Source organism: Scyliorhinus canicula, chromosome 4 (genome assembly GCF_902713615.1).
Source record: "Scyliorhinus canicula chromosome 4, sScyCan1.1, whole genome shotgun sequence".
NCBI lineage: Eukaryota > Metazoa > Chordata > Chondrichthyes > Carcharhiniformes > Scyliorhinidae > Scyliorhinus > Scyliorhinus canicula.
This window is the reverse complement of record NC_052149.1, coordinates 178,107,992-179,097,324: the sequence shown is the minus strand read 5'-3', so window position 1 is coordinate 179,097,324 and position 989,333 is coordinate 178,107,992. Positions and strand designations below refer to the sequence as shown.

The 989,333-nt window shown below is 47.6% G+C and overlaps 5 protein-coding genes across 14 annotated transcripts; 3 read left to right on the top strand and 2 right to left on the bottom strand.

Annotated features, from left to right (window-relative positions):
* The first annotated feature begins 277,504 nt into the window (after window positions 1-277,504).
* LOC119965199 lies at window positions 277,505-285,679 on the top strand. Of its 3 annotated transcripts, none has more exons than XM_038795626.1 (2): window positions 277,505-277,572; window positions 280,516-285,679. In XM_038795626.1, exon 2 carries the CDS (start codon window positions 280,640-280,642, stop codon window positions 281,897-281,899), a length of 1,260 nt encoding a protein of 419 aa, XP_038651554.1. In that variant the 5' UTR covers window positions 277,505-277,572; window positions 280,516-280,639; the 3' UTR covers window positions 281,900-285,679. The 3 variants fall into 3 exon arrangements, with proteins under 3 accessions (XP_038651554.1, XP_038651553.1, XP_038651555.1); XM_038795625.1 differs by lacking the exon at window positions 277,505-277,572 and adding an exon at window positions 277,912-278,477; XM_038795627.1 differs by lacking the exon at window positions 277,505-277,572 and adding an exon at window positions 280,045-280,269.
* A 20,332-nt stretch (window positions 285,680-306,011) lies between these two features.
* cdhr2 (cadherin related family member 2) lies at window positions 306,012-703,803 on the bottom strand. 2 transcript variants are annotated; one of them, XM_038795617.1, is made up of 33 exons: window positions 703,619-703,803; window positions 680,550-680,765; window positions 500,985-501,045; window positions 499,921-499,992; window positions 485,681-485,820; window positions 480,181-480,240; window positions 465,821-465,901; window positions 460,475-460,564; window positions 452,497-452,613; window positions 452,030-452,173; window positions 433,919-433,994; window positions 432,586-432,704; window positions 429,983-430,216; window positions 428,430-428,585; window positions 419,967-420,131; window positions 415,361-415,422; window positions 412,801-413,050; window positions 411,538-411,777; window positions 385,952-386,021; window positions 382,621-383,241; window positions 379,643-379,714; window positions 376,562-376,611; window positions 374,012-374,166; window positions 369,705-369,807; window positions 362,271-362,359; window positions 361,216-361,299; window positions 360,779-360,856; window positions 352,760-352,820; window positions 344,877-344,998; window positions 330,764-330,877; window positions 323,158-323,235; window positions 309,648-309,717; window positions 306,012-307,566 (listed from the first exon to the last, which is right to left on the bottom strand). In XM_038795617.1, exons 3-33 carry the CDS (start codon window positions 501,040-501,042, stop codon window positions 307,411-307,413), a joined length of 3,987 nt encoding a protein of 1,328 aa, XP_038651545.1. In that variant the 5' UTR covers window positions 501,043-501,045; window positions 680,550-680,765; window positions 703,619-703,803; the 3' UTR covers window positions 306,012-307,410. The 2 variants fall into 2 exon arrangements, with proteins under 2 accessions (XP_038651545.1, XP_038651546.1); XM_038795618.1 differs by lacking the exons at window positions 680,550-680,765; window positions 703,619-703,803 and adding an exon at window positions 561,738-561,819.
* Window positions 702,688-884,544, top strand: rnf44 (ring finger protein 44). Of its 6 annotated transcripts, none has more exons than XM_038795620.1 (12): window positions 702,693-703,459; window positions 724,178-724,251; window positions 816,838-817,031; window positions 831,970-832,216; window positions 833,456-833,623; window positions 836,575-836,745; window positions 839,437-839,598; window positions 841,627-841,733; window positions 855,434-855,518; window positions 859,088-859,209; window positions 860,277-860,376; window positions 883,142-884,544. In XM_038795620.1, exons 1-12 carry the CDS (start codon window positions 703,135-703,137, stop codon window positions 883,202-883,204), a joined length of 1,818 nt encoding a protein of 605 aa, XP_038651548.1. In that variant the 5' UTR covers window positions 702,693-703,134; the 3' UTR covers window positions 883,205-884,544. The 6 variants fall into 6 exon arrangements, 5 of the variants coding, with proteins under 5 accessions (XP_038651550.1, XP_038651548.1, XP_038651547.1 ...); XM_038795619.1 differs by having other exon boundaries at window positions 724,175-724,251; XM_038795621.1 differs by having other exon boundaries at window positions 702,694-703,459; window positions 724,175-724,251; window positions 832,006-832,216.
* A 24,021-nt stretch (window positions 884,545-908,565) lies between these two features.
* Window positions 908,566-926,017, bottom strand: faf2 (Fas associated factor family member 2). Its single transcript, XM_038795616.1, has 11 exons — window positions 925,573-926,017; window positions 923,651-923,719; window positions 922,984-923,118; window positions 922,051-922,127; window positions 921,835-921,973; window positions 920,270-920,355; window positions 918,783-918,874; window positions 915,830-916,007; window positions 914,379-914,550; window positions 913,123-913,266; window positions 908,566-911,848 (listed from the first exon to the last, which is right to left on the bottom strand). Exons 1-11 carry the CDS (start codon window positions 925,738-925,740, stop codon window positions 911,666-911,668), a joined length of 1,443 nt encoding a protein of 480 aa, XP_038651544.1. The 5' UTR covers window positions 925,741-926,017; the 3' UTR covers window positions 908,566-911,665.
* Window positions 926,018-958,696: 32,679 nt separating this feature from the next.
* On the top strand, window positions 958,697-980,907 carry LOC119965194 (clathrin light chain A-like). 2 transcript variants are annotated; one of them, XM_038795614.1, is made up of 6 exons: window positions 958,697-958,949; window positions 965,785-965,831; window positions 966,930-967,047; window positions 974,443-974,554; window positions 976,635-976,688; window positions 980,343-980,907. In XM_038795614.1, exons 1-6 carry the CDS (start codon window positions 958,760-958,762, stop codon window positions 980,512-980,514), a joined length of 693 nt encoding a protein of 230 aa, XP_038651542.1. In that variant the 5' UTR covers window positions 958,697-958,759; the 3' UTR covers window positions 980,515-980,907. The 2 variants fall into 2 exon arrangements, with proteins under 2 accessions (XP_038651542.1, XP_038651543.1); XM_038795615.1 differs by lacking the exon at window positions 976,635-976,688 and having other exon boundaries at window positions 958,698-958,949.
* Window positions 980,908-989,333: the final 8,426 nt, after the last annotated feature.

Below are 989,333 nucleotides of genomic sequence, written 5' to 3'. Positions count from 1 at the left end.
GCCCGCCCACTATTTAAGGCCACACTCTCGCAGCCACACTGAATCAGGCAGGGAGAACAGTCGCCTTTTTCTCCCGAACCCTCTCCGCTTCGGAATTTCGACACTCCTCGGTCGAAAAGGAAGCACAAGCCATTGTGGAGGCTATACAACACTGGAGACACTACCTCGCAGGTAGAAGGCTCACCCTCATCACCGACCAAAGATCGGTTGCCTTCATGTTTGACAACTCTCAAAGGGGCAAAATTAAAAATGATAAAATCCTGAGGTGGAGGATCGAACTCTCCACCTACAAATACGATATTATGTATCAACCGGGGAAGCTCAACGAGCCTCCAGATGCCCTGTCCCGCGGTACGTGCGCCAGCGCGCAAAACGACCGCCTGAAAGCCATCCACAATGACCTCTGCCACCCGGTGGTCACCCGGCTCGCCCACTACGTCAAAGCCCAAAGTCTGCCTTTCTCCACTGAGGAGGTAAAAGCCGTCACCAGGGATTGCCCGATCTGTGCGGAGTGCAAACCGCACTTCTATAGACCAGACAGGGCGGGGGGGCGAGGTGGAGGTGGGGGAAGGGGGGGAAGGGGGTGGAGTTGGGGTCTGGGGGGGCGGCACTATTGGGAATGGGGTATTGTACAGCAGATTAAACACCTTTGTGTATAACCATTAAGGTGCCTCTGTCACTTTCTTCCACAATGAGGGCTGATACCCAGATCTTTGCCCATCTCCCCCCCTGCCCCACGCGCCCCCATCCCACCCCCATGGCACACACCCACCCAACGACCGTGGACATGTCTCCTGGGTGTTCGGATGTTGGCTGCTGCGTGTGTGGTGTTACCTCCCGCAGTGTTCAAGCACAGTGTCCAGGCATCAAGGTGTGATTGGAAACTAGGCAATGACTCCCACATGCTACATGGCCCACCCACGGGAATCCACTTGGCATTTGTCAAGTGCTCACTTAGCCATGATTGCCAATCCCTATTAGTGATAGCCTTCAGCCACGCAGCCAGTGTCCTCAGCAGTCAGAGGGCATTATAGGTGATCAGTGGGGCACACGGGCAGGAACAAGGGTTGTCCCTGGAATGGGGATGGGATCCTGGGGTTGGCATAGTGGTGCCGTGAGCGATTGCCCCCTCAGTGCCTCCCCCCAACCTCCCATGGCGGCCCACTCTTGCAGAGGGTCCAGCCACCCCCAGCCAAGGGTCCCCCATCCCCGGCCAAGCACCGGGGCGGCAAGCCCAGCACTCCCTAAAAAACCCAGCACAAATTAATTTTGACATTTTGGGGGAGAATTGGGCCCTACAGATTATCAGAAGCCACTTGGGGCCATAATGGAAGGACTGAATATATCACAAATTACATTGTATTTTTTTTGCATTCATGGAAAATGAGAGTCGCTAGCTTGACCAGCATATACTGCCCATCCCTAATTGCCCTTCAACTGATTGGCTTGCTAGACCTTTCAGAGGTATTTAAGAGTCAACCACATTGCTGTCGGTCTGGAGTCACGCGTACACTAGATCAGGAAAGGACGGCAGATTTATTTCCGTAAAGGACTCTAATGAACCAGCTGGGTTTTTATGACAATCGACAATATTTTCATTAGACTCTTAATTAGATTGAGATTGATCAGATTAGTTTAGGTAAATCAGATTTTCATCGAATTCAAATTTCACCAATTGCCATGGTGGAATCCGAACCCAAATGCCCAGAGCATTACCGTAAATCGCTGGATTACTAGCCTAGTGAATATACCATTACACTACTGCCTTGCAACTGAGCTTGCAAAGTATGTCCTTGGCCCTGTCCAGCACATCCAAGCATCTGGCCAAAGCTATGTCATAGCAATTGGTCATGTTTGGATGGGGGGGGGGGGGGGGAAGCGTTGGTGGGGGACCTTGATTCACACCCACACTGGGCATCATATCAGGGGACAGCACTTTCCGACACGGGAAGAAAACCCTCAAACCCACATTCACTGACGGCTCATTAACAGGAGGACGTTTGGAGACTAATGCTCATACTTGTCTGTTTCTCAGTGATGCTGCAGAAAGGAGACTATCAGGAAGATGGATCCTGGTATTCTTCTGCCTACATTTTTGCTTACAGGCAGGAGAGAAGAAGAAAAAGATTGCAAAGGATGTACCTGGATCACCAAAGGGAGGAGCAAAAAACTCTCTAGCCCCTCACCAGTACCGGAATCAGTGTGGGCTTCGTGCCGATATTCCTGTCGTGAAACTCCCGCGGATTCTCCGTTCAAGCCGGCACTTAGCTTCAGGAACAGAGAATCCAGCCCATCATTTTAGATGGCCTAAAGCCCCAGGGTCTGGAAAACCCGCCTCCATATCTGTAGATGAGCGAGAACCATGTTCAAAGATGGTGACTCACATTTGATGCACTTTCCAGGTGTTGGCACCAAGCGGCTTGGGAGGGCATCCATTGCCAGTGGTTGTGAAAGTAAAGGCTGTTCTGAATCTCTATGTCAGTGGCTCCTTGCGTGGCCCACTGAGGACCTCTGTAGCCTCTCAAGCATCCATGCACAAATGCTTTCATGAGGACACATGCCCTTTTACCAAGGCCCAAAATTATGTCAATGTCAGCAGAGATCAACCAAACCGTATGCCAGAGCATTGAGGTTTTCGAGATTGCCAGATTCCCACAAGCGTAGGGTGCCATCCACTACACTCACGTGGCTACAAATCTCCATGGCAACAGGCACAGCAATATATAAACAGGAAAGGCTACCACTCACTCAATGTACCATCACTGGCCTGCGACCATAAGAAACATTTCATGCAGATTTGCACCAGATGCCTTGGAAACATCCACAACTCATACACCTTGAGTAGATCGCAGATCCCGGACATCATCGCGGGACCAATCAGGATTCAGAGCTGGCTCCTCAGCGACAAAGGGTCCTGCAAAGGGCCTGGCTAATGTTGCCCGTCTGGCAGCTTCATTCTCCTGCAGAGAGAAGATACAATGAGACTCATGCTGCTATCTGAACATCGGAGCTGTCCTCAGCCTGAACTGAGGGCCTGGCTGTTTAGGATCTTAGGCGTTCTGCCAATGACTGAAAATAGAGATAGTTAGTATATAGCACGCGAGAAAAATCCATGACAGTGCACTCACAGTAGCACTGATTGAGGGATGGGCTGGTGTAAGATCTTCACGTGGGTGTTGGCCGGCAACCACACTATCGCTGCAGGCATAGTCTGCGGCCTCTCCACTGAGTTCTGTCGTGTGATTGACAAAAGAGTGAGCTCCACATCTCCAACCCCCCCCCCCCCCCCCCCCACCCCCCCACCCCCCCCCCCCCCCAAATGTCTGGGACTTCCCCCTTTTATTGTGTGCGAGCTTGTCCTGCATAAAGACAGCTGGAAAGGGTGAGCAAGACACATGCCAGGGCAGATGATGAGGATGCCTGGCATCTTTGGGTGGTGAGGTGTTATGGGAGCGGTGTTTTCAAAACCCCAAAATATATCATGGAGTGCTTTTGAAGCACACGGCTTGTTCCCCAGGTGTGGTATGACAATTATGGACACGTGGGTTTTTAAACACAAAACAATGTTTATTCCATGAATTCAACTTAACCTTCTTAAATAAACATTGGATCCCTTAACAGCCCTTCAAAGATAACCCCGAAAATAATACAACATTAAATAATCCCTCAAAATGTTCCTTCAAACCTCCAAAAGACTTAACACCTTTAAACAGAAGCACATCAGGTTAAAGGGGCAGCACGGTAGCATGGTGGTTAGCATCAATGCTTCACAGCTCCAGGGTCCCAGGTTCGATTCCCGGCTGGGTCACTGTCTGTGTGGAGTCTGCACGTCCTCCCCGTGTGTGCGTGGGTTTCCTCCGGGTGCTCCGGTTTCCTCCCACAGTCCAAAGATGTGCGGGTTAGGTGGATTGGCCAGGCTAAATTGCCCTTAGTGTCCTAAAAAATAAAGTTAATGGGGGTTGTTGGGTTACTGGCATAGGGTGGATACGTGGGCTTGAGTAGGGTGATCATTGCTCGGCACAACATCGAGGGCCGAAGGGCCTGTTCTGTGCTGTACTGTTCTAATTCTAATTCTAATTCTAAAGACATTACTATTATGAGTTTAAATCGCCCAAATGATTCAGAGGTAGTCTTTCATGGCAGAGATCACAGCAAACCCAGCTCCCTGCAAAACACAGACACACCCAAGCTCTTTTCTCAAAACTGGTTTTCCTTTCAAAACAGCTCACAGCAAACCAGCCAGGCACTTTTCAGCTGCTCTCTCTCAAAACTGAAAATAAATACTCCAAAATGGCTGAGCTAAAAAACCCAGCTCCACCCATACTCTGACATCACTTCATTAATATGAGCTGCTCCATTTGTTAAAGGTACATTGCTTAAACATCCATTTCTTAAAGGTACTCTCACATGACAGAGGGGTGCCATGGATGGGATGAAGATGTAATTTTCGGAAAGCGTGAGACCAGATGCAGATGTCAGGGTGCATGAGAGTGAGTGGTGATGTCCTGTGAACTAACAGCGAGTGAAGGCCCTAGGATTGTGTAATAGGCTGGTGAATGTGTGAGTTGAGACTGATAAGATGGTTGACTTACCCTGGTGGCGTGGATGAAATTATTCATCCTCCTTTTGCACTGGGTGGCTGACCTATTAATTAGTTCAGTAAGAGTTGCACGGTCAGTGAGAGGAGATTTTGGCCTGAGTAAGGCAGAGACTGAGTGAGTATATGTGTCAATTTGGTTCAGTGTGAATTCAGTGTATTGGGGAAAGAGGTGCTTTAGATAAGGTTTACTGCCGGAAGTGCTGAGAGTTGATAATTTTTTTCATAGAATTTACTGTGCAGAAGGAGGCCATTCGGCCCATCAAGTCTGCACCGGCTCTTGGAAAGAGCACCCTATCCAAGGTCAACACCTCCACCCTATCACCATAACCCAGTAACCCCACCCAACACTAAGGGCAATTTTGGACACTAAGGGCAATTTACCACGGCCAATCCACCTAACCTGCACATCTTTGGATTGCGGGAGGAAACCGGAGCACCCGTAGCAAACCCACGCAGTTTCTACGGCGTAGCAGACTCCGCACAGACAGTGACCCAAGCCGGAATCGAACCTGGGACCCTGGAGCTGTGAAGCAATTGTGCAATCCACAATGCTACCGTGCTGGGGAATAAGGGGAAGGAAGGGAAAGAGGTGCTCCTTTGCTTCCTGTTTTCAAACTTTCTCAGCCTTCAGGAAGTGGTCGTATTCTGCTACAGGAGAAGAAACTAGTTAGTTGGAGAGAGATTTCAGAGCTCTTGAGATGCTGAGGGATCTGGGTGCCCGAGAGCGTGAATCACAAAAGGTTAGTATGCAGGTACAGCAAGGAATTGGGAAAGCTAATAGAATGTTATTGCGAGAGGCCTTGAATACAAAAATAAGAAGATTATAGCGGGATTCTCCAAAAATGGGGCTCTGTCCCCACGCCGGCGTAAAAACCTGCACCAACCACTCCAGCGTCAACGGCCCCCGAAAGTGAGGAATTCTCCCCTTTCTAGGGGGCCAGTTTGATGCCACAGTGGTTCCCGCAGCTCCAGCCGGCGCCGAAGGGCAGGCGTGAGTTCACGCATGCGCGGAATGGCCGGTGTATTTCCACACATGTACAGAACGGCCGACGTATTTCTGCGCATGCGCGGGGGTTCCCTTCTCCGCACCGGTCCCCGGACAATATGGTGGAGCCCTACAGGGGCCTGGCGGGGAGCAATGAAAGTCCCCATGGAGCCAGCCCACCTGCCGATCTGTAAGCCCTGATCGTGGGCCAGGCCACCGTCCCCCCACCCCCCCCCTCCCCCCGGCCGGGGTCGGATCCCCCGCACCCCCCGCCCCAGGACAGCCCCCGCACAGTTACCTGCCAGGTCCTGCCATGTGTGAGGTGAGTAATCCACGCCAGCCGGACTGGGCAAAACTTGTCGGCCGATCGGGGCCTGGAGGATCGCCGGTGGGGGGGGGGGGGGGGGGGGCATTGCGACCGGCCTGGCGGGAATCCCGCCGGCGCCCGAAAAATGGCGCTGCAGAATAGGGAAGCCGGCGTCGGGGCGGCAGGGTGAGATTCGTGCCTCCCCTCAGGGATTTTCCGACCCGGCACAGGGTTGGAGAATCCCGGCCTATGAGTCAGTTGTACAGGGATCTAGTGAGACCACATTTGGAGCACTGTGTGCACTGTTGGTCACCTTGGAGGAAGGATGTAAATGCATCGGAAGCAGTTCAGAGAAGGTTTGCCAGATTAATACCTTGAATGGTTGTATTTTGAGGGTAAATTGGACAGGCTAGGCTTCTATCTGCTGAAGTTTAGAAGAGTAAGAAGTGACTTAATTGAAATATATAAGATTCTGAGGGGTCTTGACAGGGTGGATGTGGAAAGGATGTTTCCTCTTGTGAAAGAATCTAGAACTAGGGGGAATCACCCATTTAAAATGGAGATGAGGGGAATTGTTTTCTCTCAGAGGGTTATGAATTTTTGGAACTCTATTCCTGAAAACTAGTGTCTTTGAATATTTGTTAAGGTCGAGGTGGATAGATTCTTGGCAGGCAAGGGGTTTAGAGCTTATCGGGAATAGGTGGGATGCAGATTTGAGGTTACTGTGATATTATTAAATAGTAGCGCAGGCTTGAAGAGCTGAATGGCCTACTCCTGCTTCTTATTTGTATGTCTGTATGCTCCTATGACCACCACTGTCATTGCTTCTCAAGCCGAAGTGGTGAGATTACTGGGCCTCCTGTGGCCAGAGCGGGGACACGGGACACCATATTGACCTCCATGGCATTTGTTTCGACATCCTGGGCAAGTGTGCTGTCAATTTCAGCCCACTTGTCCCGGAGTCAAGTGAATTAACCAATAATTCTTAGAAAAATACCTGAAGCCTTTGGCCCTTGTCTGCCCAATAATTGCAGTCACCAGGTTTATAACTTTAAACACAATTACTATTTATTTCGAACAAGAACTGTAGTAAATACAACTGGTTAACAATTAACTAATTCCTAACTTCACATTTTAACTTTCCCCTCACACTCTATACACACACACATGACAGACACACAGAGAGGGGTGGAAAGGGGTGAAAAAATAATAAGCAAAAGAAAAAAAGAGACTTTGGACGCGATTACCGGCCCTGTTACGCTCTCGCTCAAGCGAAACTAGGCCGGTGAATAGCGAGAGATGCCAAAAGCGAGAACCGCGCCAGGTGCCAAACAGTTTGCAATGCAACTGTTCCACTCCCATAGATGAAATCGGGACCTTGCCATAGCGTGCCGGGAAACCAATTAACACCACTTAAGCCCTATTTTCATATAATTAACGAGGGCCACCCCTTATCCACCACCCTCCGGTCATTCAGTGGCCTCCCCAGCAAGTGGCCACTCTGGCGCCGATTTGTATTCACTTTTTAAAAAGTGAACCTGGCGGAAGGGTTTTGTGGGGAGCCGAGCGGGTAATAGGCAAAGTGCCCGGTGGTGCTGGGGTTGCCACCCCAGTGCTCGGCAGGGCATGGGTGACACTAGGCTGGGTGGGGTGGGGGGAGACAGCCCCAGCTGTGGTGGACCTCCATGGGAAGGGTGATAGGTGCTGGGAGGGCAACCGCTCTCAACAACACCACTATGCCAACTCCTGGATCATGTTTACCCATTCCGGGAGCTCTCCTGTCTCTGCCCGTCTGTCCCACCAACAACCCATTACTCCCACTGACTGTCGAGGCTTCTGACTGTGCAGCTGAATGCTATTGTGAATAGGGAGCTGATAATCGTGGTTAAGTGAGCACTTCACACAACCCAAATGGATTCTTGTGGGTGTGTGGGCCATGTGGGAGTCATTGCCGAGCATCCCAAACAAACTGTGATGCCTGGACACTGTGCCTGAATGCTGCGGGAGGCAACACCACACATACAGCAGCCAATATCCGAACACTCAGGGGATGGGACACAGCTCCGGGGACATGTCCAGGGTCGGAGGGTGAGTGAGTGCTATACAGAGGGGACCAGTGCCCAGTCCAGCTGACGTTATGAGCGGGTGTCCGGGTACAGGGTCTGGGGTTCGGTGACAGGGGTCTGCCACAGCTGAGAGTGCGTGGGCAGGGCATTCCGTGTGGGTGGGTGGAGGAGGTGGATTAATGAGGGAATGGAAGGTCCCGGGGTGGGAACCACCAATCTTTGTCGGGGTAACATCCTCCCCAATTCCTTACAGATATTAAATGCTGTGGCAGGAATGTTGAACCCAGAACTTGCCCCAAGTGGTGCTGCTGGTAGGCCGGGCGACCAGACGCCGGAGACGGCGGCAGCGTGTGCAGATGCTTGAAATGGCAGCCCATGTGCCACGGTGAGACCGTGTCCCACACCCTGAGGACCCGGCCACCCAGCAAGCCAGGGAGGGGGCCCAGAGGGAGAGTCCCGCAGCGGCCCAGAGTGTACAGGCGTCGCTGTTCATTTGAGTAGATGACGGACAGCGCACAGCACAGGAGGCTCCACCTCAACAAAGGGACAGTGCAGCACCTGTGCCATGTCCTCGTGGACTTGGCACCACAAGGAATAGAAGGACACCCGCTCTCAATGGCTGTCAAGGTTACCGCAGCCTTGAATTTTTACTCCTCGGGACCATTCCAGGACTCCAGCAGGGAACTCTGTGGTATCTCACGTACCACAGCCCACAGGTGAATCCAGCAGGTCATGGATGCCTTGTATGCCCGGATGGAAAACTACATCATCTTTGACAACAGGTTTCTCTGCCATCACCAGGATGCCTCAGGTCCAAGGGTAATAGATGCAATGCATATCGCCCTGCATCATGGGGCCATCTGGGGATGTCCTATGTGAACCAAAAGGGGTTCCACACCATCAACATACAGCTCATGTGTGACCACGAGATGCAGATAATGCACATGTGTGCATTCCTCCCAGGAAGTGTCCACGAAAGGTACCTCCCGGGGCAGTCGGTTATCCCCGGCCTCTTCAAGGAGCGCCCCAGGATGGGTGGTTGGCTCTTGGGGATAATCGGTACCTACTGAGAGCCTGGCTAATGACGTCAGTATAGAGGTCGGAGACCAAAGCGGTGGCCCAGTACAATGAGGCCCATGCAGCCTGACCACTAGATGTGATACCCATTTTCCAAATTGGGACCAATGCAGTGAATTTACTTGTCAAACATCAAGGATAAATGGACAGGAAAGGTTATTTTTAATAATTTTTACTACTGCTAAATTTTTGGAAGTAATCTTTTTCACAGGATAGGGACATCATTGGCTAGGCAAGTATTTGTTATCCATCCTTCAGGTGGGGGAGCTTTTGAGTCGTTGCATCTACTTCCAACCACATTAATTATACACACACAGGACAATTCCAAAGCTACTTCCAAAACACACAGGGAGAGGGCAGGTAAGCAGGTTTCTCAACATGCTGTGCTGAAGAGACCATAATGGAATGGGCCGGCCATGCACGAGAGGTTGCACTATATCAGCAGGGCCAGCGAGCACGGGACACATTAGTGGACACATGTTTCACCAACTGGGGGTGGGGGGGGGGGGGGGGGGTTGCTCGGCAGGGGCACAGACACCACAATACCACGCCACCTCACCACCAACCTCCCTCATCTCCCACACCACCGACCACTCTCACCTCCCACACCACCGAACCACTCGCATGCATACCCCCCTCAATATATATACCTGTGGCACAACAAACTGGGGGCACTGGGTTGACAGTGACATCGGGTCTGCCCCATGGTATGGAGGATGATGAGAGCCCGCTCTGCGATGAGCTCCGCTCCACATTGTTAGATAATGTTTGACTCATGCCCACTGTAACACCTCCCACCTAGGTGAGCACTGCATGCAGGCTGGCCTGTCCATCACATGGCCCTGTCAAATAGCTGAGGACGGGGTGATGGGGACGGTTGTGTGCGGGGGGGGGGGGGGGGGGGGGGTCTGCGCGGCCCACCCACTGGGCCTCACTCGTCCACCACCCCTCACCCACAGTGGCCATCACTGAATGCCCCACCCCCACACCCGTCAGACAGAGCACAGACGCGGCGTTCAACGGTGAGAATATGTCTTAATGTGAAGAGATATATTCAGTCTGTGCCCGAGCCCCTATAACAAACTGTTCCCTGCACCCGTGCCAACTCAGCTGGTGTCTAGTTTTCTGGCCTTACGCACCCTAACACTGCGCCTAGGTGGTTTGTTGCTCGTTATGCTTTCCTTAATTTGTTCTGTTTTAATTCCCTTTGCTCAAGAGTCGCTAGGTATCTTTCTAGCGAAGGTTCAAAACCGAATACTGATCAATGACTCGATACACCAGTTAGTAACTTTGAAATCAATGCACATTTATTTACACAAACAGTCAATTATTACTCATGCACAAACTCTATTCGGTAAACTACAACTACTACTAAAAGCCTATACTTAGCTTCGGGCGCTCACTCAGTCAGAGGAACAATGGCCGTTGTCTGGTTCTGATACTGCTGGCTTCGAATTGGTATAGAATAGTAGCTAGGAGCGCCTATCTCGTAGCGTGCATTGACCTTAGAATAACTTGGCTGGTGCTTGGCGGGCCTCTCGTCGCTGAGAGCCAAATGCCAAGGTGAAGGTGAAGAAGGAGAGAGCGATCTGTCTTTGGAGACTCCTCTTTATACCCCAAAGGGTTTCATGCCCTACAGGGTGGTACCTGAACTTGGCCCCAATTAACTGGACCATGTCCCAATCGTTTGTATTGATTCTCTCCAATAAAGGGGTCGTTCCTTGATCACTGGGCGGGCCCTAGGTGGCCGTTGGCCTGCGTTTGTTTTAGTCTCCACTGGCGCCGGGGAGTCTGCCCTGGTACCGATTGCTTAAATGTTTCTCTTTTGTCCCTGGAGATAGCTCATTACTATGATAATGGCTTGCCGTATCAGTTCAGTCTGGGAGCTGCCGGTTCCAGGCAAACCTTGCACCTGCTTGTTTTCCTAGCACTGTCCATTTTTCCCTGTACTCTTTTCAAATGTCCATTTTGAAATCGGGACGTGGCCACCCCAGGTGGCTACAGGTTCTCCAGACAGTACAGCAGGAGTGGAGGTAAACTGCTGTGACCCCTGCCCTGCGACTAGGGTCCCCGTTTCCTGGGGAGGCCCGGCCTGGATGGGGCTGGCTGCTCCTTGGATGTCCTGGGTGGCGTGGTGCTGATATGTTCTGCCCGCTGCCCACCAGATGCACCAGGGGTGTGGGGGAGGGGGTGGGAGGGGGAATCCGAGGTGCTGTGCTGTTCCGGCACCTCTCCTGCAGACGTCACCGGCACGGGTCCCAACATCCTCCCCTCCCTCGGGGTGCCCAATGGCCTCCCGGGCTTCTCCATGGGTTGGCGGTGCGAGCGGAGCCAAACCCTGAGGTCCCCGACATCAGGCGCTGCCAGTCCTGGATGCCCACTCTGGTATCGACCAAGATCTGTAAGTTTGCGGCCCATGAGCACAGGAAGTGGGTCATCCCTGACTGGGACTGCACCATCTCCCTCTGGGACCGTGCGCCACCTGCCACCGCCTGGGCAATGGCACCGATGCTCTCAGCCATGGCCTGCTGGGACTGGGAGCCCCACTGCAATCTCCAGCTGGCTCTGGCACATGGCTGCCTGTGAGTGGGCAGCCCTTTCCAGTGCCACGGCCCCCGCCTGCACAGAATTCCCCAGGCCTTGCAAAACCTGACCCATGTCCGACACCAATGCCTCCAACGCGGACACCACCTGTGCGGTTTCGGCCTGGGTGGCACGCATGACTGGCACCACCCCCTGCTTCTGCAGGTGGTTGGACCCCTCCTCCTGCATCTGCAGGTGCTGGAAGCCGGCCATAATCCCCTTCGCTAGTCCCTGCGTCTCTACCTGCACATGAACTGTAGGTGGGAATGGATCTTCCAGGGGCCCACGACCCATCTGGGCGGCAGCTGGTTGCTGGGGCCGGGGTGCTCTCCTACCGTCTGGCCCCTCAGCTGCTCCTACCTCCACCTGTTGTACCGGTACAGCTGTGTGATGGGCACCAGTATCTGTAGCCTCTCCACTAAATTGCCCAACCGAGGTGATAGTCTCTGAGATGGTGGAGGGTGCAGGAGACAGCAGTGACGGAAATTCAATGTCCTCATACAACCCTAAGTCCGGGATCTCCTAGGTCGTGCTGTGCTGTGTGTCAGTCTCCTGTGACTCCGTCCCCTGGGTTGTGGTGTGCTGTGTGTTTGTCTCCTGGGTCGTGGTGTGCTGTGTGACTGTCCCCTGTGTCTCCGTCCCTTTGGTCGTGGTGTCCTCTGTCTTTGTCCCCTGGATCGTAGTGTGCTGTGTGTTTGTCCCCTGGATCGTGGTGTGCTGTGTGTTTGTCCCCTGGATCGTGGTGTGCTGTGTGTTTGTCCCCTGGATCGTGGTGTGCTGTGTGTCTGTCCCCAGCATTTCTGTCCCCTGGGTCGTGGTGTCCTGGGTAGTCTCGGCCAGAGAGATGGTGTTCCGGCTGCTCTCGCCGTCCGTGCTTGAGTCCCTGGGGGGCACCGGATCTGGCACTGGCTGGGGGCGGGGGGCCCAGGATGGGCCGGGCCCCATCATCGGCTGGTCCTGTAAGACACAAGACAGCATGTATAGTTACGCAGGCGGACGGAGGTGAGGCGTGGGGTGGTGGTGGCTATTGGTGTGTGGAGTGAGGGGTGGAGGGGCAAGAGCTGGAGGGGCGAGAGCTGTTGGTGTCTGTCTGGGGTGGAGGGGTGAGTGCTGTTGGTGTGTGGGGTGGAGGGTTGAGGGATGAGTGCTGTTGGTGTGTAGGGTGGAGGGTTAAGGGATGAGTGCTGTTGGTGTGTGGGGTGGAGGGTTGAGGGATGAGTGCTGTTGGTGTGTGGGGTGGCGGTATGAGGGGTGGAGAGGTGAGTGCTGTTGGTGTGTGGGGTGGAGGGTTGAGGGATGAATGCTGTTGGTGTGTGGGGTGGAGGGTTGAGGGATGAGTGCTGTTGGTGTGTGGGGTGGTGGGTTGAGGGGTGGAGAGGTGAGTGCTGTTGGTGTGTGGGGTGGAGGGTTGAGGGGTGGAGGGGTGGTGGGGTGAGAGGTGATGGGGTGATGGGTGGGCACACATGTGTCATGAAGAGCCGCAACCAGGCAGGAGGTCTCACTTGGTGGCATGCCTCCGACATCTGCTCGGTGAGGGGACGCAGGACTTCCAGTCCCCCTCCGATCTTCTCCCGCTCCCGGCGGTTATGAGCAGACTTCTCCAGGTTGGGGGGGATTCCAAACAGCAACAGTGTGAGAAGGCCCGGCGCATGCAGCCCAGGGATTGGGTCTCTGATGGTACTGGTCCACAGGGCACCCGGCCATTGCGGCTGGCTTGGGTGAGTGCAGCCATTTGGGTCAGGGTGAGGGTGGGACCATCCCGGGGGTAGGAGGGTTGGTGCCAGGGGCATAGGGCTGGACACTCACCCTAGCTGCCCTGAGGAGATTGTGCAGATTATTTTCGGCATTGGTCAGCTGTCGGGGCCATCGCCCCAGTGGCGCTGCCGGCCCCGGCCACCTCCATCCACGCACGGCAAACAATGGCGCCTGCTGTCCTGCGGACCGGCCCAGGGTATAACACCAGCCTCCTCTCCTCCACGGTGTCCATGAGAATCTCTAGCTCCCCGACCCTAAATCGCCTGCGACATTGTGGGTGTGTGGGGGGGGGGGGGGGGGGGGGGGGGGGGGAATTCTTAACTGGCGCCACCTCAATGACGGAACCGGCGAATCAGCAGCCAGTCTGTCACGACCCGCCCTTGCTAGCCCCTTGTGTGCCGTTGAATGGCTCCACCTGGGGGAACCAATGACACCATTGTGAAACTCCGCGATCTTCACAACGACGTCAACACTTAGCCCCGTTTTGGGGGAATCCAGCCCCAGGACTTCTATTTTGCTGGAGAATTAGACAGGAATGCTCTCACTTAATGACACCACAAACATACTCGCCCAGTACGTCATTGAGCTAATACTAATTATTACAGTAGTGATATATTTGTACTTGGTTAATGATAGTTTCTATTTATTCCCAAAGTATCTAAAGAACCATTACATCTACTTGCTAATTTCAACTGTTATTCCATGGAACATTGAAAAAACTAAGTGCTGCGAAAAATAAAATGTAAAATATATTGTGGGTCAGAAATGGGCAAAGAAAACAATGTTCAGAAGGTTTTACAGGTCTAGCAGAAAATTCTGGGGAAATCACCCTGCCAAGTAGAATTAAAATGATCACTTTGCAGACCTACTCACAAGTAGTTGGAAAGAGAATTGCATCACACAAATAAACTGCTTTAAAATTGACTGATAATTATATGGTATCATCAGATTGTAAAACCGGGTTATAACTATAAAAATAGTTAATTGATGATGTGAGGTGTCATGATATGCAAACATGCAACCAATGAACACTCAGAAAAGGACACAATCAATGGGCAGTCAGGACACTCAGAGGTGGCATCACCACAAGGGGGCATGACATAAACACTATAAAAGGGATGAGGCACTCACACCCTGCCTCTTTCCACAGACAGACATCGAGAGAGTTAGACAGGGTTGATCAGCAGCATCACACCCCAGCACGTGGCTTAGAGCAAGCTGGTACAGTTAGACTGAGTTACTACAGTTAGATTAGCAGAGAGTCGAACTCATTTGACAACTGTGTTAATAGTTCAATAAACGCATTTAACTCATTTCAGAGTCTGGAGCATTAGTAAAGACTGCATCAAGTAGCAGCCTGTGTTATCCGAAGCAGCATAACACAACATGATACCAGGAGTGTTCAATCTATTTAGTGCAACTCAGCAAGATCCGTGACAACCAGCTACTGCATACAGGCACAATGGACAAGATTCAGGCTCCTCATCAGCTCAGGACCACCGGCAATCTTAGTGCCAACTGGCGATCATTCAAGCAGAAATTTCAACTATACATGGAAGCATCGACCTCAATGGCGCGACCGATGCACAGAAGATAGCTCTTCTATTCACCACTGCGGGATCTTCAACTCCTTTCACTTTTCCGAAGGGCAGGACAAACCAAAGTACCAAACCATCCTGGACAAATTCGACAGCCACTGCGAGGTGGACACCAACAAAATCTTTGAGCGCTACATCTTCAAGCAGAGGATGCAAGGTAAAGACAAATCCTTCACCTCCCATCTAACTAACCTTAGACTGCTAGCGCAATCCTGCAACTTCGGTGATGTCACTGATTCCATGATCAGAGACCAAATCATTTTTGGAGACCACTCTGATCCTCTGTTAGAGCACTTGTTGAAAATCAAGCACATGACCCTGCCAGTCGCGATTGAAATGTGTACTGTGCATGAGCACTCTAAAAATCACTATTCACAGTACAAAACGGCAGAAAGTGAAAAACAAGCCTCCCACGAGGTGGAGAGTGTTCAGGCCATCTCCCGGATGCAGCGCCTCCACATTGACAAAAGCGGCCATTTCGCGCGCTCTTCCCGGGGCCCGACGCATGCGCAATGTGATCGGGAACACAAAACGGCCGAAAACTGCACTGCGCAGATGCAGACGTGCGAGAACCGCACCACGCATGCACAACAACGCACTGAGCGTCATGACGCCGATGTACTGATGTGTGCGAACTGCGGTACCAGCTTCATTTTCTAAAAAACTGCCCTGCAAGAAGCAAATGCTGTTTAAACTGTGGGAAACCAAACCACTATGCAGCCCTGTGCAGATCTGCACCACCAGTCAGGAGCCAGCGCTCCCAATTCCAACAGCGGCACATCAGAAGTGTGCAACACCGAATGCATGACTCTGATCCAGGCAGTGCTACGGATCCAGATGATGAATACCTGGACAACACTTACCGAGCGGGCATTATGACCAAGTGCAAAAATGCTACACCGGATACATCGCAAGTCCAGTCAATCCTGGCCGTGGATTCCGAGGACGAACGGCATGCAGTGTTGAAGGTCAATCACTGCCCCATCCAGTTCAAACTGGACACAGGTGCCTCCGCCAACCTGATTTTCAGGTGGACTTTAAGATAATCAAGAAGCCCCCCCACAATCCTTCCAGCTGCCTGAAAACTCCTGGATTACAATGGAAACGCAATCAAGGCACCTGCCATCAGCAGGTGTCCAGCCGGGGTGGGGGGGGGGGGGGGGGAGGTGTGTATGTGTGTGTGTGTGGGGGGGGGGGTGGAGGGAGGGTGTGTGTGTGGGGGTAGTTGTGTGTGGGGGATGTGTGTGAAGGGGGGGTGTGTGAGGATGGGTGTGAGGGGTGTGTGTGAGGGGGTGGAGGTGGGGTGGAGGGGGTGGTGGAGGGGAGAGAGGGCAAGAGCCGGACAGTGGGGGAGGGCGAGTGCCGGGGAGGGGGAGGGCAAGTGTCGGGGAGAGGTGGAGAGGGCGAGTGCCGGGGAGGGGGCAAGTGCCGGTGAGGAGGGAGGGGGCATGTGACGGGGAGGGGGGAGAAGGCGAGTGCCGGGGAGAGGGTGAGTGCCAGGGAGGGGGCGGAGTGCCGGGGAGAGGGGCTTCGGCGAGTGCCGGGGAGATGGTGTGTGCCAGGGAGAGAGGGTGGGTGGCCAGGGTGAGGGGGGCGAGCAGCCGGGGAGAAGGGTCGAATGCGGGGAGGGGGGAGAGAGGACAAGTGCCGGGGAGGGGGGAGAGGACAAGTGCCGGGGAGGGGGGCAGAGGGCACATGCCGGGGGAGGGGGCGAAGGTGCTGGAGTGAGAGTCCGCGGGGGGTGGGGGGGGGGGGGGGGGGGGTAGGGGGGGGGGGGGGATGTGGGCGAGTGCCGGGGGGTGAGGGGGATTGGGCGGAGTGCAGGGGAGAAGGCGTGTGCCGGGGAGGGGGCGAGTGCCGGGATGAGGTTGAGGGGAGGGCGAGGTGCCGGGGTGAGGGGGGGAAGGTGACGCCTGCCGGGGAGGGGAGCCGAGTGCTTGGAGGTGAGGGGGTGAGAGCCGGGGAGGGGGAAGACAGCGAGTGCCAGGGAGGGGGAAGAGGGCAAATGACTGGGTGAGGGGGCGAGTGCCGGGGACGGGGTGGGAGGGCGAGTGCGGGGGTGAGGGGGCGAGTGCCAGGGTGGGGGGGAGGGCGAGTGCCGGGGAGGGGGGAGAGGGCGAGTGCCGGGGAGGGGGTTGAGGGGGTGAGTGCCGGGAAGGGAGAGGGAGGGCGAGTGCCGGGGAGGGGGAGTGCCGGGGAGGGGGGTGAGGGCGAGTGCCGGGGAGGGGGGTGAGGGGGTGAGTGCGGGGAGGGGGAGGGAAGGTGAGTGCCGGGGAGGAGGGGGGGGGAGGCCGAATGCTGGGGGGGAGAAGGGAGGAGGGCAAGGGAGGTTGGCCAACTGGCCGTGTGCCAGCTTCCAACAGACGCGACCATGCAGCCCATGGCGCCTGGCTGCAGGGGGGTGGGGGTGGGGTTACGGACAATACTGACATGTTGTCGATCCCCCCCCCCCCACCCCCCCCCCCACCCACTGCAGGCTGTTATGTTTGGAGATCAGCCAGCGATGTTGGCCGCCGTGTTGGCCGCGAGTGCCAGGGAGGGGGGAGAGAGGGCAAATGACGGGGTGAGGGGGGCGAGTGCCGGGGAGGATGGGGGGGAGGGCGAGCACCGGGGGGGAGGGGGAAGAGGGCAAGGGAGGTTGGCCAACTGGCCGGGTGCCAGCTTCCAACAGACGCGACCATGCAGCCCATGGCGCCTGGCTGCAGGGGGGTGGGGTGGGATTACGGGCAATGCTGACATGTTGTCGATCCCCCCCCCCCCCCCCCCCCCCCCCCCCCCCCCCACCACTGCAGGCTGTTATGTTTGGTGATCAGCCAGCAATGTTGGCCGCCGTGGCGGAAGCCACACTTCTGCATGTTGCCCTGGGGGAGCAGGAGGAGGAGCGTGGCAGGCGGCAGCCGCCCAGGCAGGAGGGCCGCCCGCCCGACAGGACGAGGAGGAGGAGGAGCAGGAGGAGCACGAAGAGGAGGAGGAGCACGAGAAGGAGGAGGAGCACGAAGATGAGGAGGAGGGGGAGGATTAGGAGGAGGGGGAGAGGGGGAGGAGGAGGAGGAGGAGGGGGAGGTGGAGGAGCACGAGGATGAGGAGGAGGGGGAGGAGGATGAGGAGGAGGGGAGGAGGAGGAGGGAGGGGGAGGTGGAGGGGGAGGTGGAGGAGCATGAAGAGGAGCACGAGGATGAGGAGGAGGGGGAGGAGGAGGAGGAGGGGAGGTGGAGGAGGAGGAGCACGAGGAGGAGGAGGAGCACGAGGATGAGGAGGGGGAGGAGGAGGAGGAGGGGGAGGTGGAGGTCGTGGCGCCACGGCGCATGGAGGCCCCATGTGTATCGGCCCCACTCGTCATACGAGGACCTCACAGACCGGGCATGTAGGAGGAGACTCCGGATGAGCCGGGAAACCGTGGCACACCTGGCACCGCGTGGCACTGGGGGAGGACACTCTCCCAGTGTCTGTTAAGGTTACTGTGGCCCTGAACTTTTATGCCACGGGGTCATTCCAGGCGCCGAGGGGGAACCTGTCCGGCATCTCGCAGACATCGGTGCACCGGTGCATCTGGGCAGTGACAGGCGCCCTATATGCCATTGCAGACCGCTACATCCAGTTCCCTGTGGACCAGGCCAGCCAGGATGCCCGTGCAGTGCTTCGCTGCCGTGTCCGGGTTTCCCATGGTCCAGGGCACGATCGATGGGATGCACGTCGCCGTGCGGCCATCTGCAGATAACAGAGCCGTATTCACCAATATGAAGGGGACCTATTCCATGAACATTCAGGTGGTCTGCGACCACCGCATGATGATCCTGCACATCTGCGCCCGGTACCCGGGCAGTGTACATGACGCGGTCTTACAGCCCTGGCATGTTCGAGGGATGCCCCCCTGGCTGAGGGGCTGGTTGCTGGGCGACAGGGGTTACCCGTTGCTGTCATGGCTGATGACGCCTATACAGAGGCCTCAGACTGACGCGGAGAACGGCTACAACGATGCCCATGCAGCGACCAGGGGTGTGATAGAGAGGTCTTTGGGCTGCTAAAAATGTGTTTCAATTGCTTGGACCGCTCTGGAGGGGCCCTTCAGTACCCGCCAGATAGGGTCGGCCGCATCGTTGTGACCTCTGCGTCGTTGATAGCCGCCAGGTTCACTGACAAGGGGGGGGCATGGGAATCGCCGAGCATGGGCACAGACTGCACACCACGGCACCAGCCGACCACCCTCACCCCCCCTCCCACACCCACCCACCACCAACCACCCCACCCCACCGCATGCACACTACCCCTCCATTGCATATCCACCTGGGGCACAATGGGCCGGGCTCGCACGGTCGCCGGTGGAAGCGTGTCTATTGTAGGCTATGGAGGATGATGACGACCCGCTCTGCGATGAGCTCATGGCTCTACATCGTTGGACAATGTCTGACCCATGGCCACAGGACCACCATCCACCCGGACCATCCCTGCATGCGGCCGTGACACTGCAGCAGGCGGTCCCGTCCTCTGCCCGGGGGGATGGAGAGGGCGGCCCAAGGGGAAGGGGGGGGCACACTCACCTGGGGCCAACGTAAGACCACCCCTCACACACACATTGGCGCTAACCACACACCACCCCCCCCCCCCCCCGCACGCTTAGAACAGAGCACAAAGGCAGCTTCTGTAGGTGTGAAAGTGATTTTAATAACAGACAGTCCATACACGTGCCCTAGCCCCTATAACCCGTCTGTGCCCTGCACCCGTGCCAACTTACTCAGTGTCTAATCTTTTGGCCTTACGGGCCCTTTGACTACACCTAGGCGGTTCCCCAGATGGTACAGCAGAACTGGAGGTGGACTCCTGTGATTTCAGCCCTGTGACTTGGGATCCCTTTGGCGGCCGTTTCCTGAAGCGGCCCGGCCTAGATGGGCCAGGCTGCGGCTCGGGCAACTGGGATGGCGAGCTGCCAGCCTGTCGTACCCGCTGCCCACCAGATGCACCTGGGACGGAGGGGGGGGGGGGGGGGGGTGTCCAAGGTGCTGCAGTGTTCCGGGACCTCCCCTACAGGGGGACCCGGGACGGGCACCAGCACCTCCTCCTCCCTCGGGGTGCCCGATGGCCCCCGGGCCTCTACATGGGTCGGGGGTGCGAAGGGACCGGCCATCCGATGCCCCCCCGAGACCTAGCGCTGCCAGTCCGGTGAGGCCCGCCCTGGTACGACAAGGGTCTGCAAGTTTGCAGCCATGGAGCTCAGGGAGTTGGTCATCCCTGTCTGTGTCTGGGCGACGCAGGCCAGCACCTGGGCAGTGGGGCCGATGCCCTCAGCCATGGACTGCATGGACTAGGCCATGGCCTGCAGAGACTGGGCCATGGTGTTGAGCGCCTCTGCCATAGAACATAGAACATAGAACATAGAACGATTCAGCGCAGTACAGGCCCTTCGGCCCACGATGTTGCACCGACATGGGAAGTCAAAAACTAAAGGCCATCTAACCTACACTATGCCCTTATCATCCATATGCTTATCCAATAAACTTTTAAATGCCTCAATGTTGGCGAGGTCACTACTGTTGCAGGTAGGGCATTCCACGGCCTCACCACTCTTTGCGTAAAAAACCTACCTCTGACCTCTGTCCTATATCTATTACTCCTCAATTTAAGGCTATGTCCCCTCATGCTAGCCACCTCCATCCGCGGGAGAAGGCTCTCACTGTCCACCCTATCTAACCCTCTGATCATTTTGTATGCCTCTATTAAGTCACCTCTTAACCTTCTTCTCTCTAACGAGAACAACCTCAAGTCCATCAGCCTTTCCTCATAAGATTTTCCCTCCATACCAGGCAACATCCTGGTAAATCTCCTCTGCACCCGTTCCAAAGCTTCCATATCCTTCCTATAATGAGGCGACCAGAACTGTACGCAATACTCAAAATGCAGCCGTACCAGAGTTTTGTACAGCTGCAACATGACCTCATGGCTCCGGAACTCAATCCCTCGACCAATAAAGGCCAACGCACCATAGGCCTTCTTCACAACCCTACCAACCTGGGTGGCAACTTTCAGGGATCTATGTACATGGACACCGAGATCCCTCTGCTCATCCACACTGTCAAGAATTTTACCATTAGCCAAATATTCCGCATTCCTGTTTTTCTTTCCAAAGTGAATCACCTCACACTTCTCTACATTAAACTCCATTTGCCACCTCTCAGCCCAGCTCTGCAGCTTATCTATGTCCCTCTGTAACCTGCAACATCCTTCCACACTTTCTACAACTCCACCGACTTTAGTGTCGTCTGCAAATTTACTCACCCAACCTTCTGTGCCCTCCTCTAGGTCATTTATAAAAATGACAAACAGCAACGGCCCCAGAACAGATCCTTGTGGTACGCCACTCGTAACTGAACTCCATTCTGAACATTTCCCATCAACCACCACCCTCTGTCTTCTTTCAACTAGCCAATTTCTGATCCACATCTCTAAATCACCCTCAATCCCCAGCCTCCGTATTTTCTGCAATAGCCGACCGTGGGGAACCTTATCAAACGCTTTACTGAAATCCATATACACCACATCAACTGCTCTACCCTCGTCTACCTGTTCAGTCACCTTCTCAAAGAACTCGATAAGGTTTGTGAGGCATGACCTACCCTTCACAAAACCATGCTGACTATCCTTAATCATATTATTCCTATCTAGATGATTATAAATCGTATCTTTTATAATCCTCTCCAAGACTTTACCCACAACAGACGTGAGGCTCACCGGCCTATAGTTACCGGGGTTATCTCTACTCCCCTTCTTGAACAAAGGGACCACATTTGCTACCCTCCAGTCCTCTGGCACTATTCCTGTAGCCAATGATGACATAAAAATCAAAGCCAAAGGCTCAGCAATCTCTTCCCTGGCGCTGGCTCTGGCTCATGGCTTCCTGTGAGACGGCAGCCATGTCCTGGGCTACAGACGCTGCCTGCACGGAAAGCCCCAGGCGTTGCATACTGCTCCCCATGTCTGACACCATCACCCCCATTGCCTCCACCGCGGACGCCACTCGTGCGGTTTTGGCCTGGGTGGCACGCATGACCGGCACTACTCCCAGCTCCTGGACGTGGGTGGACTCCTAAAAAATGCGTCTGCAACCGCCGCAAGCTGGCCGTCACCCCCTTCGATTGTCCCTGGTTCGGTGACTGCATCGGGTCTATGGGTGGCCGTGGTAACTCCAGGAACCCGGGACCCATCTGGGAGGCAGATGGTTGCTTGCGCTGGGCTGCACTCTGACCTCCCGGCCCCTCTGCTGCTCCTACCTCCACCCACTGTACCGGTACGGCTGTGTTGTGCGCACCAGTGAGTGTACCAGACACCTCATCACTAAAGTGCCCAACCGAGGTGAGTGTCTCTGCGATGGTGGAGGGTGTTGGAGATAGCAGTGGTGTTGTGTCGTGATCATCGTCCGATTCAGAGTCCATGGTCCCCTGGGGTGGCGGTTCCTGTCATCCGACCCCTGTGTGTCAGTGTCATGTTTGTCGGTGTCCCGGTTAGGGGTGTCCTGGATAGTGGTGTCCTGGGTAGGGGTGTCCTGCATAGGGCTGCCCTGGGTAGGGGTGTCCTGGCTCGGCTGCAACGCGGGTCTGTGGCTGCCTCCCTCGTTGCTGGGTATCGCACGCCTGCATCGCTGCACTCGCGCGAGACGGGGGCGTCGTCTATCTGTTGCTCCGGATCTCTCCCTGTCTCGTGGCCGCCCTGGGGCGTCCTGGGGGCTGTCGGCATCCACGAGGACGGGTGCCTCAATGTTTGGTCCTGCAATACACAATACAGCATGCATGGTTAGACATGCGGGCGGTGATCAGGGGATATGGGGGAGGGGTTATGGAGGAGGGGAGATATGGGGGAAGGGGGGATATGGGGGACATGGGAGAGGGGGGGATATGGGGGAAGGGGGACAGGCCATGGGGGGTCTTGGTAGTGCGCCCCCGAACTCTGCATCGGCAACCTCCCGGTCCTCGGGTCCACCTACCAGTTCCAGGGCCCTCTCCTCATGAGCGGTGAGTCACATCAGTTGGGCCCCCTCCGGTCCTCTCAAGCTCCTTGTTGTGTGCGCGCTTCTCCTGTGGGGGGCAGGGATAAAGGGCAACAGTGTTAGGTCGGGATATACATGCAGCAGTTGTGCGTTTATTGGCAGAGGTGCGCAGCACATTTGGGTTAGGGCTAGGGTTAGGGTTAGGGGTAGGGTTTGTTGCACCTGGGGGGTGTGCCACACAAGGGGGTGGTTAGGGTTAGGGTTAGGGCTAGGGTTAGGACTAGGGTTAGGGTTAGTTGCTCCTGGGGGTTTGCCGCACATCGGGGGGGGGGGGGGTTGTTAGGGTTAGGGTTAGGTTTAGGGCTAGGGCTAGGGTTAGGGTTAGTTGCATCTGGGGGTGTGCTGCCAGCGAGGTGGGGGGAGGTGCTCCTGGAACCTCAGAGCTGCGCGGCGGGTGGCCATTTTGTCGGCTCTCCGGGGGGGGGGGGGGGGGGGCAGCGTCTTTTGTTTGTGACGCCGCGCACCCGCGGCGGGTGATGCCATCGCGAATGGCGTCACGTTGCTACTAGCCTATTCCGGGCCGGAGACTTTGTGCCGTTTGGGGGGTGCCTGACGCCGGAGTGATCCACGCCGTTTTTGGCGGCGGGTTCTGGCGATCGCACCGATTATGGGAGAATCCCGCCAATGATTTCAATTTGGTGTACACACCTGGCAAGGAGCTCATCATCGCCGATGCATTGTCCTGCTCCGTCAACTCACGCAGTGAATCACTGGAGATCATCTCGCACATTGAATTGCAGGTACAACTGTGCGCAAGCACTCTCCTGGCAACAAATGAGAAGGTCGTTCTCATCCGAGAAGAGATGGCCAAAGACCCCCTGTTGCAGCGAGTCATCCACAACCTCAGCAATGGCTGGCAGAAAGGGCAATTCCCTCAATTCTACAACATCAAGGATGACCTGACGCTGATTGATGGCATCCTGCTGAGGAGATATCCAGCTCCGTCTCAAGAGCATGGTGCTGCGGCTGATTCATGAGTGACACCTGGGCATAGAAAAGTGCAGATGCAGGGCCCCGGCAAGCTGTCCACTGGCCCGGCATCAATCAGGACATCACGGTCCTGAATTGAGAAACCTGTCAGAGGTTCCAACCAGTGCACAGCAAGGAGACACTCCAACCACAAGACCTAGAGACCTCTCCGTGGTTCAAGGTTGGCATTGACCTATTCCACGCGAATGGTCGCGACTATATCTTAACCATCGATTACTTTTAGAACTATCCTGAGGTGCTGAAACTGCCAGATCTCACCTCACGGACCGTTATCAAAGCGTGTAAAGAGGCATTCTCATGGCATGGCATCCCGAACACCATCATGAGCGACAATGACCCGTGCTTCCACAGTCGGGAATGGCGCACGTTTCCCAAGGGCTACAATTTCAGGCATGTCACCTCTAGTCCGCACCATCCACAGTCCAAAAAGGGGTGCACATCGTTAAGCAGCTCATCTGCAAGTCCTTGGACTCCGCTTCTGACATACACCTTGCACTACTTGTGTACCGGGTGACTCCCTTGTCCACTGGCATGTCACCAGCTCAATTTCCGATGAACAGGAACCTGCGGACGATGCTTCCAGCCATACACCTGCTCAACCTTGATCACCTCCCGGTGCTACAGAAGATGCAGCAGCTTCACGACACCCAGAAGCAGGGCTATGATGCACATGCCACCGATCTGGACATGCTATCCCCGGCAGACACGGTCAGGATCAAGATACCGGATGGTGGGTGGTCTGCTCCGGCTGTCTTTGTTCAACAGGCCGCGCCCAGATCCTATGTCATACGTATGGTTGATGGCTCCATTGTGCGAAGGAACCGAAGGGCACTGCAAAACGTTGCTTGCCAACAACCACTTTCCCCTCCATTTCCATAAGTTGAATTGCCACCTCCAGGCACCTCGAACCATGAGGCCACGAGTGCCTCCCACTCGCCTGTCAAGACACCGTCATCCCCTCCACCACCTCTCTAGCAGTCGACGAGGATCAGACGCAAGCCTCAGAGACTGGACTTAAGAGCATTTGTTTTGTTTGTTCTGTATTCCTCAGTCAGTCACATTAGACAGACATATTCACTTGTATATACATCTAAAAAACAAAAAAGTGGGGAGAAGTCATGATATGCAAACATGCAACCAATTAACCACTCAGAACAGGACACAACCAATGGGCAGTCAGGACACTCAGAGGTGGCATCACCACAAGGGGGCATGACATAAACATTATAAAAGGGATGAGGCACTCACACCCTGCCTCTTTCCACAGACAAACATCTAGAGAGTTAAACAGGGTTGATCAGCAGCATCAAACCCCAGCACTTGGCTTAGAGCAAGCTGGTACAGTTAGACTGAGTTACTACAGTTAGATTAGCAGAGAGTCGAACTCATTTGAGAACTATGTTCATAATTCAATAACACGTTGAACTCATTTCAGAGTCTGGGGCATCCTTTAGTTAAGACTGCATCAAGTAGCAGCCTGTGTTATCCGAAGCAGCCTAACACAACATGAGGAAGTGAAGATATGCTACATATGGCTCTGGCAGTATTACACCACAGCAGTAACAGTTCTGGTGTAAATGTCTGCCACTCACTGTCATCACAAAGACAGTCAGCTGAAAATCCCCCACATGTCTCTTAATAAGTCAAGACTAAATGGTGGTACCAATTAATTTCATTTTTGTTGAATATTAGTGTCAATAAGTCAAAAATGGTGACACAAATTAGTTTCTAAACAAGTTAAAGGCTTTAACTTTAAAAACTCTCTGATTAGCTTTTTAAAGGAGGTCAAATTCAGTAGCCAAATTGTGTGATATCTTTGGGATCACCAGCTCAATCACAAAAGATTGGCTGCGATGACACCAACCTCATAGGTGTGTACATGAATATCTTTAAACAGATGCGAGTGAAGAAGCAAAAGCAAAACATTACATTTGGTTATCAGCAGGTCTAATATAATTCAGTCCAGAGGATTTGATGAGGATTACTGCCTGACAAAATTCTACGCCCTACAACATCAGAGTAGTGTGACTAACCCATCAAATCGCTATTATAACATGACAGGACAGGCACCACAAAAGCTGCATTTCCAGAATCAGTTTCCCCTGTTTATGCCAGGAATGCAAGAGCTGCCTGCAGCTGCAGCTCCACATTTTCTGTCAATCCACAAAAATACACAAACAATACCAGAGGTAAAGTGCTGTTCCTGCCTATGAAAATATCTTCAGGACACTCTGACCTTCCTGCGTAGGAGTTGCGAGAGGAATTTTCTGATATTTTTGCAAAATGATGCAGCGGCTTGGAAGTCGCCAGTTCCAAAGAAGACTTCCTCCGCTGTATTTTGAAACTATTAGTAAAAGGAAAGTAAAGGGGCAGGTCCCACGACATCACACTGGCGGGAGAGGGGGAAGGCTTTGATTGAGCCCGCCCTGCCAGCAACTTCAGATTTTGAAAGACTTTTAAAGGGTGCCCCGATTTTTAAAAAAAAGGAAAAATAGAAACCCCCCAATCTCTTCATGGGATCCACCCCTCAAGAAACCCCCCTCCCCCCCCCCCCCCCCCCACCCCCACGAAATGACTCCCCCCCCCCCCCCCAAAACCCCCATTGTGAAACATCTACCCACAAAACATCCCTCCCATGGAACAACACCCGGCTCTGTCCCCTGACACTGCCTGGGCATGACCCTCTCCCCCTTGGAGCTGTATTCCCCCTCCAGTGAGCATGACCCTCTCCCCCTTGGAGCTGTATTCCCCCCCCAGTGGGCATGACCCTCTCCCCCTTGGTGCTGTATTCCCCCTCCAGTGAGCATTACCCTCTCCCCCTTGGAGCTGTATTCCCTCCCAGTGGGCATGACCCTCTCCCCCTTGGTGCTGTATTCCCTCCCAGTGGGCATGACCCTCTCCCCCTTGGAGCTGTATTCATCTCCAGTGGGCATGACCCTCTCCCCCTTGGTGCTGTATTCCCCCCCAGTGGGCATGACCCTTTCCCCCTTGGAGCTGTATTCATCTCCAGTCGGCATGACCCTCTCCCCCTTGGAGCTGTATTCCCCCCCCCCCCCCAGTGGGCATGACCCTCTCCCCCTTGGAGCTGTATTCCCCCCCAGTGGGCATGACCCTCTCCCCCTTGGAGCTGTATTCCCCCCCCCCCCCCAGTGGGCATGACCCTCTCCCCCTTGGAGCTGTATTCCCCCCCAGTGGGCATGACCCTCTCCCCCTTGGAGCTGTATTCCCCCCCAGTGGGCATGACCCTCTCCCCCTTGGAGCTGTATTCCCCGAGTGGGCATGACCCTCTCCCCCTTGGAGCTGTATTCCCCGAGTGGGCATGACCCTCTCCCCCTTGGAGCTGTATTCGCCTCCAGTGAATTCTACTCACCGGCTGCACGTCATGGGGGATCTTCATTAGTCACGCCGTTGTTCCCTCATGCTGACTTGAATGAACAATTTAATGGGAAAGGGGGAACTATCAGGTGTAAAGTCTGGATAATGATATGTAAATATATTCAAATGGGGATCTTGATGTACCTGTTAAGTCATTGCAGGAGGTGGGGACAATCGCCCAATGGGAAATCCTGTTGGCATAAAATGCCATTTGGGACTCCTGTGGGATTTCTCACCCCCTCCGCCAAATCTGCCCCCTCAAAAAAGAGGAGCAGAAAATTCCCCCATTATTGCAGCACAAAAACCAGGGCTGTAGTAGCATCCACCAATTCCAATTGTCCAATTTGAGCTCCAGTACAACTTCTCCATCTTCCCAAAAATTAAATCGAAATTACGGGCAGGATTTACCAGTCTCATCGTGCCCGACTTGGTGACGTGATGAGGCCAGATTCGCGACACTCAAGATGTCTTGCGACATTCATCCAAACGTCGAAAGATGTCATGATTTGGATCTCGCTTGCACTGGGCAAGATCCAGACCAATAGATTTAATGAGCAATTAGGCTCATTTAAATATGCCTCTGCCGATTCTCCTGGGGCCCGGGGACTAACGGCCTCCCCACCGAGGCCTCGTCTGGGCTCCATTGAGCACTGGTCCACAGAAATGTGGACCAGTCATAACTGCACCTGGGGGAGTTACCCCGGCCATTGAAGACCCCTTGGTAGTTGGCTGTAGGCAGGGTGGTACTCTGGCACTCCCACTGGCAGCCAGGCACCTTGTCACTGCCAGCCTGGCATCTTGGCTCTGCCCCGAGGGAGCTTTGTCCTTAAGAAGTAGTGTGAGGGGTGGTTCGAGGACTCCGGAAGAGGTAAGTTGGGTGAAGTGATGGGTCCACAGGACATGGGGACATGGTGGGGATGCTGGAGTGGGGGGGGGTTGAAATATCAGAGCTGCATTCAAAAATAGTGTCCCACTCCACGAGTACTCTTCCTGTGCTGACGGGTCGAGGCCAAAAACCTCCAGCAAAGTGAAGTTGAATAGTGGGATGTTTCTCATTGCTGCAGACATCGAGAAACTCCGCTGAATGTGCCCAAAAGCAGACTCGTTTTTTTCCCGTTGAATCGCGCTCTACATTTTCCATGGTACTCCTCATGTTCAGTAAAATGTCAAAAAGTGTTGTATGTTATGGGCATCAAACAAAGGTTGCCGAGCATTGAGGGACGAAGGTAAAATGGTCTCTCCAAACCAGTCCTCTTCAAGTCAAACAGAAGGTTTTTAAAGAATAATTTTGAAAGCATGGAGGGAAATGGCAAGGTTGAGGTAACTGGGCAGGAAATTCCAGAGTGATGAGAATAGAGTGACTAAAGGAGCAGTTAGCAAAGGTTTTGTAGCAGACAAATATCGGCAAGACTGACCAACGTACAATCCTCCACCACACTTTGGAGAATATGCCAAAGCAGCACCACACATATCTAAAAATGGGTATGCCAACCTGGTGAAGCTACAATACAGGCCATACATGCTGTTAAACAGCAGAACCAGCATGTTATAGACAGAGATAAGCAAACCCACTGTCACCAGATCTGATCAAAGATTTACAGACTTGCCCCATCCAATTGTGACAATTGAGCGTCCCCATCCTCAATGATGGTGAAACCCAGCTCATGAATGGAAAAGAGAAAATAATTTTCAAACATCTTCAGCCAGAAGTGCCAGGTTGATCCATCTTGGCCTCCTCCTGACATTCCCGCTATCATAGATGCCAGTCTACAGCCAATTCAACTCACTGCGCATGACATCAAGAAACAGCTGAGTGCACTGGATACAGCTTTAGTCCAAAAGGCGTGTGCTCCAGAACCAACTGCACCACTAGCCAAGCTGTTCTTGTATGGCAACAACACTGACATCTACCCTAAAAAACCTATTGCCCAGGTCTACCTGGTCCAAAAAAAAGGCCAAATCCAATCTGGCAAATTAACATCCAATCAGTCTACTTTCATTCATCAACAAAGTGACAAAATGCGTTGCTGACCGTGCCATTATGCAACGTGCATACATCAATTACCTCTTATCAATGCTCAGTTTTGGTTCTGTCAGGACCAGAGCTAAATTCCAACGGTGAGATGAGAGTGACTGCACTTGATGTCAAGGCAGCTTTTGAACAAGTTTGGCATCAAGGAGCACCAGTAAAACTGAAGTCAGTGGGAAAGCTCTCCACTCAGTGGAGTCATACTTAAAACAAAGAAAGGTGATTGTGTTTGATGGAGGCCAATCATCTCAGTCCCAGGACATAACTGCAGGAGTTCCTCAGAGCAGTGTTCTAGGCCCAACCATCTTCAGCTGCTTCCTCAATATCTTCCATCAATAAGTCATGAAAGTGGATGTTCATGGATGGCTGCACAGTGTTCAGTCCCATTTGTGACTCCTCAGATATTGAAGCAATTCATGCTGACATGCAGGAAAACCTGAGCAACATGGAGGCTTGGACTGATAAGTGTCATAAGTAACATTCATGCCACACAAATGGCAGTTGATTACCATCTCCAAAAGGACAGAATCACTTTGACATTCAACAGCATTACAATCAATGAATCCCCCATCATCAACGTTCCAGGGTCAACATTGACTGGCAACTTAAGAACATAAGAACTAGGAGCAGGAGTAGGCCACCTGGCCCCTGGAGCCTACTCCGCCATTCAATGAGATCACGGCTGATCTTTTTTGGACTCAGCTCCACTTTCTGGCCCAAACACCATAACCCTTAATCCCTTTATTCTTCAAAAAACTATCTATCTTTATCTTAAAAACATTTAATGAAGGAGCCTCAACTGCTTCACTGGGCAAGTAATTCCATAGATTCACAACCCTTTGGGTGAAGAAGTTCCTCCTAAACTCAGTCCTAAATCTACTTCTCCTTATTTTGAGGCTATGCTCCCTAGTTCTGCTTTCACCCGCCAGTGGAAACAACCTGCCCACATCCATCCTATCTATTCCCTTCATAATTTTATACGTTTCTATAAGATCCCCCCACATCCTTCTAAATTCCGAGTACAGTCCCAATCTACTCAACCTCTCCTCATAATCCAACCCCTTCAGATCTGGGATTAACCTCGTGAATCTCCTCTGCACACCCTCCAGCTCCAGCACATCATTTCTCAGGTAAGGAGACCAAAACTGAACACAATACTCCAGGTGTGCCCTCACTAACACCTAAAATGAAAAATGAAAAAATGAACATCGCTTATTGTCACGAGTAGGCTTCAATGAAGTTACTGCGAAAAGCCCCTAGTCGCCACATTCCGGCGCCTGTCCGGGGAGGCTGGTACGGGAATCGAACCGTGCTGCTGGCCTGCTTTAAAAGCCAGTGATTTAGCCGAGTGAGCTGAACCAGCCTCACCTTATACAATTGCAGCATAACCTCCCTAATCTTAAACTCCATCCCTCTAGTAATGAAGGACAAAACTCCATTTGCCTTCTTAATCACCTGTTGCACCTGCAAACCAACGTTTTGTGACTCATGCACTCGCACACCCAGGTCTCTCTGCACAGCGGCATGTTTTAATATTTTATCATTTAAATAATAATAATCCCTTTTGCTATTATTCCTACCAAAATGGATAACCTCACATTTGTAAGAAGTCTTACAACACCAGGTTAAAGTCCAACAGGTTTGTTTCAAACACGAGCTTTCGGAACACGGCTCCTTCTTCAGGTCTGAAGAAGGAGCCGTGCTCCGAAAGCTCGTGTTTGAAACAAACCTGTTGGACTTTAACCTGGTGTTGTAAGACTTCTTACTGTGCTCACCCCAGTCCAACGCCGGCATCTCCACATCATGGCTCACATTTGTCAACATTGTATTCCATCTGCCAGACCCTAGCCTATTCACTTAACCTATCCAAATCCCTCTGCAGACTTCCGGTATCCTCTGCACTTTTTGCTTTACCACTCATCTTAGTGTCGTCTGCAAACTTGGACACATTGCACTTGGTCCCCAACTCCAAATCATCTAGATAAATTGTGAACAAGGTTTTGTGAACAACTTAGACACTGATTGTGTCTATAAAAGCAGATCAGAGGTTGGGAATTCTGTGACTCATTTTGTGACGCTCCAATGCATTTTCACCATCCAAAAGGCATAATTCAAGAATGTGATGTAATATTCTTCGCTTGCCTGGATGGCTGCAGCTCCAATAGCTCTCAGGAAGCTCGACACTATCCAGGTCAAAGCAGTCTGTTTTATTGGCACACTGTCTACCAATTTAAACATTCACTCCCTATACCACCATCAGACCATGACTACATTCTGTAGCATTGGAAAGATGTATTACAGTAACTTACCAAGGCTTCTTTGACAGCATCCTCCAAACCTGCAACCTGTACCACCCAGAAAGACGGGAAACAGGTGGATGGGACCTCCACCACCAGAAAGTACCCCTCCAACTCACATCTGATGCTGAGTTGAGAATATATCATTCCCCCCCCCCCTCACCATCATTGAGTCAAAACTCTGGGGCTCCCTATCTAACAGCACAGTAGATGTACCTATACTACATGGGCTGTACCAATTCCAGAAGGCTGCAAATTACTACCTTCTTAAGGACAATTAGAAATGGACAATAATCTCGCCAAAAATTGCCTCATCCTATAAACGAACACAAGAGAAACAAGGAGGAATATGATTTTACCAGAGCACAGGGTCACAGGGCAAATTAATTCACTTAGGTAGAATGAACTATAGCGATGGAGAGATCTGAAAACTAGGAGAGAAATGTTGAATCCCATTTCCTGGCATACTTAGAGCCAATAACATTTGGGAAGGATATGGTGATGCAAGGGCAGGAACTATTGCGGTCAGCATAAGTTGAAAGTGCACCTGCATCAGTGACCCAAGGAGTTCGACGGAAGGCGAGCATCCAGCAGAGGGCAGCAGAGCAGAGCTTCTGATTGGCTGTTCTGGGGAGATTTGCATACGTGCAGTGCGGTCAGCGTACGTTGAAGGTGGTTTGTGAAGGGGCTGTTCTCGAGTGACAGCTTTACCCGAAACACTACTTACGTAGTGTCTCCCACCCATCCTCCTCCTCTAACCAAAAAAAAAGTTCTGTCCGTTGGATTGCTAAACTAACAAGTTTTTTATTTTTATTTTTCAGTAGTTGGGAAGTTAGTTCAGTGGGAATGGAGGCTAGGGCAGTTGAATGTTCCTCTTGCAGAATGTGGGAGGAAAGGGTCACCTCTAGTGTCCCTTCTGACTACATCTGCGGGAAGTGCACCCAACTCCAGCTCCTCGAGAGCCGCGTTAGGGACCTGGAGCTGGAGCTGGATGAACTTCGGATCATTCGGGAGGCGGAGGAGGTTATTGAGAGGAGTTATAGGGAGGTAGTCACACCTCAGGTAAAAGAAGAAGGTAGATGGGTTACCGTCAGGGGAGGGAGAGGGAACCGGCAGGCAGTGCAGGGATCCCCTGTGGTCGTTCCCCTCTATAACAAGTATACCGTTTTGGATACTGTTGCGGGGGACGACTTACCAGGGGTAAGCAATAGGGCGCAGGTCTCTGGCACAGAGTCTGTCCCTGTTGCTCAGAAGGGAAGGGAGAAGAGGAACAGAGCACTTGTCATTGGGGACTCCATAGTTAGAGGAACAGACAGGAGGTTCTGTGGGAACGAAAGAGACTCACGGTTGGTGTGTTGCCTCCCAGGTGCCAGGGTTCGTGATGTCTCTGATCGTGTTTTTGGGATCCTTAAGGGGGGAGGGGGAGCAGCCCCAAGTCGTGGTCCACATAGGTACCAACGACATAGGTAGGAAGAGAGATGGGGATTTGAGACAGAAATTCAGGGAGCTAGGGTGGAAGCTGAGAGCTAGAACAAACAGAGTTGTTATCTCTGGGTTGTTACCCGTGCCACGTGCTAGCGAAGTGAGAAATAAGGAGAGAGAGGAGTTGAACACGTGGCTACAGGGATGGTGCAGGAGGGAGGGTTTTGGTTTCCTGGATAATTGGGGCTCATTCTGGGGTAGGTGGGACCTCTACAAACAGGATGGTCTTCACCTGAACCAGAGGGGTACCAATATCCTGGGGGGGAGATTTGCTAGTGCTCTTCGGGGGGGGGGGGTTTAAACTAATTCAGCAGGGGGATGGGAACCTAGATTGTAGTCCCAGTGTACAGGATGTTGAGAGTAGTTCAGGGATAGGGTTAAAAGTTCGAAAGAGGGCACCAGCAAGCAGGACGCTGGTTTGAAGTGTGTCTACTTCAACGCCAGGAGCATCCGGAATAAGGTGGGTGAGCTTGCAGCATGGGTTGGTACCTGGGATCTCGATGTTGTGGCGATTTCAGAGACATGGGTAGAGCAGGGACAGGAATGGTTGTTGCAGGTTCCAGGATTTAGATGTTTCTGTAAGAACAGAGAAGATGGTAAAAGAGGAGGGGGTGTGGCATTGTTAATCAAGGAAATTATTACGGCGGTAGAAAGGACGCTTGAGGACTCGTCTACTGAGGCAGTATGGGCCGAGGTTAGGAACAGTAGAGGAGAGGTCACCCTGTTGGGAGTTGTCTATAGACCTCCAAATAGTTCCAGAGATGTAGAGGAAAGGATTGCAAAGATGATTCTTGACAGGAGCGAGAGTAACAGGGTAGTTGTTATGGGGGACTTTAACTTTCCAAATATTGACTGGAAATACTATAGTTCGAGTACTATAGATGGGTCAGTTTTTGTGCAGTGTGTGCAGGAGGGTTTTCTGACACAGTATGTAGACAGGCCAACAAGGGGCGAGGCCACATTGGATATGGTACTCGGTAATGAACCCGGCCAGGTGTTAGATTTATATGTAGGTGAGCACTTTGGTGATAGTGATCACAATTCGGTTATGTTTACTTTAGCAATGGGCAGGGATACGTATATACCTCAAGGCAAGAATTATAGCTGGGGGAAAGGCAATTATGATGCTATTCGGCAAGATTTAGGATGTATAGGATGGGGAAGGAAACTGCAGGGGATGGGTACAATCGAAATGTGGAGCTTTTTCAAGGAACAGCTACTGCGTGTCCTTGATAAGTATGTACCTGTCAGGCAGGGAGGAAGTTGTCGAGCAAGGGAACCGTGGTTTACTAAGGAAGTTGAAGCACTTGTCAAGAGAAAGAAGAAGGCTTATGTTAGGATGAGACATGAAGGCTCAGTTAGGGCACTTGAGAGTTACAAGTTAGCCAGGAAGGACCTAAAGGGAGAGTTAAGAAGAGCGAGGAGAGGACACGAAAAGTCGTTGGCGGATAGGATCAAGGAAAACCCTAAGGCTTTCTATAGGTATATCAGGAACAAAAGAATGACTAGAGTAAGATTAGGGCCAATCAAGGATAGTAGTGGAAAGTTGTGTGTGGAATCAGAAGAGATAGGGGAAGCATTAAATGGATATTTCTCATCAGTGTTTACACTGGAGAAAGACAATGTTGTCGAGGAGAACACTCAGGTTCAGTCGACCAAGCTAGATGGAATTGAGGTTCAAAAGGAGGAGGTGTTAGCAATTTTAGAAAATGTCAAAATAGATAAGTCCCCTGGGCCAGATGGGATTTATCCTAGGATTCTCTGGGAAGCCAGGGAGGAGATTGCAGAGCCTTTGTCCTTGATCTTTATGTCGTCTTTGTCGACAGGAATAGTGCCGGAAGACTGGAGGATAGCAAATGTTGTCCCCTTGTTCAAGAAGGGGAGTAGAGACAACCCTGGTAATTATAGACCTGTGAGCCTTACTTCGGTTGTGGGTAAAATGTTGGAAAAGGTTATAAGAGATAGGGTTTATAATCATCTTGAAAAGAACAAGTTGATTAGCGATACTCAACACGGTTTTGTGAAGGGTAGGTCATGTCTCACAAACCTTATTGAGTTTTTTGAGAAGGTAACCAAACAGGTGGATGAGGGTAAAGCTGTTGATGTGGTGTATATGGATTTCAGTAAGGCGTTTGATAAGGTTCCCCATACAAGGCTATTGCAGAAAATAAGGAAGTATGGAATTGAAGGTGATTTAGCGGTTTGGATCAGTAATTGGCTAGCTGAAAGAAGACAGAGGGTGGTGGTTGATGGCAAATGTTCATCCTGGAGTTCAGTTACTAGTGGTGTACCGCAAGGATCTGTTTTGGGGCCACTGCTGTTTGTCATTTTTATAAATGACCTGGAAGAGGGTGTAGAAGGATGGGTTAGTAAATTTGCAGATGACACAAAGGTCGGTGGAGTTGTGGATAGTGCTGAAGGATGTTATAGGATACAGAGGGACATAGATAAGCTGCAGAGCTGGGCTGAGAGGTGGCAGATGGAGTTTAATGCGGAAAAGTGTGAGGTGGTTCACTTTGGAAGGAATAACAGGAATGCAGAGTACTGGGCTAATGGCAAGATTCTTGGTAGTGTAGATGAACAGAGAGATCTCGGCATCCAGGTACATAAATCCCTGAAAGTTGCCACCCAGGTTAATAGGGCTGTTAAGAAGGCATCTGGTGTGCTAGCCTTTATAAGCAGGGGGATTGAGTTTCGGAACCACAAGGTCATGCTGCAGCTGTACATAACTCTGGTGCGGCCACACCTGGAGTACTGCGTGCAGTTCTGGTCACCACATTATAGGAAGGATGTGGAAGCTTTGGAAAGGGTTCAGAGGAGATTTACTAGGATGTTGCCTGGTATGGAGGGAAGATCTTACGAGGAAAGGCTCAGGGAATTGAGGTTGTTTTCGTTAGAGAGGAGAAGGCTGAGAGGTGACTTAATAGAGACATATAAGATAGTCAGAGGGTTAGATAGGGTGGACAGTGAGAGTCTTTTTCCTCGGATGGTGATGACCAACACGAGGGGACATAGCTTTAAATTGAGGGGTGATAGATATAGGACAGATATCAGAGGCAGTTTCTTTACTCAGAGAGTAGTAGGGGTGTGGAACGCCCTGCCTGCAACAGTAGTAGACTCGCCAACTTTAAGGGCATTTAAGTGGTCACTGGATAGACATATGGATGAAAATGGAATAGTGTAGGTCAGATAGGCTTCAGATGGTTTCACAGGTCGGCGCAACATCGAGGGCCGAAGGGCCCGTACTGCGCTGTAGTGTTCTATGTTCTAAGTGTACATGTGAGCTGCAGCATTTAGGTAAATTAAGCTTTTTGAGACAGGAAGCTGCAATGTGAACTAAGTCAAACCTTGAGGTGACCATTACGGACTTGAGGGGAGTTAATTTAAACAGCTCCATTTCTCCTCTCATCATCTGTCTTTTTAATTTTAAAGTACCCAATTATTTTCTTACAATTAAGGGGCAATTTAGCGTGGTCAATCCACCTACCCCGCATATCTTTGGATTGTGGGGGTGAGACCCACACAGACACGGGGAGGATATACAAACTCCACATGGGCAGTGACCCGGAGCTAGGATCAAACTTGGGTCCTCGGCGCATGAGGCAGCAATGCTAACCACTGCGCTACCGTGCCATCCCACCTGTCTGTAAATAGAAAGATGTTTTGATTCATTTCACTCTTTATAAGCAGTAGCCTATTTCCCAAACCCTCAGTTTTGGTGCAATCCAATTTTCTATTAATAACCCCACAACAAACCTGAGATAGGATGAACTTAAAGGGTTAGTTTATTTGCGCACACAGTCCAAAATTGAAAGGAGGGTCACAACATCGCCTTCGCACTCAGACAGTAAAGAGGGAGATAAAGAACATTTTACCGTGCAGAGACCCCAGGGAAAATAAGTATTGGTTCACTTGAGTTCCAGCCTCCAGAATCAAAGTCCAATGATGTATTCCTTCACAGAGGTTGGTGCCAGACAACCAATGCAGTGTAATTCACTTGGCTGGTGTTGTTAACTTCACATGCTGAGATAGGCATGCAGAGATGAATCAGCCTCATAGGTGATGGTACAGAATTTCTAGCAGGGGCAGTGTAGATGGGGCCAGGTATCCAATCTAGGCCAAGCTCCTTGGCCTGCAATGTGGCTAGCTAGTTAGCTGGTAAACAGCAGACTGAAAAATGCAATTCAGCAGGGCAATAGTATCCATAGAATCAAACAGTGCAGAAAGGGGTAATTCAGTCCAATGAGTCTACACCGACCCTCTGAAGGGAACCTCCCTAGGCTCACACCTCGCCCTATCCCCATAACCACACCTAATCGCACATCTTTGGACAATTTAGTATGGCCAATCCACCTCACCTGCACATCTTTGGACACTAAGTGGCAATTTAGCATTGTGAGAGGGAACCGCTGCACCCAGAGAAAACCTACATTGACATGGGGAGAAAATGCAAACTCCACACTGACAATTACTCAAGGCCGGAATCGAACCCAAGTCCCTGGCACTGTGAGGCAGCAGTGCTAACCACTGTGCCACCGTGTCGCCCTTGCTCCACAACCCAGAGGCCCATGTCACACGACTCCCACATCTCCAACCAGTCTTTGACAAATGATGTGTAGGCATTGTCTGGTTTCCAAGGTCTGCTAAATGTCTCAGCTATTAGTAATTGGAAGGAAGTTTGCAGGGCCTTAGCTTGCCTGTTGGCAAGCCTGGGTTATTAAATACAGATGGCTGTTGCCTAGCTCTCTTTGAATTTGGACAGTGCAGTCCATAGGTGGTCATTAGTGCCTCCTCAGAGATAATGAGGTGCACGTTTTCCCAAAACTGCTAAGTACCTTCTTTTGTCGTGGGGTCATCACACAGATATAGGTTCAGTTGTTTTGAAGGTTTTTGTTCAGTTTTTAAATTTTAGAAATAGCAATGAGCAGATCTATATATTTTGTAAAAAAAAAACGTATGCAGTGCGAGGTCTTATTCCCTTGCATGGTGAAGACACTACGTCAAGGCTTAGCAGCAGAGAAGAGTAAGGAGTGGTGGGAGGTAAGCAATATTGTAGAGGTTAGAGATTTGCTTTTGGTAACAAACCAAATATGAAACTGAGCTCATTTTACTAAAAAGAGACAGGTTCGACACATTCCAGCTCAGCTTGAAGGGTCAGCAGCAGGCAGCAGGGCAGCTCCTTTCTCTATGGTGGAACACTCAGCAATGCAGTTAGAAAGTGATCACACACAGCAGATGGCCTGACTGCAAAATCTGAGCACCAGCAGCCAGTGAGAAAACATGAACCGATGAAAGAAAGGAATGGAAAGGGAACAATTTTGCTGCTATGTTAAAAAGCCACCCAATACTCTAAGTATCCCAGAATAAAAGCCTACATCAATATGTAATTTCTAATCCTGCATAGAGATATCCTCTATAAAGAAACCAAAACCATAAACCTGTGTTGCTTTTTTCGAATAGGCTGAGCAATTAGTGCAATTCACAACTAGCCTATCCCATATTGTACTCACTGTTACTGAGCTAGTGTGAACAGCTCGACAAGATCCAGCAATTGCAGCAGCTGTCATTTTCAAACGGAGCCATTTAGGATTTAAATTATGCCACGTTCATTCACAACGAGCTGCAGAGCATGAGCTCAAAGTCCACTGTAAAATGCAAAATCAGCAACTCCATTTAAAAATGCATTCGCTTGCAATTGGTGATAAACAAAACACACGCTAAGCTGCCTTCACTGAAAACCCCATTAATCTCATCCTTTTCAAAGAGAATTGCACCACTAATCATGGTTCGTGTAGCCTTGTCAAATTTTTTGCCTTGGGGCATTCACAGCAAAACTATTAAACCCCTTGCACCCGAACAGATTCGCCATGTCTAGTTGCTGCTGGTTCATTTACTGGAATAGAGCAGGGGAGAGCTGAATAGTATGGCATCGATGAAAAAATCACTTGAAGAGCTGAAGAACTCAACGCAGACGGCTGCAAAGGGGATGGCAGGCACAACAGGTTAGTAACTTGACAGACAAAATGGAGGGGGCTTCACGTTGAACCTCAGAAGAGTATAATCATGTTACTTCTTTTTAAAGTTAAACTTTTTCCTCACCTTTTAGTGCAGGCAGCTCAAGAGGCAGTTCAACAAGTGGCCGAATCATCCAAGGAAACTACTAAAACAGGTATCTCAGTGAACTTAGCTCTCCACTGCTTCACAACTCAATCTTTCACAACTATTGAAAAGCAGCAATGCAGGTTAAAATGTTCTTTGAAATAGTCTGCTTCTATGAAAGGAATCGAATGACAGAAAAGTGGTCAGAAACACTACAACACTGTAAAATTCTAAAACATATAATAATCTTTATTGTCACAAGTAGGCTTACATTAACACTGCAATGAAGTTACTGTGAAAAGGCCCTAGTAACCACATTCTGGTGCTAGTTCATGTACACATAGGGAGAATTCATAATGTCCAAATTACCTAACAGCACGTCTTTCAGGACTAGTGGGAGGAAACCGGAGCACGCGGAGGTAATCCACGCAGACACAGGGAGAATATGCAGACTTCGCACAGGCAATGACCCAAGCTGGGAATTGAACCTTGGACCCTGAGCTGTGAAGTAACAGTGCTAACCACTGTGCTACCGTGGCGCCCACTGTTCTCCTTATAAGGGAAGGTAGAATCATAGAATCATAGCATTTACCATAGAATACCTACAGTGCAGAGGGAGGCCATTCGACCCATTGAGTCTGACCGACCCACCAAAGGAGCACCCTACCTAAGTATACTCTCCCACACTATCCCCATAACTCCACCTCACCTTTGAACACTAAAGCGCAAATTAGCATGGCCAATCCGATTAACCTAAACATCTATGGACTGTTGGAGGAAAACAGAGCACCCAGAGGAAGCTCATGCAGACACAGGGCGAACATGCAGACTCCACACAGGAGGTCACTGGGATCCCTGGCGCTGTGAGGCGTCAACCACTGTTAATTACTATTGTGAAACATGATTTTCTATTGCAATATATAGAACATGAATATTTTAATGTTATAGCCAGAATTTAAAAAAGAAAATGCTGGAAATACACAACAGGTCAGGTAACATCTTTGAATCGATTCAGGTCAATGGTGGATGCTGCCTGACCTGCTTAGTATTTTCTGCTTTTATTTCAAAATTCCAGCATTCAAAATATTTTGCTTTTACATCATATTGAATTATTTAGTTTATTGGAAGTTATTAATGAATGTTGCGAACAACGATTTAGCGCTTAATTTTTTTTGTCTGCTCTGCTAACCGTCAGAATTCAGTCGCCATGAAGAATCCTGTTGTTTCTGGCTTCTAATTCAGAGATCTGAATAAATTTTTATTCTCTGAATATAGAACAGTAATGTGATAACTTTAATGAGAGGGAGAACGGGGGAGAGATGTGCTCCTAAAATCAACCTGCGATTTAAATTTTGGGAATATTATTTAATTGAAGTTAAACGAAAGCAGAAAGTGCTAGAAAATCTCAGCAGGTCTAACAGCATCTGTGGAGAAAGAACTGAGCTAATATTTTGAGTCTGGATGACTCTTCATCAGAGCTTCATCCAGAGTCGAAACGTTAGCTCTATTCTCTCTCCACAGATGCTGTCAGAAGTGCTGAGATTTTCCAGCATTTTCTGCTTTTGTTACTGATTCTAGCATCCGCAGTAATTTTCTTTTATCGTAGTGTTTAATTTAAGTTGTTATGTTCCGAATCACGATGTACATCTATACTTTTCAGGCAATATTCTTAAAATATGTTGCTCTTTCAAATAAAAATAGAAAGCATTGTGTAACAGGCAAAACAGCATCTGAAAGAAAGAGTGACATAAATATAAACACTTAAATCATTAACTTATGAACACATTTTCTGACCATATTTTTATATTGGCTTCTTCAATGTGTTTTCATGTTTAAATGAAATGAAAAATGAAAATTGCTTATTGTCACGAGTAGGCTTCAATGAAGTTACTGTGAAAAGCCCCTAGTCGCCACATTCCGGCGCCTGTCCGGGGAGGCTAGTACGGGTGCCATTAGAGTTTCTACGAACCCATGCTGATTCCTAATGTGAAGCTTTTGGATTATTAGTTGCATCTAACAAATTTGTAGTTACTGACAGAAAAAAATAAAACTATTAAAATTAAAATTAATATCACTGTAAATGATCTATCAACTTCCAAACCTGGACTAAATAATACCGTAGTCTACACAACCGGGCAGATTGTGACCTCTCCCAATATCATATTCACTTTCATTAATAATCACTGGATTGTTAATTATCCTCAGTTTAAATCATCACCAGGCAGCTCTCCCTCTCAAAGGGGAAAGCAACCTATGGTCATCTGGGACTATGGCAACTTCACTTACTTACTTATTAGCTATGGAAAACCTGATTAATTTACTTGTGTAATTCAGTAGCCTTTTGGCAAACTATTGCACTGCTGCTGCCATTCTGGCTGTGGTCACTAATTTAGCATATACCATGGAATAAACCTGGGAATTTTCTAGACTCCTGGGCTCAGCTACTGACTCAGCTATCAAGGAAGCCCTAACATAACTATGTTGATAGTTTCAGCCGATATAGGAGGACAGTGGCTTACAGTGAGTATGTAGATGAATTGGATGCTACTCACCTATTTTTGTTTTCATGTATGTCCATAGCTACTGAAGAAGCTTCAAAACAAACACAAACTGCTATCAACTCTGTTGCTTCCAAAGCACAGGAGAGCATCAAGGGTTTCGGGCAGAAGCTTGTGCAGAAATGAACTTTTGCTTGCATTGTGCAAATCTGAGAATTTTTATACATATTGCAGTGTAAGTCTGAACAATGAATTATATCAGATATAATATTTAGAATTTCAAAACAGAATACAATTTCTAATGAAGCCGTAGTTCAGGATTCACATGGGCCTGGACAGTTAGACGATCAATACTGCTTTGCCTTCCATTTTATTCGGGATCATTACTGGCACAAGTTATTTTATGTCATAAGATAATGCAATATTTTTAGAGATATACTATATTTGATATTCAGCAGAATAAAACAAGCTCGCAAGTTAAGTTTTATGGCAAAACTTTGTATATGAAACCAAGGAAAACTATAAAATAGTCAAATGTCTGATAGGAGCTGTAATGTGAAACATAAGCAGATAAAAACAGTATAACATTAGAATTTAAAATGTGAATTCAATTTATGGATGAACAGGAAACTTTCTTAATTACATGATCCCTTGCAGTTGAATGCATAATTCTCCAACATGCTGGACAGGAACCGTCACAAAAAAATAAGTGAATACAAAAAAAAACATTTTACGCTAATGAAGACCACAATAGACGTTCAATAGTAGACCAGAACATAGCACGATAATTAAGATTTAAAGTGAGAAGCATTTAATCATTTTTGCATGTGATTTACTTTGTACGGATATGGAAAAAGATTATTTTAGAAAAATATGCGCGGAAAAATACTTTTTCTTTTGAAATTAAAGCCTTCAACGGCTTTTAGCCTTTTCCACCTTTAGGGAATTTTGAACAGTGCACTTTTGCTGATCAAAATAAGGAGTAAAAGTGTTGGGAAATGGAACAATGCTTTACTCATAACGTTAACTGATCTCACTGTAGGAACAGAAGGAAAAGTGGAATGGGAAAAGGCCATTCAGTTATCGAGACTGGAGAGAATCACATTTTGTTTGTAAATAAGAACTGTTATACATGCTATCACTTACTACACCAACAAACATCAGTATGTTGAGAAGAAGATTAAATTCTACACTTGACAGTGAACCAAATTAGATTCTGTAAAGCTAAGATCTCTCTCTCTATTAAAAAGCAATGTACATGTGCACAGGAATACCCTGAAATTGCATGATGTCAATAATCCACCATCCTAGCATTCATGGATAAAGACTGCATTGAGAGTTGCTAATTTCACTATTACTTTATCTCTATAGTTGCAATTGCACAAGCTATTATCTCTGGGATAATCCCCAACTTTCTAAAGTGAAATATTTTACAATTAAAACCTGTAAAATGAAACAAGGTCTGCTGATGAACTGTTTGCCAAAATTATTATTAAAGTTCACCAGTTAGGATAGTTAGGATTTTTATCATAGTGTTTCACTCATGTTTATTCTTAGTTTTCCAACAGCTATTTCCTTGGATCTTTGATGAACAGTTTCCTCATTCTCATCAATAATTGTTAAATAATAACTTAAACTAATAATTTATCATTGATATTTCATATTTTTGTCTCTTGCTCATAATACAGTTTAATACTGAGATGACATAAATAGACTTGTAAATTACTGATCTGTGTATTACTATTTGTAATAAATTTAAGATCAGAACCCTTTCACTGGGTGTGACATCATTTGAATCCTAATGGATACATATTAGAGGGAATCGCATACTTATTGCTACATTTAAAGCTGTTCTAAAACATTTAGGATTAACAGAAACAGCATTTTATCTTTTCTGCATTTTTTCATATATTTCTTATAAACACTGAGTTCCATTAATACTATTTGTGGATTTGATGGGAAAGGGTGGTGGTGGGGAGCTGTGAGAGGAAAGCTTAGGTGTATGTTAACATACTATTACTAATGGTGTTAAAAATCAGTCACGGATGCATCTTCTTCAGAACATCCATCTGTTCCAGACAAGAAACAGGGAAAGCTGGAAAGCAACACAAAAACCTGAAATGGAATGCAAAAATGGCACTGAGCTGACAAAAATTTTAAATCTGCTAACCGTGATTTTCAGTACTGTACAATATATTTTGGTTCTGTGATAAGGATGATTTGAGTTTTATTTTGTTTCCAAGGTGGATTTTAACAATAGGGTGAACTTACCATTGAGTCTGGTGTAAATGCTACAAGTCAAAAAGACTAAGGGTGAGATTCTCCGCACTCCCGACGGTGCGGAGAATAGCGTGGCTCGTAAAATTTTACGGCCACGTTGTTTCGACGCCCTCCCGCTATTCCCCCCCCCCCCCCCCCCCACGCCCGACTCCCGATACGAATTGCTGCCGCCGTTTTTTTACGGCCGGCAGCGATTCTCAGCTGATCGATGGGCCGAGTTCCCAGCCCTTTACGGCTGTTTTTACGAACGGCAAACACACCTGGTCTAGCCGTTCGTAAAAACGGCCGTAAACTCTCGATTTTTAAAACCATGGCACCGATTGGCACGGCAGTACCACGGCCGTGCCAAGGGTGCCATGGGCCCGCGATCGGTGGGCACCGATCGCGGGCAGCGGGCCCGATGCCCGCGCACTCTTTGTCCCTCCGCCGCCCCGCTGTATCACTTCGCGGGGCGGCTGAGGGGCATCCCGGCCCGCGCATGCGCGGGTTTCGCGCAAATGCACGATGACGTCATCCGCGTATGCGTGGGTTGGAGTCTTCCAATCCGCGCATGCACTGCTGACGTCATATGACGCGTCAGCCGGCGCTAACTCTGGCAAGTGGGCTTAATTCCTTAAGCCCGCGATGCCGGAGTTTACGGCGTCGGCATGCTAGCCCCGACCGGGGACCAGAATCGGTTCCCGGTCTGGAAGGGGGGGCTGGCGTCAAACCTGCCCGGATTTGACGCCAGCCTTACGATTTCTCCCCATATGGGAGAATCGCGCTCTAAACTCTTGGGTGCAAGGCTGACATAATACTTCTAATTATTAAATCATAATGTGGTCGCTATTATACTGAAAACATCCAATATAATTCAAAATTCATTTGACTTCTGTGCATTTAAAAATTATATACTTAAAAAATGAAGCTTCTGTGTATCAGTACTTCATTGACTGTTGGTGAGAGAAAATTAAACCATTTTAATATATCACATTTAATTGTCTGAAAGCACATTTTATCCATGTTGACAACAGCCAATTATGAGTGGTTCACAGAATTGGCACACAACATTAGAAATTCTGTTAGTGGAAAATAATCTATTGAAACGTACATTGCAGGTGTCGGTTAGCTCAATTGGCTGGACGAGTGGTTTATGACGCCAATAGCGCAGGTTCAATTCCCTTACCATCTGAGGTTATTCATGAAGGCATGGCCTTCTCAACTTTGCCCCTCGCCTGAGGCTTGGTGACCCTTAGGTTAAATCACCACCAGTCAGCTCTCTTTCTTAAAGAAGAGGCATTCATCGCTCCTCTGGGACAGTGGCGACATTTCAGTTCATGTGACCATTCATTTGGAAAAAGAACAGTATAATAATGTTTGTAAATATTATAGGAGCAAAGGTACTGAAAATTTGCAAAGCAACATTTGAAAGTATAGAAGGAATAGTTGTTAAAAACCTCCCATTGAAACTAGCACTTCGAATTACATGAAATATACAACATAGACAAAGACCATTTAGTCCAGCAACGAATCCACATTGGCGTTGACACTTTGGGCAGGATATTCCAGTCCCACTGAAAGCGACATTCGCTGTGGGGTAGGCGAACCATAAAACAAAACGCACGATCCCTCTGCTGGCAATTAGTGAACTGCCAGAAAACATGCCACGGGAGTGCCAAATAATCCCGCCTTCATTCAATCCTCCTCCTGTCTTTCTCTAACCAACATGATCAGAATAACATTCTATTCCCTTCTCCCTCATATGTTTATCTAGCCTCCCTTAAGTTTCAGTGCAGTCTACCAGCTGTGTTGCATCCAAATGGGGTCGCCACGTGGCTGGTAGATGCTCGCAAAATATGCCAGATGGTGTGAGATGTTGCAATCTGGAACCCGCCCACAATGGGCAAGATCCAGTCTCACAAAGTGCAGTCAGATTTGGAGCTGACTTACCTCTGCCTTCGCCGGATCGAATGGCACCCAGCAACTACCGGCCTTGCCAGGGAGACCCCAGGCAATTCCCATTCAGTACTGGTCCCCAGAAATGGGACCTGGTGGACAGTACCTGAGAGGGTCTCCCAACCGATCGGAGGCCCCAGGGTGATTGACCAGGCAGGGTGGTGCCCTGGCACTGCTGGTGCCACCTGAGCACGTTTGGCACTGCCAGCCTGGCACCCTGGCTGCCCATGTGTGGTGGGATGTGGGGGCCCGAGGACATCCTGACAGGTCAGTTGGGGTATTGGAGAGGTTGGAGAACTGTGCAAGGGGGTCATAAAATCAGGCCTGCACTGACGATCTCCGCATGAAAAACAAGACAGAGTGCCGACAGATAGCGGGGTCTTTCACAGCACTACAAGTGCTGGGAACATCATCACTAATTCTGCCCAGAATGGCACTCTGTTTTATTTTGGTTAGATCGTGCCCTATATCCATACTGTTCACCTTAACTGCTCCCTGTGCTATCGAGTTCCACATTCTCATCACTTTCTGGGTAACAAATTCCCTAATTGATTTCTTGGGATTATTTTGTATTGACTGTCTCTAGCTTTGCTCTTTCCCACATGTAAAATAAACTCTCTCTGTAACTGCTCTTTCAAAATCTCTTTACATTTTAAACATCTGTATCATGTCACCATTCAGCTTATTTTATTCAAGATAAAAGAGACCCAGGATCTTCATCCATTTCAAATACCTGAAAATTTCTGATACTATCCTTGTAACATTTTACACCTCACCAGTGCCTCTATGTCCTTTTTAATAACAAGAATTACAGACAGAACTCCAAGTGTGATCTAATCAAGATTCAATACAAGTTTAACATAACTTCCCTACTTTTCAATTCTACCTGGCCATGGTGTGCCACCAGCGGAAGATCCTGCGGAAAATTCACGCCTCCTGCTAAATTCTCCCCCAACCCCGACTGCCATTGAACCTGCCAGCAGGAGCATAGAAGAATTCCACCCAATGAGTTCATATAACTGGTCACTTGCCCTTATCAAGCAGAAATCGATTACTGTAATTTTACTCACTCCTTTTACTCAGGACAAACATGGACTGAATTCTTCCAAACCCCCTGCACCAGGTTTGGTGGCAGGCAGGCAGGCGCGGTAGTGAAACGAGGTAGTTCTAAAAATTTTGTGCCACATCATTCTTACGCAAGGCCTTTCCATAGTAAAAATGGCGGGAATTTCTGGCACCGTGGGACCAAGAACACTGAGCGGTGGGACTCATTTATTGAAAGATTCAATAATTTTATCCAAGCAAATAAATTGTGGCAGATATATGCGGGCAGCATAATCAAAGACCCCTCCCACCAGCCTTACTCACTCTTCCAACTTCTCCCATCAGGCAGGAGATACAAAAGTCTGAGAACATGCACGAGCCGACTTAAAAACAGCTTCTTCCCCGTTGTTACCAGACTCCTAAACGACCCTCTTATGGACTGACCTGATTAACACTACACCCCTGTATGCTTCACCTGATGCCGATGTTTATGTAGTTATATTGTGTACCTTGTGTTGCCCTGTTATGTATTTTCTTTTATTTCCTTTCTTTTCATGTACTTAATGATCTGATGAGCTGCTTGCAGAAAAATACTTTTCACTGTACCTTGGTACAGGTGACAATAAACAAATCCAATCCAATCCACTCTGAAGTCCCATGACCGGCTTACCTAAGGCTATTCACAATCTCTTTTAATTATCTGCATCCCAAGAAACCATCTAAAATACACAATATTCCATTGATGCTATATTGGTAAACAAGTACATGGTTGGAATGAATAATATTCTCACTTTTATGATACTTTAAATACAGCACTAGCAGACACATGTGTGCCTGTTTGGGTAGGGTGGGAAGGAGAGGGGAGGGGAGGGGAAAGGCGAAGGGGAAGGGAAGGAGGATTTCAGCCCCTCTGCTATTTAATTTAGCCCTCCAAGTATTGTATGCATAGGTGGATTTTTTCTTAAGTTGCTGTATCACAAGAAAACAGGAAATACGGGTATGATCGAATTGAGCATTTTCCACCACTCATTTATGATCATGGTCATCAACTCCATTTACTCACCCACTCCCAACAACCCTTAATTCCCTGAGACCCCAAATATTGGTCTAATGTAGCTTTAAATGTATTCAGTGATGGAGCACATAAAATCAGTGGTAGACAATTCCAAGGTGAAACTTTTCCAAATATCAGCAAAGGCAATTAATTGTTGTTCTATTGATGAGTGCACAAGCTGAATGGTGCACTAAACCAATGAATATTAGGGTTAATTTTCTCCCACCTGTCAAAATACCATTCCTTAAAACATACATTTGCTTAAAACACCCAATATCATCAATACCTTTTTCCAAATTGTTCCACAAATAATTAAGTTATTGAAAACTAAGAAAATTATTTGAACAATTGTCATATTTGCCTAATGCCACCTTTAAAAGAAAAGCTCTGAGCCCTAAATTCTGGGATTGTGGTGAAGGTCTCCACATTTTAAATCAACTACATCAACAGGGAGGGTGGAAATCATGGATGCGCTCGGAACTGGCCATCAGACGCTGGTTCCTGACTTTCAAAATGAGCTAATCATAACTTTCCTCATCATTCGATTGGGCATAAGGCCTGATAAATTAACTCAGTTGATTTACGTAAATGCACAAACTGGATTTCATACACTTAATGCTCTGTTTGCTGTATCGAATGAAACAAACTCAGATTTCCCCTCACACACCTTCTGTTCCAATGTGTATAAGTGGGCTTGAATCACCTAAATCTGGAAGCTTTGACCCTGCAGCTTCACTGATCTCAGTTGGAGCGTCGGTGCGTAAACAATTGTCCTCACAAATCCTGGGTTCAGAAGTGGAATAGTATGCTTAACAATTTCCACTCCAAAATAGGATTGTGCATGGCTTTCATGTCTTCCCTGGTCAAAATACCACATTCAACGCAACAATAATGGCCATTGGAACAAGGTGCCAGAATGTTGCCTGAGACATAGAATCAAGTATCAAAAGATAAGCTGATGGAAAAAAAGGGTAGACTCTAATGGAAATAAAAATCAGGTGAAAAATAGAATGTTTTGCTGGTATTCTGCCATCCATTTTATGCTTTTTCACCAAGTGAAAATGATCCCCCCATGTGTGATTATTCACAATACATTGGATAAAACATAACAGCATGTAAGTAATGCTAATTTTTTGTTGTATTCAGTACACAATAAATAGATGTTTTTTCGGTTTTACTTGGATATTTCCCATGCGCTCAATTCCAAAGGCTCAGAAGCCACATGTACTTTCCCTCGGTCTTTTGCAGATATAGGATTCACTGCCTCATGTCTGCTGTACATGTCAGAAGATAAGCTTTTTATCCTGTCACTATTAATTCACTAAATTCTTTGCTACTTTACTAAAAATAAGCATTAATTTTTACTTACCAACTTAATCCTGTGTATTCAGGCCTTCGTTTGTTCATACACCATAAATCAAAGGCAGAAGCAATCTCCTGATGCTCTGCTGCCAGGGAACTGAATTAAAATGGAAACGCATTTTGATTATTTACATGATATTAAACATTTTGGCCTGAAGCTTTATCCAGCCATACAACAGGTTCACTGCTGGTGGAATAATACATTTGAATATGGAAACATTGTTGTGGCACTATCAAAGACGGCTTCCCTAACAATGTAAGGCATCAAGGAGTCAGTGGCAACACCAAGAACATCTGGGACGGGATTCTCCGATCCCAAGCCGGGTCGGAGAATCGCCGGGGAGGTGCGCGAATCCCGCCACACCCCTCCGATGCCGAGCTGCCAATTCTTCAGCGACTGGACAATCGCCGCCAATCGCGCCGACTCGGTCACCGGTTGGGGCCTTCGAAAGCGGCCCCCCGGCTATTCTACATGCTCGACGGGCCAAGTGCCCGCCAAGTCCCGCCGGCGTAGTTTACGTATGGTCCTATACGGTGGGTCCTTGCCGTTCTGGCTGTGGGGGCCGTCCTGGTGGGGTGGCAGGGGGAGCCGACTCCGGGGGGGGGGGGGGGGGGGGGGGGGGGGGTGTCTCCACAGTGGCCAGGCCCGCGATGGGCAACCAATCGGCAGCTGGGCTCATTCCAGGGAGGCCTATGTTCCTCCGTGCCAGGGTCCTGTAGGGCTCCGCCATGTTGCCCCCGGGCCGACGCGGAGACGGCCGTGGCATGCATGTGTGAACACGCGCTGACCATGGCACGCATGCGCAAACCCGTGTCGGCCGTGGCATGCTGGCTTTCGGCGCCAGAGCAACAGACTGCACTTCGGGGCCGTTCCAGCCCCCTAGGAAGGGGTGAATGCCTGGGCCTGGAGGCTAGTTGACGTCTGAGATAAATCCAGTTTGTGCATTTACGTAAATCAGTTCTCCGCACTTCAGGGGGCTAGGTGGACACCGGAGGGGTTGGCACCACTCCAACTAGCACCGATGGGACTGTGTGAGTTATCGCATGCGCCAAAGGGCCGGTGTGATCTTGTGCATGCACAGAACCGCTGGCGTAGTTCCGTGCATGCGCAGACCAGCTGGTGTATTCTGGTGCATGAGCAGGGGGTTGTCTTCTCCGTGCCAGCCATGGTAGAGCCTACAGGGGCCGGTGCGGAAGGAAGGAGTGCCTCCACGGCACAGGCCTGCCCGCAGATCGGTGGGCCCCGATCGCCGGCCAGGCCACCGTGGGGACCCTGCCCCGGGGTCGGATGACCCCCGAGGACCGCACCAGCCAACTTACCTGCCAGGTCCTACCGTGTCGGACCATGTCTAATCCACGTCGACAGGACTGGCCAAAAACGGACGGCCATTCAGCCCATCGGGACCCAGGGAATTGCTGACTGGCGTGGTGTGAACCCCTCCCCCACCCGAAAACCGGCGCCGGAGAATACGGCACCCAGCGGCGGAGCGGGATTCGCGCTGCCCCAGGGGATTCTTCGATCCGGCGGGGGGTCGGAGAATTCCGCTAATAATTAAATGATCAGGATTATGTACAGAGCAGATATAAATCACAACAGACAATAAAGGCTACATAAAGGTATAAAGATAGGAGTACGATTTCCAAATAAAGGCCGCCGAGAAAGACATGATTACACTACGTGACTGGCTTTGTATAAGGGGCCTCAGCGGAGAAAGCACATAACCCCGTTTTGTACACTGGGGAGCTCCGCTCGCGGAACTCTCAGTGTATCGAGAGATTGTGACGCCATCCCGATCTTCAAGGCCCCCGAAGCAACCCCAACCCGCCCCCCCCCTCCCTGGCCCAATCGCATGCATGCACAAAATGCCAGCTTGACACCCTGGCAGTCTCAATGCCAGCTGGAAATGCCACCTGGGCACATTAGCAGTGCCAGGCTGTCATCCCAGTGGCACTGCCAGGGTGCCAGGTTAGCACTGCCAAGGTACCATCATCACAATGCTCAGGTGGCACCAGCAATGCCAAGGCATCCCCAGCTGGAGATTTCCAATCGCTTGGGAGACGTCCATGAGTGCCATTCCACCTGGTCCCCATTTGTGGAGACCAGTGCCGGTGACTGACACTTGCCCAAGATCTCCAAAGCAAAGTGGATGAATCCCAAAATGTCAGGTACCTCAGGAATCTGCACATTAGAGTGAGACTAACTGTCTCGCTCTAATATGCAGATTTGTCAAAAAGCGATCCCGGCCACATCGCAACATTCTCGTGAGGCGTGGTGAGCTGGATAGAGCCCGGGAGCGATGTGTCCTGGCTTTTATCGTCCATGCTATGCCACGCGAGCTGCTTTTCAGGCGCAGTGCGGCCATTGGATCGTGCCCCATATCACTGAACCACAGAATTGTTACAGCGCAGAAGGAGGCCTTTTACCATTGTGCCTGCACCAACTCTTTGATTGAGCATTTCACCTGCTGCCATTCTCCTGCAATCTCCCCATAACCCTGCAGATTGTTTCTTTTCACATAATTATCTAATTTTGTCTTGAATGCCTCGGTTAAACCTGCCTCCACAACACTCTCAGGTAGGTCAGAACCACTGGCTGGGTGAAAATCTTTTTTCTCATATTGCTTTAACCTCTTTTGCCAATCACTTTATAAAACTGGACTTTCTTGTTCTCGATCCTTCCATGAGTGGGAGCAGATCCCCCCCCATGTACTCGCCCAGACCCCTTGTAATTTTGAACATCTCTATCAAATATCCTCTCACCCTCCTTCTCTCCAAGGGTAGGTAAGTGTCCCAACCTCTCTCCTATCAATCCTCATAACTAAAGTTTTTCATCCCTGGAACGATTCTTGTAAACCTCTTCTGCACTTTCTACAATGCCTTCACCTCCTTCCTATAGTGTGGCCCCAGAATACTGGGGCAGCAGGGTAGCATAGTGGTTAGCATAAATGCTTCACAGCTCCAGGGTCCCAGGTTCGATTCCCGGCTGGGTCACTGTCTGTGTGGAGTCTGCACGTCCTCCCCCTGTGTGCGTGGGTTTCCTCCGGGTGCTCTGGTTTCCTCCCACAGTCCAAAGATGTGCGGGTTAGGTGGATTGGCCATGCTAAATTGCCCGTAGTGTCCTAATAAAAGTAAGGTTAAGGGGGGGGTTGTTGGGTTACAGGTATAGGGTGGATACGTGGGTTTGAGTAGGGTGATCATGGCTCAGCACAACATTGAGGGCCGAAGGGCCTGTTCTGTGCTGTACTGTTCTATGTTCTTCTACACAATATTCCAGCTGAGGTCTAACTACTGTTTTATACAAGTTCTATATAATCTCCTTGCTTGTTTTTCCTGCCAACCTTTGGCTTCAGTCTATCCAGTCCTGTTCCGTTGTTGCCCCCATTTAAGTCGGCTCTCTCACAGTTAATTATTTTTACTCTGGATTGCTTATTGTCCTTTTCCAGTATCGTCCTAAACCTTATGATATAATGATCATTGTTTCCTCAATTTTCCCCCACTGACACTTGATGGACTTGGGCCACATCTTTTCCAAGAACCACATCCAGCAGTGCTTCCTTTCTTATTGGACTGGTCACCTCCGGCTGTAAAAAGAAACTTGCCTGAACATAATCTAGGAACGTTTGCCCCTCGTTACCACAGTCTCAGAGTACATTCGGGTAATTCAAGTCCCCCATTATAACTATTCTATAATGTTTGCATCTCTCTGTAATGTCCCTGCAGATTTGTTCTTCTACAACTTTCCCACTAGTTAGTGGCCCATGGACTACTCCAAGCAATGTAATTCATCTAGGGGAAGTTGCTAAAACCAGATGTTAGTGTCATATCTTAAAAATCTTGTGCTCTTCAAGAGTTTAATCAGGCTTTCATCCACCAAAATCAATTGGGTGTATTTCCCTGGCTATGGCGTTACTGAACCCTGTCAAGTGAATGCAAATACGGATTAACCTGTTTCTTTTGGATCTGGGACCATCCGAAAACATCGAAGACCCGATTATCCAGAAAAGTTTTTAAGTGTGGCCGAGAGTGTGAACTGCTGCGATCTTCTTGGCACTCAGCCCAGCAAGGCCAGAAACTCTATTCAACATTAACTGGTCCACTTTTTTTATCTTTCTAAATTTAGAGTACCCAATTCATTTTCCAATTAAGGGGCAATTTAGTGTGGCCAATCTGCCTAACCTGCGTATCTTTGGGTTGTGGGGGAGAAACCCTATCAAACACGGGGAGAATGTGCAAACTCCACATGGACAGTGGCCCAGAGCTGGGATCGAACCTGGGACCTCGGCGCCGTGAGGCAGCAGGGCTAACCCACTGCACCACCATGCTGCCCTTTAACTGGTCCACTTAACGTGGCCCCACGGGCTTCTCACTGTAAATGAAGGTTCGGCAGCTGATTCGCCGGCACCGCGCTCGCCAGCCCCCCACTAACAAGGTCGAGCAGACTTAAGCTGCACTTGCTCAGCCAACCCCAGCCAGCTCACAATAATGGAACCCGGGAGACCGGCCCCAAGATTCGGGGATGCAGACTTGAGGAGGATGCTAGACGCAGATGAGGCCAGGAGCAACGTCCTGTTCTCCCTAGGGTCCCGGAGGGTCAGCCATAGGGCAGCCAGTGCTGCCTGGGATGAGGTGGTGGTAGCTGTGAGCGCCGGGAGTGTGACCATAGAACATAGAACATAGAACAGTACAGCACAGAACAGGCCCTTCGGCCCTCGATGTTGTGCCGAGCCATGATCACCCTACTCAAACCCACGTATCCACCCTATACCCGTAACCCAACAACCCCCCCCCCCCCCAACCTTACTTTTTAGGACACTACGGGCAATTTAGCATGGCCAATCCACCTAACCCGCACATCTTTGGACTGTGGGAGGAAACCAGAGCACCCGGAGGAATCCCACGCACACACGGGGAGGACGTGCAGACTCCACACAGACAGTGACCCAGCCGGGAATCGAACCTGGGACCCTGGAGCTGTGAAGCATTTATGCTAACCACCATGCTACCGTGCTCCCCCAGACCAGGAGGACTGGACCCCAGTGCAGGAAAAAGGTCAATGACCTACAATGGGCAGCACAAGTGAGTAGACACCAATGGTTCCCCCCCCACCTAGACTTTTTCTCCCCCACACAAGTATCCACTTCAACTCCCCATGTAACCCTTAACTCTTCACCCCCTCACCCTTCAACTACCCCAACCCTTCCTTCACAGCCCCCACCCCACCACTAATGTGAACCATGCATATGTCTAATGATGCCCTCTCTGTGTCTCCCCAGGAAAAGCTCTCCCACAGACGCCGAGAGAAGGGCCAGACTGGCGGTGGAGTGCCGGACATAAGAAACCTCCCCACCTTCAAGGAGCCTTGGAGGTGACTGCTGTGGCTAAGGACAGGGCAGTCACCATGCGGAGGCTGGCGGACGCCACATATGTAGGAACGACCGGAGGACCTGTCAATCAGGAGCCTTACTGGCTGACCCGCCCTCCTATTGACCACATGTCCATTCCCCTGCAGGTCCTCCTGCTGACGGTGCCAGCCCACCCCGGGTAGCCCCCTCTCCAACCTCCCATGAGACCACCATGGAGGAGAGTTCCGAGGATGCCACCAAAATAGAGCATCACGGCTGTCATCCCCACCCTCCACCAGCGCAGATGCACGCACCTCGGTGAAAAATGTTAGTGGTCGGGCTTCTGGGGCACAATCTGATGAGCACCACACAGTTGATGATCCACATCAGGTGGAGGCAGAAACCCCCAGGCAAGTCATCAGTCATACGTCTGTTGGATCCCAGGACCCAGCTGGGTCCCAGGCTGATGTCCAGCCTGTGAAAGAGGCCATCCGGGAGCATATGGAAATGTTAGGGTGTGGCCGGGACATTCAGCGGGAGATGTCAGCGTTAGATACTTAGCTGCTTGTAGGAGACTCAGAGGTTACAGGCACAGGAGATGTCGCCGGCAATGTGTGGCACCTAGGCAAACACTGCAAGGGTGGTGACCGCAGCAGAGAGCCTGGTGCACAATGCCAGCACTATTACTGAAGGTATCCAAGGCATCACGCAGTCGATGGCGGCCATGGTTGAGGATCTCAGCAGAATGTCCAAATCGTTGGGGGATGTCACCCAGGACCAGGCTGCCTTTGATGAGATGCAGCAGGACATGTCCTTCTCTCAGAAGAGAATGGCCAAGATGCTACAGAGCTAGTCCCAGCCGTAGGTGGGCATTGCCGAGGTGCTGCAGAGCATGTCTCAGTCACTGAGGAGCATCGCCGACGGCATTGACACAACGGCGCAAACCATGGGAAATCGCCACGGCTCGCAGAGTCAGATAATGCAGGAGCCAGGTGCCAACCCGGACCCATCCCATGGAGTGGCGACAGTGGACTCCAGCTCCCCCAAGTTCCACCCCTCTGATGAGGCCGCGTCTCAGTCTCATAGCCAGCACACGGGACAGGATGACAAGGCTGTGCACGTGCTGCCAACAAGTGCGCTGGGGCACTCCAGTGCCAAGGCCCCAGAGGATACCCATTGGGCGCATCAAAGGCCAAGGGACGTGGTGAGCAGCTGGCTGCCTCCACCTCTGATGTGCATCCTGGGGAAACACCTAAGCAAAGTGATAGAGCTAGGAGGGCAAAGCACATCGAGGATCACTGAGGGCAGGGGGAGGGGGAGGGGGAGTGGCACCATCGGGAGAGTGGGGAAATGTTACACACAATAAACACCTTTGTGCACAACTGGTACGATGCCTCTGTCACTTTCTTCCGCAATGCATGCCGACCATGAACCCTTGAACTCTTCCCCCCCCCCCCCCCCCCCCCCCCCCCTCGTGTTGCACTCACCAGCCATGGACATGTCCTCGGAGCTGTGTCCAATCCCCTGGGTGTTCGGATGTTGACTGCTGCGTGTGTGGTGTTACCTGCACAGTGTTCAGACAACGTGTCCAGGCATTGCAGTCTGATTAGGATGCTAGGCAATGACTCCCACATGCTACGTGGCCTGCCCAACCACAGGAATCCCCTTGGGTTGTTTGAAGTGCTCACTTAACCACGATTGCCAATTCCCTTTTAGCAATAGCCTTCAAACACGCAGTCAAAGGCCTCAGCAGTGGGTGGGGATTATGGGTAGTCAATGGGGCAGAAAGGTAGTGTCAAGGGTTGTCCTCGGAACAGGTACACATGATGCAGTGGTTGGCACGCTGGTGCCGTGCACTGTTTCCCCCTGCTTGACCCACCAGTGCCCCCCCCCCCCACAGTCCCATGGCAGCCCATGCCTGTGGAAGATCCCCCAACCCCAGCTAAGGGTCCCCCTCCCCTCTCCAAACACTGGGGTGGCAAGCCCAGCACTCCCGGGCTCTTTGCCTGTGAGCAAAGATGGCTGCGCATCTACTCGGCACCCCACAGAAGCACTTCCACCAGGTTCACATTTTTCAAAAGGAGTACTAATTGGCGCCAGCATCACTACTTGCTAGGGAGGCCATTGGATAAGGGGTGGCTCTTGTTACCCGGATGGAAACTAGGGCCACAGTGCAGCGAGATCCTGACTTCACCTACGGGAGCAGGCCAGTTGGATCGCAAACTGTTTGGCGCCTGACATGGTTCTCGTATTTTGCCTCTCCCACTATTCACCAACCTCATTTCACTCGAGTGAGAGCCCATGCTGTTGGTTGTGTGCCTGGCCAGATGGCCCCCCTGTTTGTCATCTCGTCCAGCTGCAGCTGCTATTGCTTCATGAGTGGGTGGGGAATATTTTGTGGAGTGAACAGGTACACAGGTTTAGCATTCCCCCTCAGTGTGATCTTGTACGTGTTCTTCAGTTGTCCCAAACCTGTTAAGAACTTCAGGAGCTCTTTTTATAATTGTCGCAAAACCCTTGTTGGTTGGCCTCATCAATTTTTTGTAAAAGGTTAAGGGCAACACAGGCTTTTCAACTGAGCAGTCTTGGCTGTGGACCATGAACAGAATGTCTCGGATTCTTTTGTCTTTGTGCCTGAGTGTCAACTGTAGAGTAACTTCCACCAGGAGCTTGATGCCTCCTGCTACTTACAGGTTCACTGTGGGTGGCATCAACCAATGTGTCACCATCCATGGTTCTCCATCTGATAGGACCATAACACTGGCTCCCATGTCTAATTTAAAGTTTGTGAGATGGCCATTAACTAAGATGTCTGCATTCCAGAACACATGTCCAGGATCATTGACCTCATCCAAGAAGCATGATTGTGAACCCTCTTGGTGTGCTGTCCCGCCCTCATGAATACTCATGGAATCTTCCATGCATTTTGATGTTATGGCTTTACACAGGTTCCCAAAGTGTCCTATTGTTTATATTGAAAGCAGTGGGCTGCTTTTGGGGGTGCTTTGCTCCACAGTGCTGGCATGGCCCCTCTAGTGGTCAGTTCTGGTATTGCTTCCCTCAGCTTGGATTGTCCCTGTTTCTGTTCACTCGTTGGGCAGTGGAGTTTACTTTGAGCTATGGTTTGCTTTTCTCTCAATATAGATCAACACTGCAAATGGTAGTCTGACAATCTGAATGGTTTTCTCAAGGGTTAGATAATAATAATAATAGCTTATTGTCACAGGTAGGCTTTAATGAAGTTACTGTGAAAAGCCCCTAGTCGCCACATTCCGGCGCCTGTTCGGGGAGGCTGGTACGGGAATTGAACCCGCGCTGCTGCCTTGTTCTGCATTACAAGCCAGCTATTTAGGCCATTGTGATAAACCAGCCCCTCTGAAATATGTCTGAAAGTGCATGATCCGCCACTCTCACAATTATTCTATCCCTGATTTGCTCAGAATTCCGGTCACTGTAATCACAGTCTGCAGCCATTCTGTACATTTCATTAATGAAAGGGTCGACAGATTACTCCTGTCTGCTGGAGATATTTATTAAATTTAGCCCTTTCAAGTTTTGTTTACTTCTGAGATTAAAGTAAGCATTGAATGATTTTGCAGGTGATGCATCCATTCCTTATCTAGCTATTATATTGTCGGCTATCAGACCTACCAAATAAAGCAGTTAATTTGTTCAGCTTCTGTCTTTTAACCAGACCTAAAGCAACCATGTATCTAAGGAATCTCATTCTCCAAAGGCCCCAATTTTGTGATTTATGCAAGGGTCTGTGCCTTGCATAAGTCCAAATTGATCTGGAAGAGTGAATTTCCAATCCATAATAATAATCTTTTATTGTCACAATATGAAGTTACTCTGAAAAGCCCCTAGTAGCCACATTCCGCCAATCCATAGTTAAAATGTTTAATTTGCAGCTTTAACTTTAAGAGGTTTCCCAAAATCCAAGATGGCTCCGCCGTACTCTTCTTCACAAACAGTTTTCCCATGCTTGCTAATTTTGGCAGGGTCCTGCAGTAATGCCATTAATTGTCTCAATGTTTACATTGTTTCTACAATGACTGTCTGAATCAACTGGTTAGTGTCTTCCCCACTTTAGTGCAATATTCTCTGGTTTTGGAATCATTGAATCTTGGCTTTTTGGAGACTTCCATGGGATTCCTGGTGTCTTCCGCCACAGCGAGGAATTTAAGTTCTGCCTTCCTCTTCCAAGCCTTTCTTTCGAGCTTTCCTCTGGTGATCTCTTTCCGCACCTTCGCTTCTTGAACTTTTCTTCAGGTCAGAATGCTTCTTTAATTTTTGTTTCCTTGAGTTTTCCAGGATTTTAACTTTCTTCTGCAGTCTCTGCAAGGTTTTGAATTGTTCCATTTACTGCATCATGTTGTAATGTGTTAGGCGTAGTTTGGTAGGTCTTATTAAGACATTCATAGTTTTAGGTAGTTCAACGGTATCTGTCGTTATGGGTCAGAGTTTTGAGAACCCCAAAGTGTATCATGGAGTTCACATGACCCAACTACATACATAGGTATAGTAAAGATCCAAGTTTGCTTGCTTCAACAGCCAGCTCTGGCCTCTAGGTGCAGGTCATGTGTTCTCTCTCATCACTGTGCAGGCAGAAATATACTCAATCCCATATTAACCCTTTCTGTTTCCAAACCCTTATACTACATAGGGAAGACTGAATAATTAGGGCCACCTCCTCTGCAATTTCCACTCTCCCTTCCCTCTGTACCTCTGGGTTCATTTCATCAGGTCTCAGTGCCTTGAGCACTTTACGTACAGATAGACTATCCAGCACACCCTCCTTATCAATTGCACACCCATTTTAGTGATTGAATTTCTTCCTCCTTCACCATGAGCTGGGCAGCATCTTCTCCGTTGGTAAAGACAGATGCAAAGCATTCATTTAATATCTCAGGCATGCATATTTCTTGTGGGTTTATAAATCTTTATTGCAGCCCATCCTTGGTCTATGTTAATAAACCAGCTGTCCACCCACAAGCCCCAATGGGTTAGCAGGTTCACTATTGTCATGACACCGCAAAATGTAATTAGTACTCTGAAGATTAATCCAGATTCTCATTAGAATTGTTTTGTCAATTACTCTGCTTCATTTGCATATCACCAATGGGGCAAAAACTTTCATTTCAGCATACAGAAATCAGCGGTAGAACAAATGTGTTGGCAAAAAAAAAGGATAAAGCAGATTTTGTTTAATTACAAAAATCTGGCTGATTCCCAAAATCCGAGTCTAACCTCCCATAATAATATATAGCATCTGGCGGAGAGACATTCTTTAAACTCACGTTATTTTGCCAAGACTACAATGAGAGATCTTTCCCTTGATTAAATGTCATGCTTCAAATTCTTATGACAGGTCAAGTATTAAGCTATGCAGCAGCATTCAAGTCATTTGCAAATCTCCACTAAATGTACATCTTTCTTATCTCTAATTCTTCAGGTTCATAAGCTTATCATCCCAAGGGTGAAATGAATAAAAAGCAAAATCTTGTACTTTAATACCTAACATTTTCCCAATAACTAGATGGCAATTGAGATTTTGATATTGTCCTGTAACTATTTGGATATTTTCTTGGAATTCAGTTCTCAAGCAAATTACAATTTGAATGGAAGTTCACACAGTTGCCAAACAAGGTCAGACTTCTGCCATCATGCCTGCAAAGGAAATTTGCAGGGTGTCACAGTACTCCAGCAATCTGCGGTGCAGCAGATCACCAGGGTTACTGAGGCACCACTCTAAGGACGTAGCAGTGGCTTTATGGAGCACAAACCTGCTGTCTTCTTTCAGGGTGACAGCATTATCCTCTGCCGCTACCACTCAGCCAAGGCACTGTCAGCCAACCAACCCAGATTGCTTCTGCCCATGCAAAGGTGGTGCAATTTGCAACCAGCCTGTAGGCCCAGAGTTGTTTGACATTCTCCTGCAAGGCCATCTGCAGACTCCCCCAATTGAAAGTCAGTCACATTGTGTGTCACTCAGGTAACACTACATTGGAGCACCAGGACTAGCAAAGGCAGAAGGGAAGACACACAGAGAATTCATGAGGATGATTGTTATTTGTTTTGACTATTGATATTGATTTAACAGATAAAATGCTTTTTTGAATATTGTTCTGTTGCCACTGTCCAAACACAAAATGGAAGATTGCAAGGAATGCAGGGAAAATGGACATGTTGTAAAAAGCAAGCAGCTCGCAGAGTGCTTGTATATTTGGACTGCTGCAGAAACCAGTTTTGGCTGTTGCAGAAACCAGACAACGCTATGAAAAGAAACAGTTAGCATATTAATGAGGCGATACCGGGCGATCCCCAGGCACAAAAGAAACAAGTTAACACTAATCGATACATTAAATGGAAGGCCAGACTTTTCGGCGCCAAAGAAGCCCAAAACAACGAGTCCCAAGAACCGCCCCAGTGATCGAGATACTGTCCCAATCGATTACGAGAGTATAGAGGGTCCGCCCAGGTGGGCGCAAGACCCTGAGAGGAGTATAAAACAGAGACCCCGACCCCAGCTTGCTCTCTCTGTCAGCCTCTCCTTGACCAGCTAGCCCTCAAGATCTTTGAGTTGTGGGAGTCTGCATGGTGTTGGAATTCTTCAACTTTCCTTTCCCACTATCTGTCTTACATCAAACACAGCTCTCTATGAACTTTGCTCTTCAGGTGTCAACTGTTTTGGAGGTAGAGGCTGGATCATTCTGCCACTCGATATATGCTCTATATTTGGTCTGCTGGATTTGAGAGATGTCTTGGTCATTTTCATCAAACCAATCCTGATGCACTCACTTCTTTGGCCCTGTTTCAGTGACAATGTCTTTAAATTTTCTCCATTTCTGGACGCAGTCCCCAACAAGGGTTATGATCGCCTAGGGTTTTTGATCAAGTGCGTTCTGAAACTGGTTGGAGCAAGTGCAATAACCTGCATGGGACTTATGGAGTGGGGATGACTGTTTTCCCCAATGCTACCCGAGGCGTATGAGCTCCCCCGCTAGGAGCAGAACTGCTACCCCTATTAGTATAAAAAGTCATCCAGCATGGAACCAACCGATGGGAGAGAGAGAGAGGACCTGGTGAGGTATAATCCTCCTTAAGTAAATACTTGTTTAATAAATATCTTCTATTTTACTCGTTGGACTCCCCACGCCTTTACTAAACAAGTGAATTTTTAAATAAATTACAGGATATGAGCATGGTTGGTTCGGCCAGCGTTTATTGCCCATCCAATAGCTGGGTTACAGTCAGGGGAAAGAATATGAACGGGCCGACAATGCAGGGATCTCTCGCGGCCGTTCCCCTTCAAAACAAGTATACCGTTTTGGATGCCGTTTGGGGGGGATGACCTACTGGGGGAAGTCCCTGGCGGCCAGGTCTCTCGCACTGAGTCTGGCTCTGGGGCTCAGAAGTGAAGGGGGAAAATAGAAAAGCAATAGTGATAGTAGACTCAATGGTAAGGGGAATAGATAGGAGATTCTGTGGTCGCGAACGAGACTCCCGGAAGGTATGTTGCCTCCTGGTGCCAGGGCCAGGGATGTCTTTGATCATGTCCTCAGGATCCTTATGGGGAGGGTGAGCAGCCAGAAGTCGTGGTACACATTGGTATCAACGGCGCAGGTTGGAAAAGGAGTGTGGATGTAATAAGCGAGTTTAGGGAGTTAGGCTGGAAGTTAAAAGCCAGGACGGACAGATTTGTCATCTCTGGTTTGTTACTGGTGCCACGTGATAGCGAGGCTAGGAATAGGGAGAGAGTGCAGTTGAACACGTAGCTGCAGGAATAGTGTAGGAGGGAGGGCTTCAGGTATTTGGATAATTGGAGCACATTCTGGGGAAGGTGGGACCTGTACAAGCAGGAAAGGTTGCATCCGAACCAGAGGGGCACAAATATCCTGGGAGGGAGGTTTTCTAGTACTCTTCCGGAGGGTTTAAACTAATTTGGCAGGGGAATGGGAATTGGATTTGTCGTCCAGCAACTAAGGTAGCCGATGTTCAGGACATTAAAGCATGTAGTGAGGCAGTGGGAAAGGTAACACTGACAAAGGAGAGTACTTGCAGGCATGGAGATGGGTTGAAGTGTATATACTTCAACGCAAGAAGTATCAGGAATCAGGTGGGTGAACTTAAGGCATGGATTGATACTTGGGACTATGATGTGGTGGCCATCACGGAAACTTGATTAGGGAGGGTGGTAAAAGAGGTGGGGAGGTTGCATTGTTAATTAGAGATAGTATAACAGCTGCAGAAGGGCAGTTCGAGGAGAATCTGCTTACTGAGGTAGTATGGGTTGAAGTCAGAAATAGGAAAGGATCAGTCACCTTGTTGGGAGTTTTCTATAGGCCCCCCAATAGCAGCAGAGATGTGGAGGAACAGATTTTGGAAAGGTGCAGAAGTCATGGGTGACTTCAATTTCCCAAATATTGAGTGGAAACGCTTTAGTACAAATAGTTTGGATGGGGTGTGTTGCTCATTCTGGTGAGTGTGCTTTACACTCTGTTTTATTCCTTAGCTCTAGATATCTTTAGCCAGGTATCCTTATGATACCGCCACGAGGTTCAAGTTCAAGTTCAGATCAATGACTCAATACACCAGTTAGTAAGGTTCAATCAAACACATTTATTATTACACAGTAAATCGATACTCATGCAACTAATACTAACGGACTAAACTATTCCTACCACTATAAGCCAATACTTATCTTCTATAAGGGAACACACTGGATCAGGGAACAATGGCCTCTTGTTCTGTCCTGAGACTGCAGGCTTCCCAGTTGGTACGGGCTAAGGGGTCAGGAGTGTCTATTCTCCTAGCGTGCGTTGGTTGGACACTTACTTGTCGGTGTAGCTGTTGGTCAGGCCTCTCCTTCTCACGGTCAAGTTCTTAGAGAGCTGCTGCAAAGGTGTTCTGCTGGGAGGGCCGGCTAAGAGAGCGAGCTGGACTTGGGACCTGACTTTTATAGGTCCCAGGGGCTTCGCGCCCATCTGGGCAGACCGTATACCTGCTTGCAATTGATTGGACCTCATACCAATCCATTGGTTTGAATTCCCCAATACTGGGGCTGTTTCCCGATCGCTGTGCGGTTCTTGGGGCTGTTTGTAACTTATTGTCCAGGACTCCTGCTGGCGCCGAAAAGTCTGGCTTGACCTTTGTTATTCTGGATTGTGTCCATTGTGCCCGGGAATCACCGGGAATTTGTTCCACCTGAGTGCCAGACAATGACCATCTCCTACAAGAGAGGATCTAACCATCACCCCTTGACATTCAATGGCATTATCAACTCTGAATCCCCCAAAATCAACATCCTGGGTGTTGCTATTGATTAGAAACTGAACTGAGCCATTTTAATACCGTGCCTACAAATCAAGTCAAAGGCTAGGAATCTTACTGTGAGTAACTCACCTCTGGACCCCCTCAAAGCCTGTCCACCATCTACAATGCACAAGTCAAGAGTTTAATAAGAACTAGGAGCAGGAGTAGGCCATCTGGCCCCTCGAGCCTGCTCCGCCATTCAATGAGATCATGGCTGATCTTTTGTGGACTCAGCTCCACTTTCTGGCCCGAACACCATAACCCTTAATCCCTCTCCATTTGCCTGGATGAGTGCAGGTCCAACAACGCTCATGAAGCTCGACACTATCCAGGACAAAGCAGCTCACTTGATTGCTACCCCTTCTGCAAACATTCAAACCCTCCATCACTGATGAACAGTGGCAGCCTTGTGTACCATCTGCAAGAAACACTGCAGGAACTCGCCAAAGCTCCTTAGGCAGCATCTTCCAAATCCACAACCACTACAATCTAGAAGGACAAGAGCAGCAGATATCTGGAAACCTCACCACCTGGAGGTTCCTCTCCAAGTCACTCACCACCCCGATTTGGAAATATATCGCCATTCCTTCACTGTCGCTGGGGCAAAATCCTGGAATCCCCTGCCTAACAGAACAGTAGGTGTACCTACACTTCAGAAACTGCAGCGGTTCGACAAGGCAGCTCACCACCACCTTCTGATGGTCACTAGGGATGAGCAATAAATGCTAGCCTAACCAGCGATGGTCACATCCTGTAAATGAATAAAAGAACGTTTAAACAATTTTTAGACTATGCCCCTTAGTTCTAGAATCTCCAACCAGTGGAAACAGTATATCTTTATCTACCCTGTCTATTCCTGTTAATATCTTGAAGACTTCTATCAGATCACCCCTTAACCTTTTAAACTCCAGAGATAACAGGCCACATTTGTATAATCTGTCCCCATAACTAAACCCTGAATTCCAGGTATCATTCTTGTAAATCTACATTACACTCCCTCCAAGGCCAAAATATCCTTCCAGAGGCATTGTGCCCAGATCTGTTCACGGCACTCCAAATGGCATCTAACCAGAGTTTTTTTTAAACTGCAGCATAACTTCTGAGTCCTTCCACTCCAGTCCTCGAGCTATAAAGGCCAATATTCCATTAGCCTTCTTGATTGCTTTCTACACTTACTCATGGCATTTTGAAGTTGGATGCAGCTGAACCCCCAGATTTCTTTTGACATCCACTGAATTTATCTTCATTCCATCTAGAAAGTACCCTGATCTATCCTTTGTTGGTCTAAAATTGATAACCTCACACTTGCTTACATTGAAATCCATTTACCAGTTTTGCTCATTCACCTAGTCTATCGGTATTTCTTTCCAATTTTATTCTTTCATCTACACTGTCCAAAATGCCACCCAACTTTGTGAATTCAGCAAATTTGGATATATGAATTTCTATGCCATTATGCAAGTCATTCATGAATAATGCACACATTTGAGACCCAAACACAGATCCCTGTGAGTCACCACAAGTCACACCCTGCCAATTTGAGTACCTACCCATTATTCCTACTTTCTGCCGCCTGCCACTCAACCAATTTCCTATCTATGTCAGTAATTTGCTATCAATTCCATGGGCTTCTATCTTAGTTAACAGTCTCTTATGTAGCACTTTATCAAATGTTTTCTGGAAGTCCATATAAATAACATCCACAGACACTCCCCTGTCCATTTCGCTAGTCAACTCTTCAAAACTTCAGTGAGGTTTGTCATGCATGACCTACCTGTTATGAATCAATGCTGGCTCTCCCTGATTAACTTAATATTTTAGAATTGTTCAGTTACCCTATCCTTGATTATAGACTCCAACAAGTTCCCCACCATGGATGTCAGGCTAACTGGCCTGCAATTCCCTGGTTTCCCCCTTTCACCCTTTTTTAAAAATGGAGTGGCATGAGCAAATTTCCAATCCAAAGGGACGACTCCTGAATTTAGAAAACTCTGAAACATAATGGGCGAGATTCTCCGGACTCACGACGGGTCGGAGAATAGCGGGCGTCGGAAATTTTTACGGCGACGCTGTTCCGACGCCCTCCCGCTATTCTCCGAACCCCGCAAATTGTCGGAGTCGCGTTTCCCGACAAACGCCTCCTTCCCGCCCCTGACACGACCAGAATCGCCACTGAGAGCCCCCCCGCTATTCACCGGCCCGGATGGGCCGAAGTCCCGACGTCATGGCGCCCTGTTTGGACGTCGTGAAACACACCTGCTTTTTAAATTCGTCAACCAGTCGGCCTGGCTGACGACTGCTTGGAGGAGGTCAGGGCACCACTCTGCGCACCGCTCAGCGCACCGCTCAGCGCACCGCTCGAGTCTGGCCACAACGGGGAAGGCATCCCTGGGACCGGGAGGGGGTCCAGAACGGGGGCGGTGGGGGAGACGGAGGGGGCAGTGGGGGAGACGGAGGGGGCAGTGGGGGAGACGGAGGGGGCAGTGGGGGAGACGGAGGGGGCAGTGGGGGAGACGGAGGATGCAGTGGGGGAGATGGAGGGGGCAGTGGGGGAGACGGAGGAGGCAGTGGGGGAGATGGAGGGGGCAGTGGGGGAGACGGAGGAGGCAGTGGGGGAGATGGAGGGGGCAGTGGGGGAGACGGAGGAGGCAGTGGGGGAGATGGAGGGGGCAGTGGGGGAGACGGAGGGGGCAGTGGGGGAGACGGAGGAGGCAGTGGGGGAGATGGAGGGGGCAGTGGGGGAGACGGGGGAGGCAGTGGGGGGCGACGGAGGGGGGGGGGGTTTAGGTAGAGAGTGAGCCGTCCAACCCCGTAACAAAATGTCTGCCACCATGCCATGGTGTGCAGGTGACGAGGACACGGCCGCTGGTTCCCCTGTGGCTTCCGGCCACAGGCCACTGACGCACCCGTGAGGAGGACATAGTTTACTGGCCGTTGGATGCAGGAAGTGACCAGGGGTTAGGCTGACCGCGTGTCAGCAGCGCGACCAGGCCACCGGGACACACTGGTATCCCATGGCTGGCGGCTGCCGAGGTGTCGACTAACGTCCGTCTAACATGTCCCGTTTCTCCGCCCCCCACCACCCTTCTGTAGGTTAGCACGATGCATGGGAACAGAACGGCTATGTTCTGCGCAGTGGTTGGGGCAGCTCTACTGGATTTGGAGATGCAGCAGCATCCACACCCACAACCCGCAGTGGCTGCAGGGCCAGCTGCAGCAGCAGAGGGAAGGGCCGAGGAGTTGCCAGTCGTCGAGCAGCATGGGGGGGGGGAGGAGGAGGAGGAGGAGGAGGAAGAGGAAGAGGAGAGAGTGAGGGTGCAGCCACGGCGTCAGAGGCGACGACCAAAGCCGAGGGTGTACCGTGTCCGGGTCTCTTTCCTAACAATGCCGGACATCACCTGCAGGAGAAGACTCCGGCTGAGTAGGCAGACGGTGATACATATCTGCGAACTCCTGTCGCACCTCGCCCCACGTGGAACGGGGGGAGGACACGCGATCCCGGTAGCCATCAAGGTGACGGTCGCTCTGAACTTCTATGCTACCGGCTCCTTCCAGTCTCCGAGCGGGGACGTCTCTGGGATCTCCCAGTCATCGGTGCACAGGTGCATCCGGGATGTGACCGACGCCCTCTATGCCATCGCCGATCGCTACATCACCTTTCCCGAGGACCGAGCAAGTCAAGACTCACGAGCCCGTGGATTTGCCAGTGTGGCCGGGATACCGAGGGTTCAGGGGTCAATCGACTGTGTTCACGTCCCCATGCGCCCGCCTGCTGTGGACAGGGACGTGTTCACAAACAGGAGGGGGACATACTCCATTAATGTCCAGGTGGTATGCGACCCCCACATGAGGTTCTTGAACGTCTGTGCAAGGTTCCCAGGGAGTGTGCATGACTCCTACATACTAGCGCAGTCGTTCATCCCTGCGATGTTTGAGGGACGTCCCCCCCGGCTGAGGGGCTGGTTGCTAGGTGACAGGGGTTATCCGCTGAGGTCTTGGCTGATGACGCCGATACGGAGGCCTCAGACCAATGCGGAAACACGATACAACGAGGCCCATGCAGCAACCAGGGGTGTGGTGGAGCGCTGCCTTGGCCTCCTGAAGATGAGATTCAGGTGCCTGGACCGCTCCGGAGGGGCCCTGCAGTACCAGGCCGACAGGGTCGCTCGCATTGTAGTGGTCTGCTGTGCGCTGCACAACATCGCGATGCAGAGGGGAGATGACCTGTTGCAGGAGGCGGAGGGAGAAGCTAGTGGCAGTGGTGCCAGCACAGAGGAGGAGGTGGAGGGGGAGGAGGAGGAGGAGGAGGAGGCGGAGGACGCTGGTGGAGTGGCGGGCGCAGCACGCAGACACGACCCAGGTGCTGGTGATGTCCAGGAGGCGGCACGACGGACCCGGCAAGGACGGCGGGCACGCGACGCCATGGTGGCAGCACGGTTCACGCATCGCATGTGACGTCCCCGATGAACACCAAACCACCACCTGCATCGCTAGTCATGCAGAGGGTCACCACACAACTGCCACCACCAAACCCCCCCCCCTCAGTGTACACTGCTCCACTTCGACATGACGCTTATCACTGGGTCCAGACGGAATGGCACAACATTGATGGCTGTGTCAGCGGGTGTGATCAGTGCCATGTGGAATGATGACAGCCCGCTCTGCGAAGAGCTGTGAGCTCAGAATCGTTAGAGAGAGTCTGACCCATGGCAATAGCTGAACCATCCACCTTGGTGGCCGCTGAGTTCGTCACTGACACTCCATCACGTGCCTGCGTGGGCTAGCTGTGGGAGGGGGGTAGGGGCAGGGACTGCACACCCGGCACCGAGGTTTCACCACCCGCCACCCCCAGCGACACTCGGTCACCATCACGATTCCTGTGGCTGTGGAACAATCACACGGTATTACAAGTAAGGTGGAACAGTGTGTTTAATATTAACAATTATTTACAGGTGCCCTACCCCTACAACTAAACTGTGCCCTTCACCCGTGCCAACTTACTCAGTGTCTATCTTAGTTGCCTTACGGGCCCTACCACTACGTCTAAGTGAATCCCCAGATGATACAGCAGGAGTGGAGGAGGATTGCTGCGAATCGCCCCCCTCGACTCGTTTCTCCTTGGCCAAGCGTTTCCTGGGGCGACCCGGCCTTGATGGGCCAGGCTGCTCTGCGGGCGTCTCGGGTGACATTGTGCCACCCTGCTCTGCCTGCTGCCCACCCGATGCACCAGGGATGGGACGGGGGGAGGCCGAGAATTCCGGGACGTCCCGTGATGGAGTTAATGGGACGGGCCCCGAAACCTCCTCCTCCCTCGGGGAGCCCGGTGGCCCCCGGGCCTCACTTTGGGACAGAGGTGCGAGCGGGGAGGTTCCCCGTCGCACCACCGACACCTGGCGCTGCCAGTCCTGGAGGCCTGCAACGGTATCCACCAGGATCCGAAGGTTTGCAGAGACGGAGTCCAGGGAGTTAGACATTCCCGCCAGGGACTGTGCGATCTCAACCTGATTGTGCACGACGCCATCCAGCACATGTGTCAGGCGGTTGATGCTCTCGGCGACTGACTGCTGCGACTGGCCAATGACCTGCTGAGACTCGGCCATGGCCCGCAGGGCGCCGGCAATGTCGGTTTGGCTCTGGCACATTGCTGCCTGTGAGAGGGCAACCCTGTCCAGGGCCGAGGATGACGCGTGCACATTAATCCCAACGTCTTGCATAACCTGACCCATTGCCTCCACCGCGGATGCCACCCGTGCGGTGTCGGACTGGGTCTCTGCCATGAGCGGCACCACTCCCTGCTCTTGGACGCGGATCGACTCCTCTAACAGCGTCTGCAGAGTCTGGAAGGAAGCCCTCATCCCGTCATTGTTTCCCTGGGTTTCCTGAGGCATCGGCTGTGCGGGTGGGTTGAGAAACTCCAGGAACTCCGAAAACGTCTGGGAGCCAGCTGCATCCTGGGCCTGGTCTGGCCTCCGCGAGTCCGGGCCCTCTGTTGCTCCGACCTCCACCTGCTGTACCTGCTCATCTGTGATGTGACAACCAGACTGTGCCCCAGGAGACTCATCACTAAATAGGCCCGCCGGGGTGTGTATCTCTGGGATGATGGAAGTGGTGGGAGAAAGCAGTGCCGCAAGCCCGACGCTCTCAATGGTTAGGTCCTCGTCCAGGGTGTGGGGCCGCTCAGCGACAGGAGGGTTGTCCCTGGCCATTTCTGGTGGTGGTGGTGGACCTCGAACCCTCTGTGCGTCCTGGTCCGCAGATTGGGTTGGGGCAGATAGGGCTGCCCGCTGATCGGGCACCCTCTGTTGTGAGGCCCCGGGTGAGGTGGCGGCAGATTCGTGTCTCCGTCTGCAGCCAGACGGCCCTGGTCGTTCGGCATCACGTCCTAGGGAAGAGAATGAGACGGGTTATTTCGATTTGCTCGGCAGGCCGCTGGACGGTCCCAGTGGGCAGGGTGTGTGAAGGGACAGAGGATGGGGAAGTGTCCCAGTGGGCAGGGTGTGTGAAGGGACAGAGGATGGGGAAGTGTCCCAGTGGGCAGGGTGTGTGAAGGGACAGAGGATGGGGAAGTGTCCCAGTGGGCAGGGTGTGTGAAGGGACAGAGGATGGGGGGGGGGGAGGGGGTTTGTCAGGGAGGGTTGTCTCACTTGCTGCAGTTCCGCCAACCTCGCATTGCGCGATATCGCGGGTGGCAGACCCCCCAACAAGGTCCAGTGCCCTCTGTTCAAAGGTGCTGAGGGGGTGCATGTTGGGCGAACCCCCTCCAGTCTTGTGCCGCTCACGGTGGTTATGACCGGCCTTGGCCTGTTGGGGGAGGAAACATAGGTAGATCATTACAAAACGGTAGGTCTCAGAAGTCCGTTCTGATACTGGCACAGTTTGGGGGGGGGGGCAAGTTGTCATCAGATGATTGCATCTCTCCTCGGGGCCAGAGCGCTGGGTCTGTGACAACTTTGTGAACCACCCTCAAATAACTCTGCCCCAATCCCTCTCCCCCCCCCCCCGGGCAGTTAAGGGGGAGGGATGGTTGTGACTAGGGGGCACCCTCATGGCACTTACCCTGGCAGACCTGGTGAGGTCATGTAGCTTCTTTCGGCACTGCTCTGCTGAGCGAGGGGTCTGCCCCACAGCACTGACGGCAGCAGCCACGTCACGCCAGGCCTGGCGTACCGTGCTGGCAGGTTGGCGATGCCCTCTCCGCGGGCGGATGATGCCCCTCCTCTGCTCCACGGCATCGAGCAGCGCCTCGACGTCTGCATCAATAAAGCGAGGTGCAGCTCGCCTAGGCTCCGACATCCTGCCCGACAGATTCTGTGGTCGCCCGCGCCTTTTTACGGCGTCGGGCGGCGTCACATGGGCGGGTTCGTGTCGTCGTCGCGTTCCGTCGTCATCACGCACGTAATTGACGCGGCCGCGCTGCTAGCCCATTTCCAGGAAGTGAATCGGTCGGGAAATGAAGCCTTCGCGACCGTCGTAAAACGGTCCCGATTTTTACGACCGTTTGCCGACTTTCCGCGGGTGCGGAGAATTTCGCCCTATATTTTGGGCTTCTACAAGCTGCTCCTCACTCCCTTTAACACCCTTAGATGGAAACCACAGGTCCTGAGGATTTGTCACTCTTTAGTTCCATTAATTTCCTCATTATCGATCTTGTACTTACGTTCATTTTATTTCATCCCTGCCCTCAATCCACTATTTATGTCCTTGGTTCTTCTAGCAAGTTATCCTCCTTTTCTACTGTAAATACTGAGGCAAAATAATTATTCAACATGTTTGCCATTTCCCCATAGTCATTGACAATATCCCCAATTTCAGTCGTTAGCAGGCAAACATTGCTCCTGACCACCTGCTTTCCCTTTATGTAACTATAAATCGTCTCGTTGATTTTGATGTGTCTTACAAGTTGATTTTCATAATCCCTTTTAGTAGCTCTTATAAGCTGCTTTGTAGCCCTTTGTGGTCTTTGTATCTTTTCTATTTGATAGGATCTGTGCTGTTTTTTGTATTTTTGTCAGCCCTTAGTTTTATGCTGTCCCTGATCTCTTTAGTTTCCATGGCTGTTTTTCTATGAAATGGAGCTTTTCCCGCTGGTATAATCTGGTTCTATGTTGCATTAAATGTTTCCTTAAACAACTTCCACCAGTTGTTTTACCCATTAGCAGAGTTTTCCAGTTTACTGGGGAAAGTCTCATCTCATTAATGTCGGCCTTTCTAAATCTAACATTCTATTAGTTGATTTATGCTTTTTACTTTCAAACGTTTCAAAATGAACTTGATCATATTATGATCACTATTTGATAAATGTTCACGCACAATTGGGTTAACAATTAAATCTGGCTCATTACTCCCTACTAAGTCCAATAGTGCTTGTCCTCTTGTTACATCCATTGCTGTAGGAAATTATCCCTGACACATCCCAAAAATTCATTACTTTTCTGACAGGTATTTGACTGCTTCTCCCAATCTATATTAAAGTTAAAATTGCCCATTAATACTGCTTTGTTTTGGGACACATTTGCCTAATTTCTGCATTCATACAATCTAGCACCTCCAAGGTGCTCCCAGGGCATCTATACGCAAAACCTATTTCAGTTACAGATCCTTCATTGTTCCTCAGTTCCACCCGTATGGTCTTCACTGGATGCTTTCTCCTCGTTATATCCTCTCTCACCAATGAATTGATTCTGTTTCTTATCAGTAAAGTTACTCTCCACTTCCCTCTACCATTTTCCCTATCTGACCTAAGGTAGTGATCTCAGGATTATTACCAGTGCCACTGGTAATAATCTGCTAGTCAGAGTAGAAATAGCAGGATATATCGGATGAATACATGACTGAGGAGATGGTGTGAGGGAGTGGGTTTCAGGTTTCTGGGATATTAGGACCATTCTGGGAGGTGGGTGGGACCAGTAAAAATTAGACAAGTTATACCTGAGCAGGGCCAGGACTGATGTGTTTGGGGGAGTATTTGTGATAGTAGTTGGGCAGAGTTTAAACTAAAATGACAGGGGAATAGGAACCTATGCAAGGAGTTAGAGGAGGGGGATCACGGACAAGAACAAAAGACAGTTAGGGGAATAAGAAAAGTGATTGGCTTTTCAAAGATATCAAAGGCCAGAATCTAACAGGGCCACTGAAAAATAGGGGGAACGGCCAATTAATGTTAAAAAGATAAGGGTTAAGCCTTTGTGCCTTAATGCGTGGAGCATTCACAATAAAGTGGATGAATTAACCACACAAATAGATGTAAATGGATATGATATAGTCGGGATTACGGAGACATGGAAGTATTCTGAGTTAAAGAGACAATCGCAATAGCTAGATTTAAAGTGGGACAGCAGACTTCAATGGTAGTTGAAATGTTTGATGTCATTCAACACAGTCTAAGAATTGACAGCTAAATCAATTGTGAGCAGTTTGCACAGAGGTCAAGGGGCTGGTTTAGCACAGTGGGCTAAACAGCCAGCTTGTAATGCAGAACAAGACAGCAGCGCGGGTTCAATTCCCGTACCGGCCTCCCGAACAGGCGCCGGAATGTGGCGACTAGGGGCTTTTTGCAGTAACTTCATTGAAGCCTACTTTATGCTGGTTTAGCACATGGCTAAATTGCTGGCTTTGAAAGCAGACTAAGGCAGGCCAGCAGCACGGTTCAATTCCCGTACCAGCCTTCCCGAACAGGCGCCAGTATGTGGCAACTAGGGGCTTTTCACAGTAACTTCATTTGAAGACTACTTGTGACAATAAGCAATTTTCTTTTCTTTCTTTCAAGACCAAGAAATCCTAAGGGGTTGGTATGAAATCCTGGACTGGATTCGCTGTTAAAAGTGGAGTGGAAGCTTTATTTGAATGTGTCATTTGTAAAACCTCGACTAGAATTCAGAATGCTAACCATCAAGGAAACATTTTATGAGAGAAGATTTTAAAGTGTGTTTTTGGGAGTGAAATTTGGAAACTCTCATATGCCAATCATCTAGGGTGTTTCTGAGGAGAAAACCACAGACACTAACTTGAGTTCAGAGCGGAGTGTGTAATAGACCACAGTCATCTTGTGTGCTTAAAAGGGACTTTTTGTGTAAATTAGACCATTGTAGCCTAAGATGTACATTGCAATTCATGTTAATCTTTAATCTAGTGTGTATTTGTTCAGCTAAGAGGGGAGTAAAGGAATATGAAATGAAATATTGTATTATAATCAATTTTTTTCATCCTTCATAGTAGCAACATTCTGTGGTTGTCTTTTCATTTGGACAAATTCAAATTCAAATTTTCCTTGTTGTTAAAACTAACTACCGGTCCTGTGACACTATTCCTCCAAGTTAAAAAAGTAATAAAGTTACGGGACTGGATTCTCCGATTTACAGATTAAGTGCTAACACCGGCGTGGGAACAGTAGTAGTTTACACCAGAAAAAACGGCATAATGCTGCACCAATACTCCGTCCGGTGGGAGGCTGGCAGCTGTGCAGCATAAAGCCCCCGGCTTTACCTGCGGATATGATATGCGGTGAATGGCCGGGTCCGTGGCCACGCCTGCACACGGCGGAGGCCTGTGGCAGCCGCACTGTGCAATATGGCACAGCCGCGCGCGGACCCGGCCTACCAAATAATGTCCCCCAGTAACCCCCCTCGCCTCCCCCGTACCACCTCCCACCCTCACCGAAGTCCCCCACCCCCGGCCAGTGGCACGGCTATTCACGCCCCACCCGACTCTGGCAGAGCTGGATACAGTCCACAGCCACCCCGAGGGGTCCACGAAAAAAATGATCATTAGTGTTTCGTGTGGTGAAGGTGGTTCACACTATATATAGTTGCCAATATCACTCCATGTATATATGTTCGTTATCTACCCATTGTAAGTGCAGTTGCACTATCCGACCACCAGCAGGAGTCGCTTTGGGAGTACACAAGAGTTTGTACTGGGCTCCTCCCTTGGCTCCGCCCAGGACTCCTCCCCCGGGACCGATGTATAAAGATCAGTGCCTTAGAGCCAGCCTGCCACTTCACCTGAAGTTCAACGATGAATAGGCTGGCTCTATTGTAAGTGTATTAAAGCCTCTGTTCAGATCCAACTACACGTGTTCGCTGAATTGATGGTTCCATCAATTTAATACACTTAAGAAGCTGCCGAAGTAAAGCATGGAATCCGCTCAAAACCAGGACGTCTAGAACTCGATCCGCAGGATGCAGAGTCGAAAGAAACCTGCCACTGGCTGAAATGTTTTAAGGCCTACCTGGCCGAAATCAGCACCGCTGAAACTACGGAGGAACAAAAGCTCAGCCTACTGCACGCGAGGGTAAGCCACAGCATTTCTACACAATTAAATCCAGCCGGTTCCTACACCGCTGCGCTGGCGATTTTGGACAAAATATTAGGCCCATGAACGAGGTCTTTGCCCGCCATGTGTTCACGACTCGCCGACAATGGGCTACTGACACCTTAGCTGAATTTGCACGCGAGTTGAACAATCTCTCAAATGACTGCAATTACCAGGCCGTAACCGCGGCCGAACATAGGGAGCTTGCTGTGCGGGATGTTTTTGTAGCGGGCCTTCGATCTAGCTATGTACACCAGAGACTATTAGAAAATGGGGCCCAGGGCTTAGAGACTACCGTAGAGGCTGCTATCACGATGGAAGTTTCCTTCCGCAGCCTCAACTCGTTTCCCGCGGACCCCGCTAACCCCGCATGGGCCCCCGACCAGAGGACCCCCCAAGCCTGTGCCGCAAGGCCCCCCCAGCTATCGCGCTGCCACAGCCGGTCCTACTGTCCCAGTCAATTACTCAAACTATCCAGCTGCTCCAGCTAATTACTAAGCTCCCCCAGCCAGCTATTCAGCTCGCCAAACCAGTTATTCAACTGCTCCAGCCTGCCACTATTCAGCTCCCCAAACCAGTTATTCAACTGCTCCAGCCTGCCACTTCTGTGGACAAAGCCAGCACCCGCGGCAGCACTGCTTAGCCCGATCCGTGACCTGCAGCAGCTGCGGGAAGAAAGGCCACTATGCTAAAGTGTGCCTCGGCAGAAGGGCCCCAGCCCTCAACACTCCAACAGTCCAAAAACATCACCCCCAGCACCAGCAGGCTCGCGGGGCCCGAAATGCTGCGGCCTACGCTCAGGCTCCGCCCCCTCCCGCCACATGCGATCCATGGGGCGGCCATCTTGGCAAACCTCCACCATGCGGCCGGCCACATGCGATTCATGGGGGCCTCCATCTTGGATGCCATCTTCATCACCACCCTCCACGTGCGATCCACGGGCCCTAGCTGCATCCCCAGACTCAAACAGCTCATCGGAGGAGTACGACCTCCCCGGGCAGTCACCACATGGCCCACAACTCAGCGCAGTGTTCCTGCATCAAGCTCGCCAGAACGCAGCGGCATCTACTCGACAGGATGCCCGATCGGAAGAATTTGAGTCCCCCGGGCACCCACCACGCGGCCCGCAACTCAACACGGTCACCCTCGACCAATCTTGCCCCAAGCATCTGAGAAATTCGATGACGGAGGTCCATATCAACGTGTACAACACGTCGTGCCTCTTCGACTCCGGGAGCACAGAGAGCTTCATACACCCAGAGCTGGTAAGACGCTGTTCCCTCCCTATTTATCCTGTCAACCAAACTATCGCCCCAATCCAAGGCCGCACTGCAGCAATGCTAACGATTCGAGACGCTAGCTATTCCAAATTTAAACTGTATTTCTTGCCCGACCTCTGCGCGCCACTCCTCTTAGGCTTGGATTTCCAATGTAATCTCAAGAGTCTCACGCTCAGCTTCGGCGGGCCCCTGCCCCCATTCACTATTTGCAGCCTCGCCACGCTGCGCATCGCCCCCCCCTCCTCTCTTCGCCCACCTCACCCCGGATTGCAAACCGGTAGCCACCCGCAGCAGGCGGTACAGCCTGCAGGATAGGGTATTTATCAGAACGGATGTCCGAAGGCTGCGCAGTGAGGAGGTTATAGAGGCCAGTAACAGTCCCCGGAGAGCTCAGGTGGTGGTCGTCAAGACCGGGGAAAAATTCCACATGGTCGTCGATTATAGCCAGACCATCAATCGCTTTATGCTCCTAGACGCGTATCCCCTCCCCAGAATCGCAGACATGGTAAACCAGATCGCCCAATATCGGGTATTTTCCACGGTGGATCTGAAGTCTGCCTCAGAGCCAGCCTGCCAGTTCACCTGAAGTTCAACGACGAATAGGCTGGCTCTATTGTAAGTGTATTAAAGCCTCTGTTCAGATCCAACTACACGTGTTCGCTGAATTGATGGTTCCATCATTCCGCGCCTTCAGGACCTCGGCCCATCGGGGGCGAAGCATCGGGGGAGGGCCTCAGGTGACGTCCTGAGGCTGTCCATACGACGTATGGCGTACTCCCTGAGTATGCCATTTTTGAGGGGGCGGAGCATTGCAAAAGCGGCATGCCCCCGATTTTGGTGCAAACAGGAATTCTCTGGCTGATTGCCAAACGCAATTTCGCCGTTTGCGACCCAAGAATTCCGCCCATGGTCTTTTGATCCAGGATTCCATTCTGAGATCCTCCTGTCCAGTTATAAAATTATTTGAGATCATAATGATAGAGGATAGAGCAGATGAATGCATGGCTGTAGAGGTGGCGTAGGAGGCTTTAGTTACCTGGATCACTAGTCCATTTCTGGAGAAGGTGGGACCTGTGAAAGTCAGATGGGTTGGACCTGAACTGGAATGGGACTAACATGCTTATGGGCAGGATTGCTAGTGTTGCTGAGCTGGGTTTAAACTAATTCGGCAGGGGTTGAGTTACCTAATGGAGGTGTAGAAGGGGGAGATACACAGCTAAATATATAAGAAAAACAAGTAAGTCTGGAAGCAGAGCAAAGATAGACATTGTATGGCACAAGGGAATATGGCAAGACTGGATGGCATTTATTTTAATGCCAGGAGTCGTATGGGTAAGGCAGATGAGCTGAGGGTATTCATTAACACATGGGAGTATGATTATATTACTATCAGAGACATGGTTGAAGGAGGGACATGATTGGTGGTTCAATATTCTGGGATATAGATTCTTCAGGCAAGACGGTTGGGGGAAGGTGTAAAAAAGGTGGTGTAGCAATATTCATTAAGGAGTCAATTACTTCAGTGAGGAGGGATGCTATCTCAGAAGGCTCCTCAACTGAGGGCATATTGGTGAAGTTAAAAACAAAAAAGAGGAAATCAGGTTGCTGGGAGTGTATTTCACAGTAACTTCATTGCAGTGTTAATGTAAGCCTACTTATGACAATAATAAAGATTATTATTATAGGCCCCCAAATGGTGAGGGAGAGATAGAAGATCAGATTTGTAAGTAAATCTTAGGAAGTGTAAAAGTAATAGGATAATAATAGTACGGCATTTCAGATTCCCCAATATTAATTGGGGCAGGCAAATTATGAAAGGCTTAAAGGAAACGGAATTCTTACAGTGCTTTCTGAGTCAGCACGTAGTAAATCCTATAGAGAGGGGCAATACTGGACCTAAGTTTAGGGGATGAATCTGGCCAAATGGCAGAAATGTTATTGGGGGAGCATTTTGGTGATAGTGACCCTAACTCGGTAAGATTTAAGGTAGCTATGTAATAGGACAAAAATGGATGCGAAATAAAAGCTCCAAATTAGGGAAAGGTCAATTTAAATAGTACAGCATGGGATCTGGTCAAAGAGGACTGGGAGCAGCTACTTGTAGGAAAATCCACATTAGAGCAATGGGAGTCATACAAAAAGCCAACATGTCTTGGAAAGGTAAAGGGTGAGACCTAAACGTCCAGAGAACCCTAGATGTCAAGGGAAATGGAGCAGAAAAGGAAGTCTTCCGGCAGATACTGGGGACTGTAAACAGTGGATGCCCTGGAGGAGTATAGAAAGTGCAGGTGGATACTTAAAAAAGAAATTAAGAGAAGAGTGAAGAGGGGACATGAAAAAACACTGGTGGGCAAAAGAAAGGAAAATCCCAAGCTGTTTTATAAGGATATTAAGAGCAAGAGGGTAACCAAGTAAAGAGTAGGGCCCATTAGAGACCAAAGTGGCAACCTATGTGTGAGGCCAAAAGATGTAGGTGAGATAGTTTAACGACGACAGACGGGTCCAAGGAGAGTGGACAAGAGAAATGAGTTTTCTTATGAATTAATGCTTTGTACAATACTCTCCAGATCCCAGCCGGGTCTGAGGTGTCAGTTCCAAACCTGGCTGTCCTTTATAATACAATCATTAGAGTCCCATCGGCTTCCCAGTCCTCAGCAGGAAAGCTCATACTCAATGAGGCCCACGGAGAGGCTAATTGCTTCCACCCTGTAGGTCTCCTGCGGATTACAACAGGTACTAAATGAATATGTGTGTTCGCTATGGAGAAAGATGGTGTCGGTTTTGAATGCGGGGGGGGGGGGGGGGGGGGTCCTGTGATATAATTGAACAGATTAACATTGTGAGGGAGATGGTGTTTGTGGTTTTAGCTGAATTAAAAGTAGATACAACCCCAGGCCCAGATGAGATGTATCCTGGGCTGCCTTGTGAGGAAAGAGAGGTGATTGCAGGGACTCTGACATAAATTTTTAAAAATCCTATCTGGCCACAGAAAGGGTTCAGAGGAGATTTGCTAGGGTATTGCTTGGTCTGCAGTGTTTCAGCTATGAAGATAGGCTAGTTAGGCTGGGGTTATTCTCCTAACAGCAGAGAAGGCTGAGGAAGGGCCTGATTGAGGTGTACAAAATTATGAAAGATATAGGTAGGGTAGATAGGAAGAATCTTTTCCTCTTAGTAGAGGGGTCAATATCCAGGGGGCATGGATTTAAAGTAATGAGCAGGGGATTTAGAGGGGATATGAGAAAAAAAACCTCTTTACCTAGAGGGTGGTGGGAATCTGCAACTCACTGTCTGAAAGGGTGGTAGAGGGTGGAACTTTCACAACATTTAAGGAGCACTTCATAGCATTCAAGGCTATGCACCAAGTGCTGGAAAATTGGATTAGAATAGATAGGTACTTGATTGTGGAGCAGAAATGATGGGCCAAAGGCTCTCTTTCTATGATGTATGACTTTATGACACTTAACCAATCCACATCCCTTTGCAGTCTCTCTGGGTTCTCCTCACAAATTTATTTCCAACCTATCTTTGTACCTCAGCAAATGTGACGACAACACTCTTAGTCCCTTCATCCAAATCAATAATATAGACAGTAAATAGTTGAGGTAACAACACTGATCCCTGTGGCACCCCACTAGTTACAGTTTGCCAACCTGACATATACACAGTTATCCCAACTCCTGTTTATTTCCTGTTTATTAGCCAATCCTCTATCCATGCTAACATATTATCCACAACTTCTGCAGTAACTTTATCAAATGTTTTTTAGAAATCCAAATGTACTGCATCTACTGGTTCCCCATACGAACTCTGCTTCTTACATCCTTAAATAACTCTGATAAATTAAACATGATTTTCCTTTCACCCAACCATGTTAACTCTGCTTGATTGTATTATGATTTTCTAAATGTCCTGCTACTACCTGCTTCCTGCTTTCTATTACCCTCCCTTCTTGAATACAGGAGTTATATTGTGCTTTTCAAATCTCCTGGGACCAGAATCGAGGGATTTTTGGAAGATCACAACTAATGAATCGAGAATCTCCGCAGCCACTTCCTTTAAAACCACAGGATGGTGGGCATCAGGCCCAGGGACTTGTCATCCTTAAATCCCATTAGTTTTCGTAGTTCTTTTTCTCTACTGATACTGATTGTTCAACCATATCTTTTAACCCTTTTTTTTCTACCATTATTCTTGGGATCTTTTTATGTCTGTGAAGATAGGTACAAAATATTTTTCAAAGCCGCTTCAATTTCCTTGTTTTCCATTCTTAAATCTCCAAACTCTATCCCTACGGGATTGATGTTTAGTTTAGTTAGTCTCTTCCTTGTCATATATTACTAGAAACTCTCACTGTCTGATTTATTTTTCTTCCTAGCATACTCTCATATTCTAATTTCTCCCTCTTTATTTTTGTTTAGACATTCTAACATTTTCCCAATCCTCCGGCCAACTATCAATGTTTTGTAGCATTGCATGCCTTTTCTTGCAATTTGATACCATCTCTATGTAAGGTAAGGAAATTTGGCATAGTCTCCCTATTAGAGAGAGAGACAAATAGCTAGATAGCTTGAGTGGCCCCACTCCACATTAAGCATAGGGAAAGCAGACAGGTCTCCATGAATTACCACAGCTGGTATGGGGATTGATTCCACGTCGTTGGTGTCGTTCTGCACCCCACTCTAGCCATTGGTCGAACTAGCTACCCAACCCCCATGCCATCATTAACTTCCTTAGTTAGCTATGGATGGTGCATCCCTGATAGTGTCTTTCTTCCTCAATGGAATATATCTTTGTTGAGAATTCTGAAATATCTCCTTAAATGTTTGTTTCTTCTTACCTACCATCTTACCTTTAAATCCATTTCCAGTCCAGTGTAGTCAACCCTGTCTTCATACCTTTGTAATTGCCTTGATTTGAGTTAACACACTAGTTTCAGATACATGTTTCTCACTCTCAAACTGAATGTGAAATTCCATCATGTTATGATCACTCTTGCCTCGAAGATCCTTTACTACAAAATAATTAATTAATACTGTCTAATTACACATTTCCAGGTCTAAAATAACCTGTTTTGTTCTTGTTCTTGAATCTATTTTTCTCAGAAAATATCCCAAATATATTCTATGAACTTATTTTCAAAGCTACCTTTGTATATTTGATTCATTCAATCTATATGAAGATTAAAATTGCTCAAGGTTATTGCAGTTCCTTTTTTACAAGCCCCCCATCATTATTATATGTAGATTCTGTCCATGTTGTAGCTAATTTTTGGGGGCTGATAAACTACTCCTAAAATTACTTCTTTCTCTTTGCTATTTCTTATCTCCATCCAAATTGATTCTACAATTTAATCCTTCAAACCAAGATAATTTCTCACTACTTTACTGATCTCGTCCTTTGTTATCAGAGCCACCCCCCTCCCCCACCTTTTCCTTTCCTCCTGTTCTTCTGAAATACTAATTACATTTCAATATTTGGATCACAGCCTTTGTCACTTGGATATCATTTATTTCTATTTGTGCTATCAATTCATCCATTTTGCTATGAATTCTGTGTGTATTCAGATAAATAAATAGCTCCGTATTTTTAGTATTTTTCCCTAATCTGACCGTATTTGCACCCTTATGTTTATAGACTTTGTTCCTTTTGTCACACTCTGGTTATCATTAACCACATCTGTACCGTGCACTCTTTCCTTGTCCTTTCTCTTTAACTTAGAGCAGCACGGTAGCATTGTGGTTAGCACAATTGCTTCACAGCTCCAGGGTCCCAGGTTCAATTCCGGCTTGGGTCACTGTCTGTGCGGAGTCTGCACATCCTCCCCGTGTGTGCGTTGGGTTTCCTCTGGGTGCTCCGGTTTCCTCTCACAGTCCAAAGATGTGCAGGTTAGGTGGATTGGCCATACTAAATTGCCCTTAGTGTCCAAAGTTGCCCTTAGTGTTGGGTGGGGTTACTGGGTTCTGGGGATAGGGTGGAGGTGTTGACCTTGGGTAGGGCGCTCTTTCCAAGAGCCGGTGCAGACTCGATTGGCCGAATTCTATAAATTCTATAAATTCTAACTTACCAAATAATAATCACTTATTGTCACAAGTATGCTTCAATTAAGTTACTGTGAAAAGCCACTAGTCGCCACATTCCGGCACTTGTTCAGGGAGGTCGGTACGGGAATTGAACCCATGCTGCAGGCATTGTTTTGCATTACAAGCCAGCTGTTTAGCTCACTGTGCTAAACCAGCCTCCTTTACATGAACTCCCCCACTATTTAGTTTAAAGGCCTCTCTCCAGCCCTATTTCTATGATTTGCCAGTACACTGGTCTCAGCATGGTTCAGGTGAAGGTCATACCAATAGTACAATTCCCTCTTTATGCAGTATTGGTGCCAGTGCCCCATGAATCAAAACCCAATTCTACCGCACCAATCTCTGAGTTACGCATTTAACCCTCTGATTTTATTTACACTATGCCAATGCTCAGATAGAAATCCAGAGACGATGACTTTTGATATTCTTCTTTTTAAATTTGTCCCTTAGCTGCTCATACTCCCTCAGCAGAACCTCTTTCTTAGTTCTGCTTATGTCAATGGTAACCATTTTGGCCACGACAACTGGAGCCCTCCAACTCTGTGTTCTTCTCCAGAGTTTGTGGTTATACTATGTGGTTTAACTAGTTAATTGCTATATTTAATAAAGCACTAATATCTACCTGGTACTAATTTAAACCATGGCCATTGGAGAGGACATTAGCTGGAGCGTTGAGGTGAAAATGCTACAGTCGGGGCGGCACGTGGCGCAGTGGTTAGCACTGATACTGCGGCGCTGAGGACCCGGGTTTAAATCCCGGCCCTGGGTCACTGTCCGTGTAGAGTTTGCACATTCTCCCCGTGTCTGCATGGGTTTCACCCCCACAACCCAAAGACGTGCAGGTTAGGTGGATTGGCCACGCTAAATTGCCCCTTAATTGGGAAAAAAAAATTGGATACTCTAAAAAAAATTTTAAATGCTGCTGTCAAATCAGTATTGCAAACCAACTAAAATCGTGATCTGTCTTCTCTGCATTCAATGGAAACATGTTCCAAGAGACAGTGCCAATGACCTACCCATAATGTCGTGCAACATGGCCAAAACCAGAAGTGTTCACATGTGGTAAATTTGTAATTTAGACCTAAAAAGCACCCACAGCACTAAATATACTGGTACTATAAAACTAAATTTGCGGTCAAGAATTCTCGACCTCCATTTAATCCTTACTTATAGCGTAGTCTCCAAAAAATAAAAAGTGACTATACCCAATATGCCCACTGTTCCAGGTTGTCAAAAGGAAATACATACCTTTGTCATCAAATAGCGCGGCACAGTGGTTAACACTGCTGTCTCACAGCGCCAGGGACCTGGGTTTCATACCAGCCTTGGGTCACTGTCTGTGTGGAATTTGCATTTTCTCCCCGTTCCGGATGCTCCGGTTTCCTCCCACAGATGTGCAGGCAACGTGGATTGGCCATGCTAAAATGCCTCTTAGTATCCAAAAAAGATATGTAGGCTACGTAAGAGGTTATGGGGTGGGGCGGTGGAGTGCTCTTTCAGAGGGTTGGTGCAGACTCAATGGGCTGAATGACCTCCTTCTGCACTGAAGGGATTCTATGATTCTACTACATTTAATACATCTCGAACAGGGAGCCAGACACAAAACCTGAACCTGTAAAATACTGGCCCCTGGTGGAAAAGAATTATGGTTTCACCAGGCAACAGCACACAACATAGATTCATTCATGCTAATCACAGATTAGACCTTCCTTCATCCTGACAGCTACAGTACCAGAAAATGTCTTTGAATGTGGATTTTGCCTAGATCAGGATACTGACAGACTAAATGCAGAAAATAACCACTTTGAGCATTTGGTTGTTTCCTTAGAATATACAAGAACGCTTTAATGTTAAACTGGTTGGTGTTATTAGGAGCAGCCTGTTGATTAATTCACAAAGATAAGCACAGATGTAACAGACAGATGAGAAGTTCTTTACATTACTTGTCCAACCTTCTGAAATAATGTTTCACGTTCTACCCAAAAAGTTAATGTTGCCGATAACAGAAAAACTGTCAGTTGATGCAATCAGTAAATGGTGCATGATCAGTGAGGGAGACTTCAGCCTGAATGAGACATGGACCGAGCGAGTATTTGGATCAAAGTGGGAAATTGAAATGAAATGAAAATGAAAATCGCTTATTGTCACGAGTAGGCTTCAATGAATCAGAATGTTCAAGGACTATCAATTTGGCAAGAGCTAAGGAACTAAAAGGGTGTAATTCCATTGCTCGGTGTAGTCTATAGACTGCCAACTAGTGAGAAGGATGTAGAAGAACTGTGATGACCTAGTGGGCCTAATTTTGAGCCCGATTAAATTGGATATCCTAAATTAAAGAATTGAACATTTTAAATTAAATTACGGTCAGCTCCAGAAATGGCCTGGTTGGAATTCAGACTTGGCCAAGCTCGAATTTCCAAATTCAGACAGGCTGACTGAGTATGTCTGGATCGCTGCTGTCAATCGCCCATCAAGAGATCATCGCACTCTATTGATATGCACTGGTCTATTGTCCGCAGCTAGATTGAGCCAGACTTCTGGGCACCCCGAGTTCCCGCCATTACCTTATTTGGCAAGGGATAAGTGCAGGCCGCACTATTGAAAATGGAGACATGGAATGGGTCCTGTCAACAGGTTATCAATCGTACCATTGGGTGCTGGGACACCCTCCAAAGGCTTCATTGGCAGCAGGCCAAGGAAAATAGCAAAAGGGCGGAAAGGAAAATGTGATAAAAATAGACACTTGGGGCATATCGATAGCAAAGCCTCGATGTGGGAGGTGACCTTGACCATCCATAGACTGACCAGAGAAGGAAGGAGGAAGAAGTTGCCAGAGAGACCAACCTTCATGGCGACAGACCAGAAGGACTCAGGAATCGGACCTACTTTTCAACCAGACCATCTTTGCGGGTAGCAAAACCGAATCTTTGGTGTTTCTTGTATTTATATGTGGGTTAATTTACGGTTAACTTTATTTAATAAAGATTGTTGAACTTGCATTTGTGTTTGTCCTTTGTTCTCCACGCTAATAAAAGACACCTAGCTAAAACCTTTGAGTACGTGAACTGGTCGAAAGTATCTGAATTGGACAGATACAACAGATCAAACCTGCAGGGAAATTACAGAGAGATGCAAATATTATTGAGTACATATAATGGGGGACTGTAATTAGCCAAATGAAGACTGGGTCAGCGGCAGAGAGGAGCATAAGCTCCAAGATTGCGTCAATGGAATTTTCGACTGCAGTATTTGTCCATCCAACAAGAAAGGAGGCACTGCTACAGCTGGCTCTTGGAAGTGAGGTGAACCAAGTCGATCAAGTGACAGTGGAGGAACATTTAGGAGACAATGATCATTGTATCCCAAGGTTCAAGATGGTGGTAGAAAAGGGACAATAGGCAATTCAAGAGTAAAAATAATTAACTGGGGGAAAACCAACTTCAATGGGACAAGAACAGAGCTGGGTGAGGTAGTCTGGAACAAAAGGCTGGTGGGAAAAACTATAGCTGGAGAACTGGCTATCGTCTACCCCTTACCCAACCCCACCCTTTCCAACACGCAAACATAGACAACCTAGAGGGAAAGGGTGATGGAGAGAGAAGAAAAAATGAAGATCTATGATGCACTATGATGGTTTTCAGTTTAAGTCTTTCATGAGTTCAAGCTTTTGCTTTGATGCTTCTTCCTCCCAAACTTGAGATGGTTTTCTGGTTTGCTCCAGAAAGGTTGTCTACTTTCTTTGTCGATTAAAGGTCATTTCAATTATTTTGTAAAGGTGTGCCAGGCACGCACTGGTTTTAGAACAATAAAGGAGTCCTTTGCTTCAGCAGAGAGAGAAGAAGCATCTCACAGGAACCAACCACTGGCTGTTGTCAGGCGACCACTGCCCCTGGCCAGCCCACAGATTGCAACCCAGTCAATAGAACTGAATAGAGAGAGAAGAAGCATCTCACAGGAACCAACCACTGGCTGTTGTCAGGAGACCACTGTCCCTGGCCAGCTCACAGATTGCAACCCAGTCAATAGAACTGATTCCTCAAAAGATGATTCTTAATATTCCCTTGGTGCTGATGAGTCCATATTCTTGCCTCCAGAAAACAAATCCTGACCAGCGGACTGCCTTAGCCTAGGTCCACTGCTTAAAGATGCATTCCAATTATGAGTCTATCGACCAAAAGAAATACAACAAAACAAAAGAAATGGGAACAAACAGAAATCAAAAGGAAGGCCTCAAACACTGGACAGGCTCAAAATTGATCAATCGGAAGTGTTGAATAGACTGTCAATACTGAAAGTTGACACTTGTAGCCACCGAAGCTGGCCACTTCCCGACATAAAATGGAACATTGAGTTGCATGCAGGGAAAATTGGACAATGACAGAGAGGCAAGCAGGTTGCAGAACCTCTCTGTGGATTCTGTCTGTGAAGAAACCAGACAGCATAGAAATTAACAAGCTGTGCATATTAATCAAGCGATTCCCGGTGATTCCCAGGCACAATGGACACAATTAAGAATAACGAAGGCCAAGCTAGACTCTTCGGCGCCAGCAGGAGTCCCGGACAATAAGATACTAACAGCCCCAAGAACCGCCCAGTGATCGAGGAACAGCCCCGTTATTGGGGAAATTCAAATCAATCGTTTGGGAAGAGGCCCAATCGATTGCAAGTTTATAGAGGGTCCGCCCAGATGGGCGCGAAACCCAAAACAGTATAAGACAGAGACCCCAACCCCAGCTCTCTCTCTTAGCCAGGCTCTCTTAGCCAGCCCTCCTCGCTCTTAGCCGGCCCTCCCAGCAGAACACCTTTGCAGCAGCTCTCCAGGAACTTGGACGTGAGAAGGAGAGGCCTGGCCAATTGCTACACCGACATGTAAGTGTCATACAACGCACACTATGAGAGTAGACACTCCTGACCCCTTTAGTCCACACCAACTGGAAGCCTGCGGATCCAGGACAAAGCAAGAGGCCATCGTTCCCTGATCCGGCAGTTCCCTTATTCCAGGTAAGTATTGGCCTAGTAGTGGTAGGAACAGTTTAGTCTTAGTATTATGTGCATGAGTAGTAAATAACTGTAATAATAAACGTGTCTTGTTTGAACTTACTAACTGGTGTTAGTAAGTCATTGATCTGAACTTGAACTTGAATCTTGTGGCGGTATCATAAGGATACCTGGCGACTCTAGAGCTAAGGAGTAAAACAGAGCCAATTGAGTGTAAAGCACTCTCATCCAGAACGAGCAACACACTGCACCAGGACCAGGTGGGATGCATTCAAGTATATTGAATAGAGTGACTGTAAGATCATAAGACCATAAGACATAGGAGCATAAGTAGGCCATTCAGCCCATCAAGTTTGCACCGCCATTCAATGAGATCATGACTAATCTGACATGATAGCCCTGATTTCCACTTACCCGCCATATCCTCATAAACTTGATATTTTTTACTGATTAAAAATCTGTCTGTCTCAGCCCTGATCATAACTCATACTCCACGCTCTCTGCAGTGAAGAATTCCACAGATACACAGGTACATTACCTTCTGAGAGAAGAAAGTCCTCCTCATGTCTGTCATAAATGAGTGATGTTTACTCCGAGATCATTCCCTCGACTCTCTCATAAGGGGGAGCAACCTCCCAGCGTCTACCCTGTCAAGCCTCCTGAGAAACCTACATGTTTCAATAAGGTCTCCTTTCATTCTTCTAAGCTCCAATAAGTACAGGCCCAACCTACTTAACCTCTTTTCATAAGAAAATCCTTCATATCCACGATCAACTTAGTGGATACAAAGGGCTGGATTTTCCGTTTGGGAGACTATGTGGTCCCACTGGAACTGAATAATTTCTAGTTTGTGTTGGTGCTAGGAGTGGTGGCCAGAAACGATTCCCTCTCCCTTGCCATGCAAATTTATGCATGGCGAGGAGCAAAAGGGAGTCCGTTCCAAATCATGCTATCATGTCACCATTTTTAATGGGCATCCTGCGCACCTCACCCCTGCTGACAAGTAGGGGGATCCTATCCCATCAGGGAGATTTGTGGGAACCCTCCCCCCCCCCACAGAATGCATGTATGAGGATGACCCAACAGCCCCAACACCCTCCATCAGACCCCCATCAGAGACCCCTATCAGACCCTCCCATCAGACTCCCCCACCAGAGACCTCCGCACAAGACCTCTCCATCTGAGACTCCACCAGAGGCCCCAAACAGACTACCATACCAGACCCCCAACAGAGATGCCCATCAGAGATCTCCCCACCATAGAGTCCCATCAGAGGTCCCATCAGACCCACCCCCCACCAGATATCCCTATCTGAGACACCCATTAGACTCCCATATCAAAGACTCCCCATCAAAGACCCCATAACAGAGACTCCCATATGAGACACCCCCCCCCCCTCCCCCCCATCAGAGACCCCATATCAGAGACCACCAATCAGAGACCTTCCCCCGTCAGTCCCCCCTGCCTGGAAGCTGAAGAGTTGTCCAGGCAGAAAGAGTGAAAAATGACTGCTTTTGCACTCACCTATTCCTTACATGCTGCCTTAGACAGAGGTGTGGAAAGCAGCAACTGCTACTACATAGAAACCTAAAACCACATCACAAGGCTTTAAACCCCCTCAAATCCTTTGACCTGAAGGTTTCTATGCAGTTTCAAAGAGAAAAACAATAGCTTCCAAACTGCCAAGCATTTAGATTGTTTATTTTCATTTCCCTTCATGCTTGAATGCACCCTACTTTGAATCTAAGCACAATGTTTAGAAACATCTAGCTATGATTGACAGCTGCTGACTACATCAAAACTAGTGAAGTGCTTTCTGCTAAGAAAAAGAGGAAGTGAAAGCAATTAATTCCCGTCATTGTGGTATGTTCAAAGCAGGATATTTGAGATACATTCAAGTGTGAAGGGGAATGAAAATAAACAATCCAGACACCTTCTGTCAGAGGCAGCAGGTGTAAGAGACAGGCAAGTGAAAACATGATACTTCACCATTTTTGTTTGGACTGCCCTTTAGCTTCCAGGTGGGATGACTGATCAGTTCACTGATATCAATGGGCCTCCCATGGTTGATCTTAGGTATATGGGTAGTCTCTGATGTGGGGTTTATGATATGGAAGTCTTTGATATGGAGGTCTTTGATGGGGGCCTCTGGTGGGGATCTGCTGTGGGAGTCTGGTGGGGTCTCTGGGGTTCCCTGAAGGGGAGTCACTGATACGGGTTCTGGTGGAGTCTCTGATGGAGGGTCTGAAGGGGGGGGGATTCTGGTGGAGGTGGGCAGGATTTAGGTTGTGGGGGAGGGGTCTACCCAATAGATTTTGGGGCACCTACATTAAATACCTAGCCCCTCGGCCCAAGATGCGATCCATTGCATCAGGGACTGGCAAATACTTGCAGCAATCCATGCCCACGAGTATCACTGAAGCATGGAGAATCTGGTGTTCAGCCACTTTATATGATACAAATGGGTTCAAATGACCCATTTGCATCCTCCCGCTGAAGCCGGGGCACTCGATGCTGCCGCCAGCGGGACACCGGAACATGGCAACGTGATCAGTGATCCCATTTTTTACCCAAACTCGGCTACCGGCGGCAGGCAAAGGAGAATGACTCCCAAAATTTACTGAATAATATAGGAGTAACGCTCAATTCATATTTTGGGGTCTGAAGAGAAGTTTATAGTGGCCCCAGGGGTCGGTATTGAGACTCTTACTTTTCCGGATATTTATTAATGACCTTGATCTTGGATTGCAGGGGACAGTTTTGAAGTTTACGAATGATACAAAGTTTAGAAGTATCGTAGCAAGTGTAGAACTTCAAAAGACATAGACAAATTGGTGAAGTGAGCAGATGGGTGACAGATACTATTCAATACGGAGAAGTATGAGATGATTTTGGTAGGAAGAACATGGAGAAACAATATCAAATAAGGGGTAAAATTCTTGGTGCAGGCTTAGAGGAACCTGGGTGTATATGTACATAGATCATCGAAGGGGACAGCACAAGTGGAAAGAGCAGTTAATAAAAAATACAGTATTCTGGGCTTTATTAATCATGGCAAACAGTACAAGAGCAACGAGCATATGCTGAATTTATACAAGAGACTGGTTAGACTTCAGTTGGAATACTGTGTGCAGTTCTGGACGCCACACTATAGGAAGGATGTGAATGCATTGGAGAGAATGCAGAAGAGATTTACAAGAATGGTTCCAGGGATGAGAAACTTCAGTTATGAGGATAGATTAGAGAGGTTGGGACTGTTCTTCTTGGAGAGAAGGAAGTTAAGAAGGGACTTGATGGAGATGTTCAAAATCATGAGGGGGCTAGACAGAGTGGATAGGGAGAAACTGTTGCTACTCATAAAGGTATCAAGAACAAGAGGACAAGAGATTTAAAGTGATTTGCAAAAGAAACAAACGTGATGTGAGAAAAACTTTTTCACCCAACGAGCGGTGCGGGTCTGCTATGCACTGCCTGGGAGTCTGATGGAGGCAGGTTCAATCGAGGCATTCAATAGGGCGTTAGACAATTACTTGAACGGAAGCAATGGGCTGGATTCTTCCACCCCACCCGCCACAAGATCGCCATGGGCAGGATGCGGACCATGTAAAGGTCCATTGATCTCGGGGAATCCTGCCCAATGAGCAGGGTTACAGGGAGAAGCCTGGGAAATAGCACTGAGCCACGATGCTCATTTGGAGAGCCGGTGCAGAAACAAGGGGCCAAATGGCCTCCTCATGTACCATAATAATTCTATGGTTCTGTGAAAGATGTGACACCCAAACAAGCTTGACAGCAAAACCTTGTATAGGATTTGCAAATCATTTTGTTGTTTATGTATTGCCCTCATAAAGGTGCTGGTTTATGCTGGTGCATATTTCCATGGCGTTTCCTGTGAGAAATTTAGCAGGCTATATGATCTTGAAAGCATCAAATTAAAGTCTACTTCATCCTCATCTACACTCCTGAAGGGTTAATCAATAAATTGAGGATGGGAACCCAGACAGATATGTTCCTAAAACTGCTGTAACACATTGATTGCCATCCCATCTGACACCAGTTTACTCAGCAAAGTTCAGTGATAGAAACTTGAATGTGTGGTGATCACAAGTTAACCAGATGCAACACAACTGAGCGGCCACTAGAGGGAGCACGGGAGAGCCATATAAATAGATCAGGACAGGAAGTGAGGACACACTCTTCACAGCAGGGGGGCTGGTAAGCAGGACACAGCAAGCAAAGCTGGTAGTTAGCACTGGAAGGTAGTTCTAGGTCGAGCTCTGGAAACTGAACGAACCCACAATAAAGCATCTTCTCCACATTTGAGACTGCGAGCTTTATTAAGACACGAGGAACAACACATGGTACCCAGGAGTGATTTCAGACGCTTATGACAGGACAACTCAGCTGCAGATACAGAAAACAAAAAAAAAAAATGGCATGGAAATCTCAACCAAGAATGGCATGGAGATCTCCTGCTGGACATTCGACTTGGGAAGACATTGCTGATGAGAGGATGTGCCTTGGATACCCACTTCACCTGGACACGACTGGAAAAGTAAGAAGTGTCTGGGAAAGGTTTAAACAAATGTTCGATTTCGGTATCATAGCATATGATGCAGCAGCAGCATCAGACGAAATTAAAATAGCAATCCTCATCGAAGGACATGAAGCTAGGAAAGTTTATAATGGATTTAAATACTCAAAAGGTGAAGACAGAAACAGCTTACAAACGTTACTAAACAAATTTGAAGAGTACTGTGAGAAATTTGAACAGCAAGACATACTCAGAGTCCAAACTGCACAGAGACTGAGTGATGCAAAACTTAAAAAATCACGAAAAGAGCAAGAAATCGCGAATGAAAAGTACAGATCAAAAAGAAGAAATAAAAAGAATTTCTCACAAAGCCAAAACGCTGAAATCCAGTCCAGATCGGAAAGAAAAGGTAACTTACAACTTTTAGAAAGAAAAAACGCTGAAATCCGCGATAAAATGGCGTCGGAGCACATTTTGCAGTCTCTGGTAAGCAAAGAACTACAAATCGCGTCTGCGCATGCGCCGGAACCGGAAGTCGCGCATGCGCCGGAACCGGAAGTCGCGCATGCGCAGTTTACAAAAGATCGTGGCGCCGATCGTTATGCGCATGCGCAAGCCGCGCATGCGCAATCAAAAAAAGTCTTCGTCGCGGACCGTCATGCGCATGCGCAAGCCGCGCATGCGCGATGGACACCGAACCGCACAAGGCAAGAAAGCCGATTTGCGCATGCGCAAGTCATGCCAACGCGTGACGTCATGACGTCTGATAATCCTGACCACGCCCACTTAAAAGGGAAATGCCCGAAAATTGAAAACAAGACACTTAAAGTGGTAAAACCAAATTTTCTTGCCTCAGAACACAGAAAAACGCCTGAACTTAAACCAACAGTGAAAAACAACTTGCACAAAACCTTGGAAAAAGCTGCCTTCACCACACACAGTGAAGCGAACAAAAAGAATTCCGAAACAACAAAAGATGATTTGTTTTTTGACGATTACCTCTCAGACCTGACTGAGTCAGTCGGATATGCTTATCACAGCATCAGCGACACGGTCGCAAAGCACAACACGAACCAACTCGTGGTAGATGAATCCAACCAAGATGATTTGGTTTTCAAAGAATACTACTCAGACATGGCTGAGTCAGTCGGATATGCTTATCACAGCATCAGCGACACGGTCGCAAAGTTCAACACGAATCAACTCGTGGTAGAAGAATCCAACCAGGATGATTTGGTTTTCGGAGAATACTACTCAGACACAGCTGAGTCAGTCGGATATGCTTATCACAGCATCAGCGACACGGTCGCAAAGTTCAACACGAATCAACTCGTGGTAGAAGAAGCCAACGAAGATGAAATGGGTTTCAAAGAATACTACTCAGACATGGAGGAGTTATTTGGATATGCTGATCACAGCATCAGCGACACCGTTGCAAAGCTCAACACGACTCTACTCATGGTGGATGAATCCAACACCATGGTGCCATGGCAGCTCGTCGATACATTGGATGACAGCAATACCCAAGACGAAGACGACACCACACAGAGAGCACAGGAAGACTCCACGGAGCGAGCGATGACAGGCTCCACAGTGCGAGTGATGAAAGACGCCAACAGGGATGCAAGCAAACACTCCCGGGCGGACACCAAGCATGAACAAGACCATGAAGGTAAACCCGCTGTACCTGAGCAACCGCAAGCAGACTATGAAAGTCTACCAAGCTCACAGGAACAAGAAGAAAGAGCGGACTATGAAAGTCCAACACGCTCACAGGAACAAGAAAAAAAAGCAGACTATGAAAGTCCAACACGCTCACAGGAACAAGAAGAAAGAGCGGACTATGAAAGTCCAACACGCTCACAGGAACAAGAAGAAGACAATGCACCTCTGCCCACTGCATGCGAAGACAGTGACAAGGTGATCACACTCGACGTACAGGATCACAGTGAGACTGACAGTTCTCAGCTTGTCTGTACCGAAGCACAGAGCGAAAACAGTGACAAGGTGCTCGCACTCGACGTACGGGATCACAGTGAGACTGACAGTTCTCAGCTTGTCTGTACAGAAGCACAGAGTCGGGCCACCCAACAGTCCAGAGAGACGATGCCGAAAGAAAACATGCAGATTTTGACTCCAGAAGAGGAGCACCTGGAGTCCACAGAGACAATGCCGAAAGAAACCATGCAGATTCTGACTCCAGAAGAGGAGCACCTGGAGTCCAGAGACATCAAACAAAAAGAAACCATGCAAATTTTGACTCCAGAAGAGGAGCACCTGGAGTCCAGTGAGACAACATCAACAGAAATCATGAAGATTTTAACTCCAGAAGCGGAGCACCAAGAGTCTAGAGAAACCACCTCAACTGAAATCATGCAGATTTGGACTCCAGAAGAGGAGCGCCGAGAGTCCACAGACACCGCGTCAAATGTAATCAAGAAGACTTTGACTCCGGAAGACAAGCACCAAGAAAGCAAAGATGCGGAATCCAATTCTCCACAACTGATTGATGTCACCTGCACCGACGCAACATCAGATCATTCGCACCACTCGCAAGACGGAATGCTCAATGACTCAAATTATCCACTCGGGACACTCACAGAGTATAACAAGAAAAACAAAAGTCAAAAGAAGCACAGCAGAAACGAGAACGACAACAGCAAGAAGAAAAGCAACATGAAGCGCGACAAGACAAACAACAATAGCAAGAAGCACAGCAGAAACGAGAACGACAACAGCAAGAAGAAAAGCAACATGAAGCGCGACAAGACAAACAACGATAGCAAGAAGCACAGCAGAAACGAGAACGACAACAGCAAGAATAAAAGCAACATGAAGCGCAACAAGACAAACAACAACGTCAGGAACAAAGATAGCGACAACACCAAAGACAGAAACGACAAAAACAGCACCAAGACCGGCAACGAGAACAACAAAGTCAGGAACAACGACAGTGCCAACACCAAAGACGGAAACGACAAAAACAGCGACAAGTACGGCAACGAAAACAACAAAAACAAGAACGACAGAAACAACAGCAATGAAACAACGACTTGTACACAATGGAACTACTTGGCACATGACGGACAATGCCACAGCGCATGGCAAAACGATGACAAGACTACAAACATGTCATGGGATGACGACGAATCGCATAAACACACGTCTGCTCCAGAACGAGCAAGCACACCAGCATCCAAGGCGGATGAGACAATAAATCAACACCACAAGCACAGAAAAAAAAAAGTCCATGCCAGTCAACATCAGTGATGTGACCATGCAGACACCTCGGGATGACGCATTGGGTACTTAAGATAACAAGGAACACCAACAACATTCACAGCGGACTTGCAATATCAATATCACCACGTCATCAACAACAAAAAGAAAAAAAAAAAGCTCTGAACAAATTCATCAAGTTTGGACTCATAAATGTTTTTATTAAGATTGGACATATAAATACATTGGCTTTGTTAACTAAGGCAATAGCATCATCACTTGTATAGATACGCATATCATAAGTTACTGTTTTGTATAAAATTTCTTTAATGATGTACAGAAACTATGTAATGAGAAAAAGGGGGATGTGGTGATCGTAGATTGACCAGATACAAAACAACAGAGCAAACACGAGCGGGAGAGCTAAAAATACACTGGGACAGGATGTACAATTTTCTTTAACGATGTTCAGAAAATATGTTAAGAGAAAAAGGGGGATGTGGTGATCACAAGTTAACCAGATGCAACACAACTGAGCGGCCACTAGAGGGAGCACGGGAGAGCCATATAAATAGATCAGGACAGGAAGTGAGGACACACTCTTCACAGCAGGGGGGCTGGTAAGCAGGACACAGCAAGCAAAGCTGGTAGTTAGCACTGGAAGGTAGTTCTAGGTCAAGCTCTGGAAACTGAACGAACCCACAATAAAGCATCTTCTCCACATTTGAGACTGCGAGCTTTATTAAGACACGAGGAACAACACAGAATGTTTCTGGTTTATGCGGCTCACTGTCACATTGGAATGTGCATTGAACTGCTAATTAGAATCAAATTAACAGGAGGTAACTTTGGGTGGCACGGTAGCACAGTGGTTAGCAGTGTTGCTTCACAGCACCAGGGTCCCGGTTTGATTCCTGGCTTGAGTCACTGTCTGTGCGGAGTCTGCACATTCTCCCCATGTCTGCATGGGTTTGCTCTGGTATCCTCTGACATAACCTGAAACATGTGCTTGTCAGGTGAATTGGACATTCTGAATTCTCCCTCAGTGTAATCGAACAGGCGCCGGAGTGTGGCAACTAGGGGATTTTCACAGTAACTTCATTGCAGTATTAATTTATGCCTACTTAGGACTTCCGGTAGCAGCCATGTCCGACTAGGTCGCGCACACGGCAGCTCCCGCCGGGATCGGACATTTGGGCCCTTCAACGGAGCGGGAGCGGCACTTTGGCGGTGATGCCCGGCGTGGCAAGAGACGCTGGAGAGGTTCCCCTCACTGCTGCATGGAGGGAACCAGGAGTGGGGCCGTCAAGAGAGCAATTGCGGGGTTGCGAGCTGAACGGGTTCGGGAAGACAAAATGGCGGCCGGCGTGGACCAACAAGCGTGGACCCAGTGGTTGAGAGAGCAGCAAGAGTTCCTGAGGAGCTGCTTCGCAGAGCTGCAGACAGAGATGCTGGCCCCTATGAAGGCTTCCAAGGAAAGGATGGTGGAGGCTCAGAAGGTACAGGTGCAGGCGATCAAAGAGGTGGAGAGAAAGGTATCTAACAATGAAGATGAGATCCTGGGCCTGGCGGTCAGGGTGGAGGTGCATGAGGCCCTGCACAAGAGATGGCAGGGAGACTGGGTGACCTTGAGTATACGTCTAGGAGTCAAAACCTGCGTATTCTGGGCCTGCCTGAAGGTGCGGAGGGGGCGGATGTGAGCACGTATGTGACTACAATGCTGGTGACGCTGATAGAGCGGGGGCCTTCCCGCGGCACCTGGAACTGGACGGGACGCACAGAGTCCTTGCGAGGAAGCCTAGGGTGAACGAACCACCGAGGGCGATGGTGATAAGGTTCCACCGCTTCACAGACAGGGAGCTTGTCTTGCGTTGGGCAAAGAAGGAGCGGAGCAATAAGTGGGAGAACTGCGAGATTCGGATATACCAGGACCTGGGAGCTGAATTGGCTTAGAGGCGTGCGGGATTCAACCGGACTAAGGCGTCCTCCACAACGAAGGGGTGAAGTTCGGGCTGCTGCATCCGGTGAGCCTTTGGGTAACGTACCAAGACAGGCACCCAGGCGTGGACATTTATTAAGGATTAAAAGCTGGACTCGAAATAACAGGAAAGCTGCACGTGGGTGAAACGCCCTGGGGTGGGGGGGGGGGGGGGGGGGTGGGGGGGGGGGGGGGGGGGGGTGGATGTATAACCGGGTGTTGGCCTGATGTAAGATTGGTAGTAGAATTTAAGCTGTCCGCTTATCTTCTTTTGGTTCTTTTTCAGGGGGCGGGGTAGTGCCCGGGTTGTGTTTCTCGTTTTATGGGAAGAATGTGGATGGCGCTTGCTCTCTTACCCTGTGGGGGAAGGGAGGTTGGGGGCCCTAAGGAGAAGACTACAGTAAGATTGGGGATAGAGGCGGGAGAGGCCGGGGTCAGCATGGATCAGCTGACGTACGGAAGCGTAATGGGGGAAATCAGTGTTAAGCGGATGCTTGGCAGGGGGATTGGGGAGCTGCTTTGCTGACTGAAGGGGAGGCAACTTTTGGGTACGGATGGAGAGTCGGGTTGGGGGGCCTCCGGCGGGAGGGCTGGAGCGAGCTGGGGGCGTGGGTACGTGGCTGGCAGAAAAAGGGAGATGGCTAGTCGGCAGGGAGCGGGGGCGTCCAACCCCCCGTCCAGGCTGATCACATGGAATGTGAGGGGTCTGAACGGGCTGGTCAAGAGAGCCCGCGTGTTCTCGCACTTAAAGGGATTAAAGGCAGATGTGGCCATGCTACAGGAGACGCACTTAAAGCTTGCTGACCAAACAAGGATAAGGAGGGGATGGGTGGGCCAGGTGTTCCAGTCAGGGCTAGACTCTAAGGCCAGAGGGGTGGCAATTCTGGTTAGCAAACCGATGGCATTCGAGGCAGGGAGTATTGTGGCGGACAAGGGGGGCAGGTACATTATGGTGAGTGGCAAGCTTCAGGGGGCCCGGGTGGTGTTAGTGAACGTCTATGCCCAGAACTGGGATGACGTGGAATTCATGAGGCGCTGGCTGGGTAAAATCCCAGACTTGGAGTCAAGTAATTTGATTATGGGTGGGGGGTGGGGGGAGGAGAACTTAAACACAGTCCTGGATCCGGCATTGGACCGGTCTAAATCCAGGTCGGGAAAGAGACCGGCGGCAGCCAGGGCCCTGTGGGAGTTCATGGATCAGATGGAGGGGGGGCATGGACCCATGGAGATTCACGCGGCCAAGGGCGAAGGAGTTCTGCTTTTCCTCCCATGTTCGCAAAGTGTACTCTCGGATTGACTTTTTTGTGTTGAGCAGGGCGTTAATCCCAAGGGTGGAGGGGGTCGAGTATTCGGCCATTGCGGTCTCAGACAATGCCCCGCACTGGGTGGACCTGCGACTGGGGGCGGAGCGAGGGCAGCGCCCTCTCTGGAGACTGGATGTGGGACTGCTAGCGGATGAAGAGGCGTGTGGGCGGATAAGGAGGAGCATCCAAAACTATGTGACAACAAACGACACAGGGGAGGTAACGGCAACAACGGTCTGGGAGGTTATGAAGGCAGTTATTAGAGGGGAGTTGATTTCTATTAGGTCTCATAGAGAGAAGAGGGAGAGGGCGGAGAGGGAGAGGCTGGTGGGAGAGATACTCAGAGTTGTCAGGAAGTATGCGGAGACCCCCGAGGGGGCTGCTAAAGGAGCGCCGGAGACTGCAGGCGGAGTTCGATCTGCTGACCACTGGGAAGGCGGAGGTGCAGCTGAGAAAGGTGAAAGGGACAGTCTACAAGTATGGAGAGAAAGCAAGTAGGATGCTGGCGCACCAACTTCGCAGGAGGTAGGCGGCCAGGGAGATCGGGGAAGTTAGGGATAAGGCAGGTAACACGGTCTTGGGCCCAGAGAAGATCAACAAAGTCTTCAAGGAGTTTGATTGTAAACTGTACAAGTCAGAGCCCCGGTGGGAGGGGAAGGGATTGATGGAACCATCAATTCAGCGAACACGTGTAGTTGGATCTGAACAGAGGCTTTAATACACTTACAATAGAGCCAGCCTATTCGTCGTTGAACTTCAGGTGAAGTGGCAGGCTGGCTCTAAGGCGCTGATCTTTATACATCGGTCCCAGGGGGAGGAGTCCTGGGCAGAGCCAAGGGAGGAGCCCAGTACAAAATCTCGCGTACTCCCAGAGCGACTCCCCCTGGTTGTCGGATAGTGCAACTGCACTTACAATGGGTAGATAACGAACATATATACATGGAGTTATATTGGCAACTACATATAGTGTGAATCACATTCACCACTGGGATGAAGCAATTTATGGACCAATTGAGGTTTCCAAGGGTGGACGAAGAGCTGGTGGAGGAACTGGGGGCCCCAATTGAGTTGGAGGAGATAGTTAAGGGCCTAGAAAGTATGCAGCCGGGCAAGGCCCCGGGTCCAGGCGGCTACAAGAAATTCTTGGAGCTGCTGAGCCCACTCCTGCTAAGAACCTTTATCGAGGCAAAGGAGAGAGGAACCCCCCCCCCCCCCCCCCCACCCCGATGATGTCGTAGGCTTTTATCTTGCTCATTTTGAAGAGGGAGAAGGATCCGCTTCAATGTGTGTCCTACAGGCCGATATCGCTGCTGAACGTGGATGCCAAACTGCTGGCGAAAGGTTTGGTTCCCAGTATAGAGGACTGTGTCCCGGGAGTGATTGATGAGGATCAGACTGGTTTTGTCAAGGGCAGGCAATTGAACACAAATGTGAGGAGGCTCCTAAACATTATCATGATGCCCTCAGAAGGAGGGGACGCAGAAGTAGTGGCTACAATGGATTTAGAGAAAGCCTTTGACCGGGTTGAATGGGAGTACCTATAGGAAGCGTTAGGTAGGTTTGGATTTGGTGAGGGATTCATAGGGTGGGTCAAGCTACTGTATCAGGCCCCTGTAGCAAGTGTATCCATGTACTGGCTGAGGTTGGAGTATTTTAGGCTGCACTGAGGGATGAGGCAGCGGTGCCCCCTACCCCCACTACTATTCGTCCTGGCAAATTAGCCGTTGGCCATAGCGCTGAGGACTTCAAGAAACTGGAGGGGACTGGTCCGGGGGTTGGGGGGGGGGGAGGAGCACCAGGTTTCGCTCTACGCAGACGACCTGCTATTGTATATTTCGGACCCGTTAGAGAGGATGGGGGAGGTCATGAGGTCCTTTCTGGGATTCTCCCGGCGGTGGCAACCGTTCCTTGACTTTTTAGGAGAGCGTTAAAAGGTCAGCAGCAGCAGCAATCCGGGGGGAGGGGGGGGGGGGGGTTTAGGTGGGGTACTGTTCATTTAATGTATATTCTGTTTGTATAATGATAACAGCCACCTAGTTTTATTAAATATTTTCATTTTATTTTTCTGTTATTGGTTACGACTTTCTCAAAAACAGGTGGGACATTTCCATTGCTACCCCCTCGTAGAATACAGGACAGGGTGGTGTCTGACGTCTGAGTAGGAGAGGGGACGGTGTCAGACATCTACCAAGAACTGCAGGAGACGGAGGAAGCCCCAGTGGAGGAACTGAAGGGCAAGTGGGAGGAGGAGCTGGGTGTGGTGCTAGATGAGGTAAATTCCTCCTCATCGTGTGCCAGGCTCAGCTTAATTCAGTTTAAGATGGTACATCGGGCACACATGACGACGGCGAGGATGAGCAAGTTCTTTGGGGTGGAGGACAGCTGTGCGAGATGTTCAGGGAGTCCAGCGAACCATGTCCATTTGTTCAGGGCATACCCGGCGCTTAAAGAATTCTGGCAGGGCTTTGTGAGGGCTATGTCCAGGATTCTAGGTACGTGGGTGAAGCCGAGTCCAACAATAGCGATCTTTGGGGTGTCAGAGGATCCGGGAGTGCAGGAAGCAAAAGAGGCTGATGTTTTGGCCTTTGCCTCCCTGGTAGCCCGGAGACGGATCTTGTTAATGTGGAGAGACTCGAAACCGCCGAGGGTGGAGACCTGGGTTAGTGACATGGCTGAGTTCCTCAGCCTGGGCCGAATAAAGTTTGCCTTGAAGAGGGTCCTTGCTGGGGTTCTCCCGGCGGTGTCAACCGTTCCTTGTCTTTTTAGGAGAGCGTTAAAATGTCAGCAGCAGCAGCAATCCGGGGTGGGGGGGGGGGGGGGGGGGGGGTTTAGGTGGGGTACTGTTCATTTAATGTATATTCTGTTTGTATAATGATAACAGCCACCTAGTTTTGTTAAATATTTTCATTTTATTTTTCTGTTATTGGTTATGTAAAAATTCTGTTTGAAAAAAGCTTTGATAAAAACAAATTTTTTTTTAAAAAGTGTGCCTCTTTAGAACATACAGTACAGAAGGAGGCCATTCAGCCCATCGAGTCTGCACCGACCCACTTAAGCCCTCACTTCCACCCTATCCCCCTAACCCAATAACCCCTCCTAACATTTTGGACACTAAGGCAATTTAGCATGGCCAATCCACATAACCTGCACGTCTTTGGACTGTGGGAGGAAACCGGAGCACCTGGAGGAAACCCATGCAGACACGGGGAGAACATGCAAACTCCACACAGACAGTGACCCAAGCCGGGAATCGAACCTGGGACCCTGGCGCTGTGACGCCACAGTGCTATCCACTTGTGCTACCGTGCTGCCCTAATTGTTACAATGATAAAGATTATTGTTATTAATAAGAAACAAGTTGCAGTAGGCCCTTCAGTATTTTTGCGCTTTCAATAAATAAATTAATATTCAACTAGATGGAACGGGATGAGGTAAACCTCTCAGAGCTCAGTGTCAAGTTGTGGGAGATGATAAATACACAGGAAATGGCTACTCAGTATCCATCGTAAAATATTGGAATGCCCACCATTTCTCTATCCTACCTTCTGAAATCAGGAAATTCTGCAAACAGGTACAGATCTCTTCTCAAAGCTTTCTCTCTAATACATTTAAGATCAACCAATTTTTAATCAACTCATCTGTTATCAAGTTATGAGCTAAAGGTAATCAGAATATGCATCCGTGAGAAACCTCAGGAAGCCCCAGTGCTGGATATCAGACTGTAAATATGCGCCATTTTAGTTTAACTATTCCACAGAAGAATAAAGAGTGGGATTCTCCGACCTCTCAGACGCAAGTTTCTCGACGGTGGGAAGCGGCGGTGCGTTCACAGGCAGCGGGATTGTTTGCTCCCACCGCTATCAATGGGAATTCCCATTGAAACCACCCCACACCATTGGGAAACCCACGAGTGGGAGTGTGCTCCTGCAGGACCAGGGAATCCGGCTGGCAGCAACCAGCCAGAGAATTCCGGCCAATGTGAACTATCTGGAATGACAATGTAAATAAAAGCAATTTAGCTCTGTACATCTGTGAAGTAGACAGTTAGGAGTTGCCATTAGGGACGTAATTAGCCAGCAAGGCATTATACAACATGGCAAATTGTGACAGATGCCTCTCGCAACATCGGGAGACAGTTGGTAGCAACAGAGAATTGATCAATTGTGGGATTAAGTGGAATGTAATTTGACTTTGATGGTATTATTAATTAAGTAATAAATGAACATGGAGCCAATAACAAGCATTTCCATATGCAGGCAAAGTAAGTATTTCAATGCATTTTGTTACGAACCCCGCTCAGTGTGAGGGTATCCCAAAATCCAGAAGGGTAACTTAGAACACTGCTTCTTAGTAGTACATATTTCCAATGTGGTAGAATGTGAGAAAAGGTATGCAAATCAGGAAGGAACAGTCCAGTCTTGGAGTGATTAATTAACAAAGAATAATTATTATCTTAATTAACATGACAAGAAGGACTATACAGTTCACTTGACTACATTGATGACTATACATTTGCAGAATCTCACCAAGTTACCCCTATCCCAACTAGTTAGGTGTCCTGACCTCTGAATTGCCCCTTTTTTCGCAAACCATATCCAATACAGTATTATAGAATTTTATTGGTTAAATCCAGCATATAATTACTATCCCCACATATTATTTTCCAGTTTGGGGAAAGCAGTCTGCAACGTTCAGCATAGAGATTCTTCTCTGTTTGGGTTTTGATTTGAAGCAGCAGCCTTTCAACAACAGCTTGGTGTTGGGAGAGCCTGCTTTCTGCAGCTGGGTGTGGCTATGACAGGCTGATTCTCTACCCCTTTTCTTCAGTTATCTTGCTATGGATATATAATTTTTTTTCTTTGATGTCACCGTATTAACAGGAACTCCAGGCGACCATCAGTGGATAACAGCAACAGACAGTTTATGTAGAGACAAAGAACTATTTATTGAAAGTATAAAGGAACATTACAGTACCAGCCAGCGACTCCAACTCTTGTCCCAGACTGGATTTGTTTTGCAGGTTTTAAAAGCCCCCAGCCTGCTGGAATCACGTACGCTTTGCCCTGATAGGTCGGGACATCATTTGGCCTCTGAGGTTTGCAGAAGCCTCGGTCAGGGAGGTCAAGTGACCCCCCAATGTTCCCTGCAACATCCTTCCCCCCTCAGGTCCACTAGTACCTCCCCCAGGTAGTGAAGGTGTTGGTCTCAATAGCCCAGTATATTGGGGGCCTCCGTTCACATTGGGAACAATGATGTGATGCTGGTTGGGGTACTCTCTCTCTCTCGAGAATTTTCTTGCTTGGGTCAATCTCTCCAATTTCTTCTGTCGGCACTGGTAACTCCTTGGCTGCGCTCCTTCTTGCCCAGTGACCATAGGTTCAGGGCTTGTAATGGTCTGTTCAGCCACTTCAAGGCCCGGATCGGTAATAACCATGGGTAGGTTGGATGTTGAACAGGCTACCTACCGCCTCTAGTGAAGGCTCTTTACTCCTTAAATGATCCAAATGTTTCTGCAGGATCCTATTGTGCATCTGCACCTCATATGACACTGGGCCAGTCTTGGCCACCACAAACCCCAGGCCCAGCTAGGTCTTTTGAAGTTCCTTATGAAACCCGGGTCATTTATTTCAAATGCTCCCGTGGCTCTCGATGAGTCACGGTTCCTTTTTTAGAGATCTTGCCTTGACTCTACCCTCCCTGTCAAATTCGGAAAGATCAGGCTCAGACTGTTCTAAAACAATCGCCCATCAGTAGCTCATCTGGGGCAACTCCCCTCGTGGAATGTGGGGTAATCCTAGGCAACAACAAAATCTGTGAAAACGAGGTATCCAAGGAGGTTGGCAACTGTTTCCTCATTCCAGCTTTGAAGATCTGCACAGCACGCTCCGCTAACCCATTCAACAACAAATGTTATGGTGCTGATTTTATGTGCCTGATCCCATTAAGACATAAACCACTAGAATTCCATACCGGTAAACATCATACCATTGTCTAAAATGAGGATCTGGGGTACACTGTGAACACAAAAGCACTGGCACAACAGCTCGATGGTTACGAAAGATGGAGTGGACTTCATCTGGTACACAGCCATCCATTTTGAGTTGGTGTCTAGCAACAAAAAAGGACATGGTCCCCATGAAAGGGCCCACAAATTCAACGTTTCATTCCCAGGATTCAGGGGGCCGGGAGTGGTCATGTTTCGCTGTTCTTGACACCGGTTGCAATGCTCTACCATGCTAGTGATGTTGGCGTCAATGCCGGGCCACCACACATAGATCCATGCCAACATCTTCATTTCAGATATGCCCTAGTGGGCATTATGCAATTCCTCCAATAACAGCTATCTACCGAAATCCTCATCATACACGTCTGCGCCCGATACCCAGGCAGTGTGTGTGATGCCTTTATCCTGGAACACTCAATAATTGCTGACATGTTTGAGACAACCCTCCAGTGGGGGGCCACAGACTGACGCCGAGACTTGCGACAACGGCGCCCATGCTATTCCCTGAGGTTTCCCCGCCATTTGGCTCTGCCAGTCCTGGAGGCCCACTCTGCTCTCGACCAGGGTCTGTGTGCTCGCCGTCATGGAGCACAGGGTGTGGACCATTGCTGTCTGAGACTGCGCCACATCACGCTGTGACTGTATGACTGTGCCACCACCTTCCAGGTCTGTGTCACATCAGCCAGTGACTGCGCCATATCCCTTTGGGATTAGGCCTCCTCCCTCTGTGTCTACGCTATGCTGGCCAACACCTGGGCAATGCCACCGCGTTCCCAGCCATGGCCTGCTCACCTCAGGTGCACCGCTGAAATATCCAGGTAGCTGTGGTACATGGCGGCCTATGAGACAGCAGCCCTGTCCTTGCCTTGGCCAGTGCCTGCACAGAAGTCCCCAGATCTTGGACATGCTGATACATAGCAGCAACCCTCGCCCCCAAAGCCTCCACAGCGGACGCCACCCTGCGGTGTTGGCCCGGCTGGCACGCATGGTCGGCACCACTGCCTGCACCTGCACACGGTTGGACTCATCCAACTGCAGGTGCTGGATGCTCGCCGACAACCGCTCATGTAGTCCCTGACTCTGCAACTGCATCTCCACTATAGATGGGACTGTCCATTCCAGAAGATCAAAACACATCTGGAATGCAGCTAGTTCCTGGGGTCAGCCCGCCCTCCGACCGTCCGGTATCTCTGGGGTTCCTGCCTCCACTTGATGTACAGGAGAAGCTGTGTGGTGTGCACCAGAGGGTGTCCCAGGAGCCTTTTCACTAAAGTGCCCAACCGAGTTGAGTGTCACTGGGATGTTGGAGACAGCAGGGACAGGAAATCTGTGTCATCCCGGACTCGATCTCCAGGACGCCTGGGTTCTCGTGCAAGGGCTACCATCCGTGCTCCTGTCATCATTGCTGACTACTCACCCTGGATGCCCTGAGGAGGTTGTGCAGACTCTTCCTGCACTGCAGGCCGGTCTGAACTGTGTTGCTGATGGCATGGATGGCCACTGCACCTGCATGAACGGCGGCGAATGGCAGCCTCCTTTCCAGGCCAGGATATACAAAGAACAATACTGCACAGGAAGAGGCCCTTCAGCCCTACAAGCCTGCGCCAATCACGTGTCCTAGCTAGGCCAGCCACCTGTATCCTTCTATACCCTGTCTGTTCATGTGCCTATCCAAATAAGTCTTAACGGTCGTTAACGTATCTGTCTCAACGACCTCACTGGGCAGTGCATCACACACCACCACCACACTCTGTGTAAAACCTTACCCCGCACATCTCTGCTGAACCTTTCCCTCCTCTCCTTGAATTTGTACCCCCTTGAAATTGTCATTTTCACCCTGGGAAAAAGCCTCCAACTGTTCACCCTATCTATGCCCCTAATAATTTTACAAACTTCTATCAGGTCGCCCCTCAGCCTCCATCTCTCGAGGCTGAATAATCCCAGTTTATTAAATCTCTCCTCATAGCTAATACCCTTCATAGCAGGCACCATCCTGGTAAACCTTTTCTGTACTCTCTCCAAAGCCTCCATGTCCTTCTGGTAGTGCGGTGACCTGAATCGGACACAGTATTCCAAATGTGGCCTCACCACGTAACTGTAACATAATCTTTGAGCTTTTACACTCGATACCCCTTCCTATGAAGGCAAGCATGCCATATGCTTTCTTTACCACCATTTCCACCTGTTCTGCCACTTTTAAGGATCTGTCGACCTGCACGCCCAGATCTCTCTGTGTCTTTGTGCTCCTGATGGTTGTGCCATTTATTTTATAGCTCCCACAAGAATTGCACCTACCAAAATGCATCACCTCGCATTTGTCCGGGTTAAACTCTATGTGCCATTTCTCTGCCCAATTTTGCCGCCTATCTATATCCTGTTGTATTCTCTGACAATCTTCATCATTATCCACAACTCCTACAATCTTGGTATCATCTGCAAACTTGCTAATCAGACCCGCTACGTTTTCTTCCAAGTAATTTATATATATTACAAAGAGCAGATGTCCCTGCGGAACACCACTCGTTACAGACCTCCATTCAGAAAAACACCCTTCCACTGCTACCCTGTGTTATATGGCCAAGCCAGTTCTGCATTCATCCATCTAGTTCACCGCTGACCCCATGGGATTTAATCTTTCGCACCAGCCTGCCATGGGGGACCTTATCAAATGATTTACTAAAAGTCCATGTAGGCAGCTTCCACAGCCCTTCCCCCGGCTGTGCCCCTCCTCAAAAAATTCAATGAAATTAGGGAAACATAATGGGCGCGATTCTCCGCACTCCCAACGGTGCGGAGAATAGCGTGGCTCGTAAAATTTTACGGCCACGCTGTTCCGACGCCCTCCCGCTATTCTCCCCCCCCCCCCCCCCACGCCCGACTCCCGATACGAATCGCTGCCGCCGTTTTTTTACGGCCGGCAGCGATTCTCAGCTGATCGATGGGCCGAGTTCCCAGCCCTTTACGGCTGTTTTTACGAACGGCAAACACACCTGGTCTGGCCGTTCATAAAAACGGCCGTAAACTCTCGATCTTTAAAACCATGGCACCGATTGGCACGGCGGTACCACGGCCGTGCCAAGGGTGCCATGGGCCCGCGATCGGTGGGCACTAATCGCAGGCAGCGGGCCCGATGCCCGCGCACTCTTTGTCCCTCCGCCGCCCCGCTGTATCACTTCGCGGGGCGGCTGAGGGGCATCCCGGCCCGCGCATGCGCGGGTTTCGCGCAAATGCGCGATGACGTCATCCGCGTATGCGCGGGTTGGAGTCTTCCAATCCGCGCGTGCGCGGCTGACGTCATATGATGCGTCAGCCGGCGCTAACTCTGGCAAGCGGGCTTAACGGAATTCGTTAAGCCCGCGATGCCGGAGTTTACGGCGTCGGCATGCTAGCCCCGACCGGGGACCAGAATCGGTTCCCGGTCGGGAAGGGGGGGGCTGGCGTCAAACCCGCCCGGATTTGACGCCAGCCTTACGATTTCTCCCCATATGGGAGAATCGCGCCCATTCTCCCTCATACAAAACCATGCTGTCTGTCGCTAACATGACCATTCACTGCCAAATGTGTATAGATCCTGGGCGATCATGCCGGTCAGGAGCCATTGGCTGCACCCCCCCCCCCCCCTCCCCCCCGACAATTCCCCGGGCCCCGATGGGCAGAGCGTCCACCAGTTTTCGGCCAGTCCCGCCAGGGTGAAATAGACATGGTTCATTCAGATGGGACCTTACTTGGAGGGCGGCTTGTGGAGTCCTCGGGGGGGGGGGGGGGGGAGCACAGGGGGATCCAGCCCAGAGCGGGGGGCCACGGTGGCCGGCAATCAGGACCCTCCGATCTGCGGGCAGCCTGCGCCCTGGGGGTACCCTTTCCCTCTGCACGGCCTCTGTAAGGCTCCGCCATGACCGGCATGGAGAAGAAATGCCCTACGCATGTGCAGAAAACACGCCGGCTGTTCTGCACAGGCGCCAGAACACGCTGCCAGTCCTGCATGTGCGTCAACTCGCGCCGGCCCTTCAGCACCGGTTGGCGTGGCGCCAACCCCTCCAGTGCCAGCCTAGCTCCCGGAAGTGCAGAGGATTTCGCAACTTCCGGGTGGCCCAACGCCGGAGTGGTTCGCCCCGCTCTTGGCGCCAATATGAGCCACCCCGCCAATTGCGGGAGAATCCCGCTCCCTATCTCTGAGAATTTTTTCTGACAATTTCACTATCACTGACGTCAAGCTTCTGATATTATATTGCTACTCCTGGTGGCATGTTATATTACTGGGTTTAAGCAATATATGTCGTTACTAACTGTAGATGATGTTGAAGAACACTTGAGTCTTCGAAGTCAACTGAAAGAATCTATTATGTAACGATAAAACTAATTAATGAGTTCGACACTCCACTGAACTAACTGCAGCAATAAAGTAAGGATAACTAACCATATAAACTCTATCTAAGCTACATGTGGTGTCCAGGCTGAGATCCTCTCTGCTACACTGCTGCTATCTGGTAACTCCTGCATGGAAAGAGAGCTGAAAGAGAGCTAGAGCTTCAGGGAACTCAGTTATATAGTGGATCTAGTAATGCCCTCTAGTGGTAGCGTTACAGCTCGGTGTTGTGATTAACCATTTAGTTACATGCCTGTCTACATATCATTACAAAGTTCACTGGCCTATAATTACCTGGATTATCCTTGCAACCCTTCTTAAATAACGGTACAACATTGGCTATCCTCTAATCCTCTGGTATTTCACCTGTGGCCAACAAGGACACAAAGATTTTGGTCAGAATTTCACCAAGAATCTCTTTGCGTCCAAGACCGTTGTCTTGCGGACACCGGTAGCGTCTCCAACAATAGAGAATTAAAAAATCTTCTCTGGACATTTCATTACCATTGCTGAATCCACACTATCAACATCCTGGGGCTTACCATTGACCACAAACTGAATTGAACCAGCCAATAGTGGCTACAACAGTAGGTCGGAGACCAAGAATTCTGTGGATAGCAAATCACCTCCTGACTGCCTAAAGTCTTTCCACCATCTCCAAGGCAGAAGTCAGGAGTGCGATGGAGTACATTCTACTTGTCTGAATGAATGCATCTCCAACAGTGCTCAAGGAGCTTGACACAGTCCAAGAAAAAACATCCCAATTAAATGCTGTCTCATCCTACAATTTAAACATTCATTCCCTCCCCCACCAATGTAACTTGCATTGCAGCAATCACCAAGAATCATTCAATAGCACCTTCTGTCATAATATACACACAAGTATATGATGGTGCACAGACAGGCATTGATTGACACACAGGATGACCAATGAACACACAGAACACAGCAGCCAATCACCAGACAGGACAAGGCCACTATAAAGCCAGAGGGCACTAGTTTTCCCGCTCTCTTGGGATGCAGCCTCTGAGACAGTCAGAGCCCATGAGCAACAACTAGAATATACACCATGTGGTAGTAAGATAGTCTGGTCAGGTTAGCCCCAGGTCTCCAGTCAAGTCAGCATAGTGTCAACCCACAGTTTAAGTATGTATGATAGTTAAGAGTTCAATAAAATAGAGTTGCATTTCTTCAAGTGTTGGAAGCCTGTCTCTCTCACTGCTGCAGTAAACGCAGTCCTCGCAGACCCAGCTTACCCAACACATCACCTTCCAAACCCGTGATCCCTACCACCTGGAAGGTCAAGGACAGCAGCTGCATGCGAACACCACCACCTTCAACCTGACGTGGAACAACATCACTGTTCTTTCACTATCACTGGGTCAAAACCCTGGAACTCCCTTCCTAACAGCACTGTGAATGCACCTGCACTCAAAGGGCTGCAGCATTCAAAAAGATAACTTACAGCCATCTTCTCAAGGGTAATTAGGAATGGGTAAGAAATGCAGGCCTAGCCAGCGATGCCATATCCTGTGAAAGAAAAAAACACGAGGAATGTAATGAGAGATGCACAAGTCATTATTTTAAAAAGCTGAAACAACAACAGAAAATGCTGACTACTGTCAGTCAAAATCTGAACATAGCACGAGTTAATGATTTGGGGTCGGCAGAGACACACTCTCCTCATAGCTCCATGTTCAGTTATGTACTTTAGAACACATTTCTCTTCATGGTGGGAGACTGGAGCGATCCCCTTGAGGGTGATCACAAATAGAACTGGATTCCCAAATGTAGGTGCTGATGCCGCAGGACAAGCCAATATTGCTCATAAAGTGTGTCAGCTGCCTTAGCTGCATTTGTAATAGGACCATGGCCTATACCAGGCGTAGGCTGTGGATCTGTAACTTATTTGTTGCTCTCACCAATATAGTAGGACAGGCAATTCCAACATAAAGTTTTGTGCACCATTTGACTGCCATGCTGGAGACTTAAGAGTCCTTTAAACATCCAAAAACTGGGTGCAGCACTCTCCAATTTCAGGGCCTCTTGCTCTTTCTCAAACAAGACTTTCAACAAGGGTAACTCAACAAAATTTCCTCCTCCTGAACACTCCGTAAACCTGTCCCATGAGTTCCATTTCTCTCCAACATTATCAGTACTTGCATAATTCTACCTAAGTTTGGAACACTTAAGAGAACGATTGCCGAAAGAAAATACACTGGTGATTGGCTTTGGGTGTTAAGCATTGCTAATGTCCGCTGTTCACACACTGTAAACTATAAACTTGCAGTTGAAGAGGTATAAGAATCATGTTAGTTCATCAGATTAATTGTTGGTCTGAAGGGCATAGACTGACTGGAGTTAGTTTGTTACAACAGCCAACACTTACAGTCTGCATCACATTTACTGTGGCACATATGTAATTGTTCTTTCAGTAGATTCTAAAGGTTCTTAATAACCAGCATATTTTAGCCTGTCAATGCCATAGTTGGTTTTGGTTAAATATTGACCACACACTATCAACAGAACCTTTGTAAGTAAGAGACAGCTGAACAATGAAAATACTAGCAGAGACTGGGTAGGGGTGTCAGGAAGATTCCCAGCTCAGCCCGCCCTCTTTGGGACAATGTGCCCACAAGGATAGGGTTTTAATTTTGGGGGTGTGGGGATGCAGGGCTGCATGGGCTGGCACGGGCACAGGTGTGGGCTGAAGTCAGGCAATGAAAATGGTCAGGGGCGGCACAGGTGCTGCCAGGTGTGGAGGCAAGCTGATTAAAGGGAATCCCAGTTAAAATGAAAACAGAATGGCCCTCAATCCCTCACCCCGCACACTCCTCTCTCCCTCATTCCCCCCACACATTGCCCATGTCTCATCCATGCCACTCCTATGGCCTCCCCATGCCCGCATGTCAAGCGATGGCACTTCCGTTCCCATGCAATCACTATAACGGTAGAAAAGAAACGGCCTGTGTAGTGACAGTAGAATGCCTAAGAAAGCTTTTAAAAAGCATTTCATTGGTAACTTTCCACTTCCTTAAACAAATAGCACCTTTTCACCACAACCCGATAAAGGTGCCATCCAGACCCAGGCTCAGGTGTTTCAATAGGTTAATAGATTTTTTTGGGTTCTCAGCGAGCCTCATTATGTATTCTTGGAGGGGGTGATACAGTAATATTGTCACTGGGCTAATAATTCAGGGATGCAGGGTAATACTCTGCGATCCCCTGTTTGACCATGAGACCATTATTGACCATGATAATGTTACTTGTTGGTTCACTAATCTCTTTAAGAAAATCTGCCATCTTGCTCTGGTCTGGCTTAAATGTGACTCCAGATCCAAAGCAATATGTTTGACTCTTAAACACCCCTTGGAATGGCCCAGCAAGCCACTCAGTTAAAAGGCCATTAGGGATGGTCAACAAATGCTGGCCCAGGCAGTGATGCTCATATCCCATGGATGGATGAAAAAAAACACCTGAGTACCAGAGAAAACAAGGCATGATTGACAGTCAGTTTCATAATGTTTATCCACATTAGATGAGGTTTCAATTACTTGCAGTTTCAGCCATTGATACTATAAAGGGCCTGGATAATTGACAATTGTTTTTAAAGAAAGTGAAAGTTATCAACAATCAATAGAGTGCTTTTGTACACATTCGACTGCCATTGGCTTTACACTGTGTAAAGTGGATGAATGGGCATGGACGTGCCATAGCTTGGCATGGAGGTTGTTTGGGGGCATGGCATAGCATGGGGACATTAGGGACCATGGGGAATGTTCGTTGCCACTTATCAAACAATGGAATCTGGAAGGTTGGGGGGTGGCATGAGGAGGGCTTTTTGAACATACCTTTCAAAAGATTCCTCATACAAACTACGATTCACGACACCTCTGAGGTTATGTGAACCACAGAAGACTATGACCTGGCTAGTCCTGCAATAAGGCCGACCAGGTTGGGAGTGTAGGGAGCAGGTTTATGACCCAAACCAGTCTGCACCCTTAAAAAGGCACTTCTAAAAATCAGAACCTCAAGGAATTGTAGCCACCTGGGTTGGCCACTTCCTCACACAAAATGGAAGAACGCAAAGGTTACAGGGAAAAAATGGACAGTTGCAAAGAGACAAGCAGTTTGCAGAATCCCCTGTGTATTCTGGCTACTAAAGAAACCAGACAGCATTGTAACTAACAAGTTTGCATATTAATGAAGCGATTCCCGGTGATTCCCAGGCACAATTGACACAACAGTTAACTGCAATCGCTACATTCTACAGAAGGTCAGACTTCTCGGCGCCAAAGGGAGTCTGAAACAATAAGCCCCAAGGACCGCCCAGTGATCAAGGAACAGCCCCGTTATTGTTGAAATTCAAATCAATCGATTGGGAAGAGACCCAATCGATTGCAAGTTTATAGATGGTCCGCCCAGAAGGGGGCGAAGCCCTTGGGACCTATAAAAGTCAGGTCACAGGAATGATTCTTTCTTCTTGACCAGCCGGCCCTCCCAGCAGAACACTTTTGCAGCAGAAGACCTTGAGAAGGAGAGGCCTGGTCAGCAGCCGCCATCAAGTAAGTGTCATACAACGCATGCTACGAGAGTAGACACTCCTGACCCCTTTAGCCCATACCAACTGGAATCCTGCGGATCCAGGACAAAGCAAGAGGCCATTGTTCCCTAATCCGGCAGTTCCCTTATTCCAGATAAGTATTGGCCTGTTAGTGGTAGGAATAGTTTAGTCTTAGTATTATATGCATGAGTAGTAAATAACTGTGCTATAATAAACGTGTCTTGTTTTGAACTTACTAACTGGTGTATTGAGTCATTGATCTGAACTTGAACTTGAATCTTGTGGCAGTATCATAAGGATACCTGGCGAATCTAGAGCTAAGGAATAAAACAGAGCCAATTGAGTGTAAAGCACACTCACCCAGAACGAGCAACAGAATGGAGATGAGAATCCGATAAGTGGTTCCCAGCTGTCATTATTAAAGGACTCCCAAGTCATCATGACTCAGTGAAAACCCAGCTTGATGGAGAAATACAGAGTAATTTAGTATGGTCTGGGGACCCATGGTAGAAATCCCATAGAACTTACATTTCAACTGACTTTTGTTACAATATTGAGGCTAGCCTCAATATTATATGTTTTAACATGGCTATTTAATTTTAGGTAAAATAAAAAAGAGGATAACATGACCTTTTCTGAATGTTGCTTGATAACAAGTCTACTTTAGTTACTATGGGCACAAGAGGCTCAAGCCAAGGAATCTGCTGGGCAAGGTGCAAAATTCTCACTACTGGGACAAAAAAAGCCAGAGCGGCTGTGCCAGCAGACAACAGGCTTGCCAGCTCCTGTCTTTTTGAGCTGAAAAGAAAATGAAGGGTCTCACAGAAGGCAATGTGCAGTTGCTGTGTGGTCAGCAGAGAGAGGAAGGTATCCTTTCTGTTGACTTCCAAGCAGCTTGCTGGAAAGCTTATGGTCTCTAGTTAGAGTGATGCGTCCCAGGGAAATTTAAGAAATCCAGAAGAACCCTTACTGATTATAATTGGTTCCAGACTTCTGCAAAAACTGAGAACAGCACCTTTTAATGTTCAGTCAAATTTACTGCTTGGCAAAACAGAGAGAGGCAAAGTTATTGGAAGATGGGGGTGATGTTGGACTGGTTCCTGTAAAAACTGTAACGCTGTAGACAGTGGGAGGGAAATCTAACCATGGAGTGGGATTTTCAGTGAATTTAGAAGTTACATGGGGGTTCAGTTCTGTACTTTAAAGAATAAGTTGCCTGCAAAAAGAAAACAGTGTTTAGTCAAGTGTTTTTTGGTCAATTGTTACAGTTTAAAAAAAACTTAAATGTGAAATTTTGTTTTATAATTTCAGCCAGCCGTTAACTGGAAGCTGGAATCTCTTTTCAAAGGTTATCAGTCGCTGTGGAGATTCTAACACCTTTCATTACATAGAGAGAGATTTGTTCACAGCTTAGTCTCCAGATGAAGTGGATGAACAGAAATGTAGGTCAGTTCAGTCTGTAAGTGCAGCTGTGATTGGTCACGTATAGATTGTATTAACCATACTGAAGCAGAGGTCTGTGGTCAAGACCGTTTTTGTGAAAAGCAATCTGTACAGTAGCGAGTGCTGCCTGTGGAGAAACTGAAACTAGACAAATACCAGAGCAGCCTAAAGGATAATCACCTATGTTCACAAACAGGATGAACTATAATGATTACAAAATAAATATTCTGTGTAAAAAGGAGAACTTGTAACTGCAATCATCTAGTGCTTTGGCCACTATTTAGCACATCGCTTTATCTTGTGTAAATGAATATGTTTCAGCCATACCAAAGCCAAGAGGCAATTATAAAAAAAACTCTTGATTCGGCTCTTGAGTGTGAGTACCATCTGCAGTGTTAGCTTTTGATTAGAAAGGCATCGAGGCTTTCAAGAGATTCACCAGGAAACTGCCTGGTGTAAAGAAATACAAATATCCTTCCAATAACGCAGATTACAATGCAATAAGACATCAACATTTTGCTGGTAAAGGACAGGGTAGGTAGAAACAGATTAGTTCCAATAGCTGAATGGCCAAGAATGAAGGATCAAGGTACGAGATTAAATATTAGAGATTTGGAACAGAGGATAAGAGATACATCTTCGTGCTATATGAATTGTGAGGCTGTGACATTTTCAAGGCTTATTGTTGAGGCAGAAGCCATGTCAGTATTCCAAATTGGATTGCGCAGATGGATCAAGAAAAAGGGGTTGAAATAAAAAAGGATGGGCAAATGTGATTAAAACTATTTGTTTGCTTGAAGGACAAACACCACCACGTTTGATTAGGGTAAATGGTCTGTTTCCATGTAGTAACTTTTATGTACTATGTAAAGTAAAGCTGCACGCTGCACATTTTCAAATTGCACTGCTTATTCCTTTCAGTTAATTCATTCATGAGGCAGCACGGTGGCACGGTGATTAGCACTACTGCCTCACAGTGCCATGGATCCAGGTTCAATTCCGGCCTCGGGTAACTGTTCGTGCAGAGTTTGCACTTTCTCCCCGTGTATGCGTGGGTTTCCTCCGGGTGCTCCGGTTTCCTCCCACAGTCCAAAGATGGTTCGCTGTAACCCGAGATCACCAGAATTCTAGAAGGCCAAAAGTTGAACCTAATCTGTTTTCTTTCATTTCAGTCAAGCGCTATCTTCTCTTTCTAAGAATGCCTTGCCTGTTCTTAGATGAGTCATTAACCACAACATTGTGCGAGCAGTGAAGCACTCTATCTCAGAGTGAAGGTGGTTAGTCAGCACGGTGGCACAGCGGTTAGCTCAGCTGCCTCACAGCTCCAGGGACTCGGGTTCAATTCCAGCCTCAGATGACTGTGTGTGGAGTTTGCACTTTCTCCCATGTATGCGTGGGTTTCCTCCAGGGGTACCGGTTTCCTCCCACAGTCCAAAGTTGCGCAGGTTAGGTGGATTGGCCATGATAAATTGCCCATTCGTGTCCAAAAGGTTAGGTAGCATTACCGGGTTTCGGGTGGAGAGATGGGCTTATGTAGGGTGCTCTTTCCAAGAGCCGGTGCAGACTTGATGGGCCAAATGATCTCCTTTTGCATTGTAGGGATTCTAGGATAGCCACCAACCACTGAAGTTCATCTATCATCTGTTATTTACTGCCTGTCATTATCTGCAAAGAAAAAAGTAAGTAATAGAATTGTTTTGAGATGTGTGCCATAGCTGGATTAAAATCATATGAAATGCAGCTGACTGTCGTTCCACTAGGTGGCAAAGCTTTCCTGCTGTCGACAGCCATGCTACTTTGTAAACCTTTCAGTGATGACTAGCATTTTTGGCAATAATTTGCAATATCATTAATTATGGGCCATGAATGGTAATTAATTTAAAACATACATAAACTTTGCATTTCATTTTACAGAATAATATATTAAATAAACTTGGTTAAATGTGTTAAATGTATTTTTGTTCAGAGAATTAATTAGCACCATAGCATCATAGAATTATAGAATCATAGCATTTACAGTGCAGAAAAGAGGCCATTCAGCCAATCGAGCCTGCACCGGCCTTGGAAAGAGCCTACCCTATCCCCGTAACCCAGTAATCCTACCTAACCTTTTTGGACACTAAGGGCAATTTAGCACGGCCAATACACCTAAACTGCACATCTTTGGACTGTGGGAGGAAACCGGAGCACCCGGAGGAAACTCAAGCAGGCACGGGGAGAGTGTGCAGACTCTGCACAGACTGGGACCCAAGCGGGTAATCAAACCCAGGTCCCTGTGAAGTAACAGTGCTAAACACTGTGCTACCATGCCGCCCCACCAAGTTTATAATAAATTATTTGGAACATTTATACATGAAAACAAATGCACCCACATTCTTATTGTTAGACATTAATTTAAATATTTGATGAATAAAATCAAATAATTCCCTTTCTGAAACCTATGTGATGGTGGATAACAAAAATGAGAACAGGACATGGGCCCTTAGTACAATTGCTAATCTACCAAGTGTCTTGTTTCAGTCAGCTTAATATTGGAAGAAGCTACAAAGTTGGGTGATGGGAATATCAATCCAAGGATTTTCTCCCTCAGCCTCAACAAGCAAGTAACAAACTTCAGAGGCAATGATATAAATACTCTTATGTCTGAGCCCAAGTTTGCTGGTAGCTGATTCGGCTTCCAGCGGAGGAAGAGAACGGTCGCGGGTGGAGGAGCTGAGGAGCTCCTGGGGGGAAACAAAGTTGCCTGACATCCCCCCCCCCCCCCCCCCCCCCACACACACACACACACACACACACACACACACACGGCAGCAGAGCGCAGGGCAGGACGAGCAGCGGGCCGGACCAAAGAGGGGACCAAGCCAGCAGGAACGACCGACGACGCCCCCCCCCCCCCCCCCCCCGCCCCATCCCCCACCGCCAGGAGCGCGCAGGGTAAGACGAGCAGCGGCCTGGACTAAGGCGGGGACCAAAGCGGGGACCGAGCCAGAAGCAGGGACCGAACCACCAGAAATGGACAGAGCACACCGGTCACTGCGCCCGAAGGCCAAGGTAGGGGACCACCCGAGAGCAGTTATAGCTAAACTGCACCGGTACCAAGACAGGAAAACAATCCTGCGCTGGGCCAGGAAAAACAGAACCTGCAAATGGGAAGGACAGTTCATTAGAATTTACAAGGACATTGGGGCAGACCTAGCCAGGAGACGGGCTGAATTCAATAGAGCAAAAGCAGCTCTTCACAAGAACGAAGTGCATTTTGGTATGCTGTACCCGGCCAAACTCTGGGTCATATACCAAGGAAGAGAATACTTCTTCACAGCCCCCGCCAAAGCTAACAGGTTTGTCGAGGAACACGGGCTGGAAAACCAACAGCTAGGGTAGAAATAAGGGGCCTCTGGCAAGGGGCAACAACACGCCGATGGGGGGGGGGTTTAATGCAACGCCAGGAGCCCCGCCCACCCACCCCCGCCACGACGAGCGCACCCTGAACAAAAAGAACCGCTTCTGGTGGGAGACCAGGCCCCAGCAGGAGGGAACGATAGTAGCGGAAAAGGGAGAGAAAGTGAGAGGAGTGCCGGGTAGGATGGGGGAAGAGCATATTTGTGGCTGCAATCTGCCATAATGGTATGCATAGAACAGACCTATATTTCCACCAAAATTCATTCACAAAATTGAGGGTGTCATTCTGAACGCTGAATGCACTTATTGACATCAGCACATGGAAGAGTTCAATTAAATATCAAAAACATTAATTGAATGCAAATGGACCAGTTGAATGGTCGCCATCTTTGGATGCTCTATCATAATTTTCGGTGGTCAAATTCATCAGTCTCAGATTGACAACAGAAAACATTCTGTCATGTAGCTAATGATTCCATGTTATTCACAAGTAGGGCAGGCTACAGGAGGCTGCACTGAAAATTTTTGGAACACATTAAACTCAAGCTGTACGGGTTGGAGATGTGGGCGGAATGGGCCCATTTTACAGACATCTCTGCAATTTTCAGGAAATTCCAAAACAAGAAATTATCTTGAGGGAGACATAAAAATGGAGCTAGGGATCTCAATAATCAAATCTTCCCAACAAAATACACTCTTAATTAAAGTAATGAATCTGTGCAACACCACAATGGAACACAACAACCCTTTAAGATTCCAGTATCAGACATCCCCAGCTGCTGTTAGCTCCTGTTTATATTAGCTCTCCAAATCCTTGGGTGAAAATAACAGAATTTTAAAATGATGATGTCATTCTCGAACCCAAACCCACAACACTACTATTCGGGCCCACCTATTTTCTGCTTGAAGGGACAATGTACAGACATATTCATGTAAGATATTAATGATGGATGACAGTTTGCATATTTGGATAGAGCACTTTACTACAGCCAGTTGAATTGACAGAGGGAGAACTGAGGGAGATATCCCAATTTCAGCAAAGTTTGATCCTTCCAGGAAGGCAGCTTGATTGAAAACTGTTGCCTGGCCCCCTAAAGTGCTGTAGGCATTGAACTCCTGTGGCAGCCCTATTCATTCCCCAGGGTAATGAGTTATGAAGTGCAGGTGGGAACAAGACTAAGAGCGTTCTGAGAATATGTATGCTGATGCTGGATAACTTTGGCAGAGATAGAAACCTGGCCTGTTGGGCAGATACTAACCCTAACCCACCCTGTGGTCACCACAAGTTGTGCAATAGGAAATTACACTTTTGTTTTTTCACTGACGGAAAACAAAGCGCAAGTCCCTAACATCCTGAGCGAGAAAGCAAAATGATTAAGGGGTGAAATTGGAGAATTTTTCCAGGTGTCAATCCCTCATCCCTCAGGACAATAATAACTGATTAACAACTGAAACTGTGTTTTTCCAAAGTTACTTTCTGCCCCTTCCTTTGATTATTAACTGCTTCATGAATATTGAACTGAATCTTAAAGGAGGTGGCAATAAATAATTTGGACCAGTTGACTGCATCCTGTTTTCATAGAACTAAATCAGAGGTTTCCAAACTGATGCACGATCAATTGCACAAAGACGAGAGTTGAATACAACTGAGGCTTTATTACACTAAGATGCGTGGCCTCCTACAGCAGCTGCTGAAATGGCTGCTGCACGGGGAGCACACATATTTATACTCCGCCTACTCGGCGGAGCCAGCAGGCAGGGACTACCCCCATACCTGTAGTACAGGGCCTTACCACACCTCTCCTAATATATATACAACAGTGGTGATTACCACATTCACCCCTTTTAAAATTGAGTCCGGCGGGGGTGGCAGAGAACTTTATACAGAACAAGTTTTAATATACAGAGGCAAAAAAACTTTTGGAATCCAGTACAAGCTGCTTTAACAGTCCCAAACCAATTACAGGTTTAGCCGGTCCGGGGCCTTTATCTGACGTTGGGAGTGACGCAGTGGTGGCGGCAATTCCGGTGTCAGTCTGGTCCTCGGTGATTCCGGGAGAGTGCTGAAATCCTCCTCATCCTCGGGCGTGGGCAGGGGGAGGACTGATTGTCCCGGGGGAGTTGCTTCTGGGTGCGCTGGGGGAGGGGAGGGTGGTGCCGGGCCGGAGGGGTGTGTGTGTGGGGAACCTGCTGGTGCCAGGTCCCTGAGGGAGACAGTATCCTGGCGGCCGTCGGGTACGCCATGTAGGCATACTGGGGGTTAGCATGGAGTAACTGCACCCTTTCAACCAACTGGTCCGCCTTATGGAGTCGTACATGCTTACAGAGGAATATGGGTCCTGGAGCTACGAGCCAAGTTGGGATCGACACCCCGGATGTGGACTTCCTGGGGAAGGCAAAGAGGCGTTCATGGGGTGTGTCGTTAGTCGCAGTGCATCTGGGAGGACCTCCTGCCAGCGGGAGGCCGGGAGATTTCTGGACCGTAGGGCCAGCTGGACGGTCCCCCAGACCGTCCCGGTCTCCCTCTCCACCTGCCCGTTTCCCTGGGGGTTATAGCTGGTCATCCTGCTGGTGGCGATACCCCTGCTGAGCAGGAACTGACGCAGCTCATCGCTCATGAATGAGGATCCCCTGTCACTGTGGATGTAGGCGGTGAAGCCGAACAAAGAGAAGATAGTGTTGAGGGCTTTGATGACGGTGGCAGACGTCATGTCGGGACATAGGATGGCAAAGGGGAATCTGGAGTACTCATCAACCACACTGAGGAAATACGTGTTACGGTTGGTGGAGGGGAGGGGCCTTTTGAAATCCACGCTAAGGCATTCAAAGGGGTGGGAGGCCTTCACCAGGCACGCACGGTCCGGCTGCTAGAAGTGCGGTTTGCATTCCGCACACACCCGGCAGTCTCTGGTTATCGATGGAGTAGGGCAGATTGAGGGCCTTGATGAAGTGGTACAACCGTGTGACTCCCGGGTGACAATGGTTGTCGTGCAGAGTCCGGAGACGGTCCACCTGTGCGCTGGCACATGTACCTCGGGATAGGGCATCGGGGGGCTCGTTGAGCTTACCGGGGCGATACAAAATCTCGTAGTTGTAGGTGGAGAGCTCGATCCTCCACCGCAAGATTTTATCGTTTTTGATCTTCCCCGCTGCGTGTTGTTAAACATGAAGGCTACCAACCGTTGGTCAGTGAGGAGAGTGAATCTTCTGCCGGCCAGGTAATGCCTCCAATGCCGCACAGCTTCAACAATGGCCTGGACCTCTTTTTCGACGGAGGAGTGTCGGGTTTCGGACGCATGAAGGGTTCGTGAAAAGAATGCCACAGCCTGCCTGCCTGGTTGAGGGTGGCGGCTAGAGCGACGTTTGATGCGTCGCTCTCCACTTGAAAGGGTAATGTCTCGTCTACTGCATGCATCGCGGCTTTGGCGATGTCGGCTCTAATACGGTTGAAGGCCTGTTGAGCCTTGGCCTTCAGGGGGAAAAGAGTTGACTGAATGAGTGGACGGGCCTTGTCCGCATAGTTTGGGACCCACTGGGCGTAGTAAGAAAAGAACCCCAGGCAGCGTTTGAGGGCCTTGGGGCAGTGGGGAAGGGGGAGTTCCATGAGGGGGCGCATGCGGTCGGGGTCGGGCCCCAGAACTCTGTTCTGGACCACATAGCCGAGGATGGATAAGCAGTTCGTGCTGAATACGCAATTCTCCTTGTTATAGGTGAGGTTTAGGAGAGTGGTGGTGTGGAGAAATTTGGCAAGGTTGGCATCATGGTCCTGCTGATCGTGGCCGCAGATGGTGACGTTGTCTAGGTACGGGAAAGTGGCCCGCAGCCCGTACCGGTCGACCATTCGGTCCATCTCCCTTTGGAAGACCGAGGCGCCGTTGGTGACGCCGAAGAGAACCCTAAGAAAATGGTAGAGGCGGCCATCTGCCTCAAAGGCAGTGTATGGGCGGTCTGCCTTACGGATGGGGAGCTGGTGGTAGGCGGATTTTAGGTCTACAGTTGAGAAGACCCAGTACTCTGCAATCTGATTGACCATATCAGATATGCGTGGGAGGGGGTACGCGTCGAGCTGTGTATACCGATTGATGGTCTGGCCGTAGTCCACGCCCATCCTGTTTTTCTCCCCAGTTTTCACCACTACCACTTGAGCTCTCCAAGGGCTATTGCTGGCCTCGATGCTGCCTTCCCGAAGCAGCCGCTGGACTTCGGAGCTGATGAAGGTCCTGTCCTGGGTGCTGTACCGTCTGCTCTCTGGGATTAGGAATGTGAATAGGGAAGGTGGGCCGACCTTTAGGGTCGTGAGGCCGCTTACAGAAAGGGGTGGTAGAGGTCCGCCTAATTTCAATGTTAGGCTCTGGAGGTTACACTGGAAGTCCAGGCCGAGTAGCAGGGCAGCACAGAGGTTGGGGAGGATGTAGAGGCAGAAGCCGCTGAATTCTACACCCAGGATTGTGAGCGTGGCCCCGGATGGTACGCCCGGATCGCCACAGAGTGGGATCCGGAGGCCAGGGAGATTCTCTGATTGCGGGGTGTACCACGAGGGAACAGCGCTTTACCGTATTGGGATGGAGGAAGCTCCTGGAGTCCAGCAGACAGGAGATCTCGTGCCCATCGATCTTCGCGTTGTCGAGGCGGTGGCTAGATTGTGCAGGCGAGACTGGTCAATCTTGGCCGAAGCGAGTCGCGGCTGGTGTCGGACTATGGGATGCCCGGGGGGCACGGGTCTTGGTACGATGGTGTCACCCATGTGCCGTGGGGGAGACAAGATGGTGGCACTGAAGATCCTGAGGTGGACAAGATGGCGGCGCCCATGGGCCGCATGTGGTCAGAGGAAGGGAAGATGGCGATGCCCACTGGCCGCGCGTGGTCTGAGGAGGGGAAAATGGCGGCGCCCACTGTCCGTATGCGGGGCGGGTCGGGGCAACAATGCCGACTGAGCGGGCCTGGCACACCGCCCCTTCCTGCCGCAGGCCTTGCAAAGGGCGCTGCAGGCCGGGCAGCGTTGGTGGAGGTGTTTTTTCTGCCGACAGAAGTAACATCTGGGGCCCCCAGGGTTGGTTGGCTGGTGCGTGGCACAGGCGTAGGATTGGCTGAGGGGGTCCCTGGTGGGGCGGCCATCTGCAGAGTCCACGATGCTCCGGAGGAGTGGGCCGCACAGCCAGGGGTGTCGGCCTGGATATAGTGCGAGGCGATTGTCATCGGTAGCGCCAGTTTTTTGGTTTCCGCGAGGTCGAGCGTGGCCCCCTCTAAAAGTCGCTGGCGGATGTGGTCTGACCCTATCCCCATGACAAAAGCGTCCCGTATGAGGAGGTTCGAATGTTCCGTGGCCGTGATGGCCTGACAGTCACAGTCTCTGACCAGGGGAATTAAAGCACGCCAGAAATCTTCTACGGACTCACCAGGGAGCTGACTACGAGTAGAGAGTATGTGTCTGGCAAAGAGCTTGTTCGTCCGTTGTGTGTAGTTCTCTTTCAGTAGCGCCATGGCTTCATCGTAGGTCCTGGATAAGCAGAAAAACATTGGAGCTCAGCCGCGAGTAGAGGATCTGGATCTTCTGAGCTTCTGGAATTGGGTCTGGTGCAGACCTGATGTAAGCTTCGAAACAAGCTAGCCAAGGTCCAAATCGTTTTTGGCATTGCTTTGATTGCAGATCCAGCTGCAGGTGATCCGGCTTGATGTGGAGCTCCAGCTTCTGAAAACTTCAGTGTAATAAATTGATGCACGATCAATTGCACAAAGACAAGAGTTGAATACAACTGAGGCTTTATTACACTAAGGTGTGTGGCCTCCTACAGCAGCTGGCGAAATGGCTGCTGTACGGGGAGCACACATGTTTATACTCCGCCGACTGGGTGGAGCCAGCAGGCAGGGACTACCCCTGTACCTGTACTACAGGGCCTTACCACGCCTCTCCTAATATATACAACAGTGGTGATTACCACACAAACTTGTTGGATTCCATGGGACTCCTCCAAGGATTCCATGGTAGATCCGGTCCTTTTAAATTTAAAACAGATTTCCTTCCAACTTGACCAATTGAAAGTGGTTGTTTCATTTTGTTGGCTACTGATAGGTGTATTAGTCAGTCAATCAGTGGCCAATTAACTGAAAAGCTTGCCTCTGATTGAATTGACATACTTCAATTAAAACTGAGGTAAGTGGAGACTTCCGGTGGCAGCTATGGAGTGAGAGGTCGCATATTTGGCAGCTCCCACTCATGGTGGTCTTTACTCCGGTTTGTCACAGGAATTTTGTAAGAAAAAGGTGCAGAAATAAGAGCAGAAGAGAGTGACCCCTAGTTTATGGAGCTGTGGACCAGAAGTACCCAGAAAAAAGCAAACTAATTGGTGGAGGCGGGCGAGAAGCAGACAACGCACGCAGAGATGGCGGATGTGCAGGGTTCAATGGTCGATGGACCAATTGGTGAGCTTCCTGAATGAAAAGTTCACCCAACAGCGGAAGGAAAGTGCAGAGGACCAGGCCCGGGCAGTGGACTCGAACAAGGCGGTGGTTAACCGCATGAAGATGAGACTGAGATGAGAATAAACGGGTGGCATTCGAGGTGGGGAATATAGAAGCGGACCTGGGAGGTAGATACGTTATGGTTAGTGGGAAGCTGGAGGGAATGGCTGTGGTTTTGGTAAATATATATGCCCCGAACTGGACGGACATGGAGTTTGTTAGATGGGTGCAGAGGAAGATTCCAGACCTATGACCATGGGGGGAGATTTCAATACAGTCCTGGAGCCAAGACTGGAACGGTCGTGTTCTAGGTCTGGGAAGGTATCAACTATGGCAAAGGAGCTTCCGGAATTTATGGAGCGCATGGGGGGGGGGGATCGATCCATGGAGATTTGGGAGACCGAGGAATAAGGAGTTTCATTCTATTTCATTCTCATGTGCATAAGATGTATTCCCGGATAGACTTCTTTGTTATGGACAAACAGCTGTTGGCTGACGTAGTAGATGCTGGATATTCAGCAATAGTGATGTCAGACCACGCCCCGCACTGGGTGGACTTGCAGGTTAGCAAAGGAAAGGTCCAGCGCCCCCAAAGGAGGTTGAATGTGGGGCTACTAGTGGAGGAGCAGACATACGAGCAGGTGAGGGAGGCCATTTGGGGATATATAGGGATCAATGACATGGGTGAGGTTTCAGTGAGGGTGGTTTGGGAGGCACTGAAGGCGGTTATTTGGGGGGAATTCATCACAACTCGGGCCCATAGGAGACAGCTGAGCGGGCAGAGTTGGACAGACGATAGGCAAAATCTTACAGGTGGACAAGAAGTACACGGAGTCTCCGGATGATGGGCTTTTAAGACCATAAGACCATAAGACATAGGAGTGGAAGTAAGGCCATTCGGCCCATCGAGTCCACTCCGCCATTCAATCATGGCTGATGGGCATTTCAACTCCACCTACCAGCATTCTCCCCGTAGCCCTTAATTCCTCACGACATCAAGAATTTATCTATCTCTGCCTTGAAGCCATTTAGCGTCCCGGCCTCCACTGCACTCCGCGGCAATGAATTCCACAGGCCCACCACTCTCTGGCTGAAGAAATGTCTCCGCATTTCTGTTCTGAATTTACCCCCTCTAATTCTAAGGCTGTGCCCACGGGTCCTCGTCTCCTCGCCTAACGGAAACAGTTTCTTTGCGTCCACCCTTTCTAAGCCATGTATTATCTTGTAAGTTTCTATTAGATCGCCCCTTAACCTTCTAAACTCCAATGAATACAATCCCAGGATCCTCAGCCGTTCATCATATGTTAGACCCGCCATTCCAGGGATCATCCGTGTGAATCTCCGCTGGACACGCTCCAGTGCCAGTATGTCCTTCCTGAGATGTGGGGCCCAAAACTGGACACAGTACTCCAAATGGGGCCTAACCAGAGCCTTATAAAGGCTCAGTAGCACATCACTGCTTTTATATTCCAACCCTCTTGAGATAAATGACAACATTGCATTCACTTTCTTAATCACAGATTCAACCTGCATGTTTACCTTTAGGGAATCCTCGACTAGCACTCCCAGATCCCTTTGTACTTTGGCATTATGAATTTTCTCACCGTTTAGAAAGTAGTCTATGCTTGGATTCTTTTTTCCAAAGTGCAAGACCTCACATTTTCTCACGTTGAATTGCATCAGCCATTTCCTGCACCACTCTCCCAAACTGTCTAGATTCTTCTGCAGCCTCCCCACTTCCTCAGCACTACCTGCCTGACCACCTAACTTTGTATCATCGGCAAACTTCGCTAGAATGCCCCCAGTCCCTTCATCCAGATCATTAATATATATGGTGAACAACTGCGGCCCCAACACTGAACCCTGTGGGACACCGCTGGTCACCGGCTGCCATTCCGAAAAAGAACCTTTTATCCCAACTCTCTGCCTTCTGTCAGACAGCCAATCCTCAACCCATGCCAGTAGCTCACCTCGAACACCATGGGCCCTCACCTTACTCAGCAGCCTCCTGTGTGGCACCTTATCAAAGGCCTTTTGGAAATCCAGATAGACCACATCCACTGGGTTTCCCTGGTCTAACCTACTTGTCACCTCCTCAAAGAATTCTAACAGGTTCGTCAAGCACGACCTCCCCTTACTGAATCCATGTTGACTTGTTCTAATCCGACCCTGCTCTTCCAAGAATTTAGAAATCTCACCCTTAACGATCGATTCTAGAATTTTACCAACAACCGAGGTTAGGCTAATTGGCCTATAATTTTCCATCTTTTGGCTTGATCCTTTCTTGAACAAGGGGGTTACAACAGCGATCTTCCAATCGTTCGGGACTTTCCCTGACTCCAGTGATTTTTGAAAGATCTCAACCAACGCTTCCGCTATTTCTTCAGCCACCTCCCTCAGAACTCTAGGGTGTAGCCCATCGGGGCCAGGAGATTTGTCAATTTTAAGACCTTTTAGCTTTTTAGCACCATCTCTTTTGTAATGGCAACCATACTCAACTCAGCCCCCTGACCCTCTATAATTTTTGGGATATTACTCATGTCTTCCACTGTGAAGACAGACGCAAAGTACTTATTAAGTTCTCCAGCTATTTCCTTGTCTCCCATCACTAGCCTTCCGGAATCAGTTTGAATTGGCCCAATGTCTACTTTGGCCTGTCGTTTGTTTCTTATGTACTGAAAGAAACTTTTACTATCATTTCTTATATTACTGGCTAGCCTGCCATCATATTTGATCCTCTCCTTCCTTATTTGTCTCTTTGTTAACCTCTGTTTGTTTTTGTAGCCTTCCCAATCTTCTGATTTCCCAGTGCTTTTGGCCACTTGATAGGATCTCTCTTTGTCTTTGATACATTTCCTGACCTCCTTTGTCAGCCATGGCTGTCTAATCCCTCCCCGGATAATCTTTCTTTTCTTGGGGATGAACCTCTGTACAGTGTCCTCAATTATGCATACAAACTCGTGCCATTTTTGCTCTGCTGTCTTCCCCACTAGGGTCTGCTTCCAGTCGATTTTCGCCATGAAGGAGCGTCAGAGACCCAGCTAGAATTTGGGCTCCTGTCCACAGGTAAGGCGGTGGGACAGCCGAGGAGGGTAAAGGAGGCGGTGTATGAATATGGGGGAAAAGCCAGCAGGATACTGGCGCACCAGCTGTGAGAACAGGAGGTGGTGAGAGAGATAGGGAAGGTGAGGGATACAGGGGGAAGGTGGTTCTGGACCCGGCAGGAGTGAATGATGTGTTTCGGGAGTTTTATCATAAATTTATAAATCGGAACCCCCAGCCAGGGAGGAGGGTATGAAGTGATTCCTGTGAGGGCTGGAGTTCCTGAGAATTAATGAGGAGCAGGTGGAGGGTTTGGGAGTCTCAATTGGGCTTGGGAGGTTATAGACGGGTTGGGGGCGATGCAATCGGGTAAAGCCCCGGACCAGACAGACACCCGGTTGAGTTCTCTAAAACGTTTTCCAGGCTGTTGGGGCTGCTCCTGGTATAGGCTTTTAATAAGTCAAAGGATCTGGGAGTGCTCCCTCCAACGTTATTGCAGGCATCGATTTTCCTTATTTTGAAGCGGGATAAGGATCCGGAGAGCTGTGGCCCGTATAGGCCAATTGCCCCGTTAAATGTAGATGCAAAATTGCTGGCATAAATCTTGGCCAGAGAGGATTGTGTCCCGGGGGTAATAGGGAAGGACCAGACGGGTGTGGTGATACAACCACTGTAGATATGTGTGCTTGCAGTAGGGGGATGTATAGCCGTACCCGTAATACAGGTTTCACCGGTAAGCCCCTACTGGCTAGCTCCGCCCACAGGGTGCTTGTGTATAAATATGCGCTAGCTTCACTGAGATACTATTCTCCAGCTGCCGTCGGAGGAATAGCATCTCACAGCAATAAAGCCTCTCTTGTACTTCACTCGAGTCTTTGTCTACAATTGTTAGCGCCACAACGGGATTTGTGAAAGAACGACGCCTGACGTCCAACATTCGGCGGCTCCTAAATGTAATAATGATGCCTGCAGAGGGGCGCGAGGTCGCGATGGTGGTGGCCATGGATGCAGAAAAGGCCTTTGATCATGTGGAGTGGAAGTACCTGAAATAAAAAATGAAAATCGCTTATTGTCACGAGTAGGCTTCAATTAAGTTACTGTGAAAAGCCCCTAGTCGCCACATTCCGGCACCTGTTCGGGAGGCTGTTACGGGAATTGAACCGTGCTGCTGGCCTGCCTTGGTCTGCTTTAAAAGCCAGCAATTTAGCCCAGTGTGCTAAACCAGCCCCTTGGGATGTTCTGGGAAGGTTTGGGTCTTGTTGCTATATCAGGCACCGCTGGCAAATGTAAAGACAAACCGGGTTCGATCAGAATATTTTAGTCAGTGCCGGGGAACAAAACAGGCGTGTCCACTCTCCCCACCACTGTTTGCCCTGGCCAGAGAGCCTTTCACAATGGCGCTAAGAGCATCGAACATTTGGCGGGAGATAGTGAGAGGGGGGGTAGAACATAGGGTTTCGCTGTACGCGGATGATTTACTTTATATAACAGACTCATTGGGGGGAATTGCAGGAATTATGGGGAAACTGGAGGAATTTGGTCGGTTCTCAGGTTACAAACGGAATGTGGGCAAGAGTGAGGTTTTTGCGATCTAGGCAAGGAGGTAGGAGAGGAGATTGAGGGAGATGCCGTTCAAAGTGGTGGGAGAAAGTTGTAGGTACCTGGGGATTCAGGTGGCAAGGGACTGAGGTCAGCTTCATAAACTAAATTTGGGTGGGTTGATTGAGCAAATGAAAGGGAACATCCGTAGGTGGGACGTGCTCCCGCTGTCACTGGTGGGGAGGGTACAGACTGAAAATGACAGGCGTCCCGAGTTTGCTGTTTGCGTTTCAGTGTCTTCCAATCTTCATCCCCAAGACAATTTTTAGGAAGGTGAATGCGGCTATCTCGGGTTTTATATGGGCCGGGAAAGCCCCGAGGGTGAAGAAGGTCCTTTTTGAACGGGAGTATGGGGAGGGGGCCTTGGCCCTCCTGAATTTTATTAATTATTACTGGGCGGCTAATATATCAATGGTTAGGAATTGGGTAGTGGGGGAGAGGTCAGTGTGGGAGCGAGTGGAGGCGTCATCTTGCAAGGGCACGAGTCTGAAGGCTTTGTTAATGGCACCTCTGCCTTTCTCGCCGGCTCGGTATTCCACAAGCCCAGTGGTAGTGGCAGCCCTAAGGGTGTGGGGGCAATGGAGGCAGCACATGAGACTGGAGGGGGTGTCAGTTTGGTCATCGATCTATGATAACTACCGGTTCGCTCCGGATGGGGTGCTGGATGGGGGCTTCAGGAGGGATTGAGAGATTTGGGGACCTCTTCATTGAGGAGGATTTCCTGAGCCTGGAGGAGCTAGAGGAGGAGTTTGAGTTACCGGGTGGAAATGAGTTCCGGTACCTGTAGGTACAGGATTTTGTCCAGAGGCAGGTCCCGAGCTTCCCTCGCCTCTCACTAAGGGGTCTACAGGATAAGGTGTTGTGTAAAACAAGGATGGGGAAGGGGAAGGTCTTGGAAATATACAAGGAACTGATGGAGTGGGAAGGGGTCCCAATTGGGGAGGTGAAGAGGAAGTGGGAGGAAGAGCTGGGAGGGGAGTTGGATGTTGGATTATGGGAGAGGGCCCCGAGGAGAGTTAGTGCATCCTTGTCGTGTGCCAGGCTTAGCCTGATCCAGTTCAAGGTGGTCCACAGGGCTCATAACTGTGGCCCAGAGGAGTCGTTTTTTTGAGGAGATGGAGGTGTGGGCGAAGTGCTGCGAACCGTGTACACATTTTTGGGCGTGTCTGAGGCTGAGGGGATTTTGGCAGGAATTTTTAGATGTCATGTCAGAGGTCCTGGACTTAACACTCGATTTGGCTCTGTTTCGTTACTTAGCTCTGGTCGACAGGTATCGTTAAGATACCGCCACAAGTTTCAAGGTCAAGTTCAAAGCAATAAAACCATACACCAATTAGTAAGTTCAAACAAATGAGTTTATTATAATACAATTATAAACTACTCATGCACACGCTAAGATGACTAAACTATTCCTACCATTAAATAGACCAATACTTATCTTAAAAGGAACTGCCGGATCAGGGGACAAGGCCTCTTGCTCTGCACTGGGTCCGCAGACTTCAGGTTGGTACGGGTTAAAAAGGGGTTAGGAGTGTCTATATCTGGTAGCGATCGTTGTGAGACACTTACTTGCTGGTGGCTGCTGTCCAAACCTCTCCTCTCTCTCGGTCAAGGTCTTCTTTGGTAAAGGCTGGTCGAGAGGGCTGGTCAAGAGAGGAGAGCTGGTCAAGAAGAACGATCTAAGTTTGGGACCTATCTTTTATAGGTCCCAGGGCTTCGCGCCCTTTTGGGCGGAACCCTCTATCTGCTGGGGATCGATTGGGTCTCATCCCAATCGATTTGTTTGAATCCCCCCAATACTGAGGCTGTCCCTCTCGGCTTCTGGGCGGGCCTTCAGGTGCTTTGTCTTCGAACCCCGCTGGTGCCGGGGTGTCTGGTATCCTATACAATGTTGCAATCACTTCCCTATTTGTGTCCATTGTCCCTGGGATCGTTCCATTACTATGTTAACTATCCCGGAGATTGCCTCATTAGTATGCGGAATGTTCGTTTCGGTGCTGTCTGCTCTCTTAGCAGACAGGATACACAGTGGCTTGTTGCAGCCTGCTTGTGCTCCAAACTTTGTCCATTTTACCCTCCAAGCTTTGCATTCCTCCATTTTGTATTGAGGGAATGGCCAACTTCGGTGGCTACAGGAGGGTCTTGGAAATATACAAGGAACTGATGGAGTGGGAAGAGGTCCCAATTGGGGAGGTGAAGAGGAAGTGGGAGGAAGAGCTGGGAGGGAAGTTGGATGTTGGATTATGGGAGAGGGCCCCGAGGGGAGTTAGTGCATCCTCGTCGTGTGCCAGGCTTAGCCTGATCCAGTTCAAGGTGGTCCACAGGGCTCATAACTGTGGCCCGGAGGAGTCGGTTTTTTTGAGGAGATGGAGGTGTGGGCGAAGTGCTGCGAACCAAGTACACATGTTTTGGGCGTGTCCGAGGCTGAGGGGATTTTGGCAGGGATTCTCAGATGTCATGTCAGAGGTCCTGGAAGGGAGGGTGACTCCGAGCCCTGAGCTGAGGATATTTGGAGTGTTGGATGATCCAGGAGCTGGGGAAGAGAGAGGCTGACATTTTGGCCTTTGCCTCCCTGGTGTCCCGGAGACGGATTATACTGGGATGGAGGGACTCAGAGCCTCCAAAGTCGGTGGTCTGGGTCAGTGATATGGCAGGGTTTCTTAGGCTAGAGAAAATTAAGTTCCCCATAAGGGGTTCAGTACAGGGGTTCGCTCGGAGGTGGCAGCCGTTCATCGACTTTTTCAAAGAAAATTGACCGTCAGCAGAGGCAAGGGGCCGGGGGGGGGGGGGGGGGGGGGGGGGGGGATTGAAGTTTCGAATAAGGGCAGAGTATCTAATGTATGGGTGGTTAGGGTTTAGAGCTGGGGGAGTTAGGTGTGTTATTGTATGTTTTTTGCATGTGTTGGATCTCTCCGTTGTTTAAAATGTATAAACGCCTCAATAAAATGTTTCCTAAAAAAAAACTAAGGTAAGGGCGAGGCCGGAGCCGCCGGGACCAATAGGGCTCAAGAGGGATGAAGCGGATACCAGGGCGAGGCATGGGCTCAGGATGTTCCAGAGAGGCCGGGGCTGTAGTGGCCCGAGAATGATGGGTGAGTGAGTGTGTGTGTGAGAGAGTGGGGTATGTGCGTGTGAGGGAGAGAGAGGGGTGTGTGTGTGTGAGAGAGAGAGAGTTGGATACGTGTGTGTGAGAGAGAGAGAGAGGGATGAGTGTGTTTCTGTGTGTGAGAGAGAGGTGTGTGTGTGTGCGTGAGACAGAAAGGTGTGTGTGTATGAGAGAGAGGGGTCTGTGTATGAGAAAGAGGGGTGTGTGAGAGAGGGGCGTGCATGAGAGAGAGGGGTGAGTCTGAGTGCAGGTGAGAGAGAGGGGTGAGTGTGTGTGAGAGAGAGAGAGGGAATGAGTGTGTTTGTATATGTGTGTATGTATGTGTGTGTGTAAGAGAGAAAGGGGTGTGTGTGTAAGAGAGAGAGGGATGTGTGTGTGAGTATGTGTGTGGGGGGGCGAGTCTGTGTATATGTGTGTGAGGGGAGAGGGGTGAGTCTGTGTGGGTGACAGAGAGAGGGGTGAGTGTGTGTGTGAGCGAGGTGTAAGCGTGTCTTTGTGTGTGAGAGGGGTGAGCGTGTGTTTATAGAGAGAGGTGTTAGTGTGTGTTTGTGTGTGAGAGAGGGGTGAGTGTGTGTGAGAGAGAGTGAGTGTGTGTGAGAGAGAGAGAGAGTGTGTGTGTGAGAGAGAGAGGGGGGGTGAGGGTGTGTTTATAGAGAGAGGGGGTAGTGTGTGTGAGAGAGAGGGTGAGTGTGTGTGAGAGAGAGGGTGAGTGTGTGTGAGAGAGTGAGTGTGTGTGAGAGAGAGAGAGGGGGGTGAGGGTGTGTATGAGAGGGGGTGAGCGTGTGTGAGAGAGAGAGGGGGGTGAGGGTGTGTGTGTATTGGAGGGGGTGAGCGTGTGTGAGAGAGAGGGTGAGTGTGTGTGAGAGAGAGGGCGAGTGTGTTTAAAAGAGAGAGAGGGGGGTGAGGGTGTGTGTGTATGAGAGAGGGGGTGAGCGTGTGTGCGCGTGCACGAGAGGGGAGGGGCAGGGGCAGGTATGTATCAGATAAGAATCCAGCTCTTCAACATTTTTAAGTGAATTTATGAGCAAAAGATAAGACTTGGAAGTAAATAACCGAATGTTTTTATTATAATAAATGTACATATATAAGACAGAAAACAAGCTTGTTTCTATATGTTTGTACCTATTATTGTGGTCAAATTCTCCAATACAATAAGAACATTTTTTAGGGGGTCAGTCAGTAATCTTGGGAGTTCAAAAGGGTTCTGTAGCTGAAAATGTTCGGGAAACCCTGAACTAAAATCATTAAAAGAAACAGATTGGCCTTTGAATGAGGTGTTCTGATGTTTCTGACTACTGTTGTTTGAAATCTTAATATAAAGTGCTACCAAAATTAGGTGAATGTCTTTGTTAAAATAGCTGACAACTTGATGGAAATGCAATAAGCATTCAAACGATACTGTCATTTAATCCTGTGTTTTATATGCTAGGATTTAATTTGTGTACATTACATACCAAATTGATCTACATACACGTGCACATCAGGCTTTGTACATTTTTATCTATATTTCAAATAGAATACAATGGATTACTTATCTTTTCCATCAAAAAACAATGAGTCAATTCCTCCCAGAATACTTCAGGCTGTTCCACAGACTGGTTTCTGAAATGCACATCTGCTGTTGGTATTATAGCTCTAACAACAGGCTACAGTTCATCTCTTCAAGGTCAAAAATATAAAAGGATTCAGCTTTCATCTTGCTGATTGGAATGAGCTGGAAAATGGATGTTAGACCAAGAATGAATGGCAATTAAAGGAACCTTACAATCACACTGCTGTGAAAGAGATAAATCTAAGTTTTAAAGATGAGGTTTAGTCATCTTGAAAGCAAGATCTATTGGTTGCATTGCAACTTCCTAAAATGGGTGTGTTGGGGTCCTGTCAGAGGTTAAAATGCAAAAGATTTGAAGCAGGCGCCAGTGTACTTGACGACTTCTGGTTTAAACAGAGGCGGGACAAGGGGCGGGAGTGCCACCTGCTTTTGGGAAGCAGGTCAGTCATTTAAACATTACAATGAGGCTTAATTTTAAAATTGTTCTGTTTTTAATCGCAGGCCACCCAGACCCTGGGAACGTGGCAGCTTAAAGAAGGCAGAAAGGGCTGATCTTGTGAGCTAAATGTCTTTGCAATATTACTTGTGGAACAGGAGGAATGGGTATGTTTCCCCCAGACCAAAATTACAAGGTAAATTACAAGACCATTTGAACTGCCCCCCCCCCCCCCCACCCCCATCCTGCCCTATTACCGGGTCTCCCACCCACAACAATTTAGACCACTACTCTCATCCTTGTGTTGCTGCAGTGTTCCATGGAGCCCAATGCAAACTGGAGAAATAACACTCCCTCTTCCGATTAGGCACTTTACAGCCTTTGGGACTTAACATTGAGTTCAATAACTTCAGACCATGAACTCTCTCCTCCATCTTGACACTTTTTTAAATTCATCTTTTTTTCAACCCGCCCCCCCCCCCTCCTAATTGCAATGCAATTTTCAGGCCTATCGCTTTGTTACCATAATGTGGAGATGCCGGTGTTGGACAGGGGTGAGCACATAAAGAAGTCTTACAACACCAGGTTAAGTCCAACATGTTTGTTTCAAACACTAGCTGTCGGAGCACTGCTCCTTCCTCACTTGTTGGACTTTAACCTGGTGTTGTAAGACTTCTTACTTTGTTACCATATATACCTCGAGGCAATGTTTCAAGAAAGCTACCCCCATCCCTCCCCCCACAGGGTGATCTGTCACATGTTCTTAAGTTCTGCTTTCACAGAGACCTTTGTTCTACTTTTAACACATTCTGCTATCTTACATTTATGCCAATATCAGCACCTTCTTTAGTCTTTAACACTACCATCCCACTAGAAAGGCGGAGGCACAGTGGAGGAAGGCAGAAGGGGCAGTGTACGAACATGGTGAAAAGGCGAGTAGGATGCTGGCTTATCAGCTCCGCAAGCGGGATGCGGCATAGGAAATTGCTGGAGTGAGAGACAAGAGTGGGAATGTGGTGCGGAAAGGGGTAGAGGTGAATGAGGTCTTCAAGGACTTTTACGGGGAATTGTACCGGTCGGAGCCAACGGGGGAGAGGAGGGGAATGAAGAGGTTCCTCGACGGGCTTTCTTTCCCGAAGGTGCAGGAGGAGCAGGTGGAGGGGTTGGGTGCGCCAATTGAGCTGGAGGAGCTAGTTAAGGGGATCGGACAGATGCAGTCAGGGAAGGCACCGGGGCCGGATGGGTTCCCGGTGGAATTTTCTAAAAAGTTTGTGGACCCAGTGGGCCCCTTGCTGGTGCGGACACTTAATGAAGCCTGGGAAGGGGGGACTTTGCCCCCGACGATGTCGTGGGCGCTGATCTCATTAATCTTAAAGAGGGACAAGGACCCCCAGCAGTGTGGTTCATACAGGCCCATATCTCTCCTCAACATAGATGCCAAGGTGCTGGCAAAAATCCTGGCCACCAGGATAGAGGACTGTGTGCCGGGGTTGTACACGAGGACCAGACAGGGTTTGTGAAGGGAAGGCAGCTGAACACAAATGTGCGGAGATTGTTGAATGTCATCATGATGCCGGCGATTGAGGGGGAGGCAGAGATAGTGATGGCGCTGGATGCGGAGAAGGCCTTCGATAGAGTGGAGTAGGGGTACTTATGGGAGGTGTTGGGGAGGTTTGGATTTGGTGAAGGGTTTATTAGATGCGTGAGGCTGCTATACGAGGCCCCGATGGCGTGCGTGGCCACGAATGGGAGGAGGTTGGAGTACTTCCGGCTTTACCGAGGGACCAGGCAGGGTTGCCCCCTGTCCCCCTTGTTGTTTGCATTGGCAATCGAGCCGCTGGCGATGGCGTTGAGGGATTCAGAGAGGTGGAAAGGCTTGGTGCGAGGTGGGGAGGAACATAGGGTGTCGTTGTATGCCGATGACCTGTTACTGTATGTGGCGGACCTGGTGGGAGGGATGCCGGGGGTGATGGAGCTGCTAGCAGAGTTTGGGACCTTTTCAGGTTATAAACTAAATTTAGGCAAGAGTGAGGTGTTTGTGCTGCACCCTGGAGACCAGGAGGAAGGAATTGGTAGGCTCCCGCTTAGGCGGGCAGGGGAGAGTTTTAGGTACCTGGGGGTGCAGGTGGCCAGGGACTGGGGGACTCTTCACAAACATAATTTCACCAGACTTGTAGACCAGATGGAGGAGGAGTTCAAGAGGTGGGACATGCTGCCATTGTCATTGGCGGGGAGGGTGCAGTCCGTCAAAATGACGGTGCTTCCGAGGTTCTTGTTCCTCTTTCAGTGCCTGCCCATCTTTATCCCCAGGGCCTTCTTTAGGAGAGTGACTAGCAGTATCTTGAACTTTGTGTGGGCACATGGGACTCCGAGAGTGAAGAGGGTTTTCCTGGAGCGAGGGAGGGATAGAGGCGGGCTGGCGCTGCCCAACCTTTTGGGGTACTATTGGGCGGCCAATGTGTCAATGGTGCGTAAATGGGTGATGGAGGGGGGGAGGGGTGGCGTGGAAAAGAATGGAGATGGCGTCATGTAGAGGTACGAGCCTGGGTGCCATGGTAACGGCGCTGTTGCCGCTCTCCCCTAATAGGTTTACCACGAGCCCGGTGGTGGTGGCGACCCTAAGAATCTGGGGACAGTGGAGACGGCATAGGGGGGAAACAGGGGGCTCGATGGAGGCTCCATTGGGTGGCAATCATCGGTTCATCCCGGGGAACAAGGATGGGCAATTCAGGGGGTGGCAAAGGGTGGGCATCAGTAAATTGAGGGACCTGTTTATTGGCGGGAGGTTTGCGGGCCTGGGGGAACTGGAAGATAAATTTGGACTTCCCAAGGGAACGTGTTCAGATACTTGCAGGTAAAGGCATTTGCTAGGCGACAGGTAGAGGGATTCCCTTTGCTGCCCTCGCGGGGGACGATGGACAGAGTGCTTTCGGGGGTGTGGGTCAGAGAGGGGAAGGTGTCTGACATCTATAAGGTAATGCAGGAGGTGGAGGAGTCGTCAGTGGAGGAGCTGAAGGCTAAATGGGAGGGAGAACTTGGGGAGCAGATAGAGGATGGGACTTGGGAAGATGCCTTGGAGAGAGTCAACTCTTCCTCTTCATGTGCAAGGCTTAGTCTCATCCAATTTAAGGTGCTGCACCGGGCCCACATGTCCGGGACTAGGATGAATAGGTTCTTTGGGGGTGAGGACAGGTGCACCAGATGTTCGGGGAGTCCAGCGAATCATGCCCACATGTTCTGGGCATGCCCGGCACTGGAAGAATTCTGGAAGGGGGTGGCGGGGACGGTGTCGAGGGTGGTTGGATCCAGGGTTAAACCAGGGTGGGGACTCGCGGTTTTCAGAGTTGCGGTGGAGCCGGGAGTGCAGGAAGCGAAAGAGGCCGGTGTCCTGGCCTTTGCGCCCCTAGTAGCCCGGCGGAGGATCTTGCTGCAGTGGAAGGATGCGAGGCCCTCAAGTGTGGAGACCTGGGTCAATGACATGACGGGATTTATAAAGTTGGAAAGGGTCAAATTTGCCCTGAGAGGATCAGTACAAGGGTTCTATAAACGGTGGCAGCCTTTTCTGGACTTCCTGGCTCAAAGATAGGTACCTTGGTCAATAGCAGCAGCAACCCGGGGGGGGGGGGGGGGGGGGGGGGGGGGCAAGGGGGGTGTTCCTTATTATAGTTTCTATATTTTTTCACTACGGTTATGTAACTTAACATTGTGTTAACTTAAGTTGTTGTTAATATGTTGGGTTGTTCATTGAGGAGGGGCGAAGGTTCATGATTGTTGTCATTACTGTTATCGTTGTAATTTTAGTATGGTTTGATGTTGTATAAATTCAAAATTTTTCAATAAAAATTATTTATTTTTTTTAAAAACACTACCATCAACGCTCCCGTTGTCTCCAGCACATTTCCCACTCTCTTTAGATCTGAAGAAGATCTTGAAACATTAAATCTGTTTCTCTTGCCACAGATGCTGCCAGACCTGTTGTATTTTTCCAGCATTTTCTGTTGTTATTTCAGTATTCACAGTATTTTGCTTTTATTTGAGCACTTCACAGTGTGACCAGCAGTCTGCAGCCATCATGTGCGTATTACTTGTGAATAATGAAGCCCTTGAAACATTGCCGAGGGATATATGGCAATAAAGAGATGGGCCTGAAAATTCCATTGGAAATTTGATGGGAAACTGCAGAGACCAGAAGGTGATTTTTTAAATGGCCATAGATGGAGCGAGCTGAGGTGTCTCACCACCGGCTAGAGTGCCAGTTGCCTGCCAGGGTCCTGCCCCTGGACCAATATCAATCCAAGAATAATATGCAAAATAAAGAGCCTACTAAGGCAAATCTCCACATGCTTACTGGAATTTTTCAGTCAGCATATGGGCATCCCCACTGGATCCTAAAGAGGTTGGGGCAACCTCCTGACAGCAGACCAGGGATGGGCAAGTGGCTGCACTGCATCCTCTCAGCCAACCGCCCCACATCCCCACCTCACAAAGCCACCATAGCCTTTGGGCCACACCTGTGGCAATTTGCTGTCCAGTGGTGAGGATTGCCGACTGCAATGATAGCCTGCCAGCTGTGTCTTGGCTTTTACTATTACATTTTTAATAAATCACTTCAAAGGGTGCCTCCATCTTGAGAGGCTCTCTGTCTCTCTCTCTCCTCGAAAGGTGGGCTGCTGCTCTCTATGTTGGAGGGTTTCCTATGGACCCTCCAACATCAGGAGCATGGCCGCCATCCTTAATTGGCTCCTGGAGGCAGCCACTTAATTCTCCGCCTCCTCAAAAATCACCTGCCGTGCCAGAAATTGAGAGTTCCTGACCTGCCCAGAGGTGTTGTGAAACATCTGGGAGGTCTGTTCTGGCCTCCGAACCTTTTGACAGGCAAGTTTAAGAAGTTTTTAGCATGTCAAAATATAATGTTGTATGATATGTTAAAGTCTGTTCTAATGCAGTGATGGATAGGAGTTTGTTTAGAGAACGTCAATAACAATTCAATTCATCAGCACTGTGAAAGTGAAAGTCTTCAAATACACCTGTGGATAAAGTTCTCTTCTGCGTTGAACATCATTGGTGTTACTGTATTAATTGTACCCCTGTGCTTTGATTTTTTTTCATTCATTGCCAGGTCAGACAATCATTTGAAATGAAATGAAATGAAATGAAAATCGCTTATTGTCTCAAGTAGGCTTCAATGAAGTTACTGTGAAAAGCCCCTAGTCGCCACATTCGGGCGCCTGTTCGGGAAGGCTGTTACGGGAATTTACGGGAATTTAGCCTTTGAAGAAGTGTAACAGGTGCCTGTGTTCTTGATTGATGGGTCAGCTGTTCAGCCTTTGAAGCAATAGACCAGATGACCACTTAAAGCTTAAATGTATTGAGTTATGAGTGCATTTTGCACATGTGAAATGGAATCGCAAATTGACCGAACGGCTGAGCTTCAAATTCCACGAATATAGTGGAATCTTGTTGAGGCATCTGGGCTCTTACCTGCTTCTAGAGAAATGGTGATGTACCTACCCTGCCTCTTCTCCATATGGCCCACTGAACCACATGCCAATCAGACAGTGGCAAGGCCAGCAGGAGGCTTTCTCCAGGAGTCAAGATCCTAGGGGCAGGTGTCTAACCTACTGAGCGCTGCCATTCAATCAGAGACTGATAGCTCTTGAGCAGCTCAGTAATGCCACAGTGGAGATCATTGCTCCTGCCAGAAGGATAGGCACCAGAGTTCAAGGATTGCACAGTGACCCGAAGCACAGGTAAGCCATATGGATGGGCAGGAGCTTCATGAGGTGGGAGTCACAGGGGGAGATGTGCAAGGCAAGATCATGAACAAGGTCGGGAGGGGTGGCTCTCAGCATCTCTCCTCTTCCCGATGTCCACTCCCTCCATTGGGCACTGAGTGTTTTTGATAAAGGGAGTCACCGCTACCCACTCCCCAACAGGTGACAAAACACAAACAACTATTTTTGTAATAATGCTACAAGTAGGCTTACATTAACACTGCAATGAAGTACTGTGAAAATCCCCCAATCGCCACACTACAGGGCCTGTTCGGATACACTGAGGGAGAATTCAGAATGGCTAAATCATCTAACAAGCACGTCTTTCGGGACATGTGGGAGGAAACCGGAGCACCTGGAGGAAAGCCTCGCAGACACAGGGAGAACGTGCAGACTCCGCACAGACAGTAACCCAAGCCGAGAATCAAACCCGCTGTGAAGCAACAGTGCTGACCACTGTGCTACCATCTTTACCTGTCGTGTAGACTGCATGGTGAAAGGTCAGCCTGCAGCTGTGTGGTGGGTTGAGGCTGGTAAGTGGTCATTGATTGTCAACTTAATGTTCTCAATTGGTGGCCGTGTGGGAAGAATCACCATGGGCCATTCTGCCCAGAACTTAATTTAGATCATAGATCATAGAATTTACAGTGCAGAAGGAGGCCATTCGGCCCATCGAGTCTGCACCAGCTCTTGGAAAGAGCACCCCACCCAAGGTCAACACCTCCACCCTATCCCAATAACCCAGTAATCCCACCCAACACTAAGGGCAATTTTGGACACTAAGGGCAATTTATCATGGCCAATCCACCTAACCTGCACATCTTTGAACTGTGGGAGGAAACCAGAGCACCCGAAGGAAACCCACGCACGCACGGGGAGGATGTGCAGACTCCGCACAGACAGTAACCCAGTCCGGAATCGAACCTGGGACCCTGGAGCTGTGAAGCCATTGCGCTATCCACAATGCTACCGTGCTGCCCTAATTTTTAGGCAGAGGTGGGAAGTTGTCAAAGTTTCAGTATGCCATCATTACCTACGTACAAGCCATTCCTACTTCCAAGCTCATCAGCAATGAGAACTGAATATCCCACTCATGGATTCACCTCAGAAGGGATTGTTGAAATAGCTGTTCTGGGGATTGAGAGCTTTCTTTAGATTTACAGTTTTATTATATCTTAATGTTACGATCGCAGTTAATGTTATAACTGGACGGGAAGATCCCAGAATAAAACCCTGGCTCAAAGGACTATGGGCGGGATTCTGTGTTCCCACAGCCGGTCAATGGGATTTCCCATTGTGGCCACCTCACGCCGATCGCAGTTAATGTTATAACTGGACGGGAAGATCCCAGAATAAAACTCTGGCTCAAAGGACTATGGGCAGGATTCTGTGTTCTCACAGCCGGTCAATGGGATTTTCCATTCTGGCCACCTCACGCCGATCGCAGTTAATTTTATAACTGGACGGGAAGATCCCAGAATAAAACCCTGGCCCAAAGGACTATGGGTGGGATTCTGTGTTCCCACAGCCGGTCAATGGGATTTCCTATTGTGGCCACCTCACCCCATTGGGAAGCCCGTGGGCGTGGGTGCGCTGTCGGCGGACCTGATGATCACACCGACAAAGAATTCCGCTGCATTACTTTTGTGTTTTTAGAAAACTTGGAGGAACAGAGTCACAGGATCGCTAATCAGTTTTTTAAAAAGTCTATTTATTAAGATTTTCACTTTTTACAAAGAGTTTGCATCAAGCAACCAAACAGTAGGTGTCAATGTACAACAGGTACAGCACAAAACAACGCTTGTTTACATAGCTGGGAACAAATAAGACTGGATGAATCAGGGGCAGAATCCCCAACATGTTCCTTCCACAGATAAAATGAATTGTCTGCACCAAACAGGATACAGACAACATTCTAGACCTCCATCTCACCCATAGCTACAAAACAAAATGACAGAAGAAGAAAACAACACCGCCAGAACCCCAGTGCTAAGGAGAATCGGCTAACTGTTACAGTGCAATTTAAACTCTTCTCCAGATCCAGACCGAACAGGAAATCATCCTCCACCATCGAGATGGCAAAATGACAATAACAAGAAGAAAGAGAGGACCGAGCTCAACCAAACCTTATTATTCAGCCTAAGCCTAAGAAGAAGTAAACAAAGAAGAAAAAGAGCAAGCACAAGAGCCCAGAGCAAGAATCTGCACTTCCACAATCCCCACTTCCATCCCCCATTCAAAGGACAAAACAGATCACTGAACCAGCAGCACCAATATCGCCATTAATAACAGGATAACCCAAAGGATTATTAACTGATCCCGATCGAAGGACAGGCCAAGACCAACTCCATGATGGGAAGGCCAATAGAGCGAATCCCGAACTGGGATGCGCCATGGAGGGAATGCCAACCCGCACCCACCTTGGAACCGTGAGATTACCCCTTACAACCAAGACCAAATCAAAAGATGAAAGGCCACCCAAAGGCAAACAAAGATTCGTAACAGAATATCCATATCACCCAGGCTCAACATCCAACACCTGCACGGCCAGCCCTCACAGGCACCAGGACTGAGAAAGAAGTAGAAGAAATGCCCCCAGGACCTCTCAAAGTCAGAAGAAGAATGAAGAAGAAGAACAAAAAATTTAGAACTAACCGCTCGGATTCACAAATCACCTCCTAACATTGCTGTGAGACGAGAACCGCCCAACAACTGCCAAGTGGGCCCCATCCAACTCCCCTGATGAAAGGATAATTACTGGACACAGTCTTTGGACCTTCCTCAAATTTAGCCTCTCCGGATGTGGATCTAGCCACTGGACTCCCCCACTACACCCCAAGGGACAAACCCCCGTCCAAGGAGCAACAGGATACTGAAAACAATGCCGAGCCTGGCCTAGACTAGCACCACCACAAAGAAAAAAGAAAGGTTGGAGAATTGGCTCCAATGACCCCCCTTGACACCCATATCCCTGTACCCCTTCAAAGCCAGTTCAGGACCATACAGGATACGACACCTTTCCCATGAGTCATGATTGAATGATAGGGCAGACTCGATGGGCTGATTGGCCTAATTCTTCTCCTATGTCTTGTAGTCCTCCCCCTCAAACCACCAAATGCACATACCAATACCCCACACCCAAACAGATTGAAAAAATAGAAAAAAGAAACTCTTTTGGAAGGGACCACCCCATTAAATACAGCAACTACCTCCAGCTAAAGGATATTCAGTCCTGCCTCACTAACAACAGTTAGAAAAGTCAAAGGGGGAGACTTGTATCAGGAGAAACAACCCACTTCCCCCAAAAGGGAGTCCAACAAACCCCAGTCCTCGACAGGTTAATATATGGTCCACCTGGGCCTGAAGAAGAAAAAGGCACAATTCATCACCACCTCCATAAAGACACCTCGGCACTTTTGAAATTAGGCACTAACATCCTTCACTGCAAAGACGAGGCCATCGGCCAGATCACCTTCGTTGAAATCAGTCATCGTCTATCAATGTGCATCGTATTGCCAGGGCAGGAAACCTCTCAAAGGCAAGGCCCTGCCCCAACTCACTCCAGCCGCCACAAATCAACGAGAATTAAAGCACATTATATTGATTCAAAAGTGCTGAAACATTGGCCAACAACTCTTGATGCATATTAAAACTCACGTAAACTGAAAAAGACATGAAAGAGATGTGCACTAGGATGAACACCAATATTGAAAGATGAGTAAAACTGGAGCTCGTGAAAACGTAACTGCTCCTGCGCTCATATCTGGTGATCCCGCTAATTAGTTTTAACAACAAGACAAAACATTTATTATATATGAAAAAATTGCATGATAATACAATAGTCCTTACTCCCCCTTTAGTTTAACTATTACACACAGGTTCTGGGATTGACACGGATTACAAAGTACATTTCAAACTACATGGTCTCATTAACACAATAATTTAAATAACAGCATCAATCAAATAAAAATAAATATTTATAGCTTGATCAGTTGTACCACATTTCCAATTTTACAGGACTTTGCATACGAAACAATAAAGATTCACTTACTTTCTATATTTTAAGCACACTAGGTGCCTCTGGTGAAATATATTGAACCTAAGTTAGTATCTGTGGATTTATCCTCAGAAACCCTCAGATGATTGTCATGTGAGAGTTGCCAAACTTCATTCCCAAGAACACACTTTAAAATCTTCCCATAATTATCATTTCCCTTAATGGTTTGCATTCTGAAATCCAGACCAGCTTTTCCAATCAACACTTTTAAACAGAGTCCCGATATATTTTTAAAAACAAATCCAGTCCAGAATTTTACACCAAACCCTTTATGATTTATTTTTCTTGACTGCCGTAGAAACAGCTAACAATTGCTTTAACTCTCAGTTCCCAGGCTGTATTAAAATTACATCAAACATTTCATCGACCTCTCAAGACTGCTGTACCACTTTAAATCTGGTTAATGCAATTGTCTCTTTAACTCAGAACACTTTGGGGGCGATTCTCCAAGCCCTGCGCCAGGCCGGAGAATCGCCGCAACCGCACGACGACGCCCCGATGCCGGTGTGCGATTCTCTGAGGTGCAGAGAATCGACGTCATTTGCGGCGAAGAGTTTGGCACTGCGCCGGCTGCGGGTCACTGGAATCGGCGGGGCTGCCGATTCTCCAGTCCGGATGGGCCGAGTTGTGCTGATACGGCAGAGTCCCGCCAGGGTCATTCACCCCTGTTCGCTGTTGGCGGGAACTTTGCGAGAACGGTCGGGGGGCAGCCTGTGGGGGGGGAGGAGGAGGGGCTCCTTCACCGGGGGGGGCCTCCAATGGGGTCTGGCCCGCGATCTGGGCCCACCAATCGGCGGGCTGGCCTCTCCCCTCCTGGGCCTACTTTCTGGCATGGCCGGCCTCTGAACACAGACGCCATGCTGGTCGGGGCCGGTGCGCTAAAGAAGTCCTCGCGCATGCGCAGGTTGGCGCGGCCCAACTGTGCATGCGTGGGTTGGCGCGGCGCCCATTTGGCACTGTGTAAGGAGGCTGGAGCAGCGTGAACCGCTCCAGCGCCATGCTGGCCCCCTGTGGGGGCCAGAATCAGTCGTACCCAGGCCCGGTTCGCGACGGCGTTCACGATGGCGCAAAAACTTGGGCTCCATATTGGAGAATCACCCTCTTTGTTTACTCTTCCTTGAATTCTTCTGAACAATACTTTGGTCTCTGTTCTCATAACTTCAGGCATCATAAACATTCTTTCGCTCCCAATATCCTGGTTATCTGAATTGTATATTGCTCCTTAGGAAGCTTGCATCTTTGTAACTGTTCTGATCCTGTCCAGCTTCTCCTGGCAGAGTTGGGGGAGGTTACCTCCCACTGTCCTGTCTCCAACTGCCCACAAATCCAGCTAAAACCTCTTTACCTATCAAGGTCCTAGTTGCTCAGGAACACCCACATGCTTATATATTTTATTTATTCTTCACACCATAGCCCTCTCTAAGCACAAAGAAACACATTTAGAACTTAACCAAACCCACATATACAACCACCTTTGTCCAGCATGATTCTACCTATAGGTTTTACTCTTCCAGGCACAGAAAGATGAAATTAAACCCACTTGAAATGAAATGAAATGAAATGAAAATCGCTTATTGTCACAAGTAGGCTTCAATGAAGTTACTGTGAAAAGCCCTTAGTCGCCACATTCCGGCGCCTGTTTGGGAGGCTGGTACGGGAATTGAAACATGCTGCTGGCCTGCCTTGGTCTGCTTTAAAAGCCAGTGATTTAGCCCAGTGTGCTAAACCAGCCCACTTAAAATTATACCTTATTTCTAATGTCTACCAATACAAATATAAATCCCTTAAAACTACTTTTCTTTTCCTAACACTCAGAGAATATTTTTGAATTGCATGTGGGGCTGAGGGCTCAGGTGCCTAACATTTATCTACAGATCTGGACTGATGTCCCAGCCGACAGAGGCAGAATTTCTAATCTGCCCCCTCAGCTTCCACCCACCTCTGTTCCCCTCTCAGGCCTGCTTTCAGGATGTGGCATCCATGACTCCAACTTCTGTCCATCACCCCATCATGAAAATAGCATGGCAGGCGCCGCCGGGCAGGAGGCAGGCTCACAACATCAGGAATTCTCCTGACTCACGAGTCCCGCCTCAAAGGAAACAATCTGACCCAATTATATCCTTTGAATGATAAATTATCAAACAAATTGGCAAAAGTGGTTCAAATAAATCAAAACAAGAAACAGCTGATCTCCTGATTCTAATTACCCCATACTTCCTTGAAGACAATGTTTTTTGAATAACAGCATTGATCAATTAAATAAAAAGGAATATATTTATAACTTCGTCAGTTGTACCATATTTCCACCTTTACAGGACGCTGCACCTGAATCACTTACTTTCTATAATTGTGATCTCGTTTCCATTTTGGGGGATAATTTATTCAATATCTTTGTTTGAAATAGTTGCTAAGTTTTGCACTTAACAAGGTGAAGGGATTCACCTTCATTTTGCATTATCTAACGTCAGTATTTCCAGGAAATCAATACTCCAGTATGATACACCCCCAGCTTGTATTAATGTGAGATTTTCCATCGTGAATTGAGATCAATCCTTGGCAGTCAACTATAAAAGTTGGCGCGATTTAATGGAAAGATTTCTAATTGGGCACGACTGGCAGGCTGTTATTTGATGCCGCTTTGGCGAGATCACGGCATGTATTTAACAGCATTTAGTGTCAGAAATGAGCCTCCAAGAGCTTCTCGCCATTGCTGGTTATCTAGCCATCTGGGTCAGCAGAATCAAGCCTCAGAGTCTCGCCGCTAACAAGGGAGAGTTGCTTTTAAATGCTCTCTCACCACTCACTCCCAGTCATCACACAAGCATGATGGGATTTATCCTAGGATTCTCTGGGAAGCCAGGGAAGAGATTGCTGAGCCTTTGGCTTTGATTTTTAGGTCATCATTGGCTACAGGAATAGTGCCAGAGGACTGGAGGATAGCAAATGTGGTCCCTTTGTTCAAGAAGGGGAGTAGAGATAACCCCGGTAACTATAGGCCGGTGAGCCTAACATCTGTGGTGGGTAAAGTCTTGGAGAGGATTATAAAAGATACGATTTATAATCATCTAGATAGGAATAATATGATTAGGGATAGTCAGCATGGTTTTGTGAAGGGTAGGTCATGCCTCACAAATCTTATCGAGTTCTTTGAGAAGGTGACTGAACAGGTGGACGAGGGTAAAGCAGTTGATGTGGTGTATATGGATTTCAGTAAAGCGTTTGATAAGGTTCCCCATGGTCGGCTATTGCAGAAAATACGGAGGCTGGGGATTGAGGGTGATTTAGAGATGTGGATCAGAAATTGGCTAGTTGAAAGAAGACAGAGAGTGGTGGTTGATGGGAAATGTTCAGGATGGAGTTCAGTTACGAGTGGCGTACCACAAGGATCTGTTCTGGGGCCGTTGCTGTTTGTCATTTTTATAAATGACCTAGAGGAGGGAGCAGAAGGATGGGTAAGTAAATTTGCAGACGACACTAAAGTCGGTGGAGTTGTAGACAGTGCGGAAGGATGTTGCAGGTTACAGAGGGACATAGATAAGCTGCAGAGCTGGGCTGAGAGGTGGCAAATGGAGTTTAATGTGGAGAAGTGTGAGGTGATTCACTTTGGAAAGAATAACAGGAATGCGGAATATTTGGCTAATGGTAAAATTCTTGGTAGTGTGGATGAGCAGAGGGATCTCGGTGTCCATGTACATAGATCCCTGAAAGTTGCCACCCAGGTTGATAGGGTTGTGAAGAAGGCCTATGGTGTGATGGCCTTTATTGGTAGAGGGATTGAGTTCCGGAGCCATGAGGTCATGTTGCAGTTGTACAAAACTCTAGTACGGCCGCATTTGGAGTATTGCGTACAGTTCTGGTCGCCCCATTATAGGAAGGACGTAGAAGCTTTGGAACGGGTGCAGAGGAGATTTACCAGGATGTTGCCTGGTATGGAGGGAAAATCTTATGAGGAAAGGCTGATGGACTTGAGGTTGTTTTCGTTAGAGAGAAGAAGGTTAAGAGGTGACCTAATAGAGGCATACAAAATGATCAGAGGGTTAGATAGGGTGGACAGCGAGAGCCTTCTCCCGCGGATGGAGGTGGCTATCACGAGGGGACATAGCCTTAAATTGAAGGGTAATAGATATAGGACAGAGGTCAGAGGTGGGTTTTTTACGCAAAGAGTGGTGAGGCCGTGGAATGCCCTACCTGCAACAGTAGTGAACTCGCCAACATTGAGGGCATTTAAAAGTTTATTGGATAAGCATATGGATGATAAGGGCATAGTGTAGGTTAGATGGCCTTTAGTTTTTTTCCATGTCGGTGCAACATTGAGGGCCGAAGGGCCTGTACTGCGCTGTATCGTTCTATGTTCTATGTTCTATGGCAGTGTGCAGACCTGCTCCTCACTTTCGGGATGCCGACCTGGCCAGGCTTCTTGACACCGTCGATGTGAGACGGGACAGCCAGTTTCCCCGAGGAGGTTGGAGATACTGCCTGGGAGGCAGTGGCAGTGGCTGCCAGTGCAGGCAGCATGACCAGGAGGGCTGGCATCCAATGTCGGAAAATGACCAATGACCTCCACCAAGCTGCAAGGGTAAGTTACCACCTCTTTCCTAGCATTAGTTCCACCTGCCAGCACTCAATTTCCCATCCCAGCACCACATATCATGGGCTGACACCTCGCACCCTTCCCACATACGATCTTCGTGCTTGCTCATCAAAACCCACTAGCAGCCAGAAGCACAATACTTTCTTGCCTAGGTGCTGTGCCCACACATGCCAGCTACGATAGACCTCCCGAGTGTAAAATGCCCTCCCTCTGACCCCGCAGGAGAAGGTAGCTCATATTAAGTGGGAAAGGGCCAAGACGGGTGCGTAATTCCAGAGATTTGAATCCTAGACCCCTATTAGGAACGGGTCCTGGATATCGGGGTGGGGTAAAGTAGTAGTATGGATATAGGATTGGTTAACTAATAGAAAGCAAAGAGTGGGGTTAATGGGTGTTTCTCTGGTTGGCAATCAGTAGCTAGTGGTGTCCCTCAGGGATCAGTGTTGGGCCCACAATTGTTCACAATTTACATAGATGATTTGGAGTTGGGGACCAAGGGCAATGTGTCCAAGTTTGCAGACGACACTAAGATGAGTGGTAAAGCAAAAAGTGCGGAGGATACCGAAAGTCTGCAGAGGGATTTGGATAGCTTAAGTGAATGGGCTAGGGTCTGGCAGATGGAATACAATGTTGACAAATGTGAGGTTATCCATTTTGGTAGGAATAACAGCAAAAAGGATTATTATTTAAATGATAAAATATTAAAACATGGTGCTGTGCAGAGAGACCTGGGTGCGCTAGTGCATGAGTCGCAAAAAGTTGGTTTATAGGTGCAACAGGTGATTAAGAAGGCGAATGGAATTTTGTCCTTCATTGCTGGAGGGATGGAGTTTAAGACTAGGGAGGTTATGCTGCAATTGTATAAGGTGTTAGTGAGGCCACACCTGGAGTATTGTGTTCAGTTTTGGTCTCCTTACCTGAGATAGGACGTACTGGCACTGGAGGATGTGCAGAGGAGATTCACTAGGTTAATCCCAGAGCTGAAGGGGTTGGATTACGAGGAGAGGTTGAGTAGACTGGGACTGTACTCGTTGGAATTTAGAAGGATGAGGGGGGATCTTATAGAAACATATAAAATTATGAAGGGAATAGATAGAATAGATGCCTGCAGGTTGTTTCCACTGGCGGGTGAAAGCAGAACTAGGGGACATAGCCTTAAAATAAGGGGAAGTAGATTTAGGACTGAGTTTAGGAGGAACTTCTTCACCCAAAGGGTTGTGAATCAATGGAATTACTTGCTCAGTGAAGCAGTTGAGGCTCCTTCATTAAATATTTTTAAGATAAAGATAGATAGTTTTTTGAAGAATAAAGGGATTAAGGGTTATGGTGTTCGGGTCAGAAAGTGGAGCTGTGTCAACCAAAGATCAGCCATGATCTCATTGAATGGTGGAGCAGGCTCGAGGAGCCAGATGGCCTACTCCTGCTCCTAGTTCTTATGTTCTTATGAGAGAGCAGTTACTGACAGCATCCCTGGTATGCGCTGCAGTAGTGAGGATCCATTGACCTTCATCAGATGACCTGTCTCAAATGAGTTGTTCATGTCAGACAAAATGATCCTTCCCTCTCACTGACCACATGTCCATTGCCTCGCAGGATTTCCATCTGATGAGGCCGGGCCGTCCGGAGTCATTCCCCTCCCTCCATCCAAGAGACCACCCGTCATCGATTCTCCTCCCATTACCTTTTTGAAAGCCCTACCCCTGTCAGTAGTATATCCACACAGTCCCCCAACAACAACCCCAACTTCCATCCCCCCACTAACCTTCTGCTCCCCCCCACCGCGCTTCCGGGAACTAGCCCGCCCAACTAGCCTGGCAGCTCCCGCCCATGGCGCCCAGCATCCTACCTCCCACTGATTCCCCTCTGCCCCGCTCAATCACCCTGCTAGTGCAAACAAACAAAAACAACACCTCCCCAAGCCCAATCGAAGAGATCAAACCTTCATCATCCAACAAAGAACAAAAAGAAACCTGAAGCCGAACAATGGTCCCAAACACAAACTAAACGCAGCGCCAAAGCATCGCCACTAAAGTTCGAAGTCCACCTTCTCCTGCCAGTCCATTGTCTCTGATAAATTGTATCGCCTCCTCCGACATCCCAAAGTATAGCTCCTGGCCATCATAGGTCACCCACAGACATGCCAGGTAGAACATTCCAAACTACACCCACTTTTTATAGAGGGCCGCGTTGGCCTTATTTAAACTCGCTCTCCTCTTGGCCAGCTCTGCACCCAGGTCCTAGTACACTCGGATTTCACTGCCCTCCCAGGTGCAGCGCCTAGCCCACCTCATGATCCGCTCCTTGTCCAGGAAATGGTGCAATAGCACCACCATCGCCCTCAGCAGCTCGTTCCCCTGGGCCTTCTTCATTCGTGCCCTATGCGCTCGATCCACCTCCAGAGGCCATTCAAATGCTCCCTCTCCAAGCAGCTTCTCCAGCATCCTCCCCACATACACGCCACTATCAGCTCCCTCACCTTCCTCCGGCAAGCCCACAATCCTAATATTCTGCCCGCATGATCAGTTCTCCAGATCCTCAATTTTCTCCTGGAACTGCCTCTGCTGATCCCACATCAGCCCCATCATCGCTGCCATCAAAGCGAACTGCTCCTCCTGTTCCTCTGCCACCTTCTCCATCTTCTGGATTGCCTGACCCTGGCCTTCAGCCTCGTCTCCACGTGGTCGATCACTGCCTTAATCAAATCCACCTCCTGGGCCAGATTCTCCTTGCATTGTTGAGTGAACGTCTCATTCAGGAAGCCCACCAGCTGCTTTGTTGACCACTGAGCCGGCAGGGCCGCTCCCTGATCCTCCGCCATCTCCACGAGCGCCACAGGCGCCGCACCAGATTTTGCAGTCTGTTCCCCTCTTTTGCGACCACTTCTGGCCCTCAGCTCCAGACACCAGTGGGCCAATCTCTTCTACTCATTCTCCTGCACCTTTTCTGCCTTCTCACATCCACCTGATAACCAGAGAAAAGGTCCGAATAAACCGCTGGGAGCAGGAGCCGCCATATGTGCGACCATTCACACCATGGCCACCACCGGAAATCGTGGCGTGCATAACTAACACCGGAAAGTCACACCGATGCACAGCACACCAGAAGAGCGAATGAACTCCCCCTTCCCTTCTCCAGCACTGGCAACTAAACTCAGTTTTCCTTTCATTTGCATTGGATTAATTAGTGGTATAACCTTTCTTGTCTTAAGAGATCTGATAATGCTGTTTTTCGGAACCCTACTATGATTCTATCATGTTCTCCTCGTGTCTGCATGGGTTCCCTCCGGGAGCTCCGGTTTCCTCCTACAAGTCCCGAAGGACGTGCTGGGTGAATTGGACATTCTGAATACTCTTACATCCCCCTTTCCTTGCTCCAGGCCACAACAAAACAGGTGGCAGCAAAAAAGCACACAGTCAACGGTACAATAAAATCACCAGCCACCTGCAAAAGCATTTCTTCCAGGCCGCCATAAAGTTACTCATTCGAATCAATCCATCTCCCTATCTCCCTCCCGCAGTTCCCAGAAGTACACACCTCAACAAGGAAAAAGTCGTACAGATGCAGAACACACCAGAAGGGATAAACCTTCACCTTCTCCAGCACTGACAGGTGGAGAATAGGTTCTGACACCAAAATCGAGGTGGGCACCGATTTGACGCCAAATCGCAATTCTCTGTCGCCCTCACCCTGACAGTCCCCACTGTCGTCACCCCAGAGATCCAATGGTACCATGTGATGGAATGGCCAACTCAAATGCTGGGATCACCCACATGGACAGTAGAAAGTGTTGTGGGCGTGTGGGACATGGGTTTGTGCCAGGGGCTCAGTGTTGTCTTCTCACCCTGGCCACCCTGAGGAGGTCGTGCAGTTTTTTCTGTCACTGCTGCCAGCCCAGACGTTGTTGCCCACGGCGCTGACCGCCTCTGCCACTTGTGCCCAGATGCGGAGAATGGCGGTGGCTGGCAGCCTCATTCCTGAGCCGGGGTACAGGGTCATCCGCCTCCCCTCCACCGTATCTAGGTGGGTCTCCCACTCTTGGAACTCCACGAATCCTATATTGGCGTCAGCACTTGGTCTCAGAAATGGAGAATACAGCCCAGTATGTTTTCAAGAAGCAGTTAGATATGGCACTTTGGGCGAAGGAGTTCAGGGATGTGGGGGGAAAGTGGGATTAGGCTATTGTGTTGGGTGATCAGCCATGATCATAATGAATGGCAGAGCAGGCTCGAGGAGCCAAAGGGCCTCCTCCTGCTCCTATTTTCTATGTTTCAATGTTACTGAAACTCTAATGTACAGAACATTAAATGAAATGTTAGCATCATTTCTTACTGAGAACTAACAGCTGTCACCCTGGTCCAAAATACAATATAAGAAGCATTTGGCAAAATGTAGGCTTGTAGCACAGAAAATAAACAGGAAAAATGTCAAAAGCATATATCAGAAGCAAAAAGAGAGATTAAAAGCTCTGGGAGTATATAAATCAATACAGCATAAAGTCAGCATAAAGGGTAAAAGCAAAGGCTTTTATAAGCACATCAAAAGCTAACAGCTTGTCAAAGAAGAGATAGTGCCGCACAGGGATGAAAAGGCAATCTTATAAAACAGAATAAAAGAATGGCAGCAATGATTAATAAGTAGTTTAGTTAAGAGAGAAAGACCAATGAAGATAACTGGAGTGATAGAAGAGAACATAACTTTGCACATAAATTTTAAAATAATATTAAAAGTGTTAATGCAGTTTGAAGCTGATAAGCCAATACTACAGAATAGATTGGGAGATTAGTGATAAATTCATCGAGATAGTAATCAAAATTTAGTAACATTCCTTGGAAACAAGATTTGTTTCAAAGGACTGCAAGGGTCGAAAGTAAGTTAAAAGGAACTGGAAGATCCCATTATCCATGCTAAGAAGAATACAATCATAACCGACCAATGGGAACACTGAGCATATTGGAAAGTGCGAGGGAATAGATCCAGATGTAGAGAATATGTCCCAGCGCTCGCCAAAACATGCATGAGGGGGCAGAGCGCTACCTTGCAAAAGAATTTTCAGAGCAGGAAGAATTTATCTTCTACTCTATTGTAGTCAATGAGGAGTCTCAAAAAGGTGAGTCAAAAGTAATTTATTTCCTACCCACAGTTAGGAAATACAGCAAATATGTAACAGTCCAAGTCCCAGCCAGGACCATCCTGAGATGCCGGCTCCCTCTTGGGCCGGCTTTTATCTTAGGGAATTAACGAGCCAGCTGTTGGGCCTCCGACCCTCAGTGGGGAGTTCGTACTCCACAGGCTCTATGGGGAGGTCAATCGATCGACCCTGTGGATCTCGTGGGGGTTATAACTGACTCTTGCATTTTACATTAAAATGTATTAATCATAGAATCATGCACTGCAGGAGGCCAGTAGTCACATCACATCTATCCTGGTTCTTTAAAAAATATATACAATTAGTCTCACCCTGCTCTTTCTCCATAGCGTCGAAAAAAAATATTTTTCAAGTATGGATCCAATTCTCTTACTATTGAATCTGCATCCACCTTTCAAGCCGTGTATTCTTCTTTGTAACAACTTCCTACAAAAGAATTATTGGCTGGAATTAGAATTATTGGCTGGAATTCTCGGATGCTGCCTGCAGCGCACCCCCGCCCATGAGTTTCCCGGCGGCAAGGGGTGACTTCAATGGGAAATCCCATTGACAGCAGTGGGAATAAAGAATCAGGCCGCCAGAGAACAGCGCGCCGTCTTCTGCTGCCAAGAAACATGCGGCTGGGGAATTGGAGAATCTAGTAAACATAAAAATATTTTTATTTTGCCAATTACCTTGAATCGGTGTGCTCTGGTTACCTGTCGTGCAGCAAGTGGAAATAATTTCTTCTTTCTTATTTATCAAAATCTTTACTGCTTAAATGCACCAGAACAATATAATGTTGCATTATTGTTCAAAGGTCGCTTTTTGGTACACTAGTCGCCTTTTGATCTTTTTTTAACCAGAGCGTATCATTGCCACCTATCACAGTTATCTTACCATTAATTTGCGTTTTGCTTTCAAAGGATTTATCGATCTGATGCTACACAGCTGTACCTGGTTCTGTAGAAGTGAGGGAAATAAAGCATTTTTCGAATGGACCAGTGAACTTATGAATGACATATGTTTTTGAAAATATGTGCATCTACAATTACTGAAAGCAACTTATTGAGTTGTGTGGACCAATGGAGATGAACTTCCAAAAAGCAACCTGTCAGTCAACTAAAATCTATACTATGAAGTCGTAACATGTGCTCAGGTAATGTTGACCCTCGTGTTGAAGTTAAAGCTGAAATGAAAGCAAATCTTTTGTCAGCTTCTGTTAATAAGTTATCATATTATGGTAACTAGGATACACTCCCAGCAAACAAGTACTCGACATAAGCAGATTTTTTTTTTTGCAAAGTGGAAATGTGTTGTGAATTGAATACCATTTGCTGCACATTATTCCTTGAAGGCATAGAGGATTTGTGATTTAATGAAGAGTATCCTTCGCCAGTTACTGCAAACTCTGTTCACAGCACCATTTTAGATTGTGGAATCTCTTGACTGGGGAGTAATTGGAACGTTATGGCCAGTGAATACCTATTTTGCCAATGTCAATTCACACTGAAGTTTACTGCAGAATTAATTACATTGCGAAGGAGCGTTAAAAGGCAGCATGATATAAGTACAATGGAAACTCCCCCCAGCATTGTACCAATTCATCAAATCTGGGGTTTTTTATTTTAGGAAAGGAAAGTCAGAATTAGTTAGTTCCATACAGGCCTGGTTGAAAATAAATCATGGCCTGAAAACTTTCCGAGATCCTGGCTAAGTATTCCGACTGTTAATTAGAATAAATCTGCAAATAGTAGGAATTGTGAGATGGAAATGACACAGGGCCGTCCACCGGGCATCTGGGATCCAAGTCGACAACTGTGCAACTCCTTACCAAATCACATTGAAGTATTATGAACTGAACAGTGGAAGGTCTGAACAAAGAAGTGTAAGTTGGAGTGGATGTAGTCAATGTCAAATCGGCTACAAAAGGACGAATAAAGAAAGGTTGAATTAATAGAAACAGTGAGAAAGAGACAGAAAGAAAAATTAAAGTAAGAAATTAAAATCTCTAATAACAAGGAATGTGACTCGACACTCACCATACATAATTTTCACCTAAAGGTTGGTTGGCAGAAATTAACACCTTGAGCCATAACATCCTGGCTGGTGAGCATTTGGGGGAACACCAAAGGTGCGGTAGGGAATCCCTCTTGGAAGTTCCCAGGAAAGGGTTTACCCAACAATCATCCAAGGGTCCTAACTTGTACAACACCACGTCCCCGCTACTAATGTTCAAACACCTCCTGCCGATGTCTGGACCCCAACACCCACATCCTATTCCCATACCTTAGAAACGTACCTGCTCCCTTTCAATGGGACCTTTAAACTCACCTGCTTTATGGCAGCTAGTGCCGTATAAAGGGGAAGTGCCCTCCTTCATTCTGCTCCTTTTACACTTCGCCATTGGAGCCAGGGACCTGCTTCACTTCTTCAGTCTCCTGAGTCAGGAAGGTCGGGCGAAACAGACACTTTAGAATTAAAGCTATGGATGGCCACTCCAAGGAAGGCATGTCATTGAAAGGGTATTTGAAATGATGACTTTCTATGGCCAGTTTTCCTCCTACCTACTGTGCAAGTACAGAAATTTCATACCACTCAATGCTTTTAAATGAGACAGAAAAGGCATGCTGTTTTTGTACAGCTGACAGCAGTGTGCCAGAACTGAGACACCAAGGTTTTATTTGATTGTGCACTTGCCCTCACCTGAATTTGCTGTGACATTTGCAGATAAATAGCAGGGAACATTATGAGCCTCACCTTATTTTAAGTGCAATTTTGAGGGCTTTAAAATGCTTCATTGATTATTCATTTAAGTAACTGTTTCACCTGCTTCTCAAATGTATGTTAGAATATATTTGATGATCGATTATAATGTTCGCTTAAGTTTATTGTGACCCATGTGTTTAATGCAATGCAGTTCCTTTCATTTCATGTTGTTTGTTCAACAGTTTGAAATCTGCTCAAATTCCCTCCCCCGAGTAAATATTTTAGCTATTTTACTCGAGTCGGCAATAAAATTGTACAATCACTGAACAGGTTCTCAATTTAACACTTACGATCCTATAAATTGTTCTTTGATTATTATTCTATCTGTTCATTTTAAACTTAATTCCGCAAGTATGGAACAAAGAAGATTTGGACAGCCAAATCCTAGTAACTTGCTGGACTGAGTAACAACAACCTATTGAGAAAGCATTACAATCATTTCTGAAACTAAGCCACAATTAAATCAGATAGGATGATTTTGAAAAGCTCCCAATTCACAATTACAAGAAAATGAATGTGGCTATTGTGAAAGCCGTACACCGTGAAGTAAAGCTTTGCTCATTCTGACAATGGCAACTTAGAAATGTGCAGTGATTTTGAAGTGTTGGCAAGTAATCAAAGCTAGTTGTCAGTGAGGAATATTTTCTTAAGCATTTTCAATTGCTCTACAATGCATAAATTGGAGTGTTTGTGAAATAGAGGAATACAATTCGTTGGCTTAATTGTTTAATTTCTTTCAGGTTGTATCAACAATGTAAGCAAAGGCCTCTGGTATATCAATTGCAACCCAACCAATTGACAGAAAGTGACGACATTTATCTAGAATTCCTGCTGAAGTTAGGCTCTTAAAATATCAATGAAGGGACACCTGATTATCGCAATTTGGCATCTTGCAATTTGGCATCTTGCTCTTTCATGGAGTAATTATTTTATTCAAAGTAATCACTGACCAACAAAAGCAAACACCCAGAAGCTCTGCTGGCATTTATGTCATGGCCACATTCAAATTAAATGCACATGAAACAGGATGCTTTGGTGTGTAAGACCTGAGTACACAAATCAGCCCACTTGAAATCATTTTAAACTTCTCTCCTGTGAATTTATTTCTCAAAACATTTCACAGAATGTTCTTTAAATAGTTTTCGTAATCAGATCTTCTGTGGGAACATCCATCAATTTCACAGTATTTGCCAATCGCTTTCACAAGGATGTAAATCCAGAGGAAGCCTGTACACTGGAAGCTTTGAGACAAATTGTTCTGAAACTGCAGAAATGCAGGAAATTTGAGTTGTACAGTTCTTTTAGATGAGTGACAGGGAATATTGATTAGCAGTGGAGGATCTAGACATACACTTTTATGTAAATTTTAATTAGGATGATTAGTGTCATTAACTTAAAGAGTTTAAAATATCCATTGTAAAGGGCAGAACAAAATACTATACATTATAGGTAGGCTAACTGAAAATTAACAAGTCAAAATAAAATTTTGTCTCAATGTCATTCCAGTGTCCACCCGTAGTTGAAAGCCTCAAGCACACTAGCAGAAGAAGAATAGAATAGAATCTCTACAGTGCAGAAGGAAGCCATTCGGCCCATCAAGTCTGTACCGATCCTCTGAATGAGTATTCCACCCAAGCCCACTCGCTATCCTAGTAACCCATTAATCTAACCTACACAACTTTGGGCACCAAGGGGCAATTTAACATGGCCAATCCACCTAACTGGTACATCTTTGGACTGTGGAAGAAAACCAGAGCACCCAAAGGAAACCCACACAGACACGGGCAGAACCTGCAAAGTCCACACAGACACCCTCTCTTCCCTGACAGGGACACTCAAACATTAACATAGCTGTGGAAGGGAGGTAAGGAGTTGGGCTGAACAATTCACGTGACTTCAAGCTGCCTGAGTCTGTTGATGGCCACCTTGGCCAGTCCAGGAGCAGCTCTAAGAGGAGATCCTCCAAATTGTCTGCCTCCCTCTGCAGTGGGTGGCCAAAGATCAGGAATGAGGGACTGAAGTGCAGGCAGATGTTGAAGAACAACCCCTTCGAGTTGTTGAAGGCGGGGTAACACTGGTTTCAAAGCGGGTTTCAAAGAACCAGAGGCAAAAGATTGAAAAATCCATAAGTGAGGTGAGTCATCAAGGTAATATTTGACATCAAAGAACTCTAGCAAAATTGAAGTCAATTGGAATCAGGGGAAAATCCGCCACTGGTTGGCATGAAAGAAGATGGTTGTGGTTGTTGGAAGCATGGTAGCATAGTGGTTAGCACAATTGCTTCACAGCTCCAGGGTCCCAGGTTCGATTCCGGCTTGGGTCACTGTCTGTGTGGAGTCTGCATATCCTCCCCGTGTGTGCGTGGGTGTCCTCCGGGTGCTCCGGTTTCCTCCCACAGTCCAAAGATGTGCAGGTTAGGTGGATTGGCCATGATAAATTGCCCTTAGTGTACAAAATTGCCTTGAATGTTGGGTGGGGTTACTGGGTTATGAGGATAGGGTGGAGGTGTTGACCTTGGGTAGGGTGCTCTTTCCAAGAGCCGGTGCAGACTCGATGGGCCAAATGGCCTCCTTCTGCACTGTAAAATTCTATGATCTATGAAAAGTCAATCATCTCAGCCTCAAGACATTGCTGCAGGTGTTCCTCAGGGCAGTGTCCTAGACCAAACCATCTTCAGCTGCTTCATCAATGACCTTCCCTCCATTATAAGGTCATAAGTGGAAATTTGTTGATGAATTCATAATGTTCCATACCATTTGGAACTCCTTAGAAACTGAAGCAGTCCATGTCCATATGTAGCAAGACCTGGGCAACATTCTGGCTGACAACATTTGTGCCACACAAGTCCCAGACAATGAATGGTCATCTCCTGTAAGAGGAAATCTAACCACTGCCCTCTTCATGTTCAACAGAATTTCCAGTATGAATCCTACACAATATTAACCTGGGCTTAATATTGACCAGAAATTTAACTGGACCGGCTATATAAATATTGTGGTTACACAGCTGGTCATTGACTGGGAATTTTGAAATGAGTGGCTTATCTTCTGATTGACTGTTCTGCCACCGTCTCACCAACTCCCCCCAACCCCCCCCCGCTGGGATTGCCTCTCGTGCAGTTTATGATACAGGCACCCAAAACTTACAGCAGTGTTCTTAAAAGGAGGTGAAAGCAACATCTACTGACAGCAAGATGAAATGAAGCTCGCCGGTGCAGCAACTTGTATACAGTTGGGGACATAAATGTTCTAATTATCCACCAGCAGGGCGTTTAATTTGGAGGTGGCATGTAATTCTGGCAAGATGCAAATTAATGCAAATGTGGTTCCAACATAGGTCAGTGGGAAAGCCGACCCATCTTGAAGCCGCAATCAAAATCAGGAGAACAAATTTCAAAATTAATTGCCTGCCACCGAGACACTAACTTTTTCCATCACAACAAAGTTAGTGCCCCTGCACACCATTGATTCCCACCACTGACAGGAGCAGGACGTTCCACCCTTAGAGTTTTCTCACAGTATTGCCACCAGCCTTTCTGTAAGTCCAAGGCTATAACTCCCACATATAAGACCAAAAACAACAACAGATTCATTTTTTTGTTCAGGCGACCTTGCTGAAGCACAAATTATTTGTTGTGTTTCTATGTTATAACAAGTGACTACAATTCTGAGGTGATGAAAGGCAGGCATTTTTGCTTTCCACAAGGTGAATAATGTGGAGTGCAGCACAGTGTAACTGTAATCTAACGTGCTACATTGCATTATTTAATGACCTTAACAGCATCCAACAAAATAACAGACTTCTTTTCTACTGTGTTATTTTGCATAAGCTGTGTTTATTCACCAAACAGATGTCAGCTTGAAGTGTGCCATAGTTAGGGAACAACTAAATTAAAATATAATACCTCAGAACTCCTCACTTAATGACAAATTAATGGAATTTAGTTTTTCAAAATACTGTTAATGTTCAATTTTGTAAAAATTATGTGCATGAAATTTGGACTGACAACACCACTGGAGACCAACACTATAGAAGCCAATCGCCCTCCTGGTGGTGTGCACTACACCATGGTTTTGCAAAGTGTAGGTCATGACCCACCAGTGAATGTCAGGTGGATCATGGAACGATCAGTTGCGGCATTCCCACAGTTGTCCCAACCATCGGAGAAGCGCCCAACAGTCGCCACTGGCATATTTATTGAGAATGATGGCAGGTGCCACATATTAAATGAGATAAAATTAGGCCGTGTGCAGTCTTCCAACCAGAAGCAGCAGCAGTGAGCAGGTCACGTGCCCTGTACATACACTTGACATCAAGCACCCTCTATGTATGTGCTTTTGATGGCAAATCATGGAGGAGAGCTTCTTCCATTTTCTAGCTGCTGGCAAGCAAGGCAAGAGTACTGTGAAGATGAATGGTTTTCTTACATTGAGAGACAGCGAGAGACACAAATAGACAGTGTACCTACTGAACAGGATCTGATAACTGATTCTGCTGGAGAGAATTGCTCAGGGCAGGGTACAGCAGTGTATGTGTTAGCTCTGTACAGAGCTCCAGGGCCTCTAGATAACAGGTGAACAGAATACAAAGAAGAAACTTAATTTGGGAACGCAGCAGTATAAGGATGATTTCATGAGTTATGGTTTTGTCAATTGTGCCAATGCAAGTAGGATGCAAAGCCCATATGTGTAATATGCAGGGACGTATTTTCAAATGAGAGGGGATGTTTCAGATTTTGAAATAGAAGTGGTGGGTGAAAAATTCCTTTTGAGGTTGAGACCCCAGGGTCAGTTATTAACTTACATCTGACTCCAAATGAAAAGACTATGCTGCTGTACATGAATTGTGATATCACATTAAAACCACGGCAAAAGCCTACAAGGCTGTAAACATTCTGGAGTTGCATCTCCCAGGAGTATCCAGTGTTGAGTAAAACAAGCATTTTGTTGCTGATGACCTTTACTGTGCGAGGTTGGATTTTCTGTTTTCACAAAGATGAAGACGGCACAAAGGGACTGGCTGAAGTCTGCACCTGATATGTGCAATTCCCTCTCCTCCTGTGAACCTGAATGGAATGAAATTATGAGGACCCTTTCGCATTAAAGGTAAGTGAACATGGCGAATACTGGATGGCGTATATCGGGAAGGTCAGCCGGCCATGGACATGAAGGTCGGCTGGCATGGGTCCAGAAGGTCAGCCAGTTGGCAAAAGTGGATCCTGGGGAATAAAGTTTGAAAAACACGACACCACTGGCCTCGTCCGCACGTGAATCATCTTGAGAAGACGCCTTGCAGAAACCAGGAACAACTGAACTGGTCATATTATTTTGTCACTCAGTCCTAGCCCAGCTGATGTGATGCCCAATTTGGACCATGTACATTCAACGTGTTCACATGTCACTCACCAAAGGTTTATTTATAAGAAAAGCCCAGTGCTAACTTGCAGGCAAGGCCATTTGAGGAACTTCAGAAATTGCAAATAGCCTGTAAGGATTAATTTGTGAGTTACTATATCGTAATTTGGAGGGAAGGTGATTTGGTGACCTGTCCACATATAGGCTATGACAAGTATGGGAGCAGCAGTGGCAGTGCTTCTAGGTCTGCAGCAGAACAGGGAGATAAAACAAATTCTGTGAAGGAGGAGTTCTGTATGGTATCCTCAGCCAACTTGTGGCTGGATTACCCCATGCTTCTTGACAGTGACAAGAGGTTGTCTGGCAAGTCAATCTATACACCCATGATCTTAGTTGTGCTGTGCTGTGCCCACCAGCATTTTATATGCCACCGCATTAAGGTCCTCACCACTACTTCTTTGAGTGAGTTGGCATAAACCAATCATCACTGTGGCCTGGCAGCAGCCCACTCATGCCTGGCAACGCACCACATCCTGATCCCAACTCTATACCAATCTCAAAGGTACATGCAGTGTCAGTATCTGAGCTGGTAGCCTGAAGGTTAGATCAACTGACAACTCTTCATCAATGCTGTTTCTTCTGTTGCTCTCTCTTCTCATCCTTTGGCTGCTGTGGCTGGGCAGATGTCAGTTCTTAGATATCTGAAAGCAGGAAATCAGAGAAGGGAAAGTTGGGGTGAGTAAAAGAGGGTGAGGTGGAAAGCAGAAGGTCTATGGTCACACCATTTACAGCTTGTTCACCATGACAGGTAACATGATGAAGCTGTGCTGGGAGTTGGGAAGGCGCATATGACAAGAACATACCATCATCCTCAATTTTCTCAGTAACACTGAATAATGGGGGGCTGTGTCACCTCTGGCCCTATGATGCTGAATGCTGACTCCTTTGTAGAGCTCAGGGTCTACTCGGTTCTCTTCTATTGTGAATCACTTTGTCCTGCAAGGGAGAGGGGAGATTGTCAATAATTGTGTTGCACTGTGTTTGGTCGATGTGCCTTCCATAGCTGAATATGGGGGACACAGTGGGAGGTGGGTGAGAACATTTAATAATTGGTAGAGGGATGAGTATGAAGTACCAGTATTTTAGCCCTGAGTCCTGAGTGCCAGCAAGTGCTGCTGGGAGAGTGATGGGGATGTGGTGCTTTGAGCTGCTGGAGAAGCTGCTAGAGCCTCTCCTGCTGTTCCTTTTCCTTATTTAGAAATCTGAGAATGGCATTCCGCAATATCCCCTGAAATTCAGTGAGTTTCTCTTTAAAAGGCTTAGACTGTCTTGAAGAATAGAAGACTGAGTACACCATGTATTATTAGTACCTATTGCTCAGTTCCCTGCTGGTCCAGAAGCAGCCAGCAACATGCAGCATGCAGCCAGCAGCCAGCAACATGCAGCATGCAGGATGCTATAATCAGGTGCATGAAGCGGCAGCATCAAATTTGCATGTTTCCATTCTCCAAAGGAAGCGACATGGGTAGGTCATGAATCGGGACACCCCACCAGATTAACAACACAAACCAATTTTTAGCCCTTTATTCTCAGTAAATTCAGGTTTCAAATGGTTTTATGTGAAGAGAATTTTTTAAAAATCCAGTGAGAATATTTGACATGGTTAAGCACATTGTCTGCCCAAACTGCATTTCCCCCGCTATTCAGCACAATGACACAGTCCTTGTTTGGTCCCTTACCTATCTTAGCTAGCTAGTCATAGTCAGCATATTTCCAGCAACATTGAGAAGTTTGAAACCATCACCACCAGGTCCTGTCACAAACCCCCACCTCTGCTTCCATCACTCTCCCTGGCCATTGTCTCAGAATGTTCCCAATTTTGGCATCCCATTCAACTGCAAGCTGAGCTTTGAACGCCACTGGGGTAATTTTAGTCTTCTTACACCGTCCGCAGCTTAAGATGGGATTTTCCACACCCCTCCCCCCCCCCCCCCACCCCGACTTCCTACTCGCATGCTTCCCGGTGGCAGAGGTGATTCACCATTGGCCCGTGATTTCCACGGCCCACGGCATTTTGTGTGGCTCGCCCATCCCGTTGTTGGGGAACCCACCATGGGGGATCACATTCGGAGGGACTGGAATATCCTGCCGGCGGGAAGGACTGGGAAATACTGTTGCCAATCAATAATGATGCTCTTTAGAGTCGCCAGCTATCAAATGATACCACCACAAGGCTATACCGGATATCGATCAAAGGACCACACAACCAGTTAGTCAGTTCAAGTTCAAAGGTGGTTTATTTACACACAAGGATTACTTCGACATGCAACACAAAACACTACAAGTTAAACTACACCTAACAACTACAATAACCTATACTTAACTTTAGGGCAACAGGCTCTATGCAGATGGACAAGGCCTTTGTCCGGATCTTGTGTGGCTGGGTGGAAGAAGTGGCTCTGTTTCTGCTGGGCTCATCCGCCGGGTAGGGATGGTTGGTCTTGAACTTGTCTGTCTGGTCGTTATGCTGCACTTGGGTTGGCATAGGCCGGATCCAAGAAAGACCGAGCACATGGCTGTGTCTCTTCTTATCCCTCTGGAATTTCGCGCTCTTTGGGGCGGTCCTTAACTTGGACCCAATAATTCGACAGGCTTCGATCACTGCCTTCGATTTTGGCCAATAAAGGGGCAGGTGCCTTGATGGCTGAGCGTGTCCTTAGCGGTCATTGACCGTGGCTGTTTGGGCTCCCTGAGTAAAGGGAGTGGTGCCAATTAGTCTGTATCTGTATCGGTTACCTGAGTACAGTTCTTTTGTTCTGGGGAAATGGGCCATTAGAATGCAAACGAGCGGGGGTTTTGATCGCGTCTAGCTATCTGGGTTGCAAATACACACACAAGCTCTGTGTGTGTCTGAGTCCTGGGTTGGCCATAATTCCCATGGTCCTTTGCAGGTGGCCATCCGAGATGGCTACATCACTGCCCATAAACACCAAGACAAAAATGCTAGAAATAAACTTTACTGCTGACTTCCTGCCCTGGGTTGACCCAATTCAATCTTTCAGCAAGAATTATTTAACAGTACAAATTGTGGTCCTATGAAGTGTTTGAAGACCATAATGTCATTTTTATAATCTCCAGAGAGGCATCTGTATCTGTATCGGTTACCTGAGTACAGTTCTTTTGTTCTGGGGAAATGGGCCATTAGAATGCAAACGAGCGGGGGTTTTGATCGCGTGGTAAACTTGTCCACGATGAATAGGCCCAATTATAGTGAGGAGTCAGGTCCAGTGGATGTTAAATGGAGATCAGTGAATATTAATAATTGGTTGATTTAACATTTTTTTTATTTATCGCCATTCTCTTCCCGAAACAACGTTGGAGTGGAGACAACATGTTCTACACAGACCTGTCCCAACACCAACATGCATTGTGGGGCACACAAATGAGGGTCGAGTGAAACTTGGCAGGAGTCCCATCCTCTGGAGCTGCCAGCTAATCGGATTAGCCAGCAGCTCCATCAGCCCGGCGGTGTAAGGAAGATGCCATTGGTCACTGCCGGGACTGCAGAAAGATCAAGGCCCATGGATCTCCGCAGCAGGGAAGTTTTGGGTTGGGAGGTTTTGGGCAGATTAGTGAGAGCAGCAGGATGTGAGGGGTAGCAGGTGGGTTTAAGGAAGGGGACAGGTAGGAAGGAAGGGGGAGGTTCAACATAAGTGAGGATGCAGCATGAGTGGCAAAGAGCAGCCTTCAAAGAGCAACCCACCCCCTTCCTTCACACCCTTTAAACATTTAAGTTAAACAAAAATGTGGGTTTCTCTCTCGCCCTGCTGCCCATGCCAAATGTTTTATGGTGTGGGCAGCATATTGTCCGTGTCAATTAGCTTGATAACAAGCCGAACTGACCCTTAATTATTAATTTAAATATCGTGGGCAGACCATATGCTGATTTCAGCACCTGCCTGCTCCTCTTAATGTGGGGTGAGCTCAGGGATGAGCGTGAAGTTGGCGGAATGGGCATCCATCCTATTTTACCTGCCCCCAGGGGGAACACACTGATCAAGGGCACGAAAAATCCAATGCATTAATTCACTGGATAGGCCAACATTTATTGCCCATTCCTAATTGTCCTTCAAATAATGGTGTTGTGCCACCTTCTTGAACCGCTGCAGTCCATGTGATGCAGGTACATCCACATACGGGGACACGATAGTACGGGGGGTAGCGCTGCTGCCTCACAACTCCAGGGTCCTGGGTTTCAATTCTGGCCTCAGGTGATTGTGTGGAGTTTGCACTTTCTCCCCGTGTCTGCGTGGGTTTCCTCCGGGTGCTCCGGTTTGCTTCCATAGTCCAAAGATGTGCAGGTTAGGTGGATTGGCCACGCTGAATTGCCCCTTAGTGTCCAAAAGGTTAGGTTGGGTTACGGGGATAGGGTGGAAGCCTGGGCTTAAGTAGGGTACTCTTTCCAAGATCCGGTACAGACTCGATGGGCTGAATGGTCTCCTTCTGCACTGTAAATTCTATGATTTTATGATGCTATGTGGAACAGCCTGGGTCCCCCATTGCCAGTGAAAGATTGTGAAGACAACAGCAGACCATGATGATAAGCGACATTTGCTCTGGCTGGCAATTAATGTGCAGACCTGTCTGCATAGAGCGTCAGTTCTCAGCTTGATGCACCAATGGACAGCTAACAGGACCAACCATGCCCCATGAATGAATAAGAAAATGTCCCCTTCTCTTTGCCACCAATAGTAGTTATTTCTTCAGCCACCTAATTGCTACACACTGATATTACTACCCGAGACTACAAAATCTTTCTACTCCTTTAAGACTTCTTTAAGTGTCCACCTCTATGGCCAACCTTTGACTCAGTGTCCAATTCTTTTGTTACATCTTTTGATGCCTTGAAACATTTTTCTATGTCAAAGGGACTGTTGAAGTACATTGTGAACAATGTGCTGTGAAACAAATGATTGTTCAAGATATTGTGTTCCCAGTCTTGATGCACAAAAGGTGGCAAGGGACCAGACAGGTGACATTGGAAAAAGATCACTTCACCCTGGCAATCTACTGGTGGGAAATCCAGTGGCTGCCTAGACTGGGAGGGTGAATAAATTGTCTGCTGATTTATAAAGATGTCTAGACAACAATGTTGCACTTGGAACATATCTTTCTCATCACAAACTAAGAGACATCTGATCAGCAGCAGGTATTGGAAAATGTGTAATGTGCTGCAGCTTCCATTACAAAATGAAAATAGAAAGATGTAGAAAATCTGGATCTGTCTGGGGACTTGAGGTTTTGAATCATTCAAACCTAGCAATTCAAAGAAACATCCTCTTTCAATCTGCATGTTATTTTTCAAATTAGTACAAGTGGCTAAAATTATTTACAGGGAGTGCATTTAGGAACTATCACCTTAAATTCCAATCGGAAATACTGCACAGAAAAAGGTAATTTGGCCCAACAAATCTATGTCAGTGTTTATGTCATTTTCCTCATTGAAATATGCCGTCAAAATCAGTTTTACTCTTCTCCCTGTCGAGCTTGCCCTTGCCCTTAAATGCACTGATACTATTTGCTTCAATCGCTACCAAAGGGACCCCTAGCCTGGTCGGAGAATCGCCGTGGGGGCGGGTGAATCCCGCCCCCACCGGCCGCTGATTCTTCGGCACCGGAGATTCGGCGGGGGCGGGAATCGCGCCATGCGGTCAGCGGCCACTCACAGCGGCGCTCCCCGGTGGTTCTCCGGCCCACAATGGCCCGAAGTCCCACTGGTTCTTTGCCAGCCCCTCCGGCGTAAATTAGACTAGGTCCCTTACCGGCGGGACCTGGCAGCGCGGGCGGGCTCAGGTGTCCTGGGCGATCTGGCCCCAGGGGGTTCAACGCTGACTCTCCCGCGCATGCACGGACCCACGCCGGCCGGCGGAGACCCTTCGGCCCAGGCTGGCGTGGCGCCAAAGGCCTTCCCTGCTGGCTGGCGGGGCGCAAACCACTCCGGCGCCAGCTTAACCCCTGAAGGTGCGGAGGATTCCGCACCTTTGAGGCGGGCTGCGCCGGAGTGGTTTATGCCACTCCGTCCCACCAGGAGCCTCCGCCCCGCTGGGTACAGGAGAATCCCGCCCCATATCTTTACCTCTCTTTGAATAAAGAAGTTTCTTCTGAGTTCCCTATTGTGTTTCTTGGTGACTATCTTATATTGATGGCCTTTCATCACACTGCTGCACAAGAGGAAACGTATTCTCTGTACCCACTCTATCAAAACCCTTCATCATTTGAAAGACCCTAGGTCACTGTTACGATGGCCACGAGGAAATGGGGGATTATCTATAGAGCTTCCCGTGAGCTTCGTGGAATATGAATCCCCCTATTAAGCAGGCAATAACTTGCCAGGAAGAGATGTATGGCAGGAACTTAAAACCTGCTGCTCCAATCCAGACTGGTATCTCCCTAGGTCCCTGGTCAGGATGCACGTGTTGTAAGCCGTGGCAGAAACCTTTTTCATCACTAGAATAAAGAGATTAGTTAATGGAAGATTTGTCTTGGCAAAGTTATTACATTGGCAACGAGGAGGAAAAACAAGTTTTTCTGAGCAGCCTTTGAAGTTGAAAATAAGCGGCTTCTCCGGTCAGAAACAAAATGCCTCACTTCGGTAAGTTTGAACCCTATGACGTTAAGGAGAAGATTGGGCCCAATACACAGAATGCGTTGCTTCTTCTGGTCTAATACCATTGTGGGAGCTGAGAAGCAGAGTAATTCTGCTGACTGCATGCGGGGCCCTGTGTGACAAAAAAACCTGACCTACCCAAATACGACCTACCCTGACTCGAAAACCTTTGACAAGCTTGTCTGTCTAAAGCGAAATTACTATGAATTTAGACACTGATGCCAAAGCCAATTTAATCAGCATCACTAATTTTAAAAATATAAAAATTCAGCCGATTCAAAGAAATCACAAGATATCTCTGAGAGATTACAATGATTCAAACATTAAACATTATGGTGCTTGTAACCTGAGTGTGGTAATGAAGAACACAGTTTATTCTGTCCCATTCTGCATTGTATCCAAGGGCTTCGATTCATTATTAGATGATCAGTCCTGCAAAGAATTTAGGTCAAATGCAGTATAGCATCCACAAAGGATTGGATCAACACTCCAACGATTCTGAGAACATTATTGGCTAATTCAGCGATACATTCACTGATTTTAGTGCACTGCCATTCGCCAAGGAGATACAATTTAAAGAAGATGCATTATCTAAAGCACCGTACAAACTATTAGTGGAGAAATTGCTCAGAACCGGACATGCTACGAGATAGACGCTCCTAGCTACCATTCCGTACCAGCTCGACCCCAGCAGCCTCAGAACCGGACAACGGCCATTGTTCCTCTGACTGAGTGGGCACCCGAAGCTAAGTATAGGCTTTAGTAGTAGTGATAGTTTAGTTGGTAGAGTTTGTGCATGAGTATATTTAACTGTGTGTTCAAATAAATGAGAATTGATTTCAAACTTACAAACTGGTGTCTCGAGTCTTTGATCAGTATTTGGTTTTGAACCTTGTGGCGGTATCGAAAGATACCTTTTTTTTAATTATAAATTTAGATTACCCAATTATTTTTTCCAATTTAAGGGGCAATTTAGCGTGGCCAATCCACCTACTCTGCACATTTTTGTGTTGTGGGGGCGAAACCCACGCAGACACGGGGAGAATGTGCAAACTCCACATGGACAGTGACCCAGAGCCGGGATCGAACCTGGGACCTCAGCGCCGTGAGGCGGTTGTGCTAACCACTAGGCCACCGTGCTGCCCATATCGAAAGATACCTGTCGACTCTTGAGCAAACGTAATTAGGATTAAGGAAAGCGACCATATTAACTGCCATAAACAGAGCCAATTAAAGAGAGAACACAATGAGCAACATTTACTCGCGACTCCGCCGGGAAGCCATTTAGAAGTGGCCTAACCACTCCGAGAGAACCCAAATTTGAATTGAGAATCCAATTAGAAACAGAAAAACCACAAGTGTTTGAACAATACTGATCAAGCCTCCGAGATTCGAAAGTGTGTTAATGCATGCGTACTAACAAGGATATAAGTTAAACTGAGAGATTTTGTTGCGTAAAACTGTCGGGAAAATAGCGTAAGCCGTACCCGTGTTTACATCACCACTTTATCACCCCCGTTCCAAATTCAGTAGAGAACCCAGAGATAGAGAAGATGGCAATGAAGGCAATGGAACACCTTATAAACCCCCAGGAATTCGAGGTTGCAGCGACCAATAGAGTAGGACAGTGTCCCGTATGGGAAGATGAGATCAGAAAATATCTCAAAGGGAAAGGATGACCCCTTTGGAGTGAATTCTGCGCCAATGACAAAACAGGTCCCGGGAGAATAGGACATACTTGGTGGGAGAACCTGTCAGAGATCCACAAGAAGAGCTTAGGGAAAGATCACAAGCTGATGGCAATCGTGTCCTGCTTGGCACAATTGCGAGGCACAGAAGAGGTCATTAGGACACTCCATAGAGAGATTGAGGAGAGAGACAGAAATAGTGAGGTAGATGTGAGCGAAGTTGAGAAGGAGAATAAGGAGTTAAGAAGTTAGCAGCGAGGGACAGAGAGGTCTATGATGCCAAGAGGACACACCAATCTTGTCTTGCGCATTTGAGTAGTTTCCAGACCCAGTATGATAAGGCCTACCAGGACACACAACGTGCGGTCTCGGTAAGACAAGAAACAGAGCAACAGGTAGAGAAATTGCAGAAACAGTGCAATGATTTGAAAGCAGCCCTACTTCCACACTTCCACGACGGACCAAAGGCAGAGATCCGTAGACCACGCAAAGTGCTGGAAGCAAATTGCAGAATTGAAATCTCTGCTTTTTGTTCAAAATAGATTTCAGAGTACATTCGGACCCCAATTAGATCAGGAAAACAGCCCCAGTTGGCAGGAATTGAATGAGATAACCCATAGATAGGTACATGGGACATGTACGCAGGAAAAACCCCAGAAAAGGAGAGCACCCCAACCCCCCACTGAACAGGCAGAACTTACCCCCGTGAACCCTGTAACCACACACCGCAGGGCCACAGCAGAAGGAGACGCATATTTCCTTTATACAACCCCGTTGACCGTAACCCAGTTACGGGACACGTGTGAAGAAATTACACCGTTCCTTCCCACATCAGACCCCCACCAGTTTTTCACTAAAGTTAAACAGCAGGCCGCCACGTACGGCCTGGACGAGCAGGTAAAGTTCACGGTTTTAAACCTCGACCCTTCAGTCGTGGCAGCCCTTCCCGACACACAGGATGTAGGAGGAGGCACACTCCAAGAGGTGCACACAGCGATCCTTGATGCGATCGGCTATAACAGAGGAGACCCGGTAGAAGGCCGAAACAAATGTAGGAAAAAGAAGACAGAGCACCCCACAGCGTTTGCTGGACGCTTGTGGATTCACTTCACCGCAGTTTTTGGAGAGTTAGCCCGCGCCTATTTATCCGCAGATAATATGGCCAAATGGACTCGAATCCCGGTCTCTCATGCAACAGAGGCAGGACAGAGAGCCTGCACAAATTATGACCTCTCAATTAAAAATGGGTATTGAAAAAGTTGTCCCGCACTTGGGAGCAATCAGTCCAAGGCAAAACCGCATCTATCAAACCCGAGGAAGAACAGGCAGACATGCATCCAGTTAAAGCGCACCAGAACTCCTCATAGGTAAATGAGGGCAGGAACAGCCCACCCCGGCCCAAATCCCAAGAGCGTTACAACTGTGGACAGTTAGGACACTTTGCACGAGAGTACAACTCGCCACAAAAGCAGCAACAGACAGGAACCCTAAATAGGAATAGGGCAAAGCCGATTCATAGCGTTAGCGCCCGTTCAGACAATGGAGACATGAACGGCACAGACTGATGGTGTTCGGGTTCCCCAACTTGGGTCTGCGACACCCGTTGGGGCAAGTCCGGTCGACCGGTCGTAGCAGGCAAAGTCCGGGACCCGTAGAATTTCTTTGGGACACAGGGAGGTCCCGCACCACACACAATTCCTCCACGATGTTTCAGAGAGACACGTGGCCCACAACAGGCACTATCACACTCAGCAGCTTTACAAGTCATTTACAACAGGGACACATCACAGCCCCTGTAGCGATACAGATAGGCAACATTACCACCAAGCACCCCGTAGGTTTAGTTGATCTACCCCAGAAAGCTGAACATATCCTCGGGATTGATTTTATGAGCTCCCACAACCTTTCCTTTGATCCAGTCAATAAGTGTGTTTGGAAAATGGCAAAGGCAGCACGAGCCTCCGCCACGCTCACAGTTGGAGAGTATAAGAACAGGATTAGCTCCGCAGGAGACTTCTGGTTCGACCCTCGAGCCATTAGTCCAGACAAACAGATTAGGGCAGTCCTGCAGGAACACAAAGCAGCATTTGCACAGTACAAGCATGACTGTGACAAACTGGCTGGCTCTGTGCATATCACAGGTCCTGACCCCAGATCCCAGAAGCAGTATGGATTTCCCCAGGAAGCAGAGGGAGAAATCCCAAAGGTAATAGAGAGTTTACTTGACCAAGGCATATTGAGGTCAGTAGCCTCCACAAACAGCGCACCCATTTGGCCCGTCAGGAAACCGGATGGATCATGGCGACTGACCATTGATTACCGGGAACTAAACAAAGTAACCCTAGCAGCAGCCCCCACCATAGCCACAAGTCCCGAGACCATGCTCAAACAGGGACTCCAGTCAAAACATTTTTCAGTTTTGGACATTAGCAACGGCTTTTGGTCCATTCCATTGGATAAAGTACGCCAGTACAAATTCGCCTTCACATTCAAAGGACAGCAGTATACATGGACGTGCCTTCCACAAGGCTTCCACAACTCCCCCTCCATTTTCCACCGACAGCTGGCAAATGGATTAGCCAAATTTCCATGCCCCGATTATCTGGTCCAGTATGTGGACGACTTGCTACTACAGACAGACACAAAAGCAGAGGACATTTTGCTTCTCACAGAACTCCTAGGAGTCCTGAAAGAAACTGGTTACAAAGTCAACCCCAAGAAGGCCCAGATTTTTAAAGAACAAGTGATTTACTTGGGTACCGTAATCACTCATGGTAAACGCAAGGTCGAGCAAAAGAGAATTGACTCGATCATCAAATTGCCCCTTCCCCATAATGTCTCACAATGTCCGGTCATTTCTAGGACTGCTTAGCTACTGCCGAAACCATATTGACGGTTTCGCCATTAAAGCAGCGCCCCTATCCGAACGTCTCAAGAAGCAGGCACCTTGGGAATGGCTTCCACAGCATACGGATGCCATGGATGCTTTAAAAAGAGCACTCAGCACAGCCCCCGCACTACAGGTCCCAGATCCACTTTCCCCGTACACTATCGAAGTAGCAAGCACCGACCAAAACCTTTCGGCCGTGCTCCTCCAGGGACGCCATGACCAGTTATGACCCGTGGCATACGCCTCATGCGTTTTAGATCCTGTCGAGCAAGGATTTCCTGCCTGTGAAAGGCACCTGCTCGTAGTTTTTTGGGCAGTACAGTACTTCGCCTACATTACAGGACTCAACCCCATCACCATTCTCACTGAACACATCCCAACACAGCTATTGTTAGACGGCCGACTTAAAGATGGCACAGTCAGCCAAATCCGCGCAGCCCGTTGGACCCTTCTTTTACAGGGACGGGACATTACAGTTAAAAGAACCAAGACCCACACCTTCCTTGCCGATAATTTGCACTACCCAGGCACCCCTCACAAGTGTGAGATCATCACCACACCACACAACACAGGCCCGTTTATACCTAAGACACCTCCCAAGAAAACAGGTAGGACACCCCAGTGACCCCAGCCCACAGACACGCACCCCTGAAGATTTATGTGGATGGCTCCGCCACAGTTTTAAATGGAAAGAGAATCACTGGTTGAGAATTTATGTAGAGGACGCGCAGGGACATGCCCTAGATGAGAAGTCCCTAAAGTTGCCAGGACACTTAGGCTCGCAGGCAGCAGAACTGGCAGCGATCACATATATTGTAGACCACCCCAACTCATTCCCGATACCAGCAGACATCTATTCAGACAGCTTGTATGTCTGCAATAGTTTAACGGAATTCCTACCCCTGGGGGAAACAAGAGGATTTGTTTCCGCAGACAGAAAATCCCAACCCTCAGCCCCACTACTCCAACATATTTTAGAGAAAGCAAAAGACAGGAAATATTAAATTATAAAGGTTCGCAGTCATCACCGTTCTTCCCCCCCCCCCGGTAACGTTAAAGCAGACGCCCTAGTGAAGGCATGTTCCGGGCATGGTTACTTTTGGAATCCCCCCCCCGCCCCCCTCCCAGCACCCCAGTACACGCAGTTCAGGTCTCACAGACCAACATCCAGGATCTAGCCAAGGCCCAGAAGGAAGATGAGAAACTCAGGGAAGTTTTAAAGGGAACCTTCCCAACCCCCTATGATAAGTTTAAAAATGCGCTAACCACACATGACGGTGTGATTTTGAAGGAAGGCATTTATGTAGTTCCCAAGCAGGACAGGAACCTGATCATTTGCCAATTCCATGACAATCATGGACACCAAGGTATTGAACCCACTTTAGCCCACCTCAGACCGCTCTGCTGGTGGCCTAATTTAAAAGCCGATGTAACCCACTATATTGAGAATTGCTTGATCTGTGCCCAGAACAATCCGGACAGATATGCAAAAAAGGCTCAACTTAGCCATACCTGCCCTGTTAATGGCCCTTGGACTAATCTCCAGATAGATTACATAGGATCCCTACCCCCTTGCAGAAATGGATATTAGTATGTGGTGGTGGTCATCGACACCTTCACAAAATGGGTGGAAGCTTTTCCATCATGAACGAATACAGCGAAAACTATGGCAAAAATCGGAACACACCACATCTTAACAAGATGGGGACTCCCCCACAGCAAGAGTCTAATCAAGGCTCCCATTTTACAGGATGCATAATGAAAAACGTCCTCACAATTTTCGGAATAACACAAAAGTTTCATATTGCATACCACCCCCAGTCAAGTGGCATTGTAGAGAGAATGAACAGGACATTAAAAGCCACCCTCAGGAAAATGGTACAGCAGAATGACAGCACCTGGGATTCAGTTCTCCCATTTGCTTTAATGTTTTTACGTAACACGGTATCCACATCCACAGGATACACCCCCACACTCTCATGACCAGACGCCCCATGAAAAGTACAGAGTATTTATTAGGATTGGATTTGGTCAGCCCCGCAGTCACAGCCCTCACACATGAAAAAGCTGTACACCAGCTAATTGAGAACATAAAGGCAGCCCAACTCACAGCAGCTGTGAGACTTGGGACAAGGAGGAAACAGAGCAAGGCTTGTTTCGACAAAACAGTACACGCCACTGAGTTTGCAGTAGGGCAGCAAGTGATTCTTTTCCTATACAACCCCAGTTCATTCCTTTCCCCAAAATTCTATGGACCGTACTCCATTTCGGACAAAGTCAGCCCCTCTGTATACAAGATTACATATCCCAATGGAAAGTCTGCGTGGTTTCACATAAACCAGCTCAAGGCTTATGGCTCACAGAATAACCACACACACCACATCCTGCTCACCGCAGCAGATGATCTCGCCCCGCCCACAAATTACGCATTCCTACCCTCCCCTAGCCAGTCCAGCCCGTCCTCAGACACGACTTCAACTCCACCCCCAGAGGCACGACTCCGCCTCTCCCCGCCCCAACCAGCAGCGACAGTGATAGCGACAGCAATGACGACAGCCACAGCAAACCACGTTATGACTATCCGCCTGTACCAGGCCCCACTCCCAGCGATTCCGAGCATGATTCCAGTGACCCCTTCGAGATCACGTACATGAAAGCCCCTGACCCAGACCTACCGCCCGACGATTACGGTTAAACCCCAATAGCTCCAAACTCGATACACGACTCTGGCACCGAGACAATTCGTTCAGGCTCATCCGGAACAATGAGATGGACCCCAATTCACACGATGCAGCTTTGGCAAAGTTACTCCAGTCAAGAGTATGGCAGCCAGGAGAAGATGATGACATTGAGTCTGACTCCCACCAAACGAATCCCTTTGCGACTCTGTTCGCTACTGAGCAATGAGGTGTCCAGATGATGGTAAAAAGGAACCGATGGAGAGATACGGTGTCCTTTCTGATGGAACCTGCACCATGTTTGTTGTATGTTTGTTCGTTACTGTTATTGTTAAATGTTGTTTTAAATTTGCACGTTTTCACGGCCCCACCCCACCACTCCTTTAACGCCCCCTGGCTGTTAATGGATCAAGTTTGTCCACAGACAACCGTTCAGAGGGACAAGTTTGTTCACAGAAACCTTTCAGAGGTAAAAGTTTGCCCAGACACCAGTTCGTAACTGCTCTTCTGCTTCGAGAGAGAAGAGGCACAACTGCAAACTCCACGATGACCACATTCTTACCCATTCTTGCCGGTTGCCCAGGCAGTGGAGAAACGGTACTGGTCCCCGTCCTGCCTGAGGACCCCCCTCTGGTCAGCTACGCTTGGGTAGAGCACATACGGCACTGATCACTACCCAGGGATTCCATCCATTTCTTACCTGCCGCGGCCAATACGCACCCCATTTTGTCACTTTTCGTTCAAAATTTTTTGTTTGTTTTACGATGACCCTTAGGTTGCTCTCCATATGCTATTTATATTCTCAAACATTGGGATGCTAAATCGCACAGGCTGCGAGACGGCTCGCACTGTGTCAGTATGTTTCTCGGATGTCTTGTCCAGCAATTCGTTTTTTTTTTAAATGAGGGAGTCACAGATGGTGACCAATTATAAAGGGTTATTGGCAATAAAGGACAGACAGACAAACACACGAGATCTTAAGCAAGATAATAACAGGTATTATGCTTGTGTTCACAGGATTCCGGAACCTCAGGAACCACAAGAAGAAAAGAAGAAGAAAGAAAGAAGAAAGATGAAGACGACTTCCATCTTTTTCACCTGGATCTTAGCAGGATCCCTTCAATTGCGCGCGGACGCTAACCCCCTCACCCCTACCCCTACCTGGTGTGATACGTTTAGCACCTGGTATTCACTTTCATACGTAGTAGAAGCCCTCTTTGTACTGGCGATACTTTGCAGTGTCGTACAGACAATTAGAATCAGAAAATGGCGAAGGAGAGCCTACCGCTCTCGCACTCCGGTATACACATTTAGGTCCCCTATTTTCGGACTCCACCAAAACCCCGAACTCCTTGACATGAATTAAAGTGCATCCGTTTTTGTTTGTGTGTGTTTTGTTTGTTTCAATAAAGAAGTGTAAACTCTGTGCTTGACTGCACAGAGTTTTTAATTTTGTATTGCATGCCTGAATGGCATAGCGCCCCGTAGAGTTTTTGATAATGTATGTATTTTAAATGATTTTAGGTAAAAGTGTGTTTCATAGTATAGGGCAGTGTAGCGCCTAGTCATGGGTGCCCCGCTTGGTCAGAGAACGAAGATGACACGGTAATGTGATCCTTCGCGCTTTGCGTTGAGGATCACAAGGATTACAAAATGGACACTTTGCAAAGAATGAAGGGACAAATGGACAATGCTGATAAAGCAAGCAGATGCAAGGTTTGTCTGTTGATTGGAGTTGTAGCTCCCAGACAAAACCGATACTGCAAAGCCATTACCATACTAATGAGCCATCTCCGGGGACAAAAGAGAAACATTTAAGTAAACGATACTAAAGCAGACACCCCGGTGCCAGCGGAGACTAGAACAAAGCAGGCCAACGGCCACCTAGGGCCCGCCCAGCAATCAGGGCAGCCACCCCTTTATTGGAGGAAATCAATGCCAATGATCAGGATATGGTCCAATTAAATGGGACCAAGTTCAAGGACCACCCAAAAGTGCACGAAGCCCCCTTTGGGTATCAGAGGAAGCCCCGAATAGAGAATCGTTCTTCTTGGCCTTGGCTGTCAGCGACGAGAGACCTGCCTAGCAGCTGCACCAGAACAAGTAAGTCCAAAGTCAACGCATGCTACGAGATAGACGCTCCTAGCTACCATTCCGTACCAGCTCGACCCCAGCAGCCTCAGAACCGGACAACGGTCATTGTTCCTCTGACTGAGTGGGCACCCGAAGCTAAGTATAGGCTTTAGTAGTAGTGATAGTTTAGTTGGTAGTTTTGTGCATGAGTATATTTAACTGTGTGTGTAAATAAATGAGCATTGATTTCAAACTTACTAACTGGTGTATCGAGTCTTTGATCAATATTCGGTTTTGAACCTTGTGGCGGTATCGAAAGATACCTGGCGACTCTTGAGCAAACGTAATTAGAATTAAGGAAGGTGACCATATTAACCACCATAAACAGAGCCGATTAAAGAGAGAATACAACGAGCAACAAGTGATACTGCAGGAAATGCAAAACATTCAAGCAAAACAAAAGCAGATGACACTAAGATGAGTGGTAAAGCGAAAAGTGCAGAGGATACTGGAAGTCTGCAGAGGGATTTGGATAGGTTAAGTGAATGGGCTCGGGTCTGGCAGATGGAATACAATGTTGACAAATGTGAGGTTATCCATTTTGGTAGGAATAACAGCAAACGGGATTATTATTTAAACGATAAAATATTAAAGCATGCCGCTGTTCAGAGAGACTTGGGTGTGCTAGTGCATGAGTCACAGAAGGTTGGTTTACAAGTGCAACAGGTGATTAAGAAGGCAAATGGAATTTTGTCCTTCATTGCTAGAGGGATGGAGTTTAAGACTAGGGAGGTTATGTTGCAATTGTATAAGGTGTTAGTGCGGCCACACCTGGAGTATTGTGTTCAGTTTTGGTCTCCTTACTTGAGAAAGGACGTACTGGCGCTGGAGGGTGTGCAGAGGAGATTCACTAGGTTAATCCCAGAGCTGAAGGGGTTGGATTATGAGGAGAGGTTGAGTAGACTGGGACTGTACTCGTCTTTTTTTTTTTTTTTTTCCAATTAAGGGGCAATTTAACATGGCCAATCCACCTACTCTGCACATTTTTGGGTTGTGGGGGCGAAACCCACGCAGACACGGGGAGAATGTGCAAACTCCACACGGACAGTGACCCAGAGCCGGGATCGAACCTGGGACCTCAGCGCCGTGAGGCGGTTGTGCTAACCACTAGGCCACCGTGCTGCCCTCCTGGGACTGTACTCGTTGGAATTTAGAAGGATGAGGGGGGATCTTATAGAAACATTTAAAATTATGAAGGGAATAGATAGGATAGATGCGGGCAGGTTGTTTCCACTGGCGGGTGACAGCAGAACTAGGGGGCATAGCCTCAAAATAAGGGGAAGTAGATTTAGAACTGAGTTTAGGAGGAACTTCTTCACCCAAAGGGTTGTGAATCTATGGAATTCCTTGCCCAGTGAAGCAGTTGAGGCTCCTTCATTACATGTTTTTAAGGTAAAGATAGATAGTTTTTTGAAGAATAAAGGGATTAAGGGTTATGGTGTTCGGGCCGGAAAGTGGAGCTGAGTCCACAAAAGATCAGCCATGATCTCATTGAATGGCGGAGCAGGCTCGAGGGGCCAGATGGCCTACTCCTGCTCCTAGTTCTTATGTTCTTATGTTCTTATGACAGGGTGTCTAGTAGTGATGACATTGTGAAAAAAGAAGATTCAGGCAATTGGTTGAAAAATGTCATTGTACTTGAAGAAGTAGCACCTCGTTCCTACAATGTACAGACAGAGGAAGGGTTGGTTTTAAGAGGAAATCGTTGCCCGCTCTTGAAAATCAGAGAAGACTTTCACACCATGATGGATGATGAATCTTCGTCAAAATCAACATCAGCTGCAGTGTCAGATAGTTCAACAGTTCCTGAGCATGAGGATGTCATGGAGAACATTGAATCGACAAGTTCTGAGCAGCAAGGTCAAATTTTAGGAAGATCAACCAGAGTCAGAAGAATACCTAATCGACTCAATTTGTAGATTTGGACTATTTGTACATACTGTGCTTGATATTTGTTAAACTAGTTTTTAAAAATGTAAAGAAAAAAATGAACACTGTTAGACTCACAGACTAAGACTCACAAGCTAATGATATCACATGTAAATATACTGATGATAATCATAGGATCATAGAATTTACAGTGAAGAAGGAAGCCATTTGGTCCATCGAGTTTGCACTGGCCTTTTGAAAGAGCACTCTACCCAATCCTCTTTGTAACCTCTCCAGTGCCTCTGTTTCCATTGTATAGTATGGGGGGGGGGGGGTGCACAGTAGCACAGTGGTTAGCACAGTTGCTTCACAGCTCCAGAGTCCCAGATTCGATTCCTGGCTTGGGTCACAGTCTGTGCCGAGTTTGCACTTCCTCCCCGTGTCTGCGTGGGTTTCCTCCGGGTGCTCCGGTTTCCCCCCACAGTCCAAAGATGTGCAGGTTAGTTGTGATGTGGAGATGCTGGTGTTGAACTGGGGTGAGCACGGTAAGAAGTCTTACAACACCAGGTTAAAGTCCAACAAATTTGTTTCAAACATTAGCTTTCGGAGCACTGCTCCTTCATCAGGTGAGGAAGGAACAGTGCTCCGCAAGCTAATGTTTGAAACAAACTTGTTGGACTTTAACCTGGTGTTTGTAAGACTTCTTACGAGGTTAGGTGGATTGACCATGCTAAATTGCCCTTAGTGTCCAAAGAAAAAGTTGGCTAGGGTGGGATAACGGGGATAGGGTGGGGGTGTAGGCTTAGGTAGGGTGCTCTTTCCAAGGGCCAGTGCAGACTTGATGGGCCAAATGGCCTCCTTTTGTACCCTAAATTCTATGATTCTATGGTAACTGCGCACAATACTTTAAGGGCAGTCTAGCCAAGGGTCATTGTAGATTTAGTGTAACTTTTTAATTCTATCTGTCTAGAAATAATACCCAGTTTGCTTTTTTATGGCTTCACTAACCTGTGGTGAAATTTTAGTGATTGGTATATTTCCACTGCAAGGTTCCTTTGTTTCTTGATCTCCCAAAGACATACACCTTCGAAGTAATAAGACCCTCCTCATTCTTCCTACGTAAATGCACAAGCTTACTTTTATCAATGTTGAACATCATTTGCTAATTATTTCTCATACTGCAAGCATATTCACGTCCTTCTGTAATTTTTGCTATCTTCCTCAGTATTGACTATCAGCCTATCTCCCCACCCCCACCCCGACTCACCCTTGCTGGGCAAGATCCAGATCTGAATATTTAAATTAGCTTAACAGATACACCCAGCTCCCAGAACCAGAGTGCCAGGATGGCTAGCAGTGCCAGGGGGGGGCCTTGCCACTTGGAGAGTGGTGTAGGGCATTCCTGGGGGCCACCCCAAGGTTGGGGGTTAAGGGGGGATCAAGTGCCAAAGACTTAGGGTAATTTTCTAAGAATTATTGATTAATAGCAAGACCCTTAAAAAATTATAGGCTGGGATTCTCCTACAACCCATTGGGTCAGAGAATCCCCGGGGAAGAGGGGGGGGTGGGGGGGGGGGGGGGGGGGGGTGGGGGGGGGGGGTGGGAATCGCTGCACGTCGCCCCAATGCCGGCTCACCGATTTTCCGGCGCCGATTTTTGGGCACCAGGTGGATTGCCGCCGTGCCAGTCGGGGGCTGTTGAAAGCGGCGCCCCCGACGATTCTCCGGGTCTCGCCGGCCGAGTGCCCCCCGACTTTGGCCGAGTCCCACCGACATGAGTTATGTATGGTCCCACATGCTGGGACCTCGGAGTTCTGTCTGCGGGGGCCATCCAGGTGGGGGGGGGATCCAACCCGGGGGGGGGGGCCTCCATGATGGCCTGGCCCGCGATCGGGACCTACCGATCGGCGGGCAGGCTATTCCCATGGGGCTTATGTTCCACACACCCGTAACGTGATCTCCCCTACCCAGAGGGCGGCCGAACGCCCACCCTGCGCCACATGTTGGCACCAATAGTGGCTGCCATGGCTAGGTGCCCTGCCACTGAGGCCGCCAGCTAGCCACAGACTGCAGCAATGACGGCCTGATGGCCTTAGCCAGGCCAGTCCGATCCCAAGAGGGACACCCCGGGTCCACTGCCCCTGGGTAATATGGCGGAGCCCTACAGAGGCCCGGCGCAGAGACGGGAACCCACGCGCATGCGCAAACTCGCGCCGACCGCAGCGCGCCAGATTTCGGGCGCCGGAGCTGCAGAAACCACTCCAGCGCCATACTAGCCCCCTAGGAAGGGATGGATAGCTGTCAGGTGAGACCCGTTGACACCGGAGTGCCTCGCTCCACTTTTCATGCCGGCGTCAGAACTTGGCTGCAGGATTGGAGAATCCCGCCCATAGTTCCCAGTATTTAAGAAATGTTTTAAAGGCCGGTTTGTGAATGTCACAGCTCACGGTTTATTTGGAACTTCTACAATGAGGGACAACTGCTTCATTCAGGGCCATTAACTAGGTTAGCTCTATTCATTCTGAGAACAGTAGAGATTTTGTTTAAATCTACATCCCCAGGGAGGAAGAGAAGTAGCTGATTTTATTGCCAGATTTACTGGTGTATCATTCAGTGGGAAAGAAGACAGCCAGCATCTGACCAGCTGGGAAGGGCAAAGGGCAAATGGGTAGTCAGTCTGTTTTTTAAACAAGGAACTCCAGGCTTGGGGCTCGTAAAAGGTACAGGGGGCGCGATTCGCCGCACCCCACGCCGGGTGGGAGAATCGTGGGAGGGCCGGGCGAATCACGCAACGCCACGCTGGCACCCCCCGCGATTCTCCCACCCCCCAAAAATGGCGTGTCGCGTTTTTCGACAGGCCGCTCGGAGAATCGCCGCTCGCCGTTTCTCACGGCGACCAGCGATTCTCCGGCCCGGGTGCCGAACCCGACCGGTTCACGCCGGCGCGAACCACACCTGGTCGCTGCCGGCGTGAACAGCGTGCGACAGGTGAGTGTGGGGCCTGTGGGGGGCGGAGGGAGGTTCGAGCACCACGGGCGTACTCAGCAGATGTCTGGCCCGCGATCGTGCCCACCGATCGTCGTGCCGGCATCTGTAAACGACGCACTCTTTTCCCTCCGCCGCCCCGCAAGATCAAGCCGCCATGTCTTGCGGGGCAGCAGAGGGGAAGACGGCAATTGCGCATGCGCGGGTTGGAGCCGGCCAACCTGCGCATGCGCGGCTGACGTCACTTCGGCGGCGCCAGCCGCGTCATTCCCGGCGCACCGCTTTGACGCAAGTGTCAAGACCGGGCGCTCGGGATTCACGCGCCGCCGCTCCTAGCCCCCCGGGGGGGCAGAATAGGGGGCGAGGAGCGGTCTCCGACGCCGGAGTGAAACACTCCGGGTTCACTCCGGCGTCGGCACTCAGTCTCCCGTTGGGAGAATCGCGCCTAAGGTATGTCACTTCATTTTTTCAAAGAACAGAAACAAATCGGATAAGGTTAAATGCAATCTGTCTTGACTGTTCAGGTGAGCAACACATCATTTTAGTGACATCTCACCAACTTAAGAAAAACATTTCAATCTGACTTCAGAGGGGCACCTGCAATATCCCGTCAAATCCCAAGGAGCCGTTACTGTTACAACACTGTACTACCTGGTTATATAATTAGATATTCTTCTTCCTCTTAGGCAGTCTCGAGGAGCTGAAGATGACTTGCATCCACTCCAGTTCAAGGGCCAAGAAATGGTTGATGAGCCCAAAGTGTGATCTGCAGATGCTGTCACATGTGGAGCGGATGGTGCTTGAAGGGTTGGGTAGCTGCGTTGTCTGGGGATTTGTGCACCCCCTCTGATGCCTCGATTTCACCCCTGCATGTTCCTGATGTAATCTCTTGATGTATTTGGTGCCCTCCCAAGCACGACTTCTCCATTTTGGTTGGTCACAAGCCAGGGTCCCCCATGATCTCTTCAGGGCTGCTTTAAGCATATCCCTAAAATATTTCCACTGTCCGCCGAGGAATCTCCTGCTGTGAGAAGCTCCGAGTAGAGCAATCGCTTCAAGTGTCTGGTGTCAGGCATATGAACTACATGTTCCAGTGGAGCTGGGTTTTGAGTAATTAGCACCTTGATGCTGGCCGCGAACCAGCTTGCCATCTAACCAGCCTGCACCAGATGGCAATTTCCGGATCTCACCCAAATATGGCGAGCACATCAAGACCCCCAATTTGCATTAACTTCCATTTGATTCACGAGATTGAAGTCGAATGTAATGGCCTCCCGGGAATGAGCCGGCTCCCCAGTGAGAAATCGTGCGGCGGTCGTTTAGCACTCCTTTTTAAAATCATGAAGCTGCCTCAATGGCTGCTGAAGGGAACTGAGGAGGTGAGAAACCATTTCCATTTCCCATTTCCCAGCAATCAGCTCAAGGGAACTGGAGAAGCTGCCCCAGTACTCGGGATGGTGGGTGACCCTTCGGGGGGTTGGACTTGGTCAGGCGGCTGAAGTGTTTCAGGTTGGGTGTCGCCCCTGGGCTAGGGTGGCAATTGAGGGGCCTTTTGTCTGAGAGGTCTTCAAACCATCTTTAAATATTGGGGATGCCCATAACAGTGGCAACTACAGCTGATGTCAGTCTGTCAGGAAAGAACCCTGTTCTTGGTTATATGCTGAAGGTCACTTTAACTCCATTTAACTGTGAACAGACTCTACCTTCACAGCTGAAGGCTACTGTTAGTAAGGATGTGGCCTTGTTCATTGGGAGAGCACTTCACAGTTGCAGGTTGTGTTTGCTGCTTGCTCCTGCTTGAGGCTGCAGATGCCTCGGGGCTGCTGTTGCTCATTCCTTCCTTTTATGCAGCCAGAAAGAAGGGCAATTGTTTTTAATTTGCCTGGGTCATGGAATACCAGAGAAAAGCAAATTACTGCGGATGCTGGAATCTGAAACGAAAGGGAAAATGCTGGAAAATCTCAGCAAGTCTGGCAGCATCTGTAGGGAGAGAAAAGAGCTAACGTTTCGAGTCCAATGACTCTTTGTCAAAGCTAACAGACAGAGAGAGTGGGAAATATTTATACTGTGGAGTGAGAATGAAAGATGAGTCATAGCCACAGAAACCCAGGGAAACCGGGTGCTAATGGCCACAGAAACCAAGGTGAAAGAGTGCTAATGGCAGTCCCCAGAGAGGACAAAAGGTGTGAAAGGTCAAACAGCAGGGAAACTAACATCAGAGAATAGACTGTAGGTGTGGGGGGAGGGGAAGGGGGAAGCAAAGAGGAAAAAGGTGCAGGAAAGGTGGATAAGATTGGGGGGGGGGGGAATTAAATGTATATTAAGAAAGAAAGAAATGGTAAAAGACAGTTAAAATGAAATGAAAACAATTGGGTCGAGATGGGGCTGATCATCTGAAGTTGTTGAATTCGATGTTCAGGCCGGAAGGCCTAACCGAAAGATGAGATGTTGTTCCTCCAGTTTGCGTTGTGCTTCACTGGAACATTGCAGCAGGCCAAGAACAGACATGTGGGCATGGGAGCAGGATCTTTTGTTAAAATGGCAAGCAACGGGAAGGTCAGGATCCTGAGAGCGAACAGACTGAAGATGCTCAGCAAAGCGATCACCCAGTCTGCATTTGGTCTCTCCGATATAGAGGAGACCACATTGGGAGCAGCGAATGCAATAGACCAAATTGGAAGAGGTGCAAGTGAAACTTGCTTAACCTGGAATGAGTGTTTTGGGCCTGGGATGTTAAGCATGGAAGAGGTAAAGGGGCAGGTGTTACACCTTCTGCGATTGCATGGGAAGGTGCCATGGGTGATGGGAGAGGTGCTGGTTATGGTGGAGGAGTGGACTAGATTGTCTCGGAGGGAACATTCTCTGCAGAATGCTAACAGGGAGTGAATGGAAAATTTGTTTGGTGGTGGTATCACGCTGGAGTTGGCGAAAATGGCGGAGGATTATGCTTTGCATACGGAGGCTGGTGGGATGAAATGTGAGAACGAGGGGGACTCTATCCTTGTTCTGGGAGGGAGTGGAGGGGGCAAGGGTAGTGGCACAGGAGATGGACCACACACTGTTGAGGACCCTGTCCACAACTGTAGGTGGGAAATCACGGTCGAGGAAGAAGGAACACATTTTCGAAGCACCATTTTGGAAAGTGGCATCGTCGGAACAAATGCGACGGAGGCGAAGGAGTTGAGAGAAAGGGATGGAGTCCTTACAGGGTGTAGGGTGTGAAGAACTGTAGTCCAGACAGCTGTGGGAGTCAGTGAGCTTGTAGTGGATATTAGTGGATAGTCTATTGCCGGAAATGGAGACCGACAGATCAAGGAAGGGAAGGGAAGTGTCTGAGATAGAACAGGTGAAAGTGATGGAGGGGTGGAAACTGGAAGCGAAGTTGATGAATTTTTCCAGGTCTGGGCGAGAGTATGAAGCGGCACCAAAATAGTCATCAATGTATCGGTAAAGGAGTTGTGGCAGGGAGTCCGGATAGGCCTGGAACAAGGAATGTTCCACATACCCCATAAAAAGGCAAGCGTAGCTAGGACCCATGCGGGTAGCCATTGCTACACCTTTGATTTGGAGAAAGTGAGATGAGTTAAAGGAGAAGTTGTTGAGAGATAGAACAAGTTCAGCCAGGCGGGGGAGAGTGGTGGTGGATGGGAATTGTCCGGGTCTCTTTTCGAGAAAGAAGCGAAGAGCTCTCAGGCCATCCTGGTGTGGGATGGAGGTGGAGAGGGATTGCACATCCATGGTGAATAGAATGCGGTTAGGGAACACCAGATTCAGGGGACATATAATAATAATAATAATAATCACTTATTGTCACAAATAGGCTTCAATTAAGTTACTGTGAAAAGCCCCTAGTTGCCACATTCCAGCGGCTGTTCGGGGAGGCTGGAATGGGAATTGAACCCATGCTGCTGGTCTTGTTCTGCATTACAAGCCAGCTGTCTTAACCCACTGTGCTAAACCAGACCAACATCCATAAGGCAATCTGGTTTGAAACAAGAAGACTCTGCAGGACCCGGTGCACGACATTGATCCAAATGGGCCACCTGCTAATGCCATTAAACAAATGCTTCATAGAATTGCTGATGCTTTTGCTGCTGGTGTGGTGAGTTCTGCATGTAACTGTCATGTCACTGCACGTTAAACACGTTGGAGGTCAAAGATGTTCAACTGCCCCTTTAGCGCCAGTGGAATATGTGGATGCCAGGATTTGGTTCCGGTGAGATTGGGCCGTTGGGAGGGCGTGCAAAGCCGTGGCTCCTGGACGGTGAATGGCACTGATACGTGGAACAAGTCACACATTGATGGACAGATAGTTTCTGTGACAAAACTCTAGACATGATAACACATTCTCAGGCTTATCCTCAATTTCCATTGAGGAACCTGCGAGGGGTGATATCATGGGCAGGATTCTCCGCCGGCCGGCACCGGAATCATGAAACGCAATTGGGTAGAGAATCGGTAGTGACGGCAAAATCGTGGCGAGCGCCAGGCACATGCCAGAATACCAACCCCCAGTGCCTCGACAGCGGCGTCCATGCATTCTACTCCGCACATACAGTAAACACCGTTGGCATATCATTAGCGGGCCTGACCCGGTATTGTCCGGGGCCTCTGTGATTCTCCGCCTCTGCCGGGGGGATTTCACGATGGCGAGTGTCACTTGCGGTTTGTAAAATTGGGAAACAAGTGCCGTGGCTGATGAGGGAGAGAGGAGGTAGGACATGCTGAGGCGCGACTCTGGGCTACCTGTCCTACCGCTGGCAGAAGGGGTGACCAGGGTATTAGCCATGGGGTTGGGGTGACCCTCCACAGGTCCGGGCGTCCAGGCATGTGCCGCCATTGCCACGGCCTGCCAGGCTGCCATCTTGCTGTGCATCCTGCTGACCGCCCACCATGGCCCCAGGTCGTGCAGAGTGACACCGGCCATATGGGTGCCCCAACCAACACCCCTGCACCCCAACCCCCACTGGTACACCTGGCAGTAGGGACAGTTACCATACCGAAAGGCCCCCACAGTGCCAAGCACCAATGGGGCCATGGGTGTGGCGGACAGGTTGCCAGAGGGAACGGCCGGGTATGGGTTTGGAGATGGGAGGAAGGGTGGGGAAATGCGTGGGCAGGACTGAACTGAAGTCCAGGGCCACAGTGTATCCCAGTGGACCTGGTTGGGCACAGGGTAAACACACCACGTTAACATATCTGACTTTCATTCCCGGCAGACATTGGACTTCGGAATTCAACCAGGAATGGTGGCCTTCATTCTGGCCACCGCAGACCTGGGGGGTGCACTGAGGCTGTATGAACTGGAGCTGCTCGAGGAGGACCCTGCAGCAGCGGGGACTGCCCCAGAAAAACAGGAGGCAGCCGGTGAGGATGGAGAGCCAGCCACCCAACAGGCCGAGGAGGAGGTGGTGCAAGGGAGAGGCCGCATGAGGCCTCATGTGTACCAGCAGCGCCTGTCATTCAAGAACCTGCTGGACTGGGCATGCCATCGAAGACTCCGGATGAGCAGGGGGACAGTGCAACATATCTGCCAGATCATGGTGCACCTGGCATCACGGGGGTATGGGGGAGAACACCCAATCCTGGTGGTCATCCCAGTGACAGTCGCCAGAACTTTTACCCCCCCTCCCATGAACACCTTCCTGCGCAACCCCCACCCCGTGCCACCCCTCCCATCCTTGATTCCTACCTGCCAGACAATAGGGTGCGGGCCCTAGGTTGGCAGAAACTGCGGGTCTGGCCCATGAGATGGAAGATGATGACGACCTGCTCTAGGCTGAGCTTTGTTGTTCCGCATCATTCAACAATGTCTGACTGCTGCCCATAGTAGCACTTTCCAGCTTCCACCTAGGCGATGCCTGTAATGTTGTGAACAGGTGTTTAATGTGAACATATATATCCAGCTTTGTGCCCTAGCTCCTAGTGCTGAACTGTGCACTGCACCCATGCCAACTTAACTTGTGTCTACCTTTCTGGCCTTATTGGCTCCTATGCTATGCCTAGATGGATTCCAGGCGGTACATTGGGAATGGAGGCGGCCTGCTGCATTTCACGCCCTGTGAGCTGGGTCCCCTTTGGCAGCCGTGTTCTGGGGCAATTAGGCCTGGTTGAGCCTGTCCGCTGCTCTGGTATCCCAAGGCATGGTGCTGCCGTGTTCTGCCCGCTGCCCATCGGATGCACCAGGGCAGGAGGGAGGGAGTCCCAGTCACTGTTCCGGCACCTCCCTCCAGGGGTCACCAACACTTCCTCCCACTAAAGATCGGCTGCCATCCTGAAAAAGACCCCTTTATCTCCACTCTCTGCCTTCTGCCAGTCAGTCAATCCTCTATCCATGTGCTGTTATCTGATTTAGCAGCCTCTTGTACGGCACCTTGTCAAAGACCTTCTAGAAATCCAAAGAGATCACAGGCCTGTGTGCTGGAGTACCGTCAAAGGAATCCATTTTCTCGCTCTTTCTCCTACTTTTTCCCAGGACTGATTCCTTTCCTGCATGTCTCCCAATGCCTGTTCCAGCAGCAGTGCAGCTCCCTTTTAGGAGATGCAGGATAGCTTTATATAGTGCAGGCGACCTTTAAGCGAGCTAGGAAGTTACAAGCTTGGATCCCCTGCTAATGTGTGCAGCCGATGAACAGTACAGTTGATGTGGCTGCACACAGAAATCACTCTAATGAGCAGGCAGCACAAAGTTAGGATGCTGCTTGCATTTCAATCAATAGGCGTTGGTTAACTTCACATTGCAATCAGCGTGTCTGTTTTGAGGGCTATCTAATTTAACCCATGATAGTCTCAGTAACCATATCAACTGATCCAACGTTGCAAATAAATTTATCCTTAGAATGGATGTTTACATGCAAGTCCTTTAACTGGATTAGGCGTGCAACGTGTAGCTTTCTTTAAAATGGAAAGCATAACCATAGAAGTCAAAATTAAATCCACCATATGGGGTGGAATCATAACATAGTTTTTCAAAGGGTCATACTCAGACTGAGAGCTGGCATGCAGCCCTCCAACTGCACAGATCTTGAGCCTTTCTGAGACCTGATAGAGGCGGCACCCGACTCCGCAAAGATCGGGCACCATCATTAAAGCATTTTAATGGAATACTCTCCCTCCGCCCTCCACACCCCAAACACCGGACAATCATTGGGAGCTGATTCACTATCAATGACCTCAAAGACGAGAATAGTGGAACAATCGAATCTTTATTGAACAAGATGTTGTGCCTCCTGTAGCTGGAACCAGAATGGCTGCAGCACAGGAGAGCACACACATTTATACTCCACCTACTGGGCGGAGCCAGCAGGCAGGGATTACCCTTGTACCTCTAATATACGGGCAGTGCCATAATACATGTAATATACTACTAGCGGTGACGACCACAGGAGCACAGCTCCCCACCCACCACTGCAGAAGTATCTCCAGCTTTCCCTCCCCTCAGAGACAGCTCCTCCCTGTGCATGCAAGTGCCCCCCCTCACCGCCCACGCTCCCCTCCCCACCCCCCACCATACATAACTGGAAATCCCACCATGGGGCTGCCATCAGGGCCTGCCCCAGCACTGCTTCAGGTTGGTACAGTGCCAACCTGGTAGTGACAATCTGTGCCAGGGAACAGTGCCAGGGCATGGCCCCTCTCCCCCCAGGGACTATACTGACCTCTACGCCCCTGGAAGGAACCCCTCGACTGCCTCACGGCAGGCCAACCCTGCTGTAAATCTGATGTCACGTCAACGGGGTTTCAATCTTCAGTGACGGGAGATCATGTGGCAGGGAGAATGAGTAATTATATTAAAATTTATTCAAATCCATTAAGCCGAGGGTCTCACCCTTTGTGGGCATGAACCTCATGTCACCAGCGAGGGTGGGAAAATCTCTCTCTCTCGAATATGGGCTGGAAATGGACCCCATGATGTCCAATATTGACCTGTACTCAAAACATTAATTGAATGAGATGTTGAAGAGTAAAATCATAAAAGTACTTCATATTCCAAAACATCAAAATCTGCTTGACAATGAGCCTAGTAACTGTGTTCTAAACAAATACGTTTTAAAATAAATAAGCTTTCAAATTGTGATGAATGGTTTGGACCTGCCTCAGTCTCTGATTTTCATTTGTTTCTGACAAAACCTTTAATACCAATGTAATTGGCATCATGGTTCACAAGCTGTAGTGACCTCTTCCTAGGCTATTCAATGAACCACATGCAGCCCTGCAATACAAGATCACCGTAAAAAGAGTGATTGCTGCTTCTATGCAGTACTACAGGAATAACCCTGATGACTTATTTGATTCATTATCCTGTTCATAACGTTTACGTGACATCTTCAGCTTTCCTTCATAACATTCATGACGTTTAGATGACATCTTCCGCTTTTCTTCATGTTAATTGTTTTCTGAAAAATGTGACTATTTCCACTGATTTTGAGTGAAATCATTGTCAACAAAATCATGCCCTTCAAATGAAAACATTAGGGGCAATTTTCACTTTCACCAGTTGGGTAATAAAGTGGTAAATAGATTGTTTGTTCATCAAAGAACTATCACAATTTGCATTTTCATTGTTCTTCAGCCGACAATTTGCTCCACCAACTCACTGCTCATAGAACATAGAACATAGAACGATACAGCGCAGTACAGGCCCTTTGGCCCTCGTTGTTGCACTGACATGGAAAAAAACTAAAGGCCATCTAACCTACACTATGCCCTTATCATCCATATGCTTATCCAATAAACTTTTAAATGCCCACAATGTTGAAATGAAAATCGCTTATTGTCACGAGTAGGCTTCAATGAAGTTACTGTGAAAAGCCCCTAGTCGCCACATTCCGGCGCCTGTCTGGGGAGGCTGGTACGGGAATCGAACCGTGCTGCTGGCCTGCTTGGTCTGCTTTCTAAGCCAGCGATTTAGCCTTGTGAGCTAAACCAGCCCCTGTTGGCGAGTTCACTACTGTTGCAGGTAGGGCATTCCACGGCCTCACCACTCTGCGTAAAAAACCCACCTCTGACCTCTGTCCTATATCTATTACCCCTCAATTTAAGGCTATGTCCCCTCATGCTAGCCACCTCCATCCGCGGGAGAAGGCTCTCGCTGTCCACCCTATCTAACCCTCTGATCATTTTGTATGCCTATATTAAGTCACCTCTTAACCTTCTTCTCTCTAACGAAAACAACCTCAAGTCCATCAGCCTTTCCTCATAAGATTTTCCCTCCATACCAGGCAACATCCTGGTAAATCTCCTCTGCACCCGTTCCAAAGCTTCCACGTCCTTCCTATAATGAGGCGACCAGAACTGTACACAATACTCCAAATGCGGCCGTACTAGAGTTTTGTACAACTGCAACATGACCTCATGGCTCCGGAACTCAATCCCTCTACCAATAAAGGCCAACACACCATAGGCCTTCTTCACAACCCTATCAACCTGGGTGGCAACTTTCAGGGATCTATGTACATGGACACCGAGATCCCTCTGCTCATCCACACTACCAAGAATTTTACCATTAGCCAAATATTCCGCATTCCTGTTATTCTTTCCAAAGTGAATCACCTCACACTTCTCCACATTAAACTCCATTTGCCACCTCTCAGCCCAGCTCTGCAGCTTATCTATGTCCCTCTGTAACCTGCAACATCCTTCCGCACTGTCTACAACTCCACCGACTTTAGTGTCGTCTGCAAATTTACTCACCCATCCTTCTGCGCCCTCCTCTAGGTCATTTATAAAAATGACAAACAGCAACGGCCCCAGAACAGATCCTTGTGGTACGCCACTCGTAACTGAACTCCATTCTGAACATTTCCCATCAACTACCACTCTCTGTCTTCTTTCAACTAGCCAATTTCTGATCCACATCTCTAAATCACCCTCAATCCCCAGCCTCCGTATTTTCTGCAATAGCCGACCGTGGGGAACCTTATCAAACGCTTTACTGAAATCCATATACACCACATCAACTGTTCTACCCTCGTCTACCTGTTCAGTCACCTTCTCAAAGAACTCGATAAGGTTTGTGAGGCATGACCTACCCTTCACAAAACCATGCTGACTATCCCTAATCATATTATTCCTATCTAGATGATTATAAATCGTATCTTTTATAATCCTCTCCAAGACTTTACCCACCACAGACGTTAGGCTCACCGGCCTATAGTTACCGGGGTTATCTCTACTCCCCTTCTTGAACAAAGGGACCACATTTGCTATCCTCCAGTCCTCTGGCACTATTCCTGTAGCCAATGATGACCTAAAAATCAAAGCCAAAGGCTCAACAATCTCTTCCCTGGCTTCCCAGAGAATCCTAGGATAAATCCCATCAGGCCCCGGGGACTTATCTATTTTCACCTTGTCCAGAATTGCCAACACTTCTTCCCTACGCACCTCAATGCCATCTATTCTAATAGCCTGGGTCTCAGCATTCTCCTCCACAATATTATCTTTTTCCTGAGTGAATACTGACGAAAAGTATTCATTTAGTATCTCGCTTATCTCCTCAGCCTCCACACACAACTTCCCACCACTGTCCTTGACTGGCCCTACTCTTACCCTAGTCATTCTTTTATTCCTGACATACCTATAGAAAGCTTTTGGGTTTTCCTTGATCCTACCTGCCAAAGACTTCTCATGTCCCCTCCTTGCTTGTCTTAGCTCTCTCTTTAGATCCTTCCTCGCTTCCTTGTAACTATCAAGCGCCCCAACTGAAACTTCACACCTCATCTTCACATAGGCCTCCTTCTTCCTCTTAACAAGAGATTCCACTTCTTTGGTAAACCACGGTTCCCTCGCTCGACCCCTTCCTCCCTGCCTGACTGGTACGTACTTATCAAGAACATGCAATAGCTGTTCCTTGAACAAGCTTCACATATCCAGTGTGCCCAACCCTTGCAGCCTACTTCTCCAACCTACACCTCCTAAGTCATGTCTAATGGCATCATAATTGCCCTTCCCCCAGCTATAACTCTTGCCCTGCGGGGTATACTTATCCCTTTCCATCACTAACGTAAAGGTTACCGAATTGTGGTCACTGTTTCCAAAGTGCTCACCTACCTCCAGATCTAACACCTGGCCTGGTTCATTACCCAAAACCAAATCCAATGTGGCCTCGCCTCTTGTTGGCCTGTCAACATATTGTGTCAGGAAACCCTCCTGCACACATTGTACAAAGAACGACCCATCTAATGTACTCGAACTCTATCTTTTCCAGTCAATATTTGGAAAGTTAAAGTCTCCCATAACAACTACCCTGTTACTTTCGCTCTTTTCCAGAATCATCTTCGCCATCCTTTCCTCTACATCCCTAGAACTATTAGGTGGCCTATAGAAAACTCCCAACAGGGTGACCTCTCCTTTCCTGTTTCTAACCTCAGCCCATACTACCTCGGAAGAAGAGTCCCCATCTAGCATCCTTTCCGCCACTGTAATACTGTCCTTGACTAGCAGCGCCACACCTCCCCCTCTTTTGCCCCCTTCTCTGAGCTTACTAAAACACCTAAACCCCGGAACCTGCAACAACCATTCCTGTCCCTGCTCTATCCATGTCTCTGAAATGGCCACAAAATCGAAGTCCCAGGTATCAACCCATGCTGCCAGTTCCCCTACCTTATTTCGTATACTCCTGGCATTGAAGTAGACACACTTCAAACCACCTACCTGAACACTGGCACCCTCCTGCGAAGTCAAATCTGTGCTCCTGACCTCTATACTCTCAATCTCCCGTACCCCAAAACTACAATCCAGGTTCCCATGCCCCTGCTGAATTAGTTTAAACCCCCCCAAAGAGCACTAACAAATCTCCCCCCCAGGATATTGGTGCCCCTCAGGTTCAGATGTAGACCATCCTGTCTATAGAGGCCCCACCTTCCCCAGAAAGAGCCCCAGTTATCCAGAAATCTGAATCCCTCCCGCCTGCACCATCCCTGTAGCCACGTGTTTAATTGCTCTCTCTCCCTATTCCTCATCTCACTATCACGTGGCACGGGCAACAACCCAGAGATAACAACTGTTTGTTCTCGCTCTGAGCTTCCATCCTAGCTCCCTAAAGGCCTGCCTGACATCCTTGTCCCCTTTCCTACCTATGTCGTTAATGCCAATGTGGACTACGACTTGGGGCTGCTCCCCCTCCCCCTTAAGGACCCGGAAAACACGATCCGAGACATCACGTACCCTTGCACCTGGGAGGCAACATACCAAACGTGAGTCTCTCTCGCTCCCACAAAATCTCCTATCTGTGCCCCTGACTATTGAGTCCCCAATTACTAATGTTCTACTCCTTTCCCCCCTTCCCTTCTGAGCAACAGGGACAGACTCCTTGCCAGAGGCCCGTACCCCATGGCTTACCCCTGGTAAGTCGTCCCCCCCACAAGTATCCAAACGGTATACTTGTTACTCAGGGGAACGACCGCAGGGGGTCCCTGCACTGACTGCTTCTTCCCAGTCCCTTTTACAGTTACCCATCTATCTCCAGTCTTTGGTGTAACTACTTCCCTGAAGCTCCTATCTATGACCCCCTCTGCCTCACGAATGATCCGAAGTTCATCCAGCTCAAGCTCCAGGTCCCTAACACGGTTTTTGAGGAGCTGGAGTTGGGTGCACTTCCCACAGATGAAATCAGCAGGGACACTGACGGCGTCCCTCACCTCAAACATTCTGCAGGAGGAGCATTGTACTGCCTTCCCTGACATCACCTCTAGATTTAAAAAAAAACAAGAAAAAGAAAAAGAAAGGAATAGCTTACCTGATATTCCCTCAAACCCTGCTGCCACTGAAAGGTAAGCAAATTTAAAGGCACTCACTCACCTTCACGACAGGCCCCTGCTCCCGCTTCCCAACAACCGTGGGGTTTTTTTTGGTTAGAGGAGGAGGTAGGGTGGGAAACACTGACGAAGTGTTTCGGGTTTAACTGTCACTTGACAACAGCCCCTCCACAAACCACCTTCAAATTAGGCTGACTGCATTGCACGTATGCAAATTTCCCCAGAACAGCTGATCAGTAGCTCTGCTCTGCTGCCCTCTGCTGGATCACTGGAGGTGAGCACTTGTATCTTAAGAGAACAGTGGACAACCCATGCAGAATTTCTGTAGAGATATCCTCAGGATCTAGTGCAACAACTCCACTGTTATGGAATTCAGTATTTGTGAAACATTTGTGCAGGATATCTTCTTGCGTGTACCCTTTGTGGCTCAGAGTGCATGAACACTGCCCCGCATGGCATCGAACTGTACACATCAGTTCCTGCATGCAGACCGGACCTTGGCATACTTTGCTGGTCCAAACCATGGAGTAACGTAGGTGTTAAAATTAGTCTGAGGGCCCTTCACTGAAGACAAAACAAAAATCATCCTGAATTCCCTCTTCTAATCACTGTCCAGTGATCAGTGATAGAAACTGGACCCAGTGTAAATGGCTGCTCAAGATAAGACCACAATCAAAAAACCCTAACACCTTCCAACTGGACAATGATATGAAGAATGAACAATTGTGCAAGATATTGGAAGGTTTCTGACGCAAATTGAACTTCTTCACAATCTATCAGGACAGGAGGGGTGGGAGGGGAATTAAACTATTTTGTTTCCTGATGTAATCAACAATAAGAACTCACAGGTCTTGAAGACTAATACTAATGTGTTTAATAGAATCTGGTGAAGCTTTGCATCATAATACATTACAATCAGTATACCAAGTACAATTCTTTTCATATTATAAGAGCCATGTTCAAAGAACTGTGGCACATTTCATAAAAGGGGTAGGGCAGTGTAGAATCCTCCAAAATCGCACACATGAACTAGCAGGTAGAAAACAATAACAAGGTTCATTCGATATACATTAAGTCTCTGCTCCCTGAAGGGTCTCCCTCCTCAATCTGTACCCAGGTCGAGGTTTACATACAAGAGAGGGTGCCCTCATTACCGGGGAAGTCCATATTCCGTGGAAGTTATTGGATTGTCTTTATACTGTGACCTCCATGCGGGTTATAACAGGCAGCAATTTACAATATATGAAGAAACACTACAGGAACAGAAAATAAGAGAGCCAAAAGAATCAATGTTAACCTACCCTCCCTGGTGGCAATGGCTATGGGGTTCCTTAAAATTGATCAATTCACCTTATCACTCCTGTTCTAACTGCAGTCTGTTTTAGATCTGGAGTTGATTTCGGTGACTGAGGCATGCTCAAGAAGCAGCAAATGCAGCAAATCAGGATTATATGGTTTAATTCAGACCCCAATGCAGGAATTCTATTTGTAATCTAACCTTCCTAAAATGTAGGTGTCATAATAGACATCCATGTATATAATGGAGTGCAGGCAGGCAGTGATTGACACACAGGATGACCAGTAAGCACACAGAACACAGCAGCCAATCACCAGACAGGACACGACCACTATAAAGCCAGAGGGCACCAGTTTTCCCGCTCTCTCGGGATCCAGCCTCTAAGACAGTCAGAGTTTGTGAGCAGCAGCCAGTGCAAACACCATGTGGTAGTCAGTTAGTCTGGTCAGGCTAGCCTCAGGTCTCCAGTCAAGTCAGCAGAGTGTCAACCCACAGTTAAGCATGTAATATAGTTAGATGTTCAATAAAATTGTGTTGCATCTCATCAAGTGTTGGAAGCCTGTCTCTCTCTACACTGCATCAAACGCAATCCACATAGACCCAGCTTACCCAACACATCAGTAGGAACATTAATGCTCCAAGACTGAATAACATTGGCTCAGCAATGTTCCCACAGCTATACTGTGCACTGCTTGATTCAATGAGCTGCCAGCTACACTAGCAAATTGTAACGGCATATTTGCAAACAATCAAACTTCCTTATTTTTCATTTCAATTAAAAATGTAGATCAGCCTTAATATGCAAAACTGTAATTTTTCTGCTTTTGTATTAACCTGTCCAACTATGCGTTTACTCCTTTTAGCGAGTGATGTTTCCCCTGTATGAGGTTCAAGCTCCTCATTTAATTATTTACATTATAAAGTAGAGCTAATGATAGTTCAACAATTGAGGCTAAACAGCATTATCTCAACGCACACTTGGTGTGAAACTGTTCCTTGCTGGTGGAGCAAACTGACAGCTGGGTTTACAACCTGCTGCTTCCATTCTCCACTGAAGGTAATGGAAGGAAATGGGGCAGGTTGTAAAGCTAAAAGCTAATTCACAATCACTCATTTCGTAATGCCACTCGTCGAAGTTGACCCCCAAATATGTAAAGACTTCCTAAATAAATTTATTTGGCAATCAGACCTTTCATGCTTATAAAATTTCTGAGGAATTCTTCAGGACACGTTTGAAATATCACAAACGCTGCTATACTCCAGCAATGTACCATTAAATATTTTCTTTTTTCCACACTTGCATTTCCCATTTCCCCGCCACCCACCTCCACCATCTGCTGCTGTGCTCGTGCTGTCACACTTTTCCAAGAAACTCCCACTGTTATGATGTGCTTTCCTCCCAGCTTTTCTCAGATTGGGTTTTCTCTCCTTGCTCTGTGCTGTCATCCAGCTGCTGTTTGCCCCATTCGCCTCTCATTCGTTCTCTCCCACTCTTTTCAAGCCTTCCTCTTCCCGTCTGTCTCAAATTCCTGATAAGCAAAAAGAATCCTTTGAATGAATTAAACAGCCAAACATTCAAGTAAAATAAGTTAACCATCCAATTGGATATTACATTACTGTGTACTATATATATATGTGTGTGTGTATATATGTATGCAAAATTGTGTGGCAACTTAACAGAATTATTATCCATTGCAAGGAAAAAAAATTATATAACTTTGTTACTTAATTTTGGCCACTAGGTGCAACAAAGAAGCTTTCAAAAGCACGACAGATGACATTTTGCCTGAAATTCAGTAGAAGATGGTCAGACAGAATGCACAGACTGGAACTGCAACCGCCAGATATGAAGAACTGGCAAGTCGTTCAGGATTGTGCAGAAGAGCATGACTATGTTTCACTGAGGAATGTTAAGGTGAATACCTGCTAACCTGAACTGATGCACACAAATCCTAGGCACTGGCAATTATATAAGTGATGGTGGCAAGCTAGAAACCTGGCTGGATTACTTTTGTTTGTTAACTGCAATGATGTGTTCTTTTGGACTGAAGCGTTTGACCTTGGGAATAAGGACGTACGAAATAGGTACGGAGGTAGACGATTTGACCCCGCGAGTTGGCTCCACCTTTCAATAAGATCATTACTAATCTGATAGCAGCCTCAGATTTACATGCTGCAGTATGTGGGTAGCTGGCGGCCTCAATGGCCAGAGCACCTGGCCATGGCAGCCACTATGGATCCCAACATGTGGCACAGGGTGGGCATTCGGCCGCCCTCCAGGTAGGGGAGATTGGGTTCCGGGTGTGTGGGATGCGGGTCAATGCCACAGGCCCAGTGCTGCCTACAGACCTGGCTGCCCTGAGGTAGTGCAGTTTTTTACGTCACTGCATGCTGGTCCGGACGGTGTTACCCATGGTGCTCACCACATCGGCCACCCGCGTCCAGGCACGGCAAATGGCGGCGAGTGGCAGTCTCCTTCCCGGGTCGGGAGACAAAGTCACCGACCTCTCCTCCACCGCATCCAGGAACGTCTCCAGCTCGACGTCCATAAATCATGGAGCTGCGCTCCCTGCTGCCACCTTGATTGGCTGGGATGTCTGGAGAGTGGAGTGTGTAAATGCGGCTGCAGCTTGTCAGTCTCCTGAGTGTCAATGGCGAATCCAGTGAATCCAGCACTGTTTCTCATTGGAATCGATTGCGTTCCACGTGACTCCGGTGCGAGCCCCTTAATAGTCGCTGAATCGATCCAGGTGCGGCGCCAATTTTGCTGTTGTGGAACTCCACGAATCCTGTGGCAGCATCAACACCTATGCAAGGTTTGTTCTTAAAAGGTAAATTTGCCAGCATTTTGAAAGTGGAAAAGTACTCTTCTGCATAAAATAGCATTCAGATTCAGATTTCTCTGTCATTTTCCTTCTGTGATTTATTCTTTCAATCGAGTTACAGCTCAGACATTTTGTTACGACACCTGGGCAAGTGCACAGTCATTTCCAGCCTCCAGCCACACTTGCCCTGGAGTCACAACACAAGTGAATTACCCAATAATTCTTATAAAAATATCCAAAGTCTTTGTCCTTGGATGCCCAATAATATCTGTCACCAGGTTTGTAACTTTAAACACAATCACTGTTTATTTATAACAAGAACTATATTGTATTATGTAGCAAATACAGCTGGTTAATTATTAACTAATTCCTAACTCCCCACTTTAACTTGTACACCACCCTCTACACACACAAGACAAACAAACACTGGGGGTGGAAAGGGGTAAAAGAAAATAAGCAGAATGAATATGAGTCTTTCTTTCAGATGATGGTTTTTTTGCACACCTACCTTCACAGCAAGCTTGCAAGTTCTGGTGTTTGTTTTACAGCCTGCAATGTTTTACCTGCAAGTTCAGGAATGCAGCGCTCACAGCAGCTTTCCTGGGGAGGCACCCTTTTTTTTTTCAAACTTTGCTTTCAGTTTGTGGTCTGCATCAAGCCTCTGTGGTTTCAGCAATACAGCACTCACAGTAGGAGTTCTGGAGAGTGATAGCACTCACAGGCTTTCTGGAGAGAGAGAGAACTCACAGCAATCTTTCTTGAAAGAGATTCAGAGGAAAGAGAGTAGCAGGACCTTTCTTTGTGCCACCAGGATCAAACCTGAAACTCCTTGGTCTCTGAAAAGCATTCCACTGGGATATAATCCAATCACCGCATGTTACTAGGCACTGTACGGCCTTTTGGGCCAATTCATTGGCCACTAGCCAATCAATCAAACTGAGCCCCAACCCATCTCTCTCACTGGTGCCGACAAGTGCGTGGCCTCCAGTTCAAACCAGCACAAACTAGCAAAGTAATCTCTCCTGCAACTTCTGGATTCTTATGCTTGAATTAGAGATACAAGCTGCTGGCCTTGAAGAGGCATGTCCATTAATCATCCATAGATCAAAATAAGAATAGCAAAATAAAAGAAAGGGTAAATAAGGGGACAACAGGAAGGACCCTTACCATTTGATCCATTTTTTCGAGCTTAAAAGATGGCTGCATTCTTTTCCAGATATCAAAATATTTAATATATTCAGTTGTTGAAACTTTGCCAATTTTGCTGTGCAATAAAATCCCATGATGAATGCTTGGCTTTGTTTTCCACCCCATATAATATATTCAGGATAAACATGGCGAACATAGGGATATGGAGTGGGTATTGAGGGTATATGGAGAATCAAGGAGGCATGGTGTATGAGGAGGCAAAGGGGTATGAGGAGCAAGGTGTCACTGAGGGGGGTAGGGGTTGAGAGTGGGGATGATATCCCAGTGAATGGAAGTGTGCCTTCTAACCTGGCCATCTTGGTATCTGCCTGCCTCCATTCCTACTTTTACAAGGTCTGGCTCCAGATAGCCTCCAACGCTGAGGGGTAGAATATAGTGGATTGGTACGGCCACTCAGGAGATGGCAACATCGTGTCAGGAAACAATCTGAGTCTCCATTCCTGCTTCAAAATTTGGACTTTTGTGTCCTTCTCACAACTTGCTTTCTAAATATTTTTGTATCATTATCAAATTGTGCTAAAATATACTCAATCCTTTCATTGAAGCCATTAATATAAATTGAAAATATCACAGAATCATAGATTCATAGAATTTACAGTGCAGAAGGAAGCCATTCGGCCCATCAAGTCTGCACCAGCCCTCAGAAAGAGCACCCCACTTCAGCCCACACCTCCAACCTATCCCGTAACCCATCTAACCTTGTCCCGTACCCCACCTAACCTTGTTGGGCATTTAACATGGCCAATCCACCTAACCTGCACATCTTTGGACTGTGGGAGGAAACCGGAGCACCTGGAAGTAACCCACGCAGACACGGGGCGAACGTGCAGAATCCAGACAGTCAGTGACCCAAGCCGGGAATTGAACCTGGGACCCTGGAGCTGTGAAGCAACATGCTAACCACTGTGCTACCCTGCCACCATCATATTTGGCACCCCAACACTAACCCCTGTGGCACTCAACTAGGTATAGTTTGCCAACCTGAAGTAACCCACTTATCCTGATTCTCAGTCAAATCTACTAACCCCCCTCCCACAACCAAATGTACAAGTTCAGAACCACAAGAGAATTACGTTGAGATTTTCTTCCGAATATATCGCCTAAATAATAGTTAATAATTGCCCAGAGTTATCAGTACACCGATTCACTCCACAAAGCCAGTCTGATCTAGCTAACAATTGTGGCAAACATTCCCCCCAATGTCAAGGATACATTCTTTGTCAGATCTTAAGATCAATACCCAGCTATTCTACTTCAGCATGGATAGAGTAGTATTGTGGTTACAGTACAGGGCTAGTAACCCAGAAGCCAGACAAATAATCCAGAGAACATTCATCTAAATCCTAGATTGGCTGGGATGGTGTGTCTGGAGAGTGGAGTGTGTAAATGCGGCTGAGAATCTCAATTCAGTTTCAAGTACCTTAAAATAAAATGCTGGTATCAATGTAAGTGACCAAAAGTCATCGGAATGTTGTAAAACCAATCTATCAGCTGCATGGTTTATGGTCTTTATGGAAGAAAATATGTTGCCTTTGCTCAGAATGGACCATAGAGGCGGAATTTTCCAAACATTTGTCAGAGTGTCAAGTTCTGACTGAAAATCAGCGTGTATCGCTCCAGAAACACAGCCAAGTTTTCAAATCATTTGCTGCCACTTAGTGCACAGATAATCTGGGGTTGTGGTTTGCACAGCCACTCTGGCAGTGTGGAGCCTGATAAAGCTGACAAGGTCGGATCCACAGAGATCGAGGCACCACCTTTTAAAGGCGTTGCGATCTGCATTTTAAATATATTACCCCCCCCCCCCCCCCCAACCAGGACATGATCGTGGGCACTCACCTCCTCACAGCCATTGCACTCCCCCATTTAATATCCATCACCCACTTCACGTCCATCGACCCCCTCTTCACAGCCATCGCCCCCCCACTTCATATCCATTGCAACCTTCACATCTATTGACCCTCTTCACATCCACTGCACCCTCTTCACATCCATCACCTCTCCTTCACAGTCACCGCTCTCCCCCCCTCCCCCTCACAGCCATCACCCCTCTTCACAGGCCTTTCCCTTCACAGGCATCATCCATCCAGTGTTCACAGCAATCCTGTTCATAGCCATCTCCCTCCCCTTCACAGCCGTCTCTCTCCCCACAGCCATCTCTTCCCCTTCACAGCCATCAACCCACCCCCCCCCCCCTTCACAGACATCGCCCAACCCCCCCCAACCAAACATGAGGGGAACCCCCTCCCAAAGGGTCTCCTCAGTGGGCCCACTCCTGGCACTGCCCCCTGGCCATATAGCCTCTGGAGCGGGCAGGGGAGAGGGACGCTTGCACAGGGTGGGACTATCAGGATTGCACTGCCTGGTTGTCCCAGTGCCTGCTATACTTCTGTGGTGTTGGTGCGGGGTTTGATTACTGGTGAAGATTGTTGGGGATGGGGGAGCCCCAAAATCTCCATGATGTGGTCTGGTAGCCCTTAGGCTGCAGCACTGATCAGGATGTTGTTTAAAGATGGTGCCCGATATCTATGGAGCTATTTCCTTGCTCTATGAGGCCATGGGGATGCATGGTGGCACAGTAGTTAGCACTGCTGTCTCACAGATCCAGGCACCCCGGTTCAATTTCGGCCTCGAGTGACTGTGCAGTGTTTTCACTTTCTCCCTGTGTCTGCATGGGTTTCCTCCGGGTGCTCGAGTTTCCTCCCCCAGTCCAAATATATGCAGATTAAGGTGGATTGTCCATGCTAAATTGCCCATTAATGTCCAAAAGGTTAGTTGGAGTTAATGGGTTACAGGGATAGGGTGGAGGTCTGGGCTTAAGTAGGGTGCTCTATCCAAGGGCTGGTGCAGACTCGATGGGCCAAATGATCTCCTTCTGCACTATAAATTCTATGATTCTATGCTCCACCAGAGTAATGATATAAACCAGGGGTGGGCAAACTTTTCCGTGCAAGGGCCACATTCAGAAATTCACAATTTTAAAGGGCCGCATAGTATATTAATTAATAGTCCCGGCTGTAACCAATTAGCGTGCGGCATATACCTCAGCACTTCCCCCGGCGGCATCCTGCCTTTAGCCCTCTTTTTCTCTACTTTTCAAAAATGGCGCTTCACCCGGTTATGATTCTGGGCGCCTCATATAGAACATAGAACAGTACAACACAGAACAGGCCCTTCGGCCCTCGATGTTGTGCCGAGCAATGATCACCCTACTCAAGTCAACATATCCACCCTATACCAGTAACCCAACAGCCCCCCACCCCCAATTAACCTTATTAAAAAAAAAATTTCAAAAAAAATTTTTTTTTTAAATTTTTTTTTAATGACTTGATCTTGGTGGGCCGCATAAAGACCTTTGGCGGGCCGCATGCGGGCCGTAGTTTGCCCACCCCTGATATAAACCATGCTCACTCATTTTTTTCACTCTAAGAGGCTCAATATTTGGTAAAAGAAAATTGGTTTGTGCAACCAGAGATTTGCACGCCAGTTTTCCGTCTAAGCCAGACACTTTGGCCAGGATTCTCCGAGCCTCCGCGCTGCAATTGCGCACGGTGCGGGAGCGGAGAATGGGCGTCAGAACCACAATCGGGTCCAATGCCGCTCCTGCGATTCTCCAGCGACCAGAGAATTGCCGCCAATCGCGTGTGCGCGATCGAGGCGGCGCCGGTCTGGGGCCATTGAAAGAGGCCCCCACAGCGATACTCCGCTGGCAACTGGCTGAGTTCCTGCCGGCGTGGTCTACTCATGGTTCCACCCGGCAGCTACTCGGAGTGGTGGCTGCAGACTCAGTTTGTGGCTACCCTGGTGGGGGGCAGGGGGACCCATCACCGGGGGGGGGGGGGGGCCTACAAGACGGCCAGGCTCGTGATCGGGGGCCACCGATTGGCGGGCGCGGGTGATCTCTGGGGGGCCTATATTGTCGGGGCCGGCCTGCAGTGTGGGTCCACCATGTTGAGCGGGGCCACCGCCACAGGTCGCCACAACACGTATGGGCGGACCCGCGGCCGGAAGTGCAGGGCCCCGTATTGGCAGCTGGAGCTGTGAAGAGCACTCTGTAGCCCTGCTAGCCACCTGCAAAATGAAGAATCAGACTGGACTTGCTCCTGGAATGTCCAGAGTGATTTGCGCCCGTTTTCTCGCGGGCGTGGGGACATAGCCCCATTATCAGAGAATTCCGGCCTATGTCAAATTCTGGGAAGATTCCACCCAGTGTATCCTTAAATGTTATGTGGATAAACATTCATTGTATGACAATGCACACTCTACAAAATGACTAAGTTTGAAAAGGTTATAGATTGATCATATTGGCTACAAAATCTTTAAAATTAAATGGGTGGACAGCGGCATCAGGTGTAGGATTGTTTTAATGCATGTACAAAGAAATGGTTCAGGTTCCTAAGAGGGGGTGTCTTCCAATTATACAGCTTTGCACAGAAAATAGACATATTTTATTTCACTTGAAAATAATTTGGTTGCATATATGTAGCGATCTTAGTGAAGTCTCGCAACACTAAAACTCAGTAGAAATTTGAGTTAAACTTCTCGGATCCAAATAAGAATCTTTTATTGCCTCTACTTGATTACAATTGAGAGAAACTTAAATCTATTCTCAATAAAGTCCCGCTAGCAAAAGGACTTAAAGAGAAGTAACTTATAAATAATTTAACTTTCAAAATAATACAGAAATGGTTTCTTGCTTACAACAAAACAGCTTGCATGAACTTCAACGGTTAGAGTGGAAAAGTGAAAATATGAAAATAGAGATAGCGAATTGTTAGATCAAAGTATAGAGTGATCCCGGAATAAAGATGGCTATGCAGACCGTCATGTTTAAAGAGAATTTTATCAGTCTGAAGCCATTTGTCTACACCTCTACGTCATCCTAATTGGTTTGGGTGAGAATCAAATACATTTAATTCAATGGTTAACTGTCAATCCTCAATGTGTAACATAAGTTCTGTTAAGGGGCTGTTTAGCACAGTGGGCTAAATCGCTGGCTTTGAAAGCAGACCAAGCAGGCCAGCAGCACGGTTCGATTCCCGTAACAGCCTCCCCGAACAGGCGCCGGAATGTGGCGACTATGGGCTTTTCACAGTAACTTCATTAGAACATAGAACAGCACAGAACAGGCCCTTCGGCCCTCGATGTTGTGCCGAGCAACGATCACCCTACTCAAACCCACGTATCCACCCTATACCCGTAACCCAACAACACCCCCCCCCCCCCCCGCCTTAACCTTACTTTTAAGGACACTACGGACAATTTAGCATGGCCAATCCACCTAACCTGCACATCTTTGGACTGTGGGAGGAAACCGGAGCGCCCGGAGGAAACCCACGCACACACGGGGAGGACGTGCAGACTCCGCACAGACAGTGACCCAGCCGGGAACCGAACCTGGGACCCTGGAGCTGTGAAGCATTTATGCTGATCACAATGCTACCATGCTGCCCAGAAATTTAGAACACATTGACGTCTACTCGTGACAATAAGTGATTTTCATTTTCAAGTTCTGAATGTTTCATGTTTGAATATTTGCGTATGCTATGGAATGCGATTTTGTGCTATTATCAAGACTGATTTTTACTGGTTTTCTGCTGACTTTGCTTTATCCATATTCTGGACAATGGTACCTTCATATTGCGTGGTGCTTATTTCGACCTTGATCTTGATTACTGGTACAGTTCAGTTATGTATTTTGTCATGACCCAAGGTTATGAATACTGAAATCCTTATTTTAAAATGGGTATTAAAACAGGGCTTTCATATTTACAGTGAAATGGCCTTTTTACCTATCAGAAAATAGTTGATTACCTTCAATATATAAATACTAATTCTATTTAAATAGATAGAAGAGGTCTGTAAATTGTATAAATAATTGAATATTTAATTGCGTCATGAAACCCGATGATGTTTAATGTGAGGGCATCCCAAAATTCAGGAGGGAAATTTAGAACACAAATTCTTAACTAGTTATTTTTGATATTTGGGGAAAACATGAAAAAAAGAGATGAAACCCGATGAGGAAAAGGATCAGTCTTGTCAGTTATTCAAATAACAAAATGTTTATTGAACTGTCAAACACACAATAAAAGCAACAGTAAAGAACATTTACAATTAAAAATAATGGTTACCCAGAAAGTATACTTGAATTACCCCCCAATCTAAATATATCTACTTTCCTAAACTCAGAGAATACATCTTCCCCAAAACAACATCCCAAAGGTTTTAACACCATGAGCCAAATCCAGCAAAAAAATTACGAATCAAGACCTGTAGCTTTCTGGGCAGCATGGTGGTGCAGTGGGTTAGCATTGCTGATTCATGGCGCCGAGGTCCCAGGTTCGATCCCAGCCCTGGGTCACTGTCCATGTGGAGTTTGCACATTCTCCCCGTGTCTGTGTGGGTCTCACCCTCATAACCCAAAAGACGGGCAGGGTAGGTGGATTGGCCACATTAAATTGACCATTAATTGGAAAAAAAGAATTGTGTACTCTAAAATTTTTTTTAAATAACCTGTAGCTTTCTTTTGAGGAATCTTTCTTCTGGTTTTGCATCGAACTTATGGGGTCTGACACAAACAGAATACGTCTGCTTTCTTGATTCTGTGAGTGAGCTCTGTTTTGCAACTGGGCACAGCTATGATCCAGATCTCTGAACTGCTAGTCTCTACTTTGCTAGTCAAAATATCTGTTTCACCCTGCTAGTAGGCTTATCTGCATCTCGGAAATCCTCAGTGCAGCTAAATCCCAATCAGTTTCTTCTTTATCCAATTCGTTAATTTCATTTTATTCCAACTTCCTTACAATTGTTCACATGATGTGCATTAATTGAGGATTCATAGTGTTCCTAGAAATAGGAACAAAATAAAATTCTGGGTGGAGAGTTGCAAAGTACACGTTTGTAAATGAATGTTTAGAAAAATATGTGAAGATCAGACTTCAGTCCTATCCTTTATTGCCCAGTGTTTTAGAAATCAACACTCTAATCACTGTGATTAAATGTTTCCAACCCCTTTCTAAATACTATTCCTTTGTCTTACTCTTTTAACTTAGACCTGATATATTTGTTAATTTGGAAATAAAATGAACACAGAACTGGAATTCAGTGTTGATACCAATTGGGACCAAATGTTAGTTAATATTACTAGATATTAAAAATGCAGCAAGTTGACGTTGGGAGGATACTGACTGCATCTTGAGCCACGAAGGTTTGTCTGTGCATCATGCATAATACTTCAAAAAGATTTCAGGTAAATTAAATACCTAACATTTCAATGTTAATCATCTGATCTAATCAATGTAAAATCATTTTACATTGAAATATTTGATATTCTTTTCTTTTCAAATACCAAATAAATGTCCAATCAGATTATTTTCACACCTTAAAGGGATTATTTAAAAGTCTTGCTTTGAGCACCTTGCAAATATTAAAGTTATGACATACACCTTCCTTAATTTAATCATAGCATCTAATAATGTATAATTAAGAACTTTTAAGAGAAAAAATGAATTACTAAAAAATCATTAGGCTTTTGCCAAGATTGGCAAACATTGGTTTCAGGACCCTCCAATCAAAAACGCAAAGCTGAAAGCAATCTTTTGACCTATTGTTGTCTGTAATGATAACTTGAATTATATGCCAGTGTGTTCCTTACAATAAAAGATTCAACAAAATATTAAGCAGAATAGCAGAATTGAGGCATTGGTATTTTTTAACATACTGAAATATGAAATCCAGTTATTCTTTAATCGTTTTAAGCAATTTATAATGCAGAATTTTCAGAAGAAACAATAATGATATGTTTTTTAAAAATCATAAAAACATAACTAGAGATGACCGAATCTGCACTTCTCATTATTCAGATAATGTTTCATAATATTTACTGCATAAACCTAGTGAGAATTCACTATGATTCAACTTGTATTCTTATGGACACCCTGCTGTCAACTATAGTTGTACTTTAGATATTGTATTGTCGGATATAAATCACAGAATGTGTAGGACGTGAAGTCACTTCTTTTCAAGCTTGCTTCCCATCCCTAGAAATGTGATTATGGTGTCATTATAAGTTTGCAATGAGCCTCCACACACTATCCACCAAAAGAAAAATATGCAAGTGATGTTCTTCTTTTGATAGCTTCACATTCTACCCTCGGACTATCGTGTGACGTGGTGGAGGGATCCCCCAGCTGATTGTGTGACATGCTGTGAGGCGATGACTCCTTCCATTGCTGTAACAGTGGTTTTACTAGCCACTAGGGTAGCCATTCCGTGTGGTGGAAGCAACTTGTGAGTTTACAAAATCCAAATGCCGAAGTGGGGCTTAACCCTTGCTTCCACCACTCAGGAGTATCCCACTTCGTGTAATACCAGACTTTGGGGTTTGCACTTGCTGGACTGTCTGGAATGGGATTGGGGGCCTCCAGTTTCTATTACAGAGGCAGGAATCTACCACTTAACCAATGCTGCTTTATTCCGAATGAGGATTAAATTTCCAATAAATGCTGATGGATATCTGAAAATATCAGAAATGAGGATGTCTGTAAATGTCAGAAACGCAACAAAACATTTACTTCCCCAAGTAAGAAAATCAGATTTGCATGACTACATTAAAAGATTTTTAATAAATGCTTCATGATATCATTGTTTTTCTTCCTGTTTTTTTAAAAAAGATATTACCATATTTTATTTGCTGTATAACCCTCTTTACCATCTGAAAGACACAGTACTCAGCCAACTCAGTTTGTTGCTAAGCAACTAACTGTACGGTGCATCCTGATTGGATTAGAGGACCATGCATCTAGTGAAAAGCAGAACAATTGGGGCAGATGCTATTGCTGAACTAATCAGTCTGACTCATCTAACGCCAGCATCCTGACATCCATCACAATGAAACATAGAGACAACCTGAATAATTAGATAAACTGGATTCAACATAATATGTTCACTCTCTTCACAATTTTACAGTCTGTTTTCAATGGCATTTCTTATTTTTTCAAGGTTATGTATTGATGCTAAACATATTATTTGAAAGTGACCCATTTATATCCAGGTTAAATTCTGTGGGGAACCAGCTGTGAAGCGTTTGATATAAAGCTGTAAGAAATATGAAAGAGTAAAAAGCTGTGGCAACACAATTAAGAGTGGTTTCTATTAAATTAATATGTCCAGAACTAGGCTATGCATTTACTTCAAATCCTTGCCTGTTCCTATAGAGATGTTAATGCACCCAGACTCAGATTAAGAAATTAAACAAAAATATGACGTGCATGGTTGCACTATTACAGAAGCACAACATGGTCAAAAAAATGCCAGAAATATCTTTAAAAGACAAAAATCCAAATCCATTATGTCATAATAAACCATTTATTTTATTACTTCCATGATTTTCCAGAAAAAATATTGAATATCTTCAAGATATTGTTGATGGTCGTTAATGCTTTGCAATATGGGCCCATAACTTCCTGATTCCCCAACATTCCATTTAGGGGGCACCCCAATGATGCACTGGGGAATCCCTCGACGATCTTCCCATGTAAGTGCTAACTTCCTCTGGGCAATTGCATTGGGCTAGGAATTATCCGACAGAAGCAATTAAAATAGATGCACCCGGCCAAACCCTAGCCCCCCCACCCTGACCAACACTCAGCTCCAACTGATCCAACGCACCCGACCCCTCCGGCCGCAACCCTTCCTGCACCCCAGGTCCAAATCCACCTCACATTGTAACATAGCCCAACGCACCCCACCTCCCAGTGAAACCTAGTCCAACTCACTCCCCACTGGGACAGACATCCGCCCGCCCAGGCTGAAAATCCCCCTTCCGGTCTGAACCACGTACTCCCAGAGTGGCCCCCACCCAGATCCGCAAACACCGTCCTGGACTGACACCCATCCCCCTTTGTTACAACATTCTCTCTCCCAGACTGACCCGTCCTCCAGTCGGAACCCCCCTCTCCCGGACTCACTCCCCACTCTGAACCCCCCTCCTGTACTGATTTCCATTCCCCCCCCCCCCAGCTGGACTGATTCCCCCCCCCCCAAGCTGGACTGACCCCCCCTCCGGTCCGATACCCCACTCCCAGACTGACCACGCCTTCTGCCCTGCGCCCCTCCTTCTCCCCCCCCCCATGCCAGACTAACGTACCCTTCCAGTCCAAACCACCTCCCGTCTCTCGCAAATCCCTGTTTGATGCACGATCATTGCAAGAAAACGAGAGTTGAATACAACTGAAGCTTTATTACACTAAGATGTGTGGCCTCTTACAGCAGCTGGCGAAATGGCTGCTGGTACAGAGAGCACACATATTTATACTCTGTCTACTGGGCGGGGCCAGCAGGCAGGGACTACCCACCGTACCAGTAGTACAGGGTCTTACCACACATCTCCTAATATACACAACAGTGGTGATTACCACATTCACCCCCTGTTAAAATTGAGTCCGGCGGGGGTGGCGGGAAACTATATACAGAGCAAGTTTAATATACAGAGGCAAAAAAAAAAATTTCTAGTCCAGTACAAGCTGCTTTAACAGTCCCGAACCAATTACAGATGTGACGTTGGGAGCGACGCAGTGGTGGCGGCGATTCCGGTGGTGGTCTGATCCTCGGTGACTCCAGGAACGTGCCGAAATCCTCTTCATGCTCGGGGTTGGGCAGGGGAAGGACGGATGGTCCTGAGGGGGTGCTGCTGGGTGCGCGGGGGGAGGAGAGGGTGGCGCCGGGCCGGAGGAGTGTGTGTGTGGAACCTGCTGGTGCTGGATCCCTGAGGGAGACAGTATCCTGGCGGCCGTCGGGTTACGCCACGTAGGTGTACTGGGGGGTAGTGTGGAGTAACTGCACCCTTTCAACCAACGGGTCCGCCTTGTGGAGTCGTACATGCTTACGGAGGAGTACAGGTCCTAGAGCTGCGAGCCAAGTCGGGAACGACACCCCGGATGTGGACTTCCTGAGGAAGGCAAAGAGGCGTTCATGGGGTGTGTCGTTCGTTGCAGTGCATCGGAGTGACCAAATGGAGTGCAGTGCATCGGGAAGGACCTCCTGCCAGCGGGAGGCTGGGAGATTTCTGGACCGTAGGGCCAGCTGGACGGCCTTCCAGACCGTCCTGGTCTCCCGCTCTACCTGCCCGTTTTCTGGGGGTTATAGCTGGTCATCCTGCTGGAGGCGATATCCCTGCTGAGCAGGAACTGACGCAGCTCATCACTCATGAATGAGGATCCCCTGTCACTGTGGATGTAGGTGGGGAAGCCGAACAGAGCAAAGATTATGTTGAGGGCTTTGATGACGGTGGCAGAATTCATGTCGGGGCATGGGATGGCGAAGGGGAATCTGGAGTACTTATCAACCACACTGAGGAAGTACGTGTTACAGTTGATGGAGGGAAGGGGCCCTTTGAAATCCATGCTGAGGCGTTCAAAGGGGCGGGAGGCCTTCACCAGGCGCGCGCGGTCTGGCCGGTAGAAGTGCGGTTTGCACTCCGCACAGACCTGGCAGTCTCTGGTGATTGCCCTGACTTTCTTGACGGAGTAGGGCAGATTTTGGGCCTTTATGAAGTGGTACAACCGTGTGACTCCCGGGTGACAAAGGTTGTCGTGCAGAGTCCGGAGTCGGTCTACTTGTGCGCTGGCACATGTACCTCGGGATAGGGCATCTGGGGGCTCGTTGAGCTTACAGCGATACAAAATCTCGTAGTTGTAGGTGGAGAGCTCGATCCTCCACCTCAAGGTTTTATCGTTCTTGATCTTGCCCCGTTGTGTGTTGTTAAACATAAAGGCTACCAACCGTTAGTCAGTGAGGAGAGTAAATCTCCTGCCGGCCAGGTAATGCCTCCAGTGCCGCATAGCTTCAACGATGGCTTGGGCCTGTTTTTCAACGGCGGAGTGCCGAATTTCAGAGGCATGAAGGGTGCGGGAAAAGAATGCCATGGGCCTGCCTGCCTGATTGAGCATGGCGGTTAGAGCGACGTCTGATGCGTCGCTCTCCACTTGAAAGGGCAACGTCTCGTCGACTGCATGCATCGCGGCCTTGGCGATGTCGGCTCTAATACAGTTGAAGTCCTGTTGAGCCTCGGCCTTCAGGGGAAAAAGGGTGGACTGGATGAGTGGGTGGACCTTGTCCGCATAGTTTGGGACCCACTGGGCGTAGTAAGAAAAGAACCCCAGGCAGCGCTTGAGGGCCTTGGGGCAGTGGGGAAGGGGGAGCTCCATGATGGGATGCAAGCAGTCAGGATCGGGCCCCAGAACTCCATTCTGGACACATAGCCGAGGATGTCTAAGCGGTTCGTGCTAAATACGCACTTCTCCTTGTTATAGGTGAGGTTTAGGAGAGAGGCGGTGTGGAGAAATTTAGCAAGGTTGGCACTGTGGTCCTGCTGGTCGTGGCCGCAGATGGTGACATTATCCGGGTACGGGAAAGTGGCCCGCAGCCCATACCGGTCGACCATTCAGTCCATCTCCCTTTGGAAGACCGAGACCCCGTTGATGGCGCCAACCCTGAGAAAGAGGTAGAGGCGGCCATTTGCTTTGAAGGCAGTGTATGGGCGGTCCGCCTTACGGATGGGGAGCTGGTGTTAGGCGGATTTCAGGTCCACAGTTGAAAAGACCCGGTACTGTGCAATCTGATTGACCATATCGGATATGCGTGGGAGGGGTACGCGTCGAGCTGTGTGTACCGATCGATGGTCTGGCTGTAGACCACGACCATCCTGTGTTTCTCCCCAGTTTTCACCACTACCACTTGGGCTCTCCAGGGGCTGTTGCTGGCCTCGATAATGCCTTCCCAAAGCAGCCGCTGGACTTCAGACCTGGTAAAGGTCCTGTCCTGGGCGCTATACCGTCTGCTCCTGGTGACGATGGATTTGCAATCCGAAGTTAAGTTTGCAAATAGGGAAGGTGGGTCGACCTTTAGGGTCAGGAGGCCGCACACAGTAAGGGGTGACAGGGGCCCGCCGAATTTCAGTGTTAGGCTCTGGAGGTTACACTGGAAGTCTGGAGGCCGAGTAGTAGGGCAGAGATTAGGGAGGACGTAAAGGCGGAAGCCGCTGAATTCTGCGCCTTGGACCGTGAGCGTGGCTATGCAGTACCCCCGGATCACCACGGAGTGGGACCCGGAAGCCAGGGAGATTCTCTGATTGGCGGGGTGTACTGCGAGGGAGCAGCGTCTTACCGTATCTGGATGGATGAAGCTTTTGGTGCTCCCGGAGTCCAGCAGACAAGAGGTCTCGTGCCCATCGACCTTCACGCTTGTCGAGGCGGTGGCTAGATTGTGCCGGCAAGACTGATCAATCATGAATGAGGCGAGTCGCGGCTGGTCATCGCTGGTGTCGAATGATGGGGTGCCGGGGCGCACGGGTCCTAGACCGATGGTGGCGCCCATGTGCCATGGGGGAGACAAGATGGCGGCACCTGATGATCTTGGGGTGGACAAGATGGCGGCGCCTACGGGCTGCACTTGCTGGGGGTTGACAAAGATGGTGGCGTCCATGGGCCGCATGGTGTCCGAGGAGGGGAAGATGGCGGCACCCACTGTCCGTACGTGAGGGGGGCCGGGGCGATAGCGGCGATACGCGGGCCTGGCACACCGCAGCAAAGTGCCCCTTTTTGCCGCAGGCCTTGCAAAGGGCGCTGCGGGCTGAGCAGCATTGGCGGGGGTGTTTCTGTTGCCCGCAGAAGTTACATCGGGGGCCCCCGGGGTTGGCTGGCTGGCGCGTGGCACAGGCATATTGTTGGCTGAGTGGGGTGTCCGGTGGGGTGGCCGATGGTGGAGTACACGATGCGTAGGAGGGGTGGGCTGTAGGCCTGAAGATTGCACGAGGCGACCATTATCGATAGCGCCAGCTTTTTGGTTTCTGCAAGGTCAAGCGTGGCCCCCTCTAAAAGTCACTGGCGTATCAGGTCTGACCCTAGCCCCATAACGAAAGCGTCCCGCATGAGGAGGTTCGAATGTTCCGTGGCCGTGACGGCCTGACAGTCACAGTCTCTGACCAGGGGAATTAAAGCACGCCAGAAATCTTCTACGGACTCACCAGGCAGTTGCCTACGAGTAGAGAGTACGTGTCTGGCGAAGAGCGTGTTCATCCGCTGGGCGTAATTCACTTTCAGTAGCGCCATGGCTTCATCGTAGGTCGGTGCGTCCTGGATAAGAGGAAATATGTTGGAGCTCAGCCGCGAGTAGAGTATCTGTATCTTCTGAGCTTCTGGAATTGGGTCTGGTGCAGACCTGATGTAAGCTTCGAAACAAGCTAGCCAATGTTGAAAGTCCTTTTTGGCGTCGCTTGATTGCGGATCCAGCTGCAGGCGATCCGGCTCGATGTGGAGGTCTATCTTCTGAAAATCTTAGTGTAATAAATTGATGCACAATCAATTACACAAAGACGAGAGTTGAATACAACTGAGGCTTTATTTCTCTAAGATGTGTGGCCTCCTACAGCAGCTGGCGAAATGGCTGCTGTACAGGGAGCACACATATTTATACTCCACCTACTGGGCGGAGCCAGCAGGCAGGGACTACCTCCGTACCTGTAGTACAGTGTCTTACCACACATCTCCTAATATACACAACAGTGGTGATTACCACACTGTTCCAGTCCGACCCAAACCCTCACCATTTTCTGAACCACTTATCTTTTAATTTTCCCTTTAAACACCTCCTTTTTGGCAACTAGTGACGCTAAAAGGGGCATTTCTTACCTCTCTGCATCCCAGTTGCTCCATGTCGATACTGCCAGGGGGGAGCGCTTCGCTATTCCTGCCTCACCCAGCTTGTGTGAGGACGGTTGAGTGAGACAAGGGCTTTGAAATTCCAGCATGGGTAAGTCCGTCGACAGTAGCAATCTGCTAGACATTGTCACTGAGGAAATTACAAACCATTATTGCTGTAGATTGTGTCACAGTTGAAAAGATTGTGCGTGGAACATGTTAGCCTAGCTGAATTTCAGCAAATAAATAGTGTATTCCACACAATATGTCATCACCCTGCAAAAATGTTCCCAAATCCTAGCCAGTTTATATAATGTTTCAAATCTGGCCTACCATACATACACAACTTCTTTCTCCCCACAATTTGAACCATGCTCACAACATACTAAGTTCTAAGCTTCAAACTTCACTGCCACACCAATTCAAATATTGACTGGTTTTTCCTGTTTTAAGATGCATTTTAAAATCCTCCATCTTTGACCAAGGTCACTTGCGCGGCACAGTAACACAGTAGTTAGCACTGTTACTTAACAGCACCAGAGTCCCAGTTTCAATTCCCGACTTGAGATACTGTGCAGAGTCCGCACTTTCCCCCGTGTATGCATGGATTTCCACCGGGTGCTCCGGTTTCCTCCCACAAGTCCCGAGAGATGTGCTTTTCGGCAATTTGGACATTCTGAATTCTCCCTCAGTGTACCCGAACAGGCGCCGGAGTGTGGAGACTAGGGGATTTTCACAATAACTTCAATGTTGTGTTAATGTAAGCCTACTTGTGACAGTAATAAAGATTATTATTATAATTCATTATTGGAACTTGACTTCCGGGCGGCGAGCAAGGAGGTCGCAGGGAGAGGGGCTCCCGCAAGCGGTGGACAACAGGAGGAACAGCCCCCCCCCCGACAGGCCGGACGGCGGAGGAGGAGCGCCGGCGGAGGAGCCGGAGCGGGAGCCGAGGAGCCGGAGCGGAGGAGCCGGGGCGGAGGAGCCGAGGAGCCGGAGCGGAGGAGCCGAGGAGCCGAGGAGCCGGAGCGGAGGAGCCGAGGAGCCGGAGCGGGAGCCGAGGAGCCGGAGCCGAGGAGCCGGAGCCGAGGAGCCGAGGAGCCGGAGCGGGAGCGGAGGAGCCGGAGCGGAGGAGCCGGAGCGGCGACAGGGGGGCCCAACAGCAGCAGGTCCATCCCCTCTCCCTCCCCCCCCCCCCCACGCGGGCCAGGAGCGGTGCGGCGGCGGCCCCTCTTCTCTCCCCCCCCCCACGCGACCCAGGAGCGGTGCGGCGGCGGCGGCCCCTCTTCTCCCCCCCCCCCCCCCCCCCACGCGGGCCAGGAGCGGTGCGGCGGCGGCGGCCCCTCTTCTCTCCCCCCCCCCCCACGCGGGCCAGGAGCGGTGCGGCGGCGGCGGCCCCTCTTCTCTCCCCCCCCCCCCCACGCGGGCCAGGAGCGGTGCGGCGGCCCCTCTTCTCTTCCCCCCCCCCCCCCCAGCCAGCAGCGGGGACCCCCCCCCCCCCCAGCCAGCAGCGGGGACACAACCCCCCCCCCCCCAGCCAGCAGCGGGGACACAACCCCCCCCCCCCCCAGCCAGCAGCGGGGACACAACCCCCCCCCCCCCCCCAGCCAGCAGCGGGGACACAACCCCCCCCCCCCCCCCCAGCCAGCAGCGGGGACACAACCCCCCCCCCCCCCCCAACCAGCAGCGACCACCGGCCCACTCGCCCCTCCCCCCACCCCCCCCCACCAACTGCTGGGACCACCACGTGGCAAAGACAAAGGGACTCTCTCTCCTGGTTGAGTGGGGAAAAAAGAAAAAAGAGACTTGTATTTCTGTTCTTCCCAAAAGAAAACTGGTAAAGAGAAAAGGGGTAGGGGAAATAAATTTAAAAAAAAAAAAAATATATATATATATATATATATATATACATATATAGATATATAATAATAAATAAAATAAAAATAGGGTGCGGAAAAGGGGGAAAAAGAAGAACAAGGAGAGAAGAAAAGATGAAGGGGAAGGGGGAGAAAAAAGTGCCAGAAAGGAGCCAAGAGAAAGGGGGCACCGGAAGTAGACTGGGCAAAGGGAAAGCCAGCTCGGGCGAACGAGTCAACACGCGAAGCGGCGGGAAGGATGCTTCGCCGCATCCAGAAGAGCTGGACGGGCGGGCAACCTCTCCCCTGGGGTTAGAGGGGGGCGTGAATTGGAAGGAAGCCTTTGCCGAGGTGGTGAGGGAGCAGCTGCAGGCATTCAAGGCAGAGTTAAAAGCAGACGCAGAGGCCGCAGCACAGGCAGCAGTGACCAGGGCCATGTCAGGGGTGCAGCAGGTTCTGACCAGATTGGAGAAGAAAGTGGATGCCCAAGGGAAGATACTGGAAGCCCAAGGGAAGATACTGGAAGCCCAGGGGGCAACCATTAAAGAGCTGGAGAAGGCAGCGACTGACGCGAGCGACCGGGTCATATCCCTGGAGAGGGGAATGGTGAAACTGAGTGCAACACAGGGGAGCCTGAAGGGCAGGGTAGACGACCAGGAGATCAGCTCGAGAAGGCAAAATATCAAGATAGTGGGCCTGCCAGAGGGGATAGAGGGTAGAAATCCCACAACATTCGTGGCTGCGATGCTGGGCTCCTTAGTGGGGCGGGAAACTTTTCCCACCCCACCGGAAATGGACAGAGCTCATCGGTCACTGCGCCCGAAGCCCAAGGAAGGGGAAAAACCGAGAGCAGTTATAGCCAGACTGCACCGGTACCGGGATAGGGAGACAATCCTGCGCTGGGCCAAGGAGAATAGAGCCTGCAATTGGGACGGGCACGCCATCCGAATCTACGAGGATTTTGGAGCGGACATAGCTAAGAGACGGGCGGAGTTCAACAGAGCGAAAGCAGCTCTCTATAAGAACAAAGTACGTTTTGGTATGCTGTACCCAGCAAAACTCTGGGTCACATACCAACACAAGGAATATTTCTTTACAGCCCCTGCCGAGGCGAATAGATTCGTCGAGGAGCACGGGCTGGAAAAACGCCATGGGAAGTAGGGACGAGGGGCCCATGGCAAGGAGACACGTCATGCCGACGGGGGGGTGGGGAGGGGGCGAGGCAGAGCCAGCCCCCTCCCCCCTGGCAGAAACACCCAGAACGGAAAACAACCCAATGCCCTAGGGCCCGCTCCAGGTGGGAGGCCAGGCCCCGGCACGAGGGAACGGGAGTACTGGAGAGGGGAGAGGGGAAGCGGGACAGCAACCTCCGAGAGGGGAGCCACCGTGCTAGCAGGAAAGCTAGCGAAGGGGGCGCGCAACAGAGCAGGGCCGCAGCGCACCCCCAACAGGGGGGAAGGCGCCAGGCAGGGGAGGGGGGGGATCACCCATCAAAGGTGGGAGAGCAAATGGGGACAGGAATGGGGGAGAGAGGGGCAATGGAGGGGTACACAGGGGTATCCCCGAAAGGGATGGAGCGGGGGGGGGGGGGGGCACCCGGGGGGCGAGAGACCAGGGAGGGGAAACGCAGGGACGAAGGGACAAAAGAGGCCAGTAAGGGAATAGGGCCACAAAGTGCCACAGACAAGGGCTCGAAACAGGGAACTGCTGCAAGCACCCACCCAGTACGGTCTGTGGGTGAAGGGGCCCCCCGGAGTGCAGGGGACTACCCGCGTGGCGGACACAAAGTGGACGGCCATGGCGGGTGTCCCCGGGACAAGGGGGAACCCCGGAGCGCAGGGACCCGACCGCATGGGGAGAGCAGTGATAGTGGACATCCTGGACGGCCCCCTAACATAGGGAAACCCCAGAGGGCAGGGGCGCGTCCACCGGACAAATATGGTTAACCCCACAGGAGCAAGGGGGCAGAAGCCCCCCACCAGAATAGTCACCTGGAACGTAAGGGGACTTAACGGCCCAGTGAAGAGATCTAGAGTCCTCACCCACCTTAGAAACATGAGGGCCGACATAGTCTTCCTCCAAGAGACGCACTTGAGGGAGCAGGACCAACTGCGGGTAAAAAAGGGCTGGGTGGACAAACCTATCATTCCTGTTATGGGGCAAGGGCCAGGGGGGTGGCGATCCTGATTGGCAAGAGGACAATGTTTAGGGCGACAAAGACGGCTACGGACCCAGGGGGACGGTATGTCATGGTCAGCGGGGCCCTGGATGGGGCGCCGGTAGTTCTAGTTAACGTGTACGCGCCCAACTGGGACGACACGAGCTTCATCCAAAAGACCATGGCAGAAATCCCGGACATAGCGACGCACCGACTAATCATGGGGGGGGACTTCAACTGTGTACAGGACCCAACGACGGACAGATCAAACCCCAGAACGGGGAAAACCTCAAACATGGCAAGGGAACTCAGCCACTATATGGAGCAGATGGGAGCAGTAGACCCCTGGAGATTCGCCCACCCGGGGAGAAAGAATTCTCTTTCTTCTCCCCAGTACACAACGTGTACACCAGAATTGACTTCTTTGTGGTGGGGAAAACGGTGCTTCCAGAGATAGACAAGGTGGAATACTCCGCAATTGTGATATCAGACCACGCTCCACACTACATGGATGTGCGGCTAGAGACGGGAAGGGCCCAGCGCCCCAAATGGAGGTTGGACGGTGCCTTACTAGCTGACAAGGCCTTCAGCGAAAGGATAGCGCAGGCCATAGCGGAGTACACTGAGATCAACCAAAACGGGGAGGTCTCACCCTCCACGTTCTGGGAAGCGCTTAAGGCCGTACTAAGAGGGGAAATCATAGCCTACAAAGCGCAAAGAGATAGGGAGGAAAGGGTGGCTAGGCAGAAGCTGGTCGACTCCATACTGGAGGTAGACCATAAATACTCCGAGGCCCCGACTGTAGAACTCCTGGCGGAGAGAAAAGAATTACAAAGGAACTTTGACCTGCTCTCCACCAGGAAAGCAGTACACCAACTCCGCCAGGCACGCGGGGCCCTATACGAACACGGAGACAAAGCCAGCCGCCTGTTGGCCCACCAGCTGAGAAAGCAGGCAGCCAGCAGAGAAATTGCGCAAATCAGAGATACCAGAGGCACGTTGGAAACAGAACCAGAGAAGATTAACAAAACCTTCAAGGCCTTCTACCAAGAGCTGTACACCTCAGAGCCCCCAACGGGGAAGGCTGGGATGAACCGGTTTCTTGACGGACTGAACATACCAGTTGTGGGAGAGGGCAGAAAACGGGATCTGGAAGCACCACTAGCACTGGGAGAGATCATGGAGAGCATTAGCTCCATGCAGGCGGGGAAGGCGCCGGGACCGGACGGATTCCCGGCGGACTTCTACAAAAAATTTGCGACAGCGCTGGCCCCGCACATGCGGGAGATGTTCACAGACTCGCTAGCTAGGGGCACGTTGCCACCCACGTTAGCACAGGCCTCAATCTCGCTGATACCTAAGAAAGATAAAGACCCAACGGAATGTGGGTCATACAGACCCATATCTCTGCTGAATGCAGACGCCAAAATACTGGCCAAAATCCTAGCCAAAAGGCTAGAAGACTGTGTACCTGAGGTGGTCACAGAGGACCAGACGGGCTTTGTCAAAGGTAGACAGCTGACCGCGAACATCAGGCGCCTGCTGAACGTGATAATGACCCCCTCCGGGGAGAGAACACAAGAGGTGATCGTCTCCCTGGACGCAGAAAAGGCCTTCGACAGAGTCGAATGGATATACCTCATAGAGGTACTGGAGCGGTTCGGGCTTGGAACAGGGTTCACAGCTTGGGTAAAGCTCCTGTACAACGCTCCCATGGCGAGTGTACAGACCAACAATACCAACTCCCAATACTTCCAGCTGCACAGGGGCACCAGACAAGGATGCCCACTGTCCCCGCTGCTGTTCGCACTAGCAATCGAACCGCTAGCAATCGCGCTCAGGGCAGCAAAAAATTGGAGGGGGATCCGAAGGGGAGGTAGAGAGCACAGAGTCTCACTCTATGCGGATGATCTGCTCCTCTATATCTCGGACCCACAAAGCAGCATGGACGGAATCATCGCGCTCCTGAAAGAGTTTGGAGCCTTCTCGGGCTACAAACTCAACATGAGCAAAAGTGAGATCTTCCCATTACACCCGCAAGGGGGGGGGGGGGGGCAGCACTAAAGGGGCTGCCGTTCAAACAAGCCCGACATAAATTCCGCTACCTGGGGATCCAAATAGCCTATGACTGGAAAGGGATCCACAAATGGAACCTCACCAGCCTGACGGAGGAAGTTAAAAGGACCTGCAAAGATGGAACACACTCCCGCTCTCCCTCGCGGGGAGAGTTCAGACGATCAAAATGAACGTACTGCCCAGGTTCCTCTTCCTGTTTAGATCCATTCCGATCTACATCCCCAAGGCCTTTTCAAAGCGCTGGACAAACTCATCATGGCGTTCGTATGGGGGGGTAAAAATGCTAGGATCCCAAAGAAGGTCTTACAAAAAACAAAAACCAGGGGAGGGTTAGCCCTCCCGAATCTACAATTCTACCACTGGGCAGCAACAGCCGAGCGAGTAAGGGGATGGATCCAGGAGCCAGAAGCTGAGTGGGTGCGTGCGGAGGAGGCCTCCTGCATGGGAACCTCCCTCCGGGCCCTCGCCACGGCAGCACTCCCATCCCCACCCAAAAAACACTCCAGCAGCCCAGTGGTGACAGCCACCCTCCAATCCTGGAACCAACTGCGGCAGCAACTTGGCCTGACCAAAATGTCGAACAGGGCTCCCATCTGCAACAACCATAGGTTCAAACCAGCACTGACCGACGCCACCTTCAAAAGGTGGAGGCAGGACGGGGGGACACTGACAGTCAGGGACCTATACACGGACGACAGGATCGCAACACTGGACGAACTGACAGAGAAATTTCAGCTAGCTGGGGGGAACGAGCTACGGTACCTGCAGCTCAAAAACTTCCTACGAAAGGAGACAAGGACGTACCCACAACCGCCACGACAGACACTACTGGAAGACCTACTGGACGCAAGTATCCTAGAGAAAGGGAACTGTAGTGACATGTATGACCGACTGGTAGATAGGGACGACACCGTACTGGACGCAACAAGGAGGAAATGGGAGGACGACCTGGGGATGGAGATCGGGTGGGGACTCTGGAGCGAAGCACTGCATAGGGTCAACTCCACCTCCACGTGCGCAAGGCTCAGCCTGACGCAACTAAAAGTGGTACATAGAGCCCACTTAACAAGAACCCGTATGAGTAGGTTCTTCCCGGAGGTGGAAGACAGATGTGAACGGTGCCAAAGAGGCCCGGCCAACCACGCCCACATGTTCTGGTCCTGCCCCAGACTCGTGGAGTACTGGACAGCCTTCTTCGAGGGTAATGTCCAAAGTGGTGGGAGTGAGGGTGGAGCCATGCCCGATAGTGGCGGTCTTCGGGGTTTCAGAACAGCCAGATCTATTCCTGGGGAGGAGGGCGGATGCCCTTGCCTTTGCCTCCCTGATCGCCCGCCGTAGAATCCTGTTTGGCTGGCGGTCAGCAGCACCGCCCAGAGCTGCGGACTGGCTGTCCGACCTCTCGGAATCTCTCCAAATGGAGAAAATCAAATTTGCCATCCGAGGGTCGGACGACGGCTTCCACAGAACGTGGGAGCCATTCATGCAACTGTTCCGGGACCTATTTGTGGCCAATGTACAAGAGGAAGAATAGTCGGGGGAAGGTAGCGGGAGGGGGGGGGGGGGGCTACAGGTTCGTTACGGGGGTTCGATGGCTAGCTAAGGCCCAAAACCAAGCTAATAAACATGTTGAGGGGGGGGGGGGGGGGGGGGGGGCAGTTACTACTACGAAGATGCTTACCTGTAAATATGTATGTTAATTTTTGCGTGTTTGTTTTTGTTTGTTTTTTTTTTCTCTCTCCTAACAATTTGTAATTTGTTCAATATAAAATACGAAAACTGAATAAAAACATTTATAAAAAAAAAAATTATAATTCATTATTTTTGACAACGGGCATAAAGATGACTCTCGTCCAACATGTTCTCGATTACAATTCCACAGCACGCTGCCACATGAAATTTCAAAAAGTATTTTAATATGAGCCAGAACTGCATCAGTTGTGTCCAAGCATAAATGACTCAACAATTGTGGCTTTGTGCAGGCGAGGACCACATTCTCATTTTTTTGCAAATCAAACCAGAAATTTGGGCTTAGCCAAATTTTTACTTTATAGTAAAATGCATTCATATGAAATATGTAAATATATATAGGGCAGAAATTTCCAGCTCTCCGCGCGCTGTGTTTTCTGGTGGCGGAGGTTGCTCACCATGAGCTGCTGATGGGATCCTCTGGTCTTGCCGACATCTACGCCGTTTTGCGTGGTTTGCTCATCTTGCAATGGGACACCCGCCATGGGAAGTTCAGCTTTGGCGGGAGCAGAGGATCCCGCCAGGGGAAGGGCCAGAAAATGCCACCCATAATTCTACACCAGCAGTGATGAACAGAGCACGGGGAGACATAGTTCCATGTCGTGTCTCGTGTAGCTACTACCTTGTAAATTGTCAGCATAATGTTCAGTCAAAGACTTTGCTAACAATATCACCTGCAGCCGTATCTGTAAGTGCAGGATCATAACTATCATACGCCAGACCAAAGACAACAATAACAGATGGTAGCAATGGTTAAACACAACAAAAGGAGCAATAAGTGACTGGAAGAAGCAACAAGGGGACCGACAGCAGTAAAAGGAAAGCAGGGAAAAATCTTCAACTGTACTTCAGAAGAAGCAACTGTAAAAGGAAGAGATGGAAAGTGCCCTACCTCTACCAGAGCGCTTTGACTATGTGAAAGGCCCAGATCAAGCCAAGAAATGGCAGAACCGGCTTTGCGGGTTTACCAGATACAGAGCGTCATCGGAACCAGCAAAAAGGAAAAGCAAAGCACAGGTCAGTACCTTGCTATGCACCATCGGTTGTAGTGCAGGTGGCATTATGATCAGACAGGGCATAAATGAAGACACAGAATCAGGTGACAAAGTTATAACAGCTTTAGATACTTCAGAAAAATATCATAATAGAGTGAGTTTTATAGCTGCACCCAAAGACAGGGAAAGAACATAGATTTCTTTATGAATGAGCCATATCGATTACCAGAAATATGAGTATGCAGCCCTGAAGGATGAATTAATTAAAGATTGCATCATTGTGTGAGTCTTAGAATAGACCTGCTCCAAATTTTGTAATTGCAGGGACACATGACTCTATCAAAAGCGGTACAGATAGCAAAGCAGGCACAAAAGTGAAAGCAGAACAAAAAAAGTTTTATTTGAGGCAAAAATAAAATCTCCTAAACAAAACAAGCTGACACAGTCTAGTTTAAAGCACAAAAAAGTGCAACACTCCCAACCCCATCTCGAGAAAATGACAAGTGGGTATGGGAGCCTCCATTATTCAGGAAAAGGCTGCATCGGTGCAAAGAATGCCTCACCAAAAATGCAGAGTGCCATTCCTGCAGGAAGAGAGACCATTTTAAATCAAGCTGCTCACAGCCAACTGCTTTTAACTAAACAAATAAAGGGGGAACAAAAACAAGATCATGTTCCATCCAGGAAACTGAAACGGAAAAAGAATCAAAAGTACGATTCTTCGGAGGAGTCACAGGATCAAGTGGAAATTGTTGGAAAGTTGATGTTATTGTCAACGGACATAAAACAAACGTCAAGTTAAACACTGGAGGAAGAGGTTCAATTCTGTCAGACACAGAGAAGGTTGAGATACTCCAGTCATCAACCATAAGACTCCATGGTCCAGGAAGTATTCAGCTCAAAGGCAAGTTGACTGCAGAACTCCAACATATAAAAATCACAGAAACCGAGGCCGGGATTCTCCGACCCGGCGCCGGTTTTGTAGAAATACCCGGGGGGAGAGGGGGAGGGATAATCAGGCACCGATGCTGGCATCCCCATTCTCCTGTGCCCATTCTCATGCGAACGCAGGATTCCCACCATTCCCGGTGTGCTGGTCAGGAGCTGTTGATAGCGCCCCCCCCCCCCCCCCCCCCCCCAAATCCGGAGATTCTTCAGGCCCCGATGGGCCGAGTGGCCGACGAGTTTGGCCGAGTCCTGGCGGCACGGGTCCTGGCGGCGGGACTTGGAAGATGAGTGTGCGGGGGCCATCCTGGAGGGGGGATGGGGGGATACGGCCCAGGGGGTGGCCCCCACGGTGGCCTGGCCCACGATTGGGGCCTACCGATCGGCGGGCAGGCTGGTTCCGTGGGGGCCTTTTTTACTCCACGCCGGGTCCCTGTAGGGCTCCGCCATATTGCCCAGGGGCCTGTGTGGAAATACGCCGGCTGTAGCGCGCATGCGGAACCCGCGGGGGCCATTCCATGCCAGCTGGAGCTGTGGGGATCACTCCGCGCCAATCTAGCCCCCTTGGAAGGGGAGCATTCCCCATTATCGGGGACCGTTGACGCCGGAGTGGTTGGTGCCACGTTTCACGCTGGCGTGGGGACATAACTCCATTATTAGAGAATCCCGCCCCTAGTGTGTGATTCGCAACCAAGATTACTCACTGTTACGCTGGAAAGCTTAAAGTCTCTTTAAATGAGATGAATTGGAAGACCGAGAGGTTTTTCCATGCATGGAACGGTCTGTCTGTACTGTACCCAGAACTTCGGTACACGTGGCAATAAACCCAAATCAAAATCCAAACCAGACAGAAGATTTCCCTGGAACAGCAGGTGAACAGCACACAAATATGTGTACAAGGCAAGTAGATCAACAGCAGATTCATTGCCCCGCAGTTCTGTTGGGAAGCCTGAATAAAGGGCAATAATCTTGTTGAGGAGGTAGAATCGCACAGCTCACTCATAACACAATTCTTACCAGCAAACCGTATGGAAGCTGAACAAAGTACGGCAGCAGAGAAAGCAGACGAGGAACGTGTTAAAATCCAAGAATACTGCACAGATTGATGGCCAGAATATGTTCCTGATAATATCATCCTAAACAATACTTCAGGCAAACACAGAATCTCAATTTTGGGGAAGAATTATTAATCTATGACGAGAGGTTGGTCATTGCAAGAATGCCCAAGCTTGAAATCCTTTAGTGAATACACCAGGACCACCTAGGCATTACAAAGTCTCATGCTCGGGCACAAAATTCAGTTTGATGGGCCAGAATTTCCAAATCACTAGAAGGCATGATTTTGAGCTGCATCACCTATGCAATGCACCATCAAGAGCAGAAGGAAGCTTTAAGGTATCATAGTTCGCATCAAGATCCTGGGAATGTCTTGGAATGGATCTATTGAGCTCAAGGAGAAGACATTCCTCATAGTTGTTGACTATTGCTCCATATGGATTGAAGTTAAACGTCTTCGTGGAACAATTCAGAATTCACAGTAGTAATGTTTTGTCACAGATGGTATCCCAGGTCTTGCCATTTCAGACAATAATCCACAGTTTGCAAATGAAGGGTTCAAGAAATTTACTGAAGGCAATGGATTTGCTCAGACAACTAGTTTGCCCAGGTACCCTTAAGCAGATGGTGAGACCGAGAGTGGAGTAAGGAAAATAATGATGAGCTCAATTTAGCACTGTTGAGCTAGCATTCCACACCACTTCAGAATGGGTTAGCTCCATCGAAATTACTGATGAGAATAAGATTATGCACATAACTTCCTGTTCTTCCACATACACTCATATCCTATCACAAAAGACTAGTGTGCAGGTACAGCAAGTAATTAGGAAAGCTAATAGAATGTTATTATTTATTGCGAGAGGAATTGAATACAGAAGTAGGGGTTATGCTTCAGTTGTACAGGGCACCAGTGAGACCACGTTTGGAGTACTGTGTACAGTATGGTCGCCTTATTTAAGGAAGGATGTAAATGCATTGGAAGCAGTTCAGAGAAGGTTCAACAGACTAATACCTGGAATAGGCAGGTTCTCTTTGCGACGTAATGTTGGACAGGTTAGGCTTGTATCCACTGGAGTTAAGAGTAAGAAGTGACTTGATATAAACTTTTTAGATCCTGAGAGATATTGACAGGGTGGATATGGAGAGAATGTTTCCTCATGTCGAAGAATCTAGAACGAGGGGGTCACTGTTTAAAAACAGAAATGAGACAACGTTTTTTCCTCTCAGAGGGTCAAGAGTATTTGGAACTCTCTTCCCGAAAAAGGTGGTGGAAGCAGAATCTTGGAATATTTTTGATGGATACATTCTTGGTAAGCAAGGGAGTCAAAGATTATCGGGTGTAGGCTGGATGCAAATTGAGGTTACTATCATTAGCCATGACCTTATTAATTGATGGAGCAGGCTCAAGAAACCAAGTGACCTACTCCTGCTCCTTGTTGATATGTTTGTATGTCTAAAACCTCTTACATCGAGATAGGAAAGGAGGAGGATGAGTTTTGTTCAAATCAAACAAAGAATTACTATAAATGTCATAGAGTGCATGAGTTACCAGAACTCTAACAAGGTGAATCAATCTGGATTACAGACCAGGGGCGGCATTCTCCCCTACCTGGCGTGACGGAGGGTCCCGAAGTAGGGGAGTGGCGCCAACCACTCAGGGGTCGCGCCTCTCCATAGGTGGGGAATTCTCCCCACCTTTGGGGGGCAGCTCCGCGCCGGAGCGGTTGCCACCAGAAGACCGGCGCAAAACACCGGCGTCCCCGGCAGTGGGGCTGGCCGAAAGGCTTTCGCCGGTCCGCGCATGCGCCGGCAGTGACGTCAGCGGCAGCTGGCCGCTGACGTCACTGCCGGCGCATGCGCGATGTGGGGTTTTCTTCCGCTTCCGCCATGGCGGAGGCCGTGGCAGACGCGGAAGAAACTAGTGCAGCCAGGGCACTGGCCCGGACTCTGAGGGGGGGCCCCGATCGCGGGCCAGGCCACCGTGGGGGCACCCCCCGGGGTTCGATCGCCCCCCCGCCCCACCAGGACCCCGGGGGCCCTGCTCACGCCGCTGAGCCCGCCGTTCCAGAGGTGGTTTAAACCTCGGAGGCGGGAGAGGCCTCCCAGCGGCGGAACTTCGGCCCATCCGGGCCGGAGAATCGCCGCAGGGGCCTCTCCGATCGGAGTGGCGAGATTCCTGCCCCCGCAACTTCCCGGGTGGCAAAGAATCTCTGCCACGGCGGGGGCGGGATTTTAGGCGCCCCCAGGCGATTCTCCGACCCTGCTGGGGGTCGGAGAATTTCGCCCCAGATTAGAGTAGGCTAAATATTGGAAAGCACACAAATCCATGATTTATTAGGCTGAAATAGAAAAATGGGATAGTGGGATGAAATAAAAGCACCCTCAAGTCAACACTATCATGCAGCACGGTAGCATAGTGGTTAGCACTGTGGCTTCATAGTGCCAGAGTCCAAAGTTCGATTCCTGCTTGGGTCACTGTCTGTGCGGAGTCTGAACGTTCTCTCTGTGTTCTCGTGGGTTTCTTCCGGGTGCTCCGGTTTACTAGAGAGGGTCATGCCTGGGCACTGCCTCTGGCAGATGTTTGGGGGAGTGTGCGCTTGGTGGATAGGAGGGCCGCCTGATCTTCGAGAAACTATGTTGCTGGTGTGGTGGGCTCAATCAGAGTTATGTCGTGAGATCCATCCTTTGAGGCTTTTGAGCCTAAGTCCCGAATGATATGGCAGAGAAAGCCGCCATTGCTGTCAGCGGCTTGAACATCGCTTTTCCCACCTGCTATCACCCTTTTCTGAATTCTGAGAAAATGCCGCCCCATGATCTACATGATCATTGATGTAAGATCAAATGATAATAGAACATGGAGAGAGATAGTTCCATGTTGAGTATCGTGTCGAGGTAACCTTGTAAATAGTTGCCGTAATGTTCAATAAAAGATAGAGTTTGCTAACAGAATGATCGCCAGCCTTACCTGAATTTCCAAGATCAAGACAACCACATGCTGGCCAACAACAACAAGAACAGATACTTGGTAGCTAAAACAGAAAAAAATATAAATTCTAAAACTTCACGTTTGGCCCTGATTTGACCAAAGTTTATTTTCTGAATCTTATTTTAATAGCATTCCTTGCATTGTGCAAAATACGTATTAACACAGCCTTGTTCTCTTTCCTTTTAGGGGCTTCACATAGTGTTTTTTCCCTCAAGCATAGCTCAGTTGCAGCCTTTAACTCATGCAATTAGACATTAATATTTTGGGTTGAAGAAGACTAAGGGCTGATTATCATTTCCCCCATTCTCACCACTGTGCTTTTTGCAAGTGCCTGACTTGACCTAGGCTAAAGCTAGTTCATTTGCTTCAAGTTTTTTTTAGTGTAAAGTGGGTGTATGACCTGAGGGTCATCACTTGCTTCAAAATGAGGTAGAACGTTATGTACCAATCAACCTTGTGCGATGGCTCCTGTTGCTCATAGCAACAGAATTCCCTTCCCGTCCACACAATGAAGCTTTGCTGTAATGAAAAAGAAACTACCTTTCCTGACATCAGGCTAGCAGGTCTGGTTGTGTAATAAAAGTGAAACTGATTTATTCTTCAAAGAAAATCTCTGGGGACAGATTTGTATTGCCCCTCTGTTTGTTAATCCCCCCGTCCTCAGCCATTGACCAACATGTTATGACCATAGATGGGGCAGCGCGGTAGCATGGTGGTTAGCATAAATGCTTCACAGCTCCAGGGTCCCAGGTTCGATCCCGGCTGGGTCACTGTCTGTGCGGAGTCTGCATGTCCTCCCCGTGTGTGCGTGGGTTTCCTCCGGGTGCTCCGGTTTCCTCCCACAGTCCAAAGATGTGCGGGTTAGGTGGATTGGCTATGCTAAATTGCCCGTAGTGTCCTAAAAAGTAAGGTTAAGGGGGGGGGGGGGTGTTCTTGGGTTACGGGTATAGGGTGGATACGTGGGTTTGAGTAGGGTGATCACTGGTCGGCACAACATCGAGGGCCGAAGGGCCTGTTCTGTGCTGTACTGTTCTATGTTCTATGTTCTATGTTGCATTGAGCACATTTAGTTTCGCAGGTTCAGCAAGATTATATTTGAATCAGTGCTTGGTTTTACACAATAGTTTCCATAAACAACAAAATACTATCTGCCATGATTTAGTGAGTCCATTTGCCGCAGGCGCAAATCCCGTAATGGCCACTAAATCACGCAAAAGGCCAAGAACGGGATTTGCACCGGAAAGAACTCCAAACACAATGTTCCCGGGCCCTCTCTGCTGACGTAATCAGGATCATAGCCAGAAAGGATGGGAACCTGATTTAAATGCATTTGAATCCATTTGAATGTAATTAGTAAACTTAACCTCTGATGCTCTGGACTCACTGAATCTTCCCGCCCACCAGTGTGATGTCACATGGGCGCAAATTACTACTGCTTCATAAAACCGTGAACCAGGCATTATGGACTCCAAGCGGGAGAGAGGAGGTCAGCATCGCTCTCCATCTTGGCCAATGGTGCACAAGGGACAGTAATCACTGGACAGCTGTGGAGGCGGGTGTTGTTCATGTATGCTGAGGTGTCTGGCTGGTCGGGTTGGAGGTAAGGGGGAAGGTCAGGGGTCACACCTGGGCAGGGGTCATGGTTGGTCTTTGTTGGTATGAAGTCTGCTGTGTGTCTGTTTTAAAACCCCTTTGCAGTCCAGAGAAATTCTGCAGCCTGTCTGTTTTAAAAGTAGCTCGCAGCCCAGAATGAGTGAAAATCTCTGGGCGGAATTCTTCGGTCCGCCAGCCGCGATTTCCGACATGGTCACCTCACGCCATTGGGAAACGGGCGGGCGTGAGTGCGCTGCCAGCAGACCGGAAGATCCCACCGATGGAGAATTCCGCAACCTTTGTTCACGGAGCACTTCAATGGCCAGAATGAATGAAAAGGCTCTTTGTTTACACAGCTGCTGACTGCCCTCAGAGATTCTAGTGAAAGGTTTTTGTTCTGCAGACTGCCCTCAAGGTGCTGGATTCTCCGCTTCATGACCCTGGAAGCACGAATCACGTTTGAGCGGAAAAGCACACGAAACTGAAAAAATTGAGGTTTGTGCCCAACGTTGATGCCGGTTGTCATGATCTCCACTGGTGGCAAAATCAAAGTTTGCGCCGCACACCGGAAGTTCCATGTAAAACTGTCATTTAAATGGATTTTAATATAATTAGCGGGTTGGACACTTCATGCTCTACCCCTCCATGATGCTCTTAGGTAAAAATCACGAGGGTGTGAATTGGCGCAAGGAGCCACATCACATTGCAGTTAAGCTCCCTAAGCAGACATACACTTCCCTTATTCACACCCATTTGTAGGACCTGCCCACACAAAAGCCTCTAAGCATGTAAGCAATTGATGGCATATGGTGATCTCCTCCACCGCACAGCCAGGTGCCATTCTGCTGAAGGGATAACACACGGCCCACCCAGTGGGGAAACCCATTGTAGACCACTCACTGATGAGGACAGGGACGTAGTGTGGATCACAACCTGGGATACTGAGATGTAGTACAGATGACAACCTATTATAGCGGCCGGGTGAGGGTGGGGGTGGGATGAAGTTGAGGGGGACATGTTTAGGGTGACACAATAGTACAACTGAAGTAACAATGTAACCTGGTGGCTTTAGACTGGGCAGGGGAATGCTCATATTACTAACATTCCTTCTTTTTTACCCGCTTGCAGAGAATTAGTTTTGGAGTACAACAAGGAATGTTCACTATCTACCTGCCCACAGCTGTGCTTTGCGGACACATGGATGCTGGAGCAGCAGGACCAGTTCAGGAAGGACCCTGCAAAAGAGAAGGCTGACCCTGAAGGGCAGAGGCCAGCCGGTGAGGCTCAGGTGCCAGCCGTCCAACAGGCCGAGGATGAGGGACAAAGGAGCCGCTGCACCAGGTCAAGTGTTTACCGTCGGCACCTGCCCTTCAAGGAGCTGCCAGACCGCCTGGTGCTGCTGAAGACTTCGGCTAAGCAGTGAAACTATGCCAGGTGGTGTTGCACCTGGCACCAGGATGGGTTTGGAGGAGGGCCCTTTCCCAGTAGCTGTCAAGATCATGGTCACCCTGAACTTTTATACCTCTGGATCATTCCAGGCTCGAGCGGCGACCTGTGTGAGATTTTGCAAATGTCCTCACACAGGCGAATCCGCAATGTGCCTGATGCCCTATTCACTTGAACCAAACCGGGAATCAAACCCGGGACGCTGACACTGTGAAGCAACAGGGCTAACCGTGTGCTGATATTTCCCACTACCACAGCTCCCACTCCCCCCTCCAAGGTTTCTACCTGCATCATCACAGGGTGTTGGTCCTGGGCAGGCAGTATCAGCAGGTCTTGTCCATGAGATGGAGGATGATGATTGCTTGCTGTAAGATGAGCTCTGTGTTGTATTCTGTGTCCTTGTCTAGCAATTCTACAGAACTGCTGTTGACTTAGCCAGAATTAGGATTTATTAATGTACACCTGGTAAGGTAACAATCAGATACAGACCAAGTTATTACAAAGTTACATTAGACTCTCCTGGAACCACCCTTATGTGCGACAGTCCCCATGTACGCCTTACAACCATTTGCTGGTAGCCTGATGTCACCTGACTTATATCTGATGCCACCTGCTGGTGGGCAGTCACACTGCTGAGTACATGGCCATCTGCTGGTGAGAGGTCACATTGCTGAGTAAATGTAATATCTACAGGCATATCACCACAACCTCCTTCCTTAGGATATATCAATGTTTGTGTACAAGCATGATTACTATCTCTACTTTATACATTTATAATATGCATAAACAGATTTAACTAAGGTGTCCATAAACTTGATATGCTTGGTCAGTGTTTATCCCTTTCACACAGGTTCCTCCCTCACGGGATTGCCCCTGTGATCACGTGGGCTGTTGCCAGCCTTTTCAAAGACTGGTTTGCATGCCCATCTCTTGCTTCGTATCCTTTTAATACTGTGCCTTTTGGAGGGATGCCTCCTTAACGGTCAAAAGTGTTTCACCAGCTTCTTCTTTTTCCATTTCTTCACACAAATCTGTTTCCTGCTTCATTGTATGTTCTCTGTCTCTTCTGACTCTGGCTTGTCAATCATTACATCAACATCTTCTCTTTTGTTGACAGTAGGGTGGGCTAGCTCTCCCACTCTTCTCCTCTTCCTCTTTTTTGTTGTAATGATCCTGACAAATTCTTTTTTTTACAACCCCTCTTTAATGCTGGTCTGCACCCTGTGCATAGAAGTGTGTGGTTTCTCAGTTGGGACCTGTGACACGGCGTGTCTGCAAGGGATTGTGTAACCATGCTCAATTCTGTGCCCTGATCTGGAGGTTGGAGATCCTTGCTCTCTCGTGCCTGGATGGAAGTCACATCTGTAACATCGAGTGTTGACCCTTCTTGGCTTGCTGAAACCACAATTAATGGCTCCTCATCACTGGAAATGACGCTACAAATGCTCTCTGACCCTGACAATCCAGGCGTGGATCATCTTCTTCTTGTTCTAGTGTACATGTGTATCCAACGAGCTACATAGTGATGTGGTCATCAGCTCCTCTAAATCATCCTCCAGTGGAGTAACTTGAACAGCAGGGAGTTGATTGCCTTAGGTGGATTGGCCATGCTAAATGTGCCCTTTGATTGGAAATAAAAGAATTCGGTACTCTAAATTTATACTAAAATTATTTTAAAACCTTGGACATTGCTTTGAAGAAGGTTGTCCAAAACGACAAGTCTTGGTATGCCCAGAAAGGTGTGTGTGGTTCACAGGCCTCCCTAGCACCGTTCACAATTGTCCTCCAACTACGGGAAGAACCTGCTCATTCAGGTTCTGGTTCAGTGCACAGTGCACAACCTTAGCTGCATTAGGCTTAGCCTTGCGCATGTGGAGGTGAGGTTTGCCCTGTTAAGTGCTTCGCTCCTGATTCCCCACTCCATTTCTATCTAAATTCTTCCTCCCATTTTTCCCTTGTCTCATTAGCAAGGAGTATGCCTCCTCTAACACTCTCCCACACAGGCCCCCACCATTCCCTCCCTAAGTTGCCCACGTCCAACAGCTCCCCTACCAGTGAGTGTCCCAGCGTCCATGGATACATCATCATTTCCTTAAGGGGGATGTTTGTGATCTGTATGTGCCATATATGGGACTGGTTTAGCACAGGGCTAAATCTCTGGCTTTGAAAGCAGACCAAGGCAGGCCAGCAGCACGGTTCAATTCCCGTACCAGCCTCCCCGAGCAGGCGCCGGAATGTGGCGACTAGGGGCTTTTCACAGTAACTTCATTTGAAGCCTACTCGTGACAATAAGCGATTTTCATTTCTTTTCATTTCATTCCCTTCAGGCAGTTGAAACCTCTCGGTCAGTTCTTCTAGCATCTCTAGTCTATTGTCGATGTAAAAGTCACTAACTGTCAATGTCCCCCTGTCCTGTCTCCAACGTTTAAAGGTGGCATCCATTGTGGCTGGCGCGAACCTATGATTGTTGCAGTTGGGGGCCATGGTCGACATTTCGGTCAGGCTGAAGTGTTACCTTAGCTGGTTCCATGTCCACTGTGTGCTTGGCTGGCAGGGATGGGAGCGCTGTTGTGGCAAGAATCCCTATGCAGGATCCATCTTTACTCATTCTGCTTCCTGATCCCTTACCCATCCCATCACTCTTTGGGCTGTGGTTTTTAGTTATTGCAGGTTTGAGAGGGCCAGGCCCCCCATGCTCCTTTGATTGCAGGACCTTTTTGGGAATCCTCAGAATTCTTCCCCCCCACACACACAAATGCCATGATCATTTTGTCTACGGTGTTAAAAAAGGCCTTGGGGATGTAGATCGGTATGTATCTGAACAGAAAGAGAAACCTGCACAGGACGTTCATCTGATCATCTGCCCCTCCCTGCCAGGTAGAATGGGAGTGTGTCCCACATCTGCAGTGGTCCTCTTTACTTCCTCCACCAGACTTGTCTGGTTCCATTGTGGATCCGTGACAAGCCGTGAGCAATTGGATCCCCAGGAATTTGTTCCTGGCTTGTTGAATGGCAAGCCCCTCTCCAACTCTGCCCCTCTCCATTGCAGGTTCACCGAGAAGATTTCACTTTTGCTTAAGTTGGGTTTGTAGCCCATGAAGGTTCCAAAATCTTTCAAGAGCATAATAATCCCCTTCATGCTGCTTTGGGAGTCCAAGACATAGAGGAGCAGGTCATCCACATAGAGTGAGACTCTGTGCTCTTTTTCCCTCTCTGGATCCCTTTCCAATTTTTTCATTTTTCTGAGGGCAACCGCCTAGTGGACTCAACTGCCAGGGCGAATAGAAGCAGGTACAGTGGGCATCCTGCCTTGTGCCCCTGTGCAGCTGCAAGTACTTCGAGCTGGTGGTGTTAGCCCGCACACTTGCCACGGCAGTGCTGCACGGAAGTTTCATCCATGCCGGTTAACCCTGCTCCAAACCCAAACCATTCCGTCCCTCTATGAGGTACTTCCCCTCAACTCTGTCAAATGCCTTTTCTGCGTCTGGGAGATGATCACCTCGGGTGCTCTCTCCCTGGATGGGGTCATTAATCACATTCAGTAGGTGCTTGATATTCAATGTTAGGTGCTGCCCTTAACAAAGCCCACCTGGTCTTCTACGACCACCTCTGTACCTAGTTCTCCAGTCACCAGCCCAGATCTTGCCAGTATTTTCACGTCTACATTGAGCAGCGAGATGGTCTGTAAAACCCGCATTCCGTATTTCTTGCTACTTGCTAGTGGTCTATGACATCTCCTGCAGGGTGGGGCGGGCCATTGCTGTCGCAATTCTTTCTAGAGGTCCGCCAGGGATCCATCTGGCCTGGGCGCCTTCCGACCTGACTGCATGGAGTTAATGGTCTCCATGACTTCTGCCAGTTCTAATGGTGCTTTCAGCCCCCAGTTTTCTATCCCTCCCCCATGACTGCATGTCCAGTCCATCGAGGAATTGCTTAATCATCGTGTCCCCTTCGGGGCTTCGGAAGTATACAGCTTCCCGAGAGAAGGCCTTGAATGCTTTGTTGACCTTTTCCGGCTCAGCTACCAATTTGCCATTGTTGTCTCTAATCTGTGCTATTTCCCTCGAGGCTGCCTGCTTTCTCAGCTGGGAGCCAGCAGTTGGCTGCTTTTGTCTCCGTGATTATAAAAGGTCCTCATGCCTGGCATAATTGTGCACTGCCTTCCAATTGAGAGCAGGTCAAAGTCCATTTGTAGTTTTCTCCTCTCTGCCAGGACGCTGCAACGGTCAGACTATCGTCAGTCCACCTGCAGTATGGAGTCTGCCAGTGTTGCCTCGCCAACCCTCTCCTGCCTGTTCTCTGCGCATTTTATAAGCGATAATCTTGCCCCTGACCACAGCCTTCAGCTCCTCCCAGAACGGGGAGGGTGAGACCTCCCCATTCTGGTTACTGGTACTACCTATCTATGGCCTGTGTTACGTTCTCACAAAAATCCTTGTTGGCAAGGAGGGCCATGTCCAGCCTCCAAGGGGTCATTGGGCACAGCCCGTCTCCAAACTCTTGTTCTATATTGTGGAGCGTGGTCGGAGGTTACGATCGAGGTCGGAGATTACGATCGCGGAGTATTCCACTCTTACTATCCCTGGAAGCACCACTTTCCCCGCCTCAAAAACGTCAATGCCTGTGTATGCCTCGTGTATCTAGGAGAAGAAGGTGGACGCCTTCTCCCTTGGGTGTTGTGAACCTCCACCAGTCCACTGCCCCATCTGGTCCATAAACACACTTTGTTCTTTTGCCAAATTTGAGGTCTTCCCCGATTTGGGTTTTGACCAGTCCGTCTGTGGATCGTGCAAACAGTTAAAGTCCACCCGCCCACCCATGATTAGTCAGTGCTTGTCTATGTCAGGGTTTCCGCCATGACCTTCTTATGAACTCCGTGCCGTCCCATTTGGAACGTACACATTAATCAGGACCACTAGTGCCACTTCCAGGACACTATTGACCATGATGTACTGTCCCCCTGGGTCCATAATTGTCCTCGTCGCAGTAAATGCTATCCTCTTATTAAGCAGTATAGCTACCCCCTAGCTCTTGTCCCGTAGCAAGAATGGTATATCTGTCCCACCCAGCCCTTTCTTAAGGAAGTCACGCCACTCTCTGCGCTCTTTATTGAAGTCTCGCCTCTCTCTCCACCCTCTTTATTGAAGTGTCATCTCTCTCTCTCTCTCTCCGCCCTCTTTATTGAAGTCCCGCCTCTCTCTCTCCCACCTCTTTATGTGAAGTGCCATCTCTCTCTCTCCGCACTCTTTATTGAAGTCTCGCCTCCCTCTCTGCCTCTTATTGAAGTGCTGTCTCTCTCTCTCTGCATTCTTTATTGAAGTTTCACCTCTCACTCTGCCCTCTTTATTGAAGTGTTGTCTCTTTCTTTCTCTCTGCCTTCTTTATTGATGTCTCGCCTCTGTCTCTGTGCTCTTTATTGAAGTGCTGTCTCTCTCTCTCTCTCTGCGTTCTTTATTGACGTCTCACCTCTCTTTATTGAAATCTTACCTTATAATAATGATAAATCTTTATTATTGTCACAAGTAGACTTACATTAACACTAAAATGAAGTTACTGTGAAAATCCCCTAGTCACCACATTCCACCGCCTGTTCGGATACACAGAGGGATTATTCAGAATGTCCAATTCACCTAATAAGCATGGCTTTCGGGACCTGTTGGAGAAAACTAGAGCACCCGGAGGAAACCCACGTAGACACAGGGAGAACGTGTAGACTCCGTACAGATAGTGACTGTGGTAGTATGACTAGGGGTATTACGGTACCTGGGAGTGTGAGCTGCCATTGGTGCAGAGGACTCTCTGCCCATTGGCCCAGGTATGTCATGTGCCTCAGCCGATTGGCTGAGAGGAAGGTAGTTCCGCCTACGAGACGGGGTATAAGAACCCGTGTTCCCCGGCAGTCAGCCATTCTTCTGTACGTCTGCTGCCGGGTCCACTTCTTGCATATTAAAGCCTATCGTTCGGACTTTACCTACGTTCCGTGTCCATTGATTTTGCAGCAATTTAATATGCAAGATTTTAAAGGATGGAGCTTCGCATCAAGCCGGAGTGTCTTCAACTCAGCCCGCACGCAGAAAATGCAACAGCAGCATTTAAGCACTGGCTGGCTTGCTTCAATAGCTACCTGAGTACAGCCGGAAACGTCCCGACGAGGGAACAGAAATTGCACGTCCTCCACTCATGCGTCGGCACCGCCGTGTACACGCTCATAGAGGACTACGATGTGGCCATGACTTACTTAAAGGACATTTCATACGGCCGGTGAACCAAGTCTATGCTCGGCACTTACTGGCCACGAGGCAGCAAATACCCGGTGAGTCTCTGGACGAATTTTAACCGTGCCCTCCTCGTGCTGGTGAGGAACTGCGGCTGCCCTCAGGTGTCTGCTGCCGAGCATACTGAGCTTCTGATCAGAGACACCTTCGTTGCGGTATGCAGTCCTCGCAGATCCGCCAAAGACTTTTAGAGAGAGAGACTTTAAGCCTCACGGAGGCACGGGCCCTCGCCTCCTCCCTAGATGTTGCAATCGGAATGCTCGCACGTACGCTCCCCGACCATGTGATGGCCCCTGGGCAGCGTGGAACGCGACCTCCCTCAACCCCCATGGACTCGGACCCCCCCCCCCCCCCCAGGCCTGTACGGCAGGGCGCCCCGATAAACCCACGGGGCCCCGCTGCTATTTCTGCGGCCAGGCAAAGCACCCCCGCCAGCACTGCCCGACCCGCTCCGCAACTTGCAAGGGCTGCGGCAAGAAGGGCCACTTTCTCTCTCCGCAAGGGAGGTTCCTCCTCCCCGCTCTCCTCAGGGGCCCCGTGCGGCCCGCGGACCTCGCTGCCCCCACCCCCCACCGCCACGTGCGATCCCCGGGCGCCACCATTTTGGACCACCGACGCCACGTGCAATCCCCAGGCACCGCCATTTTGGGCCCCCGACTCCACGTGCAGGGAACGGGCCCCACCATGTGTGGCAGACGGGCGCTGCCATCTTGGATCAGCGCCGAGGACCCCGCAGGTGACTACTCTCTGCCTGATGACGACTCGGAGTTTCTGCCACGACTCGCCTCAGTCACATTGGACCAGTCACGGCCTCGCACTCTATCCACAGCAACCACGAACATCCTCCTCAACGGCCACGAGACAAGCTGCCTGCTGGACTCCGGGAGCACAGAGAGTTTCATCCACCCCTCCACGGTAAGACGCTGCGCTCTTCCTGTTTACCCAGTCAAACAAAAATCGCTCTGGCCTCCGGTTCGCACTCAGTACAGATCACGGGGTGCTGCATAGCGGACCTCACCGTCCAGGGGAGGGAGTTTAAAAATTACAGGCTATTCGTCACCTCTACGCGGCAGCACTCCTGGGTTAGATTTCCAGTGCAACCTCCAGAGCTTAACATTCAAATTCGGCGGCCCTATGCCCCCCCCTTACTGTCTGCAGCCTCGCGCCCCTCAAGGTTCGATCCCCCGTCCTTGTTTGCAAACCTCACCCCGGATTGCAACCCGTCGCCACCAGGAGCAGACGGTACAGTGCCCAGGACTGGACCTTCATCAGGTCCGAAGTCCAACAGCTCTGAAGGAAGGGTCATCGAGGCTAGCAACAGCCCCTTGCGAGCACAAGTGCTGGTGGTAAAGACCCGGGAAGAAAAAATCGGATGGTCATAGACTACAGTCAGATCATCAACAGGTTTACGCAGCTGGGCGCGTACCCTCTCCCACGTATCTCCGACCTGGTCAACAGGATCGCGCAGTACATGGTCTCTCTACGGTGGACCTCAAGTCCGCCTACCATCAGCTCCCCATCCGCGCGAGTGACCGAAAGTACACTGCGTTCGAAGCGGATGGGCGACTCTACCACTTTTAAGGGTTCCGTTCGGTGTTACAAACGGGGTCTCAGTCTTCCAACGCGAGATGGACCGAATGGTTGACCAACACGGTTTAAAGGCAACCTTCCCGTATGTCGATAACGTCAACCATCTGCGGCCACAATCAGCAGGACCACGACACCAACCTCCGAAAATTCCTCCGAACCGCAAAACTCCTGAATCTGACCTACAACAATGCAAATGCATGTTTAGCACCGACCGTCCTAGCATCCTCTGCTACGTAGTGCGTAACGGAGTAATAGGCCCCGACCCTGAATGCATGCGCCCCCTGATGGAGCTTCCCCTCACCCCACTCCCTCAAAGCCCTCAAGCGCTGTTTGGGGCTTCTGTTCATATTAGCCCAGTGGGTCCCCAATTACGCCGACAAAGCCTGTCCCCTCATCCAATCACAGCCACTTTCGCCCCGTTGGTGGAGGCCCGCTAGGCCTTTAGCCGCATCAAAGCGGATATCGCAAAGGCCACGATGCACGCTATCGACGAGTCCCTTCCCTTCCAGGTTAAGAGCGACGCGTCCGATGTAGCTTCTGGCAGCCACCCTCAATCAAGCGGGCAGACCCATGGCCTTCTTCTCCCGTACCCTCCACGCTTCCGAAATCCGCCACTCCTTCGGTCGAGAAGGAAGCACAGGCCATAGTTGAAGCTGTGCGACATTGGAGGCACTAGCTGGCTGGCAGGAGGTTCACCCTCCTCACAGACCAATGGTCAGTAGCCTTCATGTTTGCAACGCACAGAGGGGCAAGATACGAACGACAAGATCTGCGGTGGAGGATCGAACTGTCCACCTACAACTACGACATTTTGTGGCGTCCTGGGAAGCTAAACGAGCCCTCCCGATGCCCTGTCCCACAGCACCTGTGCCAACGCACAAGTGGACTGCCTCCGAACCCTCCACGCGGACTTCTGCGACCCGGGGGTCACACCGCTTTTTCCACTTTATAAAGACCCGCAACCTGCCCTACTCCATTGAGGAGGTCAGGACAGTGACTAGGGAATGCCACATCTGCGCGGAATGCAAGCCGCACTTCTACCCGCCCCAAACAAGCGCATCTCATAAAGGCTTCCCGCCCTTTGAACATCTCAGCATGGACTTCAAAGGTCCCCTCCCCTCCAACAACCGCAACACGTACTTCCTCAACGTGATTGACGAGTACTCCCGCTTCCCTTTCGTCATCCACTGCCCTGACATGACCACCACCACCATCATTACAGCCCTACACACCATTTTCTCCCTGTTCGGATTCCCCGCTTACATTCATAGCGATAGGGCAGGGATGGGCAAACTTTTCCGTGCAAGGGCCACATTCAGAAATTCACAATTTTAAAGGGCCGCATAGTATAGATAGAAGAACAGTACAGCACAGAACAGGCCCTTCGGCCCTCAATGTTGTGCCGAGCCATGATCACCCTACTCAAACCCCGTATCCACCCTATACCCGTAACCCAACAACCCCCCCCCCCCCTTAACCTTACTTTTTATTAGGACACTACGGGCAATTTAGCATGGCCAATCCACCTAACCCGCACATCTTTGGACTGTGGGAGGAAACCGGAGCACCCGGAGGAAACCCACGCACACACGGGGAGGACGTGCAGACTCCACACAGACAGTGACCCAGCCGGGAATCGAACCTGGGACCCTGGAGCTGTGAAGCATTTATGCTAACCACCATGCTACCCTGCTGCCCCCGTATATTAATTAATAATCCCGGTTGTAACCAATTAGCGTGCGGCATATACCTCAGCGCTTCCCCCAGCGGCATCCTGCCTTTAGCCCTCTTTTTCTCTACTTTCAAAATGGCGCTTCACCCGGTTATGATTCTGGGCACCTCATATAGAACATAGAACATAGAACAGTACAGCACAGAACAGGCCCTTCGGCCCTCGATGTTGTGCCGAGCAATGATCACCCTACTCAAGTCAACGTATCCACCCTATACCAGTAACCCAACACCCCCCCCCCCCATTAACCTTATAAAAAATATATAAAAAATTTAAAATAAAAAAAAAATTTTTTTTTTTTTAAAAGAAAAATTTTTTTTATGACTTGATCATGGTGGGCCGCATAAAGACCTTTGGCGGGCCGCATGCGGCCCGTGGGCTATAGTTTGCCCACCCCTGCGATAGGGGGTCCTCCTTTATGAGTGACGAGCTGCGTCAACTCCTGCTCAGCAGGGGCATCGCTTCCAGCAGGACGACCAGTTACAACCTCCGGGGTAACGGACAGGTTGAGAGGGAGAATGGTACGGTCTGGAAGGCCGTCCTGCTGGCCCTGCAGTCCAGAAATCTCCCAGTCTCCCACTGGCAAGAGGTCCTCCCAGACGCCCTCCATTCTATCCGGTCACTCCTCTGTACATCCACTAACCAAACGCCTCACGAACGCCTTCTTGTTTTTCCCGGGACCCCGTTCCCGACCTAGCTGGCTACCCCCGGGCCCATCCTGCTCCGGAAAGACATGCGGGTGCACAAGTCGGACCCGTTGGTCGAAAGAGTCCAGCTACTCCACGCAAACCCGCAATACGCATATGTGGAGTATCCCGACGGCCAACAGGACACGGTCTCCCTTCGGGACCTGGCACCCGCCGGATCCAGGCCACCCTCCCCCCCTGGCGCCAGCACCCCCCAACCCCCCCCAACCCCCAACTGCCCCCGGCAGGCGCGCCCCCCCCCCGGCCCCACCACCACCTACACACACGCTGCCTAGTGGACAGGACGACCCTCCCCCGGCCTGGCCCCCGCTAGCTCCGACTAGGGGTACGGACACAAGAACAGGATCATCGCTCCCGGAGTCACGGACGGCCACCACTCCAACGTCGCCGGCACAGCTCCGCAGGTCGCACAGGACATCCAAGGCACCCGATCGGCTGATCGAATCCATGTGAACTGCTGATGGACTCTTGTTTTTGCCTGTTCTCCAGTTTTTTTCTCTCCCCATTTCCCAAACTGGACATAGTTACTGTTCTGTATTTTATAAATAGTTGCGGGCCAGTGGGCAGCCATCAATGAAATGGTACAATCTAACATCTCTAGTCATACTACCAGTCTCTCACATACTCATGGGACACGCACCACCCCCCCACCCCCCCCCCCCCCCACTCATGTCCGCGTTCCTCGTACACACACCACCCCCCAACGGTTCCTTTCTCAACAGGGGGTGAATGTGGTAGTATGACTAGGGGTATTACGGTACCTGGGAGTGTGAGCTGCCATTGGTGCAGAGGACTCGCTGCCCATTGGCCCAGGTATGTCATGTGCCTCTCAGCCGATTGGCTCAGAGGAAGGTAGCTCCGCCTACTTGGCAGGGTATAAGAACCCGTGTTCCCCGGCCCACTTCTTGCGTATTAAAGCCTATCGTTCGGACTTCATCTACGTTTCGTGTCCATTGATTGTGCATCAGTTACCCAAGCGGGAATCGAACCTGGGACCCTGCCGCTGTGAAGCAACATTGCTAACCACTATGCTACTGTGCTGCCCACCTCTCACTCTCTGCGGTCTTTATTGAATTCCCGCCTCTCTTCCTCCTCTCTTTTCATTGAAATTTCAGCTCTACCTCCCCGCAATCGGACTGCAAGGCAAGCTTCCCAGGCTGCTTCATTGTGATGCTGACTGCAGGACTCGCTTCCCATGCTGAGGATCCCTTTAAATACTGCTCCCCTTTGAGTGCAGTGCTCAGCTGACCCCCGGAATGGTCAAATGAGATGCCTGGCCACGCAGGTGTGGCGTGCTTCACGTGAGAGAAAATAAATTTGACCAAGTGTCTGAAGATCGTGATCCGGATCACGCTGCCAATGGTGGCGTGAATCACACTGACTTTCGTGCCTGGAATTGCACCCATAATTTCTACACAAACAGGGGTCTCTGCATTTAGAATTCATTGTAATACTGTCATTGAATGGACAGATGCACTCTACTGAAAAATAATATAGTTTATGATTCGGAATGGGGTTTGATAAGAGTACATAAAGAATTTTGGAAAAACATAAGGTCATCTGATACCTATTGTGTATATATAGTTGACGTTGTTTAAGAAGAAAGGACATAATAGTAGAGTACTTTGGTCAATGTACTGGCTCAGGAATCACAAGATACTGCGCCAGGAGGTTTTATTCTTTCTGACACTAATTACATTGTAGCAATTCCCTTTCCGAGAGAAAGATCTTAGCTGCTCTTGGATTCATCGTTCACTGAAGCACCCGGTGCCCATTAAAGTGCTAATTAAAAAGTCTTATTCATTTTGTGAATGAGCTAATTTACAACAAGTATTCTGATGGACTATAGACATCCCTAATTGTTCATCATGAGAACATGCTTTATGGATTAGATTCTACACTGGTATAGTTAAACAAATTGTACCGTATGGAACAGCAAAGAAATGGAAAGAGTTTTTTTTAAGGAAACCTAATAACAAAACGACTGGGATGGATTATTTTGGCCCTTCCTGCCGGCGAGACCTTCCTGTCCTGGCAGCAGGATGGGTGAACCACGCAAAACGCCATAGACATCGACAGGACTGGAAGACCCTGTCAGCGGCCAATGGCAAGCTTCCTCCGCCGCAAGAAAGCTGACCGTGGTGGAGGCAGAAAATCCTTCCCACTGCCTTTTTGTTCCAAAAGAAAGATTCTGTGACAACCTCCCATCTCATTAAGACAATGGTTTGCACCCTGGTGCTCAAGCATTGCCTGTTGTGGCTCAGTAACCCCACATTCTGGCACGGCAGTCTCTGCTGCATTTGTTACAGAGGGCTGATAAGCTGCACAATTTACTCACCTCTGTTTTCCCTGGGCCCTCTTCTCAGCCAAGTGAGCTTTGTCATTCTGGGTAGCTCTTCCAGTGCCCATCCAAATAGTCGGCCTCCAGATGGTACAGTCATCAGTGAATGTCTCCCAGTTAGCAGTGTCAATATCTGCGATCTTCAGATCTTTCCTAGAGATGTAGTGTACTAATAGTGTCCCCGTAGTGTACTAATAAAAGTAAGGTTAAGGGGGGGTTGTTCGGTTACGGGTATAGGGTGGATACGTGGGTTTGAGTAGGGTGATCATGGCTCGGCACAACATTGAGGGCCGAAGGGCCTGTTCTGTGCTGTACTGTTCTATGTTCTATGTTCTATGTCCTTTTAACGGAAGTATGGACACCCTGGAGATCGTGACCGAGTGGCTAATTCACTGTACAGAAGGTCCTTTACATAATCCATCCACTGAGTCAGTGTAGACATTATTGGTTTGGCAATCAATGTGCACTGAAGGAACGAGCACACTCCAGGACCTAGGTGTTGGTGACCTTGTCCTGCCAATGATACGTCTGAGGCAACAAAGCTGGAAACTGTTCAGCCTTTTTTCCTGCCGAGCATGTGTTGGCCATATCTCACCACTGTAGATGAGTGTGCTGAGCATGCAGGCTTGGCAGGACTTGCTGTTTTGTTTTCTCAGGCACGAAGCTGTTGTTCCACACACTTTTATGCAGCTTGGAAAGAACAATTAACACTTTGTGACGCGTGTGTTGATTTCAGCACAAGGGACGGTTGCTGTTGACAATGGAGCCTAAGCATACGAAGGTATCAATAACCTTTGGTGTCACATTGTAAATGCTAATAGGTGGCGGTATGGCAACATTCTGGTGCAAAGACGTTTTGTCATCCTGATGCTGATCGTTAAACTGAACTCTTTAGAAGTTTAAAAGAATCTGTCCATTTGCCGCCGCAGGTATTCTTCGGTATGGAACGTTTATGAAGCACCAGCAGTTGGAACAATTCTCAGATGAGGATTTGGTGCAACTTTGTAGTAGATTTGAGATGAGCAAGGCCAAACAGCTTTCTGTCAGTACTGGCGTGTAAGTAGACACTCTGTAAATCACCCAAACAGATATGACAGCAGCAAAGAGAAGAAAATGACAAAGAATGTTGACATTAGAACACAACCCTTTTTGACCTGACTGCAGACCTCAAAGGGTTCCGATGTTGCCCTGATGCCCTGAATCTCATTGCCGAGGTTACCCATCATGTTGTCCTGGAAAGAGGAGATCAGACTGAGCAGTATCGGCTGGCAGCCAATTTACTCCAGCAGCTTAAAGAGGCGGCCTGTGCTCACATGGTCTAATTCCCTTGTTAAGATTGATGAAGGCAATATATATTGGTCTCCTTTGTTCACAGCATTTCTCTTTCAGTAGCTGGACTGACGCAAAATCTACAGGCTGACAAGGGTAATAAGGGCCAATACTTTACCCCCAATACTCAGCAAGGGCAAGCCTCTATAGTTGTTGCAATCACTGTGGTCCCCATTGTTCTTGTGCAGGGTCATAATGTTTGCATCCAGCATATCCTAGGGCACTGCCTCCTTCCTCCAGCAGAGACTGAGATATTTGTGTAGAAACTACACAATAATATGATCATGGTACTCAAAGTAACCCATTCGTTTTACAATGAATAACCTTGCAGCTTTTGTACTGCTTATCACTCATTTTGATATTTTAGCAGGGCACATATTCAAGCTGCAATTTGCAGTTGCCACTTTTGGTCTTCTCATAATGCTAAAAAATCAACTGTTTAGGACTCAATTATCCCATTTCAAGAAGCATCCAGAGGGTTAATCATTTTTACAATATGTCTAATTTTTAAAATAGTCTAAGCTTTAGTAATACCCGAGGGTTGAATATTTGAATTGTTCATCCTATTCACCTTCACAGTAGAGGACGTTGGCCAGTTATCCAATTGATTGAACGGTTCAATAGTATAAAGACATATAATGTAGTGACAATTCCAATATGTTTTTCTGTTTGATATATCTGCCATCTGAGACTTGTCCAGTTAGGTAAATTCTCTAACTTGTTAACTATTAAATATATTTTATATGGTTGTGAACTATCAGGTAGTTGGTTCAAGAGATTACCATAATTTTAAATATGCCTATTATTCCCAGAGTAATAGAAGAAAGCTCTTTACGCTTTAACAAATCACTCTCTGTTAACAGTTACAATAATATGAGTAATTACGAAACCCTCAGGATTTTCAAAGTAACTTCATTGCAGTGCTAATGTAAACCTAATTGTGACACTGATAAAGATTATAAACTTTCAATTGTCAGAGAATGGTGATGAAGAAGAATACAGGCCTAGATTTTAGGGGATGGGTGTAATGAAGTGTAGTCAAGGTAACTGTGGGCCATGTGTAGGTGAGGGAAGGGTGGATATTGGAAGCAAAAGTACTCTTTATTCCTGTTGGTAGTGATTCTGCTTTCCTATTTATACGTCCTCTCAGCATATTGTTTTTTTCTTTACATGTCCCATTGCCTCGCTTTTCACCTTGCACTGCCACCCCTTTTGCCATTTAATCTCACCTGCCATTCACCTTCTCACAGATTTTCCAGATTTGTCAATTGCCATGATGAGTGCAAGACAAATGCTTTGACAACATGTGTCCTTTTTTGGCAATACTCAGGTTCTGTACTGCCAACAATCTGTTTCTACTAAAGATTTTGAAGGCTTCTTTAAGAGATACCATTCTGTAACCAAAACGTTCCCCTGCCCAGCTTAAAAACCTACACTTCTTTTCCAGTTCTGACCAAGATCACCAACCTGAAAAATTAACGGTTTCTCTCCGCACAGATGCTGCCTGATCCGTGGAGTTTTTCCAGCATTTCCTGCTTTTGTTTCAGATTTCCAGCATCCAGAGTACTTGTTCTTGACTTCCCTGCTGGCTTAACTTGCAAATAGTCAAAATCCAGGAGACATTACATGGAGTATAATTCCAGTGTAATGTAAAGCTGGGTTTAAAAAGTGCTCAGTTGAGCATTTTGACTCACTTTTAAACATCACAAACTCACTACAACACCTTTTTTGTGTATTCAGAATGTGGACATACCTCTCGTGCTCTCGAAATACTAAGAAAACTACTGACAGCTGAGCACTGTACATGAAGGCAAGTATTCTTATGTAAAGCTCTTTCCTGTGGCAGGGTGCAAATTGCAGCTTGCAGAATAATTCAAAGAAGGATGACTTTGCATTCTGCAGATTTAAGACTAGTTACGCAATTTAATTGTGGCTAAACTGAATTGCAAATCCTTAACTTTATTTTCCTATATATCCTATATCAACCCTGGTTCAATGAAGACAGCTGGAGAGCATGCCAGGAGCAGTACCAGGCATACCCAAAACTGAGTTGCCACTCTGGTGGAGCTGCAACATAGGATTACATAATGCCAAACGACAGAAGCAGCCTGTAATAGGCAGAGCTAAGCAATGCCACAATGAACAGATCAGATCAAAGCTTTGCAGTCCTGCCACATCCAGTCATGAATGGTGGTGGACAATCAAATAACTAACAAGAAGGAGCAGGCTCCATAAATATAACATGAAAGGAGCCTAACACGTCAGTGCAAATGGCAAGGCTGAATCATTTGAAATCACCTTCAGCCAAAAGTACTGAGTGGATGATCCATCTTGATCTTCTGCTGAGATCCCCAATTTTTAACCAATTAATTTCATTCCACATGATATGAGGAAATGGCTCAAGACACTGGATACTGCAACGGCAATGGATCCTGAATATGTAACACTTGTTCTCCAGAACCAACTATGCCCCTAATCAGGCTGTTCCAGGACATCAATAACATTGGCATCTACCCAACAATGTGGAAAATTGGCCAAGTGTGTCCAATCTACAAAAGACAGGAAAAATCTAAACAGACAATTACCACTTCATCAGTCTAGTCTCGATCATCAACAAAATTATGGACGAGGTCATCAATAATGCTACCAAGTGGCACTTACTCAGCAATAAGCTGCTTACTAATGCTCAGTTTGGTTTAGCCAGGCAATTTGGCTCTTGACTTAATTACAGTCTTGGTCCAAACATAGAAAAAATGCCAAACTCAAGATATGAGGTCAGAGTATCTGCATTTGCCATCAAGGCAGAATTTGACTGTGTGTGCCATCAAGGAACTCTCAAGAGGTGAGGATGTCCACAACATTCAGTACTATTCCTGACTCTTTAATTATCGAAGCAGAGCATTCCCACAGGCTACAAGACCTGGACAACAATCAGGCTTGGGCTGATAGTGGGAAGTAACATTCACACCACTCAAGTGTCAAGCAATGACCATCTTCAACAAGAGAGAATCTAACCATCTTCCTTTGACCCTTTGACAGTCAATGTCATTAGCACTGCTGAATCCCCCACAATCAACAGCCTGGGGGGTGACCATTGACCAGAAAGTTAACTGGACTAGCCATATTCATTCTGTGCTGACAAGAGCAGGTCAGAAGTTCGGAATTCTATGGTGAGAATTCTATTCTGACTCCCCAAAGCCTACCCATCACTTACAAAGCACAAGTCAGAAGTATGATGGAATACTCTCTAGGTACAGAATACTTTCACAGTAGCACAGTGGTTAGCACTGTTGCTTCACAGCGCCAGGGTCCCGGGCTCGATTCCCGTCTTGGGTCACTGACTGTGTGGAGTCTCACTTTCTCCCTGCGTCTGCGTGGTTTTCCTCCGGGTGCCTCTGTTTCCTCCCACAAATCCCGAAAGCCATGCTTGTTAGGCAAATTGAACATTCTGAATTTTCCTTCAGTGTACCCGAACAGGCGGAAGAGTGTGGTAACTAGGGGATTTTCCCAGTAACTTCATTACAGTGTTAATGCAGGCCTACTTGTAACACTAATAACGATTATCTTTATTAGTACTATTTGCCTGGACGAGTCCAGCTGCAACATCACTCAAGAATATGACCACCACCCAGGCCAAATCAGCCCATATTGTCACGACACCCTGGGTTAGTGCGCAGTCAATTCTAGCCCCACTTGACCCAGAGTCACAACACAGGTGAAATAATATTTTATTTAAAATATCTGAGATCCTTGCTTGAGCCCAATAAATTGCAGTCAACAGGTTTGTAACTTTAACACAAGTAACCTTTTATTTTGTACAGTATTATAATTAAACAGACAGAAAATGTAACTGACTATCGAATATCCCTTTCCCAAACCCCCTTCCTAATCACTCCCACTCTCTATACACACACACACACACACACAGACAAACAATACAGAGGAGAAAGGGTAGTGGAAAAGGAAAGAAAATATGAATAAAAATAAAAGGATTAAGATCTTTGGTGGACTGGGGTGATTTCTAGTTATTGGCTTTCTGAATTTCAACTTTCGTTTTGATACTTCTTCCTTGGGCAGCGCTGGCCCTAGGGTTGCTGACGCCCCGGGCAAGCTGAACTTCGGCGCCCTTCGGGGGGGGGCGAGGGGGGGGGGGGCGAGGGGGGGCGGGGCTGAGGGGGCGGGGCCGAGGGGGGGGGCCGAGGGAGGGGGCGGGGCCAGGGCCGGGGGGGGGGGGGCGGACAGAGGGGGCCGCCCTGGGGGAGGGCGGCCACCGCGCATGCACTGGTTGGCACCGGCCCAACTGCGCATGCGCGGGACCCGAGTCTCTGGCGCCCCCTAGCACGTGGCGCCCCGGGTGACTGCCCGAGTTGCCGGTACCTTGGGCCGGCCCTGTCCTTGGGATGTGTTTTTCTGGCAAAGTTGTCTATATTCTCTACAGACTCCGCATCATTCCAGATTTACAGCAAAGGATGGGTCGAGAACTCACTGCTTTCAGTACAATAAAGCAGTTCTTTTACTTCAGCAAGCAGGAGAGAGATAATTCCTTTCACGTCCAAGGCCCAAACGCTTCTGCCCAGTTGTCTCAGAAAGCATCACACAGGAACCAATCACTGATCCTTGTCAGGCAGAACACTGTCTCTGGCATGGAGCAGCACGGTGGCACAGTGGTTAGCACTGCTGCCTCACGACGCCAAGGATCCGGCCTCGATCCCAGCCCCAGGTCACTGTCCATGTGGAGTTCGCACATTCTCCCCGTGTCTACGTGGTCTCACCCCACCCCCCCACCCAAAAAAAAAGGTGTGCAGAGTAGTTGGATTGGCTATACTAAATTTCCCCTTAATTGGAGAAAAAAAGAATTGCGTGCTCTAAATTAAAAAAAAACTGTGCTCGATTCTCCGCTGTCCGGATTCTCCGTTGCGCCGGCAGCCCAAGGATCTCCCGACGGCGTGGGGCTACCCACTATGGGAAATACCACTGGCCGCACCAGAAATCTAGTGCAGCGAGACGGAGAGTTCCACCCACGGTCTCTGGCCAACCCACCGGTTGCCAGCCAACCAATCGATCAAACTCCCTGAAAACCTGGTTCCGAAGATCCGCTCGGTACAGAGGTGTCTGACTTCTCCTCTCAAAAAACAGAATCTCGGCACACAGTGTCCTGACAAGCAGGCTGCTTCAACCTTGCGTCTTCTGCTTAAAGGCACATTCCGAATATGAGTCCATGGAACAAAATAATATAAAAGAAATGGGAACAAAGGAAATAAACAGGAAAGACTCTTACAATCTGATCAGCACTCCATCCACCACAAGCTGCACTTCAGCAACTCAGCAAGCCATCTTCAACAGCTCCTTCCAAACTCCTGACCTCTGCTACCTCGAAGGACAAGGGCAGTATGGGAACACTACTACCTTCAAGGACCCCTCCAAGCAAAGTATCAATTTGACTCAAAACTATCTCACTGTTCCTTCACTATCACTGGGTCTAAATCCTGGAACTGTCTTCCTAACAGTATTCTATGTGGTACCCACACCTCAAGGACTGCAGCAGTTCAAAAAGGCAGCTCACTACCACCTTCTCAAGGACAATTAGGGATAAGGAACAACTGCTGGTCAAGCCAGTGATGATGACGTCCCGTGAAAGAATACATGAAAACATTTTAAATCCCATGGGACTGAACGTTTCTGCTCGGTCCAGGAGATGTCAAGTTCTATATTGACCAAATATACAGAAGGGAAATCACAAATATGGCTCAAACCCTATACCTCACGTACTCATCAAAATGTCACATCGAGAATGTGTACTGTGGATTACATTTGTGAATTAAATGAATTGTAAACTAGACTAAAGGGGAAGTGAGTGAGCTTATGCATGCATCTTTTATAATGATGGATGCCGATTCACAATTGGTGTCACTTTCTAGCTCTCTTTGCCAGTGATGACAATTGCTTGAAATAATTGACTTTGTTTTATTAAAACAAGAAAGTAGCCAAATAATGCATACTTTGAAGAAGATTCCACCAATGTATTGGCTTAGCCACCACCAATTTTAATTGGAATAATAATATCAGAAGAACTTGAATGGCTTCTTGTACTTAATCTTTCCGAGACAAATCGGATGATCTGGGAATTTTTGGTCAATTGTGACTGAACAAAAGCACAATACGATTAAACAAGGATTTCACTCCAACGTTTCCATTAGTTTCCACAGACATTCTCAAGGTGTTTTTCTTGTTTGTAGAATAACAGCTACACATGGTGTGAATAGAACATCGCTGGTGTACAAAGTAAAAAACTACTGATTCTATTTATGGCCTGCTCATTGTAACCACAAGAATTTTCATTATGTCCAGGTAATGTATTTCTGTCATCTCTAAAGCAAAAGGTTCTGACTAGTGCAAAGAAATTACTCAATGCCCCATGGTTACCATAGCAATGCCTTTGCCTAATCCTAAAGACAATGTGCAGCATACACTTACCATTTTGTGTTTTTCCATTTTTGTTATTTAAAAATAATTCTTATGCAGCAACTGCAGTAAATAGTTAAAATGTTGGTCAGCACTAACTTAATAGATACTTCTTTATCCACAAAATAAACCAAATTGAAATCCCCATGAAAATAAAGCAAGTCAATGATGTTGCTGAGAAGTACTCTTTCTATGCTTGATTCTATTTCAGTTCGTAATAGACCAAATTAATGTTATTGCTGTGAATAAGCGAGGTCAGGGTCTGCACAGAATTTTGAGAATTCTAATCTGAAAGTGCTCAATTTCACAAATTAATTATTGCTTCAAGCAATATTTGTAAATAGCATGCTAAGTAAAAAGAATAAGTAAATATAATTAAACTGAATAATTGATATTTCTAATTTCTGGGTTGCACAATGAAATAATATTCCGTTCCAAGGAGCTGCAGAGCCTACATGCCTTGTACATTCAACCGACACTGGTTTCCACATGCAGCCAAAGTCATGCATAGGTGTCTCTCTAACCTCGGGTGGAAAGTATGGGCTTCGGAGGCCTGCCATCCCTGTGAGCACCTTTTCTGATAAGTAGCTGCAATGCATGAAACAGTCTGCATCATGATTTCTCAGGAGGACTAACATGGGCTGCCTCAGAGATCCAGATGACTTATGTTGCCATTGTTCTATATTGGTATACCTGCATCACAACTTTTGGTGGAGTTACTGTGCAGAAATTTGTAATTTTGTAACAATATTACATATTTTGTAACAGTTTGTGCATGTCACAATGGAAAAACACAGTGACATGAAAAGACTAAGGCAGATGTTTTACAAACATTCTCATCAGCTAGTAATAATTATTCTTGTGGATTCGGTCATGAGTGGTCGAAAGCATAACTTTCCTGCATTATTAAAATGCATTGTACCACAGTATATTGCCACTCGAATAAGTTATGGAGTGTTAAGCAGTAGCACATTGACTGTCTAGGCACATTGAGAATTTGTGTACTTGAAACCAAATAAATGGAACTGAGCAATATTGGAGCTGAAAAAAATATACATGAAATATGAAAAGAACACTTAATCAACCACAAGGTCAAAAAGGCATGGTTTTGTCAGTTCCACATAATAAAAATTGTATGAGGGCTATTTTAGCTTGAAGACTTAATTGCTTTACAGTGAAAGACATTTTTATAATTTGACCTGGAATAGAACTTAATGTTGAATGTTTTAAACTTCATCTGTCAAGTGTCAATCAAAGCAGAAGCTACCCATTTAGATGCAAAAATGTAAAATAACTTAAATGCAAAATAAAACTACCTTCCAGATGTATTAACAAAAGCAGAATAATTTCCTGTTCCATCAATTTCTTCATCAGTCAAGTAAAATACGTGACAAATTTTACTTATATTCAGCACTTTATAAAAATTTCACAACTGCAACAAATATCATAATCTGAGACACTGCAAACACATATAAAATAATCTAACTGGAAGCGAAATTTCATCATCTTCTGGCCTGGGAGATTTAATATAAAGCAATACTTGCCTATTAGGTCTTGAAAGCAATACTTTGAAGTTTGCTTTAGCTGAACGGAAGGCTCAACCTATTCACAAGATCACTTTGGAAGAGGAACACCATTCTGCCCATTTTAATTCATCGATCTGGAGCCATCCTAATATTGATCTTTATCTCTATTGTCATAAGTAGGCTTACATTAACTTTGCAATGAAGTTACTGTGAAAAGCCCCTAGTCGCCACATTCTTGCGCCTGTTCAGATACACAGAGGGCGAATTCAGAATGTCCAAATTACCTAACAGCACGTCTTTTGGGACCAGTGGGAGGAAACTGGAGCACCCGGAGGAAACCCACGCAGATACGGGGAGAACGTGTAGACTCTGCACAGACAGTGACCCAGCTGGGATTTGAACTTGAGATCTGGCGCTGTAAAGCCAGGGTAATATTGCCAGGCACTGGAGTATCCTAATAGATCTTTAACAATTCCAAGGTTTTTGCCCACAAGCCCTTTTTGGAATTGTATTCCATGCACTGATCAATGTTTGAATAATACTGATTAGTCCTAAAGGTTTCTTTTCATTTACCATACCAATTTGAACCCATGTTCCCTACTTCTAGTTCCACATTATACAGCATAATTTAAAGTAACATTATCAATAATATGTTTCTACACCCTTAGCCAATATACCTCTGTAACATTACTTCTTTTCCAGTGTTGAAAAACTCAAATTTCTTCCATCCTTCCTCATAACTCAGACTCCTGACACAAGCCTAGTCGTCCTTTATTTTTCTGGTTGGCAAGCTGTAACAAGTGGTTTGCCACAGGGTTCGGTCCTTGGACCCCAACTATTTACAATCTAAATGCATGACTTTGATGCAGGGATAGAAGATACTATAGCCAAATTTGTAGACAACGCTAAAATAGGTGAGACAGTAAGTTGCAATGAGGAAATGGATATGGATAGGTTAGGTGAGTGGGCCAAAATCTGGCAGATGGAATTTAACATAGAAAAGTGCGAGGTTATCCATTTTGGTCGGAAGAATAAAAAGGTAACTTATTACCTAAATGGACAGAAATGTCAAAATGATTTGGTGCAGAGGGATCTGGGCGGCCTCATGCATGAATCGCAGAAAGTTAGTATGCAGTGCAGCAGGTAATAAGGAAGGCAAATGGAATTTTGGCATTAATTGTGTATGGAACAGAGTATAAAAGTAGGAAAGTGCTGTTGTAACTCTATAGGACATTGGTGAGACCACATCTGGAGTACTGTGCACATTTTTTGTCCCCTTACTTGAGGAAGGATTTAAATGCATTAGAAGCAGTTCTGAGAAAGTTCACCAGATTGATTCCAGGGATGAAGGACTTGTTTTATGAAGAGAGATTGAGCAATTTAGGCCTGTACTCGCTGGAGTTGAGAAGAATGAGAGATCTAATTAAGGTGTATAAGATGCTAAAATGGATTGACAAGGTTGATGTACAGCGGATGTTTCCAATGTGTATTTAGGATTTTCTATGGACCTTCAACCCAAAATTTTATATGCAATGGATTTGAGATTAATGGTTGTTGTTCAGGATCCAAGCATGCAGATTCCCATTTTCTCTCTGGCTGGAATTCTTATTACACTGTCAAGAAATGACTTCATTAAATGAATGGATACACACCTAGACAGAGCTCTCTTCCATCAGTTTGAAAATGTAAATAATTAGAGTGCAGGGAGGGGAGAATCTAACCACTGATGCTAAGATCATGCATTTTATGAGACAAAAGCCTGACCGCGAACTGAAATTCCACTCTTTGCAAGTGTCTCCTTCAGGAGTCTGACTCTATTTATTTTTATGTGTAGAATTGGATCTGGACTTCAGAATTACACTGCTGATTTAATATTGGTATAAAGTGGAATTTATTTTTCTTCATACAGGTTCAAAGAGGCCACTACTTAATTGGAAAGCCTTTCCTTAAATTGCAGATAAAATGTTATTCTAACCATATACTTTTACTCTCACACTAGAATTGAGTTAGGTGACAAGTCTTTCCATGTTTTTTATAATGCTCAGTTCATCTCATCTTACTTTAAACAATTACTCTTATATGACAGATATACCAACTATGGTCATGAAATTGAGTTTATTGTAGCATTACTGCACCTTAAAGCTAGTTACGACTGTTAAAATGATTCATGCTGTTTGGTGAAGCCAAAAACAAGACACAGAACTTTTCTTTATTGAGAGTGTTTATTAACTTGCTCAGTCTCACAACTCCTCAGTGTCTCTTTTGAGAAAACAAAAATTAATACATTAAACAAAAGATCAAAACTGAGGGGGTGTGGGGGTGGCGGCCCCTGGTGGGGCACTGTGACAATAAATGTTTATTTGAAGTGTTAATGACAATAGAAGAGGATAGTTTCAATCCATCGACTTCTGGGTTATGGGCCCATCATGCTTTGGCTCTGGCACTCTATTCTCTATTCATACTATGTTTACAATTAAGTAAAGATCAATAAGTTAAATACAAAAGAGAGTGGTGACAATATAACTAAAACAAAATGCGGATCCCATATTTATATATGCTCAAAGACACTCATCACCTGTTTCCCTTAATCTTAACAGTATCATTGATATGATATTAACAAATTTTAACAATGTAATTGACAAGACATTAGCAATGACATCCAATCTGAAGTCATATAGCACAAAAAATATGAAATTGTACTTTGTAGAATTTACTATACACTCCGCGTCATTTTATTTTTGAATTATTCGCATAGAAGAAATTCTTTAGACATCTTCCCTGTGTAATAATTGATATAGAATCATAGAAAGAATCATAGAATGCTGACAGAGCAGAAGGAGGCCATTCGGCCCATCGAGTCTGCACCGGCCTTTGGATATGGGCTAAACTGATACAACTCTAATGAAAGAAAGACAAGAAGCCTTTGAAGATATTTTCTATGAACTGAGCATCAGAGTGAGTGCAGACTATTTAGTGATATTTTACTGTAATTGAATCACTTCTTGTCGGACTGTTAGCAAACTGCTCTACAAATTTAAAGTAAAACAGCAAACAGTATAACTAGAGTATGAGCAGAGAGAAATAAATTGATCAATAAATGTGATACTTCTAGCACTATGAAAAAATAAAAGCACTTAACATTATATTACTCTTTTCAAATGTTTGAATTTAATTTATCTCTTCTAACAATGTTTATGTAAATATATTAAACATCCCAATTGGTTCTTACTTAGTCAACACTGACATACACCCTTTTCTTACATTCAGGTTTAATCAGAAGTAACATTTTACTTCATCACACAACTTACCAGTTGTGAATGTACTTGCATCATGGACATGTCTTTAATTATCCTATTATGGAAATGACATCCAATTTATAATTAATCTGAATGAGGTTTAGATCATATTTTTGGCCTTCAAAAGAAAAGGCATTTTGACAATTTTAAATTCTGATATTTAAAATTTTCTGTCAAGCTTGCCATTATGCTTCTGGTAAATTCAAATTGGATAGCTATGACTGTATTACCAGACAGCCCTGAGCTTCAGGCATTCTTACATAATCCAAGACAGAAGCCTGTGGTTAGCTGGCTTTAATATATCTTGCTACGATCCTGCTAGGGACTGCTAACATTTAAAGAGAAATCGGAAAACCTGGATTTAACCAATAGAACTACGCCAGACGTTTTCACTAATTTGAAACAAAACACAAACTTAATTCTACCTGTAAAAGGAGTAAACAAAGCAACCACTATTAGCAATATAGTTTATAACTACATATGTTTTGCAGTCAAGTTTACTTCTTACGTGCCTCAAGAATTCTCTTATGTGACCCCTCAAATTTGAAGTTATTTATATCTGTAGGGGTCACCCATAAGAATGCCACACTACTCTGGAAAGTTTTCCTCAACTCCAGCTATTCTCAGAGGTAACGCTTTCATTTAGCCTCTCCTGACTGTGGGTATACCTCAATCCCTTGTTCTGGTTACTTTCAATATTGCCAAGCTAATCTGCTTGTTGTTTTCTTTGGCACAACACCTGCCTTCCATCACAAGGTCAGAAGTGGGGATGTTTGCGGATGACTGCACAGTGTTCAGCACCATTCGCGACTCCTCAGATAATGAAGCAGTCCGTTCCCAAATGCAGCAAGACCTGGACAATATCCAGGCTTGGGCTGACAAGTGGCAAATTACATTTGTGCCACACACGTGTCAGGCAATGATCATCTCCTACAGGAGAGGATCTAACCATCACCCCTTGACATACAATGACATTACCATCGCAGAACCCCCCATAATCAACATCCTGGGGGTTACTATTGATCAAAAACCGAACTGGACTAGCCACATTAATACTGAGGCTACCAGGGCAGGTCAAAGGTTAGGAATCCTAAGGCGAGTAACTAATCTCCAGACCCCCAAAGCCTGTCAGCCATCTATGAGGCACAGGTGAGGAGTGTAATGGAATATGCCTGGATGAATACAGTTCCAACAACACTCAAGACGCTCGACACTGTCCACGACAAAGCAGCCCGCTTGATTGCTCCTCCTTCCACAAACATCCAAACCCTCCACCACCGACGAACAGTGGCAGCCTTATGTACCATCTAAAAATGCACCGCAGTACCTTACCAGGGTTCCTTAGTCAGCACCTTCCAAACCCAAGACCAGTACAATCGAGAAGGACAAGAGCAGTAAATACCTGGAAACCTCATCACCAGCAGGTTCTCCCCCCAAGTCACTCACCACCCTGACTGGAAATATATTGCCGTTCCTTCGCTGTTGCTGGAACAAAATCCTGGAACACCCTCCCTAACAACACAGTGGATGGTCCTACACCTGAAGGACTGCAGTGGTTCAAGAAGGCTACTCACCACCACCTTCGGAAGGGCAACTAGGGATGGGCAATAAATGCTGGCCTAACCAGCGATGCCCACATCCCATAAATGAATTGTAAAATTAGACTAGTGTCCAATTAGGCAAGCCTCCATCTCCTCTCCCTTGACAAAATTTGAAATGAGATTATGCCTCACCCACATTCCACATGGTTAATGATGAAGTTAGTTTTTTACACTGTGTTACGATCAAGCGAGAAGGGGTGAACTGGCTCACTTCTGTTCAACCTTCTTGGTTGGTCACAACGCAGGTCTAAGTTTCTTTTTCACGAGGATATACCTTTTCCAAATCAGAACGTATTTAGCTATTCTGCAATGCGCCAAATCAAACACGGTTTTCTTGAGTGTAAGGAAGGGCATATTTATACATCACCAAAGATAAGAAAATTTAAAATGTGACATCACATACACATAGGGGGTGATTTTCAGCTCGCGCTTGCCACCAGAGAGAACAGTGACGCAGACGGAAATTCTGGAGAGAATCGGGAAACGTGATTCTCTCCGGAGGGGTCACCTTTCCCAGTTTCACCGCCACCCTCCCCAGTGACCTCACAGGTTTCACACCCACAAAGGACGAGAACCGCAATTTAATGGATTTAGATAAAGTTTGATATGATTAGCCAGCTCCCCCGCCACATGATTCCCCCCTCACAGAATATTCCTACCTCGCTGATGTGATGTCACATCGACGAGGTTTAAAGCAGCTTTATAAAAATGGGATGCAGTTCAGGGGATCTCTTCGGGGTCACAGAGGTGAGTGCAGCCTCCAGGAGGAGAGGGAAATGCCCTGGTAGTGCCCTAGAACTGTGCCCTGGCATTGTCCCTGGCACAAGGTGGCATTGCCAGGTTGGCACTGTGCCAACCTAGCAATGCCAACCTTTGATGGGGCAGTGCTAGGAGTGGGAGCCCCATGGGGGAGGTTTTAATTTATGTGTGATGGGGAGGGAGAGCAGGCATGAGGAGGGAACTTGCAGGCACAGGGGGAGTGGGCACTGAGGGGGGAATGCCAGCGATACTTGCGCGGGAGTAGGGAGGAGACCCTGGTGATTGTTCGGGGGAGCGAGAGCAGCTACCAATGATTGCGTGGGGAGGATGGATTGGGAGAACCCCTGATACCACAGTGGTGAGGGGTGTGGGGGGAAAGAGTTAAACTTCAGTGCTGATCAGGCGCCTTTTAAATATGGTGCCCCGATCTGTATAGAGTCAGGTGTAGGCTCTATTATGTCCCGTCCCGCCAAAGTGACGGTGTAAACTGCAGGCACTTTTTATTTCAGAAAAGCTCACTTTCTGGAGTGGAAACTGGTCTGTGCAGCTGGAGAGCTACACACCAAGGAATTTTGAAAAAATATGGTAAAATTACACCCATGGATATGAACAGGAGCCGGAATGTGGCGACTAGGGGCTTTTCACAGTAACTTCATTGCAGTGTTAATGTAAGCCTACTTGTGACAATAAAGATTATTAATTAAATTGGGAAATTAGAATTTAATTTTAAAAAGTTATACGGGCAACTTGCCTTTTATTTTCCTTGAGGTGTAAATTTTAAACACTGCAGCTGATTTAGGTTAGCTGGTTTCTTGGATGTAGTCAGATGTTGCAATTATTGGGAGATCTCGGTTCACTGGTGTGTTTCTGACAGTTGACCTCTCGAACCGGTTAATCCACTTCTTCCAAAACAAAATAGAAGCAGAGCTTCTATTTCAGTTCTGTTCCTCTACTGGAAACATTCTTGGCATTCCCTCTGTCATTTGCAATCTCCCTGTAGTGGCTGCAGGCTGGTCTGTCATGCACCATTGTGTATTTCCAAGAGATTTTGGGTGGATTTGCCTGTGGCAGCAATTGTTTCAATGTCCATCACTTCTGCATTTTAATACCTCTTTGAACAACGTCGGTTTTTTGATAGATCTTTGAATTATAGGAAATGCACCTCTCTTCACACTCCCTCTGAGGAGGCCTTATTTGTTTTTTAACCTTCACCTTGGGAGGTGTCCTTCAATTTCAATTAGTTTGTTCTGTCTAATTTCAAATTGCACAATTTCCAGTCAGCTGGAAGTAGAAATTTTGTTTCTTAAATGCCGAGCCTCTGGACAAGGTTTTCCTAGAGTTAATGCAGATGACATAACACAGTTGTGACATTCAGGAGGGGATGTCAGCAACATTCCAGTGACTGCATAGCCGATTGGAGAAGTCCCAAAGGCTTTGGGAGCAGGGGATGATGCCAACAATGCATGGCACCAAGGCCAACACTGCTAGGGTGGCAACTGCAGTGGAAAGCCTGGAGCACGACGTCTGGGTCGTGAGTGTGGTCCCCAAGGTTGTCAGTTTGTGACGACCATGGCTAAGGGCCATGGCATCATGTCCAAGTCACTGAAGGACATGTCCCAGATGCAGGTGGACATTGCCGAAGCACTCCAGAGCATGGTCCAGTCACTGAGGAGCATCTTTGAGGGTGTCGACACCAGGATGCAGACAATGGCAGCTGCCAGGACTGGCAGAGCCAGATGACTCAGAGGACTCAGAGCTCACTCCAGCTGCCCCTCTGTCGCATGGAGTCCCCCAGGGCCCTGAGGGCACCGTCAGGGAGGAGGAAGCACTGGAGGCCAATCTGGGGTCTGCCACCAAGGAAACAACAGCGGTCTTCTGTTCTTCCAAATCCCCCTCTCCTGACATTGGGGTATCTCAAGGGTAGCGGGCAGAACAGGTGGCATGGTGATGCCTGTGGCACCAATATGTCAGCCGGATCCCTTCAGCTTCAGGCCCTCCAGGGGACATCGAAGAGGATCCATAGGGTGTGGAAAGCAGCAGGCTGCCTTCACCTCTGATGTGCATCCTAGAAACACTCGTAGACATAGCACTAGACCACAAAGGATCAAGAAGAGTGAGGACTACTGAGTGAACTTACTGCGCTGTAATGTTCTATGTTCTATGTCACAGTAAAATGTTCACTGTAAAAACATGTCTCACCTCATACATGTGAAGCCTCTGTCACATTAATCTTCACAGCCGGCCTATCTGCACCCCCACCCTATGTTGACCACCTGACCCCCCCACCCTCCGCATCCCCCAGGTACAGTAGTCTAAGATCAAAAGCCCCCGATGCAGACCCTGTTCTGTGGATGGGTGTAAGAGTACTGTCAGCAGAAAGACAGGAGTCAGACTTTTGCAGAAACTGAGGAACACCTGAGTTTTCCTAACAGTGGGTTGTCATCACTCTCCTGCCTTGTACATTGACTCTCTGACAGTGCCAACACATGGCCCATCATCCTGGAGTGATGTTACACAGACCTTTGGAGGGTGAAACATGGTGCTCAGGGAGGGAACAGTATGCCAGGTGCTGGGGAGATTGAGGGGAGAGGGGATTGATGGGGAAGGAGAAAAATGGGGGGGAAGGAGGCACCTTCATGACCACCGGGAGCAGGAGTCCTCCTCCTCCATGGGGTGCAACGTCCACAAGGATGTGGCACAGATGCTGCACTGTCTCTCTCCTTAGGCGGAGTCTACAGCGGCACATGCTGTCCATAATTTCATTGAATGACCAACGATGCCTGTATACCTTGGGTCATCGCTGGCCTCCCCTTCTGGGTCCCTCCTCAGCCTGATGACAGACAGGTCTTCTGGGTGTGTGGTGGCCCCCTGTACATGGGGTGCCCACTCCAGCCTGTGTCATCGCTACTGCCTTTTCCAACATCCGGCCATCTCGAATGCCACAGACAATGTGAGTAGAGCTGCTGCGGCCAACTCCAGCAAGCATTTTGGTATTTGTAAGGACTTGGAGAAAGAGATAGACCGGCAATCAGTTAAGGCTTCTATTCCGGGACTCTCAAATCCTCCAAGCCCAGAATGCTATCCAGCGAACCAGATCTGCTGGCAAACCTTGCTCTGCACACTCACCCTCGGCCACATCAGGAGCCCCTAGATCATAGACCTCAGCCGGGAACATTAGGGAAACAATGCTCAGGTGCCGTCACCTGATCCGCACACGCCTTTGGTCGGGTGAGGATCCTCAGTGCTGAAGCCCAGCTCGTGAGTGTTTTATTGTTGGCAGCTGCCTCTATGGTGCTGACCAAGCCCGACCCTCATGAAGGGTCCCTCCCACATGCCCGGGCCAGGTGAATTTCAAACTGGTTCGCACCTGGCACAAATCTTGATTTTGTGTGTGTGTTTGTGTTTGTGTGTGTTTCTGTGAATGCATGCGTGTGTACCTTGTGTGTGTGAATGTATGTGCGCAAAATTTGGAGCGTATTTCATTATTTTACTTAGACCAGGTTAAGTAAAATAAAAGTTATCTTTTTTTGATAAAACCTGCCTAATTGTGTATTTTATGATCACAGCATGTAAATTGATAATCACTCACTGAATTAGCAAATATACACTTTTTCAGTCTGTTCCAGTGAAACGGAAAGTGGGGGAGGGGAGTCATCTAACCCCTCCTCACCTGGTTGTAATACTGGCAAAAAACATGGTAAAAACTAACCCCAATGCAGCATAATTGTGTTCTCCCCATCTTAATCTCTCTCCAGCTATCCAATATTGCATTTATCAGGAAAACTCCCTGTAACTGCCTCACCATTGAAATGCGCAATACACATCACAATTGAAGTTTAGCTAACCTTAGCATAATACAAAATAAACCTCCAGTATCTGTATAAATAAGTATCTCATCATACTTATGCACAGAATGCAACTTCCATACATAATCTTTGAACAATTTACTCCTGCGCTTAACTGTTTTGTAAGAACCTTCATGGTGAATTCTTTTGGTCCTTGCAGTGTGGAGGCAGAACTGAATATAAAGGTCATATTAAAAAGGTACATTTATCTTCCGCCCGGTGTTTCTGGTTGCACAACCAAACTGAATCCTTTATGACACGTGACATGCACAATTTTTATTCTTTAATTAGTTTCAATGGCAAACTGCAAATTCTGCTGCTGATGAGTTAATAAGTTTGAATTAGAGCTGGTCCACATGAACGAATTATAATACATTAGCAAGCTATAATGGCAGATGACAAAATGCAGTTTTTTGATTTTCACTGGTTGGGTATTATTGAATAGACAGCCTCCTGAAGAAAGGTACAATGAATAGTGGTTTAAAAAAGTCTTAAATCAAATGGTGTCTTATTATAATCTGATCGTTTAATTTGGAGGATAATTATATACCTACCTGATGCCTACATACCATTGTAAATGAATTATCCTGCATATTGTATTTAATTTGAGATGCAGAAAACATATTTTACCTATTTTACTGATATTAAAATCGCTTCCCAAAAATAATTATGGCTATCTTTTAAACAAGGGAAAAGATCTACTATTAATTTGCAATATAACACTGTTCCCCTCAACCCCAACTACTATAATTTTACAGAACCCTGTACCTACATTAATTCTCCTGGTTCACAAACATTTTGCTAGAATTAACAGCAGTCATGAAAAAATCTGACAGAATTACTGACAAACTCTTTCATTCTCGAGAGAAAATGAATTCTCAGCAACTATAAATGACTTATACTTTAATAGTAAACTTATTTGTAAATAGACTTGCTAATAATCTAACATACTATTGATGTAATAAATGCATTACTGCATGAATAGCTTCCAACATTGAGGATAGACTTGAGAAGTGATAGTTATCATAGAATATAAAAGCTTTCCATCACTGGAGAGACTACAACATATAATATAAATTCAATGCTTTTGAATTTACACTGGTTCAGGCAGCCAGGCCTAGTTTATTAATTTATTGTTGATATTTTTACGACTGCACTCCCTGTATTTTCCTCATTGGCTACCAGTCTGGCAATAACGATTCAGCCACGTCAGGTGCAACGGGTGAATCCCTCGTAAGCTCCATGCCAAAGAACAAAGAACAAAGAAAATACAGCACAGGAACAGGCCCTTCGGCCCTCCAAGCCTGCATCGACCATGCTGCCCGTCTAAATTAAAATCTTCTACACTTCCGGTGTCCATGTCCCTCTATTCCCATCCTATTCATGTATTTGTCAAGGCGCCCCTAAAACGTCACTATCGTCCCTGCTTCCACCACCTCCTCCGGCAGCGAGTTCCAGGCACCCACTACCCTCTGTGTAAAAAACTTGCCTCGTACATCTCCTCTAAACCTTGGCCCTCGCACTTAAAACTATGCCCCCTAGTAATTGACCCATCTACCCTGGGAAAATGTCTCTGATTATCCACTCTGTCTATGCCCCTCATAATTTTGTAGACCGTGTCGGGTGCAAGCCGACCGCAGTTCACCTGATGCACTCCACCCGACGCAATTTGGATCTCGCCCTCGCTGGGCGTGATCCGGATCTGCATATTTAAATGAGCCACTAGGCTCATTTAAATATCCAGGTGCCATTTTCGCCTGGTGCCCAAGAGTCATTGGCTGTGCCTACGAGAACTCAACAGGGCACTGTTTAGCAGTGGACCAGGCATGATGGCATCTCAGGGGATCATGCAAGCCATTCGAGACCCCCGGAAGACAGGACAGGGCAGGGTGGCACCCTGGCACTTGGGAACTTTGGCACCAGCCTGGCACCCTTGCAGTGCCGCCCGGGTGGAGAGTGAGGTGAATCCTGGCGCTGCAGCCGGCGAGAAAAACCCCACCAAACCCGCCCGAAAGCGGACTTGGAATTATTTCCACTGAATCGAGCTCATTATTTTTCCTTTCAATTAATACTTCTTTTGACTGTGTCTTCTCCCCATATAAACAGGAAGTGTGCTTTTTCTTTCCTACATTAGGATTATAAAAAATTGTGAACTTTATATTAGTACATTTTAAATCTTCAGTCTGCTCCGAATGATAGTTATAAAACTTAACAATGTTTATTTGAAAACTTTTTTTTTCATAGAATTTACAGTGCAGAAGGAGGCCATTCGGCCCATCGAGTCTGCACCAGCTCTTGGAAAGGGCACACTACCCAAGCCCACACCTCCACCCTATCCCCATAACCCAGTAACCCCACCCAACACTAAGTGCAATTTTGGACGCTAAGGGCAATTTATCATGGCCAATCCACCTAACCCACACATCTTTGGACTGTGGGAGGAAACCGGAGCACCCGGAGGAAACCCACGCACACACAGGGAGAATGTGCAGACTCCGCACAGACAGTGACCCAAGTAACTAAACAATTAAATCTGACAACTCAGCAAATGCAATACAACATGGCCTAATAAGAGTTAAATTTCTATTTTCAGTCTCTTCCTTTAATGCTGAGAAGGACTTTGGTCTTCTTTCAACATTCAAATGTACACAGAGCAAATTCAAAAACCTCTTTCACTTTTTGCCAATGTACTGCTTATTTGGTGAACTTTGCCCCAAATAGTTTCTTTTTTTAAGTTTAACTCGTAGACAGTAATTTGTTACAGTAGCCAAAATGTTCAGCCTTCAGGCTCAGATCCTCTTTTCAGAATTGCATGTCAAAGGATGGAATTTTCATATGGTATAATAAAACAATCCATCCTAGGACAACTTTGAGCAAGTCGGAACATTTAAAGGTACTAAATAACTGCAAATTAGCTTTGTAAAATTAATATGCTACTAATAGAACCTCATACCGAACTACAAAATGCTCATATCAAACTTCAGGAGACTTTTATTTTTTTCCTCAGCTGTGGTAACTGACAATTTAACATACCAAGAAATTGCTCTTCCTTCATCTCACACTGGCTTTATTTTCTTAATTAAGTACCTGATTAAAGCAGGAGCTGGAAACACGGAATCGTCTGCCACTTTACAGTGTTTTAAAAAGAGATATATTTTGATTCTAGTTACATCTCAGTTTATAGTATATGTAAACATGGCAGAACATATTTCTGACCACCCCCCCCCCCCCCCCCCTCGCCCCTCCAGTACGGAGCCAGTACTCAGGTTACAAATCCCAGCACCCATTGCAGACTTGCTATAAAAATTAGAATAGGGTTGACCTTATAACATTTTGCAACTGCATTATTAAATTATACATTTACTATCAGGTCAATTGCAATGAATACAATTGTAATTATTTTATATGTTGTTCACACTAATTACTGTAACATCACTGAACCTCAGGTGAAAGCCTGGATGTTACAAAGCATACACAAATACGGATTAACCCACTCTTCAGCAATCAAGTGTACCTGTTTTTCAAATGATCCTGAAGATGTACAGGTCTTAGTCAAAAATCCCTACAAAACCTGTCACGTCATTTTCAAACAGTTATGCAATGGAAATTACATTTCCCTCTCTGAACAGAAGATGTCTGCAATTCAGGGTCAAGATTTACTAGGATTCTGTTCGTGTTAGCATTACCTTCCTACATGTGTTATATGCAAATGATGCAAAAGCAAACAGGATTTACTGCCCATATTTGTACCACAGGGAATTTCTAGGTGTTTTTTCCAAAGACCAGGATATGTAACTTGCATAAATATTTTTCACAGCTTTAATAATAGTTTAAATAATACATTTTTATATTTACTTAATGATCCTGTCAATTATCAATCTGTTCTATACAAATCCAACACACATCACTTAGCCGAAAGCATCTGCAAATTTTTGGGAGGAATCATGCAAACGGTACAATTGTTCAGATACAAAATCACAGGAAAGTGGACAGATAAATTATTGGAGTGCTGCATTATGTATGTAGCCAAATATGAAAACACGTTAGATAAAAGGAAATTGAAATAGCCAGCAAGGAAATAACCTATTAAATGTCTTCCCTTTAATGTAATAGCTTTTAGAATCATAGAATTTACAGTGCAGAAGCAGGCCATTCGGCCCATCGAGTCTGCACCGGCTCTTGGAAAGAGCACCCTACCCAAGGTCCACACCTCCACCGTATCCTAGGTAAAAAAAGGGATTGGGATGTAAGGCAGGAATTCAGGGAGTGTGGTGATCTAACCACTGTATATATGTGTGCTTGCAGTAGGGGGATGTATGGCGTACCTGTATTACAGGTTTCTCTGGTAAGCCCCTGCCGGCTAGCTCCGCCCACAGGGAGCAGTATAAATATTCATAAGTTTCACTGAGATGCCATTCTACAGCTACCACCGGAGGAATAGCATCTCACTGTAATAAAGCCTCTCTTGTACTGCACTCGAGTCTTTGTGTACAATTGTTAGCGCCACAGGGAGCTAGGGTGGAAACTTAGAGTTAGAACAAACAGAGTTATTATCTCTGGGTTGTTACCCGTCGCACGTGCTAGTGAGACGAAGAATAGGGAGGGAGAGCAGTTGAACACGTGGCTACAGGGATGGCGCAGGAGCGAGGGTTTCAGATACCTGGATAATTGGGGCTCATTCTGGGGTAGGTGGGACCTCTACAAACGGGATGGACCAGAGGGGTACCAATATCCTGGGGGGGAAATTTGCTAATGCTCTTCGGGAGGGTTTAAACTAATTCAACACGGGGTTGGGAACCTGAATTGTAGCTCCAGTATACAGGAGGTTGAGAGTAGTGAGGTCATGAGTAAGGTTTCAAGGTTGCAGGAGTGTACCGGCAGGCAGGAAGGTGGTTTAAAGTGTGTCTACTTCAACGCCAGGAGCATCCGGAATAAGGTGGGTGAACTTGCACATGGGTTGGTACCTGGGACTTCGATGTTGTGGTAATTTCGGAGACATGGCTAGAGCAGGGACAGGAATGGTTGTTGCAGGTTTTGGGGTTTAGCTCAGGGAAAGTAGTAAAAGAGGGGGAGGGGTGGCATTGTTAGTCAAGGACAGTATTACAGTGGCAGAAAGGATGTTTGATGAGGACTCGTCTACTGAGGTAGTATGGCTGAGGTTAGAAACAGGAAAGGAGAGGTCACCCTGTTGGGAGTTTTCTATAGGTCTCCGAAAAGTTCCAGAGATGTAGAGGAAAGGATTGCAAAGGTGATTCTGGATAGGAGCGAAAGTAACAGGGTAGTTGTTATGGGGGACTTTAACTTTCCAAATATTGACTGGAAACGCTATAGTTCGAGTACTTTAGATTGGTCCGTTTTTGTCCGATGTATGCAGGAGGGTTTCCCGACACAGTATGCAGATAGGCCAACAAGAGGCGTGGCCTCATTGGATTTGGTACTGGGTAATGAACCAGGACAGGTGTTAGATTTGGATGTAGGTGAGCATTTTGGTGATAGTGACCACAATTCAGTTAAGTTTACTTTAGAGATGGAAAGGGATAGGTATATACCGCAGGGCAAGAGTTACACCTGGGCGAAGGGCAATTATGATGCGATGAGGCAAGACTTAGGATGCATAGGATGGGGAAGAAAACTGCAGGGGATGGGCACAATTGAAATGTGGAGCTTGTTCAAAGAACAACTACTGTGTGTCCTTGATAAGTATGTACCTGTCAGGCAGGGAGGAAGTGGTCGAGCGAGGGAACGTGGTTTACTAAAGTAATTGAATCACTTGTCAAGAGGAAGAAGGAGGCTTATGTAAAGATGAGACGTGAAGGTTCAGTTAGGGCACTCGAGAGTTACAAGTTATCTAGGAAGGACCTAAAGAGAGAGCTAAGAAGAGCCATGAGGGGACATGAGAAGTCTTTGGCAGGTAGAATCAAGGATAACCATAAAGCTTTCTATAGGTATGTCAGGAATAAAAGAATGACGAGGGTAAGAGTAGGGCCAGTCAAGGACAGTAGTGGGAAGTTGTGTGTGGAGTCCGAGGAGATAGGAGAGGTGCTAAATGAATATTTTTCATCAGCATTCACGCAGGAAAAAGATAATGTTGTTGAGGAGAATACTGAGATACAGGCTACTAGACTAGAAGGGCTTGAGGTTCATAAGGAGGAGGTGTTGGCGATTCTGGAAAGTGTGAAAATGGATAAGTCCCCTGGGCCAGATGGGATTTATCCTAGGATTCTCTGGGAAGCTAGGGAGGAGATTGCTGAGCCTTTGGCTTTGATCTTTATGCCGCCATTGTCTACAGGAATAGTGCCAGAAGACTGGAGGATAGCAAATGTTGTCCCCTTGTTCCAGAAGGGGAGTAGTGATAATCCCGGTAACTATAGACGAGTGAGCCTTACTTCTGTTGTGGGCAAAGTCTTTGAAAGGTTTATAAGAGATAGGATTTATAATCATCTAGAAAGGAATAATTTGATTAGGGATAGTCAACACGGGTAGGTTGTGCCTGACAAACCTTATTGAGTTCTTTCAGAAGGTGACCAAACAGGTGGACGAGGGTAAAGCAGTTGATGTGGTGTATATGGATTTCAGTAAAGCGTTTGATAAGGTTCCCCACGGTAGGCTATTGCAGAAAATACGGAGACATGGGATTCAGGGTGATTTAGCAGTTTGGATCAGAAATTGGCTCACTGTAAGAAGACAGAGGGTGATGGTTGATGGGAAACGTTCAGCCTGGAGTTCAGTTACTAGTGGTGGACCACGTGGATCTGTTTTAGGGCCACTGCTGTTTGTCATTTTTATAAATGACCTGGAGGAGGGCGTAGAAGTATGGGTGAGTAAATTTGCAGATGACACGAAAATCGGTGGAGTTATGGACAGTGCGGAAGGATGTTGCAGGTTACAGAGGGACATTGATAAGCTGCAGAACTGGGTTGAGAGGTGACAAATGGAGTTTAATGCAGAAAAGTGTGAGGTGATTTATTTTGGAAGGAGTATCAGGAAGACAGAGTACTGGGCTAATGGTAAGATTCTTGGTCGTGTGGATGAGCAGAGAGATCTCAGTGTCCATGGACATAGATCCCTGAAAGTTGCCACCCAGGTTGATAGGGTTGTTAAAAAGGCCTATGGTGTGTTAGCTTTTATTGGCAGAGGGATTGAGTTTCGGAGCCATGAGGTCATGTTGCAGCTATACAAAACTCTGGTGTGGCCGCATTTGGAGTATTGTGTGCGGTTCTGGTCGCAGCATTATAGGAAGGATGTGGAAGCATTGGAAAGGGTACAGAGGAGATTTACAAGAATGTTGCCTGGTATGGAGGGAAGATCATATGAGGAAAGGCTGAAGGACTTGAGGCTGTTTTCGTTAGAGAGAAGAAGGTTAAGAGGTGACTTAATTGAGGCATACAAGATGATCAGAGGATTAGATAGGGTGGACAGTGAGAGCCATTTTCCTCGGATGGTGATGGCTCGCACGAGGGGGCATAGCTTTAAATTGAGGGGAGATAGATATAGGACAGATGTCAGAGTACATTCTTTACTCAGCGAGTAGTAAGGGCGTGGAATAATCTCCCTGCAACAGTAGTGGACTCGCCAACATTAAGGGCATTTAAATGGTCATTGGATAAGTATATGGCTGATAAGGGAATATTGTAGATGGGCTTTAGAGTGGTTTCACAGGTCAACGCAACATCGTGGGCCGAAGGGCCTGCACTGCGCTGTAATGTTCTATCCCCATAACCCAGTAACCCCACCCAACACTAAGGGCAATTTTGGACATGATGGGCAATTTAGCATGGCCAATCCACCTAACCTGCACATCTTTGGACTGTGGGAGGAAACCTGAGCAAACCAACACGCATACGGGGAGAATGTACAGACTCCGCACAGACAGTGACCAGAGCCGGGAATCGAACCTGGGACCCTGGAGCTGTGAAGCAATTGTGCTATCCACAATGATACCGTGCTTTACGTCTTTATGCCCAAAGCCCTTCATAGCTAGTGAATTGGTTTTGAACTGTACCCACAATTTCTGTAAGTGGCAGTCCCCGAACAACAATTAGATGAATGGCAATTTAATCTGTTTCAAGTTAGCTCAGTTGGAGGAAGAATGTTGCCCAACTTGTTTTGACAATGTTAATTTTAAGACTTTCACATTCTAACTTTTTGCAGCAAGAACATGATCATCATCGATGTATGAAGTCACAATACTGAAGCTGGGACTACAAAAGTAGTTCAATAATTTTAGGTAAGCCATTTTCAGTGCAATTATTTTCATCTTGATCTGTTTTAAATTTAACAATTTGTGTATGGTATTCAGGTTTTTAAATGCACAATGGTGGAGCCAATATTAATATCCATGATTATTTTGCAATGTGGTGGTATTACTTCTAGCTTGATTATGTATTGATTTAGCTCAGTGAGCTGGACAGCTGGCTTGTAAGGCCAGCAGCGCAGGTTCAATTCCCGTACCAGCCTATCCCCAAACAGACATCAGAATGTGGCAACTAGGGACTTTTCACAGTAACTGCATTGCAGTGTTAATGTGAGCCTACTTGTGACAATAAAAAATATTATTATTATTACAAGGCATAAGGTTAATCTCCACAGTATGAATGTGTTAAACTACCCTAATTAATTCAGTTCAGTGATGGCAACAGACTGATGGGTTTTTGCTGGATTAGCTGGGTGACTATTCCCTGGTACATTCAGAAATATTCTTAAGGCCAGCTCAGATCACATATTTATACTTCCATTTCTGTCATTCTTCATTCTCCACGTGTACAACTGCAGTGCCTAACAGAAACTGAGCATTTCACCAAAAAAAGATATCTGTGTTAAAAATGGGTGGCAGTGATCCAGCAAGAAGGTTGTGTGCATTTGTGAGAAATTGCAGAGCTCCGAGGTGCAGAGGGATCTGGGTGTCTGAGTGCATAAATCACAAAAGGCTATTATACAAGTAGAGCAAGTAATGAGGAAAGTTAAGAGAAAATTATCAATTATTATGAGGGAAATTGAATACTAAAGTAGGGACGTCATGCTTCAGTTCTACAGGGCACTAGTGAGACCACATTTGGAGTACTATGTACCTTATTTAAGGAATGTTGTGACTGCATTGGATGCAGTTCTGAAAAGCTTTTCCAGACTAATACCAGGAATGAGTGGGTTGTCTTCTGAGGAAAGGTTGGAGAGATTAGGCATATATCCACTGGAGTTCACAAGAAGAAGCAACTTGATTGAAACATCTGGGGCGGGATTCTCCGATCCCCCGCTGGGTCGGAGAATCCACGGGGGGTGGCGTGAATCCCACCCCGACGCCAGCAGCCGTTTTCTCCGGTGCCATTGGCAGCCCCCCCCCCACAATTCTCCAGGTCCCAATGGGCTGAGCGGCCACCTGTTTTTGGCCAGTCCTGCTGGTGTGGATTGGACATGGTCCCACACGGCTGGACCTGGCAGGTACGTTGGTTGGTGCAGTCCTCGGGGGGGGGGGGAGGGGGGGGGGGGGGGGGGGGGGGGGGCACGGGGGGATCTGACCCCAGGGGGGGCCCCCACGTTGGCCCTGGCCCATGATCAGGGCCCACCGATCTACGGGCGGGCCTATGCCGTGGGGGCACTTCTTCCTTCCGTGCCGGCCCATGTAGGTCACTGCCATGGCCAGTGCAGAGGAGACACCCCTTTCCACATGCGCGGAACCATGCCGGTGGTTCTGCGCATGCGCTAACTCATGCAGTCCCTTCGGCGCCGGCTGGCGCGGTGCAATAGCCTCCGGAAGTGTGGAGAATTCCGCTACTTTTGGTCGGCCCGACCCTGGAGTGGTTTGCGCCATTTTTTACGCTGGCGGCAGGCCATCGCGCCAATTCGGGAGAATCCCACCTATAAGATCCTGAGGAGTCTTGACAGGGTGAATGTGGGGAGGATGTTTCTCCTGTGGGAGAATCTAGAACTAGGGGAGTCACCCAATTAAAATGGAGATGAGGTGAAAGTCATGAGTATTTGCAACTCTCTTCCTGAAAAGGTTGTGAAAAGCAGAGTCTTTGAATATTTTTAAGGCAGAGGTGGATAGGTTCTTGTTAAGCAAAGGGGTGAAAGGTTATCAAGAGGAGTGCAAATTTGAGGTTACAATCAGACCGGTCATGATCTTATTAAATAGAGTCATAGAAGTTTACAGCATGAAAACAGGCCCTTCAGCCCAACTTGTCCACACCGCCCAGTTTTTGCTACTAAGCTAGTCCCAATTGCCCGTATTTGGCCCATATCCTTCTATACCCAGCTTTCCCATATAACCGTTTAAATGCTTTTAAAAAGACAAAATTGTCCCTGCCTCTGCTACTGCCTCTGGCAACTCATTCCAGACATTCACCACACTGTGTGTGAAAAATTGCCCCTCTGGACCCTTTTGTATCTCTCCCCTCTCACTTTAAGTATATGCCCTCTAGTTTTAGACTCCCCTATCTTTGGGAAAAGATGTTGACTATGTGCCTTATCTATGCCATTCATTATTTATAGACCTCTATGACATCACCCCTAAGCCTCCTATGTTCCAGGAACAAAGTCCCAGTCTATCCAGCCTCTCCTTATAACTCCAACCATCACGTCCTAGTAGCATCCTAGTACAGCTTTTCTGTACTCTTTCTAGTTTAATAATATCCTTTGTATAATAGGGTGACCAGAACTGTACACAGTATTCCAAGTGTGGTCTTACCAATGCCTTGTGCAACTTCAGCAAAGCATCTCAACTCCTGTATTCAATGTTCTGACCAATGAAACCAAGCATGCTGAATGCCTTCTTCACCACCCTGTCCACCTGTGTCTCCACTTTCAAGGAGCTATGAACCTGTACTCCTAGATCTCTTAGTTCTATAACTCCCCAACACCCTACCATTAACTGAGTAGGTCCTGCCCCGATTCAATCTACCAAAATGCATCACCTCACATTTAAACTCCATCTGCCATTCATCGGTCCACTGGCCAATTGATCAAGATCCCGTTGCAATCCCAGATAACCTTCTTCACTATGCCACTGATCTTGGTGTCATCTGAAAACTTACTAACCATGCCTCCTAAATTCTCATCCAAATCATTAATATAAATAGCAAATAACAGTGGGCCCAGCACTGATCCCTGAGGCACACCGCTGGTCATAGGCCTCCAGTTTGAAAAACAACTCTCTACAACCACCTTTGTCTTCCGTCATCAAGCCAATTTTGTATCCAAATCGCTACTTCACCCTGGATCCCGTAAGATTTAACCTTATGTAACAACCTACCATGCGGTACCTTGTCAAAGGCCTTTGCTAAAGTCAATGTAGACAACGTCGACCGCACTGCCCTCATCTACCTTCTTGGTTACCCCTTCAAAAAACTCAATCAAATTCCTGAGACGTGATTTTCCACTGACAAAGCCATGCTGACTGTCCTAATCAGTCCTTGCCTCGCTAAATGCTTGTAGATCCTGTCACTCAGAATATCTTCTAACAACCTACCCACCACAGACGTTGGGCTCACCGGTCTGTAGTTCCCAGGCTTTTCACTGTGGCTCTTCTTGAACAAAGGCACAACATTTGCTACCCTCCGGTCTTCAGACATCTCACCTGTGGCTGTCAGTGATTCAAATATCTCTGCTGGGGACCCGCAACCTTCTCCCTAGCCTCTCACAACATCCTGGGATACGTTTAATCAGATCCTGGGGATTTATCTACCTTGATGCGCTTTAAGACTTCCAGCACCTCCTTCTCTGTCATAGGTACACTCCTCAAGATATCACAATGTATTTCATAAAGTTCCCTCACATCCATGCCTTTCTCAACAGTAAATACCAATGAGAAATATTCATTTAGGATCTCACCCATCTCTTGCGGATCTGCATAGATGACCTTGTAGATACTTAAGAGACCCTACTCTCTCCCTTGTTACCCTTTTGTCCCTTTATAGATTTGTAGAAGCCCTTTGCTTTCTCCTTTGCCTTATCTACCAAAGCAATCGCATATTCCCTTTTTGCCCTTCTGATTTATCTCTTAACTCTACTCCAACAACCTAGATACTCTCCAAGTGATCCACTTGATCCCAGCTGCCAATACATGTCATATGCCTCCTTCTTTTTGACCAGGGCCTCGATATCCCGAGTCATCCAGAATTCCCTACTTCTACCAGCCTTGCCCTTCACTCTAAAAGGTGCTTACCCTGAACCCTGGTTAACACACTTTTGAAAGCCTCCCACTTACCAGCATCCCTTTGCCTGACAACAGACTCCCTAATCAACTTTTAAAAGTTCCTGTCTAATACCATCAGAATTGGCCTTGCCCCAATTTAGAATGGCAGAGCAGGCTCGAGGGGCTGAATTGGCCTACTCCTGCTCCTTGTTCCTATGTTTCCAAACGGTGTGACCTCTAAAATTATCCACATAACTGTACATATCGATATATGTATGATCTTTCTCAGCCTCGGATTTATTTGTTGTAAATCTGTCCAGAAAAGCTGAATATATTGAATGTAAAGTGTGGTCTATTGTATCTTAAGGCCACGCAGTGATTCCATGAGCATGTATGTGATTTCTCTCTAATTGCTTCATCCGCCCGATACTCCCTGCACTAAATAATATAACGATTTTATCACTTGATGTGTAACAGTCGCCTGCTGGGCACGACTGCTACATTCCCTCCACTGTGAAAGGCCAGATTCGTGGCAATTGGAGTTGCTAATCCGACGAACAGTCAAGTCAGCCATGAGGTTACTATTTCATTTGCTGCAGCCGATATTTATAACATTTCCAAACCTTCCCAAGGCTGCTCCCAACAAAGGGCCGATAACTTCATATTCATCAAGAATATGCGTGGATGCTGCGCGCACCCAGCATTTTGTGGCAACTAGTTCAAAACGAGGTACTGATTATTGATGGGACTGTTGCAGATCAATGTTTGTCACCTTAACCACCAACCACCCACCCCCGCCCCCGAAACAATTCAGATTGCGTAAAGCAGGTTCCGGTTCTGTACGGAATTAAAACCTTTCAAATTGCCGGTGCTGAATTAAACGCCTTCATTTTTGAACGTCCCATATTTATTCAGCCCTGCATTAGAAGCTTGCGCGACGACCTGTGGCCGCCCGCGGGCTGCTTTGAAAGGCAGAAAGGTATCACTTTATTAATTAAGTTTGTATGGCTGTCATCAGGGAGATTGGCCGGAATTTACAACACTTTGTAGGCACCCTTTGTGACCACCCCCCCCCCCCCCCCCCCCGGCGCCACAACTTTCAATGTTTTAAGTTTAAGAATCTGCCATTCCCAATGAATTGTGAAGACATTATAAAGGCTGCTTGTTATTGGGATAATTGTCTCAATTTTCCCTTTTCCCGCACTGCCGACCTGAACCTCCCCAGCATGTTTGGAAAAAAGGGAAGTTGGCACTTCCCCCAACTCGGGTCAGAACAAAGTCAACCTAAGATCCTGTTAAAGGGGGTGCTGTCGCCCACTAGCACTTGGCATGATACACACACTCACTGCAGTAACAGGCAGGCTCCGCCTGTGCATGGCGGAGATTACAAGCAGCAGTGATTTCAAAACCGCTCCTTGTTTTAAATGTTAAGTGATCCCGGTTCCCAGAACGAATGCGGTCGTGGCCTTTATTTTGGGAGTGGGGCACTGGCCTCGTGCGCCGGTGAAAGGCTGATGAAAGGGTTCAGGTGTCAAGAGGGAAACGCGGCGCAAAAAGAAAAAGGGAGGACGTTTCCAGGGAGACCGATGCCTCCTCCACACTTGCGTGAGAGAGAGAGAAAAAAAAACCTGTCCTTCCATCTGCAGAGCGGGAGGAAGCCAGACCAGCAGCAAGACCGAGCCAAATCCGTGTGGTGTGAGGGGAAGCCCTGATCTTGGGCAGGATTACAGTGCTGTGCGGACTCTGGAACTCGCCCACAGCCTCCCTCCGCCCACAATCTCCCTCCCTCCCCCCCCCCCCCCCCCGCTTCAATCGTTGTCGGAAGGCCGGGGGAGAGCAGCGTTCCCGCCAGCGCGCTGCGAGAGGCGATCCGCGGCCGGGGAGGTGAGTTTCTGCTTCCCGCTTCCCCTTTCCCCGCACTCCGGCACTCCAGCCCGAATATTAATGGCATCAAACAAGAGTTTGGTGTATTTCTGATCCCGGGCCAGGAACAGCGGGAGTCCATCGCGGGAGGAACTATGTATACTTCGCGCGATTTTGATTCGCAATCCATGTAAAATTGCAGACCGTTGTGCTGACAGCGAATGGGAAGCGGGGGGATGTTGCAGTGTATATGTGGTTCAGGGAGATATTACCGTGTATATCTGGTTCAGGAAGAGCAGCGAGATATTACCTATGGTTCAGGAAGAGCCGGGAGATATTACCGTGTATAATGTGGTTCAGGAAGAGCAGGTAGATATTACCGTGTATATATGGTTCAGGAAGAGCCAGAAGAAATTGCCATGTATCTGGTTCAGGATGAGCAGGAATGTATTGCTTTATATTTGTGATTTAGGGAGATATATCACATGTATATGTGGTTCAGGGTGATCTTGCCATGTATATGTGGTACAGGGTGATCTTGCCGTGTATATGTGGTTCCGGGTGATATAGCCGTGTATATGTGGTTCAGGGTGATGTAACCGTGTATATGTGGTTCAGGGTGATGTAGCCCTGTATATGTGGTTCAGGGTGATGTAGCCGTGTATATGTGGTTTAGGGTGATATAGCCGTGTATATGTGGTTTAGGGTGATATAGCCGTGTATATGTGGTTCAGGGTGATATAGCCGTGTATATGTAGTTCAGGGTGATCTTGCCGTGTATATGTGGTTCAGGGTGATCTTGCCGTGTATATGTGGTTCAAGGTGTTCTTGCCGTGTATATGTGGTTCAGGGAGATATAGCAATGTATATGTGGTTTAGGCAGAACAGGATAATGTTGCTGTATATATGTGATTCAAGAAGACCAGGGAGATATTGGCATGTTCAGGAAGATGTTGATATGCATATGTGATTTAAGGCAATATTGCGTTTTTTTTTGTGGCTCAGGTAGAAATTGTCCTGTATATATGGTTCAGGAAGATAGTGCAGTGTACATGTTGCTAGTAAAGAACCAGGGGATGTCGTCCCTGCATATGTGGTTCAGTAAGAGCAGAGAGTTATTGCTGTATATATGTGGTTTAGGGAGATGGTGCCGTGAGTACATGGTTCAGGAAGAGGAGGGAGATGTTGCCGTGTATATGTAGTTCAGGGAGATGTGTACATGTACATGTGGTTCAGGAAGAAATGAATTGAAATGAAAATCGCTTATAGTCACAAGTAGGCTTCAAATGAAGTTACTGTGAAAAGCCCCTAGTTGCCACATTCTGGTGCCCGTTCGGGGAGGCTGATCGGGAATTGAACCTGGCCTGCCTGGGTCTGCTTTAAAAGCCAGCTATTTAGCTCACTGTGCTAAATCAGCCCCAGAAGAACAGGGATATTGGATTGGATTTGTTTATTGTCACATGTACCGAGGTACAGTGAAAAGTATTGTTCTGCATTCAGTTCGGACAGATCATTCCATACATGAAAAGAAAATACATAGGGAAAACATAAAATAAACAATGTAAATACGTAGACACAGATATTGCCATGTATATGTGGTTCATGAAGAGCATGGAGACATTGCCATGTATACGTGGTCCAGCACGAGCAGGGAGATATTGCAGTGTTTATGTAATTCAGGGAAATCTTGTCATGTATATGTAGTTCAGGGAGATCTTGCTGGGTATATGTCATTCAAGGACTGCAAGCCAAGGAATGCTAGACAAGGGGATTGGTGATTTACGGTCATCGGCTGAGCGACCAGAAGGTGAAGGTAATCCTCCAGATTCTTTCATCATGAGAGAGGAATGCTGACCAGAAGCTTCTGTTAGTCCCATTATTCATTATTCCTGTTTTAAATAATCAACATGCATATCGCACTGAACCGGGAATTTTTTAATAATTAAAGCCGGTTGTTCAATTTAAAAATGTTTCTCGTTCTTACCCAAGATAAGATGCCTATAATGTTTCTCACAAATTGCATTTTCATTTTATTAAACATTTCTTTCCCCCCTTACAGACTTGAACGCTTCAGTTTTCAGATGGAAAACTCCAGGGGATGTGAGCATAACACAAAGAGCCCATTGTAAGAACTGAGGGAAGCCAGGCAGCTTGGTGAAATCATCACGTTACCATGAAACAAGATGGGAACCATAAAAGATTTGGATAGCTTGCAGCTCTCCGTATCGGACTCGGTTGAGATGGAGAATAAGTGTTTGCCAGCGGCTGGCATTATCCCTGCCTTTTGTAACAACCAAGAGGAAGATGAGGAAGCTGCGATGCATTCCAACTACCAGGACCTTTGTTCCAGCACTGGTACAGCCAATAACCTGAACAACCTCAGCCAACTGGCGGAGATCAGCATTAATGTGCCTAAAAATGACAACGCAGAAATGGTCAATCACTGTAACACCCCAGGCGAAGATTTAGATCTGAGCAAGGAACAGGGACAGGAAAATCCCAGCGTTACCCTCGGTAACAGCATTGATCACACTGACAGGGCGATAAGCCCCCCAAATATAAAAGAAAGCACAAGGCTGGACAATGACAGCTCAGAGCCCAACCCTGACATCTCCTTCACCGGATGTGATCCAGAGAGCAGGACAATGGGAACATCCAATTGTACTAATCCTCAGAAACCTCTTCACCTAGTGGAGGTAATAAAACCTACAATCGTCGAATCAATCATTCAGTCAGACACTGACATGCTAGAAAACCATCAGCAGAGCCAGAAAGAGAATAAAGACATTGACACCGCTGAATGCATGACACAGATATCCAAGTCTGCCCCAACAAGCCAAGATGCTGAGGTGCAGGTGGCTATCCAAGTACAAAAGATATCTGTTGCCACCAGCCCCTTGGCTCCATTAGATAACTATCCGGTATTTAAAATGCCCGATGTCAGATTACGGGATCAAGTAGTTGAGAAGCCAACAGCATGTCTGCCGACCCCAACATCTGTCACTACAGCGTCGCGAAAGGATGTTGAGATGCAGGTCGATATAACTGTGCAATGTAAATCAGTGGGCACTGGTCCAATGACTCCATTAGAGAAGACTCCACTGGCCACTCTCCCTGAGGTTCATGTGGAGGTGATGGAAGAAGAGCAACCCGAGCCAGTGCATGATGTCCAGTGGGATGAAAAAGGTATGACATGGGAAGTCTATGGAGCATCCGTGGATGCTGAAGTGCTTGGACTCGCTATCCAGAAACATTTGGAAAAGCAAATAGAGGAGCATGGCAAGCAAAACCCTGAAGTGTGCCAAAATGATAAATCCAGTTCGTTGAAAGGATCTTTGAGGAAGGAAGAGAACAAGAGAAGGCAAAGCAATGTTTTTCAAGCAGTTTTTCACAACATTAGAAGTCCACAGTGCTGCATTCGTGGCAATACTGCAGCAGAATAATATAAATTAGATTTGGACCATTGACTAAATGGTCACAAAGTCTGAAAATGTTTGTGTTTCTTTGATACAATTTCTTTCAGTTCTTAACTTTTTCCCCTAGGCAAGTTGATAAATTACCAATTAAGTTGTATCACCGATAAATAAAAGATTATAAATGTGTAAGCAAATGAAATATGGAACACACTTAATGTATTTTACAGTATCTTTTTTGTGAACTGATTTTAAATTGGAACTATTCAACAGTAATCTTCTGCATTGCCTAGTGTTGCAGCATTGTGTGTAACAGTATCATGTGCATAGGTTCGTTGGTTTAACAACAATTAAATTGTATATGTTTTTTTTATCCCCATTGCACCATCTTGCTAGTTGCAGAGTAGCTGCTAGCAATCGGATGTCTGGGAGAATGGATCCATGGCATCTATCATCACTGCTCTGAAAATCCTCCCCAGGGGCTTCATGACATTTCTTCAGGCTTCATGCAGTCTCTCTTATTTCCTTGCAGCCCACATCCAGTCTGAGGGATCACTAGTCTCAAGTTGGTGCCTCCCTACAATGTTTCGTTTGGGCAACTCCGGCTGTGTGGTAACAGAGAGAACCCAGCTTTAAACGGGTGATGCCATTAATTAGTTTGCATTGGGCTGAAACATTGCATCATCCAAATCTGCTTTTGAAAGTAAACTTATTTGGAAATGGGACATTAGGATTTTTAAAATTGTTTTGGTGGTTATTGTTTTATTTTTTAATATGTATGTATCATCAGAAAGAAATATCAACCCTTATTTGAAAAATGCCACTGCAAATTTGCTAAATCCTCTGTGCAGTGACAAAATTCATTTTAATCTACACAAAATAAGGGCTTGCCAAGAAGCATTTTAAAGCTTGAACTGAAAGTAATGATTGGTTGTATGTTGCCTTGTCAACAGAACTGAAATAGTATGAAAACTGAACACTTCAATCAAATTGTTTAATATAGGTATATTAGGGTATTTTGAGATCAGTAACTTGTAGAATCTGAATAGAATCATGTTATTTCTTGGCAATTATGTTTCTATTTTTCTAACTATTTCTAGCTTTCTAGTGCTGCTGTTACTCTAATTGGAATGGGTATAACTTGTCCATTGAACAAATACAAAAAAAACCCAAAATGTATAGTTCCCCCCGTTTAGTTAATGTCTGAAGTCATTTTCCTTATACAATAACCTGCTGGCTGTTGTTGATTGGTATGTGTCGTAGCATAATTGTATATTCAAGGTTTTGTACCTTGTTGTATATTCATGGTTTTGTACCTTGTTACTTTACAATGATATATTGTTATTATTGATCCTTTAGATTCCCACAAGCAAAAGTCTGAAGGAAAGTGGTTGCTGAGTGTAGTAATACATGTTTGAATTAATCCTTTGGGTACTCTTTGTTGGATGAATAGAATTAACTATCCAATATTATAGTTTACTCCATCCTCTATCGGAAAAGGCTGTAAACTTCCTACTATAATTTCTTTTCTATGTGGAAATGCTTCTTTTATTCACTTGATATCTATCTGTGAAATGAAACCTTGCTGTTTTGTGAGCAATCTCAATGCCAGAACTTGCTTCTTAAAAATATGTCAAGGTCAGGTTTATGTTCCATTATTATGCACATTTCATTTTGCGTGGGCTGTTAAAATAATGTAATCTCAAATGTTGTAAAACTGCAAAAAAATTGGACAGATTAAAATATCAGTCAAATTCTTTGGTTAGAGCACATTTTTTGGCTAATAACAGGAATATAGTTACATTGCAGTTGGTTCATTTTTCTCTTTACAACACAATACCCAGCAAAATATGAAAAGGATACCAAAATATGAATTTTTTATGGAACATTTTTACTTCATATCATAATTCCCGGTGCTGAAACTGCAGGTGAGGATTGTTCTTGTATAACAATTTGTCGCATTGTGATGTGTACCACACTATCATTTACACAATGTGTGGTTTATTCTGCAGGAACATCCCTTAGCGTTGCGAGAAGGCATTTTCTAGGGTCATGCTTAAAAGATTCCATCTACTTGGAAACCATATGTACCTGGAAACATAGTGCAGTTTCCATGCTGGCAAATCGGATGTGATCTTCTCTTTATGCTATCTATAAGAGAAGTGCAGGGAACATGGTTTGCTTACATAGATCTCACTAAGGCAATCAACACATTCAGCAGAGCAGGATTCCACAAGATTTTAGGGAAAATGGGTGGTCCACCGCAGCTCATCAGTCTCATCTCCTTTCATGATTGTCCCACTTCCAACAAGTTGAATAGAGTGAAGTAGCGCTGTGTCCTAGCCCACACTCTACCATGCTTCTGACCCTTGCCTTCCCTACAGATATGGAAGGGGTCCACTTGCATTCTAGTTAGACAGCAAGCTCTGCAAATCTATCAAGATTGAAAGCACAACTGGATCATGTCCTGATTAGAGAATCCCTCTTCACTGCTAATGCTGTGCTAGTCACCCACACACAAACTCAGCTACAGAGACTCGTGGATTGTCTCGCCCATGCTTCTAACTTCTCTCTGACTATAAACATCAAGAAAACTATTGTTACAGGACAAGGTATTGCATCTCTGCCTCTGATCCTGTTGGATAACACCCCCATTGAACTGTTTGGCAAATTTTTCCAGCTCAGGTTCACAGTGACAAACAATCTATCACTTGATGCAGAACTTGTTATATGCAGAGGAAAGGCAGCTATCATCTTTGGTCGAGTCATGAAATGTGTATGGAATAAGATCAAGCTGACCCTTTAGGAGCAAGTTGATAGTTTATAAGGCCTGTGTTCTCAGCACCTTGCACTGACTGAAACATGAATGACTTCAAGCCGTAAAGAAAAGAACCTCAACAATTTCCATCATCTGCTGTTAATTATGGGTATATACTGGCAGCACAAAATCAAAATAATATCAAAAGCAGAGGCCCCAAGTTTTAGGTGGCTTTGTTGGTTCAGGCTTGGTTGCAGGAGGGAAGACCGTCACATACCCAAGGGTGTTCCATATGGTGATGTAGCTAAGGCTAGACAACCAGTAGGACACCCAAAGCTCCTTTTAAAGGACACCTGTAAGCGTGTCACTTGCAAGCATGTCGTGAAGGTCCTAGACATTGATTATTGCTCCTAAGGAGCCGCAAGTTGACAACCAAAGAAAATGGTGATGCCGCCTGTGGGCTGGCATGCACCACCATGATGACCAGTGGCTTGGCAATAGATGGCAACACCAAAAACAACTACCCACAATGACACTTGGTAGAGCACTTGTGGCAGAACCTGCCTGTCAATGATTGGCCCCTTCAGTCATCAGCATAGGTGCATCATATGACGAGAAATTGAATTGTTTGCTCCTTGCTCCTTGTCCATCATCTTTCATAGATGGAAAGATGCTGGGACATTTTATATTCCAACAGGAATCATCTTTGGACCTACACTGAAATATTCTCCCTTTTTTTTAAATTCAATTTTTGCTCAAAATTACAATGAAGTAGTATTCCAATTTGTTCCTCATTCTTTCCGCAAGAAAACCATTTCTCCATACCCTAACGTTTGTTTTTTATCTTTCTTCTGCATGACTTTTATAATTCAGATGTATTGATTGAAATTTAGTTTTCTATCCTGTTTCATGGTTTGAAGATAAAAAATATTATCTACTATTCTCAACCATGTACTTCGTAATTATTGAGCAGTTATGGTCTCTACTCAATGTAACTCCTTTATTCTACTCGTATGTTATTTGAAGTTTCAAAATAAACACTACCGTGTCTATCCCTTTTATTTCTTTACTAAGGAAGTAACAAGCTTTGCAGATATCTAATAAAGAAGCCTCAAGATTCCACAGAATTCAATGGGACTGTCACATGGCTGTCCTCGAGTGTATATTGCCAACCATTCCATTTCTGCAAAATTAAATGCAAAAAATGAACATCATTTTAGACTAAAAAGCAAACAATCTTCCTAACAGAATGTACGTAACGATATTGAAGTGTTTCATAAATATAATGACTACCACTACTTAGAAGTTATCTATCTAAAAATAAGCCATATCTTGGCACAGAACTACGTAACTCACCCGACCTTTGAGCTTGTTCTTTATGGCTCGCATCATTCTGTGGTTTATTTTTAAGTAAATAGCCACTTCCTTGTGTGTCACCTGTGTTACTAATGCACTGATGAAAGTCGTCATATTGCTTTGTCCTGCTTGCTTTGTAATAGGTGCACTGAGTATTTTGCCATATGGATATTAACCACTAAGTAACATCACTGTCGATGTACGTCAAACTTGCACATTTTCAAAACAGGCAAATAATAAAAATTAGATTCATTGATATTTACTCAACACAGCTATTAGGAATCACCACAAATTAACTGACCACCTGTACTGAGCCAAATGTTAACATAGCTTTGGATGGTAAACTTTGTTTCAGAGTTTAAAACAGAAACATCCCATGTTGCAATTTCACCCTGTGGACTGTTAAATCAATATGGATATCCTTTGTAATACCTTTTGTTATGTTTCAGACCTTAAAAATGTGTATGCTATCCATTTAAATTAGTCCCTTGTTTCTTTTCTGAACTTAGATTAAATGGGGCATTTATTATCTTTAATATGCTCGGCCTAGTCTGAGTTAGACATTGACGTAGAAGGGGAGGATAAGCATGAATGCCTAGCTCCTACTTGATGTCTCTTTCAGAGGGACAAATATTGCAGAAGTGTTATCTATATTGGTCATTCATCTAATGGGACAACAGCATGATATTGTTTCAAGGTTATTAAGGAAGCAGGTATTATGTTTTTGAATCCGACTGGTTCACAATTCGATTCAATTGTGAGGATACAATACTTAATTTTTGTTTGTCCTAACTTGAACTTCAAAGAGAAACCTGTAATCAATGATAATTCTCTAAATGCTTTTGTGTTTTCTTACTTGCGCTACCATGCTAGAAGATACTCCTGTGGTTTTTCACAGATTTAAAAAATCAACATTGTAACAATCACTGCAGCTTCAGGGCTTTTATAGTTTTAAAATTGCAAAGTGCTGTTATTTCTTTCATTCACACCATCTAGGCAGAAATGATGAGGCCAACATTTATTACCCATTCTTAATTACCCCTGGAAAGCTGCTGGTGGTAGGCGAGCAGTTTTCTCTATCCTCTGCAGTCCATGCTGGGTGCTGATGAGTAGGGAGCTTCAGGTGTTTAACCCAATAACGATGAAGGGACGACAGACCATTTCCAAGTTAGGATGGCGTGATGCTTTGGATGGGGCCTTGCTCAGGGTGGCGTTCCCATGCACCTGCTGATCTCATTATTCCAGGTGGTGGAAGGTTTTGTTCAGGACGTTCAAATTCAGCTTGTTTTAATCTCTTAATTCTTGTTGAAAAAGCTTGATTCCTAACTTTTAGTGGAATAGGGTGTCATAGTTTGTTACTGTTGGACTTGCCGTTAGTCATGGTGATCACTACTATAGTTTAGGAAGATGTATTATATCCAGTGCTTAGATGCCAGTGTACAAATAATAGTACGCTCTGACCTGCTGTAACAAAAATACTTAATACACAAGATCACATTTTCTGTCACAGGGAGGGATTGAGGTGGTATGTGGAAATGCATTTTGCACTGGGCACAAGAATATCTCAAGATTGAACTGTGGTATTGGTATTAATCTAATAAAGTATAATCTGCAGACTAAATCCAAAAGATTGTTACACTGACCAGAGAAGAATTTTACACTTTTTCGACGATGGCTTAAATATTTTATGTGTCTCAGGAAAGTGTGTCGCAGCTTGGTGGAAGAATGGGGTTGATAGTCCAAAGAAGGTTCCACCATGCCAGTATGATACAGACTGTAATAACCAGCTGAACTCCCCAACGGGAATGGCTCCTCGCAGATCGGGGTGCCATTTTGACCGTTAACCCCCATCACTGCCCCCTCCCTCTTTCAGCCCCCCCCCCTCCCCCCCCCCCCCCCCCCCCCCCCCCCCCCCCCCCCCCCCCGCTTTCAGGACCCTCACAACCTTCTCATGGCTCCTGGAACCCACCACACCAATTCGGAAGCGCCTTCCCCCTCCTCCCCCCAGGGCCTGGCCCATGGCACTGCCAGGGTGCCTGGGCCATGCCGGCAGTGCCAGGGTACTGCCACGTTCCTGACCACCCAGGTGTTCTAATGGCCTGTGAGACACCACCACCCCCCCCCCCCCCCCCAGGTGCCATTATGCCTTGTCCAGGTTTGTGGGAACCAGTGCTAAATGAGGTCTCTTAGGCACGGCCATTGCCACCCAGGTGCCAGGTGAATGCGGTATCCGGATATTTAAATGAGCTGCTGATTTGGATTGAGGCCAACGAGGGTGAGTTCCAGATCGGGCCGGGCACGTGACTCGTGAACGGTCTGCCTTTCGGCTCTTAAAGATGCAAAGGGATTTGTATGTGAGTCAGAGTTGAGTTGGCAGAGCTAAAATCTCAAAAGACATTGTGAGTCAAGAGGCGAGATTCAAGGTACTATGAAGCAAAGACCCCAGATCTTTTAAGATTTAGTTTTACGAGCACCAGGCGGAGGAACTCCTATTCCATGAGCCCCATGAAAAGATCAATTGGGTCATCCCCATTGGTCTAGTGAGGGTTATTACAATATCAATGTTGTCCAATAAACCTTATTAGTTTGTATTCAAAATTAGTGATTGTTCTTTTTGCCACTCGGATTATTCCTCAACAAGAATTTTCTGAATCTGTGGTTTAGTACAGAGACCAAACCCATGTAGCATATGCTTAAATGTAATCCCATTTGTCAATGTGTTGTCCATCTAAATTCTTAGATGGCCCCAATAAAGTTCTTGTTTGTTCAGATCTGTGTGACCTCCAAGCCTATCCTTTAAAAATTCAGCAAAGAAACTGCGATACGGTGGATGTTCCTCTTCTGCGTGTAGCAATAAAGTAACTAATACCCTGCAACAATTACTTGAGAACTTGGGCAGTTTTGCTATGCCCCTTGCAACAGGCTGAGCTCCGGGTTACCTTGTTTGAAAGGAAAAAATAGATCCAGCCTCGAAAACCTATGGTGAAATAGTGGAGATATTTGCAAGGCCACTTCTCACCTAACCCCATAGTCATCGCCGAGAGGTTCACAAATTTAACCGGTAAGAAGGTGAATCAATCACACAGTTCATAACTACTTTGAAGAAATTAGCTGAATACTGTGAATTTGGAGATGTCTTGAATGACACCATTAGAGACAGACTTGAGTGTAAGTTAGAGAGCGAGTCTATCCAGAAAAGGCTGTTAACAGAGAGAAACCAGACCTAAAGAAAGGCTTTAGAAGTCACGATCTCTATAGAACTAGCAGCTAGGGAACACAGCAATTAGGGTCGAGCACTGCAATCCATGAAGTGTTGGCTGAGGGCTGACCCAGATTCAAAATTGCCATAGATGTGCAAAAACTAGGCAACTGATTTTTGGAGTAAAGATGCAAAATGTAAGAATTGTGGTAAAAAGGGGAGCATTGAACGTGCTTGTTGGAGGAAGAAACAATAAGTATCAAAAAAGAATTATAAAAACCACGGACCAAATACTTCAAGTGAATAGAGGGAAGATGTGATACGAAAAGGGCGCAAAAAGGGACCAAAGTCACAGATGACGAATTGTCATTGAACATACTGGCTATTGAGGGTGAAATGAACCGTTACAGGATCACTCCTCTATTGGATGGACACCTAGTGAAAATGGAAGTGGACACTGGCACAGTTGTTTCATTGGTCCCAGAAACAGTTTACAAACCAAACCTACAAGTTATCGCCTGAAACCCTCAAAGATAATACTTAAAACCAAAACCGGAGAAGTGGTTCCATTAAGGGTCTGTCTCAAGGTAAATGTGCAGCTAATGGGAAGAACCTGGCCGGAGAGAATCAAGCCAAACTGAAAACTGTCAGTCCAGTCTGGTCGAGCAACCTGTAGGGAAGACACCTTTCCAATAAAGTTCTTGTGTGTTTGTATCTGCATAGTCTGCAAGCCCGTCCTTTAGAAATACTACATTTACGAACCCTCCCATGAACTTTCGAGTGATAGGTATCAGATCGTAAGCCTGTAGATCCTGGTTCTTATTTGTCACTTTTTTTGAAAATAGCAACTGCATGAGGCTTCCAGTCAAAAGGAACTATCCCTGGCTCTATTAAACTATTGAAGGTACTGGCTTTGAAAGAACGAAACTTTCGGATACGAAAAAAGTAATTATGTTGAGACAATGGTATGTACAATCTGTTCTTCCGTAATTACTACTGGGCGGCAAATGTAGCCATGATCAGGAAGTGGGTAGTGGGGGGGGGGGGGGGGGGTCAGTGTGGGAGCGAGTAGAGGCGGCATCATGTAAGGGCATAAGTTTAGGGGCATTGGTAACGACTCCTCGGCCGTTCTAGGCGGCCCGATGCACCACAAGCCCGGTGGTAGTGGCATCCCAGAGAGTCTGGGAGCAGTGCCAGAAGCATATGGGAGTGGAGGGAGCGTCAGTGTGGGCTCCAATTTGTGGTAATCACCGGTTTGGCCCGGGGAGGCTGGATGGGGGTTTCAGGGGTGGCAGAGAGCGGCGATTGAGAGGCTGGGGGATCCAATTATTGATGGGAGCTTCCCATGTTCAGAGGATTTAGAGGAGGAGTTTGAATTGCCGGGAGGGAATGGGTTCAATATCTGCAGATAAGGGATTTTGTGCGAAGGCAGTTTGTGACCCTTCTGCTTCTCCCGCCACAGGGGATACGGACAAGGTAGTTTCTAAAGTGGAGGTGGGGGAAGGGAAGGTTTTTGGATATCTATAAAGAACTCATGAAGTGAGAGGAAACTCTGATAGATGAACTAAAGCATAAATGGGAAGATGAACTGGGAGGGGAGGTAGAGGCAGGTCTGTGGGGGGATGCTCTGAGCAGAGTCAACACGTTTTCATATGACAAGCTCAGCCTGATACAGTTCAAGGTGGTTCACCGGCCCGGATGAGCAAATTTTTGGGGATAGAGGACAAGTGCATGAGCTGTGCGGGAGGGCCAGCAAACCATGTCCACATGTTTTGGGCATTCCTGAAGCTTAGGGGATACTGGCAGGAATTTGCGGATGTCATATCGACGGTACTAAAAACAAGGATGCGCCGAGTCCAAAGGTGGCAATTTTCAGAGTGTTGGAAGATCCGGGTGTCCAGAGGGCGAGAGCGGCTGACGTTTTGGCCTTTGCCTCCGTGGTAGCCCGGAGACGGATATTATTAGCGTGGAGGGACTCAAAGCCCCCAAAACCAGGGGTATGAGTTAGTGATGTGGCTGGGTTTCTCAGAGCTGAGAAAATTAAGTTCACCCTGAGAGGATCAACGTTAGGGTTCGTCCAAAGGTGGCAGCCGGTTACCGACTTCCTCGGAGAAAACTAAACTGTCAGCAGATTCAATAAGAGGGGGTAGTTAGGGGGTAGGGGGGAGTTAGGTTATTTTGTGTTTAGAGGGATGTGGAGGGACGTGTTACACACTGAACTATGTGTACATTTGTATTTGTATTGTTTATTGTTATAAAATCATAAATGCCTTAATAAAATGTTCAAAAAAAAATAAGCAGAAGCAGTGAGGATGTCACGGGCCCTGCACACACACCTGATGTCAAGTGCCCTGTATATATGTGCTTTTGGTGCCAAATCACAGAGGAGAGCATCTTCCATTTTCTAGCTGCTGGCAAGCAAGGCAAGAGGACTGTGAAGATGGACCATTTTGTTAGAAGGAAGAGATGGCCAGAGACACAAATAGGCAGTGTACTCACTGGTCAGAATCTCACATCTGAATCTGCTGGAGAGAGCTGCTATCAGGAGAGTCCAGGGCAGGACAGAACTGCGTTAGTGTTAACTCGATATAGAGCTCCAGTGCCTCTGGCGAACAGCCTACAAAGAAGAAATTTAACTTGGGAACAAAGCAGGATAAATATGATTTCTTGAGATATGGCTTTGTCAATTGTGACAAATAAGGTGCAACGCCCATGTATGTTATAGTCAGGGGAGTATTGGCAAATGAGGGGAAAAGTTTCAATGTAGAAAGAGAAGTGATGGGTGAAACATTCCTTGTGAGGTTGAGACCCCAGAGTCAGTTATAAACTTACAGCTGACTCCAAATGAAAAGATTAAGCTGCTGTACCTGACTTGTGACAGCACATTAAAACATGCCAAAGTCCATAAGGCTGTCAGCAATGTGGGGTAGCATCTCCCAGGAGTATACAGTACTGAGTAAAACAAGCATTTTGCAGCTATTGTCCTTCACGATGACCTATACATGCGAGGTTGGATTTTCCGTTCTCACGAAGATGAGGGTGGCAGACAGGAACTAGCTGAACTCTGCACCTGATATGCACATTGCTCTCTCCTCCTGTGAACCTGATTGGAGTGAGATTGTGCGGACGAAGAAGGTTTCCCTTTCGCATTAAGGGTAAGTGAATGTGGCATGTGTTGCGAAGGCTAGCCGGCGTGGGTCGCGAAGGTCAGCCAGTGTAGGTTGCGAAGGCCGACGGCTTGGTAAAGTGGGTCCTGAGAAATGATTTTTAGAAAACACTGAGTTTAGAAAGTGCATAGCATCATAGGTGCTGACCCACAATGTGCTCACCCCTCACTCTCTTTAAGTTCACTAAGCCAATCCAATAGATAGACTTTTATCCCCCTTGAGCCACCAATTTGTTATGGGCCAGGGTTTAGAGAACCCCAAAGTGTATCATGGAGTTCACCTGACCCACAACTTTTAATAGATTGTGGTATGGGGAGCACATGGCCCACTCTACAGGTGTGGTACAGCAGAAATGGAAAAAGTATTTTTTAAAGCAAAACAATGTTTATTCTATGAACTCAAGTTAACCTTTTTAAAACATACAGTGAACAACTTAGCAACCATTAATTCAAATACAACCCCAAAGAATACAGAACTAAGTAATCCATAAGCAGTCATTTTAACATCCAGAAGACTTTTTTAAAAAACCTTTAAACAGAAGCACATCAGGTTAAAATCACTACTGCAAGCGGTTATTAGTTTTAAATCACCAAAGGATCGATTTACATTCTTTAGTTACAGAGGGAGACTCTAATACACCTTCTGGCTGTGACTGCAGCTATCCAGCTCTGAAAATGGAACTAAAACACACCCTGCAGCAAACAGCCTAAAATGTAAGTAAAAAGCTGACAGAAAGCCCAGCTCCACCCACTCTCTGACATTACTGCAGTAATAAACACCCATTTCTTAAAGGTACTCTCACTACAGATACTTATATACGCACCCATTTATAAACACCCATTTCTTAAAGGTACTCTCACATGACAGTGGATTGTTTATTGATCATTCCGTTCATGCTTGAAAGTTTCTCGATTACCCTGCTTTGATGCTGGCCATACTGTTTATAAACACCTTTGCTATGATTGACAGATCCTCACCACTTTAAATGGAGCTTGTGCATACTTGCACCAAATCACGCCACATGACTCCCAGCTGTGGCGGTTGGAGATTTGGGATTCTAGCCCATTAATCAGATTTAGATACATGCAAATTGTGGATTTGATGTTGCCGCCGGCTTGGGGCAGGCAAGTCACTGAGGACGGTGGTGCGACAGCGGAACTTGTTTTCCAGGGGACACTCCATTTTCTGCCCAGTCAGGAATCCCGATACCAGTGTTGGGCAATGGGGAATCCAGCCCTAATTTTCAAATCCTCTCTTGCTACAGGAGAGACACCAGAGGACTGAAGGACAGCTAAATTATTCAAGAAGAGAACTAGGGAAAAATCAGAAATACAGGCCAATGAGACAAACATCAATCGTTGGTTAATTATTGGAAGGAATTCTGAGGGATAGAATTAATCTCCACTTGGAGAGACAATGATTAATCAAGGATAATCATTATTGCTTTGTCGAGGGCGAGATCATGTCTAACAAAATTGTCTTCATTTTTCAAGGAGGTGACTAGGTGTGGTGATGAAGGCAGTGCAATTAATGTAGTCTGCATGGACTTCAGTAAGCGTTTTGATGAGGTCCCGCATGGGAAACTGATCAAAGAAGGTAAGAGCGCATGGGATCCAGGGCAATTTGGATCCAAAATTGGCTTACTGGCAGCAGGCAGAAGGTGATGTTCTAAGGTTGTTTTTGTGAATGGAAGCCTGGGTCCAGTGGTATACCGCAGGGATCAGTGCTGTCCCCTGTTGTTTGTCGTGGACATTGATGATCTGGACATGAATCTGTGTGGTGTGATCAGTATGTTGACAAATTATACAAAAATCGTGGTGTGGTAAGTAGAAAAGTGGAAAGCCTTATTACAGGTTGGTATATATAGACAGGTTGGTCAGATGGGCATGACATTGGCAAATGGAATTTAATGCTGAAAAGTGTGAGGTGATGCATTTTGAGAGGACTAACAAGGTAAGGGAATACACAATGAATGTTAGGATGCTAGGAAGTACAGAGGATCAGAGGGACCTTGCAGTGCATGCCCTTCATCCATTAAGGCAGCAGGACAGGTATATCAGGTGGTTAAGAAGGCATATGGGATTCTTGCCTTTAAGAGTCGAGCAGATTATAAGAACAGGGAGGTTATGATGGAGTTGTATAAAATGCTTGTTAGGCCACAGATAGAGTGCTGTGTGTAGTTCTCGTCCCCACACTAGAGGAAGGATGTGATTGCACTAGAAAAGGTGCAGAGGAGCTTTACCAGAATGTTGCCGCCCTGGCGTGTTTCAGCTGTGAAGAGAGACTGGCTAGGCTGGGGGTCCTCTCCTTAGAGCAGAGGGCTGAGGGGAAACATGATCAAGCTGTACAAAATTGTGAGGGCCATAAATAGGATTGTTCTATCTGTCTAATTCAACCAGCTCCTTAATTAAAGTTTACCCAGATGTCTTTATTTATGAGGAGAACAAAGTACGGACACGGATATACTGCAACACACTTTATTAAATACAGTTAACCCGTAAATTATCCACGAAACATACAAGAAACACCCAGGATTCAACTATACTACCCGTAAAGGAGGTTTGGTAAGCTGCAGAGCCAATCCCTGAGTCCCTCTGGTTCCTCTTTGCAAAGGTGATTCTCACTAGCTGTTCCTTGCTTGCTTGCTTCCTTCTGGTCTGGTCAGGGTCACCTCACACACCGAGTCTTTGCTTCAAGGCTTTGCTTCTTCTGCTTCTTTTGTTTCTTCTGCACCCTGTGGTCATTTTAAAATCATACTGCAGTCAAACCTCAGGAAGTCTGTTGTTCGTAGCCCAGACCGAACCAGACGTTCTTCTGCCTCTTCTGCTTCTTCTGCCACTGGTGTCTCTGAGATGCCTATTTTTATCCCCCCTCCACTCATTTTTCCTGCAACCTCTCTGGCTTCCGGCTAATGAGGTCTCGGGAGGGGGGTCCCAGCAGCCAATGGTCCAGTTGATGACTGTTTGACAGGCCACCTGAGCCCGCCCTAGGTGTCACATCTACGGTGGTGTGGGCTGCACATGACCTGTTCCCATATAAGACAACAGTAGATACTCTCGGTGATGGAACGTCTGGCTCGATCTGGGCTACAAACAACAGACTTCCTGAGGTTTGACTGCAGTATGATTTTAAAATGACCACAGGGTGCAGAAGAAGAAATCTTTCCCCTTAGTAGAGGGGTCAATAACCAAGAGGTATAGATTTAAGGTAAGGGGCAGGAGATTTAGAGGGCATTTGAGGAAGAACGTTTTCACCCAGAGAGTGGTGGGTATTTGGAACTCACTGTCTGAAAGAGTGGTAGAGGCGGGAACCATCACAACATTTAAGAAGCATTTAGATGAGCACTTGAAAACCATAGTAACAAGGCTACGGAGCCAAATGCTGGAAAATGGTATTAGGATAGGTGGTTGACAGACGGTACAGACGATGGGCCGAAGGGTCATTTTTGTGCTGTGAAACTCTATGGGCATGATTCTCTGTTCCCCCAGCCATGTGTTTCTTGGCAGAGTGCTGTTCGCTGGCAGCGATCATCAATTCCCGTCGCTTGTCAATGGTATTTCCCATTGAAACAACGTCATGCAGCCGGGGAATCCACAAGTGGGGGTGCACTGCCGGAGGTAAAGAGAATCCCGACAGCTGGAGAATGCCAGCCAATATGACTCCTCGAGAAAACACAGCAAATGCAATGAACTGTCAGAAAGCCACCTCCAACCAACTGCTACCTAAACTCCTATCTCCTCACAATGTCACTGCTCTATTCAAATTTTATCCCTGGACTGAGTTTGAATTAAAAACAGGATGGCTACCAGCCTCTGTGGTCCGTGCACTAACCACAAAATCACAGGGGCCACGTAAAATTCAAGGCAACAATCTTTTTTTAATGTACTTGACTGCCCTTTTAATTGTGGGTGTGCTTCCGTCTCCAATGTACATCTGCCGACCATAAGTGTGATGGCATTGGCCTCCTCAGCACGTCTTTTGACATGAGCTCAGCCGCACACTTGCTCCGAGAGTGTAAATTTCTAGCCTATATTTTAAATTACTCATGTATCCAAGAATGGTATTTTCTGAAAATTTACTTTTGTTTGTTTTTTAATTCAGGATTCGTATCAAGCAATCTGAAATTCTGCCTTACAAGAATATATTCTATTCTGTCACTGTGGCATTTCCCCATACCATGCCTCGGGGCAAATTCCCCGCAGGCAGAGACTCCCGCTGCCAATGCCCCCGAGGAACACGCGGCTGGAGGGCGCAGAGGATTCATCCCTTTGTCTTTTAGTAAATTGCAAAGTTTTACAGTATAGATCCACATTCATTTGAAAGTTCAAAAATCAGCAATCCATGTTTCAGTTTAGAGTTTTTCAACAAAAGAAGCATCAATAATAATTTCTGTGCTGTTTTGTTTTTGCACCCAGGTCAAGCAGTGAATACTATTGTGCTAACCCCCCCCCCCCCCCCCCCCACAACATGATCATCGGCTAATGGCAGCAGGAGAATCATATACACTTAGCAGCATACGAAAGGTGAAGACTGCTACACATAGGCCCTGTGCTGTTGCAGCCAGTGCATGGACACTGAATACAGATGCAATCCATTCTGAAATCTCTACTTTTACTCAGCAATAAATACCTTGGCTAATACATAAGGAAGACCAATCCATTTAATGCCTTATAAAGTCCGGATAGCCGAAAAAAATATGCTTGAGTGGTCCATATAGCAGAAAAATCTGCATGAAATAATATCAACATCCTAGAACTGTCATCACACCTGTCTTGTGTACCATGACCATTTTATAGCTACCAAAGATGTGCTGTTTATCAATTCCACTTCATGAGGTAGCCGAAAATAAAGAATATATAACAGGGGTGGGCAAACTACGGCCCGCGGGCCGCATGCGGCCCGCCAAAGGTCTTTATGCGGCCCACCAAGATCAAGTCATTAAAAAAAAACAATTTTTTAAAATTTTTTTTTTTAATTTTAAGGTTAATGGGGGGGGCTGTTGGGTTACTGGTATAGGGTGGATACGTTGACTTGAGTAGGGTGATCATTGCTCGGCACAACATGTGTTTCATGTGAAGTTTCTACTTTAAAATATTAATTAATAAAAATTAATTGCTTTTTTTTCTTTAAAAACCTTTTATTTTGGCTATTTTAAATATTAATTATTTTACTTAATATACTATGCGGCCCTTTAAAATTGTGAATTTCTGAATGTGGCCCTTGCACGGAAAAGTTTGCCCACCCCTGATATATAATATAAAACCAGAATAACTGGTTAATGGCATTCAAGTACCTCAACTCGGACAAACTCACTCTCACAGGCTGGGAAACATTGAAAACCCCGCACACTCCAAAATCCACAGACATAGTTGATTAACCTGCCTTGCTACCTCGAACCCCTTAACAAAATAAACTTCCATACAACCTGTGCCTTTACGTTTCCATTAAGGATGCTCACCATTGTTCAGTATCTGATTATTTTCTTCCCTCTTTGTGAAGCGTTTTTGAATATTTTATTAGATTTAAACTGTTCCATAAGTGCAAGTCATTGTTGATTGAACTTTGCATCTAATATTTCCAGCACAGCAGCCAACCTACTGTGGCGAGCTGCAACCTTTGGATCAAGGGTGGAGGCCGATGACAGCATGGTGAGACTAGAGGGAAAGACTCTGAACCGCTGAGAGCACTGAAACGTGTGAAAGTCAATTTATTAAACAGTCAGAAATGCAAAAGAAAATTGCCACACAGCTGGTGAATGATTGACTCTCTGGTTGAAAAGTTAAAGAGAATCATTAAGGCCACGAAAATAGCACGGTTCATAATAGACTGTCAATCCCCGTGTCTGCGTGGGTTTCACCCCCACAATCCAAAGATCTGTAGGTTAGATGGATTGGCTACACTAAAACATTGCCCCCTAATTGGAAAAACAATAATTGGGTACTCTAAATTTAAAAAAATAAATAAATAAATAATAGACTGTCAGGGTGCTAGTGCATTAGAAGCTTCTAGAATGAGCAGGTCATGATATAAGAACTCTCTAACATTGATTTGATGCATGATCTGTCATTTAAGAACGTACAGGTCCTGTTAACACCCCCTCTTAACCACTTACAACTAAACATGCATATGGGAGGCCATTAGCGCTATTTAAAGTGCCTACCACTCAAGTTCCAGGTGAGATGCCTTGTAATCTTGTGTCAGTGGAAGTATTGTATTTGATTGTTGTCGGAGGATGGTTTCCAAACTTTTTGGATTTGTAAGGAAATGGTATGGGTGAAACTAATGTTCACAAACATCTAGCTGTGATTGACAGCCCATGACCACACAAAAGCAGTTAAGTGCTTTCTGCTGAGAAAAAGAGGAAGTGAAAGCATTTCACTCCTAGATGTTTAGAAACATTGCAATCAGTTTCAAAGCAGGGTACTTGAGATCCATTCAAGCATAGAGGACAATGAAATGCTTCCGCTGCCTGATGCATCAGCTGTAAGGAACAGGTGAGTTTTAAAGCAATGATTTTTTTTCACTGCTTCTATCTTCACTGTTCTTTAGCTTCCAGGCAGGGGTGACGATGGTTGGGTGATTGGGAGGGGGGTCTCTGATATGGGGCTCTCTGTTATGGGGGGTCTCTGTCATGGGGATTTCTCTGATATGGGACTTCTCTGATATGCTGGGGTCTCTATTATGGGTGGTTACTGATACACTCGTTCCAAGTTAGAACATAGACCATAGAACATGCAGTGCAGAAGCGTGCCATTCGGCCAATCGAGTCTGCACCGACTCACTTAAGCCCTCACTTCCACCCTATCCCCCTAACCCAATAACTCTTCCTTACCTTTTTGGACACTAAGGGCAATTTATCATGGTCAATCCACCTAACCTGCATGTCTTTGGACTGTGGGAGGAAACCAGAGCACCCAGAGGAAACCCACTCAGACACGGGGAGAACGTACAGATTCCGCACAGTCAGTGACCCAAACTGGGAATCGAACCTGAGACCCAGGAGCTGTGATGCCACAGTGCTAACCACTATTCTACCGTGCTGCCCCAAAGTTATGGGGGGTTCTCTGATATGCTGGTTCCCTGTTATGGGGAGGTTCTCTGCTTGGGATCTTTGGGGGTGGGTCTTTTGGCAGTCTCTGCTGGAGGTTTTTAATGATAAATATTTTGGGAGTCTCTGGGGAAGTCTCTGGTTTGTGGGGGGGGGGGGGGCTCTGGGGGAGCAGGACTTGTATTGTGTGGGGGGGGGGGCTCTCTGATGGACTTGGGGGCACCAACCTAAATACATACCTCCTTGGCCCACCGTGCAGGGCCACGCTGGAAAATAATTGTACCAATCCACGTCCACCTGAATCCCAGCCCAGAAGAGCGGAGAATCATGCAGTCTTGGAGATGCCCAGCCCATTAAGAGGATGCAAATGGGTCATGTTGACTGATTTGTATCCTCCCGCAGGCACAGGGCGTGAACCATGATATCACCAATAGTGGGGGTCTGGAGTACTGGAAATGAATTGATGACCCCATTTTTCTCCCCATGCCGGCTTCTCCGCTGCATCGGGATCTCCACTACCGGCATTGGGCAGCAGAGAATCCATCCCCATAATTCTCTTTGGCAAAATCCGGTCATGTAAAGCACCAACAAAAAGAAATCCAAATAATCTTTATCCAGCAACAATTGCAATAATTCGTACGAAAATGAACTCTTGCCCTTGTGCAATTCCTTAGAACTTGCCTTGCAGGTGTCTTTATCTGTCCTAGTGCCTCTATGCAATGCTACCCCAGTGGGTGCAGCATGGCTGCTGGAAGGTTGTTGACTTTCACTGTGATAGACTCCAGAGGACTGAGCAGGACAGCTTCAATTTGCTTGAGGTTCTTAGGGTTGGACGACACCTCCTCATTATGGAGTGGCTGCAGTCTAGGCTGGCTGGCTGAAAGGCATGAACGGAATGGCAGTGGTGGAGTGGCAGTGACGGGGGCTTGAACACTATCGTCCTGAGAGAGGTCAGCAAGTCTGTGTCAATCCCACCAGGTAGCCCCTCAGCAATCTTAGTAATCAATTGGAGGACGGCTGTGAAAGTCTGCGAGCCCCATTGAGCACTGAGATCTGCAACTGTGATAGCAGCAATTGGGGTCTGTATGGCAGCAAGCATGGATCTCATGACTCCGCAGCAGCCCTGGGTGCTTTCCATCTGTGCTGCAGTAAAAGCTGAGACATCTGCCACAAGACACTGCATCATTGATGGATCCATAAGTGTTTTCCCAGAGTTGGCCACAGTTTCCACAGTGGAAAGGATGGAGTCCAAGCTCTGTGCCAAGTTGGAGCCAGACTCCGCTATGCTCTTTGACATGACAAGTTGTCTGGCACGTCTGCCAATGTACCATCTTGATGTGCATGGCCATCTACGCGGTTCTGTATACTGCCACAACACAGGCCCCATCTGAGTCCCCTGCAGTAGAACTCATCTATGAGTTGGCACAGAAACTATTCTTTGCCCCTGACCTAGCTGCAGCTCACTCATAACCAGTGTCTCGCCATCTGCACATCCTGACATGTACGTGCTGTGCCAGTAACTCAGCTCATGGCCACAGATGTTTAATGGCCAGGAAGCCAGCGGTAGGAATAACAAAGGATTTATTTAACTTAACAGAAAGTCTTCCCACTATTTACACATCACAGTCCCCATAGGGACGGCCAACATGACAGTCCCTGCTTGGGCCAACTTTTTGTTCGATCCTACGAGCCCCAGCTGAATGGGCCTTCGCTTGCTACCAGGGAAACTCGTATTCCGTGAGCCCCACGGGGAGATCAATTATGGTTTCCTCTCATGGGGGTTGTTACACCCTCCCCCACCCCCATCCCCAACTCCCAGACTAAATATTCCCCTTCTGCCACCATCTGAGCAGGCCTTCTGCGCCGCTTCATATGAGACTGTGCCTCTGTCTGCGGTGAGTCTGGGTCGGGTGGCATGTAACAGTTGCTAGGCCACCTTTTTACACCAGAGAATGCCTCTTCTTGCGGAGTACCCAAGGCCCACTTTGTTTTTTCTGTGAAGTGGTGCCAACAGAGTGGCAAATTTCGGAATGAATTTTCCATAGTCATTTACAAGACCTAAAAATGATCGTAGTTCTGTGGCATCCGTTGGAGCAGGGGCACCTTTTATGGCCAGAACTTTCCACACCACAAGGTGAAAGCCATCTTCATCCAACCTATACCCCAAGCATGTTACAGCTTTTGCTGTAAAAGCGCATTTGTTTCTTTCCAGGCGAGCGCCTACCTGGGAAAATTGCCCGAGAACGTCCTTTAGGTTTCCTATGTGCTCCTTGTCAGTGGTTCCTGTAATGAGCACATCATCCAAATGCTCTGCTACCTTTGGCAGTCCCTGGAGCATGCCTTCCATCATCCCGTGGAAGATTCCAAGAGCTGAAGAGACCCCGAACGGGAGGCGAGTATACTCGAATAATCCCCTGTGGGTGTTTATAGTCGCATACTTTCCAGAGGATGAGTCCCGTTCCAACTGCAGATATGCATGGCTCATATCAAGTTTTGTAAGTTCTGAGCACCTTCCAGCCAGTTTTGCATATATGTTTTGTACCCTGGGCATAGAGTAATGGTCCAGGAGGGACATCCTTTTCACCATTAGTTTGTAGTCCCCACAGAGGTGAACAAACTTGTCCGGTTTCATTACCGGTACAATGGGTGTGGTCCACTCTGCAAATCGCACTGAGCATATGATGCACAGGTCTTCCAGGCACCACAATTCTGCATCTACCTTGGCGAGTAAGTCATAAGGAACCAGGCCATGCCCTAAAAGATCTGGGCTGAGCCTCTGAGTCTACGTAGATATGTTCCCTGTCTTGCCCTGGTCCTCTTGGAATACCTTTATATATTTGCCAAGGACCTCATCCACTTTTCCAGTGTCCATTTGGAAAATCTGCTGCCAATCAAAACGGAGGACTCTTAGCCAATCACACCCCAACAGGGTAGGTACCAGCCCTTGCACCACGACCAAAGGTAACCCACGGGCAACAAGCTGTCAGGCTACCTTCAAAGGTAGCCTGACAGCTTGTTGCCCGTGGGTTACCGGGGTCATGGTGGTTCCTATGATGTTCATTGGTTCACTCGTGTAAGTCGCCAATCTGGCCCTGGTCCTATGCAGGGTTAGTTGCAAGGCTCCTGTGCGGAGTCGGCAAAACATCTGCTGACCAATGATGGAGACAGCAGCAGCTCCTGTGTCCATCTCCATCACCAGGGGGCGTCCATACACCTGCAGTGAGACCTGAATTGGCGCCACCTTTGGGTCATGATGCATTTTTTGCTGCATGCTGTTGCCATTCCCTAACTCGCCGTGACCTCATCGCCTGCTCTCTCCGTTGATTCTGGCGGTCCTGATGACCACGTGTCCTACGCCCACGAATGGCAATGCTGTCAGAATTTCCCTTTGGCCTCGGGGGAGGTGTCCCGCTGGTCTGTAATGGCTCTCGAATACTAAGCCCGATTGCAGTATTGTACCTTTGCATTGTAGCTATGGAGGCGACTTGGTCACTCGGGCACTGCCCTGCGATGTCGCGGAAGTCCAGTACAGAGATCAGTTAATACTGTTGACCCAATTGTCCATGGAACTTTGACCCTGTATTGCTTTCCCTGCATTTTCATCCACTTTAAATCTAATGTGGATTACACAACAACTTCCTTTGCGTTGCCATGTTATTGATTCCCCACACAAACCTCAGAATTTTGGATAGGGATGGCCCAAACTCGCAGAGCTCCACCAGCCACCAGAGGCGGGCCAATAAATCAGTCAGGCTCTTTATAATGCCAAGCTGGTAGGAGGATCACCTTTTGCCAGTCTTTTCCCAAAATACTACTGGCCTGGAAAAAGTACGTCATCTCTCTATGTACTGAGCCCAATCTTTCAGGCCTCTGCCAAAGGCCCCCATTTTACCAAAAAGCGATATTTTTTTAAATCTAGTTCCTCATGCTGCAGCAGAGCAATCTTCTGGAACGGCTGGGGCGTACTGTAGTAAAATCTGGATTTTCCTTTTTCCTTGTTGTGGTGAATTATATACCTAGTAATTCACACTGTATTGTATTACATGTATTGTGTCCTCGTGGGCTCTGTATACGAGCCATTGCGCAGCTCTGCCCATAAGGGGAGATGAGGAGTTTGTACTGTTCTCCACCCTTGGCTCCGCGCCCCTGCATGAGACCAGCTGTGTTTGATACTGTTCTCAGCGGAATTTCTCTTAAATGCTATTAATGAGGGAACATTTCACGTGAATGATTATAATTTCAAAAGTGTAAATCAAGAGGTTTGGGACAGATTAATTGCACTTATGTGGTAAGGCATTAAGGTAGGATATTAATATTTAGAAATAAGAAATGGAACTCAATATTGCTGAAAAAAGAAACATTAGTTGAAGCTTTTCAGCTTGCACTCATCAGGACAATCACAGTAAGAAAATGTACAGTAATTCAATAAATGTGTACTATACAGGAAGGGAATGCTGCATGGCTGGCAAGTAGACTCTGATTGGGAGAGGTCTTGGCATGGAGAATGCACCAGTGCTGGTAACTGACAGTTAACTGCCAAACATTGTTTGAATTTAAACCAGGCAGCTGTCCTCTGATTGGTCAAGGCATTGCCTTGAAGAATGAACCAGCGAGTAGCTGTCACTTAGTTAATTTAGCTGAAACAGGTGTATGAAAATAATATGCTCCTGTATATTAACATATGTAGCTACCAGTATATAGAAATATACCTTACTGCAAGCACAACAGACAATCTTAAATTGGTTGTCAGCATAATTGTTAGCAGTACATAAGCAAAACAAAGTTGTTGAATTCCCTTACATTTTATTCTTGTGATTGTCTTGATGAATTCAGGATGAGAAGCTTCCACAAATGTCTTTTTTTTCAGCAATATTCAAGTTCTGTACTATCAAATGACAAACAGAACCTAATAATTTGCAGTGAAGCAAAATTTATTGCAATGGAGGGTTAAGAACAAAGTAAATAAATAATCCAAAACAGTGAATTGAATGCTTCAATTCATGTACACCACTGAAGGAGAGCCTATAAATATAGAAAAAAAATAGTTGCTATGCAACGAATGCCAGAACAAGTATAAGTAAACCTGGAAGATAATGGAAATCCAAATTTAAAATCAAGTGGACAAGACTGAAGAGAATGTATTTTAGCAAAGAAACAAAATAAAACTGTTTATAGGGCTGTTGACGCTAAAGAGTTTCTGAGATGGTCAAGGTAAGGTCTTGAGTTGCAGTGCCCAGGTAACTTGCCTTTAGGACAAGATGCTAAGGGCAGCACGGTGGCTCAGTCGTTCGCATTGCTGCCTCACAGTGCCAGGGAGCCGGTGTTCGATTCCAACCCTGGCTGACTGTCTGTGGAGTTTGTACATTCTTCCCGTGTCCATAGGTTTCCTCCCACAGTCCAAAGATGTGTAGATTAGGTGGATTGGATATGCTAAATTGTCCCTCAGTGGTTTTACAGGGATAGGGTGGGGAATTGGGCCTGTATTAGGGTGCTCTTTCCGAGGGTTGGTGCAGACTTGATGGGCCAAATGGTCTCCTTCTGGACTGCAGGGATTCTATGATGTCATTTTGGCTAAATAATTTAAGTGCTCACTAAGTGGGTAGCACAGTTGCTTCACAGCTCCAGGGTCCCTGTTTGGGTCACTGTCTGTGCGGAGTCTGCCCGTCCTCCCTGTGTCTGTGTGGATTTCCTCCAGGTACTCTGGTTTCCTCCCGCAAGTCCCGAAAGATGTGTTGTTAGGTGAAGTGGATATTCTGAATTCTCCCTCTCTGTACCTGAACAGGTGCCAGAATGTGGCGACTGGGGGGCTTTTCACAGTAACCTCATTGCAGTGTTAATGTAAGCCTACATGTGACAATAAAGATTATCATTATAGAAATGGTTAGCTGAAGGTTGATTAAGTCACTGATTAAGCCAATTAAATTGGCTCCGATGCTCAGTGAAAAGGATACATGATACTTTCCTGTTGCACACTGCATTTAAAGGCCCCTCATCTACAAGTGCTCACTAGGCTAAATGCTGGCTTTTAAAGCAGACCAAGCAGGCCAGCAGTACGGTTCGATTCCCGTACCAGCCTCCCCGGACAGGCGCCGGAATGTGGCGACTAGGGGCTTTTCACAGTAACTTCATTGAAGCCTACTCGTGACAATAAGCGATTTTAATTTCATTTCATTTTCAATCTGTGTGCCATAGTGTGCAGGGTATTTCCAAGGCAGTTCTGAGCTTCCAATTTGATCATGATATCAGCAAATAAACAATTGCACAAATAATGAATTGGGGTCAGAAGCAACATAAATTCAATATTAACTATTTAGAGTGCTATAGATCTTTATAGGTCTAAACTACAACTGCCATTTCTTATAGTTACTAGACATACATCCATTGGTTGCACTTCATGCCTGCTTGGAACACACTCGGTTCATGTTAAGCATAGGGACCTGCTAATTACTGTGCCCTTTCCAACTGGACTGGTGTACTTCCGATGCACAGCAGCGGTATTAGCACACACATCTTCCCCACCCAAGCATGATCAAGATCATCCCTCATGTCTGGCTCTGGCTCCTGTTCATTTGGCCTATTACAATGAGTTAGAAGCTGAAAATTAAAACCATTGGTCGCAAATAGAAAATTATTTATTGCAGTTGATGAACATTGTAGATAATCGTTTACAAAACATTCAAATTTCCAATTGGCATAATTTACAAACTTAACATGATGTAATTGTTATATTTCCTTCTGGAACAAAATATGCGTTCAATTATATTTACACAATCTTACTTTTAAAAAGCCTTAATGTTAGTTTTGCATTACATCATACCTGATTAAAACTTGTCCTATATTAAATAACTGCACAAATAAAATGACTTGCAAACATATTCCAACGAGTTTTATTTCAATAAAACAACTGAGAATTTCCTCTCTTCTGCAGAAATAAAATAGATTTCCCAAATTTCTGAGAATAGTTTCTTTGCTGTCTGTTTGACTCCAAGATCAACTGTCTATTTACAGAATCCTTCTGACTCTAGCATTAATGTTCTCCCATTCCCAGGATTCTGTTTCATTTATTGAGTTAAGTTACCAATATCCAAGTCAGATATTCTCCTAAAATAATTTGCAAACATAATGAACAACTGTGAATCTCTCATTGTGAAGAAACTGCCTTAGACCTCTGTCTTTTTACTTCTCTCTTTGCCAAAGTATGCTTTTCCAATAGGTAAATCTAGCAAGTTGCCCACCTTCCAGCCACAATCTTGTTCCCCATAGCATATAACTCCTCTCCCAACACTCAGCATGTTCCTCACGATTTCTAATGCCTCAGGTAATAATTCATCTCTCCTCATTGCTGTGCCATTCTTGGAGGTCATCACCTTACAGTGTTTATATAAATCGAACTTCATTGATTCTGCGGAGGAATTTAGACATTGATATTTTTGGAAACTGGTACAATTTTCCACACAATAGGTCCTTATAAAATTAATTTAGGTTGTTTAATCAAAGCATAAAACCTTACCAGGTAAATGGTTAAACAGAATTTACAGCTGGAAATTTGTTTGAAGAATTTTTCTAACTAGAAAAAGGATGGGTGATGAGAACGTTTGCAGTGGCATTTAATTTCCAGGATATAGGTAGTATCATCCTACTTCTAGCCGTGTTGCTACTAACAATTTCCATACATGGAACATTGTTCTTTTACTATTTAAACACAGCTTTCACTAGTGCTGTCAATAGTGCAATAATTAGCATTGAATACAGAAGGTTGGTAAAACATAAACATATGTCATAACATCATTTTGGTCAGCAAACAAAACTGAATTCAAAATATGTATTCATGACAACACAATGCTAGCTGGAATAAATCTTCACCCATGCACAATATGTTGAGAAAGTGCTTACCAGGCAGCAAAGGTACAAGCTAACTATTATCAACAGATTCCACTTTTCTTGTATCAAAGGTTTTAAATGCAAATTTTTAAATTAAAACTGAAGTAAGAATTGAAGGCACCCGTCTAATGCTCAGATATCAGTGCTGTTCAGTGTAGTTTTGTTGTAAAATCCATCCCCAGTCTCCCCTGAGGTTTTCTCTTTATTGTTGTCATGGTCATCCAGTGCAACACTCAGCGGTTTGGTCTTTTCATCAACTGGGTGACTGTTAATTGTTTTCTCGGCCATCTTATGCAAGAAAGAAAATGTAAATATTCAAACCAGGAAGCCAGAGAAGAAAATAATCTTTACTTTTTGAATAGCAGGTTGAGAAAAAGATCCACATGCTCCATCCAGATTATTAGTGAGCCTTTGTGTAAATATTTCTAACTCTACCTTTGTCACAGGTATCATAAGAGTCACAGATTTTCATTTACCACATAATTCACCTTGCTTGTTTTAACTTGTAATCAAGATGCAACCAACACAGGCAAGGCCACATTAATTGTCCATGTCATGTTCAGAAACAGGAGAAATGGGGCGCGGAATGAGAGAAGGGGCACCAGTCCAATTCTTTTTAAAGCCAGGCATGTTCTTTAGGTTCTTGACTACCTTTCTTTCCAGGATGCCTCCAGTGGGACCTGCTGTGCACGTCTAGAGATTAGTATGCCTCATTTCAACAGGCATACTTGCCTCTAGTGATATGGCCAGTTCCCTATAAGTCAGGAAAGTTGGATTTCTCAGAGTCTTCTCCCCTGACTCCACGACCATTCATCATTGCCTGGAGGTTCTACTCCTTACAAGGCCAACCAAGGCATCTCAGAGTCGACAGGGATCTGGTACAACTGAGTCTCTGACATTTTCCAGCAGCTTTCACTAGACTCTCACTGTGGCATTTCAACTGAGCCCTCAAAGTAGTTCAGGGATCAAGTTAGATTGGGATGAAATGAAACTTTATTAAATGTGTAGCATTGTAAAGCAAATATACTTTCACACTCCAGTGCAAAAACAATCATACTCCAAGTATTTTATTACTTTTCATTAATTTTTGTGTTCATCAATGTTAGAAATGTTTGTATTTCAAAATGGAATAGTTTCCAATTTCAGGCACTGTGGGCTGAATGCCCAAGGGGCAGGATGGCAGGTGTAGGAAGAGGATAAAATTGTGTGCCAATTTATCCCCTTCCTACCTGTCACTACCCATTCTGGTAGGTGTTTAGTCATGGAGGTTGAGGTATTGTGCAGATTGTTTGCTCTTTGGCACATTGAGACCTTTAACAGGCCAATTAATGGCCACTTACGGGCCTTCTGCCACTCCTGGGAGTTTTTACCAAATGTCCTAGCAGTAAACATTGGTGGCTAGGTCATGGGGTGGGCAATGTTTGTGATGTCTCTTGTTTGAGGAACTTGTACCCATTGGAGGGACTAACTCCCACCTCAAGGTACTTCAAGTACCTTCTGACGTTCATAGGTGATATAGATAATTTTGTACAAATTAAGGACAATTCTATGATGTGGACCTACACTACCAAGTGTTGAATTGATAAAACCAATTATTCCTCATGCGAGAAAGAAAAACAATCTTTCATTTTTTATACAATGCCTTTCATGACCTCAGGATGCCCAAAAGCAGTTAACAGCAACTTCTGAAGTACATTCATTGCTGTAATGCCAGGCCCTTATAAACAACAGACAGTACAGTATTGTAGATTTGAACCAGGTCCAGCAGTTGTGGGCGGCATGGTAGCACAGTGGTCATCACTGTTGCTTCACAGCACCAGGGTCCCAGGTTCCCAGGTTCGATTCCTAGCTTGGGTTACTGTCTGTACGGAGTCAACATGTTCTCCCGTGTCTGCATGGGTTTCCTCCGGGTGCTCTGGTTTCCTCCCACAAGTCCCAAAAGACATGCTTGTGAGGTGAATTGGACATTCTAAATTCTCCCTCAGCGAACAGGCACTGGAGTGTGACTTTTCACAGTAACTTCATTGCAATGTTAATGTAACCTACTTGCGAAACTAATGAAAGATAAAGATTAAAGTGAAAGGACAGAGCGGAAAAAGTTGTATCACCCAGTCCTTTGACATTCAAAGCATCTGGGTGGGATTTTTGTTTTCTGGCGGATGGATACTGTGTTATGATGACAGTAACACTTCATCAACATAGATCCTTCATGAGATCATTGTTCAAATCTTTATAAAATACATACACATCTCAGAGCAACATTCGTATTGCTATTAAATTAAAAAGTACAGTTGGATTTTTCACTTCCCTAATACAAATATGCACATTTTTGTTAACACATTTTGAGGGATGACATAGTTTTAACTTACTTCCCCATTTGATTTCCTTGTAGGCGTTTCTAGTATTGCATCAACAATATTCACATCCAAAGAATTAATACTGCAAGAAAAGGAACATTAATTCTTACTAGGTAGAAAAATTTAAGCTGGTCTCTCAAGACCTCATAGTTATTTCTGTGAATCAATTATAATTAACCCAGTTTTCTCTCAATTTGTACAGTTCAAATCAAAGTCAGCAACTCCTCTCGTGTGTTCCAGTAAAAATGGTCAAATATTAATACCAAAAATACTGATAATGAAACAGGCTGTTAAGGTTAAGAGTTAAAATCTAGATTCTAAATGTAATGATCCATCACAAGTATTCTTATTGTATCAAAATGTAGATTTGCATGATATGCTATATTTGATTGTCATTTTAAGCTACAGAATATGCGCAAGGAAAATTCTCTGTGGTATAGCATTATAAATCTTGAGAGAGTTAATAAGTTCCTATTCCATTTCTTAACTGCTATATAATAATGCATTACATATATATATTTTTAAATCATTCTACCCCTCTGGAAATCATTTGTGCATTTTGGATTGTTGTTAATGGGAGGCCCGGTCAATTTTGAGGGATGGGCCTCATAATAATACAGACTAAATGCTTCGGGTGGTAAAAAAAGGTGCCTCACAACAGCCTTCCATCATTGGCTGTGGTGAGGCTGACTCAATGAAACTCAACACAGATGCTGGAATTGGGGCAGGTGAGGGGCTGCTTGGGCCAGAAAGTATTCCTGGAATCGGGAAAGCGAGTGAGGTAGAGCCTAAGACTGCCTTTTTCCACCTCCATGACATTGTCCAACTCTGCTCCTGCTTCAGCTCATATACGGAACAGCTCATCAATGTTTTTTTTATATCTAGTCTTGACTTTTCCAATGTACAGCTGACTGGCTTCCCATGTTCTACCCTCCATAAACTTGAGCTCATTCAAATCTCTGCTTCCCAAGTCCTAACTTGCATGAAGTCCTGTCAACACCAACCTAAACTGGTCCCCACTCTAAGTCATACTGATTTTAAAATTTTCACCCATGTTTTTGGATCCATCCATGACTTTGCATAGTACAGGCAGATATTTTAGCTGCCCAGTGGAGGTCCTTTGAAAGTAGACATTGGCCAGATCAGAAGTGGGAACACAGTTGTAAGGTGTGTGCTGCCATTTTCAAGGCACTAATATCCTGACTCCACCCAAAGGCAGCAATGCAAATGTGGGTAGGCGGTGGCGTAGTGGTATTGTTTCTGGACTAGTAAACCAGAGACCCAGAGAAATGCTCTGAGGACCCAGGTTCAATCTCGCCACTGCAGATGGTGAAATTTGAATTTTTAAAAATCTGGAACTAAAAGTCTAATGATGACCATGAAACCATTGTCGGTTGTGATAAAAACCCATCTGGTTCACTAATGCCCTCAAGGGAAGGAAATCTGTCGTCCTTACCTGCTCTGTCCTGCATGTGACTCCAGACCAACCGACAGCAACGGAGTTGCCTCTTAACTGCCCCTTCAACGGCAATTAGGGATGGGCAATAAATGCCGGCACAGTCTGCGACGCCCATGTCCCATGAATGAATTTTTAAAAAAAATCTCCTCCATATCAATATTAACTCTCAATGATTACTTCAGATTTTAAATAGAATTATTTTGATCTTCATATAGCTCTCCTTTCCCCTCTCCAGTGTTATGATTCCAGCTGATGTTACAGATTCCAGGGTGGAACCTGACTTGATAGATTCTCACTTTTATTTTTTGTTTGGAAACGTGGAGGGCAGATACTGAACAGAGGCACAGGAGTCTGCTGATGAACTTTAGAATAAAACATGTATCATACGAGAAAAATATTACGCTATTACGCTACTCATTCACCCCAAATAAACCTTTACATGCATAAGGAAAGCACAAGTTACAACGCCCACCTTATTGTCTAATGTTCACAGTAACACCAGTCAATGTAAACCAATTGGCAATCTGTAGTCAGACACTCCACCCTCTGAAACCAAGTAACAAATGCCATCAACTTCTATGCATTTCTCATCAACACATCCTCTCCCTTGTAGCCATGCTGGCCACGCAAAATGGACACTGAGCCAAACTAAAATGGAAGGCTGCTGGGAAACAGACAGTTCAGCCAGAACAGCAGTCTGCAAAGAGCAGTTTGCATTCTGCAGCAGCAGAAACCAGTTTGGGCTCAGGTGAAAAGACCTTAGTTAGGTGCAAATGGCAAAACGCTTTGCATGCTAATGAGGCCATCAGACTTGAACACCCACACAATAGATACATTTGGTTCTGAATGGACACATTCCAATCAAGACCCAGACATCGAGGCACCAGAAACCTCCGAACAAAAGGACATAAGAAACGCCCCCTCCATCACGGAGACCCCCTCGCATTGGGGAATTAATCCAGTATCGATAAGAAATTGATCCAATAGGTAGAGCCGGGCGGAGAAGAGGGAAGGACAACGGAACCCCTATAAAAGATAGGGACCTCGTGTTGTCCGGTCTGTTAAACCCGTGCTCCGGCTCCGACTGACACCTGGTATCCTGACTCCAGCCGTTGAGCACCAGCCGCCGAAACCGTAAGTTCAACGCTCGCTACGCGATCCAAGCCCGCTAGACTCCCAAGTGCCAGAACGCTTGCTGAAGGCTGCAGACAAAACCAGGACGAAGGCCTCGTTCTCTGACCTTGCCTGTTCCTGTTAGATAAGTATTCTGTTTGCTTATGTTTAGTTGTAGCTTAGTCTCTTAGTGTGTGCATGAGTATTTATTATAACTGTATAATAAATATTGATCGTTTGAACTTGACTAATCGGTGTATCGTCTTTATTACTTTGAATTTGACCTTGGAATACTTGTGACGTTGCCTATACGGCAACTGGCGACTCCAGAGCTAAATAATTACATAGAACAGAGCCTAGCAGTGTTAAGCACACGTCAAACTCGGAGGCGTGTTAATACACTCCAATAAACGCGTTTTACGCCCATAGTAAAACGTGCAACATTTAGTGGCGACATCCGCCGGGACCCTGTTGTAAGTGGAAACACCACAGTGTCCAGGACCCTGAAATTTGAATTAGAACTCCAAATTGCAGAGAAAGAAAGAGATCACAAGTATTCAAGGTGTTCAAAATAATAAGCGAAATTCGGAAGTGTGTTTAGTGTATGCGTACTAACAGGGCTGTAAGGTAAAACTGAAAGCTTTTTGTTGCGACAAACTTTCGGTAGTTTTGTAATCGGAAAATAGCGTAAGCCGTACCCTTTTTTTCGAAACACCACCCCAGCAACCCCCTGTTCCAAATTATAAAAAGAGAGTCAGAGGAAATGGCCATGCAGGCAATGGAACGTCTGATGGATCCAGCAAAGTTTGTGGTCGCAGCGACCAGCAGCAGTAGCAGAGTAGGCCAGTGTCCCACGTGGGAGCTGGAACTCCGCAAATATTTACAAGGAAAGGGATGGCCCCTTTGGAAAGAGTTTTGTGCAAATGAGGAGACAGGTCCCGGGAGTATAGGTCATACTTGGTGGGAGAACCTCTCTCAAATACACAAAAAGAGTTTAGGTAAAGCACGCAAGCCGATGGCGATTGTGTCCTGCTTGGCACAGTTGCGAGGCGCAGAGGAGGTCATCAGGACGCTCCGGGCAGATTTAGAGGAAAGGAACCGAATGAGTAAGGTCGATGTCAGGGACATCGAGAAAGAAAACCTGGAATTAAAAGGGAAGTTGGCAGAGAAGGATAGAGAGGTGGATGATGCCAAGAGGGCTCACCAGTCTTGTCTAGCTCATCTGAGCAGTTCCCAGACCCAGTATGAGAAAGCCTATCAGGACGTGCAACGTGCCGTTCTGATAAGACAGGAATCGGAAAAGCAGGTGGAGGCATTGCAGAGGCAATGTTCCGATCTCAAAGCAGCTTTGAGAGCACTCCACGCTGCAACGACCGAACACAGACAAAGCACAGTTGACCACGCGAAATGCAGAAAACAGATTGCGGAACTGCAATCTCTGCTTTCGGTGCAGAATGGCTTCCAAAGCACCTTTGGAGCTCAGTTAGATGGGGAAAACGCCCCAGATTGGCAGGAATTAAGCGAGACAGCGCAGCGTTATGTTCAGGGAACATGTGCGCCCGCAGCTCAGCAGAAACGACAGGCACCCCAACCCCCCACAGCTCAGATCATAACCGCACCCATGAATCCCGTAACCACACAGAGGAAAGCCGAATCAGAAGGCGCCCCAGACATAACTTACACCACCCCTTTAACAGTAACCCAGCTAAGGGACGCTTGTGAAAAGATCACTCCGTTCCTCCCCACCGCAGACCCCCACCAGTTCTTCGCTAAAGTAAAACAGCAGGCTACCATGTACGGCCTGGATGAGAGAGAGCAGGTTAAGCTCACCGTGTTGAGCTTAGACCAGAGTGTAGTGGCAGCCCTCCCCGACCCACAAAACGTGGCAGGAGGCAGCCTAGAGGAGATGCACACTGCCATTTTAGATGCCATCGGGTACAATAGAGGTGACCCCGTAGAAGGCTTGAATAAGTGCAGGCAGAAGAGATCCGAACACCCCACAGCATTCGCAGGAAGGCTGTGGATTCATTTCAGCGCAGTTTTCGGACAGCTAGATAGAGCACATTTAACCCGCGAAAACATGGTTAAGTGGACGCGCACAATTATCTCACACGCAACAGAAGCAGGACAGAGCGCTTGCAATAGTTACGACCCCTCAGAAGAGGCCCATAACGAAAAATGGGTCCTGAAAAGATTGTCCCGCGCTTGGGAGCAATCGCTTCAGGCAAAAGGAAAGGTTAGATCCCCAGAAGAGGCTCAGGCTGCTGCAGATATCCAAGCAGTCAGAGAGCACCAGAAGCCCGCATGGGTAAATGAAGGCAAGAGCAGCCCTCAACAGAAAGGACAGGAATGCTATAACTGTGGACAGTTAGGGCATTGGGCAAAAGAGTGTAATGCACCCCAGCGATCTCAGAGAGGCCAGCAGACAGGCACTCTGAACCGCAACAAAGCAAAACCCATCCACAAGGTAACAGTACAGTCAGGACCCACCAATGTGGACGCGACGAACTGACGGTGTTCGGGCTCCCCCACTTGGGTCTGTGACACACTATGGGACTCATCAGGGAGGCCCGTAGTCACGGCAAAAGTCAAAGGGAAGCCCATAGAGTTACTGTGGGACACAGGAGGATCCCGCACCACCATTAACTCCACAACCACGGCACACGCAGACACGTGGCCGACCACCTCCACCATCACACTTAGCGGGTTCACCGGACACTCGCAGCAGGGACATATCACAGCACCCGTAGCGATCCAGCTAGGGAACATTAGCACAAGGCACCCCGTAGTTCTAGTAAATCTTCCCCGGACAGCAGAACACATCCTGGGGATCGATTTTACGAACGCTCATAGCTTGTCGTTCGACCCAGTGAACCAGTGTGTCTGGCGAATGGCTAGATCAGACAGAGCCCCAGCCACCCTCACAGTAGGAGACTACGCTAATCGGATTAGCGCAGTGGGAGAGTACTCATTCGACCTGACTACACTCCACACCGACCGACAAATTAAGGCCCTACTAAACAAACACAGGACAGCATTTGCAAGTCACCGTCATGACTGTGGCAGAATGACTGGACAAGTTCATGTTACCGGACAGGACCCCCGACCGCAAAAGCAGTATAGATTTCCCCTTGAAGCAGAGGTGGAAATAGAAAAGGTTATAGGCAGCTTGTTGGACCAAGGTGTACTGAGAACGGTAGCCTCCACCAACAATGCCCCTATTTGGCCAGTGAGGAAGCCCGATGGATCATGGCGTCTGACCATCGATTATCGGGAACTCAACAAAGTAACCCCCGCAGTAGCCCCAACGGTAGCTACTAGTCCCGAGACCATGCTCAAGCAGGGTCTCAACGCCAAGTACTTCACGGTATTGGACATCAGTAATGGATTCTGGTCAATACCATTGGCAAAAGCGTGCCAATACAAATTCGCATTCACTTTCAAAACTCAGCAGTACACGTGGACATGCCTCCCACAAGGATTCCACAATTCACCCTCCATTTTCCACCGACAGCTGGCAAGTGGATTAGAGAAATTTTCCCGACCCGATTGTCTGGTACAGTATGTAGACGACCTACTACTGCAGACAGACACAAAGGCAGAGCACATTTCGCTTCTGGCCGAACTCCTAGAACTCTTAACTGAAATTGGCTGTAAAGTTAACCCGAAAAAGGCCCAAATATTGGAAAGTAAAGTGATGTATTTGGGATCAGTCATCACGCACGGCAAACGCGAGATCGAATTCAAAAGAATTGATTCGATCGTCAAATTGCCCCTTCCCCAGAATGTATCAGCCCTCCGGTCGTTTTTAGGACTGGTTGGCTATTGTCGGAACCACATCGACGGATTCGCGACAAAAGCCGCCCCACTTTCAGACCTCCTTAAGAAAGGAGCCCCCTGGGAATGGCTTCCGCAGCATACAGGCGCTGTGGAAGAGTTGAAACGAGCCCTTAGTGCAGCACCCGCGCTGCTAGTCCCCGACCAACTTTCACCGTACGCAATCGAGGTAGCTAGCACAGATCTAACCCTCTCGGCCGTGTTGCTTCAGGAACGGCACGAGCAGCTAAGACCAGTGGCTTATGCCTCCCGACTGTTAGACCCGGTAGAACAAGGATTTTCAGCCTGTGAGAGGCACCTCCTTGCTGTCTTCTGGGCAGTACAGTATTTCTCATACATCACCGGACTAAACCCCATCACCATTCTAACCGAACATACACCCACACAGCTACTACTAGACGGTCGACTGAAGGACGGTTCAGTTAGCCAGATTAGGGCAGCTAGGTGGACCCTACTTTTACAAGGACGGGACATTACAGTGAAACGGACACGCACCCACACATACTTAGCCGACAACCTCCAATACCCCGGACAGCCCCATGACTGTGAAATTGTAGCTCCCCTGCATAACACAGGACCCTTTTTAGCAAAAACACCCCCCAGGAAGATAGGGAACCCGAAACAAAGCCCCCAGCCCACAGACATGTGTGGACCCTTGAGGATTTATGTAGACGGTTCCTCCACAGTTTTAAATGGTGAGCGTATCACAGGATGCGGCATCTATGTAGAGGACGCGCAGGGGCGCGCTCTCGAAGAGATAGCTCTTAAGTTACCAGGTCACTTAGGCGCGCAGGCAGCAGAGCTAGCAGCCATAGCGTACATAGTGGACCACCCCGATTCTTTCCCCAGCCCAGCAGACATATATTCAGACAGCTTATATGTCTGTAATAGTTTAACCGATTTTCTGCCCCTGTGGAGGACACGAGGCTTTGTCTCCGCAGACGGAAAACCCCTTCCATCAGCCCCCTTACTCCAGCATATCCTAGAGAAAGCGAAGGACAGGACCTTCGGCATAATAAAAGTACGAAGCCACCATAGGTCATCACCCCCTGGGAATGTAAAGGCCGACGCATTGGCTAAGGCAGGTTCCAGGAGAGGACACTTATGGACCCCCCCAGCTAGCGCACCAGCTAGCGCCCCTGTGAGCGCAGTCCAAGTCTCACAGACTGATATTAAAGATCTCGTGGCAGCACAAAAACAGGACGGAGACCTCAGGGAGGTTTTCAAGGGAAACTTTGTGCCTGCTTACGAGCACTTTAAACACGCACTGACCACACATGAGGGTGTGATCATTAAGGACCGACTTTATGTGGTCCCACAGCAGGACAGGAATCAGATGATTGCCTTGTTCCATGACGGACACGGGCATCAGGGAATTGATGCAACAACGAGGCACCTCAGGCAACTCTGTTGGTGGCCTGATCTCAGGAATGATGTAACGCACTACATAGAGAATTGCCTGATTTGTGCTCAGAATAACCCGGAGAGGTATTCTAAGAAAGCACAACTTCGGCATACTCGCCCAGTTAACGGCCCTTGGACAAACCTCCAGATCGACTTTATAGGTCCATTGCCCCCTTGTCGGAATGGCTATAAATACGTTCTGGTGGTGATAGATACCTTTACCAAATGGGTAGAGGCATTTCCCTCGCGAACAAACACAGCTAAGACAGCTGCAAAGATCCTGACCCACCACATCTTCACGAGATGGGGTTTACCCCGAAGTATCGATTCGGACCAGGGATCTCACTTTACAGGACGGGTCATGAGGAACGTCCTGACAATATTCGGAATCAAACAGAACTTCCACATTGCGTACCATCCACAGTCCAGCGGGATTGTGGAGCGCATGAATCGGACCCTAAAAACTACCCTTAGGAAAATGGTTCAAGAGAACAATTCCACATGGGATTCAGTGCTCCCATTTGCACTTATGTTCATAAGGAACACTGTCTCCACATCGACAGGATACACACCACATACACTCATGACCGGACGCCCTATGAAAGGTACAGAATTCCTTTTAGGACTGGACATGACAAGCCCCGAAGTGACGGCCCTCACACATGAAAAGGCAGTTAAAGATCTAGTTGAAACTGTGAGGTCTGCACAGATCGCAGCCGCAGTCCAGCTAGGGAAACGCCGACAGCAACGGACTGCCTGTTTCAATAAGACCGTACACACCACAGAATTCCAGGTTGGGCAACAGGTAATGTTATCTGTTTATAACCCCAGCAGTTTTTTGGCTCCAAAATATTCCGGTCCCTACTCAATTTCGGACAAAATTAGCCCCTCCGTTTACAGGATAAAGTATCCTAATGGGAAGACCGCGTGGTTCCATATAAACCAGTTAAAGGCATATGGAACACAGGCCAACCATGCTCACCATGTCCTGCTGGATGCAGCAGAACACTTCACCCCGCCCACCAGAGACACTTTTCCACCATCCCCCTCACAGACCAGTTCATCAACGGACTCGCCCACGACTCCGCCCACAGACCACTACAGACCACGCCCCGACACGCCCACAAGCTGCCACAGCAGAGACAGTAGGACAGACACTGACTCTGAAGACAGCGACAACACACAGCCATACAGCCCACACTGCACCAACTACGACCCCGACTCCAGTGACCCCATGGAAGTCACTTACCTTAAAAACCCCGAACCACCACCCGACCCCGACTACCCCGACAACACACTCGACGCTACACAATGGCACAGGGACAATTCCTACAGACTTGTCCGCAATGATGAAAGTGACCCCCGGTCACACAATGCCAAAATAGCATGCCTGATCCACACAAGGGTGTGGGATCCGGGAGAGCAGGACGACACGGTGTCTGACTCCCGACACGGCAACCCCTTTGTGACCCTGTTCACAGAGGCAGAATCAAAGTGAGGTGTCCAGATGATGTAAGATAGGAATCGTTTGAGGGAAACGATGTCCTTTCTGATGGAACCTGCACGTATGTTTGTCTTCGTTTTATGTTTGTTTGTTTTCAGGAATGTAAATGTTTCAGTTGGAGGATGGACATCTTCTTTTCAGCTGAAAAGATTGTGACCACCTCACATACACGTTAGCTTGTCTGCCGAAACTTTGAGAACTTCGGTTTGATTGGAGATCTTTTCCAAAGTTGTAAGGCCACACGCCAAATAGTTTATCTGCAGATATCTCTGAGAACTTCAGTGATGTCCTCAGTTGGAGCATCTTGGCTCCCTTGGTTTTTTAGGTGCCCCTCTATTCGGCGAAATAGAGGCTGCAAGTCATGGTAAACACATTCGTACCCGTTTCTTTCTAGGTTACTCAGGCAGTGGACAAACGGCACTGAGGACCCGCCCTGTCTGAGAACCAACCCTTGGTCAGCCAAGCTCGGGTATGGCACAGCACGCCCTACCCGGGGATCCCATCCAACTCATACCCGTAGCGGCCCATACGCAACTCATTCGGATGTTTGTTTCCAAGTTTGTTTTCATTTTAGGTTAGGTAGCCCTTCGGCCACCATCCCACATGCTATTTACATCCGGGAACATTCGGATGGTAAATCAGCAAAGCCTGCGAGACGGCTCGCAGAAGGAAGGATTGTTAGGTGTATGCTGGTCTTTAAATTCGCTTTTTGAAAAAAAATGAGGGGAGTCACAGGGTGTGACTTAGCCAGTCATTTAAAGGGTCAATTGGGATTTGAAAGACAGATGCACTAACAAGTAAAGGTCTTAAACTGTGTATTGACAGATACTGTGCTTGATCCCAAAGGTTTCAAAGGACGAGACAGAGGTCGAAGCCAGGATTGTCAATACCGGAGGAAGAAGGAAGAGAAAGAAGAAGAACAGCAAAATGATGGAAGCCCACTTATTACTATTTAATGTCATATGTATATGTGTGGAAACAAGACACGTTTCCCCCACAACCCCCACCGTAAATGTTAGTACAACAAACCCCCAGTGCTCAGCTCTGATCAGCGAGGTTCAGACCTGGTGTACTAAATTCATGACGTGGTACTCCATGTCCTACATAATCGAATCACTGTTGGTGATCGCGATCCTCATCATCCTAGTGCAGACCCTCAGGTTGAGGAAATGGAAGAGGAGAGCCTCTCGTTCCAGCACCTCACCCATCTATAGAGTGCAATCCCCCATCTTCGGATTCCACCAAACCCCTCAACCCCTCACTGATTACAACACTCTGTAAATAAAATTCAGCCATGTATTATATTGTTCCATACTCGACTGCCGAGTTGGGAAGTGTGATGTTGTGGTGTGAATGGTTAAGGTTTTAGAGTGATTAAATGTTTAAGTTAAGGTTAAGGTTAATAGTGATAGGTAGAGGTTCCCAATTGTAGTAATGCATGTCCCTTTTGACATAGGGCCAAGTAGAAATGTTAGTTAAAATTTTTTTTTCTTCTTCCCATAGTCTAGAACAGAGTAGAACAGGAACTGGCAAGAGGTCAGAACACAAGGAGGCAAAGTACATAGGTGATCCTTCACAATAGTATGATTGTGAGGATCACAAGGAGGGAATGTAGCCATGCTGGCCACGCAAAATGGACACTGAGCCAAACTAAAATGGAAGGCTGCTGGGAAACAGACAGTTCAGCCAGAACAGCAGTCTGCAAAGAGCAGTTTGCATTCTGCAGCAGCAGAAACCAGTTTGGGCTCAGGTGAAAAGACCTTAGTTAGGTGCAAATGGCAAAACGCTTTGCATGCTAATGAGGCCATCAGACTTGAACACCCACACAATAGATACATTTGGTTCTGAATGGACACATTCCAATCAAGACCCAGACATCGAGGCACCAGAAACCTCCGAACAAAAGGACATAAGAAACGCCCCCTCCATCACGGAGACCCCCTCGCATTGGGGAATTAATCCAGTATCGATAAGAAATTGATCCAATAGGTAGAGCCCGCCCGAGAAGAGGGAAGGACAACGGAACCCCTATAAAAGATAGGGACCTCGTGTTGTCCGGTCTGTTAAACCCGTGCTCCGGCTCCGACTGACACCTGGTATCCTGACTCCAGCCGTTGAGCACCAGCCGCCGAAACCGTAAGTTCAACGCTCGCTACGCGATCCAAGCCCGCTAGACTCCCAAGTGCCAGAACGCTTGCTGAAGGCTGCAGACAAAACCAGGACGAAGGCCTCGTTCTCTGACCTTGCCTGTTCCTGTTAGATAAGTATTCTGTTTGCTTATGTTTAGTTGTAGCTTAGTCTCTTAGTGTGTGCATGAGTATTTATTATAACTGTATAATAAATATTGATCGTTTGAACTTGACTAATCGGTGTATCGTCTTTATTACTTTGAATTTGACCTTGGAATACTTGTGACGTTGCCTATACGGCAACTGGCGACTCCAGAGCTAAATAATTACATAGAACAGAGCCTAGCAGTGTTAAGCACACGTCGAACTCGGAGGCGTGTTAATACACTCCAATAAACGCGTTTTACGCCCATAGTAAAACGTGCAACACCCTGGATCACCACCTGCACTTAAGCTTCACCTTCATAGAATTTACAATGCAGAAGGAGGCCATTCGGCCCATCGAGTCTGCACCGGCTCTTGGAAAGAGCACCCTACCCAAGGTCAACACCTCCACCCTATCCCCATAACCCAGTAACCCCACCCAATACTAAGGGAAATTTTGGACACTAAGGGCAATTTATCATGGCCAATCCACCTAACCTGCACATCTTTGGACTGTGGGAGGAAACCGGAACACCTGGAGGAAACCCACGCACACACGGGGAGGATGTGCAGACTCCACACAGACAGTGACCCAAGCCGGAACCGAACCTGGCACCCTGGAGCTGTGAAGCAATTATGCTATCCACAATGCTACCGTGCTGCCCCACCTTCTACGCACACAGTTTGATACTCAGCTATACCAACAGAACACCACTGCATTACAGGCCCATAGTAATATGGCTGTCTCTTCGAATCTTTAGGCCTCTGACAGACCCGTTTTGCCTTGATTCCATTCCCTGTAGCTTTCTCTCTTTCATTTGGAGGGTAGAATTTTCTCATTTTTCAGCAGAGTGGCACAACAGGTAGGAAAATGGTGTGGCCGGTGGCTTTCTCAGCCATATCCTTTGGTTGATAGCTCCAAAAAATTGAAGGGGCAGATCCCACGATGAAACACTGGTGTTGCGGGCTCTGATTGAGCCCATCCCTCCAGCAACTTAGATTTCAATAGATCGGAACACCTTTTAAAAAGAGCGTCCAATACAAAAACTTTAAAATACAACACCCCCAACAGGGACGGTGCCCAGGCATGACCTCCCCACCACTCCCACCTCTGAGAAATGCACTCACCTGAACTCCTTTGGCATGTTTTGTTTGCCAGCTGCACCCTGTGGGAAACCTGTCATTTGACATGTCCTCACGCCGACGTAAATGGATTATGTAATGGGGGGGGGGGGGGGGAGCGGGGGAATTATCAGGCAGATATCCTAGCCTATCAAGCATAAATTCACTGGCCAGCAGTGGGAACAATCGCAACGAGAAATCTTGCTGGCGCGAATCGCGTTTTTGGGCCTCCTCCCAATAATTTGTGCTCCTGTCGCCATTCATTCCTGTTGCGGATGGGAACACAAAATCCTGGATTGAGCCTTTTCCACTGCTCTGCACTTAACTTCACTGAACAGGTGTTAAGATTTTTGTTCTTGTCCCTTATCTTAAGTGTCTTCCTGGGCCTTTCTTTTTTACCCAATTCCTGATTTTTTGGGACCTTCTCCTGTTCTTTTGGGAAATGTGCTTTCTGCAGTTCCCATCCAGGTCATCCTACCACCCCCTTGCTCCCAACTGAACTAAAACTACTTCTCCGTTTCTCTCTCCCAATGGGTCCCCTGTTGCTGGGCGACACCCAGATTTTTTCCTGCTTCTGCATTTTCTCTATTTCCCTTCATGAATCGTAAAACCTCATTAAAAATGTAGGTATACAAACAAACTCACAGGCATGCAGGAATCAGTCTAAAGTGAAACCAAAACTCAGGTTTCACCCTTTCTCAACCCACGAATACAGAAATATAAATTAAACGTAAAGCTGGAACTTGCTCCTCATACCAGGTGCACAGTGGGTTTCTAAAAGTTGCAAAAGCTTTGTTTTTTCAAGTTTACCTTGCACGGTCTGAATTAGCTTCTTCAAAACCAAGATCTGTAGTCACCTCAATATCAGTATTCCATACTGGATTAGCACTAGAAAAACAAGAATAAAAACTGATGCATGGAATTGAAATATGAAATTGGTTTTACTCATATCATTTCTTCCAGAACTTTATTTTACCATTAATAGTCAACATGTTTTCTTAAGTCCTTTCTGTTGGAAAATATATTCACAATGACTACTAAACTAATTACAGTTAATATTTTTATTTGAGCACTCGTTTGAAGACTTTTAGGCATTGCATCACTGGGAGGGTATACTGGATTAGCAGGTGCAGCATAGATTCACTAGATTGTTACCAGACTTTAAGGTTAAACTATGAAGACAGGTGGCATAAAATTGTTCTGTATTCCTTTGAGTATAGGTGATTAAGATGTTAAAACTATTTGACAGGATAAATGCAGACAAGCGATTTCCTCTGGTGAGTGAATCAAAACCAAGAGGCCTCCTGAGAATTAAGGCTAAGGCACATAGGGTGAAATTCTCCGTTTGGGAAAATATGGGCAGGGTTCTACGTTGCCCGACGCCGACATCGTAATCGGCAATCGGACGGAGAATCCCTTTTGACGCTAAAATCGGGGGCAGCGCCTGTTTTCTGATGCTCCACCCCCTCCAAAACGGCGTCAGAGGAGTATGCCTGAAGGCCCTCCCCACAATGCTCCACCCTCGATGGGCCAAGTTCCCATCCGCGCGGTTGACTCATTGGTCTCAGCGGTCGGGAACCCAACGTGGCGGCTGAGGACTTTGTCCAGAGCCGCCACAGTCAGGGGGGAACCATGCTGCTGGCGGGGAGAGTTTCAGCGAGGGCTGGGGAAACTGGTAGGGGGAGGGGTGGCCTGGGAGTGTCCAGGGAGGACACTGTCTGGCAGGTTGGCGGACAATGTGCAGCCGGCACCATGTTGTACTGCACAAGCGCTGCATGTCGTCCTCGTGCGCATGCGCAGCCAAGGACCCGGCAATTCTCCGGCCGTTTATTTCGTGAAGGCCGTAAGTTTTATGTGGCACAGCTGCTAGCTACTCACTGGTCGGAGGGTCGCTGCTGGGGCCTTGCCGGTTTTTGCATCGGAAAATAAGACACTTCCTCCAGACAAAGCCTCAAAATCAGAGAATCCAGCCCTATGTTCGCCCGCCGGAGCTGAATTGGATTTGATTTGTGCTCCCAAATCCCTTGCCATGCAAATCCCTTGCCAGGCTCTCCAGAGGGCATCCGCCAAGGCCATCAAAGGCCAGAGGACACAGAAAGCAGCAGGCTTCCTCCACCTCTGATGTGCACCTGAGAACACACCGAGATATGGTACTAGACCTAGAAGATCAAGAAGAGTGAGGAGCACTGAGTGGGCACTGGTGAGGTCACTATCCGTAGCTCGGGGAAATAGAAATCTGTCTGAGTAAAATGTTCACTATTGAAACATGTCACACTTCATAATTGTGTTAATCTTCACAGCTGACCTGCCTGTACCTTCTCCCTCGGTTTCCTCTCCTCCCCCTCCCCCCCCCCCCCCCCCCCCCCTCCTCCCGCTCTGGGGGGCACAGTGGTGCAGGAACCCAATTTCCGAAGCAGGCCCCTTTCAGAGGATGTTTGTGAGCAAGCTATCAGCAGCCAGACAGGAGTCAGACTTTAGCAGAAACTGAAGAACACCAGAGCTTTCCCCACAGTGAGTGATCATCACTCTCCTGCCTTGTATGGTGACCCGCTGACAGTGCCAACACAGGTCCATCATCCTACAGTGTTGTTACACAGACCCTTCGAGAGGGGGGAACATGGGTGGCAGTGAGAGCCTCATTATAACAGGTCTCCGCCATGACCTCAGAGGGTATCTCTTGTCGCCCACAAGCCAAGCCATCATCCTTGGGTGGTCTTCAAATACACCAGGGATCTCCAAGTGCCCCAGGATGTAGCTGTCAATACTCGCTCCCTGTATAGTGGGCATGCACGTTCATGATTCAGAAGCGGTGATGCACACAATCTGAACATTCAGCGCGTGTAATCCCTTCCTGTTAATATTGGGCACTCCTGATGCTCCAGTGCTCAGAGCGTGACATGCATCTCATCGATAGCCCACTGGACCTGGGCATCCCGGCGATGGCAGCAAATCCTGCAGCCTGGGCATATTGGTGGGCCCAGTCCAACTGGATGTTGATATAGTTGGATGCCCAGCACAAAGAGCATTCATAACCTCCTGAATGCACCAGTGGGCTGTAGATATGCCACACAGGCCCCTGCTCGAGTCCTGAAACGACCCAGTGACATAAAAGTAGAGGGCTGCGGTGACCTTCATGGAGTGCCGCCCAAGCTTGTGTTGGCCTTGCTGCACTCTGACATCTGCCTGCTTTGGGTGCCACAAGCAATGTGAGGGCAGCCTCACCAGACATTGTTATATCTGTAAGGAACTGGAGAAGGAGACAGACCAACAAAGAACAAAGAAAATTACAGCAAGGAACAGGCGCTTCGGCCTCCAAGCCTATGTCGACCATGCTGCCAGTCTAACCTAAAACATCAACGCTTCCAGGGTCTGTATCACTTTATTCCCATCCTATTCATGTATTTGTCAAGATGTCCCTTAAACGTTACTGTCGTCCCTGCTTTCACCACCTCCTCCGGCAGCGAGTTCCAGGCACCCACTACCCTCTGTGTAAAAAAACTTGCCTCGTACATCTCCTCTAAACCTTGCCCCTCACACCTTAAACCTATGACCCCTAGTAATTGTCTCTTCCACCTTGGGAAAAAGTCTCTGACTATCCACTCTGTCTATGCCCCTCATAATTTTGTAGACCTCTATCAGGTAACCCCTCAACCTCCGTTGTTCCAGTGAAAACAAACGAGTTCATCCAACCTCTCCTCATCGCTAATGCCCTTCATACAAGGCAACATCCTGGTAAATCTCTTCTGCACCCTCTCTAAAGCCTCCACATCCTTCTGGTAGTGTGGCAACCAGAATTGTACACTATATTCTAAGTGTGGCCCAACTAAGGTTCTATACAGCTGCAACATGACAAGCCAATTTTTATACTCAGTGCCCCGGCAGACGAAGGCAAGCATGCCGTATGCCTTCTTGACTACCTTCTCTACCTTCTCCACCTGAGTTGCCACTTTCAGTGACCTGTGGACCTGCACACTCTGATCCCTCTGCCTATCAATACTCTAAGGCTTCTGCCATTTACAGTATATTTCCCACCTGTATTAGACCTTCCAAACTACACTACCTCACATTTGTCCGGATTAAACTCCATCTACCACCTCTCCGCCCAAGTCTCCAACCGATCTATATCCTGCTGTATCCTCTGACAGTCCTCATCGCTAACCGCAACTAGCCTTTGTGTTATCCGCAAACTTACTGATCAGACAAGTTCATTTTCCTCCAAATCATTTGTATGTACTACAAATAGCAAAGGTCCCAACACAGATCCCTGTGGCACACCACTAGTCACAGTCCTCCATTCAGAAAACCACCCTTTCACTGCTACCCTATGACCGAGCCAGTTTTGTATCCATCTTGCCAGCTCACCTCTGATCCCATGTGACTTCACCTTTTGTACCAGTCTGCCATGAGGGACCTTGTTAGAGGCCTCACTGAAGTCCAGATCGACAACATCCACTGCCCTACCTGCATCAATCACCTTTGTCACTTCCTCAAAAAGCTATCAAGTTAGTGAGACACAACCTCCCCTTCACAAAACCATGCTGCCTCTCACTAATACGTCCAATTGCTTCCAAATGGGAGGAAATCCTGTCTCAAAGAATCCTCTCCAATAATTTCCCTACCACTGACCTAAGGCTCACCGGCCTGTAATTTCCTGGATTATCCTTGCTACCCATCTTAAACAAAGGAAAAACATTGGCTATTCTCCGATCCTCTAGCACCTCACCTGCAGCCAGTGAGAATAGAAAGGTTTCTTTCAAGGCCCCAGCAATTTCCTCCCGTGCCTCCCTCAGTATCCTGGGGTAGATCCCATCAGGCCCTGGGGACTTATCTACCTTAAAGTTTTTAAAGATGCTCAGCACCTCCTCCTTTTTAATGTCAATGTGACCCAGGCTATCGACATACCCTTCTCCAGACTTATCATCCACCATCTCTTTGGTGAATACTGATGCAAAGGACTCATTTAGTACCTCGCCCATTTCCTCTGACTCCATGCATAGAATCCCTCCTGTGTCCTTGTGTGGGCCAACCCTTTCCCTGGCTACCCTCTTGCTCTTTACATAACGTATGAAAAGCTTGGGATTTTCCTTAATCCTGTTTGCCAATGACTTTTTGTGACCCTTTATAACCCACCTTACACCTTGTTTAAGTTCCTTCCTATTTTCCTTGTATTTCTCACAGGTTTTGTCTGTTTCCAGCCTTCTAGCCCATACAAATGCTTCCTTCTCTTTTGGACTAGGCTCACACTATCCCTCGTTATCCAAGGTTCCCAAAATTTGCCATACTTATCCTTCTTCCTCACAGGGACATGCCGGTCCTAAATTCCTATCAACTGACAATCAGTTAGGATTTCCACCCCAGGATCCTCAACTCCCCCAAGACTGACCCTCCCTTACATGTCCCGACTTCTCTCAGAGTACCATACAGTGCTGGCAAACCTTGCTCTGCATACTCACTGCCGGCCACATCAGGGATCCCTGACCCCAGACCTCCTCCGGGAGCATTTGTGAGTACATGCTCAGCTGCCCTCCACTCAATTACCCTATGGTCACGAGAAGATCAACAGAGCTGAAGCCCAGCTCCTTAGTGTTTGATTGTTGGCAGCTGCCCCTCCGAGAGTTCAAGCACGCTGTTCAGGCTTCAAAGTTTGCTGGACACGCAAGCACTAATCATCCTCTGAGGCATGACAAGTGTGCCCTCGAGGAGGCACTTGAGAGTTGAGGAGTGTGAAGTGCTCTCACAACTAACAAGGTTAGTTCCTCAATTGAAATAGCCTTTAGCTGTGAAGCTAGAGGCTGCTCACAGTCAAAGGGAGTGACATTGGCATTCAGGATAGAAGCAGCAGCAGGGCCCTGTCCTGGAAGCGTTTGGTAACAAAGACAGGCTGCAGCTGTGGTTGCCCCTGTTATTGACTCCACAATATTTAAAGATGACTTGAAGGCCTCGCAGATGCGAAACCCCTCAACCCCTGGCTCAGGGGTGGGTTAATCTCGTTAATGAGATTGTATCGAATGCAAATGTGGGATAATGATATTCTCCCAATTTTTGGTTTTGATCCGGAATTTGCCATCAGGAACGGGCCGAGTGAATCCAAAAATGGTTTGCGCTGGCGCAAATCTCGATTTTGGCCTTTCCCGCTATTCACCCAGTGCGTCCCAATCAACGCCGGACGCAATGCAGTCACTGAATCGCACCGGGTGTCTCCTGTTCCTAATGTCCCAATCTCAGAAATATTTTCAAAAATTGTAATGTTTAGTGTCATAATATCCACTCATGTATATAATGAGATGCAGACAGGCAGTGATTGACACACAGGATGACCAATGAACACACAGAACAACACAGAACAACCAGACAGGATACCACCACTATAAAGCCCACAGGGCATTAAGACTGCCTCTCACTCAGGACCCAGATGCTGAGACAGTCAGAGTGCACAAGTTAGTGAGCACTACTGCCATGTGGTAGCTAGTAAGTTTGGTCAAGCCAGTAAGAGGTCACCAGTAGGATTAGTAGAGTGTCAACCCACAGCTGAACATGTACAGCAGTCCATAGTTAAATAAAACAGTGTTGGATCATCTCCGGTGTCAGACGTTTGTTTCTAGCTTCCCTGCATCCAGTTGCAGTCAACGTCGAACCAACCTGCCTAACACATCAGTTAGTGCAAAGCAGTGTTCTCAACTTTAAACCCACAATCACACTTTCAATAAATTTAGTGACATGATGAATTCTATTCACTGGTTTACTAGTGCATCACTGTTCATGTATTCCATAGTTGTGGATAGGGCACAATTCATTTCACCACAAACTATCAATGTCCAGTTTAAAATGATTGACCTTACTTAATAAATAGTGATCAAGCATCTTACATTTACACATATTACACACTGTTGATTATAACATGTATACAAAAGGCAAATTTGGACAAACAAAACAAATCATTATTAGTACCAGGAATGGGGCAGCATGGTGGTGCAGTGGGTTAGCCCTGTTGCCTCACGGTGCCGAGGTCCTAGGTTCAATCCCAGCTCTGGTCACTGTCCGTGTGGAATTTGTACATTCTTCCCATGTTTGCATGGGTTTCGCCCCCACAACCCAAAGATTTGCAGGCTAGTTGGATTGGCCATGCTAAATTGCCCCTTAATTGGAAAAAATAAATTGGGTACTCTAACTTTAAAAAAAAATAGGGCGCAATTCTCCGCACTCACGACGGTGCGGAGAATAGCGGGGTTCGTAAATTTTTATGGCCACGCTAGTCTGACGCCCTCCCGCTATTCTCCCCCCCCCCCCCCCCCCCACGCCCGACACGAATCGCTGCCGCCGTTTTTTTACGGCCAGCAGCGATTCTCAGCCGGCCGATGGGCCGAAGTCCAAGCCCTTTACGGCTGTTTTTACGAACGGCAAACACACCCGGCCGTAAAGTCCCGATTTTGAAAACCATGGCACCGATTGGCACGGCAGTACCACGGCCGTGCCAAGCGTGCCATGGGCCCGCGATCGGTGCCCACCGATCGCGGGCAGCGGGTCCGATTCCCGCGCACTCTTTGTCCTTCCGCCGCCCCGCTGTATCACTTCGCGGGGCGGCTGAGGGGCATCCCGGCCCGCGCATGCGCGGGTTTCGCGCAAATGCGCGATGACGTCATCCACGCATGCGCGGGTTGGAGTCTTCCAATCCGCGCATGCGCGGCTGACGTCATGTGACGCGTCAGCCGGCGCAAACACGTTAACGAAATTCGTTAAGCCCGCGATGCCGGAGTTCACGGCCGCGGCATACTAGCCAGAACCGGTTCCCGGTCGGGGAGGGGGAGGCTGGCATCAAACCCGCCCGGTTTTGACGCCAGCCTTACGATTTCTCCCTGTCTGGGAGAATCGCGCCCATAGTATCAGGATTAGTGAAAAAGCCACTGAGGCAGATTTTCCACTTGGATCTCCAATCAAGCATTCATTGGGTAATGTATAATGATCATTAGTAAGTGGACAACACCTGATTGTGAGGAGTTAGCTTCATTTTCAAAGTGTGAACAAGTTCTCAGTCCAGAATGAACTATAAAAGATGATTGCTACCATTAAAGGGATAATGGCCACATGAACCTAGGTGGTTCAAAATGGGGATAAAGGCTGGACAAGAAGAGCATTAGACTTGGCAGCAACCCCCCCCCCCCCCCCCCCATTATCTTGTTGCCTGCCATTCATCACCTGAGACTAGGGCCAAGTTCCTAACAACACCAAGCCCCATAGGCCTGAGGCGAGGATGATTGGAGAAAATTAGCCAAAAACAGCATCAACATGCTGCCACAAAGATTTATACACTCCACTGTTAGACCATAAAATGCAGCTTTCTAAATGAACCATATATAAATGCAAATATTTTCTCTTTCTCATGTTAAAGCCATTTTTACGACAGTTTTCCTTCACTTACCCTTCCGAAGTATATTTGTTTGTACCAGGAACAACAGGTCCATTCTGCAGTGCATCAACTGTAATCGTTTTCGCTGTGTTCATTGCAGTTATTGATTTTATTTTTCTTTCGTAACTGTGGAATTAATATTCAGATATCATAGTTTTATATGCATAACAGAGAAGAGATCCAGTGTGTAACAGATACATATTCAATCTCTTCCACAGTATTTTTTAAATTATGTCTTACATGGGTGAAAACAACTTGACAGGAACAGCACAATATTATCTTGAATTATGTTAACAGTTCTATGATCACTGTCGGTTTTTGAGTCCTCAAAGTTATGCAGGGAAGAGCCATGAGCTGGCTTTGAGCTACAAGAGGGGAAACAGTAACATATTAATCCTAAGTGAAAGAAACCTATTGATACAAAATGGTCGGGGAAAAAATAAAATCATAGCAAAGGTTTTCTGCGCCCCCTGCCACAAGTTCCGCGGAGGCAGATCTTCTGGTCCTGCCATTGTCAATTGTAGTAGTCACAACTGATTGTATAATAGAGGTAATACAGTAAGGCTCCTGTACTACAGGTACGGGGGGTAGATATCTGCCTGCTGGCTCCACCCAGTAGGCGGAGTATAAATGTGTGTGCACACCGAGCTGCTCCCATTCTGGTAGCAGCTGCAGGAGGCCACACTTCACACACTGCTTAATAAAGCCTCGATTACTCTCTACTCTCGTCTCGTCGTAATTGATAGTGCATCAACTTATTAAGCAGAGTTATTACAGCGATGGAACTAAGCATCAAGCCAGATCGCCTGCAGCTGCACCCTCAAGGAGACAACGCCACATCGGCCTTCGACTATTGGCTAGCTTGCTTCGAAAGCTACCTCAGATCAGTGACTGAACAGCCCTCGGACGCACAGAAGCTTCAGATCCTGTACTCGCGGGTGAGCCCCGAGATTTTTCCCCTTATCCGGGGTGTGCCCACTTACCCTGAAGCTATGGAGCTTCTGAAAGGACACTATATCCGGCCGATCAACTCTACGCCAGGCACCTCCTATCCACGAGGCATCAACTCCCCGGTGAGTCATTAGACGATTTCTGGCAGGCCCTGCACATCCTGGTGAGGAACTGCGATTGCAGTTTCGGCCGTGGAGCATACAGAACACTTAATCAGGGACGCTTTCATCACGGCATGGAGTTGGCGTACATCCACCAGCACCTATTATAAGACGGTACGCTCAACCTCGCGGCAACCAGGCAACTCGCGAAGACGCTAACGGTAGCCTCCCGTAACGTACAGTGTACGCCCCCGACCACACAGCATACGCCTCCGACTGCACGGCGACCTCATGGACATTGTGAGCCCCACCAGCGGCTGCCCCCAGCCAACCCCATGCCTGCGCCACGCTGCAGCCAGCCAACCCTGGGGAGCCCAAGTGCTATCTCTGCAGGCAGATAAAGCACCCCGCTACAGCGCTGCCCGGCGCGGAGTGCAACCTGCAAGGCCTGCGGAAAGAAGGGACATTGCGCTGCTGTGTGCCAGGCCCAGTCGATCGCTGCTGTACATAAGCCCAGTGTTCCTGCACCCTCCACGTGCGACCCGTGGGCGCCGCCATTTTCGTCCCCACAGACCACGTGTGGCCCGTGGGTGCCACCATCTTCCTCCCAGCAGAACACGTGCGGCCTGCGGGCGCCGCCATCTTCCTCCCAGCAGACCACATGCGACCCATGGGCGCCGCCATCTTTAACGCCGCCCACCGTGGGCGCCGCCATCTTCAGGCCATTTTGGATGGCGCCTCAGGACGCCTGCTTGTCGGGGATTTCATCTGGCCGTTCATCACCACTACCGCCGCCGACCAGCCGCAACTCGCTTCCATCTCGCTTGACCAGTCCCGGCCGCACAACCTCGCAACCGCGACGACAACGGTGAAAGTCAATGGGCACAAGACATCCTGCCTTCCTGACTCCGGGAGCTTGGAAAGCTTCATCTACCCCTCTATGGTAAGGCTCTGCTCCCTCGCGGTACATCCCGTTACCCAGATAATATCCCTTCCCGCCGGATCCCATTTCGTTGAAATCCGGGGGTACTGCATCGTCATCCTCACTGTCCAGGGCGTAGAGTTCAGCAATGTCCTCCCCAACCTCTGCGCTGCCCTGTTACTTGGTCTGGACTTCCAGTGCAACCTTCAAAGACTAACTCTAAAATTTGGCGGACCCCTACCACCCCTCACCATATGCGGCTCACGACCCTTAAGGTCGACCCACCTTCCCTGTTTGCAAACCTCACCACGGATTGAAAACCTGTCGCCACCAGGAGCAGACGGTACAGTGCCCAGGACAGGACCTTCATCAGGTCGAAGGTCCAGCGGCTGCTGCAGGATGGCATTATTGAGGCCAGCAACAGCCCCTGGACAGCCCAAGTGGTAGTGGTAAAGACTGGGGAGAAACAGAGGATGGTCATTGACTACAGTCAGACCATCAATCGGTACACGCAGCTCGACGCGTAACCCCTCCCATGCATATCTGATATGGTCAATTAGATTGCACAGTACCAGATCTTCTCCAGAGTGAACCTGAAATCTGCTTACCACCAGCTCCCCATCCGCAAGTCAGACCGCCGGTACACTGCGTTCAAAGCAGATGGCCGCCTCTATCATTTCCTTATGGTTCCCTTCGGCGTCACTAACGGGGTCTCCGTCTTCCAACGTGAGATGGACCGAATGGTTGACCGGTATGGGCTGCAGGCCACCTTCCCGTACCTAGATAATGTCACCATCCGCGGCCACGACCAGCAGGACCACGACGCTAACCTTCTCAAATTTCTCCAAACCGGCAAACTCCTTAACCTCACATACAATAAGGAGAAGTGTGTGTTCCGCACCAACCGCTTAGCCATCCTTGGCTATGTTGTGGAAAATGGAGTTCTAGGGCCCGACCCCGACTGCATGCGCCCCCTCATGGAACTCCCCCTACCCCACTGCCCCAAGGCCCTGAACCGATGCCTGGGGTTTTTCTCCTATTATGCCCATTAGGTCCCGAACTATGCGTACAAGACCCGCCCATTCATCCACTCCACAATTTTCCCCCTGACGGCTGAGGCACGCCAGGCCTTCAATCGTATCAAGGCAGATATTACCAAGGACACGAGGCACGCGGTTGACGAGACCCTCCCCTTTCAGGTCGAGAGCGATGCTCTCAGGTCGAGATCGGACATCGCTCTGATCGCCACCATCAACTAGGCAGGCAGACCCGTGGCATTCTTTTCCCGCACCCTCCATGCCTCCGAACATCGGCACTCCTCTATCAAAAAGTAGGCCCAAGCGACCGTGGAAGCTGTGTGGCATTGGAGGCATTACCTAGCCGGCAGGAGATTCACTCTCCTCACGGACCAACGGTCGGTTGCCTTCATGTTTAATAATAAACAGCGGGGCAAGATCAAAAACAATAAAATCTTAAGGAGGAGGATCGAGCTCTCCACCTACAATTACGTGATTTTGTATCGCCCCGGGAAGCTCAACGCGCCCCCTGACGCCCAATCCCGAGGGACATGTGCCAGTGCACAAGTGGACTGACTCCAGGCCCTACACGATGGTCTCTGTCACCCATGGGTCACCCGGTTCTTTCACTTCATAAAGGCCCGCAACCTGCCCTACTCCATTGAGGAGGTCAGGACCGTCACCAGGGACTGCCAGGTCTACGTGGAGTGAAGCCGCACTTCTACCGGCCAGGCCGAGCGCACCTGGTGAAGGCCTCCCGCTCCTTTGAACGCCTCAGCATGGACTTCAAAGGGCCCCTCCCCTCCACCGACTGAAACAAGTACTTCCTGAATGTGATCGATGAATACTCACGATTTCCCTTTGCCCTGATATGACTTCTGCCACGGTCATTAAAGCACTCAACAACATCTTCGCCCTGTTCGGTTTCCCGCTTACGTCCACAGCGACCGGGGAATCCTCTTTTATGAGCGATGAGCTGCATCAGTTCCTGTTCAGCAAGGGCATCGCCTCGAGCAGGACGACCAGCTACAACCCCCGGGGAAACGGGCAGGTGGAGAGGGAGAATGGGATGGTCTGGAAGGCCGTCCAGCTGGCCCTGTGGTCCAAGAATCTCCCGGTCTCCCGTTGGCAGGTGGTCCTCCCCGACGCGCTCCACTCCACTCCACTCTGCACTGCAACAAATGAAACAAGTGGGCATCTCCTTGCCTTCCCTCGGAAGTCCACCTCCGGGGTTTCGCTCTCAACGTGGCTGGCAGCTACTGGACCCGTCGTCCTCCGCAAACACGTGCGGATCTACAAGACGGACCCATTGGTCGAAAGGGTACAACTACTGCACACAAACCCACAGGTGTACCCCGACGGGTGCCAGGACACAGTCTCCCTCAGCGACCTGGCACCAGCTGGATCCCCACCCACGGCTCAACACCCGGCACCCTCCCCTCCGATTGCCCCGGCGCCACCCACCCTTCCCCCAGCGCACCTCACTACAGCCCCCGCCCCAGGACGATCCGTCCTCCCACTGGTTCCACCCGGGGATGAAGATGAGGACAGCACGCTCTTGGAGCCACAGGCGACCAAGTCGACGCCCGCATCACCACTGGGACTGAGGTGCTCACAGCGGAAGATCAAGGCACCCAACCGGCTGAATTTGTAAATTTTTACCAGACTGTAAACTTTAAATTTTTACAAACCTGCAAATTCTTTTTCCACCACCCCCGCTGGACTCTATTTTAACAGGGGGTGAATGTGGTAGTCACCACTGATTGTATAATAGAGGTAATACGGTAAGGCTCCTGCACTAGAGGTACTGGGGTAGATCTCTGCCTGCTGGTTCCGCCCAGTAGGCAGAGTATAAATGTGTGTGCACACCGAGCTGCTACCATTCTGGTAGCAGCTGCAGGAGGCAACACATCTCTGCTTAATAAAGCCTCAGTACTCTCTTCTCTTATCTCGTCAGAATTGAAAGTGCATCATCAATGGAATTTCCTGTTGAATGCAACCCCAGCCGCCGAGAAACCTGCAGTGGTGGTGTGCCATTGACGGAACTGGAAGATTCCGGCGGCCTTAACGGCCAGAAACTTCCAGCCATAAAATCAGAACAAACTCAAGATTTTAAAAAGGTTAAAGAAAATTGATTGGATAGTCCAATGGTCAGGGGTAAGAGCAACACAACAAAAACGTGGAAAACCTTCAAATCCATTTCCGATTGTGGGAGGAGCCATGGGCAGAGCCATGGGCGGAGCTAAGGGTGGAGCCCTGTACATGCTCCTCATCTCCCCCTGTGGGCAGAGCCGCGCAACGGCTCACAGATGGAGCCCACAGGGGCACAGTGATGCACAGTGTGAAATATACATATTATAGATTCACCACATTCACCCCCTGTTAAAAAATCAAGTCCGGCGGGGGTGACGGGTCTATAAGTTGAGTTGGGCCGGTGCTCGAATCGTCCGCTGGGATCGGCGGAGCACCGGGGTTGCAGCCGCTTCAGATGGCTGTGTGCTGATATCTGGTGTGAATCTGAGGGTGGACTCCGGGGGTGGTTCGTTCCGAGTTTCATTTCTGACTGGTGTGATGGGTGAAAGGGGGCGCAGGAAACCTGTAGGCGTGGGGGGTCGGGTGGTGTGTGGTGTGAGGGGTACCTCGGCGGTAGTGGTGGTGGTGGATCCTGCAGGTGCCAGGTCCCGGAGGGAAACGGTGTCCTGCCGGCCGTCGGGGTGTTTGATAAAGGCGTAGTGGGGGGTTTGAATGTAGTAGTAGGACCCTCTCTACCAGCGGGTCCGTTTTATGTGTCCGGACGTGCTTCCGGAGGTAAACCGGGCTCGGTGTCCTCAACCAGGATGGAAGCAAGGCCCCCGTGGTAGTGCCCCTAGGGAAAACAAATAATCGCTCGTGTGTAGTCTGATTACTGGCCATACACAGGAGGGACCTAATTGCATGGAACGCGTCGGGGAGGACTTCCTGCCAGTGGGAGGTCGGGAGGTTCCTGGACCGTAGGGTCAGTAGGACGGTCTTCCAGACCGTCGTGTTCTCCCTCTCCACCTGCCCGTTCCCCCTGGGGTTATAGCTGGTAGTCCTGCTCGAGGCGATGCCCTTGTCAAGCAGCTACTGACGCAACTCGTCACTCATGACACTGTGGATGTAGCTGGGGAAACCGAACAGGGTGAAGACACTGTGCAGGGCTCTGATGACTGTATGGGAGGTCATATCGGGGCCCGGGATAGCAAACGGGAAGCAGGAAAACTCGTCTATGATGTTGAGGAAGTACACATTACGGATGGTCGAGGGGAGGGGCCCTTTGAAATCGATGCTCAGTCGTTCAAAGGGCCGGGATGCCTTTATCAGGTGGGCCTTGTCTGGTCTATAGAAGTGCGGTTTACACTCCGTGCAGATCGGGCAATTCCAGGTGACAGCTTTTACCTCCTCGGTGGAGAAAGGCAGATTGCGGGCCTTGATGTAGTGGGCGAGCCAGGTGACCCCAGGGTGGCAGAGGTCATTGTGGATAGCCTGTAATCGGTCATCTTGCGCGCTGGCGCATGTGCAGCGGGACAGGGCATCTGGGGACTCGTTGAGCTTCCCCGGACGGTATACAATATCATAATTATAGGTGGAGAGTTCGATCCTCCACCTCAAGATTTTGTCATTTTTAATTTTGCCCCGTTGCGTGTTGTCGAACATGAAGGCAACCGATCTCTGGTCGGTGATGAGGGTAAACCACCTCCTACCTGCAAGGTAGTGCCTCCAGTGCCGTGCGGCTTCCACAATGGCTTGAGCTTCTTTTTCGACTGAGGAGTGTCGAAGTTCTGAAGCGCAGAGGGTTCGGGAGAAGAAAGCTACTGGCCTCCCTGCCTGGTTCAGAGTGGCGGCGAGAGCGACCTCTGAGGCGTCGCTCTCCACTTGAAAGGGGACGGATTCATCTACCGCCCACATGGTGGCTTTGGCGATGTCCTCCTTAATGCAGTTGAAGGCCTGGCGGGCCTCGGCTGACAGTGGAAAGAGTGTGGTCTTAAATAGTGGGCAGGCTTTGTCCACATACTGGGGGACCCACTGGGTGTAATAGGAGAAGAATCCAAGGCTCTTGAAATGAAATGAAATGAAAATCGCTTATTGTCATGAGTAGGCTTTAATGAAGTTACGGTGAAAAGCCCCTAGTCGCCACATTCCGGCGCCTGTTCGGGGAGGCTCTTACGGGAATCGAAACGTGCTGCTGGCCTGCCTTGGTCTGCTTTCAAAGCCAGCGATTTAGCCCAGTGTGCTAAACAGCCCCTTTAGGGCCCTGGAATAGTGAGGGAGTGGTCAGAGTCAGGCCCTAGGACCCCGTTTTCCACGACATAACCGAGGATGGCTAATCTGGTTGTGCGGAAAACGCATTTCTCCTTATTGTATGTGAGGTTGAGTTTTGGGCGGTTTGGAGAAATCGGTGGTGGTTGGCATCGTGGTCCTGCTGGTCGTGGCCACAGATGGTGACGTTATCCAATTACAGAAACGTGGCCTGCAGCCCGTACTGGTCGACCGTTCGGTCCATTGCTCGTTGGAACACCGAGACCCCATTCGTGACGCCAAAGGGGACCCGGAGGAAATGGAAGAGATGGTCGTCTGCCTCGAACACCGTGTAGTGGCGGTCCTCTGGACGGATTGGGAGCTGGTGGTATGCAGACTTCAGATCCACCGTGGCGATCTGGTTGACCATGTCTGCAATTCTGGGGAGGGGGTACGCATCGAGGTGCGTGAACCGGTTAATGGTCTGGCTGTAATCAACCACCATCCGGAACTTTTCCCCGGTCTTGACGACCACCACCTGAGCTCTCCAGGGGCTATTACTGGCCTCTCTGACTCCCTCACGTAAGAGTCGCTGGACTTCGGCTCTAATAAATACCCTGTCCTGCAGGCTATACCGCCTGCTGCGAGTGGCCACGGGTTTGCAGTTAGCGGTGAGGTTAGCGAAGAGTGGAGCGGGGTCGATTTTTAGAGTCGCTAAGCTGCATATAGTGAGAGGGGGCAGGGGTCTGCCGAAGCTGAATGTTAGGCTTCTAAGATTGCATTGAAAATCGAGTCCGAGTAGGAGAGGGGCGCAGAGGTCTGGGAGGACATACAATTGGAAGTTGGGATAGTTGCCGCCCTGTATCGTTAATGTCGCAACAGTGCGCCCTTGTATCTTGACCGAGTGCAACTCCGAGGCAAGGGAGATAGTTTGCCATGCTGGAAAGCTAGGGAGCGAACAGCGTCTTACCAGGTCTGGATGAACGAAACTCTCGGTGCTCCCGGAGTCAAAGAGTCTTGATCCGTTGACCTGAACGGACATCATGGGGCTTCTGAGGTGCTTTGGCCGCGACTGGTCCAGAGTGACTGCGTTAAGTTGCGGGTAGTCGGTGGCTTGATCAGCGGTGCTGGAGCAGCCCCGTGATGACTGTCCACGGAGGTCGTAGTCGTCGATTTGCATATCGGATGATGGCCAAGATGGCGGCCCCCGTGGGTCGCACGTGGCGGGCAGCGAGGAAGATGGCTTCCAAGATGGTGGCCCCTGTGGATCGCACGTGACGGGCGGCGAGGAAGATGGCGCCCAAGATGGCAGCCCCCATGACTCGCACATGGCCGGCCGCGTGGGGGAGGATTGCCAAGATGGCGGCCCCCATGAGTCGCACATGTATTGCGGAGGCAGAGGCGGCAGACACGCTGCCACATTACAGGGTCTGCGGGCCTGAGAGTTGGAGGGGCAATTGTTCTGGATAGCGTTCGTGTTTGAGGATTTGGTTTTAGCCAGGCATAGCTTTGCAAAGTGTCCTTTCCGTCCGCAGCTACTGCAGGTCACGTTGTGGGCCAGGTAGTGCTGCCGTGGGCGTTGGAGCTGGCTGCAAAAGTGGCATGATGGCGCTCCGTGGTGGGCGGGTAGCCGCACGGCGCAGGCCTGGGGTAGTCTCTGGTCGGGGGTCCACGATAGGGTTGCGTGGTCGGCTGGGAATAAGTTCAAACTTTGAAAAGCGACCTCCAGCGAGGTTGCTAGCGTTACTGTGTCCCCCAGGTTCTGGGCCCCTTTTTCAAGGAGACACTGGCTCACGTAATTAGACCGGACCCCTGCAACATACACATCTCGGACGGCGAGTTCCATGTGCTGGGAGGCAGTCACAGCCTGGAAGTTACATTCCCGTGCTAGAGCTTTTAGGTCACGCAGGTAGTCTTCTAGCGACTCTGCGGGGCGCTGGCGGCGGGTAGTAAAAATATGCCGCGCGTAAACTTCATTTACGGGCCGCACGTACAGACGGGCGAGTATTGCGAGGGCTTCGGTATACGAGTCGGTACTATCGAGTTGAGTAAAAATGCGATGGCTCACCCGTGCGTGTTTCTGCTCTTCAGTAACAGCGGAGGTAGTCAACGCAGCCAGGTAGGCCTTGAAGCACCGAAGCCAATGCAGAAATATTTCCTTCGCTTCTGCGGCCTGTGGATCGAGTTCCAGTCGATCAGGTTTGAGGGTTGATTCCATGGTGGTTTTTTAAGTCGATTAAATTGATGCGACCATCAATTCACTCAAGACTCGAGTAGAAGTAAACTGTGGCTTTAATCGACTTACAACTGAGTCTGCCTGCGACCAGATAAACTGAGGGCAGGCTCGCAAGACCGCAGCACTTTATACTTCCAGTTGTGGGAGGGGCCATGGGCGGAGCCATGGGCGGAGCTAAGGGTGGAGATCTGTACATGCTCCTCATCTCCCCCTGTGGGCAGAGCCGGGCAACGGCTCACAGATGGAGCCCACAGGGGCACAGTGATGCACAGTGTGAATTATGCATATTATACATTCACCACATTGAGGTACACCATACAATCACCTGACAACATAGGGACATTTGAAAATCTTCATATGGCTTCTGGGAAAGCAGATCCTGCCTTATCAATCTGGTTGAACTTTTTGAGGAAGTTATAACATTGGTGGATGTCAGAAATCCATTCAACAATGCATTTCTTGGTTTTCAAAAAGGTTTTCCAAGGTGTAACATAAAAGGTCACTATATACGGGTCAGTCCTGCAGTTACTAATCGCAGTGGTTCTTAGTGGAAACCAATAAGTATTGGAGTCCCACGGGGACTTATTTAATGTAGTTGTCCTTCAGTATTTTTACCAATAATCTGGGTTAAAGTGAACTGTCTTCAGATTTGCATGTGACACAAAGATATGTCAAAGTGTAAGGATCTTAGGTGAGCTACATAATCGCCAACAGATTGAAATGCAATGGGTCCATGTCTGGTGACAGGTCATCTGGGTGAGGGCCGGTGGATACTCACCTCTGCGGCGTAGGCATGATCTCGACGTCGATGACCGATTTGCCCTTGGCCACCTCTGCGACCTCTGGGACTCATTTCTAGTTTGGGGTGAGGACGCTGAAGTCCTGTATCCCGGTGCCTGTCTGGGCCCTTTCCTGACTATTGTGGGTCAACCTCTCCTACAGGAACACAGAGGGGGCATTGTGAGCTGCACACTTCAGGCATCGAGGGTGGGGGTTGGGGTCATGGCGGGGGACATATGAGTGCATGTTCGCGGCCATGGAGCACAGGATGTGGACCATCGCTGCTGGGACTGCACCGCATCACCGATTGACTGTGCCACAACCTTCTGTGTCTGTATCACATGAGGTAGTGACTACGCCAGCTCCCTCTGGGACTGGGCCACCTCCCTGTGTCTGCAGCACATCGGCCAGCACCTGCGCAATGCATCCAACGTTCCCAGCCATGGCCTGCTGTGACTGGGCCATGCTCAGGAGCGCCACTGCAATTTCCAGGTGGTTCTGGCACATGGTTGCCTGTAAGGTGGCAATCCTGTCTTGGCACTCAGCCAAGGCCTTTGCAGAAGGCCCCAGGATAAGCTGATCCATAACCAAAACCGTTGTCCCCAATGCCTCCATCGCAGACGCCACCCGTGTGGTGTTGGCCTGGGTGGCACACATGGTCGGCACTAGCTCCTGTTCCTTCACTCGGTTGGACTCCTCCAACTACACCTGTAGGTACTGGATGCTCGCTGACAACCACTCATGTAGTCCCTGGCTCTGTGACTGATCTCTATGATCGCTGGGATTGGATGTTCCAGAAGTCCAAAACCCACCTGGACGGCAGCTGATCCATTGGGTCAGCCTGCCCTCCGACTGTCCACTCCCTCGGGTGGTCCTTGTGGTAGGCTATATTAGGGGTATCGCGGTACCTAGGTAGGATGTACCTTATACTGTAGTATGAGTGGTGGAACCTGCCTGCTGGTTCCGCCCAGCAGGCGGAGCATAAGAGTCTGTGTTTCACCCACAGCAGTCATTCTGTACCGGAGTTGCTGGGGTAACTACTTGTTCATTGGCACAAACAGAAAGCGACAGTGTTACACAGTCTGCGCATGCAGGCCAGGGGATGAGTAGCTGGTGGCCTCAGTGGTCAGGGCACCGGCCATGGCGGCCGTTATGGGTGCTGGCATGTGGTGCAGGGTGGGGATTCTGCTGCCTCCGGATTCTGGGGGTGGGGGGGCGGAGTCAGATTATGGGTGTGTGAGACGGGGGTTAGTGCCAGAGGCATTACTCACCCTGGCCGCTCTGAGGAGGTCTTGCAGTTTTTTCTGGCACTGCTGGCCGGTCCGGACAGTCTTGTCCACGGCACTGACCGCCTCTGTCACCAGCACCCAGGCATGGTGAATGGCAGTGGTTGGCAGCCTCCTTCCCAGGCCGGGGTACAGGGTCATCCTCCTCTCCTCCACTGCGTCCTGGAGGGTCTCCAGCTCAACATTCGTGAAGCGTAGGGCCACTTGTCTTACTGCCATCTTGTTGGCTAGGATGGTGTGTGTGGGGAGTGCAGTGTGTATATGTGCCTACAGCTTGTCAGCCTCCTGAGTGTCAATCGCAAAACCGGCGAATCCCACACCATTTCTCATTGGAATCGATTGTGTTCCACGTAGCGCCGGTGCTAGCCCCTCAACAGTCGCTGAATCGGTCCAGGTTTGGTGCCAGTTTTGCTGTCTGGAACTGCGCGAATTCTGCGCCGGCGTCAACACTTAGTCACAGAAACGGAGAATCCCACTTGCTACACACTGAGATCGAATTCAGTTAGATTGCAGAGATTCTCCGCCACCCGGGAAGTGGCGGCGGTGGAATCTCGCCACTCCGATCGGAGAGGCCCCTGCGGTGATTCTCCGGCCTGGATGGGCCGAAGTCCCGCCGCTGGGAGGCCTCTCCCGCCGCCGAGGTTTGAACCACCTCTGGAACGGCGGGATCAGCGGTGCGAGCAGGCCCCCGGGGTCCTGGGGGGGCGGGGGGGGCGATCGAACCCCGGGGGGGGTGCCCCCACGGTGGACTGGCCCCCACTCAGACTCCGGGCCAGTGCCCTTGCTGCACTATTTTCCTCCGCGGCCGCCACGGCCTCCGCCATGGCGGAAGCGGAAGAGAACCCCACATCGCGCATGCGCCGGCAGTGACTGCCGTTGACGTCACTGCCGGCGCAAGCACGGACCGGCGAAAGCCTTTCGGCCAGCCCCGCTGCCGGGGGCGCCGGTTTTGTGCACCGGTCTTCTGGTGCCAACCGCTCCGGCGCGGGGCTGGCCCCCAAAGGTGGGGAGAATTCCCCACCTTTGGGGAGGCCCGACCCCTGAGTGGTTGGCGCCACTCCCCTACTCCGGGACCCTCTGTCACGCCGGGTAGGGGAGAATGCCGCCCCGGGGGGGAATATTTCTGTGAGAATCTCTCCAAGCTCCAAAAAAATTATTTTGTGGATGAATTGCGATATGGATCAAGCCCATACACACGGGGATATCACCATGTGATTCCTGCCCAAAATTATACTTAGCAATCTTTTGGGAGAATTTTGCCCAATGTATTTGAATTGACATAATTCTAAAAAGAATTATTTTCTACAGAATTAATTGTTTTTGAAAATGGTCCAGCTGGCCATATTTCGAAAACTTCAGAGTCCACTCCAAGGGCAACTGGGAGAAGTCCTGGAGTCTGAATTGAGAATATTTTCTGTCAAATACACAGATATATGTACTTGCTCCAGTTAGAATACCTTCAGATCACCGAACCACAGTTCTAAGTATTGTCGACAGATTGGTCTGCCTTTTGGGTGATAATATATGAATAATGATTAATCACTGCAAAGTGACACTTTCAGCACAGCACCTGTGTCAGCCTGTACGTGATCAGAAGGCTACAGTCTGGAAGCATATTTTCACAGTAGGAAGTCAGGAAGTTATCACCTACCATTTCCTCTATGATCATTTTTAAAGTAGCATTGTGTAATGTAGATGGCATTGTGATATTCTATTATGTATACAGTGGAACACTGAACACCTTATGTCCTGACTGAAAAATCAAGCATGTAATGAACAGATATGTTAGGGGCAATTATACCCCTGCCTAATATGTGGGAAAGCAGTTCAAAGCAGTTCAAATCATCTGTGCAACTCGCCCACTGACATCTCCAAAAGAGCCTGCTGCATTTGATTTTAACCTCCTCTTCTCAGCAGGCAACAGGGGGGCATAAAAACAGTCTGGGCTCCAATGAAGAATTTTAACATAATACAATTTAGTCAAAGGCCAGCACGCAAAACTGTTCTGGTTTTCCTGCCGAGCCAAACTAGAGGAAAGAAGACACCCAAACAGATTGATTTTTTTTACATTTTGTGGGAGTCAATATTCACGTCCTTTGCTTGGCATTGACATCTCAGTAACTGCCTCAAAATGGTAACCTTACTGTCTGTTAACGGCCAAGAACATTGTCATAGGAGCGTGCCATTGAATGCTGAACGGTCAGCATGTCTCAGATGGTTCTAATATGCAAATTGGGGACATAGCCTGGTTGTAAATTTACGTTAGAAATGGGCAGGACGTGGGCCATGTACACTCATATCAGGTAATGGAGCCAAGAGGAGGATGGAGCGGAGGTAAGTTTGAAATTATTTCTGTGAACCTGGAGGAGCAGAAGTGGGCCAATTGTAGAACTCCTCCCATCATAGCTGACATCAGCAAGTCAGCAAAAACCAGCGATCCAGCCTAAAATCTTCCAATAGCTCATCTGCTCATTGAATAAACTTACTGAACCATTGGGAGGGCTTAAATAAAATCTTTTAAAGGAAATGCACATGCAGGTTTTCCCTGATGGTCTGTGTGATGCTGATGCAAATACCTTTGTCGACTGCAAACCACAATAGTTATCATGATGGCTATCAAAATAATGAAAGCTGCCACTAAACCACCGATTGTAAAAAGAAGCGGTCTGGCTGTATCAATAGGTTCAGCTGGTTCTTTCTGAAAGATACAAAATTCAGTAACATCATGTTAACAGAATTAAATTTTATAGCAAATCATCCAAAAAAGTCATTTGACAAATATAAATGGGATGGAAGGCAATGGGAGATGGACAAAGAGAAATCCTAATAATGATTCCAATAGACCAACCAATTCTCCCACATTTGATTCAAGATCACAGTTTCCTGTCATCCCACCCGAGAATGATTTAGGATAGGTTAGAGGACAGAAAACTGAAAGTAGGAATAAATAGGCCATACTTAGGATGCCAGGGCATAACCAGAAAGCCTTTGGCAAGGTGCCACACAAAAGGTTGCTGCATAAGATAAAGATGCATGGCATTAAGGGTAAAGTAGTAGCATGGATAGAGGATTGGTTAATTAATAGAAAGCAAAGAGTGGGGATAAATGGGTGTTTCTCTGGTTGGCAGTCAGTAGCTAGTGGTGTCCCTCAGGGATCCGTGTTGGGCCCACAATTGTTCACAATTTACATAGATGATTTAGAGTTGGGGACCAAGGGCAATGTGTCCACGTTTGCAGATGACACTAAGGTGAGTGGTAAAGCGAAAAGTGCAGCGGATACTGGAAGTCTGCAGAGGGATTTGGACAGGTTAAGTGAATGGGCTAGGGTCTGGCAGATGGAATACAATGTTGACAAATGTGAGGTTATCCATTTTGGTAGGAATAACAGCAAACTGGATTATTATTTAAACGATAAAATATTAAAGCATGCTGCTGTGCAGAGAGACTTGGGTGTACTAGTGCATGAGTCACAGAAGGTTGGTTTACAGGTGCAACAGGTGATTAAGAAGGCAAATGGAATGTTGTCCTTCATTGCTAGAGGGATGGAGTTTAAGACTAGGGAGGTTATGTTGCAATTGTATAAGGTGTTAGTGAGGCCACACCTGGAGTATTGTGTTCAGTTTTGGTCTCCTTACTTGAGAAAGGACGTACTGGCACTGGAGGGTGTGCAGAGGAGATTCACTAGGTTAATCCCAGATCTGAAGGGGTTGGATTATGAGGAGAGGTTGAGTAGACTAGGACTGTACTCGTTGGAATTTAGAAGGATGAGGGGGGGTCTTATAGAAACATTTGAAATTATGAAGGGAATAGATAGGATAGATGCGGGCAGGTTGTTTCCACTGGCGGGTGAAAGCAGAACTAGGGGACATAGCCTCAAAATAAGGGGAAGTAGATTTAGGACTTTAGTTTAGGAGGAACTTCTTCACCCAAAGGGTTGTGAATCTATGGAATTCCTTGCCCAGTGAAGCAGTTGAGGCTCCTTCAATACATGTTTCTAAGGTAAAGATAGATAGTTTTTTGAAGAATAAAGGGATTAAGGGTTATGGTGTTCGGGCCGGAAAGTGGAGCTGAGTCCACAAAAGATCAGCCATGATCTCATTAAATGGCGGAGCAGGCTCGAGGGGCCAGATGGCCTACTCCTGCTCCTAGTTCTTATGTTCTTATGTTCTTATGGGGTGCCACAATGATCCGTTTTTGGCTTACAGCTACTTAAAATCTAAATCAGTAACTTAGATGAGGGACTGGGTCTAATGCGTTCAAGTTTGCTGATGATGCAAAGTTAGGTGAAGAAGTAAAGGGCGTGATCTACCGGCCTCATCGCGCCCGAACCAAGGATGCGCCAAGGCCGTTAAAGCTCGCAAGATTTACGATTCTCGTTGCAACCTGGATTTCGCCCTCAATGGATGGGATCCAGATTTGCATATTCAAGTAGGTAGTTAGTCTCACTTGAATATGTCTATGTCGGAGTTCCTCAAGGTATAGGATCGAATGGCCTCACCTTGGGGACCCACCATAGCGGCATTAAGCACTGATTTCCACACTTGAGGAAGGGGGGGTGTCTCCCAGGTGATCGGAGGCCCTCTGGTGGTCAGGCTCTGGGCAGGGTGGTACCCTGGCAGTGCCAGGGTGCCCAGGTGGAACTGTCAGGCTGCCATGGGCACTGGCTGGGTACATCAGTGGCACTGCCTGGCAGCAGTGGCTCTGCCAGGCTGACATGGGCACCTCCAGCTGGGGCCAAGGTGTCCATGTGCAGGGACTGGAGGGGGAGTGCAGGGGGAGGGGGGGGGGAGCTAAAGGACCCCCTAATTGGAGCTGAGCTCATCAGTACAGGAAATGAGTCAAAGTTCCTCACCGAGGCCCAGAAAAGAAGCAGTGTCCCATTTAATAGGGGGGTCGTTCTCAGTGATGCAAGCATCGGAAACACCCCGATAAACATGCCCAAACTGGACTTTCTTTTTTATTATAATGCACGCAAAGTATGAGGAGGATGCAAAGATGTTGCAAAGGGATATAAACCAGTTAAAAGATTGGGTAGAAGGTGACTATAATGTGGGGAACTGTGAAATGAACAACCTTTACTTAAAATACCCATGGTGCTTCACAAGAACATTATAAAACAAAATATGACATGAAGCCACATAAGGAGATGTTCGGCTTGATCAAAGAGGTGGGTTTGAAGGAGTGTCTTAAAGATAGAAAGCAAACGAGCTACGGTACCTGCAGCTCAAAAACTTCCTACGAAAGGAGACAAAGACGTACCCACAACCGCCACGACAGACACTACTGGAAGACCTACTGGACGCAAGTATCCTAGAGAAAGGGAACTGTAGCGACATGTATGACCGACTGGTAGAAAGGGACGACACCGTACTGGACGCAACAAGAATGAAATGGGAGGACGACCTGGGGATTGAGATAGGGTGGGGACTCTGGAGCGAAGCACTGCATAGGGTCAACTCCACCTCTACGTGCGCAAGGCTCAGCCTGACGCAACTAAAAGTGGTACATAGAGCCCACTTAACAAGAAACCGTATGAGTAGGTTCTTCCCGGAGGTGGAGGACAGATGTGAACGGTGCCAAAGAGGCCCGGCCAACCACGCCCACATGTTCTGGTCTTGCCCCAGACTTGTGGAGTACTGGACAGCCTTCTTCGAGGCTATGTCCAAAGTGGTGGGGGTGAGGGTGGAGCCATGCCCGATAGTGGCGGTCTTCGGGGTTTCAGACCAGCCAGATCTATTCCTGGGGAGGAGGGCGGATGCCCTTGCCTTTGCCTCCCTGATCGCCCTCCGTAGAATCCTGTTTGGCTGGCGGTCAGCAGCACCGCCCAGAGCTGCAGACTGGCTGTCCGACCTCTCGGAATCTCTCCAAATGGAGAAAATCAAATTCGCCATCCGAGGGTCAGACGACGGCTTCCACAGAACGTGGGAGCCATTCATGCAATTGTTCCGGGACCTGTTTGTGGCGAACGAACAAGAGGAAGAATAGTTGGGTGGCCAAGAATCAGGGGAAAATGGACGGGAATCGGGGGAAGGGGGGAGCTACGGGTTTGTTATGGGGGTTTGATGGCTAGCTAAGGCCCAAAACCAAACTGTAAATAATTTCCTATAAACATGTGCCTCGGCCATATTGGGGGAATGTAAAATATGTATGCCGGCTAAAAGGGGCAGCCACAGTTGTTATTATGAAGATGCTTACCTGTAAATATACATGTTAATTTTTGCCTGTTTTTTTCTCTCTAATAATTTGTAATTTGTTGGATATAAAATATGAAAACTCAATAAAAAACATTTTTTTAAAAAGATAGAAAGCATAGTAAGGAGGCAGAGATGTATACAGCAGGAATTCCAGAGCTTAGGGCCTAGGCTTGCTGATATTGTGAATATATGGTCAGAAGCTCATCTTGGGATCAAGTAGGAAACCAAGATTGCAAACAGGTTGCTTTAGTTTAAGACTGTTTCCATATGGAACCAAAAACAATGGCTACGTTTTGGCAATATTTAATGGAGGAAATTTCTGCTCATCCAGCACTGGATGTCAGATAAACAGTTTAATAATTTAGCAACAGGAGAGGAGTCAAGAGAACTGATAGTGAGGTCGAGCAGAGTGTCATCAGCACACAAGTGAAAACTAGTACTCTGCTTTTGGTTCATGTTCACCAAGGGGCATGTAGATGAGAAATAGGAGGAGACCAAGAATTGATTTTGGGGGACACCAGAGATAATCGTGCATGAGTAGGAAGAGAAGCCATTACAAGTAATACTCTGACTTAAATAGATAATCACATGAAGTTAACACATAGGTAGTCAACAATTTGGAAGGCTGCATCGGCCTTTATTGCAAGATATTTGCAATTGTGTTAATCTGGAATAGCCTGGATTTTAGGCCGATAAAACACTTTAATTTGAAAAATTGAACATTTTGAAATCAAGCCACCGTCAGCTCCAGCAAACAGCTGGATGGGAATTCGAACTTGGCCTGCTGCAATGCTCCAGTGAAGCCCAACGCAAGTTAGAGGAACAGCATTTTATCTTCTAATTACGCACATTACAGCTCTCAGGACTCAACATTGAGTTCAGCAATTTTAGACTTTGACGTTTCTCCTCCGTCTTAAACCCTTTTTTTTCAACATCCTACACCACACTCATGCACCACACTTGGCCAAGTTTGATGACACTGAAACTCAGACAACCTGCCAGGACATGTCTGGACCTACCCTATCAATCACCCATCAAGAGACAATCAGCTCTTGTTTTGAATTGACAAGGTTACATACAAACAATGCACCAAGAAATGGACCACCAATGTTCCGCTGGGTGGCCAATAGTAACTCCAAGGGGTAGTGCCACTCTCACCCTGTGACCTCACCGGCTGGGGGCCAGAGAACATTCTGGAAAGGCATGGGGAGGAGAATAAGAATCAAACTCCCGGACCTTCTAGCAGCGAAGACTCCATGCAGAGGCATCGAGACTTCTGACCAGAGGCGGAAGGAAGCAGCGTGCGAGACACACCTTCACAACGGAGACCCTGAGGAAATCGTGACTCAGAGAACAAGAGACAGATGGTCGTGTGTGTGTGTGTGAGTGAGAGTGTGGTGCGTGAGTATGCGGTGCACGAGTGTGGTGTGTGTGTGGTGTAGGATGTTTTTAAAAAGGGTTTAAGGCAGAGGAGAAATGCCAAAGTTTAAAATTGCTGAACTCATTAGAACATAGAACATAGAACGATACAGCGCAGTACAGGCCCTTCGGCCCACGATGTTGCACCGACATGGGAAGTCAAAAACTAAAGGCCATCTAACCTACATTATGCCATTATCATCCATATGCTTATCCAATAAACTTTTAAATGCCCTCAATGTTGGCGAGTTCACTACTGTTGCAGGTAGGGCATTCCACAGCCTCACCACTCTTTGCGTAAAAAACCTACCTCTGACCTCTGTCCTATATCTATTACCCCTCAATTTAAGGCTATGTCCCCTCCTCATTGTTGAGTCTTGAGGGCTGTAATGAGCGTAAGTCAGAAGATGAAGTGCTGCTCCTCCAGCTTGCGTTGGGCTTCACTGGAGCAATGCAGCAGGCCAAGGTGCTGAGTTAATGCAATTTTTTTGTCTCAATTGAAAAACCCTCCCCCACCCCCACCTCCAGCCCCTGATACACACACACCAAGTCACCTGTCTCTTGTTCTTAAGTTTGCCACATCTTGCCACAATCTCTCCCAGCTACCATATAATATGCAACACATTTTTCTCTTTTAATTCCAATGAAGAGTCAAATGGACTTGGAACGTTAACTTTGTTTTCGCTGCGTACAAATGCTGTCAGATCTGCTGACTTATTCCAACATTCTCTGTTTTTGTAGCAGATCAGGGCTAGCTTCTTCTCCACCCGTGCTGGTAGCGGAATTCCCAATGAGGCAGAGAATCTCGCGTTTAGAGAATCACCTGGCACCAACGGGAGGGTGCAAATGGGTCATTAAGATTCATTTCCATCCTATTGGGTACCCAGCTGTGAAACTAACCAGTCCAATGCTTTTAATGATCTAAGATCTGAGTGGATTTCAATCCAGCTAACTGGTTTTCTTTTTCCAGGAATTGACAAGTTCTGCTTCCTCTGCCTGAGCCAGCAGGGGTATTGCACAGGTGAGTTTTAAAGGAGTACTTTTTTTTCACTACCTCTGTCTGTACTGCTCTGTAACTTCCAGGCAGGGGTCTCTCTTGGGGGTCGGGGGGCGGCGGGGGGGGGGGGGGGGGGGGCTCTGGTGGGGGTCTCTCTAATTAAGGAAATCCTGGTAGGGTTCTCCCTAATTAGAGGGTCTCCGGTGGGAATCTCTCTAAATAGGAGGTCACAGTTGGGGGCTCTGGCCGGAATATCGCTCATGGGGGGGCTCTTGTAGGAGGGGTTGGGTCACCCTCAGAGTGTGAGGGGGAGAAGACTCAGAAAATCTCACGGGGTAGGGCTGAATTACGTTGCGGGGGGCAAGGTGGGACCAGCCACCGGACATCACTAGTTGGTCCCCCGTTCAAAATGGTGGCTCAATAGCAGGAATCCCTAGGGAATCCCTCACAATTCTCACCATGGAAAAATTTGAATGGCTATGAATTGTGACACACTTCCTGATTTCCCAACCCAGTGTGAGTGCAAATCAGATGCAATTCAGCTACGGCGGGCAAACATAGGGTGCGATCTACCCAAATGGGAACTGAGTCCCATAGTGTTTCTCAGCATTCGGAGCGCCCCCATTTGGGTAGATCAAGGCCTCAGTGGGGTAGCACAGCCGCACTTAGTCCCGTTTTCTGCACTGAGGAGCTGTACCCACCGAATGCCTCAGTGTAGGGGGGAGATCGGGACGCCATTTTTCAATGTTTTCCTGATTTCTTAACCCCCTGACACGACCTCTGAACCTGTCCCCCCACCCCCCAAGCCCCAAATCACCTATAAGGAGGTCCTCGGCCTCTTCCCCCCCCCCCCCCCCCCCCCCCTGGGCCCAATACTCATTGTGCAAAAAATGCTAACTTGGAACCTTGGCAGTGTCAGCCTTCCACCCTGGCAGTGCCACTGCAAGCTGGCAGTGCCACCCGGCCACACCACACTGCTTTTCGGACTCAATGGGCGGGATTCTCAGCCCCGGTCGGGGAGAAGAATCACCGGGCCGTCCTTGTGTGGTCTTACCCGGCGGGGCCTCAGCGTGTATCCTTTCGGGGGCAGTCTGGTGGGGGCGGTGATGGGGGGCCGACCCCGGGGGGGGGGCCTCCACTGTGGCCTGGCCCGCGATCAGGGCCTACCGATCTGCGGGCCGGCCTCTCAGGCTGGGGGCCTCTTTTGCTCAGTGCCGGCCCCTGTAGCCCTACGCCATGTTGCGTCGGGGCCGGAGCAAACAAGGAAGCCACCGCGCATGCGCGCAATCACGCCAGTCGCGGTGCACATGTGCGCATTCGTGCCGGTCGTAGCGTGCATTCGCATGGCCGCGGCGCCCGTTTGAGCGGTATGGGTCGCTCCAGTGCCGTGCTGGCCTACTGTAGGGGTCAGAATCGCTGCTCCTGGGGGCCTGTTGACGCCGTCGTAAAACGCGATGGCGTTTACGATGGCGTCAACACTTCGCCTCAGGATCAGAGAATCCCACCCAACACGTCTGGTAGATCTCGCCCATAGTCTTTCAAATGGAGAATTCTGGCCCAGCAACAGCCTGATTTCCACTTCCACTGACTTTGTATAACTGGCAGTCGGCCAGCTCCTGCCAGTATGCTGCCCTCATAAAAATGAAAATAAGCCCAATTGTAACTGACGTAGGTTGCCATTTTTTTTTTAACCAATGTTATTGCCCTTCAGGCAACTGAATAACTCAGATACATAACTCATGACTGGAAATGTCATACTCTCAATATGTCCAATTTTGACACTTCCAATTTCCAGGTTAAAATAAATCCTCTGTGCTCATTTATTTTCCAAACTTATTTCAGTACTTACAATATTCAAAAGACCAAGATCTATCAGTTCCTTCACAGCCTCAGGGTTAAACTGCAGAATGCTGGAAAGGAGAAAATCAAATTCAGAGTGAGCTAAATTTGGAAATTAACTAGATGATACAGAATGGTAATCACAGTCCTGAAGTGATTGGTGACTACTGCAGTGAAAGTCGAACAATACTGACATTGAATGAAGTCTGCCTTCTTGACAACGGGGAGGCTCGTCGGTTATGCACGTGTTAAATAGAGAAATAAAGAGCATGATTTTTGTAATGTCGCTCACATGTTTAATTGAAATTGATTAACTAATTAGTTGAGGCAGAAAATAGGAGACTTTGATGAGGATATTAATTAACCAGGTTAGTAACTTTGTGATAATGCTAAATAGCAATAAAGAAGGAACAAAAGAATATTGAAAAATTTAATGTGAACCCTGGATTAGAAATATCATGGAGCAAAATTACAATCCCAGCAATTACGTTTAACTAATAGCCTTTTGGGCAGCACGGTGGCCTAGTGGTTAGCACAGCTGCCTCACGGCGCTGAGGTCCCAGGTTCGATCCCGGCTCTGGGTCACTGTCCGTGTGGAGTTTGCACATTCTCCCCGTGTCTGCGTGGGTTTTGCCCCCACAACCCAAAAATGAAATGAAATGAAAATGAAAATGAAATGAAAATCGCTTATTGTCACAAGTAGACTTCAATGAAGTTACTGTGAAAAGCCCCTAGTCGCCACATTCCGGCGCCTGTCCGGGGAGGCTGGTACGGGAATGTGCAGAGTAGGTGGATTGGTCACACTAAATTGCCTCTTAATTGGAAAAAAATAATTGGGTACTCTAAAATTAAAATTAAAAAAAACTAATAGCCTTTTTCAGATGACATAAAAAGATGCAATGTCCAGGTTGAAAGAAGAACAAGGGGCGGGAGTTTGCGCGCAGCAACGCTGGAATCGTAAATCCCGATCGGATGGAGAATCGCACGTCAGCGGAAAATCAAGGTCAGCAACGGAACGCCATGTTCTAGTGCCTCGATAGCGGCAGGAATGCGTTCCACACCCCACGCCGGCATACCAATTCCACTGTAACGGCCCTTAGCATATCATTAACGGGCACAACGCGATAGTCTCCACCTACCACGATGCTCCACCTCCATCAGGCGGAAGGGACAACAACGTGGTTCACTTGTGGTGTTTTAAAATGGGAACCGGGTGCTGTGGCATGCTGAGAGTGAGAGAGGAGGGAAGACATGTTTCCAAAGGTGCAACAGTGGGCTACCAGTTATGCCACTGGTTGGGGAGTCCTCTGTCAGGGTCATGGGGCATAGTGGGGGGAGACCAGAAGGTGGGCTGTGGGCCTGGGGTGTCCCCACGGGTCCGGGGTATCCGGGCACATATCGGCATTGCCATGGCTTACAAGGCAGCCATCTGGATGCGCACGTCACTGAGTGCCCATTGTGACCCGTAAATGTGCAGAGCGAAACTGGCCCTATGGGTGCCCTTTGACCCCCCTCCCAGGAACCCTCTGACCCCCCCCTCCCCCCGCTAACACATCAATGGGATGGGCGTGGTCCAAAGCAGACAGTAGCCCACTTGGTGTTGGCACCCCTCAATGCACCCATCCGGGGTGCTGACCCACTGCAGGGTGAGAGGAGGGGTAGGGTGCAGAGCGGAGCCCCTAACAGTGGACCTCATCACCCCCTGGGACACTGCCTCCTCAGGGCGGGTACGCCACCAGTGGCACCATCAGTCAGTCCACCCTGCAGAACCATCAGCCGTCACAAAACCCAGCCTGCCCACTGCTCAACTGCTCCCCTCCAACCCTTCCTTGGACAGGTAAGCACAGCCTGTGCTTTGCACACAGGACACGAGGCACACTACAGCTACGGCACCAACAGGTGCCCACCCTCCCCCGACCAGCCTCGTTCGCAGTCCCTGCCCGCAAGCATGCCACCAGGCATGGTGTGGGTTTCTGGTACGTGGTGCCAACCTGCAACAAGGTGGGACATTCCTGGCATGGTAGCATGTGGCCCACCCAAGGATGGCACCCACAGTAAACCCCACAGGAGAGCGCGGGACAAAGGCCCGAGAACATAATGCTGGCAGGGACGGGTGGCGGGACAGGTGGCCCCCCGGTGACAGGCACGAGCGGGGTCAAGGGCACGGTGTGAAGGGAAGAGTGTCGGGGAAACGCCCGGGGGGGTGGGGCTATGATCAGGAGGGGGACATGCGGGGTCAGGGACTGCAGTGCAGGATAGGGCCACCGTGTAAACTGTTGGATGTGGTTGGGCACAGGAGTATGCACCATGCTAACATGTCTGCCCTTTACCCTTTGCAGAAAATGGTTTTGGTGTACAGCCGGGTGTGGTTGGCACCTGCCTGGCTGCCACAGCGCTGCCAGGTGCAGGGTGAATGAGCAGGAGCTGCTCATGGAGGACACCGCAGAACTGGAGCCTGCCCCAGAGGTTCAGGAGCCAGCTAGTGACGGTGGAGAGCCAGCTGTCCAACAGGCCGAGGAGGAGGTGGGAAGGAGGCATCGCATCAGGCCTCGTGTATACCGGCAGCGCATGTTGTACGAGGACTTGCTAGACCGAACAAGTCGCCAATGCCTGCAGTTGAACAGGAAGGCCCTGCGACATCTGTGCCAGATCATGGAGCATCTGGAAACGCAGGGGTATAAGGGAGGACACCCTTCCCGGTGGCCATCAAGGTGACGGTGGCCCTGAACTTCTATGCCACAGGGTCCTTCCAGGCGCCAAGTGGGGACCTGTCTGGGATTTCCCAGACCTCAGTGCAGAGATGCCATAACGGTGCCCTGTATGCCCTGGCAGCTCAATACATTGCATTCAGCGTGGACTGAGCCCAGGTTACCCTGGCAGCAAGTTTCGCTGCCCCAGCTCCAGGGGGTGATTAATCGGACACATGTTCCCCTATGGGCACCGGAGCATGAAGGGCTGCCCTTCATCAATCGGAAGAGGTTCCACTCCCTCAATGTACAGCTGGTGTGTGACCACCTGCGCTCGGTACCTTTGTCCTAACACACTCAATGGCGTCCGACACCTTTGAGGCGCTCCCCAAAGTAAGGTGCTGGCTCCTGAATGCATGGTAGCACAGTTCGATTCCCGGCTTGGGTCACTGTCTGTTTGGAGTCTGCACATTCTCCCTGTGTGGGTTTCCTCCAGGTGCTCCGGTTTCCTCCCACAAGTCCTGAAAGACGTGTTATTGGGTAATTTGGACATTCTGAATTCACACTCTGTGACCTGAACAGGCAGCAGAATGTGGCGACTAGGGGCTTTTCACAGTAACATCATTGCAGTGTTACGTAAGCCTACTTGTGACAATAAAGATTATTATTAAAGGTTATCTGCTACTGTTGTGGCTGATGACATCAATCTGGAGTTCTCAGGCCGACGCAGAGAACAGGTATAATGATGTTCATGCAGCGACTAGGGGCATCATCGAGCAGTGTATTGGCATGGTGAAGGCACAGTTCAGGTGCCTGGACCGCCAGCAGGTGGGATGCAGTCGCCCTCTGGGAGTTTGGGGGTGAGGGGTGTGTTGGACGGGGGGTGGTGCCGGTGGGAATGCAGGTGGTGGCCCACCATGTCTGGCCTGGAGGGTTGCCAATCATAACCCAGCACTGTCTACCGATCCAGTACATCCCTAGGAGGGTCTCCCCCATCGTGGTGGCCTGTTGAATCCTCCACAACATCACACTGCAGATGGCTGACATGCTGGAGGAGGAGGTGAAGGAATGGCATTTCCTGTCCAACGAGGAACATGTGGAGGAGGGCCAGGATGGGCAGGACATGGGGCCGGGCAAGCATAGGCGGTCGCACAACATTTGCACCAGGCCCACGGCGCATGGGACAACTTGATGGCCTCCAGGTTCGCTAGCTAGTGGCCTGGCCACCGGCAGCTCAACCGTCCCATCCAACCACTACATGGCCCCTCCCCCCAGTGGACAATCTGCACCCCCATCACTGCACCACCACCCTCTGCGAGCTTCCGACAAGCTGCACCACAGGGTGGTGACCCTGAGTCGGAATCATCAGTAGGTCTGCCCCATGGGCGGAGAAAGATGAGGACCTGCTCTGCAATGGGTTCAGGTGCTCCGCAACGTCTGGCAACATCTAACAACATCTGACTCCCGCTCCAGTGCCACATACCACTGTCCATCTGGGTGATCCCTGCATGCTGCTAGCCATTCCATCACACGATGAGCGGTGATGGGTCACGTACCGGGTAGGCCCAACTACACGGCACCTCGCCTCTCTGGCCCCACGCTCCTGCTGCGTACGACGGTGGCTACTGGGGTTATCTCTGACTGCACCCCACATCACCGGGCCCATACAGCCCCCCCCCCCCCCCCCCCACACACACACACACACACACACCTCCCTCACCCCAGCCACAGCACAAGATTTGGCATGTGGTGCAGGGTGGGGTGTAAGGGCGGCTGCCAGCAGGTGGGATGCAGTCGCCCTCTGGGAGTTTGGGGGTGAGGGGTGTGTGGGACGGGGGGTGATGCCGGTGGGAATGCAGGTGGTGACCCACCATGTCTGGCCTGGAGGGTTGCCAATCATAATCCAGCACTGCCTACCGATCTGCCTGGTGGGGGCTGGATGGGGGTGCGGGTGTGTAGGAAGGGGGTGGTGCCAGGATGTGGTGACACACCCAGGCCTCCCTGATGAGGTTCATGCAGCTTTTTCTGGCACTGCTGACCGGTCCTTGTGATGGGGCCCACGATGCTCCCTGCCTCTGCCACCTGCACCCAGGCCTTGTTGATGTCAGCGGGTAGCAGCCGGCTTCCCACCCCGAGGAACAGGGTGCCCTGCCCCTCCTCCATGGCATCCAGCAGTATCACCAGCTCTGTACCTGTGGATCGTGGGCAGTTCTCCGGGGTGGCACCTTATCAGCTGGAATGAGAGTGTGTGGGGAGTGGAGAGCTTATATGCAGCTCCAGCTTGTTAGGCTCGCCAGCGCCAATACCGACGCCAGCGAATCTGACGCCAGCGTGAGTTGGAATTCCACGTGGTAGGAGTGATGACCCATTAGTATGTCCTGAATTTCTCCGAGACCGGTGCCACCAGTCAAAGCCCTGACCAGCATACCTCACTCAAATAACACAACCAAAGAAAGGTTAACTGGTTATTTACTCATTTGCTTTTGATGCTGCAAACAAAATAACTGCTGAATGGATACTTGGTTGTACTGGATATGAAGGCGCTATGCAAACATAGGGGTAGAGTTTCCATATTTCTCTGCTGCTTGTTTTGTCACAATTCACCCAAAATCAACAGAATTTCAAGTGCAATTGATGTGGTGTAAATTGAGTTTCTGCAATTTCCGAACTAGTTTAAGAAAAATTGCGAGCCATTTGACAGCACTCACAAAACTGTACATCTCCCCACAATGAATGAATCACCATTGGGAGTTTTTATGAATTGTTCTAATTTTCTGGCATTCAAGCAGTCTCTCAAAACAAAATTAAACAGTTTATTTGGGCTCCAGGACACGAATAGGCAGGTTTTAAATGCTTTTGAATGTAATTTTCTTTTGTTTTTACTACGAAACTGACCACTATACCCCCAAGCAACTAGCAAATGGTTCTATTTTTCTTATAAAAGGAATTTTTAATGATTAAAATCCATGATGGATCGATATTGTGATTGCAAACCTTTTTGTGATCAAACCACACCCATTGAAACACAACAAGAGGGGTGGGATTCTCTCAGTCCGGGGCCGGGCTGGTGAATCCCCGCGGCCGGTGCGAATCGCGCCACGCCGCCCCAACGGGATTCTCCACAGAGCGGAGAATCGGCACCATTGGCGCCGGCGTGGTTGGTGCGGCGCCGATCAGGGGCCGCTCTACACCGCCCCCCCCTGCTGATTCTCGGCCCGAGATGGGCCGAACGGCCATCATAAAAATGCCGAGTCCCGCCGGCGGCGTCCACACCTGCTCTCAGCGGCGGGGCCTCAGCATGGAAGGGTCGGGGGCGGCCTGTTTGGGGGGGGGGGGGGGGGGGGGGGGGGGGGGGGGGAATGGGGCGATCGACCCCAGGGGGGCCTGCATCGCGATTGGGGCCCACCGGTCGGCGGGCCGGCTTCTCTGGCTGGGGGCCTTGTTTCTTTCGCGCCGGCCCCTGTAATCCTGCGCCATGTTGCGTCGGGGCTGGCGCATTGAAGGAAGCCACTGCGCATGTGCGGATCCCGCGCCGCCCAGTTCGTGCCGGGATCAGCAACTGGAGCGGCGTGAACCGCTCAAGTGCCGTGCTGGCCCCTTTTGCGGGCCAGAATTAGTCATTGGGTCGGCCCGTTTACGACGCTGTGGACACTCTGCCACGGGATTAGAGAATTCCGCCTGGGATTTTTTCTTCTTAAATTTCATGTCAGATTTTGCATGCGGAGGTACGCAGATTATGTTGAACAGACACTCAAGAAATAAAAATTGTTCACAAACTGGACACAATTTTGCCAATTGCACCCAAAGCGGAACCTCGAGCCCCAAATCCTTCTTTCTTTCTGGAGGATGAACATAGAACATAGAACATAGAACAGTACAGCACAGAACAGGCCCTTCGGCCCTCGATGTTGTGCCGAGCAATGATCACCCTACTTAAACCCACGTAACCCGTATACCCGTAACCCAACAATCCCCCCATTAACCTTACACTACGGGCAATTTATCATGGCCAATCCACCTAACCCGCACATCTTTGGACTGTGGGAGGAAACCGGAGCACCCGGGGGAAACCCACGCACACACGGGGAGGACGTGCAGACTCCACACAGACAGTGACCCAGCCGGGAATCGAACCTGGGACCCTGGAGCTGTGAAGCATTGATGCTAACCACCATGCTACCGTGAGGCCCCTAAATGATGAGGAGTCATGTGATGCAGATTTAGGTAAGTCATTACTTGTGTGTCGTGGTAATAACCATGTTAATATTAATTTAAAAGAAAAATATAATTTGTCTCACTCCCTTGCCCTATCCCTGTAACTCCACCTAACCTGCATATCTTTAGACTCTAACGGGCAATTTTATTTAGCGTGGCCAATCGACCTAATCTGCACATTTTTGGATTGTGGGACTGTACTTACTACTCTGCCACCATGCTGCCCTCAAACTTTTAATATTGATAGTAAATGTGAAATATTTTTATTTTGTTTTGGCACATTAATACTTCACATTTGGTAGATTTATAATCCTAATAAGAGAGAACAAGCAACATCCATTCCTGCCTTTATTAAATTATTCCTGTCCCCCTTTCTCTGCCATGCCATTATCGTGCTACCAGTAAGGACTGCTGCCTCACAGCGCCAGGGACCCGGGTTCAGTTATGGCCTTGGGTGACTGTGTGGAGTTTGCTCATTCTCCCCGTGTCTGCATGGGTTTCATCCAGGAGCTCCATTTTCTCCCGTAGTTAAAAGATGCCCAGGTTAGGTGGATTGGCCGTGATAAAATTGTTCTTTAGTGACCAAAGATGTGCAGGTTAAGTAAGTAACAAGGTTAGGGTGAGGGAGTGGGTCTAGGCAGGGAACTCTTGGTCAGGTCGGTGCAGACTCGGTTTCTGCACCTTCGGGATTCAATGAATTTCTGTCTTTCCTCTCCCTCTGCGCTGACATCTGGCCCCCCATTTCCTTCAATGCTACCCATTTCCCTCTTCCCTTCAACCCTGCTCCGATTTCCATGCTGTGAATATTTTGCGGAGCACAGACTTCCGAAAAGAAAGTGCTGAATCAAAGCCACAATCTGACCAGAATTTGCCAGCCATTCTCGGCAGCGGATCTTCCAGTTCCACCGACAGTGAACCCTTGCCGCAGGTTTCCCAACGCCGGGAAATGCATAAAACAGAAAACCCCACTGACAGTGGCAGCATCTTAATGGCAGGCCCCTCCATTGCCATGAAACAGTCCATGGGGGACGCAGAAAATCCCGTGCTCGGTATCTCCCCTTTCATGTGGAATATTTTCCTCACCTTAAGTACACACAAGTGACAAAAGATGCACACGTAACACATACCTATTCATATTTTCAGGAGGAATGGCTGTTCCATTGTTATATACAAAATATACCTCCATAACAGCTTTTGCCGCGTTTCTGTAAGAAAAATTTGATAATCAAAGTTCATCTTCAGCATGTTGAAATTATGAGATGTGTTCAAAACAATTTTTATCACCTTGTTATGAATGTAGTTTTTTGTGACATTTATTTTGAAAATAAATACAAGCTAGGCGTTGCATTATCTGATATCTCAATTATCCTGGAAAAATTATCATAAAATTAATTCTGTGTACATTTAACATATATTTTCAAGTATATATGAAACATGTCAAAGGAAAATTCATCCATCTGACATTTTTTAATAAACATCGTCACTGAGCTCCAATCTCCAATTAATTTGTTGCTACCCTTTAGGTAAATTCTGATGATAGAATATGAGAATATCTACACTATACCTGGCTAATCTTTGTACTTTTTCATTGCTGACAGCATTCACACCTGCTACATATGGATTTGAATGTGTAGCTTCCCGAAGAATCCTATAAACAGAATAAAACACGTATTAAAAGATTTGCAAGGAATTAAATACATTGCACAATTCAGCAACACCGTTGCGGATCCATGTGCAAAGGGGGAATCGTGCGAGAGCCCAAATCGGACTCCATGCCGGGCGCCGAACCAATTTCGAGTCATCGATTCGCTCAACCTGGAGCGATCTGGATCTCGCCCTCGCTGGACAAGATCCAGATCTGGATATTTAAATGAGCCTTATTTGTAACATTTAAACACCCAGACACCAGCACCCGGGACTCAAACAGCCGTACCTGCGAGACCGCGCCAGGGCACGATTTAGTACGGGTCTACACAAATGTGGATCAGGCTTAATGGCACCTCAGGGGGCCCCGCAGTGCATTAGAGACACCTGGTGGTCGGGGACAGGGTAGAGTGGTACCCTGGCATTCTCCCTGGCACTCAGGCGGTCTGTTAGTGTCATCCAATAACTTTGGTATTGCCACCCTGGCACTGCCAGGGTGCCGCTGCCAGGTGCCACAGCCACTGCCAGGTTGGCAGTGCCAGGGTGCTCAGATGCCAGGTTGGCACTGCCAGGGGTTGGTCTCAGGAGGGGATTGCCAATTGGAGGAGGATTCCCAGGGGCCTCAACAAAGTTTTGGGGTGAGGGCTGGCCTGAAAGGGGGGGGGGGGGTAGATTGGGTTGCCGCTCAAAATGGCTCCCCGATCTCCGAACAGCTGCTGCTGCCAGCGAGCTGATCTCGCCAGCAGGAAATCTCTAAGTGCAGTCTCAGTGGAGAGAAACTCACCAAGGCCAAAAGTAAATGTCAAAGTGCCGTTGAATAGCAGAGTATTTCTAGGTGCTGTAGCCGCTGAGAAATGATCCGCTAAGCACGCCTCAAACTGGACTTTAACTTTTGTCTGCTGAATTGCGGCCGCAATGTTTAGTTACACTTAAGTACAACCAGCATCTATTTTGAGAAGAGGCTTGATAACTTACACAATTATTTCATTCATGTTTCGCTGTACTTCATCGGGTGTTATACTGAACTCTAATCGGGTCTTGTAACTCTCATCCACTGTAATTAACTGTAAAGAGGAAAGCACAATTTTTTAAAAAAAATTTGAGTACCCAATTCATTTTTTTCAATTAAGGGGCAATTTAGTGTCGCCAATCCACCTAGCCTGCACATTTTTGGGTTGTGGGGGCGAAACCCATGAAAACACGGGGACAATGTGCAAACTCCACAAGGACAGTGATCCAGAACCAGGATTGAGCCTGGGACCTCGGCGCCGTGAGACAGCAGTGCTAACCACTGCACCACCGTGCTGCCCCAAAAAGCACACTCTTAGTATTACAGTTCCATGTTCACCAACAAAAGACATATGTCCTGGTGCCACAATATCTTAAGGTCAGCGAGCTGTGGGGGCCAATTGTGCAACTCTGTGGAGTTCACTGATGATGACCTGGCAAATTCCCGCCAGCTTTAAGATGGCCGTAGGATTTAGGTAAGACAAAGAGGGGAGGAAGAGACAAGCAGAGGGGGCTACCCTGGGTCAGCAACAACAGTTCACTGTATTAATGTGGCGTCAGGTTTGATCTGCAGCCTCAAGGGCTGCTGGTTAGGCCATTGTAGATCTGGGAAATCTCATCAAAACTTGTGCAATCCATGCTCTGTCTAGAACTTACAAGTATAGGAAACAAGGCCGACAACAAATGCAGGTGTAATAAGTCCACGGAGACAGAAGTGCTTTCACCAGAATTCCTTTTATTAACAAAACCAACAACAGTATGACCATATGCATTCAGCTTGCTGTCTACACGGGGAGTGCAGAGGAACTGACACTCCCTGTTATATACAAAGAAGAGGTTCAGTGATTGGCCCACTAATCAGGGAACCCGTATTCCAATTGGCCAATCTCAAAGGCCTGGTCTAAGTCATTACAGCAGGGTATTCATTTCAAAGGCTAATTTCAAATGACTTACCAGGGCTGCCTAAAACAAAAATTAGCAGCAGTTCAAATTCATGCATGGATTAGTGCCAGCCATTCATTGCACTTCTAAATTTCTCATCATTGCCTTTGTTCCATATCCGTAAAACATTAGTACTAATGCTGCATTTCACCCACGAAAGCCCTTTCAGGTTGACATAAGGACTAGATAGAATGATAGGAACTGGGCAGGTCACATAACAAAGCTTCAGATGGAGCATTGAAGAACTAACTGGCTGATTTTGAAAAGGGCCATTTTTCAATGGCTGCCAGGACCAAATATTAGGGAATACAGTCCCAGAATTAGTGTCTTTGACTTAGCTGATTAAAGGTCCAAAATGCTGACATGAACAGGTTTTACTCTCAAAGTTTGGCCCAAACAAACAAGGCACAATAATCAAAATGGCCTCCCACTTCCGAGCAACTCAAAGTGCCATTTTTAGACTGGTGCACTTTTGAAATGCAACAAAGGAGGTCAGGAAGATAAATGGAGTAATGTATGTCAGTTAGTCATTTAAATGGAATTTGCCATTGGGAGCCAGTGAGGTGGATTTTCCCCAGCCCACCACTGGTAGCGATATTCCCGATCTGGCGGAGAAATGAGCGTCGGGCTAAAAATGGGATCAGCGTCCACCAATGCACCTGTCCCCCGCCTGTGGCTGCAGCGGGTTACATGCCCCGTACTGGAGGGAAGATGCAAATGGGTCATTTGAACACATTTTCATCCGGTTAACAGGCTGGAAGCCTGATTCTCCATGGCCCCGTGATGCTCTGACCCTTCCGGCCAAGGTTCACGCTGTGAAGTATTTTCAAGCTTGACTCTGACATGGACGATCCCTCAGTGGGTCAAGTGGTGAGTATGTAACATAGGCGCCCTCATGCGTGCGTGTTGTCAGAGAGGTGACCATAATTCCCATGGTGGCGGGGGGGGGATGGGGAGGGAGGATGCCGCTACTTGTCAGCGGGGGACGATGGGCAGGAATTGCATTGTGGGGAGGAAGGGGGCCAGCCGCCAAACCTCAGTATCAGGCCGCCTGCTCAAAATGGTGAACAAATAGCAAGATTCCAGCTCCCCTCAGGCTAACATTTGAATTGCAAGGGAGAGTGAATCACTTCTTGGCTGTGGTGAACCACTGTGCACCTGTATCAGGGGATGTACAGTAGGACCTGCACTACAGGTTCGCCGGTAGCCCCTGCTGGCTAGCTCCGCCCACAAGGACCTCCTCCTGATCTGCCATTTCGCCAGCTGCAGTAGGAGGCCACGCATCTGACTCAAATAAAGCCACAGTTGTACCAATCTGAGTCTTTCGTGCAATTGATCGTGCATCAATTTATTACAGTCAGATTTTTCTACATTATGGACGTCAGGATCAAACCAGATTGCCTGCAGCTGGATCCGCACTCGCCAGATGCCAGAAAGGACTTTAATCACTGGCTGGCTTGTTTTGAGGCCTACATCAACGCTGCGACCCCCACGCCGACGGAAGCTCAGAAGATCCAAATTCTATACTCCAGGTTGAGCTCCAGCGTGTTCCCGTTGATCCAGGATGCCCCAAGTTATGCGGAAGCAATGACGCTCCTAAAAGAGAACAATGCTCAGAAGACAAACACACTCTTCGCAAGGCATGTACTCGCCACTCGCGTACAACTACCTGGTGAGTCGATCGAAGACTTCTGGCGGGCTCTTATCCCACTTGTACGGGACTGTGACTGTCAGGCCATCACGGCCTGTGAACATTCCAATCTCCTCATGTGTGACGCATTCGTAACGGGGATTGCGTCGGACCCCATCCGACAACGACTGCTGGAAGGGGCCACGCTCGACCTAACGGAGACAAAAACTTTAGCGCTCTCCATGACGGTCGCACCTCGAAATGTCCAAGCCTACGCCGCTCGCCGCGCGGCCAACCCCTCCTGGACCCCGCAAACGACCCCCCTCCAGCTGGGCCCCTCCTAATCAATATGCCTGCGCCGCCCGCCACGCCACGCACCCTGGGGGTCCCCGCTGCTACTTCTGCGGCCAGCAGAGGCACCCCCGCCAACGCTGTCCAGCCCGCACCACCACTTGCAAATCCTGCGGTAAAAAGGGCCACTTCGCTGCTGTGTGCCAGGCCCGTGCAGTCGCTGCTATCATGCCCGCAATCGCCCCCTCCCCCCAGCCGAACGCACAATGGGCGCCACCATCTTCTCCTCCCGGGGCCACGTGCGACCAGTGGGCACCGTCATCTTCTCCCCCCAGGTCCACGTGTTGCCCGTGGGCGCCGCCATCTTTCCCCACCCCCACAACGTGCGCACCATGGGTGCCGCCATTTTGCCCCACCCCCACAACGTGCGCTGCATGGACACCGCCATCATGTTCCCAACAGGTCCTCCGGACGCCGCCATTTTGTCTCCCCCCACGGGACTGAAATGCTGGATCCGGGTCGCCGACGCTCCCCATCTAAATCCTCGGACGACCACCCGCAGCTCGCCTCGGTGACACTGGACCAGTCCCGTCCTCACAACCTGGCCACCACTTCGACGACAGTGAAAATCAACGGCCATGCGACCTCTTGCCTGCTGGACTCAGGGAGCACTGAAAGCTTCATTCACCCAGACACGGTAAGGCGCTGCTCCCTCGCGGTCCACGCCGCCAACCAACGGATCTCCCTGGCCTCCAGATCCCACTCTGTCTCGATCCAAGGGTTCTGTGTGGTCAATCTCACTGTCTAGGGCATAGAATTCAGTGGTTTCCACCTCTACGTCCTCCCCAACCTCTGCGCTGCACTATTGCTGGGTCTGGATTTTCAGTGTAATCTCCAGAGCCTCATCCTCAAATTCGGCGGGCCCCCACCTCCACTCACCGTTTGCGGCCTCACGACACTCAAGGTTGACCCCCCCTCCTTCTTTTCCAATCTAACTGCGGATTGCAAGCCCGTCGCCACCAGGAGCAGACGGTACAGCACCCAGGACAAGACCTTCATCAGGTCCGTGGTCCAGCGGCTGCTTCGGGAGGGTATTATCGAGGCCAGCAACAGCCCTTGGAGAGCCCAAGTGGTAGTGGTTAAAACTGGGGAGAAGCACAGGATGGTCTTGGATGACAGCCAGACCTTCAATTGGTACACGCAGATCGACGCATACCCCCTCCCACGCATATCTGATATGGTCAATCAGATTGCACAGTACCGGGTCTTCTCTACAATTGACCTAAAATCCGCCTGCCACCAGCTCCCCATCTGTAAATAGGACCGTCTATACACTGCCTTCGAGGCGGAGGGTCGGCTCTATCAATTTCTTAGGGTTCCCTTCGGCGTCACTAATGGGGTCTCGGTCTTCCAAAGGGAGATGGACCGAATGGTCGACCGGTATGGTCTGCGAGCCACGTTTCCGTACCTGGACAACGTCACCATCTGTGGCCATGGCCAGCATGACCACGATGCTAACCTCTCTAAATTTCTCCGCACCGCCACTCTCCTCAATCTTGCATACAACAAGGAGAAGTGTGTGTTCCGCATGACCCGTCCAGCCATCCTCGGGTATGTAGTCCAAAACAGACTCCTGGGGCCTGATCCCGACCGCATGCGCCCCTCATGACCCCCTCCCCCACTGCCCCAAGGCCCTCAAATGCTGCCTTGGGTTCTTCTCCTACTATGCCCAGTGGGTCCCAAACTACGCGGACAAGGCCCGCCCACTCATACAGTCCACCCAATTTCCCCTCACGGCCGAGGCACAACATGCCTTCGCCCGTATTAGAGCAGACATAGCTAAGGCCGGGATGCATGCAGTAGGTGAGACACTGCCCTTTCAAGTAGAAAGCGACTCTTCAGATGTCCCCATCGCCGCCACTCTAAACCAGGCAGGCAGACCCATGGCATTCTTTTCCCGCACCCTTCATGCCTCTGAAATTCGGCACTCATCTGTTGAAAAAGAGGCCCAGGCTATCGTTGAAGCGGTGCGGCATTGGAGGCATTACCGGGCTGGCAGGAGATTCACTCTCCTCACTGACCAATGGTCGGTAGCCTTCATGTTCAACAACACGCAGCGGGGCAAGATCAAAAATGATAAAATCTTGCGGTGGAGAATCGAGCTCTCCACCTATAATTACAGGATTTTGTATCACCCCGGCAAGCTCAACGAGCCCCCACGAGGTACATGTGCCAGCGCACAAGTAGACCAACTCCGTGCCCTGCCCGACAGCCTTTGTGACCCGGGGGTCACTCGATTGTCCCACATCGTCAAAGCCCGCAATCTGCCCTACTCCATCGAGGACGTACGGACAGTCACCAAAGACTGGCAGGTCTGTGCGGAGTGCAAGCCGCACTTCTACCGGCCGGACCGCTGCGCCTGGTGAAAGCGCCCCGCCCCTTTGAACGCCTCAGCGTGGATTTCAAAGGGCCCCTCCCCTCCACCGACCGCAACACATATATCCTCAGTGTGGTCGATGAATTCTCCAGGTTCCCCTTCTCCATCCCATGCCCCGATATGATGTCTGCCATCGTCATCAAGGCCCTCAACACCATCTTCGCACTGTTCATTTTCCCCGACTACATCCACAGTGACAGGGGATCCTCATTCATGAGCGATGAGCTGCGTCAGTTCCTGTTCAGCAGGGGTATCGCCTCAAGCAGGAAGACCAGCTACAACCCCCGGGGAAACGGGCAGGTAGAGAGGGAGAACGGGACGGTTTGGAGGCCGTCCAGCTGGCCATACAGTCCAGAAACCTCCCAGCCTCTCACTGGCAGCAGGTCCTCCCTGATGCACTACACTCCATACGGTCTCTACTGTGCACCGCCACAAATAACACACCCCATGAACGTGTTTTTACCTTCCCCAGGAAGTCCACATCCGGGGTGTCGCTCCCGACTTGGCTTGCAGCTCCAGGACCGGTCCTTCTACGTAGGCATGTCTGACTCCACAAGGCGGACCCCTTGGTGGACAGGGTACACTTGCTCCACGCCAACCCCCAGTATGCTTATGTGGAGTTCCCCAACATCCGCCAGGATACGGTCTCACTCAGGGACCTGGCTCCCTCAGGTTCCACTCCCACACACTTCCCCACCCACGCGCCACCCTCCCCTCCCCCGGCGCTCCCAACAATAGCCCCACCAGGTCCATCCCTCCTTCCCCTGCCCACGCTAGAGGACGAAGAAGATTTTGGCACGCACCCAGAGTCATCCGCCTACTGGCGAGCATCAACACCGCCGCCACCGTTACGTCGCTCCCAGCGGACCGTCAAACAACCGGACCGACTTAACCTCTGACGGGCACCGGACTACCAAAATGGACATATTTTTTTCACCTCCCCACTGTAAATTATTTGTAAATCTGTATATTGTTCCATGCCACCCCCGCCGGCTTCATTTTTACACGGGGTGAATGTGGTGAACCACTGTGCACCTGTATTAGGGGATGTACGGTAGGACCTGCACTACAGGTTCACCAGTAGCCCCTGCCAGCTAGCTCCACCCACAAGGAGCCGTATAAATATGCGTGACCTCCTCCTGATCAGCCATTTTGCCAGCTGCAGTAGGAGGCCACGTATCTGACTGGAATAAAGCCACAGTTGTACCAATCTGAGTCTTTCGTGCAATTGATCGTGCATCAATATAGCAAGATTCCAGCTCCTCCCATGCATACATTTGCATTGCAAGGGAGAGTGAATTACTTCTGGGCACCACTCCTAATGTCTGAAAAGACCAGGAGCAATTCTACTCTGGCAGGTGAACTTAGTCTTCGAACAAAAACCGCACATCACTCAAATTAGTAAGAGAGAGGGAAATTCTGATGGTGCTTTGGACAGGCAAGAAATAGATGCAAGCAGCTTCTGACTTCATCTTCCTTCACTACATGACGCACTCCACTGCAAACCAGAAGGGAAACAGGAGGAGAATCTCAGCTGAAGTGTCAGTGCAATTTGGGAACCAAGCCAAGCCTGCTTTATTTGCAAGAAGTACCAGCAAGATAAAAAGCGGCACGGTGGCACAGTGGTTAGCACTGCTGCCTCACCGCGCCAGGGATCCATGTTCAACTCCAGCCCTGGGTGACTGTGTGGAGTTTGCACTTTCACTCCGTGTCTGCCTGGGTTTCCTCCGGGTGCTCAGGTTTCCTCCCACATTCCAAAGATGTGCAGGTTATGTGGATTGCCACCAAGTGTCCAAAAGGTTAGGTGGAGTTACTGGGTTACGAGGATAAAGTGGGAGTCTGGCCCGAGGGAGAGTGTTCTTTCAGAGTATTGGTACGGACTCAATGGGCCAAATGACGTCCTTCAGCATTATAGTGATTCTATGATTATCTATGAAAAAGACATTTCAAGTTGCTGGAGAGCGGGAAACCATTTTGTTTGCTGTTTTCTTTGCCTGAACCAAAACTGACCAACATTCTATATATTAACTAATTTAACCATTCAATGCAATAAAGGTGACATGAATATCATAGCAAATTGAATAAACTTTATAATACCTACATCTAGGTAACTTGTTGCAGATAAAGTGGGCTTGCCTCCATCTCTTGCTTCGATGGTTACTTTGTATTGTCCTCTTAATGTTTTGTCGAGTGAAGATTTAATCCTGTAAAAACATACCAAAAGACCACTTAAAATCATGAGGCAGGCAAGTTCGAAATCATATTTCAAAGAGTAAATGTGCTGTGAGGTTGTGTGTTACTGCATGTGTCAGGGGAGTGGCAGTAATTCGAAGAACTCGGGCTGGATTCCCTGGTTCCTCAGTCATGTGTTTCTCGGCAGTGCGTGTCATTCACTGGTGGCAGGATTCTATACACCTGCCCTTGTCATTGGGATTTCCCATTGAAGCCACCCCACACCATCATGAAACCCACAGACAGGGGTGCGTTGCCAGCGGGAAAAGAGAATCACAACAGTCGGAGAATTCCAGCCTTCATCACAAGAATGATATTTAGTGAACTGATTGATCAATTAAAATAAAACTTAGTATTATTATGGATTTGTAACTTTGGAAAGAATCCTGAACAGCAATAACCAAAAAAAGATACGGGTCTCTGATCTCCGTGCATTGTTTGCTGATGGCATCATATTGTCGTGCGCGGGTCCCTTTAAGAAATGGGTGTTTATCAAATAGCTGCAGTGATGTCATTGTGTGGGTGGAGCTGGAATGTGATTTTGGCTTTTACTTTCATTTTGAGCTGGAAGCTGCTTTGTGTCTTGGTTTCGTTTGCAATTGGGGAGCTGCATTCAAGCACAAATATGTATTTTAATTTCTCTCTCTGCAGGCTAAAGAATGTCTCCAGACCACTTGATAATTTAAAAGTGATACATGCTTTCTCTTTAAAAAGAATTCAAACCTACTGTCTTTGTTTAAAAGGGTCTTTGACTTATGGATATTGTTAGAAAAGTTATTAAGGGTTGTCTATAGAGTATTGTATCTGTGGGGATTATTTGTGTCGGTAGTTGGTAAACTGTTTACTGTGTGTTTATAAAATGTTAACTGGATTCATAGAATAAACATTGTTTTATTTTTAAAATACTTAAGGTCTCTGTTGCATCACACCTGGAAAGTGGGCCCTTGTGCTCCCCTTAACCAAAATCTATTAAAAGTTGTAGGTCAGGTGAACTCTATGATATACTTTGGTGTTCTCTAAACCCTGGCCCATAACAAATATCAAGGTTGTAACATTAGGGACGGACGGGATAACAACTAAGAAAGTACATAAATTCAAATAATTTTTTGCATCGACTAATGTCCTGCTTATTTGTTATTTCTGAAACAATTGAAGCAAATTCAAAGGAAGGACTCTAACAGAATTGTGTGTCGGTGAATTTTAAAGTGATGAGAACAATTAATGAGAAATATCACAATAAGGTGACAAAATTTCTGCAAATCTTTGGAGTGTTTCAAAGGCACCTCCAGTCATTATCAGCATTTTGACAAGACTGTGCACCCCTGAAAAAAAAAACTGGGAAAAGTTAAGCGAAAAGAAATCCAAGATGCAAGCAAGTGATGGCGCAGCGCAGAGTTTAATGGCTGCTGAAATTGAAATGGCTTTTCATGAGGTTGGCACAAGGACGGTAGTCCTCTATGCTATATCATTATGTTGGCATTGTCGCATCCCTACAAGAAGGACAAGCTAAACTTCAGACCACAGCTGGACAGTACTGTTGTTGCATGTGCCAGCACATGCTGTATGTGACCTTTGTAATAAATAGCAAAACTTCATCTAGTTTTCTGTTGTCTCAAAATCTGAGAAGATAATTCACTGCAGTCACTGACAGACACCTATGCAAGGGGCTACAAAAATGTTTGCCAGCATTTGGACTCAGCCAATTAGGCTATGCTAGCCCTTAATCACAATAACATGCCTTCTTTTGTGCGGTGTCACCTAAAGAATGACACATTGGGCTGGATTCTCCATTCTGGGATGCCCGGATCGCGTTTTCTGATGGGACGGAAAATTGGCCCATCTGCATCCATTTAGTGGGCCCGCCACCCTATGCTCCGGCCCTCTGTGATTCTCCGGTCCCGCGGTCGGGAATCCCATGGGCACCGATCACTTTTGGTCTCACCAGCATGGCCCTAGCATGGTGGGCCTCGCAGTAGGCCAAGGGGGTGCTCCCCCTCCCCTCCCCCACCCCCCACAGGAGTTACCCCCTTGACCCATCATGAGGGCCGCTACACCAGGGCCACACTGGTAGAGACCATTTGAGCCCAACCGAGGGCCACCTCACCCCACAATACACTGCCTGCCCACCCCCTCTCTACCAGAACCCCCCACTCTCCTCACTCCCTCCAGGACCCCTGTAATAGGTAGGTTCCACAGGGAACTCTACGTAAAGGCAACCCCCCACACACAGAGCCCGCTTTACCCCCAAACTCCCCAACCCCCCCCCCCCCCCCCCCGTGAGAAAAGAGACCCCTGTCTGGAAGCTGGAGAGCAGTCCAGACAGGAGCAGTGAGACAAATTACAGCTGAAACACTTATCCATTAACTGCAAGTCATTCATAGCTTTCTAGTAGTGGCCTGTGATTGACAGCTTCTACAAACCATCTGCAGCTTTGATCCATTCATCTCCCAGCATGGATCAGTGGTCTAAGTGGTGAAACCACAATGTTTGTGAACATTGTCCACATCAAAGAGAGGTAAGTACAGTGCAATCACATGCTTGAGTGATTGGAATGCACTTTGTGCTTGAATCTGTGGGAACCAGAGGCAGATCATCACTGTTCTCCTTTGAGGAATGGACAGGTGGAGCTTCAGGTTAAGTGTTACAGCTGTAATTCTTCTCACTGCCCCTGTCTGGACTGGCGTCTAGCTTCGAGACAGGAGTCTCTTTTCTGGGCGGAGGAGGGGCGGGGTGCAGTCTGTGTGTGAGGTTGAGTGGTCTGTGAGGGCAGGGGTCCCTTTAGGCAGGGAATCCTTGTGGTGATCTTCCTATTACAGTGGTCCCTGAAGCGGGTCTCCCTATTACAGGGCTCCCTAGGGGGATCTCCCTATTTCAGAGGTCCCTGTGGGGAGGGGGGAACACACGTAGGGTCCCCCCCATACTTTGAGGTGGGGGGGCGCCCAGGTAATCCTGGGTTGGGGGGCTGTTGTACGGTGCGGGGGACGTGCTTTCGGGGCTGATTGTGGTGCGGGATTGGGCCGGCTGTGGGACCACGTTATCGGGCTGTCTGCTCAAAATGGCAGCCCAATAGCGGGATTCCCTTGGGAATCCCTCATATTTCACGCCATGTATAAATTTGCATGACAAGGAATATGGAATTGCTTGCTCCCAAGGGGATTGTAAACCAGGATGCAATTCACCTTTGGTGGGAGAGCATAGGGTGCGATTCAACTAAAAGGGAACAAAGTCCCATTGCGAACGCGTATAGCCGTGTGATTGCGGGCGCTCGCAGTGCCGAGAAACACATGGCTATAAAACGTCACTCGTGTTAAATAAGGGGCCTAGTCGGAAACACACGGCCGAGGCCTCACATAGCCCCATTTTGCCCACTGAGGAGCTCCACTCGCCGGAACTCCTCTGTGCAACAAGAGGCTCCCAATGCGACCCCAGACCCAACAAAGCCCCAACACACTGGGTTTTCCTTCACATGGGGAGCCTGCCTGCAGGGGCAAGGAGATCAGGAATGGGCTCCTTCCTGATCAGGCACTCTGTGGCCCACAGATGGTCCTTAGCATTGGCAAGGAATATTTCCACGGAAATACAAAACCCCCACCACCCCTCACCAAGTTGATATCTGCATCCTTAAAAGAACAGGAGCCCTGACATTGGGCAATTAATTATTTGATTACCACAGAATGTGCTTGGGGATCCTGGAAAAGGCTAGGACAGGGCTGCCGTCAACACTGCAACCTGCCACCCTGACATAATTCAGCCCTAAGAATGGCTAAGGTGGCAATAACCCTAACATTTGTCCAAACGCAATGACCACTTGTCATCACCTCGTAATGCTGAATTTACATTTATTATTTGTCTACAAAAATGGGCAATCCTGAATAGAGACAGAAAGGAAGTACCCACCTCTTTGAATTTATCACTCCTGTCACAGCTTATCCCACCCCGTAGAATCATATCAGGGCTGAAAATCGGATTATCTCCTCCTGAGTGCATGTTGTATGTCTGTTCAATGGCAGCAGGGCCTTGTACAGAAAATCTAGCATGGATTTTTTTACAATATAAGAACGGCTTATATTGCTACCAATAGTTTCCTGTTATTACAGTCACATTTCTGCAGTTTTGCAATATGCATTGTTGTCTTGCGATCATTCATTATATGAAATAATAAGAAACAGACATTACTTGATAGTTGCTGTGTATTCACCACCAACAAGGGTAGCTCTTGAAGCTTCAAATACATCTGGCAATTTGTTTTCTTGCCCATCCGAAAAAATGAAGAGAACTTTGGTGACAACAAAATTAATTTCTGCATTCTTTCCCGTATCATTGTCACTTGCCTGTCAAGAAAAGCTTTGTGTTAGTTTACATCCTAATTAATACCGACTACAGGCTTACAATTGATTTTAATGGTCTCCTCAGTAGCTACTCTAATAAGGCACTAGCCTTTCAATGCTAAACTGCTAGGGTTCAGGTTCAAATCTCTATATTAGTTACTATTAGGATACTTGATAGGGATTCAAGCAATCAAAGAATATTCATCAGCTAAGGTGAGTAAAAACCAACAGGAAATGCAGCGGACCTTGAAAATTCTTTGCTATAATGAGTTATGTGAATCGGCTGGGGAAGTTGGAGTTATTCCCTTTAGAGAAGCGAAGGCTAAGAGAAGATCTGACAGATCTGTTTAAAATCATGAAGAGTTTTGAGCGAGGAAAATAAAACTGTTTTCACAGACTAAAGGGGCAATTACCAGAGGCCACGGATTTACGTCATTGCCTTAGAACCAGAGGCAACTGGAGGAAAATGCGTTATTTTTTTTGTATCAAGAGGAATGCACTGCTTGATGGAGTGGTGGATACACATTCAATCATAACCTTGACAAGGGAATTTGATTAATACTTGGGATGCGAAACTAACTGAAGCGCTCTTCAAAGAGTTGCATCCTTAGGTTGCATGACCTCCTTCAGTGTTAGGCTGTTCTATGATTTTACAAAATGATATCTTCTTGTTGTCAGCATATGCAGCAGTGATCATTGAATGAAACAGTCTTCATGCAGACCACTGACTCGTCATGGAACCTTATTCTCGGATCTGTTTCATGAACGGACAGCTCTCACTGATCCTACAGAGAACAAGTCAGACTGACAAGTACCACAAACATGGTATGTTGGGGCATACTTCTAACTATGAAAAATACCCTTCAATCTAACAAATCCATCTTTGTTTCATTGATACAAACCCACCAACCTACTGTTTTGTCAGAGGATAATAAGTCAGTGAAGTATACATATGCCTAATGCACACATGCATCACTCTTGTGAATGCTACTTTACACAGGCATTAACCTGTTTAAAAACAAACATTTAAAACAAATAGCATAATGCCTGTACGACAATAGTATATATTTCAAGTGCATTAAACATCTGAGTGTGAACTTTCCCAATTGGGAGTTCTACCCTTCATTAATCGTAATGCTCTCTCTCTCTCTCAAATAATGCCTCAGACATTAGAACCTCTTTATTCAGGTAACTATTTGCCTTCCGTGATTATGAGTAGTTCAACACTATTATCCTTGAAACTAAGTGATGTCAACATTTGCGATTTACATTCTTTATAAACATTTAATACTTTCAGGGGTGGGGACCAGAACTGAATAGTGCCCGTTTAGAGTCTCCTTGGCGAGGGCGGTAGATCTCGGGAGCCGGTTGGGTCTGGCATTGACAGGTTTAAGTGAGTTACTAAACTCTCATTAACTCTGCAAGTCTTGCAAGTCTATCTAGACCGCAATGTCTCGTGACATCTTGTAGATCTCGCAAGGCGCAATGACCGTCGGGGATCCCAGGAGAGGCTCCTTCTCGGATCTACCAGCCAGTAAATCGCACCCTTTATCTCATGATTGGATTGGTTAGCTGTGGTTGTTATCAGGCTCTAGAGTGTCATTTTGAATTGTTATACCACATTATTGTTTCACAAAAGCCAGAAAAATCAAATCAAATCCACAGTCTCAAAACCCTTCAAAAGCAACTTTATATAAATGCTGATGGGATGATCATTTCTTAATGTGGTTAATTTTGTACAGAAACAAGATGGATTCTGGAAATATGAAACAAAGCTGTTCTGAAGAAAGATCCTTGACCTGAAGCACTTACTCTATTTTTCTTTCTCCCCAGCTGCTGCCAGACCTGCTGAGTATTTCCAACATTTTGGGGTTTTTTTCTACTGTCTACAATAGTAGCTGGTGACTGTAACCTATGCCGCCCTCCAATATGAAAAAGACTCTCTTTAAAAGAGGCCACATGCCAAGGGTTCTCTTTACAGCATAGGTTTCATTATAAAGCATTGTTTCCTGTGTCTATCAGAAAACAGCTTTGTACTACAGTATATTAATGCAGTGAAAATGGGCACCGTTCCTTCTGATTTGAATGGTGACAATGTCAGAAATAATCTGTGCGGCTATTTTGCCACAAATTAAGCACTTCTGCTGCAGGTTTCATAGTTGAGCCAGGTTAGTACGAGAGTATGTTTGGTGCTCGTGATGGTTTGGTATTAGAAAGGCTTCAACAAACGTGGGAGGTAAACACTCTGTGAAGACTCAGGGTAGTCATAAATCTGCACCATCTTCAGAATGGTGCTTCAACTGCAAGTGCAGTGCCACTTCTAAACCAACAATGATGTTTATTAGCACTGACAGTACGTTAGAAAAGATGAACAACATTTATCATAATTTTAATGTACCTTAACTGTTGCTACTTCAGCAGAAATTGGTGCTAATTCTGGCACGATAACTGAAATGCAAGATAGTCGATTAGTGACTGCATGTCAAAAACAGTTTTCATGTATCTTAAAAAGGAAACACCTTTTCCTTAGTGGCCATCAGATTGTGCAGTCACCGAGGTCACTTTTGATTACTTTGGGTGACCCAACAGACAGAGTTCACTGGTCCTTCTGCTTATTCCTGCAGCAAAGAGGCTGCCACCGTGGTTAAATTCAGTCGGCATGTTGCAGGGTGTCATGCTCGTTGCGTAACCCAATGCAACGCACCAATTAAGGCCTGAAAGTTGGGCTGCGGCAGCCACTGGGAAGGTAAACTCCAGAGCTGGGGAGGCTCCGAGGGTGGCAGAGGAGCAGATTACATTTGTGTGACATTGAGGATTACTCCTGCTCCTATCACTTGAACCAGATAGTCACTTTGGACACCCAGATATAGGCTCCGTTCAGAACAGAGTTGGACACATTTGAGTATGCTAACGGAATAGCATTGCTGCAAACTTCATTTTGACATTACTCACTGTTGTGATGCCAGCCAGATGAAAATCAGTCCCACATTGTGAAACTTTAGACTCGTAGCAGAAAATTAACTGCGAAAGCTGTTGGATTGTTATAAAAACTGTCTTCAGGGCATCAAAAGGTGGGAAATAAACAGTCTTTCACCTGTATTGTCCACATTCCAGTAGCAAATACAACTAATAATATTACAATGTATACTTAAAAATCACTATACATGCAACACTGAAGGGAAAGGAAATAATTTACACTTGGGTACTCAACAGTGAACATTGGATTGGCTGCCTATACGTCGTGCACAAATTTCCTTTAGATTGATTTCAGGGGAAAGGAAAGTTGGGCAGTGCGGGTACCACCATCTTTCGCCAAGTGAAAATTACTCCCAAGCTTTATCCGCTAGAAGTCAAAAAAGTTAGAAAGCAAACATAGTACAAATTAATATTATCTGATGGTGAATAAGGGGAAGAACCTGTGTTTATGTCATCATCATGTGCCCACGGCATATGGTTGCAATTAACACCTTTTGTCAAATTCAGTAGAGTTATGGGAAATGCAGCAAATTACTGCAGAGATTAGCATTATTTTAAATCAGTCAGCTTGCTTCCAACAGCCTGAGCAATTTGAAGCCCAGTAAGAAGCAGAACTCATTGTTTCAATCATAACTTGAGTGAAACGATCAGACCACTGTGGCTGTGGGCAATGATTGACAACACCAGTTTTGACTGCAGGTCCTTAAAATGATTACAATATCAATAAAATGAATGGGTCGGGACTTCCGGTGACGGCGGGCGGGAGGCAAACGCGCGTTGGAGGGCTCCCGTTCAGAACCGGCACTGTCGGGGGTTAACGCCCAGTCCTAGGGGCAGCGAAGGCAGTAAACGTCAGGAGAAAGGACAGGGAAGGGAAATGTCGTGGATCAGTAAAATAACGGCCGTGAAAAAAGCTGCTGAAAGTCCATCGGGAAGTGGAAAGGTCACCGCGAGGTCGGTGAAGAAAATGGAGGCTGGAGCACCAGGGGAGGCCGCATTGCTTAAGGCTGAAGAAATAACTAAGGTGATGGCTGTGGAATTCGAAAGGAAGTTCACAAAACATATGGAGGCAATGAGGAATCTGATGGGGGTGGTTTCGAAAGTGTTGGTGGAGGAGACGATTACCCCGGTGAGGATGGCAGTGGCGAGCGCAGTGGCGGAGGTGCGGGAGCAAGGCAAGGCACTGAAGGAAGTGGAAGAGATATTATTGTAGCACAGTGAACTACTTACCTCGATGGGGAAGGAGATGCGGACGGTGATAGAGTTCAACAAGAATCTGCGAGGCAAAATGGAAGACCTGGAAAACAGATCCAGGCGACAGAATTTGAGGATTGTGGGACTGCCCGAAGGAGTGGAAAGACCGAGGCCGACTGAGTATTTTGCCATGATGTTGGCGAAACTATTGGGGGAGGGGGAGGATCCCTCCCGATATGAACTGGATCGGGCTCATCGGTCATGGAGGCCTGTACCAAAGGCGAGTGAGCCGCCAAGAGCAGTGACTCTGTGCTTCCGTAGGTACAGTGTGAAGGAGAAGGTCCTGTGCTGGGCTAAGCAGAAGCGGGTGGTGCAGTGGGTGGAGCTGGCGAGGAGGCGGGCTACCTTCAACCGGGTGAAGAGGGCACTGTACATTAGCAAGGTGCTGTGCGGCATTGTATATCCAGCAAAGCTGAGGGTGACCCACAAGTTCAAGAACTTTTATTTTAGGACGGCGGAAGCAGCGGAGGAGTTTGCGAAGGCAGAAGGATTGTGGCAGAATTGAGAAATGGCCATGTACCGATGATGTAGCCTCATGACTGTATTTTTTTCTTTTTTGTTTCACTGCATGCTGGTGTATGGGCTACAGAAGGCAACGTTGTATATATTTGGACAAGGGAAGAAATGGGACTTTCCGTCGTAATGAGGGTACTTTGGGGTGTGGGTGTGTATGCGAGATTTGTGTGCTAAAGGGGACTTCTGGGTTTTCCTGGGGCCGGGCAAGGGGGGTTGGGGGGAGGAGTTTTACAAGAGGAAGTGGAGGGGAGGAGTTGGGGGGGGTTTACAACTCTTGGGTGTCATTTACAGTACTCTTTCGGAGGTTTGATGGCACTGAGTGTCGGGGGCAGGGGGGGGGGGGGGGGGGGGGGGGACTCTACAGGTTAATGGTGACCATGGGCGATTCCGGACTCCTTTTTCTTTTTCTCCTTTGTTTTTTTGTCCACCGTGGGAGGGCATGTTTTAGTTGATGCATATATTGACAGGTGGGCCGTTGGTTGGGATGGTGGGAGGATGGGATCGTTGATGTTAAGGGTATTGACTTTGTATTTGTTGCCGTTTACTGCTTGTTGCGGGGGGGGGGGGGGGGGATTTTGAAGGAAAATGTGAAAATGGAGAATAAAAATATTTTTTAAAAAATAAAATGAATGGGTCAACATCTTTGTTATAAAGCGAAACAAGATTTTAAACAAATAAATTAATTAGCTTTTAGTAATATCGTACAATGTTATTTCAAAATAAGATGACATACCAGATACTCTTTCAAAGGCAAGAAACACAGGTATGTTGTCATTCTCATCCACAATGTTTATTGTAAGTTTGCCTGTTAATGGTTGAAAATGCGAGTGATTAAAATGTAAAGCTTCATATGGGAACTCCAATTCTAATTCATTTATTAAACTAAGCCACTGAAGACTCTTTTTTTCAAGACACAGTAAATATGATAGGATATAGGTTACACCTCACAATTTCCTAATCAATAAATCTTAGCCAGGCTGAAAAATATTAGTGGCAGAGACCCCCAGGATATTGCCCACCTTGCCCAACAGGGGCTGGCAAATGACGAGACGGAAAGGAGGAATTATAAATTATAAATACTTAATGATTAATTTAGCAAAAGCCTGCTTTCAAGCAACATTAACGACAACAATAATATTTACATGGTGCCTTTAATATAGAAAAGGTTTTATTCCAAAGTGGACTTGCTCCCTGTACCAAATGACTGAGTGGACAATTAAAATCTCCTAGAATAAGAAGCATTTAGATGAGCACTTAAAACGCCATTGCATAAAAGGCTACAAACCAAGTGCTGAAAAATGGGTTTAGAATAGTTAGGTGCTTGATGGCCGGCACAGACATGGTGGGTTGAATGGCCTCTTTCTGTGCTGTAAAACCCCACTTGTTATGTTACTCCACAAAATAGCTTTAACTTCCATTTCACTCCCACAATTAGGGGGCCTATTACTAATGCAACAATCCCTTTCTTAGCTTTGCTCTCTAACATGATCATGACTTCTGTCTGTCTCAGGTGATGGATTTCACCCAGGGTGTATGTCACTTCTGGGTTGAGCATCATCTGTTGTGGATATAGAAGCCGATTGGTGAGTGGCAGTCCATTATACAGCTGTCACAGATGAACAGTATGATGATTTTTCCTTCCAGCCATCTCTTTTCTGCCATCTGGTCATTTTTTTTGTCCTATGCATTTCCCACGCCCTTCCTGACTGACTCTGGTTCGCATTGACTCAGATCCTGGTTAAGCTGAGCTCTCACTTACAGATGTCCTTGTATCACAGATGCGTGGGTGACCTTTTGATCTCCTGCCATTCATCATGGAGCATGTCTTTGAGGATGCGGCTGTCATCTATTCAGCTCATGTGACCCAGCCATCGGAATCAGCGCTGAGTCAAGAGGGCAGACAGGCTGGGAATCCCTGCACGCTGGTGTCCTTTCACATGGTCATCAGGAGATGCCCAATACTTGTCTGGGGCAGAGGAGGCAGAAGCTGTTCACTGCTTTTCTTGACTCGAATAAGTTGTCCCTGTCCCACTGTTGTAAGGAAGGGTGCTGACAACATAAGCCTGGTACATATGGAATTTGTATTTTTGGTTACTCTGCTGTTCGTGCACACTCAACTTTGACATGACTGCTGTGGCCTTAGTAATCTCGGTGCAGATTTCAGCATCAAACGGCCGATTGTTGGTAATTGTTGATCCAAGGTATGTGAAGCTGTCAATAACCTCCAGAGTGACGTTGTCAATGTTGATGCAAGTTGGAGTCTCTAACTCATGGCCCATAACTTCCCTGAGGCTGACTGTCAGTTCAAACCCCTTGCAGGCCCAGAAGAACCGATCGGCAAGGTGTTGCAACTGAACTTCGGTATGGGATGCCAGGGTGGCAATATAGCAAACAGGTATACCATACTGAATGTCTTTATATTGATGATATTTGTAATCCCTACATATATAGTCCCTCCTTCACCAGTATAGCTCCTTCCTCTAATAAACCTATTCTCCTAAAATTATGTTATAACCCAAAATATTCATTTTTCGCTTCTCCCCCAGTTTCAGCAAACTTTTATTATTGCTGTTAAATCTATAATTCTAATTTTAATTCTACCTGCCCACCAAGATTGAATGCATTTGCTAAAGAGATTACTGGATTTCCAAGGCATTCATAAAGACAGTATTAATTCAGACATGTGCACTGGCTTCATCATGCAAAGTGGCTAATGTCTGTTTCAGGAATGGGCCCTGCACATCAATGATATTAGTCATTACCAATATGGCTGGCAACGCACTTCCAGCTTGTAATGAGTGTGCACTTCCTGTATGACTTACCAGAACTTCTGGGGGCCACTTAGCACCTGAAAAACAAGCGCTGCACTGCTGGATTTCTAGGCCTGAGATGTTGTGTCGATGTCAGTTGATAGATCGGGATTTTGGGTCTTGGTGGAGTTGACACAGCCAAAGCCAATTTTGGTTCTCAGCTCCTTTACTCAGACTTTTCCACTGTACTTCTTCCACAATGATCATAAATATAGTGCAATTATTCGAAGCATATTAAATTGAATAGAGCTCTCACTTCCTGATATACTGCACATATAAAAGACTCTAGGGTTCCAACTGCTGCTTTGCCATCAGAAGTGGAATGCCGTTACAAGCTGGAAGTGTGCCGCCAGACATATTGGTAAAGATCAAAAACATTGGTGTGCAATGCCCTTTCCTGAAACAGGCATTAGTCCCTTTGCATGGTGAAGGCCCCTGCACCTGACTGAATCATATGGCAGTTTATTAATGCTTTGGAAATCCAGTAATCACTGCAACAAAAGCATCTAATTGTGGTGGACAGGTAGCGTGTGTGGGGGTGGGTGAGAAAAGGGGGTTATATCTTTTAGCACCACTGTGCCCTGTTGTTAACACTGTCCAAATTCGAGTGGCACAGTTATTCACAACGTTGGAGTGGAAATTTTTCACCTTTCAAGATACAACAAAGTAGCTGCTGAAATGAGATGATTGAAATCAAAACAGCATACAACTACTCCGACAGGGAAACTGTGAAGGGCCAAAGAAAAATGTCTCCACAATTCACTTGGGGAACAAAGTGGCTGAGTGAAAAGGTGATCCCTCTGAAAACAACTTTGTCTCAAAGATATTGAAGGGTGTAATGAGTGTACATACATTTTAGGAAAAACATACAATAGACTTGAGCATGAGAAAACTGTCTTACCAGTAGTGGATGGATTATTTTTTTCTGTGTAAAGGTCAGTAACACGAATTGTAATGTCCACCTGATCATACACCTCATAGTCAATAACCGAAGATTCATTCACATAGAGAGATCCATTGTCATAAAGTCCAAACCAGTATAGGCATGGTGCATTTGGTTCAGCATCAATAATTTTAGATTTCAAACAAACCACTGAAACCAGTTGATAAATTAATGAGTGATTCGTATCAATATCACTTGCAGTTATGTCCCTCACTATTCCAAGTTGGGTGTTATTTTCCATAACATCCAAATCCTTCAGTGAATCCGGATCTAGTATAGGAGTCTCATCATTCATGTCCAGTACAGTCACATAAACAGTTGCAGAGGCTGATTTAGATGGAAATCCTGAATCTGAGGCGCTGATTCCTAAAGTGTAAGATTTTGGTCCTTTGTCATAATCCAATGCTATTGTTGGATCGACAGTAATGTTTCCTTGGTACTGTTTCGGATCGATTTTATTGATTAACATTGTTCTTATCAGAAAGGTTCCTGTGCTACCAGTTTCAATACGGTATGTCACCCGGTTGTTGATTTCTGTTACATCATTGTCACTCGCTTTAACCAATGTCACAAAGGCTCCTGTATGAATGGTAAGAATAAATTAAAAAGGTGAGCATATTGCTTGAAGAGATGCTACAATTCATACAGTCAATCAAGGAAAACATTTGTATGTCACATTTCTTTGAACTGCAAATTATTGAAGGCATTACTGCTTTATATTGTAGTCTTTAAATTACAAATAAAATGGTAAAACAAGCTGATGATAATTTACTCAGAACATATACAATTATTCATCTCCAGTGCTATGTAGACAGGATGATTCATTTTGCTGTTAAATGTTTTTATTTGATTGAAGGCTGTGTTCTCCCTAATTTCTGTATGCAATTATCAATCAGATGATAAAATTACAAAATTGCGGAAAGAAAACTTCAGAAGTTTTGATTTCACATGTGGTTACACAGGTGCACTATAATTGTTAAACTTCTCACATTACTGAAAATATAGTTCACTTCCACTTTAATCATGTCCGATGCGTTTTATTTGTCACAGTCCTGTGTGCACTCACCCCCACTCACTAGCTTCTGAGGAACACCTCAGGCTGGTTCTACGCCCCCTGGAATCAAGCATGTGCAGGGAGGCAAAGGTCTTTTAGGGTCCTGGCAGGAATTGTGCAGGAAGTCTTCCATGCATGCTGAGCTGTTGATCTTTGCACTCTCATCTATCCCAATGTCCCAGCATTGTCAGTACTACATGTTGGCGTTTCCCTTTAGTTGTCCAGTTGAGCTGACCTGTATCTCTACCTCCAATGACCCAACTCCCACACAGCATATTGAGATCTCAATCACCAGGCTCTGGACAGTTGTGAGCAGCTATAACATTTCATCTCGAGTCTAATGCATTTTCCCCTCTCCCATCAGCCACACCCTCTCCCTACTCTAATGATAAAGTTTATGGACTAAAAGTAATGCTGGTGGCATTAAAGGGCTGATTACAAACCTACCTGCATCGTGGAAGCAGTCAGGTGGATGGTTAAAATGGCCCATATGGAACTTACCTAAACTGATCCCGCTGCAGGTTCCCTCAGCTTTGATCTTAACATGCTCTTCTGTGCAGACAAGAGCAACACCCACCAGAAGCAGCAGGGTTCTTCAAAATTTCAGACATTGCTTTGTGTACATCATCAGGACATGCTGATAATTTTAATTGGAAGGCTCCCGAGGGAAGATGTAAGTCAAGCAGCGCTAAGCAACCTAGGCTAGTGGGTGGGACGTGTGACTGGCCCTCCTTTATCTCAGTGGGTCACAAGATTGAAATTGGACATGTTTACTCACCATGACCCCATGAATAAAACTGGATACATTTAATACACAGCAAATGTTAATGAGTTACAGAAAATACCTAATCATTCGTACATTAATAGAACTGCCATTAACGTTAAATTGTAAAAACAAAATAAATATTTATGCTTTGATATTTATGCACAGCTCTCACAGTCAATGTCAAGTGCAATCAGCGTGCACCTCACTTCATGTGCCCTTGCTTTTCATGCACATCCCTGCAGTAGTATTGATGGAAAAAAGCCACGTGGATAGAAACCAGTGGAATCTGGAAACCCTGTCTGTGAGCAAAGTCAACAAAATGCTGATGGGCTGCAGGTTGCCCAGCACTGTGTCAGTGCATCAATTGGTAATTCACCTGTTTTTCCCATCAGGTTGCACTGAGGTAGGTATTGTTCCTCAACAATGTCCACTGCTCCCATAAGATTCCTGTCAACCAGTTTTCCTTTGCCTTTGTGAACTGTTATTGCTCATCTGTGACAGCACAGTGGTTAGCACTGCTCCATCACAGCGCCAGGGACCCGGGTTCGATTCTGACTTCAGGTGACTGTCTGTGTGGAGTTTGTACGTTCTACCCATGTCTGCGTGGGTTTCCTCCAGGTGCTCTGGTTTCTGCCCACAGGCCAAAGATGTGCAGGTTAGGTGGATTGACCACTAAATTGTGCTCTTAGCATCGAAAGGTTAGATGGGGTTGCAGGGCTACTGGGATAGGACAGGGAAGTGGGCATAGGTAGTGTACTCTTTCAGTGTCGCTTCAGGTTCAAATGGGCTGAATGGCCTCTGATGTGTTAGGCAGGTTGGTTCAACGTTGACTGCAACTGGATGCAGGGAAGCTACAAACAAACATCTGACACAGGAGATGATCCAACACTGTTTTATTTAACTATGGACTGCTGTACATGTTCAGCTGTGGGTTGACACTCTACTAATCCTACTGATGACCTCTTACTGGCTTGACCAAACTTACTAGCTACCACATGGTAATAGTGCTCACTAACTTGTGCACTCTGACTGTCTCAGTAGCTGGGTCCTGAGAGAGGGAGAGTCTTAATGCCCTGTGGGCTTTATAGTGGTGGTGTCCTGTCTGGTTGTTCTGTGTTGTGTGATCATTGGTCATCCTGTGTGTCAATCACTGCCTGTCTGCATCTCATTATATACATGAGTGGATATTATGACAGCCTCCTTTTGCACTGTAAGAATTCTAGGATTCTGTCAAAGGAAAATCAATCATTGATTGAAATTATGTCTTTAGTGATTGAAACTGCAATCATCCAAAAGAAATATAATTTTCATTCAATGTTTTAGAGTAATTGAGTATATTACCACATTTAGGAAGACACTAATTCAATCTGTTATCAAGCCAATGGGCTCAGGGCCAGAGGGAGGGCAGGAAACCTGTGCTCTAATAAAAATCATCCCCATACAATCGCTATTTCAAAGTCATAACTTACCTAATGTGTGTTCCATTACAGAGGCATTATAGACAGACTTAGTAAACACTGGTGAATGGTCATTTTCATCCTGTTTTAAAGGAAAAGAAGATTTAAACATGTGCAAATTTTCTTCCTTACAGAGAAAGGTATTTTCATCTGACACAAACACCTTGCACTATTCTGAAGTATTTTCTCAGACAAACAAACAGGCTATATTTCACCCCGATCAAACCTGCCCCCAACCTCCAACGAATAAGATGGAAAGCAGTTAGGAAAAGGACAAAGAAAATCGAAAGAGGAATATGCCCAATTGTGTGAGAGCCAAACTTGGTGATTTGAGGAGGGATCCAGCACAGCTCGACTGGAATTAAAGATGAGAGGTAAATGAGGAATGGTAAACATTTAAGGTGAAGATAGTTTGGGTACAAACCAAGCATAATTACATAGGGTTTGGAGGTGGGAGGGCATGTTCTGAAGGTCAGATGGGGAGGAACAAAGGCAGGAGGGTAATATCTGGGCCGGGGGGGGGGGGGGTGTTCCCTGATGCACAAATGGCACCCCCCACCTTTACAATTTTGTTTCATAACCAGCCTGCCTACGACAACTATTTTGTGGCTTGGGCAGCACATTATCTGGATCAAGTGGCTTGTTAACATGCTCAATGGCCATTAACATTTTATTTAAATATTGCAGATGGGCAGCAGATTTAACACCTACCATTTTATGGGGGGACAGCTTGAGAGTGGGCAAAAGGTGGTGGATTGCCACCCTCGTATTTTAACTAGACTCCCCCCTCCCTGCCCCAAACACCCCGGCCCCAGCCTCCCATCCTCCACTAAAAACATCCGGCGGTAATGGCTGTAAAATCTAGCCACACAAGCACAGAGTGCAGGGTGAAATTTAAAAAGGATATAAGACTAGTAAAGTGAGGAAATGGTACGATATATCGCAACTCAAAAATCTCTGATAAACATACAGAAATTAAAAGGATACATGAGGGAATGAAATGAAAAATGAAAAAATTAAATGAAAATCGCTTATCGTCACAAGTAGACCTCAAATGAAGTTACTGTGAAAAGCCCCTAGTCGCCACATTCCAGTGCCTGTTCGGGGAGGCTGGTACGGGAATTGAACCATGCTGCTGGCCTGCCTTGGTCTGCTTTAAAAGCCAGCTCTTTAGCCCTGTGCTAAACCAGGAATGGTAAGGCTAATTAAGAAACATAGATCTTCTTGAGCAGGCAGAAGGCATGACTGAGGAACTGAAGGAGTACTTCATACTTGTCTTCACCAAAGAAGAGGATGAAGTGAATGTCACAGTAGAGAAGGCTGGAGTAAAGATATTGGACAGGCTAAAAATAAATAGGAAGGAGGTGTGATAAAGATAGTTATCACTCAAAGTTAACAAATCATCAAGTGTAGATGGAATGCATTGAAACATAGAAACAGTAATATGCCATTTAGCTCCCCCAAGCCTGCTCTGCTATTCAATGAGGTCATAACTGACCTGGGGCGAAATTCTCAGACCCCCCGCAGGGTCGGAGAATCGTCCGGGACTGGCGAAAATCCTGCCCCCGCCGTGGCCGGAATTCTCCACCACCCGGGAATTGGCGGGGGCGGGAATCACGCCCCGCCGATCGGCGTGCCCTCCACGCCGATCGGCGAGCCCCCTGCGGCAATTCTCTGACCCGCGATGGGCCGACGTCCCACCGCTGACAGGCCTCTCCCGCCGCCATGGTTTGAACCACCTCTGGTGGCGGCGGGGTCGGCGGCGCGAGCGGGCTCATGGAGTCCTGGGAGGGGCGCGGGGCGATCGGACCCCGGGGGTCCCCCCACGGCAGCCAGGCCCGCGATCAGGGCCCACTGATTGGCGGGCGGGCCAGCGCCGTGGGGGCACTCTTTTTCTTCCGCCGCCGCCACGGCCTCCACCATGGCGGAGGCGGTAGAGAACCCTCCTACCGCGCATGCGCCGGTGGTGGTGTCAGCGCCAGCTGACACACCGGCGCATGTGCGAACCGGCGAAGGCCTTTCAGCCAGCCCCGACGCCGGGGGGTGGGCGTCAAAGGCCATTGGCACCGGTTTTGGCGCCAGTCGGCGTGGCGCCAACCGCTGCGGCGCAGGTCTAGCCCCCAAAGGTGCGGAGAATTCCACACCTTTGAGGAGGCCCGACTGCCCCGCCGGGTAGGGGAGAATTCCGGCCCTGAAACCTAACTTCATATCCCTGCTTTTGGTGAGCAAAAATTTGATGAACAAAAATTTATCAAATCTCAGTTTTAAAATGAACAATTGATACTCCATCAAATGCCATTTGTTACAGAGTTTCAGACTTCTACCACTCTCTTTGTGATCTCTTCCTGCACTGGCAAGTGGAGATCGTTAGTGCAGAAAATGGGGCTAAGTATGGCCAGGGCAGAACATTCCTCGCCGAGGCCTGAAAAAGAAGCAGAATCCCATTTAATTACGGGGTTGTTCTCGGTGCTGCCAGCGCCGGGAAACACCCGGCTAAAAGTGCCTGACACGGCACTCTGTTTCATTTCCGTTAAATCGCACTCCTTAACCTTCACTGATCTAAGCAGGGCGATCCTAACTTCTTCAATCTCAATGTATATTTGAAACCTTGCATCTCGGTCATCAACCTGGTAAATCTTCTTTTCACCATCTTTAAAATATCCTTCCTAAAATGTGGTGGCTAGAATTGTACACAATCCTCCATCTGCAACCTAATCAGCAGTTCGTAAAGGTTTAGCATCCTGCTTGTTTTCTCATTCAATATTCCTATGTACAATGTCAGGTAACGCATAAGCTTTCTTAACCACCTTATCAATTTGTTCTGCCACCTTCAGAGACTCGAATATGTACCAACGGGCCCCTCTAATTGTGTGCACCTCTCAAAATTAAGATTATACTGTCTCTCCAGTTTGTTCTTTCCAAAGCGTATCACTTCACATTTATCCAGATTAAATTGTATCTATATCTGACTGCCTATTTCCCCAATCTATCTAGTTCTCCTGAAGTCTGCTAATATCCTTCTTGCTGTCTAGTACATTGCAAATTTTTGCATCATCTTCAAATTTTGAAATTGTGCTCCCAAAATTCAGGAGCAGCTCGTTTATATACAAGGTAAGAAATGATTTTGATATTGATCCCTGGGCGACCCCTACAATTAGAAAAAGCATCCATTCACAGCTACTCTTTAGGACTTTTGGGAGGTGGAAATTGGGGGTCAGTTTTCCCAGCATCATGTACCAAGTTCCTGTTTAACAGTGCCTGTCAATGCTCTTTTACTGGAGTCAGGGGTGGGCTGGAATAGGCCTGCCACCTCAGGCTCAAGTTTGAGGTGGAGGTAGGCTGATGTTAAGATGGCCAGGCTAAAATATCTGCCTCCATTCGCTGAGACATAGCTCCAGTTCTGGGCATGGGTGCGAGGCCCCATAACCCTCACCTCCTCCTCACCCCGACCCCCTGCCTCCATATGCTCCCAACCTACTCACCCATTATCTATTACAAACAAAGCTCATCAGCCCCTGCAATAATGTTGGGATGTCTTTACTAAGTTCATAATTTGGTCAAAACAAACATTGTATGAAATCTACTTAAAAACCATGATTCCCTTAATAGATCATAAATCTATCAAAATGATCAAAGTTTACAATCCCCTTGTCAGAATTCATTCATGGGTTTTGCAGTCAGCCGCGCATTCGCTAAGAGATTCCAATGAATGACTGTATGAACTTTTTTTGAAAAGGGTGTTACATTTCCAGTCCTCCAATCCTCTGGCATTACTCCCATTTTTTGAGGAGGATTGAAAGATTGTGGTTAGCGCTTTTGCCATCCCTATCCTTGTTTCCCTCAAAAATATGGGATGTAATAAATTGCAAATACAATTTCAGCTTTGAGGGTAAGACTTGGTAGCCATTACTGAGACATGGCTCCAACCAAGACCATCAGGACTAAGAATGAAATATGTGAGGTTATGAGGTGTACAGGAAAGTACGCAGAAATGGAAGAGGGAAGGAGTAACCTTCAGTGATGAGGAATGAAATAACTTCAAGGATATGGGAGGATATAATGAGAGGTGAGCAGGTAGTGGAGACTTTATGGATAGAATTAAGATACAGGAAAGGATTTAAGACCATAGTCGGAGTTTTGTGTTGATTCCCTGGTGGCCGCTAAGAAGCTTGTATAAATGCAGAGGTTAGGAAAGCATGCAGGAAAGGCAAAGTGGTTTAATGGGAGATTTTAACTTTCATAGAGATTGCGGTAAAAGGACTGACATATATCAGAAATAGTTTTCTGCAACAATGTATCCTGGAGTTAACTGAGCCAGATTTAGTTACCACCCTAATGATGCATTAAATTCTATCTAATAGCAATCATAATCTGATCAAGTTTAACATAGGGCGGAATTTTAGACTAAGTGTCAAGTCATGCAGGAAGAATGAAGTGTAGCCTGCCAGCTTCACTGCCAGCTTTTCCCGCCAGATATTTTGACACTTAGTTGAAATATATCCTGGAGGACAGGCCCACGATGTCACATTGGCGGGGTAGGCTCTGAATGAACTCGTCCCGCCAGCAACGTCCGCTTTCAAGAGATCGTGATCCAATAATTAAAAAAGGATCCTCCCCATGGAGACAGGGCCCCCTACGCACCTGCACGCACCTCCCCCCCCAACCCTGCCCAGAGCCCGACCACCCAGGGGTCCCGATCACCTGGGAAACCCCCCATTTACTGGTACGCCTGGTCCATGTTGGTGGACACCAGTGCTAAATGGTGCTCGCTCGGGGTCCATAAAACATACAGTGCAGATGGAGGCCATTTGGCCCATCGAGTCTGCACAGGCCTTAGAATGAGCACACCACCCGAGCCCATACCTCCACCCTATCCCCGTAACCCCACCTAACCTTTTCGGACAATAAAGGCAATTTAGTGTGGCCAATCCACCTAGCCCGCACATCTTTGGATTGTGGGAGGAAACCGGAGCACCAGGAGGAAACCCACGCGGACACAGGGAAAGCATGCAGACACCACACAGACAGTGACCCAAGCTGCGAACCAAACCTGGGACCTTGGAGCTGTGAAGCAACAGTGCTAACCACTGCGCTACCATGCTGCCCTGAAGTCTCTGAGGCACAGGCTTTAGATCTCGCGCCTTCGGTAACTGTGGCATGAACATATTCAAGTGAGACTGACTGCATACCTGAATATGCAAATCTAGATCCCGCCCATTTGATGTCTCGTAAAAAGGCCATTAAACCTCGCAAGAGGCCTCTCATTAGATTTAAGGCCCTCGTTGCGTCCTGAGTCAGGCACGACGCGGCCGGCAGATTGCAGCCAAGGAGAAATTTAATCAAAGTATTCAAATCATGATAGGTTTTGATGGAGAAACTATTTCCAGTGATCATACATCATAGAATTTACAGTGCAGAAGGAGGCCATTCGGCCCATCGAGTCTGCACCGGTTCCTGGAAAGAGCACCCTACCCAAGGTTAACACCTCCACCCTATCCCCATAACCCAGTAATCCCACCCAGCACTAAGGGCAATTTTGGACACTAAGGGCAATTTATCATGTCCGATCCACCTAACCAGCACATCTTTGGACTGTGGGAGGAAACCGGAGCACCCGGAGGAAACCCACGCACACACGGGGAGGATGTGCAAACTCCGCACAGACAGTGACCCAAGCCGGAATCGAACCTGGGACCCTGGAGCTGTGAAGCGATTGTGCTATCCACAATGAGTAGGTTGGTAACAAAACGTCATAAATTTAAAATAATTGGCCAAAGAACTTGAGGGAAAATAAAGAATACGTTTTTTGCACACAGAGGACTGTTAAGTTCAAGAACAGACTGTCTGAAGGAGTGCCACAACAAAATTCAAGGCAACTGGACATGTACTTTACAATTACTAATTTGCAAGGGAATGGACAATAAGCGAGGGAGCTATTAGCCAGTTCTTTTAAGGAGCTAGAACAGCCATGTTCTATAACTTTCCCTGATTCTAAGGCCAGGATTTTCCAGGCCACCCATGGCAGGTTTCCTGTAGTGGAAGGGGTGAACCATTGGCTGTCAGCAGGGTCTTCCAGTCCCGCCATCATCTATGGGCTTTTGCATGGCTCGCCCGCCCTGCTACCGGGGAACCCCCCCACGGGGATACAGACATTGGAGTAACTGGAAGATCCCATCAGTATGAGGGGCCAGAAAATCCTACCCTATGTATCTAATATTAAGGGTATACTGATTTTCTTACTGGAAAATGTAGTAATTTCACTAAACACCATCTTAATTCATCTAACTAATTGATACCTATGTTGATTTCTGACTCATACTAGTTTCCTTTAAACATCTTGATTGAACACACATCTTGGTATCATTAGTTAGATTATTTAAAAATACTATCATATTTACAAGTCCCATGATTGAGCTCTGTTATATCCTCGGTCATCACTGTCCACTTGCCATTAATCGGTACGTTATCTTTCCTGTTATTTTACCAGCTCATTATCCAATTTTCATTATCCCACCAGTAATCCACATGTTTCACTTCAACCAATGTTCGCATTTGAGTCATAGGCCTCAAGTTAACTTAATGCTATATTTTTTTTAAAATAAACAATTTTATTGAGGTAGTTTTTGGCTTTATAAACAGTTACAGACATCATCAGAAAGAAAGCACAAAAGGCAAAAATGTGCAAACATCCACGTACTTTCAATACTTCCATCGTAACATATTGCACAAGCCCGCTCCTCTCCCGCCGGTACTACCCGCCATATTTTCCCTCCTACTCTACTCTACCCCCCCCCCCCCCCCACACCCCCCCCCCCCCCCCCCCCCCCCACCCCCACCCCCACCCCCTGCTGACGCTCACTCTCCCGCAAAGAAGTCAATAAATGGTTGCCATCTCCGGGCGAACCCCTGCACAGATCCCCTCAAGGCTAGCCACCACACAGTCTTCGGGGGCTTTGAATCCCTCCACGCCAATAATATTCGTCGCCGGGCTATCAGGGAAGCAAAGGCCAAAACATCGGCCTCTTTCTCCCCCTGGACCCCCGGGTCTTCCGAAACCCCAAAAATTGCCATCCCTGGACTCATCACCGCCCTTGTTGTTAGCACCCGGGACATGACCCCCGCAAATCCCTCCCAGTACCCCCTCAGCTTAGGGCATGCCCAAAACATGTGAACATGGTTCGCTGGTTCTCCCGCGCACCTAGCGCATTTGTCCTCTATCCCGAAGAATTTGCTCATCCGAGCCACCGTCATATGGGCCCGGTGAACGACCTTAAATTGAATCAGCCCGAGCCTAGCACATGTCGCGGTCGAATTTACCCTACTCAGGGCCTCTGCCCACAGCCCATCCTCCATTTCCCCGCCTAGCGCCTCCTCCCATTTAAGTTTCAGTTCCTCTGTCTGGGACCCTTCCTCCCTCATGAGCACCTTATATATACCCAAGACTCTACCCTCCCCTTCTTCCCTCCTAGAGACTATTCTGTCGAGGATCCCCATTGGCGGGAGGCATGGGAAAGATGGGACCTGTCTACGAACAAAGTCCCGCAACTGTAGGTATCTAAAATCATTTCCCCTTACCAACCCAAATTTCTCCTCCAAGCTCCTCAAACTCGCAAAGCTCGCTTCCAGGAACATATCACCCACCCTTCCCGCCCCCGCTCGCCGCCATACTCGGAACCCCCCATCCATACTCCCGGGGACAAACCGATGGTTGTCGCAGATTGGCGCCCAGACAGACGCCCCCATCTCCCCCACATGCCTCCTCCACTGGCTCACCTCAGCGGCTCTCAGCGCAATCGCCAGCGGCTCTATGGCCAGCGCAAACAGCAGCGGGGAGAGCGGGCAGCCTGTCTGGTCCCTCGGTACAACCTAAAGTACTCCGACACTTCTCTGTTGGTCCTGACGCTGGCCCTCGGGGCCTGATATAATAATTTGATCCAATCCCCCAATCCCTCCCCGAACCCAAACCGTCCGAGCACCTCCCATAGATAGTCCCACTCCACCCAGTCAAAGGCCTTCTCGGCGTCCATCGCCACCACTACCTCCACCTCCCTGTCCGCCGGGGGCATCATTATCACATTAAGTAATCTTCTCAGGTTGGCCGCCAGCTGCCTACCTTTCACGAACCCAGTTTGGTCCTCCCCAATCACCTCCGGTACACAGTCCTCCATTCTACCCGCCAGTACCTTTGCCAGGAGCTTGGCGTCTACATTAATCAGGGAGATTGGCCTGTAGGACCCGCACGCCTCCGGGTCTTTACTCCGCTTCAATATCAGTGATATGGTGGCTTGTGACATTGTCGGCGGCAGGGTCCCTCTGTCCCTTGCCTCATTGAAAACCCTCGCCAAGACCGGGCCCACCAGTTCACAGAACTTCCTATAAAACTCTACTGGGTATCCATCCGGCCCCTGGGTCTTCCCCGACTGCATGGCCTTAAGGCCCCCCAATACCTCCTCTACTCTAATCGGGGCCCCCAGCTCTTCCACTCGCCTCCTACCTACTGTTGGGAATGTTAACCCATCCAGAAACCTATTCATCCCCTCCGGTTCTTCCGGCGGCTCCTAAGTATACAGCTTACGATAGAAGTCCCGGAATACCTTATTCAATTCTGCCGGGTCCTCCACTTTGTGCCCCCCCTTCGTCCCTCACTCTACCTATTTCCCTGGCCGCCTCCCTCCTCCTGAGTTGCTGCGCTAACAGTCTGCTAGCCTTTTCCCCATGCTCGTACACCACTCCCCTCGCCTTCCTAAGCTGTTCCACGGCCCTGCTCGTGGATAGTGCCCCCAGTTCCGCCTGTAGTCTCTGCCTCTCCCTGAGTAAAACCTCCCCCGAGGACTCCGCGTGCTCTTCATCTATCCGACCCATTTCCCTGACCAATCTATCCATCTCTGCCCGGTCTGCCTTGGCTCTGTGGCCCCAATTGAAATCAGCTCCCCCTGCACTACTGCCTTTAGTGCCTCCCACAGGGTCGCCGCTGAGACCTCCCCCGTGTCATTCACCTGCAGGTAATTTTGCATACATCTCCGAAGCCTCTCGCAGATCCCCTCCTCCGACAGCAGTCCCACATCTAGCCTCCATTGCGGGCGTTGGTAGCTCGTTCCCCCGAACTGCAGGTCCACCCAATGCGGGGCATGGTCTGAAATGGTAATTGCTGAATATTCCGTGTTCTTTACCTCCCCCATACAGTCCCTGCCAAGTACAAAGAAATCTATCCTAGAATATACTTTATGGCCGTGCGAGTAAAACGAGTAGCCCCTTCCTGTTGGCTGTCTATCTCTCCAGGGGTCCACTGCCCCCATTTGCTCCTTAAACCCTTTCAGCTCCCTTGCCATTGCTGAGAGTCTACCCGTTCTGGGACACGACCGATCCAAAGTCGGGTCAAGGACCATGTTAAAGTCCCCTCCCATTATTAGCCTGCGAGAATCCAGGTCCGGGATCTTCCCCAGCACTCTTTTAATGAAGTCCACGTCATCCCAGTTCGGGGCATATATATTCACCAGCACCACTCTTCTCCCCTCCAGTCTGCCCCGTACCATCAGGTATCTGCCCCCCCTGTCTGCGGATATGCCCTCTGCCTCAAATTGCACGCGCTTGTTGATCATGATTGCCACCCCTCTGGACTTCTAGTCCAAGTCCGAGTGGAAGACCTGGCTAATCCAGCCCTTCCTTAGCCTGGTCTGGTCAGACACTTTCAGATGTGTCTCCTGCAACATAATTACGTCCGCCCTCAGGGCCCGCAAGTGCGCAAACACCCGCGCCCTCTTAACCGGCCCATTCAGTCCCTTGACGTTCCAGGTGATCAGCCTGGTCGGGGGGCACATCCCACCCCCCCCACACCGCCGGTCAGCCATAGTCTTTCTCGGGCCGGCCCCTGGCCCGTGCGTTGCGCCATTCGTGGCCCGCCCTTTGGCTGCCTCCACCTTCGACCTCCTTTCCCGTGCCTATTTCAAGTCCCTCCCCCGTCAGCAGAACAACTCCCCCCCCCCAACCCCATCCCCCGATACCCCCACCCCTGCCATCTACTGGCTGTGACTTCCCCCCCCACCACCTGACTCCCTTGACTAGCCAATCTGCTAGCCCGGTGACTCAACACCCCGGCGCCTTCCTGTCTGATTCCCATTGTTTCCCCGTCCTCCTCCCCACTTCCCGGCGCCCCATCCCCCTCTCCCACCCACTAGGGCAAGCCGGCTCCAGTGTCTTCCGCGAGCTGCACAAAAAGTACAAATCAGCCCAAACAGAAAAAAAAACAGAAAAAAGAGGAAAAGCACAAAAATAAACCCTAAAAAAACAAAAAATAAACCCCCCCATAAGAAACAAAAGTGACCACAAAAAAACCCAAAAAAAACGGAAAAGGGGGGGGTTAACCCCCCAAACCAATGTCCATGAACAAAGGAAAGAGTCCCAAATGTTCCGCTTGGCCCCTTTGGCCCAGGAAACCGTTGAGCAGCAGTCCAGGCACATTCGGCGTTCCTTCCCACAGTAATCCTCGGGCCCTAATTCGCGTCCTTGGCGCCTCCTTTCGGGACCAGCCCCAGGTCCCTCACAAACTCCATTGCTTCTTCGAGCTCGGAGAAGTAGTGATGTTGACCCTAGTGCGTGACCCATAGGTGAGCTGGGAACAGCAGACCAAACTTCACGTGCTTCTTGAAAGCACCTCCTTGACATTCTTAAAGGCTGCTCGCCGCCGAGCCACCTCCTGGCTTAGGTCCTGATAAATGCGGAGAACACTGTTGTTCCACGTGCTGCTCCTGGCGCTTTTTGCCCACTGCAGCACCCGCTCCTTGTCCACGAACCTGTGGAACCTAATCACCATCGGGCGAGGGGGTCCGCCCGGCCGCCCCTGCCTTGCCTGCACTCTGTGTGCTCCCTCCAGCTCCGGCGGTCGCGGAAAGGCTTCGGCCCCAATCAGCTGCTTCAGCAGGTCTGCTACAAACGCTGCAGCATCAGCTCCCTCAGCCCCCTCCGGGAGGCCGACCATCCTCAGATTGTTCCTGCGGACTCTATTCTCCAGCTCCTCCACTCTGTCCAGTAGTCTTCTCTGCCGCTCTTTCAGGCCGTCAACCTCTAGCGCTGCAACCGTCTGCGCATCCGCCTGCTCCTCCACCGCCTCTCCCAGCTCCTTAACTTTAACATCCTGCGCATCCAGCCTCTGGTTCAGCTGATCCACCGCTTTCTGGATTGGGTCCAAGCTGTCCCGCTTCAGCGCTTCAAAACTGGACTTCATTACCTGGAGCATGTTATCCAGCGCCTGCTGGATTGCTAAGTCCGGGGTCCGTGTGTCCGCCATCTTAGGTCCCAGGTAAGTTTCTTCAGGTCCTTGTCTCTGTCCCTTTTTCTCCTTCTTCTTCTGCCTTCTGGACTCTCGCTGTTCCATGTGCCGCAGCACACTCCTCAGCACCTTCGCTGCCGCTTTCCTTCGCCCAGCTCCTTAAATTTTACCTTCTGGGCCTCTGAAGTGGGTCCAAGTTGTCCTGCTTCAGAGACTCCAAAACTTATTTTCTTCTCCTGGAGGAAGGAAGGTCCGTGGGTCCGCCATCTTACGTTTCAGGTCAGTTTCCTCAGCTCCTTGCCTCCGTCTCTCTCTCTCTCTCTCTCTTCCCCTACCTGCTGGCCTCCCACGGTTCCATCGATGTCAGCCCGCTCTCCTGCTCTTTCGTGGCAGCCTTTCCCCCCCCCCCCCCCCCCCCCCCCCCCGTGGTCCCGCTATCGCGGGGAATCAGCTCCAAAGCCCCGCCGGAGTGAGAGCCCGCCGAATGTGCGGCTCACTCGAACATCGCCGCCACCGGAAGTCCTTAATGCTATATTTTGATGGCTAAGTTTAAGCGCAAGTTCCAATTTTAACTGGAGGTTGGGCTGGGTCGAATTTGGGGTCATGTCATAAATTGTCTGTTTAAAACTGAGAGATCCAATACATTTCCATGACTCAGATAAAACAATGTATTAAATTTAAAAATAATACCAATAATTGTTCAGTTATAGCTTGTATTTTGTAAATACGTGCTGGACCCAAATTATGTTCCTTACTACTTTTAAATTCATTATGTGTTACCAATTTAAAAAAAAATTCTGTTAGAAATGTTACCAAAGAGCTATGATTCCCAGTCTTTCTCTGTTTCTCTCCCCCCAGGAGCTGCCAGACCTGCTCAATTATTCCATAATTCCCAGTGTATTTGACTTCCGACTGCAAAATTAGGACGTGAACTATTTTCCCATTTTCTGTTCTTGTCTCTCTATCTGATGACATAAGTTTCTTGTTTGTAAAATTAGATTTCAATGCTGCAAAATATTTGTTCACAGACCAGTAAGTACATACAATTAATTGTATTGTTCTGATCGCGTCCCCTAGGCTGAGAAGAGGAGTGGTGCAATTTTACAGAGGGAAATCCGGGAGAACGGGTTTTTCTCAGATCCTGCTAAATTTAAATGACAGGACCTGATTATCATCTTTCATCTGTTTCCTCGTGGCAGCCAGCCAAGTTGAAAGATCGGTTGGCTGTGGGGTGGGTATAGGCTCTCAGCGCATGCTGCAGCTGGGGACTAAAGACAGAGGGGGGGGGGGGGGGTTGGAATGGCAGGAGGGAGGTGGGAAATAGATTAGAGGCCAGAAGTGTAATGGGAAGCTGGGATCGGAGGAAGATTGGGGTTCAGAACAGAGAGGAAATTGGAGGCTGGGGGTCAGAGGAAGATCAGGGTCTGGAGCAGAAGGACGATCAGAGGCCAGAGGACAGATTAGAAGGGCTAGGAAGAGACCGGAAGATCTGTGCGGTATCAGATCATGACGATGAAGGCCCAGGAAACCTGATCGGTTGAATTTAAAATGGCAGTCATATCTGAGACATGCAGCCTCCTTATAACACTTAAATGAGCGAGCAACCCAGCTCTTGTGGGATGGTTGGGTGACCTCTCCAAAACCAGCACAACCTCCATCCACCGTGTCCCACCTCTGTTAGAACTGGATGTTGGCGGGTTGGAGGGGGATGGGGTAGGTATTCAGATTTTTTTATATTTTTACATCCCACTCAACCTAAACTCATCTATTTTGGGAAATCAAAAATTCCCCTGTGATCTCTCCCAGTCGATCATTATTTTAATTCTTGCCCCAGTTCACTTTTAGCAAAGACCCACTTTTATCATTTCACACACAAAACAAATCGAAGGGATAGTCACTTATTGTCAACCTTTACAAATGCGAGATCTTAAAAGACAATTATATATTGGAATATCTTTTTAATTCAAGGTTCGTGACATAATGAACAAGTGCATGTGGTCTGCTGCTAGTTCTGCTGGCAATGAGTCGTTGTGACCTAGTTACCATGGAGATAGAGGGCCCAGGTTAGATGTACTTGAAATCAGCGTGCTAGGTTTAATGCCTGAAAACAAAGAACAGAGCATCTGGCTTTGCTATGGGTATACTTAACAGACTCTGGGACAGCTGTTCTTGCTTTGTCCAGATTTCCAGACAGTCAGGCAGTCTGAATGAAGAAATCCTGGACAAAGAGCCAGGGGGAGGCACAAATACAACCAGCCATTACAAGCAGCAAGGGAAAAGCTGTTCTCTGCTAGCTACTAGGCTGGATGCCAGTGAAAGCTTGTCGCCTGATTAAATACAAGGAACCAGCAGAGATTCTTAGTCAATGTTCATCTTAGTTTGTTTGTTACAGCAAAAGTCTTAAAACTTGAAATGTCACTTGGTAGCATTGCTAAAAAAAATGACAAGCTGTCAAAGCTTTTTCTCCTGCACTCATCAGGACAGATGCAAGAATGTCAAGTTTGAAAGGGAGCAACAATTTATATTGCATGGGAATAGTGTGCTGATTGGTTTGCAAATAAATTCTGATTGTTTGAGGCTTTGCAATGGAGAATACATCAGGAACTATTGTCCCTTACATGTTCCTTTTGCCTGCAGAGGAAAGGCACCTGCTTATGAATATACACAGCTTCTACCAAGCATAAATAAGCCACACTGAGAGCCTGACTGGTAATCTTAATTTTTTTATTACTCTAATTCTTAGCACACTCAGGATTGTTCAAGAACTGCTGTCCAATCAATGAATTTCACCTAACGATAGACATTTGGCATTATCCTCTGGCCACGCTGCGAGGGAAGAGCAGCTCACGGTGGCGCAGCTAGCCGATGAAAGCTGGGAGACCCCGCTCCCAGGATCTACAATGGGCGGGATCACTTTTTAGGAAATCTGCATATTAGAGTGAGGCAGTAAGCCTTACTCTAATGTGCAGATTCCCGAGGTACCTGAGGCTTTGGGATTCAATCGCCTCAGAGACCTTGGGCAAGTGCCGTTTGGTATTGGTCACCACAAACAAGGCTCATCCCGAGCAGTTCTGTGGCACAGGACTCTGTGCTCTACAGACTGTTTCCAGGGACACACACCAAGACAAACATCAACTGCTGCTGGAAGGTCATCAACTCGGTGAAAGACGCTCTTTGGTCTGCCCGAAACTTGCTGATCTTCCAGTGCAAAGAATTGTCCTCGACCAAGTGTTGCAGACTGGCACATTCCAAGATCCATGACTAAGTGCTGAGGGACGCACTCAAGCTTGGGGCAGCTGCCACCAAGGCGCAATGGGAAAAGACCACTGTGTAAGGTCTCACCAGCAAATGTACACCGAGGGGTGGGTAACAGGGTAAAACCCCTCGGTCCGGGTCTTCAATACTCCAATGTATAAAAGAAACAAGTCAATGTAAATATTTAAGAAAGAACTGTAACATAAAGAAGGATATGTGTGTAATGTCATCCCAATTGAATGGAAGAAAGACAAGTGAATGTGTAACTTTGATGGAAATGTACAGTCAAGACAATTTGAAATGTTCTGTAATGTGTATTAGAGATTTTATGAATAAAGTATATTTTTTGGAAAAAAAATTAGTCACCACAAACAGGACCAGATGGATTGTCACTGGGGGTGACAACGATTGTTAACTCGGACCATGCTCCACATTGGGTGGTGCCCTGGCACTATGGGTGTCTCCTGGGTACCCTAGCAGTGCCAGCCTGACACACTGACAGTGCCACTTGGATGCCAGCCTGGCACTGCCAAGGTGCACAGGTGGCATTGGCAGGGGCACTGCCAAGGTGCCATGCTGGTATTTTTACAAGCAAGTGCGATCGGGCTGGGGTTGCTCGGTGTGGCTGTTGGGGGGCATGAGGGGGATAGGACCAGGGACCCTCTCGTGTTGCATTTGGGCTGGGGAGGGTGGGGGAAGGTCAGGGATTGGGGATGCCATTTAAAAATGGTGTCCTGATCTCTCGCTACAATGAAGCGTTCCAGCAAGCGGAGCTCCCCATTGAAAGGGGCTACGTGCAACCTCGGCCATGCTTACCCAATCAGGCCCCTTATTCAATGCGGGTCGTGTTGAATAGCCATGTGTTTCTCAGCACTGCAAGTGCCAGGAAACACGCGGCTAAATGCACTCGCTCAGAGACTTTGTTCCCTTTTGTGAAGATTGCGCCCATTACGTTCTGAGTTTTGAAAACATGGGTTAGTTGAATATGGTCAATATTCTATCTATTGTGAACTGCTGAAGGAATATGCTGTTTTCTACAATCTGCCAGTCATTGGGACATACGGCCCATGTACCTTGCATCACACCCGCATTGAAATTCAAGTATCATGTTACTCATTTGTATGTTAGGTGGAATGTCTTTTTGACTTGATGGCAGCATCCTGTAAGTGGAAAATACCACATATGTGTGAAATGGCTAGCTTCACCAGTTGCTCAAATGTTTGAGACACTTATACTTGCAGGATAATTTTAGGTAGACTGGGCACCTTTCAGGTCTGAAAGTGACTGCCTTAGGCTCATTCATGTGTATGCGTGATACACAGTAAGCAACAATCTGATCGGAGCAGCCTTATTCCACAGGATAGCTTTGATATGCCCAATTTTGGCATCAAGCTTGCAAGGTGAGCAGATGCCACGGGCTGTATTTATGAGGTTGCTGTAAGGCCAATCCTATAGCGGTCAGGTTTTAGGAATCCCAATGTGTATTTTGAACAGTGAAGATAGTGTTGCAGGAGACATTTGTGCAGAACGCATTAACAAGTTGTTTAATGAGCATATAAAAGAAAGGGAGCTTGTGAGACTGCCCCATTTAACAGGTGAATTTGAGCACAAGGGGAGCACATTAAGGTGTGTGAGGAAATTCTTTCAAGTAGCTGCAGATTCACCCAGAAAACGAATCTGGGGAAAAGGGGGCGAGCAAATGTCCACCGGTGAGTTTGATGGGGAGTTCCGCGGGAGGAAAGTTGGCAAGAGCAGGCTTGCCGAGTGGGGTCACACCCATCATGGTGAATAAGCTGGCCGAGGTGACGGCGGGGGAGTTTGAGCGGCTGTTTTCCAAGCACTTTGACAAGAATTGCAAGGATATTATGACCAGTGGGAGGATGAGACTCTTGCCCTGATGAAGGAGGCTTTGGCAAAGACATCGATGGCAGTGCAGGAGCAAGGAGAGATGTTGAAAGGAGTGGAGGAGGCATTGTCGCAGCACAGCGACCAGTTCACCTCGATGGGTGAGAAGCTGCGGAGGGTGATGGAGAGTAACAAAGGGCTGAGAGCCAAGGTGGAGGACCTGGAGAACAGATCACAAAGGCAGAATCTGAGGATCGTAGGACTGCCTGAGGGGCAGGAGGGCCGATGGAATACTTTGCAGACATGTTCAGCAAGTTGATGGAAAAGGAGGAGGACCCTTCCGTCTATGGCAGGACTGAGCTCACCGGTCGCTCTGGCTGAAAGCAAAGGTGAATGAGTCACCAAGAGACATGATAGCTTCCATAGCTATCAGATGGGTGAAGCTGAACCGAGTGATGAGGTGGGAGGGAGATGGTATGCGTATAGACCAGGATCTCATGATGGAGCTGGCAAGAAATCCTTTGGTCGGGTGAAGACGGCGTTGTACAAAAGTAACATGAGATTCGGGCTGGTCTACCCAGCTTATGCGACCATCAATTCACACGAGACGATTAGCAGAAGTGAATAGTGGTTTTAAGCTAGATCTGTGCCTGCCTGTGACTGCTCTGTACTGAGTGCTGCCTACAGGCTGCAGGTTTATATACCTCCCCTGAGGGGGCGGAGCCACAGGCAGAGCCCACAGGGACACCAATATAATACAGTACAATACAGTGGTGAATTGCAGTAGCAATAAGTTCACCATACCGGCAAAGTTAATGGTTACACATAACTTTAAGGACTTCTACTTTGGGATGGTGGAGGAGTAGGAGGCGTTCGTGAAAGCTGAAAGGACTGGGACTGAAATTAATTTGGATTTTGATTGTCTTAATCTTTTTTCTTTTTTTATCTTCTTTTTTTTTCTTTTTTCTTGGTTTTTTTTTTACCTCTTCTCAAGTTGTGTTTGGGAAAGGATGGCGTGGGGATTGGTTGGGATTTATTTCTCTTGGGTTTGAGGGATTACTGTGTTGGGAGTTCTGAAGGTTTGGGTGTGGGGGGCCTTTGTGTTGGTTTTCTCTATTTGGGGGAGGGGAGTCAGGCAGGGGCCACCTTGCTAGGGAGTATTCATTCTTTTCATCAGTACACAATGTGTATTTGAGAATTGACTTCTTTGTCATGGGAAAGCCACTGTTGGCCAGGGTGAGGAAGGCATAATATTCTGCGATTGTTAACTCGGACCATGCTCCACATTGGGTGGATGTAGTCTCAAAGAAGGGGCCTGTGTGGAGGATGGATGTGGGGTTGTTGACGGATCCAAATTTTTGTACCAAATGGGAATTATGATTGAGGATTATGCAGGATTTAACAGGAACGGGGAGGTTTCTCCATCAGTGGTGTGGTGTGGGAAGTGTTGAAAGCAGTAGTGAGGGGGTGAGGTCATTTTGTTTAATATTCAGGTGGAGAGAGAGGCAAGGGAGAAATGGCAACAGTAGGTAGAGGAAAGTTTGGAGGTGGACGGAAGATATGTGGAGGATCCAACACCGGATCTTCTGGTGAGGGGGAAGGGATTACAGGTGTGCTTTGACCTTCTGTCCACAGGAAAGGCGGTTCGGCAGTTAAGGTGGACGAGGGGGGCCATGTACAAGTATGGGGAGAAGACCAGCCACTTGTTGGCGGGCCAGGTCCGACGGCAGGCAGCGGTGAGAGAGATTATTCGGTTCCGGGATGGGACAGGGGAGTTGGCAATGGCACCAGAGCAGGTGAACAAGGCATTTGAGGAGTTCTATAAGAAGTCAGAGCCTCCGGAGAATGAGTCAGATATGAGGGAGTTTTTGGGATGGTTGGAGTTACCCAAAGTAGGAGAGGAGGAGAGGGCAGAGTTGGAGGAGCTAGTGAGGGTGGAGGAAGTGCGGATGATGATAGGGAAGAGGAAAACGGGTAAAGCTGGATGGTTTCCTGGTGCAGAGTTATAAAATGTTTCTGGATAAGCTGGTGCCGCTGTTGGTGATAATGATTGAGGAGCCGGTGCCTAACGAGGCACTACTGGTGACAATGGGACAGGCATTCATCTCATTGCTGCTTAAAAAGGACAAGGACCTGGTGGAGTGTGGGTCGTATAGGTCAATACCTCTGCTGAATGTGGATGCCAAGATTTTGGTGAAGGTGCTCGTGCTCATTTTGCAGAAGTGCTTCCCGAAGGTGATTGGGGAGGATCAGACGAGGTTCGTTGAGGGAAGGCAGTTGTCGTCAAATGTGGGGCGTCTGTTGAATGTGGTGCTTTCTCTGGCAGAAGGGAGGGAGTCGGAGGTAGTGGTGGAGCTGAATGCAGAGAAGGTGTTTAATTGTGTGGAATGGAGCTATTTGTTTATGGTGTTGGAGAGGTTTGGGATTGGGCCTATGTTTGTGGCCTAGGCAAAACTGTTGTATAAAGATCTGGTGGCCTGTGTGTGCATAAATGAGATGAATTCAGGGTACTTTCCGTTGCATGAATGGGGCAAGGTGCCTGATGTCCACCCTTCTGTTTGCACTGGCATTAGAGCCCTCGGCCATAGCGCGGATGTGCTCGGATAAATGGAGGGAGATAGTGACGGGGGTGAGGGCGGAGCAAAGGGGTCCCTGGATGCAGATAATCTACTGCTGTATATCTCCAAACTGGGTTCTTCAGTGGGGGATATAATGGGACTACTTAAGGGATTTGGGGCTTTTTCAGGCTACAAGTTAAATTCAGAAAAAGTGAGTGTTTTGTGGTATCTTCTCCAGGGGCGGGAGGCGGGAGTCGAGGTGGGGGGTGCTGCCATTTCAGTGGCAACCACTCACTCTAGGTATCTGGGAGTGCAGGTGGCTCGGGACTGTGCTTGGTTCCGTAAGTAGAACTTTATGAGGCTGGTGGGTAGGACAAAGCAGATTGACTGAGGTGGGAGAGCCTTCCCCTATCATTGGCAGGCTGGGTGCAGGCGGTTAAGAAGAATGTTATGAAACAGTTTGTATTTTTATTTCAATGCCTACCGGTCTTATTGCCAAAGTCTTTTTATGGGGGTGGTTAGGTAGATCTCACCGTTCATGCGGGCAGGTAAGGTGACAAGGATTAGGAGGATGGTACTTCAGAGAGTGTGACAGTCGGTCTACCCTGACCCTTGCAAACCTGTTATACTATAATTTGGCGGGGAAACGCTGTGAAGGTACAGTGCTGGCGTAGAGAAACGGAGGCTCTGTGGGTCAGGATGGAGGCAGGCTCTTGCAAGAGGTCTGTGTTGCGGGTGCTGGCAATGGCAACATTCCAGTTTGCCCCAGGAAAGAACTCAGGGAGCCTGGGGGTAGTGGCCACTCTGAAAATATGGAGGCAATTTCAGCAGCCCTTTAGGTTGGGGGCAGGGCCGAAGTTGATGCCGATCTGAGTGAACCATGGTTTTGAGCCAGCAAGGATGGATGCTAGGTTTTGGGGAGGGGAGGAGCGAGGGGTGATCGAAATAAGGACTTTGTTTTAGAAGGGCAGTTTGGGAGTTTCAAGGAGCTGGGCGAGAAGTTTGGGATCCCGCGGACCGAGGTTTTCAGGTAAATGCAGGTGCGGGATTTTGCAAAACAAGGTCTTTCCTACTTTTCTGGTGGTACCGCCCTTCTCGTTGTTGGACGGAATGTTGTCAGTGATGCGGGAGCGGTGGATCATCTCAGCGATCTATGGGAGGATTTTGGGGAGGATATGGCATCTCTGGAGGGGTTTAGGCCCAACTGGGAGGAGGAGTTGGGGACTGGCATTGGAGGAGGGGCTGTGGTGTGAGGTGTTGCAGAGGGTGAATCCCTCTACCTCATGGGCGAGGCAGGGGTTGATGCAGCGAAAGGTAGTGCATAGGGCGCATCAGACGAAGTCGAGGATGAGCCGGCTGTATGAGGGGGTGGAGGATATTTGTGCGCGGTGTGGGAGGGGCCAGCCAATCACCTACGCATGTTCTGGTTCTGCCCGAAGTTGGAGAAAATTTGGAGGTTGTTCTTCGGCACCATGTTGCTGATCTTGCATGTGGATTTAGAACCCAGTTCCCTGGGGGCCACATCCAGGGTGTCGGAGTTGAAGCCAGGTGTGGGGGCAGATGTTTTAGCCTTCACCTCATTGATCCCACACAGGTGGGTCCTGTTGGGGTGGAGGTCAGTTTCTCCACCCTGTTCCTTGATGTGGCTGGGGGATTTAATGGAAAGGCGAAATTTGCTCTGAGGGGGAGTAAGTGAAGTGAATAAGAGATGGGGATTTGTTTATAGTACATTTCAAGGAGCTGGTTACTGTCAGCTTCAGGGTATGGCTGCTGGGGGTGGTGGGGGGTGGTAAGTTTGGAGTTTTGTATTGGTTTTACTTTGTTAAAATGTTAATAATTTTGAACAAAAATACTCTTAAAAAGACCCGAGTAGCTGCAGATTCAAATAGAGCAAATATACTGGGCTGGATTCTCCGTAGCCTAATGCCAAAATCGTGACCGGCGATCAGGCGGAGAATGGATTACAACGGCGGAACCGGGGCAGGCACCGGTGAGACACCGGTCCACCATGCTCCGCCCCCTCCAAACCGTCGTCATCGGGACGCGCGCTCTACGCCATTGCAACGCCGCTGGCAGTTCATCGGCCAGCCCACCCACGATGCTCCGCCCCCGATGGGCCAAGCACCCAACGACACGGGCCACGTGTGGTCCCAGCGGTCGGGAACCCGGCTTGCCAGCTGCAGATAGTGCCGCCACACTCGTCCGGGATCCGTGCCACTGGCCAGGGGGCCTTCTCCAAGGGCTGGTGGAACTGGTAAGGGGTAGCCAGGGGTAGTCTGTGGGGTCGTGGTCGGTGGGTTAGGGTCCAAGCACGGCGGCACCATGTTTTACGGTGCGACTGGTGAAGGTCGTCAGCCTTGCGCAAGCGCGGCCTGCGACACACTGATTCTCCGGCTATTTTCGTCGTGATTCATGGGCTTTTCTCATGGTGCGGATGCTAGTCCCTCACCAGTACCGAAATCGGTTAGGGGTTTGCACTGATTTTCCTGTCATGAAACCCCCACGGATGTTCCGTTCGCGCCGGCACCTAGCCTCAGGGACGGAGAATCCAGCCCATCATCTATTTTTTTTTAAAATTTAGATTACCCGATTATTTTTTCCAATTAAGGGGCAATTTAGCGTGGCCAATCCACCTACTCTGCACATTTTTGGGTTGTGGGGGTGAAACCCACGCAGACACGGGGTGAATGTGCAAACTCCACACGGACAGTGACAGAGAGCAGGGATCGAACCTGGGACCTCAGCGCTGTGAGGCAGCTGTGCTAACCACTAGGCAACCGTGCTGCCCTCAGCCCATCATCTATGGATCAGAAGTATGCAAGGGATATGAGATTAGGGGTCATTTCATCGAATAAGTGATTCTCATGGAAACCAACAAAAATGTCAGTGAGAGCTGGGCCGAGAGGTGATGCCATGGCAACGCCATCTACTTGAGTACACACTGTCATTAAAGCTGAACTCAACAGCGTATATTGCTCAGTCATAATTTCAATGAATACAGATTCAAAAAAAGGCAGCACATGTAGATTACCAGGATATAGCGATGCAGTGTAAATGTCTACAGCTTCCTTGAGTTACACATTAGTGAATAGGCTCACAATGTCAAAGGAGCACATAGACACAGCCCTGCTATCATTATGTAGGTCTTATATAGTCTTTGCAAGGTGAACAGGTTGTAGTAACTTATAACCCACATGGGGCGGGATTCTTCAGCTGCGCCCACGCAGCAACCGGAAATTCCCGCCCGAGGTCAACAGACCTTTACATGGTCCCCGTCCCGTCCATGGCGATTTTGTGGCGGGCGCGGCCGAATAATCCAACCCAGGGTCAATTCATGATATGCAGAACCAGTCATAGATAACATAGGATGTAGTGGGATATCACTTCTGTGTGTCTTGGGGAGCCCATACGTAAGTGGATATGGTGAACCAAGTCGACAAACCCTTTGATAGACATTACAAGACAGCTCATTACACTTATCCAAGTCTACAAACATTTTTGTAACATGCTTCCAAGCAGATTGTGTGGTCAAGTTTGTGGCAGGTCAGGGCAGCACGGTGGCACAGTGGGTTAGCCCTGCTGCCTCACGGCGCCGAGGTCCCAGGTTCGATCCCGGCTCTGGGTCACTGCTGTGTGGAGTTTGCACATTTTCCCCCACAACCCAAAGATGTGCAGGGTAGGTGGATTGAACACGCTAAATTGCCCCTTAATTGGAAAAAAATGAATTGGGTACACTAAATTTTTTTTTTTAAGTTTGTGGCAGGTCTAGAGAATACGAATTTGGATTCATCATTAAGAACAGTGTACATTTTGTCAATATTATCATGTTTGTTAAGAATGACTGTTCAAGTCCCTTTGTCAGGCTTGCAGATATGTATGTCTGGGTTGGCCTTGAGGCCTCACATCATGCTGCTTGTGAAAATTGGACAAGTCATTGGGTATCCCGCAATGTCCATGTGCTAGATCACTCGGTGCACTTTTAAGGGCTCAGCATTTTCACTAGATGCAGGTTTGTGGCAGGACAACTGAGAATAGAGGAGTTCAAACTCCATGAGCACCTCTTCCAGTCTGTTGTGGGACATAAAACTGAAGAGGTACATGAGGATGAACGTCCCACTTTTGGAGAGTAAATGATCAGACAGATTAATTACATGTTTGGCGGTGTTATTAATTACACTGCTGAAATGCCTCCACTTAGTGAATTTGCAGTGTGGGCATGTTTCAAATGGGTCTGCCTTATGGTGAGTCATCTACTGAGGCAACATAGCGGTACACGCAGATCAAATAGAAAAATAATGAAATTTGTGCACTTCAGGTGAGGCTCAACATCCTAACTCTGTGACTTCTTCCAGCCCTCAATCCCAACTTGTATCCTCCACTCTGCTAACTCCTGTACATCTCTTCCTACCCCTCACCCCCTGCATCTTACTGCATCCCTCTACACCACTACTATCAATAGCAGAACTTCTAGCTCTGCATTCTGGATCTCATACTTTCAGCCTTCACCCTGCTATGTCTCTGCTTGTCTTCAAAAACCTGCCTCTTTTATTATAACTTTCAATCACTTCACCCAACTCCTACTAATTGCTGTTCAGTGCCCAATGAGTCAGGTCATTCTTACCAAGAGCTTGGGGCATTCTACAATATTAAACGTGCTGCACAGTCTGCAGTAGATTCTTTCCACCCAGAGTTGATTAAAGCAGCAGAGCCATAAAAATGAAATACTTTGGGCTAGATTCTCCACAGCCCGACGAGGAAATGAGGATCGGCAATCGGGCAGAGAATGGATTCCGATGGCGGAATCAGGGCAGGCGCCAGGTTGATGCCAGTTTGAGATGCTCCACCCCCTCCAAACCGGTGTCATCGGGACATGAACCGCGCGCAGTTGCTGTCATAATATACACCAGTATATCATGGTGCAGACACACACTGATGGACACACACAGGGACCAATCAACATGTACAAACACCGCAGCCAATCACCAGTTAGAATACGCACACTATAAAGGCAGAGGGCACCACAGTTCCCGTTGATTCTGGGTGCTGCCTCTCAGTGTAATAGGAGCTCATCCAGCCCAGCACAGACTCACAACACGTGCTGAGAGAATCAACTGGTTCGGACAAGGCTTAGGTCTCTAGTTTAAGTTGCATCATTAGACCCACAGTCATCGTGTGTTAGTTAGTTAGAAATAGTTAATAAAATCGAGTTGAACCTTCATCAGTGTTGGAAGTGTCTGTTCATCTCTCAAGTCTACACCAGCCAACACTTCAATCGCAAGGCTGTTTGCTTGTCATCGGCTGGCCCATCCGCAATACTCCACCCTCGACGGGCCAAGTTCCCGACGGCGTGAGCCACGTGTGATCCCAGCAGTCTGGAACCCAGAGTGTCAGCTGGGGACTATGTTCTGTGCCACCACACTCATCCGGGATCTGGCCGCTGGCATGGGGCTTCTGCTAGGGCTGGAGGGACTGGTGGGGGTTGGCCAGGTGGTGGGCGTTGGGGTGGGCAGGTTAGGATTTCAGCACGGCCGGCGCCATGTTGCTCTGCCCGACCGGTGCAGGCCTTCAGCCCTGCGCATGTGCGGCCCGGGACCCAATCATTCTCCGTGCAATCCACAGGTGGTTCACGCGCCGCCGTGATAGACCCTCACCGGTACCGGAATCGTTGAGCGGTTCTTGCCAATTTTCCTGTCGTGAACCACCCGTGGATTCTGCATTGGCACCGGCACTTAGCCACTGAAACGAAGAATTCCGCCCCCTGTTTCCTCTTTTTATAAATAGGCGATGCCTGAGGTCAGAGATGAATATGAATGCTGGTCCCATGCCACTCAGTTCTAATCTGAGCATAGTCAGAGGAGAGACTCTAGAGAAACTGTTGCCTGACTAACAGTCATTACATTTTAATAGTAACTGATTGTGCGTAGATTAATAATCCTACAGCCAAATTGTTGCTCCATTTGAAATTTGCCATTCTTGCACCTGACCTGATAACTGCCCGACAAAAAGCTCTGATAGCATGTCCCTTTTTGCAGTGATTCTTGAAATCATGAGTGGCTTCGTCACGTTTGTCACTGGGAATTTTGTTTAAATCTGTTTTTAAAAGTTATCGGCCTCTATGGGGATCATAACACAACCAACTGGTCTGCCATTAATTCTGCCTCTTGTGCACAGTGAATAAAAATGATTTCTCTCAGCAAACCTCAGAAACTAAGCCATAACCAAGCTAAGTAATAAGCTCTCAAGCCATGCTCAACTACATCATATTATGTTACAGGGTTAATTGGAAAAAAACACAAAATTCCTATTTTAGGTGTCAATGCAAAGAATGAAGAAAAGTGTATTCTTTTGAAATTGAAACCACAAGAAGGTATCTTTATCCATGTGCTCCTGGGTACTTAAATTTTTCCAATTAAGGGGCAATTTAGCATGGCCAATCAAACTACCCTGCACATCTTTGGGTTGTGGGAGTGAGACCTACACAGATACGGGGAGAATGGGCATACCCCACACGGAGAGTGACCTAGGGCCGGGATCCAACCCAGGTCCTCAGCGCCGTGAGGCAGCAGTGCTAACCACTGCATCACAGTGCCACCCTCCTGGGTACTTTAATAGTGCAGATATAAACTTCTACATTACAACAAAATATGAAAAAGACACAAAGTTTAAAAGCTTACCTGTACATCGATAGTGACATTGACAGTTGTTGAAAGTTTAGGAATTCCCAAATCATACGCTTTCACAATTAGGATAATTTTTCCATCTAAAGAAGATTTCATATCCTCTCGATCTATAGGGCCAACTGAACGGAGAACACCCGTGATCGGGTCAATAGTAAAATTTTGTTGGTAGTCACCTGCAGCTATAGTGTAGCGAATCTCACTGTTATTGGTGCCTTCCTGATCATTGTCAAAAGCCTTTACCAAAAAAAAGCATTCAAAACAAAATTAGGAGGTGATTTCTGATTTTCTTCTTAAACTTAATTCTTATTTCAAGACTTCCTTTACCAGCTACAATATAGAACAATGTGCCTCTTTATCATGCTGTTAAAGATTTTCTCTCTCTCTGTCTCATCTTAATAATATTTCACTAAATCTTGTGTCCTGATTAGTATTAGTAATATTGGTATACCTGGTCAACCTTCAAGGTTTGGCCAGCAAACAATATTTGCTTTATCAGTTAAAAAGCAGATGCCTCGTGACGTTTTCCGCAATTAGTGGAACACATATATTTTGATTTTGCTCAGATAAGACATCTTGAATCTGTCTCTTAATCTAAAAGAATACTGTCAATGAAATATGTATGTTCTCAGCACAAATTTGTCTCCAAATCGCATTCGACATGGCTCTCGTGAGAAAACAGATAAACGTTACACTGTTGTAATAGAGTTGCTCTTTTTGACGTTGGGAAATAGCACATTTTTGGGGCAAAATTAGAGCAAACTAACACTTTTTTCTATTCATTGGATGTGGGCACCATTGGCTGAGCCAGCATTTATTGCCCATGAACTGAGTAGCTTGCAAGGCCGTTTGAGAGTCAACCTGTGGTTCTGAAGTCACATATAGGCCAGACCAGGTAAGGATGACAGATTTCCTTCCCTAAAGAGCGTCAATGAACCAGAGGGGTTTTACAACAATCAACAACAGCTTCATATTCATCATTAGACTTTTAATTCCAGATTTTTGCTGAATTCAAATTTCATCATCTGTGGCAGTGGCAGTAGAATGCAGGTCACCAGAGTATTAACCTGGGTCTCTAGATTACTAATCCAGTAACAATATGCCACCCCCTCCCATGTGCAATATGTGACCTAATAATATTTGCTGCATCCCTAAAATCAAAATTACCCTGTCTCTAGAACTGGCTTCACTCAATTTGAAGACAAAGTTTGTAAAATTGGAGCAAAAGCATAAATAAAAATGCGTTGGATTTGGACTTACTTCAATTCTAATGTTTAATTCATTGCCTTTGTTTTCCTTGATGAATGCAGTGTAGGAGTCTCTTGCTATCACTGGATGGAAATCATTTATGTCTTCCAGGACAATTTCAAGCGCTGTTGTACCTATGCGGTTTCCACCATCTGTTGCCTGAAGGGTCGCATAATAAACAGGACGTTTCTCTCTGTCCAGTGTTGTGCTGTTCTCAACTATAATTTCACCTGTTGTGCTATTAACGTTAAATTCTTTTCTTCTGTTAAAACAACAATTAAGTGAATCATCAGCAGTCTGGAATTCACATACACATACACATTTGCTAATGGTAAAATTCTTGGTAGTGTGGATGAGCAGAGGGATCTCGGTGTCCATGTACATAGATCCCTGAAAGTTGCCACCCAGGTTGATAGGGTTGTGAAGAAGGCCTATGGTGTGTTGGCCTTTATTGGTAGAGGGATTGAGTTCCGGAGCCATGAGGTCATGATGCAGCTGTACCAAACTCTGGTACGGCCGCATTTGGAGTATTGCGTACAGTTCTGGTCGCCTCATTATAGGAAGGACGTGGAAGCTTTGGAACGGGTGCAGAGGAGATTTACCAGGATGTTGCCTGGTATGGAGGGAAAATCTTATGAGGAAAGGCTGATGGACTTGAGGTTGTTTTCGTTAGAGAGAAGAAGGTTAAGAGGTGACTTAATAGAGGCATACAAAATGATCAGCGGGTTAGATAGGGTGGACAGCGAGAGCCTTCTCCCGCGGATGGAGGTGGCTAGCACGAGGGGACATAGCCTTAAATTGAGGGGTAATAGATATAGGACAGAGGTCAGAGGTGGGTTTTTTACGCAAAGAGTGGTGAGGCCGTGGAATGCCCTACCTGCAACAGTAGTGAACTCGCCAACATTGAGGGCATTTAAAAATTTATTGGATAAGCATATGGATGATAAGGGCATAGTGTAGGTTAGATGGCCTTTAGTTTTTTTTTCCATGTCGGTGCAACATCGAGGGCCGAAGGGCCTGTACTGCGCTGTATCGTTCTATGTTCTATGTTCTATCAGGAAAACATTGTCAAAATTAGATAAGTAATATGCAAGTAATATACCATAGCAAAAATTCCAGTGGTCCATTGTGCATTCCACCTGTTATTCACCCCCCACCTTAACCCCACCCTAAATCCCAGATGTGAAGATATTTACATGTATTTATAGGGGCTGGTTTAGCACAGTGGGCTAAATAGCTGGCTTGTAAAGCAGACCAAGGCCAGCAGCGCAAGTTCATTCCCGTACCAGCCTCCCTGATCAGGCTCTGGAATGTGGCGACTAGGGGCTTTTCACAGTGATTTCATTTGAAGCCTACTTGTGACAATAAGCGATTTTCATTTTCATTTCATTTCAATGGGCACCCACCTCCAAATCACCATTGCAAATGAATTATCCCAATGGGTCTGCCACCATTTTTCAATGCATCTTGTCAATGTAGGGGGTGAGTGCACAGGCTGAAATCGGCAAGAATTCCCAAGGCCATATTTTGATGCCCCTGAATGTGAACACATACTTGCTTGGCAATGACTGCAGTTTTAACAGTGCACAGTGAGTCCCATATGCAACACTCCACAGCAGGTATTTTTGCTTCTTACAAATATACACACTGTGGCTATAACTGAGGCATTCGTATATAATGAGATTAGATCAAGATGATTTGGGGATGCAAAGAGAATAGGTGGAACAACTGCCTATCCAATGTCACATTCCATCTCCTCTCAGTCAGAAATCATCGCAGGGCTGAGCAGGTTGTGATGTCCTAACAGAAACAGAAGCTACTCCCGTCTTCCCACTCTTCAGTTCCTGGGGTGACTGCCTTATGCTTCAAAAGGGAAGCAAAGTTTGAAGCTTTCATTTTTGAGCAAACATTTCTGCGCTTTTTTACCACCTTCCTATTTATATTCTTCCTCTCCTGAAGATACTGAATATTGCACGGCTCATAATTCTGGGGTGTCGATAGCCTCCTTCTCTATTTATATATGATTGGTGCAGGAGGTTACTCAACAATGGAAGCAGTATGGCTAAGATAAAGTCTGTTGCCGTCCGTCACTTTTCATTCAGATTGAAACAGACTATAGATAGAACTGGAGAGTTGTTTTTTTCATTGCTCAGTCTTTCATAAGACAGCTTATGATTTCAGATATGTAACTTTTATCCCAGTTCTTTTGAAGGGTACATACTCAAAATGTCATATTCTGTCTTCATCTCTTGATGATGCTGATGAAATTGCAGTGCATTTCCAGCACATTATAAATGCAAGTTAATATTCAGGGTCCATTTTAACTGTTCCTACTAGACGAGTAATGAGTGGCAGCAGGTTGGTCTTCAATTTTACATCCAATACTCATTTTCTTTTACCAATGGGGACGTTTAAAAATGACCCCTTATTTTCTACAAGTGAAGACCCACCCACCTATGACTTTCATAGCTGAAGAATTTTACAAGTAGATATATTTGATTAATTTATTGTAAAATCTATCAAGGTCAACTAGAATAGCTACTAATTCCAAAGAATCATAAAGAATACATACATGTTCTTTGGTAACAGGCTGTAGGTAATTCTACCAAAACTGCCACTGTCAGGATCAGTTGCCTGTCGAATAAGTTTAAACAATAGCTATTAATGATGACATTAGTACCAATATTCTACACTTTAGCATTAAGCTTTCTTCAAGAGGTTTATCCCAAAGAGTCAAAGGACATTTTTGTTAATCCAAACATGTGTGAAGTCTGCAAGGAAATGTAATTAATTTTAAGGATAAAATTAATCATCAAATTAACTGAAAATACAAATTATTTAATCAGCGGAGATGAATTTAGCCCAACCACAAATAATTACTAATGAGTTTAAGTTATTTGTGAGAACAATACAGATATGATCAAGTAGAAGACGACTAGGTGATTTTGATGCATTTTTAAAAAAACTTTGAAAGCATACGATGTTAATATTTTAGTGGACTTTCTGAAAAGCTCTGTCGAAAGCCAGCATCCAAATCCCACTCTTACTTCCATTTTTGAGCTTCAGATATTTAAATACACAGCATGGCAGCCATTTATGTCTCTCCATTGGGAGGCAAATGTTATTCAGATGCACTGCTAAACGACTTCAGGAATTATTTTGGGAAAATTTCAAGATTTAATAGTGTACATAAAACATTATTGATTAGGAACAATATTCTTGGACAAGTGTACTCCACTGAAGATAAGGGTCTTGACTGTGGAAGTTTGCACTACTACCACTAACATGCCACCAGCCAGCATACATGGAGTTTATTGTCATTTTTAAACAGTGCGGGGGGGGGGGGGGGGGGGGGGGGCAGCGGCCACGTGGGCATGAGTGATTGCGTGCCGGGGTGGGCAGGAAGTGTTCCAATCCACCATCAGGTAGATGCAGTCCAGCTCCAAGTAGGCTAAAAAAGAGCCCGCAGGGCAAGAAGCATGCAGGCTCTGCAGATGGGGAGCAAGTCAATTAGGGGATACAAGATGCCAGTTTGGAAGAATTGTTCCTGGATTTTCCCTCTTTGCGGCTCTAAATCTTCTACCCCCAATATTGACTGTGTCATAGTTATGTACCATCTCCTCAGACTGACCTTGCTGCTACTGGCATTTCAGGTCGGCAAACATTCCCGTGCTCCCCCCCTCTTTTCCTCATGATCCAACAAAGATAACTGTTCACCTCCAATCCAATTGGACCACCTCACTTGGCGCATGCCACCTTTAACCAGTCATAAATCCGATGGCATGAGTTTTCCATTCTCAACTGACATAATGTTGAAGGTCTGACTTAATTTGGAAAACTTGTGATTTAATGGGCAGAATTTTACACTCCCCCCAAGGCGGGTTCTGAGGCAGGATGGGGATGTAAAATTGAATGGATGGGATTCCCTCGGGAACCAGCTGGCCCAAGCCCAGACTCAATTTGACACTTAGACAGGAAACCCACTCATTCACCTATTAGGTCCTTAAGTGGCCACCTAAGGGCCTTATCCTGCCCAGCCTCCATTTTTAGGCTGGCAGAATCAGGTGCAGATAGGATGGGAAATTGGACATTTACATTTTCCCCCATCTCAGACAGGAAGTTGGGAGGGGCAACTCTGAAGGCCCCCTCAGAGTTGCAGCACTGCAGCACTGCACCTCCCCCCCACCCCCGCCAAGGACATTGGAGCTCAGGGGGCCCCCTCTCCTTTGATATTGAGACCATCCCCCCTCCTAGCCACACAGGCATCCCCTACCCTCCTGCCCCTGAGACCCCCGCGACTTACCTTTTCAAAGGCCCCAGGAATTGGTTCCAGGCAAGAACTGCAGGACCTCATCTGGTCACTGCAGCACTGTGCCTGGCTGATTGGCCGACAGCTTACACGGGCAGGACGTCCTTCCTTGGGCAGACGGAAGTCCTGACCACTGCCAATCAGCACTCAAGTGAGTACTAAATGGTAGCGGGAATTTGAGAGTCAGCAGGGTGTGCATAAGGCAACGCCTTTCAGGATGGTGATCTCTGATCACTCACCATCATTAAAATTCTACCCAATGCACATGCTAACGGAGGGAAAAGAGGTTCCTGCCACAGAATGCGGTGAGTCCCAACCTGCCGCTGAAACACTGTCCATTTAATCCCTTAAACTCAACCCACCATCGTGAAGTCACAATTTTGTTTCCTGCCTGGTGAAATCGTCATGGCCACCGTGACATCTGTTTCCTGTGACCCTATTAAATTCCGATGGAGTGCACTGGCTGGTAATGTCCTATCACAATGGCTCAGGTACCCAGGCAAAGAAGTCGCAGGTTCTCAGAGGTGGCACAGGATATTTTGGTGGAAGAATTTCAGCTGAGGAGAGATGTCCATCCCACAAACACACTTTTCAATATCGATACCAACACCAGCATCCACCATCTAACTATACAATGACATTCACACACCCAATACTACTGCATCCTTCACAGGCACTATCACACCTCATGTACATCTCATAGCTCTTCAAGCTAAATGAGGCATCAGATACACAAACACAACTGGCAGTATCATCACCACTCTTTTTCTTTCAAAAACCAACACATGATAGGCACATGAAGAAGAAACAAACAACTCCATTGGATCACTCCCCTTGAGAGACCAGTGCTGGAGGTAATCAAGGAGGCAATGAAAGACCTTATAACACAGGCAGACGAGGAGATATTATCAGCTGGATGTTATGTGGCTATTTCAACTTCCTTACATGTACGTAACTATTCTTGATTCCTAATTCCCCAAACCTATCAATGCTCATAAAGCTCCACATGGTCTCATCAGACATATTATCGTGTGGTGACCTGACACAATGCATCCTAACTCTTCTACCCTTATCACTGCAGGTGGAGCAGGAGGAGAAGAAGGTACTGCATCAATCACCACCACTGACATTGGCACCAGTTCAGAGAATGGCATCACACATAACTTAAAGATGGAACACAGATCTTCCCAGTGGCACACACCAGAGCCAAATATGTGCAGCCATGTTCAGTGGAGCAGATGCTGCAGGATAGTACCAGTGAGCAAGGATGCATAGCAATTCTGTTTTGAGGGGTAAGAAGAGGTTTTTGCAGGGTCAAGTTTCAAAAGAAAACTGATGAGTTTAACAGAGTAAATGCTTGGTGCAATGGTTAAGCTGCCTAAAAACTAATGGGTCTTGGTTATGTGGACAGGGAAATGAATCCCCACTTTGTTCTCTGGCTTGGCCCAGACCCTGGAACCTCATCCTCTTCAGCATGGAAAGGTTAATTAATCCTCGCCCGTAACCTGTGGAGCCTAACATTACAGTGTCTGATAACAAAGGTTACAGGTTCCAATACAGTCTTTTCAGCTTTTATGGAATGGTAAGGTGCAGCTGTCAATGTGGCCCCAAGCTCCACAGTTGAAAGTCATTTGCAGGTGTCTGTAATATCCACAGATTGGCCCTCACCCAGATCACTGAGCAGATTGAATGGTTGGCCCATAATAGGGGCATGCGAATCATGGAGCAGGAACCTATTAATCCCTCTCCATATGCGGCATTCTTGTTTCTTTTTCCACCATTACCTTTACAGTTACATCTCAGTCAGGCAGCCAAGACTGCTCAATCCCATGGTGCAGTGAGCTAGCCACTAAAGGCAAGCACCAGGATGAAATGTTTTATATGTGTAAGCAACGTAGGATCTCACATTCTTTCTTTTTGATGTATACAAAGAGTGATTGTGGCAATTGGATAATGGCAGAATTGGTCTTCTTTTGTAAAATATTTTTTATTCTCCTCCTTCTTCACATTTTCTCCCAAATTTACACCCAACAATAAATAATAATAATAATCACTTATTGTCACAAGTAGGCTTCAATGAAGCTTCTATGAAAAGCCCCTAGTCACCACACTCCGGCGCCTGTTCAGGGAAGCCATGCGGGAATTGAACCCGCGCTGCGGGCCTTGTTCTACATTACAAGGCAGCTGTTTAGCCCAATATGCTAAACCAGCTGAACCAAATTCTCAATGAGAATCGGTCTTTTTAATTGTGATCGTTATGGGGAAGGAATTGAAACTATTGTTGCAGAAGATGGACCCCCTGATAGATTCTGAAGTTGTGGAAACCACATTGGGTGAAAACCAAATACCAGAGTCTGATGGGGGAGTATGTCTCTCAAAAACTGTTCAATAAGATGGTCCCTCACCGGCACAGCCCTTCCACCCGAAAGCCTCTGGTCCCGTTCCCCAACAATCATTCCATCCCCCCCCCCCCCCATCAAATCTCTTCTTCCCCAGCATCTCCCTTTTCCTTTGCTTGCTTGTGGCTCCTGAACTTGATCCTCTGGCATATTCCACAGCTGGTTATGACTGGTTTCTCATGATCAGCATGTAGCAAGTCACCGTGAACCTGAAGCCCATCTCGCCTTCCTGACCCTCCTCTCCCTCTCTCCTCCTGAAGTTGCGTTCCTCTGACTGGCCCCATCTCCTCCTCCATTACAGCGCAAGAGCTATCGTGGCCATTTTGGACACTTGTTGGTGTTTAAAGTACCCGGGAAAAGTCGTCTCTGTTATGTAAATTTGGGCCTGCACATAAATATATTATTTCAGAGATTTAGAATAAAGATGCATTATTTCAGCTATGATTAAATAGAGGTAAAATAAAACTTACTCTAACAGTCCCAATTTCAGTTCCAACGGGTTCATGTTCTTTTACGCTGAGGATATATGTTTGCTCTGGGAATTCTGGACTGTGATCATTAATGTCAACAATGTAGATTATAAGAGTCGCACTGGAACAACATTCGGTTGGATTCGTCGTATCATTTGCAACAACCTAGTAAAAAAAATTTAAATAAATTATTATTCAGCTATCATTCTGCACACTGGATTGATTGTACTCCCAATTGGCAATTGTTAAATGCAGAAGTGGATTAGAGTCACACATTACACCTAGTAGCAGCAGCAAGTGCACGGTGACATAGACCATAGAACATACAGTGCAGAAGGAGGCCATTCAGCCCATCGAGTCTGCGCTGACCCACTTAAGGCCTCACTTCCACCCTATCCCCGTAACCCAATAACCCCTCCTAACCTTTGTTTTTGGACACTAAGGGCAATTTATCATGGCCAATCCACCTAACAGCACGTCTCTGGGCTGTGGGCGGAAATCAAAGCTCCCGGAGGAAACCCACTCAGACACGGGGAGAACGTGCAGACTTCGCACAAACAGTGACCCAGTGGGGAATCAAACCTGGGACCCTGGCGCTGTGAAGCCACAGTGCTAACCACTGTGCTACCGTGCTGGCCTCTGTCCTGTGGATATGGTAATGGACAAAGGCCAGATCCTCACTGCCCAGCTGGTCGGACAGCAGACCCTGCACCGCCGCCCCCGCTGAGCGGAACTTGGTCGCAGTGAAGATAAAGCAGAAAGACAGGACGATGTAAAAGAGACTGAAGGCAGCCTCGGGGGTGACCTTCCTCTAATGGGGAATTTTGGAATACCTGTATAGGTGTAGTTGTGAAAAAAGTGCAGATTTCAGTGCTTTTCAAATTTGGGAATTTCTAATAAGGGGTACTCAACCTGTACATGTCAAATACTTTTCTTGTTTGATTTCACCTCTCTCACATGAATGACCACTTCCAGAGATATTTTAGCTCTCTAATGGGAATTTATTTTGTCATTAAATTGCCCTTTGGCTCCTCTGCCAGATCGATAAATTTCGACATGCTGTTACCAAAGTATAATAATTGAACAACTTGCACAAAGATATTTAATGTTGAAAAACTATCTCAAGGTGCTTCATAAAGGATGGAGAAATGGACCGTACACCAAGAAAAAAGACACACGTTTCACTCTGGGGAGAAACACAGGAAAGGTTTTTAAAAGCAGGGGTGAAGGGGTATGTTTGAAGGAGCTTTTGGAGAAGTGTAAGATGGAAAGATGGAGATCTTTAGGAGGCCATTCCAGGGCATGCACTGTAGATGGCTAATCGCAAAGTGAAGACAGGATCAAAAGAGAGCAAGTCAGAGAGCAGAGAGTTCAGGAAGTTGGGCAGAAGGAGTTACAGAGATTTGGTCAGCCAGGAAGGAAAAACAGATGAACATTTTAAAATTGAGTTGCTTTGGTACTGGAACCCATTGTAAGTCAGTGAGGGCTAAGGTGATGGGCAAGTGGAACTTGATGCAGGTTAGGATAGGGGCAGCAGTTTTGCCGAATGAGCTTATTATAAGGTCCAGAAAGGAGTCCACACCGAGCCAAACAGGTTGAGTCAAAGGAAAAAGGTTTAATGCAACAGAACATGAATACAGAGCAGTTACTCTACTGCAGGAGCTCACTCACAGGTCATGGTTTTACATAGGATATAGAAGGTGGACCCCCGCCCCTCAGTGGGTGAGTGTCTATTTGGGAATATCAATCCCTCCGTCTCATAAGTGAACCATGACCTGCTTAAGGTTTCATTAGTGTCTCATGACCTGCTTAACCCCAGGTTATGACAGAGCTGAAGTTAGGGAAAGTGGACGATGGGGTAAAGGTGTGGAGTAGGGGTGACTAAGAGAGCATTGAAACAGTGAAAAAGGCTTGATGAGGGCTTCAGCAGCAGGACAGGTGAACTGGGGTTGGGGATAGTTGCTATTTTACTGGTGATAGTAGGCAATCCCTATGATGAAAAAGATTTGGGAGGGAACCTCAAGTCAAACTCGCTTTGACAAAGGATCATCTGGACTCGAAACATTCGCTCTTTTCTCTCCCTACAGATGAGATTTTCCAGCCTTTTCTCTTTGTTTTCAGATTCCAGCATCCACGGTAATTTGCTTTTAAACTCGTATATGGTTCAGTTTGAGACACTGGTATATGGCAGGGGATGGAATCAACGTCCAGGATAAGGAGGTTATGATGGAGATTGAAGTTGATGGCTTTGGTTGCTCATGTTTAGCTGGAGGAAATAGTGATTCATTCCAAGCTGGATGTCAGACAAATAGTCTGTTGATGGTGGAGAGGTACAGCTGGATGTCAGCATAAACGTGGAAGCTGATATAATCTCTGCTGATGTTGTTGTCGAGTGGCATCTTGTGTCAGAGGAGAGGATAAGGATCAGCTAAGGGGGCTTCCAGAGATAATCATGCAGGCCAGGAGGGGAAGAAAGTCATTGGTGGAGATACTCTGGCTACGATCAGATAGGTAAGAGTAGGCTCAGTTTGCTGGACAATGGAGGACAAGCATTGGAGGAAGAGGATGTGGTCAGATGTGCCAAAAGCAATGAGAGATCATTGAGGAGGAGGAAGAATAATGATCATGGCCACAGTTACAGAAAATCTTGTTTGTGACTTTGGTTAGGGCTACTTCAGAGCTGTGGCCATGCAGAAACCTGATCGAGGAGATTAAGAGTTGCAGGGAAAATGCGCATGGATTTGGCGTGCAAAGGGAGTTATAAAACTTCCAATGTAAACTGTCTCATCAGCTCCTGAAAGTAATAATAAATTCAGAGCCTTGTGCAGGACCTTGAAGTGTGAGCATTCAAAACACTGTCTTCCTTCACCTCAACAGAGATACAAAACCTGCTCAAGTGCTATTGCAGCTGCATTGAAAGGTGCAGCATGATAATGGTACAAGTTGAGTATCCTTGAGTGTCCAAAATCAGATTTTTTTTTTTCACCTCATTAGCCTTTAGCGCGGGGATGTCCCTCGCCCAAGCCAAAACAACCCAAGCCGACATGAACCTTGCCAACTATATCCAGCCTTTAGCGCAGGAAGTCCAGTTGTTTATCTGCACATTGACACCCTGAACTTTCTCCTACCAGCAAAATTGCAAATAGAGCCACAGGTGGGAATTAATATAGGTATCCTGTATTTATTATTGTGATACATTTTGCTTTTCTAGCCATTATATTTACTTTACACTACAAATAGACTAGGCTTAGGCTATTGTAATGTAAGTAGGCCTACTCCTATATGCACAATCTAATATCCAATGTTATTTGAAATCGGAAACACAATCAGCCCCGGGGATTTCAGATAACAGATCCTCCATCTGTATTAATAAAGAATTTTTTAACTCAAGCTACGTTTGACTAGAAAATGTAAGTGATTAGTTCTGAATAATTTGGAAAAAATCTTTGCCAGAAAAATTCAAATCCGAATTTTAAAAAAATTAATTTAGAGTACCCAATTAATTTTTTATCCAATTGAGGGCCAATTTAGCGTGGCCAATCCACCTAGCCTGCACATCTTTGGGTTGTGGGGGCGAAACCCACGCAAACACGGGCAGAATGTGCAAACTCCTCACGGACAGTGACCCAGAACCGGGATCGAACCTGCGACCTCGGCGCCGTGAGGCATCAGGGCTAACTCAATGTGCCACTGTGCTGCCCAAATCCAAATTTAAAGTGTTGCTTTCCAATACACGCATCTTGTGAAATCCCATTCGAGCTGGGAAGAGTTGTAAAAGCTTGAATTACTGCAAAACCATTGAATGTATAAATATGATAGACAAGGTGTGTCTACACTGACTGCATCCAACAATATGCCAATATAATTATGGATAAAAGGTGAAAGTTTGCAAGTGAATAAATGAATACATTATCCCTCATACTATACAATTCATTATAATCCAGCTCTTCATCACTGCATAGTTCCACCTTCAAAGCATTGCTGAACTTTATCCCTACCTCAGCTCCACCTCTTTTCCCATCTCCAGACATGACTGCTCTAATGCTGTCCGTGCTGCCTGTGATGGCTCGAGACATGCACTGGAGGATTCCAGGTGTTAAAAAAGAGGTTTATTGATGAAAGGAAAAGGCAGTTAAGTAACAGGCACAAAAAACTATACATCAGGTCTGAACTTCAGCTCCCTGGTCCACAATGCCCGGAATCCTGTTCCAGGAGCTGGCACAAACTCCCCAATGGCCAGGGTTCATACGCTCCCGCAAGATTAGCCCTGAGCCAGTCACATGATCCGTGCAGCCCACTCCCTTATAAGGGCTGTGCTATCACACCCCCCCCCCTTTTAGGTCCCTTATAATACACTGTACAAAAACTATATGTGGTAGTTGGTATTAGGGGTATTACGGTACCCAGGTTGATGCTGTAAGACTATTGGTGTGGGAGGTACCTGAGACAGCAAGATCAGTGGTGAAGCCTGCCTGCTGGTTCCGCCCAGTAAGGCGGAGTATAAGAGCCTGTGTCTCCCCAGCTGCTGCATTCTGTACCTGCGCTGCTGGGGGAAACAGCGAGTCCAATAAAGCCTTCAATTGTCATCCAATCTCGCTTCTTGGCGAGACAGAGTTACAAGACTGTTCACTACGTTAGCTGTACTTGTCGACTCCAAGTTGAGGGTCACCACCCGTTGACTCCTCAAGTGGTCGATGGGCTTTCCATGGTCTTCCCATTCACATCGACCACATAAGACATTGGCGCTGACTGAGTCACAACCTGTCCTTTTAACCAAGGTGAACCTGATGCAAAATTACAGACCTAAACCAGGTCTCCCACCCGGAACCACCTGTTGCCTCTCTGCTCTGACTCTTCCGGAAGGCCTGACATGCCTCCACCCTACCCCGCCAAATTTGGAAACACAAGATCCAAATGGATTCTAAACCAGCAGCCCATGAGAAGCTCAGCTGGTGCGGCCTCTGAGATTAAATGAGGAGCTGAGTTGTCCAACAACAAAAAATTAGCCAAACACTGGGGAAGAAGTTTATCGGATTGCTTTTTCATGATATTCTTGAACGCTTGGATGGCCCCCTCATCCAGACTGATCGACACTGGGTGTTTGGGGGCTGTCCAACTGTGTCTCATGCCATTGACTCGTACAAAAACCTGGAAATCATTGCTGGTGAGGGGGATGCCACTGTCCAAAACAATTGACATGGGAAGCCCATGAATGGCAGACACTTGGCGCGAGGCATTAATTGTGGCTGCCGAGGTAGTGGTCCCTATCTCGTGAACTGATAGCAACCAGACCCATAACTCCACGCCATTTTAATCTTTGACTGCCTTGTGTGGGCGCTATGTAGCTCTTGAAGGAGCAGCGCCCTGGCCTGAGGCGGGACGACCACCTGTTATCCCATAGAATCATGCCATCTTCATGTCAAGTTGTCCTAACAAGCGAAATATGGCCTCAGCTGTTCGGACTTCTCATAGCACTAGCCAGACTGCATCATTCATTTACCCTTTGAAAGAATAGGGTGCTAAATTCGCCATTTCAGTGGCTAACTACCGGCTCGAATGGAGAATTCGCGGGAGGTTTACAATGCAAATATCAGAGCTGACCCCTATCCGATTCCAGGACCAGTGAGATGCTAGCAGCGGTGCCGTGCGAAACACTCAGCTCCCGCGCCAAAAACGGCCGAAGAATGGCCGGGTCCCTGGCCGCGCATGCGGTCGCACCGAATAACATGGCACCAGCCGTGATCGGACCCGATCCACCATTTGTGACCACACAGCCCACCGCCTGGCCATTCCCAAACAATCCATGGCCAGCGGCACGGATCCCGGCCGAGTGTGACGGTGCTGGACACAGTCAGCCAGCAGTCACCATACTGAGACCACATGTGTCCCGCGCTGTCGGAACCCGGCCCATCGAGGGAAGAGCATCATGGGAGGGCCTGCCGATGATACGCCAATGCCGTTGCAATGGTGCGCAAAACAATTACGCCATTTCCAAGGAGGCGGAGCATCGCTGATCGACGTCTATGTCCTTCCATGACAACGAAAGTCAGATTGGCCTCCTGCCCTCTGTATGCCACTGGGCTATTGGCTGTTCCCAGGATCTTCCAACGTGTATGTTGAAAACTAGGCAGTAGTACTCTTCAAGCTTAAAGACTGCATTTATGTATGAAGTCTTAGAAAGTCTGCTCACCCACAATGGTCACTGAAGCCCCGATGGTGACCTCCATTTTAAGTTGTCTACCATTTATCCCCAAGACAATTGCAATCTGAGCAGTCTTATTCAATTGGTCTGCATTAAACCGATATGTTGCATGCTCTTCTCAAAGTTCTTCTCCACTTTGTTCAATGCCACTGTGGACTGCTGCTGCTGCTGTTGTTTTTTTTACATTGGCGCACTTTGCCTTGTGCGGAAACGTGCTTGAATGTTCCCCCCTTTGGTTACATCAGAAACACACAAACCCCCAGAAGAGGCAAGTCTCCGGGGGATGGTCCCTCTCCTGCAACAATAGCAGTCCACATCGGATTTGGACACCCGACTCCTTCCCGATCTTTGGGTTCCGGTCCTGTTTCTGGTTCTGCACTGTGCCTGTTGATCCCTAGGTACGGTGCTGTTTCAGAGTGTCAGTGCTGACCTCACGGCATACCGCCATTCCTGGTTAATCTCTCTTTCAGCCATGTTTTGAAGCTTAGTGGCACTTTTTTGCCGCACTCAATGGCCTGAGCTATCTCGATCACCTTTTCCAGTGTAACTGTGGTCTCCGCTAGAAGCTTCTTCTCAATATTAAGGTTATGGATCCCACAAACCAGCCGATCGTGCAACATGTCACTCAGCGGGGTCCCAAACTGACTGCTCAGCAAGCTGGTGAACCCAGTCATGTGCTCTGTAGTGCCAATGCCTTTAAAGGGGCCATGCTACCACACTGTCCTTCCATCCTTCAACCTCCAAATTGTCAAAAATTCAACTGCCCACACCCCATCCGAGACAAAGTTCTATTCATCCAGGAATTCCATTGTTGCTGATTTATACCTGTTTCCTGCTTCACATTTTATTTTTTAAATCCTGAAACTCAGCTATGAATTTCTTCAAGGTCTTGCAAACCTTGGGTGAAATTCTCCCCTACCCGGCGGGCGGGGGTCCTAGTGTAGCGGAGTAGCATCAACCACTCCGGCGTCAGGCCTCCCCAAAGGTGCGGAATTCTCCGCACCTTTAGGGGCTAGGCCCGCGCCAGAGTGGCTCCCGCTCCGCCGACTGCCTTTGGCGCCATGTCGCCCGCAGCGTCAGGGCTGGCCAAAAGGCCTTCACCGGTCGGCGTGAGTCCGCGCATGCGCCGGAGCATCAGTGGCCGCTGATGTCACCACCGGCGCATGCACGGTGTAGGGGGTCTCTTCCGCCTTCGCCATGGTGGAGGCCATGGCGGAAGCGGAAGAAAAAGAGTGCCCCCACGGCACAGGCCCGCCCGCCGATCAGTGGGCCCCGATTGCGGGCCAGGCCACCATGGGGGCACCCCCCCCCCCCCCCCCCTGGGGTCCGATCACCCCGCGTCTCCCCCAGGACCCCGGGGGCCACTTGCGCCGCCTGCTCCCGCTGACACAGAGGTGGTTTAAACCACGTCGGCGGGAGAGGCCTGACAGCAGTGGGACCTCGGCCCATCGCGGGCCGGAGAATCGCCGCGGGGGCCCGCCAATTGGCGGGACGCGATTCCTGCTCCCACCGATTTCCGGATGGCGGAGAATTCTGGCCACGGCGGGGGCGGGATTTACGCCGGCCCCGGGCGATTCCCAGCCCTGCGGAGGGTCGGAGAATTCCGTCCCTTATCAAGGCAATCTCCTGTATCTGTGTCGCTGCTCAAGAACACTACATTCCTCTGGCTCTGGCATTACGGGCATTCCTCCCTTTTCTTTTGCACCACCAATGTTGGAACAGCTTTCAGTTGCCTCAGTCCTACTCCTTTGAACTCCTCAATGTCTCTGTCTCCAGCTTTACCAACCCCCCACACAACATAGTTAAGCTCATCTTTTAATTCGCTCTTGACCGAGCACTCCTTTTCCTTTTGTAGAATACCTTGGTACTTTATATGGTTTATGCTTTATATGGGGTGCATAGAAATTGCTGCTGTACTATCTGCAAGTTAGCCTGAGAAATTTGCACTTTTCTATTTGGCATAAACTCTAATGAGACCCAAGAAAGCTCTAAGGTGCAAAAACTGGTTTTCTGCAGAAGCACAAAATTGGCGCTCATGAATTGGCAGTCTGTTTTACATGCGCCTGATCTGAAAATGGGGTGTGATATAAAATGGCAGCTGATAAAATGGCACTAACACCTGTTTTGCGCTTGGCAGAACATAATTTCATCCCCTTAATTGTTGTTCACTTGAAATAATAACAATATTAATGGTAGGAGAAACCTGCAATGATGCAACTTTTCAGAAAATGATATTTATATTATATGGGGAAAAAAATTACCGTAATGTTTATATCATGCCTCTGTTCGTAATCAATGGCAGATGAGTTTCTCACAATTATCTGTACCATTCCCATATTTTTGATCTCTTGTGGGTAAACAGTAAAAATTGATGCATCTTCTCCATGGAGGGACAAACTGAAGGTTCCATTCATACCCTATAGTAAGAACAATGTTATGTTATGCAGAAACACAGATGAAACAAAATCGCAGCTCAGGTTTGAACAGATTTATAACATAATCACATATTTCTCCATTTGGAACAATATAAATAGCAGAATTCGGTTTTGTACAGAACTGTCCTCCCCATCAACAATCTAACTGAAGTTCCCTTCAGCATAGTTTGTCTCCAATATCCAGAAGCTGTATCTGTTCTGTGCTCTGTTCTCACAGAAGTGCATATCCAAGAATTAGTCAACAATTATGCCCTTAGCTTTAGGAGGTTTACTAACATTGTCTCACATTACTTGCTACAAAAAGACTAGACATTGTGTTACAGCAGTTTACTTTTAACTGGCTAACACGATTAAGTATCAAAAAATTAGCAGATGCTACAGAAGTTTAACTCGAGCTCGCCTGTGGGGACCTGACCAAAAGCAGCTGGCACTGATACTGAGCAATTAGGTCACTGGACGTGGTTAGTGAAGTAGGGGCGGGAGAAGGGAACCAAAGCAAAGGGAAGCAGGATGAGACCAGACCAGCAACAGCCCACAATATTCTTGAACAGCCAGGAGGAGCACTTGTGGCTCTTATGGAAATTAAACTAATGAAATATTTTCTTCACAATTTCATGCAACCTCCCGGGGTCGTTTTAAAAGTTACCAGAAACACATGCAAATCAACTACTTGAATGTTTCAAATATAATCTTGAGGTACATAGGGCGGAATTCTCCGCTCCCACGATAAATCAGGAAGGCCGTCGTGAACTCGGCCGAGTTTCACGATGGCCTCAGAGGCCGCTCCTCTCACCTTATTCACCCCCACCCGGGGGGCTAGGAGCGGCGCTCCGTAACTCTTGGCCGCTGACGGCTCAAACCCGCGCATGCGTAGTTGCCGTCTTCCCCTCCGCTACCCCGCAAGACATGGCGGCTTGATCTTGCGGGGCGGTGGAAGGGAAAGAGTGCGTCGCTTTGAGACGCCGGCTCGACGATCGGTGGGCACCAATCGCGGGCCAGTCCCCTCCCGAGCACGGCCATGGTGCTCACTCCCCTCTCCGCCCCCCACAAGCCTCAAGCCAGAATTTGGCGCCCATGTTCACTACGGCAGCGACCAGGTGTGGTTGCCACTGTCGTGAACCGGTCGGGAACGGCAGGCCGCTCAGCCCATCCGGGCAGGAGAATCACCGGTCGCCGTGAAAAATGGCGAGCGACGATTCTTCCGAGCGGGGGGGCGGGAGAATCGCGGGGGGCGCCAGGGGGGCGTGTTGTGACTCGCCCAGCCCTCCCGCAATTCTCCCACCCGGCGTGGGGAGCAGAGAATTCCGCCCATAGTGTGAGTTTCAAAAGGTTACAAAGTCTAAAAATGTATGAATTCAGGTGACATTAGAATTGTGTACCTGATCAGGATCACGAGCCACCATAGTTAAACTGTCTATTGGCACTCCCGCAGAGATATGCTCAGGAATTGAAGTCTTAAATGAATTTACTTTTGCATCTTCAGTAAAATTACAAAAACCAAGATTGCAGTTATAGAAAGCAGGTGTGTTGTCATTGATATCGGTCACCGTGATGGATACACTCGTAACTGCAGAGGCAACAGCTCCATTGATATCGAGATGTTGCTCCGTGGCCTAGAAAAAAAAAACACATTCATACAGAAATTATCATAATAATAATAACAATATAATCTCATATTGTCACGAGTAGGCTTCAATGAAGTTACTGTGAAAAGCCCCAAGTTGTCACATTCCAGCGCCTGTTCGGGGAGGCTGGTATGGGAATTGAACCCATGTTGCTGGCCTTGTTCTACATTGCAAACCAGCGATTTAGCCCATTGTGCTAAACCAGCCCCATAAATTAGATGCATTTCGAAGCTGGGACTTTGGAGATAAATCCAAAAATAAAGAATTGCTAATGTTTATGCATTCATGGGCTGCTGGTTTGCCATTGCAGTTTAGCTCTCTTCATCAATTTTGCATTCACTTGTAGTTTCCATTCAGAGTTAATCTTCCAGGAATACAAAGTCAGATTTCAAATTCTAGCCTTTGTTGTCACTTGAACTCAGCTGATCTCTATTAGTTCTTAGTTGGGCTGTTCGGTGCCTCGTATTGGTACATGGCTACATTCAGAGAAAGGGTCAGGATGATTTAACATACCCTACTAAGTGCATCTTTTGTTTGATTAAATGAAGCAACACAGACACACCGGTGAAGAAGTCAGTGATTCAATATCATGATGTGCTTCACCTGACAAAAAGATTTACAATGGCTGCAGAGAGAAGGGAGGCTATTACCGCTGGGTCAAGTGCAAGAATGAAAAGAAAAACAAGTGAAAGGCTAAATTGAGGTTCCAAGGCCGAACTGAAAAAGGATAGAGTGAAAAGTGCAGAACGTAATGGCAAATAATTCATCCAGCAAGCTGGTAGTCATGATTAAAATCAAAAATGACAGGGTAGCATGGTGGCACAGTAGTTAGCATTGCTGCCTACGGCGCTGAGGACCCGGGTCCCAATCCCGGCCCTGGGTCACTGCCCGTGTGGAGTTTGCACATTCTCCCTGTGTCTGCGTAGGTTTCGCCCCCACAACCCAAAAGATGTGCAGGATTGATGGATTGGCCACACTAAATCGCCCCTTAATTGAAAAAAAATAATTGAGTACTCGAAAAAAAAAAAATTTTTTTTAAACAAAATCACTTGCAATTGCAAATCAGGATGATAGTAATTTGGGGCGCCATTTAATTTTTTAAAATCAGAATGCGTTCTGGGCAGCATTAGCTGGGGTGTTGTGACGTTCATCATAGTGTAACAACCGCGCTATCGTCGGCACTGTTTTTTTCATGGCCTGGCAGGGAATGCCCCACCGAGGCTGCAATCAGTCACATTTCTTGCACAGAGGAGCTCCCATGAGCGACCCCTGGACCCCGCTAATACCCAAACTCACCTGTTGGGGGGTCCCCGCCCCACCCCACCCCCTCCCCCCCACTTCACCCCGTCACATACTTGCAGGACCCCCCCCCCCGGGCCTAATCCTCAGTGTGGGAAAAACGCCAGGTTGACACCTTGGCACTGCCAGCCTGGATGTGCCACCTGGATATCCTGGTCATGACAGGGTGGTGCAGGTGGCATTGCCAGGGTGCCAGGCTGGCAGTGCCAAGGTGTCTGGGTGGCATCAGCCTGACCAGAGGCCAACCACCTGGGGGCCTCTGATCACCTGAAAGATCCCATTCTACTTTCCAACCTTTTGATAGTGTTGATGATCTCACGAGATGTCGTAAGCTGGATCTTGCTGGGTGAGATCCTGATTTACATAGTCAAGTGAGCCATTAGGCTCATTATATGTTGGCGCCCAATTCACCAAAGGCCTGGGAAGGAAAGTCCACACGAGGACGTCTTCACCATGGCGCCATTTAGCATTGGTCTACACAAATGTGGAGCAGGCATACGCACCTGAGGGAGTCTCCCAGACCCACCCCGCCCCTCCCTCTCCCCCCCCCCCCCCCAGTGTTCGGGCTCTAGGCAGAGTGGTTGCCTGGCACACATGCTCACACCTGGGCACCTTGGCTCTGCCAGCCTGGCACTGAGCACTACGTTGTCCATGCTAGGGATTGGGCCCAGGGATGCCCTGCTCTTCAGATGTGGGATGACGGGAGGCTTGAGGACCCCTCAGGGGTAAGTTGGGAGTTCAGAGTCCTGGCGGGATGTCCAAGGGTGGGGTCAAGAGATTGGGGCGACATTTAAAAATGTGCCCTGATCTCTCAGGAAGTGAGGTAAGTGCGGTGATGGTGGGGCATTCCAACCGAGGCCAGAAAAATGACAAAGTCCTGTTTGATAGCAGGGTCGTTCTGGGTGCTGCAGGCACTGAGAAGGACCCTGCTGTAAGCGCCCAAAACAGGACTCTGTTTTTTGCACGTTAAATTGCTCAAAAGGCTCCTCAATAGTATAAAAAATGGGGCATATTAACTGTGGTGTTAATTATATATTATATATTGTATTTCTACTTACTGTAACCTTTAGTTCCACAACTGTGTTAAAGTCAAGAAGCTCCTCTCTGTTGAGAAAGCCAGATACAAATATATCTCCACTCCGAGTATTAATTTCAAATAAATTTGGAGGTTTTGAACCTGCATACAGAAAGTAACATCTGACATAAACATTGCTAAAAGTTTTACACAAATATAATAATCTTTATTGTCACAAATAGGCTTACATTAACACTGCAATGAAGTAACTGTGAAAATCCCCTAGTCGCCACATTCAGCCACATATTTGGGTACACGGAGGGAGAATTCAGAAGGTCCAATTCACCTAACAAGCACGGCTTTCGGGACTTGTGGGAGGAAACCGGAGCACCCGGAGGAAACCCAGGCAGACACAGAGAGAACGTGAGTCACAGAAAGTTGGTTTACAGGTGCAACAGGTGATTAAGAAGCGAATGGAATTTTGTCCTTCATTGCTAGAGGGATAGAGTTTAAGACTAGGGAGGTTATGCTGCAATTGTATAAGATGTTAGTGAGGCCACACCTGGAGTATTGTGTTCAGTTTTGGTCTCCTTACTTGAGAAAGGACGTACTGGCACTGGAGGGTGTGCAGAGGAGATTCACTAGGTTAATCCCAGAGCTGAAGGGGTTGGATTACAGGTTGAGTAGACTGGGACTGTACTCGGAATTTAGAAGGATGAGGGGGGATCTTATAGAAACATATAAAATTATGAAGGGAATAGATAGGATAGATGCGGGCAGGTTGTTTCTACTGGTGGGTGAAAGCAGAACTAGGGGGCATAGCCTCAAAATAAGGGGAAGTAGATTTAGGACTGAGTTTAGGAGGAACTTCTTCACCCAAAGGATTGTGAATCTATGGAATTCCTTGTCCAGTGAAGCAGTTGAGGCTCCTTCATTAAATGTTTTTAAGGTAAAGATAGATAGTTTTTTGAAGAATAAAGGGATTAAGGGTTATAGTGTTTGGGCCGGAAAGTGGAGCTGAGTCCACAAAAGATCAGCCATGATCTCATTGAATGGTGGAGCAGGCTCGAGGGGCCAGATGGCCTACTCCTGCTCCTAGTTCTTATGTTCTTATGTTCTTAATGTGCAGATTCAACACAGACAGTGACCTGAGTCGGGAATCGAACCTGGGAACCTGGATCTATATAGCAACAGTGCTAAGCATTGTGCTACCGTGCCACCCATAGGGCTACTGTGCCGCCCAAATAACAGTCTTAGATTTTTCATAACAAAACACAAAGGGCAATTTTGATTCTACTGCAAATTGCACAAAATAGTTGACATTTAAAATCTAAATAATTGTAATAATACACTACTAAACTCTTTGTTTGCCTTACTTTGAATAGCATATGTAATTTCATCTTCAATTCCTCGGTCACCATCAATTGCTAAAACCTGAAATACAGTTGTTCCCTGAAAAAGAAATTCAGAAGCAAAATACATTTCTGCAGTTAGTTCAGATCAAAGCATGAATTACAATGATTGACAACATTATGGGACATTGAAGAACTCAATATATTAGTCTTTGCAGTACAGCATTTCTATTTGGGTTAGCTTTCACATTGTTTAATTATACGCTTGAAGATGTTTATTCACATTTTATTGCTCCAGACCTTCTCTGTTACATTATCTAATGTAATCATATATTAGAAGGAGTATTGTTGAAGCACCCAGAACAAACCTATTTTAGAGAGAGGCAGCATCATCAATATTTGTAATCATGTAGAGATATACATAACCTAGTATCTCAGAAATTCTGGGAAGGATAACCAATTACAGTGCAAGGCTATCATGTTTTAAAACTCAATTCATCTTTCACTTGACACTTTGGGGTGGTTTTCACTGGAAATCGGAACAATGCACTGAAGACAGGTGAGGGGCTGGTTTAGCACAGTGGAGGGGCTAGTTTAGCACAGTGGAGGTGCTGCTTCAGCGCAGTGGACTAAACAGCTGGCTTGTAATGCAGAACAAGGCCAGCAGCACGGGTTCAATTCCCGTACCGGCCTTCCCGAATAGGCGCCGGAATGTGGCGACTAGCGGCTTTTCACAGTAACTTCATTGAAGCCTACTTGCGCCAATTAGCGATTATTATTATTATTATTAGGTACTGTTTAAATAAAAGCAGAAAATGCTGGAAAAACTCAGCAGGTCTGGCAGCATCTGTGGAGAGAAAAACAGAGTTAACATTATACAGACTTGATATGGTAACACTGTTTCTCGGTCCACTCATGCAGCCAGACCTGCTGAGACTTTCCAGCATTTACCGTTTTTAATTCCAGATTTCCAGTATCTGCATCATTTTGCTTTTATTTTACGTACTGTTCAATTCGCATTTAATTTAATCTCCATCATAACCTTGTTATGTTTCTTAAAAGAATGCTAGAAGTCGTTCAGCAGTTGAAGGATGGTTTATTGTGCTCCACAATAAATTACTTTGTTAGCTTTTACTTACAGAATGGCACTTGTAAAGATACTGCTTTTCTATGCTCTGCAACTAGGCCTAATCACTTGCAGCCCTGAGCTCAACTTCTGTCCTGCTCCCCTGCTTCTCCAGCTAAAGTGAGCGAGGGTGGGCCTTCGGCGTCACTCTTATATGTCCCCGTGCTGCCCCTTGGTGGTACTTCCATTTCCCATCAGCCCCTTCTGTACACACTCAGGCGAGGATCACTACATCCCCCTTTTTCACTTTTTTTTTAGTTGCAGAGCTGTAACTAAACACAAATTCAAACACAGTTAGGTTTATATACAAAGACAAGGCAGAGCAATGATATTGTCAGTCCATGTTCATAAGTTCAGATGGGTGGGTGCACGTCTGATCCGGGTAGACCTCCTGAGTGGTCATGGAGATCCAGAGTCTTTTACGTCCATTTGGACACCTGCTGCTGGAGTTCCAGGATGTTGCATGACAGCGTCCTGCAAATCTAGTGTTGGAAATACCTCTCGACGAGGTGTAACTTTTAGAAGGTCTCGGCGATTTCGTCGAAACAGTGTTCCATCGTCAGACTGCACAACGTAGGATCGTGGCGATATTTGGCGGAGAACCGTCGCCATTTTAGACCAGCCCCCAGCCAAGTGTCGCAACCTCACCGTATCGTTGATTACCAACGGATGCAGTACTTTTGCCTGCCGGTCATAGTGCTGCTTTTGCACTTGACGTTGGTGACGCATCTTATCCAGGACAGGCGAGTGATCGGGATTGGTGAATTGTAGTGCCGGTAATGTTGTCCGCACATCTCTGTTGAAGAGCATTTGAGCCGGTGATAGTCCAGAGCTCAAAGGTGACGAACGGTATGACAAGAGGGCCAAGTGTATGTCGGACTTTGAGTCCGCAGCCTTTCTGATGAGTTTGTTGATAATGTGGACACCTTTCTCCACCCTGCCATTCGATTGCGGAAAGTGTGGACTCGACGTCACATGCTTGAAGTTGTAGTGCTTGGCGAAGTCCATCCACTCCCAACTAGCAAAGCAAGGACCATTGTCGGACATGACCGTCCGTGGGATGCCATGCCTGGAGAAGGTTTCTTTGCAGGCCTTGATGACTGATGCCGCTGTGAGATCCGGGAGTTTCAGTACTTCCGGAAAGTTGAAGTAGTAATCGATGAGCAGAACATAGTTTCGGCCCATGGTGTGGAACAAGTCAATGCCAACTTTGTCCCACGGTGACGTGGCCATCTCATGCTGCTGAAGTGGCTCCTTGCATTGTGCCGGTCGATGTCTTTGACACGTGTCACATGTGAGCACATGTTCGTTATGTCCTCGTTTATCCCTGGCCAGTAAACGGATTGTCGTGCTCTTCTTTTGCACTTTTCGGCACCAAGGTGCCCCTCGTGAATCCTGCGGAGCATGTCTGCCCGGAGCGCCAGTGGGATGACGATTCTGTCATTCCGCAGTATTATGCCATCCACCACGGACAGTTCAGTCCTGACGTTTTGGAACTGTGAGCACCGCCCATTTGGCCAGCCATGCTGAAGGTTGTGTATGACTTGAAGGAGGGTGGCGTCCTCCTGTGTCGCCTGACGAACTTGCTGCAGCCTCTCGTCCGTTGCTGGGAGTGTCTCCCTGCACCACTGTGCATGAGCTTCCACATCATTGATGGAAGCCAGTGGCGGGTTGTCAGCGTCCATGGCTCGTGATAATGTGTCAGCTATTACAAAGTCCTTTCCAGGGGTGTAGACCAGCGTGAAGTCGTACCTCCGCAACTTCATCATCATGCGTTGTAGGCGCGGTGTCATATCATTTAGATCTTTGTCGATGATGTTTACCAGCGGCCTATGATCAGTTTCCACGAGAAACTTGGGGAGACCGTACACATAATGGTGGAATTTGGTCACGCCTGTGATCAGCCCTAGGCACTCCTTCTCTGTCTGTGCATACCTGCACTCTGTGGCGGTCATCGCTCGCGAAGCGTAAGCCACTGGGACCCAGTCCGACTGGTCATTCTGTTGCAGTAGCACCACACCAATTCCATGTTGACTGGCGTCGGTGGAGATCTTTGTAGGTTTTCCCGGGTCAAAAAATGCGAGCGTTGGAGCTGCCATCAATTGGTGTCTCAGATCATCCCATTCATCTTGGTGATGTTGGGTCCAAGCAAACTCCGTGTCCTTCCTGATCACGTGCCTTAACGCCGTCGTCCATGCTGTTAGGTTCGGTATGAATTTGCCGAGGAAGTTGATGAATCCCAGGAACCTTAGAACCGCTTTCTTGTCATGTGGCCGCTGCATGCTCTGAATTTCTGCGATCTTCTCAGCGTCCGGCTTCACCCCGTGCTCTGATATTGTGTCGCCCAGGAAGGTCAGAGAGGACCGTGCGAAGGTGTACTTGGCCCGGTTGAGCTTCAGTCCAAAGTGGTGGATCCTTTGGAAGACTTGCTTCAACCTCGCAATGTGGTCTTCCTCTGTCGTTGACCATATTATGATGTCATCCACATAGACACGGACGCCTTCAATGCCTTCTATCATCTGCTCCATTATTCTGTGAAATATTTCGGATGCAGATATAATGCCAAAGGGCATCCGATTATAACAGTACCTTCCAAACGGCGTGTTGAAGGTGCACAGCAGGCGGCTGGACTCATCGAGCTGCATTTGCCAGACGCCCTGTGAGGCATCAAGCTTGGTAAATATGCGAGCTTGTGCCATTTCGTTCGTTATCTCCTCTCGCTTGGGGATAGGGTAGTGTTCCCTGCGAATGTTCTTGTTCAAGTCTTTGGGATCTAAACAGATCCTGAGTTCACCAGACGGTTTCTTAACACACACCAGCGAGCTGACCCAGTCAGTCGGCTGTGTGACTCGTGAGATAATGCCTTGAGATTGGAGACGTTGAAGTTCAGCTTTTAGCTTGTCCCGCAATGGAGCCGGCACCCTCCGAGGGGCATGAACGACTGGTATGGCATTCTTTTTGAGCAGGATTTTGTATTTGTAGGGTAGCGTACCCGTGCCAGAGGAGACGTCAGGGTACTCGCTGTGGAGCAGCCGTATGTCATCGGCAATGTGTGATGAGTCAGCCGCGTGCATGAAGATCCTTTGAATTAGCCGCAAATCCTTGCAGGCTTGAGCACCTGGCAGTGAGGATCTTTTGTCATCTACAATTTCAAATCGTAGTCCTGTTGTGACTGTTTTGTTCGCAATTTGTAGGTGGCAGGATCCCTTTGAGGTGATCTGGTTTCCGTTGTAATCAGTTAACTTGCATGCGGCAGGTAACATCTCGTGCGTCCCTGGGACGGATGCAAGATCTTTGCTCGTCATCAAGTTTGCGGATGCTCCCGTGTCCAGCTTGAACGTGATGGGAAGTCATTGACTTGCACCATAGCACTCCATTCACTTGCGGAGTCGATGGCATGCACATGTCGAGGTTTTGTTGTCAGCTCCTGTGGTTCCGCTGTGGCGTTTATAATTCCAATGCCGTACGTGTTCTCCCAGGAGTGGAATTCTTCATGGTCGGAGAAATTGTCTTCGGGTGCCGGAGTGTCCATTACATCAACTGTGCGTACTTTAAAGTTTCCATGCCTTTGCATTGTGGAGTAATATTTGGCTGTGGACTGGCATTGGGAGGCAAAATGGTTCATTTTTGAGCACTTTCTGCACCTTTTTCCTTGTGCAGGACATTGCCCTTTTAAATGGGCGGAGCCACAGTGATGACACGTCATGACATCATGCGTATGTTGCGTTCGCGCATGCGCAGTACGACTTTCAGTCCGGGGCCGGTATTGCGAGAAGTGCGCATGCGCATACCGAGTACTTCCGGGACCGCATCTTTCGGGATGGCGCGCATGCGCAGACGGGCCGGCGACCGGAAGAGAGGGCCCGTGAGGAGAGGTCCCCATTTTCACATCTGCCTCGTGGTGAGTATTTTCCAAGGTCTGTTTGTCAAACAGCTCCAGTAACTGCTGCTTTTTCTGCTCCTGTAGAAAGCATTTATCTATGGTGGTTTTCAGTGTTAAGTCATTTTGCAGCGTTAATGATTTTTTTAGATTTCCGTCAGCAAGACCATAGATTAATTGATCTCTGATGAGTAAGTCTGTTAAATCACCGTAGTTGCAGCCTTGTGCTAGCAAGCGCAGATCTGTTACAAAGTGGGAGATAGTCTCCCCGCTTTTTTGGAATCTGTTACGCAGGTTGAATCTTTCAATGATTTCATTGGATTGTGATTTACAGTGGTCATCAAATTTTGCCACTATCACTTGATACTTGGTTTTATCTTCAGTATCAGCATACGTAAAAGAGTTCTAAATGTCTATCGCCTGCTGGCCTGCCGTTGAGAGTTAAAGTCCAATTTTTCTGTCATCGGTGGCTGCATTTAAGTCCTGAGCTGACATGTATAGCTGAAACTGCTGTTTAAACATTTTCCAGTTATTTAAATTAGTTCTCATCATTCCTGGACGTAGCATCTGATCCATTGCTTCAGAAGGTCGTCTGGAGTCGAGAGGCTGTGAAGTCTTCCACAGTCGGGCGGCCGGCCTGTTGCTTTTGCTGGTTGCGTTGGTTCTTTCTGTTCAAAGAAGCCACTCCTGTACCATGTTATGTTTCTTAAAAGAATGCTAGAAGTCGTTCAGCAGTTGAAGGATGGTTTTTTGTGCTCCACAATACCTGCTGAATGCAGCTAATCTGCTTCCATCCACCTAGCACTATCTGCCACTGAATACCCTACTGACCCTGTCAAACACCTCTCACCGACACCTCTGATCTGCCCTCATTAGCCCTTCCAATTTCGTCGATCCCTCAGAAAACCCCCCACAAACCCTTGACATTCCCCGTCCGATCTCCACTTTCCCATGTCTCCAATATCCACCTTCTGACCCTTCTATTCTGCCACTCCGACCAATGCCTCCAATCTTCCTGCTGCTCCCACTCCCCTTCACTCCGCTTCTCTTTCCCCATCACTTTGCTTTCCCCAATGTTTCCAACCTCCCACAGTCTGACATTGCCAACCTCTTAATGTCTTCGGACCCCCGGGTCACTCCACAGGCCTAAACCTAAGATCCCTTCCTTCCTTCTCTCCATTCCCCACCCATTCCTTAATTATCACGTAATTTTCTCATTCTGATATTAGGCCATTCAGTGCAGGACATCATATCACCAGAATAGGCATTAATACCAAAGGCTAAATTTTCCATTCCCTTGTCAATGGGTTTATAGAGGCAGGTGGGGGAATGTAAAATACCCACCTACCCACCTGCCCTGACATGAATTTTTACAGGAGGCAGCAGGGGAATTTGATAAACACCTCCCCTTAGGTCAATTGAGGCCCTCAATGGAAAATTAATGGTCACATGAGGCCTTATCCCATCTCTGCCACTATTTTACCTGCAGCAGTGGTTGGTATGCACCAAGTAAGTAGTCTGCCAGATTTAGCTACATGTGCTCCTGTGATAACCCTCACAACGACCATGGGGAGTCACTTATTAATTTCCCTACGGGGGTTCGTGGAGTGCAAGGTTCCATGGTAACGGGCAGAGGCCCACCAAGTTGGAACTCATTACCGAGCCCTTTAAATGCAATCCCAGACCCGGACTGGGAGCCCCGTTAGTCCTGGTCTGGGACATTTGCGTTATATATCGAGGGTGCGGCTTTACTTTTGTGGCCAGAATAAATCTGTTTACATCTTCTTCTTCGTGGCTCCTGGATGACTACAGCTGGTATCAGGCAGGTAAAGATAGGACCTTCTTTGCGGGTTTCTAGGGTTTATCAGAACCCCCGCCCCACGATTGCACTTCATTTTTGTTCTCCTCTCTTGGCCTCTCAAACTCACCCTCCTCTCTCCTTAACCCTCCTTCCTCACCAGGGCCTGTCAACCTGACCCAGGCAAAATCCCAATTACCAATCACATTAGTGTCCAGCTCCAGCGACGATCTCCACTGGGGCCTGCTTGTAGTCCCAGCAGTGGCCACCACACCCGCCTGGCACTGCTGGGACTATGAAGCTGCTGGCCATCTGATTGGTTGGCAGCTCTCTGAGGCGGTACTTTGCATCCTTGAGGGCCAGAAACCCCACCTCCAACCTATTGCTGTCAATTTCTGTGTATGGTTTAATCACTGAATTGACGCCAAGTTTCACATTCAGTGCCTCTTGTCATGTTGGCTATCTCTGATATGATCTTGAGGGCTTGATGTTTTTCAATACATTTTAGAAAAATTAGCTTCTGAAATTAATCATGAAAGAGTACTGAAGTTTTAAAAGTTCAATGGCCTTCAATTCCATACATCCTTTAAAATTAAGGACCAGGAATAATGAGTTTCACAAGTCGAAGAATTAGGTTTCACTGAACAGACTAAGAATGGATTGGTACTCCACAGAGAAGTCACTGTTCTCTGTGGAGAATACATTCTATATTCTCTTCAGAGGATGATTTTGCATGCGCTAAGGTGCAGTCTCAAGCATATTTCACTGGAAAAATAATGCGAATTTGTTTTTAATGGAAATTGAGTCATAGGAATTGCTGAACAAAAAACGAAATAAAATCAAACTAGTTGGCCTTTTAACATCCTAATACAACGGGAATGGAGTAATCAATAATAATCAATCTTAATTAGTCTACAACAGACACAAAAATCAAATGAGCAAATCGCCAGCGCAGGAGAACTTTGGGAACTATCAGGCTGAAGTTATTTTTTCTCTCCCAAGCATGCTAGGCCGATGTATAACACGGCTTGTCTCAATCACTTATACACTATATCGCAAATATATTTTCTGACAGGAATGTAGCTGATTTGCATTTGGCTGAAGCAATGTAAACTGCTTCCATTGTCTCCATCAACAGTCTGTTCCATAGACAGGCAACTCGCACACTGCAATTGTAATAAGTTCACAGAGGCAGAAGTCCCTTCACCAGGATTCCTTTTATTTACAAAGCCAAAGCCGAACAACCGGGTGCTTTCAGCTTGCTGTCTCCACTGGGAGTGCAGAGGATCTGACACTCCCTGTTACATACAGAGAAAGGGGTTCCCTGATTGGGCCACTAATCAGGGGACTCTTATTCTAATTGGCTAATCGCAAAGGTCTGGCCTAAATCATTACACCAATATTGAGAGGAATTTTAACCCCTGCAAGAATGGGTGAATTGGGCCTGGAGGGTAGAAAAATAAGTTATTTTTGCATTATGATTACAACACTCCTCCAGTGTGCCTGGGTTTAACTGAGCTGAGCTTGGGGGCTGCATTCTCCGCACCGGGGGGTTTATTTTCTGGGTCCAGCTCCGCGGTCCGGATCCGCCATGGAGCACGGTGTGGCCACTGGAGGCCGCTGCCGTCCGCATGCGCGGCCTCCAATCTGGAAGTGCGGGAACCTGTATCTGCAGCAAAAGCTTCCCCTGCAGGGCTAGGAATTTGTGGCCCTTTCACACCAGTTTTTCTGGCGTAAAACTCCACACTTCTGACGCTGGCGTGGGAACATAGTCTCAATAATGGAGAATGCAATCAGGATCTCAATTAAGTTCACACAAGTGGTACAGTGGTTAGCACTGCTGCCTCACAGTGCCAAGAACCTGGGTTTGATTCTGACATTGGATGACTGTGTGGAGTTTGCACATTTTCCCCGTGTCAGTGTCGGCTTCCTCTGGGTCCTCTGGTTTCCTCCCACAGTCCAAAGATGTGTACGTTAGGTGGATTGGCCATGATAAATTATCTCTTGGTGTCCAGGCTAGGTTACAGGGATAGGGTGGGGTGCGTGGGCGTATGGATCTGGATAGAATGCTCTTTCAGAGGGTCGGTGCAGACTTGGTGGGCTAAATGGCCTTCTTCTGCACAGTAGGGATTCTATGATTCTATGAGCAATGCTGCCCATAACCTGATCTCCAGCAGGTTTGCATTTTCCACCCAAACTTTGAACCAGTTTCTCCTACAGCATTTCATCCACAATCCCCCCTCTACCTTCCACCCACAATCTCCCACTCACCTTCCACCTATATTTTTTGCCATGAACTTGCATCTACTATCTCTCCCATGGTTTTACATCAATGATCTCCCCCATCAGACTTCTATTGACTCTCTATCTCTCTGAACTTCCATTCATGATCGCCACCCTCCATCCCCCCTCCCGCTTCCAACCTTCCACCCATGGACTCTCTGGTACATTTTCCTTCTCCCTGGCTGGTCTGATTTTCCAGCTGAACAGCTTGATGTGTGTTGGGTATGCTGGGTTGGCGAGGACTCTGTTTACCATAGCAGTGAGAAAGACGGCTACCAAAACTTGTAGAAGTACAACTCTATTTTATTTAACTATGAGCTGTTAAACATACTTGCACTGTGGGTCGACACTATGTTAGGTTGACTGGAGACCTGAGGCTAACCTGACCAGACTATACTTTTTTTTTTAATAATTTTTATTGAAATTTTTTGAAAAATATATATCAACAAAACAATACTATAATAACAATAATAATAATAAACACCCCCCCCCCCCCCGGCACCCGTAACAACGCATATAACAAACCCCCCACCCCCCCCAACCCCAATAAACGACAGAATAAATTAACAATAAGCAAATTCACTTAAACACTATCCCCCTAAACCCCCTCTCCCCCCCCCTTTCCCTTTCCCCCCCCCTTTCCCTTTCCCCCCCCCTTTCCCTTCCCCCTCCCCCCCCCGGGTTGCTGCTGCTGCTGACATAGTACCTTATCGTTGAGCCAGAAAGTCGAGCCACCTCCTAAAGAACCCCCTCAGGGCGAATTTGACCCTTCCCAACTTAATGAATCCCACCATGTCATTAATCCAGGTCTCCACATTCGGAGGTCTCGCATCTTTCCACTGTAGCAAGATCCTCCGCAGGGCTACTAGGGATGCAAAGGCCAAGACATCGGCCTCTTTCGCTTCCTGCACTCCCAGCTCCACCCCAACCCCAAATATCGCGAGTCCCCAACCTGGCTTGACCCTGGATCCCACCACCCTCGACACCGTCCCCGCCACCCCCTTCCAGAACTCCTCCAGTGCCGGGCATGCCCAGAACATATTGGCATGGTTCGCTGGACTCCCCGAACACCTGACGCACCTGTCTTCGCCCCAAAGAACCTACTCATCCTAGATCCGGACATGTGGGCCCGGTGCAGCACCTTGAACTGGATGAGACTAAGCCTCGCACATGAAGAGGAGGAGTTCACACTCTCCAGGGCGTCCGCCCATGTCCCCTCCTCAATCTGCTCTCCCAGCTCCACCTCCCACTTAGCCTTCAGCTCCTCTACCGATGCCTCCCCCACCTCCTGCATTACCTGATAGATGTCAGACACCTTCCCATCCCCGACCCACACCCCCGAAAGCACCCTATCCCTTACCCCCCCGCGGGGGCAGCAAAGGGAATCCCTCCACCTGACGCCTAGCAAACGCCTTGACCTGAAGGTACCTGAACATATTCCTCGGGGGGAGCTCAAACCTCTCCAGTTCACCAAGGCTCGCAAAACTCCCGTCAATAAACACGTCTCCCAACTTCCTAATGCCCGCCCTGTGCCACCCCAGGAACCTGGCATCCATGTTCCCTGGGACAAACCGGTGGGTCCCCCGCAGCGGGGTCTCCACCGAGCCCCCCACTTCCCCCCTGTGTCGCCTCCACTGCCCCCAAATTTTGAGGGTGGCCGCCACCACCGGGCTCGTGGTGTACCTCGTTGGAGGGAGCGGCAACGGAGCCGTTACCAGTGCCTTTAGGCTCGTGCCTCCGCAGGACGCCATCTCCATCCTTTTCCATGCGGCTCCCTCCCCCTCCATTACCCACTTGAGTACCATCGAGACATTAGCCGCCCAATAGTACCCAGAGAGTTTCGCAGCGCCAGCCGCCCTCTATCCCTGCCCCGCTCCAAAAAGACCCTCCTTACCCTCGGAGTCCCATGCGCCCAAACAAACTAGGGCAGCACGGTAGCATGGTGGTTAGCATAAATGCTTCACAGCTCCAGGGTCCCAGGTTCGATTCCCGGCTGGGTCACTGTCTGTGTGGAGTCTGCACGTCCTCCCCGTGTGTGCGTGGGTTTCCTCCGGGTGCTCCGGTTTCCTCCCACAGTCCAAAGATGTGTGTGTTAAGTGGATTGGCCATGCTAAAATTGCCCGTAGTGTCCTAAAATATGTAAGGCTAAGGGGGGGGGGTTGTTGGGTTACGGGTATAGGGTGGATACGTGGGTTTGAGTAGGGTGATCATTGCTCGGCACAACATCGAGGGCCGAAGGTCCTGTTCTGTGCAGTACTGTTCTATGTTCTATGTTCTAACCCCAGAATGCTGCTGTTCACCCTACTAAAAAAGGCCCTCGGAGCGAAAATGGGGAGGCACTGAAACAAAAACAAAAACCTCGGGAGCACCGTCATTTTAACAGACTGTACTCTACCCGCCAACGACAGCGGCAGCATGTCCCACCTTTTAAATTCCTCCTCCATCTGCTCCACCAACCTAGTAAAATTGAGCTTGTGCAGAGTCCCCCAGCTCCTAGCCACCTGAACCCCCAGGTACCTAAAACTCCTCACTGCCCTCTTTAGCGGGAGCCTACCAATCCCCTCCTCCTGATCTCCCGGGTGCACGACAAACAGCTTACTCTTGCCCAGGTTCAATTTATATCCCAAGAAACTCCCAAACTCAGCAAGAATCTCGATCACCTCCAGCATTCCCCCCACCGGGTCTGCTACATACAACAGCAAGTCGTCCGCATACAGCGACACTCGGTGCTCCTCCCCCCCTCGTACCAAACCCCTCCACCTCCTCGACTCCCTGAGAGCCATGGCAAGAGGCTCTATTGCCAGCGCAAAAAGCAAGGGGACAGGGGGCACCCCTGCCTTGTCCCGCGGTGGAGCCTGAAGTACTCAGACCTCCTCCCATTTGTCGCTACACTCGCCATCGGGGCCTCGTACAGCAACCTCACCCATTTAATAAACCCCACCCCAAACCCGAACCGTTCCAACACCTGCCACAAGTACCCCCACTCAACCCTGTCAAAGGCCTTCTCCGCATCCAATGCCACCACAATCTCCGCCTCTCCTTCTGCTGCCGGCATCATTATCACATTTAGCAGCCTTCGCACATTAGTGTTCAGTTGCCTCCCCTCACAAAACCCGTCTGATCTTCATGTATCACCCCCGGCACACAGTCCTCTATTCTAGTGGCCAAGATCTTCGCCAGCAACTTGGCGTCTACATTCAGCAGTGAAATCGGCCTGTATGAACCGCACTGCAAGGGGTCCTTATCACGCTTCAGGATCAGGGAGATTAGTGCCCGAGACATCGTCGTGGGCAGAACCATGCCTCGTTAAAGGTCCTGACCAACAGGGGGCCCAGCAGGTCCGCATATTTCTTATAAAATTCAACCGGGAACCCATCCGGTCCCGGCGCCTTCCCCGACTGCATGTGGCCAATCCCACTGACCAGCTCCTCCAACTCGATCGGCGCTCCCAGTCCCTCCACCTGCTCCTCCTGCACCCTTGGAAATCGGAGCCCATCCAAAAAATTCTCCATTCCCCCTCCCACCGCCGGCGGCTCCAACCGGTACAGTTCCCTATAGAAGTCCCTAAAGATCTCATTGACCACTGCCCCCTGCCGCACCACATTCCCATCTCTATCCTTCACTCCACCAATCTCTCTAGCCGTGTCCCGCTTACGCAGCTGGTGCGCCAGCATCCTGCTCGCCTTCTCTCCATACTCATAGACCGCTCCCTGTGCCTTCCTCCACTGTGTCTCCGCCTTTCTGGTGGTCAATAAATCAAACTTGGCCTGCGAGCTACGCCGCTCCCCCAGCAATCCCTCCTCCGGGGCCTCCGCGTACCTCCTATCCACACTCAACAGCTCCTCCACCAGTCTCTCCCTCTCCCTCCTCTCCCCCCTCTCCCTATGGGCTTGGATGGAGATCAGCTCAGAGCCTCCCACACCATCCCCACCTGGACCTCCCCAGTATCATTGACCTCGAGGTACCTCTCGATACATCCCCGAACCCTCCTACGCGGGAATGGGACAGTTCAGCGACGACGTTTCAGCGCCGACGTTTCAGCGCCGCCGTTTCAGCGCCAAATATTTCAGCGCCAGGACGTTTCAGCGCTCATTCATTCAGAAATCATTCTTGAGTATGGTCACAGGTATGACACAGGTATACCAGCTTTTACACTTAGTTATTTGGTCGTTTCATCGTTCTAACTGTCTTTAGATTTTGTTGGAGTTTTATTATGATTACTGTTTAGATAATGTTAGATAAACTTTGTTAACAAGTTTTTATACTTATTTAGTTATTTGGTAAATTTCTTTTGGTAAATTTGGTAAGTTCCATATCCATGGCTGAATCAGTGAAAAGCAAGCGAGGCAGAGAGAAGTTCTGTCATGAAGGTTTTATATATCGTTTTGACAAAGAAAGCAAGAAACAAAAGCAAGTTAAGTTTTGGCGATGCCATGAGGATGGTAGGTGCAAGGCCCGCATTCACACGTTAGAAAGAGAGGTGATCGAAAAGATCAACGAACATACTCATCCCCCATCTGCAGTTGCTATCGAAGTGGAAAAGGTCATAACTGATGCGAGAGACCGGGCTGAAAAGACTTGTGAGCCTCCAAGTACGATTATCAACAAGTGCATTGCAAAAATGTCCGTGGCAGGTGTGGCACAGTTACCAAACAGGCAGGCAATGCGAAAAATTATTCGTAGAAAACGAGACAAAGTTAATCAGGTCCCCGATAATCCAAGATTGATTCAAGAGCTTCAGTTACCTCATGAATACATGATGTATAAACCCACCCCAGAAACCGAGGAAAATTTCTGTTTAAAGGATAGTGGTACGAACAACGAACGGATTATTATATTTGGGAGAGAGAGTTGGTTAGAACACATGGCAACTTCCACGACTTGGTATGCTGACGGAACATTTGCGGTAGCACCACACCTATTTTATCAAGTTTATATCATCATGGTTAGGAAAAATAACGGAGTTCACCCTGTATTGTACGCGCTTTTACAAAACAAACAGTATGCGACCTATATGATGTTGTTTGCGATGGTAAAAGAGATGATTACAAACACAGGACCTGCCATTATCAATTGTGATTTTGAATGCGCTGCTTTTACCGCCATGAAAGACTCCTTCCCCAATATAGAAGTAAGAGGCTGCCTTTTTCATCTGTCTCAAAATATACTTAGGCAGATAAGTGGTTTTGGTCTCATGCGTTTATATAAGAGCAATCCCGATTTTGCATTGCATTCGAAAATGATAACTGCCCTATGTTTTGTGCCAGTTGACGACCTTGACAGTCACGTGGATTCTTTAGCAGGTAATTTACCGGAGGAGTTAATTCCGGTTTTAAACTATTTCGAAGACAATTATATCGGCCGTCCTAATCGCCGAGGAGCAGGCAGACGAAGTCCTTTATTTCCTACCGAGATGTGGAATATGTATCAAAGAACATTAGATGGGGATGACAGAACAAATAACTATGCTGAGGCGGCCAACAGGAGATTGAAAAGTGAACTGTTAATGTCACACCCAACTATCTGGAAGTTCATTGATGTCCTTAAGCATGTTCAAAAGGGAAGAGACGAGCACTTCGAGAAACTTTTAGCTGGCAATGAACCTCAATTAAAATTACTTAAATATAGAAAAGCTGATGAGAGGATATTGAAAATTGTTTCCGAATATGGCAGCAGGAATGAAATTGATTACCTTCGTTCAATAGGGCACAATTTAACAAACTAAATGCGTTTTTTCCAATGAATATCCAATGAATGTCCAATGAACTTTCCTTTTAATGATTGATTTTATGAACTTACAGATTTGTAAATTGTTTTAATGTACTGTTTTTGGATCTTTATAAGTGGATCTTTTACAATAAAAACATTTTGTTAACACTTGAGTTTTATTTCATTTTATGAATTTACAGATTTGTAAATTGCTTAGTGCCAAAAAAAATTCTGTCATAACTATATGACAACATTGGAGAATTTTTTTTTCTGGCGCTGAAATGTCCTGGCGCTGAAAAGTCCTGGCGCTGAAACGGCAGCGCTGAAATGGCGACGCTGAAATGTACCGCACCCCTCCTACGCACCTCCTCATCAGCCAACAACCCCACGTCCAGACGCCGAAGCGGGCGCTGGTCCCGTGCCTCCCCCATCTCCAGATCCACCCAATGCGGAGCATGGTCCGAAATCGCGATAGCCGAATATTCGGCCTCCTCCACCCTCAGGACCAGTCCCCTGCTCAGAACAAAGTAACCAATGCGGGAATAAACCCAGTGCACATGGGAGAAAAAGGAGTACTCCCGAGCCCTCGGCCTCCCGAACCTCCAGGGATCCACTCCTCCCACCTGGTCCATAAACCCCCTCAATACCTTGGCCGCCGCTGGCCTCCTGCCTGTCCTTGAACTAGAACGATCCAGTGGGGGGTCCAGCACCGTATTGAAGTCCCCCCCCCCCATGATCAAGCCCCCACCTCCAGGCCAGGAATGCGGCCCAACATACGCCTCATGAAACCAGCATCATCCCAATTTGGGGCGTACACATTAACCAACACCACCCTCTCCCCCTGCAGCTTACCGCTCACCATCACATATCTGCCGCCACTATCAGCCACAACCTCAGACACCTCAACACCACCCACTTCCCCACCAGGATCGCCACCCCGCGGTTCTTCGAGTCGAGCCCTGAGTGGAAAACCTGCCCCACCCACCCCTTCCTCAGACGGACCTGGTCCGCCACCTTTAGGTGGGTCTCCTGGAGCAGGGCCACGTCCGCCTTCAGCCCCTTCAGATGCGAAAACACCCGGGCCCGCTTAACCGGCCCATTCAACCCCCTGATGTTCCACGTAATCAGCCGGATCAGGGGGCACCCCCCCCCCCCCCACGTAATCAGCCGGATCAGGGGGCACCCCCCCCCCCCCCCCCCCCCGTCAACTAGCCATAACCCATCGACTGCTCGCCCCTGGCCATCACCCATTCGGCCCGTTTCCCACGGCGATAGAACCTCACCCCGACCCCCCCCCGAACTCCTCCCTGGCCAATCCAGCAGCAACCCGGTATTCCCCCCCCCCCCCGCCCTCCCGAGGCTAGGACCCCTCCTAGCCGCGACTCTCCCTCCACTGTACTCCCGTGAGCCAGCTGACTTCTGCTGACCCCGGCAACTCCCGCACTAACTCCGACCCCTCCCGATATGAGGTCCCCCCTCCTCCCGTGCATCAGCTCCTGGGCACTGCTTCAGCGCGGGAAACCTGGTCTAATAGCCACGCCCCTCGCCACCAGCTCCACCCCCTCGTCCCGCAGCACGGGAAACCAGAGAAAAGCCCGCGCTTTCACACTGCCCCACCCCACCAACGTAGCTCCCAAACCGTAGTCCCAACCCAACCACCAACTCCATACAAACAAAGACACAGATCAATCACAAACACCAGTACTCCCCTCAGAACACAAAACCATAACCCATATTGTCCGAAAGCGAGAGAAAAAACAAAAACAAACAGAATAACCTGCTACAGCATAAACAATGATACATGAATAGAATAGAAAAACTCCCACAGCCCCCAATCTTTAGTTCAAGTCCAGCTTTTCAGCCTGCACAAAGGCCCACGCTTCCTCCGGGGACTCAAAGTAGTGATGCCGGTCCTTGTAGGTGACCCACAGGCGCGCAGGCGGCAGCATGCCGAACTTCACCTGCTTTCCATGGAGCACCGCCTTAGTCAAGTTAAACCTGGCTCTCCGCTTGGCCACCTCTGCACTCCAGTCCTGGTAGATACGCACTACCGAATTCACCCACTTACTGCTCCTCACCTTCTTGGCCCATCGGAGAACACACTCCCGGTCACTGAACCGATGGAACCGCACCAGCACCGCCCGCGGGGGTTCATTCGCCTTAGGCCGCCTGGCCAGTACTCTGTGGGCCCCCTCCAGCTCCAGGGGCAGATGGAAGGATCCTGCCCCCACCAGCGAGTTCAACATCACGGCCACATAGGTCCGACCCCTCCAGCCCCTCCTCGAGGCCCAGGATCCGCAGGTTCTTCCTCCGTGACCGAAGCTCCATCTCCTCAAACCGATCTTGCCACTTTTTATGAAGTGCCTCGTGTATCTCCACCTTCCCCACGAGGGCCGAAACCTCCTTCTCGCACTCAGAGGCCTGCTGCTGCAACTCGAGTATCGCTGCATCCTGGGTTGTCTGGGTCCCCAGCAGCTTACTCGTCGTCACCTTCTGACCAGACTGTACTGCGAGCACATGGTGGATGTTCGTGCTACTGATTACGGGCTCTGGCTTTCTCAGAAGCTGCATCCCAAATGAGCGGGAAAACTAGTGCCCTCTGGCTTTATAGTGACCGTGTCCTGTCTGGTGAGTGGCTGCTGTGTTGTGTGTGTTGATTGGTCTTTCAGTGTGTCAGTCAGTGTGTGTCTATGCACCATTATATACTTGTGTGTATATTATGACACAGCTAACTCGACTTTCAATCTGGCTGGCGAGAAAATGAGGTTAAAAAAATATATAACAGGACCCTGCCGTTAAATTAGGCAAGGCCTACCAAATATCCTGATTTGCTGGCCTTTCCTATCACTCCCCAAAGCTACTACTGTCCATCCTTCCTATGAATATTTGGGGCCACTGCTTCCACTGATTTATTTTGCATTTACTCCTCTTCAAATACAAGCTAAAGGTCCTGCGGTGCAGTGGTAGCATCCCTGCCTCTGAACTAGATGCGCCGAGTTCAGACCCACCCCCGGACTTGGTGGCCAATGAAGGTACGTTTATAACGCAGCCAAACCGATTTGAGAATCAACCTGCAAAATCCTTCCAACACACCAATGGCAGGTGGTAAGAGCAGCAGAGACTCCTGATCGGCCATACTTGATGCCGAGTGGTGCCCCTCAAGCTATCAGCTTTAGCGACAGGCTAGCGACCTGTTCCAGAAAGAAAATCACTCATGGGAACAGATGAAAGTCTGCCTTGTGCATCACGAGGTGCGGAACTGAAACAACAACAACAAATAGAAGCTGGACCCTTTGGTTCTACTGATCTGGACAACGTGATTTAGTTTCTCATACATACCACTGAAGAATTCTCAGGGACTGTGGTTTGATAAGGAATGTTCAGAAAAATAGGATTTCGGTCAGGGACATCTTCTACATTAATAAATGCAAATGCAAAGTTTTTTTGAACAACATGTTCTCCATGATACATTCCACCAAAGTCCTATGAAACAAATAATAAATCATTTGTAAGTCAAATAATTAGAAGAAAAAAATAAGACATTGCAATAGAAATAATTCAACGCAGGGTGGCATGTGGCACAGTGGTTAGCACTGGGACTGTGGCGCTGAGGACCCAGGTTCGAATCCCAGCCCTGGGTCACTGTCTATGTGGAGTTTGCACATTCTCCCCGTGTCTGCGTGGGTTTCACCCCCACAACACAAAGGATGTACAGGTTAGGTGGATTGGCCACGCTAAATTGCCCCTTATTTGGAAAGAAAATAATTGGGTACTTATTTTAAAAGAAAGAAATAATTCAATCTTACTGAAGCTTCAATCTTTAACTGATAATATGTGCTTTTCTCTGCGTAATTCAGTGTACCATTCAAAATAACATTTCCATTCTGTTGAATTCCAAAGAGAGAAGGGGTACCTGGCAGGACCTGTAACATGGTAAGAAATTGAGTTTATTCAGCAATTTAGAGCAGATCAAATGATTAATGAATCATTGTTATATGACTCATGCAATGAGTGAGACCAATCATATAACACAACTGCAGCAAGGTCATGAGTCTTCGGTTGACACTGTGTATGGTGTTCTGTTTACACAATGGCTAAAGTACTGGTGTTGAAAATTGCTATACATTATTAACAAAACAAAAAATAATGCTTTTAAGGGACAATAATTACGTAACCAGAGACTCTTACTTAATATTAGCAGTTAAATCACAATGATATTGGAATTGAGTGAGGGGAGTCAGTTGCTAAATAATGTTGTCATGTAGTGTGCATGTTCACCTCTTTGTCCTTTGATTGAGGTGTTTCTTTTGGTCTATTATTAAGTCAGGCGTCAGTTTAAAAAATCAGCTATTTAGTGGTGATTTTTACGATCAACTAAGTGAGTGATGTTCGTGCTGGAATATTTTTCATTCTTCAGGTTATTTTCCACCTTTTTACATATTCCCAATTCAGATATAACACAGCCAGAGGGAGTGTGTAATGTTTATTGATTTAGAATGTTGTCACAAACTCAGTGAAGAAATATCATTGGTGCAATGGGATGGCCCTATTTTTCCCTTCAGCTGCTCTATCACCCTTTTCAAATCAAAAGCCAACCATTTATGTCGATAGCTAATAGGGCAGTACTTCCAAAAATAAAGTTGGATCAGGTCAACTGGCAGTTCACTTAACCGGGCCAGGGAGAGAAATCACGAGCCTGGTGCTTTTCTTGTTTCCTGGGCCCGTTCTCCCCTCCCCTCTGCCCCTTTCCCCTCAATCATGCATGTTTTTATTTACCCTTTCAAGATTCATTCATCAATTGACCAAATAATCACAGAAAGGTCCTCGTAAAATGATAATATTTATTGTTGGCATCTGGTTAAAAATATCTGATATTGCAGCATGGGTTGACAGTAGCAATGAGAGAGTGCAGTGGTGGGTTTTGTGCACCCGATAGATGATCCTACAACGATTATTAAACAAACCAGTGAGTACAAATTTTATTTTAACAGCATCATGCAATATTTTTAGCATGTCAGGAAAACAATCTTATTATTATTTCTAAAACTGTGCAGGTGATAACACTGATCTTGGTGACTGCCTCAGCCCTCATGAATATGCTTTGCATATTACGCCATATCTGTATGGCGACAGCAAATTCATATTTGGAGGAATGATTTAATACTCGCAGCACTGATTGAAAAAACAGGTTTTATTTTATATATTTCAACTGCCAGTGGATATGGACAATACATTTTTGGAGAGTTGTAGAAAGGAAAGAAGGAGGGAGGGGAGGAGGAGAGGGGATAGTCCCATTTCCTCGCAGCTACCTGAACTCTCTTCTACCTCCCCGAACACAGTGACATAGCACTCGCTTCATTCAAGATTTTTTAAAATACATTTTTACAGGATGTGGGCTTCATTGGCTTGGCCAGCATTTGTTGGCCATCCCTAATTTCCCTTGAGAAAGTGAAGGTGAGCTGCCTTCTTGAACCGCTGCAGTACGTGATATAGGTACACCCACTGTGCTGTTAGGGAAGGAGTTCCATGATTTTGACCCAGCGACAATCAAGGAATAGTGCTACATTTCCAAGTCAGGATGGTGAGGGACTTGGAGGGGAAACTTCCAGGTAGTGGTATTCTCAGGTACCTGCTACCCTTGTCCTTCTAGATGGTAGTGGTCATGGGGTTGGGAGGTGCGGTCTAAGCGGCCTTGGTGAGTTTCTGAAGTGCATCTTGTACATGGTATGCAAGGCTGCCAGAGTTTGTCAGTGATGGAGGGTTGAATGTTTGTGGAAGGAGGAGCAATCAAGTGGGCTGCTTTGTCCTGGATGGTGTTAAGCTTTTTGAGTGTTGTTAGAGCTGCACTCATCCAGGCAAGTGGGGAGTATTCCATTACTTCCCTAACTTGTGCCTTGAAAGTGGTGGAGAAGTTTTGAGGATTCAGGAGGTGGGTTACTCGCCACACTTGCGCTTGTAGTTACAGTATTTACATGGTTAGTCCAGTTCAGTTTCTGGTCAATGTTAGCCCCCAGGATATCAATAGTGGGGGATTCAGTGATGGTAATGCCATTGAATGTCAAGACATGATGGTTTGATTCTCCCTTACTGGAGATGATCATTGCCTTGCATATGGCACAAATGTTACTTGCCACTTGTCAACTCATTCCCGGATATTGTTCAGGTTGTGCTGCATGTGCACATAGACTGATTCAGCACCTGAGGAGTCGAGCATTATGCTGAATAGTGTGCAATCATCAGCAAACATCACCACAACTGACCTTATGGCGTGGCGCGATGGTACAGTGGTTAGCACGTTTGCCTGATCAGACCAATAAAACTGTCGACCACTGGCTAGTGACATGAATTGCTGTGGTTTCAAAGCCCTTCCAAGTGCTCTGGACTTTTGAGGAATCCTCTGAGGCAGCAGATATTAGGAAGGGGTAAGTGAAAATTTCCACTGTACTGTCTGGACTGATCTTCAGCTTTCAGGCAGGAGGACATTAATGGGAGGTCTGATGGAGGTCTCTGATGGAGGTCTCTGACGGAGGAGTCTGATGGAGGTCTCTGATGGGGGTGTTTGGGGGGGGCTGTCTGATGGGCGGGTCTAATGTGGGGGTTGGTTTGATTGGGGGGGGGGGGTTGATGGGTTGGTCTGATGGGCGGGCTGGGTGGGTTCCCACATGACCAGAAGCCCTCACAGCATCTGCAGGATACTGTCAACGCTCTCAACAGCCAGGAGCTTCTAAGTTGCAACTAGAGTGTGGGTTTGAATTAATTAATGCAGCAATGGGGGTCTCAGCCATAGCACCACGATCCTGAGGGGGATACCCCGAGTACGCACACTTGCCACCAAGTCATTCCTTGAGGTCCAGGCATATACCTCCCAGCAAGCCCGTAAAGCTTCAAACGTTTGCTTAACTCCTTGCTCCCCCTCAATAGCCATGGCACCTGGGCCCCTCTTGTAAATACTTGCACCAAATCACACCCGCGTGACTCCCAGCAAGAGTGGAGCGCAAGTGGGGGGGGGGGGGGTGGAGTTTCAGGCTTCCAGCTCATTAATCAGTTTTAACCACATGCAAATCACAGGGTCTGGCACTCAATGCATTTCCCGTCTTCGGGCAATCCACCACTCTCCGCCCAATCAGTAATCCCAGCACCGGCATCAAGTAATGGAGTATCTATCCCCTGATGAGCAGATCAGACAGTTCATTGAAGATTCAAGCCCGGAAGTCTTTCCCTTCCTCACATTTGCTCTCTCAACCCTATGCTTTTAAAACTGCTTCTTCTTGATGTGTCAGAGCCAACCTAGAAATCCCTTGAGACCCTTTGAAATGCCTAGCATTCATTCAATTTACCAGTGCAGTCCCTTTCAACTATAGTTTGATTGATAGCTTAATGGTTTAAACACAGCTTAAATGAAAGCACTTAGCTGCTTTGAAGTGGCCAGCGTCTGTCAATCAGAACAAGAATGTTTATAAACATTGCGGGTTGGGATCAATGGAGAGTACTTCAGATGCATTCAAGCATGAAGGGAAAGATAAATTAACGAACCATCTGGCAGCTGTATTCAAACTCCAATGGCTTCCAAGCCCCCCGGCATGGTCATCATGCCTGTTCTCTGTTGGTGGAGACCAGTAGAGATTCCCAACAGCCTCATACTGCAGCAAGGCTAGAGAATCGTAGGAGCTGGGAGACTCTGGCTTCAAATAGGCTGAACATATTGAAATGCTTATTTAAATATGCTAATCTGGTGCCATGGGCCGGGAGCAACGTGCTCCATCGGCACCTGGCATGAATCCCATTTCGGGGTTCTCCCGGTATTCTCTGGAATGTATGCGAGGCACAGTGCAGACGGAGTATGTCCTCCAGAATCTATGATTAATGGAACAACTCTATCTTTCCCGTGCCTTCTGCTCCTCCTATTATTGCTCTGCTATCAGTTCCTGTTCTCAGCAACTGGCCGTTTAACTGACATTCAATTATATTTTTAAATTACCTTACAGTTGCTAGTGGAAAAGGCCAGCAGTCAGCTTTGTGACTAACCAGCCAGACAAAAACATTGCAACTGCCAGTTTCACTGCAATGACGAAACTTCATGAGTAGTTCATTGGCTGCAAAGTGCTTTAGGCTGTCCTGTCATTGTGCAGACTATTTAAATTGTGACCAGGAGGGCAAGTACGTGATAGTGACAGGTGCATTGGAAGGGAAAGTTGGTGGTGCTGGTAAGCGTATGATGATTGATTCAAGTGATCTTGGAGGTGGATGGGAGATATGCGGGGACCCAGGCCCTGGGCTCCTGGCAAAGAAGAAGGAGTTGGAGGTGAGGTTTGACCTATTGTCCACGGGGAAGGCGGTGCGTGAGCTGAGAAGGGCAAGGAGGGCTGTCCCTGAGTATGGGGAGAAGGCAGGTCAGCTCCGTTTGGGAGGCCGCGGTGAGGGAGATAGTTTGGGTGTGGGCCAAGACGGGGGAGCTGGTGGTGGCTCCGGAACAGATTAATAAGGTGTTCGAGAGTTCTATCGGGACTTGTATAAGTCAGAGACACCAGAGGAGGAGTGGGAGATAAGGGAGTTTTTGATGGGCTGGAGTTCCCGAGGTTGGGGGAGGCGGAGAGGGCAAGGTTGGAGGAGTCGGTGGGGGTGGAGGAGGTGAAGGTAGCGGTTGGGAGGTTGTAGGCAGGGAAGGTGGTGGGGCAAGGCGTTTTCCCAGTCGAATTTTATAAACAATTTCAGGATAGGTAGGCGCCATTGATTGTGGTCAGGGGTGTCTTGCCGCAGATGATGGGTTAGGCCTTCATCTTGTTGTTGCGTGAGAAGGACAAGGATCCGGTGGAATGTGGGTCGAATAGGCCCATATCTCTGCTGAATGTAGATGCCAGGATATAGGCAAAGGTGTTGGCGTTAAGGTTGGAGGGGTGCCTTCCAAAGGTGATCGGGGAGGACCAGATGGAGTTTATAAAGGGAAGACAGTGTCCTCGAATGTGAGGAAGCTGTTTAATGTCATGCTTTCTCCGGCAGAGCGAAGGGAGATGGAGGTAATGGTAGCGCTGGATGGGGAGAAGGCATTTGACCAGGGGGAGTGGAATTACTTGATGGTGAAAAAAAAGCTTTGACAAAGAGTCATCGGACTCGAAACGTTAGCTCTTTTCTCTCCCTACAGATGCTGCCAGACTTGCTGAGATTTTTCAGCATTTTCCCTTTTGTACTTGATGGTGATATTGGAGAAATTTGGGATTGGGCCGAAGTTTGTGGCGTGGGTGCAGCTGCTATATAACAAGCCAATGGCGAACATGCACACAAATAGCATCAATTCAGGGTATTTTGCTTGGCACTGAGGTACGAGGCAGGGCTGCCCTATGTCCCCACTTCTGTTTGCACTTGTATTAGAGCCCTTGGCCATTGCGCTGAGGTGCTTGGGGTTGTGGGAGGGGATAGTGGGGGGGGGGGGGGGGGTGCAGTGGAACCTAGGGCGTCCTTATATGCGGATGACATGTTACTGTATATCTCAGAGCCATGCTCTTTGGTGGGGAGCAAAATGGGGTTACGTCAGCGATTTAGGATGTTTTATGGGGTACAAATTGAATTTAGGGAAAAGTGAGTACTTTGTGGTCTCCCCTCCGGGAGTTGGAGCAGGGCTGGGGGGATGGAGGGGAGGGGGGAGCTGCCATTTCATCTGGCGGCATCTTATTTTAGGTATCTGGGGTGCAGATGGCCCGAGATTGGGCAGGACCTCAGAATTTTAATTTTACTCGCTTGGTGGGGAGGGTGAAGGCTGATTTCCGGAGGTGGGACAATCTCCTTCTGTCATTGGTAGGCCGGGTGTAGGCAATAAATATTAATGTTTTGCCGCGATTCTTATTCTTGTTTCAATGCCTGTCAGTCTTTTAGCCCAAGGTGTTTTTTAGGGCGGTGGACAGGCTGATCTAATTTGTTTGGGCGGGGAAGGTAGCTAGGTTTGGCAAGATGATACTGCAGAGGGGGGACGGCAGGTTGGGGGGGGGGGGGGGGGGGGGGGGAGTTAGGCCTCCTAAATTTGAACTATTATTATTGGACAGCAAATGTAGAGAGGATTTGAGGATGGAGCAGGGAGCAGGGGCTTTGAAGGTCATCATGGAGGTGGGCTCTTGCAGGGGGTTGGGGTTACGAGCACTGGCAATGGGGCCGCTCCCAATGGCCCCAGGGAAGTATTCAGTGAGTCTGGTGATGGTGGCCATGTTGAAGATCTGGTGTCAGTTTAGGCACCATCTTAGGTTGGGAGCTGGCTGGGTCGGGGGGATGCTGATTAGAGGGAACCATGGGTTTGAGCATGGGAGGATGGATGCAGGTTCTGGGTATGGGAAGAGAGGGGGATTAAGGATGTATCCGGGAGGGTGATTTACAAGTTTGGAGGAGTTGCGCGAGAGGTTTGGACTGGCGTTTCAGGTGTATGCAGGTGTGGGACTTTGCGCAGAAGCCTTCCTGATAGCGCCTGCCTCCTCATTGCTGGGGGCGGTGCTGCCAGCGGGGGCGGGGTTGGAGAAGGGGGTCATCTCGACCATTTACAGAAGGATTTCGGAGGAGGACAGGGTGTCCATGGAAGGGGTTAAGGTGAAGTGGGAGGAGGAGTTGGGGTGTTGCCAGAGGAGAGCCTGTGGTGTGAGCTGCTGTGGAGGGTAAATGCCTTGACTTTGTGCGCGACGCTGGGGCTGACACAGCTGAAGGTAGTGTACAAGGCACACCTTGCAAAGTCCAGGATGAGTCAGCTGTTTGAAGGGGTGGAGGATGTCTGTGACCGATGTGGGAGGGGCCCCGCAAACCAGCTGGAAAGGTTTTGGAGGACGGTGTTCAGCACCATCTCGGGGGTCTTACATGTGGGTGTGGAGCCCAGTTCCCCAGAAGCCATATTCGGAGTGTGGGACCAGCCGGAGCTGCAGGTGGGTGCGGGAGCAGATGTTTTAGCCTTCACCTCCCTGATAACTCGTGGGTGGGTCTTGTTGGGGTGGAGGTCAGCTTCTTTAACCTGTGCCCCAGCATGACGGGGAGACCTGCTGGAGTTTCTGACCCTGGACAAGGTGAAATTTGCTCTCGGGGGAGCGAGTGATGGTTCGACAGTTGTTGGGGTTTGTTTATCATGCACTTTCGGGAGTTGGTTACCATTGGCTGTTGGGGGTGGGGGGGGGGGGGCGTTGGGGGGCTGGGGGGTTTTACAGGGTTTTTGTGAATTGTAAAATGGTTGAAAATGAATTATTTCATTCAAGGTATGTAACTGTATTCTACTTTATCAGTATTCACACAAAGTAGAAAGATCCCTGAGGAACACAGTTGAATAATGGAACAACATTGGTCCTTAGTGAGAAGCACTGAAACCTTCATGCGTCTCTGTGTGATACAACTTTTAAAAGGCCAAGGGACAAAGATTGACTGGTTCAGAATTGCAACTGTGTTTTCTTGATCAGAAAGTCTGAAGAAGACCCTGCTAATTGTTGCTTCTCACTGCAGTATATTTTTAATATCGACAATGCAATACAACTATATCACAATATTTCAGTACCTCACAAAAACTCATAAAAGCACCAAGATAGAGTTGGATAATATGTAAGTAGACAAATAGGACAAGATTGAAGTCTGGAAAGACTTTTGAAAAATATGTGCAGTATAAAACAGGTTACTGATTGACTATGAGCCCATTATGCAGTATTAACAATTACATCCCATTAGTGGCATCATATACAGAATTACAGCCATGATTACAATACCCTCTGCTCAGGTAATAAAAATTAAATCCGATCAGGTGCAATTTCTCACATTGCATGCAATAATACTTACTTCCACAATCGCGTACTTGATTTTTCCAGCAGCCCCTTGATCCCTATCCACTGCTTTAACAGTAAATAACGTTGCACCTTTAGTTTCATTCTGTCCAACAAAATGATGCAAAATTAATTATGAAATAAAGTAATAATTAACACACTTTTGCCACATTATTGATTTAGTTTATCATTACAAAGAATTCCATTCATTTTCAACGTTTAGGTCACTTGGCTAGACAGCTGGTTTGTGACGCAGAGGTAGGCAAGCAGCACAAGTTCAATTCTTGTACCGGCTGAGGTTATTCATGAAGGCCCTGCTTTCTCAACCTTGCCCCTTATCTGAGGTGTTGTGATCTTCAGGTTAAATCACCACCAGTCAGCTCTCCCCCCTCAAAAGGGAAAGCCAGCCTATGGTCATCTGGGACTATGGCAACTTTACACATTTAATATCTCACGGAGATACTCACGGAATTAGCCCTCATTAGAGCATGCAAGTTAGATTGTCTGCATGGCTGTAAAAGGAACCAACTCGGTGGTGTCTGTGTTATTTACGAGCATACAAAATTGGCAAGCAAGAAAAGACCAGTTGCTCCATCAAGCCTGTCCCACACCTTGAATCATTTGCTCAGTAACCCTACTAAAGGAACTCTCAGATGCAAGTGACAGTGTCATATTTACTTTGTGGCATGATTACACTTCGGTTATCCAGTTTGTGCTTGCCACCCCAAATTCTTCTCCACATACAATGAAATTAGCATTACAATCTGATTATAACCATGCTCAAACTGGAATACACAACTTATTTGATCTGTTTGTTCATTATTAGTGGTGTCCAGTAGTTTGAGGCTGCCAGGCACCAAATAGAAACATAAATGAAATCAGTGCTTTCCTTGATTTACCTCCGAAGCTGGATATTAAGTTGGTGAGATGGAATTTGCTTAAGCAATATTTGATTGGATTGCGTAGGTGGGCAAAGCCTCACCAGCGATGTTATGATTGTACACATTCAATATTCAGCAGAGCTGACAAAGCAATTTGTCTTTTATTATTCCTCTATTTGAAGAGCTACAAGTTAAATATTCTATAACCAAGTGAAATTGACTGAATTGAGTTTAAGCTGCTGTTTAATCTTTAATTTTAACAAACTGCTGATTCATAATTTATAGTCTAACACAGTGATACAAGTGGAGGAGCAGAACCTCACCTTCCGATGATGTGTGTTACAGCCCTCGCGACTCTCAATCATTGAGTCCAATGTTAAACGATGACCTTTCTCCCCCATTATGGCCCTTTTTCTTCATCCCAAACATATTGGCCAGGACTCTCTACCCCGCCACCCCGGTCAGTAGCCCCTGAAAAGTTGGAGAATTCCTCACTTTCGGGGGCTGTTGACGCCAGAGTGGTTGGCGCCGATTTTCCTGCCGGCGTGGGGACAGAGCCCCATTTTCGGAGAATCCCGCCCATTTTGTCCCAACACAACCCCCCCACTGCCCTCCCCACCCCACCGTCACTTTTTCCTTAGTTTTGCTATCACTGAGCTCTGACCTTTGTTCTCCCATCAGCTCTTTCCACCATCTTATCTTGAAGCCGTTATCAGCACCTTGAACATAGAACAATACAGCACAGAACAGGCCCTTCGGCCACGATGTTGTGCCGAACCTTTGTCCTAGATTAATCATAAATTATCATAGAATTTACAGTGCAGAAGGAGGGCATTCGGCCCATCGAGTCTGCACCGGCTCTTGAAAAGAGCACCCTACCCAAGGTCAACACTTCCAGCTATCTCCATAACCCAGTAACCCCACCCAACACTAAGGGCAATTTTGGACACTAAGGGCAATTTATCACGGCCAATACACCTAACCTGCACATCTTTGGACTGTGGGAGGAAACCGGAGTACCCGGAGGAAACCCACACACACATGGCGAGGACGTGCAGACTCCGCACAGACAATGACCCAAGCCGGAATCGAACCTGGGACCCTGGAGCTGTGAAGCAATTGTGCTATCCACAATGCTACCGTGCTGCCCGAACCTTCTCTGGCTCAACATATTGAAATTAGTGTTCCTTCTGTCACGGGCCCTACATATCTTTGTTGCAATCTCTCCGAGCTCCCATCTATCATTGACCTTCACACAGTTCCAAATGCCCTATCCCTCTTGTACAGCATATAATCTACTTTGTTTCTTCCTCTGCTCAGTTTTGAAGGAGCAGAAGATAGACGACTCAAAACATTGGGCATAATTCTCCAAAATCATTTCTAAGTGTGATCTCAAGCGGGAAAAGCAGGACGAATTGCGCTGGGTGAGGCATCGTGATCCTGATCGTAATCCATCCACACTTAGAAATCTTTTTGGAGGGGAGCATGTTTTGCCTGACATTGAGAGGGGCAGGGCCTAAACATGCCGGCAAGACTGGCCTCACAGAAATCAGGGCTTTCATCTTAAAGGGCGCCCAGATCTCAGAATGAGCTTAACAAAAAACCTCTCTCACAGACATCACGCCCTCCTGCAGAAAAAACCTTAACCCTTGCCCATAGAGGGGCAACTTTCCCCAACTACTAAACATTCAGGTTACCCCCTCCCCATACCGAGTAGGCATCAGGATGCACCCCTACCCTGCCTCGGATCGCTGGCATGATTCCACCTCTGCCCCAACAATCGCTGACATCAGCCCCCTTCCCTCATCGCCGTTACCAGCAGCAACCCCCCCCCCCCCCCCCCCATCCCCCCACCCCACCCTCAGATGCGCGACACCGCGCTTTGGAGTCCCCAAATTCCCCGTCCCTGCAGGCCCTCGCTCTTTTAGGCCCCACCCCATTCTGGCCCTCCCACCCTCAGGCTCTGTCCCACAGCAGTGCCCCTAGGCACTGCCCGATAGCAGGTTGGCACTGCCAGGTTGTCATGCTGCCAGGGGCCAGTGATCAGTGCCAGGGCACAGTCCTGCCATGTCCCTGACCACCCGGTGGCTACAATGACCTCTGAACACCTGGCACTGTCATCATGTCCGGTCCCTGTTTGTGGAGACCAGCAGTGATTCACACCAGCTTCATGTTGCACCAGCAGGAGAACGCCAGGAGCCAGGAGAATCCGGTTTCAAACAGTTCCGGCATTTTTAAATGAGGATTTAAATATGTGAGGCTGGTTCACGCCTAGCGATGGCATGAACCAGATTACGTGAGCTGGATCAGGCTCGGTGCAGTGTTTGGCACCAAGCACAAATCCCATTTCGGGCCCCTTCCAGAATTCTCCCAACAGCGGGATTTGCACCAAGCGCAACGCGGCCTGAAAATCTTCCCCATGATCTCCGTTTCTCTCTCCAGAGGTGCTGCCAGACCTGCTGAGGTTTTCCAGCATTTTCCGTTTTTATTTAAAAATCCCAACATGCGCAGTATTTTGCTTTTAGTTAGATAGAATGTTTATTTTTCCAACATTAGGAACAGGAGTAGACCAATCAACCATTTGGTCCGGCTACAACAGTCAATTAGATCATGGTGGATCCGTCCTCAACTCCATTTTCCTGCCTTTGCCCCATATGAACGGCACGGTGGCACAGTGGTTAGCATTGCTGCCTCATAGTGCCAGGGACCAGGATTCAATTCCAGCTTTGGGTGACTGTGTGGAGTTTGCGCTTTCTCCCCCCATGCCTGTGTGGGTTTTCTCCGGATGCTCCGGTTTCCTGCCACAGTCCAAAGATGTGGATTGGTCATGCTAAATTGCCCCTTCATGTCCAAAACATTTGTAGGTTAGATGGGATTACAGGGATATGGGGATAGGGCGAGGGAGTGGGCCTAGGTAAAGTGCTCTTTCAGAGAGTCGGTGCTGACTTGATGGGCCAAATGCACTGTTGGACTTCTATGATTCTATTCTATGATCAATTAACACACTTATCTAACACAAGTCTAATGATCTCCTTCACAGCCCTTTAATATTAAAAGATGAAGATGAGTAAGTTTGGGTCAATTCAGTCAACCAGAGCAACAGATGTTCTCTGGGCAACTCTAACTTGCCAGATATTGTACATAGGGGGCGGGATCCTCTATCGCTCCGCGCCGAAATCGCGCTCAGAGTGGGAGCGGAAAATTATCCAAAATAGGCTCCCACGCCAGCACGCGATTCTAGTGAATTGCCCCCACTCACGCGCACGCGATCGATGCGGCGCCAGTCGGGGGCCACTGAAAGCGGCCCCAGCGCCGATTCTCCCCGCTCGACAGGCCGAGTGCCCGCCGAGTCCTGCCGGCATGGATCACATGTGGTCCCACCCAGTGGGATCTTGGCATCCTGAGTGCGGGGGCCATCCTGATTGGGGGCGGGGGGGGGGGGGGGGGGGGGATGCGACTCCGGGGGGGGGCCTCCACAGTGGCCAGGCCCACGATCGGTGGCAACCGATCGGTGGCCGTGCTCATTCCGGGGGGGCCTATGTTACTCCACGCCGGGCCCTTGCAGGGCGGTGCCATGTTGTGCGGGTACCGGTGCGAAGATGGCCGCTGCGCACATGCGCGGACCCACGGCCGTCCACATGCGCGGCCGCACGGGCGTAATTGCAGGGCCCTGCCAGCAGCCGGAGGTGCAGGACTCACGCCGGGCCCTGCTGTCCCCTTGGAAAATGGAGAATCACCCCGGACTTTCCAGGAAAAAGTCCGGAGTGATTCCTGCCCGTTTTCCGGCGGCCGTGGGGTGGTATGACTAGGAGCGTTACCTGCCATTGGTGCAGAGCACTCGCTGCCCATTGGCTCAGGCCGGTCATGTGCCTCTCGGCTGATTGGTTGAGACTAGTCATGTGACCGCTCACCAATTGGCCGAGAGGCAAGTAGCCCCGCCTACGAGGCGGGGCATAAGAACCCGAAGGACCCGGCGGAGGGCCTTTTCTCTGTAATCGACCACCGGGCTAACATCTAGCTGATTAAAGCCTACATTTGGATCTTCATCGTGTCTCGAGTCCAATTGATGGTACATCAAGTCCCCAGAAGGGAGAATCCTGCCCAGGAAGTTTCATTCCAGTTCATGGAGAGTAAAGGATCACCAAATGGCAGTTGATAACTAATATCAAAGAAATAACTGAGTAAATCCAAAAAATATAACAATGTCTCCCAATGTATGAGTAGGATCTTGTTCCAAACCCATAGTCATCAAGCATGTGGTTTCTTGGACTAAGATTTGCCAATTTATTAACTCTTACTAAAGTGTGCCATAGTATGGCCAGTTTAATGATACTGAAAATCGATTGAAACACCCACATTTATTCCATTGCATCAATTAGTTCTGGATTGAAACCAAGTCACAAAGCTAAAAGAACCGTGTTACTAGCTAATTACATGACATACTACGCAAAATGTTTCCTGAAAAACTGAAAGTGACTCACCTCATAAACAGATACTGTGTAGGTAGCATTTACAAATACGGGTGAATTATCATTGGCATCATTAAGAATGATTATTTGACTCTGGAGGTAAAAAGAAGAAACACTTTTTTTAACTACAAAATAGGCAGCTATTGAAATGAAAAAACACAGCTCCAAATCTAACTCAATCTGTCCATTGGGAAGGGATGTGAAACAGGTGTCGGAGCTGAACCCACACATTCCTGACAGGTACACTTGATTAAAATTGGGGGGATTCAGTCTCCAGAGGGTCGGAAACCATTCATACTCCAGAGGATGTGCTACGTGACTCCTCAGAACTCCCAATGCAAGGATTCCTCGGGAAGTGCCCAGAAACTGTGATCTCCCAATTGGCAATTCACCTGCCTCTGGGACTCTTCGAGAAAGTCTCGAACTCTGAATTAGAGTCAGAGGGTTCAGACTTCCTTACCTGAATAATTACCAGGAAATATTAGACAAGTTAAAAGTATGTCTATCTCCTGGGTATCTATACAACTGACCTCCTCACTCCCCACTGATCCCATCCCCAACTATCCACCAAACCTTCTGATTCCCCGACCCAATCCCAAACCACCCTGACCCTCCGACCCCCATGACTCTCTGATTCCTCATTGATCGTCCTTCAAATGCCCCACAACCCTCTGACTTTCCCTGACCCTCTGACCCCACCCCAACTCTTTGACTCCATCCTGACACTCCAATTCCCACAACCCTCGTATTCGCTCCAGATGCTCTGACTCCCCTTACTCATCCTGTCTCAACCTCACCACTTTACCCACCCTGCCACCTACCACTTTCCACTTAATCCAGTCTGCCACCCTCCCACCTATCAAACTACCTACTTACCCCATTCACATTGATTTACTAGCACGCTGAAAAACTATTTAAATGTCCCAAAGCTTTCCATTATTTTCGTGAACGAAGACTTGCCAATATACGACAGCTAGTGCTATAAAAAAAGGGCAAAGCTCGCCTTCTTCTGATGATCCTGAACTACGAAGAAAGAGTCTGTGAACAAGTATGTTCTGTGTATCTGAAGAGGTCTGGTTACAGAAGTCCGGGACAGAATTGCGGAGTTCCATGTTAATGTAAAAGAATAGGAATGGAGTGGCAATCCAACTATTACCACTCCTTGGAAGATTCATGGTCTATAATTGAAGGCATCAGGATATCTAATTTTAAATCCTACTCCACACCTTTTAATGAAATTTAATCACAGACCCTTTCTGAACCAGTATTGTCAGGGTTTCCAAAGCACACCTCATCTGATTTTAGAGAATTTTCAGGTAAGCTCCTTCCCTGAAGAGTCATAGACCAGCCTCCCCCAAAATATTTGCACCTACCAAATTGAGGTCTCCTAGAAATTGCATGTTGTGGCAAATTTATATTGTGGCTTTGCTATCTTTAAAAGTATGCACAGTTCAGTAGTCAGTGCAATCACAACATCAATTTCATGAAGCAACCTGCTTAACCAGAACGTACATATGAGGAATGCTGATCCACTGTCTAAAACCCTTTTCTCGTGGGTATGAATCATTAGTTTTAGAAACTGAACAAAACAGAGTTTGCTCTGGATTTATCAGCATTAGTCCAGGCAAAATTAACCAAACTAGTACAAAAATCAGCCGGCTTTAAATATAAGTTTCATCAGGCATAGATTGGATTTCTGTGATATTTATGGTTGGTTTAAAAATCACTTCACCTGAAGCCAACCCTCCCACAAAACTGGCCATACTGACTTATTTATCTTGTGTTGGCTAAAAGACAATTTGTAACCTATTAATGTTACAACTTGCTTAATTGCTCATTGTTGATTCTTTATTAAAGTTATACAATTTCAGCCTTTCATGTCACTTTCTTGCGTTGTAGTTTGACCCTACAAAGAAAAAACTGAGGGAGTTTAAACAGCTTGGCGCTAAATTAAGGTGAATTTTTAAAAAATCTTTTATTGGCATTTTCAACATTATGTACATTGACGTTCGTTTTTATTTATTGTACAGTGTAAAAAAGGCTTTTGTCTTATGTTACTTTATTTACAAATTGTTGCCGTCGAGTCCTGCGTGTCCTCCCCTCCCATGCCCCCCACTGCCCCTCCTTTACCTAACCCCTCCTCGTTTCCCCCACCCACCCCCCTCGCTGTCCTCCCTGGTCAATCGGGGGGGTGCTACCCCTTCACCTTGTCCCCCCCCCCCCCCCCCGCCAAATTTCTTTCCTCCCTTTGTTGGCTTCAGCCATGTTATTTTTGTGGATGAGGTAGGGGTTCCCCCACATCCTCCCCCCTCCCCCAGTGTTGTCCCTCTTTGTCCGTCTCAGACTCTCTGCCCTCTTCCCCCTGCCCGCACCCTCCCCCCCCCCCCCCCCCCCCGGCGCACCCCTGGCTCCCCCTGGGTTGTGTGTCCCTGGTGTTCAGCCTTGTCTTTTGTTTTTTCCCTGTTTTCTTTCTGTGGTGATCGTAGATCTGAGTAGATGCAATACAACTGAGCAAGCACTAGAGGGAGCACGGGAGAGCTATATATACACAGGGACAGGAAGTGATGACACACTTCACGGAAGGCAGAACTTGTAGCAGGACACAGACACACAAGCAGGCAGCATTTGAGGTAGCCGTAAGTTAAGCTCTGAAGAGAGAACAAATTCACAATAAAGCATCTTCTCCACATTTGAGACTACCAGCTTTATTAAGACATGAGGAACAACACACTTTCTAATCCTTCCAGTTCCCTCTCTATTGGCTTTTGTTGGCTTTGGAACAGACCGACAAATTGCCCCCATGCAGGAAGGAAGTCTTCCTCCAACCTTCAGATGACAAATTTGATGGAGAAATTCCAAAAGGTCAGCTAGCCAGTCTGAAGCTGTGGGTGGTGCTGCTGATCACCAGCCGAGCAGGATTCTCCGGCGATGCGATTAGGGGAGTGAAAGCAAGGGCATTGGCCCTCTTCCCCACGTATAGCTGTGGCTGCTCTGATACTCCGAAGATTGCCACTATTGGGCAAGGCTTCATCCTCACCCTCACAACCTTGGACATTGCCTCGGAGAAGGCTGTCCAAAACCCAGCAAGTTTGAACACGCCCAGAACATGTGGGTGTGGTTGGCGGGGCCCCTCTGGCACCGTTCACATTTGTCCTCCACTTCCAGGAAGACCCTGTTCATTCGGGTTCTGGTCAGGTGCACTCTGTGCACCAATTTGAACTACATGAGACTGAGCCTTGAGCCGGAGGAGGTGGAGTTGGCCATTCTCAGTGCTTCGCTCCAGAGTCCCCCACCCCACTTCTGTCCCCAGAAGTGGACATCAGGTCCTCTAATAGTGTAGTCTCTTTGCGGAGCAAGTGTTTTATTTGTAAGTGTCTCATTTCCTGTCCTGTTGGTAGTTCCCATTCTTCCGTTAGTTTGTTCAGTGTCGCTAGTCTGTGCCCTACATAGAAGTCTCTAACTGTCAGCGTTCCCCTGTCCTGTTTCCATTTTTTTAATGTTGCATCTAGCATGGCTGGCAAGAATCTGTGGTTACCGCAGTTGGGAGCCATGGGGAACATCTTGGTCAGCCCGAAGTGCTGTCTTAGTTGGCCCCACATTTTCAGTGTGGCCACTACCACTGGACTCGATGTGTATTTTGCCAAGGGGGATGGGAGTGCTGGCGTGGCCAGGGCCCAGAGGGTCATTCCCTTGCAGGAGGCCTCCTCCATCTGTACCCACCCCGAGTTGGGTTCTCGCACCCATCCCCTCACTCTTTCTGCTGTTGCTGCCCAGTGGTAATATTGCAGGTTTGGCAGCGCCAGGTCTCCCTTAATTGTCCTCCTTTGCAATGTTGATTTGTATCTAGGGTCTGGAAGAAGGCCTTAGGGATGAAGAGCGTTATGGACCTAAACAGGAAGAGGAATCTCGGCAGTGATGTGTTGGGTCTGCTGGGTCTGTGAGGACTGTGTTTACGATAGCAGTGATTGAGACAGGCTACCAACACTTGTAGAAGTACAACTCTATTTTATTTAACTATGAGCTGTTAAACATACTTGCACTGTGGGTTGACACTATGTTAAGTTGACTGGAGACCTGAGGCTAACCTGACCAGTCTATACTGCTAGCACATGGTAGATGTTCGTGTTGCTGATCACGGGCTCTGGCTGTCTCAGGGGCTACATCCCAAGAGAGCGTGAAAACTAGTGCCCTCTGGCTTTATAGTGGACATGTCCTGTCTGGTGATTGGCTGCTGTGTCCTGTGTGTTGATTGGTCATTCAGTGTGTCAGTCAGTGTCTGTCTATGCACCATCATATACTTGTGTGTATATTATGACATCTCCCCCTTTTTGAAAAAAGAAATATGTGTACGTGGCAATAAATAGTGTGGTTATGTGAATGTGCCTAACTATATAGAGAGCATGTCAGTATAATTACATGACCATGATCCTGGCTATATATAAAAATCCTAACATATTTACACGGGAAGGTGTTTAGTGCAGATAGAGTGTCTGTAACAAAACATGGGATATAAATAACAGTATGTACAAACGAGCGAGCGAAGAACCAAGGTAACAAAACAATCAGTGCATGAAGTCAGTCAGTTCATAAATTCAGTCAGTTCATAAATTCAGTCTCTGTGGTGGGCGACGAATTCTGGTTGACCGCCTCAAGGGTGGGTCGGGGGCCGCCTGCTCTGGAATGGGCTGGGCTGTGTCAGTCGCAGAGGGTGACAACAGAAGAGGTAGATCTGCGAGCTCTTGGAAGGGCATGTCCTGAGGGCGAGGCCGGGCATTACGGTCTGGCGGCGAGCGTGGAAGCAGCCGCAGTGCCCACCTATTACGGCGTAGAAAAGAGACATCCTGCATACGAACCAGAAACGATCTGGGGGCCACTTGCTTGATTACCACAGCGGTGGCAGACCAGCCACCTTCAGGATGCTGAACACGAACCTGGTCATCAGGAGCGAGAGCAGGGAGATCTGTGGCGCGGGTGTCATACGCTGACTTGTGTTGGGCCCGAGACAGTTGCATTCTGTGCAGGACCGGAAGGTTGTCCAGGTCTGGGATGTGTATTGCAGGCACCATTGTCCGTAATGTGCAGTTCATTAACAATTGTGCTGGGGACAGGCCAGTGGACAAAGGAGTCGACCTGTAGGCTAGTAGTGTGAGGTAAAAGTCGGAACCCGCATTAGCCGCTTTGCACAAGAGTCGTTTGACAATGTGCAGCCCCTTTTCAGCTTTGCCATTCGACTGTGGGTAATGGGGACTTGAGGTGACGTGTGTGAAATTATACCGCCGGGCAAATTTGGTCCACTCCTGACTGGCAAAACACGGGCTATTATCGGCATGACCGTGAGTGGAATGCCATGGTGAGCAAAAGTCTCCTTGCCGCATGGATGACCGCTGCCGATGTGAGGTCATGCAGCCTAACCACCTCTGGGTAGTTAGAGAAGTAATCCACAATGAGGATATAGACCCGGCCTAGTGCTTGGAAGAGATCAACGCCAACCTTGGTCCATGGGAACGACACCAGTTCACGTGGCTGCAAGGTCTCCTTTGGCTGAGCTGGCTGGAATCGCTGGCATATCGAGCAGTTGAGAACGCATGCTTTGAGGAATGACGATCCTGTCCAACTTTAACAGAATTCCATCTACCACTGCCAGATCATCTTTGATGTTGTAGAATTGCGGGCGTTTCCGTCCGTCTGTAAGATGGCGCATGACTCGTTGGAGCAAAGGATCCCTGGCTGTTTCACGACGAATCTGGATGACTCGTTCGTCAGTGGCGGGCAAGTTAAATGTGCAGAACTCAACATGGACATCAATTTGGCACACAAAGCCCGACTGCTCGCATGGCATAGTGACAAAACGGGAGAGTGCATCGGCCATGATGAGCTCCTTGCTCGGGGTGTAGACCAGTTCAAAGTCATACCGCCTGAGTTTAAGGAGGATGCGTTGCAGGCGCGGCGTCATATCGTTAAGGTCCTTCTGTATAATGTTGACCAGTGGCCTGTGGTCCGTTTCCACCGTAAATTTGGCGAGTCCATATATGTAGTCATGGAATTTGACAATTCCGTGAGGAGGCCCAGGCACTCTTTTTCGATTTGAGCATAGCGCTGCTCAGTAGGTGTCATTGCACGCGATGCGTATGCGATGGAGCCCATGAGGAGGAGTCATCGTGTTGGAGGAGCACTGCCTCAATGCCAGACTGGCTCGCATCAGTAGAGATCTTCGTCTCCTTGGCAGGGTCGAGGAATGCCAATACCGGGGCCTTGGTGAGTTTCGCCCTGAGTTCACACCACACTCACTCATGAGGGGGAGCCACTGGTTTTGATGGCTATAGTGAGGGTGAGCTGTTTCACTTTAAGGAGCTGCTGGCGTAGGGGGTCCGAGGGCACTCCGAAGATGATCTGGTCGCGGATCATTGAGTCGGAGGTGGAGCCATAATTGCAGGATTGCGCGAGGATGCGAAGATGGGTTAGGAAAGATTGAAAAGGTTCATCCTTACCCTGCAGACGCTGTTGAAAGATGTAGCGTTCAAAACTTTAGTTGACTTCGATGTCACAGTGGCTGTCGAATTTAAGTAGGACTGTTTTGAACTTGCACTTGTCCTCGCCTTCAGCGAATGTGAGGGTGTTAAAAATGTGGATGGCGTGATCCCAGGCCATGGAGAGAAAGTGAGCAATCTTTCTGGCATCTGAGGCGGCTTCAAGGTCGGTGGCTTTGAGGTAGAGTTGAAACTTCTGCTTAAATATCTTCCAGTTGGCACCGAGGTTGCCGGTGATGCAAAGCGGCAGGGGAGGGTGGACGCTGTCCATACTACCGGATGGCTGATTGCTGGTCAAAGGCAAACTATCTCAGGGTAGGTCCGTCAAACTCTAACATCACGCACTGGTACCATGATGTGTTGGGTATGCTGGGTCTGTGAGGACTGCATTTACCATAGCAATGATTGAGACAGGCTACCAACACTCTATTTTTTTTAACTATGAGCTGTTAAACATACTTGCACTGTGGGTTGACACTATGTTAAGTTGACTGGAGACCTGAGGCTAACCTGACCAGACTATACTGCTAGAACATGGTGGGTGTTCGTGTTGCTGATCACGGGCTCTGACTATCTCAGAGGCTGCATCCCAAGAGAGCGGGAAAACTAGTGCTCTCTGGCTTTATAGTGGCCGTGTGCTGTCTGGTGATTGGCTGCTGTGTCCTGTGCGTTGACAGGTCATTCAGTGTGTGAGTCAGTGTCTGTCTATGCACCATTATATACTTGTGTGTATATTATGACAGGCAGCAAGTTCATTTTGATCGTCTGCATTCTCCCCACCAGGTAGAGTTGGAATGCGTCCCACCTCTGTAGGTCCTTTTTGACTTCCTCCACCAGGCTGGTCAGGTTCCACTTGTGAATCTGTGTCCAGTCTCTGGCGATTTGGATCCCCAGGTGTCGGAATCTATTTTGGGCTATTTTGAACGGGAGTCCCTCCCTGTTTGGGTTCACTGGGAATGCCTCACTTTTGCCCAGGTTGGGTTTGTAACCTGAGAAGGTTCCAAACTCTCTTAAGATCCGCATGATTGCTTTCAGTCCTTCCTGTGGCTTTGAGACATACAGGAGAAGGTCATCTGCATAATGTGCTCTCTGTCTCCTCTTTTGATGCCCTTCCAGTTTTTCACGCCCCGTAAGGCTATCACCAGGGGTTTGATTGCTGATGCAAACAGGAGCGAGGACAATGGGGATCGCTGCCTTGTGCCACTTTGTAGTTGGAAGTATTCAGAGTTGGTGGTGTTGGTTCGAACGCTCGCCTTGGGAGTCTTACCCAGTCAGTGAATCCTGCTCCTAGCCCAAACCGGTCCAGTACCTCGAGGAGGTACTTCCATTCGACTCTGTCAAAGGCCTTTCTGCGCCCAGGGACACGATCACCTCTAGTGTTCTCTCCCCAGGGGGGTCATTATTACGTTCAACAGCCACCTGATGTTTGCAGTGAGTTGCCTTCCCATGACAAAGCCCATTTGGTCTTCAGCGACCACCTCTGGTATAGAGTTCTCCAGACTTTTAGCCAGGACTTTTGCGAGTATTTTCGCACCCACATTCAGTAGCGAAATGGATCTATATGATCCACATTCTGTCGGGTCTTTGTCTTTTTTGGGTATCAGTGAAATAGTTGCCTACGTGAGCGTAGGAGGCAAAGTGCCCCTTGCCAGCGAGTCTGCAAACATGTCCGTTAGATGTGGGGCCAGGGACCCGTCCAGTCCCAGTGCCTTCCCCGCCTGCATGGAGCTGATGCTCTCCATGATTTCTCCCAGATCTTTCGTGCTTCCAGATCCCCCCGCCTGTCCTCCCCCACAACCGGCATATCCAGTCCATCGAGGAATTCTTTCATCCACGAACCCCCAACGTGTACAACACTCGGTAGAAGGTCTCAAATGCTTGATTGACCTCTTGGTTCCGCTACCAGTCTGTCTTTGTTGTCCCTCACTTGCGCTATTTCCCTCATGGCTGCCTGCTTTCTCAACTGGTGAGCCATGTTCTCCATGTTCATAAAAGATCCCCCATGTCTGGCGGAGTTGGTACGTTGCTTTCCTAGTGGATAACAGGTTAACGTCCATTTGTAGCTAGTTTTTCTCCACCAGCAGCTCTACGGTCGGGTCCTCAGAGTACTTTCTGTCCAAGATGGAGTTGATCAGCTGTTGCCTGGCCTCCCTCTCTTCTCTAATCCTACGTGCCTTATAATCTCCCCTCTGATCACAACCTTCAGTGCCTCCCAGAACGAGGAGGGTGAGATCTCCCCATTCCAGTTGTCACTCACAAAGCCTGTGGCCTGTGATGTTTTCTGGCAGAAGGCCTTGTTGGCCAGGAGGTCCATTCCCAGCCTCCATGTGGGGCGCTGGGCACGGCCTGTCTCCAACCACACATCCACGTAATGCGGAGCGTGGTCGGAGACGACTATCGTGGAATATTCCGGTCCTGTAACTCCTGGAAGCACCGATTCCCCCACTGCAAAAACTCTGTATCTTTGCACTGTGCCGTTCAGTGCCCTTACATTCCAGGTTGTCATAATATACACCAGTATATCATGGTGCAGACACATACTGATGGACACACACTAGGACCAATCAACATGCACAAACACCGCAGCCAATCGCCAGTTAGAATTCACACACTGTAAAGGTAGAGGGCACTGCACTCCAGGGTTTCCCTTTGTTAGGGGGCCATCCATAATGGCCGTGGGTCGCCATCCTCATCATGAGATTGGTCCCCTGCACTCCGGGGTTTTCCTTTGTCCAGAGGACACCCAACATGGCTGTCAACTGTGTGTACACCGGGGACGGCACGTGGCACAATGGTTAGCATTGGGACTATGTCTCCCTTTGTTTAGGAACTCTCCAAAGTGGCTGTTTGCGGCGCCTTGACCTGCTCCATGCCTGCTGAGTCCTGTGCCTTTCTCGCTGCCAACCCTTTCCTATCTTTCTGCCCCTTTTCTGTTCTGTCCCTCCCTATTCCCCCTTTCCACGTTTCCCCCTTCCCCTCCCACCCTCCCCCCCCCCCCTGTATTCACCTTCCTTTCTGTCCTCCCCCCCACCCCTTGGCCAGATGCTCCTTCTTCCCCATTATTACTTGTCTTTCCATGCCATCCCTCCTTGCTAGTATGGTGACTCCCCTCCCTGGACTGGTCTCACCCTGTCTCTGTTCTATCTGCCTGTCTCCGTTCCCCTTCCACGCCCCGTCACCTGTTTCCCCTATCCTCATTTCCTTCTCTCTATCTTCCTCCTTTAATCCGAGAACGAGGCAGCATTGTCCCGCGCAAACACAGAGTCTGTACAATGGTTCTTCGTCCTGTTTCACCCTCCGCTTTCCGCTCTTGTCGAGTGCCGATTTTACCTTATTAAATTTGGCCCTTTTTTATTTTGCCAGGTCTGCCCCAATGTCCTGATATACTCTTATTCTGTGTCCTTCCCACAAGCACGACCTTATCTGCCGGGCCCACCTCAGGACCTTTTCCCGGTGCTGGTACCTGTGCAGCTTAGCAATGATCACTCTCGGCTGCTCCCCAGTCTTGGGTTTTGGTAGGAGCGACCTGTGTGCCCTGTCACGTTCTGGGGGATTTGGGAAACTGTCCCTCCCAATCAAGTTGCCCAGCATTTGTAGTTCGATGGGTCCCTTCCCTCCAACCCCTCTGGCAGTCCCGCAATATGGACATTCTGTCATCTGGACCTGTTTTCCTGGTCTTATACCTATCCCCTCAGGTTCCTTTGGGCCACCACCAACCTCTTCCCCTCGGTCTCCAGAGCCACTCTGGCCGGTTGATGCCCTTTCCATGTCCAGGGATTGTCCTTTCCTGGGCTTCCACCTTCTTTCCCAGGCCGTCTATCGTGCGCTGGAGGGCACCCATCACTTCCGTCACCATCTCTCTCATCATCACCTGTAGTTCCAATTTAATCTCCTCCCTCATAGCAGTCAGTTCTTTTTTTTTAGGAATGTCTTCCATCCATCCCGCGGTGTGGTGGGTGGGCGTTGCTGTCTGTTCATGGTCCGCTGTTCGGGTCACCGGTCGCCCACTCTCTTGGTTCGCTGGGGCCTCCGCCTCGCCTCGTGGGTCCGCTGATCTGTCTGCTCATTGCTCCTGCCCCTTACCGCCGCTTCTGCCTTCTCACTGGCCCTTTGCACCACCATTTGCCGGCATCTTCTCTTCTGCCTCTTCGCTGCTATGGTCTTTTGGGTTTCAAGGAGTTTTTGGTGGCTTATTTGAGCTGAGAATCCTAGAAAATTCGCTATTATGGGTCCGACTGGGAGGAGAGCCACATGATATGCGTCTGCTCAGCACATCACCGCCACAGGAAATCAGAAGATAAAATATTAGTGGTAGATCAGAAGATTGAGAACATTTTAGAAACCAGTAAAAGATGACGAAAAAAAGAGAGAAACTGGATGGGGATGCGAGAAACCTAAAAAGAAACATAAAATGGGTAATAAAAGCCTAAAAATTGGTAATAAAAGCTTCAAGTATATAAAAAGAAAAATGTGACAAAAGTGAGTGTTGACCCTGAGAGAATGAGACTGGAAAATTAATAATGGCAAACAAGAAAATAGCAGGGATTTTGAACAAGTATTTTGTGTCTCTCTTCACAGTAGTAAACACAAAAAGCATGGCAAGAATTATAGAAAATCAGAGGGTAAAAAGGAGGGAGAAACTTAAAACAATCCTGATTACAAGGGAAAATGTGCTAGGCAAACTAATACGGCTTCCCTGGACCTGATGGCCTGCATCTTAGGGAATTTTTTTAAAGCAGCTGACAAGATAGTGGATGCATTGGTTGCAATTTTCCAAAATTCCCGAGAGTCTGATAAGGTGTCAGCGGAATAGAAAACCTCAAATGTAGCTCCTCTAATTTGAGGAAGAGAGTTGGGGGAGGGGGAGGGGAGGTGGAGAGTAAAAAGAACACGGGACATTTTCAGCCAGTCAGCCTAACATCTATGATTGGGAAAATGCTAGAATCCATTATTAAGGTTGTAATAGTAGGCGTTTACAAAATCAGAATACAATCAGGCAGATTCAACAATGATTTTGTGAAAGGGAAATTTGACAAATGTATTAGAGTTCTTTGAGGATGTAACAAACAGGGTGGATAAAGGGAAACATAGAGATACAAAGCATTTGGATTTCCAAAAGGCGTTCAGTAAGATGCCACATAAAAGGCACAAGATAAAAGTTGATGATGTTGGGAGAGTGACATATTAGCATTGAGGAGTGGCTAGCTAACACGAAACAGATCATTTCCAGGTTGGCAAACATCAATAAGTCGAATGTCACAGGGATCAGTTCTGGGACTTCAAATATTTAACATCTATCTTAATGACGTGGATGAAGGGACAAACTATACTGTAGGCAAAATATATTGGGTATTCAAAGATAGGTAAGAAAACAAGTTGTGAGGAGGAGACAAAGAATTTGCCAAGGGTAGTGGATAGGTTAAGTGAATGAGCAAAAATTTGATAGATGGAATATAATGCGGGAAAATATGAGGTTGTCCATTTTGGCTAAAAAACAGAATATTATTTAATTAGAGTGAGACTGCGGAAAGCTGTGGTACAGAGAGATCTGGGTGCCCTTATGCATGAATCACAAAAGCGTTTGCATGCCGACACGGCAAGTAATTACCAAGGCACACAAAATGTTGGCCATTATTGCAATGGGGATGAAGTTTGAAAGTGGGAAAGTTCTTGCTACATTTACTGGGCATTAGTGAGACCATACCTAAAGCACTGTGTACAGTCTTGGTCGTATTCCTTAAGGAGGGACTGTTATGGGCCAGGGTTTAGAGAACCCCAAAGTGTATCATGGAGTTCACCTGACCCACAACTTTTAATAGATTGTGGTATGGGGAGCACACAGCCCACTCTACAGGTGTGGTACAGCAGAAATGGAAAAGTATGTTTTAAAGCAAAACAATGTTTATTCGATTAACTCAAGTTAACCTTTTTAAAACATACATATAGCAACCATCAATTCAAATACAACCCCCAAAGAATACAACGCTAAGTAATTCTTACTTTCCTTTTAACATCCATAAGACTTAAAAACACCTTTTAACAGAAAGACATCAGGCTTCACTACTGAGAACAGTTACCACGTTGAAATCAGCAAATGGACACTCATAAGCTTGCAGAGGTTCACACACAACCTGCTGTGATTGCAGTTACTCCAAAACTAAAACCAAACCCACTCTGCAGCAAAAAGCCTAAAGCGAAAGTAAAAAGCTGACAGACAGCCCAGCTCCACCCACTCTCTGACATCACTGCAGTAATAAACACCCATTTCTTAAAGGTACTCTCACATGACAGGACACACTCGCATTGGAAGCAATATAAAGATGGTTTACCGGGAATTCCTGGAATGAAGGAGTTGTTTTATGAAGTCAGGTTTAGTAGCTTGAGACTATGCTAATTTTCTCAGGATAATTGGTGTTTAGAAGAAAGACAGGTGATCTTATTGAAACATACAGGTTGTGATGGCTCAACAGGGTAGATGAGGGATTCCTAAATCATGGGTCACAAGCTCCGGCGTCGCAATGGCAACTCTCAAATGGAGACTCTGGCTGGAACGTGAATTTCTTTCCCAAACTGTACACCAATGGGACAGCTTTTCTCTGCCTTGATTCTTTCAGTGCATTGATTGGTCCCTCAGTTCAGCATTCTAATTTGTCTACTGAGGAGGTTGGTGCGGTTTTTTGCTGTGGCGCGTTGGAACTGTCGATTGATGAGTCGAGCGCCATATCCCATTCTTACGAGGGCGGCTTTCAGCATCTGTAGATGTCTGTTACATTTCTCCTTGTCTGAGCAGACCTTGTGTACACTGAGGTCTTATCCATAGGGGATGGCTTCTTTAATGTATTAGGGTGGATGCTGACCAATGGCACCGACCTCCACAGATGACAAACACAGGACACAATTGACAGAGTACCGTCCGTCGTCCAGTACTTCCCCAGAGAAACTACGATATCTTCTTCGCAGCCTTCAACATGTCATCGATGAAGATGAACATCTTGCCAAGGCCATCCCCTCACCCCCACACACCCACTACTTGCCTTCAAACAACTGTGCAACCTCAAACAACCCATTGTTTGCAGCAAACTACCCAGCCTACAGGAGAACAGCGACCACGACACCACACAACCCTGACATGGCAACATCTACAAGATGTGCCAGATCATCAACATGGATACCACAATTATGCATGAAAACACCACCCACCAGGTATAAAGTACATACTCGTGCGACTCGGCAATGTTGTCTACCTCATATGCTGCAGGAAAGGATGTCCCGAGTCGTGGTACATTGACGAGACCATGCAGATGCTGCGACAACGGATGAACAGACATCACCCGACAATCACCAGGCAGGAATGTCCCCTTCCAGTCGGGGAACAGTCAAGGGCATTCAGCCTGTGATCTTCGGCTAAGCGTTCTCCAAGGTGGCCTTCAGGACTCGCGACAATGCAGAATCATTGCCGAGCAGAAACTGATAGCCAAGTTCAGCATACATGGGTATGGCCTCAACCGGGACCTTGGATTCATGTCTCATTACATTCACCCCCCACCATCTGGCCTGGGCTTGCAAAATCTACCAACTGTCCTGGCTTGAGACAATTCACACCTCTTTAACCTGTGATTATCCCTCTCTCGAGTTGCACCGTCTGGACCTGTAAAGACTTAATTACCTGCAAAGACTCGCATTCAAAGTATGGTCTTGCATCATTGACTCTGTCTATATATGTGTTTGCGAAACCCACCTCTTCACTCATGATCTTATTCTAAAGCTTTCTCCATTTACTCTCTCAGTTCGATTTTCCACAATATTTAAACATTTTTATTATTAAATAAATATCATAAAACTCACCATGGAATCAGAATTTGTTCCGTCACTAACGCCAATAGTAACTTCCAACATATCGTTAGTCTAGTGTTAAATATAGAAGACCACATTTAGCTCTAGTAAAAAATACTTTGAACATATTTTATTCATAAACTTAAAAATGACAAACTGTTGCACCAAATCTCTTATGCTAAGATATGACTAAGCTGACGTTTTTAAAAATATTTTTATTGAAACATGTGCAAAAGTTTTATAACAATAACAAACAAAACAATAATAACATAAGCATCAATATGGTAAACTAGACATTTCCCACCCAACCCCTTCTGTACATCCCTTAACCATATTGCGCCTACCCGCTCCCCCCTCGCCCCCTTCAGACTGTTGCTTCTGCTAACATTTTAATTTTCCCCGAGAAAGTCGACGAACGGCTGCCATCTCCGAGAGAACCCCAGCATTGACCCCCTCAAGGCAAACTTTATTTTCCCCACCTTGAGAAACCTAGCCATGTCACTGACCCAAGTTTCCACACTTTGTGGTTTCGAATCCCTCCACATTAAAAGGATCTCTCTCCGGGCTACCAGGGAGGCAAAGGCCAAAACATCGGCCTCTTTCACTCCCTAAACTCCCGGGTCTTCTAACACTCCAAAGATCGCTATCTCTGGACTCGGCGCCACCTGCATACCTAGCACCCTGGACATTGCCTTGGCAAACCCTTGCCAGAATCCTCCAAGCTTCGGGCATGCCCAGAACATGTGGACATGGTTTGATGGGCTTCCCGCATCTATCTACTACCCCGAAACACTTGTTCATCCTCACCGCCGTCATGTGTGCCCAGTGTACCACCTTAAATTGTATTAGACTGAGCCTATCACATGATGAAGAGGAATTAACCCTGCTTAGGGCGTCCGCCCACAGACCTGCCTCTAACTCCCCAACTAGCTCCTCTTCCCACTTGCCCTTCAGTTCCTCCACCGGTGTCCCCTCTGCCTCCAACAACTCCTGATAGATATCCGACCCTTTCACCTTCCCCACCCAGGCACTGGACACTACTCTGTCCTGTATCCCCCGTGGCGGGATCACCGGGAAAGCCAACACCTGTTTCCTCAGAAAGTCCCGGACTTGTAAATATCTGAAATACCCGGCGGCAGCTTGAACTTGTCCTCCAGCGCCTTCAGACTGGGAAAACTCCCATCTATGAATAGATCTCCCATCCGTCTAATTCGGAATTAGAATTCATCTAATTCCTGCTCTCTGCCAACTTCGGAACCCGCCATCTATCCTGCCCGGCGTGAACCTGTGGTTGTTGCAAACCGGGGTCCAGACTGACACACCCTCCACCTTCTTATACCTCCTCCATTGCCCCCAGATCCTCAATGCCGCCACTACCACCGGGCTAGTAGAGTACTGGGCCGGCGAGAACGGCAGAGGTGCCGTTACCAGTGCTCCCAAACTAGTGCCTTTGCATGACGCTGCCACCATCCGCTCCCATGCCAACCCCTGCCCCATTACCCACTTCCTAATCATCGCTATATTCACCGCCCAGTAGTAGTTGCAGAAGTTCGGCAGCGCCAACCCACCCTCCCCTTGACTGCGCTCCAACAACATTTTCTTCACCCATGGGGCTTTATTCGCCCATACAAAGCCTGAGATAATCTTGTTTACCTGCTTGAAAAAGGCCTTAGGGATGAAGATGGGGAGGCACTGAAAGACAAACAAAAGTCTGGGGAGCACCGTCTGATGTATTGGGTATGCTGGGTCCGCGAGGACTGCGTTTACCACAGCAGTGAGAGAGACAGGCATCCAACACTTGGAGAAATGCAACTCTATTTTATTGAACTATCAACTGTTAAACATACTTGAACTGTGGGTTGACACTATGCTGAGTTGACTGGAGACCTGAGGCTAACCTGACCAGACTATACTGCTAACACATGGTAGATGTTCGTGTTGCTGATCGCGGGCTCTGGCTGTTTCAGAGGCTGCATTCCGAGAGAGCGGGAAAACTAGTGCCCTCTGGTTTTATAGTGGCCGTGTCCCCCCCCGCATGACCAAGCCATGAGACACTAGGTCCGGGATCTTGCCTAACACCCATCTCGTAAATCCCATATCGTCCCAGTTCGGAGCGTATACATTTACAAGCACCACCCTTACATCCTCCAGCTTCCCACTCACCATAATATATCTACTACCCTTATCTGCCACAATTCTTCCAGCCTCAAACGCCACCCGCTTGCTGATCAATATCGCTACGCCCCCGGTCTTTGAGTCCAGCCCAGAGTGGAGCACCTGACTAACCCACCCCTTTCTCAATCTCGTCTGATCAATAATCTTTAGATGTGTCTCCTGAGGCATTGCTACGTCTGCCTTCAGCCCCTTTAAATGCGAGAAAACGCGAGCCCTTTGGACCGGCCCATTCAAACCCCTCACATTCCACGTAATCAACCTGGACGGGGGTCTGCAAACCCCCCCCCCCCCCCCCCCCCCCCACCCCCATCCGACTAGCCATAACCTTTTTTTGGCCAGCCCCGAGCCCACGCCCCCCCCCCCCCCACCACGCTTCCCCGAGCTCCCCCACAAGCAGCCTCCGCCCTCGACCTCCCTTTTATTCCCCGATAATAGTTCCTCCCCTGTCAGCGAAGCAGCCTCCTTCTTCCCCCCCTCTCCCCCCCACAACAGCCCCCGAAACCTAATCTCCCAGATCAAGCGCCACCTTAGCACATGTTCACCCCCCACCACGCGTCCGAGAGTCAGCTGACCCATGCTGACCCCGACAGCCCACGCCCTCAGTGCCAAACAGTTTGGCTCCCTATTGTTCGAACCCCTCTCCCGACATGCATAAACCATTTATAAACATTGCAGTCCCCAGTAAGTAAACAACCTCAAGTAAAAGAAATGAACAAAGACCAATGAAGAAACAATCGCTTGAAACCAGACCCAACCTCCCACAAAATAGCACCAACTTTGGGGTCCCCCTCCCCCCCCTCCGCATCCAATCTCTGCAACAACAAAGCACCCTCAAACCACCACTCCAGGGCAGCACGGTGGCCTAGTGGTTAGCACAGCTGTCTCACGGCGCTGAGGTCCCAGGTTCGATCCCGGCTCTGGGTCACTGTCCGTGTGGAGTTTGCACATTCTCCCCGTGTCTGTGTGGGTTTCGCCCCCAAAACCCAAAAATGTGCAGAGTAGGTGGATTGGCCACACTTAATTGCCCCTTAATTGGAAAAAATAATTGGGTAATGTAAATTTATTTTTTAAAAACACCACTCCAGCCCAATACTTAACCCAGAACCACATACAGTCTTATTTGAACCAATACAAGAATTACAAAAATTACAAACCACCGCCACATAACTCCTTCAAGACTTAAGTATCCTTTAAGATGCTTCCAACTTCTTTTCTTTGATAAAAGACCATACATCGTCCGGTGCCTCAAATTAAAAGTGCCGGTCTTCGTGCGTAACCCAAACCGCGCTGGATACAGCATCCCGAATTTCACCCCCTTCTTGACCAGTTAAACTTAGCACGTCTCTTGGCCAGCTCCGCTCCCAGGTCCTGGTAGATGCGCACCTCGCTGTCCTCCCATCTGCTGCTCCGCTCCTTCTTGGCCCACCGCAAGACAAGTTCTTTGTCCGAAAAACGTTGGAAATGCACCACCATGGCCCTCGGCAGGTCATTCACCTTAGGCTTGCTTGCGTGGGCTCGATGCGCTCCGTCCACTTAAAAGGACTGAGAAAACGCCCCGGGCCCCGTCAGCATCTCCAGAAGGCTCGCCACATATGCTCCCATATTCGACCCCTCAATTCCTTCGGGGAGGCCAACGATCCTTAAGTTCTGCCTCCTGGACCTGTTCTCCAGGTACCTCCAACTTCTCCTGCATTCTCTTGTGGCGCTCATCCAACATCTCCACCTTATGCTCCAGCACGGTTAGATAGTCCTCCTGGCTGGACAACTTCAGCTCAATTTCTTGTATCGCTTTCCCTTGGGCCACCTGATTCAAAACCACTTGATCAATCGCAGCCTTGATCGGGTCCAGCGTTTCCTTTTTCAGCTCAGCTAAATAGTCCTTAAAGAACTTCATCTGCTGCTCCTTAGACTACAGAGCCACCGCTCCCTGGTCCTGACCCTCCGCCATGCTGCGCCGCGATATCAGCTCCGACTGCTTCACTCTATCCGGGCTGAGTCTTTTCACATGGCCACTTCTAGTCCAATTAGCCATACATCGGAGGGGGAATCCTTCTTAATATCATCCACTACACCGATCTATCCCTTAAAGTCCGAGAAAAGTCGGGAAAAAAGGTCCGAAAGTCCATTTCAGGCATCAAATGTGGGACCTATTCCTCCATGGTCACCACCGGAAGCCCTGGCTGATGGGTTTTCTTTTTTTTTTTATAAATTTAGATTACCCAATTATTTTTTCCAATTAAGGGGCAATTTAGCGTGGCCAATCCACCTACTCTGCACATTTTTGGGTTGTGGGGGTGAAACCCACGCAGACACAGAGAGAATGTGCAAACTCCACACGGACAGTGACCCAGAGCCGGGATCGAACCTGGGACCTCAGCGCCGTGAGGCAGCTGTGCTAACCACTAGGCCACCGTGCTGCCCAGCCTGATGGGTTTTTAAGAGCAAGCTGAACCTTATTATTTGAAGCAATGTGCAAATGATATTTATGGTTTTAATCAGACTGTCAAACTAATTAAAGCTTTGGACATATGAAAACGATCTAGCCCTTCACTGGTTCAGACAATTAATATCTTCATTCACATCCTCTCCCAACTGATTCAGAAGGTCACGGCTCCCACAATGTTAGACTTTACTGTAATGGGGTCACACCTCGACAATGAAGAACTATGCAAGTTCTTCCCTGGGTGGTGCTACAGTGGCCCTCGGGAAAGTGGGTGCAGGATGAGAGCCAGCTTCCAAGTCAGTTTAGTGCCAGTTGTAGCGAGTTCCAGGACCTCTGGCTCTGGGAATTACAGATATGCATGGGGACCTAGGGATTATTGAACATGTAGGTGCCAGTCATAGAATCCCTACAGTGCAGAAGGAGGCCAATCGACCCATCGAGTCTACACCAACACTCCAAAGATGCACCCTACCTAGCCCACTTCCCTGTCCTATCCCTGTACCTCCACAACCCCACCCAACAGTTGGACACTAAGGACAATTTCAAATGGCCAATCAACCTAACCTGCACATCTTTGGAGGAAACCAGAGCACCCGGAGGAAACCCATGCAGACAAGGGGGGAACATGGAAACTGCACCCAGTCACCCAGAGTCTGGAATTGAACCCGGGTCCCTGGTGAGAGGCCAACGTACCACTGGTAAATGGCCAGTGGTGAGAGACGGGGACCTTTAATCGGCCACTTAAGTGGCTAAAGTGTCCTCCAGGGTGGGAGGGCCATCTCTGGGTCCATTGACATGTTTTGGAAGATAAATTACACCGAACCGCTATTCAGATCTAGAACCAGAACTCTTGTGCTTTACAATGGCAATCAAACTTAATTTCTACTAGATTACCTCACGGTCCAATTCCCGTGCAACTGTGACAATGCCAGTATTTTTATCCACCTTGAAGAAAACGGAATTTGCTCCAGACATTGAATAGGTCAATGAATCGTGATCTTTGTCAAATGCTAACATCGTATATGCTTCTGCACCTGGAAATGATAAAATGTTAAAATTAATAATTAATTCCATTGTTCAAGTTTGAAAATAGATATTCTTACATTAATCCATATATTGTATCTTGTTTTGAGGCCGCCTCAGCAGAAAACAAGAGCCAGAATTTTACGATGCTCAGTTGAGAGCATGCCTGACACAGAAGTGGGTGTAATTGTACAAGAAGGATTTGGCCGCATGACCCCGACAGTATTGTGCACTCGAGCTGTATTTCAGTGTGCGGGAGCACATGAGACTCGCAAGTGCACCCACCGACAATCAAGCATTTTAGCCCATTAAGGGACAGGCACGTCAGTTTCAATGGATGGTGAGTGAGCCGATTGGCCAGGCGGCCTTTACATTTTAGCTGCAACATCGATCCAGTGCGGGAGGATCAGTCAGGGCTGAAATCGCTTGAACAACTATGTTTCTGGACAGAGGTCCGTGTGTGAGTATACCGCCCAGACACTCACGGCTTAGTTCTAACAACATAGAATCATAGAATCCCTATTATGCAGAAGGAGGCCAATTGGCCCATCGAGTCTGCGCCAACCTTCCAAAAGGTCACCTGCCCGAGGGGGCCCACTCCCCCGCCCTATCCCCGTAACCCCATTTAATGTTTTGAACACTAAGGGATAATTTAGCATGGCCAATCCACCGAGCCTGCACACCTTTGGACTGTGGGGAGAAACTGGAGCACCCAGAGGAAGCCCAAGCAGACACGTGGAGAATGTGCAAACTCCACACAGACATACCCGAGGTCAAAATTGAACCTGGGTACCTGGCACTGTGAGGCAGCAGTGCTAACCACTGTGCCGCCGTGTCGTGGATTGGTAAGGGCCTTGTGTAGCGGCAGGCTTGGGTTGATGTTATCTTCCAGGCGCTTTCTTGGTGCAATCTCCCTCCTTATTTGAGGGGCAGAGTGTTGCTCAGGATTGGTGCATCAGACTCGTCCACGGTACTCTGCAGTCGAGTGGACAATGGCAAGAGCTGAGGACCTTAATGTTTGAGCATCTGCACCCCATAAAGAATCAGCAGATTGCACAGGAAGTTGATTAATAAGGACATGGGGAGTCCACACTGAATAAAGTATAGAACGAAGATTTATTTACAATACGGTACAGGTTGAGCATCCCTTATCCAAAATGCTGGGGCCGAAAATGTCTCTGTTTCCGGAATATTTTGAATTTTAAATACCTGTATAGGTATAGTGAAACATAGCATAGCTAGTGGATCTTGGGTGAACACCATATTATTTTTTTTACAAGAAACATGATTTCGGCACTCAAAAAGTGCGGATTTCAGAGCTTTTTGAATTTCAGAATTTCAAATAAGAGGTGTTCAACCTATATATACACTGTTCGGTAGATCCCTACCGGGTTCCTCTCTGCCAGTTGGCGCCTTACTGGCTGATCTTTTATACAATGGTGAACGGAGTTCCCTCCCTCCAGCAGGGGAGCTCATACTCCGCAAAGATCGCAGGGAAGATAATCATACACACCCTGTAAGTCCCGTGCGGGATGTTACAGGTTGTTTCACATTTTGATCTTTGCTGCGATCCATATGTCGTATTCGGTTAAGGGTAAAACCAAGATAAAGAGGATGTTGTTTGTGATTCAGTCTCTTGCCATTCAAGGAGACGTTGACTTCTCTCTTGGCTCTGGCACTGTGGAGGTGAAATATATTCAAGACTGTTTTGTTGCTTCTGGGTTGAAGACGCTGATGTACCATCAATGACCACGAGATGAGAATGGTGAAACAATCGAGGCTTTATTGCACTAGATGTTATGCCTCCTCCAGCTGGAACCAGAATGGAAGCAGCGTAGGAGAGCATACACTTTTATATAGCACCTGCTGGGAGGAGCAGGCTGGGATTTACTGTGTTAACTGTAGTACAGTGGCAATACCGTAATACACATAGTGTGTTACCAGTGATGTTTACCACTTTCACGCCCTGGTTAAAAAAAAGTCCAGTGGGGGTGAAGAAACAATGTTACATATTGAGTCTGTTGGGAGCTGTGACCTCCGCCACAATCGCCTCAGTCCTGGTTGTGGTGTGGGCGCCGATGTGGGTACATGCGACTCCGGGAGCATGTTTTCCTCTCCTTTTTCACCCAGTAGTGGATCCGGTAAGGGGATGGATGCTGCTGGGGTGGGTGCTTCGGTGAGGGTCACGGGTGGGGGGGTGGGGTGGGGGGATGAATGGTGCAGGGGCAGGGGAGGTAACTGGAGGGGGAGGGGATGGTCCCAGGTCGGGGGTGGTGGTGGTTGTGGGTGGGGACCCAGCGGGTGCCAGGTCCAGGAGGGAGACTGTGTCCTGTCGCCCGTCACGATGTGCCACGTAGGCGTATTGTGGATTCGCATGGAGGAGGTGGACTTTCTCGACCAGGGGATCCGATTTCTGACTCCTCGCATGCTCCCAGAGGAGGATGGGCCCAGGAACTGTCAACCAGGTTGGGAGCGAGACCCCGGAGGTGGACTTCGTAGGGAAGGCAAACACACGTTCGTGAGGGGTCTCATTAGTAGCAGTGGACAGGTGTGATCGGATGGACTGGAGCGCATTGGGGAGGACCTCCTGCCAGCGGGAGACCGGGAGATTCCTAGACCGGAGGGCCAGCAGGACGGCCTTCCAGACCGTCGCATTCTCCCTCTCCACCTGCCCGTTTCCCCAGGGATTGTAGTTGGTTGTCCTGCTCGAGGCGATGCCCTTGCTGAGCAGGAACTGGTGCAGCTCATCACTCATGAACGTGTGTTTGTCTTCCCTAGGAAGTCCGTAATACACGTAGTGTGTCACCAGTGGTGTTTACCACAGACGCTGTGTCTTACAGTAGTTGGCCAGCTTAACAACATTGTCGTTTAGTGTTGCCACTAGTTTAGAAAAAGTCCGAGCTTGAGGGGCACCGCAGATATCGCCAGCATGGATGAACCTCCAAGACAGGATTGGAGGTAAATCATTGGCATGGAGACTGAAACGGGTTGGGGCTAGAACAGATCCCTGGGGAAGCCCGTTGGACTGTTTACTCTAGGCGCTTGTCTCATCACCCACGTGCAGCCTGAACCACCGAGAGCAGAGTATTATTTTGATGGTGTCAGTAAACACAAAGGGAGTTTGACAAGGAGACCAGTGTACCAGGCTGTGTCATATTCTGCAGTGAAATTGAGAAAGACAACACCTATTTTGAGGTTTTTTTTAAAGGCATTTTCAGTGAAGGTGGTTAGGGCAAGGACCTAGTGGTATGTGCTCCGCCCTCACCGAAAGCCAGCTTATTTCCCTTTCACAATTTTCTCCATCCTCAGCCGCAAGATGAGATGTTCTCAAATCATGCCGCACACAGAAAGCAGCGATATTGGTCGATAGCTTGAAGGTAAATTTGGGTCATTGCCCGGTTTTGAGCGGCTGACGATTTTGGACATGCGCCAGCGTTTAGGCCGTATTCCTTCACAGATAGTCCTTGTGAGGAAATGAGCCAAACAAAAGCAGGTAGGTGGGCCAAGGTGTTTGAGGAACTCAGTCAGAATATTGTCATAGCTGGCAGCAGTGATGCCAGTAGTGCCGGGCTTCGTTTTATTTGTAGCACTTTGTCCAACTCCACTGCAATGATAGGTTCAGGGCATGATCAGAAATTGTAATGTCTTCAATAGGTTCTCCGCTAAGTATTTATTTGTTTTTTCACTCCTTTCCCCATGGTGGCTTTCCCATCAGGAGGTGATGGGTCACTACTATATTTGCATTTATAGATGGTCAGCTCAGTGTCCGTCGTTGCTGGGCAGCTACAAGGTGATGTAAGAGCCTTCAGTATTTCTGGCTGGAACGGGTGAAATTCACGTTGCTGGTGGTCTCTTTCAATCCAGCTCAGCAGGCAAAGTCCAAGGATTCCATTAAGTGATCAGCTACATCTGGGTCACCAGTTTCCTCGTAGTGTTAAGGGAGAGAAGCACATTTGTCTTTGAGGCAGGGGGCTGGATTCTCCGATTCTGGGGCTATGTCCCCACGCTGGCATGGGAACGTGACATTTTACGCCAGAAAAGCTGTATGCCAGCTCTCTGGGGATATGGTGGGATGATATCGCTATTGGTGCAAAAACTGAAAATTGGGCTGCACAGAATGACCTCAATCTTTTTTTGAAATGTTTATTGACATTTTTTTAATGATAAACAGAATCATATAGAATAGTTACGTCAAGTTACAATTGAAGTGTTGGCTAGTGTAGACTTGAGAGATGAACAGACACTTCCAACACTGATGAAGGTTCAACTCAATTTTATTAACTAACTTCTAACTAACTAACACACGATGACTGTGGGTCTAAATGAAGCTAACTTAAACTAGAGACCTAAGCCTTGTCCAAACCAGTTGATTCTCTCAGCACGTGGTGTGAGTCTGGATGAGTTCTTGTTACACTGAGAGGCAGCACCCAGAAAGAGCGGGAACCGTGGTGCCCTCTGCCTTTATAGTGTGTGTATTCTAACTGGTGATTGGCTGCGGTGTTTGTGCATGATGATTGGTCCCTGTGTGTGTCCATCAGTATGTGTCTGCACCATGATATACTGGTGTACATTATGACAAAAATGTGAGAAGAACACAATCAATAATCAAGAACACAACTAAACTTTACCCCCCAACATTAAACTAAATCCCTTAACAACTGATGGTAACTAACTCTTTGAAGAAGGAAATTAATGGATGCCATCTTAGGTACAACCCTTATACCGACCCCCTAATGGTGTACTTGACATTCTTCAAATGTAAGAATGACATGAAGTAACCCAACCAGGCTGAGGCACTGGACAGAGTGTGAGATCTCGACCCAAACAGAATTTGTCTCCGGGCTGTTAACGAGGGTGACAGGCTGGCAGTGTCAAAGTGCCCAGGTGGCATCAACAGTGCCAGGGCTCCACCCTAACGCAAGTGTATGCAGCTGTGGGCCTCCAATCCCCTGGGATAATCCCACAAGTGCCATTCCGTTAAGTCCCCATTTGTGGAGACCAGTACTAAACGGTGCTCGACCCAGGTCTCTAAGGAGAAGGGGATGAATCCCAAAGCCTCAGGTACCTCAGGAATCTGCTCATTAGAGAAAATCGTATTTGATGCGGAAATCATGGTGGGTACCATTTTCATGCCAAATCAGAATTCTCCGGAGCCTCGACTGCTGCTTCAATGCATTCCACTCCGCGCGTACAGGCATATCATTAGCTGGCCTGACCTGGTATTCTCTGGAGCCTCCGTGATTCTCCGCCTCAATCAGGGCAAATTCCCAATGGCAAGAGAACCTGTGCTTTTAAAAATCATTAAACAGGTGCCGTGGTTGATGAGGGAGAGAGTGGAGGTAGGACACGAAGAGGGGCGACCATGGGCTATGGTACTGACACGGCTAGGCTGCCTGTGGTTGGGAGGTGGGGCCGGGGTGTCCAGGCACGGACCACCATTTCTGCGGCCTGCACAGCAGCCAACTTGCTTACCCCACTAACCACCCACCCTGATCCCTGGTTCTGCAGAGTGACACCGGCTGTACGGGTGCTCCCATCCCACACCCTCACATTCCACCCCCCACCTCCACCCCAGAACTCCCACACCCTGTCCTCTGCTATACCAGTCCCCCACCCAACCGGCCGGCACCCACCGGCTGGGCATCACGTGGCCTGCCCAAGGGTGGCGCCGATGGGGGCTGCGGAGCGTACCACTGCCAAGAGCAGAGCTAACTGACAGCACCCCTGGCACCTGGGATGACACCCCATGGTGTCGGGCACCAATGGGGCCATGGGTGCGGGGTGACATGCGGGTGCAGGATCCTCAGCACCAACCGGGGTCACCGTGTAGCCGGCGGACCTGGTTGAGCATGTGGGTATGCACCATACTAACATGTCGGCTTTTCACCCCCTGCAGACAATGTATATTGGAATTGAACCAGCAATGGTGGCCTTCCTGCTAGTCGTTGCAGCCCTGGAGGATGCCGTGCGGCTGTGCTAGCGGGTGCTGCTCATGGAGGCAAAAACTGCACCAGCGGAGACTTCCCCAGAGGAACAAGGGGCAGCCACTGTGGATATGGAGAGCTGTCCGCACAACAGGCCACGGAGATGGTACAACGGAGGCGCCACATGAGACCTCGTGTGTACGGACAGCGCCTGTCATTCAATGACCTGCATGACAAGGGCACGCCGTCGAAGACTCCGGCTAAGCAGGGGGACAGTGCGACATATCTGCCAGATCATGGTGCACCTGGCACCGCAGGGGAATGGGGGAGGATACCCGCTCCCAGTGGCCATCAAGGTGACGGTTACCCTGACCTTTTACGCGATGGGGTCCTTCCAGGGTCCTTCCAGGCGCCAAGTGGGAACCTGTCCGGGATCTCACAGACCTTGGTTCACAGGGGCATCTATGCTGTCATGGAAGCCCTATATGTCCAGTCGGCACAATACATCCGTTTCAGTGTGGACCGAGCACACCAGAATTCCCGGGCAGCGGGAATCGCAGCCATCGCCAAAATGTCCTAGGTCCGGGGTGATCAACAGGATGCATGTCGCTCTATAAGGACCTGCAGGTGACAGCCACTCTGCACAAACTGAAAGGGGTTCCACTCGATGAACGTGCAGCTGATATGTGACCATCAGATGCACGTCTGCGCCCGATATCTGGGCAGTGTGCACAACAACTTCATCCTGGCACACTCGACGATTCCCGGCCTCTTCAAGGCACACCTCCAGCTGGCGGATTGGCTCCTGGGGGACAGGGGTTATCCTCTGTGGTCACGGCTGATGACCCCTATCCGGAGGTCACAGTCCAACGTGGAAATCCGCTACAATGACGCCCATGGAGCGATCAGGGGGGTGATCAAGCAGTGCTTCGGCCTCCTGAAGATGAGGTTCAGGTGTCTGGACCGCTCTATAGGGGCCCTCCAGTATGACGCTGAGAGGGTCGCCTGCATCGTGGTGGCCTGCTGCGGCCTGTGCTGGAGGAGGAGGAGGATGAATTCCAGGCCTCGTCTAATGAGGAGGATGCGGGGGAGGGCAAGGATGGACAGGACATGCCGTCCAGGCTGGCACGGGAAGTTACACGACGTGTGCGCCAGGGCAAACATGCACGGGACGCTCTATTCGCCTCCAGGTTCACCGACTGGGATGGGGGGAACTGACCAGGGGCACAGACACCGCATCCCATCCCCACACAAACCTCCGACCCCCCCACTCCCCCATCTGCAACCCCCTCCATGATACCTACGGAGCATTATAGGGTGCGGGCGGTGGGTGACAGTAACAGCGGGTATCATCCATGGGATGGAAGATGATGACAACCTGCTCTGCAATGAGCTCTGGTGCTCCGCATTGTTTGACAACATACGACTCCTGCCCAAGTTAGCACTTCCCACCATCCACCTGGGTGATCCCTATATGCGAGGTAAGCCATTCCGTCACATGAATCCCTAGGGTGGCGGAGGTTGGAACGGTGGTGGAGGGATATCAGAGCTGTGAGCGATGACTGAATTGGGGTCCCCGAACAAAGCCCACCCCCAACGTCTGCCAATGCTACCCCACCCCGCCCTCTCTGCGGCCAGCCTAGACCACCCCACCCCTCACACCCTTCTGACAGAGCACTGATGCAGGCTGTAACATTGTGCACAGATGTTTAATGTGACAACATATATACAAATATGTGCCCTATCCCCTATCGCTAAACTGTGCCCTGCACCCATGCCAACTTAACTGATTCTAATTTTCTGGCTTACTCGGGCTCTAACTCTACGCCTAGGTGGATCCCCAGACGGTGCATCAGGAGTGGAGGCTGCCTGCTGTGATTCCTGCCCTGCAACCTGGGTCCCCTTTTGCGGTCGTCTTCTGGGGCTACTGGGCCTGGATGGGCCCGGCTGCTGGTCGGTTGTCCCAGGTGGCATGGTGCCGCCCTGTTCTGCCTGCTACCCAGCAGATGCGCCAGGGACAGGAGGAAGGGAGTCCGAGGTGCTGCGGTATTCCGGTAACTCACCTGTGGGAGTCACCGGCACGGGTCCTATTACCTCCTCCTCCTTCGGGGTGCCTGATGGCTCCCGGGCTACTCCAAGGGATGCGGGTTCGAGCGTAGCTATACCCTAAGGCATCCCCACCACATGGCACTGCCAGTCCTGGAGGCTCGCTGCCGCTTTGACCAAGGTCTGCATTCTTGCAGCCATGGAGAAGACTTTATTTATTTATTTATGTTAAATAAATTTAGAATATCCAATTCTTTTTTTTCCAATTAAGGGGCAATTTAACGTGGCCAATTAACCTACCCTGCACATCTTTGGGTTGGGGGGGTGAAACCCACGCAAGCACAGGGAGAATATCCAAACTCCACACGGACAGTGACCCAGAGCCGGGAGCGAACCTGGGACCTCGGCGCCATGAGGCAGCAGGGCTAACCCACTGCGCCACCGTGCTGCCCCGGAGCAGACTTTAACCCGGCCTGCTGTCTCTCCAGGTGCTGCAGTGGCATTCCCACTCCGGTACCACTGGCAGGTTCCACGCGCTGCTGGGAATGCCATCAAGGACTCCATCCAGCATGAGCCAGGGATCTAGACTGGCATTGCTTGTAGGATTTCGGGAGCAGAGGGAAACAGCTCGAGGCTGGGTAAAGAAAAATACACCCCTCACGCCTTTAACGCAAAAAATCCGTAGAATGAAAGCAAGGATGGGTTTGTTGGAACATAAACCTCAGAAGCAGATTAATAGTTACCACCAACATAGTCACAATTCTAGTTTGAATGCCTCACCAACCACTGCTTAGAACTTAGAACAGTACAGCACAGAACAGGCCCTTCGGCCCTCAATGTTGTGCCGAGCCATGATCACCCTACTCAAACCCACGTATCCACCCCATCCATACCCGTAACCCAACAACCCCCCCCCCCTAACCTTACTTTTATTAGGACACTACGGGCAATTTAGCATGGCCAATCCACCTAACCCGCACATCTTTGGACTGTGGGAGGAAACCGGAGCACCCGGAGGAAACCCACGCACACAGGGGGAGGACTTGCAGACTCCACACAGACAGTGACCCAGCCGGGAATCGAACCTGGGACCCTGGAGCTGTGAAGCATTTATGCTAACCACCATGCTACCCTGCTGCCCCTTAATCTACACTGCATGTGGCACAGAAGCCTTTTACAATTGACCTGATGGTACATCAGATGCTGCATTGATGGAAATTTACTTGTCCTGCTCCAATCAGAACAGCATAATTTCTGGTGGGGAAAATTAAAGTGCAGTACGTGGACAGCTGAACAGCATCAATACCACAGGTAGTGCAGCACTATCCATGGCAACTCTACACGAATGAAACGTAATGCTTAATTATGACATAGTAGATTTTATGAATTAATAAAGAGTGTATTCATAACTAATGAACCTCAGGGGTTAAGTAGAACATTTAAGGCATTCACTTAGCATTGCAATTCTGTTCGTCAAAATTAACAGCCCTGCAGTGATATTTGATTTGTTTTACCAATGTGAACAAGTGCATCAGCAGGTTATAAAAAAATTCTCTGAAACAGCTATTGAAAGCCCAGCTGAGCGGCAAATATCAGCACTCTGACAAGAAGCATTTTCAGTAGCCCTTCGGCACTTCCCTTGTCTTCCTCATAACAGGGGCAAGGAAGAGAAAATCATTCTGCGTAGCTAGCTCTCTGCTAGATAACAAGAATTACTATGGGAACCTCATTTCCCCTTCATTGCTGAAGTCACATCTTCCAAACACTTGCACAGTTGGTCAGCTACCAGGGCAGAAAAATATTTACTCAAAAGAAAATCCAACAAAGAAACTGCATGAAATCCTAACACCTAAGTAGATATGACCAGCAAATGGCTCTGTGTGAAATAATAATATGAGTCAGTAGATTTCACAAGGGGAAAAAAACCTCCTCCAGACTGGCTGACTAATAGCTTCAAGATGCCGGGGTGTATTGTTCTCCTGTTGATGGGTTGGAGTTGGAGTATGAATTGAGTCTCCCATGTGAATCAACACTTAACCTTCTATCTTTCCTTCCCAGAATCTCATTAGCAATGCAGGGAAAAACTTACAGAAGTGATATTGTGACTAATGGACATCTGCTCCTGAGAAGGGAGAGAAATTCAGTCCTAATGTACCTTTGAAGAGGCTGGATACATTCAAAGGGGCACAGCCATTTTCAAGCATCACAGAATGCCAGATGTTTCAAGGAGAAGCAGCGGCAATTGCTCCCAGATTTTTGGATATATCTGTAGGGGTATTGCTAGTTAAAATCAGAATTAGTAAGAAGAGATTCTTGAGCACCAAGAGCAGGAACAGGGGAGCCCATTAGGAAATTATTCAAGCTGTTTCAAAATAAAGAGTGGAAACAGTGATGGAAATCTTCTCTACCGCAATAAATGCCACATAATGCAAGATGAGATTCAATAATATCTGAAAGATAGATAAGGTAAGTCAAGGTATTCTCGTCTAGGGGCTTTTCACAGTAACTTCATTGAAGCCTACTCGTGACAATAAGCGATTTTAATTTTTCAAATGTTTATTGTGGAAAATTAAAGCTCATGGTGTAAAGGGTAAACATATTTGGGGGCAGCAGGGTAGCAGGGGGCAGCAGGGTAGCATGGTGGTTAGCATAAATGCTTCACAGCTCCAGGGTCCCAGGTTCGATTCCTGGCTGGGTCACTGTCTGTGTGGAGTCTGCACGTCCTCCCCCTGTGTGCGTGGGTTTCCTCCGGGTGCTCCGGTTTCCTCCCACAGTCCAAAGATGTGCGGGTTAGGTGGATTGGCCATGCTAAATTGCCCGTAGTGTCCTAATAAAAGTAAGGTTAAGGGAGGGGGGGGTTGTTGGGTTACGGGTATAGGGTGGGTTTGAGTAGGGTGATCATGGCTCGGCACAACATTGAGGGCCGAAGGGCCTGTTCTGTGCTGTACTGTTCTATGTTCTATGTTCTATATTAGTCTGGATAGAAAATTGGCTGGTTGGCTGGCAGAAAACAGAGAATATGCACAAATAGGTATTTTTTCTGATTGGCAGGACATAATATTAATCTTTATTGTCACAAGTAGGCTTACATTAGCACTGCAATGAAGTTACTGTGAAAAGTCCCTAGTTGCCACATTCCGGCGCCTGTTCAGGTACACAGAGGGAGAATTCAGAATGTCTAAATTACCTAACAGCACGTCTTTCGGGAGGAAACCGGAGCACCCGGAGGAAACCCACACAGATACGAGGAAAACGTGTCGACACCACACAGACAGCGACCCAAGCCGGGAATCAAAACTGGGACCCTGGAGCTGTGAATCTATCTTGCCGCCCAGGTTGTGGCGAATGAAGTCCTGCAAGGACTGGATTCACAACACTTAAAATTTATATCAATGACTTAGATAAGGGGAGTGAGCACGGTAGCACAGTGGCTAGCACTGTGGCTTTACAGTACCAGGATCCCAGGTTCGATTCCCGGCTGGGTCACAGTCTATGTGGAGTCTGCACATTCTCCCCTTGTCTGCGTGGGTTTCCTCCGGGTGCTTCGGTTTCCTCCCACTAGTCCCGAAAGACGTGCTGTTAGGTAATTTGGACATTCTGAATTCTCCCTCTGTGTACCGGAATGTGGCGACTCGGGGCTTTTCATAGTAACTTCATTACAATGTAAGCCTACTTGTGACAATAAAGATTTTTTTAAATTTGCAGATGACATAAAGCTAGCTAGGAAAGTATGTCCTGAAGAAGACATAAGGAGATTGCAGACAGGTATAGATAGATTGAGTGAGTGGACAAAAATCTGGCAGATTGAGCATAATGTGGGAAAATGTGAAGTTGTTACTTTGGCAGGAAGAATAAACAGAGAACAGCTACAGAATTCTGATGTGCAGAGGGACCTAGGTGTTCTAGTGCATGAGTATGTAAGTGTGCTGGAGGCGGTTCAGAGGAGGTTTACGAGATTGATGCCTGGAATGAGCAGGTTGTCTTATAAGGAAATGTTGGACATGATGGTCTTAACAACGTGGACATGGAAAGGCTGTTTCCTCGTGTGGTTGAGTCTAGAATGAGGGCAGGCATACTGTTTTAGAATTAGGGGTTGCCCTCAAAGGACAGAGATGAGGAGATTTTTTTTCTCTCAGAGAGTTGGGCAACTTTGGAACTCTCTGGGCAGGATTCTCCAATTCCCCAACTGCCTGTTACTTGACGGCCTGCCATTTGCTGGTAGTGGGATTCTATTTTCCCGCCACTTGTCAATGGGATTTCCCATTGTAATCACTCAACGCCACCGGGAGCTCAGCGGGCATGGGTGTGCTGCAGATGGGAAAAGTAAATCGCAACAACCAGAGAATTCAGGCCTCTGCCTCAGAAAACAGTCATGATGTGGAGATGCCGGCGTTGGACTGGGGTGAGCACAGTAAGAAGTCTTACAACACCAGGTTAAAGTCCAACAGGTTTGTTTCAAACACGAGCTTTCGGAGCACGGCTCCTTCTTCACCTGAAGAAGGAGCCGTGCTCCGAAAGCTCGTGTTTGAAACAAACCTGTTGGACTTTAACCTGGTGTTGTAAGACTTCTTACTGTGCTCAGAAAACAGTGTAAGTGGAGTCATTGAGTGTTTTTAAGGCGGGGTAGATAGATTCGTGTTAGGCAAGAGAATCAAAAGTTATCGGGGGTTGATTGGAATGCGGAACTTGAAACAAACAGATCAGCAATGATCCTATTGATTGTCAGTAAAGGTTCAAGAGGTTAAATTGTCCACTTCTCTTTCTTTGCATGTTCCTTTTAGTTGCTGCAGTGCATCTTGAAGATGGTAGATTATACTGCCACTGTGTGTCAGTGATGGGGAAAGTAGATATTTAAAGTGATGGATAGAGTGCCAATCAATCAGAGCTGCACTCATCCAGGAATTTGGGGAGTATTTCATCACACTCCTTTACTGTTGCTTTGCGGTTGGTGGAAAGGATTTGGGAAGTAAAGAAGTGAGATCCTCACTACAGTTTACCCAGCCTCTGACATGTTCTTATAACCTTTGCACATGTAGTATTCATCAAGGCATCAATTTAAGCAGTGACACTGACCACTCTAAAGTCACTAATATCCTTTGGATATCTTCCTCCCTACTGCTTTGTCTTGCATGGTGTCCAATCGATTGAGTGTTGTTGGAGTTGCAGTCATCGAGGCCAGTGGAGAGCATTCCGTCATACTCTTGAGCCCTGTAAACCTTTTCAAAGCTGCACCCAGACTAAATTTCCCTGCCTTCTAGTAGCAGTGTGTCTATCAATCATAATGTTACTGCTCTGAATTTGTCCTGCATTGATAATGAGATTTATATGTGAAAAAGGTCGAAGTTTAACCATTAATTTACGTGAGTGGTACAATTCATACACCACACCCAACCTATAAACAGGAGAACAACAGAATCATTGAAGAATCAAAGAATCCTAGAATGGTTATAGCATGGCTCAGTGTGACTGTGCTGGCTCACAGAAAGAGTAATTCACCCAAGATATTGTTCACAGGTCTGTTGCCTGTGTAATTTTATCAAATACCATCCAGGTCCACGTCCACAGCATATACAGCCGTATAGGGGCTGGTTTAGCACACTGGGCTAAATCGCTGGCATTTAAAGCAGACCAAGGCAGGCCAGCAGCACGGTTCAATTCCTGTACCAGCCTTCCCAAACAGGTGCCGGAATGTGGCGACTAGGGGCTTTTCACAGTAACTTCATTTGAAGCCTACTTGTGACAATAAGCGATTTTCATTTCATTTTCATTTCATTTTCACTCTCATCAAGCCTCTTACCTCACCCTAGCACAATGTCCAAAGAAGTCTTCATTTCTGATATGATATCTATTGACACATAACTTTATTTCACACGTATGCATTTGCTAGTCATATCTACTTAGGCATTAGGATTTCACACAGTTTCCTTGTTGACTTTTCTTTCAAGTAAATATTTTGCTGCTCTGGTAACTGGAAATTACTTGGAAGATATGACTTGAGCAATGAAGGAAAATAACTTCCCACTGTAATTCCTGTCATCTCGCAGAGAATTCTCTACTCAGAAGAATGTTTCACCTCTTGCCGCTGTTGTAAAGTGAAACTGGTTTGTATCGATATGAATAGTTGACGATAGTGGAACCTACCTATCTTTGTGTCTTCATCAACATATACAACAGACATATTGGTGGCGAATGTTGGTGGACTTTGGGCTGAAGCTGAAATTTGAAAATAAACATGGGTAACTGCCAGAAATATTACTTCAATGTAAATAAGGCATTTTTACAGTAAGATAAACATACAAACTATCTGCAACAATTCTTGTGGTCAACATGGAACTGGCTTTCACCTGAAGATGAAAATTTTAATCTTGATAATGGAAATTCCATGTAACTGTGGCTGGAAATTCATTTGTGACCATTGTCAGGTTAAAATCAAGTGGTTGCAACATTGACATGTCTGAACTGAGGGCGAGAGGGCCACACAATTTTGGCGTTCTACCATCATCAAGAAGTGCTCATCATGCTCCAAGAGGCAGTTTGACAATTTCAACGAGGAGCTCATCAGCCGGAACACTGGCCAACCCCGGGGGAGGGGGAGGGGGGGGAGAGATGTGGCTCGAGGCAAAGGGCAGGAGCAGACCAGTAAAAGCATGTAATGTTAATGTAGAGCCAAGAGAAACACTCCACTCCTCCTAACTCCACATTCAGCTCGATTTTTAAAAACCTGTCTTACTGTTTATTCTACAATCTTTTTAATGGTTAGATTGTTTCTGAATGTGATCTGTCAAAGCTTATTTAACACAGACTCCAAGAGTTTTTATTTCCCAATACAGCAGAAGGGCGGTGCAACAGGTACAAGGTCCTTCTTTGCACATTTATGTGGGTCAGCACTGCTTTCAAATGGCTAGCAGGAATGCTGGAAGCAGCATGGTCAAATATGGCTACAAGCATGCTTCTTACCTACATCACACGCCAGCTTGTGACATTGAACTTATGAGTGTCCTTTCTTCATTTGAAAAGCATGAGTTGAGCATACAATTTCTAGACCATTTCCATTACAAACTGCGACTTAAATTGTTTCCAAAAACATCAAGGACTACTGTTCTCCCATCTTCTGGCTACACATCACCACTACATTGGTCTGCTGTAATCTACCATAAAGAAACAATTTAATTCTCGAAGTTCTCAATTTTAATTTAATATCATACCTTTCAGAAATAAGGAAAGAACTAAAAGAAGACTGCACATTATTTCATGCGATGACATCTTCTGCAAGAAAATGAATAGCTATATTAATTATTTTTTCATTTCACACATTATAACTCCAAAAATAGTTTAAGATAATGCACAAATGTTAATATGTGTTTTAGGTAAACACTTGGAACAATCAAGCAAATAATTTCATTTTAAACTTATAAATACTCTCTTAGACAATAGAAAATATATTATGAGAAGCACTCTTGTAGAATTTAATGGTGCTCATTCAACAATTCTGGAACACCTATTAAATCTTTAATCAGTATTGTACCTGTTCAAAGCAATATGCTTATGAATTTGTGTTTGCTGTAGAGACTTTCAATAGTCCCCCCAAAAAAGTCTGAGCATTTTGTTTGGAAATTGCATTGCACTAACCAATTTCAACTTGTATGATAACACATTCAAGAGATGTATCAAAAGTAAGCCCTTGAGATCAAAATTGGACATTACTGAAATTGTCATGGGTGATTCTCCAATCTCTTCAAATCAATTTAACATTTGGGGAGACACAATTAATGCAAATTGTAAAGCTATTAATATATCTGTTTTTACCCAATAAGACAAAATAAAGATCTCACTCCATTTCCCATATTTGCAGGTTAGATACTTTGATTTAAAATTATGTCAGATTACTTATTTTCCATTAAACCATATTACAGCCTTTGCTGCATTATTTCCTCAAAAGCCACTTGAATTGCTCTTGCCTCTGTCTCAGGGGAAGAAGTCCAATTGTGGCACAAGGGTGGATTTTGGCTGGTGAACTTTCAAGACTGATCTTCAACAGAAATGCATCTGCTGTCAGATTGGATGGCAGCTATATTTTAAATGCTTAAGGCTGGAATTTGGTGGGGTGTTTGTGGCCCAACAAAGGTGTGGTGAATGTAACTTAGTAATTCACACTGTATTTACCAATACCATTGTAAGCGCAGTAGTGTTATCCGACCACTAGGGGGAGTAGCTCTGGGAATGCTCAGGAGTTTGTACAGGGATCCACCCTTGGCTCCGCCCATGACTCCTCCCCCTGGACTTGATGTATAAATACCCTTGTCCAGAGCCAGCCTGCAGTTCATCGAGAGTTCAACGGGTAACAGGCTGGCTCTGTAGTAAGTAGATTAAAACCACTGTTCATATCTTAAAGCATGTGTCTAGCGAATTGATGGTTCCATCAAAAGGGTCACAAAGCCAGTGACAGCACTGCCTCAGCCATTTTGTATGTCCTGGTCAGAATTCACTGTAATCTTTCAATTTGTGAGCTGCCATCGGGGCTCCTGGCCCTTTATGGGATATGCGTCCACCTCCAAGAGCTGCCAAACAACTTGCCAAAAGCAGTGGTCATTATTGTGTCTGCACCCAGCTGAGGGAACCAGTGACTGACATCAGCCTCACAGCTAGGTAAATGGGGCCAGAAGTTACCAGGGCCAGATGCTGGTGTGGGAGGTTGATTGTTGAAGATGCGGGGCAGCCATTGCTGCCTAGGTTCCTTTCCATGGGCTATAGAGTTCCCTATTAGCAGCGGAGGGAACAGGCCCTTCAATGGGCCAATTAAGTGTCACAATTGGCCTCTGTACATGAGGGCCATTCTCCACATTCCTCAAAGCTGACAGAATGCCATTGAAGCAGGAAAGTGACAGGCACACCCCCCTCTCCCTACATTTGGATCTCCCCACCTCCTATCCCACTCCTGCAGGCCCCATAAAATAATTCCTTAGTCTGCAGTGTGCCCACCTGAAAGAATCATTAGACACCTTGAATATGATATTGGGATCCTTGGGCAGTTTGGGGATCACAATGCACAACTGGCTAATCCAGGCCTTCAGAAGCCGAACCAGCAGTCTGAAAGGGACTATGGAAGGGCCCACTAAAAGATTAGCAATGGTTTTTAAGGCCGGGATTCTCCCCTACCCGGCGGGGCGGGGGGTCTCGGCGTACCGGACTGGCGAGAACCACTCCAGTGTCGGGCCTCCCCAAAGGTATGGAATTCTCCGCACCTTTAGGGACTAGGCCCGCACTGGAGTGACTCCGCTCCGCAACCGGTGCCAACAGCCTTTGGCGCCCTGCCGACCAGCGCCAGGGCCGGCCGAAAGGCCTTCGCCGGTCGGCGTGGGTCCGCGCATGCGCCGGAGCGTCAGCGGCCGTTGACGTCACCCCGGGGCATGCGCGGTGGAGGGGGTCTCTTCCGCCTCCGCCATGGTGCAGGCCGTGGCGACGGCGGAAGAAAAAGAGTGCCTGCACGGTACAGGCCCGCCCGCCGATCGGTGGGCCCCGATCGCGGGCCAGGCCACTGTGGGGGCACCCCCTGGGGTCAGATCGCCCCGCGCCCCCCCCCCAGGACCCTGGGGCCCGCTTGCGCCGCCTGCTCCCGCCGGCACCAGAGGTAGTTTAAACCACGTCGGCGGGAGAGGCCTGACAGCGGCGGGACTTCGGCCCATCGCGGGCCGGAGAATACCCGCGGGGTACCCGCCGACCGGCACGGGGGGCCCGCCGACCGCGCAGTGTGATTCCCACCCCCACCGATTCCCGGGTGGCGGAGAATTCCGGCCATGGCGGGGGGACAGAGAATTCCGCACTAAATCATTTTAAATGTCTTTCTACTGACTCCACAAAATTGTGGGGCCATGGCTGTCTCACGTCGAGCTCCTTCCACTTTGCCCTCCCCAGCATGAAGGAGGCACTGAAGCCAACTGAAGCTGTTTAGGTTCCAACCCACCAGCTTCAGTGGGAATGCCCAATTGGCATCTAAAGTTCAATGGTTTTGTATAAATTAGGCCAAATTTTGAAAGGGGCTGAGGCCAACATCTTTGGCCATGTGTCACATCATTATCATTATTCCAAGTGGGAAACAAAGGAAGTTGAAATTCTCCCTCCAAGGACCACTGTCAGGCCATGTGTAAATCTAATCATCCTGAGTGCTCCGGGCACCGGCTGCCACATGATGAACCAATCTTATAAGAACATAAGAACTAGGAGCAGGAGTAGGCCATCTGGCCCCTCGAGCCTGCTCCGCCATTCAATTAGATCATGGCTGATCTTTTGTGGACTCAGCTCCACTTTCCGGCCCGGACACCATAACCTTTAATCCCTTTATTCTTCAAAAAACTATCTATCTTTACCTTAAAAACATGTAATGAAGGAGCCTCAACTGCTTCACTAGGCAAGGAATTCCATAGATTCACAACCCTTTGGGTGAAGAAGTTCCTCCTAAACTCAGTCCTAAGTCTACTTCCCCTTATTTTGAGGCTATGTCCCCTAGTTCTGCTATCACCCGCCAGTGGAAACAACCTGCCCACATCTATCCTATCTATTCCCTTCATAATTTTAAATGTTTCTATAAGATCCCCCCTCATCGTTCTAAATTCCAACGAGTACAGTCCCAGTCTACTCAACCTCTCCTCATAATCCAACCCCTTCAGCTCTGGGATTAACCTAGTGAATCTCCTCTGCACACCCTCCAGCGCCAGTACGTCCTTTATCAAGTAAGGAGACCAAAACTGAACACAATACTCCAGGTGTGGCCGCACTAACACCTTATACAATTGCAACATAACCTCCCTAGTCTTAAACTCCATCCCTCTAGCAATGAAGGACAAAATTCCATTTACCTTCTTAATCACCTGTTGCACTTGTAAACCAACCTTCTGTGACTCATGCACTAGCACACCCAAGTCTCTCTGAACAGCGGCATGCTTTAATATTTTATCGTTTAAATAATAATCCCGTTTGCTGTTATTCCTACCAAAATGGATAACCTCACATTTGTCAACATTGTATTCCATCTGCCAGACCCTTTCCCATTCACTTAACCTATCCAAATCCCTCTGCAGACTTCCAGTATCCTCTGCACTTTTCGCTTTACCACTCATCTCAGTGTCATCTGCAAACTTGGACACATTGCCCTTGGTCCCCAACTCCAAATCATCTATGTAAATTGTGAACAATTGTGGGCCCAACACGGATCCCTGAGGGATACCACTAGCTACTGATTGCCAACCAGAGAAACACCCATTAATCCCAACTCTTTGCTTTCTATTAATTAACCAATCCTCTATCCATGCTACTACTTTACCCTTAATGCCATGCATCTTTATCTTATGCAGCAACCTTTTGTGTGGCACCTTGTCAAAGGCTTTCTGGAAATCCAGATATACCACATCCATCGGCTCCCCGTTATCTACTACACTGGTAATGTCCTCAAAAAATTCCACTAAATTAGTTAGGCATGGCCTGCCCTTTACGAACACATGCTGCGTCTGCCCAATGGGACAATTTCTATCCAGATGCCTCGCAATTTCTTCCTTGATGATAGATTCCAGCATCTTCCCTACTAACGAAGTTAAGCTCACTGGCCTATAATTTCCTGCTTTCTGCCTACCTCCTTTTTTAAACAGTGGCGTCACGTTTGCTAATTTCCAATCCACCGGGACCACCCCAGAGTCTAGTGAATTTCGGTAAATTATCACTCGTGCATCTGCAATTTCCCTAGCCATCTCTTTTAGCACTCTGGGATGCATTCCATCAGGGCCAGGAGACTTGTCTACCTTTAGCCCCATTAGCTTGCCCATCACTCCCTCCTTTGTGATAACAATCCTCTCAAGGTCCTCACCTGTCATAGCCTCATTTCTATCAATCGCTGGCATGTTATTTGTGTCTTCCACTGTGAAGACCGACCCAAAAAACCTGTTCAGTTCCTCAGCCATTTCCTCATCTCCCATTATTAAAGCTCCCTTCTCATCCTCTAAAGGACCAATATTTACCTTAGCCACTCTTTTTTGTCTTATATATTTGTAAAAAATTTTACTGTCTGTTTTTATATTCTGAGCAAGTTTACTCTCGTACTCTATCTTACTCTTCTTTATAGCTTTTTTAGTAGCTTTCTGTTGCCCCCTAAAGATTTCCCAGTCCTCTAATCTCCCAGCAATCTTTGCCACTTTATATGCTTTTTCCTTCAATTTGATACTCTCCCTTATTTCCTTAGATATCCACGGTCGATTTTCCCTTTCTTCCGTCCTTCCTTTTTTCTTGCAAATGAGAAATGTCAAAAGGTGTTAAAGCTTGTGCCAGGCTTATTACTTTCATGGTGAATAGTGCATTTTCCAGGCCACCGTGAGCTGGTACTCCCTGCACACCATATTAAAGGTACAAGAGGCCACTTCATTCTTGAAAAATAAGAGCTGTGTAGCTGAACCTCTAGGCCCATGAGTCTTGAGAAAGAGGAGGTTTTAGATATAACAGCCAAATGTACAGGAGGACCTGTAGGAAACAGTGATGTGAGAAACAGAGGGGGTGATCTACTGGCTGTTCACACCAGCGGGAGATTCCGGTCCCACATTGGCGCATGGTGTTCCGGCGACGAGGGGTGTGCGGTGATATGCATCACTGTAAATACATAAGGGGATAATGTAAATACATGTAGACTAGCTAGACACTAGAAGGAGCACCAGAGACATGACACACAGACACTCAACCAATAGATCAGTTAGATAGGACACGACCAATGGGGATTCACTATACACACAGAGGTGACAGCACCACAGGAGGGCATTACACCAACCCATATATAAAGGACACAGCACACATGATCTTGCTCTTTCCAGTGGAGACACTCAGTGAGAACAGACACAGGGTTGATTCAATATCACACCCACCACGTGGATTGCAGCAGACTGGTTTGTCAGTCTGAGTAGCTATAGAAGGATTAACAGTAGTGGCGAACCCGAGTAGGAGAATTGTAAATAGTTCAATAAACGTGTTGACGTTATCTCCACGTCTGAACCTTCCTTTGCCAGAGTGCACATCAAGGAAGCAGTTTATGCTAAGCCAAGAGCATAACAAGACAGGGTGCAGTCACCGGCAAATCCCATTGACAACGGCGGGATCAGTAAATCCCACTGGTGGGCCACCTCCTCCGACGAAAAACAAGCGGCGGGTTGGTCAGTAAATCCCGCCCAAAATATCAAGTTAAGGTTAGTAAAGACCAGACAAGGCATGTACTTTCAGTGTCTTCTACTTTCTTCCAGTATTGCACCTGCCATTTCTTCAAGGGCAAACGTCACTGTGGGTTCTGCTAAACAAGCTCAGTAATATTTCAAAGCATAGGAAGTGCCTTGGAGGAAAATGACAGTCATTTCCAGAGCAAAGGTTGCAGCCATGATGTTTCCAATTCTAGCCTGGAATCTCGCGTACACAAGCATAGCCAGTCACAAGGGAGTGAGGCAGATGGGTCATCACTCGGTAAATCACTAAGCGCTAGTGAAAATGAGGGCTTGGGAGTGGAAGAGAGAGAGAGAGTGCGGATCTTTCAGGAAGGAGGAGAAATGACTGCCTTCAGCTGGGGAGCACAGAATCCAGATCGCAGAGGATGAGTTATCGAACGAACAATGAGTTAGAAACACTGCAGGCAGAGGAGATGGTTCCCATGCATCACAGTTGGCTTTGGTATCCTGTCCTTATTTTCCTCAGGGTGCTTGAATCAGTAAGTTCTACACAAAGATAACAATAAGACATACAGTGAACCAAAAGCAGAAAACACTGGACAATCTCAGCAGGTCTGACAGCATCTGTGGAGAGAAAAGGGAGCTAACATTTTGAGCCAGGATGACTCTTTGTCAAAGCTGGAGGGAACTGGAAACGGAGTCAGATATATACTGTAGTGGGGGGAGTGGAGTGGTGAGGCTGGATAGGGGGCCAGCGATAGATGGAGATTGGCAAAGATGTCGAAAACAGAAGACAAAAGGAATGTAAATGAGGGTAATAAAGGCTAAGAAGGGTGCTGATAGTGGCACATAAAAAGATTAGAACGTGTGAATGGCAGAACAAAGGTGAACAGTGTGTCAAAGGGCAACGAGAAACAAATGGCCCAAGTGGAGAAAACAATGGTGAGGGGAAAATAGGTCAATGGAAGAAATGAAAATAAACTGTTAGAAATAAAAATGGGGTGAAGGTGGAGGAGAGAGTTCACAGCCTGAAATTGTTGAACTCAATGTTAAGCCCAGAAAACTGTAATGGGGCTAATCGGAAGATGAGATGCTGTTCTTCCTGTTTGCGCTGGGCTTCACTGGAACATTGTAGCAGGCCAAGGACAGACAGGATGTGAGACCAGGACGGTGAGTTGAAATGGCAAGCGACAGGAAGGTCTTGGTCATGCTTGAGGACAGACCGGAGTTGTTCTACAAAGCGGTCACCCAGTCTGCGTTTATTCCCTCCAATGTAGAGTAGACCGCATTGGGAGCAGCAAATGCAATAGATCAGACTGAAGGAGGTGCACGTGAAGCGCTGCCTCACTTTAAAAGAATGTTTAGGGCCTGCGATGGTGAGCATGGAGGAAGTAAAGGGGCGGGTGACACACCTGTGATTGCGTGGGAAGCTGCTCTGGGAAGAGGGTGAGGTGGTGGGGGTGATGGAGAAGTGGAGCAGGGTATCCCGGGGTGAATGGTACCTGTGAAATGCTGACAGGGAGAGTGGGGGAGATGTTTTTGGTGGTGGAATCATGCTGGAGTTGGCAGAACTGGCAGAGGACGATTCTTTGAATTCGGAGGCTGGTGGGGTGAAAATGAATAATAATAATAATAATAATCGCTTATTGTCACAAGTAGGCTTCAATTAAGTAACTGTGAAAAGCCCCTAGTTGCCACATTCCGGCACCTGTTCGTGGAGGCCGGTACGGGAATTGAAACCATGCTGCTGCCTTGCTCTACATTACAAGCCAGCTATTTAGCTCACTGTGCTAAACCAGCCCCTGGACAAATTGAGGACAAGGGGGCCCTATCCTGGTTCTGGAAGGGAGGAGAGGGAATAAGGGCAGAGGTGCGGGAGATGGGTTGGACATGGTTGTGAGCCTAGTCGGCTACAGTTGGTGGGAAACCAGGATTAGGGAAGAATGAAGACATACAGTGAAGTTATTTGAGAGGGAAGTGAAACAGCAAAGCACAGTTATTCTGATATGAACATAGGAACAGGAGTGAGCTATTCAGTCCATCAAACCTGTCAAACCATTTAATGAGATCATGGCTGATGTATGACCTAACTCCATTTACCCACCTTTGTCCCATATTCCTCAATTGCTTGGGTGAACAAAAATGTAACAATCTCAGATTTTAAATTAACAATTGATCGAACACCAAATGCCACTTGCAGAAGAGAGTTACAAACATCCATTACCCTTTGTGTGTAAAAGAGTTCCTAGTTCCACTCTGGCTTTATATTCTACGCTATATCCTCTGGCCCTAGAATTCTCAACCAGCGGGAATAGGGCTTAAAACATGATAGGGTAAGTTTTCAGGTCTGGAGATTGCAATGAATAATTACACAGCACCCGATCAAGGTACATTCCAACTTTCCAGCTCATCATGATTGCAGTTTGCAGCCCAGCACTAAATAAGCTGCACATTCAGTAAGGGCCCAGGATAGCATGAGTGAAAGCTGAATGCCTTCTGATGACGGGGTTGTGCTGAGCAGTCGCACATCAGGTGGCTCTCCCTCGAAAGGCAGAATAATAGCCACTTTTTGCCGAATTTAGCCCACAAGATCAGACTAAAACATCCCCTCACCCTCAACAACAAGAAGTACAGCAAGGATGCCGAGGAACAGCAGTTCAAGTGGAAACATGGAACAAGATGGCACTGCAAACAGCCACATTGGAAGATCTCTGAATAAAGGGAAACCCCGGAGTGCAGGAACTTACCCACGTGGCGTACACACAGTTGATGGCCGTGTTGGGTGGCCCCTGGATAAAGGGAAACCCAGGAGCAAAGGGGCCCAGCCTCCTGGTGAGTACAGTGGCCACATCCATTTGGATGGCCCCATAACAAAGGGAAAGCCAGGAGTTCAGGAGCACATCCACAAGGTAAGTATAGCTGATCCTGCAGGAGGGGAGGGCGACAAAAACTTCCCATCAGGATAGTCACCTGGAATGTCAGGGAACTCAACGGCCCAGTGAAAAGATCAGGAGTCTTTGCCCACCTGAAAAGTATGAAAGCTGACATAATCTTCCTCCAAGAGACACACCTGAGGAAGAAGGACTGACTGCGGGTAAGGAAGGAATGGGTGGGACAAACCTACCATACATGTAATGGGACGAGAGCTATGTGGGTAGCCATACAGATAAATAAGGGGACGGTATTTACTGTGACGAAAATGTTTACAGATCCAAGGGGACTGTATGTCATGCTCAGTGGTATCCAGGATGGGGCACCGGTGGTCTTGGTGAACGTGTATGCTCCGAACTGGGATGATACGGAATTTGTAAAGAAGACCATGGCGGAATTCCCCAACATAGATACGCACATGGGGTCGGGGGGGGGTGGGAACTTTAACTGTGTACAGAACCCACTGACAGACAGGTCAAACCCCAGAACAGGGAAAATGGCAAGCATGGCAAGAGAACTGGGGACATTTATAGAACAGATACGGGCTGTGGAAACATGGAGGTTCATGCAACCAGGTGAGAAGGAGTTTCCCTTCTTTTCGCAAGTACACAAGGTCTATACCCGTACTGACTTCTCAGGCCACGCTCCGCACTACGTGGATGTGAGGTTGGAGATGGGCCATGCCCAACGTCCTGTGTGGAGGTTGGACATGGCCCTCTTGGTTGACAAGATCTTCTGCCAGAAAACACCACAGGCCATTGACGAGTATATTACTAACAGCCGGAATGGGAAGGGCTTACCCTCTATGTTCTGGGAGGCGCTGAAGGAGGTGATTAGAGGAGACATTATTGCCTGTAAGACGCACAGAGACATGCTAGGCACAACTGATCAACTCCATTCTGGAGGTCGACAGAAGATACTCCGAGGCCCCGACTGTAGAGTTTCTGGCAGAGAGGAAAAAGCTACAAGTGGACCTTAACCTGCTATCCACCAGGAAATCAGTGCATCAACTCCGCCAGACACAGGGGACCTTCAATAAACAAAGAGATAAGACTAGCCGCCTGCTGGCTCACCAGCTAAGAAAGCAAACAGCCAAAAGGGAATTAGAGCAGGTGAAGGATAGCAGAGGCAGACTGGTAGCCGAACTAAAATAGATCAATGAAGCATTTGAGGTCTTCTACCGGGGACTGTACACCTCTGAGCCCCCCGATGGGGATTCGGGGATGAAACGGTTCCTCGATGGACTGGACATGCCAGTCGTTGGGGATGACAGGAGGAGGGGGCTGGAAGCACCACTAGAACTGGGAGAGGCATTTTAATGCTTCTCCTTTTTGTCTCCACTTTCACCACTGTCCGTGCTGCCTCAACTCTCCCGCTCAGATGCCATCACGAGCTTCAGTGAGGCCTTCTGAACGTTGGATGTTGCTGCTCTGATGGTTCTGCCAGTCCCAGAATCCTTTTGAACCAACAGCTCCTTACTTTTGTAATTTCCTCTATCAATTTGTCACACTCGTCTTTTGGAAGCTGATCCTGGAACTTTTCCATTTTGGACTCATGAATAATTCCTTCAGCGTTGTTTACAGCTTCAGGTCAATGGGAGTATCAACTCCATGCAGGCGGAGAAGTCGCTAGGACCCGACGGGTTTCTGGCAGACCTCTACAGAAAATTCACAAAGGCACTGGCCCCGCACTTGCGGGAAATGTTTGCAGACTCGCTAGAATATGGGGCACCCTGCTGACACATTCAATTCAGAATGTCCAATTCACCTAACAAGCACGCCTTTCAGGACTTGTGGGAGAAAACCGGTGCACCCGGAGGAAACCCACGTAGACACGGGGAGAACGTGCAGCCTCCGCACAGAGAGTGACCCAAGCAGGAATTGAACCCGGGACCCTGGCGCTGTGAAGCAACAGTGCTAACCACTGTGCTACCGTGCCGCCCTCATTTATTTTGTGTTTAGTTATTTTATGTTTAATTATAGATTATCAGAATTCAATTTTTTTCACAATTTAAGTTGGGAAAGAGTATGATCAGGAGCAATGTGCATCCCTTGGGCACTAATAGTGGTGGCATAGTTAATGAATATAAGGAAATAATGAACATATTGAATAATGACTATGTGATGTCACTTCGAGTAAAGGAAGTAGATAGCATGGCTGACTCTATCTACACCCCCCGCTGCCTGTGATGCCTTCAGGAGAAGAGCGACCAACAGCATTTACTTTGGGCACGATTTGCACGATCAAAACAAAATTTGATCAAGGCAATGCTGCTTAATCAAATGATCCATTTTAATTGGCAGACAGTATTATTGCATTATTAATTAGTCAGGCAAAGTGATAATGATGCATGAAAAAACAAGCTTGTATCAAATAATAATTATTGCTGAAATAAACAAAATATGCCTGAAATACTCTGTAGGTCTGTCAGGCAGCACCAGACACAAGGCAGGGGGAAGAACAGAAGGAAAAGTCTGTGATAATCAGGAGATTAAATGAGAAAAGGGACTGGTGTGCTCATCAAAAGGTGATGGGAATGGGACAATTAACGAAATTAAAGATGGGGCTAGAGAAAGTGTAAATTGGAATAGCGGAATTATTTTCCTCGCAGCACGGTAGCACAGCAGTTAGCACAGTTGCTTCACAGCACCTAGGTCCCAGGTTCAATTCCCGGCTTGGGTCACTGTCTGTGCGGAGTCTGCACGTTCTCCCTGTGTCTGTGTGGGTTTTCCCTGGGTGCTCCAGTTTCCTCCCACAAGTCCTGAAAGACGTGCTGTTAGGTGAATTGGATATTGTGAATTCTCTCTCTGTGTACCCGAACAGGCACCGGAGTGTGGCGACTAGGGGCTTTTCACAGTAACTTCATTGCAGTATTAATGTAAACCTACTTGTGACAATGAAGAGTATTATTATTATTAAAGCCATTAACTAGTGCTGGGTCCAACTATGCTCAACTCTAGAAACAAGCTCTTAGCATTATTTTTGGTATTCAAAGGTTTCACCATTATTTATTTGGCCGTCTATTTACTCGATTGACCGACTATCGTTCCTTAACAACAATATTTGGGCCGCATAAGGGGATCCCTTTGCTCTTTGCTAGTCGATTACAATGTTGAGCGTTAATCTTGTCGACACTCAATTATGTCATCGGATATCAACAGTCTGACAAGCAAATGAGTGCGGACTGCTGCTGAAAGATCAACAACATCAAAAAGAAAAGCACAAACCTGATGAACACTTCAACTACATATTCTATTTGTCTCATGTGGAAAATATTCCAGTAACATCTTCTCAGGTGTGAATATCTACCGGAACAGATGTTGGGGAAGGTGCTGGACATGATTCAAACAGGCACTCTAACACAAGAGCACAGAAATAATCCAGACCTTAAACCCTATCTCACCAGGCATCTCGAGTTGACAGTACAAAATGGAGTATAGTTGTGGGATATTAGAGTAATTATTCCGCCTTGTCAACGAAGTAGAACCCTGGAACAGCTGCACGAGGGCCAGCCCATTGTAGTTAGAATGAAGGAGTTGGCGAGAAGCTAATTCTGGTGGCCCAGGTTGTATGCCCAAACAGATGAGAAGGTGGGGCTAGGCCAATTCTGCACCATGTTGAGAAATGTACCTCCCCTACAACTTTTGCATCCATGGGAATAGTAAAGAATTCATGTCGATTATGCGGGACCAGTTGAAGGACACATGTTTTTGGTCATGGTTGACGTACATTCAAAGTGGCCAGAGATTGCCATCATGAAATCGACAACTATGCAACAAGCCATAGAAAGGCTTGATGAGGTATTTGCAATTTTCGGGCGGCCAGAACAACTTGTGAATGATAACGGTACTCAGTTCACATTAGCCAAATTCAAGGATTACTAAAGGGGTGTGGCATCCGCCATTTCAAATCTGCCCCATTCCATCCAGCTACCAACGGCTTAGCTGAACGTTTCGTACAATCACTCAAGCGTGCAGTGAAGGTTTAGAAGGATGAAGGCTCTCTACCTAAACTCTCTGCCTAGCTTTCTAATGACATACAGAAACATTGAGCATTCAACAACACAAAGCTCACCGGCCATGCTGATGTTCAAAAGGAAACTACGTACACAGTTCAACCTTTTGACTCCACCGTCAACTTCAGAGATAGTCAGGCACAGCATCAGACACAAGTGGCTAGAAAGGGATCAACATTCCAAAGGCAGAGTCTTTGACCGTGGGGAACGTGTACTTGCAAAAAATTAAACCTCAGGCAAAAAATTGACTCCAGTGATTGCATTAACCAAAACGGGTCTGATTTCAAATACTATACAATCTGACAATGAACAAACTTGGTGTCGGCACGCTAAGCAATTTTTGTCTGCACGTAGTGAGAGTCCAGAATTTGTACCAGGTGTTTTCACCACAGAGAGTATGGACAGTAACACACCTGACTTGAGGATTACAACTGACAAAATGATGGAATCTGTTACGACAGAATCATCCACACAACCAAAGATAGTTCCTGAGTTGGTTTCACCAGATGTAACACCAACCAGTGTCCAGGAAGACACTCCTAGTACCCCTAAGAGTAGGGTTTCTAAACCTCGTGTTCTGCCAAAACAAGACAGATATCCACCTAAGAGGCTGTCTGACTAATGTACATATGCATCCATAACATAACAATGTTAGTTATGGCATAATGTTTTGGATCTGTGTTGAAGTGTTTGATTCAGTAAAAATGGCAGGGACACTTAAGGAGTAAAGAGGGAGGGGTGTTATATATCAGATTAACACCATTAGCTGGTGTAATGTCATGTGTTATTCCATGACATTATCAGAGTGCTTCGTGGGCTTTTGTGAAGTTCACCAATGCACCCTGTTTGAGCAGCATCTTGTAAAATAACCCCTTGCACTATGTTGTATAAAGCCGACATGTATCACCTCTGATTCTTTCTGTTTGCTGCTGCAACAAAGAACATTACACATCGGCTTTCCTGACAGGCTTTCCTGACAGGCTTTTTTGACATATGCCAATCTATGTGAAGGTTAAAATAGCCAACTAAGCCATTCTGCCTCGATGATATGTTGGTTTAATCTGAGCATTTAAACATGTTGCTACTTCACAGCTGCTCAAGGACCTATTTGCCCATTTCCCCCACCTTGAAGTGTGCGTTTTTAATGGTTATTCAGAACATTCAACTGCTTATGTAATGTGGATTTTACACCAACATCCGCACCAATGGAATTCAAATAAGTACACCTAATGAACCATTATATCTTTTTTTCTGGATAGTTGGGATGGCCCCTTTAAGGGGTGAGCCCTTGTGGTCCATGTGACTGGTTCGAGGCCAATCGCGCGGGAGCACAGGAACCCTGACCAATGGAGAGAAAGCACGGGGCCCTGGGAGCAGTGACCCAGGCAGTGAGGACTCCGGAAACAGAGATAAGACTGGGTCATCATTGCATTGTACCTGCACATAGTTATCTTTGCCTTTGTTAATAAACTTCCTTTGCTGTTACTGGAAGTCGCCAGTGTATTATCTCGAGCCACCACATCAGCAATGAGTGTGAACTGGATCGAACATTAGTACTCAGAAGTTCGCGATTTGAGGAAGAAAGGAAGAAGCCTCCAAAAACAAATGAAAAATTGGGAGCCTTGACGGTAGCACCAAAACAGTGAATGAATATGCTGATGATTGGGAAGTTAGACCCCTTCATCCAGGAGGCCGAAAACTGGAACCAGTACAGCGAACTGCTCCACTACATTTTTGCAGCAAATGAAATAGTAGGGCAGGAGGAACAGGAGGTGATGCTATTGAAGGGCTGTGGGCCTCAAACCAACAACAACCTGATAAGAAATCTTGTCCTCGGTGATGCCGATACCAAAACCTTTGACAAGCATTGGACAAGGGGCATTTTAACCCCATGCCCTCGATCATCGTACAGCGGTACAAATTCAACTCTGCTGTAAGGGATCCAAGGGAGTCCATCTCTGCCTTCGTCGCCAGGCTTCGCCAAATGACCGAGTGTTGTGAGTTTGGTGTAGCGCTGGGCGATATACTGCTCGACTGTTTAGTGTACGGAATTAACAGCCTTAGCATCCTGGCTAAAACAAAAATTACATTAGACAAAGTGATCAACATAGCTCAGGTGACTGAGTGCACCGAAAAAGGCACATCTGAGCTCCAAAGAAAGCCAGAAGGGGAAGTTAACAAGTTTTGGGGAAGTATGGCTGTGAGATATATGGCAAAATCGACAAGCACAGAAAGAACCAGCCATGGTTCTCGGGACAGGACCGAAGCCAGGTAACCGGAAAGAAAACGGGTAGTCAGCCGAAGACAGAAGTGGATTTCTACCGATGTGCGGGAGACTACCCATGCAGGAAGCATGCCATTGTTCAGCGTTGGTTTCGTTGCAGTCAAAGAGGTCTAATCCAGCCGCATTACCATGCTAGGCAGAGCGCGCCAATTTAAAAAGAAACAGCAACAGCAAGTTGCAACACCACTGAACTAAGTGGAGAAGAATTCTGATGAGGAGCACAACATGTACCAACTAAATTTAATCAAAATGAACAAGACAGGCCCCAATCAGGATAATCGTACAAATGAATGGAAGACCCTTGAAGATGGAGGTCAATATCGGGGCATCGGTCATGGTTATGGGGGAGCAGATGTTCGACTACACTTGAGAAGGGGTTCAGTCCCTAAATTTGTTCAGTACGACGGCCAGTTTGTTGACCTATTTGGGGAAAACTCTGAAGAATCTGGGAACCAGCAGTACACCAATAGCTTACAAAGAACAACAGGCCCAGCTGCCTTTGATTGTCATAGAGGGGCCTAGACCAAGCCTGATGGGATGGGACAGGCTGCAGTGAATTAAATGAAACAAGGTGGAGATATTTAAGATTTAAAGCAGTATCTTCCAGGACGCCCTGTGTAGATACGAGGATGTGTTGCATAATGAGTTGGGCCGTATAAAGGGAGTAAAGGGTAAAATGTATGTTGATTCAGATTCAACAATAATGTTTTTCAGGGCAAGACCAGTCCCTTACGTCCTGCATCAAATGGTAGAGGCCAAACCCAAATGATTGGAGGAACTGGGACTTATTATACCTGCACAATTTTCCAAGTGGGTAGTCCCTGTACTGAAGCTAGACTGATCAGTGAAGATATGTGGGGACTACAAGTTGACAATCAACCAAGCAGCCCAGGTAGACAAGTATTCAATTCCCAGAATTAAGGATGTCTACACCAAGCTGGTGGGAGGCCTCTCATACTCCAAACTTGACCTCAGCCATGCGTACCTGCAGCTAGAATTAGATGAAGAGTCCCAAAGGTTTACCACGATCAACACATATAAGGGCTTATTCCAATATGCGAGGTTACCTTTCGGCATTTCCTCGGCCTACACTATATTCCAGCGCACAATGGAGAACCTATTTAGGGTATTCCACAAGTAATGGTGTACCTAGATGATGTACTAGTAACTGAAACAACACACAAAGAACATATCAAACTTGGAAGAGGTACTAAAAAGATTCCAAGATCCAAGAGTCAGTCTTAAGCGTGGGAAATGCACCTTCCAGTCTGCAGAAGTTATGTACTTGGGGTTCCGAGTGGATGCCACAGGTCTGCATCCATTCGAAGAAAAGGCTAGAGCCACATAAGAGGTTCCGGCACCCAGTAATGTAGCTGAGTTAAACTCTTTCCTGGGAATGGTTAACTATTATGGTACATTCATTCCCAACCTAGCCATGGTACTATTATTGAGAAAGCACCAACATTGGCACTGGAAGGAGCAAGCAACAAGAGCAAGTCTTCCACCATGTTCTTCCAGTCTTCTAGTTCATTTTGAACTTGGAAAACAAATCATCCTACCTGGGAATACGGGAAGTTCTCTCCCATAAAATGGCAGGCGGATCAGAAAGGCCAATTGCATTTGTCTCCACGACTCTCAGAAGCTAATCAAAAATACTCCCACATTGAAACGGAGGGGTTTGCTGTTATCTATGGCATTACAAAGTTCTACCAATATGACTATGGATGGTGCTTTACATTAATAACTGACCACAAACAATTGTTGGGACCCCTAAGAGAAGATAGGCAGATACCCCAATTGCCTCTGCCAGGATGCAACAATGGGCCTTTCTGCTAGGGCCCAACAACTACACCTAAATCTCCAATGCGGGCACATTGAGTCGACTTCCCTTGCCAAAAAGCCTGATGCCACTGCCCGTACTCCAAGAAATCATCTTGGCATTGAACTTCCTTGACACCTTGCCAGTGCCATCAGGCACAAAAGAAATTGGACCCAGCGAGATCCTGTATGATCCAAGGTGAACCATACGATACTGACAAGCTGGCACCATAAGATGTCTGAACAGTTGAGGCCCTACTTAACCCACAGGGACAAGCTCACCTGCGAAGACAGAGTAATAATCTGGGGGTCTCGATTCTTCATAGCACCCCCAGCGAGAAAACACTATTCACAAGAATTACACAGTGCCACCCAGGCCAAATGAAAATGAAGACGCGAGCTCATAGTTATATTTGGTGACTGGGGATAGATAAGGATGTTGAAAACCAGGTGTGCCAGTGCATCCCCTGTCAGACACAACAGTCGTTGCCTCCTACAGCCAATCTCCACCCCCTGGGAGTGACCGCGTCGTCCATGGGCCAGAGTGCACATAGACTTTGCAGGCTCTTTCTTGGGCAGGATGTTCCTTGTCTTGGTAGACGCTCATTCCAAATGGTTATTCAGACTAGAGGTGGGAGTGATGACTTCGGTGGCCACAGTAGAAGCCTTGCACCAGGCATTTTCTATATACGGCCTCCCAAAAGTCACCGTGTCCAACAATGGCCCTCTTTTCACCAGGGAGGCGTTCCAACACTTCCTTACAAACAGAATTCAACATACCAGAACAGCTCCAAATCCTCCTCCATTAAACGGGTTGGTGGAAAGAGCCATCCAAACTTTTTAAAATGCTATGAAAAATCAGTCAGACCGCTCATTGTGCCATAGGTTGCCCACGCCGGTTGAATTGTTTATGGGCCGTCACCTCCAGACTGGTCTTGATATCCCAAATTTGGCGGAGAGGATGGAGGCATGTCAGACCTCCCAGAGGAACCAACTTATTTCGCAAAAAGGTGACAGGTCATTCCAGATGGGTGACCTAGTTCTTGTTAGAAATTTTTGCCTTGTTGACTTCCGGTTGCGGTGATGCGGAGCTAAGCCGTACGTTCGGTGGCTCCCGCTATTTTCGGACTTTTGGGCTCTTTTAAGGGCCCATAGCTGGTTAGACTTTTCCTGGTATGGGAACACATCTGCTGCGCCTATCTGCCGGTGGATGGACTGGACCAGGAGCGGAGCGGTCAAAAATTCGGCTTTGGAGCAGAGAAAGGTGCAAGGCAGGAAGAACAAGATGGCGGCGGGCGGGGAACCGGCAGCAGTGGGCGCAGGAGCAGCAGGAGCTGCTCCAACGCTGCTTCAGAGAGCTGAAAGCGGAGCTGCTGGAACCTCTAATTCCTCACTGGATAAGCTCATGGCGACCCAGACGACCCAGGGTGCAGAGATCCGCGAGTTGCGGCAAAAGGCCTCGGAGAATGAGGATGAACTCCTGGGCCTGGTAGTGAAGGTGGAGTCACATGAGGCGCTCCACAAGAAGTGGCAAGCGAGGATGGAGCAAATGGAGAACCGCTCGCGGTGGAAGAACTTACGGATCCTGGGCCTCCCGGAGGGGCTGGAGGGATCGGACCTGGGGGCCTATGTGGTCCTGATGCTGAACTCGCTAATGGGAGCAGGGTCCTTCCAAGGGCCCTTGGAGCTGGAGGGTGCCCATCGAGTGTTGCTGAGAAAGCCCAGGCTGAACGAGCCGCCAAGGGCGGTGCTGGTCCGTTTTCACCGCTTCGTCGACAGAGAATGTGTGCTGAGATGGGTTAAAAAGGAGAGGAGCAGCAGGTGGGAGAATGCAGAGGTCTGGATTTATCAGGACTGGAGTGCGGAGGTGGCGAAGAAAAGGGCTGGTTTTAACCAGTCGAAGGTAGTGCTGCACAAGAGAGGGGTGAAGTTCGGCCTGGTACAGCCGGCACGCCACTGGGTCACTTATCAGGATCGCCAGTACTATTTTGACTCCCCGGAAAAGGAATGGGCCTTTGTCTAGGCAGAGAAGCTGGACTCAAACTGAGGATTGAGGGGGGGGTTGGAGGCTGATGTATATTGTCCGGAGGCTCTGTTCTCCCTTGTAATTTTCTGTTTTCTGTTGTTTTTTTCTTGAGTTTTTTAATTTCGGTTCCTTTCTTTCTGGTGGAACGCTGTGGCGATGTTTTGTAGGCCCGTTGGGGCGCGCGCCTTTTTCTTTCCCGCGTTTTGAGTTAGGGGGCGGGGTTTAAGTTGGAAACGTGGGCTTTTTCCCGTGCTGGAGTCGGAATGGGAAGGGTCTGTACCGGTCGGTGGGAGGGGTGGTTGGCTTACGCGGGGGGAGTCATTGGGGTGGCGGGAGCAGCCGGGGTCAGCAGGAGTCGGCTGACTTACGGAAGTACGATGAGAGGGGCAACGCAGCTAGGGGGGCCCTAGCTGGGCGGGGGGGGGAAAGAGTTGGGGGGGGGGGGTACCGGGTTGCTGCTGGAAGGGCCGTAGGGGAACAGATGGTGATAGGGGGGGGGTCGAGATGGGGATCTGCCACCGTGGGGAACGAGCCGTGTGGGTTTTGCGGGCACGTGATTGGCCGAGGGAGAGTTATGGCTGACAGGCAGAGAGAGAGGGGGAATAGCCCCCCGATTCGGCTGGTCACATGGAATGTAAGGGAGCTGAATGGGCCGGTTAAGCGGGCCCGGGTGGTTGCGCATTTGAAGGGGTTGGGGGCAGATGTGGCTATGGTCCAGGAAACGCACCTTAGGGTGGCGGATCAGGTGAGGCTGGGAAGAGGGTGGGTTGGGCAAGTGTTCCATTCGGGGTTAGATGCGAGGAACCGGGGGAGTGGCGATTTTGGTGGGGAAGAGTATGTCGTTTGTGGCGTCGAGTGTGGCAGATACGTTATGGTAAGCGGTAAGCTCCAGGGGGAGCGGGTGGTGCTGGTTAATGTGTACGCCCCAAATTGGGACGATGCAGGCTTTATGCGACGTATGCTGGGCCGGATTCCAGATCTTGAGGCGGGGGGCTTGATAATGGGAGGAAATTTTAATACAGTGCTGGACCCAGCACTGGATCGTTCTAGGTCCAGGACCGGTAAGAGGCCGGTGGCGGCCACAGTGCTGAGGGGGTTCATGGACCAAATGGGGGGGGGGGGGGGGGGGGCCCTTGGAGGTTTATGAGGCTGGGGGGGTAGGGAGTTTTTGTTCTTCTCCCATGTCCATAAGGCCTATTCCTGGATTGACTTTTTTGTCCTCAGCAGGGCGCTGATTCCGAGGGTAGGGGCGGAGAATTCGGCGATAGCCATATCCGACCACGCTCCGCATTGGGTGGACCTGGAGCTGGGGGAGGGGAAGGACCAACGCCCGCTGTGGAGGTTAGAAGTGGGGCTGCTGTCGGACGAGGAGGTATGTGGGCAGGTCCAGAGGTGTGTAGAGGGATATTTGGAAACTAATGACAATGGGGAGGTTCAGGTGAGGGTGGTCTGGGAGGCATTGAAGGCGGTGGTTAGGGGGGAGCTGATTTTTATTAGGGCACACAGGGAGATGGGGGAGAAAGAGGAGAGGGAGAGGTTGGTGGAAGAAATGGTAAGGGTGGACAGGAGGTACGCGGAGGTCCCGGAAGAAGGGCTTTTGAGGAAGCGTTGTAGTCTCCAAGCGGAGTTTGACATATTGACCACCAGGAAAGCGGAGGCGCAGTGGAGGAGAGCGCAAGGGGTGGTATATGAGTACGAGGAGAAGGCGAGTCGGATGCTGGCCCACCAGCTCCGGAAGCGGGAGGCAGCGAGAGAGATAGGGGGAGTTAGGGACGGAGGAGGGAGTCTGGTGCGGAGTGCAAGGGGCATTAACGGAGTGTTCAGGACCTTCTATGAGGAGTTATACCAGTCAGTGCCCCCTGGGGAGGAGGGTGGAATGGACCTCTTTTTGGACAAGCTGGAGTTCCCGAGAGTAGGAGAGGAGCAGACGGAGGGTCTGGGGGCGCCAGTCGAGCTGGAGGAGCTGGCCAATGCTGTGGTGATCCTCGCCTGAGTCACCAGGGGGCAGCGCGGGGACACCCATAAAAGGAACGCCGAAGGCCCGCCTCCGCCACTTGAAACCGGAGGGGTTGGAGTGGCAAGAGGTGCAAGGAACTGAAGGGTGCTAGTCTGTTTGGGGCCTAGTTGCAGAACATTGAAGAGCAGCCTTTTCTCAAGTGTAATCTGTAATTTATTGTGGGACACAATAAATCATCCTTAACCTAAAGACGACTTCGAGCATTCTTTCAAGAAGCATAACATGGTACAGGAGTGGATTCTCTGAACAGAGGGAACCAGCGCTACCAGCAAGACAAAGAAAGAAAAAGACAGCAGACAAAGAAGAAGCACCAGCAACAGGCAGGCCACCAGACTTTGCAGCCTCTCAACTTCAGACGACTTTCTGCAACAATGGAACACACGGTACTTCCAGCGCCAATGAGAGCTACAGGTAATTTAAATTATAATTGGAAAATGTTCAAACAACAATTTGAAATGTACTTGTTAGCTCAGGACTTACACACAGCCACCGATGGAAAGAAAATTGCACTTTTAATCACATCGTGTGGCCAGCAACTGGTAGACACATATAACTCGTTCACATATGCGGATACTGAAGACAAAACTAAGTTTCAAGTGATAATGGCAAAATTGGATGAACACTATAAGTCTCAATCCAATGAAATCATTGAAAGATTCACCCTCCGTCACAGACTCCAAAAACAAGGGGAGACTATCACCCACTTGGTCACAGAGTTACGCTTGCTGGCACAAGGCTGCAACTTTGGTGATTTAACAAACTCACTCATCAGAGATCAGCTAATCTATGGTCTTGCTGACAAAAAACTAAAGAGACTCACTATTACTGCAAAACGATTTAACACTAAAAACTACCATAGAAAAATGCTTGTTACAGGAGCAGAAAATGCAGCAGGTACAGGAGCTATTTGAAAAACATTCCTTACAAAACATCCACCACGAGGACGATATAAAGATGGTGAATTCCCCTCACAGGTCGTCTCTTCCGTTTTCCAGGCCGTCTCTTCCGTTCTCTGGCCCGTCTGCGCATGCGCACCGTCCTGAAAGACGCGATCCCGGAAGTGATCGGTCCGCGCATGCGCACTACTCGCAATACCGGCCCTGGTCTGAAAACCGCAATGCGCATGCGCGAACGCAGCATACGCATGACGTCATGACGTGTCATTACTGCGGCTCCTCCCACTTAAAAGGGCAATGTCCTGCCCAAGGAAAAAGGTGCAGAAAGTGTTCAAAAATGAATCACTTCGCCTCCCAATGTCAATCCACAGCTAAATTTCACTCGTCCACTCAACGGCATGGCAACCTGAAAGTCCGCACAGTTGATGTCACGAACACTCAGGCTCCCGACGACAATTTTTCTGACCATGAAGAATTCAACTCCTGGGAGCACACGTACAGCATTGGCATTATTAATGCCACAGCGGGACCACAGGAGCTGACGACACAACCTCGACACGTGCATGCCATCAACTCTGCAAGTGAATGGACTGCCACGGTGCACGTACAGGACTTCCCCATCACGTTCAAACTGGACACGGGAGCCTCAGCAAACTTGCTAACGAGCAAAGATCTCGCATCGGTCCCAGGGACGCACGAGGTGTTACCTGCAGCATGCAAGCTCACTGACTACAACGGCAACCCGATCATCTCCAAGGGATCCTGCCACCTACAAGTTGCCAACAAAACTGTCGTAACAGGCCTACGCTTTGAGATTGTGGAAGACAACAGGTCCTCGCTGCTCGGCGCTCAAGCCTGCAAGGATTTGCAGCTCATTCAGCGGATTTTCATGCACACGGCTGCATCATCACGCATTTACGAGGACATACAGCTGCTACTCACCGACTACCCCGACGTTTTCTCGGGCATGGGTACACTGCCCTACACGTACAGAATCTTGCTCAAAGAGACAGCCATACCGGTTGTTCATGCCCCACGGAGGGTCCCGGCTCCATTGCGGGACAAGCTAAAAGCCGAACTTCAGCGTCTCCAGACTCAAGGCGTCATCTCAAGAGTCACACAGCCGACTGACTGGGTCAGCTCGCTGGTGTGCGTCAAGAAGCCGTCTGGTGAACTTCGGATCTGTCTAGATCCCAAAGACCTGAATAAGAACATTCGCAGGGAACACTACCCGATCCCCAAGCGCGAGGAAATCACGAGCGAAATGGCAAAAGCTCGCATCTTCACCAAGCTTGATGCCTCACAGGGTTTCTGGCAAATGCAGCTCGATGAGTCCAGCCGCCTGCTATGCACCTTCAACACGCCGTTTGGAAGGTACTGCTATAATCGGATGCCCTTCGGCATTATATCTGCATCCGAAATATTCCACAGAATCATGGAGCAGATGGTAGAAGGCATCGAAGGCATACGTGTCTATGTGGATGACATCATCATATGGTCGGCGACGGAGAAAGACCATATTGCGAGGGTGAAGCAAGTCTTCCAAAGGATACACCACTTTGGACTCAAGCTCAACCGGGCCAAGTGCACTTTCGCACAGTCCTCTCTGACATTCCTGGGCGACACAATCTCAGAGCACGGGGTGAAGCCGGACGCTGAGAAGATCGCTGCAATTCAGAGCATGCAGCGACCACAGGACAAGAAAGCGGTTCTAAGGTTCCTGGGATTCGTCAACTTCCTTGGTAAATTCATACCCAACCTGGCAGCACGGACAAAGGCGTTGAGGAACGTGACAAGGAAGGACACGGAGTTTGCCTGGACCCAGGCTCACCAGGCTGAATGGGATGATCTAAGATACCAGCTGATGGCAGCTCCAACGCTTGCATTTTTTGACCCGGTGAAACCTACCAAGATCTCCACTGACGCCAGTCAACATGGGATTGGTGCTGTGCTACTGCAACAGGATGACCAGTTGGACTGGGTTCCAGTGGCTTACGCTTCACGGGCGATGACCGCCACAGAGTGCAGGTATGCACAGATAGAAAAGGAGTGCCTAGGGCTAATAACAGGAGTGACCAAATTCCACCACTATGTGTACGGTCTCCCCACTTTCATCGTGGAAACGGATCATAGGCCGCTGGTCAATATCATTGACAAGGACCTCAATGATATGACGCCGCGCCTACAGCGCATGATGATGAAGTTGCGCAGGTACGACTTCACGCTGGTCTACACCCCTGGCAAGGACCTTGTGATAGCTGACACGTTATCACGAGCCATGGACGCTGACAACCCGCCACTGGTGTCCATCAATGATGTGGAAGCTCATGCACAGTGGTGCAAGGAGACGCTCCCGGCAACGGACGAGAAGCTGCAGCAAATTCGTCAGGCGACACAGGAGGACGCCACCCTCCTTCAAGTCCTACACAACCTGCAGCATGGCTGGCCAAAGGGGCGGTGCCCACAGTTCCAGAATGTCAAGACTGAACTATCCGTGGTCGATGGCATTATACTGCGGAACGACAGGATCGTCATTCCAATGGCTCTCCGGGCGGACATCCTCCACAGGATTCACGAAGGGCACCTTGGTGCCGAAAAATGCAAAAGGAGAGCGCGCCAATCTGTTTACTGGCCAGGGATTAACGAGGACATCACCAACATGGTGCTCTCCTGTGACACGTGCCAAAGACATCGACCGGCACAATGCAAGGAGCCACTGCAGCAGCATGAGATGGCCACGTCACCATGGGACAAAGTGGGCATTGATTTGTTCCACTCCATGGGCCGCAACTATGTCCTGATCATTGACTACTTCTCCAACTTCCCGGAAGTCCTGCAACTCCCGGATCTCACAGCAGCAGCCGTCATCAAGGCCTGCAAAGAAACTTTCTCCAGGCATGGCATCCCACGGACGGTCATGTCCGACAATTTGGTCCTTGTTTTGCCAGCTGGGAGTGGACGGACTTCGCCAAGATTTACAATTTCCAGCACATAACGTCGAGTCCCCACTTTCCGCAATCGAATGGCAGGGTGGAGAAAGGTGTCCACATAGTCAAGCAACTCATCAGCAAGGCTGCGGACTCAAAATCTGACGTACACTTGGCCCTCCTATCGTACCGTTCGTCACCTTTGAGCTCGGGACTATCACCAGCTCAGATGCTTTTCAACAGGGATGTGCGGACAACTTTACCAGCGCTACACTTCACCAATCCTGATCACTCGCCTGTCCTGGATCAAATGCGTCAACAGCGCCAAGCGCAAAAGCAGCACTATGACAAGCAGGCCAAGGTACTGCCACCGTTGGCCATCGGCGACACAGTGAGGCTGCGAAACCCAGCTGGGGGTTGGTCCAAAATGGCGGTGGTCCTCCGCCTAACATCGCCACGGTCCTACGTCGTGCAGTCGGATGATGGAACAATGGTTCGACGAAATCGGCGAGACCTTCTGAAGGTCACACCTCGTCCACGGGTCCTTCCGACACTCGATCTGCAGGACACACTGGATCCACAGGACACGGTCATACATCTTCCTGACACCCCAGCAGCAGATGTCCGCACGGACACAAACGACCCTGGATCTCCAAGCCCACTCAGGAGGTCTACACGGATCAGACGTGCACCTGACCGTCTGAACCTGTGAACATGGACTGACAAATGCATCGCCCTGCCCTGTTCTGTGTATATATATATATAAACCTAACTCTTTACCTTTGTGTTTTACTACAGCTCTGCAACTACGAAAAAAAAAAAAAGTGAAGAAGGGGGATGTGGTGATCCTCGCCTGAGTCACCAGGGGGCAGCGCGGGGACACCCATAAAAGGAACGCCGAAGGCCCGCCTCCGCCACTTGAAACCGGAGGGGTTGGAGTGGCAAGAGGTGCAAGGAACTGAAGGGTGCTAGTCTGTTTGGGGCCTAGTTGCAGAACATTGAAGAGCAGCCTTTTCTCAAGTGTAATCTGTAATTTATTGTGGGACACAATAAATCATCCTTAACCTAAAGACGACTTCGAGCATTCTTTCAAGAAGCATAACAAATGCGATAGGGAGTACGCAGTCAGGGAAGGCAACGGGGCCTGACGGGTTCCCGGTGGAATTTTATAAGACGTTTTCAGACCTGTTGGGCCCGCTGTTAGTGAGGACCTTGAATGAGGCAAGGGAGAGGGGGGGGGGGGGGGGGGGGGGGGGGGGCCTTGTCCCCAACGATGTCCAGGGCATTAATTTCATTGATTTTGAAGCGGGATAAGGACCCCCTCCAGTGTGGGTCTTACAGGCCGATCTCGCTCCTCAATGTGGACGTGAAACTGCTGGCCAAGATACTGGCCAGGAGTGTGGAGGAGGTGGTCCCGCAGGTTATTCACGAGGACCAAACGGGTTTTGTGAAGGGGAGGCAGTTGAACATCAATGTGCGGCGGCTTCTCAACGTCATAATGATGCTTGCGGTGGACGGAGAGGCGGAGATAGTGGCATCGATGGATGCGGAGAAAGCCTTTGACAGGGTGGAGTGGAGCTACCTGTGGGAGGTATTGAGGAGGTTTGGGTTTGGAGAGGGATTTATTAGGTGGGTGAGGCTGTTGTATAATGCTCTGGTGGCGCGCGTGGTGACGAACGTGAGGAGGTCGGAGGACTTTCGGTTGTACCGGGGGACGAGGCAGGGGTGCCCCTTGTCTCCCCTGCTGTTCGCGTTGGTGATCGAGCCCCTGGCCATGGCGCTGAGGGAATCGAGGAACTGGAGGGGGGTTGTCCAGGCGGGGGGAGGAGCACTGGCTGTCGTTGTACACGGACGATTTATTGTACATTGAGATCCGGCAGGGGGATGCCGAAGGTGATGAGGATTCTCGGGGAGCTTGGAGTCTTCTCTGGCTATAAGCTCAACGTGGGGAAGACTGAGCTGTTCGTGGTGCATATGGGGGACCAGGAGGAAGAAATAGGGGGGCTCTCGCTGAAAAGGGCAGAGAGGAGCTTCAGATACCTGGGGGTCCAGATAGCCAGGAGCTGGGGGGCCCTGCATAGGTTAAAGTTTATGAGGCTGTTGGAGCAGATGGAGGAGGAGAACAGGAGGTGGGATGTGTTGCCACTCTCCCTAGCGGGCAGGGTCCAGTCGGTTAAGATGACGGTGCTCCCGAGGTTTCTGTTCGTCTTCCAATGCTTACCCATCATGATCCCGAAGGCTTTCTTTAGGAAGGTCAGCAGGAGTATTCTGGGGTTTGTGTGGGCGCAGAAGACCCCGAGGGTGAGGAGAGTATTTCTGGAGCGAGGTAGGGAAGTGGGTGGATTGGCGCTGCCCAACCTGTGTGGGTATTACTGGGCTGCGAACGTGGCAATGATTCGGAGGTGGGTGATGGAGGGGAGGGAGTCACATGGAAGAGGATGGAGGTGGCGTCCTGTGTGGGCACGAGCGTAGAGGCACTGGTGACGGCGCCGTTGCCGCTCCCCCCGGCAAGGTACTCTACGAGTCCTGTAGTGGTGGCTACCCTCAAAATCTGGGGGCAGTGGAGGCGGCATAGGGGGGAAGTGAAGGCCTCAGTTTGGTCCCTGATACGGGGGAATCACTGGTTTGTACCAGGGAGGATAGATGGAGGGTTTTTGAGTTGGCACAGGGCAGGTATCAGGCGGATGGGGGACCTATTCCTTGACAGGAAGTTTGCGACCTTAGAGGAGTTGGTGGCCTTCAGGTATATGCAGATTAGGGCGTTTGTTAGGCGGCAGGTGGCGGAGTTTCCACTATTGCCGCCAAGGGGGGTTCAGGATAGGGTGCTCTCGGAGACATGGGTCGGCCAGGGCAGGATCGCGGCAATTTATCAGGTGATGCAGGAGGGGGGGGGAGGCCTCGGTGCAGGAGCTGAAAGCGAAGTGGGAGGAGGAGCTGGGAGAGGAGATTGATGAGGGGACGTGGCCGGACGCCCTGGGGAGGGTGAATTCCTCCTCTTCTTGCGCACGGCTTAGTCTAATCTAACTAAAGGTGCTGCATAGGACGCATATGACGGGGACCAGGCTGAGCCGGTTCTTTGGGAATGAGGACAGGTGTGGCAGGTGTTCGGGGAGCCCAGCGAATCACACCCACATGTTCTGGGCGTGTCCGGCGTTGGAGGATTTCTGGAAGGGGGTGGCGGGGACCTTGTCAAAGGTGGTTGGCTCCAGGGTGGAACCGGGCTGAGGGCTTGCTAATTTTGGGGTAGCATCGGAGCCAGGAGTGCAGGAGGCAAAAGAGGCCGGCATTCTGGCCTTTGCGTCCCTAGTAGCCCGGCGCAGGATTCTTTTACAGTGGAGGGACGCGAAGCCCCCGTGCCCGGAATCCTGGATCAGCGACATGGCCGGGTTCATTAAACTGGAGAGGGTCAAGTTTGCCCTGAAGGGGTCGGTGCAGGGGTTCTTCCGGCGGTGGCAGCCGTTTCTTGATTTCCTGGCGGAGCATTAGAGGGTGGTCAATCTCAGCAGCAACCCGGGGGGGGGGGGGTTATGTGTTTGTTACGGGAGTTCGTTTTCATGGTCCTATGCTTATTTATTTTTCTTGTTAATTTATTGTCTTTGTATTTGTAGGGGGGGGGTTACTGATTTTCTTTGTTGGGATAAAATTTGTTGTTGAAAATTTGAATAAAAATTTTTTTTTTTTAAAAAGAAATTTCGCCTTGTGCCCACTCTGGTTGCCAGGCAGGATCATGTGCAAATCTTCACCCATCTCATACATGGTAAATGTAGATGGCAGGACAGTGAGGAAGCATGTCGGACACGTGAGAAGCCGAGGAGCGACAACCCCATTCCTCAGCAAACGTGTCCAACACGTGCCAGAAGTGCACCCATAGCTGTCCCAGAGCAGGTGGAGCTAAGCAGTTCAGAGTTGACTCAGCCAGCGGCTCTAGTGTAGCTGTGGAATCTCCTGGACTCGCATCAGCAGGCAACAAGGCTGCCCCAGTGGTGGAGCAGACGGTTGGGGAACTGAGGTGGTCCACGAGAACTCGAAGGTCCTCAAACAGACTGACTTTGTGATGAACTGTTGACCTTTTCACATGCATGTAACACTACTATATAGCTTGTTTTGTAAAATGTAATTAAGAGGCTTAAGCGGGAACCGGGGAGATGGATAGTGGAGACAGGAGGTGGAGGAAAATGGGGCTGGTCAAGGTGAGGGATCTATATTTGGAGGAAGGGTTCGCCAGTCTTGAGGAGCTAAGGGAGAGGGTTGAGCTTCCGAGGGGGAGTGAGTTCAGGTATCTACAGGTTAGGGACTTTTCGCAAAAGGTCTGGAAGGGGTTCCCTAGGTTGCCAGGATACACCCTGCTGGAGCAACTGCTGCTTCCGGATGTGGAAGGGGAAGGAAGAAATGGGGATATATACAAGTGGCTGGGGGAGCAGGGAGGCGAGCGGGTGGTGAAGATCACGGAGAAATGGGAAGCGGAGTTGGGAGGTGAGATCAATTGGGGAGTATGGAGTGAGGCATTGCGTAGGGTAAACGGAACCTGCTCTTGTGCAAGGATGAGCCTGATACAGTTTAAGATGGTGCACGGTGCATATGACTCAGGCGAGAATGAGTGGGTTTTTTCAGGGGGTAGAAAATGAGTGTGAGAGGTGTAGGCGGGGGCCAGTGAATCACGCACATCTGTTTTGGGGTTGCAAAAAATTGGGAAGGTTCTGGGCGGGAGTGTTCGCAGTTTTAGCCAGGATAGTGGAGGAAGAGGTGGACACGGACCCTTTGGTGGCGATATCTGGGGTTTCAGAGAAGCCGGAGCTCATGGAGAGGAGGAAGGTCGATGTCGTGGCCTTCGCCTCTTTGATTGCACGGTGGCGAATTTTGCTGGAGTGGCGGCCGGCACTGCCACTGGGCTTAACGGTTTGATTGGGTGACCTGTACGACTTCCTGCGATTAGAGAAGATAAAGTATGAGTTAAGGGGCTCTTCAGTGGGGTTTGAAGAAACGTAGGGGATGTTTATGACCGTGTTTGAGAGGCTGTTCGTCACGGGGAGGATGAAAAAGGGGAAAAATCTGTAGACTGTATAGTTAATTGTTGGGAAGTATGTTTCCCGGGGTGTTTATTCGCTGTAACCTGTTTTGATACATGTTTGTAATAAAATAATTTTTTTTTTAAAGAGACTTAAGCGGGGAGGGATGTAGTAGGTTAGCCCTTGCAGTCCACGTGACTGACTAAGGGCCAATTGCACGGGAGCGTATGAACCGTGACCAATGGAGAGAAAGCACAGGCCTCAGCCAGTGGGGACTCCAGAGCCAGAGAGTTAAGGCCTAGTCATTGTTGCTCTGTGTCTGTACATAGTTATCTCTGACTATTGTTAATAAACCCCCTCTTCATATTACTGGAGGTTTCCAGTGGTTTATCTCGAGCCACCACACTACCAGTGGGGTAATATTTTTAGAAAGGAGCAACACCAGTGTAACTCGCTTCAAGAAAGTTCTAGACCTTCCTTCCTTTTTCTCTCTACTTTAATAATGGTTAAAAACATTAAACTGTGAAATGAGGCATGAATTAGGCACTGATCTCCACACATTGCTACTATAAAAAGCAACGATAAAACAAACACTTTAAAACAGCTACTGACAGTCCTGAAGCATCAAGAGTGCTAATTTACATTGTTCAGAAACACTTTCAATGGATTCAGAGCTTCCAGAGATGTACCATTTCAAGCAGAGTATAACAAGTTTCCACAGCAACCGGCAGGCCTAAATGTTCTGCTGGGTTATTTTTCCAAATGCTTCAACACTTTAGAAGATTTCAGTGAACCATTTTGAATAACAGCTACAAATTACCACTGCACATTTTCTATGTATTATCTGAAACTATTTCTGTGTCTTCCAACATTTATTTTAGAGTATACAGGGTTTCAAAGGGAGTTGGAAAGCTTACTGCACTTTCTTTAGAATGTTTCAATAAAAATGTTTGAACACAGTATATTAAATGCTGAAAACTGGAACTGGGCCTCGGGCCTCCATACAGTGTATCAAAGATCCTATTATAAGGTTGCTCAGTTTAATGTAGCTGCAGTTAAAGCTATAATCTGAATCCTAGTCTCATGTCCAGAAGAGACTGTATTCCCCTTTCATTTGTGCAGCTATTTTCAGCCATGTGAGATGAAATATTGTCTGTGTTCAACAAAAAGCAGTTATTCTGTATGAGTGGTCAAGGTGCAATTAGCAATGTGCGAGTAATATGCAATGAGGAAGAACATGGTAGAGCAGAAGTAACAAGAGTTGTTGACATGTTGGTGCATGGAGTACAGCACAAGCAAGCAGAAATGGAGAAAAATGAAGAATAGAGAGAAACATTCACAGTACCACAATTTGCTTTGAACCTCATTCATTGGTATATATATATATATATATATATAGTTTTACTCATTGTCACTGTGGTAGATGGTAGATTTGAGGAGGTGTCCCTTACAGTGGACATAACTTTCCGATATTGTTTCAAAGTGTCGGTCCCGGCAAGAAATTTGGGGAAAATCCTGCCGGCGCCAACGGTGGGAAAACTTGCCGTATATCCAGCCTCCTTAACAATATATTTTTTTCTTCACATGATTCACGCCACACTCATGGTGGCTTGTCTCTGATTCGCTCGCCCCGGGAAAACATAATCTCTGTAATCAGTGGGGCACTCCTATTAAATGCCTCCCCAGCACATGTGCCTGTGATTGTCTAAACATCCAGCAAGCAAGGTCACCAACCCTGCCTGGGAGGTTGTGACCACGATAGTGAATGCCAGCTCGTTCCCTCAGAGGATGGGGCTACAGGAGCAGAAAAAGATAAATGACCTTCTTTGTGCAGCCAGTGTAAGTCTGCCTCCTCGTGACTCCTGCTGCACCTCTTAACCCACCTGTCACACCTCCATGGGGTTCTCTCTCCCAGCTACTTCACAGGGTCCCACTGTCAGGCTGTCCTCCCCGAACACACACCCACCGCGGCCCATGTCCCCACAGCAGATAATCTGCTCCTCACATCCCCGCTCCCACTCACGTCCCATGCACGCCAGACTTCATTGCCATCTAACCTGGCAGGTGTCACGCCTACACTCTCCCTATCTGTCTCATCGAGTACAGCCTGCCGGAGTCATGCCCGAGCTGAGAACCCTAATGCCCCTTGAGGAGTGAGCCCTTGGGCTCGCCAGCAAGGAGCAGAGGCCGCAGCTGTTCAGAGGATGAAGAGGGCAAGGGGCAAAAGTGAGAAACCTGAACGCATGCAGCCATGGTGCAAGTCTCACATGAGTTAACTGTCTCCCATCAGTCCGCCCTGTGATGCACTAATGACATCTCGCTTCCCTTGCGGGTCAATCACTCAAACAACCATGACCATCCTCCCGCCCTCTGGAGACCACAGATCCGAGCAACTCCGAGTGAGGCATCTCAGAGATAAGCATCGGGGAGGCACCACAGCCGTCACCCGCAGCCTCCACCAGCACAGATACTCACATCTCGGTGGGAATAACTTGTAGGCAGGCTTCTGTGTCAATGACTGATGAGCACCTCTCAGATGATGACCCACAGCAGGCAGAGGAAGGAATGTCCTAGGGACCCAGCACTTGGAGGGATGCCGGAACCCAGGAACCTGCTGAGCTCCTGGGTACTGTCATCCCAGAGCTGCTGGGGTTACAAAGGCAGAGCTGCGAGCATCAGGAAGAGATGACAGCAACCCTCCACACACTGGAAGGCCGACTGGAGGAGTTCCAATGCCGTCTGCATAATGAGGCCTACATTGTCAGGGTAGTGTCCGCACTGGAGGCCTTGGTACAGGGCATGCACTTCATGGTGGGAGATGGCTGCTCCATGGTTCAACTCATGACTTCTATGGCTGAGGGCATGAGCTCCATGGTGCAGGGCTTCAACTGCATGGTGCAGGCACTAGTGGAAATCCACGAGTGTCAGCACCAGGGTACGGTGGGACTTCCGGACCTCACTCCTGCTGCCCCTCTATCCCATGGAGGATCCCCTGGGAATCCAAAGGGAAGAGGTTTAGCATGAGCACAGCCAGGGGTCTTCCACCCAGGAGACCCTGGGGTGTTCAGCCCATCTGACATCCCCCTCCCTGTGAGCGACACATCTACAGCCTTGCACACCAAGGAGGGCAGCACTGTAACACACATGCTGCCCAAAAGCATGCCGGGACCCTCAAGATCCACGCTCCCCAAGGGATGCACCCAAAGATCATCAAAGGCAACAGGGGATAGAAGTCAACTGGCCGCCTCAACCTCAGCTATGAATTCTGGGGAGACTCCTAAACATAGTGGGAGGGTGAGGAAGGCAAGAAACGATTGGCACCTCGTGGGCACGGGTGAAGCTAGGCACTAGTAGAGTTAAGTCACCATTGCAAAAGTGATCCTCAATAATATCATGTTGTAGCCACCGAAGTTGGCCACTTCCCGACCCAAAATGGTGATTTACAAAGGTTGCAGGGAAAACTGGACAATTATAAAGAGACAAGCAGTTTGCAGAAGTTCATGTATATTCTGGCTGCAAAGAAAGCAGACGGCACCGAAACCAGCTGTTTGCATGTTAATGAAGCGATCCCCGGGAACAATGGATACAACGATTAGCTACAATTGGGACATTCTATGGCAGGTCAGACTTCCCGGCGCTAACCGGAGTCTGAAACAATAAATTACAAACAGCCCCAAGAACCGCCCAGCGATCGGGAAACAGTCCCATTATTGGGGAATTCAAACCAATCGATTGGTATGAGGTCAAATCGATTGCAAGCAGGTATAGGGTCCGCCCAGATGGGCGCGAAGCCCCTGTGACCTATAAAAGTAAGGTCCCAAGTACAGTTCGCTCTCTTAGCCAGCCCTCCCAGCAGAACACCTTTGTAGCAGCTCTCTAAGAACTTGACCATGAGAAGGAGAGGCCTGGCCAACAGCTACACTGACAAGTAAGTGTCCAACCAACGCACGCTAGGAGAATAGACACTCCTGACCCCTTAGCCCGTACCAACTGGGAAGCCTGCAGTTTCAGGACAGAACAAGAGGCCATTGTTCCCTGATCCAGTGGGTTCCCTTATCGAAGATAAGTATTGGCTTATAGTGGTAGGAATAGTTTAGTCCGTCCGTATTAGTTGCATGAGTATCGATTTACTATGTAATAATAAATGTGTTTGATTGAACCTTACTAACTGGTGTATTGAGTCATTGATCTGAACTTGAACTTGAACTTTGTGGTGGTATCATAAGGATACCTGACGACTCTAGAGCTAAGGAATAAAACAGAGCCAATTGAGTGTAAAGCACACTCACCAGAACAAGCAACATTTAGTGGCAAACTCTGACGGGACTCGGCTAGAAGTGGCCCCCCACTCCGAGAGAACCCAGCAATTTGAATCAGAAATCCAATTGGGAAAAGGAAAAACCACAAGTGTTCAAGTAGTTCACATCAATCGTCACAATTTGGAAGTATGTTTTTTTGCATGCGTAACTAACGGGGTTATAGGGTAAACCCGAGAGATTTGTTGCGAAAAACTGTCGGGAGTTTATACTTCGGAAATTCGCGAAAGCCGTACCCGTATTTTATAACACCGCCTTAGCATCCCTTGTTCTAAATTTAAGAGAGAGCATTAAAATAGGAGAGATGGCCATGCAGGCAATGGAACGCCTCATGCACCCCCAGGAATTCATGGTCGCAGCGACCAGCAGCAGAGTAGGAATGTGTCCCGTTTGGGAACAAGAGATCAGAAAGTACCTCAAAGGGAAGGGATGGCCCCTTTGGAGCAAATTCTGTTCGAATGAGGAAACAGGTCCCGGGAGTATAGGACATACTTGGTGGGAGAACCTGTGTGAGATTCACAAAAAGAGTTTGAGTAAAGCACGTAAGCCAATGGCAATTGTGTCCTGCTTGGCACAATTGCGAGGCACAGAGGAGGTTGTCAGGACGTTCCGCGCAGATTTAGAGGAGAGAAACAGAATGAGTAAAGTGGATGTCAGTGACATAGAAAGAGAGAATATAGAGTTAAGAAGGAGGCTGGCAGCAAAAGATGTTAAGGTGGATGATGCCAAGAAGGCACACCAGTCTTGTCTGGCGCACTTAAGCAGCTCCCAAACACAATATGAAAAGGCCTATCAGGATATGCAGTGCGCAGTCCTGGTAAAAGAGGAAACCAAGAAGCAGGTAGAGGCTTTGCAAAGGCAATGCAGCGACCTGAAGGCAGCTTTAAGAGCACTCCATGCTGCCACAACTGAGCAAAGACAAAGCTCGGTAGACCATGCAAAGTGTAGAAAGCAGATTGTGGAACTGCAGTCTCTGCAGAGTGCAGAATGGCTTCCAAGATACTTTTTGGAAGCAACTAGATGAGGAAGAAGGCCCAGATTGGCAGGAATTGCAGGAGACAGCCCAGCGATATGTTCAGGGAACATGTGCGCTAGAAACGCAGCAGATAACGAAAGCGCCCCAACCCCCCACAGAACAGATAACACCAGCACCCATGAACCCAGTCACTAACCAAAGGAAAGCAACCGTAAACAGCGCACCCGAGATCACTTATACCACCCCCTTAACCGTGACCCAATTACAGGGCGCGTGCGAGAAAGTCACACCGTTCCTCCCTACTTCAGACCCCCACCATTTCTTTGCGAAGGTAAAACAGCAGGCGACCATGTATGGCCTGGACGAAAGAGAGCATGTTAAGTTCACGGTTTTGTGTTTAGACACGTCCGTGGTAGCAGCCCTTCCCGACCCACAGAACGTTGGAGGAGGAACCCTAGAACAAATGCATACAGCGATACTGGATATCGGGTATAATAGAGGAGACCCCGTTGAAGGCCTGAACCAATGTAGGCAGAAAAAGACCGAGCACCCCACAGCGTTTGCAGGACTGCTGTGGATTCACTTTACTGCCGTTTTCGGAGACTTAGAACATGCTCGTTTGGCCCCAGATAACACGGCCAAATGGACCCGCACCTTATCTCCCACACCACAGAGGCAGGACAGAAAGCCTGCTCTAAGTATGACCCCACAGAAGAGGCCCATAATGAAAAGTGGGTACTTAAGAGATTTTCCCGCGCTTGGGAGCAATCTGTTCATGGCAAAGCAACATTTAAGAAGCCCGCGGAGGCTCAAGCTGATGTAGACATTCAGGCAGTAAGAGCACACCAAAACTCCGCCTGGGTAAATGAGGGACAGAACAGCCCCCCACAGAAGTCGCAGGAATGCTATAACTGTGGACAACTGGGACACTTTGCACGGGAGTGCAATGCCCCACAGAAATCACAGAGAGGCCCACAGACAGGCACTCTGAACCGCAATAGGTCAAGCCTATACAGATCTCCTTAAGAAAGAAGCCCCTTGGGAATGGCTTCCGCAGCGGACAGATGCTGTGGACAATTTTAAAAGACCCCTTAGCACAGCTCCTGCACTCCAAGTTCCAGACCCACTTTCCCCCTATGCAATTGAGGTAGCAAGCACAGATATGAACCTCTCGGCCGTGCTCCTTCAGGAAAGGCACGAGCAGCTACGACCAGTGGCTTATGACTCCAGACTTTTAGACCCAGTTGAGCAAGGATTTTCAGCCTGCGAAAGGCACCTACTCGCAGTATTCTGGGCAGTACAGTACTTTTCGTACATTACTGGACTCAACCCCATAACAATTCTGACCGAAAACACCCCTACACAGGTTCTATTAAACGGACGAACGAAGGACGGTTCAGTTAGTCAAATCAGAGCAGCTAGGTGGACCCTTCTATTGCAAGGACGGGACATCACTGTAAAACGGACAAAGACACACACTTTTTTAGCAGATAACCTCCAATACCCACGAAAACCCCATGAATGTGAGATCATATCCCCACTTCACAATACAGGACCCTTTGTTGCAAAGACGCCCCCCAGGAAGATAGGAAATTCAACCCCAAGCCCCCCGCACACAGACACGTGTGCACCCCTGAGGATTTATGTGGATGGTTCATCCACTGTTTTAAATGGTGAGCGCATTACAGGATGCGGTAGCTTTGTAGAGGACACGCAGGGACGTGCACTAGAGGAGATAGCTTTAAAATTAGCAGGACACTTAGGCGCGCAGGCAGCAGAGCTCGCGGCCATAGCGTACATTGTAGAGCACCCAGATTCCTTCCCCAGCCTGGCAGACATCTATTCCGATAGCCTTTACGTCTGCAACAGTTTGACAGATTTTCTACCCCTGGAAGACAAGAGGCTTTGTTTCCGCAGATGGGAAGCCCCTTCCATCAGCCCCATTGCTCCGCCATATCCTAGAGAAAGCAAAGGATAGGATTTTTGGAATCATTAAAGTTAGGAGTCATCATCGGTCATCCCCCCCCCCCCCCCCCCCCCCCCCCCCCCCCCCCGGGAAATGTGAAAGCCGACGCACTGGCAAAAGCAGGTTCCAGGCACGGACATTTTTGGACACCCCCAGCTAGCGCCCCTGTGAGTTCAGTTCAGGTCTCACAGACCAACATTGAAGATTTAGTACAGGCCCAAAAATAGGACAACAATCTCAGGGAGATTTTGAAAGGAAAGTTTGCGGCCCCGTACGACAGGTTTAAACACGCCCTGACCACGCATGATGGTGTGGTTCTTAAAGATAACCTTTATGTGGTCCCTGAGAAGGACAGGAATCAAATGATTTGCTTATTCTATGACAGTCATGGACACCAAGGTATAGACCCCACCACAGCCCACCTGAGCCAGCTCTGTTGGTGGCCAAATTTAAAAGAAGATGTAACGCATTACATTGAAAATTGTCTAATTTGTGCACAGAATAACCCGGAGAGGTATTCAAAGAAGGCACAACTCAGCCACACTCGCCCAGTTAATGGCTCCTGGACTAACCTCCAGATCGATTTTATAGGTCCATTGCCCCCATGCAGGAATGGCTATAAATACGTTTTGGTAGTCGATGTACCATCAGTTGGATTCAAGACACGATTAGGATCTGAACTGTGGCTTTAATCAGCTAGTTGTTTGCCCGGTGGTCGACTACAGAGTAAGGCCGAACGCCGGGAACTCTGGGTACTTATACCCCGCCTCGGAGGCGGGGTCTACTTGCCTCTCGACCAATTGGTGAACAGTCACATGACTAGTCCCAGCTAATCAGACGAGAGGCACATGACCAGCCAGAGCCAATGGGAAACCCATGCTCTGCACCAATGGCAGTGCTGACATTCATACCAACACATTCACCCCTTGTGGAGAAAGAAGGTGGGGCGGGAGGGTGTAAGTGGAAGAGAGAGGGGGGGAGGGGGTCCGAGGACTGGTGGTATGAGCAGCGAAAATCGAGAAAGGTGGGCTGCCCACTGGCTCGTGGCAAATAAAACCAATACTACTACTTAAGGCGCAACGGAATAACAACAAAGTCCAAAATGTGCAACGGAATAACAACAAAGTCCAAAATGTCCCATGGCCGCATCAGATGGACACGATCAGCCTGTCGGGTGCCCGTGGTGTTCTAGAGGACCGTCGCAGTGGAGCCGGTGACGTCGGGCTGATGGTCGTCCTTGCCTCCGGGGGCGTCAGTCGTAGATGTGTCCCCATACCCCGGGCCGGTGGTGGAGATGCTGTAATCGGGGGATAGGGGGCATGTGCGCTGGGTCGTGGGGGCGCGGGGGGGGGCGCTGGGGGGAATTGGGGTTAGGGGGGAGGTGATGATGCAGGGGGAGAAGGCCACACGTCGGCGGGTGCCAGGTCCCGAAGCGAGACCGTATCCTGCCGACCGTCGGGATACTCCACGTACGCATACTGCGGGTTGGCGTGGAGTAACTGGACTCGCTCAACCAACGGGTCGGACTTGTGCACCCGCACATGCTTCCGGAGCAAGATGGGCCCGGGGGTGGCCAGCCAGGTTGGGAGAGGGGATCCTGAGGACGACTTCCTGGGGAAAACAAGAAGACGTTCATGAGGTGTTTGATTAGTGGTAGTACAGAGGAAAGACCGGATTGAATGCAGGGCATCGGGAATTACTTTTTCCCACAGGGAATAGGGAGATCTCTGGACCGTGGGGCCAGCAGGATGGTCTTCCAAATGGTGCCATTCACCCGCTTGACCTGACCGTTACCCCAGGGGTTATAACTGGTCATCCTGCTAGAGGCTATTCCCCTGCTGAGCAGGAACTGACGCAGTTCGTCACTCATAAAGGAGGACCCCCTGTCGCTGTGGATGTACGCGGGGTAACCGAACAGGGAGAAGATGGATAGGAGAGCCTTTATGACGGTTGTTGTGGTCCCGTCGGAACAGGGAATGGCGAAAGGGAAGCGGGAGTATTCGTCGATAACACGCAAGAAATATGTGTTACGGTTGTTGGAGGGGAGGGGACCCTTGAAGTCTATACTGAGACGTTCAAAAGGGCGGGATGCCTTGGTCAGATGCGCTCGTTCGGGGCGGTAGAAGTGCGGTTTCCACTCGGCGCAGACGTGGCAGTCCCTGGTGACTGTCCTGACTTCCTCAACGGAGTAGGGCAGGTTGCAGGTCTTAATAAAATGGTAGAAACGGGTGACCCCTGGATGGCAGAGGTCCGTGTGGAAGGAGCGGAGGTGGTCAATCTGCGCGCTGGCGCAGGTACCATGGGATAGGGCATCGTGGAGCTTCCCAAGACGATACAAGATATCGTAGTTGTACGTGGACAACTTGATCTGCCACCGCAAGATCTTGTCGTTCTTGATCTTGCCCCTCCGTGCATTGTCGAACATGAAAGCTACTGACCGTTGGTCTGTGAGGAGGGTAAACCTCCTGCCGGCCAGATAGTGCCTCCAATGTCGCACAGCTTCAACTATGGCCTGTGCCTCCTTTTCCACTGAGGAATGGCGGATTTCGGAAGCGTGGAGAGTTCGTGAAAAGAAGGCCACGGGTCTGCCCGCTTGGTTCAGGGTGGCCGCCAGAGCTACGTCAGACGCGTCGCTCTCGACCTGGAATAGGAGGGACTCGTCGATAGCATGCATCGTGGCCTTTGCGATATCCGCTTTGATGCGGCTAAAGGCCTGGCGGGCCTCCATCGACAGGGGAAAGGAGTTGGACTGTATGAGGGGGCGGGCTTTGTCGGCGTAGTTGGGGACCCACTGGGCATAATATGAGAAGAAGCCCAGGCAGCGTTTGAGGGATTTGAGGAAGTTGGGGACGGGAAGTTCCATCAGGGGGCGCATGCGTTCGGGATCGGGGCCTATCACTCCGTTACGCACTACGTAGCCAAGGATGGCTAGACGGTTGGTGCTAAACACAAACTTATCCTTACTGTAAGTTAAATTAAGGAGTTTTGTGGTTCGGAGGAATTTTTGGAGGTTGGTGTCATGGTCCTGCTGGTCGTGGCCGCAGATGGTGACGTTATCGAGATACGGGAAGGTGGCCCGTAAACCGTGCTTGTCAACCATTCGGTCCATCTCCCGTTGGAAGACCGAGACTCCATTTGTGACACCGAATGGAACCCTGAGGAAGTGGTAGAGGCGCCCATCTGCCTCAAACGCGGTGTACAGGCAGTCACTCGTGCGGATGGGGAGCTGGTGGCAGGCGGACTTAAGGTCCACCGTGGAGAAGACTTTGTACTTCACGATCCTGTTAACCAGGTCGGAAATACGGGGGAGAGGATACGCGTCCAGCTGCGTAAACCTGTTGATGGTCTGACTGTAATCGATGACCATCCGGTTTTTCTCCCCAGTCCGAACTACCAGCACTTGGGCTCGCCAGGGACTGTTGCTGGCCTCAATAACTCCTTCCTTAAGGAGCCTCTGGACCTTGGACCCAATGAAGGTCCGGTCCTGGGCACTGTATCGTCTGCTCCTCATGGGAGACAGGTTTACAATCTGGGGTGAGATTAGCAAACAAGGAAGGGGGGTCCACTTTGAGGGACGCGAGGCTGCAAACAGTAAGAGGAGGAATAGGGCCGCCGAATTGAAAGGTCAAGCTCTGCAGGTTGCACTGGAAATCCAGGCCCAAGAGTGCCGGAGCGCATAGACGGGGGAGGATGAGGAGTTTGAAGATTTTGAAGACCCTCCCCTGGACCGTGAGGTCTGCTATGCAGCACCCGGTGATTTGGACGGAGTGCGAACCTGAGGCCAATTTAATTTTATGTTTAACTGGATGGATGGGGAGCGCGCAGCGTCTTACCGTGTCGGGGTGGACAAAACTTTCCGTGCTCCCGGAGTCCAGCAGGCACCTCGTTTTGTGTCCGTTGAACTGAACCGTTGTCGTAGTCTTGGCGAGCGTGCGTGGTCGTGACTGGTCAAGTTTGATGGAAAACAGTTGTGGTGAGAGTTCCAGATCATCCTCAGTGGCAGAGTAATTGCTTGCAGGGCCTTCCGTGTTGGCCCAAGATGGCGGCGCCCAGGACCCGCACGTGGAGTCGGGGTCCCAAGATGGCGGCGCCCATGGCCCGCACATGGCGTCCGGGGCCCAAGATGGTGGTGCCCGTGGGAATCTCGTGGCGGCTGGGGGCCCAAGATGGCTGCGCCCGTGGGAACCTTGTGGCGGCTGGGGGCAGTGTCAGCGGCGTCTGCAGGCCGGTCGGGGCAGCTGGGAGCGAGGGTCAGGAGGACCATGGGGCCGTCAGGCTTGATGCGTAGCTCCATTCCAAAATTCTAGCTGATTAAATTGACGTACCATCAATTGGATTCAAGACACGATTAGGATCCGAACTGTGGCTTTAATCAGCTAGTTGTTACCCCGGTGGTCGACTACAGAGTAAGGCCGACCGCCGGGAACTCTGGGTACTTATACCCAGAGGCGGTCTACTTGCCTCTCGACCAATTGGTGAGCAGTCACATGACTAGTCTCAGCCAATCGGACGAGAGGCACATGACCATCCAGAGCCAATGGGAAACCCATGCTCTGCACCAATGGGAGTGCTCACATTCATACCACCACAGCAGGCAGTGCATGAATCTCCTGTGGCCATTCCCCTCCAAAACAGATATACCTCATTGGATACTGTTGAGTGGAATGACGTCTCAGGGAAAAGCAGCCAAATTCATTGCACCATGGTTGGTTCTGCTGCAGAGGGGAGGAGTAAAAAGTGTGGGAATGCATTAGTTATTGCAAGGGGAATAGATGGGCATTTCTGTGGCCGCATACGAGACTCCAGGGTGGTATGTTGTTTCCCTGGTGCTGAATCAAGGATGTCTCGGAGTGGTTATAGAACATTCTGGAGGGGGAGGGTGAACAACTAGTGGTCGTGGTGCACGTTGGTACCAATGACATAGTTAAAAAAGAGGGATGAAGTCCTGAAAGCAGAATATAGGTAGTTAGGAAGAAAGTTTAGAAGTCGGACCTCAAAGGAGGATTACTACCAGTGCCACTTACTAGTTAGAGTGGAAATAGCAGGATATATTGGACAAATACATGGCTGAAGATAGTGTGAGGGGGACGGTTTCAGGTTCCTGGGATCGGTTCTAGGGGAGGTGGGACCTGTACAAACTGTATGGGTTACATGTGAGCAGAAGCGGGACTGGTGTCCTTGGGAAGGTACTTGCCAGAGAGGTTGGGGTGGGTTTAAACTAATATGGCAGGGGGGGTGGGAACTTATGTAAGGATTCAAAGCAGGGGGAATCACGACCAAGAGAAAAAGACAGAAAGGAGAGTAAGAAAAGTGGTAGGCAGAGAAATCAAGGGCCTGTATCAGATAAAAGCACTGTAAAAAATAGTAGGAACGGGACAAGGTACGTTAAAAGGACTAGCTTTAAGGTTTTGTACCTGAACACGCAGAACATTCAAAATAAAATGGATGATAGATGAAAGGGGATGTGATATAGTTGGATTACGAATATATGGCTCCAAAGTGACCAAGGATGGGAACTAAACTAAGGGCTATTCAGTTTTTAGGAAGGACAGACAGAAAGGAAAATGTGGTGGAGTAACATTGTTGATTAAAGAAGATATTGATGCAATATTGAGGAAAGACATTAGTACAGATGGTATGGAATCTGTCTGGGTCGAATTAAGAAAATCAAGGGCCAAAAAACATTCTTAGGGGTGGTATACAGACCACCAAACTGCAGTGGTAATGTTGGGAAAAGCATTAGACAGGAAATCAGAGATGCATGTGATAAAGGAACATCTGTGATTATGGGTGACTTTAATCTGTATATAGATTGGGTGACTCAAATTAGTCACAGTACAATAGAGGTGGAATTTCTGGAATGTATACGGGGTGGTTTTCTGGGCCAGTATGTTGAGGAACCAACAAGAGAACAGGCCATCTTGGACTGGGTGTTGTGCAATGAGAAAGGGTTAGTTGGCAATCTAGTTGTGAGAACCCTTGGGAATGAGTGACCAAACTATGGTAGAATTCTTAATCAAGGTGAGGTAGGTGGTTCTGAGACCGAGGTCCTGAACCTCAATAAAGGTAACTATGATGGTATGAGGCAGCTGGCTATAATGGACTGAGAAACATTACTGAAAGGAAGGACAGTGAATATCAGCAGGCATTCAAGGAGCGAATAAGTGAACTCCAAAAGTTGTTTATTCCTATTTGGCGCAAGTGTAGAAAGGGAACGAGGCCAAACCATGGCTTTCAAGCTTTCAAGGAAAATTAGAGAGAGTATTAGATTCAAAGAAGAGGCATACAAATTAGCCAGAAAAGGCAATAGATCTGAGGATTGGGAACAGTTTAAAATTCAGCAAAGGTGGACCAAGGGATTGATTAAGAAGGGGAAAATACAATTTTAAAATAAACTGGCGGGGAACATAAAAACTGACTGTAAAAATTTCCATAGGTATGTCAAGAGAAAAATAAAAATTAAACCTAATGTAGGCCCCTTACAGTCAGAAATGGGAGAATTCTTAACAGGGAACAAAGAAATGACTGAGGAACTAAATTTGTACTTTGCTTCTGGCTTGACAAAGGAAGACAGGAATAATATACCAAAAGTTTTGAGAAGCACAAATTTTAGTGAGGAGCTGAAGGAAACTAGTATTAGTAAAGAAATTGTTTGACGGCACGATGGCTCAGTGGTTAGCAGTGCTGCTTACGGCACTGAGGACCTGGGTTCGATCCCGGCCCTTGGTCACTGTCTGTGTGGAGTTTGCACATTCCCCTTGTGTCTGCGTGGGTCCCACCCCACAATCCAAAGATGTGTAGGTTAGGTGGATTGGCCACGCTAAATTAACCCATAATTGGAAAAAACAATTGGGTTCTCTAAATTTATAAAAAATAAAACATTTTTTAAAAAGTAAAGAAATGGATTTGGGAAGATTAATGGGATTGAATGCGGACAAATCTCCAGAGCCTGATAATCGTCATCCCAGAATACTTAAGGGAGTGCCCAAGAAATAGTAGATCCATTGCAGGTCATTTTCCAAAACTCTTTGGACTCTGGATTAGTTCCTACAGATTAGAGGGTAGCAAATGTAACCCCGCTGTTGAAAAAGGGAAGTAGAGAGAAAAAGAGGGAGCTATAGACCAGTGAGTCTAAGTTGGCAGTGAGGGAAGTTGCTGGAGTCTATTATCAAGGATTTCATAGCACAGCATTTGGAAAGCAGTGGTGTAATGAGACAAAGTCAATATGGATTTATGAAAGGGAAATCATGTTGACAAATCTACTGGAATTCTTTGAAGATGCAACTATTGAGTTGACCAGGGAAAACCAGTGGATGTGGTTTATTTAGACTTTCAGAAGGATTTTGGCAAGGTCTCACATAGACGATTAATATGTAAAGTTAAAATACATGGGATTATGGGTAGTGGCTTGAGATGGATAGAAAGCTAGTGAAAAAATGAAAATCGCTTATTGTCACGAGTAGGCTTCAATGAAGTTACTGTGAAAAGCCCCTAGTCGCCACATTCCGGCGCCTGTCCGGGGAGGCTGGTACGGGATTCGAATCGTGCTGCTGGCCTGCTTGGTCTGCTGTAAAAGCCAGCGATTTAGCCCAGTGAGCTAAACCAGCCCCAGGTTAACAGTTAACCAGTTAACAGACAGGAAGCAAAAAGTTGGAATAAATAGGTTTTTTTCTAATTTGCAGGTAGTGGGGTACCAAAGGAATCTGTGCGAGGACCCCAATTGTTCATATTATACATTAATGATTTGGATGAGAGATGCTTCAGCGGGATTTTGACAGGCTGAGTGAGTGGGCAAATGCATGGCAGATGCAATATAATTTGGATAAATGTGAGGTTATCCATTTCGATAGCAAAAATAGGAAGACAGATTATTATTTGAATGGGTGTAAATTGAGAGAGGTGGATACTCAGCGAGACCTTGGTGTCCTCATGCATTAGTCGCTGAAAGTAAGCACGCAGGTACTGCAGGCAGTATAGAAGGCAAATGGTATGTTGGCCTTCATAGTGAGAGGATTTGAGTATAGGAATAGGGATGTTTTACTGCAATTGTCTAGGGAACTGGTGAGGCCACACCTGGAGTATTGTGTGCAGTTTTGGTGTCTTGTGGAAGGGTGTTCTTGCCATGGAGGGAATGCAGTGAAGGTTTCCCAGGCTGATTCCTGGGATGGCAGGGCTGTCATATGAGGATAGACTAAGTCGGTTAGGATTATATTCATTAGAGTTTGGAAGAGTGAGAGGGGATCTCATAGAAATTTACAAACTTCTAACAGAATTAGATAGGGTAGATTCAGAAAGAATGTTCCCAATGGTGGGGGAGTCCAGAACTCGGGGTCATAGTTTGAGGATAAGGGGTAAACCTTTTTGGATTGAGGTGAGGAGAAATCTCTTCACCCAGAGAGTGGTGAATCTGTGGAATACGCTGCCACAGAAAGTAGTTGCAGCCAAACTGTTGTGTAATTTCAAGAAGGAATTAGATATGGCTCTTGGGGCTAAAGGGATCAAGGGATATGGGGGGAAGGCGGGATCAGAGTATTGAACTTGATGATCAGCCATGGAGGAACAGGCTCGAAGGGCCGAATAGCCTCCTCCGAACTTCTATTTTCTATGTTTCTTTGACAATGTCGCGTATGAGTCGTTTTTTTCCCCAGAGGTGGGGGACCGTTGTGGGTAGTGTTTAGGAGAGCCAGCAAATCATATTACATGTTTTGGTCATGCCCGAAATTGGTGGAGTTCTCGGAGTCCTTCTCGAGGACCATGTCAGTGATTTGGGGGAGTTAGGGTGACTACAAGCCAGTAGGTGGCAACATTCGAGATTTCAGCAGATCCAGTAGTGCAGGTGGGGAGTAAAGCTGATGAGTTGGCTTCTGCCTCCCTGATAGCCCGGAGGCGGATCTTGCTGGGGTGACAGGCTCCGACGCCACCCAAAGCGGTGGGGTGACTTGGCGAAATTCATGCATCTGGGGAAGATAAAGTTCGCCATTCGAGGGTCGGAGGAGGGATTCCTCTTTAGATGGAGGTGTTTATCTCCTACTTTAAGGATCTGTGAACGTCAATTGGTGGGGATGGGGGTGGAGGGAGTTGGGTTTTGTCTATCTTGTGTCATAGTTATTACTGTTTTATTGATTAGCTATAAAACAAGGCGTGTAGGGTGTTTAAGGGAGTGGGGTGGTTCGGTTATATGATATTTGTATAAAGGTGGTTGTGCTTTTGTGTTTTGCATTCAAATGAAAATGCCTTGAATACAAATGTTTTTTAATTATTCTTGAATTTGAAGGCAGATTGTAAAATTTTGACTGAAAAGATAATGAAGAACCCAGGGACTGTTTAACAGAATCAAGTAATATGTCGATAATTCAACAGAAAGTCAGCAGACAATCGAAAGTTTCAGGGATTCTGGAAAATCATTGTTGGAGTAGAATACGATTCTTCAGATGTATACTAATCCTTTCACCTGTTACCAACTGGAATCCTGTATCTATGTTCATTATTTAATGGTAACTCAATTGATTACAATACTCAGTGGGATCACTTTTACATGATTTTAGGTTTAGATTGTTTGGCGTCATACTTTTAATGTTGTGGATGAACCTCGACCTTTAGTCCTACTGGAATTAGAAAATATGCCGCTACATTCCTAACCTTTGGACTATTTGTAGGTCACAGCAGATTCACCATAGTCAATTATTTCAAATCACTGCTGGAATTCTTAAATGAGCCATTTTGTTTGAACCTTTGTACCAGTGTTAAACTTCAAGTCCAGAGATAAGATCGTAGTCTGGCCATCAGCAACATTGCGAAAGAACATTTACAGTACAGTATATTGGCAATTTAGAAATAGATAATGGGCTGTATTCACCATTACCCGATGCCAGTATCCAATTTTCCAATCAGGCAGAGAACGGAGTGTCTGCCAAAAAAGTAAGTTGGTGCCAGGCACCAAATCCGTTGCGATGCTCCGAGCCCCCGCCGACGGCAGCAGCAAGCCACACACCCCGCGGGATTGGCATGCATTTCAATATGATTAGCGGACTGGAAGTCCGATTCTCCATCCCTCCATGATGCTCCTGCCCTCGCAGGCGGGTGTCACACTGGCATGATTTGGTACAAGTACATAGAAGCAGGGCACTGTGGCCGTTGAGGGGGAGCAAGGAGGTAAGCAAACTTTTCAAATATTTTGGGCTTGCTGGGGGTTGTATAGCTGGGCCTCAGGGAGTAGTGGGGAACAACTTGGTGGAAAACGTGTGGACTCGGAGTGTCCTCCTCAGGATCCCGGTGCTCTGGCCGAGACCCCCATTGCTGCATAAATTAATTCAAACCCACCCCTTACCTGCAAATTACAGGCTCCTGGCTGTTGAGACAACTGACAGTATCCTGAAAATGCTGTGAGGGCTTCTGGTCATGTGGGAACCCATCCAGCCCATCTATCTGGAAACCCTGATACCCCAGCAGTATCATCAAAGGGGATGACCAATCACCAGCCCACAAGATGTTGACACTCCTCAGTGCACTCCTTAGATGCGCAACCCCACAGCAGAGGAAGCAGGGGAATAGCAGACCTCACCCCAAACAAAGGGTACATGTACCTTTGCCGCTGGAGCCCTCACTGCCATACAGCCCCTCTCAGAGTTAAAGCCTCACCAGTGACACTATCAGCTAACCAACCCCTGAGGGTCACGCCTGTCCACCGCGTCTCTGACCCCACCCATCCCGCCCCCAACCAGCAACCCTGAACAATCCCCGGCTACAACCGTAAAACCTAAGCTCCACATAACACTGCAGCTAAGGTCCCAGCAAACATAAACATCCCTCACTCACCGCCATCTGTAGGACCTTCCCGCACACCTCAGCTTAAAGTCACATGTCTGTTGAGTATGAATATCTCTACCACACAACCAGTTTCCACCCACCTGACGGGAGAGTACAAACCTCACCCAGTGAGTAGGCCAACAGTGTCCAAACTGGAGGAAACAGGACAGAAGCCACAGAGCATATAACTATCATACCTGGTGTGGCAGCCACCAGTACCCTTGTTTGCAGGGATGGGTGTTGAGGATCGAGGTTCCCCACATTACAGGCCAGGTGCCAGTCACTAATGGGGACCAGGGTGCAGTGTGGGCTGCATCATTTCGAAGGGGCCGGAGGAGTGAGGGGTGGGGGGGGGGGGGGGGGGGGGGTACATGTTGAGGGTGGCGCAACAGTACAACCATAAGTGACCATGTAACCTGGTGGCATTGGATGGTCAAGGGGATCCTCATCTTGCTGACATCCCTTTTTTTAATGTATTTTATGCCCAAAATTTCGAAAAGTACAAAACCATGGATCAAAATATAAGCAACACTCCCACAGTTCACAGTTCGTGCAGATTTTTCCCCTTTTTACCCCCTCCATCCACTTACCCCCTACCCCCTCCCCATGGCAAACATTGTCATGAACAGTCCCCACCATGACTCAAAGCCCTCTGCTGATCCCTGTGGTGATTGTGTATCAGTGTAGATGCAATACAACTGAGCAAGCACTAGAGGGAGCACGGGAGAGCTATAAATACAGAGGGACAGGAAGTGAGGACACACTTCACAGAACTGGGAGCAAGACACACAGGCAGGCAGCATTTGAGGTAGCTGTAAGTTAAGCTCTGAAGACAGAACAAATTCACAATAAAGCATCTTCTCCAACTTTGAGACTACGAGCTTTATTAAGACACAAGGAACAACACAATCCCCTCAACTCGAACTTGATCTTTTCCAGCCGGAGGAAATCGTACAGGTCCCTCAGCCAGGTCACCACCCCCGGTGGCGTTGTCAATCGCCAATCCAACAAAATCCTTCACCGGGCAAGAAGAGAGCTGAAGGCCACAACAGCGGCCCTCCTCCCCTTCATCAGCTCCGGCATTTCCAATGTGCCAAAAACTGCCACCATTGGGTCCAGCCAGACATCTACCCCGTACAGTCTTTGATAACATCTTGAATACCGCCTGCCACACTTTTCACACTCATCTGCCACCCTCTGGAAGAACACATTCATCGCGTCCGAGTTAAATGCACCCTATGCGCCACCTTAAATTGAATCAAACTCATCCTCGCACACAATGAGGTCAAATGTGCTGTACGCATCGCCTCACTCCACACTGCCCCCAGCTCTTCCTCACATTTTTATTCTTAACACGCAACTTACGCTCCCCCATGCTCCCCCAGCCACCTTTATATATATCATCAATCCTGCCCTACCCTTCCACATCTGGGAGGAGCAACCACTCTAACAGTGTATACTCCAGCAGCTTGGGAAACCCTCCCCATTTTTCTGTGCAAAGTCCCTCATTTGCATAAACTTGAACTCGCTTCCCTTTGGAAGCTTCACCCGCTCCTGTGCTTCCCGTTACAGCCTCCCCGAACAGGCACCGGAATGTGGCGTGACAATAAGCGATTTTCATTTTTTCACTTCATTTCCTGCAACTCTTCCAGTCCTGTGAACCTCTCCTCTAGGTAAAAAAAACCCTCTCCCTCACCAGCCCCACCTCCCTCCACTTCCAATACATGCCATCCATCTCTCCCAACTAAAACCCATGGTTCCCACACAACGGTGTCAGCACCGACATCCCCTCCATCCTAAAGTGTCTCCTCAATTGGTTCCAGGCCCTAATCTTGGACTGCACCACCGGGCTCACTGTATACCTCCCCGGTGCCAGCAAAAGTGACTCCATTACCATGCCCCTCTGCTGACCCACTACAGGCCTCCTCCTCCATCCTAACCCATTCTAACCCCTCGCCTTCCCACCACCATCTCATCGATTTATTGATATTGTTAGGTATTGATTGAGTGCATAGCTAGAGAATGGAATTATTCAAAAAGCCATGACTGTGAACAGATAGTCATTGTTTCTGATAATGAATAAACAATTGAACTTTAGGGTCATGTCTGCAAAAATTCAGACATTGTTTTAATGAATGTTTCGTATAATGAACAGACTAGTGTATTCCCAGTGCATTCCCAGTGCATTTAGTAATAAGAATATATCAAATAATTAGTTACAGCAAGGTTGATGGCTAGACGTGGGGTGAGAATCCCATTCTCGTCAGGTGGGCACATAGACACTGAGTTATTCCTGATTGACACCAGTCAATCTTAAGTAATGGCCAATGTTTGATTAATAAATCGTGCTCCAGGAAACAGACATCTATTTGAACAAATCAGGAGGTCTCAGCCTGAGAATTAGAAACCAATGTGAGTAAACAAGGGATTAGACCAAAGATAAGGAATCCCTTAAAAGTAAGACCTCATGGTCAAGGACTCATTCCTGAATTCCTGCCTTTTTGAATGCCTGAATCATCTATCCGTTTGTTTGTGTTTAAAGTGATTTCTTTATGCTTTTATGTTAAAAGTGTTTTTTTTTTGCCATGTGCTTGACCCTTGTATGTATTGCTTGATATTTTATTTCTAACTTTTGATTCAGTTCTTATTCAAGTGTATTCAAGTGAATAATTAGCGAAAAAGTTGTATTTTTGATACCTCCAATCAACCAGACTATCGACTCTCATTAGATAAAGTAAGAGATTCTGCAATTTAGTAGCCAGCCAGGAGGGCTAGAAGGAAGAGACCGAACATGATCTAACTCTGCGGGTGACCTCGTATGCACTCCTTCCGAACACATCCAGGTTGAAATTGGCCCAAGTTCTCATAACAGACAGGCAACTGACGATGGTATATGTATTATATGGTGTTATAGCTATATATATTGCGATTCCCCACAACCAGAGAATAGTCTACGACTTGAGGGGTTAAGAAGTACTATTTCGGAGTTGAAATGGTAGCTGGAAATCCTTGGAAGATATTAAACGGATCGGGGGAAAACAATACATATGAAAGACCAATTGAAAGTACTGCGTGAACAGATCCAGACAGGAAAAACACAAGTTTGTATTGTCTAGTCAAGGTCAGGATTATACCTTGCAGTTTGGCAGTGGTCCAATTTCAATTCTTCAAAACAAGTTACAAGTGAAATGTTAATATTTCTTTCAAATTTGGTTAAGTAACTAAATTGAAAAGAGTTTAAAGGAAAAAAATAAAGGATACCGGAAAATAAATTGGAGCAAAGAAGTTAACTATTCCAGCGGGCAATTAATTGATTTTTAAGTTGCCCAGAAACTTATGTGTCTAAATTACTCGATTATAAGGTTTAAGTGTCGATGTTTTCTGTTGAAATTGTAATCTTTGAGCAAACAGCTAACAAATCCTGGAGTCATGTTTTTCTGACCAGAGGATTCCAGGATATTTGTGATCAACATGTGGGAATTTTAATCCGGATACAAACTCACACATGTAAGAGTGAGATCATTTTAATTTAATAGGATTTATTACACGAGATCGGAGTGTAAAGTAGCGATTATTAAAGAAAAGGGGGTCACCTGATCATGTTTTTCTCCTTAGGTCGAAACAAAGAGAGGTGATGACGTAATGACGTCCATTTGAAAACTTTTACTCCGCCCCTTTTTCAAACGAGCAGAGAATTAACCCTTGCCTGTTAACAGCTGAAGATGTATTTATATTTTCACAGGAATTGGGAATTACAAATTGTAAGTTTGAATTGCCAGGTATGTTCTGATTAATTAACCCATTTTACCCCAAGCAGAAAAGATCTTTTGTGTTTTGCTTTACAGGTAGCTGCAGATGGAACATGATTTGCGGTTAGCTGGTGTCAGTGGACAGGACAAAGTCTCTTTTGATGAAAAGATTTCACAGCTTAAGACAGAGTAAAGATGAAATAGACATTAATAAAAACCTGAAAGCCAACAACACTATTGTTTGAATTTGGGACAATTCTGGGGTGTAGAAAGGCAATGTAATTTAGCAAGTTACGTTTTTTTTTAATGTGTTTTAAGACAAAGAACAGGCAATTAAAATGTTACTGCCTGGAATCAAATGGAAATGTTAGATTTCTGTTTAAGCATGACTATATTTTATTGGACTGCAAGATTTCTCCAAGGCTTGTGGTTGGGATTGGATTAAGTAATTGATGGTAGACAATTGAGACAGGAAATCAAAACAGGAAATGGGAATTGGAATATTGGGTGCAATTCAATGGAATACTTCAATCCGGCATTAATATGAAGGGGAAAGTCTAGAGGAAGCTAGTAAATTGACAAATTTTGTCCTTGTCTAAGCTTTTACTTAAGAGAACAAAGTTTGATACTCTGGCCACCACTCAAGGCATCTAGACCATACATGGAGATATAAGCAACAACTTTGAGATATTTTGATAAGATCACAAAAGCTTGAAGAATTTGTGGTATGACATTGGGGGTAGTGCATATGTGTGCAGATGAGTTACGTGTGAAGTAACTAATAGGCAGGAAACCAGTTCACAATAGACCCTTTCAAGGCTTTGAAACTCCTTGCCATTATGCATTGAAAAGCAGGCCCCATGCATGCACAATACTTGACAAATAGCATGGCCAGAAATGGTCAATGGGACCAACAGAGTGCAACAACATCATTAAGTGATCAAGGCACTGATACATATTCCATAGAGAAACTGACTTTAAAATAATTGGGATAGAATCAAACACACTGATACCTGTCGTAATGAGCAAACTTGAAGTGACAGGATAAATTATTTGGATAAGAACAAGTAAAAGCCTGATAGCAAGGAAACCATGGGCGGGATTCTCCCCTACCCGACGGGGTGGGGGGTCCCGGCGTAGCGGAGTGGCGCCAACCACTCCGGCATCGGGCCTCCCCAAAGGTGCGGAATTCTCCGCACCTTTGGGGGCCAAGTCCTCACATTGAGAGGCTAGGCCCGTGCCGGAGCGGTTGGCACCACACCGACTGGCGCCCAAACCGGCTCCAGCGGCCTTTGACGCCCGGCGCCCGGCGTCGGGGCTGGCCGAAAGGCCTTTGCCGGTTCGCGCATGCGCCGGTGCGTCAGCTACCGCTGACGTCACCACCGGCGTATGCGCGCTGGGGGATTCTCTTCCGCCTCCGCCATGGTGGAGGCCATGGCGGTGGCGGAAGAAAAAGAGTGCCCCCACAGCACTGGCCTGCCCCCCCCATTGGTGGGCCCCGATCGCGGGCCTGGCCACAGTGGGGGCACCCTCCGGGGTCTGATTGCCCCGTGCCCCCCCCCCAGGACCCCGGGGGCCCGCTCGCACCGCCGATCCCGCCGCCGCCAGAGGTGGTTCAAACCACGGCGGCGGGAGAGGCCTCCCAGCGGCGGGACTTCGGCCCATCGCGGGCCGGAGAATCGCCGCAGGGGCATCGCCGATCGGTGGGTGGTGTTTCCCGCCCCCGCCAATTCCCGGGTGGCGGGGAATTTCTGCCACGGCGGGGGCGGGAGTTTCAGCGGCCCCGGGCTATTCTCCGACCCTGCGGGGGTCGGAGAATTTCGCCCCTGGTGAGGAATATCCACAAGGTGGATACAGACAATTTGGAGAGCTGGGGAATATTTTAAGTCTTTGCATGATGTTATTTTGAATGATATTTGAGTGAGACGATTTGCAAATGGGGTTGTCAGAAAGAAAGGGTCTCAATCCAATTATGCAGAGATCATATTCAAGTTACAAATAGATTATGGAATAAACTGGAATTTAACACAAGTTATGTGAAAAGAAAATTGGAATTGAAAACAAAAACAAAGAAGTGTATTTTCTCCCTGCACAGATCACCCCACTCAAGGGCGAGAGAAAGAATGTGACCAAGAATAATAATGAGATTAGGGGTGGAAGAGTAAGATCTCACCCTGTGAAAACTGGAGCCATATTATATATTACTCGCAGGTTGAAATGACATTTATTTTAGTTTAGTCAACACATAATCTATGTATGGCAACTCAATATGATTTATAGTCAAATTTGGATCAAAAGCTCATCCCATTCCCCAATCTAAGCATCATAATTGACAAGGGAAAAAGAACATATGGCCTTAAGACAGTGATGTGAGCTGTCAAGGTTGAACAATTACTGATACAAACTATCAGTCCAAAGAAGTAAATGTGCCATTACTGCACATGACAGGTTTTTTGCTTTGTTTGTTCATTTTTATGGAGATGCCAAGGTAGCCAGAGAGTTTAATAAGATGACAGTCATTATAGAAAATGGAGCACTGGGCTAAATCGCTGGCTTTTAAAGCAGACCAAGGCAGGCCAGCAATACGGTTCAATTCCTGTACTAGCCTCCCCGAACAGGTGCCGGAATGTGGCGACTAGGGGCTTTTCACAGTAACTTAATTGAAGCCTACTCGTGACAATAAGCGATTTTCATTTCATTTCATTCATAGCCCTGTTCATGATTTCCGTTTAAATGCTAACTATCCGTACTGTGGCCTTGCAAAATCGAATGGCTCTTGATTATATTCTCAGTGAGAAAGGTAGGACATGTGCCCTGATTGAATCAGAATGTTGTACTTATATTCCAGATAACTCCAGAGAGATTACTGATTTGGCAAAACACATTCAGAAGGAGGTTGGAAAACTCGAGCAACTCGAGTCCAGCACCATTTGGGGTTGGGCTACTAGGTGGCTATGGTCCTTGGGAGCCTCAGTGGTACAAGGTTTGTTCATGTTTTTTGTAGTTATTTTTGCTATGTATTTTATGTTTCTGACAACTAAATGTATCTGTAAAAGAATGTTAAGAAGCCCTAAAACGGTGCCTATGTATTCACTGAGACAAATACTTCTACAGGGTATGAATGGTTCTTACCATGAGCTTAAAATGCTTACAACTCTTTCAGGAATTGCCCATTCCAGTGTTGAAGGCTGTTCCTAAACTAAGGGACCATGAAAGACAACTGTGAATGGGTTTCTTTTCATTTTATTTCTTTATTTAATTTTTCTTTTTGCTTTACTATAATTCATTCATTCTGTTAAGTTTACTATAATCTTTAGGAGATGGGATATGCTCCCGCTGTCACTGGCGAGGAGGATACTGACCGTGAAAATGACGGTCCTCCCCAGATTTCTGTTTGTCTTTCAGTGTCTCCCCATCTTTATCCCAAGGGCCTTTTTTGAACGGGTGAATAAGGTGATTTGGGGCTTTGTGTGGCCGGGTAAAACCAGCGAGTGAAGAAAGTGTAGTTGGAGCGTATTCGGGGGGAGGGTAGGTTTGCGCTGCCAAACTTTTGTACCTACTACTGGGTGGCTAATATAGCCATGATTAGGAAGTGGGTAGTTGGGGGGGCGCGATGTGGGAGCGAGTAGAGGCGGCATTGTGTAAGAACACAAGTTTGGGGGCACCGATAACGGCATCGCTGCCGTTCTCGCCGGCCTGATAGTCCACAAGCCTGGTGGTAGTAGAGGCCTTCTCTGACTTCATCCCCCTTATGCTCTCCATCACCTCTCTCAGCCCTAACAGTTCCTCCAGTGCCTGCCTCCTCTGCTCATCCAGCCTTGGGAATTCCAGCTCATCCAGAAACCGCCCCATATCCCCTTCCTCACCACCCGGCTCTGCTCTATACAACTTCTCCTGATACTCCCTAAATGCCTCATTAACCTTCCCCGGCTCTGACACTCTCCCTTCTCTGCCGCACCCTCAGAATTTCCCTGGATGTGGCCTGCCTCTATAGCTGGTGGACCAGCATGTGGCTCGCCTTCTCTCCATACTCATACTGCACCCCCTTGCCCTCCGTACCTGCCACACTGCCTTCCCCATCATTAGCCTGTCAAACTGCCCCTGTAACCTCTTTCTCTCCGCCAACCCCTCCTTGGTGGGAGCACTCGAATACCTCCTGTCCACCTCGACTATCTTGTTCAAGAACCGTCCATACTTCTCCCTCCTCCTCCTGTGCCTGGACTCCTTGAATGAGATAACCTTCCCTCGAACCACCACCTTTGATGCCTCCCAAAGCATGGCCACCAACACCTCCCCATTCAACTCCACATAATCCCTGAGCACTGACCCCCTCACAGAACCCCTTGTCTGCCAAAAGTCCCAAATCCAACCTCCATCTCGGCCCCTGCTCCTGCCTTGAGCTTAGTCTAACCTCCAACCAGTGCAGAGCATGATTTGATATCACGATTCCCATGTACTCCGCCCTGATCACCCCCACCAACCCAGCAGGATTCACCACAAAAAAAGTCAATGATGTGTGCCCAAGTCCGGAATTGTTCCCAGCAACCCCTTCACAAACCCCATGTCATCCCAGCACCAACGGCATGCCCTCCAACACCCCGCTCACCATCACGTATCTCCCCCCTGGATCCCACACTTCCTTGGCCCCCACAAACCATGTCATTTTGCTTAGCAAAATGGCTACCCCCCCCCCCCCACGACTTTGAATGAAACCCCCTATGGAATACCTGACCCTCCCATTCCTTCCTCAACCTGACCTGATCCTTCACCCAGAGATGCATCTCCTACAGAAGGACCACCCCCACCTTCGAACTCCTCAAATGCACGAAGATCAGACCTCTTCACCAGCCCGTTCAGCCCCAGTACATTCCATGTTATGAACCTTACCAGTGCCTCCACTCCCTCTACCATCCACCGTCATCCCCTTTTGTTCTACCTCCTTTAATTAGCCCTGAACTGGGCCCATCAAAGTTGGGCCCCTTCTCTGCCCATGACCATGCTCATTCTCCAATACTGTCATGTCGCATCCCCCCTCCAGCCCAGACCCCTTCCCCACCCCCACTTGTCCAAGCCTCGCAGCCACTTCTGCCTGAAGGCTCCTCTTCCCTCTCTTGTCAAACGGCTCCCCGTGGACCCCACCCTCCCCCACACAAAAACAACTCCAAAGCTATAGGTCACCCCCTCCAAAAAGAAAAACACCACAGATGGCGGGGAGGGGGTGCAGTTGTCCCCTTACAAACTTATTGCCCCTACCAAACAACAACAAAGACAAAATCACCCAACCCGAAAAAAGCCCCCCACCCTCATGCCCCCACAACCTTCTGATCTCTGCTGTTCTAGATCCTCTGTCTCCCATCAACATTCAGTTTTCCTCCATTTTATGGTCTCTGATGAAGTCGTTGGTCTCCTCTGGGGTTTCAAAATAGTACTCCCAGGCATCAAAAGTCACCCGCTGCTTTGCCGGGTACAATACCCCAAACAAAATTTGCCTTTGGTATAACACCACTTTGGCCTTGTTAAAACCAGCACACCTCTTTGCCAGCTCCGCTCCAATATCTTGATAAATTCAGACCCAGTTCCCCTCCCATTCACAGTTCTGCTTCTCCCTGTCCCATCGCAGGATCTTTTCCTTCTCCACAATCTTTTGGAGCTGCACAATCACCGCCTGCAGCAGTTCCCCCGCTCTTGGCTTTTGCCTTAGGGACCTGTGCGCTCTGTCCACCTCTGGGGCCTTGTTCAGGACCCCCTCTGCTACCAGCCCCGCCAGCATCCTTGAAACGTATCCCGTGGCACATGTACTTTCCACAACCTCAGGCAGGCCAACAGTATGCAGATTCTACCTTCTGGATCTGTTCTCCTACTCCTCTACCTTTGCCCTGAGCGACTTGCAAAGGTCCCCCAGGAGCTCCTCCTCCACCTCCAATGCCACCACCCAATCATTATGGTTGGACAGCATCTTCTCCATCTCCTGAATCTGCATCTCCTATGCCTCCACACATTTCTCAACTCACTCCATCGATCCTTTCAAAGGTATTACCACTCCCTTTATGGCCTTGATGTATCTCCTTTCGCTGCTGGTGGAACTTTTCTCTAATAAACACCATCAACTTCTCCATCTGGGGCTTTCCAACTTGCGATGACCCTTACCCTTCGCCACCTTCACATTTGCTACTACACCACAGGTCTCCTCCAGTTCCTTGGCCAGGTCCTGAACCTTTCTCTGCTGGGTCTGGTAACCAACAGACATGCCACTCACAGGGGGAACATCTCTTCCATACCTTCAGCTACACTTTCCTGTCGCATTTACGCTACTTTTGGGTAAAAAAAAAAGCTCAAACCAACACCTTCGAGCCGGAGCTGCCATGTATGCGACCACTCACTGCATGGCCGCAACCGAAAGTCCATCTTGCTGATATTCTCTGTCTCCCGCCCCTCCTCTTGCAGATACATGGATTTTGGACTACAGCTCGATATGCTCGCTATCTACTTGGCCGCTGCAGCCATTACAGATACACGGTGAAGAGAGCAGCAGGGTCAACCCAGGGAGGGCTCTGCACAAAAGGAGTCTACCACAGAAGAGCAGGGGCCAGCCGGTGAGGCTCATGCGTCGGCTGAGAAGGAGGTGCAAAGGAGGTGCCACATCACCGCGTCGGCACCTGTCCTTCGAGGAGCTACCAGGCCATGTATGCCACTGCTGATTTTGGCTCACCAGTGAGATCGTGCGGCATCTTGCCAGATGGTAGTACACCTGGCACTGTGGGGGTGTGAAGGAGGATGTATACATTCTGGCGCACTTGTCAGTTCCTCACATCTTCGAGGAGCTCCCTCGGATGAGGGGTTGGGAATTAAATTACAAGGGTTACGCACTGAGGTCAAGGCTAACCGGGCAGAAACATCACATGCTTTATGGGTGGCACGGTTGCCCAGTGGTTTGCACTGTTGCATCACAGCGCCAGGGACTTGGGTTTGATTCCCAGCTTGGGTCGCTGTCTGTACGGAGTCTGCACATTCTCCCCATGTCTGTGTGGGTTTCCTCCGGGTGCTCTTTTTCCTCCCTCAAGTCCCAAAAGACGTGCTTGTTAGGTGAATTTGACATGCTGAATTCTCCCTCAGTGGACCCCAACAGGTGCTGGAGTGTGGCAACTGGGGGATTGTCACAGTAACTTCATTGCAGTGTTAATGTCTAAGCCTACTTGTGACACTAATAAAGATTACAAGTATTAATGATGCCTGTGGCATTTACATTAAATGGCTTTACATTAAAGGAACTTGGGAAGTGTGCAAGGACATTCCTAGTAACGACAGCCACAGTCAGTTTAACATCAGTAGTGTGCATGGTCTTAGAATCCATAATCAGGGAGAAAAAGAGTCAGGAAAGTGAATGTTGAACCTAGAGAGTGAAAATGGGGAGTTAATAGGAGATAGTAAAGAAATAGCAGATTAAATGAACAAATATTTTGCTTCTGTGTTCACTATAGAGGATACAAGAAACGTTCCAGCAATAGGTGTAAATCAAAGGGCGGCACAGTGGTTAGCATTGCTGCCTCACAGATCCAAGGACCCGGGTTCAATTCAGGCCCCAGGTCGCTGTCAGTGTGGAGTTTGCACATTCTCCCCGTGTCTGCATGGACCTCACCCCCACAAACCCAAAGATGTGCAATTTAGGTGGATTGGCCATGCTAAATTGCCCCTTAAGTCGGGTTACTGGTTTACAGGGGTAGGATTAGGTAGGGTGTTATTTCCAAGTGCTGGTACAAACTAGATGGGTCTCTTCTGCACTGTAAATTCTATGATTCTATGAGAAGGCCGAATCATTTTTAAAAAGTAAACAGCCCAAGGTTGCATATCACAAATGATTTACCGTTTGTCACACTTTCTACATTTACTCCTCACCCTTATCAAAGTAGTGAACAACTTTACAGCTCTTTCATTGCATTTCGTGCTCCCCATATCTCGGCAATTATTATAACAACCTGAGCATGATGACACAGAGCAAGAGAACACCTTTCCTAACCCAGTATCTCTGTCACCAAATCTGCATGCATCAGGGAAGTTACACTCAGCCCAAAAGATGCAATTAGTGAGTTTGCAGATGTACCACTGGTGAGGCAGAGTGATGAGGAGAAGCACTAATATACTGATTGGATGGCCAACTGATCACTGACCAATGTACTTTCTCAACTGCAAACGCATGGTGAAATTGGGCAATTATACCAAGCTCACCTTGCTCTTCAGGGCAAAGGTTAAGCAGGGGCTCACATGCACACAACAGTTTTCAAAATAATTGAGAGCCCTCTTTATGTAAAATTATTTTTACTAATTCTACATCAAGGGATCGTGTAGATTTTGAAAAACAAAGTGATTTTTTAGTATCAAAATAAAAACAGTTGTGGGAACTGAAAGCACACATGGCGCCACAAAAGACTGTGCTAAGGAGGGGATGGGTTGTGACAGCAATTTCAAATTTCAGGTGATGCCTCAGTACTAAGTTTTTTTAAAAAGGAGCAAAAAGGTGTTCCTTCACAGAGAGGGATGGAAGAAAAATCATCAGCGCAGAGGAATAACAGCCTTGAATTCAATATATCCAACAGCAGCATTAGCAGACGGCAATGTGCATTTTGCACAGTTTGGTAAATGGTGATTGGGGTGGGGGGTGGTTACTTAAACTGGTTCGCAAAGGGGAGAAAGGAAAAACGAAGATAAACAGAAATCGAGTCAGTTCTGATCATGGAGGAATGGGCAGTGCTGATTGTAAATGATAGCGAAAGTACACATGTTTTATGTAGGCTGCAATCTACAGCGATAACCGAATATTTTTTCACCGGAAGATAATGCATACTGAAATAAAGAATATATACTATAATAGAATTTTCATAAAAGTTATTTTCAACAATAGTAAATTAACACACCCCAACTTTGAATTGAAGTATCTTTATGCCACCAGGTTTAACAGACATCAACAACAGTAACACATTATCACAGCATAATTACAAAAGTCTTGAATTTGTCTTTAAAGAATTCTGACAAATGTGATTACTTACGATGTGTACTGGAGCCTTCTTTTTGGTAAACCTATTCTCTCATTTGTTGGTTGACGCTGATGGCCTTTTACTTGTTTTATGATTAATGCAGTGAACCTTCCCATGTTATAAATGGTAATGATTAACAAATTACAACCAACAGGAGGTGCTCTCAACGCCTGGAAACTCTTCCGTTTATTGTGCGTCATAAGGAAGAAGAAAAGAAAATCTGAAATGAACCTGGGTGTTTGTTAACAAACCATAAGAGAAAGGTTTGAAATATATCAACATGTCATCCTAATGTATGCAGGGCAGAAACACAATGCAGCATAGTAGATGTTACTTAATTTGTGCCATTTTTGCGTTAAGAACTGCCAGAATTGTATACACCAGTACCCTATCCTCGAGTTAACAAGGCAGATGTTTATATGGCAGAGAGATGATGCTGCTGCTTCTGCCATCAGATGCTGATGATGAACTTTGTTGAGTGACTAGTTAATTAGTTAATAGTAAAACACTGGGCGCGATTCTCCGGACTCACGACGGTTCGGAGAATAGCGGGCGTCAGAAATTTTTACGGCGACGCTGTTCCGACGCCCTCCCGCTATTCTCCGAACCCCGCAAATTGTCGGAGTCGCGTTTCCCGACAGACGCCTCCTTCCCTCCCCTGACACGACCAGAATCGCCACTGAGAGCCCCCCTGCTATTCACCGGCCCGGATGGGCCGAAGTCCCGACGTCATGGCGCCCTGTTTGGACGTCGTGAAACACACCTGCTTTTAAATTCGTCAACCAGTCGGCCTGGCTGACGACTGCTTGGAGGAGGTCAGGGCACCACTCTGCGCACCGCTCAGCGCACCGTTCAGCGCACCGCTCGAGTCTGGCCACAACGGGGAAGGCATCCCTGGGAACGGGAGGGGGTCCAGAACAGGGGCAGTGGGAGGGAGACGGGGGGGGGGCAGTGGGGGTGACGGGGGAGGCAGTGGGGGCGACGGGGGAGGCAGTGGGGGAGACGGAGGGGGCAGTGGGGGCGACGGGGGAGGCAGTAGGGGAGACGGAGGGGGCAGTGGGGGAAGACGGAGGGGGCAGTGGGGGGGGAGACGGGGGAGGCAGTGGGGGAGACGGGGGAGGCAGTGGGGGAGACGGAGGGGGCAGTGGGGGAGACGGAGGGGGCAGTGGGGGGAGACGGAGGGGGCAGTGGGGGGCGACGGAGGGGGCAGTGGGGGGCGACGGAGGGGGCAGTGGGGGGCGACGGAGGGGGGGGGGTTAGGTAGAGAGTGAGCCGTCCAAGCCCGTAACAAAATGTCTGCCACCATGCCATGGTGTGCAGGTGACGAGGACACGGCCGCTGGTTCCCCTGTGGCTTCCGGACACAGGCCACTGACGCACCCGTGAGGAGGCCATAGTTTACTGGCCGTTGGATGCAGAAAGTGACCAGGGGTTAGGCTGACCGCGTGTCAGCAGCGCGACCAGGCCACCGGGACACACTGGTATCCCATGGCTGGCGGCTGCCGAGGTGTCGACTAACGTCCGTCTAACATGTCCCGTTTCTCTGCCTCCTACCACCCTTCTGTAGGTTAGCACGATGTATGGGAACAGAACGGCGATGTTCTGCGCAGTGGTTGGGGCAGATCTACTGGATTGGAGATGCAGCAGCATCCACACCCACAACCCGCAGTGGATGCAGGGCCAGCTGCAGCAGCAGAGGTAAGGGCCGAGGAGTTGCCAGTCGTCGAGCAGCATGGGGGGGGGGGGGGAGGAGGAGGAGGAGGAGGAGGAAGAGGAAGAGGAGAGAGTGAGGGTGCAGCCACGGCGTCAGAGGCGACGACCAAAGCCGAGGGTGTACCGTGTCCGGGTCTCTTTCCTAACAATGCCGGACATCATCTGCAGGAGGAGACTCCGGCTGAGTAGGCAGATGGTGATACATATCTGCGAACTCCTGTCGCACCTCGCCCCACGTGGAACGGGGGGAGGACACGCGATCCCGGTAGCCATCAAGGTGACGGTCGCTCTGAACTTCTATGCTACCGGCTCCTTCCAGTCTCCGAGCGGGGACGTCTCTGGGATCTCCCAGTCATCGGTGCACAGGTGCATCCGGGATGTGACCGACGCCCTCTATGCCATCGCCGATCGCTACATCACCTTTCCCGAGGACCGAGCAAGTCAAGACTCACGAGCCCGTGGATTTGCCAGTGTGGCCGGGATACCGAGGGTTCAGGGGTCAATCGACTGTGTTCACGTCCCCATGCGCCCGCCTGCTGTGGACAAGGAAGTGTTCACAAACAGGAGGGGGACATACTCCATTAATGTCCAGGTGGTATGCGACCCCCACATGAGGTTCATGAACGTCTGTGCAAGGTTCCCAGGGAGTGTGCATGACTCCCACATACTAGCGCAGTCGTTCATCCCTGCGATGTTTGAGGGACGTCCCCCCCCGGCTGAGGGGCTGGTTGCTAGGTGACAGGGGTTATCCGCTGAGGTCTTGGCTGATGACGCCTATACGGAGGCCTCAGACCAATGCGGAAACACGATACAACGAGGCCCATGCAGCAACCAGGGGTGTGGTGGAGCGCTGCCTTGGCCTCCTGAAGATGAGATTCAGGTGCCTGGACCGCTCCGGAGGGGCCCTGCAGTACCAGGCCGACAGGGTCGCTCGCATTGTAGTGGTCTGCTGTGCGCTGCACAACATCGCGATGCAGAGGGGAGATGACCTGTTGCAGGAGGCGGAGGGAGAAGCTAGTGGCAGTGGTGCCAGCACAGAGGAGGAGGAGGAGGAGGAGGAGGAGGAGGAGGAGGAGGAGGAGGACGCTGGCGGAGTGGCGGGCGCAGCACGCAGACACGACCCAGGTGCTGGTGATGTCCAGGAGGCGGCACGACGGACCCGGCAAGGACGGCGGGCACGCGACGCCATGGTGGCAGCACGGTTCACGCATCGCATGTGACGTCCCCGATGAACACCAAACCACCACCTGCATCGCTAGTCATGCAGAGGGTCACCACACAACTGCCACCACCACAACCCCCCCCCCCCCCTCAGTGTACACTGCTCCACTTCGACATGACGCTTATCACTGGGTACAGACGGAATGGCACAACATTGATGGCTGTGTCAGCGGGTGTGATCAGTGCCATGTGGAATGATGACAGCCCGCTCTGCGCAGAGCTGTGAGCTCAGAATCGTTAGAGAGAGTCTGACCCATGGCAATAGCTGAACCATCCACCTTGGTGGCCGCTGAGTTCGTCACTGACACTCCATCACGTGCCCGCGTGGGCTAGCTGTGGGAGGGGGGTAGGGGCAGGGGACTGCACACCCGGCACCGAGGTTTCACCACCCGTCACCCCCAGCGACACTCGGTCACCATCACGATTCCTGTGGCTGTGGAACAATCACACGGTATTACAAGTAAGGTGGAACAGTGCGTTTAATATTAACAATTATTTACAGGTGCCCTAGCCCCTACAACTAAACTGTGCCCTTCACCCGTGCCAACTTACTCAGTGTCTATCTTAGTTGCCTTACGGGCCCTACCACTACGTCTAAGTGAATCCCCAGATGATACAGCAGGAGTGGAGGAGGATTGCTGCGAATCGCCCCCCTCGACTCGTTTCTGCTTGGCCAAGCGTTTCCTGGGGCGACCCGGCCTAGATGGGCCAGGCTGCTCTGCGGGCATCTCGGGTGACATTGTGCCACCCTGCTCTGCCTGCTGCCCACCCGATGCACCAGGGATGGGACGGGGGGAGGCCGAGAATTCCGGGACGTCCCGTGATGGAGTTAATGGGACGGGCCCCGAAACCTCCTCCTCCCTCGGGGAGCCCGGTGGCCCCGGGCCTCACTTTGGGACAGAGGTGCGAGCGGGGAGGTTCCCCGTCGCACCACCGACACCTGGCGCTGCCAGTCCTGGAGGCCTGCAACGGTATCCACCAGGATCCGAAGGTTTGCAGAGACGGAGTCCAGGGAGTTAGACATTCCCGCCAGGGACTGTGCGATCTCAACCTGTGTGTGCACGACGCCATCCAGCACATGTGTCAGGCGGTTGATGGTCTCCGCGACTGACAGCTGGGACTGTGCCAGCGACTGCTGGGACTGTGCCAGCGACTGCTGGGACTGTGCTATCGACTGCTGGGACTGTGCCATGGCGTGCTGCGACTGGCCAATGACCTGCTGAGACTCGGCCATGGCCCGCAGGGCGCCGGCAATGTCGGTTTGGCTCTGGCACATTGCTGCCTGTGAGAGGGCAACCCTGTCCAGGGCCGAGGATGACGCGTGCACATTAACCCCAACGTCTTGCATAACCTGACCCATTGCCTCCACCGCGGATGCCACCCGTGCGATGTCGGCCTGGGTCTCTGCCATGAGCGGCACCACTCCCTGCTCTTGGACGCGGTTCGACTCCTCTAACAGCGTCTGCAGAGTCTGGAAGGAAGCCCTCATCCCGTCATTGTTTCCCTGGGTTTCCTGAGGCATTGGCTGTGCGGGTGGGTTGATAAACTCCAGGAACTCCGAAAACGTCTGGGAGCCAGCTGCATCCTGGGCCTGGTCTGGCCTCCGCGAGTCCGGGCCCTCTGTTGCTCCGACCTCCATCTGCTGTACCTGCTCATCTGTGATGTGCCAACCAGACTGTGCCCCAGGAGACTCATCACTAAATAGGCCCGCCGGGGTGTGTATCTCTGGGATGATGGATGTGGTGGGAGAAAGCAGTGCCGCAAGCCCGACGCTCTCAATGCTTAGGTCCTCGTCCATGGTGTGGGGCTGCTCAGCGACAGGAGGGTTGTCCCTGGCCATTTCTGGTGGTGGTGGTGGACTTCGAACCCTCTGTGCGTCCTGGTCCGCAGATTGGGTTGGGGCGGATAGGGCTGCCCGCTGATCGGGCACCCTCTGTTGTGAGGCCCCGGGTGAGGTGGCGGCAGATTCCTGTCTCCGTCTGCAGCCAGACGGCCCTGGTCGTTCGGCATCACGTCCTAGGGAAGAGAATGAGACGGGTTATTTCGATTTGCTCGGCAGGCCGCTGGACGGTCCCAGTGGGCAGGGTGTGTGAAGGGACAGAGGATGGGGGAGGTGTCCCAGTGGGCAGGGTGTGTGAAGGGACAGAGGATGGGGGAGGTGTCCCAGTGGGCAGGGTGTGTGAAGGGACAGAGGATGGGGGAGGTGTCCCAGTGGGCAGGGTGTGTGAAGGGACAGAGGATGGGGGAGGTTTCCCAGTGGGCAGGGTGTGTGAAGGGACAGAGGATGGGGGAGGGGGGGGTGTTTGTCAGGGAGGGTTGTCTCACTTGCTGCAGTTCCGCCAACCTCGCATTGCGCGATATCGCGGCTGGCAGACCCCCCAACAAGGTCCAGTGCCCTCTGTTCAAAGGTGCTGAGGGGGTGCATGTTGGGCGAACCCCCTCCAGTCTTGTGCCGCTCACGGTGGTTATGACCGGCCTTGGCCTGTTGGGGGAGGGAACATAGGTAGATCATTACAAAATGGTAGGTATCAGCAGTCCGTTCAGATACTGGCACAGTTTGGGGGGGGCAAGTTGTCATCAGATGATTGCATCTCTCCTCGGGGCCAGAGCGCTGGGTCTGTGACAACTTTGTGAACCACCCTCAAATGACTCTGCCCCAATCCCTCTCCCCCCCCCCCCGGGCAGTTAAGGGGGAGGGATGGTTGTGACTAGGGGGCACCCTCATGGCACTTACCCTGGCAGACCTGGTGAGGTCGTGTAGCTTCTTTCGACATTGCTCTGCTGAGCGAGGGGTCTGCCCCACAGCACTGACGGCAGCAGTCACGTCACGCCAGGCCTGGCGTACCGTGCTGGCAGGTTGGCGATGCCCTCTCCGCGGGCGGATGATGCCCCTCCTCTGCTCCACGGCATCGAGCAGCGCCTCGACGTCTGCATCTACAAAGCGAGGAGCAGCTCTCCTCGGCTCCGACATCCTGCCCGACAGATTCTGTGGTCGCCCGCGCCTTTTTACGGCGTCGGGCGGCGTCACATGGGCGGTTTCGTGTCGTCGTCGCGTTCCGTCGTCATCACGCACGTAATTGACGCGGCCGCGCTACTAGCCCATTTCCAGGAAGTGAATCCGTCGGGAAATGAAGCCTTCGCGACCGTCGTAAAACGGTCCCGATTTTTACGACGGTTTGCCGACTTTCCGCGAGTGCGGAGAATTTCGCCCACTATATTTGGCACAACTAACCAACAGGACTACAAGCAGGATAAACAGCAGAATCAGTATGTCATAGACAGAGCTAAGCAATCCCACAACCAACGGGTCAGAGCTAAGCTCTGCAGTGTTGCCACATCCAATGAGGAATGGTGGCAGACAGTTCAACAACTAACTGAAGGAGGAGGCTCCACAAATATCCCCATCCACAATGATGGGGGAGCCCAGCACATCAGCGCAAAAGACAAGGTTGAAGCATTTGCAGCCATCTTCAGCCAGAAGCGCTGAGAATCCATCTTGGTCTCCCGCTTGAGGCTCCCAGCATCAGAGATGCCGGCCTTTAGCCAATTCAATTCACACCACGTGATATCAAGACATAGCTGAATGCATTGGTTACAGAGAGCAAAGGCTATGGGCTCTGACAACACCCTCGCCTTATTACCAAAAACGTAAGCTCAAGAACTAAAAAATCACTAGCCAGCCTGTTCTAGTACATCTACAAAACAATTATTTGCCTAAAAGCATGTTAAACTTCCCAGCTTTTCATGTCCACAAAAACCAGGACAAATCCATCCCGGCCAATCAGTCCACTCTCAGTCATCAGTGAAGTGCTGGAAGGTGTCATTGACATGTCGAGTGGTACTTACTCAAAAATAACCTGCTCAGTTTGAGTTTCACCAGGTTCACTCAGCTACAAGATGTCATTACAGCCTTGGTCTAAACAAGGACAAAAGAGTTGAATTCCATAGGTGAGGTGAGAAAGCCCTTGACAAAAGGCAGAATTTGACTGGGCGTGGCTTCAAGGAGTCCTAGCAAAATTGAAGTCACTGGGAATCGGGAAGAAAGCTCTCTCCTGATTGAATTCCCAGCACAAAGGGTGATGGTTCTGGTTGTTGGAGGCCAATCATCTCAGCCCCAGAATATTGCTGTTTCTCAGGGTTGTGTCTCAGGCCCAACCGTCTTCAGTTGCTTAGTTAATGACCTTCCCTCCATCATAAGGTCAGAAATGGAGATAGTCGCTGATGATTGCACAGTGTTCATTACCATTTATGACTCCTCAGAAACTGAAGCATTACATACAGCAAGATTTGGACAACATTCAGGCTTGTGCTCATCAGTAGCAAGTAACAATCACAACATAAAAATAACCATTAACAAATATAGAGAATCTAACCATCTCCCTTTGATGTTCAGCAGCATTACTTTACCATCACTGACTTCCTCACCATCCACATCCTGAGGGTAACAATGAACAAATACATACTGGACCAACCTGATAAATACTCTGGCTCCAAGAACAGGTCAGAGGCTTGAAATTCTGTGGCAAGTAACTAACCTCCTGGTTCCTCAAAGCTGCCTGGGATTTGTAAGGTGCAAGTCAGCAGCGTAGCAGAATGCTCTCCACTTGTCTGGATCAGTGTAGCTACAACGGCCCAGGGCAATTAGGCTGCTTGATCGGCACCCCATTCACTACCTTAAACATTAGTTTCCTCCACCACCCATGCACAATGGCAGTAGTGTGTACCATTTATAAGATGCACGGCAGAAAGCCATGTAACCTGCGATAGAACCTACAAGTCCTGTGAATGCTACCACCCTGAAATACAAGAGCAGCATATACATGGGAACACCAACACTTGCAGGTTCCCCTCCAAGCCACACACCACCTTGGCCTTGGAATTATAACACAATTCTTTCACTACTGCTGAGTCAAACTCCTGGTAATCCCTTCCTAACAGCACTGTGGGTGTTACAGAGTAAAAGAGAGTGAGGAGAACGGCAGAGACACAAGGTGAATGAGCACAAAGAGAGTGGCGGAGACACAGGGTGAAAGAACACGAGGAGAAAGTCTGAGACACCGGTTAAAAGAGCGCAAGAAGAGAGAGACGGAGACACGGGGTAAAAGAACACGAGGAGAGAGTACAAGACACAGATTAAAAGAGCGCGAGAAAGGGCAGCACGGTGGTGCAGTGGTTAGTACTGCAGTCTCACGGCGCCGAGGTCCCAGGTTCGATCCTGGCTCTGGGTCACTGTCTGTGTGGAGTTTGCACATTCCCCAAAACCCAAAGATGTGCAAGGTAGGTGGATTGAACAAACTAAAATTGCCCCTTAATTGGAAAAAATGAATTGGGTACTCTAAATTTTAAAAAAGCAGAACAAAAAAGAGCGTGAGAAGAGAGAGACTGAGACACAGGGTAAAAGACTGCAAGGAGAGCGGAGTCACAGGATAAAGAAGCAAGAGTAAAGTGGCAAAGACACATGTCGTGTTCTATGGCTCCTCTGATCAGAAGACATGCATAGAACTTGAGTGTGTTTTTGTAATAAGTATTTATTCTTGACACGCAGAAAGGTAACTGTGGTAGTCACCACTGATGTATATATTGTATATGGAGGATGTCGGTGTAGGTGTTTTGTGGTAAGGCCCTGTATTACAGGTACGGGGGTAGGTTCCTGCCTGCTGGCTCCACCCAGTAGGTGGAGTATAAATATGTGTGCTCCCAGTACAGCAGCCACTTCGCCAGCTGCTGTAGGAGGCCACACATCTTAGTGTAATAAAGCCTCGATTGCATCCAACTCTCATCTTTGTGTAATTGATCGTGCATCAATTTATTACACTAAGTTTTCAGAAGCTGGACCTCCGCATCAAGCTGGATCGCCTGCAGCTGGATCCACAATCAGACAACGGCAAAAAGGACTTTCAACATTGGCTAGCCTGTTTCGAAGCATACATCGGATCTGCGCCTGACAAAATTCCAGATGCTCAGAAGATTCAGATCCTCTACACGCGGCTGAGTTCCAACGTTTTTCCACTTATCCAGGACGCGCCAACCTATGCAGACGCCATGGCGCTACTGAAGTAAAACTACGCCCAGCGGACTAACGCGCTCTACGCCAGGCACATCCTCTCCACTCGTCGTCGGCTTACTGGTGAGTCAGTGGAAGATTTCTGGTGTGCCCTGATTCCCTTAGTAAGAGACTGTGAATGTCAACCCGTCACGGCCATGGAACACTCAAACTTGCTCATGAGAGACGCTTTTGTCACAGGGATAGGGTCCGATTACATCCGACAGCGCCTCTTAGAAGGGGCCACGCTCGACCTCGCGGAGACAGGAAAGCTAGCGCTCTCGCTTACGGTCGCTTTGCGCAACATCCAGGCCTACACCCCCGGCCGTGCGGCCCACCCCTCCTGCGCATCGTGGACCTCACCACGACCCCCCGCAGCCAACCCCACGCCTGTGCCGCGTGGCAGCCAACCAACCTCGGGGTCCCAAATGTTACTTCTGTGGGCAGCCTAAACGCCCCCGACAGCGCTGCCCGGCCCGGAGCGCCCTTTGCAAGGCCTGTGGCAAAAAGGGACACTTTACTGTGGTGTGCCAGGCCCATGCAGGCGCCGCTATTGTTCCAACTCCCCCCACGTGCGACCAGTTGGCGCCGCCATCTTCCCCTCCTTGGACCACGTGTGACAAGTGGGCACCGCCATCTTCCCCTCCTCGGAACACGTGCAGCCAGTGGGCGCCGCTATCTTGTTCAACCCCCACCACGTGCGGCCTGTGGGCACCACCATCTTCTTCTCCCCAGGATCACTGGGCGCCGCCATCTTGTCTTCCCCACGACACGTGCGGCCCGTGGGCGCTGCCATCTTACCAGGACCCATGTCCCCCAGGCACTCATCGCCTACCACCATCGACGACCAGCCGTGTCTCGTCTCGGTCACAATTGACCAGTCTCGCCCACACAACCTGTCAACTGCTTCCACCAACGTGAAAATCGATGGGCGCGAGATCTCCTGTCTGCTGGACTCCGGGAGCACCGAGAGCTTCATTCATCCCGATACAGTAAGGCGCTGCTCCCTCGCGGTACACCCCGCCAACCAGACAATCTCCCTGGCTTCCGGATCCCACTCCGTGGCAATCCGGGGGGTACTGCATAGCCACTCTCACCATCCAGGGCGTGGAGTTTAGTGGCTTCCGCCTCTACGTCCTCCCCAACCTCTGCACTGCCCTGCTACTCGGCCTGGACTTTCAGTGCAAGCTCCAGAGCCTAACCCTGAAATTCGGCAAGCCCCTACCGCCCCTTACTGTGTGCGGCCGCGCGACCCTAAATGTCGACCCACCTTCCCTATTTGCAAACTTAACTCCGGACTGCAAACCCGTCGCCAACAGGAGCAAACGGTACAGCGCCCAGGACAGGACCTTCATCAGGTCCGAAGTCCAGCGACTGCTTTGGGAAGGCATTATCGAGGCCAGCAACAGCCCCTGGAGAGCCCAAGTGGTAGTGGTGAAAACTGGGGAGAAACACAGGATGGTCGTGGATTACAGCCAGACCATCAATTGGTACACGCAGCTCGACACGTACCCCTCCCACGCATATCTGATATGGTCAATCAGATTGCACAGTACCGGGTCTTTTCAACTGTGGACCTGAAATCCGCCTACCACCCGCTCCCCATCCGTAAGGCGGACCGCCCATACACTGCCTTCGAAGCAGACGGCCGCCTTTACCACTTTCTCACGGTTCCCTTTGGCGTCACCAACGGGGTCTCGGTTTTCCAATGGGAAATGGACCGAATGGTTGACCGATACGAATTGCGGACCACCTTCCCGTACCTGGACAATGTCACCATCTGCGGCCATGATTAGCAAGACTATGACGCCAACCTTGTCAAATTTCTCCACACCGCCACTCTCCTCAACCTAACTTATAACAAGGAGAAGTGCGTGTTCAGCACAAACCGCTTAGCCATCCTCGGCTATGTGGTCCAGAACGGAGTTCTGGGGCCCGACCCCGACCGCATGCACCCCCTCATGGAACTTCCCCTTCCCCACTGTCCCAAGGCCCTCAAACGATGCCTGGGGTTCTTCTCTTATTACGCCCATTAGGTCCCAAGCTATGCGGACAAGGCCCGTGCACGCATTCAATCCTCTCTGTTTCCCCTGACGGCCGAGGCTCGCCAGGCCTTCAACCGTATTAAGGCTGACATCGCCAAGGCCGCGATGCACACAGTCGACGAGACGTTACCATTTCAAGTCGACAGCGACGCATCAGACATCACCCTAGCCACCACCTTCAACCAGACAGGCAGGCCCATGGCATTTTTCTCACGAACCCTACACGCCTCCGAAATTCGGCATTCCCCTGTTGAAAAAGAGGCCCAAGCCATTGTTGAAGCTGTGCGGCACTGGAGGCATTACCTGGCCGGCAGGAGATTCACTCTCCTCACTGACCAACGGTCGGTAACCTTCATGTTCAACAACACATAGCGGGGGAAGATCAAAAACGATAGAATCTTGAGGTGGAGGATCAAGCTCTCCACCTACAACTACGAGATTTTGTATCGCCCCGGTAAGTTCAACGCGCGCCCCGATGTCCTATCCCGAGGTACATGTGCCAGCGCCCAAGTAGACCGACTCCGGACTCTTCACGACAACCTCTGTCACCCGGTGGTCACAAATTTTTACCATTTCATCAAGGCTCGCAACCTGCCCTACTCCGTCGAGGAAGTATGGACTGTCACCAGAGACTGCCAGGTCTGCGCGGAGTGCAAACCGCACTTCTACCAGCCAGACGGTGCATGCCTGGTGAAGGCCTCCCGCCCCTTTGAATGCCTCAGCATGGACGTCAAAGGGCCCCTTCCCTGCCTGCTGGTTCTGCCCAGTACGTGGAGTATAAATATGTGTGCTCCCAGTACATCAGCCACTTCGCCAACTGCTGTAGGAGGCCACACATCTTAGTGTAATAAAGCCTCGATTGTATCCAACACTCGTCTTTGTGTAATTGATCGTGCATCAGTAACCATGAAATTCTATGCACAGACAATTATATCTATGTTACTGTGGAGCTAAGGTAAGATGCGACTGTCTCATTGTCCATCCTGCTATCTGTCTCATCCGTACTTGGGTATATATGTGTGTCTCCATGGGTGTCTGGTTCCACCTACTGGCAGGAGGTCATGATTGTCACTGCATGTATTGACCATTAGCTATATAGACTGGTACTGTTATGTACAGATATAAACATTGGTGCAGCTATGTACAGTTTATATGCAGATATGCATATGTGCATATCACCACAACGCAGGGTAAAAGAGCGTGAGGAGAGTGGCAGAGACACAGGGTAAAAGAGCGCGAGGAGAGTGGCAGAGACACAGGGTAAAAGAGCACAAGGAGAGCAGCAGAGACACAGGGTAAAAGAGCGCGAGGGGAGTGGCAGAGACACAGGGTAAAAGAGCCTGAGGAGAGTGACAGAGAGACAGGGTAAAAGAGCCTGAGGAGAGTGACAGAGAGACAGGGTAATAGAGCGCGAGGAGAGTGACAGAGACACAGGGTAAAAGAGCGCGAGGAGAGTGACAGAGACACAGAGTAAAAGAGCGCGAGGAGAGTGGCAGAGACACAGGGTAAAAGAGCGCGAGGAGAGTGACAGGGACACAGGGTAAAAGAGGGCGAGGAGAGTGGCAGAGACACAGGGTAAAAGAGCGCGAGGAGAGAGGCAGAGACACAGGGTAAAAGAGGGCGAGGAGAGTGGCAGAGACACAGGGTAAAAGAGCGCGAGGAGAGAGGCAGAGACACAGGGTAAAAGAGGGCGAGGAGAGTGGCAGAGACACAGGGTAAAAGAGCGGGAGGAGAGTGACAGAGACACAGGGTAAAAGAGCGCGAGGAGAGTGGCAGAGACACAGGGTAAAAGAGCGCGAGGAGAGTGACAGAGACACAGGGTAAAAGAGGGCGAGGAGAGTGGCAGAGACACAGGGTAAAAGAGCGCGAGGAGAGAGGCAGAGACACAGGGTAAAAGAGGGCGAGGAGAGTGGCAGAGACACAGGGTAAAAGAGCGCGAGGAGAGTGGCAGAGACACAGGGTAAAAGAGCGCGAGGAGAGTGACAGAGACACAGAGTAAAAGAGCGCGAGGAGAGTGACAGAGACACAGAGTAAAAGAGCGCGAGGAGAGTGGCAGAGACACAGAGTAAAAGAGCGGGAGGAGAGTGACAGAGACACAGGGTAAAAGACCGCGAGGAGAGTGGCAGAGACACAGAGTAAAAGAGCGCGAGGAGAGTGACAGAGACACAGGGTAAAAGAGCGCGAGGAGAGTGGCAGAGACACAGGGTAAAAGAGCGCGAGGAGAGTGGCAGAGACACAGGGTAAAAGAGCGCGAGGAGAGTGACAGAGACACAGGGTAAAAGAGCATCAGGAGAGCAGCAGAGACACAGAGTAAAAGAGCGCAAGGAGCGTGGTGACACAGGACAAGAAAACACAAGGAGAGTGGCAGAGACAGAGGATAAAAGAGCGCGATTTGAGAGGCGGAGATACAGGTAAAAGAGCGCGAAGAGAGAGGCAGAGATATATCCAACACCTCCAGGCCAAAACCAAGACCACCCCAACCTCTGACATCGAGCTACAGTGTGAAGACGGTGCGTGTTTGTGTGCACATTCAGAGACCGAGCTACAAATTATCATTGACTCTTCCACCGAGGCACATGAGAGAAAGAGTCACAGACTAACCATCCAGAAAACAAAGGTTCTCTGTCAGCCTGCTCCTGCCACACAAAACTGTCCCTCAACCATCAAGACCCACGGTGAGTCTTTGGATAATGTGGATCATTTCCCATACCTCGGGAGCCTCCTCTCGCTGCGAACAGACACTGACGACGAAATACATCGACTCCAATGCTGCAGTGCAGTCTTTGGACGCCTGGGGAGCAGAATATTCGATGAGCGAGACCTCAATCCCAACACCAAGCTCATGGTCTACAGAGCAGACGTGCTGTAATGACTTAGACCAGGCCTTTGAGATTGGCCAGTCGGAATACGAGTTCCCTGATTAGTGGGCCAACTGACATCCCCACTGACATGTAGGAATCGCTTGCCTCAGAACGCAAAACCTGGAGAAAAAGCAAGCACGACAAAACCAATCACCTCCAACATTGTAGGGTGGAGTACGAGGAGGCCACGTGCAAACAGCAGAAGGACAGTGCAGAATCCCGAGTATCCCACCTACCCATGTCATCAAACATCACCTGGAAAACCTGTGGCAGAGTCTGTGGATCCAGGATTGGACTATTCAGCCACCGCAGAACCCACTTCCCCCAAGTGGAAGCAAATCATCCTCAATGCTGAGGACTGCCGAGAAGAAGGGTGTATCTGCACCACATGGACTGAAGTGGTTCAAAAGGCAGCTCTCCACCACTTTTTCAAAGGCAATTAAGCATGAACAACAAATGCTGCATTTATCAGTAAAGATCACATTCCGTGAAAGAATAAAAATAGCTAACAGGCAGAGCTAATTCCTGATACCAGTGGGGTTGGATCTTTGCCACAAAGGTGGGAAACAGCAGCTGGGTCAGCTTTAGTGTCAGAAATCCACAAGTTGATGGGTGGGATTTCAGTTGGGGTAGAAGCAATACAATTGTGGGGCGCGATTCTCCGCACCCGCGGAAAATCGCGAAGTCGGCTGTGAAAACGGCAGACTTTGCCGACGGCCCAATACGGCCCCGTTCCCGAGCTATTCACGCCCAGGAAATGGGCTAGGAACGGGACCGCGACAATCACGTGCCGAATGACGGCAAAAGTCTGCGGCGCCCGGATGACGGCAAAATGACGCCCACGTGACGCCGCTCAACGTCCTAAAAAGGCGCGGGCGAGCACAGAAACATGTCGGAGCCACAGAGGGCAGCGCCGAGGTTTGGTGAGCCCGATATAGAATATAGTCCAATCCTGGATGAGGTGGAGCAGAGGAGGAGCATCATCTGCCCGATAAGAGGGCATCGCCACCCTGCAAGCGTTGTGCCCCAGGCCTGGCGTGAGGTGGCCGCTGCCACAGCACGTGGGGCAGACCCCTCGCTCTGGGGAGCAGTGCCGCAAAAAGCTGCACAACCTCACCAGGGCTGCTAGGGTACCCAAGAGGGTGCCCCCGGGTCACAACAATCCTTCCCCCCGCCCCCCCCTATGTACTTAATCACCCACCTCCCCCCCCTCCCCCCCCGGCACGGGGATGGGGGAGGGGGGCAGAGTGAGTGGAAGGGTGGTTAACCAAGTAGTCACAGACCCGCATGAGCGCTGTGACCCCCTGGAGAGATGCAATGGTTTAGTTACAACTTGACCCCCAACCTGTGCCAGTATCTGAACGGCCTGCTGATACCTGCCGAATTGTAATGATTTACCTATGCCACCCCCCCCCAACATGACAAGACGGCTCACAACACTCGTGAGCGGAACAAGACCGGAGGGGGTTCGCCCATTTTACACCCCCTCACCACGTTTGAGCAGAGGGCACTGGACCTTGTTGGGGGATCTGCCACCCGGGAGGTCACGCAATGCGAGGTTGGCGGTGCTGAACCAAGTGAGACAAACCTGCATGATAACCCCCCCCAACCCCTCCTGTGTGCCCACACTCTGCCCACTTGGACACCTCCCCCCATCCTGTCCCTTCACACTCTGCCCACTGGGATACCTCCCCCCATCCTGTCCCTTCACACTCTGCCCACTTGGACACCTCCCCCCATCCTCTGTCCCTTCACACCCTGCCCACTTGGACACCTCCCCCCATCCTCTGTCCCTTCACACTCTACCCACTTGGACACCTCCCCCCATCCTCTGCCCCTTCACACACCCTGCCCACTGGGACACCTCCCCCATCCTCTGTCCCTTCACACACCCTGCCCACTTGGACACCTCCCCCCATCCTCTGTCCCTTCACACACCCTGCCCACTTGGACACCTCCCCCCATCCTCTGTCCCTTCACACCCTGCCCACTTGGACACCTCCCCCCATCCTCTGTCCCTTCACACTCTGCCCACTGGGACACCTCCCCCCATCCTCTGTCCCTTCACACACTCTGCCCACTGGGACACCTCCCCCATCCTCTGTCCCTTCACACACTCTGCCCACTGGACCGTCCAGCGCCCGGCCGAGCGTTTCTAAATAACCCCGTTTTGTTCTCTTCCCTAGGACGTGATGCCGAACGACCAGGGCCGTCTGCCTCCAGGCGGAGAGAACCATCTGCCCCCACCGCACCCAGGGGCGCACGCCAGAGGGTGCCAGGAGATCAAGAAAGAGTGCCATCCTCCCCCACAGAATCTGTGGAGCAGGAGGCGCAGAGGGCGGGGACAGAGGGAGAGGGAGAAATGGCCCGCAAACGCCCTGCGGCCACTCAGCAGTGGTCCGATGACTTTGAGGAGACGTGCACCGACGAGGACCTCGAGCTTGCGGCACGGCTATCTCCCACACTATCCACCATCCCAGAGACACTCACCTCGGTTGGGCAATTTAGTGATGACGCTCCTGGGTCACAGTCTGGTTCGCACCACACAGCTGAGTCGGTACAGCAGGTGGAGGTCGGAGCAGCCGAGGGCCCGGACGGTCGGAGGGCAGGCCAGGCCCAGCATCCAGCTGGCTCCCAGACTTTTCCCGAGTTCCTGGAGTTACTCGACCCACCTGCACAGCCGATGCATCTCGAAACCCAGGGACACAATGATGGGATGAGGGCCGTATCCCAGCAGCTGCAGACGCAGTTAGAGGAGTCGAACCGTGTCCAGGAGCAGGGAGTGGTGCCGCTCATGGCAGCAACCCAGGCCAACACGGCACGGGTGGCATCCGTGGTTGAGGCTATGGGTGAAACGTTTTCTGCCATGGATCAGGTTCTGCAAGGCGTTGGGCTTCATGTGCACGCGTCATCCATGGCCCTGGACAGGGTTGCCCTCTCACAGGCAGCAATGCGCCAGAGCCAACACGACATTGCCGGCGCGCTGCGGGCCTTGGCCGAGTCTCACCAGGCCATGGCCCAGTCGCAGCACGTCATGGCACAGTCCCAGCAGTCGATGGCACAATCCCAGCAGTCAGTCGCGGAGAGCATCAACCGCCTGACACAAGTGCTGTATGGCATTGTGCACTCACAGATTGAGGTTGCACAGTCCCTGGCAGGAATGTCTCACTCCCTGGACTCCGTCTCGGCGAACCTCCGGTCCCTGGTCGATATGGTTGCAGGCCTCCAGAACTGGCTGCGCCAGGTGTCGGTGGGGCGACGGGGCACCTCCCCGCTCGCACCTCCGCCCCACAGTAAGGCCCGGGGGCCACCAGGCTCCCCGAGGGAGGAGGAGGTTCTGGGGCCCGTCCCGTTAACTCCATCACGGGACTTCCTGGAACGCTCGGCCTCCCCCCGTCCCATCCCTGGTGCATCGGGTGGGCAGCGGGCAGAGCAGGGTGGCACAACGTCATCGAAATGCCCGCAGAGCAGCCTGGCCCATCAAGGCCGGGTCGCCCCAGGAAACGAGTGCCGACGGGGAGACATGTCGAAGGGGGCGATTTGCAGCAGTCCTCCACTCCTGCTGTACCGTCTGGGGATTCACTTAGACGTAGCGGTAGGGCCCGTAAGGCAACAAAGAGAGACACCGAGTAAGTTGGCACGGGTGAAGGGCACAGTTTAGTTGTAGGGGCTAGGGCATCTGTAAATTATGTTAACCATTAAACTCACTGTAGCACCTAACTTGTAAGACTGTGTGATTTTTCCGTTGCCACAGGGATCGTGATGGTGACCGAGTGTCGCTGGGGTTGACGAGCGGTGAAACTTTGGTGCCGGGTGTGCAGTCCCTGCCCCTACCCCCTCCCACAGCTAGCCCACGCGGGCACATGATGGAGTGTCCCTGACGAACTCAGCGGCCACCAAGGTGGATGGTTCAGCTATTGCCATGGGTCAGACTCTCTCTAACGATTCTGAGCTCACAGCTCATCGCAGATCGGGCTGTCATCATTCAACGTGGCACTGATCACACCCACTGACACAGCCATCAATGTCGTGCCATACCGTTGTGCCGCAGTGGTAAGGGTGATGCCGAAGTGGAGCAGCGTACGCAGAGCGGGGCTGCGGGGGCGAGGGGTGGTGGTGGCAGTTGTGTGTTGACCCTCTGCGCGACTGGCGATGCAGGTGTTAGTGTTGGTGTTCAGCGGGATCCTCACCGGGTCCGTCGTGCTGCCTCCTGGGCATCACCAGCACCTGGGTCGTGCCTGCGTGCTGCGCCCGCCACTCCGCCAGCCTCCTCCTCCTCTGTGCTGGCACCACTGCCAGTGGCTTCTCCCTCCACCTCCTCCACCAGGGCATCTCCCCACTGCATCTCAATGTTGTGCAGCACACAGCAGACCACAACAATGCGAGCGACCCTGTCGGCCTGGTACTGCAGGGCCCCTCCGGAGCGGTCCAGGCACCTGAATCTCATATTCAGGAGGACAAGGCAGCGCTCCACCACACCCCTGGTTGCTGCATGGGCCTCGTTGTATCGGGTTTCCGCATTGGTCTGAGGCCTCCGTATAGGCGTCATCAGCCAAGACCTCAGCGGATAACCCCTGTCGCCCATCAACCAGCCCCTCAGCCGGGGGGGGACGTCCCTCAAACATCGCAGGGATGTACGACTGCGCCAGTATGTAGGAGTCATGCACACTCCCTGGGAACCTTGCACAGACGCTCATGATCCTCATGTGGGGGTCGCATACCACCTGGATATTCATGGAGTATGTCCCCCTCCTGTTTGTGAAGACCTCCCTGTCCCCTGCAGGCGGGCGCATGGGGACGTGAACACAATCGATGACCCCCTGCACCATCGGTATCCCGGCCACGCTGGCAAATCCACGAGCTTGTGAATGTTGACTGGCTCGGTCCTCGGGAAAGGTGATGTAGCGATCGGCGATGGCATAGAGGGCGTCGGTCACATCCCGGATGCACCTGTGCAACGATGACTGGGAGATCCCGGATAGTTCCCCGCTCGGAGACTGGAAGGAGCCGGTCGCATAGAAGTTAAGAGCGACCGTCACCTTGACGGCAACCGGGATCACGTGTCCTCCTCCTGTTCCACGTGGGGCGAGGTGTGCCACGAGGTGACAGATGTGTCACCGGTTCTCTACTCAACCGGAGTCTCTTCCTGCAGGTGATGTCCGGCATTGTCTGGAAAGAGACCCGGACACGGTACACCCTCAGCCTTGGTCGTCGCCTCTGGCGCCCTGGCTGCACCCTCACTCTCTCCTCCTCCCCCTCCTCCACCTCCCCATGCTGCCCGACGACGGTAACTCCTCGGCCCTTCCCTCTGCTGCTGCAGCTGGCCCTGCATCTACTGCGGGTTGTGGCTGTGGATGCTACTCCATCTCCAAATGCAGTGCAGCGGCCCCAACCACTGCGCAGAACATAGCCGTTCTGTTCACAGACATTGTGCAGAAGGGTGGTGGGGGCAGAGAAACGGGACATGTTAGACGGAGGTTAGTCGACACCTCGGCAGCCGCCTGCCACGGGATACCCGTGTGTCCCGGTGGCCTGGTCGCGCTGCTGACACGCAGCCAGCCTAGCCCCTGGTCACTTTCTGCATCCAATGGGCAGTTAACTACGTCCTCCTCACCGGTGCATCAGTGGCCTGTGGCCTTAAGCCACAGGGCAACCAGCGGGCGTGTCCTCGTGACCGTCCTGCCATGGGAGGGCGGCTGACATTTTGGAACCGGGTGTGAACGAGTCACTCGCTCCCTCTCTCCCTACCCCCCTACCCCCTCCCTCTCCAACTCCCCCCTCTCCCATTCCCCCTTCTCCCACTCCCCCCTCTCTAACCCCCCCCACTCCCCCCCTTCTCCCATTCCCCACCCTCTCCGACTCCCCACCCTCTCCCACACCCACTCCCCACCCTCTCTCACTCCCGACCCTCTCCCCCTCTCCCCCTCCCTGCTCTCCCCCCCTCTCCCCCCTCTCTGCCCCCCTCTTCCCCCCCTCTTCCCCCCCTTCCCCCCCTTTCCCTCCCTTCCCCCCCTCTTTCCCTCCCTCTTCCCCCCCCTCTTTCCCTCCCACTCCCGCCCCCTCTCCCCCCACCACCGTTCGCTGCATTCTCGGGGATGCCTTCCCCGGTCTGCCCAGACTCCAGCGGTGCGCTCACCTCCTCGCTCCTCTCGTCAGCCAGCACGACTGGCTGACAAACTTTAAAAGCAGGTGTGATAGCCGGCATCATAACCTGGCATCATGACGTCGGGACTTCGGCCCATCCGGGCCGGAGAATAGCAGGGGGCCGAAAAGTCGGCATTTTGGTCGTATCGGGGGGGTCTGTCGAGGATTTCCGCTGGAATGCCGAAGTGGAGACTGTGCGGGTTTAGGAGAATAGCGGGAGCGCGTTGGACCGGCATCGCCGAAAAAATCGGCGTGGCCCGCTATTCTCCGAACCGGCGTGAGAGCGGAGAATCGCGCCCCGGTGTTTGGATGAACAAGTGAAGCAAGTGGTGCAGTAGCAGCAAATTAAGTAGCCAGTCCAGAAGCAACAGTGACAGCAGAAGGTAGAGTCTGCTTGTTGGAGGTCATACCTAGCACATCATGTATCAAAGCCAATTGCTTGGATCTGTTTTCAGAGCAGCACATCAGGAGGCTGCATTTTCCCAGCCAAGTTGTTGCAGGTTTCAATAACCTCCTGCAGGAGATCCTGTTGCCTGCTGGACCATGGGATTATGCTTTGCCAATGCCTGTCAAAGTCATCAGAGCCCTCAAGTCAGGGTTTCCCAAACTGGGGGTTGTGAAATGAGATGCACGGGCAGCAAGGTAGCACAGTGGTTAGCACAGTCGCTTCACAGCTCCAGGGTCCCAGGTTCGATTCCCGGATTGGGTCACTGTCTGCGCGGAGTTTGCACGTTCTCCCCGTGTCTCCTCTGGGTGCTCCGGTTTCCTCCCACAATCCAAAGATGTTCAGGTTAGGTGGATTGGCCATGATAAATTGCCCTTAATGTCCAAAAAGGTTGGGTGGGGTTACTGAGCTACAGGGATAGGGTGAAGGCGTGGGCTTAAGTGGGGTGCTCTTTCCAAGGGCCGGTGCAAACTTGATGGGCTGAATGGCCTCCTTCCGCACTGTAAATTCTATGATTCTGGGGCTGCAAGCACCGAGGCAGGCAGGATCCAGTCAATCAAGATGAACATTCTGCCATGAGTTTTGTTTTTTATCCCATGTCTGCCGGTTTTCTTTCCTGAATCTTTTTTTGGGTGGGTCGAGAAGTTGATATCATCCTTTATATGGACTGGCAAAACCCTGAGGATTCATTGGACAGTCCTTCAAAGAGATAGACCGATGGGGGGGGTGCCTGGCATTGCCGAACCTGATATTTAATTATTGGGCAGCTAATGCAGAGAAGGTATTGGTTTGGTGTAGTGATCCAGGGGCTATATTGGTGCAGATAGAATCGAGGTCATGTAGGGGATCTGGCATGGGAGCATTAGTGACGGCCCCGCTCCTATTCTCACCGATAAAGTATTCATCAAATCCAATGATTGTCTCCACTTTGAAGATATGGAGGCAATTTCAACATTTTAAATTGGGGTCAGTGTTGAAGCTGCCCCCATCTGTGCTTATCATCTGTTCGAGCCTGTGAGATTGGATGCCACATTCAGTGGGTTGGGAGAGAAGGGGCTGGTGATTTGTTCCTGGAGAGCTGGAGAGGAGGTTTGCCGGTCTGGAGAAATTGTTGGAAAAGTTTGGGCTCTCCGTTCAAATTCTTTCCGATATCTCCAAGTTCAAAAATTGCAAGACGTTTTTTCCCGGCATTCCCTGTGACGTCGCCAACATCTCTAATGGAGAAGGTCCTTTTGCTAGCGGGGTGGGAGGAAGGTGGCACTTCCAGTATTTATGGATGGATTTTGTCAGAAGATTTGGAGTCAATGGAGAGGGTTAAGGCTAAGTTGGAGGAGGAGTGGGAGCCCATATTGGATGATGCCCATTAGAGTGAGGCCCTTTGCAAGGTAAACTCCACGTCTTTGTGCGCGAGGCTTCGTTTGATCCAGCGTAAGGTACTGTTTAAGGTGCACCTAACCAAGTCTAGACCGAGTGTATCTAGGGATGGAGGACAGGAGCAAGCGCTGTTCAGAAGGTTCGGCTAACCACGCGCACATGTTCTGGTCTGGCCCCAAGCTTGTGGGTTTTTGGGTCTCCTTCTTTCGCACCATGTCACCGATTCTGAAGATTGAGCTGGAGTCCTGTCCTTTAATGGCCATATTTGGAGTGTTAGACTCGCCGGTGCTGCAGACAGATGTGGGGGCAGATATCCTGGCCTTCACCCCACTGATGGCCCAGACAGGGGTTCTGCTGGCGTGGAGGTCTCCATCTCCACTTGACAGGAACCTTCCTGAACTCTTACCTCTGGTTTTCCAGACGGTTTTGGCATTGTAAGCACAGTCCTGGTCTCTCAAAAAATGTTATCAGCATGTTAATCTTCATAAAACACATTTGAATATTGAATAATACATTGTTACATCAATGCTTTTGAAATGACTTATTTACATGCTGCTTGTACTGAGGCTTACTGATACATTGAGTAAGGGTAGGAATAATGAAGTTCCTATCAACACCTTTGATCCAACTTATTGTCACTGTTGCACCTGAACGTTCGAGCCACATGAAGCAACCATTTTGTTATTCGATATTTTCATGTGGAGAAAGCCAGCCACGTACAAACCCTTTCTTAATCCAATTGTCTGGAACACTATGAAATCAACCAATAATGATTTGAAAAACCAAAATTGCACAGGGTTTTAGAGATAAAGGTTGTAGGTGTGTGATTGCAGGGCAGAGAAGTCAAGTATGTAGCACCAGGATGTGTTCCTTAAATAATTCAACCATTGGAGAATAGTTACCCAAACTCTGGCTCATTGATTTCAAGGTTTGCTGCAAGAGACCAGAGGCTAAATAAGGATCAATCGCAGGTGACAAGAGGGTATAAGGCAGTGAAATTTCTAAAAGACTGGATGAATGTCATCTGTAGCCTTGACATGATGGAAAACAGAGCATAAAAACGACTTACCGTGTCACCGAATAAGACAGTGTTAGAGGGATTAGGCTGTGTCAATGATCCTATTGCTGTGGATCAGTGATTTATTAACAATGACAACACAGCTAAATCCACTGTGAAACTGAACACAAGGGTTAATTTCTGTTACCAAGGTTACATTTTGTTTATGTCATTATATTGTGTGTTATATCGCCTTTCACCATTTTATTGTACAATAGGTGTATCCTTTGCAATTTTTAACATGTGAGTAATTCTGAACGAGACTCAAAGTTCACATACTATCGATTGCAACAATCATCTTAGGTTGACTTCTGAAGAATGTTAAATGCATTACAGGTTAGGTCAAACAATATGTAAATAAACAGGTCAATAAATTAGCTTCTATACATAAATTAAAAATATTATTAATATAATGTGCACCATTGCAGACCCAGTGGTTTATTGAAAAATAATACTACAGGCCTTAACTTCTAAGCTGACCAACATGAGATCGGGGGTGGGAGGGAGGGGGCTGCGGGGAAGGGATGCGCTAGGGAACCTCTCTTGGGACTTCACAGGTCATGGTTTGCAGGGCAATTGCCCAGAAGCTCAGACTTCCTCTGGGAAATTGCCCTGCACTGGGAACCATCAAAAAAATATGTTTAACTCGCAATCTTTGGATGATTCCGGCAGGGTTACACCAGTAATTACCCACAAAAATTTAGAAGAATTAACACCTCTTCTAATTTCTGGGTAACTATTGTAAAGAACCAGACCGACACCCTCCCATGGGACTCCTCCACACCCCTGACCCCCCCCCCCCCCCCCCCCCCCCTGTGTAGAGCAGGATTTACCGACCAACTCGCCGTGTGTTTTACAATGGGATTTCCCGGTGACTGCACCCATCGTTGCCGGAAAACCGTGCGCTGGCGTGGGACCGGAATATCCCACTAGCATGAACAGCCAGTTGATTGCGCCCTAGTCTTCCACTATGTATCTTTTAAAAATTTGACATCAGGTTGATGAGTTGTGTCTATCCCTTTAAAAGTGCAGCAAAAATAATAAGTTCTCTCGCCTTTCCTAGTTTTATTCAATATATTCATTTCACCGAATACGTCTGCGATGAAGTCCAGCTTAGCCAGCCACACGTCATCATTCAGCACTTCAATAAGTTCTCTTTTCTCATCACCTAAGAAAATACATAACTCTTCTGGGAGATAAAGGGCGTGATTTATGGGCCTCAGCGAGGAAAGCACAACTGAGGCCGCATTTACATTTATTTCCAATACAGGAAGAGATCAGGGTGCCATTTTTAAATGTCACCCCAATCTCTTGATCCCCCCCCCCCCCCCCCGCCCCCCGTGGCCTCCTGACCCCCCAAACGTACCTGCTGGAGGGTCCTCGAGCTCCCCTCACCCCACATCATAAGGGTAGCGCATCCCTGGGCCCAATCCTCAGCAAGGGCAATCTGTTACACGTGCACCTTAGCACTGCCAGCCAGGGTGGCACTATCAGGATGTCTGGATGGCACTGCCAACATGCCAGGTTGATAGTGCCAAAGTGCTCGGGTGCCAAGTACCACCCTGCCCAGAGCCTGACCACCCCATCTCCTGGAAGACCCCCCCACCCCAAGTGCCATTTTGCCTAGTCCACGTTTGTGTGGACCAGTGCGAAACGGTGCCATGGTGAGGTCTCCCAGGCACATGCACCTTGGGAGATTCCGGCGCAAACACAGTTAAGTGAGCTTAATTGCATACTTAAATATGTAAATCTGGACCCCACCCATTAAGGGCAAAATCCAGTTTGCGACGCATCGTAAGATGTCATTAGATCTCGTGAGGTGTCCAGGGTGTCGTAAATCTCGCAAAATTTACCGGCCTCATCGTGTCACTCAGTCGGACGCAGCCAAATATGTGAGTAAGCATTTTGCATGAAAACAGCCATCTCGTCTCTGAATGTATGAGCATGTACTTGTGATTTGTACCCACTTCCTCAAAAGGTGCAGGGAAGTATCTGAAGTTTGTTGCTCTAGATTTAATAAAATGAATAAGTGTTGAGAGCGCCATGAAGACTTGGTTTAAAGTCTTTTGCACCAGGCACGTTATGAATAAAAACAAATGTGCCCAAATAGCTTTTATGCTTTCCTTCATTTCTGCAGCTCCAGCAGTGCAGTCTTCATGTAATTTGTAACGCTGATTTCTGCGAAAGACATGAAATCATCCAACAATTTGAAACCATCATTTAACTTTGCTGTTGTCTACCTGCAGCTCAAAAACTTCCTACGAAAGGAGACAAGGACGTACCCACAACCGCCACGACAGACACTACTGGAAGACCTACTGGACGCAAGTATCCTAGAGAAAGGGAACTGTAGCGACATGTATGACCGACTGGTAGAAAGGGACGATACCGTACTGGACGCAACAAGAAGGAAATGGGAGGACGACTTGGGGATGGAGATAGGGTGGGGACTCTGGAGCGAAGCACTGCATAGGGTCAACTCCACCTCCACGTGCGCAAGGCTCAGCCTGACGCAACTAAAAGTGGTACAAAGAGCCCACTTAACGAGAAACCGTTTGAGTAGGTTCTTCCCGGAGGTGGAGGACAGATGTGAACGGTGCCAAAGAGGCCCGGCCAACCACGCCCACATGTTCTGGTCTTGCCCCAGACTTGTGGAGTACTGGACAGCCTTCTTCGAGGCTATGTCCAAAGTGGTGGGGGTGAGGGTGGAGCCATGCCCGATAGTGGCGGTCTTCGGGGTTTCAGACCAGCCAGATCTATTCCTGGGGAGGAGGGCGGACGCCCTTGCCTTTGCCTGCCTGATCGCCCGCCGTAGAATCCTGTTTGGCTGGCGGTCAGCAGCACCGCCCAGAGCTGCAGACTGGCTGTCCGACCTCTCGGAATCTCTCCAAATGGAGAAAATCAAATTCGCCATCCGAGGGTCGGACGAGGGCTTCCACAGAACATGGGAGCCATTCATGCAACTGTTCCGGGACCTGTTTGTGGCCAACGTACAAGAGGAAGAATAGTCGGGGGAAGGTAGCCGGGGGGGGGGGGGGGGGGGGGGGGGGCTACGGGTTCGTTACGGGGGTTTGATGGCTAGCTAAGGCCCAAAACCAAACTAAATAAATGCCAATAAACATGTGCCTCGGCCATATTGGGGAATGTAAAATATGTATGCCGGCTAAAGGGGGGAGGCCACAGTTATTATTACGAAGATGCTTACCTGTAAATATATATGTTAATTTTTGCGTGTTCTTTTTTTTTCTCTCTCTCTAACAATTTGTAATTTGTTCAATATAAAACATGAAAACTGAATAAAAAACACTTATTAAAAAAAAACTTTGCTGTTGTCTTGAGCAGTTTTCGCAAAAGTAAGTCTTCTCACATATCCTTATTCCACATTCACTGAACAGTGGTGAATAAATGAGACATTTTAGAAATGTCTGTGGATTCATCAAGTTGAAACGCAAAGATATCGGGCGGGATTTTGGAGCCCTGCCCACGGCAGGACTGGTCACAGGCGGGCAGAAGGTTTGATGGACCAGCAAAAGGTCAGTTGACTTCAGGCGGGAATTTCACCCAATATCGCACAACCAATCAAAGCACAGCAAAACTACATTTTCTGCCATCCGTCATTTGAGAGTGTTAATTGACATCAGTATTCTTTCCAGTTCCTTGGCCTTTTGCACTCCAAATGTTTTCCTTAAGATTCCAATGGCATGTAGCATTATCAACTCAACAATCATATGCAATGATTGTTTTTGTTTGAACAATTGACTGCACCATCATATGGGGTGAAACTATGTAGGATGATAGTTGTGTATTTCATTCGTGCTTTAGGAATAGACAAGTTCCTTAGCCATTCACTCAAAGAATGAATTTTGCTTCTTATGTTTTGCATGCCAGAATCCCTCTGTAATTTGCAGCTTTTCATAGATCCACTGGATAGTACTTTTGTACAAGTTACACACTGAGGTTGAGATACATTGATACTTTCAGTACAAATAAAACCAGAATTCAAGTTCCTGCCTTTACTTTATTTTGCAGTGTTTTTAAAAAAAAATTTAGAGGACCCAATTCTTTTTTTTTCAATTAAGAAGCAATTTAGCATTTCCAATCCACCCACGCTGCACATCTTTGCGTCATGAGGGTGAGACCCAGGCAGACAAGGGGAGAATATGCGAACTCCACACGGATAGTGACCCGGGGCCGGGATCGAACCCAGGTCATTGGCATTGTGAAGCCAACCACTGCACCACTGTACTGCCTCCATTTTATTTTGCAGTGTTAATGGCAGCTTTATTTTTGTTTATTCACACCTCCATCTCCTTGGTGTTGTTACAGATGAATTTGATCAAGAAAGTTCAGTATCATTGCTATGTGGGTTTTGACTTTTGGAAGCTGACAGTTGCAATAAGAAATTATCAATATCTGGTATTTATTGACTGTGTTTACAACAATTTTTCCTGTCTTACCCCTGCTCAAATAGTTCTATTATACCTTGAATAAAGAATTTATCAAGAGCTAAAAATACATTACTTTGTCCATTTACTGCCATGGTCTGTTCCACCTCATTAACGATTAGTTTAACAGGAAATTAATCAGGAGCAACAAAGACAATGCTCACTACAGGCTCATTTTGTACATGCTCAGTCAGACGAGACTAATATTCCAGGTTCATGTTCTCCATTTCAGAAACGGAACTTCCCTCTTATTTTGATACAAACCCCAACATGATGGTGAGAGCCAGAGATTTAACACTGTCAGTAATGCTCGCATGGGGGCGGAAAGATCTAGTTGGGGGGGTGCATTGGTGTCGACTCGCTCATGCTGCCCTGTGTAGGTCGTTGACCTTTTACCAGCACAAGAGGCCAGTCCTCCTAGTCACACTTCCGATGCTCACAGCTGCAGCCACCTCGTCCCAGACAGCACTGGCTGGCCTGTGACTGACCCGCCGGGGGACCCTCAGGGTAACAGGATATCCCTCATGGCCTCCACTGCATCTAGGAGCTTGGCCAGATCTACATCCCTGAATCTTCGGGCTGATCTGCTGGGTACCACTGTTGTGAAATGGCTGAGGTTGGCTGAGCAAGAGCTGTTTAAGTGCTGCTCGATCTTGTTAGCAGGGGACTGACGAGCACGGTGCCGGCGAATTGGCTGGCGAGCCTTCATTTGCAGCAGGAAGCCTGGTGGGGCCTCGTTAAGTGGACCAGTTAACATTGAATAGCATTGCCGGCCTCGCTGGGCCGAGCGCTGGGAAGCTTGTTCTCGCTCACTACCCACACTGAGAAATCTTTTCGGAGAATCGCACCCTTTGTATTCCACTCACCTCAATCGATAATGGAGACTACATGATTGTTAGACAAATCAAGTGGCAGATGCCCTGAAATCATCTCACTGACTCTTGGGACCCGGGGGTGGGGGGGGTGGCGGGGGTGGGTAGGAGTGGCAGTGATCATGTATCCTCGGTTGAGAACCCTTGATCTAAAACATTCTGGCAGTTTTCTATCCACTCTAAAAAGCACTTAGCAGACATTGTAGCCCTTTTCCATCAGTCAGACAAAGCTTCTTAGATTTTTCATATACCCTCACCCAGAACCTTTATCGTCATACACTATCAAATGCCTGTTTAAGAGATGAAATTACAATAAATATTGGTCCACAAATTTCTCCAATATCTGATTTACCACAATTGGTAGCAGCACTTGGTAATGATCAAAAACCTGCTTGTTTTTCATAAGATTTCAGAATTTATTTATTTTTGTTATTCATTTGTGGGATGTCAGTGTTTCTGGCAAGGCCTACATTTAATGCCCTGCCCTAATATATAAGGGGTTGGTTTAGCACAGAGCCCTAAACAGCTTGTAATGCAGAACAATGCCAACAGCACGGGTTCAATTCCTGTACCGGCCTCCCCGAACAGACGCCGGAATGTGACGGCTGGGTGCTTTTCACAGTAACTTCATTGAAGTCTACTTGTGACAATAAGCGATAATTTTTATTTAATTGCCCTTGGGGCTACCTTTATGAACAATTGCAGTCCATGGGGAAAAGGTGACTCACACTGCAGCTAAATAGGGATGTCCAGGATTTTGACCGAGTGACAGTGAAGGATCAGGAATATATATCCAAGTCAGGATGATGTGCGACTGAAAGAGGAATCGTCAGATGCTGGTGTCCCTTTGTATTTGCTGATCTCATCTAGGAGTAGTCATGCATTTTTGGAAAGTGCTATCAAGGAAGCCGTGGCAAGTTGCTGAAGTGTATTTTGTAAATGGTTCACACTACGATGCACAATGGTGGATGGACTGAGTACTTAATGTGGAATTTGACGCCAACAAGTGGGCTTCCTTGTCCTGAAAGATGTTGAGCATCTTGGATGCTGTTGAAGCTGAACTCATCTCACCAAGTTGAGAGTATTCCATCACTCTCTTGATTCTTGCCTTGTAGATGGTGGAAAAGGTTTAGGGAGTCAAGTGGTGAGACACTCACTGCAGAACTCCTAACCTCTGACTTCCTCTTATAGCCACAATATTTGTATGGCTGGTCCAGTTAAGTTTCTGGATGGTGATGGTCCATCAGGATGTTGATGTTGGGGGATTCAGTGATAGCAGCCTTCTTTAATATCAAGGAGAAATATTTACCGGTACAGAAGAGTGAAGGTGAAGGTCATTGATGGTATAGCTGAAAAAGGTTAGGCCTCAGGTACTGTCCTGAAAAATTACTGCAGCAATGTTCTGGAGTTGATTGGCCTGAATAACTGCATACCTTTGTGCTCACTGTGATTCCAGGAGTGGTGTTCTTGTCCATTATTACAGATAGTTTGGGGTGGTGGGATAACTTTTGCCTTTTTTCTTCATATTCCAGTTATCCGCAATATGATCTGTATTTTTAGAGGGAATGTTTTAAACCCTAATAGTGTTGTGACTTTAAAAGATAGACAGAAAACAGGTTTACTGGTAAGTTTAAACCAAAGGTACACATTCATTCACACACCCAGAATATAAACACAATTAAAAAAACTTACTCCCTCAAACACACCAACACATACACACAAGGAAAGATTTGTTTTACAGATTGACGATGAAATAGTTGCAAACCCTGATGGGGTCCTGTCTCATGGTTCTTTGAAGGTTGGAAGCCTCTGAGTTTTCAGACAAATTTGTAGTCGAGCTTCTGTTGAAATGAGTTATGCTTTAGCGGGTGAAACAAATTAGTTCCCTCGCACTGCCTGGGTTGACGGGTTATTTTGATGGGGTTCTACTCTTTTTCTTGTTTGTCCCTGACTAACCTGTCTCTGGCCAATCCTTGGAGTAATAAGATTTGCCAGGTTTCATACCAGCATTTTGCTCATGCAATCACAGAATCAATACTTCCATTATCCAACCCAAATGATTAGAATTTAGATGCCATGGCCAGATAATGGGGGATGAATGGATTTGGATTTGGATCTATTGTCACGTGTACTGAGGTACAGTGAAAAATATTGTTCTGCTTACAGTCCAGGCAGAGCATTCCATACATGAAAAACATAGGACTTAGAGTAAATATACAATGTAAATACACAGACATCGGTTGAAGCATGAATGTAGTGCTACTCAGTAGAGAAGGTGTGTGTAGAGATCAGTTCAGGCCATAAGAAGGTCATTCGGGAGTCTGGTAACAGTGGGGAAGAAGCAATTTTTGAATCTGTTAGTGCGTGTTCTCAGACATTTGTATCTCGTGGCCAATGGAAGAGGTTGGAAGAGACAATAACCCGAGTGGGAGGGGTCTTTGATTATTGAGCCCGCTTTCCCAAGGCAGCGGGAGGTGTAGACAGAGTCAATGGATGGGGGGGGGGAGGGGGGGGGGGGGGTTCACATGCTGGGCTGTGTTCACGACTCTGCAGTTTCTTATGGTCTTGGGCAAGCGATTGCCCAGCTGTGATGCAGCCAGATAGGATGCTTTCTACTGCGTATCTGTAAAAATTGGTAAGAGTCAACGTGGACATGCCAAATTTTCTTCGTTTCTTGGAGAAGTATAGACACTATTGAGCTTTCTTGGTCATAGCGTTGATGTGGGTGGACCAGGACAGATTGTTGGTGATGTGCACACCTAAGAATTTGAAACTATTAACCATCTCCACCTTGGCCCCATTGAAGTTGACAGGGGTATGTACGATACTTCGCTTCCTGAAAACAATGACCAGCTCCTTAGTTTTGCCAATGTTGAATGGCAGCTATTCACACTTGTTTGTGATAAACTGGTTTCTCCCCACCTCTCTTTGTTAGTCCACTGAATCGTCATTCATATTTATTTATTATTTATTTTTCAAAATTTAGAGTACTCAATTCTATTTTCTTCCAATTAAGGGGCAATTTAGCATGGCCAATTCACCTATGCTGCACATGTTTTGTGCTGTGGGGGTGAGACCCATGCAAACATCGGGAAAAGTTGCATAGTCATTCATATTCAATAACCATTGAATATGAGTTTCCGTAAATATATAAACAATAGTTGTAAATTCACAAGTCGTTTCATATTCCGAATGCCTTTTCAAGGGAGTGTATTCTATCCAGGGTCAATTACATTTAACACTTTCCAGTGACATTAATTGGTTTTTTGTCTGTGCAGAAAACACAAAAGGTCACCTGACCCCGGACTCCTTCTTAGGTCAAGATAAATTGTCCATATGCCATACTGTTCATTTTGAAGGTAAAAATGTTCATCAACCCGTAATTTAACAGGCATATGATTCAGGTCTGGCGCCAGCTCCAAACTTGAGACTTCATCAGTTCCAGAGTTAGTGTTCAACCCAGGGATGGTAATGGGGAAGTCTGGGATTTGGGCTGAAAGGTATGAATGTGGTTGTTGCTTGGTTAGTTTGTGGGACAGTTCTCCCAAATTTGGCATAAAACCAGACTTTCGTAAGGAGGATTTTGCAAATTTGACTGATTCTTTGCCTTGTCTGGTACACCTATTAAACCTCTTCACTTTCCATAGCTTGCTAGGCCATTTCAAAGGACAGTCCAGAGTCAACCACATCGCTGTGTGTCGGCAGTTACTTATAAACCTGGTTGGATAAGGACAACAGATTTCTTTCTCTAAAGGATTCCTGACAGTCTGGTGATTTCATGATCACCATTATTCCCTTATTCCTGATTTATTTAATTCACTGACTATAAATTCCGTAGCTGCAATTGTGACCTCTGGATTATATGTCTAATAGTAAAACCCAGTTGCAGCATAAAAAATATTTGTAGCAAAACAGAACAGTCACGTAACAGCAGAATTGGTTCATCAAAATTAAACTATACACGTCACACATATAATAAGCTTAAAAACCTCCTGAGGGTATCAAAGGGACAAAGGGACAAAGGTGAGGCCAAAAGTCTATCCGGAAGCTGGAAACCTTCCTGGTAGTTTATACAGCACTCCCACCACCTCCTGGGATCTGATTCCTGCAGGTGATTCTCCCTTTAAATACTACTTCAATTCCTGGGGGTTTGGGTATTGGATGGGACTTCCATAATTTTGCTTTAAATGCCATTAGGGTCTTAATTGCATCATGGGAACCAGAATTACATATTTTCAGGAGGCTCTGACCTGCTTTTCTGAGTGCCTTCACTCAATGCAACAGCTGTGCGGAGAGCAAGATGTCAGGATTACAGCAATCCATCGCTATTTTAACCACCCAACCTATCCTACATAATGGGTGCGATTGAAAGGTCGCACCGCTCCCGACCCGATGACGCAAAAGATCTCGCAAGAGGCCTCACGCAAAATGTGCGACACTCTGAACGCCTCGCGAACCTAACAAGATCATACGAGATACAGATATACATATTTAAATGAGCCATTGGGCTCATTTTATATGTCAGCGCCCAATTCACCCGGAGCCCAGAAATGAATGCCCGTAGCTGAGAGACCTCGCATAGCACCGTTAGCACTGATCAGGCATAATGGCATCTGAGGGAGTCTCCCAGGCCATTGGAGACCCCTGGGTGGTCAGGGACAGGTAGGGTGGCACCATGGCTCTCCCTCTGGCACTTGGGCACCTTGGCACTGCCAGCCTGGCACCTTGGCACAACCACCCTGGCACTGCCAAGGTATCCGGATGGTACAGCAAGGCTGGCAACAGCACTGCCAGTGTGTCAAGGTGGCAATGACAGGGTGCCCAGGTGCCAAAGTGGCCTTGCAAAGGGGTGCCATGCCCATGAAAGGAGGGATGAGAGGTTATGAAAGGTTGGGGTGAAGGGCAGGTATGAAGGAGGCCCTCCTAAAGGTTGGGGGGGGGGGGGGGAGGGAGGGGTCCTGAGAGGTGAGGGCCCCAAAAGGGGATGGGGTACCAATACATAAGAAAGAAAATAAAAACAGAAAATGCTGGATAAACTCAGCGGGTCTGGTAGCATTGGCTGAGGGTCTAAATGACCCTGCCATAGAAGGGTTTTGTTTCTATTTATCCAACCTATGCTGTTGGCCGAACGTTCTTTAAATTTGGACATTCAGATTTTCACTGAGTTACCAAAGCAGCTTGGAGATGTTCAAAGGATTCTTCACAATATTATATTACATCAACACGACTTGACAGCTTTAAAGCAACTAAATGTTTCAAAGGCTTTCAACTAGAAATGTTTATTTCACTGATACTGTCATAAATTTCACTTTCTCGAAAAGCACATCCATCAATTATATGAAGCCTAGACAGCTAAAAGAAGTGGAAAGGGAAGTTAAGTAGTAAAAAAAAAACCTTCAGTAACTTGCTGCCATAAGGAAACAGATTTTTTGTTATGAATTCCCCACCACTTAAAGCAGCTGTGTCATTACTAAAGCAATTTTCCCACTATATGTATTTGAAGATTTATATGAATCTCTGTTCCTTGTTTATAATCTTGCACAGCACCACAGGTCAATCGCTGACTAAAAAAATTGAGCATTAAAATACAGAACTCTTGCATAATATGTGTTTGTTACATAGGAATCTTGACACGTGACTAAATGTGTGAATACTGAGGACAACTGAACATACTAGCATTACCTTTGTAACAGGCAATAATGGTGATGCCAAATGGCTTGCATCATTCGCCCAATTTAATGATTGCTGCTCAGTGGCGGGAACGGTATAAACTAACATTTTTATTAAATATTTAAGTGCACTTGTAGGTTAATATTAGCATGTGACACGAGTTTTATTGATTTCTGTTCGAGAGCCAAGAGTTTACCTTTTCCATTAATTGAAAATTCAGAATTGTATCCCCAAATCTATTTAAATTACAGCTACATACACAGGAAAAGGAACCCCAAGAGGAGGCCGAAAACAGGACCAGGTTTGGGGGGGGGGGGGGGGGGGGGGGGGGCAACAGCAAAAAAGGGAGGGGAGGGAACAAATAACTACCCATTGTACAGTGAAGGGCCCAGGAAAGGACCCTGAAACAATAAGTGAAGAGAGCCCGTGGGGGGGGGGGGGGGGGGGGGGTGCTTGTACAGTGTATAATATGTAAAAAAAATTCAATGAAAACATTTCAGAACAATAATACATTACCACCACGTTACTGCACCAGCTCTGTGCAAAAGTTTCCAAACTATTTTAAGTGGTTCTGTTAAACCCAAAGTTCATTTTATATTTGGTGATGTAGACTTGAGTCTATTTGATTTGAGAGTATACTTCCTCCCCTTATAGAAAGTATTTGAGATTTTAATGCAATTAAGCAGTTTAAGGAACATCTTTAGCCCCAATGAGCTAATGGAACAGATCATTTTCTGCAAGGGAGTTCTACTGTTACAGTTTTTAACCGCTTTTCACAGCTCGACTCCTGCTCTAATTAATTTTAGCCTACTGAACTGAATTGTTTACAATGCAAAACCCATTATTCATCTTATTATGATTCAAAAATTGTGTGCGCACTTTGCAACTAGAGTGACACATGTACACTATGGTAATCTAAATAGAAATGGGGCACACCTCTCAACCCTTCAGAAAAGCAAGCTCATATACCTCTAATCAAAATGAATTTACTCATCCAACAGTTCACATGGTAAAAGTAATAGCTGATGTGTGCTGAATTTCAATGACTGTGAAGGTACTAAGGTCAATCCCTAGTCTATGTTGCAGTAGCTGATCTCAATTAAGGCAAGTGTTACAACCGCGGAAAGGGTCAACAAGAAATCCTGCTCCAAATCAGTGACTGTTGCTCGAAAGTGTATGCTTGTGATTGTCAGCTGAAGACAAAGTCAAGTTCAGTTATGATGTCCTCTACGGTCTAATTGACTGCTAAATCTCACTTCTGTGTCTGTGTAAAGAACAGCAAATGTATCAAGGAACTGCAAAGCTCCATTTCGTGCTCTTCAAGGTTGACAGCTCACGATGCAAAGCATCATAGGCTCAAACTCATACCGCACCATTGCATCGCACTACACATTATAACACCCACATACAACATTTCCACGACTACAGTATTGTAACACAAATTGTACCACAACAAAACAGAATGTTGCACTAACAATTATACTCAAAGACGAGAGACAAGTACAATAGAGGCTTTATTGCTGTGTGATGCTATTCCTCCGGCTGCAACTGAAGACTAGAGTCTGAGTGACTCACACGCATATTTATACACAAGCTCCCTGTGGGTGGAGCTAGCTGGCAGGGGCTTACCGGAGGAACCTGTATTACAGGTACAACCATACATCCCCCTACTGCAAGTATGCATATCTACAGTGGTTATCACCACACAGAAACAATCAAGCGAGCAGCAAATCTTTCATAAATAAGTAATATTCAAAACTATACTTACATTTTCAGCCGAATAACCATGTCTACTCTCTTCACAAGCACTGACCGATTGATGTGCATTTCCAAGAAGTTATTGTTTGGAATGAGCCAAATGGTCACTAAAAACGAAAAGTACATCAGTTGCCTTGATTTCCGTCTTGGGGAAGCCAAAGGCCAAGAATGCACCCTATCCGCATCACGTGCCCAAATACAGTCATGGAGCACTCTGAGTGCTTGCAACTTTCACAAGGCAAATTACTCCAAGAATTTTGAGGAAATATTATGTATTTGGAGATATGACCAGCCATCCAAGAATCTGGACATGGGAACCCTTAGTCATTGCTAATAGTACACCATAGCAGCTCTTCACAATTGAATGTTGGATAAATGAAGTTAGTGAAATTTGCTAGCCCCTTCCTGATACCTACATAAATCTGTGCTTCAGTTTGTACAGTTGCATTTCTGTGGAGGAAGAGAAAGATTTAAGAATACGTTTAATAATAATAATCTTAATTGTCACAAGTAGGCTTACATTAACACTGCAATGAAGTTATTGTGAAAAGCCCCTAGTCGCCACATTCCGGCACCTGTTCAGGTACACAGAGAGAGAATTCAGAATGTCCAAATTACCTAATAACAAGTCTTTCGGGACTTGTGGGAGGAAACCGGAGCACCCGGAGGAAACCCACGCAGACACAGGGAGAACATGCAGACTCCGCGCAGGAAGTTCCCCAGTGAGGAATCGAACCTGGGACCCTGGAGCTGTGAAGTCACAGTTCTACCCACTTTGCCACCGTGCCGCCCTAAATACTGTGGCTACAAGGACAGGTCAGAAGCTGAGAATTTTGTGACAAGTAACCCACCTCTTGTCTCCCCAAAGCCTGCCCACCACAGTCCAAAGATGTACAGGTTAGGTGGATTGGCCATAATAAATTCCCCCCTAGTGTCCAGGTCTCAACTGTGAGAGTGCTAACCTTTCACATGGTTTTCCATTTGCCTAAGACCATAAGAAATACGAAGAGGAGTAGGACATCCCGCGCCTCGAGCCTGCACCACCATTCAATAGGATCATGGGTGATCCCACATCCTCATGTCCTCTTTCCTGCCCTTTTCCCATACCCTTGATTCCCTTACTGATCAAGAATCTATCTATTTCAGCCTCAAACATACACAAACATTCTGCCTCCATAGCTCCCTGTGGCAAGGAGTTCCAAAATCTCACAACCCTCTGAGAGAAGAAATTCCTCCTCATCTCAATCTTTAATAGGCACCGCTTTATTCTGAGAGAGAATTCAGAATGTCCAAATTACCTAATAACACGTCTTTCGGGACTTGTGGGAGGAAACCGGAGCACCCGGAGGAAACCCACGCAGACACGGGAAGAACCTGCAGACTCCACACAGACAGTGACCCAAGCCGGGAATCGAACCTGGGACTCTGGAGCTGTGAAACAACAGTGCTAACCATTGTGCTACCATGCCGCCCATACTGTTTGCACCGGTGATATCTTTAGTGTTCCCATTTGGATACTTTATTACTGGCATTCATACAGAAGAGGGTCTTTTATCAAAGCTCTCTGAATAAATCTGCCAGTGTTGACTATGCTTCCTAAAAGTAGCTGTCAACAGGCTCTATGAATTTCTGCACTTAGAGACCAGGGGCTGGATTCTCCGAAAACCGGCGCGATGGCCGGGAACCAGCGCCACAAACGGCGCGGATCACTCCGGCGTCGGGCCCCCCCAAATGTCGCGAAGTCTCCGGGCCCGAATGGGCTAGCAGCAGTGTGATGCCATTCGCGACGGCATCACTCGCCGTGGACACGCCGCGACACTCGCCGCACAGCGTCACAGCACAAAAGACGCACCACCCCCCCCCCCCCCCCGGAAGACCCGCTAAGATGGCCGCCTGCTGCGCAGCCCAGACGTTCCAGGAGCGCGACATCGAGGCGCTCCTGGACGCAGTGCAGGAGAGGAGGGAGGCCCTGTACCCTGGACATGGCCGCAGGGTCGGCCCACGCCTCAGCCGGCGCCTGTGAAGGGAGGTGGCAGAGGCTGTCAGTGCTGTGGCTGTGACACCAAGAACAGGTACCCAGTGCCACAAGAAGGTGAACGACCTCATTAGGGCAGTCAGGGTGACTCCCCCCCCCCCACCCCCAGGTGCAACCAACCCTAACGCTAACCCAACCCTGACCCTAATGTGCTGCGCACCTCTGCCAATATATGCGCAACCGCTGGCGTGCATTCATATACCTGTCTAACACTGTTGCCCTTTATCCCTGCCACCCACCCGCCCGCCCCCCACAGGAGAAGCGTGCACACAACAACAGGGAGCGTCAGAGAACTGGAGGAGGCCCAGCTTATGAGAGACCACTCACCGTCCATGAGGAAAGGGCCCTGGAACTGGCAGGCGGACCTGAGGACCAGGAGGTTGCCGATGCAGAGGTCGGGGGGCCACCAGCAAGTGAGCCACCCGCGGCCCTTCCCCCTCCCCCATATCCACCATATCCCCCCCTCCCCCATATCATATCACCATATCCCCTCTCCCCCACATCCTCCCTCCCCATATCCTCCCTCCCCATATCCCTCATATCCCCTCTCCCCCATATCCCCCTCCCCATACCCCCCTCCCCATGTCCCCCATACCCCCTCCCCCATATCCCCATATCATATCCCCCATATCCCTCCACTCCCATATCCCCCCTCCCCCATATCTCCCATATCCCCCCACCCCCATATCCCCATATCCCCCCTCCCAATATCCCCATATCCCCCTCCCCATATCCCCATATCCCCCTCCCCCATATCCCCCCTCCCCCACATCCCCATATCTCCCCTCTCCCATATTCCCCCTCCCCCATATTCCCCCTCCCCCATATCTCCCTCCCCCATATCCCCCATATCTCCCCTCTCCCATATTCCCCCTCCCCCATATTCCCTCTCCCCCATATCCCCCTCCCCCATATCCCCCATATCTCCCCTCTCCCATATTCCCCCTCCCTCATATTCCCCCTCCCCCATATCCCCCAATCACCGCCCACGTGTCCAACCATGCATGCTGTATTGTGCATTGCAGGACCAAACGTCGAGGCACCTGTGACCGCGGATCCCGACTGCCCGCAGGACGCCCCAGGGCGGCCATGAGAGAGGGAGAGACTGGGCCCCTCTGGCATGCGATGCCCGCAGGATGCCCCAGGGCTGCCATAGGAGAGTGATGTACCATCAATTGGACTCGAGACACGATGAAGATCCAAACTGTGGCTTTAATCAGCTAGTTGATAGCCCGGTGGTCGACTACAGAGAAAGGCTGACCGCCGGGAACTCTGGGTACTTATACCCCGTCTCGGAGGCGGGGTCTACTTGCCTCTCGACCAATTGGTGAGCAGTCACATGACTAGTCCCAGCCAATTGGGCGAGAGGCACATGACCAGCCAGAGCCAATGGGAAACCAATGCTCTGCACCAATGGCAGTGCTCACATTCGTACCACCACAGAGAGGAAGAGACCCGGCCCCTCTGGCATGCGTTGCCCACAGGATGCCCCAGGGCGGCCACTGGAGAGGGAGAGACCCAGAGCAACAGGGAGACGACACCGCCGTCTCGTGCGGGTGCGGTGACGCAGGCGTGTGACACCCAACAACGAGGGGAGCAGCCACAGGCCCCCGTCGCAACCGAGCCAGGACACCACTACCCAGGACACCCCTACCCAGGACAGCCCTACCCAGGACACTACTACCCAGGACACCACTACCCAGGACAGCCCTGCCCAGGACACCGACACACATGACACCGAAATACAGGACAGTGAGACACAGTGGACGGGTGGAGACGAGGGTGGAGTCCAGGGGACCATGGACTCAGAGTCGGACGATGTGCATGACACAACACCACTGCTATCTCCAACACCCTCCACTATCGTAGAGACACTCACCTCGGTTGGGCACTTTAGTGATGAGGCTTCTGGTACACTCACTGGTGTGCACAACACAGGAGGAGGTAGGAGCAGCAGAGGGGCTGGGAGGTCGGACGGCATCCTGGCGCAAGCGAACATCTGCCACCCAGACAGGTCCCGGGTTCCTGGAGTTACCACACCCACCCATAGACCCGATGCAGCCACCAAACCTGGGACAAAGGAAGAGGATGATGGCTGGCTTGCAGGATCTGCAGACGCAGGTGGAGGAGTCCACCCGCGTCCAGGAGATGGGAGTGATGCTGGTCATGCGTGCCACCCAGGCCGAAACCGCACGAGTGGCGTCCACGGTGGAGGCAATGGGTGCGACGGTGTCAGACATCGGGAGCAGGATGCGAGGCCTGGGGCTTTCCGTGCAGGCGGCGTCTGTGGCCCAGGACATGGCTTCCCTCTCACAGGAAGCCATGAGCCAGAGCCAGCGGCAGATGGCAGAGGCGCTCAATGCCGTGGCCCAGTCTCAGCAGGCCATGGTGCAGTCCCAGCAGGCCATGGCCCAGTCTCAGCAGGACATGGCCCAGTCTCAGCAGGCCATCGCTGCGGGCATCAGCGCCATTGCCCATGTGCTGGCCGGCGTTGCATGGTCACAGGCAGGGATGGGCAACTCCCTGAGCTCCATGGCTGCAAACCTGCAGACCCTTGTCGATACCAGCACGGGCCTCCAGGACTGGCAGCGCCAGGTGTCGGGGGGGCATCGTTGGCTGGTCCGTTCACACCCCCGACCCATGTAGAGGCCCGGGGGCCATCGGGCACCCCGAGGGAGGAGGAGGTGCTGGGGCCCGTCCCGCGTCGCCCTGGAGAGGAGGTCCCGGAACATCGCGGCACCTCAGACTCCCCCCCTCTTCCGTCCCAAGTGCATCTGGTGGGCAACGGGGTAGGACAGGCTGGCAGCTCGCCATCCCAGTCGCCCGAGCCGCAGCCTGGCCCATCTAGGACGGGTCGCCCCAGGAAATGGCCGCCAAAGGAATCCCGAGTCAGAGGGCAGGAATCGCAGGAGTCCACCTCCAGTTCTGCTGTACCGTCTGGGGAACCACCTAGGCGTAGTCAAAGGGCCCATAAGGCCAAACAATTAGACACTGAGTAAGTTGGCACAGGTGCAGGGCACAGTCGTGTTTTAGGGGCTAGGGCACATGTGTGGACAGTTTATTATCAAAATCACTTTCACAGGGCAGCACGGTGGCCTAGTGGTTAGCACAACCACCTCACGGCGCTGAGGTCCCAGGTTCGATCCCGGCTCTGGGTCATTGTCCGTGTGGAGTTTGCATATTCTCCCCGTGTCTGCGTGGGTTTCGACCCCACAACCCAAAAATGTGCAGAGTAGGTGGATTGGCCATGCTAAATTGCCCCTTAATTGGAAAAAATAATTGGGTAATCTAAATTTTTTTTAAAAACAAACAAACAAAATCACTTTCACACCTACAGAAGCTGCCTTTGTGTTCTGTCCGAAGCGTGCGGGGGTGTCATGTACATTGAGCGCCAGTGTGTGTGTGTGAGGGATGGTCTGACGTCGGCCCCAGGTGAGTGTGCCCCCCCCTCCACCTGGGCCGCCCTCTCCATCCCCCCTGGCAGAGGACGGGACCGTGCGCTGCAGTGTCACGGCCGCATGCAGGGATGGTCCGGGTGGAGGGTGGTACCATGGCCATGGGTCAGACATTGTCCAACGATGTGGAGCCAGGAGCTCATCGCAGAGCGGGTCATCATCATCCTCCATAGCCTGCAATAGACACGCTTCCACCGGCGAACGTGCGAGCCCTGCCCGTTGTGCCCCAGGTGGGCGGCCCCCGGCGGGGGATCGGAGAATCCCGCCCCAGATCCAGCAGGAGATCACCTCCATCAAATTTAAGGTTAAAGCAAGTGCACGAGATAGGAACATCGGAACAGGACGACATCACTGGGCCCCTCGAACCTACTCCGCTACTCAGTAAGATCATTCCTGCCTCACCCCGATAACCTTTCACCCTGATGTGAGTCAAGAATCTATATAGCTCTGCCTTAAAAATATTTAACGACTCTGTTTCCACTACCTTTAGAGGAAGAGTTCCCAAGACTCAAGATCCTGTGAGAGAAAAGATTTCTCTTCATCTCTGTCTTAGATGAGCCACCTCTTAATTTTAAACAGGGGCGAGGAACAGATTGCTGAGCCTTTGGCTTTGATTTTTAGGTCATCATTGGCTACAGGAATAGTGCCAGAGGACTGGAGGATAGCAAATGTGGTCCCTTTGTTCAAGAAGGGGAGTAGAGATAACCCCGGAAACTATAGGCCGGTGAGCCTAACGCCTGTGGTGGGTAAAGTCTTGGAGAGGATTATAAAAGATACGATTTATAATCATCTAGATAGGAATAATATGATTAGGGACAGTCAGCATGGTTTTGTGAAGGGTAGGTCATGCCTCACAAACCTTATCGAGTTCTTTGAGAAGGTGACTGAACAGGTAGACGAGGGTAGAGCAGTTGATGTGGTGTATATGGATTTCAGTAAAGCGTTTGATAAGGTTCCCCACGGTCGGCTATTGCAGAAAATACGGAGGCTGGGGATTGAGGGTGATTTAGAGATGTAGATCAGAAATTGGCTAGTTGAAAGAAGACAGAGAGTGGTAGTTGATGGGAAATGTTCAGAATGGAGTTCAGTTACGAGTGGCGTACCACAAGGATCTGTTCTGGGGCCGTTGCTGTTTGTCATTTTTATAAATGACCTAGAGGAGGGCGCAGAAGGATGGGTGAGTAAATTTGCAGACGACACTAAAGTCGGTGGAGTTGTAGACAGTGCGGAAGGATGTTGCAGGTTACAGAGGGACATAGATAAGCTGCAGAGCTGGGCTGAGAGGTGGCAAATGGAGTTTAATGTGGAGAAGTGTGAGGTGATTCACTTTGGAAAGAATAACAGGAATGCGGAATATTTGGCTAATGGTAAAATTCTTGGTAGTGTGGATGAGCAGAGGGATCTCGGTGTCCATGTACATAGATCCCTGAAAGTTGCCACCCAGGTTGATAGGGTTGTGAAGAAGGCCTATGGTGTGTTGGCCTTTATTGGTAGAGGGATTGAGTTCCGGAGCCATGAGGTCATGTTGCAGTTGTACAAAACTCTAGTACGGCCGCATTTGGAGTATTGCGTACAGTTCTGGTCGCCTCATTATAGGAAGGACGTGGAAGCTTTGGAACGGGTGCAGAGGAGATTTACCAGGATGTTGCCTGGTATGGATGGAAAATCTTATGAGGAAAGGCTGATGGACTTGAGGTTGTTTTCGTTAGAGAGAAGAAGGTTAAGAGGTGACTTAATAGAGGCATACAAAATGATCAGAGGGTTAGATAGGGTGGACAGCGAGAACCTTCTCCCGCGGATGGAGGTGGCTAGCACGAGGGGACATAGCCTTAAATTGAGGGGTAATAGATATAGGACAGAGGTCAGAGGTGGGTTTTTTACGCAAAGAGTGGTGAGGCCATGGAATGCCCTACCTGCAACAGTAGTGAACACGCCAACATTGAGGGCATTTAAAAATTTATTGGATAAGCATATGGATGATAAGGGCATAGTGTAGGTTAGATGGCCTTTAGATTTTTTCCATGTCGGTGCAACATCGAGGGCCGAAGGGCCTGTACTGCGCTGTATCATTCTATGTTCTATGTTCTATGAGCCTCTAGTCCTTGATTCTCTGACAAAACAAAATCTCGGGCACAATTTAATGGAAAAGTTTCCAAGTGTAACTTTGGATGCAATTGGCAGGGTGATTCTCGATGGCCGGATTGGCGAGATCGTGGCCCGTATTTAATGGCACTTACTGCTGAAAATGAGCCCCCACTTTCTGGCCATTGCTGGCTGTCTCGCTGTCGATGCGAGACAGGACATCCTGTTCTACCAAGGGGATCGGAGGGCCAGCAGCAAGGTCACCAATACTGCCTGGGAGGGAGTGACAGCGGCTGTCAGTTCAGGCAGCATGACCAGGGGGACCAACCTACAATGCTGGAAGAAGACCAATGACCTCCACTCAGCTACAAGGGTAAGTTACCACCTCTCCTGGCATCAGTTCCGCCTGCCAGCACTCAAATTCCCATCCCCCCCGCCCTGCGAATCACTGGCTGACACATTGGGTCCACCCCATACAGGACCTCACGCTTACTCCTCAGGGGCCCCTGACATCCACCAGCCCAACCCCTTCATGTTCAGATGCGGTGTCCGCACATGTGCTATCTGACATAGAGCACCCCCCACCCCCACCCCCCCCCCCCCCCCCCGACCCATCAAAAGTGGGTCTTTTTGCCCCCGCAGGAAAAGATAGCCCTTAATAAGTGAAGGGGCCTCAACGGGGGTGGAGTACCAGAGACTTGAGTCCTCGCCCCCAATAAGGAACGGGCCCTGGAAATCGTGGAGTTGTGTGATGAGAGAGCAGTCACCGACAGCAAGGTTGGCCTGCACCACAGAAGTGAGGATCCAGTGCTCCTTGTCCCAGGTGACCTATCTCAAGCGAATTGTTACAGAAAAACAAAATAATCCTTCCCTCTCACAGACCACACATCCATTGTCTCTCAGGGTCTCCATCTGATGGGGTTGGGCCATCCAGAGTCATTCCCTACCCCCCCCCCCCCATCACCCAAGACACCACCTTGGAGGAGCACCAAGTCGACCATCATTGACACTTCACTGATATAATCCGCACCTTCCACCCACCAGCATGGAGACACACACCTCAGTGGCGACATTCGTGGAAGGCTTCTGTGGTACAACCTGGTGAGCACCTCACAGCTGTTGATGCACATCAGGTGGAGGCAGGAACATCCGAGGGAGACAGCAGTCGGGGGTCTGCTGAGTCCCAGTCAGATGCCAAGCCTCTTATCCCAGAGCTGATGCAGATGATAGGACAAAGCGGTAAGATTTATGAGGGGATATCAGCGACATTCCAGTGAGTGCATAGGCGATTGGAGGAGTCTCAAAGGCTACTGGTGCAGGAGATGATGCCGACAATGCATGGAACCGAGGTCAATGTCATAATATACATCAGTATATCATGGTGCAGACACACACACTGATTGACACACAGCAAGACCAATCAACACACACAACACCGCAGCCAATCCCCAGTTAGAGCACACGCACTATAAAGACAGAGGGCATCAGTTTTACCGCTCATTCGGGATTCAGCCTCTAAGAAGGACAGAGCTCACAACATGCAGCACAGATCTTCACCATGTGCTGAGTGCATAGACTGGTTAGGATAGGCATAGGTCTTTAGTTTAATCTAACATAGTGTCGACCCACAGTGAAAGTATGTTCAACAGTTTCTAGCTTAATAAAATAGTGTTGTACTATTTCAAGTGTTGGTAGCCTGCATGTGTTACTGCTGAGGTAAACGCAGTCTTCACAGATCCAGAGTACCCAGCACATCAGTCAACATTGCTAGGGTGGCAACCATAATGGAAAGCCTGAAGCATGATGTCAGCATCGTGAGTGGCATGGTTCAGTCTGCGACGATCATGGCTGAGGGCCTCGACACCATGTCCCAGTCAATGAGGGATATGTCCCAGATGCAGATGGACATTGCTGAGGTAGTGCAGAGCATGGCCCCGTCACTGAGGAACATCGCTCAGGGTGTCAACACCATGGTACAGACAATGGGGACTGGCACCAGGACTGGCAGAGCCTAATGTTGCAGAGGCCACTGGAGCTCACTCCAGATGCTGCTCCGATCCATGGAGACCTCCAGGATCCTAAGCGCACCATCAGGGAGGAGGAAGTGCTAGACGACAACCCCGAGCCTGCGACCAAGGTGACGATGACGGTCTATAGCCCTTCCGAATCCCCCTTCCTGACAACAACGCCTCTCAAGGGCAGCAGGCAGAACAGGGTGGCATGGTGATGCCAGTGACACAGGTAAGTTGGCTGGGGCTTCCCGGCCCCAGGCCGTCCAGAGATGGGCAGTTTAGGCAGCATGAAGGGCAGTACAGGCAGCATGAAGGGCAGTACAGGCAGCATGAAGGGCAGTTCAGGCAGCATGAAGGGCAGTACAGACAGCATGAAGGGCAGTACAGGCAGCATGAAGGGTAGTTCAGGCAGTATGAAGGGCAGTACAGGCAGCATGAAGGGCAGTACAGGCAGCATGAAGGGCAGTTCAGGCAGCATGAAGGGCAGTTCAGGCAGCATGAAGGGCAGTACAGGCAGTATGAAGGGCAGTTCAGGCAGCATGAAGGGCAGTACAGGCAGCATGAAGGGCAGTACAGGCAGCATGAAGGGCAGTACAGGAAGCATGAAGGGCAGTACAGGCAGCATGAAGGGTAGTTCAGGCAGTATGAAGGGCAGTACAGGCAGCATGAAAGGCAGTACAAGCAGCATGAAGGGCAGTTCAGGCAGCATGAAGGGCAGTACAGGCAGCATGAAGGGCAGTACAGGCAGCATGAAGGGCAGTACAGGCAGCATGAAGGGCAGTACAGGCAGCATGAAGGGCAGTACAGGCAGCATGAAGGGCAGTTCAGGCAGCATGAAGGGTAGTTCAGGCAGCATGAAGGGCATAACAGGCAGCATGAAGGGCAGTACAGGCAGCATGAAGGCCAGTACAGGCAGTATGAACGGCAGTTCAGGCAGCATGAAGGGCAGTACAGGCAGCATGAAGGGCAGTACAGGCAGCATGAAGGGCAGTTCAGGCAGCATGAAGGGTAGTTCAGGCAGCATGAAGGGCAGTTCAGGCAGCATGAAGGGCAGTACAGGCAGCATGAAGGGCAGTACAGGCAGCATGAAGGGCAGTACAGGCAGTATGAAGGGCAGTACAGGCAGCCTGAAGGGCAGTACAGGCAGCATGAAGGGTAGTTCAGGCAGCATGAAGGGCAGTTCAGGCAGCATGAAGGGCAGTACAGGCAGCATGAAGGGCAGTTCAGGCAGCATGAAGGGCAGTTCAGGCAGCATGAAGGTCAGTACAGGCAGTATGAAGGGCAGTTCAGGCAGCATGAAGGGCAGTTCAGGCAGCATGAAGGGCAGTACAGGCAGCATGAAGGGCAGTACAGGCAGCATGAAGGGCAGTAGAGGCAGCATGAAGGGCAGTACAGGCAGCATGAAGGGCAGTTCAGGCAGCATGAAGGGCAGTACAGGCAGCATGAAGGGCAGTACAGGCAGCATGAAGGGCAGTACAGGCAGCATGAAGGGCAGTTCAGGCAGCATGAAGGGCAGTACAGGCAGCATGAAGGGCAGTACAGGCAGCATGAAGGGCAGTTCAGGCAGCATGAAGGGCAGTACAGGCAGCATGAAGGGCAGTACAGGCAGCATGAAGGGCAGTACAGGCAGCATGAAGGGCAGTTCAGGCAGCATGAAGGGCAGTACAGGCAGCATGAAGGGCAGTACAGGCAGCATGAAGGGCAGTACAGGCAGCATGAAGGGCAGTTCAGGCAGCATGAAGGGCAGTACAGGCAGCATGAAGGGCAGTACAGGCAGCATGAAGGGCAGTTCAGGCAGCATGAAGGGCAGTACAGGCAGCATGAAGGGCAGTACAGGCAGCATGAAGGGCAGTTCAGGCAGCATGAAGGGTAGTTCAGGCAGCATGAAGGGCAGTACAGGCAGTATGAAGGGGAGTACAGGCAGCATGAAGGGTAGTTCAGGCAGTATGAAGGGTAGTACAGGCAGCATGAAGGGCAGTACAGGCAGCATGAAGGGCAGTACAGGCAGCATGAAGGGCAGTTCAGGCAGCATGAAGGGCAGTACATGCAGCATGAAGGGTAGTTCAGGCAGCATGAAGGGCAGTACAGGCAGCATGAAGGGCACTACAGGCAGCATGAAGGGCAGTACAGGCAGCATGAAGGGCAGTACAGGCAGCATGAAGGACAGTACAGGCAGCATGAAGGGCAGTACAGGCAGCATGAAGGGCAGTTCAGGCAGCATGAAGGGCAGTACAGGCAGCATGAAGGGTAGTTCAGGCAGCATGAAGGGCAGTACAGGCAGCATGAAGGGCAGTACAGGCAGCATGAAGGGCAGTTCAGGCAGCATGAAGGGCAGTACAGGCAGCATGAAGGGCACTACAGGCAGCATGAAGGGCAGTACAGGCAGCATGAAGGGCAGTACAGGCAGCATGAAGGGCAGTACAGGCAGCATGAAGGGTAGTTCAGGCAGCATGAAGGGCAGTACAGGCAGCATGAAGGGCAGTACAGGCAGCATGAAGGGCAGTTCAGGCAGCATGAAGGGCAGTACAGGCAGCATGAAGGGCAGTACAAGCAGCATGAAGGGCAGTTCAGGCAGCATGAAGGGCAGTACAGGCAGCATGAAGGGCAGTACAGGCAGCATGAAGGGCAGTACAGGCAGCATGAAGGGCAGTACAGGCAGCATGAAGGGCAGTACAGGCAGCATGAAGGGCAGTTCAGGCAGCATGAAGGGTAGTTCAGGCAGCATGAAGGGCATAACAGGCAGCATGAAGGGCAGTACAGGCAGCATGAAGGGCAGTACAGGCAGCATGAAGGGCAGTACAGGCAGCATGAAGGGTAGTACAGGCAGCATGAAGGGCAGTTCAGGCAGCATGAAGGTCAGTACAGGCAGTATGAAGGGCAGTTCAGGCAGCATGAAGGGCAGTTCAGGCAGCATGAAGGGCAGTACAGGCAGCATGAAGGGCAGTACAGGCAGCATGAAGGGCAGTACAGGCAGCATGAAGGGCAGTACAGGCAGCATGAAGGGCAGTTCAGGCAGCATGAAGAGTAGTACAGGCAGCATGAAGGGCAGTACAGGCAGCATGAAGGGCAGTACAGGCAGCATGAAGGGCAATTCAGGCAGCATGAAGGGCAGTACAGGCAGCATGAAGGGCAATACAGGCAGCATGAAGGGCAGTTCAGGCAGCATGAAGGGCAGTACAGGCAGCATGAAGGGCAGTACAGGCAGCATGAAGGGCAGTTCAGGCAGCATGAAGGGTAGTTCAGGCAGCATGAAGGGCAGTACAGGCAGTATGAAGGGCAGTACAGGCAGCATGAAGGGTAGTTCAGGCAGTATGAAGGGTAGTACAGGCAGCATGAAGGGCAGTACAGGCAGCATGAAGGGCAGTACAGGCAGCATGAAGGGCAGTTCAGGCAGCATGAAGGGCAGTACAGGCAGCATGAAGGGTAGTTCAGGCAGCATGAAGGGCAGTACAGGCAGCATGAAGGGCACTACAGGCAGCATGAAGGGCAGTACAGGCAGCATGAAGGGCAGTACAGGCAGCATGAAGGACAGTACAGGCAGCATGAAGGGCAGTACAGGCAGCATGACGGGCAGTTCAGGCAGCATGAAGGGCAGTACAGGCAGCATGAAGGGTAGTTCAGGCAGCATGAAGGGCAGTACAGGCAGCATGAAGGGCAGTTCAGGCAGCATGAAGGGCAGTACAGGCAGCATGAAGGGCACTACAGGCAGCATGAAGGGCAGTACAGGCAGCATGAAGGGCAGTACAGGCAGCATGAAGGGCAGTACAGGCAGCATGAAGGGTAGTTCAGGCAGCATGAAGGGCAGTACAGGCAGCATGAAGGGCAGTACAGGCAGCATGAAGGGCAGTTCAGGCAGCATGAAGGGCAGTACAGGCAGCATGAAGGGCACTACAGGCAGCATGAAGGGCAGTACAGGCAGCATGAAGGGCAGTACAGGCAGCATGAAGGGCGGTACAGGCAGCATGAAGGGCAGTACAGGCAGCATGAAGGACAGTACAGGCAGCATGAAGGGCAGTACAGGCAGCATGACGGGCAGTTCAGGCAGCATGAAGGGCAGTACAGGCAGCATGAAGGGCAGTTCAGGCAGCATGAAGGGCAGTACAGGCAGCATGAAGGGCAGTACAGGCAGCATGAAGGGCAGTACAGGCAGCATGAAGGGCAGTACAGGCAGCATGAAGGGCAGTACAGGCAGCATGAAGGGTAGTTCAGGCAGCATGAAGGGCAGTACAGGCAGCATGAAGGGCAGTACAGGCAGCATGAAGGGCAGTTCAGGCAGCATGAAGGGCAGTACAGGCAGCATGAAGGGCAGTACAGGCAGCATGAAGGGCAGTACAGGCAGCATGAAGGGCAGTACAGGCAGCATGAAGGGCGGTACAGGCAGCATGAAGGGCAGTACAGGCAGCATGAAGGACAGTACAGGCAGCATGAAGGGCAGTACAGGCAGCATGACGGGCAGTTCAGGCAGCATGAAGGGCAGTACAGGCAGCATGAAGGGTAGTTCAGGCAGCATGAAGGGCAGTACAGGCAGCATGAAGGGCAGTTCAGGCAGCATGAAGGGCAGTACAGGCAGCATGAAGGGCACTACAGGCAGCATGAAGGGCAGTACAGGCAGCATGAAGGGCAGTACAGGCAGCATGAAGGGCAGTACAGGCAGCATGAAGGGCAGTTCAGGCAGCATGAAGGGCAGTACAGGCAGCATGAAGGGCAGTACAGGCAGCATGAAGGGCAGTTCAGGCAGCATGAAGGGCAGTACAGGCAGCATGAAGGGCACTACAGGCAGCATGAAGGGCAGTACAGGCAGCATGAAGGGCAGTACAGGCAGCATGAAGGGCGGTACAGGCAGCATGAAGGGCAGTACAGGCAGCATGAAGGGCAGTACAAGCAGCATGAAGGGCAGTTCAGGCAGCATGAAGGGCAGTACAGGCAGCATGAAGGGCAGTACAGGCAGCATGAAGGGCAGTACAGGCAGCATGAAGGGCAGTACAGGCAGCATGAAGGGCAGTACAGGCAGCATGAAGGGCAGTACAGGCAGCATGAAGGGTAGTTCAGGCAGCATGAAGGGCATAACAGGCAGCATGAAGGGCAGTACAGGCAGCATGAAGGGCAGTACAGGCAGCATGAAGGGCAGTACAGGCAGCATGAAGGGTAGTACAGGCAGCATGAAGGGCAGTTCAGGCAGCATGAAGGTCAGTACAGGCAGTATGAAGGGCAGTTCAGGCAGCATGAAGGGCAGTTCAGGCAGCATGAAGGGCAGTACAGGCAGCATGAAGGGCAGTACAGGCAGCATGAAGGGCAGTACAGGCAGCATGAAGGGCAGTACAGGCAGCATGAAGGGCAGTTCAGGCAGCATGAAGGGTAGTACAGGCAGCATGAAGGGCAGTACAGGCAGCATGAAGGGCAGTACAGGCAGCATGAAGGGCAATTCAGGCAGCATGAAGGGCAGTACAGGCAGCATGAAGGGCAATACAGGCAGCATGAAGGGCAGTTCAGGCAGCATGAAGGGCAGTACAGGCAGCATGAAGGGCAGTACAGGCAGCATGAAGGGCAGTTCAGGCAGCATGAAGGGTAGTTCAGGCAGCATGAAGGGCAGTACAGGCAGTATGAAGGGCAGTACAGGCAGCATGAAGGGTAGTTCAGGCAGTATGAAGGGTAGTACAGGCAGCATGAAGGGCAGTACAGGCAGCATGAAGGGCAGTACAGGCAGCATGAAGGGCAGTTCAGGCAGCATGAAGGGCAGTACAGGCAGCATGAAGGGTAGTTCAGGCAGCATGAAGGGCAGTACAGGCAGCATGAAGGGCACTACAGGCAGCATGAAGGGCAGTACAGGCAGCATGAAGGGCAGTACAGGCAGCATGAAGGGCAGTACAGGCAGCATGAAGGGTAGTTCAGGCAGCATGAAGGGCAGTACAGGCAGCATGAAGGGCAGTACAGGCAGCATGAAGGGCAGTTCAGGCAGCATGAAGGGCAGTACAGGCAGCATGAAGGGCACTACAGGCAGCATGAAGGGCAGTACAGGCAGCATGAAGGGCAGTACAGGCAGCATGAAGGGCGGTACAGGCAGCATGAAGGGCAGTACAGGCAGCATGAAGGGCAGTTCAGGCAGCATGAAGGGCAGTACAGGCAGCATGAAGGGCAGTACAGGCAGCATGAAGGGCAGTACAGGCAGTATGAAGGGCAGTACAGGCAGCCTGAAGGGCAGTACAGGCAGCATGAAGGGTAGTTCAGGCAGCATGAAGGGCAGTTCAGGCAGCATGAAGGGCAGTACAGGCAGCATGAAGGGTAGTACAGGCAGCATGAAGGGCAGTTCAGGCAGCATGAAGGTCAGTACAGGCAGTATGAAGGGCAGTACAGGCAGCATGAAGGGCAGTTCAGGCAGCATGAAGGGCAGTACAGGCAGCATGAAGGGCAGTACAGGCAGCATGAAGGGCAGTACAGGCAGCATGAAGGGCAGTACAGGCAGCATGAAGGGCAGTTCAGGCAGCATGAAGGGCAGTACAGGCAGCATGAAGGGCAGTACAGGCAGCATGAAGGGATGAAGGGCAGTTCAGGCAGCATGAAGGGCAGTACAGGCAGCATGAAGGGCAGTACAGGCAGCATGAAGGGCAGTTCAGGCAGCATGAAGGGCAGTACAGGCAGCATGAAGGGCAGTACAGGCAGCATGAAGGGCAGTTAGTTCAGGCAGCATGAAGGGTAGTTCAGGCAGCATGAAGGGCAGTACAGGCAGTATGAAGGGCAGTACAGGCAGCATGAAGGGTAGTTCAGGCAGTATGAAGGGTAGTACAGGCAGCATGAAGGGCAGTACAGGCAGCATGAAGGGCAGTACAGGCAGCATGAAGGGCAGTTCAGGCAGCATGAAGGGCAGTACAGGCAGCATGAAGGGTAGTTCAGGCAGCAGGAAGGGCAGTACAGGCAGCATGAAGGGCACTACAGGCAGCATGAAGGGCAGTACAGGCAGCATGAAGGGCAGTACAGGCAGCATGAAGGACAGTACAGGCAGCATGAAGGGCAGTACAGGCAGCATGAAGGGCAGTTCAGGCAGCATGAAGGGCAGTACAGGCAGCATGAAGGGTAGTTCAGGCAGCATGAAGGGCAGTACAGGCAGCATGAAGGGCAGTACAGGCAGCATGAAGGGCAGTTCAGGCAGCATGAAGGGCAGTACAGGCAGCATGAAGGGCACTACAGGCAGCATGAAGGGCAGTACAGGCAGCATGAAGGGCAGTACAGGCAGCATGAAGGGTAGTTCAGGCAGCATGAAGGGCAGTACAGGCAGCATGAAGGGCAGTACAGGCAGCATGAAGGGCAGTTCAGGCAGCATGAAGGGCAGTACAGGCAGCATGAAGGGCAGTACAGGCAGCATGAAGGGCAGTACAGGCAGCATGAAGGGCAGTACAGGCAGCATGAAGGGCAGTACAGGCAGCATGAAGGGCAGTACAGGCAGCATGAAGGCTAGTTCAGGCAGCATGAAGGGCAGTACAGGCAGCATGAAGGGCAGTACAGGCAGCATGAAGAGCAGTTCAGGCAGCATGAAGGGCAGTTCAGGCAGCATGAAGGGCAGTACAGGCAGCATGAAGGGCAGTACAGGCAGCATGAAGGGCAGTTCAGGCAGCATGAAGGGCAGTACAGGCAACATGAAGGGCAGTACAGGCAGCATGAAGGGCAGTACAGGCAGCATGAAGGGCACTACAGGCAGCATGAAGGGCAGTACAGGCAGCATGAAGGGCAGTACAGGCAGCATGAAGGGTAGTTCAGGCAGCATGAAGGGCAGTACAGGCAGCATGAAGGGCAGTACAGGCAGCATGAAGGGCAGTTCAGGCAGCATGAAGGGCAGTACAGGCAGCATGAAGGGCAGTACAGGCAGCATGAAGGGCAGTACAGGCAGCATGAAGGGCAGTACAGGCAGCATGAAGGGCGGTACAGGCAGCATGAAGGGCAGTACAGGCAGCATGAAGGCTAGTTCAGGCAGCATGAAGGGCAGTACAGGCAGCATGAAGGGCAGTACAGGCAGCATGAAGGGCAGTTCAGGCAGCATGAAGGGCAGTTCAGGCAGCATGAAGGGCAGTACAGGCAGCATGAAGGGCAGTACAGGCAGCATGAAGGGCAGTTCAGGCAGCATGAAGGGCAGTACAGGCAACATGAAGGGCAGTACAGGCAGCATGAAGGGTAGTTCAGGCAGCATGAAGGGCAGTACAGGCAGCATGAAGGGCAGTTCAGGCAGCATGAAGGGCAGTACAGGCAGCATGAAGGGCAGTACAGGCAGCATGAAGGGCAGTACAGGCAGCATGAAGGGCAGTACAGGCAGCATGAAGGGCAGTTCAGGCAGCATGAAGGGCAGTACAGGCAGCATGAAGGGTAGTTCAGGCAGCATGAAGGGCAGTACAGGCAGCTTGGAGGGCAGTACAGGCAGCATGAAGGGCAGTTCAGGCAGCATGAAGGGCAGTACAGGCAGCATGAAGGGCACTACAGGCAGCATGAAGGGCAGTACAGGCAGCATGAAGGGCAGTACAGGCAGCATGAAGGGCAGTACAGGCAGCATGAAGGGCAGTACAGGCAGCATGAAGGGTAGTTCAGGCAGCATGAAGGGCAGTACAGGCAGCATGAAGGACAGTACAGGCAGCATGAAGGGCAGTTCAGGCAGCATGAAGGGCAGTACAGGCAGCATGAAGGGCACTACAGGCAGCATGAAGGGCAGTACAGGCAGCATGAAGGGCAGTACAGGCAGCATGAAGGGCAGTACAGGCAGCATGAAGGGCAGTACAGGCAGCATGAAGGGTAGTTCAGGCAGCATGAAGGGCAGTACAGGCAGCATGAAGGGCAGTACAGGCAGCATGAAGAGCAGTTCAGGCAGCATGAAGGGCAGTTCAGGCAGAATGAAGGGCAGTACAGGCAGCATGAAGTGCAGTACAGGCAGCATGAAGGGCAGTACAGGCAGCATGAAGGGCAGTACAGGCAGCATGAAGGGCAGTACAGGCAGCATGAAGGGCAGTACAGGCAGCATGAAGGGTAGTTCAGGCAGCATGAAGGGCAGTTCAGGCAGCATGAAGGGCAGTACAGGCAGCATGAAGGGCAGTACAGGCAGCATGAAGGGCAGTACAGGCAGCATGAAGGGTAGTACAGGCAGCATGAAGGGCAGTACAGGCAGCATGAAGGGCAGTACAGGCAGCATGACAGCTCGACTCCTGCTCTAATTAATTTTTGAAAAAGGGCATCAAAGGCCACTGGGACTGAAAACAGCAGGCTGCCTCCACCTGTGATGTGCATCCAGAGGACATACCTAGTCGTAGCAGTAGACCACAAAAGGCTGTCTCTCATACTCTAGCTTTTCCCTCCTTTTCAATCTTTTTGTCATTTTTTTGAAAAGTATTTTTATTCAACACATTTTCAACATTTTCACAATACAAACAAACAAGACATCCCCTCGCATCTCCCCCCAGCCCCACTCCCCAACAGTCAACGGTAACCAATTTCCGAAAATGCATAATAAACAAACCCCAACAATTGTAGAATCCCTCCTTCATCCCCCTCAGTTCGAACTTTACCTTCTCTAATGTCACAAACTCCAGGAAATCCCCCACCACACCAAGACGCAGGATGGAGAGGCTGACCTTCACCCCAACAAACCCCGCCGTTCAGCGATCAACGGGGCGAAGGTTAAGATATCTGCCCCCGCACCCGCCTGCAACTCGAGGTGGTCCAAAACCGTGAACATGGCTTCCAGGGGGCCGGGCTTCACATCCACATGCAACACCCCTGAAAACGCCCTGAATACCGACCTCCAAAAATGTTCTAGTTTCGGACAGGACCAAAATACGTGAACATGATTCACAGGGCCCCTCCCACATCACTCACAGGTATCCTCCACCCAATCGAACAGCCGGCTCATCCTTGATTTAGTGAGGTGTGCCCTATATACTACCTTCAACTGTATCAGCCTCAACCTCTCACAGGAAGTCGCGGCATTCACCCTCCGCAGCACCTCACACCCCAGTCCCTCTCAAGCACCATCATCAGCTTCTCTTCCCATTTCATCTTAATCCCCTTCATGGACACCCCATCCTCCTCCAGGATCCTCCCGTAAATGGCCGAGAGACGACCCCCTTCTCCACTCCCCCCGCTGACAACACTTCCTCCAACAACGAAGGAGCCGGAACGAAGGAGTCGGCGCTACTGGGAAGGTCGGGAACATTTTCCTTGCGAAGTCCCGCACCTGCAGGTACCTAAACACCTCTCTGTGTCAATCTATATTTCTCTCCCAACTCTTCTAGACTTGCAAATTGTTTCCCAAGGAACAAATCCTTCATTTCACTGATACCCTTTTCCGCCCAACCCTGCAACCTCACATCCATCCTTCCTGGCCCAAACCAGTAATTACCTCTAATCGGCATCCCCCCTGACCCAGCCCTCAATTAAAGTGTAGCCTAAACTGACTCCAAATCCTTAGTGTAGCAACTAAAACCTGACTCCCTGAATACTTTCCTGGGACCGTGGAGAGCGGTGTCGTTGCCAGGACCTGCAACCTCAACCCCCTACAAGAGGCTGCCTCCATCCATACCCAGAGGGCCCTCCCCTCCTTACACCATCCTATCATTTTCTCAGCATTCGCCGCCCAATAATAGTAAAGCAAGTTCGGTAGGCCTCCTTTCGCCTTCCCCTCTGTAATATCACCATTCTAATCCTGGGAATCTCCCCCCCCCCCCTAAAATGAAAGAGGAGATCAACTTATACACCCCCTTGAAGGATGATTTAGGTAGAAAGACCGGCAGACACTGGAACAGAAACAGGAACCGCAGCAACACATTCATTTTGACAGCATGTACCCTGCCTGCCAATGACAAAGGGAGATTGTCCCACCTTCCCAAATCAGCCTTCGCTCTCCCCACCAAACTGGTAAAATTAAACTTCCAGAGCCCTGCCCAGTCCCGAGCCACCTGCATCCCCAGATACTTAAAGTGTAACGTCGCCAAGCGGAATGGCAACCCTCCCACCCCTGTTCCCACTCCCAGTGGGGAGACTATAAAAACCTCACTTTTCCCTAGGTTTAACTTGTGTCATTCGTTGAAGTTCTTTATAGTTTTCCAAACATCGGACCTGCCACTCATCTTTGTGCAGATATATGCTTTTGTTTTCAAGGTTACTGACCGTCTACATCAATACTCCTTTCCTGCACTATCCCCATAGATAGATAGAGAAATACAGCACAGAACAGGCCCTTCGGCCCACGATGTTGCACCAAGCCCCTGTCCTAGGTTAATCATAGAATTTTGGACAATTTTTCATGGCCAATCCACCCAACCTGCACATCTTTGGACCCCATATCCCGTGATGTTATCAATCTCCAGAAATATATCGATTTCGGTCTTGAGCATGCTCAATGATTGAGCTTCCACAGCCCACTGGGATAGGAAATTCCAAAGATTCATCACCCTCTGAGTGAAAACATTCCTCCTCATCTCAGCCCCAAATGGCCTATTGCTTATTCTGAGACTGCATCCCCAGGTTCTAGACTCACCAGCCAAGGGAAACATCCTGTCAACGCCCAACCTGTCACGCCCTGTAGGAATATTGTAAGTTTCAGTCAGACCACTGCTCATTCTTCCGATCTCTGCCACATCTCCCAACCTTCAGTCCACAGGTAGGTATCTGGTAAATTGTTCACTACACCAAGGGATTCAGTGTGTTTCCTGCAGAAAGCAGCCCAGAGCAAGAAAGAGCCCTGTATTGCTACTGCGCAGCAAGTTTTGATTGCATTTTGATGACTCCGTGTGCCCCTAGCCTAAACATTGCTATTCATGAACAGAAAGACACGCTATTCATTGTATCAGTATGCAGATGATCTGTACCCAGGAAAAGAATCACGCGCGTAAATACACAAGCAGCCTCAGCACTGTCCACCAGTAGCGGTGGTACTGCTGAGCTGCAGGCCTTCTGAGTGGCCCAACAGCTCTTGGGATCAGGCCTTAGTAGAGATGGTAGCCCTGGCAACAGCCACCAATTAGGCTGCAACCCTGGGTTCAGCCACATGCAGCAGCAGGTAGTCTCCACCACCCCACCCTCCTTTCAGCCCTGGCAACAGAACCTTTGTTGCTCTGCAGATTTCAGAGTTATGTATCTATACTAATGTTACTAGTTCTTGATTAGATTGCCCTCTGGTGACAGTACCTGAAATACGTTCATTCTGATTTCTGAGTCTCATAGCTCCCTGGATTTCAGACCGTTTCAACTCACTCTCCTGAAGCCAAATGAGGAAGAAACGGTGAAATGCTTACAGCTGTAAACCAGCACTTAAAAGCATTCAAAAGATCTGTATTGGTAACTCCTAGAAGAGAAGGAGTACTGTACTGTACCGAATATCTACAGCAGAATTTAATGTTGCAGGGATATAAAGTTCCTCAGAGTTTGAATTTGTTATTTATTTTGAAAGGGAATGTTATAAATGTGGCTGCTTTGAACATTTATGGCCACCAATCATTCTCAAATGTCACAACTGTAGGATGGAGAGGTTAACTCCATTAACTTGGGGAATACAGTATCATTATAATGGTTGATCGTTATCATGGAACATTGCAACAATCTGTGAAAATGGCTCCAAGTCACTCAATGACAGGTTCATTGATAAGCTGATGGGGTTGATATAAGTGCTTCCTGTCCTTCAAACTTCTCCGCAAACAGTTACTATGCATTAATGCAGATAAACATTTAGCAGTCAGTGTCAAGTTGAGCACATATATTCGGTTTCCTATCCAACGTTACTCCAAGGGATGGAACTCTGCTGCATGCTACAGGCAGATTTTCTTGTAATAGCTTTGGGACATCAACACAATTTGAAAACATTGTCTGCATTTCTTATGCTGGCAACTTTCACACAGCAAGGTGCCATAAATGTTTGGTATAGAATGTGACTGTTAAATAAATCTTTGTGGTCTTATGTAGGTTAAAAGCAAGCTTTTATTAACTGCGTGTAACTTTATATCCATATACAGTAACAGGTACAGGTCTTAACACCTGTGTCTGGGCCTTAACGGGTCCCTATTCAACACACTAGCCCTAGGTCCAGGCCATGTGCCTTCTTACATCACTGTGTGGATGGTACTGTAGTCAGTCCCACATTAACCCTGTATTTACCAGACCCTTATACCACATCATCCCATGGATATGGAGCTACACTAGTTTACTTCATGATTATTAATTATTAGTCTTCTGAATTTACCATTATTATTGCCTTAGTGCCGTTACAACATTATTACTATTACTTCATTCGCAATATTACATTCTCACTCTCCCATCACCCCTCTTCAAGTTCTTGAAGTTAAAGATTCAGGAATCTAGAGGCCTTATAGTCCTTCCACATCTCATGCACTGTTTTGTCAGAGAAGTGGTAGGCTCTGTTGGTTCTGGTATTGATACTGGCTCAGAGGTTAGACTGCATTTGGGCAACATCATTGATAGTCCTCCACTGTGCGATGGAAGAAGCTAGCCTGGGAGAGGGCATAGTTGTCTCCTGTACATTAGAATGTGCCCTCGACCACGATAATCACAGGTTAACGAGGTGTGAATTGTCTCAAGCCACCTCTTTAACCTGTGATTATCCCTCTCTCCAGTCGCTCCGTCTGGACCTGTAAAAACTTAATTACCTGCAAAGACTTGCATTCAAAGTATCGTCTTGCATATTTGACTTTGTCTGTATCTGTGTTACTGGAAACCACCTCTTCATTCACCTGAGGAAGAAGCTGCGCTCCGAAAGCTAGTGATTCGAAACAAACCTGTTGGACTTTAACCTGGTGTTGTAAGACTTCTTACTGTGCCCACCTCAGTCCAATGCCGGCATCTCCACATCATTTGTGAACCAAGATATTGTCCATGGTGGCAAGTGACACCCTGAAGGCCCTGTAACATGTCAGACATCAAGCATTGGAATATCTCTGGCACTGATGTGATCCCAAAGGACAGACAGTTGAGAAATCTGTTAATGTGGGTAATAAATGTGGTTAGGAGCCAGGAGTTCTCATCGACGGGAGCTGCCAAAAACCGTTGTCTGCATCTAGTTTGGAAAATGCCTGGAGAGCTTAGTTAGGCTCTTGTGCACTCAGGGCATGGGATGGACCTTCTGGCTACAGCTTTGATAAGCTCTGTCAGGTCGACGCTGATACAGAGGAACCAGTTTGCTTTCAGGCTGGGACCACGCTGGAGCATGATGCAATAGATTGTGTGGCTGGGAAGTTAACAACCATGTTCACCATCTCATCCAGCTGCTGCTGTACTTTCTTCATGAGGGGGACTTTTTGTGGAGTACAAATGCACATTAGTATAGCTTCATCCCTGAACATTATCATGTGTGCATTTTTCTGGCGGCCTAGTCCCATGAGGATCTTTGGTAACCCACATCCATATTCAGAGCTAGACCCTTGTTGATTGACCTCATCAACCCGTTCCAGGAGGTTGAGTTTGATTCAGGCATTGCAACCATATTTTCAATGCATAATTCACCGCTCCAAACAAAGAACACCCCTGGAGAAGTTCTGGTTTTGGACGGCTAAAGGAGTTCTTTGGATTGTTTTGGCCTTAACTTCAGCCCTTAGCTAGAAAGTGGATTCCATCTGCCAGCGAAAAGTGAAATGTCCATTGCTTGAAGGCTGAGGCCTTTGAGACATGGTTCCTTGTCTGACAGGAGTGTCATACTGGCACCACAACCTAATTAAAAATTTGTTTGATGACCATTTCCCAGCATGTCAGCATTCCAAAGTGACGCACCACAATCCTTTCACCACGCCCAAGAAGCTCGGCTGTGTGTCTTCTGGGTCTTCAGTCTTGACCTCGTGATTACCTTTAGGCAATCTGTGGGTGCTGTGTCCCTTTCTGTTGCAGTGGAAGCAATGGGCTACATCGCAGGACATGTTCTCTCCTGTGAGGACGCTCGCACCGCAGTGCTCATGAGGTCGCTCCTGTTGGGTGGTTCAGGAATTGCTTTCCCTGACTTGGATTGTCTCTGCATCTTTGTGATCGCATCAGCTGGACGGAGAGTTGATTTCTACCCCACGTTGTATTGTCTCCCCTAAGGACTGTCTTGTTTCTCGTGTAGCTCAGGCAGTCTAACTATCCGGGTAGTTAGGTCTGCAGACTTTTGCTGAAGTCGGAGCAATGTTGTCACTTGAAAATATTTTCCTCCAAAGACCCAAGTTTTACAACTGGTCTGGGCTTTGGGTGAGTCCAACTGGAGTTGGAAGAATGGAATTGGGATCCATGCGAATGATGTATAAATATGGTGCAGCTTTAGGAGCTTGTTTTCGAGATAGCATCGTTGTTCACTGCAGTACAAAGGATTTCCTATGCTTGCTGATTTTGGTGTGCTCCATAAAATGGGAGTCGCTTTGGGAAGAAGAATTTTTATCAATGGCTGCATGGGTCAGCTGTCTGTTGGCTTATTTAGTTCAGTGACTTACTGTTGGAAGTAGCATGGTGTTCAAATTCAACACAGCCTTCCTGTTTTACAAATTGGACATTTGCTGAGTCCTGAGTGGCGAAGTAATTTAATTAATAATTATTTTTCCTTTTTCAAACTCAGAGGCCACCTGTTGAGACTCAGAGTCAGGGATAAAGTTTAGCGATGGGTTTTATTCAAACCGTGCTTCTGACTCGGATTAGTAAAGGGGGTTCTCAGGACTAGCTGCAGCCTGGAACATTACAAAAGGTTTAGCACAACTTTCCAGACTTGGGACTCCGCATGGATTTTCCGCTCCTGATGAACTCGGACAAGTTTGGTGGAAAATATCGCGAGAATTACAAAGTCACATTTCGGTTGGCGTAAGCATGTGACAGGATTGCCCCTCCCCCATCAGGGACATGATTCTGATTCGCAATGTTGGGAACATTGTTTGAATATATTAACATACCATTTTCAGGCCTCTACGCCAGAATGATCCCCATCCCGCCATCAGAAAATCCATCCATGTCAGTGTGATGACAGATCGCCGTGAATCATGACAAGTCTCCCAAGGTGTGCACCTGGAGAGCAGACCTCCCAGGGGAAGCTCAGGTGTGTGCAGTGCTCAGAGGGTGAGAGAGTCATGCCTGGGCACTACCCCCGGCACTGCCCAGACACGTTTCCCTGGCACTGCCACCGGCACTGCCCCCTGACACTGCCAGTGCCTGGGCAGTGCAGGGAGAAGTGCCAGTGGTAAATGCCAGGGGTCATAAGACCATTAGACATAGGAGCAAATCAGGCCATTTGGCCCATCGATTCTGCTTGCCATTCAATGAGAGCATGACTGATCTGATGTGATAATTCTCAACTCCACTTTCCCGCCTTATTCCCTCAACCTTTGATTCCTTACTGATTAAAAATCTGTCTATCTCAGACTGAACATACTTAATGACCCAACCTCTATAGCCCTCTGCGTAAAGAATTCTACAGATACCCAACCATCTGTGAGAATAATTTTTTCTGTCTTAAATGGGTGACCCCTTACTCTGAGATCATGCCCTCTGATCTTAGACTCTCCCACAAGGGGAAACAAACTCTGAACATCTACCCTGTCATGCCTCCTGAGAATCCTATTTATCTCAATAAGGTTTCCTCTCACTCTTCTAAACTCCAATGACTACAAGCCCAACCTACTCATCCTCTCTTCATAAGAAAATCCCTCCATACCCAAGGTCAACCTGGAGGACCTTTCCTAGACTGCTTCCAATGCCAGTATATATTTCCTTTGATGAGGGGACCAAAACTGTTCACAGTATTCCAGGTGCTGATCAACCATTGTTTCTGCTAAACTCTTTTCTCAGTCCACTTCAGCCAACTCCGCCTTAATTCCTTTGTAATTACCATTATTTAAGTGTAACACAGTTGTTTCTGACCCACGTTTCTCCCGCTCAAACTGAATGCTAAATTCTACCATATTATGGTCACTGTTTCCTCGGGGATCTTTTACTCTGAGATTGTTTATTAAACCTGCCTCATTACTGAGTATCGGATCTAAAATAGCCTGATCCCTGGTTGGATCCACAACATATTGTTCTGGGAAACTGTCCAGAATGCGCTCTATGAATTATTCCTCATGGCTACCTCTACCAATTTGATTTTCCCAATCCCCATGAAGATTAAAGTCAGCCATTATTAATGTACTGTCTTTTTTACATACCCTCATTATCTCCTGATTTATTTTCTGTCCTGCAGTATAGCTATTGTTAGGGGACCTATGAACTACTCTCATCAGTGTCTTCATCCTCTTGTTATTTCTTACCTCCACCCATATAGATTCTACATTTTCCAATGCAAGATAATTTCTTGCTATTGTACTTATTCCATCAGTGCCAGGGCTATGCGAGAGCTTCCAGGGTGAACTACTTTGTTCTCTCTGCACTGGGGTGGCCTTTAAAAATGGCACCCGATCCTCTGTTTGCCAAGTTGCTGGCAGGGAGGGCGAATCATAGAATCATAGAATTTATAGTGCAGAAGGAGGCCATTCGGCCCATCTAGTCTGCACTGGCTCTTGGAAAGAGCACCCTACCCAAGGTCAACACCTCCACCCTATCCCCATAACCCAGTAACCCCACCCAACACTAAGGGCAATTTTGGACACGAAGGGCAATTTTTCATGGCCAATCCACCTAACCTGCACATCTTTGTGACTGTGGGAGGAAACCGGAGCACCCGGAGGAAACCCACGCACACACGGGGAGGATGTGCAGACTCCGCACAGACAGTGACCCAAGCCGGAATTGAACCTGGGACCCTGGAGCTGTGAAGCGATTGTGCTATCCACAATGCTACCGTGCTGCCCTGCCACTGGCCCTGGCAGGGTCACCCTGCCAACGAATCATCATGGGACTCATCCCTTGAATTTGTTTTTCAAAGTCCCAGGCTATATAGTGGAGAAATTTCTATCAGCAGCTTCAACCCCACTTTTCCGACCCAACATCAGCCGTTGCTGGTTTTCCGGGAAAACCTCATCCTGGATTTCCAAGACAGATTCAATGGAGTCTTCTGCTGCAATAAAATTTCCGCCTTCATTCCAGGCTCTTTTCTTTGCAGCTTGATCTCACAAATTTCCTCAGTGTCTTCAACTTCAATTTGAAACTTCTTTCAGGTCAGAGCACCGCTGAAGATTTCATTATCTAATTCTTTCAGCATTTTTGTGAAGTTGAGGGTTTTTTGATCCTGAGCTGACAGCATACTGGGGTTACAGAGTGTGTATGAAGTCTCCATAGTCTTCTGTATGTTAACAGCAAGTCCCTATTGGCTACTTGTAACTATGTACATATATTTATACAGTAAAGCTGCCCAACAAGGAGCTATCTCCATGTTTAAGCCTTAACACATCCCTGTTGAAAAGCACACTGCTCCAGGTCTGGGTCATGTGCATTCTTCTATCTCTGTGTGGATCATACTGTACTCAGTCCCACGTTAACCCTTTATGTGCCAGGCCCTTATTCCACAATAATCAGTAAAATTAGATGAATGTCAACTTAATGAGCAGAATTTTCCCAAAAAATGCAAAGTGTCAAGTTCTGACTGAAAACCGCCAGGTTTTCTCTCCAGGTCTTCTGACACTTTGTCAAAAAAATAAGAAGTGGGGTCTGTTTTGTGCCATCAGCAAGCCCAGCTCCATAGAGTTTGGGGTGTCATTTTCTTTTTCTTTTTTTAAATTTAGAATACCCAATTATTTTTTTCCAATTAAGAGGCAATTTAGCGTGGCCAATCCACCTAACCTGCACATCTTTGGGATTGTGAGGGTGAAACCCACGCAGACATGGAACGAATGTGCAAGCTCCACATGGACAGTGACCCAGGACCAGGTTTCGACCCCGGGTCCAAAGAGCCATAGGCAGCAGTGCTAACCACTGCGCCACCGTGCTGCCCTGGGGTGTCGTTTCATTGGGTGCCCCGATCTCAAAATTACGTTTCTGCCCTTCTTAGAATCACATCAGGTGTTTTATTTTATACCCGACTAAACAAAAAACAAACCATTTTATATTTCAGCAGAAAAAGGGCATCTTGCCATTTGAACATTCCCTCTGTATTGTATGGAAATGTCAGCCTATATCATGTGCATGTCCTGGAATGCAGTTTAAACCCACAACCTTATGACTTTGTTGTTAGGATACTGTAAATGAAAGCAAACTGACTCCTGGCAGAGTATATTTAAATGAAAAGGTCTCGAGTGATTCTGAGGCCTTGTTAAGACAGAAAGCCTGATCCTTTCTGCTTTCTAGCTAACTATTTTAATGAGTTCAATCAATGATGGTGAGACTATATACTCAAAAGCTTAATTTCACTTATTCAATGTTTAATGTTCTAAATGTAGTAAAGCGCTTCCAAGCCAGGTAAATCTGATTGTGGAAATTGTTGAATATACAGTTTTGCGCTCAATCTTCTTGGGTTAAATCCATATTCCTGTAGCAATTGGTTTATTTATCTTTCTTGACTACAAATCACTTATCTAAATGCCTTTGCAAGATATGTACTTGCAATTATCTCTTTGAACTATTTCATATATCATAATACTCATTGAATTAAGTGAAGATGATTTCATTCAACATTGCTTTTCCTACTCTTTTCCATACTTCTTATCACTCCTTACTCAAGTTTGCCAGGCCAGCTCTACTCAAGTATTAAAGAGTATTCAGCTTTATCCAAAGCTACTGTAAAGCACCAGGGCCGGGATCCTCAAGTGCCAGACGGCTGGCGAGCAATGTAACACAAGAACAAGAAATCATACTTCATCCTTCACAATGACTCAACAAGTCAGAAGAAGTCTTCACGAAAGTACAAGAGGTCATGTGGAAGAGAAAAGACAATATACTTGCATTAATTTAGAGTTGTGACTATCTAGTTCATTATTTTAGAATGTAGGGCTGGATTTTCTGGTCCCCCTGTTGTGTGTTTCTCAGCGGTGCGCCGTTTGCTGGCGGCAGGATTCTCTCTTCCCGCCACTTGTCAATCATATTTCCCATTGAAACCACCCCACGCCGCCAGGAACCCTGGGTGGGATTCTCCATTTTAGCGGCAGAGTGTTGACGCCGTCGTAAACGCCGGAGCGTTTTACGACGTTGTCATCTGGCCGCTAGGAGCAGCGATCCCCCAACCCAGAGGGGACCAGCATGGCACTGGAGCACTTCACGGAACTCCAGTTTCCGATACGGGCCCCAGCACGGCCGACGTGGGTCCACGCATGCAGGCCACGGCTGGTGCGAATCCGCATGTGCGTGTGGGTTGCCATCTCCGCGCCGGCCCCCACGCAACATGGCGGAGACCTACAGGGACCTGGCGTGGACCCGCCCGCCGATCAGCAGCCCCCGATCGCGGGCCTGGCCACCGTGGAGGCCCTCCCCCGGATGCGGATCCCACCTCCCCTCCACCCCCTTCTCTCTCTCTCCCCCCCCCCCCCCCCCCGACAGCCCCCGCAGCCAGAACGCCAAAGTCCCGCCGGATACGGGTAGGATCATATGCGAACAACGCGGTGGGACTTGGCGGGCACTCGGCCCACCGAGCGCGGAGAATCGCCGGGGGGGGGGGCGTGTTCAGCGGCCATCGACCATTGCCAAGGCGGCTGCGCCGGCACCATTGGCAATGATTCTCCGGTCGCCGGAGAATCAGAGGCCCAGCACTGGAACGGCATGGCGGCATTCACGCCCCACCCCCACCCACCCCCCGGCGATTCTCCAGGGAGAATCCTGGCCCCCATGGGTGGGAGTGTACTGCCAGCAGAAAAGGAGAATCCCAAAGGCCGGAGAATTCTGGCCAAAACGTTTAGTTTTAGGAAGTGTTAAGTGTAAGATAAATGAAAAATCTGATTGATAAACTGATAAACAACGCTATTGTGAATGCAAATTAAACAAGCTTTGAGTTAATTACAGTCAAAAGATAAGTTATATTTATTTTACAAGGTCAAAGGTAGAAATATAAAACTCAAAAAATGGATAGTCCATCTGTAAGCCAGAAGGTCTACCCTTACTTCAATAAAATACTTAACCTATTTATGCAGTTCCCAGATGAAAGAAGTCAGAAGCGGTTGATGAGGACAGCAGTCTGGCGAAAGGTTAGAGTTATAAATTATTCATATGGGTTACAGACACAAAACGTGTTAAAAGTAAGAGTAATTAGTTGTACTTCTGTTTGAACCATTCCAAAGCATACCACTTTGCCATGGAGATAGGCTGGGGCAGGGTTAGAAGGTTATTTTAAGTCATTTGGGGTTTATTCTCACAGAAAGTAGTCACAGTTTAGTCTTAAGTAGGTTACAGTTCATTGAGTCAGGGGAGCGAAAGAAGATAAATGTTATTCAGGCCTGCAACCTTAAACAAATAAAGCACTAACTTCATTGCTCGTCACACAGAATGCCGGCGGGGGCTTGTTCTCAGTTTGGAATTAATGAATGGGAAAGAAGCTGGGAAGTTTGCCTAGGTTGGAGCGAGGGGAAGAAATCTGCAATCGCCCACACATTTAAAAACAATTAGCTTTGTTGCAGTTGGAGCAGTTGGAGTTTTATGTAATCTTGGAGAAAGCAGAGAGTAAATTTGCCACGGGCAGGATCTTGTGGCCACACCAAAATTGACCCTCGTGACAGATTCCCCAGGCATAGGGGTAAAACCACACAAACGCCCATAGTCTTCGGCAGGACCAGAAGATCCCACCTCCAACCAGTGGCTCGCCACATCATCACGGGAAAAGCCCGCAGCAGGTAGGGACACAAAATCTTGGCCCAAGAGCTGTAGAACAGCTGTAAACTGGAACAGAGCTATTAGAAACCAGGAGAGCATCCTGTATTGTTTAAGCCCTTGCACAGAAATTGCGGGTGTGGCTCAGGTTTGAGCTGAAACGTCTCAGATCTTACAGGGCAGCTGTGGAAAACTTTGATTATGGTCAAAAGAAAGTAGATACCTTTCAAGAACCTGATAAGCAGCGAAAGACTTTCTGGAGGGAAAGTCAAAGTGAAAAGGAGAAGGTTGTGTTGAGGATTTCAGTTTAAAGCATGAGTGATTATGTTTTATCATGCGTTTCCATTTTAAAGCATACGTAATTACAAGTTATGATGCTGACTTAGTACACCGGCTTGTTTGATTTTGTTTATACACAGTAGAGTTTGCATTTGTTTGAAAACATGAAATCTTGTGGCACAGTTCTTTCTGTTTATTACTGGGTGCTTGAAATTCTTTTTAAACAGGATTATAACAATAGAATCTGTTTATCAATAATGTCAACCTCAGGGCATTCCAAAGGGCTTTACGACAAGTGCAGTCGCTGTTGATTGGATGCAGTGAGACTTCTGCTTCATATATGAATGAGTCCAAGCAGATTTCATTTTATTGGTCATTTTATTCTATTGATTAACTAAAAGTGTTTCTCAAACCTTTTTACCCGGGATCCATTTTGAACAACCAGATATCCTTCAGGACCCACACTGGACAACCTTCATGATGCGCGTTGGCCGGCCATCGCAACCCACCAGTTTAATTTACCTTTAATGTGACAAGTGAGTCTGCTCGGTCTTCAGGATCTCATTTCATAGAATCATAGAATTCCTATGAAGGAGGCCATTCGTCCCATCAGGTCTGCACTGTCTCTCTGAAAGAGCACCCTACCTAGACCCAATCCCCTACCTTATCCCCCTAACCCACCTAGGGGGAATTTAGCATGGCCTGTCCAATGCCTGTGTCTATGTATTTACATTGTGCATTTATGTGCACCCTATGTTTTTTTTCCATGTATCTAATGCACTGTCTGGACTGTAGACAGAACAATACATTTCACTGTGCCTCGGTACACGTGACAATAAACAAATCTAAATCCAAATCCAAATCGAACCTGCACATCTTTGGACTGTGGGAGGAAACCGGAACAGCCAGAGGAAACCCACACAGAAACGGGAAGAATGTGCAAACTTTTTTATTCAATGTTACATTTTTGATAATGACTTCAGCTGATGAGTTAAGATCTCACTGCATAAAATCAAGAGGCTTGTCTTTGAACTCGCCATGTTTAGTCTTCAAATGTCTTCAAAGTTTTACGGGTTTTAAACTTCCATTTGCCAGTGCTTCCCTGCATACAACACACATGAACTTTAAATCCTGATTTGCAGTGGCACAATTAATAAACCCACACCTCAAGCAATCATCTTTATACTGCTTTGTTCCCGTTTTCAGCTTCTTCGCCATGGGTTGTTGACGAGTGGCCCTGGAATTCACACCAGCACTGCCGGCAGCTGGAAAATGAAGCAATCTTTCTCGCGCCCAGAACACGTGATATCAGTTTACGAGACCTGCTCTCTGCCACTAGTCCAGGCAGGAAGACTCTAGCCATTCAAAAAAAAGTCATCTGGTCCTGGGTCAGCATGCTGACATCAGAAGGAGGCATTCTGCCTCACTGGGCTCTGGACCTGCGCACTGCTGAGGCGGCAGGCGTGCGTGGAACGGCCCCGGCATTCTGAAAGCCGGTCTTGGCTAGCATTTTTAAATGCCGGTCGTGCCATTGGGCACTACTTTGCGCAATCAGGAACGCCACGACGCATGGCACGACCCTCCTAACATCTGCTTGCGACCCACTCGCGGGTCACGAGTCTGGGTTTGAAAATGACTGTTAAATAATATCATTGTGAAAGGATCAGTGAGAATGATGAATGCATTTAATGGTAATTGCACTTTGATAAGGTGGAAAAGCTGGGGCAAAATATAATTATTCTACTTGATCTCCCAAAATAGATGGTGGGTTCAATTCATTGAGGGCAATGCCAACTGGTTAGCACCATTTACCTGATCTGGACGTACACACAGGATAGAGGTGGACAGTGTAGGTGTTGGAGATGGTGTATAAAAGTACAGCCTCACAGAATTGTTCCTCCAGTTTCCTTCATTCTTGTGGTCATGAGGTGCAGCAGTTTTGATGTGAATTGAATTCTTACTGTTAATAATGGATGCGTTGGTGAAGTGAATGATCTTAATTATGTACGACTGTTATGTAATGGCTGTTAAGACATGGAAAGGAGAAGATTTTGTTCCAGGATGATCTAATTCTTGTGCCAACATCAATATCTACTTTAGCTGCCAGCGTTTACACCAGCATGTTTTGATTTTGATTTTGAATGTCATTCCTCTTTTCATTCTGACACTATTTTGTACATCATTTTGCCAGAAACAGATCAATCCCTGAAGTGGATGCTCCATCTGGTGGGCAAATTCGGTTTGGGTACAGTTATCCTGTGCAAGTAATGAGGAACGACAATAATGAAGAATCTGAGGCAAGGGACTGTGATATCATTACTGACTCAAATCTAATTAGGATCTGACTCCAGAGCTAAACTGCCACTTCTGTATAAAGTCCTGTTTTGTATTGTCATTAGCCAATTTTAAATAATACCATTGTTGACTACAGTTTTCAAAACCCACAATCGTTGCTGTGCAAATATTTAACCAGTGTATTGTCAGAAGAAATTAAGCCTTGCAGCTGAATTGTCCCCAATCTCAGGGATCAAATGCAGGTGTCGAGCACAGGACCCCAAGTTTGTCCACCCGCCAGGATCACCTTTCAATTGACGACGGCAGCCAACCTCTTAGTGCTGCCAGACAATTCAAAGAGCCCACAGCCCAGCAGCTTTGGTAGTGTCACCAAGAGAGGTGGCCGCTGCAGAGGCTGTGGGGCGAGGAAGAGGAGGCAGCCTTCAAGACAAGGTAAGCATTTTTGTTGGATGAACACTCCAGCAGCTGCACTGGAACCGCAGGGGTGGCCAGTGCTGGGGGGGGGGGGGGGGGGGGGGGAGAGCGCACCCCCTCCATGGGCCTTGGAGAAGCCATAAAGAAGGACCCTCCCCAACGGAATCCTGCTCGGAAGCCGCCACAATTTACCTGGTGGACGTGCCACACGACAGGGCCTATCCTGTGGCTGCCATGATGTGGAAAGGACAGGAAGAGAGAGGTTATTGGCCAGTTGATTGCTTTAAATGACTGCCCGCCTCCAGTTGGATGAGGTCATTAAATATAGGTTGATGTGGGGTCTGGGAACCAATATCACACGCAGATATGAGATGAGCAGATGCAGCTGCAGAATAGGGTATGGGTAGTAGAGTTTAGGATCGTCTGGGAAAGCATTGTAAAAATCAATTACAGTGGTGAAACGACATGGATGAGGCGTTCAACAGCAGTTGGATTGGAGCATGGTCACAGGAGGAGATATTACAAAGATGGAAGTAGTTGGTCGCTGTGATGGACGAGATATAAAAATTGGCATTGAATGGGACACAGAGAGCGCAAATAATCCAGTTCAACCTGAGACACTGACAGAAGAGAGGGATATAATCAGTGGTAGCAAGGAATGGTTCTGTTTGGACCCCTTGTGCCTAACTAAACAAACAATTTTATACAATAATGAAATGGCAATGGAGAGTATAAAAACAGTTGACATAGTAATAACCTGATAAACAGATCAAAATTAAGCCATCTATTAGCCCTTTTTTGTGTAAACTAATTCAATTATGTTTATCACTTTGGACTGCAAAACCTTTCCGCAAACATAGTGATCTGGATTTTTATGTGGGCTTCGGGACCTTGAGGTGGTTGTCCTGTGTTTACAAGGAATGTTGGATCCTTCAGGTATGATACATTGCAAGGCAAGTGACAAGACAATGATAAGTCACAATGGTGATTTAATTAACTAAGAAGAACCATATACACAGAACAGTACAACCACTACACAAGTCTTGTTCACATGACTCCAGGCTAACTCTGGCCAAACCACAGGTCTGTGCCTAAACTTCTAATAGGCTAACATTCGCACATTCCGTTCCCATGGGCTCAGTGCCTGTCTCGTGGCCTGTGAAGTATTTCCCCTTAAAGGGGCCATGGTACCACATTCCTCCGCCCTTAAGTTCCCTTACAGATCCCTGAAATACAAAACAGAAAGACTCTTATTTGCAGTTGTATACAAAGCATTACAGTAAGGGAGTTCAAAACAGAGTTCATAAGGTGTTACGGAGTGTTATTATTATGCTACCTCAGACTTAAATCCATTACTAACATCATCAGTAAGTGCTGTGACATCAATAGTTGGTACCTGTCATATTCGTTTTTAACTGTCATTATTTCTAATTCTATTCTGTTACTGTTATCTTGATGTTTAACTAGCTGCTCAAAATTTTGAGTCCATATTGTATTTTAAACTTTGCTATTTTATATATATATTAAAGAAGATTAACTTTAACTTTAAGATTAACACATTTTGACTGCCTTATTGTGGTCAAGTTACCACAGTAAGTCTATCAGGTGCCTTCCTAACTCCTGCCGAACGTCTCAACTTGGCAACTGACTCTTCCAGATTGAAGGCATCCGAGTCTACTGCAAGGACATGGAAATCTGTAGAGTCCGAAATAGGGGCAGTACTGACTACCTCTTCAACTCCTGCTGTGGCCACTGATGACTCCCTTGAGAAGATGTTGGTTCTAACACCACTGACTTGGCAAATGGTATACTGGTATTGTGTCTACCCACCCCTTTGCGGGAACGACAGTTTCTTTCCTTCTCAAATCAACAAGCGTGAGGTTATCCATTTAGGACCAAAAAAGTTCAGAGCAGATACTTTCTTAACGGAAAGAGGTTAGGTGCAGTGGATGTCCAAAGAGACTTGGGGGTTCAGGTGCATAGATCCTTAAAATGCCACAAACAAGTGCAGAAAATAATCAAAAATGTGAATGGAATGCTAGCCTTTATATCTAGAGGGTTGGAGTATAAAGACACAGGGGTTATGCTGCAGCTATACAAACCCCTGGTTAGACCCCACTTGGAGCACTGTGAACAGTTCTGGCCACCACTCCTTAGAAAGGATATTTTGGCCTTGTACGGAGCGCAACATGTGTTTATAAAAATGAGACCTGGACTTGTTGCACGTTTTACTATGGGCGTAAAACGCGTTTATTGGAGTGTATTAACACGCCTCCGAGTTCGACGTGTGCTTAACACTGCTAGGCTCTGTTCTATGTAATTATTTAAGCTCTGGAGTCGCCAGCTGCCGTATAGGCAACGTCACAAGTATTCCAAGGTCAAATTCAAAGTAATAAAGACGATACACCGATTAGTCAAGTTCAAACGATCAATATTTATTATACAGTTAATAATAAATACTCATGCACACACACTAAGAGACTAAGCTACCACTAAACATAAGCAAACAGAATACTTATCTAACAGGAACAGGCAAGGTCAGAGAACGAGGCCTTCGTCCTGGTTTTGTCTGCAGCCTTCAGCAAGCGTTCTGGCACTTGGGAGTCTAGCGGGCTTGGATCGCGTAGCGAGCGTTGAACTTACGGTTTCGGCGGCTGGTGCTCAACGGCTGGAGTCAGGATACCAGGTGTCAGTCGGGGCCGGAGCACAGGTTTAACAGACCGGACAACACGAGGTCCCTATCTTTTATAGGGGTTCCGTTGTCCTTCCCTCTTCTCGGGCGGGCTCTACCTATTGGATCAATTTCTTATCGATACTGGATTAATTCCCCAATGCGAGGGGGTCTCCGTGATGGAGGGGGCGTTTCTTATGTCCTTTTGTTCGGAGGTTTCTGGTGCCTCGATGTCTGGGTCTTGATTGGAATGTGTCCATTCAGAACCAAATGTATCTATTGTGTGGGTGTTCAAGTCTGATGGCCTCATTAGCATGCAAAGCGTTTTGCCATTTGCACCTAGCTAAGGTCTCTTCACCTGAGCCCAAACTGGTTTCTGCTACTGCAGAATGCAAACTGCTCTTTGCAGACTGCTGTTCTGGCTGAACTGTCTGTTTCCCAGCAGCCTTCCATTTTAGTTTGGCTCAGTGTCCATTTTGCGTGGCCAGCATGGCTACATTCCCTCCTTGTGATCCTCACAATCATACTATTGTGAAGGATCACCTATGTACTTTGCCTCCTTGTGTTCTGACCTCTTGCCGGTTCCTGTTCTACTCTGTTCTAAACTATGGGAAGAAGAGAAAAAAAATTTAACTAACATTTCTACTTGGCCCTATGTCAAAGGGACATGCATTACTACAATTGGGAACCTCTACCTATCACTATTAACCTTAACTTAACTTAAACATTTAATCACTCTAAACCTTAACCATTCACACCACAACATCACACTTCCCAACTCGGCAGTCGAGTATGGAACAATATAATACATGGCTGAATTTTATTTACAGAGTGTTGTAATCAGTGAGGGGTTGAGGGGTTTGGTGGAATCCGAAGATGGGGGATTGCACTCTATAGATGGGTGAGGTGCTGGAACGAGAGGCTCTCCTCTTCCATTTCCTCAACCTGAGGGTCTGCACTAGGATGATGAGGATCGCAATCACCAACAGTGATTCGATTATGTAGGACATGGAGTACCACGTCATGAATTTAGTCCACCAGGTCTGAACCTCGCTGATCAGAGCTGAGCACTGGGGGTTTGCTGTACTAACATTTACGGTGGGGGTTGTGGGGGAAACGTGTCTTGTTTCCACACATATACATATGACATTAAATAGTAATAAGTGGGCTTCCATCATTTTGCTGTTCTTCTTCTTTCTCTTCCTTCTTCCTCCGGTATTGACAATCCTGGCTTCGACCTCTGTCTCGTCCTTTGAAACCTTTGGGATCAAGCACAGTATCTGTCAATACACAGTTTAAGACCTTTACTTGTTAGTGCATCTGTCTTTCAAAACCCAATTGACCCTTTAAAATGACTGGCTAAGTCACACCCTGTGACTCCCCTCATTTTTTTTTTTCAAAAAGCGAATTTAAAGACCAGCATACACCTAACAATCCTTCCTTCTGCGAGCCGTCTCGCAGGCTTTGCTGATTTACCATCCGAATGTTCCCGGATGTAAATAGCATGTGGGATGGTGGCCGAAGGGCTACCTAACGTAAAATGAAAACAAACTTGGAAACAAACATCCGAATGAGTTGCGTATGGGCCGCTACGGGTACGAGTTGGATGGGATCCCCGGGTAGGGCGTGCTGTGCCATACCCGAGCTTGGCTGACCAAGGGTTGGTTCTCAGACAGGGCGGGTCCTCAGTGCCGTTTGTCCACTGCCTGAGTAACCTGGAAAAAACGGGTACGAATGTGTTTACCGTGACTTGCAGCCTCTATTTCGCCGAATAGAGGGGCACCTAAAAAAACCAAGGGAGCCAAGATGCTCCAACTGAGGACATCACTGAAGTTCTCAGAGATATCTGCAGATAAACTATTTGGCGTGTGTCCTTATAACTTTGGAAAGGATCTCCAATCAAACCGAAGTTCTCAAAAGTTTCGGCAGACAAGCTAACGTGTATGTGAGGTGGTCACAATCTTTTCAGCTGAAAAGAAGATGTCCATCCTCCAGCTGAACAATGTACATTCCTGAGACAAACAAACATAAAACGAAGACAAACATACGTGCAGGTTCCATCAGAAAGGACATCGTTTCCCTCAAACGATTCCTATCTTACATCATCTGGACACCTCACTTTGATTCTGCCTCTGTGAACAGGGTCACAAAGGGGTTGCCGTGTCGGGAGTCAGACACCGTGTCGTCCTGCTCTCCCGGATCCCACACCCTTGTGTGGATCAGGCATGCTATTTTGGAGTTGTGTGACCGGGGGTCACTTTCATCATTGCGGACAAGTCTGTAGGAATTGTCCCTGTGCCATTGTGTAGCGTCGAGTGTGTTGTCGGGGTAGTCGGGGTCGGGTGGTGGTTCGGGGTTTTTGAGGTAAGTGACTTCCATGGGGTCACTGGAGTCGGGGTCGTAGTTGGTGCAGTGTGGGCTGTATGGCTGTGTGGTGTCGCTGTCTTCAGAGGCAGTGTCTGTCCTACTGTCTCTGCTGTGGCAGCTTGTGGGCGTGTCGGGGCGTGGTCTGTAGTGGTCTGTGGGCGGAGTCGTGGGCGAGTCCGTGGATGAACTGGTCTGTGAGGGGGATGGTGGAAAAGTGTCTCTGGTGGGCGGGGTGAAGTGTTCTGCTGCATCCAGCAGGACATGGTGGGCATGGTTGGCCTGTGTTCCATATGCCTTCAACTGGTTTATATGGAACCACGCGGTCTTCCCATTAGGATACTTTATCCTGTAAACGGAGGGGCTAATTTTGTCCGAAATTGAGTAGGGACCGGAATATTTTGGAGCCAAAAAACTGCTGGGGTTATAAACAGATAACATTACCTGTTGCCCAACCTGGAATTCTGTGGTGTGTACGGTCTTATTGAAACAGGCAGTCCGTTGCTGTCGGCGTTTCCCTAGCTGGACTGCGGCTGCGAGCTGTGCAGACCTCACAGTCTCAACTAGATCTTTAACTGCCTTTTCATGTGTGAGGGCCGTCACTTCGGGGCTTGTCATGTCCAGTCCTAAAAGGAATTCTGTACCTTTCATAGGGCGTCCGGTCATGAGTGTGTGTGGTGTGTATCCTGTCGATGTGGAGACAGTGTTCCTTATGAACATAAGTGCAAAGGGGAGCACTGAATCCCATGTGGAATTGTTCTCTTGAACCATTTTCCTAAGGGTAGTTTTTAGGGTCCGATTCATGCGCTCCACAATCCCGCTGGACTGTGGATGATACGCAATGTGGAAGTTCTGTTTGATTCCGAATATTGTCAGGACGTTCCTCATGACCCGTCCTGTAAAGTGAGATCCCTGGTCCGAATCGATACTTCGGGGTAAACCCCATCTCGTGAAGATGTGGTGGGTCAGGATCTTTGCAGCTGTCTTTGCTGTATTTGTTCGTGAGGGAAATGCCTCTACCCATTTGGTAAAGGTATCTATCACCACCAGAACGTATTTATAGCCATTCCTGCAAGGGGGCAATGGACCTATAAAGTCGATCTGGAGGTTTGTCCAAGGGCCGTTAACTGGGCGAGTATGCCGAAGTTGTGCTTTCTTAGAATACCGCTCCGGGTTATTCTGAGCACAAATCAGGCAATTCTCTATGTAGTGCGTTACATCATTCCTGAGATCAGGCCACCAACAGAGTTGCCTGAGGTGCCTCGTTGTTGCATCAATTCCCTGATGCCCGTGTCCGTCATGGAACAAGGCAATCATCTGATTCCTGTCCTGCTGTGGGACCACATAAAGTCGGTCCTTAATGATCACACCCTCATGTGTGGTCAGTGCGTGTTTAAAGTGCTCGTAAGCAGGCACAAAGTTTCCCTTGAAAACCTCCCTGAGGTCTCCGTCCTGTTTTTGTGCTGCCACGAGATCTTTAATATCAGTCTGTGAGACTTGGACTGCGCTCACAGGGGCGCTAGCTGGTGCGCTAGCTGGGGGGGTCCATAAGTGTCCTCTCCTGGAACCTGCCTTAGCCAACGCGTCGGCTTTTACATTCCCAGGGGGTGATGACCTATGGTGACTTCTTACTTTTATTATGCCGAAGGTCCTGTCCTTCGCTTTCGCTAAAATATGCTGGAGTAGAGGGGCTGATGGAAGGGGTTTCCCGTCTGCGGAGACAAAACCTCGTGTCCTCCACAGGGGCAGAAAATCGGTTTAAACTGTTACAGACATATAAGCTGTCTGAATATATGTCTGCTGGGCTGGGGAAAGAATCGGGGTGGTCCACTATGTACGCTATGGCTGCTAGCTCTGCTGCCTGCGCGCCTAAGTGACCTGGTAACTTAAGAGCGATTTCTTCGAGAGCGCGCCCCTGCGCGTCCTCTACATAGATGCCGCATCCTGTGATACGCTCACCATTTAAAACTGTGGAGGAACCGTCTACATAAATCCTCAAGGGTCCACACGTGTCTGTGGGCTGGGGGCTTTGTTTCGGGTTCCCTATCTTCCTGGGGGGTGTTTTGGCTAAAAAGGGTCCTGTGTTATGCAGGGGAGCTACAATTTCACAGTCATGGGGCTGTCCGGGGTATTGGAGGTTGTCTGCTAAGTATGTGTGGGTGCGTGTCCGTTTTACTGTAATGTCCCGTCCTTGTAAAAGTAGGGTCCATCTAGCTGCCCTAATCTGGCTAACTGAACCGTCCTTCAGTCGACCGTCTAGTAGTAGCTGTGTGGGTGTGTGTTCGGTCAGAATAGTAATGGGGTTTAGTCCGGTGATGTATGAGAAATACTGCACTGCCCAGAAGACAGCAAGGAGGTGCCTCTCACAGGCTGAAAATCCTTGTTCTACCGGGTCTAACAGTCGGGAGGCATAAGCCACTGGTCTTAGCTGCTCGTGCCGTTCCTGAAGCAACACGGCCGAGAGGGTCAGATCTGTGCTCGCTACCTCTATTGCGTACGGTGAAAGTTGGTCTGGGACTAGCAGCGCGGGTGCTGCACTAAGGGCTCGTTTCAACTCTTCCACAGCGCCTGTATGCTGCGGAAGCCATTCCCAGGGGGCTCCTTTCTTAAGGAGGTCTGAAAGTGGGGCGGCTTTTGTCGCGAATCCGTCGATGTGGTTCCGACAATAGCCAACCAGTCCTAAAAACGACCGGAGGGCTGAAACATTCTGGGGAAGGGGCAATTTGACAATCGAATCAATTCTTTTGAATTCGATTTCGCGTTTGCCGTGCGTGATGACTGATCCCAAATACATCACTTTACTTTCCAATATTTGGGCCTTTTTCGGGTTAACTTTACAGCCAATTTCAGTTAAGAGTTCCAGGAGTTCGGCCAGAAGCGAAATGTGCTCTGCCTTTGTGTCTGTCTGCAGTAGTAGGTCGTCTACATACTGTACCAGACAATCGGGTCGGGAAAATTTTTCTAATCCACTTGCCAGCTGTCGGTGGAAAATGGAGGGTGAATTGTGGAATCCTTGTGGGAGGCATGTCCACGTGTACTGCTGAGTTTTGAAAGTGAATGCGAATTTGTATTGGCACGCTTTTGCCAATGGTATTGACCAGAATCCATTACTGATGTCCAATACCGTGAAGTACTTGGCGTTGAGACCCTGCTTGAGCATGGTCTCGGGACTAGTAGCTACCGTTGGGGCTACTGCGGGGGTTACTTTATTGAGTTCCCGATAATCGATGGTCAGACGCCATGATCCATCGGGCTTCCTCACTGGCCAAATAGGGGCATTGTTGGTGGAGGCTACCGTTCTCAGTACACCTTGGTCCAACAAGCTGCCTATAACTTTTTCTATTTCCACCTCTGCTTCAAGGGGAAATCTATACTGCTTTTGCGGTCGGGGGTCCTGTCCGGTAACATGAACTTGTCCAGTCATTCTGCCACAGTCATGACGGTGACTTGCAAATGCTGTCCTGTGTTTGTTTAGTAGGGCCTTAATTTGTCTGTCGGTGTGGAGTGTAGTCAGGTCGAATGAGTACTCTCCCACTGCGCTAATCCGATTAGCGTAGTCTCCTACTGTGAGGGTGGCTGGGGCTCTGTCTGATCTCGCCATTCGCCAGACACACTGGTTCACTGGGTCGAACGACAAGCTGTGGGCGTTCATAAAATCTATCCCCAGGATGTGTTCTGCTGTCCGGGGAAGATTTACTAAAACTACGGGGTGTCTTGTGGAAATGTTCCCTAGCTGGATCGCTACGGGTGCTGTGATATGTCCCTGCTGCGAGTGTCCGGTGAACCCGCTAAGTGTGATGGTGGAGGTGGTCGGCCACGTGTCTGCGTGTGCCGTGGTTGTGGAGTTAATGGTGGTGCGGGATCCTCCTGTGTCCCACAATAACTCTATGGGCTTCCCTTTTACTTTCGCCGTGACTACGGGCCTCCCTGATGAGTCCCATAGTGTGTCACAGACCCAAGTGGGGGAGCCCGAACACCGTCAGTTCGTCTCGTCCACATTGGTGGGTCCTGACTGTACTGTTACATTGTGGATGGGTTTTGCCTTGTTGCAGTTCAGAGTGCCTGTCTGCTGGCCTCTCTGAGATCGCTGGGGTGCATTACACTCTTTTGCCCAATGCCCTAACTGTCCACAGTTATAGCATTCCTGGCCTTTCTGTTGAGGGCTGCTCTTGCCTTCATTTACCCATGCGGGCTTCTGGTGCTCTCTGACTGCTTGGATGTCTGCAGCAGCCTGAGCCTCTTCTGGGGATCTAACCTTTCCTTTTGCCTGAAGCGATTGCTCCCATGCGCGGGACAATCTTTTCAGGACCCATTTTTCGTTATGGGCCTCTTCTGAGGGGTCGTAATTATTGCAAGCGCTCTGTCCTGCTTCTGTTGCGTGTGAGATAATAGTGCGCGTCCACTTAACCATGTTTTCGCGGGTTAAATGCGCTCTATCTAGCTGTCCGAAAACTGCGCTGAAGTGAATCCACAGCCTTCCTGCGAATGCTGTGGGGTGTTCGGATCTCTTCTGCCTGCACTTATTCAAGCCTTCTACGGGGTCACCTCTATTGTACCCGATGGCATCTAAAATGGCAGTGTGCATCTCCTCTAGGCTGCCTCCTGCCACGTTTTGTGGGTCGGGGAGGGCTGCCACTACACTCTGGTCTAAGCTCAGCACGGTGAGCTTAACCTGCTCTCTCTCATCCAGGCCGTACATGGTAGCCTGCTGTTTTACTTTCGCGAAGAACTGGTGGGGGTCTGCGGTGGGGAGGAACGGAGTGATCTTTTCACAAGCGTCCCTTAGCTGGGTTACTGTTAAAGGGGTGGTGTAAGTTATGTCTGGGGCGCCTTCTGATTCGGCTTTCCTCTGTGTGGTTACGGGATTCATGGGTGCGGTTATGATCTGAGCTGTGGGGGGTTGGGGTGCCTGTCGTTTCTGCTGAGCTGCGGGCGCACATGTTCCCTGAACATACCGCTGCGCTGTCTCGCTTAATTCCTGCCAATCTGGGGCGTTTTCCCCATCTAACTGAGCTCCAAAGGTGCTTTGGAAGCCATTCTGCACCGAAAGCAGAGATTGCAGTTCCGCAATCTGTTTTCTGCATTTCGCGTGGTCAACTGTGCTTTGTCTTTGTTCGGTCGTTGCAGCGTGGAGTGCTCTCAAAGCTGCTTTGAGATCGGAGCATTGCCTCTGCAATGCCTCCACCTGCTTCTCCGATTCCTGTCTTATCAGAACGGCACGTTGCACGTCCTGATAGGCTTTCTCATACTGGGTCTGGGAACTGTTCAGATGAGCTAGACAAGACTGGTGAGCCCTCTTGGCATCATCCACCTCTCTACCCTTCTCTGCCAACTTCCCTTTAAGATCCAGGTTTTCTCTCTCGATGTCCCTGACATCGACCTTACTCATTCGGTTCCTTTCCTCTAAATCTGCCCGGAGCGTCCTGATGACCTCCTCTGCGCCTCGCAACTGTGCCAAACAGGACACAATCGCCATCGGCTTGCGTGCTTTACCTAAACTCTTTTTGTGTATCTGAGAGAGGTTCTCCCACCAAGTATGACCTATACTTCCGGGACCTGTCTCCTCATTTGCACAAAACTCTTTCCAAAGGGGCCATCCCTTTCCCTGCAGATATTTGCGGAGTTCCAGCTCCCACGTGGGACACTGGCCTACTCTGCTACTGCTGCTGGTCGCTGCGACCACAAACTTTGCTGGATCCATCAGACGTTCCATTGCCTGCATGGCCATTTCCTCTGACTCTCTTTTTATAATTTGGAACAGGGGGTTGCTGGGGTGGTGTTTCGTGAAAAGGGTACGGCTTACGCTATTTTCCGATTACAAAACTACCGAAAGTTTGTCGCAACAAAAAGCTTTCAGTTTTACCTTACAGCCCTGTTAGTACGCATGCACTAAACACACTTCCGAATTTCGCTTATTATTTTGAACACCTTGAATACTTGTGATCTCTTTCTTTCTCTGCAATTTGGAGTTCTAATTCAAATTTCAGGGTCCTGGACACTGTGGTGTTTCCACTTACAACAGGGTCCCGGCGGATGTCGCCACTAAATGTTGCACGTTTTACTATGGGCGTAAAACGCGTTTATTGGAGTGTATTAACACGCCTCCGAGTTCGACGTGTGCTTAACACTGCTAGGCTCTGTTCTATGTAATTATTTAAGCTCTGGAGTCGCCAGCTGCCGTATAGGCAACGTCACAAGTATTCCAAGGTCAAATTCAAAGTAATAAAGACGATACACCGATTAGTCAAGTTCAAACGATCAATATTTATTATACAGTTAATAATAAATACTCATGCACACACACTAAGAGACTAAGCTACCACTAAACATAAGCAAACAGAATACTTATCTAACAGGAACAGGCAAGGTCAGAGAACGAGGCCTTCGTCCTGGTTTTGTCTGCAGCCTTCAGCAAGCGTTCTGGCACTTGGGAGTCTAGCGGGCTTGGATCGCGTAGCGAGCGTTGAACTTACGGTTTCGGCGGCTGGTGCTCAACGGCTGGAGTCAGGATACCAGGTGTCAGTCGGGGCCGGAGCACAGGTTTAACAGACCGGACAACACGAGGTCCCTATCTTTTATAGGGGTTCCGTTGTCCTTCCCTCTTCTCGGGCGGGCTCTACCTATTGGATCAATTTCTTATCGATACTGGATTAATTCCCCAATGCGAGGGGGTCTCCGTGATGGAGGGGGCGTTTCTTATGTCCTTTTGTTCGGAGGTTTCTGGTGCCTCGATGTCTGGGTCTTGATTGGAATGTGTCCATTCAGAACCAAATGTATCTATTGTGTGGGTGTTCAAGTCTGATGGCCTCATTAGCATGCAAAGCGTTTTGCCATTTGCACCTAGCTAAGGTCTCTTCACCTGAGCCCAAACTGGTTTCTGCTACTGCAGAATGCAAACTGCTCTTTGCAGACTGCTGTTCTGGCTGAACTGTCTGTTTCCCAGCAGCCTTCCATTTTAGTTTGGCTCAGTGTCCATTTTGCGTGGCCAGCATGGCTACAGACTACAGGAGTTAAGTTACAAGGAGACATTACTCAATTATACTGTTTTCACTAGAATTTAGAGGGTTAAAGAATGATCAAATTTCTGTATTCAAGATATTAACAGATACATACAGAGTAGATAAAGATAAACTATTTGCACTGGTTGGAGATTCTAAAACTAGGGAGCAAGGTCTAAAAATTAGGGCTAAACCCTTCAGGAGAGGTGTTCGGAAGCACTTCTTCACAGAGTGGTAGAGGTTTGGAACTCTCGCCCACAAACAGCAGTTGAAGCCAGATCTACTGTTAATTTTAAATCTGTGTTACATAAATTTTTATTAAGCAAAGGTATTAAGAGATATGGGGAATTATGTTACAGATCAATAATTATTAAATGGTGGGCGAGGTCCAAGGAACTGAATGGTCTACTTCTGTTCCTATGTTTTCCAGCTTCACAGCCCTGTAGGTCTATGACATAGGATATTGGCCCAGTCCTAGCAACAATGTGCCCAGGTAACCATTCTGGTTCTCCAAGGTTCCGCACATACACTAAACCTTCAGTTTGGAACAAACTCTCCTTTTTGGCTGTATTGTGGTGGCCTTTCTGGGAGACTTGCTAAGCCCCCACCCTCCATGACAAATTTAGAAAAATAGATCAAGCTGGGTCCTGAGGGGCTTGCCCATTAACAACAGGGCCGGGGTGACCCCAGCGGGGTTGAGAGCAAAAAGTCCGCAAAATGAAGCAGTAGTGGCTGATTAGCTTCATTGATGTTTTGAAAGTTTGGACCGCTCTTTCAGCCAGCCCGTTTGATGCAGGGTGGTAGGAGCTGCCCTTGCTTGTTGGATCCCACTGGACTTAATGAAGAGTTGAAACTTTTTGGCTGTAACGGCAGTACCGTTGTCTGAGACAATCGCCTCAGATGGGCCGTGAATGACAAGGATTTGCACAGCTTGTCCACAGTGGCCACTGCAATGGTCGAACGCATAGGCTGAACATCCAACAATCAAAAACATCATACTCAAGAAGCAACTCACAAAGTCGATGTGGAGCCTCGTCCATTGGCGCCCCGGCCGTTCCCTAGGATGTAAACTCACTGCAGATGGAAGGTTGTGTTGAGATAGACACTGGTCACATTACTTGACCATACTTTTGATGTCCTTGCCACTCTCTGGCCTCCAAACGTAACTTCTGGCCAGTACCTTCATCTTAGATTGACCAGGATGTGCAATTCTTGGAGAAAAGGCTGCTGCCCTGAGCATGGCACCATTACTCTGCAACCTCACAGAAGAGCTCCATCCTCCCAAGTGATCTTGTCCCTACCTTGCATACAGGGCCAAATCTGTTCTATCTTCTCAGGTCGCCAGCCCGTGGGAATCATCTTTTAAATGTTTGACAGGATCTCTCTTAGAATTCTGGGGCCTCGATGGGGCTGACAGGGGTGTGGCGCGATTTGCGGGGGCAGGTCCTCGGTGCGGCATTGGAGACCCATCACCATGTAAAAGACGCAGTGCCTTGGGTCGTACGCATGCGCAGTTGGGCAGGCGCTAACTAGCGAATGCGCAGTGGCCGTCCTCCCCCAGGCCGCCCCGAAACAAAATGGCACAAGGATATAACATTGCCGACAGAGGAAAGGAGGCCCGCCGACAGAGAGACCAGCCCGCCAATTGGTGGGCCCCGATCACGATCCAGACACCATCGGAGGCCCCCCACGGTGAGGGAGCCCCCCTCTCTCCCCCCCCCCCCACAGGCCGCCCCCCCGAGCGTTCCCGCCAGCAGCGACCAGGGGTAAACGGTGCCGGCGGGACTCTGTCGTGTCGGAGAAGCCGCTCGGCCCATGCGGGCCGGAGAATCGGCGACCCCGCCAATTCCAGCCGCCGGCGCAAATGGTGTTGATTTGCCGCACGTCGGAGAATCGCATGCCGGCATCGGGCGTCGTGGCGCAGTTGCTCCGATTCTCCGGCCCGGCGCGGGGCTGGGAGAATCACCCCCTTAAACTTTGGTCCACGTCTTAATGTGGCCGGATGAAATAGCCAGAGTATCAAGAAAATCTCAAGCCAGGGCGGTCTCATGCAGAGTTAGAGGCTTGGATATTGTTTGTGGCAGTTGAACCCTGTTCAAAGCATCCACATTTTATAGCTGCCAGACATGCTGAGTTTTTCCAGCATTTTCTCTTTGAATCCACATTTTATATCTGGATTCCTGGCCTATGTTGAAAGGGAAATGAATATGCAGCTAAGAGTAACGCCAAATTTGCATTCAGGTTGACGCTCTTGGCGGGACTGGATTGATCTTCATAAAACATGCCAAGAATTATGGTCTGAGGCTATGGTGAAGTGCCAGCCATAAATATATTGATGAATTTTTTTTTTTAATGGCATAAATGACCACCAGCCTAGTTTATCGATCTGAGAATATCTCCTCTCAGCATCCAACAGTGTTCTGGATGCAAAGGCGACAGCCTGTCCGCACCATCTTCTATTTTGTGTGAGAGTAACGCACCAATGCCATATGGTGATGCATCACAAGTGACTCTGATGGGTTTATCCTGGTTCAAATGGATCTTTATTGTGGTACTGAGCAACTGAAAATAAAAGCTGCTGGGTTTGATTGCCAGCCTTCATTCTCCAATTGGCCTTAGTCACTCTAGGGAAGGGCAAGGAATATAGGGAAGTATGAGGCAAGATTCCAGCCCAGGAACCCTTGCTGGAAGTGTGTATACCTGGTTATGGAATGGGCGGGGCTATGAAGCTCACATTCATTGACTTAACCCTAAAGTGAAAGATGATCACTTTGCTGAGGTCCCAGATGACACCTGACATCCATGCAACCCAACATACGCAAGGAGAGAAGGACGGCAATGCTTTGCTCAGAAGCGCATTCAAGTTGCATTGAAATGAATTGAAGTAAACAATAAAAATTAATGAAGAATTGTCAAACTAATGAAATGTTATAGTAGAACGTTCCTCATCTGCAGCAATAATGAATCACCTCCAACTGGTGTGAAAACATTTTAGATATCAGATTAGGTCCCACAAGACAAGATTGCAGACGTGGATAAATTTACTTTCTGGCCGCCAGAAGCTCTGTTACATGGTGGGAAGAAGTTGCTATTTTCCAAGGAGATTTTGTTTAGATTCTGGAGCTGATTCATGAGCAGTGTCAGGTTCACGGTTGAGAAGTGTCAGCATCGGGCAACGGAGGTAGAACAAGGAGTAAGGATTCATGCCAAATAAGCTGAACCAGGACATGAGTAGAAGTCCAGCTTGGCCAATTGCTGCGTACTATGGCAGCCCATGCTGCACTCGGTGCAGGTGTCCTTTCCGTGGCTCGGTGTCAGGTTCCAGATTGGCTCAGAGAACCTTGAAATATCATGGGTTCCATATCCCTAACTTCAGCCCTGTGAATGGCAAGGATATGGATTTTGTGATGGGGACCAAAGATGGTTCCTTCAATCCAATTAATGTTTAACTGGGAGAAATTGGGGTTCATCCATGACTGAACACTTAATAATCAATCTATCAGGGCGGCATGTGGCACAGTGGTTAGCACTGCTGCCTACGGTGCTGAGGACCTGGGTTCGAATCCCGGCCCTGGGGCACTGTCCATGTGGAATTTGTACATTCTTCCCGTATCTGCATGGGTTTCACCCCCACAACTCAAAAATGAGCATGCAGGTGGATTGACCACGCTAAATTGTCCCTTAATTGGAAAAAAAATCATTGGGTACTCTTAGTATGGTACATTGGTGAGACCTCATCTGGAGTACTGTGTACAATTTTGGCCACCTTACTTTGTTATAGTAGAACGTTGCTTTGGGTTCGAATCCCGGCCCTGCGGCACTGTCCATGTGGAATTTGTACATTCTCCCCGTACCTGCTTTGGAAGCAGTTCAGAGAAGTTTCAATGAACTGATTCTTGAGACGAAGGGCTTTTGCTTATGAGGAAAGTTTGGGCCTCTACCATCGGAGTTTAGAAGAATGAGTGGCAATCTGATTGAAATATATAAGATCCTGAGGGGGACTTGATAGGGTGGATGCTGAGGAGATGTTTCCTCATCTGGGGGAATCTACGAGACACTGATTCATAGTAAGATGTTTCCTATTTTTGATGGAAGTGAAGGGGAATTTCTTCTCCAGAACGATGAGCCCCGGTCACTGTGGTCATAATTGGGGAAACCAAACAGGGTGAAGACACGATGTAGGGCTTTAATGACGGTGGACGTGGTCATGTCAGGGCAAGGGATTGTAAAGGGAAAGCGGGAGAACTCATCAATAATATTGAGGAAATATGTATTGTGGTTATTGGAGGGGAAGGGCCCTGTGTAATCGATACTGAGACGCTCAAAGGGCCGGAATGCCTTTACCAGGTGGGCCTTATCTGGTCGATAGAAGTGCGGTTTACACTCCGCACAGACTGGCAGTCCCTGGTCATGGCTCTGACTTCCTCGGTGGAGTAGGGCAGGTTGCAGGCCTTGATATAGTGGATAAGCCGGGTGACCCCCGGGTGGCAGAGGTCATCGTGGTAGCCCGTAGTCGGTCATCTTGCGCGCTGGTGCATGTGCCGCGGGACAGGGCATCTGGGGGCTCGTTGAGCTTCCCAGGAGGATATACTATATCATAATTATAGGTGGAGAGTTCAATCCTCCACCTCAAGATCTTATCGTTCTTGATTTTGCCCCACTGCGTATTGTCGAACATGAAGTCTACCGATCGTTGGGCGGTGACGAGGGTAAACCTCCTACCAGCGAGGTAGTGCCTCCAGTGCCGTACGGTGTCCACGATGGCTTGGGCCTCCTTCTCGACTGAGGAGTGCCGAAGTTCGGAGGTGGTGAGGGAGCGTGAAAAAAACGCTACCGGGCTTCTTGCTTGATTGAGGGTAGGACGAGAGCGACCTCTGATGCGTTACTCTCCATCTGGAAGGGGACGGACTCGTCCACCGCATGCATCGCGGCTTTGGTGATGTCCGCCTTGATGTAGCTGAAGGGCTGGCGGGCCTCAGTTGTCAGTGGGAAGATGGTGGCCTTCATTAGTGGGCGGGCTTTGTCCACATAGTTGGGGAACCACTGGGCGTAATATGAAAAGAACCCGAGGCACCTCTTCAGGGCCTTGGGGCAGTGGGGGAGGGGAAGTTGCAGGAGGGGGCGCATATGGTCAGGGTCGGGTCCTAGAACCCCGTTTTACACGACGTAGCTGAGGATGGCTAGTCTGGTTGTGCGGAAAACGCATTTCTCCTTGCTGTATGTGAGGTTTAAGGGGTTTGGAGAAAACTGTGGAGGTTGACGTCGTGGTCCTGCTGATCATGGCCGCAGATGGTGACATTGTCCAAGTACGGAAATGTGGCCCGCAGCCCGTACTGGTCCACCATTCGGTCCATTGTTCTTTGGAACACCGAGACCCCGTTTGTGATGCCGAAGGGGACCTGGAGGAAGTGGAAAAAGCGGCCGTCTGCCTCAAAGGCCGTGTAGTGGCGGTCCTCCAGGCGGATTGGGAGCTGGTGGTATGCAGACTTCAGATCCACCGTGGAGAACACCCGGTAGTGTGCGATCTGGTTTACCATGTCTGCGATCCGGGGAAGGGGCTACGCATCGAGTTTCATGTACTGGTTTATGGTTTGGCTGTAATCTACAACCACCCGGTTCTTTTCCCCGGTCTTGACGACCACCACCTGGGCTCTCCAGGGGCCATGGCTGGCCTCGATGATCCCCTCCCTCAAGAGTCACTGGACCTCGGACCTGATAAAAGTCCTGTCCTGTATGCTATACCGTCTGCCTCTGGTAGCGACTGGTTTGCAGTCAGCGGTGAGTTTGCGAAGAGTGGGAGAGGGTCGACTTTTAGGGTCGGGAGGCTGCATATGGTGAGTGGGGGAAGGGGCCCCCCGAACTTCAGGGTTAGGCTCCTGAGGTTACATTGGAAATCTAGTCCCAATAGGAGAGGAGCGCAGAGGTCTGGGAGCACCTGTAATTTAAAATTGGCGTACTCGGTGCCCTGTATTGCTAGGGTTGCGGTAGTGCACCTGCGGATCTGCACCGAGTGCGACCCAGAGGCGAGGGAGATGGATTGGTGCGCCGGGAAAATTGTGAGCGAGCAGCGTCTTACCATGTCCGGGTTAATGAAGCTTTCTGTGCTCCGGGAGTCAAAAAGACAAGGCGTCTCGTGCCCGTTTACCCGGACGGTCATCATAGAGCTCCGGAGGTGCTTGGGTCGGGACTGGTCCAGGGTGACCGCCATGAGTTGCGGGTAGTCGGCGTGGTCGGAGGTGCCGGGGTAGCTCCGCGATGGATGCCCTTGTTGATCGTACGCGTCGAGCGGCGTAGCAGATGGCGGCCAAGATGGCGGCCCCTGTTGGTCGCACGCGGCCGGCCGCGTGGGGGAGGATGGCCAAGATGGCGGCCCCCGTGAGTCGCATGTGCTGTGTGGACTGGAAGATGGCTGCCCCCATGGATAGCACGAGGCTGATGACGCATCTGCAGGGGGCGGAGCCGGAAGACACGCTGTCACACTGCGGGGTCTGCGGGCCTGTCAGTCTGAGGATCGGGCCGGTGAGTTAGAGTTCTTGGACCTGGCCAGGCAAACTTTGGCGAAATATCCTTTTCTCCCGCAGCTGCTGCAGTTTGCATTACAGGCTGGGCAGTGCTGCCGGGGGTGTTGGGACTGGCCGCAGAAATAGCAGGGTAGACCCCACGATGGGCGGCTGGGTGCGTGGCACAGGCCTGGGGTAGTCTTTGGTCGGGGGTCCACGAGAGGGTCACGTGGTCAGCCGGGAACGCGTTAAGGCTCTGGAACGCAACTTCCAGAGAGGAGGCTAACTTTACCGTCTGATCCAGGTCCAGGGCCGCCTTTTCGAGTAGGCACTGTCTCACATGGTTGGACCGGACTCCCACCACATAGATGTCTCGGACGACGAGTTCCATATGTTGAGTGGCCGTAACGGCCTGGTAGTTGCAACCGCATGCGAAAACTTTGAGGTCTCGTAGGTAATCTTCTAGCGATTCCCCGGTACGCTGGCAGCAAGTGGTGAGGATGTGTCGCGCATAGACCTCGTTCACGGGCCATACATAGAGGCGTTCGAGCATCGTGAGGGCGTCTGCGTCAGAGGAGGCCCCGTCGAGTTGAACAGAGATTCGATGGCTCACCCGTGTGTGGAGGAGGCTCAGCTTCTGTTCGTCAGTGACGGAAGGCGTGGAGAAGGCTGCGAGATAGGCCTTGAAACAGCGGAGCCAGTGTGAAAAAATGTCTTTCGCCTCTGCGGCCTGCGGATCGAGTTCCAGTCGGTCAGGTTTGAGGGCCGATTCCATAGTTGCGTTTAAGTTGATTAAATTGATGCGACCATCAATTCACTCGAGACATGAGTAGAAGTAAACCGTGGCTTTAATCAACTTAGAACAGGGCCTACCTGCGACTGAACCAATACTGAGAACCGCCTACAGGTCGACTGCTCTTTATACCTCCCCACAAGGGGAGGAGCCATGGGCGGAGACCATACATGCCCCAACATGTTCCCCTATGGATAATGCCATACAATGACCCATAGGAGAAGCCCACAAGGGCAACAGCATAGCACAGATACAAATACAAGGGCAACAGCACAGATACAAATACAATGGTGGATTATTGGGAGAATACATTCACTACAACCTAAATTTCACTTGCCATGTGTCAGTCCAAGCCTGGATATTGTCCAGGTTTTGCTGCATTTGAGCATGCACTGCTTCATTATCTGAGGAGTCACGAATTGTGCTGAACACTGTGCAGTTATCCGCAACATCCCCACTTCTGATCATGTGATTGGAGGAAGGTCATTGATGGAGCAACTGAAGATTGTTGGGCAAAGGACACTACCCTAGGAACCCCTGCAGTGATGTCCTGGAACTAAGATGATTGACCTCCGATCACCACAACCATCTTCTATTGTGCCAAGTATGACTCCAAGCAGCAAAAGATTTTCTCCCTGATTCCCATTGACTCCAGTTTTGCTCGGGCTCCTTGATGCCATTCTCGGTCAAATGTTGCCTTGATGTCAAGGGCAGTCACTATCACTTCAACTCAGGAATTCAGCTTTTTTGTCCATGTTTGAACCAAGGCTGCAATGAGGTCAGAGCTGAGTGCCTCTTCCTTCTCCACCCCTGAACTGATCTCCTTACAATGGTGGGAGGACTGATGCTGAAATAGGCAGCCTGTCTGCCATCTTTAAATTAAGGATTCAAAAGCAATTGAGCTTGTTATTAAGCCAGTTGCCACAAATATTATGCTGCCCACACCATAATATGGTTGGTGTGGGCAGGAGGGTGAGAGTGAGAAAGCTGCTTTTAATACAACATTGTGGGGAAGGAAGGGGTTGCATTATTTTGGGGTGCCCTGTGCATATTGGGGTATCCTCCCACACTCAAGGTATTCCTCTCTCCCCCACCTCTCCCCACCTGACCCCCAAACGCCATCCCCTCACCCATTTCTTCTCTAGGCTCCCCAAACCATCCCCCCCAAAACCCTTATCTGGGTTTATCTTTATCCCAGGGCCTATTTGCAGTCCCAGCAGCACCCACTGCCCAGTTCTCAGTTCTGGCACTGCTGGGATTGCTGGCAGCTCCCGGGTACGGGGCTTTCTTGCACTGAGGGGCGGAAGTCCCACTTTCTGCTTGTTTGGCTCACCGACAGTGCATTATCCTGGCAGGGCGGACATTTTTAAAGTTGGTCAATTAGGGAGCGCAGTGGCGCAGTTGTTAGCACTGCTGCCTCACGGCACCGAGGTCCCAGTTTTGATCCCAGCTCTGGGTCACTGTCTCTGTGGAAGTTTGCATATTCTCCCCGTGTCTGCGTGGGTTTCGCCACCACAACCAAAAAGGTGTGCAGGGTAGGTGGATTGGCCATGCTAAATTGTCCCTTAATTGGAAGAAATTAATTGGGTACTCTAAAAAAATTTTTTGAAGTTAGTCAATTGGTGTCCGTCATTTGCAATGGGCTCACGAGCGCAATACTTCCCCCCCCCCCCCCCCCCCCCCCCCCCCCCATCCACAACCTCCAACCATCCGGATAATTCAGCCCATTCAACTTCCATTTATGTAGCAGTTTTCTTACTCTTGCCACACCCGGGACCTCTGTGCCAGGGCCTGTTAACTGAAGCAAAACGAGTTCTCAAAAATGATGATGGTGAATAGATATCTTGAGGTTCTATACTCCCCATTAGGAGCTTGTGGCTTACTATGAATACTAAGATGCTCATAATGGCATAAAACTGAAATTGTTGCAGAGAGGACAATAATTTCCACAAAACTTGATATGATAATTATGCTAACTAAATAACTAATGGGATTACTGCAGGCAGTCAATGAAGGAGAAAATAATCAGATTACTTAATTTATATCCCTCACCAGATTCCAAATGTAAATTTTCACCACTTATGTAATTTAGTTTCCATCTTCCTACATTTGTTTTTAGCTGTGTCAGTCATTAAACTGAAATTAAATTGAAATCAGGATTTAATGTGCTAAATATTTACCCTGGGTATTTTAGCACGGTTGAGGTCATGCTTCAGCTACACCAGTTCCTTGAACTTATCATTATTTTGCATTTTAAAATATTTTGCAGTGCAGTATATTTTATTTTATACAGATAGCAATAATTATGGTTCAAGCAAAATAGTTTTATTCAACTAAGTATGGATTCCATCCTTCACCCTCACCAGATTAAATAAAATAATTCTGTTTTATTTCCTCTCTTGATAGGTTTCAATTCTCACTTGATAGAGGCAGGAATACTTTAAAGAACGTGTGCATATCACTGACACAATCACCTGCAATGTCACTTCGATCCAGGCTCTTGCGCTGTCACCCTTGTGTGGGCTGATGTCAATTCCGTAAAGTATTAAAATATATCTGTCGTATATTGCTATCCAAATGATACTTCATCCATGTGCAAATGAAAAACTTTGATGAAGAAATTAAAAGGCACAAAAGACAAGCCAGTGGTTAAATTTCAATGGAAATATTCATACTGTCAAGGTCATCAATCTGAAACTTTGGGCGCGATTTAATGATCTCACGTCAACTTGGTGCGGATGAATCTCGCGAGAGGCCTCCAGCAAGATTCTCGATACTTGCGACGTCTCACGAGACATCATGATCTGGATCTCGCCCAAGCTGGACAAGATCCAGAATAACATATTTAAATGACCCATTAGGCTCATTTAAACATGCCTGCCCCATCTTCTCCCATAGCCTGACGACTAACTGCCCCTCCAGTGAGGCCGAAACCAGGTGCCGTTTAGTACTGGTTCACACAAACGTGGACCAGGCCTAAAAGCACCTAGGGGTTTGCCAAGCCATTGGTGATCCTTGGTCGGGGATAGGGAAGGGTTACCCGCTGGATCTCCCTCTGACACCCAGGTACCTTGGCACTGCCGCCTGGCACTTTGGCAGTGTCACCCTGGCACTGCCAAGGTGCCCGGGTGGCAGTGTCAGGCTAGCACAGACACTAGCAGGCTGCATGGGTGGCAGTGCCAAGGTGCCCAGGTGCCAGAGTGGCACTGCCAATAGTCTGGGCCTGAGGGGGGCAATGACCATGAAAGGGAGGTTCAGGGGGGTAAGAAGGCTGGGGGTCTGAAGGGCAGGTATGAGGGGGCCTAATACAGGTTAAGGGTGAAGAGTAGAGGTCCTGAAAGAGGGAGGGGGCAAAAAGTGGGGGAGGGACCCTCAGCAACCCCATAGCGGGGAGTCCTCACGGGGAGGTGTGAAGTAATGTCCATGTGTGTGGATGTGACATTGCCTGTGGGTGGGGGTCAAGTTCACTTAGTGATCGGGTACCCTTTCAAAAAGGTGCCCAGGTGTCTGAGGAGCTGATCTCACCAGTGCGTTCAACTCCCCAGTTTTGAAAAATTTCAAGTGTGGGCTTGACCAGGGAGAAACTCTCTGAGGCCCAAACAAATGACTAAGTGTGGTTGAATAGTGGTGTGAATCTCACCCATAAAAGCCAGTGAGAAACACCCTACCAAACACGCCCAAAATTACACTTAGAAATGTTTTGGTTGAATCATGCCCATTAACTCAATTCCTCTCATCACTGAAGATGCAGGCCTGCTGCATATTTCGGGGATTTTCTATTTTAATTTAAAATTCCAACATCCATAGTATTTTGCTTTTTTAAATTAAAGTTAATCATACCATTTTGAACAAAATATTCCCTTTGTTTGAACCCTTACCTTGGGATGATCGAAGGCAGCTATTGAGGGAATCGAGATAGATGAAAGAAGCTCAAAGTAAAAAAAATTAGGAAACGTTGCCAAAATCTTTCTCATCCTATGAGGTTGGCTACAAGGAAGGACAGTGAGGAATTTCTGTGAAAGAGCGAACATGTCCTTGGCTCCAGGTAACCCTCCCAGCGACAGGTCAACATTTGCAGAAAAGGTTAGCCAATCTCATAATTAAGTGCCCATTTGTGGGCTCATTGGATAGCCTATCAGGGTCTTCCAGGTGGTGGGATCCAGGACCAGCAGGTGCCTGCTGTCACTTGCCAGATATTGTCCTGGGCTTTCCAAGAGGCCTTGTATTTTGGCACGCTGGTGTCACGGACATCAGTGGGCCACAGCTCCTGCAGCCAAAGGGTGGCCTGTAGCTGTGACCACCGTTTATATCATTGAATTTACTACCTCTTCAGAAGGCACCTCAAGATGGAGGTGCCCTCGTCTCCCGACTTTGATAGTGGCAGCACCCACTTCTGGCAGTGGGGCAGCTGCCCCTGCAAGGCTGTAGACCCTCTGCTCAAGTTTACAGTCTCAGATACATGTTCCCCGTGCTTAATTGAATGACAAACCTACAGGTGGCCTCCTAATTGGCCTCTTCTGAGAAGATCACCCAGGCCAACGCCCTGACAAGCAATGCGAGGTCAGGGCACTTATAGCTGATAAGCAGAAAATTCTGCTCAATTTGAGCAACTTGTGGAGAATAGTTACCTGGTGACCAAGTTGTGCAATTACAAGTTTTCACAGATTCCACTGTGCATATACACATCAGAGTTTATATTAATGTTCTACAAAAGTGTGGCAAAGACTGCCATCATTAAAAATATTTTGTAGGGCAGCACGGTGGCACAGTGGTTGGCACAGTTGCTTAACAACTCCAGGGTCCCAGGTTAGATTCTCAGCTTGGATCACTGTCTGTGTGGTGCCTGCACATTCTCCCTGTGCCTGCGTAGGTTTCCTCCAGGTGCTCCAGTTTCCTCCCACAGTCCAAAGATGTGCAGGTTAGGTGGATTAGCCATGTTAAATCGCTCTTAGTGCCCAAAAAGGTTGGGTGGGGTCACTGGGGAACAGGGATAAGATGGAGGTGTGGGCTTGGGTAGAGTGCTCTTTCCAAGTGCCGGTGCAGACTCGATGGGCCAAATGGCCTCCTTCTGCACTGTAAATTCTATGATTCTATAATTCTCACAGTGCCGAGGACCAAGGTTCCATCCCAGCCATGGGTCACTCTGTGTAAAGTTTGCACGTTCTCCCCGTGTCTGTGTGGGTCTCATCCCCACAACCCAAAAAGATGTGCAGCGTAGGTAGATTGGCCACACTAAATTGCCCCTTAATTGGAAAAGAAAGAATTGGATACTCTAAGTATTTTAAAAAACATTAACAAAAATAATATTTTGTAGAGACATAAGATTTTCACAGAGATGAAGAGGTCAATTTTGACTTTTGGGCAAAGGTTTATCTTGAGTATTCTTTTTTGTACTCAACGCACATTGCTGGTGTCTGGGGACAGACAATGAAAAGATGATATTGCATTAATTACTGAAGTGTGGTAAATTGTGGGACATGGAGAGCAACTGTGGTCATCGAGGAAAATAAAATGATAGGAAAGGGACAGAGTGGATATTTTTCTTAATTCAGTTTTCAGGCAAAAAAACTGAAGAACTTTTGTATATTCTTCATTGTTAGAAAAGTTAAATGCACGAAATGCTAACACCAAGAGCAAGAGAGAGAAGGGATGGGATCAGGGATACAAGCTGTCCTTCCATGAGGAAATGTGTGGGAGTGATGAAGAATGGATGGATAGTCAAGAGAGACATGCATGACAGTGAAGCCTTGGAGGAGAAGCCAGGAGTTGAGTAGGTAGTTTGAAAAATGAAAAGTAGAGTTTTTTTAAAGTTTTTCACTTAAAGGGCAATTTAACATGGCCAAACCGACCTGGCCTGCACATCTTTGGGTTGTGGGGATGAGACCCACACAGACATGGAGAGAATGTGCAAATCCACATGGAGAGTGACCCGGGGCCGGGATCGAACCCAGGTCCTCAGCGCCATGAGGCAGCAGAGATAACCACTGCGCCATTGTGTCACCCAAATAGCAGACTTTATGATGGCAGTTTGGAAGTGATAGGAAAAGGAAGTGGTGGTTAGAAGTTCAAGAGGCAGAGGATATGCTGGAGGGAGCACAAGTGACTGAGTGACTGAGAGTGAGATTGCCCCCTCAGCCTCCACATAATGTGCAGCCAGAAGAACTTCAGAAGCTCCTTTTCAGACCACATTATCTCAACCACTTACCCGAAAGGAATGAAGTAAAAAGAGTGAAAGACAAAAGTATAGAATGAGAAGCAAAATGAGAAGCTGAGAAGAAAGCGAGAGGATATCAGAAGAGGAATACCAGAGGAACAGCAACACATAGAGGACAGAGACCAGCAAGTGAGAGAGACCATTTTCCAGACTTAGCATTTGCAATACCACAGGAAATTGATTTGTATATTATAAATCAATATGGATATTGTAAAATTAGTGCATTGAGTGCGCATTTCATTTTCATCGTGGTCAGATATGCCTGTCTCTTTTATTTGAGCATAAAATAGTCAAGATACGTATTCACATTTAAATGTTCTTCTACCTTAATCTTCAAAATTGAAAAATCAAGGAAAATAGTACCGGGACCTGCAACTGCATTGATACCTCTAATAAGGCACTTTCAATTTCACTCCCTCCCCTGGTGCAAGGAAGTGAACAGTCAAATCTCAAACCAACCAACAAGAAACTATAGGCCATCAAGATTACCCCTTATGAGGCAAATGTTTTTTCCAATTGAGGGGCAATAAAGTGTGGCCAATCCACCTACCCTGCACATCTTTTGGGTTGTGGGGGTGAGACCCACTCAGACACGGAGAGGATGTGCAAACTCCATACTGACAGTGACCCGGGGCCGGGATCGAACCCGGGTCCTCGGTGCCATGAGGCAGCAATGCTCATGTGAGGCAATTTGATAGAATAAATGCAGTGTCTAATTACTGGCACTGGATATCATTAATATGTTTTATATACTCCTTATTATAGACATGTCATTTTGTTCTTTTTTTTACTAATGTTCTCCCTGTTCTCCCCAATCTAAAAAGGTGTTTTTTCGAAGGATGCAGTTTCAAATGCACTGACAGTTCTCCCCAGAAGTTTTTCCTAATTTTTTTGACCCAGGACCATGAGGTTAGGTTGATGATCAGATAAAGGGAGGATCACAGCTCAGATTATCCTCAACCCCTTCCCAACAGGAGCCATATTACAGTGATCAGAAGTGGGAACCTTGGCTGATTATTCGTCTCTCCACCCAGGGGTACTGAAGCCAAAAGTAGCAGCTGCCACTGCTCCCTCAGCTTAGATCAACTAATTGAGCAAAGACCAAGGGTTCAACCCTAGTCTCCTCTGACCTGTCTGCCTCAGTACTCAACCAGTCAATAACCAGTGGGCAGAGATTTAAGGTAAGGGGCAGGAGATTTAGAGGGAATTTGAGGGAAACCTTTTTCACCAAAAGGGTGGTGGGAGTCTGGAACTCACTACCTGAAAGGGTGTCAGAGTTGGGAGCCATCATAACATTCAAGAAGCATTTGGATGAGCATGTTGAACACCACAGCATACAAGGCTAAGAACCAAGTGCTGGAAAATGGGATTAGAATGAATAGGTGCTTGATGGCCAGCACAGACACGATGGGCCAAAGAGCCTCTTTCTGTGCTGAAAAACTCTATAACTCTGTGACTAATTTCTCAATTGAACTATTTCTAAAATGGATCGTACTTCTAACAAAAAATAAAAGTAAAATCCAACCAGCAACAAATGAGTATTTTATTGTTTTAATTTGAGGTTTGTCTTTTTTTTAATAGGTTAGTGCTGAACTGGACCAGAATAAGATCAGCAAATCATTGTTCAAACCACTGAACACTAATATAGTTTTTTTCTTTAATTGAGCTCACAGCCACTAAGAAATTGGAATATAATTACCTACTTGTTTCCTCCAGAACTTTACAAGTTGCCAAGCAGGAGATCTTAACCTTTGCATGTCAGGTAAATTCACAGATGAAAGGAATTATGTTCCAATGCAGTTCCTGCCAAATCCTTCAGGCTGCCACCTTGTACACCAGAATGTAATTGCAACAGGGGGCACTTTAGGACAAGTAGCTTTTCTTCCTGTTGAACCATTTTGCACCTTGTATTGCTCAGGTTATGAGAATCTAGCATAAACGTAAATTAAGCCTTTCTGCTTTCTATTCTGTTCTTAGATCAGAAACTATATTTTCTTGAATCTACCATAGAAAAAGTTTATATGGTACTATTCAGGAGATTTCAATGCAATCTTTAGCCTCCCCATGGAAGCATGCCAGCAAGTACTTACTGACACATTATGAAGGTCGCTTATGTTACAGGGACATCTGTTACCCAGCAGGGATATGCAGTTAATAGCAAGGGTAACCTAAAAACAGTTTGAAAATTAACAGAATCATAGTCATAGAAAAGTTACAACATAGAAGGAGGCCATTTTGCCCATCTTGTCCATGCCAGCCCCAGGCCACCCAGGTGCCCTTTCCAATCCCACCTTCCTGCACCCGATCCATAGCCCTGTAGTTTAGACAACTTAAGGTGTAGATCCAGGTATATTTTAAAAGAGTTTAGGGTATCTGCCTCCACCACAAACTCGGGCAGCGAATTCCAGACTCCCACTACCCTTTGGGTAAAAAAGATTTATGCCTCTTCCTTGGATATTATCTCGAATTTTCCTTGTAAGCCATGGTTTGGCCACCTTTCCCATTTTACTTTTGTGCCATACAGAAATAAACAATTGTTGCAGTTCACCCATGTGTTCTTTGAATGTTTGTCATTGCCTATCCACCGTTATCCCTTTATTTCCCATAATAGCCAACTCTTGCCTCATATTATCGTAGTTTCCTTTAGTTAGATTCAGGACCCTAGTTTCAGAATCAACTATGTCACTTACCATCTTGAGTCACTCATCCCTAAGGGGTCTCGCACAACTAGATTGCCAATGATTCCTTTCTCATTTACAATATCCAGTCTGGGATGCCCTGTTCGCTGGTTGGTTCCTCAATGTATTGGTGCAGAAAACCATCTCATGTACAATCCAGGAACTCCTCCTCTATGGTATTGTGACTAATTTGATTTGCCCAATCTATAGGCAGATTAAAATCACCCATAATAACAGATGTTCGTTTATCGCATGTGTTTCTAATTTCCTGTTTAATGCCATTCCCAACATCACTACTACAGCTTGAGGGTCTCTATGCAACATCCACTCACGTTTCTTGCCTCTTTGTACTTCTCAGCTCTAACCATATAGATTCCACATTGTCGGAGCTGATATATTTCCTTCCAATTGCCTCTTTAACCATCATTGCAACTCCACTGCCTTTTCCTTTTTGTCTGTCCTTGCTAAATGCTGAATGTTCAATTCCCATTCCTGGTCATCCTGCAGCCATACCTCTATATTCCCATTTATGTCATACCCGTTTGTATCTATTTGCATAATAAATTCATCCACTTTATTGCGAATGCTTTGCATGTTAAGGCACAAAGCCTTAAGGCTTGTCTTTTTAACATTACTTGTCCCGTTCCCACTATTTTTCACTGTGGCTTGTTTGAATCTGGCCCTTTGTTTCTCTGCATATCACTTTTCTTATTCCCTTTTTATGTTTTTTGTTTTTGTTCTTGATCCCCCTTCCTCTGACTCCTTACATAGGTTCCCATCCCCTTGCCATGTTAGTTTAAACCCTCCCCACTCTCGCAAATACTCCCCCTAGGATGTCAGTCCTGGTCCTGCCCAAGTGTAACCCGTCCAGTTTCTTCCGCACCCCCCCTCAAAACAAGCCCCCCCCCCCCCCCCCCCCCCCCAACCACCAGCTCATGCTATATATTGATCTTTTGCAGGCTATTTATTTTGGAGGTGTGGTGAATGTAATATAGATGTATATATGTTAATTCACACTATCTTTGTAAGCGCAGTAGCGCTATCCTACCACTAGGGGGAGTAGCGCTGGGAGCACTCAGGAACTTGTACTGGGCTCCACCCTTGGCTCCGCCCACGACTCCTCCCCCCAGTGCAGCTGTATAAATACCCGTGTCCAGAGTCAGCCTGAGTTCACTATGAGTTCATCGACAAGTAACAGGCTGGCCCTGAAGTAAGTCAATTAAAGCCTAGATTCACATCGGAAACACGTGTCTGGTGAATTGATGGTTCCATCAGGAGGCCGATACTTAATCTCACACAATGGGCGGTATTCTCCCCCCCTCCCCCAGGTGGGAGAATCGCCGGGGCGCCGTGCGAATCGCGCCACGCCGTCCCGACCCCCGCACGCGATTCTCCCACCCGCCCGAAACCAGCGCCACGCGAATTGCGCTGGGCCGCTCAGAGAATCGATGTGAACAGCGAGCGGCGATTCTCCAGCCCGGATGGGCCGAGCAGCCACTCTGACACGACAGGGTCCTGCCGGCGCCGTCCACCCCTGGTTGCTGCCGGCGGGAACTCTGCGGGAATGCTTGGGGGGTGGCATGTGGGGGGGTGGAAGAGGGTGGCTCCTTCACTGGGGAGGCCTCTGAAGGGGTCTGGCCGGCGATCAGGGCCCACCGATCGGCGGGCCGGCTTCTCCCCCCCCCCCACGGGCCATTCCGCAGCGGCCGGCCCCTGAACACCCACGCCATATTGCATCGGGGCTGGCGCACGTAAGAAGTTCCCCGCGCATGTGCAGGATGGCACGGCCCAACTGCCCATGCGCAGGATTGAGCTGCCCCAACTGCGCATGTGCGGGTTGGCGCGGTGCCAAATGGGCGCCGGGTAAGGACCCTGGAGTGGCGTGAACCGCTCTAGCGCCATGCTGGCCCCCTGTGGGGGCCAGAATAGGTCGTGCCCGGGCCCTGTTCGTGCCGTCGTGAAATGCGGGGGGAGCACTTGGTCCGCAGAGCGGAGAATCCCCCCCCCCCCCCCCATGTTCGCACATATACATTTTTCAAAAGAGGTCATTTGATGTAAAACAGTGTTAACAATATATTCATGGGGTTTTTAAATATAAGGATGTGAGATTTAACTGGCGACTGTCTCATGTTTCAATTTGTAGGAGCAACCAAAACCGTGGTGCCTGGATCTGGAAATGCATGTTTGTATTCTGCACCTCTGTAAACAAAAGCTTATTAAATGTGTAAAGATTAGGCTCCAGTCTCTTCCTGGCTATGAAGAGAACAATCAGGAGCAGAAATTTGGCAGATTTGTTTTTAAAAAATTTTGTGTACCCAATTCATTTTTTCCAATTAAGGGGTAATTTAGCACGGCCAATCCACCTACCCTGCACATCTTTGGGTTGTGGGACCAAAACGCACGCAAACATGGGGAGAATGTGCAAATTCAACACGGACAGTGACCCAGAGCCAGGATCGAACCTGGGACCTCAGTGCCGTGAGGCAACAGTGCTAACCACTGCGCCACCATGCCACCCTTGGCTGATTTTTAATCACTCTAGCTGAGGGCTGTTCAGACATATTTCTTTTTTTAAAACTATTTATTACGGCATTTATGGTTTTATAACAACAAAAGATACAAATACAAATGTAAACATAATTCAATGCATAACACACCCTTGCATCTCCCACTGTTCCCGCCTAAGCTAGACAAAAATTGCCTAACTCCCCCTGCCCCCCCTCACTCCCTAAACTGCCCCATTATTGAATCTGCTAACAGTTTAGTTTTCCTCGAAGAAGTCGATAAACGGCTGCCACCTCTGAACGAACCCTAACATTGATCCTCTCAGGGTGAACTTAATTTTCTCAAGCCTGAGAAACCCAGCCATGTCGCTGATCCATCCCCCTAATTTTGGGGGCTATGAGTTAGTAAGTAGAGGACGTTAGTAAGATCCGTCTCTGGGCTACCAAGGAGGCAAAGGCCAAAACGTTGGCCTCCCTCACCCCCTGGACTCCTGGGACTTCCGACACTCCAAAAATCGCTCAGACAAATTTCAATGCATCTGCTCGAAATTACCCAACACAATAAAGATTATGGGAAGAATCTGGTGAAGGCAAAGGCTGTTTTGGCTGCCAACAGGAGATCTAGCAGGAGCCCTGTGTTGCCTCTTTTTGGAAAAGACTATCACGCCACATGCCAATCAGGAAATTGACAGGCCAGTGACCAGCCTTTCTCCGGGGTCTCGAGAGCTGCCAACCAATCACAGGCTCACACCCTACTGAATCACAGTGCCACTGTGGAAGTAGTGGCTGTTGCCAATCTCACACCCACCCACTTCCGGTTGCGGTGATGCGGAGCTAAGCCGCACGTTCGGTGGCTCCTGCTTTTTTCAGTCTTTTGGGCTCTTTTAAGGGCCCGTAGCGGCACTGGCTGGACTTTTCCCGGTGGGGGAACACATCTGCTGCGTTTATCTGCCGGTGGATGGACTGGACCAGGAGCGGGGCGGTCACAAAATCGGCTTTGGAGCAAAGAAAGGTGCGAGGCAGGAAAAACAAGATGGCGGCGGGCGGGGAAGTGGCAGCAGTGGGCGCAGGAGCAGCAGGAGCTGCTTCAGAGAGCTGAAAGCTGAGCTGCTGGAACCGCTTAAGGCCTCACTGGATAAGCTCATGGCGACTCAGACAGCCCAGGGTGCAGAGATCCGCGAGTTACGGCAAAAGGCCTCGGAGAACGAGGATGAAATCCTAGGCCTAGCAGTGAAGGTGGAATCGCACGAGGCGCTCCACATAAAATGGCAAGTGAGGATGGAGGAAATGGAGAACCGCTCACGGCGGAAGAACTTGCGGATCCTGGGCCTCTCAGAGGGGCTGGAGGGATCGGACCTGGGGGCCTATGTGGCCCTGATGCTGAACTTGCTAATGGGTGCGGGGTCCTTCCAGGGGCCCTTGGAGCTGGAGGGTGCCCATCGAGTGTTGCTGAGAAAGCCCAGGCCGAACGAGCAGCCAAGGGCGGTGCTGGTCCGTTTTCACCTGCTTCGTGTGGTGGTGGTGCTAGTCAATGTGTACGCCCCAAATTGGGACGTGCAGGCTTCATGCAGCGCATGCTGAGCCGGATTCCAGACCTGGAGACGGGGGGCTTGATATTGGGAGGAAATTTTATTACATTGCTGGCCCAGCCCTGGATCGTTCGAGGTCCAGGACCGGTAAGAGGCCGGCGGCGGCCACAGTGTTGAGGGGGTTTATGGACCAGATGGGAGGGGTGGACCCTTGGAGGTTTATGAGGCCGGGAGGGAGGGAGTTCTCGTTTTCCTCCCACGTCCAAAAGGCTTACTCCCGGATGAACGTTTTTGTCTTCAGCAGGGCGCTGATCCCAAGGGTGGTAGGGGCGGAGTATTCGGCGATAGCCATATCAGACCACGCTCTGCATTGGGTGGACCTGGAGCTGGGGGAGAGGAAGGACCAACGCCCGCTGTGGAGGTTAGACATGGAGCTGCTGTTGGATGAGGAGGTATGTGGGCGGGTCCGTAGATGTATAGACGGGTATTTGTAAGCTAATGACAATGGGGAGGTTTAGGTGAGGGTGGTCTGGGAGGCGTTGAAGGCGGTGGTCAGAGGGGAGCTGATTTCTATTAGGGCACACAGGGAGAGGGGGGAGAAAAATGAGAGGGAGAGGTTGGTGGAAGAAATGGTAAGGGTGGACAGGAGGTATGCGGAGGTCCCAGAGGAAGGGCTTTTGAGGAAGCGTCGTAGTCTCCAAGCGGAGTTTGACATATTGACCACCCGGAAAGCGGAGGTGCAGTGGAGGTGGGCGCAGGAGGCGGTATATGAGTACGGGGAGAAGGCAAGTCAGATGCTGGCCCACCAGCTCCGGAAGAGGGAAGCGGCGAGGGAGATAGGGAGAGCTAGAGATGTAGGAGGGAACCTGGTGCGGAGTGCAAGGGGCATTAACGGGGTGTTCAGGTCCTTTGATGAGGAGTTGTACCGGTCAGTGCTCCCTGGGGAGGAGGATGGGATGGACCGTTTCTTAGACAAGCTGGAGTTCCCGAGAGTGGGGGAGGAGCGGGCGGAGGGTCTGGGGGCCCCAATCGAGTTGGAGGAGCTGATCAAGGCGTTGGGGAGTATGCAGTCAGGGAAGGCAACGGGGCCTGACGGGTTCCCGGTGGAATTTTACAAGAAGTTCTCAGACCTGCTCGGCCCGCTGTTAGTGCGGACCCTAAATGAGGCAAGGAGGAGGGGGCCTTGCCCCTGACGATGTCCAGAGCATTGATTTATTTGATCTTGAAGCGGGATAAGGACACCATCCAGTGTGGATCTTACAGGCCGATCTCGCTCCTCAACGTGGACGCGAAGCTGCTGGCCAGGAGGGTGGAGGATGTGGTCCCACAGGTCATCCACGAGGACCAAACGGGTTTTGTGAAGGGGAGGCAGCTGAATGTCAATGTGCGGCGGCTTCTTAATGTCATAATGATGCTGGCGGTGGACGGGGAGGCAGAAATAGTGGCATCGATGGATGCGGAGAAAGCTTTTGACAGGGTGGAGTGGAGTTACCTGTGGGAGGTGTTGAGGAGATTTGGGTCTGGTGAGTGATTCATTAGGTGGGTGAGGCTGTCGTATAGTGCTCCGGTGGCGAGCGTGGTGACAAATGGGAGAAGGTCAGAGGACTTTCGGCTGTCCCGGGGGACGAGGCAGGGGTGCCCCTTGTCTCCCCTGCTCTTCGCGTTGGCGATTGAACCCCTGGACATGGCACTGAGGGAATCGAAGAACTGGAGGGGGATCGTGCGGAGTGGGGGGGGGGGGGGGGGGGGGGGGGAGGAGCACCGGCTGTCGCTGTACGCGGACGATTTATTGCTGTACATTGCAGATCCGGTGGGGGGGATGCCAGAGGTGATGAGGATTCTGGGGGAGTTCGGAGACTTCTCTGGCTATAAGCTCAATGTGGGGAAGAGTGAGCTATTGCCGCCAAGGGGGGTTCAGGACAGGGTGCTCTCGGGTACGTGGGTCTGTGAGGGTAGGATCTCTGCAATTTATCAGGTGATGCAGGAGGGGGAGGAGGCCTCGGTGGAGGAGCTGAAAGCGAAGTGGGAGGGGTAGTTGGGGGAGGAGATTGAAGAGGAGACGTGGGCAGATGCCCTGGGGAAGGTGAATTCCTCCTCTTCTTGCACACGGCGTAGTCTAATTCAGCTAAAGGTGCTGCATAGGGCACATATGACTGGGACCAGGCCGAGCCGGTTCTTTGGGTGAGAGGACAGGTATGGCAGGTGTTCGGGGAGCCCAGCGAATCACACCCACATGTCTGGGCGTGTCCGGCGTTGGAGGGTTTCTGGAAGGGGGTGGCGGGCACCTTGTCCAGGGTGGTTGGCTCCAGGGTGGAACCGGGCTGGGGGCTCGCTATTTTTCGGGTAGCATCGGAGCCGGGAGTGCAGGAGGCGAGAGAGGCCGGCATTCTGGCCTTTGCGTCCCTAGTAGCCCAGCGCAGGATTCTTTTGCAGTGGAAGGACGCGAAGCCCCCGAGCCTGGAATCCTGGATCAACGACATGGCCGGGTTCATTAAACTGGAGAGGGTCAAGCAAGGGTTCTTCCGGCGGTGGCAGCCTTTTCTTGATTTCCTGGTGGAGCATTAGAGGGTGGTCAATCTCAGCAGCAACCTGGGGGGGGGGGGGGGGGGGGGGGGGGGGGGGGGGGATTATGGGTTTGTTATGGGGGTTTGTTCGTATAGTTCTATGTTTATTACTCTTTCTTGATGTTAATTTATTGTTTTGTATTGTGGGGGAGGGGTTTTTGTTTTTCCCTTTTTATTGTTGGGATAATATTTGTTGTTGGAAAATTTGAATAAAAACTATTTAAAAAAAAAAAAATCTCACAGCCACCCAAGGCTTAGAATCATCACTGCATCACAAACCAGAGGTGAGTAATAGGGGTCATGGGTAGGAGTTGCAGGAAGGGGATTGGTTCTCAGCAAGACCTCTCACTTCCCGATGCTGGATCCCTCAATCAGGCACTTTGAATGAGGGACTCCCCCTTGTGAGCCTATAGGTCACCCTGTACGGGTTTGTTTGTTGTGCTCCCTACATGGCCAGCCCCCACCACCACCATTGGATTAGATTAAAACCACTGTTGGGAGCAGAGGTAGGTTTTAAGGAATGTTTTAAAGGAGGCGAGTGAGCTGGAGAGGTGGAGAGTGGGGGTAGAATTCCATAGCTCGGAGCCCAGGCAACTGAAGGAACAGCAACCACTGCTACTTCAACATGTGAATAGATTTCTGGGCGCTCAGACAAACCTCATTAGGTACGCTTGGCTCAGAGCTCATAAATCCACTATAATTCCGGTGGCGGCAATGCAGAGCTAAGCCGCACGTTCGGCAGCTCCCGCTGGTTTTGGACTTTCGGGCTCTTTTAAGAGCCCGCAACGGCGCTGTTTCAACTTTTCCCCCGGGGGGAAACACAGCCAGTGTGCCCAGCGGCTGGTGGATGGACTGGACTCGCAGTGGAGTGATCCAGAAGTCAGTATTACCACAGAGAAAGGCGAGAGGCAGAAAAAGCAAGATGGCGGCAGGCGGGGAAGCAGCAGCGGCGTGGCAGCTGTGGGCGCGGGAGCAGCAGGAGCTGCTTCAGCGCTCCTTCAAGGAGCTCAAAGCCGAGATTTTGGAGCCGTTTAAGGCCTCGCTGGACAAGCTGGTGGCGACTCAGACTGCTCAGGCCGGGGAGATTCGGGAGCTGCGGCACAAGGCTGCGGAGAATGAGGATGAGCTTTTGGGCCTGGCAGTGAAAGTGGAGTCGCACGAGGCATTGCACAAGAAATGGCAGGCGAGGATGGAGGAGATGGAGAACAGCTCCCGCCGGAAGAATCTACGGATTTTGGACCTCTCGGAGGGGCTGGAAAGTTCGGATTTGGCAGCATATGTGGTCCTAATGTTAAACTCGCTGATGGGTGCGGGTCATTTCGTGGTCCCCTGGAGCTGGAAGGCGCCCATCGAGTGCTGCAGTGGAAGCGCAGGCCGAACGAACCGCCCAGGGTGGTGCTGGTCCGTTTTCACCGCTTGGTTGACCGGGAGTGCGTGTTGAGGTGGGCGAAGAAGGAGAGGAGCAGCAGGTGGGAGAACACGGACTTTCGGATTTTTCAGGACTGGAGCGCGGAGGTGGCGAGGAGAAGAGCTGGCTTCAATCAAGCGAAGTGAGTGCTCCACAGGAAGGGGGTGAAGTTTGGCCTTCTACAGCCGACTCGCCTCAGGGTCACGTACAAGGACCGCCAGCTGTATTTTGACTCTCCGGAGGAGGCCTGGGCTTTTGTCGAGGCTGAGAACTTGGATTCGGACTGAGGACTGGGGGGCTAGGGGGAAATGTACTTTGCTTGGAGGCTTTGCCCTCTTAGGTATCCTCTCGCCCATAGTGGCTGTGTTTGCTGATGGTTGTTTCCTGTTTGTATTCGCCATTTTCGCTATTTTAGTTATGGTTATTTGGGTTCTTTCGGGGTTTCTTTGGGGCTGTTGGTTATTTATTGTGGTGCTTTTTTTCAGTTTTTTCCACTGGTGGGTTGGGGAGTAGTTTGGGGTCCCGATGGGTCATGCGTCTGTCTTTTTCCCACGTGTTGGCTCGAGGGGCGGGGCTCGGGTTGGAAGCGCGGGCTTTCTTCCCGCGCCGGAGGAATTGGGGGCGGGGCCAGCGCTGGGAGGGAGGGATTGGCGGCTGTGTTGCATCCGGGGGGGGGGGGGGGGGGGGTGTCGTGGTTATGGAAGGAGTAGCCGGTGTCAGCAGAAGTCAGCTGACTCACGGAACGATAATGTTGGGGGTAACGCAGCTAGGGGGGGCCCTAGCTTGGGGGAGGGGTGGGGGGGGGGGTTTGGGGGGCAGGAGGAGGAGGGGTGCCGGGTTGTTGCTGCAGGGACTGTGAGGGAATGGATGGTGAAGGGGGGTTGGGAGGGGGGTTTGCCACCGTGGGGAGCGGGCTTGGGGGGGGTTCCCTGGGCACGTGGTGGGTTGAGGAAGGACTATGGCTGATCGGCGTAGAGGGAAGGGGACGGCCCCTCGGGTTCGGTTGGTCACATGGAACGTGAGGGGGCTGAATGGTCTGGTGAAGCGATCCCGGGTCTTGGCTCACTTGAGGGGGTTGGGAGCGGATGTGGCTATGCTCCAGGAGATGCACCTCAGGGTTACGGATCAGGTGAGGATAAGAAAGAGTTGGGTGGGACAGGTGTTTCACTCGGGGCTTGTTGCAAAGAACCGTGGGGTGGCAATTTTGGTGGGTAAGAGCCTGTCGTTCGTCACGTCCAAAGTGGTGGCGGATAGTGCAGGTAGATATGTGATGGTGAGTGGGAGACTTCAGGGGGAGCGGGTGGTCTTGGTTAATGTTTATGCCCCCAACTGGGATGATTTGGGCTTCATGCGGCGTATGCTGGGCCTGATCCCGGACCTGGAGACAGGGAGACTGATTCTGGGTGGGAACTTTAACACAGTGCTGGATCCGGCTCTGGACCGATCGAAGTCTAGGACGGGCAGGAGGCCGGCAACGGCCTCGGTGCTGAGGGGGTTCATGGATCAGATGGGAGGGGTGGACCCTTGGAGGTTTATGAAGCCGGGGGGTAGGGAGTTCTCCTTTTTCTCCCATGTTCATAAGGCGTACTCCCAGATTGATTTTTTTGCGCTTAGCAGGGCGCTAAGGGTTTGGATGATCGCACTTTACTGGCCTGGGTTAAAATGTTTTTTTAAGGGAAGTGTCCCCAGCCAGGTAGAGAGTGTGAGGTTCGGGCTCACCACCTGTCAGCATCTTTTGGATAAAGGGCACGATTAAAAATTGGAAACCCTGCGAATGGCATCCAGAATGGACACCGGCCTGTCATTTCTCAAGTGCTCCTAAATCACCCAGACTCAACAAAACTTATTTCCAAATTACAGAATTGGTGCTTATCAGCTGAAAAAAAATTGGATATGTTGCAAGCTTTCCCACTTCTTATCAATGAGGAATTTCAAGTGACTTGATACTGAAAAGATATTCGACTTGGCTTGGGTTAAACCGAAATGTGTCCAGAGGCCTCTTTCCGCACCTTCCACATGTAGGTTGGCATGTTCAGAGTGCCTCTGACCTCGTTTCCTCAGGGGCAATCAAAATCAAGTGCAGCCTGTTTATTGTGAGAGTGGACAGCGGTCTCTGACATTATATTTCAGTCACCGTTGCAAGGCCTTGATTAAGCTCCCAATTATCATTTATGAAACATCCTCTTGTTAATATTATATTAATGCTGTTCTCTAATCCCTCCCCCTTGATTAAGCTCCCAATTATGATTTATGAATCATCCTCTTGTTAATATTACATTAATGATAGGGGCAGCACGGTAGCATGGTGGTTAGCGTCAATGCTTCACAGCTCCAGGGTCCCAGGTTCGGTTCCCGGCTGGGTCACTGTCTGTGCGGAGTCTGCACGTCCTCCCCGTGTGTGCGTGGGTTTCCTCCGGGTGCTCCGGTTTCCTCCCACAGTCCAAAGATGTGCGGGTTAGGTGGATTGGCCATGCTAAATTGCCCGTAGTGTCCTAAAAAGTAAGGTTAAGGGGGGGGGGGGGGGTTGTTGGGTTACGGGTATAGGGTGGATACGTGGGTTTGAGTAGGGTGACCATTGCTCGGCACAACATCGAGGGCTGAAGGGCCTGTTCTGTGCTGTACTGTTCTATGATGTTTTCTAATTCCCCCCCCCCCCCCCCAAAAAATATATTTTTCCAGATTCTCTACCCACAGTCCTCTCGAGAGTGTACAGATGTAAGTTGGGTCGTGGACACCATCGGAGCAACTACTTTTATAGAGATTTTTTGACCTGTTTTCCTACGAGGTTTGAGCTCTAAAGATTGATTTCCACGCTTACACATTTATTGCCGACTCTAGCTGCTGGCGACAGCTAGATAACTTGTTCGATTGGTCAATCTATTAAATCCAATACAGGCAGGGAAAACGTTATATGCCGTGTGAGAAATCCGAGTGTACTGAGGGTTAGAAATGATTTTTCGGTCCAAAAGAAAAATCCGAACCAGTTTTATTTTCTATTACAGTTGCTGCAATCCTGAATTTGCATCTCAACAATGGCAAGCACCTTGTTTATAATGAGGAGGAAAGGCTACAGTGGCTTCACTCCCAGTGATGGAAAACAGATCCCATGGATTGGATATGTTAATTTCTCGAAGGTTTGCAAGAGCCATTTTTTCACTGAACACTATTACTGGACGTGAGCACATTTTTCTGGAACGCTAACTTTTTTTTATATGCATCCTCTTCTATCCACCCTGGGAGCCTGTTTGCAAATCGTTTTCTGATTCTTACCTCGGAAACGAGCTCTTGTTTCTCAAAAAAATAAAACTGGACTAAACTAGCGTAGAGGGGCACATGCCCACCTCGGAGGTTGCAGGCAGCTGTCTCGCCTGTATTCAGCCGATTGAACTGCTCGGATCAGAACATTCCCCACAAATTGTGCTGCGGTTCGAATCAGCTGCTGTGTGCTGATCACAAGATAAATGAGTTGCGAGACCCCCAGATGGGAACCGAGGAACTCAGGGTTCAGCCTCGAGCAATCTACAGGCAGAGGATCGATCAAATAGGGAGGATCGAGTGACAGAGGCAAAAGGCTGAAGGAAAGAATAATAGTAAATAAACTGGAGGTTACAAAACGGGGGGGCGGGAAGAACAGAAAAAGAAGGGAAGAGCTGAGATAGAGAGAGGTCATTAAAACAAAAGGAAAAGAAGAAAGATTTGCATTTATATAGTGCCTTCCACAACCACTGAGCACCTCGAGGTGCTCACGAGCCAATGCAGTGTCAGTATTGTAATGTAGGATAGATAGCAGCTAATTTACGCAGTCTCACAAACAGCAATGATCAGAGCACCCCAGGGCCCCACATAAAGATTACATAAAATTGTCCAGGAAGTCAAACTTCTGATAAGCAATTGCCCAGTTGTGGGAGCCATCGGATACTCCAATTTAAATTGCACACTTCAGATGGTTCCAACTATCTTTTAGTAATAGTTATCCCCCCCCAAAAAAAAACTGGGTACTATAGTACTTACCCCACCCAACTCCACATGGGACCCCCTGACTATAACCCCACTCTCCCACTGGACCCCTGCCGACTGCCCTGCAACCACCCACAGGATCGTCTGACTACCCCTACCTGACTGTCATGTTAATCACCCTGGGGTAACACGGACTGCAACTGGATGTAGTTGTACTTGAAAGTAGACTCCAAACTTTGACATTAGTTCAATATGCTTTATTGAACTTGTTAAGCAGTGCACACAGTTTGCTGTGAGTTTCATACTCTACTAATCTAAGCGTGCTTACTATAACTAACTAGACCAGACTAGCTCTGAGCCACATGTAGAAGGTGCTAACTGATGTATACACGCTGACTGTCACTACAGTTGTCACCAGTGGAAAGATGCAGAGTGTTGATGCCTCGTGCGTTTTATAGTGCAAGACCACCTTCGAGTGTTCTGCCTGATGATTGGTTGTGTTCTGTTCTGTGTGTTGATTGGCTGTACTGGGTGTCTGGCGGTGCCTGTCTGTATCTCATTATGTGCATGAGTGCATATCATGACACCTGACTACGATCCTGATCCCCGACTATCCCCCAACCACCTTCCCTGCTTCCCTCTTGCCTATCCCAAGACCACCCCCCCAACCATCTGACACCCCATCCAACCTCCCACCTGACCATCTGACAGCCCCCACAGACCACCTGACCACTATCCCACTGACCAGCTGACTTCCCCCCTTCCTTCCCCTCCCCACTTATCTGACACATTTATACTCTCCCTGACATTTTGAAATGTGCGCATCTTTAAACTTACCTGCTTTATGGCAGCTAGTGCTGTAAACAAGGGGGCATGGCTTCCTCGCCCCCCCCCCCCCCCTACTCTCCTGTACTCGACAGAAGGACTGGGGAACCCAGTGCAATAAGGTTGGGCGTGAAAGGTGCGGCTGCATGTCAGTGTAAGTAAATAGGAGTGGAGTGGCAATCCGACTGCGGTGGACACTCCACGGACGTTCTGGCCCAATATGATAAAAATAGGAAATCCTGGGAACACTCAGCAGGTCTGGCAGCATCTGTGGCAGAGAAAACAGAGTTAAGTAGAGAAGTGTTCAGATTCAGGGCCAGGATGGGGAGCAAGCAGAGAAGAGGATTGGCTGGGCAGCTCCGGGAAGGAGGAAAGCAACAGAGGGAGCTGAATGGATAATCTTAATATTAGGGGTGCCACACTGGTTAGACCTGCTGTCTCTCAGCACCAGGGACCTGGGTTCAATTCCGGCCTTGGGTGACTGTATGCAGTTTGCACTTTCGCCTGGGTCTACGTGGGTTTCCTCCCAGTTTCCTCCCACAGTCAGAAGAGGTGCGGGTTACGTGGATTGGCCATATTAAATTCCCCTTACTGTCAAAAGATGTGCAAGATAGGTGAGGTTATAGGGCTGGGGAGTGAGCCTCGGTTGGATGTTCTTTCAGAGGGTCGGTGCAGACTTGATGGACTGAATGGCATCCTTCTGCACTGCAGAAATTTGAGTGATCAAGAATCCATAAGCTCTTTGAACGTGTTGGCATTGAGGGTGGAGGAGATGGGAAAAGGGCTTCTTTAAATACATGATTTCTAATTATTCAACCACCAAAGACTTTAACAGAAACAAAATGCCTCACTCTGGAACCAGCATAAAGATGCCCATGTGTAAAAATAAGGCTAGGAACATAAATACACATTTTACCAAGAGTCTGACCTTGTGACTTGATTGAATTTAAAAGTCTAATGGTAGGATCCCGGATAAGAATCTACCTAATTTCAATTTGAAAACTGTGAGGAAATGTCACTGCATCACAGGAGTGATAACACAGACTCATAGATATATTTTATGTCAAAACAAACTTTAATTTTAACACAGAATTAACCACATTAGCAACAAAGGAATAGCTTTACAGTTACAACAGTTCTTACACAAAACATAAAACCTTAGTTTACTTCCTAAACCTGCCACTATATTCCAATTAAGCAAACCAAATGTGGTGGTATGATTAGCATTGCTGCCTGCCATTGGTGCAGAACACCGGATTACCATTGGCCCTGGTTGGTCATGTGCCTCTCGACCGGTTGGTTGAGACCAGTCATGTGACGGCTCCCCGATTGGTCGAGAGGCTGAGTTAACTCCGCCTCCAGGGCGGGGTATAAATACCCAGTACTCCCGGCGGTCGTCCTTCTACTGTAATCGACCGCAGGGCTTAACATCTAGTATATTAAAGCCATACTTTTGTTCAGCAACTCGTCTCGCGTTCAATTGATGGTACATCAATTTAATATACTAACAATTTGAAGATGGAGCTCCGGAACAAGCCCGACTGCCTCCGCATCAGCCCACAAACTCCGAACGCATCGGCAATCTTCAAGCATTGGCTGGCGTGTTTCGATAGCTACCTGGCGACTGCAAGCAGCCCCCCTACCATGGCACAGAAACTTCATATTCTCCATTCCAATGTGGGCATGGCGGCTTACGCGATGATAGAGGAAGAAAAGGAATGTGACGTGGCCATGGATATGCTAAAAGGACAATTGCTTTAGCCGGTAAACCGAGTGTACGCCCGACATCTGCTGGCTACCTGACAACAGTTCCCGGTGAGTCCTTAGATGATTTTTACCGGGCCCTCGCTGTCCTGGGGAGGAATTGCGCCTGCCTCCAAGTTTCAGCCACTGAGCACATGGAACTTTTAATCAGAGATGCTTACGTGGCTGGATGGAGTCCACCGCAATTGGCCAGCGGCTGCTGGAAAAAGACGACCTCAGCCTAACTGAGGCGCGGACTCGCTCCACCTCCCTGGAGGTCGCTGACTTAAACGCCCGCGCCTATGTCCCCAGCCGCGCTGCAACGCCCTGGGCCTCCTGGCACGCTTCCCCACCGCTATTCGCCGCTCCCGACCCCCCTCAGGCCTGCACCGACAAGTCCGCGGGGCCCCGCTCCTATTTCTGTGGGCTTGCCAAACACCGACACCCGCGCTGCCCGGCCCGCTCCGCCCTTTGTAAGAGCTGTGGGAAGAAGGGCCATTTTTCGACGGTCTGCCAGGCCAAATCGGTCGCTGCTATGCCACGCAGCGACCGGGGATCTCCTCCTCCGGGCCCTTCCAGCGCACCGCGTCAATCTCCCCCCCCCCCCGCCCCCAGGCCCCTGCATCCGGCCTGCACGCCTCTCTGCCCCCCGCTCTCAGCCGCTCCGATCGGCCCGCCGGCACCGCTAACCCCGCCCCCAGCAACCACGAGGGTCCTGCGGGCACCGCCATCTTGGGGTTCCGACTCCACGTGGGGGTCCTGGGCGACGCCATCTTGGGGCCCCGACTCCACGTGCGGGTGCTGGGCGCCGCCATCCTGGACTGGCAGACAAGGTCCTGCCAGCACCTACTCGGCCGACACCGACGACTATGGATCTTCTCCATGGCTCGCAGCCATTCAGCTCGACCAGTCATGTCCACGCACACTCGTCAAGACGACGACGCAAATCCACCTCAACGGGCACGAGACGGACTGCCTGCTGGACTCCGGGAGCACAGAAAGCTTTGTATACCCTGACACGGTAAGACGCTGCGCGCTCCCTGTCCATCCTGTAAAACACAAAATCGGGTTAGCCTCAGGTTCGCACTCCATCCGCATCACTGGGTGCTGCATCGCGGACCTCACGGTCCAGGGGAAGGTTTTTAAAAATTATAAGCTCCTTATCCTCCCCGACCTTTGCGCACCGGCACTCCTAGGACTGGACTTCCAGTGCAACCTGCAGAGCTTGACCTTCCAATTTGGCAGATCTATACCCCCCCTCACTGTCTGCAGCCTCGCGTCCCTCAAAGTGGACCCCCCCTCCTTGTTTGCTCATCTCACCCCCGATTGCAAACCCGTCGCGACCCGGAGCAGACGGTACAGCGCCCAGGACCGGACCTTCATCAGGTCCGAGGTCCATAGGTTGCTGAAGGAAGGGGTCATCAAGGCCAGCAACAGTCCCTGGCGAGCCCAAGTGCCGGTGGTCCGGACTGGGGAGAAAAACCGATGGTCATCGACTACAGCCAGACCATCAACCGGTTTACGCAACTGGACGCGTATCCTCTCCCCCGTATTTCCGCCATGGTAAACGAGATTACGAAATACAAAGCCTTCTCCACAGTGGACCTCAAGTCCGCTTATCACCAGCTCCCCATCCGCGCGAGTGACCGCAAGTACACCGTGTTCGAGGCAGATGGGCGCCTCTACCACCTCCTCAGGGTTCCATTCGGTGTCACAAATCGGGTCTCGGTCTTCCAACAGGAGATGGACCGAATGGTCGACAAGTACGGATTACGGGCTACCTTCCCGTATCTCATTAATGTCACCATCTACGGCCACGACCAGCAGGACCATGACACCAACCTCCGAAAATTCCTCCAAACCACAAAACTCCTTAACCTAACTTACAATAAGGATAAGTGCATGTTTAGCACCGACCGTCTAGCCATCCTCGGCTACGTAGTGCGTAACGGAGTGATAGGCCCCGACCCTGAACGCATGCAGCCCCTGATGGAACTCCCTCTCCCCAATACCCCCAAATCCCTCAAACGCTGCCTGAGTTTCTTCGCTTATTATGCCCAATGGGTTCCCAATTACGCCGACAAGGCCTGTCCCCTCATTCAGTCCACGACCTTCCCGCCGTCGACAGAGGCCTGCCAGGCCTTTAGCCGCATCAAAGCGGACATCACAAAGGCCATGATGCGCGCCATCGACGAGTCCCTCCCCTTCCAGGTCGAGAGCGACACATCAGAAGTAGCTCTGGCGGCCACCCTGAACCAAGCGGGCAGACCCGTGGCCTTCTTCTCCAGAACCCTCCAGGCTTCCGAACTCCGCCACTCCTTAGTGGAAAAGGAAGCCCAGGCCATAGTCGAAGCTGTGCGACATTGGAGGCACTATTTGGCCAGCAGGAAGTTTACCCTCCTCACAGACCAACGGTCAGTAGCCTTCATGTTCGATAATGCACAGAGGGGCAAGATTAAGAACGACAAGATCTTGGGGTGGCGGATCGAGTTGTCCACGAACAACTACGATATCTTGTATCGTCCTGGGAAGCTCAATGAGCCTCCTGATGCCCAGTCCTGCAGTACCTGCGCCAGCGCACAGATAGACCACCTCCGCTCCCTCCACGCGGACCTCTGCCATCCAGGGGTGACCCGTTTCTATCATTTCATAAAGACCCGCAACCTGCCCTACTCCATTGAGGAAGTCAGGACAGTAACCCGTGACTGCCACATCTGCGCAGAGTGCAAACCGCACTTCTACTGCCCCGAGCACGCGCATCTGATCAAAGCATCCCGCCCCTTCGAACGTCTCAGCATAGACTTCAATGGGCCCCATCCCTCTAGCAACCGCAACATTTACTTCCTGATGGTGATCGATAAATACTCCCGCTTCCCTTTCGCCATTCCCTGCCCCGACATGACCACATCGACCATCATTAAGGCCCTCCTCTCCATCTTCTCCCTGTTCGTCTACCCCGCGTACATACATAGCGATCGGGGGTCCTCCTTTATGAGCGCCGGGCTGCATCAATTCCTGCTCAGCAGGGGCATTGCCTCTAGCAGGACGACCAGCTATAACCCCCGGGGTAACGGACAGGTTGAGCGGGAGAATGGTACCATCTGGAACACCATCCTACTGGCCCTCCGGTCCAGAGATCTCCCTATTTCCCGATGACAAGAGGTTATCCCCAATGCCCTACATTCCATCCGCTCCCTCCTCTGTACAACAACCAAGCAAACACCTCATGAACGTCTTCTTGTTTTCCCCAGGAAATCATCCTCTGGATCCCCTCTCCCGACATGGCTGGCCGCCCCCGGATCCATCTTGCTCCGGAAGCATGTGCGGGTGCACAAGTCCGACCCATTAGTGGAACAAGTCCAGTTACTCCACGCTAACCCGCAGTATGCGTACATGGAGTACCTCGATGGTCGGCAGGACACGGTCTCCCTCCGGGACCTGGCACCCGCCGGCATGCGGCCTTCCCCCCCTTCACCATAGACCCCCCCCCCCGCTACTTTTCCCCCAGCGCCCCACCCAGGCCACCCCTTCCCCATCCATGGCATCTCCACCACCAGCCCAGGGTACGGAGACAGTTCAAGGACCATCGCTCCCGGAGTCCAGGACATTAACTGAACCACCACCATCGGCTGAACCAACGTCACCAACTCCCCTGCGGTGGTCTGCCAGGACGTCACGGGCAACGAAAAGGCTGATCGAGTCCATTTAACTTCAACACCACCATGGACCTTGTATGGACACTATGTATTGTTGCTAAATGTCTGGGCCAGTGTGAAGCCAAGGATACATTTTTCTTCTCCTTACTACCCATACCACTAGTTCTCCCCCCCCACAGCTCTCGTTGACACCCCCCCCCCCCCGGCTTCTTTCTCCGCAAGGGGTGAATGTGGTGGTATGATTAGCATAGCTGTCTGCCATTGGTGCAGAACACCGGCTTACCATTGGCCCTGGTCGGTCATGTGCCTCTCGACCGGTTGGTTGAGACCAGTCATGTGACGGGCCCCCGATTGGTCGAGAGGCTGAGTTAACCCCGCCTCCAGGGCGGGGTATAAATACCCAGTACTCCCGGTGTAATCGACCGCAGGGCTTACCATCTAGTATATTAAAGCCATACTTTTGTTCAGCAACTCGTCCGTCTCGCGTTCAATTGATGGTACATCACCAATATATTTCAAATATCACGACTGAGCAAAGTTAACAACCAGAGTATTACTTGCTTTCCTCTGTGCAGAAACTTTGGAGAGAGAACCTTTCAGGACCAAACTGAAACACCTCTGTTCAGATGAGAGTTCTAGGACCAACTGACTTTTCAGACAGACCTGGCTACTCCCATTAAGTGCATCAGAGATCCTTCAAACATAAATAATATTTCATGAGCTAGCTATCTATAAACAAGTAAATGGTTCTCAAGATCTATTGGCAGAACACTTCACCTGCAAATCAATCATTGCATCACTTTTATGACACCTTAGTCACAACTCTAGCAGTCGTATTGTCTGTATGTATCTTAACACAATTTTTTTTAAATTTAGAGTATTCAATAATTTATTTTCCAATTAAGGGGAAATTTAGCGTGGCCAATCCACCTACCCTACACACCTTTGGGTTGTAGGGGTAAATCCCACGCAGACACGGGGAGAATGTGCAAACTCCACACGGACAGTGACCCAGGGCCGGGATTCGAACCCGAGTTCTCAACGCTGTGGGCAGCAGTGCTAACCACTGTGCCATCGTGCTGCACTCTTCACACAAATTTTAATAGCATTACTGCAAAATATAAGATATGACAATTTCTTACATTCATCACACTAATTAGGCAGTTTTTTTTTTCCTGAGTCGAAAAGCCGATCTTATGGGCTTAATATTATTCAAGGCAGAAACACTGTATATCCTTGAAATCAGCACGTTAGAAATTCAGCATCAATCATTGAAGACAACTTCCTAATCAATCGTTTTCCATGACAAAGTCCTTGTTTCATAGCAACATTATAACTGCTCCTTTCTTGAGTCTACGTTTGGGTGGTGGCATGCCCACTGGAGTTAAACTGCGTAAAAGTCCTGGAGATATAGACTGTTATCATCTTTTTCATCTGTAGGATCTATACTGATGTGTTCTTGTAATTCACCTGACAGCTTTTCTGAAACATTTTCATTCCAATCAAGTGAGTTTTCATTTTTCGCACAAAGAATAACTTCTGAATAATAAAGTGTACAAAGAATTGTTTCTGTAGCCACGTGTCCGGAATCCTACCATTAGACTTTTAAATTCAATAAAGTCACACGGTCAGACTCTTGGTAAAAGATGTATTTATGTTCCAAGCCCTATTTTTACACTTGGACATCTTTATATTGGTTCCAGAGTGAGGCATTTTGTTTCTGTTAAAGTCTTTGGTGATTGAATAATTAGAATTCATGTATTTAAAGAAGCCCTTTTCCCACCTCCTCCATGCTCTGTAAGCATCATCACATCTACTCCTCCCATGGGAACACTCCTGTGCTATTCCATCCTTCCAATGTTTTCGTGCCATTTCCATTTCTCCCATCAATTCCATTATATGCCTCAATGAAACAATCTCTCCAGCCAGGGTAACTTTGTCAGACTCCTCTTACTTTTCACTGTTTTTGTTCTCCACCAATTCCGCCTCTGCTACCACCAACAATTGGTAGTTACACATGCATCATGCACTCTAATCCTCCGTGCAGCAGGCAACATCCACCAAACCAACCGAACAATAGATGTACCCCTTGAACTGACCAATCAAAACAGTCCATGCAGGCAAGACAAAAATTGGATATTATTATTCTAGACTTGAATACAGCAGGTATATCACAATGATGTGTTTTATTGCTGGGACAGTTTATACTTCACAAATCCAGAACTAACGTGTAACAAAATGTTTGAGCAATCAGTGGACTTTGATCATTTTGAAATAATTTAACATGTGGTGATATTTACAGTGACGGTTTTGCATCTGTATGGATTAAACACTCCTTTATCTGATGGAAAGTATTATGTAAAATAATTATGTAAGCAAATCATCCTTAGGGACTTAATGTTATTAATATAGTTCTTCTGGTGTAAAGGTTATAAAATGGCTAATTTAAGTTAGAATTGTAAAGGCTCAGGTACCCAATAGCTCTGCAGTTTTTGGAAACGCATGAAAAAGTAAAGAAACACATTCATTTTGGAAATCCTAGCTACGCACCTTCCTCCAAGTCACACATCATCTTGATTTGGACATATACTGCTCAACCTTCATCAATGCTGAGTCAGAAGTCTGGTACTCCTTGCTTAATTGCTCTGTGAGAGTACCTTCACTGCACAGAGTGCAGCAAATCATGAAGGTAGCTCATCACCACCTTCTCCGGGACATCCCGGCAAGAAATAAACACTATCCCAAGAATGATTTTTTTTTTAATTTCTGGAAGAAAGAAAAACAAAGATTTTTAAAAGTTGTGTACTATTATCACAGTAGTGTCTGAGACTTTGACATTTTCATCAAACAAGAATTAAAGTTTAACTGTAATCTTACATAAATTCCTACCTCCTTGCTTAACACTAATTTTAACCGGTGCTAAATCTGGCACCTATTGAAACCTGAAGTTGAGTTTACACGAATTGAGTCGACGTTGCCTGTAGATGTTTAGTTATATGAATTAGGAATCTGAGCAGCTCGCACAAAAATAATTAAGAGGTTGTGGAAATTATTTAAAATGCTGACAAAAGCTAACAAGGGGAGAATACCTACAAACATTGAGAACTAATAAATCCCTGGACCACAACCGCCTCACGGCGCTGAGGTCCCAGGTTCGATCCCGGCTCTGGGTCACTGTCCGTGTGGAGTTTGCACATTCTCCCCGTGTCTGCGTGGGTTTCGCCCCCACAACCCAAAAATGTGCAGAGTAGGTGGATTGGCCACGCTAAATTGCCCCTTAATTGGAAAAAATAATTGGGTAATCTAAATTTATTTAAAAAAAAAAAAAAAAAAATCCCTGGACGGGATTCTCCAATAATGGGCTTTGTCCCCACTCCAGCGTGAAAACACGGGCGAATCACTTTGGACTTTCCTGAAGAAAGTCCAGACTGATTCTCCTGCCTGGAGGGAGCTGGAAGGGCCCAGGAGTAATCCTCGCAGTTCCGGCTGCCAATACTGGGCCCTGCACATCCGGTCGGGGGTCTGCGCATCCGCACGGCGGCGGCTTGCATCGGCCGCCCCGCGCGACATGGCGGTCCCACACCGCAGTCTGACACCAAGAAGATAGCCCCCCCCCCCCGAGATTGCACGCGCCCGCGGATCAGTGGCTTCCGATTGATAGCCTGGCCATCTGTGAGCCCCCCCCCCCACCCAGTGAAGGAAGTCCCCGCCTCCCACCAGGGCTGCCGCAGACTGAGTCCACAGTCGCCACGCTGAGTTCCCGATGGGTGGGACCATTAGATAACCACGCCGTTGGGAACTCGGCCAGCTACTCTTGGAGAATCGCCGCGGGGGCCGCTAACTATGGCCCTCTGCCCACACTGCGTAGACCGCGTGCATGCAATTCGCGGCGATCTCCAGCGATTCTCCCACGATTCGCGGTGATTCGCGGGAGCGGAGTCATGCCGGATTTTGGTGTCAACACCCATTCTCCGCCCCCGCGCCGATCACGATTTTGGTGCCGAGGCTCGGAGAATCCTGCCCCTTATTTCCAAACTTGTTATAATTTTATACCTTTTTCAATTGATTACAGAGTACAATAACTTGTTTCATCTTAATGCTGCATATGATTTTTAAATGTGTGTCTCAAATGTGAATTTTGCATGTCATACATAGCAGGATGCCATTTTAATGCACATTTTTGAGAATAAAGTTTTTGATAAATGGCCATTTGTTCCATTTGGTCTATTTGGCATTTATGTTCCACATGAGCCTTTCCCAACCCCCATTCCATCTAACTCTATCAGTATTTCTTCCAATTCCTTTCTCCCTAAATTTACGTGCTTTATTAAACCATCATACTTCTTTGATGTGTAAATAGAATGTCCAATTAGGCAGAAAAGCTTAGTTAAAATCCAGTAATCTATCTCTAAATTATTAGGAAGGAGAAATGCTTACAGTTCGATGGATAAAAAGCACAGTAACACAAATCGCTTCGCACAGGGTTCCAGTCGAGTAAAACCTGGGGAGGTCAATGTTCTTATTTTCTGCTTGGTTAACTGGATAATGGAACACTCCTGTCTATTGATTTACATGCCCTGTATCTGACACAAGCCCAATTTATTATCACAGTTATTTTTTATTTTTCAATGTATATTCGTTTCCTTAAAAATATTTTGAACGAAGCGCCACTGTACGAGTTGGAACCTTAAGTTCTTTGACACTGCTACAAATTAACGCAATATTTATATGCATCCTTTATTGATATTATTATTTATTTATGTAAACACTTACTAGTACAATAGAAATTGTGATATAATTTATTTTGGCAGCAAGGCTACCCAATGCATAAAACCTTCAAAAACAAAGATTTATAGCATTATACGTGTGTAGAAAATGCTGGAGAAAAATCTGAGTAATTTCACACTCCATTTGCAAAATAAATGTAGCTGTGGGACAGGTATTGTGTTCCTAATCTTCCCAAAGTTTTATTTCCCCCTCCTACACCACTCCCCACCCCAAACAATGACAATAGTGCCAGTTTCATTAAGTTTTCAATGGAACTGATTCATATAGATAGCTTTTGTTTCACTGGACATTTAAAAATATAATTACACATTCTAGGCAGTGCAGCTGCACCAGGATACCATTTCATTTATTTTATTTAACATAAAATTAATTATTCAACATATTTTTAAGGGAGTGTGGGGGGGGGGGCTTAGATAATTGTCAAAGTGATGCTTAAAGACTGAGATAGGAATCAGCCTTGTTGAATAGCATGGGGACAATGGAATCATCAAGTATAATTATTGCAGCTGCCATTCAAATTAACTCCTGTTTCAAAGTTGGTTTTACTTGATGTGATTTATTGTCACATGTACCGAAGTACAGTGAAAAGTATTTTTCTGCAGCCAAGGGCACAGTAATGGACAGCACGGTGGCCTAGTGGTTAGCACAACCGCCTCACGGCGCTGAGGTCCCAGGTTCGATCCCGGCTCTGGGTCACTGTCCGTGTGGAGTTTGCACATTCTCCCTGTGTCTGCGTGGGTTTCGCCCCCACAACCCAAAAATGTGCAAAGTAGGTGGATTGGCCACGCTAAATTGCCCCTTAATTGGAAAAAATAATTGGCTAATCTAAATTTATTTTTAAAAAAAGAAAAGAAAAAAAGAAAATTTTTTTTTTTTAAATTTTTTTTAAAAGGGCACAGTACGTACATAGTAGACAAAAAGAATAATCAACAGAGTACATTGACAAATGGTACATCGACAAGCAGTGATTGGTTACAGTGCGGAACAAGGAGCCAAACAAGGCAAATATATGAGCAAGAGCAGCATAGGGTGTTATGAATAGTGTTCTTACATGGAACAGATTAGTCCGAGGGGTGTCGTTGAGGAGTCTTGTAGCTGTGGGGAAGAAGCTGTTACTGTGTCTGGATGTGCGGGTCTTCAGACTTCTGTACCTTCTGCCTGATGGAAAGGTCTGGAAGAAGGCAATGCCTGGGTGGGAGGGGTTTCTGTTAATGCTGTCTGCCTTCCTCAGGCAGCGGGAGGTGTATACAGAATCAATGTGGGGGTGGCAACCTTGTGTGATGCGTTGGGCTGAGTTCACCACACTCTGCAGTTTCTTGCAATCTTGGACTGAGCAGTTGCCATACCAGGCTGTGATGCAGCCGGATAGGATGCTCTTAATCACACATCTGTAGAAGTTTGTGAGAGTCGATTCAGACATGCCGAATTTCTTTAGCTTCCGTAGAAAGTAGAGATGTTGTTGGCCTTTCTTGATTGTTGCATCAACGTGAGTGGACCAGGACAGACTGTTGGTGATGGTGACCCCAAGGGACTTAAAGCTATCAACCATCTCCACTTCGGAGACATTGATGCAGGCGGGAGTGTAGAAAATGCTGGAGAAAAATCTGAGTAATTTCACACTCATGCTGCGCTTCCTGAAATCGATGATCAGTTCCTTGGTCTTTCCGACATTTAGAGTGAGGTTGTTTTCGGTACACCATGCAACCAAGTGATTTATCTCCCTTCCCCCTTGGACAGCTTGGGGCAGAAATTCACCTGGGCACAGCCTTGGTGCACCCAGCTGAGAGGCATGAGACCAGGCTAAAATTGGGCCTCAGGCCTCTTCAGCATTTTATGCACAATTTGCTAGCAACTGCCACATCTGCAGAGGCAGCTTTTACATTTGAACAACACAGACATTGAGCTGCTAACTTCACCAGCAGTGACGGAAAGTTGATCCGAGGAAGGGGGTTGGCTCACACCATTGGCTGCGGGGTGGTGGAAGCACCTCTGATTCTGCCAGTTCCACAGAAAGTTTTTTTTAAACATGAACTTTAAAAAATTGTTTGATTTGTTGGCTACCAAAGAAGCTTGATGCTCATTACTACCCAATTTCATACTTGGGACTTCAAATATTTTACACCTAAAGGACTTAACATCTCGTTTCAAGTGACCACCAGTTGTTTCTTAAAAGGTGGCTTGACTCAATATCAGGTTGGATGTTTTGCTGGAATCCTGAAGACACAGGACAATGATCCCCAAAATTGGGCCTCATTGTGTTAATTTGACATCTTTAAGACGATGCAACAAAGTTTAATTTCTATAACTTCTGTATCGTTTATTGTCACAAGTAGGCTTCAATGAAGTTACTGTGAAAAGCCCCTAGTCACCACATTCCAGCGCCTGTTCGGAGAGGCCGGTACGGGAATTGAACCCGCGCTGCTGGCATTGTTCTGCATTACAAGTCAGCTGTTTAGCCCACTGTGCTAAACCAGCTGTGACTATGCTAACATGCTGTGAACCTTAGCACAGTGGGTAGCACTGTTGCTTCACAGCTCCAGGGTCCCAGGTTCGATTCCTGCTTGGGTCACTGTCTGTGCAGAGTCTGCACGTTCTCCCTGTGTCTGCGTGGGTTTCCTTCCGGGTGCTCCGGTTTTCTCCCACAAGTCTGGAAAGACTTGCTGTTAGGTGAATTGGATATTCTAAATTCTCCCCCTGTGTGCCCGAATGTGGCAACTAGGGGCTTTTCACAGTAACTTCATTGGAGTGTTGATGTAAGCCTACTTGTGACAATAAAGGTTATTATTTTAAAATAATATTTGTTCTATATATTTGTTCAAAAACACATGCACTGTAAATAAAATATGTTTATTAAATGTTCTAGTATAGATATTCTATTTTGAGTAGAAAAATAATGGACAAACACAAAACATTTGTATATTGGTTCATGGTAGTTATTTCAGCCTTTGACTTACACAGAGATGAGTGTTAGCCATACAAGGTAAATTAAACTGGTCAACAATAACGACCAGACCATTTCTACATCTGCATGTGTATGCCTTGATATGCATTGTTGAATGAGCTGTATTGAGTTGAATGATCAGTAGAATCACTAGGATGTTGACTTCCTAATAGCACATTATGATGCAAATCAGGTTTTTAAAAATTTGAGATACCATATACTAATTACAAATTTGCAATAGTAAGATAAATGCTGTTCCTCAGTTTTATATGGATATGATTACAGGTGGCAATTTCCTTCATCCAATTTAAATTAGAATTTAGAAGAATGAGGGGGTATCTTATGGAAACATATAAAGTTATGAAAGGAATAGATAGGATAGAATCAGGCAGGTTGTTTCCACTGGCAGGTGAAACTAGAACTAGGGGACACACCCTCAGAATAAGGGGGAGCAGATTTAGGACTGAGTTGAGGAGGAACTTCTTCACCCAAAGGGTTGTAAATCTGTGGAATTCCCTGTCCAGTGAAACAGTTGAGGCTACCTCGTTGAATGTTTTTAAGACAGATTTTTGAACAGTAAAGGAATAAAATGTTACGGTGAGCAGGCGGGTAAGTGGAGCTGAGTCCACAAAATTATCAGCCATGATCTTATTGAATGGCGGAGCAGGCTCGAGAGGCCATGGTCTACTCCTGCTCCTTGTTCTTCTGTTCTAAACTGAAACCTATATCAACATTGATGTTGATATTGCAGTCGGCAATTTACACCCCCCCCCCCCTCCCCCCAACCACCATTTCGTGCAGATCTTATTTACATACGTCCCAAAGTTTAAAAACCTCTGTCACCAGAAGGAGTTCAATGCAAACCACCAAAAGCCTACAGAAGAGAAACGGTCAATTTCCTTTTTGAAGTTCCTCTTAATCGTATTGGTATTATGAAATGTAATTCAAAGCTAGCAAATAGGGGCAGCACGGTGGTGCAGTGGGTTAGCACTGCGACCTCACGGCGCCGAGGTCCCAGGTTCGATCCCGGCTCTGGGTCACTTGCCATGTGGAGTTTGCACATTCTCCCTGTGTTTGCGTGGGTTTCGCCCCCACAACCCAAAAATGTACAAGCTAGGTGGATTGGCCACGCTAAATTGCCCCTTAATTGCCCCCAAAAATTAATTGGGTACTCTAAATTTATTTTTAAAAAGCTAGCAAATATTGATTTGTGAGCTTTAAGCACTGGTGCATGATTAAGAGGATGCATTCATGGAAGGTTTTCCCCCCCAAGGGTTACATAATCTGAGCCACAATAAAACATTCAAAGAAAACTACCATACACACCAGGTCCCAATGGCAAAACAAAAACATAAATAAAATCGCCTGTAATATCGGTGTCAACCCTCTGAAGTGAAGTCTTGTCCCCAGGCTCAAACGCCCAATGGCTTCAGGTTAGGAATAGACTTACCCTATCTATATATTTTGGTGTACATTTATGGGAATGCGGGTAAAGAAAGAAACTACATTCCTTGGTCTTTGAACGGAAAACTACGATGATAAATAGGATCTTGATGGACTTAACTCAGTGGTTACAAAAATAATTGAATAAATTTGCTTCGGTGATGTTCTGATATATAAATTTCTTAAATCGTGAATTTCCCGTGTACAAGTCAGCTGTTACACCACTGCCCCATTGAAAATCAGCAAGAAATTGGTTTTGAATGTTTCGAATAAATGGATGAAGGCGATGCGAGGTATAATCGATATTGAGCAAAACGCTCCTAGTTCAAGGGGAACCTATGTGTTAAGCCAGAGGAAATAGTTGAGGTACTAAATGAATACTTTGCATCAGTGTTCACAAAAGAAAGGGACTTTGTGAAAGATGATTCTGGGTAGGGTGTGTGGATAGTCTGGATCATGTTAACATCGAAAAGGAGGCGGTATTGTGTCTTTTAAAAGATTTTAAGGTAGATAAGTCTCCTGGGCCAGATGGGATTAATCCCAGAATACTGAGGGAAGCAAGGGAGGAAATTGCTGGGGCCTTGACTGACATCTTTGTATCCTCATTGGCTACAGGTGAGATCCCAGAGGACTGGCGAATAACTAATGTGGTACCACTGTTTAAGAAAGGTAGCAGGGATAATCCTGGAAACTATAGGCCGGTGAGCCTCACGTTGGTAATTGGGAAATTATTGGAGAGAATTCTCAGGGGCAGGATTTATATCCATTTGGAAACAAATGGACTCATAAGCGATAAGCAGCATGGTTTTGTGAAGGGGAGGTCATGCCTCACTAACTTGATCGAGTTTTTTGAGGAGGTAACAATGGACTTCAGTAAAGCCATTGACAAGGTGCCTCATGGCAGACTGGTACAAAAGGTGAAGTCCCTTGGGTTCAGAGGTGAGGTGGTAAAATGGATACAGAACTGGCTCGGTCACAGAAGCTAAAGTGTAGCAGTAGAAGGGTGTTTTTCTGTATGGAAGGTTGTGACTAGTGGTGTTCCACAGGGATCTGTGCTTGTGCCTCTGTCGTTTGTGGTGTACATAAATGTAGACGGTCTGAGTCATAAGTTTGTGAATGACAACAAGGTTGGTGGAGTGGCAGATGGTGTTGACGATTGTCAGAAGATACAGCAGGACATAGATAGGTTGGAAACTTGGGCAGAGAAATGGCAAATGGAGTTTAATCCGGACATCTTTGAGGTAATGCATTTTGGTAAGTCGAACATAGAGGGGAAATATACTGTAAATGGTAAAACTCTAAGGAATATAGAAAGTCAGAGAGATCTGAGATGGCAGGTCCACAGATCTTTGAAGGTGGTGACACAAGTGGACAAGGTAGTCAAGAAAGCATACGGAATGCTTACCTTCATTGGACGGGGCATCGAGTATAAAAACTGGCAAGTCATGCTACGGATGTTTGGAATATTGCGCAACATTCTGGTCGCCACACTACCAGAAGGATGTGGAGGCTTTGGAGAGGGTGCAGAGGAGGTTTACCAGGATGTTGCCTGGTCTGGAGGGTGTTAGCTATGTGGGAAGGCTGAATAGACTCTGACTGTTTTCATTAGAAAGACCGAGGTTGAGGGGTGACCTGATAAGAGGTCTACAAGATTGAGGGGCATGGATAGAGTGGATGTGCAGGCACTCTTTCCCAGGGTGGAAGGGTCAGTTACCAGTGGGCATAGGATTAAGGTGGGTGGGGCAAAGTTTAGAGGAGATGGGCAGCACGGTAGCACAAGTGACTAGCACTCTGACTTCAGAGCGCCAGTGTCCCAGGTTTGATTCCCCGCTGGGCCACGGTCTGTGCGGAGTCTGCACGTTCTGCCCGTGTCTGCGTGGGTTTCCTCCGGGTGCTCCAGTTTCCTCCCACAGTCCAAGGACTCGCAGGTTAGGCAGATTGGCCATGCTAAATTGCCCTTTAGAGTCCAAAAAGGTTAGGAGGGGTTATTGGGTTACGGGGATAGGGTGGAAGTGAGGGCTTAAGTGGGTCAGTGCAGACTCGATGGACCGAATGGCCTCCTTCTGCACTCAATATTCTATGTTCTATGTGCAAGGCATGTTTTTTACGCAGAGGGTGATGAGTGCCTGGAAAGCGTTGCCAGGGGAGGTTGTCGAAGCAGATACATTAACGGCGTTCAAAAGGCATCTTGACAAACACATGGATAGAATGGGTATAGAGGGATATGGCACAAGGAAGTGCTGAGGGTTTTGGCAAAGGTTGGTATCATGACCGGTACAGGCTTGGAGGGCCGGAGGGCCTGTTCCTCTGCTGCATTGTTCTTTGTTCTTTGTTCAATAGCTGGTCTAGCTTTCTTCAGTGTCAATTTGGAAGCGGCCATTGGTAAAGTGATCCTCAGGGCCTGCCTCTAAAAACAATCTGTCTCATCTGTGACCTTCCCGCATAATAAAACCACTACCAACTGGATTTGCACAGGAAAAGTAGCACCTGTGGAATTGTTTAGAGCAGTGCTTCTCAAAGTGTGGTACACGTACCGGTGCCGGTACGCGAGCCATCGTCTGCCGGTACTTGGAGTGTTTCCAGAAAAGAAAGAGACAGTAATCCTGGATTGGCTTGTTTCGCTCACCGGCATCAGCGGCTCTAGGGTTGCTGGCGCCCCGCCTGAACTTCAACGCCCTTACAAGTGCCAATTTTAAAGGCCTCCAGCGCTGCGCTCCATCACCTTTCCCCGCTGCGGATAGCCTTTTCCTGCTCCCCTCGGCGGCCCTCCTCCCGCCGAGGACCCTCCGTGCAGCCACTGCCTCACACAGACACTGAGCAGCCGCCAGCGGCTGAACCAGACCGGCAGGCGGCCGAGGCCAATCAACATGGCGGCCGCACAGGGAGCGGGGCCGGGGCTGAAGGAGCACCCCACGTGACTCCGGGCTGCGCGTGGGCAGCTACTGAGCATGCGTAGCTGCCATCAAGCGGAGGCAACATGTTGCAAATGCGCAGATCGTCCTTAGAATCTTACAACTTTTCAGCCATTGAATGGCGCCCCCTAGCACATGGCGCCCCGGGCGACTGCCCGAGTTGCCGGTACCTTGAGCCGGCCCTGCTCACCGGTCCCTGGCACATTGAAAAAAAAAAACTGCCGGTCCGCCACATCAGATAGTTTGAGATGCACTGGTTTAGAGGACCTTAAAAAGAGGATGTGGGACATATCCTGAGAATAAAGCCATATTTCGACCCATTGTGTTTCAATAAAGTTTGAACCAATTGATGCACTATCAATTACGCAAAGACAAGAGTAGGATGTAATCGAGGCTTTCTTACACAGCTGATGAAATGGCTGCTGTACTTGGAGGACACATATTTATACTCCGCCTACTGGGCGGAGCCAGCAGGCAGGGATCTACCCCCCTACCTGTAGTACAGGGGTCTTACCGTAAAGCACCTATAACAACATCCTCTATATACAATATATACATCAGTTTCACCCGGTTTTAAAAATGAGTCCGGCGGAGTGGTGGAGAACTATATCCAGGAAATTGTGTTTTAAAAGTACTGATAAAATTATAAATTCAGGCTTTCCGGTGCCTTAATCTGTCATAGAGAGCGCCGTAGTGCTGGTGGCGACTCCGGGGCGGCTTGGTCTTCGGAGACTCCGGGAGCGTGTCGAAATCCTCTTCATCCCCGGGTGTGGGCAAGGGGAGGGCGGTGTGTCCCAGAGCGGGGGCTGCGGTGGGGTGCGCCGGGGGGGGAGGGTGGCGCCGGGTCGGAGGGGGTGGGGGGGTGTATGGGGAACCAGCTGGTGCCAGGTCCCTGAGGGAGACTGTGTCTTGGCGGTCGTCGGGGTACGCTACGTAAGCGTACTGTGAGTTGGTGAGAAGTAGCTGTAACCTCTCAACCAACGGCTCCACTTTGTGGAGTCGAACGTGTCTACGGAGGAGAACGGGTCCTGGAGCTGCCAGCCATGTTGGGAGCGATTCCTCGTGGTGGACTTCCTGGGGAAGGCAAAGAGACGTTCATGGGGGGTTTCATTAGTCGCGGTGAACAGGAGCGACCGAATGGAGTGGAGTGCATCGGGGAGGACCTCCTGCCAGCGGGAGGCCTGGCGATTTCTGGAACGTATGGCCAGCTGGATGGCCCTCCAGACTGTCCCATTCTCCCTCTCTACCTGCCTGTTTCCCCTGGGGTTGTAGCTGGTCGTCCTGCTCGAGGCAATGCCCCTGTTGAGCAGGTACTGGCGCAGCTCATCGCTCATGAATGAGGATCCCCGGTCGCTGTGGAGGTAGGCGGGGAACCCGAACAGAGCGAAGATGGTGTTGAGGGCTTTGATGATGGTGGCAGACGTCATGTCAGGGCATGGGACGGCAAAGGGGAATCGGGAATATTCATCGACCACACTGAGAAAGTATGTGTTGCGGTTGGTGGAGGGGAGGGGCCCTTTGAAATCTACGCTGAGGCGTTCAAAGGGGCGGGAGGCCTTCACCAGGCGCACATGGTCTGGCTGGTAGAATTGCGGTTTACATTCCGCGCAGACCTGGCAGTCTGCTGATAGCCCTGACTTCCTCAATGGAGTAGGGCAGGTTGCCAGCCTTGATGAAATGGTAAAAACGGGTGACTCTTGGGTGACAGACGTTGTCGTGCAGGGTGCGGAGTCGGTCCACTTGTGCGCTGCCACATGTACCTCGGGATAGAGCATCGGGGGGCTCGTTGAGCTTACTGGAGCGCTACAAAATCTCATAGTTGCAGTTGGAGAGCTCGATCCTCCACCTCAAGATTTTATTATTTTTGATGTTGCCCCGCTGTGTGTTGTTAAACATGAAGGATACCGACCGTTGGTCAGTGAGGAGAGTGAATCTCCTGCCGGCCAGGTAATGCCTCCAATGACGCACAGCTTCAACGATGTCTTGAGCCTCCTTTTCGACGGAGGAGTGCCAAATTTCGGAGGCATGGAGGGTGCGGGAAAAGAGTGCCACGGGCCTGCCTGCCTGGTTGAGGGTGGCGGCCAGAGTGGCGTCTGATGCATCGCTCTCCACTTGGAATGGTAACGTCTCGTCGACCGCGTGCATCGCGGCCTTGGCAATGTCGGCCTTGATACGGTTGAATGCCTGGTGAGCCTCGGCCGTCAGTGGGAAAACGGAGGATTGGATGAGTGGGCGGGCCTTGTCTGCATAGTTTGGGACCCACTGGGCGTAATACGAAAAGAACCCCAGGCACTGTTGAGGGCCTTGGGGCAGTGGGGGAGGGGGAGTTCCATGAGGGGGTGCATGCGATCGGGGTCAGGCCCCAGAACTCCGTTCTGGACCACATAGCTGAGGATGGCTAGGCGGTTTGTGCTGAACACGCACTTCTCCTTGTTTTTTTTTAAATAATTTTTATTCAAATTTTCACATTTTCACAAAAAAGAAAACAATAACAGAAAATTCTAAGAACAAAAAAATGCAGAAATGCAGAACCTCTCCCTGCCTTAAATACAAAAGAGAAACAATAAATTAACGCCCGTCATTGGCAAAAAACAGATATTCAACCCAACATAAAAACAAAGAGACAACCCCCCTCCCCCCGCCCCGGGTTGCTGACCTTTTGCTTTTTCCATTCTGCCAGGAGATCTAGGAATGGTTGCCATCTCCTGAAAACCCCCTGCACTGACCCCCTTAGGGCAAATTTCACCTTCTCCAATTTAATAAACCCCGCCATATCGTTGACCCAGGCGTGGAGCTGGGGGGCCTCGCATCCTTCCACTGAAGAAGAATCCTCCGCCGGGCTACTCGGGACGCAAAGGCCAGAACACCGGCCTCTTTCGCCTCCTGCACTCCCGGCTCCACTGCAACCCCAAATATTGCGAGTCCCCAGCCTGGATTGACCTTGGATCCTACCACCCTCGATACCGTCCTTGCTACACCCTTCCAAAATTCCCCCAGCGCTGGGCATGCCCAGAACATGTGGACATGGTTTGCTGGGCTCCCTGAGCACCTAATACACCTGTCCTCGGTCCCAAAAACCGGCTCATCCTTGTCCCGGTCATATGTGCCCTATGCAGTACATTAAACTGTATGAGGCTAAGCCTCGCACAAGAAGAGGAATTCACCCTTTCTAGGGCATCCGCCCACGTCCCCTCCTCAATCTCCTCACCCAGCTCATCCTCCCATTTATCTTTCAGCTCCTCCACCGAGGCCTCGTCTACCTCCTGCATCACCTGGTACACTTCCGAGATCCTCCCCTCTCCAACCCATACCCCCGAGAGCACCCTGTCCTGGACCCCACGCGGCGGCAGCAGGGGGAACCCCGCCACCTGCCGCCTGACAAACGCCCTTACTTGCATGTACCTAAAGGTGTTCCCCAGGGGGAGCCTGAACTTCCCTTCCAGCTCACCCAGGCTCGCAAACTTCCCGTCTATGAACAGGTCCCCCAGCCTCCTGACACCTGCCCTGTGCCAACTCAGGAACCCGCCATCAATTCTCCCCGGAACAAACCGGTGGTTCCCCCGTATCGGGGACCCCACCTCCCCCCTGTGCCGCCTCCATTGCCCCCAAATCTTGAGGGGAGCTGCCACCACCGGGCTCGTGGTATACCTCGTCGGAGGGAGCGGCAGCAGCGCGTTGCAAGCGCTTCCAGGTTCGTACCCACACAGGATGCCATCTCCAGCCTCTTCCATGCCGCCCCCTCCCCGTCCATTACCCACTTACGCACGATCGCTGCGTTGGCAGCCCAATAATACCCACAGAGGTTGGGCAACGTCAGTCCCCCCCCCCCCCCCCCCCACATCCCTGCCCCCCTCCAAGAACACCGGTCTCACCCTTGGAGTCCCGTGTGCCCACACAAACCCCGTAATGCTCCCGTTAACCCGCCTGAAAAAGGCCTTCAGGATAAGGATGGGGAGGCACTGGAACAGGAACTGAAACCTCGGGAGCACCGTCACCCTGACTGACTGCACCCTACCCGCCAAAGACAGCGGCAGCATGTCCCACTTCTTAAACTCCTCCTCCATTTGCTCCACCAGCCTTGTGAGGTTTAGCTTATGCAAGGCCCCCCAGCTCCTGGCCACCTGAACCCCCAAGTACCTGAAGCTCCTCTCTGCCCTTTTCAGTGGGAGCCTCCCAATCCCCCCCTCCTGGTCCCCCGGGTGTACCACAAACAGCTCGCTTTTCCCAAAGTTAAGCTTATACCCTGAGAAATCCCCAAATTCCCAGAGAATCCCCATCACCACCGGCATTCCCCCCACTGGGTCCGCCACACACAATAGGTCATCCGCATAGAGCGACACTCGGTGCTCCTCCCCACCCCGGGCCAGCCCCCTCCAATCCCCCGACTCCCTCAGCACCATGGCCAGGCGTTCAATTGCCAGCGCAAAAAGTAGGGGGGACAGGGGACACCCCTGCCTCGTCCCTCGGTATAGTCGAAAATACTCCGACCTCCTCTTATTCGTGGCCATGCTCGCCATCGGCGCCTCATACAACAGCCTTACCCAACTGACAAACCCCTCCCCAAACCCGAACCTTTCCAGCACCTCCCACAAGTACCCCCACTCGACCCTATCAAAGGCCTTCTCCGCATCTAGCGCCACCACTATCTCCGCCTCCCCTTCCACCGCCGGCATCATAATAACGTTCAGGAGCCTCCGTATATTAGTGTTCAGCTGCCTCCCCTTCACAAACCTCGTTTGATCCTCGTGGATAACCTGCGGCACACAATCTTCTATCCTCGTGGCTAAGATCTTTGCCAACAACTTGGCATCCACATTCAGGAGTGAGATCGGCCTGTATGACCCACACTGCAGGGGATCCTTGTCTCGCTTAAGGATCAAGGAGATCAGCGCCCGAGACATCGTCAGGGGCAAAGCCCCCCTCCCTCGCCTCGTTGAAGGTCTTAACCAACAGGGGGCCCAGCAGGTCTGCATACGCCTTGTAAAATTCAACCGGGAACCCATCCGGCCCCGGCACCTTCCCCGACTGCATGTTCCCTATCCCTTTAACCAGCTCCTCAAGCTCAACTGGTGCCCCCAGACCCTCCACCCATCCCTCCTCCACCCTCGGGAATCTCAGCAGGTCCAAAAAGCGCCCCATCCCCCCCTTCTCCGCCGGAGGTTCGGACCGATATAGTCTCTGATAAAAGTCCCTGAAGACCCCATTAATATCTACCCCCCTCCACACCACATTTCCTCCCCGGTCCTTAACTCCACCAATCTCCCTAGCCGCATCCCGCTTACGGAGCTGGTGTGCCAGTATCCTACTCGCCTTCTCCCCATACTCGTACACCCCACCCTGAGCCTTTCTCCATTGAGCCTCTGCCTTTCTGGTGGTCAACAAGTCGAACTCAGCACGAAGGCTGCGCCGCTCCCTCAGCAATCCCTCCTCCAGGGCCTCCGCGTACCTCCTGTCCACACTCACCATCTCCCCCACCAATCTCTCCCTTTCTCTCTGCTCCCCTCTCTCCCTGTGGGCCCGAATGGAGATCAACACCCCCCGAACCACCGCCTTCAGCGCCTCCCAGACCGTCCCCACTCGGCCCTCCCCATTATTGTTGGCCTCCAGGTACCTCTCGATGCATCCTCGAACCTGCCCCCTCACATCCTCGTCCGACAGCAGCCCCACCTCCAAGCACCACAACGGGCGCTGGTCCCTCTCCTCCCCCAGCTCGAGGTCCACCCAATGCAGGGCATGGTCAGAAATAGCTATCGCCGAGTACTCAGCGTCTACTACCCCCGCAATCAGCGCCCTACTCAAAACAAAGAAGTCAATCCGGGAGTAGGCATTATGCACATGGGAGAAGTATGAAAATTCCCTGGCCCTCGGCCTCGCAAACCTCCAAGGATCCACCCCTCCCATCTGGTCCATAAACCCCCTCAGCACCGTAGCCGCCGCAGGCCACCTACCCATCCTGGAACTGGATCGATCCAGTGGCGGATCCAGCACCGTGTTGAAATCCCCCCCCCCCCCCCCCCATTATCAGGCCCCCCACCTCCAAATCTGGAATCTGGCCCAACATGCGCCGCATGAAACCCGCATCATCCCAATTCGGGGCATATACATTGACCAGCACCACCCACTCCCCTTGCAGCTTGCCGCTCACCATCAAGTACCTCCCGCCGCTGTCTGCCACCACACTCAACACCTCAAACGACACCCTCTTCTCCACCAGGATCGCCACCCCCCCGTTTTTTTGCATCCAGCCCCGAATGAAACACTTGGCCCACCCACCCCTTCCTCAACCTGACCTGATCCGCCACCTTCAGGTGCGTCTCCTGAAGCGTAGCCACGTCCGCCTTCAGCCCCCTCAGGTGCGCGAACACGCGGGACCGTTTGACCGGCCCATTCAGTCCCCTCACATTCCAGGTTATCAGCCAGATCGGAGGGCCACCTGCCCCCCTCCCCCGTCGATTAGCCATCACCCTTCCGTAGTCCGCCACGTGCCCGCGCCCCCCCACTCAGCCCGTTCCCCACAGCGACAGACCGCCATCCTGATCCCCTCTGCATGCTCCAGCTCCTTCTTGGCCATTCCAGCAGCAACCCGATATCCCCCCCCCTCCCCCCCCCCCACTAGCTGCATAGCTCCGGTCATTGTACTTCCGTAAGTCAGCCGACTCCTGCTGACCCCGGCTGCTCCCGCCACCCCAATTACCCTCCCCAGTGTCCCCCAACCATTCCCCCAATGCCGACCCCGCCCCCTGCTTCTCCAGCGTGGGGGAGAGGCCCGCGCCCCCCATCCCAAGCCCCGCCCCGACCCAAAACGCGGGAAGACAGGCACATGACCCAACAGGGCCGTGAACCCCACCCAAACCCGTAACCAGTGAAATAATAAAAATACCAACATGATATGATAAAACACCCAAGTAAACAGATAACAGTCCCGAAAAGCAGAAAAGAAAAGGCAAGACAGCAAAAAAAAACTTTGTCCAATAGAACCAAAAAGAGCGAAAGGATATCAAGGAGGACAAAGCCTCCGGGCTGCGTACAACGTTTCCCAGCCCCCAGTCCTCAGTTCAAGTCCAGCTTCTCTGCCTGGACAAAAGTCCAGGCCTCCTCCGAGGAGCCAAAATAAAGTTGGCGGTCTTTATAAGTGACCCACAGGTGTGCCGGCTGTAACAGGCCAAGCTTGACCCCCTTCTTGTGGAGCACTGCCTTCGCCCGGTTAAACCCAGCCCTTCTCTTCGCCACCTCCGCACTCCAGTCCTGGTAGATCCTGATCTCCGTATTCTCCCACTTACTACTCCTCTCTCTCTTCGCCCAACGAAGCACGCACTCATGGTCGACCAAGCATTGAAATCGGACCAGCACCGCCCTGGGTGGCTCGTTCGGCCCGGGCTTCCGCAGCCGCACCCGATGGGCACTCTCCAGCTCCAGGAGTCCCCGGAACGACCCCGCGCCCATCAGCGAGTTCAGCATCAGGACCACGTAGGCCCCCAAATCCGAACCTTCCAGCCCGTCCGGGAGGCCCAAAGTCCGCAGATTCTTCCGGCGGGAGCGGTTCTCCATCTCCTCGGTCCTTGCCAACCATTTCTTGTGAAGCGTCTCGTGCGACTCCACCTTCACCGCCATGCCGAGGAGTTCGTCCTCGTTCTCCGAAGCCTTTTGCTGCAGCTCCCGAATCTCCACCGCCTGAGCCGTCTGAGTCGCCCCGAGCTTGTCCAGCGATGCCCTCAACGGCTCCAGGATCTCAGCTTTTAGTTCCTGGAAGGAGCGCAGCAGCAGCTTCTGCTGCTCCCTCGCCCACTGCTGCCACGCTGCCGGTTCCCCGCCTGCCGCCATCTTGTCCTTTTTGCCTCGCACCTTCTTCTGCTGCAAAGTTGATTTTCTGGTTGCTCCACTTCTAGTCCAGCCCATCCACCGGCCGCCAAGCGCCGAGGCTGCGTTCCCACCTGGGGAAAAATCAAATCAGCGCCGTTGCGGGCCCTTAAAAGAGCCCCTGGTGAGATATTTTCCAGTTGTTCCCTTTGCTGCTAGAATTCAGCTTTCACAAGGGCCCTCAAGTCAGCTTGAGGCCTCTAACACAGCCCTTCCCCCGCCTGCATGCTGAATAGGCTTTTGTCTCTCTGCTGCTGCCCCAGCCAAATCCTACACAGTTTCTGTGGGACTGGAAACCAAGAAACATATCATTCCTGGGTGAAAAAACTCCTCCTACATTCACCTATACTTTTTCAGAAAATTTCCACTCCATATTGTTTAAAAAAGAGCTATTTTCTGTGATCTTAGCAGGAGCTGCCGTGTGTGTGACCATTCGCTCCATGGTGCACACCGGAAGCCGCACTTCTCCTTGTTATAGGTGAGGTTGAGGAGAGTGGCGGCGTGGAGAAATTTGGCAAGGTTGGCGTCATGGTCCTGCTGATCATGGCCGCAGATGGTGACATTGTCCAGGGACGGGAAGGTGGCCCACAGTCCGTACTGGTCAACCATTCGGTCCATCTCCCGTTGGAAGACCGAGACCCCGTTGGTGACACCGAAGGGGACCCTAAGAAAGTGGTAAAGACGGCCGTCTGCTTCGAACGCAATGCATGGGAGGTCCACCTTACGGTTGGGGAGCTAGTGGTAGGCAGATTTCAGGTCCACTTTCAGTGTAGGTCGTGCCTCACAAACCTTATTGAGTTCTTTGAGAAGGTGACCAAACAGGTGGATGAGGGCAAAGCAGTTGATGTGGTGTATATGGATTTCAGTAAAGCGTTTGATAAGGTTCCCCACGGTAGGCTATTGCAGAAAATATGGAGGCATGGGATTCAGGGTGATTTAGCAGTTTGGATCAGAAATTGGTTCTCTGTAAGAAGACAGAGGGTGGTGGTTGCTAGGAAATGTTCAGCCTGGAGTTCAGTTACTAGTGGTGTACCACAAGGATCTGTTTTGGGGCCACTGCTGTTTGTCATTTTTATAAATGACCTGGAGGAGGGCGTTGAAGGTTGGTTGAGTAAATTTGCAGATGACACTAAAGTCGGTGGAGTTGTGCACAGTGCGGAAAGATGTTGCAGGTTACAGAGGGACATAGATAAGCTGCAGAGCTGGGCTGAGAGGTGGCAAATGGAGTTTAATGCAGAAAAGTGTGAGGTGATTCATTTTGGAAGGAATAACAGGAAGACAGAGTATTGAGCTAATGGTAAGTTTCTTGGTAGTGTGGATGAACAGAGAGATCTCGGTGTCCAGGTACACAGATCCCTGAAAGTTGCCACCCAGGTTGATAGGGTTGTTAAGAAAGCGAACGGTGTGTTAGCTTTTATTGGTAGAGGGATTAAGTTTCGGAACCATGAGGTCATGTTGCAGCTGTACAAAACTCTGGTGTGGCCGCATTTGGAGTATTGCATGCAGTTCTGGTCGCCGCATTATAGGAAGGACATGGAAGCATTGGAAAGGGTGCAGAGGAGATTTACCAGGATGTCGCCTGGTATGGAGGGAAGATCTTATGAGGAAAGGCTGAGGGACTTAAAGCTGTTTTCGTTAGAGAGGTTAAGAGGTGACTTAATAGAGGCATACAAGATGATCAGAGGATTAGATCAGGTGGACAGTGAGAGTCTTTTTCCTTGGATGGTGATGACTAGCACGAGGGGACATAGCTTTAAATTGAGGGGAGATAGATATAGGACAGATGTCAGAGGTAGGTTCTTTACTCAGAGAGTAGTAAGGGCGTGGAATGCCCTGCCTGCAACAGTAGTGGACTTGCCAACATTAAGGGCATTTAAATGGTCATTGGATAAACATATGGGTGATAAGGGAGTAGTGCAGATGGGCTTTAGAGTGGTTTCACAGGTCAGCGCAACATCGACGGCTGAAGGGCCTGTACTGCGCTGTAATGTTCTATGTTCACTGTCGAGAAGACCCAGTACTGTGCAATCTGATTGGCCATATCAGATATGCGTGGGAGGGGGTAAGCGTCGAGCTGTGTGTACCAACTGATGGTCTGACTGTAGTCAACGACCATCCTATTTTTTTCCCCAGTTTGACTACTACCACTTGGGCTCTCCAGGGACTGTTGCTGGCTTCGATGATTCCTTCCTGAAGCAGCCGCTGGACTTCATACCTGATGAAGGTCCTGTCCTGGGTGCTGTAGCGTCTGCTGGTGACGGGTTTGCAATCCAGGGTGAGGTTTGCCAAAAGGGAAGGTGGGTCGACCTTGAGGGTCGCGAGGCCGCACACAGTAAGGGGTGGTAGGAGCCTGCCGAATTTCAGGGTTCGGCTCTGGAGGTTGTACTGGACGTCCAGGCCGAGTAGCAAGGCAGCGCAGAGGTTGGGCAGGATGTAGAGGCGGAAGCCGCTGAACTCCACGCCCTGGACAATGAGAGTGGCGATGCAGATTGCCAAGGAGTGGGATCCGGAGGCCAGGGAGATTCTCTGATTGGCAGGGTGTGCCACGAGGGAGCAGCGCCTTACCGTATCGGGGTGAATGATGCTTTCAGTGCTCCTGGAATCCAGCAGGCAGGAGAGCTCATGTCCGTTGACCTTCACTTTAGTTGAAGCAGTCGTGAGGTTGTGTAGTCGAGACTGGTCAATCGTGACCGAGGCGAGACGCGGCTGGTCCTTGGTGGTTGCAGGTGATGAGCGGCCTGATGAGATGCCTGATGGGTAGGGGTCCCGAGTCGGCCAACGGTGCCCATGAGCCGCACGTGTCATGGGGGAGGCAAGATGGTGGCACCCTGGGGCTGCACGTGTCATGAGGAAGGCAAGATTGCGGCCACCGTTGGTCTTGGGAGGAACAATATGGCGGCACCCACGGGCCGCACGTGTTGCGAGTTGAGCAAGATGGCGGCATCCACTGGCCGCACGTGGTCCGAGGAGGGGACGATGGCGGCATCCACTGGCCGCACGTGGGGGGTGCTAGGACAATAGCGGCGATTGAGTGGGCCTGGCACACTGCAGCGAAATGTCCCTTCTTGCCACAGGCCTTGCAGAGGGCGCTCTGCGCTGGGCAGTGCTGTCAGGGGTGTTTTGTCTGTCCACAGAAGTAGCATTTGGCCCCCCCCCGGGATTGGGTGGCTGCCGCGCGGCACAGGTGTGGGCCTGGCTAAGGGCAGTCACTGATGGGGTCCACGATGTGGCTGCCGTCTGCGGAGTCCATGATGCACAGGAGGGGTGGGCCGCCCAGTCGGGGACATAGGCCTGAATGTTGCGTGATGTGACTGTCAGCGAGAGCGCTAGCTTTTTGGTCATCGCGAGGCCGAGCATGGCCCCTTCTAGGAGGCGCTGGCGGATGTAGTCAGACCCTATGCCTGTAACAAATGCGTCTCTCATCAGCAAATTCGAGTGTTCCGTGGCCGAAACGGCCTGACAGTCACAGTCTCTAACTAGGGCGAGAAGGGCGTGACAGAAATCTTCCACTGACTCAGGAAGCTGGCGCCGCATGGAGAGGAGGTGTCTGGCATAGATTTTGTTAGTCCACTGAGCGTAGTTTTCCTTCAGTAGCGCCATGGCCTCTGCGTAGGTTAGCGCATCCTGGACGAGTGGAAAGACGTTGGAGCTCAGCCGTGTGTAAAGGATCTGGAGTTTTTGTGCTTCTGGAATTGTGTCTGGTGCAGACCTGATGTACGCTTCGAAACAGGCTAGCCAATGTTCAAAGTCCTTTTTGGCGTTGTCTGCTTGAGGATGCAGCTGCAGGCAATCGAGCTTGATGCGGTGGTCCATCTCTGAAAACTCACTGTAATAAATTGACGCACTATCAATTATGCAAAGACGAGAGTAGGATGTAATCGAGGCTTTATTACACTGAGATCTGTGGCCTCCTACAGCAGCTGATGAAATGGCTGCTGTACGGGGAGCACACATATTTATATTCCGCCTACTGGGCAGAGCCATCAGGCAGGGATCTACTCCTGTACCTGTAGTGCAGGGGCCTTACCGTAAAGCCCCTATAACAACATCCTCTATATACAGATACATCAGTGGTGACTACCACATCAATCTCAGAAATTGTTCTGTAATGGAGACCTTTCGAACTTACTTTCAAATAAATGCCATTTGTTGAAGTGAGAACTATGACCGAAGACAGTAAGAGCTAACAAAAGAATCGCCAGTGGCTGAGCTGAAATAACTAACAACGTTTATCAATACAGTTTAATAATTACAATTTAAAACCAGCCATTTACTGATTTCCTGATATACATTGGTAAGCCAACACATGCGGTGCCCTTTTTGTGTGGTCAAAATAATAAGCAGTCTCATGCCGCCGAGTATTTGCAGTAGCAAGTCAGCTGGTCAATAGAGATCAGCCTTGCAGCGCCCTTCATTGAATGGCTCGCTTTTATTATGGTGCTGTCCTACATATCATTAAACGGAACGCGGTTGAAGCAGGAAGAGTTGGACTGGAAAGGCTGGTTTGCCTCTTGTTTTTTTTTTGTTAAATAGAGATTGCATCAACCTGAGGAAAATTTCAGTGACATCCCGCGATGGGGTATCGATATGTCGAGTCTGGGAAGTGGTTTTGCAGCGCTGGCTGTGGGAAGCTGGAGCTGAGCTCTCAGTATGGGCTGCGGCTCGAAGCCTGCATTCAATGTTAACGCTGTTGCAGCGTTCAATCCGGAGCTGGCAGCGACTGCCCAGCAGCCCCCAAGCCCAGACAGACAGACAGGGGAATTAGATCAGCAGGGCCAGGGGTACTGGAAGAAAACAGGCGTTTCCCATTTTTGTGTGTGTTTGTTGGCCAGAAGTTACTGCGCTCACCATAAAGTTTTTTGGCCGGCTTTGCTGGTAGAGAGGCGGAAACTTAGCTGATGTGGTCTCACTGAACGGCTGGCCTTTGGAGGAGCAGCTGGAATGTTCTGACTGGGGCTCTGACCATTTTGTGGGTGTGTTGGACGTTTAAATTTGGCGAGAGCCGGAGTTCCGGATTATATTTAGAAGAGCGAGAAAAGAGAGGAGAGATTTAAAAATCCATCGATTTAAAGGGACAAGACTGGGGTTGGTTTGGAAAGTTTAAATCTGGGATTTAGATGGTTTGTCTTTGGGCGGGGGTGGGGGACACATTTTAATTTACGTTTGGTTTGGGTTTTTTTTTAAAAGAAGGAAAATGCCGATTGTGAGTAATTCCCAAGCGAATGGGGAAGCTCGCCTGCGCCCCCGGTTCACTGCCCGGCTTCCAGCCAAGCGCGGCTCCCAGTGCCCAGCGGGAGGGATTCGGGAAGCAGCTTCTCCGGATGCAGAGGGGTCGAGCCGCCTCCTGCTGCCGCCCGTGGAGGCTCGGGCTCGGGCCGGCCGCCTCTCCCCGGCCGCAGGCCCGGACAATCCGCTCAGGCCCCGGGCTCGGGGAGCCAGCTGCAGCCCAGCTCTCCAGCAGCCGGCCGGCTCGGGGGCGCTGCTGGCCGCTCGACGCAGCGCCAGGATCTCGGCAGCAGGTAAGAAGCGGAGCGGCTCCGGCTACTCAGCCTTTCCATTTGTTGTTGTTGTTGTTGTTGAAAAGTCAGGGGCTGAGGCGCATGTTCAAAATAATCCCGTTTTTAAAAAAAAAGACAGACATATATCTAGGTCCTGTCACCACCACAAATATTGCTCACCGTTTAATTTTACCGCTGGGTCTGTTTTCAGAAAACTCCCACTTCTATATTCGAAACCTCAGTTTAATAAACCGACTGAAGTTGAACTTTAGTCACGGAAACAGCTGGGATGGTGGTTGGTAGAATTTATTTCTGATTCCCAGTCCCTTGATGGACGGATGTCATTTTTTTTGTGGCACATTTGACTTCTGTCAGCTGCATTTCTGGTTGGAGATTTCCAGTTTTTTAGGCGACCTTTCTCCCTGCCTCCATCTGCCCCCCCCCCCCCCCCCCCCCAATATGTCACTGTGAAGAGTTTGGGCTGATCTGTTTGATTAATTGATTTGTGGACGCAAATGTGCCCTTCCGAGTTGCATATGCGAGCAGGAATACATTGCCCCCCTCACCCCGTGGCGAAGTTCAGGTTGTGGTGCTACTTGTCACTGGAAAGAAGTCAAGTGCAGTTCCTCTGTGTGCGGTAAAGCAAGCCCCCCCCCCTACCCCGGTTAGAATCCATGGTCTGCAGAATGAAAGAGTTGCTCTAATGAGGTAGGGTCTTTTCAACAGAGCAGCTCTATAGTCGAATTATGGCTGGCCAGAAGGATGCAAAATGTGATGGGTGGTGGGGTAGTGGGACGAGTGATTAAAGAGTAGGGTGCAAAGAGAAATGTTGGCAGTGAGTCAGCTGCCATGTTATTATCATGGCAAATAATCAAATTGGTGCCACTGGGAAATAAATTAAAATTGGATTAGGTTTACAGTGGCCCTAATTTTGAAAACTAAAATGAGCCTAAATTGTACTTTTTATTTGGAGGATGAGGCTTAGTTGATTGTGTCCCTGGTCTACAGAAAGTTAGAGCTCCATTAAAGTATAAAAGGGGAGATGCTTACAGGTCCTTTATGCTGCCACATTACATTAAGATGTACAAACCACAGAGAAATAAATAATTTGACAGATTTGTATTGCCATTTACTCTTGCCTTGCCTGTGACGTTTGGTTGAAATCACACCTTATATTATGTTTCTTATATTTGCTGAAATAACAGAAGAGCATATTGATTTCTGCAGTGGCTTCCTATAGCAAGGGTAAGCTGTGGATTTGAAGAACTTTCTTTTTTTAATTCCCCAAGTGAAGAAAAATTATATTTGAGCCAGGTTTAACAGTTGCGCTCCAGTATTTTCTTCACAAATGGCTGACAGCTATAAAAGATGATTACAATACTCAAAAGGTATAGAGACAAGAACTAATTTATCAACTTTGTGGCTGTTGGAGCTGCTATATATTTTTTTTTCTTAAATAGTAAATGTGAATTTGGGACCATTTTACCTGACAGGTTAAAGAATGTTATGACGCTGGATTTGCCTGGTTGGGGGGTTGGCCGAGGAGGGTTGAATGAGTCTACAAGATGCTTTCCAAAAATACGTGGATGTAAATAAAAACACAAATAGAAAAATTTAGGTTGTAAAATGCAATAAAATATTAAATTGCCTCATTATTGATGAAGAGTATGTGGAATGTAATGAGGACATTGAAGCCCTTGAGCCAAAATATTAAGTTAGAATTACTTTGGGTGGGGGGGAAGCTCTGTTTTATGTCCCCACCAAGTGAAGAGGCAAATATTACCAGAATGGTTGATTTCAAGGAAATTTCAATTTCCTTTCAGTTGATTTCAATCTCGAGGAAATGTGTAAATTTGAAAGCAAGCGACCTGTACACAATAGTTGCTATCAATTCTCCAATGAGTAATATTAATGTTTCACATATAATTATTCATTATACTTTTATAAATAAGTGCCTCTGTCTGTTATACACACATTCACGACTAGCAATGAATGAATTTCGGAGTGCATTATAAAAAGACATTTGATGCTCCTGTACTAATTCATGTAGGTTCATTTTAGGTAATGATCTGATTTCCTGGAACCCCTACTGTGCAGAAGGAGGCCATTTGGCCCATCAAGTCTGCACTGGCCCTCCAAAAGAGTACTTTACCTAGGGTTCCACACCCCTTCCTCTGTAACCCCCACACATTGGTCATGGCCAGTCCACCTAACCTGCACAACCTTGGACTGAGGGAGAAAACTGGAGCACACGGACTAAACTCACGCAGTCATGGGGAGAACATGTAAACTCCACACAGGCAGTCACTCTAGGCCAGAATCAAACCCTGGTCCCTGGCACTGTGAGGTAGCAGTGCTAACCACGTGCCACAGTACCGTGTTCTCAGATGGGTCTATTATGTGCAAAAGCCATTGTTTTTTTTTAAAAACATGGTTTTGTGCTCTCATGTATGACTTGTGTCTTAGAATGTGTTCCTCACATCATTCTACCCTCTGACATTGTCCAGAGCCCCTCAGGATCAGAGGAGCCATCTGTGGTCAGCTACTATCAGCCACAACTGACAGAGGTGTGCAATGCCTTAAAAGGAAGAAAAATTATGCTTTTTTTAACCTTTTATAAACACTAAAATTACTTATTTGGATTGCTTTGTAATAAAATGTCAAAGAAATGTCATCACAATGGGAAGGTGATACTTTAATAAAAATTTCATGATGCTATGCTGATAAAATGTTGCATTTCCGGGTGGGCGGAGGGGAAATACAGAAATGTTGGCAGGACCATGCCAATGCTAAAGAGCTGTAAGTCATGAGCTCCATAGAGCAATTTAATACTGCCAATGGAGGTGCCTCCTCCTCCCGAAGAATCCCATCCATCAAACATAAAGAAATAGAGCAGCCACTGATAATTGTGAATCTAAAATAACCAGAAACTTTGTGAACTGCCTCACAGAAGGAGGCAATAACTCTTGCCCTCGAAAGATAAATTAAATTGCTTATGCAGAGCTAACTTTTCCAATCAGTAACTTGAAAATATATCTGTCTACTGTTTTGCTTACAACCAAATTGTAATTTGAAGCACGCGCTATAAGAAAGACTCTTTACAGATTAAAAAAAATAAGAGTATCCAATTCATTTTTTCCAATTAAGGAGCAATGTAGTGTGGCCAATCCACATATCCTGCACATCTTTGGGTTGTGGGAGCGAAACCTATGCGAACACGGGGAGAATGTGCAAACTCCACACAGTGACCCAGAGCCGGGATCAAACTTGGGACCTCAGCGCTGTGAGGCAGCAGTGCTAGATACTGCACCATCGTGCTGGTTTTCCTTACAGATTTTAATGTGAGCTGTCAGGTTTAAAATTGCCTAAATCTAGATTTTTCTTTTAAATCTGTGCAATATGTAACAAACCATTCATGTAGTGCAGTTTACAGAGAAATATATTCAACAATGGTTCCCAGCGAATTCATTGTTTTTTAAATGGATGCTGATACAAAGTGACAGGTGGATTTTAATAAAAGACTTGAAAGAGGAGTGAGAGAAGAGTTGGTGTGATTTTAGGGAGGGAATTTCAGTGTTTGGAACCTCGGTAGCTGAATGCACAGATATCAAAAGAGAATCAAGAGGCACAATAATAATAATCTTTATTGTCACAAGTAGGCTTACATTAACACGGCAATGAAGTTACTGTGAAAAGCCCCTAGTCGCCACATTCCAGGGGGGGGAGAATTCAAATGTCCAAATTATCTAGCAGCACATCTTTCGGGACTTGTGTAAGGAAACCGGAGCACCCGTGGGAAACCCAAGTAGACACTGGGAGAACATGCAGACTCCGCACAGACAGTGACCCAACCAGGAATCGAAACTGGGACCCTGGCGCTGTGAAGCAACAGTACTAACCACTGCTCCCATGTTAAATAGAGATTTTTGTTTTATAAATTTAGAGTCCCCAATTCATTTTTCCATGAATTGGCATGGCCAATCCACATACCCAGCATAACATTGGGTTGTGGGGACGAAACCCACACAAACACGGGCAGAATATGCAAACTCCACACTGACAATGATCCAGAGCTGGGATCGAACCTGGGACCTCAGTGCCATGAGGCAGCAATGCTAACCACTGTGCCACTGCTGCCCGGCTAAATAGAGATTAATGATTGCTTCAGTGCAGAGGAACCAGGGTATTCTTGTACCTGAATCACAGAATGCCAGCACGCAGGCGCAGCAGGTAATTAGGAAGGTAAATGGAATGTTGCCCTTTACTGCAAGGGGGCTGGAGTATAAATGTAGGGCAGTCTTGACTGCACAAGACACTTCTGGTGAGACTACGCCTGCAGCACTGCGTACAGTTTTGGTCATCGTCCTTAAGGAGGGACATGTGTATTGGACGCAGTTCTGAGAAGGTCCACGGGGCTGATCCTGGGATGACAAAAGGTTAAGCATGTTGGGTTTATGCTCACTGGAGTTTAGTAGAATGAGAGGCGGTTTTAAAAGGAATGAGGGAGAAAACTGTACATTGATTGGAGTCATACCTAGCACAAAGGAAGATGGTTGCTGGAGTTCAACCATCTCAGTGCCAGGACATCCCTGCTGGAGTTCCTCAGGGTAGTGTCTGAGGTCCAATCGTCTTTAGCTGCTTTATCAATTACCTTCCCTCCACCATAATATCAGAAGTGGGGATATGTGTAGATGATAGCACGATGTTCAGCACCATTCGTGATGACACAGCTACTAAAGCAATCGTGCCCATGTGCATCTTGACCTGAGCAGTGTTCAGACTTTGGCTGATGTGTGGCGCAAGCCACTTAAGTGCCAGGCAACGACCTCCCTCCCGTGACATTCATTGTCATCACCATTACCAAATCCCCTGCTATCAACATCCTGTGACCAGAAACCGAACTGGACTAGCCATATAAATACTGCGGCTACAAGAGCAGGTCATAGAGTAAGGTTTTTGTGGCAAGTAACTCACTTCCTGTCCAGCAAAGCGTGTCCACCATGTACAAGGCACAAATCGAGTGTGATGGAATATCTTCACTTACCTGGATGAGTGCAGCTCGAACAACACTCGAGAAGCTCAGCACTGTACAGGAAAAGCTGCTTTCTTGCTTGGCAACCTGCTTATAATCTTCAACATTCATTCTCTCCATCACCAAAGCACAGTGGCTTCTACAAGATGCACTGCAGAAACTCACCAAGGCTCTTTTGACAGCACCTCCTAAACCTGCGACCTGTGCCACCTAGAAGGACATGAGCAGCAGATGCATGAGAACATCATCAACTGCAAGCTCACCTCCAAGCCACACAGCATCCTGACTTGGAAATATATCCCTGTTCCTTCACTGTCACTGGGTCAAAATCCTGGAACTCCCTCCCTAACGTACTGTGGGTGTGTCTACACCACATCGAATGCAGTGGTTCACCACCCATTCTCACAAACGTTTAGGGTTGGCCTCGCCACCAACTTCCACATAACAAGAAAAAACAGATGCAAAGAGATGTTTCCCCTTGAGGGAGAGACCGTAATTAGGGGACGTGGTTTAAAACTAAAGGGTCTCTGATTTTAAGATGGGGGAAAAAAGGAGAGATTTCTTCTCAGACAGTCATTCATGTTTGGAATTCTCCTCCCCTAAAGGCAGAGCCATTGAATACAGCAAAGGCTGAGGCAGTATTGGACAGATTTTTGATGGCAAGCGAGTCAAGGGTTATGGTGGGACAGCAGGGGTGTGAAATTGAGGCCATAATTAGGACAGCCATGATCCGATTGGATGGCAGAGCATTGGGGCCGAATGGGCGACTCCTATTTCTTTTCAATTCATGGAGAAGCACCGACATCGTCTCCATGGAGATCTTTGGTTCAAATGGCCATTGTGCCTCAGTTATGTAATCCAAGTACAATTGGGGCGCAATTCTCCGCCAGGCCCAACGCCGTCGTGAAACCCGGAGAGGTTCACGGCGGCGTCGGAGGCCGCTCCTGGCCCCCTATTCTCCCCCCACCGGCGGGCTAGTGGGGCAGTGCCATGAATCTCGGCCACCGGGCCTTGTCGCTGGCGTCAAGGCCCGGCGCGCCGAGAATGACGCGGCCGACGCGCCTAATGGCATCAGCCACGCATGCGCGGGTTGGCCGGCCCCAACCCGCACATGCGCGGTTGCCATCTTCCCCTCCGCTGCCCCGTAAGACGTGGCGGCTTGATCTTGCGGGGCGGCGGAGGGGAAAGAATGCGTCCCATTGAGGCGCCGGCCCGACGATCGGTGGGCACCGATCGTGGGCCAGTCCCCTGCCGAGCACGGTCATGGTGCTCACCCCCCCTCTCCACACCCCACAAAACAGCTGTCGGCGCCATGTTCACACCGGCAGCGACCAGGTGTGGTTGCCGCCGGCGTGAACCGGTCGGGAACGGCAGGCCGCTTTGCCCATCCGGGTCGGAAATTCTTGCGACACGCCATTTTGGGGGGGGGGGGGTGGGAGAATCGCGGGGGTGCCAGAGCGGCCCTCCCGCGATTCTCCCACCTGGCGTGGGAGTGGAGAATCGCGCCCTGGGTGTCCTTCTCACTTGCTTAGAACACCAGGTTAACATTGGAAAGTATGATTACATAGTGGGCTCACTATGGGCTATTTTACCACCTGTATAACCAGTAACCATACGCAAAGAGTTAAATTGACCCCAACGGCTTTCCATGTTGATCAGTAGTTTCCCTTTAAAAAGGCTTAGAATTGTACATACCAACCCTTAAACTGCATGTGTGAAATGTTTTTTTCTTTTATTGAAGTAATTTTGAGTTTTAAATATATTGGACAACCAGTGCCAAACATTTATTTTAATCTCTTATAAATTTTTTCTTTTAGCTTCAGAACTGTATGCTCAATGATTGCTATGTTAAAATCCCATGGTGCTGGTCTGACATTGGTTATACCTAATCTTTTTTTTCATAAGTTACATTTGTTAAAGTACCATTTGGCCATTCTATACTGGTCTTCGTGCTGGTGTTTCATTCATTTTTCAAATGAGACATTAGCTGAGGCCCCCTTGGGTAGATGTTAAGGTGGCCATTCATCTTATTTTCAGGTGGGCTGTACTGTGTCCCTTATCCAATTTTAAACCTGACAACTGATTGTTCGGTATTTTACTGTATTTTAAATCATATCTCTTGGGAAGCATTTAAAATTCTTAGTTCTGCCTATGTTTGTAAAACATTGGCACAAGGTATCGTAGCATTCCCGCAAAGATCCTATCAGGCCTATCCTTTTGTGCATCCTTACACCCCCCACGTTACATTGTTGCTCTATTGTTGTTAATTTAAGACGTAGAGCCACATTGATGCCCACAACTCTCGACTAGTTGATTAAAAGCATCATTTTTTAAAAACCTGCTTTGGCTTCTTCCAGTTTTGTTAGAAGCATGAATGTACAAGCTTCCCAAGTTTAGCTTGATCTAAGACACTGGGTTCATTATGTAAGATACTATCACCCATTTGAGCAAATTGTCCAGATAAATAGTTATTAATTTATTTTCTTCCTGAAAAGAGAGACATGTTGCTGAAGCTTTTCACCGTGTGTTCATTCGGACAAATGCAAGAAAGCCAAATTTCAAACGATCACAACAATTTTTACTACAGGAGCAAAGGATGCTGATTGGTTGGCAAGTTGACTGATTAGCTGAGACATTGCCATGGAGAAAGCTGACTGATCTCCTGGGCAATTCAAAAAACAACTTATCTGGGTTTACATAATTAGGCAGCTGAACATCGAACATAGAACGATACAGCGCAGTACAGGCCCTTCGGCCCTAGATGTTGCACCGACATGGAAAAAAACTAAAGGCCATCTAACCTACACTAGGCCCTTATCATCCATATGCTTATCCAATAAACTTTTAAATGCCCTCAATGTTGGCGAGTTCACTACTGTTGCAGGGGCATTCCACGGCCTCACCACTCTTTGCGTAAAAAACCCACCTCTGACCTCTGTCCTATATCTATTACCCCTTAATTTAAGGCTATGTCCCCTCGTGCTTGCCACCTCCATCCGCGGGAGAAGGCTCTCGCTGTCCACCCTATCTAACCCTCTGATCATTTTGTATGCCTCTATTAAGTCACCTCTTAACCTTCTTCTCATCAGCCTTTCCTCATAAGATTTTCCCTCCATACCAGGCAACATCCTGGTAAATCTCCTCTGCACCCGTTCCAAGGCTTCCACGTCCTTCCTATAATGAGGCGACCAGAACTGTACGCAATACTCCAAATGCGGCCGTACTAGAGTTTTGTACAACTGCAACATGACCTCATGGCTCCGGAACTCAATCCCTCTACCAATAAAGGCCAACACACCATAGGCCTTCTTCACAACCCTATCAACCTGGATGGCAACTTTCAGGGATCTATGTACATGGACACCGAGATCCCTCTGCTCATCCACACTACCAAGAATTTTACCATTAGCCAAATATTCCGCATTCCTGTTATTCTTTCCAAAGTGAATCACCTCACACTTCTCCACATTAAACTCCATTTGCCACCTCTCAGCCCAACTCTGCAGCTTATCTATGTCCCTCTGTAACCTGCAACATCCTTCCGCACTGTCTACAACTCCACCGACTTTAGTGTCGTCTGCAAATTTACTCACCCATCCTTCTGCGCCCTCCTCTAGGTCATTTATAAAAATGACAAACAGCAACGGCCCCAGAACAGATCCTTGTGGTACGCCACTCGTAACTGAACTCCATTCTGAACATTTCCCATCAACTACCACTCTCTGTCTTCTTTCAACTAGCCAATTTCTGATCCACATCTCTAAATCACCCTCAATCCCCAGCCTCCGTATTTTCTGCAATAGCCGACCGTGGGGAACCTTATCAAACGCTTTACTTAAATCCATATACACCACATCAACTGCTCTACCCTCGTCTACCTGTTCAGTCACCTTCTCAAAGAACGCGATAAGGTTTGTGAGGCATGACCTACCCTTCACAAAACCATGCTGACTATCCCTAATCATATTATTCCTGTCTAGATGATTATAAATCGTATCTTTTATAATCCTCTCCAAGACCTTACCCGCCACAGACGTTAGGCTCACCGGCCTATAGTTACCGGGGTTATCTCTACTCCCCTTCTTGAACAAAGGGACCACATTTGCTATCCTCCAGTCCTCTGGCACTATTCCTGTAGCCAATGATGACCTAAAAATCAAAGCCAAAGGCTCAGCAATCTCTTCCCTGGCTTCCCAGAGAATCCTAGGATAAATCCCATCCGGCCCCGGGGACTTATCTATTTTCACCTTGTCCAGAATTGCCAACACTTCTTCCCTACGCACCTCAATGCCATCTATTCTAATAGCCTGGGTCTCAGCATTCTCCTCCACAATATTATTTTTTGCTTGAGTGAATACTGACGAAAAGTATTCATTTAGTATCTCGCTTATCTCCTCAGCCTCCACACACAACTTCCCACCACTGTCCTTGACTGGCCCTACTCTTACCCTAGTCATTCTTTTATTCCTGACATACCTATAGAAAGCTTTTGGGTTTTCCTTGATCCTACCTGCCAAAGACTTCTCATGTCCCCTCCTTGCTCGTCTCAGCTCTCTCTTTAGATCCTTCCTCGCTTCCTTGTAACTATCAAGCGCCCCAACTGAAACTTCATGCCTCATCTTCACATAGGCCTCCTTCTTCCTCTTAACAAGAGATTCCACTTCTAAATCACCCTCAATCCCCAGCCTCCGTATTTTCTGCAATAGCCGACCGTGGGGAACCTTATCAAACGCTTTACTTAAATCCATATACACCACATCAACTGCTCTACCCTCGTCTACCTGTTCAGTCACCTTCTCAAAGAACGCGATAAGGTTTGTGAGGCATGACCTACCCTTCACAAAACCATGCTGACTATCCCTAATCATATTATTCCTGTCTAAACCACGGTTCCCTCGCTCGACCCCTTCCTCCCTGCCTGACTGGTACGTACTTATCAAGAACATGCAATAGCTGTTCCTTGAACAAGCTCCACATATCCAGTGTGCCCAACCCTTGCAGCCTACTTCTCCAACCAACACATCCTCAGTCATGTCTAATGGCATCATAATTGCCCTTCCCCCAGCTATAACTCTGGGGGAACAATCCTGAGTGCACCAATAGCTACACTATCAACCAATTTGAGATAATCAGTTGAGCTCATAAATATAGCTGACTTACGATTGATCGAAGCACCATGCATTCTTATGCAGGGACCCAGTCTGAAAACAAAAGGAATTTAGAGTTTGTACTTTCTCCCCGTGTGTGCAAAAGTTTCCTCCCACAGTCCAAAGATATGCAGGTTAGGTAGATTTGCCATGGTCAAGTGTCCAGGGATATGTAGGTTTGGTTATGGGGTTACGGGGATAGGGCGGGTAGGATGGGCGAGTGGACTCGGGTAGTGTGCTCTTTCCAGAGGTCGGTGCAGACTCAATGGGCTGAATGGCCTCCTCCACTGTAGGAATTCTACATTCAAGCCTCGTACATTTTTTTCAATTCCCTAGGAGTGAGGAATCTTATGGTCCCCTGTTGCTTTCTCCATAGCAATTCCTCAGCAAATCAGAGTTGACTTGGCAACCAATCAGCACCCTTTTCTCTTGTAGTGTAAATTGTTGTGACCATTTGAAATTTGGCAATCTTGTATTTGTCCTGATGAGGTGTAAGATGAAACATTTTGGCAATATTCAAGTTCTGTCATTTTTTAATAAACTGCGTAAATACATGTCTGTGTAGGGTTGTCCAGTATTTTTAAGATCTGTTACAGGCAACCTTAGTGGGCACAAAATATCCCCTGGCAACTTTTGAAGAGAAGCATGGTAGTTCTCCCAGTATCCTGGTCAATATTTATTCTTCAACCAACATCGCTAACACAAGAATAGCTGGTCACTATTTCATTGCTGCTTGTGAGGCTAACTGTGAAGAAATTGGTTACCTCGTCAATGCAATCACCTTTTTCCATGGTAATAAGATCAGTGATGATTGGGCAACATCAGAATCCTTGAGATCCACAGTGAGACCAACAGGGTTGTATTCTGGCACCGACAGTCTTTGGCTTTTCTTGTCTTTGCTGCTCCCAGATGCCTTCAGCTAATTTACAGAGTGTCTACTTGCATAACAGTACTGACAAAATTGTTCAGCTTTTCTCGCCTGAGATCCAAGACAAAGTTACGCCAAGTCCGCATCAGAGAGTTACTCTATGCTGACAATGCCACACTAGTATTCCATACCAAGGATCTTTTTTTTTTCCCCTATAAATTTAGAGTACCCAATTATTTTTCCAATTAAGGGGCAATTTAGCAAAGGCAATCCACCTATTCTACACATCTTTGGGTTGTGGGGGTGAAACCCACACAGACACGGGGAGAATGTGCAAACTCCTCACGGACAGTGACCCAGGGCCGGGATTCGAACCCGGGTCCTCAGCGCCGTAGGCAGTAATGCTAAGGAAACTCCTCACGGACAGTGACCGCAAACTCCTCACGGACAGTGACCTATACCGAGGATCATGTTGAGCAGAAAATTGACATACTCGCCCATGCCATCAACATCAGGAAGTCAAATATCATGGTCTAGAATGTTGCCACACTGTGGTTGTGGACTCTGGGTCTGTACTCGTTGGAGTTTAGAAGGATGAGGGGGGATCTTATTGAAACTTGCAGGATACTGCGAGCCTGGATAGAGTGGACATGGAGAGGCTGTTTCCACTTGTAGGAAAAATTAGAACCAGAGGGCACAATCTCGGACATCTACAATGGGTAGACCTGCACAACATATGCTAGGCTGAAGAAAAAGATGTACAGTTTCCACCTTCGATGTTTCAAATTATCCTCAGCATCTCATGGCAGAACGGGGTCACCAACTTGGGGTCCAGGAGTGTGCTATTTCCGTCAGTGTACTCATTGGTAGCTAATGACATCTGTATTGGCTTGGCCACGCTGATCAGATGCATGATGGGCGTATACCTAAAGACCTTCTGTACGGTGAACTGATCACCTGGGTCACAACCTTCTGGTGTCCATGCAGTGTAATAAGGACACCTGCAAGTGAAATGTGGAGATGACCGACATTGACACTAACAACTGGAAGATAGTCACTGATGGCTGTGATCACTGGAGGCTGACTGTTTGGAAGAGGCAAGCAAAAACAAAAAGCTCAGCGAGTTGAGAAGAGGGCCCAGAGGCTAGTGAATCATGTGCTTTCTCATCCTGCTTCCTCTGCAACGAATGTAGCAGAGACTGCCATTCCGAATTAGAGCTCCTAAGCCACACCAGGCGATGCTGAACACGAGTTAGCTAACATGACACAAACTATCGTCTTACTAAAACGGAAGGCTGTCGTGAAATGAATAAAACAAAGTAATATATCACTTAAGTGACTAAAAGAGCATTTGATTTAGCTTGCTCTAATGGATTACTTGCAGTAAATGTAAAGGGAAACATAATTTAAAATATTCATTTGGATTTTCCAATTTTCAGAATAAAGAAACTTTTTCAGAATAGGTTTTATAACTTACTGCAAAATGAAGGAATAATTTATTTTATCATAGAATTTACATTCGACCCATCGAGTCTGCACCGGCTCTTGGAAAGAGAACCCTACCCAAGCCCACACCCCCACCCTATCCCCATAACCCAGTAACCCCACCCAACACTAAGGGCAATTTAGCATGGCCAATCCATCTAACCTGCACATCTTTGGACTGTGGGAGGAAACCGGAGCACCCAGAGGAAACCCACGCACACACGGGGAAGGGATTCATAATGATTATTTGTTCAGTAAATCAAACTATTTACCCTTGTAATGTAGCACAACTTTTTTTTCAACAGGGGTAAACCCAGATCAGTTGTTTCTAGAGGAATTTACACTTCAGAATATGATCTAAATAAGGGATCACTTGTCCATATTCTCTTGAAATATTCCATATTCCAACTCGACCAGGAAATAGTTGGGATGCATTGTGGATTAAAGTAGTTATCATAAATTCTTAACATATCTTAAACTGTCCTCTGATAGGCCTAGCAAGGTCAGTTCAGGGGCAATTAGGGATGGGCAACAAATGCTGCCCTTGTTAACGATGCTCGCAGCACATGGAAAAAATAGATCAATTTCTTTGATCCTGGAGATCTGCTGAGAGCAGAATTGGGCACACCCAGAATTTGCCAATAGATAGATTCATGAGGCCATACTTGTTTGTTCAGTTACTTTGGAAAATTGCATTATTCATCTGACAAATAAGCCCCTTTCATGTTGGACATGTGAAAAATATATTTTGTGGCCTATCCTTTGGTTGGTGTTATCTTTACTATCATTAATTTCAGTAGGGGAAGTGATTGTGGCTTTTTAAAATTCTAATTTTCTGCCATCTAACATCTCTGACTTTACAGTATTTAGGAAAACTAACACGTTCTATTTAGGGCCAGTATTTAATTGGTGGTAGACTTTTGCATTTTGTATTTGGCAACTTCATAACTCCTTACAATGTGGGCAGAAAATGTGGCATGATGCAACTGGTATTTAGAAAAAGGAAAGGATGTATTTAAAAAAAGGAAAGGATGTTAAAGGGTAACTACAGATAAATTGTTCCTTTAGTAGGGAATCCCGGTTTTAACTTTTATGGTTTTACATTAGGGCAGGATTTGTATAGTCTAACAATAACCATACTATTTTGTGCAATGATTCAAGGTCAAAAGCACTGGATTTGTAACTGAATCACACAACTGTTTTTACAATATACAGTTGGCACAGCAAATGATTAAATACTGGAAAGTTGTCCATCAAAAATTCCTAATAAACGTTTTCACATAACAGCACGGTGGTGCAGTGGGTTAGCCCTGATGCCTCACGGCCGAGGTCCCAGGTTCAATCTTGGCTCTGGGTCACTGTCCGTGTGGAGTTTGCACATTCTCCCCACGTTTGCGTGGGTTTCACCCCCACAACCCAAAGATATGCAGGCTAGGTGGATTGGCCACACTAAATTGTCCCTTAATTGGAAAAAGTTAATTGTGTACTCTAAATTAAAAATAAATAAATAAAATAAAATAAACGTTTTCACAAATGATGGGACCTGATTGTTCTTTCGAGAGGGGAGTTGTAGGGGATGGGGGTGAGGTGAGTTACTGAAAAGCACCCCCTGTACCGAAAGGATACAGGTTTGGGTATGACTTGTCAGTACTGAAGTGTATACTGTTATACTTCCAATACTACTGTGGGAAATTAAATCTCAAATTATCAGTAATGTAGCATTTGTTTGTAAAATGTGGAGGAGTGCTGCTGCATTAGTACTAATGTTCTTCCTTGAGTGAACCAAGAGAACTGCATCTACATGTTTCCTCCCATCTGCAGACTGATACTTGCCAAGGTTGCATATTTTTTACTGACTGACATAATAAGCATCCTATTGTGTCCTGTCATTTGTTTGACCTCCAGCATGTGTACAGAAACCAACCATATTATAGGAGTTATTCCTCATAAATGTTTCATTGATGGCTTAGCAAAGATATAATGTGTAGCTGAGCTCCATGTACCAAGGACATTTAGGTCCAATTCATCCGTGTTTAAACTTAGCTGATCTCTCCCATGGATAGTGATGGGACACTAGAGCTAGCCTTGGTTTCCTTTGGTTAGAAAAGGCAAATTGGCTGGGCCCCTGGTTTTGATAGCTATCCAGCACCCTCGATTGGAGGAGTGCATGTCTGCATCATACGAGATGCTGTCCACAGGACATGAAATACTCGGTTGAAGCTAAAACATGACCGTTTGAGCGGTGTATGAGAGAGTATGGAACCATACTCCAGTGATCAATTAATGCTTTCAGATTTGAAGAGGGGGGAATTGGCAAGGAAAAAGAAACACGACAATAGGAAGTAAGGAGAAAAGAATTTAAATAAATTCTGTAGAAAAGATGCTTTGTATCATGCATAGAGTTGCAAGAAATTATAATATAGTTTACACTAGAATATTAGCATTTGCTAAATGATCGGTGTGTTGGGAAACTGATGGAACTGTTTTAAAATGGGGGAAACAAAAACATCAATGTGTGTTCATGACTGTTTTGTTCATGGTTGGCTAAACTGAGAGACACAATGAATCGTAAACCTAAGTCAATGCTGATAGTTTCCATGTACTGTATTTGTTTATCCCTTGGGCCACAGCATGTTTGATGAATAAATGCAAACAATTATACTTTCTGAAATGGCAAACTGTTTGTTTGAAATTGGGGGAGAATGTCTTGTGATGTAAAGCACAAAAGATAAGCTGTTCTCGAGTCACAAATTCTATTTCAGAGATACAACGGGAAAATGTTAATTTAGTAAGCAAGAGTGTAGATCCCAAAATGATAGCGTAACTGTTCTGCATCAACTTGGGGCAACAACATTTGAACCACAGGACTTATGTCCATGTTTTTCTGACAGGATTGTTTCAAACACTAGCTTTTGGAGCACTGCTCCTTCCTCACCTGAAAGTGCTCCGAAAGCTAGTGTTTGAAACAAACCTGTTGGACTTTAACCTGGTGTTGTAAGACTTCTTACTGTGCTCACCCCAGTCCAACGCCGGCATCTCCACATCATGTTTTTCTGAGAAGACTTCATTGGTTCATCTTTCCTGGAATACTTATACTGACTGACTTAAATGATTAGAATCTCTCAATGGTGAATGTGGTATTCTCTTTATTCAATCATTTCTATTAAGGGAATATTGTAATCAGACGGGATGATTGGGACCTCAGAAAACTGAGTTTAAAAGATAGCTCCCCTCAATTGAGCTGTCCTGGGCTTCTGTTTTACAAGGGCTCTTAAAGTAGTGAATCAGTGATTTGTTCAATCACTCAGAGAACAGATAATTGTTTCATCGGGGTGACAAACTTCATTTGACTAATCTGCTTGAAAGTATTGTTGTGTTCAAAGAGGTGGCTGACCTTCAAATCTGAATGACTTTCATTTATGGCGCTGTTGTAATGTTGATGAGTGCACCTATCCATTTTTAGTCTTCTTTCAGAAAGCTGCAAGTTTCCTGAAAAATATCTCCTGGTGTGAAATTTTCAGTAGTGATAAATGCCCAACATTTAGCCACAGAATTGTTAGGCACAGAAGGCCATTCGCCCCTTCGTGTCTACACCAGCTCTCCAAATGAGCGCTATGACTTCTCGTGCATTCCCCCCATAAACCTGCACATGTTTCTATTCAAGTAATCATCTCGTACCCCTTTGAATGCCTCTATTGAATCTGCTTCACCACACTTCCAGGCAGTGCATTCCAGAACCGAACCTATATTTGCATCTTTTTCAAATGACTTTAAATCTGTGCGCTCTCATTTTCAATCATTTTATGAGCGGAACAGTTGCTCCCTATCTACTCTGTCCGGACCATCTTGATTTTGGAAACTTCTCTATCAAATCACTTGGCCCCCCCGCTTTCCAAGGAGAACAGTTCCAACTTATCATTCCTGGAACCATGCTTATAAGCCTTTCCTGTCCCCTCTCTCCAATGTGTTCACATCCTTCCTATAGTGTGGAGTCCACAACTGTGCACAATATATTCCAGCTGAGGTCTACCTATTGTCTTGTATACATTCAGCATAACCTCCTTGCTCTTGTACTCTATGCCCCTACCCAGAATACAATATGCTTTATTAACTGCTCTCCACCAGTCCTGCAACCTTCAGTGATTTATGCACCTATACACCGAGGACTCTATGCTCCTGCGCCTCCTTTAGTGTTGTATCATTTATTTTATATTGTGTCTCCATGTTCTTCCTACCAAAATGCATCACCTCCGACTTCTCTGCATTGAATTTCATCTGCCCCCTATCTGACCATTCTGCCAAATTCTCCTGTCCTTTTTGAAGTTCTGCACTGTCCTCCTCACAATTTTCAATGCTTCCAAGTTTCGTATTATCGCCTTAACACCAAGATCTAGATCATTAATATAGATGGGTGGTACAGAAGCACAGTGGTTAGCACTGTTGCTTCAGAGTGCCGGGGACCTGGGTTCGATTCCCAGCTTGCGTTACTGTCAGTGTGGAGTCTGCACGTTCTCACTGTGTCTGTGTGGGTTTCCTTCGGGCGCTCCAGTTTCATCCCACAAGTCCCGAAAGACGTGCTTGTTAGGTAAATTTAACATTCTGAACTATCCCTGAGTGTACCCGAACAGGCACCGGAGTGTGACGACTAGGGATTTTCACAGTAACTTCATTGCAGTGTTAATGTAAGCCTACTTGTGACAATAATAAAGATTATTATTATTATGATGATGATGAATCCCTATCAAGCTCCCTCCAGGCCAGAAAGTAACCATTACTTCCCATTACTCAGCCAATTTTGTATCCATGATCCTACTGTCCCTTTTATTTCATACGGTGTAAGTTTTTTTCTCTCAAGTCTGTCATGTGGCACCTTCTCAAATACCTTTTGGAAGCCCATGCCACATCCAACAGTATTACCCTCGTTAACCCTCTCTGTGACTTCTTCAATTAACTCCAACAAGTTAGTTGAATACAATATTTCCTTAAGAAATCCACGCTGGCTCTTACACATTTTCGTGGTTATTAATTTTATCATGAATAATTGTTTCCAGAAGCTTCACCACCACTGTTAAACTAACTAGTTTGTAATTGCTGGGCTTATTCTTGCAACCTTTATGAACAAGGATCTAATGTGTGTAATTCTCCAGTCCTCTGGCACCTCCCCTGAGTCAACAGACTGGAAAATTCTAGCTCATGTCAGCCCTACAATTTCCATTCGCACTTCCTTCAATATCCTCGGATACAACTCATCCGGCCCCTTGCCAACACTTGAGTACCGACAAGCACGTCTTTTGGGACTTGTGGGATGAAACTGGAGCGCCCGAAGGAAACCCACACAGACACGGGGAGAACTTTTCAATTTTGAACTCTTCTACCAACAGAATTTCCTTCTCTGTCACCATGGCTTGTGTAGAATCTGCCTCCTTGGTAAAGACAGACACAAAGTAGTAATTTGGCACCTCAGTCATGCCCCATGCCTCCTATTCTAAATCCTGTTTTTTTCCTTTTTATGATTTATGTGCTAAAAGAAGACTATGGGGTTCCCCTTTATGTTGGCTGCCACTCTTTCCTCTTCACCTCTATTATGCTTTTTCATCTCCCCTTTGAACCTTCTGTATTCCTCTTTGTTCCCAATTGTAGTTTCTATCTGATACTTATCAGAAGCACTTTTTCTTCTTTCTCTTTATTTCAATCTCCTTTTTCATCCAGGGAGCTCTGGATTTGTTTGTCCTACCTTTCCCTATTGATGGAAGATACCTTGAATGTGCACAAACCATTTCTTTGTTGAAGGTAGCCCATTGTTCAGCTGCAGTTCTTTGCACCAACCATTGGTTTTCGTCTATCCAGCCCAGATCAGTTCTTGCCCCATTGACATCCTCTCTCCCCCCCAGTTAACTACTCTGGATTGCCCATTGTCTTTTTTTCCTGTCATCCTAAACCTTACTATACAATGATCACTATTTCCTAAATGTTCCCCCGCTGATCATTGATCTATGTGGCTCACCTCATTTCCAAGAATCAGGTCCAGCAGTGCCTCCTTATCTTGTTGGACTGGACACGTCCTGCTGTAGAAAATTCTACTGAACACCTCTTTTTAGGAACACTAGCCGCTCTCCGCCTTTTACACTACCTCTATCGCAGTCTGTATGCAGGTAATTGAAGTCCCCTATTCAAACTACTCTGCAATTTCCCTGCAGATTTGTTCCTCTACATCCCTTCCCACTAGTTGGTGGTCTGACTACACTGAATAATACGATTGCATCCTTTTTTTTCCATGGCCCTCTGGAACATCTCTGTTTCTCTCACACGGCAATGCTCTCCTAATCCTTTTCTTCCATTCTTATTGTTTCTGAACGTTTTGCACCCAGGAATATTTAACACCCAGTCCTGCCCTTCCTTGAGTCAGGTCTCCATTAGAGCTACAACATCATAATTCCACATGACAATCTACACCTGCAACTCACTAATTTTATTTACTATATGCCTTGCATTCGTATAACACTGATTTAGATTTCATTCCTTTCTCCCTTACTCAGACTCTACCTATTAACTTGCTATTCTCCGGGCTACTCGGGGTGCATCTGTAGCCCTTTAATTAGACTCAACATCAATAGGTTGGAGAGTAGGAAACTTAGATCGGGCTCCTCCCTCTCTCAGCTGTTCAGTGACCCATGCTGGAAGGTTGCACTCTGCATGTATGGACATCTGGTCTGGACAGGATCAGGCAAAGCTGTGATGCTCCCCATAATCTGTGACACTTACTGTCTAGGATCACGTCATAAAAACAGAGGCTGCACAGTGCCCAAGGATGACTCAATGCCAGCAGGAGAGGAGGAGCACATTGTTCTGTGGGAAGGAGAGGAAAGAGCCATAAATAACCCCAAAGAAGAATAGTTTGCAGCAGCTTTCAAAGTCTGAACACAAAGTAATGATTTATTGATTAACTACAGCCTAAAAATTTCTATATTATGTCTAGCTTTTATTCAATGGGTAGGGACCAATGCTACCCATGATATTAATTTCAATTTTAGAAGATAAAATTATTGCATGCACTAAAGTTTGCAAATAGCTTTATTATTTAAAAATAATATGTATGGTACTGCTGAATTTAGCAAAAGTTTGTTAATTAATGTTTCTTGATATGTAATTTTTTTTGTGGCAATGGGAAAGTGATGGGTACCATGCCTTGAAGTCAATTTGCATTCAGTTATTCGATGTATGCATTCTGAGGATTGAGACTGTGACTTATACTGGAAAAATAATCCAATGGCACTGATGTTCTTGTGAATGTGTAACCAACTACCTTGTCTGAAATTATGTTTTTAAGGTGAGGTAAATACCTGTCTAAACAGCTGAGTGCATTTTATTCTTAACGAGGGTACGTTGCTTCCCCAATTTTCTAAACACAAAATAAGTAACAGTTCCCTAATCGCTCTTCTTTCCATGTGAGCGAAAGTGACAGACAATGTACCTATTGTGCCTGTCACAGCTTGAGTAGCTGCACAAATCCATCCTGCCCACTTGCAATAAGGTAGCAGCGTTTTGTTTACAAGTTTAAAAACCTATTTCAATGGTATTTATTTGGCATATCTGGCGTGTGGATATAGTATCTCAATTTTAACCCCCTCCCCCAACTCCAACCCAATCATTCCAAATCAACACATGCATTTTGTTTCTGAATCATCAGTGATCTATGTTGTTTCCTTAACTAGTTGCATGATGACTAATGGACTCTGTCTATTTTCATTGTGTTCTTGAATATGAATATATTTGAATCCCTCTTGAGGTATGAGAGTGAATGATGCTGGAAAGATGGTTCATTTGAGATTCTGCTGTTTGGGGTATTTTTTCATTATAATTGAAATAATGGGATATTTGCCAACTGACTCTGCTCAACCCACATGCTTGCTGAGGAGTCCACATACTGAAGAAAATCCTTGCAGGTTGTAAATTGAGTGGTCTGAAAGTGGTGGAGTTGTGCAAAATGTGTCCAGAAGTCTTTGGAATTGCAAGGGAAAGCTGTTGGTTTTGCAAGAGAAAATTAATATGAGAAACTGAACAATGATTTCACAACAGCTCGATGTGAGAACACTAGAGCTTCTGTTTATTTATGCAACTACAATAATTAATGGCTTTAAACAGTATTGTTTAAATTGATTAGAAACATTATCTTCTTTCATTTATTATCTTTTATTTTCTTTAAGCAGGGGAGCTGAGTTCATCTTTTCAGTACCAGACAAGCCAACAAACTTATAATTGTAATGAGGAAGGTGACAACAAGGTAGGTCTTTCAAAATATGTTCAATATTATACTGCCCATGAATTAATAATTCATTTCAATATGTTGGAAAAAGCCACTGATTTGTATATACCACGCGAGGAAATTAAATTGTGTAGCCCGTATAACATGTGCAAACGGTTGATTTTGTGGTCTAATGGTCATTATTTGTGTAACCATTTTAACACAACATCTGACCAAACTTCACAGATCAATCACCGAAGAAGGGAAGCTGGCAAATTTTATGAAAAATGATAAATCATCAATCTTAAATTTAATGCAATGCTTTCCATAAAGTGTCCCCCATAGGGATCTCTGATTCTTCATCACTGGAGCTTTGCCTTATTGAAACAGCTGTATTAAAATTAATTACTTTTGTGTTCTATTCCCAAGCTCTGTAACAGAACACATCACCTAAATTATACGTCTGAAAACCAGCATGGTGTAACACAAGGTTGAATAATTTACACTAAAGCATGTACATCTACTGTTGTGTTATCATTAAAATCTTAATTCAAAAAAACTTTTACAAACTTCCAGTGCAGAAAGGAATCAGTTCACTGTACACACATTACCAATACAGGTACACCGTACATGAAAGAGTCACCCGTTACCAATGCAGGTACACCCATGCAAGAAAGAGACACCCTTTAATTTTGAGGTGGAAGTCAGTTAAAACTTGTATGCAATTTTATATATTTGAGTTTGATTTTGAGGTAACTGCCGAGTATTTGTATCACACCATACATGTATCAAATAAGCACCATCTTGCTGTCGAGTTGTGATTAAACTACATGAAGTAAAGTCCATTCTGTACTCTTCCATAGGTAATCATTTTCATTCTTGATATTTGAAATAATATAGTTATGAATAGTTTAAATGCTTTTCCTGATATGAAGTTGCTGAAAATTTGGGTATATACATTTATTCATTCTTTTCCAAGCACTGGGCTCTTTTGTATATAAACACTTCTGTATATTATCTGGCCCAAACAACTGGTGGTTTCAAATCTGTTTCATGAGACCTTGCCAGGATCCTTGGGATTTTACTGCCCTGCACATACACATATATATATATAGTGCTGGGAAAATGTTAGGAATTAATGAACATCAGAATCACTGAAGTTGGAAATAGAATTTACATGACAAAGCCAAAAAAATCAATTCAATTTGCTGATAAATTTTGAGACAGATGTCATTGGGTCACAGTTTGATAACAATGCATCATTTGAAGGAAGCTTCCACCACTGTGAGTAATTTATTGGTTCTTGTCAATAGGCCAACATCTTCACAGCCAGATTAAACATTGGTCTGTCAATGGTAATACACAACACAATTAATTGCTAGACACAGATTTTTGAAATGGTCAAAACTTGAATCTGGTTATTTATTTGATTGTTACGTATATTGGCAGCTGTCCAGTTAGGGAAAAGAATAATGTTTATTCATTTTGAAACCTCATCTTGCATCGTGGAAATCTAGTTGCAGTATGGAAATGCATCAGCACAACAAAATTGTAAAAACATAATGTGAAGGAACAGCATCCCTTTTTCAGCACCAACTTGCATTATTTTGGAATCTTATAACACAGAAAACATCCCAAAATACTTCACACAGGCAAGTGCAGACAAAAATGGGATGCTAAGTTGCAGCAAGTGATATAGGAGGACTGGAAAAGGACCATATGTGAAAGGAAAATGAAATTGGATTGGGTGTAATACGATGAACGATTTGCTGTTTTCTGTTTGCTTGTGTCTTGATGAATACCTCAAAGCAACAATCTCTTGTTCAGGAATTTTCCTTTTCCTCTGTATTTCCTTATGGTTCTTTGATACATGTAGCAGTGATAAACTTTTTTTTTGTATCCCTCGTCTGAATTCACCGCTGGCCTTGAGTTGAAGCTCGCTGATTCCGTTACTAAAAACTCTTACTAGGTAGAGCAAAGAAGCTTTCATGCTATTAATCTGGGTTGAATTCAAACCAAGGGCTTGGTGATGAAAGAACATTGTGTTAATATGTTGCAGCGGCAAATCCCTCTCTTTTCGAGGATTTAAATTAATGATGACTGTTTGTTCAGGTTCAGAACAATCTAAATTCAAGTCTTTTAAGATTGGCAGTGTTTTCCCATGCCCCCCAGGTTAAATTAACTCATCTAATGCGAGTATGAATAAGAACTAACAACATTTTGAGCTGCAGACCACATAACTGCATCATTATGAACTGCTCTGTCCTAATTATGATTGGGTATAGGCAGTATGCATTTGGCTCCCCACTGCTCAAATACAATCTAGCTTGTAAAATTCAATCAAGAGTGCAGGACAGTGTGCTGGGAGCAGCACCTGGCACATCTAAGAAATTAGGTGTCAACCTGGTGAAGCTGCAACACAAGACAAATGTTAAATGACAACATGTCAAACAGCAGCACGGGATAGACAGTGCTAAGTGATTCGACAACCAATGAATCAGATCTAAGCTCTGCTGACCAGTTTTAGAATGGCAGTGGACAATTGACAACGAACCAGAGGAGGAAGCTCCACAAATATCCCCATCCTCCATGATGGGAAAACACTTTCAGCCAGAAGCGCTGAGTGTCGCCAGAGGTCCCCAGCATCACACCTCTCAGTCTTCCGCCAATTCATGTTTACTCTGTGTGATATTAAGCAATGAGTGAATGCACTGGATACTACAAAACTGTTGAGTGTTGGGACGCATCCGGCAATAGTACTGAGGCTTCATTACAGCTTTGGTCTAAAGCTAGACAAAAGAGCTGTACTCAAGATGTGATCTTGACAGCACGGCAGCATTTAACATAGTGTTGCATCATGGAACGAGCAAAATTTAAAGTCAACAGGAATTAGGTTGGGGTGGGGGTATCTTAGCTGGTGGGACTCTGCCTAGTAGAATGGAAGATGGTTGTTGGAGGCCAACTATCTCTGGACATCCCTGTCAGAGTTCCTCAGGGTAGCGTTCTAGGCCAATCATCTTCAGCTGTTCCATCAAGGACTTTCCCTCCATAAGGTCCAAAGTGGGGATGTGCAATAATTGCGCAATGTTCATTACCACACCCAACTCCCAGATGTGGAAGCAGTCAGTGTTCACAATCAGCAGGACCTGGACAGCATTCAGGATCCTTCAGATACAGATACAGATGCAGTCAGTGTTCATGTTCAGCAGGACCTGGACAGCATTCAGGTTTGTATTATAAAGCAGCAGATAATATGGGCACTTGTACCAGGCAATAACCACCACCACCAGGCAATAACCACCTCCGCCAACAAGAGAGAATCTAACCATCACCCCTTGACATTCAATGGCAATGCCATTGCTGGATTCCCCACTATCATCATTGACCATAAGCTGAACTGGACCATCCCGATAAAATCTGGGGCTACCAGAGCAGGTCAACGTTGGGAATGCTGTGGTGAATAACTTACTTCCTTACAACCCAAAGCCTGTCCAGCATCTACAAGGCACAAGTCAGGATTGTGATGGATTTACCTGCATGAATGCAGCCCCAACAACACTTGAGAACCTCAATACCATCCAGGACAAAGCATCCACTTGATCGGCACCCAACCTAACATGTTAAACATTAATTCCATCCAGCGCTAACGCATAATATAAGCAGTGCATACCATCTATAAAACACACTACAGCAACTCATGAAGGCTCCTTCCACTGCACCTTCCAAACCCGAGACCATTAGGAGGACGGGGGCAGCAGACCGATGGGACCACCACTTGCAAATACCCTTTCAGAACCCCTACAATTCTGAATTGGAATTATATTGCCATTTGTTCATTTAACATTAGAGCAAAAGTAGGCCATACAACCCCTTGAGCCTGCTCCACCAGGCAATGAGGTCATGGCTGATGTTATTGTGGCCTCAATTCCCCATTCTGCCAATCCCTGATGACGTTTGACTCCCTTGTTAGTCAATAATGTATCTCCCTCAGCCTTAATATTCACTTGATCCTGTCTGTACCACTCTCCGGGGAAGAGAGTCACAAAAGCTGAGGACTATCTCCTTAGTCCACTAGTTCTAGTCTCTTCCACAATGGGAAGCATCCACCCTGTTGAGTTCCATTAGGATCTTTTATATTTCAATAAGATATCACCTCGCATTAATCTAAACTCCAATGGATACAGGCCCAGCCTGTCCAATATTTCCTCTAATAACACCACACGGGTTCCCCTATATCCATGTTGCTGTTCCTTCCTCAAAGAGCTTTAATAAATTAGTCAAGCATGATTTCCCTTCGCAAAACCATGTTGACTCTGCCTGATTGCATTGAGATTGTCTAAGTGGCCTGTTAGACCCTTCTTAATAATTGATTCTAGCATTTTTCACATGATAGATATTGAGCTAATTGGTCTGTAGTTTTTCGATCTCCCTCTTCTTAAATAGAGGAGTCATATTCTGATGGAACTTTTACAGAATCTAGGGAATGTTGGAAAATTGAAACCAATGCATCTATTATCACATCAGCCATTTATTTGATGACCCTAGGATGCAGTATATCAGAACCTAGGGACATGTCAGCTTCTAATTCTAATAATTTTCTTAATACCTTTTCTCTGATGACTTAAGTGTTTTGTTCCTACCTCCCTTTCATTTCTTTATTTCCGGGATATTATTTTATATACGGTGAAGACAGACACAATGGGAGTGATTCTCCGGCCTCGTTGCTCTCTCGCGAAACGAGGCAGGTGACTAGCAGGCGTCGGTAGTCGTTTAATCAGATGATGGCACCACATGGACGAGGCTGATACCCACTCCCGGTGGCCGTTAAGGTCACCGCAGTTCTGAACATTTCTGCTTCGGGATCATTCCAGCGCTCTCTAGAATCATTTAGATTTATAGTGCAACAAGAGGCCATTCGGCCCATCAAGTCTGCACCGGCTCTTGGAAAGAGCACCCTACTTGAGCCCACACCTCCACCCTATCCCCATAACCCCACCCAAACTTTTTGGACACTAAGAGCTATTTTGCATGTCCAGTCCACCTAACCTGCACGTATTTGGCGGCACCCAGAGGAAACCCATGCAGATACAGGGACTGTGTGGTATCTCACAGGCCACAGCCCACGGGTGCATCCGACAGGTCACCGATGCCTTTTTACCCAGGCAGAAAACTATATTGATTTTGACATGGACCAAGCCCAGCAAAACGCCCGGGCAGCAGGTTTCTCTGCCATCGCCAGGATGCCTCAGGTCCAGGGATAATAGATACCACGCATGTGGCCCTACACTCACCGGGCCATCTGGAAGTGCCCAACGTTAACAGAAAGGGGTTCCACTCGCTGAACATCTACCTTGTATGCAACCACCAGTTGAAGATCACACACGTGTGTGCACGCTTGCTGCTGAGTGTCCACAAGCTACATCCTGGGGCAGACGGTCATCCCCGGCCTCTTCGAGGACCACCCCAAGATTGGCAGCTGGTTCTTTGTAGGTAAGGGGCACCTGCTGAGGACCTGGCTAATAACGCCAGTATGGAGGCCAGAAACCGAAGTGGAGACCCGGTACAACGAAGCCCGTGTGGCCGCCTGGGCTGTAATTGAGCGGTGCATCGGACTCCTCAAGATGCATTTCCGATACCTCGACCGCTCCAGTGGTGCCCTCCAGTACAACCCCCGGACGGTCGCCCACATTGTGGTGGTCTGCGGTGCCCTCCACAATCTCTCACAGCAGCAGGGCGACGGGCTGGAGGTTGGTGATGAGAAATATGTGGCCAGCTCCGAGGATAAGGACGAGGGTGATGAGGCGGCGCAGGACCAGCAGGGACTGAAGGACAGGCCCAAGGAGGAACAGGAGGCTGCAGGACAGGCGGCAGAGCAAGCTTCTGCCAGAGAGGCCCTCGTAGTCGCCCGATTCACTTAGGACGTGGCCTGGTCCATCTTCACTATCGGACCACCCCTCACCCCATTTCCCACCCTCCCAGAGTATGTGTTACATTATGTCAGTGTGCGGGGACTGTGTCGGCACCATCAGCGGGTCACTGTCAAGGGCAGGGGCGGTGATGATATCCCACAGAGAGCTGAGCGGCAATGCTCTTCAATGTGTGCCATTTTCTGACCCTTGCCTGTCTGCTGAGTGCTCGCTCACTCTCATCATCTGCACATGGTGCGCCGGCAGGGGAGGGGGGGTGGGGAGGGCCAAGGGATCGGAGGTCAGCCCGCACTGCAGAAGAAAGAGACAGAAGTATCATACTGGTTGTGCACAAGGATGTTTGTTGTATGTAACAATTCCCCACTCTCCCGATGGTGCCACCCCTTCTCTGGTGGCCCCAGTGATCCCCTTTGTGCTTTGCCTTCCTAGCTCTACTGCTACGTCCCCAGGATGCACATCAGAGGTGGAGGCAGCCAGCTGCTTACCTCAGCCTGTGGCCTTCAATGCCCCTGGTGGAAGGCCCCGTCTCACTTGTCGGTGGCACATGCACAGCTGTGCCCCCCTGTTCCGGGTGCTGCCTATGAGATGTGGCCTCATCAAAGTGATGAATCTCTGGAGAGCTGGTGGCCACCACCACTCCATGGGACGGGTCCGGCTTGGCACTCAACGCCCCCTCCTCCCGCTTGATGCCAATGGGGCCTTGGGGTTCACCTTGGGATGGAGGGGCAGCTGGTTTGAGCCCTGGCTGCCCCTGCATCATCTTGTTCTGCCAGTCCTCAGTTCCCCATGGTCTGCATCACATCGACGCCCTCGGCGATGCTCCTCTGTGACTGGGCCATGCTCTTCAGTGCCTCGGCAATGCCTACCTGCAACTGGGACACGTTTTGCAGCGCTCGGCCTTTCCCATCTGAGAGCAGGACATGTCCCACAGAACCTCATCAACGTCAGCCTGGTACTGGGTCACATCCCCCAGCGAGGCGGACATTCTGGCGGGACCATCAGCCATGGCCGTCACCGACATCAGGACGCCTTGGACACCTCCACTAATATTTCCGACGTCGTGTGCCAAGCTCCCCACTGCGGTCACCACCCTAGCAGTGTTGGCCTCGGTGCCACGCATTGCCGGCAACATCTCCAGCGCCCATAGCTCTGGAACTCCTCCAATCGGCCATGGATCTGCTGGGTTGTCGCTGACATCTTCTGAATGTCCTGACCACTCCCTATCTTCTCCTTCAGCACTGGGATTATTCTTCTGTAGACTCAGCATCAGGCTGGGACCTATCTTGGTCCTGGGATCCAGCAGACCTCTGACAGCTGTTTTGCCTGGGGGTTCCTGCCTCCACCTGATATGCATCAGCAGCTGTGTGGTATTCACTAGATTGCATCCCAGAAGCCTGACCACTAACATTTCCCACCAAGGTGCGTGTATCAGTGCTGGTGGAGGGTGAGGATGGCGACTCCTTGATCGTATCTTCCTCCGAGCTCTACTCCAAGATGTTCTCCTGGGAGGCTGGAGAGGGGGCCACCCGGGATGGGGGGGGGGGGGGGGGGGGGGGGGGGTGACGAGCACGGTGCTGGCGGATCAGTTGGCAAGCCTTCATTTGCAGCGAGAAGCCCGTGGTGCCTCCATAAGTGGACCAATTATAGTTGAATAGCATTGCCGGCCTTGCTAGGCCGAGCTTTGGGATGCTCGCGGCAGTTTCCGCTCCCTACCGACTTGGAAATCTTTCCGGAGAATCGCACCCAATGGACACGAAGCTGACATGCCATGCAATGGCACTTAGAGGTTTTTGAACTAAGGTTGTGGTTTTTGTGCCATTCCAAGGCATATGGTAAATGTTCTAAAGGTCTCCTCCGAGATTGGGGGACCAAAGTGTCAGAATGCTGCTGCAGCCCCCACCTCCCCAGATCACTGGTTAATGCCCCCCCCCCCCCCCCCCCCCCCCCGATTTTCCTGTCCCTTGCAGTTTAACTCCGAGGGCGGGCAAGGAAGTGAGCATTTTCCCTACCTTTTGCCTCCGGGGTGCTGGGATGGGGGGAGGGGGGGGGGGGTCATGTACTGGACTGGGGGACTCGGGGCTGGGGTCTTTCCTGGGATGGGGCCCATTTGGACAGTCTTCCCATCTGCAGACTTTAAGCCCTTTAAACAGTCTGTCAGTATCTCGAAGTTAAATTTCTCTGAGAACAAAGTGAAAATCTTCACATTTGTAGCCAAATTCAAAGATCTGTAAAACAATTCCTTTAATGTGGTGGAAACCTTTTGAAGTGTTTTTTCACTGTCACTTTCATGCTTCCCACACCTATACTTTAGAAACTCATCATAGCAAAGCCTCTTGAAATACTGCAGGCAAAATACGACTGTTAGAAAAATATCTGCTCCTCCAAGTTAATGGACCCTTGCAGAGTTATATAAATAAACAACTGTAATCTTTCCTTTGGTACTGCCTGGACCTGTCAATTAAAAGGAAATGGTCCGTGAAATTGAATGTAAACAATGCAGTTCAAATCTTTTGACTTCCAGGTATGTGCATCAGATTGAAAAAGATAAAGGGTAATGACAGTAAAAAAACTATTTCAAAGGTTTCCACCATTTTAAGGGAATACTTTTACCTTCATCTCACAGATCTTTGACTTTGGCATGCTGACAGACTGTTTAAAGGATTTAAAAGCTGCAGATGGGAAGATCCTCCACCTCCCATGAAGGACCACCTTTGGCACCCTGGAGGCAATTGTAGGGAGGGTACTAACCCCCTTGCCACCCTTTGGAGTGCAAGTCACAGGTCCTCGTTTGTCAGGACTGGCACAAATTCACAACAGCAGGACTCCTGGGTCAGGGGAGGGCTGGAGCATCCCAGGAGGCAGGTGATTCGGGCAATGTGATTCCAATTAGGGATAATGACTTATTTGCATGTTTTGCCAGGCCTGATGCATTGGAATTCCTGCTGCTGGCTGGCAGTCGAGGAGAATCCCCCCCCCCCCCCCCCCCCCGCCCCTAATAACTATTCAATACACTCATCGTTTCCTTATTTCCCATTGTTAATTCTCAGACTTGCTCACTGGCTCGAGGTCCAACTTTATTCTTTGCCTTTTTAAATACCTATAGAAGCTTTTACCATCTTGTTTTTATTTTTCTAGCTAGCTTTCTCTCCTATTCTACATTTTCCTTCTTGAATCTTTTTTTTTTTAATTTAGAGTACCCAATTCTGTTTTTTCAATTAAGGGTCAGTGGCCAACCCACCTACCCTGCACATCTTTGGGGTGTGGGGTGAGACCCATGCAAACATTGGGAGAATGTGCAAACTCCACACGGACAGTGACCCGGGGCCGGAATCGAAACCGGGTCCTCGGCATCATAAGGCAGCAGTGCTAACCACTGTGCCACCCTGCCGCGCCATCCCTCCTTGAATCTTTAGCAGTTCTTTGTCATGCTTTATATTCTGGCCAATCATCTGACTTGTCATCTTTGTGTATTTATGTATACATTTTTCTGTTTCAATTTGGTTCCCTGTTTATTTTCCTTAGTTTGCCACTAATGGTCCTTCACTTAGAGCCTTTCTTCCTCACTGGAATATACCTTTCCTGAGCATTCAGAAATATCTCCTTAAATATTGGCCACTGCATCGCTACCTATCTCTTTTTTTTTATAAATGTTTTTATTCAGTTTTCATATTTTATATTGAACAAATTACAAATTGTTAGGAGAGAAAAAAAAACAAACACGCAAAAATTAACATACATATTTACAGGTAAGCATCTTCGTAGTAGTAACTGCGCCCCCCCCCCCCCCCCCCCCAACATGTTTATTTAGTTTGGTTTTGGGCCTTAGCTAGCCATCGAACCCCCGTACCGAACCTGTAGCCCCCCCCCGCTACCTTCCCCCGACTATTCTTCCTCTTGTACATTGGCCACAAATAGGTCCCGGAACAGTTGCATGAATGGCTCCCACGTTCTGTGGAAGCCGTCGTCCGACCCTCGGATGGCAAATTTGATTTTCTCCATTTGGAGAGATTCCGAGAGGTCGGACAGCCAGTCCGCAGCTCTGGGCGGTGCTGCTGACCGCCAGCCAAACAGGATTCTACGGCGGGCGATCAGGGAGGCAAAGGCAAGGGCGTCCGCCCTCCTCCCCAGGAATAGATCTGGCTGTTCTGAAACCCCGAAGACCGCCACTATCGGGCATGGCTCCACCCTCACTCCCACCACTTTGGACATAACCTCGAAGAAGGCTGTCCAGTACTCCACGAGTCTGGGGCAAGACCAGAACATGTGGGCGTGGTTGGCCGGGCCTCTTTGGCACCGTTCACATCTGTCTTCCACCTCCGGGAAGAACCTACTCATACGGGTTCTTGTTAAGTGGGCTCTATGTACCACTTTTAGTTGCGTCAGGCTGAGCCTTGCGCACGTGGAGGTGGAGTTGACCCTATGCAGTGCTTCGCTCCAGAGTCCCCACCCTATCTCCATCCCCAGGTCGTCCTCCCATTTCCTTCTTGTTGCGTCCAGTACGGTGTCGTCCCTATCTACCAGTCGGTCATACATGTCACTACAGTTCCCTTTCTCTAGGATACTTGCGTCCAGTAGGTCTTCCAGTAGTGTCTGTCGTGGCGGTTGTGGGTACGTCCTTGTCTCCTTTCGTAGGAAGTTTTTGAGCTGCAGGTACCGTAGCTCGTTCCCCCCAGCTAGCTGAAATTTCTCTGTCAGTTCGTCCAGTGTTGCGATCCTGTCGTCCGTGTATAGGTCCCTGACTGTCAGTGTCCCCCCGTCCTGCCTCCACCTTTTGAAGGTGGCGTCAGTCAGTGCTGGTGTGAACCTATGGTTGTTGCAGATGGGAGCCCTGTTCGACATTTTGGTCAGGCCAAGTTGCTGCCGCAGTTGGTTCCAGGATTGGAGGGTGGCTGTCACCACTGGGCTGCTGGAGTGTTTTTTGGGTGGGGATGGGAGTGCTGCCGTGGCGAGGGCCCGGAGGGAGGTTCCCATGCAGGAGGCCTCCTCCGCACGCACCCACTCAGCTTCTGGCTCCTGGATCCATCCCCTTACTCGCTCGGCTGTTGCTGCCCAGTGGTAGAATTGTAGATTCGGGAGGGCTAGCCCTCCCCTGGTTTTTGTTTTTTGTAAGACCTTCTTTGGGATCCTAGCATTTTTACCCCCCCATACGAACGCCATGATGAGTTTGTCCAGCGCTTTGAAAAAGGCCTTGGGGATGTAGATCGGAATGGATCTAAACAGGAAGAGGAACCTGGGCAGTACGTTCATTTTGATCGTCTGAACTCTCCCCGCGAGGGAGAGCGGGAGTGTGTTCCATCTTTGCAGGTCCTTTTTAACTTCCTCCGTCAGGCTGGTGAGGTTCCATTTGTGGATCCCTTTCCAGTCATGGGCTATTTGGATCCCCAGGTAGCGGAATTTATGTCGGGCTTGATTGAACGGCAGCCCCTTTAGTGCTGCCCCCCCCCCCCCTTGCGGGTGTACTGGGAAGATGCTACCTATCTCTTAACCTAATTTCCCAGTTCACTTTAGCCAGCTCTGTCTTCATACCCTCATGATTACCCTTATTTAATTTTTAGAGTTAAATCTACACTTTTCCCGGCTCTGGGTCACTGTCCGTGTGGAGTTTGCACATTCTCCCCGTGTCTGCGTGGGTTTCACCCCCACAACCCAAAAATGTGCAGAGTAGGTGGATTGGCCACGCTAAATTGCCCCTTAATTTGAAAAAATAATTGGGTAATCTAAATTTAAAAAAAAAAAAATCTACACTTTTCTCTCTCAAACCAAATGTGGAATTCGTTCACATTAGATCACTGTTGACCCCAGGCCCGTTCACAATGAGGTTGATAATTAATCCTGTCTCATTACATATTACCAGATGTAGTATAGTCTGCTCCTGGGTTGGTGCGAGATGTGCTGCCCTAAAAACACTCCATGAACTCATCATGTAGGATACCTTTGCCAATGTGATTTGTCCAATCCATATGGCGTTTTAAAATCACGAGATATTCAGTGCACCTTTCTCTCAAGCCCCTATTATTTCTTTCTATATAACCTGTCCTACCATATGGTTACTGTTATGCGACCATTAAACCACTGCCACAGATTATGTTTTTACCTGTACTGTTTCTCATTGCCACTCAAACTGATTCTAGTTCTTGATTTCCAAAAGTAAGGTCCCTTCTCTCTCTATTGTATCAATGTTATCTTTGAGTAACATAGCTAACCCTCCACTTTTTCCTAACCCCCTCCTTCGTCAATGTCATACGCCCTTGAATATTCAGGACCCATCTTTGTTATCTTGCAACCGTGCCTTTATAATGGTGATCAGATCGTACATGTTTATTTGTATTTTTGCTGTGAATTCATCTGTTTTATGAATGCCTCGTGCATTCTGTCTTTTATTTCTGTCTTTTTGCTATGTTTATAACCTTTAGCCTTTTCTGCTGGTGCACTCCTGGATTTATACACTCTGTTCCTTCCTATCACACTTGATCAACATTTCCCTCACTTCCTTTATTCCTATCTTTCTCTCTCGCTTTGTCTTCTCTATTTCATTTATCATGTCTTTTGTCACTTGATCCCTCACCTCCACTATTTAATTTAAAGCCATCTCTACTGCCCTAATTATGCAAGATGCCAGAACACTAGACCCAGCATGGTTCAGGTGAAGACTGTCCCAATGGTACAGCTCCCGCTTTCCCCAGTACTGGCGCTAGCCCCCACGAATTGAAATCCATTTCTCCCACAGCAAACTTTGAGCCACACATTTAACTCGTCAGTCTTATTTACGGTACATCAATTTGCTCATAGCTCAGGTAGTAGTACAGACTTTTGCAGTCTTGCTTTTTAATTTAATCCCTAGCTATTCCCTCTCCCTCTGCAGCATCTCCTTTCCAAGTTCTACCTCTGTTGCTGGTACCTACATGTACCACAACCACTGGATCCTCCCCATCCCACTGCAAATTCCTCTCCAGCTCAGAGCATATGTCCCAAACCCAGGCATCAGGCAGGCAATACAGCCGTCTAGGCTGGTGCTGTCAACTGCAGAGAACTGTGTCCATCCCCCGATGGTACCATTCTATTCTTATTAACTTCCCCCAATTTAGTGGCTTCCTGTACCATGTTGCCATGATCAGTTTGATCAAAATTCTTGCAGCCACCACTTTCACCCCATACAGGCTGCAAGAATTTTGAGCCTGTTGTATAATTGCAACGGCTGTGATTCCTCCACTTCTATCTTCTGGGCCCCCATACCTGCTTCATTTGCAGTTAGTTACACCCTCCTGTCCATGATCACTGACCAAATCAAAAAAGCACTAATCTTCCACATGGTGATTACTGCATCCAGGTCCTCGTTTCACCTAATCGGTCGCTGTTGAGGGATCAAATCCTGGAACTCCCTCTCTAACGGCATTGTGGCCATTCCTGCACCAGTTGAAGTCCAGTTGTTCAAGAAGGTGACTCACCACCACATTCGCAAGGGCAATTAGGGATGGGTAACAAACACTGGCCTTGCCATCCATGTCCACATTCCATGAAAGAATTTTTGAAAAAATTATCCCAAATCCATGTTCTTCATCTTGTGTACCTTTTATATTGTACCTTATCAATTTTTTTAATATCTGTTTCCCTTTAATCTAGCTGACTCGTTGAAACCTCAAAAAACTCTAAATTTGTCGAACAGTGTTTCCTCTTTGTAAAGACGTGTTGATATTATTTATTTGTACTGAGATTTTCTTAGCTCTCCTCTCTCTCTTCTCTTTCTCTTTCCCTTCTCTCTCTCTCTCTCTCTCTCTCTCTCTCTCTCTCTCTTGAATCTAGGAAAATCATAACCAGCACATGCACTATCTCTGCAATTATCCCTTTAGACCCCCAAGGTCCATCAGATCATGGGAATTTGTTGGCTTTTACTGTGACATTACTAATAACCTTGACTAATTGCACAGTCCTAGATCTGAAGGAAAAGAAAATCACTGCGGATGGTAGAATCTGAAACAAAATAGAAAATGCTGGAAAATCTCATAAAGTCTGACAGCATCTGTGGAGTATTTTGAGTCTGGATGACTCTTTGTCAATGCCAGAGAGAACTGGAAATAGGATGAGATTTATACTGTTGTGTGGTTGGGGGGGGGGGGGGGGGGGGGGGGGTCTGGTGTGGAGGGTCTGGTGTGGAGCAGTGTGGCTGGTTAGAGGTCCAGCAATAGGTGGAAATTGACAAAGATGTTGTGGACTAAAAGACAAAGGGTGGTGATAATGACTAAGAAGGGTGCTGGTAGTGGCAAAGAGATCAGAATGTGTTAATGACAGAGCAGAGGTAAGCACTGTGTCAAAGGTCAACTTGGAACAGGAAACAAATGGTCCTCGTGTAGTGGGCTGGGGGGAGCGGAGAGGTGGTGAGGGGAAAATGGATTGATGAAAGAAATTAAAATACATAAATAGAAATGGGGCGAAGGTAAGGAGAGAGTTCACTGTCTGAAATTGTTGAATTCCATTTTAAATCCGGAAGACTGTAACGTACCTAATCAGAAGATGAGGTGCTATTCCTCCAGTTTCCGTTAGGCTTCACTGCAACATTGCAGCAGGCCAAGGATGGTGAGTTGAAATGGCAAGCGACAGGAAGATCTGGGTCTTGCTTGTCCCTAGCTTTGTCCCTAGCTCTGTCCCTAGCTCATTCCACAATAGATTATTCCAGGAAACTACCACAAAAACTTTCTACAAACTCATCTCCAGACTACTTTTGCCAATGAATTTGCTCCATCTATATGAGGATTATAGTCCCTCATGAATAAACGTTGCCATGGTTATAAAATCTATAATTGTTTTGTGCTTCCTGCTCGGTCCTGTGCTTTACGCGGGAGGGGCAATAAACAGCTCCCACCAGAGTTTTCAGACCTGATTAATAATCTCCACCTGTACGGTTTGTACTTCCTGATCTTTTGAATCTAGGTCCTTTCTCACTAATACTCTTATGTCATCAGGTTACTCCTCCTCTCCAACTTGTCTGTTGTTATGGTGCCCATGGGAAAACGGTAAACCATAATCAAATTTATTGAATGATGCCTAAATGGAGAAATTACCAACAAGGTTCAAATTTTTTGTAGCTTTAATATTAATTAGAACTAACATAAATTACACATGAATTAACAGGCAAATGATGCTTCAAGTGAAAAGGCAAGTTTCACTTCAAAAGTCAATACGACAAAGATCCGTTTTACACAACAGCAAGCATTCACATTATCCCCTGCATAAACAAGGCAGGACGTAGGTACACAGTTCCACAATCTGCTGTACTTCATTCATGCAGGAAAGTCTGCCGCCTGTACTGTGCTGTAATGTTCTATCTGACAGCAGCTTTTGCCTTTGAGTTTCACCAATATGATTTTCTTCAGCAAGAGTCTCTTCTTGGAACCCTCACTTCCTCGGTTCATGATAGTCCTAAGTAACATTCTAGAGTTCCTTTCAACTGACCAACCAATAACATTCTGATTCGTGTTCAGTCACTTCTAGAAAAGCATCCAGCTCTTTAACGTCTCTGAGCTATTCAGCCAGCTTTCCAGGTTTTAGATCTTTTTAGCTACCACACTGTACCTCCAACAACTGCATCTTTCAGAAAAACTGAACTACTCCTGAAAGTTATTTGCTTTTTATAAGAATTCTGTGTTCCTCTGCCTGTTACTATCCAGTATTCAATCCGATTTGTAAGTTTTTAGGTGTGAACTTGGACATGTTGACCTAGACCTTCCAATCAGCTGCTTTGCCGCTACCCGCAAAGTTTTTCTCGGCCTGATGATACTGTTCATTTCTTGCAATTCTGGCGGACGTAGAAGTAGGTAATGCAGCACACCCTTGGGGTAAGTTTCAGCGAGGGCAGTAAAGGCAGGAGAAAGGGAAGACATGCCCCTATTTTTTTTACAGCAATAGTTGCCGTATTCAAGTACGGTTTTACGTTGGGTCGGGGGTGTGGGTGATTGCTGGGGATGGGATCAGTTGGGATATTCAGTTGGGTTCCATAGCTGTAATAAATGGTGTAACATTTCCTGGGTAATTATGCCAGTGAATCTGGCTCCGGGTTCGGAGACATCTGGGAACGGTCCTGGCATCATGCAGTCAGCCCATCGTGAGGTTTAAACTTCCCTTGTAAGTCATTGTGCATCAGGACTTCCATTAGAGTCAGCTCTTGCATTCCCCAACTTGTGTACCATCTCGGAAGACCTGTAGACTGGAAGTTTACATTTGGAAATTTTCAGCAGTTGTTAGTGATCAAGAATTGAGAACCCTGCTTTTATTTCCCCTTCCCTGACCAAGCCAACAGTAATCTTCCTGCTGTTACTCTTTGGCAGACATTAGCTAACTCAGCACAGATCAGGGTTCAGACCTGGAGCATTGCTGATCTGTTTTGCATCAGCTAATCACTGATAAATGTGCTGAGTCATTGAAGAAGTCTGCTGTAACTTTCTTCTGATGCATGTTGAGTAAATGTTACAACCCAGTGACAGTTCATGGCCAGCATCGTTCTCTGAATAAACTAAAAGAAAAACTTGTTCTTGCTCAATTTTTGTAATTTACTTTGGAGACGCTGCTAATTTTGTCAAAAGTACAAATCCCCTCTGTCAGACCTATTTTGACAGTACTAACCAGTGTGAAACTGAGTTATAAAGACAAGAATTGATTGCTGGGCCATGCTGAATTAATTCATATTGGCAGGATAGCAACTGGCCTCTGTGCTTCTAGAGGGAAGGGGCAGGAAATTGGCTAGTTCTTGGCTGATAATTCCTGTTGAAGTTATGTGTGGATCTTGGATAAAGACAGATCAGATTAAACACAATGAAGTCTCCATGGTCAAAAAATCCACGTCAAAATGCCAACACTTTCTTCACAAGAGAGACTGGACAATTAGGACAGCCATGGGACTCCATTCCAGTAAGGCACCAGTGGAGCTAATGCTCCCGAGTGCATGATTGTGACAGCAAATTTCACCCGCGAACAATGCGTGAAAATGGCAAATATGCTATATTTTTGGAAAAACATACTTCAGTGGCTGCAGGAAATGCAGGATGAATAACAGTTTCAGATAAAGAAAACCCTACTGAAGCAGTGTCCCAATCCAATAACTCATTTATACTGTGTTTTCTATCATAGGCTGTTTTAAATGGAAGTGGTGCTAAAACCAGAAAGCCTGAGCTTCCCGCTGCTTATAGTGCAGTGGGCATTAAACTTCTCACAGCCAGCATCTCTGCTAAATATTTCCCATACCCAGCACTTTTTATAATCCCTCGTTTTCTGTGGATCACTCTATTGTTTCTGTACTTTGATGTTGGGCACTTCCTGCGCATGTCTTCATAAATAGTGGTTATTTAGTCTAAGTACCTTTGACAACTGAAGGAGAATGAATGGATTTTACATGCCTTTGAATTCTACTTTCTTTCTTGTTGCTGTAATAAAATTTATTGCATACTAATGTCCTAATTAGCACAGGAAAAGCTGACTTGATTCTTTAGTTTTTGAATTGTTGCCTCGTTAAAACATTCTTTTGCACTTATCTCTATTGATGATAGACTTTTCTAAAGAATTACTCGTGTTCTTGCTCAGTTGTACTTTATTAGCTGATTGCCTGCCCTGATGTTAAAAGAAAGAATCATCAGGAATGTTTTGCTTTTGTGATGGCTTGACTTTCCAGTAACGCCAGCCACCAAAGGAATTATTTTTGTTATCTCTGAGTAAAACAGTTGGAAAGTGAATTAATGAATGTAGGAGAATATGGTTCACAAGCCTTTTTCTCCAGTCACCACCACAAACTCCATTCACCACCAGCTCATCCCGTTCATTGGCAAATTGTTTGCAACATTGATGTCATATTTGGTCATACCCACGGCAGCATGGTGGCGCAGTGGATAGCACTGCTGCCTCACGGCATCGAGGTCCCAGGTTTGATCCCGGCTCTGGGTCACTGTCCGTGTGGAGTTTTCACATTCTCCCCATGTTTGAGTGGGTTGCGCCCCCACAACCCATCTTTGGTGCAGGGTAGGTGAATTGGCCACGTTAAATTGCCCCTTAATTGGAAAAAATGAATTGGTACTCTAAATTTAAAATAAATAAATATTTGGCCTTACCCACCATGTATTTGTGCCAAAGGTTTCCTAATGTTCCCTGATTCTTCAAAGCATCCAAGTCCCATTCATCCACCCCTGTGCTCGCTGACCTACATTTGTTTCCAGTTGAGCAACACCTCAATTATTTTAACGGCAGTGCAGTGGTTACCACTGCTGCCTCGCCGTGCCAGGGACCTGGGTTCAATTCCGGTCTTGGGTGACTGTGGAGTTTGCACTTTCTCCCTGTGTCTGCGTGGGTGCTCTGGTTTCCTCCCACAGTCCAAAGATGTGCAGGTCAGGTGGATTGGCCACAGTAAATTGCTCCTCGGTGTCCAAAAAAGGGTTAGGTGAGGTTACGGGGGTAGGGCACTCTTTCGGAGGGTCGGTACAGATTTGATGGGCCAAATGGCCTCCTGCACTGTAGGGATTCTAACTTCTCCTTATTGTCATGTTCTTCCATGGCCTTGACTTTTCCCTGTCTGCGCAAACGCCTCTAGCCAAACAAACCCACAAAGTATCATTGCTGTGTTGATTCTAACCTCTTGCAGATCCCTGATTGTCATCCCTCCACCACGGGTGCCCATGCCTTCTGCTCCAGGGACCCTAAGCTCTGAGAGTCCCTCCCTAAACCTTTTCAACCTTTCTCCTTCCTTTTACAGGTGGTTCTTTTCACCAAACTTTTGGTTATCTGCCCTAATATGTGGTGTCAGATTTATTTGATAACATTCCTGTGAAGTGCCCCAGTGTGTTTCACAGTGCTATATAATTGCAAGTTATTGATTAAAGTAGGCATGCATCTGTTTCAGAGCAGTGGTACAGGCAGAGTCGTAGACTGGGGACCCTGCTCTGAGGAAATGTAAATTGAATTAACCAATCTTTGTTTCGAAATAGTTTTTTTTGGCATTGGATGTTTATATTGAGTAGAGGCGGAACTTGCCCTCTCTGTGTTCCAGAAGCACATGCCAACTTGTTTATATCCCACCTGTCTCTGTCACTAATAATTAAACCATTAGGAGCTGTGTTAAATTATTTTGTACATACGTATTCAAAGCCTCAAATTAAAATGGGTGGGTGGTGTGATGGTGGTTTTCTACACTTGCATCGTTTCACTCATAAAATTGTGGAAATGTTGTTAGAATGATGTATTCACGACTTTATTGAACTGTAAGAAGAGTGCTGTGATTTTAAAAGTTCTGTAGCACTGGGATCAGTGCCACCTCAGTTTCAAACAGGAAAGCCTGCTAGTTGGTAACTTTGGGACAACCAATGTAAGAAACTGGAAGAGTCACATTTTGTGAAAGTTACTTTCATGAAAGGCCAAATTCCCAACCTTGCCACTCGCCTGAGGTGCGTTGATCCTCGGGTTAAATCACCACCAGTCAGCTCTTTCCCCCCCCCCCCGCCTTATTTTTGTGCAACTCCCCTTTGTGATTCCCATTGGCACAAAATTCCCTATTAATTTCAGTGTTTTAATTAAATGTTTTAAACTACTTTAATGCAGCGGGCAGCACGGTGGCGCAGTGGGTTAGCCCTGTTGCCTCATGGTGCCGAGGTCCCAGGTTCGATCCCAGCTCTGGGTCACTGCCTGCGTGGAGTTTGCACATTCTCCCTGTGTTTGCGTGGGTTTCGCCCCCACAACCCCAAAAGATGTGCAGGGTAGGTGGATTGGCCACGCTAAATTGCCCCTTAATTGGGAAAAAAAATGAATTGGGTACTCTAAAAAAATTTTTAAACTACTTTAATGCAGTGTAATAGGACACAGAATTGTTAGTGTAAAAAGAAGGGCACTCTACACATTGTACTCGAATAAAGTTTTTTTTTTCAGTTTTCCACTGGTTTTTTGAAGAAGCAATCTATTGTTACAGACCAGGATGAGAGAACTGAAACTCCTGTTCCCTGTCCTTACTGTAATGGGCGTGCATTTTGAAATGGAAGGTGTGCGTGTTTCTTGACACCTGAGTGTATGGTCAATTTGCATAACCAGCAGCAGCTTTTATGGGCTTAAATAGAGTATTTCAATTGAATGTGTGAATAGTCTCAAGATCAAGTGAGATAGAGTGAATGGCTTAGTGTTTTAAAAAAAAGATCAGTTTAAGGAGATAATGCACCGTTACAAGTGAAACAATATTTTGGCTCAGCCTGGTTAAGAAGAGGCTCTTTTCCACTCATGGAGGTGTAGCAGGTGAATTCAATAACCAAAGTTGTAGATCAAAGCTGGAGATCATAACAGGGTATGGTCTCAAAGCCCTTTTCTTTCCAAGCCCACCAGTAAATCTACAATGGGAGGTGTGAATTCCACAAATGATTTTGTTTTGGTATGTCCATTCAAGCGAGGCACCTCACCCGTGCTCATTCAGTTTGGAACTTTCCAGCATCTTGAGGCTATTTGAGGCTTTGCAGAAATTGCAAAAGTCACCTGACCCTCGGCCACCTTGCAGCCTTTTACTGTCCATTTTTTTAAAAGCAAAGACAGTTCCAGAAAATTCTACACAGAATACAGTCCATGTTTAAATTTATGAATATGATACTCTTGTTTGGCTGCTGGTGCAGCCTGAGAAAATGTTCAGATTTCAGATCCTCGGCCTGCAGAATCTGCCTTTTCATTTGAAATTAGGAACCACTTCTATACACAAGGGTGGGAGCAGCTTGGAACTCTCTTCTCAAATGGCAATTGATGCTGGATGAATTGTAAGTTTTGAAAATTAAACCAAGATCGATAATTTTTTTTGTTAACCAAGAGTATTAAAGGATTTGTTGTGATCTCATTGAATGGTGGAATAGGGTTGAGGGGCTAAATACCACACTTCTGTTCCTATAAATGTATATTTCTCATTGTATACAAAATCTTATTGTGTGTGCATATGGGAAGTTTTTGGGAATGGGAAAATCAAATGAGATTCTTGTCCCTTATTGCTATCCAGTGAGCTGTACGTGTGGCTTTTTTTGTGAGACCTGGATTGACGTACTGTGATATTTTAGTAAAATAGCCTGCCAAAAGAACTAGATGTGCACATGATGTGCTAGATAGATTACAGCAGTCATGGAATTGTATCACAGTGGGAGTCATTATTTTGAGATGTGGTGAGAAGAGAGGCAAATTAGCCAGCAGAAATTTGAGATATATTTTTGGATTTGAATTGATTATTTTTTTTACATAAATTCTCTACTAGCTAGTTTAATATTCATAAACATGAATGGATGTTTGAAAGGGTAAAAGACTCTGGGTAAAAACAGTATGCAGTCTGACCAAATTAGGCTCTCAGCTCCAAAGTATTCTAGTGTACAAAATTAATGTTGCACACGTTATTACCAATTTGTTGAACATCAGAAGGGATTCTTCTATCACAATTCTGAAAGTAGGGCATTTCGAAAATAAGCATTGGGAGGTGACATTTTGATTTTCAAATTCCAGGCTGTTTGTGTAGAAATGAATCCAGGAAATGAGTGCACAAGATCACTTGCTAAATGTTTAAAGTTTGTTTATCAAGGTAAATGCTGGTATCCATAGATATAAATTCTCTGGCAAGAGGCAAGTAATTTTTATAATTGTTTTGAATATAACGTACAAGTTATTGCTTTTACCCAATTTGCAGTTTCAAAAAGTAGGCAATATGATGCTCCGTGGTCTATTGTATATTTAAGATTATTAGCTGTAAGCTCCAGAAAATGGCATAATTGGGGTACCCCCTAAATGCAACACTGGGGAACCAGAAAGTTATGGGCCATTATATTTTTGTACATAGCTGTTCACTGGCCAATTGTTGGGCCTTCATTGGGGAAGAAACCACAAAATGTATTTCTTTTTTTAATTCAATTTAGTGTACCCAATTCTTTTTTCCCAATTAAGGGGCAATTTAGAGTGGCCAATTCACCTACCCCGCACATCTTGTGGGTTGTGGGGATGGGTTGTGAGGTGAGACCCACACAGACACTGGGAGAATGTGCAAACTCCAGCACAAAACCCATTTATTTTTCTTGTTAATTCCCTTCCTAGACAGCTCCTAACTATGACACATACTGTCAAATGAAATCTTACTACACTTCAAATAAAATACAAAAGTTTGTTGCCATTTTAACAAAAGACCCTGCTCCCATGCCCACGTGTCTGTTCTTGGCCTGCTGCAATGTTCCAGTGAAGCGCAACGCAAACTGGAGGAACAACATCTCATCTTCCGGTTAGGCACGCTACAGCCTTCCGGCCTGAACATCGAATTCAACAACTTCAGATGATCAGTCCCACCTCGACCATTTGTTTTCATTTCATTTTAACTGTCTTTTACCATTTCTTTCTTTCTTAATATACATTTCATTCCCCGCCTCTCCCCCCCCCCCCCCCCCCAAAATCTTATGCACCTTTCTCCTCTTTGCTTCCCCTTCCCCTCCCCCCACACCTACAGTTCATCCTCTGATGTTAGTTTCGCTGCTGTTTGACCTTTCACATCTTTTGTCCTTTCTGGGGACTGCCATTAACACTCTATCCCCTTGGTATCTGTGGCCATTAGCACCCAATTTCCCTGGGTTTCTGTAGCTAAGACTCATCTTTCATTCTCACTCCACAGTATAAATATTTCCCACTCTCTCTGTCTGTTAGCTTTGACAAAGAGTCATTGGACTCGAAACGTTAGCTCTTTTCTCTCCCTACAGATGCTGCCAGACTTGCTGAGATTTCCCAGCATTTTCCCTTCCATTTAGAAATGGTGGAGACTGCCAGTTATACAAGACCATTTGCAAGCAAGCACAAATAGTTCAAACTCTACTGTCATGTATTATCATTGAGGGCACATCAAGTCTTCACTTGAAATTTAACGACATGGTGAACTTTTAGTCCATGCCACTTGATCAGCCAAAAGCTAATGAGCACAAATGCAGAGCAGAGATCACCCGCCCTCATCTCTCCTACATCTCAATTCTGGAACAGTTTACCAAAGGCCTGATTACTGTCTTGATTGATGAATATCTCACCAGTAATAATAATCTTTATTGCTACAAGTAGGCTTACATTAACACAGCAAAGACGTTACTGCGAAAAGCCCCTAGTCGCCACATTCCAGCGCCTGTTCGGGTACACTGAGGGAGAATTCTGAATGTCCAAATTACCTAACAGCACGCCTTTCGGGACTTGGAGAGGAAACCGGGGCACCCAGAGGAAACCCACACAGACACAGAGAACGTGCAGACTCCTGATAGACAGTGACCCAACCCGGGGATCGAACCTGTGACCCTGGAGCTGTGAAGCAATAGTGCTAACCACTGTGCTACCGTGCTGCCCACCAATATACAATAGTGAGATTTTGCATAGCAAACTCCTATGGGATGAATCACCTTGATTAGCTATCTAACATCCCCCTACTGCAAATTATATAACATTTGTGGTTACAGACCCATATAGCTTCTCTTGCTTTTTCCATGGTCCTTCTCTCTTGTAGTATCTAATTATTTTTTATTAGTCACCTGGTCATGTAATTTTATTTCTCACGTCATGTATGTTTCTATCCCTTAATGTTATCCCAGTATATAAAATCATAAGAAGTAGAAGCAGGAGTAGGTCAAACGGTCCCTCATGCCTGCCCAAAACATTCAATGAAGTCATAGATCTTCAACCTCAACTTCATTTCCCACCCATTCCCATACCCTTGATTCCCAACTATCTTAATCTTGAATATACTCAATGACTGCACAACCAGAGCCTGTGGTTCAAACCCCAAAGATTGTAGACGTTGACTTAGAAATTTTTGATCTCTGTCCTAAATGACTGACCTTTTATCCTGAGACCATGTCCCCTTGTTCTAGATCCTCCAATCTAAGGAATCGTCTTCCCAGCATCTACCCTGCCAAGCCCTCTTGAGTCTTGTATGTTTCAATGAGATTGTCTTTATTCTTCTAAACTCCAGTAAGTATACACCCAGTTTATTCAATCTCTCCTCACAGGATAAACTCATCCCAACAATCAACCTATTGAACATTTGCTGCAGCCTGTTTCGGCGGATATATCTTTCCTTGGATACAGAGACCAAAATGATGCACAATACTCCTAGGTGTGACCTCACCAAATCCCTGTACAATTGCAGCAGGACTTCCTTATTCTTGTTCTTACAGTTGCAGGCCAACATACCGTTTGCCTGCCAAATTGTTCCTGCGCATTAACTTTGTGTGTTGTTCACAAGGACGCCCAAATCCTCCTGAATGCCAAAATGTAATAGTTCTCACCATTTTGGGAAAACATTTTTTAAAAATTTTCTTACCAAAGTTTAAATGCTCTCATTTCTCCACATAAGCTGCCATCTGCCACATTGTTTGCCACTCCACTTATCTTCATCCTTTTACAGAAACTTTCAGGAAGAATAGTTAAACTCCCACGGTGTCGCACGGGCAGATGAGACATCAAAAATGCTGGCATGTTGGGAGCACTGTAACTTCCACATTTACCTTGAACACATTTTTAGGCACATGTGAAACTCCCTTGGAGCACACAAATCTGCGAGGAACATATACTAAAAGCCAATTGGCTCATCGTTAATCATGGATTCTGGCTTTAAGTGCCGGTGCATGGGTTTCCCAAACTTCCAGGAACTTTCCTGAATTGACAGGCTGGAAGGCTTTTGATACAGGGAATTGACAGTTGCTTCTTGCCCTCAGTGAAAGGCCTTTGCTTACCAGATTTGTTCTGAGTCTGCTGTCACTGCTTTGGAGGTGATTTTTGAGACCTCGGTCGTCATTTCTGCAACTGTGGAGTATTTTGACTATGATCTGTTCCTCCCAGCTGTCAACCTTAAGATGAACATGGGAGCAACACCAGCAGTTCTACCTGGATCTCAGATGAAGGACAAGGGCAGCAGCATCCAGTTCAACCACCTGTGATTCCATGGGCAAGAGGGATGAACACGGGCGTGAGATAATACCTCCAGTACAGGATATAAAGGCAGAGGATTAGCTGTCTGGACTGAGCACCAATGTCTCAGTAGGCTTGGGGAATTGCACCAGGTCTCTGCTGACATTTGAAACCTCCAGCTGACCACCTACTTCCCAGTGGATCATGTCGGCACACATTGTCAGGAATGGTTAAGCTAATAACAACCCCAAATTTCTTTGCCTCCATTCTTTCCAGGAATCTGCTGGTGATATCTGTCAAACTTCTCGTGTGTTGTGCACCTGGATATCTCTCAGCTGATAGACGTCTTTTTGCCAGAACCACCATTTATGTGGATGAAGGTGCCCTCGGATCAACCAGCAGTTTTCATCACTGAAAAAGGATCCCATTTAATGTTTAGCTGGTATGTAAGCACCAGGCCAATCTGGGCAAGGTACTCAAGAAGCTGCCATGGTGTCTTCATTCTGCACTTGCCAAGCCTCCTACTTCCACACTCCCAGAGTCAGCAATTGGCTCCTCGAGGATGAGGGCTATCCTCTCCGGATGTGGCTGATGACACCTGTGAGGAAATCTACCACTGACAGAAAAGATATGACCAAGCACCACTGATGCCCAGGAAAGATACGACACAAGCTGCATTAACATATGAATGGTCATTGAGCGAAAGATGTGATTCCAGTACCTGAATGGATCTGGGGGTCTCCCTTCAGTATGTACAGCTAAGTTGTGCATAATGATAGTGGTCTGCTTTGCCTTGTGCAATATAGTGCACCAGAAAGGATATGCGCTAGAGGAGTGGGAAGAGATGGCCGCTCTGAAATCTTCAGAGAAAGGGGGGGGGGGTGGGGGGGGGGGGGGGGGGGGGGGTGGGGGGGGGGTGGGGGGGGGTGGGGGGGGGGGGGGGGGGGTGGGGGGGGGGGGGTGGGGGGGGGGGGGGGGTGGGGGGGGGGGGGGGTGGTATCTTCAATCAATTATTTAGCTGCCAGGGATGTGTAGATGAACTCATTCAGGCACAGTTCAGCTAATCTGAGGCAGTACAACCATTTAACACATCAATTCTGAACCCTCTGTGATTCGGCACAAAAGCATTCCCATGGTCAACAATCTATCTTTCTCACTGCTCCTGTCCTATTGTCATACCATCTTCCTCAAAGCTGATGGGCCCAGGGGACTTATCTATTTTCACACTTTCCAGAATTGCTAACACCTCCTCCTTATGAACCTCAAGCCCTTCTAGTCTAGTCTAGTCTAGTCACATTGTCTTTTTCTTGCGTGAATACTGATGAAAAGTATTCATTTAGCACCTCTCCTATCTCCTCGGACTCCATGCACAACTTCCCACTACTGTCATTGACTGGCCCTACCCTTACCCAAGTCATTCTTTTATTCCTGACATACTTATTGAAAGTTTTAGGGTTATCCTTGATCCTACCTGCCAAAGACATCTCATGTCCCTTCCTGGTTCTTCTTAGCTCTCTCTTTAGGTCCTTCCTAGCTAACTTGTAACTCTCGAGCGCCATAACTGAACCTTCACGTCTCATCTTTACATAAGCCTCCTTCCTCTTGACAAGTGATTCAACTACTTTAGTAAACCACGGTTCCCTCGCTCGACCACTTCCTCCCTGCCTGACAGGTACATACTTATCAAGGACCTCACGGTAGCATGGTGGTTAGCATCAATGCTTCACAGCTCCAGGGTCCCAGGTTCGATTCCCGGCTGGGTCACTGTCTGTGTGGAGTCTGCACGTCCTCCCCGTGTGTGCGTGGGTTTCCTCCGGGTGCTCCGGTTTCCTCCCACAGTCCAAAGATGTGCGGGTTAGGTGGATTGGCCATGCTAAATTGCCCGTAGTGTAAGGTTAATGGGGGGATTGTTGGGTTACAGGTATACGGGTTACGTGGGTTTAAGTAGGGTGATCATTGCTCGGCACAACATCGAGGGCTGAAGGGCCTGTTCTGTGCTGTACTGTTCTATGTTCTATGTTCTATGTAGCTGTTCCCTGAACGAGCTCCACATTTCAATTGTGCCCATCCCTGCAATTTCCTTCCCCATCCTATGCACTCTAAGTCTTGCCTCATCGCATCATAATTGCCTTTCCCCCAGCTATAACTTTTTTTTGATAAATTTAGAGTACCCAATTCATTTTTCCAATTAAGGGGCAATTTTAGCCTGGTCAATCCACCTAGCCTGCACATCTTTGGGTTGTGAGGCGAAACCCACGCAAACACGGGGAAAATGTGCAACTCCGCACGGACAGTGACCCAGGCTGGGATCAAACCTGGAACCTCGGCGTCATGAGGCAGCAGTGCCACTCACTGCGCCACTGTGCTGACCTCCCCCCCCCCCCCCCCCCCCCCCCCCCCACCGATAACTCTTGCCCTGCAGTATATACCTATCCCGTTCCATCGCTAAAGGTAAACGTGACTGAATTGTGGTCACTATCACCAAATTGCTCACCTACCTCCAAATCTAGCACCTGTCCTGGTTCATTACCCAGTACCAAATCCAATGTGGCCTCGCCTCTTGTTGGCCTATTTACATACTGTGTCAGGAAACCCTCCTGCACACATTGGACAAAAACGGACCCATCTAAAGTACTCTAACTATAGCGTTTCCAGTCAATATTTGGAAAGTTAAAGTCCCTCATAACAACTACCCTGTTACTTTTGCTCCTATCCAGAAACATCTTTGCAATCCTTTCCTCTACATCTCTGGAACTTTTCAGAGGCCTATAGAAAACTCCCAACCTCAGCCCATACTACCTCAGTAGACGAGTTCTCATCAAACGTCCTTTCTGCCACCATAATACTGTCCTTGACTAACAATACCACCCCTCCCCCTCTTTCACCACCTTCCCTGAGCTTACTGAAATATCTAAACCCTGGAACCTGCAACAACCATTCCTGTCCCTGCTCTAGCCATGTCTCCGAAATGGCCACAACAATGAAGTCCCAGGTACCAACCCGTGCTGCAAGTTCACCCACCTTATTCCGGATGCTCCTGATGTTGAAGTGGACACACTTTAAACCACCTTCCTGCTTGCCGGTACATTCCTGCAACATTGAAACCTTACTCATGACCTCACTACTCTCAACCTCCTGTATACTGGAGCTGCAATTCAGGTTCCCAACCCCCTGCTGAATTAGTTTAAACCCGCCCAAAGAGCATTAGCAAATTTCCCCCTCAGGATATTGGTACCCCTCTGGTCCAGGTGTAGACCATCCCATTTGTAGAGGTCCCACCTACCCCAGAATGAGCCCCAATTATCAAGATATCTGAAACCCTCCCTCCTGCACCATCCCTGTAGCCATGTGTTCAACTGAATGTGCAAACTCCACGCAGACAGTGACCTGGGGCTGGGATCAAACCGGGTCCTCTGGGCCATGAGGCAGCAGTGCTAACCACTGCACCATCGTGCCACCCGGGTTCCAATTAAGAAGGCTGTTCTGCCTAGTATTGGCTTCTTGGGTGTTGTTGGAGCTGCACTCATCTGGACAAGAGAATATTTTATCACATTCTGACTTGTGACATTTAAATGGAGGACTAGCTTTGGGGAATCAGATGATGAGTTACTCGCCACAGGATTCCTAGTCTTGACGTGCTCTTGTCGTCCCAATATTTATATAGTTAGTCCAGTTAGGTGTTTTATCAAAGATAACACATTATGATAGTTGGGGATTGTAATGCCATTGAACATCAAGGGGAGATATCAGATTCTCGCTTGTTGGACATGGACATTGCCTGTGTGTGGCACAAATTTTGCTTGCCACTTATCATCCTATGCCTGCATATTGTCCAGTCCTTGCTGCTTATTGGCATAGGCTACTTCATATCTGAGGTGTCGCAAATGGTGCAGAACATTGCACGATGATTAGTGAACATCCTCACTTTTGATCTTTATGATGTAGGAAAATAGCTGAAGATGATTGAGCCGAGGACACTTCGCTGAGGAACGTCTGCAGTGACGTCCTGAAGCTAAGATGACTGACGTCCAACAACCACAACCATCATCTTTTGTGCTATGTATGACTCTTAACCAGCAGAGAGTTTTACCTGTGATTCCCATTGCCTCCCATTTTGCTGAGGTCCTTTGATGCCACACTTGGTCAAATGCTGCCTTGGTGCCGAGGACTGTCACTCTTGTGTTACTTCTTGAGTTCAGCTCTTTTGAACCATGGCTGTAATGAGTCAGAAATTGGCAGAACCCAATCTGGGCAACAATGAGCACATTATTGTTAAGTAAGTGCCACTTAATAGCATTGTCTATGACATCTTCCCTTGTGCTGCTGATGATTAAGAGTTGACTGGATGGCTGGGTTGGATTTTTACTGCTATTTGTGGACATTTTTCCACATTGCCAGGTAGATGCCAGTGTTGTACCCGTACTGGAACAGTTGGGCTAGGGTGCGACCTAGTTCTGCAATGCTATTGCCGGAATATTGTTGGCACCCATAGCCCTTCGCAGTAGCTTGTGCCTTCAGCCATTTCTTGATACCATGAGGAGTGAATTGAATTGGTCGAAGACTGGCATCTGTGATGTTGGGGACGTTGAGAGGAGGCCAAGGTGGATCATCAACATTCACTTCTGGCTGAAGATGGCGGCAAATACTTCACTTAACTTTTGCACTGATATGCTGGGCCCCCTTATTCCTGAGGACGGGCATATTTGCAGAATTGTAACCTCCTGTTGTTTAATTGTCCGCCATCATCCATGACTGGATGTGGCAGGGCTGTAGAGCTTGGTTGGGGAATTGCTTAGCTCTGTTTATCACATAACTGCTTCTGCTGTTTGGCATGTTAGTAATCCTGTATTATAGCTTCACCAGGTTGAAACCTCATTTTTTAGGTCTGCCTGGTGCTGCAGTCTTCATTGAACCTGGGCTGATCCCCCGGCTTGATGCTAGCGGGGTTATGCCGGGCCTTGTGGTTATCAATTGTGGGTGTCTACAACTCTGCTGCTGCTGATGGCAAATAGTGCCTCTTTGATGCCCAGGTTTGAGTTGCTAGATGTGTTCAAAATCCATTCCATCTAAACAACAACATGATTGAGGGTATTGTCAATGTGAAGGCAGGACTTTCGCTACCTGCTGACATGAAGTCAGCATGGCCATGTGACTGTGATATCTCTGAACAGCTGGCTGGGAGCCCACCCCCCAATCTATTGCTCATGGCCATGCCCCCCTCCTCCGCATGTGAGTCACAATGGCTGAAAGACTCTCCCCGGGTCTCAGTCTCATCCTGGTGTTCTACACTTTTTTTCCACTACAAGGAAAGAAAGAAGAGAATTATGAATATGATCAATCGAATTTGAGGAGGATCACTGATGGATGTGACATGGTAAATGAAGGAGGGTGGTAGTGTCAGATGGGGATGAGGTGCTGAGGGAGAGGAATGAACACACCAGCAAGGTGTCTTGGACTGAGGCATGCTGAGGAAGTCCAGGTGAGGGGTTTGGCAGTTACTCATCTTACCTGCCCTGATGAGGTTCCTGATCCTCCTTGGGGCAACATATTTAAGAGCAAGGCCGACACATCACGTCCTCTATCACTTCCAGTCGTGCCTGCTTGGTTTCTGAGGCAGCTTTTTCTCCCTTCCACTGGGAAAAGAATGTCCTCTAAGGACCCTTAGAGCCTGCAGTGTGTTGTCCAGGTTGTACAATGGATCAATTCTGACCCTTGCAGTATCTCCTTAAGTAGTGACACTTCAACAGTCATATTGTCGGCTGCACAGTGGGTTAGCCCTGCAGCCTCACGGCGCCAAGGTCCCAGGTTCGATCCCGGCACTGGGTCACTGTCCGTGTGGAGTTTGCACATTCTCTCCGTGTTTGCTTGGATTTCGCCCCCACAACCCAAAGATGTGTGGATTGACACACTAAATTGCCCCTTAGTTGGAAAAATTAATTGGGTACAGCAATTTTTTTTTATAAAGTCATATTGTGGCTTATCATGCCCACTCGAATTCATCACCAAACCTGGCAGAGGGATGCTAATATGTGGCCCGCTTTTAAAAAAAAAAGACAAACCTACTTCTCAAACTTGTGGATTTCCGATCCACTGCTGTGTGCATAACCAAATGTTAGATTTCCATTTGTGTCCTCCTCAGTTTTCCAACCTAGCCTAGTATCATCAGCAAACCTGGATATATTTAATTCTGTCTCTTCATTTAAGTTTTTAATATAAATTGTAAATACCTGAAGTCCCAAGACTAAACTTTGCACTACTTTATTAAGTGTGCAATCTGAAAATGACCCTCTGTTTTCTGTCCTTTGAGCAATCATCTATCCTTCTTATCCCTACTCCCAAGAGCTCTTACCTTGTGCAACAACCTTTTGTGGCACCTTATCAGATTTTAGATTTGGATTTATTGTCACGTATACCAATGTACAATGAAAAGCATTCTGCGTACAGTCTAGGCAGATCGTTCCATACATGAAAAACATATGATAAATACACAATGTAAATACATAGACATTGGGTGAAGCATACGGAGTGTAGTGCTACACAGTAGAGAAGATGCGTGGAGAGATCAGTTCAGTCCATAAGAGGGTCAGACAGGAGTCTGGTAACAGCAGGGAAGAAGCTGTTTTTGGATCTGTTTGTGCGTGTTCTCAGACTTTTGTATCTTCTGTCCGATGGAAGAGGTTGAAAGAGAGAATAACCTGGGTGGGAGGGTCTTTGACTATGCTGTCCACTTTCCCAAGGCAGCAGGAGGTGTAGACTGAGTCAATGGAATGGGAGGTGGATTCACGTGATGGACTGAGCTGTGTTCATGTTTCTCTGTAGTTTCTTACGGTCTTGGGCCGAGCAGTTGCCATACCAAGCTGTGAGTCAATCAGATAAGGTGCTTTCTATGGTGCATCTGTAAACATTGGTAAGAGCCAATGTAGACATGTCGCATTTCCTTTTTTTTTTCAAATTTAGAGTATCCAATTATTCTTTTTCCAATTAAGGAGCAATTTAGCATGGCCAATCCACCTAACCTGCACATCCTTTGGATGGGTGAAACCCACGCAGACATGTGGAGAATATGCAAACTCCACATAGTAAGTGACCCAGGTCCGGGATTCGAACCCGGATCCTCAGTGCTGTAGTCCCAGTGCTAACCACTGCACCACCATGCTGCTCCGACATGTCGAATCTCCTGAGGAAGTATAGACACTGGTGTGCTCTCCTGGTCGTAGCGTCAACCTTGGTGGACCAGGACAGAAACCACTTTTGAAAATCTAAATATAATACATCTTCTGATTCCTCTTTATTCACCTGCTAGATACAACCTCAAAAAAAACACTCAATAGATTTGTCAAACACATGTTTCTCTTTCATAAAATAATGTTGACACTGTGTAATCATATTATGAGTTTCTCAGTGCCCATATTATGAGTTCATCCATGTCCACCTCCTTAATAATAAAGGCCAGTTCCCCTCCACAAAGATGAATGACAGGCCAAATAGTTCATAGTTCCTAGTTTTCTCTCTCGATCCTTTGTGTTCAGTGGCTCTGGATTTGCTGTCTTTCAATCCAGTGGACCATTCTAAAATTGAGGGAATTTTAGAAGATCACAATGAGTTCATCCACTATTTCTATAGCCATCGCTTTTAAAACCCTGGTCCATTGGTTTTTGGTCCCATTAATTTCTCTGGTACTTTTTCTTTATTGGCAATTACTTGAAGTTCCTCACTTTCATTAGTCTCCTGGTCCCCCACTATTCCTGGATTTTTTTTGTCTTCTGATGTGAAGAGTGTACCGAAAATGTTGTTTAACGTTTCTGCCATTTCCTTATTTCCTGTTTTAATTTCTCTTGTCGCAGCCTCTAGGGGTTCCATGTTTAATTTTGCTACTTTCTCCTGCTTTACATAATTGTAGAAACACTTGAAATGAAATGAAATGAAAATCGATTATTGTCACAAGTAGGCTTCAAATGAAGTTACTGTGAAAAGCCCTAGTCACCTCATTCCGGCACCTGTTCGCGAAGGCTGGTACGGGAATTGAACCTGCGCTGCTGGCCTTCGTCTGCTTCACAAGCCAGATATTTAGCCCACTGTGCTAAACCAGCTTGCATCTATTTTTGTTTCTTTTTAGTTTACCATCGTCCTATTTTCTCCCCTCTGAGCCTTTCTTTAAACAGTAACCCCAACTGCCTCTCTTGCCAACTTTTCCACTCACTGGATGCTACATCTGGCAAACATTTTCCCACCACTACAATGTGAACACTCCCAGCAGATCAACAATCATTGACCCTCCCCTCTACTCAGGCACAAACAAGGCCTTTCACACCTTATTATGAATGCTTGCATTGACATCCTGGCTTACATTAAATGGGTCTGTGGGTGGTGACACCTTGCCCTTTGTGAAAACCTCCTGCCAAGCTATAATTTCCACCACTAGTCTGCCCTTTCCCTTCACCAGACTGGCACAATGACATTGTGGCTCCTCTTGCCAAGGCACATCTTAAACTTTTCTTTTCTCCCTACTCCATTGGCACTAACAATTTCTTCCACTGTCTCTCACCATCCATTTCATTTGTCCTTTAAAATCCTCCACGTTATCTACTGATCCCCATCTACCACCCAAGTGTATCCCTCAAATATCCTGCTGCCTACATTTCTTCACCACTGAGTGCTGACTCATAGGTTTTTACATTTCAATCTCCATCTGTTTTCTCCTGCCCCCTCTCCTCTGAGTTCACCCTGCATAACCTCAAGTTCTATTATAAAAAAAAACATGCCTACCAGTACGAATAATGTACGTGTGGCTTCTCACTTACAAGGCCCATGTCCAACAGACCTGCTTATAACCCTTAACATCCGCACACCTGAAAGTACTAACCCTGCTTACCTCAGTACCCAATTCTAGAAAGAACTCTTCTCCCACATTATTTATAACAGAACTTCCACATTTTGAGCTGCTTGTCTTTGGTCCTCCATTTGCCATGATACTTCTCAGTTGATCCAGTCATCTACTCCACCTGTAATGTCCTTGTCGTCAGAAAAATGCTTGCTGCCCTTCATCTAGGTCATTCCTGCTAGTACTGCCAATCCACCTACCCTGCACATCTTTGGGTTGTGGGGGCGAAACTCACGCAGACACGGGGCGAATGTGCAAACTCCACACGGGCAGTTACCCAGAGCCGAGATCAAACCTGGGATCTTGGCGCGGTGAGGCAGCAGTGCTAACTATTTGCACCGCCGTGCTGCCTGCCCCTTTCCTCTTTTGAAAAACACCCATTTGGTCACACCATATCTCACCTGGTTCGTCATTCTCATTTTTGATTGCATATATTGTGATATTTTTATATAACTAATGCACAGTGATATTTTTATATATTTATATATATATATATATATATATATATATTAAAGGTACACATTAACAAGTTGTTTGCATTTGACCATCTGGATAGTGAAGTTGGGTTCTGGAATTAGAACTACATCATATAATGGTTACCTGCTTCATGCATTGTCATTTTCTTTTAAAGTTTAGAGTACCCAATTATTTTTTTCCAATTAAGGGGCAATTTCACATGGCCAATTTATCTACCCTGCTCATCTTTGGGTTACGGTGGTGAAACCCACGTAAACAAGGGAGAATGCGCAAACTCCACACTGACAGTGACCCCAGGATTCGAACTTCGGACCCCGGCCCCATGAGGCAGGAGAGCTAACCACAGTGTCACCGTGCTGCCCACTGTCACTATCAAATCCACTGACCACCACTAACTCCAAAATGGGATTATAAAGCAACTGGAAGCAAAAATACAGTTCCCTTCATTCTTTGATGCTGTAATTTCGTCGATATAAATAGTCAAATTTCAGGGTGGCACGATGGCACAGTGGTTAGTACTGCTGCCTCACAACGCTGAGGACCCGGGTTGGATTCCGGCCCCGGGTCACTATCCGTGTGGAGTTTGCACATTCTCCCCATGTCGGCATGGGTCTCATCCCCACAACCCAAAGATGTGCAGGATAGGTGGATTGGCCACGTTAATTTGCCCCTTAATTGGAAAAAAATAATTGGGTACTCTAAACTTATAAAACAAAAGTCCGATTTCCACTGCCCATGGTGAGGACAGGCTTAGTTGTCAGGGTGAACGTTCTATTACTGCATCTAGTTAGTCTCTCCTCCACATGCATTGTGTTTGTTCCCATGCATGAATAGAACTAACAACATTTCAAACCACTGTAAACTGAGTTTTAAAGAAGCAAAAGTTTGGATGTTGTCCTTGGTATCAAAAGGGAGCAGGTCTTCCTTCGGCTCCAGCTATCTAAATATTTTGGCCCACAGTTAACTCTTTCGCGCTTCTATTGCTGTAAGTCTGGTGCCATTGCATCAAGGCATGTTGATCCTTAGCAGTCCTCTCCGGTGCCTTCATATGGGGTCCAAGGAAGGTCGTACTCCGAAATCCACTGAAGACAAACTCCAGCGCAAAAGCGCCTCCAGCTGTACAGTAATCCAGCAACGCGAGTTCCTTGGTTGGACATGCACACACTCCCGGCAGTGTAAACTGCACGAAGCAACAAAATGTGACCTGCGTCATGCACCTCAGTCTAGTCCAGCTGATTTGAGTTTATATTCGTATTAAACAGTCTGTTTAGCACGGTTCACTTCCGCCCTTGTATCCCGGTCTTTTATTTTTAAATGGGGGAAGAAAGAGCAAAAAAAATCAATACAAAGTGAACGAGTGGGGTTTGTAGTAATGTTAACAAACTCTTTCCGCTGTCTCACTGACTGGAACAACTAACTCTTGAGTGACTATGTAGTATTTTTTTTTGCCTGCGTCCATTCCTCCAGAACAGCGTTTTGGTGAGCTGGAGCTGATGTGTGGTGGTGGTATATTGCCTGCTATCTGCAGTCTTCTCTCTCTCTGGAGCTTCTTGCCTGGGATCTGGGCTCAGCTGTCAATCAGCAGCGTTGTTTGTCGTAGCCAGTTTTTCAGTGCGAGCAAGTCCAGCGCAAGGGCTGACAGTACCGGAGGAGGAGGGGGGGAGGGTGAAGCGCAAGCTTGTGCCGGCCGCTCCCAAGCTCCATGCCGCCCGGAGCCCCCTCCAGCAGCGGCCACTCGCTGGCTCCGCTCACCGCCCCATGCAGGAGCTGAGAGTCTGCCTCGCGAAGGGGGATCTGCCGGAGGACCGCATTGGTGAAAATCCAGCACGATCGCTTACCTATTTATGTTTGGTGACGCCCCTGGACGGTTCCATTTTGAGCCTTGGAGGACCAGCGGGGAAAAAAAAACCCCGAGAGAAAGAGAGCTCTTAGATAATAGCAAAGCACTGAACATGTAGTGAGAGGTGGAGGAGGATGAAGTGGGCAAGATCTGCGATTAAAGTGATGTCAGTTTAAAAACCTAAATCAGGTATACGAGAATGCTTTTCAAGGCTTTTTGCACAGTGTTGCGCATATTTCGAATAGCAATATTTGGGCGTATGTTTGCATTGAAGGAAGGTTGCACCAAGCCAGCTTTTGCTCCGATTGCAATACGATTCCCCAGCCCTGGGCTGCCTTTTGTTTGTGCTCTTTTTTTTTACCGCGAGCTGCCGTCAGATCACAGCCCCCGCCTTGTTTTTTTTTGTTGGTGCTGTCTTACATATATTTTTTATTTCCTTATCTTCCCCCCTCCCCTTTTCCTTTTTCAGTGGTTGCTCGGGCTCCGCGGCGACTTTAGTGCGTCGGTTTATTTTTTTGTGTTGTATTTATCGGGATTATTGCATGGTCAATGCTGGGATTCGTTTGCATTTCTGTAGGATCATGTTGAGGCCTGAATTGTAACTGTAACATTTCTGGCTGCATTGGGAGGAATGCAAAGGCCCTGGGCCTGCTAGCTGCTTGATGTACAGTAATTACAGATGAGCAAGAGTGACGGATTTTAGTGACCCAACAAAAGCTTTAGCGCACTGTTTGCCCATTTATTTATTTATTTTTCCAGGGAGGGCGTCTTTCCTCATCCACCAGCGTGTGTAATTGTTGTAAAATGTTCGTTTTTCAAAAAAAAACTATGTGTAACTAAACCAGTCATTAAAAAAAATACAAAGCAACCTAAGATTTTAAGCTATGCGATGGGCTTTGCAATGAGACTCTTTCTGTGGCCTTCAGCTATTCACTGCTGCAGTTTGGATTCGGTGGGTTTCAGAAACTTTTCTCAGCACAGATGGAAAGCAGGATCCTCCTCTTCCATTTGCAGTTTTAGCCTGGATGTTGCTTATATTGTCTGCGTTGTCAACTCCAGATTGTATTTTTCAATCTGGCTCAAACCTGTAAAACTTCATTCTGCACTGAAATCATGTTATGTCTTGCCTACAGGCCTTGTTTTAAAAAAAATAAACAATTGGGTTCTATTTTTTAAAACTCTGCATGTTTTATTTTGTTATCTAACAGTTTAACAGGAACAATATTATGTATTACGCCCAATGGATTTAAAATTCAGGCAATTTATACTTTTACAGGCTGTTCATTCTGTCCAATATACAAAATTCACCAAAATCCTTCATATTCTACTTTTTAAAGAAAAATGTCCTCAATGTTCAGCCCCCTAATTTTTATCCAACTACCTCATTGTGCATTGTCCTGGTTTTTGTGTGGTGTGAACTGTTCTCTGAGGTAACCACAGAACTCCACTGTAGGTGTATCTCTTGTTCTAGATCTCTTCTGCGTTTTGAGAAAATGTGGTAAAAGAGACCATATTGGGCGAGAAATGCTGGGAGAAAGCACAGGGAAGTGTGTTGGTCTCTATGCTGCCTATTTTGCAGGGTCTTGTCGCTTTCTGTTACAAAAGAACTAAAAAAAAATGCTGCTCTGCTTAGAACTTTGAGTTTAATCTGTGGCAAAACCTTTGTTGAACCTGTACCTATTTCATTATTTATTTCTTGTGAACTATTAACCTTTAGGAGTAAGACTGGATTGGTTTTAAAATGATCATGAGTATTCATTTTAGATGGAGAATCCTGTTCTTCAAGTAATATAAGTTTAGTTTTACAACACTGAGAACACTGAAGCTTTGTGATGTGCAGTATAAACCATGGTCTGAAGCAACTAATCTTTGTGCTAACTTTTATCATGATGCAAGGGGTTGAAGATACATGGCATTGCATGATCATTTCTAATTGTCCTGTAAATTGCGTCAGCAATATTGGCAAGAGTAGCAATTTTTAAAAAAGCTTTTTAAAAAATTTTTTAAAAAATTAGATGATTGGGTAAATCCAGCAGTGAGTTATATAAACATGAGCTTCACTCGTTTGGTCGCAGCCTCACCACTGAATAGGAAGGTTCAAGGTCTCAGCCCCATTCTGTAAATTAAGCACAAAATGTTGGCTGATAGTTCAATGCAGATCTGAAGAAGTGCTGCACTGTCAAAGGTGTCATCTTTTTGATGGGATGTGAAATTGTGTGCCTGTTCCACTGATTCAACAGGACATACAAAATCCCACAACATTTGAAGAAGAATCTGGAGTTTTCTTCTTCAACGAGCACCAGCAAGACTGATAACTGGGTTGTTTGTTTAATTTGCTGTGTGCATGTTGGATGCTATTTGTCTATATAACAAACGACCGAAGCTCAAAAGAAGTACTTGTTGTGGCGTGTTTTGAGATGTCCCGAGAATAAGATGCAGTGTAAATATAGGTTTTCTGTCATTACACAATTTGAACATGAAGAAAAATCAAATCACTCCCTTGAAACTTGCCATATGCTAACTATTTTCTATACCTGGTGAACTCCATACATTTTTGTTGCAGCAAAGGTTTGTCCTCTGGCAAAACTTGCTGATAGGTTTCATAGTGACACTTAAAACTTTTCAGCAGAGTGCTCAATGGTCACTTAAAACTCCATATCCACTCGGATGCCTTTAAACACAATCTATGTGTCTGATCTATTGTTTGTACAATAAACAACAATTTATTTTACATGTATGATATATTCATGTAATCCATTTGCCACCTGCCAGTGTTTGTGAAATGTCTCTTTTCACCTTTGTTAAATAAAACTGCTGTCATCAGTGTAGCAAGCTTTATTTCCTTTATTGCAACAGTGTTTGGGTTAACAATTCAATCCCTCCCTCACATTGGGAAGTGTAGTTTCTAGACTCCCATCGTCTACTGTGAATTTGTAGGGAGTTGACTAAACAATTCAATATAGACAATGGAGTCAGGATTTTGTCATGTAAGCAGTTGTCAGCATTAAAAACCTTTTTCCATAAATTTGATCTGTTTAATCTTTGAATAACAGCAAAGGTGCTTTCTGATCTTCACTAGAAAACAGTATACATGGAATTTGTGGCACAAATCCACAGGAGAAATAAGATAATATAGCTGGGCTAACAAAGCTATGAACTTAAAATCTTACCTGTTCAAGCTGGTGTTTGTCTGAGACAGTTTATTGCAGGTGTGAACATTGTTCAAAGAGTACCTTCCTCCTGTTGGAACATGGTTCATCTCCTGTTTCTACTTGGTCTTGAGTTTAGTGCTTGCTGATCCACTGCTAAGTGCACCCTTTCTGCTTTCGGAGACCCCGTGCTGTTTTTGAGCTCTGTCAGTGCTCTTGACTACATAGAAAATGTGCCTGTTGGTATTAAATATTCCACTGGAAAATTCCAACTTTGCAAATTTTGGATTTTAGCATACATTTCCCAGTCAAAATTCAACTTTGGTTTTACGTCAACAGTATGTGACATGCTGTATAAGTAAATATTTATCTGCATGTTTTTGACTCTGCAATTCATAAAATTGAAACATGAAATCGCTTTAAAAACCACCAAAAACCATTTTTTTTCCAATTGAGCATTAGGGGTCGTATAGTTGGTTCACACATTTTGACCGATTAGATTTTTAAAAATTCATGTAATTAACCTATGATTTAATAATGCATTCTGAGGACTACACACTCAAACTGTAAATGTACTCCTTTTTCCTCTCCCAGGTGCATCCAAGTGGTTTATTTATTCATTTTGTATAGTAAGGATTGCTTTTGTGTTGGAGGCCTCGGCCAGTAATGTTTGAAATTGAAGAATGAAGTATTTTTCAGCTGAAAAGTAAACATAAGCCCTGAATCTCCTAGCTTCCCAGCGTCCGATGTTTTTTTTTTCGGCGGGGAGGGGGACCCCAAAACTGTGCTGGGAATTCCCTCTCTCAAAGTTCCCGGTAAGGGTTTGTACAGCAATTGTCCAGAAGGGCTAACTTCCTTTGGACGCTGCACTGGGAACCTGTCGGCAAAGCGAATTAAATTTGTAACTTTGGATGATTCTGTCAGTTTTACACTCCTAGTTCCACTGAAAGTTAGAAGAAATAAAAGCACTCCTAACTTCAGTGTAACTATTTTAAAGACCCAGACCAAACCCCCTCCCCCAACTAAATACCTTGCCCCCAAGGGATTTCCCAAGCCCAATCCTACACCAACCCAACCACTCTGACCCAAACAACGTTTTCCCCCCCATGTCTGATCCCACTGATGTCCGAACCCCATATCCAATTCACTTAGCTTCGATACTTACCATCTCCCTGACATATCATTTTCAATGGGTCCTTTAAACTCACCTGCTCCACAGCAACTAACGTCCTAAAAGTTGGTATGCCCTCCTTCTCTCCGCTCCTTTTACAGTTCACCACTGGGGTCGGGGATGCGCTTCACTGCTTTAGCCTCACCCAGCCAGAATCAGCAAGGTGAGGCGAGATAAGCGGAAGTGCAGGTAATTCGGTACAGAGTGGCAATCGGCCGCTGATTGCCACTTTTGAGAAAGTTAGGGCAGTTTTGTGCCAAAGTGACCTTTGGTGAAAGTAGGACCCCAGATCATTTTTGTACATAAATGTATACATTCGTCCATACATAACATTGCTTCTCACATCCTTAACAAAGCTCTGCCCAAAAGCACCAGTGGCTTTGTAAACAAGATTTTTGGCTGCCTGGTCTTGCTCTTTCACTTTTGAAGAGTTTTTGACTTTAATTTTCATATATATTTTTTACAATCCTTCTATTTCCTCGATTTAAAAAAAAAATGTTTTTTAAATTATTTGAGGTTTTCTTTTATTAAATCCTTTTATTCAAGTTTTCAAATGTTCACCACACTTGACATAAAATGGTCCAGCAGCTTCATGTCCATTTAAGAATAGAATACCAGTCAATCATTGAAGGGGAGTGTTTACGTCGAGAAAGTAAACAACCACCATTCGTTCCGATTACTTTTTAAATATATTTTTTCTTGCCTTCCCCTTCCAAAGGCTGAAGTGTCCCAGGTCCAATGTCTTTTATTTTTATAAATTTAGAGTACCCAATTCATTTTTTTTCAATTAAGGGGCAATTTAGCATGGCCAGTCCACCTACCCTACACATCTTTGAGTTGTGGGGGCGAGACCCACACAAACACGGGGCGAATGTGCAAACTCCACATGGCCAGTGACCCAGAGCCGGGATCGAACCTGGGACCTTGGTGTCGTGAGGCAGCAGTGCTAACCACTGCGCCACCGTGCTGCACTCCCAGGTCCGATGTCAATGTTTCCCTGCTCATGTTGCTTAGGGACACACAACCATTGCCACTGCTAAAGTGTGTATAGAAGTGTAAGAAAGAGGCCTAGTGCATAGTGTCACCTCGGAGATCGTATGAGAGTTGATCAGAGAATCCGCAGCTGGTTGGAGGAAGAGATTGAAATCTTCAAATTGTGTGTCTGAAACCTTTGCACATTTTAGAGCAATTATTGGGAGACCTGGGCGGTGAAGATTCTTGTGTGATGTTTTCATCTGGTACAATATATTTTGCATGCATAGTGTGTGCGGGCTGGATATTTGCCACCAAATGCTAATTTTATCAGAATAGCCTTTCTCACTTGGTTTTGCTTCATTTCTACTCATGGTGCAATATGTTTTTGCTAAAATTGCTGCTGGCAGACAAGCTTATAAATTTGGCTCAAAAATTGGGCCATAATTTGCTGTAGCGGGGCAGTTAACAGAGATTGCCATTGGTTAAACTCTCCCAAGCACGTTTAGTTTTAAATGTTTTTGTGTGGCCAGTTGCTGAATGTTGCAAGAAACACAGCATCTGTGAGCTGAGTAAAACAGGGCAAGCAAACTGTATGTCAAACAATGTGAAATGAACAGTGCAAGGAGTGAGGGAAGTGTCAATTTGAATGGGTGAAATCTATGTCAAATCAGGTGTAGAAAGAATTTGTGTTAAGAGAGAAAATTGGCATGTTACCCTCTATTGCAAGGGGATTAGAATACAAGAACAAAGACGTCTTGCTACAATTGTATCAGCAAGTAATTGGAAGGCAGATGACATGCTGGCCATTAGTGCAAGGGGACTGAAGTACACGAATAAGGAAGACTTGTTACAATTGTGTACGGTTTTGGTGAGACCATACCTGGAATACTGTGTAGTTTTGGATATATTTGCCTTGAGAGCTGTACAACAACATTTTGTTGTATTGGTACAAAAGTAAAATACTGCAGATGCTAGAAATCCCAAATCAAAAAGAAATCCCAAATCAAAACAGTGGAAATGCTTAGCAGGTTAGGCAGCATCTGTGGTGAGGAACATGAATGATGTTTCGAGTTGAGCTGCCTGACCTGCTGAATGTTTTCAGCATTTTCTATTTTCATTAATATTGGTTCCTGATGTGAGGAGAGTTCTCCTGTGATGGGAAGCTGCCTGTACTCTGGAGGTTAGAAGATTGAAAAGTGATCTAATTGAACCATACAAGATTCTGAAGGGGCTTGACAATTTGGACACTAACGTGGTCTTTTCCCTTTTGGAGAATAGTGAACACGGGGGCATGGTCCGGAATCCGGTTTAATTATTTATGACTGAGATGAGAAATTTCTTAATTCAGATGTTTGAATCTTTGGAACCCCCTATCTTAGAAAGTTATGGATGCTCCATTGGTAGATTTTCGAACTCTGATGGAATTAAGGGATACGAGGAGTGGAAGGAAAAGGTAGATGAGGACAAGATTAATCATGATTGGATTGAATGGCAAGGGACTATATGTTTTTTTCTTGCTCCCATTACAATAAATAATACTTATTGCATCATTTAAAAGAGGGCATAGATTAAAATGGACAAAAATATCTGTGGCAAATTTGGTTTGTATATACTGCACAAATTTAGTAACTTCATTCTGTTTAATACATTTAACTGGTGAGGCAGACAGTGAGCTGCCAATGTCAGTAGCACAGTGTGGACAACAGCTTTTGGATTTTCATATTTAACCATATATTTGCTTTTAGTTAGAAGTTCTGCAGTGTTTCAGCATAAATAATGGCAAGTGCCAGTAGCTTTGCTTTTACTTTGAACAACAAGTTGTAACCCATTCACCTTTTCTTTGATCTAAACATTCCACCCAAAAAGAATGTTAAAATTAGTTTTTACATGGAATGATAAAAGTCTTAACTTATTGCAGCACAGATACTGGGACATGGCCTTCTGAGTTTGAACATACTATCTGGTGTTTCAGCAGATGGAACGGACAGAAGTCTGACAGCAAATGTAGCCCACTGTGCTCCTGCATGACTTCTGGCAACTGATTTTAATGACCAGAGGTTTGGAAGCAAGTAGCCTATCTGCCATGCAGCTGGTAAAGCAGGGGACGTCAGAAAAGAAGAGGGGAGAAAATAATTTATAAAATAGGTACAAAACAATAGACTTTAGCCATCTTAGTTTAAAGTGCTGAAAGCTTTCTGAAGTTCTTTGAGCTGGTATGAATCCAGAAAGAATGGCATCTACAGGTTTGAGCAACTGAAGTGTTATTGAGAGACTTAATTGTACATTTCAGTGTACCATGAATTTATGTGTGCTCTCAATCAATTCTAATAAGTGCAAAGAGCTCATGGATTACTTATCACCAAGATCATCCTTATCTGCTGTCTTTGCAAGTATATTGCTGTCCTGTCTAAACTCCAATTCTTTCAGAAATTTTCTGTTAAATCCCTCACATCAAGTTTAAACAACAGTGGGGCAGTGGTAGCACAAGTAGATAGCATTGTGGCTTCACAGTGCCAGGGTCCGAGATTCAATTCCCTGCTGGGTCATTGTCTGTTCGGAGTTTGCACGTTCTCCCCGTGTCTGCGTGGGTTTCCTCTGGGTGCTCCAGTTTTCTCAAACAGTCCAAACACATGCAGGTTAGGTGGATTGGCCACACTAAATTGCCCTTAGTGACCAGAAAGGTTAGTAGGGGTTGTTGGGTTACGGGGATAGGGTGGAAGTGAGGGCTTATGTGGGTCGGTGCAGACTAGATGGGCCGAATGGCCTCCTGCATTGTATGTTCTAACACTAAAACAATCCTAATCAAAGTCATGAACTGTATGACGCATTATCCCTTTTACCCTTTACTTAATCTCTCTATAGTTTGTGAAATGATCAACCAAACTATTCCCCCCCCCCCCTCATTTCTTCTCTCTTATCCAAGGCAGTAGGACTGCACTCACTCAATAAATTGCCATTCCACCTACCTGCCATCAGTTCCAGATATTTGCAACCTCTGCATCTTATCATAAAAACTGCTTTTTTCCACCACAAATAGCATCACCAATTTCTGCCACTGCCATAGTCTTATCTGCTCCACAAATCATTATGTACACTTTTGTCAGTCCCGTTTCTGACTTTTCCAATGTTCTCCTGGACAGCATCCCACCTTCCATTAATCTCAATTTATCCAAGATTCTGCTGTCTGCATACTATTTTGTTCAACATTCGACCAGCCATTACCCCTGCATGTTGCTAACCTATATTGGCTCCTTCAAATTTAAAATTCTAATCCTAGCGTTTAAACCTTCCTTGGCCTTCCTATTTCTGTAAACAACTTCAAGACTGCAACTGCAACTTGTCAAACTCTCTTTACTCAGTCTGCCTTTAGGCACTTCCCTTTCTTCTACTTCCACTCCATCCCCTCTTCTCTCTCCCAACCCCCTTACATGCATGCTTTCAGCTATCTGGGCCCTAAACGCTAGAATTCCCTCCCAAAATCCCTGGAATCTCTCCATTGCTTGATCCTTTTTTAGAGACCATGGACTGTATTCTCCGTTATTGGGACTTTGTCCCCATGCCTTCGTAAAATCTGGCGTGAAACATCCACATATTCCTAGCCCTGTAGGGGGCTAACAGGGACCCAGTGTAAAACCAGCAGCTTTTGCTGCAGATACTGGCCCCCGCACCTCGGGGTCAATGCGCATGGCGGCAGCCTCCAGCGGCCGTGCCATGCTACATTGCGGACTCAGACCATGGAGCTGGACATTAAAAATAGATCCCCAATCGGCCTCATGCCCGACCCTGACCACCCGCACAAACATTGCCCGGGCGCGTATCAGGTCCTCCCTGCCATCCGATTGGCCCACCCCCGACCAGGGCATCCGTGGACTGAGTCCGCAGCAGCCATGCTAGTTTCCAGACCGGCAGGACCACATTAGATCCATGCTGTCGGGACTTTGGCCGGTCGGGGGGGGCAGAGAATGGCGGAGCGAGACTCCAGCAATGGCCCCAGGTAGGCACTATGCAGCGCTGAGTATGCCTTTTTTTCGGGGTCTGCAGAATCAGGAAACCAGCGCCAATCCCGATTCCATGCGGGGAAATGGATTCTCAGCCCCAACCATGATTTTGGCGGTGTGGTGCGGAGAATCCAGCCCCATCCCATGTCTTTGAGGTTTATGACCATCCATCCTAATACATTCTTCTTTAACATGCCGTCCACTTATTTCTATATGTTTCTGTGAAGCCCATTGAAGAAATATGTGGCGGGATTCTCTAATCCCGCAGCAGAGTGTCCACACCGTCGTAAATATTGTCACGTTTTTACGACGACATGAACAGGCCAACCCGACGACTAATTCTGGCCCGCAAAAAGGGCCAGCACGGCACTGGAGTGGTTCTCGCTTCTCCAACTCCTGATCCCTGCCCAAACTGGGCGCCGCGGGGTCTGCGCTTACGCAGTGGCGCCAGCGCCAATGCGCACATGCGCAGTGGCTTCCTTCAACAGGTGTGGACAGCGGTGGTGGGACTCGCCGTTTTTACAACGGTCGCTCGGCCAATGCCAGGCCGAGAATCGACAGGCCGGCCGAGCCAAGCAGCCCCCGACCGGCGCCGTGCCAGTTCTCCGTTCTGTGGAGAATCGCGTGGCGCGATTCGCGTCAGTCGCGGGGATTCTCCAGCCCGGCCCTGGGCTGAGAGAATCCCGCCCACTATCTACATTGACAGCTGGAAAGAAAGATGTTGTACTTGCATAGCCACTTCCTCCACAACCATGTACAAACATGCTCCAGCCAATTTGGTATTTCTTTTGGATGTGCAGTCAGTTTAGAAGGAAAATCAGCCAATTTGTGCATGTCGAGGACCTATATACCGGTACTGCGATAAATGGCAGGTATATGGGATAACCATTGGTTAGGACACCAGCAGAACCTCATTGCTGTTCTTTGAATTCTGCCATGGAATATTTGTGTCCAACTGAGAGCAGTGACATCTCATGGGAAGGACAAAACCTCTGACACTGCAGCACTCCTTCAGTATCAATCTGGAATAACTCAAATCTCTGGAGTTGGGCTTTCACCTCACTCGGTGCACTCAGAAAGATGGCTATACCAAGTCAAGGCTGAAATCTTGGTTATTTAAATGGTTATTGTTGTGGCTATGCGCATGCGCTCAGCAATTAACATAATTTGTGAACTCCCAATTAACATAAGGAGTATTGTAACATTTTAATTGATCAAAAGGTAAATTAACTTGACCTTATTATCAAGCCGTCAAAATTATTTTAATTATTTTGTAATTGGTGCTCTTATGAGTGGGCAAAGTATGACAAAAGGGCCATGGATTATGGCAGAATGGTAAATAATGGATACTCCGTACTTTTTTATTATCCATTTGACCAGCAAGTTTGTATTTCTCGTAGTAAAAGCTTGCTCTGGATTAAATTAACCTATTTAATCTATAGAATTCGTAATAAAAAAGGCATTTTTTTACTGATGGTAACATATTTGCAAATATATTCATTCCAGATATGGGTTTTGATATTTCATTCACATGAATTTAATCATCTAACTAGGCTTTGTTATTGTGTGAAAATATTGTTAAAATTATTAGAAATAGGCACATTTTTGCAAATCTTTAACCATGCAGCTTTTTGCTGCATTACTTTTGGAGTAATTGCAATTAATAAAGATTTAGAAGGCTCTAGATTTGAGGATGTTGCAGTGAAAGAAAATTGTATCTTTTCACAAAATAAAACATGAAAACTTCTGCTGTCCAGAGAAGTGGATGTACGTCTATTGTAATGGCTTGAATAAGTTGCATTTTGACGCCCATACGCGATAGCTATGGAGCAAGTGGTAAATGACGTATACCTTTCAGTTGATATCAAATATGTAGCTAATATTATAATTTTGCAGTATACTTCATGTGCACCCATCCATTCGCTCATTCCAATTTGTATGGCACTGCATTTTTTCAGTTCTTATTTACACGTTATGGTCCTCTTTGCTGTGTTTGTAATGCGTACCTGTACCTACTAGGGCCAGTGAAAATTATGTACAGTGTGGTGCATTGCAATAATGCTCTGAATTTATTTGAATGCACGTTCATTTACAACTGAATGCTGCTTGCTTTGTTTTGAAACAAGAACCCAGAATAATGTCCAGTTAATATTTGGTTCAGTTGATGCAATGGAATATATTTAGTTAACAGTTGGTAGAGTTAAAGGGATGGATTAGGTATTTTGGGTATTCTGAGGTGCAAGTATAAAAGAAGTTCTGCTCCAGTCCAGGTACAAATTTGTTAATTTCAGTTTGTGGAATATGTCTTTATTCTTGTATTAGTGCTGTGTACCGTTGATGTGAGGCCTTGCAATCAATTTAATGTAATTTTACACTTTTATAGCTCAAAAACCAATTACAAATCAAATCTGACTTAATATGAACGTGCCAATCAAATATTCTCCACTAAATGTTTACTTAACATCTGACATTTTCACTAATTTAATCAAAAGCTACAGATCCAAGAAATTGAATAAAATGGTTCCTGCTTTTGGATAAATCTCTTTATGGTTTTACAAATAAAAAACCCAACCTCCCCTGGGGCTGGGAATGAAAATTGCAGTTTTCTTTTCATTGTCCATAGCATTGCCTGTAATCCTGGCCAACTACTGCTTTTAACAAATCGTCTATTAATATTTTTGACTTTTAAACCTTTCTTGGGCAATATTGTAAATCATTTTCAAATGCATGGAGTGATGTATTAGCTACAGCAGCGTACTGTGAATTCAGAGACATCAGCTCGACCATTTCCCCTTAAGTCTCTACTTGACCTTCCTCCAAGGGAGTGAGTATGCAGAGGGAATGGGGGCAGAGACAGATGAGGAGTTCATGTTCTTACTTGGAGGTCTGGGGGTAGAAATTACTTTTTTGTTTTCGCCTCCTATTTGGTTGGTCAAAGAATAGCACTGATACTGACCACAGACTTGGAAATTTGATGTGACAGTTTATTTTTCATTTGTGGCATGAGGTGATGGATAGCCTTGAAAAATATATTGTTGTGGATGGTTAGATTCTGGCTCTGAGCTCTGATGGTTCAGTGAGCTTGTCCAGTGTGCTGATGGGTCATACACCAAGCAGGTCCCAGATTTGCTTCTCAGCCTGCCCAGAATCAGTTTACCTCAAATGGAAAGTTGATAGGGTGGCACTGTAGCACAGTGGTCAGCACTGTTGCTTCACAGTGTCACGGTCCAGGAATCGATTGCCAGTTTGGGTCACTGTGTTCTCCTCGTGTCTGTGAGGGTTTCCTTCTGGTGCTCTGGTTTCCTCCCACAAGTCCCAAAATACATGCTTGTTAGGTGAATAGGGCATTCTGAATTCTCCCTCCGTGTACCTGATCAGGTGCGATGATCAGTGTGGTGACGAGAGAATTTTCACAGTAAATTGATTGCAGTGTTAATCTAAGTCTACTTGTGACACTAATAAAGATTATTATTATAAGGGTGCCACAATTGGGACTGACTTAAGGTTTCCACTCCTGCTTGCAACTGGGAGTTCACAAATTATCAGGTGAAGACAGTTTGCCTTGCCCTTCAGTTGAATAACCTCCTGAAGGTAGCACGTGAAAAGTATCTGGGGGGACAGGTGGTGTCTCTGGTACTGTATCCCTTGATTTTTTTCGTGTTAGTCAATGGGAAAATTGACAAAAAAGTGAACATTGGAAGAAAATAGGGATTGGTGTCTCAAAAGGAGCATCATCTTCAGAGGAAAGGGGTTGTTGACAAATATTTTTCACTCGTTTATAAACATGCATTTAGAGAACGTAAAATGTTTTCGAAAAGCTATTTTCCTTTATTAAATATAAACAAAAAAGTTCATTTTCTGTCTGTAACCTAAAGCAGTTTTAGATTTTGCGAAAAAAACATGCTGCTTTTGTGTGAAAACTTAGCAAAACAAAATCAAACCGCTTGGGTCATTGGCATCCGTGAGGCAGTGTGCTGAATGGGCTGCTGAAAGGCACTGCAGGGATAGGTTTGAAGTAGAATCCAGCTGAATGCAAGTTCCCGTTCCCTCAGTCTGTGTCCGAGCTGCGGCTGCAGCATGTGTGTAACTCCCTCCTCTCCAAACACGAGGCTCCGCTCCGGGAACGCGCCGCGGGAGCGCGCCCGCCCCCGAATGTTGTGAATCAAACTTTTTTAAGGTTGCGCCGTTCGCAGCCAGGAGTTTAATCACAAATTTAGCGACAGGAAAAAGCGGAGCTAAGAAACAAACATCGGTTTCATACGATAATCCAAGAAGGTAAGAGGAGGGAAGGCGAGATATTGCTGCCCAGAGTTTGGGGGAGTCTGGGAGGGTAGTGAAGGGAGGGGTAAGTGGAGGGTGGTGAAGGGAGGGGTAAGTGGAGGGGGGTGAAGGGAGGGGTAAGTGGAGGGGGGTGAAGGGAGGGGTAAGTGGAGGGGGGTGAAGGGGAAGGGTAAGTGGAGGGGGGTGAAGGGAGGGTAAGTGGAGGGGGGTGAAGGGAGGGGTAAGTGGAGGGGGGTGAAGGGAGGGGTAAGTGGAGGGGGGTGAAGGGAGGGGTAAGTGGAGGGGGGTGAAGGGAGGGGTAAGTGGAGGGGGGTGAAGGGAGGGGTAAGTGGAGGGGGGTGAAGGGAGGGGTAAGTGGAGGGGGGTGAAGGGAGGGGTAAGTGGAGGGGGGTGAAGGGAGGGGTAAGTGGAGGGGGGTGAAGGGAGGGGTAAGTGGAGGGGGGTGAAGGGGTGGGTAAGTGGAGGGGGGTGAAGGGGTGGGGAGTCGTGAAGGGATGGGAGTCGTGGAGGGGTGGTAAGGGGTGGGAGTCGTGGAGGGGTGGTAAGGGGTGGGAGTCGTGGAGGGGGTAAGGGGTGGGAGTCGTGGAGGGGTGGGAGTCGTGGAGGGGGGTAAGGGGTGGGAGTCGTGGAGGGGGGTAAGGGGTGGGAGTCGTGGAGGGGGGGTAAGGGGTGGGAGTCGTGGAGGGGGGGGGTAAGGGGTGGGAGTCGTGGAGGGGGGGTAAGGGGTGGGAGTCGTGGAGGGGGGGGTAAGGGGTGGGAGTCGTGGAGGGGGGGTAAGGGGTGGGAGTCGTGGAGGGGGGGTAAGGGGTGGGAGTCGTGGAGGGGGGTAAGGGGTGGGAGTCGTGGAGGGGGGTAAGGGGTGGGAGTCGTGGAGGGGGGTAAGGGGTGGGAGTCGTGGAGGGGGGTAAGGGGTGGGAGTCGTGGAGGGGAGGGTAAGGGGTGGGGGTCGTGGAGGGGGGATTAGGGGTGGGAGTCGTGGAGGGGGGAAGGGGAGTGGATGAGGTCAATGGATGGAGAGGGTGGGTGTGAATGAGTACGGGGTGAAGGGATGTGGGGTGGAGTAATGGGAGGTGAAGGGATGCAGTGGGAGGGGTGTGGATGGAATGGGGGAGTTTGGAATGCAAGGGGGGTGAAGGGAGGGTGTCAGGAGATGGAGGGTAAGTGGGAGTGGAGGGGGAATGGAATTGGCATTGAGGGATGGAGGGGGTGAAGGACGGAGAGAGAATGAGGGAGGGTGAGGTAGGGACATCCTGAGGGAAGGGCTGGGCTCGGCGGGGTGATTCCAGTCACCTGGATACATTGTTCCAGCCGGAGTCACTCCCTGCTTAGTGAGACCAGGTAAAGAGCGCGGCCCCTTCAAACCCCCCCCCCCCCCCCGGAGGCTGGGCAACATTCACCTCTTCTCCTCCCCCCCCCCCCCCCCGGCGGCTGGGCAGCATTCACCTCCCGTGGGGTGGTTGGTGGGGGTAATCCTGTTGTGTTACTTTATTGTTTGATGTAGTTATTGATGTGCGGTGCTGGCTCTGAGCGCGGTTACATTGTAGCCGTTGTACATTTGAGGGGGTTTGTCTGTCACTGTCCCAAAAGGCAGCCGGGGAGGGGGGGTGGAATCGGGGTTAATAACCCCCTCTCCCAACACCCCCTCTCCCTGAAGCCGGGGCGGGAGGGCCTGTTTAACTGACCTCGGGCTCCCTTCCTCCCCTTTGCTCTCTTTGTTGTTATTTTGATCCCATTGTTCGGCTTCTGGATTCGGGGGCGGTTAATGGGTTGACATTAATGGAGCGGGTAGAATGGGTGGGGTTTATTACCCAGCCCCCCCCCCCCCCCCCCGTGCCGGGGGAGACAGTTGGGGGGGGGGGGGGGGGGGTCGTTGGTGCGGCGCCGTGTTGCCCGTGGGCGGCTCGGTTTGATTCGGATCCGCTCCTGTTCTTGCCGGAGATTCATTGTTGCTTTGTTTGGCTGCGAGCACGTGGTGGCCCTGGCGGCGCGGCCGCGAATCGCTGCTGCTGCTGCCGCTGCCAATGTCTCCTCGGCTTCGCCTCAGTCCCACCGGGCCACTCGGGCACCATTCCCACTCTGTGTCTTTGTTGCTGCTGCGTGGTGAGTGAGCAGAGAGCCCCCCCCCCCCCCCCCCCCCCCCATGCAGCAGCAGCAGCTGCTTTGAACGGTACAGTCGCGCGTTGGGCTCGGCAGACTTGAGCTGAGCCCACACGGTTGGTGTTCAATGGTGCAGGCTTCGCTACATTGTGTACTCCTCTCTCGACTGCTGGGTACCCAAACAAACCAGTCGCCGCCTCCACTGGGGAGCTGGCCCCGCAGTAAGTTTGCTAAATTTCACGTTGAATTGGGGTGTAAAATTTGAAAATGTAACCCCCCCCCCCCCCCCATGCCCGCACTAGGGGTTTTATTCTGGACATGAGGTCGCAGTGCATGGCCTTAACACACATCCGCATAGCCCTGCTCACCAATTTAAACATCTCTTTACATTTGTCCCAAGTTTGAAGTGGGTTTATCAGTTGATGTGTTTTAACTGGTGTGCCATTTTAAAAAAAAAAGTGCTATGTAAGTTTTTAGTTTGTTTTATGTATACCCCAGATGGTTTCACCAAATCCTGGACACTATTTCTGATTTGCATGCGACTGGGTCCTCTTTTATACAAGTCTGATTTCTCCAACTGAAGATTTTTACTTTGATATTTCTGCCCATATGAAAACAAAACTTTACTGATATTCACAACAAGCAGTCAACTGGTAGAACTCAGCTAGGAGCAGGATTTAGCTCTGAGAGATACCATAGACATACACAGCTCTTAAAGTACACAATATAATAATGATCCCAGCATCTGTGAAGAAAAGCTTTAGGCAAGTTAGAGATTCTAATTCGATGTATCGTTGTACATTATATGTGAAACTTGAGTACATTAACACCAATAATTTATTTGTTGCTGAAAGTGTTCAGGTTACTCTGCTTGCAAAATGTGCGTGTTAGGAGCAAAAATTTTACCTCCATCAAAAACTTTGTTTTCTAATAGCTAGAGCCATTCAAAGCCATCACTGGGATAGTACGGCAGTGTATTGGGTTGTGCTTGTGTTGCAGATTTGCTTAAAATGTACACACCATAGCAAGTAATCTGGAAAAAATAGGTTACAAGTGTTATATTGGTTTACTGGTACAGTGCGCACATGTATAAAGTAATGAGATGATGAGGACAAGACCAAGTTCAACAAGAATAATTCTCGGCTTTAAATGTGATCCCCAAACAACTGGTTGCAGAGGAACTTGCATGCAACCAAGGACAAAGAAAACTGACCAACCGTAGACATGGACTGGGTATTTGGGGTGGTGGGATCATCTTCTGCAACAACAGTTTTTTTTAGTGAATTAACTGAAGCTTGTGATAAATCATTTGACAAGGGAACATGTACACAGCTTGAATAGATTGTAATGGGTTGTGATGTTTTGATTTAACAACATGTGTATGTTTCATTGTTTCACACATGTGGAAGTTTAGAGTTCCTGACAAATGAGTGCGTGAGAGGGACAAAAAGGGGCGTAGGGGGTGGAGGCAGGGGCAGAATTGATTTTTATAACATTGGTCTGTGAAACTCTGTTAAACTGGTTTATATTTTGCAGTGATGGTTGGATATTGATGGACAACACAGTAGCTGATGCTGTAATATGGTCCATGAAGTGATAGGATGCAGTTTGTGTTCGAGATTCTCTACACCATGCCTCAGTGATACCACTCATGTTTGAGAGTCAGAAGATCATAGATTCAAGTCCCACTTCAGAGCCTTGAGCCCAGCATCTGAGCTGACTCTTCAGTGCAGTATTGAAATAGAGTCTTTGGATGAGATGTTAAATGCCTGCGCTCTCAGCTGAATGTAAGTGAGTCCATGGCATTATTTGACAAAGCGCAAGGAAGTTCCTCCGGTGTTCTGCCTAATATTTGTCATTCACCCACTATCTCACAAATATGATTTATCACTTTATCATTGTTGATTGTGGAACATTGCTGTGCACAAATGAATTGTTGTTTCATTTCAAATCTGCTTCATTGGCTGTAAAGCACTTTGTGGTACCTTGATGTCATGAAGGGCAATATATAACAGCAGTTCTTTCATTCACCATTAACTTCTAGACTTTGCTTCCATGTAATCAATTCTGCAAATGAATAATAATTGTTTGAGGACAGGGATGGGTTTTTCAAATTCTGATTAAGTATGTTGACGTTTCTTCGCAGTTCAGAAGGCTTGCAGTTGCATGTCCTTAAGCCTGTTGCAGTAAGAAAGTCCTTGTTTGGAAATGCAGTTAGTACATACTTGGATCATATGCCAGTGCTTCATACATGCCAGTGGCTTCATACATTGATAACCCAGCATTGCCTTTTGGCATAAATTAAATTAGACTACATTTATAGAAATTGTAGAGAGTGGGCCTTGGTGGTATTGAGCTTCTGCTTGTGCCTTTAAAACAAAGTATCAGAAATTATGCCACAGAGATCACGCGTTCCACCAGTGTTCCACAAAGTGGCACTAGGAGTTAATTGTATAAGTTTTGTTCTCTGTGTGGCTCGTAGTAGAATCATATCCTTCACAAAAATAATTTCATTTCTGTCTGCTTTATGTTTGACTTCAACAATTGCTCCAACACCAAGCTATGTTGTTCTTTGTTGGAATTAATCTTGGCTGCCTACAACTTGGATAAACAGACACTATTGCAGGTCTTTACTTTGATGAGATGAGACATTAAACTGAGGTCTGTGATTCAGGTGAACATTAAGTATCCTGTGATACTCCTTGAAGAAAAGCAAGGTGAATTCCTAGTGCCATAGACAATATTCCTCTCTGAAACAAGGTTGCTAAAGACAAACTAACCATATTACTGTGGTGGGATGTCACTGAGTTAATGTCAGTACTATTTATGCACATAAGAACAGTCATTGCAATTTATTTCTGAAGTAGTTTATTGTAGGTGTGAAGTGCTTTGGGACATTACCATGAGACATGAAACAGGCCTGTATATTCAAGTATTCTTGTGCTTTCTGCTAAAGTTTCAGTTTGGGGCATTTTACATTTGATTTTCAATGGCATGCTTGTTCATTGCTAGATTATTAATCATTTATTAAATAGGGAATGCCATCAAAATTGATCCTGACAGACAATAAAGCAACAACATGTATCAGGAGTTCGGATTCAGCCATTTTGCTAGTGGAGAGAGTACAGCATGTGATTGAACTAATGACGAGTGAAATCAGCTAGACTTATCTGGCAGTTATCCTTAATTTGTCTCTGTTCACATTTACATATGTGTCATTAAACAGTATTGATTTTTTTTGTAGGCTTAGTACAGGATATAAAACTATTTTGCATGGCTTCAGTTCCAAATGTAATGTGCTGAACAATATAATGGGTTACAATTTTCACCAACCTTTTATTGGCTATATAGAACATAGAACAGTACAGCACAGAACAGGCCCTTCGGCCCTCAATGTTGTGCCGAGCCATGATCACCCTACTCAAACCCACGTATCCACCCTATACCCGTAACCCAACAACCCCCCCGTAACCTTTTATTAGGACACTACGGGCAATTTAGCATGGCCAATCCACCTAACCTGCACATCTTTGGACTGTGGGAGGAAACCGGAGCACCCGGAGGAAACCCACGCACACAGGGGGAGGACGTGCAGACTCCACGCAGACAGTGACCCAGCTGGGAATCGAACCTGGGACCCTGGAGCTGTGAAGCATTTATGCTAACCACCATGCTACCCTGCTGCCCCTTTATGATTGGGTAACTTTGACAAATTATTACCCAATAATGAATGTTTCTTATTGAGCTTGGAGACTACAATACATAGGGGTTCTAATACTGTTCATTTACCTTTGAATCCACTCAACAAATGGAATAAAATATCTGTGAGATTTGTCATTAAAGTTTCTAGAGAAAGAGCCCGTCCACAATATAGACCTGCAATGCAGCACAAGTTGGCAGTGTCAATTAGAATGGCTATTAGGCGGCTGATGTGCAAAGTAAAAAAGCAACCCTGTATACTTGTAGATGAGGCTGGCCATTCAGTTTATATTTTTCCATCCAAAATGGCTTTTATTTTTACTTTCAACTGATTCCAGGTTTTTTTTCCTTTTGCCCGGAATTCCATTCTGATTTTCTCGATATGCCGACAAACATGATGTCAACCCTAAAATGATCTTTTATTGATTGGAAACTGTTTCACTATGTTCTGTTGCCAGTTTAATTTCGTATTCCAGATTACCTTTGCCATGCACTTCGCTATCTTATGTACCTCCATAAGATCACCTTTTCATGTCTTTCCTGGGTAAAAAGCACATTTCTCTTTCGTCTTTTTTCTTATTCCTTCCGTCCTAATATTCAGGACCAACTTGTGGATCCTCTTTGTATTGCCTCCTGCACTTGAATGTGTCTTGGTGACCAGAGCTGGACACTGTAATTAATGTGTAGTCTGGTCAAAGTAATGTATTGTTTGAGAGCGTTTTTCTGAATCTGGCATTTTTTGGTGTTAATTGGAGGTGTTAGGTCTTGACATTGGTTGATCAAAGCCAAAACAAACTGTCAGTTCCCTAGTCCTGATCCCGTTCATCTTTATCAACAAAGAAAAACAATTCCTTTCTTTCTGTCCCCCACATGTCAATGGATGTGGTTGTAACTCTTAAATCTAGATGAGGCTGGATCAGAAAATACTACTGTTGCAGCCTTTGCATACAGTTTTTGTTCAGAACAGCTTCATTTGTCTAGCTTGATCTTTTCTGTTTAACTAAAATCTCTGTAATTGTATTCAGATTAAAATGAATGTGCTAGTAAACGTTCTAAATTAAATATTGGAACTTAGTGGCAAAATACAAGAGTGATTAATTCCAGCTCTTCCATGTTTTAATCGAATTAACTAAAATTTGCATATCAAATTGTATCCAGTACTACATTTTCTTAGCAACTGCACTTCTTTCTACCGGCTCCACACACCATGCATACTGGCAACCATTAGTTTTCGATCCCCTGTCGAGCACTTAAATTCTGAACAAAGCAGAGACCTCTGATTGTTACAAACCAGTAGCAATCTTAAAAACAGTTGCCTGCTGCAGCTGGGAGTCAGAATAGCATTTACACATGAACTTGACAATGCTGTGGCCTATTTAGAACCATAGCCCATAATTTAAAGTGTACATACGTCCGATGTAGTTTACTTTGGAAAAGCCAAAACAGCACCTACTTTTAACGAGACATCAGCCCAGAATAGCGCATCAGTTTAATTACATGACTGAGTTAATGCCACAGATTGACTCATTTAGAATCTTTTACTTGATTCTCAATCCAGATCATCATCCCAAGTCCCTTGAACAGCTGTTCCTCCCACACCACAGTGAGCATGCGTTGTGCTCCCTTTCTTCCTTTGTATTCTGAGTACATGTACATCTCCACTTTATGTGGTTCACTGTATATTTAGATTGTTATATACAGTGGTTCTTTGGCTTGTGAAACTGGTCTTTACAGTATTACTTGTTTCTCAAGATGAAGTCAGCTGACTTGTGGAAATAAAACCATAGAAAGCCCAACATCATCTGTTGTCCTCTATCCTAATGAATTGGATCATGGAGACCCCAACGCACATTCACTTTTAAAAAATAAAAAGAGTATCCAATTTGTTTTTTTCAATTAAGGGGCAATTTAGCCTGGCCAATCCACCTACCCTGCACATTGTTTGGTTGTGGGGGTGAAACCCACGCAAACACTAGGAGAATGTGCAAACGCCACACGGACAGTGACCCAGAGCCAGGATTGAACCTGGGACCTCTGCCGTGAGACAGCAGTGCTAACCACTGTGCCACCGTGCTGCCCCCCCCCAACGCACATTTACATGAGTGACTGAGTCCAGGGTGGCATGTAGCGCAGTGGCTACTACTGGGACTGCAGAGTTAAGGACGTGGGTTCGCATTCCGGCCCTGGGTCACTGTCTGTGTGGAGTTTGCACATTCTCCCCATGTCTGCGTGGGTTTCACCCCCACGACCCAAAGGTGTGCAGGTTAGGTGGATTGGCGACGCTAAATTGCCCCTTAATTGGAAAAAAAATAATTGGGTACTCGAAAAAAAAATGAGTGACAGTCCTACTCCTGCAGGATATCCGATCTTAGCACACTGAATTTAGGAGTTACTCACTATTTGAATGCTTTTTGGTGTTTCATTCCTTTTTTGTTTGATTCAGAACAGATCTGCAAAAATTAAAATAGTATGCAAATATAGGATATTCATAAAAATAGGTTTAGAATCATAACAGATCTCTCTCTCTATTGATAAAACAGGAACTCCCTCTGGTTAGTGCAATGCATTATTGTTAATTGCATGGGCAGCCTATGCGTATTCTAAAATTCATGAGCATGTAAGGATGGAGTTCAAACTTGAATGAAAACCTGTTTGAAGAATAAGCTGGACTGTCTGGGTCAAGTCACGAGTGCCATTAAATAATTCTAATATTGAGGTTTGGATCCCTGTGATTTAGTTTCCATGCGTAAATTTTGAGAAACAAAAAGATAGTGCCAGCTGATGGGCAAGTTGTTCCTTCGGCAGATAGGCCTATCGACCAGCAAGAATGGATCAAACACCGAGTTTTGAAAGGTGGTTGCATTTTGTCTGAAGTAATTAATTACTCACTTTTCGAAAAGTATTTTTTATGATTCAAATTAGCCTGAAATATCAGTTTGTGCCGTATTTTGTCAGCAAATGCTGATGTGCCGATTCCCTCACGAAAACATGGACTGTCCGCATGAAACACTGAATGTTGGCATATGCGCTCCAGGCAGATGGCAAGTTTTCAGAGCAATAAACATAATTTTACTTAATGTCTTTATAAGTGCAGGGCCATAAGCATGCATTCAGGGAAATTCTCTGAATGTTGGTCCAAATTGTCCTCTTATGGTATATTTCACTGGTGTGACTGTAAGAATAGTTCAGATGCAAGAATTGTATATATTTAGGAATTAAATACAGCCCAAGAAAATTGCTAGAGTTATATGGCCGATGGAATATAACTTGCGTTTGGTGAATCGGTCACAGAGTCTGGGAATTTGGAACCCAGCTGAATCTTTGTTTTCTCTACTTTAATTAGGTTCAGTTTGGCTTTTTTCCCATCTACTGAAGAGATGGTCTGTTTGAAAATATTCTTTCATGAATTGGTGAGTTGAGATCAGATAATTAATTCTGGAAGGAAGGTTCATTTTTGACTTCATCCTTATTGAACAAGCAGACGCGATAACACAAAACCTCTATGCTGCATCTTCACCAAAGAATCTCCTTCAATTTTGTCCAGAGCCGAGGGAGTCGATTTACTCCACCAGTGTTCCGAGATGTACCCAGGCAAAAAGGAATGTTATTTCACAAAATTGTGACTGCGCAGAAGGAGGCATTTGGCCCATCGTGTTTGCACCAGCTCCCCAAATGAGCATCATGACTGAATGCATTCTTCCTACTTTTTCCCTGTACCCTGCACATTGTTTCTAAACATCTAATGCCCTCTTGAATGCCTTGATTGAACCTGCTTCCACCACACTTGCTGACAGTGCATTCTGGACCTGAACCGCTCGCTGTGAAGTTTTTTCTCACATCACGTTGGCCTTTTTTTTGCAAATCAGATTAAATCTATGCCCTCTTTTTGTTTTTTAATGTTTTTACGAGTGGGAACAATTTCTCCCTATCTACTCTGTCCAGCTCCTCTATTAAATCTCCTCTTAGCCTTTTGTCCAAGGGGAACAGTCCCAACCTCGCCAATCTATCGTTAAAACTGAAGTCTTTCATCCCTGGAACTATTCTTGTAAACCGCTTCTGCATTCTCTCCAATGCATTCACATCCTTGTTAGCTCAGCTGGCCGAACGGTTGGTTTGTGATGTGGAATGCCACCAACAGCGTGCATTCAATTCCCCTACTGGCTGAGGTTCATGAAGGCTCTGCCTTCTCAACTGAGGTGACCTTCAGGTTAAACCACCACCAGTCAGCTCACTCTCTCAAGGGACAGCAACCTATGGTCCTATGGTGACATTCATAGTGTGGCACCCAGAACTGAACACCATATTCCAACTGAGGCCTAACTGGTGTGTTGTATAAATTCAGCATAACCCCCTTGCTCATGTACTCTCTGACCCTGTTAATAAAGCCCAGAATACTGTATGCTTTATTAACTGTTCTTTCTCTCCTGCCACCTTCAACAATCTACACACGCATACACCCAGTTCTTACTGCTCCTGCACCACATTGAGAATTCTACCCCTTATTTTATAATGCCCCTCCATGTTCTTCCTACCAAAATGTATCACCTCACGCATCTCTGCATTGAACTTTATCTGCCCACTCCACCAATTTTTCTGTCCTTTTGAAGTTCTACACTACCTCTTCACCATTACAATACTTCAAAGTTTTGTATCATCCACAAACTTAGAAATTGTCCCCTGCACACCAAGATCTAGATCGCTAATATATATCAGGAAAAGCACTGGTCCCAATACCGAACCCTGGGGGACACCATGACACCATGGGCAGCACGGTAGCATGGTGGTTAGCATAAATGCTTCACAGCTCCAAGGTCCCAGGTTTGATTCCCGCTGGGTCACTGTCTGTGCGGAGTCTGCACATCCTCCCCGTGTGTGCGTGGGTTTCCTCCGGGTGCTCCGGTTTCCTCCCACAGTCCAAAGATGTGCGGGTTAGGTGGATCGGCCATGCTAAATTGCCTGTAGTGTCCTAAAAAAGTAATGTTAAGGGGGGGGTTGTTGGGTTACGGGTATAGGGTGGATACGTGGGTTTGCGTAGGGTGATCATTGCTCGGCACAACATCGAGGGCCGAAGGGCCTGTTCTGTGCTGTACTGTTCTAATTCTAAAAAAAAACCTTCCTCCAGCCTGAAAAATATCCATTGAGATTATTCTTCTTCCTATTATTCAACCAGTGTTGTACTTGGCAACCACAGATGCATGTTAGAGTCTCCCACGGTATTTGGATAGAGTATGGTTTATCAGATCTTAGCTGAATTTAAAAATGGGGCGTAACCTTGCTGTTTTCTAGTTTACACCTTACCCAGTGGTTGGTCATTCATGTGCTGTGAAGTTGGGTGCCATTTTGCAGCTACTGTCAGCTACAGTATATCTGTGTCAGATAAAATGTTTTTGGCTTAACCAAAATCTAGATTCTCTTTGCATAAGATGCAGCACCTGATTTGAGAAATAATTTTGCAAATAGGAAGTGTTTATAAATTATTTTACATTAAGAAACATAGTTTTTAACACTTTTCAGTTGAGGTATGCTGTACAGTTCTGATCACTGTCACCCTGACTTTTGAAGGATACAAAAAAGCAGCTCTGAGCTCGTGCTTGGGATTCGACACCTGAGTTATGAAAAGAGATTGTGGAAACTTGGAGTGTTTATAGTACAGAGCAGAAGGCATAGGGACCTTTTTATCAAAGCTTGCAAGACTTAACGGTCCGAGAAAAATTGCGCCCAAACAAACTATTTGGCTGAAGAAAGGCTTTGCGATCAGGTGAACATGCTCAAGCGCAGTAGAAGGAACGTGAATAGATTTAAGTAACTCGCACAGATATTGGTGAATGTGTGAAATAGACCCAGTGAAGGCAAAATGTGTCCGCAGTCTAAAAAGTGAACAGGATAGTTTTCTGGCAAATTGATAAGCGGATATTTGCAAGATTGCAGTGTCGTGCATATTGAACTTTGGGGCCAGCCAGAAGGACTGCAATGGTCTTTTCTGGTCCCGCGTGTATTTAGAATTTAGAACAGTACAGCACAGAACAGGCCCTTCAGCCCTCGATGTTGTGCCGAGCAATGATCACCCTACTCAAACTCACGTATCCACCCTATACCCGTAACCCAACAACTCCCCCTTAACCTTACTTTTTAGGACACTACGGGCAATTTAGCATGGCCAATCCACCTAACCCCGCACATCTTTGGACTGTGGGAGGAAACCGGAGCACCCGGAGGAAACCCACGCACACACGGGGAGGACGTGCAGACTCCGCGCAGACAGTGACCCAGCCGGGAACCGAACCTGGGACCCTGGACCTGTGAAGCATTGATGCTAACCACTATGCTACCGTGCTGCCCCAAAGTGTACCAGCCTCCCCGAACAGGCGCCGGAATGTGGCGACTAGGGGCTTTTCACAGTAACTTCATTGAAGCCTACTTGTGACAATAAGCGATTTTCATTTTCTTTTCATTTCATTAGGAATTGTAGAGGAGGGAAAGGAAATATCCTGGTTCCTATGTTGCTCCTTTTTTTTAAAATTGTAAAATATTAATTTTATCAAGGTGAGGGATGTTTGTTAATGCTAGGGATGGGTCACACATATTTTGGCATTAATGGACGTACCATACCCTCTGATCAAACCGATACATCAAGATCAGCTGCAGAGTAAAACTCTTGTTCTGCAACACTGTGTCTTAAACTCTTAAAAGTGAAAAGGGTGTTACGAATGAGCTTTTCTGTTTCCACAGAATTTGTGAAACTGATCTAACCGCTGAATTGTGGGCTTTTGCCCACCGGGAACTAAGTTAAGGATTATCCAATTCATGGAGGTACTAATTAAAAAAGGAATTTACATTCGTGGTCATTTTTATATCCTCAAAGATAGCACAGTAGTGCAGTGGTTAGCACTGCTACCTCACGCCGTCAATCACCCGGGTTCGATCCTGGCCCCGAGTCGCTATCTGTGGGAAGTTTGCACATTCTTCTCGTGTCTGCACAGGTCTCACCCCCACAACCCGAAAGATGTGCAGGGTAGGTGCATTGGCCATATTAAATTGCCCCTTAATTGGAAAAAAATTGTTTTAAAAAAACAAAAAATTCGCAACCAGCAAAATACTATTAAACATAAGGGAAAGCAGAAGATAATTTGTGCAAAGGGAGATAGTGCAAACAGGAATGAAATAAATGATCGTATAGGGCAGGACGGTGGCACAGTGGTTAGTATTGCTACCTCACGGCGCCAAGGTCCCAGGTCCCAGGTTCAATCCCGGCTCTGGGTCACTGTTGTGTGGAGTTTGCACGTTTTCCACGTGTTTGCCTGGGTTTCACCCTGACAACCCAAAAGATGTGCAGGCTAGGTGAATTGGCCACGCTAAATTGCCCAACTGGAAAAATTATTTGGGTACTGTTTATAAAAAAAAAATAATAAAATTTTAATGATCATATAAATACATTTAATACTTCTGGTTGGGGGATCACTGTTGATCACTTTATTGTGAAATTTCCTTTTTGAATAGTGCCACAAGACCTTTTACATCCAAGTAAGGACAGAAGGGAAATTCATTTAATCTTTGATTCAAAAGACAGCCTCTCCAGCGGTGCAGCATTTCTTCAGTACAACAATGAGGACCCTGCCTACATTTATATGATTAATCTTCAGGAGTGGAGCTTGAACCTTCTAACTAAGGCAAGGCTGAAGTAAAATCAAATACTTTGTGCTCTTACACTCCGGACTTGCATTGGCACCAGCTAATCAATGCTGCCACCTTGACAACCTCGGCTGAGTTTGTTGGATTTGATGTGTGAAGCTGCTAGACACTGCAGAACATCTGTACAATGCCAACAAGATGCTTGAGAGTGTATTTGTCAGACGAACAGGCTTGATATTTAAAATTCTCTTATCGGGAAGTACAGAATTTAATTGGGCAAATAAACTCTTTCATTGTGATCTTTTAGCTGTAGAATGGGGGAGCTCGATCAAATTATATTATATGCTGATAGTATTTTGTAAAGACCAATCTCTCGTTTTCCTTTCCTGAATGTAGACTGCAGTTTGGGTGTCAAATCATTGTCCCTATTATTTGATATGCTTAACTCCAGTTCAATGTGATACAAATGCTGTTAGCCCTCTTGGCGCACCAGTATCCACATTCTAGTGGAGCAGAAACTACTTTGTGGTGACATTGAAGTCTCTGTGCGATGATTATGTGCGTAACTTGCATCATGTTGAACAGGGGTTCTCAAACTGCAGTATAGGTGCACAAGCCATATTTTGGGGAAAGATGGGAGAAGTTGTCTCAGCAAAAAGAACAAAACCTTGCATTTATATGGCAGCTATCGTGGCCACGGAACATCTCGGTGCTTTAGTTTAGAAGAATGGGGGGGGGATCTCATAGAAACTTATAAAATTCTGACAGGATTAGACAAGGTAGATTCAGAAAGAGTGATCCTGATGTTGGGGGAGTCCAGAACTAGGGGTCATAGTTTGAGGACAAGGGGGTAAACCTTTTAGGACTGAGGTGAAGAATTCACTACCACAAACAGTGATTGAGGCGAAAGCATTGTATGATTTCAAGAAGGAATTAGATGTAGCTCTTCGAGCTAAAGGGATCTCGGCCGAGGGGAAGGGAAATCAGGGTATTGAACTCTATAATCAGCCATGATCATAATGAATGGCAGAGCAGGCTCGAAGGGCCAAATGGCCTCCTTCTGCTTCTATTTTCAATGTATGTTTACTTTTGCAAATGTACTTTTATGAAGTGCTTTTGAACTGTGGTCACTGTTGTAATTCAGCAACCAATTTGCACGGGAAGCTCCAGAACGCAGCCAACTAATAATGTGATGTTGATTGAGAGATAATAACCAGGACACTGGGGATAATGCTTTAAAAATAGTGCCGTGATAGCTTTTGCATCCGCCTGAGAGGGCAGATAGGACCTCTGTTTAATGATTTAGTGAATTATAGTTACATATTTGTTTATTGCATTTTGTAATGGGCTATTCGACCAAAGTTGTAAAACTTTGGAAGTTTATTGCCTAGTTAATTTACTTCAGGATGTAACAATAGGAACACAGATACACAGAGACAATGATGTACAAGCCCTCAGCTACAAGCATCATACACCACTTTGCTTTCAGTTGCCCGGCACCTGTTTGTTGAATCTAACTGAGCTCTGAACTAAGTCAGGCTTTCTATTTCAGTTGTGTACAATAGTTATATTTTCTAGAATGTTTTAGGTCCAAATGAGTGCAGTGTTTCCTGAGATGCCAGACAGGACTATCAGATTTCAAACCATTTTCTACAGCTTATCTGAGAAGATGGATTTTCATTAGCCACAAATGAAATCAATAGCCACAAATGAAATCAAACTCTCGTCAGTACCTTTTGTGTAGAAAATAACTTAAGACTCAAACTATCTCACTAGCTTTCCAAATATTATGCACCTATGCTCAAATGACCTAATCTGCCATATTAATGGCAAATATTACTATTAAACCATTGTGTAGATTCAACATGAGTACTATAATTTACATATCTACACAGCACCTGGACATTAAAGGGGTTAAAATTGTAAAACTGTTTGCTGTCTGGGGCAGCATGGTGGCACAGTGGTTAGCACAGCTGCTTCACAGTGCCGGGACCCGGGTTCAATTCTGACCTCTGGTGTCTATGACTGTGCAAACTCCACACACACATTCTCCCTGTGTCTGCTTGGGTTTTCTCCGGGTGCTCCGGTTTCCTCCCATCGTCCAAAGATGTGCAGGTTAGGCAGATTGGCCATGCTAAATTGCCCCTTAGGGTGGAGGTGCAGGAATCGGGTGGGGTTTGGGCCTGGGTAGGGTCGTCTTTCGAAGGGTTGATGCAAACATGATGGGCCGAGTGGCCTCCTTCTGCACTGTAGGAAGTCTATGATCTGTATGTGGGCTGTTGGAAGATCTGGAAGAGAGTACGCAGTAAGTAGAGTTTGAGAACCTCTGCTTTAGGCTATTAGAAGTGATACTTGTTCTGGACACTTGATAATTTTTGAGAAGTACTGGGCGGGATTCTCCAGTGTCCCAGCCGTATGTTTCTCAGCGCGTGCCATTCGCTGGCGGCGGGATTCTCTCTTCCCGCCACTTGTCAATCGGATTTTACATTGAAGCCACCCAACAGGCGGAGGTGCGCTGCCAGTGGGAAAAGAGAATCCTAATGGCCGGAGAATTCCAGCCACTATTACCTTAAGTTGGTGAAGTGTGAAAGCGGGAAATTTGAACTTGAACACATTAATGTTGTTCGTCGATTATGTTGAATTGTAATTTCAACTTGCTCTGTGTTTTGCCATAACTTTGCACCCTAGAGGGTGGCACGGTGGCGCATTGGTTTGATCCTGGCCCCAGGTCACTGTCCATGTGATGTATGCATGTTCTCCCTGTGTCTGAATGGGTCTCGCACCAGAACCCAAAGATGTGTAGGGTAGGGGGATTAGCCACTCTAAATCGCTCCTTAATTGGGAAAATAGAAAAAAAACCGTACACCCTGACAGGTAATATTTTTCTTTGCATTAAAGATATTCAGTGCTTCTGTAAGAATCAATGTGACTCTGTAATCATGCACCCACCAACCAGTGTGCTAGTAGTCTAAATCCTAGTGATTTGAAAATAAATCATTTACGAGATGTGGGCAGATTGCCCATCCCTAACTGCCCTCGAGAAGGTGATAGTGAACTGCCTTCTTGAATCGCTGCAGTCCAGTTGGGTGGGGTTACTGGGTTATGGGGTAGGGTGGAGGTGTTGACTTTGGGTAGGGTGCTCTTTCCAAGAGCCAGTGCAGACTCGATGGGCTGAATGGCCTCCTTCTGCACTGTAAATTCTATGATAATCTTTGTGGTATAGATACACCCACAGTTCTGTTGGGGAGAATGTACTAGAATTTTGACCCAGCAACAGTGAAGGATTGGCAGTAAGTCAGGATGGTGAGTGGCTTGAAGGGGTCTGTCAGGTGGTGGTGGTCCCATGCTTCTGCTGCCCATGTCCTTCTAGGTTGTGGTGATTGTGGGTTTGGAAGGTGTTGTCTTGGGTGCTTTGGTGAGTTCCTGCAGTATATCTTGTAGATGGTGCACACTGCTGCCACTGTGAGCCACTGGTGGAGGGAGTGAATGTAGATGGGGTGCCAATCATTTGGACTGCTTTGTCCTGGATAATGTCAAGCTTTGAGTATTGTTGGAGCTGCACTCATTCTATTACAATCCTGATTTGTGCCTTGTAGATGGTGGACAGGCTTTGGGGAGTCTGAAGTGAGGTAATCGCCACAGGACTGCCTCTGACCTGTCCTTGTATTGTATTGGAATTATAATAATAACAATAATAACCGTTGATTGTCACAAGTATGAAGTTATTGTGAAAAGCCCTGATCGCCAGATTCCGGCCCCTGTTTGGGTGAGCTGGTACACGGGCATTGAAACCCCACTGCTGGCCTTGTTCTGAATCACAAACCAGCTGTATTGCCCACTGAGCTAAACCAGCCCATTCGCTTCCTTGATGAGAAGGGGCATCCAGTTGTCAAAATGGAAAATGCTAGAATTTCTCACATGGACAATGTCATTTTTAGTTCAGTTTGTTTTTTGAGTCTTTTTTTATGTCCTAAAACATGCAAGTGTCGTGACAGCTTCTGAAAATTAAACAGCTGTTCACTTAATCACTTACCTTAAATGCCAATGCAAATAAAACCTGTTTAACCCCCAAAAAATCATTTTGGTTATGAATGGCTGATCTAGTAAAACAGAATATAGCTGAATACATGAACCCCCATTTATTTTCAAGTCCACTCCAGTTGAATCTTTTTACTGAGTCTAATTTATGTTCCTGATGTATACAATGTAATGCAATTCAAAGCCATGATTTGTCATGGCTGCTTGTTGAAGTCATCAAAGGAGATAGAAGATCACCTGTACTTTGTTGCAAAATTGAAAGAACATTGTTGCATCATAGAATGAAAGCATAACATTTCTCTGTGTGTCTCTCTCCCTCTGGCCTCGATTCTCCGCCGCCACTAGCAGGTTCACCGATGCGGCAGAGAATCAAAAAATCGGCATCGGTTGGCGCTGATCCAAACGCGATGCTCTGGCCACCTACTGGTGGCAGCATTGAGGTTCACGCCCGAGCGCCAGCAGGATACAAACAAATGCAAATTGGCCTTGTCCTATTTGCATCCATTTAGTGTTCTATTCTCGTTCTCCGTGATTCTCCGGTCCCCTGTGCAAGTAATCACAGGGGCGGGGATTACTACAGTCTCACTAGACGTGAGCCTGATGTGGTTGCCCTCGGGAGTTGTCCCCAAGTCCATCTGGGGCGTTCCCTGACAAAAGGGATCCTCCCTTCAGAAAATAAATCCCTGTCTGGAAGCTAGAGGGCAGTCCAGACAGTGGCAGTGAAAAAAATACAGCTGTAACGCTTACCTGGAAACTCCACTGTACCATTCCCAGAAGGAGAACAGCAGTGACCCGTGTTTAAAACCCTCCGATCTATTAGCTGCTGCTGGTCGTTTATTTCTAGTAGTGGGCTATGATTGATAGCTACCACAAAACAGTTGCTGCTTTGATTCATTCATCTCCCTGCATGGCTGAGTGCCTCCAAGTGCTGAAACTCCAATGTTTACAAACATCAACCATATCAAAGAGCAGTAATTGTATTGAAATCACATCCTTGAGTGATTGGAATACACTTATTCTCTTTGGGTTCAGGGTTCAAGTCCGACTCCAGAAACTGAATACATAAATATCAGCTGAACCTCCAGTTCGCCACTAGACAGTAAACCAAGGCATAATGAGTCGAAGGGCTTCTTTTATTTGTGTTGTAAAACTCTGCCTTGTGCTGAGACCTCGCCTACCCCCTCGGGTAGAGATAAAAGATCCCACGCACTATTTCAAACGGGAGCAGGAGAGTTATCCCTGGTGTCCTGGTCAATATATTTTTTTAAAGATATTTTTCTTAAAGCATTTATAATTTTTAACAACCATTTTCAAGAGGAAAAACAACAAAGTAAATAACACCCAACCAACCAACAACCAGACCTAGCCATCATGTTACATATACAGTGCCCCTTTCCCACTAACTATTTCCAGCTTCAACCAACGCCCCTGCCCCCCTTTGTATCTGCTGACAGCTTAATTTCCCCCCAAAAAGTCAATAAACGTCAGCCACCTCCGGGCAAACCCTAGCATCGATCCTCTTGATCTTCTCGAGCCTGGGAAACCTGGCCATGTCACTGACCGATACCCCTGATTTTTGGGGTTCCGAGTCCCTCCACACCAATGAGATCCGTCTCTGGGCTACCAAGGAGGCAAAGGCCAATACATCAGCCTCTCTCACCTTCTGGACTCCCGACACACCAAATATCGCCAACTCTGGAATCTGAACCACCCGTACCTTGTGTTTTTATAAATTTAGAGTACCCAATTATTTTATTTCCAATTAAGGGACAATTTATCATGGCCAATCCACCTAGCCTGCACACCTTTGGGTTGTGGGGGTGAAACCCACGCAGGCACAGGAGAATATGGAAACGTCACACGGACAGTGACCCAGGGATGGGATTTGAACCTGGACCCTCAGCGCCGTACTCCCATTGCTAACCACTGTGCCACAGTGCTGCCCGGGGAACACCCGTACCTTTAATACCGTGGACATGACATCGGAAAATCCTTGCTAGAATCCCCTATGCTTCGGACATGCCCAAAACATGTGGACATGATTCGGGAGTCCTCCTGCATGGTGTCCACACCTATCCTCTCGCTCGCGCTCTCTCTCTCGCTCTCTCTCTCTCTCTCGCGCTCTCGCTCTCGCTCTCGCTCTCTCTCTCTCTCTCTCTCTCCCCCCCCCTTCAAAGAACCTGCTCATATGGGCCACAGTCATATGCACCCTGTGGACCACCTTGAATTGTATCAGGCTAAGCCTGGCAAATGACGAGGTTGCGTTAACCCTACTCAAGGCATCCTCCACTGTCCCACCTCTAACTCCTTGCCCAACTCTTTCTCCCATTTTTGCTTTACCTCCCCTATCGGGGTTTCCTCCCATTCCATGAGCTCTTCATAAATTTCCGAGACCTTCCCTGCCCCGCCCCCCCACCCCCCTCCTGTTTTCGACACTACCTTGTCCTGTATCCCCTGAGGAGGTATAAGCGGAAAGGTCGAAACCTGCCTCCGTGCAAAGTTTCTCACTTGCAGGTAGCGGAACCCATTCCCACCAGGCAGCTCAAACTCCTCCAAGCACGGAAAGCTGCCGTCAATAAACAGGTCCCTTAACCGCTCAATCCCATCTTGCTGCCACCTCCGAAACACCCCATCTAGCCCCCCCTCCCCCGGCATAAACCAGTGATTGCCACTAATTGGTGCTCAAACAAATGCTCCCTCCACTCTCATATACTTTCACCACTGTCCCCACACCCTCAACGCTGCCACCACCGAGCTTGGGGAGTACTGTGCCAGCGAGAACAGCAGAGGTGCCGTTACTTGTGCCCCTAAACTTGTGCCCCTACGTGATACTGCCTCCACCTGCTCCCACACCGACCGCTCCCCCACCACCCACTTCCTCGTCATTGCTATGCTCGCAGCCCAATAGTAGTTCCTGAAATTCAGTCGGGCCAGCCAAGGCCCCCCGACCCCGCTCCAGGAGCACCTTCTTTACCCGTGGGGTTTTGCGCCCTCATACAAATCCAGAGATCACCATGTTCACCCTCCTAAAAAATGCCTTTGGGATAAAAATAGGCACTGAAATACAACAGAAACCTGGGAGAACAGTCATCTGCACCCTCCCCGCCAGTGACAACAGGAGCATATCCCATCTTCTAAAGTCCTCCTTCATCTGCCCCACCAACCAAGACTAATTCAGCTTCTGTAGCTACTCCCACACCACCTGGATACCCAAATACCGAAAACTCCCTCCCACCACCTTAAACAGCATCTTCCTCCCCCCACCCCAATCTCCTCTCTGGCGCCCTTGCCTGAATTGCAAAGACCTCGCTTTTGCCCATATTCAATTAGTACCCTGAAAACCGGCTGAATTCCCCTGGGATCCCCATAATCTCTCCTCAGCGGGTCAGAAATATACAAAGGTAGGCCGTCCGCATAAAACGAGACCCTGTGCTCCACCCCCCACCCCCGCACTATCCCCTGCCAGTCCTTCGACACTCTCAATGCCATCGCTGTGGCTCTGTAGCCTAGGCAAACAACAGTGGGGAGAGTGGACATCCCTGCCTCGTTCTTGGTGGACCAAAATAATCCAGGCTCACTCGGTTCGTCTGCGCGCTCTCCACCGGTGCCTGGTACATCAGCCGGACCGAGTCCACAAAAGAATACCCAAAGTGCACCAGGATTTCCCACCGATATTCTCACTCCACCCGATCAAAGGCCTTTTCCGCATCCACGGCGACCTCCACCTCCCTTCCCTCGGTCTGGGGGGGGGGGGGGGGGGAGTGACATCATAATCACATTTAGCTGCCTTCTGATGTTAGCTGTTAACTGCCTCCCCTATCACCCATGGCGCACAATCCTCTTTCCTCAAGGCCAAGATCTTTGTCATCAGCTTGGTGTCTACATTTCGAAGGGAGACTGACTTATACGACCCACATTGTTTCGGGTCCTTATCCCGCTTCAGGATGAGAGAGATCGAGGCTTGTGACACCGTTGGGGGGAGTATCCCTAGCTCTCCAGCCTCATTGAATGTTCTTACCAGCAAGGGCCCCAGCAGTCCTGAAAAGCTTTTATAAATCTCCACCAGGTAGCCGTCCGGTCCCAGGGCCTTGCCCGACTGCACAGCCTCCAGCCCCTCCACTACTTCAAACAGACCAATTGGGGCCACTAGGCCCTCCACCAGGTCTTCCTCCATCTCCAGAAACTCCAGTACCTCAAAACTGCCTCATCCCCTCCATCCCGGTTGGGTGTTCCGACTTGTATAACCTGCTGTAAAAGTCCCTAAACACCCAATTCACCCCCACCGGGTCCAAGATCGTATTCCCCACTCAATCCTTCACTTTCCCTATCTCCCTGCTGCCTCCTGTTTTCTTAGCTGATGTGCTAGCATCCTACTAGCCTTCTCCCCATATTCGTACACCGTGCCTCCAAGTACCTCCTGCCTACCTGGAGGATCTCCCTCAGTAATCCCGCTCCACCTTCTCCGTGTGCCCGTATCGAGATAAACTCCCCTCTCACCACTGCCTTCAGCGCCTCCCTTACCGTAGCTGCCGAGACCTCCCCCCGTATCGTTTATCTCCACATCTCCGAATGGCCTCCTTACCCCCGCACTTCTCGATATAATCCCACCCCTCCCCCGCTAAACACCCCCCACCTATCTCCATGCGCCCCCCCCCCCCCCCCCCCCCCCACTCCCCCCCCCCCCCCCCCCCTCCCCCCCCCCCCCCCCCCCCCCCCGGCTCACCCGTAAATCTACCCAGTGCGGGACGTGATCCGACACTGCTATCACCGAGTACTCAACATCCAGCATCCCGCCAACAACTTCCTGTCTCTAATGAAAAAGTCAATCCAGGAATACACTTTGTGTAGGTGCACTTTGTGTAGGTGTAGGAACTTCACCCCCTTCTTAAAGAGGGCCGACTTCACCTTGTTGAAGCTCGCCCTTTGGCCAGCTCCGCACCCAGGTTCTGGTAGACGGGCAGCTCGCTGCCTTCACATGTACAGCGCTTCGTCTACCTGGCCCACCTCAAAATCCGTTCCGTATCCAGGAACCGGTGCAATCGCACTACCATCGCCCTCGGCAGCTCATTTCGCTGCGGCTTCCTCATAAGTGCCCTGTTCACCCGGTCCGCCTCCAAGGGCCGAGCAAACACTCCTTCACCTAGCTTCTCGAACATCCGTGCCACACGTGCACTGACGTCCGCTCCCGCACTGCCCCCGGCAGACCCACGATAATCAAGTCCTGTCTGCGTGATCTATTCTCTAAATCCTCCGCCTTGTCCTGCAGCCTCTTCTGTTGATCTCTCATCAACCCCACCTCTGCAGCCATTGAAGCAAGCTGCTCCTCATGCTCCCCCACTGCCTCCTCCACCATCCGGATCCCCTGACCCTGGGTCTCCAACCTCATTTCCATGTGGTCGATCCCCGCCTTTATGGGATCCACCACCCTGGCCAGGTCATCCAAGTTCTCCTTCCTCTGCTGGGCAAACGTCTCGTGGAGGTAGCTCACTAGCCGATCCGTCAACCACTGGGCCGGCAAGCTTGGTCCCTGACCCTCCGCCACCTTCCCCTGCGACGCAGGCAACACACCAGCTTTCAACAATTGTTCCCTTCTTTTTCGACCACTTTTGGTCCACAAATCCATAAACCGGTGGGATACTCTCTTCCTCCATTGCTCCTGCACCTTCTACAATCATTCAGCTCTGCTGTGAGTCTGGGAAAAGGTCCAAAAAGTCCACCACGAGTGGGAGCCATCAAATGTGCGACCGCTAACTCCATGGTCGCCTCCGGAAGTCGTCCTGGCCAATATTTATGCCTCTATCAACATCACAAAAACAAATGATCTACAACATTGTTTATTGAAACTTGCAGAAGATTGAATCAGTATTTTGGATGCTTGGTGGAATAACCTGTTCCTATCTCTGGTCATTGTCGGCACTTTCAGTCTTTGACAATCACATCATTAAAAATGGAAGTAACAATAATAATTTACAACCTAACTGGATGGGCCACTTAAGACTGTCAGGAACAGTGTTTAATACACACAGCTTTATTGTGAAAGGCCACCACGAACTTTGTAGCCAAAGAACTTCTCCACTCTCTACAGAGTCATATGGTTCATATTTTGATTAGGTTTCTACATGTATTTTAATTATCTACCATTGAATTTGGTCATCGCTGTCAATCTTAGTCTTACTTATTGTCAGGATTATATTGATTTTTCACATTGTTATCCTCAGTAAATAGTTTCCCTATTGCTAATTTTTTCCCCTTTACCCATCTGCCAAAAGCACTGCTCCCTTATTGAGGTAAAGTATAATAGAGCTGCTTGTCTTCCAATACATCATCCTAGTGTCCACCTGGAGCTTTGATAGTGACGGGATTAGGGCGGGGGAGTAATATGAAAGCCCTATTCCGCCCTTAGCTAATTTAAGTTTATCAGTATGGTTGCCAACAGGAGAAAGCAATTAAAATCATTGAGCATTGTACATTGTTGTCTGCAACCTTTGTCTTTGTGCCAACAACCAATTGTCACAATAAATGCAGGTCACCAAATGGAGAATGATGTAGAATTAAGGAAACGCCAGGTACAGTTTCAGAACATGGAGAGAGATATATCTGCAGATGGCAATTCATTTGCTAGCATTATCTGATCCAGAGATTTATCAGTGAAATGATCCTCTGATAGTAATTCACACAAATGTGTGTTTGCCGAAACACTACTCCCTGCAGCAGCCCCGGATTCAACGGCACTGCAACCAGTGCCTTGTGGTTTGGTAGCCTAGTAGTTGTAATACTGTGCGAGCAAACCAGGGGCCATGAGTTCAAATCCTAGCATTTTCTTTTCTGGTGGTAACCCACAAATTATCTCTGGAAGTTTCGGAATGAACGTTAAAATGCCACTGGGTCACCAGTGAAGGGGAAAAACTCCAGCCCAGCACAACGTGTTTGACTTAATGCCACCTGAAGTAATTCGGCGAACCACCAAATTGTTGGCAATTACTATGGTTTTCAATATGAAGAAAAGTTTAGGCAAAATTATTGGTAAAGAACCAAACATCCCACAAGATAAGTAAGACCTATAAAACCTTAAGATGCCTCCTCCTCTTCAACAGCTGTTGTCTAATTATGCAGACTTGACTTTAAGATCTAGTCAAGTATTTGTCTTCCTACCTGAATCTTGTCCATTGGCCTACCTCCCAGACTCTTGCGTGGACCGGCAGAGTTACAGTGATATAGTCAGGTCAGGATGTTCCTGTCTTCTAACATTTACTGAAATGCATGGTTTCAGGTCTAACAATGTCAATAAAACCTCTTGCTAATCAGCAGCTCCTCCATGTTGAACATCATTTGGAGGAAACCCCAAAGGAAGCAAAGTACTCCGGGTGGGAGTCCTCAGTGCCCACCACCAAGAGTGGCTCTTACCACTGACTAAGCTGGCAGTCTAGGAGGATAAGGCTGCCAGTCTGGGTCTATATCAGGCAGTGAGTAAACTTGCAGGAACTAACATTGTACATTTCTCTCTTACAAACCTACTTGGTTGCACACATCTCTGTCCATGGTGGAATTGACAGAAGCATGGTACAATCCCTCTGAAGATAAAGTTATGTTTCTATCATTCCGACACTCCATCATAGTGTAGAGCAACTGCTGCTGAACAGACTAGGGACAGCTCCAGCAGTTCAAACCTGGGTATCCATGAAATACAATTGTCCATCAGCAAATTGTATACCACCACAGTCTAACATCATGGTCTGTTGCATCCCTTGTTCCATGATAGTCAGATCAGGAGATCAACCCTGGAGTGTGGAAGGGCATAACTACATCAAACCAGGTATACCTTACAAGGTGGTATATTCCTCATGATGCTAGTACAAAAGGTTACCTGTATGTTCAAATGAGAAGTATTTCCTCGACTCCATTGTGGATTATTGCATTGATATTCTGGCTTTGACTGAAACTTGCCTCTTATTGAAGCCTTTTTACCGAGCAGCACCTTAATCAAATTCCCTCCGTGCCACATCACCACAATAGTCCTCACTGATATCACAAACAATACCCTTTGGTGATGGTGCAATTTCCATTCTCAAACCCTTTCTAATTTTTCCATACCTCTTTTCTGTTATCCTGCTTTTGTTGATCCTCTTTTCCAAGGTTTTTCAAAAGAGTCTCAACCCGCAGGTGTTGGGGGAATTGCAGAGCAATCGGTCGCGGCATTCCCGATCACAGGAGAAACACCCAATGGCCGTTACCGGCTTTTCAGTATGTCGGTCGCAACCGACCTTTAAATGCAAACGTTGGAGTCTTCCCACCAGAAGCAGAGGCAGGGGGCAGGTCATGCGTCCCATCACGTATACTGACGGCACATGTGCTGGAGGTCTGAGCTCTGGACTCAAAATCACGAAGGAGCGATTCCGCACTTTTGTAGCTGCAAGCAAGCAACAGGACTGTGTGAATAACTGAAGATTGATTATTATAGAATATGGAAGAGAGAGTCAGAGTCACAAACAGGCCAGGATCTCTCAATCGAATCTGCTGGAGAGAGATTCACAGGAGAGTCTACAGCAGGCCAAAACAGTGCTGGTGTGAGCTATCTCCAGAGCTCCAGGGCCTCTGGTGCACAACCCATTAAGACAAAACTGAAATTGGGATCAAAGAAAGATTTCTTATGGTTTTGGATTGTTAGTTTTTTGCCAATGCAAATCAGGATGTAAAGGCCATGTGTGTTATATGCAGGGAAGCACTGGAAAATAAAAGGTTAAAACCCTCAAAACTTCAAAGGCATTTGAAAACTAAGCATGGCGAGTTCAAGGACAAACTTCTTGATTTAAATTTTTAATTTTAGAGTAACCAATTCTTTTTTTCCCATTAAGGGAATGTGCAAACTCCACATGGACAGTGACCCAGGGCTGGGATCGAACCCGGGTCCACTGCGGCACAGTGCTGCGCTTTGATTTTTTTCAAAGTATGCAATGAGAACTTAAACCATCAGCTAAAGTCCTTAGCAGAAATGTAACATTGAATGACAAAGCAAGTGAGGTCGAGAGAACCAAGCAGGCTGACCTGTCCCATTTAAAGGTAAGCAAAATAGGTGGGTTGCGAAGGTTAGCCAGTGTGGGTTGCATAGGTCGGCTGGCATGGGTCCCAAAGGTCAGCCAGTTACAGTAAAACATCCCGATTCCTATACTCAAATCCTGTCTATGAAGGCCAACATACCATTTGCCTTCTTTACTACCTGCTGTATCTACGCACTTACTTTCAGTGACTGATGCATGAGGACACCAAGGTCTTGCTAAGTATCCACCTCTCTCGATTTACACCCATTTAAATATTGATGTGCCTTCCTATTTCTGCTACCGAAGCGGATAACTTCACATTTATCCACATGGTACTGCACCTGCCCACTCACTCAGCCTGCCCAAATCCTGCTGAAGCATCTCTGCATCCTCCTCACAGCTCACCCAGCCAACTTTGTATCATCTGCAAGTTTGTAGAAAATGCATTTGCTTCCCTTGTCCAAATCATTAATATATAATGTGAACAGTTGGGGTCCTAGCACAGATCCCTGTGGTACCCCATTAGTCACTGCCTGCCAATCGGAAAACGACCCATTTTTCCAATTTTTTGCTTTGACTGCTGACCAGCTTTCGATCCATCTCAAGACACCATGCGCTTTAACTTTACATGGTAATCTGCTATGTGAGTTTTTGTCGAAAGCCTTCTGAAAGTTTAAATAAACCCCATCCGTTGGCTCTCCCTGGTCAGCTCTATTAGTTACATCTGCAAATAATTCTCGTTGATTTGTCAAACGTGATTTCCCTTTTGTAAAACTAAGCTGACTTTGTCTGATTACACCACTGTTTTCAAAATGCTGTGAGATGAAATCCTTGATAATGGACTCTCGCAACTTCCCTACTACCAACTTTAGGCTCACTGGTCTTGTTGTTTTCTCTTGCCTCCCTTTTTGAATAGCAGGGTTATATTAGCTACCCTCCAATCTGTAGGAACCATTCCTGAATCCAAAGAATTTCAGCAAATTATCATCAGTGGATCTACTATTTCTAGGCCACTTCCTTCAGTACGGGATGAAGATTATCAGGCCCTGGAGATTTATTCACCTTTAGTCCCATTAATTTCCCCAATACCATTTCTGTACTAATACTAATTTCATTCAGCTCCTCACTAAAACTTGTGTTACTCGGAACATTCCAGTATATTAGTCATGTCTTCCTTTGTGAAGACCGAAGCAAAGTATGAATTTTAGTTCCTCAGTCATTTCTTTGTTCCCCATTATGAATTCCCTCGTTTCTGATTGCAAAGGGCCTACATTCATTTTAATCAATCTTTTTCTCTTTACATAAGTACAGAGACTTTTAAAGTCAGTTTTTATGTTCCCCGCTAGCTTACTTTCATATTTCCCCTTGTTAATCCCTTGGTCCACCTTTGCTGAATTTCCAATCCTCGGGTCTATTGCTTTTTCTTGCTAATGTGCATGCCTCTTCTTTGAATCTAATACTATCTCTAATTTCCCTTAGCCATGGTTTAGCCACCGTTCCTTTTCTACTTTTGCGGCAAATAGGCATAAACAACTTTTCGCGTTCATCTATGCATTCCTGGTATTGCCTGTCCACTGTCCTTCCTTTCAGTAATGTTTTCGTGTCCATCATAGCCAACTCCTGTCTCATATCATCATAGTTACCTTTATTGAGATTCAGGGCCCTAATCTCAGAATCAACTACCTCACTATCCACCTTGATAAAAATTCTGTCATGGTCACTCATCGCCAAGGATTCTCCCATAATTAGATTGCCAACTAATCCTTTCTCCTTGCACAACACCCAGTCCAACACAGCCTTTCCCTTTTGGTTCCTCAACGTATTGGTCCAGAAAACCATCTCGTATACACTCCAAAAATTCCTCCTCTATTGCTCTGTGACTAATTTGACTCACCCAATCGATATGCAGATTAAAGTCACCCATATTCTCACATGTTCCTTTATCACATGCATCTCTGATTTCCTGCCTAATACTGTTCCCAAAATTACCAGTGCAGTTTGGTGGTTTGTCTACTTTCCCACAAATGTTTTTCTTAACTCGACCCTTACAAATTCCACGTTGTTTGTGCCAATAACTTTCCTCAGTATTGTATCAATATCTTCTTTAACAGCCTGTCAGCTGTTAAATTCGTCCACACCTTTTAACCTTCAGATGTCATTATTTCAATGATTTCCTAGCTGACCTCCTATCTTCCATAGACCCAAATCATTCAAAACTATGCTGCACATTTGTGCCTAGCTCACACCAGTTCTCCTTGGCAATAACCCCATTCCTTGTGGGCCTACATTGGTCTCTGGCTTCCCCAGTGCTTCAAATTTATAATTCTATCCCTTGTGTTTAAAATTCTTCACCCATTCCTATTTCAATGCATCTCCCCTGGCCAAACAATCACCCTTTTTTCTTCCTCCTCCACTCAGCCCCACCCCTATCCCCTGGAAACACTTATTCTGCCCTTTTATGCATTCTCCCCCCTCCCCATTGGCAGTTGTACCTCCAGCTGCCTGGCCTCCTGCTCTAGAATTCCATCAGCTCCTCCTCCATATTGTTGACTTTGCAAAAAGATTTAAATGAGGCAATTTGGAACGCGGCGGTTTCCAACAATAAAATTAGTTATGGCTCTTAACAGTGCTCGTTTCTTTTCACAAGCATATAATGAAGCTGCAGATGAGTTCAGTTTGAATTACTGGTCAGAAACATTCTCAAAGCACATATGGGTTGCTGTAGTTTATGGCATCCCTCTGAACAGACACTATATTAATGCTAGCTGTTGGTTGTTTTGTACAAACGCACCCATCAATAGTTTTGTCAATGCCACGGTTGCCCAATGTACAGGAAGGTCATGCCTACGTCATGGAATGTATATTACAAATGTGTGCAACCCAAGCCCTGTGGCATGTGATATCTTATCATCTGTGCACATAGATCTTTCTTCCCATCACAGCAGATTTACAGATGTACGCCTTTTATAGCTTTGAAAGTCTGAAATGTTTTGTTTGAAAAGAAAATCACACTGAACACTAAAATAAAAAAATCTCTGTCGTGGGATTTTTTTTTCTGTGGGTGAGATGTAGGAACTTGTGGACTGTTAACTGAATGGACAGACACAGACATCAGCAAGATGGGATGAGACTTGAAGTCACTGCTGCTCTATTAAAAGTCCAGTCATTGTGCTTATTGAAGCTTGATGAATCAAGACAGAGTACAGCAAATCCAAAATATTGGTTTCAGTAAGTAAGTAGAGCAGTCATTTTAATACTTGGGTGCAGTTTTATTCCCCCCCCCTCTTATTTCTGCTTTTCTCCCCTTTTCACTCATGCATTCTGCCTCTTGCACTGACCCTGCTTCCTCTCTCAACTTTCCCTCGCCCTCACAACTATTTCCCTAGCACGCCCACCCCCCCCACCCCACACACACACACACACACACACACACACACTGTTTCTTGATTCCTTTCCTCATTTACAGCAAAGTTTATACTTTATTCAGTATGTTTTAATCTGCTGATGTACTACATTTCCTGTGATTATTTACCACTTCAAATTACTATTACCACTGTTGACAAACCTTGCAGATACGAGCATGTCGCTGTAATTATTTACCTCAAAATGCTCTGTATCACAATTAGGTTGGATTTTGGAGAAATTGCATGGTTTTTACCTTTCAAATTGGATGCGTAGTATGAACATTTCCTGAATTCCTAGTTGCAATTCTGGCATGTGCAATTGTCCTTCTCTTCGGCCCTTGTAATTTCTACAAGAAGCAGTCCAGCAAAAGGAGACTTAATCTGCTGTGTGTAAAATTGCACTTAGCGCTTAGCTTGAACCATTTGTTTCCATGTGGTGCATCTCCTTCCGTCAACATTGCCCCCCAATAATGCGTTAGCACATTGCCAGTCAGATCTGGACCATCATAAAAATTATCACGCAAGTTCTTCTTCATCATTGGTGACAACAAAACATTGTAGGATGGTGTTGCACAAGAGACCATTCAGCCCACCATGTCTGTACCAACAGTTTCAAAAGAGCTGTCTAATTTGATGCACTCCTTTTGCTCTTTCCCCATATCCCAGCAGAATATTCCCCCTTCAAGTATTTATCTAATTCCTTTTTTGAAAGTTATTATTGAATCTGCTTCCAGCACCCTCTCGAGCAGCGCATTCCAGATCATTTAAAATAAAACTTGGTGTACATCTTTTTGTTGTCGTTTCCTTTGGTCCTTCAACCTTTATCCTTTGCTTAGTGTCCATTTAGCCACGTGAGGCAGTTTCTCCTTATTAACTCTTATCATAACTCTTCATGATTTTCATCACTGCTGTCAAATCTCCCTTCCGTTTTTATTGTTCTAAGGCGAGCCATGCAATCTTCCCTGTCTCGCTGCATACGTCTGCATTCTGGATGCCATTTCAGTAAATAATCTCCTCGCTCCCTCCAAAGGCTCTGGCATCTTTCCTGAAGTGTGGTGCCCAGAATTGGCCACAATCCTCAGCTGGGACCCAACTAATATATCTAATGGTTTAGCGTAAGTTGCTTGCTTTTGTACTCCTGTGTCTTTATTCAAACCAAGGATCTTGTATGCTTTTTTAACAGCCATCTCAATTTATCATGTCTCTTATCATTCAGTAAATTGTCAGCGATAGCTTCTCAGCTGCCACTGGGTTGGCATTTTGTTTCTGGTTCCTTTTCCATGTGAAGTACTGCATGTTTTGTAATGAAAGAGGAATTTCCCAAAGGAGAAATTTATTGTCGTAGATGCCGTGCAAAGACTGAAATTTCAGTACTGGGAATGAAGTTCGTTTTTATTCTGGGTATCTGGTGTCAATGTTGCGCATTTTCAGGTTGCGTATAGTGCATTACAGAGTACTCCTCTCTATCGGCACAGATACTGTGTTTTAGCCATAACCACAACTACAGAAGAGCATACCCGACTCACCAGTGGGAATCCTTTCACACCAGCCATCCTTTTTTTTTATAAATTTAGAATATCCAATTCATTTTTTCCAATTAAGGGGCAATTTAACGTGGCCAATCCACCTAGCCTGCACATCTTTGGGTTGTGGGGGTGAAACCCACGCAGACACGGGGAGAATGTGCAAACTCCTCACAGACAGTGACCCAGGGCCGGGATTCGAACCCAGGTCCTCAGCGCCGTAGGCAGCAATGCTAACCACTGTGCCACCGTGCCGCCCACACCAGCCATCCTTGAGTTGTGGCTGAAATTGTCAATGAGTTAACTTTGGTTGGCGTATGATTTCTCATACAGCTGCCTTTCTTGATGAGATGGCATCAAAGGCTGATAAACTAGTTGTGGATGTGACTACAGTTTCCTAATGCTGGGCAATAAAGTTGGCAATGGTCGGGCATGAGCCTGAAACCATCGCTGATACAGTGAAGCCAAGTATGATATATAAACTGCAGTTTCAGTAATTGTAATAGAAATTAGGGGCAGCACAGTGGCGCAGTGGTTAGCATTGCTGCCTCACGGCACCGAGATCCCGGGTTCGATCCCGGCTCTGAGTCACTATCCGTGTGGAGTTTGCACATTCTCCCTGTGTTTGCATGAGTTTCACCCCCACAACACAAAATATGTGCAGGGTGGGTGGATTGGCCATGCTAAATTGCCCCTTAATTGTAAACAATGAATTGGGCACTCTAAATTTAAAATAAATGAAAAAATTAATACGAATCCCTCCAGCATGATATCCACTAACTGTAGGTGTATACATTACAAGCTGCTCTGCTGCTTTAGTCACGGTTCAAGGACTGCTTCAATATGATCATGGTTATAGAGATCCATATTTAGGATATTTTGTGTCGCTGTGTTTTCATAGCGGCTGTGGGTGGTTTCACGGCGGCTGTGGGTGGTTTCACGGCGGCTGTGGGTGTTTTCACGGCGGCTGTGGGTGTTTTCACGGCGGCTGTGGGTGTTTTCACGGCGGCTGTGGGTGTTTTCACGGCGGCTGTGGGTGTTTTCACGGCGGCTGTGGGTGTTTTCACGGCGGCTGTGGGTGTTTTCACGGCGGCTGTGGGTGTTTTCACGGCGGCTGTGGGTGTTTTCACGGCGGCTGTGGGTGTTTTCACGGCGGCTGTGGGTGTTTTCACGGCGGCTGTGGGTGTTTTCACGGCGGCTGTGGGTGTTTTCACGGCGGCTGTGGGTGTTTTCACGGCGGCTGTGGGTGCTTTCACGGCGGCTGTGGGTGCTTTCACGGCGGCTGTGGGTGCTTTCACGGCGGCTGTGGGTGTTTTCACGGCGGCTGTGGGTGGTTTCACGGCGGCTCTGGGTGTTTTCACGGCGGCTGTGGGTGGTTTCACGGCGGCTGTGGGTGGTTTCACGGCGGCTGTGGGTGGTTTCACGGCGGCTGTGGGTGGTTTCACGGCGTCTGTGGGTGCTTTCACGGCGGCTGTGGGTGGTTTCACGGCGGCTGTGGGTGGTTTCACGGCGGCTGTGGGTGGTTTCACGGCGGCTGTGTGTGTGTGGGGATATATACTTTGGCACGATTGGACGTGACTTGAATGAAGTGGTACACACCAGAATATTGCCTTGCCTTATGTCAACGCTACAGAAACTATTGGAAGTAGATTCTTTTAGATGGTTAGACCGGTTAACGTGGCACTTTATATTCCTATAGCCAGGATTGGGTAAATCTGCCATGCTTTTTCTCCAAACTTGTAACTTTAGTGAAGATCATGGGGCCAGTGCAAGTATATTTGGAAGGACCATTGAATGGAATTCTGTTGCAGGCTATTTCCTCAGATTGTGTTCCAGTATCTGTATCTGATGTTGGTGCTGGAATCTTACTGACCAGCATGTCTATGAAATGTTTTTGCTGCAGTGACAAATAATACTGTTACAATTATAGCGCATCTGATGAGGTGCACATGAACAAAAAGAATATTATGAAAAATGCTGATTTTTCCAGGCGAGTGTATGCTTTTGTTCCACAGCAAAACTGTGCATTCCTACTTCAGAATTGAGATGTCACTGTAATTTAAAATCCTCTCTGTTCCCACGCAGCACCTGTTATGTGCTGGTCAACAACATTTGTGATTATACAATAGGAAGTAATAAAACAAGAATGCATTCAGTGTTTCATAGTCAAAAACTATTGAGTAAATTTATATTTTTGTACATGTTCAAATAAACCACAATCATAACATCTCATTAAAAACATAAACACAGTCAAAATGGGAAGTAATTGTGTCTCTGATATTGTAAGAAGCTATTTGTGTACTCTGCAAGATTAATATTACTCTTGATAGAAAGTAGTTGGATTCACTTTCTTTTCTATTAATAGCATGATATTCACCATTGTGCAACTTTTAGATGGTCGGGTGCTCTGTGCTGCTATGCTAACATCAAGGGATGTGAAGCTTTGTACTAAAACACGTTAAGTTGCACCTCAACTGTCCTAAAAGTTTCTCATAAAGATGCAGAGCTCTATAATTTTTTTCTTTTCCATGCTGTAGGCTGTTTGTGTGTAACTGTGAGGTGGTGGAATGGTAGGGCTGCTTCCCCAATCCTTTTTCTGAATCAGAAAAAAAATCACTTCCTTATGGCTCTTTGTGTTACTGATATGAACCAATTATTAGAAGGACAATGTTATGCCAACCCATGTTTCACACACAGGTGATGCTTTTTTTCTTTATATATTTTTTTCCCACCCAAATTAGTGAGAATAACTGGATCCAGAACTTAAAAGCAGTCAGTTTGTTCTGTATATTTTTGTAACAAATTACTGTACTACGCACATGCTAGAAGATTCCATTTTGAATAATTTACCAAAGATGTAGAAGCTATTAGTCACAAAAAGTTATTTTGTGATTTTTATTTTGGTGGGCAGGGTGAAGTTCGTGTACCTGGATCCGTGAAAGTATTTATTTAAACTGAAGTTGCAAACCAGAGAAATGTTTCATTGTATTGAGTTCATGTCATTGCACATAAGAACATAAGAACTAGGAGCAGGAGTAGGCCATCTGGCCCCTCGAGCCTGCTCCGCCATTCAATTAGATCATGGCTGATCTTTTGTGGACTCAGCTCCACTTTCCGGCCCGAACACCATAACCCTTAATCCCTTTATTCTTCAAAAAACTATCTATCTTTACCTTAAAAACATGTAATGAAGGAGCCTCAACTGCTTCACTGGGCAAGGAATTCCATAGATTCACAACCCTTTGGGTGAAGAAGTTCCTCCTAAACTCAGTCCTAAATCTACTTCCCCTTATTTTGAGGCTATGCACCCTAGTTCTGCTGTCACCCGCCAGTGGAAACAACCTGCCCGCATCTATCCTATCTATTCCCTTCATAATTTTAAATGTTTCTATAAGATCCCCCCTCATCCTTCTAAATTCCAATTCCAACATGTATCCTTGGGCAAGAGAAAAGATTAACCCAAGCTTCTTAGTGGCCCAACAGCATTTACATCCTGTTGGCAAAACAAAACTCTAGTAGAGAGTGAAGATTTTCCTACTGAATGATGCTTGCAGTTCAAAATACCATTTGTAGTGAAGTCTGTGTTCTCTGTGGACCAGCCATCCCATTAGAATGGAACTGACCTTGGGCAACATAGCTGCGTGTTGCCCAAGGTCATAACATCCTCCAGGCACCGAGGATGTGGGTTCGTTCCTGGCCCTGGGTCACTGTCTGTGTGGAGTTTGCACATTCTTCCCGTGTCTGCGTGTGTCACCCTCACAATCCCGTGTCTGCGTGTGCCTCACCCCCCACAATCCCAAAAGATGTGCCGGGTAGGTGGATTGGCCACGCTAAATTGTCCCTTAATTGGAAAAAAAATGAATTGGATACCCTTAGATTTATATTTGAAAAAAAAAAGAAGAATGGAACTGACAACAACATGCACAATTTTGTAAGAACCGAAGAAGCGCATGCTCTCATATCCTTGTATGAGTAGCGGTCAATGACCTGCATTTGACTGATGGCTGCAATTTAACTCTACTCTGCCCGACTCTGAGGTGCTCCTCCCCTACTGATGGAAGGGTGTTCTTACTCATGTGAGGCCCTTGAGAAGTTTGTAAGTGATAATCTGTGAGTGCTTAAAGTCTCTGAGGTCTCAGTTACAAACTGTAACACTTAGGCTGCCACTAGAACAGTCTGGCCCAGCTGGCTTTCTGGCATCAGGATTGGTATTGGTTAAGGGAATGAGTAGAAAGCAGATGCACTGACATTCTGCGAGAAGACAACAGATGCTGCTTCCATTGCGCCCTTGCCACTCCCATGAGGCTGTGGCTCTTCACTTCCATTGAAGCACAGTAGGGCAGACAGAAGATGAGTGACACTTTGGAAGACCCATCCCTGAAAAGCAAAATCTGCCTCAAGACAGAGCATTAGTACAAGCTCGAGGTCTGCATGGCAGCTGTTTAATGCCACACTCTCCAAGGTCGATTGCAGAGCGCTGATGCCATTCAAGATAAAAGCATGCAGACTAAAATCTTGATTCGTGCTTCCATTTATAGTGCTGAAACTCTTTGGGCCTTCCAGTACTTAACATAATTGATTTGCCCCTAAAGTCTTCACTGGCCGACATTCTCTCCTTTAGATTATCTGGACTATTAATATAATTGCCATTTGTGGGACTCAACAAATTGGCTGTGAAATTGACTAAATTTCAGAAGCCCTTCATTGGCTGTAAATTGCTTTGGCGGCATGGTGACAAGTGGTTAGCACTGCTGCCTTACTGCGCCAGAGATCCAGGTTCAATTTCAACCTCGGGTGATTGTGGCGTTTGCACATTCTCCCCGTGCCTGCATGGGTTTCCTCCGAGCGCTCCAGTTTTCTCCCACAGTCCAAAGATGGGCAAGTTAGGTGGATTGGCAATTCTAAATTCAGTTTTCAAAATGTTAGGTGGGATTATAGGGATATGGGGGAGAGTAGGCCTAAAATAAGGTGATCTTTGCTGTGGACTCGATGGGCCAAATGGCCACCTTCTGCACTGTAGGTATTCTATGGGCTATCTTAATATTGTGAAAGATACTGCATAAATGCTCCCCGTGGGGTCATATTGAGGAGTGGTACATTTTCTTTTGTCTTGATGTGGCACAATGGCCATATTAATTTCTGGCCTGAAATGAATAAAAGAAAGTGGAAGAGTCCTTGGGTGTGAAGGGAGAGCAGAAAGCGATACTACAGATTGTCAGGCAGTGTGTAAGGTGAAATAAAAGGAGGGCAGAGGAAGATGGGATGTGAAAAAACCCTGAAGAAAATTGTTTCCAGCATTACCACTTGCCACACTTTGGTACTCCCCACTACCTGTGATGGCTAGCATATCTTCTCCAGAGTAAATGGGTGTATAGTGATATCAGCATCCTCTACAACTTTTTTTCCAGGGACCCATTTTTTAACCAACCGCCCAACCTTTGCGACCCATGTCGGCTGTCATTCTCGACCCGCCATTTTCTTTTACCTTTAATGCGAGAGGTGAACCTGCTTGTTCCTCATTTACTTGTTTGCTGCTGATGAAATGGAGGATTCGCAATCGTGCCTAAAGTGCATGATGTCAGCTTTCGGGACGCGTGGCCTCTTTGCCCCTCTTCAGGCAGGAAGATTGCATTGAATTTTTAAAAAATCTTCTCCTGGGTTAGCGCACTGACGTCAGGAGGAGGCGGTGCTTCTCACTGGGCCCCGCACATGCGCACTGATGAGCGGGCATGCATGCGCAGTGTGCCCGCATTTCTTTTAGCTGGTTGCGGCCGTCATTTTTAAAGCTGCTTGTAACCGGCATTGTTAAAAGCCGGCTGTTGGCTCCGCGACCCTCCTGACAACTGCCCGCGACCCATCCGTGGGCCGCGACCTCCACTTTGAAAATGCCTGCCCTACAAGATCCTCTGCAGGAAAGAGAGGATTTTGTTAGTGACAACCTTGCGGTTACTTTGAAATTTGTCATGAGAGGCAGCACAGTGGTGCAGTGGTTAGCACTGCTGCCTCACGGCACCGAGGTCCCAGGTTTGATCCCGGCTCTGGGTCGCTGTCCGTGTGGAGTTTGCACATTTTCCCCGTCTTTGCGTGGGTTTTGCCCCTCAACCCAAAGATGTGCAGGTGTGGTGGATTGGCCACGCTAAATTGCCCCTTAATTCAAAAAAATGAATTGGACATTGATTTGTTATGGTTGAATAATGTAGTAATGTGGGTGAAATGTGGGCAAGTGAGGGCTGTAGTAACAATGTGAGGAGGTGGAGTCAAATGTTTGTGGTTGTGGGAGAATGACGGGAAGTGGCGGAATGAAACATAGGAAATACTAAATGAAAGATTGACCAAGCTCCATCTCGTTAGGGTTTTTATCATCCTAATAGTCATGTGATACAGAGATGATTGAGTTTTTTATCTGTGCAATTAATCTCTATCAATCAGTCTGCTACAGACCAAGACATGGCACAATGGAAACCCTTTGGGGAACCATAGATCCACAGTCATGTCAAATTACACACGTTCTCTTACCAAAATGTTATTTTCTGAAAAAGCAATCTAATTTGCATTTAACTAAAGCAATAAGAATTACATCAGTATCTCCAGACAAAGTCTGTCCCACTCGCTGAAATATTGTCTTCGCAAATTAGCTTTGAACTTCCCTCCCACCCCTTCTTCCCCACTGAGAGATGCTCAGTTTACAGAATTGTTCCTCATAGCCCAAACCCTCCATCACCTTTGCCATTCTGGTTTTCCTGTTATGTATTGTTTCAATAGCTGGAATATCCATTCTGCACTGTGACCACCAGAACTGCAGCCAGTATTATAAGCGCAATATAGTCACACCAATAATGTGCAAAGTGGCAGGACTAGGCAACCTCTGTTCAAAATTGACCTTTTAATGCATCCCAGCATCTGATTTACTTTGCTCACTACCACTGGGCATACAGTGATAGCTTCAATTTATTATCAATCGGGACCCTAAGATCTCTCAGCAATTTTCCATTAACATTAATTTCTTTCCATTCAAGTGAGCGTCTCTTGCTGAATATTTTGAATAGTGTGGCTGCAATGGTGGAGGGTAAGGTGGTGGTTCATTTTCTTACCTTGACAACTCTGCAGAAATCAATAACATTTACCCTGATGCATTGGGAGCTAAGCTCCTGGACTGAGCATGCTCTGAAACCTCTTCTCAGTGGCAACAGTTGTTTCTTGGGGTGTTTTTACCCATTACTCTCCCTGGGAGGGGAACATGATTTTGCTCCTGTTGACAGCCCATAAACATGTATGAGAGAATTTGAGACTTGAGACCTTTCACTGCATTTCTTTGCTGTCTTCATAGAAAGTGCACCCTGCCTTGACGTAGTGCTGGCTGCCATTTAGGTTGCATAATTGAAACCCAGTTTTCTTCCGCATACCTGAGTCTTCATGGCGATCTTTATTTTTTAATTATTTTTATTCAGATTTTTATCAAAACATAATTTTTGCATAACCATTAACAACATTTAACAAAACAAAGTGAACATTAACATTATATAAAGAAAAAAGAACAAGAATACGCAACATTTCCCCTCCCCCTCAGATTGCTGCTGCTGCTACTGACATTTTAGTGCTCTCCTAGAAAGTCGAGGAATGGCTGCCACCTCCGAGAGAACCCCGTCATGGACCATCTCAAGGCAAACTTTATTTTCTCGAGACTGAGAAACCCAGCCATGTCACTAGCCCAGGTCTCAACACGCGGGGATTTCGAGTCCCTCCACATTAAAGGATCCGTCTCCGGGCTACCAGGGAGGCAAAGGCCAAGACCTCGGCCTCTTTCGCTCCCTGAACTCCCGGATCGCCTGACACAACAAAGATTGCTATCTCTGGACTCGACACCACCCACGTGTCGAGGATCTTGGACATTGCCTTAATCCCTGCCAGAATCCTTTAAGAACCAGACATGCCCAGAACATATGGACATGGTTCGTTGGGCTTCCTGCACACCTCGCACATCTATCCTCAACCCCAAAGAACTTGCTCATTCTCGTTGCCATCATGTGTGCCCGGTGGACCACCTTAAACTGGATTAAGCTAGGCCTGGCACATGATGAAGAGGAATTAACCCTGTTTAGGGCATCCGCCCACAGGCCTGCATCCAGCTCCCCGCCTAGCTCCTCCTCCCACTTGCCCTTTATTTCCACCACTGGGGCTTCCTCCGCCTCCTGTAGTTCTTGGTAGATGCCCGATACCTTCCCCTCCTCTGCCCAGGTGCCGGAGACCACCCTATCTTGTATCCTACGTGGGGGTAGCAACGGAAATGTCACCATCTGTTTTTTAAGAAAGGCGAGTACCTGAAGGCATTTCCAGGGGGCAAATTAAATTTCTCCTCCAGTGCTTTCAAGCTGGGAAAAGTCTTCATAGTACTGATTTAACATGGTTTCAGCAACCCATCCCATGCCTGTGCATTTTGAGACATGATCAAATTTTGAAGCCAGTGTATCCTTTGACTTGCCGTCAGCAGAACCATAAGAGATTTGCATGTAAATGTGGATGAGTTCATTCTTTATATTGCTGATGATGTTGCATCAGTCAATGATTGCAGCTGTATTTCTGTAGATTTATTCTGCTGTTGAGTTCAACTGATACGAGATTTAACCCTTAGGATCATTTTAGTATTTCTTAATTTAATAGGATGGGGGTTTGAATTCTAGCCCAACTCTCTGATTTAATTCATTCTGATAAAATTCTAAAAAGCTAGTTAGGAGACGTATTTTCAATGGTTTCTTTCTGTTCAATTTGAATGTTGCATTGAAAGCTTGTGCAAACTTAAATGCTTGCTCCTTTGCAGTCCAAGCATCATTATTTGATCATGTATACTTTTGACTTTAAAACAGAAATGTGTATGTTACTGATCTTTCTATTTGCCAGTAAATTGTAATAATTTCATAGAAGATGTAGTTTTGGGCTGTTGGAAATTTATAGCCTCTCTTCTCTGCCTGTTAACCATAAGAATCTTGTGACATGTATCTGATCAAGTTCAACCCAATTCCTAGTGATCACAGGTCTGTGCCACAGAACTGATTCGCGTGGAGAGGCCATGGATGGACTAGTGGGGGAAACTTTAAAAAAATAGTCCTTGGCGCATCTAATATAAAAACATAAGAATTAGGAGCAGAAGTAGGCCATCTGGCCCTTCGAGCCTGCTCCGCCATTCAATGAGATCATGGCAGTTCTTTCGTGGGCTCAGCTCCACTTTCCCACCCGAACACCATAACCCTTTATTCTTCAAATAACTATCTCTCTTTACCTTGAAAACATTTAATGAAGGAGCCTCAACTGCTTCACTGGGCAGGGAATTCCTTAGATTCACAACCCTTTGGGTAAACAAGTTCCTCCTAAGCTCAGTCCTAAATCTACTTCTTATTTTAAGGCTATGCCCCCTAGTTCTGCTTTCACCCGCCAGTGGAAACAACCTGCCCGCATCTATTCCCATCTGTAACATTTTTCATGTTGGAGCTGAAGTACATTGTTGGGCAGCTTTACTTAAAAGGAAGCGTTTCATTTTGCAATGCTTACACACCTGACTTGAACCAGCTAAATATGTACATCCCCCCCCCCCCCCCCCAGCCTAAATTAAACAATCATATTAACTTGCAACTGTATGCAAGATAACTGCTTCAAGTAATGATTTTGCCACTGAAATGTGGTAGATTCCTGTGCTAGAGGATTTAAAGATAATATATACTGCCATAACTGGAAGCAGTCACAGAATTTAGGCTTGCCAGAAAGTGTAATTAAGCCTCAGCTTCTGGAAACCAGCAAGATTATTTTTTAAGAACCATAAATCCCAGTCCCTACCTCCTCTGCACTCCCTTGATGCTCTTTGCCAAGTGTCCTGGGAGTCTGAGGCGTTTACGTCCAATAATTACAAGCGGCCTACTGAAGTTCAGAAGGTAGGATAAACTGGCAAGTAGGTAAATGATGATGCCAAATTTAATTTTGAAAAAGATCTGCAGGAGGTGAGGAAGGTGAATGCATAGAGGCCAGCAGGGTTCACGTAATAATGAAAGTATGTAAATTCTTAAATAGGATCACAAAAGACCATCAGGGTGCAATCTGTATGATTTATTTTGTGATTCCAAATGTCACCATATTAAGTATGGTATTTACAGTATGGCAAAAGCTGTTATTTCCATAGCCAATGGTGAGAATGTATAGTATTAAATCAGAAAATTCCAGGAGTGGTGATATTAAGAATTAACTGTATAATCAGTAAATTAAATATAAGGCCAGGTTTACTACCACTGGTAGTCTCAGAAATTGTAGGTCGAAAATAAACACAGAATTGTTTTTTGTTTGAAATATAATTGAGTCAGTGACTAGCAGGGATTCCGAAGGTAATTTCAGCAGATTGATAAGTATATTTCTATTTCATTGAATTAGAAATACTTGTTCTGAAATTACCCGTTACCTTTAAAATAGGCACTATCAAATAGCATACATTTCAAAAGAAAATGAAAGCTCTGCTACCCACGTCACACTCCCACGTCACTCACCACACATCATTGTGCACTATTTGATGACCTTCAGTGACTTGGTGAAATCATCCTTTCACCGATTTGGTTGAAATATTTCTGTCCATTGAATAGAAAAGGTGGAGTTTCTTGAGTCTTGTTTTTTTTTTACATTTAAACAGTAGGAAATAACAGTAGGAATTGTATCTTAATTTCAGTTACCCAAATTGCCGAATCATTCATTACCAATAATTATCTTTTTATTGCTATAAGTGCGTTCTTAAGTGCAACCAGGCTACCTTCTCATTGCTAAGCTCTGGCCACCTTTCTATACTCCATTCCCATCCTCATTCCCAATGTGCTATTCCTGTTTCTTGCAGTGCTTGAGCGAGCTCCAGTTTCTCCGTCACTTATTGTCTGCTGCATCATTCACTCTGAGGTAGTAACCCAAAAATTGTTGTTATTTCTTACAAAACAAGGTTTCCTTATTCCTGCTCTTTTACTAAAAAGGTTTGCTCCAGTTGAAGTGTTTTTGGCATCTTGCTAGTCCTCGTTGAAAATCTAATTAATTCTAATTTGATCTTGAGACCAAATGATTAAACAGCACAGGAAGCTTTAGTTCAGTCTGAATGCGATTCCCTTTTAAGCAGCTCATTCAAATAACTGCACCTCCAACAGTATCGCACTTCCTCGGTGGTGTTAACATTGATTATTGCCATTAAGGTCTCTGGAGTGGGACTTGAACTCACAACCGTCTCACTCTTGAGGTGTGTGTGTGTGCTGCCGATTTCATTCCCCATCCTGTAGAATACGGATTTGTCCCAACCTCTTCTAGGTTTACTCATGTGCAAGTTACACAAAGAAAAGCACACCTTTCATTGACCTGTAATAGAATGTGTTGTGGCTCCAGGTAATCATAACATTTTAAAATTGCTTTTTGATGTTGGTGTCTGGTTTCTCTAATTCTGTAATTTCATGGTCATAATTCACCTACTACCAGTGAAATATTGTTATGAAACCCTCTCTTCGGTTCCTTTGGCATTGCATCTCTCTGCCCATGTCTACCGTACAAATGTCAGTAGTGCTTAGATTACATCTGTTCTTCTTGCGTTGCGCTTTGCAGAGCGACGACAGTCCCAGCCCAAAACGTCGGCGTGTCTCTCATTCTGTCCTTGAGATCCAGAGTGCATCTCCTCCTCAGACGCCACCAATGCGACCATGGGAAATAACAGTGAATAGGCGGCCTCCCTCAGCCCCTTTCAACCAGCGACGATTCTCAGGGGAACGGTGTAACACACCAGCACATCACAGGAGAAGGTAAGTTCCATATTGGAGGCAAACCTCGGGCTTCTTGAGGCATGTACAATTTGCTGCAGGGCTGTCTAGTGGTGGGAAGGGGAGTTAACAGCAGTGGTATTTTCTGTCCATGTCCAAACACAAGAGCACTGAATTTCACCAGATTTTTCAGAGGAGTTCCTGCGAAGTTGAGCTTATTTCCTTCTAAAGTTTGCTATCTTGGTTTGATAAATTATAGCATGTAGCTGAGGAGGAAAGTTCTGTGGTTGCTCTGTTCCATCTTAATTGGGTACAACATTTTAATGCATCACGGTTTCAAAATGGTGCATTCTTGATGTATGCCCTTAATTCATGGAATTAGAATTGGATAAAATCTAAAATTGGCCCATTGGTATTTATTCTCTCTCTTGAGATGTGGCATTACGTAGTAAGGCTTTATGTAAACGAAGACTATTCTATGCTTCCTAATTTCTCTAGTTTGCATATAATTTAGGGGCTTGTTTAGCACAGTGGGCTAAACAACTGGCTTGTCATGCAGAACAATGCCAGCAGCACGGTTCAATTCCCGTACTGGCCTCCCCCAACAGGCGCTGGAATGTGGCGACTAGGAGCTTTTCACAGTAACTTCATTGAAGCCTACTTGACAATAAGCGATTATTATTATTAATTTCTGTGTCTTATATTTCCTTCTCTAAAAATAATTAATTGGTTCCTTTTTAAAGCCTCTGGTTTTCTGTTCTTTCACCTCATTGTTAATCTTTCTACAAACCTGGTACTCTTGCTCTTTTTGATACCACTAACCTTCAAATCCTGTGCCAGAACCTGCCTGTTTTCCATACTTGTGGAATTCCCTTGTTCCTAAGATATCTTTACTCTAAACCTGGCCCACTTAAGTTCAGGAATCCACATTCATAGAACTCCTCAAAACACCTTCAATAATGTTTCATCGTTCCTGTAACATGGAAACCAAACCTGAACCTGGACTTAGAAATGCAGCCACATTGACTTCAATATTACCTCTTTCTTTTTTTTTAAATAAATTTAGATTACCCAATTATTTTTTCCAATTAAGGGGCAATTTAGCGTGGCCAATCCACCTACTCTGCACATTTTTGGGTTGTGGGGGCGAAACCCACGCAGACACGGGGAGAATGTGCAAACTCCACACGGACAGTGACCCAGAGCTGGGATCGAACCTGGGACCTCAGCGCCGTGAGGCGGTTGTGCTAACCACTAGGCCACCGTGCTGCCCTAATATTACCTCTTTCAACTTGTACGCCACACTTACAACATTTATTTGTTGTTTTTCACTATCATCTATATTAGATCACTGAATTGACATCTTTAATGACCCATCCATTTATTTTGCACATTAACTAAGCTATCCAGAACCACATTGATTAACATAAGTAGGTACTACACACATTTTGATGTAATCCATAGTTTTAGAACATAGAACATTACAGCGCAGTACAGGCCCTTCGGCCCACGATGTTGCACCATCCTGTGAAACCCTTCTAAAGTCCCTCTACACTATTCCCTTATCGTCCATATGCCTATCCAATGACCATTTGAATGCGTTTAGTGTTGGCGAGTCCACTACTGTTGCAGGCAGGGCATTCCACGCCCTTACTACTCTCTGAGTAAAGAACCTGCCTCTGACATCTGTCCTATATCTATCTCCCCTCAATTTAAAGCTATGTCTCCTCGTGCTGGACATCACCATCCAAGGAAAAAGGCTCTCGATGTCCACCCTATCTAATCCTCTGATCATCTTGTATGCCTCAATTAAGTCCCCTCTTAACCTTCTTTTCTCTAACGAAAACAAACTCAAGTCCTTCAGCCTTTCCTCATATGATCTTCCCTCCATACCAGGCAACATTCTTGTAAATCTCCTCTGTACCCTTTCCAATGCTTCCACATCCTTCCTATAATGTGGCGACCAGAACTGCACGCAATACTCCAAATGCGGCCGCACCAGAGTTTTATACAACTGCAACATGACCTCATGGCTTGAAACTCAATTCCTCTACCAATAAAAGCTAACACACCGTACGCCTTCTTAACAACTCTCTCAACCTGGGTGGCAACTTGCATCCTTTTAAGTCATTTATCAAAGATACAAATTGCTGTGATCCAAGCATCAATCTCCATGGGAACTAACTGGCAGTCGGTTGCCACCTATCTATCTTTCATGCATCAGTCTAGCCAAATACTTTGCAATCAACTCTATAGACACAGAGGGAGATTGGATCAATTTATTTTGTAGCTCAGCATTAAATTTCTTCTTGAAATGCAGGTGGATAATATCTTCCCTTCTTTCTGGGTCAATTGCAGTAAATGATGAACTGTAACAATTTATTTGCGGTTGGGGGAGGGGTCTCCAATTAGATCTACACCAACTCTGCTAAGACCCAGTACTGCTTAATGATCCTTCAGGAAATTGTCTATCAAATCTCACATTTAACCCCACAGTGCTGGTAATTTATGTGTTCATATCTTGCCCTTTCCTTAAAACAAAAATAGGGTTTTATTTGCCACTTTCGATTTCAGTTTGGAAAATACTTTGAGAATTTTCTTCTCCTGAGCCAACTCCCATCAGCATGGAGCTTTATTTACCAAGGGGTTCCTGCACCTGGGCGCTTCCTGTCTGTGCTTCCTTTGGGCTTCTCTCAATAAGGTGTCACCTTCACCCTGTGAGAAAAACACTTCCCTGTTCCAATATGTCACCTTTTCCTCCACCAGCACCCTGACACAGAACATATCACCTGGGCTTTCAAATCAATTCTTTACTAAGGAGGTGCCACCTTCCAGATGAGATGTGAAATCGAGGTTTTGTCTATGCAGGTAGTCATAAAATATTCTGTGACACTATTTAAGCAGCAGCGATTTCCTGGTGCCTAGTCCAACATTCACCTTTCAACCAAAAGACAAGTTTAGTTTAATGGTCATTATTCTCATTCATTTAAAAAAGAAATTCCAATTAAAGGGCAATTTAGCATGGCCAATCCACCAATCCTGCACATCTTTGGGTTGTGGGGGTGAGACCCACGCAAACACTAGGAGAATGTGCAAACTCCACATGACCAGTGACCTGGGGCCGGGATCGAACCTGGGACCTTGGCGCCGTGAGATAATTCTCATTTAGAGGTTGTGCAACCTGGCTGAACAGAAGTGGTTATCATGGTTACTTATATGACAACAACTACGTTTAATTTAACTTTTAGGCTATGCAGCACTTTTTAATGTCCTGAGGATGTGAAACATGCTGCATAAAATGCAACTTATTTAGCTTCTGATAGGAACATAGAAGCAGGCCATTCGGCCTGTTGAGCCTGCTAGCCATTCAAACAGATCATGGCTGATCTATCTCTATACCATTTTCCCCACTATCCCTATAATCCCTTGATGTCGTTAGTGTACAGAATTCTATCGCTATCTGTCTCGAATATGCTCTTTTTTAAAAATTCATTTATGGGATGTGGGCGTCGCTGGTGAAGCCAGCATTTATTGCCCATCCCTGGTTGCCCTTCAGAAGGTGGTGGTGAGTTGTCGTCTTGAATCGCTGCAGTCCTTGCAGTGTAGGTACACCCACTGTGCTGTTAGGGAGGGTGTTGCAGAATGTTTCCCCAGCGAAAGAACGGCAATATATTTCCAAGTCAGGGTGGTTAATGACTTGGAGGGGAACCTCTAGGTGGTGGGGTTCCCAGGTATCTGCTGAATGAGCTTCCACTGTCCTCTGGGAACTGGAGAATTCCAAAGATTCACTACCCTCTGAGTAAAAGCATTCCTCCTCATCTCAGTCCTAAATTATTCTGAGAATGTATCCTGGTTCTAAACTCACCAATTAGGGTAAGCATTCTATTCACATCTACTCTGTGAGAATGTTGTACGTTTTGATGAGATAACGTCTTATTCTTCATAATTCCTGTGAATACAGGCCCAGTTTCTTCAATCTCTCATCATAAGCCAATCCCACCATCCCAGGGATTAGTCTGGTGAACCTCCATTACACTCCCTCTATGGTACGTATATCCTTCCTCAGAAAAGGAGACTCCAGGTGCAGTCTCGCCAAGGCTCTGCAATTGCAGGAATGCATCTTTACTCCTGTACAATAATCCTCTTGCGATGAAGGTCGACATACTATTTGTCTTTCTAATTGCTTGCTTTTAGTGACTCATGAACAAAGACACCAGGTCCCTTTGGACATCATAACTACCCGGCCTATCTTAATTTAAGAAGTATTATAAGAACATAAGAACTAGGAGCAGGACTAGGCCATCTGGCCCCTCGAGCCTGCTCCGCCATTCAATGAGATCATGGCTGATCTTTTGTGGACTCAGCTCCACTTTCCGGCCCAAACACCATAATCCTTAATCCCTTTATTCTTCAAAAACTATCTATCTTTACCTTAAAAACATTTAATGAAGGAGCCTCAACTGCTTAACTGGGCAAGGAATTCCATAGATCCACAACCCTTTGGGTGAAGAAGTTCCTCCTAAACTCAGTAATCTGCCGTACTATTTTTTTCTACCTAGTGAATAACTTCACACTTATTCACGTTATATTCCATCTGCCTGTTCTTGTCCACTCATGTTGCCTGCCTAAATCCCCTTGAAGCATCCTTGCATCCTTCTCAGAACTTTTGTGTCATCAGCAAATTTGGAAATCTTACATTTGATCCTTAGGTGCTCCACTAGTCACAGCCTGCTATCCTGAGAATGATCTGTTTATTCCCACTGTCTGCTTTCTGTCTATTAAACAATTCTCAATCCATGCCAGTGTATTATCCTCAATCCCATGTGTTCTAATTTTGTTTACTAACCTGTGTGAAACATTATCAAAAGCCTTCTGAAAATCTAAATACGTCCCATCCACTGGTTCTCTGTTGCAAGTAATATCCTCAAAACACTTCAACATATTTACCAAACGTAATTTCCCTCTCATAAATCCACGTTGACTCAATCTTATTTTGCCATTATTTCCTAAATGTTCAGTCGTCCCATCCTTTATCATAGATTCTAACATTTTACCTCCTACTTTCATCAGACTAACAGGTCTGTAGTTTTCCATTTTCTCTCTCACTCCTTAAATAGTTGGGTTACATTTGCTACTTTATCGTCTGCAGGAACCTTTCCAGAATCTGTAGAATTTTGAAGGCTAACCAACAACGCATCCAGTATCTCTATAGCCACCACCTTCAAAATTCTATGGTGTAACTCATCTGGTGTAGGGGATTTATCAACCTTAAATCCAATTAGTTTTTCTAGCACTACCTCTTTATTAATAATTTTTTTCATTTCCTCATTTTCACAAATCCCTTGGTTTCCAAGTGTCTGGGAGATTTTCTATATCTCCCTCTGTGAAGGCAGACACCAAAAGTAATTGTTTTGATGCTTCAATATTTCCCTATTCTCCATTATGCCTTTTCCTGCCCCTGCTTGTAATGGACCCACATTGTTCTTGCTAATTTTCTCCTTTTCACATACATAAAGAAGCTTTTACAGTCCACTTTTAATGTTTTTCACTAGTTTACATTCATAGTCTCTTTTTCCTTTATCAGTTTCTTGGTCCTCATTTTCTGGATTTTAAATTGCTCCCAATCATTGTGTTTGCCACTCACTTTGATCTATAAACCGCTTCCTTGGATATAATGCAGTCTTGAACTTCATTTTCTAGCCATAGTTGATTCTCCTTTCCTGTTGGGCTTTTGTGTCTTGGGGGAATGTAAAGTTGTTGTAGATCACGTAATACCAATATAAATACTATCCATTGCCTGTTACTGTCAAATCTTTTCATTTATTTTCCAAGTCCACCATAGCCAACTTGCCTCCTATGCCTTAATTGTTTCCTTTGTTACAATTTTAAAGCACTAGTTTCAGAATGAATTATATCACTTTCAAACCTAATGTAAAATTCTGACATATTGTGGTCACTATTTCCTGAAGGCTCCTTCTGCAGCAAGGTTATTAATTAGCCCTTTCTTATTACGTAAAACTAAATCTAAAATAGATTTAATCTAATCTAAAACTGATCTCTAGTTGGTTCTTCAACATACTACTTCAGAAACCCATCTTGTACACATTCCAAGAATTCATCCTTCACAACATTAGTGCTAATTCGGTTTATCTAATTCATATGTATATTGAAGTTGTCCATTATTACTGCAATGTCCATGTTACATGCAGCTCTAATTTCTTAATTTTTTACCATGCCCAACATCACCATTACAGTTTGGTGTCCGTAACCAACTCCCACCAATGTTTGTTGCACCATGCTTTTTCTTAGCTCCACCCAAACTGATTCTACATCTTACTAATGCACTGATATTGTCCACTCTTAACAGCACTACCCCACCTCTTTTCACCTATCACTCCTAAATGACGAATACCGTTGAATATTCGATTCCCAGTCTTGGTCACCCTGTAGCCACATCTCTGTAATGGATAGATTTAAATGAATGTTTTGTAAAAAAAAACTTATATTTTTCACTCTATTGCTCTCATTTCCTGCTTGTGGATCGTCAGTTCTGTAGCCTTCCCATATACCACAGATATGTTGTTGGGAGCTTGTGTGTAAGTGCCATTCTATCAGCTGCAGAATATAATTCTTATTGGGCCAATGATGGACCAACCCTACCACCTTCTTCTGGCTTCTTACTTCATGAATGTATCTGCTAATGGTACTGTGACCATTGGTCTAGATTTTTTAAATATTCCTTTTACCTGTGACTTTCAGATGCCATGATGATTTCCTATCCTCTATGCATAAATTCTTTCAAGAGAAGGAGCTTCAGGCTATAAGTAGTTGCATTCCCTTTAACTGCAATTCAGAAGAGTTGTATGAATATGCTGTTCTGCACAATACTAATCAGCTGCTTGACTGGTCCCTTTCTGGAAAAAAATGTCCATTCCCAAATAACAAGTGCAAAGTAAAATCTAATTCTGAATGAGGGAAGCAATCCAATTCTCAGCTAGCCACAGCCATGCACATTTGTATGTTTCAATGCCTATTTCATTCCTTTCTCATGAATTCATTGCCCTCTTGTCGTCTCCTTCCATTTAACTTCTCCTGCGCGTGTTCCTCTCAACCGCACCATCTCCTGTGGCCTTGCAACTTCATGGGTTTGATTACCAAGAAGACAATCTCTGGCCACCTATATTTCTCTCTGATCATGTTGCCGAACGTTCTTCAACCTCACTCTCTCTGCTTGCACTGGAAAAGAACTTTCACTCTTGTACCTGATGGTGCCAAGCCTCTGGCTGTATGGGTGCGATAGTGCCTTAGTTTTCCTGATCCTGTTCCATCTTTGTTTGTTGAATCCACAAGGCACAAATTTGCATGCCTGGTGCACAACTGAATTAGCCATGTATTGCTGGATCTGACTTGACCAAGCTCTACCAAGCTTCACTCTCCTCTGCCAAAATGATTTATCACCATCGGATTATTCGAAAGGACTGCTTTCCTCCACTACCAGATTTCTCTATAAATCCCTCTCTTTCCTGCTGCTCCACCCTTACCTCTAACAACCCTCACCTCTCACAAATTCAAGAGAAACTTATTGACTTTTGCGTCCAAGACTGAGAGTGAGTCTGCAGTCAGCGGACCACGTCACCAAAACTTGCCCTTGTCACGAACACCCACATGTATACTCTCGTTCTTTCCCTCATTTCTCTCTCTTCTCTCTCCAAGCTCAGCACATTTACAAGACCTGTGCCCCAATTCATAGTCCTCATTTACAATAAACTGCTAGTCCCCATTTCGGCAATCTGTACCATCACCACACCATCAGTGCACTCTGCAAAAAAAAATCCCTTGACCTTTCTCCTCAATCACTACTGTCCTTTCATTTGTTTCTAAGGATACTGTATTAAATGTGTGCTAGGAGGTGAACCATCCTTCAGGATGTTCCCACTCAGCCGATGAAGGTGGATTGAGAATTAGGGAGACGGCTGGGTTTTCTCCTGTTCATAATAATCATTGCCCAGTACTGATGTGAGATGCATGGTATGCTATTGAGGGCTGGCTTTAAGTTGGAATTTGCTGCTTCATTATAAGTCGGGTTGCAAATGAAGCTGAGCACACTGTGGTATCATCAGTGAAAAGCTCCACTCAACAACAACTTGCATTTGTCCAGCATATTTAACGTAGTAAAACATCTCCAGGTCTTCAATGCGTGTAAAACCAGACCAAAATTACAGCTGAACCAAACGACAACACCAGAAAAAGTGATGAATTTGACAACGGCATGTAAAGTGATATTGGGAAATGCAGCCCAAAAAAAAGTAAAAAATAAAGGACTTGGAAATGAGAGACGGTGACCATGACCATATGATGAACGGGGCAACGCGGTGGCATAGTGGTTAGCACTGCTGCCTCACCACGCCAGGGACCCGGTTTCAATTCCAGTCTTGGGTAACTATCTGTGTAGAGTTTTTGCTTTTGCTCCGTGTCTGCGTGGGTTTCCTCCAGGTGCTCCGGTTTCCTCCCACAGTCCAAGATGTGCAGGTTAGGTGGATTGGCCATGCTAAATTACCCCTTTAATGTCCAGGAATGTGCAAGTTAGGTTATAGGGATAGGGCGGGGGGCCTATCTAGGGAGCTCTTTCAGAGGGTTGGTGCAGACTCGATAGGCCGAATGGCCCACTTCTGCACTGTAGCGATTCTAACACTCAATTTCTGCTTCTTTGGTGCTAAACCAGCAATGAATATCATGGTATTTGAATATACTTTCAGTTCCAGTTTACAACATAAATCTTGCTGAACGTTAATTGTTTCTGCCTGTGGATTTTGGTAGTTTTAAAAAATATTCATTTTAACATGCTGCAACCTTTTCAGTGTTGCTCGTCAGATTGTTCATCAGAACTAACAATGTATTTATTTTGGGGCTGCTTAGCTTGTAATCTGGGGTATTTTGATTCTGATACGTCTTTGCTGAAAGAATAATCAATTTGGCTCTTGGCAGACTCCTTGTTGAAGTGCGTCCAAGTGATTTGATCGGCTTCTCATGGCTGAAGAATTGAATCTGGGGTCGGCACCGTTGTCCACAGAACTGGCGTTTTGTTTTGGTACTTGGATGAACTGCTCCAACTGTGTTGTTGCCACGGGCCTTTCTCTGGGCAAATTGAATATTGCAAATGTGATGTGATGAAACAAACTGAACCAAATGTCAATGCTGGTCTTCATGTGGGCTTGTTGGCTGCAGTATACTCTCAAGAAGGTGTGGGGGCAGAAGAGGAATGGCTTCCATGCTGTTGAATCCATCATGATGAAAGACCTTGTTGTGATTTTATCCTGCTGTCGCATTTTCATGATGGACTTCCGGTGACTTATGTGGAAGTGTTTCAGAGTGTAGATGTAGCACCAACAGCAAACCCAGATTTCTGCACCATGCACAAAGGTGGTAAGGACAATGGCCCATTGAGTTTGATTTTAGTCTGTGGCTTCATGCCATGCTGCTTCTAGACTTGATCATGGAGTCAGCCTTAGGAAGGAGGTGCTTTCTGGATTTGTATATGGATATTTTCATCAACAGTGGCATCCCTAGAGAGCACACTGCCACGGTATGAGTTTTTCTACAAACGTGAGACTAGTGCCATATCTGGTGCTTCATTGCATTTGCCAGTGCTGGCTGAGATATAACCTTAGTCTTTGACACACCAATTTGGAGGCCAATGTCTTCAGCAGCACCCAAGAACTTGTTTGCCATTGTCCAGATGTCTTCTCTTCCTTATTGTGCGAAGCTACAGTCATCTGTATAGAGAACCGCTCTGCAGACTGCCTCTGTGACTTTGGTGAAGGCACACGGTCTGGAGAGATTGAAGAAAGTCCTTGAACAAAACCTGATATTGATGCCTGCAGGCATGTCTCTGATAGCTTACTTATATATCAAGGAAGATATTGAAGAATTGGGGATCCTTGCTTTACACTGCTCATTACCACAAAGGCATCAAGATATCTCCCCACCTGTACAAACACATCTAACCGTTCCATCATCCCGTAGGTGCAGAATTTTGACAAACTTGTTCAACATCCCAGCTTGAAAAGAAAATGCCATAGACCAGGTCAACACTCACTGTCAAAAATTTTAATTATATGATGCTCTGTACTTCTCTGGTCATTTTCTTGCTGCAAACACCATATCAGCTGTCCCATGGTTAGTTCTAGCACTGCTCTGTTATTCGGGGAGGATGTCTTCCACAAGGCTGCCTAGAAGATGGTTTAAAAGGGCGCTTGTTTGATCGTTGCGGCACTTCCTTTTCCTTGGTAGTTGCCAAGTACATTTTGAATCCTTTTCACTTCGAGAATTTAGCATTCTTGAGGTCCTGTGGAACCTTTTCCTAGTCCCAGATACTCTTGAAGACAGCTGAAAGTTTATTAGCAAGCTCTGTATTATTGCATTACCAGATCTCTGCTGCAATTGCCATCTGGCAAGTGGTTTTGTCTTGTTTGGTTGATTTGATTGTCTTTATCACCTCTTCAGTTGAATGAAGGAAAGGACAGGCTTTCTTTCTCTGGCAACTGTTCAATATGATGCAGAGGATCTGCTGACATGTGGGCACCGCTGTTGAGCTCAGTGAAGTGCTCATGCCACCTTTCCATTACTGTTGTCTTATCAGTGCTTGGTTCACCTCCTGGAGCTGTTAGGATGGAGCAGAGACTGTGGTAGATGGGCCATATACAGTCATCACATTGTACCTGTCTTTCAGCTAGACTTTGCAGCTTTTGTGTTCCACCAGCCACTTTGCAATTCTCGTATCTCACGCTTGAACCTGTGTTTTATAGGTTCGTGCTTGTGTTGTTGACTGCGGGGTTGCTAAAAGATTTGTGTTTGTGAGCTGTTTCAGATTGAGAGGAAGGCATAATTTTCATCAAACCAGTCTTGGTGCTTGTGTTCGCAGTATCCCAGGACATCCACTGAAGTCTTGAAGCCCTAGTGTAACAAGGTCGCGGGTCGTTGTAAGGTTATTGAGTTTGACATCTAGCTTTGGCCATACCCGCCTGACAAGCTGACTGACAATGTTTTCACTAGATCTTTAGACTGAGCTTGTGCAGATCAGGGTAGATTATCTAGTAGTCAGTCCCTCACATGGCACAAGTTATCTTGATATCAGTCTTTTCTTTCTGTCAAGCACATAGGCAAGGAGATGTTAGTCCTTAGATCATGGGCATTGCCAGGTTGTCTTGTATTCTCCTTTCAGGTGGAAACAGAGTATTGATTATGGCAAGGTGATGTTTGACACATAACTCAATGGAACCCCACTACCTGTGTGATGTGGTCACGTCTGACTCTGCTTTTGAAATCACCCATGAGGATAATTTTGTCATCTTTAAGGGCTGATTGTAGGAAATGATCCAGATGATCATAGAAACTTTCCTTTACATTGCACTGTTTGTCATGCACTCATCAGCATGGCACATCATCTTTGTTGTTGCAGGGGAGACTGTAAGCTCCTAAATTGTTGGTTAATGCCTTTGGGAAAGATTTTTAAGTCCCTTGTAATCTGAAACCTATAGAAGGTAGAATTCTCCAACAGAAAGTGTATCGTGCTCCTATTTCTTCAAGCTGGCCTTTTCCTGCTAGTCTTATTTCATTAAGACTATATCTATGCCATATTGTCTAAGTTCCCTGGCTACTCGAGCTCAGTGGTGTTCAGGACTGCAGCTGGTTTGGCGATTTAAGTAGGGCGTAGAGATTTAAGCATGCCTCTTGTTATAGTTGGTGACGTTGTGTTTGTCTTTGCTTTCGTCTGTAGTTTCTTGCCGCAGGATTAAGTTGCTCCCAGCCACAGTATGCTGGTTAGTAACAGAAGCAGGCTTTGTTTAGGATTTCTTTTATCAGCTCCTCTGGGGGAAACCAGCCAGCTGTGCATGCCTAAATAGAGCAGCTGGGTCCTCATGTAGTCTTGCTTCATGTAGATGCTGCTTCAGGGCACATTTGATACAAACCACCATTTAAAGCCACCTACGTACAGATTGAGGAATATGGCTTGGTGTGACTGCATCCCTGATTTTCCCCCTTCCCATTGCCATAGGACTTTTGTTGTATATCTGTAGGCCTCACTTTACAGCTAACTTATGCTAAAGAATTTGATTATATAGTGGAGGAAGGCTGCATATTGCCACCCCCATTCTCTCGGTTGCTTTTGCATGATCGCAAAGGTTTCTACGTCACTTGGCAGTTGCAGTGGTTGGCCACTACAAGGTGATCCTCTGCTTTTGCCCTTTGCTGCAATCCATACTTAGTTACCCTGGTGCCATATCAAGTATTGCAAGTGTCGCTTCCATGCTGCAGTGAATTTTGTTTCTCCCTTCAAACATCTGTTGCTGCACTATAGGGTGATAAATGGTATGGATAAAGTAGACGTGGAGCAAATGCTTCCTCTTGTGGGGCATTCTAGAACGCGAGGTCATAGTCTTGCGCTAAGAGGTAGCAAATATAAAACGAGAAACTACTTCTCTCAAAAGGGTTGTGAATCTGTGGAATTCACTACCCCAGAGTGCGGTGGATTCTGGGACAGTGAGTACATTTAAGGAGGAGTTAGACAGATTTTTAATTGGTAATGTGTTGAAGGGTTATGGAGAATGGGCAGGAAGGTAGAGTTGAGGCCTGGATGAGTTCAGCTATGATCGAATGGAGCAGACTCGATGGGCCAAATGGCCTATTTCTGCTCCTGTATCTTATGAAGTTATAAGGCAGAGGTTAATGGTTCACCAGGAGAAAGGGTGGCGAGGACTTGAAGTGAGACGCTGTAGATCCAGAGAGAACTGCTGGTCAGATATCCGCTTCCTTTTTTCTAATGAGGCATTAGATAGGTAGGACCCATCTGGAAATTAAGATGAGAGTTGCCGTACAACCATTGAAGTGTGTGTCTGTGATCAGCCTTGACCATAATGAATGGCCTCCTCCTGCTCCTATTTTGTATGATAAATTTTGTCGTCATACATTCAGAGGTAATAAAGTAAATAATTTTTGTTGCTTTGATGGAGGTGTCTGTGACACTGCAAAGCACTTGTACAGCTCTCAATTCCAAGGTGATACTTTGAAAACTGGCTTAAGATTCAATTTGTTTGTATGGTTGGAACTGTTTTGTCATGGGGAAAATTCAATGTTGAAATTACTCTTTAAGAGAAAGACCTTCTTGAAAGCACAGTTCTGGGTTGTTATTTTTCCAGTAATCTTTGCTGTTTTTAAGGTAGGAGAGAGGATAAAAATCACATTAAAAAGAAAGTGCCGACATGCAGAATGGATATATAGCTCAATAAAGAAGTGCAGGCTGAATGAACGATAACATGTATGCTATATATAAATAATCTATTCAGCAGTCTGACAGCCCCTTCATTCTGCTAGGGGATTACTTCCATTGTAGCCGTCATTGGAAAAATGGTCTTGCCTAAATAACTTAGTTCAGGATAAGATAAGTCAGGAGAATTTGGTATGGTTTGAAGTATGTTTTTATTTTAAATTTAGAGTACCCAATTATTTTTTTTCCAATTAAGGGGCAATTTAGCGTGGCCAATACACCTACTCTGCACATCTTTGGGTTGTGGGGCGAAACCAATGCAAACATGGGGTGAATGTGCAAACTCCACACTGACAGTGACCCAGAGCCGTGATCGAACCTGGGACCTCGGCGCCGTGAGGCACAGGGCTAACCCACTGCGCCACCGTGCTGCCCAGGTTTGAAGTATGTTGAGAGTGAAGGACAGGAAACGGGCTAAGAGACCTTAGAAATAATCTAATTCGAAGATGACAAAGGCAAGGGTGAGGGTTTCGGCAGCAGATGGCAAAGGCATGGTTGGAGGTGAGTGGTGCTATATGGAATTGGAAACCAAGTTTGATTTCAGATCAGATGCGGAGGTTGCATCCTGAGACAGTGGCCCAGGGAGGAGTTAGAATCCAGGGTCAATGATTTAGGGTTTGCGGTGCAGCCAACATGAATGGCTTCCACAAGGGCAGCAGGGTGGTGTAGTGATTAGCACTGCAGCCTCATGGTGCTGAGGTCCCAGGTTCGATCCCAGTTCTGGGTCACTGTCCATGTGGAGTTTGCACATTCTCCCTGTGTTTGCGTGTGTTTCGCCCCCACAACCCAAAAGATGTGCATGGTAGGTGGATTGGCCACGCTAAATTTTCCCTCAATTGGAAAAAATGAATTGAGTACTCTAAATTTAAAAAACAAAGAAGAAAAATGAATGGCTTCCACACGTGCAATGATTAGTTGGTGAAAATTGTGGGTTATCCAAATCTTGGGATGCTTAATGAGCAGTCTGGTAACACCAAGGCATTGGAGTAGTCAAGAGAGCTGCAAAGACATCACCTTATTACAAAGAGGATTTCTTTCAGAGGGGCTATTTAAAATAAAGCCAGTTGAGAAGCAGTGACTGGTTGCTCCCAGCATCAAGGGTTTCGGAATGGTGAAATACCTTGTGCTGATCGTGGCTGCTTTGTTGATGTGGAGCCAAATCACACACAAAGCTGGCTCAGGACCAATGTGTGGGCTAGGGTCTAATTGGACAGGTGAATGTAGAAGTGGCGCAATTTAGTTGGGAGAGATGTGCAGACAGAATTTATCAAACTAAGATAGCATTTAGTCCTTACCAACACCCACCCCAAGGATTCAAATACTAGTTTGCGTTTTGGCAACTCCCTTTCAATCTTTACTATTTCTTTCATGCAAAGTTTCCAAGTTCTCTCCTGAGATATTCTGTGCAGGGCAGTATCAGTTGCTTAGCCAAAAGAAGGGAGTTAAAATTACCAGGGATTGTGCGTGTAGTTGCATTTTCATAGCAACACTCGGAGAATGGAAATATCTAGTTACCTGCCCATCACAACCAACAACAAGGAGGAGAGAACAATGAGAAATGGGGAATCAATGCAGATAAATAAACAAACTTCAAAATAAGGATGCAAAAATTGTCTAGATTTGGTGTATATTGTTTTAAATCTTTTCTCTTTGCAGTTTCAATCTTTTTACATTCTTGCCGGTTTGTTGCAGTCCTCCTGCGCGACGCCAGTGGGGTAGGCGTGACAGGCCTTTGCATAATCCTATAAACCAGGATGAAAACTACCACCATCCTCCATATTCACAGCAACTGCCTATAGATGAAAATCGATCTTACAATCACACAAGCCTATCACCACGTATGCTTCACCCTGCTGCACACCCGCCGCAGCAAAGTCCCGTCATGGTGGATCTCCACGAACAGGTTAGAGTCACTTACCACCTTGTCAGAAAAGCCATGCTCTGCTCTTCAACCACTTTCTGATTTAAACGCGTGTGGTTGGTACGCTGCGAGTCAGTGAACTATAAATACATTATTTCAATATGTAAATGAATTGGATGCAGGGTGGAATGGCAATCGACTGTTGCATGTTACCACCCCACTCTGTAATGTGATCCTGTTCCCTTGAGAGCATATAAGATACAATGGGTAAGTCAGAAAGGAGACTAACAAATAGGAATGGAATTGAGGGCCGATGCCTAATGGTGCAAGGGGGCCAGGAGCAATTCAGGCCATCCTCCTCCTGGGCCCCTTGCCTTACATTACCACAAGACATCACTTTCCCCGGTAGGCTGTGGTGTTCTCCTCTTCCCAACTTTCAGACCCTATGATCCACTCTCTGCGTAGATTTTCCGGCCACATTCTCGGTCCTTCATGACTCCAGGACCATCACCAATATGCTTATTCCCTGAGAATTCTCTCTTCAATCCCACATTCCAGAATCAGTCCCAGTGTTCTCGGTCTGTGGAACTTCCAAAATAATGTTCCTGAGACCACCCCCTCCCCCATCCAGGTACAGTTAAACCCTTTTCCTTGTGCTCCCATATCCTAGTGCTACCCCTCCAGGTTCAAAAGTCAGTGTCCCTGGGAACACTGCCTTGCATAACATTCCTATTCTTGTAAAAGTCTCTGATTCACACCAATGGTCCAACATTAGATCCCCAATTACAGGAGCAGGGGGTGGCTGACTTTTTTTTTTGAAGCGGGGATTGGGAGCAATATTGGTTTGCAACTGACTATTTCGCCTTGCAGGAAAAATGATTCATGATATTGTGACCTATGAAAAGGGATAATAAATACCATAGGATGGCATTGCCTAGCTATTGCCGGCACCGTAATAAACTTGTGATAATTTGTGCTGAACTGAATTCTGCTAATGAATTCTTGTCCTGTAGCCCATTCAAGTCTCATACTATTGTATCAAAGCTTCTGAATAAACACATTTTTAAAAGTTGTACAGTTTGTAAATTGGGCAAATTATTGGGATTCTAGCCAGTTCAGGCTTGAAATCTATCTTAGTCCATACAATGGGAACTGATTGATAACTATTCTAATTTATAGACAAATGTGACTGTGCCTAGTGTTTGTGTACTTGAAGTACTGATTTCTTAAAAACTTTATTTGCAATTCTCTTTGAGTAATAATTCTTCTTTTTTACTCTAGATGCATCAAGGAACAGTTCCTGTGTCCTACACTGTAACCACAGTAACGGCACATGGATTCCCACTCCATGCAGGACAACATATCCCAGGGTGCAACACGCAACAGGTCCCAGCATGCTCAGTAATGTTTAGTGGCCAGCACTACCCGGTCTGCTGCGTTCCACCACCTGTGAGTTTCACAACTTAAGTGGCACATTAGGCCACTATTCTCTAGCTGTCAAAAAAAAGTTGTTCAGAATAAAATGATTAGGGTTGAGACCTTCCAAAATGTTTCTTGCCAATTCTAATATTTTATTCAGAGTTTGAACAACTTCTGTGAAGTCAAAGTTTCATAGCCACATTTTAAAATTATAATAAATGTGATTAATGAGTTTGAGGGGAGAACATTCATCTAAATCCTGCATCTGTCTTGCACCTGAGGAGCCCCTTAGAAGCTGAAACTCCAGCTTTAGCTTTCAACTTCCTGTTCTTCATGACATAGTAATTTTTTGATAACGCTTTTAAGAATGCATTGATATTTTCACATGATGTTCAAAAGTTAAGAAAATTTCTACTTGTCATGTGGTCGTTGAAATATGAATAGGATTTGTTTCATGATGTACAACAACTGTTAAATTCTAGAGAAATCTTTAATTACAGAGGTGATCAGAAATATAGACAGCCTTTCAAAGCTGAAATTTAAATTTAACTTTATTCATAATTTCTTAAATTCACCTCAACTTGCTGGAAGATTGTTCAACATATTTTCTCATCTCATAAAGAATAATCAAGAATGCTTGATTTGTGTTTTTAAACCTTGCATGGATTTTATAATGCTGTCAATAAATCAGTTGGTTATTTTGTAGATTTTATATTTTATCCATTAGGGGTGGCACAGTGGTTAGCACTGCTGCCTCACAGCTCCAGGGTCCCAGGTTCAATTCCAGCCTCTGGTAACTGTGTGGAGTTTGCACTTTCTCCATCTGTCTGTGTGGGTTTCCTTCGGGTGCTCCCGTTTCTTCCCAAAGTTCAACCAAGTCCAGGGTAGGTGGATTGGCCATGCCAAAACAAAAAGTTATGGGGATAGAGTGAAGGTGTGGGCTTAAGTAGGGTGCTCTTTCCGGGGCGGCACGTGATATAGTGGTTAGCACTGCTGCCTACGGCGCTGAGGACCGGGTTCGAATCCTGGCCCTGGATCACTGTCTGTGTGGAGTTTGCACTTTCTCCCTGTGTCTGCGTGGGTTTCACCCCCACAACCAAAGATGTGCAGGTTAGGTGGATTAACCACGCTAAATTGCCCCTTAATTGGAAAAAAAAAAATAATTGGGTACTCTAAATTTATTTTTAAAAAGGTAGGGTGCTCTTTCCAAGGGTCGGTGCAGATCCGATGGGCCAAATGGCACTGTAAATTCTATCAATATGATTGACGGTTGAGATACTTGAACCCACTTTACACACGTTAACTTTGTGGTGAACCCTCCACTCAATATTTGCTCTTAAGAATGTGTTTCAGTTTTGAACCAATGCATATGCCCAACCAAGGAGCAGAGGAGCAAAAATATATTCCAACAGCTGTTAATGTTCTCTGCATGTGGATCTCATGACAACTAGGAAGCCAGTTCAGTATGATCTGTACCCTACCTTGCTGCTTCATGGCATGATAATTGAAATATTTCCATTTGTGATTGTCATAGCCCTAGTATTAGAAACCTCTCCCGCAACGTGACATTGAAAGGCATTTACTTCGTTAACCATGCAGCTTTGGTTCGGATCATTTTCAACATAGTGTAAAATTATTTAACTATTGCTTCTTTAGGAGTAGGAGTACCGTAACTAAAGCCTTTGCATGAGAGGGGAGTAATTTTGCTTCACTTATTTCTCCCCTCCACCTCTCCCTTGTTTCTACTTGAGCAGAATAGGCTGTCTTTTGTTTTTTTGCAGTATTTCCTCTGGCTACAATTGTAAAATGTTTGTCACGAGGTTTGTGGAGGAGCTCTTCAATTTTTTTAATGATCTGTCAAATGCTGAACTTACCTGTGGTAGGGCAGGGAGCATGTCTAAAGGCTCATGTTCCCATTTAAGACTCATTTTTGAACACAATCTCACCTTTTGCAGTAGAAATTGATGTTGAGGTTTTAATTTTAATTTTGCTGCAAAACTAACAGAGATTTGACAGTGCCTATTATTTTTCAAGCATAAATGAGCTAATAACTCCTTCCACTCCCTTCCCCCACCAAAACAATCAGGAAGTTGCTGCCCGAGTTACCCTGCTGCAGAAGCTGTGATACAGTGGTATCTCCGAGCAATCTTCTGCATTTTCTGTTATTTTTCAGAGTTTCAGCATCCACAGTATTTAGGCCAAGTAGGCTCCCATTTAGTTCTGCCTGTGTCTGCATATCTGAGGAAAAGTTGTCGTTTGAAAGACTGAAAAGGTTTCCAAAGTGTTGCGTTTAGCCAGTGAGCAAGTGATCTACAGAGACCCAGGAAGGTCCATCCTTAGGTATGTTTGCCGCCATGGACAGGGCAGCGTTATGGGCACTGGCATTTCCTTTAGTTGGGCAAAGTATCTTGGGTTTTCCACTCCAGGCGGTCCGACAGCTTCTGCAAAGATTGTGCCCATCTCACAATCAAGAGGACAAGATTAGACTTGGCTGTGATGCTCCCTGCAGTTGAGTAGCACGATTACTCACTATCAAGTTTCACAGGGAAACAATATTCGCAAGGGTCCTAAGCTGCAGGGTAGCTGACGCTTGTTGGACTCCAAGCCAGTAAAGAGAGCAAGGGGGACAAAATATTTTAAGTACCATGTTTCTCAACGTGAATAACGATGAAAGCATTTTTACTAAACGGCAACATCAATCCATAAAAAAATGACTTCCTTTTTCCTGCTTGTTAATTGTTGCATGTAATCTGTTACATGCCACACGTGTTTCTCAAATGCGAAGGAACTGAGCTGTTCAGTATATATGGTGAACTGCATTGGAAATATCCTGACACTTGGTCTTTAGATAACCATATCCTGTAAATATTCATAATTCCTAGGAAGTTAACAGAATGAGTACATCAGTTACTGTTATCTATCGAATGCCGTTTGATCTTCCAATTTCATCTTGTAAATTTCTCTTTATCTTTGTTTTCCAGCTGATCCATGCGTGTACAATGCAGCATCTGCCAGTCTCTTACCAAGCCTTCCCTCCACTTATCTCAAGTGAACATTTTATACTGCACCCTCCCCATCTGCCACCCCACCAGCATCCCCACCTTCCTCCCTTGGGCCAGTTTGTCCCAATCCAACCACAGCATCCACGATTGGTAAGTAAAATATTGAAAGAGAAAGAAATGGCTGAAAGGTTTACGGTTTTATTATTCCATGCAGCCTCTTGCCTGTAATTTCTGTAATGATCTGAAAGGCAATGAGACTGGTTCACCTAATTTCACCACTCCTTCCCTCCCCTTTGAAATCTGCTATGTTTCTTTTTTTTAAATAAATTTAGAGTACCCAATTATTTTTGCCAATTGAGGGGCAATTTAACGTGGCCAATCCACCCACCCTGCACATCTTTTGTGTTGTGGAAGTGAGACCCACGCAGACATGGGGAGAATGTCCATGTGGAGTTTGCACAGAGACCCAGGGCCGGTATCGAACCCGGATCCTCGGCACCATGAGACAGCAGTGCTAACCACTGCACCATCGTGCCGCCCAGAAATCTGATGGGTTTCAACTGAGTTTACATCAGTTTACTCAATGGTGCAGGAATGCAAAACGGGTGGTAACACATCTGCAGTCAAACATCCACCAGCCAATATTCAGTGCCATTGGAGTCAGTGGAACAGAACTGAATTGGAAGGGCATATTCTGGCAGCAGATACATCATGGCCCCTTTTGCATCCCATCCAAGTCACCGTTGTGCCCTCATGTGTTTTGTATTACAGCAACAAAAAAAACGTTTACCTGCCGATGTTATTTCCAAAAGCCCCAACGGGCCATTTGGTAAAAGATTTATGGAACAGAATCGAGGGATATAGGGAAAGTGTGATGAAGTGAAGTTGAGGTTGAAGATGAGCAATGGCAGGCCAGACTCATAGGGCCGAATGAACCACACCGATGAGCAAGTCCTGGGTCTGATTGATGGTCTGTGTTAATTAGTGGATCTCAGCTGAATTTAGAGCAGGAATGGTCCAATTAACTTCACCCCATGGGCCAGAAAACCAAGCATTGAACAGAATTTCTGCTCCTAATCTGCCTGCTGGAAATTGAGCATGTGATGCTCTACTGGGCCAATCTGCCAGCAATTGCTAGCTGTGCTTACACAAGTGGAATGCATACTTGGGTGAGTTAGCAGGTTTATACTGCACAGAGGGCAGGGGGAGCAAACTGTTACAAAAATACTTTTTCAAAACAATTTGTGTTGCTTCCCAAAAGCCAAAACAATATTTTAGCAATTTTGTGACAATAAAGGTAGGTATTGTCTCTAAGCCATCAAGACAACTTCCAGAACAGTTAAACCAGGAATGGATTTGGCATATTCAGAACACAAAGCACGTCAAATAAATTTAAACCACTCAGTCGATAATAGGAGTTTGTAATTTCTAAAACAATTTTGGTTAGAATGAAACAGTTTCATATTTGCTAGTAAATATGTTTAAGTTGAGCCATGTAGCCAAGCCAGGCACAGCAGGGTGGACAGGGGGAATGGCTTAGATCCAATTACACACATGTACAACTAACTGGTTGCAGCAATGTGAAGAATGCCAAAAGTGGCCTCGGCAGAGAGGGAAATGTCAACCGGGGAGGGGAAGTTTTACGGTTGTTATCACCTGCCGTTCATCAGGTGAAAAGTGTTGATGTTGGAAGTTGATTCCATCGTAACGTCTAAAAGAGGAACATATATACACTTAGAAGAAATTTGCACGGCTGCAGGCGCTTGGCGAAGACTAATAAACGGAAGAATGGGCTGAAAGGTCTCCCCCTGTGCTGCCCAATTGTACAAAATACTTATTAGTCTATTTTGTGAGCAAGGCTATGGATTGGGGATTTCTATGGTGCTCCACTGTAACGTTACTGAACTCTGCCCTGCCTCGGCTCATCTGTTTGAAATGCTCACCCATACCTCTGTTACCTCTAGACTTGACTATTCCAGTGCACCCCTGGTGGTTTCCAGCTTGCACTTTCAGTTAGCTTGCGATCATTTAAAACTCTGATTCTGACTGCAACCTAACTCACAACAAGTCTTGCTACCCATCACCTTAAGCTCACCGATCTAATTTAGTTGCAGATTAAGCAACAACTCTATTTTTAACTTCCCGTCCTTGTCTTCAAACCTCTCTATGGTAGGGTCCCCCTCCCTCCTTAGGATGTCCTCCCTTAACCTTTCCAACTTTACCTCTCTCTCCTCCTTTAAGATGCTCCTGGAAACATAACTTTTTTGACCATGCTCTTGATCTCATTGTGTGGTTCGTTGTCAAACACCTGTTTGATAAACCTTCCCTGAAGCTCCTTGGGGCATTTTATTTTTAAAATCTTTAGGTGCAACATTAGTACCAGTAGTTGTTGTTTGTAAATGACAATGATGTATTATTTTTCTCCATTCTCGACATGCTCACTAAATCCGGTAATGTATAGCTAAGGGAATTACTCACATTTTTGCCATCATTGTCAGCTTGCATGGCAAGGAGCATGTGAGGCAATTCACTTCCTCCACTGCAATATATGCAGCAGACCATACTCCAGGTTGTCTCTTCCCCCAAAATATGTTAGACTGACTCTCAGTTCCTTATCAGGAGAACCAGCCATGCAGGAGGATGTAGTGGAGTCACTAATCTGCTCTCACTGAGCGTGAGTACTCTGCTGCTTAACAACCCAGTATTCTGAGATCAGAACTCTGTATTACACTTGCTGTGTGAGAAGTGTTGTGCTTCTAGTTAATTATTTCAAAAAACTTGGTTTAAATAAGAAATTCTGATTTGAATCTATTCTACCTCTTCTTTTTTTTCTCTTGATAGCCGCTGCAGAGGATAGAGAATGAAGTAGAAATGAGGGGGGACCAGCACCCAGTTGGTGGTTTTACATACCCACCTTCACATCATCCCCCTGCCATGCCGACTTCCGTCCCTCTGCAGTATCTTCCTCATGATCCCTTACACCAGGAGTTGCCCTTTGGAGTGGTAAGTATTCTCTCCATTTGTCTAAGTGTAATGGGGCAGTGTAAATCAAACCACTGAGAGGCTTTTTGATAGCGTGATAAAAGTGATGATGAGTCTGAAGATGCTAATGATCACATTGCCAAGAGAAGAGAAAGTTGTGATCTAGAAATAATTCCCTTTAATTTGTGCATCATCCTGTTACTGCTGTAATTATGAGCACCATCTTGTTCCCTTTCTGAATAAATGGTGGCATAATTTAATTTGATATAGCAAATAATTCCAGAATAATTGATTTCTAAGTAAACAAAGGATGATTTTTTTTAAAGCTGGCGTTGGTACTTTTGTCCGTATGTAGGCATGTTGTGTCACTGGAGCATCTTGTGCATCTCATCTGTACATGTGCAGCCCCCATTCTCCTTAAGTAATGAAACTGATGTTATTGTTCAGGAAATGGTTCAAACCAGACTTAAGAATCCATGATTACATAATTTGCATCTGCTCAATATAACAAAGATGCTATGGAAACCCAAGGTGGCTCAGTAAATGAACAAAAGTGCTGTGATCTCAGGAATATCTTAGAAAAAGCAGCAATAATTCAGCGAAAGTAGACTTGCTATGTAATGAAAAAAATTACAAAAAGGAATGCTGGAAGATAGTGAATTGTACTTGCTCCTTGTGTGTTTCCCTCACAGAATTGATGGAGATTGCCACTAAAAGAATTTTTACAAAATGCCAGGGGTATTTGAGGAGAAATTCCATTAATGCTCTCTGTGTATTTCTGTCCATGAAAATATTTTTTGTTGCAGATGGAAGCTAAAGCTGTTTTTACTTTGAGGGAAATAGATAATTGTGGACGGTTCTTTGTACATGTGTAAATTGGATTGATTAAACTACAGCTGTACATGTAACAACAGAGTGAAGGGTTTATGTTATTTTCCTCAAATGATTGTGGCAAGATTCTAATGTCAGGGTAATTGTAGACGCACATGCGACTTCACTGTTTCTTGTATTTTAGTTACTGCTGCGAAGTTGGGGTGGGAGCGGGGACATCATAGGTAGCGTGTGTATTTGACACAATGAGAAACATGGTGGTGAGCATTTGTTTGGCGCCCTATTTATTCTTTGAGATGTCTAAATCTCAGCTAAAAGTTAGCATAAATATGGACAGATTTAGTCTAAAATTTAATCTCATTTGCACTCACGCCTGCTTCTCTCACACGCAGACTCTCGATCACACATGTATTCTCCATCTTTCTCTCTTTCTTTACTATATACAGACACGGCAGCCCCACATTCATATGTGCAAAGACATGTTCCGTCAAGGCATCCGAAGGTGGCAGGCAATATGGGATGTGTAAACGCAGAAAATGCTAGAAAGTGGAATGCATCCATGGGGAATCAGGTTGCAAGTCCACATCCAATTTATGCTTGCAGGCGTCCATATTTATCCTAATTGATATGAACACGAGACCTGTCCCTGAGGTGGGTCTTGTTGGATGCTGATTCACAACTTGTTCTTGGGACATTTGTTGATAGCAATTGGAGTCAGATTTTAGGGTGAATCTGATCTACTTTTGCAACTGTAATGTGCTGTATAAAGGTGAAATTAAGTAGGGATGTGTTTTAGCACTTCGCATCACCTTGTGCTTGCTAACTTCCATGAAAAATACTCGGCATTTTGTTTACACTGTAGAAAATGAAGAGTTGTGGAAGTGATGTAGCTAACATCTGGGCCATACCAAAAGCCAGATCTGGGCCAGACCAAAAGCCAGATTCCTGGCACACTCTTTCAACCACAGACCTTAAACCCAGCATCTGCAATTATAGGTGTTAATTTTGAGATTAAATATTTTATTGCAAGAGTAGTTAACTATCATCTGACTCACGACTGCTGCATCTTACACAAGGTAGATTGAAATTAATCTTTTCTTGTATTATCTCGTAACAAGGAAGCCAATAATGTTATGCTTATGGTCTGGAATTAATATGTTACAGGAAGCAACTTTCAAATGTTTAATTGAAGTCCTTATTTTTCCTTTATTTGGACAGCCATACCCACATGTTATGCCACGGAGAATGACTGGACAACGATATCGCTTACAACAGCCTTTGCCACCACCTCCACCCTATTACCCCAGCTTCCTGCCATATTTCCTGTAAGTGATGCATTTTGTACTGCAGAGGCAAATGGGCTCTAACTTCTGTGCATTTTGTTACTAAATGAGCAGTGAAGTGAAACATTGTCAGGAAGAGTGGGTTGCATCCAGCAGGTCACCTTTTGGTCTTCAATTTCTTTGCTACGTTTCGTTCTTTTTTTAATTTTAGAGTACCCAATTCTTTTTTTCCAATTAAGGGACAATTTAACGTGGCCAATTCACCTACTCTGCACAACTTTTTAGTTTGTGGGTGTGAGACCCACGCAGTAACAGAGCTTTGCTACGTTTCTTAATTACAGCAACATCTCCAAATGTAGATACGTACCTAACCTAAGTAATGAAAAAGTGGTTGCTCAGATGGCATTTATGTTAATTTTAATGTAATCTAGTCTGCTGTGGCTGAACAGTGTTTAAGAAAGTCCAGAGTGATTCTCCTACCTCGAGGGGTCTAGCAGGGCCGGAGTAGTCCTCGCAGCTCCGGCTGCCGATATGGGGTCCTGCACTTCCGGTCGGGGTCCACGCATGCGCACGGCGGCGGCGGCCTACATCGGCTGCCCCGCAAGACATGGCGGACCCACATCAAAAAGATAGCCAATCACAATTCCGGCTCAGAGAATTCCGCCACCTATCTTTACCTCAATTCCTGCTTTCCTGCCTCCTCACATAATCCTTGGTACCCGAAAATCAGTCGTTCTCTGCCTTGAATAGACACATTAGCTAAGCATCCACAGCCCTCCAGTCAAGAAAATCCCTAAGTTTCAAAACACCCCCGAGGGAAGAAATTTCTGCTCATCTCTGTCATAAATGACTGGCCTTCCTATCCTGGCACTCTGACCCCTAGTTCCAGATTACCCCAGCCATGGGATGCAGCCTCTCCAAGTCCACACTGTCAAATTTCAAAATTGCTTATGTTTCAACATGATAATCTCTACTGCTAAAACTCCCTCATTGGACAGCGCTCTCATCCGAGGAGTCCGTCTGGTGAACCTTTGCACCCATTCTAAGGCAGTCGGAAAACAGTTAACGGCATGATGGTGATTTGATACGAAGAGCGAGAGATGACTCTGTAGCTGCCTGTTTCTAAACTGTAAAAAAGCTGTAGGATGAGTTGGCCATAGCAATGTGCCTCCAGCTGATCTTATTCAGAGCCTATTGAATTAAAAAAAAAAAAAAATTTAATGTACCCAATTCATTTTTTTTTTCCAATCAAGGGGCAATTTAGTGTGACCAATCCACCTAACCACATCTTTGGGTTGTGGGGGTGAAACCTATGCAGACACTGGGATAATGTGCAAACGCCACACAGACAGTGACCCTGGGCCAGGATCAAACCCGGGCCCTCAGTGCCGTAGGCAGCAGTGCTAACCACTGAGCCACCGAGCTGCCCTTAGCCAAGGTCCTAGATCACCCGATCTTAAAATGAAAGGTTGCTGCAACACTTAGCCCCAGGGTCATATACAACACGATTGCTGACAGAAAAAAGTAACAACAATTATAGCTGTAAGAAAGGCCATTAACCTTCTCTATAAAGTTAATTAGTTAACATGTTGAGACATCAGGTAGATTTTCAATTTGCTGCCCAGCGATGGAAATGAACATCGGGTGATTTCTAGAATGCTCCACTGATCTGCAACATCAGGTTTAGACCTGGAAATAAGTTGGAATACTGACCACAGAGGTCCGATTCAATAAACTTGTTTCGATTGAGTCCGGTTTGTCCACCTCACAGCAGTTACAAATTGTCAGTCCTCTGCAAGTACGAACATTGAACAAAGTTAAAATTGTGCCCGTGATGATGCTGCAGTAACCAGAAGTGGGTGAGCCACTTCTAATTTTCCAACTTGGAACTGAGTTCCAGCTGAGTCAGTAAAAATAATCTTTTATTATTCACTCTGTTGAAAGATATTTGTGTAAACAGCCTTAATTTGTAGGCTTGGTTTTACTAAATGTTTGATTTTGACATATTTATCCTGTTTTTTTTTGTTCACTCCATCTCCTTCATTTCTTCCTCTTGTTGATCCTTTCTAGAGTCTGGCCTATTGGGCCGGGCAATTCTCCAGTATCCTATCTGGGCGGCCATTGCTCAGCTCGTGTTGGGAAGCTATTCTGCTATAGGAGACATCACATCCCAGCATAATTCATACATGTGCACTTTCGAGCAGTGATTGCTGATACTGTAGTAATTAGAAGCATTTTCCTATCAACTCCCCTGTAGAACCCAATGGGATTGTTACACTCTAATTGCTTCCCTCGCTGAATCAGCGACTGAGTCTTGACCCTCAGACCTTTTAATGTGTACAGTGGAGCGCTAAACTAGGTGGTGCTTTTTACCCACAAAGCCATCAGAATGGTGTTTTTAGTTGTGAACTTGGGTCAGTCAATAATTAGTGATATCTTTACACATTTGGCATTCCACTCTGCTGCATGCTTCTTCAAAATATCTCTGGTGCAGTTTTGTTTTGCTTTTCCACTTGTTTCGCTTGTGTTTTGATCCTACAGGTGTAAAACCTTGCTCTTGTGCTTGATCTCTGTCTTTCCCCCCGTATGTAATTACTTATTAATCACGTTTCTCCTCTTTCCACTACCCCCTTCATCCTCAGTCATTGAATAATTTATTTTCTATCTTCATAAAGATGTAAAGTGTTGTTGGTAGCAGTTCAGGGAAAGTTTACTAGACTAATACCAGGTATGGGCAGGTTGTCTTATGAGGAAAGGTTGGGGAGGTTTGGTTTGTATCCACTAAAGTTTAGAAGTGTAGGAGGTGGCTTGATCAGAACCTTTAAGGGTATTGACAGAGTGGATGTGGAGAAAATGTTTCCTCTTATCGGAGAATCTACAACTAGTGGTCGCTGTCTTAAATGTATGAGTCTTACTTTTTAAACCTAGATGAGGAGAAATTTCTCGTCTGAGGGCTAGGAGTCTCTGGAACTCTTCTCCAAAGGGCAGTGGAGGCAAAGTCTTCAAGTTTTGTTATGTTCTTAATAAATATTTTTATCAAATTTTGCATCTGTACACTATACAGGAGATGATCGAAATGGTTATTTACAATTTACATGCTTTACCTTTTTTTGGCACTCCCTCCCCCACCCGCCACCCCTTTTCTGCTATTCAAACTCCGTTTTAGGCCCTTTCTTTCGCTCGTTCATCTTGCTTTTGTTCTTATGGCTTTGTGGACCTCCCTCTTCGATCTTTCCCTGGGTACCCTCCTGATGTTGTATGGTATCTTCTTCAGATGGAGAAATTCCAACAGGTCTGCCAGCCAGTCTGCAGCTGTGGGTGATGCTGCCGACCGGCCAAGCAGGATTCTCCGGCGGACAATTAAGGAAGTGGCATTGGCTCTCTTCCCCATATGAAGTTCCAGCTGGTCCAATACCCCGAAGACTGCCACTTTCAGGCAAGGCTCTACCCTCACCCCCGTAACCTTGGACATCGCCTCGAAAAAGGTTGTCCAGAACCTGACCAGTCCGGGGCAGGCCCAGAACGTGTGGGCGTGGTTGGCTGGGCCTCCCTGGCACCGTTCACACTTGTCCTCCACCTCCGGGAAGAACCTGCTCATTCGGGTTCTGGTCAGGTGTGCTGTGCACACCACTTTAAATTGCATGAGGCCTTGCACAGGAGGAAGTGGAGTTGGCTCTACTTATTGCTTCGCACCAGAGTTTACTACTATCCCTAATTCACTTTCCCATTTCTGTCTTGCTCCATCTAGTGGTGCTCTTGCCCTTTCTAAAAGTCGTTGCTAGACTTCCGGTGGCGGCTATGAGGGAGTAGGTCGCACATTTGGTGGCTCCCGTTTCACTTTTGGACCTTTTCCCCTGACTTTTTTGCGCTTTTGAGCAATAGTAAACTGGAAAGCAATAGTACTCAGGCACAGGACCCATACAGAATTGTATGGACTTAAGAAGAAGGAGGGCTGTAAACAGCAGAAGAAGTGGTCGAGTAAGGGCACAGTGGAGGGTGTGAGAGAGACCAGCATGGCTGGTGTTCAGAGCAAGGAGCCGACAGCCCAGCCCACAATGGAGCAGCTGCTGCAGGCTATGCAGGAGGGTTTTTTGGCTTTGAAGCATGACAACCTGGAGCCGCTTCAGAAGTCGATTGATCGGATGGGAAAAAGGCTGGATGATCAGGCTGAGAAGCTCCAGCAGTTGGAGAAGTCAGTGGAGGAGCAGGCTGACTTTCAAACGGTGGCGAATGTGGAGATTCGGAGGCTGAGGGACCAGCAAAAAGTGCTTCTGGAAAGGCTGGAGGACCTGGACAACAGATCACGTCGGCAGAACGTGAGAACCGTGGGCCTCCCGGAGGGGGCAGAGGGGCTAGACGTTGCTGCATATGTGGAGGATATGTTTCAGAAGTTGCTGGGGAACGAGGTGTTCCCGCGCCCGCTGGTGGTGAACGGGGCACAGAGTGCAGCTGAGGCAGCCACGACAAGGGGGTCCCCCACGAGCGATGGTGGTACGCTTTCACAGGTACCTGGACAAGGAACGGGTGCTGCAATGGGCAAAGAGCACACAAAGCTGTATTTGGGACAATACCATCCTGCGTGTGTACCAAGATTTGAGCACGGAGGTGGCCAGGAGGAGGGGAGGCTACAGGCAGGTGAAGCAGATACTGTATAAAAACAAGGTGAAATTCGGGCTGCTTTTTCTGGCGCGACTGTGGGTTACATACAAGGGCCAGCACCACTATTTTGAGGAACCCGAAGAGGCGATGGACTCCGTTAAAAAGCAAGGGCTGGCCCTGAGCTGAGGATGTTTGGACTCATGTCAGAGCTTTTAAGTATATGTGGTGTCTCTCTCGTTTCGGGATGTATCTTTTTTTTTGTTTGTTGTTTTTTTTGCGTGTTTTTTGTGTGGTTTACCTGAATGTTTCCTGTTTGGGCTCTTTGCTTAGTTGGAGTTTGGCTGGGGGCGAATTAATAAAGAAAACAGTTAAAAGGGTTGGGTTAAAATGGATGCTTCAGGGGAACTTTGTGCAATCTTTGTCTGTGTCTGTATGGGAAGGACTGAAGAGTGCCTATTATTACGTATCTCCTTTTTTCTTGTTTAACTTGAATTGTGCTATTGTGGGGGTTGTTTATGACTTGTATAGAGTGTTTGCTTAAGTAGGGCTGATCTGGGGAAGTGGTGTGGAGGGGTCGAGGGAGGGGTGACTGGGAACAATGGGTGGGAGACGGGCTGGGAGCCCCAGGCTAGCTGAGTGCAGCTAATTAACGGGAGCCAAGGTGGGGGGTGTCCATATAGTTAGATTAGAGCAAGGGTTAGGTGATAGGATGATGTTGCTGCGGGGGGAGGGGGAGTTCTGCTGACCGGGATGGAAACTGGGCATGGTAGCAGTGAGGAGGTCATGGGTGGAGCCGGCCAGGAGGTGGGCCAGAGGAAGCGTGACACATGGCTGGGGGGCTGGCCAAGGAAAGGGGATGGCTGATCGGCAATGGGGGGGGCGAAGTGCCCCCAAACCAGGCTGACCACCTAGAATGTTAGAGGATTAAATGGGCCAATGAAGAGGGCGCGTGCGTTTGCGCATCTGCGGGTTCTGAAGGTGGACATAATCTTGTTGCAGGAGACGCACCTGATAGTGGCAGACCAGGTTAGGTTAAGGAAGGGCTGGGTCAGTCAATTCGGGGCTTGATTCGAAGATGAGGGGTGTTGCGATCCTGATTAATAAAAGGGTACAGTTTGAGGCGCAGGGCACAGTCGTGGATGGGGGTGGCAGGTTCATTATGGTGAGGGGTAAGCTCGAAGGGGTGAGAGTCATCCTGGGCAGTTTGTATGCCCCTAATTGGGACAATGTGGATTTTATTAGGAGGATGCTAGGGAAGATCCCCGACTTGGACTCGTGGAAGTTGATCATGGGCGGGGACTTTAATACAGTCCTGGACCCGAGCCTGGACCGGTCATGCTCAAGAACAGGCAGGTTGCCAGCGATGGCAAAGGAACTGAGCGGGTTCATCGAGCAAATGAGGGTAGCATATCCGTGGAGATTCAGCCGGTCGACGGCGGGGGTGTTCTTGTACTACTCCCACGCCCACAAGGTGTATTCCTGAATTGATTACTTTGTTGTGAGTAGGGACCTGCTGGCCGGAATGGTGGGGGCAGAATATTCGGCAATTGCCATATCGGACCATGCTCCGCACTGGGTAGACCTGCAGTTTTGTAAGGATAGCTTTCAGCACCCACCATGGAGGCTGGAAGTTGGACGACTCGCGGACGAGGCGGTGTGTGAGAGATGCTGAGGAAATGCATGCAGAATTACCTGCAGGTGAACAATACTGGAGAAGTCTCGGCAGCGGTGCTCTGGGAGGCGCTGAAGGCAGTGTGAGAGGGGAGCTGATTTCAATCCGGGGGTACAGGGACAGGACGGATAGGGTAGAGACAGACCGACTGATTAAGGAAATTCTACGGATGGGCAGGAGTTACGCGGAATCCCCGAGGCCAGAGTTACTCAGGAAACGACAGAGGCTGCAGGCCGAATTTGGGGTGCTGACTACAGGCAAGGCTGTAGAGCAACTTAGAAAGGCAAAAGTGGCGATTTATGAGCATGGGGAGAAGGCCAGTAGAATGCTTGCGCAGCAACTGAGAAAGAGGGAAGCGGCTAGGGAAATAGGGAGGGTAGTGGATGGGGAAGATAATCTAGTGGATGATCCAGCAGGGCTGAACAAGGTCTTTAGGGACTTTTATAGGAAGCTGTACACTTCGGAACCGACCGGGGGGGGGGGATGAGGTGATTCCTGGATAGACTGACCTTCCCAAGAGTGGGGAGGGGGTTGGTGGACGGACTGGGGACCCTGGTCAGGATCGAAGAGGTATTGGGGGGCCTGAAGGTCATGCAGCCGGGTAAAGCCTCGGGGCCGGATGGGTATCCGGTGGAGTTTTACAAAACATTTGCCGGGATAGTGGGGCCGGTGCTGGTCAGTGTCTTTAACGAGGCAAGAGACAGAAGGAGTTTACCCCCAACGATGTCGCAGGCCACCATCTCACTCATTCTGAAACGAGATAAGGGCCCTGAGGCTTGTGGGTCATAAAGGCCGATCTCTTTGATCAACGTAGATGCCAAGTTACTGGCCAAGATTTTGGCGACCAGAATTGAGGGCTGTGTACCGGATGTAATTGTTGAGGACCAAACCGGGTTTGTAAAGGGGAAGCAGCTGGTGGCTAACATAAGGCTGCTCAACATGATTATGATGCCCCTGAGAGTGGGGAGGTAGAGATAGTGGTAGCCATGGATGCTGAAAAGGCTTTTGACCGGCTCGAGTGGGATTATCTGTGGGAGGTACTAGGATGGTTTGGGTTCGGGGCGGGGTTCATCGACTGGGTTAGGCTATTGTATCAGGCCCCGGAGGAGAGTGTAAGGACGAGCAGGACGACATCGGACTACTTTAGACTGCACCGTGGGACAAGACAGGTCTGCCCTTTCTCCCCACTGCTGTTTGCACTGGCCATAGAGCCGCTGACAATTGCACTGAGAGCTTCTAGGGGCTGGAAAGGGCTGGTCCGGGGAGGAGTGGAACATAGAGTCTTGTTATACGCGGATGATCTGCTGTTATATGTATCGGACCCAATGGTGGGGATGGACGATATTATGGCAACCCTGAGGGAATTTGGCCAGTTCTCCGGATACAAACTGAACATGGCTAAGAGCGAGTTGTTTGTAATTCAGGCGAGGGGGAAGAAGAGTACGCTGAAGGGGTTGTCGTTTAGGCTAGTGGGGGAGAGTTTCCGATATTTTGGGATTCAGGTGGCACGAGACTGGGGCAGGTTGCATAAGCTCAACCTATCCCGACTGGTGGAACGAGTGAGGGAGGAGGTCCGGAGGTGGGATGCGCTCCCGCTGTCATTGGCGGGGAGTGTGCAGACTGTTAAGATGATGATTCTCCCGTGGTTCTTGTTTGTTTTTCAGTGTCTCCCCATCTTTATCCTGCGGTCCTTTAAGAGGCTGAATAAAATTATTCTGGGATTTGTATGGGCAGGGAAGTACCCGCGGGTGAAGAGTGTGATGCTTGAAGGGAATAGAAGAGAAGGGGGGCTGGCGTTTCCAAACTTCAGCAACTATCACTGGGCGGCCAACATAGCGATGATAAAGAAATGGTTGGTGGGTGCGGGGTCGGTTTGGGAGCGGATGGAGGCTGTTTCATTCAGGGGCACTAGCTTGGCAGCCTTGGTCACGGCGCCTCTGCCACTATCACCGGCACGGTACTCCAGCCCGATAGTGGTGGCGGCTCTTCGGATCTGGGGCCAGTGGAGCAGGCATATAGGGAAGGTAAGAGCATCGGTGTGGACCCCAATCTGCGGCAGCCACCGATTTGCCATGGGGAACATGGACGGGGGTAGCGACTGCGGAGGAGGGCGGGGATTGTGAGGATGGGGGGGCTGTTTAGCTCACTGGGCTAAATCGCTGGCTTTGAAAGCAGAACAAGGCAAGCAAGCAGCACGGTTCGATTCCCATAACAGCCTCCCTGAACAGGCGCCGGAATGTGGTGACTAGGGGCTTTTCACAGTAACTTCATTCGAAGCCTACTCGTGACAATAAGCGATTTTCATTTCATTTCAAGGGAGCATTCCGAGCATGAGGGCGCTGGAGGAGAAGTTTGGGCTGGTGAGAGGGAATTACTTTAGATACTTGCAGGTGAGCGATTTTGTAAGCAGACTGGTGCCGTCCTTCCCACGTCTCCCGCCGAAGGGGAGGCAAGACAGGGTAGTTTCTAGGGGAGAGGTGGGAGAGGGTAGAGTTTCAGACGTCTACAAGGAGTCAATGAGAGCTGAGGGTATGCAGACCGAGGACCTGAAGCTTAAGTGGAAAGAGGAGCTCGGGAGGGAGATGGAGGACGTTATCTGGGCAGAAGCCCTGAGCAGAGTAAACACGACCGCAACATGTGCCAGGCTCAGCCTGATCCAGTTTAAGGTCGTGCACCGGGCCCACATGACTGTGGCCAGGATGAGCAGATTCTTCGGGCTGGAGGACAAGTGTGCTAGATGCGCCGGAGGGCCAGCTAACCATGTACATATGTTCTGGTCGTGCCCTAAACTCAGGGGATATTGGCAGGGATTCGCAGATGCCATGTCCCGGGTATTGAAAACTGGGGTGGTAATGAGCCCGGAGGTGGAGTTTCGGAGGACCTGGGAGTCCAGGAAGAGAGAGAGGCCGACGTTCTGGCCTTTGCTTCCCTGGTAGCCCAGCGACGAATACTGTTAGCATGGAGGGTCTCAAGGCCCCCGAGGGCTGAGGTATGGCTATTGGACATGGTGAGCTTTCTTGGCCGAGAGAAAGTCAAGTTCGCCTTGAGAGGTTCGCCACTAGGGTTTGCCCGAAGGTGGCAGCCATTTATTGACTTCTTTGCAGAGGACTAAGCGTTAGCAGGGGGAGGGGGGGTTGGCTAGGGTAGAGTAGAGGAGGGGGATATTGAGGCAGGTCCGTGCGTGAACAGAGCCATGGTTTGCACTGTGTTTAATTTGTAATTTGTGTCTTGACTTTTTGTTTTTGTACTGTACAATGTCACTTTTTCTATATACCTAAAATACCTCAATAAAATTGTTTGTTTAAAAAAAAAAGTCGTCGGTATATGTCTCCATAGTTCCCTTTCTCCATACTGTCCTCCATGCATAGCTCCTCCAACATTGAGTCTCTTGGGGCCCTAGGGTTCCTTGCAGAGGAAGTTTTTTGACTTGTAAACGTCAGAGTTCCTACCTGTTCGGTAGTTCTAGTCACTCCGTCAACTCTTCTGAGGTCGCAAGTCTGTCCCCCATGTAAAAGTACCTGATTGCTAGCATTTCTAAATATATATTTTTTAAAGCAGTGCTAACCACTGTGCCACCATGCCGTCTCTTGGAGGAGGACTATGTCGGCATTCCAACTTCTCAAATGGCAAAGACTCTGAATCTTTTCACTGGGCCATTAAGTGCCTTGATGTTCCAGGTAATAATCCTGGTGGGGGCTTTTGTTTCCTTCCCTTAACCCAGCCCCCCCCCCCCCCCCCCCCCCCCCCCCCCCCCCCAATCTTCCTGCTAGATCAACCATACTTACCTGGTGGGTACATCCCTGGACTCTGCGGTTTCCGTTTGTTAGGGGGCCACCCTAAATGGCTGCGTTCACCGTTCTCACCATGAGGACGCGCCCCTGTGCTCTGCGGCTTCCTTTGTCAAGGGAGCACCCAACATGGCCGCCACCTGTGTGTACGCTACGTACGCTACGTGGGTACGCCATGTGGGTGCTCCCCTGCACTCCTGTGTTTCCATTTGTTCATCGGCCCTCCAAAGTGGCTGCTCGCGGCACCATCTTGTTCCCTCAATCTGCCTGCTGAAGCCAATCTGAAACATGTCCCTCTCTTATACTTGTATTCCCCTTGTGGCCCCCTGTCTCCCACTGTCCTCCTTTCAACACTGACTCCCAACCCCCCCACTCACTATCTCCCCATCTCCCCCCTTCAATTCACCATCCCTGCCCCTGTGGTTTCTCCCTCCCGCCAGATACTCCCCCTCTGCCAGGAGGTGCGCCACGGCCTCCCTTGCTTTCGTGCTTCCTAGTGCTAGCTTTCCCTGCTAGTGTGGTGGCCTCCCAGCCAGGGGTGAACTTGCCCCTTGCCTGTGCCCGCTGGACAACTGTTATCTCTTTCTCCTCTTCACCCTCTCCTGCGCTCCGCTGCCCTCGCCCTTCCCTGTGATCTGGTGTTTTTGCTCAAAGCCAGGCAATACTGTCCCACACAAACATTGTACAAATCCATCACAGTTGTTTTTTCTTTTCCTACTTTGCTTCATCCTCAATGTTGCCTTGTCTGCCCCTTGTTCAAGCCCTTTGTCCGCACGAACTTGTCTGCCTCTGCTGGGGTGTTAAAATAATGTTCCTCGTTTTGGAATGTAACCCAGAGCCTGGCTGGGAATAGCACTCCCAAGTTTCACTCCACTTTTGTACAAGGCCGATTCCGCCTGATTAAACTCAGCCCTGCACTTTGCCAGGTCAGCCCAATGTCCTGGCAGGAATGTGGGGTTGAAGTTCCAATCAGATCAGCCATGATCTTATTGAATGGTGGAGCAGGTTTGAGGGGTGAGTGGCTTCCTCCAGTTCTTAAGTCGCATGTCCCTTGGTACATCTCTTGTATTATCCTTTGCTCCTTTCCATCCAGCCCTTTCTAAATTTTGATTTTGCTCTCCAAAAGTCATTTTTTCTGCCGAAGCTGGCTTCGAGGAGAGTGATGTTCAGGATCTGAAGCTGAATTGCTTTACAGTTGAGCTCTTCTTTCACGAACTCTCCCAATATGTGAAAGTGGAACTTTACTTCTTCTGTTATCCATCATTGTTTGATAGTTCCAGAATCCCTAATCGGTATGCTTTCAAAATAATCCAGTGAGTGGTGATTTTAAATCCAAAATTATAAGAAATCGTTGCTGGGAGCTACTTTCAGCTCTGCAAAATCATGGGATTTGTGCATTTAATTGTTCATTTTAATTTGTTTTTGTCAGTTCTGTTAACCGTGCTACCTATTTTCTAGGTACTTGGTTCTTGGAATATTTTATTGTTTCAAAACTAAAACGAATGGGGCAAAGGCCTGGTTCCTTTTTAATTAATGCAAGGCAGAATGTGTCACAGACACAAACAAACCTTGGCTTCGTTTTAGATCGGCCCAGGAAATTGGCACAGCTTTGTTTGGACTTTCTTCAGCTTACTTAGATACAAGAAACTTGATGCACGTGAATTGCTGACTACCAGCAGCATTGGTGAAAATTAATGGACTTTTTTTTTGGAGTGGCAGAACGTGCCCAGGGTGTGTCCCTAGGATCCGTGAGGTTTTTTTTTCTTGTTTTTCCATTTTTTATGTAAATAGTTCAGGCACAAAACAAATAATATTGAAATTTACAGAGATACCAAATTAGGGGGGGCATAACAAACTGGGGGAGATGCAGAAAAACAAAGACCGTGTGATCGGATATTTAGTAAAGTAAAGTTGTTCAATTACAGTTCAGGGAGAGGTGGTGGCATTGTGGTCACGTCACTGGCCTATTAATCTGGTAATGTTCTGGGGACATGGGTTCAGATCCTACCATGGCAACTTGAATTTGAATGTAATAATCTGGAATTGAAAAGCTGGTTTCAGTAAAAATCTTTATTATCATAAGTAGGCTTACATAACACTGCAATGAAGTTACTGTGAAAATCCCCTAGTTGCCACACTCCGGTGCCTGTTGAAATGAAATGAAAATCACTTATTGTCACGAGTAGGCTTCAATGAAGTTACTGTGAAAAGACCCTAGTCGCCACATTCCGGCGCCTGTTCGGGGAGGTTGGTACGGGAATTGAACCGTGCTGCTGGCCTGCCTTGGTCTGCTTTAAAAGCCAGAGATTTAACCCAGTGTTCGGGTACACTGAAGGAGAATTCAATTTCCAATTAACCTAACAAACGCGTCTTTTCGGTACTTGTGGGAGGAAACCGGAGCACCCGGAGGAAACCCACGCAGATATTGGGAGAACGTGCAGACTCCGCATGGGCAGTGACCCAAGCTGGGATTCGAAAGCGGGACCCTGGCGGTCTGAAACAACAGTGCTAACCCACTGTGCTAACATGTCCATCCAAAATGGTGATCAGGAAACCATTATCGTTTGCCGTAAACGCCTATTTGGTTCTAATGTCCTTTTCGGGAAGGGCATCTACCAACCTTACCTGGAATGGCCTACATGTGATTCCACGCCACCCAGCAATGTGGTTGACTCTCAACTACCCTCTGAACTTACTCACTGTTCCAACTTCTTCCATCGGGCCAAGAGATACAAAAGTCTGAGAACATGCACGAACAGACTCAAAGGCAGCTTCTTCCCCACTGTTACCAGACTCCTAAACGACCCTCTTATGGACTGACCTCGTTAACACTACACCCCTGTATACTTCACCCGATGCCGGAGTTATGTAGTGACACTGTATACCTTGTGTTGCCCTATTATGTATTTTCTTTTATTTCCTTTTCATGTACTTAACGATCTGTTGCTCGCAGAAAAATATTTTTCACTGTACCTCGGTACACGTGACAATAAACAAATCCAGTCCAACTGGCCACGTAAACCACTTGGTTCAATAGCAGTTAGGAATGTGCAATAAATGGCCGACATCCCATGATCATTTTGACAAACAAAAACATATGGCCGAATCAGTGAAATTCTTAACCGAGAAATTTAGGCATGGAAATACAATGATCATTAAAAGTAGCAGCCAAGTTTTTTTTTTAAAAAAGGCTAAATATAATTCTTCACTTTGCATTTAGGTACATTGAATACAAAAAGCAAATAAATTGTGCTGATCTGTGTACGGCATTGATTTCAATCAGTGGTGCTGTTTGCAGCTTCAAGTGCCTTATTATCGTAAATACATTAAGGACATGTCAAGGGAACAAAATGGTATGGGAATGGGAAGTTATAGCTGTGAAGAAAGACTTTAAACATTGGGGCATTTTTCACTGGAAAGAGAAAGTTGGGGAGGGCCAAATAGAGATTTTCAAAACCATATGTCAGTAATGTTTAATTTTAGGTAGAGATCTAAATTCTTCTGAGTCTGAAGGAGGAACATGTTCACTCTCGATTTTTGTTTAGAATTAGGCAGGCGACGTATTCAGTTTTGTGGAAGGAACCACCTGGCATATATTTTGGTACTAATAAATGAAATAAAGGATTTGTTTTAACGTCTGCTTCATATAAAATGTTAGATTACTTTTGTTTCTTGTAATGCAGATCGATGCTTCCAGTGCCTCCTGCAGTGGGACCAGCCATTAGTGTGGAACTAGAGGTAGAGGATGTGGAAGTGGAAAATTATGAGGTGTGTGCTTCTAATTTCTCATGCCTTGGAGCTTTCGTAAACTAATATCTGCAGCATTATAAACTTAACTTGGAGACCAGGTTGAACATTTTAAAATCCCAGTCGTAACTTGGCCAAGTTATTCTAGACCTCAAAATAATTTGTTATTGCAATACAACAAGCAAAATGTGGAGGTGTTGATTACTGAATGAGTTCACACTGGTACCCTGGGTAGTGCAAGACAGAAGCAGTGCAGTAATGTGCACTTGTAAAATGGTCTTGGGTTGGATTTAGTCATGATATTGCTACAATGCAGTTTGGGAACAGAGGCCTCCATTCCAAGCAATAAGTATGTCTACAGTTCCATAAGAATAGTAAACTCTGTATGAATAATGCTTCCTTCCAAGCGAGTTTCAAAGCCTCTCGCTTGTGTTTTTGAGATTACTGGAGGCTATCACCATTACTGACAGAGGTAAAGGGTTGGTTTGTGAAATTGACAGTATTTGAATTGTGGTCAATGGTATAAAACAACTTGGAGCTACACTCCACCAGCAATCAATTCCTTCAGAAGAGCAAGGGTGCAAATATGGCATGCAACATGAAGTAATTGACTGGCTGATGGATCAGGGTTGGCAAATAAAATATTTTTGGAGGGAAACAGGAAAAAAAAAAGAAGCAAGGAACACTAGCAGCATTAATTAGAGGCAGTCTTACTTCATTTATGCATCGGGTATATTGAGAAGTGATTCTGAAATAATTCCTTTGAATTGAATGAGGGAACAGCAAGGGATTTAGACTGCTAAATGGTACAAAAGAAACTAGGAGGTCAATGGACAAATAGGGAAATATTAACAACGGTACTACAATTATAGTCAATTTTAATCATTTTTAATAAATTTAGAGTATCAAATTTTTTCCAATTAAGGGGCAATTTAGCATGACCAATCCACCTACAGTGCACATCTTTGGGTTGTGGAGGTGAAACCCATGCAGACACGGGGAGATTGTGCAACTCCACACGGACAGTGACCCAGAGCCGGGATCGAACCTGGGACATCGGCGCCATTTAGACTATCCGAGCCCCAAACAAGAGATTTTATTATTTCTATCCAATCTTTTAATTATAGAGTCCTTACAGTGCAGAAGGAGGCCATTCAGCCTTTTTAGACTGCACCACACCTCTGAAAGAGCACTCTACCTAGGCAAACTCCCCTGCCCCATCCCTGTAATCCTGCGCATTGGTCATGGCCATCTCACCTAACCTGTACATGTTGAGCTTTGGGAGGAAACCCATGCAGACATGGAGAGAACGTGCAAATTCCACACAGTCACCCAAGCCGGAATCGAACCCGGGTCCCTAGCACTGAGAGGCAGGTAGCAGTACTAGTCACTGTGCCGTTCCTAAATTCCCCTGAATATTTTTGAAAGATTAACAGCCCTTAACCGTCTAAATTCCAGAGCAAACAACCCTAGTTTGTGTAATTTCTCCTTATAATTTAACCCATGGAGTCCAGATAAATCTACACTGCACTCCTTCAAGGCTTGTATTCCTTAAAAAAAATTCTTTTAGAGTACTCAATTATTTTTTCTAATTAAGGTCAATGTAGGGTGGCAAGTCCACCTATCCTGCACATCTTTCGGTTTGTGGGGGCGAAACCCACGCAGACACGGGGAGAATGTGCAAACTCCACACGGACAGTGACCCAGGGCCGGGATTCGAACCCTGGTCCTCAGCACCGTATGCAGCAATGCTAACCACTGTGCCACCGTACTGCCCAAGGCTTGTATTTCTTAAGGTGTGGCGCTGAGAACTGTTCACAGCACTCCAGCAATTTTTCATGTCCACAGGAGGTGCTTTAAATCTAATGCTTAACATTTGTTGTGTAGTCACCGTTGGTTTGTAGACAAACGTAGCCAGCAATTGTGCACAGTAAGCTCCCACAAATAACAATATGACAAACGAGCAGTTAGGCTGTTTATGATGGTGTTGATTCGGCGCTTAATATACTGGGAGAATTCTCCTGCTCTTTGGATCATAGGACCATTTGCACTCACCTGATAAGCCTTGGTCTAAATTCCCATGCAAAAGGTTTGCGAGTCCTCATTTGCCATTAACTCTGTTGTATATAGTTTTCGGAAATCCCATCATAGGAAGGATGGAAGAGCACAGATAAAATTGCACCAGTAGGGTGAGGGGTACAATCTTATAGCAAAAAACAACTTAAGTTGGAGTATTTTTCTCAAGAGTGGAAGATGCTGAGGGGGGTGACCTGATGGAGGTCCTCAAAATCATGTCCAATTATGGTGGGAAGGTGAAACTATTTTTAGACCTCAGCTAAGTCGCTTAACAAGAGGTCACAAATAATCAAGAACATGTTAGGAAATATTTCTTTTCACAGAAGGAGGTTAAAATGTGTTGTTCAAGCAGAATTCATAAAATTATTTTGAAAGGGAATTATTCTGAAAATAACTACTGCAGGCGAAGAGGTTTGAGGAACAAAGTTGTATTAATTACGAAGCCTGTATGGACAGGGGCTTAATGGGCCAATGACCTTTTGTGTTGTAACATTCTTTGTGATTCAATGCCTCATTTGTAGGCTTGAATAAGGTGCAGGCATTCCACACTAGTTTCAAAATAAAATTGCCATTGTCCCAGATGATCGTAGGCTGCTTTCCTCTCTTTTGGTTTGGGGGGAGATGGTAGAAGGAGAAAGAGCTGACTGGTGGTGACCAACCTGAGGGTCACCACATCTCAGGCGAGGGGCAAGATTGAGAAGGCAGGCCTTCATGAATAACTTCAGTCAGTACGGAAATTGAACCTGCGCTGGTGGCCTCTCTCTGCATCACAGACCAGTGTCCAGCCAACTGAGCTAAACTAGCCCAGTTTTAAAAGCATTGAATCGTCAGCTCACACAATATTTGATTTAGCGTGCACTGTGTTTTATTACCACGTTCAATACGAATCTGAGCTACCAGTAAGAAAGGAAAAACTGCTGCAAAACTGAAATTAAAACTGAATAATTTTGTGAATTGTCGCTGCTTTAAGGGCCCTGTAACATACAGTTCTGTTTTAATGCAGTTTTGTAAATGGAACATATTTTTCAAATTGTGGCTCAAAGAAAATACAAAGTTGCCTTGAACCAATCAGCTCATTTGCAAGCTTTTCCTGGTAAAAACTTTGAAATAGTATCGCTGAGGAAGATTGCTACCAAGAAGCAGTTTGTTTCACGTTTTTTCAGAGCCGCTTTTTAAAAATAGAGTACTCAATTCATTTTTTCCAATTAAGGGGCAATTTAGCGTTGCCAATCCACCTGCCCTGCACATCTTTGGGTTGTGGGGGCGAAACCCACGCAGACACGGGGAGAATGTGCAAACTCCAAACGGACAGTGACCCAGAGCCGGGATCGAACCTGGGACATCGGCGCTGTGAGACAGCAGTGCTAACCACTGCGCCACCGTGCTGCCCTTCAGAGCTGCTTTTAATTGAGGGAAGAAGCACAAACTCTGTGTTCATTTATATTTCTAGAATAAAATATTGCTGAAACCTTTTGATTCTTCCTTATTCTATCACTAGCCTCTTATATTTACAGGCACTGCTGAACTTGGCCGAACGACTGGGAGAAGCTAAGCCACGGGGACTCACCAAAGCAGACATAGAGCAGCTTCCGTCCTACAGGTTTAACCCTGAAAATCACCAGTCAGAACAAACCTTGTGAGTAGCATTTACATTGTTAGCTTGTCTTATTGTTCTGATCCACATCCTGACATTATCAACTATAACTGACCAAATAGAAACCAACGGATCTTTGCTGCCTGCAAATAAATTCTTTATCGTCGATATTGCAGAAAATGAAGCGGTAAGTTTGAATGGCTATTCAGTCTGCTGGCAGCACAACCGAAAATTGAAGACCTTTTTAAGGTTTAAAGAAATGGTTCACTGCAACCTACCATTAGCAAAGCAATTGGCCATTGTGACTCCCTAAATAAAGCGTGCAAAATGTACCACATGTAACTAGCTATTGTGGGAGTGTGTCCTGGCCGCCACCTTCCTTCTGTGACTGGCTTGCAGGAAATGTGGACGGTGTGCTTTGAATGAAATTGGTTGCCTTCTGGTAGTGTTAGTGTCTAAAGTTAAGGAATTATCCCATGTCAATTTGCAGCAGTTTGAGGGGGACATGCATCCAAATTCCCTGTCAGAAATTGGGAGCAGTTCCCCCTCAAGCTTGAAAATGATCAAACACCTGGCTCACCTCGGGATGATGCACAGCAAAAGGAGCCATCACAATTTTCAGACGCCAGTAAGTGCCGACCCAGCTCAAAGGAGACACACCTCTACATTTGCATTTGTGAACAAGAAATGTACACCCACCTCGTGCACACCAACAGTATATAAATAGAAACCCAGGGAGACAAACCCCAACTCCACTGCAGAAATGTATCAGCACATAAGTGCTCATGCTTCCAGTTTACAAGAGTAGCTGCTAAATTGCCAACTTTATTTGGAGAACTATAAGAATGGATAAATTCACACTGAGAATGATATTATGAACTGCGGGCTAATGTGTATTATTGAGGTAGAGTGGAGGGTCAAGATGTTTCATTTCGTAGTATAGCTGTACCAAATTATGAGTGTCAACATCAACCCAAAGAAAATTATTTTTAAGAGGCAGCTTTTGCAAAACCATCTTTGATTACATCTCTTCATATGCACTGTGATACTCGGGGGTTACGTTTAATAGAAGTCTGTTTAACAGAACATTCATTCCCTGTTCTGCCTAGGTGTGTGGTGTGCTTTAGCGATTTTGAGTCGAGGCAGCTACTTAGAGTCTTACCCTGCAACCATGAGTTCCACGCAAAATGTGTTGATAAATGGCTGAAGGTAAGAAATCTGAAGCTACAGTAGGATATTCGGCAGAACATATAGAGTAGTCCTAAAGTTTTTTGACATATTGACAGAAAAACCTTTGATCTTCTTTCAAACTATCTAAAAATTATGCTTTTAATTCACACCACCGTTAGAAATTATTTGTAAGGGCAGCATGGTGGCACAGTGGTTAGCCACTGCTGCCTCACACACTGAGGGACGAGTTCGATCCCAGCCCCAGGTTACTGCCCATGTGGACTTTGCACACTCTCCCTGTGCTTGCGTGGGGCTCACCCCACAACCCAAAAGTTGTGCAGTGTAGGTGGATTGGCCGTTCTAAATTGCCCCTTAATTGTGGGGGGAAAAAATTTAAAAATTCATTATTATAAAATTAAAATATTCTTTGCCTTAGTCTGTCAATCTAAAGGGGTTGACATTCTGCTGGACCCTATCTCCATGTGACATTGGTTACTCTTCCGTATCCCAATCAAATGGTGCGCTATTTGACTATTAGCCATGGACACGGGTTGACTTGGATCATGCTCGCTCAAGCTTATCCTCACCCAAAGTCTACATCCATAGGTCTGTGTCCAGCAGAGTTTTCTGGGCAGGAGTCAGGACCATGATTGTTTTGTTTTATTCTCCCTTGTGGCTCAGACTGGGTATCAACTTTAGGACCTTCTTCATCTGTATGTTGCAGCTACTAATTAATAGACAGAGCACCTATCTTGTTTTATGTTCCAGAGAATATCAAATAGATGCCAGTAAATTTCAAGCTGCAGTTTAATTTCACATATCGAACGATATTCTCGTGTGGTTTATCATGACATTAGAAACATTTAATTAAATCACAACCTTTTAACTCTGCAAGCTCATTGCATTCAGTGAGAGGGAGAGACAAGGTGATTACTGACCATCATAATTCTGTTCCTGCTGAATATTGGCAATTGCTGAACAAACAATCTGCTTCTCCGTCCCTTTGAGGGGAAAATACTAGCCTGGTGGTCACAAAATAAACGCATGCAGTACTGGAATTGCACAGGCAGGTACCTTGTGAACAGTCCCATGGAAGATGCGTGGTTCATGCTAATTGTCCTGTGACATTACTATGCTTTGAAGTCCCTGCCGGGACTTCGTAATGGTGAATAATTATTTCAGATGTATAAACCTGTTTTTCATATCCTAGGCAGCACGGTGGCACAGTGGTTAGCACTGTTGCTTCACAGCATCAGGGTCCCAGGTTCGATTCACGGCTTGGGTCACTGTCTGTGCAGAGTCTGCACGTTCTCCCCGTGTCTGCATGGGTTTCCTCCTGGTGCTCCGGTTTCCTCCCACAAGTCCCAAAAGACGTGCTGTTAGGTAACTTGGACATTCTGAATTCTCCCTCGGTGTACCCGAATGCGTGCCGGAATGTGGCAACGAGGGGATTTTCACAGTAACTTCATTGCAGTGTTAATGTAAACCTACTTGTGACAATAAAGATTTAAAAAATTATTTCAATTGTGGTTTTCTACTTCTAAATATTAGTTTAAAACCTTGATATAGTGAGGAATGTGCCTATGCCCTGAAGCAAGCACAGGGTTAAAGCAGGCCAGCAGCGCGGGTTCAATTCCCGTACCAGCCTCCCCGAATAGGCGCCGGAGTGTGGCGACTAGGGGCTTTTCACAGTAACTTCATTTGAAGCCCACTTGTGACAATAAGCGATTTTCATTTAATTTTTTCATTTTCAAGCACTGTCCAGTTTATAAGTACATAATTGTTTCAATAGTGCCAGCTTTCTTCTTCTTTTTTTTCTCTAATTTTAAAGATGCTACTTTTGATTTCTTATTATCTTGCATGCAATTCAACAACTCTTAATTGTAACCTAAAATCTTCACTTTCAAAGCTTTACCCTTCCACTCCTGAATTGATTCAATACGAGTTCAATTGGTGTTGAGGACAGCAGCCAGTAGGCCATTCAGCCCCTCGAGCCCCCCCTCCCTTGCGTGAAGAAGTGTTTCCTAACATCTCTCCTGAATGGTCTGGCCCTAATTTTTAGACTCTCCCCTAGTTTTAGAATCTTGAACCAGTGGAAATAGTTTATCTTTATCCACCCTGTCTTTTCTTTTTAATATCTTGAAGACTTCAATCAGACCACCCCTTAGCCGTCCAGATTCTAATGAAAACAGGCCCAATTTGTGTAATCTCTCCTCTTAATTTAACCACTGTAATCCAGGTATTATTTTTGTAAACCTATGTTGCACTCCCTCCCAAGGCCAATATATCCTTCCTGAGGTGTGGTTCCCAGAACTGCTCACCGAACTCTAAGTGGGGTCTAACCAGGAATTTGTATAGCTGCAGCATAACTTCTGTGTCTTTATACTCCAATCCTCTAAATATAAAGGCTAGCTTTCCGTCTTTTTGATTATTTTTGCACTTGTTCATGGCATTTTAAAGATTAATGCACATGAATCCCAATGACTCTTTGGACATCCCCTGAACTTAATCTCCTACCATTTAGAAAGTACCCTGCTCTACTCTTATTTTGTTTTGGTCCAAATGGATAACCTCACAATTGTTTACATTAAATTCCATCTGATACATTTTTGTCCATTCACCTAGTCTGTCAATATCTCCTTGCAATTTTATGCTATCATCTAGACTGCCTACAATGCCACATAACTTTGTATCATCAGCAAATTTGGATACATAGATTTCTATGCCATCATCTAAGTCATTCATGAATAATGTGAATAATTGAAGCCCCAACATAGATCACTTGGTGCACCACTAGTCACCTCCTGCAATTAGAGTATTTACCCATTATCCCTACTCTCTGTCGCCTGCCACTCAACCAGTTTCCAAACCATGTCAATAATTTGGCCTCAACTCCATGGGCTTCCATCTTCGTTATCAGTTTCTTGTGTGGGGCTTTATCAAATGCCTTCTGGAAATCCATATAAATAACATCCATAGACATTCCCCAGTCCACTACCTTAATCACCTCCTCAAAAAATTCAATGAGATTTGATAGGCACGACCTTCCCATCATGAATCCATGCTGGCTCTTCCTGATCAACCAAAATTATAGACTCCAGCAATTTCCCCACCACAGATGTCAGGCTAGTCCCCTGGTTTCCCCCTTTCACCCTTAAAATGTGGAGAGGGCAGCACGGTGGCGCAGTGGGTTAGCCCTGCTGCCTCACGGCGCCGAGGTCCCAGGTTCGATCCCGGCACTGGGTCACTGTCCGTGTGGAGTTTGCACATTCTCCCTGTGTTTGCGTGGGTTTCGCCCCCACAACCCAAAGATGTGTATACTAGGTGGATTGGCCACGTTAAATTGTCCCTTAATTGGAAAAAAATGAATTGAGTACTCTAAACTTATATTTTAAAAAATGTGGAGCAGCATGTACAATTTTCCAATCCAGAAGGACTACTACTGAATCTGGGGAACTTTGAAAGATTATAGTTGTGGCACCCAGTACTTCCTTTAGAACCCTTGGATGGAAATCATCAGGCCCTGGGATTGTTAATCTAGTTCCAATAATTTCCTAGTTACTGATGCTGTGATTAAGTTGATTGTATTAAGTCCCTGTCCTCGATCGACTATTAATTTTTTTGCGACGTCCGGCAAGTTATTCTCCTTTTCAGCTGTAAATACTGAAGCAAAGTAATTGTACAACCTATCTACCATTTCCCCATCATCAATCACAATATCTCTGTTTTCAGCAGTGAGTGGGCCTGCATTGCACTTGACCACCCACTTTCTCTTCATGTGACTGTAAAATTGCTTCCTAATGATTTTGATGTCTCTTGCAAGTTTCCTTTCATAATCCCTTTTAGTAGCTCTTATAAAATGCTTTCTGACTCTTTGCTGATCTATCCCATTTATCTGGATCTATGCTGTGTTTTGCATTTCTGTCAGCTCTTTAGTGTTATGCTGTCTTTTCCGTTGTCCGTGGCTGTTTTCGGGTTTTTTTGTGAAATTAAGCTTTTGGGGTATAAACGCGCTCTGAATGTCGTTAACTGTTTCTTAAAATATTCTCCGCTGTTCTTCAGTCGTTAGACCCATTAACAGATCTGCCCAGTTTATCGTGGACAGTCTCCGTCTCATCCTGTTAAAGTCAGATTTACCCAAGTCTAAAATTATAGCAGCTGATTTATGTTTTTCATTTTCAAATGCTACATCATGTTTTGATCATTAGTTGAGAAATGGTCATGCGCATTAATTTTGGCTCATTACATGTACCCAGACCAGACCCCAACAGTGGCTAGGATACTGGACCGAAACACCAATATCTTAGTTTATTTTAAGAATACTCCAGCAGTGATTGCATGGGGGAAAAAATAGGGCTTTGGTATTTCTAAAACAAAGCTTGGTGAATGCAAGATTAAACTTTTAACTTCACACCCAAAAAGAACAGCTTACAATTACTACTTAACACAGCTGTACAATTTCCCATTATAAAGCAAGAAAATTAACATAATCCATCTTAAAGTTAGTAGGGCTTGCTTGCTTTATAAAACAGATTTGGCCCCGGTTGGAACCCCTTCAGACTCTGGCTGAATGCCTTCAAACAGCTGCTTCAACGAGGTTGTTTCAATCTCTTCCTTGTCTTCAGACAAGACTGTTCTGCTTCAAAATAATATTTTTTTTTAACTGTCATACTTGGACAGAATTGTGGACTTGTCAGGCAGATCAGAACTCCGCTCCTCTCTCTCGTTCTCGAGGCTTCTCCAAACTCACTGCCTCTCTGCCTTTTAGAGCTCCACCCAGCAATGATCTCATCTCCCCAAGATGGAAAACATTATCTCTGCAGGCTGCAAAAACACATTAACTCCCCAGGACTTCTCCAGTCAATCCACTGTGCATTAACCCAGACTGATAAACGCATTCCTGTGTCAATTTCACAGGCTGGCTGTTAAAAGCACCCAGGCTCTGCAAACAGAATTATTTTTAAACAGACACATTCTAAGCGCAGGCTTTTAACCCTTGAATTGCCCATTGCAATTATAATCCAGTTTTCCTAATATCTTCCCATCGTCACACCTCCGTCTTCAGAAAAAAGGAACCAGCAATGCAAACAGGTGGCTTCATTTTTCTAAAACCCTTTTAATGTTAAACATTTCTGAAGATTATACACAACTTCTACTCTAGTGTTTTTCAAACCTTTTTGCCTGGGAACCATTTTTACCATCCAGCCATCCTTCGGGACCCACCCCGGCCAGCCAATGCTAACCACTGCGCCACCGTGCTGCCCTTCTTTTGAAGTTTTGAGGGTTTAATATTTTATTTGCAGTTCTTCCCTGCATATAACGTACATGGGTTTTGTAATTTAATCACTCCTTAAAGAAAAATAGATTTCCAAAGACCCGGGCGGTCTCTAAGATTGCATCCATATAGTTACACAACAAAAGCTTAATCAATATGTAGTTGCCTGGTCATGCAACCAAATTCCTCACTTGATAGATTGTTGATTGATGCTGTAGCAATATTTATCAAATGTTTTGTATTCTGCTTCCTTTGGGGTCTGTTGGATAGCCACAAATAATTGGTAACAGCCCGTAGAAGGTTAGGTAGGATTACAGGGATAGAGTGGAGGTGTGGGTATAGGGTGGAAGTATGGGCTTGGATAGGGTGCTCTTTCCAAGGGGCGATGCAGACCCGATGGACCTCCTTCTGCACTGTAGATTCTACAATTCTATACCTCCATCCTATCCACATAACCCCACCTAACCTTTGTGGACACTAAGGGCAATATAGCTTGGCCAACCCACCTAAACCTGCACATCTTTGGACTGTGGGAGGAAACTGCAGCACCCGGAGGAAACCCACGCAGACAATGGGAGAATATGCAGACTCCGCAGACAGTGACCCAAGCCGGGAATCGAACCTGGGACCCTGGAGCTGTAAAGCAACTGCTAACCACTGTCCTACCGTGCCCCCCGTCTGTTTGTCGTTCATATAAATCAGCCATCTCCATTTGCACCAGTGCTAACTTTAGTGGATTGAGCTTGTATGGATATTGTTTAATGGGAATAGCATTTCCTATATCTACATCACGCATAATTGCTTTTGTACTTCCCAATTTATTCCCACATACCGATCTTTGTGACTGTAATAACTCATTTTTAGATCATTTTGATTTTCTTCCAGAAGGTAACTCAATAATTTATCCCATATTTTTAATACTTCCTCATTATTCTTTGTTATTTGAGGATTGCCAAATTTGGAATAATCTGAATTTATCTCTTCCTAACATTTGCTCCTTCTTTTCTTCTCCTTTTCTATCAAAATACTTTTTGAACATACTAACATGACATTCTCTTGAGTTTCCCTTCTGTCTGATGTTCTTTTCAAATATTTCACCTCATTCAATTTCCTTTCAATTTGATAAGGCCCACGAAATCTTGCATTTAGTGGTTCACCTACCATTGGTAACAATACTAGTAATTCCCCCACCCCCATCTCGCTAACAAAATTACAATTTTTTGACGACTTATCTGCCTCTTTTTCTTTACCCGCTATAATAATTTTAAATGTTTCCTAGCCAACTCACCAGCCCTTGTTCATCTCTCCCTAACGTTTAACACATAGTCCAACAATGTCGTCTCTAATCGCTGACTCACCAATTTCTCTTTGATCAATTTAAATGGTCCTCTCACCTCATGCCCAAAAATCAATTCAAATGGACTGAATTTAGTTGATTCATTGGGTGCATCCCTAATTGCAAATAATACAAATGGGATGCCTTTGTCCCAATCCCCAGAATAATTCTGACTATAGGCCCTCAACATGGTCTTTCGAGTTTAATGCCATCTTTTTAATGCCCCTTGTGATTCCCGATGGTATGCCGTTTGAGTTAAATTGCTTTATTCCTAAGACATCCATAACTTAGACATAAAATTGGATCTCTGATCTAATTGAATTTATTTTAGTAGTCCATACCTGGTAAAAAATTTAGTTAATTCCTCTACAACCCTCTTAATGGAATTGCCACCGTACACCTAATAGACACATTCATTATGGTCAACAGATACTGATTCACACTTTGGTTTTAGGCAGGGGTCCCAGCAATTAATTAGGACTCCAGTAAAAAATTCTTCAAATGCTGTAATGTGTATTAAAGGTGCTGGTTTGATTACAGTCTGAGGTTCCCCTATTACCTGCTATGTGTGACATGTGCAGCATATTTAACTACGTCCTTATACAGTCCAAGCCAATAAAAATATTTTTGTGTTTTTGCTTGAGTTTTCCTGCATGGGTTTCCTCGGGGTGCTCCGGTTTCCTCCCACAGTCCAAAGATGTGAAGGTTAGGTGGATTGGCCATGATAAATTGCCCTTAAGTGTCCAAAAAGGTTACCAGCAGTTACGGGGATAGGGGGGAGGCGTGGGCGTAAGTAGGGTGCTCTTTCCAAGAGCTGGTGCAGACTCGATGGGCCGTATGGCCTCCTCCTCCACTGTAAATTCTATGATTCCTTACTCCTAAATGACCCCCTTCTGGAATCTCGTGTTCTAACCGTGAAACCTCTTTTCTACCACTTGCAATACCACTCGTCTTATCTCCTTGAATATGTAACCGTCTCCATTTTTGCATTATTTCTAATGTATAGTTAATAATAATAACACTCTGGTATATACTCATCCCATTTCCATTTATGTTTTCTGATATAACTGCTTTATCTCTGAATCTTTCTGTTGAAATTCAGCCAACTAAAGATATCCACTTCATCCACCACCTGCTTTTGTTCTTTCCTAACCATCTGATCAAACATGGTTTCTGAACCTCCGCCTCCCTATCGGGGCACTGTCTCATCCTGCGGCTTTGTAATCTGGTTACCACACAATCAGGAAACAGTCCCCGATATACTTCCTGCAATATCTCGGTTGCTTGACTTTCCACTGGCTTTTCAACCACAGTAGGCTGGACTTCGACCTGTGATCCAGCTATATCATTACAGGGTACCTAGGATAAATTGTATTGCTGAAAAGGGTAATTTTTCTATTACTCCGACTACAACTTCACAGTTCACTGGACTCTCTAACCTTACCTTACATAGTGGCACACTGCTCTCACCACTAATTCCACATATTATCTGGCGATACTCCTTCCAACTACATATCTCCTTATCTCTCACCATTAAAGATTGACTTGCTCCTATATCCCTTAAGGTCTTAATCGCCTTACCTACTCCACCTTGCACAAACAAGTCAACCGTACCTTTACAAAAAAAGTCCATAAAAAGTTCTGGTACCTGTTTATCCACCAACCTCTGAACAGGATGTACACTCTGCAGTACCCCTTCACAGCCACCAACTTTATACCCCACTTTTATCTCATGTACTTTGTAAGATAACCCTGTCTGCCAAAAAGGTATTCCTAACCATTTTGACATTTCCAGGACTTTGTATTACAATGTTTCTGAATAGGGCATTCCACGTGTTCACTGTCCTCTGTATGGGCAAGTTCTAATTCAAACTGTATTCATCTATTCTAAACAGAATCCACATAACCATGTCTCAAGACTTTGCTTGAATATTGGGCATCTCTCTGGGATTCAGTTAATCTATATTTCTCCTGAGATCAGGTGTTGATTTGGCTTGGTCTGTAACTGCTTATGCTGTGGAGTTAGATATTTGTTGTTTCAAGTCCTCCTACTGGATGTGAGCACCTAATATAGGTTGACACTTCGTTCTGAGTGAGTCCTGGATATTGGAGTTTCTCCCTTTCAGACTAGATATTAAATCAAGGCCCTCTGTCTATTGAAGTGGATGTAAATGAACTGCCAGTGGTACTTTAAGAAAGTAGGACTATTTCCTGACCAATATTTATCTGTCAATTGAAACCACTAAGAGAAGCAGTTTTTTTTCTCATTTAATGTATGTGGGATCTTGTGCACAAATCAGTTGCCATATTTGCATATAAAAATCAGTTACTACACTTCAGAAATATTTAATTGCCTGTGAAGCATCTTGGGATGCCCTGTTGCCGTAAGAGCTTGAGATCACCAATGTATAAATCTCTAGTATCCATAGCTATTCCTTATAGCACACAAATCCAAGTTGAATATACTGCCAGCAGTATGGGTCTTAAAACTCTTCAGAATGCTCTAGGTAAAAGTGGTCTACTTCTTTGTTCAAGCTGATTATCAAGTCTGGGACTGGTCAGAACTTAAAAAGTAGGAGTCAATCATTGGGTCCCTTGAACCTGCTCCACTATTCAGTAACATGGTTGATCTTGGAACTCAACTCAACTTCTACCAGTTTATTCCCAGGTCCCTTGAATCCCTTTGTGTCCAAATCCTATTGCTCTCAGTCTTGAATATACTCAATGAATGAGCATCCCAAGTCCTCGTAGGATATGCGACCTCCAAAGATTTAAGTCCTTGAGAGAAGAAATCCTCCCCCTTATCTTGAGATTCTGCTCCCTAGTTCTAGAGTCTGCAGCCAAGGGAAACAAGGTGTCAGTGTCTACCCAGACGATCTGCTCAGGATCTTTCAATCATATCGCTTCTCGTCCTTCAAAACACCAGGCCCAATATGTAGGCCCAACTTACTGAACATCTCATTATAAGACAACCCTTTAATCGAATAAATCAATCCAGTGAACCTTTGCTGCACCACCAGCAGAACATAAAATTAGGAGCTGGTGTAGACCATTCAGTACATCAAGCCCGCTTTGCTATTTAGTTAATGGCTGGTCTGATTGTGGCCTCTACTTTGCTGTCTACCCCTCTATCTTTTGACTCCCTTGTTAGTCCAGAATCTATTTAATTCAGCCTTAAAAATATTCAATGACCTGCCCTCCACTGCCCTCGAAAGGGAATTCCACTAACACCTGGCCCTCAAAAGAAATTAATTCTCCTCACCATCTTATTTTTAAGCTCTGTCCTCCAGTTCTAGTCTATCCTGTAAGGGAAAATATCCTTTCTGCATCCTCGGCTTAACTGGAGGTGAGAGTGACTATCCCTGATATCAAGGCTGCATTTGACCGAGTATGGAGTCATACCTAGCACAATGGAAGGTGGTGGTGATTGTTGGAAATCAATCAGCTCGGCCCTGGAAAATCATTGCAGTAGTTCCTCAGGATCGTATTCCAGCCCCGATTGCCTTGAGCTGTTTCATAATGTCCTGCTGTCCAACATAAGGTCAGAGGTGGGATGCTGACTTCCGGTTGCGGTGATGTGGAGCTAAGCCGCACGTTCGGTGGCTCCCGCTATTTTTGGTCTTTCGGGCTCTTTTAAGGGCCCGTAGCGGCGCTGGTTGAACTTTTCCCGGCGTGGGAACATATCTGCGTTTATCTGCCGGTGGATGGACTGGACCAGGAGCGGGGCGGTCAAAAAATCGGCTCTGGAGCAAAGAAAGGAGCGAGGCAGGAAGAACAAGATGGCGGCGGGCGGGGAAGTGGCAGCAGTGGGCGCAGGAGCAGCAGGAGCTGCTTCAGAGAGCTGAAAGCGGAACTGCTGGAACCGCTTAAGGCCTCACTGGATAAGCTCATGGCGACTCAGACGGCTCAGGGTGCAGAGATCCGCGAGTTACGGCAAAAGGCCCCGGAGAACGAGGATGAAATCCTAGGCCTGGCAGTGAAGGTGGAATCGCACGAGGCGCTCCACAAAAAATGGCAAGCGAGGATGGAGGAGATGGAGAACCATTCCCGCCGGAAGAACTTGCAGATCCTGGGCCTCCCGGAGGGGCTGGAAGGTTCGGAGTTGGGGGCCTATGTGGCCTTGATGCTGAACTCGCTAATGGGTGCGGGGTCCTTCCAAGGGCCCTTGGAGCTGGAGGGTGCCCATTGAGTGTTGCTGAGAAAGCCCAGGCCGAACGAGCCGCCAAGGGCGGTGCTGGTCTGTTTTCACCTCTTCGTCGACCATGAATGTGTGCTGAGATGGGCTAAAAAGGAGAGGAGCAGCAGGTGGGAGAACACAGAGATCCGGATTTATCAAGACTGGAGCGCGGAGGTGGCGAAGAGAAGGGCTGGTTGCTGATGGAAGGGCCGAAGGGGAATAGATGGTGATGGGGGAGTCGGGATGGGGATCTGCCACCGTGGGAACAGGCCGTGGGGGTACTGCGAACACGTGGTGGGCCGAGGGAGAGTTATGGCTGACCGGCGCAGAGGGAGGAGGAATAGCCCCCCGATTCGGCTGGTCACATGGAATGTAAGGGGGCTGAATAGGCCGGTGAAGCGGGCCCGGGCGATTGCGCATTTGAAGGGGCTGGGGCGGATGTAGCTATGCTACAGGAAACGCACCTTAGGGTGTCGGATCAGGTTAGGCTGAGAAGAGGGTGGGTTGGACAAGTTTTCCATTCTGGGTTAAATGCGAGGAACAGGGGTGTGGCGATTTTGGTGGGAAAGAGCTTGTCGTTTGTGGCGTCGAGCGTGGTGGCGGATAGCTGTGGCAGATACGTAATGGTGAGTGGTAGACTCCAAGGGGAGCGGGTGGTGCTGGTCAATGTGTACGCCCCAAATTGGGACTTGCAGGCTTCATGCGGCGCATGCTGAGCCGGATTCCAGATCTTGAGGCGGGGGGGGCTTGATAATGGGAGGAGATTTTAATACAGTGCTGGACCCAGCACTGGATCGTTCTAGGTCCAGGACCGGTAAGAGGCCAGCGGCGGCCACAGTGCTGAGGGGGTTCATGGACCAGGTGGGAGGGTTTGAGGTATATGAGGCCGGGAGATGGAGAGTTCTCATTTTTCTCCCACGTCCATAAGGCTTACTCCCGGATCGACTTTTTTGTCTTCAGCAGGGCGCTGATTCCGAGGGTGGTAGGGGCGGAGTATTCGGCGATAGCCATATCCGACCACGCTCCGCATTTGGTGGACCTGGAGCTGGGGGAGGGGAAGGATCAATGCCCGCTGTGGAGGTTAGAGGTGGGGCTGCTGTCGGATGAGGAGGTATGTGGGCGGGTCCGGAGGTGTATAGAGGGGTATTTGGAAACTAATGACAATGGGGAGGTGCAGGTGAGGGTGGTCTGGGAGGCATTGAAGGCGGTGGTTAGGGGGGCGCTGATTTCTATTAGGGTACACAGGGAGAGGGGGGAGAAAAAGGAGAGGGAGAGGTTGGTGGAAGAAATGGTAAGGGCGGACAGGAGATATGCGGAGGTCCTGGAAGAAGGGCTTTTGAGGAAACGTAGTCGGCAAGCGGAGTTTGACATAGTGACCACCCGGAAAGCGGAGGCGCAGTGGAGGAGGGCGCAGGGGGTGGTATATGAGTACGGGGAGAAGGCAAGTCAGATGCTTGCCCACCAGCTCCGGAAGCGGCGAGGGAGATAGGGGGAGTTAGAGATGTAGGAGGGAGTCTGGTGCGGAGTGCAAGGGGCATTAACGGCGTGTTTAGGACCTTTTATGAGTAGTTGTACCGCTCAGTGCCCCCTGGGGAGGAGGGTGGGATGGACCGCTTTTTGGACAAGCTGGAGTTCCCGAGAGTGGGGGAGGAGCGGGCGGAGGGTCTGGGGGCCCCAATCGAGTTGGAGTAGCTGATCAAGGCGATGGGGAGTATGCAGTCAGGGAAGGCACCGTGGCCTGAATTTTACAATAAGTTTTCAGACCTGTTGGGCCCGCTGTTAGTCAGGACCCTGAATGAGGCAAGGGAGGGGGGGGGGGGGGGGGCTTGCCCCGACGATGTCTAGAGCATTAATTTCTTTGATTTTGAAGCGGGATAAGGACCCCCTCCAGTGTGGTTCTTACAGGCCAATCTCGCTCCTCAATGTGGACGCGAAGCTGCTGGCCAGGAGGGTGGAGGATGTGGTCCCTCAGGTCATTCACGAGGACCAAACGGGTTTTGTGAAGGGGAGGCAGCTGAATGTCAATGTACGGCAGCTTCTTAACGTCATAATGATGTTGGTGGAGATAGTGGCATCGATGGATGCGGAGAAAGCTTTTGACAGGGTGGAGTGGAGCTACCTATGGGAGGTGTTGAGGAGATTTGGGTTTGGTGAGGGATTCATTAGGTGGGTGAGGCTGTTGTATAATGCTCTGGTGGCGAGCGTGGTGACGAATGGGAGGAGGTCGGAGGACTTCAGTTGTCCCGGGGGACGAGGCAGGGGTGCCCCTTGTCTCCTCTGCTCTTCGCGTTGGCGATCAAACCCCTGGCCATGGCACTGAGGGAATCGAGGAACTGGAGGGGGAGGGGGGGAGCACCGGCTGTCGCTGTACGCGAACGATTTACTTCTGTACATTGCAGATCCGGCGGGGGGAGGGGGATGCCAGAGGTGATGTGGATCCTGGGGGAGTTTGGAGACTTCTCTGGCTATAAGCTCAATGTGGGGAAGAGTGAGCTGTTTGTGGTGCATATGGGGGACCAGGAGAAAGAGATAGGGGAGCTCCCGCTAAAAAGGGCAGAGAGGAGCTTCAGATACCTGGGAGTCCAGATAGCCAGGAACTGGGGGGCCCTGCATAGGTTAAATTTCACGAGGCTGGTGGAGCAGATGGAGGAGGAGTTCAGGAGGTGGGATGTGTTGCCACTCTCCCTAGCGGGCAGGGTCCAGTCGGTTAAGATGACGGTGCTCCCGAGGTTTTTGTTTCTCTTCCAGTGTCTCCCCATCTTGATTCCGAAGGCTTTCTTTAGGAGGGTTAACAGGAGTATTATGGGGTTTGTGTGGGCGCAGAAGACCCTGAGGGTGAGGAGGGTATTCTTGAAGCGAGGCAGGGAGGTGGGTGGATTGGCGCTGCCCAACCTGTGTGGGTATTATTGGGCGGCGAACGTGGCAATGATTCGTAGGAGGGGGATGGAGCCGCATGGAAGAGGATGGAGGTGGCGTCCTGTGTGGGCACGAGTCTAGAGGCACTGGTGACGGCCCCGTTGCCGCTCCCCCGGCAAGGTACTCTTCGAGTCCAGTAGTGGTGGCTACCCTCAAAATCTGGGGGCAGTGGAGGCAGCATAGGGCGAAAGTGAAGGCCTCGGTTTGGTCCCCGATACGGGGGAACCGCCGGTTTGTACCAGAGAGGATAGATAGGGGGTTTTTCAGTTGGCACAGGGCAGGTATCAGGCGGATGGGGAACCTCTTCCTAGACGGGAAGTTTGCGACCTTAGAGGAGTTGGAGGGGAAGTGGGGTCTACCCCCAGGGAATTCCTTTAGGTACATGCAGATTAGGGCGTTTGTTAGGCGGCAGGTAGCAGAGTTTCCGCTATTGCCGCCAAGGGGGGTTCAGGATACGGTGCTCTCGGGGACGTGGGTCGGTGAGGGTAGGATCTCGGTAATTTATCAGGTGATGCAGGAGGGGGAGGGGGCCTTGGTGGAGGAGCTGAAAGCGAAGTGGGAAGAGGAGTTGGGGGAGGAGATTGACGAGGGGACGTGGACGGATGCCCTGGGGAGGTTGAATTCCTCCTCCTTCATGCACACGGCTTAGACTAATCCAGCTAAAGGTGCTGCATAGGGCGCATATGACTGGGACCAGGCTGAGCCAGTTCTTTGGGGGAGAGGACAGGTGTTCGGGGAGCCCAGCGAATCACACCCACATGTTTTGGGCGTGTCCGGCGTTGAAGGGTTTCTGGAAGGGGGTGGCGGGGACCTTGTCCAAGGTGGTTGGTTCCAGGGTGGAACCGGGCTGAGGGCTCGCAATTTTTGGGGTAGCATCGGAGCCGGGAGTGCATGAGGCGAGAGAGGCCGGTATTCTGGCCTTTGCGTCCCTAGTAGCCTGGCGCAGGATCCTTTTGCAGTGGAGGGACGCAAAGCCCCCGAGCCCGGAATCCTGGATCAACGACATGGCTGGGTTCATTAAACTGGAGAGGGTCAAGTTTGCCCTAAGGCTTGTCGGTGCAAGGGTTCTTCCGACAGTGGCAGCCTTTTCTTGATTTCCTGGCGAAGCATTAGAGGGTGGTCAACTTGAGCAGCAACCCGGTGGGGGGGACTATCGGTTCGTTATGGGGGTTTGTTCTTATGGTTCTTCTCTTATTACTCTTTCTTGTTGTTAATTTATTGTTTTTGTATTGGGGGGGAGGGGTTATTGTTTTTCTCTTCTCTTTGTTGAGATCAAATTTGTTGTTGGAAAATTTGAATAAAAATTATTTTTTAAAAAAAGAAGTAGGATGCTCACGGATGATTGCACGATGGTCAGCATCATTCGCAACTTCTCACAGTAAAGCATTCCATGTCCATATGCAGCTAGACCTGGACAATATTTGGGTTTGAGCTGATAAGTGGCAAATCCATTCGTGCAACATAAGTGCCAGGCAATGACCAGCTCCAACAAGAGAAAATCTAACTATCTCCCCTTGACATTCATTGGCATTACCTTGGCTGAATATCCCACTATCAACATCCTGGGGGTTACCATTGACCAAAAACTGAATTGGCCCAGCCATATAAATACTGTGGTTATTAGAGACGATCAGAGGCTGGGAATTCTGTGGCTACTACATCAACTCCTGACTCCCCAAAGTTTGTCCACACTCTGCAAGGCACAAATCTGATGGAATATCTGTCCTTGCCTGTAGCTACAACACTCTTAGATTGACACCATCCCAGGCAAAGTAGCCTGCTTGATTGACATCCCATCCACCAACTTCAGCATTCTGTCCATCACTGATGCACAGTGGCAGCAGCAGGTGCCGTTTACACGATGCACTGCAGCAACTCACCAAGATTCCTTTCAAACCCATGGCCTCGACCACCGAGAAGGACATGGGCAGTGTGGATACATCACTAACTTCAATTTCCCCTCCAGGCCACACAGCAGCCTGACTGTCATTCTTTCGCTGTCACTGGGTCAAAATCCTGGACTTCCCTCCGAACAGCACTGTGGTTGTTCCTGCAACACATGGACTGCAGCAGTTCATGAAGGTGGCACACTGCCACCTTCTCGAGGGCAATTAGTGATGTGCAATAAATGCTGATCTAACCAATGATGCCCACACTCCATGAACAAATAAGGAAAAGAAACCTGGGACGTCTTCTCAGTAACTTAAATGGTTCAATAAGATCACCTCTCACTCTTCTGAACTCCAACAGATACAGGTCCAACCTTTTCTCATGAGACAAACCCTTCATCCCAGGAATCAGTTGAGTGAACCTTCTCTGCAATTCTAATGCAATTATATGCTTTCTGAATAAGGTGACCAAAACTGTATACATTACTCCAGATGTGATCGCACGAACTGTAAAAAACATCCCAACTTTTATATTCTATTCCTCTTGAAATAAACAATAACCACCCATTGCATTCCTAATCACTTGCCGTACTTGCATATTAAGATCTTGTGTTTCAAGACAAGACACCTAGATCCCTTTTGTACTACAGGGTTATGGAATCACTCTCCATTTAAATCAATATGATGTGGAGATGCCAGCGTTGGACTGGGGTGGGCACAGTAAGAGGTCTTGCAGCACCAGGTTGATGTCCGGCAGGTTTATTTCGAATCAGTGGCTTTCGGGATGCAGCCCCTTCATCAGGTGGGTGGGGGGTGGATCCACGGCCACGTGTGGACGGGGTCAGTGGTGCAGGGTGGTGCTTTGGTGTGAGTCTTTGAGGGGGTTGAGTCTTTGCAGGTCCGGGCGGAGCGACTGGAGAGAGGGATGGTCACAGGTTGGGGAGGCGCGAGTTGTCTCGGGACGGTTGGTGCGACTTTACGGGCCCAGGCCAGATGTAGGGGGGGGTGAGTGGTGGGGCATGGGTTGAGGCTGTGCACATGCGTGCGGAACTTGGCTGTCAGTTTCTGCTTGGCGACTCAGACTCGCGCTCAGGCTCACCATGGACTACTCTCCAGAATAAGTTGCATTTTTGGACACGTGCATCTCCATCAAGGAGATCATTCACCTTAGCACTTCACTTTACCGCAAGCCCAGGGATAATCTCACGATGCTCCACTTCTCGAGCTTCCATTCTAAACACATATGGACAAGCCCTCTGTATACACAGGATCTACTCGGAGGCGGAATGTAACAGACATCTACAGGCGCTGAAAGATGCCCTCGTAAGAACGGGATATGGCGCTCGACTCATCGATCGACGGTTCCAGCGCTCCACAGAAAAAAACGCACCAACCTCCTCAGAAGACAAACACACAGGACACAACCGACAGAGTACCTATCGTCATCCAGTACTTCCCAGGAGCGGAGAAACTACAACATCATCTTCGCAGCCTTCAACACATCATCGATGAAGACAAACATCTTGCCAAGACCATCCCCACATCCCAGTACTTGCCTTCAAACAACCGTGCAACCTCAAACAGACCATTGTTTGCAGCAAACTACACATCCTTCAGGAGAACAGTGACCACGACGCGCCACAACCCTGCCATGGCAACCTCTGTACGACGTGCCAGATCATCAACATGGACACCACCATTACACATGAGAACACCACCCACCAGGCACGTAGTACATACTCGTGTGACTCGGCCAACGTTGTCTGCCTCGTATGCTGCAGGAAAGGATTTCCCGAGGCATGATACATTGGTGAGACCATGCAGACACTGCGACAACGGATGAACTGACATCGCGCAACAATCGCCAGGCAGGAATGTTCTCTTCCAGTCAGGGAACACTTTAGCAGTCAAGGACATTCAGCCTCTGATCTTCGGGTACACGTTCTCCAAGGCGACCTTCAAGACATTTGACAATGCAGAGTCGCCGAGCAGAGGCTGGTGGCCAGGTTCCGTGCGCATGGGTGCGGCCTTGGCTGGGACCTTGGATTCGGGTCTCATTGCATTTATCCCCCCACCGTCTGGCCTGGGCTTGCAGGGTCCTGCCAGCTGTCCTGGCTTGGGGCGGTTGACAACTCTTTGGCCTGTGGTTGTCCCTCTCTCTGGTTGCTCCATCTGGATCTGTGGAGAATTGATTGCCTGCGGATACTCGCGTTCAGGGTGTTGTCTTGCATCATTGACTTTGTGTGCATGGTTGTGGAGCCCACCTCTTCACTCGCCAGGTCGGGGAGCTGCGCTCCGAGGGCTGGTGGTTCGAGACAGACCGGTTGGACTTTGACCTGGTGTTGTAAGACTTCAAATAAATACACTGCTTTTCAATTTTTCCTGCCAAAGTAGGCAAGCTCACATTTCACACATTATATTCCATCTGAGAATTTTTTTACCTATTCACTTTACCTGTCGATGTCCCTTTGTAGACTCATTACTCGCACAGTGGAATGACACAGCACAGTGGTTAGCACTGTTGCTTCACAGCACCAGGGACCCATGTTCGATTCCCAGCTTCGGTCACTGTCTCCACGTTCTCCGTGTCTGCGTGGGTTTCCTCCGGGTGCTCTTGTTTCCTCCCACAAGTCCCGAAAGACGTGCTTGTTAGGTGAATTGGACATTCTGAATTCTCCCTCTGTGTACCCAAACGAGCGCTGTAGTGTGGTGACATGGGGATTTTCACAGTAACTTCATTGTAATGTTAATGTAAGCCTACTTGTGAAACTAATAAAGATTATGATTATTATTAGCTGCATTTGCAACTTGCTTTCCGACCTATCTTAGCCATCAGCAAATCTAGCTATCGTACATTAGTTCCTTTCATTCAGGTCATTAATATAGGTTATAAATAGTTGCGGCCCCAGCACTAATCCCTGTGACATTTTACAGGTTGCAACTTGCCAATCTGAAAATGTCCCCTTTTTCCAACTCCATTTCCTGTTAGCCATAGACATAGAACATACAATGCAGCAGGAGGCCATTCGGCCCATAAAGTCTGTACCAACCCACTTAAGCCCTCACTTGCACCCTATCCTCCTAACCCAATAACCCCTCCTAACCTTTTGTGGACACTAAGGGCAATTTTGCAAGGCCAATCCACCTAACCTGCACGTTTTTGGACTGTGGGAGGAAACCGGAGCACCCGGAGGAAACCCACGCAGACACGGGGAGAACGTGCAGACTCCGCACAGACAGTGACCCAGCAGGGAATCAAACCTGGGACCCTGGCGCTGTGACAATGCTAACTTCTATGCTACCGTGCTGCCCACTTTTTCCAAAGCAATTTTCTGTTATCCAACCAATCCGTTAGCAGTGCTAATAACGTTACTTCCTACACCATGAACTCCTGTTTTGTGTAGTAACTTTTGATGTGGCATTTTGTCTTTTTGAAATCCAGGAGGAGCACCATATGTTCCCCTTTATCCACATTGCTTGTTAGTTACTCAAAGAACTCTCAGTCAAACATGATTTCCATTTCACTAAACCAAGGCCTGATTGCATTAACATTTTCTATGTGCCCTGCTATAACATCCTTTATTATAGATTCCGTTAATTTCCACATGACAGGATGTCAGGCTATAACTGGCTTTTAGTTTCCTGCTGTCTCCTTCATTTCTTTCTTGAATAGAAGAGTTACATTTGCTATTTACTAATCTAATGGGACCTTAGCAGAATTTAGGGAATTTTGGAAAATTAAAACCAATGCATCCACTATCTAAGCAGCCATTTCTTTTAAGACCCGAGGATGAAGACAGCTGGACCTGGGTCCTTATCAGTCTTCAGGTCGAATGATTTTCTTTGTACACTTTCCCTACTGACTGTAATTGTTTTAGGTTCCTCTCTCCATTTCACTTCTTGATTTACAATTATTTCTGGGATGTAATTTGATCCACAGTGACCATTTCCTCATTTCCCATTATTAAATCCGCAGCACTCTGGAAGACCAGCACTAGCTTAATTGCGCTTTTCCTTTTTAAACGCCTGTAGAAACTCTTTACTGTCTGTTTTTATATTCCTAGTTTGTTTTCTCCCCATAATTTTAATCAGGGACAGCACAGTGGCACAGTGATTAACACTGCTGCCTCACGGAGCCGAGGACCCAGGTTCGATCCCAGCCCTGGGTCACTGTCTGTGTGGAGTTTGCATATTCTCCTCGTGTCTCGCCCCCAAAACCCAAAGATATGCAGGGTGGATTGGCCACTTAATTGAAAAAAAAATGGGTACTCTAAATTTATTTATTTTTTTGTTAATTTTAAATCATTCTTTGCTGTTTTTATATTCCATCTAATCTCAACCTGGTACTAATTTTGTGGAACTTTTCTTTCAATTTTATACTGTCTCTAACTTCCTTGGTTAGTCATGAATGCATCGATTTCCTCGAGTCTTTTTTTCTTACTGAAGGTATCTTGATTGAATCTTATGAAATATCTCCTTGATTATCTTCCACTATATCTCCGCTTTAGCCAACTCTGTACTCATACCCTTGTAATTGCTTTTATTTAAGTTTAGTCTTAGACTCCCTCTTCTCTACTTCAAACTGAATGCGAGTAATCATATGATCATTGCTTCCGAGCGGCTCTTTTACTATGAGTTCATTTATTAATCCTGTCTCGTTGCTCATTACCATGCCTAGACTAGCCTGCTCTTTGGTTGGGTCTATAATGTTCTGAAAGCACTGCACAAACTATCTTCCAGTCTACTTTTACCAATATGATTCTTTTTATTTCTGTCGTCTTACTACTTTTGCAACATCTAGTCTTATCTTCTGGCGCACTCTTAAGTTTGTACCCTCTGTCCCTTCCTGCCACACTCATTATCATTCCCTTATTGCTATCTTGCTCTCTTGCTTTGGCCCCTCCTTTTAAGTTATCACATCTTCTGTCACTTCATCCCTAAACCCCCCCCCCCCCCCCCCCCCCCACCTGTACAGCTTCCCATTTCCGCAGTACTGGTGCCAGTGAATTGAAAAGTAAGTATGTCTGCCCTTTGATAAGGACACAAAAGGTGTGCAGAATAGCCCAGGTATGGACTCTCCAAAACCCTGTTGAATTGAAGCACCGAGTCCTCACTCCTGTACTGCTTGATTGCTTGCTGTATCTGCATGCTAACTTTGTGAGATGTCTGAGAACAACAAAATATCAGAATATCAACATTAAACATTTCCCACCCATTTGTGTTCTTCCATTCAAGCTGCACATCCTAAGATCCTGTTTTTGTTTTTCACCACAGCTCCTGGCTTATCACTGTAACCCCACCTAAACCCTTTCTCATATACTGTTACCATTTATTACATCTCTCCAGCTTCATAGCTTTGCATTTACTGAATGATAGCTTCCCTTTTTCACCAAGTATTTGTCTATCCAATCGCGCAAGATAATTGATCCCATGCCATGCCACACCTCACTTCATTACCAGTGGCCTACTTGGAGAGGTTTATTGCCACCTATTACTCCAAATCCCAAAATCCATCAAAGAAAGAATAACAAAACTTTGATTTATGGAGTGCTTTTCATGCCCTCAAGATACTCAAAGCACCACAACCAGCAATAATAATCTTAATTAGTGTCACAAGTGGGCTTACATTAAACTGCAATGAAGTTACTGTGAAAATCCCCTAGTCGTCACATTCCGGTGCCCGTTCTGGTACATTGAGAATTCAGAATGTCCAATTCACAGCACATCTTTCGGAATTTGTGGGAGGAAACCAGAGCACCCGGAGGAAACCCACACAGACACTGGGAGAACATGCAGACTCCACACAGACAGTGACCCAAGCCGGGAATCAAACCTGGGTCCCTGGAGCTGTGAAGCAACAGTGCTAGCCACTGTGCTACAAAGTACTTTTAAAATCGAGGCACTGTTGCAAGAAAATGCAAGAACCAATATGTGCACAGCCGCATCCCTCAAAAAAACAATGTCCTGAATAAATGAACGGATCGGTTTTTGGTAAAGTTACAGACTGATTAATGTTTGGCTAGATTATTTCATGGGACATGGGCTTCACTCGCAAGGCCAGCATTTATTGCCCTTGCAAAGGTGATGGTGGGCTGCCTTCTTGAACCGCTGCAGTCCATATGGCGTAGGTACACGCCTAATGCTGTTAAGCAAATTCCATGAATTTGATCTCGGGACAGTGAAGGAATAGCGATATATTTCCAAGTCAGGATGGTGTGTGGCTAGGAGGGGAACTTGCACGTTCCCATGCCCTTGTCCTCCTAGATGGTAGAGGCTGCGATTTTGAAAAGTGTTGTCGAAGGAGCTTGGTGAGCTGCTGCAGTGTATCTTGTAGGATGGTACACACTGCTGCCACTGTGCTTCGGTAGTCTTGGCAGTGAATGTTGAAAGTGGTAGATGGAGTGGACTTGAATCTCTAACCATCTGATTCAGAAGTGTGTGTGCTACCACTGAGCCAATTCTACAAACCGAAAGCACCAATCCTATTAAACTACTCCCTGTAATATCCCATTGGTGTCTCCCTTAATCCTTTGCAATCTCTGACTCGGCCTATATGGTATCCACTCAAAAAGCTTCCCTTCGCTTTCCATACTTTCTACCTTGTAAGTAATTAATGCATGTGAAACGTGTGGCCGAAGTTTAAAGAAACTAAATTTATCTTGGAGACATGGGGCAGCGTTCACCCTCCCACCAGTATTACTCGAGCCTTCCCCTTGAACAATAGCAATTGATGATCTTATCTGGAGATGTGTTCCCCTGTTTGTACTTCGATTTGATAACTTCACAAAATACTTAATTTCTAGGCAGAAATACTATTACTTGGTTCATTCTATTATGTTTTTTTAACCAGTATTGATAAGCTTGTACATCTAGAGATACCAGTATACTTTTTCTCTGAATTTGTGAATTGTCTCATTCGCTGCTCTCAATTTTTGACACAGTTCCTGCATCGATTGATCCTCTTAGTGTCTATTGATATCCGACCAATTTCATTTTTCACCTTCTTTGATTCATTTTATGAAGTTTCTAAGAGCCTTGTATCTTGGGTAATATCTATATCTTTGCGTACAGTATAGCACCAAGCAGTGTATTCATCCAAAAAGTCATCAGTATGTTATCGATATCTTCTACAGTGAAGCTATAGTGCTCATGGGATAATTGTTATGTAATTTGCAATAGCAAAACTAACTTATTGTTTCTTCTTTACCCAGACCAATCGTACATGTCCTATCTGTCGAGCTGATGCTTCTGAAGTTCACCGAGATTTAGAGTAAAGCCATTTCCGCAGCACAATATTGAAGACGTTACCTAGATGATGTGGGAGAGCACACTGTTCACCCACTCATCTGTGTTACCTTGAGCCTTCCCCTTGAACAACAGCAATCTAGGATCTTATCTGGAGTCCTGTTACCTCTGTTTGCACCGTGCGATTTGATGACTTCAGCAAACACCTAGTATCTTCGCTTAGAAACAGTTATGGAGTTGTGTTGTACTAACATTGTGTTCCAAACTCCAAAGATTTTAACCTGCGTGTATTTTGATGTGTATTAACATTTTATAGTTTGTATGATCATTCCAAGTATTGACACGAAATTTGAGGGGTTGTGATTTCATCATTTGCTCGAAAAGAAACAGTAGGTGGAAGACGATGGGGTACTCTGCCCAATAAACCCTCCAGCATACTGTACTGATGGAGCGAAGCAGGATGTTTGAGAAGTGTGAGTGTGCGTGCGCGTGTCTGTATGTTATCTGTGTAATGTCTGAATGTACCTATCCATGTTTTCTTGTATTTGTACCATACACTGGTCTAGTTCTCTTGTGTGCCTTTGCACACACTATCCTAACCACTTCCAAAATATTTCCTGTATCGTTTGCATGAATAACAGTGCGTGAATGTGTTTGAGTGAAAGATTAGAGGAGGGAAAATATTTAATGTGCACATATGCATGCGTGTCCAGCCAGCTTGGACTGGTGATGACTAGCTCTATCCAGCTGTGGGTGGGGGTGGGAATCTGTGCTCAGCTATTACTGCCATGCACTGTACTGCACACATACCTAAGCTCACAGCCTTTGTGGTGCAAAAATTATTCCAAGCAGCTGAATTATTTAGGATTTGTGGTTGTTGATTGCTCTGTAGATGCCACCAATTGTTTACCAATGATTTATGTGGTGGGATAGTGGATTGTTTACTGTTTTAATTAGTCCTGACCTGAGGGACGGTGGACTCTGTAGGAGACCCATTGGCCAGGGGCCAGGGCCCTGTGTTCTGTGTTAGGAAGATTTTTGCTTTGGTACTTGCACAGTTACAGTTACCTCATTTTGCCATGTATGTATTTGAAATTTGCTAATATATATATAGGAAATGGTTCTGATGCTAAACATTTTGTGTTTTCATCCCATTTGAATCATATTGTTGTAGCATTTAACATAACTAGTTATAATGTATTATACATCTGTAAACCAAATTGTTTCAGAGACGAAATTTTTAACAGATTTGTACTTTTTTTATGAAAGTTGCTAGTTATGCTTTACCAGGTAGTGCAATCATTTTTTATTGTTGTGGCTGATTTGAGAGGGTTGTTCACTAATAAATGTATGATGTATACCAACGTAACCATGTTCTGTGGCTGAATTTCATTTTCCATCTTCAGAAAACGTAATCCTGACACTTAGCCTTAAGGGAAGTAGATGAATTCATGCTGTTTGCTGTCACGCCCCGGGCACAGGTGTGTGGAAAATAACTAATGCTAAGACATCAGTGTTCTGTGTATAAGATGAAAGCACAGCTATTATTTTCTCTTCCCAGACCCAAATAAGAATGTATGTGCAGATTAACTTTCCACTTAACAGGTTTGGGTGGAGGGATAGTAAATTGGATTGGGGTTTGCTCCAGTTTTTCATGAGTAACCTGAAGGAAAGTCAGTGGTGTAGTCACTGGATTAGTTATCCAGGTGACAGGATGTGCTGAGAAGTCACACATCAGGTGGCTCTCCTCCCGCAAGCCTGAAAAATAGGCACTTTTTGCCCCTAAAATGCCACAAACGATATAAAGCAACCTCACATCACTAACAAAACAAAGAAAAAAGTCATGATGCCAAACAGCAGCCAGTCCAGAGGATGAGTGGAGAACAGGAGTGGAAAAAACCTGGATAAACAGCAAGCAACCAAACCGAGCAGCGCACGAGGCGATGAAACTCTGACTTTGCCAGATCGACAGGAACTGATCCACCGCACGGGAAGACCCCCACACCAGGGGATGGGTGGAGGATGTTCCCCTTGAGACTTAAACGGACACAGAGGAAACAAAATCAGATATACAAGCTTTGGTGAAGGGTGCCGTGGTCGAAGCTCTGGCTAACATGCCCTGGACAAAGCCAAAAAGCGAGTGGAGGTCCAGGAGGCAACAATTAAAGTTCTGGAGAGGGTTGCAACTGACCAGAGCAACTGGATTGTCGCCTTGGAAAAGGAGGTGGCAAAGCTGGTCGCCTCACAAGGCAACCTGAGAGGAAAGGTCAAGGACCAGAATACTGAAGGAGGCAAGAGAGGAAATTGCTGAGGCCTTGAAAGAAATCTTTGGATCCTCACTGTCTTCAGGTGGTGTCCCAGAGGACTGAAGAATAGTCAATGTTGTTCCTTTGTTTAAGAAGGGTAGCAAGGATAATCCAGGGAACTACAGGCCAGTGAGCCTTACGTCAGTGGTAGAGAATATACTGGAGAGAATTCTTCGAGACAGGATCTACTCCCATTTGGAAGCAAGTGGATGTATTGGTGAGAAGCAGCGCAGTTTTGAGAAGGGGAGGTCATGTCTCACTAACTTGATAGAGTTTTTCGAGGAGCTCACAAAGATGATTAATGCAGGTAGGGCAGTGGATGTTGTCTATATGGACTTCAGTAAGGCCCTTGACAATGTCCCTCATGGCAGACTGGTACAAAAGGTGAAGTCACAAGGGATCAGAGGTGAGCTGGCAAGGTGGATACAGAACTGGCTGGGTCATAGAAGGCAGAGAGTAGCAATGGAAGAGTGCTTTTCTGATTGGAGGGTTGTGATTTGTGGTGTTCAGCAGGGATCAGTGCTGGGACCTTTGCTGTTCGTAGTATATATAAATGATTTGGAGGAAAATATAACTGGTCTGATTAGTACGTTTGCGGATGACACAAAGATCGGTGAAATTGTGGATAGCAATGAGGACTGTCAGAGGATACAGCAGGATTTAGATCATTTGGAGACTTGGGCGGAGAGATGGCAGATGGAGTTTAATTCGGACAAATGTGATGTAATGCATTTTGGTAGGTCTAATACAGGGAGGGAATATACAGTGAATGGTAGAACCCTCAAACATATTGACAGTCGGAGAGATCTAGGTGTACAGGTCCACAGGTCACAAAGGGGCAACACAAGTGGAGAAGGTAGTCAAGAAGGCATACGGCATGCTTGCCTTCATTGGCCGGGGCATTGAGTATAAAAATTGGCAAGTCATGTTGCAGCTGTATAGAACCTTATTTAGGCCACACTTGGGAGTTCAATTCTGGTCGCTACACTACCAGAGGGTGCAGAAGAGATTTACCAGGATGTTGCCTGGTATGGAGGGCATTAGCTATGATGGGAGGTTGAATAAACTCCGTCTGTTCTCACTGGAACGACGAAGGTTGAGGAACGACCTGATAGAGGTTTACAAAATTGAGGGGCTTAGACAGTGGATAGTCGAAGACTTTTCCCCATGGGTAGAGGGGTCAATTACTAGGGGGCATAGGTTTACGGTGCAAGGTGCAAAGTTTAGAGTAGATGTATGAGGTAAGTTTTTTTTTTTAGGTAGTAGGTGCCTGGAACCCGCTGCCGGAGGAGGTGGTGGAAGCAGGGACGATAATGACGTTTAAGGGGCATCTTGACAAATACATGAATAGGATGGGAATAGTGGGATACGGACCCCGGAAGGGTAGAAGATTTTAGTTTAGATGGGCAGCATGGTCGGCGCAGGCTTGGAGAGCCGAAGGGCCTATTCCTGTGCTGTACTTTTCTTTGTTCTTTGACCAAGAGAACTGGTTGAGGCAGCAGAATCTACGAACCTGGAGGGGATCAAAGGTAAGAACCCCACAGTTTGTGGCCCAAATTCTGGGTAACCTGGTGGAAAGGGACAGCTTCCCCATCCCATCAGAAATCGACAAAGAGTGCACCGGTCACTCCAACCAAAACTGGGGAACAGCCGAAGGCGATAATTGCAACGATGTACCAGGACCGGGAAAGAATCCTGCGTTGGGCCAGACAATTCAAAAGCTGCAACTGGGAAGGTTACAAGATCCGCATCTACCAGGACACTGGGGCTGACCTGGCCAAGCACCGGGCTGAATTTAACAAAGCAAAGGCCGTGCTGTACAGAAACGGCATGATATTCGGAATGCTGTACCCAGCCATGCTCTGGGTCACCTTTCAAGGCAGGGAGAACTTTTTCACAATCCCTGCGGTCGCTGACAAGTTTGTCGCAGAGAATTGACTGGAGAAGCATCAGCAATGAACAGCCCACAGAATGAGACTCTTAGAACGCAATGTTTTAACATAAAGGTTTTCTCCCTTTTGCAGCCAACAGTAGACCATCGCCACAGAGACTACTTTACATGAGAGAACACTGCCTCGTTTGGGGACGAGAGTGGGAAGGATGAGCGTGTACAGCTAAGCACAGGGGAAGGTGAGGGAGCCCAGAGATTGGGTAACGTGAGGATGTGCAACAAGCATTGGGAGGGATGCCACCACACCAGCAAGGGAGCTAGCACTGGGATTCATGAAGACGAGAGTGGCTTCAGGGCCTTCCTTGCAAGGAAGGCACCTGGGTGGGTGGGGGACTAGACAATGGGCACAAAGGGATAACTAGGGGAAGAAGCAAGCGGAAGGGGGGGGTTAGCTACGGATGGAGGGGGTGGGAGAAATGACGGGAGGAAGAGAAGATATAAGGGAGAGATATGTGAAGAAAGATAGAGGGCGTTAGACTGGCTAAAACAGGCCACACTTGGAACAAGATGGCGCTGCAAACAACCACTTTGCAGGGTCCCTGAACAATGGGAAATCTCAGAGCGCAAAGGCTCACCCAAATGGTAAACACACAGTTGGTGGCCATGTTGGGTGCCCAATGGATAAAGGGAAACCCTGGAGCGCAGGGGCCCGGCCACATGGGGAGAACATTGACCGTGGCCTACTTGGATGGCCCCATGACAAAGGGTCACCTTGGATTGCAGGGGTCGCCTAACAGTTAAGTGCAGCTGATCCTGCAGGAATGGGGGGGGGGGGGGGGGGGGTCGAGGGGAGACAAAAATCCCCCATCGGATTAGTCACCTGGAACGTCAGGGGATTTAATGGCTCAGTAAAAAGATCCAGAATCTTTGGCCACCTGAGAAGCATGGAAGCCTATATTATCTTCCTCCAAAAGACACCTGAGGTAGAAAGACCAACTGTGGGTAAGGGACAAGGGGGTAGCCATTTTGCTAAATAAGAGGATGACGTTCACAGCAACAAAGACGGTCACTGACCTGGAGGACAGTACGTCATGGTCAGTGGTGTCCTAGACCGGGAGCTGATAGTCCTCGTTACGTTAACGTGTACATTCCCAACTGGGACAACACAAATGTGTACGCTCCCAACGGGGACAACACAGGAGTTTATAAAGAAGACCATGGGGGAAATCCCAGACATAGATCCTGACTGATCATGGGGGTGGGGGGGAGAGAGAGAGACGTTAACTGTGTGCAGGACTCGCAGATGGACAGGTTGAACCCCAAAACAGGAAGGAAATCCAATATGGAAAAGGAACTCGGCCTATTGATGGACCGGGGGGGGGGGGGGGCCATGGCATTTACCCACGGCGTTTACCCACGCAGGCTAGGAGTTCTCCTTCTCCCAAGGACATAACGACTATTCTCGGATCGACTTATTTGTCGTGGGGAAATTGGTGCTTCCAGGGCTAGTCAGGGCGGTTACTCCACGATCGTAATCTCCGACCGTGCTCCACATTACATGGGTGTGAGGTTGGACACGGCCCTACTGGCTGATCAGGCTTTTTGCAAGAAAATATCACAGACGAGTATATTACTAATAACCAGAATAGGGAGGTGTCACCCTCCATATTCTGGGAGTCACTGAAGGCTGTGATCAGGGGGGAAATGATCGCTTATAAAGCAAGGAGAGACACGGAACAGAGGGCAACTAGGCAACACGTACCCGTACCAGCCTCCCCGAACAGGTGCCGGAATGTGGCGACTAGGGGCTTTTCACAGTAACTTCATTTGAAGCCTGCTTGTGACAATAAGCGATTTTCATTTCATTTTTTTCAACAGCTAGTCTACTCCATGCTGGAAGTAGACCGGTGATACAGTACTCTTGAGGCCCCGACCGTAGAAATCCTGGCTGAGAGGAAAAAGCTACAATGGACTTTGACCTGCTCTCCACGATTAAATCAGTGCACCAACTCTGCCAGGCACAAAGGACTCTGTACTGGTACTGTGGCGAGGCTAGCTGCCTGTTGCGCACCTGCGAAAGCAGGCAGCATGTGGGAAATAGCACAGAGCAGGGCAACAAAGGCAAATCCGTAGCAGAGCCAGGCAAAGTTAGCGAGGCCATTGAGACCTTCTACCAGGGGCTGTACACCTCGGAGCCCCCAGCAGGGGACTTGGGGATGAAGAAGTTCCTTGATGGACTGGACATGCCAGTCGTGGGGGAGGACAGGAAATGGAGCCTGGAAGCACCGCTAGAACCTGGAGAGGTCATGGAGTGTATTAGCTCCATGCAGGCGTGGAAGGTGCCTTTGGAAACCAGACGGTTTCTAAAGTTGTGCAGGCAAGGTGGATTGGCCACACTAAATTGCCTCTTAATTGAAGAAAAGAAAGAATTGGGTACTCTAAATTTATATAAAAGGAGGAGGCATATGACATGCATAGGCATCTGGCATCAAGTGGATCCCTTGAAGAATATAGAGGTTGTCAGAGTAGAGTTAAGAGGGAAATCAGGGCGGCAAAAAGGAGACATGAGATTGCTTTGGTAGATAAGGCAAAGGAGAATCCAAAGCACTTCTACAAATACGTAAAAGGCAAAAGAGTAACGAGGGACAGAGTAGGGCCTCTTGAGGATCTACAAAGTCATCTATATGAGGATTCACAACAGATGGATGAGATCCTAAATGAATTTCTCGTTCGTTGGTACTTACTGTTGAGAAAGGCATGGATGTTAGGGGACATGGGGAAATAAATAGTGATGTCTTGAGTGTGCGTATTACAGAGAAGGAGGTGCTGGAAGAACTAAAACGCATCAAAGTAGATAAATCCCTGGGACCTGAGGAAATGTATCCCAGGATGTTGTGGGAGCTTTGGGAGGAAATTGCGGGTCGACTAGCAGAGATATTTGCATCGTTGACAGCCACAGGTGAGATGCCTGAAGATTGTAGGGTAGCAAATGCTGTGTCTTTGTTTAAGAAGGGCCGCAGGAAAAAGTCTGGGAACTACAGACTGGTGAGCCTAAGGTCTGTGGTGGGTAAGTTGTTAGAAGGTATTTTAAGAGACCAGATCTACAGGCATGTAGAGAGGCAAGGATGATTAGGGGCAGTGAGCATGGCTTTGTGAATGGAAAATGTTGTCTCACGAATTGGATTGATTTTGTTTGAAGGGGTAACCAAGAAGGTAGATGAAGGCAATGCAGTTGACGTTGTCTACATGGACTTTGGCAAGGCTTTTGACAAAGTACCGCCTGGTAGGTTATGCATAAGGTTAAATCTCTCCGGATCCAGGATGAGGTAGCCAATTGGAGACAAAATTGTCTTGACGACAGAAGACAAAGGGTGGTTGTAGAGGGTTGTTTTTCAAACTGGAGGCCTGTGACCAGTGGTGTGCCTCAGGGATCAGGGTTGCGTCCACTGTTATTTGTTATTTATATTAATGATTTGGATAAGGCATGTTTAGTACATTTGCAGATGACACCAAGATTGGTGGCATAGTGGACAGTGAAGAAGGTTATCCATGATTGGACCAGTGTGCCGATGAATGACAGATGGAGTTTAATTTAAATAAATGTGAGGTGATGCATTTTGGTAGATTGAATTGGGACAGGACCTAATCAGTTAATGGTAGGGTGTTGGGGAGAGTTATAGAACAAAGAGATCTAGGAGTACCGGTTCATAACTGCTTGAAAGTGGAGACACAGATGGACAGGGTGGTGAAGAAGGTATTCAGCATGCTTGATTCCATTGGTCAGAACATTGAATACACAATGCAATCGGGTAAGGCCCCGGTACCGGATGGGTATCCGGTCTTTATCAGACTTTATTTAACTTTATAAGAAGTGCTCGGGGTTTTAGGACTGCTGTTGGTAAGAGCCTTCTATGAAGCAAAGGAGTTGGGTGTGCTCCCCTCAACGTTGTCAAAGGCGTCGACCTCCCTCATTTTAAAGTGGGATAAGGACCCGGAAAGTTATGTCGTACAGGCCTGTTCAATGTGGATGCCAAACTATTGGCAAAGATACTGGACACAAGGATCGAAGACTGCGTCCCAGGGTAATAGGGGGTGACCAGACGGGGTTCGTTACAGGGCATTTGGTGACTAACATTAGGAGGTTGCTTAATGTAATTATGATGCCTCCAGAGGGGCGTGAGGTGGCGGTGGCCATGGGCGTAGAGAAGGCCTTTGATCAGGTGGAGTGGGAATACTTATGGGAGGTCCTGGGGCGATTTGGGTTAGGGCAGGGATTTGTGGATTGGTCTGGTTGCTATACCAGGCACCGGTTGCGGGTGTTTGGACGAATCGGGTGAGATCAAATTATTTGAGGTTGCACCGAGGGACGAGGCAGGGCTGGCCACTTTCCCCACTGTTGTTTGCCTTGGCTATAGAGCCATTGGCATTGAGAGCGTCGAGGGTCTGGCAGGCTATAGTACCCGGGGGGGGGATGTCGAACACAGGGTCACACTCTACGCGGACGATCTGCTTCTGTACCTATCGGACCCGCTGGGGGAGTTGGAGGGACTATGGGGATATTAGAGGAATTCGGCCGGTTTTTGGGCTACAAATTGAATATGGGTAAGAGTGAGGTCTTTGTGGTACAGGCTAGGGGGCAGAACAAGAGACTGGGTGAGATGTCATTCTTGGTGGTGGTGGGGGAGCTTTCGGTATTTGGCTATCCAGGTGGCGCGGGAGTGGGAGCAGCTACAGAAGCTGAATTTGGGTCGGCTGGTAGAACAGATGAGGGGGACTTTCGGAAGTGGGATGCGCTCCTGTTGTCATTGGCGGGTCAGGTACAGACATTTTAAATGACGGTCTTCCTGAGGTTTTTGTTTGTTTTCCAGAGCCTCCCAATCTTTATCCCAAAGGCATTCTTCAAAAAAGTGAATGCAGAGATCTTGGGATTTGTTTGGATGGGTAAAACCCCGCGGGTGAAAAAGGTGCTGCTGGGATGGGGGGGTGGCTGGCCCTCCCATTAATTACTACTGGGCAGCGAATATTGTGATGGTCAGGAAGTGGGTAGTGGGGGAGTGGTCGGTGTGGGAGCAGGTGGAGGCGGCATTATGTAAGGACACGAGTTTGGGGGCATTGGTAATGGCATCTCGCTGACTCGGTACTCCACAAGCCTGGTTGGAGTGGCAGCACTGAGGGTGTGTGGACAGTGGAGGCAGCACATGGGGTTAGAGGAGGGGTTGGTGTGGGCACAGATATGTGATAACCACCGGTTCGCTCCGGATGGGGGTTTTCTGAGATGGCAGCAGTGATCGAGAGATTTGGGGATCTCTTTATTGATGAGGGTTTCCCGAGTCTGGAGGAGGAGTTTGAGTTGCCAGAGGGGGAAATGGGTTCCGGTATCTGCAGGTGAGGGATTTTGTGCAGAGGCAGGTTTCGACCTTGCCACACCTGCCGCCCCAGGGGCTACAAGATAAGGTGGTGTCGAGAATGGTAGGAGAGGGAAATGTCTGAGAGATCTAGAAGGAGCTGATGGATTGGGAGGGAGCCCCGATAAGGGAGGTGAAGAGAAAGTGGGAAGAAGAGCTGGGTGGGGAGTTGGAGGCTGGGTTATGGGAGGAGGCCCTTAGGAGAATTAATGCATCCTCATCGTGCACTAGGCTCAGCGTGATGCAGTTTAAGGTGGTCCACAGGGCACACAGGACTGTGGCCCAGATGAGCAGGTTCTTTGAGGGGGTGGAGGATAGTTGTGGGTGCTGTGCGGGGGGGGGGGGTCCTGCGAACCATGTTGATATGTTTTGGGCATGTCCAAGGCTGCGGGGTTTATAGTAGGGATTTGCTGACATGTCAGAGGTTTTACAAGTGAGGGTGGTGCTGAGTCCAGAGGTGGTGATTTTTGGTGTGTCGGAAGACCCGGGAGCCCAGGGGGTGAGAGAGGCCGATATCCTGGCCTTTGCCTCCCTGGTGGCCCAGAGACGGATCTTACTAGGATGGAGGGACTCGGAACCCCCGAAGTCGGGGGTATGGGTTAGTGACAATGCGTGGTTTCTCAGACTTGAGAAAATAAAATTTGCCTTGAGGGGTTCATTGCAGAGGTTTGGTCGGAGGTTGCAGCCGTTCATCGACTTTGAGAAAAATTAATCTGTCAGCAGGGACGGGGGGGATGGGAAAGGAGAGGCATGGGAGAGACAAGTAAGGACAGGAGAACCAACGGAGGGGTGGTTGGGGTTTGTGCTCGGTGGGTTTGTTGGTTGTATTGTTGTGTTTTCGTTTTTTGTTGACATTTGATGTTGAAAATTGTTAAAATTATAAATGCCTCAATTTTTCCTAAAAAATAGAATATTGAATACAGGAGTTGGGATGTCTTGCTGAAGTTGTACAAGATATTAGTAAGGCCACAGTTGGCATACTGTGTACAGTTTTGGTCTCCCTATTATAGAAAGGATATTATTAACCTAGAAAGAGTACAGAAAGGATTTACTAGGATGCTCCCCGGGCTTGATGGTTTGAGTTATAAGGAGTGGCTGGATAGACAAACTTTTTTCCCTGGAGCTTAGGGATGAACTTAGAGGTCTATAAAATAATGAATGGCATAGATAAGGTAGATAGACAACATCTTTTCCTAAAGGTAGGGGAGTCTAAAACTAGAGGGCATAGGTTTAAGGTAAGGTAAGGGTGGCACGGTAGTACAGTGGTTAGCACTATTGCTCCACAGCGCCAGGGACCTGGGTTCGATTTCCGGCTTGAGTCACTGTCTGTGCGGAGTCTACACATTCTTCCCGTGTCTGCGTGGGTTTCCTCCGGGTGCTCCAGTCTCCACCCACAAATCCCAAAAGACATGCTTTTAGGTAATTTGGACATTCTGAATTCTCCCTCAGTGTTCCCGAACAGGTGCTGGAATGTGGCGTCTAGGGGATTTTCACAGTAACTCTTTTTTTTAATATTTATTTATTCTCCTTTTTCGCATTTTCTCCCCAATTTAAACCCACCAACAATAAACAATAATCAGTAACAAATATGTCAATCCCCATATCAATAACAAGATTTTCACAGCAACTTGATTGCAGTGTTAATATAAGCCTACTTGTGGCAATAAAAGATTATTATTATAGCATAACAGAAAAAAGTCATGGAATCTGAAATGGCCATTCTTTCCAACAATTTTTATTTGAATTTTAGGTTCTCGTTGCAGTGAATGTTGCCACTGCAAAACACCACCCTTCATGATCAACTGATGAGTAAAGTTTTCTTTGCAATAATGGTTTTCAAACATTTAAGAGTGCAAACAGTGACATGCTCCTGCAGAACCTCTACTAAATATTGACAATTCTGCGAGACTGACTGTGCTAACTTCCAAATGATGATGTTACTAGCCAAAGGAAAAATATTACAATTGCAGTAACATTTTATTAATTCAAATAGTGCTACAAATGAAAATCAAATGGGCAAATATGATGACTTCTTGGTGCTCCCAGTTTCTCCTTCAGGACCAGCATTTCCTCCTGTATTGTTTATTTATTTTGTTATTTTAAAAATAAATTTAGAGTGCCCAATTATTTTCCCCCTAATTAATGGGCAATTTAGCGTGGTAAATGTCATAATATACATCCATGTACATAATGGAGGTGCAGACAGGCAGTGATTGACACACAGGATGACCAGTGAGCACACACAACACAGCCAATCACCAGACGGGACACAACCACTATAAAGCCAGAGGGCACCAGTTTTCCCGCTCTCTCGGGATCCAGCCTCTGAGACAGTCAGAGCGCGTGAGCAGCAGCCAGCGCAAACACCATGTGGTAGTCAGTTAGTCTGGTCAGGCTAACCTCAGGTCTCCAGTCAAGTCAGCATAGTGTCAACCCACAGTTAAGCATGTAATATAGTTAGATGTTCAATAAAATTGTGTTGCATCTCAAAGTGTTGGAAGCCTGTCTCTCTCTCTCTGCCCTGCATCAAACGCAGTCCACATAGACCCAGCCTACCAACACATCATGGTACCAGGTCTGGATGCTGAGAATTGACGGACTCACCTGGAGGTAATCAGCGTTGACCAGCAATCAGCCATCCGGTAACATGGACAACATCCACCCTCCTCCGCATCGCCGGCAACCTCGGTGCAAACTGGAAGATTTTCAAACAGAAGTTCCAACTCTATCTCGAAGCCACCGACCCGCATGGCATGCCAGGAGGATCGCACTATTCCTCTCCACAGCCGGGGACCATGCTATCCACATCTACAACTCCCTTACATTCGCTGAAGGCGAAGACAAGACCAAATTTAAAGCAGTCCTGCTGAAGTTCGACAGCCACCGCGACATTGAGGTGAATGAGAGCTTTGAACGGTACATTTTCCAGCAGAGGCTTCAGGGTAAGGATGAACCTTTTCAGTCCTTTTTGACCCATCTCCCCATCCTCGCGCAGTCATGTAAGTATGACTCGACAACTGATTCCATGATCCGGGATCAGATCGTTTTCGGGGTCCACTCCGATTCCCTTCGCCAGCAGCTTCTGAAAGTCAAGCTGCTCACCCTCACTATCGCCATCAAAACGTGCGTTCTCCACGAGCATGCTAACAACCGGTACTCCCACATCAGGGCAGCAGAAACGGCAAAGCTAAACCCCACGAGGCAGAACGGGTGCAGGCCATCATACAAATGCAGAGCCTGAGTCTTGATGAGAGTGGCCATTTTGCGCGCCTTTCCCGGGCTCCCAGCGCATGCGTGCCACGACCGAGGGGACGGCGAGACCGACGACCAGCCTGCGCAGGTGCGTACGTCATTCGACCGCACTGCGCATGAGTGTTGGCGCCATGACGTGTCCGAATTGTGGATCCGCCCATTTAAAGCGGCAATGTCTGGCAAACTTACAACGCTGTCTACAGTGTGGCAAGCTTGGCCACTACACAGCCCTTTGCAGATCTGCTCCATTGCCCAGCGATCCTAGCCACGGCGCAGGAGCGTCCGTTCGATACAGCAGGCCGTGCCAGACTCCGACCCCGACAGCCCACCAGATCCTGATGCCGAATGCCTCAAATCCCCATTCCGGGTGGGCATCATTACTAAGCATGCGCTGCCTTTCTCAAAGATGGTGAAACACCTCCCAATCCGGGTGTGCTATCCCTACAGTTAACAAAGCTTGCATCAGTTTCAAGCTGGACACCGGCGCTTCAGCGAACCTCATTTCGAAATCCAATCTCGACACCATCCGTGTCAGACCAAGCATTCTTCCACCGGCCTGCCAGCTCCTTGACTACAATGGCAATGCCATTGCTGCCAGTGGCTCATGCCAACTTGGAGTATCCAATAGGTCACTTAAAGCAACGCTGCGATTTGAGATCGTAGGACCTGACAGAGCTTCCCTGCTCTGTGCTCGGGCCTGCAAACACCTAAACCTGGTTCAACGAGTCCACACCATGTCATCCTCACAGGCGATGGCCTCACCTGAGCCTTCCAGGCTCAAATTGATGACATCATAGCGCAATACCATAGCGTATTCGAATGTATGGGCACACTCCCATGCTGATACAAAATCCTGCTGAAGCCCTGTGGTTCACGCACCGCGTCTGGTGCCGGCACCCCTCAAGGACCTCAAGCAGCAGTTGCAAGACCTCCAGGACCAGGGCGTCATATCAAAGGTCACGGAATCCACGGACTGGGTTAGCTCCATGGTTTGCATCAAGAAGCCGTCATGGGAGCTTCGAATCTGTATCGACCCCAAAGATTTAAACCTCAACATCATGAAGGAATATTACCCAATACCAAAACGAGAAGAGTTGACCAGCGAGATGGCTCATGCCAAATTCTTTACGAAGCTGGATGCCTCCAAGGGGTTCTGGCAAATACAGCTGAACGCATCCAGTCGTAAGCTGTGCACATTCAATACCCCGTTCAGTCGCTACCGCTACAACCGAATGCCATTATGGCATCATCTCTGCCTCAGAGGTATTTCACCGCATAAAGGAACAGATGATGGAGGGCATCAAGGGGGTGCGAGTGTACGTTGACGATGTTATAATCTGGTCCACAACTCCTCAAGAACACATCGATCGCCTCAAGCGGGTATTCCACAGGATCTACGAGCATAGCCTCCGACTCAGCCAAATGCTCATTCGGTCAATCAGAAATCAAATTCCTTGGTGACCACATCTCGCAGCAAGGCGTGCAGCCAGATGCGGTGATCAAGGCATGCAAGGAAACTTTTGCCAGACATTGGATACTACTCACGGTGATGAGTGACAACGGCCCCTGTTTTTACAGCCAGGAGTGGTCTGATTTTGCTCGGCTATACAACTTTTGGCACGTCACATCCAGCCCCCACGACCCACAGTCAAATGGGAAGGCCAAGAAAGGGGTCCACATCGTCAAAAGATTATTATTTCAGGCTGCAGACTCGGGCTCCGATTTCAACCTGGTGCTGTTGGCACACAGAGTGACCCCTCTGTCCACTGGGCTGTCTCCAGCGCAGCTTCTCATGAACTGCACACTGCAAACAACGGTTCCAGCCATCCACCTTCCAGACCTTGACAACGTCCCGGTCATACAGAAGATGCAGCAGTCTCGGGGCCCAACATAAATCAGCATACAACGCTCATGCCATGGATCTCCCCGAGCTGGTCCCAGCTGATCGAGTTAGCGTACAGCTGCCTGACGGCGGCTGGACCGCCACAGCTGAGGTGGTCAAGCAAGTGGCCTGAGATCGTTCCTCATTCGCATGGCTGATGGCTCTTTCCTACGACGGACACCACGCAGACTTCCATCCCTGCCACCCGACCGTGATGTCCCGCCTCCCACAATGCCTCCTCCAGACGCGCCCTGCCACGAGGCCACCGATCTACCAGCAATCCTGCTGACCTCTGTGACCACCGCATTGGCGGCAGTCCCACCCATCCAAGTACAGACGGCCCCTGATCCACCCTTGAGGCGGTCAACCAGAATTCGTTGCCCGCCACAGAGACTAAACTTATAGACTGAATGTTGCATAACTTTGTTAACTCATCATTTTGACATCTGTAAGTATTGTTTTTTTTTTACTGCTCCATCTGCACTAGCGACACCTTCCTATGTATACAAGTCCATTTTAGCATATTCTGTATATAGTCATGTACATATACACATCTTCACTTACACGCACCTCAATATTTATTACCTGAACACAAACTTTACAAAAGAAATGGGGGGGGAAAGATGTCATAATTATACATCCATGTATATAATGGAGTGCAGACAGGCAGTGCTTGACACACAGGATGACCAGTAAACACACAGAACACAGCAGCCAATTACCAGACAGGACGCAACCACTATAAAGCCAGAGGGCACCAGTTTTCCCGCTCTCTCGGAATCCAGCCTCTGAGACAGTCAGAGCTCGTGAGCATTAGCGACTGCAAACACCAAGTGGTAATCAGTTAGTCTGGTCAGGCTAGCCTCGGGTCTCCAGTCAAGTCAACATAGTGTCAACCCACAGTTGAACATGTAAAATAGTTAGATGTTAAATAAAATCGTGTTGCATCTCATTAAGTGTTGAAAGTCGGTCTCTCTCTACACTGCATCAAATGCAGTCCATATAGCCCAACCTACCCAACACATCAGCAAATTCACCTACCCTGCACATATTTTTGAGTTGTGGGGGGTGAGACCCACGCAGACACGGAGAATATGCAAACTCCACACAGTGACCCGGGGACGGGATTGAACCCTGGTCCTCAGCGCTGAGAGACAGCAGTGCTAACCACTGCACCACTGAGCTGCCCATTTCCTGCTGGAGCATGTATGGAACTACGGTAGCGCAGTGGTTAGCACTGTTGCTTCACAGCTCCAGGGTTCCAAGTTTGATTCCCAGTTTGGGTCACTGTCTGTGTGGAGTCTGCACGTCCTCCCCATGTCTGTGGGGGTTTCCTCTGGGTGTTCCGGTTTCCTCCCACAGTCCAAAGATGAGCAGGTTAGGTGGATTGGTATGCTAAATAGCCCTTAGAGTCCAAAAGGTTTAGGTGGGGTTATTGGGTTATGAGGATAGGATGGTGGTGTGGGCTTAATTAGGCTGCTCTTTCCAAGGGCCGGTGCAGACTCGATGGGCTGAGAGGCCACCTTCTGCACTGTAAATTCTATGATTCTTCTGTCCCATTGTTATCTGTTAACATAGCCAATTAAGGGCAGAACAGTGGCGCAGTGGTAGCACTGCAGTCTCACGGCGCCAAGGTCCCAGGTTTGATCCCAGCTCTGGGTCACTGTCCATGTGGAGTTTGCACCTTCTCCCCATGTTTACGTGGGTTTCGCCCCCGCAACCCAAAGATGTGCAGGGTAGGTGGATTGGCCACGCTAAATTGCACCTTAATTGGAAAAAATGAATTGGGTACTCTAAATTTACATTTAAAAAAATATATCCAATTAAGATAGCCGAATGCCAAATTGATTATTGACCTCATTCAGTTAATTATAATTTGACACAAATCTCTTCATCTTGGGCCTCTTGTTTGTGGTGTACATAAACGATTTTGAGGAATATGTCGCCGGTCTGATTAGTAAGTTTGTGGGTGACACCAAGGTTGGTGGAGTGGCAGATAGTGTTGAGGATTGTCAAAAGATACATCAGGACATAGATAGATGAGAGACTTGGGCAAAAAAATGGCAAACAGCGTGAGGACTGGAGAGTGGTGAACGTTGTTCCTTTGTTCAAGAAAGGGAATAGGAATGACCCTGGTAATTATAGGCCGGTTAGTCTTTCTTCGGTGGTTGGTAAGTTAATGGAAAAGGTCCTGAAGGATAGGATTTATGACCATTTGGAAAGATGCAGCTTAATCCGGGATGGTCAACACGGATTCGTGAAGGGTAAGTCTTGTCTCACAAATTTGATTGAATTCTTTGAGGAGGTAACTAAGTGTGTAGATGAAGGTAGAGCAGTTGATGTCGTATACATGGATTTTAGTAAGGTGTTTGATAAGGTTCCCCATGAAGAAAGTAAGGAGGTGTGGGATAGAGGGAAATTTGGCCAATTGGATAAGTAACTGGCTGTCACATAGAAGACAGAGGGTGGTGGTGGATGGAAAATTTTCAGACTGGAGACCAGTTACCAGCGGTGTACCACAGGGATCAGTGCTGGGTCCTCTGCTATTTGTGATTTTTATCAATGACTTGGAGGAGGGGGCTGAAGGGTGGGTCAGTAAATTTGCTGATGACACCAAGATTGGTGGAGTAGTGGATGAGGTGGAGGACTGTTGTAGGCTGCAATAAGACATTGATAGGATGCAGAGCTGGGCCAACAAATGGCAGATGGAGTTTAACCCTGACAAGTGTGAGGTGATTCATTTTGGTAGAAAAAATTTGAATGCGGATTACAGGGTCAATGGCAGGGTTCTGAGGAATGTGGAGGAACAGAGAGATCTTGGGGTTCATGTCCACAGATCTTTGAAGGTTGCCACTCAAGTGGATAGAGCCGTAAGAAGGCCTATAGTGTGTTTGCGTTTATTAACAGGGGGCTTGAGTTTAAAAGCCGCGGGGTTATGCTGCAACTGTACATGACCCTGGTGAGACCACATTTGGAGTATTGTGAGCAGTTCTGGTCACCTCACTATAGGAAGGATGTGGAAGCATTTGAAAGGGTGCAAAGGAGATTTACCAGGATGTTGCCTGGTTTGCAGGATAGGTCTTATGGAGGAAAGGTTGAGGGAGCTAGGACTTTTCTCTTTGGAGCGGAGGAGGATGAGAGGCGACTTAATAAAGGTTTATAAGATGATGAGGGGGATAGATAGAGTGGACGTTCAGAGACTATGTCCTCAGGTGGATGTAGCTGTTACAAGGGGGCATAACTATAAGGTTCAGGGTGGGAGATATAGGAGGGATGTCCAAGGTAGGTTCTTTATTCAGAGTGGTTAGGGTGTGGAATGGACTGCCTGCTGTGAGTGTGGAGTCGGACACTTTAGGAACTTTAAAACTGTTATTGGATGGGCACATGGAGCACACCAGAATGACAGGGAGTGGGATAGCTTGATCTTGGTTTAGGATAATGCTCGGCACATCATCGAGGGCTGAAGGGCCTGTTCTGTGCTGTACTGTTCTATGTTCTATAAATGTGAGGTAATGCATTTTGGTAGGTCTAACATAGAGGGGAAATATACCATAAGTATACCGATGAGTCTAGGTCCGGAATCTCCCCCAGCACCTGCCTCATAAATTCCATAGATATTGACCAACACTTAGCATAACATACCTTTTCCCCCCCAGAGTTCCCCACTATACTTCGCACCTCAAACACCACCTGCTTATTGACCAAAATCAGCACTTCCCTTGTTTTAAAATCCAACACTGAATGAAACACTTGTCCCACCCTTCCTTTCCTCAGCCTAATCTGGTCCCCTACCTTCAGGTGCGTCTCTTGTAGCATAGCCACATCCTCCTTTAATCGCTTTAAGTGTGCAAACACACGGGCCCCCTTGACCGGCTCATTCAATCCGGGCACGTTCAACGTGACCAGCCTGGTCGGGGGCACCCTGCCCATCAACCATAGCCCCTCTTGGGGCAGGTTGCAGCCTGTGCCCACCACCATTGATTCTCCTCCCCTTACATTTTACAAGCCCTATCCCTGTGAGCAGTACCTCCCACCCCCTCCCAGCAACAACCCCAACGATCCTTCTATTCTGCCTGGGTGACCGGTTCTCTAGGTCTTCGACCTTCTCCTGGAGCCGGTTCTGCTGATCGTGCATCAGCCCCATCTCCCCTGCCAATGAGGCCCACAGCTTCTCATGTTCCCCACCACCTCCCCCATCGTCTGGATCGCCAGACCCTGGGCCGCCAGCCTCGCCTCAATACGGTTGACCATCGCTTAATCAAATCCACCGCCCGGGCCAGGCCCTCCAGACTCTCCTTCCGTTGCTGGGTGAACTGCTCGTTCAAGCTCACCAGCTGCTCCGTCAACCACTGAGCCGGCAGGGTGGCTCCCTGCCCTTCCGCAGGCGCTGCACCAACTCCAAATGACTGATTCCATCTCTTTCGACCAATTACACCAGAGGGTAAATCTTTTCCTCTCACTCTCCTGCACCATTATTCTGCCTCACATCCACTTGTTAGCTGGGGAAAAGGTCTGAAAAAACAGCCACGAGCAGGAGCCACTGAATGTGCGACCACTCACTCCATATTCGCCACCGGAAATCTCCAAATCATCTTTCTTCTAAACTCTGAGTATAGACACAACTTGCTCTGAAGGCAACATCAGCCCAGAGATTTTTTTCTGAACTGACTCCAATCCAAGAATAAAAGGAAACTAAAACTATAGTGCTCAAGGTGTTCCACAAATTCCCTGTACAGTTGGAGCAAGGTTTCCCTACTTTTATTTTCCATCCAAGGTGGTTTAAGTTGTTGAATGTACATAGGTGTTCAATTCTGTTAGTTGAAACAGAACTCGATTCATTTAAGCAGCAGCAAAGATGCATCATTTACCCAAAGCTCTGCAAAACAAATTATTCCGGGTCAACTTGCAGAAGTTTTTTTTTTAAAAACATAGTTGATTAGTACGGTGTCCTTTTTGCAAGCTGCAAATATCAATCTGACACCAAGAGCAAAATATTTCAATAGCATTTTTCATAACATCTGGACACCCAAAGCACTTCACAACCCATGAAGTAATTTAATTGTAGACCCTATTTAAATGCTCTTTTTAAAATTCATTCATGGGATGTGGGCATCGCTGGATGGGCCAGCATTGTGCCTGTACCTGTGAACAGAGTCAGAGAGTCGCATGGTATGCAATTTCAGAGAGAATTTTAAACGTCAGTCAAGTGCATTACTGTGCATCTGGAGTCATAGGGAGGCCAGACCGGGTAAGGATGGCAGATTGTCTTCTTCAAAAGGATATTAGTGAGCCATGTGGGGTTTAAATTTTTTTAAATTCTCCTCCTTTTTCACATTTTCTCCCAAATTTACACAAGAATAAACAATTAGTTATAAATGTAATGTCAATCCCCATATCAATAACAACAATCCCATCCTCCCACCAAACCCCAGACATTAACCCGCATGTTAACATAAATGACAAAAAGGAATCAGGAATTATCCATAGTCACCATTAACACCTCCCAGCTCCCAATCTCCCCTAATGTTCAATGTGATCCAATTCTCAAAAGTGCATAATGCATAACGCCCATGAATTGTAGAACCACTCCACCCTTCCCCTCAGTTCAAATTTGACCTTGTCAAGTGTTACGAATTCCAGCAGGTCCCCCCGCCACGCCAGGGCACAGGGTGGAGAGGTTGATCTCCACCCTAACAGGATCCACCTTCAGGCGATCAACGAGGCGAAGGCTATAACATCTCCCTCTGCGCCCTTTTCCAAACCCGGCTGGTCCGACACCCCGAATATGGCCTCCCAAGGGCCCGGGTCCAGTTTCACGTGTGCCACTTTAGAGATCACCCTAAACGCCTCCTTACAGTAATCCTCCGGTTTTGGACAGGACCAAAACATATGAACATGGTTTGTGGGGCCTCTCCTGCAACGTTCACACATATCTTCTACCCCCTCAAAGAGGCTGCTCATCCTCACCCTTGTAAGGTGCGCACCTTCAGCTGTATCAGCCCCAACCTCTCACACGAGATGGAGAGTTCACCCTCTGGAGCACCTCACACCAGAACCACTCCTCCATACCCTCTCCTAACTCTTCCTCCCACTTTGCCTTTATCCCTTCTCGTGGCACCTTCTCCTCCTCCAAAATAGCCCCATAAACCACCAATACTATCCCCTTCTCCAGTCCCCCTATCATCAGCACCTCCTTCAGCAGAAGCCGGCTCTACTGGGAAGCTCTGTATCTCCTTTCTGGCAAAGTCTCGAACCTGCATGTATCTAAATATTTCCCCCTGCACTAGCCCATACTTCGCTCCCAGCTCCTTCAATCCCGCAAAACTGTAGCCACCTGGGTTGGCCACTTCCTCACACAAAATGGAAGAACGCAAAGGTTACAGGGAAGAATGGACATTGGCAAAGAAACAAGCAGTTTGCAGAATCCCCTGTATTCTAGCTGCTAAAGAAACCAGACAGAATTACAACTAACAAGCTGCGCATATTAAGTGAGCGATTCACGGTGATTCCCAGGCACAATGGACACAACAGTTAACTGCAATCGCTACATTCTATTGAAGGTCAGACATCCCGGTGCCAGTGGAGTCTGAAACAAAGGGCACAAATAAGGTGGAAGGAACCGCCCAGTGACCGAGGAACAGCCCCATTATTGGGGAAATTCAAATCAATCGATTGGGAAGAGACCCAATCGATCACAGGTTTATAGAGGGTCCGCCCAGAAGGACGCAAAGCCCCAGGGACCTATAAAAGTCAGGTTCCAGGACTGATTCTTTCTTCTTGACCAGCCGGCCCTCCCAGCAGAACACCTTTGCAGCAGAAGACCTTGAGAAGGAGAGACCTGGTCAGCAGCCGCCATCAAGTAAGTGTCATACAACACACACTACAAGAGTAGACACTCCTGACCCCTTTAGCCCACACCAACTGGAAGCCTGCGGATCCAGGACAAAGCAAGAGACCATTGTTCCCTGATCCGGCAGTTCCCTTATTCCAGATAAGTATTGGCCTGTTAGTGGTAGGAATAACCTAGTCTTTTAGTTTTATATGCACAAGTAGTAGATAACTGTATTATAATAAACGTGTCTTATTTGAACTTACTAACTGGTGTATTGAGTTATTGGTCTGAACTTGAACCTTGTGGCGGTATCATAACGATACCTGGCGACTCCAGAGCTAAGGAATAAAACAGAGCCAAATTGAGTGTAAAGCACACTCACCCAGAACGAGCAACAAAACGACCAAGAAATAAATCTTTCAGTGTTCTAATTCCTTTCTCCTCCCATCTCCCACTTCCCTGGCTCAAATCTATGGTTCCCCCGAATCGATATTTTCCTTGACCCTGCCCCCAACCCGTACTGCTGTTGAAACTTCCTCCAAATTCTCAACAAAGCTATTACTTCCGGACTCCCCGAGTATCTCCCGGGGGCCGTTGGGAGCAGCGCTGTCGCTAGCACCTTCAATACCGACCCCCTACACCAACTCTCCTCCATTCTGACCCATTGGGAGTCAACCCCTCTGACCCAGCTCCGTACCTTCTCCACATTCGCCCCCCAGTAATAATACATCAGGTTCAGAAGACCCAAACCCCCTGCCTGCCTTCCTCTCTGTATAGCACCGTTGTAATTCTGGCCACCTTCCCTCCCCATATGAACGAGGTAATCATCCCCTCAATCTCTCTAAAAAATGCCGTTGGCAGGAAAATCGGCAGGCATCAAAAAAATAAACAGCAATCGCAGCAGCACATTTTAACAGCCTATACCCGACTTTTTAACCGCCTGTACCCGACCCACCAATGACAGAGGGAGACCATCCCACTTTGCCAGATCAGCTTTCACTCTCCCCACCAAACTAGAAATGTTGTACCTACGGAGCCCCCCCCCCCCCACCCCTGCCGAGACACCACAAAATATTCACTCGTCAAGATTTAATTTGTACCCTGAGGAAGACCCAAACACCCGAGGCAGCTCCAACATTCCCCCTATTGACACACTTGGTTCCGACATGCATAAGTCATCAGCATACAAGGACATCCTATGCTCTATTCCCCCAGCACAATTCCTTTCCATACCCCCAAACGTCTTGCGATGGCCAATGGCTCAATCACCAGTGCAAACAGCAGGGGTGACATAGGACACCCCTACCTAGTCCCACAGTGGAAGTATTCTGAGCTGATATTATTTGTGCGGACGCTGGCCCTCTGCTCCTTAAAAAATAGATTTGCCCAGCCCACAAATCTGGGAGCCATTTGGGTTTTTAAAAAGTGATTTTATTAATTTCAGAATTTTATTGAACTCAAATTTCACTAGGCAGCACGGTGTTGGTGGTTAGCACTGCTGCTTCACGGCGCTGAGGACCCAGGTTCGATCCCAGCCCCAGGTTTGATCCCGGCTCCAGGTCACTGTCCGTGTGGCGTTTGTACATTCTGTCCAGTGTTTGCATGGGTCTCACCCCCACAACCCAAAGATGTGCAGTCTAGGTGAATTGACCACGCTAAATTGCCGCTTAATTGATAAACAAAAATTGGGTACATAAATTTATTTTTAAAAAAGAATTCAAATTTCACCATCTGCCATGGAGGGATTTAACCCAGAGCATTACTCTGGATTAAGAGTCCAGTGACAATACCATCATAGCATCGCTTCGCCAAGCTTTGACAAACGGCAACGCCCAGATAATCTACATCACTGAAAACAGGTTGAGGGACAAATATTGGCCAAGGGACAACTTCCTGCTCTACATCAAAACAATGTCACCTGATCGGTTATATCCATTTGGGACCTACACCCCTGACAGTGCAAGAGGTCTCCTCTCTCTCTCTCTCCCCCCCACACCCCCCACCCCCATGGCACCTGGAGTGTTCACCTTGATTGTTGTGCTCATTAGGAACTTTCAAGCGGTTATTGGATAGGCACATGGAGCACACCAGAATGACGGAGTGGGATAGCTTGATCTTAGTTTTGGACAATGCTCGGCACAACATCGAGGGCCAAAGGGCCTGTTCTGTGCTGTACTGTTCTATGTTAAGGCTCTGTAATGGGATTTGAACCCACAACATTCTCACTCAGATGGCAATGCCATATACTTTTGCAGTTTGTAGACTGTAATTTTACTGCTTTTCTATGAAATACTGATCAAATTATAAAACATTGCATTAGTCAAATGTTTAAAGGCACATGAGAACATGCCTGATATACTGCCCATTATATCAAGCCTTCTACAGCTAAAATCAGCCTCCTTCTCTAGTCAGCTGGGATTCACTCAACTCACCTTTTGGCAGATTATGGCCAGCCAACAAGTTGTTTCACATTTCCTTTTTTGAAATACTGGTAATTCAAGAAGTATTTTCTCCTCAGTTTAAAATAATATGTACATTAAGGATGCACAAATCAATCAGAAATATAACAAACTTTGCGTAAGCGTGTGCTCAATGTTCTGGTTTGCGTACAAATTTGTAACTGTAGACGCTGCACCAAAATCACTAATGGGCTGGTTTAGCTCAGTGGGCTAGACTGCTGGTTTGTGATGCAGAACCAGGCCAGCAGCACAGGTTCAATTCCCGTACCAGCTCACCCAAACAGGCACCGGAATGTGGCGACTAGAGGCTTTTCACATTAACTTCATACTTGTGACAATAAAAGGTTATAAATAATTAGATGATAGCAGAATTCTGCTTTGGAGTGAACCTGACAATGTTAATACCTCTTCCATCCCCAACACCATCACATTCCACTATGAAACTCACAGTACCCCGTTCTCAGTACATCACAATTCGTTGTCTCATTTGTAGAAGCAGGTGAATCACAGTTTCCCCATTAGTCTGATGAAAATTGTACAATCTCTATCACCCCAGCTACAACCTGTCATTTCCGTAAATTAAACAGCACCAAACATAAATCAGATTCATGTTACATAGTGACTTATTGCATTGTAATTTAATTTTGATTGGTGAAGCTGGAAAATGAGTTTCTGGATGCTTTGAGGTTATACATTCAGCCACAGTACTATTAAACTTGCAACAGTGAATGCTTTCAGCAAGGGCAAACAGACTTAAATTTATAACATTAACTGAAATATCGTTTTTTTTTGTTTTTTTAAAAAAGGGCACTTAAAATAAACAAACATGGCAGCCAATTTGTGCACAGCAAGATTCAAAACCAATGTGATAAGACAATATATTTTAACTACGTTGGATAAGGGAAAAATATTAGCCAGAACATGAATAGAACTCCCCTGCTCTTATCTAAAGAGTACCACAGAATCTTTTACATCCACCTGAAGGGGCCAACTAGATTCCATTTAATGTCACAAGACAGCATTTCTACCTGCACAGATCCCCCTCCATAACATCCATATCTATCTAGGCCATCTGCTCATGTCTTTGAAGTGATAAACCCGTAAACGTCCAACTCAAAAGGCTGGTATGTATTCTATTATTTCTGTACGAAAATGACGAGATAAAGGGGATGCTGGAAACTGGTTCTTGCATTATTGGCTTCTTTTGTTGAAACATACATCTTTTAGAGAATATGGATGTTGCTGTGTATGAAATTCTAAGAACACAAGGATAAAAGAAGTGGATAGGTTCAACATTTGGATACCATGAAACGATTTGACAGTTTGTAAACGCAAGACAAAAATATTAAAAATTACTCACACATTCAAGTAAATATTTGTATTCCATTCAACTTCAGTAAGTTACAAGACATGGGATGAGTATTGAATTTACAGCATCATACATAGCACTTTCTTCAATTTCAGATTTTGAACATGGAAAATTATATTCAGAATTCAGTTTCAGATGCAGTATCACTCAATGCCCTATTCTTGTTAATCTTTTGAATGGTCTCAAGTTTGGGGGGGGGGGGGGGGGGGGGGAGATTTTGCTTGAAAATGGTCATTTCTAGGTGGTCAGAAAAAAGAGCAGCAGATTTTGGCTTAAGGTTGTATTTCAAGCTCATTTAACCCTTTCAGTTCACATCACAAATATTAGAATTGTCAGCACTGTCTGAACAGCAACAAGCGGTTCACAATTTGTTCCATACCAGGAATGTAAAAAAGTGGTAGAAACAAGTGAATTCAAACACTCCAAAAAAAAAAAAGCCACGAAGTACAGAAAGATTCTCTGGCAATTTAGCAAGAAAAATTAGTAAAAAAAATATTTTTTCTACAAGTTTTACAAAAAGCATTTTGAATTTTGAGTACGAGTTTGTTCCTTTTAAAATGATGATCTGAGAAACATTATTAAACAAAAAAGGAACAAAAAAATGTGGTCCTTTAAAGAGAATTTCCCTGATTTTTCACAAGTTTTAATATCAGGAATACACATTAAAAAAGACAATTATAGCAGTAGCTAACAACCTGTTAGTTAAAATGTCTGACGCTTATTTGGGTACTGTTAAGATTATTGGGAATACTTCTACTACAGGACAAAATATTAATTTTTCAGTCCCAAAACAGACAATACTTGTTTCATTGTAATTTGCACCATTCTCAAATCTAGAACTTATATTAACTGCAATAAATGAAGTCAACATCCCAAAATGCACTAGAAAGAACATGACTTAACTCAAGCAGGGCAACAAAACACGTGTTGAAGCTGCATAATTTGTGGGAAAACATCCAGGATGGGCAATGGGTTGTTCAGGTCATTAGAAATTTACTCCCCACATATCTACATTCCTAATCTCAACAGGCTATCCAATAAATAGTTGTGATACACAAACATTAAGTGGGATCGCTTCTCTTGGCAGTTATCTGTAGATTCCAGCCTTAATTTCTGGAATTTCTGTAGATTCCAGCCTCTATAGTCATGTACATAGCAATTTATTTAGATTGTAAAGATTTATTGTTTTTGCATATTACAGCCTGATATGAAAACCCAAAACTATACGCTCTATACTTATGGAATGTAATGGCAATTATATGAATAATTAAGTAATTGATAATAGCGAGCATAAGACAGATGAAAGAAACCATGGCCACTGACGTCACAACCGAATTTCTAAAAATAAATACAAAAATCAAGCCTGTAGTTTTTCCAAGTCAAGAGCAGTTGAGGAGTTTATCAAAATCAATACTGACTGCTATTCTGTCTTATCGAAGATCAACTCATAAATATAGCAACTGGAAGCACTGGCGACCTTGGATGTCAGTCATGGGAAACATAAATGGCACTGATTGACATTACAGATTGGCATTACAGATTTATGAAAAAAATCAACTTTATATGCAAGGCAAACTACCCTGTAAACAGAAATGCCAAAATGAATATCCAATTCTGAACACTATCAATTTCATAATTCTGACAACTCAATTGAAAACATTAACCTCTATGGTCTAATGAAAACTTAGATATCTAATCTTGGAGCATAATACAAACGCCGGAAATATATAATTTTTTATTTATTTTTTTTAAAGCTTGCAAAAGTAGTAAGTTATATTGGTGTAAAAAAAAAATGCTACAAAAGCCTATCTGGAGATCAGAAAAATAAAAAGAGGAAAGCAACGCCAATGTTATCATTTCAAAATAATTAAATGAACTAGGAGGATAATATTAAGGCCAATATTGTTTTGGTGGCAAAGTATTTTCATTATTAATTACCACCCAAAATCTAGTCAAGATTGAGACACAAGTCATAATGCATCTTGGTAGAACAGGAAAACAATGGACAATATGCAAATGGTTAAAATGCCATTGAGAGTGCGCAATAATCCTAAACAATATTCCTGACCGAACAGTATTGAAAAAACAGCACATATACTTGATGCCTTGCAGCAAACTATGAGGCCATCAGGCACATAGTTTAAAAAGGGGGCTGTTCTCCACAGAAATATTAATTATGTTGGTCTTGTTCTCACAGGTATAAATAGGTATTTGTTTCAATAAAGATTTGGAGCACTTTAGAAATAGGTGCAGAAAAAAAAACTAGCAAAAAGTTAATTTGAAGTATCAACAAATATCTGTACACATCAGTACAATAGTGACTAAAAAAAAACTAAACATTGTTGATGATAGGAAGCTCAAAAAGAACAAATGAGTGGAGACAATATAGCCTGTTAATGCTATACATCAACTCAACTATCTGGTGTACCAAACAGCTACCATCAGTTGTAATGAAGTTACAGACAATGGTTCAAAAAGAAATTTATGCATAGAAAAATGATTCAACACAATAAAATTCTAAAACGGTTTTAATTTATACTGTTGGAATAAATTACACCTAGAGTACAATAAGCCTGCTCAGGTATTAAACATGGAGCAAGCTCTTAGTTACCACAGGCACTATAGGCTGACAAACTACATACCGAGGCTTCACCATAGCAAAGGCCATGGCAATTAAGAACTTAAACCAGTCCAGGTTCAAACAATTCAATAACAGCCAACCCTCCTTTGGTCTCTTTTTTTCCATCTTTTAATCGAAATACAACATAAATATAGATAAATGGGGGAACAAAATTAGCAGATAAAAAGGGTATGGGCTCTCGACGGTGTAATCTAGGGTCTATGCAGGTGGAGAAATGGATTAATTTACTTTTATATCTTCTGATCAAATACTGCTCAACATTGCAGGGATGTGTTTTTTTTAAAAATAGCATAGTGATGGACAGCGCAGTTCATCCCAGGAAATGACGAGCAACTTAGCTGCATAGACGTTTGCCAACCAATGCAGAAGAAACTTGGCTCATTTGTGAGAAAGTCTCTGTGATCCGTTATACTGTGCAGCTATTAAAAATTGATCCCATAGTTAGCTTCTGGTTCAATCATCGGTAAGATCTTGAACGAACAAGACTTCACAGCGACTCAATCCTGCCTGCTGCAGGGTGGGTGGATTTGGCTCTCTCTCTGTGGGCAAGCAGGGCAGTACTCTGCGTGGAAAGTTAGCAACTATTTGAAATTTCTCAGGCGTTTCTTTCAAGGAGAACAAAAAGTCATAAATCACCTGCAATGAAAGAAACAATGTTAATTTCTATAATAAATATAACTTTGAATCATTCGCTTTTTAAAAATGCAACCGTCTTTTTTCTCATTTTCCTCATTGCTCAAGCACACCTCTACAAGTGCTGGTTGTCCATCAGTACTTCTTTCACGCACCCATTGAACATTACAAGCCTCAATGGAGATTTCCAGCAGAAGCTCAACCACTTGAGATGACAACATCAATTCTGTCCTCCACTATGTCTCTGTGTAAGGCAATCTTCATGAAGACATTACTGAATAGTAATGAACTGTGGGAATTCTGCCCAATTTTCACCTCTTATTCTGCATGATGAAGCCACTGATTCTGCTGTAGACTGAAATGAGCTTAATTTGCAGAGACCAAGGGTAGATGGTTGATGTAGTAGGTAAACCCATGCAACTGCAGGGGTACTGGAATAGCAATTTTTAGGTGTAATGTTGGACAAAGAAATTGCCTATAATGGCAGCATGGTGGCATAGTGGTTAACATTGCTGCCTCACGGCACCGAGGTCCCAGGTTCGATCCCGGCCCTGGGTCACTGTCCATATGGAGTTTGCACATTCTCCCTGTGTTTGCGCGGGCTTCACTCCCACAACCCAAAGATGTGCAGGGTAGATGGATTGGCCCCGCTAAATTGTCCCTTAATTTGAAAAAAATGAATTGGGTACTCTAAATTTAAAAAAAAAAAGAAATTGCCTGTACATGCTTACATTCCTTTGCATTAAACCTTTGCTAACAAATGAAATTATAGATATTTCAGTATTGTTCTGTGCCATAGTATTTGAGGCTAATCTCAAAATAGTTCAGACTATCAGAAAATAAAAGGTTTTAAACTTTAAAGATTGGTTACCAACTGCCCAACTAATACACGGTTGGGGTTAGAGTGGAGGTGAAAGAATGCAGGTGTTGAGAGAAGTGTTGTGGAGTAACTATGTTGTCAGATGAATAATTAAAAGGTCACTATTGGTCAAGGTAAGTCACTCATGCATGGACAAGTCATTGTACTGCACAATTTCAATATACAGAGTTTCACAAACATGTTGGCTATGATTAAGAAAACAAAACAAATTGCATTTCTACAACTATAAAGACAGTTTATTGCAGCCAATAAAAATAACTACTGTATTTTGTAGAAGTACCAGTAACTGAAATGGTGTTAAATGCAGTTTTATAAACTCATTATTCCCAAGGATTTAAGGAATACAACATGTCAAGCGTTTTTCATCATCTAAATAGGAAGCATGGAAGATTCTTACTGTTAATGACTGGGTAAATAGAAATCGCCGCTCCACTCGAGTATCATTTGGCAATTTAAAGATAATTTTAACATTGTCTGGATTGTCTGGAAAAGGCTCAGGGGGAAGACGTTCCGACTTGCGTTCTTTCTCTTCTTGCAAACTCTGCAGCCACAAAAGGAATCATGTTTTTTCCTCACGTGCAAAGATACATGGTAACATTTAACATAGAAGAGTCATTTGAATTAGCACTGCTGCCTCACAGCACCAGGGACCTGAGTTCAATTCCAGCCTTGGATGACTGTGTGGAGATTGGACATTCTCTCTATGTTTGCATGGGTTTCCTCCCAAGGTCCAAAGATATGCGGATTAGGTGGATTGGCCATGCTAAATTGCCCTCAATGTACAGGTATGTGCACTTTAGGGAGGTACGGACAGGGGCCTGCAAATGGGTAAGAGTGCTCATTCGAAGGATTGGTGCAGACATGATGGGCTGAATGGCCGCCTTCTGCACTGTAGGGATTCTATGAAACGTTAACTCAATTTCTCTCTCCACAGATGCTGCAAGGCTTGCGGAGTTTATCCAGCATTTTGTTTTTATTCCAGATTTCCAGCATCTGCAGTATTTTGTTTTATTATAAACATTTAATATAGGATTATGAATGTGTTTGGGATTTCATTTGAATTATTAGTGAGAATTAATTATATAATGGGGCACAAGCACTGTTCATCATGACCATTTTCAGTTATTGCCATCTAATCCGGTCCGGTTTTCAACCAATGCCAACAAGTGTACGTCTAGTAGGTGTTGCTGGATAGAAATCGGGAAGAATCAGACTAAATCTTCTTAATACGTCGGCACTAAGGCCAATTTTTAATCTCCTAACATGGTTGAGATAATTTATTAAGTTTCATAAGCTTTTTATTTCCAAAACTTTAATAAATACAACATATCAAGTGTTTTTTGTTATATAAATAGGAAGATGCTTACTATTAATGGCTGGCCACTAAACTAGAGTATCATTTGGCAAATTAAAGACAAGCCTGGATTATATGAAAAAGGGCTCAGACATTCGGACTTGCAGGGATTGACCCAGAGACCATCTGGTCTGTATGATTCAGGTATTCACTGCATCAACCAGCTCAGGTCACAGCAGTATGGTCATCTAGTTAAACCTCGTGTTGTGGATGAAGAAGGTCATAACAGCCTCCCTACACTGAAAGCAGATTCCATCAAAATGGTTTCATACAGTTCCTTAAACAGAAAATCTCCTTACTCGTTGTCTTCTTTCTTCTGCAAGTATTTGTTGCCTGACATCCTCCTCCTCCCTTCTCCTCTTTTCCTGTGCCTCCTTTCTCTTCCTTTCTTTTTCCTGGTCTGCACGAAGTGAAGCCAAATAAGCTTCATCTTGTTGTTGTCTTAACACTTGTGTTTGATTCCTTTCCTCTCTGGAGTTTGAACAGACAAGAATGTGAAATATTTGCATAACCAGCTTCACATTATAATATTCACATTACAACAGTTCACCAATAGGTTCAACTGCATGCTATTTAAAGATACAGCAAATCCTGATGCAACCAACCTTTGCGAGAGAACAAAGTCAATATTGGTTAAAAAGTGGATTTTCTTAGGATAACTTCAGGAAAAAAAAGGAATGTAGTCCAAAATTAGAATTACTCTCTCTCTCTATCCCTTTTCCCACTTGACTATTGGCACTCTGCTGCAAAAACCCTTGCTTTTGAAGACATATCAAATGCATTCCTGGTGTGGTTACTTGAAAATGTGCAGAAGCAATGAGCATCATTGAAATATGCACTGCAGCTTCTATTTTCCTCAAGCACTCATCTTCTGCTCAGTGACCTAGTTAAGGCTGTCATGCCACCATCAGGGGAAACTAATTCAACATATCAATAGAGGCTGAACTCAAGCCTGAACCTCTTCAATATACAGAAAGTAAAAGAACTTCAAAGTTATGTCATGGATTGTAGAAAGAAGCAAAGTTGTCATTTTAAATGGATTCCCAAAACAGATCAATTTTTTTAATCTGGTCAATTCTCCCTTGTTCCTTTCCCAAAGACGTGGTTTATTTTAAATTTTCTGCTCGATAAACAACAAATCAAATGGGCTATTCTTCCCAGAATTAACAATCACTACCCTCCACAACCAAAAGGTTTGCTCTTAATAGAAGTTAGTACTGACCTTTTATTGCTGAGCCATGAGCTCAAAGTCAGCCCTGGCTGATCAAACTAATGCAACTAGGGACTATTTTTCCAAGGTTGGGACTGAGAGCAAGGTGGATTTGCTCAGTACTTGGGAATGCCAGATACTGAAAATTGAAATTTCAGTACATTTCATTTCCAGTACTAACCTTGTTGAATATTAAAAATTTAAATGATTGAATTACTTGAAACACGTGTGTGGAGTTCACCCATTCTCCCAGTGTCTGCGATGATTTTGCCCCCACAACCCAGGTTAGGTGGATTGGCCACACTAAAAATTGCCCCTTAATTGGAAAAAAAAATAATTGGGTACTCTAAATTTATTTTTAAAATGACTTATAACAGCTCTTACTCTCAGAATTATGCGGTAATGCACGCTTGATCCATTATTTTATGGACTTCAGATGCATTATTCAGATAACCAGTCACAATGCAATATTCCATACTAAACTACAGCAATCGAGGGCTCCCATTAACATCTATAACAGTAAATTATTCAATAGCATACCTATCAAGTCGTTCTGATACCAAATATGTAGCATTAGCATCCATAATAAATGTCAGCTGATTGACAAAGTCTTCAGCCCGAAGAAGGCCTTCTAAACGGCCAACTACTGTCATTCTTTGTTCTTTCAGCATGATCATTGCCAAAAATGGATAGGTGTTCTCTCGTAAAGCCTGAGACACTGAAATATATAGGCATTCACGTTAGTTTGTTTGAAAAAAAAATGTTATTAATATAATTATTTTCCCATCTTTTGCCTTACTACCACTAAACTACGATTTATATTGTGGCTCCTGCGTACACAATCAATCATGGTCAGTGCAAGTCACACTGTTGGTAGCAAAAATTAGCACTTCCGTAGTTGCTTATTGAAGGATCATAAAACAACGAGCTAATTCGGCCTCAAGTCTGCATGGTTCTTCTGAAAAGCAATCCAGCTAGTAGCACTCTCAACTCCTTCCCCATGTTCCTGTGACAATTTTCTCCACAAAATGAATGCCCAGCCACCTAATGCTTTTTGCCCAGTTCATAGCAGCACAACAAACTTGCCAGGTCCAACCCATTATATACTTTATACAATTATGGCCCAGCCAAAAACCTCAATGGAACTTGATCTGGTTTTGAAAAAACATCCAACGACTTGCTTTCGGTTAATGGACCTTGATGCCATTTTCACCCGGCAGTTAAGCTTTTTGAGGTTATTAAAAGTGGTTTTCAAATCTAAAATAGTGCAAGTTGAATGAGGCCTTTCTGGACATGGCTCAAGCAGTCACATTATTAGATGTATATCTGTGCTCTTGCAGGGCTCCTCTAATTTTCACATGTCACCGTGAAGGCATTTCAAGCACATTGTGCTCATGTGGCATTTGCAAAATCAGCTTCAAAAATAAAATCTCAGTGGACAAGCTCAAAACAAGAAAGAGTCACTTATACTTAATGTGTAACATGGTAATTCAATTACAGTCTCTCCCAGTATCAGTACAAACATTGTTTTGAAACTCAATGATATTGCCAACAGTCCCTAGCGAGGTGAAATAAAAATAAGACATCTCTGGTATAGCAAAGCAATCCATGTTGCTGGAAGAATTATTCTTAATCCATTAAAAACACATGAAAAAGACACTAAATGCCTGGGTCATTAGTTATTTAATTTTACCAAATATTCCCCAAACTTTTAAATTTTACAAATCCACCGATAACATACAAAGCTCACAACGTTTGGGACAGGACCAGAACGTTTAGGTGATTAGCCAGGCCCCCAGAACACCGCTCACACTCATCATCCACACATGGGGAAAAAGAAAACACTATAATCTTGCCTTAGGCAGGTGTGTCATAAACACTACTTTGGAGCTGGATCAACCCAGACTGCATACAAGGACGTGGCGTTCACCCTGCCTCACTCTACACCTCTGCTTGTTACATCCTCAAAAGAACTCTAATGTGTAATTCCCCTTGGCTCTACTGGATTGTATTTTGTGTTACAACTTCCTTCATACTGGAATCCAACATTTTACCAAATGTAAATGTTGGGCTAACTGGCTTTCTAGTTTCCTACTTTCCGTCTCCTCCTTTCTTGAATGGAGGTGTGTTGGAACCTTGCCATTGCAACTGTATTCGCTCCCATTAAAACGTTCCTATTCCTTGCATCAGAACTTGACACTGAGTAACGGCTGGCTATTTTATCTTTAAATTGGTAACTACCGACAGTGCCATACCACAGATTGGCATGGTTCGACAGTCGTTTTCTCCGCACTGGGTTGGTTAGAAAGTTTTATTTTATTGCTGCCCCCATTCTGGTTCACAGAATCCCAACCGTGAAGAAGGAGGCTATTCGGCCCATTGGGTCTGCACCGACCTTCTGAAAGAGCACCCTACCTAGGCCAACTCCCTCGTCCTACCCCCTGGATGCTAAGGAGCAATTTATGATGGCCAATCAACCTAACTTGCACATCTTTGGACTATGGGAGGAAACCCACGTAGACACAGGGGGAAAACGTTCAAACTTCATACAGACAGAACCCATGATCGGAATCGAACCTAGGTCCCTGGCACGGATGCAGCAGTGCTAACCACTGTGCTACCATTCCACACATGCCCTTAAGCCTACTCTCCAAACCATTTGTGCCTACTGCCTCCCTTGGCCATGGCCCTTGAGCCCACTTTCTGACATTCATGACTCCAACATCAAAACTGTTACTTCCACATCAAACGCCCCAACTACTTGGTCTTTTGCATTAACAGCTTGCCTCTTGACTCTGCTTAGTAGTGTAAATGGCTTTTGATATGCCAGTACTATCAGTGCTACACAAGAATTAACTGTGGCATTTCAAGAGTTAAATGCAGCAAAGCTGTTAAAATTACCAAAAGGGATCAAGAGATTGTTGGTTAGATAATGAAGAGCAGCAGGTGGCTATTAATAGGAATAGGGTTGATAGGCTGTAGGTTCAAACAGTTCACAAAGGGATCATGCAGGGAGCTATTGGAGGAGACACAGGCATTAAAACACAATGTTCCCAAGTACTTCCAGTATTGGAGTTAAAAAGAGAAACAAAATCAGTCCACAAAAAAAAAGTGAAATTCAAAAAAATGCAGAAAACTACAAAGTGACTGAGAACTTAATGCAAATAAAGACAGGCAGAAACACCAACAGAATGCACAAATAGTAAGGCATACACATAAATTACAATATAACAATGCACAAAAATAAGTCACTAAATTTTGCCACAGGAGATCCATATTTTACAGCATAGTTACTGAGCATAAGCTACCAACCACAATCATTCACGAAAACTACACCAGGAACGTTATCAGAGACAGAAGAAGTGCAGCATGATCAATTGTTTCATGCAGAATTTTAGTTTCCATGCAATCATCTCAGCAAATTGAAAACTGAACTTTTTCAATCAGTGCTTCAACAGACTTTTACTTTTCTGTAAAGATAAAAATCACTTACCCCTGTAGCCTTCTGGTTTACTGGTGGAACAGGCCCAAAAAAGCATCCTAGTGTTGATGAAGTTTACAACCTCTGGGTTGGATATTGTATTACTGAAGCGGAAAGAAACTGCCATTTAGTCATCCATCACTGATAAGACACAATACCTGAGCCCCACCCCTATTCAGGGGTATAATTCAATGCATCTCAGTAAGCCAGAAATACATCTTTAAGTGACCTTTCCTCATGTGAGCATCGGTAGGTTGGCGTGACCCCCTCTTCGGACAAATAGTGCTCTTTTTCTCTACCTAGGCACACGTGATGAATGGACATTTGCTGGAGGCACACTGATTCCTCTGGAACCATACTATATTATTTTGGGGGAGGGAAGGGGGCCAAATTGAAAGACAAAAATGTCCTTGATAATACACTAATTAGGGTAATACAAATGCAGCATAAATAACGAAGACTGAGACCATTGCAAATAAACTATTTACAGTAAACAAAATTTCAAGTATTTCTAAGTGCCAACCTCACTTTACAGCAGCTCAGAGCTCGTGCACTATTCCCTGAAAGGCAATGAACCCTGCCAGAACTTTTTATATCGTCACAATTTTACTCCCTTTCATGCTCTATTCTAAATGACAAATACTGGACAAGATCACAGGGACATGATCACTTGCTGTTGATACCTGCTGCAATATTAAACTCAAAGCGAAGAGAGTTTAGCTCTTCCCTTGTCCTTTATCCACATGCACACATAATTACAGTATGGCAAACATCAACAGCTCAGCAGACCAGAGTCAATAAGTTCTGATGAAAAGGTGTGAGATCCCAAATGTCAACTCCATTTCTCTCTCCACAGATGCTGCCAGACCTGCTGCGCATTTCCAGCATTTTGTGTTTTTATTTTAGAATCAAACTTAGGCTCTTCCTAGTTTGTAACATTTAGTAAGGCACGTTTTGTTGCATTTACACACCAGAAACTCTCCACAAGGCATTTTATTTTTTACTTGATTGAAACAAGTAAATTTATTTCCATTTTCCATCCCCAGTAAACCAGTGAGCTGATTGGCCACCAGTAGTCACAGAAGTAACTCAATTTTCAATTCCGATGGGTGGGCTAATCACACTGGTTTACTAACCAAGCAATAACTATAGAAATTACTCAAAGTCTGTTACACAAGAGTTGACTGCAGGTCAGTGCAGTATTGTTACACAGAATTACATACAACTTACAGCACAGAAACAGGCCATTTGGCCCAACTGGTCCATGCCACTTTTTTTTTTATAAATGCTCCGCATGAGTCTCCACCCACTATACCATAATGTCAGCATGTGTTGCAACTAAAGTATATATAGCATTCAAACAATTTTCATGCAAGTAGCAGAAATTTGAAATTTTTTTTGGAAGCTCAAAGTACATTTCACAAGAAAAGGCAATGTGCAAGTGCTGGTTTTGAATAAATTACAAAGCAATTCAGAAATACAAAACACTACTTTCTTACCAACAGAACTCATCTGTATCCTGATGGTCGTCTCCATGAAGGTAAACTAGTAAATAGCGAAGCTCTCGTTTGGCATCATTCAGTGCCTGGATTCAATATTGAAAACAAATATTAAATAAAGAGATTAAAATTTTGAAGCATGTTCAATAACTTTACTCTTTGAAAGAGAAAATTAATAAAAAATAACCTGACATTGGATCAATGTTGACACGGCAAAATTGGTGATTTAATTTGTATTGATGTAGTTTAAGTAAACTAAAAAAAAAAAATCATGCATGTCTATTAACAAGATTTTAGCACCAACAGCAACCTCTCTGCTGGAATTCAGTTAAAAACTGAAGAAATTGAGTAATGTTTCTTGTACAGGCAGCAGCAATTCTTGATCTCCTCGGCCATGGCAGCGGATGCATAACAAATGGCTCCATTGTTATTGAAGTAGGGAATCTGTTAATTACTGTCCAGTGACCTCTGCCCAAATGTCCCCATCAGCCATAAACATGGCCCAGCTAAAGTGCGATCAGCTCTGCTCAAATGTAAAGAGTGCTTACTTTGTCCAGACAGTGGAACTTTATTTATTTGATAGAAACCCTAGAGGCCAAGGAGTTTCAATTCAATAGTGTATCTTTTTCTATTAATTTGTAGCTAGGTAAGTAGCACAAGGAATTATTTAGAATAATAATCGTTATTCGTGTCACAAGTAGGCTTACATTAACACCGCAATGAAGTTACTGTGAAAATCCCCTAGACGCCACCTACAGCACCTGTTCGGGTACACGAGGGAGAATTCAGAATGTCTAATTCACCCAAGAAGCACGTCTTTCGAGACTTGTGGGAGGAAATCGGAGCACCAGGAGGAAACCCACGCAAACACGGGGAGAGCGTGCAGACTCCGCAGAGACAGTGACCCAAATCAGCAGTCAACCCCGGATCCCTGGCACTATGAAGCAACAGTGCTAACCACTATGCTACCATGTGCACCTAATCAGGCTTTTGTTCACAATATGACCAATTGACAGCAAGTAGAGAGAAATAAACAGGTCGTGCCTAAAATGGAAGTACGCACTAGAAAGGGAGAGGACAAGACTAATTATGTTTCTCTGCTGATTTATTCTCGCTACTCCATTATTTATTACATGTCAATTGATTTGCAGCTGTTAGCCTGAGCTATAATGATTGCTTTATGTTTACTGAGATACCCAAAGTACAGTTAGCAGGCAAGTCATAGCCAATGCATGTTCGAACAGTACAAGGATCCATAACATACAGTAGATAGATAAACAAATAGTCTCATACTCAATCGTATTGGCTAATTTTCAATCCAGGTGAACTGCAGGCTTGGTCATGGAAACTAGCTTCTTGCTAAGAGCACAAATAAAGCTTACTGAACAGCTGGAATTGTATGATTGGTGTCTTGTGAAACTACACCTCAATCTGATGACCAACTTCAGGGGAGAAGAGGAGACAATTTGCACGAGTTGGGGGTAGGGAGGGAAGAAAAACTTCAAAACATTAGAACAGTAAAATACTGTAAATTTAAAGTAACTAAAATTGAACATGGTACAAACCTGGCTGTAGGTTCCTTGATAGAAGACTGGATGGATCCTCCCATATTGTTCCTCAAAACTTTGAATAAACGCAACTACATCCCCAACAGGATCAGTAACTCGGCTCCTTGGATCTGGTCGTATAAAGCGTATAGCAAATCTATACAAAACAGAGAGTTTAGATGCAGGATCTTTTTTAATTTTAATGCTGGCTTTTGAAAATTTTCAGTATCTCACCTAAAGATGTCCAGTAGCGTATAATAGGTGAATCGGAATGGAAGCATTATCAAGTAATAACTCCATCCTAAGAGACCCTGCAAAATTCAACAGGTGTCAAACATTTTTTTGTTTTTTCATTAAAGCAACAAATTAAAATGTAGTAACATATAGCATTCAAGGTGATCAGAGTAGAATTTACTTGCGGATTGACCACACTACCCAAGCTACATTAGATATATTAAGAACAGCAGGCATTGAGCACAAAGGGGCAGCACAGTGGCACAGCGGTTAGCACTGCTGCCTCAGTGCCAGGGGCGCGGGTTCAATTCCAGCTTTGGGTGACTGTCTGTGTGGAGTTTACACTCCGTGTCTGTGTGGGTTTCCTCCGGGTGCTCTGGTTTCCTCCTACAGTCCAAAGATGTGTAGGTTAGGTGGATTGGCCACTATAAAAATTGCCCAGGTTAGGTGGGGCTACGGGGATTTGGCGGGGCAGTAGGCCTAGCTGGGGTGCTCTTTCAGAGGGTCGGTGCAGATTTGATGGGCCGAATAGCCTCCTTCTGCACGGTAGGGATTCTGAGAATAAGTATTTAGATGTAGCACCCTTTAAATATAAACAAATTTCCTCAACGGAGGTCTCTTGCAAACCTAAATAGGTATCATTAACCTACCTCAAACTACAATTGATTTCATGATTTTTTTCCTGCCCTACCAAGAATATATTTTAAACAAGAAATAAAATAAGCTATGCAGGTAATGCAAGATGGCATTGCGCTGTAATGTATATCCAACTTTAATAAAGGAATTCCTCGCCATTCCACTAATACTGAGCTACAAAATGAGCACATTAAGACAAACAAAATCAAATGTAGTTACAAATAACTTAAAATACAGAGCTTTCATAAAATTGATTTTAAAAATGAAATGAGTAAAGTAACTATAACATGCTCTCACCCTAGGCTGTGGCCTCGAAACTACATAGCTATAGACTCTGTGATCTGCTGTGTGGACTTGAAGTGGACGAGAGGAAGGTGGGTTGAAGACACTGGGAACTCCTTCTTGTTCATTTAGCCTATCCTGAACAGCTGCCTGGAAGATAAAAGTGGGAGTGGAGGAGAATTAATAGAATTAAGAATAATCCAAGTAATCAGAAGAACAAATCTTTAAAAAAAGGTAAAATATTTTCAACTGAAGGCAGCACGATGGTGCAGTGGTTAGCTCTGCTGCCTCACAGCGCCAAGGCCCAGGGTTCGATCCCAGCCCCAGGTGACTGTCCATGTGGAATTTACACATTCTCCCCATGTCTGCATGGGTCTCACCCCCACCACCCAAATGGTGTGCAGGGTAGGTGGATAGGCCACGCTAAATTACCCCTTAATTAGGAAAACTAAAAAAAAAAATACTTTTAACTGACATTAAAAGTCACATTGTATATATTTAAGATACCAATCACTTGCTGTTGATACCTGCTGCAATATTAGCATTATATGGCAAAATAACGGCAACTGTCAAATTATGAGATTAACATCAGGAACTTATAGGAAATAGCACATTTAAAGTGATTTTCAAATCAACGTCATTGCCCATTAGAATATTTTATACTAGTTTGCTTCCTTTTTACCTCAATGTTCCAATGATGCTGCTCAAGTGTATGGCGGCATTGGTCCATTGACTCTATACCAGTCAGGTCCTATGATGATAAATGTAACAAGAAAATATAGTTCAATGAAAACTGTACAGATAAGTTTGCATTCAATTATCAACTTTAAATGTAAAAAATTATGGTGTCTGATACATCAAGCAACTGCCTGACATTTTATTTTGTTTTCAGGTGCATTCCGTATTTACCTTTTGTACTTCTACCCCAAATTCTGTTTGTTGTAACACCAAGAGCCGAGCATCTGGTGCACTATTGTTCAGGGATTTAAGGATACAAAGGATGCTCAAAATTAAGTACTGGTTACATGTTAATTTCATCATCTCTAATCTATCACACTTGATTGTCAACTAAGAGCACTGAACACGAGAAGTTTCCACCAACTAAACATTGGGATGACACAAGTTACTGCCTTTGGTCCTCGTCATAACCTCCTTACCCGATGACTACTCCTACTCCCAGGGTCTAGCAAATGTCCGAAACTGAGAAAATCTGAGAACAACCTCAGTACTGTGTCTGATCCCAAGTGAGTTTCCTAACATAGATCCATTCCATAATATTCCACCTCCATATCATTCAACTTTGCCGCTGAAACCCTCACATGCACACCTTTGTTATCTCTAGACTGGGCTATTCCAATGTTCTTATCAGTCTGCCATGTTCCACCCTACATAATTTTGTGCTCATCCTAAAGTCTGAAGTCTGTATCTCAACCTGTGCTTGCTGATCTATACAGACTCCTGATCCAACAATGTTTCAATTGTAAAAACCTCATGCTTGCTTTCAAATCCCAACATGATCTTGCCCCTCCCCAACTCATAGCTCCTCGATTCTTAGATCCCTCAAGGTTGCCCCATTCCTTACAAATCAGAGTATCTGCAATATCAATTGATCCACAATTGCAATCATTTTCCCTCCCCAATGGCTCAGTCCAGAACAAACAAGTTGAGGGAACTACCTGACAGCTGCTGGGTGCATTCAATTTGACAGTCCAAGAATCCCACATTTTGAAACAAGAGAAATCTGACTTTTTATATGCCACCAGATCTAAACATCCTATACAGTATACAGGTGTAAAACAATAGGGTTAAATGCCTCCTTCAAGAATCTCAAATAATTCTGAAAATCTTTTAAAACATTTGCTCACAAGTTCTGCTTTTAAAACTTCCAACTAATTGCTGTAAAAAACCTCCTAAATCGCTCCTCTGTTTAATGTCATTGTTTCATTCCCAAGGAATAGAAATTCGTTGATTATCTCAATGTACTTACAAATTATAGCAAGTTTTAAAAACATGGTCTCAGAATATTTCTCAAAACTTTAAGACTGTCATATTTTAATGACTGATTTCAAAAATGTCACTAAGTGAAATACAAATATTTGTTTCCAAACTATTGTTAATATTAAAGTTATCTTGAATAAGTTTCAGATAGTTTACTACACACTAATTTTAGAACTTAATGTTAACGCTTTACACTAAATTTAGCATGCATCCAACCTGCAACAAACCTTTACATTTATTTCATAAGTAGAAATGATCACTATTTGTTCTGTTCTGGGAGAGGGGGGAAAGTTAAATCAGTTACAATAAAGATCACCGAGTAACGTTTTCTTAACACCACAAAATATAGATTCAATTAACTCTATTTTAAACTATTAGCGTTCTTACTCTTTCGAATACTGTAATTAAAACTGCATTTGACAGGGGCAGAAAAAATAAGTGTATCCTTATGGTGGGGGGGTTATCAGAAAATGCGAGTGCAGAAAAATGCCACAGGTGTAGAGGCTTCAGCACGACTAAATGAATCAAATAAATGAATTAAAAAGTACCCCATAACGACAACTTGTGTCACCCTCTGTGGAATTCTGTTGAGTTTGACGAATTTACCTGAAACTGCAACAGTTTCTCTGTCTGTTCTTGCGTTAGTTCCTCCTCTTCATTGCCAGGCGCCGCCATCTTGGATCTTGCGTTCCAGGCCTGTGCGGAAGTAGATGATTTTTGGGTAAAGTCAACAATCATGAAACGCGGGGAAAAAAACCTGCAGCCCGGAAACATACGATTTCTGGGGTTGCACCGACATTCAGAAACGAGGCGGGGTATTTCTGCGCACCGGCGTTCGGGTTGCGGTGCATTCGTTCAGTGTGCCGGAGAGGGGGGGCGGAAACAGCCGAGGCCTCTTCGGTAACTCTCGGGATCGCCCTGCGGCCGACCTCAGCTGTCTGGTTGCCGAGGGGCGGGGCGGAGGGTAGACGCCGCGGCGCTTGGCTGGAGCGGCTTCCGAGTGAGTGCAGCGCGTGTGCTGGGATGTGGCCCGGGGTTTCAGAACCTTGGCCCGGATTTCTGGAATTCCACCAGGTCAGCGCCCGGAGGCAGCCTTTTATTCCCCCCCCCCCTCCCCCTCCCCCTCCCTACTGCTGGGCGCAGCACGTGTCTACGTTGCCTGGGATGTTTTCCTTCACTGCCGTTTGTCATCCGCAGCACGCGCGTCCGGACCGAATAAAGGGGTCCTGCCTCGGCAAGAGGAAATGCTGCAAGAACGTGGCTGACCACACCGCACAGACACGCACAAGATAGCGTGGCCAACGAACAGCAGTGCAGACAATAAACGGACAACAAATGCATTAGTGAAAATAAGCATACAGTAGTCGATCGAGCGAAAACGGAAAATACTTTCGGGGCGGATCTCCTGTGAAACTAATGAAGGTTAAGCTTCAGGGCCCCTAATCCCGGAGGGGCCCCAGAAGCAACTTTAGTCCGCATTGCCTAAAGATTTTGGGTCTACTGTATGAGAAGGGTTTTTTTAAAAATAAGAATATAGTGTAATTCAATACAAAATAACAGTTAAAATAACAATTAAACGGTTATTAAAGTATCATGTAGGCTAGCCGTAAATTTAAAAAAACGTTCAAATTAAGGATGTTTCATTCTAAATATATTTAATATTAAATAATTTAAAACTATTAACATTTATGACAAATACAAACCGTAGATGACGTGTCGTAACAAAAAAGGAGAGCCGTTCAAAAGGCAATCACCAGTGCTAACGTGAATTTTCAACCTGATAGCACTGGTGATACCGATCTAGACAAGATTTTTTTTCAATAATGTTCATAAGGATACAATATTTTAATTACCCCTACTCAAAAATAAATGTTATATTTAGAAAAGTAAGGTAAGTAATAACGGTGAAATAGTTTAGCCTAAGCCTAATTACCTTAGCCCAGGGGTGGGCAAACTTTTCCGTGCAACGGCCACATTCAGAAATTCGCAATTTTAAAGGGCCGCATAGTATTAATAGTCCCGGTTGTAACCAATTAGCGTGCGGCACATACCTCAGCGCTTCCCCCAGCAGCATCCTGCCTTTAGCCCTCTTTATCTCTACTTTTCGAAAATGGCGCTTCACCCGGTTATGATTCTGGGCGCCTCATATAGAACATAGAACAGTACAGCACAGAACAGGCCCTTCGGCCCTCTATGTTGTGCCGAGCAATGATCACCCTACTCAAGTCAACGTATCCACCCTATACCAGTAACCCAACAGCCCCCCCGCATTAACCTTATAAAAAAAAATTTTTTTTTAAATTTTTTTTTATGACTTGGTCTTGGTGGGCCGCATAAAGACCCTTGGCGGCCCGCGGGCCGAAGTTTGCCCACCCCTGCCTTAGCCTATGAGTTTTGGTGGCCGAGTCTTGCCTAGCGTAGGCTAGCTTGAACATAGCCGAGTTTAGCCTATTTAGCTTATTTATTATAATCTTTAAAAATGGCGCTTTACTTTCTGAGAAGGTTTTTAAAAAAAACCTTTCTCAGAAAGTAGACCTGAATTTTTTTTCCTTTCAAAGCATGCGACAATAGTCACACGACTCAAATTGATTATTTTTTGTTGTATATATTTCAACAATCCCAAAGTTTTAGGGCGCGATTCTCCCAGACAGGGAGAAATCGTAAGGCTGGCGTCAAATCCGGGCGGGTTTGACGCCAGCCTCCCCCTCCCCGACCGGGAACTGATTCTGGTCCCCGGTCGGGGCTAATATGCCGCGGCCGTAAACTCCGGCATCGCGGGCTTAACGAATTTCGTTAAGCCCGCTTGCCAGAGTTTGCGCCGGCTGACGCGTCACATGACGTCAGCCGCGCATGCGCAGATTGGAAGACTCCAACCCGCGTATGCACGGATGACATCATCGCGCATTTGCGCGAAACCCGCGTGGGCCGGGATGCCCCTCAGCCGCCCCGCGAAGTGATACAGCGGGGCGGCGGAAGGACAAAGAGTGCGCGGGAATCGGACCCGCTGCCCGCGATCGGTGCCCACCGATCGCGGACCCTTGGCACGGCCGTGGTACTGCCGTGTCAATCGGTGCCATGGTTTTCAAAATCGGGACTTTACGGCCGTTTTTACGAACGGCCAGACCAGGTGTGTTTGCCGTTCGTAAAAACAGCCGTAAAGGGCTTGGACTTTGGCCCATCGGCCAGCTGAGAATCACTGCTGGCCGTAAAAAAAACGGCGGCAGCGATTCGTGTGGGGAGGGGGGAGAATAGCGGGAGGGTGTCAGACTAGCGTGGCCGTAAAAATTTACGAACCCCGCTATTCTCCGCACCGTCGTGAGTGCGGAGAATTGCGCCCTTAGAGTCAGTAGCACAGATGTTGTAAAGGTGGAGTGTCGCAAAGTTATTTTCACCTTAGGAAATACCAGAACACAGAAGAAAACACGCCATCTAAAATGCAATGCGCAGAAGTTCTTCAGCTTATTTGTGAGCAACACCTAATTGAAGTGTTCCCCAATATTACTACTGCGCTTAAGCTGTACTTGACAATGCCTATCACGAGCTGTGAAGCAGAAAGGAATTTTTCAAAACTATCCTTTTATAAAGAACAAATTTCGGTCTACCATGACTGAAGAGCGCTTAAACTCGATGCATATTGTCTCTAGAAAATGATATTGCAAGGAAGCTCTCATATGACAAAATTGTACGTGAATATGTTGCTAGAAAAACAGAAAAAAAGTATTTTGTAAAGTGCATCATGTAGTATGTATTCTCATAGGTGTCTAAAATAAAAGATTATATTGACTGTGATCTTTTCTATGTTTTATTTCATAATTCTATGATGCATCATGCATGTATATAACATTTCCCTAATTTTCATCCCCCCCATAACTCGAAAACTATAAGGCATAGGAAATCTTTATTCACACCAGTGACTTTGACATGTGAGATAATCCAGTACAGCAATTTTATTCAAAGTATGAGATGTAGTGGTTAAATTTTTTAAACATTTGTGGTGATCTGTCGTGGAACAACCCCATTGAAGAAGATAACTGCTTACCCAGACCTCGTTGCTGGTTGCTTCAGGGCCCCAAAAATGTAGGTCCGCCACTGGGGGCGGGAAATAAACTCAGCAGCATCCTTAGCAGTACTCAGAGAAAGCCACTACTGAGTACGTCTCAGGTTGTGGCCTTTCATCAGACATGAACCATCAATTCTGACAAATGCAGAAAATACTGGACAATCACAGCATGTCTGACAGTATCTGTGCAGGGAGAAATGAGCTAACATCTCGAGTCTTTGTCAAAGCTGACAATCTTTCCAGTTTCTCTCCACGAATGCCCTGCTGCATTTCCCCATCCCAGCATTTTCTGGTTTTCCTTCAGATTTGTAGCATCCATAGTATTCTCTGCTTCTCCATTATGATGATGGGCATGTCCACTAATTTTTCAACTTGCAGCTGAAAGAAAGTTGCATTTTTTTTGGATTGAACATTGACTTTTTGAATTGTATTTTGAAATTCTCTACTGGGGTTAAATTTGTTGCGTTGCCCTAAAGAGACAATCTCATGTGATGTCATCAATGGGGAATGATACCCACAAACCACTGCCCCACTGATTATGTCACATTTGACCATAAAACATAGGAGCAGAAGTAGGCCATTCGGCCCATCGAGTCCGCCAATCAATCTTGGCTGACATGTTACTCATCCCCACGCTCCTGCCTTCTCCCATAACCCCTGATCCCCTTATTAATCAAGAACCTATCTATCTCTGTCTTATAGACACTCAGCGATTTGGCCTCCAAAGTCTTCTGCAGCAAAGAGTTCCGTAGATTCACCACCCGCTGGCTGAAGAAGTTCCTCCTCATCTCAGTTTTAAAGGATTGTCCCTTCAATCTGAGGCTGTACCCTCGAGTTCTAGTTTTTCCTACCAGTGGAAACATCCTCTCCACGTCCACGCTATCTAGGTCTTTCAGTATCCTGCAAATTTCTTTTCTTAATGTTTTTATTAAGGCATTTATATATATACATCAAACGCAACCAAAAAGAGAACAAACAAAATCTCGTGACAAATAACCAACACCCCTGTTCCCCACCCTCCCTGCTGTTACCTTCCACCCACTCTGTCTTCTTTTTTATCCCGAAAGTCCCCCTTCTTCCCCCCCCCCCCCCCCCCCCGTCATCCCACTGCTGATTTAACTATCCTGGAAGAAATCGAGAAACAGTTTCCATCTCCGAGCAAACCCCTCCACAAACCCTCTCAAGTCAAACTTGATTTTTTCCAATTCCGCAAGGTCGCTCATCCACACTCCCGGGTTCGTCGTCCCAAGTTCCTCCATCCCAACAACCATCTCCAGGATATCAAAGAAGCAAAGGCCAAAACGTCAGCCTCTCTCACCCCTTGGCCTGCCAGGTCTTCCAACACTCCAAAAATGACCACTTCTGGACTTGGGACCACCTTCACCCTCAGCACCTCAGACATTACGTCAAAGATACCCCGCCAGAATCACTCCAGCTTCGGACAGGCCCAAAACATGTGGACATGATTCGCGCCCCCTGCCGCGCAACGCCCAAACCTATCCTCCACCCCCTCAAAAAACCTGCTCATTCTGGCCACCATCATATGCATCCTGTGAACTACTCAGCTAAGCCTAGTGCACAAAGAGGATGCATTCAACCTTCTCAGAGTTCCCTCCCATAACCCAGCCTCCAGCACCCTCCCCAGCTCTTCCTCGCACTTCCACTTAACTTATATCCGGGCGCCCTCCCAGTCCATTAATTCTTTGTAAATCTCCAACACCCTGCCCTCACCAACCCCTGCTTTTGACACCACTTTGTCCTGCAACCCGGGGGCGGCAGGTCAGGAAAGATTGGCAGCTGTTTCCTCACATTGTCCCGAACCTGTAAGTACTAGAGCTCATTCCCGCTGGACAGTTCATACTCCTCTGCCAACTCCTCTAAGCTTGAAAAGCTGCCCTCCACAAACAGGTCTCCAAACCGCTCAATCCCTGCCTACCACCACCCCTGGAACCCCGCATCCAGCCCCTCCTGTAAATTTCAATAAGATCCCCCTTCATTCTCCTAAACTCCAACGAGTCCTCAACCGCTCCTCATATGACAACCTCTTCATTCCAAGGTTCATTCTTGTGAACGTCCTCTGGATCCTTTCCAAGGACAGCACATCCTTCCTTAGATATGGGGCCAAAACTGCTCATATTACTCCAAATGGGCTGTGACCAGAGCTTCATACAGCCTCAGAAGCACATCCCTATTCTTGTATTCTAGCCCTCTCGACATGAATGCTAACATTGCATTTGCTTCCTAACTGCCGACTGAATCTGCACGTTAACCTTAAGAGAATCTTGAACTAGGACTCCTAAGTCCCTATGTGCTTCTAATTTCCTAAGCTGTTTCCCATTTAGAAAATAGTCTGTGCCTCCATTCTTCCTACCAAAGTGCATAACATCACACTTTTCCATATTGTATCCCACCTGCCACTTCTTTGCCGATTCTCCTAGCCTGTCCAAATCCTGCAGCCCGCCTGCTTCCTCAATACTACCTGTCCCTCTGCATATCTTTGTATCATCTGCAAACTTTACAACAGTGCCCTCAGTTACTTCTTCCAGATTATTACTGTATGTTGTGAAAAATTGTGGTCCCAACACCGACCTCACTAGTCCCCACAGCACTAGTCACCGGCTGCCTTTATCCCCACTCTCTATCTTCTGCCTGTCAGCTAATCCTCTATCCATGCTAATATCTTATCCTTAACAATATGAGCTCTTAATGGAAAAAAAAAATTTAATTTGTTTTTATTCAAAATTTTTCAATAATTTTTACAAACCACTCCAAAAAGAAAAACAACGAAAAGAAAACATAGCAAAAAACAGAAAACAACTTAACCATTTAACAATTTAACAAAATAAGGTTGGGTATCTGCACCTTACAAATGAAAACCACCCCCCCCCCCCTCTCCATGCCCCCCCCCCCCCCCCCCTGAACCAGCCCCCTTCAGTTTCTGGACTCTGTCAACACCATGAGCAGCGGCTCAATTGCCAGGGCAAACAGCAGGGGGGACAGGGGGCACCCCTGCCTCGTCCCTCGATGTAATCTAAAGTACCCCGACCGCAGCCGGTTCGTCGACACACTCTCGACTGATACAACAATTTGACCCACCCCATAAATCCCTCTCCAAACCCAAATCTGCCTCACACTTCCCACAGGAACTCCCACTCCACCCGATCGAAGGCCTTCTCCGCGTCCATTGCCGCTACCACTTCTACATCCCCTCCTTCTGAGGGCATCATGGTCACATTCAGGAGCCTCCGCACATTCGTATTCAACTGCCTGCCCTTCACAAACCCCGTCTGATCCTCACTGATCACTCCTGGGACACAGTCCTCAATCCTAGTGGCCAAAATCTTGGCCAACAGCTTGGCATCCACATTAAGGAGCGAAATCGGCCTATTGGAACCACATTGCAACGGGTCCTTATCTCGCTTGAGGATAAGCGAGATCAGAGCCTGCGACATCGTCGGGGGAAGGTTTCCCTTTTCCTTAGCCTCATTGAAAGTCCTCAACAACAGCGGACCCAAGGGCAGCACGGTGGCCTAGTGGTTAGCACAACCGTCTCACGGCGCTGAGGTCCCAGGTTCGATCCCGGCTCTGGGTCACTGTCCGTGTGGAGTTTGCACATTCTCCCCGTGTCTGCGTGGGTTTCGCCCCCACAACCCAAAAATGTGCAGAGTAGGTGGATTGGCCACGCTAAATTGCCCCTTAATTGGAAAAAGTAATTGGGTAATCTAAATTTTTTTTAAAAACAACAGCGGACCCAGCAGCTCTGAGAATTTCCTATAAAACTCTGCAGGATACCCATCCGGTCGCGGGGCCTTGCCCGCCTGCATACCCTCTAACCCCTTAACCAGCTCCTCCATCTCGATTGGGGCCCCCAATCTCTCTACTCGCCCCTCCTCCACCTGTGGAAACCTCAGTTGGTCCAGGAGCTGCCTCATCCCCTCCCCCCCTCCGGGGGTTCTGACTCGTACAGTTTGCCATAAAAGTCCTTGAAGACCTCGTTAACCCTTGCCGAGCTCAGCACCTTGTTACCCCCCATCTCTAATTCCCCCAATCTCCTTGGCCGCCTCCCTCTTCCGCAGTTAATGCGCCAGCATCCTACTTGCCTTCTTCCCATACTCGTACACTGCTCCCTGTACCTTCCTCAACTGAGCCTCAGCCTTCCCGTGGTAAGCAAGTCAAACTTCGCCTGCAGGCTCCGGCGCTCCTTCAACAACCCCTCCTCGGGGGATTCCGCATACCTCCTGTCCACCCTGAGTATCTCCCCCACCAATCTCTCCATCTCCATCTTGTCCCTCTTCTTTCTGTGGGCCCTGACTGAGATTAGTTCCCCTCTGACAACTGCCTTCAGCGCCTCCCAGACCACACTCACCGAAACCTCCCCATTATCATTGGTCTCCACATAGCTTTCGATACACCTCCGAACCCGCCCACAGATCTCCTCGTCCGCCAGTAGTCCCACGTCCATTCTCCACAGAGGGCGTTGGCCTCTCTCCTCCCTTAGCCCCAACTTCACCCAGTGCGGGGCATGGTCCGAGATCGCAATGGCCGAATACTCCACCCCCTCCACTCTCGGGATTAGCGCCCTACTTACCACAAAAAAATCAATCCGCGTGTACACCTTGTGGACATGTGAGAAGAAGGAAAACTCCTTCGCCCTTGGCCTGGCAAATCTCCACGGATCCACTCCCCCCATCTGGTCCATGAACCCCCTCAGGACCTTGGCCACTGCCGGCCTCTTACCTGATCTCGACCTAGACCGATCCAGTGCCAGGTCCAGGACCGTATTAAAGTACCCCCCCCCCCCCCACCCCACCCCCCCCCCCCCCCCCCCCCCCCCCCACCCCCGCCATTACCAAACTGCATGACTACAGATCCGGAATCCTACTCAACATCGATGAACCCTGCATCGTCCCAGTTCGGAGCATACACATTCACTAGAACCACCCAGGCCCCCTGCAACCTGCCACTCACCATAACATATTGACCCCCTTTATCCGCCACAATACTCGCCGCCTCAAATGCCACCCACTTGCTCACCAAAATTGCGACCCCCCTGTTCTTCGCATGCAGCCCTAAGTGGAAAACCTGCCTCCCTGGTTTCCTCAGCCTGGTTTGATCCGCGATCTTCAGGTGCGTTTCTTGTAGCATGGCTACGTCGGCCTTTAGCCCCTTTAGGCGCGAAAACACACGGGCCCTCTTGACCGGCCCATTCGGGCCTCTCACGTTCCACGTGATCCACCAACACCCCCCCCCCCCCCCCCCCCCCCCCCTCCACTGCCGACTAGCCATCTCCTTTTTCAGGCCAGCCACGTGCCCGCACCTCCCGCACTCTCCAGCCCCCCAGGCGAAGGCTTCCCATCACAACTCTCCCCTTTAACATCAATCCCCCCTCAGTCAGCACAGCAGCATCCCAGCCTCCCCTTAACCCCCCTCCCCCCTCAGTTAAGCATCCACTTAATCCCCCTACCCCCCGCATTGCACTCCTGTAAGTCAGCTGACTCATGCTGACCCCTGCCGCTTCCGCCTACACCTCCAATCCCCCTGTGGGTTCCCCTTACAAGTCTCCAACCCCCCCCCCCCCCCCACCTAAGTGGGGTTGAGAGCGTCCCCCCCTACACCCAGTGTGAACAGAGAGAGAAAAACAAAACAAAGTACCGTACACTCAAACCCCCAGCTTTAGGTGCCACCCCCACCATTTCGCAGGTAAACCGCACTCCCTAACTGGGCCAACCCCACCTCCTGTGACGCAGCTCTTCCCAACTGTGACCTCGACCAGAGCCTCGAGGGCCCAGGGCAAAGGGGCCACAAAAACACAAGAAAACACGGGGAAAACCCCTACATAACATCGCCCCCTTCCCCACCCCCCTCCAGCAACCCCACCACATACTGCAGTCCATTAACCCGAGTCCAGCTTCTCATTCTTGATGAAAGTCCACGTTTGTCCAGCGTGTCGAAATAGTGGTGCCGGTCCTGATATGTAACCCACAGCCTCGCCAGTTGTAACAGCCCGAACTTCACCCCCTTTCCGTGGAGGACCGCTTTGGCCTTGTCCCGCACGCTTCTTGGCCAGCTCTGCACTCCAGTCCTGATAAATACGGATCTTGGTGTTCTCCCACATGCTGCTCCGCTCCTCCTTTGCCCATCACAGGACACACTCCTTGTCGGTGAAGCGGTGGAACCTTACCACCATAGTTCTTGGCAGCTCATTTGCCCTCGGCCTCCTTGCCAGGACTATGTGCGCCCCACCCAGCTCCAGGGGGCGCGGGAAAGCCTCCGCGCCCATCAGCGTACCCAGCATCATGGTCACATACGCCAGCATCCGACCCTTCCACGCAATCAGGGAGACCCAGAATCCGCAGGTTCTGCCTCCTTGACCTATTGTCCAGGTCCTCCAGCTTCTCCTGCCATTTCTTGTGCAGCGCCTCATGTGCCTCCACTCTAACCGCCAGGCCCAGGATTTCGTCCTCATTTTCAGAGGCCTTCTGCTGCACCTCCTTGATCGCCGTCCCCTGCATCTTCTGGGTCTCCACCAGCCTTTCAATCGACGCCTTCATAGGGGCCAGCATCTCCGCCTTTAAATCCGCAAAGCAGGTTCTTAAAAACTCCTGCTACTCCCGTTGCCACTGGGCCCACGCTGCCTGATCTCCACCCGCCGCCATCTTGCTTTTTCGCGCCCAAACTCATCTTTTCTCCAAAGCCACTTTTTTGACCTCCCCACTCCTGGTCCACTCCATACAGCGCTGGGGGACCCTCACTGTTTACTTCCCACACCAGGAATCGTCGTCAAAGTACCACTGGAGCTCCTTGAAAGGGCCCAAAAGTCCGTTATCGGCGGGAGCTGCCGACCGTGCGACCTACCTAGGCATAGCCACAACCGGACGTCCTGCCTTCTGGAAATAAATAGATCACGTCCACTGGTTTCCCTTTGTCTAACTTCCTTGTTATTTCCTCAAATAACTCAGATTTGACAAAGCCGTGCTGACCCAGTCCTATTTTATCCTTCACTTTCAAGTACTCCACAATCTCATCTTTAATAATGGACTCTAAGATCTTACCTATGACCGAAGTCAGACTAACCGACCTATTATTTCCCATGTTCTGCCTCCCTCCCTTCTTTTTTTAAAAATAATTTTTATTGGAATTTGTACAGAAAATATAAAACATAACGATAAACAATGAAATGCAACAAAATAACCCATAATAACTGTAACACCCCCCAGACCGTATCGACGCATGTATCACATACCCCCACCCCCCAACCCCAATGAACAACAAAAGAACTTAAAAATAAATTAAAATTAAATAAAAAAACATAGTCATCGTCTCCCCCCCCCCTTCCCTCCCCCTTTCCCCCCCCTTCCCTCTCCCTTTCCCCCCCCCTCCCCCCCCCCCCCCCCCCCCCCCCGGGTTGCTGCTGCTACTGTCCCCGTACCCTATCGTTGAGCCAGAAAGTCGAGGAAAGGTTGTCACCGCCTAAAGAACCCTTGTGTCGATCCTCTCAGGGTGAATTTGACCTTCTCTAGCTTAATGAAACCCGCCATGTCATTGATCCAGGTCTCCACGCTTGGGGGGCCTCGCATCCTTCCATTGTAGCAAGATCCTTCGCTGGGCTACTAGGGACGCAAAGGCCAGCACACCGGCCTCTTTCGCCTCCTGCATTCCCGGCTCCACCCCAACCCCAAAAATCGCGAGTCCCCATCCTGGCTTGACCCTGGATCCCACCACCCTCGACACTGTCCTCGCCACCCCCTTCCAGAACTCCTCCAGTGCCGGGCATGCCCAGAACATATGGGCATGGTTCGCTGGACTCCCCGAGCACCTTCACCCCCAAAGAACCTACTCATCCTCGTCCCAGTCATGTGGGCCCGGTGCAGCACCTTGAATTGGATGAGGCTAAGCCGCGCACACGAGGAGGAAGAATTAACCCTCTCCAGGGTATCAGCCCATGTCCCGTCTTCGATCTGTTCCCCCAGTTCCCCCTCCCACTTAGCTTTCAGCTCCTCTACTGATGCCTCCTCCGCCTCCTGCATAACCTTGTAGATATCAGATATCTTCCCCTCTCCGACCCAGACCCCCGAAAGCACCCTGTCACTCACCCCCCTCGCAGGAAGCGAAGGGAATCCCTCCACCTGCCGTCTAGCAAATGCCTTTACCTACAGATACCTGAACATGTTTCCCGGGGGGAGCCCAAATTTCTCCTCCAACTCCCCCAGGCTCGCAAACCTCCCATCAATAAACAGGTCCCTCAGCTGTCTGATGCCTGCTCTGTGCCAACCCTGAAACCCCCCATCAATGTTCCCTGGGACGAACCTATGGTTTCCCCCTTAATGGAGCCTCCATCGAGCCCCGCACTTCTCCCCTATGTCGCCTCCACTGCCCCCAAATCTTGAGGGTAGCCGCCACCACCGGACTCGTGGTACACCTCGTAGGAGGGAGCGGCCACGGCGCCGTTACCAGGGCCCCCAGGCTTGTATCTCCACAGGACGCCCTCTCCATCCGTTTCCATGCTGCCCCCTCCCCCTGCATTACCCACTTGCGCGCCATCGACACATTGGCCGCCCAATAATACCCCGAGAGATTGGGTAACGCCAGCCCCCCCCCCATCTCTACCCCGCTCCAAGAAGACCCTCTTCACCCTCGGGGTCCCATGCGCCCAAACAAAGCTCATGATGCTGCTAGTCACCCTTAGTGTAGTGACCCTACGGCCGTAGTGTGTCCCCAGGCCCTAGTTCGAGTCCAGCTTCTCCTCCTGTACAAAGGCCCACGCCTCCTCCGGGGACTCAAAGTAGTGGTGCCGGTCCTTATATGTCACCCACAGACGCACAGGCTGCAGCATTCCAAATCTGACCTGCTTGGCATGCAGCACCGCCTTCGTCCGGTTGAACCCGGCCTGCCACTTTGCCACCTCCGCACTCCAGTCCTGGTAGATTCGCACCACCGAATTCTCCCACTTGCTGCTCCTCTCTTTCTTGGCCCAGCGCAGCACACACTCCCGGTCACTAAATCGATGGAACCGCACCAGCACCGCCCTCGGGGGCTCATTTGCCTTAGGCCTCCTGGCCAGCACTTTGTGAGCTCCCTCAAGCTCCAGGGGCAAATGGAAGGACCCCGCTCCCATCAACGAGCTCAACATCGTGGCCACGTACGACGGGAGATCCGACCCCTCCAGCCCCTCCGCCAGGCCCAGGATCCTCAAATTCCTTCGCCTCGTGCGAACGTCCAACTCCTCCAAGCGGTCTTGCCACTTTTTGTGAAGTGCCTCGTGCAACTCCACTTTCCCCACGAGGACCACGGCCTCCTCCTCCCGCTCAGTGGCCTGCTGCTGCATCTCCCAAATGGACACCTCCTGGGCCGCCTGAGCCCCAAGCAGCTTGTTGGTAGTCGCATTCAGGGAGTCCAGCAACTCAGCCTTCAGCTCCGCAAAACAGCGCAGAAGAGAGGCTTGCTGCTCCTGCGTCCACTTCCACCAGTCCTCGGGTGTTCCGCCGGCTGTCATTTTGTCCTTCTTCCCCCGCTTTTCTTGGGGAGCTGCTGCAGCTTTTTCCTTTGCCCCAATCCGGGTGAGCACCATAAATTATGGGGAATGCTCCTCTAGACACCTTCCCCCACCGGGATGCGTCGAGACAGCGCCGTTTGGGGCCCTCAAATCGGCCCAAAAGTCCTTAAGTAGCGGGAGCTGCGGTGCAGCTTAGCTCCGCATAGCCGCAACCGGAAGTTTCCAAAGCCGATTTTCTGACCGCTCCACTCCTAGTCCAGGCCATCCACCGGTTGAGAATCTGAGAAGGAGTGTTCCCACACGGGGAAAAGTCCAAACAGCACCACTACGAGCCCTTAAAAGAGCGCCAAAATCCGAAAATAGCGGGAGCCACTGAACGTGCGGCTTAGCTCCGCATCACCGCTACCGGAAGTCCGTCCCCGCTTCTTCAATGGCCTTAGTGAGATATTTTCACAGTTCTTCCCTCTGCTGCTAGAATTCAGCTTTCATAAAGGCCCTCTAGTCAGCTTGAGGCCTCTAAGCTGGCCCTTCCCCCGCCTGCATGCTTGCAGAGGCTTTTGTCTGCTGCTGCTTCAGCCCAATCTTGCACTGTTTCTGAGGGTCTGATAACCAAGAAACATACTATTCCTGGGGGAAAGTACTCCTCGAACATTCACCTACGCCTTTTCATCGAAATTCCAACCCGTGCCGCCCAAAAAAGAGCTCTTTTCTGTAACCTTGGGCAGGAGCTGCCTCTGTATGATCACTCACTCCATGGTGCACACCGGAAGTTCCCCTCCCTCCCTTCTTAAATAGAGGTGATACATTAGACATTTTCTAGTTCTCTGGGACCCTCCCTTCTTCCAATGATTTCTGAAATCACCACAAGTGCCTCCCCAGTCACCTCCCCTTTCTCTTTTATAAGCCTGGGATGTAGTTCATACGGCTCAGGTAATTTATCCACCTTCAGACCTTTCAGTTTCCCCAGAACCTTCTCCTTAGTGATGGCCACTATACTCATCTCCCTGCTGATTCTCCTGAAGTTCTGGTATCCCACTGGTGTCTTCCAGCATGAAGACTGATGCAAAGTAACTATTCAGTTCCTCTGCCATTTCTTTGTTTTCTGTTACTACTTCTCCAGCCTCATTTTCCAGTGGTCAATTATCCATTCTTGCCTTTCTCATACCTTTATATATTGAAAATAAATCTCGCTATCTTCTTTTATATTACTGTGGTAGTCGGTATTAGGTGTATTACGATACCCAGGTTGATGCTATAAGACCATTGGTGTGGGAGGTACCTGAGACGGCAAGTTTATTGGTGAAGCCTGCCTGCTGGTTCCGCCTAGTAAGGCGGAGTACAAGAGCCTGTGTCTCCCTAGCAGCTGCATTCTGTACCTGCGCTGCTGGGCGAAACATCTAGTCCAATAAAGCCTTCAATTGTCGTCCAATCTCGCTTCTGGAGTCATTGATCGAGCATCAATTTATTGGACTAGATATTAAAGAATGGAGCTCCGAATCAAGCCGGAGTGTCTGCAACTCAGCCCCCACGCGGCAGCAGCAACCTTCAAACACTGCCTAGCGTGCTTCAACGGGTACCTCAGGACAGCCACAACTACACCCATGGAGGACCAGAAGATGCAAGTTCTCCACTCGAGGGTGAGCCCAGTGATCTACACCCTCATCAAGGATGCGGACAATTTCAAGGCCCTGTTGAAAGGACACTATACACGCACGGGTGAGCCATCGCATTTCTACTCAACTCGATAGTACCGACTCGTACACCAAAGCCCTCGCTATACTCGACCGCCTATACGTGTGGCCTGTAAATGAGGTTTACGCGCGGCATATTTTCACTACCCGCCGCCAGTGCCTCACAGAGTCGCTAGAGGACTACCTGTGCGAACTAAAAGCTCTTTCTCTCACAGGAATGTAACTTTCAGGCTGTAACTGACTCCCAGCACATGGAACTCACCGTCCGTGATGTGTATGTTGCAGGGATCTGATCCAACTACGTGCGCCAGCGTCTCCTCGAAAAAGGGGCCCAGAACCTGGAAGACACTGTAACGCTAGCAACCTCGCTGGAGGTCGTGTTCCAAAGTTTGAACTTGTTCCCAGCCGATCACGCGGCCCCATCGTGGACCCCCAACCAGAGACTGCCCCAGGCCTGCGCCGCATGGCCACCCGCCCACCACGGAGCGCCATCGTGCCATTTCTGCGGTCAGCCCCAACACCCACGGCAGCACTGTCCGGCCCGCAACGCGACCTGCAGCAGCTGCGGTCGAAAAGGACATTTTGCTAAGATATGCCTGTCTAAAACTAAACCCTCAAACTCTACCGCTATCCAGAGCAATCGCCCCTCCAATTCGCAGGCCTGCAGACCCCGCAATGTTGCAGCGTGTCTGCCGACTCCGCCTCCGCATGACATGTGCGACTCATGGCGGCCGCTATCTTGGCAATCCTCCCCCACGCGGCCGGCCTTGTGCGAGTAATGGGTGCCGCCATCTTGGGCACCATCTTCCTCGCTGCCCGCCACGTGCGATCCACGGGGGCGGCCATCTTGGACACCATCTTCCTCATCGCCCACCACGTGCGATCAACGGGGGCCACCATCTTGGCCATCACCCGATGTGCATATCGACGACTACGACCTCCGCGGACAGTCATCACGGGGCTGCTCCAGCACCGCTGATCAAGCCACCGACTACCCGCAACTCAACGCAGTCACTTTGGACAAGTCGCGGCCAAAGCACCTCAAGAGCTCAATGATGTCCGTTCAGGTCAACGGATACAAGACACCGACACCGACACCGACTCTTCGACTCCGGGAGCACCGAGAGCTTCGTTCATCCAGACCTGGTAAGACGCTGTTCGCTCCCTATCTTTCCAGCACGGCAAACTATATCCCTTGCCTCGGGGTCGCACTCGGTCCAAATACAAGGGTGAACCGTTGCAACATTAACGATACAGGGCGCCAACTACTCCAACTTCCAGTTGTATGTACTCCCAGTCTTCTGTGCCCCTCTCCTACTCGGGCTCGATTTTCAATGCGATCTTAGAAGCCTGACACTCAGCTTCGGCGGACCCCTGTCCCCCCCCCCCCCTCACTATATGCAGCTTAGCGACTCTAAAAATCGACCCCCCTCCACTCTTCGCTAATCTCACCGCTAACTGCAAACGCGTAGCCATTCGCAGCAGGCGGTAGCCTGCAGGACAGGGTATTTATTAGAGCCGAAGACCAGCGGCTCCTACGGGAGGGAGTCATAGAGGCCAGTAATAGCCCCTGGAGAGCTCAGGTGGTGGTCGTTAAGACCAGGGAAAAGTTACGGATGGTGGTTGATTGCACCTCAATGTGTACCCCCTCCCCCGGTTTGCAGACATGGTCAACCAGATCGCCCAGTACCGCATCTTCTCCATGGTGGATCTGAAGTCTGCATACTACCAGCTCCCAATCCACCCAGAGGACCGCCACTACACGGCGTTCGAGGCAGATGGCCGCCTCTTCCATTTCCTCCGGGTCCCCTTTGGCGTCACGAATGGGGTCTCGGTGTTCCAACGAGCAATGGACCGAATGGCGGACCAGTACGGGCTGCGGGCCACGTTTCCGTACTTGGATAACGTCACCATCTGCGGCCATGACCAGCAGGCCCACGACGCCAACCTCTACCGATTTCTCCAAACCGCCCAGAAACTCAACCTCACATACAACAAGGAGAAATGCGTTTTCCGCACAACCAGGCTAGCCATCCTCGGCTACGTCGTGGAAAACGGGGTCCTGGGGCCTGACCCGGACCGTATGCGTCCCCTCTTACAGCTCACTCTCCCTCACCGTTCCAGGGCCCTCAAGAGGTGCCTTGGATTCTTCTCCTATTACACCCAGTGGGTCCCCCAGTATGCAGACAAAGCCTGCCCACTATTTAAGACCACACTCTTCCCACTGTCAGCCGAGGCCTGCCAGGCCTTCAACTGCTTCAAGGAGGACATCGCCAAAGCCGCCATGCGGGCGGTGGATGAATCCGTCCCCTTTCAGGTGGAGAGCGATGCCTCAGAAGTCGCTCTCGCCGCCACTCTGAACCAGGCAGTGAGGCCAGTAGCTTTCTTCTCCCGAACCCTCTCCGCTTCAGAACTTCGACACTCCTTAGTCGAAAAAGAAGCTCAAGCCATTGTGGAAGCCGTACGGTACTGGAGGCACTACCTCTCAGGTAGGAGGTGGTTTACCCTCATCACTGACCAGAGATCGGTTGCCTTCATGTTCGACAACTCGCAACAGGGCAAAATAAAAAACGATAAAATCTTGAGGTGGAGGATCGAACTCTCCACCTATAATTATGATATCATATATCGGCCGGGGAAGCTCAACGAGCCCCCAGATGCCCTGTCCCGCGGCACATGCGCCAGCGCGCAAGACGACCGATTACAGGCTATGCACAATGACCTCTGCCACCCGGGGGTCACCCGGCTCGCCCACTACATCAAGGCCCGCAATCTGCCTTTCTCCACCAAGGAGGTAAAAGCCATCACCCGGAATTGCCCGATCTGTGCGGAATGCAAACCACACTTCTATAGACCAGACAAGGCCCACCTGATAAAGGCATCCTGGCCCTTTGAAAGACTAAGCATCGATTTCAAAGGGCCCCTCCCCTCGACCAACCGTTATGTGTACTTCCTCAACATCATAGATGAATTCTCCCGCTTCCCGTTTGTTATCCCGTGCCCCGATATGACCTCCCATACAGTCATCAGATCTCTGCACAGTGTCTTCACTCTATTCGGTTTCCCTAACTTTGTCCACAGCGACAGGGGTTCGTCATTCATGAGCGACGAACTGCGTCAGTACCTGCTCGACAAGGGCATCTCCTCGAGCAGAACTACAAGCTATAACCCCAGGCGGAACAAGCAGGTGGAGAGGGAGAACGCGACGGTCTGGAAGACCGTCCTACTGACCCTACAGTCCAGGAATCTCCCGACCTCCCACTGGCAGATTCAGTTATTTGTTTTCCCTCGGGGCACTACCACGGGGGCCTCGCTTCCATCTTGATTGAGGACACCGGGCCCAGTTCTCCTCCGCAAGCACGTCCGGGGACATAAAACGGTCCCGCTGGTAGAGAGGGTACCACTACTACATTCAAACCCCCCACTACGCCCTTATCGAACACTCCGACAGCCGGCAGGACACCATTTCCCTCCGGGACCTGGCGCCTGCAGGTTCCACCACCACCACCTCCGAGGTACCCCTCACACTATACACCATCCGACCCCCCACGCCCTGCACCCCCGCACCTACAGGTTTCCTGCGCCCCCTTTCGTCCATCGCACCAGTCAGGAACTGTGGTGAATCACAATCCTAGTAATTCACACTGTATTATATTGTATGTGTTGTGCCTTTGTAAGCTTGGTATACGAGCAGTTGCGCGGCTCTGCCCATAGGGGGAGATGAGGAGTTTGTACTGGGCTCCACCCTTGGCTCCGCCCATGGTTCCGCCCATGGCTCCTCCCACTAACTGGAAGTATAAAGATCTGCAGTTGTGAGCCTGCTGCCAGTTCATCTCGTCGCAGGCAGGCTCAGTTGGAAGACTATTAAAACCACTGTTCACTTCCAACCACGTGTCTTGTGAATTGATGGTCACATCAGGAATGAAGCTCTGAACGAACCACCCCCGGAGTGCACCCTCAGATCCACATCAGACATCAGCACACAGCAACCCAAAGCGGCTGCAACCCCGGTGCTCCACATATCCCAGCGGATGACTCGGGCACCGGACCGACTCAATCTGTAGACCCGTCACCCCCGCCGGACTTGATTTTTTTACAGGGGGTGAATGTGGTGAATATATAATGTGTATAATTCACACTGTGTATCACTGTGTCCCTGTGGGCTCCATCTGTGAGCCTTTGCGCGGCTCTGCCCACAGGGGGAGATGAGGAACTTGTACAGGGCTCCACCTTTGGCTCCGCCCATGGCTCCGCCCATGGCTCCGCCCATGGCTCCTCCCACTACCGGAAGTATAAAGTGCTGCGGTCTTGTGAGTCTGCCCTCAGTTCTTCTGGTCGCAGGCTCAGTTGTAAGTCGATTAAAGCCACAGTTTACTTCAACTCGTGTCTTGAGTGAATTGATGGTCGCATCAGTATGCCAGGCCCGGGCGGTTGGCGCGGTCCCCAGGTGTGAACCGGGTCTGCCATCACAACTCTCTCCATAAGCCACATGTGGCCAGTGGGCGCCGCCATCTTCCTTTTCCCGAGCCAAGTGTGGGCCCCGGGCACCTCCATCTTGTTCCCCAGGGACCACGTGCGACGGATGGGCGCCACCATCTTGCACACCCCCAGCCATGTGCGACCAGTGGGCGCCGCCATCTTGGCTGGAGTCTCAGGACCCCGATTCGGATGACCACACACCGCCCGAGGAAAATCTCCAACTTTTACCACGACTCGCCTCGGTGACCCTGGACCAGTCTCGGCCCCGAACGCTCTCGACCGCGATGACGACCATGCTCATCAACGGGCGCGAAACATCCTATCTGATCGACTCCGGGAGCACAGAGAGCTCCATACACCCCAACATAGTAAGGCGCTGTTCTCTTACCATCCACCCAGTTAACCAAAGAATCTCCCTGGCCTCCGGGTCTCACTCTGTAGAGATCAAAGGGTTCTGCGTAGCGAATCTCACGGTCCAGGAAAGGGAATTAAAAAATTTCCGGCTCTACGTCCCCCCTCACCTCTGCGCTGCCACGCTCCTAGGGTTAGACTTTCAATGTAACCTCCAGAGTTTAACTTTTAAATTCGGCGGCCCTATCCCCCCCCCCCCCCCCCCCCCTCACTGTCTGCAGCCTCGTGACCCTTAAGGTCGATCCGCCTTCCCTGTTTGCAAACTTCACCCCGGATTGCAAACCTGTCGCCACCAGGAGCAGACGGTACAGTGCCCAGGACCTGACCTTCATTAGGTCGGAAGTCCAGCGGTTACTGAAAGAAGGTATTATTGAGGCTAGCAACAGCCCCTGGAGAGCTCAAGTAGGGGTTGTAAAGACCGGGGAGAAGCATAGGATGGTCATCGATTATAGTCAGACCATCAACAGGTATACGCAGCTCGACGCATACCCTCTCCACCGCATATCTGATTTGGTCAATCAGATTGCACAATACAAGGTCTTTTCCACGGTGGATCTCAAGTCCGCCTATCACCAGCTCCCCAGCCGACCTAGCGACCGCAAATACACTGCATTTGAAGCAGATGGGCGGCTCTACCACTTCCTAAGGGTGTCACAAATGGAGTCTCGGTCTTCCAACGGGAGATGGACCGAATGGTTGACCGGTATGGTTTGCGGGCCACGTTTCCGTACCTCGATAACGTCACCATCTGCGGCCACGACCAGCAGGACCACGACACCAACCTCCGAAAATTCCTCCATACCGCAAAAATCCTTAATCTAACCTACAACAAGGACAAATGCGTGTTCAGCACCGACCGTCTAGCCATCCTCGGCTACGTAGTGCATGATGGAGTGATAGGCCCAGATCCCGAACGCATGCGCCCCCTCATGGAGTTTCCCCTCCCTCGCTGCTCCAAGGCCCTGAAATACTGCCTGGGATTTTTTTCATATTATGCCCAGTGGGTCCCGAACTATGTGGACAAGGCCCGCCCACTAATTCAATCCATGGTTTTTCTCCTGTCGGCAGAGGCTCGTCAGGCCTTCAGCCGTATCAAAGTGAACATTGCAAAGGCCACGACGCACGCAATCGATGAATCCCTTCCCTTCCAAATCGAGAGCGACGCGTCCGATGTAGCTCTGGCGGCCACCCTCAACCAAGCGGGCAGACCCGTGGCCTTCTTCTCACACATCCTCTACGCTTCAGAAATCTGCCATTCCTCCATTGAAAAGGAGGCCCAGGCCATAGTAGAAGCTGTGCGGCACTGGAGGCATTACCTGGCCGGCAGGAGATTCACTCTCCTCACTGACCAACGGTCGGTTGCTTTCATGTTCGATAATGCACAGCGGGGCAAGATAAAGAACGATAAGATCTTACGGTGGAGGATCAAACTCTCCACCTACAACTATGAGATCTAGTACCGTCCCGGGAAGCTAACCGAGCCTCCCGATGCCCTATCCCGCAGCACATCTGCCAACGCACAAGTGGACCGACTTCGCACCCTCCACGAGGACCACTCTCACCCAGGGGTCACTCGATTCTTCCATTTCATCAAGACCCGCAACCTGCCCTACTCCATCGAGGAGGTCAGGACCGCCACCAGGAACTGCCAAATCTGCGCGGAGTGCAAGCCGCACTTCTACAGGCCAGAGAAAGCGCACCTGATAAAGTCTCTTTGAACGCCTCAGTATGGACTTCAATTTGTCCTCATTTCGCTGCCCTCTTATCTTCCCTTCGTATCTTTTTCCATGTAAACCCTAACCCACAGTCACAGCCATCCCCTTGACCTTACAAAATATTATGTGGCCTTGCTACTTCCATATCAATGACAGATGAACTCTGCTGTGGTCACCTCTTTGTATGGCTGACCTTCTACATCCCACTTCCCCCTCCCAACTGTACCTCCTTCCATATCTGTCCCTGGGACAATGTCCCAATTCATCTAGAATTGCACTTTCACTATATCACTGTCTAGCCTTCTATTCACCTCAACAAATCTGCTCGACTGCATCTTCGCCTCCATCTTTGATGCCCGAGACTCCATTAAAACTACATATCTCAAACTTCACTCATCTCTTCTCCCTTAAGTCCAAGGGGATACAGAAATTTGAATAGATATGGGGGACAACTGGTTTAGCCATTCATTGTGAGATCTGGCTGAATCGCTTAAGCTATGGACTGTCGGTCCTGTACTTCTCAACCCAAACTGCTAATTTAAGCAGGATCATCCTGAGATTAACCCTCAGTTTCTCCTGCCTGCTGCAAACCATTTTAAACTCCTCTTTCCTTTACTCCACCAACCGCACCTCCAACAACATGTGCAAAGAGCTCAGAGACTTGTATGTTACTTCTAAGGGAAGTGGCACAAGCAGTATATCAACTGCCTGGTCACTTCCCTTGGAATACTCTTCTTTCTCTAGTTTCTCTTTGACAAAAATAGACTTACATATCATCTTTCACAATCTCAGGTTGTCCCAATGTCCTTCACAGCCAATTAAATACTTCAGTGATGTAACTGTTGTTGGAATGTATGACACATGGCTGCCTATTTGCACACAGCTAGTTCCCACAAACAGCAGTGTGATAACAACCAAATAAATCTGTTCTTGTGATGTTGATTGTGGGTTACATATTTAGCCAGGACACCAACCTCCCTTCATGTTTCTCATGTTAGCTGTATCGTTAATGATTCTCGCTTCTCAGGTACTGTCCCCTTCTCCTAAATTGTTGACCCTGCCTCCATCCATGCAAACTACCGTGCCCATCTTTAAACTCTTTTTCCTCTCCAAAGTCCTTGAACATTCTGTCATCACCCCAATCTGTACCCATCTTCCCTGGAATCCCATATTCAAATCCTTCCCAATTATTTTTCCGTACTTGCCTTACGGAAATAGCTCTCCACAAAGACACATCATCCTATTTGTGAGGAAATGGGAATCTGCGAGGAAGTTCAGACTCAAGGGAAGTAAAACTGGTAAGAGGAAGTAGAAATGTGGAAAGTCAGACAAAGAAGACAGGCAAAGCACAGGCAAGCATCAAATAGGATCAGAAGAGAGAATAATGTTAAAAAAGAGCAGAATTAAATGCAATCTATCTGATTGCATGTAGCATTTGCAAAATGTTGATAAATTTGAATGCATAAATTGAGGTAAATAGTATGTTTATAGCGATAATGGAGGTATGGCTACAGGGTGACCAAGATTGCGAACTTAATATTCAAGGATATATGATATTTAGGAGGGATAAGCAAAAGCAAAAAGGAGGTGAGGTAGCACTCTTAGTAGGAAATGTGATCAGTATATTAATAAGAGAGGATCTTAGATCGAAGGATCAAGATGTTGAATCAGTTTGGATGGAGTTAAACAGCAACAGGCAGCAAACATTGGTGGGAGTTGTTTACAGGCCACCAAATTGTAGTACTAATGTTGGGCATGATATAAATCAGGAAATTAGAGATGCATACGTAGATAAAATGGTAATAATGTGTGACTTCTATTTCCCCATTGACTGGATTAACCAAATCAGCACTAATGCACTGGAGGAGGAATTCCTGGAGTGTGTACAAGATGAGTTTCTGGAGCAGTACATTGAGGAACCAAATAGGGATTGGGTTATTTTAGATTTAGTGTTGTGTAATAAGAAAGGGCTAATTAATAACCTTGATGTAAAGGAGCCTTTGGGAATTAGTGACCATAATATGATAGAATTTTACTTTACGTTTGGATATGATGTTGTTCATTGTGGAACTAGGGTCTTAAACCTGAAGAAAGGAAATTATGAAGGCAGATTGAGAAAATACACTAAAAGATGTGATTGTAGACAGTCATTAAAGAATACTACATGTTCTCTAACAGATATATAAGGCATAAACACCCAAATGAAAAGATAAATCAATCATAGTTAACAAAAGAAGTTAAAAATTGGATTAGATGAATGGAAGTGGTTTATAAGGATGCCAGAAAAAATGGTAAATCCAAGGATTGTGAGTAATTTAGAACCCAGCAAAGGAGAACCAAGAAATTGATTAAGAAAGGGAAAAGATGATATGAATCCAAACTAGCGAGGAACATAAAGGTAGACCATTAAAGTTTCTTTCAGTATGTGAAAAGGAAAAGATTAACTAGAACAAATGTGGGCCCATTATAAGTGGGACCCGGAGAATTTATAGTGGAGAGCAGTGAAATGGCAGAGAGACTAAACAGTTGCATTGCGTCTGTCTTCATGAACGAAGATACAAAAAATCTCCCAGGTATACGAGGTGACAAGAGACTTATGAAACTGAGGGACTAAAAGAAACTAGTGTTAGTAAAGTGGTAGTTCTTGAAAAATTAACTGAATTGAAGGCCAATAAATCCCTTGGACCAGCTTCATCCCTGAGTATTGAAGGAGGTGGCTAGAGAGATAATGGATGCATTGGTGGCTAGCTTTCAAAATTCAATAGATTCTGGAAAGTAGAAAATATAACCCCACTCTTTAAGAATGGAGGGAGAGAATGGAAACTACATACCTATTAAGTTGACATCAGTGATAAGGAAACTGTTAGAATCTGTTATAAAGATGTGATAACTGGATATTTTTTTTAAAAATGGCAAATTTGGGCAGAGTCAACATGGATTTATGAGAGGGAAATCAGGTTTGGCCAACATGTTGGAGTTTGTTGAAGATTAAGCTGTTTAGCACAGGGCTAAATTGCTGGCTTTGAAAGCAGACCAAGCAGGCCAGCAGCATGGTTCGATTCCCGTAACAGCCTCCCTGAACAGGCGCCGGAATGTGGCGACTAGGCGCTTTTCACAGTAACTTCATTTGAAGCCTACTCGTGACAATAAGCAATTTTCATATGACTGGTAGCATTGATAAAGGAAAACAAGTGAATATTGTGTATTTGAATTTTCAGAAGGTTTTTGATATGACACATGAGGTTAATAAATAAAATTAGAGCACATAGGATTGGGGGAAATATACTAGTATGGATTGAGAACTGGTTAACAGACAGGAAGGAAAGAGTCAGAATGAACAATTATTCTCAGGATGGCAGGCTGATACTAGTGGGATACCGTAAGGAACAACAGTTATTCACAATCTATATAAATGATTTGGATGTGTGGACCAATTGTAATATTTACAAATTTGCGGATGACACCAAACTAGCTGGGAATGTAAGTCGTAAGGAGGTTGAAAGGAGGTTCAAGGGGACTTGGACAGGTTAAGTGAATTGTATAGAATCATATAGAACTAGATGGAATATAGTGTGAATCAGTGTGAAATGAATCACTTTTAGTAGGACAAACAGAAAGGCAGAATAGTTCTCAAATGGCAAGACATTGGGAAGTGCAGGTGTCCAAAGGGACCTGGCGTACTTGCCCATGAGCAACTAAAAGTTAGCATGCAAGTGCAGCTAGCAATTAGGAAGGCAAGTGGTGTGTTGGCCTTCATTGCAAGGGGATTTGAGTACAGGAGTAAAGATATTTTGCTACAGTTTCATAAAGCCTTAGTGAGACTGCACCTGGAGTATTGTGTACAATTTGTTCCTACGTATTATCTAAGGGTGGATATACTTGCTATAGAGGGAATGCAATGGAGGTTCACTAGATTCATCCCTAGGATGGCAGGATTGACTTATGAGGAGAGAGAGATTGGGGATAGTGGATCTGTATTCCCTCGAGTTTCAAAGAATGAGAGGTGACTTAATTGAAACTTTCAAAGTTCTTACAGAGCATGACAGGGTAGATGTAGATCAGATGTTTCCCTGGCTGGTGAGTCTAAAACACAGTTTCGGAATAAGTGGTAGACCATTTAAGAATGATATAAAGAGGAATTTCTTCACTCAGAGGGTGGTGAATCTTTGGAATTCATTATCCCAGAGGCCTGTGGAATGTCAATCATTGAACATGTTCAAAATTAATAGATTTCTGGAGACGAATAACATCCAGGGATAATGACAAAGCGCGAGATAGTGGCGTTAAGGTTGAGGATCTAATGGTGCGGCAGAGCAGGTTTGATCGGCTGAATGGCCCATTCATGTTCTGATGTTCCTATGTTTAGGACAGCTTGTATATATTAAATGTATTACATTCTAGTTCTTCTATAATGGAACTTTTTTGATTCATCATAATGGAAGCCAAATAATTAAAATTGGTCGATAAGCAATTCCCCAACTTCTGGAGATGTGTGGCACAGCAATACCATGGGTATAATAATTAAAATAATGAGTATATTTCCATCAGCAAAGAGGAGAATACCCTGGGGCATAGATTTAAAGTAATTGCTGGAAAGATTAGAGGGGCATTGAGTATTTTTATTATCCAGAGGGTGGTGGGGGTCTAGAACTCATTGCTTGGAAGGATGGTGGAGGTAAGAATTCTCATTACATTTGAAAAAAACACATGGCTATGTACACAAGGTGTATAGGGCTCCAGTGAGCTGGAAGGTGGATGAGTCAACATACCTCTTTTTTGGCAGGCACAGACACCTGAACAGGTTCCTTCTGTGCTTTAAATATTTAAATTTCTTTTGTAATTTAACAATATTTTCTTCAGGCTGTACTGCGAAATTGCTTTACATCAATACTTAAGAGTAGTTACAGGCAGAGGGATCTGGGTGTAGAGGTCCACAGGTCACTGAAAGTGGCAACGCAGGTGGAGAAGGTAGTCAAGGTATACGGCATGCTTGCCTTCAGCGGATGGGGCATTGAGTATAAAAATTGGCAAGTTATGTTGCAGCTATATATAACCTTAGTTTGGAATATAGGCCGGGATTCTCCCCTACCCGGTGGGGCGGGGGGTCCCGGCGGGATGGAGTGGCGTGAACCACTCCGGTGTCGAGCCGCCCCAAAGGTGCGGATTTCTCTGCACCTTTAGGGGCTAAGCCCTAACCTTGAGGGACTAGGCCCGCGCCGGAGTCGTTGGCGCCCCGCCGGCTGGCATCGAAGGCCTTTGGTGCCACGCCAGCCGGGGCCGAAGGGACTTCGCCGAACGGCGGAAGTCCGCGCATGCGCCAGTGCGTCAGCGGCTCCTGACGTCATCCTCGCGCATGCACAGGGGAGGGGGTCACTTCCGCGTCCACCATAGTGAAGTCTATGGCCAACGCGGAAGGAAAAGGGTGCCCCCACGGCACAGGACCGCCCGTCGATTGGTGGGCCCCGATCGCGGGCTAGGAAAGACTACAGAATGCATGACAACCAAATAACTATGCTTCAGGGAAAAATACATATCAAGCTTAATGGCTCCAGGTTCCTCAAGAACAATGTGAAAGATAGTTTCTTAAATTTATATGGAGCATTGTTGTAACTTATGCAAGAGACCAAAGAGAGAGGAAATCCTCATTCATAACTATCTGCTTGAGTTTTTTGATAAGGGAACAGAGAGGGTTCGTGAGGGTAATACAGTACTGATGATGTGGTATACATGAACTTCCAAAAGGCATTTGATACAGGGCCACATAACAGCCTTCTGAGCAAAGATAAAGATTATTAAATGGAAGAGATGTAGCAACATGGACAATAAATTTGCTGAATAACCGAAAACAGAGTAATGGTCACTGGATGCTTTTTGTGCTGGAGGAAGGTTTGTAGTGGAGTTCCCCATGGGTCAATGTTGGGACCCTTACTCTTCCTGATATAAATCAATGACCTACACCTTGATGTGCATGACACAATTTCAAAATTTGTGATTGATACAAAACTTGGAACTATTGTGAACTGTGAGGAGGATAGGGTAGGACTTTAAAAGGGCAAATTGGTGGAATGAGTGGACAAGGTGAAATTCAAGGAAGTGAAGTACAAAGTGATTCCTTTTTGGCAGGAATAGCGCAAAGAAGCAATATACAATATGGATTCACTTTTTAAGGGGTGCAGGAGCAGAGGGACCTGGCCATATGTATGTACAAGTCATTGAATCATAGAATCTACAATGCAGAAGGAGACCATTTGGCCCATTGAGTCTGCACTGGCCCTGAGGAAAGAGCACCCCACTTAATTCCACTCTATTCCTGTAACCCAGCAGCCCCATCCAACCTTTTTGACACTGAAGGCAATTTATCATGCCAATCCACCTAACCTGCACATCTTTGGACATGGGAGGAAACCGGAACACCTGGAGGAAACCCATGCACACTTGGGGAGAACGTGCAGACTCTGCACACAGTGACCCAAGCCGGGAATCGAACCTGGGACCCTGGAGCTGCGAAGCAATTCACTAACCACTGTGCTACCCCATCAGGGCAGATTGTGAGTGTAGTTAATAAAACAGAGCGCCCTAGGCTTTATAAACAGGTTAAAGTCCAACAGGTTTGTTTCAAACACTAGCTTTCGGAGCACTGCTCCTTCCTCAGGTGAATGAAGAGGTATGTTCCAGAAACATATATATAGACAAATTCAAAGATGCCAGACAATGCTTAGAATGCGAGCATTTGCAGGTAATCAAGTCTTTACAGATCCAGAGATAGGGGTAACCCTAGGTTAAAGAGGTGTGAATTGTTTCAAGCCAGGACAGTTGGTAGGATTTTGCAAGCCCAGGCGAGATGGTGGGGGGTGAATGTAATGCGACATGAATCCCAGGTCCCGGTTGAGGCTGCACTCATGTGTGCACAACTTGGCTATAAGTTTCTGCTCGGCAATTCTGCGTTGTTGCGCGTCCTGAATGCTCGCATTCTGACATCTTGTCTGGCATCTTTGAATTTGTCTATATATATGTTTCTGGAACATACCTCTTCATTCACCTGAGGAAGGAGCAGTGCTCCGAAAGCTAGTGTTTGAAACAAACCTGTTGGACTTTACCCTGGTGTAATACTTCTTACTGTGCTCACCCCAGTCCAATGCCGGCATCTCCACATAATAAACAGGGGCATAGATCAAGGAGGTTATGTTAAACTTGTATGAAACTTTGGTTTGGTGTCAACTGGAGTATTGTGCTGAGTTCTAGGTGTCACATTTTAAGAAAAATGTGAAGGCATTAGAATGCAGAAAAGATTTTTTTTTTTTTAAATATAATTTTTATTGGAATTTTTTATAGAAAATATAAAACATAACGACAAACAATGAAATGCAACAAAATAACCCATAATAACTGTACCACCCCCAGACCGTATCGACGCATGTATCACATCCCCCACCCCCAATGAACAAAAGAACTTGAAAATAAATTTAAATTAAATAAACAAACATAGCCATCGTCCGCCCCCCCCCCCCCCTTTTCCCTCCCCCTTCCCCCCCTCCCGGGTTGCTGCTGCTACTGTCCCAGTACCCTATCGTTGAGCCAGAAAGTCGAGAAAAGGTTGCCACCGCCTAAAGAACCCTTGTACCGACCCTCTCAGGGCGAATTTGACCTTCTCTAGCTTAATGAAACCCGCCATGTCATTGATCCAGGTCTCCACGCTTGGGGGCCTCGCATCCTTCCATTGTAGCAAGATCCTTCGCCGGGCTACTAGGGACGCAAAGGCCAGCACACCGGCCTCTTTCGCCTCCTGCACTCCCGGCTCCACCCCAACCCCAAAAATCGCGAGTCCCCAGACTGGCTTGACCCTGGATCCTACCACCCTCGACACTGTCCTCGCCACCCCCTTCCAGAACTCCTCCAGCGCCGGGCATGCCCAGAACATATGGGCATGGTTCGCTGGACTCCCCGAGCACCTGACACACCTGTCTTCACCCCCAAAGAACCTACTCATCCTTGTCCCAGTCATGTGGGCCCGGTGCAGCACCTTGAATTGGATGAGGCTAAGCCGCGCACACGAGGAGGAAGAATTAACCCTCTCCAGGGCATCAGCCCATGTCCCGTCTTCGATCTGTTCCCCCAGTTCCCCCTCCCACTTAGCTTTCAGCTCCTCTACTGACGCCTCCTCCGCCTCCTGCATAACCTTGTAGATATCAGATATCTTCCCCTCTCCGACCCAGACCCCCGAAAGCACCCTGTCGCTCACCCCCCTCGCGGGAAGCGAAGGGAATCCCTCCACCTGCCGTCTAGCAAATGCCTTTACCTGCAGATACCTGAACATGTTCCCCGGGGGGAGCCCAAATTTCTCCTCCAACTCCCCCAGGCTCACAAACCTCCCATCAATAAACAGGTCCCTCAGCTGTCTGATGCCCGCTCTGTACCAACCCTGAAATCCCCCATCAATGTTCCCGGGGACGAACCTATGGTTCCCCCTTAACGGAGCCTCCATCGAGCCCCCCACTTCTCCCCTATGTCGCCTCCACTGTCCCCAAAGCTTGAGGGTAGCCGCCACCACAGGACACGTGGTATACCTCGTAGGAGGGAGCGGCCACGGCGCCGTTACCAGGGCCCCCAGGCTTGTATCTCCACAGGACGCCCTCTCCATCCGTTTCCATGCTGCCCCCTCCCCCTCCATTACCCACTTGCGCACCATCGACACATTGGCCGCCCAATAATACCCCGAGAGATTGGGTAACGCCAGCCCCCCCCCCATCTCTACCCCGCTCCAAGAAGACCCTCTTCACCCTCGGGGTCCAATGCGCCGAAACAAAGCTCATGATGCTGCTCATAACCCTTCTAAAAAAGGCCCTAGGGATAAAGATGGGCAAACACTGAAAAAGGAACAAGAACCTCGGAAGAACCGAATGCAGAAAAGATTCATCAGCATGGTTCCAGGGATAAGAAACTTTAGTCATGCAGATAGATTGGAAAATTTGGAAGTGCTTTCTGTGGAGAAGAAGATTTAATAGAGGCATTCAAAACCTTTAGATAGAGGAGGTAGGGAGAAACTGGTGGAAGGATCGGAAACGAGTGGACACAGGTTTAACATAATTAGCAAAAGAAGCAATGGAGATGTGAGGTGAGGAGAAACTTTCTTACGAAGCGGGGTGGTTACGATCTGTAATGCACTGCATGAGATTGTGGTGGAGGCAGATTCAATCCAGGCATTCGGAAGGTAATTAGAGTATTACGTATTTGAATGTGCAAGGTTACAGGGCGAAGGCGTGGGAATGGCACTTGGTGAATTGCTCATTCAGAGTGCCAGTGCAGACACAACAGGCTTCCTTCCACGTGTAACAATTCTGTGGTCCTGAGAATTTATTTTCCTAAGCTAGGTTTGGGAATGTAAATGAACAGTAACATGATGAGAACACTATGGGGCACTTTCGATTGGATTGGATTTGTTTATTGTCACGTGTACCAAGGAACGTTGAAAAGTATTTTTCTGCGATCAGCTCAACAGATCATTAAGTACATGGGAAGAAAAGGGAATAAAAGAAAATACATAACAGGGCATCGCAAGGTATACAATGTAACTACATAACCACCGGCATCGGATGAAGCATACAGGGTGTAGTGTTAATAAGGTCAGTCCATAAGAGGGTCATTTAGGAGTCTGGTAACAGCAGGGAAGAAGCTGTTTTTGACTCTGTTTGTGCGTGATCTCAGACTTCTGTATCTCCTGCCCAATGTAAGAAGTTGGAAGAGTGAGTAAGCTGGATGGGAGGGGTCTTTGATTATGCTGCCCGCTTTCCCCGGGCAGTGGGAGGTGTAAATGAAGTCAATAGATGGGAGGTAATTTTGTGTGATGGACTGGCCGGTGTTCACGACTCTCTGAAGTTTCTTGCGGTCCTGGGACGACCAGTTGCCATACCAGGCTGTCATGCAGCCAGATAGGATGCTTTCTATGGTGCATCTGTAAAAGTTGGTAAGGGTTAATGTGGACATGCCGAATTTCCTTAGTTTCCTAAGGAAGTATAGGCGCTGTTGTGCTTTCTTGGTGATAGCGTCGACCTGGGTGGACCAGGACAGATTTTTAGAGATGTGCACCCCTAGGAATTTGAAACTGCTAACCATCTCCACCTCGGCCCCTTTGATGCTGACAGGGGTGTGTACAGTACTTTGCTTCCTGAAGTCAATAACCAGCTCTTTAGTTTTGCTGGCATTGAGGGAGAGATTGTTGTCGCTGCACCACTCCACTAGGTTCCCTACCTCCCTCCTGTATTCTGACTCGTCGTTATTCGAGATCCGGCCCACTATGGTTGTATTGTCAGCAAATCTGTAGATGGAGTTGGAGCCAAATTTTGCCACGTAGTCGTGTGTGTACAGGGAGTAGAGTAGGAGGCTAAGTACACAGCCTTGCGGGGCCCCGGTATTGAGGACTATTGTGGAGGAGGTGTTGTTGTTCCTTCTTACTGATTGTGGTCTGTTGGTCAGAAAGTCCAGGATCCAGTTGCAGAGTGGGGAGCTCTAGGGATCAGTTTTGGGCCAGGGAAATGGCGTCTGCTGTGGACCGGTTGCGACGGTATGCAAATTGCAGTGGATCAAGGTGTTCTGGGAGTATGGAGGTGATGCGCTTCATGATCAACCTCTCGAAGCACTTCATTACGACTCAAGTCAGGGCCACCGGACGGCAGTCATTGAGGCACGTTGCCTGGTTCCTCTTTGGTACCGGTACAATGGTGGTCTTTTTGAAGCAGGTGGGGACCTCGGAGTGGAGTAGGGACAAGTTAACAATGTCCGCAAATACCTCTGCCTGCTGGTCCGCGCAGGCTCGGAGTGCACGACCAGGGATCCCGTCCAGGCCCGTCGCCTTCACTTTCAGGAAGGCCGATCAGACTTTGGAAGCTGTGATGGTGTGTATGGGTGAGTTATGGGCTGCTGGGGCACTCAACAGCAGATTGTTGGTTACCTGCTCGATCCGAGCATAGAATGCATTGAGTTCATCAGGGAGGGGTGCGCTGCTGCCGGAGATACTGCTCGGCTTCACTTTGTAGCCTGTTATGATGTTTAGTCCTTGCCACAATCGCTGAGAGTCTGTCTGTGACTCTAGCTTGGTTTGATATTCTCTCTTGGCATCTCGGATGGCTTTGCGGAGGTCGTACCTGAATTTCTTGTATAGGTCAGGGTCGTCTAACTTGAATGCCTCAGATATGTCCTTCAGTAGGGAGTCAATCTCGTGATTGAGCATGGTTTCCAGTTGGGGAACGTACGTACTGCTTTCTTTGGCACGCAATCGTCCACACATTTGCTGATGAAGTCTGTGATGGTGGTGGCATACTCATTTAAGTTGGTCACTAAGTTCTTAGTAAGAAGTCTTACAACACCAGGTTAAAGTCCAACAGGTTTGTTTCAAACACGAGCTTTCGGAGCACGGCTCCTTCTTCAGGTGAATGAAGAATTCACATTCACCTGAAGAAGGAGCCGTGCTCCGAAAGCTCGTGTTTGAAACAAACCTGTTGGACTTTAACCTGGTGTTGTAAGACTTCTTACTGTGCTCACCCCAGTCCAACGCCGGCATCTCCACATCATGACTAAGTTCTTAAATATGGACTAGTCCACTGTCTCTCAGCAGTCACTTTCTTAAGTACTTGCAAAGCAAAACTCCGGTGAATAGATAACTTTCGGACAGGTTTGTTTCCTGGAGCACACAGTGTCCATGGGTACGCTTGCGGTCTCGATCTGATGTTTCCTTCGAATGCTTGTTTAGTTGAGGAGTGGTGCCCCTTTAAGAAGGTGGGGGCGGGGCTGATGACCAGGGGCTGATGTGAGTCAGGCTGTGCGCAGACGCGACGATCACGCGGCCGCAGGGCGGTTGAATAAAGGTGACGTCAGGCGGCCGATGATATTTCCGGTTTCGCACCCCAGCTGACTTCCGGTATCGCTCAAGCGGCTGGAACCCGGTCTGAAGATGGCGGAAGATTTCGGCTTCTGTTCCTCCGACAACGGCACCACGGGCAGCGCAGAGGAGGACCCAGCCGCCGCCTTTCTGGCGCAGCAGGAGAGCGAGATTGCCGGCATCGAGAACGATGAGGGATTCAGCATCCTGGACGGCGGCGAGGTGCCGCAGGCCTTACAGCCTCACTCAAACGATGCCGGAGGTGAGGAGAGAGGGAAGGGAGGAGGAAGCGCCGGGGCCTTGGGTTTTTGCCTGCTCCGGTCCTGGGTGTCTGTCGTTACTTCTGTTGTTTCTTGGGCCTTTCCCCGCTGCTACGGTTCTTGCCTCCTTTTCTGGGGGTTTTGTGTCATTGGCACTTCGGCCCCTGGGACAGGAGAAATCTCCCGGGTCCCGGTCTCTGATCCCCTCCGCAAGCCCAACAAATATCGCAGCGTCATCCCGGCGGCTATCTGCAGAGGAGTTTGTGGCTGTGTTCCTGTTCACCCTACTTCACTTTCCGCTTTGGCGCTGCTCGTGGTCTCGATCCTTTAATTGAGCATCTGTCAATGAGTTGGTGGGGGGGAGGAAGTAACTTATCAGTGGTCGCAGTTTTCTAATGCTTCCCGCGTAACGTATGTGTCCCGCGATAAATCTGCTTGTTTTGTATTAAACTGTGAACGAAGCACTTTTTTTTTCTGTTGGACTGTTTGTGTACGGTTCTGATTCTACCTTTTAACGAGTTACATGAAAGTTGCACTGATATCGTTTTTAGCAGATTTGGGACCTTTAGTGCTCATCGCAGCTGCACCCTTAGGTGCAGCGCCTTGTCTAACCACTCTGCTAGTTGAAAAAGCTAAGCTTTTCCGTTTGACTTTTTCAAATTTTTGACCATCATTTGGCGTCTAGTGATTCTACTGAATTCCGAAACTGTTTTTGCGATTAAAGACGGAGTGAAAAAGATAATTGATTTAAATTTCCTGGCTGTAAAGATCGGCTTTACGCAATAAAAATTTGAGTCAAAGGAAGCTTCCGTAGGTGTTGCCAGTTGGAGAAATATTTTGAATGTATACTGCAGTGACTCAATTAAATTTTTTAAGCTTTGTCCTGGGGTGAAGTTCTATGGTAGCAGCTACTGGACCACACATGCAGTTAAATTACCTGATTTGACTTATTTGTAATCTCTATAGTCTTTTCATGTTTAGAGTAACTCCAATTCTGTCTTTATTTCTGTCATTGTGATATGCTTCTGGTAAGTTTCCCTATTCCTTAGATATGCTTCTGATAAGTTTCACTGTTCCTTTTAGATTAGGTCAATCAGTAATGACCATTGTTCAGTATATTCAAAGCTGAGGTCCATAAATTTATCAAAACTGTTAGGCTGGTGTAGGAGTTCAGCCATGATCTTACTGAATGAAATCAAAATTGCTTATTGTCACATGTCGGCTTCAAATGAAGTTGTCACATTCTGGAGCCTGTTTGGCGAGGCTGGTTCCAGTACTAATATGTTAATTAATTTCCTCAACTATTTAGAAGGCCTATCATTCTTTTAATTGCAATTTAGTGGCCAATCCACCTACCCTGCACATCCTAGAGTTGTGGAGGTGAGACCCCCACAGCCATGGAAATTGTGCAAACTTCACAAAGACAGTGACCTGGGGCTGGGGTCGAACCTGGATTCTTGGTGCTGTGAGGCAGCAGTGTTAACCACTGCTGCCCTGAAGATCTATTATTCTTGACCACTGACTATGCAGTGTGGAATAAAGTCTTTTCAAAAGAGACTCTATTTGCAGACTCTCCTCACCAGTAGAATAAACTCAGTATCCTGCCCTTTTGCATTGTAAAATCTATGCCAAGATGTAATCATTAACTCTGGTTATACAGAGCTCTCCTTCCCCATGGAACAACTTTTTTGTTGAAGGACAACTTGACACACAATGATATGCTACATCTAATTATGAAACATGAACAGTACATCTGTGGGACCTGAATTGCTGTAGTGAGAACTTTCAATTAAGCAGAATAGAGACCCTGTGCTGTCTGACAAGACAAGGGTGTATCAGCAACAGACTTTAAATAATTGAAGTCTGGTTTTATTTACTCTAACATTTTAATAATTTTGTGTGCAGATGTATTTTAGTTAAATGTGCAAAACATTTTAAAATGTGCAGTTCAGCCTGTCTGAAATGGTTATATCCAATATTTAAAGTTCACTGACCAAGGACTTGAACTCTGATCTGGATCTGTTTATTTAATGATTAGGCTTTGTGGTTGGGGGTTAAAATTAACAGAATACAATTTGCCTTGAATGGCACATTTTGTCTTTTTGAAGGACATCCACTGGTCCTAACCATGAAGCTTGCATCTGCACACCCTGTCAAATATTTCATAAATTTCCATTTAATATTGGAAATCATTGACTGCATGCTGTTTAATTACCTTCCACTCTTTAAGCTTGTTTCACCTGAAGATGGCACCTGAGCTTGACTACCAGTCCAATAATGTAGGCTGTCTCCAATTTTTTTAAAAAATTGGTATGTTAAGATGTGGTGAAGTAAGTCAATTTGACAGTATGTTTATCTCTGAAATTGTTGTTATAAAATGCATGAAGTAACTAAATGAACTTCGATTACTAATCTATACATTAACTGCTTTCTTTCCTGCCTCCATCGCTACATTTCCTCATCGGTTCAGTATTTCATTACTGCAGTTTCCAGCCCTCAAGGCCTTGAGGACGAATAATCTGTCATTGACAACATTCCTGTAGGTAGGCAATATGATCGATAATGAAAGCAGCTATCATTGCTAAACACTTGAGCTGCACTAAATGTTTTCTACATGCCCTTCACTAAAATCATGTGACAAATTTTTGCCCTTGCCCTAGTTTATAGCTTGATGCCAGTGACCTATCTCTTATTATAAGTGTATGAATGCCAGTAGTTATATGATGAATAAAGTATATCTAATACTTGAGTTTATCCTCATCTGGCATTGGCACTGATTTTGCATCCAAAGGCAGCTGAACTGATGTCTTTTTTTTCCCCCGCGCCCTCATACCAGTGGTATGTAGTCAGCTCTAGTCCTGCTTTTTGGCTGAAATCAGTTGATGTAGCACAGAACCTGAATAATTTTCATTATGGCTCCATCATGCTACTTGCCCACTTGGCTATTGTAGGCATGTGTTCTTTTTGCTGCTTTTAAAGAGTGGGGTGGAGGGGGAGATGCCTAGTGGCACAGTGATTAGCACTACTGATTCAGTGTCAGGGACCCTGGTTTGATTCCAGCCTTTGGCTGTCTGTGAGCCTGTGTCTGCATGGGTTTCTTGGTGTTCTGGTTTCCTCCCACAATCCAAAAATGTACAGATTAGGTGGGGTTACAGGGATGGGGTGTGGGCCTATGTGGGGTGATCTTTTGGAGGGTCAGGGCCGACTTGGTGGGCTGAATAGCCTCTTACTGCACTGTGGATTCTAATTCCATAATTTTACTGTTTTCCCAACATCCTGCTGTTCAGCTATCTGCAAGTTGAACCAATTTCCTGTAAGAATTTTTTGCGTGTTACCTATCCCTGACTCAAATTCTTATCATGTTAATATCTGAATGTCTGATATTTGACCTGATATGCTTGCTGGGCCTGTAGCTATAGATATGCTTTGCAAATATAGTATTTGTGGGCAAACGGTCAGACTAGATGTGCAAAGGGACCTTGGGTGCATGTTCACAAATCATAGCCAGATGGGTAGATAAGGTGGTTAAGGCATATGGATACTCTGCTTTATTGCTGAGGGATAGTATGCAAGTAGAGCTTATGCTAGAACTGTTTATATTTAAAAAAAAAAAGTTGATGCAGCTTGTACCGTGTACCATTTTGGTCACTGCATTACAGAAAGGATGTGATAGGGTACAGATGAGATTTGGGGATATTCCCAGAAATGTACAACTTTAGCTAGGAGAATAGATTTAATAGACTCTGATTTTCATTGGAACAGAAGGGGTAATGTGAAATTAAGGGGCCTAAATTGTTGAGGAAAGACCCATTTCCAATATAAATAGGAGTAAAGGTTTAAATGTAACTGGTAGTGTTTTTTTTCATCATCAAACCGTGAGATTAGGCTAGACTGTCTTTTCAGTTCACACAATGGGCTAAATGGCTTCCTTTGGTGCTACAAGCACTGTTTCTATTCCACTTGTTTTGTACTTTATTTTTAATGTTCTGGCATGCTAATGACATGGGGCAAATTCAGCATATATTAGCAAGATTGGTGCAGAACCTAGCATGAGATGAAGCCCATTTCACCCCAAAATTGCTAAAATGGGACTAACAGAATCCAATTTGAAATGCTATCTGACACCTGAGTATATTGTGGTCCATTTGACCTTGCGGAATGAAATACAATTATCTTAAATAATTTAGGCATCTTGTTGGAGCTGGCTACATATTAGAGTACTTCATTAAGCAGATCAGATTTTATTCTGGGCACATGACCTCTCTAGCTATTGGATATCTGGTTGTATCTTGCACTGACAGCAATAAACGCACTGAGCATTAAATGCTGTCTTAATTTCAAGTTAATCAAAATTGGATTTGCATGTCTGTATACTATTTCCCCTCCAACAATAGATTTTTCCAGATGCTGAATGATTTTTTTCTAAAGTGCGGTGAAAGCTCACTTGTGCTGGGTTAAAAATTCATTCAAGATGTGGTTGTCACTGGTTAGGTCAGCATTTATTGCCCATCCCTAATTGTCCTTCAGAAGGTGGTGAGTTGTTGCCTTGAACTGTTGCAGTCTGGGGCGTAGGCCCACCCACAGTGCTGTTAGGGAAGGAGTTCCAGGATTTTGACCCAGCTACAGTGAAGGAACCGAATCTGGGTGGTGAGTGACTTGGAGGGGACGTCAGGTTGTGGGGTTGCCAGGTATCTGCTACACTTGTCCTTCTGGGTGGTGTTGCCCTTTGAGATGGTTGTGGGTTTGGAAGGTGTTGCCTAGGAATATTGAGTTACTGCATGTACCCCGTAGGTGGTACACCACTGCCACTGTTTGGTGGAGGGATTGAATATTTGGGGGTAACAATACGTGGGCTGCTTTGTCCTGTGTGAAGTTGGAGCTGCACTCATCCAGGCAACTGGAGAGTATTCCATTATACTCCCAACTTGTGCCTTGTAGATGGATAGGCTTTGGGGGGTCAGGATGCGAGTTACTCACCATTGGATTCCTCATCTTTGATCTGCCCTGATAGCCGCAGTATTATTATGGCTAGTTCAAAGGAACCCCCCTCCCCTGGATGTTTTGTGGTAATGCCATTGAAAGTCATGGGGTAGTGGTTAGATCCTGTTGTGCCAGACAAGACATCTCCTACTTGTGGCAGAAATGTTACTTGCTACCTGTCAGCCAAGCCTGTATATTGTCCAGGTCTTGCTGCATTTGGCCCTGAACTGCTTCTTTGAGGAGTCATGAATGGTGCTGAACATTCTGACTTTATGTTTTTACTTAAATTAATTTAGAGTACTCAATTCATTTTTTCCAAATAAGGGGCAATTTAGCATGGCCAATCCACTTATTGTGCACATCTTTGGTTTGTGGGGGCGAGGCCCACAAAACACAAGGAATGTGTGAAAACTCCACACAGCCAGGATAGAACCTGGGACCTTGGTGCTGTGAGACTCCAGTGCTACCACTGCCATTGTGCTGCCCAACATTCCGACTTTGTGATGGAAGGGAGGTCATTGATGAAGCAGCTGAAGATGGTTGGGCCTTTGCTAGGGCTCCTTGATTCCAAACTCTGTCAAACGCTGCCTTGATGTCCAGGGCAATCGGTCTCTCCTCACCGTTGCCATTCGGCTCTTTGTCCAGGTTTGAACCAAGGCTGGAATTAAGTCAATGCTGATGGGAGCTATTATGTACAAAATGCACCACTTTTGCATAGCAAGCTCCTGCAAACAGCAATGGGATTATGATGATGATTGCAGGATAATATTGGTCTGGTCACACCACTGATGTGTGGCACAAGTAACACATTGGACAGATCATTTCTACGATAAAGTTCTGGACATGATAACTCATTCTTGGGTCAATCCTCTGTCTGTTGAGGAAGCTGTGAGGGATGAAAGTGTTTATTCTTGTGAGAATGAACTAGGGTTTTGTCTTGGTACCAATATGGCATGGTGACATTTTCTTGTTTATGGTTAGTGCGATATGTAGAATGTTACATAGTTGATTTACAAATGTTTGTCACTAACCGTTTTTAATGAACAGTATTCTTATCCTTAAATGTTTTTTTTTGCATCCACCTGAGGGATGAAGGGACTTCACTGCAACACCTCCAGCAGTGCCCCCTCCATGCTGCACTGGAGAGTATCAATCTTGCTGTTTTTAAAGCTGGAGTCCTGGTGTGAGGCTTGATCTACTTGGGGGTGGGAGTGCTACTAACAGCAGTGGATGACATTTGGATACCCCAAAATTCTAGTTTGCTGTCTCAATTATCTTCCATCTTTTGCTTTCTGGACCTGATTTAACATGCTTTCATTGACATTTGCTAGTTTGGACCCCTTACTGCTCATCAACAATTCTGCAGTCTAGTTTGTACACAGCTGCTTTCCCTGTTTGCAGGTCCTGGATGCTTCATAGAAGCCACTATGCTTTAGGGTCCTGCACCAGTGTAAAACCCCATGCTTGCTGCTCATTGCAAAATGTAGTCCAATGTGTTCATTCTGCAAGCAAGCTCTGCAGTGAGTAACACCAGATGTGATGTGATCAAAGTGTATTTTTGGGCCACACGTGTGGGTGATTTTAATTTATCTCTATGATTTATGCATTTTTATAGCCCCTTCCAAATAGTCTTGGTAACAACAATGATGAAATTTTACATTGCAGCCTTGATATCTGATGAACCATGATAAAATGCTGCTTCAGAGTCCATTCTTGTGCTCATTTGGCAACCGAGCTGCCTATAGACTAGCTTTTTTAGTGCTATTGCTTTTAAACAGGGCAATGTTGCCCTACAGTGTTAATGTATGTCACTAAACATTGCTACATCTTCATTGTCGACATTGTTTTTCCTTTCAGGTGGTTTTGAAGAGGAATTGGCTGCTGTTAATGGAGAAGTATACCAGGTTGGTATGGGTATGTTTTCCAAAATGAAGTAAGAGACATTTGGCATAACATTCTGTAATTTCACTGATTTAACATTCTTGTAATTTATCCAGCATCAAATTTGTCTTGTATGTGGGTACATGAGAAATGGTGAGATTGGTTGTTTGGTTAATGGATACAATTTGTAATACATAGTTTGGCTGTATTTCCAGAATTATGTAGATTTATTACAAAACATTCACCGGTTCCAAAAAAGGGCATTAAACTTGCGTGTAGTGTTGTCTTTGTAACGTTATATTGGCTTGATAGTTGACCTTTACTTTGGTTGAGTGATTCAGAATGAAATATGCTAGAATTTCACAGCCTTGGATTTTTTTCATAAAATTGGAGAAGTCACCAGAGAATGAAGGTGGTTTGGAGCTTATGACTTTTTCTGAAGTGTTGAAGAAATCCTCATTGCAATTAAACACATGAATGTGCCACAATCAAGAGGACTGTATGAATAGTTGAAATGTGATTATATGGATGGCTTTTTCAGCCAGCTAAGACTATTTCTATTTCAACATAGTACAAATGACTGGCACGAGTCACAAATTCTGAGGTGCAGATCTTCAGGTTTATTGGATCATTAAGCATATTTACAATTTGATTAATATGGATGGGCAAGATTTTGATGGTGGTATTTACCAGTGCACTTCCAGAGGATTGATGGTCCTGAAAGTTGACACATCTGGTGCATCACCTAGCAAGCACCTGGTTGGTATGAAAGGATATGAAAAGGCTTGATGGACAAGGGATGTGAATGTTATGGTTTGCTATTACTGGTCACTTGGATATTGATGTCATAAATCACAAGTGGTTGATGTCATAAAGCTTCGTCCCAATTCAGCATACAGTGGACTACGGTTTAAGGGAGAAGCCTTCAACATCAAAATGAAGAAAATAAAAACACTGATTGGCCCCATCAAAATGTTCTGGGTACTATTATACATATTGTAACATTCTGTAAAAGACTTAACAGAATTGTGCATATTGCTGTGAACTTGAGCAACAATTAATAATTGCAGACCCATAAATAGAAATTGAGTCGTACTTTGTGTAATCATCTGTTAATACAGGAATCAAATTGTCCAAATGATAGTTATGCAGCAATAGCTCGTGCAGATCGCTTGAGCCAGGAACCGGAGAGCATTCGCAAATGGAGAGAGGAGCAGATAACTCGCCTAGAAGATCTTGGTAAGAGAACTTTATGTATAACATGCATTCAAACAGAGAACAGTACTGGCTCTTCAGCCCATGATGCTGTGCCAACCATTTATCCTAATCTAAGATTAATCTAACTTGCACAATTTGCTGCTGTCCATTTACTGCTGTCCAAGTGCCTGTTTAGTCACTTAAATGTCCCTTATGATTGCTTAAATGTCACTAATGACTGACTCCACCACCTTTGCAGGCAGTGCATTCCACGCACCCATCACTGTAAAGAACCTACCTCTGACATCTCCCCATTACCTTCCTCCAATCAGCTTGAAATTATGTCCCCTTGTGACAGCCATTTCCACTCATAACACAAAGAAATAACACCCGCCACATCCCACAAACCCATGTACACAGTTCTCCCTCCCACCAAACTAGAACCCTCCTCTCTTGCTTCCCCCCCCCCGGGTTGCTGCTGCTGGCGGCCTATTTCCCTACTGCTCCGCCAGGAAGTCCAGGAAAGGCTGCCACCGCCTAAGGAACCCTTGTACTGAACCCCTCGGGGCAAATTTCACCTTCTCCAATTTAATGAACCCTGCCATATCATTGATCCAGGCCTCCATGCTTGGGGGGCCTCTCATCCTTCCATTGTAGCAAGATCCTCCGCCGGGCTACTAGGGACACAAAGGCCAGAACACCGGCCTCTTTCGCCTCCTGCACACCCGGCTCCACTGCAACCCCAAAAATTGCGTCCCCAGCCTGGCTTGACCCTGGATCCCACCGTCCTTGCTACCCCCTTCCAAAACTCCCCAGTGCTGGGCATGCCCATATGGGCGTGGTTCACTGGGCTCCCTGAGCACCTAGCACGCCTGTCTTCGCCCCCGAAAAACCACCTTGTCCCAGTCATGTGGGCCCTATGCAGCACCTTGAACTGTATGAGGCTAAGCCTCGCACAGGAAAAGGAGGAATTCACTCTCTCAGGGCGTTTGCCCACTTCCGTCCCGTTCTCCTCCTCCCACAATCTCCTCACCCAGCTCCTCTTCCCATTTACCCTTCAGCTCCTCCACCGAGGCCTCGTCTACCTCCTGCATCACCCGGTATATGTCAGAAATCCTCCCTCCAACCCACACCCCCAAGAGCACCCTGTCCCGCACCCCACGTGGGGGCAGCAAGGGGAACCCCTCCACCTGCTGCCTAGCAAACTCCCTCACCTGCATGTACCTAAACATGTTCCCTGGGGGAGCCCAAACTTCCCCTCTAATGCCCCCAAGCTCGCGAACCTCCCCTCTTCAAACAGGTCCCTCAACCTCCTAACCCCTGTGCCAGCCCAGAAATCCGCCATCAATACTCCCTGGGACAAACCGATGGTTCCCCTGTATCGGGGCCTCCATTGAGCTCCCCTATGCCGTCTCCATTGCCCCCAAATTTAAGGTAGCCGCCACCACCAGACCCGTGGTACACCTCATTAGAGGGAGCGGCAACGGCGCTGTTACCAGCGCCTCCAAGCTCTTGCCCACGCATAACGCCGCCTCCATCCTCTTCCATGCTGCGCCTTCCTCGTCCATTACCCACCTACGCACCATTGCTGCGTTGGCAGCCCAATAGTACCCACAGAGGTTGGGCAACACCAGCCCCCCCCATCCCTGCCCCATCCAGGAACACTCTTCTCATCCTCTTGAGTCCCATGCGCCCACACAAATCCCATGATACTCCTGTTGACCCTCCTAAAAAAGGCCTTTGGGATAAGGATGGGGAGGCACTGGAACAGGAACAAAAACCTGCCAGTGACAACGGTAACATATCCCACCTCTTAAACTCCTCCTCCATCTGCTCCACCAACCTTGTGAGGTTGAGCTTGTGCAGGGCCCCCCCAACTCCCAGCCACCTGGACACCTAGGTACCTGAAGCTCTTCCCTGCCTGCTTCAGTGGGAGCATACCAATCCCCTCCTCCTGATCCCCTGGATGCACCACAAACAACTCGCTCTTGCCCAGGTTCAACTTATACCCTGAGAAACCCCCACATTCACTAAGAATCCTCATCTCCTCCGGCATCCCTCCCACCGGGTCCGCCACATACAGCAACAGATCGTCCGCATAAAGCGACACGCTGCCCCTCCCCATGCTGCACCAGGCCCCTCCAGTTCCCTGACTCCCTCAACACCATGGCCAGGGGCTCAATCGCCAACGCGAAGAGCAAGGGGGCCAGGGAGCACCCCTGTCTCGTCCCCGGTACAGCCAAAAGTACTCCGATCTCCTCCTCTTTGTGGCTGCACTCGCCATCGGGGCCTTGTAGAGCAGCCTCGCCCACTGGATAAACCCCTCCCCAAACCTCTCCAACACCTCCCACTCAACCCTATCGAAGGCCTTCTCCGCATCCAAAGCCACCACTATCTCCGCCTCCCCTTCCACAGCTGGCATCATAATTACATTAAGGAGCCTTCGCACATTCGTATTCAACTGCCTTCCCGTCACAAACCCCGTCTGGTCCTCATGAATGACCCTGGGCACGCAATCCTCTATTCTAGTGGTCAGGATCTTTGCCAGCAGCTTAGCGTCAGCGTTTAGCAGTGAAATCGGCCTATATGACCCGCACTGCAGAGGGTCCGTGTCCCGCTTCAGGATCAAGGAAATCAGCGCCCGTGACATAGTTGGGGGCAAAGCCCCCCCCCTCCCTTGCCTCGTTAAAGGTCCGGACCAACAGGTCCACATACCTTTTTATAAAATTCTGCCGGAAACCTGTCCGGCCCCGGCGCCTTCCCCGACTGCATGCTCCCTATCCCTTTGATCACCTCCTCCAGCTCGATCGGCGCCTCCAGTCCCTCCACCTGCTCCTCCTCCACCTTCGGGAATCGCAGCTTGTCCAAGAAGCGCCCCATTCCACCCCCCTCCACCGGGGATTCCGACTGGTACAGTTCCCCATAGAAGTCCCTGAAGACCCCATTAACATCAACCCCCCCCTCTGCACCACCTTCCCAGCTTTATCCATCACTCCCCCAATCTCCCTGGCCGCGTCCTGCTTTCGGAGCTGGTGTGCCAGCATCCTGCTCGCCTTCTCCCCATACTCATACACCGCCCCCTGTGCTTTCCTCCACTGAGCTTCTGCCTTTCTGGTAGTCAAAGGTCGAATCTGGCCTGAAGGCTACGCCTCTCTCCCAGCAATCCCTCCTCTGGAGCCTCTGCATACCTCCTATCCACCCTCACCATCTCCCCTATCAGTCTATCCCTCTCCCTCTGCTCACCCCTCTCCCTATGGGTTCGGATGGAGATCAGTTCCCCTCTAGTCACCGCCTTCAATGCCTCCCAGACTGTCCCCACTCGGACCTCCCTGTTGTCATTGACCTCAGGTACCTCTCGATACACCCCCGAACCCTCTCTGCCACCTCCTCGTCTGCCAGCAGCCCCACCTCCAAGTGCCAGAATGGACATTGGTCCCTCCCTTCCCCCAGCCCAAGGTCCACCCAGTGCGGGGCATGATCTGAAATGGCAATGGCGGAGTATTCCACATCCTCTACCCTCGAAACCAACCCCCTGCTCAGGACAAAGAAATCAGTCCTCAAGTAGGCCTTGTGTACATGGGAGAAAAACAAGTACTCCCTGGCCCTTGGCCTCGCAAACCTCCAGGGATCCCCCCCCCCAAAAAATCTGGTCCATAAATCCCTCAACACCTTAGCTGCCACCGGCCTCCTACCCGTCCGGGACTTGGATCAATCCAAAGGGGAATCCAGCACTGTGTTGAAGTCCCCTCCCATGATCAGGCCCCCCACCTCCAGGTCTGGAATGTGGCCCAACAATGCTGCCTAAACCCCATATCATCCCAATTTGGGGCGTAAATATTCACCAACACCACGCGCTCCCTCAGCAGCTTACCACTCACCATCACATATCTCCTGCCACTGTCAGCCACCACATTTAATGCCTCAAACGACACCACCTTCCCCACCAGGATCACCACCCCCCCCCTAACTCTTCTCATCCAGCCCTGAGTGAAATACTTGGCCCACCCATCCCTTCCTCAGCTGAACCTGGTCCACCACTCTGGTGTGTTTCCTGGAGCATGGCCAAATCCGCCTTCAGGTGTGCAAACATCCGGGCCCATTTGACCGGCCCATTCAGCCCCCTCACATTCCAGGTTATCAGCCGGATCAGAGGGCTCCCTGCCCCCTTCCCTGCCGATTAGCTGTACCCCTTCCCTTGCCCACCACTGGCCAGCGTCCCCTGCTCTGCCAGTTCCCCACGGTGGCAAACCCCCCCCGGCTAGGACTCCTCCTAGCCGTGCCCCTCCCTCCATAGAACTCCCGTGAGCCAGCTAACTTCTGCTGACCCTGGCGACTCCTGCCCTACCTCCGACTCCTCCCCACGTGGGACTACCCCTCCTCCATCGTGCCTGTCAATGGGTCCTCCTCTCTTTCCCCCCCCCCCCCCCCGCTCTTGTATGGGAAAAGAAAGCAGCCAGCAATGACCCGTGCTTCTCGGCCCCGACTCCGCCCCCACCATCTCTCAGCGCGGGGAAACCCGCAGAAAGCCTGTGCTTTTGCCCTGCCTGGCCCCGCCTCCTCTAGGACAACTCCCATTGTCAGTCCCCCCACCAGCTCCCCGAACTCTCCGTTTACCTCCTGCCTGAACCCATCCACCACGTGTCGCGTCACTTCGTCCGACGTCACTTCGTCCGACGACACTTCGTCCACTTCTTTTGGTCCAACGTCTTTTTGTCCGCCTGTCTTTTGGTCCAACGTCACTTGATGGGGTTTATCAAATTGGAGAGGGTGAAATTTGCCCTGAGGGGGTCAGTACAGGGGTTTTTCAGGCGGTGGCAGCCTTTCCTAGATTTCCTGGCAGAACGGTAGGGGAAAAGGCCAGCAGCGGCAGCCGGTGGGGGGGGGGGGGATCGTTTCTGTGGGTTGGTTTGAAGGCATGTGTTCTTTGTTTATGGCGGGTGTTAATCTATTTCTTTTTTGTATTTAGTTGGGGGGGTTTGCTCTTGTTTTTCTTATTTGTTAATATTTTTTGTTAATATTTTCGGTTGATATTTTGTGAAAATCTGAATTTTTTTCGCTTTTTTTATAAATTTAGAATGCCCAATTCATTTTCTCCAGTTAAGGGGCAATTTAGCGTGGCCAATCCACCTACCCTGCACATCTTTGGGTTGTGGGGGCGAAACCCACGCAGACACGGGGAGAATGTGCAAACTCCACAGAGCCGGGATCGAACCTGGGACCTCGGCGCCATGAGGCAGCAGGGCTAACCCACTGTGCCACTGTGCTGCCATATAATTTTTTTCTTTAAAAATAATGAATGCCAACAACCGTATGCTGCCTTAACAACCCTATCAACCTGGGTAGCAAATTTGAGCAATCTATGTATGTGGACCCCAAGATCCCTCTGTTCCTCACACTTTCAAGAATCCTGCCTTTAACCCTGTGTTCAGAGTTCAAATTTGACCTTCCAAACTGAATCACTTCACATTTATCTAGGCTTAACTCCATCTGTCACTTCTCAGCCCAGCTCTGAATCCTGTCTGTCCTATTGTAACCTGCAACAGCCCTCAACAGTATCTACAACTCACAACTTTTGTGTCATTGGCAAACTTACTAACCTACCATTTTGCTTCCTCCTCCCAAGGGATTCGTAAAAACCACAGAGCAGAGGTCCCACAACAGATCATTGCAGGACACCACTGGTCACTGACCTCCAGACAATACTTTCCATCCACTGCCACTTGCTGTCGTCTTTCAGCCAGTCAATTCTGTATCCAGACAGCTAAATTTCCCTGTACCTATGTCCCCAAACTTTCTGAATGAGCCTACCATGGGGAACCTAATCAAATGCCTTGCTGAAATCCATATACACCTCATCCATCCACTGCCTGACCTTCATCAACATGTCTTGTCATGTCCTCTGAGACTTGAGGCATGACCTGCCCCTCACAAAGCCATGCAACTATCTTTAATCAAACAGGATTTATGATTTAGAAAAACATCTCTCCGAATCCTTTCTGGAGTTTCGCTCACCACCGAGTTAAGACTGAGTGGTCTGTAATTCCCAGGGATTTCCGTACTCCCTTTCTTGAACAGGGGAACAACATTCACCTCCCTCCAATCATCCCTTACTACAGCAGTGGAGCGGGAGGACTCATTGCCAACAGTGCAGCAATCCCGTCCCTTGCTTCCTGTATAACCTTTGGTATATCCTGTCTGGCTGAGGGGATTTATCTATTCTGATGCTTTTCAAAATTTCCAGCTCATCCTCAAAATCAACCTGTTTGAGCCTAGCCTATTAACCTGGTTCACGCTGTTCTCACAAGCAACAAGGCCTCTAGAATACTGAAGCAAAATATTCATTTGGGGCCTCCTACCGCCTCTCACTCTATGCACAAGTTCCCTTCACTATTCCTGATTGGCCCTACTCTCACTCTTATCATCCTCTTATTTCTTAAGTGTAGAACACCTTGGGGTTTTCCCTAATCCTTCCTGCCAGGGCTTTTTCATGCCACCTTCTTGTGTTCCTAAGTCCACTTGGTTCTTTCCTGGCTACCTTGTAACCCTCGAACTGTGCCAGATCCTTGTTTCCTCAATCTTGTGTAAACTTCCTTCTTCCTCTTGAGTAGAAGCTCCACTCTTGTCATCCAAGGCTCCTTCACCTTGCCATTCCTTCCTTGTCTAGTGGGACAAAACTATCCAGCACTCGCAGCAAGCATTAAAACAGTTTTGTCTCAACAGAGCATATCCACATTTTTCTAAACTGAAATTCTATTAATATTCCAGATGTCCACCTTTAACTTCTAATTTTATAAGCAAAAGAAGCTTGAATTGTACATGTTAATGTAGTAACTTCTGACGCCATGGGAAAGAGTTGTATGCTGAAGAATTTGCCTAATAGACATAGAATTTAGTGACTAAATAGTCGGGTATAATTGCGTAAAATTGAAGTATTTAGAGAATTAGGTGGTCAGTCTGCGGTTGTGACTGACTACCTAATTCTCTAAATACTTAAATTTTTTCAATTATACCTGACTATTTAGTCACTAAATTAGCTGCATCTGTTTGTATGTGGCAACCTTTTATTCCCAAAACCAAAATGTTCAGCTTGGTTTTCTCCAACTTGGTTCTCTCCAGAAAGCCTGTCATGTGGAAAATCTTAACTGAATTAGGAGACTGTTTTTTTTTTTCCCGGTTAGGACCTAGCCTATTATGAAAAAGAAAGTGTTCATCTGAAATTGGAACGGATCAAAAATATTATTTCCTTATTGGGGTTGGAGGGGATTCTTAAAACAGATTTTCAAGTTGCAGCTATTGGGTTAAATCACCACCAGTCAGCTCTCCCTCGGAGAGGAAAGCAGCCGTGGTCATCTGGGACTATGGCAACTTAATTGGCTATTAAACTTCCTTAAAATCAACATTTAAACAATGTTTTTCTTTTACTGCTTTACAATGAAGATGCTGCTTCTCGAAAAGCAGAATTGGAATGGAAAGAAAAGGCAAAAAAGGAACTAGAAGAATGGTATGTTCGGCAGAATGAGCAGTTGGAGAAAATAAAAATGAATAATAGGTATGGTTAAAAATACTCGCTTTGCATTTTTTTTATACATGAAAAGTTAGTCATTGTTGTAAATGAGAATTGGTTCTCAATTGACTCACCTGGCTAAATCGAGGTTAAATTAAATGTGTAATCTTAAATTGTAACGGCTTGCTGATTCGTTAAATATACAATAGTTTGAATCCAAAGAACAGACAGAATTGAGAGTATTACACAATTCTATGTTTGCAGTTAAGGGACTGTAGTAAATATATTCATAAATTTGTAACTACTGGCTTCAGTGCCTGGATTCAATTCCCAGTTTGGGTCACTGTCTGCCTGAGTTTTCTCCCAGTGCACAAGTCCTGGAAGACTTGCTGTTGGATGAATTGGACATTCTGAATTCTCCCTCGATGCACCTGAACAGGTGTCAGGAGTATGGCAACTAGGGGATTTTCACTAACTTCACTGCAGTGTTAAATAAGCCTACTTGTGACACTAAAGATTTATTATTACACAACTAAAGGATGATCTTTATTATTGTCACAAGTACACTTGCATGAAAAGTTGCTGTGAAAATCCCTGAGTCGCCAGTTGCCACACTCTAGCATCTGTTCAGGTACACTGAGGGAGATATCAACTGGGGTATGTTGCCATGAGCAATATTGTGTAATCCTGTTTTATGAAGGGATTAATTTGCCTGCAAAATGAAAGTTGCTGAGGAATATCCTAACTGGGGGGGTAGGGGAGGAAGAGAGCAATAAACTGTTGGATATTTATATTTTGCCAACTGAAACATAAAATTTAGTGTTTTCATTTTTTAACCTACAAATATTTCTCCAGTGCACCTTTACAGTTGTCAAACACTGCTGAGGGAGCATATCCCAAAAACATAGTCAACAGTTGCTGCGGAACAGCTACAGTCATGCAGCTTCTAAAATCTCTGGTTGTTGCAGAACTTTCCCTCTATTTGAGATGTTAACTAAGTTCTGTCCGTTAACTTATGAACTGAATAAGACCAGTTTTAATAAGCAATGCAAGTATGAAACATTGGTTACAGAAGACTAATCAAATGCAATGAAAGCAATTAGATCTCAGTTTGCAGACAGTGGACTTGCAGAATGCAGATATTAAGCCAATTCTAACCATGAAGGACTTCATTTCTCCTTGAGTATTTGTAGGATCAGGTATGCATCTCTGAAGGTGACACGATAAATTTATATTGTCTTTTGCTTTTATGCAAGTACAAAAGCACAGAAGTAACTCCTTTTGACTTTGTGGTTGGGCCTTGGCCAAAATGTTGTCCAATTTAAGTTGGCAAAGCCTTTGGGTGCAGAGGACATAGACTAATGCCAGGTATATGGGCTTTCAGCCGTGGAGGGGTTAGAGGTGTCCAAAAATGGACGGGTTTTGAGAGGAAGTCTAGGAAACTTTGCTGATAGTTGGTAACCAGAGGGAACAAATTTGAAAATTCACAAAATTCAATACCAGTGAGGAAACTGCCATTGCCTGAATAAGATGGTCAAAGCAGATTCAATACACACTTTGAAAAAGGAAATACAATAAGAATAGGAGTATGATAATTGGATACACCACCAGTATGTTTCTCTAATTTGCAAAATGTCTGATTTGAAATTGAGCGATATTGAAGCAGGCTAACGGTTGGGAATTTTTTTATTTAGGATAGTTTGACAAATTGCTTATGAATTATGCTTACAGATTTAATGTTTCGATAAGTAACTACATAAACATGCAGGGATTCATTCTGGAACTATGCAGACACCGATTCCATGAAAATGGGGCCAAAAATGCAAACTTTAGTAACATTATAAAATCTGCTTTGCTTAAGTGTTTAGTGGTCTAATATACTCTTTTCAACTACAGATTTCCAAAACAGATGTCTTTCAACTTTTTAACACTTTTTTTTTTTTTTTCCTAGTTTCATTTCAGGCAAAGGTGAAATACTTCTGCAAACACTAAACTCTTGGTTAAAAATATTAACACTGTCCTTTTTTTCTTTTATCCTTTCTCTACCCACCTGTTGCAACTTCTGTGCTCCTTTCCTGTTGGTCTGCGGGTTCACTCTTTCTGGACTAACATGCATGTGCACTAGGATCGCTGATGAAGCTTTCTACAAACAGTCCTTCGCTGATGTGATAGGCTACGTGTATGTTTGCTACTTTCTTTTTCGTGTTAGTTCTATAACATTTAATTTAGAATGCCATTGCTGTTTCAAATCTTAATGGAAACACTTTGAGACTTAAGTGTTTTATTATGTCTGCACTTTATTGAACCGTCTGGACAAATCAAATGCCTGCAGAACCAGTTTTATAGTTTTTTAATACCACAACTTTCCATCCCTCCAGGTATAAACTTAGAAAGATAATTACATGTTATTGACATGGTCTTTAACTGGTCTTAAGTGATGGCTAATCTGGTGAGATTAGATGATGGAGTTAATTTGACTTGCTGTTGAATAACAGCATCAATAGATGTGCAGTACCTTTCAGAAGTTAGTGAATGGCCAGTTCTCTGCACCTGAGGCTAATTAAAATATCTGATCTGGTTAAAATCAGCTAGCGTCGTATGAACTGGGGATTGAATGAAAGACTTCTTTTCTAATTTTAGTATTCAAACTTCATAGTGAACTTTTTTCACTTTATGTACACATTAATTGAAAAGTTGTGCATGAATTTCAATACAAGTGGTAAATGCTTAAAAGCCCTGGGACATGATCCTAAAAGAATTTTCATTAACTTAATGCTGCTTGTCTAGTTGGGTTTTTGCTAATTCTCAGCGGAGCCTGTACTCTAAGTATTTTACAAATTGGAAAATGTGACTGCAGTCATTCACAATTAAGCAGATATTCCATGATGGGAAGAAAAGCTTATGTCCAAGGCTATTGGATGAATTCAATAGCTCTTCCCTTGCAGAAATAAATGATGTATTCTGAGTTAATAGCATACTTTTGGTTGGTTGTCTGTGTGCTTTTAGTCTTATAATTCAACTACCATTTCAAATTCACTGCATTTTATCCTTGTTTAATCAAACAGTGCTTCAACAGCATTACATAAAAATCTTCACTTGGAGAAATAACATTCTTCACTTACACTCCAGTTTGCAGCATTCTTTACCTGGTTTCATCAAATTGTCATGGCTTTTTTTTTTCGTATAGAGGGCTCGGCACAAATTCCTGGTGTCCAAACAATCTAAAATATCTTATTTTTTCCCTCCATCCTCCTTTTATATCCATGCTTATGATGATTCCTTACTTTTACAGCAAGTCTCCATTTAACACCTTGTAAGACCATCATTTGAACATGCAGTTTTGGGCTCAAACTGCTAAAGGAAGGATGTTGAGGTAATGGAGAAATTGATGCATACCTGAGGAAGTATAGGTCTGAAGAAACTAGTTTAAAGAGGTTGGGTATTCACAACAAAAGTTTGTGTGTTTTAACAAGTAATAAGACAAGATAGAAATTGGTTCAAATGTTTGAAATATTTAGAGCAAGGAGACGTGGCTGTAACCCACCTGTAAGGTTATATTAAGACAAGATTTTTTATACTTTGGGCTGTTTTTAAAAATAAATAAATATTACAGTTGGTGATTGAAGCAGAAACCAGGTCAGCTCAGCTTTTAAAAATTGAGAACCAAGGATGTTGGGAAAACTCAGCAATCTGCTAGCATTTATCAGGAGAGAAACTTGAATAGCTGGAAGGAAAAGGAATATAATTGGTTGCATGAGATTGACAATGCAAGTTTAAAGACTCCACTGCTTGGCTGCAGTTATAATTCTGATTTCCAGCTGTCTACTTCAAAGATTGAAGCCACCAGTCATAGATTAAGGCTAATTTTGTGCATTTCCCCATCTAGTAGTGAGGGTAAAAGGGCCAGATTATTTGCACCAGACTTATTGGCCTTTGAACATGCTACTTGCTACTCTTTGCATGAAAACTTAAGGATGGAATGTGCCATTGGCAGCATTAGAGTCTGAAGCAAAATGAGGAATGCAAACCTGAGAATATTTAGCAACACTAAATGCTAACAGCAAGCCAAGGTTGACCTAATGACTGAAAAGATGTTGCTTGGAACTGGCCCTTGTACACAGGAATTTCCAAGCAGAGCTGATGGCAACATGACTTGAGAGCATCCAATGAGTCACATGAGAAATGTCCAAATAAGCTTTGGCTTCAAGTTACTGATAATCACCAGGTCAAATTGGAAGTACTGACTCTGATCCTGCTGTTTTACCCTTAGCTTTTTTTTTTGCAGTGAAGCTACTACATAATTTTCTACTTCGGATGCAATGACTTGCCTCCATTTCATCAATTTCTGCATGATTCAATGACCACAGCTTAAGTCAATGCACTTGACCCATGTGCCTGAAAAGATTCTGATCAAACTCCATCCATTCATTTCCATTTCATTTCTATTCTTCTGTAATCCTGAAAAGATTCTGATCAAACTCCTATTCATTTCAGTTCTATTCATGTTGTAAGCCTGAAGTGTCTAACCTCTTAATCTGCTTTCAGGCACGTCTATCCAAGCTGATCTTCACCCTCCTGGTAATGAATGCAAAGGATATTTGGCTTTTTGGTTTCTGAAATAACAATAATCCCATTCAAACTCTGGGTTTATACTCTTATAGTGTTTTCAAACCAGAGAAATGAATACTAATGTTCATAATTGTAATTTTATTCAATCAGGATTGAAAAACTTTGACCAGTCCATGTCCAAATTAGTATGTATTATGACTAATTTTCATAAATTTGAGTATATGCAACTTGCCAAATCTTGCACCCTTATGTAAATGAAAAGGGGCTGAAAATGGAATATTTCTGGTCTTGTGATGAGTTGGCAAATTGGTACATCTTTGATTCTGGACTAAACTCTAAATCAGGACATCACATCTCAGTGATGAACTGTGAAAGTGAATTTAATAAATGCTGTGAAAAGCCATAAATGGCATCTGCTGCAGCTGAATTATTCAACTTGCACATAAATCAGTCCAAGGAACAAACATTTTAATGCATAGCTTGCTGCTTGTTTATGTTGGCAGGCTGTGAAAAGCAACCATGTCATTTCAGTTTCCCATCAAATTATGCATTTATTTAATAATCCATCATGTGAATTTACACAATTAAAATGCAGTTTCAGAGGAAAAATTAGTTTTATAATGAATGGAATGCTTGCTCTGTATTGATGTGTTCAGAAACATGCAAGGCAATCCTGAAGGTAAACTATTTAGCCTGTGAAGATTTGAATTCTGCCTGCAGCAGTGACCTTTATTAATTTGGAAAATCAATAAGCCTTGCATTTGAGGAAGAGCAAGTGGAGTTTTTAATCTTGGGAGTCTATGCTGAATGCCTGTGGCTAAATGTCACATGTTTGACACTAAGGCATACAGATATGAAGGTTTGCGATTCAATCCCTGGTCTCTTACTAATCTTGCTGAAGTAGTAATAAGAATAATACAAGTTGTCACTGTCTCAGATAAGGGCCGGAATAACCAAGTTTGTGCCCTTGATTGCTGGAACACCCTATAAGTGTCTGGTGGCAGGACAGGGAAAGGAGTGAATGGTAGGGTCTGCCATAATGCTCCTGAATTGATCTGTCAACTTGCCTGTTGAATAGCATCTTGTATTGCAGAGCATTGTTGCTGCTGTTTGCAACTATGCCGAAGAAGGATGCATTTTTTTTAATAGAAGGTAGGATGAATGTCTTCAAAATTTGCCAGCAGTAAGAAGTAAGCGCATCCATAGTGTAATCATCTGACATGTGCTTTTATAATCTTCCCTCACTTGTGGCTTGTCATTTCAGAGCTGCTCAAGATGCCTTTGTCCAGATTTCTAATGATGATAGACCTGGAACAGAATGGGATCGAGTCGCAAGCCTTTGTGATTTCAATCCCAAAACCAACAAGCAGTCGAAGGATTTATCTCGTATGCGTTCTGTACTGATGTCACTTAAGCAGTCACCATTAGTCCGCTAGACAGACATTACATAACACTATTGAGTGGGCTTTCTTACTAGCTCTAGTTGGATCCCAAAAAAATTGACGGCCATTAGAATAGAAGGATGCGTGTTAGTCATTCCTTGTTTGGACCAAACCATTGTAAATTACAAGATCTGTAAGTGATTTCTTTTCTTCTTCAACTGTTGTGTGGTTTATTGCCAATTATTGGGCAATCCAGTAAAATCCAGTGTCCTCATACACTCCTGAATCTTTTTAATGTTTAACTTTCTCAATTATTGATATCCCCACACTGTCCTTGTGCTTCATCACATGACTATTTATGCATGAATTATGAGTGCAATCTATTGGCCCTTGTTTAAAAATCATGTTGACTACACTGTTACGCATTAAAAGTTAAATATTAAAATACTTGCTTTCTTTGGTCTCTTTAAAGCACAATACATTAAACTCAAGTTGATTCTGATGAATGTCCAAAACTGTACATATAGCAGACATAGTTACGATCACCCCACCTTCAGGATAATTAAGCACAGCATATCCTTCCTAGTTTGGTGATTGTCACCTGTGGCTTCTTTCTTCTTAGTGGCTGGTTATCCAATTACAGTACTGATATATTGTCATAGATTCCCTACAGTGTAGAAGGAGACCATTCAGGCCATCCAGTCTGCACTGAACCTTGGCACCGGGGTCAGACCCCCATCCTAACCCAGAAACCCTACATAGCCTTTTTAGACAGTGAGGTAATTTGGCATGGTAAATCCACTTAACAGGCACATCATTGGACTGAGGAAACCCTTAAGACCATGGGGAGAAAGTTATAATTCCAGTCACTTGAGGCTGGAATTGAACCCAGGTCCCTGGGTCTGAGTGAGTGGTGCCATGGCCCATGTCTCAATCTGGTTTCTACATTGTTTTTCAAACCTTTTCTAAAGGCATATCTGATGCAGTTGGGGGAAATATCTATTGCCCTCATAAATTTAGTAGATTCTGTTTATGCAAGCTTTCTTGCTGTTCTATTTATCTCTATTTGGATGTAGTTACATCTTCAATATGCTTGAAGAGATTTTAAGGATTACCTAATGTGACATGATCTGTTTGGAGGGTTGCAGGGACCCAGTTCAATCCTAATGCAGCTTGCTGATTCAATCAAGTTGGAAGATGACAAATTTGACCGTGGAAGCTTCAGCATTATTTCTCCAACACCAGTGACTTCCACTTACCAAACCTAGTTATATTACTTGTGTTCATTGAAGCCAGGATGCCCACCCTTTGTCTAGTAACCCCACTGTGCCAAATAGTATAACACCCAAGCTACTTAGTAATTTTCATCCCATAACACTACCTGAAACACTGAAAACTCAAACCATGTTGATAAAGGCAGATCTTGTGTTGCTGTTTTCAATAGACTTGTTTTCAACTAGATGCAATTCTTATTTCTCTGCCCTGTTTTCATGTCTAGATCTCCAACTGGCAAAATAGCTAGTCAGTGACTCCTTTTCAAGATAGCCAAGTTCAAGAGATTGCATGTTAAAATACAATTCACCCTGGCTACTGGTGAGTGCAAACCAGAGTCACCAAATAATAGTGTGGAAGAGGCCCTTTGGCCCATCAAGTTTGCACCAACTCGTGAAAGACACCTGACCTGCCTACCTGATCCCATTTACCAGTGTTTGGCCCCATAGACTTGAATGTTATGAGGTGCCAAGTAATCATCCAGGTACTTTCTCTTGAAAGAATACAGAAATCATCCCTTAAGTGATGAACCTCTGCAACTAGTCTTGACTTGACCATTTATAATTCTGCTGGCTGCTCTTGAGGTTAGTTGTTTCAATCCTTCTGCTTCCTTTAAATATCCATTGCTGCTTCTAAACGATGCAGATTGCTGGAGACTTCCAGTAGCGGCCCTGGAGTGAGCAGTCGCACATTTGGTGGCTCCTGCTCGAGGTGGACTTTTCAGTTTCTACAAGGGCAAAGCATTAGTGCAGGAATGCCTGGAGAAGGTTTTACTCTGGTGTGGATGGATATCTAGACATAGAACATAGTGCAGAAGGAAGCCATTTGGCCCATCGAGCCTGCACTGACCCACTTAACCCCTCACTTCCACCCTAACCCAATAACCCCTCCCCATTGAGACTTTAGGGCAATTTAGCATAGCCAATCCACCTAATCTGCATGTCTTTGGACTGTGGGAGGAAACCGGAGCAGACTCCGCACAGACAGTGACACAGCAGGGAACCTGGAGAACAGGCTCTCCAATGTTGAACATAAGAGGGTGAGTGCACCTTTTTACTCTTTAAGGGAGTATTGGGAGATGGAGGAGAGGATTAAGGGAGTATGGGGGGCGGGGAGAGGATTTACCTCCATTTGGACATGGGGTGGGGGAGGGGGGACGAAGCAGAGTGGGAAGGAGAGGGCCGAAGCAGAGTTGGTGGGGGACACACGAAGCAGAGGGGGGGGGGGGGGGGGACACGCAGCAGAGGGGGGGGGCGGGGACGAGGGCGATGCAGCAGAGTGGGGGGGGGGGGGGGGAGAGCAAGGCTGGAGGCAGGTCTGTTGATGGAATTTGGATTGGTGTCTCGGGGAAGGCGATCGGGAAGTTACGGAGGGCCAGAGGAGGGAGGTGGTATGAGTACAGGGTGAAGACGAGCAGGATGTTCCTACTAGTTGAGGCAGAGTAAGGGGTTATTCAGGTGGTGTTTGACATTAGAACATTACGACATTAGACATTAGAACAGAACGTTATCGATGGGAGGTTCAGGAGCTTTGGTGAACTGGAGGAGAAGTTTGAGCTCCCCCCGGGGAATATGTTCAGGTACCTTCAGGTCAAGGCGTTTGCTAGGCGACAGGTGGAGGGGTTCCCTTTGTTGCCCCCGCAAGGGATAGGGTGCTTTTGGGGGTGTGGGTCGGGGATGGGAAGGTGTCTGACATCTACCAGGTAATGCAGGAGGTGGGGGAAGCGTGGGTAGAGGAGCGAAAGGCTAAGTGGGAGGTGGAACTGGGGGAGCAGATTGAGGAGGGGACATGGGCGGACGCCCTGGAGAGGGGCAGCACGGTAGCATGGTGGTTAGCATAAATGCTTCACAGCTCCAGGGTCCCAGGTTCGGTTCCTGCCTGGGTCACTGTCTGTGCGGAGTCTGCACATCCCGTGTGTGCGTGGGTTTCCTCCGGGTGCTCCGGTTTCCTCCCACAGTCCAAAGATGTGCGGGTTAGGTGGATTGGCCATGCTAAATTGCCCGTAGTGTAAGGTTAATGGGGGGATTGTTGGGTTACGGGTATACGGGTTACGTGGGTTTAAGTAGGGTGATCATTGCTCGGCACAACATCGAGGGCCGAAGGGCCTGTTCTGTGCTGTACTGTTCTATGTTCTATGTTCTATTACAGTGCAGTACAGGCCCTTCAGCCCTCGATGTTGTGCCGACCTGTGAAACCAGTCTAAAGCCCATCTACACTATTCCATTATTAGCCATATGTTTATCCAATGACCATTTAAGTGCCTTTAATGTTGGCGAGTCCACTACTGTTGCAGGCAGGGCATTCCACGCCCTTACTACTCTGAGTAAGGAACCTACCTCTGACTTCTGTCCTATATCTATCTCCCCTCAATTTAAAGCTATGTCCCCGCGTGCTAGCCATCACCATCCGAGGAAAAAGGCTCTCACTGTCCACCTGATCTAATCCTCTGATCATCTTGTATGCCTCTATTAAGTCACCTCTTAACCTCTCTAACGAAAACAGCCTCAAGTCCCTCAGCCTTTCCTCATAAGATCTTCCCTCCATACCAGGCAACATCCTGGTAAATCTCCTCTGCACCCTTTCCAATGCTTCCACATCCATCCTATAATGAGGCATTCTATAGAGGCTATGAGACTGAACCCCTGTAGCTGGAATATCCTGTAAAATGTTCACCCCCCCCCCCCCCCCCCCGGTTATGTAGCGAGACCCTGTGCTCCACCTCTGGCACTATCCCTTCCCAACTCATTGAATGCTCAAAGCGCCATTTCCAGTGGCTCATCAAAGTAGAAGGCAACAGGGAGCGTGGGCATCCCTGCCTTGTCCCACATAGTCCAAAATACGCCAAACTCGCCCGATTTTATCCTTGCACTTGCTACCAGTGCCATATACAACAACTGGACCCAATCCACAAACCCCTGCCCGAACAGTCCCAGGACGTCCCACAGCTACTCTATTTTACCCGATCAATGGCCTTCTCCGCGTCCATAGCGACCACCACCTCCATATTTTGTCATTCTGAAGACATCATTTTCACATTCAATAACCACCTAACGTTCACTGATGGATGCCTCCCCTTTACTGACCCCTGGTACAGACCGTCCTCAATCCGCGAGGCCAAGACATTTGGCATCCACATTTAGCAGCAATATCGGGCGGTAGGATCCACAGGAACCCTGGACACCCAAACTTTTATAAAATTCTACTGGGAACCCATCTGGGCTTGGAGGCCTTTCCTGCCTGCCAGCATTGTCCCCATGTCCTCCATCACCTCCACCAGTCCAATGAAAAATGAAAATGAAAATCTCTTATTGTCACGAGTAGGCTTCAATGAAGTTACTGTGAAAAGCCCTTAGTCGCCACATTCCGGCGCCTGTTCGGGAAGGCTGTTACGGGAATTGAACCGTGCTGCTGGCCTACCTTGGTCTGATTTCAAAGCCAGTGATTTAGCCCAGTGTGCTAAACAGCCCCATTACACCAGCCCCTCTACCAGGTCATCGTCTACCTTGGAGAGCTCCTTCACCTTTTCAATCTCCCTTGCCACTTCCCGAGTTGGTGAGCCAGCATCCTGCTCTCCTTTTCCCCATATTCATACACTGCCCTCCATAATTGCCCCACTATGTTCTGTAGACACTAACCCAAACTCCATCTGGATCTTCTACAGAAATCACTGCATTCTCTCTTCCCCTGGCCAGGGGCCCTTCACCCCTCACCAGGTCCAAGACCGCCCTTCACCCCTCACCAGGTCCAAGACCGCCCCCTTCCCCTCCCCTCCCATCCTTCACCTTTCCAATCTCCCTTGCCACTTCCCGAGTTGATAAGCCAGCACCCTCCTACTCTCCTTTTCCCCATATTCATACACTGGCCCTCCATAATTGCCCCACTGCCTTCCGTAGACGCCAACCTGAATTCCATCTGGATCTGCTGCCGCTCCTTCAACAGCCCAGCCTCCGATTACCTCCTATCCACATGCAGAATCTCATCCACAGCCTAGTCATCTCTGTTCGCTCAGTCCTATCCCTATGTGCCCTGATCGATATAAAGTCTTCCCAGACTACCTGAAGCACCTCCCATGAAGTGGCGGATAAAACCTCACCTGTGTCATACAGCTCCACATACATTCGAATAGTGGCCCTCACCTGCCCACACACCCCATCCGCTAGCAAACCCACGTTTAATCTCCATTGTGGGCGCTCTCTTTCTCCCCCCCCCCCCCCCCCTGCCAATCCAATTGCAAGTCCATCCAATGTGGCGTGTGGTCCAAGACCACAATCGCAGAGTACCCAGAATTGACCACCCCGCCAGCAGAATCCACCAGAAAGTAATTGATCCACAAGTCACCCTGTCCAAATTGGGAGAAGTATGAACTTTCCTTTGCCCTCTGCCTCCCAAACCACCACAGGCCCACCTCTTCCATCCCCCCCACATCATGCACTCATGAACCCCTTCATTTCCTTCGCCACAGCTGACACCCTCTACACCTGTGGATTCAACCAATCCAATCTCTGCTCAATAATCGTATTAAAGTCCCCCCGCCATAATCAGCTAGTGAGAGTCCAGGTCCGGGATCTTACCCAACACCTGCCTCATGAATTCAACATCACCCAATTTGGGGCATAAATGTTCACCAAGACCATGGGCATCCCCTCCAATTTCCTTTCACCATCATAAACCACCACCCCCACCCCCACCAAATCTGTCACCATATTCCCCACCTCGAACACTAGCTGCTTATTTATCAACACTGCCACCTCCGGTGCCTTCAGATCTAATCCTGCATGGAAGACTTGCCCTACCCACCCTTTCCTTGGTCTAATCTGGCCCACGATCTTCAAAACTAATGCTCCCCCTCCCCAATGGCTTGCACACTTCTATAGTGCAAACAACAATAAGAAGTAAGGTCACACCCTCCATGTCCACACCCCCCCCCCCCCCCCCCCCCCCCAAACATCTCACCAAATAACCCCACAAGAAATAAAAACAATCTCTTGAGAGAAGAGGTTCTCCCCTAACCATCACCCAAAAAGCCACTAGGGAAAAAGGGTACAGAACACTAGCATTTCCTCACACCTCCTCCAAAGTTCAATGTCCTCCCTCTCCTGCTAGTTCATTGCCTCAAATTCCATTGCTTCCTCCGGTGTTCCAAAATAATGTTTGTGGCCATTGTAGGTCACCCAGAGGTGAGCCAGGTACAGCATCCCAAACTCCACCCATTTCTTGAAGGGGGCAACCTTGATTCAGTTGAATTCAGTCCTCTTGGCCAGTTCCGCACCCAGGTCCTGATATACCTGGGTTGCCCTCCCAGGTACACCACCTCGTCTGCCAGGCCCACCGCTGGATCTTTGTCCAAGAACCAATGAAGTCTCTCCACCATTGCCCTCGATGGCTTATTTTCTTGCGGCTTCCTCATCAACACCCGATCGACTTTCAGGAGCCGGTCAAAGGCCCCCTCCCCTTTTAGCTGCTCCAGCATTTTGGTTATACAAGCCAGCATCTGTTCCCTCAATGCCTTCTGGCACCTTGTCAAAAGTTTTGCCTTTTGGAGTGTTTCTCCAAATCCTCCACTTTCTCCTTGAGCTACTTCTGGATCTCCCTCAACATCCCAATTTTGGCTGTCGACAAGGTAAGCTGCTCCCCCACTGCCACCTCCACCTTCTGGATCACCTGGCTCTGGGTTTCCAGCCTCTGCTCCACCTGATTGATCCCCACATTCAGTGGGTCTACCACCTTTGCCAGGTCCTCTTGAACCTCCCTCTGCTGACTGAAGTTTTCATTCAGAAAGTCCACCAACTGCTCATCGACCACTGGGCTGAAAGGCCATCTTTCCTTGTGATGCAAAAAGAGTTTCTTGCTCTTGCAGCTCCTTTCTTCTAAACCCACGTCTGGTCCACAAATCCATCCACCACCTTGCCTGTAGAGTATAAACTTTCCTCCACCAACTCTGCACCCTTTTCCTCAAACATCAGCCTGACAAGCGGGGGAAAGGGACCGAGAAAAACTACCATGAGCGGGAGCTGCCAAATGTGTGACCACTCCCACTATGGCTGCCACTGGAAGTCCTGGGTCTTGTAAGGCGAGATGTGCTATCCTTTCCTGGGCTGCTGCCCCTGGAGTTGCAAGACAAGGCGTTGTTGAGGGACAAGATGGGGGAGAGGAAGACGGGGCCCTAAGTGGAAGGAGGAGCTGGGAGGGCAAATGGGGGCCAAAACACGGAGGGTGAATGCGTCCTCGTCGTGTGCGAGGCTGAGCCTCATTCAGTTTAAGGTAATAAATAAGGTTCATATGATGGTAGCAAGGATGCGTAGGTTCTTTGAGAGGGGGCGGAGGATAGGTGTAGGCGGTGTGCGGGAAGGCCCGCGAATCACATCCACATGTTCTGAGTGTGTCCAAGGCTGAAGGGGTTCTGGCAGGGGTTTGCGGATGCAATGTCGGAGGTGCTGGGGGTGGAGCTGGCCCCGAGTCCAGAGCTGGCCCCATTTGGAGATCTGGAAGTTCAGGGGGTGGGGCTAATGTTTTGGCCTTTGCCTCCCTGATAGCCCAGAGACGGATCTTGCGGTGGTGGCGGGACTCGGAGCCGCCAAAAAACGGGTGTGGATGAGTGATCTGGCTGAATTCCTGAGGCTGGAGAAGGCCAAGTTCGTCCTGAGAAGGTCGGTGGATGGGTTCACTCGGAGGTGCAAGCCGTTTATTGATTTCTTTAAGGAGGTTTGAGGGGTCAGTGGAGTGAGAATAGGGGGAAGGGTAAGGGGGTTAAAATGCAGGATGGTGGGGAATAGGGGAGGGGTAAGGGGGTTAAAATGCAGGATGGTGGGGAATAGGGGAGGGGTAAGGGGGTTAAAATGCAGGATGGTGGGGAATAGGGAGGGGGGTAAGGGGTTTAAAATGCAGGATGGTGGGGAATAGGGGAGGGGTAAGGGGGTTAAAATGCAGGATGGTGGGGAATAGGGAGGGGGGGTAAGGGGTTTAAAATGCAGGATGGTGGGGAATAGGGGAGGGGTAAGGGGGTTAAAATGCAGAATGGTGGAAAAGGGGGTGGGGTAAGGGTGAAAATGCAGAATGGTGGGAATAGGGGGAGGGGTAAGGGTGTTAAAATGCAGAATGGTGGGAATAGGGGAAGGGGTAAGGGGGTTAAAATGCAGAAGGCAGGATGGTGGGAAATAGGGGGAGGGGTAAGGGGGTTAAAATGCAGAATGGTGGGGAATAGGGGGAGGGGTAAGGGGGTTAAAATGCAGAAGACAGGATGGTGGGGAATAGGGGGAGGGGTAAGGGGGTTAAAATGCAGAAGGCAGGATGGTGGGAAATAGGGGGAGGGGTAAGGGGGTTAAAATGCAGAATGGTGGGGAATAGGGGGAGGGGTAAGGGGGTTAAAATGCAGAAGACAGGATGGTGGGGAATAGGGGGAGGGGGTTAAAATGCAGAAGGTAGGATGGTGTGGGATAGGGGGAGGGGTAAGGGGATTAAAATGCAGAAGGCAGGATGGGAGAAGTGGGCAGTATTATGGGAGTAGGCAGGCTTGAAAGAGTTTCCCAGGTTGCCGAGGTACACCCTGTTGGAGCGATTGCTGCTTCCAGATGTGGAAGGGGTGGACTGGATCGGAAACATTT

Excerpts from the sequence above, each read along its gene's own strand:
- rnf44 (XM_038795619.1), top strand. The coding sequence starts at position 703,135 with ATGCCGATTGTGAGTAATTCCCAAGCGAATGGGGAAGCTCGCCTGCGC. Across the intron at positions 859,210-860,276 it reads CACCAGTCAGAACAAACCTT|GTGTGTGGTGTGCTTTAGCG; the intron begins GTGAGTAGCATT and ends TGTTCTGCCTAG. Across the intron at positions 860,377-883,141 it reads GTGTTGATAAATGGCTGAAG|ACCAATCGTACATGTCCTAT; the intron begins GTAAGAAATCTG and ends TTCTTTACCCAG.
- LOC119965199 (XM_038795626.1), top strand. The coding sequence starts at position 280,640 with ATGGGAACCATAAAAGATTTGGATAGCTTGCAGCTCTCCGTATCGGAC.
- faf2 (XM_038795616.1), bottom strand. The coding sequence starts at position 925,740 with ATGTTTCCGGGCTGCAGGTTTTTTTCCCCGCGTTTCATGATTGTTGAC. Across the intron at positions 923,720-925,572 it reads AGAAACTGTTGCAGTTTCAG|GACCTGACTGGTATAGAGTC; the intron begins GTAAATTCGTCA and ends TTATCATCATAG. Across the intron at positions 921,974-922,050 it reads ACGCTACTGGACATCTTTAG|ATTTGCTATACGCTTTATAC; the intron begins GTGAGATACTGA and ends TGTTTTGTATAG.
- LOC119965194 (XM_038795614.1), top strand. The coding sequence starts at position 958,760 with ATGGCGGAAGATTTCGGCTTCTGTTCCTCCGACAACGGCACCACGGGC. Across the intron at positions 965,832-966,929 it reads TTAATGGAGAAGTATACCAG|GAATCAAATTGTCCAAATGA; the intron begins GTTGGTATGGGT and ends CTGTTAATACAG. Across the intron at positions 976,689-980,342 it reads GCTGATGTGATAGGCTACGT|AGCTGCTCAAGATGCCTTTG; the intron begins GTATGTTTGCTA and ends TTGTCATTTCAG.
- cdhr2 (XM_038795617.1), bottom strand. The coding sequence starts at position 501,042 with ATGTCATCGCATGAAATAATGTGCAGTCTTCTTTTAGTTCTTTCCTTA. Across the intron at positions 361,300-362,270 it reads AACATGAATGAAATAATTGT|GATTCTTCGGGAAGCTACAC; the intron begins GTAAGTTATCAA and ends TTCTGTTTATAG. Across the intron at positions 352,821-360,778 it reads CCTCCTGAAAATATGAATAG|CATTCTGCAGTTTAACCCTG; the intron begins GTATGTGTTACG and ends TCTCCTTTCCAG.